This window comes from Lissotriton helveticus, chromosome 7, assembly GCF_964261635.1.
Source record: "Lissotriton helveticus chromosome 7, aLisHel1.1, whole genome shotgun sequence".
Taxonomy (NCBI): domain Eukaryota; kingdom Metazoa; phylum Chordata; class Amphibia; order Caudata; family Salamandridae; genus Lissotriton; species Lissotriton helveticus.
In genome coordinates this window covers 835631048-836784480 of record NC_136068.1, presented here as the reverse complement: position 1 = coordinate 836784480, position 1153433 = coordinate 835631048, and the positions used below count along the sequence as shown (strand labels likewise).

The 1153433-nt window shown below is 46.0% G+C and overlaps 2 protein-coding genes across 2 annotated transcripts in view; both read left to right on the top strand.

Moving 5' to 3' along the window:
- Positions 1–342906: 342906 nt before the first annotated feature.
- On the top strand, positions 342907–927603 carry LOC144769271 (electrogenic sodium bicarbonate cotransporter 1-like). Its single transcript, XM_078653329.1, has 22 exons — positions 342907–343205; positions 427689–427849; positions 495954–496103; positions 496736–496797; positions 580598–580755; positions 611946–612033; positions 614095–614249; positions 683392–683508; positions 685390–685564; positions 687899–688032; positions 693923–694194; positions 736910–736980; positions 747404–747595; positions 783395–783508; positions 792880–793041; positions 832174–832352; positions 851880–851952; positions 861273–861341; positions 870344–870517; positions 873052–873204; positions 902695–902776; positions 926868–927603. Exons 1-21 carry the CDS (start codon positions 342907–342909, stop codon positions 902746–902748), a joined length of 3012 nt encoding a protein of 1003 aa, XP_078509455.1. The 3' UTR covers positions 902749–902776; positions 926868–927603.
- Positions 927604–1113084: 185481 nt separating this feature from the next.
- Positions 1113085–1153433, top strand: part of ANKHD1 (ankyrin repeat and KH domain containing 1) — a 1380661-nt gene continuing 1340312 nt past the window's right edge. The window contains exon 1 of the mRNA XM_078653327.1: positions 1113085–1113429. Within this exon, the coding sequence (XP_078509453.1) occupies positions 1113217–1113429 (213 nt within the window). The 5' untranslated portion in view covers positions 1113085–1113216. The remainder of the gene's footprint in view (positions 1113430–1153433) is intronic.

Below are 1153433 nucleotides of genomic sequence, written 5' to 3'. Positions count from 1 at the left end.
CGCCTCGAAACGCCGAGGTGTCAATTAAAATTACAAATACAATCAAAATGGCTCTACTAGTTTAACTCTTATCGCTAATATCTGCCGTGAAGTACAGATAGGAAGTTCATTTTCGGACTGAGCGACCCAGTCTACGTGCTGTTATCTAATTCTCACAAACACTACCGTTATAAACCGCTTGCTGCGCCTAGTGGCATTATATAGTGAGGCATGAGGCACTACTTAGGCACACTTTATCACCATTTACGTGGAAAGAAGCAGAAATGATTGATTAATGAACATAACATCAAGAGAGATTCGTGTTACTTTACACGTTTCGCTTTTTGTACTAATGAGTGAGGACGACCACGCGTTGCCTAGAATTGTTCTATACTTTCACAACTAGAATCCAACTTCTTTTAAAACTAATTCCAAACACACAGTTGTGTCTGCCAGGACGCCTTCCGTTTCTTTTATTATCTGTGTGAGCACTTCCTTTTTAAAGTGGCAATTTTGTGTTATGGTGTGTGTTTTTTCACTTGTATTTCATTTTTTAAAGTGGTATTAGCAGTTTCATTTTTAAAAATCAGCATTGCATTGCGTCTACTTCAGTTACGAATGTTATTTCCCAAACTCGACTACTTCATCGTGAAATGTGTGAGGGTTTATGCTGAGAAGCCGGCATATTATTCATTCATTTATTTTGTTTTATTTTGGAGTTTTGTAAAGCGCGAGTCGGCATTTTGCCGACTTCTGAGAGCTAAAAAAAACAATACTAACAGGTGAACTAGAAAAAGGGTTCTTTCTGTTCTCACCTAGATTGAAACGGTAGATGTCTACTCACAATCTATTCTTTTTTGTAGAGAAACCAACCCATACACGTATACCTTCTAAAAAAAGGTTGCTTGCAGCGACATAAATTGCAGGTGTTTTTAAGCAGAAATTATTGAGAGCCTATACCAGAGCTTGCTTTAAATATTGATGCCTGGCCAAATATGATATAAGTACACCAAGTCTTTATACAAACGCGCACACGCACAGATAAATATACACTGAAAAAACCCAAAGGTTAAAGTACAATTAGACAGAGATTTTCTAATAATTAAAAAGATGCAATTTTAAACCAAAAAAACGCTGAAATTCACCAGTTATACGTAACTGAGATTAGTATACTTGCACTGTTGTAGATTTCAGATGCCATTTCTGATGCTGTATATGCAGTGAATCAAAGTGGTGCAAATACCTATGTCAGTTACGTATAACTGTTGAATTTGAGTGGCTTTTTGGTTTTTAAAAAATAGTTGTTTTATTATTGCAAGGCCTATTTATAACTTCACTTTAAACTTTGTTTTTTTCCCAGTGACTTTTCAATTTTTTTTCCAACATAAGTTAACATTTTACTATCTTACTTACGTATAACTTCACTATAACCTTTGTTAAAGTAATATCTTATTACGATACATCTGCGGACAACCTCCCTGCCTTGCATGGCTTAGGAGTTGGACACCAACCTGCCGCACTCAGCCTTTGGCTGTGTGCTGTGGAGAGTTGGCCACAGGGCAACCAACCTTGCTGCACATGGCCTTTGGCCATGCACAGTGGATAGAAGTCTGTAGGGCTTGGCCAGCCAACCCACTGCGGGCAGCCAACTACTGCTGTGCACGTCCTGCGGCCAGGCCCTGCATCCAGCCCATGCAAGCAGTTGATCCCGCCCCCTTGGACTAACGGTCCAGATATCTATATTTTTCTAAGCTTAATTTCTTGAAAGTTGCTGAACAGATTTACACCAAATAACTAAAAGCAAACCCTTCAGAGTAAATATGTGGCTTTCTACCAAATTTGGTGTATCTCTGTTTAGCTGTGTTCTCTGCATCATTGTCTAATTGTTCGTATGGAAATTGCATAGGGAAAAAAGTTTTTGGAACTCTTCTTTTTTCCGACCCCCACTTTATGGACCACCCAAACCTTTCCAGAAAGGAGCTGAGATGAGTTAACTTTTTTGGGGAAAGTTTTATAAAGATTCTTCAAATGGCACCAAAGTTATTAGCAAAACAAAAAAACGCTCTTCGAATGTAAACTCTGGCTCACATAACCATGTCCAGTGAAGTCTTATTCCCACCTATTTTCCTTCAGAAGACTAGCATATAAACACCTTTTCTGCTAGACTTTTCCCCCCTAGAATGCAAAGCCCTTTTTTGGTTATGTGGGATAGTTCACGTTTACGCTGCCATAACATTTTTTCCACATAAAGTAGCCACACCAAATTTGCATCCTTCTTCCCCAACATCATGGGGATTCTAAGGGTACCTACGGTTTATAGATTATCCTAGAGAGACCGAGAAAATAGCCATAATGTAGCAAAGTTTGGGTGTTTTGGAAAAATTGGTGAAAAAAGTTCTGCACAAAAAAAATCAGCTTTTTTTCTCAGAAAATGGCATAAACAAAAACCCTGCTGTGGTAAAATTACCATCTCCCCATCTTTCAAGAACAAGCAGAGCTGAATCTACAAAAGAATAATTTTACCCCAGTTTTGGCAGTTTTTAGGTCTCAGCCTGCGAAAGACTGCGCACATGCGCAGTCGAGCTGGCGAGACTTAATGAGGTAGAGTGAGTTTCACTAGCGAGGTTAAGCCCCGCCCCTCTTTTCCATTGGCTGGCCTCCTAAACGGTGGCCAGCCATTAGAGAAGAGGTCCTAGTGACGTTCTTCTTTCTCTTTTAGCCCTGTCCTTTTCAGACTGGGCTCATTGACTTCCTGCTGGCGTAAAAGCTTTCTTATCTTCTTTATGGGGCCAACAGATGGCCCCATAAAGAAGATAAGAAAGCTTTTACACCAGCAGGAAGTCAGGCGCTTGATCCGAGCACTTGTTTAGTTTTAAAATACCATCGCTGCTTCGAAAGCTTTGTCGGGTGCTACTTGCATGCTTCGATTAACAGAAATACATCGTCAATACCTGTTGTCAAATGCCAAGATTACTTACTTTTGATTCTTTCTCTCACCATGCTGCACTACCTATCTGAGGACCTCAGAAGCCCGTCTGTATCTAAGCCACCGTGCTCTTATCAGCTGATCGTCGCTGTCTCCACGGGGCGTGGGTGGGAGGGCTGAGAGGACAAAGTAAAGCACATTGAGGGAGCCCTCATCCATTAATCGTCGCTCCTCTTCCTTGCCTGGAATCAGCTGGAGGAAGAGCTGGAACGCGGCTCTGATCGCAGTGCTGCGAGGGGCTTAAGCAAGCCGCTGCACTTCCTCTCAGCCTGCACGCAAATGTAGGGCAGGCGGCAGCTGTGCGCCCACAGTGCCCACCTTCAGCCTGGATTACAGGAGCCATGCAATGCGCTTGAATGGGGGGCACATCATTTGCAATGCTAAGGCGGGCGGGCCGTGCGCCGAGCTCCTGAAAGGACCTGGATGACACAACAGCCCTGAGAGCTTCCTCCCACCGGGCCCTCAGAGGTGAAAGCGCCCTTTCTGGGTCTGCTCGCGCTTGAATGGAGGGCACATCATTTGCAATGCCAATGGCGATCTCTGTTTCTTCCTCTTTGGCCCCAGGCTTCAGCGGACACTACCAGCAGGCCGCTCGTTCGTCGCCATGGACACCAAGCAGACCCCCCAGATTCTGCAGCAGATCTTCACGTCTACGTTGTTGTCCAATGAGTGAGAAGCTGCCGCCGGTTCCTCGTCGACAAACCTGCAACACCCAGTGCGAGGGTAAACTCGGTGGGGCTGACTTAAACTAGGCATCCTGTGTAAGGTGTGAGTACTCACCCAGTCCTTTTTTGTGGTTTTTTTTTACATTCTGTAAAACCTATAGGCCTTATTCAGGAATGCACAACTGGTAAAAAACAGCAGGCCCACGCAGCCTGCACTTAAGGACACGCACCGGGATTAGCGTGTCCCCGAAAGACATGCTGCTCGCCCACGGGATGTCGGAGAGCTGCCTGTCTCTGAAGAGCCCTGTGAGAAGTTGGCCTGATATATGATGTTCACTAGTTCTAGTGACCACCTTGTATCAGTCCAAACAACCCTTATGGTGATTGGTTGTAAGTCAACCTTATAGACCAGCTATCCTAATGGTAGCATGGACAAAGCAGTCTTAGGCTAAACTCTTTTGGCATGTGAAGCCAGCTGTTTTACCACAATATAACCTCTTGAATACCAGATGAAAGGACACCACACAGGTTGTTATGAAAATAAACAGTCTATTTATTAATAACAACACCTCTGAACTCTTTATGTGATCAGAGGGCTAAGCACATGACAATACTACAAGGGAAATACGAGTTCGCACAATATTTACACGTGTGCCTTAGGGGCACGACAAACCATATACTCAAAACAATGGAATGCGAGGAAAGAAATACTGTAAGGAGATCCAGAGGCTGGAGGATCGCTGGGACTACGCTACAAACTAGGTAACTAGGGAGCAGGAGGCCCACGGGACTCACGTGCAGAGTGGAAACTCTCACGCGGGATGCGTACCAACGTCTATGGATGCTACAGTTTACAAAGTTACGGATTCCGGACGAACCCGGCTGGATGGAGGGAAAACAACAGTGGACCTGAACACTAGGATAGTGCGCACAGACTTCAGCACCTAGGAGCTTTAGTTACCTAACCCACAGGCTGCGGGTGCATAGGGCTGAAGTTGCGTCGGGTTTGCTGCGTTGATCCCGGTGATGCCTGAAACAAGGAGTTGCTGGCAGGCAGCCAGATGGAGGAGTCCAGTGGTTCCAAGGATGGAACTGCAAGGAAGAAGTCCTGAAAGGGAAGGGGACAGAGTCTTGGTCACTAGCCAGTGACGGTGCTAGAACCAGGAGGGAACCAGATGCTGTCGCCGCAGTCAGGTGAAGGAAGGGTCGCTTCTCTCTGTAGCTGCGCGGACCAGGAGCTGCTCTTCACGACCAGGCTGGAGGCACGAGCTGTCCCACGTAGTCTGCTGCTGTCGGCGGTGTCGGATCGTCGATCTGGACAACAGGCCTTGGCTAATGCAAGCCACGCGGTGGAACAAAGATGGCGTCTTGTGTGGACCAGGAGGGTCCGGGGTGCTTCTCTTTCACAAGGAAGCAAGGGCCAGTCTGGGGGACCAGACTAGCAGTGTCGAATTCTTCGGGTCGTCGTCTCAGAGGTCACTAGCCAGCCGGCAAGTGACCAGACAACAGGAAAGGCAGCAACCAGGCAAAAGGGCCCCACGCAGATCACGGGGATGCTGGGGGCTGGTCTTTGGTGCAGGAGCTGCGTCGGTGTAGGGCTTCTCAGACCCTGATGCACTCACTCGAGGATCCCTCGGGGGTCGTGCTGGAAGCGCTGTGCAGGTTTTCTCAAGATGGCCGTCTCCACGTTGCTCGTCGCACCCACGGGTCCCAGCTCTGCTGTGGATGTGGGTAGAGGTCAGAGAGATCTGGAGGTCCGGGTCTTGTCGAGCTGGATCGTCGGATTCCGGGATGGAAGGACTTTGCAGCAAACCTCACAGGAGCTTGATGGTGGCTGCGAAGCAGGATGGTCACTCCCTGACCATAGGGGAGATTCTTCAGTCTTCTGATGTTCAGGAGGTCGAAGGTCAAGAGTTCTTCGTGGAAGTTGTCAAGATTAATCTGATTTGGAATGGGACCAGCTCCTACCTTTATTCGGCTAAAGGGGGCTGCACTACGACTAGGTCCCTCCTCTGGGTGGGACCAGGAAGGGGGGTGGTTACACCCCCTATCCTTTGTCCAGTTTCCCGCCAGAGCTGGGGCTGGAGTGCCCCAGCAACTGGTTGGAACCGGTGTATGCACAGGGCACCTTGTGTGCCCCAGGCATGTCTCATTCCTTTCAGCCTGGGCCTACCTAATACACAAAATCCTGTCTGGGGTGGTGCTAGCACCTCCCAAGGCAGGAAACCCTTTGTCTGAGCCTCCCTTGCTGGAAGGACTCCCAGCAGCAGGAGGTCAGACTTGTGTCTGTGGTGGCAGCATCCATCTTGTGATGCTGAGGCTCGAGTTAACTTTAACCGGGGTTTACAGTTACATACATGTCGTGTCCCTCTAGAAGGGTGGAATGCTACCCCCGTCGCCAGAATTGGCGAGGGGGTAGTATTCCAATTCGTATGACACCTTACTCGACATGTTTTGATAATGTTATACCAGAGTTAGCATTTAACCGCGAGGATTATAATGCACTTAAGAGTATATGGTATAGCGTTATCATGGAACAGCTATTAGGACTTGGTTCCGCAAGCTGCAAACGGGCTCAGCTCATGCCAGAGCACCATCTCACATAATTCCAAGCACTCTGCCTTCAGGATTGATAAGGCCTTCTCTAGGAGTGACTGATAGGAATATATGTGTCCATTTTAGGGTTAGATATAGGGAACTATATCTAAAGCAAACGGTGATTACACCACCTTGCCCCTGCTGTCGTGCAGCCAGTTGTGTCTGTTCTGGATGGCCAGCCAGGGGTGGCATAATACATGCTACAGCCCCTGGTAGGCCCTGGGTACACCTATGCCCTGGATACCTAAGGTATACAGTACAGGGACTGATAAGGTGGCCCAGTACCAATTGGTAAATGCACCTAGGGTACATGGTTGTCAATTTAGAGAGAGAACAGCTAGGCTCTGGGTCTGATTAGCAGGCCCACAGCCAGGGAAAGTCGTAAACCAGTGAAGCAAAAAGCAAAAATCTGGGGTGGCCATGGGATTGCAGACCCCACTCTCCTACATAACCCCCCCCCAAACTTAGGGACATTAAACTAACCTTGACCAGGTGAGTCTTCTTGCTCTAAGTGGAAGTACCTGGAGAGACCATCTGCATTACCATGGTCAGTCCCTGGGCGGTGCTCCACTGTAAAGTCCATCCTCTGTAGGGAAATGGACCACCTAAGAAGTTTGGGGTTTTCACCCTTCATTTGATTTAGCCATAAGAGGGGCTTATGGTCGGTCTGAATCTTGAAGTGAGTACCAAACAAGTATGGCCTCAACTTCTTCAGGGCCCAAACCACAGCAAAGGCCTCCCTCTCAATAGCTGACCAACGTTTCTCTCTAGGGGTCAGCCTTGTACTTATAAAAGCAATGGGCTGGTCATGACCATCAATATTCAGCTGAGATAGAACAGCTCCCACACCCAACTCAGAAGCATCTGTTTGGACAATGAAAGGTTTGGAGTAGTCTGGACTCTTGAGAATAGGTGCAGTGCACATGGCCTGCTTTAGGTCATCGAATGCCTTCTGACAGCTAACTGTCCACTGAACTTTCTTTGGCATTTTCTTACTTGTCAGGTCATTAAGTGGAGTCACAATGGTTCCATAATTTCTGACAAATTTCCTATAGTAACCAGACAGGCCCAAGAAAGCTCTGACCTGTGTCTGGGTGGTTGGAGGAGCCCAGTCCTTTATGGCCTGTATCTTGCTCTCCAAAGGTTGAACTTGGCCCCCACCTACAAGGTGGCCCAAGTATACAACTTGACTCTGCCCTATCTGGCACTTAGTAGCCTTGATAGTGAGGCCTGCCTTTTGCAGGGCCTCTAAAACTTTCCTTAGGTGGATCAGGTGATCCTCCCAGGTGGAGCTAAAGACAGCAATATCATCTAGATATGCTGCACAAAAGTCATCCAACCCAGTGAGAACTTGGTTCACCAACCTTTGAAAAGTGGCAGGTGCATTTTTCAAACCAAAGGGCATCACCACAAACTTGTAATGACCTCCAGGGGTCGAAAATGCTGTTTTGGCTTTGGCATCCTCAGCTAACCTGATCTGCCAATAACCAGCTGTCGGGTCAAATGTACTTAAGAAAGTTGCAGAAGCCAACTTGTCTATCAGTTCATCTGCCCTAGGTATTGGATGGGCATCTGTCTTAGTGACAGCATTGAGACCCCTGTAGTCTACGCAAAACCTCATCTCTCTCTTACCATCCTGGGTGTGAGGTTTAGGCACTAGAACTACAGGACTAGCCCAAGGGCTCTCTGAGGGTTCAATGACTCCCAATTCCAACATCTTTTGTACTTCTTGCTTTATGCAGTCCCTGACGTGGTCAGGTTGCCTGTAGATTTTACTCTTTATAGGCAGACTGTCTCCAGTGTCCACCTCATGTGTGCACCAGTTTGTCTGACTGGGGGTCAGAGAAAACATTTGTCTGAAGGATTGAAGGACTTGCTTACAATCCTTTCGTTGATGCTCAGAGAGGCTGTCAGAAAAGACTACACCATCTACTGACCCATCATCAGGGTTCTGAGTGAGCAGGTCTGGGAGAGGGTCACTCTCTTCCTCCTGTCCCTCATCTGTGGCCATGAGCAAGCCCATGTCCTCCCTGTCAACAAATGCTTTGAGCCTATTCACATGAAGTACTCTGTGAGGGCTCCTGGGAGTTCCCATGTCCACCAAGTAGGTGACTTCTCCCTTTTGCTCAATGATGATGTGGGGTCCAGACCATTTGTCTTGGAGAGCTGTTGGGGCCACTGGCTCCAACACCCACACCTTCTGTCCTGCATGGTAAACAGTTAGGACAGCCTTTTGGTCATGCCAAGCTTTTTGAAGTTCTTGGCTGGCCTCCAGGTTTTTAGATGCCTTTTCCATGTACTCTGCCATCCTGGAGCGGAGACCAAGTACATAGTCCACTATGTCAAGTTTAGGCTTTTTGAGAGGTAATTCCCATCCTTCCTTCACAAGACACAGGGGTCCTCTTACAGGATGTCCAAACAAAAGCTCAAAAGGGCTGTAACCAACCCCCTTCTGTGGGACCTCTCTGTAAGCAAACAGAAGGCAGGGTAAAAGGATGTCCCATCTTCGCCTAAGCTTTTCTGGTAACCCTTTTATCATCCCTTTGAGGGTCTTGTTGAATCTCTCAACAAGCCCATTGCACTGTGGGTGATAGGGTGTGGTAAATTTGTAATTTACACCACACTCCTTCCACATAGCAGTCAAGTATCCTGACATGAAGTTTGCACCTCTGTCAGAAATGACCTCCTTAGGAAACCCCACTCTGGAGAAAACTCCAACCAGGGCTCTAGCCACAACAGGAGCTGTAGTGGTCCTAAGGGGAATAGCTTCTGGATACCTGGTGGCATGATCCACTACCACCAGTATAAATCTGTGCCCAGATGCTGTTGGGGGGTCCATTGGTCCAACAATGTCAATCCTCACTCTTTCAAAGGGAACCCCCACCACAGGTAGTGGTATAAGGGGGGCCTTTGTGGTGCCACCTGATTTGCCACTGGCTTGGCAGGTGACACATGAGCGACAAAACTCTTTAGTGTCCTCAGACATATGAGGCCAGTGAAAGTGTGGGGCAAGCCTGTCCCAAGTCTTGTTCTGGCCTAAGTGGCCTGCAAGGGGAATCTCATGGGCTAAGGTGAGAAGGAAACCTCTAAGAGACAAGGGGATGACCAGCCTCCTGGTAGCACCAGGTTTGGGGTCTCTTGCCTCAGAGTATAGGAGTCCATCGTCCCAATATACCTTATGGGCACCTGTAGCATTCCCTGCAGCCTCAGCAGCAGCCTGCTGTCTGAGGGGTTCAAGAGAGGAACAGTCTAACTGTGCCTGCCTCAAGTCTGCCCTGGAAGGTCCCCCTGTCCCAAGAAACTCAACCAGTTCAGGCTCAAGCTCTTCTAGGACAGTTCCTTCTGGGGTCTTGGGGTCAGTCTCCTGAGAGAGCTGATCCTCCACCTGAGACAGGGGGGAAGGGTCAACCTTACCCCTACTGCTCTTTCTCTTGGGTAGTGTCTGGTCCATTCTTCCAGGAACCAGCACTAGTTCAGCTGGGCATTTCTTGGCCTGTGACCTAGTCACAGCAAGGACATGTGCTGATAAACCTAACATTTCCACATGAGTCCTATACTCCACATCTGACCATAAGGAGGATTCCAAATCATTGCCCAAAAGACAGTCCACTGGGAGGTCTGAACTAACAACAACCCTTTTGAGGCCATTTACCCCTCCCCAGGAGAAATTAACAAGTGCCATACTATGGGAGGTAGTGGCATTGCTAGCATTGGTCACCAGGTAGTCTGAACCTAGTATTACCTGGTCAGGGTCTACAAAGTTTGGTGTCACCATAGTGACACTGGCACAAGTGTCTCTGTAGGCCTGAGCCATTTTTCCATTGATCAAAGGCGTTTGCCTGTACTTGCCCAGAGTACTGGGACTTATTGTAGGGGTCATATCCATGTCCCCAGTGCAAACAAGAACAGCCTGAGTAGGTATCCTGACTAAGTCAGAACCCGCCTCAGTTCCCAGGGTTAACCCCATGTCCCAGGTCAGGGGAACCCTCCACTGTAAGGTTAATGCTAGAGGCACCAAGGGTGGACGCCGAAGAAAGGACAGAACCAGAGTCCTTTAGTAAGGCTTTAAGGGATGGTTTTATTTTGGTATATGAACGTCTTTGTCTGCTCGTTATCCGCTCTCTCGCGAAAGCGGCGGGGTCAAAGGGCGGTCTCCGTGGAGGCTCCAGGTTGCTTCACCGGATCCACGGCCAGTTGTATACTCTTGACTGTAGTCGCTCAGGAGCCCCAAAACAAAAGGAGAAAAGGGAGTCAGGCATCCGTAATCACCCAGATTTCATAGGGCCGGGAGTGAGGGACACAACAGGTGAGAGTGCACTTCAGTTCCAATAGTGTAGGAGTGCTCGTGTTGGGAGGATAGGCTGGGGAATATTTACACTGGACTGTGCACGCTAGGGAGGCGGAGGAGGTGAGACGTGTTGTGCCATCCAACCCGCTACCCGGCCCCGTACCTGTTGCAGCCACGCCCCTCCCCTGGGTGCGTGGCAGGGCGACTCGTGAGTCCGTTGGCCTCCTGGCTTCGTCTCTGCTTCTCCTCGTCGCTCCTCCCGTTGCAGGTCGCCGATATCGTTCTCTTCTCTCGCCTCAACTCTCCGTCCTCCATGCACCTCCGGGAATACGCCGTCCGTCCTCTCGAAGTCTCCTCTTCCTTTTCCGGGTTCCGGCAGGGCAGGGGGCGGGGCGTCGTAAACCCATGCTGCAGAATTAAAGGGCCCGTCTTCCTCCTTCTCGATCGGCCACCCTGACTCTTGTTCGTCTGTCCAGGAGAGAGCCGGCAGCTGTTGGGAACCAAAGGCAGGAGGTGAAAGGGCGGTGGCATCCCACCAATTGCTAATAAGTTCCGTATTGGTAACGGCTTGCTCCGGGACCCCGTCACACCCCACTATAGCCTTGGGAGGATTACTACCACTACTAACTGTACTAGGGGGTGCAGGTGCCTTAGGGGCAGTAGTGGTAGGAGTTGGGCCTTTCTTGGTGCACTCACTAAACCAGTGAGTATTACTTTTACAGTACTGGCACCATGGTTTCCTCTGACCATTATTCTTCTTCTTTTGGGAATTCTGGGAATTCTGGGTCCCACCCTCTTTAGATTGTTGGGGCCCTGTTGAAGACTTCTGGTCATTTTGCTTATTCTCATTACCCTTGGGATCTGCTTTCTTCTGGCCACCACCCTGGTTCTGGTTCTGCTGCTTGACCCTTGTCCTGACCCATCTGTCTGCCTTCTTTCCCAATTCTTGGGGAGAGGTCAGATCTGAGTCAATAAGGTGCTGATGCAACAACTGATTCTGACAATTATTTAAGATTTGTTCTCTCATAATTAGATTATACAATCCTGTGTAATCAGTAACTTTACTTCCCAGTAACCAGCCTTCAAAAGCCTTAGTGGCACAATCAACAAAGTCAGCCCAATCCTGAGACTGAATTTTCTGGGTGTCTCTGAACAGCAACCTGTACTGTTCAGTTGTTAAGCCAAACCCATCAATCAGTGTATTCTTCAGGATTTGGTAATTGTTAGCATCCTCAGCTCTAGTAGTGAGGAGCTTATCTCTACCTTTACCTTCAAAGGAGAGCCACAATATAGCTGCCCACTGCCTCTGGGGGATGCACTGGACAGTGCAGGCCCTCTCCAGAGCAGTCATCCATTTGTGGATGTCATCCCCTTGTTTAAAGGGGGGCACTATTTTACTCAGGTGTCTAGTATCAAAACTCCTGTCTTTATCCTTCGGGATATTGCTGCCACCAGTAGGGACTACCCCACTCAACTGTTGCTCTCTAGCAAAGGCAAGCTTCTCCTTGGCAAGGGCAAGTTCTTCCCTCTGGATCCTCAGATTAGCTTGTTTCATCCTTGCTTCATGTTCTCTCCTCTGAGGGGAAGTCATTCTCCTCTGGGGAGAAATCATTCTCCTCTGAGAAGAGGCATGAGAGTGCACAGATCTATTGGAGTCCCTAGAATGAGACCTGTCTCTTCTAACTCCAAAGTTAGGCCTGCTTAGGGTCAGTACTGGGGGTCCCCCAGATCCTTCCCTATGTAGGTCTAAGTTGGCCCTAGTAAGTCTGCTGACTAGCTCAGGACCTTTGTTTGCCTCATCCCCAGAAAGATCCTCTTCATCCTCCTCCTCCTCTACTTCCTCAGTTTCAGGGAGGTCAGGATCACCAAGGGTACCTTCTAAGGCTGGCATGTTCCCATCTGTATGAGAAGCTTTTCTAGCATCATATGTCTCTAAGAGACCTAACAGAAAGGGAGTGGTAGGGTTAGAACCCTGTTTCAATTTCCTGGAGGTACACAATTGTCTCATCTCCTGGAAACTGAGAGCTGCATATCTGGAAAGGACCTGTGGAGGGTCACTAGCCACTAGGGGAGTCTCTGAAGACTCTCCATGGGTAGACATGCTTTCTAGTGAGGTGTAAGTGATGCACCTACCTACACTATGGGTTTTCCTAATGATCCCTTGCTAAGAGTTGTAGTCAGGGTGTGCTAGGCCCTTTCTACTACAACAGCTGGTTCAGTAGAACTCAGAGTATTTCTAAGCTTGTTATATGTACCTAGAGTACCTTATGTGATCTTTCAAATGATATCTCAAGATTATATTTGGTAAAAACAACAGCAAGCTCAAATCCCAACCGCTGCACACCAATGTGAGAAGTTCGCCTGATATATGATGTTCACTAGTTCTAGTGACCACCTTGTATCAGTCCAAACAACCCTTATGGTGATTGGTTGTAAGTCAACCTTATAGACCAGCTATCCTAATGGTAGCATGGACAAAGCAGTCTTAGGCTAAACTCTTTTGGCATGTGAAGCCAGCTGTTTTACCACAATATAACCCCTTGAATACCAGATGAAAGGACACCACACAGGTTGTTATGAAAATAAACAGTCTATTTATTAATAAAAACACCTCTGAACTCTTTATGTGATCAGAGGGCTAAGCACATGACAATACTACAAGGGAAATACGAGTTCGCACAATATTTACATGTGTGCCTTAGGGGCACGACAAACCATATACTCAAAACAATTGAATGCGAGGAAAGAAAATACTGTAAGGAGATCCAGAGGCTGGAGGATCGCTGGGACTACGCTACAAACTAGGTAACTAGGGAGCAGGAGGCCCACGGGACTCACGTCAGAGTGGAAACTCTCACGCGGGATGCGTACCAACGTCTATGGATGCTACAGTTTACAAAGTTACGGATTCCGGATGAACCCGGCTGGATGGAGGGAAAACAACAGTGCACCTGAACACTAGGATAGTGCACACAGACTTCAGCACCTAGGAGCTTTAGTTATCTAACCCACAGGCTGCGGGTGCATAGGGCTGAAGTTGCGTCGGGTTTGCTGCGTTGATCCCGGTGATGCCTGAAACAAGGAGTTGCTGGCAGGCAGCCAGATGGAGGAGTCCGGTGGTTCCAAGGATGGAACTGGAAGGAAGAAGTCCTGAAAGGGAAGGGGACTGAGTCTTGGTCACTAGCCAGTGACGGTGCTGGAACCAGGAGGGAACCAGATGCTGTCGCCGCAGTCAGGTGAAGGAAGGGTCGCTTCTCTCTGTAGCTGCGCGGACCAGGAGCTGCTCTTCACGACCAGGCTGGAGGCACGAGCTGTCCCACGTAGTCTGCTGCTGTCGGCGGTGTCGGATCGTCGATCTGGACAACAGGCCTTGGCTAATGCAAGCCACGCGGTGGAACAAAGATGGCGTCTTGTGTGGACCAGGAGGGTCCGGGGTGCTTCTCTTTCACAAGGAAGCAAGGGCCAGTCTGGGGGACCAGACTAGCAGTGTCGAATTCTTCGGGTCGTCGTCTCAGAGGTCACTAGCCAGCCGGCAAGTGACCAGACAACAGGAAAGGCAGCAACCAGGCAAAAGGGCCCCACGCAGATCACGGGGATGCTGGGGGGCTGGTCTTTGGTGCAGGAGCTGCGTCGGTGTAGGGCTTCTCAGACCCTGATGCACTCACTCGAGGATCCCTCGGGGGTCGTGCTGGAAGCGCTGTGCAGGTTTTCTCAAGATGGCCGTCTCCACGTTGCTCGTCGCACCCACGGGTCCCAGCTCTGCTGTGGATGTGGGTAGAGGTCAGAGAGATCTGGAGGTCTGGGTCTTGTTGAGCTGGATCGTCGGATTCCGGTATGGAAGGACTTTGCAGCAAACCGCACAGGAGCTTGATGGTGCCTGCGAAGCAGGATGGTCACTCCCTGACCATAGGGGAGATTCTTCAGTCTTCTGATGTTCAGGAGGTCGAAGGTCAAGAGTTCTTCGTGGAAGTTGTCAAGATTAATCTGATTTGGAATGGGACCAGCTCCTACCTTTATTCGGCTAAAGGGGGCTGCACTACGACTAGGTCCCTCCTCTGGGTGGGACCAGGAAGGGGGGTGGTTACACCCCCTATCCTTTGTCCAGTTTCCCGCCAGAGCTGGGGCTGGAGTGCCCCAGCAACTGGTTGGAACCGGTGTATGCACAGGGCACCTTGTGTGCCCCAGGCATGTCTCATTCCTTTCAGCCTGGGCCTACCTAATACACAAAATCCTGTCTGGGGTGGTGCTAGCACCTCCCAAGGCAGGAAACCCTTTGTCTGAGCCTCCCTTGCTGGAAGGACTCCCAGCAGCAGGAGGTCAGACTTGTGTCTGTGGTGGCAGCATCCATCTTGTGATGCTCAGGCTCGAGTTAACTTTAACCGGGGTTTACAGTTACATACATGTCGTGTCCCTCTAGAAGGGTGGAATGCTACCCCCGTCGCCAGAATTGGCAAGGGGGTAGTATTCCAATTCGTATGACACCTTACTCGACATGTTTTGATAATGTTATACCAGAGTTAGCATTTAACCGCGAGGATTATAATGCACTTAAGAGTATATGGTATAGCGTTATCATGGAACAGCTATTAGGACTTGGTTCCGCAAGCTGCAAACGGGCTCAGCTCATGCCAGAGCACCATCTCACATAATTCCAAGCACTCTGCCTTCAGGATTGATAAGGCCTTCTCTAGGAGTGACTGATAGGAATATATGTGTCCATTTTAGGGTTAGATATAGGGAACTATATCTAAAGCAAACAGTGATTACACCACCTTGCCCCAGCTGTCGTGCAGCCAGTTGTGTCTGTTCTGGATGGCCAGCCAGGGGTGGCATAATACATGCTACAGCCCCTGGTAGGCCTTGGGTACATCTATGCCCTGGATACCTAAGGTATACTGTACAGGGACTGATAAGGTGGCCCAGTACCAATTGGTAAATGCACCTAGGGTACATGGTTGTCAATTTAGAGAGAGAACAGCTAGGCTCTGGGTCTGATTAGCAGGCCCACAGCCAGGGAAAGTCGTAAACCAGTGAAGCAAAAAGCAAAAATCTGGGGTGGCCATGGGATTGCAGACCCCACTCTCCTACAAGCCCCCTCGCGCTTTAAGCTTGTTTCAGGAGGGCACTCCGAAGCCCCGACTCCTTACAGGTGTGAGGTGAGGAACCGACGGACACTTCCTCCCCAGAGGTGTCAATGCGCCTGCCCCGGGGGTGTCTCACTGCCCTTGGGACCGTCTCCACGCAGGAGCCCGGATTGGGGCTGCCATCTGCCACCGGATAGTTGGCACACTATCTCGTGCCCAAGGTCCGTCGCCTTCTGCCCTCTCCTAGTGGTGCTGTCTACTGCGGATATCGGAAGAACCGCTGGATGGTGTGAGGAGAATGGGGAAGGGTGTCCAGAGAGTGTGAGTTAAGTCGGGGCTCGGCGGTAACGCTCTCAATTTGTAAATTTGTAAAGTTTTCTGCCGAATACCAGGCTCGCTGAATACCAAAGCGGTTGGTTTTGACTCCTACTCGTGCCCTTTTCTTCCACCGAATTCCTCTTCATGTCTCTATCTCTCTCCAGCACGTTCTTTTTTTTTTCATTCGTTTTCTCGTTTTCACTGTAGGTGTGTCTGTGTGTGTGTATATGTGTGTGTACAACCATGAGTCCGTGTGTGTGCAAAATGTAGGTGTGTCAGTGTGTGTGAAGTTGTGGGTGCTTGCATAAGCGTGCCGGTGTGCAAGTATGGGTGTGTGTACGAGTGTCAGCGTGTGATTAAGTGGTGGGTGTGAGTGTCGCCTGTGTGCAAGTTGTGAGTGTGTCCGTAAGTTGTGTGTGTCGGCGTGCGTGTAAGCATGAGTCAGTGTGTGCAAAAGTTATGGTGTGTGCATGTGTGCCAGTGTGTGTGTGCAAGTTATGGTGTGTATGTCAGCATGTTGTGTGTGGGAGAGTGTCAGCGTGTGTGCAAATTGTGTGTGAGTGTCAGTGTGTGTGTAAGCACGAGTCAGCATGTGTGCAAGGTGTGGTGTGTGTGTGCCAGCCTGCTGCGCTGTGTGTCTCTGGGCCTTGGCAGACCCCGGCTGTTCCCCAGTCCAGGCGAGGAATGCGCTCTCCTTCCATATCCTCAGCCAGCCTCCTCCGTCACTCCCTCCCACTCCCTCCTCCTGCAGCCTCTCCCTCCCCAGGGACAACAGCCCTCACCTGGCCCATCCCCAGCCCGCCCCGCAACATCACCCAGCCTCGGGGGGGAGGGGGGAGGAGGGGGCGTGGCCAACTGAGCTGCGAGATGGCCGCTTTTTAGCGAGCTCCGCCGGCTAGGGAATAAAATCCTACATAAATCCTTTTAAAAGTGCGAATGTGGCGGTCCAACTGCACTGCCCTGCATTGCTACGATCCCGGGCACGCAACGGACAGTTGATGTTCGGAAGAGAAACTACGGGTGGCATGCAGCGATTGCCGACGAGAAGACCGACCTCACTAGACACCACTGCCCATCTGCTGTAACGCTGAGCGCGGCTCGCACCAAAATTGAGCCCGAGGTCGAGGAGGCCTGACCCGGAGTGGACTGCGATCTGGGGGCTAAAACGGATTTGATACTGCAGCTACAGAAGGTCCATACAACTGAGAAATCGCAAAGGTCCGGTGATAAGTAGCAGCGGTGGGAAATATTCGAGTACCCCAGGTATTTTTGGATGTTTGATTTCGGCGCGTGTGAGCAGGTGACCGGAGCCTGTTACTGAGGCGACTGTGGCAAAAAGCGATAGCGAGGGGACCGGCAGAGCTCAATAGCGGACAGTGAATCCCCATCCGCTGGTATACATCTGGGGATATCGCCAAGATACATGCGAAGACACCAGATCGCGCTTGGTTGCTGATGAGGAGCTAAGCTTATGGCCTAGTGCAGAGAAGCGCGAAACAGCACAATTCGCGCTTGGTGGGGAGGCGCAGGAATAACACGTGAGGCTTCGGCGCCCTGCTGCTCCACTTATGCGCGGCTCGGAAGAAGCACGGTACACGTTGTGGGAGCCGACCCGGAGCGACAGGGGCAGCGGAGGGGGATATGTATATATAACGCGATCACCTGCCATTTTGTCTGCTCAACTGCCAAGGAGGCGCGCCTCCATTTTGTTTCGATTGTGCCCGCGTACCGCCATTGCCTGTTGGATGTACACGCACTTCTGCTGTTGATACAGCTGTACCCCCCCCACGTGCCCTGATCCTTTCACGCACAGAGGCCAAAGGTCCCTAAGGGCAGAAAGACGTCCGAAATTGACACATGGCACTACGCCTGTCTGCGGGACTAGAAGGCTCTCACGCGCTGGGGTGCAAGACTAGTAGCTGCGCTATCGACCTGTGCGGAAGGGTGCAGGTGCAACGACCTGAGGTTGCGGCACCACCCCTAAAAGTCCTCCTGCAGCGGTGCGGGTGCATGCGACTGCATATTAATTAACTCCGTCTGCCGATTGTACAGAGGCCCAGGAGGGAAACGTAGGAAGCTCACACTTTCATCTGCAAATCATTCCTAATAAAATTGAAGGCCTTGCGACCTGGCAAAAGATGGGAAAAACAGATGCCAGACAGCCTAAAATAATATTTGACAATAAAAGAAACACCAGGCAAGCGGAGCAGGAACAAGAGACTCCTGGCATTAGAGACCAAGATGAGGCAGCGGGTGATAAAGGGGAGGACCTCCGATCCCTAATGTTGGAGATGAGATCTAGTTTGAAAAACATCGATGCCCAGTTAGATACATTGACCTTCCAACTAGACTCTGTTAAAACGCAGGTGTCCACACATGAAACAAGGTTGGACAGCTTAGAAAATAGGCAAACTGAGTTTCATGAGTTCAGAGCTGAAACGAAAGAACAGCTTTTACATATGGACAAATTACTATCTGTCATAAGGGCGAAAAATGATGATTTAGAGGCGCATTCGAGAAGGTACAACCTCCGCGTCACTGGAATTCCTGAGACTAGGGCTATCCCTAAAATGGAAACTTACATTATGGACCTGCTACACAAGCTCTTCGATCCACACCTATCTCAGGTGTTCGTGGTCGAGCGGGCACACAGAGCACTTGGCCCAAACCCCCCGGTAGGAGGCACGCCGAGGCCCATTCTGGCCAAATTATTAAACTATCAAGATAGAGATCTGATACTGCGCCTAGCGAGAGAGAAGGGGCAGATCACTCATAAAGGCAATAACATTTCCTTCTACCCTGACTTTACCCCAGTTGTGCAGGCTGCACGGAGAGAGTTTCTTCCATATAAACGCCTTTTACGGCAGGCAGAAATCCCCTACTCTCTTCGGTACCCAGCAAAACTTAAGGTCTCTCATGATGGATCGGCCCATTTCTTTACAGATGCTAAGTCGGCCCTTAAATTTGCCAAACATGTATGCAGGTCCAAGTCGACCTCAGTGACAGCAGGCACCAATGGAGCGAGGGGCAGTGATAATCTTAGTGATAACGACTGACGCACCGTATTTACAATCTCAATCCAAATGCTTGCTAATTTGTGAATTATGTCATTTATCATTCACCTACGATCATTATCTGTAATTTATCCCTTTTGTGGTATGCTGTTGCCCGCACATTTGATATTATGCTTGTACTCTGGGGCGGTGGCACTCTTTTTCCAATCTGTCTAGATATGAAGTTTTATGCCCCTTTACTGTTTGAGGGGCACCTCCACGGGCACGCTTAAGTAACTCCCTAGCCACCCTGTACCCACGGGGGTGTACGCTGGCGGAACCATGCCCCCACTGGAAGTATCCCTATGTTTGCTAAAGTATGTTTTCGAATTGGGACCGGGGGGGCTTCGACACAACCTGATTGGGGGGTTGGAGTGGGTGGGGGTGGGGAGGGGAATGTTCTTTGGTTGGTACGTACCGGTCTGCATGCTCTCTGCACTATATTAGGCTGCACTAGGAGATGTCACCTGCTTGGGTGTAGTACTTTTATGCTTTTAACTCAAACCTACTCTTGAGATGCGCAAGGTAACATTTAACATCCTTACATGGAATATCAGAGGACTCAACGATGGCAAGAAAGCCAGGCTAGTTCATGCTTATTTTACAAGGCAGAATATAGATATATGCTTTTTACAAGAAACACCTGAACGTCACGCCATCACCAAAACTGAGGCATGCTAGATGGGCGGTGGTGAACTCAGCAGTTTATTCCAACTATGCTCGGGGGGTGGCCATACTTATCTGAAGAGGGTTGGACTGGAGGGAAACCGAAGTATCCACAGACCCAGAAAGGAGATATGCTGTTGTACAGGGCCAATTGGGAGGTAAACCAGTGGTATTGGCGTCAGTGTATGGGCCAAATGTTGATTCCCCGGATTTTTTTGGGGGATATCTGGGCGCGGATAGCTCCACACAGTGTAATACGATGATATGGGGGGGGGGATTTCAATGCTGTGCTTAATGATACCCTTGCATCCACACGCCAGTTTGGCGCTGCGTGACCTTATATCTGAAGGTGCCCTGGTTGACATTTGGAGAGATAGACATCCTCAGCTGCAAGAGGGAACATGTATCTCAAGTGAACACGCAGCCTGGTCGAGGTTAGATTATTGGCTGGTGTCATCGGATATAGCCTCCTGGACGCTAGAGATGTCACACCTTGCACGTTCCTTATCAGATCATGCCCCTTGCTTACTCAAATTGTCATTCCCTGATTCACCAGCACATGCCTTTAGCTGGAGACTGCCCCCTCATGCCTTACTTGATGATGCATTCAAAGAAGAGAGAAATTATATAGTCGAGTACTTTGAGTTGAACTCTGGTTAGGTCACTTCTGAGGCTATATTATGGGATGCTTTCAAGGTGGTAATAAGAGGAAAGTGCATAGCCAGACAAGCGGGAGTCTTAAAAGCAATCAGAGGCTCTATAACACAGATAGAATGTCAGATCAGAGTTCTGGAGCAACGATTCTGCTCTGGAGCTTGCCCAGAACTAGCGGCGGAGCTGAAAAGTAAACTGTTTGCAGAGGAGGCGCAAAGGGAGCTTATGTTTCTTGGGAAACATGCTGAGGCTAGGCGCTATGGAGAAGGAGATAGGCCAGGCAGAACACTTGCAGGCATGATCCGTAAGTCTATCTCCACCACATTCATACATACGATAACAAGACCTGACGGTACCACTGTTACGGGCCAGGAGGAAGTTTTACAGGAGTTTGCTGCATTTTATTTTTCCTTGTATACAGCAAATCAATCGACACAATCAGAGGGTCTGCAGGACTTCCTGGACTCCTTGGGACTGGTCTGGTTCAACGACACACATAGGCGTTATATAGATCTCCCCATCTCAGTTGAAGACATTAGGCATGTAATAAAAGGCTTGCCACTAAACAAGGCCCCTGGGCCAGATGGCCTTACAACGGCCTTTTACAAAACATATGTTGATGAACTAGCTCAGAAGCTATTGGCAGTATATACCGAGGCCTTGGAGGCGGGGGCCCTTCCAGATTCCATGCGCGAAGCTCTAATAATGACATTGTTAAAACCTGATAAAGAAGAGAGGGAACTGGACTCCTATCGTCCGCTCTCCTTAATTAACGTGGATGTTAAAATCTACGCTAAATTGCTTGCAAACCGTCTGCAGCCGCTGATCCAGATGGTGGCCCTCCCTGATCAGTCAGGGTTCATTCCGGGACGCGCCACATCACATAATCTTCGAACACTTTTCTCAATCCTGCACTATCTTCACCCCAGTGTACAGGAAGTCGCCGTCTTTCTACGAAAGCGTTCGATTCACTTGAATGGCCATACCTCTTTAGAATTTTAGTGCGCATGGGCTTCCGGCCCCTCTTCATCAGTCGCATTCAGTTGCCCTATAACAAGCCACGAGCTCGTGTCCGTGTGAATAGCCTGATATCTGAAAGTTTTAAAGTCACCCGTGGCACGAGACAGGGCTGCCCCCGTTCACCGTTAATATTTGTCATCGCCATGGAACCGCTCGCAGACAGAAGTGGACAGTGGAAGAGGTGTGGCGCCGCGGCCAGGGCGACTGACGCTGGAATCTGGGGACCACTGTTCGATCCCCAGCTCCGGCGGCAGGTCAGCCCAGCACCATGTGACTCTGGGCAATAGCTCGCTTAATCTTCCCGACGGCCCCCCAGCGCCTAGAGACCCTTACGGGTGATTGTGCGCTTTACAAATGTGGACTTTACTTTACTTTAATACGTCAACTCCACACAGCTAGAGGAATAGGTCTAAGCACTAGGAGCCTTTTAATATCCCTACATGCTGACGATGTCACTCTGTACATTCTAAATCCCACAATGAACTTAGACCCAGTACTTCGGGAATTTATTAAATTTGGCGGCTTATCCGGTATAAACTGGAGGAAATCTGTCGTATTCCCGTTAACGGATGGGACTCCTGAGGTGGTGTCAGAATATCCGCTGCGATGGGCAGCAGATGAAGTCAAATATATAGGCATCTGGCTCAGTCGTAGTCTACAAGAACCCTGGAACTTGAATTTTGGACGGGCTGTGAATTGGCTGGAATCTAAAGTGGCAATTTGGTCCAAGTTGCCATTATCCATTATAAGAAAAGTGGCATTGACAAAAATGGTTATTCTGCCGAAATTTCTGTATTTATTTACAAACGTACCCATTCCCCTCAAGCAACATTTTTTTAAGTGTCTCCGCTCCTAATTGCTATCCTTGGTATGGGCAGGCGGACAGGCGAGTGTGTCCTGGGATCTCCTAACTCTTCCATTAAGTCAGGGTGGCTTGGAGCTCCAGATATGCGACTTTACGCACTATGTGCGCAAGCCCAGTTTCTTCACTTCTGGGTTTACCCGACACCATACCAGCCACATGTTGCGGTCGAGATCGATGCAGTTGCGCCGACCCCACTAAATGTAGCAATCTATAAAAAAGCGCTGCGCCCGCGGCAAGATGTCGACACTGCTGACATGCTAAGGTGGGAACTTCAGAAACGAGCTAATCTCCCAATACTTTATGCGGCGTCCATGCCTTTACGAGGCAACCCACTTTTGCCATGTTTAGAGCAGGGAGGAGGAAGGATAGAAATGGGAGGCACACAGCTAATGAGGTTTGCTAATTTATACCCTGACGGCACCTTTCGGCCCCAACCTACGGGGGAGGATGATCAGGAATTGCCATTTGCAGAAAAGTTTACTTACTATAAACTGAAAGCGGCATGCTGTGCACTATGGGAGGGTTTCCCAGAAGCACCTCCGACACTCCAGGCACTATAAAACGTACTGGCTAGGTCTTCCCCACGTAAATTGGTAACTCACCTATATGCTACTATTCAATGTCAAGCCCCAATCACGCAGCCCAGATCCTTGCAGTTGTGGAACAGTGAGTTGGACCCCTCAATGCTGGAAGAACAATGGGACTATTGCTGTAGGCAGATGCTGGAACTGTCTCCAAATTATAAATTACGCCTAATACACTTTAAATTTCTACATCGGTACTATAGAACCCCAGTTAGTCTTCATAGAATGCGGTTGAGGGCGGATGCGAGATGTTGGAGATGCGGATTTGAACCTGCATCCTTCTTACACATGGCATGGGACTGCCCTAGGCTTTCGGAGTATTGGCGAGACATCTTCTCTGCAGTAAACCAGATAGTTGAGAGGACAGATGCGGCCTCCCCACTCTTGGGTCTTCTTGGCCTGGTGAAGGACACCATGCCCCAGAGACGCAAGCTACATGCCCTTCTACTGTTGTACGCTCGGCGGCAGATAGCTCTTAAATGGGGCAGGAGGAAGGTACCTACTCTTACCGAGTGGCTATCTGATGTTACCTATGGACATACCCAACTGAGTGTTTACTGGGAACTGATGCCGCCAACTTCCAGACCAAAAAACATATGGGAACCGTTTTTGCAATGGTCACGCGCCAGAGAGGGCTCCACCACACGAATCACTACGCCGGAAACCAATTGATAACCATAAGTGATTTACTGCAAATGCTGTGGGAGGTGAAGCTTCCATATTGTGCTGCATAGATGGGATGTGTGAGGTTAGCCGAAAGTACTGAAAGAGGGTAAGAAGGGATGGTCACAGTACGGGATACCTTGGTTAAGTCTCTGCTATTGCTTTGAGTATATAATGTAGGATGTACTATACAGTTTAAACACACCCCAGCTAGTCGCATATGTTTTGATGTACCGTTGCAACCACTATCTGAACACTGCAGAATGATGATACGTAGAAATGTCAGTACCAGTACTTTTTTGGTTGTTTTGTATTTCGCTTCTCCAATTTTGAATCTTTTGTACTACTGAGAAATATGCTTATAATGAGAAGACGTATGTTTTACTTGTTTTGCAAAAATTCAATTAAAAAAATGACAATGCCATTTATTTATCTATTTTCAAAACCAACACATAAATAAAAAGTTTGTCATTTACAATGCCAATAGCTCTAACTTTTGCAAAGGCGAGACCGTTGCATTGTAAATGCTTGTTTAAGAAGTAACTAATTTTTCCTAATTTTTGTGCTTTCAACTACTTCCAGTTTGTGGTGGAAACAGCAGTAAAACCGGTGGGTGATACCGGAAAGCTATACATTTCTGAGATGTAGACAAAATTCTGAATTCAGCAAGTGGTCATTTGTGTAGAATTCTCCAGGTTTTCCAAAACAAACTAATGAATGAAATACAAAATATTGAAAATGAGTAGGAAGAAACTTTCCTTTGAGACAATGATTGATCTGTAACTTCTTGTTATGTTGGCAGATTTACAAAAGCAATAAACTGTTTAGTCCACTAGACCCTTCTGGTAGCGGGAGATATAGGGATTGTAGGGTCTTCAAGAACCCAAAGTACCCAGATCCAACAAATGAACTGCATCTTACAATGTTTTTATTGTGTACTGTGTACTGACTATACTTGAGCAGTTGGCTGACGAGCCTGGGACCCCGCACCTGCGCTCCTGAGTGGTACTAAACCTGGCAGATATTTGGCAGCCACCGGCAACCCCAGAACCCCTCGGCCTATCCCTGCTGACGAGGGGTGATACCCCGAAACACGTGTCACAGCGAAGATAGCAGAGAATCGAAAGAAGATGCATCGCGGAACACGTAACTACATTAACCAGAGTCCTTAGGGGCGATACCGCCGGTGTGTGAGTAGTGTGCGACCCCACCTCCATTTGTAATGTTAAAGCTCCCTTGAGCAGTTGGCTGACGAGCCTGGGACCCCGCACCTGCGCGCCTGAGTGGTACTAAACCTGGCAGATATTTGGCAGCCACCGGCAACCCCAGAACACGGCCTATCCCTGTTGACGAGGGGTGATACCCCGAAACACGTGTCACAGCGAAGATAGCAGAGAATCGAAAGAAGATGCATCGCGGAACACGTAACTACATTAACCAGAGTCCTTAGGGGCGATACCGCCGGTGTGTGAGTAGTGTGCGACCCCACCCCCATTTGTAATGTTAAAGCTCCCTTGAGCAGTTGGCTGACGAGCCTGGGACCCCGCACCTGCACGTCTGAGTGGTACTAAACCTGGCAGATATTTGGCAGCCACCGGCAACCCCAGAACACGGCCTATCCCTGCTGACGAGGGGTGATACCCCGAAACACGTGTCACAGCGAAGATAGCAGAGAATCGAAAGAAGATGCATCGCGGAACACGTCACTACATTAACCAGAGTCCTTAGGGGCGATACCGCCGGTGTGTGAGTAGTGTGCACCCCCATTTGTGGGTCTGTGGGTCGGTGTGTCTGGGTGAGTCTGTGGTAGGTCGGTGAGTCTGTGGCACAGCAGTGTGTGTATATGGGTCTGTGGTAGGTCGGTGTGTCTGGAGGGGTCTGTGGTAGGTCGGTGAGTTTGTGGCACAGCAGTGTGTCTAGATGGGTCTGTGGCAGGTCGGTGTGACTAGAGGGGTGTGTGATAGGTGGGTGAGTCTGTGGCATGCCGGTGTAAGTCTCTCGTAGTTCGGTGTGTCTGGATGTGGCTTGCTGTGCCTGGAGTGTGAGAGACAGCAGTGTGAGAGACAGCATTGTGTGTAAGAAAGACAGCAGTGTGTGAGAGACAGCAGTGTGTGTGTTCTAGGGAGAGACAGCAATGTGAGAGAGACAACAGAGTGTGAGAGACAGCAGTGTGACAGAGACAGCAGTGTGAGAGACCTTTTATCTTCAAGAACCCAAAGTACCCGGATCCAACAAATGAACTGTGTTAGACCCGTCTGCTTCTGAGAGTCCCCTCACCACTATGATTTCTTTTGTTCCCCTGTACCTCCCAAAATGTGTCGCTTTTTATTTGTCTACCAGGACTTTTTATGTGTTGTCTCATGGGGTTAGATGTTCCTTGACGCCCAGTTGCTCACAAGGTTTGTGGCACCTATTTACAAGGCGCCTGGCCCAAACCTGTGGCATTACAAACTGGGGTTGTCAACCTGTATAAATGAACTTAAAATGGTGGACACCCTTTTTCCTCATGTGAAGTGACTCCCCTTGGAGCCTTAATGAACCCTGGCCTTTTGAGGTTTTGGCGCCCTTTGGTTGGCGCGCATTTCTGACAGGAATTCCTTTATTTTCCTCAGATACACAAAATGGCTGCTCTAGAACCCCAGTACGGTGGCTGTGAGTGTCCTAAATACCCCTCAAGAGTGCCATGTCATTGTCACAGCCAGAGAAGGTTCTAGAACCTTCTGGCTCGTGCCAGTACCCCAGGGCCCTGGCTATATAAGGCCCAGTCCCTGGCGGCCATTTTAGATTAGATGAAGAGAAGATGTAGATTAGATGAGATTCGACTAGCGAAGAGGAGATTAAGAGATTCCAGACTTGACACCAGATTGACACCTGCCCTGTTGACCCCTGAGGTGGCTGGTAGCGCAGGCAGTAGAGTAGCAAAGGGTTGCTGGCGTTGTGTCTGACTGGCGTTCCAGTCAGCTACGTGAGAAGTGATCTAGCGCCTACACGCCTGCCCAGCGAGTACCTCATTGCCCCCAAAGACTGTGGCCAGATTCGTGTGCCTCCCCGCCCCCCCCGGTGGTGAACTGTGATCGATTTATCGAGTCGCGAGGCGAGAGCAAGTTCGCCGCGAGCGCGATCGTCAGCTGTGCCCCCTTCGCGACAGGTGCCTCTAGAGGGGAGCTCGGACGTCTCCGAGCCCCACCAGCGTAGAGCGCTTCCTGCGCAGATTGAAGGTGAGGTGGTGCGCCGGGGCGGGGAAAGGCCGGCCTTCGTTGGGCGGGACTAGCGTCTCTGCCACTCCCCAGTGACCCGGGAGCTGTAGCTGTGGGCGGGAACCACCCTGTGTGCGGAAGTTGGAGGGAGGTCCGTGGAGCCCCTGAGAGCCCCGTCGTTAACGAGAGGAGTGCTGTGCCCGACTGAATCGTATCTTGACTGCAGCCGATGTGAGGTGGGCCCGTTTCCTCATAGTGAGTGCAGCGTTGTGAAGGAACTGTGAACCGGCATTTATTTGACTGTGCGCGAAGGTTGTGTGACCTCTCCGGCAGCCCGTTCGTCAGTCTAAAGACTTTGTACTGGTGCCGCCTGTGCTCAAGTGGTGCTAAAGCCCGTAGGCGCGCATAGACTTCACCGGCAAAGCAGAGATCCTATCCCGGTGACCGCCGAGTGCAAATGATGTATTTACTGTGTTTCCTTGCCTTCTAGATATACGCGCATACGCCTTGAGTGATTATTAAAGAGTCCCAAACCTTATTTTGTGCTCAGAGAAGCCGTATACCTGGTAATTGAAAACAGCATAAACTGTAAGAGTTATCTTTCCCATTTGAAACGTATTGCAGATGTAATGATTCAAAAGTATTTAATTGGTGGCAGCGATACCAGAAGAAACATGTGGTTGTTTATTTAAATGAACCAATATTTATTCTGATATTTATTCTGATATTTATTCTGATATTTAATGTGATATTTATTGTGATACTCATTCCTGAAGTTATTCTATTTATTAATCCTATTTATTACCAGAACTGTATGACCAAAAGAAATGTATATGTGCTTTCCCAGTCAACCCTATTTACAACAAAGAACTTTTATATAAAAGAATCGTATTTTTCTACAGCAGTGGTGTGGTGTCCTTTTTCTTGGTGTGGATGTACAAGGAGTTATTATTGGGTCAGAGCCGGCTTAACACTACAGCCTTCACTTGCCTTGTCACTTGAGCCAAGCTACCCCCTTTGTGCTGGGCTTGCCCATCGCAGGTCCAACATAAAATTGGTGCTCAGCGGGTGGGATTGCGAGCCGTGCTTGTTTTGAACCCCATAATAATTCAGTGTGCACCACAGGTACACACCCGGAGTTTTCTCCTAGCGGCCCTCAAATTCAACGTTTTGCTTTTTCCAAATTCTTTCCTGGAGGTGGGTGGAAGTGACCCTCAAAGTTCTTATCCTGGTCACCTACTTCGGGGTGGTGGTCCACACTTTTCACTGACAAGATGGAATTCGAAATGTCAGAGCTGGAGACCTATACTGTGGCACAGCTCAAGGATTTCTGTCAGGAGAGGGGAGTGTTTGTCAGGCGAGGGGCCAAAAGAGAGGAGCTCCGTACTAGTCTGCGAGCATGGGTGGAAGCACACACGGAGGGAACGGTGGAGGAGGAGGAATCGGACAGAGGTACTGTCATTGATAGGACTGCGGAATGTCCCCCGGGGGTGGGTGAGATGTCAATCAGCCCCAAGGCAACCTCACGGAAGGGCAGCAGTGTGTCATCGAGAGGGTTGTCAGAAACCGAGTTAGCTGACAGGAGAGAGGAAAGACTGTTAAGGTGGGAAATAGCAAAAATGGAGTTGGAAGAAAGGAGGGAGTGGAGGAGGTTGGAACATGAGTCCAAGCTGGAGATGGAAAGGAAAAGGATGGAACACGAGTTCAAGCTACGAGAACTCGAATTCCAGGCCCCTAACATCACTCCGAAGGGTGTCGAGTCAAAGGAATTTGCCAGGGAGCCCAGGCCCCATTTACCCCAAGGACGTAGTCGCCAGTTATACCGCTGGAGACGACATAGCCAAGTGGCTGGCAGCCTATGAGGTCTCCTTAAGAGCCCATGGGATCCATGAGAAGCATTGGGGTGGTGGATTATACCGGTACATGCCTCCGACAGGTAGGGATGCCCTATTGGCCCTAGACCGGGAGGAACAAGTTGATTACCCCGCCATGAAGGTGGCGCTCATCAGAAAGTTTGGGTTGACCCCCGAGAAATACCGGCAAAGGTTTAGGGGCAGCCACAAGCTGAGCTCACAGAATTGGGTTGACTTCCTGGATTTTGCTAAGAAAGCCCTAGATGGGTGGGTCCAAGGTAATGAGGTGGAGGACTATCGAGGGTTTTACGACCTGATACTCAAGGAACATCTACTCGAGAAATGTCTTCCCGAGCTGAGGCAACAACTGGTAGACAGCAAACTTACTTGCCCCCGTAAGCTTGCTGAGGAGGCGGACATTTGGGCAAGTACCCGAGTGTCCACGAAGGGGACGGGAGGAGATTCTCAGAAGTCCGGACAGGGCGCTCCCCAGAAGAAAGAGGGGGGAGATAACAAGAAGCAGGAGTTCTCCAAAGGCCCCCAAAATACCTTTAAGGGGAAAAGTTTCTTCTCCACTTCTAAGGCTAACCCGCAGAAGAACCCTAATCCTGGCCAGAGTCAGCAGCCAAGGGTTATCCATTGCTATGAGTGCGGTGGTATTGGACATTATAAGGGAGACGTGAAATGCCCAAAGAGACCACCCCCTCCCACTGGAGGAAAGGCCCCGGGAGTCGCTAGTGTAGCGCTCGGGGAGGAGATGCCCTTAGTTAAGGGGGGGGAGTGGGCGGGTGTCACCCTAGTGTCCCTGGGTGATCGGGAGATGGTTCCAAAGATCCAGGTGCCCTCAAATACTACCAAGTATGGGCAATGGGTCACCATCAATGGCCATAGAGGGGAAGCTCTGAGAGATACAGGAGCCAGTATGACTATGGTAAGGAGTCATCTGGTGTCCTCAGAGCAGGTGATTCCAGGCGTACTTCATCCAGCCGCGATGGCTGACGGCAGAATGGGCCACTATCCTGTGGCCGAGGTTCCCTTTGAGTGGGGAGGGGTTGCAGGTTCACTTCGAGTTGCCGTAAGCCCCGCCGTGCCAGTCGATTGTCTGCTGGGCAATGATATGGAGCACAATGCTTGGAAGGAGGTGGAATACCGGACTCATACTGAGATGCTGGGTACACCTGATTGGACCTGTGTGAGTATCAGGTCTGCGGCTGCTCTGGAGGAGAAGTCGCGTGGGTTGGAGCCTGGAACAATGGCCCACCCAGCTGCTAATGAGGGAGCATTTCGAGGACAGGAGGAGCCTGCCTCGAGGTCCATGCCCCGTGAGACGGATAGGCCACCTGTGGTGGTGGACCCGGAGTCCGCGGAGGAGGACATGGTTCCGTTGGAGGACTTGCCTATCCCCGCTGAGTGGCGAGTGGAAGGAGGACCATCCAGGGAGGAACTGAGCAAGGGACAAAGGGAATGTCCCACCCTCGAGGGTCTGAGGCAACAGGCTGAAGCCCAGGCAGCAGGTAACGAGTCTGGGAACTATCGTGTTTACTGGGAGGATGGTCTCCTCTACAGTGAACCCAGGGCGCCAGTGCACGGATTGTCACGGGCTCTGGTAGTCCCACAGTGTTACCGAGCCTTCCTATTAGGGTTGGCTCATGAGATTCCCTTGGCAGGACACTTGGGTCAGGACAAGACCTTTGCACGGCTTGTCCCCCACTTTTATTGGCCTCGAATGAGGGTGGCGTCCGACACATACTGTCGGTCGTGCGTGTCATGCCAAGCCAGTGGGAAAACAGGGACGAAGCTGAAGGCTCCCCTGGAACCACTTCCCGTCGTTGGCATCCCCTTTGAAAGGGTGGGCATCGACATTGCTGGGCCCCTAGATCCACCTACATCATCCGGTCACAGGTTTATCCTGGTCTTGGTGGATCACGCCACAAGGTATCCAGAGGCAATTCCTCTGAGAACCATTACTGCACCAGTAGTGGCCAAGGCCCTGATGGGGATCTTTACCCGAGTGGGATTCCCCAAGGAAGTTGTGTCTGACAGGGGGACCAACTTCCTGTCAGCATATATGCGGGCCATGTGGAAGGAGTGTGGAGTGACTTACAGGTTCACCACTCCTTATCACCCACAGACCAATGGTCTTGTGGAAAGGTTCAACCAAACCTTGAAGGGTATGATCAGAAGTCTACCCGAAAGCCTGCGGAGGAAATGGGACGTCCTCCTACCCTGTTTGCTCTTTTCCTACAGGGAAGTGCCGCAAAAGGGAGTGGGCTTCAGCCCCTTCGAGCTTTTGTATGGGCACCCTGTATGTGGACCTCTCAGCCTGGTGAGGGACTCCTGGGAAAAGTCTCCCCGGAAAGTTCCCCAGGATGTGGTGAGCTACATGCTGGCCTTCCGAAGCCAAATGGCTAAGTTGTGGAAGCAAGCTTCTGACAACTTGGAAGCCAGTCAGGCAGTCATGAAAGCGTGGTATGACCACAACGCTCACCCAGTGGAGTTGGAGCCTGGCCAGAAGGTGTGGGTGATGGAGCCTGGAGAGCTGAGTGCCCTCCAGGACCGTTGGACAGGCCCCTATGAGGTATTGGAGAAGAAGGGCAAGTCTACCTATCTGGTGGACGTAAAGACCCCATGGCATCCGCATCGGGTGTTACATGCCAATCGCCTCAAGCCCCACTACGAGAGGCCCGAAGTCATGTTGGTTATGGTGACTGACGGATCGGAGGAAGAGGACAGGGAGCCTCTCCCCGACCTTTTTGCGTCTCAAGAAAAGGATGGGTCAGTGGACGGAGTGAAACTCTCGCCAACCCTGACTCCTGAGCAGCAGGAGGAATGTCGCCAGGTCTTGGGGTCATTCGCTCCTCTGTTCTCCCTTGTCCCGGGTAAGACCCACTTGTGTACCCATGACGTGGACACAGGGGACAGCCCACCTGTGAAGTCAAAGTCTTACCGGCTGTCTGACAAGGTGAAGGCCAGTATCCAAAGCGAAGTAGCTAAGATGCTGGAGCTAGGAGTCATCGAACCTTCAAGTAGCCCTTGGTCTAGCCCGGTGGTGTTAGTTCCTAAAGCTGCCCCACCTGGCACCACACCAGAATTGAGATTCTGTGTGGACTACCGAGGACTAAATTCGGTAACCAAAACGGATGCCCATCCGATCCCTCGGGCGGATGAATTGATTGACCGGTTGGGAGTTGCCCAATATCTCAGTACCATTGACCTCACTGCAGGGTACTGGCAGATTCCCATGTCTAATGGAGCCAAGGAAAGGTCAGCCTTCTCCACACCTGATGGACACTACCAGTTTTGCGTCATGCCCTTTGGGCTCAAGAACGCTCCTGCCACTTTTCAGCGGCTGGTGAACACGATCCTCACCGGGATGGAGTCATTCTCTGCTGCTTACTTGGATGACATAGCTGTCTTCAGTAGCAGCTGGGAGGATCACTTGCAGCACTTGCAAGCCGTTCTCCAGACCCTGGAACGGGCTGGCTTGACGATCAAGGCCAGCAAATGTCAGATTGGACAGGGGTCGGTAGTGTACTTAGGACACTTGGTGGGCCGGGGAACGGTGCAGCCCCTTCAGGTGAAGATTGAGGCAATCATGGCCTGGAAACCTCCCAAGACCCAGACTGAGGTCCGAGCCTTCCTGGGCCTCACAGGTTACTACAGACGATTCGTGAAGGGGTATGGCACTATCGTGGCCCCCCTTACAGAACTCACGGCCAAAAAGCAACCCAGGAGAGTCATTTGGACGGAGGCTTGCCAGCGAGCCTTCGACACTCTGAAACAAGCATTGTGTAAAGCTCCAGTCCTGAAGGCTCCAGATTTTTCAAAAGAGTTCATTGTCCAGACAGATGCATCCGACATTGGCATTGGGGCGGTGCTATCGCAACTCAATGAAGAGGGTCTGGATCAACCCGTGGTCTTTCTGTCACGGAGACTGCTTCCCCGGGAACAGAGGTGGAGTACCATCGAGCGGGAAGCCTTTGCGGTGGTCTGGGCACTGAAGAAGCTGCGACCATATTTGTTTGGTTCACACTTCCTTGTTCAGACAGACCACCGACCCCTTCGTTGGCTCATGCAAATGAAGGGGGAAAATCCCAAACTGTTGAGGTGGTCTATCTCCCTACAGGGAATGGACTTTCAGGTGGAACACCGGCCCGGAGTTGACCACGCCAATGCAGACGGTCTCTCCAGGTATTTCCGCCTTAGTGTTGAGGACTCCCAAGGGGTTGGGTAGCTCTCCCCACTTTCAGCTGGAGGGGACGCGTGTTAGACCCGTCTGCTTCTGAGAGTCCCCTCCCCACTATGATTTCTTTTGTTCCCCAGTACCTCCCAAAATTTGTCGCTTTTTATTTGTCTACCAGGACTTTTTATGTGTTGTCTCATGGGGTTAGATGTTCCTTGACGCCCAGTTGCTCACAAGGTTTGTGGCACCTATTTACAAGGCGCCTGGCCCAAACCTGTGGCATTACAAACTGGGGTTGTCAACCTGTATAAATGAACTTAAAATGGTGGACACCCTTTTTCTTCATGTGAAGTGACTCCCCTTGGAGCCTTCATGAACCCTGGCCTTTTGAGGTTTTGGCGCCCTTTGGTTGGCGCGCATTTCTGACAGGAATTCCTTTATTTTCCTCAGATACACAAAATGGCTGCTCTAGAACCCCAGTACGGTGGCTGTGAGTGTCCTAAATACCCCTCAAGAGTGCCATGTCATTGTCACAGCCGGAGAAGGTTCTAGAACCTTCTGGCTCGTGCCAGTACCCCAGGGCCCTGGCTATATGAGGCCCAGTCCCTGGCGGCCATTTTAGATTAGATGAAGAGAAGATGTAGATTAGATGAGATTCGACTAGAGAAGAGGAGATTAAGAGATTCCAGACTTGACACCAGATTGACACCTGCCCTGTTGACCCCTGAGGTGGCTGGTAGCGCAGGCAGTAGAGCAGCAAAGGGTTGCTGGCGTTGTGTCTGACTGGCGTTCCAGTCAGCTACGTGAGAAGTGATCTAGCGCCTACAGCGCCTGCCCAGCGAGTACCTCATTGCCCCCAAAGACTGTGGCCAGATTCGTGTGCCTCCCCGCCCCCCGGTGGTGAACTGTGATCGATTTATCGAGTCGCGAGGCGAGAGCAAGTTCGCCGCGACCGCGATCGTCAGCTGTGCCCCCTTCGCGACAGGTGCCTCTAGAGGGGAGCTCGGACGTCTCCGAGCCCCACCAGCGTAGAGCGCTTTCTGCGCAGATTGAAGGTGAGGTGGTGCGCCGGGGCGGGGAAAGGCCGGCCTTCGTTGGGCGGGACTAGCGTCTCTGCTACTCCCCAGTGGCCCGGGAGCTGTAGCTGTGGGCGGGAACCACCCTGTGTGCGGAAGTCGGAGGGAGGTCCGTGGAGCCCCTGAGAGCCCCGTCGTTAACGAGAGGAGTGCTGTGCCCGACTGAATCGTATCTTGACTGCAGCCGATGTGAGGTGGGCCCGTTTCCTCATAGTGAATGCAGCGTTGTGAAGGAACTGTGAACCGGCATTTATTTGACTGTGCGCGAAGGTTGTGCGACCTCTCCGGCAGCCCGTTCGTCAGTCTAAAGACTTTGAACTGGTGCCGCCTGTGCTCAAGTGGTGCTAAAGCCCGTAGGCGCGCATAGACTTCACCGGCAAAGCAGAGATCCTATCCCGGTGACCGCCGAGTGCAAATGATGTATTTACTGTGTTTCCTTGCCTTCTAGATATACGCGCATACGCCTTGAGTGATTATTAAAGAGTCCCAAACCTTATTTTGTGCTCAGAGAAGCCGTATACCTGGTCATTGAAAACAGCATAAACTGTAAGAGTTATCTTTCCCATTTGAAACGTATTGCAGATGTAATGATTCAAAAGTATTTAATTGGTGGCAGCGATACCAGAAGAAACATGTGGTTGTTTATTTAAATGAACCAATATTTATTCTGATATTTATTCTGATATTTAATGTGATATTTATTGTGATACTCATTCCTGAAGTTATTCTATTTATTAATCCTATTTATTACCAGAACTGTATGACCAAAAGAAATGTATATGTGCTTTCCCAGTCAACCCTATTTACAACAAAGAACTTTTATATAAAGGAATCGTATTTTTCTACAGCAGTGGTGTGGTGTCCTTTTTCTTGGTGTGGATGTACAAGGAGTTATTATTGGGTCAGAGCCGGCTTAACACTACAGCCTTCACTTGCCTTGTCACTTGAGCCAAGCTACCCCCTTTGTGCTGGGCTTGCCCATCGCAGGTCCAACAAACTGCATCTTACAATGTTTTTTATTGTGTACTGACTATACTTGAGCAGTTGGCTGACGAGCCTGGGACCCCGCACCTGCGCGCCTGAGTGGTACTAAACCTGGCAGATATTTGGCAGCCACCGGCAACCCCAGAACACGGCCTATCCCTGCTGACGAGGGGTGATACCCCGAAACACGTGTCACAGCAAAGATAGCAGAGAATCGAAAGAAGATGCATCGCGGAACACGTAACTACATTAACCAGAGTCCTTAGGGGCGATACCGCCGGTGTGTGAGTAGTGTGCGACCCACCCCCATTTGTAATGTTATAGCTCCCTTGAGCAGTTGGCTGACGAGCCTGGGACCCCGCGCCTGAGTGGTACTAAACCTGGCAGATATTTGGCAGCCACCGGCAACCCCAGAACACGGCCTATCCCTGCTGACGAGGGGTGATACCCCGAAACACGTGTCACAGCAAAGATAGCAGAGAATCGAAAGAAGATGCATCGCGGAACACGTAACTACATTAACCAGAGTCCTTAGGGGCGATACCGCCGGTGTGTGAGTAGTGTGCGACCCCACCCCCATTTGTAATGTTAAAGCTCCCTTGAGCAGTTGGCTGACGAGCCTGGGACCCCGCACCTGCGCGCCTGAGTGGTACTAAACCTGGCAGATATTGGGCAGCCACCGGCAACCCCAGAACACGGCCTATCCCTGCTGACGAGGGGTGATACCCCGAAACACGTGTCACAGCGAAGATAGCAGAGAATCGAAAGAAGATGCATCGCGGAACACGTAGCTACATTAACCAGAGTCCTTAGGGGCGATACCGCCGGTGTGTGAGTAGTGTGCGACCCCACCCCCATTTGTAATGTTAAAGCTCCCTTGAGCAGTTGGCTGACGAGCCTGGGACCCCGCACCTGCGCGCCTGAGTGGTACTAAACCTGGCAGATATTGGGCAGCCACCGGCAACCCCAGAACACGGCCTATCCCTGCTGACGAGGGGTGATACCCCGAAACACGTGTCACAGCGAAGATAGCAGAGAATCGAAAGAAGATGCATCGCGGAACACGTAGCTACATTAACCAGAGTCCTTAGGGGCGATACCGCCGGTGTGTGAGTAGTGTGCGACCCCACCCCCATTTGTGGGTCTGTGGGTCGGTGTGTCTGGGTGAGTCTGTGGTAGGTCGGTGAGTCTGTGGCACAGCAGTGTGTGTATATGGGTCTGTGGTAGGTCGGTGTGTCTGGAGGGGTCTGTGGTAGGTCGGTGTGTTTCGGTGAGTTGGTGGCACATCAGTGTGTCTAGATGGGTCTGTGGTAGGTCGGTGTGTCTAGAGGGGTGTGTGATAGGTGGGTGAGTCTGTGGCATGCCGGTGTAAGTCTCTCGTAGTTCGGTGTGTCTGGATGTGGCTTGCTGTGCCTGGAGTGTGAGAGACAGCAGTGTGAGAGACAGCATTGCGTGTAAGAAAGACAGCAGTGTGTGAGAAACAGCTGTGTGTGTGGGAGAGACAGCAGTGTGAGAGACAGCAGTGTGTGTGTTCTAGGGAGAGACAGCAGTGTGACAGAGACAGCAGTGTGAGAGACCTTTTATTTATGTTTTGGTTGTTGAAACATAAATAAAACGCATTGTTATTTGCAATGTCAATAGCTCAAACTCGCGTAAATACGTGACCTATTGATTTGCAAATGCAATAGGTCTCGCATTTGCGAGAGATTACGATATTGGCATTGTAAATGACAATGCCATTTATTTATCTATTTTCAAAACCAACACATAAATAAAAAGTTTGTCATTTACAATGCCAATAGCTTTAACTTTTGCAAAGGCGAGACCGTTGCATTGTAAATGCTTGTTTAAGAAGTAACTAATTTTTCCTAATTTTTGTGCTTTCAACTACTTCCAGTTTGTGGTGGAAACAGCAGTAAAACCGGTGGGTGATACCGGAAAGCTATACATTTCTGAGATGTAGACAACATTCTGAATTCAGCAAGTGGTCATTTGTGTAGATTCCTCCAGGTTTTCCAAAACAAACTAATTAATGAAATACAAAATATTGAAAATGAATAGGAAGGAACTGTCCTTTGAGACAATGATTGATCTGTAACTTCTTGTTATGTTGGCAGACTTACAAAAGCAATAAACTGTTTAGTCCACTAGACCCTTCTGATAGCAGGATATGTAGGGATTGTAGGGTCTTCAAAAACCCAAAGTACCCAGATCCAACAAATGAACTGCATCTTACAATGTTTTTTATTGTGTACTGACTATACAGCAATTCGTATGATAAATTATAGAGTGAAAAATGGACATGAAGGAAACCTGTGGATTTATGAAATGTACACCGGATACTGAGTTCAAGAGTAGTGGTTATTTGTACATTTCTCAATTTGTGGTTATCCATACTAGAATGTGATTCAGAGAGTATTTCCAAATGTTTCCTTTCTTACACACTGGCTTACGTTTAGAAGGCGCACTTGCAGAGAAATCCAATTCCTAACAACAAATGTTCTACTATTCTGTGTTCCCACACAACTCCAAACAAAAATTATACCCTACTTGTGTGGCTGGGCCTAGATCCAGAAACACAATACATCCCAAAATGCGACATGAGGCATCATATTTCACCCAGCAAAATTTATGATTTTTTACAGCATGGGTAGTTGCAGATTTTGGGCCCTAGCTCGTCTGCCAACCAGGTAACCTACCATACCTAGACATTTCTGAACAGGTGGGTTCTAAAGAAATTGGCTTTCGAGTTTGATTCTTTTGTTGTAAGTGTTTCTCACTGACCTTAGCCTTTCCAAGTTTTTCATGGAAGGTGACGATCTCCAGGCTCTTTCTGCTAGTCTCAAATTGCCTCTTTCAGTATTGAGGTTTTCGTTGAACCAGGATTTAGAAATTTTGGTGGATACATTTTTTATTTGTAGTGGAGCGATCGAGTCAAGGATGTTCAAGATGGAGGTACTGTAATGCTCTGTGAGGTCATGGACGTCTACCATGTCCACCTGGGTGGGGGGTCAGGTAGTTATGACTATGGGCTGATATGTCATTGAGGTTTACGTTCTGTAGATTTCCAATGTTTAGGTCTCGCCTAGCGATGCAGCGCATGCGCTGCTCGGTTTGCGAGGCATTCTGTATGCACTATAGGTGAGGGAAGCCCCGCCCACTCCCCCGCCCATTTTTTCATTGGCTTGTGGGTTTTTCCTTTCTAAATGCTGCCTTCTGATTGGTTTAGCGGCTGCTAGTCCCGCCTTATAACGGCCATGTCTCCTTCCACGGCTATTGGCCCCTTTACAGCGTGTTTCCAGAACACTACTTTGTTCCCCTGCCACCCCTCGCGCTGTCCGAGACTTCTCTCCCGCCCCACCACTTCCATTGTTCATGCCTTATTAACGCCCGGCCACCCGCACTTCCGTTTGCAATGCAATCATTCTCGTGTACATACGCGTCCTCTTGCATTGCAAATGCTTGTCTTGTCTTAAAATGGTTGCATTGGTTTATCAGGCTAGAACTCAACAGCAGCGCACTGGTGAAACGGCCGCTCGGATCCAGCGCTGCTGCTGCTGTGGATGTCCGTCTTCTTTGCCCAGTGCTGGTTGCGGTGGATGTCCGTCTTCTATGCCCAGTGCTGGCTGCTGTGGATGTCCGTCTTCTGTGCCCAGTGCCGGCAGCTGTGGATGTCCGTCTTCCATGTCCACGCCGGTCCCGCCACACAGAGCCCGTCTCCCGCTCCTCCATGCTCTCAGCTTGTGACAGTCCCGGGCTCAGAGGAGGCACTCTCACCCAGCAGCCGCCCGTTCCCTGCCGTGCCCCTTCTCGGGACAGCTCCGTAGGCCTCAGCCATGAAGATCGAGGAGGTGAAGACATCTCGAAGACCCAGCGCTTCGCTGCGCACAGCCACGTGAAGGGTCTGGGGCTGGACCCGGACAGTGGCCTGGCCAAGCCTGCCGCCGCAGGGCTGGTGGGGCAGGAGACCGCTCGACAGGTGAGGGGAGATGTGTAGCTGCGGCAGGGACAGCGCAAAATTATGGGATCTACCTGCATACTGTTTTGATGGGCCCCTGAGATTTTATAGGCATTCCTAGACTTGAAGCTCAATGAGGGCCCCTGGAGGGTGGGGGCTCATTGACCGTAAGAACCTGAGTTACGCCCTCTTGAGTGAGTACGGAACTGCCTCCTCGCTGAATGAGCTACCCGCATGCTTTTGGTGTCCTTCCTTCCTCCTGCATCTCAGCATATCCTCACTTGGAGGATGTTACTCCAACCAAATGCCTTTCAGAAATTTGTATTGGCACACCCTCCTTAAAACATGCATCAACCTTCCAAACATGAGCCATTTTCTATTAACTTCACTTCTCAATGTTATACTATTTGGCACTTGTATAGTGCACATCTGCCAATAGTACGGCGTTGTGGTGCTCTTAACTGTTTGGAGCAAATACAGACAGACCTGTGTTTTTGGTTGGAGTGCTGTGTCCTTGTACTGCTGGGCAGCTCATTGAGATCAAGGATAGTTGCTGAAATATATGATAATCCGCACCTCAAAAGTTTGAATCCTGACATGGACGACTCAGCCTTCCATTCTTCCGATGTCAGTAAATTGAGTACTGTTAAATTGGGTTTTACTAGCGCCTGTTATCTACAATGCTTAGAACTAATCAAACTATTATTGTTCTTTGTTATTTTTAATATGGTCTGTATGAGAAGATTTAGACTAGGCATGTGAATACTGGACTTGCACGGAAGGTTGATTTTAGTAGGTGCAGTGTTGCATAGCAATATGTGAGCGAAATAAAGAGTGCTTCATGCAGAAATTGTTCTGTCTACCTGTTGACGGGGCTAGGGCATGATTGGTGTGTTATGTAGCTCTCATGTTAGTCGAGAGGCCGTGAGTGAGTATAGTAATGCAGCTTTATATTTAGTTATTGTGTATGCATAGATGCCCTGATGATGCAACCAAAGAAGAAACCCATAGATACCTAAGTTAAGGTTCTGTGGTCCTCCCATAAGCATTGAAGGCTCAGCAATTTAACGCAATTTCAGTGTGTTAAATTGGGATCTGAGATTGAGAATGCATTGATCTGTTTCCCACTGGTAGAAAGTAGGTTGGTGTCAGGTAGGGGTTCTGATTCCGGAACAACAATATTGACACAGGCTACTGTCCCGACACCACAGAACCCCAAATAAAAGGCATCCCACACTAATTACTCCTATTGATGTTAGCGTATCTTACAGGGCTGATGAATTCTTATCATCTGATGCCCAGGACATATTGTTCGGTGGTAGCGGCAACACATTTTCACGTTTACATTGTTCAGCGGACATGCAGGCCCAATTCTCTGAAGTACAAACCTCTTTGCTGCAGGTTTACATTACCAATCTGTGTAAGGATTGCCTGCTACTAAACCAAGATGTGTATATGGTCTTTGAGTCACTGATAGAATGCCTTTATTATTACGGCCAGTGCTGTAAGGAATGGCAGTGAGGCCAGCCTCACTTACTTTCAGTGGTTCTAGTACAAAAACGTACATGTTTGTAAAAGTTAACAATTTAAGGCTACGTAGAATGCTCCCAAAATACTTTCTAATTACATGCAGAAGCCTTAATGTAAGACTGGTGTTTATTTTTTAATTTAAAAATAAAATGTGCACCAAAACTTTAGATACAGTTTCTACAATACATCTTTCGGTAAAATGTGTTTAAAAATATACAGAAATTAATTGAGGGCAAATCAGTGTAAAACTATTATGGGAAACATGTAAATAATATACGTGCCCAGTTCTTAAAGAAAGACACAAAAGTGTACCCACAGAAATGCCTTTGCGCAGATTTACATTACCACAAGTTTAAGCTATTGGCACTGTAAATGACAAGGCCTTTTATTTATGTTTAAAAAAAAACATAAATAAAAGTAATTGTCATTTATAGTGCCAATAGCTCAAACTCGCGTAAATGCGAGACCAATTGCATTGCAAATGCTTGTTTTTTACTTGAGCTTTTTTGGGGGTCACATTCACATTTATGAGGGAGGTAATACGGTAGTGGGCTGTCAAATTGCAAGGTAGAATGTAGTGATGCCCCGTTTCGCAATGATTAGGTCTAGGGTCTCGCCTTTAGTGTGAGTACGGCGATCACATATTTGGGTCAACTCGAGGTCTGATAACAAGGGTTTGAAGGTGTTGACTAACTGGTCGTTCCAGTGAAGGTTTAAGTCTCCAAGGAAGATCTGAGTAGTTTGTTGGTCAGCGTTGGTTGAGATTACTACCATGATTTGTTCTGTGAAAGCTAGGTTGTTTCCGGGAGGGTGGTTAATTAGATGAAGTTTGCAAATAGGTCTGTCAATGCTAATGATATTGATGCAAAGGTATTCTTCTGTAGGAAGGGCATCCAAAGCTGCCTGAATACCGTTAGGGTATTACGGTAAATGCATGCTACTCCCCCACCAGTTCTGTGGGTTCTGTCCAGTCTAATAATGTTGTGACTAGGGGCGGCTAGTTGGTCTAAAATAGGGGCTGAAGAGTCGTTTAACCAAGTTTCTGTCAGGATAACAAGGTCGAGCTCATGAGTGCAGGTGAGGTTATAGATGTCAGATGCATGGCTAACAGCCGATCTGCAATTAATGAGCATGCATTTCTGGAGGGTATTGGAGTGGGTTGTGACAGACCGATTGGGATTGATTGGCTTGAGATTAGCTTTGTTAATCCCTCTAGGATTGTGACTCAAGACTCTGTAGGGATTACTTTAGACAGTTTGGATTTGCGCTGGCCATATCTTGCTAGTGTCTTCATTGGGGGAGTAGGAAAGGAGAAGTGCATGGATGTCACTGTCTGAGAGGCAATAGGTCGATCTCCCAGGTTGGGAGGGGGCGCTAGGGGGAAGGAAAGAGTTTCTATTAAAGTGAGGCGTGTGAGGGTTGCAGTTAGGGAGCAAGATGAGCTGGGAGCCAGCTTGCTTCATTCTCAAACTGTCATGCCTTTAGTTGAGCAACAGCTCAGTGTTTAAGGAGGCAATTCTTAGAATATCTTCCTTAAGATGTAGCAGGTTAAGTGATATCCCGACGAGGCGGGGGCAGATGGTTGTGGGTTGGAAGGGGGGGTCATGTAGGAAGGAAGGGTTAGTAATGGGTGAAGGAAGAATTTGAAGGTCATATGTATCCTGCGGTGGGATTGTCAGAGTGGTAGGGTCGATAGCCTGAGGGTGGCAGATGGGGGAGGAAGTGTGCTGATTGAGTGATCTAGAAGGTGTATGGTTCATCATGTCAGGGGGTATGAAATCAGGCATATTCAGTGTCAGTGTATTGGTAGGTGAGGTGATGAGGTGGTGTCAGGAGGTCTAGTTAGGATTAATTCGGAAGCAAGGGTGGGAAAGTGGGGGCGGGATTAGGATCTGGCAGGAGGGACTTCATGGTCACGGGTGTGGAGGGATCTGGTGTCTGTGGGCAGGAACGTCGACCGAATGAGAGGTACTCAGTCCGGATAAAGAGCGAGGAGTCGGGTTAGTGGTGGGCAGAGATAGAGAGTGGGGGCATGGGTTATCACTCGAGAAAGGGCTGGATGAGGCCAGTGTAGGAGAGTGTACAAAGGAATGCAGGGTTGATGTCAGGCACGTTGGGGTGTCTTCGGATAGTGGTTGGGTTCATATTGTTCACTGCTCTTTTTATGATAGGGAAAATATCGTCCAGTACTGCCAGGTTGACATTAGAGGATTGAATTAGGATGATGCCATTGTTGTAGAGAGACATGGTAGTGACTGCCCCGCATATGGGTGAATGGCAAATTGATAATTCAAGCCTATAGGGTGTTTTCCTTGAGTTGGTTTTTCGGAGTAGGGAGAATATGGCAGTTTTCTAATGTGAATGAAATGAATGAAATGAAAAGAGTTTTTATAGAGCGCGGTAGCTACCCTGAGGCGTCCTAGCGCTACGGACAGTTGCGTGAGGGAGGTCATGGTGCCTGTCCTAGTCTATGAACAGCTGGGTTTTGAGCTTTTTCCTGAAATACAGCAAGTTTGGTTCCCTGCGCAGGTGGAGGGGCAGGGAGTTTCAGAGTTTGGAAATGTTATAGGAGAAGGAGCGTCCACCGCATCTCACCTTCTTAATTCTAGGTACTGTGAGGAGGTGTGAGTGGGTGGATTTGAGTGTCTGTTTGGTTGGTAGGGGGTGACCAGTGTGTGGTTGATAGTAGCGCCTGATCTCCAGAAGGCTCGGTGTGTGATGCACAAGGCTTTAAATGCAATTCTATCCTTGATGGGGAGCCCGTGGAGCTTTCTGAGTTCTGGTTTACCTGGGGTGCGGCGTGGGATCTGGAGAAGGGTACGTGCCGCGCAGTTCTGGAGGACCTGCAGTTTGTTCAGAGTGGACTGTGGACCCCCTAAATATAGGGCGTTTCCGAAGTCCAAGCGTGATAAGATGAGGCCTTGGATCATGATCCTTTTGGCATTGAGGGGTAGGAGGGGGGTAATTTTTCGGATAAGGCTGAGTAGTCCAAGACAGGTGGCTGAAAGTTTTGCTGCCTGGTAGTTAAAATTGAGGGACTTGACCAGCCAAATTCCTAGGCTCTTGATTGTGTCCTTGGGCGGCGGGGGGGGGCAGGGGGGGGGGGTCCCAGACAGGTGGGCCAGAGGTGGTCAATTTTGGGGTTGGGACGATGGCCTAGTAGCATTAGCTCAGTTTTGTCTCCGTTTAATTTGAGACAGGAGGGTCACCGCCTCCAGGCAGTCCCTAAGGTTGTTGGGAACGTTTTGAGGCTTATTCAGGGCCACCACAAGCTGAGTATCGTCAGCATAGGTGATTATTTTTAGCCGGAATGGGCGGACGATATCAGCCAGGGGGCTCATGTATGCATTGAAGAGCGTAGGGCTCAGGGAGGAGCCCTGTGGCACGCCGCAGTCGAGGGGTTTGCTAGCGGAGACAGTGTCGCCTTCATAGACTTGGAAGGATTTCTCCTTCAGAAAGGATTCAATCCAAGAGAGTGCTGATGAGGAGACTCCTAGATTGATAAGTCTCTGCAGTAGTATGCTGTGGTTTACAGTGTCAAAGGCGGCACTGAGGTCCAGCAGGATGATAGCTGCAGTGCCTCCCTGATCTGTGATCTTCCTTGCCTCCTCTATCACATTGATAAGGGCAGTCTCGGTGCCATGCAAGGGTCGAAAACCTGTTTGGGTGGAGTGGAGCAGCTGCTGGGTCTCCAGAAACTCCGTCAGGGTCTTATTGACGTGTTTTTTCAGTATCTTGCTGAGCCATGGCAGCAGAGATGTAGGTCGATAGTTTCCTGGAGTGTTGGGGTCTAGATTAGGTTTTTTGAGGAGTGCTCTGACCATAGCCCGTTTCCAGGGCAGCGGGACAATTCCAGTGGCCAGTGAGGTGTTGAGTAGATCTAAGATGGTGGGGAGGATATGGGGGGTGGCTGCCAGCAGGGAACGTGGTGGAGCTGGATCTTTGGGGGATCCTGATTTCAAAAGGTGCATTATGGATTGTAGTGAAGGTAGATCCAGTGGGGGCAAGTTGGCGAGTGTTGCTGAGGTGTTTGGTTGTGATTCCGAGGAAGTGGTTGTTGAAGTTGGGGCTTGAGTGTGTGGGAAGGAGGAGTAGATGGTTTGTATTTTATTATGGAAGAATTCTGCCAGGTCGTTACAGCGAGCTTGGGGTTGAGGGGTGTTTGATGTTTTTCCGTGGGTTTGAGAAGGGATTTTGCGAGCGATTTTGTAGATTTCCTTGGGTTTGGATGCCGCTGCATTTATTCTGTTCTCATAGAAAGCTGCTTGCGCTGTTCTTATTTCTTTTTTATACTCGTTTATTGCGGCTCTGTACACCGTTTTCCTGGACAGGAAGTAGTCTAAACATCAGTGTCTCTCGAGTTTTTTGCATTGGCATTTCTTTTCTCGCAGGTCCTGGGAGTACCATGGGGCGCTCTTAGTGGTGTGCTTTGGTTTTGTTACAGTGATAGGGAGAACGGAGTCTAAGGTGTTTGAGATCAAATTATTGAAGTTTTCGTTGGCAGTGGAGGGGTCCGCAATGGAGGGAGGTTTGTGGAGGTCTAACACTGATGTCCACTCTGCTAAGGGAAGTTTGGACCAGTTGTGTTCTTTCCGGGTAGCTAAGTTTGATGCTTGATGGGGAGCTGAGCGATCCCAAAAGACAGGAATTAGAAAATGGTCAGTCCAAGGAAGGGGCAAGGGGTTTCCCACCAGAAGACCTGGGCAGTTAGTGGAGATGGGGTCTAAGAGGTGACCTTTAGAGTGGGTAGGTTTTTGCACTAATTGTTGGAGCTGTAGTGCAGCGAGACTGGAGATAATTTCTGAGGCATAATTATCTGAGGGATTGTCAAAGTGGGAATTAAAATCTCCCAGGAGGGTAAAGTTAGAGGAACTGCACACTAGATCAGCTATGGAGGATGACCGGGAGTCAAGGAACTGTCCCTGGATCCCAGGAGGGCGGTATATAAGTATTCCTGACATAGTGCTCGTAGGAGAAAAATCTAGGGCAAATAAGAGGCTTTCGCAGTTGGAAATAGAATGGGGGGAGCTGCGGCAGCTATAGCAATCTTTGTATATGATCGCTAGGCCGCCTCCTCTTCCAGAGGTGCGGTCTTCACGCACAATTTTATATCCTTTGGGTAAGGCCTGTACGATATCGGGGTCTGACTCGAGATGGAGCCAAGTTTCCGTTAGGAACAGGGCGCCGGGGCTATGTTCTTCCAGTAATAATGAGATCTCGGTGGTATGTTTTGGGAGGGATCTACAGTTTAAAAGAAGGATATTTTGCTGTATAATTTTAGTTGAGGAAACCGTGGAGGGCTGAAATCCGCACTGGGGGCAGGTTGAATTTTGGTAGGGTGGGTTACAGAAGGTGGGGCAGGGTAGTGGGGTTTTGGCTCTAAGTCTGTGCAATGAGTCAGCGTTATATCTCCTAGCTGGGACGTAGGAAGGGTCAGGGGTTGTGGCCCCTTGCCCCGGTGTGCCGCGGACGGACGCAGACGGGCTTGCCTTTGGCGCGCCCCGCGCGTCCGCTGCGCAGGACAGCCAACATCGGATTAAGTAGAGGACGGGGCTCTAGGTCTTGTGCCCGTCGGAGCTCCGCCTCTCTATGTCGCAACCGGAAGTCAGGCTAACAAGGGATTTGATTTGGCCGTCACCCTCCACAACAATCAAGCGGTTAAGCCTGCGGTGGACCGGGGTGAGTGCAAGTCGCTATTTCAAAGCAGTGCAGTGATTTTAAAAGGTAAAAAAGATGCGCTTAGAACAAGCGGCGATTTTTAAAAACGATATATTTTCTTAGCATCTAAGACTTACAGTGTTCCTAGCACTCTTAGCGCGCGTCCGCTGCGCGGGACAGCCAACATCGGATTAAGTAGAGGACGGGGCTCTAGGTCTCGTGACCGTCGGAGCACCGCCTCTCTATGTCCCAACCGGAAGTCAAGCTAACAAGGGATTTGATTTGGCCGTCACCCTCCACAACAATCAAGCGGTTAAGCCTGCAGTGGACCGGGGTGAGTGCGAGTGGTTATTTCAAAGCAGTGCAGTGATATTAAAAGGTAAAAAAGATGCGCCTAGAACAAGCGGCGATTTTTAAAAACGATATCTTTTCTTAGCGTCTAAGACTTACAGTGTTCCTAGCACTCTTAGCGGGCGTCCGCTGCACTGGACAGCCAACTGTGCAGGTCTTTTTGTGTAGAAGATGAGTTCGCTAGTTAGCATGCCCTTACTCGAGCAGAAGTATGGGTCAGAGATAAGGCTTTCCGGGTGGGATTTGAGTAAACGTTGTTTGAACTTTTTGATGCAGTTTTTGAGAGATTAGGGTGGAAATTGATTGTGTAGGCATTAAGGCCTGTTGGATTTAGTGTTGTGTCCATAACTCAAGGAGAGCAGGCTCAAGGGGGAGAAGAAAGTGAGAGAATACTGTTGTCATCCGGCCAAGGTGTGACCAAAAGGTTGCATGAAGGTGCTATAGTAAGCGTTAGACCCTAGGTTCCTGGAGGGTAGTAGGGAGCTTTGGTCTGTGATCTGAATCCCTAGACCATGTTGAATGCCAAGACGCACTTCTAATAGGGCGCAAGCATTTTGCAGAATAACCACAGGTGTAGTTGGGGGAGGAGAAACCTATGTTTAGGGACCATCGACCATGTTGTGTGCCAGGATGTCTCTCCAATGGGAAGCGGTCGTTTTGTGAATATCACCTGTGTAAATGGATGAACGGTGGGAGGAGGTAGCTCTCCCCAGGCTTGACAATGACTCGCATCGAGTCAGGTAGGCCTTCAAGGCTTAATTGCTGCGAGGGACCACGCCTCGATGATCCAATGAGAGGGGCTGATGTGTCTGTCTCCAGTACCCAGTCGGACATGGCCGGCTGCAGTGTGTTCGATCTGTGCAAGAGCCAGCTCCGATCGTCCGATGCAGTGAGCGAGTGGTGAGTTCTCGAGCGGTGCGATCGGGTCCTTAGGAAGGGTGATGGATGACGGGATAAGAACGGAATGTGCACCGTTTGGTGATCCCAACCCAGGAGCTCTCGTCGGGAATTCCCTTCTCGGCGGCCATCTTCAGCGATATGTAGTTTACGTTTGCGTGGTATCCAAAATTAATAATAATGTTTTCCTAACTAAGGTTTGTGTAGTTAACATTCTTTTGGTATACAAATAATAAATTACGTTTTCCTGACTAATTTATCTTCATAATACGTATATACACAGGATCCCTTGGGTATGGTGTCCCCGGGGCCATGAAATGGCTCTGGAGGTGGACTGCATAACTCCCTCCCCTTATGATGAAGATGCGGCAATCCTCCAGGCCGCATCCTTACTTCTCTCATTGTACCACAGTACTGTGCTACTACTGTGGTAACACTAAAAACTGTATTTGGCCATGGGGGGGTCCTCTGGGACCTTCCACAAGGCCTAGGGGTTCAGAGTACCCCTACTCTGCCCTCCTATATGCTCTTTCTTTTTTCAGAACACATGGATTCAGTCCCCAAGTCCTAAAGTGGCTGTCACAACATCTTTGTATATGTTCATGGCCAACAATGTTTTGACGCGGCGGCCCCGGCCGTGGAAAATTGCACTGCCTGGCTGATGGAAAACAGGTCTGTGTGGCTGTTGATGAACGGCAGCCGCCTTTCAGCACATGAGGAACTTACATTGTGAAACCGGAGCATTTTTCTGAGGCCCACTGGAGGGCTTAACACTGTGGAAAATATTGGGGGTGTTTCAATATTGGCACTGACACGGACCCCACTGGAGGGGAGACATTAAGACTACAGCACCAAGCATGCTGCTTACTGGAAGGTGGATGCAATACACGGGAGAAAGGCTGGAATCTGATCCGTGTTTTTGCTGCTCCCCCCGCCCTATGAATAAGATGCATGCGCATCGAAATGCGTCAGGGATTGTTAATTGTTTGGGAAGTTGAATCGGTTTCTGAAATAAAGTTCTGTCGAGCTGTCCTCGTGTGGAGTGGCGTTTTTGAGCTCAGAGGCAACGTTGGGAAATATATATATATATATATATATATATATATATATATATATCCTTCTCCACACCTCAACCGAAGCCAAAGTGAAGAAACCACAAGAGGGGAACAGTTTGGAAACGGCTTTATTCCACCACATGTGTAAGTCTCAGTCCTCCAACCTCCCCATTCGGCGAATGCATTTCGGCATATTCTCTGCCTTCCTCAGCGCCTGGGGTGTAAATGTTCCAGGAAGGTTCGTGTGGCTCAGATTTGAATGGAAGCCCTTCCTGATAGGTCGCACAGTGTCCCGCTCCTTAAAGGTGTATACCTAAGCGCTAAAAGCCTTGGTAGTTCGTTGAATGTCCAAACGCCTACCAATCCCAGAATGCAATGTTCATGTATGTGTCTGGAGGCTGATGCGTGGGGCGGATCCACAGATTTGCTGAGGGGAACCTTCCTTATTCCCATGTTAGTGGAACACGCCGTCTCCTTGTGTCCCCAACCGCTTCACCCTGCTGTACTCGGGAACAGACTTTGGACGGGGGTAAGGCTGAAATGACCTCGCCCAGCGTGAGGCTGAATGACCCCAACATCGTCATACCGTGTCCCGAATTGGCAGGGGGGCTCTGGTAGTTCCGGTCCCAAAATGTGTTTCCCCCTTGGTAATTTCCATAGGAAATTTTGCGACGAGCAACAGCCCGAACTGCTGAACGGAATTACCCCAAATTTGACAAAAAGGTAGAGCTTGATTCAGAAAATGACCTTATTTTTAAATGGTGTAAATCCGTTCAGTAGGTTTTGAGAAAATCAAAAAATAAAAGTCAAATAATCAATTTCCCATAGGAAACTTTAGGCAAGGCTACAGCCGAAACTACTGAACGGAATTACCCCAAATTTGGCAAAAAGGTAGTGCTTGGATCAGACAGCGACCTTTTTTTTTAAATGGTGTAAATCTGTTCAGTAATTGCTGAGAAATTAGAAAAATAGAAGTTTCTATATCTAGGCGGAGCCTATGTCCCGAGCACAAGCTTCACTGTGATTGGCTGCCAACACTCCAAACCAGGAAGTGTTGGCAGCCATCTTGTGATTCGGTAAAAGCAGAAAACAGAGAAACAGAAGAACCCCCAGGGCCCAAAGAAAGCTTTAAAAAAATATATAATTTTGGTGCAATTCGCGCTGTGGTCGCCGGTTCCTGTGTTTTATTTTAATGAGGCCCCTGGGTGGGCTAGGTCCCGGGGCCATTTCTTAAAAAATAATAGCGGGGGCCCGCTGGGGCCTCACTCATGTTGGGAGGGGGGTTCAGTAGGCTGTGGAAATTATATCGGGAAAACAACAATGTGCCATATTGCGGCCTTTCTTTAATATAATGCGGAATAATGTTTACTTATAATGCAGTGTTCACTTTTATCACAGATAGTGTCACTTTGTTACAGGAAATGTAATAATATGTGGGAATGCGTGTTCTCTATCTGTGTGCAGAACAAAATTAACGTTTAATTGGCTGAGGTGTTCCAACAACAAGCTTAATGTTCATTGGCTGCTAACCATTGAAAGTAGAAGTGTTTTCGGGGGGGGGGGGGCAGGGGGGGGTCCCAGACAGGTGGGCCAGAGGTGGTCAATTTTGGGGTTGGGACGATGGCCTAGTAGCATTAGCTCAGTTTTGTCTCCGTTTAATTTGAGACAGGAGGGTCACCGCCTCCAGGCAGTCCCTAAGGTTGTTGGGAACGTTTTGAGGCTTATTCAGGGCCACCACAAGCTGAGTATCGTCAGCATAGGTGATTATTTTTAGCCGTAATGGGCGGACGATATCAGCCAGGGGGCTCATGTATGCATTGAAGAGCGTAGGGCTCAGGGAGGAGCCCTGTGGCACGCCGCAGTCGAGGGGTTTGCTAGCGGAGACAGTGTCGCCTTCATAGACTTGGAAGGATTTCTCCTTCAGAAAGGATTCAATCCAAGAGAGTGCTGATGAGGAGACTCCTAGATTGATAAGTCTCTGCAGTAGTATGCTGTGGTTTACAGTGTCAAAGGCGGCACTGAGGTCCAGCAGGATGATAGCTGCAGTGCCTCCCTGATCTGTGATCTTCCTTGCCTCCTCTATCACATTGATAAGGGCAGTCTCGGTGCCATGCAAGGGTCGAAAACCTGTTTGGGTGGAGTGGAGCAGCTGGTGGGTCTCCAGAAACTCCGTCAGGGTCTTATTGACGTGTTTTTTCAGTATCTTGCTGAGCCATGGCAGCAGAGATGTAGGTCGATAGTTTCCTGGAGTGTTGGGGTCTAGATTAGGTTTTTTGAGGAGTGCTCTGACCATAGCCCGTTTCCAGGGCAGCGGGACAATTCCAGTGGCCAGTGAGGTGTTGAGTAGATCTAAGATGGTGGGGAGGATATGGGGGGTGGCTGCCAGCAGGGAACGTGGTGGAGCTGGATCTTTGGGGGATCCTGATTTCAAAAGGTGCATTATGGATTGTAGTGAAGGTAGATCCAGTGGGGGCAAGTTGGCGAGTGTTGCTGAGGTGTTTGGTTGTGATTCCGAGGAAGTGGTTGTTGAAGTTGGGGCTTGAGTGTGTGGGAAGGAGGAGTAGATGGTTTGTATTTTATTATGGAAGAATTCTGCCAGGTCGTTACAGCGAGCTTGGGGTTGAGGGGTGTTTGATGTTTTTCCGTGGGTTTGAGAAGGGATTTTGCGAGCGATTTTGTAGATTTCCTTGGGTTTGGATGCTGCTGCATTTATTCTGTTCTCATAGAAAGCTGCTTGCGCTGTTCTTATTTCTTTTTTATACTCGTTTATTGCGGCTCTGTACACCGTTTTCCTGGACAGGAAGTAGTCTAAACAGCAGTGTCTCTCGAGTTTTTTGCATTGGCATTTCTTTTCTCGCAGGTCCTGGGAGTACCATGGGGCGCTCTTAGTGGTGTGCTTTGGTTTTGTTACAGTGATAGGGAGAACGGAGTCTAAGGTGTTTGAGATCAAATTATTGAAGTTTTCGTTGGCAGTGGAGGGGTCCGCAATGGAGGGAGGTTTGTGGAGGTCTAACACTGATGTCCACTCTGCTAAGGGAAGTTTGGACCAGTTGTGTTCTTTCCGGGTAGCTAAGTTTGATGCTTGATGGGGAGCTGAGCGATCCCAAGAGACAGGAATTAGAAAATGGTCAGTCCAAGGAAGGGGCAAGGGGTTTCCCACCAGAAAACCTGGGCAGTTAGTGGAGATGGGGTCTAAGAGGTGACCTTTAGAGTGGGTAGGTTTTTGCACTAATTGTTGGAGCTGTAGTGCAGCGAGACTGGAGATAATTTCTGAGGCATAATTATCTGAGGGATTGTCAAAGTGGGAATTAAAATCTCCCAGGAGGGTAAAGTTAGAGGAGCTGCACACTAGATCAGCTATGGAGGATGACCGGGAGTCAAGGAACTGTCCCTGGATCCCAGGAGGGCGGTATATAAGTATTCCTGACATAGTGCTCGTAGGAGAAAAATCTAGGGCAAATAAGAGGCTTTCGCAGTTGGAAATAGAATGGGGGGAGCTGCGGCAGCTATAGCAATCTTTGTATATGATCGCTAGGCCGCCTCCTCTTCCAGAGGTGCGGTCTTCACGCACAATTTTATATCCTTTGGGTAGGCCTGTACGATATCGGGGTCTGACTCGAGATGGAGCCAAGTTTCCGTTAGGAACAGGGCGCCGGGGCTATGTTCTTCCAGTAATAATGAGATCTCGGTGGTATGTTTTGGGAGGGATCTACAGTTTAAAAGAAGGATATTTTGCTGTATAATTTTAGTTGAGGAAACCGTGGAGGGCTGAAATCCGCACTGGGGGCAGGTTGAATTTTGGTAGGGTGGGTTACAGAAGGTGGGGCAGGGTAGTGGGGTTTTGGCTCTAAGTCTGTGCAATGAGTCAGCGTTATATCTCCGAGCTGGGACGTAGGAAGGGTCAGGGGTTGTGGCCCCTTGCCCCGGTGTGCCGCGGACGGGCGCAGAAGGGCTTGCCTTTGGCACGCCTTTGGCGCGCCCCGCGCGTCCGCTGCGCAGGACAGCCAACATCGGATTAAGTAGAGGACGGGGCTCTAGGTCTTGTGCCCGTTGGAGCTCCGCCTCTCTATGTCGCAACCGGAAGTCAGGCTAACAAGGGATTTGATTTGGCCGTCACCCTCCACAACAATCAAGCGGTTAAGCCTGCGGTGGACCGGGGTGAGTGCAAGTCGTTATTTCAAAGCAGTGCAGTGATTTTAAAAGGTAAAAAAGATGCGCTTAGAACAAGCGGCGATTTTTAAAAACGATATATTTTCTTAGCATCTAAGACTTACAGTGTTCCTAGCACTCTTAGCGCGCGTCTGCTGCGCGGGACAGCCAACATCGGATTAAGTAGAGGACGGGGCTCTAGGTCTCGTGACCGTCGGAGCTCCGCCTCTCTATGTCCCAACCGGAAGTCAAGCTAACAAGGGATTTGATTTGGCCGTCACCCTCCACAACAATCAAGCGGTTAAGCCTGCAGTGGACCGGGGTGAGTGCGAGTGGTTATTTCAAAGCAGTGCAGTGATATTAAAAGGTAAAAAAGATGCGCCTAGAACAAGCGGCGATTTTTAAAAACGATATCTTTTCTTAGCGTCTAAGACTTACAGTGTTCCTAGCACTCTTAGCGGGCGTCCCCTGCACTGGACAGCCAACTGTGCAGGTCTTTTTGTGTAGAAGATGAGTTCGCTAGTTAGCATGCCCTTACTCGAGCAGAAGTATGGGTCAGAGATAAGGCTTTCCGGGTGGGATTTGAGTAAACGTTGTTTGAACTTTTTGATGCAGTTTTTGAGAGATTAGGGTGGAAATTGATTGTGTAGGCATTAAGGCCTGTTGGATTTAGTGTTGTGTCCATAACTCAAGGAGAGCAGGCTCAAGGGGGAGAAGAAATTGAGAGAATACTGTTGTCATCCGGCCAAGGTGTGACCAAAAGGTTGCATGAAGGTGCTATAGTAAGCGTTAGACCCTAGGTTCCTGGAGGGTAGTAGGGAGCTTTGGTCTGTGATCTGAATCCCTAGACCATGTTGAATGCCAAGACGCACTTCTAATAGGGCACAAGCATTTTGCAGAATAACCACAGGTGTAGTTGGGGGAGGAGAAACCTATGTTTAGGGACCATCGACCATGTTGTGTGCCAGGATGTCTCTCCAATGGGAAGTGGTCGTTTTGTGAATATCACCTGTGTAAATGGATGAACGGTGGGAGGAGGTAGCTCTCCCCAGGCTTGACAATGACTCGCATCGAGTCAGGTAGGCCTTCAAGGCTTAATTGCTGCGAGGGACCACGCCTCGATGATCCAGTGAGAGGGGCTGATGTGTCTGTCTCCAGTACCCAGTCGGACATGGCCGGCTGCAGTGTGTTCGATCTGTGCAAGAGCCAGCTCCGATCGTCCGATGCAGTGAGCGAGTGGTGAGTTCTCGAGCGGTGCGATCGGGTCCTTAGGAAGGGTGATGGATGACGGGATAAGAACGGAATGTGCACCGTTTGGTGATCCCAACCCAGGAGCTCTCGTCGGGAATTCCCTTCTCGGCGGCCATCTTCAGCGATATGTAGTTTACGTTTGCGTGGTATCCAAAATTAATAATAATGTTTTCCTAACTAAGGTTTGTGTAGTTAACATTCTTTTGGTATACAAATAATAAATTACGTTTTCCTGACTAATTTATCTTCATAATAAGTATATACACAGGATCCCTTGGGTATGGTGTCCCCGGGGCCATGAAATGGCTCTGGAGGTGGACTGCATAACTCCCTCCCCTTATGATGAAGATGCGGCAATCCTCCAGGCCGCATCCTTACTTCTCTCATTGTACCACAGTACTGTGCTACTACTGTGGTAACACTAAAAACTGTATTTGGCCATGGGGGGGTCCTCTGGGACCTTCCACAAGGCCTAGGGGTTCAGAGTACCCCTACTCTGCCCTCCTATATGCTCTTTCTTTTTTCAGAACACATGGATTCAGTCCCCAAGTCCTAAAGTGGCTGTCACAACATCTTTGTATATGTTCATGGCCAACAATGTTTTGACGCGGCGGCCCCGGCCGTGGAAAATTGCACTGCCTGGCTGATGGAAAACAGGTCTGTGTGGCTGTTGATGAACGGCAGCCGCCTTTCAGCACATGAGGAACTTACATTGTGAAACCGGAGCATTTTTCTGAGGCCCACTGGAGGGCTTGACACTGTGGAAAATATTGGGGGTGTTTCAATATTGGCACTGACACGGACCCCACTGGAGGGGAGACATTAAGACTACAGCACCAAGCATGCTGCTTACTGGAAGGTGGATGCAATACACGGGAGAAAGGCTGGAATCTGATCCGTGTTTTTGCTGCTCCCCCCGCCCTATGAATAAGATGCATGCGCATCGAAATGCGTCAGGGATTGTTAATTGTTTGGGAAGTTGAATCGGTTTCTGAAATAAAGTTCTGTCGAGCTGTCCTCGTGTGGAGTGGCGTTTTTGAGCTCAGAGGCAACGTTGGGAAATATATATATATATATATATCCTTCTCCACACCTCAACCGAAGCCAAAGTGAAGAAACCACAAGAGGGGAACAGTTTGGAAACGGCTTTATTCCACCACATGTGTAAGTCTCAGTCCTCCAACCTCCCCATTCGGCGAATGCATTTCGGCATATTCTCTGCCTTCCTCAGCGCCTGGGGTGTAAATGTTCCAGGAAGGTTTGTGTGGCTCAGATTTGAATGGAAGCCCTTCCTGATAGGTCGCACAGTGTCCCGCTCCTTAAAGGTGTATACCTAAGCGCTAAAAGCCTTGGTAGTTCGTTGAATGTCCAAACGCCTACCAATCCCAGAATGCAATGTTCATGTATGTGTCTGGAGGCTGATGCGTGGGGCGGATCCACAGATTTGCTGAGGGGAACCTTCCTTATTCCCATGTTAGTGGAACACGCCGTCTCCTTGTGTCCCCAACCGCTTCACCCTGCTGTACTCGGGAACAGACTTTGGACGGGGGTAAGGCTGAAATGACCTCGCCCAGCGTGAGGCTGAATGACCCCAACACCGTCATACCGTGTCCCGAATTGGCAGGGGGGCTCTGGTAGTTCCGGTCCCAAAATGTGTTTCCCCCTTGGTAATTTCCATAGGAAATTTTGCGACGAGCTACAGCCCGAACTGCTGAACGGAATTACCCCAAATTTGACAAAAAGGTAGAGCTTGATTCAGAAAATGACCTTATTTTTAAATGGTGTAAATCCGTTCAGTAGGTTTTGATAAAATCAAAAAATAAAAGTCAAATAATCAATTTCCCATAGGAAACTTTAGGCAAGGCTACAGCCGAAACTACTGAACGGAATTACCCCAAATTTGGCAAAAAGGTAGTGCTTGGATCAGACAGCGACCTTTTTTTTTAAATGGTGTAAATCTGTTCAGTAATTGCTGAGAAATTAGAAAAATAGAAGTTTCTATATCTAGGCGGAGCCTATGTCCCGAGCACAAGCTTCACTGTGATTGGCTGCCAACACTCCAAACCAGGAAGTGTTGGCAGCCATCTTGTGATTCGGTAAAAGCAGAAAACAGAGAAACAGAAGAACCCCCAGGGCCCAAAGAAAGCTTTAAAAAAATATATAATTTTGGTGCAATTCGCGCTGGGGTCGCCGGTTCCTGTGTTTTATTTTAATGAGGCCCCTGGGTGGGCTATGTCCCGGGGCCATTTCTTAAAAAATAATAGCGGGGGCCCGCTGGGGCCTCACTCATGTTGGGAGGGGGGTTCAGTAGGCTGTGGAAATTATATCGGGAAAACAACAATGTGCCATATTGCGGCCTTTCTTTAATATAATGCGGAATAATGTTTACTTATAATGCAGTGTTCACTTTTATCACAGATAGTGTCACTTTGTTACAGGAAATGTAATAATATGTGGGAATGCGTGTTCTCTATCTGTGTGCAGAACAAAATTAACGGTTAATTGGCTGAGGTGTTCCAACAACAAGCTTAATGTTCATTGGCTGCTAACCATTGAAAGTAGAAGTGTTTTCAGTCATTCACTTCCCCTCCCCAGAGTAGCAAGGACATCTGATTAGCTCACATGTTCCAAGGAGGACCTCCCAGAGCTTAATGTTCATTGGTTGCGAACCATTGAAAGTAGAAGTGTTGCTAGCTATTCCTTTCTCCTCCGTGGATTAGGAGGGACATCTGATTGGCTGACGTGTTCCAAGGAGGACTTTCCCAAGCTTAATGTTGATTGGCTGTAAACCATTGAAAATAGAAGTGTTGTCAGCGATTCCTTCCCCCTCCACGGAGGATTAGGGACATCTCATTGGGTAACATGTTCCAAGCGGAACCTTCCCAAGCTTAATGTTCATTGGTTGTGAAGCATTAAAAGTAGGAGTGTTGGCAGCCATTCCCTTCTCCTCTGCGGAACATTTACATTTTATTTGCTAAAGTGTTCTGAGTACAAGTTTGCTCCTTATTGGGTGGGAATGGTTCACTGTTGTCAGCTATTTTGTGACGCACTTCAAAGGAGTATGGGAAAACAAAGTAGTAGAGGGGCGGGTAGGAACACTATTAACTCTGTACAGTGGTCACAAGGTGGTGGACAGGGATTGTGAAGGTAAAAATTGTTTTTTAAAATATATTTTAAGGACCATTTATATAAATGCAGTGGGGTGTACAAATCACGGCGGAAAAAATACAGAGTGTCTTGCGGTCTTCTTTTTATCAAGCTTGCGGGTGGGATACTTCCCAGGAGCACTATTCACTCATAATGTGGTGTTTACTTTTCTGATGGGGAGGTGTGGTTGCGCAGCAAAAATTTCAGTGTAGGTTTCAAACACTTTTTATTAAGCAATTACAAATAAACTTTCTTCGGAAACTGATGCTGTATATATATCAAAGGGGTGACAAATAAAAATGGAATTTCATAAAATATCACTTAAGCTTGGCCACACCCTCCTTTTTTCTGGTATAGTTTGTAAAAGTGTTGCCCCATATTCTTGATAATATAAGAGGGCATGTGTTACTTTTAGATAAAGTAGAAAAGAAGTGCTACAAGAAACACTCCCGCACTGCATCATCTAAGGTCAGAAGAACAAGTAAAGAAGCATTTGCAATGCAATAGGTCTCGCATTAGGAAAGTTTGAGCTATTGGTATTGTAAATGACACATTTTTTATTTATGTGTTGGTTTTGAAAATAGCGAAATTAATAGCTTTGTCATTTACAATGCCAATAGTTATAACTTTCGCAAATGTGACACCTATAGCATTTGTAATGCATTATGTGTTGTATTTACATGACTTAGATGTATTGCTATTACAAATAACAATGGCTTTTATTTTTTAAAAATAATTAATACTTAAATAAAAGTTATTGTAATTTATAATGGCAATAGCTTAAACTTTTGTAAATTACTTTTGTGAAGATTATGTTCAGTGTATTTTATTGTGATGAAAATCCAAGAACAGAAGTTAAATATTAACATCTTTTTGTGACATTTGTAATAAAGCTTGAAACATTGAGAGAACAGATTTGGACCAGTTGTTGTTGAATGGTTGCACAGATTGATGTTGTGGTGGCGACGAGTGATGCTGTGGTAGCGCATAGTGATGTTGTGGCGCCCCTGAGTGATGTTGTGGCGCCCCTGAGTGATGCTGTGGTGGTGCTGAGTGATGCTGTGGTGATGCAATAGATAGAGTGAGGGAGATAGAGAGATAGATAGATAGATAGATAGATAGACAGAGTGAGGGCGATAGATAGAAAGACAGAGTGAGGGCGATAGATAGATAGATGCAGAGTGAGGGCGATAGATAGATAGATAGACAGACAGAGTGAGGGCGACAGACAGACAGGCAGACAGAGTGAGGGCGACAGACAGGCAGACAGAGGGTGTCAGACAGAGGGCGACAGACAGACATGGGTGACAGATAGACAGAGTGCAACAGACAGACAGAGGGCGACAGACAGACAGAGGGCGACAGACAGACAGAGGGCGACAAACAGACAAAGTGAGGACGACAGACAGCCAGAGTGAGGACGACAGACAGCCAGAGTGAGGACGACAGACAGACAGAGTGAGGGCGACAGACAGAGTGAGGGCGACAGACAGAGTGAGGGCGACAGACAGAGTGAGGGCGACAGACAGACAGAGTGAGGGCGACAGACAGACGGACAGACAGAGGGCGACAGACAGAGTGAGGGCGACAGACAGACAGACAGAGTGAGGGCGACAGACAGACAGAGTGAGGGCGACAGACAGACAGAGTGAGGGCGACAGACCGACAGACAGACAGAGTGAGGGCGACAGACAGACAGAGTGAGGGCGACAGACAGACAGAGTGAGGGCGACTGACAGACAGACAGAGTGAGGGTGACAGACAGACAGAGTGAGGGCGACAGACAGAGTGAGGGCGACAGACAGAGTGAGGGCGACAGACAGAGTGAGGGCGACAGACAGACAGAGGGCGACAGACAGACAGACAAAGGGCGACAGACAGACAGACGGACAGAGTGAGGGCGGCAGACAGACAGACGGACAGAGTGAGGGCGGCAGACAGACAGACAGAGTGAGCGCGACAGACACTGACAGAGTGAGGGCGACAGACACAGACAGACGGCGACAGACAGACAGACAGACAGAGGGCGACAGACAGAGTGAGGGTGACAGATAGACAGACAGAGTGAGGGCGACAGACAGACAGACAGAGGGCGACAGACAGGGCGACAGACAGACAGACAGAGTGAGGGCGACAGACAGACAGACAGACAGAGTGAGGGCGACTGACAGACAGAGTGAGGGCGACTGACAGACAGAGTGAGGGCGACTGACAGACAGAGTGAGGGCGGCAGACAGACAGACAGTCAGAGTGAGGGCGGCAGACAGACAGACAGAGTGAGGGCAACAGACACTGACAGAGTGAGGGCGACAGACACAGACAGACGGCGACAGACAGACAGAGGGCGACAGACAGTCAGACACAGGGCGACAGACAGACAGAGTGAGGGCGGCAGACAGACAGACGGACAGAGTGAGGGCGGCAGACAGACAGACGGACAGAGTGAGGGCGGCAGACAGACAGACAGAGTGAGGGCGACAGACACAGACAGACGGCGACAGACAGACAGACAGACAGAGGGCGACAGACAGAGTGAGGGTGACAGATAGACAGACAGAGTGAGGGCGACAGACAGACAGACAGAGGGCGACAGACAGGGGGACAGACAGATAGACAGAGTGAGGGCGACAGACAGACAGACAGACAGAGTGAGGGCGACTGACAGACAGAGTGAGGGCGACTGACAGACAGAGTGAGGGCGACTGACAGACAGAGTGAGGGCGACTGACAGACAGAGTGAGGGCGACAGACAGACAGAGTGAGGGCGACAGAGGGCGACAGACAGAGGGCGACAGACAGAGGGCGACAGACGGAGTGAAGGCGACAGACAGAGTGAAGGCGACAGACAGAGTGAGGGTGACAGACAGACAGAGTGAGGGCGACAGACAGAGTGAGGGCGCCAGACAGAGTGAGGGCGCCAGACAGAGTGAGGGCGCCAGACAGAGTGAGGGCGCCAGACAGAGTGAGGGCGCCAGACAGAGTGAGAGCTATTACAAATAACAATGGCTTTTATTTTTTTTAAATAATTAATACTTAAATACAAGTTATTGTAATTTATAATGGCAATAGCTTAAACTTTTGTAAATTACTTTTGTGAAGATTATGTTCAGTGTATTTTATTGTGATGAAAATCCAAGAACAGAAGTGAAATATTAACATCTTTTTGTGACATTTGTAATAAAGCTTGAAACATTGAGAGAACAGATTTGGACCAGTTGTTGTTGAATGGTTGCACAGATTGATGTTGTGGTGGCGACGAGTGATGCTGTGGCATTCAGTGATGCTGTGGTAGCGCATAGTGATGTTGTGGCGCCCCTGAGTGATGTTGTGGCGCCCCTGAGTGATGCTGTGGTGGTGCTGAGTGATGCTGTGGTGATGCAATAGATAGAGTGAGGCAGATAGATAGATATATAGATAGATAGATAGATAGATAGATAGATAGATAGATAGATAGATAGATAGATAGACAGAGTGAGGGTGATAGATAGAAAGACAGAGTGAGGGCGATAGATAGATAGATGCAGAGTGAGGGCGATAGAAAGATAGATAGACAGACAGAGTGAGGGCGACAGACAGACAGGCAGACAGAGTGAGGGCGACAGACAGGCAGACAGAGGGTGACAGACAGAGGGCGACAGACAGACATGGGTGACAGATAGACAGAGTGCAACAGACAGACAGAGGGTGACAGACAGACAGAGGGTGACAGACAGACAGAGGGCGACAGACAGACAGAGGGCGACAAACAGACAGAGTGAGGACGACAGCCAGAGTGAGGACGACAGACAGCCAGAGTGAGGACGACAGACAGACAGAGTGAGGGCGACAGACAGAGTGAGGGCGACAGACAGACAGAGTGAGGGCGACAGACAGACGGACAGACAGAGGGCGACAGACAGAGTGAGGGCGACAGACAGACAGAGTGAGGGCGACAGACAGACAGAGGGCGGCAGACAGACAGACAGAGCGAGAGCGACAGACAGACAGAGTGAGGGCAACAGACAGACAGAGTGAGGGCGACAGACAGACCGAGTGAGGCCGACAGACCGACAGACAGAAAGAGTGAGGGCGACAGACAGACAGAGTGAGGGCGACTGACAGACAGACAGAGTGAGGGTGACAGACAGACAGAGTGAGGGCAACAGACAGAGTGAGGGCGACAGACAGACAGAGGGCAACAGACAGAGTGAGGGCGACAGACAGACAGAGGGCAACAGACAGACAGACAGAGGGCGACAGACAGTCAGACAGAGGGCGACAGACAGACAGAGTGAGGGCGGCAGACAGACAGACAGTCAGAGTGAGGGCGGCAGACAGACAGACAGAGTGAGGGCAACAGACACTGACAGACTGAGAGCGACAGACACAGACAGACGGCGACAGACAGACAGAGGGCGACAGACAGTCAGACAGAGGGCGACAGACAGACAGAGTGAGGGCGGCAGACAGACAGACAGACAGAGTGAGGGCGGCAGACAGACAGACAGAGTGAGGGCGACAGACATGACAGAGTGAGGGCGACAGACACAGACAGACGGCGACAGACAGACAGACAGACAGAGGGCGACAGAGTGAGGGTGACAGATAGACAGACAGAGGGCGACAGACAGGGCGACAGACAGACAGAGTGAGGGCGACAGACAGACAGAGTGAGGGCGACAGACAGACAGAGTGAGGCCGACAGTCAGACAGACAGAGTGAGGGCGACTGACAGACAGAGTGAGGGCGACTGACAGACAGAGTGAGGGCGACTGACAGACAGAGTGAGGGCGACAGACAGACAGACAGACAGAGTGAGGGCGACAGACAGACAGAGTGAGGGCGACAGACAGACAGACAGAGGGCGACAGACAGAGGGCGACAGACGGAGTGAAGGCGACAGACAGAGTGAAGGCGACAGACAGAGTGAGGGCGACAGACAGTCAGAGTGAGGGCGACAGACAGAGTGAGGGCGACGGACAGAGTGAGGGCGACAGACAGAGTGAGGGCGACAGACAGTCAGACAGAGGGCGACAGACAGACAGAGTGAGGGCGGCAGACAGACAGAGTGAGGGCGACAGACAGACAGAGTGAGGGTGCCAGACAGAGTGAGGGCGCCAGACAGAGTGAGGGCGCCAGACAGAGTGAGGGCGCCAGACAGAGTGAGAGCTATTACAAATAACAATGACTTTTATTTTTTTAAAATAATTAATACTTAAATAAAAGTTATTGTAATTTATAATGGCAATAGCTTAAACTTTTGTAAATTACTTTTGTGAAGATTATGTTCAGTGTATTTTATTGTGATGAAAATCCAAGAACAGAAGTGAAATATTAACATCTTTTTGTGACATTTGTAATAAAGCTTGAAACATTGAGAGAACAGATTTGGACCAGTTGTTGTTGAATGTTTGCACAGATTGATGTTGTGGTGGCGACGAGTGATGCTGTGGCATTCAGTGATGCTGTGGTAGCGCATAGTGATGTTGTGGCGCCCCTGAGTGATGCTGTGGTGGTGCTGAGTGATGCTGTGGTGATGCAATAGATGGAGTGAGGGAGATAGATAGATAGATATATAGATAGATAGATAGATAGATAGACAGACAGAGTGAGGGCGATAGATAGAAAGACAGACTGAGGGTGATAGATAGATAGATGCAGAGTGAGGGCGATAGATAGATAGATAGACAGACAGAGTGAGGGCGACAGACAGACAGGCAGACAGAGTGAGGGCGACAGACAGGCAGACAGAGGGTGACAGACAGAGGGCGACAGACAGACATGGGTGACAGATAGACAGAGTGCAACAGACAGACAGAGGGCGACAGACAGACAGAGTGCGACAGACAGACAGAGGGCGACAAACAGACAAAGTGAGGACGACAGCCAGAGTGAGGATGACAGACAGCCAGAGTGAGGACGACAGACAGACAGAGTGAGGGCGACAGACGGAGTGAGGGCGACAGACAGACAGAGTGAGGGCGACAGACAGACGGACAGACAGAGGGAGACAGACAGAGTGAGGGCGACAGACAGACAGACAGAGGGCGACAGACAGACAGAGTGAGGGCGGCAGACAGACAGAGTGAGGGCGACAGACAGACAGAGTGAGGGCGCCAGACAGAGTGAGGGCGCCAGACAGAGTGAGGGCGACAGACAGACAGAGTGAGGGCGACTGACAGACAGACAGAGTGAGGGCGACTGACAGACAGACAGAGTGAGGGTGACAGACAGACAGAGTGAGGGCGACAGACAGAGTGAGGGCGACAGACAGACAGAGGGCGACAGACAGACAGACAGAGGGCGACAGACAGTCAGACAGAGGGCGACAGACAGTCAGACAGAGGGCGACAGACAGACAGAGTGAGGGCGGTAGACAGACAGACAGTCAGAGTGAGGGCGGCAGACAGACAGACAGTCAGAGTGAGGGCGGCAGACAGACAGAGTGAGGGCAACAGACACTGACAGAGTGAGGGCGACAGACAGACAGACAGACAGAGTGAGGGCGACAGACAGGGTGAGGGCGACAGACAGACAGAGTGAGGGCGACAGACAGACAGAGTGAGGGCGACAGACAGACAGAGTGAGGCCGACAGTCAGACAGACAGAGTGAGGGCGACCGACCGACAGACAGAGTGAGGGCGACTGACAGACAGAGTGAGGGCGACTGACAGACAGAGTGAGGGCGACAGACAGACAGACAGACAGACAGACAGAGTGAGGGCGACAGACAGACAGAGTGAGGGCGACAGACAGACAGAGTGAGGGCGACATACAGACAGACAGAGGGCGACAGACAGAGGGCGACAGACGGAGTGAAGGCAACAGACAGAGTGAAGGCGACAGACAGAGTGAAGGCGACAGACAGAGTGAGGGCGACAGACAGACAGAGTGAGGGCGACAGACAGAGTGAGGGCGACAGACAGAGTGAGGGCGACAGACAGACAGAGTGAGGGCGACAGACAGACAGAGTGAGGGCGACAGACAGACAGAGTGAGGGCGCCAGACAGAGTGAGGGCGCCAGACAGAGTGAGGGCGCCAGACAGAGTGAGAGCGACAGACAGAGTGAGAGCGACAGACAGAGTGAGGGCGACAGACAGAGTGAGGGCGACAGACAGAGTGAGGGCGACAGACAGAGTGAGGGCGACAGACAGAGTGAGGGCGACAGACAGACAGAGTGAGGGCGACAGACAGAGTGAGGGTGACATACAGAGTGAGGGTGACATACAGAGTGAGGGCGACATACAGAGTGAGGGCGATAGATAGATAGAGTGAGGGCAATAGATAGATAGAGTGAGGGCAATAGATAGATCGATAGAGTGATAGAGTGTGGGGGATAGATAGATAAAGTGAGGGCGAGAGATAGATAGAGTGAGGGCGATAGATAGAGTGAGGGCGATAGATAGAGTGAGGGCGATAGATAGAGTGAGGGCGGTATAGTGAGGGCGATAGATAGATAGAGTGAGGGCGATAGATAGATAGAGTGAGGGCTATAGATAGAGTGAGGGGCGATAGATAGAGTGAGGGCGATAGATTGATAGAGTGAGGGGCGATAGAGTGAGGGCGATAAATAGATAGAGCTATTGATAATGTAGATAGATAGATGGATAGATAGATGGATAGATTGATATAGTGTGAGGGAGATAGAAAGAGTGAGGGCGATAGATAGATAGATAGATAGAGTGAGGGCGATAGACGGAGTGAGGGCGACAGACACAGACAGACGGCGACAGACAGACAGAGTGAGGGCGGCAGACAGACAGAGTGAGGGCGGCAGACAGACAGACAGAGTGAGGGCGACAGACACTGACAGAGTGAGGGCGACAGACAGACGGACAGACAGAGGGCGACAGACAGAGTGAGGGCGACAGACAGACAGACAGAGTGAGGGCGACAGACAGAGTGAGGGCGACCGACAGACAGAGGGTGACACACAGACAGACAGACAGAGCGAGGGCGACAGACAGACAGAGTGAGGGCAACAGACAGACAGAGTGAGGGCGACAGACAGACAGAGTGAGGGCGACAGACCGACAGACAGACAGAGTGAGGGCGACAGACAGACAGAGTGAGGGCGACAGACAGACAGAGTGAGGGCGACAGACAGACAGAGTGAGGCCGACAGTCAGACAGACAGAGTGAGGGCGACCGACCGACAGACAGAGTGAGGGCGACTGACAGACAGAGTGAGGGCGACAGACAGACAGAGTGAGGGCGACAGACAGACAGAGTGAGGGCGACAGACAGACAGAGTGAGGCCGACAGTCAGACAGACAGAGTGAGGGCGACCGACAGACAGAGTGAGGGCGACTGACAGACAGAGTGAGGGCGACTGACAGACAGAGTGAGGGCGACAGACAGACAGACAGACAGACAGAGTGAGGGCGACAGACAGACAGAGTGAGGGCGACAGACAGACAGACAGAGGGCGACAGACAGAGTGAGGGCGACAGACAGACAGAGGGCGACAGACATACAGACAGAGGGTGACAGACAGTCAGACAGAGGGCGACAGACAGACAGACAGTCAGAGTGAGGGCGGCAGACAGACAGACAGTCAGAGTGAGGGCGGCAGACAGACAGAGTGAGGGCAACAAACACTGACAGAGTGAGGGCGACAGACACAGACAGACGGCGACAGACAGACAGAGTGAGGGCGGCAGACAGACAGACAGAGTGAGGGCGGCAGACAGACAGACAGAGTGAGGGCTGACAGACTGTCTGACAGACAGACAGACAGGGCGACAGACAGAGTGAGGGTGACAGATAGACAGACAGAGTGAGGGCGACACACAGACAGACAGAGGGCGACAGACAGGGCGACAGACAGACAGAGTGAGGGCGACAGACAGACAGAGTGAGGGCGACAGACAGACAGAGTGAGGGCGACAGACAGACAGACAGAGGGCGACAGACAGAGGGCGACAGACGGAGTGAAGGCAACAGACAGAGTGAAGGCGACAGACAGAGTGAAGGCGACAGACAGAGTGAGGGCGACAGACAGACAGAGTGAGGGCGACAGACAGAGTGAGGGCGACAGACCGACAGAATGAGGGCGACAGACAGACAGAGTGAGGGCGACAGACAGACAGAGTGAGGGCGACAGACAGACAGAGTGTGGGCGCCAGACAGAGTGAGGGCGCCAGACAGAGTGAGAGCGACAGACAGAGTGAGGGCGACAGACAGAGTGAGGGCGACAGACAGAGTGAGGGCGACAGACAGAGTGAGGGCGACATACAGAGTGAGGGCGACATACAGAGTGATGGCGACATACAGAGTGAGGGCGACATACAGAGTGAGGGCGACATACAGAGTGAGGGCGACATACAGAGTGAGGGCGACATACAGAGTGAGGGCGACATACAGAGTGAGGGCGACATACAGAGTGAGGGCGATAGATAGATAGATAGAGTGAGGGCAATAGATAGATAGATAGAGTGAGGGCAATAGATAGATCGATAGAGTGATAGAGTGTGGGGGATAGATAGATAAAGTGAGGGCGAGAGATAGATAGAGTGAGGGCGATAGATAGAGTGAGGGCGATAGATAGAGTGAGGGCGATAGATAGAGTGAGGGCGGTAGAGTGAGGGCGATAGATAGATAGAGTGAGGGCGATAGATAGATAGAGTGAGGGCTATAGATAGAGTGAGGGGCGATAGATAGAGTGAGGGCGATAGAGTGAGGGCGATAAATAGATAGAGCTATTGATAATGTAGATAGATAGATGGATAGATAGATGGATAGATTGATATAGTGTGAGGGAGATAGAAAGAGTGAGGGCGATAGATAGATAGATAGATAGATAGAGTGAGGGCGATAGATAGATAGAGTGAGGGCGATAGATAGATAGATTGATAGAGTGAGGGGCGATAGATATAGTGAGGGCGATAGATAGATAGATAGAGCTATTGGTATTGTAGATAGATAGAGTGTGAGGGCGATAGAGTGAGGGCGATAGATAGATAGAGTGAGGGCGTTAGATAGATAGATAGATAGAGTGAGGGCGATAGATAGATAGATAGATAGAGTGAGGGCAATAGATAGAGTGAGGGCGATGAATAGATAGAGTGAGGGCGATAGAGCGATGGTAGAGAGAGGGGGATAGAGTGAGGGCGATAGATAGATAGAGTGAGGGCGATAGATAGAGTGATAGAGTGTGGGTGATAGATAGATAGATAGAGTGAGGGCGATAGAGTGAAGGCGATAGATAGAGTGAGGGCGATAGATAGAGTGAGGGCAATAGATAGATAGATAGAGTGAGGGAGATAGATAAATAGACTGAGGGCAATAGATAGATAGAGTGAGGGTGCTAGATAGAGTGAGGGCGATAGATAGAGTGAGGGCGATAGGTAGATAGAGTGAGGGCGTAGATAGAGTTAGGGCGATATATAGAGAGATAGATAGAGTGAGTGCGATAGATAGATAGATAGATGGTTGTGTGTGTGTGCTTGTGGTTGTGTGTGTGCTTGTGGTTGTGTGCTTGTGGCTGTGTGTGGGGGGTTGTGTGTGTGGGGGTTGTGTGTGGGGTTGTGTGTGTGTACGGGGTTGTGTGTGTGTGCGGGGTTGTGTGTGAGTGCGGGGTTGTGTGGGGGGTTGTGTGTGTGGGGTTGTATGTGTGAGGGGGTTGTGTGTGTGGGGGTGTGTGAGTGGGGGTGTGTGAGTGGGGGTGTGTGAGATGTGTGTGGGGTGTGTGTGGGGGGGTGGGTGTGTGTGGTGTGTGTGTGGTGTGTGTGTGTGAGGGTGTGTTTGTGTGGGGTTGTGTGTGTGTGGAGTTGTGTGTGTGTGGTGTTGTGTTTGTGTGGGGTTGTGTGTGTGTGGGGTTGTGTGTGTGTGGGGATGTTGTGTGTGGGGTTGTTATGGTCTTTAGGTGGCTAGGACTGGTGAATCTTCTATGCTCCAGCCGTAGAGCTTCATACAGAATGGTCTAGCGATGACATCGAGTGTTGTATGAACTTGTCTAGGGCAAAAAAAGTGAGCATGCCCATTGTTCAAAAAAGCGCCCTCGCGAGGACTTCGCTAAAAGTAAACATACTGTTAGACATTTGAGAAGATGTACTCCCAAGAGGAGCGAAAGGCAACCATGTTTGAATGATCTTTTGAATTTACATTGCTGTAAGGAGCCAAGTCGGAGAAAGATTAATGTAGGCAATAGTGAGAGACTCTAAATTTCCAACTATAGAAAACGGCCTGTGCGGACAGTAGCCTCGTGCACCACCCGGGTGTTCCTGAGTCTGGGTGAAAAATGTGGAGACCTTGAGGTAAGCAGCACTGAGCAGGGGGCAAAAGAGCACAGAAAGCGTGGGGGCCATAAAGCGTGTGCCGGAAGTGCGACAGCCGTGAAAATGACGTTGTGTTGAGCTTCCCTAAATGTTTAAATAAATAAAAATAACATGTTGCGAAGCTTGTGCATAAATTAAAAGAACATTGGCTTCATGAAGTGTGTGCCACGAGTGAAGGGCTCTATTACATTTAAGCCCTGCGGTGGTGTGAATCGAGAGCCACACTAAGTGGGAAAGCACAGAAAGCGTGGGGGCCCTAAAGCGTGTGCCGGAAGTGTGACAGCCATGAAAAGGACGTTCTGTTTAGCTTCCCTAAATGTTTAAATAAATAAAAATAACATGTTGCGAAGCTTGTGCATAAATTAAAAGAACATTGGCTTCATGAAGTGTGTGCCACGAGTGAAGGGCTCTATTACATTTAAGCCCTGCGGTGGTGTGAATCGAGAGCCACACTAAGTGGGAAAGCACAGAAAGCGTGGGGGCCCTAAAGCGTGTGCCGGAAGTGTGACAGCCATGAAAAGGACGTTCTGTTTAGCTTCCCTAAATGTTTAAATAAATAAAAATAACATGTTGCGAAGCTTGTGCATAAATTAAAAGAACATTGGCTTCATGAAGTGTGTGCCACGAGTGAAGGGCTCTATTACATTTAAGCCCTGCGGTGGTGTGAATCGGGTGCCACATTAAGTGGGAAGTACTGCTCTGAATGTAAAACAAGCTCTCGGCATTGCTGTCGCGGGGGCGGGGGAGCGCATTCCTTTGAAGTCTGACGTGGGTGGTGGGGAGCGGATTCCTTTGAAGTTTGATGCTGAGGTGCACAGGCTCCCAAATGGTGTGCGATGTGCACGCGCCCGGCTCACATGCACTGTACCCGATCCGCATTTTGGGTGCACTTTTCAAAGCTCTTACTTTAATCTCGCCAACAAGCATTGCTAAAGCAATGCCTTAGGCTCGACCTAAAAACAGTCAAACACAAATGACTTCATATTACATAGAAATGTACGCGTTATAATTTTTAAAAATTTGTATTCTGTAGAATTCTGGAACGTTCTGTTGTAGTGCACACTGTTCCGCTAACAAATCACATACCCTTTACCCCTTGCCTGCGGGGCTTATTCCCCCGCTGTGCTGGGGGGAGGGAGGGCGCGCACAGCACCCCTGTGCTCGTGACGAGCTCAGCTCGCCATGAGCCACGGTGGTCCACACCCGTTTCTGTAGAACCCTCGCACAGCAGGGAAATTGGCCCCACGTGTGAGCGTTCTAACGGTCTGTGGGATACGTGCTGGGGGGGGGGAAAGGATACGACCCTTAACAGAGAAGGTGCTCCACGCAAAGGGATATAGGGTAGTGTTTTATTCCATATGTAACAAGTCTTGCAAAGTAACAGGGATCTAGACAACCCAAAAAGGTCCACAGTTCTGGACAGGTATGACTTCCTGGTCCGGCCGGTGTGGATCGTCTTACTGCAGAGGTCCACTTCTCAAGCATCAAAGATATCCGGCTCCATACGGCACTCGAAACAAAGAAAGAAGATACTCGGGGTTACTGGCGTTGCTAGACCACTAAATAAGAAGGAGGAGGAAGCGGGGAGTGAGGGGGATCACCAGGGACCGTTACCAGTGTGAAAGCACATAAACTGAGTGAGCACACAACCGGGGGTGCGAAGAACGCCTCACGCAATTACACAGGCCCCGTGACCGCCCACCACCCCTACCCGTTCCCTCCCTGTGAGAAGACCAGTTCCCGTAACTTGGCCCGTACCTTGTGGAGCCACACTTCTCCTCCTGAAGTGTGGCGGGCGGAGCGTAGTTCCGTTGGCCTCCCGGCTTTCCCTCTCCTTGGGGCGAAACGACTTCGACGTCTTTCCTGGATTCCGGGGTCGATACCGCTTCCACGTTCTCTTCTCTCGGAACACCGCAGTCCTGACGAGACTCCCTGGACGGCTCCTGTTCTCCCGATCCGCTCGCCGCGTTCTCTTCCGCTTCTCGCGCTATGAGCGCCAGCGTCGTTCCTGATTGGAGGGAGGGTGACGAGGGTGGTGACGACAGCGACGGAGTTCCCTCCTCCGGGAAAGCCCACGCTGTCTTAAAGGGACCGTGTCCGAAGGGGGGCTGTGGTGGAAAGGAACACAGGTTAATGTCGTCACCCAACCCGTGGCAGGTAGGGACCCCCTGACACGGTCATGACGAGCTGAGCTCGTTATGAGCACACGTGAACCGTGGCTCAAGACGAGCTGAGCTCGTCATGAGCATGGGAGGTGTTAAAGAATATATAGAACAGTACTATTATAATATACAGTACTGGTAATATATATTCTATAGGGAGAAGGTGTATAGGAACCGCAACTGAGAAAAATAGAAATTAGAAAATACCATTTAGAAACGTAGGGTTTATCAAATGTTTAAAGTAAGAAAGTATGTATGAAAGCTATATTTTTTTAAGAGTGCAATTTCGTAAAATATGCTCACTGAAAAAATATCTGATCAAGTAAGTTATAAAGGTTAGTAAGCTCTATTTCAGATGGCGCCAACAAATCTCCAATTCCTCTTCTGTAACAATATGACACTCTATTACAATATAAAAAGTGACACCATTGTTACAGTAAAAAGAAAAGGAAAATAAAGTTATGAATACAACAGAAGATCAATAATGAAATACTTTCGAGCGGTGAATATTTTAGAGCTTGTTTTCTCCGGCACTTCGAAATGAATAATTTTCATGGCGACGGGTCATAAACTCCTCTGAGATCATAATGACTGTGAAAATTATAATATACATATTAACAGTATATGATCCCAAGGGGGAAACAGACTAACAACCAGAAGCTGGTGACGTTGCGTATACATCTTTACTCTTGGCACCGACGTGTCATGAACTCCTCTGAGATCACAATGACTGACAATATTATAATTAGGGCTACCGGTTTTATGATATTTATTTTTTTGCCATTTCGGTCTGTATTTATCCATATTTATTTTTTGGGCATTTTATCTATATTTATCCACATTTATTTTTGCCACAAGCAAAAGTTGACGATGTTGCTAGTATTTTTCCACATTTATTTAAATTGACAATGGACACACTCGGTTGTTACTGGCCAACACATTACATTCATCTGAAAAATTTGCCATTTGCAGAATGTCCCAAATACGATTAAAAGTGCTATCGCAAGCCATTTGGGTCAGAGCCTTGCAGTTTCTGTCAACGGCACAGAGTGTCAGATCCTCTCCCTCACTGAACACCATACTGCCCCACTTAGAGAAACACACTGCCTTCAGCTACAACCCAATTGTGCCCCGCTGTAAACACCTGGAACAACTCAATTCAAATTATGCACTAGACTAGAGTAATATCCTCCCTGAAAAAAAAGTAACAGTGTACTGGAAAAAAAGAAAACACTCACAGGGAATACACCATATTGCTTTTACATTCATTATTCAGAAATCAATGAGTGTATTTGCTTGAAAAGATAACGACATGAAAATAAAAGTAGCGCTTCACTGGCAAACTCTGAAAGGTGGCGCTAATGTGTTTGGGTGTAAATAAAACCAAACTGGCCACTTTGCGACAACTCTGTCTTGTTTTATTTAGTTATGTATTTATTGCTTGCAACTTAAAAGCTTTTTTCTCTCCCCCTGAGGCTGAATTTTGGTGTAGAAAAATGTCAGACAAAGACATTTGCAGCAAACGTGTTTCTCCTTTTTTGGATCCATTTCACAGAGAAACGAATGACGGAAAGGAGAGGAAAGAACAATCACAGTTTTCTACAAGTGAGGAGGTGCACAACAGAAAGAGAGGGAAGAAGAGGAAGAAAGAGGGGGCAGCAGAAGGGGACACTGTCCTTGTCTTGTCCAGTAAAAAGGAAGAGATCGCAATGGTTATGGGCTATGCAGTTTAGCCACAAACTCTGCATACACTCCAGTCTGTGGCGTAGAAAGGCTTTGAGTTTGTGGCCAGATTGTTCTTGCAGCCACACATACACAGTGTACTGCTCTGCAGTCCGGCCACAAACTCGGCAACACTCCACTGATGTAGCTAGGCTTTGGCACACCAGGGGGTGCTGGCATCCGTTTCCTGTTTTTGCCACCTCCAAAACTGCATACGCCACTCACTCCAGCCCCATTCCCCTCCCCTCTTCCCCGAGGGCACTTACTTTTGTTTACGAAAGGCTTGCGCAGAGCTCACTCCAGGGGATGAGCTGAGCCCCGGAAATGGATGGGGCATCTACAAAAACGTTTCATGTTACTGTAGGCAGATACAGCCCTGGAATCATGAAGAGGGCTTGACGAGGCACCTCTGTGGGGAGCATTGCAGTAGAATTTTCACGTTTGTACATATAAATACAGACAAAGAAAACTTGTTTCCGTCTGCATTTAAATGTAAAAATCCGTTTAAATGGAAAACGGGGAGCCCTATTTATAATATACATATTGACAGTATATGATCCCCAGGGGAAAACAGACTAACAACCAGAAGCTGGTGACATTACTTATAAATCTTTAGGGTTTGTGTTGACGGGTCACCAACACCTCCGAAGTGAAGTACAGTGTCAATATTATAATATACAAAGTCACAATATATGAGCTCAAAGGGGCCAGAAAAGGAGCAATGTTTGCTGTATTCTGTCTGTTTCTGAAAACAAGCTGCTGACGTTACAGAAAAAAGGCAAACACAATCTCGTTCTTGCCAAGCCAAGAACGAAATGCAACAAGTGAGGTAGCACACGTAAGCGCACGTTTGACAGAGAAGTGAGAGAGAGGGTGGGTGTGTGTGTGGGAGAGAGAGAGTGCGTGCGTGTGTGAGGGAGAGAGAGAGTGCGTGCGTGTGTGAGGGAGAGAGACAGTGTGTGTGGGCACGCGGTCCTACACTTAAGCATCATCAGTGGCTGCGTGCTGCTTCTACAACCTGGAACGGGGAGCGGCGGAGAACGTCCTATGACTCTCAGAAAGAGGACAAGTGCTGGAAGTGTGAGGAAAGAGTGTGTGTGAAAGAGGAGAGAGATGGAAGAGAGGGAGGAGCGGACGGAGCAGAGGAACAGAGAGTGAAATGGAGAGAGAATGGGTGGTGACAAAAGAGGAAGATAGAAATATAGAGAGAGACAGAAAGTCTATCTTTGTTTATCACCTGACCACAGGAAGGACCGCCAAACAAATATATTTTTCACGATCACTTTTCAAAGGGCGAGGCTCAAACCGAAACGGTGCACAGCTGTGGCTGCCTCTGAGCGTACAAACCACATGCCTAAAAGAAGTGTAAACAAGATTTTTGAGACCGGCTGAGGGGTCTGAAAGCGCAGGTAATATTAAACAAGTGGTGCGGGCCAGCGCCACAGAAAGACATCTGGTTTCAATTATCGCGCCAGTGTCTGGGCACGATAATTGAAACCACATGGCGGCCGTGCGGGTAACCGAAACCAATAGGCCATGGGCGGAGCAATGTGCCCGCCTTTGGCCAATTGCGTGCTGTCTTTGTTAAAAGCACGCAAAGGCCAATAGCGTGAGCCAAAACAAAAAGCACACGCACAAGCTTGTGCGATTCCTAAGTTCGTTTTCAAACCCCCTACAAGACCTCTCTCACTGTGCGAGCAGTGCTGTGCACTGCAACGCTAGGCGCGAGACCTAAAAAGGATTGCCAGCTTCCACCAGCTGGCCTGGGAGTAGGCGGGCCGTAGAAGTCATGGGTTTGTCTCAGTGGCCCCCGGCACTTTTGCTACCGTTTTTGTGTGCCCTGAACCCAAGTAACATTTCCAAAAAAGGTGCAAGGAGTCTCCTGGGTCACTGACTGCATGACCCCCAGTAGCGCTTACCGTATTTTTTTAAGGCACTCCGAGCTAGAGCTGTGTGTTCTTCAGCTGGAGTGTGGGGACATCTTGTGGTTGTGGTCGTATGGCTGCATTTTCTGGCCTGTACATGTTTATGGCTGTTTTGGATAAAAATGCTTTATTTCAAATATTTTTGTGACTATTATTTGTCATTGGCATGTATGTACATGGAAATCCATTAGATTATAGTTTTAAAAAAATGTATTTTTATTAATATGCACTGGACAAATGTGACATAATTTATTGAATCTGCATGTCCGCAAGGATTGAAGTCACAGTGCATACATTAAAACATTTCCCCAACAGACCCCTCCCACCCTCCTTCTGCTGCTCGCGATGTTACATAATAAACTGTTGGTTGCTACCCGGTACGATATCAACAGGAAGTAGCATTCCAGCCCTAAAAAGATTCTAACAGTGTATCTCACACATTGCATGCAGCCGTTGCACCAGGTAGGCCTGGATCACACCAAAGTTAGACGTGGATAGTCGGGTAACTGTTTCTATTCTGTGAAACTCTGTTCACTCCCCAGGTGGATGTGCCCCGCCATTCATCCAGAGGCCAGCTCAGACTAAATCAAGAAACTACATCTGCGTTTATTCACCCCATTCATACTCCCTCCCGAATCTGGAGTGTTACATAAACCAGATAACATTGCATCTTCTCTTTTTTATAAATTTGCCCCCTAAGTATAAGTCTCTGAGTATATCAGATCCCCGTCCTTCCATTTTGCAAGGGCATTACATCCGCAATATGTGCAAATGATTTTAGAACCCATAACGGCATATCTCTTGCATATGAGGCATAACCTATTACTCTCTTGACCGTTAGTTCCCATATTCTGCACACCTGTCGAATGACAAAGGACATCTCTGGTGGGACTTGAGCCCCCTCCATGAGCAGAAGGGGAAGGTGCTGCTCTCCATGGGAGCCCCACAATAATCCCTTCTTCAAGTTGTCTGTTGGGTCCAGCCAATGGATGACGTGTTGTAAGTATACTGCCAAATAATAGAGTTCTATATCTCCGATCCTCACCTGTCCCACGTTTGTTGAAGCATAGTCAACCTGACCAGCTTCCTCTTTTGGGCCCACAAGAGGTCTGCAGTCAGCCTGTCAAGTTCAATGTAGTAATGTCGGGGATATCATAAAAGGTAGCCTGTAATGCGTGAAGACAGCTGGGAAGGATCACCATTTTAATAAGTGTGGCTCTGCCCATTAAGGAGAGAGGGAGATCCCTCCATAAATTGATCAAGGCTCTGAGACCCTCCAACAGTATTCTGTATAGGCCAGCTGGACTCATAAGTAGTGTATTCCTTTCATTCCCCATGGGAGACCCAGTTGGGGAAGTGCCATTTTTGTAATGCCAGCAAATCGACCCAATGGAAGGAGCTGAGACTTTTTAATGTTTACATAGAGACCTGAGGCTTCCCCAAACCACTTTATCCTGAGAAGTATGGGGACAGAATATTCTGGGCTCCTCAAATAGACCAATGCATATAAGTATGACCTCCCCACCCACAATGCCCCAGGGTCTCAGTACCTGTCTTGTCGATACCACCATAGGCTCCATGGCTAGAGCAAATAGGAGTGGTGACAGAGGGCAGTCCTGGCATGTGCCTCTGTATAATGTGAATTTTCTGGAGACTATCCCCCGTACATGCCCAGGATCCATATAAAGTAGCTTAATCCAGGCCAAATACCTGGGACCCAGCCCTGCTCTAATAAGTACTGTCCTTAGATATTTCCAGTTCACCGAATCAAACGCTTGTTCGATGTCTAAAAAAAGGCTGGGCATATTTACTGTTTTCCCAGTGTGTAGCTTGATATATGTGTGACAGGCGCCTAAGATTGTGCATAGTACTTCGCTGTTGTATGGAACCACATTGGTCATTGTGGATTAAGGAAGGGAGGTGCGGTAGCAATCGGGTCGCTAGGACGCAGCTAAGGACTTTTACATCTATATTTAAAAGGGATACCGGCTGGTATGTTGAGGCATCCAGTTGATCCTTTTCCTGTTTGGGGATGAATATTACGAGAGCTTCTCGCAGAGTCTTGTAAGCGTCCCTTCTGGAGCGCTTCCAATCAAACCTCCTAATAAATCTCCAGTAGCCTATCTGCGATCCGGACCTTACATTTCTGGTAAAACTCAGATGGGAGGCCATCACCTCCCAGTAAGTTTGCAATGTTAAATCCTTTAAAGGCGGCCAGGATCTCTCAGCGATTAATGGGCTCCTCTAATACTATCCTATCTGTTACAAACAAGCATGGAAGGTGCATGTCCTCAAGAAAGGTGACCCCACAATCATTTGTATTATCGCCTTGCGGAGGAAGATGGTCCTGAAAACATCATCAGTTCCTTTTAATTTATCTGAGGGGAACTCACTGTTGGATCAGCCAGCATGCTATACCTCAGCAAGCCAGGGTCACAGGGGGTGTGACAAAACAGCAGCCAGGTCCTCCATGGTTGTGTACTCCATTGTGCCCTGTACATAGAGACGCAGGTAGCCTTTTAGTATTTCAAAGTCTTCTTTATTGGTTCCACGTCCAGTTAACATCTTTCTCAGTCCAGCCAGCTCTGGTCCAGTACCAGCCATGTACCAGCCCCACCAGGAGCAGCCGGACTAGCTGCTCAGCCCATCTCTAACTGTCACCACTCATCCCCACAGGCACCAGGCATTCCATTCATCACAGTCACACCAACATTCCGTTACCAACTCTCACTGGCTGAGCAGCTAGAAGGGCCTAGGCCGATTTCATGTAAATATAATACTGAGGATATAACGTTATCCCTTTTCTTTAAATAAAAACAAAAATAACAATACTAAAGGAGAGAACTATGCACAAGAAAGTGGTACTGTTTAGAACTCAGGGATTCAACTAAAAGCAAAACATCACAAGAGAGTGAACAGTACAAATCAAGAAAAGATGGGCAAAATACGACATAAAAAATATGAGCATCAATATCCCCCCTAGTCCCCCATGAAAATTATCAAATCATATTGAAGCATAAGCTTGTATCGACTCAAGTTCAAATTGTAATAGTTTGTAACATAAAGTGTAAAATGATGTACTGTAAGGGAAAGGGTAAAACACCCCGCAATACCAATCTCAATAAACATAAAATAGAATGAAGTAAAAGGTAAAACACCCCGCACCCAATCCCAATGAAGATATGTGGAGTGACGCAACACCAATACCAACTGCAAGTGAACTAACAAATATATGGGACAGTGACCCATGGAAACTGTTTAAGGGGAAAGCACCCATAACACACACCCTATGTAGGGTTGTACCTTAGTACTGTGCGCAACATATAAATGGGGTCTAAACCCACATCCTAACCCTTTGTAAGGGTTATACTAAAAAATTATTATGTATGGGAACTAACCCATGACCCAAACCTCAAATAGAGGTCACTAACTGGGACGCAAACCCAACCCAATCCCTGACAAAAGGGATAAACTGTGATGTGACTGTTACCCAAACACATCCCACATGTAAGGGTGTACTATGGCCAAAACCTATCCCTCAAGTAAGGGATCAACTGTGATGTCCACCCACTAGAAAATTAGGACGTCCGATACGTAAATAAACCAAGACTCTGGCATTACTACATACAAATATGCTGTAAATGTAAAATCTCAAAATTATGCTCTAAACGATGCAAACTAAGAATCATACACTGTTGAAGTTAGTGAAACCTGTAAAGCCACACCGGTGAGCGATATCTCACCCGAGTTGTGCTAGGTCAGAACTTTCCCTGCATAAGGAAAGCAAAAACACAACAACATCAACCAAATTGCTAGACTACACACAAAATATTTGGAAACAATAAGCATTTGAAAGGTAGACAATGACCATCAGGGTGGTGCTACTCAGTGTACACAGGTACAGTCCACGTAACCTGAAACATATTTCTCTCTGTTTTTATTTTCTTGTTGTGTTATGAGATTGTGTGCAATTCAAAGCGTCGGGACACTCTTCTGAGTAGCCGTACGCTATATAAAACCCCGGGATAACATAACATAACATAACATAACATAAAACGTAGAGCCAAGGAACCCCCCCTAAATACACATTGCTTTCAACTTGTGTGCCCGAACTAAAGCTTGTTAAACAAAACATGTAATGAATTGGTCACTGCAAATACATAAGACAAAGAAGACTGATGTAGTATATGTAGATATGCACTAAGTATGAGCGCTTAAACAAGTAGACACACCATAAATGTCTCCAGTGGTATCTTTCCTTGGCTCTTCATGCAGCGTGAGCCCAACAGGACACCCCGCACGCTGGATTCTGGCACTACAGAGAAGAGGACCGCCAAGAGATTAAAAGAGGAATGAACCTTTTCTTTGGTGGAGAACTCTTTTGCCACACTCTCCGGTGAAACGGAAAAATGAAGAGTCCGCTACACAGCTGTCAATCGTGAGCAAACCATCGCCGCACAAGACATTACTAAATGTTGTTTGGCATGCGTCGATGACGTATTCCTTTGTACAAACTTTATTGTAAACGTTATCGCAGCACGCATAGAACAGCGTGGTTGGCAGTAGACAAGCAGGATCTAACAGAATAAGAAGGAGCTGCCAATCACAAGATGGCGACACGCTGCTTGTGTCACGCCGGGTGACTTCAGGCGCGTTTGAGCTACAAAATGTCCCAAAGCAGCTGGAGCTCCATGGAGGGAATCCTCGTGAAGGTAAGCGCACGCTCTGTAAACAGAACACGCCCATGTTTTCAAATTTGCTATCAATTGTGCAGCTACTAAAATTCCCCTGGACTCATGGCCAATATGATTAAAAATCAAGAAATGTACCTCTAATCCGGCAACCAGCCAAAGCATCAGCCACAATATTTCTCCTGCGTGAGCTGAAAACGACATACAATCACATTATGTAGACAGGCAGCTGCAGGGAACAGACACATGTAAAGGGTTTGCCAGAGACAAAACTTGACACCAGTAAGTTGATCCTGTGTGGTCCCTTGGACATCTTTGCATTGAGACACTGTTAAATAATCACTCTGTGCAGACACATGTCTCAGTGCAGTATAACCTCATGATCCAAAGCACACAAGACACTGAATGTGCACCTCAGTTGAAAGCATAAAGAATGCTTTAGTGAACTTGAACTGTAGTTACCCTCCAAAGCCTCACACCAATGTGGGAGCAGTGAAAAACACTTCACTGAGACTGTTTTACAAACATGTAGAGCCACGCTGTCTCTGTGTGGTACCTGTGAATTACATTCACCGAGTTAGTCCATAACTCACATCTGTGTAGCCACAAATCTGTTACACAATAGAAAAATCCAAGCAGCATACACAATAGGCAGTGGAAGTGGTGATACTTAATCCAGACATCCAGTATCACAACAGTCCATACCTTTAGTCAATTCTATGGAGAAAGTTCAGGCGTGGAAGGGGTAGGGGACGTCCATTGAAAAGGACACTGGTGGGGCTGGCTTGCCTTTTACTCCATTCTGCTTCATGTAGTTGCTTAATTTTCTTGTAGATTTGCTGGTTACTGTAGTTACTTTGTAGACTCTTGGTTTCTGTACTATCTTTAAGTAAGCTTGGGTCAAGGTCCGCTCGTTGCCAAAAACAATGTTGTGCCCTGTACTTAGAGACACAGGTAGCCTTGTGGTATTTCCAAGTCTTCTTTATTGGTTCCACGTCCAGTTAACATCTTTCTTAGTCCAACCAGCTCTGGTCAAGTACCAGCAATGTACCAGCCCCACCAGGAGCAGCCTGCTCAGCCCATCTCTAACTGTCATCACTCATCCACAGAGGCACCGAGGCATTCCACGCATCACAGTCACACCAACATTCCGTTACCATCTCTCACTCTGGCTGAGCAGCTGGAAAGACCTAGGCTGATTACATGTAAATGTAATACCGAGGATATAACATACTCCGACATGCGCACAATATGGTGTATCGAGGTATGGGCAAGAGCAGAGTAGGGGCACCCTCCCACCGGAGCCGGAAGGCTCCACACCTCAGGATGAATTTGCCCTCGCCAGGGTCTCCACCCCCAACAGGGAGCCAGGGAGGCCTCTCAGGGACACGGTACATTGTGTTCCCTGGCAGCACACCCCCGACAGTAATAAGACCCCCTTTATTTTGCAGGGCCTCCTTGGTCAAGCAGGCATAAGCCACAGGCAGGGACTTCATGGTCATAGTAGTGCAGTGTCCGTCCGGCCCCTACAAGGCCCTTTAACAGTCTTGGGGACACCACCCCCTTCTCGAGGGTTGTGGCAGCAAGAGAGCAGATCTATTAGGCATGGGATCTGCCGATCCAGGTGGGCCCCCAAGCCATCCGCGCCGTGCCTCTTTACTGGATCAAGCAGAGGGGCCCCAGGCCATGGAAGTCATACATAAGCCCAAGCTGCCCAGACAAGACTTCCTAGGCGTGGCTCACATCCTCCGGCCGCTCGACGCTCACTCCTCCATCAGGATTGTAACAGCTGTAAGGGGAGTCCGCAGCTCACCACACCAGGCAGCCAACCAAGGTCCCGGACAATTCTGCCTGGCTGCAGCTGACACAAGCTCAGTCCTTCAGTGTCAGACGTCGCAGAAGCACCACTCAGGTCCCCACAGAGCCAGTTATGTTCTGATGTGTGCCAAGCCCTGGTCTCCATATGGGTCTATGCCAGGCCCTTCTTCTTAGGTGCCAAACAACATCTGAGGCGAGCATCGCTGTCTCCAGGCACACCCAGCAGCACCAAAGCTGGCTTTGCCGCAATCAAGATCGTCCCTGCTGCTTTTCCGCACAGTCAGAGCAGGATGGGGATTAACGGACCAGTCTTGAAATGGAGGCAGCAGGTTGGGAAGGACACAGTGGAATGGATGGCTATCAAACTTGGGATTATGTAAGCATCTGGGAGTTCCAAATTCAAAGTGTTTTGCCCAGCTCCTGGTAGGAAACCAGGTAGATTTCTTCCAGGAGATTATGATTGAGGGACTAAACAAGATCAGCTTGAAAGATGCAAAAAGTAAGAAAGATGAGTATAGTAACATGACGAGGGGCGATTGGGAAAAACTAATAGACCTGCAACAAGATAAAAACATCATAAAAGCAAGTGATAAAGGAGGCAACGTTGTGATCCAAAATCATGACAAGCACTTGGCTGAGGTCAACAGATAGCTAAATAACAGGAGTCACTACAGTAAGCTTCACAGAGATCCCACCAGTGAACACATGAAAGCCTTTAATTTGAAACTTAAAGAATTGCATGAAGGAAGTCTTCTTCATGATGAAGAACATGGTAACCGTGAATGTGGTTTCTTATATACGTCCATTCAGAATGTGGATGGGATCAATGCATGCAAATACTGCCTCAAGTCGAGCTCAATATCTCTCCTAAAGCACTCAAACAGACGAGGACTACTGTTTGCACCATAATGTATTTATTTAGAAGAAAAAGCACTTCCATCGGGTTCAGGGAACGACAATCAGGACATCATTCACACGACGTATGCAAACCTAATGATGGGTTGGTGGGAAGCGGAAGTCGCTTGAAATGAACCGAATTCAACGAATGTGGAACAAGCAACTTTTATGGGTTCATTTCATCCATGACTTGTTTATTGTCTGGGAAGGAGAACAAGACAAATTCTAGGGTACGCCTACACGTTAGTAAATGTTGTCTCCAAGTGGCCAAAGGTTATAGTTATCTTGGCTACCAAACTGCATTATTCTGTGACCTCAGTATTCCTGCGAGACTTGGAGTTTTCAGATTCTCATAAGACCTCTCAAGTCTTGGTGGCCATTTTGGATCAACAGTATGTAAATGTTGACTGTGCATAAATTGTTTAATGCTTGACCTTTCCATTAACATGTTTTTGCATAATAAATAATAGTTGCTTAAATGTTTTCATATGTTTCCACAAAATGTTTCTACCTGCAAAAAGAACACTGTTAATTGCTGATTTTGTTTTGTCATTTAGGGCCAAATGTAGGTAAATATCATTCACCGATTCTAAAATATCGAATTTTACCGATTCGGTATTTTAGAATCGGTAAATGATATGTAGATAATAATTCAGTAAATTTTACAGGATTGGTAAAATTTGGTAAATACAGATTCTGTATTTACCGAATCGGTATTCCCCATTCATTCCTATGGGCCTGGAGGCCCATAGGGATGAATGAGAATTACCGATTCGGTAAATACCGAATGGGTAATAGGGGGTAGACCTACAAGGGTGGCAAGGTGTCACATTAAACACCCTATTGCACCCCTGTATAGTGCATGGGTGCCCATGTGCCACACATACATGCCCTAAGGGCATGTATGTCTGCCACATGGCACTGTTAATTAAAAGCACAAATTTGCTTTTTTAACGGTTTTCGTTATTTACCACCAACTTGTAGTTGGTGGTAAATAACGAATCCTTGCAAGTGAAAAGCACTCACTTGAGTGCTTCCTACATTAAGGATTCGGTAATTTACCGAATCGGTATTTAAGAATTCGGTAATTTACCGATTCCTTAAATTACCAATTCGGTAAATTACCGAATCCTTAAATTAGGCCCCTACATCCCAAAAGCCTAATACCGGTCGGTAACGCTCAAAATTCAGTAATTTCGTCTGTTACCGATCGGTATTAGGCTTCCTACATCTGGCCCTTAGTGAGGTAATGAAGATATTTATGCATAGAGATGCACCATTTTAGAAATTAACCTGACCTTTTTAATGTACCTGTTTTTCCGTGGAATTTTTTTTGCTTAATGTTTTCTTTTCATTAATACAGATGTTTCGATTTGTACATAAACCATTGTTAGCTAACATACACATTTGATATATTAGAAGGTTAAAGATGTAGTTTAAACGTGGGAAAGAAGACCTAAATGAGAAAGTAACCCACATGAACTTATAACTTATACAACATAGTTTCAAACCTAACATTGCTGTCTGTGGACTATTGTATTCTGGTGAGAAAAAAAGGAGTGACCCTGTTTCCATGAAAGCATCAAATGCTGATTGTCTGTCTGCAGAAGGAAGAAGCAACATGTTGCAAAGTTTCAGAATGTGATGTCTATAATAATGCATGTTCCTAGAGTAGGCTTGGACATGCTTAGGGCACTCTTCCAGACCCATTTGACCCCACTTTTGGCCCATTTGCACTAGCCCATTTACCCAGATTTTTTTTCACGTTGCTCTGAGACTTTACTGAGAATATTGAACCTCTGTTTATGGGAAGTTCTGCTTTGAATTATTTTTGATCTATGGAGCTGGCTTTAATGTTAAATCTTGATGATTTCTCTCACTTTCTCGATCTAGAACTCTTAATGGGTTCTGACTAGCTCCTTTTCCTGATTCTTAGAATAGGGATTATGTCTTTTGTTGAAACACTTAATGCATTTTATTGCATTTTGGCTTATTAATTATGGACTTTTAATAAGATTCCAATGACTAAAATGCGTTGATTTACTTGTGATTTAATAAAGATGACTTACTAAAAGATTTATAATAAAACCCTTTAACTCATACCAAACTCTCTTTATTGACAAAAATTAGACTATACTGCTGCACACCACTGTTATGGACTGCTGGGGATGCCTTGGAGACCACAAGCTCCAGCCTGCTTAGCGCCCGGAGTAGCCACCAGCATCTTCCGACATCTTACTTAAAAGCACTTCACAGTTCTGCAGTGCAGTACACTACTGCTGCACACACTGGTGTTTTGGGCTTCTGGAGCTGCTTTTGGGACCACAAGCTCCAACCTGCTTTTTACTCAGAGGTGCCGCCCGCATCTTCCGACATCCCGCTTAAATGCTCTTCACAATCCTGCTGCACTGGATTTGCCTGGGCGCTGCTCTGACAAAGAACAGGACAAAATCATAAATATTTTTGCCAGAAAATCAACGCCATGGATTTAAGCCTAGACTGCAGCAAACATTTTGAGCACTCCCACAATTTCCCAAGCCCTATTGAAGTCCACAAAGTGACCCTAGCCGTTATAAAATGTCTTCCTGGAAAGGCCCCAGGCCCAGACAGAGTTCCTGCCGAAATTGTTAAAACTAGTATAAACTTGTGGACTCCTTTATTTACAAATGTTATTAGATGTGCTGTGTTGGATGTATGTCGTTACAACGTATGCTATTAAAACGCATGCCTTTACGACGCAAGTTTTACAACGCAAGTCGTTACAACGACTTGCGTTAGGGGTGCTGGATAGTGAATAGTTTAATTTACTATTCCAACTCCAGTCCCCGTGGATGGTAGGGAAGGTGTTGGATAGTAAATTAAAACTATTCCCTATCCTAGAGCGCCCCCCAGCGCAATGCGTTTTAATGACTTGCGTTGAAATGGTTGCGTCGTAATGGTAGTGCGTTGTAACAGTTGCGTTGTAAAGGATGTTTCCCGCTGTGTTAGGCCCTATCCCAAATTCTTGGAGGACAGCTATTGTTGTCCCCTTTTTTTAAAAGCGCGATAGAACTCAGCCAACCTGGTATAGGTGGAATCTCTCTACTTAACTCCAGTACTAAGATTCTGGACCAAGAATTACTTACTCGCCTTGAAGAATAGGCTGTGGTCAAAAATGTTCTGACGAAAATCTAATTTGGATTTAGACCTGGTTTCGGCACTGTTGAACAGTGTTTAAATCTCATCTTCATAGCAGCTAAAATGGGTAAGTTACTTCTGGACATAAGTAGAATTATCAGGTGCCTTTGACCTAGTTAATCGCTTCAAGCTGTGGGATTTGATGGGCAAGATGGGTGTTGAGAAAGAACGTACCTTTATTAGGCACATACATCAGGACCTTACAGTAAGGGTGCATTACGGCCCCTCAGGCGAATGTTCCCCCATATTAGCTCCACCAGGGGTGTTAGGCAGGGTACATCTTAGTCCCTTTTCTGTTCCTGCTCTATATAAATGGTATTGTTAGAAATTGGGTCTCTAGTTGGCAAAGGTTTGGACCCAGTCCAAGTAGGGACCACAATCCTAGTCTGGGTAAGTTAGATACAAAGTAAATAAATCTGTGCACACCCTCTGGTTGCTTGGCACAGAGCAGTCAGGCTTAACATAAGAGGCAATTTGTAAAATATTTGTGCAACACGTAAAGCAGTAAAACAGTGAAAACATGACCAAGAAATAACCCACAACAGGTTAGAAAAAGAAAGCTTAATTTAAAGAACAAAACAAGACCAATACAACAATAATCCAATAAATAGTACCAGAGTTATTAATTCTTAAAGATTAAATTTAAATATAGTGCTTAAAAGCAAAAGCACCAACCGGGGACATCTGGTTGTGCTGGACCGAGTCAATTCTGAAAAGTGAAGCTGACTCCGATGCAGAGCGAGTTGAATACAAAAGCCACGCAAGCCATGCTGAAAACAGTACCTTTCCCAAAAATTTGTTGACGTCACAGACCAACTGCGTTGGTTCTGAGTCATACAGTCGGGTCCCGCACCATCGTCGAACCCCTTACGATGAAGACACTGCATAGTCGTTAAACCTTTGGAGTCTGGTCCCACATTGTCATCGAACCCCTTATGATGAGGACACTGTGTCATCATCAGGCCCCACAGTCAGCCCCACGTCATCGTCCCCCTTATGAGGAAAGTGCTGCATCATCGTTACACTGTCAATGCTGTGGGGTCTCCGAAGTGGCACTGCGTTGGCGTCGAAGGCGAGTGCGTCATTTCCGACTGGCGCAGAGCAGGCGATGCATGAAGTTTTGCAGAAAACAGCTGCAGAACCTCCCTTGAAGACCAAGAACTGGATTGACACCTCTTGGCAGGGCAGCACTCTCAGGTGGCAGGGGATTGGAGCCCTGACCCACAGAATTAGTTTGTGGCCCTTTGGAGAACTCTTTGTTTTTATTCCCCACCCTGCCTTCTTGTGGACCGTGCCCACCCTTGTGGTGATCCCCTGATATAGTCTTATGGACCTTGGTGCTGACCCAGCGGTACTCCTCGTTAGCAAGCTCCCTGGGGTAAGGGAGCCTAATGTCAACTAGGTGTTGCCACAGATCTGGAAAGCAAAGACTGAATAGGTGCTCTTGTGCAATCAAATTCTACAACCCTTTTACCTCACTGCCCTTCACCCAATCATCAAGTGCCTTGCAAAATGAATTCACACAATCCACCCTGGTCTGCTGGGAAAACTTCTGACCATCCCTGAATTTCTTCATCAGGGCTAAGACATACAGATACATGAATACCATTATAATCTATAAAGTCAATATCCACTCAATTCATAAAAAACCTCCAACAGAATAAAAATTGAAGAAAAGAGCACCTAGTAGGAAGCCATTAGTCAGTCCAAAAGGAGTGTGTATTGATTTGAGGAAGTTGTAGTGTTCCTGGAGACATGGGTGGATAAGAAAAAAGCAAAATGTGTATGAAGATTACAGATATTATTAATCAAGTGCTCATCAAAGAAGTGGAAATAAATAAGTTGCGGGAACAGTTAGTGTCCCACGCTATGTGTTTCTTCCTGAAGAAGAGTGTAGACATTTAGTTCCAACTGACAAGTGTACATATCCAATGTGCTAATCTATCAGAAAAACTCACTGTGAGCAGCAATATCTGTAAGGGTAATGTAAATATAGTTCTCTGCCACAATCAGTAAATGCCGTCCTTAAAATCAAATAATGACCTATAACGTAGTATAAATAAAAAAAACATATTTAGCTTCTATCCTCGTAATTCAATGCATACATACAATTTCTTACTGGGTATGTTCATGTAGTAAGCTGACAGTGTGATAAACACTCACCGCCAACAGTGAGATCACGAAGATCAGCAATGTAGACTCATCAGGAAAAAAACGATCTTCATAAGCTAAAATTTCGTCCTAAGAAACCATAAAAGTGAAATTACTAAATAGCCGGCTACTTAAATCAAGTCCGTAATGAGGGCCAATATATTAAATCGAACATAGTACAGACCAATGAGATGTGACTAAGCAAGTTTCTTATCTTCTCGTGTCCAATATTTAAATACTGACTAATCCGCTCAGCATCATCTATCCAACTATATTTCGCGCAAAAAGCATACGACAAGAGTCCAGACCAATAATGCCATTACAATCGATATCGAGTATTACTTGATAAATCTCTGTGGGTTCGGAGAGGAAGGACGGGAGTCTGATTCTTTGGCTTCTGCCGGTGAGGAAGGAGCAGAGCCAGTTGAGAGCAGTTCCCTGTATACCGGCATCGTGGAGTCTGGCGGTGATAGTGCGGTGGGAGACGGTGTCGAAGGCTGCAGAGAGGTCGAGTAGGATCAGGGCTGCGTTGTGTCCTGGGTCGAGGAGGGTGCGGATTTCATCTGTGGCGGCGAGAAGGGCGTTCTTAGTGCTGTGATTGCTGTGGATTGGGAGGGGTCGAGGATGCAGTTCTCTGCGATAAATTTTGTTACTTGGCCGTTGGCGATCTTCTCAGTGACTTTGGCCGGAAAAGGGATGAGAGAGATGGGTCGGAAGTTCTTGGATCCATCGGATCTGAAGAGGGCTTCTTGTGGAGGGGCCTGACTTCTGCGCATTTCCAATCATCGGGGAAGGTGCGGGCTTCAAAGGTGACATTGATGGTGCGTCGTAGCCCAGGTGCAATGGTGGCAGCGGCTCTGTGGAAAATGTGCAGATGGCAGGGGTCAGTGGGGGCTCCTGAGTGAATGCCTTTCATGGTCGACGCGGTGTCTTCGGTGGTGGCCGGGGTCCAGGAGGAGATGGTGGGCAGGTTGACGTTGCTTGGGGGAGTAGTGGAGTGGGTGTCTGGAGTTTGTTCGTTGAAGTTGTCGTAGAGGGATCTAATTTTCAGGTGGAAGTAGGTGCCAAATTTGTTGCAGAGATCCTGGGATGGTGTGACATTTGTGGCTTCACTGGGGTTTTGGTGAATTCCTAAATGATGTTGAATAGTTCCTTGGCGTTGCTGGTGTGGATTTTGTTTCAAATGCAGGTCCTTTTGGTGGATCTGATGAGTTGGTGGTATCCTGTCATGGCGTTCTTTTATGTGGTGCGGTCTTCTAAAGTTTAGCTGTTTCTCCAATTCTTTTCCGGTGCGTCTGGATTCTTGGAGGTCGGCGGTGAACCAGATGGCCTTCCTGGGGAGCTGTCTGTCAAGGTAGCGGAGGGGGGCGAGCTTGTCTGCACAGTAGGTGATCTATCTGTGAAGTTCTTTGGCTACAGAGTTGGTGTCAGTCAAGGGGGAGGGCATCATGGTTGAAGGTAGAGTTGAAGTGATCCTCGATGACCTTGCTCCAGTGCCTTCGTGGAGGGCATGGTGCAGGAATGGGGGCGGTGTGTTTGTCGTTGTGGAAGTGTACGCAGTGGCAGTCCACATCGGGGGGGGGTTGCGTGGTGTGGCTGAAGTGGATGTTGTTGCCTCCTGCGAAGACCGGGTCGAGGGTGTGTCCTGCCTTGTGGATAGGTGTAGTGACGAGTTGTTTCAGTCCGAGGTTGATGAGGTTGTCCAGGAGGGTGACGGAGTTGGGGTCGCTGAGGTTGTCGAGGTGGAAGTTGAGGTCTCCGATGACTATGTAGTCCATGGAGGCGATGGCGTGGGGCCCGTTGAGGTTGGCGATGGTAGTAGTGAACAAGGTTTGTGGTCCAGGGGGTCTGTAGACAGGGTCGTTCTGGGGCTGGTCTGGATCTGGAAATGGAGGTGTTTGGTGGTGGATGGGGGGGTCGCTCATGCTGGAAGTGGTGAGTCGGAGGGAGCTCTTGTGTGCGATGTGGAGTCCTCCTCCTTGGCCGTTGGGGTGGTCCTTACTCTGGATCTCGTATCCATTGGGGATGGCGGTGGTGGTGTCGGGGGTGTAGGTGGGGTTCGCCCACGTTTCCGTGAAGAAGGCAACATCTGGCAAGAGGGTGTCGAGGAGGTCCCAGATCTCCATAGCATGTCTGTGCAGGGAGTGCATGTTGAGGAGGATGCACCTCAGTGCTTCGGGGGTGCTAGCGTCTGGCATGGGGGTGCAGCCATGGGGGTGCGGAGGATGGTGGTTTGTCGGCACTGTCTGCAGCAGAACAGGCTGTGGGTGGTGTTCAGCGTAGACAGCTGGCAGTTGTTGTTCCATCCTGGGTTGAGTGGAAGGAGGACAGCTGACTCTTGGCGGTGGGTGGCCAGAGCACCAGGGTCCCCGGCACTGGGTGCGGTCAGGTCGTGGACGGGTGCAGATGTACTTGCCATTGGCGTGCCTGTGGTGCGGCCATGCAGCGGCTGCCATTAAATAGGGAAGGGGGAGGGAAGCTCAGCTGGGAGGGGGGAGCGGGAACCAGCAGGGGGAGGGACCACGGAGGCAGAAGCGGCGGGAAAAGGACGGCAAAAAACAGGCACGGAGGACACAAACAAAAGGCACAGGCACAGAGACAAATACAAAAAAAGGCAGAAAATTAAAGGCACAATAACAAAAAACAACACAAAAAGACAGACAAAAAACAGGAAAACGGGTACCAGCATGAAGACAGACACCAGCGGACCAGCAGAAGAGCAAGGCTTTCCCACTGGACCTCCAGGGATGAGTCGCAGGCAGGAGCCTACGGGTGGAGTAGGGCCTCAAACACCTACTTTCACAGAGACGTTTAGGGGCAGCGGCAGAAGCACAGCAGCCTAGCTGCTGGGGCAGAGGGTAGAGTCTCTGACCAGGAAGTCAGAGGTCTTGCTCACACGTCCGAGCAGCGGTCGCCATTAAATAGGGATGGGGAGGGAAGCGCAGCTGGGTGGGGGGAGCGGGAACCAGCAGAGGGGAGGGTCAGCCAGGGCGGGAAAAGGATGGGCAATAACGGGAATGGAGGACACAAACAAAGGGCACAGAGATAAATACAATTAAAGGCAGAAAATTAAAGTCACAATAACAAAAAACAACACAAAAAGACAGACAATAAACTGAAAAATGGGCACAAACACGAAGACAGACACCAGCGGACCAGCAGAAGAGCAAGGCTCTCCCACTGGACCGCCAGGGATGAGGTGCAGGCAGGAGCCTGTGGGTGGAGGAGGGCCTAGAACACCTACCTTCACAGAGAGGTATAGGGGCAGTGAATGGTGCTCAGCTCTACACCAAGACGAGCTCCCAGATGAAACAAACCCTCAGGTAACTGGTGATTAGATCACCCAACAGGGATTCTAGCAGATTCATCTACCTTAGGCACACTTGAATATGGAGCAATAGGTAGGAGCACAAATATAACTGTGCTTATATGCAAGCATATATTCTGTGTAACAGCACCATTCTTGTGATGCTGATTACTCTGTTTTGCTTCCTTTTGATTATTGCAGCACACGTATTTTACACAAAAATATTCTTGCTTCCATAAATATTGAAATACCAATTTGAATATTTCTTGTGTTTCTCTTTGGACATGCATGAGTTACCAAACATAATGGGTTTCTAGATCTGTTTCCACAGTGTTGTCATGTTCTGAGGTTGCACATACCACTTATTATCTTGCTCAGGTAGGGATACAGATGGTTCACTGTGAGCTAGCCAGGACTAAGGCCAACATATCCTGATGGTGTGCATGGACTGGTGCAGTTTTAATGTGTATGTTGTTCAACAAATGCAGTTTTATTGAGAAATTATGAACTGTACAACAAGGCGCCACCACATTCTAGCTTGGATACTTATTTAATAGGCCTCCCACATAGTTTTTCTTTTGTCTGCCCAAATCCCCTACTAACCCCAGATGTCCGTAGTGTTAGGGAAAAATCCTCCTCAGCTAAGTAGGGAACCCCTATTTTTTAGCTGTAGGTTGTTTAAGGTTAAAACTTTAAATGGATCTCCCCACAGAGGTACCCTCTCTAAATTCCACATATTCTAAATACTACAATGGCTAATCCAGGACAGGTGGTTCTACCAAATAATTTTAGACATGCATTTACAGAAATGTTACAACAGCACATACTCCGTCAAATGGGAGGGGATGTTACCTTCATGGTAGAGGCCTGCAAATCATACAAAACAGAGGTCTTCTATTCATGGGTCACATACATACACTGAAGTAGCAGTACCAAACCAGTAAAGAGTATATGAGGAATTAGAAATCCTGCTCACTTATCAGGAACACATTAATTCATTTCTAGGCGCCCTACCACATACATTATAAAATGTCCTCTAGGTACTCTCAGCAATGAGGGAGCAACATGGCCAGTCTTAGCCGGTTACACACCTTATTCAGATATAGCAAATATTATAGATGTAGAACTTGGAAAACTATATAGAGAATTAGTTACACTCTATAGACATCTAGTACAAATCAATATGCAGACCCTATTATCCACCCCACAAAGGGATGTTCAAGGTGCACATCCACAATTGGCTATGCCTGGAATTTGTCCAGTAACCATTAATGCAATAATGGGTAAGGTTCCCATCAGACGGAATGAGATTCTGTTCTGGATTGCACACAAAAAAAGTCAGCTTGAGGCAATGTTTCCCCATACAGGACCCAAAGAGAAACATAGAATTGCAATGGGGATGGCTCCCCAGGTGGAAGCCTCTGCAACTGGGGACACAGTCTTTTCTGCAGTACATACCAGAACAGACGGTACATCATCATTAGCTGTTTTGTCTGATGTGCCTAAACAGATTCAAAATGAGTACGGGGCAGGCCCTACCCTGAATTTGGGGATGAAATTAATGGGCAATTTTACCATAGTATCCTCAATCATACTAAGTAATATAAAAGGAGAAGCAGTAGCGTTGGCTATAGGTCAGTGACTGACAGGTTGCTCCTGTAGATCAGGAGTGTGAATCACCTAAAATTACTGAGGAAACCTATACATCTATAGGTAGACAAACTCTGGGATACACACTAATAAACCACAAATTAAGGGTAATTCTGAAAAGGATAACTTGAGGCAGGTGCCTAAGTCTTAAAAAGAGAAGTGGAATAATAAGAAAAATAAAGAAAATACTAAGGCACAGGGTGTATCTCCTCAACAGGAGTCCACTGAAAAGCTCAATAATTTGCGTAACTATGACCGCCTGAGAGTTATAAGGATACTAATACATGTCCTCCTGGTTCCTTTCAGGAGTCATTCGAAAAACGGTCAGGGAGATGATGATCAGAGCGCAGATGAGAGGAGTACGTGGAACCGAAGAAGGACTCACAACGCTCTTATGACTAGACAATAAAAAAAGGAAGACAAACCCATGCAGTCAAAGCCTTAATTTAAAAAGAAGAAGATGGCTGGGATTAAAGCCAAACATGCCACAGACGTTGAGGACACAGTTTCTGAACAGGGAGTGTGCTCTGACCATGCTGTTCAGAGTGGCAGAAGTCACAATAGTTAACCAGAATCTTATGGAGTGTTTGGTGGCAGTACCAATGAGTGACTACGTCCTGGTGGAAACACTGGACCAGAGACTGAGTGTTCCTAGTCAATAATATGTATTGCAACTCCAGATGGAAGGGGATATACAAGGTACTATCAATATACTCTTTTGGGAGAACTTTTCATTCGGCTACGACATTTTCTTGGATGGAAAAGATTGGCCACCAGAATTTGTTAGGGATTGCCCACATGGAGAAACAGTAATTTTACCAGCCTTTTCCAACCTTGTTTCAGAATCTGTTAAACACACATAAGCCAAGGAGTGTGCATTAGCACAAACCTCAATGTTACATGCAATCACGTGGGTTGGGATGAAGTATCTCCTTACCACGTCGTATTTGTGAGGTCCAGCCACAGCTACAAAGACAATACCCCATTAAATATGAGGCTAAAAAAAATAAGTTAGAGAGATCCTCAACCAACTTGAAATTCAAGGTTATAATAAAAAGTTGCACCTCAACAATTTAAGTTTTCAGTAATGAAACCAGACCATTCATATACTGTAGTGTTAGATTACAGACACTTGAACACTGCTACATTCACATTTGCAGTACAAACACGCATAGCGCGGCACTAATGAACAATATAGTGCGCAAAAAATACAAACCTACATTACACATTTCAAGTGTATTTTTCTGCCAAAACATAGCATCTGAATGCAGGTACTTGACCGCATTTAACGCTCTTGGTTCTCAAAGACAGTTCTGTCGAATGCCTCAAAGAGTATAAGAATAGCCATGGGCTGTTTTCAGATCAGGCCACCGAGCTATTACAAGAATTTGACGACCAAGCATTGTCCTATGTAGATGATATGCTTAACGGATGATGACTTAACAACACACTGGTCCAGAGTAGATCGCATAGTTGTAGGGTTTGCTCATATGGGCTACAAATTGAATTTAAAAAAATGAAAGATTGCCTATATTAGTGTCCTGTTCTTAAGATACGAGCTGACAAGTGAAGGCAAGAGCCTGGTGACACATTTCTTAGAGGAGGGTACGCTTCTTCAACCTACAAACAAACACATTAAAAAATCTCCAATCACTACTGTGTTTTCTGAAGTTTGGCAGAACATACATACCAGATTATGCACTATGGGAAAAATCATTTTTCAACTTGATTCATCCATACTTTTCAAGCACACATTGGACATCTGAGCAGAAACATATTTTGTGTTCAGTACAAGCTCACATGTTAGCTTCAAAACATTCACACACCGGTAAATACCACGAACTTGGTGATCCGCATAATTGCGGGTGCATCTGAAAAACACTCAATGAAGGAGACACTGTACCAATTGCATATAAATCTGATTTATATACAAATGCAGAAATGCTTTTTGCACTGACAAAAATATCCTTACAGTGGTACAGACAGCTGTAGTGAAAGAAAGATCATTGGCTCTTGGAAAACGAATTATTTTCGTGACTCCCATTCCAGTCTTAAAGGCTGTCACAAAGGCCAGTGTTCCGAACACCAAAGCTTTACATCCAAGATGGATGCAGTGGGCCAACTCACTCACAGCAACAGATGTGGGTTACATATTTGGCTCTACACTACGAACGCAAGCATACATTCAAGATGAACACAAATATCCTCTTCCCAACTAAATAATGCCTTTAGATCAGTATGTTTTTTATTATCTACGCTGATGGTTCTAACCAGCCTGCAGTAGGGGCAAAACAATAATACTCTTCTGCTTGCTTGAAGGGTAGGATGAGGGGGGATGAGGGATAGGGAATTCCAACCTCATAAAACATACACACACTCACCTGGTGATTGCGCTGCACAGCTGACTGAACTGAAAGCTCTAATTCTGGCACTTGAGAATACAGATCCTGAATTCCCCACACATAGTGTGCGATTCATATTATTATCTAGTCTTACTGAGTATTTGCAGTACTGGGGCCAGAATGCATTCAGAGATTCCAAAGAGTACACGATCAAGCATAAGATGTTTTTGGGACAAGTAGCCAAACATAAATTACTTTTGTCATGGGCTCATGTCCTTCACACACTGAGCCACACGTTTCAGGGAATTCAATGGCTGAGGATGCCACAAAAGCAACAGTGCAAACTGCTGCAGTCTCTGCAATAACTCGTTCTAGTACGAGGATAGATGGAGACATTGTGACAGCATTCAATACTGAATGCAAGGGCACCCACTTATCAAAAGGTTTCCAACTAAACTACTTTTACCAGTTAAGTGTGCAATTTTATTTATTTGCTCCTATTCCCGGAGGTGGGTATAGAGTACTACCTAGTTCAGATCGCAGGTTAGGACTGATCCTAGCAGCACATGGGGGTCTAGCATTTTCTCATGCAGGGGTGGCGGCTGCAATTTCATTATTGCAGCAACACTATTGGTGGCAAGGCCTTTACAAACAAGGCAAAGACTGCGTCCTAAAATGTGGCACATGCACGCCAATCAAAGTGTGCACCTCACCTCGTCCACCACAGACACCTCTTTGGAGCTCAGACAAGCCTCTAGCTTGTGTTTATCTGTACCATTGAGTACCCTTACACTCAGATGGTTCTTACAAATGCTTCATGTTAGCAGTTGATGTCTGCACTCGATTCTTATGTGCTGGCCACAGCGATCGGCTGATACTTGAACTGTTATAAAAGATATATGCAGTAATCACATTCCATTCAGGCCAGGGTCCGGCGTTCACCTCTAGGACATAAAGAGATACCATGGGAAATATGATGTCTCCTTATCATCCAGAGGGAAATGCGGTAGTGGAGAGGAAGAACCGTGACTTAAAGCAGTCTTTAACAGCTAGAGTCTTAGGTTCATGTCACAGTGGGGTTCACCACCTGTATGGGATCCAGAGGAACTTAAACAATCTGCCTAGAAGATCCTTGGGTGGTCGGCCTCCCTATGAAGTGATGTTAAGGGTAAATCTGCTGATGCCAGATCTTGGCCGTCCCAGTGCGGTGGTGGCGTAAAGGCTTTCTGATATCAGTGAGGGTTTAGATGTTTTACATGACCTGAACAACTTCAGAGACACTCAGAGCAACGTCCAACAGAAACTTCCAGCCACTGGTGAAGTGAAGGAAGCACCGGCAACTCATGGTTGGATTTTCAAAGATTGCGGATCTAGTACAGGAGAAAATAATTGACAAGAAGGAATTTGGGCCATCTGACAGAGAGCCTGTGCCTGTCCTGTCTGTTGAAGGTACCAAAACTGTGCATTTACCACCCTTTGCCGGCAGCAAATACAAGCAATTTCTGTCTATTGATCTCATCAAACCAAATCATGTGGCCAGTTCTATATAGTAGGCCTCGAGGGCTCCTGGGTATTTTCCTGCCTCCTCTCACTTCCTAACTGTTACAAGCTTTGACCAATGATGAAGCTTCTTCTCCCCTGCTAGGGACAGCTAACACAGAAGTGTCATTACTTCCAGTTACATCATCAAATACGACTACACAGATTTCAACATTGCAAGCAGACAATTATGGTATTTACAACTTACTGATTTATCAAGGAGAGAGAGAGGACTGGGTAGCCAGTCCGTATCTCCTGGGAGATTATATGTAATCAAGAATGGACTGGTCTATTGAAAATAAATGACTCAGCATCACACGCCTCTGGCTATTTTGTTGACTTTTTTACGACTTCTCTTCAGATTTTCTGTCTTACCTCCCTTGAGAGCACCATGTGAATTTTTATTTGCCTCAAAAAGACATACCCTTTTCCTCTGTGGATATACATTTGGATTACAATTTCATTACGTTTCCTCTATATTTGGATTGGTTTTGTGGTGGTCTTTTTCTTGCTTCTGAATGGACACTCACCCAGAACGCTCGTCTGTTGAACTGGTAAACGAGATTTTGAAACCCCATTCTTCATCACACAATGTGCGAAAGGATCTTTCCCTGGTGAACATCTTAGCTGTTCCAGGTCCTGATGAAATTGTTTGGGATAAGGTATCATTTCATTTCATTTTGATAGTTAATTTTGGTCATAGACCATTAAAGTCACAGTTCAAGTATACAATAAAAAAAAAAACAATGAATAATAAATTTAAAAAATCCATAAAATATAATTATAAATACACAAGATCAGAGTCATGAATATGACAAATATAAAAATCCATCAAAAAATCTATTATAAATAATCGTGCTCATTTATAAGTATTCGTAGCTTCTACAACACTCAAATAAATGAGACAAATAAATATAAATTTACATAAATACACATGAATTAATATAAATCGCATATCTTAACCACTTGGCTGCTAAGGGTGTTCGATGAGCTCCATTGACTTTCCATTGAAATCAATGGAAAGTCCATGACGAGTTACCCTTGTCATTAGCGCTGAAGGGGTTAAGACAAGAGACATTAAATATCTAAAAATGTAATATAGAATTTGCCTAACATACAAGGGCACGGAAATAATTGTAGTGAGGTTACTGGTGTCAATCAACTTATACTTAGATTTTGTTTAACTGAGACCCATCAGTCTCTGTTCTTTTCAGCTGCAGCTTTAGAAGCACATTGTGAGAAGGTGCCATCTTTCTTGCATTGGTAGGCCCCCACTTTTTTCGGAACTGCTGATGTGCTTTGACTGCCAACCAGGTACCCAGGACCTGTGTTCCTTCCCTAAAACTGTGTTGAAACTAAAAACCCAATTGGCATCTCTGGCCACCTATCATCCCCTAGTAAATGGTACCCTAGGTACCCAGGGCATGGGGACAAGAGAAGACCCCTGAGGGCTGCAGCACTTATTGTGCCACCCTCAGGGGCCCTGTCTCCTGGCACCCACACACTACCTTGGCAGGCTGAGTGCCTAAGTACAGGACTAAACAAAGAGTCGACATGGCACACATCCCTGTGTGCCATGCCCACCGAATCCACTGCCCTGGCATACTCCAGTCACCCCTCTAGCTGGGTGCCCTATGCTAGAGGTGAGGGCACAGGTGCATGAGCCCTGTGCCGCTACAGTACCCAGAGCCATTCCTGGGCCCTGTAAGTGCAGTGATGCCATTAAGAGTATATGGTGCTGGGAGGTTGTCATTACGAACTCCACAGCACCATAATGGCTACACTGAAGACTGACAAGTTTGGTACCAAACTTCTCAGTACATTAAACCCGCACTGATGTCAATGTGAGATTTAATGTAAAGTGCATCCGAGGGCATCTTAGAGATGCCCTCTGAAACCCTAACCTACAATCCTCGTCTGGGCTGAGTGGCTGCAGAGGCTGCCACACAGCAGACATGTTCCTGGACCCCTGGGTGGAGAGCCCCCGCTCTCCTGGGCCTTCAACAATGCACATCCTGGGCGAGGTGCTAGGTCTCCTCCCCCAGGATGGGCAGGGGGAAGCTTCAAAGGCATGCCGCCTCTGTGAGCTTCTCCAGACCATTTGCTGTACCCAGCAACTGACCCCCACTCAGGCGGGAAGACTGGCGGGAAAAACTACGTCAGGAAGGGGGGGTGCCAGCCTGTGCCAACCTCACCCTTCAGCTGGGGGAGACGAGGTGAAGCACAACCCCGGGCTCCGGCCATCTTGTAGATGGGGAGCTCTGCCCAATCACATCTAGGCTCATGCCCCCCTCCCACAGGAGAGGAGCAGGCTAGGGGGTGTACCCACCCCAGGACAGGGACCTATTGGTCCCTGTCCTTGCCCTACCTGTAATGCCCCTAAATTCAGTATTTAGGGGGCCCCCTGAACCTTCCTTTGTTAGATCCCGAAAAAAAAGAGAAAGAAGATCAAGAGGAAGAAGAACCGCCGTGCAGCTGCTAACAACAGGATGACGACAACTGACTTGGCCCCAGCCCTACCGGCCTGTCGATCCTGGAACCTGCCTGCCTTGAACCTCTTAAAGACTGGGACTCCCATCAGCAGAGGCTCTGCTGCAACAACCCCCCTGGTGCCAGCCAAGAAGCTCTGGACCAGCCCACTCTGCACCCGCCGAGCCTGGGCCGTGCCCAACCGAACCAAGACCACGAGGACATCCCCCCGGCGACTGGGACCCGAAGTCCAGTGCCCAAAGACCCTCCTCGATGAACTAGACTACGCCTGCAGACTCAGAACCAGGGTCCACCCCAACTGCGACCAGCTGGGGGTAAGCTTTTCCGACACCCAAAGACACCCAAAGACACCCCTGCACCGGCGCCCTACAGCCCCCTGTGCCTCCCTTTGGGGTACCTACCTGTGCTCCAAGATCCCAACTTACCTCTCGAAGGGATGGTCGCCCCTGGAGAGTCTCCGTCCCCGAGCCTGCAGCCTTTGTTCCTTTTTGACCTTACCCATTGGATAACATTGAGCGCCCGACGGCTCAAATGCACCCTGCACCCAGCCACTCGAGTGCCGCTGGCTGTGCCACTTTTGTCCTATCCTACTTCCCCCCTTGCCCTGCACAAGTGACCAGGAGCCCAGCTCCCACACCCGCGTGGCCTGCTAGCCAGCAGCCACCAACCGGAGGCCCCCTTTCCCTCATTGGATATCATTGGGCCTAACTACCTCTGCACCTGGCCGCCCTGGTGCCGCTGAGGATGAACTAACTGTACTTACCTGACCCTGGGGGATCCCTGAGTCTATGCCCAGAACCTTAACTTCACCAGGCAAGTACTCACCTGGAAACCGGTAACTCAATTACCTGCCATTGGATAACATTGACTGGTTTAGACTCGAAAATTTTCCAAGTGTGAAGTTTTGGAAACTGAAAATATTCATATAAAATCAGCCGAATTCCGAAGTACTCACCTGTGATCAGGGTAGAAGCCAGTACTGTACCTTGTAGCCCAGTACTGAACCGCAAAAGTAATCCTTACCAGGTTTACTAGTAATCTGTATTTTCTCCATAGGAACCCATTGTCTGCTTTTCTATGAAATTTCTTCTGTCTACTTTTGAAAACTTGAAATATTCTTTAAAAATCATAGGAAATACTGAAACGCAATTACCTACCTGTTTTTAGTTTAGACCCCAGTGCTGGCCCTAGGAGCCCAGTACTGGATTACAAAAGTAACGCAATACTACTTTACCTGCAAACTGAATTTTCTCCCATTGGATAACATTGTCAGATTTCCATTGAAAAGTTTCAAAGTGTGAACTTTTAAAACAGCTTTATGTTCATGAAAATTTACTACAATAACTAAAACGTTTTTGCTAATCTGGTTTCAGCTTAGACCCCAGGACTGAATCTAGAATCTAGATCTGGAACTTCTAAAGTAATCTGTATTGTAATCAACTGTACTTATATGATGACAATCCATTGAGCTCAATGCTAAAGTGTGTTTAGAATTGTGTTGCCTACTGCAGCCCCTGTATCTATTATGTTCACAAACTTCATTGCTTCCTTGCAAAGTAATTACATGAGAGTACTCATATTGAGAAAAGTATATTTCCAACCTGTTGGTTCTAAAAATAAAACTATATCTCTGGATATAAAAACAATCGGCCTGGAGTTCAGTCTTTGAGTGTGTGAAACCTTTTTGCTGACTGAGTACAACAAATGCTTTACACTGTCCTCTGGTACTGCCTCACTGCTCCACCAAGCTACCACTTTTGAGAGTAAGGTCAGTCCTGACTTTAACCTCTGTTATACCTCGGGGGTTTGTGGACTCTATACACACTGCACCTCATTCTGGTCCAGTATATATAGAGCCACTTTCTCACACAAATGACGAAAGAATTTTACATCAAATCAAGTAAATACTTTCTAGAAATTTAGAAATAGAAAAAACAGTATTAGGAGTAGTATCAGATCTACAGATTCTTAAAACAACTCTAAACTCGCAAACTCCTAGGAGACGACATAAAGGGGCAATCCAGCTCTTATGCTGCCTAGTATAGTTAGGGCAAAAGAACAAGAGATGGGCATCAATTTCAACACTCCCCTTACATGCTGGGCAAAATTTACTACTCCCCAAATCGCCCTTTCATTGAGCTGTAAAAGTGACTAAAGGAAGAGTATTTAGCCTACACCTTTTTTAGAGGGCTTTACTAAAAGGAGGATCAACCTCATTTATATAAGTCTCAAAGGCTGCTAAGGGCTTAAACTAAAAAAACAACATTTGGTGAGACAGCCCAGTTGTTGGTGGTTAATCAGGTTTTTCTGGGGGAGTTTTATACTACGCAAACTTGACTTAAAGGTATCAGTGAGCTTTACATGAGCACAAGTTGCGTTACAAATGGACACATTAATTTTGTTAGGCACGGGGAGATTAAGTGATTTGCCCAGAGTCACAGGATGTTGAGCGTCCCTGATGCATGGAACAAAATAAGTTAAAACTTAAAAGGAGAGCCTCAATACCTTAAAGAGTTTTTGAAATCCGTTGAGTGTTGTCCCCGAACAAGAGTTGGTACTTTTGTTGCCTCCAAGTATCGGGAAATCATTGCTGTTGATAAAAAGAAGAAACAACAAAGGGGCAAAGACACAGCCTTGCCTGCTCCCTTGTCAACACTAAAGTGATCTGTGGTCTCCCCAGCAAATTTGTGAAAAGATATTGATATGGAGGCTGGTAGACCTGGCACCATTGGCGTGGGTCTCCCCTGTATTTTTTGCCTTTTCCTCCTGTGTTTTTGCTGTGTGTTGGACTCCGTTTTGCGGTTTCTCGATGCTTTGGCACTGTAGTTCAGTGCCAAAGTGAAAGTGCTCTCTTTGTAAATTGTTGTTATGGATTGGTGTTCCAATGGCATATTTGATATACCAGTCAGCCCCTAGTACAGTGCACTGTGTGTGCCCAGGACCTGAGAATCAAATGTTGCTATTGGGCTGCAGCACTGATTGTGCCACCCACATAAGCAGCCTGTAAATGTAACTCAGGCCTGCCATTGCAGAGCCCGTGTGCAGTCTGGTACTGCCATGTCGACTTCCCAAGTGCACCCACTTGCCAGGCCCTAACCTTCCATTTTCTTACATGTTAGTCACCCCTAAGGTAGGCCCAATGTACCCCTGTGGGCAGGGCGCAGTGTATGTGAAAGGTAGGACATGCCCTGGTGTGCTTGGCTTGTCCTGATAGTGAATTACTTCCAATTTAGTTTTTCACTATTGCAAGGCTACCTATTCCCATAGGATAGAATGGGGAGTTTGCTTATAAAATCTTATAAACATAACTACTCCTGGGAACAAGGTAGGGAAATAAAGTTTGATATGCCTGAACTCAGAATGTTAAAATCCATCTTCTATGAGGTTGATTTTTACATTCTGTGTTTGAAAATACCACTTTTAGAAAGTGGGTAATTTCTTACTTAGCCATCCAGTGTGCCTCTGCTAGGTCTGTGTATTGCGTGTCTGGCTTTTGGATGACAGGGGCTGGGGAGGAGCAGTGGCTCCAGAGAGCCTGATCAGTCGGGCTGAGCTGAATAAACCTGGGCTGCCTTTACAGTAGTGGGAGGAGATTTCCTTTCACCTGAATGTTCCTGGTCTGCCTTCCACAATGCTGTCCACCTCCTGCCAGGAAGCTGCACCAGACAGGACAGAACCGGGTTTGACCAAGCACAGGGCTTCTCTGCCAAGAGAGAACAAAGGATTTTGTAGGATAAATATTGGGGCCCAGACCTCAGAACTTTAGATCACTTCAGGGAATCAAGAGGAACCTTTGCCAAGGAGAAGAGCCAGAAAAGCTGAGGAGGAATACTGTCCTTGTGCTGTTTGCTGTCTGGGTTGGCTTGCAGTGGCTACTTGCTGCCAAGGAAAGGAGAAAGGACTTTGCTGTTTGCTGTGTACCCTGCTTGAAGAAAATCTCCAAGGGCTTGAAACTGAGCTTGCCTCCAGTTCTAAAGTCTCAGAGACACAAAGGCTTCACCACCAGCTCCCCTGAACTGCCTTGTTGGGAGTTCTGACCTGTAAAGAGGTGCCTGCTGTTGTTTTGGACCTCTAGAGACTGTTTTTTGCTGGGAGCTGGAAAATCAATGCAACACTGAGAAGTGTGAGCAGCCGTACCTGTTTCCGATGCATCGCCGAAGAAACCTTCGCAGCGCCTGCCAGGGCACGAGAAATCGCCACACACCGCATCAAGTGCAACAATCTCCAAAGTCCAAGATCAAAGCACCTATTCCGACGCAAGCCCTGCTGTGTGGCTGCTAGAATTCATGCATTGTCCCGGATCGTCCCATCGCATCGAGGCACCAAGTCTGTTGCATCATTGGGGAACGCTGTACGAAACTGATGCATCACCTCCCCACGCAGTAAGAAACCGGCGCATCACCTCCTCTCTGGTAAGGAACCGCCGCATCACCTCCCCTGCGCAGAGTAAGGAACCGATGAATAATCTCCCCTGGAGCAAGGAACCGATGCATCACCTTCCCTGAGTGTAAGGAACCGATGCATCACCTTTCCTGCGGCCCGTTTTGTTGGTTTGCGTGACGCTTCCAAGGTACTTTGTGTGAAAAGTGTTGCATCTGCAATTTGCTTTGAAGTAAACTATTTCTACCATCTGAAAGTCATATTTTTATTACTGTATTTTGGATTTATTTTTTTTGTCCTCATTTGTGCGATCTTGTAGTTTTTAGCAAGCCAGGTCTCCTCTGGTGAAGTGAACCACCCAAGGTAAAAGAGGCAAGACCATGTCTAAAACTGCCAGCAAATTCTTTAGAATTCTTTTGGATCCAACATCTCGAGGCCACTCTGATGGATCCTTATGGAATCACTTAATCGCAGTTCGTAAAATCATTGGACAGCCCTTCCTATCCTATGCCATATTTTTGTCCCATAAGTCCCAATATCCCGTTTGTTTGGTTACCCCTCTGAGTGTATCTAGGCTCCTAAAGTTAATGACTTGTATAAGCCAATGAACTATGTTAGGAGTAGATGGGAGGATCCAGTTTCTACATATTTCACGTCTAGCTAGTAACAACAGGGTGAATAGCAGACATTTCTGATTTTATTTAGAACAACATCCTGGTCATTACACTCTAAGATACCAAAGATAATGTTAAAAGAGCTTACCTTCATATTTACGTTTAATGCTTTATTAGTTATCTTACCAATCTCCTTCCAATATGTGTCAAGGTGTGCGCATTGATGAAACATGTGAATATCATTTGTCTTTATATCACCGCACTTGGGCATTTTATTGTCTCCTGATTATTTATATTAGATAGCCTCTCTGGCGTCCAATAAGGTCTGTGTAGGGTAAAGAGATGAATTCTCCTGAGTGGTGCAGAGACCGTAACAAACCATAAAAAAGTGCAAGATACTTACCATTGTTGTTGCAAGTCTTGAGCCGGGAAGATCTTCTTCCAACTATCGTCTGGAGTACTAAAGTCAACTTCGTTCCTTTCAATCAGATACCTATACCATTTGGAGACTTCCTTTGGAGCTGGGTCTTTTAGTATTTCTTCCTCTATTCCTTCCATGTTGACTGGGATGTTCTCTTGTTCTTTACACCAACGTGTCAACTGGTAGTATTTAAACCTTGAAATGGTTGCGTTAGTCCTCTCCAGTAAAGTTGCCCAGCTTAGTAAGTTACCATGTTCCATTAGCTCCCCCCCCCATCTCAATATCCCAGCTTTTTTGTGGGGTCTGTGAGGCAGTCTTTCATGCATTCTGGGGTCCCCAAGGGAGTTGCAAATTGGAGCTTGCTTGCTGTAGTATGGAAGTTTCCAAGATTTCCTTATTTCATACCCTACTTTGTATGCTGACTTTTTGACTTTTAATTTTTTTTTTTTTTAACTATTTGGGATATCCAAACTTATAAAGACAAAAATCAGTGTTGGTTGTAGCTTTTCAGTAGGCAGTATAGGCGGTCCGTGATTTAAAAAGTATCCTAATATTTTTAAAGTTAAAGGCTTTATAATATGTCATAAGGTCCGGGCTGGCTATCCCCCCTCTGTTTTTCTCTTGGCATAACTTTCTCCATGCTATCCTGACTCCTTTGGAAGCCCAGATAAAGGTGTGTTTGAGGCATATGAGCTGCAGATCGTACACTTTTGCATTAGATCGCCACCTGGTGTTGGGCTCGGATGATTGCAGGTTGTTGTCTTCTTGGAAAAAGTCTTTGTAGTCACCGGATAGGTGACTCCTCCCTTGGACAATACTGCGCATGGGCATTGGCTCCATCGTTAGATTGTTTTTTTCCCGCCACTGGGTTCGGATGAAAGTTTCTCCGCTCCGGCTAGAAAAACCCTTTTCAGCAACTTCGAAGCCCAAAAACTTCCTAAACTATTTTCGATATTGAGTACAATAACTTTCTACGTCATCCACTCCATTCCGGTCATCGACGCGGGCCGTTGGGCCTATTGACGCCGTGCGGCCTACACTTCATGGACAGAACTCCGTTCAAAAGATGCCCGAAATGTCGAGCAAAGTTCCCACATAGCGACCACCACGAGGTTTGCAACCTCTGTCTATCACCGGAACACGACGAGTCGACCTGCACAGCTTGTGCCTCATTCCGATCGAAGAAAACTATCCGGGATCGGAGGGCCCGTCGACACGAAATGAGGAGAGCAGCCCCAAAACCGGAAGATATCTTCGACGGCGAAGTTCCACTCATCCCCGAAGAAGATTCGCCTGATCTCCAGATCGTATCAGAGGCAGACGACTCAGATGACTCCATTCCATCGGGTCAGCGCTTGAGTACTACTGCCCCTGCACCACATACACTGCCCAAACCGAAGGCAAAGGTCACCACTCCGCCCAAAGGGCCCAGTCGAGACCGAATACCTGCTTCAAAAGCCCCGCCTTCCGGCCCGGCCCGGCTCCGAAGAAACTAACTAAGCCTTCCGATGCTTCGACACCGAGCTAGTCACATGTGCCAATTCTACCTATTCCTTCGGCACCAAAACCCAAAGATCCTTCGACACCGAAGCCAAAGGACCCTTCGGCACCGAAGCCTAAAGACGTACCGGCACCGAAACCTAAAACTGTACCGGTGCCGAAACCAAAAGAAGTCCCGGCTCCGAAGCCGTCCACTTCTAAACATAAAGATGCGAAACCAGCGTCCGATGCCTCGAAGCCGACGAGACCAGCTTCTACACCAAAAACACCCTCTTCATTGCCGAAACCCACAAGGCCTGAATCCGAGGCTCATAAACCCTTGACCACGCCTACCAAGCCAAAAACAACACCTTCGGCACCGAAAACTTTGCCACAGGACGTTTTACCACCTCCCAAGGCTAAAGGTACAAGGCAACCTCCGCCGGAGCCGAGAAAATCGATGCCTAAGAAGGTTGTAGATGAGGAGAAACTTTTTACACCAGATCCTCGACAAAAGAAGATCTACACAAACCCAAAGACAGGTCATGTAGGTGCTATACCTCCTAAAAAGAGACCAGCAGATACTCCACCCACGCCTGTAGTACCTGCCAAGAAAAAGGACTGTGCTACATCTCCTATGCACCCTCCCTCTCCTATACTTCCTCCCTCTCCTATTCTTCCTCACATTTCACCTCAAGTCTCTCCTGTACATTCTCCAGAATCATCACATTCACCTCAGCATATTGATGATGAATATGATATAGGTGGAGGGGAGGATATAGGAGAACCTGATTCATACCCTGTAGATGAGGGTATATGGGATTTTTCTAACCCCAAAAATGTACCATGGGATTTTACAAACCCACAAAATGTGCCCGACATTCCTGATCCACAGTCATACCCAACCAAACCTTCTCCTCCAGAAGATAATATTGGTTTTAGTCATCTCTTAAACAGAGCTGCTGTTTACCATGGGGTGCCAATGCATTCTGATGACATTGAAGAAGATTTTCTCCTAGACTTATTTGAAAATTCACAAAGATCAGCTCAAATTCTGCCTATGATTAAGGGGGTCATTAAGCATGCTCCAGAAATCTTTAAAGATCCTGTACGCACTAGAATAGTAAATCGCAGACTTGAGAAAAAATATAGGCCTGCACCCACAGATCCAGTCTACATTAAAGGACACCTACCACTAGATTCATTAGTTGTGTCCAATGCTAGGAAAAGGGCAAACTCTCAAACTTCTGGTGAAGCGCCCCCATCTGACAAGGAATCCAAAGTTATTGATGCGTCAGGTAAAAGAATAGCTGTACAAGCTACAAATATTTGGCGTATAGCAAATACACAAGCCCTCCTCTCTCGTTACGACAGGGCTCATTATGATCAATTAGAGAAACTACTTGAGCACCTGCCAGACCAGTATAAAGATCAGGCAACAGACCTTATACAGGAAGGCAAACTAATATCCAATGCCTCTATAAAATGTGCACTAGATGTCGCAGACACAGCATCTAGAGCTGTATATACCAGTGTCGTACTCAGGAGACATGCGTGGTTACGCATTTCAGGGTTCAAACAAGCAGTGCAAACCACTATTTTGAACCAACCATTTAATCAGAACCAATTATTTGGCCCAGAAGTAGACACGGACACCGCCAAGTCTATGGGTCCACACAAGCTAGAAGTTCCTTTCGTCGCTCCTTCTATAGAGGAGGCTCCAAGCAGACTGGAGCAGATACTACCACATCTTTCAAGGCAAACACACAAACATCCTCTAACAAGGGATATTTTAGAGGAGGATACCTAGGCAACAATAACAAAGGAAGAGGTCGCGGTAACAACAGCAACCAATCCTCTTCCGCAACAAAACAGTGACATCCCTCTGCTCCCCCAACAGCATTCCACTCCTGTAGGGGGCAGATTAACGCAGTTCCTGCCTGTCTGGCACTCCATTACAAGAGACAAGTGGGTAAGACAGATTATCCAACATGGCAACACCTCCGCACATTCCTCCCAGGCAGCGTTCAATGTCCACAGACCATCTGACTCTGCTTCAACAAGAAGTTCTATCACTTCTACAAAAAGATGCTATTCAACTAGTTCCTTTAGAAGAACAAGGAACAGGGGTTTATTCGCTGTAGTTTCTAATTCCCAAGAAGGATGGGACACTGAAACCAATTCTCGACCTCAGGCTCCTCAATCAGTACATTCAGTCAGATCATTTCCATATGATCACTCTGCAACAAGTGCTCCCACTACTGCAGCAAGGCGATTTCCTTTCAACATTAGACCTAAAGAACGCCTACTTTCACATTTCTATACATCCTGCCCACAGGAAGTATCTAAGATTTGTACTACAAGGACAGCACTATCAGTTCAAAGTCCTTCCCTTTGGAGTCACAACAGCACCTCGGGTGTTCACAAAGTACATAGCAGTAGTAGCGGCACATCTCAGAAGACAGCAGATTCATGTCTTCCCTTATCTGGACGATTGGCTCATAAAAGCCAAATCATTCAAACAATGTGTCCAACACACACATCAGACAATTCAAACATTTCACAACTTGTGGTTCACAATAAACTACACCAAGTCGCACCTGCAACCTTCGCATGTACATCAGTATCTAGGAGCTACAATAGACACTTCAACAGCTCTAGCGTATCCCAATCCAGCCAGGATACAAAGCATTCAAGCCGTAGTTTCCACTTTTCACAAACAACACTCTCTCCAAGCCAGAGTGTTCATGAGACTAATAGGCATGATGGCATCTTGCATCTTCATAGTACCACACGCAAGATTGCAAATGCAACCATTACAGGAATGCCTAGCACAACAATGGAACCAGGCTCAAGGTTAACTAACAGACCTGGTGTTGGTGGACAGCCGCACACATCGCTCTCTGCAGTGGTGGAACACCAAAAACTTAACAAAAGGGCGGCCGTTCCTCAAACCTGTTTCACAAGTAGTGCTCACTACAGACGCATCTCTCACAGGATGGGGAGCCCATCTCTTACATCATATGACTCAGGGTCAATGGAACAACCAACAAAAACTGTTCCATATCAACCATCTAGAGCTGTTAGCAATATTCTTGGCACTCAAGTCGTTCCAACTTCAAGTACGGAACAAAGCTGTCTTAATCCGGACAGACAATATGACAGCCATGTACTATATACAAAAACAGGGGGGGGGGGGGCACTCTCTGCAACTGTCCCAGCTCGCACAGAACATTTGGAGATGGGGCAATTCTCAAAGCATACATCTGCTAGCAAAACACCTTCCAGGAGTTCACAATCAGATAGCAGATCTGTTAAGTCGGCAGTCACAACAGATTCACGAATGGGAACTACATCCACAAGTTCTTCAGCCATTCTTCCAAATGTGGGGGCATCCACACATAGATCTGTTTGCCACCCACGACAATGAAAAATGGCCAACCTTCGCCGCCAGGTTTCCACACCCACTGTCCGAAGGCAATGCGATATGGATGAATTGGTCCGGCAGATTTGCATACACTTTTCCACCTCTCCCACTCATTCCACTAATAGTGCGCAAGCTCAGACAACAGTCTCTCAAACTGATGCTAGTAGCTCCCACATGGGCACGCCAGCCGTGGTTCACCACACTACTAGATCTCTCTCTGGTTCCACATAAAACTTTCCTTTCCACTCTGAACTAAAGGCACATCCACTTTTTTCCATTATCAGTTTTGCACCGTTCCTTACTATTATCGCCTGTCAGACAGGCGTGTTTAATCCCTCCTTAGCTACTGCCCATTCCAGCTCAAGTCCTGCTCCCTTACCCCTACCTTCTGCACACAATGCTACTTTTTTTCATGAGACAAATTTACTGCTGAAATGCAATGGCGTCGTTTATATATGGAGGGACCCAGGGAGAGCCGTGCGCGAGCCGGTCTCTTCCTGGGCGTGTTCGCGCAAGAGGGCTGGCCACGCAGGTGAGGGTGATTTAGGGCCAGAGGACATAAATAGGGCTAGTTAGGGAAAGCGTTAACTGCGTGTTCAACGGGAGGCGGGCGGCGGAGCTTGGTTTTTGTGTCGCGGGGCTCTTACCGAGTGTTGGGGCTTATGGAGGAGTCGGCAGAGGTTCGGAGGGCTCTACAGGTCCTCTGGGAAGCGGCCCGGGAGGACCTCCTCGCTGTGGACTTGTCTGGTGCGACGCTGGGTGAGCGTGCGCGCCCTTGCAGAAAGGCGGCTGGAGGCGTGGCCAGGGCGGTGTCTGCCTGCCTGTCTCCACCGTCTGACACAGAGGACGGCGCTGCGGCCATGTCTTTGGAACCGGCGACTGGGGGCTCGAGTGTCCTGCTGGCTGGTGACGCCCCCGCGACGCTGGGCGCTCCTTTGAAGGTATGTTCTGTCCCTTCTGGGGCAAGGGGCCGTAGGGGAGCGTCTGGTGGGAAGCAGGGGCGGTCCTTGGGGAGGGCTGCTCGGGCCAGGGGTGGGGCGCTTGGCCGTATGGCAAGGTCCTTAGCAGGTGCTCGGGGGAGGCGGGGGTGGAGCCATTCCAGTGGGAGCTGCCCCTAGTTAACTGTTTCTTCCCCTCCCATTGACCCTGCTCCACCGGTTTCTGTTGGTGCTGGCCAGGTTTTTGCTCAGGCTATACAGTTCAATGGTAGGACTTATGTATTGTCCCCTTCGCCGCAACAGGCCCTTCATTCGGGTTTTGGTCACCCTGTTTCTCCAGTTGGCTTGGCTTTTGGGCATGGGGGTGTTTTGCCCCTTCAGAGTGAGTCTGTTCCTTCGAGAGGGGTGGCGGGGGCTCCCCCTTTGCTGCCTACGGTGCCTTTGTCAGCTGGTTTTTCTCATTCTGAACCCCCGCTGGTGCTCTCTCCCCCTGCCCTGAGTCATTCCCAGGTACCTCAGTTTGTCACAGGTGTTGGGGCTCCGGCTGAGGCACAGCTTTTGACCCCCCAAGCGCTTTCCTTGGGCTCTCATGGGGTGAGTCGGGACACGGCTGTTCTAGGGGAGAGCGTTGAGAACAGGGGTGGCAAATGGGTGTGGCACGGGTCCAGTGTTTGCGTTCCAGCTCGTGCGGCTCTACAGGGAAGGTCACAGCTAAAGTGAGCCGGTACTCGGCTGTCAAGAAGAAATTGCGGGCTGAACCTGAGGCGGTTCAGTCTGAGATGGGGGGCACACGAGGGGGATCTGGAGCGGAGCCCTCTTCTGGGACGCACGGCGTAGCGCGCAATGATGATATTAAATGGCAATTTTATGATGGTGGAATTGGTGATGGAGAATTGCCCAGTGGCAGTGGGGTTTATGTTGGGCACGAAGATTACTTGTTTCTGGATATTTATGATGATGACCTATAGGAGAGTGAATTACGAGACAAGGATGTCACAGATGTGGCAGTCATGAATCAGAGGGGTGTTTTGGGGCAGTCTGGTTCTCTTAGTCTTTTGCAGGAGTCAGGTGCGGACCAAGCAAAAGCTCGAGTTTCATCGTCCGCCAAGTCACGGCAAGGGGATCCTGCTTTGTTTCAACAACGAATGTCACAGTTGCCAAAAGGTAAGGCAGGATGGTGGTCTGTTTGGCAACAGGGGGAGGGTGTTCCTGAGAAGCGTACTAGATCTATTGGAATTGGGGATGATGTGATTGGGGAGCAAGTTGCTGTTAAAACGCTGTCAGTGCGGCAAGCTAATGGAAGTGATAATGTTGGGGGGGATGTTGCTGCTGGTAAGCATGGTCAAGCAGGGGATGCTGAAAAATCCAAGGAGCAGGTGGAGGAGGATAAGAACATACATACAAAACTGCCTTATACAGGTATTGGTATGCCCTTGGGTTCTCATTTGTCCGATAAGACGAAATCCAGGATTTGGCGTAATGAATTTGTTGATGTTTTTAAATTACTTCATCGTGACATTTAGGCCAAGGAAGGGTCTAAAGAGGAGGAGTGGGAGTTGGCTAGGCGGCCTAGGGTCCCGAAGTCCATTGAGAACTGGATGTCTGCTTTCCTGATTTATGCTAGTGTTTATTGTGAGCATCATCAGGATAATGCGGTGGCAATGTTCAAGTATGTGGACGTCATTAGAAAGGCACACAGTTATTTTGGAGGCTATGCATGGCTTTCATATGATGAGGAATTCCGTGCTGGGATGAGTTTGTTCCCTGAGCGTTCCTGAGGGGATGTGGATGCTGAACTGTGGTTGCATGGATGGCTTCTGCACAACCACCTGCGACTACCCATACAGCTAGTGGGTTACCAGTGACATATCAGCCCTTTCAATTTCGTCCCGCTCAGTTTGGGGTGGGAGTCATGGGCAGGGGATAGACTGCAGCGTCTGGGGCATGTTGGCACTATAACAAAGGTTTTTGCACCCGACAGTTTTGTAGGTATAAACACGAGTGTTCACAATGTGGGGGCAGGCAGCCTCTCACACAATGCTTCCCGGGGCAGCATTTTGGAGATCAAGGAAGGGGTCAAGGGGGCGAGGCCAGTCTTCTCAGTTTGTCCCAAAGGGCTCCTACTCCTATTAAGGTGACGATATTGGAACAATGGTTGCAGGACTATCCGGACTCTGAAGCAGCAAAACGTTTGCTATGGGGTTTCAAGATTGGTTACAGAGGACCCCGGCAGGGTAGGTGGTCAGATAACTTGAAATCTGTGAAAGAGAGTCCACAGGTTGTGCAGAAAAAATTGGAATCTGAACTTGCTGCAGGCAGGATTGCTGGTCCTTTTGTGCATTGTCCGTTGCCTGATTTGATTGTTTCACCTCTGGGCGTTGTACCTAAAAAGGCGGTTGGTGAATTCCGACTTATACATCACTTGTCCTGGCCTGAGGGTTCCTCCATCAATGATTTTATTTTCCCTGAAGACTCTAGTGTGTCTTACGCTTCGGTGGATGATGCTTTAGAGTTGGTGAGATCTGCAGGACAGGGGGCACAGTTGGCGAAATGTGACATACATTCGGCATTTCGGCTTTTGCCTATTCACCCTTCTGATTTTGGCCTACTGGGAATGCATTTTCAAGGGCAGTTCTATGTTGACAAGGTCTTGCCAATGGGACATTCGGTATCCTGTGCATTATTCGAAACTTTCAATACCTTTTTTTTGTGGCGTTTTACTTTCATCAGTGGTCATAGGCTGGTCTGCCACTATTTGGATGATTTCCTTTTCATCGGGGAGCGGCATTCTGGTCAGTGTCACTTGGCTTGGATGTACCATGTTACTCCGCATACTTTTACTCCGCATACCGTTACAACGCGACTTTTACAACGCATACCATTACAACGCATAGCGCTTTGGGGTGCTGGATAGTGGTAAGTATAATTTACTATTCTAACTCCAGTCCCCGTGGACCCTAGGGAAGGTGTTGGATAGTAAATTATACTTATTCCCTATCCTAGAGCGCCCCCCAGCGCAATGCGTTGTAATGGTATGCGGAGTAAAAGTCGCGTTGTAATGGTAGTGCGGAGTAAAAGATGCGTTGTAACGGGTGTATACCCTTGGCTTTGCAGACTTTCCAGACAATGACTGAGGAACTGGGTGTGCCCCTGGCCCCTGACAAAACAGAAGGTCCTTGTACGACACTAACCTTTTGGGGATAGAAATTGATACCCTGGCGATGATGGCGGGGCTGCCCAGTGACAAGGTGAAGGAAATGTCTGCATTTTTGTTGCTTGTTGTGGAGGAGCGTAAGTTGGAACTCAGGAAGGTTCAAAAATTGCTGGGATACTTGAACTTTGCATGTCGAGTGGTTCGAGCCGGTAGGACATTTTGTAGAAGGTTGGGTATGTCCTTGTCTGGGGTGTATCTTCCTCATCATCGGGTGCGTATTACGGCAGCTGTCAGGGCGGATCTGCACATATGGTTGACTTTTCTGAAAGATTTCAATGGCGTGCCTTTGTCTTTTGCGGATGAGGACACGATTTGGCAGGTACAAATCTACACGGATGCGTCTGGAGCACTGGGATTGGGCATATTCTGGGAGGGGCGCTGGTGCGCGGCAAGCTGGCCTGTCCACTGGCAGCGTCAGGGTCGCAGTATTGCCTTTTTGGAGTTGTTCCCTTTGCTGGTGGCCTTGTACATCTGGGGTGAGGAATTCAAAAACAGGACTGTGTTATTCCATATAGATAATTTGGCAGTAGTGGAATTGGTTAACAAGCAAAAAGCAAGGGATCTGCGTGTGCTGAAGCTGTTGCGTGCTTTCATGTTGAGGTGTCTGCAGCTGAATATAGTTTTCAAAGCACGGCATATTCCAGGGACCACTAATTGTATAGCAGACGCTTTATCTCGATTTCAGTGGAAGGAATTCCGCAGACTGGCTCCTGGGGCAGATCTCGAGCAGACACAGATCCCACAATACGTATGGGCCTGGGGGGATTGAGGGTTGCCCAGTTGGTAGAGAATTCAGTGGCTACTTCTACTCGGCGGAGTTACTTGCAAGCATGGCAGGAATTTTTGAAATTTGGTGATGAGTTCCTTTTTCCAAATGGGGGGTTGTCTGATGAGCAGTTTTTGTTGAGTTTTGTTTTGCACTTGGCGGACAAAGGCCTTTCACACACCACTATCTTTGGTAAACTGGCCGGGATCTCATTTTATGGGCAGCTCAGGTGGGGGAGAGATCCAGTGGGGGGTGTTTTGGTCAAAAAGGTTTTGAAAGGTTTGGGTAGGTTTCAAGCGGGTTCTAAGTGGCTGCGGCAGCCTGCTACTTTTGATTTACTTCAGAAGCTTTTGTCTCAGTTACCCTCTTGCTGTTATGATGATTTTGAGTGCGTCAAATTTAGGTTGTGTTTTGTTGTTATTTTTGGGGCATTTCGGGCTTCAGAACTTTTGGGTTTGCGGAACAGGTCAGGCATGTCCAGTAATGAGGTTTTTGTGGAGGGGGATAGATTGCGCATTTGGCTACGGGTCTTTAAAACGGATCAGCTGGGTCGGGGTAAGTGGGTTTTCTTGGGGAGGAGTGGTTTGGTTTCTTGTTGCCCGGTTCGGGAATGGGAGGTTTTCATGGATTCCTCTGCTTTTAGGCTGGGAGTTATCTTTTGCCATGCAGACGGCAGCCCAATTTCTGTTGCCCAGTTATTGGCCTTTTTACGAAGAGTACTTTTGAAGTTGAGGCAGAATCCTTTACACTTTGGCACTCATTCTTTTATGATTGGGGCGGCGACGGAGGCTGCCAGATTGGGGTGGGATTGGTTTCAGATACGCAGAATTGGGAGATGGAGGTCGAGATGCTGTGAGAAATATGTTAGGAAGTAGTACATTTTCTCTTTTGTTAATATGTGTTTTTTCTCCTAGGTCCTTTGCACAGGATGGTCAGAGTAAAAAGGAGGGTTTGGATTGTTGGACACTCCTTTGTGAAATGGGCCGCAGTCTCTGCAGACCGCCAAATTTGTGGGAGGTCTCTTGGTCTCAACAGTCTAACACATGAGGTGTCTTGGCATGGTAAAGGGGGAATGCGTTGGGGGGGGTTGTTTCCTTTTTTGTCTGCACTCTTTGTGGGAGGGGGGGTCCGCCAGACTTGCTATTAATTCACCTGGGTGAGAATGATCTGGTTTCCCTCTCTGGTCTGACTTTGTTACACCTGATGAAGACGGATTTGGAGGTCATCAAGGACGCCTGGTCGAGCACCATGGAATTTGTGCCACCTCTACTCTGGAATGGAGCTCAGAATCACACAGCTATGGACAGAGCGAGGAGGAAACTGAACCGATCTATGAGACTGTTTTGTAAGGACAGGAGTATTTTCAGTTTGGCTCATCCTCATTTACAAGTTTCTGAACGTCACTTGTTTCGTGAGGATGGGGTTCACCCTTCCCAGTTGGGTCAGTCATTTTATTTATTGGAATTGCGTGATTTGATTGCAAAAGTTTTGGATGTTCAGTTGTGGTGTTCTCAGACTCATGTTTAATTTGCTTTTCAGTGGGGAAGGAAAACTCTAAAGGTTTTCCTGGTAGGTGGGTTTTTAGTGGGGGGTGGGCAGCCTGGAGCGGGTTGGTCCATCCTCAAAGGGCAGGTAAGGGAAAGGAGGGGGTAGTACAAGAGTTAGTTGCCTTTGGTTTGTTAGGTTTAACTTGGTGGGGGTTTACTCCTTAGTAAGGTGGCTCAGTGAGGTGAAAGAGTTGGGTTTAATAAATAAATAAATAAATGAAAGATGTTGTTAAGAGGTTTTGTTTCACACCTGTCTTAATAAAGTGGCCTTTCTTGCTTACTAAGAAGTTGTGGACAGTGGATTCTTGCGCGGGTAGGGACCCAGGGAGAGCCGTGCGCGAGCCGGTCTCTCCCTGGGCGTGTTCGCGCATGAGGGCTGGCCACGTAGGTGAGGGTGATTTAGGGCCAGAGGACATAAATAGGGCTAGTTAGGGAAAGCGTTAACTGCGTGTTCAACGGGAGGCGGGCGGCGGAGCCTGGTTTTTGTCCCACCCACCCTTCCTTCTTTTTCTCTTTAAGCCTTTTTTCTTAACAGTGCTTTAGGTACTGTTTTTATTTGGTAGGTTGCCACGCTAAGACAGGTTGAAATTTTTTCCGTTTTGTAGGCGGGATTTTAGTGGGGGGTGGGCAGCCTGGAGCGGGTTGGTCCATCCTCAAAGGGCAGGTAAAGGAAAGGAGGGGGTAGTACAAGCGTTAGTTGCCTTTGGTTTGTTAGGTTTAACTTGGTGGGGGTTTACTCCTTAGTAAGGTGGCTCAGTGAGCTGAAAGAGTTGGGTTTAATAAATAAATAAATAAATGAAAGATGTTGTTAAGATGTTTTGTTTCACACCTGTCTTAATAAAGTGGCCTTTCTTGCTTACTAAGAAGTTGTGGACAGTGGATTCTTGCGCGATGCCTGGATAGCACGCTTCTGTGGTAACACAGGAAGAACGGAATAATCTGCCCATTATGTACACTTCAAATAGAGCCTTCCAACAAAAAGCGTTTCAAAAAACAATTTCACTCTAGGGTGCGCAGCACTTGATTTTTCGTGCCTGCTCGAGGTACAGTAGGGTCACAAGCCTGCTCTTGACACCTATAATCTGAGCACTCACTGATAGCACTGATACCACTTCACGCAGCTGCGTATGCATCAGAGGTGCGTGGCAGAGCCTAGCTAGGCCCTGCCATGCATCTCTGAAGCATATGCAGCTGCGTGCTAGGCTCCAGGAGAGTGGGCCTAGCATGCTGCACTTTAGACTGCACCAGACCAGCAGTCAGTCTGGGTTCCCGCTATGTAACATTAACACTCTTTGAAGTGCAGAGTGACAGTCACTCTGCACTTCAAAGAGTGTTAATGTTCATAGTAGGGGGAACGCAACGGTTCAAGAGCTTCTGGCAGTTGGCTGCTTCAGTGCTTTTGTCATCATGAGCGCTGGCTGACAGTGCTGCATGATGAGCGTGTGGACTTTGCATAGGCCATAATAACGTCGTACAACTCAAGTAAACTGGACAGGTTGAACCTGGTTCACTCAGGTGAATCAACCAGGTTAGAGTCTTGGCGTCAATGCGATGACTCAAGATTTTTTCGTGCGACGTAGTGTGCAGCAGGGTTCATTCATGGCCCATGATGAGCTCTGCTGCGCACACTACGTCGCTCGAAACAATGTTGACCCATCGGAATCATGGTGGTATCGGTATGCTGGCGACAGCTGCCGACTTTGGAGAGTGTGTTTGGGACAGTCGTGGGCCACGGCTAGCAATACTTCCGGGGGCGGGGGGCGGGGGTTTAGCGCAGGGTAAAAATAAAGTTTAAAAAACTTACCTGTCGGGTCGCGCCGCCTCTGCTGTCTGCTCCTGGGCCTGCGTTGGCGGAATGGCACCTTCAAGTTCCCCTTCATGTTCAACGTCTTCTGTTCTGCGTTATTGGCTGGCTGGTGGTGGCAGCCCCTCTCAGCCAATCCAGACGCTGCTCCAGCAGTGCCAGGATTGGCTCGAGCAGGGACTGTCCCTGCCCCTAGGAGACCGGGGGCCCCTTGCAGGCTCTTCTGATGTGCAGTAGCAGCACTACGGACTAGTACTAGGGTGACCAGGCGTCCCCGTTTTGCCAGGACGGTCCCCGTTTTTAACCAGCTGTCCCAGCAAATTTCAAGAATTTTAGCTCATGTCCCGGTTTTTAGAGAGGGTCGACTGAAAACGGTGGGAGGTGTTTTTTTTATGTTTTACAAAGCAGGGAAAGTTGGCAATTGTTTCAAGAAAGCAATTTAATTAACAGGCAAGCTACTGGATTTAAAAATTACATTTTATGTATGTTCTTACTGCCTGTTCTGTAATTCTCTATTGAGGAGCGCTCTCCTCTCTTGAAGTAAAATTGTAGTCCTTCTTCTATTTTTGTGAAATGTCCCGGTTTTTGTCTTTAAAATTCTGGTCACCCTAGTTAGTACAAGTGCGCATGTTCGGGCTGGGAAGAAAAATGACCATCCCAAACCCAAACATGCGCACTGGGCCTGCCTGCTGTCAGTGTCAGTCAATTCAAACCCAACCCTGAGCCCCACCCCCTTCAGCGTCCTGACTGACATACTCGGACCGCAGCATGGATTTCGAGTCAGGTCAGGACGATGGGATAAAAGCAGGAAGGGGCCTAGCTGGTGGGTAAATGCTACATTTGGAGGCTAGGAAACTGGGGGCAGAGCGATGGATTACTCCTTGTAAAATAATCATTGCCTTAAATAGAATTGTTTGCTTTATAGGTAATCTGCGGAATTGTATGGGAAGAGTGGAGATGTATTTGAGGCGGGAGATGCCGGTAATCAGGTGCACAGCCATATTTTGAACTAACTGCGAACGCTTCAACAATTTATGTGGAAGTCTCAAGTAGCAGGCATTACCAAAGCTTATGGAAACAAAGTATTCTCTGTGGCCACAGCCAGGAAGTGGAATAATCTCCCCGGTGAGCTTTGCTCTTCATCATCCCTGTTCTCTTTTGGTAAACTTTTTAAAACCTTCCTTTTTAACTTGTCAGTTTAACAATCATGCAAATATTATTTACTGTATTTTATTTCCTTTAACGTCTCATTGCCAATATTAATTTTATGAGTAATAATCAGCTGTTTGTACACGTACCTTATGGTTTCAATCTTCTCTCTAGACAAGGGCGGATCCTCGGTAATGGCGGAGGAGCTTTGCCCCGTTGGCTCAGGGCCAGCAGGTGAGAAAGAAAACGAAGTTCTATCACCATTTTATTTTTCATTTGCAGGCTCGGATTCAGCATGTGCAGGGATGGTAGGGACCGGGGCATGGTAGAGGGGAGGAGGAGTGCTATGTGCACTTCTAAGTGTGCATGTGTGTTTGGCCGGCTGTCTCAAGCCGGCCAAACACACATGTGCACTTAGGTGTCTCCAACCCAGCTGTATTGTACAGCTGGGCTGGAGAAACTGCACAGACTCTTTGTCCTGAGAGGAGCGCAGGCGCGGTGGTACAGGTGAGAGTGGTGGAATGGTATGGCGGAGCGGGGGAAGTCGACAGACGAAGGGATAGGGAAAATAAAATAAATAAAACCATTTAACTTGCGCTCGCGGGTCGGCGGGTTTTGGTGCGGGTCCAAGGTCTGACTATCAGGAGTCGTTCAAGCAGATGCTATTGTTGCCGACGATTAGTACTCCCATCTAGTCGGTGTTCCGCTTCAGGCAGTTATTCTTCATCCAGGCGGTGATAATTGTCATGCTTCTGTGGATGTTGGTCCTTGTGGTGGTAGGGTCATCCTTGAGGGAGGATGAGTTGGGTGTCGCCTGAGTAGGATATTATGTTGAGACCGTGTGCTCTACTCCGATGAGATGCACTAAAGGTCAATCTTTAGTCAGATCTATTTTTTTAGAAAAAAGCATAAGTCATTCGTTAACCATAGATGAATATATAGCAATAAAGATCAGAATCACTAAAGAAATCCTAAAGATACAATCATCTTATAGGGCCAAGGCTTTCACTATTAGTCTAGCACTTGCTTTGTCTCGGCAAAACAGAAGCTTTGACATAATAGCCGTAATGTAAGTATATCCTGGGAAAGCAACAGCATTTGTACACCTGGCACTGCCCTTCTCCCCCCAGGTCTCATGGCTCATAAATGTAGCAATAAAGATGATGTTCAGTTCCAGTGACATAACAAGGGTAATCAGTGTAGCGTCTTGCTCCACAATAACGACACTGCACTATATTGCATTTCACGTGCTCTTTATTCTGCATCCATGCTGTTCCCTGTCCCTACTCTAACTGCCTTCCCCTCTGTCCCTGACCCCTCCTGTTCCTGTTCCTGTCTTAACTCCGCCCCCCAAACACTAGACTGCATCGCACAGTCTTACATCTCCCCCTTTCTTAACAAAATGAACTTGATTTCCACCGTGTTCGTAATTCTGCAATCAGCCGCACAAGTTGGCGGACAGTCTGTTCAGGCCGCAGAGATACGTCTCCAGGTATGAGCTCAAATTCAGTTCGTTCTTCAAGCATCAATAGTGTAGAGTCAGCGGTGGTCCTGTCTTTGGTCGATCTTTCTGTTATCTTAACACGAACGTCCTTGCTCTTATTCTCAGATTCCTCAGTCATCATGGTTCCTTCTTGCAGTGTGACTGCTAATGGCTCGGCTCGGTAGTGGCAGTCTGTCTTCCTTTGTGGCGCCTGTTTTTCCAAGCATCCACTTGTAGTTTCACTTCTTTTGTCCTTTCGGTCAGGAGCTACAATGTCCTCATGTTCGCACTCCGTCGTATCAGACAGTAAGGCATTATCTGAACTGAGGGTCCTGGTTCGGTTGTGAGACCCATTTGCTGGCTCTCTTTGTCTTACCAGCTCCCATTCGCGCTCGAGATTGTTGAACTCTTTGACCACCCGGGTATGTACAGGTTCCGCTCTCGTCCCCTTTTGTCTTCTTGATGAGGATCTATCTTCGTCAACATACTTTACCTTCCTGACAGAATGATGTGACAGTCCTTTCCCAAACCAGTGTGCAGCAACCCATATGTTTGTTTTTCTTCTGAAAACCCTTGGAGTCAACCTCGCAGACCCCGTCATGGATGACGGTACACTACTCAGGTCTGGATATAACTGCAGCTGACATGACAAGTTGCCGGATGGGGTGATCGAATATTCTGAGCCATCGGCGTGAGATATGTTGCTTTGGACGGGCAGAACGTTCTCTGAGTCCAATGTGCGTTCAGGTGATTGATGCCATGGGCGTTGTCATGAGCTTGATTCTTTTGACCCGAGTGATCCTACCGACATGCCTTCTGAATCAGGGGAGTCTTTTGCTGATTTCCTTTGAGACCATTCTTTCAAGTGCGTTTTGACTGATACATTTCTTGAGCTGGTAGGCCGTGATGAACTGCTCTTAGAGTCGGAGCTATCTTTGGGACATTTCTTGGGGTACGTCTCTCGACATGTCTTTCGCGCTGCTACAGTGGAAAGATTGTTTGATAGCCAAGAGTTTATTTCTTTTGATGGATCCCAGGGCCTTTTGTCTCTGCCCCACTCGTATGATGTTAATTGTCTCCTCTCATTTCCCTCGTTGTCACGGGTGTCCTGAGTGTATTTGCCGATCCCTTTCTGGTGTCTAAGTGAATCACCCCGTCTTATGCGGTTTGTTTCTTCTTCTTCTCGCTTGTTGGGTGCACTGATGTCTGTGTCATGGGAGTGATGTTTTCCACGGCTGGATACTTCTTCTGACTCATCCACGAAGTTTAATGAGCAATGGGTTGCTCGGGTGTGTTCATGTACCAGTTTCCAGGGTTGACATGACTGGTCCAGTTTTCTGTCATTTGTCGTTCCTTCACACTTGTTGAGCAGGCTGTCAACTGTTCCATTTATGTGGTCTGTCCCACTTGAATAGTTTGTGACATACGTTGAATGACTCCTTGAGGTTATATCAGATAGACTGTCATAACCCTGGATCGTCCTGGTCTTTTGTTGGCCATCCTCCCTTGTCTTGTGTATGTTTGAATCAGAGTGTTTCATGTCACTTTGTCTCTCATGATGTCTTGTCTCTGGCTTGCCTTTGCCCTCCCTCTTTCTAGTGTACTTGGTTTCTTGGGCTTTATGCTCTGACATGAGAGATGTCTCCTTTCTCTTTTCTTCCTTTCTTGCATGGAAGCGCAATTCTCTTGACGATTCTCTTGCTTTGGCTCGCTCTCCAGCTTCGGCCCACCTGATGATTTCCTTTAGCGAGAATTGCCTTTGAAGTATCTTGCACTGTGTGTCTGGTTTTGAACAGCTCTCAATTGCCCGGAGACGAATTGCTTCCTCATTTGTGAATGTATTGAATTGGCAGTATTGTACCAACTTTTGTAACCTTGTTATGAAGTTTGGTACTGATTCCCCTGGCTCCCGCCGTGCTGCATTGAAGACGATGCGTTCATGATCTACGTCTTCCTTTGTGTTGAAATGAGTGCATAGCGTCTCTTTGAGTTTTCTATATGTCTCTGTGTCCTTTGCTGAAAATGTTCTGAAGAGGCGTCGGCCTTCGTGACCCACCAGTTGAAGTAGTAGCAGTAGACGTTTGCCATCTCTTCGCTCTCCGGTTGTTTCAAGAAATGCATCCAGTGATTCCAGCCACCGGTTCCATCTGGGACCCAAACTCTGGTTACTGGTCTGTGTCACTGGGGGTGGTATTCCAATGCAGGGTTTAGATTTATGTGTTTCCTTTCGCACTTACATGATGGGGGCAAGTCCTTGTATGCCACTGTAATGTGTGTCCACCAGTTTCACCTTTCCCTTTCACTACCAACCTGGCTTGGTGTCCACCCTCAGCGTGACTGGCTCAGTAGACCTCAGTGAGTTCCATATGGCTGATACTCAGCTGCAGCATGCACGGCTCGTGTCTCAGTGATTCCTGCTTTCTGTAATGTAGCGTGCTAGCTGCAAGTGTTTTGTGCTTCCTCAGCACTGGAACTTGGCGATGTCGCCGTCTTGTTCTCGTATTCCTTTTCACGACTAGTGCAGGTTACCAGTCACTTAATTGATGAACGGAAGCTTCCTCGATTCTTGTTTACTCGTGTTTCTCGATCATTCATTTTTTTGGTTTCCTTTGATTTCAATTGCTTACTTTCACTTGGTGCTGGAAGTTTACCTTGGGACTTGTATTTGCTCAGGCTTTGTTGCATTTGACACTTGCATGGGCTGGGGCTTGTTGCATTCGCAATTGGCATTTGCTTGTGTGTGTGGCATTCAGAATTTGTATATGCTTGTGATTCTTGTGTTCACACTTTGCGTTTCCTTGTGCTTGTTTATGTCTGACGCTTGCATTTGCTCGTGCTTGTTTGCTTCAGAACTTGCAGTTGCTGGTATTTGTTTACATTTAAAGTTTGCATTTGCCTGTGTTTGTCACGTTTGAAACTTGCATTTGCTTGTGCTTGTCTACTTCAGGACTTGCAGTTGCTTGTGTTTGTTTACATGTGAAACTTGTATTTACTTGTGCTTGTTTAGTTCAGTCTTGTCTTGGCTCGTGCTCGTTTGTATTTACTGCTGCCTTTGTCAATCTCTTTGCATTTGCTTGTGCTTGTTTTCTTACTGCACCTCTTGCATTTGCTCGTGCTTGTTTGGTGTCTATCTCTTGCATTCGCTTGTGCTTGTTTTCTTATTTCCCCTCTTGCATTTGCTTGTGCTTGTTTACTTGTTTAACCTCTTGTATTGGCTTGTGCTTGTTTCCTGGTTTCCCTTTTGCATTTACTCGTGCTTATTTATTGTGAACTCTTGCACTTGCTTGTGTTTGATAGCAAAACTGGAGGATGCCTGACTTCAAAATAGCCGCTCCTTGTCCCCAACAGGGGATTGGTGGTAACAGCCTGACCTCAAGATGGCCGCCGTACTTGAAATCTCGTTTCTCACGAGATTTGGCTCCCTCTAATGAAATTCATTTACCGGCAGGCTTCAGAAACTCACCGGGCATGTGAGGTTCACACTGGATTCTGGGGCCTCCGCTCTCTGCTGCTTTCTCTCGCGCAGGATCTCCTCCCAACGTGTAGGACCGGGGTGGGCTCCCGACGTCGCTACCGCGCCTGCAATTCCTCATGCATCTGGGGTAGGCACTACGCTCCAAGCGGCTTCCGGGCCACAGAGCTCCGGGACAATTACCGCGATGCCGTCGGCTCCTCCTCCGCCGCGGCACTCGCTCAGGGACGGTCAGTGTGACGGCGACTCCGCTCACACGCTCCACTTAGAGACGGTCTCAAGGCCTGGGGATCAGCGCACCGGCACAGCGCAGTTGATCCCACCCTTGTCGCCAGCTGTAGCGTCTTGCTCCACAATAACGACACTGCACTATATTGCATTTCACGTGCTCTTTATTCTGCATCCATGCTGTTCCCTGTCCCTACTCTATGTGGAAAACTTTTTGGCATAGTGTCAACACAATGGGAGGGAGAAATAGCACAAAGAAAGCAGAACTCAATAATTATAAAAAACCAATGTAATTTAATGAGTATGTAAATATTCACATTAAAAGCAATTAGTAAAAGGACATAAGTTTAAATAAATAATACAAAAGGCAAAATAAACAACATTCATATACTACATATAACATACAAGTAAAAAATATTTTCACAGTGGCAATATGTATTGTTCGACGCGCGTTTCGGCGTTTATGAGGAACGCCTTCTTCAGGAGCCACAAATAATATCTGGAAGATATATTAAATTCATAATCAGATAAAAAAATTATGTGTATCACAATTTTATTCAAAAATTACATTAAAAAAAGTACATTCTAAATTGGTATTAAAATCTAAAAACCTATAGTGTCAAAAGAGCGAAACAATGTCTAAGTGCCAATAACTCCCTGCTTGTGCACCTGGGAGGGTACAGCTGAAACAAGCTACAGACTAGCAATCCTAACATTTGAGCAGTAGTATTTACACAGGGGGATAATCCCCTAGGGACAAACCAATGATGGGAGCCATGGGGAGATCTAATTACAAAGAGCCAAGCTAATGGATAAGCTCTAACTCGAAAAGGTGATGTGTATCCATGATGGGTTGAAAGGTCTCACTCACCGATTCTACGTCAAATGGTAGATAACATCTGGCTATCAGGAAACAGGAAGAAAGTTCCTATATCTATTATCTGGATGGGAAGTCAGAGGTCACAAAACCTCTGACTAACTGTCGTAATTTAAATGGAAAAATAATGTATATGTACTCATGTATCTATTAGAATCTCAGGTACAAAAAGGTCTAAGTGAGAAAAAAAAAAGAACTGTTCCAACCGAAGGGTTTAATTTAGTATAAGCCTTCAAAGGTGTATAAACCTGCCCTAATGGGGTATCAATTCATTAGCCCAGTTCCAGATAATGAGAGATGAAATGAAATTGGCGGTGGTAAGGCTTGTCCTTTACTCTATATGTATGTCTATTTAATATAGCATGCATTTTCTCTTATGTGAGCATGGTTTAATGTAGAAGTAACAAGTCCTAAATGGAAAGAACAACTTAATATAGGATATAGCGTATTTTATAACTTGTGCTTACCACGGCACCTGATCGCCAGATTCTTTCAATGTATGAAGCCTTTAATGGTTGAACGCTAGTATGTACATTCAACTGGGCGGCTGGTTATCCATATAGATTGTATTTCAAACTAAAAATCTGAAACATGGAAAGAGGTGATATTTAGACAAAGGATTTTTGTAAGTGATGCCCTGTAGTTGATAAAGTGTCTCAATCAAATAAATGGACAATGCATAGGGATATTCAAAAAGTTGTGAACCGTAACACGATGTTAGAGTATTGGTATGAAAAGGCTCGCTGTCATCTATACGACATGCAAACTTATCATGCTGGCAAAGGACCTATCGGTAAGTTGAATCAGAGATATCTTGTCCGTAATTACAGAACCCATAGTGAAGGACATATGAAGAGAGAAGTCATGCGTAAGAAGTTCCTGGAGCGTGGATATACACACAGACTAATAAGAAATTCTTATAAACGGGCACGTTTCTTTGATCGAGATGCCCTACTAGCCTCTAAAGAACAACCTGCGAAGAACCAACTGGTATGTGTGACCACCCATTCAACAATGAACGAACGGGTAAGACAAATTATCAATGCCAACTGGCATATTCTGAATTGCAATCCATCTTCTGATTCTGTATTACCGAAACCTCTATTTGCTCATAGGAGGAACAGAAACCTTAAAGATAAGATGGTTCACTCTAAGTTCAATCTCAAACATCCTAATACCAACCTTTTGCAACGATCCTTAGTGACGAGTCTACCAGTCCAAGGGACAGTTCCTTGTTCTTCTTGCAAATCGTGCAAAAACATCCTAAGCGGTGAGGTATTTACCCATAATGGCTTTACAGCTAATGCAATTGGTCTATGGAATTGTAAAACCACTAATGTGGTCTATTTCATTAATTGCCCCTGTGGCTTAGGCTACGTCGGCGAAACTTGCAGGTCAATTCAAACGCGCCTCACTGAGCATAGATCAGCGATAAAAACGAAAAAACTGAATGCACCTTTAGTAAAACATTTTCTTGACAAAAACCACAAACTGGATGAGTTCCACTGGCGCATCTTAGAGAAAATAAGAACATCAGACAACAAAGGTGGATGCTCTATCAGGAAAAAAAGAGAGGTTTATTGGATCTTTGTCTTGGACACATATAGAAGGGGATTAAACAGTGAAATTCCCTGGGAGAATGCCATACAATAAACATTCTCATTTGTATCTACTTGCCTTTAAAACAGAGTCCAGATCAGTGTGTTAAGTCCGTCTTGCATTGTAGACGTAAGTTGATTTTCCTTAAACAAATACTTGTTTTCCCTTCAGCATATAGTGGTTCACTTTAGTGGGAGAGGTGTGGCGCCGCGGCCAGGGCGACTGACGCTGGAATCTGGGGACCACGGTTCGATCCCCGGCTCCGGCGGCAGGTCAGCCCAGCACCATGTGACTCTGGGCAATAGCTCGCTTAATCTTCCCGACGGCCCCCAGCGCCTAGAGACCCTTACGGGTGATTGTGCGCTTTACAAATGTGGACTTTACTTTACTTTACTTTGACGATGAGATTTCTGCAGTTGGCCTCACTATTAATATCCTATTATGGCTCCATCGTTCTTATAAAGATTGCCGCCCCTAGATAATCATTACTAGTTCAGCTTAGGTTCCAACTTGAAACCTTCTTTCCGCGTTACCCATTATTATTATCGTTTCCCAGGGGGTTTATTACGTGCTTATGCGGTTTGAAAGTTGTCCCCGTTTTCCACCTTCCCCCTTTCTCTAACCCCTTGGGTAATTTTCCAGCGTACCTCTACCGCTGGTGATATAATATATAATTTGAACATCATTATTTTTTAGGGGTTTTCGTTTTACCACACTGAACGCATTAATCGTATAACACGCGATATGCGCCATTCCATTGAGTTACTTCATTGCCGCCTCGCGGTTTTTTAGTTTACAGGGAGCACTTTGTTTCTAGAGGCGTTTTTACAGCATTAATACGTCATCCATTAGGTGCGCCTAATAGGCGTTTTCGTTTCCTATTCGGCCATCGCATTTACTTGTTAAAGGGATATCCCCCAAAAGGCGCTGTTCTAACCATCACAGTAATGCTTTAACCAAACCGATTGGTCCTTATAAAAAGAGACAGACGTCAGCACATTGGGTCATTTCGCTTTCCCAACGGCTGCGGGACGCCAGCAGTTATCCTTTATGCGGCTCCCGGAGGTTGACATACACGGAACAGAATACCTTTTCTCCGGTAAGAATGCTATTCCCCCCCGAAAGTAAATCCCATTCACTTTTAAAGAATTAGATATTGACAAACAATCTACAACCTAATTGGGTTTGCTTTATTCACCCTTATCTTTAGAAGTGTAAACTTGACGTGGTGATACACCCTCCCACGGTTTTACCACGACGGCAAGCTCCAACAACTTCTTTGTTACCTAGACGAAAACGGCTACAACTACCTAACCTTGTTTTCGGTAAGATAAGATGATCAGCTTTAACGTGTCACATAATCCGATTTTAGTCGATATTGCCATTATAGTTTGTTTGAATTGGGTTCGTTTTATCCACCCTTATTTTTAGAAGTGTAAACTTGGCGTGGTGACACACCCTCCCACAGCTCTACCACGACGGCAAGCTCCAACGGCTTTCTTTTTAACCTAGATGAAAACGGCAACAGCTATTTAATCCTGTTTCCGGTAAGATACAATGATCAGCCAGAACGTGTCGTATTATCTGAACTCAATCGATATTGCAATATTATGTATAATTTTTTGTGAGCAGTATAATATTATTGCTCTTCGCTTGAGGGAGTTGTGGCTATTGACCACTCGATGCTGTCCGTTATACTTTACAGCTTCATTTCGAACATTCTGCACAATCGTTCTCGAAGTGAACACCCCATTGACTTCTCTCTTCATATGTCCTTCACTATGGGTTCTGTAATTACGGACAAGATATCTCTGATTCAACTTACCGATAGGTCCTTTGCCAGCATGATAAGTTTGCATGTCGTATAGATGACAGCGAGCCTTTTCATACCAATACCCTAACATCGTGTTACGGTTCACAACTTTTTGAATATCCCTATGCATTGTCCATTTATTTGATTGAGACACTTTATCAACTACAGGGCATCACTTACAAAAATCCTTTGTCTAAATATCACCTCTTTCCATGTTTCAGATTTTTAGTTTGAAATACAATCTATATGGATAACCAGCCGCCCAGTTGAATGTACATACTAGCGTTCAACCATTAAAGGCTTCATACATTGAAAGAATCTGGCGATCAAGTGCCGTGGTAAGCACAAGTTATAAAATACGCTATATCCTATATTAAGTTGTTCTTTCGATTTAGGACTTGTTACTTCTACATTAAACCATGCTCACATAAGAGAAAATGCATGCTATATTAAATAGACCTACATATAGAGTAAAGGACAAGCCTTACCACCGCCAATTTCATTTCATCTCTCGTTATCTGGAACTGGGCTAATGAATTGATACCCCATTAGGGCAGGTTTATACACCTTTGAAGGCTTATACTAAATTAAACCCTTCGGTTGGAACAGTTCTTTTTTTTTTCTCACTTAGACCTTTTTGTACCTGAGATTCTAATAGATACATGAGTACATATACATTATTTTTCCATTTAAATTACGACAGTTAGTCAGAGGTTTTGTGACCTCTGACTTCCCATCCAGATAATAGATATAGGAACTTTCTTCCTGTTTCCTGATAGCCAGATGTTATCTACCATTTGACGTAGAATCGGTGAGTGAGACCTTTCAACCCATCATGGATACACATCACCTTTTCGAGTTAGAGCTTATCCATTAGCTTGGCTCTTTGTAATTAGATCTCCCCCATGGCTCCCATCATTGGTTTGTCCCTAGGGGATTATCCCCCTGTGTAATTACTACTGCTCAAATGTTAGGATTGCTAGTCTGTAGCTTGTTTCAGCTGTACCCTCCCAGCTGCACAAGCAGGGAGTTATTGGCACTTAGACATTGTTTCGCTCTTTTGACACTATAGGTTTTTAGATTTTAATACCAATTTAGAATGTACTTTTTTGAATGTAATTTTTGAATAAAATTGTGATACACATAATTTTTTTATCTGATTATGAATTTAATATGTCTTCCAGATATTATTTGTGGCTCCTGAAGAAGGCGTTCCTCATAAACGCCGAAACGCGCGTCGAACAATACATATTGCCACTGTGAAAATATTTTTTACTTGAATGTTATATGTAGTATATGAATGTTGTTTATTTTGCCTTTTGTATTATTTATTTAAACTTATGTCCTTTTACTAATTGCTTTTAATGTGAATATTTACATACTCATTAAATTACATTGGTTTTTTATAATTATTGAGTTCTGCTTTCTTTGTGCTATTTCTCCCTCCCATTGTGTTGACACTATGCCAAAAAGTTTTCCACATTGTCTAGTTCCCTGTACTATGAATTGAATTTCTTCACAGGGGTGTCGTGTTTTGGCAGCTCCTGAGTTAGCGTTTAGCTCAGCTACACGGTCTTTTTCGTTAACTTGACCAAAATGAACGGGGGCCATCTTAAATCCTTCCGACCTCCATTTTGTATGAACACGCTGCTTAGTGGTCAGCGTGCCCTCTTGTCCTTTCTCGATACCCATGGTCATCTATTCTGCTTGGCAACAGGCTATTTTTAGTACTGGTCAAGCGCACATGCGCACTATACATTAACTGGTCATTCTTTAGGAATGTTAGCACAAACTGACCAGTGCTATTGAACTCCTCCCACATGCTGGCTGTGTTCCAAAAATGACCTTATATGTACCTAAAGTGTGTAACTTGTAACCGCCTATCTTTTTAATGCTATCAAACTGTATAAAAGAGGTCGCGCACCGGTGTTCTGTGTGCTACTTCTTACATTGCCGAAGGGTGTTGTAGGAATGTACCACCACCCCATGGGGTCTTAATAAACTTGTCTTTTGCATTTTCCAGTGTCCGTGCCAACTTCTATACTAAGGTGTTCGAGAGTTTAGCAGAATATGTAGGCCTGATTGAACCCAACACCACAATTGGCGACCACGAAGGGACTCATCGGCGACTCGGATGCCCGAAGGAGAGGTCGCGACGAAGGTTTGGAAACTCGCCATGGAAGCGATCGCTGCCATTGAGTGACCCGAGTCTTGGCATCCACTGTGTTTCTTTCCTTCCTTCTGATCTGACCTTCCAGGTGGCGCCGGTCCTCGACTGAGATTCTGATCTTGGATTGTCGTGTAGTGCCGTTTTGGCTGATTCGATCACAGAACTTGGCAGTTGGATCTTGGACGTTTGAAGATATTTGGTAAGCTTTTGATTGGTGAGGTAGTCTACTGACACTTACTATGGCTTTTTGAATTTGAATTTGAATTTGTTTGAAGTTAGCTAACGTTTGAATCTTTGAATTTGAATTTGATTTATATGTGGAGTGCACCTCACATAGGCAGGCATGTAGGGATATTTCTCTGATTTTGTTTATTTGAACGGCACACCGTGTATGAAGCACATTAAGTGCCATTTTATGTAGTATCGCGTTTCCGTGGTACTTTTGAACATGCCTGTTTTCAGCACGCTCCGAGGGATGTGCTGTTTTGAGAATGGTACCAATTATCGATTAAATAAATCACAGCCGGCTCCCCCAGAGGGGACTCCAAATCGTGAGATGTATGTAAAATTTGGCATTCCGCCAATAATGTACAGCACGTTATGGCACAAGTATACTAAAACCGATCGTGAATTACAGTGGCCACTACATGGGTCATTTGATCTTCGAAAGGTTCAATATGTAGAGCAGTGTTTGTTTCAGCGAAGGTCTAGACAAGATATGTTTGATTGCGTGCGTATGTGGGAGAAAGAGGTGCGTGAACGAATGAAGCGTGAGGAAGCCTTGGCGGAGAAGGTGCAGCGAAAGGCTGCACGTGACAAAGCTTTACAGCTACAGGAGAAGGAGTTACAGGAACAGAAAGAGAGGGAGACTCGAGAACATAATTTGCAGGTTAATGGTCAGTTTCCCATCCGGCGTCCTCTTTATCTGGTCCTTACTAATGAAAGAGATGATTTTTCATTACTAGATCGTTGCCCGCCTCCGTACGTCACACCTACGGCTCCGAACAAGGACTCGGATGAGGACGATCAGAATACACAGCGTACAAGGTTATCGTCGGATCGAACTGCGGAATTGCGTTTGTTTGCACGAAAGCTAAATGTTAATTCCGTAACTGTCTCTGAAATTAGTAAACAAATGGAACAATGGTCTGATAGGGAGCGGTTGTATTTTCTAGATAATTTTTGTGATGAGGTTATCGAACGATTTAGAAAGTATTCTACAGAGTTAGAACCCAAGGATATATCCAAGGGTTGCGATAACTTTCGTAAAGGTCTTTTTGTTCTTGCAGATGCGGATGAATTTTTCAAACGTCTGGTTCAGCTACGGAATGAGGCGACGCTGCTACGGGAGTTGGAAAAGTCAAAGGGTCCGCCTGCGTCCGGATCGACGGGGATATCCAAAGAATGCTCTATCTTTGGAACAGATAAGATCGCTGCGATTAATGTTAGACCCATGCGAGAAGCTGCGCCTTTGTATGTCCCTCATAAAGGGGATGGCACAGATGATGATAAAACATCTAAAGACGCGAAAGGGTATTTTGTATATAACTGGGTTTATACGCCCTGGAATAGAGCAAATGTTATGGCGCTTAAGAATGCTTTGCCTGATCCCCGTAAAAATCCAGCGGCTTTCTATGAAAGTGTTGAAAGTGCAATTTCCTCGTGTATTATGACGTTAGTTGATATTGATCTGTTTTTTGGGCTAATATTGCCCCCTGATATGTGGAGAGCGATTCGTAAGTTTGATGATCACACGACTCTTGGGGCAAGTTGGAAAGATATAGTTCAAGCTGACTCAGACAGGGAACCAGCATGTAAGCCTTGCCAATTAATATTGGACCTTCCAGGGTGCATACTAAATAAATTAAAAACGCTTGTTCCCACTAAAAAGATTGATTGGACCATATTAGCCTCTTGTAAGCAGAAAACGGATGAATCGGTTTCTGATTTCTTTTCTCGCTTTGAGGAAGCGTTCCATGATTACAGTGGACAATCATTAACAGAAGATACAGGCAGACATTTATTTGTTGACAAGTATGTGGCTAATCTCCTACCGGAGATTGCAAAATGATTAAAGACGAGTGAAAGTTCGTGGACCACGGCAACCCCTGCTTCTTTATTGACTATGGCTCAATATTATGAACGACAGGAATTGGAGGCAAAGGAAAGTAGTGATAAGAAAGCGAAGGATTTGAAGACGAAGGTAATGTTGGCTCAGGTTCAGGCTACGAGGGGAAACAATAGAGGTGGACGAGGATCGTATAATAATGCTCCTCCTCCTCGTTCTGACATATCTGTGAATCAGTGTGCATACTGTAAACAGTTTGGACATTGGATTACAGATTGTCCGGTGTTTCGAGAACAGTGTAATTTGAGGGGACGAGGAAGTGGAAGGTCTAGGAATAATTATGGAGGGCCGAGAGGATATGGAGCAAATGATCGCGGAGGTTATGGGACAAATGATCGCGGAGGTTATGGGACAAATGATCGTGGAGGATATGGAGCAAGGGGTCGTGGTCAGACAGATTATAATACGTTCGATAATCGCAATCAATATCAGATAAATGAGGGTGGCTCTGTTGAGCCACGCGATGAGCGCTATGCATAGGATTGCGTAGGATGGGGTGTGGAATCGGTTGAGGTACCGGTTGATGAAAGGGGTCCATACATAGAAGCACATGTCTTGGGTTCCACTGATCAATTTCTGGTCGATACAGGTTTGTCCAAACACTTGGTTCCAAGGGCTCCCCTGTCTGTCTGGCGAGGTAATTACAGCTATAGGGTTCGATGGAACACCTACTTCTAGCCCACTGTCTCAATCCGTTGCATTTCATGTTGATAAATTTGCTGCCCCTTGTCCCTTTTTGCTGTCTCCAAATACACCAGATAATATTATGGGACTCGATATGTTAAAACATTTTCGAGCTACTATTCGCTGTGCCCCGGAAGGAGTGCGAGTTGTGTTGAACGAAAATTATCCAGAAGTTGAGCGAGTGTGTCTTCTCTATGAATCTGAAGTATTAGCCTCCCTACCAAAAACATTGTGGGCCACTTCTGATACTGACGTAGGGCAGATGAGTATTCCCCCAGTACGTATTACTGTAAAGGAGGGAGTATCTCTGCCACGTGTCCCACAATATAAAATTTCGAGAGAAGGCGAAATTGCTTTGATACACATTGTGAATGATTTGATTTTGGCAGGAGTAGTTGAGGAAGTTCCCTACAATGTTTGCAACAGCCCAATTCTACCGATCCTTAAAAGAGATACAGATGCTAAGGTTTACCGTTTTATTATTGATTTGAGGGAGATCAACAAGATAGTAGTGCCTCAGTACCCGGTGGTGTCTGACATCACCACGTTGCTTACGTTGGTTCCACCGACGGCAACTACTTTTACGGTCATCGATTTGAAAAATGCATTTTTCTCGATTCCTGTACATCCTGATAGTCGATATCTATTTGGATTTACATTAAATAATAAATCGTATAGATTCTGTCGAGTTCCTCAAGGCTATACAGAAAGTCCTAGCATCTATAGTCAGGCTCTAAAAAGGCAGCTTGATTCCTTTGAATTACAGGAAGGAGTGGCTCTTATTCAGTATGTGGATGACATTTTACTTGCAGCTGATACGCAGGAACAATGTGAGAAAAGTACTTTCTCTTTGCTTTCCTTCTTAGCCAAACATAATCATAAGGTTTCGAAGAAAAAGTTACAGTATTGTAGACCCAAGGTGACCTACCTCGGTCATCTTTTGTCTAAAGAGGGCCGTGCATTAACACCAGATCGAATTCAAGCAGTGTTAGACACACCAGTCCCCCGCACTCAGAAAGATGTTCGTGCCTTCATAGGTCTGACGTCTTTTTGTAGGCAATGGATATTGGGTTTTTCACACATTGTTAAGCCTTTGTTGGCATTGTTGTCCAAAGATACACTGATTCCCATTGAATGGACGGATGAATGTCAGAATGCTTTTGAACAATTGAGACAAGCTCTTTGTTCTGCACCAGTGTTAGGTACACCTGATTACACGAAGATCTTTACATTGTATGTACACGAGAAGGATGGGTGCGCATTGTCAGTCTTAGTGCAGGCACATGGGGACAAACAGAGACCCTGTGCATACTTCTCGGCGGTACTCGACCCTGTGGCTCGAGGGTTGCCTGGATGTTTTCGAGCAGTTGCAGCAACAGCTGTAGCTATACGACAAAGTGAGGGAATAGTTTTGTCACACAAATTGTTGGTGTTAGTTCCCCATGCGGTAGATGCGTTGTTGAATCAAACGAAAACACAGCATCTAACAAGTGCCCGCATAACAGGATATGAGCTAACGTTGTTGGCACCGCACATCACACTAAAACGATGTGCGACACTGAACCCTGCTACTTTACTGCCGGATCCTGTTGTTGAGACCCAGAAGGAAGAACAACATGACTGTGTTTTTCTGACTGAGGAACAAACAAAGGGTCGTATCGATTTACAGGATACACCATTTCCAGATGTAGATGGGGAACTGTGGGTCGATGGATCGTGTGTGAAGTTACCAGATGGTACGACTTCCGCAGCTTATGTGATCACGACACTTAAGACAGTGGTAGAAGCAGCACGAATACCCCAGAAATCGGCCCAAGCAGCTGAATTGATAGCCTTAACGAAAGCATGTGAGTTAAGTGCTGGGCTATGTGTGAACATTTACACGGATAGTCGTTACGCTTTTGGAGTAGTGCATGATTTTGGCCTACTCTGGAAGGAACGAGGATTCTTGACTTCACATGGAGTACACATCATGCATGGAGAATTGGTACGCGATCTCCTGAATGCATTATTGTGTCCAAAGAAAGTAGCAATAGTCAAATGCAGTGCACACAAAAAGGTGACGGATAAAATAGGACAAGGCAATGCTTTCGCAGATCGCATTGCGAGAGAGACTGCTATGCTACAAAATAATTCCCCCATGTACGTGGTGAAATCACAAGCCGAGCGGTGGCATGATGCTAGAGAAGAAGTATTAGATATACAGAGGTCGGCATCTGAAGCGGAACTTATGAAATGGGCCACTGAAGGAGTGTTGGACGATGAGGGTTGCTGGCGAAGTAAAGATATGGAAAGATGGAAATTACCTATGGCCTATTTACAAACAATGGTGCAAATGACACACGGGCTGGCACATATTGGAGCTCTCGCAATTACTAAATTGCTTACACGGGTTTGGGAAAATCCTGAAATTGCTAGTACGGCTAAGAGAGTAGTGCAGACCTGTTTGATATGTTTACAGCACAATCCTGGACAAGGGACTTATACTCCTAAAGGAGTGTACTGCACCATTCGAAGTACTGCAAATGGATTACATCCAGCTGGAGCGCTGTAATAACCTCAAGTATGTCTTAGTGGTGGTGTGTGCCTTCAGTAAATGGATTGAGGCTTACCCTACGAAAGACAATACAGCATTGACAACAGCAAAGGTGTTACTCAAAGAGATTTTTACAACAAGGGGTGGTGATGGACAGAGTCTCTGAATTAAGCAGAATACTCCTACCCAGTCAAGAGATCAGGGCTAGATCCAACACCGTTTTTTAGCTCATTGCACCATCCCAGTTTCAGAACCTGGCTGTATGCAAATTAGTCTGTCCCTGGCCCAGTGCATCATGGGAACAGGGCAGACCAGACTACAAAAGCCAATTCTTACACTGGGAAGGAAACAAGCTTCCGGGGACCGGTTTCTGGCATTACAGCCGTCTTCGGCCCGGCTTGCTTGAATCCTGATGGTGCAATGAGCAAGGGACTCACATCTGAGTATACCCTTCCACGCTTGTGGTGGCCAAAATAATTGCAAAAAGGGGGTGGTGATGGACAGAGTATCTGAGTTACTCAAAGAGTACTTCCCGCGCTATGGTGTTTGTAAGTTTATGTGGAATGACAATGGTCCTCATTTTATTGGGAAAGTAGTGGAGTACGTCCTGAAAGGATTGGGAATCAAGCAAAGATTCCACGCTGTCTTTCATCCGCAATCAGCAGGTTTGGTAGAAAGATACAATGCAACTCTGAAGCTGAAGCTAGCAAAGATCGTGGCATCCACATCTTTGAAATGGCCGGACGCTTTGCCTTTGGCATTGCTGTCTATCCGATCAGTGCCACATTCCCGATCTGGCCTCACACCCTATGAAGTGGTGTTTGGAAGGCCGATGAATATTTGGGGAGTTCCTAAACCTCGTTTGATACATGATGTGCCTTGTATAATGATGAACGATTATTTGGCACGATTAACAAATGATTTGCTTTCTATTCATCAACAGGTTCGAGAAGCGCTCCCTGATAACTCTACTGGAGAGGCTCATGATCTTCATCCTGGGGACCACGTGATAGTCCGCGTGTTCGAGAGATCCAGCAGTTTGGAACCGAGATGGCATGGCCCTGAGCAGGTGCTGCTGGCGACTCGGACCGCAGTAAGAGTCACCAACAAGAAACGGTGGATTCATTCCACCCATTGTCGTCGTGTTTCCCCGGATCTGGTGAGCCCTGTGGTGCTATCCGACTACAGAAACATTTTGGATGCAGAAAAGAGCCCAGCTGTTACGTCCAATGAAATGGAGGGAGCCTTCCCGGACCACACTGTTTCTGATGGAGTGAAGTACAATCTACGTCCCAGGAAATAATTCCTTTTTGCATTTTTTTTTAGACTGGTTGGTAACCGCTCTGAGGTTTGTGAAACGGAAGCCGGGAATATCAAGGGGGGGGGATCAGTTCTGTCCAGTGTAGCGACACCCGTCTTGAATCTCGGAGAACAAACCAACGGCAGCCTCAGTTCAGAACCACCTTTTTTATTTTTTTTTAGTGTTGCTCTTGAAGATCATTGTTTTGCGAACTATGGCATCTCCTTCGACACGAAAAGGGAGAATTCTTGGTGCTGTATTGTTTGTTTTGACCATAGTGGTGATTGCAGTAATAGCTTGGACTATAGAACAATTGTTTCCTGCACGAGAACACTTACTGCCTACCACTCCAAGCCCATCCGAACATTTTCATTTTACTTTGCCTTATCATGAAGAGAGGCATAGACAGACCTATTTGAATAACAGTTTTATTCAGATTTTGCATCACACTCACAACATGACCAACACATCAAATTGTTGGGTGTGTGGAATGTTGCCCGGACATCAAAAAAGGGGAGGAACTCCACTCATTCCTCTCCCGTTTTCTCATAATGGTTCTTGCAATGCTTGGTATACTCTTCTTTTTACTTTACGATGGCCAACGAAAGGCGGACTACTCTTTCGACTGAATAAAATATGTTTCAATGATAAAGATGGTTATCCACAAGCTGAAGGAACTAAATTTGAATGGGAAGAATATCGTCCGGACAATGTATCTGCACCTCGTGTTTATACGAATCAAAGACTTATAATTATAACTAATTTACATGCGATAACGGTTATTGATACAAAAGCAGATCTTTGTATTAGAAATAAAGGTACAATCCCTGTAGGCCGCAGTGAGTGTAATGTCACACTTACCTTTGATACACCAAACGGAATTGCATTTGTGGCCTCACGTAATACATATTTCATTTGTGGAAATAAGGGATATCATCGTCTGCCACTGGGATGGTTAGGAACATGTTACATAGCTTTTGTATTACCGCCTGTATTTATTGCTCCTCCTATGTATCATAATGACTACGTTTTGTATCATGACTTCGTACTAAATAGAGTTAAAAGAACATTAGATCCCGATGGGATAGACCAAACTGATACCACTTTACAGCAATATGTAGATTTCAATCTGGGATTGTTTTCATTTGTAGGAGCTGCATTGAATAGCAGAAAGATAAGGCGGCTTACACGTGTGGTGGAAGCCGTCGCTAATGAAACTGCCTCTGCTTTGGGAAATATAACTGAAGAATTGCAAATTACCAGAATTGTGACACTCCAGAACCGGATGGTTCTAGACGTGATACTAGCTGATCGTGGCGGAGCATGCCGCATTATCGGTAGTAGTTGCTGCGTGTACGTGCCAGATAATTCACCTTCTGTGTATGATTCGATTACGAAATTACATAAGATAGCTGCTGAGATCCACCCAGAAAATGGAACTTGGACCTTTTCTGGTTGGTTCTGGACCCTACTTAGTACTTGGGGTTGGAAATTATTAACCATTCTATGTATTTTCATTGGAGTATTGTTTTCCCTTTGTCTATGTATTCAATGTGGCCCAACCTTATGTTCTGTATGTATCACAGCCTGTATTCCGTCCAAACGAGCTATTATTAAGCAAGAGAAATTGGTCAACGACGAAGTGCTGAAAATAATGGCCATCAACATTGATGACGAGAATCCTGATTACGTCCGTTATGAGGTAGCTTTTGCTAAACGCTAAAAGGGCCGTCTGTCGTGTTTTGGCAGCTCCTGAGTTAGCGTTTAGCTCAGCTACACGGTCTTTTTCGTTAACTTGACCAAAATGAACGGGGGCCATCTTAAATCCTTCCGACCTCCATTTTGTATGAACACGCTGCCTCGTGGTCAGCGTGCCCTCTTGTCCTTTCTCGATACCCATGGTCATCTATTCTGCTTGGCAACAGGCTATTTTTAGTACTGGTCAAGCGCACATGCGCACTATACATTAACTGGTCATTCTTTAGGAATGTTAGCACAAACTGACCAGTGCTATTGAACTCCTCCCACATGCTGGCTGTGTTCCAAAAATGACCTTATATGTACCTAAAGTGTGTAACTTGTAACCGCCTATCTTTTTAATGCTATCAAACTGTATAAAAGAGGTCGCGCACCGGTGTTCGGTGTGCTACTTCTTACATTGCCGAAGGGTGTTGTAGGAATGTACCACCACCCCATGGGGTCTTAATAAACTTGTCTTTTGCATTTTCCAGTGTCCGTGCCAACTTCTATACTAAGGTGTTCGAGAGTTTAGCAGAATATGTAGGCCTGATTGAACCCAACACCACAGGGGGTCCTTGTTATTTACATTATAAATATCCCTGTCCCTACTCTACCTGCCTTCCCCTCTGTCCCTGACCCCTCCTGTTCCTGTTCCTGTCTTAACTCCGCCCCAAACACTAGACTGGATCGCACAGTCTTACAAGCAGCCATCCTGCAGAGAAGCTAGCAAAACCGACAACCCCACCTCCATGTTTGTGTAAAAAAAGTAGTGATAATTGGAGTGCTGTGGGACCCTCGCACCTTTGATCTCCGCATGCTATCACACCATTTGCAGTAATAACAACTATGCCCCTTTTCACATATTGCAGTTCGTATTACTTTCCTGCTCATTGGTTAATCTGAGCTTTTGGTTGCAGGTGGGGCCCATTGTCACTCATTTTTGGAAAACAGCGCATATTTGTGTTCATCAGATTTTAACTCAGAGCAAGATAGAGAATAGAGAGAAAAACAAAAAAAATAGAGAAAGGAGGATCATGCAAGGGGGGGGAAAGAACCTGCCAGAATGAGATCAAGATGCAGGGAGTGTCGGGGGTGGAGGAAAGAGGCATGGGGTGGTATCAAGACTGCGCAGCCTTGCAGTGGCCTCACCAGTGTGTCACGAGCCCTAGTGCAAGCAAGGAAATAGGTCCCGCTGTTGTCTGAATTGCAAAACACAATAGTTTTGGTTCAGTGGGCCCTTCAGGCCAGGGTGCCGCTGCACCAATGGAAGCCACGCCCCCTGCACCCTTAGTATTCGACACCTAACATCTGACATTTGATAGCGCCGGCAACGGTTTTCAAAGCAAACCTTTGGGACTGAAACGTATTCTTTCACAAATTAAACTCTGTCCCCAACGCTACACTCTCAGCAGCAAACGCAAGGCATTTGTATGCAAAAATCTAGAATAGCGCGACATGTGGGGCAAAGGGGTTACACTGTGATTTCATCAGGGTCAAAGGGAGCTTACCGGCACTTCTGCCACCATGACATTTTAATGACGACATCCGTGTGTAGTATTGCGCTTTATTTACCTTTATAGGTAATGTAAAATAAACGAAAATAGTGATCTCTGTCGCAGATCTTTCTATAGTGCCCAAACGGTGTGATGCTGCCCTCTGGTGTACAGAACTGGTATCACATCAGCTCCCATGGGACAAAGATAACAAAGCTTGCTTCATTCATTCTTTCCTCCAAAACAACACCTGTACTGAAATGTATCCCGAGGTAAATTGTTCTACCAGTGTCCCAACCTTCCCAGCTAAATCTGCAGTGCTTAATTTGAGCCGGTGGAGGGCCACCTGAACTAATTTTTGGGGACAAGCACTTATTTTTCCTCTTCAGACATTTCATGGGAGCGAGAGAGTTAAACATCCACAACGAGGAAGAAAAAAAAGGAAGAAAAAGACTGAAAACGGTCCCTAAGGGAGAAAGAAGTGTTACCAGGGGGCAGGGCGTAGCTTGGTCAGTAAGACTGGTCAGTAATCAAGCTGGCATTTTATGGTAAAATACATTATTTGAGAAGCAGAGCATGAGGAGGCCTGAGGGGTAGTGGGAAGGGATAGCATTGCGGATAAAATACAATATGTTGTAAACTAGCCAAAAGTTTTAGGAACTTAAATACAGAGAGGAGGCAATGTGTCTGTATGTTTTTGCTTGTGTGTGAATATAAAAATCCTAGGTGAAATCAGACAGCTCCCTCACCATACCCAACTGAAAGCACCTGTACCCAAACTATTTACTAGAGAATATATTTATTAGGAGAGTGTAAAACCTCAAACACCCCCTCCCCAAAGCTACGCCCCTGATAGGAACTTTCAAGAATGATATAAAAGGACATGGAATGTCTGGCCGTAGACTAAAGAGGCCTCGGGTGGATTCAAGACTATCCAGCATTGGTATTTAGCACACTGACATTTAATAGTACTGACCACGAGCTTCTGAGCAGAGCTTTGGACACTGGCACTTATTCATTTACAAATTGAGCACTGCTGATAGGTGTCTCAAGGGTCAGCATCAATGGTTTGGAGCTTACTTAATTTTTGCAGTTTTCTAAATACTTCTAACAACTAACCATTCAAAAGTAGCGAAGTGGGGACAGTAGTGTAGCCAGTGTGTCACGGGCCCAGGTGTTAGGAAGGAAATGGCCTCCCGGCAGGTTTTTGAATGATTAAATAGAGCTATAGTTAGGGCTCAGTGGGTCCCGCAGGCATCTGGGTCCCAGTGCACTGCACCTGCTGCACCAATGGAAGATACGCTCCTGAGAAGAAAATTTCGTTTGTTTTAATGGTCTATTGGACTTTGGGTATGAACTGCAGTCACAGTCACCATTTTTATTAGGTTTACAGTATTTGATTCACCCCCTCCTTCCCCCTGACTCACTATACATCTGTTTTGTTTTGTTATGCCATGTGAATTTATAGAGCGCTGCTAATCACCTGCAAGGGTATCCAGGCACAGAGTAAGGAAGGCCTAAGGGGAGAGAAGGAGATCATGCCTATTTCTTCTGGAAGAGACACTACTTGAGGTTCCTTTGGAAGTCCATGAAGGGGGAGGAGGTTCTGAGGTGTTTCGGAAGGTCCTTCCAGGTCTTGGCTGCAAGGTAGGAGAAGGACCGTCCTCTGCATCTGGTCTACTTGATGCGAGGAAGGTGTGCTTTTCCAGGAATGCAGATCAAAGGTGTCTGGTGGGTTGTTAGAAGTTGAGGAGGTGGTTTAGGTAATCTGAACCGGTGTTGTGGAGAGCTTTGTAGGCATGGATGAGTAGCTTGAACTTACATCTTTACAATTATATCTACATCTTCATTAGTAAAGTCCTGCCTACTTCATTCCTTTTGTGTTATCCTTATCACAGTGCGTAGTTGTGTTTGTTTTTTGTTTTGTTAGTTGGTTTTATATACTTCACCTTGATAAGAGGCAGTATTTTCAGATGCTGATCTGAAATCCCTAGCCCTCTTATTAATTCTTTATTGCTCTGGGTTAACAAACACTTACTGAGGGGTTAACAAATAGACCAACTTTTAAAAGGTAGCAACTATACTATATGTAACATAATGACTGTTGGAGGGGTTGTATGATGTTACAACGCGATCTTTTAGATCACGGTACATCACAACGCATCTTTTACAACGCAAGTCGTTACCACGACTTGCGCTGTAGGGGGCTGGACTTAGGAATATTAAGATTTACTATTCCAACTCCAGCCTACGTACAGTAGGGAAGGTGTTGGAATAGTAAATCTACTATTCCTTAGTCTAGAGCGCCCTCCAGGTAAAAGACGCATGGTAATGGCAGCGCGGTGTTTTGACCGCGTTGTCATGGATGTTCCCCGTTGGAGGTGGTTTATTAGTAGGTGTAGATAGGAATCTACCACTGGTACTAAGGCCACAATCACAATATAAGGTTGAGTGAAGAACTCAAGAAATTATTCCCTTGCTCAACCCTTGGTAGCTGGCAACGAGCAGGCAGCCTTAACTTAGAAGACAGGTGTGTAAAGCATTTAAACATACCAGTACATTAATTAAGTAAGAAACAACACACCATAAAAATCCCAAACCAACTTATGAAAATAGGAAATATTTTTAAGATTAAAATGACGCCAATGTAGGGTACCGGAGATATGAATTTTTAAAGAATAAACACTTTCTAGTGCCTAAAAGCCAAAGTGCCACTTTGGGACATCTGGACATGCTTAACCAGGACAAAGTCAAAATTGAAGGCTGATCGCGATGGAGCATGGGTCAGATACACTGAGCAGGAGGCCTTGGTCAAGTTTTTATCTTCGCACGTAGTCATGTTTCTGTAGCTTTTTCCCTCGATATTGAGCGAGGCTCCTCGTCAGGCCGGGATTCGAGTCAACGACAGCGGCTTATTTCAGCACATGCATCCTGGAAGTCTTGTTGACAATGAAAACTCAGGCAGTCGGGCTCCTTTATTTTATCATACATCAACTGAGGTTGTGCACTGTCCTAAGGCTAGTCTTGACCTTCAAGGTCACAACAGCATGTGGTCCTGCTACTGAACAATGCCTTCTTAAAGACAAAAACCTACTTCAGACCTTAAAAGGGAATTGGCTTACTGGTTTAGGAGTGCCGATATATCCAAGGTTTTGGGCAATGAAGGGAATGCTGGTTTCCAGTCTCAAAGGCTGGCACATTTGAAATTCAAATGATGCCCAATTAATTTTAAATGGCATCTTTGATGCCGTTCACTAAAGGAAACAGAGAGGGTGCACAAAACGGTTAGGAAAGAGTATTGGCCCCACACGTCCCAGATGGTGCATTGTCCAGACTCACGTAACTTGGTAGATATTCTGGGCCTCATTTATGAGGTCTTGCGTCAGTTTTGCACTTCCGATGCGTCACTTTTTGTGATGCATCGGTGGCGTAAAACATGCCTCCTGTTGCGCACTATTTACAAAGTGATGCATGTAATCAGATGCATCACTTTGTAAACCTCTGCGCTACATTATACGTGCATCAGGTATAATGTATGCGGGGGTGGGGGTCTTCCCCCGCAAAAAGCCTCATAGAAGGGACGCAGTCAAATCTATGAGATTTCACTGCGTCACTTCTAGGACACCGTTGCGTCAAAATCTTGTGCCTGCCTCACAGCAGGTGTAAGACTGATGCAGGCCATTTCACATGGGGCTTGCCCCATGTGAAAGGACGCATTGCTGGAGTTGCATCACTTTTGTGACACACTCCAGCAATGCGTCACTTTTGCGCTTACAGATACATCAGAAATACTGACGTATCTGTAACTCCTTGGGACATGATGCGTCATGCATTAAATATGATGCATCAGGTATGTTGTAAGGAGTGTGCACTGAGAAGTGACGCATCGCTACTTTCACGCAGCGGTGCGTCATTTCTCATAAATGAGGCCCTCTGTGTCAAAAAATTGGGCACAAGAGGATAGCACACAGCCCTGATCATGGTTTTAAGAATTGGATGCTGGTCAGGACTTGGACTATGCGAAGTGGAAGCCCAACGCCAGAGAGAGAAAAAATAAACGGGGTGGGGGTAGGCGGGGTGACATAGTCTGGAATCACACACCAGCAGGACCACAAAGGGAGACATTCTGACGGAAACATGACAGTAATGCCTTTGCTCACCTCTACTTTGGATCACAGTCACTGTGTCCTTCTAAAAGGATATTGCTCTATTTCTTCCTTTCTCTCCAACCCTCAGAAAAAACAGAAGTGGTGGCCTGTAAGCTTTTTACCTTGGGGTTACGAGGATGATGCGTTATTGGTATTACACTCAGTGATATTCTTTTTATAATTTGTATAAGGGAGAAAATTTACGTTGGCGTCTTTAGATTTTCCCTTGCTTTAACTCCCTTCTAGGGTGCATTGCGGCTCAATTTATTTATTTTTTTAAACTTTATTTTTCATTTTTTGCCCATGTACAAAAACAATCATACCAGCATTTATCATAGGTTACAAGCATAGTACATATTGAACATTTCAAAATATCAACAGATGGCTGTACATAAGCTGACAGTAATATGGTCTATTCCTATATTCATGTATAACAATCTAGAGGTTCAGTGGGATGATAACCGTCTCCGACACTGTCTGTACATTGAAGCTGCTGAGCATAATTACAATACCATCATCACAGCACATTAATAAGAAGTTCACAGTATACATTTTGGCATTCCATATTAATCTCATCATCTTTCTCCGTAGTACAGCAGTCTATTATCGTCACCTGTCCTGTCTATAGATGAAGGGCCTCTATTGTGTCTAGCTGGTGACGAGGGCTACTCCACCATTACTATCCTCTTCACCTTTGTCGGTGGAAACAGCTGTGCTTATGACATACTCTTGTAGCGGGCCCCAAATATCCCTAGGTCTGCAAGACATTGGCAAAGTGTCTGCATATATGGCTGTTTGTTCTTGACAGTAAAGCATATCCGTTAACCACTCCTTAAATTTTCCCTCCCCCAGCGACATGCCACTCTACGTTTTGCTAACAATAGCGCAATATCAAGCAATTTCCTTCGTTTTTTAGGCACTTGCAGTGTAAACCCTAATAGCAGTATGAGCGGATCCATATCTATCTCAGTACCCAGCATGGTCTGTAGTGCCACATGCACTTGTGACCAGTACTCTTTCACTGCTTGGCACTCCCATGCCAAGTGAAGAAATCCTGCAGCTTCCGCCCTGCATCTGTCGCATCTATCAGTATCCGACAGTTTGAATCTATACTTTTTTGCTGGGGTGTAATATAGTCTTTGTAAAAATCTGTAATGTATTATCTTATGCCGGCAGCTGGCCGATATATTGGCAGTCAGTCCGCAGCAATAGACCCATTGGACATCAGTGATTTCTCTTCCAATATCCGTGCTCCAATGCTCGCGAGCTGAACTCACTCCGCCTGTGTGTACCGCTCTCATGCTACGATATATACTGGATACCATATGTCTCCTATCAGTGGACGCTAGCATGTTATGTAAGGGTAGTAGGTTTTCCGGTTCGTGGGGGAAATCTGGCAGCACGCCTTGCATACCTTGCCGCAAACGTACATAATAAAATATCTCTAATGATGTGAGCTGGGTATCTCCAAAAAATTGATCTCTCGATCGAAACTGTCCATCCGTGAAGAAATCCCCCCATTTAGTCATCTTACCCCGACGACACATTAATTGAAATCCTTTTTCCTGCAATAATACCATATTGGGATGATATGACAGAGGCATCCGAGCCGAGTATAGTAATGTAACGTTTAATAGTTTTGCGGTGCGTCTCTAGGCAGCTATCGTGCACGATACTGTTGTGGGTGGCGTCTCCAGTGCGCCAATCGGGCCGTGTATGAGGAGGCCTTGCAACGGCAGTGGATGCGCCACCCAGTCTTCTACAGCTATCTGTGGCATGAATGGAGTTTGTGCCATCCAGTGGTATGCATAATGTGCTTGCGCGCTCATATAGTACATCTCGAAATCAGGAACATCAAATCCGCCCCTGATATATGTTTGTGTCAATATAGCCCACTGGAGCCGTGGTTGCTGACCTCCCCAGAATAATCTAATGAGTTCAGTCCTTAAAGTTTTGAAGAAGTATGTGACCGGATAATAGGGGATATTTAAGAAGAGGTATAGAAATCGTGGCAGTATTACCATTTTGATAAGCGATGCTCTGCCTGCCATAGAGAGTGGCATCGATATCCATCTCGTGACATTATCCGATAATTTGGTAATAGCAGTACCATAATTGTGTCTAAGAGTTTCCTCCTTATCCCGCGAGACCTGGATCCCTAATTATCGGAGGTCCGAGTGGCACCACTCGAGGGGGTAGTCTAGTGGAAACTCCACCACCGCAGGCGTGAGCGGGAAGAATTGAGACTTACTCCAATTAATTTGTACCCCTGATAGTCTGCCAAATACTAGAAATTCCCTCAGGATCGAATTTAGGTGCTGCTGGGGGTTCTTAATGTAGAGCCTCAAGTCATCCGCATAAAGCGAGATTCCGATTTGGTGTTGGAAGCAGTTGAAGGCACTGTCTCTATGGCGTTGCCATATGCGACAGGCTAGTGGCTCTATGGCGATAGCGAACAGAAGGGAGGATAGTGGGCATCCCAGTCTGGTTCCCCGGGTAATGGATACTGGGGCGGATAGGCGGCCATTCACAAGAATTCGGGCCGTAGAGCGAGTGTAGAGCAGCCGTACCCATGCCACAAATTGATTGGGAAACCCCATGGTCTGGAGAATCATAAACAGAGAGCTCCATTCCACGAGTCGAATGCCTTCGTGGCATCTAGGAACACTGCAGCAACCGGTAGTTCAGGGGGCCACAGTCTGGATAAGGGAAAAGAGCGTGTGCAAATTATGGGTAGTGGATCTGCCCAGAATAAATCCGGACTGGTCCGGGAGTATAATTCTTGTCATCAAAAGAGATAGTCGGGTAGCCAACACTTTAGCTAGAATTTTCGCATCACAGTTAATAAGTGACAACGGGCGGTATGAATCGCACTCCAACGGGTCCTTCCCAGGCTTCAGTAGCGAAGTTATCACTACTTCACGCATGGAACACGGGAGCTCCCCCACCTCTAGCGACTCCTCAAACACCTCTCGAAGGACAGGGGCCATTATGTCAATATAGCATTTATAGAATTCTGCAGGCAGTCCATCCAGGCCTGAGGCTTTACCATTATGGAGAGACATAATCGCCTCGCGTATCTCATCTAATTCTAGCGGTGCACTCAGGAATGATCTGTGTACATCGCTTAGACAGCATAACGCTATCTCCTCTATGAAGTTTCCCACTTGGACCTCTTCCAAATGCTGCGTGGCATAAAGGTGCTCATAGTGCTGTTTAAACGTATTTAAGATATCTTCAGTGGTGTTGTGAGTCCTATCTCCTGATCCATGTAATTCTAAAATGTTGTTACTGAACCTGGGGTGTCTTATAAGTTCTGCTAATACCTTGCCTGGCCTCTCCCCTTCATTATATCGTCGTGCCACCCAATATCGTCCTCGGAATTTAGTCTCCCTGGCCGTCTCCTCTTCATATTGTGATAATTTCTCCCTAAATTCTTTTTGTATCTCTCCACTTCCGTCTCGTACCATATGGATTTCCAATCCTTTCAGCTCTCTTTCTAGGGTTAGTATCTTCTTTTGTATTTCTCTCAGTACCCCGAAGCTTTTGGACATGCAATATCCTCTCACCGTCACTTTGAATGCCTCCCACACCATCTCTACACTTTTTACCGAATCTTTGTTGCGTGGGAAGAAATCCCCGATTTCCTCACCGCGTTCCGTTTTAAAGACCTCATCTAGTAAGGCCGTGGGTTGTAATCTCCAGGTCGATTTCGGTCTATCATACCCGGGCATCCGCACTTATAGTCGGACAGGGCAGTGATCTGAATATGTCTGTGCTAAGTGCGTAACTGCAGATATGTCTGCACTGAGCCCTCGGGAAACCAGGCAATAGTCTAATCGGGCCCATGTGCCAGTGTGAGAGGTAAAATGTGTGCCTTCTCTTTTGTGGGGATGCATGTACCGCCAACTGTCGAGCAATCCCCCTTCTTCCATAATGCCCTTGAGTACCTCTCTGGAGCGTCCGTGGTAATGTGTGCATCCATCCGTCCTATCTTTACCGGGCTCCATGGCAACATTAAAATCCCCCCCCCATATTACATGCATGGATTCTACATCTAGGACCTTACCCCACAGTGCTGCAAAGAATTCAGGTGTATCAACATTAGGAGCATAGCAACTTACAATCGTGACAGTTTCAGTTCCACATCTGCCCCATACTATAACATATCTGCCTGCCAGGTCCACAACTGTCCCCGCCACTTCAAAGGGTACCGTTTTTTTTTTTTATCAATACAGCAGCTCTTCTAGCATACAAAGAATAGGAAGAGAACAGCCTGACCTTCGCCCACTTAGCCGCATATGTGTTATGTGTATGTGGATTTAGGTGTGTCTCTTGTAGCAGCGCTACATTCACCTGATGACGATCCAAGTATGCCAATATGTTCCTACCCTTACGCGCGTCACTTAGCCCTCCTATGTTCCAAGACAGTATCGTCAAGGAGGCATCACATCCTCCACCTCCCCTTATCTGTGTCATCATCTTAATAGACGTTTATCAATAAAATCATCAGCAGTAGAGTCATTCATATAACATTCGCTATCTTGTATTATGCATCGCATCCCATTTGCTCCTCTCATTTTGCCTGCATCTGTCCCGCAATCCCTTAACCCCCCCCCATTGGAACATCCCAATCATGACAGAAATGTCCCATTACCCCCCCCAAAAAAATACCTTCGCCTGCTATTGCCATTACCCTCCTCACCTCCCACTGAAGCATCCCCAACTTGATATGATATAATATGATATGATAAATGGAACTTGTAGAGCGCACGTACACCTACGGTTTCTTGGCGCTGGGGTGGGAGGGCTGAGTGGTACAGAGCAGGGTGAACTAGTTGTGAGCCAACGAGAAGAGCCAAGTTTTAAGTGACTTTCTAAAGAGAGTGTAAGAAGGAAGCAGGCGGAGTGCAGGGGGGAGGGAGTTCCAGAAGAGAGGAGCCTGGGTAGAAAATCTCAGGCCTCCATGTTTCTTACGCCTGAAGGAGCAGGGGGTAAGAAGATTGGAATTGGAGGAGCGGAGAACACGTAGAGGAGCATGACGGTGTAAAAGAGAGGAGATGAAAGAGGGTCCCTGAGAGGAAAGGGCTTTGTGGATCAGGCAGCCAAGTTTGAAGAGGCTGCGCTGGGCAACTGGGAGCCAATGAAGGTTCTTAAGGAGAGGTTTGGTGTGGCTAAATTTTGGAAGACCATAGATCAATCTGGCTGCCTGATTCTGAATGAGCTGGAGGCGTTGTAGTTGATATGCTGGTATGCCCACGTATAGGGAGTTCGCATAGTCGATGCGAGATATAACTAGTCCCAGAGTGACCTGCACAAGGGCTTCTTGGGAGAAAAGTCTGCTGATTTTGCGGATACGGCGTAGGTGGTAAAAGCAGACAGATATAACTGAATTAATTTGGGCCCCCCATGGAGAGATCCTTACAGATGGTAAGGCCTAAACTCTTGACAGAGTCAACAGGGGGAGGGCCAAGTGCGGGTGGCCAGAAAGAGGAGTTCCAGGGATTACCCTGGGGGCCCGTGAGGACCAGCTCAGTCTTAGCAGGGTTGAGTTTGAGCTGATTCCGGTTCATCCAGGAGCTGATGAAGTTCATAACAGAGTGAACATTATGGATAGAGGAAGGGGAGGAGTCGATGTTAAAAATAAGCTGCAAGTCGTCAGCATAGTTGAAAATGGTCACAGACTTTTGTTGAAGCTCCCAGATGAGAGGACGGATGTAAAGATTAAAGAGAAGCGGTGAGAGCGAGGAGCCCTGCGGGACTCCACAAGCGAGACACTTTCCTACTGAGGAAAAAGGTGGGAGGGAAACTGCCTGAACACGATCTTGGAGAAAGGAGGAAACCTATTTCAGTGGTTGCCCCCGGATGCCGGCGTGCTCGACACGTTCGAGTAAGATGGTATAGTCAACAGTGTCGAACGCCGCCGACAAATCCAGGAGCACCAGGGCCTGAGAGATGTTCTGGTCCGCCCCCTTTCTTAGTTCCTCATGAACGGCCAGGGCGATGGATTCGGTGGAGTGCTGGGGCCTGAACCCAGCTTGATGGGGGTCAAGAAAGTGGGTGGATTCAATGAAGGAGCTCAGACAGTTGACCACATAGGCTTCCAGAACTTTACCCAGATAAGGGAGAAGGGAGATTGGGTGGAAGTTCGAAAGAATACCGGGGTCTACTCCAGGTTTTTTAAGAGAGGGGAACCACCCCTGAAGAGAGGGAGTTATTTAAGAGAGAAAGAGGGGGCATGGGGATGTTAAGGTAGACCTCGCGGCTGATGTGAGGAGGACAGCTATCCTGGGGGGAACCAGACTTGCCTTTTCCGAGGAAAGAAAAAAAGATTTCTTCAGTGAGTGTGGGGAATTTAAGATAGTGGGCAGAATTGGGGGGGGCAACTGTGGAGTGCAGTGAAGTAGCAGCAATGTCTACAATGTCTGTCCGCCCCCCTCCCCTATTTCCCAACATGTGCAACAACAGCACCCAAGTGGTATAGTAAAACATAGGGGAATACCTGATGGGGAACATCTCAAGAGAGTTACACAATCACTTCTCTCCCCTCAAGCCCTGGAAACGTGAACCACCTTGAGCTTTCTCGGAGGAGGGGATAGTGGTGCCTGAAGTACATTACCAATCGAAGAATGTGCACAGTCTAGCAGTTTATCATCTAAGGGATCACCATCTCTTCAACCCATTGAAGCTCCATAGCAACCTGTAGCTGAGCAGGGAATCAATGCCCAATCAGTTCTTGTCATAGTTCAAGCCTCTTTACCCGAGTCCCGTGTATCCGCTTCTTGTATAGTATCCCTGTCACTTGCTCCTCGGTGTGGCCGTTTCAGTGTACGCAAAAAATGTTCCACTTGTTGAGGGTTGGTATAGAAGCGCTGCTTTCCTTGATGAGTCACACGTAGTCGTGCAGGGTATAACAAAGCATAGTCAACCTGTGCGGCCCGCAGTTTTTGTTTGACGGCTATGAACTTGCGTCTTTCTTCTTGCACTATCGGTGTGAAGTCTGGGAAGATCGAGAAAGTGACTCCGTCATATTGCAAGGTCTGTTTTGTGCGTGCAGCACGTAGGGCCACATCCCTGTCGCGATAGTTCAGTAATCGTGCTTTAATGGGCCTCGGTGGATTTCCTGGTGTCGGTCGCGGTCCAAGTGTCCGGTCGGCTCTTTCCACTATGAATTGGCTGGAAAACGCTTCACAACCTATGGAGGCTAGCAGTCATTTTTCTATGTACTCTTCCATACGTCCGGTGTTGGGGGATTCTGGTATGCCTATTACACGTATGTTATTGCGTCTGCTGCGGGCCTCTAAATCCTCATTCCTTGCTGCTATCACCCGTAACAGTTTGTCCATCTTTGCTAGTTGAGTTGTGTGGTTAGCAGTGATGTCGTCATTTTCAGATATTCGTCGTTCGGTTTCTTTAATTCTCTCTTCATGTTGGTCCACCTTGTGCACTATGGCGTCCATTCTGGAGGACATCCTGTCCACCTTATCCACCATGGTGGCAAATCCTTGCCGCATCTCTTGTAGCATCTGCCGCATATCGAATTCCGTAGAAGACACGCCATTTTCTCCCAGAACCTGCGTGTTAGAAGCCTCATCCACAGTACTGGTTTTGGGGCCTTTTTTCGCCGCTTCAAAGGTGAGCTTGGGCTGGCGGGTGTCCGGTTTACCCATTATGTCGCTGATTATGGTATTGTTTCAAGGTATAATCGCTGCTCTAAGCTTATCCCTTATGAATATGGCACTTCCAGAGTAACGTGGTAGTTCCTCATAAGTCCGTACTGCCATGCAGCACCTTCCTGTCTCTTGTGTGCACCACAGGACGACCCGCTACCAATCTATCACTCTGTTCTCTCCACCTGGGCTTAATTTTTGATAAGGCACATAGTGTCTGTCCATGCGCTATGCCGCCCTTGAGAGAGTGTGATTGCCTCCCAGCTCCACTGCAGGCCGTTTTTCTGTCGCGCTGTCCGTGTGCGAATCAGTATTGTGCGGCCATTTGCCCTCTTGATTACCAGGCCCGGCACGTATTTACAGGGTACGGAGCCTCTATTGCCCAATTGCACTGTTTTCAATGCGCATTTACATCGGGCTGCCCGTTGCGCTATCTGGTCATACCTTCATGCTTGGAGGCAGTGCCGCTCTGCATTCAAAGGGTCCTTGAACTTCAGCTCCGTCCCGTCACTGCCCTGTTCTCAGCCAATTATGCTGCGCAATGCGAGGTCCCACCTGGGGGGCTATCAAGGAAACGCCTCTGGCTTCGCGCGTGGGAGATCATAGACCTGATATTCCGTGGCCGCCACCGCTTTATGTTACTCTTGCGGGACAGCCTTGTTGTAGTACGCCGCAATCAGTTGTCCCGTTATTTTGGGCCTGCTCCCCTCGAGTTAAGCTGCGGTGTTTCCTGCCGTTCGCTGCCGCTGTCCGAGTTCAGCTCCGTCTCTGCGCCGGCCCGGAGGGGGTGTTTCTCATGCTCTCTCCGGCGGTTGACGTCGGATCTGTACCAAACTCTCACTGAGTCTAGAAAATAGTCACGTCTGCAGGCAGCCGCCTTTTCGGGCAAGTTCTGTGCCGTTTTTCGAGGATAAATGCCGGATCTATACTTCAGGCAGCAGGAGCCTCCTTAGATGGCGGCCATGCTGCTTGTGCACCCTCTAGCGCCCCCATTGCGGCTCAATTAATTGTTAAAGTGTTCTGATTATTTTAATTCAGAGACTCCAGCACATACTATACTGAAGAACAGCAGTGCTTTGAGGGACCTTTTTAATTGTGTCAATATTGAGCTACCACTTCATTCTGTAAATCAAGATTGGGAAGAATTGTATGGACGTCTCTACAGTGTGATAGTGGCATCTGCTGAAGGTCCGACAAAGGGTGTTCTACCAACTCTGTGAATCTGTCCATTTGGGAGTTTCAGCACTGGGTGCAAAAAAATGATAGCTCTGTGGCTGGATTAGTATGGATGCATGATATCAGGACAGAGCTGTATTCAGAGAATCCTGTGGATCTATCAGTCCTGTGGTAGCAAGGTGCCCTGCATACCCAGTCAGTGGAGCACTGGGACAGGTCTGCAGACATTGCAGGATTGGGATGCAAAGATGCTGTAGCCGAGACAGAGGTGTTTGTAAACCAGTGCATGATGTATGTCAGGAAGGCAGTGCATTGTGAGAACTCTCTAGATGGATCAGTGTTGGTATATAAAGGCTTGATGCCAATCAGGAATGAGGTACATTGTGGCAGCTCACAAGCAGGATAACTGCATCTGTTACAAGTCATAAAGCATGTTCATTATGAAAAGGAGGCAAATGCCTCAGTACTGGGATATTAGGGCTATCCGTGCACGGGTAAGGACAAAGTAGAGTGGCCTTGTGAGAGCTACGTGAATGTCTCAGTAGTAGGATAGCAGTTCATGGTACAGGTCGGAAAAGAGACTGATTGTGCAGGCCTTGTGAATATCTCAGTACTGAGATATTGGTGCAGGATGCATGTCAGTATAAAGCTGCATTGCAGCAACACTATGCATCGCTCAGTGTTGGGATATTAATGCATGCTGCATGTCATTATACAGGTGAGTTGCGAGACCCTTGACAATTTCTCAATACTGGGAAAGCAGTGCATGATCCAAGTCAGCAGGGAGGTGACTTTTGAGAGCCTGTATATGAATCAGTCCGGGGATATTGGTGCATCATGCGGGTAAGAATACAGGTGCATTGCACAATCTCTCTTTATATCAGAATAGGTGGGTAAATATACATGTTGCAGACCAGAGACGATATGGATCATGGCAGCTCTGCAAATATTTCAAAATTGGGATTATCAGTGAAAGTCTGAGCAGTAGGACAGCATGATCAAGTCAGGATAGAAATGTGTCTGGAAGCCCTGTCAAAGGTTCAGTGGTGGGATATCAGCACAGGGGGCATTTCTGAATAGAGGTACATCTCACCAAGTCTGTGATTTCTCTGACTTGGGGCCCGATGTAGGTCGGTCGGTAACGGCCGAAAATCGGTATTTTCGGCCGTTACCGACTGGTATTGCAGGAATGGTATGTAGGGCCCTTAATTTTACAGAATCGGTAAATTTACCGATCGGTAAATTTACCGATTCTGTAAAATACCGAATCGGTATTTTTACCGATTCGGTAAATTTGAGATGTAGGTGGGACTCTTCTGAGTCCCACAAGCCTTACAAAATCGGTATTTTACCATCAAATCCAATTTGATGGTAAAATACAGATTCCGGTGTGCATGCACATGTGTGCATGCACACCTCTGCCATATGACAGGCAGACCTGCCCTTGGGGCATGTATGCCTGCCACATGGCACCCGAGCCTGTTTTTTGGGGGGCCAGAGGGTGTCAAAGTGACACCCCCTGCACCCTTGTGAAATTCGGTAATTACCGATTCGGTAAATACCGAATCGGTAATGCCCATTCATTCCTATGGGCTTCAAAGCCCATAGGAATGAATGGGCATTACCGATCGGTATTTACCGATTTTTATCCGATTCGGTATTCCAGCACATCTGGAATACCTACATACCCACCCCTCTGATTTACCGATTCATAATTACCGAATCGGTAAAATTCGGTAATTATGAATCGGTAAATCAATCCTACCTACATCGGGCCCTAGGTCCTTAGCTCAGTCACACTCGTTTAAGATGAATGATCTGGCACCTATGTCAACAAAGAGTGGCTTCTGTTGACCTGTCTCCTATTTATCTCGCATAAAAGTGCTGTACTTGGTTCCTGATAGTGCCTTTCTTCCACAAAGGAACACTTCATTGCTCTGCCATTGCAAGCCTAAGAAGCACAGCAAACCTGCTGCCCAGACTCAACCTCTGTGAAACGCACAGACCTCCCACCCCATCCTCCTTGCACAAAAGAACTCTGGGCTCAACTTGCTTACTTGCTTTCGGGAAAGCTAGGAAGACAATATTATTGTTGAATACGTTTCAAGTTTATTTATAATGATTTGGGACTCCGAAGAATTTCACATAAAATAGAAAATATACTTCCAAAATCAGCATAACCCTCCTATAAAAGAGGAATGTTCTAAATTTTTACGGTACTAAATTAATCATATATACAACAGAGAAAAAGCATATGCACAGAAACTGTTCCAGGGACCTTTCAAGTGCCAAGTAAATTGATCCATACCAAATCAGATTACCATCATTGAATACTTAGAGGACTTTGGTTAAACTTTTACGAAGGTTACAGACATGTATATATCCAATACTACAGTGAGAACTTTAAGGATCAAGAACATATAGTAAAAGCGGGGATTTGACAATTCAAAATACGGTACTCCATAACCAGCAGCATAATGAAAGTGCAAGGATATTAAAAAACTTCATAATAAAAACAGGGTTGTGCAATTCAAGGTGAAATACACAATAGCTAGCAGTGTAATAAAAAGTGTGTAAAAAGAAAAACTCATAGTAAACCAAGGATATACAATTTCAGCATACAGTACTCGATAACTAGCAGCATAATGAGTAGAAAAAGTGCAAGTGCTCAGAAACATACATAATAAACCAATACTGTTCTGAAATATATTAAAAAGAACATTTAAAAACTTAAAAACTGTAAAACAAACTAGTTCAGAAGGAGGTGCAAGCAGACAGTTACGGGCCTCTTCTGCTGTGGTGATGTTGTACTTTAGAAAAAAACTCTTAGGTATCTACGACGTAAATGTTGTAATGTGGGACAAACGAATAGGACATGATTTAAGTCTTGCACACAGGAATTACATTAGTGACAGAGTCTTTCCTGTCTAACAAGGCCCTCCCAAGCTCCTGTTACAATTCTTAAAGGGAGTAAATTCAGCCTAAGCAACAGAATAGCTCTTTGTACTCCATGTTGGAGATTCCATAAAACATAAGGTTGAGGTTTTTTGTAGATACTACTCCCAGCAATACAGTCATTTTTACTATTCTCTGCGCACAATAAAATATCTCTTTTGCGAGATACCCCGTAGACTGCTTTTTTAATTCTGATTTTCAGAGCATGTTTACAAAGCACAGCCACACTGTCCATCTCGAGGCCAAACAGTTTTATGGCTTTTGACGAATCCTAAAAAGAGCACTTTTTCCTTTCATAATGACAAAAATGTCCTTACACAATGCTACCCGTAGGGCATTCTCAGAGCTATTTGCTAATGTGTTGCTCCATCTTAAGCACGCAGCCATAGAGAGCACGTAGGTGTAGAGGAAACCACATTCTAGCCGAATCGCTGCAATAGGAGCAGCACAATTCAGATGACATATTCGGCGCCAAATCCGTCCCTCTACTTTCTCAAGTTTATTCCACTCTTGTGCATCTACTGTTTCGCAGGCATAGCTCAATGCTGGTGGTATCTTTATTTTATAAACTGATAAAATGTGTGCGAAATGTCTTTTCCCACAGTGTGTATACAAATTGATTGATTGCAGAGGCCTGTGAAACTGCTATTCCTTCACGTTGATCCATATGATTGCTACTAGAACACCTGTTTGTAAAGATTTTTCCTAAATATGGGTAACACTTTTCTACGTCCAGTTTCTCATTCCCCAAGAACCAGTGCATGTTCTTTCTGACTCTACATCCCAGACAACTAAAAAACATAACATTGCTCTTTAAAATATTTATCTTTAGGTAGTATTCTTCTGTATACCTGGTCAACTCAGCAAGTCCGATTGGGGTTACATCCATTAATCTGGCGTCATCTGCATGTAGCAGGCAGTTCAACTTTAGATTTCCTAATTTAGGGGAATCCCCTTTGCTAAGCTCCACTCTGCTTGGCAAATCATTAACATAAAGAGAAAAAAGAAGAGGAACTAGAAGGCACCCTTGCTTCAACCCTTTATGGGTCTCTATTTTTCTTGACAGGCCCTTTGTTCCCTCCAATAAAACCTTCGTCCATGTGGAGGAATGCAGTGCAATAATCAGTCGTAGTAAATTCCCTGGTATCCCCATGGTAACCATTTTCCTCCACAACGTCCCCCGATCTACCTGGTCAAAGGCCGTAGAAAAATCTATAAAAGCTGCATATAACGGCATTCCCTGGCTCACTGGATATTTTTCAATTAAAGTTTGCAAGGCGGTGATGTTATCAAGGGTACCACTATTTTTGCGAAATCCTGCTTGCTCTACGGGAATGAAACTGTTTCCGAAAGCCCAATTTTGAAGATTGGTAAGAATGCTCTTCGCAATCAATTTACCAGTCGCATCCAGAAGAAAGATCTGTCTAAAACTGGCAGGGGAATTTTTGGGACTCTTTTTGTATAATGGAACAACTATACTTCCCTTCCAGGATCGTGGAATGTCGCCATTAAGCATGTCCCTCAGGTCTGCTCAATTGAGCAGATCCAAGGGACATGCTCCAAAATGGTATATGAATGAATGACTGTATACTGATTGAATCAGGTTTCCAGAAAATAAATATTCTTGGACCACTGTTTATTTATATCATAGAATACCCAGGTCCTTGACTGTTTGGGCCACCCCAATATATTAATGGGTATTGAGGACAGCCTGAATTGTTCTCTGATTAAGGCATTAATTTCCTGATTTCGTTTTTTAATTTCCGATGATTTAACCACTGGTGATGCAGAACTGGCAACTTACTTTTTACTTCCACACGATCTAATTACAGCCAGGATTCTCTCAAACCTGGCAATGAGGGATTCTTGTATGTGAAAAAAAGCCACATTTTCAAAAACTCTTTTTAAACTTGGGAGTAAATATTTGACCAAAAAGTATGCCAGTTACTGTAATTATATGAAATATTTTCATCCCTATGATTCCAGAGTTCAGGCTTCTCAAATTCCATGTCAACATCCACAGCCAAAACTCCATGACCACTCATGCTTGTTGTAGTACCTTAAATTGTGTACATACACCAAAAAACTGGTAAGATACCACCATGAAATCAAATAATGAATGACCATATGGGCCCAGGTAAATATAAGAGGCAGGGTAATCCTCTGGAAATCTGTCATTTAACATTACAAGGTCAAACATTCTCGGATTATGCAAGAGTGACAAGCCTCGTTTCTCTGATCTTAAATGGTCGGGCAGTAAAGAATCTGGAATGAACCATACTTCCTCCAACTCAAGGTTTGAAAAAGACATGACAGAACCATTGGAAATTTTAAGAATTGAAATCACCCACAATCATAATCTGCAAGCACTCTTCAGTGCTACTTATCCTTTCTCATAGGAACAAATGGAATCAACCAGTGATTTGGATGCTCTTCCTGGAGGAATATACACATTTACCACAAAAAAAGGAAACAGTTTGCCCTGATTCATCTTTACCTATCTTCAACTTCACTCCCATACAACACTTAGAGGGATGAATGTAAATCACATGATCCCATTTTATAGTACAGCTAAGTAAAATAGCTAAACCACAGCTAGCGTGCCCTTTAAAGGAAGGTTTTGCTGCACAACAATATACAAAAAATTCTCGAAACGAAAATCCCCACAGTTCCAGGTTTTCTGGAGACAAATTATTTTAGGGTTGTGTTCTAATAATGATTCAAGCTGACAACTAGTTTTTCCTACCCCCGCTAGATTACAGGATACAATTCTCCCCAATTGGCTACCTCCGCAACAAGGGCAGTTTTATCATTTCTTTTGAGCCATTCAGGGTACCGGCTACCCAGCTCCACTGGGCCATCTCTTCCTCCACAAAGGGACTACTGGGCCTTTGAGCTTGGGGGCCTATAATGTTAATTTCTCTATTTCCTAGACTTCTCCCTACTGATAGTTTAATGTCTTTAGGATTTATAACGCCCATCGGAGTAGAAAGCCCGCTACCTGACTCCTGATGGGTCTTCCTAGAGGATTCAAACAGGACATTCCGAGGATTCTCCCAAGAGAGCACATCTATTCCTCCATTCCTAAAGGAATCTGCATTGGCCAGTACTAGCATTTATTTATTTATTTAAAATATTTATATAGCGCGGCTGACACCTTGCAGGTTTCCTGGCGCTGGAGAATACTCTTTAACTGAGGAGACTGAGAGCGAGTAGCAAGCGATTAGGATTTAAGGAAATAGCCAGGTTTTGATACGTTTCCGAAAGGGGAGGAGTTGCGATATTTGGCGGATGTCAAGGGGCAGACTGTTCCACAGTTTAGCCGCTGCGACTCTGAAGGATCTACCCCCAGTCCTGACTTTGTTGTATCTAGGAACTGTTACCAAGCAGGCTGAGGCAGAGCGAAGAGTTCTGGTGGGGGTGTACCAGGAGAACAAGGCTTGCAGAGGTCTGGGCCCGACTCCGTGCAGAGCCTTAAAGACAAGGCAAAGGGCCTTGAAGGCCACTCGTTGCCTTAAAGGGAGCCAGTGTAGCTCGGCTAAGGCCGCTGTGGCAGAGGACCTCCTGGTCCAGCCAAGAGCTAGCTTGGCGGCGGCCGACTGAATTCTTTGTAGTCGATCCAGCAGCACAACTGGAGACTCAAGTAACAGTGCGTTACAATAGTCAAGGCGACTAAGGATAGTGCACCTGACTATCAATGCCCGAGCTTGTGCGGGGAGGAGTGGCATGATTTTGCGCAAAGAGCGCAGTAGGGCCGAGCAAGTCCCCACTGTTTTTGCAACCTGGGTTTCCGTACTCAGCTTGTTGTTCAGCATGGCCCCCAGGTTGCGAACCGAGGTGACTGGCTGTGGTTTTTCCGGTGTTTCCGGAGGCCAAAAGTCGCTAGGGAACAGGCGTGGTATTCGGCTTCCAGCACAAAACAGAACCTCAGTTTTGGAGGAGTTGAATTGTAGGGAATTTTTGTGCAACCAACCAGCCGTCTCTCTTAGGCAATCATGAAATGATGTTAGGGGGATAGAGTCTTCTCCCTCCCAAGAGAGAATGAGCTGGGTGTCGTCCGTATAGTTGATAGTTTTTAACCTGTGGGCCTTTATTAACGTGATCAGGGGCTTGAGGTACACGTTAAAAAGAATGGGGCTGATGGACGAGCCCTGGGGCACCCCATGGGGCACAGAGGCAAAGGCGGATTGGAATGGGGGTTGGAATGCAGGGGCTACTGCCTGGCCCCTGCATTGAAACTACTCCTGATGTAAATGTGACTCTAGTGTTTGGGGAGCCACTCCTAAGGTCTAAATAAATCAACTCAATGTCTCTGCTTGTTACCAGTCGCAAGTCCTCTATTTTATTTCTGATTACAACTGCAAAAGGGCACTTCTATTCAGTAGCGTTGAATCCGTATCGAACAGGGAGACAAAAAACAAGGTATTGTTCATTTGCCCGATACCAGGCCCTGTGAGCCTCTTACCAATTGACCCGAGACCCGATCCCCTCACCGACCTAAACCTATTACTACTACAAGCTGCGATTGAGTCCCATTTCCAATCCTCCCCTGGCCGGGATCAAACTGTACTGGGAGAGTATCCCATCCGGAAGGGGAAAGAGGGGCACCTCCGCTAGCCAAACCCTGTTCTAACACAGAAGCATATGTAGTTGTCAGTACATTTCTTGGTGTAGGGTCTCTACTGATTCCTTGATAAGCTGGAGCAGTATTGCAGGGGAAATTCTGAATCTCTGCGTCACCCATAGTGACTTTGGGGGACCCACTATCTTCCTGACCTTCTTGACTCCACAGCTAATTCGTCAAGGGGTCCAAGAAGGTCGGCTGATTTCCATTAACTGGCCCTGAGTTATAGCCAACATTCAATATTGATTGCCCCGAGGGCCCAGGGACCTTTCTACTTCATGGCGGATTTAAGCTATTTGGCTCCTCAAGTACGGTTGGGAACAACAGTTTGTTCTGTTTCCGTTTAGGGATACGCCGAATCCTGTTCTTCTTCTCCCCCCTCTGACTTTGTAGGCCTTTGCTTTCTCTCTCGAGGGGGGAACCTCCCCAAGGGGCGCAGTGACTAGAGTATTAGCAGACTTTTCAATAAAATGGGAGTTAATCGAGGGACCTGCCATGCTAGAAGTATTTAAGTTGCAATTTTTTTAAATAGGGTATACCTGCAATGGGGACTTAACTGGTGTTACATTTAAATTTAAATTGCCCCCAAGATTAGTGGACTGGGTACTCTCTATACGTTGTTGAACTGGAGCTGAGCTTACCAGGGGACTACCTCTAGGTGGTACAGCTATAGAGGTCTCCTTAACTTTCTTCTTCTCTAACTTAGTTCTCCGTATAGACACCCCATTACACGTCTGGCATGAACGGCAATCTATATCAAGGGTCTTTACTAACTTATTTGTTACTTGGTTAACCAAGGTGAGTTTTGGATCCCCATTAAAATAGGGGAGAGAGGGAGTAGCCACGCCAGCGACCAAGATGGCCGCTTAGGGACTCGGCTCCAGCGACTTACCTCTCCTGATACGACTGTCAGGCTCGGCTTCAGGCTTCCTCGGGGCTGTGTTGAGAGTCCAATACCCGTCCCTACCGAACCACCTCAGTGTTCAATATGCAATGAAACGAACAATCGAGATAGTACAGCGGGGCGCGGGAAAGGAAGGGGACAGCAGGGAGGGAGATCTGTAATGACAAATAACAAGAGTTTAGAACACCCTATCTCCCTCACTCTAAATAGGGAATTCTGCTTTAAAAATCCCTTAACAAACAACACCCCACCGTAGATGAGTAATACCTGTAAAGGAAAATACACAAAGATCTAATCCAAGTGGAGACAGTGTTTTGGAGGAGGTAAGAGGAACTGTACCCAGCTGAAAAGACAAAACGTACACCATTCAATGTCTGCTGATTAATGGGAACAGTAATTTTTGTTGTAGATCAAAAGGTACAATACACACACCATAAATAGTGCATCTTGTCAACTTGTATGGGTAAACCTCAATTCCCTTTCTCAATACCCCTCCTGTCTCCTGTAGAAATGAAAGAACGAAAGAACAATGAATTCTGCTCCTCAAGGGACCTCCCAGAGAAGAACAGAGATATAGCTCCTTAAGAGGTGAACTCAGTGTTGAAATCACACTACGTTGCAGTATTTCTTAAGTATGCCATACACCTGAAGGATCAAGAGTTTACTCCTTCATGGATTATTCGTAGCGAGGCTCAGTGGTCAGTTTCAAGTGAGTCCCATCGCATCTGAATCAATTATATACAAATATATACACTTTGAGATTGCGCTTGGCACTGCACGTACACAAGGTCTCCGTAGCTCAAAACCCTGCAATGCCAAACAACGTTCAGGAACAAAGACAAAGGTTAGGAAACTTCGGGAAACACTCAGCCGAGTGAAGTTTCCTCTAGTAATAAATGCCGGCCGGTGTGCTGTTGGGATCGATGGAACCAACGCCTCACACCGCCAACTGCCAGACTACTCACGGTTTCGGTGGACTTGGGACAACAAGTCGTCCTACCGCTAAAGATCCTGAGCTCCAGAAACGTCCCTGCCAAAACGGAATTATCGGCGTTTCACCGCCGTCGGCTTTTCTCCTTTATTTCCTGGCATGCGCGCGCAACTCGCGTTGTACGCGACGTACGCGAGGCATGCCGGGAACTGTAGTCTTTTGTTCTTTTTGACAGCCCGAGATCTGTAGGTGCCGCGGAACATGACAACGACATCCTGTCCAGTATCCTGAGCCCCAACCACACTCCCTTATAGGGGAGCTGCAGCGACGCCCGCGGGTGTTGGTTTGGGCCACCCCGAGGTCCGGCGGTGGAGAAACGTCGTAAATATTTGTTGCCTACATCATCTGGGAAGCCGGGGCCTCAAGTAGCGGCGTGGCCGCCTACCAGTACATCAACATCAGCTGCCGCTGGCCGGGTGGGGTCGGCCCGACCTTAAAACGAGCCGCGATTGTCCCGAGGTGTGCAACGGGCCCCACAACATGGTAGCTATGACTGGGCAGCGGCAGAGGGGCATGGACACAGAGCTGCCCGCCAAATTTGCTTGATCATTTGTGAGTGAGAGCCCCGATGGATCTTGACCCCCCTCCAGAGACTGCCCAGTGGGTGCTGTGATCCTGCTATACGGATCAGACCGGCGTATGGATTGGAGTCCCCCCCCACCAAGGAACAGAGAGTGCTCGTTCCCCACTTGCCATAGTTTTGGAGTGACGCCTTAGGGGAAACGGGTGCTTGCTGTCGCGGTGACCCGGCCCTTGGGATCTGAATAGCGGCGCGGCTCCGGGGAGCAGCAATGGTGGCGTCCCGCAGAAGAGATATATAGCAGCTGGAGGCGGTGAGGAGGACCACGCAGACGATTCTATTGGCGGTGCTGGCTCATGCTGGCGTCTTGTGTGTGATCAGAGGCAGAAATATGGTAGATAGATAGAGTGAGGGAGATAGAGTGAGGGAGATAGATAGAGTGAGGGTGAAAGATAGAATGAGGGAGGGAGATAGATAGATACAGTGTGGGAGATAGATAGAGTGAGGGAGATAGATAGAGTGAGGGTAAAAGATAGAGTGAGGGAGATAGATAGAGTGAGGGAGATAGATGGAGTGAGGGAGATAGATAGAGTGAGGGAGATAGATAGAGTGAGGGAGATAGATAGAGTGAGGGCGATAGATAGATAGAGTGAGGGCGATAAATAGATAGAGTGAGGGCGATAGATAGATAGAGTGAGGGCGATAGATATATAGAGTGAGGGCGATAGATAGATAGATAGATAGAGTTAGGGCGATAGATAGAGTGAGGGCGATAGGTAGATAGAGTGAGGGCGATAGATAGATAGATAGATAGATAGATAGATAGATAGATAGATAGATAGATAGATGGATAGATAGATAGATAGATAGATAGATAGATAGATAGATAGATAGATAGATAGATAGATAGATAGATAGATAGATAGATAGATAGATAGATAGATAGATAGATAGATAGATAGATAGATAGATAGATATAGTGAGGGTGATCAATAGATAGATAGAGTGAGGGCGATAGATAGATAGAGTGAGAGCGATAGATAATGTGAGGGTGATAGATAGAGTGAGGGTGATAGATAGAGTGAGGGTGATAGAGTGAGGGCGATAGATTGAGGGCAATAGATAGAGTGAGGGCGATAGATAGAGTGAGGGCGATAGATAGAGTGAGGGAGATAGATAGAGTGAGGGCGATAGATAGATAGAGTGAGGGCGATAGATAGACAGATAGATAGATAGATAGATAGATAGATAGATAGATAGATAGATAGATAGATAGATAGATAGATAGATAGATAGATAGATAGATAGATAGATAGATAGATAGATAGATAGATAGATAGATAGATTGACAGATAGATAGAGTGAGGGCGATAGATAGATAGATAGATAGATAGATAGATAGATAGATAGATAGATAGATAGATAGATAGATAGATAGATAGATAGATAGATAGATAGATAGATAGATAGATAGATAGATAGAGTGAGGGGCAATAGATATAGTGAAGGCAATAGATAGAGTGAGGACGATAGATAGATAGAGTGAGGGCGATAGATAGATAGAGTGAGGGCGATAGAGAGATAGAGTGAGGGTGAAAGATAGATAGAGTGAGGGCGGTAGATAGATAGAGTGAGGGTGAAAGATAGAGTGAGGGAGATAGATAATAGTGAGGGAGGGAGATAGATAGATAGAGTGAGGGAGATAGATAAAGTGAGGGAGATAGAGTGAGGGTGAAAGATAGAGTGAGGGTGAAAGATAGAGTGAGGGAGATAGATAGAGTGAGGGAGATAGATAGAGTGAGGGCGATAGACAGATAGAGTGAGGGCGATAGATAGATAGAGTGAGGGCAATAGATAAATAGAGTGAGGGCGATAGATAGAGTGAGGGCGATAAATTAATAGAGTGAAGGCGATAGATAGATAGATAGATAGAGTGAGGGCAATAGATATATAGAGTGAGGGCGATAGATAGATAGATAGAGTGAGGGCGATAGATAAAGTGAGGGCGATAGATAGAGTGAGGGCGATAGATAGATTGAGTGAGGGCGATAGATAAAGTGAGGGCGATAGATAGATAGATAGATAGATAGATAGATAGATAGATAGATAGAGTGAGGGCGATCGATAGATAGATAGATAGAGTGAGGGCGATAGATAGAGTGAGGGCGATAGATAGATAGATAGATAGATAGATAGATAGAGGGCGATAGATAATGTGAGGGTGATAGATAGAGTGAGGGTGAAAAATAGAGTGAGGGCGATAGATAGAGTGAAGGAGATAGATAGAGTGAGGGCGATAGATAGATAGAGTGAGGGCGATAGATAGATAAAGTGAGGGCGATACATAGATAGATTGATAGATAGAGTGAGGGCGATAGATAGATAGAGTGAGGGCGATAGATAGAGTGAGGGAGATAGATAGAGTGAGGGCGATAGATAGATAGAGTGAGGGCGATAGATAGACAGATAGATAGATAGATAGATAGATAGATAGATAGATAGATAGATAGATAGATAGATAGATAGATAGATAGATAGATAGATAGATAGATAGATAGATAAATAGATAGATAGATAGATAGATAGAGTGAGGGCAATAGATAGATAGATAGATAGATAGATAGATAGATAGATAGATAGATAGATAGATAGATAGATAGATAGATAGATAGATAGATAGATAGATAGATAGATAGAGTGAGGGGCGATAGATATAGTGAAGGCAATAGATAGAGTGAGGGCGATAGATAGATAGAGTGAGGGCGATAGATAGATAGAGTGAGGGCGATAGAGAGATAGAGTGAGGGTGAAAGATAGATAGAGTGAGGGCGGTAGATAGATAGAGTGAGGGTGAAAGATAGAGTGAGGGAGATAGATAAGAGTGAGGGAGGGAGATAGATAGATAGAGTGAGGGAGATAGATAGATAAAGTGAGGGAGATAGATAGAGTGAGGGTGAAAGATAGAGTGAGGGTGAATGATAGAGTGAGGGAGATAGATAGAGTGAGGGAGATAGATAGAGTGAGGGCGATAGACAGATAGAGTGAGGGCGATAGATAGATAGAGTGAGGGTGATAGATAGATAGAGTGAAGGCGATAGATAGACAGATAGATAGATAGATAGATAGATAGATAGATAGATAGATAGATAGATAGATAGATAGATAGATAGATAGATAGAGTGAGGGCGATAGGTAGATAGAGTGAGGGCGATAGATAGATAGATAGATAGATAGATAGATAGATAGATAGATAGATAGATAGATAGATAGATAGATAGATAGATAGATAGATAGATAGATAGATAGATATAGTGAGGGTGATCAATAGATAGATAGAGTGAGGGCGATAGATAGATAGAGTGAGAGCGATAGATAATGTGAGGGTGATAGATAGAGTGAGGGTGATAGATAGAGTGAGGGTGATAGAGTGAGGGCGATAGATTGAGGGCAATAGATAGAGTGAGGGCGATAGATAGAGTGAGGGCGATAGATAGAGTGAGGGAGGTAGATAGAGTGAGGGCGATAGATAGATAGAGTGAGGGCGATAGATAGACAGATAGATAGATAGATAGATAGATAGATAGATAGATAGATAGATAGATAGATAGATAGAGTGAGGGCGATAGATAGATAGATAGATAGATAGATAGATAGATAGATAGATAGATAGATAGATAGATAGATAGATAGATAGATAGATAGATAGATAGATAGATAGAGTGAGGGGCAATAGATATAGTGAAGGCAATAGATAGAGTGAGGACGATAGATAGATAGAGTGAGGGCGATAGATAGATAGAGTGAGGGTGATAGAGAGATAGAGTGAGGGTGAAAGATAGATAGAGTGAGGGCGGTAGATAGATAGAGTGAGGGTGAAAGATAGAGTGAGGGAGATAGATAAGAGTGAGGGAGGGAGATAGATAGATAGAGTGAGGGAGATAGATAAAGTGAGGGAGATAGATAGAGTGAGGGTGAAAGATAGAGTGAGGGTGAAAGATAGAGTGAGGGAGATAGATAGAGTGAGGGAGATAGATAGAGTGAGGGCGATAGACAGATAGAGTGAGGGCGATAGATAGATAGAGTGAGGGCAATAGATAAATAGAGTGAGGGCGATAGATAGAGTGAGGGCGATAAATTAATAGAGTGAAGGCAATAGATAGATAGATAGAGTGAGGGCGATAGATATATAGAGTGAGGGCGATAGATAGATAGATAGAGTGAGGGCGATAGATAAAGTGAGGGCGATAGATAGATAGAGTGAGGGCGATAGATAGATTGAGTGAGGGCAATAGATAAAGTGAGGGCGATAGATAGATAGATAGATAGATAGATAGATAGATAGATAGATAGATAGATAGATAGATAGATAGATAGATAGATAGATAGAGTGAGGGCGATCGATAGATAGATAGATAGAGTGAGGGCGATAGATAGAGTGAGGGCGATAGATAGATAGATAGATAGATAGATAGATAGAGTGAGGGCGATAGATAATGTGAGGGTGATAGATAGAGTGAGGGTGAAAAATAGAGTGAGGGCGATAGATAGAGTGAAGGAGATAGATAGAGTGAGGGCGATAGATAGATAGAGTGAGGGCGATAGATAGATAAAGTGAGGGCGATAGATAGATAGATTGATAGATAGATAGAGTGAGGGCGATAGATAGATAGAGTGAGGGCGATAGATAGAGTGAGGGAGATAGATAGAGTGAGGACGATAGATAGATAGAGTGAGGGTGATAGATAGACAGATAGATAGATAGATAGATAGATAGATAGATAGATAGATAGAGTGAGGGCGATAGATAGATAGATAGATAGATAGATAGATAGATAGATAGATAGATAGATAGATAGATAGATAGATAGATAGATAGAGTGAGGGGCGATAGATATAGTGAAGGCAATAGATAGAGTGAGGACGATAGATAGATAGAGTGAGGGTGATAGATAGATAGAGTGAGGGCGATAGAGAGATAGAGTGAGGGTGAAAGATAGATAGAGTGAGGGCGGTAGATAGATAGAGTGAGGGTGAAAGATAGAGTGAGGGAGATAGATAAGAGTGAGGGAGGGAGATAGATAGATAGAGTGAGGGAGATAGATAAAGTGAGGGAGATAGATAGAGTGAGGGTGAAAGATAGAGTGAGGGTGAATGATAGAGTGAGGGAGATAGATAGAGTGAGGGAGATAGATAGAGTGAGGGCGATAGACAGATAGAGTGAGGGCGATAGATAGATAGAGTGAGGGCGATAGATAGATAGAGTGAGGGCGATAGATAGACAGATAGATAGATAGATAGATAGATGGATAGATAGATAGAGTGAGGGCGATAGATAGATAGATAGATAGAGTGAGGGCGATAGATAGATAGATAGATAGATAGATAGATAGATAGATAGATAGATAGATAGATAGATAGATAGATAGAGTGAGGGGCGATAGATATAGTGAAGGCAATAGATAGAGTGGGGACGATAGATAGATAGAGTGAGGGCGATAGATAGATAGAGTGAGGGCGATAGAGAGATAGAGTGAGGGTGAAAGATAGATAGAGTGAGGGCGGTAGATAGATAGAGTGAGGGTGAAAGATAGAGTGAGGGAGATAGATAAGAGTGAGGGAGGGAGATAGATAGAGTGAGGGAGATAGATAAAGTGAGGGAGATAGATAGAGTGAGGGTGAAAGATAGAGTGAGGGAGATAGATAGAGTGAGGGAGATAGATAGAGTGAGGGCGATAGACAGATAGAGTGAGGGCGATAGATAGATATAGTGAGGGCGATAGATAGATAGAGTGAGGGTGATAGATAGAGTGAGGGCGATAAATAGATAGAGTGAGGGCGATAGATAGATAGATAGAGTGAGGGCGATAGATATATAGAGTGAGGGCTATAGATAGATAGATAGAGTGAGGGCGATAGATAAAGTGAGGGCGATAGATAGATAGAGTGAGGGCGATAGATAGATTGAGTGAGGGCGATAGATAGAGTGAGGGCGATAGATAGATAGATAGATAGATCGATAGAGTGAGGGCGATCGATAGATAGATAGAGTGAGGGCGATAGATAGAGTGAGGGTGATAGATAGATAGATAGAGTGAGGGCGATAGATAATGTGAGGGTGATAGATAGAGTGAGGGTGAAAAATAGAGTGAGGGTGATAGATAGAGTGAAGGAGATAGATAGAGTGAGGGCGATAGATAGATAGAGTGAGGGCGATAGATAGATAAAGTGAGGGCGATAGATAGATAGATTGATAGATAGATAGAGTGAGGGCGATAGATATATAGAGTGAGGGCGATAGATAGAGTGAGGGAGATAGATAGAGTGAGGGCGATAGATAGATAGAGTGAGGGCGATAGATAGACAGATAGATAGATAGATAGATAGATAGATAGATAGATAGATAGATAGATAGATAGATAGATAGATAGATAGATAGATAGATAGATAGATAGATAGATAGATAGATAGATAGATAGATAGAGTGAGGGCGATAGATAGATAGATAGATAGATAGATAGATAGATAGATAGATAGATAGATAGATAGATAGATAGAGTGAGGGGCGATAGATATAGTGAAGGCAATAGATAGAGTGAGGAGGATAGATAGATAGAGTGAGGGCGATAGATAGATGGAGTGAGGGCGATAGAGAGATAGAGTGAGGGTGAAAGATAGAGTGAGGGCGGTAGATAGATAGAGTGAGGGTGAAAGATAGAGTGAGGGAGATCAATAAGAGTGAGGGAGGGAGATAGATAGATAGAGTGAGGGAGATAGATAAAGTGAGGGAGATAGATAGAGTGAGGGTGAAAGATAGAGTGAGGGTGAATGATAGAGTGAGGGAGATAGATAGAGTGAGGGAGATAGATAGAGTGAGGGCGATAGACAGATAGAGTGAGGGCGATAGATAGATAGAGTGCGGGCGATAGATAGATAGAGTGAGGGCGATAGATAGACAGATAGATAGATAGATAGATAGATAGATAGATAGATAGATAGAGTGAGGGCGATAGATATATAGAGTGAGGGCGATAGATAGATAGATAGAGTGAGGGCGATAGATAGATTGAGTGAGGGCGATAGATAGAGTGAGGGCGATAGATAGATAGATAGATAGATCGATAGAGTGAGGGCGATCGATAGAGTGAGGGCGATAGATAGATTGAGTGAGGGCGATAGATAGAGTGAGGGCGATAGATAGATAGATAGAGTGAGGGCGATAGATAATGTGAGGGTGATAGATAGAGTGAGGGTGAAAAATAGAGTGAGGGTGATAGATAGAGTGAAGGAGATAGATAGAGTGAGGGCGATAGATAGATACAGTGAGGGCGATAGATAGATAGATTGATAGATTGATAGAGTGAGGGCGATAGATAGATAGAGTGAGGGAGCTAGATAGAGTGAGGGCGATAGATAGATAGAGTGAGGGCGATAGATAGACAGATAGATAGATAGATAGATAGATAGATAGATAGATAGATAGATAGATAGATAGATAGATAGATAGATAGATAGATAGATAGATAGATAGATAGATAGATAGATAGAGTGAGGGCGATAGATAGATAGATAGATAGATAGATATATAGATAGATAGATAGAGTGAGGGGCGATAGATATAGTGAAGGCAATAGATAGAGTGAGGAGGATAGATAGATAGAGTGAGGGCGATAGATAGATGGAGTGAGGGCGATAGAGAGATAGAGTGAGGGTGAAAGATAGATAGAGTGAGGGCGGTAGATAGATAGAGTGAGGGTGAAAGATAGAGTGAGGGAGATAGATAAGAGTGAGGGAGGGAGATAGATAGATAGAGTGAGGGAGATAGATAAAGTGAGGGAGATAGATAGAGTGAGGGTGAAAGATAGAGTGAGGGTGAATGATAGAGTGAGGGAGATAGATAGAGTGAGGGAGATAGATAGAGTGAGGGCGATAGACAGATAGAGTGAGGGCGATAGATAGATAGAGTGCGGGCGATAGATAGATAGAGTGAGGGCGATAGATAGACAGATAGATAGATAGATAGATAGATAGATAGATAGATAGATAGATAGATAGATAGATAGATAGATAGATAGATAGAGTGAGGGCGATAGATAGATAGATAATTAGATAGATAGATAGATAGATAGATAGATAGATAGATAGATAGATAGATAGATAGATAGATAGATAGATAGATAGATAGATAGATAGATAGATAGAGTGAGGGGCGATAGATATAGTGAAGGCAATAGATAGAGTGAGGACGATGATAGATAGAGTGAGGGCGATAGATAGATAGAGTGAGGGCGATAGAGAGATAGAGTGAGGGTGAAAGATAGATAGAGTGAGGACGGTAGATAGATAGAGTGAGGGTGAAAGATAGAGTGAGGGAGATAGATAAGAGTGAGGGAGGGAGATAGATAGATAGAGTGAGAGAGATAGATAAAGTGAGGGAGATAGATAGAGTGAGGGTGAAAGATAGAGTGAGGGTGAAAGATAGAGTGAGGGAGATAGATAGAGTGAGGGTGATAGACAGATAGAGTGAGGGCGATAGATAGATAGAGTGAGGGCGATAGATAATGTGAGGGTGATAGATAGAGTGAGGGTGAAAAATAGAGTGAGGGTGATAGATAGAGTGAAGGAGATAGATAGAGTGAGGGCGATAGATAGATAGAGTGAGGGCGATAGATAGATAAAGTGAGGGCGATAGATAGATAGATTGATAGATAGATAGAGTGAGGGCGATAGATAGATAGAGTGAGGGCGATAGATAGAGTGAGGGAAATAGATAGAGTGAGGGCAATAGATAGATAGAGTCAGGGCGATAGATAGACAGATCGATAGATAGATAGATAGATAGATATATAGATAGATAGATAGATAGATAGATAGATAGATAGATAGATAGATAGATAGATAGATAGAGTGAGGGCGATAGATAGATAGATAGATAGATAGATAGATAGATAGATAGATAGATAGATAGATAGATAGATAGATAGATAGATAGATAGATAGATAGATAGATATATAGATAGATAGATAGAGTGAGGGGCGATAGATATAGTGAAGGCAATAGATAGAGTGAGGAGGATAGATAGATAGATAGAGTGAGGGCGATAGATAGATGGAGTGAGGGCGATAGAGAGATAGAGTGAGGGTGAAAGATAGATAGAGTGAGGGCGGTAGATAGATAGAGTGAGGGTGAAAGATAGAGTGAGGGAGATAGATAAGAGTGAGGGAGGGAGATAGATAGATAGAGTGAGGGAGATAGATAAAGTGAGGGAGATAGATAGAGTGAGGGTGAAAGATAGAGTGAGGGTGAATGATAGAGTGAGGGAGATAGATAGAGTGAGGGAGATAGATAGAGTGAGGGCGATAGACAGATAGAGTGAGGGCGATAGATAGATAGAGTGCGGGCGATAGATAGATAGAGTGAGGGCGATAGATAGACAGATAGATAGATAGATAGATAGATAGATAGATAGATAGATAGATAGATAGATAGATAGATAGATAGAGTGAGGGCGATAGATAGATAGATAGATAGATAGAGTGAGGGCGATAGATAGATAGATAGATAGATAGATAGATAGATAGATAGATAGATAGATAGATAGATAGATAGATAGATAGATAGATAGATAGATAGATATAGTGAGGGTGATCAATAGATAGATAGAGTGAGGGCGATAGATAGATAGAGTGAGGGCGATAGATAGACAGATAGATAGATAGATAGATAGATAGATAGATAGATAGAGTGAGGGCGATAGGTATATAGAGTGAGGGCGATAGATAGATAGATAGAGTGAGGGCGATAGATAGATTGAGTGAGGGCGATAGATAGAGTGAGGGCGATAGATAGATAGATAGATAGATCGATAGAGTGAGGGCGATCGATAGAGTGAGGGCGATAGATAGATTGAGTGAGGGCGATAGATAGAGTGAGGGCGATAGATAGATAGATAGAGTGAGGGCGATAGATAATGTGAGGGTGATAGATAGAGTGAGGGTGAAAAATAGAGTGAGGGTGATAGATAGAGTGAAGGAGATAGATAGAGTGAGGGCGATAGATAGATACAGTGAGGGCGATAGATAGATAGATTGATAGATTGATAGAGTGAGGGCGATAGATAGATAGAGTGAGGGAGCTAGATAGAGTGAGGGCGATAGATAGATAGAGTGAGGGCGATAGATAGACAGATAGATAGATAGATAGATAGATAGATAGATAGATAGATAGATAGATAGATAGATAGATAGATAGATAGATAGATAGATAGATAGATAGATAGATAGAGTGAGGGCGATAGATAGATAGATAGATAGATAGATATATAGATAGATAGATAGAGTGAGGGGCGATAGATATAGTGAAGGCAATAGATAGAGTGAGGAGGATAGATAGATAGAGTGAGGGCGATAGATAGATGGAGTGAGGGCGATAGAGAGATAGAGTGAGGGTGAAAGATAGATAGAGTGAGGGCGGTAGATAGATAGAGTGAGGGTGAAAGATAGAGTGAGGGAGATAGATAAGAGTGAGGGAGGGAGATAGATAGATAGAGTGAGGGAGATAGATAAAGTGAGGGAGATAGATAGAGTGAGGGTGAAAGATAGAGTGAGGGTGAATGATAGAGTGAGGGAGATAGATAGAGTGAGGGAGATAGATAGAGTGAGGGCGATAGACAGATAGAGTGAGGGCGATAGATAGATAGAGTGCGGGCGATAGATAGATAGAGTGAGGGCGATAGATAGACAGATAGATAGATAGATAGATAGATAGATAGATAGATAGATAGATAGATAGATAGATAGATAGATAGATAGATAGATAGATAGATAGATAGATAGAGTGAGGGCGATAGATAGATAGATAATTAGATAGATAGATAGATAGATAGATAGATAGATAGATAGATAGATAGATAGATAGATAGATAGATAGATAGATAGATAGATAGATAGAGTGAGGGGCGATAGATATAGTGAAGGCAATAGATAGAGTGAGGACGATGATAGATAGAGTGAGGGCGATAGATAGATAGAGTGAGGGCGATAGAGAGATAGAGTGAGGGTGAAAGATAGATAGAGTGAGGACGGTAGATAGATAGAGTGAGGGTGAAAGATAGAGTGAGGGAGATAGATAAGAGTGAGGGAGGGAGATAGATAGATAGAGTGAGAGAGATAGATAAAGTGAGGGAGATAGATAGAGTGAGGGTGAAAGATAGAGTGAGGGTGAAAGATAGAGTGAGGGAGATAGATAGAGTGAGGGTGATAGACAGATAGAGTGAGGGCGATAGATAGATAGAGTGAGGGCGATAGATAATGTGAGGGTGATAGATAGAGTGAGGGTGAAAAATAGAGTGAGGGTGATAGATAGAGTGAAGGAGATAGATAGAGTGAGGGCGATAGATAGATAGAGTGAGGGCGATAGATAGATAAAGTGAGGGCGATAGATAGATAGATTGATAGATAGATAGAGTGAGGGCGATAGATAGATAGAGTGAGGGCGATAGATAGAGTGAGGGAAATAGATAGAGTGAGGGCAATAGATAGATAGAGTCAGGGCGATAGATAGACAGATCGATAGATAGATAGATAGATAGATATATAGATAGATAGATAGATAGATAGATAGATAGATAGATAGATAGATAGATAGATAGATAGATAGATAGAGTGAGGGCGATAGATAGATAGATAGATAGATAGATAGATAGATAGATAGATAGATAGATAGATAGATAGATAGATATATAGATAGATAGATAGAGTGAGGGGCGATAGATATAGTGAAGGCAATAGATAGAGTGAGGAGGATAGATAGATAGATAGAGTGAGGGCGATAGATAGATGGAGTGAGGGCGATAGAGAGATAGAGTGAGGGTGAAAGATAGATAGAGTGAGGGCGGTAGATAGATAGAGTGAGGGTGAAAGATAGAGTGAGGGAGATAGATAAGAGTGAGGGAGGGAGATAGATAGATAGAGTGAGGGAGATAGATAAAGTGAGGGAGATAGATAGAGTGAGGGTGAAAGATAGAGTGAGGGTGAATGATAGAGTGAGGGAGATAGATAGAGTGAGGGAGATAGATAGAGTGAGGGCGATAGACAGATAGAGTGAGGGCGATAGATAGATAGAGTGCGGGCGATAGATAGATAGAGTGAGGGCGATAGATAGACAGATAGATAGATAGATAGATAGATAGATAGATAGATAGATAGATAGATAGATAGATAGATAGATAGATAGATAGATAGATAGATAGATAGATAGATAGATAGATAGATAGATAGATAGAGTGAGGGCGATAGATAGATAGATAATTAGATAGATAGATAGATAGATAGATAGATAGATAGATAGATAGATAGATAGATAGATAGATAGATAGATAGAGTGAGGGGCGATAGATATAGTGAAGGCAATAGATAGAGTGAGGACGATAGATAGATAGAGTGAGGGCGATAGATAGATAGAGTGAGGGCGATAGAGAGATAGAGTGAGGGTGAAAGATAGATAGAGTGAGGGCGGTAGATAGATAGAGTGAGGGTGATAGATAGAGTGAAGGAGATAGATAGAGTGAGGGCGATAGATAGATACAGTGAGGGCGATAGATAGATAGATTGATAGATTGATAGAGTGAGGGCGATAGATAGATAGAGTGAGGGAGCTAGATAGAGTGAGGGCGATAGATAGATAGAGTGAGGGCGATAGATAGACAGATAGATAGATAGATAGATAGATAGATAGATAGATAGATAGATAGATAGATAGATAGATAGATAGATAGATAGATAGATAGATAGATAGAGTGAGGGCGATAGATAGATAGATAGATAGATAGATAGATAGATAGATAGATAGATAGATAGATAGATAGATATATAGATAGATAGATAGAGTGAGGGGCGATAGATATAGTGAAGGCAATAGATAGAGTGAGGAGGATAGATAGATAGAGTGAGGGCGATAGATAGATGGAGTGAGGGCGATAGAGAGATAGAGTGAGGGTGAAAGATAGATAGAGTGAGGGCGGTAGATAGATAGAGTGAGGGTGAAAGATAGAGTGAGGGAGATAGATAAGAGTGAGGGAGGGAGATAGATAGATAGAGTGAGGGAGATAGATAAAGTGAGGGAGATAGATAGAGTGAGGGTGAAAGATAGAGTGAGGGTGAATGATAGAGTGAGGGAGATAGATAGAGTGAGGGAGATAGATAGAGTGAGGGCGATAGACAGATAGAGTGAGGGCGATAGATAGATAGAGTGCGGGCGATAGATAGATAGAGTGAGGGCGATAGATAGACAGATAGATAGATAGATAGATAGATAGATAGATAGATAGATAGATAGATAGATAGATAGATAGATAGATAGATAGATAGATAGATAGGTAGAGTGAGGGCGATAGATAGATAGATAATTAGATAGATAGATAGATAGATAGATAGATAGATAGATAGATAGATAGATAGATAGATAGATAGAGTGAGGGGCGATAGATATAGTGAAGGCAATAGATAGAGTGAGGACGATGATAGATAGAGTGAGGGCGATAGATAGATAGAGTGAGGGCGATAGAGAGATAGAGTGAGGGTGAAAGATAGATAGAGTGAGGACGGTAGATAGATAGAGTGAGGGTGAAAGATAGAGTGAGGGAGATAGATAAGAGTGAGGGAGGGAGATAGATAGATAGAGTGAGGGAGATAGATAAAGTGAGGGAGATAGATAGAGTGAGGGTGAAAGATAGAGTGAGGGTGAAAGATAGAGTGAGGGAGATAGATAGAGTGAGGGTGATAGACAGATAGAGTGAGGGCGATAGATAGATAGAGTGAGGGCGATAGATAATGTGAGGGTGATAGATAGAGTGAGGGTGAAAAATAGAGTGAGGGTGATAGATAGAGTGAAGGAGATAGATAGAGTGAGGGCGATAGATAGATAGAGTGAGGGCGATAGATAGATAAAGTGAGGGCGATAGATAGATAGATTGATAGATAGATAGAGTGAGGGCGATAGATAGATAGAGTGAGGGCGATAGATAGAGTGAGGGAGATAGATAGAGTGAGGGCAATAGATAGATAGAGTCAGGGCGATAGATAGACAGATAGATAGATAGATAGATAGATAGATAGATAGATAGATAGATAGATAGATAGATAGATAGATAGATAGATAGATAGATAGATAGATAGATAGATAGATAGATAGATAGATAGATAGAGTGAGGGCGATAGATAGATAGATAGATAGATAGATAGATAGATAGATAGATAGATAGATAGATAGATAGATAGATAGATAGATAGATAGATAGAGTGAGGGGCGATAGATATAGTGAAGGCAATAGATAGAGTGAGGAGGATAGATAGATAGATAGAGTGAGGGCGATAGATAGATGGAGTGAGGGCGATAGAGAGATAGAGTGAGGGTGAAAGATAGATAGAGTGAGGGCGGTAGATAGATAGAGTGAGGGTGAAAGATAGAGTGAGGGAGATAGATAAGAGTGAGGGAGGGAGATAGATAGATAGAGTGAGGGAGATAGATAAAGTGAGGGAGATAGATAGAGTGAGGGTGAAAGATAGAGTGAGGGTGAATGATAGAGTGAGGGAGATAGATAGAGTGAGGGAGATAGATAGAGTGAGGGCGATAGACAGATAGAGTGAGGGCGATAGATAGATAGAGTGCGGGCGATAGATAGATAGAGTGAGGGCGATAGATAGACAGATAGATAGATAGATAGATAGATAGATAGATAGATAGATAGATAGATAGATAGATAGATAGAGTGAGGGCGATAGATAGATAGATAATTAGATAGATAGATAGATAGATAGATAGATAGATAGATAGATAGATAGATAGATAGATAGATAGATAGATAGATAGATAGATAGATAGAGTGAGGGGCGATAGATATAGTGAAGGCAATAGATAGAGTGAGGACGATAGATAGATAGAGTGAGGGCGATAGATAGATAGAGTGAGGGCGATAGAGAGATAGAGTGAGGGTGAAAGATAGATAGAGTGAGGGCGGTAGATAGATAGAGTGAGGGTGAAAGATAGAGTGAGGGAGATAGATAAGAGTGAGGGAGGGAGATAGATAGATAGAGTGAGGGAGATAGATAAAGTGAGGGAGATAGATAGAGTGAGGGTGAAAGATAGAGTGAGGGTGAAAGATAGAGTGAGGGAGATAGATAGAGTGAGGGTGATAGACAGATAGAGTGAGGGTGATAGATAGATAGAGTGAGGGCGATAGATAGATAGAGTGAGGGCGATAGATAGAGTGAGGGCGATAAATAGATAGAGTGAGGGCGATAGATAGATAGATAGAGTGAGGGCGATAGATATATAGAGTGAGGGCGATAGATAGATAGATAGAGTGAGGGCGATAGATAAAGTGAGGGCGATAGATAGATAGAGTGAGGGCGATAGATAGATTGAGTGAGGGCGATAGATAGAGTGAGGGCGATAGATAAATAGATAGATAGATCGATAGAGTGAGGGCGATCGATAGATAGATAGAGTGAGGGCGATAGATAGAGTGAGGGCGATAGATAGATAGATAGAGTGAGGGCGATAGATAATGTGAGGGTGATAGATAGAGTGAGGGTGAAAAATAGAGTGAGGGTGATAGATAAAGTGAAGGAGAGGATAGAGTGAGGGCGATAGATAGATAGAGTGAGGGCGATAGATAGATAAAGTGAGGGCGATAGATAGATAGATTGATAGATAGATAGAGTGAGGGCGATAGATAGATAGAGTGAGGGCAATAGATAGATAGAGTGAGGCCGATAGATAGATAGATAGATAGATAGATAGATAGATAGATAGATAGATAGATAGATAGATAGATAGATAGATAGATAGATAGAGTGAGGGCGATAGAAGGATAGATAGAGTGAGAGCAGTAGATAGATAGATAGACAGATAGTTGGAGTGAGGGTCTCCCAGTTCACGGTTTCCAGAAAGTAAGTAAAGGCGTCTGCATTGTACTAGTTTTGAAATTACCTTCTCTCTCCCTGCATTTTTACTTTGCCACGGGTTGTAAATATTGCTGCTGGGTTTCGTGTGTTAGTATCAGTGCAATGATTATTATTAGTAGTAGTATACTCATAGCAGCAATGGTAGTAATGCCAGTATATAACAACAAATAATAGCGGTGGGTCAAGACAATAGGGAATGACTAACTGTGCAACTGACAGACTGTGTTCTCAAACCATGTAATGTGAACTAACTTAACTAGAGTCAAAAAGGGTACTTCATTCAAGTATGAAGAAAATACCCATCAGTACTCGACCTGTACCGCCCTTTTCATCATGTGGGTTCCTTCATACCACGAAGGAAGATAGTCTACAATGGTTATTTAGAGTGGTAGACTGGAATGTGACCCAGTGATGTATAGCCAAGTTGTGTGAGCGACAGGAGACTACTGTAAAGCAGTGCATGTGAAAAAAGTGAAATAATGAACAAAAAGTGCTATTAAAATTAGATAAACAGGAGGAAAGAACTTTAATAAACACCTCGCTGCTTCTAAATCAATAAAAAAGTAGTGCGAATCTAGTAGTTTTAACTAATAGCTACTAGTGTATTCTTAACTGGTCGACATGTTTCTGCAGATTTAGGGACCCAAGTGGTGTCTACTGCATTCCTCAGGACCGGCAACGCTACTGCTTAAAACACAAAACTGTGAAACTCATAATGAAAAGTTATCACCTGGGTTTTTTTGAAAACATCATTCTCCCAGCTGGTTTTTCAAACGAACAGGACACAGGTAGACAGTTGCAAAGGAAGACAAAACATACAATTAGTACAGACTAGATATTCAATATCTCACATTGTTTGATACATCTAGTATGTCTCAACAAGGCGATGAATTTATTCATTTCGCCTTCGTGCTGTTAATTCAATTTCAGCGGGGTTACCTCGTTCTGGTATCTGTACTCTCACTTACCAATTTGTATAGGAGAGAAAAGCCCCACCTCACCTGGCTACGGCTCAGGTAGTTGAAGCACCGCTCTGAGGGGAAGGGAAGAAACACATAGACATGTCAGCAACTGCTGACTTCACAACTAACAATCTCACTAGCTCGATCTGTATCAAAGCTCACATCATGCAGGTCATTTAAATAAATGCCCCAAAGTTTATAGCAAAACTAAAAACACAATAGCATCAATCTCATTATCTGTAAGCAGAGTGACGTAGTGAGTCATATCAGAGATCGAGATTTTTTGATATTATAGTTATGACCCGTTGTTCACGCGGTCCGATTACGATCTCTTGTCTATGACCCATAATACACTTTAGGCATTTCATACATGTTCCGAGCACTTGTAGCCTTAGCCTTAATGTATGCGAATCAACATTCACTGGCGTTGCACTGCGCAGAGTCTGAATAAGGAATATCGTATTGCAGGGATTAGTAATAAACACCCTCCATTTTTGTTAAACGTGGAGTAGCCGGAACAGCTAAGAAAGCGGCCGATAGTATAATGGTCGAGATCCAACTCCTGGAGGGGCAGATTAGAACTACACTCTCAGGGAAAGCCTTTAGTAAGGGTCTAGACGAGAACAACAAAACAAACAAAGAGTTCAAGGACTCTATTCTCTTCAACAAACTTGAGAAATTCAAAAAAGATCTGGCCAAATTTGCGACAGAACGGGTCTACCCCTATACCAGTGAAACATATGTCCCTGCGGTCTACAATGCTAAGGGACGCGCAGGAGGGTCAACATATGGAACTTCTAGCTCAGGAGAAGGGTCGAGCGATTCAAACTCATCCCAGTCAGGGAATAGTACTAGTAAAAATCGAGGCAAAGGAAACCGACGAAATTGGAGAGGATCCAATCAGAGTTACAATCAACCTCAGTTCCCACCATGGTGGCAACCGAATCCTTGGCCACAAGGAGCTCCTTTTACCCAACAGATGGTCCCTTATGGTCCTCCACAGTTCTACCCTGAATTTAACTCCCAGCCTTTTTTAGGGTATGGCAGAGGGAGAGTGAGGGGGAGGAGACGAGCACAACAGGGCCAAGTACAGTGGCATCCTGTACTACAGACAATGGACCTGAGGAACGGGAAGAAAATCCACCAGGAACAAACAACAGCGACGACTTCAGGGACAGCCTCGTGATAAATTTGAGCTCACGAACACTCTCGGAGATTGAACTCAAAGTGTTGAACCGAGGGCTGGGTTTTGTGGCCACAAACACGGGTGACCCTTTCCTCACTCATATTGAGATGAGCAAGTTCTTTAGAAAGATCCGCCTACACTTTCTTTTTGCAAAAAAGAATGAAGACATAGCGGATATAACTATGGAAGATCAAAATACCGGTCTGAAGAGACCATCTACTTATAACCCACCAACTACAGGTCTTCCTGCAAAGGTACTGGCCTTCGAAGAAGCGGTGGACAGCGATATAAAGAATTTATTCCAACAGAATCACAGACCCTACATGAACTTTCCAAAGAAAGAACAGGATGCCCTACAAAATCTAACCAAAGATGAATCAGTGGTGATTAAACCTGCCGATAAGGGGGGAACAATAGTCCTATTGGATACTTCAACATATCGGGAAGAATGCCTTCGTCAACTCAGTGATATCAAGTCCTATTCAAAACTAACTGTGGATTCGACAGAAAGATTATCACTAGTTATCGCTCACAATGTAGAAGAGGCACTATCAGAGGGTTGGATAACACCAAAAGAGGCACTGTATTTACAAACCAGTCATCCGGTGATGCCGTACTTTTACGTATTGCCGAAAATACATAAAGCGCAGATACCTCCTCCAGGCCGCCCCATAATATCAAAAAGGGGGTGGTGATGGACAGAGTATCTGAGTTAATCAGAACACTCCTATCCAGTCAACAGATCAGGGCTTGATCCATCACCGTTTTTTAGCTCACTGCACCATCCCAGTTCAGAACCTGGCTATATGCAAATTAGTCTGTCCCTGGCCCAATGCCAGGGACAGGCTGCAATGCCAGAAACCGGTCCCCGGAAGCTTGTTTCCTTTCCAGTGAAGAATTGGCTTGGTAGTTTGGTCTGCCCTGTTCCCATGATGCACTGGGCCAGGGACAGACTAATTTGCATATAGCCAGGTTCTGAACTGGGATGGTGCAGTGAGCTAAAAAACGGTGATGGATCAAGCCCTGATCTGTTGACTGGGTAGGAGTGTTCTGATTAACACAGATACTCTGTCCATCACCACCCCCTTTTTGCAATTATTTTGGCCACCACAAGTGTGGAAGGGTATGCTCAGACGTGAGTCCCTTGCTCACTGCACCATCAGGATTCAAGCAAGCCGGGCCGAAGACGGCTGCAATGCCAGAAACCGGTCCCCGGAAGCTTGTTTCCTTTCCAGTGAAGAATTGGCTTGGTAGTTTGGTCTGCCCTGTTCCCATGATGCACTGGGCCAGGGACAGACTAATTTGCATATAGCCAGGTTCTGAACTGGGATGGTGCAGTTAGCTAAAAAACGGTGATGGATCAAGCCCTGATCTGTTGACTGGGTAGGAGTGTTCTGATTAACTCAGATACTCTGTCCATCACCACCCCCTTTTTGCAATTATTTTGGCCACCACAAGTGTGGAAGGGTATGCTCAGACGTGAGTCCCTTGCTCACTGCACCATCAGGATTCAAGCAAGCCGGGCCGAAGACGGCTGCAATGCCAGAAACCGGTCCCCGGAAGCTTGTTTCCTTTCCAGTGAAGAATTGGCTTGGTAGTTTGGTCTGCCCTGTTCCCATGATGCACTGGGCCAGGGACAGACTAATTTGCATATAGCCAGGTTCTGAACTGGGATGGTGCAGTGAGCTAAAAAACGGTGATGGATCAAGCCCTGATCTGTTGACTGGGTAGGAGTGTTCTGATTAACTCAGATACTCTGTCCATCACCACCCCCTTTTTGCAATTATTTTGGCCACCACAAGTGTGGAAGGGTATGCTCAGACGTGAGTCCCTTGCTCACTGCACCATCAGGATTCAAGCAAGCCGGGCCGAAGACGGCTGCAATGCCAGAAACCGGTCCCCGGAAGCTTGTTTCCTTTCCAGTGAAGAATTGGCTTGGTAGTTTGGTCTGCCCTGTTCCCATGATGCACTGGGCCAGGGACAGACTAATTTGCATATAGCCAGGTTCTGAACTGGGATGGTGCAGTGAGCTAAAAAACGGTGTTGGATCTAGCCCTGATCTCTTGACTGGGTGAGAGTACTCTGCTTAATTCAGAGACTCTGTCCATCACCACCCCTTGTTGTAAATAATTTTGTCCACCCTAAGCGTGGAAGGGTATACTCAGATGTGAGTCCCTTGCTCATTGCACCATCAGGATTCAAGCAAGCCGGGCCGAAGACGCCTGAAATGGCAGAAACCGGTCCCCGGAAGCTTGTTTCCTTCCCAGTGTAAGAATTGGCTTTTGTAGTCTTGTCTGCCCTGTTCCCATGATGCACTGGGCCAGGGACAGACTAATTTGCATACAGCCAGGTTCTGAACTGGGATGGTGCAGTGAGCTAAAAAACGGTGATGGATCAAGCCCTGATCTGTTGACTGGGTAGGAGTGTTCTGATTAACTCAGATACTCTGTCCATCACCACCCCCTTTTTGCAATTATTTTGGCCACCACAAGTGTGGAAGGGTATGCTCAGACGTGAGTCCCTTGCTCACTGCACCATCAGGATTCAAGCAAGCCGGGCCGAAGACGGCTGCAATGCCAGAAACCGGTCCCCGGAAGCTTGTTTCCTTTCCAGTGAAGAATTGGCTTGGTAGTTTGGTCTGCCCTGTTCCCATGATGCACTGGGCCAGGGACAGACTAATTTGCATATAGCCAGGTTCTGAACTGGGATGGTGCAGTGAGCTAAAAAACGGTGATGGATCAAGCCCTGATCTGTTGACTGGGTAGGAGTGTTCTGATTAACTCAGATACTCTGTCCATCACCACCCCCTTTTTGCAATTATTTTGGCCACCACAAGTGTGGAAGGGTATGCTCAGACGTGAGTCCCTTGCTCACTGCACCATCAGGATTCAAGCAAGCCGGGCCGAAGACGGCTGCAATGCCAGAAACCGGTCCCCGGAAGCTTGTTTCCTTTCCAGTGAAGAATTGGCTTGGTAGTTTGGTCTGCCCTGTTCCCATGATGCACTGGGCCAGGGACAGACTAATTTGCATATAGCCAGGTTCTGAACTGGGATGGTGCAGTGAGCTAAAAAACGGTGATGGATCAAGCCCTGATCTGTTGACTGGGTAGGAGTGTTCTGATTAACTCAGATACTCTGTCCATCACCACCCTCTTTTTGCAATTATTTTGGCCCCATGATATCAGGCATAGGGTCATTATTAGAACCCTTATCTACTTTCGTGGACCACTTTTTGAGACCTATGGTCCGCGAAATGCCAACATTCATACAAGACACCAAGGACGTTTTGAGGATGCTACCAGATGTGGAGTTCGATATGGATCTCGATTTAATAGTGTCCTTCGATGTAGAGTCTCTATATACATCAATTCCCCAGAAAGAGACCCTCGAGGTGATAGAGACCTTACTACTAGAACGAGATTTAGGCTCAATCACACCAGTCGCTTTCATCATGACTCTGGCTAACTTAGCCATGACAGAAAACTACTTCCAGTTTGAGGATTCAATCTTTTTGCAGGTCTCTGGGACTAGTATGGGCAGTGTTTTTGCCCCGAGTCTTGCGAATTTATATGTCCATGGATTCGAACAAGAATTCATTCTTAATGACACCAATCCATTCTTCAACCATTTACGCCACTGGAAACGTTACATTGATGACGTCTTGGTCATATGGCGTGGAACAACAGAGGACCTATTGACTTTCCACACTTGGTTGAACAGTAGAAATGAATTCTTACGTTTCACTGTAGAGTACAGCAAACACCATCTTGCGTTCTTGGACCTGAAGATAACAGCTACTCCAATGGGTTTGCAGTCAGAACTTTATCGCAAACCAATGGCAAAGAACTCCCTACTAAGCTATGAAAGCTGTCATCCAAAAGCTTTAAGAGACAACCTGCCCTACGGGCAGTTTCTAAGAATACAGAGAAACTGCTCTACGAAGGAGAGCTTTAATGAACACTCAAGAATTCTGGAGAAGAATTTGATTGAAAAAAAGTATCCGAAACATCTAATACGAAAGTCCAAGAAGAGGGCTTTCAACAACAACCGAGAGAGCTTATTGGAACCCTCAACAGTAAAAGCTGAACAAAATCGCATCACATGTGTGAATACTTTTGGAACTCAATCAAATCAAATTCAGAAGATCATCAAAAAACATTGGGGCATCCTAAACACGGGAAAAGACACTCTTCCCCCTCCACTGTTTGCATTTAAAAGGAGCCAAAATCTCAAAGACCAATTAGTCCATACAAAACCTCGATCAGTTATCCCTAGGGCAGTAGGTATACTTTAGGATATGCCAGCTGTCAAGGGCCACCATCCGTGTGGTAACTGTGCGGCATGTCCCCAGACCACAAAGACCACGACTATCGATATAGGTAGCAGGCATCCCTGGGAAGAGAGGCGGTTCACTAACTGTAACAGCCATAATGTTATCTACCTGATAACCTGCCCCTGTGACCTAAAGTACGTGGGCATGACCACAAGAAAAATAAAAATACGCATCTCAGAACATAAGAGCACAATCAGATGCCGTAAACAATCTACTAAAATGACCAACCATTTTCTTGAGGTAGGCCATGTCCAAACTGACTTCAGGTGGACTATAATAGAACAACCCTTGATACCCAGCCATGTAACAGATGTTCAAAAGTTCCTGTTCAAGAAAGAACAGAAATGGGTGTACACACTCAATTCTGACAAGGGAGGTCTAAATGATGACATTCCGTGGATGTCCTTATAAACAGTTACATGCTTGTCCTCGGAGAACTGTACTTTTGTACATTGTTGCCTGTACCTCTGATTGGATCCTAATAGCGAGATGGAACATCCATCAGGAAGTTTCCAAATGATATTGCTTCATGGTCAGTTCCTATTATGACTTGTAACAATTTCGCAACTGAAAACGGCATTAGAGCGAAATACTTTTGAAAATATGGCTGTTGGTGAATTGCTACCACTTATGTATTGCTATCTCGATGGAAACACGTCGAGAAAAACAAAACACTTATGCATACAGAGTGGTGAAGCTGGGTCCTGTACAAAACAATTTCATAATGCCTATACTAAATTTGATAACACCGGATCCTGAAAAAAACCTAGGTATGCATAAAGCTGGGACGTTTTTTAAGTTGAAAGCCGAAAATCGGAATATAGTCGGTTTCTACTACAAATCCCATGAAACCTAAACATCACGTGATAGCAAATGTGGGCGTGACGTCATCACGCGCTCACAGAATGAGGAAGTAAATAACCCGGTTTTCAGCCGCCCGTCACCTCCCCGAACGGCTCGGAGGGACGCCTGGAGTACCGACGGCCAGGTAAGAGATGCAACCACTGTCTTTTTATCTCTTAGTCTGCTGTTTTGGGCTCCCAAAGTGAAGGCGGACCCATATACATGTCGGTAGTCGAATCGAGGTTCCGGCTACTCCACGGTTAACAAAAATGGAGGGTGTTTATTACTAATCCCTGCAATACGATATTCCTTATTCAGACTCTGTGCAGTGCAACGCCAGTGAATGTTGATTCGCATACATTAAGGCTAAGGCTACAAGTGCTCGGAACATGTATGAAATGCCTAAAGTGTATTATGGGTCATAGACAAGAGATCGTAATCGGACCGCGTGAACAACGGGTCATAACTATAATATCAAAAAATCTCGATCTCTGATATGACTCACTACGTCACTCTGCTTACAGATAATGAGATTGATGCTATTGTGTTTTTAGTTTTGCTATAAACTTTGGGGCATTTATTTAAATGACCTGCACGTTGTGAGCTTTGATACAGATTGAGCTAGTGAGATTGTTAGTTGTGAAGTCAGCAGTTGCTGACATGTCTATGTGTTTCTTCCCTTCCCCTCAGAGCGGTGCTTCAACTACCTGAGCCGTAGCCAGGTGAGGTGGGGCTTTTCTCTCCTATACAAATTGGTAAGTGAGAGTACAGATACCAGAACGAGGTAACCCCGCTGAAATTGAATTAACAGCACGAAGGCGAAATGAATAAATTCATCGCCTTGTTGAGACATGAATGAAATGAATGAAAATAAATTTCTATAGCGCTACTAAGCCCAAATGGGCGTCAAGGCGCCTAACCAAATATAAACTAGCTATTAGAATATACTCTCACTGTGGGTAGGCCTTGATAAAACACCAGGTTTTCAGCGCTTTTTTAAAAAGGGACAGAGAGGGTTGGGTCTTAATCTCCAGGGGAAGAGAGTTCCACAATCTAGGGGCTACAATGGAAAATGCCCTATTACCCCAGCGTACCCTTCTGGCACGAGGAACCACCAGCAGATTCATCTCCGAAGATCTGAGAGGTCTGCTGGGCAAGTAACGAGTCAAAAGGATACCTAGGGGGTCCAGTGGCCCATCTGCGAGAGCTCTATATGCTAGACATAAGATCTTAAAGGAGATCCTCAGATGTATCGGGAGCCAATGCAGACTCTTTCTGGCCATTGTTGCGGAGGATGCATTAGGAAGCGCCAAAACAAATCGGGCAGCCGCGTTCTGCACGACCTGGAGGCGCTGGATGAATCCCTTGTTGGAGTCTGCATAGAGTGCATTGCAGTAGTCCAACCTGGAACCCACCAATGAAACCACCGTCTGCTTGCGTACTAGAGGGGAGAGATAGTGAAGAATTCTCTTGAGGATTTTTATGACCCCCCAACAAGTGGCCACTGTTCGATTGACCTGTAGAGTCATGGACAGTGAGGTGTCAAAAATTACGCCTAGATTTCTAGCTGACTGGGAAGGCGATGGACAGGTTCCCAGAGCTAACGGCCACCACTCACTAGACCAGACATCCTGGTCCTTGCCAAAGACCAGAATCTCAGTTTTATCGCCATTCAACTTTAGGGAATTCTGGAGCATCCAGTACGAGACTGTTTGCATGCAGATCCTAAAGTTGGTGGCGGAGGTGGAAACAGAGTGGGCCAGTGACACCATGATTTGGGTGTCATCGGCGTATGACACCACTTCCATCCCCTGTGATTTTACTAACCTCGCAAGGGGGGCCAAATGTTAAATAGGGTCGGACTCAGGGCCGACCCTTCTGGCACCCCATACTACAAGGATTTGGCAGGGGAAAGGAATTCGCAAAGCATGACTCTCTGCTCTCTATGATGTAAAAAGGAGTGCAGAAGGTTCAGAGCCGGACCCGCAATCCCTGCCTCCCTCAAGCGAGATGTAAGCGTAGAGGGAGACAGGGTATCAAATGCTGCTGTGAGGTCCAGAAGGACCAGCACAGTGGTTTGGCATGAATCCACCTTCATTGTTTGATACTAGATGTATCAAACAATGTGAGAAATTGAATATCTAGTCTGTACTAATTGTATGTTTTGTCTTCCTTTGCAACTGTCTACCTGTGTCCTGTTCGTTTGAAAAACCAGCTGGGAGAATGATGTTTTCAAAAAAACCCAGGTGATAACTTTTCATTATGAGTTTCACAGTTTTGTGTTTTAAGCAGTAGCGTTGCCGGTCCTGAGGAATGCAGTAGACACCACTTGGGTCCCTAAATCTGCAGAAACATGTCGACCAGTTAAGAATACACTAGTAGCTATTAGTTAAAACTACTAGATTCGTGCTAACTCGGGTCTGGTTATTAATTGGGCTAAGTCCTGTGTGTATGTTCTCTCGGGTGTTTTGCCCCCATCACCGGACAGGTTTCCTGTCCAGGTTGTCCAATCTGGCTTCAAGTATTTGGGGATCTTTATTACGCTGGACTCCTCACTCCGGTTCGAGCGTAACCTCCTCCCCCCGCTTCTTAGACTGCGACTGGATGTGGCCCGTTGGCGTAAACTACCCCTGTCTCCTCTGGGCAGGGCTGCCCTTTTTAAAATGATGTCTTTGCCGCGATTCCTCTACGCGCTTCAAAATTCTTTTGACGACATTCCCGCTACCTATTTCCGAGAGATCGAGAGTCTTCAAAGGCAACTGATCTGGGACGGGCGTCCACGTATCGCCCTTGCGAAACTTACCATCCCGTGGTATGACGGGGGCATGGCGCTCCCCGATATCAAGAGATATTATTGGGCTTCCCAGCTGTCTGCCATTAACCACGCAATGTATTCCCCGGGTCGAGATCCGGCCTTTGAGATGGACAGACTCCAGCTGCCGGGAGGGGATTTTAATAGAGCGCTTTATTCCAGATCGGCCGGGCGCCATCTTGTGGGCCCGTCCGGGACCGCAGTCAATGTGTGGCACGCCGCGAATGTGAGTTTGGGATGGGAGAACCGACTGACAATGGCGACTCCGCTTTATGCTTCTGAACGTTTGGGGTGTCTCTGGTCTACTAAGGGCTTTGACCGCTGGGATATGATTGGTATATGTAAAGTGGGTGATGTCTGTGTGAAAGGTAGAGTGAAGTCTTTCCAGGCCCTTAAGGCAGAATATGACTTGAGTGATAGAGAGTTTTTTCGGTATTTGCAGGTCCGGCATGCCCTGACCTCTGTTCTGGCTCCTGAAGTGACCCTGCCCGAGTCCTCCCCCCTTGAGGATCGCATACTGGATGGACACCTGCCCGATAGCACTATCTCCCTTATTTACAAGAAACTGATTAATAATCGCGCTGATTTATTGGTCCGACTTAGGGAGGTTTGGGTCGGTGACGGATTGGACTTGGATGACGAGGATTGGCAGTCGGCACTCTCTTCTCCGAAAGAGGTCGCCATCCCCGCCCGTCTCCGTTTGGTCCAACTTAAGATCCTCCACCGGGTATATGTAACTGGTCCGCGTCTGGTTGTGATGGGTTTTTCCCCAGATGGCTTATGCAAGCGTGGTTGTGGGATGAGTGCTACATTTCTGCATATTCTTTGGGAATGCCCGGTGGTAGCAGCCTACTGGATTGATGTGCTTGCGGTGATGACTGTTGTGACTGGTATTGCCCTGCGGCCTGAGGCCCGACGATGCCTGTTGAACGTGTGGGAACCCACCGACTATTCTGTGGCCCAGACCAGATGGGCGACCTTGGGATACATGGTCGCGAAGCGGGACATTGCGCAACTCTGGGGCGCATCCAGACCGCCCGAAGTCTCGGTGTGGGAGGATAACATGGACTGGTCCATGTTTCGAGAGAAGACCGTATATGTGGCTAGGGGCAGACCCAGGGCGTGGACGAAGATTTGGGGTCAGTGGAATGCATATCGTGGAGATATTTGTACCCCTCCCTTGGTTGACACTCCCGATGTTACCCTATCTCCCTAGGCTGACGTTCCCGAAAATTTTTTCATGTTATTTTAGGATTTTCCTGCCCTCCCCGCTGGCCCCCCCCCCCCCCCCGGCCTTGCCGAGTCCCATTGATTTGCTTTTGTCTTCCTGATTAGTGTCTCTCCCCTCCGCCTTCTGGGCTGACTTGATTAATGTGCATTCGCCTTGTTTAGAGTTCGTTGTTTTTATGATTAATACAGAAAATTGTTATGTCCTGTCCTATGCTTTGAGCAATAATTGGTATATGCTTTGTGCCTGGCCACGAAAGTGATCGTTTGCTTCTTATGTTGTGCGTTGCTATTAGCGGCCAGCCCGTGTGGTTGTGGGCCCATCTCTGTAATTTTTATTTGATTGCTCAATAAAAGTCTTTAACCAAAAAAAAAAAAAGAAAAAAACCTACTAGATTCGCACTACTTTTTTATTGATTTAGAAGTAGCGAGGTGTTTATTAAAGTTCTTTCCTCCTGTTTATCTAATTTTAATAGCACTTTTTGTTCATTATTTCACTTTTTTCACATGCACTGCTTTACAGTAGTCTCCTGTCGCCCACACAACTTGGCTATACATCACTGGGTCACATTCCAGTCTACCACTCTAAATAACCATTGTAGACTATCTTCCTTCGTGGTATGAAGGAACCCACATGATGAAAAGGGCGGTACAGGTCGAGTACTGATGGGTATTTTTTCAGACTTGAATGAAGTACCCTTTTTGACTCTAGTTAAGTTAGTTCACATTATATGGTTTGAGAACACAGTCTGTCAGTTGCACAGTTAGTCATTCCCTATTGTCTTGACCCACCGCTATTATTTGTTGTTATATAATACAGTAATGCCAGTATTGCATTGATTATCAAGTTTGTCTTGTGTTTGTCTGTAGTGACTGTTTATATCTTTTCCCCTGTGCAGTAGCTTAGCAAGGCTGCCATATACCCAATGGAAGCGAGGACAATGTCCGATGTGACTGCTTTTTGGGGGGGGGAGTAAATACCGCAACTATCAGAGTTCAATAAGCCCTTCGGGCATCGTCTAAGTGAATTCTGTGGCATGACGTACTTTTTCACGAAAGACAGCTTTGTCTCCAGCTGACAAATGGTACCATCAAGGAGGATGGTTCTGTCTGCCTTGTGCCTCAGTGGCACCTGTTGTCTGTTTCCAGCTAACACTTGCTAATTGAGCAATGTAGCTGTGGAAAGCAAAGAGGAACACAGAGATGTGCCTTAAGAAAATGTAGAACAGTATTTTGTGGTAAAAAAAACATAATCACACTTGTCTTGACCTTACCTAAACACTTAATCTAATAACAACTGGCACAGAGTGAAATTACATAATAATCTACAAAGAAACAAATGGTATTACAGCTGGAGACAAAGCTGCCTTTCATGAAAAAGTACGTCATGGCACAGAATTCAATTTAGACGATGCAATAAAAATTGAATGAAAAAAGCACACGCTCTATATATTTTGAAAAAACAACTTGGTAATGTTTGTTCAAGTGGTTTCGTTCTTAAACAAATATTACCGGGTTGTTGTTTAAAAATATCTAGAGCGCGTGCATTTTTCAATTTATATTGCATCGTCTAAAGTGAATTCTGTGGCATGACGTACTTTTTCATGAAAGGCAGCTTTGTCTCCAGCTAACACATGGTGAAAAAACAACCCGATGATATTTGTTTAAGAACAAAACCATGTGTAAGCTGGAGACAAGGCTGACTTTCGGGGAAAAAGCACATAATGCCACACAATTCTGTTCAAGAGATGCAATGTAAGAAATTGTGTGACTTGTGGCCAAGACTGTCTTTAGGGAAATCGCACATAGTTTCAATTTTTTTAGACAATGAGTACATCAGGCCACAGAATTCCCTTTAGACAATGCAATATAAATTAAAAAATGCACGCACTCTATATATTTTTAAACAACAACCCGGTAATGTTTGTTTAAGAATGAAACCACTGAAACAAACATTACCGGGTTATTGTTCCATAATATATACAGCACGTGCATTTTTCAATTTATATTGCATCGTCTAAAGTGAATTCTGTGGCATGACGTACTTTTTCATGAAAGGCAGCTTCGTCTCCAGCTGACACATGGTGAAACAACAACCCGGTAATGTTTGTTTAAGAACGAAACTATGTGTAAGCTGGAGACTAGGCTGACTTTCGTCATCCTCATGTGTAGACTCGCATTTCCTATGGACTTCACGAACCTGCTGGAACGAGGTGCCTTTCGGTGAACGTTCTAATTAGAAGGCTGGCTTTGCTTCAAGAGTTGGATACATGTGTTTATATTTGTTGACCCCGATGGAGCAAGGTGTCGAACAAAATTTTGTTCAAACTTGTGAAGTTAATCTCTCATAATCATAACTGAACTAATATGCTTGTGGTGAAAATATGAAACAACATAGTATAAGAGTTTTTGCATCACTACACGCGGGTTAACTAATGTGCTTTCATGTCGCAAACGCAAAAGAAGAAATAATAAACTAATCTTGTCTATTATCTTTGTCAGTATTAAATGCGGCTGTTTAACTAACGGCATGTGCTTATTTTGTGTGCTTAAGTTATATCTTTTCTGTGATGAAATGCATAAAAGAGTTCCTGCAGTTCCTGAAGGAAAGGTAGATATAATGCTGCTTATTTGTGCTTCAGCTAGGTAACATAATTAACAGGATTAATTAATAAAGGGGTGGGTAACAGAATGGGTCTCAATTCTTTTATTGATTGATGTCTTGTGTTTGTTTGATAATAGTTTCCAAAGTGAGGCCTTATGGTGGTTCAGCTTGTCCAGAGCGAATCCTTGCACATGCGCAGCTGTGAGAACTTTTACTGCAGATTCATCACGTAATTTGGAAAAGCAGTCCTACAGCTGAATTAAATGTGCTCTTGGGGAAAGGCTCAAGGACAGGAACTTGTTGTGTCTGCCAAGGCTAGGAAGTTAAAGTTTGAAGCTCGGAGAAAATGTTTCTTTTCTGAGGAAGTCGGAAGACGTGGTATTGAGAGACAATAGGGCTTATGAAAAAGCCTGAGCTTGGTCAAGTGACTGACGTGGTTTAACATTTTATCGTGGACTGACATTGCACAGCCAATGAGAAGCCTGGATTTTCATGAAAAGATGTATAATGTAGTTAGTTTAGCTAGAAAGAAAGGTATAAAACCTGACACTTGGAGCGGAGAAAAAACTCTCTTCTTTCCGATTCCTGATTGACGTGAGATGCTGTTGGACTTTTGGCGCACGTAAGGACAGCAGACTTTAAATGATTTTTCATTTCTAGGTGCAGTGAGAATCAGACAGGGAAATAGATTTAGGGAATGGAAACTTTAATTTTGCTAATTAATTCATGTTTTCTGAGCTTGCTTTGAAAATGTCAGTTTATTAATTCATTTCCTCACTAAAATGCTGCTTTCTTGACTGCTTATGAAATAAAGATTCTTAAACGTAAATGCTTTTTCTTTATGATAATAAAGTTATTAAATAGAATTGAAATGACAAGCTGGTCTTGTTTATTCATGATCTAGTTACCATCAGTTGATTCAATCGCCTTAGTGGCTTGATTAATAATTGATTTATGTTTAAACCATGGTTAAAATAGATAAACTGCAGATGTATATAGTATGTAGATAAATTGTGAATAGATTTTAATAATCAGGCCACCTGATTCAGTTGCTCAAAAATTGTCTCAGTGGTAGTATGGGCCTTCATATGTGTTTCATGATTTATGGTGAGTATTGAGGTGATAAGTAGTGTTATTGAGACAGTTTTCATTAGGAGCGCTGGATCAATTCCTTGGTAGCAGAGGATGGTTACTATGGTAACTGACATGTTACATGGTAAATACATAGGATCAATGTCTAACATATGTTAGGTATGTAAAGTTTGTTCAGTTGTTATATGTAGTCGAAAGGTTTTTTCCAGCAGTGAGAAAATTCCTAGTTGCGCCGGCAAGAGAAGTGTGACAGGTGAAGTTACACAGTGCATTTGTTCTGTTTCAAAATAGTGGTATCGTCGTATATCACTAGTGTTGTGGACATACAGCACAAGTTTAGGGAACTTAGGTGTGTAAGGTAAAATATATAGTGAGGATTGTCTATGAAATCGTAGCTTTTGAGTATAGGGACTTGGAGCCTGTTTTAAAACTCACTGTGAAAAGAGTAGTAGAATTTATCCAAGCTTGAGTGAAGGGTAAGGAATCGTCGTCTATCTTACTGGCGAATGATGATTTCTTTTGGTGGGTTAGAGTCCTACTAAAGATTTTATGTATGCATGGTTAGGGATTTTCTGTATGGATGTGCGTAAATGATTTTGTAATATTCGATTGAGTCAAACTCTGAATTGTCTCTAAGGAGGTGTAAAACATCTCTGTATGTGCATTTAGAGGGAAACGAGTTCGTTATTACCTGCTAGAAGGGTAGAGTAGCCTTACTTTATCGACGAATCTAAATATTCTGTGAAAATAGCGTCGTCTATTTCACGCGGAAAGAATACTTGAATGATTGAGAAAGCTATCATTTTATTTAGCGAAACAGACAAATGGTTTGTTATTTGTGAAGTTATTAACAGAATTCAATCGTAAGATTTGTAAATATGGCGCTTTAGAATTGTGAAGGAAGGGTTCAGTTTAAGGAGCGGAGCGAGAGACAGAGAAGCCGCAGCAGCAGCATACGTCACAAGAGACGCGCTGTGATTGGCTAACATACGTCACAATGCTTGCATAGATTGGTTCACGTGACTAAGGCAAGCTTACAGCTGATTGGCTTATCCTGAAAGCAGCAATTCTATTGGTTGAGCAAAATACTGATGTAGCTTAACCTGATTGGCTTGTTGGTGAGTTTTGCGCATGGATTGGTTGGTGTTGCGGAATAACAACTTCCTTGTTATAAGTTGTTACGATCTTTACCGAAGTAAGGGAAATTGATTAAAACATGGATTATTATTTCATGAAAAAGGAAAAGAAGCTTTCATGAAAATTGCAACGCGAGGTGGAAAATTAATTCATAAGTACAAAACACCTGCAGCGTATATGTTGGGTGAATATGGTTATCATACTTGTCTTTGGATTGAGAATTGAATGGAGTATACTAAAAATAATGGTGTGTTAGCATGGCCGGAAGATGGATCTTTTAACATGGCAGTTTTGAAAAACTTAAGAGAAAAAATGATGAAACTTGTACTAAAGCCTAGACCTACTCAATTTGAAGCTCTAGTTGAATGGGAGGATGAAATGTTTGAATTACAACGAGAAAGTAGAGGAATATCAAGGGGAACAGGACTAGATCTAAATAGAGAAACACATCAGGATAGAATGCGTCAATGGAGAAGCGCAGACATGTGTGATGGTTTGTACCCAGTGAGACTAATTGATGAGGTAACTGGACAAAAGTGTACTCGAAAGAAACATAATATCATTGAAGAACATGAGTCAGAAGATGCAGTATTAGAAGAAATTTATACTAGAAAACCGCCACCTTATCAACCAGTTTGTACTTGGACTTCTCCAAGTGCCCCTCCAAGAGAAATTATTGTGGAGGCATATCCTAAAACAAATCCTGATCATAGAAAAACACCTGAAAGAGTAGAAACAAGATGTAGTTCAAATTTATCTGGTGAAAATAGAAATTATGCTGAAACCCCAGTCCATAGAAATGAAACCCCAGTTCAGAGAAATGTAACCCCAAATGGAAAAAGAACAGAAAGATATGAGGAATTACCAAATATTTCAGAATATAATCGTTCAAAAGATGAATTAATACAGCAGTTAACTAAAAGCATGGTAGCAGTAACAGTACCTGTTCTTCCAGTATTTGATCAAAAAGAAATTAGACATTCAGCTCTGACTGTTCCATTAAATTCAGAAATACAGAAGGTGACTGAAATTTTTTATTCAGACTTGTCTGAAATACATCGAGAGAAAATGATGATGCCTGACTTAACTTTTAATCAAAGTTTGACAAGTAAAACTCCATCTTGTGCAGAATCAGATTCTGGAACTCCGGAAAAGAGTCCGAATAAGATAGATTTAACACAAACCCCTAAATGTAAATTACTTGATGTTGCAAAATTAAAAGCAGATATTGAGGAATTAATAATTGGAACAATTGGAACTGACAGTTTGAAGCTATATCAGGATGATGAATTATTGTTTATTTGCAAAAGCATAACTTGGAAAACGAAAAACAAATATGATCAATTAGAGGAAATGGCTGCTGAATTGGAAGTGGATTTGAGTAAGCAAAAGAATTTGCAGAAACATTACAGGGTGGATTTTTCTGAAAAAGATATTGAAAATATGAATACTTCAGGAAGAATAATTCATATAAAAGATTTGATTGTGAGTTTGAGAAAATGGGGTGATTTAGCTGAATGGAGAGTGAAATGGACAAAGAAAAGAGAGGAAGACAGAACAAGTTTAGCTTTTCCTGTCAGAGAAAAGAAAGAGGAAGTGGAAGTGGTAATCGAGTTACCAATGAGAGAAATACCGGGAGGAGGGTATGTGCATGTTCCATGGACAAGGCAGGACATTTTAATGTTCACAAATGATTTTCCTCGATTAAGAGAAAACCTGTAGAATGGTATCGACAGGTAGACAGATTTGTGAAAGTTTCAAAAGTTTTGTGGATTGATCTTGATGGATTCTTTGACATAGTTGTCCCATCAGATCTTTGGGTAGAATGTAAAATTTCTATAAATTGGCCTACAGAAGAATTTCCTCGACATAAGGTAACAGGTGCTCCTTCACCAGAGGTAATGAGAAAGTACGATCAGGTAATTGTGTTTTTGAAAAACAAGATTCCCCCAAAAGAAATAGATTGGGTTAAAATAGACAGAACTACCCAAGAGCCAAAAGAATCAGTACATTCATTCTATGAAAGATTATTGCTGGTATTCAAACAATACAGTGGTTATGAAAATTTAAGTGCAAAGGATATGAGCCATTTCATATACAGATTTGTATATGGCTTGAGACCTGAAATTGGTGAAATGATAAGAAGTGGAATAGTTGGTTGGCAATCAAACTCAGTAGATGAGATTCTGAGAAAAGCAAAATACTGCAGTGATGAAATAGATGCTAAACAATAGAAGCTAAAAGAAAAAGCTATGTGGGCACAGGTAAAAGTGGCTGAACAGCAATTAGCAACCTTGGGGAATAAAAATGCTGACCAGAATCAAGGAAAATTTAAAGGTAATTATAATAAGCCAAAATTGATGGGAAATATAGATGAGTTAAAGCAGAAACTCCCATGTTTTAATTGTGGCGAAATTGGACACTGGAAGCGTGAGTGTAAGAATCCGCCCAGAAATTATTTAAAAAATGCATAATTAAATCCACAGATGCAGAATGAGATAAATCTGCAGCAACAGCTACAGCGACAGGTAGTGAATCAGCAAAGTCAGATACCACAACCGCCACTTCCATACTGTGTAAATGTGCAGAGATACAGTGCAGAAACAGGATTCACCGGAGGTGAACAGGTAAACAATCTCCAAGAGTGAATGTGTCGAATGTGTCACAAGAATATTGGTTGAAAGAAGATGGTGGGAGTGAATCTGATGATTATTTCTGATGGTGCCTGAGAGAGGAGGAAGATTGTGTGCTTGGAGCCACTCTTGAGGTAGATCAGTCTGGTCCATTTGTAAATGGTAAAGTGAATGATGTAGAAATTACTTTCCTAGTGGATACAGGTGTTACCCGTTCTACTGTTAGATCAGTGGAAATAGAAAACCTCCCTCTCTCTGGTGAAAAGATCCAAGTAGTAGGTGTAGCTAATCAACAAATTAAAACAGATCTAACTGAACCAGTTGAAGTTGAAATAAAATTTAAAGACATGCATAAATGTATAGTTTGTAATAGCAGTCCTGTAAATCTTTTAGGTAGGGATATTCTCTGTAAGATGAATTGTAAAATATATTGCTCACCGGATGGTATTGAGTTACAAACTCCAGAAGAAGATGGGCTTTACAAATTAACAATGCCAATGGTTGAGGCAGAAGAAAGCAAATTATTTCCTGTGTTTGATAAGAATAATCTACCTGAAGAATTAAAAGACACAGTGAATGTTAAAATTTGGGATTTCACTGGAGATGAAATGGGCTTGATGAAAAATGTAGACCCAGTAAAAATATCAGTAAAACAAGGAGCAGATTATCCAAACATTCCTCAGTATAAAATAAAAGCAGAAGTGATTGAAGGAGTAATTCATGTAATAGAAAAAATCATAAAACAAGGTGTTCTAAAAGAAATTGAGAGCAGCCCATGTAATTCACCGATAATGGGAATTTAAAGGCCAAACAGTACTTTTAGGATTGTTCAAGACCTGAGAAAAGTTAACAAAATTGTTGTTCCATGTTGCCCAGTTGTGCCAAACCCAGCGGTAATTCTATATCAGATTCCGCATGATGCAGAATGGTACACTGTTATTGATTTATGTAATGCATTCTTTACATTTCCTTTGCATCCAGAAATCCAACAAATTTTTGCGTTCAGGTTCAAAGAGCGTATTCTAGCATGGTGTCGTATCCCTCAAGGGTACACCGAAAGTACATCTATTTGTAATCAGTTGCTAAAGAAATCCTTGGAAAATTTAGATTTACCTGGAAAATCTACGTTAGTACAATATATTGATGATCTCCTTGTGGCTGCAAAAACAAGAGATAATTGTGTAACAGACACCATTACTCTTTTAAATCATTTGGCAGATGAGGGACATAAAGTATCTCCTGCAAAATTACAGTTTTGCAAACAAGAAGTAAAATATCTTGGTCACAGAATTGCAAAGGGAGTCAGACAAGTGACAACAGAAAGAATAAAAATGATTCAAGCAATGCAACCTCCAAAAACACAGAGACAGGTTAGAATGTTTCTGGGAACGGTTGGTTATTGTCGCCAATGGATTAGTGGATTTTCTGTAATTGCAAAACCACTGCAAAGATTGACAAAAGCAGACATAAAAGACCCAATCAGTTTAACAGAAACTGAGTTAGAAGCTTTTGAACAGTTAAAAAGAAGTTTGTGTGAAGCTCCAGCATTGGGAATGCCTGACTATGAGAAGGAGTTTGAGCTGTATTGCAGTGAAAGAGAAGGATGTGCATTATCAGTTCTGATTCAGAGACATGGAAGATTGAGAAAGCCAATAGCATATTTCTCAGCTGTTCTTGACCCTGTTGCAAAAGCATTACCAGGTTGCTTAAAAGCAGTAGCTGCAACCAGTGTAAGTTTGGAACAAAGTGAAGGAATAATAATGGGATTTCCTGTAAAAGTATATGTACCACACTCAGTTGATATTCTCCTCACAAGAAGCAGAACACAACATTTAACAAACAGTAGGCTAACAAAATATGAAAAGGTTATCCTTGGCTCAGATAATGTTTCGATTGCGAGATGTGTGAATTTAAATCCTTCCACATTATTGCCTGATGGTACTGAAACAGAAATCAGAGATGAGGCTGTTGATCATGAATGCCTGGATGTATTAGAATATTGCACACAACCCAGACAGGACATAAAAGATGTCCCGTTAGCTGAATCAGAATATGTTCTATTTGTTGATGGTTCATGCTTGAGAACAGAGGAAGGTGTTCTGAATGCAGCATATTCAGTTTGCACAGTTGCAGATGTAATTGAAGCCTCCTGTCTCAAGGGAATTCGTTCAGCTCAAGTAGCGGGATTGATTGCTTTGATTCGTGCATGTGAATTGGGAAAAGAGCTAAAAGTTACCATAGTGACTGATAGTCAGTATAGATATGGCGTACTCCTTGACTATGGCCAGCTCTGGTCTCAAAGAGGTTATTTAACTTCTGCGGGATCACCAATTAGAAATGCACAGTTGATTAAGAGATTAATCGACGGAATTCAATTACCAGAGAAAATTGCAGTTGTAAAGTGCACAGCACATAAAAAAAGGTGAGGATTACATAACAAAAGGAAATTCATATGCTGACACAATAGCAAAATTCTGTGCTCAAGAAAATATGGCAATTAATCGGGAAAAAGCAAATGAACATGTTTTGAACTCACTTATGCTAACATCTGTAGTTGAGACTTGGCAGGGAGTAAAACAGTTGCATGATGAGGCAGATGATGAAGAGAAAAACACATGGTTAAAAGCAGGTTGCAGACAGAGAGAAGAAGATGAGATTTGGGTTTACAAAGATGACAGACCAGTAATGCCAGACAGCATGATTTCTGACATGGCACGCATATATCATGGTCCAGGACATATTGGCAGAGATTCAATGATCAGATTATTTAGGCAAACATGGTACAATCCAAAATTCAGAATAATTGCAGAATCCCTTTGTCAGAGGTGCCTTATCTGCCAACAGATCAACCCAAACAGAAAAACTGTTGTAAGCATGGGAACCATAGGACGGGAGGGTGGTCCATTTACCAGATTACAGCTTGACTTCATTGACATGCCACCTCACAACAAACTCAGATATGTCTTGGTGATAGTCTGTTTGTTTTCAAGATGGGTGGAAGCATTTCCAACACGCCGCAATGATTCAATTACTGTGGCAAAATTGCTTTTGAGAGAAATCATTCCAAGGTATGGATTTCCGGTAACGGTCGAGACAGATCGTGGCACACATTTTGAAAACAGATTGCTACAATTGGTTTGTGAAGCTCTGGACATAAAGCAAAAGTTACACTGTGCTTACAGACCAGAAGCATCAGGTGTTGTTGAGCAAGTGAATGGTACAGTAAAAAACAGAATAGCAAAAATGTGTTTAGCTACAGGAATGAAGTGGACTGATGCACTTCCACTTGTTTTGATGTCTTTGAGAAGCATCCCAGATAGAAAAACAGGTTTGAGCCCTCTTGAGATCTTAATGGGTAGGGTCATGAGGCAAACATTTGTTCCAGTTGATAAACTGTTGAGCATTAATGATAGCTTCATAATGGATTACTGTAAAAATCTATCTGATGTGGTGACTTCTGTGTTCCATCAGGTGGGAACTGAAGTAATTACAAAAGAGAAAGAACAAGCACATGATTTGTTACCTGGAGATTGGGTGAGGACAAAAGTTCACCGAAGAAGAAACTGCCTTACCAAGGTGGCAGAAAGCAAGACAGGTGATATTAGTCACAACAAATGCAGTAAAGTGTAGGGGATTGAAAAGATGGATTCATGCTAGTCATACCTTACGTGTACCAGCACCTGAGAATCCTGACGAAGGTGATACAACTGCTGATTCAGATTCAGAAGAAGAACCTGAAAGAAATCCAGATCCTGAAGATCGACAAGAAAGTCAACATCTGGAAGATTCAAATGCGAATGAGGCATTGAATGAAGAAATTGTGATACAAGATTCTGAAGACAATGAAAATGATGAAGATCTGCTAGATCAAGAAGTAGAAAAAGAAGCTGAAGAAGTGGTGATTCAAGATCAAGATCAGGAGAGTATTGAAAAGCAGATTGGAACCTCTGGAAGAAGGAACGAAGGTTCTGAAACTGGGAAGTTGGAAGTAATCGAAGAAGAAGAAATTCCAAGTACCAGCTATAAGGATGATGTTCCTAACAGAGTGAAACTGCCGAGTAAAAAAGTTCCTGAATCTGGAAAAGAATCAGATACAGTAAAACTGATTATTAATGATTCAGCTGAAAACACAGAAAGCGAGACAGATGAAAGTGAAGATGAATCAAGAGTGAAAAGATCAAGGAAAAGAGCTTGGAGAGTGGAATATAATTCAGCGGAACAGAAAAAGAAATTATCAAGAAAAGGAGATAATTGGCCAAATGAAAATCAAGGCCTAAAGTTTAAATTAGCAAAAGAGCAGGTAAACGAGATCACAAGTCAAAAAGAAGAGGTCTCAAATAAGAAATTTCAAGTAGGCAAGAGAATAGAAGTGATAAACAGTAGAGCAAAAAGAGTAATAAAGCCAAATCAGAAGTACAAGTCGCCTGAGTGGACTTATATAATAATTCCACCGATGGTAGAAGTAAACAGTAGTCAAAGTAATTTTGATGATGCAAGTGATAATGATTGATTTCATTCATTAGGTGACACAAGGTTGAAGATATTGTGTTAGGTGACACAAGGTTGAAGAAATTGTGTTAGCTGGAAAACACACTGATGTATGACATAAGGTCGAAGAAAAGCTGTTAGAAAATAAAATTATTTGTTAAAAAAAAATAAAAGAGGGGAGTATATTCAGTAATTTTTAAATTTTATTTTTATTTTTAGGGTTCTTGTTTGTAATAAAAGATGCCTTCTTATAATAATAACTCGAGATGCTCTATCCTTAGAAGATGTTGCAAATTGTCTTCAATATGTGCAATTTTGATAATTTTAGTTTGGTTAATTTTAGCTGTCATTTTTCCTTTTGGAATTGATAAAGAAATGTACAAAACTAATATGACTAGTAAAGTTGTGGTTAATCATGAAAAAACTGATAAGACTAATAGAATCATTGTGCACAAACCAGAAATTCATCAAGATAGATCTGTAGGGGATTTTTCTAGTAATACCTTTTCAAGACTTTTATCTGAATATGTTAAGGTGATGGATGCAAAAGATTGCTACATCTGTGTGAAATTACCTACTTCTGTGTCTGAAGGTGTAACCTATAATATGCTTCCTCTTACTTATGGCATAACCTGTAGTTTGATAGCTAGCTTGTTTTATCAAACTGGTCGTTTAGAATATTACTACTCTGATTTTGATGACATTTTTGCAAATTTGAAAGTTGTAGATAGCCTGAATAAATTGAAATATACTAAACAGAGGAGGGAGTTTTTCCTAGTAACTAGTGAACTCACTTATGAGTATGCTTTTAGAAATAATTTAACATGTAAATTGAGAGCAGAAGAAAAGTCTTTCTTAAATTTGGTGGAAGAGAGAAGGGCTATTTACAAAAGAAATGAGATGTTGAAACATACTAAGTCAAAATTCTGGCAAATGGAAGATGAAAAACTTAATGGTAGAATTGAAAATGTTGCAATTAACATATATACACCTGTTAGTGGAAAATTCTGTATTAGAAGAGATAATACTTTGTTTGATAATTATTTTGTTGGTGCAAGTCAATGTGAAGACACTTATCGTATCATGGGGGGTTGGGGATTTAAAGGAGGCAAAGATCCAATTTTTCCTGGAATTTATTTTGTATGTGGGAACAAAGCTTATTACAATCTCCCAGACCACTGGTATGGGACATGTTATATAGGTTTAGTTTTTCCCAAAAAATTCCATGTTGATAGAAATGCAAAAGGTTCATTTGAAATTAGCAATCACCTGAATAGATTTAAATGGGAGAGCTTTTCAGAAATATTGGGAGACATATTTGGTGCAGTAATACCTATGCTATGGTGGGTATAACCCTGAATGCAATTAAGATCAGAAAAATGTCTACAATTGTTGATAGATTGTCAACTGATACTGCAAATGGTTTCCAATTAGTGAATACAGAGCTTATTGCCATGAGGTCTATGGTAATGCAGAATCGTCTTGCTCTAGACATTTTGTTAGCAAAAGAGGGTGGAGTCTGTGGAATCTTGCACGTCCAGCATTGCTGTACATATATCCCAGATAAGAGTCAGAATATAGAAATGTACATTAGAAACATAACTGAATTACATGAAGAAGTAGAACCTTTAGAAGATGATAGTGTTTCAGAACGTTTAAGTAAAAGATTTGCAGCTATTAAACACTGGTTTCAAGAAATTGGTAGTTCAATAATAGGTAAAATAGTTTTTCCTTTAATAGTCATAGCTATAGTGATACTTTTGTTAAAAATTAGTTGCATGATACACAAGAGAAGAAAACATGTAATGGAAAAGAAAAGAATTTGCAAACTTAGAAAGGAGAAAGAAAAAGAAATAGAATTAGAAGAGTTTCGGAGAACTCAATATGAAAGTTGCAGAAAAATAAATGAATCTAAACTCTAGAAATACTAATAATGAGAAAGTCCAAAACATGTTCAAGGGTTGAAAATTTATAAATTTTGGGTATTTTTTGGTGATTTTTAATTCACCAGATGAGGGAGTTCATGGAGCAAGGTGTTGAACAAAATTTTGTTCAAACTTGTGAAGTTAATCTCTCATAATCATAACTGAACTAATAGGCTTGTGGTGAAAATATTAAACAACATAGTATAAGAGTTTCCGCATCACTACACGCGGGTTAACTAATGTGCTTTCATGTCGCAAACGCAAAAGAAGAAATAATAAACTAATCTTGTCTATTGTCTTTGTCAGTATTAAATACGGCTGTTTAACTAATGGCATGTGCTTATTTTGTGTGCTTATGTTATGTCTTTTCTGTGATGAAATGCATAAAAGAGTTCCTGCAGTTCCTGAAGGAAAGGTAGATATAATGCTGCTTATTTGTGCTTCAGCTAGGTAACATAATTAACAGGATTAATTAATAAAGGGGTGGGTAACAGAATGGGTCTCAATTCTTTTATTAATTGATGTCTTGTGTTTGTTTGATAATAGTTTCCAAAGTGAGGCCTAATGGTGGTTCAGCTTGTCCAGAGCGAATCCTTGCACATGCGCAGCTGTGAAGACTTTTACTGCAGAATCATCACGTAATTTGGAAAAGCAGTCCTACAGCTGAATTAAATGTGCTCTTGGAGAAAGGCTCAAGGACAGGAACGTGTTGAGTCTGCCAAGATAGGAAGGTAAAGTTTGAAGCTCAGAAAAAATGTTTCTTTTCTGAGGAAGTCGGAAGACGTGGTATTGAGAGACAATAGGGCTTATGAAAAAGCCTGAGCTTGGTCAAGTGACTGACGTGGTTTAACATTTTATCGTGGACTGACATTGCACAGCCAATGAGAAGCCTGGATTTTCATGAAAAGATGTATAATGTAGTTAGTTTAGCTAGAAAGAAAGGTTTAAAACCTGACACTTGGAGCAGAGAAAAAACTCTCTTCTTTCCGATTCCTGATTGACGTGAGATGCTGTCATACTTTTGGCGCACGTAAGGACAGCAGACTTTAAATGATTTTTCCTTTCTAGGTGCAGTGAGAATCAGACAGGGAAATAGATTTAGGGAATGGAAACTTTAATTTTGCTAATTAATTCATGTTTTCTGAGCTTGCTTTGAAAATGTCAGTTTATTAATTCATTTCCTCACTAAAATGCTGCTTTCTTGACTGCTTATGAAATAAAGATTCTTAAACGTAAATGCTTTTTCTTTATGATAATAAAGTTAATAAATAGATTTGAAATGACAAGCTGGTCTTGTTTATTCATGATCTAGTTACCATCAGTTGATTCAATCGCCTTAGTGGCTTGATTAATAATTGATTTATGTTTAAACCATGGTTAAAATAGATAAACTGCAAATGTATATAGTATGTAGATAATTGTGAATAGATTTTAATAATCAGGCCACCTGATTCAGTTGCTCAAAAATTGTCTCAGTGGTAGTATGGGCCTTCAAATGTGTTTCATGATTTATGGTGAGTATTGAGGTGATAAGTAGTGTTATTGAGACAGTTTTTCATTAGGAGCGCTGGATCAACCCCGAATGCCTTAAAGCTGTTTAGAGTGCTGGAGACAGCAACGGAACCCAATATTTGCAAGGAAAGCATATCTCTGGCCAGAGGATATGTTTTCTCCGCCCGGTAAAACAAGCTCTCGGCATTGCCTGGTGGGGGCGGGGGAGCGGCATTGCGTGGTGGGGGTGGGGGAGCGGCTTCCTTTGAAGTCTGCCCAAATGGTGTGCGATGTGCACGCGCCCGGCTCACATGCACTGTAGGCAATCCGCCTAGAGAAGCCTTTGGGTGCATTTCTGAAAGCCCCTACATAATATCTTGCCAACAAGCATTGCTAAAGCAATGCCTTAGGCGAGACCTAAAAAGCAATGAAGGATGGTACTGCAGCAGAGTTTAAAAAAAAAAAAAAATCACTCACGGAGGGTGAGTTCAACAATGGGGAGCCCGATAGGGACATATCTCAGCACCAGTTTTTTCTTTTTTTTTCTTAGAGCTGCCGGGGTTGGGCACTGTCAGGATCCGGCCCACTTAAAGCCCTGACTTTATTGCCGTGCAGTGGCAACTTGCTTTGCTGGCGGCAACACTGTTTTCAAATACTTATTTGCTGTTGTGGAGAATCCTGCAGTTCCGGGGTCTTCCTCATCTCACGCTCAAAGCTTCACTGGCAGTAATTGGGCTAAAACAGATGCAAATGATTTTTATGCAGCCAATTGCTGACATCTAAAGAACTGCTAGCAATAAAGTGGACTGACTCCCAATGGTAAGTGTCAAATCTAAGTGAGAGGAAGGCAAACACTTCAACCATCATCCTCTGCTGGGTCACTGCCAATGGTGGCTTTCCACAAGGTGCTCTGTGCCCCTTGAGGTATTCCCCTTCTCGAGAGCTGCAAAGATTAACCCACCATTGGGACAGGAGGACGCACTGGCTGGGCCTGTGCAACTTGGTGTAGAGGGGCTCTTCTGCCCATGAGGTCACAAACAATGGACCGTTCTTTATGCTTCTTCGTGTAGCATGCCCTGCACAACTGCTTCTAGGCACTTGAGCATATAGAATCAGGCACGTAATTGGGACACAGTAACAGAATATAATGTAACTAGAGCAAGAAGGCAGATAGGCGCCAAGAAGCCTAATTATTGCTAATCAATGCACTAAAATAACATACTATAACACAACAGAGCATCATGATGCCAGCCATGGTTACACTGGCCTGCACTTGAAAAGGGCACACTTCGACTTTAGTTGCCACAGCTTGTAGTACCGATAATCACTTGTTGGAAGTATAATCGTTTCAAATGCCGCCAGGTCGCAGAGCTTTTTGGCTTGGCTAATGTTTTTAGCCGTGTTGCAGAGCAGCGTGGGCTGCTGTGTAAAATGCCTTATAGTAAATAAAAAGCGATATGATGCAATCAGTGCCAGCTGCACCATGACACTTTGTTTTTATTTACTTTAAGCCATGTAGCACAGCTCATGCTGCTGTGCAACATTTCTAAAACAAGCATTGACAAAGCCAATAGATCTTGCATAGTTTTATGCAGACACTTCCTGCATCCTGCTTTTAATCTTCTAAGCGGGCAGGATGTTGGCAGGGGTGTGGCCACGAGGAGTGCAGCAGGTGCACAAGCACTGTGGTCAGTGCTGTGATGGATCGAATATACTCCAAATATGGCTATCTTTCATTATCTTAGGGGGTTATGCTAGACTTTGGGGATGATGGAACAGAATGATTTGCACAAGTGGGAAATAAACGTGAGCAGGCTCTAGAACGCCAAGTAGTGCTTAAAGGGATTCAAAATATAAACAATTGCTTATAGATACTCTACCCTGTAGTGGGGGCCTTCTAGACAGTGCTCACTAGAAGCCACAGTAGCCACAGTGAGGGTGGGCGCCACACCTCTCACACTCTCAAATCCCTTTACCGGGAAACATATTCAGTATAAATCCAGACATTATCAATCCATCCAACGAAAACAGTGGCAGCCTGGGCAGGGAATCTAAGCTTAGGGGAAATGGCTACAAGTTTGTCCATTATTGAAATACATCCGCACTGAACCTTCTCCTAGGCAAGAGATGTAAAGCAGGCTTCAAACCTGGTTCCGACAAGGGCAAAGTGACTAGCTTATTGATGTACACCGCCAAATGTAGTGGGCAGCCTAGATGCTCAATTATGTTTATGTACCCTGCCTCAGAGCAGTAAGCAGTATTCCATCTCCATTATGTTATGCATTCTTTGGGTTAAATTTAAGTTTTCTTTCTGCGGATTCTCCCTCTGGTCCCTACATTAATGCACAATTTTATAACAGTAATGAAAGTTACAGAAAAATAACATTTTCGTGCTTTAGCGCTGGGACACTCTCCAAGTAGTGCACACTTTATGAGCTCTTTCATTCATTCACTCATTCATTCATCCATTTATTCATTCAAAGACCTAACTCTAAACGAGGCCCAGGAATCTGTTCTGTCTATATTTGACACAAGCACTTAAATGGTGCATTTAGGCTTAGCTACTATGTTAGATAAATAATTGCAACATCTGTCAACAACTGCATATTTTCTAGACATTCATAATCTTCATTTGCAGTTCCCTCCCTGCCTTCCTAACCAAATCATCTTCAGTGCCCATGACAGCCGTAAAAATGTGATCATCAACTTATTACAGTGTTACAAAGATCTCTCTAGACGTTGAGTCTTACAGAGAGAGAGAAAAAAGCTGGGGCCATTTTTTCCTCTGAAGATATATTAAGAAGGCACACAGACATACTCAAAGGCAGTAATATCATAGTTAAACAAGGAGTGGGAGATGGGTCACCTGCTTAGCAAAAACATGGGGAACTTAGAGCAAAGAGGTGGACTAATTGCAGAAGGGACCAGAGCCGCAAGACACCCGCTGGAGGATGCACGTGAGGAGGACGGAGGGTGCAGGCTGAGTTTGATCTGCCAGCTTGGAGTGTGCACCGGACAACTTCTGCCACACCTCCTCCAGTGCACGGACACTGATGGATCAGTAGCTGCAGGTAGGCGATGAGCGGTCGTTGTGCTTCCATTCCACCCAGAGTGTCCTGCACCGAGGACTGCTGGTATTAAAACGCATTGAAAGTCACATCTCAGGAGCTGCACGCCAGGCTGTAAGCACATTGTCTGCCTCACTGGTTACCCCGGAGGGCTCCGCCTCCTCTGCCCCACTCTGTCACACAAACATCCCGCCATTAATCTGTATTCTTCCCAGGGTACAGTTGGAGACATCTCTCCTCCTGGCAAGCAACCTCTCTGTGTTTAACCCTGCCCACCACGTAGAAGCACTTCCTCAAACCAGCTGCCCTTTCTATCTGAAAATGCCCCCAAAATGTTTCAACCCTATAAAAAGACAGGGGCACCCCTGCCGAACTCTCTCTATTTATAATCAGTATGGCATGGCACCCAGGGCCCATTGGTGTTGCTTACTACCTCTGACAAATCCTAGAGGGAGAGGAATTGTGCTGTAAAAATTTGTGGTAGAATTACTTCTTTACAGTTTTCCAGGATCATGTAATGAAACAAATCAGTAAGTAATACTATCGCACTATCTCTGCTTCACATAACGTGAAATGCAAAACCCACCATTTTGCATTTCTATAAAATGTGCTATTCATTACCACGAGGACATTTATTACCATGATGATGAACATTATAAGTTCATTGGTCCAATTGTAACCTATTAAAAAATGTTAATGGGTGGTACTGCAGACAGACAATTCTAGGGTAAGTCTAGATATACTGGTGCTGCGTAGGAGAATGTCAGTGGTTATTTTGCAAGCCATTACATCTGGTGTCATTACATTATGGCTATTACATCGGGGTGCATGTTTTTACACTTGAAGTTTCTTTGTATTACATGATTTTACATCTGCCGTGAATTTATTTTAAACCATTATAATTATATATTATGTATATATATATATATATATATGTTTATATATATATATATATATATATATACATATATATATTTATATATATATATATGTATATATATGTGTGTGTGAGTCTGTATACTTGTATATTTATATTTATGAATAAAACATTCTAAATTAACATTTAAATTACAATAATATTGATTAAGTTACTATAATGTTAATTATTGAAAATTAGTTTCATATCATCCATACCTGCTCATTGAAAATTCCCTTCTATCCCTATACACTACCTATCCCTGAGCCTTAAAAGTTCCATACTACCCCTATATACTCCTCATCCCTGAACCCTAAAAACTCCATGCCACCCCAATACACTCGCCATCCCTGAACCCTAAAATATCCTTACTACTCTTTTACTCTACCCATCCCTGAACCCTAAAAACTCCTTACCACCACTAAGACTACCCATCCTTGAACCCTAAAAGCAATACACCCCTAAACACTACCAATCAATAAACCATGAAATCTTTTTGGTACTATTAAAACTCATACCTAATTTTCTTTTAAATATCATATATTTAAAAGCTAAATAACGTTATGTTCAATTAATAACATTTAAAATAATATTAATTCTTAATTATATTAAATATCTCTGTTTTCATGTAGTGAGTGTTTATTAAATCACTTTAATCAAATGTTTATTTAAATATTATTTTAATGTTGTATACATAAGTGTTATTTATTAAAGAATGTACATGTATTTTGATTATCATTATTACTATTGGTCTTTTAGACTTAAATACATGTATTAAATAATTTTTGTAGATTAATTATTGGTAAATATAATAATTTGAATGGTGTAGGTCATTTGGCGTGTGACTTGGACGAAGGATATTGACTAGGTGGTACTATAGCACCCATCTTAATACCATATTTGTTACCGGACCTCTGCTTTTTTTATCCCATCAACGCAACATCACAAATTGAGTGATAACCCAACTTTGATGAAGTACGCATGGGCTGAGGTACAATTGTTATAATAAATAAACTTCAATAAAGTGGATTGAAACTCACATACAAGACTCCTGAGGAATTTGATTGGAAAATTAACAGCGAACATATGTGGATATAGAGCTGCATGGAATTTGTCGTAATGCTGTGAATGGAGCTAAACTGGTTACATAATCGTAATCTTCTTTTCATTTATGTATGTTAGTATAAAATAATTTGAATTTATAGGAGATCCACCTTTACTGTGTGGTCATCCCAGATTTTCCACAATTTGCTGGACCTTTTATTTTTATATTTTTACTGGTTTTTCAACTCTATGCATTTTAAGCCGCTACCCAGTAGTAAAGTTCCTATGCTCCCTCAATTCGACATGGTCATATGGCATACTCTCAATTGATACATTTAACTTGACTATAACTCCCTAGCAAATGGTATACAATGTGCCCAGGGACTGGAAGTTAAATGCCACTATGGAACTCCAGTACCAATTGTGCCATCCAGTGCACTATGGCCATGATTCTAATGGTGCTGCGTAAGCAGTTGCACTGGGGCCAAAAGTTGCCAGAACTCCTCTAAACACCAAATATTGCTATATTTAACTACTAAATAAGCAGTCACAAGTGCAGTTACCTTGTAGGCACTAGGATCATGATTTCAATGGTGCAGCAGGTGCCGTGATGCCCGGCCTAAAGCTCTAGGAACCCATCTAAACACCAAGTATTGCAATATTTTACTACTAAACTGACAGTCACAAATGCAGTTATCTTGCAGGCACTAGGGTCATGATTTGAATGGCGCAGCAGATGCAGTGGCACCGGCTCAAAAGTTATCTGAACTCCTCCAAACATAATATTTCTATTACATCAATTCATTCTATTATCTCCATCTTTCCTTTCATTTTTTCAAAAAGGTGCTAATACTCAAAAAGGTGCTATTACTTCACCTCACCACTAGTAACTATACAATATATTGCCCTTCTGTATATAAACTAGTCAAAACACAGCTTGCACAGAATGTTTATACACAGCTCCAAAAACCAAAAAGCGGCCCGGATCAACCTGTCAGAATGGTACACAAAAGCATTAAGGACAAAAAAACAAAAATTAAATAAAGCATTGAGACAACTACGAACTTATGGTCAACAACCTTCCCGGGAGGCCCTGACAACAATTAAACAAATGAAAAGTGACCTGAAAAAAGAGACTCTGGACGCTAAACGTAAATACAACGAGCAGCTCTGGACAAAAATGCTCTATGTAAGTCGACAACAAAACTCTAAGCAGTTCTGGGCCCAGATTAATGTTTTATCTAATGGAAAAAATAGGCATTTCAACTCTGATATAACTGAGCATGCATGGCGAGATCACATAGAAGCTACATATAATTCACAGACAGCCCCTAGAGCTACCACTGAAAACGAAACAGGGAAGGCGATACAAACACACCATAGCACCATCAGTGAGATTCCAACAAGAGAGCAGAGGAAGGTAGAGACACTGAAACGAACCTCGCAGGCCCCAAACCACACAACCAGCAACCCGTACCTGAAATATCATAGCAACTCACAAGAAAAACAAAAGAAAGGAAAAGTGCAGCAAAATTATCCGGAAACATCAGGGTCAGACCAATCAGGAGTCGATAGCCAGATCTCACAAAAACAAGTAATGAATATCATAAAAAAGCAGAGATCAGATGGAGCGCTGGGACCCAATGGTCTGCCGAATGCCCTATTTAAAAAAGACTTACAATTTTGGTCCAAACATCTAGCCACATTGTTTGACAACATTTTGGAATCCCACACTATCCCCGACTCCTGGTGAGGAAGTATATTGCACCCAATATTTAAATCAGGGGCTTGTGCAAATCCCTTAAATTACAGGTTGATAGCCCTCATAGATGTTGAGGCAAAAATTTACGCTGCAAACCTGCTTAAGGATCTAGAAGACTGGGTAGATAACATCAAACTGATCCCCAATACACAGATAGGCTTTCGAGCCGGAATGGGCACTTTAGCAAACATTTCCGCCGTTACACTCCTGGCTAATCAATCTATCACAAATTCCAAAGTACTGTATGCGTGTTTCGTGGACCTCAAGGCGGCCTTTGATAAGGTCCCTAGACAAGCCTTGTGGGCAAAAATGGAATCTTGGGGCGCACCTACAAATCTATTGAATGCAATTATAGACCTTTATTCGAAAACATGGGTTCAAATAAAAATGGGAGATGGTCGAAGCCTAACAAACAAAATCACTACCATCAATGGCCTAAAACAGGGGTGCGTATTGGCCCCCTGTTTCTTTAATATATATACAGCTCACCTAGACAACCACCTACGTTCAACATTAGGCGATCCTCCAAAACTGGGGAACGTGAGAATAGCAAGTTTGCAATACGCAGATGATATTGTGTTGCTCTCCCAAACGCCCCGTGGCCTACAACGACTAATAAACAAATTGGCAGAATACACAGACCTAAACCAACTACAGATAAACTTTAAAAAAACAAAGGTCCTGTGTTTTTCCAGTCCACATAAAAAAATACAAAAATTTATTTGGACGATTAATAGCAATAGTTTGGACCGCGAGGAGACATACAAGTATTTGGGATTAACTCTGGATAGCCATCTTAATTACAAGCAACACCATGAATATCGGAAAACAAAAGCTAAACAACTACTGTTTGCATTTAAAACCTTGCAAAAAAAACGTAGTGACAGCTCCACTACTCACTTATTAAAGGTCGTGGCATCAAAATTTTTACCTGCAATTACATACGGTTCCGAACTACTAAACGCAAAGGATGCAACATCCTTGAATATCGCCCAAACCAGCCTCTTCAAAAAACTGTTCAACATCCCGCGCCACACCCCACAAGACCGGATAAGACTTGAATTTGGGCTAAAGAATCAGAGCATGGCAAGACAGGGAGCACTGGTCAAATATTATTGGAGAATGGGAGCAGCAGAGGATGACTCCCTGGTACATTACTGCTGGCTGGAGGTCGAAAAGCAATCAAAAATGACTAATTCGGTTAATTTGTTCTTAAAAAATCGATTGAGGCCTTAAAGTTAGAGGAAGCATGGCATACTACACTGTCCTACTCGGAGTTTAAACAATTGGTCAAGAAAACAGTTAACCAAATGTCCCAAGACCAGGATAAAGCCCCGTTGTCCAAGAAAACAAATGCATGGACGGTGCTTCCGACATATAAAAAGCTAAAGCCCCAACCATACCTTCTGGAACACTTTGTAAACCGAATGAAACAGCAATTAATTCTATTGAGACTGGGAGTGTACCCAACCAAAGATTTAACTCCTAAATGGAAACGTACCTGGCTTTCAATGGACTGTCGCCTTTGCGGACAAGGTGATGAATCAGTGCTCCACCTACTTTGTATCTGTCCGGCATTATTATCCGAACGGAAAAAACTGCTGCGGCCGTTGTTGAAAAAAGAGCAGATAAGGACATGCAGATCCGCAGTAATAAAATTTTTAGGAGGGTCAACAGTGCAATTGGCATGTAAATCATTAAAGCTTTTAAGTCTAGCTGCAAAAGCGATAGAAAAGAAAGACACGGAACTTGATTCAGAAAATGCTTAGACATTTACTTTAAAACAAATATAAGCAAAAGAATCAGATTCCTTAAGCCAGAACAACTCCATAAGACTTAAAGGCACTAACTGTACTATTTTCTTTGCTTTCCTCTGTTTTAATAATCAAAATGTTTTAAACGGCAAGTTTACTAACTAACTAGTGTTTATACGTGAATTTTAAATTACAAGTGTTTACGTGTTTTTAGTGGTTAATCCACTCTTTGTATGATTTAAACCAAATCAAATAAAGTATTTTATTATAGTCAAAACACTTTAACAAACTTTCTGTAACTTATTTTGCACAACTACTCAGCAAGCTGCAACTTACAAAACAGCTTATTATGAATCGCATAGGCGAATCCTAATACATTTGCCAATGCTTGTTCTATTACTTTCTAAAGCAGGGTGAACCCCATCTTTTCCAATATCCTATTAGAAAGAAATGTCTGGCTATTGGACCATACCATCAAAACCTAGATTTTCGGTAGGACCTTTTATTTTGAACTGCACCTGCAATGGGCAAAACAATGTGTCTTTCAAAATAGACCAGAATCAACTGGTGGAAGGGATGCAGCCGGGAGGATCAGATCTTATGCACTGGGTCAGTGGCATCCACTGCGGCTTTCGCCCGTCCGAAAAATGATCATGGTGGACAGTCTGGTTTAAAACGTTCTTCAGCACCTCGCTTTTGCTAAGTCTGTTTTCAGTGCCACCAAATATGGTTTTTTTTTTCTCACTGAACTCTGTTTATAGCGCCTTGATGAATTACCGGCCAAGTGAGCACCCCCAGAGACCTCACCTGCCACGGCTACGTTTCACGTGACGCTCACAGCTGCCCTTCTGCTCGCTCATTGGCTGCAATCTTGTACAGCGTTCGACAGCCTCGAGGCTAGGTTAGCGGTAAACAAATACCACGTACGTATATCAATCGATACATGCAAGCATAGTGTCTAGGGCAGCAGGTAAATTAAATAGAACGAGTAGGCACCAATTACCAGAGCTGGGCTACGCGTGGATAACGCATTATCAGCATCCACAGACCTCAGCAGGTCTGTCTCTGTGCTGCAGCCCCGCTACGCGCCAGGCTGGGATTGACCAAAGAGGGCGCTCTTGTCACAGATATCTTGTGAGTATGTGTACCTTTCAATGACGTTTGCTAGGACCGGAAGCCCGGTGACAGGTCGGAACTGATTCTCAGCATGTTGAGGTTTTCAATAACACAGGAGACACGTGCCCAGGTTACGGCAGCCCAGGAAGACGCCTTGCATTACAGATTTCCCAAATTGGTCCATTGGGGTAAAAGCTGGCAACACAAACCCTTCTCCACTATCAACAGAAGTTGTATCTACGAGATTGTATGAGGGTTCCACCTTAGCCTTTGCCTTCTACAAATCACTTTGAGGGATTACCTTAATTTGCACCTAAGAATTTATGCAAATTATTTTTGGTACTCAATCCAAATGAACTGTTAATTTCTAGGTCTTAAATGTTAACTACTCTCCCTGAGCAATGTGATGTCCAACTAACGTAATGCAGTAGGTTCTGCGCACTTTATGTGGGTCTGTATATTCCTTTTCAAGCTTTCATTGAATAGAATGTGAGTACATGTGGACATGAGAGCACCGTCTTCCCTCGTTTTGCACACCATGGGGCACGTGTCGCCGTCGACAGTACTTGCCTACCTCAGCCGTTCCTGCTTTTGCAGTCAGCGCCTAAAGTGCACATTTACACTGCGGATTTTGTTTTTAAAGAATTCACACACAAAGTGATAAAACAGCTTTCCCAGGAAGGCCTTGCTCCCAGCCACAGGTAGGTAGCCTGTGGCATGTCTAACGCTGCTTACAGTAAATACTGCCTTCACTTGCTCGCATGTTTTGGCATGAGTTGCTTTGTTGCTACTTCACACAAAGGCGAGCCTTGCTTTTAATGCTGAATCCGTACAAATATGCAACAAATACAGCAAAATATGTGATGTGAACCGAGTCGGGTGTTGTCAGTTAATACATAGCACGGCTGCCTCGATTGTATCAACAGCACTTTTATGAAACAATTCTGTGTTGTGTACAATAGCACGCGGCAACACATTTTGCACAATAGTGCCGAAAGAGCGGGTTATGATGTTTACTGTGGTGAAATGAAAACAGGGTGTGTTCCTATTTGTGTACAAATAGATAGAATACTTTGTGTTCAGACTGGACGTACCGTTAGAACATTAAATACTGAAAATAAAGTAAGCTGCCGAATGGGGATGCTTCTGCGCTCCAGTGCAAGCAGCCCCGTTTGCCTGACTGGGTGCAAGCACTAGACTGGCAGGTCAACCCTTCGGCGCACACGGCCGCTGGGAGTTGACTGCAGGGCCTGACCGTTGCGTACAACTCCCCGCAGGCAGCCACCCAGCAACAGCCAACCCCCCGCCACGCACACCCTTAAGTTGTGCGTGGCGTGGGGTTAATCACAGAGCTTGTCTTGCAGCAAGGACCTGTTTCCAACTCCAGCAGCCAACCCCATCCCATGCTGCGTCCAGAATATATATATATATATATATATATATATATATATATATATATATATATATATATATATATATATATATATATATATATATATATATATATATATATATATATATATATGTATATTATATGTATATATATATATATATATTTTTTTAAATATCTTTTGCCCAAGGTCCACAAAGAGGTCACCCCAGTCCCAGGTCGCCCAATCATTTCGGCAAGAGGAGGTATGGCTGAAAAAGTGGGAATTTATGTGGATTATTTCTTCCAGGACCTGGTTAAATCATTACCTTCCTATGTCAAGGACACATGGGATTTCCTCAACAAAATTGATGACATTATGTGGACGGATGACCTTTTACTCATGACACTTGACATTGAGTCATTGTATACGAGATTAACCATGAACAGGGCTTACGAGCTGTTAAACATTTTCTTGGAGTAAGAATTTATGACTATTATCAGCACAACAAAATGTTAGTAGCACTAATAGACTGGTGTCTTAATAACAACTTTTTTTCATTTGGCAAAAATGTGTATCGGCAAGTACAGGGTGTGGCCATGGGGGCCTGCTTCTCCCCTACCTACACGTGTTTGCACGTGGGCTATTGGGAGGAGCAGGTCCTCATGGTACAACACCGGGAAATCTTTGTACATAAGATCGTCCACTACCTACGCTACATCGATGATGTTTTTATTGTATGGAACGATGGTTTGGAGAGTGCTAAGAACTTTGTGCAAAGCATAAATAATAATGATATGAATTTACACTTCACATCTCACCTTAACCATACAAGGGTTGAATTTTTGGATGCTAGCATCTTTGTAGATAACAATAAACTTGCCACCACAGCACATAGGAAAACTACGGCAGGCAATGCCATTCTGCATGCCACTAGTTGCCATCCAAACATCTGATTGCTAGTATTCCGTACGGGGAACTTTTGAGGTTGAAACGGATATGTAGTACTACGGAGGAATTTGAGAATTGTAAAGCAGACTTATCGAGGCTTAGAAAGAGAGGCTACACTGATAAAATGGTAAATGATGCTCTAAAAAAATCAGATGGTAGAACAAGAGAATCTCTCTTACCACATGATGAAGCCAGTGACGTTATTGTCAATGAATCAACATCTGCCACTCCCAGACTCATTACAACTTTTAGCTGGCAGGAGAGGAAAATCTGTGCCATAGTGAATAAGCATTGGCCGATTGTATTAACTGACAATGTTCTGTCGAATAGACTCCCATCTAAACCCACAGTGACTTTTAGGAAAACACAGAATATGGGGTCAGCATTGACTAGAAGCAATTCTGAAACACTTGTCAAAGAAACATGGTTGAAACCGAGACAGGGATTCTTTAACCCCTTCGATGCTGATGACAGAGCGGTTCCGTCATCAGCATCGGTTGGGCTGTGCTGATGACGGAACCACTCCGTCATCAGTACAGCCCGGGGGGGGGGGGAGCACTGGCGCTCCCCCCCTTGTGCATCGATCCTGGGTATTTTTGTAGGGGTGGCAGCGGAAGACTTTCCTCTGCCACCCCCTGGCCCCCCACGCTTCCTGGTGACGTCAGCGCGCACAGCGCGCGCCAACGTCATCAGGAAGCGCTGGACACGCTGGAAGCCATTTGTTTCCAGCGTGTCAAGCAGACAGGTCGGTGTTTGGTGCTCCGGTGGGGGGCGTTTTTCGGTGCCTTGAGGCATCGAGGGGGAGGAAACTGTGTTTCCTCTTCCCTGATGTCCCAATGCAGGGCATTCCTGGTGCACGATCGCGCACAGCGTCGCGATCGTGCACCAGGAATGCCCCACTAGACACCAGGGATTGTGTTTGGGCATATGTATTTGTGCAGGAAGCGACCCCTTGGGCAAGGGTCGCTTCCTTTTGGGGCCATAATATTTTTCAGACTTTTCTGCCCCCCCTGGGGCAGATCGGCCGTTTTTTTGGCCGATCTGCACCCGGGGGGGGGGGGGCAGAAAAGCCCACTAGTCACTAGGGATTTGTTTACATTTGAAAAGGAAGCGACCCCTTGGGGAAGGGTCGCTTCCTAGTGGCCCTAATTTTTTTTTAGACTTTTCTGCCCCCCCTGGGTGCAGATCGGCCGTTTTTTGGGCCGCATCTGGACTCAGGGGGGGCAGAAAAGCCCACTAGACACCAGGGATTGATTTATATTTATAAAGGAAGTGACCCCTTGGGCAAGGGTCGCTTCCTTAGGAGGATAAAATATTTTCCAGACTTTTCTGCCCCCCCTGGGGCAGATCAGCCATTTTTTGGGCCGATCTGCACCCGGGGGGGGGGGGGCAGAAAAGCCCACTAGTCACTAGGGATTTGTTTACATTTGAAAAGGAAGCGACCCCTTGGGGAAGGGTCGCTTCCTAGTGGCCCTAATTTTTTTTTAGACTTTTCTGCCCCCCCTGGGTGCAGATCGGCCGTTTTTTGGGCCGCATCTGGACTCAGGGGGGGGCAGAAAAGCCCACTAGACACCAGGGATTGATTTATATTTATAAAGGAAGTGACCCCTTGGGCAAGGGTTGCTTCCTTAGGAGGATAAAATATTTTTCAGACTTTTCTGCCCCCCCTGGGGCAGATCGGCCGTTTTTTTGGCCGATCTGCACCCAGAGAGGGCAGAAAAGCCCACTAGTCACCAGGGATTTGTTTACATTTGAAAAGGAAGCGACCCCTTGGGGAAGGGTCGCTTCCTAGTGGCCCTTATTTTTTTTAGACTTGTCTGCCCCCCCTGGGGGCAGATCAGCCGTTTTTTGGGCCGCATCTGGACCCAGGGGGGTAGAAAAGCCCACTAGACACCAGGGATTTTATTATATTTTATTATATTTATAAAGGAAGCGACCCCTTGGGCAAGGGTCGCTTCCAGGGGGCATTATAAATATTGTAGACTGTTCTGCCCTCCCTGGGGGCAGATCGGCTGTTTTTTTTTTACAGTTTCTGGACCCAGGGGGGGATAGAAAAGCCCACTAGACTCCAGTTTTTTTTTTATTATAGGGAGCGACCCCTTGGCCAAGGGTTGCTTCCTTGGGCCCATTTGTTTTCAAAAGTATGTTCTGCTGTGTCTTTATTTGGCCTCTCTGCCCTCCGTAGGGTTGCTTCCAGGGGGCCTACGTTTATAATGATTTATAATCTTCCCCCCTTGGGGACAGACACCCCATTTGTGACATACCTTGTGGCATAGCCTGTTGTAATGTGTGTTGTTTTTGTTTCTTCTAATGTGTATTGTTTTTTTTTCTCTTTAGATTGTTGCAGTGTGCGGTTCCGTTACTGGTGGTTCTGTTGTTCTGCTGTTTCTGTAGTTGCATGTGTTTGGTAAGAGACCTCTTTTTTGTTCAATTGTAATGTAATTGTTTATTTTGCAAAGTGTGTAGTAATACCAGTATGTTTGGTTTCTGTTTTTTGTGATTGTAAAACATGATTTGCATTTGTTTTTGATGTGTCCTTCTGTAGATGGAAGTTTTTTTTTCTTCTTTCTAGTGGGATATCGTTGCCTATTTGCTGTGTCTTTGCAGAGTAGGTGCTGGTGAGTGTAGTTGTGTCTTGTAAGTGAATTGTATATTTTTTCTAAATATAGTTTTTTGTGAAAAAGGCTTACATTTTTTTTCTTACTTTGCACAGTGTTGGGGTTGTTGAGTTGTTTGTGCAGACTCCTTTATTTGTAAGGATAATGGCTAGCCGCCGGATTACGGCTCAGCAAGTTGTTAGAATGCTTTTTGATTCTTCCTCTGACCATGGTCCAGAGACTGACTCTGATTCTGAGCCAGAGGTGGGAGGTGAAGATTCAGGTAGTGAGTTTTCTCTACACATGGTTTCATCTGATGATGAAGACACTCTGAGTGCTGATGAAGCTACTTTTGGTGTGGATGATGTGCCTGTGGTTGCGGAGGACATTGCTGTGCCTGTGGTTGCGGAGGACATTGCTGTGCCAATAGTGTGGCAAGAGACATCTGGGCTGCAGCCTGGGGCTGCTAGACTTCCAGTTGGTGTAGTGAGACACGAGGCAGCTGGGCGGCAGCCTGTGGCTGCAAGACTTGACTTTGAAAGTTCTGACCTCTGGGTTGCACCAGGCATGGTGCAGCCGGCATTGCCTGAATTTACTGGTGTTCTAGGGTGTAGGGTGAACACTGAAAACTTTTTGCCTATTGATTTGCTCAAGTTGTTTATGGATGATGTGTTTTTGGCAGAGATTGTAGAGCAGACTAATTTGTATGCTGAATTTTTTTTGAGGGTGAACAGTGCCAGCCTTAAGCCCCACGCTAGAGCTACCCGGTGGACTCCCACAAATTTGGAGGAGATGAAAACGTTTTTGGGTTTAACTTTTTTGATGGGCTTGCTTAGGAAACCATCAATGGCTTCATATTGGTGTACTAGTCCCTTGATGGCAACAGCTATATTTCCGGCAGTCATGAGTCGTGATAGGTATTTGCTTCTGCTTCGCATGATGCATTTTGTTGACAATAGTCTTGCTTTGCCACGAGATCACCCTGATTGTGACCGTCTTTTCAAGATTCGGCCTGTCCTTGATCATTTTGTTGATCAATTTTCTGAGATCTTTTATCCTGGGAAAGAAATTGCAGTGGATGAGTCTTTGCTGTTGTTCAAGGGCCGCTTGGTATTTTGGCAATACATTCCTAGTAAGAGGGCACGCTATGGAATCAAACTGTATATGCTGTGTGACAGTGAGACTGGATATGTCTCTAATTTCAGGGTGTACACTGGTAAGGAATCCAGGAATAACCCCCCTGGTTGTCTGTCGACTTTTGGAGTGACTGAGAAAATTGTGTGGGAACTTGGTCGTGGATTTTTTAACAAAGGCCATCATTTGTATGTCGATAACTTCTACACTGGTGTGCGGTTGTTCAGGGAATTGGCCAAAGTGGACACTGTTGCTTGTGGCACAATCCGCTCAAACCGTAAAGGTTTCCCAAAAGAACTCGTTTGTCGAAAGCTTGCTCGGGGACAGTGCAGTGCATTGCATTGTGAGGAGATTCTAGCTGTGAAGTTTTCAGACAGGAGAGATGTCTACATGTTGACTACAATACATGATGAAGCACTGAACCGGTGACTGTTTGGGGTCAGGTTGCAGAAGTGCGCAAACCTGTGTGCATAATACAATAAGTACATGGGTGGTGTTGACAGAGTAGATCAGAGGTTGGAACCGTATGCTGCTCTTCGTAAGGCTTTTTATTTGGTACAAGAAGTTGGCTCTCCATCTTTTCCACTTGGCAACCTTTAATGCTTTTGTTGTGTTCCAGAAATCTTGTCCCCAGTCAAAGTTAACTTTTGTAAAGTTTCAGGAGTCTGTAATAGGCAGCCTCGTTTTAGTGGAACAGGCAAGTGTTCCTAGAGTTGGAGTGGTGGAGGATGTTGCCAGATTGAAAGATTGCCACTTTCCTGATACAATTCCTCCTACAATCTCAAAAGACTTTCCCAGTCGGACATGTAGAGTCTGTTGGCGAAGAGGTTTGCGGAAGGAGGTTCGTATGTACTGCCCCGACTGCCCTTCAAACCCCGGGCTGTGTGTACCTGCTTGTTTTAGATTGTACCACACGCAAAATAATTTTTGGGAGTATCAATGAGTGGTAAAGTGAACTGGTTGGTCTTATTGGAGCGTCCCTGTGATCGTGGACGCTGAGAGCAGGCTATTTAAAGCTCGCCTCCTGGCGCGCAGCGGTGACGCGCAGCGGAAGCGCCTTCCCTGCGCTTGAGTCGTGCCAGAGTCCTGCCCGTCTGCGCTCGTCAGCGTCTCGGAGGCGGACGAGGTAGGACAGTGGGCACATTTTGACTCCTGCTGCCATCTCGGGGTAGTGTCTGCGTTTTGCCGGCATATTGTCGTATACATTTTCTGAGCTGACTGCTCTACGCAGACAGTCTTCTAATTGCCATCGTGTCTTCCCGTGAGGTCGCTCTTTTAGGAAGGGTTGTTCTACATGTGGCTGGCGGGTCCCCGCTCCGAAGGACTCTGCCACTGAGCCCCTTCCCACGCGCCATCAATGCACTCTCCTTAATACTAGATCACTTAGCAGACATTCCGTTGATATCTGGAATCTGCTGTCTGGTTGGGAGAGTGCTCCGGGCCGGACCTGGCGGCTGCCATTCCTTCCAATTATAATATCTTTAGGAAGGATAGAGTGGGAGGTAGAGGTGGGGGTGTGGCAGTGATCGTGGATAAGAGTGGCCCATGCTCTACCTTTGCCGTGGACAACATCACGGGCTGTGAGGCCTTAGGTTTCATCCTTGGGCTCTCTCCCTGTCAAACGTGCACTGGGATCCTTATCTACAGAGCCCCTGGGCCCCTCGGCTCTTTCTTTGACGATCTGCAGACGGCACTTGTGGTGCCGTGCCTCAGATCGGAGCACTGCATCCTGTTGGGAGATCTGAATGTTCATATGGACAATGTAGCGGATCCTGACACAATTAAATTGCAGGATATTGTCGCTCCTTTAGGGCTGATTTCCTATATCACCAGCCCTACTCATACTAAAGGCCATACTATTGATCAGATTCTCTCAACCAGGATGATTGAGGTGTCCTTGCCGCGTCCTGTTTTATGGTCTGACCATTTTTTAATTGATTTCTGCATTTTTTTTTCTGCTCTGACTGGTTCGAGAATGCTGAAAGATGCGAATCGGCTGGGGCGGCCTTTTCATCAAGTCACTGTGGAAATGTTGTCCGATGCTCTCCGTTGTCATCCCTGTCGGCCTTCGGGCAATCTGGAGGAAAAATTAGTCTTAGTCCAGAAGTGGCTGGTAGCCAGATTTGATGAGCTAGCCCCGGGGAAGTTAGTTAAATCTGTGGCCAGACATGCCTCGGCCCCTTGGTTTATTCCTTCTCTCGGGAAAATGCGTCAAGATTGCAAGAAAGCAGAAAGAATGTGGCGGCGCAAGTACGATCCGGAGGACAAAATTAAATATCGGGATGCAATTAGGCTTTATCATAAGCACATCTCTGATGGAAAAAAAGTTTACCTGGAGCGCAGAATTGATGAGGCGGAAAACAGGAGCAAAGAACTCTTTAGGATAGTAAAGGAGTTTGTCTCCCCCTCCTCGAGTTCGCCCTCCCATTCTCACTCCGAAGTTTGGATCAGCCAGCTCGGGGATTTCTTTATTAATAAAATTAAGTCCATTCAGGACTCTTTTCCTGATGCTGGCCTTCGTCCAACTGTTAGTCAACGGACCACCCTCCTCTCGCCATTAGATGAGAAGAGTCCAGTCCTAGCGAACTTCCCCCCTCTATCCGCCACTGCCTCCCTTGATTTTCTAGCCCGGCTTCAATCTGGGTCGCCGCTGGATCCTTGCCCGGCGAAATGTCTGGGACGAATAGCGCCTGCAATCAACAGCTTGCTTAATCCGCTGCTCAATCTCTCCCTGTCTATGGGCGAAGTCCCCTTGGCTTGGAAACATGCTCTGATTCTGCCACTACTCAAAAAGCCTACCTTGGATCCTTCTGTCCATGCTAACTACAGGCCGATCTCCCTTCTCCCTGCTCTGGCAAAGGTGATTGAGAAACATGTACAGCTCTCGATTTCCAACTTTATAGAGAGCAATAACATCTTACATGACTCTCAATCGGGCTTCCGTGCTAATTTTAGCACTGAAACAGCTTTGCTCGAGATCACCGATGCCATCAGAGAGTCGCTTGATCTGGGGGGGCAGGCTATTCTGGTTATGCTGGACTTGTCGGCGGCGTTTGACACCGTCCCCCACGTCGGTCTCCTTTCTAGACTCTGGGAGATCGGCTTTCGTGGGACGGTGTGGAACTGGTTTAAATCTTTTCTGACCGGCCGTCGACAAGTGGTCTGGGCACTTCCGTTCTCCGCTGAAATGCCGCCGCTAGAGGTGGGGGTTCCTCAGGGATCTATCCTGAGCCCCACCCTTTTCAATATCTATATGGCCCCGCTGGCGGCGGTAGCGGAGTCCTTCCGTGCCCGGATCATATCCTATGCTGATGACACCCAGCTCCTTTTTACATGTAAGAAGGGAGAGGCTTTTGATGGTGGTTTGATCAGGGAATGCCTGGGGCAGTCTTTGACTGGTTTCGGCGGCACAGTTTGAAGTGCAACTCCGATAAGTCGGAGCTGCTTTTCTTCGGCTGTCCGCCGGATCCCAGCTGGAAGACTTGGTGGCCCCAGGACATGTTTCCGCCTGATGTGGCCTCAATGAAAGCCAAAAACCTTGGTGTGCAGTGTGATGACAGCCTCTCTTTCAGACCCCAAATTATTGGACTGACTGGGAAATGCTTTGGCATTTTGAAAATGCTACGGAAGTTTCTTCCGCTGCTGTCCCTACAACACAAAAAAATCATTGTGCAGTCTCTAATTGGCTCGCAATTGGACTACGCGAACGCCCTGTATCTCGGGCTGCCTAAATATCTGTTGGACCGTCTGCAGAGTGTGCAGAATTCGGCTGCTAGAGCCATTTTCGGTCTTCCACGCAGGGCAAAAGCCTCGGAACTGCTAACGAGACTGCATTGGCTGCCGATTGCAAAAAGAATCACCTTCAAGGTTTTGACTCTGGCTTTTAAGGCCCTCCCTTTCGATTGGCCCTAAATATATTGGGAAGCTATTGGCCTTTTATGTGCCGAGGAGGACTCTACGGTCAGCCTTGTTGGCTAAAGCCGTGGTTCCCCCTGTTAAACTTGCTTGGATCGGAGGGCGCTCCTTCCGTCATTTGGCCCCGCGTTGTTGGAATGAGCTACCCGTCTCCTTAAGGAAGGCAAATAATCTCCTTTCTTTTAGAAAGGAGCTGAAAACCTGGCTCTTCTCGGCTTGATTTTCTTTCGGCCTCCGCGAACAGCCGTGTTGTGTTCTCTCCTGCAGGTTTCTTTGCTAATGCGCCGGGACACCCTTCGGGGTAGCCGTGCGCTATAAAAGAGACTTAAACATAACATAACATTATTGTTCAGTTTCAAAGTTTGCATTTGTGTAGTCTTTTTAGATTTAGTTGTTGAGTTAGTAGATTTGTATCAATTTGCAATTTGTTTTTGTTTTTGTTTTATTTAAAAAAAAAACTAAAGTATGATGTTGGTTTGCGTGTAGTGTCCATTGTCTGACGGTGTGCATGGTTTGGCGTTTGGCTGCCGGTGTCTGTGGACTGCTACTTGTCTGGCGGTGTCTGTGGACTGGTGCTTGGCTGGCGGTGTCTGTGGACTGGTGTTTGGTTGGCGGTGTGCGTGCTCTTGCGCTTGCCTGGTGTTGTGTTTGGATTTGTCCTTGGCTGGTGGTGTGCGTGGAGTGGCGCTTGGCTGGTGGTGTGTGTGGAGTGGCGCTGGGCTGGTGGTGTGCGTGGAGTGATACTTGGCTGTCTGTGCACGGAGTGGTGCTTGGCTGGCGGTGTGTGTGGAGTTGCGCTTGGCTGGTGGTGTGTGTTCAGTGGCGCTTGGCTGGTGGTGTGTGTGGAGTGGCGCTTGGCTGGTTGTGTGCGTGGAGTGGTACTTGGCTGTCTGTGCACGGAGTGGTGCTTGGCTGGCGGTGTGTGTGGAGTGGCGCTTGGCTTGCGGTGTGCGTGGAGTGGTGCTTGGCTGGTGGTGTGCGTGGAGTGGCGCTTGGCTGGTGGTGTGCGTGGAGTGGCACTTGGCTGGCGGTGTGTGTGGAGTGGCGCTTGGCTGGATGGTGTGTGTGGAGTGGTACTTGGCTGTCTGTGCACGGAGTGGTGCTTGGCTGGCGGTGTGTGTGGAGTGGCACTTGGCTTGCAGTGTGCGTGGAGTGGTGCTTGACTGGTGGTGTGTGTGGAGTGGTACTTGGCTGTCGGTGTGCGCTGAGTGGTGTTTGGCTGGCGGTGTGCATGGTCTGGTGCTTGGATGGTGGTGTGGGTGGACTGGTGCTCGGCTGGTGGTGTGTGAGTAGTTACTTTCTGTTGGTCACTACACACACTGCTAGTTGAGTGACACTCCACGCAGTCCATCATTTTGTGTTGTTGCAATGTCAGAAATGTGGGCGTGTGAAAGTCTGGGCCCTTGAATGGCACTGTCTGCTGGTGTGAGTGTTGAAATGTGATGGGTCCGCGGCTGGCGGTGTGAATGTTTTGTATGTGTCACACGTACGAAAGGTGTATGAATGGCCTGTAAAGAGGTTGGTGCCTTGACGTGGCTTTACAGCTCACGAGCTGTGAGTCAGTGGTTCAGTTTATCATACTTTCAATTATACGCAGTGTATTTCATTTTTGTGAAATTACTTGCGAATACAATTGTATGTACCGAATCATCACTCACCCTCGTGCCAAATCCAACCAGTATGTGTGTGTGCTTGCGGATTAGATTGCTGTGCAGTAATATTTGTCTTGTATCTCTTTCTAAAGTAGGGTGTACCTTGTCCCTTATTGTGATTGTTGTAATGTGTTGCTGTTCCTTCCGGGTGGTGTCAATGGTCTGGTTTGTATCAGGTATGAAAGGTGCGTGAATGGCCTGTAAAACGGTTGGTGCCTTGTCGTGGCTTTACAGCTCACGAGTTGCGAGTCACTGGTTCGGTTTTTATGCATTTATTTATTGACAGAGCATTTCATTTTTTGAAATATCTTGTTAATAACATTTTATGTACTGAACCATCACTCGCCCTCGTGCCAAATCCAACCTGTATGTGTGTGTCTTTGAGGAATAGATAGCCGTGCTTGAATGTTTGACTTTTGAGTAACTCTGTTTAGGTGTACATTAGAGCTATAAATAACTTACTAAATTTAGATATTATTGTTAAACCATGAAAGTATATGGTCATGTCTTTCTGGTGAATTCTATTGTTGATTTTTATCCACAATCTCCTGCAAACTTGAAATTGTCTGTCACAATTTCCATGTAATATTGTCCCTTGAATCGCACGCTCTCAAATTGAAAACTTAATTCTCCACATTACGATTTGGACCTTTTCCTGTTGCAGCCACTATGCCTACCCACGCAAGTGAGGTACCATTTTTATCGGGAGACCTTGGGGAACGCTTCTGAACAGTTCTGAAAACTAGACACCCGGGGGAGTCCAGGGAGGTATGGCATGCGTGGGTCCCCCAATGTTTTCCTACCCAGAAATCCCTGCAAACCTTAAATTTAGGTTAAAAAAACACTTTTCCATACATTTTTAGGGTGGGATCTCCCTGCCAGCACAAATGTCCTACAACCCAGCGTTCCCCTTGATCTCCCGAGTAAAATGATACCTCACTTGTGTGGGTGGGCCAAAGCCCTGTTACTAAGGTTGGGGTGCTTAGTTTGTCAAACCTATATACTAGATTTTTTTTAAATTCATTTTTAGCCTGTTCTGCTTTGGGGCACCCACACAAGTGAGGTATCATTTTACTCTGGAGAACAAAGGGAACGCTGGGTGGTAGGACATTTTTGCCGGCACGGAGATCCCACGCAACAGGTTTGGAAAAGTGATTTTTTTTACCAAATTTTAAGGTTTGCAAGGAATTCTGGGTAGGAAAACATTGGGGGACCCACGCATGCCACACCTCCCTGGACTCCCCCGGGTGTCTAGTTTTCAGAACTGTTTGGGTTTGGTAGTTTCCAAAGATGGTCGCCGAGCCCAGGGCCAAAAACTCAGGTGCCCCCCCCCAAAATTCAAGGTAGTTTTGGTATAAGGTATTGTAAATTCTCCACCGTACGATTTGGACCTTTTCCTGTTGCAGCCACTATGCCTACCCACGCAAGTGAGGTACCATTTTTATCGGAAGACCTTGGGGAACGCTGGGTAGGAGGAAATTTGTTGATCCACGCAGATTCCAGAACTTTCCACCACAGAAATGTGAGGAAAATGTGTTTTGTTTGTCAATTTCTTAGTTTTGCAAGGGATTCTGGGTAACAGAACCTGGTGGTAGGCAGTCGAGTCACCCCATCCTAAATTTCCCTGGGTGTCTAGTTTTAAAAAATGTATAGGTTTGCTAGGTTTCCCTAGGTGCCGGCAGAGCTAGGGTTCAAAAACAAAAGGTAGTCTCTTTGCCCAAAAAGGGCCCGATTTCACAGCGAAATTGAGGTGCGACCACGTTGCGTTTTGCGCCGTTTCCTGTCGCAGGCACTAGGCAGACCCAGGCAAGTGAGGTACCATTTTTTTCAGGAGACCCGGGGAAACGCTGGGTGGGTGGGAATTTGTTGATCCACGGAGATTCCAGAACTTTCCACTACAGAAAAGTGAGGAAAATGCATTTTGTTTGTCAATTTTGTAGCTTTGCAAGGGATTCTGGGTAACAGAACCTGGTGGTAGGCAGTCGAATCACCCCATCCTGAATTTCCCTGGGTGTCTAGTTTGCAAAAATGTATAGGTTTGCTAGGTTTCCCCAGGTGCCGGCAGAGCTAGGGTTAAAAAACAAAAGGTAGTCTCTTTGCCCAAAAAGGGCCCGATTTCACCGCGAAATTGAGGTGCGACCACGTTGCGTTTTACGCCGTTTCCTGTCGCAGGCACTAGGCAGACCCAGGCAAGTGAGGTACCATTTTTTTCGAGAGACCCGGGGGAACGCTGGGTGGGTGGAAATTCATTGATCCACGGAGATTCCAGAACTTTCCACCACAGAAAAGTGAGGAAAATGCGTTTTGTTTGTCAATTTCGTAGCTTTGCAAGGGATTCTGGGTAACAGAACCTGGTGGTAGGCAGTCGAGTCACCCCATCCTGAATTTCCCTGGGTGTCTAGTTTTCAAAAATGTATAGGTTTGCTAGGTTTCCCCAGGTGCTGGCAGAGCTAGGGTTAAAAAACAAAAGATAGTCTCTTTGCCCAAAAAGGGCCCGATTTCACCGCGAAATTGAGGTGCGATCACGTTGCGGTTTACGCCGTTTCCTGTCGCAGGCACTAGGCAGACCCAGGCAAGTGAGGTACCATTTTTTTCGAGAGACCCGGGGGAACGCTGGGTGGGTGGAAATTCGTTGATCCACGGAGATTCCAGAACTTTCCACCACAGAAAAGTGAGGAAAATGCGTTTTGTTTGTCAATTTCGTAGCTTTGCAAGGGATTCTGGGTAACAGAACCTGGTGGTAGGCAGTCGAGTCACCCCATCCTGAATTTCCCTGGGTGTCTAGTTTTCAAAAATGTATAGGTTTGCTAGGTTTCCCCAGGTGCTGGCAGAGCTAGGGTTAAAAAACAAAAGGTAGTCTCTTTGCCCAAAAAGGGCCCGATTTCACCGCGAAATTGAGGTGCGACCACGTTGCGGTTTACGCCGTTTCCTGTCGCAGGCACTAGGCAGACCCAGGCAAGTGAGGTACCATTTTTATTGAGAGACCCGGGGGAACGCTGGGTGGGTGGAAATTCGTTGATCCACGCACATTCCAGACCTTTCCACCACAGAAATGTGAGGAAAATGCATTTTGTTTGTCAATTCCTTAGGTTTGCAAGGGATTCTGGGTAACATAACCTGGTGGTAGGCAGTCGAGTAACCCCATCCTGAATTCCCCCGGGTGTCTAGTTTTCAAAAATGTATAGGTTTGCTAGGTTTCCCTAGGTGCCGGCAGAGCTAGGGTTCAAAAACAAAAGGTAGTCTCTTTGCCCAAAAAGGGCCCGATTTCACCGCGAAATTGAGGTGCGACCACGTTGCGTTTTGTGCTGTTTCCTGTCGCAGGCACTAGGCAGACCCAGGCAAGTGAGGTACCATTTTTTTCGGGAGACCCATAGGAACGCTGGGTGGGTGGAAATTTGTTGATCCACGCAGATTCCAGAACTTTCCACCACAGAAATGTGAGGAAAATGCGTTTGTTTTGTCAATTTCTTAGCTTTGCAAGGGATTCTGGGTAACAGAACCTGGTGGTAGGCAGTCGAGGCACCCCATCCTGATTTCCCCTGGGTGTCTAGTTTTCACAAATGTATAGGTTTGCTAGGTTTCCCCAGGTGCCGGCAGAGCTAGGGTTAAAAAACAAAAGGTAGTCTCTTTGCCCAAAAAGGGCCCGATATCACCGCGAAATTGAGGTGCGACCACGTTGCGTTTTGCGCTGTTTCCTGTCGCAGGCACTAGGCAGACGCAGGCAAGTGAGGTACCATTGTTTTCGGGAGATCCAGGGGAACGCTGGGTGGGTGGAAATTTGTTGATCCACGCAGATTCCAGACCTTTCCACCACAGAAATGTGAGGAAAATGCGTTTTTTTTGTCAATTTCTTAGCTTTGCAAGGGATTCTGGGTAACAGAACCTGGTGGTAGGCAGTCGAGTCACCCCATCCTGAATTCCCCTGGGTGTCTAGTTTTAAAAAATGTATAGGTTTGCTAGTTTTCCCCAGGTGCCGGCAGAGCTAGGGTTAAAAAACAAAAGGTAGTCTCTTTGCCCAAAAAGGGCCCGATTTCACTGCGAAATTAAGGTGCAACCACATTGCGTTTTGCGCTGTTTCCTGTCGCAGGCACTAGGCAGACCCAGGCAAGTGAGGTACCATTTTTTGAGGGAGACCCGGGGGAACGCTGGGTGGGTGGAAATTGTTTGATCCACGCAGATTCCAGAACTTTCCACCACAGAAATGTGAGGAAAATGGGTTTTTTTGGTCAAATTCTTAGCATTGCAAGGGATTCTGGGTAACAGAACCTGGTGGTAGGCAGTCAAGTCACCCCATCCTAAATTCCCCTGGGTGTCTAGTTTTCAAAAATGTATAGGTTTGCCAGGTTTCCCTAGGTGCCGGCAGAGCTAGGGTTCAAAAAGAAAAGGTAGTCTCTTTGCCCAAAAAGGGCCCGATTTCACAGCGAAATTGAGGTGCGACCACGTTGTGTATTGCGCTGTTTCCTGTCGCAGGCACTAGACAGACCCAGGCAAGTGAGGTACCATTTTTTGTGGGAGACCCGGGGGAACGCTGGGTGGGTGGAAATTTGTTGATCCACGCAGATTCCAGAACTTTCCACCACAGAAAAGTGAGGAAAATGCGTTTTTTTTGTCAATTTCTTAGATGTGCAAGGGATTCTGGGTAACAGAACCTGGTGGTAGGCAGTCGAGTCACCCCATCCTGAATTCCCCTGGGTGTCTAGTTTTTAAAAATGTATAGGTTTGCTAGGTTTCCCTAGGTGCTGGCGGAGCTAGGATTCAAAAACAAAAGGTAGTCTCTTTCCCCAAAAAGGGCACGATTTCACTGCGAAATTGAGGTGCGACCACGTTGCGTTTTGCGCTGTTTCCTGTCACAGGCACTAGGCAGACCCAGGCAAGTCAGGTACCATTTGTTTCGGGAGACGCAGGGGAACGCTGGGTGGATGGAAATTTCTTGATCCACGTAGATTCCAGAACTTTCCACCACAGAAATGTGAGGAAAATGCGTTTGTTTTGACAATTTCTTAGCTTTGCAAGGGATTCTGGGTAACAGAACCTGGTGGTAGGCAGTCAAGTCACCCCATCCTGAATTTCCCTGGGTGTCTAGTTTTCAAAAATGTATAGGTTTGCTATGTTTCCCTAGGTGCCGGCGGAGCTAGGATTCAAAAATAAAAGGTAGTCTCTTTCCCCAAAAAGGGCCCGATTTCACCGCGAAATTGAGGTGCGACCACGTTGCGTTTTGCGCTGTTTCCTGTCGCAGGCACTAGGCAGACCCAGGCAAGTGAGGTACCATTTTTTTTAGGAGACCCGGGGGAACGCTGGGTGGGTGGAAAATTGTTGATCCACGCAGATTCCAGAACTTTCCACCACAGAAATGTGAGGAAAATGCGTTTGTTTTGTCAATTTCTTAGCTTTGCAAGGGATTCTGGGTAACAGAACCTGGTGGTAGGCAGTCGAGTCACCCCATCCTGAATTCCCCTGCGTGTCTAGTTTTTAAAAATGTATAGGTTTGCTAGGTTTCCCTAGGTGCCGGCAGAGCTAGGGTACAAAAACTACAGCTAGGCACTTTGCCATAAAAGGGTCAATTTTTAACTGCAAAATTGAGGTGTGACCACGTTGCATTTTGCGCCGTTTCCTGACGCAGGCACAAGGCCGACCCACACAAGTGAGGTACCATTTGTATCGGGAGACTTAGGGTGATTCAGATTTGTAAATCAACTGTTATTACCAATTGAGTTTTCATGCATTTCTCCCTTCCCAATGAAAGACATTGTGTAAAAAAAAATCTTTTTCAAAAATTACCAATAATTCTCATGCTCGTATGAGTATTCCCAATTTTGAAAATGTGCAATTATATACTGTTTCTAAACTCTATAATTTGTACCCAATTCAGAAATACATAGGTGTCTTTCATACAGATTTTTCCATGTATACATTTTCAAAGAAAAAGTGCACTACACCCAGTATATAAAAAAATACCATTGAAAGTTGCTGCTCAGTTTTTGGATCTGGGTTCATCGGGTTCTTGGTGAAACTACAAGTCCTATATATCCCCACAACCAGGAAGGTCTATGGATGTAACGGTATATTGCTTTCCAAGAGCTGTCAAAATTACAAGAAGTTATAGGTGAAAACGTTGAGACAAAAGGCTGTTTTTTTCAACAAATTTTCAATTATTCCAATATTTACCTGTTAGTTTCTATGAAGAAACCTTCATGGATTTAGACAAATGACCCCTTTCTGAATTCAGAATTTTGTCTACTTTTCGAAAATGTATAGCTTTCCAGGATCCTTTATTGCTTTCAAACTCATTTCTACCATTAACTGGAAGGAGGTGGAAAGCTCTAAAAATAGCAAAAATAGGCTATGTCCCAGAAAAATGCCAAAACTGTGTGAAAAATGTTGGTTCTCTGACAAAAGACTGTCATTCCCTAAAAGCCTAGAAAATGGAGATTCCAGCCCCACAAACCCTTTTTTGATAACATTTGCAGGGAAAAGCCCAGAGGCTTTCATTTGCAGCCTGTTTTTCCCATTTTTCTGAAAAAAACAAAAATTTCACTATATTTTGGTTAATTTCTGGGACCCCTCCAAGGGAATCCACAAACCCTGTGCACCTTTAGAATCCACATGATGTTGGAAGAAAAGGACGCAAATTTGGCATGGATACCTTATGTGGTCAAAAAGTTACAGGGGCCTAAGCGCGCAGTACCCCAAATCGCCAAAAAAGGGCTTAGCACAGGAGGAGAAAAGGCCTAGCAGCGAAGGGGTTAAATGTGCATCTTGTCGCACATGCAAATTTGGAATCAACACATCTCATTATAAAACTCCATTTGGGGAGGATGTTATAGGTATTAAAGGTAACTTTAATTGCAGAACGGATTATGCAGTATATGTTCTCACGTGCACCTGTGGTCTGAGGTACGTAGGTAGTACCAAGCTGCAGGTGCACGTGAGAATAATGCAACATTTACGGGCAATCATTAATAATGATCCTGCATATCCTGTTGCACGACATTTTAAAGAAGCACATAAGAACGACATTTCCTGTCTAACATATTTTGTTATTGACTCTGTGCCTATGCCGCATAGAGGAGGTAATCGGGAAAAATTACTTTGACAGAGAGAAACTAGATTCATTTTGGATCTGGATAGTAAATTCCCGAACGGATTAAATAACAGAGAGGATATGTATACTTTTCTGTAAGTTGACATGTGAGATCATGGTCGAGTCTATCTCCACTTTTAGAACCTTTTATATAATGAAATTTGTTTGCAATATAACGAGAATAAGGAGACTATCCAATAGGCTTATGGGATATGATACTAGAATTTGTTGTTTACTAGACTTTGGGAAAATAGGTTTTATTTTATCATGCGTTCATTTATTATCCACCAGATGGCTATCTGGTGTTGATAATCTGCTTGCTTGCGCTTTTTCTAGGTGATTGTTTCATCATTTTTTATCACTTTTTCTATATATTTTTTACAAATCACTTATTATTTATGTACAATAGTTGCACTGAGTTCCTTCTGAGGTAGGGTAAACTCAGTTGCCTGCATTTTGCAATAAAACTTTGATTTAGTTGGGCATGTTATACTTAATGAAACACTGGCATAGACTAAGGTCATTGAGAAGCACTAAGCACTTTAGTATGAGTCACTTTGAAAGAATATTGATAAGAGCATTATGCAGTTATTTTCTTACTTGTGTTATAAAAGGGCAAATAGCATTCATGCTGATATGAATCACCACTTTTGCAGTATTTTGCACATCGCAGGATTTTGCACATATGTGATAAAATTGTATATTTTAGCATATTTATACAGTTTTAAATGTGATTTTAGAAAAATAATATAATATATATTTATCTAGTTATGTATTTATGTATTTAAATCACAGTCATGTGCTTAAATGCAAGGTCAATAATGCATTATGGCTCAATATATTAGCTTTGAATTGTGGTTGCATATTATACTGTGTTTTTAATGGTGAGCCTAACACTAAGCAAAGTAATGTATAAATCTTTTCTTTCCGTATGTCTCATTGCCACAAATATGCCAGAGTGTTTCTTCACTTTCTTACGATCACGTGGTGTGCAAAGTGAAAAAAACGCTAAAAAGAGAAAAAGGAGTAAGTGTATAGATAACAATGACGTACTGCTGACCTGTAATGTGATCAAGTGCACTTGATGCCCGAAACGCGTCGTGGAAATAAGGAACAAATAAAGAAATAAAACCTGCCATTATAAAGGTCCCGTGGTCCGTTCTTCCTCAGTTCGCCATTTTGGAGGTGCTGAAGGTTTCTCTGTCGTCATATATATATATATATATATCAGCTTCACACTGCTATTGGGTAATTAGGCAGGAACTAACAGACGCTAGGCAGGAACCAGCAGACGCTCCCACATTGGCGGGGGAGAAGCCACCCACCCTCCTGTTCGCCGATGACACCCTCTTGATCTCTAAATCACCAGGTGGTCTCCAGAAACTTCTAAACAGGTTTGGTCACTTTTGCAATTCTCGGGGGTTGACAATCAATACAACCAAAACAAAACTAATGACCATCAACCCGTCCAAACGTTTTAGAAATTGCATTACCCTGAACGATTTTCCCCTGGACACTGTCGAGTCTTTTGACTATTTGGGAATCTGTGTCTCTAAAAACATGAAGTGGGGTCCCCATCTAGCCAAGATGCTCCTAAGCCATAATCGGGTGTCTGGGGCCATCGTCAGAGAACAACATCTGTCTGGGAGTAGACCAGTTGCCCCGGCGCTTGCAGTCTACGACGGTAAAGCACTACGTTCGGCCCTATACGGGGTCGAATTATGCTGCTTCGAGAACGTTAGCGAGCTTGCCAAATCTGAAAATAAGGGATGTACGACATTACAATGCATGCTTTTACATTGCATGCTTTTACAACGCTAGTTTTACAACGCATACCATTACAACGCATAATGCTTTTAGGCGCTGGATAGTGAATTGTTAAATTTACTATTCCAACTCCAGTCCCCGTGGATAGTAGGGAAGGTGTTGGATAGTACATTAAACACATTCCCTATCCTAGAGCGCCCCCAGCGCATTTCGTTGTAATGGTTTGCGTTGTAAAAGTTGCGTCGTAAAGGCACTGCGTGGTAAAAGTTGCGTTGTAAGTGATGTTCCGCGAAAATAAGTTCATGAGAGATCTTATTTCCCTTCCTATTGCTACCCCCTTGAAACCCTTATTTGATGACATGGGAAGGCGCTGCATCCAGGATATTGTACGACTGCGTCCCCTGCTCTTCTGGGCACGCATAAGAAGGACTGCCGAATTGTCCAATTATGCGGCTGCCCTTGATGAATTGGTAGTAGCTGATACAGGGAGCTGGATTAAATGGATAACCGACCTTCGACAGCTTTTAACAGATATAGGTTTCAAAGAAGCTTGGGTCAGCCAGGTCCCACCCTCAAAGCAGGACCTGAAGCGTGTCTATTTGGATTGGGTGCAGTCACAGGAGCTCTTGAACCCCAAAATAGGGAAACTTACAGAGGGGTTCTTTGAACACAAATCCATCTGTAGACTGGAACCCTACCTAGATTTTATATAGGTCCTCAGAGACAGGGTCCTGTATGTGAAGCTGAGACTAGGGACCCTTTCCATCAATAGTGTGATAGCTACCTGGAAAGGGCCTAATTCAACATCTGTGCCCTGTCCAGGCTGCGCCTACCACAACAAGTTCATTGCACACCTTTTATTTGCTTGTCCGGCCTACACATTGGCGAGAGCCAAGTGGCTCAAACCAGTCTGTCAAATGATTGGCCCAATGAATCACCGTGCCGCACTCCGCATCCTATGCACTGATACATCATCATTGACATTGATTTGCGCAGTAGCCAAGTTTTTAGGTTGTGCATGGTTGTTTGGGAAAAAGATTCTGGCAAAAAAGTTGATATGTCCCAATAGCCTCGATACACTTGGCCAATAGTGAGAACAGGATCATGGTTTCGAGTGACCAATGCTTAGTGCAATAGCCTTCATGTTTCCGTCATAACACTATTAGCTTGTGAAATGGATTGCCCTTTTATATTTCTAGGTTTTTTAAATCTATGGATTTTAATACGTAATTTATATTGTAAAGTATAGTATGAAGCATGATGCATTTTATCTGTTGTAAGTTTCTTATCATTCGAATTTTTAAATGTATATGCTTTTATGATATTTTTTATCGAATAAAGCTCATACGCTACGCTATCGGGTAATCGTACCCTTCTTCACCCTTCCTGCTCCATTCACCTTGTCCCCTATGTTCTTTAAATGCTTTCCCATTTAGTACTCTTTCTCCCTTTGTCTACCCCCCAGCTCCTAGCTCCCTATCCACTCTCCCTGAATCTCTCATCTTGTCTGCTAGTCTGCCTAGCCCCCTGTCCTTTGTGCCCTTTGACTAAGCACTCCTTCTCCACTTGTTGCCGAAAGATCCAATATTTATACTCTGGAGTCTCAGCGTACCCACTGAGAGAGTCCACTGCGCCAAGGGAGCCACTCACAGCTGAGGTATTGTATGGCACCCCTTGCCAAAGCACTCCCTCTCCCCTATTTGGGGAAGGATCCGGGATGTAGGCCTTGGAGTCTCAGAGACCCCTCTGAGAGAGTCCACTGCGTAAAGGGAGCCTCCCGCAACGGAGATAGGGAAGTGATACCACTTCCTCTGGGATCACAGCTTACTGGACTTTGGACGTTGCTGTGACTCGTCTACCGGTTTGTGTCCCCTTCGCCCTTCCACTCCTCTTTCCATGCGATGTCCTTCACTCTCCCTTCCTCTTTCCCGCCTTCATTACCTGTGTACTTCCCCAGCTCCTTCCCCCCTCCCCTGAATCTTTCCCCTTGCCTGCTTTTCCCCTTACGTATTTGTGCTTATTGTTTATCTTGACCTTACAAGTAACTATGTTGCCATGCTCTAATAACTGTGTATCCTTTGTAATGATGTAACCTGTAACTATGATCTGATGCTCATGTAAAGCGCTCTGATACCTCCGGGTCTAGCCAGTGCTATATAAAACCTTTAAAATAAATAAAATAAAATAAAATAAGACAGCACTCACGGGGGGAGTTCCAACAATGTATTTATTTCTTGGGAACTCAGGACGCACAACAGACGCGTTTCGGCTGATTGCCTTCTTCGATGTTTTTAGCATGAAACGCCAGCGTTGCCATTGTTTTTTAAAGTATTTCTCGCACCATCATAAAGGCAACAGAAACAATAGACGGACTAAAACGGCACATCCCCACAGTCTGGGTGCCGAGGTCCCGCCATCTTTAAATGTCAATAAATACAAGATTACTGCCAATAATACATATATAATGCACAGAATTCTCATATAACTGAAAATGCTCGCTCATGTGGGATTCTGACTGCCATAGGAGCAAGATAGCCCAAGGGAAAAAAAAACTCCCTGGATCAATTGCTCTATTTTAAACTGGTGCTCCTGCAAGAATCTCGAAAGCCTCTTGCGGACCCAACCATCCAGATATACAAATACTTTTAAACCTTAACTTCTCAAAACCTACTCAACGGATATACACCAAATCACATTTAGCACTGTCTGCGGACCAAGATCCAGCTTCCTGCACATTTGGTGTAATTCCGTTCTGCAGTTTTTGTGGTACCTCTTCTTAAAGAATATATGGAAAATGCAGGGGGATTTTGCGTTTTGGGACCTGCCTTTTTTCTCTGCACCGCTTAATGGATCCCCCAAAAACTTTCCATGCACACACTAGGCAAAAAAGAGCACTTTTTGGGAAATTTCATATTGTTCGCTTCCTGGGATTCTGCCATCAGGTGGCGCTACGTGAAGACCTCCCATGAGTACTAGTTTGGAACCTGTGCTGAACTTCAGTGTTCAAACCCTCTTGGAAATTAGATCCACTCCAGATTCCATTACAGGGTTTACTTACCAACCTCTAATGAATTATGGTACTTGTATGCCTTACCTTACCATGAGCGCATGAGAGGAGATTTTTGGTGAAATATTATAATATAATTAGAACTATGTCTCACTGCATGTGCTCCCTTATATGATTTCTGGTCGTATTACAAGCCTAGATCGATCCATGTTCCACTTTGGGTTTTCATTCTGCCCACTGGTTGCTTCCTGGAAACTCTAGGCACTCCTTCAGGCAGAGAGAGGGAGGAGGGGCTTTGACTGCTCTCACCTGCTCTGTGCTGCAGACATCTCACACTTGTTCTGAACTCCAGTCACCCTGTGTGGCTGTGGGCTGGAAGGAAAGATTTAAGGTTGGCTTCTGCAATTAGAACTTGTGCTTCAACGGCCATTGCTGGGAGCTTTTGATTTCTTCTCCAGTTGCATGCACTGCTGAATCCTTGAAACCTTGAGAGCGTTCCTGATTCCTGCTATTGCTTTTTGCAATGTCCACTGTTCCTGTGGTGCCCTAAGCAGCATTGTGCTTATGTGTTTCCCCTGTTTCTCAGTCTCAGCTTCCTTTCAAGCCCTATATCCTGATTTCTATGTTTTCCCTGTTGAGCCTCTGACTACGTATTTGCTGAGTTGGCAGCGGTTCCCTTTATTTCCTTGTTTTGAATTTCTGTTCTGACCGTGTCTGAATCCCTGTGTGCATTCCACATACCAGCATGGCATTACTTGTTCCAGTGCCTATTGGGTACAGCCTTGAGCTCCTTGCTTTGAGTCCTAATTCCAATTTCCCTGTACCAACGGGGCATGTTCCAGTGCCTGTCGGGTACAGCCTGCCCTAGATTCCTGTATTCCTGTTCTTGATTTCTGAAGCCTTGTTCATAATTCCTCATCTTCTTGTTTTCTTTATGTCTGATTGCTGTTTGGTCTGTCCTGAACTCTGGTTATTCATCCCACTCTGGTTTTCTGTTCCACTTCTGATTGGGTCCACTGTCTGTTGCAGTCCATATCCGTTTACTGTGTGATAACTGGCTTGGTCTCGGTTCCGCTCGGGTAAACCCAAGGCTTCTGTTGATGCGCTCAGTTACTTTGCAGTCTTACCTGTCTCAGTGTTGTTGTCAGTCTGGGTTCACTTTGCACTAAGTACAGCAGTTTCTACACAGCAGGCCAGACAATGGCTTTACTGTATGACTGTTGTTAAGAGCAGTCTGCTGGTGTCAGTCCAAAGGGCTTTCCCTAATCTACTAAGTGACCTCTGGTTGATATACAAGAACAACTCTTCCTTTGATCATACTTTGTTATTGCCTATCTCCTATCCTGCCCTGTTTAGTGGCCTCAGTTATACTTAGAGTAGCCTGGCATTACCTTGCCTTGTCTCCTTGCGAAGCATTACCTCTGGAATCACTTGGCTCTGCTTTCATTCCCTGACACGTGGAGATTTGTTAAACTGTGCCAACGTTATCAGTACATAACACAAAAAATGGCTTTCCTATGGAAACGTTGACCTAACTATAACTATTCAGGTGACTGCCACAGCGTTTATATATATATATATATATTTGGTCATGTGATGGGGAGGTGCCAAAGCTCCCGCCTATGGGAGTGTGCAGGACTATTAAGGACTCAGGTGGGGCAGCACCTTGATTTCACAGCGGCATCCGATGAAGGCTTACAAGGAGCTGGACACATTGTTCTCCTGTTCACGGCCCGGCGGATTCTTATTTCATTGAGGCTGGGATGTTAAGGGGACTCAGGGAAGCGGCTTCTATGGACATCAAGGCCATTTTAAACCGGACACTCTGCGTCCAGCCCTGCGCAGCAAACTTACATCTGGACTGATTTTGATTCCACCCCCACACATTATCCGTGACAGCAAGGTGATTCCTGGGAGTTGTGGTATTCACACTACTCCCGCGGCTATTTGGTCATGTGATGGGGAGGTGTCAAAGCTCCCGCCTATGGGAGTGTGCAGGACTATTAAGGACTCAGGTGGGGCAGCACCTTGATTTCACAGCGGCATCCGATGAAGTCTCAAGGGAGCCGAAATGCATCATGTCATATGCTGTTCCATTAAAGCGGCTCCAATGAATTCCCCTGTGTGGCCTCTACCTTTCGTGATTGGAGGGGTTTTGGGCATATTGTCACGTCGGCCAGAGGCGTGTTTAGAGGCCCCATCCTGCAAGCTGGCTGAGGTACAACTAGTTTCTGCTCCTGCAGTGTTTTGTACTCCAAGGTATTGGAATTACCTCAGCCCGCCTCTACGAGTGAGCAATGCAAGGGCTGCTGTGTTTACAGTTCGTGACTGCACGAGGAGCAGGACACATTGTTCTCCTGTTCATGGCCCGGCGGACACTTATTTAATTGAGGCTGGGATGTTAAGGGGACTCAGGGAAGCGGCTTCTATGGACATCAAGGCCATTTTAAACCGGACACTATGCGTCCAGCCCTGCGCAGCAAACTTACATCTGGACTGATTTCAATTCCACCCCCACACATTATCCGTGACAGCAAGGTGATTCCTGAGAGTTGTGTTATTCACACTACTCCAGCGGCTATTTGGTCATGTGATGGGGAGGTGCCAAAGCTCCCGCCTATGGAAGTGTGCAGGACTATTAAGGACTCAGGTGGGGCAGCACCTTGATTTCACAGCGGCATCCGACGAAGGCTCAAGGGAACCGAAATGCATCATGCCATATGCTGTTCCATTAAAGCTTCTCCAATGAATTCCCCTGTGTGGCCTCTACCTTTCGTGATTGGAGGGGTTTTGGGCATATTTTCACGTCGGCCAGAGGCGTGTTTAGAGGCCCCATCCTGCAAGCTGGCTGAGGTACAACTGGTTTCTGCTCCTGCAGTGTTTTGTACTCCAAGGTATTGGAATTACCTCAGCCCGCCTCTATGAGTGAGCAATGCAAGGGCTGCTGTGTGTTCAGTTCGTGACTGCACGAGGAGCAGGACATATTGTTCTCCTGTTCACGGCCCGGCGGACACTTATTTAATTGAGGCTGGGATGTTAAGGGGACTCAGGGAAGCGTCTTCTATGGACATCAAGGCCATTTTAAACCGGACACTCTGCGTCCAGCCCTGCGCAGCAAACTTACATCTGGACTGATTTCGATTCCACCCCCACACATTATCTGTGACAGCAAGGTGATTCCTGGGAGTTGTGGTATTCACACTACTCCCGCGGCTATTTAGTCATGTGATGGGGAGGTGCCAAAGCTCCCGCCTATGGGATTGTGCAGGAGTTTTAAGGACTCAGGTGGGGCAGCACCTTGATTTCACAGCTGCATCCGACGAAGGCTCAAGGGAGCCGAAATGCATCATGCCATATGCTGTTCCATTAAAGCGGCTCCAATGAATTCCCCTGTGTGGCCTCTACCTTTCGTGATTGGAGGGATTTTGGGCATATATATATATATTCACTGAAAAAACCATAGGTTTCACACCAGTTATAGTTACCTGGAAATGTTACTGACATAAAACCATTGAAATTCCCACGTTATAGTTAGTTGGACTCACTATAACTCGCACGCCCGCAATGCACTGCTGATGATGTCACATATTACATCATTCATGACATGGTTAGTGACATCACTGATGACATCACTGATGACATCTCAAATGACATCACTGATGACATCTCAAATGACATCACTGATGACATCATCCATGTGATAATATGATGCACCTCCTCACACTCTAATCTAACATTTAATACACCCACTGTTAAATAAAAAATACCATTCCTGAATTATTGACACACCAATACCAGTAACTACATACGCACTCACTGATTTCTAGGTCTACACAAACATCCACTCATTCACACATACAATCACTCATACATACAGTCACTCATCAATAGAACACTATGATATCCACTCATACACCTATACAGACACTCACACGCTGACACTCATCCACAGAGTTATTCTCACACCTAGTCAGTCATGCAAAGAATCAATCACACTCCCATTTTCTCATCTATACATTTATACACACAAAACCTTAATTATTCAAAAATAGACTAACACATATTTACTCTCTTTTACAATCACTGATACAAGTACACATTGATCCATACAGCCACTCACGCAATCACTGGCTCTCATGTATAGTCATTTATATATGCCAACTCTCACATGCACTGTGTTTTACATATGTACTTACTTGGACATGTAGCACTGAGATATCCATTCACTCACCAACACAGTCATGCACACAGTCAACCACCCATACAGCTGTTTCCACATGCACTCTTGAACTCATACAGCTAGTGAATCAACTGGTCACACATCTATGCACAGAGTCACACATCTACCAGCCACACACACACACACACACTCAGCCTCACATACAAATACTTGGGCAACCAATCAATAAACCATATAGCGACTCATATAGCTATTGATCAACACATGCAGCAGCTTACACAACAACAGACATACTGATGCACACATTCAGACAGTTTAGTCACTAACCCATGCATTCAGTAAGACACATTTAATCACTCACTTATACAGTCAGTCATGCACCAACTAAATCCTTCATCTAGACACTTATACACCCACTCATTCTTGAATATGTAAAACATATTTAAACTTTACAGAAACACAGTCACTGGATGATGTCATCAGTGATGTCATCAGTGATGTCATTTGAGATGTCATCAGTGATGTCATCAGTGATGTCACTAACCATGTCATGAATGATGTAATATGTGACATCATCAGCAGTGCATTGCGGGCGCGCAAGTTATAGTGAGTCCAACTAACTATAACGTGGGAATTTCAATGGTTTTATGTCAGTGAAATTTCCAGGTAACTATAACTGGTGTGAAACCTATGGTTTTTTCAGTGAATTTAATAGGTTTTTTTAATGCTAATTCCTAACTATAACTGTTCTGAAACCTATGTTTTTTTCAGTGAATTTCATAGGTTTTTTTAATAGCTAATTTCTGTAGCTATTAAATATTTTACTTTTTTATAATGAATCCTATATTGTATATTTATGTAATACTATTTTTTTTAATATAGTGATCATGTTTATTTTTTTCTTTTTGTGTTTTGCCATGGAGCGCTCACGGTGCGCTTCCCGGTAAGCACCCCAATAAGCGCCCCGATGCGCGTACCGGGGAGCGTCCCGTTAACGCTATTGCCACGAACGAAAACAACATCGTGACGTATCGCTTAGCCGCGCGGTGCGTATGACACCCGCGGCGTACACGTCCCAGGGCGCGCCCCGGGGAGCGCACCGTTGCGCGCCCTGGGGCGCGTAGCGTAAGCGCGTCGGGTCATGTGACCTGAAAATACAACTTTTTATTGGTTCATTTCACTTTTGGTTTCCTAATGATGTAAGGCCAGGTCATGTGACCTACAAATAACACTTTTCATTGGTTCAGAACAGTTTTCTTTTCCAAATGATGAAAGACCCCACCTCTTTTCCTCATTCTACCTTTGTGCTTTGAGAGAGGTAGACCTGCAGTTATTTCAGTAGAAAATGGCAACATTAGCTGCAGCTGCTGGAGCTTCTGCACCACCACCACCACCACCACAAGGACCACAACAACTTCACAGTGGTGGAGATCAAGAAGAGGAGGAGGAGGAGGAGGAGGAGGAGGAGAGGAGATTCGTCAGAGAGGACAATATTACCTACAAACCTAAAGAGCACATCATCTGGCAGTTTTTTTCAATCCCCAAGGACAAGAAAAAAGTAAATGCGCCTAAGGCAACCTGCTTAATATGTCATCAGGAGCTGTCAAGGGGGAATCCCAACAAAAAATACTCCTTTGGCAACCACACCATGATCAGACATATGCAACGGAAGCATCCAAATAACTATGCTAGGGCAGAGGTCAGCGAACTGGCCAAAAACCCTGTCCAATCTTCTGCCAGGCCCTCCCAAACTAATGTTCCCACCCCATCAGGACCGGAAGTTAGGGAGATGTGCTCCACCATACAAACAAAGTTTTCCAATTTTAAAATGGTTTGTATTTTTTGTGGACAAACAATATGCTATGGAGAGAAAAGCATCACACTTATTAACCATGCTTGGGATAACCACAAGTGCCCAAGGAAACATGAATTTTTTCCGCTTTTTTTTTTGCTCCTGTTGAGCCCTTTAGAATTCTCTGTTTTTTGTTTCTCCCCTTAAAAAATACAAAAAAATATAAAACTGTTCAGAAAAGTCAAAAAAAGTAAAAAATGTTCAAAAAAACAATAACAAAAAATATAAAAAAACAAAAAGAATAAAAACAACAATTCTTTTTAGAACTACCTCTAATGTATAAAAAAAGCAACTTTTTTGGGAAACTCTGTCATGCTTTTTTCTCCACGGTATGCTCCCCAGTACGCGTACCGGGGCACGTACCGGTCGCTCCCCCCGCGAAAATTGAAATGTTAATTTTTTTTCGTTTTCAGCGCTGGGGCCCTTTTATGTCCCCCACATCAAACCTAGGGGGTCAGGGGGGGTCTACCCTGCCCCCTTTTGGTTATTTCCCCCTTTGTTTTTAGCCCCTCTTGTGTCTCTATCCTACCGAGACACAAGATGGCGGCCGGTCCAGTCTGTTTGGAATGTTTACAAACACCCGATAGCCAATCAGCTTTCCGCTCGCGTATTCGCGGTACGCGCTATTGCGCTCCCCGGTGCGCGTACCGGGGCGCGCTTATAGATATATATATTTTTTTAACCTAAATTACTCGAAATCCACTGGAGCACATATCTTGAGACATAGCAAAGGCACATCGGGCTACCAGTCCCTACAATTTTGCCAAGTTTGGTGGAAATCCATTCAGCCGTTCGAGCTAAAAGTGAGTCCAACCGCCCTATGGAAATTAACATGGGGAAAACACGTTTTGGGACCCCCTTTTATCTCGGCCCCCGATTGGCGAATCCCCCCCAAACTCTCAGGGAAGGGGCGGAGAGCCGCGAGGCAAATTTGAGGAAAATTTCAGGCAGATTTCTCAACCAGCGCCAACGTTATTCCCAATAGAATGTTGCGATTTCCCTATGGAAAACAATCCTAACTATAAATACCTACTGGCGACCGCCAGTAGGTAATATATATATATATATATATTATATATATATTATATATATATATATATATATATATATATATATATACATATATACATACATATATATATATATATATATATATATATATATATATATATATATATATATATATATATATATATATATATATATATATATATATATGTATATATATATATACATTCACTGAAAAAAACATAGGTTTCAGATAAGGTATAGTTAGGAATTAGCATATAAAAAACCTTAGAAATTCACTGACAAGAACATAGGTTTCAAGGGTGTTATAGTTAGCTGGACATTTCACTCGTATAAAACCATTGAAATTCCCCCGTTATAGTTAGTTGTACTAACTATAACTCGCGCGCCCGCAATCTACTGCTGATGCTGTCACATATTACATTATTCATGACATGGTCAGTGACATCACTGATGACATCTCAAATGACATCACTGATGTGTTTTTATATTTTCTAACTCATTTTAAAAATCTTTTTTATTTTTAGCTGTTATTTTTTAAATTACATTACACATTTCTTTTATAATTTTTTTTACATAAAAATCGAGTTGCGCACTGTTATCCTATGGGTAGAAATTCACTTAGCAGGTAAATAGTGTTAGTCGTTACCTTTTCTTAGTCAGTGGTGGATCCTGGATACAGCACTGCTGCATCTCCTCTAAACAGTTGAAAGAATGCAAATTACCAAAGACGCGCGGAAGCCCACGTCTTTTTTTTTAAAATATCACTAGAATGCGCGGAACATACGCGCACCCCGCGATTTTTCCCCAAAAAAGAAAAAAAATAGGGGCCCTGGGAGACTTTGTGGGACCCCCTGAGGAGACCTAGAGGATCAGGGTGTGTCTACCCTCCCCCTTTTCACATTTTAAACACACATTTCACACGCTTCTTCAGCCTCCCTTGTACCTAGACATAAAATGGCTGCCAACAGTTTCTAGTTTTAAATGTTGACAACCACTTGACAGCCAATTAACCTTCAGCGCATGATCGGAAGGGTGCGCTTATGGTACGATGACAATAAGCGGAGTATACGTATTCAATTTGTTTAATGGAAGTGGGCCGCGTGGCCCCCCTCCCGTGCTCAATTCCGGGGCATGGCTAATTATATATTTTCTTTTATGGAGGAGGGTTGCAAAGCCCCCCCCTGAAGCCACTTCAAGACCACGGGGACATCTGAACTCCATCAATGTATATACCCCGAAGGAGTTGCCTTCACTTTGCACACGCATGCTTGTGGTAGAGCATGCGTGTTAATGTTACGCATGTGCACAATACGTCCCACCATCTGGCTATGTACCCCTAACATATTTCATTTTATTTGCGCATGCTCAATTACAACATGCCCAATCACAGCTCTCATACCCAGTGACATCATACTCAACCAATCATCCTTCTGTCAAGCATTTATAAGCTACCAACCTTCTTGAACTTTTCCTATTCCGCAGTCACAGCCATTGAGAATGTTCGTATCCACTGCTTCGTAGGTGAGTACCTTTTTAAGAGTAATTAAATTAATTAATCTGAACAATCTTTAAATACCTCGTAAATGCAAATTCATGTTCGATTTGGCAATGCTGTTTTTAAGCACGCTTTCCTGCTTTTTTATATAGTTAAAGTTGACTTCGTAACTTTTGTTTCTGTGCAAATCACTTAATCCTGGTGCGTTTGTTTAATTTGCCAAGCGTCACGTGGCCGCTCCTACAGCAGTGTGCTACGTGCTGTTCAAGTGAATGCGATGTAGTTTTTCTCATGTAAGTAGTGTGTCACGTGCCCCATGCATTGCAAAACTAATGTTTTTGGCAAAAGTGTATTCTAGCACGGTTTCCAGCCCTTATAACTTAAATATTTTGCCTTGGTAGGCGATGTTTCTCGGCAAATTACTTAATCCGGCCGCATATCATTTTTTAAGTAGTGCGTCACGAGCTCCTTCCTCCCCATGCACTGCACATGTAATTGATTGATCAATGTTGTATTTTAGCACGCTCTCCATGTTTTTTAATAACCTTAAACTACATTTGCCCCCTGTTCTATCTCATTATACAGATATCTCTACCATGAGACTACTGGTCGCCACAAGTTGTCCTGCCCATACACTATACCACGTGGTGGTGAACAACTCGACACACCAGATCCACTGACTGCTCTTCATATGTTATCAGCCAAAAATTGCAATGTAAATAAAGTGAGTGACCAATCTCGGCCTAACATTTGTATAATTCAATGCTATTTCCTATTTTGCTTGCCAAATATACCCTCTGATAATTGCTGTTCATCCCCAATCCTATTGAGAACAAATGTTTTGATGTACATTTAAATTAATCTTGGACATATGTACAACATATACATTTTTAACTCTTTTTTCAGTTTGCAGAATGTTCGTTGCCGAGGTTGAAGAAAACTATATCCTCCTGTTCTAGCTGATTACACCGATGTCTCAAATATGGCATTTACTAGTTGTCCGAAGCCATGCACATTCACAAATTTTTAACGGACAACGTTAAGGTAAATACTCACAATACGACTACTCGACGAAGTTAAAAAGTAATTGATATAAGTACTTGAGGGTTTTCGGTGGCAGATAATCTCAAATTCACACTTCTACGAATGAGTCTGATGTAGGGTGGATCTCTGTATAACTAATGGATAATTAGGTTTTAGGATGGCATACAGAGCTCCCAACCTTCCCACTTTTTTTCTTAAAGGGTTCCAAATTGGGGACGAATATTAAGCTGTGTAGTAGAGGTTGACGGTGTTGCTCCACTGGTACTTGGGCCTCCTCATGAAGCAGGAGGAGCCTCTATCAATCTCCTTAACTCTTCCCTTGCAAAGTTGACCGGATTCATATTCTGCAAGTGCTTCCGCATACTTGCAGTTCCACACCAGTCCTCTTTATTGGGGTCTCCTCTTCAAAGCAGAACCTCTGATAATTGCTTTTCATCCCCAATCCTATTGAGAACAAATGTTTTGATGTACATTTAAATTAATCTTGGACATATGTACAACATATACATTTTTAACTCTTTTTTCAGTTTGCATAATGTTTGTTGCCGAGGTTGAAGAAAACTATATCCTCCTGTTCCAGCTGATTACACCGATGTCTCAAATATGGCATTTACTAGTTGTCCGAAGCCATGCACATTCACAAATTTTCAACGGACAACGCTAAGGTATATACTCACAATACAACTACTCCACGAAGTTAAAAAGTAACGGATATAAGTACTTGAGGGGTTTTCAGTGGCAGATATTCTCAAATTCACACTTCTACGAATGAGTCTGATACAGGGTGGATCTCTGTATAACTAATGGATGATTAGGTTTTAGGATGGCATACAGAGCTCCCAACCTTCTTACTTTTTTTCTTAAAGGGTTCCAAATTGGGGACGAATATTAATCTGTGCAGTAGAGGTTGACGGTGTTGCTCCACTGGTACTTGGGCCTCCTCATGAAGCAGGAGGAGCCTCTCTCAATCTCCTTAACTCTTCCCTTGCAAGTTGACCGGATTCTTAGTCTGCAAGTGCTTCTGCATACTTGCAGTTCCACACCAGTCCTCTTTATTGGGTCTCCTCTTGAAAGCAGTCTTGCATATGCGGCAAGTAACTTTTCTTGCATTCACCTTTTTTAAGACTTGTGAAAATTAATTTCGAAACATTCAATAAATACAGTGTCACTGTGCATTGTGTCAAATGCTTTATTTAAATATGCAGAAAATGTTCCCTTCAATTGATGTTAATGTCTTTACAAAATAATTTGAAAGGAGAAAGTAGGAGATGAATAACAGAGGTACGACGTTGTATCTCACACTGCAAAAATGTATAAAAAGGGTGGACCAAAGTCTGCATGTACAATGCCAGTGGAAGCGTTTCAGGCACACTGGAAACATTTTTAAAATATATATATTGTCAAGTGTTACTTTGACTTGTAATGTTTGACCTCATTTAGTCACATCAATCTAATTTTAAACACTTATTTTCTTTTTTGTTTTGCCGATTAACTACAATACTTCTTTTGGACTCCATATTATATGTTGTTTATTATATTGTTTTGTTAGTTATAGTTCTAGTTATGTATTGTATTGTTATCTTTTAGTTATAGTTCCAGTTATTGTTTTAATAAAAGTTAATTAAAAAAGTACATACGTCTGTTTTTTTTGGGGGATAGCAGTCATCCATAGAAATGATATTTATAATTTGAAGTATAATTCTGAGACTAACTCATTAGCAACATAGGGGCCGATTAGGATCGCGGACGGACTTGAGTCCGTCCGCGACCCCTGAGGAGGAGGGAACGTCCGCAGGGGCTGCGGCGTTCCCTCCGAGCAGATTAGGATGTGACCGCCAGGGTGGTGGTCACATCCTCTATCTTTAACATTGCGGCGGGTGCAGCTTCAAGCTGCACCCGCCACAAGGTTAAAAATGCATGCATCGCATTTGCATGCACAAAGCGGCAGGCACCGCGCAGTGCCTGCTGCTTTGTGTACGCAAATGCAGGGGGTACCATAGGTACCCCCCATGTGCACCCCCCACCCCTCCTTCACCCAGGGGGCCCGCAACGGGCCCCCGAAGTGAAAGTCCGTATGCTTTTCCACAGCGGACAAGCCGCTGCGGAAAAGCATCTTTTTACCACCATCCTAATATGCCTGGCGGTGTCTGATGGACACTGCCAGCCATGTTAGAGCTTTTCCGCCGCGGTCGCCTTCCGACCGCGGCGGAAAAGCTGCGGACGGACTTCCTGACCCCCAGCCATCCTAATCTGGCGGGGGTCTTTGAAGGCTCCGCAACGGTTTTTCCGCATCCTCTGGGCCGGCGGACACTTCCGCCGGCCCAGAGGATGCGGAAAAACCGCAATCCTAATCGGCCCCATAGTGTGGTGAACTTTTAACCTCTGTGCTCACGTAAGTGTTCCATGAACTTTTACTATGATGACAGGCAGAAAGCCGTTTGGGGTTAAGGTTAAAAGTTACTGGCTGTACAAAAACCGTTATATTTACCCAGGATGTTCTACATCACAGAAAGGAAAGCACAGTAAAACAAAAGTCTGTGTACCAGATTTACAACCCGCTTGCACCACTTTTGCGTCCAACCCCCCCATAACATTACAAGTATGTGGGCTTCAACAACCCCCCTCAAGCCCCCTGAAATTTGTGTATTACGGGACGCAAACTGCGTGGCCTATGTTTATATTTATTCACATGCCACCTTGGTGATGCATGCGCAAAAACAACAATTGATGGATGGAATGTTGCACAATGGCAAAACATTCACCCCCAGTCACAGATCTGGGTTTAATCCATCGTTATTGTGCTCACCACACCACCCCAGTTCAGACATGGCCATATGCAAATCAGTCTTGACCCTGTGCCTCATGTGAACAGTCCAGCCCAAAGTGCCAAACCATGTCTTCCCTGGACCGGAATCAAGCATTCTAGGACCGGTTTCTGGCTATCAGCCGTCATCAGCCAGGATAGCTTGATTCCAGTGGCATGGAGAGCATGGGACTCCTGGGGCTAAAAGCTGAAAGATCAGAATCAGCGCCTAAATATCCCGAACCCGCTGTTCAGAGTGAAAAACCCGAAACTGGGCCGAGTCCAGAACAGCTCCAATGAAGATGAACTTCTGAGAGGGGCACAGGTGCGACGTCGGCACGTTGATAGACAACCCCAGCAGGTGCAAGAGGTCGACCATAGTCTGGAGGTGGGAGACAACTGTCTGGGACGAGCCCGCCTTCAATAACCAGTCGTCGAGATAGGGGAAGACTATAACACCTGATCTGCGCACATAAGTGAATAAACATGTGAATAAATCTTTCTACTTTTCTACGAGACTATAGAATATTGTCCATATACCACAACAATCTGCGTTTCAATATCCATGGCATCTATTAAAGAGATAGTGTACATTTCACAGATGAAGGAAACAGAGTCTTCCTCATGAACTTTAGACTCTGCATCGGTACTTACTTGTAATTACTAAAATATCTTAATAAACACAAGGGATCTTTCTAGAACCACCCAGCATCTATACACATAAGCTTGATATATATCTCAAAAATACATGCTTCGTTTTTTTCAGTAACCAAATGCGCGGATCCTACGCGCATATCGTGACTTTTTTTGTAAAAAAATAATTCTTACTTTTTGCCCTACGGGTCCCTATGTCACCCCTTGAGCAGGCCTAGGGGGTCAGGGTGTGTCTAACCTGCCCCTGTTCATGTTTTGCCAACATATTTCACAGGCTTCTTCACCCTCGCTTCTACCGAGGCACAAAATGGCTGCCAACAGTTCCTGGTTTTGAATGTTTACAACCACTTGACAGACAATTAGAATTCAGTGCGTGATTGGAATGGTGCGCTTATCCTATGAGGCCAATCCTCGCACAATCCGCGGATCCTCCGCGCCCATAGATATATAAATGACTTTAACCGTAATTTTAAAAGAAACTACTGAACAGATTGACACCAGATATGCCAAAGGCACAAGTCGGAACTGAGGACTACCTCTCTGCCAAATTTGGTGTAATTCCGTTCAGCCGTTCGAGCTGTAGCCGTGTCTAAAGGTCCTATGAGAAATAGCATGGGGAAAACGTGTTTTGGGACCCCCCATTTTTCTCGGCCCCAGCTTCACCAATCACCCCCAAACTTTCAGGGAAGTAGCCGAACTGAGCTTGCCAAAAGTTTCGAAAATTTAAAGAAGATTCATCAATCGACGCCAAAGTTATTGGCAATAGAATGTTGCGGTTTTCCTATGGATAATAGATCCTAGCTATAACTACCTACTGGCGACTGCCAGTAGTTAATATATATATATGGGTGTATATATATATATTCACTGAAAAAACCATAGGTTTCACACCAGTTATAGTTAGCTGGAAATTTTACTCGCATAAAACCATTGAAATTCCCACGTTATAGTTAGTTGGACTCACTATAACTTGCGCGTGCAATGCACTGCTGATGACGTCACATATTACATCACTCATGACATGGTCAGTGACATCACTCACGTTTTAGTCCATTGCTAGATGTTAATGCTTTAAATCATACTATGGCAACAATTTACAACCATCTGTAGTATTCCAGTGTTATGTCTGTCAAGATAGTATTTAAAATAAACTTTATCTCATGATCATTATCATCAATTGGTCTAATAATTTTTAGACAGTTTCTCTGGGAGAACCAAACGCGTTAATCTCAATACCACTTAAGCTATATTCAGTTCATAGAGCCTGGCATTGTATGTGTGTTAAATACATGTTAACCATCTTCTTGCCATCCTGCCCAAGTGGGCATAGGTTTAATGCATAATATGAGACTAGATAATATTCTCGAAATTACCAATGCATGTAAGTTCCACAAAAAGACAATTTCATTCCTCTAGAATTGAGCCCAAGTGGGCATAGGAGCATTGTCGCGATCCAATACGTGATTGCATGATAACACATAGTTTAAAGTTTCAGCAACATGTAGTCCCGTCTCAATAGTCCCAAAATATTTCAAGTAGGCTCATATTATCCAAAAAGTTATATATATATATATACATACATACATACATACATACATACATATATATATATATATATATATATATATTCACTGAAAAAACCATAGGTTATAGACCATATATAGTTAGGAATTTGCATTTACAAAACCTTGAAAATTCACTGAAAAAACCATAGGTTAGAGACCATATATAGTTAGCTGGACATTTTATTGATATAAAACAAATGAAATTCCATATATAGTTAGTTGCACTAACTATATATTTCGCGCATCTGCAATCCAATGCTGATGATGTCACATATTACATCATTCATGACATGGTCAGTGACATAACTGATGACATCACTGATGACATCTCAAATGACATCACTGATGACATCACTGATGACATCTCATTTAACATCAATGATCACACCACTGATCTTATACTTCATGTGATAATACAATGCACCTCCTTACACTCTAATATAACCTCTGTTACACCTAGTGTAAAATGCAGAGTATCATTTTTGAAACCATTGACACACGAATACCATTTACTACATACGCACTCACTGATTCCTACGTCTACACACACATTCACTCATTCACCCATACAATCACTCGTACATACAGTCACTCATCATTACAACACTATCATATGCACTCATACACCTATGCAGACACTCACACACTGCCACTCATCCATGGAGTTACTCACACACCTAGTCAGTCCTGTAAAGAATCAATCACACTTTCATTTCTTCATCTATACAGTTAAACACAGTTAAACACAGAACAGCTTACATTTTCACAGATATACTAACACATACTTACTCACTTATACAATCAAATCCTTCATCCATACTCTTATACATCCACTCATTCTTCAATATGTAAAACATATTTAAACTTTAAAAAAACACACAGACACTGGATGATGTCATCAGTGATGTCATTTGAGATGTCATCAGTGATGTCATCAGTGATGTCACTGACCATGTCATGAATGATGTAATATGTGACATCATCAGCATTGGATTGCGGATGCGCGAAATATATAGTTAGTGCAACTAACTATATATGGAATTTCATTGGTTTTATATCAATAAAATGTCCAGCTAACTATATATGGTCTCTAACCTATGGTTTTTTCAGTGAATTTTCAAGGTTTTGTAAATGCAAATTCCTAACTATATATGGTCTATAACCTATGGTTTTTTCAGTGAATTTCATTGGTTTTTTAAAAGCTAATATCTATAGCTGTAAAATATATTCTTTATTACGTGACGTATCACGTAGCCACGTGAGACGCCTCATGACGCGTCGCATAACCGTGACGTATCGGCTCTGCAGCGCAAACAAAACCCGGAACGTAAGCACGCCGGAGCACGCTTTCAGATATATATATATTTTTTAACCTTAATTAGACAAAATCCACACGTGCACATATCTTGAGGCCTTGCAAAGGCACATCAACAAACAGTCCCTACAATTTTGCCAAGTTTGGTGGAAATCTATTCCCTTAAATTTTTTTTTACTGTTTCTCTTGGTTTTCCCCTTGTTACGCTTACCGGGACGCTACCCGGTACGCGTACCGGACGCTCCAAAAACACAAGATGGCGGACTCCCGTTACGCTGCCGGTTAGCTGCCCGGTTCGCGTACCGGGAAGCGCCTCTACCGCGAAAAATCGCAAACATTTTTTTTTTTTAACCCCGCGGGGCACTTTAATAGCCCCCTCATCAATCCTAGGGGGTCAGGAGGGGTCTACCTTACCCCCTTTCCTTCATTTCCCCATTTTTTTTCCACCTCTTGTCTCGCGATCCTACCGAGAGACAAGATGGCGGCCGCTCCGGACTGTTTACAATGTTGACAGCCAATCAGCTTCTCCTCAGACTCCCGTTACGCTGACGGTTAGCTGCCCGGGTCGCGTACCGGGACGCGCCTCTACGGCCAAAAATCGCAAACATTTATTTTTTTTTGCCCCGCGGGGCACTTTAATATCCCCCTCATCAATCCTAGGGGGTCAGGAGGGGTCTACCTTGCCCCCTTTCCTTCATTTCCCCCTTCGTTTTTCACCACATCTTGTCTCTCGATCCTACCGAGAGACAAGATGGCGGCCGCTCCGGACTGTTTAGAATGTTGACAGACACCGGAGAGCCAATCAGCTTCGCTTCGCGAAGTTCCGTTTACGCGTCCGGTACGCGAACCGGGGCGCTAACCGGAGCGCTGTCACAGATATATATATTTTTTAAAACGTTAATTACTCAAAATCCACTGGAGCACATATATTGAGACATAGCAAAGGCACGTCGGGCAAACCATATCTAGAATTTTGCCAAGTTTCGTGTAAATCCATTCAGCCGTTCGAGCTAAAAGTGAGTCCAACCGCCCTATGGAAAAATGAATGGGAAAAACGCGTTTTGGGACCCCCTTTTTTCTCGGCCCCCCCTTGACGAAACCCCCCATATTTTCAGGGGCTGCTCAGAAACAAAATGTGCCATTTTCCTGAAAATTTCAGCCAATTCCGTCCACAAATGCCAAAGTTATTCGACATAGAATTTTCAGAAATCCCATAGGAAAAAAATCCTAACTATATATACCTACTGGCTATCGCCAGTAGGTAATATATATATATATATATATATATATATATATATATATATATATATATATATATATATATATATATATATATATATATATATATATATATATATATATATACATATACATATATATATATATATATCACAACTAGAGCTGTCCTGTCGCAGAGGGAGCACCACAGAGTTGGTGCCAGGAACGAGACCAGGACAGGGTCTCGTAAAAATTCCACACAAAAGAAAATATTCCGGCAATCCGCTTGGTGAGTTTAGTTCATTTTATTACATACACTGTAATGGCCTACGCGTTTCGAACATAACGGAATATTTTCTTTTGTGTGGAATATATATATATATGTATATATATATATATATATATATATATATATATATATATATATATATATATATAAATCCTCGCAGCTTCTGTGAACGGCGTATATATATTGAACTCCAAATCCTGAACCTCGGCCTCTATCGCCACCGATAACTTCAGCTACAGACCACAAATACGCATAGAATAGAGAGTTTTGGTGTTTATTTCTCCATTGTCTTCGCATTACGCGTTTCGGCTGCGTCACCACAGCCTTGTTCACATGTATATATATATATCTCTTTGACGCCGGCTGACGAATCTTCGCAAAATTTTCAAAACTTGTGAACAGCACAGGTCAGCTCCTGTGTTGAAAGTTTCGGGGTGATTCGCCAAGCGGGGGTCGAGAAAAAAGGGGGTCCCAAAATGTTTTTTCCTCATGTTATTTTCCATAGGAAACTTTAGACACGGCTACAGCCCAAACTGCTGAGCGGTATTACACCAAATTTGGCAAAAAGTTAGCCCTTCGTTCAGAAAGAGTCCTTTTTGTTAAATGGTGTAAATCCGCTCAGTAGTTCCTGAGAAATTCACAAAATAAAAGTTGAAAAATCAATTTCCCATAGGAAATTTTAGCCAGGGCTAGAACCCGAACTGCTGAATGGAATTACACCAAATTTGGCAAAAAGGTAGTGCTTGGTTCAGAAAGCGACCTTTTTTTAAAATGGTGTAAATCCGTTCAGTAGTTGCAGAGAAATTCAAAAAAGAAAAGGTTTGATATCTAGGGACGCTGTGGGTTCGTGAACCCTCCCGACCACAAACTTACCTGTGATTGGCTGCCAACACTCCAAACCAGGAAGTGTTGGTTAAAAGTGAAGAAAAGGGGGCAGGGTAGAAACACCCTGACCCCCTGGTGCTGCTCAGGGTGTCCCACAAGGACCCCCCAATTATTATTATTTCTTTTTTTTAATAACATCCAAATGTGCACTGGGTGCCAGGTGGGCCAGGTCCTGAGGGCAATCATATAATTATACCGCCACCTCCTCGGGGCTATTTAAATTAGGTGTGGAAGGGCACACGACCCTCCAGCAGCCTTGGGGACTACCCTCACCTCGGGGCTTGAAAATAGAGGAGCGATTGATGGCCCTGGGGACCCCCACCCCCCAGGGCCGGCTTTTGGAATGTCCAAGGGTGTCCTCCCCCGGGACATTGCTGTTTGCTATGACAGGGCGGGAGCATGGCTTCCACCCTGTGATAGCAAACCCTGGTTTGCTTCGTTGAAGCGAGAGGAGGAAAACCTACTCTCGCCTAAATAAAAGAAGAGAGAATTGCTTTTGAGCAAGGGAAGCTGCATGTTAGCAACTCCCGTTGCCCAAAAGCAGTGTTGGCTCCCGCAGGAGGCGGGGAGCCGGTAGGATCGTGGGGGCATTGGGGCTTCCCCCACGGCTCCCAACGGAGAGGCCATGCCCCAAGAGATGGGGTCCCTGGGGCCAAAAGTAGTTTGGGAGGGGGGCCACACGGCCCCCCTCCCTTTTTAAAATTTGTTTTTGATGTGGGCATGCCTTGGGAGATGGGAGACAAAAAGCAAGATAAGATTGTGCATCATGCGCTCATCAAAGTAGAGAGAGAGAAAGAGTGCGAGAGAGGAAAAGAAAGAGAAAGAGTGAGAGAGAGGAAGAGAGAGAGAGTGTGTGAGAGAGAGAGAAAGATAGAAAGTGAGAGAAAGATTGAGAGAGTGAGGAAGAGAGAGAGAAAGAATGTGAGAGAGAGAAAGGAAGAGATGGAGAGGGAAAGTGAGTGCCGGCAATGCAGACAAAACCATCAGCTCACCTTTCCGCCACCGGTGTGTCTCCAACCACATATCGGGACATACTGCAGCCCTCAGGCTCACTCATCTGAAACATAGTATACAATCAGTAATGGCAGAGTACAACTGCACATGCCTTCATCGCTGTCCCGCCCCTGCGCACCCAGGCTGCTGCACCCTATCCACTCCCACCACCCAGAAGTGTCTACCCACCTCTGCGCACCCAGGCTTCTGCACCCCATCCACTCCCACCGTCCAGAGGTGTCTGCCCGCCGCTGTGCACCCAAGCTGCTGCAGACTATCCACTCCCACCACCCAGAGGTGACTGCCGCAGCTGCGCAAACAAGCTTCTCTGCTCACCTTCCGCCACCGGCGTGTGTCCAAGAGGGCCCACCACATGCGGAAGCAACCTCCTCAGCTGTCGCTGGATTCCGCGGCACAGGCCCCCAGCACATCCTGCTGCACCGCGCTGAGTAGTCATGTCTGTACAGCCAGCTGCCTTTGGCATACATGCGGTCCAGCCGAGCTCACAATTCAAATCAGGTCTTGATTGCCAGGATGGTGTATGTAGGCCACGCATCATTGCAGGCTGCACACCCGCTCAGCTCTGGTGGCACTAGTCAGTCAGTCAGTCAGTCAAAAGTACTTTATTCGGTTCATAGCAAAAACCATAAAAGTATACAAACGTCAGGAATCAAGCCCAAAATACAATACAAAGTTAAAAACAATCAATACATGTAATACAATAAATTTCATCCATTAGCAAACATTTTTGCGACAGGTGGGGAACATGACATTGCGCAATAGATTCTAGGATCCACTATTTACGACATGTCCACTTGATTTTTTTCCTCAGCCTCATGGCTACAGTCAAAAAGTTTGCTACATTAAAAATTTCCCAGATGTTAGACAATAGCTGGAGGTACATAAGGGCCGGTTTAACTTGCCTACACCCTTTATTTTTAATTAGAGGTCGGATAAACTTTTTTCTGATTGAGTTAAAATATTTACAAAAAAACGTAAAGTGCGTGGTGTCCATAATGGAGAATCCGTCAAAAGGGCTGATCTCCAGGTCTATGGATCTGGTCCAACCTGGACGTTCAGTAAGAAGGAGGTGAAATTTGTTCAAACTGAACTTGGTCAACAAAAATCTATGGTTAGCATTATTGACCGTTCTCAAGTATAGTTCTAGGTCACCAGAATTTATTAGTAGCTGGTGAGCCCTTACAGATGGTTTGGTCAGCTCCTTATCTTCTCTGTCCAGACCCTTTCTCAGCTTGTATGTTTCTTTTACCCATTTCACATCCCCCTTAACTAGATTATGTGGCTGATCAAACAATTCTGGACGACCTAATGCATCAGCTAATTTTTTGACATAATTCAGCCAGGGGATGGAATTACTATGCTCAAGGGCTAAACAGTCCCTCCAAACCTCGTGATTAAGTTCCAGTTCAGGGTTCAGCCATACTGCAATCCATTTTAAAAGTGGTGCTATAGCTATTCGGTCTTCCAAATAATCCACCCCACATTCTTGATGGACAATATAACCAGGGGTTGACTGGGGGACCGATAAGATAGTTTTCAAAAACTTGTCCTCTACAATCTGTAACATCTTAAAATTTTTAATGCCCCATAAATCAGCCCCATACATAGCTAAGGAAATACATTTAGCATCATAAACTTTCAAGACTGCCTGTAATGGTTTTACTCCTAGTTTCCGCGCAAAACCAAGTACGGCCAAAGTAGACCTAGCAAAAACATTACGTTTAGCAGCCAATTGGGGCACCCATGTGGAGCTATCATCAAAAATGACCCCTAGGTAAGGAAATCTCGAGACCTTGGACAACACATTCCCCTCACAATGCAGGGTCTTCATTTGTTTGCCATTCTTACCCACAGCCATTACATGGGACTTCAAAAAATTAACGCTAAGGTCTAAAACTTTCATAAAATCATAAAATTAGTTTAAGAGGCGTTGTAACCCTACTGGTGTGCGAGCTAAAAGAGCGGCATCGTCCGCATAAAGTAATGCCGGTACAAAAGACTTGCCTGCTCTTGGTATATCCTTACAAGCCTCACCTAAGGAGGCACCTAGTTCATTTATATAGAGGGTACATAGTAACGGGGCTAGGATACAACCCTGCCTAACCCTGTTCGTGATCCCGATATTACCCGTGCAGTTGCCCTGGCGGTCGTATCTAACTGTGGCCGTAAGGTCCCTATGCAGATCTGCTAGGAAATACACAATGTTTTCATCAATGCCTAACTTTAGAAGCAAGCCCCATAATTTGGACCTGTTCTCTCGGTCAAAGGCCGAGGACAGGTCCATAAATGCTATATACAGCGTACCCCTTTTGGCAGATTTGTATTTCCCAATTAATAGTTGGAGGTTGAGGCTTTGGTCTATTGTGCCTCGCCCCTTCCTAAAGCCAAATTGCAGGATAGAATTTTTTTTTGATTCTTCCAGTTTATCTGTAAGTTTGCTCAAGACCACCCGGCCTAAGACTTTCACTGCTGAATCGATAAGGGAGATCGGGCGATAATTACTAGGTTCCCCTCGGTTACCTTTTTTGAAAATCGGTACGATGACTGATTCAGACCAGGTAGCCGGAATGTCAGATTTACATACTCTATTAAAAACATTGGTTAAAACTTTGGACCATAGCTTGACATCTGCTTTAAAGAGGTCAGCAGGAACACCATCGGGACCTGGGGCCTTGTTGCTTGTCATTTTCCCGATCGCTTCTGTCACCTCTTCCTCAGTGACCGACAAAGTATACGAGTGAGAAATAGGGTTGGATAGGTCCTCCTCCCCTATAGTTACCCCTTCATGGACTGATTTAAAATGAGAGAACCACTCCTGTTCCTGGATGCCACAATCCAATTAGTTGTTACATGGGTCGTGAAAATAGGGTTTATTAACTACAGACCAGAATTTAGCGCTATTCTTTAGCACGTCAATGGAGGTTATTTCTTCCCAGGCGGCTGCCCTAATTTCTCGTCGTCTGGCTTCCACAACGCTTTTATAAGTTTTCCTTAAGGAAGCCACATAGGACCTGTCAACCGGTTTACATTTCAGGGCAGAGCTTACATTTTGATTGGCTAGTGAACATTTATGATCAAACCAGCCATCCCCCCTGGAGTCCTTTGCTTTACCGGGGCGTTTAAGATCCGCAGCTACCTGAGTACAGATTTTAAGATAAGCATCTAAAACCTCCTTGTCCCCTGCTACGGGGTCCATACATGTCTGCAACTCTGTACCTCTGTTAATTGAAAGGTTATTTAAAAAATCTTCAGGAACGACCCAGCTCCATCTGATCCTACGAGCCTGATCTATCAGGCAAAGATCGTGCTTATCGACCCTGTTATGGCGTTTTTTAGGTTTTTTAACTAGGTCTGTAATGCTGAGGGTCACTGGGTTATGGTCACTGAAATGTGACCAAACCACGGAATAACTGATAATTTTACTCCCCACCTTGTTTAAAAGAGGCACTAGACCCTTTAGGTGACTTTTCTTTAAGGGAAGGCTTCTGGATGTTTTTAGGGGGATTAGGCAGGGTAGGTACACTATTCGGCGTAAGTTTTGCTTCTGCCATTTTTTTAAGGATCTCTGAGTTTGCCAGAGTGACCTTATAAAGGTCTTCAAGCTGGGTACCTAACCTTCTCAAACGCTCTACAAGCGGAAGGATAAGAGACTTAACCACATGTTCGATTTTATCTAGTGAGTGAGCTATATCCACTGTTTCACTGGGTACATTGTCCGTTATTTCAAGGATAGAGCTATTATGTGTGAGGCCAGGTGACTCCCCCTGTAACTCCCCCTGTGTCGAGGTATTGTATTATCTTCGTATTCACATGCACTATTTTTTTATTTTTTTTTAAACTTTATTTTTGATGCAGAAATATACAGAGGACATCCAACTGTTCTGGGTACCTCGCCAGTGACATAAATCAATGCTTCATCATCATTATAACTTTGGTATAACACAGCCATTCAGCCCACATCCCGGAGGTCGGGCGGCAATAGCAAATCAATGTCACAATTAGTGGTCCTGCGGCGTCCCCCAATCTCCGTTCCACGGATCATCTAATTTCTGCTTTTCTTGTGATCCCAGACGTGCGACCCTATCACTAACCGGACTAATGACCTGAGTGGTGTGTACCGTGGGTGCCATAAGTATGAGGCCCCGGCCTAATGTCGACCCCCTAGTTTCCATAGCCATCCGTAGTGTAGGGCCCGTACCCTTCGGTTGCTCCACGGGGAGTCGCCTGTCTGGCTATACCCTCCCAGGAACCAACTATTTAATACCAATAGGGCCGTCTGTCCTGTATAATTCGTATTCACATGCCCTATGTTTAGGTAATATCACTTTCGTCCTCTTAATACGCCCCCCTTTCTGTCTAATACCACCGCGTTTACGCTTTAAAGCGGACGCCGGGGTGCTTTCTGAGGCTTTGTGGGCGGCTAAAAGTTCGATTCTCTGGTCAATACTTTTTCTGGCCCCCGTCTCAATACTCGGATAGGCCATAAAAGAGACCAGGCTAGTGTCAAGCCCACTAATGTCAGAGATGATCGAATGCTCCCTGGGTATATCGGTTATAGGGGCACTCAGAGTCTGGGTTTGGGCTGGAGGCGTTACTGACGCTATGTTCCCTAACAAGGATCTTTTTTGGAACATAGGATCAAGAGATATACGGAGAACTGTAAGATCAATCTCTTTTTCCAGAGCCGAAGCGGCAATTGTAATAAATGCATCTATGGGACCAATAATACTCCCTCCGCCTCCCTTGTTGCCAGATTTGTCCCCTTTGGATTTTTTCGCAGCCATGGTCTTATACTGTATTGCAACCTTGAGAGACAATTCTAATGAAATGATCAGAAAACAAGTTCAACTTTACCAGTTGATGCGTAGGGCCCACTACGATAATATGAAGTGTCAAGAGCAAATGAGGTGGCCCAGTCCAGTCTCTTTCTGTCTCTGACGGGCTCAGACGGGCCCGCCCTTGGCCCAGGCTTCGCCCGGCGCGTCCCGCGCGCGTCCCGCGCGCGTCCCGCGAAGGGGGGCTCAGCGCCTGCTTTATGCACCTCCTGGTGCGGACGCGTCGTCAGCAGTGCGCGCCGCCGCTGTGCCTGCCGGGAGTTGTGGTCCCGGGGCGGCGGCCCGAGGAATGATACGGCTGACTCTTGGCCGGTGGCGACGTGGGATATGGCCCTCTTGACTCTTGGTGGTGGCGGCGTCCTGGGCAAATAAGGTAGGTAGCAAGGTTCCACTAACTTAGTGGCACTCACTCAAGACATCGCCACGTGGCTTGAGGCCCGTTTCAGGGAGGGGGGTCGACAATCTGTGAATCACAGCCTGCAACACAAAAAGCACGGTAAGATTATAAGTCATGCTCCCATCAAAGGAGAGCGAAAGAGAGAAAGAGTGAGAGAGAGAGGAAGAGAGAGAGAGAGAGAAAGAAAAAGAGAGAGAGGAAAACAGAGAGACAGAGAGAAAGAGTGAGAGAGAAAGGAAGAGAGAGTGAGAGAGAGAAAGAGAGAAAGAGTGTGAGAGAGGGAGAGATAAAGAAAGAGAGAGAGTGAGCGAGAGGAAGAGAGAAGGAAAGAGAGAAACAGTGTGAGAGAGAGAAAGGAAGAGATGGAGAGGAAGAGTGTGTACCGACACTGCGGACAAAACCCTCACAGCTCACCTTTCCGCAACTGGTGTGTCTCCAACCACGTGCCGGGACATACTGCAGTCCTCAAGCTCACTCATCTGAAACATAGTATAGAATCAGTAATGGCAGGGTACATACAACTGCACACGCGCCTTCATTGCTGTCCCGCCCCTGCAAACCCAGGCTGCTGCACCCCATCCACTCACGCCGCCAAGAGGTGTCTTCCTGCCCCTGCGCACCCAGTCTGCTGCACCCCATTCACTCCCGCCGCCCAGAGGTGTCTGCCTGCCCCTGCACAACCAGGCTGCTGCACACGATCCACTCCCACTGCCTAGAGGTGTCTGCCCGCCCCTGCGCACCCAGGCTGCTACACACCATCCGCTCCCACTGCCCAGAGGTGTTTGCCCACCACTGCGCACCCAGGGCTCACCTTCCGCCACCTGCGTGTAGAAAAGAGGGCCCACCACATGCTGCAATAAGCCCTAAGCCCGGGGCCTGCAGACAGGGCACCCTCCACATCATGCAGCCCCGCTCCGCAGACCACCAGGTCTCAGATTTAGTGCTGGGTCTTGATTTCACCATGGCAGAGGACATACCAGTACACCCGGCATCATCGCAGGCTGCACACCCGCTCAGCACTTGCGGTGCCACTAACTCTGGGTAGGCCCCCACTGTCCGATGGCTCAGGACTACACTGAGGTCCAGCAGGGCACACAAAACCTGAGCTGTCCGGACCGCCGGGACGGGGCATCATCGCAGGCTGCACACCCGCTCTGCACTTCCGGTGCCCCTACCTCAGTGTACCGAAAGTCCCCGTCCTGTGGCAGTGTGTCTGTGCCGGCTGCAGTGCTTCCGGTGCCACCAAGTCTGTGCCCCAAAAGTCATGTACCCTCTATGATTGGGTAACATGGTGCAGATGCCATCATGTTTCCTCCGGGCCGGTGGAATGTGATTTTGCATGGCCCCTGGGCCCACATGCACACCACACGGATACACCCCGAAAGAGGTCGGAAATGGCATTGAGCACGTGCGCCCTGCCCTTTTTATTGGTAGGGTCACATGTCCTGTGACACCTGTGCTTGATGGGTGTGGTGTGGGTGTAAACCAGCCATGAGGGAGTGGCTGTGGCATACTGAAAACTAGAACTGTAACCAGCAGATCACTACAATGAAAACCTGGGCCATGTAGCATTGTCGTCCCTCCCTGTAAGCGTAAGCGGAGTGGGCTGGCCTGGTGTATGCCAGTCCTCCGTGAGGCTGTGAACAATGACTCCAGAGCTCTGGGCGTGGTTCCGTCCTGGGCTGTATGAGGAATCAGCTGATGCGGGTGTCCTTGTTGTAGTGCTGCCGCAACCTGGGCCGCAAGCGCCAATGTGTCACCCTGTGACCCAAGTCCCACAACATGGCCAACATGGAAAGTAAAGGGAACTACTGACCGTACATTCATCCATACTTCCACACATGAAAAATCGTGGTCATGACACATCTGTGTGGATATGACTGTTTATTGCACATTCAGTGGAGTGTTGCCACTGTAGCAATACAGGACCATGCAAAGCCCAAATTTCAGTTTTTGGCACATGGAGGGCAGCCAATTAGAGCCAAGGTCGTGCTCGGGGTTAGGCTCCGCCAACATATGTACTTATCCAATCACTTCTCCAATCCCCAAGCACTTATACATTCACTATACACTCTCCTTGCAGTACTGTTATGATCCAGTCTATACTTATATAAGGACCCAGACAAAGTTACATAACCAAAGTCTTCCCCACTGCCAGAGGTAACATGGTTGCGTGCCCTGGCACAGCACAATATAATGTGGTAGAGGCCTGGGACATCATGCATACATAATGAACACACGGACACAGTTAGATAGATAGTGGAACTGGGTCAGGGCACGGTTGGGCCCTTTAACTTACCAGGGTCACATGTCCAGTGACGTCTGTGCTGGATGCGTGTGGGGTGACTGCAAGCCAGCCCTCAGGGAATGGTTGGTGCTGGCAACAAGTACAACAGTAATCATCGAATCACACACAGAGATTCAATCATAAAGGGTTCATGACTTGGCTGCACTAAGGTAGAGGCACCAGATCTGAAATAACACACAAAAGATTTTATTGTAAAGGGTCCATGAGTTGTGGTGCACTGAGATAGGGGCATCAGGAGCATTCAGCGCGTGCGCAGCCAGCGATGATGCGTGGTGCGGGCGGGCCGCACTGGGAGCAATGTGTCTTGCCTACTGGACTGCGTCATCTGCAATAGCGACTCAATCTGAATTGTAAGCCCTGCTGTCCGCTGTGTAGATCGAAGGCAACAGTCAGCACAAACATTAAGGAAAGCTTTTTGTCACTTCTTTTTGACAAAATCCGAGGACATACAGTACAGTTCACTCTGCAATTAATAAATCAAAACTGAATTCGAACTCTGAGCTCTGCTTTCTGCAGTGTAGACTGCCATTCAGTGTTCCTTTGGACTTGCAAGATTAATTTGGTCATTGTACTAAAGCTATAAGTGATATAAAACCAGTTCATGAAGCAAGAATACTAAAAGGATATTGTTTGGATACACTTGGAGGACATTGACTTTGATTTTGGTGCACCTTCTCTTTTGTACATGGATTACGTTATAGTTAGTTGCCTACTGGACTGTGAAATTGATGAATCAAGATTGAATTTGAAATGAGAGCCCTGCTGACTGTAGTGTAGGGCGGAAGCAGCAGTCAGGAAGGGCCCACAGCCACGTGGCGTTGACTTGAACTGCACAGTTAGTGGTACCTGAAGCACTCAGCATGTGCACAGCCAGCGATGATGCGCGGTCTGGGAGGGCCGCACTGGTAGCAATGTTTGTTGCCTACTGGACTGCGTCATCTGCAATTGTGACTCCATCTGAATTGTGAGCTCTGCTGTCCGCAGTGTAGGCAGCAGGCAGTGGTCACCAATGGCCCACAGCCGTGTGGCGTTGAGTAGAGCTGTACAGTTAGTGGCACCAGAAGCACTCAGCGCATGCACACCTTGCGATGATGCGTGGTCTGGGCGGGCCGCTCTGGTAGCAATGTCTTTTGTCTAATGAATTCTGCCTTAATAAGTGTACGTGGCGATGACTTGTGGTGCACTGAGTTAGTGGCACGTGAACTAAGCGTGTGTACAGCCTGCGATGATGCGTGCTTCGGGTGGGCCGCAATGGATGCATGTGAGGTTAGACAAATGAGAATCAGTCCTCTATGGATTTACATATAAAACATTTTATTTAAACAAAGACAACAAAATAAAAGTAGGTACAGCCATGGCGTGTCATCCCTCGACAATCTGTGAATCACAGCCTGCAAGACAAAAAACAAGATAAGATTGTGCGTCATGCGCCCATCAAAGGAGAGAAAGAGAGAAAGAGAGAGAGGAAGAGAGATAGAGAGAAAAAGAGAAAGAGTGAGAGAGAGAGGACGACAGAGAGAAAGAGAAACAGTGAGAGAGAGAGGAAGAGAGAGAGAAAGAGTGAGTGAGAGAGGAAGAGAGATGGAAAGAGTGAGAGAGAGAGAGGAAGAGAGAAAGAGAGAATGAGTGAGAGAGAGAGGCAGAGAGAGAGAAAGAGAGAAACAGTGTGAGAGAGCGAAAGGAAGAGACGGAGAGGGAGAGTGAGTGCCGACACCTGTGTCTCCAACCACAGTGTGGACATACTGCAGCCCTCAAGCTCACTCATCTGAAACATAGTATAGAATCAGTAATGGCAGAGTACATACAACGCCCAGGCTTCTGCACACTGTACACTCCCACCGCCTAGAGGTGTCTGGCCGCCCCTGCGCCCCCAGGCTGCTGCACACTATCCACTCCCACTGCCCAGAGGTGACAGCCCACAGCTGCGCAAACAAGCCTCTCTGCTCACCTTCCGCCACCGGCGTGTCTCCAAGAGGACCCAGGACGTGCTGAAGCAACATCCAAGGACGGGGCCCGCGTCCTTGGGAGCCAGAAGGTCACACATTTGATTCTGGGTCTTGATATCGTAATGGCAAAGAACATATCAATGCACCGCGCTGAGGAATAATCTTTGTGTGGTGTACACGCGGTCCAGCTGAGCTCACAATTCAAATCGGCTCTTGATTGTCATGATGGTGTATCGAGGCCTACGCATCATTGCAGGCTGCATACCCGCTCAGCTCTGGTGGCACTAACTCAGTGGAACACAAGTCATCACCACGTGGCGGGCAAAGTGCCTCCGCTACCACCAACTCTGTGCACTTCAAGTCATGTGTCAGATTATCTTACTTGAAGTTTCCAGAAAGACTTTCAGGAACAGAATGAGGAACTTTTCGCAATTCCTCTCCGAGCCTTCCTCCACGCACCAACTGAGAACTCTAGTAGTGTGAAAGAACTCCCAGGGGGGAAAGGGGATGGGAGAGAGAAGAGACTGCTGGTCTTCAACCTGGTGTCTTCACAGCTAACTGCGACTAGTTCTTTCAGCTGCTTCTTACACTGCAATACATGTAAACACAAGTTTAATACCACCTTCTCTTTACTAAATATCTCTAAACATGCACTCTCTCTCTCTTCTCTAGAATTTGCTGCCTACCCTTTACGTGACCAAGCTATTGCCTCTCTTCTTTTAGGATATAGTTGTCTACTGTCAAGTCTATTAGTTAAATCTTAATGTAGTATTATACCCTGCAAATTAACATAGACAATAACAGTGAGTTTTTTAAACAGTTCTATTCCAATGTTGAATATTTCCCTATTCTTAAATGCCTAGACCTTAACAGAAGTTAACCTTTGTGTTTTCTTGTCTTTTCTTGCTACTGGAAAAAGATTGTGCAGTTCTATACAGGAAAGGTAAGTATAGTTCTTAAGTTCTGTGTTCATTCACCATTTATATGTCTCAATCGGAATTTTCAAACAAGCATCTTTCTTTTTTTTTTGACAGGAGGAAAATTACATTGACTGAAAAGGGAGGTAAGATTTGTCCCGAATTTCAAGGTTTGTACACTATTTACATTTTTCTAGTATCGTTATTTAATTATCCTAGTTTAAACTTTATTGTTCTATTTATTTCCCTCTAGGTACTTGCGTGAATGAATAAGCAGGAAGCACGACGAGGAGAAAATTCTACGGAAGTCTGGAACGGTTTCAGGAGGACTTCGCTCGGGAATTCTCTTCAGGAACCGACGCGTAGTTAAGCTAAACTACCACCGGTAGGATTTACGTTTATGACGCCTTTCTACATTCAAACACGAACGCAGTAGAAATTCTTCCCACTCTCCTGACGGTCTTGGTGAATTGCGCGGGACTCAGAACCAGTTTGAGCCTCAGCTGTGCTCCCGAGTCTCGCGTAAATCACCGAAAAGGCTGCAGCGCTAACCTAGCGCTGCGCCTCCATCTTTAGAAGGTGCCTTCTAACCAAGGTAGACCAACTCCAGTGCTTGTTGAATGGTGGGGAGATAGTGGCTGTGACAACTTGTTTCTTGACAGTACCCCTCCGCAAGGGGGTTTCCCCATGCCTTGCTTTGTGAGGGTTTTGAGCATGAAAGACTTTAACTAGTCTGGGAGCATGAACATTAGAAGAAGGTTCAAACGATCTCTCTTCAGGACCATAACCCTTCCAATCGACTAAATAGTATAGTGTCTTGTTTCTCCACTTAGAATCTAGGATTCTTTTCACTTCGAATTCTTCTCCATCTAAGGTTTGAATTGGTTTTGGAATGATTTTTGGGGCCTAAGATGAGGTGAAGAGCTTTTCAACAATGAAACGTGAAAGACAGGATGAATTCGCAAGTGTGACGGTAGTTCTAACCTATAAGTCACTGGATTTCTTTTCTTTTCAACCTCAAATGGACCTATGAAACGAGGTTGAAACTTTCGATTTCCTTTTAGTCTCAAATTCTTGGTGCTAAGCCAAACCTTGCTACCAATTGAATAGTTTTCTTCTGGCCTTCTTTTTTTCTCTGCATAACCCTTGTAAAGTTCTTTTGACTTCTCTAATTTCTCTTTGGCAACCTCTTGGGTGTCTTTTAAGGATTGTACCAGATATTTGGCGGCTGGAACTGAAATCTCACTAGAGTGTATCATCAGATTTGGATGCCGACCATAATTTAGGTAAAAAGGTGAATGGCCTGTAGAAATGTTTTTGGAATTATTATGTGAAAATCCTGCTGTCCAAAGAGGGTCTGACCAATCTTTCTCCTGCTCTAATTGATACAATCGAAGGTGTTGTTCTAGTTCTTGATTTGCCCTTTCAGTCCGTACATCAGTCTAGAGGTGATAACTGGAGGAGAATTTAGTTTCAATATGCAACCCTGTGGTGAAAGCCTTCCAAAAATGTGACAAGAATTGGGTATCACGATCTGAGACTAGGACCTTGGGTATCCCATGTAATCTCACTACATGCAAACCAAATTGCGTGGCCAATTCCCTAGCACTAGGAGTGTCTTTTAACGGGACAAAATGAGCCATCTTGGTCAATGCATCTACAAATACCAGGATAACGCTGTAACCCCTACTAACAGGTAAATCTATAATTAGATCCAAGGTTACCATATGCCACAGGTATGGGGGTGTAGGCATGGTTTGTAACATCCCTTGAGGTGATTGTCGTGTCGATTTTCCCTGAGCACTATGTAGAATCTAAGGTCAGGGGACAATCGATATTTGCCCGGCGGTATCGCCTCTTAGACCCATGAAATATTAATCAATGAAGAGGCAGGCGCTGGAGGCGGGAAGGCAGGAAACAAGGTTTATTCTCTCCGGAGGAGAACACAACAGTTAGACAGCAGGTATCGTTCTGAGGTGCTCTAACTGCATCTCTGAGGCCTGGCCTCTTATATACAGGTTTTATTGCTTTATTATAGATTACATGTTCATGGCAATGCTTTGATGTACGGAAAGACATTCCCGGAATCTCCCCTTCGGGCCCGTTCCCACACACATTTACAGTAGAAGTCCCCACCCCGGTCACACCAGGTGATGATTATCGCGCAGCGGGATATTCCGCCGATTCATGGAATGTGGGGGGTTCGATCGGATCTCATGGGGTGGGGGCTTTGATCAACTCGGGGGTCCTTTGATGAGGGAAGCTTTCTACTGTACGGGGAGGGGCGAGGGATAGTACCGGCAGAGCTGGGTGTCGGCCTGGGAACGAGGAAGACAAACGGGCACACACAGGAAAAAGGGGGTTGGCATCAAAGGGCCTGGGACCATGAAAAGGAATGAAGGGAGGTGTCGCGCTGGGAACAGGATGGGGTTCTGAGGCAGAGCTGCGCTGAAGAGGGGTTTATGACTCAAAGCAGGTGCGAGCAGGGGGGGGTTGGTCAGCGTGCAGGCTTGGTGAGGGCGAAGGGCTACGTCGGGGGCCAGTGGCATGCAAAAGGGCTATTCTGATCGAGGCACCTAAAATGGCGGGCGCGCACGACAAAAAGTGTGGCATCAGGGGGAAAGGCAAGATGGCGCAGATAATGTTTACCAAAATCGTACTAATTTTCCACAGTCCTCCCTTTAACATATTCAAGACATCTTGCTGGTCTATTTCCCATTCATGTCTATTGTGGTAGTCATAGGTAAAAAGTAGGAACTCAGGCGAAGGAGCTATAAACATTACATTTCAAAATCGCTCATCTTAGGAGGCGGGTCCATCGAAAAAAACTCGTTTGCAGGAAAGCTATAGTAATGCAGACAAAACATTTCATAGCTACTTATAGTCGGTTGGAATGTAAACTGATAGGTTATTACATATCCGAGTTCTGCTCATTGTTGGTTGCTGCATAATCAATACATTGGTGGCTGGGAGAGAAATGAGACATAGTAGAAACGATAAATAAGGAATGTTCGAAGTTAGCGAGTTCTCAGCATTTTGGTTTCCGTCTTCCGTTGGCACTGTGGAGCACCGGCGGTGGAGCTTATGGGTCCAGCTCTGATCTAGATTCCGCGTTGCAGGGCATGACCTTTTTCTTGCTTTCCCGGTCAAAAAGGTCCTTTTCGCCCTGTGTCCTTTGGAGTCGGCAGTCAAAGAGTTCAGGTGGAAGAAGAGTTTGTAAGTAGTCCATAGGGTAGGTCGGAGAAAAAGGGGGGGATGGAGCAGGGCCAGATCGGGAACAGACCAGGGGGCGGAGAATTCCAGGTAGGCGGGCTCATGACTGAGTTCAGAGAGCGGGGACTTTTTGGCACACATTTTGAACATTGAGCAGGGACATCAGGTCAGCCCTTTCCTCTCATTTTGTCGGAAATAGTGCCTTGTCCTGCAGCTCTTTCCTGTCGCGGTCTCGCCTTGGCCAATGTCGCAGATGTTCCATAGTCTGTAGTCAGGCCACGTGCTCCCACATCCGGTCCTTCTTTCCTCCGACGGTCGTACCCTTAAAATGAGTTTGAAAAGACAGTCTTTAGAGAATTGGTAGAGGAAGGTAATCACATAAGTCCATTTCTCTCCCAGCTCCAGGCACAAAATGAAAACGTCCGTTATATTAGGGGTCACAACTAACATATAAATGACCGATGATGAGCCTGTTGGATTTACTATGACTTTCCTTCACAACTATTTATTACAGTTTACGACAGTTCATCTGATGGAGACCCCCCCTTCGTAATACGAGCCTGACAAAGCTATACCGTTCTCTAGGGCTTTAGATTTATAAAGGGTGCTGTGAGCTATCAATATGGTACTAATAGGTATCTTGCTGAGGGACGAACATAGGAAAAACATTTTTTTCATTCTATCAATGCATCTTGCCTTTCAATTAAACATTTTTCGCTTTCAACGGTGTTCATTGCAATGATTTTCTTCGCTTCGGTCTAATCCTTTAACTTTGTAAAACATCATTCTGGTTCCTATGTGGCCTCTTATGGCCTGATTACTAAATTAGAAAAGACAGGGGTCTTATGGGAAACAACTAGGGACATAGGAAACTGAGGTAAGGGCGTAAGTAGACCCATCTCTTATGACCGGGGGTGAGGGACAGTTTTATAACTCTCGTCTGGGGCAGCTGATACGAAACAGGGGGCGTTCCTGGAATATGAGGATGTTCCGATCATTTTTACTGGTTTGGGTATTGCGACAATTCGGGACGGGGAAGGTCGCGCATTCTGAGGCATTTTATTTCATCATAGGAGCCGCTGACATGTAGTTCCCTTATTACGGGTCAGATTAGGGAACCTCAGTCGTCTTACCTGTCCTTTCCCTCATCGCCAACTCTCGGTTTCGTTAATTTAGCAGAAAGGAGAGGCAATGACACGGTCTCAGGGTTATTGTATTAAAGACAAGTTTTGTGCAAATACTGGCGGTATTTGAAGCCAATTGGGTGGTGTGCTAGGGGTGGCGGTCTGCCAATTTGGGTGCTAGTCGTTCGGAAGAGCGAGAGTGTGGAGGAGAGAGAGAGAGAGAGAGAGAGAGAGAGAGAGAGAGAGAGAGAGAGAGAGAGAGAGAGAGAGAGAGAGAGATGTGCAACAATAGGCTAGATAGTACACGTGCAACATAGGGAGCGGCCGTGTATTTAAGATAGATTATTCAGCGCATTACTCGATACAAGACATCGCAGGTCTGTGTTAGTATTTTGAAAGCATGCGGTTCAGGACGGACGAGCATTAGGTCGGGTACGGGGGACATGCATTGTGAAAAAGGAAAAGGGCACCATTGTGTCGTACTCCTTACATTCTTGGTCCTTTGACCAGTTGAGTCGACGCTTCAGTCACACACAAACATTCTTTCATAGTTTCAGACATACGTGGCATGTGTCCACTCGCGCAACCGGGATTAAGGGTGATCATTTCTCAACAAGTCACACTATTGATTGGCTCGTTTGTTACATGAGCAGTTGGTGGGAGTGCTTAGGTGCCACCTTGCGGCGCTAGTCTGCTTCGCGTATCAGACATGGCAAGGCTTCAGATCTTCGCCACACCTCGGTTGTGATCTCCGATGTAACCTGCAGAGGGAGGGAAAAGAGGGGAAGGGAGGGGGACAACATTCGCGCTTATCAAATACATGGATTCAAGAGTCCTTTACTTACCTCATACCCGTCTTATCTCCTCGGGATAGAATCCCTGAGGTTGTGGTTTCTGGAGTCAGGGGGGGGGGGCAGTGTGTCCATATAGGCTGTGAGTAGGAAAACGCTAGGGAATCAGAAGTACTTAGCGCGGAGTTTCTAGTTGGTAGGTGTATTTAACTATCGGGGTCCTTAAATCTCTTTCAACGCAGTGGTGTTCTAAGGTTTACTAGTTCTTCGATCAACTCTGTTCCCTAGTACCTTTGAGCGTCGTATTTTATAACATTTACATCGTTTCATTTTACCCATCTTTTATATTCCATCATTTATACCGTTTCGTTTTACCCATCCTCAGAAGTCGAGGTCTTCCTCCATGCGCGAGTTCATGGGTCAGTCGTGTGTCCGAAGGCAGAGTATCGTGTCTTAGATCCGATCCTTCATTCGAGGCTGGGCAACCACCTTCTAATAACCTTAAAGAGAGAACAAAGTAGGGTGCACAAAAACTCTCCCGCCGATCCCACATTTTAAATAAAGCATGCAATACCCATTCATAGTTTCAAAAACCTTTATTTTTGCAAAATCATTTCAGTACGTAGATTATGAGGGTGGAGTCGTATTTGGCCGGATACGGCAATGGCGAAAGTGCGTACAGTGGGGGTGTTGTTTTGCAGCAATAAAAAACATTTAGAAACGTTTATTCAGTCATTCGTAGGTAACTAAAACGTCCATCAATTGGTTGGGGGGGTCGGGGGCATTTATTTAATAATTTAGAAGCATAGTCAGACTAGCTGCAATCAGATTTCCTATATGCATACCGTGTGCGTGCGTCATAAGCGAGGTTATACATCAATTATAAATAAAAATATAATACATCGTACATTTTGTAACCAACATTTTTAACGGGATCCTTTTACATGTTCGTCGAGTGAGCTCTCCTTCTTTCTTGTTAAGTGTACAAAAGGATCATATATATGTCTTGGAACATCAAGTTTGTATTAGTGCGAAGGAACACCACGAGGTGTTCGTAAGTTCCTATTGATACCGGCGCCATTTTGGGCGGGGCCGGGTTAGTACGGAAGTAGCATCAGAGAAGGAAATGTTTCCTACAACTGGCAGTTGGACCAGTGTCCTTTTCGGCAGTTCAAGAATTCATGCTAACAGAAGGAGTGGCTATGCCATGCTTATTTCGTTTAGCGATCAAGGCAGTTGCCCCTTACCGGAAGCCTGCAGGGGCCGAGGGCTCCGGGGACTTTCGTAGAATCTTCAAGGCTGTGGAGATGCTGTCGGAGGTGGGGGCTCGTGCTCCGGTGGGCGAGCGATCGAGTTACATTGCCGTTCAAAGTTACTCTAGCGGCCGAGACCCGCCTTCCAGGGGGCCCAGACGCCATTTTGAGGCCTGCAGCGGCCGCCCTTCGTCGTGTCTGCAAGAGTGGAGGAGACCTTTTGGAATGAACCCATGTCCAGTGTTGCGGAAGTATGGCCACCTGCGGTACATGTTCGGTGCTGTGCAAGTATCGGCACCGTTGCATGTTCGGTGCTGCGCAAGTATCGGCACCGTTGCATGTTCGGTGCTGCGCAAGTATCGGAGCGCCACCATGGTATGTTCGGTGCTACGCAGGTATTGGCACCACCGCCTGGCTGGAGGAGTTCGGCGCTGGGCCGGGGGCTGGGAAACCTCCTATCCGTGGGGGTGGGAGAGGCTCGTCCGCGTCGCCTCTCCCTCCCAGCCCGACCAGGACTGGAGGTATGTACAAGACATCCCGCCGCCCAGAGTTGTCGCAGCCATTGTTCATGATAGAAGTGGCGCCGGGCGTGCTGCTGCGGCCATTACGGAGGGGAAAAGAAAGAAGTGTCCTGTCCTTCTCTGGACCGGGCTTCCGGCGGATGTCGGCCGGACGCCCCTTGCTCTGGCCCCATGAACGGGTTCTTTGGCTCATCGGCTGCAGCCGGATCCCGTTGGCCCCGGTCCCTGGCCATTGGTGGCCGGACCGGGAAGACATGTGGCAGGACTACCTGCAACTATCCAGGGCCGCTGTGGCCGGACTCCGCTGGCCCCTGCCTCTCCTCCGGCTCCACTCTATGTTATGATTTCCTGACCGGTTGTTGGCAGCGGGGCCCGCCTTATATGGGTTGCCGCCGGCTGGGCGTAACCGTAACCCTGCCCTACTTTGGAAGGTTCCAGAATGGGGGGGGCGAATGTTCTGTTGACTTTCATTTTCTAGTTTTACCGTTCTTGTTTCAAACGTTTTCTGTTGTTAGGGCATTATTAAGTGTTATTATTACATATTGTTATTTGTTTCTTGTTCGTTATGTTAAATAAAAGTTCAAGTTCATAAGTGGCCTATGGATTTCGTTTTCTCACTCCTTTCTTTCCAGGTTGTTCCATACTAAAGCTTCTGTTAACAAAAGTTTAAGTACCAAAGTAACACAGGCAGAGGGATGACGCAGATTCATGCATTACGTACACACAAACTCAGACGGGGAGACAGTACAAATATTATATAAAAAGACCCAAGACAAACATAAAACAGTTATTGGCCATAATTATCTTTTTCCGTCTGTTAATTTAGAGCTAGACTGGGTTCCCGTCTTAACGTTGTTCGATCTATGAAAACTCGAACATGTCGCTGAAATCAGTCTGGCGAAATCTGTGCCATCGGGCATAATCGAACGTGGTGGTTCTATCTGGCCTGACCATGTCTGTCTGATTCTTCTTTGTCTCGCGCTTTTTCCCTTTCTTCCGGGCTGCTATTCCTGTCGGTCCTCTGTTCCTACTCTCACTCAGTAAAGTCGGACATTGGGCTTTCCAGTGTCCGATACATTTACAAAAAGCACATTGGTCTTGCCCTAAGTCTGGCCGTCCTGTGCGTAGTGTCGGGGGATAACTTTCGGGTCGTGGTGTCCAGGGGTTGTCCTGCTGATATATTCCTCTACCTGCTCTGTCCTCGTCTCTTCTCTTTCGTTGCATTGCCTCTTTTCGCCACATACCGAGACTGTCGAGCATAATAGGTGTTGTCTTATTATTACGAAGGGCTATTTCTAACGTTTCTATTTTATCAAGATCGAAGGATCCTACCAGTGGCCACTGTTTGTCTTGACTTTCTTTGGTATACCTGTGCCACAATTTATTATAGGCTATGGTAACTAATCCATAGTTTATGAACATGTCCTTATTAGGGGTGCCTTCCAGCGGAGCTAGATGATCCACCTCTAATAAACGGTCCGGGCTGAACCAGTTATCAATCAGTGGGGAGAAGACAGACATGACGGCTCGCAACGAGGGACAAAAGTCAGCACTGCCTATCTTATCACTGTGTGCAAAGACTAGACAGAATATTTCTATTCTACGTTGTTTGCAGGCAGTGAATACCTCATGAACCAGTAAAAAACAACCAATAAAAAACAACCAATAAAAATAAAATAAAATCAGTGGGGAGAATAAGTAGGGGCGCAAAAGTCTGCGTCCTCTACCCTTTCACTATCCGTAAAGAGGAATCTGTTATTTCTTGTTTGCAGACAGAGAATCTCCAGAAAACAATCCGTGAACAGTAGTTCGGGGTCAAAGAACCCAGTTAATCAGTGTGGGAGAGGGAATCTCCCAAAAACCGTTAATAAATAATAGGATTCAGTGGGGGAGAAAAATAGGCACGACGGCTGCGTTACCTATCCTTCACTGTTTGCAAAAGGGAAAGAGCCTACTGTTTCTCCGCGTGCAGACAGTGAATCTCCAAATAAGTTAACAAAGAGTAATACTAGTATTTTCTGAACAATTAGTCAATTATTTTGCAGTTTGTCGTGTTTACACGACCTTACCCGGACCGTATGGACAGTTTCTTGTCTTCCGAATCCAGCGCCCGATCGTCCTCTTTTTTCGTATTCCTCGTAGCACTCCTAATGGTTCCCAGTCAGGACCGTAGATCACTCGAGAGAGGTCTGTTTGGAACTAGTGAAGTTCGGATGATCGGCTGCCAGACGAGGGTCCATTGGGCAAGAGCTCTCCCGATCGTTGCAGTCGTTCACTCTGTCGTCAGGACCTCTCCCACTGGATCCACGAGTCGCTGATGGGCCCCACGCTTGGGACGCCAATTGTAGAATCTAAGGTCAGGGGACAATCGATATTTGCCCGGCGGTATCGCCTCTTAGACCCATGAAATATTAATCAATGAAGAGGCAGGCGCTGGAGGCGGGAAGGCAGGAAACAAGGTTTATTCTCTCCGGAGGAGAACACAACAGTTAGACAGCAGGTATCGTTCTGAGGTGCTCTAACTGCATCTCTGAGGCCTGGCCTCTTATATACAGGTTTTATTGCTTTATTATAGATTACATGTTCATGGCAATGCTTTGATGTACGGAAAGACATTCCCGGAATCTCCCCTTCGGGCCCGTTCCCACACACATTTACAGTAGAAGTCCCCACCCCGGTCACACCAGGTGATGATTATCGCGCAGCGGGATATTCCACCGATTCATGGAATGTGGGGGGTTCGATCGGATCTCATGGGGTGGGGGCTTTGATCAACTCGGGGGTCCTTTGATGAGGGAAGCGTTCTACTGTACGGGGAGGGGCGAGGGATAGTACCGGCAGAGCTGGGTGTCGGCCTGGGAACGAGGAAGACAAACGGGCACACACAGGAAAAAGGGGGTTGGCATCAAAGGGCCTGGGACCATGAAAAGGAATGAAGGGAGGTGTCGCGCTGGGAACAGGATGGGGTTCTGAGGCAGAGCTGCGCTGAAGAGGGGTTTATGACTCAAAGCAGGTGCGAGCAGGGGGGGGTTGGTCAGCGTGCAGGCTTGGTGAGGGCGAAGGGCTACGTCGGGGGCCAGTGGCATGCAAAAGGGCTATTCTGATCGAGGCACCTAAAATGGCGGGCGCGCACGACAAAAAGTGTGGCATCAGGGGGAAAGGCAAGATGGCGCAGATAATGTTTACCAAAATCGTACTAATTTTCCACAACTAGTCATCTTGGGCCACCAGAATTGTCTTTTGATCAGTTCTTCTATCTTATGGATCCCTTTATGGCCTGCTAAGGGATGATCATGACAATCATGTAAGATTTGTTCTTGTAGTTCCAAAGTGGGTATGAACAAGGCTCCATAATGATAGTGCAATAGTTTTCGACTTTCTCGAGATGGGTCCGCCAAAACCCATTGCTGAAGCTCTTCTTGCGTGAAAAACTCTCGTACCTTTTCATCTAGAGTTTTACTTATCACTGCACCCACAATTTTTGATTCTGGAATAATCTTCTGATCTTCTATTGCCAATCTTTGATCTTCGGTATCCAGTCTGGACAGGGCGTCCGCCTTGCCATTCTGGCTTCCTGGACGATAAGTGATCACAAAATTGTAATCCGCAAAGTATGGAGACCATCTGAGCTGATGCAGAGTTATGGTTCTCACAGACTTCAAGAATTACAAATTCTTATGATCTGTAAACACTGTAACGGTATGGTGCACTCCCATCAGATAGTGTCTCCACTCCTTAAAGGCATCTTTGATAGCCAAGAGTTCTTTCTCAGAAATAGTATAGTTGATTTAAGCAGGAAGAAGTTTACGAGAATGGGAGGCAACTGGATGTAATTGCCCGGTATCCTTATGCCTCTGGGAAAGAACTCCTCCCATGGCTTGCTGTGAAGCATCTGTTTCCACTTAGAAGGGCTCTCTGGGATCCGCATGAAGGAGGATTGGTACTGAGGTGAAACTTTCTTTTAAGGACTGAAAGGCTGCTTCTGCTTCTTTAGACCAGAAAAAAGGAACTCCTTTTGTTAGAACCGGGGTCTCTAGTTGGCAGGGGTATGCACCCTAGTCCAAGTAGGGACCACCGCTTCCGACCTGGTAGCTTGGCGCAGAGCAGCAAAGGTGTAACTTCAGAGGCAATGTGTAAAGTATTTGTGCAACACACAACGGCGATGTCACAGTAAAAACACTCACAAAAGGAACACCACACCAGTTTTGTATAAGAATAAGAATTTCTTTATCTAAAAATTATACGAGAACCAAAAGCAGGTAAATCCAGCTCCAGGCAAGATCAATAATAAAAAGGATTCCAGTTTCCAAGCAAGATCAATAATCAATAAGAATGAATCCAGTTCCCAGGCCTGATCAATAATAAAAAGGATTTCAGTTTCCAAGCAAGATCAATAACCAATAAGAATGAATCCAGTTCCCAGGCCTGATCAAATCACCAAAAACTCAGGTGTGCCAAGGGCTCCTGCTGGTAATGTCTTTCTCACAGTGTCCTTGGATGGCAAAAGTTCACTTGAGGTAGGTTCTTATGGTCAAAATTCACTGGGGGAAGGTTCTTAGGCCAAAGTTCCCTTGTAGCGTAATAAGGGTGCCTCTCAAAGAAATGATGCTCCCAGCGTAGTAGGTGCGGCTGCCCAGGCGCCGCTGGTAATGCTAAAAAAATGCCCAGCGTCAATTACCAAGTAATTATGGGGAACATCCTTTACGACGAAACTTTAACAACGCGGTACTGTTACAACGCTACTTTTACAACGCAAGTCGTTACGACGACTTGCGCTGGGGGGCGCTCCAGGATAGTAAATAGTTTAATTTACTATCCAACTCCTTCCCTCGAGTCCACGGGGACTGGAGTTGGAATAGTAAATAAAACTATTTACTATCCAGCGCCCCCCAACGCAAGTCGTTGTAACGACTTGCGTTGTAAAAGTAGCATTGTAACGGTACGCGTTGTCAAAGTACGCGTTGTACCGTCATACATCCGTAATTATGCCCCCATAGGCCGGTCAGTGAAGGGCGGTTCCCAGCCAAGCACAAAGCTCACACTCCAGGTACCCGGCCAACCCGCACCCCACCCCCTTGCAGCAGCCTGGTTGCACTGAGGCGTTACCTGGGGTGGTGGTTGCGGGCGCGGGTGCGAGGCTCCTCTCCCCCTGGGGCCTCGGGCTCAGCAGGCGCTGCACGGGTGGGGGTCACGGCCACACAGCGCCCCTTTAGCACAGCGCTTAACAGTGCCTCCAAGTCCGGGGCAACGACGGAGCCTCCTGCCACAAAGCGCTTTGCTTCTCAGCGCTACACAGCGCGCTCCGGTCCCAGTGGCGGTGACCTCAGGGCCAGTTTCAGTTGGCTTGCGCCAGAAGCAGAGGCAATCACAGAGCCCTCGGGAGGGTCATGGGGCAAGCAGTGCTGAGGGCAGGCACAGCGTTGCAGGGCAAATCTGGAGAAGTGTGGCTCAATGGTTAGAGCGGCAGACCCTGATGCAGAGGTCTAGCCCGGGACCAGGGTTCAATTCCCCGCCTCGGCGGGTCTTGGGCTCAAAAATTCCACGGACCTGATAATTCTCGCCTCGGTGCCTATTCCAATCATGGAGTCCCACTCTGCAACTCTGGGCAATAGCTTGCTTAATCTCCACAACGGCAACCACAACGCTAAGGATGCCTGGCCTCCACCTTGGGGGTGCCCAGGAGTGGACACCTCACAGGGAAAGCCAGGATGGGTTCCACAGCGGTATTCGTACAAGCGCCTTGAGACCCTTGCGGGTGAGTAGTGCGCTATACAAGTATCAATTTACATTACAATTTACATTTACAGAGTGTTGTTGCTGTTCCAAAGGGCAGTCTTTAAAACGCTGTGGTCCAAGGACAGGTAGTTTCCTTTAGCTTAAAAAGGGTGCAGTCCCAAAAAGGCAATCTTTAAAAGGTTGAAGACTCTTTGAAATGTGGTTCAAAGAAAAGTAGTTCCTTTGGGATGTTGTGGAGACACTCTGGTGGTGATGTTGCAGTCTCCCATGCAGGGCAGGATCAGCAGACAGTAGGGCAGCTCAGCAGGTTGTGGGGCAGCAGTTCCTTGGAGCAGTCAGCCTCCTTCCCAGTGGCAATCCTCTTGCGTAGCAGTCCTCCCTCCAGCAGGGATTCTTCCAGGTCCAGCAGTGTAACAAAGAAGTGAGGCCAGAACCCTGCCTTATATATCTTTCAGTCTAAGGGCTAGAAAGTGGTAGAAGTCTCTGGAAGGGTCTGGGGGCAGGGGCTTCTGGAAGAGTCCAGGCGGTTCTGGTATGTTCCCTGCCTTCCCTGACCTAGCTGTCACAGTGACGAGAGACAGGCCGTTAAGGCTACAGTGGGCAGCCCATCACAGCTCATCCCAGGGAAGAAAGTGTGAATCACCACTCCCACCTCCCAACCCAGGCAGACTATCAGTATGCAGAGGGGAGGGGGGAGTCTGCAGAGCCTAATCTAAGTGTAGACAGGAAAAGGTCCACTTTATAAAAGTGGGATCCCTAGCGTAGTAATGCCCAAACCCTATATATCATTGGAAAGGGTTCCCCGCCCGAGTCCAACAAGACCAAACATGACAGACTTATTAAGTCCCTGTCAGAAGTTATCCCATAAGTGGAGGTTCCCAATATTAGCCTATGGAGGATTAGCCTTACTGCGGTAGCAGTGGCTTGTGGCAGATATGCCAGCCTCACAAGGTTTTAGGGGAGAGCACCTGCACCTCAGCACTGTTTAGCAGTGGTGAGGCGCCCAGAGTCCTAAGTCCGACAAAATGTAAGGTAAAAATGGGAGGCAAAAAAGGCAAAAATCTAGGGGAGACCACCCTAAGGCTGACAGGTCTAACACGTGTCCCCCCCAGCTGAAAGTGGGGAGAACTACCCAACCCCCAGGGAGTTCTCACCACTTAGGCGGAAAAACCGAGAGAGACCGTCAGCATTGGCGTGGTCTACTCCGGGTCTGTGATCCACCCTGAAGTCCATTCCCTGTAGGGAAATGGACCACCTCAACAGTTTGGCATTCTCGCCCCTCATTTGCATGAGCCATCTGAGGGGCCGGTGGTCAGTCTGAATCAGGAAGTGGGAGCCAAACAAATATGGCTTCAGCTTCTTTACAGCCCAGACCACCGCAAAGGCTTCCCTCTCTATCGCGCTCCTCCGCTGTTCTCGGGGGAGCAGCCTCCTGGAGATGAAGGCTACTGGTTAGTCCCGTCCCTCCTCATTGAGTTGCGAAAGTACTGCCCCTATGCCATGCTCTTAGGCGTCCGTTTGGACAATGAACTCTTTGGAGAAGTCCGGAGCCCTGAGCACAGGAGCGGTGCACATGGCCTGCTTTAGAGAGTCAAAGGCTTTTTGGCAAGCCTCTGTCCAGATCACTTTTCTAGGTTGTTTCTTCGAGGTCAGTTCAGTCAAGGGGGCCACAATAGTGCCATAACCCTTTACAAATCTGTGGTAGTATCCTGTGAGGCCCAGGAATGCCCTGACCTCAGTCTGTGTTTTGGGAGGCTCCCAGGCAAGGATGGTTTCTATCTTGGCCTGTATGGGCTGCACCTTGCCCCCGCCCAGCAAGTGTCCTAGGTAGACTACCGACCCCTGCCCTATCTGACATTTGCTAGCTTTGATAGTCAGGCCGGCCTGCTGCAGAGCCTGAAGCACTTCCTGGAGGTGACCCAGATGGTCCTCCCAGCTGCTACTGAAGACAGCTATGTCGTCCAGGTAGGCAGCAGAGAAGGCCTCTAAACCGGAGAGGACCCGGTCCACCAGCCGCTGGAAGGTGTCAGGAGCGTTTTTCAGTCCAAAGGGCATCACTTTAAACTGGTAGTGGCCCTCTGGAGTGGAAAAGGCGGACCTCTCTTTAGCTCCATCTGTTAGGGCGATCTGCCAGTACCCTGACGTGAGGTCAAAGGTACTCCGGTATCAGGCAGTCCCCAGTCGGTCAATGAGCTCATCCGCCCTAGGGATGGGATGAGCATCAGTCTTGGTCACAGAGTTCATTCCTCTGTAATCCACACAGAACCTAAGTTCTGGTGTGGTGCCCGGTGGGGCAGCTTTTGGTACCAAAACCACCGGACTGGACCAAGGGCTGTTGGAGGGCTCTATTACCCCCAACTCCAGCATCTTAGTGACCTCACACTGGATGCTGGCCTTCACCTTGTCTGACAACCTGTAAGACTTGGACTTGACAGGGAGGCTGTCTCCTGTGTCCACATCATGGGTACACAGGTGGGTAATCCTAGGGATAAGGGAAAACACTGAGGCGAACTGCCCCAGGACCTGGCGACAGTCCCTCTGTTGCTCAGGAGTCAAGGATGGGGAGAGAACCACTCCCTCCACGGACCCATCCTTCTCTTTAGCAGCAAAGAGGTCTGCAAGAGGTTCACTTTCCTCTTCCTCAGCCCCATCAGTTACCCTCAGTAAGGTGAGCTCAGACCTCTCATGGTGGGGTTTGAGGTGGTGGGCGTGTAGCACCCTGTGGGGCTGCCTGGGGGTCTTAAGGTCCACTAGGTAAGTGGCCTTGCCCTTCTTCTCCAATATCTTATAAGGGCCTGTCCAGTGATCCTGGAGGGCACTAAGCTCTCCAGGCTCCATGACCCACACCTTTTGTCCAGGTTCTAGCTCCACAGGGTGAGAATTCTGGTCGTACCATTCCTTCATCACTGCCTGGCTGGCCTCTAAGTTGTCAGAAGCTTGCTTCCACAACTTAGCCATTTGGCTGCGGAAGGCCAGCATGTAGCTCACTACATCTTGGGGAAGCCTCCTTGGAGTCTTCTCCCACCCATCCTTCACTAAACTGAGAGGTCCCCTAACAGGGTGACCGTACAAAAGCTCAAAGGGGCTGAAGCCCACTCCCTTCTGCGGTACCTCCCTGTAGGAAAACAGCAAACAGGGCAAGAGTATGCCCCACTTTTTCCTCAGGCCCTCAGGCAGACTCCTGATCATGCCCTTTAGGGTCTTGTTAAATCTCTCAACGAGACCATTGGTCTGTGGGTGATAAGGGGTGGAGAACTTATAAGTAACCCCACACTCCTTCCACATGGCTTGCATGTAGGCAGACATAAAATTGGTGCCCCTGTCGGACACCACCTCTTTGGGGAAACCCACTCTGGTAAAAATCCCCATCAGGGCCCGTGCCACTGCAGGTGCAGTGATGGTTCTCAGAGGAATAGCCTCTGGGTACCGGGTGGCGTGGTCCACCATAACCAGGATAAACCTGTGGCCGGAAGAAGTCGGTGGATCCATAGGCCCAACAATGTCGATGCCCACCCTCTCAAAGGGGGTACTAATGACAGGATGTGGTTCCAGGGGAGCCTTCAGCTTAGCCCCTGTTTTCCCACTGGCTTGGCAGGTCAGACAGGTCCTGCAGAATGTATCTGAGTAGATCCTCATCTGCGGCCAATAAAAATGTGGGACAAGCCTAGCAAAGGTCTTGTCTTGGCCCAAGTGTCCTGCCAATGGGATCTCATGAGCCAATTCCAAAAGAAAGGCCCTGTAGCACTGGGGGACCACTAAAGCCCTTGATGGCCCATGCACAGGAGCCTTGGGCTCACTGTAAAGGAGCCCATCCTCCCAGTAAATATGATACTTCGCTGAGGCATTGCCTGCTGCTTGGGCTTCGGCCTGTCGCCTCATGCCCTCAAGGGTAGGGCATTCCTTCTGTGCCCGGCAAAACTCCTCCCTGGTGGGCCCTCCTTCCACCTGCCACTCTGCAGGGGTAGGTAAGTCCCCCAAGGGAGCAACGTCCCCTCCGTGGACTCCGGTGCAACCTCCTCAGGTGCCCCATCCATCTCACGGGATGACTGCCCCGGGGCGGGCTTCCCACGCCCTCGGACTCCTCCCTTCTTAGCAGCTGGCTGGGCCATTTTTCCAGGCTCCAGCCCTGGTTGGCTCCCTTTTCGGGCAGCCATAGACCGTGTGGTAGCACAAATCCACTCCGATAACCCCAGCATCTCCACATGCGCTTTGAGCTCTACCTCCTTCCAGGCAGTATGCTCTAGGTCATTCCCTAACAGACAGTCCACTGGCATGGCAGGGCTCACAGCAACTCTTAAAAGGCCTGAAACCCCTCCCCACTCAAATGGAACCTGTGCTATGGGATAGTGACCCCCCCTGTTGTCAGCCATCACAACTAGGTGGAACGCATCGGGAATTATTTGCTCTGGGGACACCAGCTGACTCCTTACCATAGTCATGCTGGCACCTGTGTCCCTCAGGGCCTCCACCCCCTGACCATTGAGGGTGACCCACTGCCTATACTTGGTAGTATTTGAGGGCACATGGACCTTAGGAACCATCTCACTGTCTCCCAGAGACACTAGGACAAGCCCTGCCCCCTCACTCCCATCATCTAGGGACAGCTCCTCCCCAAGCGCTACACTAGCCACCCCGGGGTTTTTACCTCCAGTGGCCTGTGGTGCTCTCTTGCGACACTTGGGATCCCCCTTATAGTGTCCAAGTTCACCACACTCATAGCACCGGACAATTCTGGGCTGCTGACCTTTGTCAGGATAAGTGGGCTTCTGGTGTCCAGATTGGGGCTGGGACCCAGACCCTTTCCCGTGTGAATTATTTTGGGGGCCTTTGGAGAAATCTTTCTTTTTATCTCCCCCCTCTTTCCTCTGGTGGGAACCCTGACCACCACTTTGGGAGTCCCCCCAGAACCCTTGTTGGACACCCTGGTACTGACCCAGGTGTCCGCCTCCTCCGCAAGCTTCCTAGGATTGGTCAACTTGCGGTCAACCAGGTGTTAGCGCAGCTCTGGAAAACATTTCTCTAGAAGGTGCTCTCTTAAAAACAAGTTATACAACCCTTCATAGTCATGCACATTGCTGCCCCGCACCCAGCCCTCTAAAGCTTTACTAGCGTAGTCCAGGAAATCTACCCAGTTCTGTGTGGGAAGTTTTTGGCTATTCCTAAACCTCTGCCTATACCTCTCAGGGGTAAGACCGAACCTCTTAAGCAATGCTTCTTTCATAACAGAATAGTTGGTCTGGTCTTCCTTTTCTAGGCTAAGGAGTGTGTCCCTAACTTCCGGTGGTATGTACTTGTACAGACCACCCCTCCAGTGACTCTCTGGGACCCCATGGGCTCTTAGTGACACCTCATAGGCAGCTAACCACTTATCAATATTATCCCCCACCTTAAAACTGTCCATCACATCTTTAGGCATAAAGACCCTGGACTCACGTCAAGCTTCCGTAGGTATGCTGCCACCACTCTTAATGCTGTTCGTCCCTGCTTGTATGGCTCGAATTTCCAGTTCCTTCAGGTTGAGCTCATGGGTAAGTTTCCTCTCCTCCATGGCCCACCTTTCTTTCTCACGCTCCCTTTCCAATTTGGCGAGTTCCAATTTAAACTGTCTCTCCTCTCTCCTGTCCTCCAATTCCTCTGAGGACAGGGTCCTTACTGACACACTACTGCCTGCCCTGAAAGGTACCCTTGTACCTGGTAACAAGTTGGCATTTTCCACCAAGGGCAGTAGGTCAAGTTCTCCTGTGGCGCCGTGCTCCGCTCCCTGCCCGTCCCCTTCTCCTTCTCCTTCTGGGTGGGGCGTTACCCATGCCCTCAAGGCTTTCTGAAGCTCTGTCTTCTTAGCGCCTCGCTTGAAGGGCACCCTTTTTTCCTCGCAGAATTCCTTGAGCTGCTCCACCGTGTAAGTTTCCAGGTTGGCCAGCTCAAATTCCATCTTGCCAGGTAGGACCCCAGACGTTCGTAGAGAAAATCAAATGAGACTTAGGCAAAAGGACTTTTAAAAAGAGCAGCCAGTCAGGGAGAATTTAAACAAAAATTAAAAATGCCAATTGGAGAGGGTAGACAAAAATTCAGTGGCGTCAGGTGTAGGGTTGTGGTGTACACTGCGTCACTGCGTGGTGTTACACAAGCACAAGTCCTATCCCACCGCTGCCACCAATGTTAGAACTGGGGTCTCTAGTTGGCAAGGGTATGCACCCTAGTCCAAGTAGGGACCACCCCTTCCGACCTGGTAGCTTGGCGCAGAGCAGCAAAGGCGTAACGTCAGAGGCAATGTGTAAAGTATTTGTGCAACACACAACGGCGATGACACAGTAAAAACACTCACAAAAGGAACACCACACCAGTTTTGTATAAGAATAAGAATTTCTTTATCTAAAAATTATACGAGAACCAAAAGCAGGTAAATCCAGCTCCAGGCAAGATCAATAATAAAAAGGATTCCAGTTTCCAAGCAAGATCAATAATCAATAAGAATGAATCCAGTTCCCAGGCCTGATCAATAATAAAAAGGATTCCAGTTTCCAAGCAAGATCAATAACCAATAAGAATGAATCCAGTTCCCAGGCCTGATCAAATCACCAAAAGCTCAGGTGTGCCAAGGGCTCCTGCTGGTAATGTCTTTCTCACAGTGTCCTTGGATGGCAAAAGTTCACTTGAGGTAGGTTCTTATGGTCAAAATTCACTGGGGGAAGGTTCTTAGGCCAAAGTTCCCTTGTAGCGTAATAAGTGTGCCTCTCATAGAAATGATGCTCCCAGCGTAGGAAGTGCGGCTGCCCAGGCGCTGCTGGTAATGCTAAAAAATGCCCCAGTGTCAATTACCAAGTAATTATGCCCCCATAGGCCGGTCAGTGAAGGACGGTTCCCAGCAAAGCACAAAGCTCACACCCCAGGTACCCGGCCAACCCGCACCCCGCCCCCTCGCAGCAGCCTGGTTGCACTGAGGCGTTACCTGGGGTGGTGGTTGCGGGCGCGGGTGCGAGGCTCCTCTCCCCCTGCGGCCTCGGGCTCAGCAGGCGCTGCACGGGTGGGAGTCACGGCCGCACAGCGCCCCTTTAGCACAGCGCTTAACAGTGCCTCCAAGTCCGGGGCAACGACAGAGCCTCCTGCCACACAGCGCTTCGCTTCTCAGCGCTACACAGCGCGCTTCGGTCCCAGTGGCGGTAACCTCAGGGCCAGTTTCAGTTGGCTTGCGCCAGAAGCAGAGGCAATCACAGAGTCCTCGGGAGGATCACGGGGCAAGCAGTGCTGAGGGCAGGCACAGCGTTGCAGGGCAAATCTTGAGAGTGTTGTTGCTGTTCCAAAGGGCAGTCTTTAAAACGCTGTGGTCCAAGGACAGGTAGTTTCCTTTAGCTTAAAAAGGGTGCAGTCCCAAAAAGGCAATCTTTAAAAGGTTGAAGACTCTTTAAAATGTGGTTCAAAGAAAAGTAGTTCCTTTGGGATGTTGTGGAGACACTCTGGTGGTGATGTTGCAGTCTCCCATGCAGGGCAGGATCAGCAGGCAGTAGGGCAGCTCAGAAGGTTGTGGGGCAGCAGTTCCTTGGAGCAGTCAGCCTCCTTCCCAGTGGCAATCCTCTTGCGCAGCAGTCCTCACTCCAGCAGGGATTCTTCCAGGTCCAGCAGTGTAACAAAGAAGTGAGGCCAGAACCCTCCCTTATATATCTTTCAGTCTAAGGGCTAGAAAGTGGTAGAAGTCTCTGGAAGAGTCTGGGGGCAGGGGCTTCTGGAAGAGCCCAGGGAGTTCTGGTATGTTCCCTGCCTTCCCTGACCTAGCTGTCACAGTGACGAGAGACAGGCCGTTAAGGCTACAGTGGGCAGCCCATCACAGCTCATCCCAGGGAAGAAGGTGTGAATCACCACTCCCACCTCCCAACCCAGGCAGGCTATCAGTATGCAGAGGGGAGGGGGGAGTCTGCAGAGCCTAATCTAAGTGTAGGCAGGAAAAGGTCCACTTTATAAAAGTGGGATCCCTAGCGTAGTAATGCCCAAACCCTATATATCATTGGAAAGGGTTCCCTGCCCCGAGTCCAACAAGACCAAACATGACAGACTTATTAGGTCCCTGTCAGAAGTTATCCCATACGGGGAGGTTCCCAATATTAGCCTATGGAGGATTAGCCTTACTGCGGTAGCAGTGGCTTGTGGCTGATATGCCAGCCTCATAAGGTTTTAGGGGAGAGCACCTGCACCTCAGCACTGTTTAGCAGTGGTGAGGCGCCCAGACTCCTAAGTCCAACAAAATGTAAGGTAAAAATGGGAGGCAAAAAGGGCAAAAATCTAGGGGAGACCACCCTAAGGCTGACAGGTCTAACACCTTTTAGACGAGTTATTGGAATTATTCTCTGGATAAAACCTTGAATAAATCGTCTGTAAAAATGTGCGAATCCATGAAATTATTGAATTTCTTTCACTGAGACAGGAGATGCCCAGTCTAATACTGCTTTAATCTTCTTGGTGTCCATAGTAATTCCCTCAGGAGACAGGATGAAACCTAGGAAATCCACAGAGCGGACATGGAAAGCACATTTCTCAAGTTTGACACGAAGACTGTGTTCTCGTAGCCTTTCCAAGATTTCTTTGACGTGCTCCTGGTGTTCTTCTTCTGATATCGAGTAAATCAAAATATCATCTATATATACAATGGCACACTTGTCTATATAGGAAATGAACACTTTATTGATAAAATACTGAAAGGCCGCCGCGGCATTGCAAAGACCGTAGGGCATAACCTGATATTCATACAGGCCAAACTTAGTTCTGAACGCGGTCTTCCATTCATCGCCTTCTCTGACTCGGATTAGGTGGTAAGCTCCCCGGAGATCGAGTTTCGTGTAGATTTGAGCTCCCTTAACCTGATCCAGAGTACTGAAATCAAAGGTAGTGGGTACATGTTCTTGACCGTGATCTTGTTCAGGGCGCAATAGTCAATACAGGCTCGAAGATCGCACTCTTCTTTCGTAGGGACAAAAAATAATGATGAAGAGACCGGAGATTGGGATGGTCGCATAAAGCCATTCTTCAAGTAGGTTTGAATATATTCTTTTAAATGAGCATCCTCTTTTTCAGTCAAGGCGTAGATTTTACTGCATGGAACATTGGCTCCTGGTTCCAACTCGATTTTACAATCATACGGTCTATGAGGTGGAAGCCTTTCTGCATTTGTTTCGCTGAACACATCTTCGAAGTTGCCATACATTTCTGGAATTTCTTCAGTACGAATTACGCACACCGTTGCTCTATTTTCACACAAGCTGGCAGCTAAATTGGACTCCTTCACTTGCCCGTTGCCGTGAAAACAGGATTCTAAACAGTAATTTTAATTCATCTCAATCGATCTTTTTTCCCAGTCAATTTGTGGGTTGTGTTCTGTTTTTTTGAAACTTGTTTTTATTGGCATTTCGTTATCTGAACAGTACAGACCATGGAAGTAATCACATAAGCTAGAAAACGCAGGAGAAAAGTCAAGGAGAAAGGAAAACAAGCTCAAGCATGTGAGTCACCATCATGGGAATTATTGGATTGGGTCTGCAGAGTCCGTGCAGCGGTGTTGCCAAGTAACTGGGGGGATAGAACTCGGGGAGGGAGCATTTGGGTGTTTGCACGGGCATATCAAGAAGAGATGGGGGTCGGGTGTTAGAGGGGTCAATGACTCACGTTTACAGTGAGGCAGAGCTGCCAAAGGGCGGGAGTATCATGTCCGATTGGGCATCGGGCCAGTCGCCCCGGAAGCTAGGTATGAGTGTGGGACTGCGAATCGCCTAGGGACGGCACTTGTCCTTGGTCAGGGCTGCAGGTTCGCGGGGGCGGAGGTGGGGGGATCGGTCGGGGTGAGTACAGTTGTAGGTGTAGGTGTGGCCGGGTCAGCATTGCGCGTTAACTGTCGGAAACTATGTAGTAGCATGGCCCATTCCATAGAGATAGGGTGTTTACGGGCACCTCTAGCCTCCTCCTCCCGCAGGGTGTCTTCTTCCGCCGCTGCCCATTTACAAACTGCCCCTGTCCTTGCTGCTATAGGGGGCCCCTCCAATAATCGCCAGTGCATGGCTATACATATTTTCGCTAGCAGTAACACTAGGGATACAAAACGTTTGTGTGCCGGGAGCTGTTTCGGAATGTGGAAGATGCCCAACGCGCTGGATTCCCAGGGGGCTAGGGTTGTGAGGCCCGTGAGGTCTTTCAGTGTGTTGTGCACCGTCTGCCACAGGGGGTGGAGGTCCGGGCAGCTCCAGAACATGTGGCGAAAATCTGCATCTGGGGAGTGGCATCTGGGGCATAGGAATTGTGTAGCGGGGTAAAATTTCTGCAGCCGCGCCGGCGTCAGATACGCCCTGTGTAATATGTAATATTGGATGTTTTTAAAACGGGCGTTCCTAGATGTACGTTTTGGGGCTTCAAGCGCCTTAATCCATTCCGAGTCGTGTAACGGGCGACCGATATCCTCTTCCCATGTGGTGCGCAGGGACACTAGGGGAGTATACGAGAGTTCTCGTATCGCCTTGTGCAGCCAGGTGACCAAATGGCGTCCTACACCCATGCGCAGGATTGCGTGTATAACTGGATGCGTGTCTGGTTCGCCGGCTCGGAGGTTGTGATAAGGACGGAAGCTTTCGAGGAGCTGGTGATATCGGAGGAATTGACCGGGGGTGAGACCAAACTCGGCGATCAGTCGATCGAATGATTTAATCCGACCCTCCTCAAAGAGCGATTCCATGTCCGTAATACCGCATTGTGTCCACTCAACGAGCATGGGGGCCGGGAAGTATGAATCTAACCTGGGCCAACCGACCAGTGGGAGCAACGGGGAATATGGGGTTGCCCCAGGAAACATCCGGTGGACCCGGAGCATACATTGCCGCGCCACCGTGACTTATAGAGGATATGTGCGCCGCGGTTTAGTGCCCGGGAGAAGAAGACGGGTGAGCTCCGGCGTTGTAATCCTATCCGTTGCGGTACTGGCCTCTTGCGTATGCCGGTCCGCTGTCCAGTACGACAACCATTGGAGCTGGGCCGCTAGAAAGTAGGACTCAAAGGATGGGGCTACCCTGTGCCGGCCCGACCCCCAAATTAGGGCACCTAGGAGGGAATTGAGGTCCTGGAAGAAGAACCTGGGTGGGCCACCGGCAGGTTGGTAAAATGATAAAGGAGCCGGGGAAGAATCACCATTTTTGCTAGGGCAATTCGTCCTATCGGGGCCAGTGGGAGTCTGGTCCGGAAAGCAACCGTCGGTCGAAGGCTCGCGAGCGCCCTGCAGTGATTGCCCCCGAAGATGTCAGCGGGAGAATGGTAAAGTCGAACCCCGAGGTATCGGGGAGCTTCCGTGGACCATGAGATCCTTTGAGTCCCCAGCCAGGTATCGCGGGGTGGTAGGTCCGGGTGGAAGGGGTATACCGTGGATTTGTCCCAATTCACTCGAAGGCCCGAGGCGTCCGCGAATTCGGTAAGAGCCGTCCATATGGGGGTGAGGTCGGCCGTAATATCCCGGACATAGAGGAGGAGGTAATCCGTGTACAGAGAGACGCAGTGCGTGACTCCCGCGAGTGGGATGCCCAAGTCCAGACCTCCCCGGCGCAACCTGATCGCCAGTGGTTCGTCTGCAAGGGAGAAGAGGAGAGACGAGAGGGGGTACACCTGCCTCGTGCCTCGCCGGACCTCGAACGCTGCCGAGATGTGTCTCCCAATCCGGACCCGTGTGGACAGGTCTGTATAAAGGAGACGCGTGTATGCCATGAGTACTGGGCCGATGTTGAGGCGGCGTAGGACCGAGAAGAGGTATGGCCATGTGAGAGTGTCGAATGCCTTCTCCAGGTCTAGTATGAGACAGGTGGAGCGAGGATACCTGTCCCGTACCTGGTCCTGAACATGGAAGACGCGGCGGATGTTCTGTGAGGTGTTCCTCCCTGGGACAAAGCCGCATTGGTCCGGGTGGACCAGCGGGCGTATGATCTGGGCGTATCTGTCTGCCAATACCTTCCCGAGGAGTTTACAGTCTGCAGACAGTAGTGTGATGGGGCGATACGAGCCCATAAGATGTGAGTCCCGGTGCGGTTTTAAAAAGGTCACAATTACCGATTCCCGTTGTGAGCAGGGTAACACTCCCTGATCGAGGGCCGTCGCGAACACCTGTGCCAGGCGCGGGACCACCAGGGGGGAGAACGTCGATTAGTATTCTAGCGGGAAGCCGTCGAGACCTGGGGCTTTATTGTGAGCCAGGGCCCGTAGCGCCTGAGTGATGTCTGAAGGCCCTATTTTGGAGTCGAGCGCGAGTTTGTCGACATCCGAGATCGTGGGTAGTGACAGCGGATCGATGAAATGGGTGACAGACGACGGAGAAAGCGAGATCGGGGCGCCGTACACATCGGCATAGTAACGTTGGAACGCTAGAAGGATCTCCGCCTGGGAGCGCACGAGCTCACCCTACGGATTGACGATGTCCGTGATCGGTTTGGTTTCAGTGTCTTGTCGCGCCAGCCAAGCGAGCATCGCACCCGTTTTGTCCCTGTCTTTATGGACTCTGGAGGCATAGGCCCTGAAATTATACTTCCGGAGATCAGCGCAGGCTGCCTGATAGGCTGATTTTGCTTCAGCCGTGAGTGCAGCGTGTTCCCCTGAGGGATCAGCTTGTTTAGTGAGTGTAGCTAGGCGCTGTTCCGTGGTCGTAAGTGCCTGTTCCAACGTGCGTCGGACCCCTGTGATTTGTTTAATGCACTCCCCCCGTGCCACCACCTTGAATGCATCCCACTCTATCAATGTCGAAGAAGCCGTGTTCGTGTTGTGTGTGAAGTAGTCCTGTATGCTGCGTGTGTGCGAGTCTCGGAATACCTGATCAGTCAGGCATTCCCTAGGTAGTCGCCAGGTAGGGACAGGTGGGTGTGGGGGACACCAGGTGAGCCGTAGAATGTGAGCGTCATGATCTGAGACGACCCGTCCCAGGTAGTCCGCAGAGACGACCGTAGGGAGGATCTGCGCTGAACATAGAAACCTGTCAAGGCGGACCCGGAGGTTGTGAGGGATAGAGTGGAACGAATAAATGCGGGTATGAGGATGTAACTGTCGCCAGGCATCGGTGAGCGCCCAGTGCGTGGCCCAAGCCCGGAACAGCTCTGATTGTCGGGGGGCTGGGGAGCGCAGGGGGGGAGGGTGCGATCGTTTAGGGAAGGGTTAAGCGTGCAGTTTGTAATCGCCTCCCAGGACCCAGGGAACAGCAGTGAATTGGGCCAAGACTCCCGTAAGGTGATCCCAGAACTTGTCTTGCTCAGTATTAGGGGCGTATATGCTGCCTAAGAGGATCCCCTGGCCGTCTAAGAGCCCCTCCAGTAGAGCGTACCTGCCCTCCCTGTCCACCACCCGCTTGAGTTCCTGGAAGGGGGTACCTGGCCTAACCCAGATTAAGGCGCCGCGGGCAAAAGCAGAGTATGTTGTGGCACAGAGCGTCCCGCGCCATTTAGCCTGCAGCCTGCCGAATACAGTGCTGTTAATATGCGTCTCCTGTAGAAGAGCAATTCCAGCCGACATGCGCTTAACGTATGAGTAAATAGAATAGCGCTTACTAGGCGTGTGGAGGCCCCGCACATTGAGTGTGAGGACGTTAACATCCGATCGTGGAACTGCCATCAGTCAGAGTTCGTGTAAACAACTGAGAGCATCCAGTAGGCCCGGGGGAATGTGAGGTCGTATATCGTGTACATGCCCGTGCACGCCGTGCTGCTGAGGGGTAGGAACAGGAACTGACAGGAGGGAAAACTTTTGTAAGAGGGGGTGGGAAACAGTCCCAATGCAGGGGATACATCACTGGGGGCGGCATATCCAAACAGTGTCCCGCTAGGGGAAGAATACAACAAGAAACTGACTGCGGGGATGGCAGCGCGTGTGTATGCGAGGCTGAGCGCTGATCGGGCTTTTGCAGGAGTGATGTATGTCGCGTGTGAGCTTACATAGGAAGAGCGCTTAAGTAGATTCAGATCGCATACGGTAAGGCAGGTGTCCATAAAGAGGATACAATCCAGTCACATATTACTCAGAGACGCCAGGTCGTCCATCCAGGAGAGCGTCCATCGTTTGCGTGATGACCAGGGGGGAAGAGGCCAGACCTATCCCCGACATCGTGCCATCACTGTCACGGTCTTTCTCTGGAGTGAAGAGGTGTGGCTGGCGTTCCAGGTCTGGTGCTAGGGGTGACGGTTGCAGTTCAACCACCGCTCTCAGAGCCTCCCGTCGCTCTCTCATGATCTGCGTTAAATCAGGTGATCTCGAGGGGGAGGATCCTTGGCTCTTGGAGGGGCCCGCCTGGGGGGCGCTTCAGGCCACGTCTCCTGGATCTCCGCGAGTGACTGTTCTGGTCTCGCTGGACTCCCGCCTTGGGCAGTAATGGGCAGTAGAGCTCAGCCCAATCTCGCGCCTCTTCAGCGGTGACGAAGAAGATGGCCATACCCTTGTGTAAGACCTTGAGGTGGGCTGGGAATAGCAGGGAGTATTGGACATTGTTTGCACGAAGGTGCCTCTTGACCTCGAGAAATGCGGATCGCTGCTGCTGAACCTCTCGAGCATAGTCCGGGAACACCATGATCTGTTGGTCCTCCACCTGCAAGGGACCCGCTGCCCGGGCCGCGCGCAGGACCGCGTCACGGTCGCGGAAATGCAGGAACTTGGCTAGCATGGGTCTTGGAGGGAGCCTGGTTTTGGTTTCCGGGCGGGGACCCTGTGTGCACGTTCAATGGAGAAGAACGCCGAACGTTCCGCCTCTGGGGTGAAAGACCTGGTCCATGACTCCATATAGTTCAGGGGGTCTGAGTTCTCAATTCCCTAGGGTAGGCCCAGGACGCGGATATTGCAGCGTCTCGACCGCCCCTCCAAATCGACGGTGCGCTCTTCGAGGGCCGCTACGCGACGTAGGACCTCCTGCAGATCTGTCCCCTGCGTCTTCACGACGGGTTGCAGGTCGGTCAGAATCTTCTCCCCCTCCTTCACTCTGTCCGCCAGTTTGCGGTGGTCATCGCGGACCAAGCTGATGTCCGTCGAGAGGGTGCCCAAGCGTTCCTCCATCGATAGTCGTGACATCTCGATGGCCGCCAGCACCTGGTCCAGTTTCGTCAATAAGGTGGGGACCGTTTGTGGCGCGTTGGTTTGCGACCAGTTCCGGGTGTGTGGCATGTTCTCGGGTGCTGTTTCAGGGACGGCGGTCACCTGTGTGCCCCTAGTTTTCCCCATGCCGACAGCAGGTGGGGCGCTGGGAGGCAGTGAGGGCAGGGAGAGGTGGGCCCCACAAGGAGAGGTCACTCGAGCAGATCCTAGGCAGGGGAGAATGCGTGGCCACAGCAGGCGCAGGGTGGCCCAGGGCTAACCCGCCAGGCTCCGGGCCCTCGAGCGGTGATGTGCCCACACTTGAAGGGCGAAGCAGGGGCGTAGGCTGCGGGGTCTCCCCGCTGGCTGTCCTTGCTGTGGTTGTTGGCAGTCCCGCCCTGGCGGTCCCCGCACCGAGGGGGTGAGCCTCTGGACGCTTTTGTGGGGTCAGGTGGCTGTAGCGGTCGTGAGGCAGGAAAAAAAAAAAAAGGGGGGGGGGGGGTCAGTCCAGCCCTCCCGGGAGCAAGCAGCAGAAGAGTGTGGGTGACGCTTGGCTATCAGGGGCTCCAAAAGTGCAACCGGGTGCTCCTGAGTTGTCGTCTCTCTCAAATGAGCACGGGCGCCATGTTGAGGTCAGGCACCTCTGGGGAGCAGGCGTCAGAAGGCAGCGGAGGGCACCCCAGTCACGCAGTGGGTCTCTGCCCCGTGCCTACCTCCAGCGATGGGTGCAGCGATGACGTCAGGCTCTGCAAACTGCTCGGCGCGGCCACCTGGAACCAAGACGCAGCAGGGGTGAGCTCTCAGCGTGTCGAGACGGCTTCTGTGGTCGGAGGGGCGTCGTAGTAGCGGGGCACAACAGCGCTCAACCTCTGCCGGTCCCGCCGTCCGATCCGGGCATTCCACCGGTCACCGCCTCACCGCCGTGCTCAGGGGGTCCCGGGGAGAGCAGCGTCACTGGGCCACGGCCGCCATCTTGGGTCTCGGCGCGCCGCTCCGGTGGACACATTCACTTAGTGCGTTCGCTTCCTCCAGCGTCGTCAGGATCACAGAGGTCGTCGCCCCGGTGTGCGGGGGCGACCCGGTTTGCAATTTTGTGGCGTAGGGCTCACGGCGATCTTCGGGTCTGGGTTGAGTGCTAGCCCGATCGAGGAGCCTAAGCAATACACGGCCGCCATCGTGGCTTGCGTAGCCACGCCCCCTGTGGGTTGTGTTCTGTTAACCATGGTGTGAGAAGTTGGCCTGATATGCAGTGCTCACTACTCTAGTGATCACTATGTATCAGTCCAGACAACCCTTATTGATGATTGGTTGTAAGTCAACCTTATAGACCAGCTATCCTAGTAGCATGGATACGAGCAGTCTAAGGCTAAGACTCTAGAGGGCGTGTTAAGCCAGCTGTTTTACCATCACATATACCCCTTGAACACCAAGTGAAAGGACACCACACAAGTTGTTCTGAAAATAAATGTATGTTTATTTCTAACAAGACTACCCTGGCTCTTCATGAGACAGGGAGCTAAGCACACAACAAAACTCTTACGAAAATACTTAAAGTCGCACAATTTACACAAATGCCCGAGGGGCACGAAAAACCATATACACAAAAAGTGGAATGCGAAATTACTAGCAGGTAAGTACTATTCTCATAGGCTTCAGAAACGCTAGGCCTACAATGCTAAACCCTTAGATTAGAAGCAGGAGGCCTGTGGACGTCGTGTGCAGAGTGGTAACTCTCACGCGTAAGGCGGGAAAAAGTCTATGGAGGCTAGTAAAGACAAAGTTACTGTTCTCGGGCGAACCCGACTAGGTGGGTCGAAAACAAGAGTGGATCCGAACACTTAGAGTGTTGGACTATGCTGGAGCACCGGAGTACTCGGTTTACCTAGCCCAGGGGCTGCGGCTGCATAGGGTTCAAGTTGCGTCGGAAACCCTCGTTGACGAACCAGGAGCCTGAAGAAAGAAGTTGCTGGCAGGCGGCCAGTGAAGAAGTTCGTGGTGATCCAAGCCTGGATCAGGGAAGAAGAAGACCTGTAAGCAGAGGGGACCAAGTTCTGAATCACTAGCCAGTGATTTAGGTGGGCACCAGGATGGCACCGGACGAAGTCACCTCGACCAGGTGAGTGGGCGCTGCTGGGCTCTGCAGTCTCTCGGACCAGGAGGCGTTGTCGGCGACCAGGATGGAGGTGCGAGCTGTCCCACAAAGGTGTCTGCTGTCGACGTTGCTGGACCCAGGATTGGGGCAACAAGTCTTGGCAAATGCAAGCCCACGCGGTGGACTTAAAATGGCGTCTGGAGTTGACCAGGAGGGTCCAGGGTGCTCCTCTGTTGGAGGGGAGCAAGGGCTAGTCTGGAGCAACCAGACCAGCAGTGTTTGTCGTCGTGAAACGTCGTAAAAGGGGCCACTAGCCAACGGGCAAGTGACCGGGACAACGCGGTGAGCAGCAAAGAGCAGAAGGGCCCCACGCAGATCTCGTGGATGCAGGGGGGCTGAACTTCGGTGCTGGAGCTGCTCAGGGTCGGGGCTTCTCTTACCCCAAAGCACTCAGTCGAGGGTCACTCGGTGGTCGTGCTGGACAAGCGTCGTGCAGTTTTGATGATGGCCGGTCCCTCGAGGTCTCGTCGCACCCACGGGTCTCAGCTGGGCTGAAGATGTAGGTTGAGGTCAGAGGTGCCAGGGAAGCCGGTTCTCGTCGAGCTGGGCAGTCTTGATCCGGAGGAGAGACTTACAGCAGACCGCGATGCTTGGATGGTGCCTGCTGCTGCAGGGTGACTACTCCTTAGTCACAAGGGAGAAATCTTGAGAAGAAGTCGAGAGTTCCTTTCGTAGAAAGTAGTTTCAGGATTCAAAGATGATCTAATTTGGAAGGGGGCCTGCTCCTACCTTTATCCTGCAAAACGGGGCTGGCACGCGACTAAGTCCTGCCCTATGGGTGGGACTAGGAAGGGGGGTGGTTACACCCCTCTCCCATGCCGGGCTTTCCCCAGCTCAGGGGCTGGTGTGCCCCTGGAACTGGTTCTAGCCGGCATATGCACAGTGAGCACCTGGGTGCCACTTGTAGTCACCTTCCTCTAAAGCCCTGCCTACCTAGAAGAATACACAAAATCCTGTCTGGGACGGTGCTGGCACCGCCCCTGGCAGGAAACCCTTTGTCCTTGCCTCCCGCGCTGGGAGGACTCCCAGCAGCAGGAGGGCAGACTGGTGTCTCGGTGGCAGCATCCATCTTGTGGAGCTGAGGCTATGTCTGACTTTAACCGGGGTTACAGGTTACCAACATGTCGTGTCCCTCTAGAAGGGTGGAATGCTAACCCCGTCGCCAGAATTGGCGAGGGGTTAGTATTCCAATTCGTATGACACCTTACTCGACATGTTTTGATAATGTTATACCAAAGTTAGCATTTGACCGCGAGGTACATAATGCACTTAAGAGTATATGGTATAGCGTTATCATGGAACAGCTATTAGGACTTGGTTCCGCAAGCTGCAAACGGGCTCAGCTCATGCCAGAGCACCATTTCACATTATTCCAAGCACTCTGCCCTCAGGATTGTTAAGGCCTGCCATAGGAGTGACTGATAGGAATATATGTGTCCATTTTAGGGTTAGATATAGGTATACTATATCTAAAGCAAAGGGTGATTACACCACCTTGCCCCAGCTGTCAAGCAGCCAGTTGTGTCAGTTTTGGATGGCCAGCCAGGGGTGGCATAATACATGCTTCAGCCCCTGGTAGGCCCTGGGTACACCTATGCCCTGGATACCTAAGGTATACTGTACAGGGACTGATAAGGTGACTCAGTATCCAATCAGATATGTACCTAGGGTACATGGAATCCGTTTTAACAGAGAGAGCAGTGGGCCTGGGGTCCTGAATAGCAGGGCCCCAGGTCAACTAAGTCAGAAAACCAGCAAAACACCAGGCAAAAAGTTGGGGGCAACCATAGTCAGGGATCTACCTTCCTACATAACCCCCCCCCCCCCCCCAAACGAAAGGAGATAAGGCTATCCTTGACCAGGTAAGCCTATATTGCCTAAGTGGCCATATAAGGAAGTACCAGCACTGGCATGGTTACCCCCTATCTCATGGTCCACTAAGCAATCCCTCACCCTAAGGGTATCTGAGGGTCTCCACCATAGGGAATCTCTACCTGTGGTGTGTTTTGGCAAAGTAAAAGACTGGTGCTGGGATGGAGTACTGAAGTGAGACTCCACTAATGTTGGGCTCAACTTCCTCCAATCACCATCTACCATGTGTGCCTTTCTTTCCAGGACTGAGTTGCTATGAGCTCTCAGGGTCAGCCTCTGGCTACCTAAAGCTGGAGGCTGGGTCCCTCTGTTTGGCTTACTGGAGGGACAGGTCAGGTCTGGGGCCCTCAGGTCCCAAGTTTGGCTGTGCCCAACAGTGTCCATCTGTGGGAGGTCCCTAACTAATTTTAAGGGGGATCCCTCAGGAGTTTGTTTTATTTTCACTTGGCTAGGACTACTAGCTTCAGTGCCCTTAATCTGCTGATTGGGGAATTCTTTTGGACAGGGGGCCTTTGGGGTCCAACACTGGCCTCCCTGACCTCTACAGCCCTGGGCTGACTGAGGCAGGGTAGAGAGGGGCAGGTTACCTGCTCCAGACTGGGTCCCACCTTGGAAGGGTCCACTGACATCAGGGGTTCTGCCAGGCTAGGCCTGACTACCTCTGGGGCAGTTTCTTCACAAGGGGTCAGATCAGTTCCCTGAGGAGGCTTATCCTTTCCTAAAGTCTGGTGGGAGGGAGATTTCTCTTCCTCCTCAATGCTCTCTGTCTGAGTGGAGTGATCCATAGTTTCAGGCTTCACAACACTATTATCTGTCTGAGTTTGAGCTGTGGCCATCACAACTCCACCAACCTTTTCAGGAGGGGACTCAGTTTGGGTATGGGCTGTGACCATCACAGCCCTGCTAACCTTTTCTGGGAAGGAAGCTGTCTGAGATTGGGCTGTGACTGGCACAGCCCTCCTGACCTGTTCAGGGAGGACATCTTGGACTGGGGCTGTGGCTATCACTGCCCCACTAACCTTACCATGGAGGTTCACCATTTTCAAATGGGTTTCTTGCTCTACCTCAGCCCAGGCTGAGGTCTCTAAATCATTCCCCAGTAGGCAATCTACAGGCAAGTTGGATGACACTGCCACTCTCTTGGGGCCAGTGACACTTCCCCAGCTGAGATTTACCACTGCCACGGGATGAGTTTTCTTCACTCCATCAATGTTCGTCACCTGGTATGTGGCACCAGGTAAAAGTTGCCTTGAGGGGACTAGACTCTCAGTCACCATGGTGATGCTAGCCCCTGTGTCTCTGTAGGCCTCAACTTTCATTCCATTGATGAGGGGCTCGTGTCTGTATTTGCCCAAAGTGTTGGGACAAGTGGTGAAGTTGGCAAACCCCATGCCATTTTCACAGACAAGAGTATCTAAGTCAGGGGACCTGGTTAGGCCAGAGTCCCCAGGAACTCCCAAAGTAAATGCACCCAAATTCTTGGGGGCACTCCCACCACCTGGGGGATTACTACCACCAGTGGGAACTATCCCACTCATCTGATGTTCTCTAGCAAAGGCAAGCTTCTCTTTGGCCAGGGCAAGTTCTTCCCTTTCAATCCTCAGATTAGCTTGTCTCATCCTTGCTTCATGCTCTATTCTCTGAGGGGAAGTCAATCTCCTCTGGGGAGAGTTCCTTCTCCTCTGAGAAGAGGCATTAGAGTGCAGAGATCTATTGGAGTCCCTAGAAGGAGATCTATTTCTCCTAACTCCAAGGTTAGGCCTAATTAGGGTCAGTACTGGGGGTCCCCCAGATCCTTGCCCAAGTAGGTCTAAGTTGGCCCTAGTGAGTCTGCTGACTAGTTCAGGCCTGTCTGCCTCATCCCCAAAGAGCTCCTCTTCTTCCTCCTCCTCAACTACTTTGTCAGTGTCAAGGAGGTCTGGATCACCAAGGTGTCCCTCTAAGGCTGGCATATTCCCATCTCCCTGGGATGCTTTTCTAGCATCATAAGTCTCTAAGAGACCTATCAGAAAGGGAATGGTGGGGTTAGACCCCTGTTTCAGTTTCCTGGAGATACACACTTGTCTCATCTCCTGGAAACTGAGAGCTGCATATCTTGATTTGACCTGTGGAGGGCCAATAACCACAAGGGGAGTCTCAGTAGACTCTCCATGGGTAGACATGCTTTTCTAGTGAGGTGTAAGTGGTGCACTTACCTACACTATATGTTTACCTACTGATCCCTTGCTAGAGTTGTAGTTTAGGGTGTGCTAGGCCCTAGGAGCTACAACAGCTGGTTCAGTAGAACTCAGAGTATTCTAAGCTAAGTTATATGTACCTCAGTACTTATGTGATCTTTCAAATGATATTCTTAGGATACGTGTGGTAAAACAACAGCAAGCTCAAATCCCAACCGCTGCTCACCAATGTGAGAGGTTGGCCTGATATGCAGTGCTCACTACTCTAGTGATCACTATGTATCAGTCCAGACAACCCTTATTGATGATTGGTTGTAAGTCAACCTTATAGACCAGCTATCCTAGTAGCATGGATACGAGCAGTCTAAGGCTAAGACTCTAGAGGGCGTGTTAAGCCAGCTGTTTTACCATCACATATACCCCTTGAACACCAAGTGAAAGGACACCACACAAGTTGTTATGAAAATAAATGTATGTTTATTTCTAACAAGACTACCCTGGCTCTTTATGAGACAGGGAGCTAAGCACACAACAAAACTCTTACGAAAATACTTAAAGTCGCACAATTTACACAAATGCCCGAGGGGCACGAAAAACCATATACACAAAAAGTGGAATGCGAAATTACGAGCAGGTAAGTACTATTCTCATAGGCTTTAGAAACGCTAGGCCTACAATGCTAAACCCTTAGATTAGAAGCAGGAGGCCTGTGGACGTCGTGTGCAGAGTGGGAACTCTCACGCGTAAGGCAGGAAAAAGTCTATGGAGGCTAGTAAAGACAAAGTTACTGTTCTCGGGCGAACCCGACTAGGTGGGTCGAAAACAAGAGTGGATCCGAACACTTAGAGTGTTGGACTATGCTGGAGCACCGGAGTACTCGGTTTACCTAGCCCAGGGGCTGCGGCTGCATAGGGTTCAAGTTGCGTCGGAAACCCTCGTTGACGAACCAGGAGCCTGAAGAAAGAAGTTGCTGGCAGGCGGCCAGTGAAGAAGTTTGTGGTGATCCAAGCCTGGATCAGGGAAGAAGAAGACCTGTAAGCAGAGGGGACCAAGTTCTGAATCACTAGCCAGTGATTTAGGTGGGCACCAGGATGGCACCGGATGAAGTCACCTCGACCAGGTGAGTGGGCGCTGCTGGGCTCTGCAGTCTCTCGGACTAGGAGGCGTTGTCGGCGACCAGGATGGAGGTGCGAGCTGTCCCACGAAGGTGTCTGCTGTTGACGTCGCTGGACCCAGGATTGGGGCAACAAGTCTTGGCAAATGCAAGCCCACGCGGTGGACTTAAAATGGCGTCTGGAGTGGACCAGGAGGGTCCAGGGTGCTCCTCTGTTGGAGGGGAGCAAGGGCTAGTCTGTAGCAACCAGACCAGCGGTGTTTGTCATCGTGAAACGTCGTAAAAGGGGCCACTAGCCAACGGGCAAGTGACCGGGACAACGAGGTGAGCAGCAAAGAGCAGAAGGGCCCCACGCAGATCTCGTGAATGCAGGGGGGCTGAACTTCGGTGCTGGAGCTGCTCAGGGTCGGGGCTTCTCTTACCCCAAAGCACTCAGTCGAGGGTCACTCGGTGGTCGTGCTGGACAAGCGTCGTGCAGTCTTGATGATGGCCGGTCCCTCGAGGTCTCGTCGCACCCACGGGTCTCAGCTGGGCTGAAGATGTAGGTTGAGGTCAGAGGTGCCAGGGAAGCCGGTTCTCGTCGAGCTGGGCAGTCTTGATCCGGAGGAGAGACTTACAGCAGACCGCGATGCTTGGATGGTGCCTGCTGCTGCAGGGTGACTACTCCTTAGTCACAAGGGGGAAATCTTGAGAAGAAGTCGAGAGTTCCTTTCGTAGAAAGTAGTTTCAGGATTCAAAGAAGATCTAATTTGGAAGGGGGCCTGCTCCTACCTTTATCCTGCAAAAGGGGGCTGGCACGCGACTAAGTCCTGCCCTATGGGTGGGACTAGGAAGGGGGGTGGTTACACCCCTCTCCCATGCCGGGCTTTCCCCAGCTCAGGGGCTGGTGTGCCCCTGGAACTGGTTCTAGCCGGCATATGCACAGTGAGCACCGGGGTGCCACTTGTAGTCACCTTCCTCTAAAGCCCTGCCTACCTAGAATACACAAAATCCTGTCTGGGACGGTGCTGGCACCGCCCCTGGCAGGAAACCCTTTGTCCTTGCCTCCCGCGCTGGGAGGACTCCCAGCAGCAGGAGGGCAGACTGGTGTCTCGGTGGCAGCATCCATCTTGTGGAGCTGAGGCTATGTCTGACTTTAACCGGGGTTACAGGTTACCAACATGTCGTGTCCCTCTAGAAGGGTGGAATGCTAACCCCGTCGCCAGAATTGGCGAGGGGTTAGTATTCCAATTCGTATGACACCTTACTCGACATGTTTTGATAATGTTATACCAAAGTTAGCATTTGACCGCGAGGTACATAATGCACTTAAGAGTATATGGTATAGCGTTATCATGGAACAGCTATTAGGACTTGGTTCCGCAAGCTGCAAACGGGCTCAGCTCATGCCAGAGCACCATTTCACATTATTCCAAGCACTCTGCCTTCAGGATTGTTAAGGCCTGCCATAGGAGTGACTGATAGGAATATATGTGTCCATTTTAGGGTTAGATATAGGTATACTATATCTAAAGCAAAGGGTGATTACACCACCTTGCCCCAGCTGTCAAGCAGCCAGTTGTGTCAGTTTTGGATGGCCAGCCAGGGGTGGCATAATACATGCTTCAGCCCCTGGTAGGCCCTGGGTACACCTATGCCCTGGATACCTAAGGTATACTGTACAGGGACTGATAAGGTGACTCAGTATCCAATCAGATATGTACCTAGGGTACATGGAATCCGTTTTAACAGAGAGAGCAGTGGGCCTGGGGTCCTGAATAGCAGGGCCCCAGGTCAACTAAGTCAGAAAACCAGCAAAACACCAGGCAAAAAGTTGGGGGCAACCATAGTCAGGGATCTACCTTCCTACACATGGAAGGCCTAAAATTAATTGGAATTGGAGTGCGTCAATTAGGTTAAATGGGATGTGTTCCTTATGACCATCTGTTAACACCAACTCCACCTCTTCAGTGTGACTAACAATTGGACCAGAAGAGAGGTTAGTACTATCAACCGCTCTCACTGCTTCACTCTTAGTTTTTTGTATAGCTTGCAAGCCAATACTAGAAGCGAACTTGATGTCACAGAAATTTCCGGTTGCTCCGGAGTCAACCATTACCGAAATACCAGATTGAATCGAAGTTCTGTATTTCAGGGTTACTGATAAGGTTAAATGAGGAGTAGAAGACTGAAGTGTATTTGCTAAAGAATGGGATCCTGGAGTTGTGTTTTCTTTAGCATCCACCAGTCCAACCCCTCCTACTGGTGGTGCCGCAAGTTTTCCTTCGGTGAGGTCTTTGGTTTTTTCGGACACACTTTAACAAAATGGCCGCTAACCCCGCAGTACATGCAAAGGTTATTGGCCCTCCGCTTATCCTTTTCTTCTTTTGAAAGGGGTCCTCTCATGGCTCCAATTTGCATTGGTTCTACCATTTGGGTGTTCTCTGTAGACCTAGTTCCTTCTGATCTAGCTTGATCAAAACGAGGAACACTGGAACGAAATACTCTTCTTTTTCACCCTTACGTTCAGATTACCTATAATCTAATTCTAAGACCAAATCAATGAGGGCGGAAACCTCAGTGGGTCGGTTAGGAATTTGGGACAGAGCATCTTTCAATTCATCCCTTAAGCCTCGGTAAAATAGAGCTGCCCTCTTATTCTCTGGCCAATCCGTCTCCACAATTAGTTTATTAAATTGAGCCTGGTAAGCAACCAACTCCTCATTTCCTTGTCTTAACTCCAACAACTCATTGTCCTTAGCTTGAGACACTCTTCTTTGGTCAAAGAGTCGTAAGAATTATTTTTTAAATTCGTCAAAATCATACAAGATAGGGGAATCTTTAGAGACCAGAGGCAAGGACCAAGCAGCTGTGTCACCACTTAAATATGAAAGAACAAAGGCTACTCGGGACTGTGCATCAGGGAAAATGGCAGGCCGACACATGAAGTGTAGTGAGCACTGCGTGAGGAAAATCTGTGCCTTTTGGGGGTCACCACTAAATCGTTCTGGAGGAGCTAGCGGAATAACAGGGGACAAGGAGTGAATGACTTGTGTAGTGCTCTTAGGGTGAGGTAATGGAGTAACATTACTAGCTTGGGTGCCTTGAGAAAGTGTTGAAAAGCTGGTGCCTGCGAAATACCCATCCATTCTACACGCCAAGTCTAAGGTTTCTGGGGGCGCTAGAGGGCGCGCTTACGGAATGGCTGCCTAGACGCGCAGCTCCCGTTCCTCGGCATATGATCCTTCTCCGATCCTGCGCCACAGGGTGCTAAAACGACCCAGAAAGGTTGGCTTCTGAATCCTGCATCGTTCCCCACACTCGCTCCAAGTCTGGTGGCTCTACGTGCCCTGAAACCGGAGATACGGCCGGTAGAAGTTTGACCGACCCTGCCACTGGAGCTCGGGCAGGCGCCGGACCGGCTGCTATAATCACGCGACCCTGGGGATCGCCACGAGACTACAGGCCGCACCTTGCCGCCACGACCTGTGATCCTACTGAGAAGACGTGCGGCGATCACCGCGGAGGTAGGAGACGACTGGCTGCACTTCCCGGAGCTGCGTCCCACCCCCCTCCCCATCGCTGGTGGCCCCCTGTTGTTGGTACTGGGGGGGGCTGATCCTCCCATGCTGGACGGGACTGCGGCCTGCCCTGACTGCTTCCCGCCTCGCCACCGCAACTGGCCGGCATAGCGGAACTTGACGGACCTACAGGGTCTGAGGCCTGACCCCATCGCGCTGGACCTTACCGCTGCACCGTGCTCCCTGCTGACGGGCCCCTACGCGGGGGCCACATCAGGAGATACTGTCGGGTCGTGGGATTGCCGTGTCTCCCTCCTGTGTGAGGGCCCTGGACTGCCCCCTTGTGTGGCGATCCCCGGGGGGGGCTCTCTTCCTCGCTGCTGGCCGCTGCTGTCTGTACTGCTGGCCTGAATCCTACTGACCTGGCACTGCCACGGGCCCTGAAGTCTGGGCTCCGCCTTGAAGGACCCTACGACACTAGTGTCCACTGAGTGCTCTGCGCATCTTTGCTCCTGCATCCACTGTCGCTTCTCTGGAGCCTCGGGAGGCGCAGACCGACGAAGCTCATCGCCATCTCTCCTGTTTTGCACTACAAAAGTGCACTGCGGCGGGGCCGTCCTCCCCCCTCTCCGACTGCCACTCCTTCTGAGGCCCATTGAATTGTCCTGCCACTGCCCATCCGGGATTGTGGACTGTCGCTGGGAGCTACCATGGGGCGTCCTGAACACCGCCAGCCCAAACTAAGCTTCGACACTGCTCGCAGAGGCGCTAAATCGACGCCGCTAAACCCGGGGCCTAGCACTTCTTCTCCACAACCCACCCCCCCCCCTCCCCCGGCCCCTGCGGCAGATCTCACGAGTCTGATCCAAGAGATGCGACAGGGCTTTGCCACTGTCGTGGAAAAAGTGGATGGGGTAACAGCTCGGTTGGATGCCCTTGTGCACAAGGTTGACCGCCATGAGGAACGCATTACGACTGCGGAGCAGCGGATATCCGACAACTCGGACACCACCGCGACCCATACGTCACAATTGGCCAGGATGGACAATTTGCTGCGCGTCATAGCGGCGAAGAACGAAGATTTGGAGGCGCGCAGTCGCCGTAACAACATACGCATAACGAATGTGCCGGAATCCACGGCCACAGGCAGAATGGAGCTGTACGTGGAAAAACTGCTTAGGGGTTCCATCGGAGAGGACGCCTTTTCTCCTCAGTTCATAGTGGAGAGGGCCCACCGCTCTCTGGCGCCGATCCCCCAGCCTGGCTTGCCTCCTAGGCCTATAATAGCACGGCTATTGAACTATCGGGATCGCGACACGGCCCTCCGGGCGGCCCGCACTCAGAACTCGCTGCAGTATAATGGAGTCACTTTCTCAATATATCCCGATTTTACACCGATGGTCCAAGACGAAAGGCGCAAATTTCTGCCCGTCAAGAAAAAGCTGCGAGAGGCCCAAATTGATTATGCCCTCCTGTATCCGGCGAAACTGCGAGTTACCCATCAGGGTAAGCAACGTTTCTTTACTAACCCGCAGAAGGCGGAAGATTTTTTGAAATCTGTGCGTGCAGCGCGCAGGGGCGGGAATGTGCCTGCTGAGGACCTGGAGAATGCTGATGTCCCCCCTGGACAACAAGATGACTAACTGTGCTTGCGGGATGTGTGAACAACGCCGGCCACGCCTGCTGTCTCTCCACCAGCGTATGGAACTTTGGTAGCTGGAGCGAGGAGAGAACGATGGACATGCATGGACACTGCACCCCAGTGGTAATGTACGCCGAGGACCACTCCCTTGGCCTTAGTCTCCATCGAGGGTAGTACAGTACTGGAGCTAAGGACCGGGTGGTGGCAGTACGCACTCTATGCCTTACCCCTACTGGGTGTTCCCCATTACATGGTTGTGTTGTTTTTTGCTGCTGTTGCGGCTGGAAGGGTGGTTGGGGTGGGACTACGAGGGTGGGATCCATGGCCACTGGCAAGTTCGGGATGCTGGGGTGGGTGGGGGGAGGTTGGTTTTTACGAGGCTGCTGTTGCTCAGACTGTATCTTTATCTGCTGATTTGGTGTTTCTTTGGGTTTGGGCGGGATGGCTGTGGCTATGACATTAGGTCCCTTCGGGCGTTTTCACATATAGACTTGCTGCATCTATGGCGGTGTTGAATGCAAATGCGAAATTGACATGCGTATCGTGGAATGTCAGGGGTCTAAATAATGCTAGGAAATGCAGAAATATAATTGCCTATCTGAACAGACATCATGTACAAGTTGCTATGTTGCAGGAGACGCATCTGCCTGCTCGGGGCGATGCCATTTTTGCGACAAAATGGGCTAGTGCCCGTGTTTTTTCCTCATACTCGACTTATGCAAGGGGGGTCGCGGTGCTTATTGCCCGCGGAGTGCCTTTTCTTCGTCTCGGAGAGGCGGTGGACGGAGAGGGGCGTTATGCTCTACTGTGGGGACGAATTGGCCGTGATGTCTATGTATTTGTATCTATGTATGCACCAAACGTTGATACTCCTGCCTTTTTTTCTACGTTATGGGGGAGGATTGTAGCTGTTGGGGCAAGACATGTTGTATGGGGTGGAGACTTCAACCTCGCACTAGTGCCCCCCATGGATAGGGCAGATGGTGTTAACTCCTACAAGCCCAAGTCTAGAATGACACTGGAGGGAATCATGGAGGAGGGTGGGCTCTTGGATGCCTGGAGACACCTGCATACCCAGGAGCGAGAAGGGACACACTTTACCTCACACACTGGGACATGGGCGCGACTCGACTATTTCCTAGTTGACAGGGAGGTCACTGCAGAGTTGATAAGAGCAGAACACCTGCCTAGAACCTTTTCCGATCACAGCCCTGTGACTATGCAATTCAACATTCCTGGGTGGGACGATCCACGTCCTCAGTGGCGACTGCGTCCTGATGTACTTTTGGACAATGTCTTCCGCACTGAGCTGGGTGAGGAGATAGCAGATTTTTTCCCAAGGAATAAAGGCTCGGTAGACTCAGTTGATCACATCTGGGAGGCCTTTAAGGTCACCATTAGGGGCTTCTGCATCTCCAAGAGTCACGGGGTGCTGCGCGATATCCTACGGTCCATAGCCTCACTGGAGCGCGACCTGCGAGCTCTGGAACACCGCATGACCACGGATTCTGACCCGCACTTACACGCCACCTTTAGGGAGACGCTATCGCAGTTTGAGGAGGAGGCAGCCAGGGAGGCGAAATATCGGGGCAAACACTGGGTTGCTCGGAAATATTGTGAGGGGGATAGGCCAGGAAAAGTGCTCGCTGCAATCACGCGACCATCTCGGATGCACAACACTATACTTGAGCTTACTGATGACACCGGCACTATAGTCAGGGACCCGGCAGAAATACTATCGACCTTCACTACACACTACTCTTCCCTATACACTTCTACGGCAGTGGAACACACCTCGTACACTGAATACCTTAACGAGGTGGCATTATGTTGGCTCAGCGATGGGAACAGGGAGTTTCTTGCGGCTCCTATCGAGCTAGACGAGATCCGCGAGGCCATCATGTCCCTTCGGAATGGCAAGGCGCCGGGGCTCGATGGCTTACCGGCCGAATTTTATAAAACCTACATTGACATAATGGCGCCGGTGCTCCGCGAGGTCTTCACGGAATCCCTAGCTGATGGGATACTGCCCCGCTCTATGCGTGAGGTGGTGATCACCTCCCTTCTGAAACCGGATAAAAACCCCACCACCTGTGAGTCATACCGACCACTGTCCCTACTAAACTGCGATGTCAAGATCCTAGCCAAGGTCTTAGCCACCCGACTGTCGCTACTCATGACCAGGCTGGTCCTACCTGATCAGTCTGGCTTTGTGGCGGGTAGATCTACATCCCATAATCTTCGCACCCTCTTTGCCGTGCTTCGCACGGTTCACCCCGACGTCCCTGTCGCAGCCGTGTTCCTAGATGCCACTAAGGCATTCGACTCGATCGAGTGGCCTTACCTCTTTTCGGTTCTAGCCAGCATGGGTTTCCCCAAATTGTTTATCTCTTGGGTTCGACTCTTGTATACTGACCCCACTGCGAGAGTGCTCATTAATGGCCGCCTATCACTACCTATCGCACTTACAAGGGGCACCCGGCAGGGATGCCCGCTCTCTCCCCTATTATTTGCCATCGCGGTCGAACCGCTTGCCTGTCGTTTACGGCAGCTACACCGAGAGGGAGCAGTGCTATGTCTGCAACGGCAAATAGATGTGTCCCTCTATGCTGATGACATCACATTATATGTTAAACGTCCTGAGACGCATCTCAATCCCCTGCTTAGAGAATTCATAATGTTCGGAGGGGTTTCAGGTGTCCACATCAATTGGGCAAAGTCGCAGTTTTTTCCCCTCACTGATGCCGTACAGTCCTTCCCTCTCGATTACCCGCTAGAGTGGTGTAGCGATGATCTTAAATATTTGGGGATTCGTATCTCTCGCGATAGAGATGAGACTTTGCGTGCCAACTATGGAGTAGCCATGACCAAATTAACTGCTTCAGTGGACAGATGGATCACTCTGCCACTCTCCATGGCGGGTAGAGCCTCACTCATCAAAATGGTGATCTTACCTCGCTTCCTGTATCTATTCCTCAACATCCCCTATTACCCTGGCGCTTTTTTCTTCAGAACGCTCCGCACGGAACTGCGCAGGCTTTTCTGGGGTGGCAAATCTCCCCGCTTAAAATGGTCGACTCTGACCCTCCCCTACGATAGAGGTGGCTTTGACGTCCCTGATTTTGAAACCTATTACCAATGTGCACAAGCGCATTTTGCCTACCATTGGATGGCTCCAACTCCTTTTATGCCGCACATAGCGGTAGAGGACTGGATCGTACACCCTATACCACTCAACGGCCTGCTGCACTGTCCTGAGACATCCATCACCACTGCGAACACATCAGTTTCCTGCACATTGGATGCATGGCGCCGCATTGCTAGACACCTGTCATGCCCGCTGCCCTACTCTCCTAAACTGCCACTTTCTTACCACCCACAACTATCTCTCTTGTCGGAACGCGGTTTTCGTCAACTGTGTGACAAATTACTCATCGCCTGTTGGGGTGACCTGTTCCATGAGGGTAGTTTTAAGACTGAGGAATTGTTCTTCAAGGCACAAGCGCACACCTCCCTTGAACTCTTTTACTACATTCGGCTACGTGCGGGGATGCGGGACATCTTACCTGATTATCCCAATGAACCTGATACCCTAGCGCCATTGCACTTCCTAATGGGGTCGCAAGACGGGACCCACTTGGTCTCCGGTCTTTACCGCCAAATTCGCGTCGCTGCCCCTGAGCCGGACTCTACTACTCGGTTGCGCTGGTCGACTGAACTCGCCATCGACATTACCGATGAGCAGTGGAATTATTGCTGCACGCTCACCTCTCGTGTGTCTGCTAGCAGCAGATTGAAAATTATTCACTACAAATTCCTTCAGAGGATGTATTACACTCCGGCTCGGAAATATAGGTTTGGTCTGGCTGACAGCGACCGATGTGACCGCTGCCGTGCTGATCATGCTGATTTCTTGCACCTGGCATGGGACTGTCCTCAGGTTGCCCATTACTGGCAGTTGGTTGTAGAGGCTCTTGCAGAGATGGTGGGTGAGGCGGTGCCTGCAGACCCTCTGGTCGCCATACTCGGATACACGATGCACATGCCTAAAGGATGCCGGAAATTTGTTGACACCGCCTTGCTCTTAGCCAAGAGACGAGTTGCTTGCCGCTGGGGCAGAGGACGGGCGCCTAAGTTTAAGGACTGGCTTACAGATCTGACGTATTGCCAAGATCAGCACACCACTTTTGCCGAACTGGTACCCCTCTCCTGCAGGCCCAGAGACATTTGGGAACCACTAACGCACTATCTGCTCACGCGTCCGGATGACGACGCACGCTCGGGCGACCTGCCTCCCCCTCCTCAGCGCGCTGATATCCCTCCCGGATCGCAGCCCCTTGATACCTCCTGCGACATCTGACTTTCTTCGTCCCCACACGCTCTCATGCCCCTGCGACGTCCTGTATGAACTAGGCCGCCCAGGCGTGGCCTGACCCACACCCCCCCCCTCCACTTTGGGCATGACTACTCCCCTTTTTCTGCGTCCACAGCCCGTTCCATGATCTTGCTAGCGGACACCCCGTTTTACACTCTACGTCTGTAGGACACACCTTTGCAGGCTTCTGCCACACAGTGATAGCAGACCCAGACATTAGTTCCGCCATGGGCTACGGCCTGCCTGACCCACCTTGCTGCACCACTCATCATTCGCGCTTTAGTACAGTCACACTCGGCCTCGTAGTTATAACCTGAGTTGGGAAGTTTTGGGTTCCTGGTTTTTTTTTTTTTTATTTTACAACACACATAACGGTGGGGGATCTCACCTCTCGACCACAAAACCCTGTTCAACTGCTGCTCATCCTTGCTTGTCCTACTCCCCAGGCTGCTGAACCAGTATCCTATATGTCTTTCTATACGCCGCCGGGCCCCCGGGATGCCGGCTACTGGGCTGTGTACTGTTCGTTAACTTTGCTGCCGGCCTCCGGGTTGTAGGCGACTCAAGCTGTGTATCATATTTTGTTTACACCAATAAAGCAGGTTGAACCCAAACAAAAAAAAAAAAAAAAAAAAAAAAAAAAAAGTCTAAGGTTTCTCTCCTTGAAGCCAATAAATCATTTTGCCTTAACTCCTTGTTCTCCTCCCGTACCGCTAATAATTCCTTTTGTATGACTTCTAGAACCCCTCCTAAACTCTTCAAGTCAATTCCTTCAGCCATTCTGTTTGGGCGAGTAAAATTTTCATGGGCACTTCACTCTGTCAGAGTATCTTACTTGAAGTTTCCAGAAAAACTCTCAGGAACAGAATGAGGAACTTTTCCCAAATCCTCACTGAGTCTTCCTCCACGCACCAACTGAGAACTCTAGTAGCGTGAAAGAACTCCCAGGGGGGAAAGGGGATGGGAAAGAGAAGAGACTGCTGGTCTTCAACCTGGTTTCTTCACAGCTAACTGCAACTATTTATTTCAGCTGCTTCTTACACTGCTATACATGTAAACACAAGTTTAATACCACTTTCTCTATACTAAATAGCTCTAAACATGCACTCGCTCTCTCTCTTCTCTAGAATTTGCCACCTACACTTTACGTGACCAAGCTATTGCCTCTCTTCTTTTTGGATATAGTTGTCTACTGTGAAGTATATTAGTTCAGTCTAAATGTAGTACTATACCCTGCAAATTAACATAGACAATTACAGTGAGTTTTTTAAACAGTTCTATTCCAATCTTGAATATTTTTCTTTTCTTAAATGTCTAGAACTTAACAGAAGTTAACCTTTGTGTTTTCTTGTCTTTTCTCGCTACTGGAAAAAGATTGTGCAGTTCTATACAGGAAAGGTAAGTATAGTTCTTAAGTACTGTGTTCATTCACCATTTATATGTCTCAATCGGAATTTTCAAACAAGCATCTTTCTTTTTTTTTCTTTGACAGGAAGAAAATTACATTGACTGAAAAGGGAGGTAAGATTTGTCCTAAATTTCTAGTTTTGAGCTCTATTTACATTTTTCTAGTGTGTTTATTTAATTATCTTAGTTTAAACTTTATTGTTCTATTTATTTCCCTCAAGGTACTTGTGTGACTGAATAAGCAGGAAGCTCGACGAGGAGAAAATTCTACGGAAGTCTGGAACGGTCTTCAGGATGACTTTGCTCGGGAATTCTCTTCAGGAACCGACGCGTAGTTAAGCTAAACTACCGCTGGTAGGATTTACGGTTATGACGCCTTTCTACACTCAAACACAAACGCAGTAGAAATTCTTCTGACTCTCCTGACGGTGTTGGTGAAGTGCGCGGGACTCAGAGCCAGTGCGAGCCTCAGCTGTGCTCCCGAGTCTCGCGCAAATCACCAGAAAGGCTGAAGCGCTAACCTAGCGTTGCGCCTCCATCTTAAGAAGGTGCCTTCTAACCAAGGCTGACCAACTCCAGTGCTTGTTGAATGGTGGGGAGATAGTGGCTCCGACAACGTGTTTTCTGACATCATGGGAGAGAATGGAAATGGCGTCGAGCACGTGCGCCGGCCCTTTTCATTGGCAGGGTGACATGTCCTGCGACGCCTGTGCTGCATGGGTGTGGTGTGGGTGTACACCAGACGTGAGGGAGTGGCTGTTGCATGCTGGCAACTAGACCTGTGATCATGCAGATCACTACAGGGAAGACCTGGGACATGTAGCGTTGTCGTTCCTTCCCTATAAGTGTAAGCGGAGTGGGCTTGTTGAAACGCCCATCCTTAACGACTTCAGCAATATGGAGGTTTGAATCCGCGCACCCACTGTGATAGATTAACGATGGATGCGCGGCTCCACTTTTTTCTCTAAAAAATAATATATTTTAGTATTTAATAAAAAAGAAGACAGTATATACTTTTAATAACAAACACAAAAAATTACAAAAACTATTTTTAGGATATTTTTTTTTTTAACCTTTATTGCACAGTTCAATAAAATTACAAGCACGGGCCAACAACTGCAGGGGCCGGCTGCAACACAAGAATAAGACCCACTATATTATCAAATGACACAGCTCTTCAGCCGACAACCCTGAGGTCCGGCAGCGATTCAGGATAAACATTGTATTGAACTCACAACACGTTACAGGATAAGACGAAGGTTTCATTTTATGTTTAAACCCCCCCCCCGACATAAAAAGCAGGAAAAAAGAAACATACATATCTGGTGCCATACATTCAAACACTATGATAAAGTGAGCAGGTACAAAAATAGAATAATCACAGAGCAATATAAAGGGAACGACCGAGACGCCTGCGCTAGCAAGCACAAAACAGGATGTACGACAAAGCAATCTATAACCCAACGCGGTCGCCCACACACAGACCCCACCCACCCATGGACGCCAGGATAGAAAAAGAAGTACGGTTACCAGATACTGGAATACATACGACATCAGGATAATACCCCAACGTTATGAAAGGAGAGTGAAAGGAAAGCGTGAGATAAAGAAACCATAAAAACTAAACTAACTAACAAAACTATAGACCCATCCCCCCACCCTGCAACCCTGCATGTGGCTTTCGCCTAACCCCAACTAGCAGCGTGCCTGTCGCCCCGACTAACTAAACTACAAAAAGTAAAAGAAGAATGGAGGAGGAGAATGTCATACTCAAAAATATTATAGACAGAGCCAGACAGGGGAGACGTTGAACACCGCCCAACCTCCCGCAAGCATTACGTAAGCGAATCCCTTGTCCTCTAAAGCCCAAAAATCAGACCTAGACCAACAGTCTCATCCTTGACCCCTCCGATCTTTCATGTGGACTCTGTCCGGTAACACCATCACCACCCCAGGAGAGTCAAAGTTCGTAGGAAGTTCAATGAAGATTAATATGAGACCAGTCGAACACATTGAGTCTCTGCAAGCATCCACCACCGGTAAGATCTCCCTCACCGACATACAATCCAGATATCCTTTCCTCCGTAGATGTAAAAGAACCACAAGGGCGGGAAGGGACGGTAGTGACTTTCGGTTTTTGCAAGTCGTAGTCTCAAGGAGTGAAGAACCAGGTAGCTCCACAATGATCGGCTGCGATGGTGAATGCAGTGATACCCCCAGAGAAACAATTCCGCAAGTATTCTGCAAACAGGTCAATGGTGTCAAAACTTTATCGCGCACGGGGTCTCCATCCTCCTTTACTACGGGCATCGTGGGAGAATCAGTTTGTTGAAAGTCATGCAATAGAACAGAGCCCAGACTTGATCGCCCAGTTTCGATGTCACCAGCGATCATTTTTTGGACAATGGTCTCCAGATGCAATTGAAGTGCCCCGATGGCGGCCATTACGGTCTTCAAGGACGGCTCACAATTCGTCCGATCCGCCTCCACTCGCTCGGCTCCAAGCATGGGCGGGTTCCTCAGAGACGGCAACGGAGGGTGCATTATCGGTCAGCAGTATGCCACCGCAAGCGAGGGCCCCGGCCCAGCAGACCCGGGATGCGGCGACCGGGTCGCCGGGGACTCCCCCCCACAGCCACAGATGAAGCCTATCACCACTCCTTCAGTATAAAACAGACCAGATGCTCGCCACCAAAAACAGGCCAGGATAACCTCCACTGCAAGAGACCGGACCCTGTCTGAGTCCCACGGCCGATGTTATTCAACTGCAACCCGGCTGGGCAAGTACTCGAGGCCCCGGCTCAGAAGCTGGGTTAGGCCGAGATCTTAAACACGACACAACTCCATCAATCTGGGCGATAAAATTCTCGGGACCGCACCGTCAGATTCAGCAACAGTTCATCCACACGGGGGTCGGGCGTAAAATCAGGATATCTGGCAGGATCATCAAGCAGCAGACGGAGGTCGGCGGAGCCGGGAGCCTATGCGGCCATCTTGGTTGCTGCGTAGCTCCTCCTCCCTATTTTTAGGATATTAAAGTTACAAAATATCACTAAAACAAAATTCAAAATTACTGAAAAAACCACAGGTTTAATGAACATTATAATTAGAAATTAGCATTTAAAAAACCTTTGAAATTCACTTAAAAAACCATTGGTTTCAGGGACGGTATAGTTAGAAATTAGCATTTAAAAACCCTTAGAAATTCACTGAAAAAAACCATAGGTTTCAGGGACGTTATAGTTAGTTGGACATTTCACTCACACAAAACCAGAGAAATTCGGCCGTTATAGTTAGTAGAGCTAACTATTACTCGCGCCCCTGCAATGCACTGCTGATGACGTCACATATTACATCACTCATGACATGGTCAGTGACATCACTGATGACATCTCAAATGACATCACTGATGACATCATCCATGTGATAATCTGATGCACCTCCTCACACCCTAATATAACCTTTGATACACCCACTCTAAAATACAGACTACGATTTTCGAAATCATAGACACACCAATACCAGTTACTACATATGCACTCACTGATTCTTAGGTTTAGGCACACATCCACTTATTCACCCATACAGTAACTCATACATGCAGTCACTCATCAATACAGCACTATCATATGCACTCATACACCTATACATACACCCACATACTGCCACTCATCCATAGACTGACTCACACACCTCCTCAGTCATGCAAAGAATCAATAACATCCATTTACTCACCTATACAGTCATACACAGACCACCTCACTTAAATATACAAATACTTACTCTCTTATACAATCACTCATACAATCAGACACTCATCCACACAGTCACTCTCACAATCACTCACTCTCACGTATAGTCATTTATAAATCCCCAAACTCACATATACTGCCTTTCACATATGTAGTTACTCACACATATACCACTGGGACATCTATGTATTCACCAACACACCCATAGACACACTCACCCACCCATACAGCTCTTCACAGAGGCACTCTTGAACCCATACAGCCAGTGATGCACCCACTCACACATCCATGCACAGTTATCTACCCCCACCCACTCACAAAGATACTCAAGCACCCATACAGATACTCAGACAACCAATCAATAACCCATGTAGAGTCATGTAGCTACTCACTAACCCATGCAGCCGCATATACACCAACTGACAGACTGATGCAGACATTTACACAGTCTACTCACTAACCCATGCATTCAGTAAGATACGCTTAATCAGTCTCTTATACAATCAGTCACGCACCTACTAAATCATCCATTCAGACACTTACACACCCACTCATTCTTCAATACACCTTGGCATAAATATATATAAAACATATTTACACTTTAAAGAAAAACGAGGGGGGGTAATAGAATAGAAGGTGAATAAAGAACAGAGAAAGAATAAACAAAAGGCCAAAAATCCCACTATAATTTTGGTAACACCAAAGGTGATGGGATGTGTTTGTATAAATGCTTACTGTATGTGTGTGAGGATCAATATTTAAATATTCACGGAATAAGGATGTATCCGATTATTTTCTTCTGTAGAATCAAACCTATAAAATAACAAAAATGAATAACGGTCAACCCACAAACCAGATGGCTAAATCTGAATGAGGATGTTACTATATGTTACCCTAAAAATGATCACGTCAATAATGGAGGTTGGTGCCGATATATCCACATCTAGCATCTGATGTATTTCATATGTGACCAATAGATAAATACAACTAATCCTGGATGGACGATCTATAAACGAAAGAACTATAGGTGTTGGAAAGCTATCCAGAGTATCAGGGATAGAGGATAATCATATGAAGGAAGGTAACATGTACCTGATATTACGTTATTCTATAGGTTTGACTCTACAGAAGAAAATAAACGGATACATCCTTATTCCGTGATTATTTAAATATTGATCCTCGCATACATACAGTAAGTATTTATACAAACACACCCCATCACCTTTGGTGTTACCAAAATTATAGTGGGATTTTTGGCCTTTTGATTATTCTTTCTCTGTTCTTTATTCACCTTCTATTCTATCCCCCCCGTTTTTTAGGTCTCGCCTGTCAATGCGCTTGCGCATTGAGCTTGCGAGAATATAGGGGCTTAACCAGAGCTTAACCATCGGGGCGATTTGATGCTGTGCCCGTGAAAAGCAAGCTCAATGCGCAAGCGCGTTGACCTAGAAAGTGCGTGCACATGAAAGCCAGCCATCTGTTGCTTCCCCAGCGTGGTGCTGCCAGCAGCTTCACTTGAAAGGGATTCGCTCCGCCCCCTGCTGCATCAAAGGCTTTCATTTCATGTCGCATATAGGGTCTCGACTTGGTATTTCCACACCTAGGTGGTGATTTATTTTGATTGGTTCCTCCGGGCAGTCCATCTTCTATCCTGTTGGCGTCTTTCTAGCCGTGTTAGACGTTTCCCGTAGTCCTTTATTTTTTATTTTGATTGCCTTTTCCCACTTTTTGATTGATGTTTCCCGTAGTCCTTTATTTATTTTGATTAGCTATTCCGGGCAGTCCATCTTCTATTTTTTGGCGTCTTTTTAGCCGTGTTAGACGTTTCCCGTACCTATAAAAATGCCATTTTCCATCCGCCGCTCTCTACACCGGCTGCACCTTTTATCTCATTCAGACGCCCTATTTGGCGGCGCGCCACGAAGCTCGAGGGCCATCCCTCCCGCCATTGCCATGCTGCGCAGGTACGTGCATCAGGAAGGTTCTTTCGCTTTTTTGTGTGCCTTATGATTTGGCCAAAGTGTCAAGTCAAGTCAAGTCATAGGATTTGTATAGCGCACTACATACCCAGAGGGTTTCAAGGCGCTTAGGAAGGGGAGGATGATTACTTGTCAAATATCCACGTTTTAAGTTGCTTTCTGAATGCTAGGTGGTTCTGGGTAAGGCGAAGGTAAGCGGGGAGTGAGTTCCATGTTTTAGCAGCCAGGTATGAAAAGGATCTGCCTCCCATGGTGGTCTTGTTGATGCGAGGTACAATGGCGAGGGCTTGGTTGGAGGAACGTAGTTGGCGTGAGGGGGTGTAGAAGGACAGTCGTGAGTTGAGGCAGTCTGGACCGATGTCGTAGAGTGATTTGTGTGCGTGGGTAAGCAGTCGGAAAGTGATCCTCTTATTGACGGGTAGCCAGTGTAGGTCTTTAAGGTGACCAGAGATGTGTTCGTTGCGTGGGAGGTCTAATATGAGCCTGGCTGAGGCGTTTTGGATTCGTTGGAGTTTCTTCTGGAGTTTTGCGGTAGTGCCCGCGTAGAGGGTGTTTCCGTAGTCCAGTCGGCTTGTGACCAGAGCGTGGGTGACTGTTTTCCTTGTATCGGAGGGGATCCAGTGAAATGTTTTTCTGAGCATGCGAAGAATGTTGAAGCAGGAAGAGGATATTAAAGTGTAATTATATCCATGCTGCCAATCATTTACCTCAGTTATTCATCTATTGATTGCCTCACTGCGCTGCTCCTTCGGAGCATGTCGGGAGGTTCTATACGCTAGCAAGTGCACATTTATTATTGGGCCTCTGTGCTGCTCCTCCGACTTTGTGTAATTTTATCTTCTTTTCTTGTGCCATCTATTGCATCCATGGCAGCACACACATACTTGCAGTTAGGCATCTCTGCTGGGCTATCAGGCATACTCTGAGTAGGATGTCACTCACACTGTGCTTCTTTCACTCAGCTGGCCTCGCCGCTCTCGCCTGTGTTTGACTTTAACTTTTCCTTCTTTGTTATGTATCGTCCCCATGGAAGCACACACATGCATATAGCTGGGCCTTTATGCTGGGCTTTCAGTTGTAATTATAGTAAGATGTTACTCATAATTCATGTTTGTTATTTAGTTTGCCCCGTTTGTCTTCTTCCCCTCCCGTCCCATTTATACAATAAGAGCCCGGATTTATAAATTGTCATATTGGTCAACCATTTTGCTCTATATGTCGACATTACGGATATGTGTCCATACACATTTACAGGTGCTCGTTTTTCATTACAGATATCCCTGCTGTGCAAAATAGTATTCGTCTTCTTTTTCTTCTCCTGATTGGTGCCTAGTCGTGTTATTCAGGTATTCTATACCACTGTTGTCTATTATTACTTTTCCTTGTCATATAGTACATGTCCTATAGCTTGTTTTTTGTTGACTCGACGTCCGTCCCGCACCACCTCCTGCTGCGTAACCAATTAGATTAATTCACCTAGGCATCACTCCTTCTAAAATGCCCTCTCCATGCCCCTGCTCGAGCCCGCCAGGTTTGCTCCCAAATGTTTTGGTGAAAAACAACATTTGAGTGTTGCTGTCCCTCCCCCACTGGTACTGCAGCTCGAGTTTCATAAGACCGCCTGGGCCCTCTTCCTCCAGCACCTCTTCTTCCCTCCCTCTCTCCGCTTCCCTCCCTCTGCCAAGACCACACGCTCTTCTTCTCTGCTGACCGGCCTTCTCGGCTATCAGTCACTTCAGAAATCCCGCCCCTCTCTCCCCTCCCTCTCTCCACTCCCTCTCTCCACTACCTCTATCCTCACTCTCCCCTCTCCTCAGTCTCCCCACTCTCCTCTCTCTTCTCCCCTCTTCTCCCCTCTCCTCTCTCTCCTCTCTTGTCTCCCCTCTCTCCCCTCTTATCTCTCCCCTCTCACCACTCTTCCTTCTCTCACCACTCTCCCCTCCCCCTCTCACGTCAATCTCCCCTCTCCTCACTATCCTCACTCTCCTCACTCTCACACCACTCTCTACTCTCACCACTCTCCCCTCTCCTCACTCTCCACTCCCTCTCTCACCTCCCTCTCCCCTCTCACCACTCTCCCCTCTTACCACTCTCCCCTCTCCCCACTCTCCCCTCTCCCCTCTCCCCACTCACCACGCTCCCCTCTCACCACTCTCACCACTCTCCCCACTCTCCCCTCCCTCCACTCTCCCCTCCCTCTCTCACTTCCCTCTCTCCCCTCTCCTCACCCTCCTCTCCTCACTCTCCTCTCCTCACTCTCCTCTCCCTCCTCTCTCCTCCCACTCCTCCATCTACCCTCTCTTCTCTACCTCTCCCCTCTCCTCACTATCCTCACTCCCCCACTCTCTCCTCTCTCACCACTCTATCCTCTCTCATCACTCTCCCCCCTCACCACTCTCCCCTTTCACCACTCTCCTCTCTCTCCTCACTCTTCTCCTCTCTACCTCCCCCCTCTCTCCTCACTCTCCCCTCTCACCTCTCTCTCCTCTACCCTCCCCTCTCTCCCACCCCTCCCCTCTTCCCTCTCTTCTTACTCTCCCCTCCCCCCTCTTTTCCTCACCCCTCTTTTCACTCTCCCCTCCCTCTCTCCACTCCCTCTCTCCTCACTCTCCCCTCTCTCCTCACTCTTGCCTCTCCTCACTCTCCCCTCTTTTCACTCTCCCCTCTCCTCGCTCTCCACTCTCCTCACTCTTCCCTCTCCTCACTCTCCCCTCTCCTCACTCTCCCCTCTCCTCACTCTCCAATCCCTCTCTCCCCTCCCCCTCTCTCCTCACTCCCCTCTCTCCTCACTCCCCTCTCTCCTCACTCCCCTCTCTCCCATCTCTCCTTACTCCCCTCTCTCCTCAATCCCCTCTCTCCTCACTCCCCTCTCCTCACTCCCCTCTCTCCTCACTCCCCTCGCTCCCCTCCATCTCCCCTCTCCCCACTCCATCTCCCCATTCCCCACTCTATCTATTGCCCTCACTCTATCTATCTATCGCCCTCACTCTATCTATCTATCTATCGCCCTCACCCTATCTATCTATCGCCCTCACTCTATCTATATATCACCCTCACTCTATCTATATATCACCCTCACTCTATCTATCGCATCACCACAGCATCACTGAGCACCACCACCGCATCACTCAGGGGCACCACAACATCACTATGCGCCAGCCCAGCATCACTGAACGCCACAGCATCACTCAGCGCCACCTCAGCATCAATCTGTGCAACCATTCAACAACAACTGGTTCAAATATGTTCTCTCAATGTTTCAAGCTTTATTACAAATGCCACAAAAAGATGTTAATATTTCCCTTCTGTTCTTGGATTTTCGTCACAATAAAATACACTGAACATAATCTTCACAAAAGTTATTTACAAAAGTTTAAGCTATTGCCATTATAAATTACAATAACTTTTATTTAAGTATTAATTATTTTAAAAAATGAAAAGCCATTGTTATTTGTAATATCAATACATCTAAGTCACGTAAATACAAAACATGTTGCATTACAAATGCTATAGGTGTCACATTTGCAAAAGATAAAAGTATTGGCATTGTAAATAACAAAGCTATTAATTTCGCTATTTTCAAAACCAACACATAAATAAAAAATGTGTCATTTACAAGACCAATAGCTCAAACTTTCCTAATGCGAGACCTATTGCATTGCAAATGCCTGTTCCTTTTTTAATTGCTTGATTAATAGTTTTGTCAATGAAAGTTCTCAACTATTTATCAGTCAAGCGATTCATGTTTACAGAAGTAGGTTGCTGCAGTGTAACATACCACAGCTTTATTTGAACGTATTATTATCATCCTATGCATTGTTACTTAGTATATTTTTTATTGTAATTGCAGGTTTTGTGTGGCAATTCCTGAGGAAGGCGTGTTATACGCCGAAACGCGCGTCGAAAACTCATTGTTTATTTGCCACAGTATTGTGTTTTTACATTGTATTTTTAACCAAGTGAGAATATGTATAGAGCATAGGTTTAGACCAATTATGATTGTATATATAAACTTGTGTTTTTAACTGATTTATGTAATGATATGATTATAATTTTGAATATCCATTATTAAATTTTGTATTTTTTATAGTTTGGTTGTTACATTGTTTCTATTTCCAGTACTTTCAACATGAGAAATGTTGTTTAACTATATTGCCTAGGAATCTATTTTTCATTGTGGACCTTAATATAGATCTCAGGGTCCATCTCACTTACTGTGTCACAGAGCCCACCCCGGGACACAGTAGTTTCCCTGCTCGCACTACCAGGAAAGCGTGTTTTTAAATCTGCCTGCCAAATGGGAGAAAACGCAGAAGTCTCCTCACAGCCTGCTGGAAATTTATAAATGTTCCCGGTGGGTGGGAGTAGACTTGTCTTCTGTGTCCCAAAACAAACCGCATATTGCTCCTGCCCGGAGGGAGCATTCAAAAAACTGCTGCTTCCTTTGGGCGGGATCAATGCTGTCTCCCGCACTATGAGGGCTCTCGTTCTCCCCCTTGGCCCCCAACGTGGTGTTTGGTGGGTGCCCTGGGTAGGCACCCACCTATTATTAGTGGAGTCAAGGGGGATTGGGTCTCCAGGGCCATAATAGGCTCAGGAGGGGATCACTTGCGCCCTCCTATTAAAAAATAGTTCACCCCATGGGATGGCGTCCGTGGGGGCTGAGAAGTCTCTTGGAGGGGGCCCACATGGCTTTCCTCCTTTTTTTGTTCAAATCTGTTTTTATTGTGAACACAGCGATAAGCCTACAACCCCTTTCCGGGGCCGGCCGCGCATGGAAGAGCCAGTGGGTAGAACTAAACAGGGGAGATGGAGTTATTAACACAGCGCCCTGCCTACAACCCCCGGAGGGGGGGGCCGGCCGCGTGGCTTAGGGGAGAGCAGAGCAAGAGGTGGCCATGAGCTGGCAATGCGCCGTTGTGTGGGGTAGGCACGTATGTGAGGAATAGCAATGGTGTCACATTTTCAACAGGCCCAACAGGGACCTAACTGCCCCAGAGAGGGGTGGAAGCCAGAGTGGCAAGTAGGAAGGAAGTAAAGTCAGGAAAGGAGCTAGCAGTGACAAGGTGAAGTGGAGGTAGAGGGGCGCACCCGTGGCAACAAACAGGGAGTGCAGAGCACAAAGCGGCGTTGGGGTTAGCGGTTAAGAGTCTAGTCTGCTGGGGTCAGCAGGGATGAGGGCGTCCTCGAACAATTGCAGAGCGCGGAGCCTGGGAGGCATGTATCGGGCATAGCTAATCGAGCACAAGTGGCGCACTAGGGGTTCCCACACTGCCTTGAAGCGCACCCCCCTGAATTGTATCCGCGCTGTGAGTAGTTCCATAGTCAGGATCTGCCAGAGGCGCACGAACCAGGATGCTATCGGCGGCGCCTCTGTTCGCTTCCAGTACAGGGCAATGAGCTGTTTGGCAGCACCTAGCATGTGGAGGGTGAGGATCCAGTCGCTGCGCGTGAGGGCCCTAAGTGTGGGGGGTCGGATGCCCAGTAGGAGTGTGCAAATCTCTTCAGGGAGGGGGAAACCCAACACCTTCTTGATGTGACTGAGGACCTCCTTCCAAAAGACAGCTAGGGTAGGGCAGGACCACCAGATGTGTACGAAGTCGCCAGTCGCAGTTCCACACCTCCAGCACAACGGCGAGGTAGTGGGGAACATTTTGCTGAGTCGCAGGGGGGTGTAGTACCATTGCGTCAGCATTTTGTATGCGTTTTCCCTTTGCGGGATGCTGCGGTAGGTTTTGGGGATGTCGTTCCAGAGCCGAGTCCATTGAGAGGGCGTGATGTCAGCGCCTGTCGCCGACTGCCACTGTTTCTGATAGGGGTGTACAGGTGGGGCGGTGGGGTGTTGCAAGATGTTGTAGATCTGGGAGATGAGCCGTTTCAGCCCCCCGAGGGATCGTGCCAACTTCTCAAAGGGGGTATACGTCCTAGTAGCCGCTTGGTACATGTCCTCCCCTGAGGTCCAGTGGCGCAGCTGCGTGTACTGTAAGTGGGCGGTGGGGGGGAGCCTGAATTCCTCCTTGCAGTCTAGCCATGTTTTAGGCGATCCGCCAAGAAAAAAGTCTCCTGCAACTCTGCAGTCGCCTTGCGTCCAGCTCTCAAAAGCTCGGGTCCGGGCGGCTGGAGGGAAGTGCGGGTTACCCGCAATGGGAGTATGCGGAGAGGGAAACGTGGTGAGACCCTTGGCCACTGCCACCCTGTCCCATATCTCAAGAACCGTCCTCGTGGGGACCGCAAGATATGCACTTCTGGAACGCGCCACTCACGGGGAGATCCTTAACAGCCTCCGTTATTTCCTCCTCCTGTAAGGGGCTCTCCAGCGAGGCCGCACATGCCGGGGACAGGGTAGACCCCCCATAGTCTGCGAGGACGGCCTCCCGGGCCTCCGGGGAGGTGGGCTCCTCGGCATATAGGGAGGAATAGTAAGCAACAAAGGCGGCCTGCTTGGCCCTCTCGGCAGTGGCGCAAGTGCCGTCCTGCTGCTTGACGTTGGCGATGTGGGCCCTAGCGGTACGTGCCCGCAGCCTGCCGGCCAGTAGGCGGCCAACCTTGTCCCCACCCTCGTAATATCGTTGCTTGAGTGCCAGCAGGGAGTGTTCCGCCTTGTTGGTGCGCAGGATGCGGAGTTGCCCCCGTAGGTTAGCTAGAGCTCTCTTTGACGCCCGCGAGGGGGAAGTCCGGTCTCGGGCCTCCGCAAGCTTGATTTCGCTAGCCAGGTCGGTTTCCATCTTGAACTCCTCCCTCCTCCGTGCCGCCGCCAGGGAGGTGATGTGACCCCGAATGGTGGCCTTGAAGGCGTCCCAGATCGAGTGGAACGGCAGTTCAGGGGTGTCGTTAACGGCGAAGTACGAGTCTATGGCGTCACGGATGCTGGCTACGTCGTCCGGGTCCCGAAGGATCCTCGGGGGGAGCGTCCATCGGCGTTCACGAACGGCGTGGGACAAGGGGTCCTGCAGTAAGAGCTCCACGTGAGCGTGGTCTGACAGGGAGATGTCGGAGATAGTGGCAGCCAAAGAGTCTCGGGCCATCTCAAGGGAGGCGAAAAGATGGTCGATTCGGGAGTATGTCCTATGAGAGTGTGAATAGAAGGAGTAGTCCCGGATCCCCGGATTGTGGTAGCGCCACACATCCACAAGTCCCAGGTCCCGTAGCTGTGATTTAAGAGTGGAAGACATTGCTCCCGCTCCATTAAAGAGGGCTCCCGCCCGATCTAGCTCGGGGTCCCAAACAAGATTGAAATCGCCGCCCAGGATCACATTACTATCGCCCGATGGGAACTGCTCCCGCAGGAGTGTCTGGAGGTATTTGTCCTGCGACTGGTTGGGAGCGTAGACACACCCAAGCGTGAACTGCGCACGGCCCAGCTGTACCGTGGCTCGGAGGAAGCGCCCGTCAGCACTTTTGAAAGGCTTCACGGATCCCCGCCTAATGCCAGCCCTGCATAGGATTGCCACCCCCGCTGTCTTGGTGTCAGAGGATGCCCAGAACTGTGTAGGGTATCTAGGGTGGGCCATGCGTTTGGTGTCTCCCCTGAGAAGGTGCGTCTCCTGGAGGAGGATAATGTCAGGGGCGTGGTGTAGGAGGTAGCGCCATACCTGCTGCCGCTTGTTGGGGGAGTTGAGCCCTTTGACGTTGAGAGAGAGGACTTTCAAGGGTGTAGGGATGTTCGCTGTCATAGCACTAAGGGGGAGTAGAGTCGCGCATGACCCAGTGTAGCAGACCCTCCCGTAGACAGCACAGCGGCAGCCGCTTCTCGCCTCCAGCGCGGCAGCCCCCGCAGAACCCACCCCTCCACCCCACCGCAGGCGCAAGAGGGGCAGTATAAAAGTAAAGTAGGAAGAGGAAAGTGAGAAAAAAGAAGAAAGGCACAAAAAAGAGATCGAATCAAAACAGGCCAACAGGGCCAGCATACAATGTCCCAGGTATCGGACATCCTCTACCCGAGGGTTTGGATGAATCCAGGAATGTCACTTCCTACAGGACAAGGGGAGGAAGCGGAGTTCCGGGCAAGTAGAGTAGGATCAAATCGTCTCAGAGCCCGTCCACCCCGCTGCCCAGAGGTAGTCCGGGGGTGTGTCAGGCTGCGGGGTCACTCAGTCCGTTTAGGCGCCAGTGGGGCGCAGGGGCCCTGCGATGAAGTCCATGACCTGAGGGAGGCAAGGGGCGTCATCTTTTCCGCGAACAGTGGGGGTAGGCCATCATGGAGCAGGGAGACACACTGAGGTGCCTAGAAGGCGAGCGTGTGTACGGGGTAGCTGGAGTCACAGTGGCAACGTTCAATGGTCAGCCGGAGTTGAGGGGCGATCCCCACCCTCAGAACCTGAAGCAGGGGGCTGGGAGGCTCGCTCCTCGCGATCGCCCTCGAGGGAGCGGATGTGGGCAATGATGTCCTGCTTAGTTTGCGAGGTAGAGAGTGTGTCCACCGGAGGGGACCGCCGTCGTCTGCGCACAGTGGACCATTCAGAGCGTGGAGGAGCCCTCCCCGAGGGGGGAGGGCGCGTCGGGCTGTGATCTGGTGACTCTGGCATGTCCAGTAGTTGTGCCGCCTCTCGGTAGGATCTAAGTGACCTGCGCTTGCCTTCCCATCTGAAGATGAGTGCAAAGGGATGCCCCCATTGGTAAGAGATGTTGTAATAGTCTTTGGTCCTGGGGGATGGGGTTACCTGGTCCTAATAATGCTCAGGAGTGGGTCTGTATGCCCCTCCCCCCTTAGATTTGGCCCCGGTAGGTGGGGTCCCCATGGCCCAAAAAGGCTCGGAGAGAGAGGGCGCAAGCCCACTATCTTATTCGCTTTGGTCCCAGGAGATAAGGTCCCTGGGACCTAATAAGCCTCAGGGAGGGGGACCTCGTATCCCCCTCCCTCCTTTTATTATATTTAGCTCCGGGCAGTGGGTTACCCTGGGCCCAAGAAGTCTCAGGAAGGGGGCCTTGGGCCACCATTTCCTTTATTATCATATTTGGCCCTGGGGGTGCAGCCCCTGGGCCATAGTAAGGCTCAGAGAGGGGGGCTGCCTGCCCCCTCACCCTAGATTTTGGACCCAGGATATGGGGTTCCCAGGGCCTTTTAAAGTTTCGAGAGGGGGCCACGTGGCCCCTCTTCCTCGTTTTATTAGAACCGGCCCATGGAGACGGGGTCCCAAGGGAAAATTAATGCTTGGAGAGGAGGGCTGCATGTCTCCCTCCCCTAAATAAATATGTTATGGCTCCAGGGAGGGGGTCCCAGGGGCCTAAAGGCCAACCCTATGTTGCGCATGCCCAGAAATATGCCTTGTGTGGGGTTGGCAGCCCGCTGGGGGTTTGACCACAGGGCCTGGTGGCAGACCAAGTGCTTTGGCCAACCTCCCGCAGCACACGGCCAAAGGCTGTGCACACAGTGGGGTTGGCTGCCTGTGGGAGTTCGCCCCAGGGACGGGCCACAGGCACCGGGGGAGTTGGCTTTTCATATGGTGATAAAATATAACTTTACTATAAAAACTGTTGAAATTCACTGGGAAAAACAAGGGTTCTCGTTTGGTGTGATAAAAAGGTCTTTTTTTTAACTTAGACATTCACTGAAAAAAACAAAGGTTAAAGTGACAATATAGTTAGGTGAATAAATCAGTGACAACATTAACTTTTTGAAGTTAAAAAACACAGCAATGCATTAGGTATGGTTAGTAGAGCTAACTATAACTTGTGCGCCAGCCATGCACTGCTGTTGACCTCACATATTATATCACTCATGACATGTTCTATGACATCATTTATGAGATCACTGGCATCTCAAATGACATCATTGATGACATCACAGATGACATCATCCAAGCTTCTTTTGTACACGAGTGACTGAAATACTCCAGCAGCTTGCATGAGGGGGAGAGGCTCTGGAATAATTATTGTGAACTTATGAACAAGTACACAGAGAAGGTAGTTTGCAATAGTATACAGCCATCTTGGTGCAGAAAATGCAGTGCCGGACATTCTTGCACTGTGCTACAGCTTAACTCCATGTGGCAGGAACAGATGGGGAAATGGCAGGAGAGGAGCACTTTTTGAAGCGAAGGTACAGAGATCTCAACAAAAATAAGAACACACTCCATCTCTCTTTTTCATTGATATACTGAATGTAGCGCTAAATGCTGAGGGAGACTGTGTTTAGAGAGCATGCCATTTACTTGTAGGTCTCACCTACTAGACAGCTCAAGTCTGGCTGCGGAAGACCTATTGCGGGCTTACCAAAAACTTACAGTAGGCTTAGAGCTCACCTATTGCTTACCATTGGTTGGCTTTATTGTCTTTCTTGTTGCCTTTTTTTCTTATTTTGTGGCATGCCTTCCCCTTCTTCACAATAAGCAAATTGTCTTTGTTTGCGCCCGGCGCACATTTAAACAGGTGCGCCCAGTGTAAACAATGAAAATGCACCCTATTACGAGGAATGCGCTGCCTGGGGGCAGCGCATTCAGGTTTAAAACGGAATGGCTGATTTATAGCCACTCTGTTTTCACAGTGCAGGCGGCAACCCGCCTGCACTTTTGAAGAGGATTAAAGATCGGCTTGCTGCAGGTGGGTGCAGTCAGTGACTGCGCCCGCCAGCAAGGGAATGTCTGGGGAGTCAATGGGACCCCCTATCCCAACATCGGAGGACTGCTTTCTGGAGGTGCCCCCCGACAGCTACTTGGTCTCTGCGCCCACGTCTGTAGTAAAAGACACACAATTGATGGACGGAATGCAGAACAAATCAAAACATTCACCCCCAGTCAAGAGATCTGGGTTAAATTCATCATTCTTTTGCTCACCATGCCACCCCAGTTTAGACCTGGCCATATGCAAATCAGTCTTGACCCTGTGCCTCATGGGAACAGTCCAGCCCGAACTGCCAAGCCAGGTCCTCCTTGGACCGGAAACAAGCATCCTAGGACCGGTTTCGGGGTTTCACCCCTCTTCAGCCAGGATAGCTTGATTCCAGTGGCACAGTGAGGTACATCTGTACTGGGGTGAATGTGTGACATTGTTCTGCATTCTGTTCATCAATTTTTGTTCTTGCATTTGTCACCCCAAGTATGCCCAGACATGGGTCATGTGCTCTCCATGCCACTGGAGTCAAGCTATCCTGGCTGATGAGGGCTGAAAACCCGAAACCAAACCTAGGATGCTTGTTTCCAGTCCAGGGAGGACCTGGCCTGACAGTTCGGACAGGACTGTTCCCATTGGGTGCAGGGTCAAGACTGATTTACATATGGCGGGGTCCAAACTGGAATGGCATGGTGAGCAAAAAACAATGGACTTAGGCCTGATTTCTGTCCTGGGGTGAATGTATGACATTGTTCTGTATTCTGTCCATCAATTGTTATTTTTGCATTTGTCACCACAAGCGGGATGGGTATGCCCAGACGTGGGTCCTGTGCTCTCCATGCCACTGGAGTCAAGCTATCCTGGCTGATGAGGGCTGAAAGCCCGAAGCCTGTCCTAGGATGCTTGTTTCCAGTTCAGGGAGGACCTGGCCAGGCAGTTCGGGCTGGACTGTTCCCATTGGGCGCAGGGTCAAGACTGATTTGCATATGGCTGGGTCCAAACTGGAATTGCATCGTGAGCAAAAAAACAATGGATTTAGGCCCAGATCTCTGTACTAGGGTGAATGTATGACATTGTTCTGCATTCTGTCCATCCATTGCTGTTTTTGCATTTGTCACCTCATGTGGGACGGGTATGCCCAGAGGTGGGCCCCGTGCTCTCCATGCCACTGGAGTCAAGCTATCCTGGTTGATGAGGGCTGAAAGCCCGAAACCGGTCCTAGAATGCTTGTTTCCAGTTCAGGAAGGACCTGGCCTGGCAGTTCGGGCTGGACTGTTCCCATTGGACGCAGGGTCAAGACTGATTTACATATGGCTGGGTCCAAACAGGAATGGCATGGTGAGCAACCAAACAATGGATTTAGGTCTGATCTCAGTAGTGGGGGGAATGTATGACATTGTACTGCATTCTGTCCATTAATTGTTGTTTTTGCATGTGTCACCCCAAGTGGGATGGGTATGCCCAGATGTGGGTCCCGTGCTCTCCATGCCACTGGAGTCAAGCTATCCTGGCTGATCAGAACTGAAAGCTCGAAACCGGTCCTAGGATGCTTGTTTCCAGTCGACGGAGGACCTGGCCTGGCAGTTCGGGCTGGCGTGCTCCCATTGGGCGCAGGGTCAAGACTGATTTGCATATGGCTGGGTCCACTCTTGAATGGCATGGTGAGCAAAAAAACGATGATTTAGGCTCAGATCTCTGCACTGAGGTGAATGTATGGCATTGTTCTGCATTCTGTCCATCAATTGTTGTTTTTGCATTCGTCAACCCAAAAGGGACAGGTATGCCCAGATGTGGGTCCCGTGCTCTCCATGCCACTGGAGTCAAGCTATTCTGGCTGCTGAGGGCTGAAAGCCTGAAACCGGTCCTAGGATGCTTGTTTCCAGTCCAGGGAGGACCTGGCCTGGCAGTTCGGGCTGGACTGTTCCTATTGGGCGCAGGGTCAAGACTGATTTGCATATGGCTGGGTCCTAACTGGAATGGCATGGAGAGCAAAAAAACGATGGATTTAGGCCCAGATCTCGGTACTGGGGTGAATGTATGACATTGTTATGCATTCTGTCCATCAATTGTTGTTCTTGCATGTCTGTAGTATGGCACAGAAGCAAAGGGAGTCCCTCATTTTCATGAGGCACACCACCATGCAAATGAGGGAACACCCCCAGCAGATAGCACTGGTGCTTTATGTGTGCTAGCACTATCGGTATTACAGAAGGGGCCACACAAGTGTCTGCGGGCCCTTCTGTATCACCCAAGTCCCCCGGGGCGCGCAAAGGGGGCACAAACACCAGTTGCACCTGGGGCACTTTCTGCAATATGGCCCCGAATGTTAGGTACTTAGAATTTCTTATCTTAATGCACCTAACTAGGTGGAGTTCATCATCTTAGATACATCAATTAAAAAAGGAAAATGTCTCCTGTGTCATTCTGTAAGTGTGCACATGCATGGTGACACTTGCCTGCCTACAAAATAACGCCCCTGGCAACAGCGCCTTCATCTTCACGACTTTTTCTTTTTTGCCCGTGCTGTGCAGCGTCGGCAGACTGCATTGGCAAAACCAATAGGTTCAAAACACGAGACCTACTTACTTTGCCAATGCTTGTCTTTTTGTGTTGAAACAAACTCCTAAAGCGGGAGATTGTTACGGTAAAATGAAAAAAAAAACACAACGGCCCACCTCTAATCTACTAATGGAAACAACATGCATTAAAACCTCACTGTTTGTAATACGCAGGATTACCCTACAGTTTCAACCTTCTGCTTGCGAGGGTAATACAGAGGCTCCAGATCCTGACTCGGACTTTTATGCAATCATGCCGTCGAAGACCGCCGCCTCAGCTGCTGCTACCAGAGCCCGTGTTGCGAAAGCTGCCCGAATACTTCGTTAAGAGGCTGAGCGTCAACAAGACGAACAACAAGAGGAATTGTTCGACGACGCGGAAGGAGGTAATCCCTCATTTAATTCCGGAAAATCTAAGGTTAGAAAACAACAAGCTATCTCTGACCAAACTGCAAGACAGGATGTGCACGCTGCCAGAAGAAAATTAAATTCAACCGGAGGTACTGTTTTGGATTTATTTCTCAAAAAAGGTTTGCAGAGTGGATCACAGAAAACTCTGGTAAAAGAGACCATTCAAGATACATTGAATAACTCAGCTAACGAGGAAAATAATATCAGCCCGGATGCAAATAGTGCTATTACCCCGAATTCTACTGTGGTAGCAGAGCTTGAGCTTGAGCAACTTCCAAAGACTACACCGAGCCCTTTGGTTGGAGATACCTCTGCTTCCACTTCTGCTACCTCTGCTCCAGGACCGCCCCTCCCAATGGACACTATAACTGTAAGTAACACTGAAGCAGCTGTCCATACCCCCTTCCCTATTACACCCGATGCAGCGAGTGATGTTGCTCAGGTCCAAGAGTTGGAAGGACGATGCATGTCATTTTCAGGGGCAGGGGGAAATGTACTGGGGGTACAAGCTGAACTAACTCCGCTTGGGGCAAACCATTCAACTCAGTCGTTGTCCGCTGGGCTCCCTACAGCACCAACACCAGTTATATCAACCGGGCTCTCGAACTCACCCCCTTCTTTTCACTCTACTGACAATCCTGGTCTGTTGGCTGGGAATCCTGTGTCAGAACAAATTATGTCAGGGGAGAGCTGTTTAAAGACTCTTTTGTTAGAAGAGAAAGACAAAGAGCCAAGCGAGTTCTACTCCTTTTCTGATGAGAATGGTATTAATGTTGTGGGTGAGTGGTCAGATGAAGGTGACTCCGTAGAAGGCTCGGTAGACGGAGAATCCGAATCAGAACCAATGCTCAGCTCTTCTGAGATTAGCTCTGATGAGCAGATTTTGCATGTTAATACTATCAGAGCTAAACCCAAACCTACAACTAGGATTATACAGAGGGGCCAAATCGAAAATCACACAGTTTCTGACCCAGTCTCACAATCGGGTGAGATCCCTACTAACTCAATTTCCTCGGAGATATCACAATCAGCAGTAGAGACTATTTTGCAGGCTATTGCAGCCCATAGGGAGGAGACAGCTCTGGACAGTAAGAGATCCCGGGCTGCACTCCGGAAAATGCAAGGAGTTGTCAGGAAACTCTCTAAGTCCTGCAATATGATAGGGGAAAGAGTTACTGAGATGGAAGCTAGGGTTGTGATGAATGAGAGAGAGGCCACTCTGAATGCTGAGCGAATTAAACTACAGGAAGCTGAACTTGTAGACATTAAATGGAAGCTGGAGGAATTCGAAAATCGACAGCGTCGCAATAATTTGCGCATTCTGGGAATCCCGGAGAAAATGGAGGGGGCAGACACTCGAGCCTTTGTAGTTAAACTACTCAGGGAGTCTATTCCCGACCTTAAAAATTGGAACTTGGAAGCCGAAATTCAACGTGCCCATCGGATGCCTTTTAACATGCCTTCGAAACCCGGGATCTATCCCAGAGCTATTCTAGTATATTTTGGGAACTTCTTGTTAAGGCAGTTAGTGGCGGATAGAGCGAGACCAGATCATAAGGTGGTACATAATGAGCTCTCCTATTTTGGAAGACCAGACTTTTGCCACGTTACTGTGGAGAGACGTTGGCGGCTTCGCTCTCTGATTAAGCCATTCCAAGAAAAAGGCGCACAAGCTTACTTGGATAATCCTGCGAAGCTAAAAATTATATATGGTGGCCTCACAAAGTTTTTCCAGTCCGAAATCAAAGTAAAAGCGTACCTTGATGAACTTTCTTAGAATCGATAATATCATTATTATTGTTGTATGTGTGACTATGCTGTAAACAGGGTATAACTGGGTACGAAAAGAGGCATTGTTACAATCCAATTCAGTCACAGAAAATTGGAAGTCCCTGTTATAGTTGTAGCAGACTAGGATCGCTGAAAAAAAAAGCTAGGGGGGGGTTTTGATTTTTTGTCTTTTTATAAACTAGTAGGGATGTTACAAAGCAAGCTTCATAGCTAAATACAATCAAGTCACTAAAGTACACAAGAGTAAATGGCACTGCCACAAAAATTATAAAAATATGCAAAATTTATTTTTAGCCTCCCGAATGGGTCACATTCTAAAACATAATACAAAACATTTAAAATACCACCTAAAGTGGTAACACAATAAAAATACAGTCAAAGTGTAAAAAGGTCGACGCGGCGTTTCGGTGCTAATCAGTCTTGACACCTTCATCAGGACATTAAGGACATTTGACTCCGTATCTGTATCTTAGGTTGAGAGAGCTTTTCAATTGCTTTCCAACTTGATGTGAACTTCTCGAATAGTTATCACCGTTATTTTTTTTTAAATCTTGAAGATAGAACTCAATGTTTTCTATCTGCACGGAGGTACCACCGTTGACGATAGAAGTGGCTTCTTTTTAGACAGTTTTGATATTTTGAAAAAGTCTTTCCTCGTGACCAGCTTAGTCTGAGTTAGGTCTATAGGTACGGTTGAGTTAATCAATCTTCACCACCCATCTGGATATTTTTCATAAACAGGAATTTCGATATCTTATAATCCGAAATCGGCCTCCCTGTTCCTCCGTGCTGTTCCCTTCATTCCGATCAGAAGTAAAAGATTTACTTCTGATCGGAATGAAGGGAACAGCACGGAGGAACAGGGAGGCCGATTTCGGATTATAAGATATCGAAATTCCTGTTTATGAAAAATATCCAGATGGGTGGTGAAGATTGATTAACTCAACCGTACCTATAGACCTAACTCAGACTAAGCTGGTCACGAGGAAAGACTTTTTCAAAATATCAAAACTGTCTAAAAAGAAGCCACTTCTATCGTCAACGGTGGTACCTCCGTGCAGATAGAAAACATTGAGTTCTATCTTCAAGATTTGTAAAAAAATAACGGTGATAACTATTCGAGAAGTTCACATCAAGTTGGAAAGCAATTGAAAAGCTCTTCTAACCTAAGATACAGATACGGAGTCAAATGTCATTAATGTCCTGATGAAGGTGTCAAGACTGATTAGCACCGAAACGCCGCGTTGACCTTTTTAAACTTTGACTGTATTTTTATTGTGTTACCACTTTAGGTGGTATTTTAAATGTTTTGTATTATATGTTAGAATGTGACCCATTCGGGAGGCTAAAAATAAATTTTGCATATTTTTATAATTTTTGTGGCAGTGCCATTTACTCTTGTGTACTTTAGTGACTTGATTGTATTTAGCTATGAAGCTTGCTTTGTAACATCCCTACTAGTTTATAAAAAGACAAAAAATCAAACCCCCCCCCCCCCTAGCTTTTTTTCAGCAATCCTAGTCTGCTACAACTATAACAGGGACTTCCAATTTTCTGTGACTGAATATTCCCCTCCCTGGCATATATGACAGGGGAACCTCCCTTTCTTTGAGGTACAATCCAATTCAATCAGTTAACGGTTTTCATTCAATATTTAAAAGTTTTTTGTTAGTTTTGGGTACTATTAGGGGCTCCTTCTACTCTCAACTTCTGGCTTTTCTTCTTGTTTGTCATTGTTTAAGTATTGTAAAAAGGCGGTAGCTTAGATGTTGTGCTGCAACTGCATCACCCAGACTCTGTTTGAGTCTGATTGCCTACTAATTGGGGGAGGGGGGTCCAATGGGGGGTGTGAGGGAAGGGTGGGGAGGAAGGTAGGGATGGGTAAGGGGGGGTTAGTTGAGGGGTGAAAGCACAAAAGGAAAAAAAAGAACCAGGTTTATCAGCAGAAGGCCTAAACAAGGGGAAATTGAATGGAACAGAATCTGAGCTAGATATTTGGTCCAAAGCAAAGTCGTATTTGCTTAAATTGACCTTAATATCTTTTCCTATAAACAATGGGTAGATTAAGCGTTCAAACTTGGAATGTTGGAGGGCTTTTATCTGGGGATAAACTAAGACGTTTAGCTGAGCTATTGAAACTAAATCCTGTTGATATACTTTGCCTTCAAGAAACCCACGTTCCATGGGTTAAGAAATCATGGCTAAATTTGAAGGGGTATAATTTATTGGTAGCCTCTACACAGTCTTCGAATATAAGGGGTGTGGCAGTTTTAGCCAAAACAAATCTTGGGTTAGGACTACGTTATCTTTCAGACCCTCAGGGTAGGTGGGCTATTGTTAAACTTGCTTGTGGAATTACTATCTGTACTATATATGGGTCAAACCAAGACGATCCCACCATTTTTGAGATACTCGAGGCTGAATTGGCCACCTGGCAGGGCCCACTAGTTATCTGTGGTGATTTTAATATCTCACTTATACCAATACTGTCCAATACCACCTCCAATCAAAAATATAATGGTCGCAAACCCAGAGTGTATCAGGCTGTTAAAAGGCTTATAGCTAATTATGGATTAATTGATTTCTGGCTACAAAACAATACTCACGATTCAGGATTTACTTATTTTTCACATCCCCATCAAAAACAAGTCTGGATTGACTACATATTTGTTACTGGAGACCTAGCACCTCAGGCAACAATTAACAAACCCCCAAGAATAATATCCGATCACAACGCACTGATTAAATTAAATGGGGAAAAAACGGAGATTCTGGTATTTGGTGGAAACAAGGAGATCTGGTCTGCTGACTGGTGGCCACAGACACTGGGAACTTGTCCCCAGCCTTCTCCCGTCGCCCGTAACCTGGGAGTCATATTTGATACCTCATTTGCTTTTGACAGGCAAGTAAACGGAACGGTCTCAACCTGCTGCGGGGTTTTAAGGGTGTTAAGAAAACTTACCCATTACCTCTCCCCTGATGCCCGGAAACTGGCTGCAGTCGCCCTGCTATCCTCGCGACTGGACTACTGTAATGCCCTATATCTTGGCATGAGCAATAAATTACTCCACCGCTTGCAAGTCGTCCAGAACGCTGCAGCGAGGTTTGTCGTCAATGCCCCTAGGCGCTCTTCAGGCACCCGGATAAGGAAAAATCTCCACTGGCTCCCGGTATATGCCAGGATAAAATTCAAAATTTTGACCTTCACTCACATGGCTCTTTATGGTGCTGGTGCTGAGGGCATCAGGTCCCTTGTGTCGACCTATGTCCCCGGTAGGACCTTGCGCTCTGCCGGCCAGAACTTGCTGACCGTCCCCCGATTCGCTAAGGGGAGATGGGGAGGGAAGGCTTTTTCCTCTCTCGCCCCCAGACTCTGGAACGGGCTCCCTGTGGAACTCAGCGACCAAGAATCCCTTCTTATCTTCCGAAAGGGCCTTAAAACTTTGCTCTTCACTGAAGCCTACTCTTAGGCCCCTATTCCCTATATCTCGATATTGGTACCTGGCTATATTCCATCATTTGCGCCTTTACGCCTCCGGGCAAAGTTGCGCTTTTACAAATCGCCACTCACTCACTCATTCTTAGGATTACAGTTAATTCACAATACACTCAACAGCGGTCCTGGTCGTTTCATAGGAAACTCCTGTCCAATAATGAATTTATTATTTACATTAAAAACTGGACTGAAGAGTTCTTTAATATAAATCGCTTTAGTGCCTCTAGAAATACAGTCTGGGACTCGTATAAATCCGCTCTAAGGGGAGAGATAACTAGCTTTCAATATTCTGCTAGAACAAAACTAAGAAAGGATAATGAAGTAAAGCTATCAGCACTGGCTAAAGCTGAGTTAGAACACACTTCCTTAATTGCACAGGGTAGAGATGCTAGTACCCAATTGCTTCAGGTAGCGGTTCTAAAAGCTGAGCTTAATACTAATCTCAGTCAGAAAGCCGCTCAAACATATAGAGCCTATAGTAGGAAGGTCTATGAAAGCGGTGAAAAGGTGGGCAAGCAGCTTGCTCTTCGAACCCGTCAAAAAAATTTATCAAATAACATCTCTACAATTGTAGACGGCGGGCAGACCTATGTGCAAGCTGCTGACATCATCCTCCAATTTCAAAGATACTATCAAAAGTTGTATTCTGAAGAAGCTGTTACCTCTGAAAAAGATATAGATAATTTTCTGGCGAGCTTTCTCAACAATCCGGCAGCCGTTAATCTATTAGAGGATACTGCAAAAGAAGAGCTAGAAGCTGAGATCACGATCGCAGAAGTAGAGTCTGCATTATTGCTGTGAACATCTGGCAAAGCAGCGGGCCCAGACAAATTGCCGATCGATATTTATAAAATTCTCAGCCAGCAATTATGTCCCCTTTTATTTGACCTATTTTTGGGGGTTCAATACAATGGCATTCCTCCATGCTCTTGGGACGAGGCTAGCATTATTGTATTTCCAAAGAAGGGAAAATCACCCGAGCAATTAACATCCTATCGCCCAATATCTCTGATCAATTCGGACTCCAAATTATATGCAAAAGTGCTGGCTCTCAGACTCAGTAGGGTCATAGGGCATCTGGTCTCTCCGTGGCAACATGGCTTTGTCCCAGGTAAAGGGACTACAGATCATACCCGTCGGGTTATTGCCCTCGTTGATGCCATGTCTGTCACGGGGGACCAGATGTCAATGATCCTGCTCGACGCTGAGAAAGCCTTTGACCGTGTCTCGTGGAACTTTTTGTGGGTTGCCATGGCGCGTGTCAATTTCGGCCCTAAATTTTTGAAATCTATAAAATCTATGTATCTACATCCCAACGCAAAAATTTTAATGTTAGGCTCAGAGTCTGGCTATATTGATATTGCAAGAGGTACAAGGCAGGGGTGTCCTTGCTCGCCCCTTCTCTTCGCTCTTTACATCAACCCCTTAATTCTCAAATTTTTGGAAAGTAATATTATTAAGCCAGTTCTCTGTAATCAATTTGAAACAAAAGTCCTAGCCTACGCTGATGACATTGCGGTGTTAACACCCCACCCGATCGAGGCGATCCACGAAATTGATGGATTGGCCTTAGAATTTGGCATTTGCTCGGGGTATTCTCTCAACAGAGGAAAGACTAATTTTTATGCACTGATAATACTGTCTGTCCAGATCAAAGAAGAGCCAAAACAGCTACTTATCTTGGAGTGATTATTTGTACTAATACTAAGACTCTAGTGAAAAATAATTTTGATCCACTTCTAGACAAGATTAAGACGGATCTGGATAGAGTAAATGGTCTTTACCTCTCTATTATAGGTAGGGTGAACTATTTGAAAATGAACATACTGCCTAGATGTCTATATCTTTTTCGAACTATTCCTCTATTTGTTGATCCGAAAATTCTTACATTGACCAACACACTTATGTCTAAATTTGTGTGGCAACACGGGAAAATTAGACGATCATTTTCTTTTCTGTCTCTTCCATTAGATAGGGGCTTACGTTACCAAATATTACCTTTTATCATTGGGCAGCTTTCCTTAAACAGCTAAATCCTATGGTGTTAGATTCATCCGAAGTCATTTGAACAGTCACAACTTTAATCCCCTCAATATATGAGCTTTTAATCGGCCAAGATGCCAACGGTCTATTACTAAGAAAGACCGAAGCAAGTTATTATAAGAAGAACAAGGGAGAAGTCCTAAAAAGTGCTTGGATAATTTGGAATAAAGTAGTCAAACATATGCAGATTGGTAAAATCAACCGCTATACTCCCTTGCTACATTCCACTATTACACTCGGTCTTGACTTTGATTCAACCGCAAAGAAATGGCAAAGGATGGGTATTAAAACAGTTAATGATGTTTTGTTTAAAGGTTCAGACACTGTTTTTCTTGACGTAAAGTTAAAATTTGGTCTTTGTGATGGGGATTTTCTTAAGTTTGCACAACTACATGCTAAATTAAGGGCAAAAAGTGCTGCAATCTGTCTTTCAAAAATTGATTTAATTGAGGCATTCGCCAGTCTTAAAACTAAAATAGGAACATTTTATGACATACTTCTGATTAATACACATGATGATATTGAACAGACGGAAACTAAATGGGCGGTGAAACTTAACAATCCAGATGTTGACATAGACAGAGTCCTGGAGATGAGCAATAATTTGTTTATGGCTAGTAATCTAAAAGCTCAGATGTTCAAAACAGTATTCGATCTCTACTTTACCCCAGCAAAACTCTTCGCGTGGGGCAAAAGAGAAACCGATCGATGCCCGCGATGCTCACAAGGACCCGCAACTATATGTTTAGTAACTGCTCTGAACTTATTGTCATAAAAAGTATGATTGCCTCTTTTTGGGAGAAAATATTTTGTCGTAAACTTCCTGAGTCCAATACCCTGTTTGTTTTAGGTTATGATGATTCGTTAACACTTTCTAAATCTGAAGAAAGATTATTATTCATTGGTACAGCGGTATTGAGATTAATTCTGTCTGCCCGTTGGAAAGAAGCTTCACCTCCTAGTTTTCAAATGTGGCTAGCTCGCTTTCTAGCGGTCTATAGTTACGAATCGGCTATATTTGCCACCAGAGGATGCAAAGCAAAGCTTCGAGGGGAGATGTTATGGCGAGCCGTCTCTACTTGGAAAGCTGGGTTAACTCCTAGTGGAATCGGCTGAGACTAACGACATTTTATTTCCGTATTTATTGATTTCCTTATCGCTCCATGGCTCTCCATTGTTTTGAAATAATATTCTATTCATCTTTGAAGTCTTATGTTTTAATTTTCTTCCTCCTACACCGTTATAAATGTTTTCCCCTTGTATATATTGTACTTATTGTGTAAAACTTTTCTTGATTGTCTTATGCTGATACCGGTTCTTTAATAAAAAATAAAAAAAAAGAATTTCTTATCTTAATGCACCTAACTAGGTGGAGTTCATCATCTTAGATACATCAATTAAAAAAGGAAAATGTCTCCTGTGTAATTCTGTAAGTGTGCACATGCATGGTGACACTTGCCTGCCTACAAAATAACGCCCCTGGCAACAGCGCCTTCATCTTCACGACTTTTTCTTTTTTGCCCGTGCTGTGCAGCGTCGGCAGCCTGCATTGGCAAAACCAATAGGTTCAAAACGCGAGACCTACTGACTTTGCCAATGCTTGTCTTTTTGTGTTGAAACAAACTCCTAAAGAGGGAGATTGTTACGGTAAAATGAAAAAAAAAACAACGGCCCACCTCTAATCTACTAATGGAAACAACATGCATTAAAACCTCACTGTTTGTAATTTGCTCAGGTGACTGCTGTGATTAGGGGTAAATTCTGTTTCTGAAAACCCTCCAATAATAAATAATGATGTATCAAGGCTGTGTTTGTTAAAAAGTGTTTCCTACACATATTTTATAAATCTGCGTTTTATGTGTTATTTTATACATGTAAAAAGTTACATTTTTGTTGAGTGAAACATTTATGCTGACAATTTTTTATGATTATAGGTCGTTTGGTCCTCAAAACATGAGGGCTTCACAAGAACAGTTTTGTGTGGGAACTATTTGAATTTGTTGGTGGTATCAGGCTCACCCCATGGTCCAGGTACAAACCAGGCCCGACCCTGCTTAACTTGTGAGAACAGGTGCTTTCCGGGTGGTATGGCCTCAGCCTTACCGTGTAATCAGATTTGTGACTTTGTTGGCGCTGAACGCTAGCTGTGCTGATATAATTTTTTTTTCTAAATATGATTTCTTGAATACCCACTGCCTGTAATAAAAAATACATGACATGGTCTAAAAACGCACATGCAAACATTTTGCTCTGTGTCGTTTACTGATGACAGATTCCAACCTGAATCTGCCGCCCAGACAAGTGTGTCTTTGTGATATGGTGATACCCGACACTATAACATGTTTAGATGATAGCAACACAATAGTACGTGTGCGTAACGCCGCCCCGTGACTTCAGAATTGTAAGCAGCCACCTGACTTTGAGTATTTTGGGTCTGATAGGCCCGGATCAACAGGACCTCTGCAGACCGAGCCCTCCCTGGCCAGGTCAGTCAGGCCACGCCAGGGTCTGACTGGAGCTGTTTGTTGTTGCGTAAGACGTGTTTTGGGCGAGCGGCTCAGACTCGAGCGGCTAGACTCTTTCTAGTTTGAGCTAGTTGCGGCCATATTCTAGACAACAACTGGCTGAACAATTTGTCAAGCAGGTCCTGCACGAAGTGATAAATACCTGCTCCATGGGTTGAAAGCAAAGGCTGTGAGCTGAGTTCGAGGCGCGCGGAAGCACACCATGAGGCTGGGTGGAAACGAAGGCCTCGCGGCCCCGGGTGAGAACCAGGCCCCCCAGGATGAGGAGCACAACTGCGGCCGGTCCGAGGGGCTGCGGAGCCGGAACTCCCTCATCATCTCGCACGCGTCGAACCGCAGCATCTTCAGCGCGCGGGTGTCGGCGGCGGCGGAGAGAGCGGGGTTCACGCTGGGCATGGACGGCGACGAGGAGCCGCTGCTGGACTGGCCGCTGCTCTTCATCCAGCTGAGCGAGCTCTTTCATCACGGCGACAGGGAGCCGGAGTGGAGGCAGACTGCGAGGCAAGGCCTTTTATTTATGTTCGCACGTGTTGCGCGCGCGAAGAGCGCCTCGCGCATCACTTCTGCAACTTCTATGCGCTGCAAATATTATAACGTTTTACCGATACAATGGTGTCCGCACAGGTGCACAGATAGATTGCTGGAATGCTTGTACTGCACATTTTGTTAATCTTTAGTGTTCGGCTGGGAGGAAGCTTGCGCGCTATCTTGCTACTGGGAGCTCACGAGTGGAAGTCCTTTTTCATGAAAAACAAGGTGTTAAGCTGGGTGTTTGTGAATGTGTTGTGGATAAGGCAGGAATTATTTTGAAATATTGAGGCTTTAGTTTTCGGATATTGGCCGTCGTGCCTAGAGAGCTCATCTCTGAGGTGTTTCAGTCACAGAGGCGTCAGTTCCTGAGAGTAAGGGAGTCCATGTTACCTCGCCGGGAAGGAGAGACTGTGGTATTTACTCAGAGCGACAGAGGTGAAGTCGGAGGGTTTTGATACCGCAGTACTCCTCATTGAATCAATGGGAGTTGAGATTCATTAAGAGTACCAATGGGAGTTTTAATGGCAGTACCAAAGGGAGTACCTAGGGGAGTATCAATGGGGGTATCAATGGGAGTATCGTACATGAGGTTTTCTTGCTCTTTGGGCCAAGTTCCTTCCAAAACATTGGAACCATTTTTACTTGAAAAACCTCTGCGTATATGTTGGTATTGTTTTTGTTCTTTTTTCATAGTTCCACGTTTTTTCTTCACATTTGCCACTTGAGCCTCTGGAAAGAATTGTAGGTGGCGTGTTCCACAAACTCCGCTTTTGGGACACTGCCCTTTTTCTAGATTCTATTATTTTGCTGTAGAGGTGTTTTTTCTTTGAGCTACATAATGTTCATTTCACTTCAGTTTTATTTTTAAGGCCAAGTATTCCACTTGAGTACTGTTGGGCCCCCTTACTCAAGGTGTTGTCTTGTGACTCCCACAGTGTCCCTCTGAACAGGCCTCTCTTGAGTTTCTTTGAGATACGTCTGTGATCTACAAAGATTTAGAAGACATTGTTTAACGTGTCTATCTATGCCGTAGCTCATAAACAAGCGGCTTTCATCTTGAAGTAATTTCCACATCTATGTGATCTGGACTGGTGGGAGCTCTGGGGTCTCTCAGGAAATTCGGGTCTCACAAAACATGTGATGACAAAGGCAATGCTCAGAACAGATACAGGAGAGGCACCCTCACTGCAGCTTCCCTTCATGCACTGCACACGAAGGGCCACAGCATGGGCAGCACCAGTGCAAGCTTCCCTCAAACATTGAACCGGAACCGCACAGGCAGCACCAGTACCACACAGAACAGACGCAGCACAGGTGACATCATTCACCCCCCCACACACACACACACACCACACTGAGCAGGAACAGTATGGGTGGCTCTAGGACCACCTTCCCTCAAGCACTGAGCAGGAACAGTATGGGCGGCGTCAATTGAAGGTTCCCTCACACAAAGATCAGATACAGTATTGAAGGGGTGTATGCATTTGAGAAGTTAACAACTTTTTACTTTGCCACTTTTAACTTTACCAGCTTTGCAAAGTGCAAGTTGGTGACATTTTAAAAGAAAGGGAGCTAAAAAGGGATCTTGGTTGGCAACACAACATTGCTGTTCTCACCCTGAGCCCCAGGTGCGAGGGATCTGGTGGTCCCATCCTATTGTATGTGAAGGAAGCAAACAAAGGGCCAGACTTCCTAATCTTTCATGCAATGCAGTGGAGCAAGGCAACTTGCTGTGCTGCATTACATGCAAGGGAGAGAGCAGAAATGTGCCACAACTAATAAGATATGGCATACTTTTGCTCACTCATAGCATAGATGCATTTCAGGCAGCCTATCACCAATTTAGGCACCCTTGCACCATGGTGCAAGGGTGCATGCGTAATGGCTGGATTGTTCTTGCACAGGAAGAACCCCTTAAAGCATTATCTTCTTTCTATGTCTGAGGCAGAATGTAGCAAACATGGAAAGTAGAAGTAGCAAGGAGAAATACAGATATTTCCCCTCCTTACGCCATCCTCTGGGAGGCGTACCTATTTCATGCAATCCCAGATTTACAAACCTTTGTAAATCTGCCATTGCATGAAATCCGTGGGTGGATGCACGGTAATGCCCAAGCTCCACCCATGGAACACCTCCCAGAATTAAATGTAAATGTAAAGCAGTGTATCGTAAGCAGCTGTGTTGCATTACATTTCTTTACAAAGCCACATAATGCAGTGTAAATCGCCCCTTGTATGGTTTTGTAAATATCTACTAACATTTTGCGTAGTAGCTGTACAACAAAAGTTGCACATCCACAACACAAAATGTTAGTAAATATGCTCCAAGTCTGTAAACCTGGGCCCAGATTTTTGAAGCACTTGGGTTGCATTATATCAGGCTAGGCAACCAAGGCAATGCAAGGGCTTTCGTGAAATTTACTAAGCCATGCAAAGCCAGCTTGCACGGCTCTGCATAGCTTAGTAAATCCTGAGTAACACAAAGCAGCACAAGTCAATACCTTGCATTACTCTGCGTTGTCAAGGGGAATAATATACCTGACCAAAACAGAGGCGTAACAGGGAGAAATATCTTTATTCCTCCTCGTTATTTCCTTTTTCTATGTGTGCTGCGTCCTGCACCACAAGTAGAAAGAAAAAATGCCTCTGAGAATTGTTTTTGTGCTGAAGATGTCCTTTCCTGTACAAAAACAATCCTACCTGTAACACAGGCATGCTTCCCCCATGGTGTAAGGTTGCACTGTGTGCGCCAGCGCAGAGAGAGAGAGAGCAGGAAGGGAAGGCGCCATAGATTAGTAAATGTGACACATTCCTGCCCTTTCCATTTGATGCAGTGCAGCAAGCTGTGTTGCTGCGCTGTGTTGTGTTGTACCAAAAATGAGTAAATCTGTACCTTGGGGTTGTGCACCACTCAGTACCGACCACACCCCTCATGCTGCCTATACCTGACACGTATATGGATCTCCGCGCTTGCTTGCATGGCCCTATGGCTTTCCACCATTTGACTGGGACATGCTGAACTGCTTGCTTTTCATTTATGGATGGATTGTTTGTCGACCAAAGGCAGCAGGAGGTCTGGGTTTTAACACACTTGTTTTGTCGCCTGTGCTTCTCGGGGGCCACTGTAGTTGTTGCCACAGTATCTCGGAAACATTTGCCTTGCGCGCATGCACTACGCACCCATGACAAACAAGCGGCACGCGCCACGCAGTCAGACGCCTGAACACTGCACATGTTATCACAGCCCCGGAAAGCTGCGTTGTTTGTAGAGGCTAACTAACACGAAGAAACAGAAACGGTGGCTTAACCACTCCCAGAAACATCGTAGCCGCGCACAGGGCATGTGCACATGCCACAGGCGCATCGCCACGCGACGCACGTCAAAGTACTAGTACAGCAACACAGCCCCAGGGGAGTCACAGCTTTTTCTGGGGGAGACGGTAAGAAAAAGTTGATTTGGCCCCCATTCCAATAACTCGTTATCTACTGACCAATGGATAGAGTTTGATCTTTTATAGGGCATCATATTTTATCCTCTGGCTTGACGCCGCCCGCTGCCCCTAGTGGTCGCCGGTTCGGGTACCTCTTCCCTGCACCTCGCTGTCTCTTTCTATCTTTCTCCCGCTCGCTCCCCTCTATGACTTTGTCTCCCTCATGAACACTTCTCAACTGTGAACTGCTTTATTTCTTAATTTTCAAATATTAAGACATAAACTCTCCCCATCAGTGCATCCCACAGAGCTCTGCAAGGCTCCCCCCCTCCACCCGGTGCTTAATTTGTAAAATATGAAGTGCCAGGGCCCCGATCAGGAGGTCGCTGCAGCTTGCACCGCCCATCGCCCTTGTCATCGCTGCCAAAACAACTACTAACCATCTCTGTCGCATGTGAATGCAACAGTTCAGATTATGCCAGGTCCCCAAAGCAAAAGGAATGGCTGGGGAGGCAGGTATGACCAATTTTAAAGTATATTGTATTCCTAAACAACCGTTGTTCTGCTCATCTCTAAATTAGATGAGCTGCGTCACCATGTGGTAGACTGTTCTAAGTATGGTGTTGACAATTAGGTGCCGGTGCTGAGCAGTGGAAACCAATTAAGTGTCGTGCTGAGCACCGGAAAGCACCAGCTCAAATTAAGCACTGCCTTCACCTGAGCAGGTTATTCCAGTGCTGCTGCCCATACACAGCTAGACCTGCACATCAGACCCTAGCCTGCAGCACACCCTGCTACTCTAGTACTGGGAACCGGACACCACAACCAGGGACGTAAGGTACACCCCTGCATGCCCTGCGGCGCAAGGGAGGCCCAACACTTCAAGGGACCCCCAACCCTTCAGGGGACCCCCATTCAATTTTATTTATTTATTTGAACTTTTTACCGCGCACAGCTACCCACAGTGGGTTTCCCGGCGCTAGGGATAGACTGAAGAAGAAGATGTCAGATAAGCCATCATACAGGAACCAGCTACTTATGTGAACAACAGCGTTTTCAGTGTTCTGCGAAAACGAAGAAGACTGGTCTCTAATTTAAGGGCTGTAGGAAGGGCATTCCAATATTTAGGACCAAGATAGGAAAAGGAGCGTCCCCCCATTCTTACCAGCTTAAATCTTGGTACAATGAAATTTCCAATTTCCGAGGATCGCAAAGTACGTTTGGGCCTGTAAGGTTGCACCAGCTTTTGTAGGTATGTAGGTGCAGTGCCTTCCTTTATTCTGAACATGTAGCACAGTGTCTTGAACTTTATACGACTAGCGACCTTAAGCCAATGGAGATCATGCAAGGCAGGTGCTGCCGAAGTTCTTCTAGGAACATTCTTCAAAAGTCGCGCAGCAGCATTTTGTACCACCTGTAATGTTTTAACAGTGGCTACATCAGCCCCCAAATATAGTATGTTCCCATAGTCCAGGCGAGATGTTATCAATGCCTGGACAACCGTTCTACGGGAGGGACTGAGAAGCATCCATAGGATCTTTTGTAGCCATCTGAGGGTAGAAAAACAGGTTGCCGCGACCTTATTAGCCTGCTGCTTCATTGTTAGCTTGTCGTCAATTTGGACACCCAAATTACGTACAGCATGTGTGGGCACAGGAAGTGAGCCCATCTCATTTGGCCAATGTTGAGGGCCCCAGAGGTTCTTATTTTTCCCCAGAATGACCACCTCTGTCTTCTCCCCATTCAGTTTGAGACAGTTTCTCTGCATCCAGCCCGCCACAAGAATGAGGCCAGATTTTAGTGCAGAGGGATTATTCTCGTCTCTCCCTGATAGGGAGAAGACAATCTGGGTGTCATCTGCGTAAGAAAACAGAGTCAGCCCCGCCTGCTCAACGATGTTAGCCAAGGGTTTTACATATATATTGAACAATAGGGGGCTGAGTATTGACCCCTGGGGGACACCCCGCGCTGATGGACAGACCGCTGATGCCGCCTTAGCGGAAAATACTTGAAAGGTTCGCTCCCCAAGAAAGGAGGCCACCCAGGCTAAGGCCATACCAGTCACACCAAGAGACCGCAGAGAGTCAAGAAGGATGGAATGTGACACGGTGTCGAAAGCTGCGCTCAAATCGAACAGGATGAGCGCCATAGTTTCGCCCCGATCGACACCGTGTCGAAGACTCTCTGTCACCCCAAGGAGGGCTGTCTCGGTCGAGTAGCGAGTCCGAAAACCTGACTGGGATGGATGTAGAAAACCAGAACTTTCCACCAATTCAGTAAGTTGGGTGTTAATGTGTCTCTCTAACACTTTAGAAAAAGTGGGCAGCAGAGATATAGTGCGAAAATTTGTGGGGTTTAAGATATCAGCACCAGTCTTTTTTAACAAGGGCACTACCATCGCTTGTTTCCATGGCTGGGGGATATGTGCCTCAGCAAGTGAGGCATTTAGCAATTTGACAAAGATCTGATGGGTAGAGGAATCTAGTTGTTTCAGTATTTTAACCGGAAGTGCATCACACGGAGAGCCAGAGCGCACACTGTTTAGATAAGAAGAAAAAGAAGCATTGTCTAGTGGTTGCCATACAGAGAGTTTGGTGACAGCATCAACATTAGCAGATAACTGATTAAGGCCAGATGCAGAGGAAGTTGCCACCGATGGCGAGGTAAAGAGGTCGTAAATCATGTCAATTTTCTTGATAAAAAAAACAGCTAAAGATTGACATTGGACCGCGTCAAGTGCGGGAGGCATAGGCGTAGAGTCTGCACCAGTTAGTTTTTTTACAACTGAGAAAAGCATCTTGGGGCAATTTTGTGCGTCTGAAACTACTTTTTTAGTAAAGTCCGCTCTAGCTGTTTTACAGCTTTTGTGATAGCCCTTCAGAGCTTCTCTATAAGCTGCTTTACGAGTAGGAGAATAGTTGAGCCTCCACTTTCTTTCTAGAGTCTTACATTGAGTGCGGAGGCACTTAAGCTTATCGGAAAACCATGGTGCAGGGGGGTGATGAGGCATGGATTTCTTAGATGTCAGAGGAAGCGTGAAATTAACAGCATTATTTAACCACTGATCAACTGCACAATTTAGTGCAGTGATGGGTAGGTCAGTATTTGGGAGTGTCCTCAATAATTGTTTATTAAGTTCTAGCATGTTAATTTTCCCCCAACTGCGTGTCTGTTTATCTTTTCCTTTTGCGGTCTTAGCTGCTGTCCGAGTAATATCTAGTGAGAAAGGAACAGCGTAATGATTGGACCATTCTATTGGGCGTGCTTTCTGGGAGCAATCTAACTGTAGATTTGACAAGATGGGATCTAATAAATGACCAGCATGGTGTGTAGGGGCAGAATTCAGTAGCTGAATATTGAAAACTTCAAGAATAGAAATGAGCTGTTTACTAGATGTACAGTCAAGATCTTCAGGATGGATATTTAAATCCCCAATAATCGTAAAATTGGCTGCTCTAAGTAGTAAAGGGGCCAGGAAATCCGGCAAGGAAGAAACCCAGGGATTGGCATTCCCAGGAGGGCGATAGATTAGTAAGCCTGTCAATGTAAACTGAGGACTAATAATTAACTTAAACAAGGCTGCCTCACATCCTTTAAGAGAGATATCTTCAAATTTACAGGTGTACTTAGATTTAGAAATCATAGCTATCCCCCCCCCCTTGCCAGAGATCCTATCCTTTCTTACAATAACGTAATTAGGGGGAATTGCAGCGGCAATATCTGGGCCAGAACTAACATGTAACCAGGTTTCTGTGAGAAATACTGCATCCGGTTGTTCATCAATAATGAAATCGTAAATGTTGTACTTGTGTTGTGGGAGAGATCTGCAATTAATACTCTAGAACTGTAAAGAGGAGTGCAAAGAGACAGTTTTTGATACAGCGGACCTATTGCGTCTCCAATGGCGCCTCAGTGATCTGCAACTCGCCGGCATTCCCAGAGCAAATCCGCAGTGATGACATTTAAATTTAGGGAAGGGCAGTGTACACACCGAGCAGTTCAATCTGGGAGTATGACGCCATGAATATAGTTCCTCTGCAGAATAAGAGAGAAACATAGTGTGAAGAATATAACAAGAACACAGGGTGACGCAAGAAATAAATGAGGGACTTGCCAGAGCCTGGAGCTCGTCAAGCCCGGACGGGCGCAGATGGGCTGACTCAGGCGAGACTCCGGCGCTAGGGACGGCGCATCCACAAACGCGACCGCTAGCGCGATAGGATGACCGTATCCTTTTATGGGTTCACTAGAGTGCTCACACCACTCTGTGCCACACCAAAGATGGCCGCTGTGGAAAGATTTTCCCAAACCCAGTTAAAGGCAAGAAACAGCCACTAAAGCCCTAAAATGTAGGCATACATGCGTGCAGGTGGGTTAGGGGTATGCTGTCTGCAACACAAATTGAAAAATAAAATTTTAAAAATTCGAGTAAAACGAGTAAAATACTCGAACAGCTAGCAAATGCAGGTTTTATGTTGGCTCTTCACTTGTAGCGTCTCCTAAATGATAGCAGGCAAAGAATCTCGCGAGTATTGTCACGAGGCTCCTTTTATGGGTTCACTAGAGTGCTCACACCACTCTGTGCCACACCAAAGATGGCCGCCGTGGAAAGATTTTCCCAAACCCAGTTAAAGGCAAGAAACAGCCACTAAAGCCCTAAAATGTAGGCATACATGCGTGCAGGTGGGTTAGGGGTATGCTGTCTGCAACACAAATTGAAAAATACAATTTTAAAAATTCAAGTAAAAACGAGTAAAATACTCGAACAGCTAGCAAATGCAGGTTTTATGTTGGCCATTGTGTGTCTGAGAGATATGGAGGACTCAGTGGCCCCTCATCCCATTCTGCAGGGGCGCCACATCATTTTGCTTTATGCCACTGACTACAACAACTTTTAGTCTACCAATGAATCTCAATCCACAGGAAACATCACAGCAGTTCCAGACTTAGACTGCACAGCTCTATAAACGCACCTCAATCCTGAGCGGAAGCAGCGCCTGCTCTGGCAGCACCATGACCCAGGCAGAGCCCTAATGATGCAACTCAATCCTGCCTTGTGGCTCCCTTCGCCTGTCTAGCGTTGCCACAGCCCTGCCATTCTACCACAATACTGATTTAAAACACAACCTCTCATTCCAGTATTGGGACCCTGCCCACCCCTGCACTTCAATCGTCATCAAAAGCATATGCTGCTTTTCAAGACCTGGAAACACAACTCTTTCAATGCAATCCAAATCTGCCCCACTGCACTGTGTGCTTTGACAATACTGAGACCAACACAATGTTCTAAAAATTCACCACAGATCAGGTCCTCAGCACCTGTGCTGGTGTTGTACAGTTACCCAGCCTCACTCTGTCAAAACCTGCATGCCGTACTGGGCCCACACACCCCTCCACCAGCATTCAGAAAGAGTAATAGTATAAATAAGTGACTCTTAACTTGAGGACTAAGTGAAAGAGCTTGGTTTGTCACAACGCCTAGGGTACAGAGAGAAGAAACTGAAACTAAGTGAGGACTCAGGTTGTTGGGCTATCACTCCTTGGACTAAGTGGAAGTATCACCACTGACTACTAAGTCTTATCTGCAATATGTTTTTGCACATTTCACTCCTCCGGCTGGTGCCTTGGACAGGCAGGTTTGTAAGGTGGCCTGAATAAGACAAAAAGTATAATTTAGGTACATCATGATGTGGGTGTCTTCTGCACAGGTAATTAGAGTCAGACCAAAAGACCTGATCAAGAGTGCTGGTGGGGTCATATATATTTTAAAAAGTGTGTCGCTTAAAGAAGGACTTGCTGTGTCCCTTGGTTTGAAGGATTATTGGAAAGGCCAAAGCAGTACTGCTTCCGAGTGGGCTTCAGTTTGGAACTCAAACTGAGAGACATGGAAGAAGGATTTGATTTGAGACTTTATTCAAGGCTGCAGAGAGGTGTAATACAATCAAGGCTATTCTGCCAACTGTTTCAATATTCAATCCTTGCCTTCCGTCTCCTGGTATTGTAAGCAGAGCAGGAGTCCGTGCTATGCAATGAATGGAAACTAGATTGCAGTGCTTCAAATAAACCACTGTCCTCCGGTAAAGCTGGGAAAAGGACGTTGTCAATTTTAGACACTTTTTAAACCAGAAGAGTCTGCGGAAGGCGTTTAAAGTAGTCATCCCACCAAAGCTTGTTTCTGAGTATGGGAAAAATGTAGAGTCGATTGGAGAACTGCAGAGGTGAGAGAGAAGAGGGCGCATGATACAGCTGGCTCGATGTACCATGGAAGCTGGACAGCGATCCAAAAAGAGCCTGATTCGGTACTTAAGGTTAGCATCTTTGTTGTGTCTGGGTGAGTAATGAAACTTTATAAAGGACCGGCCGAGGGCAGGCAAGAGATTTACATATTTGGTATGATCATCTGTTGATGCATGATTGACCTTTGAAAGGTGAAACTGATATTGTCAATTTCGGCATGAGTAAAGTTGCATAACAGATCATACAAAGCCTGGGAAGACATGATGTTAAAACTCCAGCAGTTAAGATTGATCAATGTTTTGATTATATTAACATTTTCTTTAGAAGAGTTCTTGTATTATAGGATCTTGAACTTGTCGAGGGCAGTGCACGTGGTATGAACGCATTTTTTAAAGTTTGCAGGGCTTGAGTGTAAGTACCCCTTGGAGAGGTAGAGTAATCTCTCTTCCATCCTCTGTGCAGTTTTTTGCAATAATGCTTGGTAGGGTAAAGTTTTTTGCTATACCGTGGCGTGAGAGGCAAACTGCGATGTTATTGAACTGTTTTGAGGTGGGCGATTGCCTCTGAGGAGAAAGTAGAATCATTGTTCCTAAGAAGAAATCAACTTTTTCGCACAGAGCCTGATGAAGTGATCTACTAGTCAAGAATGCTATCAAATAAATGATTTTGTTTGCCAGGTTAAAATATCAAGTAACTACGTTCCTAACACTGTATGTACAACTTAAATATACATTTATAAACTCTGACAAGTTACATTTGTCTCGCTTTTAAGGCTAAACTGTTTAAGCTCTGCCTCAATAGAACTTTACTTTAATTTCAATACTCTAATAGTTTACTAATGTATGATTTAAGGTCTGAGTTATAAAATTTTATGAATTTACCATGTCTCGTTATTGTTGGACTGGAGCAGACTAATTTTATTCAAAGAGATCTCATCTCAACTGGATTCTAAGGTTGGGCTTGCAGGATACACCCACAACTCTGTAGAATAAGCATGAAACCACTGAACGCCTTAAACTGCAAACACGTTTCACTTCAACCTATCATGTCTGTCAACTGTGCTTTTTTGGGAAGTTTGCTTGTAATAGATTTCAGTAATCAAGACCACCTAAGTGATTTTTCTGAATAATCACTGTCATTTGTGGCAAAGTAAGACACATGACATTTATTTAATTCATTCAGTTAGATTCTAACTCTAGGTGACACTTTCTTGACCCGGATCATAAAAAATAAGTTTAATCAAATAGTACGCCCAATATCTTTACATTATCAGGGTTTTTAAGTAAACGAGACAGTAGGCTGAGACCTCTGGAAATCGCTTGAATTGATGCCTTGGACAGCTTTAGATGTTTTTGTCTTTTAGAAATAGTTGTGATTAGTCTTGGTTACTGGTGTGTGTAGAAGATTCTCCAGTCTGCCTTCTGGGGTTTGTTAAACCATTTTCTCGTCTACATTAAGGGCAGCTATAGGTCAGTTGGATGGTTTCCCTTCAGAGTCCTGCGTAAATGGAGCCTGTTCTGTCCCTGTTACCTGGTTTTCTCCATGCTTTGATTTATCTCTGATATATTGCAGTTATTTGAACCCCGTGTGGTGGTTTAACATTCTCTGTTGCTGGTTTTGGTGGTATCTGCATACAAGCGGTGCTTCATTTTTAAAAGAATACGTGCCGGGCCAACATTTTTCTCCGAAGTTTGCAGCCGATGCTATCAAAAGTCCGGGTGCGGAATACCAGGGCTTCGTAGTCTTGATTCCACCCTGTGCATCTTTCATCAACCACCCTGCACACCCTGCCACTTCATCTCACTCTTGTACGTTCGTTTTCACCCCCGCTTTTTCCTTTTGTCCCAGTTTTTCCATCTTTCTCTTCCGCCTTCTTTACCCTTTTAGTTTTTGGCACTCTCTTACTTTGGAACAAAGTCTGTTGAGGAAAAAACATGTGGCGTTGCACAAAAATGAGTGACAGTGGGCTCCGTCTGCTACAACCTGCTCAAATTAAGCTCTGCATACAAACATCTCTTTTGCCTCAGTGCTTCTTTCATGTTGTACATTAAAAACCTGTGTGAAACCAACCTAGACCCGGTGTGGGGCACATCCTTGATCATGACTTGACTGAAATACATTACCCACAGTCAATTAGCGACTGCGTGACTCCGTGAGCTGTACATTCAGTTTCACCATCTTACACGGCTTTGGTAAAGTGCAGCATTCCGCACCGATGGCCTTCTTGAATACTGAGAAAGACATTTAAAGAAAGGAGAAGCAATCGTAATGCAAATTTTGATGAGTGAGATGGATGGGGAGACGGTGAGGGCACTTAAGATAATGAAGATAAGATTTAGATGTCCATGAGAAAAAAAACCTTCCATTGCCAAAGGGTGAACATCACAAAGCCATAACTTTGTAAGTATTCACAAACGTTAGCAGCGCCATTCTGCCCCCACGCATGGTACTTGTGAACTTGTACTTACTATAAGTAGGTGCTAGTAGTGCATTGAGGCTTTGGCGGGAGAACACACATATCCATGGAGAGCAAAAAGAGAAGGAAAGATCAGAAAAAAGAAATAACCTGCTCAATCTATGCAGTTGGGAGTGGTAGGCCTAGGCAATCATATTCTACTCAATTGTTTGGGACTAGGCATTTCGGGTTTGTATGGAAGGAGTGATTACCTCATGTTTAAAAGAGGGGGTAGATGGGGTGTTCGATGTATGCGTAGGGGTAACTAATTCACTGAAAAAGCAAACTCAAATCAGGTACAAGTCCTGGGGGGATAGCAACACACGGCCATGAAATGTCAAGCACCTTGACCCTCCTTTTTAATGTACCAGCACGCGAGAAGAGGGGAATTAGTTTAGCATCAAGAAAAGTGTCTGCCAACGGGTGAAACACTAATCATTAGAATGTTACAAAGTAGCACGTGCAGATGCTTACATAACACCTTTGTTTGTTGTGTACATCTCGAGCTGTTATTTTTGTAAACATGAACAGTTGCAAAATTTTGAGAAAATAGCAATGCCTGTTGAACTTAATACATGAGCCTAGTGAAGATAACATTTAGTGGGTAAATATTTTGTAGGTACATGGTGTAGGAAGCTGACTCTGTACATACTACAACAAAGTGAGGTATAGTGTGCACAAAGTCCAGTGGGACCCCAAAGATAGGCAGAGGTAAAGTAGATAGCATCTCACTCTCTATTTGTGGTAGTGTGGTCGAGCAGTAAGGCTTTATCAGATGTCAGCATTAAGCATTTGTTGTGCACATTCAGTCAGCAAATGAATTCACACACTCAAAGACTGAACTTCAGACCATTTGTTTTTGAATAAAAATATTCTTTTAGTTATTTCATTTTGTAGAACCAAGCAAGCCTGGCACAGGTAAGCAATACATACTTTACAGTAGTAATACAATTTGTAAATAGATAGAATTGCAATTGTAAATGTACTCTGCTTTGATTACAGTAGTGTTACTGATAATGCAATGCTTTTCAGAATACCGTACATATACTTTGTATAGGATTTTTAGTAAAATTACAGGTAAGTTACATTGAGACTACTTTTCTTACACAGTGCAGTATGCCTGGATACTGCAGTGGGACATTTCCTGTAACTAGGTAAGTAGAAGCGATTTTGTTAGTTAGTACAGTTTTAAAGAATTTCTTTAGGTTATCCAACTCTACACAGAAACTTTTCATAGAAAAACAGTCAATGTTATCCTATGGAGGAAAATAGTGTTATTTGTTTTAAGGTAAAAACTTTTTTGTGGGAGTTGGGGTTCTAGGGTTAGACTCCGGGGTCCCCCAGGTTCAAGGATGCACTCTTGTTCCACCCTCAGTGGCACCAGGGCAGGCCGGGTGCAGAGTGCTAAGGCCCAGTGATATCCAATGGGGGATAGGGGGCCTCCGGTTGGTGGCCTCTGACGAGCAGGCCACTGGGTTGTGGGAGCAAAGCTCCTAGACTTAAGCTCAGGGCAAATGGGGGCTTAGGCCAGCACAAAAGATGCACCCTCAGCGGCATTGGAGCGGCCGGGTGCAGAGTGCTGTTTTGGCGTCGGAAGCCCTGTAGCTTTCAAAGGGGAGTCTCCTGTTTGCAAAAGCACTGCAGGCTCGGGGACTAAGTCTTCTGGGTGTGACCACCACTTGGAGAGTTAAGTTGGGATCTTGGGGGTTAGTTAGGCACTGTTGGTTGGGTCCCCAAGGCCGTGGGGCGCCAGGTGCAGGGGTGCCTTTTAGGGTCATATCTTCTTACCAGCTCCTGGTTGCGGTTGGGGGGACCTTCCAGTTTGAGGCTGCAGGCATCGACTGGAGGCTTGAGGCAGGTTAGGGGTTGCCAGATCCCGGGTCAGGATTGCAGGGGGATCTCCTCTTGGTGTTGGGCCCCTCGAACTCGGGCTGTGGGCATCAGGTGCAGAGTGGTGGAGACCTGCGGATCCTGGCGGAACTGAAGTCTGTTAAACAAATCTGGTGTTCATGGGAGACACAGTCTTTGTGGTTGAAGGCAGGCAGGTCCTCAAGAGGTTGCTGGCTGCAGGACATACCGGGATTTCGCAGGAGCAGGTTGGAGGTGGAGGTAGGCCGGTAGGGCTGGGGCCAAGTCCATCGGTGTCTCCCTCTTGTTAGCCTCGGCACAGCTGTTTGGTCCTTCTTTTTCTTTTCTTATAGCAGGTTCATGTCTGAGGAAGCAAGGTCAGGGGTGCCCCTAAATACTAGATTTCCCTGGGGTGCCATCCTCCAGTGGGAGGGGGGCATAAGCCTTTCCCTTTTTGGCTGGGTCCCCCCAATTGCAAGATGGCGGGGACTGAGAGCTGTGCTTCACTTCGCCTCCCCCACCTGAGGGGTGGAGTTGGTGGAGGTGGGCACACCTCTCCTCCTCACTTGTTTTTCCCACTGGTTCTCCCTCCCAAAGTGGGGGTCAGAACCAGTGGGGGCCAGTTGCTGAAAGCAGCAAGTGGCCTGGCGAAGCTCACAAAGGCGGCAAGCCTTTGAAGCTTCCCCTTCATGAACTCTGCCCATCCTGGGGGAGGAGGCTTGGACCCTCGTCCCAAGATGTGCATTGTTTCAGGCTCCCAAGAGCATCAGGCTCTCGACCCAGGGGTCTAGAAACATGTCTGGTGGTGGCAGCTGAAAGCAGCCACTCAGCTTGGACACTAGTGGTAGGTCGTTTTTCAGGGGGCATCTCTAAGATGCCCTCTGCGTGCATTTTTCATTAAATCCCACACTCGCATCAGTGTGGGTTTAATGTGCTTAGAAGTTTGATTCTAAACTTCTCAGTTTTCAGTGCAGCTATTATGGTGCTGTGGAGATCGTAATGACAAACTCCCAGCACCATATACTCTGACTGGCAGCACTGCACTTACAATGTCTTAAAATTGACCTGGAGACACTGTAGGGGTACAGGGCTCATGCACTTGTTCCCTCCCCATTGGTATTGTGCACCCAGCTAGAGGGGTGACTGCTCTATGCCAGGGCAGTGGGTTGTGACCTGGTTTAAAAACTGTATGATCAACATTAACAACTGGATGAGCAATAACAAACTACAGCTCAATGGCAGTAAAACAGAGAATATTGGTCCAACAATTGGTGGCCACAGGAATTGGGCCTTTTCCCATCCCCTAAGCAATCCGTGCATGATCTTGGCATAACCATCGATAACAAATTCTCCATGAAAACCCATGTCAATCTTGTATTAGGCACCTGCTATGGCATCCTGCGGAAATGACAACAAATCTTTAATTGGATACCTATTGAAGCTAGGAAACCTCTGGTGCAGGGTCTAATTGTAAGCCGATTGGATTATGGGAATGCTTTATTGGCCTTCCTAAATGAAGATCTTTTTTCTAAACTGCAGATTCTGCAGAACACAGCTGCCAGACTTAATTTGAATCTGCCACCTAGAGCCCCTTCAGCCCATAGCCTGATGTCCCTCCATTGGCTCCTGGTAAGAAAGAGATGTCATTTTAAAATCCTATGCCTTACTCATCAGATCATATAGGGAACCGGACCATGCTATCTATCGAAAAAGCTTAACTGGTACCAGCCAGGAGGACGGTTAAGATCTAGTTCAAAATCTCTCCTTACCCCACATTGAATCCGCATGGCATGTAGTGGGGGACATTCCTTTTCCTTTCATACCCCCCATCTCTGAAATAAGCTTCCTTCCCATTTTCATTCCATCACCGACCACAACCATTTTCGGAAATAATTAAAAACATGGCTATTTGAACAGGATTAAGGGTCAACAGACACGATCTTCAGCCTATGGAAAGTCCTGCAAGCGCCATGAGACCTTAGGGTGATTTGTGAGCTCAACAAGCTTCTTTCACTTTGACTCTTTGACTTTGAGTGTATTGGTACGGGGCCTCTCAGGGTGGCTCAATAAGTGCTGCAGAGGTCTTCCCTGGTCACAGTACCCTGGGTACCTGTGGTACCATTTACCAGGGGCTGACCTGTGACCAGAGATTCCAATTGGGTTTTGTTTTTAATGCAGGTTTAGGGAAAGAACATAGGCCCTGGGCACCTGATTGGCATGAGACCAAAGCACATCAGTTATTCAGCAAAAAGTGGGGGCAACCATGCAGAAAGAGGGCACTTTCTCATACATGGGATCAAGTTCCCCCTGACATGAAGACACTGCAAGTCACCCAGGATCCCTGTGGACATGAGGAGGCAAACCCAACACTATTCTTAGGTCATGGGATTACAATTTGACTTGACATATCCGTTTCAGGCACGATTAGGAGTATTTTATTCCTTATAAAATTACCCCCTACTCCTTGCATAATCACCAAGTGGTCCATATCAGGTTTGAGACCTTCACCCATTGCTAGATGTTTATTTAGATAATAGTGCTATGTATGCTGAGGTTGTAAACCCTAATTGGCAATTTTTAAATACGTTCTCAGCTGAAATCCTGGCAGTAGCTGAAGGTGTCACATTTGACATGCAGCTACACGATGAATGAATGAATAAATGACCAACTTATAAATCGCGAACAAATGCTCATGGGCATCAAGGCTCTAAAACGGTTGTACTGCCAGGAGGACAGGAGCACCAACCCTCTACATGAAGCAGTTACAAGGCAAAGAGCCAGGTCTTCAAAGACATACGAAAAGAAAGGTGTGCCTTTAAACAAGGAATCCCTATGGGGAGGGTGTTTCAGAGCTTAGAGGCTGCCACAGCAAAGGCTCTTCCTCCCCATATTGCCCTCCTACACCTAGGAATAACCAACCGATTTTTATCAGGAGAGCGCAGTGGTTTAGTGGGGACATAACGTTGAAAGAGCCGTTTAATTCCCTCCGGGCCCGAGTTGTAAAGCGCCTTATGAACAGTGCGTAGGGCCTTAAACAAGATTGGTTTCTCAGCTGGGAGCCAATGCAATTTCCGAATGGCAGCAGAAATGAAGTGACATTTTGGGAAATCCAAGCAAAGTCTCGCTGCAGCATTATGGAGAAGCTGCTGCTTATTAATGGATGCCTTATTGATGTCCAGGCAGAGTGCATTACAGTGATCCATCTGGACAAAATCAAGGCCACAGCTGCTTGTTTTCGTGCTGGGAGAGAGTGAAATGGAAATATCTTTCTAAGGGTCATTATAACCCAGAAACTGGATAAGACAGTCCTATTGACCTGGAGATTAAAAGACAGCTTGTTATCAACTAGGACACCAAGATTATTTGCCGAAACAACAGGACTAGGATATTGTCCAAGCATTCCTGGCCACCACGAATCAGTCCATATAGATTGTTGGCTACCAAAGACCACAACCTCAGTTTTGTTCCCATTCAGTTGAAGGTAGTTGTCTACCATCCAAGATGCTACAGCCTGCATGCAGTTGTTAAAATTGGCTGTGGAGGTCTCTATATCCTTTGTGATAAACACAAATATTTGTGTATCATCAGCATATGATAGCGCCTGCAGCCCAAACAATCTAATCAGCTTGGCCAACGGGGAGACATATATATTGAACAGGGTGGGGCTCAACGATGAGCCCTGCAGAACTCCGCAGAAGGTGGGTGTTTGGGTCAGAGTAGAGCTGGTCCACCTTTACTGTCTGTGACCTATCTTTCAGGAATGAGGACAAGAGCTTCAAGGCAGAGTCTGAGTCTGTCACCCCAATTTCCTGAAGGCGGTCAAACAGCCTTGTCTTAGTGATGGTATCAAAGGCCGCGTATAGGTCCAACAGAATCAGCAGTGCAGTCTGATCAGCATCAACCAAGATGCGAATGTTCTTGACTGCAAATATTAATGCCGTCTCAGATCCATGGCAACTCCTAAATCCATACTGAGAGGAGTTAAGCAGATGATGTTGTTCCAATTTGCTGATCGCCGACTCACCTGAGGAGGAGGAGGAGCAAGCTGTGAGCAAGCTGTGACTGCAGTGACTGCGGAGGCTGGGGGAGACGCCGTGGCCCACGCAGCCGGCTGCCTCGAGGAAAGCCATTACAGCCCGCAGCCAGCCTGCAGCCAGCCCGCAGACAGTTGCCACGCTGCCATGCTGCCAAGACAAGACAAGGCAGAAGCCGGGTGCCGGGTGCCGGGAACCGCAGGTGATCACCATCGCGTCTTCGCGTCTCAGCCTGCAGCTCCGCCGTCCCACTGCCGAGGAGGGGCAGACGCTGGGCACCGCGGCCAAAAGAAAAGAAGAGGACCGCCGTAACCTGCTTCAAACACTGCCGTAACTGCGGCCGGGACCCGCGGGGGGTGCCGCCGCCGCAGGAGGAGCAGGAGCATCGCGCCCGCCCCCATTTTTCCAACGCTCCTCTACGCCAACATTTGTCCCGGGCCCGGGTGCTGCTGTTGCATCGTGTGGGCAGGCCAACGGGCCGACGGGCAGAGTGGGCTGCAGCAAGCAGCAAGTAGCGATCGACAAGGAGCCACAGGGAGCCACAGGACCGGGAGCCAGGGAGACAAAGTGCCCCCCAAGAGAGGCGGCATAACCTTGCTGGGCTGCTTTGTTGCTGTGCTGTGCTGCAGCGAGGCTGGGCAGGGCGTGCAGCTGCCTAGCGGGGACTCTGCGTCAACGCCACCCCCACATGCCATACGCCACCGCCACATGCCACCGCAATAGAGGAGAGGGGTTGCAGCGGTGAGCGGTGAGCGGAGGAGACAAGTAGTGGAAGCCTGGGGGCGCTCATCCCATCTCAGCCAGCGCGGAATCCGCTGCAGCTTAACGAGGCAGGAGCCATAAGATAAAACAAGACTCCCGGATAAATACCCTAAAAACGGCAGGTGCAGCGGGCACCCTGCACACAGGCACATTGGCACAAGATCCTTACAACCGAGCCATGGAACTATGGAATTAAGCCGATGCAGTGCCAGGGACGCGCAGGACCACGTGAGAGCTGAGTATTACTGAGCTGAGTATTACTATAGAGTAAGCAGCGGATGGACGGCGGCAACCCAGAGCGGTAAGAGGCTCAGCGTGAGTGGAGGGGGGGAGGTCTTGGAGTAAGAGAACCCCCGAAGCCGTGGTTGCTTGACCGGTACGACTGGCTGCACCCCCTCTCCCTCCCCCCGTAAGCCAGTCGGGTCGTCCGCCTATCCACACATTGTTTACATCCTTGTTGACGTCGACCCCGATAAGCTCTTGCACCAGCCAACACTCGTCCCCGCCGAAGACAGTTATAAGCCTTTACGACCAGACCCCCAGACAGGGTCAAAAGGATCGTGAGGCCCCGATCGGGGAAATGAGATCGGGGAAAATGCACCAACCTACGGAAAGTAAAAAAAATAAAAATAAATTGAGAAAGCCAACCGTTGAAGCTAAAACACCACCAGAAACAGGGCCGGAATTAAATCCTAGGGAGAGGTTGGTATCGGCACCTAGTCCCGAGCTAACATCAGTCCCCAGACAGAAATCCGGACTCCTAAAATTCTTTTACCTAAAAGACCCAATGGCGGCGATTTATGCACCAACGGTGGAGGCTAGTAAGCTACCAAGCCCCATCGCGCCATCTAACGTTCCTTCTTCATTGGCGAGTAGCCTTCAGAACATGTCAAGCACCAAATTAGAGTGTCTATCCCTTCCATCGTGTTCGGGGCCCCCTCCCCAAGGCAAACTGGCGTTAGTAACCGCCCAGGTACACCATCCCAACACACCTGTAGCCACAAACGAAACCAAGGGAGTAAGAGCTGTAAATAACATCACAGAAAGTCGCCCCGCAAAGGATATCGGGTTGAGCTAGAGTAAAAGCGTGACAATCGAGGAGCCAGTCGAAGCCAGTGACCACGCAGCGGCAAATAAGGGGATTCAGGAGGGAAACAAAGGTCACAAAAACCCATCCACCTTATCCGGGCAAGAAGGGGACTCATGGTTAAAGCCCCTCTTCCTACCAAATGATTCTCAACTTGAGGGACTTACTGAGAGAATCACTAAGTATATTGACTCACAAGGGAGAGCACCACGAGCAGATTACGGTTTTGATGATCGTCATCTGAGTCCGGGTATGCTGGTCTCAACCCCCTGGGGCCCGGAGCAAAAAAGAGACCAACAAAAAGCAAGCACAAACGATAGCATCATTATGCAGGCAAATCAACTACATTCCACTCAGCCCGGGCCAATAACAATTTCATCGGGGAGCACGTCGGTCTTAGAGCTCAAGGATCTGATCAAAATCCCAAAAGACGAGCCCTCCACGACATGGACCCAATCCCTGTTAAGCACCCTAGACCAAGCAATAAGGGTGCTGAACTACCAATCTAATAAAATGGAAGTCCAGATCGACCTGATTACATTAGTGGCCGGGCATATCTCAGGCATAAATGCAAAACTGGACTCCCTATCATCGCTTTTAACAACTCAGGGGAAATTAGAGCCAAATCCCAGCTCGAGTAATCAACAACGAAACTGTGGATGTGGAAGTATTATTGAAAAGCTAGCAAGCCTCCCGGCCATACTGATGGATATCCTAGGGGAGGTAAAACAATCACGCAGTCACAGTCAGGCGTTGGAAACTAAGCCCACCCCGGAAAAACCACCCATTCTCAAAAGAAAGCAGATTAATGGCCCTATAAAAAGCAAACAAAGAACGGATCAAGAACAATCACCAAAGGAATGTGGTCTAGGTAAAGCGGCCTCAGACATCGAAGAAACACAACTTACCCAACAATCCTTGATTGAGGAAAGACCAACAAAGAGACAAAGGAAAAGGGCAAGGAAGGCCAGGCTCAAGTACAAGAAGCAACTAAACGCAGATCCCGGCAAAATCTTCCCCATATTTAAAATCAACATCCATTCTGAAGACAAATCTAAACTTCTGAATGGGTCACCAGTGGGTGAGGACATCCTTGCAGACCCAGTCATCAAACTAAATCCATTAAACACATCAAGAGGTGAAGGCCTCAGGACTGGAGCCAACTCGAGTCCATCTCCACCTATAGGTGACAATAGTCAAATGGACACAAGATTGAACCAGAAATTAAAAGCGCAAGAGCTGGGAAGAGCAAGCACGAACCCAACACAAGTGCCGGAATACAGAGACTGTGAGCAACACAAACTGACATACAGTTCGGGCTCAAAATGCATTCATAAAGAGTGTTTTAACCCTGGCACAAAAATCATTATTGAGCAACAACTAATTACAACACCAGAAAGGAACGCACACGAACCTAATGGACCAGTAGCAGCACCTGAAATTAAATCCGTGCTAACCCCCATGCGAATTACTGTCCTGGAAAAGGATCGCAAATGTTCACTACTACGAAGGGAGCAAAGCACGGCCCAAATGAAGACAACGAATATAGCTCGAATTCAGAAAACAGTAACCTCAACCAAGGTAGTACAGAAAGAACAAGAAACGATCCTCCAAGTTTGCGACAATACTCAAGCTCATAACCTGTCGTTTTGCAAAGCAGGCTCAATACAAAAGGAGAATGGCAAACATCCTGAGCCGTTTGACTCAAAACTAACCTTTATCCCCGAATATCCAACAAGGGGGACCCAGGATATCCTTAACCGAGGTAATCTGCTGAAATTGTTTAAGGAAATATCGTCTCTAAAAGAAATCACTACCCAGGACCTTTATTCCGTCGAATTCCAACAAAACGTGAATAATGCAGCTATTGAAGACACAGTTACAACTTGGGCATCAAAGGACCTGGTAGAAAGGATATACCTTGCAGGATCCCAGTTTGAATCATGGGGAATATCCATAATGCGACACAAGCGTCCGAAGTACCCCTATCCCCTACAATTTAACATAAGTGATCAAACCAAGGGGCAAGAGAGCAGAGGGCAACTTACCTCCTGTCTACGCGGCGCCCGGGCCTCCACGCCAGAGCCGTTTAGCGCAAGTCACAAACCACAATCAATCGGCCTCCATCACGCCGACAGAACGGATTGGTCCTGGATATCTAACATCCTGAGTAACAAAGCTACCTAACCCAGACCCAAACTCCCTCTTCACACCGCGAAACGAGATGATTCTGCCTAACTTAAGAAAGAAATCTATACTTTCAATCTGCTTGTGGAATGTGCACGGTTTTCGAGAAATGGCCCAGGATCAAGAAACCCAAGCCTTTTTCCGTCGACAGGACATCATTTTGATCCAGGAGTCATGGAAATTACAACCGAGCTCGATTCCAGGGTTTAAAGAACACCAAATTTATGCAGAAAGCCTATCCAAGTATGGCCATCGTCGCGGTGGATTATCAACATACGTAACCCATAAATACAACTGGGCATCTGAGGAGCTAGACGTGGGCCTGAGGTGGGTCCAAGTGACCAGAATTACTGAAGCACCCTTACCGGGGATTGAACCTTGGAAGATATTGATATTCAATGTTTATATCCACCCTGACAGAAAGTCACAAAAAGAAAAACACGCGACCTTGCTGTCACTTATTAAGGTCATGCAAAAGACCTACTCGCAATACTCACTGGTCATCTCCGGGGATTTTACCAACGCCCTTATTGACCAAAACAAGGCGAAGGTGAAGACGAACGCAAACGGCGGTGGAAAAAAGTTAGCATCCAGCCTAAAAGAATATGGACTGTCAATCTTGAATGGGAACACAAAGGGGGATAGGCCGGCAGCCGTCACATATTTGAGCGGCAGGATCCATTCAATAATCGACTACTCCATAGTAAGTGACGAGTTAATCCCCAGTATTGAATCATTTGCTATAGAACATCGAGTAGAAAGTGACCACTTCCCCCACATAATAAGCCTGAACTTTGCACCAAGCACGGCACCTACAACGACCTCCCTTTTGCATCACGCATCAAACTTTAACTTGAGGAAACTAAAATGGCGTGGAGAGGGGTTGGAAAAAAAATCACGGACGCAGTTAAAGCCCATATGGACAATGTAAGAACACAAAAGGAGGAAGACCGAGTTTCCAACTGGGAGCAAATGATTCAGGTCCTGCAGCAAAAGTTTCCAGCAAGGCCAGGGATTCATAGAAATCTCAACAACAAGAAGGAGCCTTGGTTTAACATGGACCTAAGAGCAAAAAAAAGAAAGGTCGCAAAGGAGGCCAGCGCCGTCGCAAGACAAAAAACATGGCAAACAAATCCAACTTGAGAGAAGGCAGGTGCATCTACAGGAAGGCACTGAGGGCGGCAAAGCATCTATAGAAAGAAACTCTCTGGAACAAACTTCTAACTGCAGGCAAACACCCTAACAGCCGGGACTTCTGGGGCATCATAAATGAGCTTACCCAAGGGGCAAAACTCGAACAAGAAGCCGGGGTTGATGCAGAAACCTGGACCAGACACGTGCAAACTCTATATAGCAGCACAGTGTCAGGCCACGTCAACGGCTCAGGGGCAGTCAAGGACAACAGAGAGGAACTAAACGGTGGGAACTACAAGGAACATGGGGAATCCGAGTGGGAAAAACTCCAGAAGGGGCCAACAGAGCCAGACGACCTAACCACCAAAAATGAACTCATGATGATAATTTTAAGATTAAAGTCAGAGGGTGCAGCAGGACCAAATGGGCTGCCAAACGCGATTTTTAAACATGACCCGGACTTGTGGTCAGAGATCATAACGCCCATGTTCAACCGAATATACAAACAAGCAGAGTTACCCGCCTCCTGGAAAGGCAGCATTATCCATCCCATATTTAAGCGTGGCGATCATTGCAACCCCACAAATTTCAGACTGATATCTTTAATCGATGTAGAGGCCAAACTCTACGCCTCCTGCATCTTAAGGGAATTACAAGTCTGGATATCAGAAACAAAGATCATGCCACAATTCCAAACTGTATTCAGGCAAGGAATGGGAACAATAACGAACCTCACTTTCCTGTCCATCCTAACGGACATAGCGGGAGCAAAGGGCATCCGCTTATATGCCTGTTTTATAGACATTAAGTCTGCCTTCGATCGGGTGAATAGAGAGCGTTTGTGGAGAAAATTAGAGAGCTGGGGGTTGCCACACCAACTCTTAACAGCTATCAAAGCCCTACACCACCACACCTGGGCAAGAGTGAAACTGGGAAATGGAGGCAACACAACCAGGAACATCCAAACGCACCAAGGCCTAAAACAAGGCTGCGTATTAGCCCCCACCCTCTTTAATCTTTTTCTCTCTGACCTCACAAGCGCGATCGAATCAGCAGACAGCCACCCTCCATCTTTGGCAAAAAATCCAATATACTATCTACAATACGCCGACCATATCGTACTGTTGAGTAAAACACCAATTGGACTACAAAGAGCCATCAACAAATTAACATCGTACTTAGAAAGGGAAAGCCTGGAATTAAACAAAGAAAAAACTAAAGTGGTCCGTTTAGTAGACCTGCAAAAGTTAAAGTACAAATGGATGGCCAAGAGACAACAGTGAAAGAACAAGAGTACTACAAGTACCTGGTAATAACAATATCGAAAGGTGCAAACTACAAGGATCGCAAAACAGCATTAAAAGCAAAAGCACAATCTTTAATTTTTGCGCACCGATCGTTAAAAGAAAAAATGGATTGCCCTAACCACAACCATCTATTAAAAGTAATGGCAGCGCAGATTATGCCCACTCTATCTTATGGCCTAGCTACATGGTGTGGCAAGGAGGCGGATCTCCTAAACGAGCTACAGATTAGAATTTACAAAGCGGTCTTCAACCTGCCAAAATCCGCCTCTGCCTCACAAGTCAGGCTGGAATTTGGTCTGCAAAATCAGAAGTTCCGGAGCATGAGCGGCTTCGTGAAACTCTGTAATAAACTTCGCTCTGCAGACCCAGATATACTGGACTGGCTAAGCTGGGAGGAAATAAAAAAACGGGGGGAAACCGACACCCCGAACACCTGGGGAAAGTATCTTAAACTCTGTGTGGAAAAGTTGGAGATGGAATCAGTCTGGAAATCTGGGACAGACAAAGCAAGCCTAAACAAATTAGCCAACTCAGCAGCAAAAAGGAAATCCTTTTCGGAGGATAAAGAGTCATTGGCAAAACGTCGGCATGGCTGGACTGTTATGAACTCGTTTACAACTCCAAAACCACTAGCATATCTAGTAGCCCACTTCAGTGGCCATCTCAAAAAGACTTTTACAGCCTATCGGATGGGGATGCACGTCTCAAAGGACCTCTTACCATCCTGGAAAGAGTCCCACCAGACGAAAGAATGTCGCCTCTGCGGGTACAAAAACGAAACTCTCGTCCACCTTTTCTGTATATGTCCGGCTCTGATAATTCAGAGACGACTTCTATTGAAACCCATTCTTAACGCATTAAACATCCGTTCTTGCAGACAGGCAGTTACAAGCTGGCTCGGAGGCTCCTCCATAATTCTGGCTTGCCGCGGAGTTAAATTCATGGCAGAATCAAGAAAACGCTTAGAACTAACTGCACAGGAGGTTCACCCAGTTGGCGGACTATTAGGGACACCCTAACTTTTAGATCTTCACGCATCTGCCCCAACAAAATAGAGGCTGAGAGACAATAATTTTAGTATTTTAATAAATTTTGCACTATTTTATTAGGAGAATTTTGTAACAATTTTAATTAATTATGCAAATAAAATTCTTTGAACTCTTGGGAACTCTTGGGATGTTGTTCCAAATAAGTACTCAGCTGGGCCTTTAGGTGTTTTTCCAAGATCTTGGTGGGAACAGTTAGTATGAAAATGAGCCGATAGTTTTTTAATTCAGATGGATCAAGGTTGGGTTCCTTAAGCAGAGGCTTGGCAACCGCTGTTTTCCAGCTAGGAGGGTTGCATCCAGAAGAAATGGCCAGATTGAGAGTTGATGTAAGCTGGAGAATAATAGTATCCCTTCCCAACTTCATCAGCTTTGGGGAGCAAGTTTCCAGTTCATGATAACTATGAAATATGCGTTTCTAATCCAAAAAATAAAACATTGGCAGAGAGGAAATCTGATTTTGGGGCTAACGTGAGGGTTAATGACAATGTGACGAGAAGGCTCATTCTGTGGGGTGGGGTTGTTGAATGGAAAATTGCTGCAGTACAGTCAATGTGTGTGCACTCGTGTGTGTGCGCACACTCTCGCAAGCATGTGATGAAGCTGTGGCTTATACAGCTACAAATTGGCTTTATTGTTTGACTAACACTCATGGAAAGTCTCAGTAGACTTGGGTGAAATATCATTCCACCTCTACCAGAGTGGACTGGCCATTAATCTTACCGAGCAAATGCCCATTCCGCCTGCTACATTAAAAACTTTATAACAAGCTGTCTGAAGGCTGTTTTCCTGTATGTCATATAATTTCTTCCCGCAAAAAATAAACATGTTTTTAACCTAGACTGTGCATTGCACCTTCTATGCTACAGCGTGTTCCTCCTAAGGCTCCTATGTAAATATATGTTGACCACTTGGTGGCTGGCATCAACGGGAAGGAGGGGACACACGCGCTCTCAAATAAAATAAAAATATATCAACATAAAAGGGCGTGCACAAATATAAACTTGAAAGAAACACTTACCTATCAACAGGACCTCCTGATCCGGACCTCATCGCACTGCAGCCCGGCCACCAGAAAATTCCCTTTACCAAATAGGGCGCTGCTCTCACCAGCATGAGACCATCACCCTGAGTAGAGGGAGGAGCCTGTCTCAGTGCTCCACAGTGCAATGGAGGCCTGCAGTTGCTCTATATTAGAAGTTTCAAAGTGCGCATGTCTTGCTGGCCATCACAGGGCGGCCGGACAAAAAGACATGCACACTTTGAAAAGTGCACACACAAACGCCCTCCTCCCAGTCCCTGCTGCTGCCATTCAGCAGCTCCCCCGTCCTGACGCTCGTTCAGGACCGGAGGATGTCAGGATGAAAAAAAAAATGGTAGTGATGAATTACCATTTTATTTTTCATCTCGGGGGCATTCAAGTGGGGTGACGCTCCTCCGCTTCAACAAGGCCCTTCCGCACAGCTCATGCTGTCTGCAGAAAAAATGTGAGGGACATACTATGCGGCTTCTTGATGCATATATTCCAGCCTTGTCTCATCCCATTACGGGGCCAATTATAAGTGAACAGTAATTGGTTGGGTAAATCCACCCCTCTCCCCACACCAGTGTTGTTAACCCCAGGAAGCAGTGCTGGACTGGGAACCCACAGCAGCCCTGGCAATTTCGTCAGACCAGCTCTCTGTGCAGTCTACCAACAATGCATGCACTCTTATCATGCTGCAAGGGCACCTGCATTACAGGCAGAATGCATCACACATTGAAAAAGGAAGAAATGAAGAGAAATTAATATATTTCTCCTGGTTGCATCTCTGTTAGGTATGCACACTATTTTGGCACAAACCCAGGTTTATAATTGTTTATAAATCTGGGTTTGCACTAAAATATATTGATAGATGCACGTAAAGCCCATGCTTCACCCATGTAGCTCCTACCCAATGAAAAATAACACAAGGCAGCACGCAGCAGTCCATACTAAGACATGCAAAGCCACACAAATCAATTTTGTGTGGCTTAGTGAATTCCTAAATGGATTTTGCATCTGGCTGTGCCACAAAAAGTGACATACTCCAACATAACTTCTTAGTAAATCTGGGCTTTAGTTTCTAGGCCACAACAATGCACAAAAGAAGCCCATTTCTACAATTTGTTTAATTTAAAGGACATTGTGGTATGGCTCATACTTTCTCAGTAAAACAGTGCGTTTGATGAACAACATAACTGTCAAAAACTGTGCGAGACCGATTCCACACATACCATCAGGATATGTTGGCCTTAGTCCTGGCTAGCTCACAGTACACCATCTGTACCCCTAACCTACCAAGGTAACAGGTGGTATGTGTAACCTCAGAACATGACAACCCTGACTCCACAAGGAAATCGTGGAAGCAGATCTAAAGCCCTTTTGTTTGGTAACTCATGCATGCCCAAAAATAGACACAAAAAATACTTGAATTGGTATTTCAATAGTTATTGAAACAATAAGATTCTTGTGTAAAATATGTGCACTGCAATAATCAATAGAAAGGAAACAATGGCTACCTCAACAGTTGTTAGTTGCATGAGATAAATAAGCAGCAACTATGGCTTGTATATAATATTGAAAAAGCTTCCACTTAAAAGCCCTGGTGACGCCACGACAATGTTGCTGCTCCTGAGTTTCAAAAAGAGAAGGGAAATCTAGACAGAAAATTACTCTCTTTAAAGGATTTCCCTTCCCCTACAACGCTCACCCGACATGCCGTCATGCCGTAACTTCTCCACTAGTGAGAAGTGAGCAGTGTGAGCACACGCACCTCGATGTGCCAGCTGTCACTGCAGACCGGAAAAAAACGGACCGCACATGCCAGGAAACAAAACAGAGCCCAATAGAGTCCTGTTTCAAGGCCCCCTTAAAAAACTGCTGGTGCTCAGCATCGGTGTGACCCGAACCACTTAAAACCCTGGGTTTATGTTTTCGGATATTGGCACTCGTGACTAGAGAGCTCATTTCTGTGAGGGGTTTCAGTCACAAGGCCGTCTGTACTAGTCACGCATGAAACTGTCAGATTGCATATTGCGAGTCAACTAAGCAACCGAAGACACATGTAAATACAATATATGGTAAATAAGGTGCAATTACAAGTGCTGGGCCAAGGTGTTTGATAATCATGTGAGGCACTGTACATGTGTGTGTCATCAGAGGAACCTACTGAGGGGAGATGAGGATCACATCTTTGTAAAGAATATAGGCACTAGTGAGGAATCTCTTGATGAGCATTTCACTTGCCCCACTTTTTATCCCATTTTTTCATGCACCCTCTTATTTTGAACACCTCCTTTTCCGCAATCATGCATTTATCGTATTCCCTGACCCGCATCCGGAGCAAGGGCCTGTCTGCCACTCCCCACTTCCTCACTATCTCCCTCTTGACCAATGTGTAGCCTAGCGTCATAAATTGTTGTTCAATTTCCGTAAGGTCAGTCAGCTCCCTTATGTTTAAGAGAACCAGCCGAGATGTAAGGGTGCGTACTTTCCCCAAGGCCTCTAGGATGTGCTCCGTTGACCCCTCCCATAGAGGTCTCACTTCTGGGCAGTCCCATATCATGTGGTAAAAAGATTCCTCTTGTTGAAACCATCTAAGGCAGAGTGTATTTGACCTTGAGCCTATCCCTGCAAGGGTTCTTCCAGTTAAGTAAGATCTATGTAAGATTTTTAGTTGAATGAGTCTATACCAAAGTGTTATGGCTGCCTCGGGAGTGGACATCAATGCCACCTGCCAGTCATCATCATCAATTGGACCTATGTCCAGTTGCCATCTCTCCCGAAGATCATGAAAAGTGTCTTGCAGATTATTGCATAGTTTTTTAGGTCTCGGCTAGCCGCGCGAAGCGCGTCTCCGCCGAGCCCCTTTTGTCGGCATGTGCGCTTCCCAGGAGACAGTCCTGGCCGCGCGCATCGCCTTGGAGGCGATTTGAAAGTGTCACGCGCACGCGAACGAGCGCTGCGGCCAGGCGCTGTCTCCTGGGAAGCGCAAAACACCATACACGCATGCGCATACACACACACCGACACACACACGCACACAGACACAAGCGCCCACGCACGAACATACATACATACATAGGACCCCCCCCCACACACACACACATACACACAGGCGCGCGCACACACGAGTGCACCCCGCCACCGCACGCATACACAAAGGCGCGCGCACACACGAGTGCGCACCCCCCCCAACTCTACGGCTCTCACTACATTAACGGACCAACCTTTCTCTAAATCCCTCCTGTTTGCTCACTCAGTCCATGCAGCTGCCGCGCTCCGGACGAGCTACGTGCCTACGTCACTACGTCACTGCTAGCCTGCTACAGAGGCGGGGAATCTGTTGGAACTTCGCAGGCTCCTGCCTATCAAAGTAGAGCCCGCCTCGTTGCAGGCAGAGCATTAAGCCAACTCATTCAGAAATAGTCGGTTTATATTTCTGTACTTCCCGTCCTCAAGCAAATAGCCACAATGTACCAGTGGGGTTGCTGGTTCTGCAGGCCAACTGCGCTCGTGAATGTCAGATGAGAAGATATGCGTGAATGGATGAGACGATATGCGTGAACCTGCCTTGATTCGTTCGTGATTGACATTATGAGACACGTGGAAGGAACCTACTTTGAATACAACATGGACTCACCCCTACGTAGAACAAATACGTCAGAGTTTAAGCTAATGTGATCTCATTATTATTATTTTGCTGTTTTATTAGCGCGAACTCGACCGGAAGATATTAAAGCGCTTTACATGGTCACCAGTTGCATTACAGTCGGACACGTTAATTTTTTTTAAGTTACGGAGAGTTAAATGATGGGCTCAGAATTATAGGGTGTTTGGCTCAAACCTGGTTCCCCAGCTTCATAGGCTGCAACACGAGCCGTTAAGCCACATCCTCTCCCTTTTAGGCACAAGTGCTGGGATTCACCCGGTACGTGCCACACGTCTCTTGTTTTATATTGCTTGCGACCCATGACGGGGGCACTGAAGCGTGTGTGTGTGTCTCCAGCATCCTAGATGGGACGGTGCTCTGCGGTGTGTCTGGGGTCTGCCTGCGTGCGAGTGCCTCAGTATGGTGGTAGCCCCATGGGCGCTGTGGAAGGTGCAGCTCTGCCCTCTCTGCCCCCGGCTCCTCTATCTGCAAGGAGTTCGCTGCTCACGGGTCTCCTCTCAAGTGCCTTTAGCAGGAGTGTGCTGGGTGATGAATGAACTCTCATTTTTCTCCAACTGCAGAAGGGGCTGGAGGGACAAAACCAGTCCGAGTTTTTCTAGCAGGCCGGGATATGGCACTTCAGTGCTTGCTTGTGCCCTCGGGGTTGGCATAAGTTAGACCGGAAACCAAGCACTATGTGTGGGTCGCATCACCGTGTAATCCCTGAGCTTGGGAACAGCTTTCTCGTGCCCCATTCGTCCTCACCTCATCGCACCCTTCTTTGCCGGACAGGCAAGGTGGCTTCCCGTCCTTGGTGCTGACAGAGTCGTGCTGGGAAGCACTTACTTTATCGTACTGCCGTGTTTTTGGAAACGTGCAGTGTACTCGGAAGGAGCCAACGTGTCCGTCTCTCAAAAGTGATCTCTCCAAAGTAGTCACGTAGTCAGAGTGTAGTGATGGGTCTTTAGTGCAAGGGAGGGAATGCCCAGCCACTGTTTCAAATGTGAAATACAGCAATTATCCGGGATCATCAGTAGGCCCCAGTGCGGCTGCACCCACGGAAGCTACGCCATGGCCGCATATACAAGATTTGTGTCTCAATGAGCCCAAGCTCTCATGGCTACCAGTCTGCTCCTTGAAGTACTATATCTCAGTATAAAAGCCAGGGCTAACGCACTCACGGGGGAGCTCACCCTGACCCAGATGAGCCAGATGAGCTACTCGCACACATACCTGGGAAACCGGAGAGCTGTACAGTGCCTCCTGTTGGAGAAACTCACATTTTACTTTTGTGAAACTCAACATTCTAGTCCCTTCATCTATCAAGGATCTGTGCAGCACTCGGCCACCAACTCGTACCACTCGAGATATATTAAAGTTCAAATAGCTAGATTCATACAGCAGCCCAAGTGCAGAAGACTTCTCAGCGCCAGCAAATACAGTTGATTTTTTTTTGCCACAATCAAATTCGACTCAGGATTAAAACTCTCAAAGTATTGTTTTTTTTCTGTATGTTTGGATGCATCATGTTTTTAGGTGTCACTCAAACAGCGCAGATAATGGAGTAGGCCACATAATTTGTCATCTGCCCAGGATAACAGTTTGGTGAATCGCGGTCACCTGGCCAATAATGCACACAATGCAGTATCCCTTCGCGCCTGACAAAGCCCTTTGACTCTGAGATTCCGAGTATCATTTTGTCTTGTTTAAATTCATTTCGTGTAAATACCCACCAAAAAGTCAGTTTATACTGACTTTTTTTTTTGCTGCACAAAAGTACACGAAAATGCCTGCGCACTCTCGCAGAAGATCTGAACAGCGTCTTTCAGCACACGAGTGACATTTTTGCCGGATGGACAGATGTCAAGGAGGCAGGCCGTAGCCACAAAAGTGGTTCCCATTGCCGAAAATATGTTAAGAAAGCAGAAGGGGTCGTTGTTTTTTATTTTTTTAATTTACATGCTTAATTGCTGCCGCGCTTAATGAGACACGCAGCTCACCCAACTCGAAACAAGCATTTCCAATGCAATAGATCTCGCAATTATGCAAGTTTGAGCTGTTGCCATTGTAAATGACAATGCCTTTTATTTATGTATTGGCTTTTAAATTTTAAATAAAAAGCATGGACAATTACAATGCCAATAGCTTAAACTTGTCATTCCTTTCCTCCACATATTGTTGTCACTTAGCGCCCCAAGGCGGATTTAGGACTTATGCACGCTATATTAGGACACCACGTAACATCATATTGTCCCTTCTCGCCATGCTATGCACCACCAAGCCCAGGTGTTCATTTATACACCAATTCAAAGTTTGAACAAAAATTGATGCAACGCATTGTCATACACAATGCCAATAACTCAAACTTTAATGCTGCGAGACCTATTGCATTGTAAATGCTTGTTATATGTGAGTGATTTGGCCTTGGTGAACAGTGGTCCGTCAAGAAGCCGGTCTTCCAGAGGGGATGAGTCTGGGATGACTGTAATGTCTGGGATAGCTGTGGTAAGGGCGTGTTTCTTACTTGTAGATATCTGAACACCTCCTCCTGGGCCAGATCGTACGTATTCTGTAAGTCTTCGAATTTGAGAAGTGCCCCCATTTTTACCAAGTCTCCTATCGTTGAGATTCCAATTATGTCCCATTTGTCGAACCCGGGATGATTGCCAAGAAGCCCTAATCTCTGGGTGCACCACAGGGGCGTGGCCTTGGTGAGGGTCTTTGTCCAACCTAGGAGGGAGTTCGCCAGGTGCCATATCGTCACCGTGTGAGCTGTGGGGCCAACGTAACGACCCTTTCGAGCCTTAAAGTACGGTGCCTCCAAGTAACCCACCCTTCCCATCTAATATCTATCCAGCATGTATGCCGTGTCCGCCGGGGTTCTGTGAAGCCGGTGGTTCACCACCACCAACTCTGTTGCCCGATAGTAAAGACGGAGATCGGGGAGGTTGATGCCCCCATCATACCACACTTTAGTCAGCTTTTTCATGGCTATTCGAGGGGATCCACTGTCCCACAGCAGTGTTCTAATTTCGCTCTCCACCCCAGAGAAATATGGGTCTGGGACCCTGTGGGGGCAGTTTTGAATAATGTACAGGAACTGGGGAAGGGCCAGCATCTTAAAAAGAGCAGCGCGCCCAACCAGGGATAGGGTGAGGGAACACCAGTGTTTAACATCTGCCCGCAGTCGAGTCAGAGGGGCCGTGGGATTACTGTCGTAGAAAAGTTGGGGGTCCGGAGTGACAAATATTCCCTAATAGCGGAAGCCTTCCGTGGTGACCTTCACCGTGCAGCCCGAAGGCAATCGGGGAGCCTGACCCTTCAGAACGAACAAAACTGATTTACTCCAATTTATAACATAGTCTGAATATTTGGCGAAGTTCGTGAAAATATTCAAAACCCCATGAAGGGATCTGTAAGGGGACGTAAGGTAGAGCAATATATAATCTGCATATAATGATATTCTATCATCGTGCCCCTCCGCCCATCTCAAACACCTTACCATGACATCTCATCTGACCCATGCAGCAAGCGCCTCTAGCATCAGAGAGAAGAGCAATGGAGAGAGAGGGCAGCCCTGTCTAGTGCCCCTTTTCAGTGAGAAGGGTCTGGATGTATACTTATTTACTCGGACCTGACCACCGAATATCTGTGTACAGTAATCTCACCCAGCCAATGAATTTGCGACCGAAGCCCAATCGCCTCAAGACTTCAAATAAGTATGGCCATTCGATGGAATCAAACGCCATCGAGGCGTCCAGGGAGAGGACCACTGCATCTTCTTTGAGAAACTCACTGTTCACTATTACGTTATGGAGGCATCTGATGTTTAGTGCCATATTCCTCCCAGGCATAAAGCCAGACTGATCTGGGTGGACCAGTGATGAAATGACCATCATCAGGCACAGGGCAAGGACTTTTGCTAAGATCTTTGCTTCCACATTAATTAGGGAAATTGGGCAGTAGGAGCCACACGCATCAGTGGGCTTACCCGACTTCCGGAGTACTACAATAGACGCCAGTCGCTGGTCCTCCGGTAGGAGACCTTTCTCATAACTCTCTTCAAACATGGCCCGCAATTGAGGCGTCGCCTGGGTGGCCACTACTTTTAGAAATTCTATGGGGATCCCGTTGGGTCCCATCGCCTTGCCTGACTGAATATTGCTCATTGCCTGCTGGATTTCTAGATCTGTCAAATCTCCCTCCAGTGCATCTCTGTCGCTGTCCGATAATATCGGTATGTTACTATCCTCAAGGAGTTGGCGGGAGTCTTCCGTTGTGTATGGATAGGATGGGATGTAAACTTGTTCCAGGTAGTCCGCGAATGCATGGCGATATCCCTTGGGTGAGTGACGTGCGACCCATCCCCGAGAGTTAACTAGGGTACCCATCTCTCCCCCTGCTCCCTCTTTTCCAGCCACGCTAATAGTTTCCCGGCTCTGTCCCCCAGTTCGTATAGTCAATGTGTCGTATGAAGAGTTTGGCCTGTATCTTTTCCCTAACTAGGATCTTATATTCCTCCTGCTTGAGCTAGTGTCTTCTGAGGGGGCCATATTTTATTCGTCTTCCAATCTTTGTAGGTCACCTTCAACCTGTACAATGTGATGTTGCCGTTTTTGGTGTACCCAACCCTCAGAGCCAGGGCTTGACCTTTTACCACTATTTTGAATGCCTCCCATACCGTCTGCGCCGAGTCCACCGAACCTACATTTTCTTTAATTATTGATGTGTTTGAGTAATTCCTCTTTGATGTCGGGGATCTTCAGCAACCAGGGACTGAGAGTCAGTATGGTGCACGGTTGTCGCTCAAAAAGTTTGAATTCCACTGTCACTGGGGAGTGTCTGAAATGCCCCTTGGGAGTGCCAGGGGTTCTGAAATTTGCCCAGGGACCCTGACTGTGTTAGGAAATAGTCAATGCGGGAGGTGCTTTTGTGGGTGTTGGAATAGTAGGTATACTGGACTCCATCTGGCTGGAATGTGCGCCATATGTCAACTAGACCTAGGGCCACGGCGAACTCTTCCATATGCGAGTGTGGTCATGCCAACTGTCTGGGTGGAAGTCTATCTCTGCTGTCGTCCATAGTTATATTGAAGTCCCCTCCCATTATTAGCGTGCCTATGGGAAGATCTGCTAGTATCCTCCGCAGATCTACTAGTGCCTCCTTACCAATCGCCGGGGGGAGGTACACTGAGACCACATTTAGTATCCTTCCCTCCCATTGCAACTCTGCCACTGCGAACCTGCCCCGCTGATCTGCCCACGTTCGCCTCACCATAAGTGCCACATTCTTTTTGACCAGGATACCAGTTCCCCGGGAACCCTAGGTGAAGTCTGCATGCACCAACAGTTTGCATCCCCATCTCGTAAGGGCTTTGCATTTATTGCCCACCATATGTGTCTCCTGGAGTAACACCAGGTCAGGGGCTTGTCGTTTAAGGTATTGCTGCACTATCCCCCTCTTGATTTTGTCCCCCATGCCATTCACATTCTACGTCTTCACTAAAAGTGACATGACCATATTAACCCCCGCCATTTAATGCCCATGGACGTGGACTTAAATATCCCATTGTCCCCGGATGCTTGATGTCAGCCCTTCGGAGGCGAATCTCCCTCCACAAATCTTTGCCTCTCCTGATGCGCACATGAAGCTCCACCCCGCTTACGATCATCTCTACTGTAATATGACTGTCTCGAGTAATCATGAAATATGCTCTCAGTTTACCTGTGACTTGTGAACACAAACTACCAAAACATCCCAACCCCCCTCCCAAAAACTGTCCCTCCTGCCCCCTCCCTGCCCCCCTGCCAGTGGATTTAGAACTACCCACTCCCAAACTAGGCAGAGTGCCTCTCTCCCCCCACAAAGTACTCTTGAGTGTTGGCTGGTAGCTCTCACTCCCTCGCCTTGCCGTAGTGATCGTGTTATTCAATGCCATGTCCGAAGCCTGCTTTCTGCCACTTCTCTGTCCCTATAGATACTCTGCCCATTTCCACTGTCTCCATCAACCACTTATCTGTTAACAGCTCTGGTTCTTCCTGCTTCGAGGTTCAATCTATTCCACTACACAATGTCTCTCCCTTTGTAGCAGAGGATGTGCCTTCTTCCTATTCCTTTCCATGTGGGGTGCTGGGTGGACAGGATCCTCCATTCCGACCCCTTTGCGGACCCTCGACTCTTCGCCACACGTCCATCCATTCCCTGGCTTCCTCCGGTGTGGAGAAGAACCACGTCTTCCCCTCCGATTCTACGCGTAGTTTTGCAGGAAATAGCATTGCGTATTTCACCTCATGCTGTCCAAGTTCTTTTGTGACCGCCATAAAACTACGCCTTTGAGCCTGGACCTTCGCTGTATAGACTGGGAAAAATGTGACCATACTGTTGTCAATCTTAAGTGGAGGATTACCTCTGGCTGTCTGCAGGATGATGTCTCTGTCTCTGAAATTGAAGACCAGCGCAATGAGAGGACGCGGAGGGTCCCCTGGTTTAGGGTGACCCCCCGGCACCCGATGGGCCCTTTCAACGGACATGTAGCCGGAAAGTCTTTTGGGCTGGAGATAACTTGTAATTAGATCTTCAACATATAGGTCCGCTGCGGCCCCACTGCGCGTTCCAGAACCCCCAAAATGCGAATGTTATTCCTTCGTGCCCGCCCTTCATAATCATCCAGCTGTTTAGCCATCAAGGCTTGTTGAGTTTGCAGTTCATTGACTTGCTGTTGGAGCTGGAATGTGTTCGTCTGGAGAACGGCCGTTGTGTCCCCTAGGCTTTATCGTCCATTTTGCAAAAGCCTGCCCGGAGTAAGGACACTTCCACATTCACTGAGTTTATGCAAGCTTCTAGGGAGGTACGCTCCCCCGAGATGGCCTCCATTATGTCTTGGAGCATGAGGTCGCCTGGGGAGAAGGGCTGCGTTTCCCGTCTGAGGCTTCCAGCTGCTCCTTATCCCGCTCCTCTTCTGCTTTGCTCCAAGCAAATTTAGCAAGTTTATTTTGGGCCGAGGCTTTAGGTCCTCTTCAACTCGCTATTCTGGCTGGGAGTTTTGTCCACTGCCCGTGGCCTGCCCTGGTATTCCCCGCCACCTTCCCGGTGGAAAAATCAGATCACCCAGCAGCCTGTCAGGTTTCCCAAATTGATATGCATGTAAGAGGCTATCACTGATGCTCCCTCTCATCACGAGGGGAGGGTCTCGAGTACCTCTGCTGTGCTGAGGAGTTCACACCCCCAAGGGCTGTGGCATTCTCAGCCCAGCACATTTCAGCTCAGGCAGCCAGGCACATGTGCATTTAACAGATGCCTTGCTCCTGGTTGCCTGACCTGAAAATAAATAGTGTCCATCAGGCTGGCCTTTGCACAGCCTGATAGACACTCTTTATGTCCAAAAGGTGCGGGGGCTTAACCCCTCCGCACTTATGGATGGGCCGCTGCTCGTCTTAATACTGGATAGCCTGGTGTATTGCAGGTAATGACTGGGGTATACTGCACGAGCTGTGTGTCAGTATCAGTGCAGGATCAGCAGGTTGTACTGTAGGACTGGATTAAGGTGCCCTGGCAGAGCTGTGGTTGATTCTCTATACGGATTATCAGGCTGAGCTCCAGGGCATGGTTGAGATGCACTGGCAGAGCCTGGGCTGTCTTACTGCAAGAGTATATGTCAAAGTCAAAGTCAAAAACAAGCTTTATTCGATTCTGATAAAAAGCAATCATAAAAGCACAGTAATTCTATAAAAATGCGTTAAAAACATGATAAAAGGAAGAGTCTAGATAATATTTACATATTATATACAGTTAATTCATAGTTTTCCTGAATATGATTAGAGACTTTAAAAATGATGAGACAAGATGCATAGTTAATTCATCTTCTAACATTTGTAGTTTCATCAAAGCGGTCCTACAATGTCTTAAACCCCAATGTTTTAAGAGTGGAAACAAGAATCTCTTTCTTGGCAAGGTAAAATATTTACAAAAAAGTTTGCAATGTAGGGTAGACTGTTTTGACACATTGTCACAGGGGCATAAATCCATATCTCTAGACCAGCAATTTTGCACCGGAAATGTTATTAGTCTAAAGAAGGTGCCCCCCTGAATCTGGTCAGTAACATGCGCGCATAACAGCTTTGCACCTTAGTCAGGTATTGCTCTAGTCCCTGCCCTTGGTGGATCAAATGATAATCCATCACTGATATCTTGTTTTTCTCAGCTGACCAGCGCTTACTCTCAAGAAATTGCAAGCATGTATGCTTTAGTTTCTTTCTGGGGACTGAGGCTAGGCACTCCGGGGTATCAAAGTAATCTGAGTGCCCGATGTCAGTCAGGAATCTCTTCACATAGCTAGGCCAAGGGATCCTGTTGACCCCCTCTAGATCTAAGCAATCCAGTATCACGTCCCTATTCAGACCCGTCTCTTCTGTTGACCATACTTTGTGCCACAATAAAATAGGGTCAACTTTAATTAGGTCAGAAACATAGTCTATGCCAAGTTCCTGATGGCAAACAAGCGTTGAGGTGTTACGAGGGACAGCTAATAGGTAGCGAAGAAATTTATTTTCTCCAAGCTGGATTAATTTAGGATCGGTTATGCCCCAGAGACCTGCGCCATAGGTCGCAGTGGACACGCATTTCGCTGTAAATATGTCCAGGAGCACTGGAATCGGGCGTCCGCCTAGTTTGTTAGCAAAAGATCGCACTGCCCCCACTGATCTGGTGAATATCAAGTTCCTTGTCTCTGTTGCCGAGGTCCACATCCCATCTTTTATCAAAACTAATTCCCAAATATGAGAACATCTTCGCCATGGCTATTTTCATGCCTGAGAGAAAAATCTTGCATTTTGGGGGCTTCCTAATGGCGCAGGACATGGTGAAGGTTTTACTTATATTTATTTTGAGACCTCTCTCACACATGTACCTTGAAAATGTATTCACTGCTCTTTGTAGTCCCATTTGGGTTCTAGACATAATAACTGCATCGTCTGCATATAGGAGTATTGGTACTGGGGATTTCTTGATACTAGGATAGTCAAACTGCTCTTCCGTGAGGTGGGATGCTACACTGTTTATATAAAGATTGAAAAGAAAGGGTGCTAGTATACATCCCTGCCTAACACCCTTTTGGATGTCAAATTTGGCGGTGCATTCGCCCTTTATTCCGTACCTCACTCTAGCCCCAGCTCCCCTATAGAGTTCTTTTATAAGGTTTAACAGATCCGGTTCTACACCCAGTTGCACTAATGTCGACCACAATTTATCGTGGTTCAGGCAGTCGAAGGCCAAAGTTAGGTCCACAAAGCATAAAAACAAGTTTTCCTTTTTGGCCATGATATATTTAGAGACAATTAAAGCTAAATTCAGGCCTTGTTCTGTGGTACCAAGTCCAGCCCTAAACCCATATTGAAATTGTGATAGAGCACGTTGATCTTCCGCCCATGACTGCAGCCTATTGAGTATAACTCTCCCCGCGACCTTCATTAGTGAATCCAACAAAGATATAGGTCTATAACATTTTGGATCACTACAGTCACCTTTTTTAAAAATTGTAATAACAATGGCCTCTTGCCATGTAATAAAAAACCTGTTCTTATTGGAGCTGTTTAAGACATTTGTTAAGAGTGGGGCCCATAATTCTAGATTTGATTTGTAAACGTCTATTGGTACCCCATCAGGTCCCGGGGCTTTCCCCGCGGCACTGTTATTGATGGCCTGTTGTACCTCTGTTAGAGAGAATTTTACTTTTAGTGGAAAAGCTTTATGAGCCTTACCCTGGGCTCCAGGTATCTCCTTGCTACTCTCAATCACATTTGGGGTGTCTTTCTTATACAGATCAGTGAAATATGTTACCCATGTATTCTCTGTAATAGCTAATTCTACAGTGTTTGAAACTTTATCGGTGAAGAACGGTGCGTTCACAGCCTTCCAAAATCCTATATTGTCTTTTATCAGGCTGGCTTTATATAACGCCTGCCAGGCTTCTTCCTTTAACTCTCGCTTATGATTTCTTATTGCCTGATAGTAGGCTGTTCTAGCGGATCTTATGCCTATTTGGCTGCGCGGAAAAGTTTTTAAGGAGGACATTAGGTGCGCGTGCGATTTACTGCACTCGCTATTAAACCATCTTTTTACCACACTTTTTTCCGAACTTTGTGGCCTTCTAAGGAGATTTTGAATTTCTTCTGTTATTTTAAGAAAGGCCTCACATAATTGAGAGTCTTCCTTGTCCTCAGAGAGACAAGTCTCAAACTCGCTATGCATATTATTAATAAGGCTTGCGAAAAAGGATGCTGGTTCTATTTTATTCCATTTCAGGGAATAGCCATTTTTCTGTGCCAAGGTCAATTTATAGCTATACAGGTTTTCAATCAGGGTATTTGATTTACCCCCAGCCTCTACGAGGAGTAAAGCTAAAGAACATGGATGGTGGTCACTCATGGCTACCTCACTTAGACTGTAATTTAGAATACAACCCGAACGCCGCTTGGAAATAAGGACATAATCTATAATGGTTTGACAACCCCTCCCAATAAAGGTTGGCTTAAAGGGGACTGGTATGGGACACAATTCGTTTATGAACCCCAAATCTAATTCAGAGATTAAAATATTAAAATAATTACCCAATATGGGCCCTATTAGGATGGCAGACGGACCTGCGTCCGTCCGCCACCCCAGAGGTGGAGGGGCCGTCCGCAGGGGCAGCGGCGGTCCCGCCGTGCAAATTAGGATGTGACCGCCACCCTGGTGGTCACATCCTGTACGTTTAACATTGCGGCGGGTGATGCTTCAAGCAGCACCCGCCCAATGTTAAAAATGCATGTGTAACATTTACATGCACAAAGCGGCAGGCACCGCGCGGTGCCTGCCGCTTTGTGCATGTAAATGCTGGGGGGTACCATAGGTACCCTCCATGTGCACCCCCCACCCCCCGACACCCTGGGGGCCCGCAACGGGGCCCCAAACGCCAAAGTTCACATGCTTTTCCACGGCGGAAAACCCGCGTGGAAAAGCATGTTTCCACATGCATCCTAATTTGAATGGCGGTGTCTGATAGACACCGCCACCATATTAGAGCTTTTCCGCCGCGGTCTCGTGGCGGAAAAGCGGCGGACGGTCTTGCCGTCCGCAGATGACCCCCCCCCCGCCATCCTAATCTGGCGGGGGGTCATTTCTCACTCCGCAGCGGTGAATCCGCATCCTCCGGGCCGGCGGTGGCTTCCGCCGGCCCGGAGGATGCGGATTCACCGTAATCGTAATCAGGCCCATAATAGTGTGAGGAAAGTGTGAGCTGCCGTCTCTCTATTAGCACCCAGGCCGCAGATATTCAAGTGGCTATGTGGACATAGGGGGGAATTAAAATCCCCAACCAATATGACACATATGTCACCTGTCTGATCTGCTTCGACAATACTGATACGGTTTTGGGATAGGCTCTCTAGGATCCTCGAAGTCTCTGGCTTGGAGATGTTAATATAAAAGTTTCCCAGGATAATTGTTTGTTCTTTACCATCTGTCAATAACAATATTTGAAAATAATCCGATGTTGGTTCAAAATTTATGGCTAAGCCATCCAGGAGGTTTGATATATAGGTGCACAAACCTCCCTTGTTTCTTCCCCTGCTTGAATGGATTGCAGGTGTATGAAATGTGTGAAAACCATTTATATGAATTGGGGCCAGTGCCCAGGTTTCCTGCAAACATATAATAGAGTGTTTAAGGAAAAGGTTTGTACAATCCATATTATCAGTCTTACCCGATAGCCCCGCTATATTCCATGACATAAGGCCTAAACTCTGTCATTTCTACGTTTTTGTTTGATGGTATAACTATGCTCCGTGTAATGATATCAACAAGGGTTCCTTCATTTCCTATCTCAGATGGCATTAGATCTGTAAGTAACATTTCCTGCCCATCTCTAATGCTAGTAGTTTGGATACTATTTTCAGGGGGATAATCCACAGAAGTCTTGTCATTAATCTCTATGCCTGTTATGCCTGTCTTAATGGGGATAACGGTGGTTGTGGGCAGTCAATCCACCATTTCTAGTGTGCTGAATCTATTACTAATTGGGAAGCCCATAACCTGGGCTCGCTCTTCACAAGAGTATATGGTTTACTGTAGGTAAATAATATGCTGCACTAACAGAGTAGCATGGGCCTCAATGCAGGAATATCAGGTTTTTCTCTAGTATAGGGTTGAGGTGTATTGGCAGAGCTGCATGTGTCACAGTGGAAAAGTAGCAGGGAGTGCTGCCTGACAGGAATTATGTGCATTGGAAGAGCTTTATGTGATTCTCTGGCAAGAAATAACAAGGGTACAGCAGGTGAGGATTGATGTACACAGGCAGAGTTGTGTGGGGGTCCCAGTTTTGAACAGCAGGTTGTTCTGAAGGACAGGATAGAGGTCTGGCAGAGTAATGAGTGAGTCTTCATGATCAAATACCAGTGTGCCTAGAGATGGCCCTGAGATCAGGCGATGCCACTTCACCGGAAGGAGATGCCGCCTACTCTTTCCTCTCCCTCCTCATCCCCTATAGCAGTTCTCATTAACTTGGCAACCTGCAGCCTTGCAGGAGCTGCCTCTTGCCACCCTTCTGCTGTGCTCCTTGCACTTGATCCATTTGCTCTTTCATTAATCTTTCTTTCACTCATTCCACCCATGTGTTCCTTCCCTTTCCCTCTCAATTTTAACATGGGCCACCTCCCTTATCCCATATTTTACCATCCCCACCCACCTAGTACTCAACCCTGCCCACCTACCTTTATCTCCCCCATCCCTTCAACCCCCTCACAGTCCCTACCATTACGTCCTGCACTACATTCCACCTCCTTTCTTCTTTGCCTTCTTCCTTATTACCCAAACTCCTCTCCTCTATCCGTCCATCTCCCGAGACTTCTAGCGCAATGGCGTCTAACTCACCACTCTGCCCAGGACCTCTTCCTTCTCTCCCAACTCCCCTCTCCCTTTTCTGTTCTCCTTTCGTACCCTACCCTACTCTTGTCCTCCTGCACAAACTGTATCCCTCTCCCCATCTGCTTCTATTCCTTCCCTTACAACTTCACTGTCCAGTGTTTGCTCACTAATGTCTGCTCTCCTTTATGCCCTTTCCCTTTCCTGCTATCTTGCACACACTTTCAGGGATGGACTGGCTGTAGCGGGCATTGGGCGTTTCCCCAGGAAGCTTGCATGGCAGGGGCTGGTTTTGTTATTGGGGGCCGGTTTTGCAGTGGTGCTGCAATATCACACCCAGTACCAAAAGCCGCAGTGCCTCACGCTTGCATCCCCCCTCCTCCCCAGGGGCTGGTCCGACAAAACTGCCAGGGCTCCTTTGGGTTCCCAGTCTGGCCCTGCACACTTTAGCCGTCTCCTGATCGACTCTCATACCCTCTTTCAGCCCTCTCATTTCCCCGTTCTTGATCACCCTTCTGCCATGCTCTCCTTCCCCCTACTCTCTTGCCTTTATTTTCCTGCCATTCTCTCTATCCCTCTGCCTGCTGTTCTTTCTGCTCTGCGCCTGGTCTCAGTTACTGCACTCTCAGGACAGGAGATGCACACGTCTAGCTCCTTATCCCTGGCCAGACCTTCACCTTACGCCCCTCTATATGTTTCAGTTTCTGTAGACAAGCAGGAAATAGGATGAAGACCCTACCACGCCGAGGCAGGGCTGGGTCCTCCTCCACTGCTGAGCAGCATGACTGCTGCTTGGAGCCAAGGCTGTGGAAGGGACCACACTTTTCCTTAGAGTTTGTGAGTGAGGAGGCGTGCAGAAAACAACAACACACATATTCTGTCCGCTGGAAGAGGAGGAGCATATGGGAGAAAAAAACATATGCTCCTCCTCTTCCACCTCATAATGTGCTTAGGCAATTGCAAATCGTTTTTATCACAGCTTCTGAGGGAAAGAAAGGCCACATCCTGCGTCCCAGCCCTCAGACTTTACTTTATTACCTTTATATTGAATTGGTATTACATTTGTAAGTTGTGATTTTAGATTTGCTTTTGCCCAAGTACCAGCAAGATCAATCCGCTTCCCTTGGCATCAGCAGTCCCCAGTAGTGGATAACTCTACAGGTGGTCTACGTGGGGGAGAGGCCAGAGCTGTGACTGAGCTCCTTCACTGGCTAATCCCGAATGTCAGTAAAGCAAACAAGTACACCGTAGGCAGCTGGAATGTCTAACAAATAGAAACCTATGAACACTCCTAAGTTCATTTAGTTTCTCTTTCTAAGGGTAACCTGTTGCAGCAATGTCATGATCCACTGCCTGCGCGTACCTCTTCGTGCTGGTCCAGCATGGAGGCAAGGTATTCTGCACTTCCTGAATGTATGTGCTTCCAAAGGCAGAGGATGCTGGAGGTGTGCGCAGAGGGTGCCGCCGCCTTGAACAAAACTTCTCATCTCTGATTGATGTGCTATGTGAGACGCTTGAGTAAAGCCAAGAAGGGCTACATGTCCTATGGAGTCATTGGACACTCACAAGATTTGCTCAGGTGGCTGCCATCTTGAACTCTCAGAGAATGAGTTTCTTTGTGGTTCAGACTGTCCTTGCTTGTCAATCGAGGTACATAGCTATTGCAGTAAGGAGCTTGTGGTTAGAGTTGTGAAAACTTGATAGACTGTCTTTATCTTTATTCGTCGACAAAAGACTGAAGTGGATACAGAGAGGACTATACTTGTCTTTAAAGATTCAAACTTCCGTGTGAACGCTACTTTCCTTGACAAACTCCTGTATGTACACATATTGTTTCCATGAGAGGAACGAAAAGGATCCTCAAATTGATAAACCTTCATGAAGAGACACATGTGGTATTAAAGTGTCAAAGGTTAGGAAGTGATTACTTGTTGGTGGGTGAACTCTATTATGCTAATGTGCATTTCTAATGCAGTTTATGAACCTGCATTAGAATTGCACTGGGAGTAAATCAAACCCCAGGACATTTCATATAATAGAAATGGTAAAATTCACAAAATACCATATTATCTATGTTAAGAAACTCATAATAGTTCAGGATACTTGAGGTTTATATTACAATGCGTTAATGCTTTAAATTGTGTTTCAGCTCTAAGAAGGCTCAGAGTTTCACCAGACCATGGAGAGTTGGAAATACAGAGATTATTAAAACAATCCTTAGAGGCTAACAGCCAGATTCATGAAGCTAAATTGCGATCGCAATAGCTGCGAAAAAGCAATTGCGATCACAATTTTCAGAAATGGAATTCAAGACAGTTGAAATCCAGAAATAGCTAAATCGCAAAACATTATTTGCGATATCGCAATAAAATTCGCAGAATCCTAGAAGAAGCCCATTAGCGATTCTGTAATAGCGAGAAAGCACGGATTCAACGAATGAAACTGCGATATCGCAAATAAATTGCAATCGCTATTCATGAAAAATCGCAAATTGCGAAAAACCCAAAATTCGCATTTTGCGACGCACAATTTAAGGAGAACCCAAACCAGGTGGTAACCAGGTGCAGGCCTGACCAAACGTACTTAAGGGGGTTTCAAAGAGGGGGGAGGCGAGAGGACACTATTAACCACTCAAGATGGTGGAAGGTCCAGTAGCAGCTTAGTGTCCGTACTGAGTATTAGAGAGTCAAATCAAAAAAGGGGGGGTTTGCTGCACTGTTCCTAGAGGAAAAGAAGGTAAGGGGATTAGGCTGGCGTGACCAAGGGGGGGATTTAAATGATACCCTGGGGCATCCATTTTGTTGGATGTATTTGCCTCACACACCCCGAGGAGTGTCATGCTTCATCATCGGCGGTTGCTCCTCGTCGGGGAGGCGGTGCAATCCCCGACGGCCACACCTCAGAGAGGGGCTCTTTGGCGGAGATCTTTTTCCAACTGCCTTTTGGTGAAGTGGGGGTATGTGGGCAGGGTCGTGTATTCCTATGATAAGGCGGCTAAAATGTAACAAGGGGTACCGGAATGGACTTTATTCTGGGGGTCCCCTGGCTACAGGTAAAAGGTGAAGCTAGTTGCCTAGGTGTCAACCTATTATGTTGTGTAACCCCTAGTAGAAACTAGCAGTGCATGTGGTCAACATGTTTCTCGCTAATGGTATATTGACCGCGATTCTTCAGGACCAAAGTGAAGACAACAACATGCTAGTATCATATGTGTTGTATTGTTACCTTAGTGGATTCTCCTATGCCTATAGAAAGGATAAGGAAACAGTAATTAAACAAAAATGCAGGTCACAATATTGCCAGGAAGAAAATATACTATTGTAAATATACTAACATGCTGGTGGTGTTGAATAGTGATTTTACACATCCACCGCATGCTAAGTGTATTGAGCGTGCAGTGTCAAGGTGAAGAGCACACACAATAACTAGAACTGTGAACAGGACCGTGGATAGTGAGGGTGATGGTTTAAAACAACAATGTAAACAGACAAAGTTAAAAATGTTAAAAATGCAGCAGTCTTCAAATCGATGCCTGCCTCTCGTATGTCAGGTATTAGGCAGGTCTTATGTGCTAACACCACTAGGTAACTTTGTAGGCATCGTAGCACAATCCCTGTGATCTGAGTAAACCATTTAAACAAGCATGTGTAAATACTCCTACTCACCTAATGGTCATATGTTTAGAGGCCACGTGAGTGTTCGGCGGGGCTGAACTGCAGAGCTAAGCCCCGGAGGTGTGGCTGAAGAGGGGGTTGGAGAAAACGCGGTAAAGAAAAACGTATCTCTGCATTTGATGTTGGCAGACTACATAAGGCTAAACAACCTGTATTGGCGCTGATTGCTCACCCTTAGTCAAGCGCTACACGCACTCACCTGAAGTCTTCTGCGTCCGGGCGTTGTGACCTACCCATCCCCGCCGAGCTCGAGTAGATGTTTGGGCTCGGCGGCGCGGGTTATTTGAACAACACCGGACGTTCAGCGTGATGCGTTGGGTAACCGCCCCCTGCCCAAGGTCACGTGTACAGAGCCGAGTGCGCGGCGGCCATCTTTAGATGGTGTAAACATTGCGGAGCAGCTATTGCCCAGGATTACCGCCCCATGTAAAAACGGTTAGAAAAGCGTGAGTTGTTTCGGTTGTTTGGACCTTTGTATAGTGTGCGAAACCAGGGGGTCCGGCGAACGAGAGGTAAATAAATTTGATAGTTATGACTCACATGTAGTTGTAAATAAGGCTGGTGTCTTATTGCGGATGGCGGCCATGATGTAAGGGGTCCCTTTGCTTGCCAGTGTAGCAAGGTGCAGGTTAATTGTAAGAGGTAGTGCCGCCCACGGGTCGTCATGGTTTCAAGGGCTACCCTCATTGTGTCACAACATGTCGATGGTAAACCCTGGTCTACACATGTAGTGGGACCAAGGTGTCCTTATGTAGGGGGCCCATGTTGGTGAGTGTCCTAGGGTCAATGATGGCACCTGCAGGGATGGGAGTGACCCGGAAGTGGTATGTGGTCATTGTCACTGTCAAATCTCGTGGCATGGGAGTGTATCCGGTCACTGTGTCTCATCAGTAGATATTTATTTATTATTTTTTTTTTTTTTTTAAAACCTTTATTTGAGCAAGCAGAAACGTACAAGGATGGGCCTACAACCACACGGGCCAGCCGCTAAAAAGGAGTAGACACATATCACATAAGCCCGCAGAGGTAACCGTCAATCAACAATGCAATACTCCACATTAAATACAGGACCAAAACAGGTTTTATATATATGAAAGAACAAACATACAAAAAGGCGAGAGTGTATCACTGAAGGTCAGCCCAAGGGACGCAAGGGGGGGACAGCAGCGGAGGTGCAGTAATAATATCCTAAGCACTAAGGAGTATGGAGCGGGGGGGGGGGGGGGAGGGGGGCAGATATCAGGAAGAAGAAGGGGGGGAAGAGCTGGTGACACCAGCTCAGTCCCTATATGAAGATTCCGGGAACGCTAGCCTAGGGAGATAGGGTAATCTCGATAGTGTCCACAAGGGGAGGAGTACAAATGTCGCCACGGTATTCGTTCCATTGACCCCACACCTTTACCCATGCCCTGGGTCTACCCCTGGCCACATAAACAGTTTTCTCACGGAACATGGACCAGTCCATATTGTCCTCCCATTGCGCGAGGGCTGGGGGCCTGGAGGCCCCCCAGAGTTGCGCAATGTCTCGCTTCGCAATCATATAGCCCAGGGTGGCCCATCTAGTCTGTGCCACCGAATAGTCCGTGGGCTCCCAAACATTCAAAAGACAGCGACGAGGTTCCGGTCGCAAGGATATCCCCGTCACCACAGTCATCAGATCAAGCACGGCCACCCAATAAGCAGCCACCATCGGGCACTCCCAAAGAATATGCAGGAAAGTAGCACGCAAACCACATCCACGCTTGCACAGTCCATCAGAGGAAAAGCCCATCACCATCAGTCGCGGTCCCGTCACGTACACACGATGAAGGATCTTCAATTGGACCAGACGGAGTCGAGCCGGTATAGCCACCTCCTTCGGAGAGGAGAGGGCCGATTGCCAATCCTCATCATCAAGTTCCAACCCATCTCCCATCCACTGTTCCCGAAGTCGGGCCAATAAGTCAGTCCGATTGTTGATCAACTTTTTATAGATCAGGGAGATAGTGCTATCAGGAAGATGTCCGTCGAGGATACGGTCTTCAAGTGGGGAAGAGTCAGGCGGAATCTCACCAGGAGCAAACACCGAAACCAAAGCGTGCCTGATCTGCAAATAACGAAAGAATTCCCGACTACTCAGGCCATAGTCAGCCTGGAGGGCCTGAAACGGGCGCACAGAACCCTTAGAATATACATCCCCCACTTTAGAGATCCCAATCAAGTCCCAACGGTCAAAACCCTTGGAAGACCAAAGACCGCCCAGACGTTCCGAAGCATAAAGAGGCGTCGCCAACGTCAAGCGATCCTCCCAGCCCAGACTCACATTCGCAGCACGCCACACTGTCAAAGCAGTCAAAGTAGGTCCCACAAGATGGCGCCCAGCGGAGCGAGAATAGAGTACTCTATTAAAGTCACCTCCCGGAAGCTGAAGTTTATCCATCTCAAACGCCGGATTACGACCCGGAGAGAACATAGCGTGATTAATAGCGGACAGATGGGAAGCCCAGTAGTATCTCTTAATATCGGGGAGCGCCATGCCCCCATCGTACCACGGGATAGAAAGTTTCGCGAGAGCAATGCGCGGTCGCCCATCCCAAATAAGTTGCCTCTGAAGGCTCTCAATCTCCCGAAAATAGGTCTTGGGGATAGGATCATAATAATTCTGGAGAGCGTAGAGAAACCGCGGTAGTGACATCATCTTAAACAGGGCCGCCCGACCCAGTGGAGACAGGGGAAGTTTGCGCCAGCGGGCAACGTCCAAACGGAGCCTAAGCAACGGGGGAAGGAGATTACGATCAAAACGAAGGGACGGATCCAAGGTAACGAAAACCCCCAAGTATTTGAAACCATCCCGGACCACCTGAAGAGGAAGTCTACTCGGCAACGGAGGCAAGATACCAGATAAAACGTATACACAGGATTTAGACCAGTTGATGACGAGGCCTGAGTTAGCACCAAAGGACGCAAGAACGTCAAATAAAACAGATAAAGACTTGCGAGGGGAAGTAAGATACAAGAGGATGTCGTCCGCATAAAGCGAGACGCGGTCTTCGAAGTCCGGGGCCCATCGAATACCTTTAAGGGACGGTTCCCAACGGAGCCAGGCCGCCAACGGTTCAAGAGCGAGCGCGAACAACAAAGGGGACAAGGGGCAACCCTGACGGGTACCCCTGCCCAAGGAGAAGGGGGTCGACACTCTACCGTTCACTACAACTTGCGCCAGAGGTTCCGCGTACAACAGTCTAACCCAGCTAATAAACTCGCACCCGAATCCAAATTTCTCAAGTGTCGCCCATAAATAGGGCCACTCCACAGTATCAAAGGCCATGGAGGCATCCAGGGACGCCAAAATGGCCGGTTCAGTCAAAAGCCCCGCCCTCGCCAGCGCGCCGTGGAGGCGACGTAAATTCAGAGCAGTGTTGCGATGCGGGATAAAGCCAGACTGATCCGGATGGACCAACTCCCCAAGAACCGAAAGGAGACGGGTCGCCAAAAGTTTAGCCAACACCTTAGGTTCAACATTTAATAGGGATATGGGCCTATACGAGGAACAGAGGTCACGCGGTTTACCCTCTTTGGGAATGACGACGATTGTCGCCAGACGCTGATCATAGGGAAGCATGTTTCGCTCACGAGATTCTAGAAACATGGCGCGGAGATGCGGCGCCACCTTATCGGGGCATAATTTGTACAACTCAATAGGCAAACCGTTCGGGCCCAGTGCTTTGCCCGAACGGAGCGATCGAACTGCATTAGCTATCTCATCATTCGTAAAAGGGGAGTCCAAAGCAATACGGTCCAAGTCGGTGACACAGGGCAAAGTGATATCACGCAGAAGAAGGCGGGAGTCGGCAACATCCCTCACAGACACGGGAGCATATACCACACAGAAATATTCTGCAAAACGATCAACAATGGCGGTCGGATCAATCAAATTCTCACCACTCGCAGACTGAATCACGGGCACCACACGATTAACTCTTTCTTTCTTGTCCAACCACGCTAGGAGTTTGCCCGCCTTGTCACCCACATCGTACAATCTGCCCTGCTGCTCACGAAACATCACCTTTGCAGCGTCAGTGACCAGAGATTTATATGCAAACTGTTTTAGACCCAGGGCATGGAGTTTGTCAGGCGTGACACCAGATTCCAACTCGTCCTCCAAAGCAGAGATCTCCCCCTCAAGGTCCACCACCTCCTTCCTCCCTGCCCTCTTAGCTTCAACAATCAAGGAAAGGGCCTGTCCACGAATCACAGTTTTAAAAGCTTCCCACAGGGACACAGCCGAAGAGACCGACCCCTCATTTTCCAGGAAATATGCATCCATGGACTTGAGCAAGAGGGTACGAGTCTCAAGGGAGGAAAGATACCAAGGGTTAATGGGAGCCACTCGGCCCGCCGCCTCCACCCCAACCTCGAAACGGAGCCAGAGCGGCGAGTGATCAGAAATACCCCTCGGCAAGTGTAAAATCTCACGAACCGCCGATGATTGGGCTGCGGGCATCAGGAAATAATCCAGCCGGGACAGACTGCCATGGGCCCCAGAATGAAAGGTGTATTGGAGCTGAGTAGGATGCAACAGTCGCCAGCAGTCCACAAGGCCAAAGGTATCTAAAAACCCACCCAACCACTGCTGAGCCTGCGGGGTATCTCTAGGGGGATGGCGATCGTGAAGGCCGGAAAGCACCGAATTAAAATCACCGGCAAGAAAGAGAGTGCTATCAGGGAGATCCAACAGAACACGGCCCAAGTCAGTAAAAGTAGAGGCCTGTAAACCCGGGGGAACATAAACATTTAAGAGAGATAGGGTGCGGCCTTCATATCTACCCACCAGGACAGTATATCTCCCACGGTCATCATGAATCACCTCATCGATAGCCAGGGGGAGGGAGGTTCGAACAAGAATACCCACACCCCTAGATCCGGAGGTAAACCCTGAGTGCGCCACAAGGCGGTAGCCCCATCTATTCATCGCATAACAAACATTACCAATCAAATGGGTTTCTTGCATGAAAACAATGTCCGGTGACAAACGTCGTATACAGTTTAAGACCACACTGCGCTTAATACGATCTCCCAGGCCATTAACGTTCCAGGAAAGAAATTTCAACCCTCTACCCCCCATCCCAACCACCCGAGCCAAGACCCCTCGTCCATGAGCTAGACATCAGGAACAGCAGCAAACACAGGAGCAACTCGCCTTGAAAACAACACACAGAAAAGAAAAAACTTCCCAACCCCCCTCCCCCAAACTGAAGAGAAACACCCCCCACCCTGCACCCCTGCAAAAAGCTAAAGAGCCACCCCAACCTGCAGTGTGCCTGTCGCCCAAAAACCCCTATTCTACACAAAGACCCCGGAGGAGGAAAGGTCTCCGTTCCATCCACCCCCCGACCTCAGCAAGAACAAAGAAAACAAACGAAAAGACAGAATAATCCCAATGTAGAGGGACGCCGGCCAACACTCCTGAGAATGTATTCAAAATAAGACATAAGAGCCGAACAGTTAGATCTCCACACCACCTTCGGCACCGCCCGGGTGAGCGGCGGAGTCTGTCTCAGGAGGACAGTCAGGCAACGAGTCCAGCCAGTCATTAACAGCATCTGGCCGATCAAAGAAAAGGGTACGTTCATTGTATTCAACCCGGAGTCTAGTGGGAAAGAGCATGGCGTAACGTAGGCCCCGATCCCGGAGACGTTTCTTGGCACCACGAAACTCCATACGTTGTCTCTGAACCTGTTGGGAAAAGTCCGGGTAAAAGTTCACCGTAGCATTCTCAAAGGCCACCGGGCCCTTCGCCCGCGAGGCCTGCAGGATAGCGTCCCGGTCTCTATAATGAAAGAGCTTCGCTACAATGGGCCTCGGCGGGGCTCCCGGCTTGACTTTGCCCCCTGGAACACGATGTGCACGTTCCACCGTGAAAAATTTTGTGAGACCAGAAGGGGCCAAATGGTTCAAGACCAGATCCTCAACCAGGAGATCCACCGAGTGGGGTTCAGGGTTTTCCGGTACACCAACCAGGCGAACATTGCAGCACTCCCCAGACCTTCATCATGGAGTGCGCCACACTAGCCCTGACGGAGAACTACTTTGAATACAGAGGCAAATTTTACCATCAGACCCAGGGGACCTCTATGGGTAGTACCTTCGCCCCCTCGGTAGCCTGTTTGTACATGGCCCAATTTGAAGATACTCATATACACCATGAGTCTAATCCCTTCCGTAATAACATCAGAATGTGGAAACGCTTCATAGATGACATCCTTATCCTATGGAGCGGTCCACCCACCTCACATGAAGGTTTCTTGGTTTGGGTTAACACTCTTAACCCTCACCTACACTTCACCATGACATCCTCACCCCATGAAATCGCTTTCCTTGACCTAACGATCAGATTGGTAGCAGGTTCCATAAAGACCACCATGTACCGTAAATCTACGGATCGTAACAGCCTCCTGCACTATACGAGTCATCACCCCAGGGCCCTACGCACCAATCTGCCCTTTGGCCAATTCTTACGAATTAGGCGCAACTGCAGTGCTGTGGCTGATTACAAGAAGGAATCTGCTCTTCTTTCGAGGAACCTCCTTGACAGGGGTTACCCCAAGAGTGATGTTCTCAAGGCAAGGAAACGTGCCAGAAATAATAATCGAGAAGCCCTGCTGGAACGACAGGAGAGAGCCCCTGTTGAAAACCAACCGATCACCTGTGTGACCACCTTTACCCCCTTGTCCAATAAAATCAGGAACACGATTAAACATCATTGGGGCATACTCAACACAGGTGACATGACCCTAGAGGAACCCAGATTTGCTTTTAAGAGGTCACAAAATCTAAAAGATATCTTGATTAGCACCAGGCCTAAACATGCGAGGAAAGAAACCCAACTAACTTTATGGCATTTACCCCCCGTGGTGGGCCACTACCCCTGTGGCATGTGTGGGGTCTGTAGATACACCCTGACTCTCAAAACTATACAACTCTCCGAAACCTTCAAGTGGGAACTCAGGCAACACACAAATTGCAATACATCCCACTGCATATACCTGTTAATATGCCCTTGTGACCTACAGTACATAGGGATGACGACCCGCCCAATTAAGACTCGAATCATAGAACACCGCAGCAATTTCCGCTGCAGAAAGACCCACACCAAAATGTGCAAACATTATGTGGAAGCAAACCATGACGAGAATTCTATGAAGTGGGTAGTTCTGGAGTCCAGTCCCAACTGCCCTACTAAAGTCCTCTTCAATAAGGAACAGAGATGGGTGCATCGGTTGTCGTCTGACCAACATGGGCTCAATGAAGACATTCCCTGGCATTCATTATGAATTCCCACATTTTAAATATCTACTGATGAGACACAGTGACCGGATACACTCCCATGCCACGAGATTTGACAGTGACAATGACCACATACCACTTCCGGGTCACTCCCATCCCTGCAGGTGCCATCATTGACCCTAGGACACTCACCAACATGGGCCCCCTACATAAGGACACCTTGGTCCCACTACATGTGTAGACCAGGGTTTACCATCGACATGTTGTGACACAATGAGGGTAGCCCTTGAAACCATGACGACCCGTGGGCGGCACTACCTCTTACAATTAACCTGCACCTTGCTACACTGGCAAGCAAAGGGACCCCTTACATCATGGCCGCCATCCGCAATAAGACACCAGCCTTATTTACAACTACATGTGAGTCATAACTATCAAATTTATTTACCTCTCGTTCGCCGGACCCCCTGGTTTCGCACACTATACAAAGGTCCAAACAACCGAAACAACTCACGCTTTTCTAACCGTTTTTACATGGGGCGGTAATCCTGGGCAATAGCTGCTCCGCAATGTTTACACCATCTAAAGATGGCCGCCGCGCACTCGGCTCTGTACACGTGACCTTGGGCAGGGGGCGGTTACCCAACGCATCACGCTGAACGTCCGGTGTTGTTCAAATAACCCGCGCCGCCGAGCCCAAACTTCTACTCGAGCTCGGCGGGGATGGGTAGGTCACAACGCCCGGACGCAGAAGACTTCAGGTGAGTGCGTGTAGCGCTTGACTAAGGGTGAGCAATCAGCGCCAATACAGGTTGTTTAGCCTTATGTAGTCTGCCAACATCAAATGCAGAGATACGTTTTTCTTTACCGCGTTTTCTCCAACCCCCTCTTCAGCCACACCTCCGGGGCTTAGCTCTGCAGTTCAGCCCCGCCGAACACTCACGTGGCCTCTAAACATATGACCATTAGGTGAGTAGGAGTATTTACACATGCTTGTTTAAATGGTTTACTCAGATCACAGGGATTGTGCTACGATGCCTACAAAGTTACCTAGTGGTGTTAGCACATAAGACCTGCCTAATACCTGACATACGAGAGGCAGGCATCGATTTGAAGACTGCTGCATTTTTAACATTTTTAACTTTGTCTGTTTACATTGTTGTTTTAAACCATCACCCTCACTATCCACGGTCCTGTTCACAGTTCTAGTTATTGTGTGTGCTCTTCACCTTGACACTGCACGCTCAATACACTTAGCATGCGGTGGATGTGTAAAATCACTATTCAACACCACCAGCATGTTAGTATATTTACAATAGTATATTTTCTTCCTGGCAATATTGTGACCTGCATTTTTGTTTAATTACTGTTTCCTTATCCTTTCTATAGGCATAGGAGAATCCACTAAGGTAACAATACAACACATATGATACTAGCATGTTGTTGTCTTCACTTTGGTCCTGAAGAATCGCGGTCAATATACCATTAGCGAGAAACATGTTGACCACATGCACTGCTAGTTTCTACTAGGGGTTACACAACATAATAGGTTGACACCTAGGCAACTAGCTTCACCTTTTACCTGTAGCCAGGGGACCCCCAGAATAAAGTCCATTCCGGTACCCCTTGTTACATTTTAGCCGCCTTATCATAGGAATACACGACCCTGCCCACATACCCCCACTTCACCAAAAGGCAGTTGGAAAAAGATCTCCGCCAAAGAGCCCCTCTCTGAGGTGTGCCCGTCGGGGATTGCACCGCCTCCCCGACGAGGAGCAACCGCCGATGATGAAGCATGACACTCCTCGGGGTGTGTGAGGCAAATACATCCAACAAAATGGATGCCCCAGGGTATCATTTAAATCCCCCCCTTGGTCACGCCAGCCTAATCCCCTTACCTTCTTTTCCTCTAGGAACAGTGCAGCAAACCCCCCCTTTTTTGATTTGACTCTCTAGTACTCAGTACGGACACTAAGCTGCTACTGGACCTTCCACCATCTTGAGTGGTTAATAGTGTCCTCTCGCCTCCCCCCTCTTTGAAACCTACTCGTGCACGGTGCAAACCGTGGGAGCTCTCATATGGTGGGTTAGTCTGTTCAAATCCCCCAAAAACTTGAGCCCACACCTTTGCGGTGGCTCATACCCGGTCCATAGCCGAATCCAGTGTTGGACCCACTCTTATCTCTCTCAAGGGTTGTTTCCTAAGTGAACCACCCTTACTTCACCTCCTTCTTTCTTTCCCTACCTTCTGTGAAGGACTCCACCACACCGGGACCAATCCTATTGGACCTCACCATCATGGAGGGGCAGGGACTGAGTTTCGGTGAGGAGGATGCAGCAGCCATAATGAGGACACCCTCTCTCTTTGGCATCGATATTGAACCAGGAACGAGCAGCAGCACCCCAGAGTGGCAATCCCTGTCAGACCTCAAACGGGAATGGATTAGGGTAACTATCCATGGAGCTATGATGGCACAATATTTTAAAGCCAAAATTGCACCCAACGGATTGATAGTTAAAAACTTCCCAAGAATATTCTGGGAGGACGGACAATTTAAGGTGGAATGGTCACAGGTCTCGTGGAAATGTACCCACGACCTCCTCATCCTTATAGTTAACACGGCCAAGCGACTAGCCGATGCCCTGCTGGTTAAAATACAAGCAGCAGAGGCTGCCCTGAAGACCTCGGTACAAAATCCAGGCTTCAAAACCAAACTCGCCGAGATCAACAAGGAAATGGCAGAACATAAGGAATATCTTATGAACCAGAAGGTGGCCAAATTACAAAAGGACATCAAAAAATTCTCTAAAGAGAAGGTCTACCCCTACTTAAGGGATGACTATGTTCCCCCAGGTACTAACTATAGTTCAGATTCCAGCACGACTTCATCAAGGAGGGGTTCTAACAGTGGCTCGGACAGCAGTGGGGACAACAACCCTGCACAGATGCCCCCCAGGGCCAAAAGAGGTAGGGGACGGGGACAACACAACTTCCCCAATTACCAAAATCAGGGACAACCTATGGGCCCCCCACTCTGGCAATACCCACAATTCCCCCAGTTCCAACCACCTTTTGGCCCACAATATCCTGCATTCTATCCTCCCCAGAACCCTTCACACCCTCCTTTTTTAGGCAGAGGTTGGGGCAGAGGGCGATGGCGAAAAAGAGGCAACACAGCAGAGAAAAGGGTCCAATGGGAGGACACACGCCCCCAAGGGATGGATACGAGGAGCACGAGTCGGTCAGGGCAACAGTGAGCTTGGTGGTTAATTTATCAGACCACCACCTAACTCAAAGAGAGGAAGATGTCCTACAAAAGGGCTTGGGCTTCGTCCCAACACCCAGGATCGACCAGTTCCAACAAACTAAGGAACTCAAAGCCTTCTTCAGGAAAATAAGGTTGAAAGCCTTCTTTGAAGGGAAATCCAGTGAACCCACTGAGGATTCCGGACTCCATAATCCCTCAACTTTTACACCTCACAACGGTATGGTTCCCAACGAAGTGTTGACGTTCGAACAGGCAGTACTGAAAGACATCAATAGGCTTGACCGGCTGACACCACATTCCAACATCTCTAAGAACGAATTGGCTACACTGAAATCATTGGCTAATGATTCCTCAATCACAATCAAACAGGCAGACAAAGGGGGAGCCACAGTTCTGATGAACACTGTGGATTACGAGTTGGAATGCACCAGACAGCTCAGTGACCAGAGATATTACACTCCAATCACTGATGACCCAACCACGCGTTTACAGACCAAGATCACAAGCCTGGTAACCGGGGCTGAATGTGATCAATGGATCAGTAAAAAGGAGGCAGAATTTCTCATGAAAAAGGACCCCAAGGTACCATATTTTTACATCCTGCCTAAGATCCACAAAGCCACTAGACCAGTACCAGGGAGGCCTATTGTCTCTGGGATTGACTCTGTGCTAGAACCCTTGTCTCAGTTTTGCGACCACTTCCTGCAACCCTTGGTGAAAAGCATCCCCTCCTACATTCAGGACACTACGGATGTTCTTAGAATACTGGATACAGTCCAGGACACAGGAGAAATTGACCTTCTGATTACCCTAGACGTCGAAGCACTTTATACGAATATCCCCCAGAGGGCGACTCTTGAGGTAATTGAGGAAAGACTTGGGCAAGAAGTGTGGAGCTCCAACACTCCCCAGACCTTCATCATGGAGTGCGCCACACTAGCCCTGACGGAGAACTACTTTGAATACAGAGGCAAATTTTACCATCAGACCCAGGGGACCTCTATGGGTAGTACCTTCGCCCCCTCGGTAGCCTGTTTGTACATGGCCCAATGTGAAGATACTCATATACACCATGAGTCTAATCCCTTCCGTAATAACATCAGAATGTGGAAACGCTTCATAGATGACATCCTTATCCTATGGAGCGGTCCACCCACCTCACATGAAGGTTTCTTGGTTTGGGTTAACACTCTTAACCCTCACCTACACTTCACCATGACATCCTCACCCCATGAAATCGCTTTCCTTGACCTAACAATCAGATTGGTAGCAGGTTCCATAAAGACCACCATGTACCGTAAATCTACGGATCGTAACAGCCTCCTGCACTATACGAGTCATCACCCCAGGGCCCTACGCACCAATCTGCCCTTTGGCCAATTCTTACGAATTAGGCGCAACTGCAGTGCTGTGGCTGATTACAAGAAGGAATCTGCTCTTCTTTCGAGGAACCTCCTTGACAGGGGTTACCCCAAGAGTGATGTTCTCAAGGCAAGGAAACGTGCCAGAAATAATAATCGAGAAGCCCTGCTGGAACGACAGGAGAGAGCCCCTGTTGAAAACCAACCGATCACCTGTGTGACCACCTTTACCCCCTTGTCCAATAAAATCAGGAACACGATTAAACATCATTGGGGCATACTCAACACAGGTGACATGACCCTAGAGGAACCCAGATTTGCTTTTAAGAGGTCACAAAATCTAAAAGATATCTTGATTAGCACCAGGCCTAAACATGCGAGGAAAGAAACCCAACTAACTTTATGGCATTTACCCCCCGTGGTGGGCCACTACCCCTGTGGCATGTGTGGGGTCTGTAGATACACACTGACTCTCAAAACTATACAACTCTCCGAAACCTTCAAGTGGGAACTCAGGCAACACACAAATTGCAATACATCCCACTGCATATACCTGTTAATATGCCCTTGTGACCTACAGTACATAGGGATGACGACCCGCCCAATTAAGACTCGAATCATAGAACACCGCAGCAATTTCCGCTGCAGAAAGACCCACACCAAAATGTGCAAACATTATGTGGAAGCAAACCATGACGAGAATTCTATGAAGTGGGTAGTTCTGGAGTCCAGTCCCAACTGCCCTACTAAAGTCCTCTTCAATAAGGAACAGAGATGGGTGCATCGGTTGTCGTCTGACCAACATGGGCTCAATGAAGACATTCCCTGGCATTCATTATGAATTCCCACATTTTAAATATCTACTGATGAGACACAGTGACCGGATACACTCCCATGCCACGAGATTTGACAGTGACAATGACCACATACCACTTCCGGGTCACTCCCATCCCTGCAGGTGCCATCATTGACCCTAGGACACTCACCAACATGGGCCCCCTACATAAGGACACCTTGGTCCCACTACATGTGTAGACCAGGGTTTACCATCGACATGTTGTGACACAATGAGGGTAGCCCTTGAAACCATGACGACCCGTGGGCGGCACTACCTCTTACAATTAACCTGCACCTTGCTACACTGGCAAGCAAAGGGACCCCTTACATCATGGCCGCCATCCGCAATAAGACACCAGCCTTATTTACAACTACATGTGAGTCATAACTATCAAATTTATTTACCTCTCGTTCGCCGGACCCCCTGGTTTCGCACACTATACAAAGGTCCAAACAACCGAAACAACTCACGCTTTTCTAACCGTTTTTACATGGGGCGGTAATCCTGGGCAATAGCTGCTCCGCAATGTTTACACCATCTAAAGATGGCCGCCGCGCACTCGGCTCTGTACACGTGACCTTGGGCAGGGGGCGGTTACCCAACGCATCACGCTGAACGTCCGGTGTTGTTCAAATAACCCGCGCCGCCGAGCCCAAACATCTACTCGAGCTCGGCGGGGATGGGTAGGTCACAACGCCCGGACGCAGAAGACTTCAGGTGAGTGCGTGTAGCGCTTGACTAAGGGTGAGCAATCAGCGCCAATACAGGTTGTTTAGCCTTATGTAGTCTGCCAACATCAAATGCAGAGATACGTTTTTCTTTACCGCGTTTTCTCCAACCCCCTCTTCAGCCACACCTCCGGGGCTTAGCTCTGCAGTTCAGCCCCGCCGAACACTCACGTGGCCTCTAAACATATGACCATTAGGTGAGTAGGAGTATTTACACATGCTTGTTTAAATGGTTTACTCAGATCACAGGGATTGTGCTACGATGCCTACAAAGTTACCTAGTGGTGTTAGCACATAAGACCTGCCTAATACCTGACATACGAGAGGCAGGCATCGATTTGAAGACTGCTGCATTTTTAACATTTTTAACTTTGTCTGTTTACATTGTTGTTTTAAACCATCACCCTCACTATCCACGGTCCTGTTCACAGTTCTAGTTATTGTGTGTGCTCTTCACCTTGACACTGCACGCTCAATACACTTAGCATGCGGTGGATGTGTAAAATCACTATTCAACACCACCAGCATGTTAGTATATTTACAATAGTATATTTTCTTCCTGGCAATATTGTGACCTGCATTTTTGTTTAATTACTGTTTCCTTATCCTTTCTATAGGCATAGGAGAATCCACTAAGGTAACAATACAACACATATGATACTAGCATGTTGTTGTCTTCACTTTGGTCCTGAAGAATCGCGGTCAATATACCATTAGCGAGAAACATGTTGACCACATGCACTGCTAGTTTCTACTAGGGGTTACACAACATAATAGGTTGACACCTAGGCAACTAGCTTCACCTTTTACCTGTAGCCAGGGGACCCCCAGAATAAAGTCCATTCCGGTACCCCTTGTTACATTTTAGCCGCCTTATCATAGGAATACACGACCCTGCCCACATACCCCCACTTCACCAAAAGGCAGTTGGAAAAAGATCTCCGCCAAAGAGCCCCTCTCTGAGGTGTGCCCGTCGGGGATTGCACCGCCTCCCCGACGAGGAGCAACCGCCGATGATGAAGCATGACACTCCTCGGGGTGTGAGAGGCAAATACATCCAACAAAATGGATGCCCCAGGGTATCATTTAAATCCCCCCCTTGGTCACGCCAGCCTAATCCCCTTACCTTCTTTTCCTCTAGGAACAGTGCAGCAAACCCCCCCTTTTTTGATCAAACGTACTTAAGGACATGCAGCTGGAGCCTGAGGTCTCTCACAAAGCCGGGACTCTACATGGTGGTCAGGCGGCGAAGGCTACAGCGAGCAGCACGGAACAGACGTCGCATCCAGGAGCGGATGTTCCGTCAGCGGGTCACCCTACTGGGCCAAACCAGGGAGCAAATCTACGCCAAGTACCGGCTGAATGGGACAATGATCCTGAAGTTGATCCGGGACCTAGACCCCCTTCTGCAGCACCCAACAAGGAGGACAAATGCCGTTCCCACCCATGTGCAGGTATTGTGCAGCCTGCACCTACTGGCCTCCGGAAGCTTCCAGGGGATAATCGCTGTTGCAGGGGGAATATCCCATCCCACCATGTCCCGCTGCCTAAGTAGTTTCCTGGAGGCCATGCTGACCCACCTACATCACTACATCTCATTCCCCACCAGCCAACAGGACTTGAATGACACCAAGCTGCAATTTTACAATGTAGCACAATTACCACATGTAATAGGATGCATTGACTGTACCCACATCCACACCTGCCCACCAGCACAAACGGAATACATGTATCGCAACCGCAAGTCCTACCACTCCCTCAATATCCAGATGGTGTGCAATGCAAAGACAATCATCACGGACATAGTGGCACAGTACCCGGGGAGCACACATGACTCCTTCATATTCCGGCACAGTGGCATTCACACACGACTGGCCAGGGGAGACTTTGGTGAAGGACACCTACTGGGTAAGTACACATTCCCCACAATATAAGTATGTGATAATGATGCTGCGCAGCACAGGCACTCACCCTCTGCTCCTATCATTCAGGTGACAGCGGCTACGCCCTCCGTGAGTACCTCCTCACACCATACCTCAACCCTGCAACACCACAGCAACGGCGTTACAATGCAGCACACATAGGCACAAGAAATTGCATTGAGAGGCCATTTGGCCTTTTGAAGAGCAGATTCCGCATACTGCACAAGACTGGGGGGGGGGCCTCAAATACGACCCAGAGGTCTGCTGCCGCATCGTGGCCGTGTGTGCTATCCTCCACAACATTGCTACCAAGCGCAGGATACCTGTAGACATCTCTGGTAGTGAGTCGGAAGGGGACAATCAACCACCTGCACATGTGCGCCACGCACGCGGAGAGAATCCTGCTGAAGGACAGAGGCGCCGCAACCAAATCAGCATGAACTATTTCTAGTGCACCCACTCCCCACACCCATTACTCAACTCATGCATGACAACATTAATAATGACATGAGTCAGATTAAGTTAATCAGAATTTCTTTATATGTTACTGCACAATAAAATGGTCATTCTGTTAACTTCAACAAGACGGACATATTTCATCATATGTCTGTATGTCTGTAGGGCAAGCTTGTGGCGTCAGCATGTACCCTCATGTGAATGTTCAACAGTTCAGTGGCGTCTCCGGGTAGTTGCCCCTGACCTCCTCTCAACGTCCTCCTCCTGAGTCTGCCGTGAGGCAGGAGAGGGCCTGCTGCTGCGGCGGGGTGCTACAACCGGTGGAAGGGACTGGCTGCTGTGGCTTGATGTAGCCTCGCTGGTGTCGTCTGCCCCCCCGCCTGGCCATGGCCGGTAGCCTGCATGCCCTGCATGGCTGTTGAAATATGCTCCAGGGCTGTCGCAACGTCCTGGCAGCACTGGGCCATTTGGACCTGCATGGCCAGGGAGCGTCGCGAGAGCTGGGAGGTGGCGTTGCCCATAACATAGTTTGAGCGCGTGTACTCCGACAGGCGGGTCATCAGTTGTCGGTGCCTGCGGCGATTGAGATCGCGCTGTCTGGACATGGCCTGTGTGTTGGCCTCAAGAGCTGCAGTCATCCTATCCACATTACGTGCGGTCTTGTCAAGTTGTAGATGGATGGCGGCTAGGTGACGGGCCTGAGTTTGGTACACATGTAACATCCTGCGCTCGATGGAGAGCCCACCTGCACGCACGTTTCTGACCCTGCCAGCGATGGAGGTGTTGGTGCGCTGCTCTCTCGCCAGTCCACTAGTCTGGCTCCTCACAGCCGCAGGGCGGCGGGTTGGTTGGCGACCTGCTGCTGGTGTTGCAGGCCCCACTGATGGTTGAGTGCGGCGCGGTGGTACAGCAGCGCCTGTTGGCACAGGGGTGGTAGGGGCCACAGGGGCAGGTGGTGGGATGACCGCTGGCGCAGCAGCTTGCCCTGATGGTCCGGGCTGTGGGGTATGTTGTGTGTCTCCCTCCGTGTCCTCCAAGTTGTCATCAATCACCAGGGCCTCGCTGTCCGTGCTGGGGACATCAGCGCCACCTGTGATTTAAGGTGGACGTTGATTAGTGACATGTTCCGTACACGGTTAGGCTTGCTACATGCATGCAGACTACCATTCCCTGACTCGCTGCAGGATTGACTCACACTGGGCATGTCAGGCTTAATGGTACAGGATGGTAATTGTGGTCAGACTACATGTCCCACAATGCAATAGCGCTATAGTGGTGTGGTTTGGCAGCATGATTGGGGTTTGCTATGGGATGCACTGGAGTCATGGACATTGTTAGGGGACAGGGGGTCGCTGTCGCATGGCACTTACCTGTTGTGTCTTTGGTGGGTCGGGAGGAGTCCAGATGGGTCACACCCACGCAGGCCTGTGGATTGATGGTCTCCTCCACGCAGTCCTCCAGTGGTGTGTTCTGTGGGACAGTGGGCTCCCCTCCACCTGTCGCCACATGCTTCCCCAGCCTCTCCGCAATCTTTTCCTTTGCCCGCCCTCTTAGGTCGTACCAGCGCTTCTTCAGCTCGTCCCCCGAGCGCTTGGTCACCCCTACTGCGTTCACTTTGGCGCAATGCGCAGCCATATGCGCCTTTTGTCGGCCTCAGGCACCCTTCGGGAGTCACTGCCAAATAGCCTGTTGTGGTCCTTTGCTACTCCTTCTATGAGGTATTCGAGCTCCTGCTCAGAAAACTTAATTTTCCGCTTTCTCCCACTGGTGGAAGCTCCTGCTGCATCCTGTGACATGCTTGCCACTGTGGTGTCTCCTGCTGTACTCATGTGGAAAACACTGAAGGGGAGCTCTGACACTGCTGCCTGTACTTCAGCCTCTCACTGCAGAATGAGGGTGTAACCTGCCTACTTCCTGGTTGTGATGTCATCACTGTGCTCAGGATGCGACTTCCCGTTTTTGCGATCTCGCAGTTAGCGAGATCGCAATTTGCGATTTCGGTAATTGCGAGATCGCAATTTCAACACGGGAATCGGCAGATTCTGCGATTATTTACCGATTTTTTGGGACTCGCAATCGCCGATTGCGGCCGCTTGCGAATCGCATTTTTTTCTCGCTAAAATTCATGAATGCCGTTCTGCGATTTCTAAATTGCGATTCACTTTTAATCGCAATTTAGAAATCGCAGATTGAGGCATTGATGAATCTACCTGATAGTCTTCTTTCAATGTTGTGCTGCGAAATGCACTAATGGAAAGAGGAAGTAACTAGGAGAGATGAAGAGATTTATACTAGTCACACCTCCGCTAGAAAGCGCACCATTTTGGAACTATTTTGAGTTAGATTTGGAAGTAAGAAAGATAACATTGCTAAAGCTTTCCTCTTTTATTTATATATCAATGCACTTGCAGTGTTACCCACACACAGATGCACCATCAGGCACAGTGACAACATCCAATGTTTCCCTTTCTCTCGGTTATCTAATTCTCCTTTCCCCGTATTTACTTATAACTAACATATTATCATGTGTTGCTGGCAGTGGGCATGGAGAAATATGGATCTGGATTGCACGATTAGTGCATTCTAACAAGCAGTGAGTGTTGATTTGGTGGGAAATCTGTATCCTAGCAGCGTTTGGATCAAGGAGCTTCTGGGTCATTATACCTGTGACAAAAGGATTAAGAAAACTCCATAGGTCAAAGGTAGTCATGTAAAACTTGTTTGGGTCTTTTTGGTGACAGAGCAATTCTGAGCACTTCATGGAATTTGGCCTTGTCTTATTATGGGCGCTGTTTGTCATCTTCTCTTTTATTGGCACTGTATTAAAGAGGCATTCCTCACGGAGATTGTTCCCACACTCACCATATCTTTCAACGATTTTACAGTGACTAGAACTCTACGGAACCATCTTGCATATGGATGATCTTCTGGCAATAAAGAAACTATACCCCACCCACCTGTTATAAATATTTATGCCCAGCAGAGCTAAGATATCATGAATAATGTTGAAGTGATGGATTCAGGGCTCTCCAGGGATCAATCTGTGGTTCATGTCAGTGCCTTGCACATCACTTGGACAGACCGATTTGTCTGACAATATAAGTGAGTTCTACGTTTGAGAAAAAATCATTGAGAGGACATTATGTCCTTGAGCTTTTATTACAAATAGCTGGGAGTGAGCAATAGGGGTAATTTAGCCTCAAGAAGATAATGCCTCTTTGTTGTAAACCCAAGGCCTGATGCACAAACTGCTTTTTGTATGATGTAAAGCAGTAATCCAGTAGTGCTACTTACTTACTACAAAGGCAATTCACAAACCTAGAGATGGAAATGTCCACCTCCACCTCTCCTATCTTTGTTCTGGGGAGAGCCTCACACATCTAAGTTTACTACTAAGGGCCTGATTCTGATGCGGTTAGGAAAGCATTCCCACCTAGGGTCTGATTCTGATGCGGTTAGGAAGGCCTCCTAATGGCATTTGCTCCTTCCAAATCAGATCGGGAACATGTCTTCCTGACCCAGGGCCCAAGTATGATGCGGTTAGGAACATATGCTCCCATTGAAGACAATGGGAGTCCAACCAAATCATATCTGGAAGAATCCGGATTGCATCGTACTCCGTCGGTCGGACTCTCCCGATCCGAGTGGGTTGGAAACCATTTCCAAACCGGTTTGGTTGGTAAGCTTTCCAATCTGCATCAGAATCAGACCCGTAATAGTAAATGTGGGAGGGACCAGGGATAGTGACTGGAAAATTAGAAATGACTTCTACTAGAGGGGAGGGATATAGGGAGGAGCAAGGAGGATTTTAGGGAGACCATGGAGAGGATTGAGGCAGAACAGACCACCACACACAAAAGAGTAAGCCCATTGCTATTCACAAACTGCACTTCTGCAGTTACTAAAGCTCAGGCGTGGAGAAAGTCCAGTACTGAACCACTGGTGCTGCAACTCCCTCCATTAGAAAATAACAGAGGCAGGGACTTAAAATAGAACCCTATAAATAATAATGTTAGAATAAATTTAAATGAATATTAAACATATGCGTAAATGAAAAAATATTCTTTTATGATAACATATTTTAATCCACCTTTTTCACTTAAAAATAAATGTAACTATTTCTTTAAAATAAATAAATTTAAATTAAATATATGCGTAATATTTTGGGACTTTTTTATATGTAATAGATATATAGAAATATTCTTCTTTCTTAAAATAAAACTTCACTTTTTTTATTTCATTTAATATATTTAAATTAATTAAATAGTCAAGTCAAAATTAAGTTAATCGTGCTGCAGCACTTTTTAGTTTTGTTCTAGAATTAAAATGAATATATATAAATTATATACATTAACATTTAACGTAAATCAGTGGGCAATCAATAATTTAAATTTGCACCTTATGGAGATTTCATCCTCTGGTTTCTAACGGACCTCGCAACTTCTATCCCAGCACTAAAGGCAGAGATTTCTAGTTTTTCAGCAAAACCTTGTTTCAAGCTAAACTTCTCAAAATCATGTGGTATGGAGAATGCAGGAAATCGTCAGGAAACCCTTGAGGCACTGAAAAATAATGGATTTGCTTGGACTCAAGGGCTTATTAGATATCAAGGTTTCCACTTACTCTACAAATCATGACTTATTTGTTAGGCCAATGTCCCACCTCTGAGACAAGCCTTCTACAACAACCACTATCACTGGTAGAAGCTTGAAATCTCTGGGTTGGGAAGGGTAACATACATTAAGATTAATTTCTTACCCTGCCTCTTAAACTTTCTTCAAATTCTCTCGCTAAGGTTTCCCTGCACTATCATAGATCACACGCAGAAGAAACTGCTGTTCAAGGCATGTGGGCTGCTGAATTCATATCTTAGCATAGATCGCCGCCTAGTGTTGGGTCCGGATGATTGCACCTTGTTGTCTTGGAAGGGTCTTCGAAGTATCACGAGATAGGTGACTCCTCCCTTGGACTACAGTGTGCATGGGCATCCACTCCATCCTTAGATTGTTTTTTTCCGCCATTGGGTTCGGATGTTATTTCCTATACTCCAACTTCGGAACCGAAACTAACTACTTTCTAACGCCAAAAGGCCTTCGAACTCGACGGTATTCTTTTCGCTCGGTACCCCTCAACTCCATTAAACTTTTCATCTCGATCCGGCCATCGACGCGGGCCGTTGGGCCTTATCGACGCCACGTGCGACTTTCGTCGATGGAAAGGAGTCCATTTAAAAGGTGCCCACAATGCAACTCCAAATTCCCGCATACTGACAAGCACACAGTATGCAACAAGTGTTTGTCACAGTCACAGTATGCCCAGCGTGTGCCCAATTCTGATCCAAGAAAACCATCAGGAATCGACGGGCTGCCAGGCAAGAGATGCAGAAGTTGGCACCGGAACCGGAGAATATCTTCGAGGATGAACAAGATCTCCCCGAAGCCGCCGACTCCGATTTAGAGATCGTCACCGTTGAGGACCAATCGGAGTCCGATGGCCAGATCACGCCGGGGCAAACTGTGAGTACTCAGCCCCCCACTCCACTCAGCCCAAAAAAGAAGACTCCGGTCGAAGCATCGCTGAAAGGCCTTAGCCAAGATCGAGATATTCCTTCGGAGACCCCACCTCTCGGCTCAGCTCCAAAGCCTAAACACACGCCTTCTGGTAGCCCAGGCCCGAAGAAAGACATCGAGCCAAAAAGAGCTTTCCAGCCAAAGGTTGTCGAACCGAAAAAGCGGGTCGACCCGAAAAGCGCAGAACAAAAAAGGGTGGTCTATCCAAAGGTCCTCGACCCGAAGACGAAGGTCGTCGGCCCAAAGGGCGTACACCCAAAGAAGGTCGTCGAGCCCAAGAAGCTCTCGGCACCAAAAAACTTGGAACCGAAGAGCTTAGTCGAGCCCAAGAAGCCCTCGGAACCGAAAAACTCGGAACCGAAGAAGGCCGTCGAGGCTAAGAAGGTCGTCGATCCTAGCAAAGCAGACTAACCAGAAAAGGCCGCTGATCCTAAAAAAGGGGCCGATCACACAAAAAAGACAATCGACCCGAAAAAAACCTTGCTTCGGACAAAAAACGTACCGAACCAAGACCTCCCGTCGATCCAAAGGCCGTCGTCGACCCTAAAAAGGGCGCTGGTCCAAATACGCAGAAAAGAAAAAAGGCATCGAACCAAAAAAGGTTACCGACCCGAAATCGGCAGTTGAGCCCAAAGGAGCTCCAACACCAAAGGCCCTCGAGCCAAAGACTCCAAAACAAGTCAATAAACCAAAGCCTTCGACACCAAAGCCACGGACTGTCGAGGAAGAACTCTTCCATCAAGATCCTGTGACTGAAGAGCAACCAAAATTATATATAGACCCTGAAACAGGACACGTGGTATTTTACCATCGAAAGAAAAGGCCCTTACCACATGACACTCCTTCTCCTGTTCTTACTAAGAAAAAAGACGTTGGGACATCTCCCTCACGACCTTTTACTCCTCCTCCTTTCTTTCCTGATATGCCTTTTGTACCTTACTCCCCCACACATTCTGATTACAATGAGGGAGAGGACATGGGGGAAGATCCTCAGTACACTTATGATGAACCAGGGGATCCTGATCCACAAGATGATACATGGGATGACCAAAATGATCCTGACGAAGAGCAACCCATCCCAGACACTTCCCCATACCCTACAAAACCGTCGCCTACAGACGACACTATCATGTTTAATCAGCTTATAGACAGGGCAGCAAAATATCACAAGGTTGACATGCACACTGACCCTATAGAGTAGGACTTTTTATTTGACACTTTCCCCACTTCTGAAAAAAATGTCAATACACTTCCTATGCTTAAAGGGGTCCTAAAGCACGCGCCAGACATATTTAAAGATCCTGCTAGGGCGCGGGTGCTCAATCCGAGGATTGAGAAAAAATATAAGGCAGACCCTACTTATATAAAACAACAATTGCCTTTAGATTCATTAGTAGTTGCAAATGCTCGTAAACGGGCTAACTCACAGACAACAGGAGATGCTCCCCCTCCTGACAAAGAATCTAAAATACTAGAAGCCTCAGGGAAAAGAGTCACTTCACAAGCCGCAAATTAATGGAGAATTGCGAATACACAAGCTCTTCTAGCGAGATACGACAGAGCACACTACGACCAGCTCGAAAGTCTCATGCAACACCTACCGAACCTTTTAAGGCGCAGGCTAACGACCTCATTCAGGAAGGCAAGTTCATTACCAATGCGTCCATCAAATGTGCGCTAGACGCAGCCGATACATCGGCCAGGTCTATCAATACCAGCGTTCTACTGCGCAGACACACATGGCTATGCATATCTGGTTTTAAAAATGAGGTGCAATCCACCATCCTCAACCAATCAGTAAACCAAGATTTCCTGTTTGGCCCCGCAGTAGACACCATTTTAGATAAAATGAAGAAAGACACTGAAACTGCAAAATCAATGGGGGCACTTCAGTTCCAACAACATCGAGGTTCCTTTCGTCGCTCCTCATATAGAGGCGCAGGAAGAGGCAACACATCACAAAGCTCCTCTACGTTCAAATCTAATACCCAGAGCACTTTTAACAAAGGCTCCAATAGAGGAGATTATAGGGGCAACAATAACAAAGGCAGAGGACGTGGAGGCAATAACACCCGAGCCTCCACTGCCACCAAACAGTGACTTCCTCACACTCCCTCCAGACCATCTAACACCAGTCGGAGGCAGAATCAACCAATTCCTTCCTGTCTGGAACACAATTACCACAGACAGGTGGGTGAGACAAATTATCCAGTATGGTTATTGCCTGGAACTCACTTCTACTACACCCAACATACCACCCAAACACCGTCCTATGTCCAAAGAACACATAACACTGTTACAACAAGAGGTCCAATCCATGCCACAAAAGGGCGCCATAGAGCCAGTCCCTTTTCAACACCAAGGAACAGGAGTATACTCTCTATACTTCCTAATTCCCAAAAAGGACGGGTCACTCAGACCCATATTAGACCTCAGACCTCTGAACCAATACATACTGTCAGAGCACTTCCATATGATTACTCTACAACATGTACTCCTGTTACTTCAGCACGGCGACTTCCTCGCCACATTAGACCTCAAAGATGCATACTTCCACATACCTATACATCCAGCTCACAGAAAATATCTCAGGTTCACAATAGAAGGTCGACACTATCAGTTCAAAGTTCTCTCTTTTGGAGTAACTACAGCCCCAAGAGTGTTCACAAAATGTCTAGCCGTAGTGGCAGCACACCTCAGGAGGCAACACATCCACGTGTTTCCATACCTCGACGATTGGCTCATAAAAGCCAAATCGTACGCCCAATGTGCAAGCCATACGTCTCAAACACTCCAGCTGCTGCACAGTCTGGGTTTTTCCATAAATTACCCAAAATCTCATCTACAACCCTCCCACATACAACAATATCTGGGAGCTACCATAGATACATTAGTAGTAAAGGCATATCGCAATCCAGTCAGGATAGCCAACATGCAGACTCTAATTCAGAAGTTTCAGCCACAACACTCCTTACCAGCTCGAGTGTTCATGCAACTCATAGGCATGATGGCCTCCTGTATATTCATTGTCCCTCATGCCAGACTTCAAATGCGTCCATTACAAGAATGCCTAGCACGGCAGTGGAACCAAGCTCAAGGACAACTAAAAGACCTAGTGTTGGTAGACAGTCGCGCTTACAACTCTCTGCAGTGGTGGAACCCACAAAATCTTTCCAAGGGGCGACTGTTCCAAGAGCTGGTTCCACAAGTAGTACTAACAGCGGACGCATCACTGACAAGTTGGGGAGCCCACCTACATCAATACACAGTCCAGGGACTCTGGACAGTCAAGCAAAAGACACTGCATATCAACCACCTAGAGTTGCTGGCAGTATTTCTGGCACTACAAGCATTCCAAAAAACACGTATACAACAAAGCTGTATTGATCCGTACGGACAACATGACAGCCATGTATTACCTCCAGAAACAGGGAGGGACTCACTCTCTACAGCTTTCTCACCTAGCGCAGAGCATATGGAGGTGGGCAATTCCAAAGAACATTTTTCTCCTAGCAGAACACCTGCCAGGGAAAGACAATCAAATAGTGGACCTGCTAAGCAGACACAGTCAACAGATACACGAATGGGAGATTCCCCCTCAAGCTCTCCAACCATTCTTTCAAAAATGGGGGCATCTAGAGATAGATTTGTTTGCCACAAACGGAAACTCAAAATGCCAGTACTTTGCCGCCAGGTTCCCACATCCGTTGTCACAGGGCAATGCGATATGGATGAACTGGTCAGGCAGATTTGCGTACGCTTTTCCACCAGCCCCACTGATTCCGCTAGTGGCACGCAAACTACGTCAGCAGTCACTGATAATGATCCTGGTTGCTCCAACATGGGCGAGACAACCATGGTACACAACATTCCTAGAACTCTCCGTGGTTCCACATCAAAGACTGCGTCTGTCGCCACATCTAACTCAGAACCATGGAGAAATCACGCACCCAGATCCCAATCAACTGAACCTAGCGATCTGGCTCCTAAAGTCTTAGAATTTGGATATCTGTACATGTATTTATATAGCGCAAATCACCGACACGGTATCTAAGCGCTTGCTTAGGGAACCCGTCCTGGTATTCCCCTGTGAGATACCCCGGCAGGGTGTCCACAAGGTGAAAGCCAGGCATCCCGCCACGAAGGGCCGTAGTGGAGATTAAGCAAGCTATTGCCCAGAGTCGCAGAGTGTGACCCCGTGAGTCGAGTAGGCACCGGAACGAGAATTATCGAGTCCGTGGAATTTTTGAGCCCGAGACCCGCCGAGGCGGGGAATCGAACCCTGGTCCACGGCCAATCTCTGCTTCCGGGTCTGCCGCCTCTAACCACTGAGCCACGCTTCTCCACTCTCAACTTGCCTCCTGATTGTATGAACATTATCAAAGAGGCAAGACGACCAACTACTAGAGCGTGCTATGCAGCCAAATGGAAAAGATTTGTAATTTATTGCAATAATCACAAAATCAATCCATTAGACTCTTCTATACAAAACATTATTTGTTGCATCTACAAAGATGCAATTTAGCATACTCTTCTTTAAGACTACTTCTTGCGGCTATAGCAGCATACCTCCAGAACAGTCAACACCTGTCTCTGTTCAGAGTTCCACCAATCAAAGCTTTCATGGAAGGGCTTAAAAGGATAATACCTCCAAAACATCCACCTTCACCAGTCTGGAACTTAAATATAGTACTTACCAGACTTATGGGACTTCCTTTTGAACCACTCTACTCTTGTGAATTGCAATTTCTAACATGGAAGGTGGCATTTTTAATTGCCATCACTTCACTCAGATGAGTAAGTGAGTTACAGGCTCTAACAATTCAGGAACCTTTCATGCAAATACATGCCAATAAAGTAGTACTACGTACTAACCCCAAGTTCATGCCAAAGGTCATATCCACTTCCATATCAATCAGTCCATAGAACTGCCCGTTTTCTTCTAAAACCCGCAGTCAATAGGTGAGAGAGCCTTATATACACTAGATGTAAGAAGAGCTCTATTATATTATGTTGACAGAACTAAACCATTCAGGAAAACAAAGCACTGTTCGTCGCTTTTTCACCACAACATAAGGATAACCCCATCTCAAAATCAGGAATAGCCAGATGGATAGTTAAATGCATTCAAATATGCTACCACAAAGCTAAACGCACTCTAATAGTTCCCCCAAGAGCACACTCTATGCGCAAAATTGGGGCATTCATGGCTTTCCTAGGAAACATTCCAGTAGAAGACATCTGTAGAGCAGCTACATGGTCTACCATGCACACTTTCACTAAACACTATTGTTTAGATGTGCAATCAAAGCAGCAAGCAGCTGTAGGCCAAGCTGTCCTTAAAACTCTTTTTCAAACTGCTGCAGCTGGGGCAGGCGTCCACCGCTAGAGGAGATACTGCTATACAGTCTATGCTAAGATATGAATTCAGCAGCCCACATGCCTCGAACGGAAAATGCTACTTACCAGTATGCATCTGTTCTTGGCATGTAGGGCTGCTAACATTCATATCGCCCACCCTCCTCCCCGGGGCCTGTCGCAGCGGCAGGATTTTCTTTGCATGGCCTTCTTCTACTTTTCTATACTCCGTCTTTGCCACAATGGCGGAAAACAATCTAAGGATGGAGTGGATGCCCATGCGCACTGTAGTCCAAGGGAGGAGTCGCTTATCTCGTGATACTTCGAAGACTCTTCCAAGACAACAAGGTGCAATCATCCAGACCCAACACTAGGTGGCGATCTATGCGAAGATATGAATGTCAGCAGCCCTACATGCCAAGAACAGATGCATACTGGTAAGTAGCATTTTCCTTTCTATGTATCGAAATACCGAGCCCCACAGGTTTTACAATCCACATTGTTCCGATGTACAGCAGAGAAGTGGTAAGACTCCCAAACATCAAAACCCACATCCAAGCAGCCCAGATCCGCCCAGCACTAGAAGGAAATCATGAAGTGGGACATAAAGGGTGCATTAAAAATGAACAACGTTTCTTCCCCCTTTCCCTTAAGCTATTGCTATTGCTCCCACAAAGGGTGCGACCCAGAGTTACTACCATGCTAGCCTCTTCTCTTATATTATTAGAATACTGGCAACAGATAATGCATAAGGAGAACTCCACCTCTTTCCCCTCACCCATGACACCGATTGCACATATCTTGGATTTCTCCCTGGGAAATGGGGGCAATCCAAGATTCTAGAATTGGAGCCTGGAACGACAACAAACTCCATCGTTAGATGATCTATTCTCTGATGGGGAATTTACCACAGAATTAGGTACGGTTGATCATTTCTGAATAATACAACTCATACACAGGGCCTGCTTTCAAAAGGTTTTCAAACTGGCTAGTAGGGAACCTCCATCTTAGAAAACCTGTTTATAAACAAACAGCCTTACTAAGGTATAACATGGTTTAAACTTATATTGATAGACCTGGCCACTAGGGTCTAACACAAATAGTCCTTAATTGGTGAGAGATTTTAGGGGAGAACTTTCAGAAAAAACTTAGGGGAAAATATGTCAGAGGGCAGCTAAAGCATCAATGTGTGTCCATTATAAAGAAAATGTGTACAAACTACTGCCACACTGGTACTTTTCCCCCATCTGATTGTTTGCCATGTTTGGAGGTCCCGAGCTGTGCTGGAAGAACTAGAGGAAAAGAGGCACATTCTTCCATATGTGGTGGTTAGGCACACATGTCCTAATCAATTGAAAAGAAATCCTATCACATATAAGGCAAATAACAGGAATCAAACTACCAGTGAAGCTTCTGGTGGTGATTTGGTGCAACCCTGGGGAAAACATCATTTTCCCATTGATGCAGCGGTAATTTTACGGTAATTTCTCAATACAAAACCTAATTTACCTCGATTGTACCGCTGAAAAGGTATTAGGCCCTTGACACCATGTATTACCTTCAGGAGACTTTACATAAACATGCCCAGTCAAAATTGCAATTATTATTTAAGCCAATGAAGAGAGTTGTTGAGTATTTTAAAGGGTTTTATTTTCTAGTCAAAAGTAAATTTTTCTCTGACCCTTTATTCATTAGTAAAATATCAATCATGTTACAGAATTTGAAAACCAGGAAAAATAGCATTAATACAGAACATATTACAGTCTGCATCTAAGCATCACACTTAGAAAAGAAAATGTGGCGCAAAATGTCAGTCAAAACTCTTAAAGAGTTTCTAAGAAAAATAAGTCTTGCAAGGCTAATCAATAATGAAATAATTTGCAAAAATCTCTCATTAAGAGAAATAAATGCCTAAGACGAATAAATCTTTTCAAAACTAATTAATTAGTCAAAAGTATAAACTTAGAATTTTAGCATCTAAACCTATTCTAATCAGCTGCACTCTCTGCTCTGGCGATGCTCAATCTGTCTCTCTCCCTCTCCATCATCTGACAGGAGCTGATCCTTGAAAGCGCCCCCTCCTTCACAAGACCTTAAAGGAATGTGGCCGGCCGTGCCAAAAATATGACGTGCAAGGACTTCTCTAAAGAAATCTGAGCAAGAAACCCCCCCACCTGACTCTCCTCGGAAGCAATCTCACCCAGGCTGCACCCGTGACGATCACGTACTTAACCCATATGAATGTCTGGTTTAATCTGTTCCTTCTCTCAAGAGCTCACACGCCCCCCTAAAGCCTAAGAGCCAAAGAGCCTAAAGAGCCTAAGCCTAATGAGCCAAACACGCCTCCAAAGAGGTAATTATTTATACTCTAATTCTTGGCAGACTACACAGAATGTTGCATTTTCAGAAAAGCTTGTACCTGATTGGTCAGCCAAGATGGCATGAGGTCTCATCATCCTGATCTCATTACAAAATCAATCCTAACCATACCAGTTTTAACAAAAGAAGCGTTAATGATTAATACATTGTATATGTTTTAGCAACATTTACTAGGAAAAATGTCCTTCTTGTCACAGTGCAGGCAGGAAGGATACTTTAACTAACACTGATACATTGGCACAATAACAAGAATGTACAGTTCACAGTGGCCTTGACTCCTTCTGTTCTTGAGGCAAGCTGGTACAATCTGCGCATGCTCTCTTCTTCTAATGCAAGTCACAGCCTTGCTGGATTCACAGGCAGCCATGTTATCTTAGGCCCAAAAACAAAACAAACACAAAAGAGTATTAGCTTAATGTAAATAAGCTCATTATGTTTTCCCAACCCCATACTAATATCCTTTATAAAAGATTTCCTCGCAAGGCTATTAGTTTAAAGCAGCATTTCTTTTTATTTTTGCACAACATGCAAAAAAATGTGCAACGTACAACATAGCATTTTTATGCATTAGTGTAAATTTTTAAAAGCGCACACAGTAATACATACTCATAGCAACATTCTTTAATGTTTTAGATAGCTTTTCATGCAAAAAAGCATTTAGCCCCATGTGTAGTGTTTGGTGCATTATTAATTAACACACATTATAAAAAGAGGTGTTTTAAACTTAAATATTTATCTAAATATGCAACAAGCCAAAGTCTCTTAAGACAGGGACAGGGTTATAGATTATAAGGAAAAATGAGCTGGGAAGAGAGAACACATTCTATGGTTATTCTTCACAACTAAAAAGGCCAGTTAAATTACAAGTTTTTCTCTTCACTGCAAAATCTCATGTTAATTCAGCACAAGCATTTCAGACTGACTAGGCCTCACTTTCATATTTTCATGTGCCATATGTTTTAACTTGCATCCAAATGTGCGTGTCAATTTAAATGCCGTCTGTCTGAAGCACAAAAATAAAGCAATGCCTGACTGCATATGAAATCTGCTCCATCACCAATAACCATCTCCAACTGGCAAGCTTACATCATACCTTTTGATAGCCGCAAGGTTTGGAAACAACAGATGTGGTGTAGTAAAGTTTGGAATATATACACCATCGAAACATTGTCAGCATTCATTATAAATTGCACAAATTCGACTGAGCATGGCGAGTATTCAAAACCTTTCAGAAAAGAGACCGAATAGGTGACTCAAACATAATTACTGCACTAGAGCTAGTAGGCAGAGCTTGACTAACTGTTATGGCACATCAGATGTAGAATGAGCAAAAGAGTTTTATGGGATTGCATTTTTATAGCCTTATTATGACTGTCAGAAAGAATATATAAAGAGCTTACTGTCTGTTTGGAAAGATAATTTCGAATAACTGGAATTACTTGTATTAATATTTCTATGACCATGAACCATATGAGGTATTACAATTCACAAACATTAAAAAAATTAAAATGATTCAGCATAAAAATATTTTTACATTTTTTAAAACTGTTAATGTACTTTTAAAATGTCCTACACTTTATGATAGGGAGGTCTCCAGCCCACTGTTGGAGAACTCCACCTATCTGTGAAAAGTTACTAGTAGCAATAACTTTGCACTCGTAAATTTGTCTCCACCACCTGTTTCAAAAGGTGAAGACATGCAAGTCTAACCTCTGTACTAAATGTACACTGGTAAAGGGTGACTACCAACAATAGTAAAATTACAGCAAAGGGTAAGAGTAAAATGTGAGTGGGTATAGTCATCACGCGACAGGGATTGCTTAGTACTTATTTTATTTATGTTAATCCAGGCAGGTAAACAAAATAAATGAAAGTCTATGTGTTTCTTCAGCGGAATTAGCTTCTCCTTCACGTCTTCTTTACTCTTCCAGGGGCTTTAGTCCATGGGGCTCGGCAGTAATGGGAAGGCACCAAAAGAAATGAGGAAAGGTAAACAACGCCAGTGCTTTGCACCGGTACCAATCAAGGGGAGAGGGAGTGAGGAATACAACACCCATTAAAGAGCAGATTGCAGGATGTATCAGGAGACCGCCACCGTGAGGATGGAAACAGAAAAGAAAACTACGTTCTTGGCTTTCCCAAGGGGACTCTACGTATTTCCTTTCACCCCACAGGGGGACGCTACTCCCACCCTCCTCCCGGCTCCCAGGATTCGTGTACGCACCTGTGCAAGCCACGTTCCTCCAGGAGCGTGGCTATGCGCTTTGTGATGTCGTTGGCCTCCTGGCTCTCCTCCTCTGGGTCGTGACCGTGACCAGGTGTCTCCAGCTCCTCCTCGGCTTCGCTCAGCTCTCTGATGCGTCTCGGCAGCTCCTTCCTTGTGGCTCCCCAAATTTCCTTCTCCGGGTCCTCGCCGACGCCAGCTCCGTCTTCTGCTTCCTCTGCATCGCCTGGCGTCTTGTAACTCCACCTCCAAGGGGCATGGCTGGCTTCACCTTCTTCCGGGGTTTGGAAATTAAAGGCCCCGCAACATTGTTCCGAGTTGCCCTGAAGGTATCGGACTTCCACAGGTCCAGGAGGCTGAAAGGAAAAGAGAGGTGTGGCCTAGTGAGGGGGAGTCTGGTCTTCCTCTATGGGATCAGGGTCTAAGGAAGCCAGACCCTAACACAAATGTACACATGTAGATTTACTTATGTGTACATTTACCTATGTGAAAAAGAACCCTTATGGTTAGATGTCATTAAGGCGATTGGTTTTCAAATGGCTATCCAAGCAAGGGTTTGATAATCTGTCTTATGTAGTTTCTCTGTGTTAAAAGTAGAAGCAAATTTGACAAATTTAGCTACATGGGGAGAATCTATACTCGGGAAGACCTAGGTCTCCCTGAGTAAGGACTGTCCAATATGCTATGGACCTACTGATTCCTAAATGCCAACACATGAAGTACCCTAATTAATTCTAATAGTAGGGATGTATGTAGCTTTGCTGTGTATTCTAGATTAAGAGGCAAAGTTACCAGGCACATGATGTATTGTCTGACAGCGTATTACTTGCTTCCCCGAATGGGGGCTGATTTATACACAAATGACACACTAATACGTGACAAAAAAAGTATTGTTCTTTCACCAAAACATCCCATGGAAATGTATGTTCATTGCATTAGCTGGCTAACTTCTAAAATTAATGCCACCAATAGATTAGGCTTAGATTGTTTTTGCAACTATTGCATAACTACATACATATATTGCAGGAATTAATAACTGTGGCAGACTAATATGCTTATTTTCTGCCTTTCCTTCATATTAAGCCTCCAGGAGTCTTTGTTCCTTAAGTCTAACACTATTATTTTTTTGCATCACACCAGTTGTTCTTGAAGGGAGTTACCTGCACTTCCTTTCTTTCCTGTGAATATTTCTATGTTATTTTTCTGGCCACCCACCCCAGCCAGGCTCAACATGTGATGTCAAGATTAAGACAGAGAGGAAGCGAATGAACCACAGTTCACTGGGGACACTAGTATTCTAGCACCCCCATACCAAATTGAGTTAATAGGAGGAAAGCTCACAGCTCTAGATCGTTGAGATAAAAGCTTCTTAGAAGAAAAAAACAATGGTTATTACATTTCTCCTATTCCCAAACTATGGGGCGGCTCATAACGTTTATCAGCACTGTGAATTGTATGTGTCGGATTTGTGCATTCTGGTTGCACAAAAACATTAGTCCCCTATGTAGAGATGAGATATGCACATTCGCCAGCCCCGTGTATGGGCTCATCTGGAAAGTGCCTCACTACACACACCGGTCCTTGCTGTATAAGTATTGGGTGTACATTCAATACTCTGTATGTGTATGGGCGTCCATCTGTCTTGTGGTTGGAGGGCTGAGGCTACACACATCCCTAATACACTGTAGAGCATTCAAGGGAAAGAATCTTCAAAAGTCTATTTAAAATTGTGCATGTTTTAGTTCTACTCCTCATGGGGAGGGCAGAGGGCGGCAACTGCATACTTTTAAGTGTTGCTTTACATGACTCTTAGATGGCATCAATGGTCAGAAATAAGCCCTATCTGAGTGCACCTTCCCCAGGTCCCAATCTTAATAAATGCATGGAAGAACAGCCATTGTGGTGTGCATATGCATATGTGCATATAGTAAAATATTGTTCATAGGATGCACTATTACAGCACATGAAGAACGTATGTCTTCTCAGTGGTACACCTACAGATGAGCATCTGTTGAGGTGAACAGAAGGTGCAAATTAATGTGTGCTTGTGCAGAATATGGTCTCGTTAAAAAAAAAATGCTGCATTGATTTTCTCTTAAATTCACAAATCAAGATTATAGGAAAGGAAAGTAACAATCTGGAAGTTACATAGTAATTAGTGAAACTCCAGATGAATACTCGATTGAAATCTGCATTTGAAAGCTTCAAGAAATAGTCTGTCAAAGCGATCTAAGGAAGATGGGCACAAAATAGTGTTTCGGAAGTGTAGACTGCTGATGTCTGCTCTGTTATAGACATTTCTGGAAGGAGGTGATATCCAAAGACAGGATGAGAGGTAACATTTTCAGGAGATGTAGCAGGTGCAGCTTTTCTATCCCCCATCTCCTTGCCATCTTAACTGAAAGTCTGGAAAAAAACATGTAAAGTGAAAAACAGGTTATGAGGGGAAGGGGGACAACTCTTCATAATGGCAGTAGATATCTTATTGAGGAGGTGAGGACCAAAGCAGTACCATCTTTGTGAAAGACTTTGTCTAAACTCAGAATTTGTTTGCAGTACTGTAGTGGATGATTGGCTAATGGGCTGTGAAAGAGATCTGGGTGAAGCCATTGGATAGAAAGAAGATGATGGTTCATCTACGGCTGGTAATAGTAGGAAACCTATAAATCACATCTTATATAGGAACTGGAGTTTCTTTCTTGTTTGGTCACCTGGGAAATTAGACTTGCTCAATCTGCAGGCACATCCTCGCCTCCTCACCGTTCACGTTACACTGACCCCTGTCCAGCATTTCCCCTTCCTCTCAATGTTCATTCTTTCTCCAAAGAACACCTGAATTTGTCTGATCATATTTCATCCACACTGGAAATATCTCAAATTCCACAGGACAAATCAGGTATTGCATCTCCCTGTACACAGACGATGTACTCTTTATCCGTCTTCTGCATTCCAGGAGTCCCACACCTTCAGGAGAAATATTGACAGTTTCTGAAGGGATGGCTCTGGAGCCCTAACCACCGTAGGAAACCCCACCAAACAGTTCACATACTCTAGAAATCATATCTCAGATATTTAGGAATTTAAAAATCAAATAGCTTAAAATTACACCCAACCTGAAATTGAGTCTTTATTTTCTCTCCCTAAAAATTATGGGAGTTTCCCTTGCTGACCCTCAAGAGGTGTTGTAACACCATGAAAATAATTTCTATTGTCAGGTTATTGTAATTGTGCCCGATGATTCCTGTTATTCTTTACCAAAGTTGGGTTCAGAAGGGCTTTTTAAAGAGGTCCAGCATCCGGGCCCTGTCGGGTCATGCGGAACAAAGAGGTAGAAACTGTTCCTCTAAAAGTTGTGTCTAGGGAGCCTAGATGTGGGAACGAACCACCAGCAAATCAGTGGTGGTGGAGGAGGTATCAGAATACTACGTCGGACCTGGGGATCTGGGTTTGAGTCTCGGTAACGACGCCAAAACCTCCTGTGATTCTGGGCAAATCACTTAATCTCCCCGTGCCTAAAATGAAAGTGTGTCCTCATGTAACATAACTGGAAAATATGTAAAGCGCTCTGATACCTGATTCGGTTCGGGTCTAGTTTGCGCTATATAAAACTCTGCAAAAAAAAAAAAAAAAGAGGGATGTGGGAATCCCTTGTTTGCGGAACTAGGGTCCTCACACACCCAACAAGCTAGGTGTCATGGTTGGGAGGGCTGATCTTAATGCGGGAAATAGGGAGTCGAAAGCTTCAAAGTTCTCATTATTAGCCTGAATGAGGACCGTGCCGTTCGTGTAGATGGTCACGGATGTGTACCCTCTTCCGACCGAGCCGATTGGGAGTATAGAGGTTAGTTTGCAACTGTGGGAAGTGGATGTGGTTTTGGCGATATACAGTTGCGATCTGATCAGGGAGATCCAGTCTTCCGGTCTCTCTGTGTGGAATATAAGGTCCATCTTAGTCGGACCATTGGAGGCTGAGTGGTAGATGTCAGTTATTAGGGTTTCTTTGTGTTGGCAGATAAGTTTCTGTTTGAAAATGCGTCTCATTTTTGTAGAGAGGAGGGGGGGGAGATGATGGTGAAAGAGTTCCGGCTGTGGGGTTTCAGGTGGGTAGGTAGGACTTGTGAGGGAGGGGAAGGCGAGTCACGAGCCATCGTGACGGAAATGTGAGCGGGCTCATAGATAGCTACCTAAAATTTATCAATCCGCCCTTTAGAGCAAACCTTGTTTTAACCCATCTAGGTACAGCCTTTAAGTAATATGAGTACTCAGATATCAGAATCTTCTGTAATGGAAACTTGATTAAGTACTAAAAGAACAGCATGGAATATAGACTATGCCTTTTTTACAAATAGATGTGTTATGTAACCAATGTAGTACTGTTTTATGCAAGACTAATGATGATTAGATGTTAAAATATACACGTGACAAAAATGTAGTAATATTTAAATGTAATATTTGAACGTATATTTATGATTATTTTCAGGTAAATGTGTGGCTTTTCCTGAAGATGGCGTTGTGTACACCGAAACGCGCGTCAAATCGATTTGTGCCACTAATTGTATTGATTCTCTTCTCTGCTTTTTATTGTAAATTTTATACGTGATTTATTTTTAAATGTATTAACTATATGTATTGTGTCACAACACTAATTTTTATTAAATATTTGTTAATTGATGTCATTAAAATGCATAGTTTTTGTATGTACTTTGCTTCCTGCTTGTTCTCTTATTGACTTGTTTCCTTTGATCAATTGCCTAGGAAGTTTTTTACTTGAATATAGGACTTTATTACACGGTTACTCGTTATGCATCTTGTATACAAAATTTGGGAAATTATGCATGGAGTTCTTTGAAATATGGAAAAAACTGAGCAACAGGCCAAATGTATAGACCAAGGATCTGTAACAACATCCCTGTATCCTCCACCAAGATCATCCAAAATCTGATTCAATTCATGAAACAACTGAAAACCCAACTGTGTTAATAATACTACGTAACAATGAAGTCACAGACCAGCTCCACTCTCAGAACCCATTTTCCCCTTGAATTAGTCATTGACTGTATATTTGACTGGCTCTGAACAGTGCTCTCCCTACTTTTGGCTTTGTTCATGCTTTATATATCAAGGCTGCTTGTGAAATATGAGTTTCATCATCATAACAACAGCACCAAACCATTCTAATAGGTATAAAGATCCTGAATACTTTGATTCTAATCAGTACCCATTGTTAACTGCACCTTGCAGAGCGCAGCTTCAACAACCTCTTCCTTCTACAGAAACAAAGGGCCCGATTTATGAAGAAGTGATGCAGTACAGAGCAGCAAGACAACTTGCTGTGCTGCCTCACTTGGAGAGTGCTAGAATGAGCCCTATCTTCTGAGAGATGGTGTATTCCTGCTCTCTCCCTGCGCTGGTGCACACAGAGTGCAGCCTAGCACCAACGCAGGAACCTTTACACCATGGTCCAAGGGTGTCAAATTTGCAGGCAGGATTGTTTTTGAGCAGGAAGGGATAGTTTCCTGCACAAAAACAATCCTTAGAGGCTTTTTTCTCTTTCTATGTATACTGGAGAATCAAGCACACATAGAAAGAGATAACAACCAGGAGAAAGAAAGTTATTTCTCCTCGTTGTGCCTCCCCTGGGATGGTGTACTTTTTTGACTCATTTCCCAGGTTTACTACTGGTGGTAAATCTGTCAATGTGCCAAAATCCATGGGTGGAGAAGTGGGAACACCCATGCTCCATCCATGGAGCACTTTCCATGGGCAGTCTAATGCAAGGCAACTACTTGTACTGCGTTGCGTTACTCCAGATGTAGTATGCCACACAGAGCCACAAAAGGTGCCTCTTGTTGGCATAATAAATCTCACTTAAGGCTTGCATTGCCCATGCGCCATATTGAGTGATGTAAGGGCACAGCAATCCTTTCATAAATCTGGCCCAATTAGGTTTTTTCCCAAAGCAAATGTTTTTCTAAAAATTCTGCATTGTTAACATCTTCATAAAGACAGTCCCGTAACCTGATAAAGAAACTCAGACTTCAGCGGCATTGTTTATTTACAATAATGTATATATTCTAGAACTTAATCGCACAGATCCTCATCCAATTGAAAACTAACACAGAGAACACTATGTACTGAAATGATATGACTTGGAGACACCAGGCTCAGTGATCCCCTACCACATACCATGAGCAATTTCAGTAAACTGAATAAAAGTATTGTGATTTCTCCCTTTGCATAGTGCAAAGAACACTGTGAAATAAATATAAAAATAATCTAGTAATAATATGCAAATTATGTTTTTTTTTCTCCAGGTGGATTAAGTTTGAAGAGAAAGTAGAAGATGGTGGAGAGAGATGGAGCAAGCCTCATGTCACTACGCTTTCCCTCCACAGCCTGTTTGAATTAAGAACTTGCCTAGAGAAAGGAACAGTGTTATTTGATCTGGAAGCAAACACTTTTAAACAAATAATAGGTATGTACATGTATTCACAAATGTTCGTTTCTACTGCATACTACTGTTTACATTAGCAAATACCAGGGAATTTGTTCATAGATATATTTGCAAAAATGTAAATGTTTGCAGATCTATTTTTAAAATGGCTTTTCATCAAATTGTTATCGCTTTATTTATTTGAACAGACTTTAGGGACTGATTTATAAATTGTTGGAGAGGGTACTCCATCACAATGGCGTCAGAGTTCCCTCCATGACAATATAGTGGTCCTTCTGCCAAATCTAATGTGGGTGGACTTTAAGTTTGGCCACAGCAGAGACTACTCTGTCTCCATCGTGGCTGTTGGAAAAATGGCTACATCTTTGCCCGCCCAATTCAGATGGGCAGACATATAGTCATTTGTTACTCTTCTGGTGGTATGGTGTCGGGTGGAGACTGGTGTCCCAGGCAGAAGTACTCGTTCCCCAGGAGCGAAGAGGGAGCCTCTTGGTTCCCCAAAGATACAACCTCCACAGTGCCAAAACAGAACACACGAGAGGAAGGAAAATATCTTCAGAAAATGAAGAGACCAAGGAGGACAATCACAAAAGTTCCAATGCAACCAACAGGGAGAAGGTCCAGTCCAATTAGACGCAGGGTTTCATATTGAAATGACAAGAAATAAACAAACACAATTACTTAAGGAACCTAAGTCTAGGAAATATACAACACACTCAAGACTTAAGCTAATAAATTTAGGTTGTGTACTATCCCACACTTACTTGGTTCAGAGCTGGGTGTTGTCTCATAAGATGATCCACAATTGTCACGAAGAAGGTCTCTTTTAAAATAAAAAGTAGAAAGGCTGGTGGGGGTAGTCGTTCCTTACCACGTTTATAAACAATAAAAAACAATACTAGAGCATACTTCTGCTCGTTCTCCGAAGTGCAGTTCATGAAATAAATAATAAACTCCAGCAGAACCTTGGACAGATGGAAACTGGAGTAATTGTATCCGGTCTGAGAAATATAGAATGCTCCGGCGTATCAAACAGTACTTTTATTGCCAGCAGAATAGGACAAAAAAATAAAGAGGCTAATATCAGCTCTTAACGAGCTTCTGGGGGAAGGTAGCGCGCCCCACATGGAAAACGACAGTGTGAAGAAAATCAACGCGTCCTCGCATTGCACAAAAACGAACAGCTGCGTGTTATGCAAATGGAGACAGCAGTGGGAAGGAAATCAACCCATCCTCGTGTTGGGCAAAAGATGAATGACTGTGCGTCTCGTAATAGAGACAACAGCGGGGAGGAAGTCAACGCGTCCTCGCATTGAACATAAAAAGAAAGACAGGTCGTCCGAGGCCAAAAAGAAATACTGCTAGGTTGAGGATTGCAGCGCGTCCTCACACTGATGACCGATAGGAATGCAAGGGGAGTCAGCAGGCGGGAAGAAACTCAGCTGTGAATCACAGAGCGACCTCACGCTCAAGGCAATATCAAACAAGCATTTACAATGCAATGGTCTCGGCATTATTAAAGGTAGAGCTATTGGCATTGCTCATGACATTTCTTTTAAAAAAAAAAAAATGTTTTAATCATAAATAAATGGCATTGTCATTTATATTTGGAACTGAAGTAGGCACTTGGCACACCTGTTATTCTTGAGTTATATCTGAATAATTTCTTTTTAGGGAAACTCTATTCCATCTATAGCGTGCTATCGGGTGTCATGGGGCTGCCTTTCCCCTATGTCCTTTAAATCTTAGTAGAGCGGGTAGTAAACAACTGTTACTCCCTTACCTGATGCACAGCAGAAATTGGTTAAGCTACTAATCTTGATAGAATCACAAATAATACTAGCTTTTGCGTTAAATTTTCGAGGTTTTTATTCACCTTAATTTTCTATTTTACTGCGATGAAAACATTATCATATCATGTTTTATCTGTTCATTGACTTCATACAATATCAAAATATTCTTCATTTGCTGTACAATTAATCTTTGGTGTGATGCTAATCACACATTAACACAACCCATAATGATTGTTGTCGGCGATTGAGGCGTAGTTGGCCCGATGCATTTCGGGACCCTGTCCCTTCTTCGGGGGCCTGCCTGTAAATTAAAATATGTATGTATCATTTTTTTTAAGATGTTTGTTTGTTCTTATAGACTTATGTACACTCGGGTCACTTTTAAGTTTCAAATAAACCACCTTGGCTTTTAGATGTATCTACTATCAAATGTCATAGCAAATTTAACAGGAAGAACTTTTTCTCAGAAAAAAACTTATTCGTAATAGTAGACACGTTCGAGGTGTCTACTATTACGAATAAGTTTTTTTTTACAGTATTGTTAACATGAATTCAGGGCATACAGCACAAGGATGCTCACATCACTCACTATTCCTAGAAACTCGTTAAAACCCACCAAAGTGCTGAGTGAGATATATACGAGCATCTCCATATGCCAATCCAGAAATAAAACTGAAAAACACCAACAACCACATAGAATAACTGGATACTGCCACCTATAAATGAGAGCATGGCATGAGGGGGCTAACTATTTTCCAGCTCTACTGGCCTTGCAGAGGACTCAGCCGTGGAATAGAGGAATGTTCGGTGGTGTGAAATTAAAAATATGGGAGAAGAATCTTATGCTTGAAACTGAGAGTCCATTGCTGTAGACAGCGGAGCTGACAATCCCTCCTACCCTGGAAGTCCTGGGTATTGATCAGGTTCCTGCCCCACTAATGGCACAGATCTAATTCCAGAGGCACTCACCCAAGACGCCCGAAGCCCCCCTCACTCCCCCGCTCCATGTGGCCAAAATCAATGCTGCGGTGCCCCCTGAAAATGGGCCCTAATCACATCTAGGGAGGTAACTTTCATTCATTTACATTCAGTATGTACACAAACACAGGCGTGCTCACAGGGAGAGGGGCCCGCGCAGACGAAGGGGACAGGGAGAGGCCTGGGACATGGGCAGAGACGCCAAGAAAGGCACAGGGAGGTAACGAGACACACCAACAGGAAGAGACAGGCAGGGAGAGGCACAGAACACAGAGATAAATGAAGACGAAGAGACCTTAAACATAGACAGATGGGACAGAGGCGCGAACACAGACACGGGGATAGAAGGAGACACACCAGGAGACAGAGACACGAGCAGACAGGGTCAGGAAGAGGCAAAGAAAACGCGGAGTTGAGGAAATAAACATAGTAGTACAGAGACGCCAACACAGACAGGGTGACAGAACGCAACACACACTAACAGGAAAAGACACATGCAGGCACGAGCAGGAAGAGACAAAGATCACAGGGGGATTAAGAGACATTAAACATAGGCTGATAGGGGCAGGGACGCCAACACAGACCCAGGGACAGAACAAGACACACCAGGAGGAAGAGACACAGGGAGAAAAGATACGGAGATGAAGGGGTATTAAACATAGAAAGGCAGATAACATTAAGCAGATAGGGACAGAGACAAGGGAAATCAGGAACACTGTGACAGACAGAACGTGGAACAAGGGGAAAAAGCCAAGGAAATACGTTGAATACCGGCAGACAGGGGCGGAGACACGAACATAGGCAGGGACAGAAGGCATAAAGAAAGGTTTTATACAAACGAGAAATGGCAAAGTGTCGGTGCACTGTGTTCTGGTCCCTACATTCTGCAGTTCAAAATTACCTGACGCAGTTACTGCCACGAATTTCAAGGCTGGAGAGGAACCGAGCAAGCACTCCCCATGATGTTGTGTTTTCGCTGTAAGCCCCGTCCTTTTCAGACTGGGGGGCGTGTTTTTTTAAAGAAACGAAAAAAACACGCCCCTCAATCCGAAAAGGACGGGGCTTACAGTGAAAACACAACGCGAAGGAAATACATTGAATACCGGCAGACACCAGGAGAAAGAGACACGCGCAGACAGGGTCAGGAAGAGGCAAAGAACAAGCAATGAGGGGGGGGGGGGGGGGGGGGGCAGGACAGTAAGCACTCACCTGAGGACGACTTCTTCCGGCGGCGGGTGGGCTGAAATGGCTTCAGCAAAGCGCCGACATTTTCTGATTCGGGCGTGTTTTTCGTTCTCTCCTCTTCCCATTGGCTAGAAGGTAAAATTCCAGCCAATGGGAAGAGGAGAGAACGAAAACAAGAAAGAAGAGAAAAAACACGCCCCTGAATCTGGAAAAGACGGGGCTTGAACCGAGTGACGCCCCACTCCTCCAATGGCTGGCCTCCGTTTAGGAAGCCAGTCAATGGAGAAGAGGGGCGGGTTCAAGCCCCCTAAGAGACATTAATTCTCGGCTGCGCGAGCACTGCTGCACAGTGCAACGCTAGTCCGAGACCTAAAAAGGAGTCAGGAGTTCCAAAGGCAGCAGGCTCCAGAAGACTCAATAGCGCAATTTCGGGGACAGGAATCAGCAGAGGTGATTCAAACAAGGAACAGGGCAGGGTTCACACAAGGAAAGCCAAGCACTGAGGCACAGTAGCTGAAGGCTTAAGAACCTCCCAAATCACCTGACCAGTGCTAAGCAGTATGGGACAGCACACAAGTCACCCTCACTTTCAGGCATTCTGGGAGATGTAGTTTAAGCACAGTACAAGAAGCCTGACTCCTAACATATGTAACATTAAAACCTTTCTAATGCTCCCGCTGGCACGGTAGAAGCCTCCCCGGGCATGGGGAGCACTGCTATTTTTCTTTTCAACTGAATTTTCTTTTTGAAAAGAAAAACAAAATACTGTTTGCTTCAGGGCTGCGTCCTTTCGAGCAACCCTGCAACAAACAGTAAAATGCATTGACAGGAAATACCATGATGGTTTTTCCTGAGAATACCTTTAGAAATAACCATCTGCTCTGCGGTCATTTATAAATTAGGTGCGCATGTCGGACCCATGGGCCTATATCTAAATTAGGCCCTTAGTAATATATTGAGCCTTTTTCCCCAGCGAACAAACCCACAAGTATGAGTTTTTAGGAAAATAAATGTATACGAATTGTGGCATCCTTGTCCATAAAATAAGAAAAAATATATATGTATGTCCATGCTAACCAGTTATTTCTTAGCAGGTGATTCTAGACTTGATTTAGTATGAGTACGATTATTTCTACCATTTTCTCTTTTCTTGCTGTAAATGGAACCACCTCATACTAACAGTTCCTGTGTTTCAGAGGAGTGTTAGACATTTTTGCCTAAGACACATTTTAACGGTAACAATGGAGGGACAGAATAGGATAGATATCAGAAATGAGTTAATTTCTCAACCTTGTTAATAGCATCAACTCTGTCTAGCTTGCCAGTTTTGTGTTTCCTACCTGCCAGACTAGATCAGTGGCATACGTATATTAGATTAAAATCTACAGGAACCGAGTCACGAGCGGTGTGAATGAAACGCTGCAAACTACGAACTGCATGATTTGCACATTGGTCAGAGGACCATTACTTTTAACTGTTATTTTACTCTGTCATATTTTTAAATGATGTACTATTTAAAAATCGTTCACTTTTAAAAATGACTTACAGTTTTTAAATTGCATACTGTGTGGCCCAATTCCGCCGCTATCCACTGTCCTGCCCGCCGGCTCCCCGGTCCACCACGGGTTTTCCCGCTTGAGTGGAGGGAGTGACGGCGGGGCAGCGACATTCTTCCGGGGTAGAGGTCGGGGGGCGGGGACTCCACTCTAAACAGTAGATAAGCGGACCGGACACAAACACCTCACACAAAACCTATCTGTTCACCTCTACTGACTGATCCTCCTTCTTTTCAGCGGTGCTTTGTTGTGTTGTGATACTGGATCAGGCGCCAGGACGCCCCTTCGCTGGGGCAGCTGTGCGCTGAATAAAAGTTATTAACATAACATAACATAACACTGTTGGATTGCTTAATCTACAGGAACGGAGTCACGAGCGGTGTGAATGAAACGCTGCAAACTACGAACTGCATGATTTGCACATTGGTCAGAGGACCATTACTTTTAACTGTTATTTTACTCTGTCATATTTTTAAATGATGTACTATTTAAAAATCGTTCACTTTTAAAAACGACTTACAGTTTTTAAATTGCATACTGTGTGGCCCAATTCCGCCGCAATCCACTGTCCTGCCCGCCGGCTCCCCGGTCCACCACGGGTTTTCCCGCTTGAGTGGAGGGAGGGAAGGCGGGGCAGCGACATTCTTCCCGGGTAGGGGTCGGGGGCGGGGACTCCACTCTAAACAGTAGATAAGCGGGCCGGACACAAACACTGTTGGATTGCTTAATCTACAGGAACCGAGTCACGAGCGGTGTGAATGAAACGCTGCAAACTACGAACTGCATGATTTGCACATTGGTCAGAGGACCATTACTTTTAACTGTTATTTTACTCTGTCATATTTTTAAATGATGTACTATTTAAAAATCGTTCCCTTTTAAAAACGACTTACAGTTTTTAAATTGCATACTGTGTGGCCCAATTCCGCCGCTATCCACTGTCCTGCCCGCCGGCTCCCCGGTCCACCACGGGTTTTCCCGTTTGAGTGGAGGGAGTGAAGGCGGGGCAGCGACATTCTTCCGGGGTAGAGGTCGGGGGCGGGGACTCCACTCTGATCTACTACTTAAGCAGACCATGTGCTCAACGCGCAGCGGACGCGCTCAGCGGGCGCGCAAGGCAAGCCCGTCTGCGCCCGTCCGCCCCCGCCCGGGACCAGGGGCTACTACCCCTGCCCAAATTATAAAACCTTTAACCTACTCCCAAAAATATTTGTATAATTTAAGGCCCAAAATTCGTCAACAATGTGAAACTCTGAATCCAGAGTTTCTCAGGTCACAATGCCCTGAATGCGCCTTCGCCCCAACCCATGCTCTGAAAGGAATAACCGGTGAAAATGGTTGGAACAGGAAGGAAAATATTGCAGACTTTAATAGCAATGTACCCAGATACTTCACTTTCTGTAGTACAAACTGCAGATCTCTTCCAAAACATAAGAAGGATATTTTTAATTTACTAATGGATCTGCAACCTGACGCTATGTTCTTGACTGAAACTTGGCTCAACGCCAGTTCAGGCCCGGACATCGCAACTGCTTTACCACCTAGTTATGCCATGGTTAGGAAAGACAGGTCGAGCCACACAGGGGGAGGTATCGGAATTATTTTCAATAAAAATAAACTTTCGTGTAAATGGGAAGACCTAACGATGCCCAACTGTGAAGCAGGCCTTTTTAAAATCTCGCTCACACCTCAAACTACTTTCACAGGAATGCTCATATATCGCCATCCTGGGGCAGCAGGAGAATGGGCAGCGATGCTTCCAGAGTTTATCACCCCTCTTCTGTTAGAAACATCTTGGTTCTCAATTATAGGAGATCTTAACTTGCATTTTGACGATCAGAAAAATGCTACGGTAGTTAACCTCCTAGCTGACCTTGAGTCTCTTAATGTTCATCTTCACAACACAGGCCCTACCCATATAGCAGGCCACCAACTAGACCCTATTTTGGCTAACTTTGAAAACCTTACATGTAAACCGGCACTCCCTTTAGTATGGTCTGATCATTACCTTACGGAATTTTAAATCAGATTACCCAATAACACAGTCTTTCGTAAATCTGAAAACAGTCACTTTAGGAACTGGAAAAATCTGAATATAGAAAAATTGAATACACAGCTAAATAATTCTAGACCAGACATAAATCTAGATAATCTCAGCATTGGGGACCAAAATAAAATTACCAATTGGCTGACAAAAGCGGGTGAGACAACTAATCCGCTAAAAAAGAAAAAAAATAATACAACGTACAGACCCCCAGTTCCCTGGTTCTCAGAAGAACTAAAAACAGAAAAGAGCAAATGCAAGAAGTTGGAAAGGAAATGGAGGAAGGACTACGATACTGACTCAAAAAAGACCTACAAAAAGTCGTTAAATGCATACCATCTATCATGTAAAATAACTAAAGGAGAGTATATTAAAAACACCATTCTAGTGGCACAAAATGACTCTAGAACACTATTCAAAGTGTTAAAAGACTTAGCGGGAGCCTCTACGCACCGAGAACCCCCTACGCTGTCCTCAACTCAATGCGATGGCCTGGCGATGTATTTCAATGAAAAAATAGCCAAAATCTACTCTGCTCTTGGTGCAGAAGATACCAACATCGTACCCTCTCTGATAAATCCTAAACAAAATGAGCTTGAGGAGCCGACTGCGATCCAGGAGAGAACCCTGACAACCTGGCAGCCTCTAGACCAACCGACGTTTTTAGAAACTCTCAACAGTATTAAATCAGGATCCCCTAAAGACCCAATGCCTGCGGTAATCTTGAAACAACTCGACCCTGACACTCTTAATATCATCAGAAACTTATTGAACGCATCAATAAGAGAAGCTGTAATACCAACCGAATGGAAGCATGCCATGGTAGTACCACTTTTTGAAAAAAAAACAACAGTGACCCGGAAATCTTCTCCAATTACAGACCGGTTTCACTACTCCCGATATTTTCAAAAATTTTGGAAAAACATATTAACCGACAACTAGCAGAATTCATTAACTCCAACAATCTTCTTCATCCCTCACAATCTGGCTTCAGAGCAGGGCACTCAACAGAATCCACTTTATTAGGAGTAACAGAAACGATTCGTCAACAGCTTGACACAGGTGGGACGGTGGCACTCATTCTTTTAGATTTGAGTGCCGCCTTTGACACCATATCCCACAAGATGCTACTTGAAACCTTAGAGGCAATTGGGGTTAGAGGACTAGCTTTGGACTGGCTTGAGAATTTCTTAACAGAACGTTCTTATCAGGTATTTTCCGAAAACAACACCTCCAAAACCTTGCCCTCCCCACATGGAGTTCCACAGGGGTCTATCCTTAGCCCACTCCTATTCAATATTTACATCACCCCACTAGCGAGTATCGCAGAGAAATTTGGCCTACCATTTTTTCATATGCAGATGATACTCAATTAGTATTTTCCTTATCAACTACCGACAATGGCAACACCTCCTCCCTACGTTTAGGGCTTCAGAATATAGCTAAGTGGATACACTCCAAGAAGTTAAAACTAAATGGTGACAAAACTGAACTATTAATCTTTGGAGAGCACAAAGAGCTTTGGGGACAAACACACTGGCCAACAGAAATGGGTCCCCCACCAATAGCAGTTCCCTCAGCTAGGAACTTAGGAATACTGCTTGACAATAAATTGACTATGAGGGATCATGCAGCTAAAACAGCTTCAGTCTGCTTCGCCATCTTAAAATGGCTAAGAAAAATCCTATGGCAACTTCCTGTAGGCGCACAAAGAACGGTAGTGCAGGCCCTGATTGGGTCAAGGATGGATTATGGTAACATTCTCCTCCTTGGCTCCAACAAAGAAATCTTACGACGTCTACAGGTCGTCCAAAATGCGACAGCAAGGATACTATTGAATCTACCAAGGAGGGCGCATGTCTCTGAACATCTTCGCAAACTCCATTGGCTCAAAATAGCCAACAGAACCAAGTTCAAAGCATTATGCTATATGTTTAAGATAAACACTGGAGAAGAACCAGCGTATCTATGTAAACTAGTCCAAAAATACATCCCTACCCGTAATCTCAGATCAACCCACGCTAAATTCGTGATTCCGAGAGTTAAACGAGCACGAATGGGAGGACGCTCCTTCGGATATCTGGCACCAACTCTATGGAACTCTATTCCACTAGGATTACGACTGGAACCTAACTTCAGGACCTTTTGTAAAAATATCAAGACATGGCTATTCGACCAAGATTAAGAACCTGTTTCATTCCACTCGGTACTGATTAACTTCCAAGGCGCCGGGAAACCCTCTGGGTAGCTGTTGCGCCATACAAATGGATTAAATAAATAAATAAATAAATAAATAGCCATATACTCCCTTTCGACTTAGTTAAACATGGTCTATGCTATTTGCGACAGCATGATTTCTGTGCTGCACATTTCCCGCTACAACATGGTTGCGATTTATACACCAGGACATATTTGACCTGTCTTTCTTTTGGACTTATTTTCCATATCCCTCAAAACACATCTGATGTATATCTATATTAATTTGACAGAACAACACTAGTTGCTCCTTGGTTAATGCTAACCTAACTGCATGATGTGCATTTCTACTACCAAGATGGCTGCCTTCTATGTACTTCATCTACTAGGCAACATCTACAACATGTTCAAGATTTAATGACAGAAAGTTATGCACTGTTTTGACTGATATAAATATGATCTAGGCTATCTTTGACAGCATGACCAGCCTTTGTTTTTTATTTTATTTATTACCATTTTACTTATTTAACAAGTCATTGTATCTGACTAGAAAAAAATAGAGACAACCAAGGAAAGAGCAGAATCGAAGGACATAGGAACAGTTGCCATGTTCCACAAGGTTGAACAGTTGAATTAGTCAACTGTACTTTGAATCTAACAAGTATATCAGTAAAAATCAGAGCTCCCCTCTGCAAATCTAACCATACCTGTAGCAGTCTGCGGTTTTTAAATGTTAATCTAATTATTTTTCTCTTTAACTACACCACCTCTACCGTCTATCTGTCAGAGTGAGAGGTTATTGTGACATTACAGCCCAGGCAGATCATAAGTGAGACCTCTCTATTCAAAGATTGTACCTGTTCAACTCCCCTGAACAGGGACATTTTGTATCGTTCTTCTCTCAGATTGCATCTCTGTTCTGTCCCTTTTATTTAACAGGTATTTACGTAAGGTGTCCCATATGCCTCTGGGGCACGAGTTCTGAAACGTGAATAATGCACATGTTTTATACACCTCATTGTTATATGCTAAGTCCAAGGGCCATCTTTTAGCCATAGCCTGTTGTGCAAAGTGAGTCTCTGGCTCAGCTCTATAAGGCTTGCTTTCACACCCATGGGTGACATGAGAGAACTTAGTTCAATGCACAACGATTGAATGTGAAAGACAGGTTTTATAGCTCCATCCAAAACATAGTTGAAATTATGTCAGTGCTTTTGGGATGCTAACAGTCCCTGAGCAAGGATCCAGGGACACCGTGGTGATCAGAAACAAACCTCTTTAGTTCTCTTCTATGACACAAGCACAAAATGTGCTATGTAAAAGACAATTTAACTAAAAAAGCATGTTTATTTCAACAGGGGCACTTTGTTGCTCAACATACCTAAAATAACCACACAGAATACGATTAAAACAGCATGAATGCAGACTGCGATAACCGAGAATTATATGATAACATCTAATATGGATAAAATGTCATCTAAAAACCTAGCACCATGAAAGCTACTTCTATGTGCTGTGTTAGGAGTGCATGGAAAGTAAAATAACTTGCAGCTACTTGTGAAGGGCAAACACACATTCAGCATCAGCATCAACTCCTCGCAGGCTCAGTATCAGCATTTAATAGAAAGCGCAATGTGGCGGCAGCATCTCTAGCAGGCAGGATTATCTTCTGGTCTGGCAGTATCTTGCTCGCGATAATCTAGGGCAAAGGACCTCTCCTTACAGGTGATCAAGTAGCAGTTCATATATACTGTATCTTATCGGAGATGGAATTTGCAATATCACCATAGGAATGTTTTATTTAACAAATAAGCATCAAGGCGCTAGTCAAGACACATTCCTTTAAACTTATAAGGTAAAAATGCAATAATTCAGACTACACTATTTCGACTATTGTCTTGTGTTTAACCTTGAAATTGAGAAAACAAGGCACTTGGTCCAGACTCATGTCACATAAGGTGTTTGTTGATGTCTATAGCTAAATGAATTGTAAAAATAAGGACAGACTACATCTGCGTCAAAGGCGGACATGTTGATGATTCTGCAAAAATATAGAAAAATAGAGTTGTGGACTACTTAAAATGGAGTTGGGTCTTACATCTTTACTTCAAGGCTTTGTGCAGTTTTTTAAGTACAAAAGCATCACTGTTTAGGTCAGTAGGAGGACCATGGTTGAAGAATCATCATGCCAAACATAGTAGGTCTTTTACAAATCCCAATATGGTCTTCAGTGAAAAGGGAGTCAGTTGCATCCCTAACTTTTCCTGAAAGTATCTCAATGATCTCATGTCTGTAGGACAAGATCATAGGGCAAAACCACGACAGGTGCAGAAAATCAAAATTAGCTGGATGACATCTACAACTGTTACGATCCACATTGAGTCTCAAGCTTTGTTACCACACCAGAGTGTACTACACCGTATGGAAACCCTTGAAATACAGTAATCGATGCCTGCTGTTCATGAAATGTCCAGGGTTTGGGAATAGCAAAATCTGTATAGTGGGAGCCCAGGTCCCATTCCCTTTGCTTTGGGCCTTTTCTGTGATTAGGGCTATAGAGTTTATTGATAGAATCTAATGATGGGAAGTTTTTGATGGTTTGCGAGAGTTGAGATCACATACATGAGAGCACCTAGACTGTGGAGCTCCATGGGGTGTAATGCATTATGCGCCTATAGGGTGTGATCCCAGGCATTTAAATTGAGACAGGGTCAAGAATTGTCTATTAAAGTATATATAGTTCATCTGCATAAGTCCGAGTCACTCCAACGGCAGATGAGTCTTAGACTCTAAGAATAACGGCATACAGGGATTGTTCACTAAGGCATGTGATTATAGGAGGGTAACCCCTGTATAAGTAGATATACAGGGGAGACCAGTTGGTGCATGCAAGTGTATTATTGTGGTATTTGGTCTTGGCATGGCATTGACTGTACTAAGACTGTATTTAATGGACCTAGGGATGCTCCTTTCTTCTCCACCGCTAAATGAGATGGATGGAATTTCAAATTGTGGCAATAGTAAGCAAAGTCTGCTTTATCAATATAGTATCATAGTTCCATATCTTGTACCACCACCCCACAAAATCCCATAGAGAAGCATCAAAATGTCACAGCTCATTCTGATCTGTTTACACCCCAAACTTAGTCTAATCAGTAGCGTATGTAGGGACTTAAAGAAGACCTTAGAGAGAGGGAGCATTGTATTAAAAAAGAGGTAGAGGAGCTTAAGTATACTGATATATGATAAATATTGTAATAAGCACTTCATTGTGAGCTGTACACTCTCAGCATTGTAAAGCAGCAGTGTAAACCATCTGTCCTAGCCTTTTTTTATGCTTACCCCCACTAACTACATGGCTGAGTATTAAACACCATGACATTGTTTACTATATTTAATTTTCCTTCTGGTATAGCTTTCCTTATGCATGTGACAACATTCTAAACAAATAGTGACAGAATGATTTGAACTCCTTTGACTATTCAGACATGACCAAAGCTTATGTGATCTATTTTTCTCTTTAAGGTGTACTTCTTCCAACATGGCTACAGTTTATATATCTGCATAAGGACCACATCATGTAGCTGTTATTACACCTTGAAACTATACAGTCCCTGAGACTTGACATAATAGGGCTCATGACTTTGCAAGATAATTTTCCTGGTCTATTTCTCTGCTCATACTTAACTACAAGTGACATTGTGTTGTTAAATCAAATTACATTTCGGCCCTTCTCTTAATTAAGAAAATATACACAAAACTCCATGAATGTTCAAAAAAGAAGTTTTACTTAGCTTCGATTTACAGCCAGCAAACGCACCAATAACAAGAGCAAAAAGATCATCATCCCGTATTTGGCAGGAGAGCTCTTCATCTGTACAACTCCACCCAGTACAATTTCTTTGATTGTCACATGCTCTTCCCACCTCTCAACTGCCTTTTATATTCTAACAACAACCACTTTGTCACAACCTTTTCCCTATCTCCTTGGTTAATGTTTAACAACATGTCCTTGTCACATCCCACAGTATGTATGTATGTATAGGCGTTCTTATATAGCGCATTTACTGTCACCCGACGGGCATCCTGGCGCTTAGACTGTTATGACACATACAAGATGTTACCAGCATCCGATCCAATTACAGCATCCTAGGGAACAGGTACGTTTTCAAGGCTTTCTTAAAAGAAGGGAGGTCTTCCAGACCCCTCAGGCCCAACGGAAGGGAATTCCACAGTCTCGCTGCGGTGAACCTGAAGGACCGACCTCCCATCCGGGACCGCAAAATCTTGGGTACCACTGCCAAATAGGCTGAGGCTGACCGAAGTGGTCTACCCGGAGTATACCAAGAGAAAAGGTCCTGCAGAGGGGACGGACCTTGTCCATGAAGAGCCCTAAATACCAGGCACAGAGCTTTAAAATCGATTCGCTGAGAAATTGGCAACCAATGAAGGTCCCTGAGTGCCTTAGCAGAGGAGTCCAGGCGTCGACGCGACAGTGCCAATTTGGCGGCGAAATCCTGCACACGTTGCAATTTCCCCAGCAAGGTGGCAGGTGCCCCCAGGAGCAGTGCGTTGCAGTAGTCAAGTCGACTTAAGATTATGCTCCGCACTACCTCTGGTCTAGCCTGTACAGGGAGCAAGGGTAAGATCTTTCGCAGCGAGCAGAGCAGTGCCATGCAAGTGGCCACCGTTTTGTTCACTGATGCATCTAGTTGCAAACTGGAACTGAACATCACACCCAGATTCCGAACAGATTCAACAGGCAAACCAGTCCCTTGGGAATCAGGAGGCCAAAAATCCAATGGGAGAGGCCTAGGGGCACGGTCCATCGAGCAATGCAGCACCTCGGTTTTCGAGCTGTTGAATTGCAGGGAGTTGTTGCCTAGCCATTCTGCCGTGGTGCTTCTTCTTATACAGTCACCTGCCCTGCTATTATGTTACTTAGGGCCCGATGTAGGTAAATCTAATTTACCACTTCTAAAATACCGAATCATACCGATTCGGTATTTAAGAAGTGGTAAATTAGAGGGGGGAAATGTAGGTAATTCTGATTCGGTAAATACCGAATCTGTAAGATTCGGTATTTACCGATTCTGTAAATACCGAATCGGTATCCCCCATTGATTCCTATGGGCCTTGAAGCCCATAGGAATCAATGTGGAATACCGAATCGGTATTTACCGATTCGGTAATTACCTATTCTTGCAAGGGTGCAGGGGGTATCACTTTGACACCCTCTAGCACCCCAATTACAGGCTTGTGTGCCATGTGGCACGCATACATGCCCTAAGGGCATGTCTGTGTGTCACATGGCACAGGTGTGCATGCACAGATGTGCATGCACACCTGGATTCGATATTTTACCACCCAATTGGATTGGGTGGTAAAATACCGACTCTTGAAGGCCTGTGGCACTCTTCAGAGTGCCACCTACATCTCTATTTACCGATTCTGTACATTTACCGATTCGGTAAAATACCGAATCGGTAAATGTACAGAATCGGTAAAATTACCGAATCTGTACTTATGTAGCCCCCTACATAAGAAAACCGTAATACCGGTCGGAAACGGCCGAATTCGGCCGTTTCCGACCGGTATTAGGGCTCCTACATCGGGCCCTTAGAGTGTAAGCAAAATGTCCTTGCCACATCCGTAGTTTCCATAGTGAACAATCACTTTCTTTTCTAATATATTACTTTGGTTAGAGTTTCATCAACATGTCCTTGTCACAACCACAACCCTCCCCTACTTGCACACAATTCTCCTCACTTACTCAAATCCACTATTCAATTGACTTTATTTACTCAGCTCTGACTTCGTCTCCATAACCTTGGATGTTGGTAATTTCATTAATTCCCGATACACTGCACCTGTCGACCAAGGATATGGAGATGGAGTTGCCCTTACTACAGCTATTTTTGCCCAGATCCCCCTTTTCAACAGCATTTTAATACACACACTAATGACACATAATGATAAACATATCCCAACAATTATAACACAATTTATGAGTATCTTCTAGCCCAATTGCTTTATCCAGCCTAAAATTGCCATTTCAGAATCTCATCTAAGATGTGATGGGACTTACCAAATCTTCCTATATGCCCTCATGATTATCTTTGATATACATAAAAAGATTCCCTCCCTATGAGAGCACAAATTCTGACTTTTGTGGCTTGGATATAATCTAGCATTGAGTGATTTTGTAAGGCTACCATATGAATTTGCATTTGTTTTTGTGTTCATTTCTCTAAAGCATCTGTACTGTTATTCAAAGCTGCTTTTGAGAGCAAAGATAACTGCTCTATAGGTTGTAAAGCCCTATATGCCCTGGAAGGAGGCCTCATTAGTTCAAGATATTTTCCCCCATCCACTCAACCCCTGCACGTTATGTATTTTCATTCATTCAAATCTTTATTTCGGTTAGAACAACCATAAAAGAATAAAATACAGTACAATAAATTCAACTGCCATCATAGTCAAGTGGATGTCAATACATAAGTAAACATTTTTTATACATGAATAGGCTATGAGCTCAATACAGAGTTATCTCTAGGGAGACACACAATTTTACCAGACATTAAACGTTTACCAGACACTATTTAAGTCCGTCCAACACTTCCGTAGAAAGCAAACATCGATGGGAGAGGAAATACAATATTAAAATTTTTAGAGTAATTACAATAAATATAAAAAAAGAATACCAGGAACTATTATGTAATAATAGTAAAAACATTGTAAAAACTGTACAATAATTAAAATCTTGATAATACTTCGGTACGACACCACCGCTCTACGCTTGATTGCATTCAATCAATGAAGATTTTAAGACCAGAATGTCTTGTCCTTACATATCCAAATATTAGCTACTACATTTTTAAGCCATGTCTTTTTCGGATCATCTCCACAGCAAGGCGAAAGCGGCTCAAGCTAAAGACAATAGTCTGTGACGTGTCACCTTTAAACACTCTTTCCCCTTCCTTGATGTGCCGAAAGCCTAAAAGCCGACAGATGGGTTTAATCCACTTTTTCCTGGTCCGGAGGTATGCCGGGACACAAAAATTACACGTGGGCCTCGTCCTCCCTAACACCCATATCGCACAGTTCACAGATTTCTTGGAGAACATTCCCTATAGGGCCTTTATTACAAGCCCATTTGGATGTGATAGATTTGATTTGTGGAATGCCATAACGGTACTTTAAATACAGTGATTTTGCCATGGTAGGCAAAATTTCATCCATAAAGCATTCGAATTTACTTTCAGCTTTTACATCTAAAAACTTGAGGGTCAGTGCTCCAACTTAAGGATTTTGTAACGTATTCCCAGTACCTTGTCCTTAACAGTTTTTTATAGGTTTGGGTTAGGGAGTCAGGATCTGTCCAAAAGTGATATAGACCCAGCTTTAAAAACCAATTTTCAATATGAGTTAACCATGGCAACCGAGTCGTGTTCTTTATTTGCATTACTTCCTTTAATGCTTCCCTATAGTCCACTAATTCGTCCGTAGACCATAGACGAATCCAGTATAATAGTGGAAGTAGGGTGGCATGGTCATCGGAACGGCGTACATTAAGGTCCCAGAAAAGTGGTATTAAGGGGGTGTGGCCTGGAACGGCTAATAGTTGTCTAAAAAAGCTGTTTTCGTGTATTGAAAAGGCATTTCTTGCTGCATAACCCCACAATTCCGCCCCGTATAAAGTGGCCGACTGAGCTATATATTTAAAAAGCTCAATTGCAGGTGATACAGCTCTAGTATAACTATTCTTATGCCTTCTAATTATAGGGGTCTGATTTTGTGATAAAATTAATTTAGACTTTTCAATTTGCGGCTTCCAATTCATTTTTGTATCTAGTGTAACACCCAAGTATTTAAAATTGTGCACCTGTTCGATCTTTTCATTGTTAACAGTAACATTTTTATTAAAACCCTTGTGAGGACTAATCGTCATAACCTTTGTTTTGGACAAGTTAATTTCAAGGTTTTTATCCAAACAATAAGATCGGAAATTATTAAGCAAGTTCTGTAAGCCTTTTGGGGTCTGGGAGATTAAAATAGTGACATCGGCAAATAACAAACCCGGAACGGCTTGACCACACAACTTGGGAGAGTCATGCTCGCAGCCCAAGAGGGTGTCCGGAATGTCGTTGACATAAAGAGAGAATAGAGTCGGCGCCAGCACGCAACCTTGCCTGACGCTTCTCTTTATGTCTATTCTCTCTGATACTTCTCCATTGGGTCCCCACCTTACTCTTACGTAATTTCCCTCATGTAGCCTAATAAGTTGTTTAAGAATTTCCCCGGGGACCTCCAAATCCCTTAGCGATGTCCAACAACTTTCCCTTGGGGACCAAATCGAAGGCCGCTCTGAGGTCCACAAAAGCTATATATAGGTGAGAGTTCCTTATATTAATATATTTCCATATCAAACATAAAAATCTAAAAACTTGATCTACAGTGCTAATTTTAGCTCTAAAACCGGCCTGGTATTTTGTTAAAATTGAGTTTTCCTCAATCCACCAATTTAACTTGCTTAGTACTTGGCGAGCAAAAACCTTTTGAAGGACGTCTATCAAACTAATAGGTCTGTAATGCGCTGGGTTAAGCCTGTCTCCCTTTTAAAAAATAGTCACAATTTCTGCACCCCGCCAGGTCTCCGGGATTGGGGCACCTCTCGCAATCTCGTTGCTGAGTAGATTAATGTACGGAGCCCACAGCATGTTCTCATGTTTCCAAAGATCTCCCGGTATTTTATCTGGACCTGGTGCTTTACCCTGTTTGATTGCATTGATAGATGTTATAAAATCAATCAGACTAAATGTTAAGGGTGTCTTGCATAAGTTTAATCCTATATCTTCCTCTGTGCACTCTTCATCATTTCCACCGCATGAATATAACTCGGAGAAATGTTTGACCCAGATTTTTTCTTCCAGAAACGTGCCCCTGGATGTTGTCCCTTCTTTCTTGCCCCTAGCAATAAGATTCCAGAACGAGGTCTGGTCTTTTAATTTGCATGCTTGCAGCAAATCAGACCAAACTTTTTCGTCCCAGCCCTTTTTTGCTAGTGTAATGTTTTTTTTGTAATGCTTCCTTTTTTCTCTAACAGTAGGTATATGATTCCCTTGCACAGCTTTTATTAGTTCTCCTTTGGCCTGACGGCAAGCTTTGTCATACCAGAGACCCTCCTTCATACGGGTGCTTTGGCCAAACTGTGCCCGTTTATTTGCTTTAGAAAGTATCTCGCTAAGCTGTGGTATCAATTTTCCATGCACTTCTGTTAGGGAAGACATGGTTGTTTAACCAGTAAGGACTGGATGGCCTAAGCGCTTTCTTCACTCAGAGACTCTTTGTAGTAATTTAGCGCCAAGACGCCCACGGGCAAAAGTATGCGCTCTATAAGTTGTTTTAATAAATAAATAAATAAATAAGTATTCTTAGTGTTGGGATGTATGACATCACAACGCATGCTTTTACATCGCATGCTTTTACAACGCTGTTTTTACAACGCATACCATTACAACGCATAATGCTTTTAGGCGCTGGATAGTGAATTGTTTAATTTACTATTCCAACTCCAGTCCCCGTGGATAGTAGGGAAGGTGTTGGATAGTACATTAAACACATTCCCTATCCTAGAGCGCCCCCCAGCGCAATTCGTTGTAATGGTTTGCGTTGTAAAAGTTGCGTCGTAAAGGCACTGCGTGGTAAAAGTTGCGTTGTAAAGGATGTTTCCCTTAGTGTTGGTATCAACTAGCGGTGCCATGAGCTTTACATAGAGCTCGTAGATTTTCTTTGTGATACTTGCGTTTCCCATAACAACTGGCCATTTTAAGGACCTACGGTTATTAGACTCAAGGGGGTCATGGGACAGATCATAGTTGGGGGGCGTGGCTTGGACGCCGATGGGAATGGCGGCGTGAGCTAGGAGCTCCGCCCCCGATCCCAGCATAACTCCTGAAATTCCCCTTCTCCAGCTGAGAATCATCGTGAGCTGGGACTAGGGGGCGCCCGGGACGCACGGGCTGCAGGCGGCGAAGCAGCGGGATCTTCCTGCATGGCCTGAGGCTCCGCAGGCTGGGCAGAATCGGAGTGCAGGAGGAAGATAATATGGCGGCAGTGCACTGGGGGTGAGAACGCTCCCAGTGCCGGAGCACGAACGTGACCTGCGGTGGGGATTGCGGACGAGTCTACGCGCCACCGGGATCCTGCTTTGACCGCTGCATACTGCGGCTTGGACTAGAGCCCAGGTCCGCTACTTGCGACCCAGGACTAGTGGGGGATGGGCTCAGAGCCCGGGACAAGATGGCGGACCGGATGCCCGGCGGCCGGACCTCGGAACTGAACCAGTGAGCGCAGTAGCGAGGAGCGCTTCGGCCCGGCCCTGGTGGGCAGATAGAGCAGGAGGACGCCTGCGGGAGCTGGATCGCGCTCACGAGGATTGGCGGAGCCGTGCTGCCGGAGGCCAGGGAGTGCTGGAGGCGGTCGGAAACCCGAGGAGGGCAGCAGAGCAGTGCAGAACTCCACGGACCATGCAAGCAGGGAGGAGCGGTCACGGAGAAGCCCCGGCAGCGGTACCTTGGTAGGTGCGGTGTTGCGGGCCTGTGCTCCGCGCTGCGAAGGTGGGGCGGGCACCAGGCGCGTGGCGCTGTGCTTGCTGGGGTGGTGGTGGCTGGAGGCGAGGTGTGGGACCCAAGAGCGGAGCAACGGCTGCACAGTGCGACCAGGGAGCGGAGCTGGGGGTGCCTATGGTGTCCCCCAGGTGAGGGTGGCAGCGGATGGAACGGGGCATTTCGCAGCTACACGGAGCTTCCATGGGCTGAGAGAAGGTGGCCTCAGTGCCTACGCCAGCGATGTGCAGTTGAACTGAGCCCCCCTGCGGGTACAAGGAGCAGTAGTGGCATGGAGCCAGGACAGCAATATCCTGGGCATAGGGCTGCGTGGCCCGCAGATCAGCACGTGAGCAGTGATAGCAGCCTAGCGAGGGCAGACTTTTGCACTGGGCCCACACAGAATCGGGGCATACTCGGCCGGCTGGTTTGCATATGAGAGGACCTCAGTAGCAGTGTCCCATGCAGTGACTGGCAGCGCAGTTGGGATTCCAGCGTCTAGCCAGAGGAGGACCCGGGGACGACCAGGACTGGACTACAGGTTTGGCTGGATCTTGGCAGGCTATCTCACATACGCTACGCTGAGCCTTAGATACTGGGAGTGAGGTGATGAGGAGGAGAGCAACTGTGGATCCCTGGAGGCGTCACGTATCACACAGGGCGCGGAGGGGTATTCAGCAGCCGCAATGAAACCAAAAAGGCAAAAGGGATGAGGTTGTGGACCCTGCTGGTGCTAGCAATGCAGAGCACAGGGCAGGGGAGGCAGTGCCTGACCCAGGGCTCCAACAACAGTTCGACAGGATTCTGGACGCCATAGCGGCATCGAAGGAGGCCCTGCAACAGGATATTGTGCTAGTGGCGACTGGGCTGGGGCTCCTGCGGGCGGACCACGCAAAACTAGCGGACAAAGTTAAGACCAACGAGGATGCCCTCCGGGTCTTAGCACCGGCCCACACCGCCCTGGCAGCGAAAATGGTGGATGCTCTAGACCGAATTAAAGCCTTGGAGAAGAAAGCGGAGGATGCCGAAAGTCGCATAACCTTGGATGTTGGTAATTTCATTAATTCCTGATACACTGCACCTGTCGACCAAGGATATGGAGATGGAGTTGCCCTTACTACAGCTATTTTTGCCCAGATCCCCCTTTTCAACAGCATTTTAATACACACACTAATGACACATAATGATAAACATATCCCAACAATTATAACACAATTTATGAGTATCTTCTAGCCCCATTGCTTTATCCAGCCTAAAATTGCCATTTCAGAATCTCATCTAAGATGTGATGGGACTTACCAAATCTTCCTATATGCCCTCATGATTATCTTTGATATACATAAAAAGATTCCCTCCCTATGAGAGCACAAATTCTGACTTTTGTGGCTTGGATATAATCTAGCATTGAGTGATTTTGTAAGGCTACCATATGAATTTGCATTTGTTTTTGTGTTCATTTCTCTAAAGCATCTGTACTGTTATTCAAAGCTGCTTTTGAGAGCAAAGATAACTGCTCTATAGGTTGTAAAGCCCTATATGCCCTGGAAGGAGGCCTCATTAGTTCAAGATATTTTCCCCCATCCACTCAACCCCTGCACGTTATGTATTTTCATTCATTCAAATCTTTATTTCGGTTAGAACAACCATAAAAGAATAAAATACAGTACAATAAATTCAACTGCCATCATAGTCAAGTGGATGTCAATACATAAGTAAACATTTTTTATACATGAATAGGCTATGAGCTCAATACAGAGTTATCTCTAGGGAGACACACAATTTTACCAGACATTAAACGTTTACCAGACACTATTTAAGTCCGTCCAACACTTCCGTAGAAAGCAAACATCGATGGGAGAGGAAATACAATATTAAAATTTTTAGAGTAATTACAATAAATATAAAAAAAGAATACCAGGAACTATTATGTAATAATAGTAAAAACATTGTAAAAACTGTACAATAATTAAAATCTTGATAATACTTCGGTACGACACCACCGCTCTACGCTTGATTGCATTCAATCAATGAAGATTTTAAGACCAGAATGTCTTGTCCTTACATATCCAAATATTAGCTACTACATTTTTAAGCCATGTCTTTTTCGGATCATCTCCACAGCAAGGCGAAAGCGGCTCAAGCTAAAGACAATAGTCTGTGACGTGTCACCTTTAAACACTCTTTCCCCTTCCTTGATGTGCCGAAAGCCTAAAAGCCGACAGATGGGTTTAATCCACTTTTTCCTGGTCCGGAAGTATGCCGGGACACAAAAATAACACGTGGGCCTCGTCCTCCCTAACACCCATATCGCACAGTTCACAGATTTCTTGGAGAACATTCCCTATAGGGCCTTTATTACAAGCCCATTTGGATGTGATAGATTTGATTTGTGGAATGCCATAACGGTACTTTAAATACAGTGATTTTGCCATGGTAGGCAAAATTTCATCCATAAAGCATTCGAATTTACTTTCAGCTTTTACATCTAAAAACTTGAGGGTCAGTGCTCCAACTTAAGGATTTTGTAACGTATTCCCAGTACCTTGTCCTTAACAGTTTTTTATAGGTTTGGGTTAGGGAGTCAGGATCTGTCCAAAAGTGATATAGACCCAGCTTTAAAAACCAATTTTCAATATGAGTTAACCATGGCAACCGAGTCGTGTTCTTTATTTGCATTACTTCCTTTAATGCTTCCCTATAGTCCACTAATTCGTCCGTAGACCATAGACGAATCCAGTATAATAGTGGACGTAGGGTGGCATGGTCATCGGAACGGCGTACATTAAGGTCCCAGAAAAGTGGTATTAAGGGGGTGTGGCCTGGAACGGCTAATAGTTGTCTAAAAAAGCTGTTTTCGTGTATTGAAAAGGCATTTCTTACTGCATAACCCCACAATTCCGCCCCGTATAAAGTGGCCGACTGAGCTATATATTTAAAAAGCTCAATTGCAGGTGATACAGCTCTAGTATAACTATTCTTATGCCTTCTAATTATAGGGGTCTGATTTTGTGATAAAATTAATTTAGACTTTTCAATTTGCGGCTTCCAATTCATTTTTGTATCTAGTGTAACACCCAAGTATTTAAAATTGTGCACCTGTTCGATCTTTTCATTGTTAACAGTAACATTTTTATTAAAACCCTTGTGAGGACTAATCGTCATAACCTTTGTTTTGGACAAGTTAATTTCAAGGTTTTTATCCAAACAATAAGATCGGAAATTATTAAGCAAGTTCTGTAAGCCTTTTGGGGTCTGGGAGATTAAAATAGTGACATCGGCAAATAACAAACCCGGAACGGCTTGACCACACAACTTGGGAGAGTCATGCTCGCAGCCCAAGAGGGTGTCCGGAATGTTGTTGACATAAAGAGAGAATAGAGTCGGCGCCAGCACGCAACCTTGCCTGACGCCTCTCTTTATGTCTATTCTCTCTGATACTTCTCCATTGGGTCCCCACCTTACTCTTGCGTAATTTCCCTCATGTAGCCTAATAAGTTGTTTAAGAATTTCCCCGGGGACCCCCAAATCCCTTAGCGATGTCCAACAACTTTCCCTTGGGGACCAAATCGAAGGCCGCTCTGAGGTCCACAAAAGCTATATATAGGTGAGAGTTCCTTATATTAATATATTTCCATATCAAACATAAAAATCTAAAAACTTGATCTACAGTGCTAATTTTAGCTCTAAAACCGGCCTGGTATTTTGTTAAAATTGAGTTTTCCTCAATCCACCAATTTAACTTGCTTAGTACTTGGCGAGCAAAAACCTTTTGAAGGACGTCTATCAAACTAATAGGTCTGTAATGCGCTGGGTTAAGCCTGTCTCCCTTTTAAAAAATAGTCACAATTTCTGCACCCCGCCAGGTCTCCGGGATTGGGGCACCTCTCGCAATCTCGTTGCTGAGTAGATTAATGTACGGAGCCCACAGCATGTTCTCATGTTTCCAAAGATCTCCCGGTATTTTATCTGGACCTGGTGCTTTACCCTGTTTGATTGCATTGATAGATGTTATAAAATCAATCAGACTAAATGTTAAGGGTGTCTTGCATAAGTTTAATCCTATATCTTCCTCTGTGCACTCTTCATCATTTCCACCGCATGAATATAACTCGGAGAAATGTTTGACCCAGATTTTTTCTTCCAGAAACGTGTCCCTTCTTTCTTGCCCCTAGCAATAAGATTCCAGAACGAGGTCTGGTCTTTTAATTTGCATGCTTGCAGCAAATCAGACCAAACTTTTTCGTCCCAGCCCTTTTTTGCTAGTGTAATGTTTTTTTTGTAATGCTTCCTTTTTTCTCTAACAGTAGGTATATGATTCCCTTGCACAGCTTTTATTAGTTCTCCTTTGGCCTGACGGCAAGCTTTGTCATACCAGAGACCCTCCTTCATACGGGTGCTTTGGCCAAACTGTGCCCGTTTATTTGCTTTAGAAAGTATCTCGCTAAGCTGTGGTATCAATTTTCCATGCACTTCTGTTAGGGAAGACATGGTTGTTTAACCAGTAAGGACTGGATGGCCTAAGCGCTTTCTTCACTCAGAGACTCTTTGTAGTAATTTAGCGCCAAGACGCCCACGGGCAAAAGTATGCGCTCTATAAGTTGTATTAATAAATAAATAAGTATTCTTAGTGTTGGGATGTATGACATCACAACGCATGCTTTTACATCGCATGCTTTTACAACGCTGTTTTTACAACGCATACCATTACAACGCATAATGCTTTTAGGCGCTGGATAGTGAATTGTTTAATTTACTATTCCAACTCCAGTCCCCGTGGATAGTAGGGAAGGTGTTGGATAGTACATTAAACACATTCCCTATCCTAGAGCGCCCCCCAGCGCAATTCGTTGTAATGGTTTGCGTTGTAAAAGTTGCGTCGTAAAGGCACTGCGTGGTAAAAGTTGCGTTGTAAAGGATGTTTCCCTTAGTGTTGGTATCAACTAGCGGTGCCATGAGCTTTACATAGAGCTCGTAGATTTTCTTTGTGATACTTGCGTTTCCCATAACAACTGGCCATTTTAAGGACCTACGGTTATTAGACTCAAGGGGGTCATGGGACAGATCATAGTTGGGGGGGCGTGGCTTGGACGCCAATGGGAATGGCGGCGTGAGCTAGGAGCTCCGCCCCCGATCCCAGCATAACTCCTGAAATTCCCCTTCTCCAGCTGAGAATCATCGTGAGCTGGGACTAGGGGGCGCCCGGGACGCACGGGCTGCAGGCGGCGAAGCAGCGGGATCTTCCTGCATGGCCTGAGGCTCCGCAGGCTGGGCAGAATCCGAGTGCAGGAGGAAGATAATATGGCGGCAGTGCACTGGGGGTGAGAACGCTCCCAGTGCCGGAGCACGAACGTGACCTGCGGTGGGGATTGCGGACGAGTCTACGCGCCACCGGGATCCTGCTTTGACCGCTGCATACTGCGGCTTGGACTAGAGCCCAGGTCCGCTACTTGCGACCCAGGACTAGTGGGGGATGGGCTCAGAGCCCGGGACAAGATGGCGGACCGGATGCCCGGCGGCCGGACCTCGGAACTGAACCAGTGAGCGCAGTAGCGAGGAGCGCTTCGGCCCGGCCCTGGTGGGCAGATAGAGCAGGAGGACGCCTGCGGGAGCTGGATCGCGCTCACGAGGATTGGCGGAGCCGTGCTGCCGGAGGCCAGGGAGTGCTGGAGGCGGTCGGAAACCCGAGGAGGGCAGCAGAGCAGTGCAGAACTCCACGGACCATGCAAGCAGGGAGGAGCGGTCACGGAGAAGCCCCGGCAGCGGTACCTTGGTAGGTGCGGTGTTGCGGGCCTGTGCTCCGCGCTGCGAAGGTGGGGCGGGCACCAGGCGCGTGGCGCTGTGCTTGCTGGGGTGGTGGTGGCTGGAGGCGAGGTGTGGGACCCAAGAGCGGAGCAACGGCTGCACAGTGCGACCAGGGAGCGGAGCTGGGGGTGCCTATGGTGTCCCCCAGGTGAGGGTGGCAGCGGATGGAACGGGGCATTTCGCAGCTACACGGAGCTTCCATGGGCTGAGAGAAGGTGGCCTCAGTGCCTACGCCAGCGATGTGCAGTTGAACTGAGCCCCCCTGCGGGTACAAGGAGCAGTAGTGGCATGGAGCCAGGACGGCAATATCCTGGGCATAGGGCTGCGTGGCCCGCAGATCAGCACGTGAGCAGTGATAGCAGCCTAGCGAGGGCAGACTTTTGCACTGGGCCCACACAGAATCGGGGCATACTCGGCCGGCTGGTTTGCATATGAGAGGACCTCAGTAGCAGTGTCCCATGCAGTGACTGGCAGCGCAGTTGGGATTCCAGCGTCTAGCCAGAGGAGGACCCGGGGACGACCAGGACTGGACTACAGGTTTGGCTGGATCTTGGCAGGCTATCTCACATACGCTACCCTGAGCCTTAGATACTGGGAGTGAGGTGATGAGGAGGAGAGCAACTGTGGATCCCTGGAGGCGTCACGTATCACACAGGGCGCGGAGGGGTATTCAGCAGCCGCAATGAAACCAAAAAGGCAAAAGGGATGAGGTTGTGGACCCTGCTGGTGCTAGCAATGCAGAGCACAGGGCAGGGGAGGCAGTGCCTGACCCAGGGCTCCAACAACAGTTCGACAGGATTCTGGACGCCATAGCGGCATCGAAGGAGGCCCTGCAACAGGATATTGTGCTAGTGGCGACTGGGCTGGGGCTCCTGCGGGCGGACCACGCAAAACTAGCGGACAAAGTTAAGACCAACGAGGATGCCCTCCGGGTCTTAGCACCCGCCCACACCGCCCTGGCAGCGAAAATGGTGGATGCTCTAGACCGAATTAAAGCCTTGGAGAAGAAAGCGGAGGATGCCGAAAGTCGCAATAGACGCAATAACATACGCTTGGTTGGCCTCCCGGAAAAAACAGAAGGGGAAGATATGGGGCCCGATGTAGGTAGGACTCATTTACCGATTTTTAATTACCGAATTTTACCGATTCGGTAATTAAAAATCGGTAAATAAGAAGGGGGGACATGTAGGAACATCCAGATGTTCCATTTACCGAATCGGTAAAAATCTGTATTTACCGATTCGGTAAATACCGACCGGTAATGCCCATTCATTCCTATGGGCTTTGCAGCCCATAGGAATGAATGGGCATTACCGATTCGGTATTTACCGAATCGGTAAATACCGAATTCCACAAGGGTGCAGGGGGTGTCACTTTGACACCCTCTGGCACCCCCAAAAGAGGCTCGGGTGCCATGTGGCAGGCATACCTGCCCTAAGGGCAGGTCTGCCTGTCATATGGCACAGGTGTGCATGCACACATGTGCATGCACACCGGAATCGGTATTTTACCATCAAATATATTTGATGGTAAAATACAGATTCAGTAAGGGTTGTGGGACTCAGAAGAGTCCCACCTACATATCAAAATTATGGAATAGGTAAAAATACCGAATCGGTATTTTACAGAGTCGGTAAATTTACCGATCGGTAAATTTACCGAATCTGTAAAATATGTGGCCCTACATACCATTTCGTGAATACCGGTCGGTAACGGCCGAAAATACCGATTTTCGGCCGTTACCGACCGACCTACATCGGGCCCATGGTTGCCTATCTGGAGAATTGGCTTAAGACGGTTGTGGCTCCGGAGGGTTTGTCCACCTTCTTTACACTTGAAAGGGCGCATAGAGTGCCAGCACGGCCTCCGCTGCCGGGCTGCCCCCCCCAGGCCGGTGGTGGCACGACTGCTCCACTACAAAGACAGGGATCTGCTGATCCAGAAAGCGCGTACGGCCGGTCCCTTTGCAGTAGAGAACAGTAAAGTGACGATATTTCCGGATTACACACAGGACATCCAAAGGCGCCGAGCGTCGTTCCTGGCAGTCAAGAAGGAGCTCAGGGAGGAAGGGATCCAGTACTCGTTGATCTTCCCTGCGAAGCTGAGAATTATTGTGGATGGCCTGACACAGTTCTTTCTCACGCCGGAGGACGCATGGGCATGGCTCGAAACGTACAGGGCTGGAACAGATCGCAAGGAACACCGGCGTTCAGAATTGCTCAAAGTACCGCAAGTCCGACAGTTCCAGAGACTACGGAAACTGAATAGGAACTTGCGGGCACAGCTGCTGTCGCAAGCAGCAGCGGAACGACAGGGGGTGTTGGAGGCAGCGGCGGCGATCACTGGCTCACAGAGAACTGAGTCGATGGCAGGGACGGACTCAGAAGAGGACAGGCGGCGGTCGGAAGCTGAGCACTCAGAAACAGACAGCAACAAGGGCCCAGACGTCACGCCCAGGACGGCAGAGGGCATGTTGGATGAATGAAGGAGTGGAGGGCCCGCTGATGGTTGCTGCACGGACTCGGATAGGTTGACCGGGCACTTCCGACTGAAGTAGGAGAGGGGGCCTCTAGCTCCTGTGAACACTGTCTGGGATCTTGTGGCGGCGGGGTGTGTGGCTGGCGCTGCTACCTGTTGGGGCCGAGCGACCCCCCATTGCCCTTAAGGCAAACCTGTAGTGGCTACTACAGGATATAGGTGTGTGTGCAGTGACATGGTTTGGATGGGGGCTGATAATTTTGTATTAGGTCCTGTTCTGGGGGGGGAGGGGTTGTTGTTGGGATGGTTGTTGTTTGGGGTGGCACGGTTGGTGTGGGTGAACAAATGGAGAAGACCAGGAGGCGGAGGGACAAACATAATGGGAACGTTACGTGAACTGCGTTGTATTACATGGAATGTTCGCATCCTGAATTCAATGGTGAGGAGGCACAAGGTCCATGCTTATCTGGTGCGGAGGGGAGTCCAGATAGCCCTGCTTCAGGAGACCCATCTTACTAGGGCAGAAGGTCAGGCACTGCAACGCAGGTGGAGAGGCCAGATTTTCAGTACTTCGTCCTCGGCGTTTGCCAGGGGGGTACTGATTTGGGTACGGGCAGGTGTCCCATTTCAGGTAACGAACCACATCCTGGACCCAGAAGGTAGATACGTAGCAGTGGAGGGAAGGCTATACGGTAGGGATGTTGTACTTAGTAGTATCTATGCTTCCAACGTGGACCAGGCGCGATTCTTGGACCAAATATCAGGGGCGTTGGCACATTACTTAGCCAGTCCGGTGATTGTGGGGGGGGGACTTCAATTCAATAACGGACATAGTTCTTGACAGATCGCACCCCCCATTGGTTGACTCACCAGTTCGTAGAGTAGCTGGGAGACGCTTAGAATGGCAGGATAGATGGGGCCTAGTAGATACATGGCGTACACATCACCCACAGGACAGGGATTACTCCTTTTTTTCGGCATTACATGAGTTACACGTTAGAATAGATGCTATACTATGCTCCCGGTCCATAGCCCATATGGCAGCACATTCCGAGTACTTAGCACGGACCAAATCCGACCACAATCCACTGTTACTGTCCTTTAATTGGCTGCAGGAGAGATCCGCCATACCTACTTGGCGGCTCCGCCCAGAAACCCTGGAAGTCCAGGTCTTCCAGACTGAGGTTAAGGAGGGCATCGAACATTACTTTGAGGATAATCAGGGTACGGTTTCCACTAGGGCAGGAGAATAGGATGCCTTCAAGGTGGTGATACGGGGGCTCTGTATTAGTAAATACTCAGGGGTAAGGAAAGTGATTTTGAATGATGTAACCAAAGCGGAAGAACATTTGCGGGAACTGGAAAGGCAAAGGCTGGAGCAGCCGCTCCTGCAGGCGAGGCTCTTGGAGGCGAAGGAAGCGGCAGCGGCTGAAGTAGAGCGTTTGCGCTGTTTCGATTATAAAAATTACATGGAAAAGACGCATGCAGAGCGAGATAAAGTGGGCACGCTGCTAGCACGACTGGCAAACCCTGTGCAGAGGGGTACTCCGATTATGAGAATAGTAAATGAGATGGGGGACCTGGTTTACTCGCAGGGAGAGGTGCTGTCGCGGTTCCTAATGTACTATGAGACTCTATATCAATGTCAGCTGGGAGGGGAGGAGACGGACATAGACGACTTCCTGGCTGGGACTCCCCTTCCGAGACTGGATGAGGAGCAGGCCGAGATGCTGGGGAAGGATGTAACGTTGCGGAGATTCGATGTGCGATCAAGAGCATGGCCCGGAATAAGACGCCTGGCGCAGACGGGCTCCTGATAGAATTTTACGCTCAATATGTCGATATCTTGGCACCCCGCCTGTTGGAGGTGTACACGGAAGCTAAGACACTGGGCCAATTGCCTACATTAATGCGCGAGGCCTTGATTATTCCTCTTTTGAAGCCTGGCAGACATGATGCAGATGTGACCTCCTATAGGCCATTATCTATGCTGACGGCGGACTATAAGATCCTGAGCCGGATATTGGCGACCCGACTGCTGCCCTATATGACCAAGTTGGTGCACGCGGACCGGGCAGGATTTATCCCGACCCAAAACACATCCTTGAATATTCAGAGGATGGTGCGGATTATGGAGGGGGATCACCTTGAGGCACGGTTTCCAGCTGCTCTATCAGTGGATATAGAGAAGGCTTTTGATAGTTTGAAGTGGGCCTTCCTCTACAAAGTGCTGGAGCGGTTTGGCATGGGGGAACACTTTGGGGCCTGGACGAGGGTGTTGTACACTTCGGCGAAGGCTAGGGTACGGTTGGGAACAGTAATATCCGCCCAGTACCCTGTCCTGCGGGGGATGAGACAGGGATGCTCGCTGTCCCCTTTGTTGTTCGCCCTGGCGATAGAGCCCCTCGCAGTGCGGGCTCGATCAGGATTAGCCTACCGAGGGTTGTGGTTGCAAGACACGCCCCACTATATATCTTTATATGCTGATGACCTGCTATTGTTTTTGGACAACGCAGAAGACGCTCTGCAGGATGCGGTGTCCCTGCTGTTGCGGTTTGGAGCACTATCGGGCTTGAGGGTGAATTGGCGTAAGACATGCCTCTTCACGTTGCGGCCAGGTACACAACCTCCACTGATGCTTGGGGTGATGAAATGGGAACCGACCTGTCTCACATTCCTGGGGGTCCGAGTCTATCATGATGCTACAGACATGCTGGAGGGTAATGTGGGTCGTTGTATTAGTGCTCTGAAAGGGAGCGTGGCATTCTGGTCCAGGCTCCCTCTCTCAGTTGTGGGGAGGGTAGCCCTCCTTAAAATGGTGGCTTTACCTAGACTGCTTTATTATTTCCGGACATTGCAGATATGGGTCCCCCAGCGCCTGTTTAAGGAACTGCGTTCACTGATCATTGGCTTTTTATGGGGTGGTGGACGGCGGCGCGTAGCATTGATGGCAATGATGCGACCCAAGGCTGAGGGCGGGATGGCGGTTCCTGACCTCGGGCTTTACTATTTGGCGGCCCAGCTGCAGGTCCTTACACAAAGTGTAGCAATGGAGTTCAGGGGTCCTGAGTAAATGCAAGGTGCAGTGATGCAGCGGCATATCCTCTCGTACATAGTCCTACAACAAAAGCTTAATTTAAGAGACCTGATGATGGAGGAGAAAACCTTGAGGCTCTGTTGGAACAGGAGTCAGCGCAGAGCCGGGGTGGCCCACCCATATGCTCCCGAGATTCCGTTGGGGATGCTAACGGCTCTGCCACACAGTGGGGACTGTTCCCCCCTCATGGAGTGGGAACGGCTGGGACTCCAAGTGGTGGGAGACTTGTATGAAGATGGGGGGCTGCTCCCATTCCAGACCCTGCAGGATAGGTATGGTCTCCCGGATGGCAGTTTCCTACTGCACACGGCAATAACGACGGCGCTTCGGAAAAATTGGAAGGGGGGGCAGGCAGAACCGGTAACTACCATGGCTTGCCAATACGTCGTGATGGCAGCGGGGACCTTTAAGGCAGTGAAATGCCTTCAATCTAGGATGCTAAATGAGGGACTCCGTCCGCTAGTTGGTTTAAAACAGAAATGGGAAGAGGGCATAGGCAGGCCGATACCTGAAATGGCATGGGGCGACATTATGCGGAGGACGTGGAAGGGGAGTAGAAATGCGCGCTTTCAACAAGTGCAAGTTTTTATTTTGCACAGGGCGTACCTGACTCCTGGGAAGATTGAGAAGTTTTTTCGGGTCCAAGATGCAGCATGTCCAAGGTGCCTCGAGCGAGGCGTAGAATTAGAACATATGCTTTGGAACTGTCCGGCTTTGGGAAGATATTGGGCGGAGGTAGGGGAACTCCTTAACGAGGTCACGGATAGGCATCTGAACTTTGACATAGCAGTGTGCCTGCTGCATTGGTTTCCACGTACAATCAAAACCAAAGTAACCAGTAAATTCATTTATTTAGGCTTATTCTTGGCAAAGAGAGAAATTACCTGGCACTGGAAATCGAGAGAGGGGCCTTCGAACAAGAGATGGAGCGCAGAGTTATCTAAATGGGCTAGTTGTGAGGGCTCAATTAGGCTACGACAGGCCAAGCGAACGGCCAATGAAAAAGCTCTAGAACTGGCCAAGGCTTGGCACGTGTTGGTAAATTATGTAAATGTAAATGTATGTGTCTTGTAAAGCGCACTGCTGCCCTGAGGCGTCGTGGCGCTGTAGACCGCTGGCGAACCCGTCCTGGCTATCCCTGTGAGATGGTCCCTACTGGGTATCTCCAAGGTGAAACCGGGCATCCCCAGCGAATGTGGGGGGCCGTTGTAGAGATGAGGCAAGCTAATGTCCAGAGTTGCCGAGTGTGATCCCTGGTTAGAGTAGGCACCGAGGCGAGAATTATCGAGTCCGCTGACCCTGGTCCACGACCCTGCCGCGTCGGGAATTGAACCCTGGTCCCGGGCCATTCTCTGCTTCCGGATCTGCCGTCTCTAATCAGTGAGCCACACCACTCCACTGCAGGTGCAGGCTTTACAAGAACTGCAGAGGGTGGAGGAAGACTGAAAAGTACAGAACATTCATGTGATATTTACGAACAGTGCAAAGTGTTATGAATATTGTCTCTATAGCCGGTGTTATGCTATGATGTGTAAATCTGGAATGTACCCACGCCAATTGCCACATGGGGGGGGAGGGACCCGGGGGTTCAGTTGGGAGTAACCATGACGACATATTTGATGATATTAAGGGAAGTGGATGTTGTTGTGATCTGTCTGCTGAACAAAATCAATAAAATATGTTTAAAAAAAAATGGGACAGATCATAGTTTTGGGGTACTAACTCCATAGGAGGCTTAAACAATGACCTGGAGATGGTCAGAGAGAGAGGGTAATGGTCGCTTTCTATGCGATTATCCACCGCCAGGTCCAGAATCATTGGCCATAAGCTTAATGACACCATTATATAATCTAGATGGCTAACACAATAGCCCCGTCTAAAAGTGGGTTTACTTGGACAATCTGATGGTAAACGCCCATTGCAGGGTCGTAAACTGTGTTCCACTGTCGTTCTCAAGAGTTGCAGGGCCCCTTTTGTGCAAGCTATTGAGGGACTGGCCTCAATGCCTGGGATATTATTGGCATTGTCTTCAGCTTAAAAACATCTTCTAGGCCCACAATTGGTTCAAACTTCCTGTTGACGTCTCCTCCTATGATCAACATGGTTTTATGATCAAGACTAGAAATAATATTGTCTATCTGGGCAATGGTCTCTGACTCTTTGTTAGATGATAAGGGTCTATTGTAGATGTTAAAAATACACACCTCCCTTCCCTTTGCATCTTTGGACTTTATGACCAAGATATCAGGGCTATTGGAATTTATTTGCTTAACCCCTTCCATGTTCATGACGAGCTCAGCTCGTCATGGCATGTACCTCTCAGGTGCTCAAGACGAGCTGAGCTCGTCATGACCACACCCGTTTTCGTTGCTGTCCAGCACAGCAGGGGAAACTATGAAGCAGCGATGTGGTTAAAGTCAATGCCCAATGTAATCTTTGCCCAGATTATCAGGCCACCAGAGGGTCTTCCTTTATTTAAGTTAGTGGCTGGTATGTGGAACGACCTGTAACCTATTTTAAAATGGTTTTCCACTCCCCAGGTTTCTTGAAACAGGATGAGATCCCCATTGTTAATATAACCGTGCCAATCGGGGTCACTCAGATTTTTCCTCATTCCAGCAATGTTCCAGGATATTAATTTAACCTCAGCGTAAACCTTACCACCCAATGTGTTATGTTCCATCTTTGTCCCTCCTTGGGTAATCAGTGTTAAAAGATTACCATTTCCCAGCTGCTTCAGCTCAATTGGGTTAAGGCCCTCTGCGGTTTCTCTTATTGTATTGTGTTCGTTCTCACTCCCCTGTGTGAGAATAGCCCTAGTATCAGTTGTTTTCCTGCCTTGGTTTCCTCCAAGTCAATCAACCTCCTCTAACCCATATAATCCAGTAAAGCGGTTTTAGTGGCTAGCGGAAAGTTGGTGTTCAGACCACCCATCATCTCTTCTTGGGACATCATTTGGTACGGCCTGGTTATCTGCATAGCCTTCAAATTATAAAAGTAAGTGCAAATTGGGCCCCTGCCCACGTGATGTTCTTCATTACAAATAAAACTAACTACGTTGCTGTCCCTAAAATTTACAATAATTGCAGCCCCCTGTATGTCCTTTGGTCTTCTACCTACCCAATTGACCCTTCTGGCGAACAGTACTTCTCCATTCATATATCTGGGAATCGGCCTATTCCTGTTTAGCCAGAATGTCACTTTGTTTTTTAATTCTTGGTAGGATTCAGGTTTGTCATTTTTTAATTCATGGACACCAGTGAGCACTATTACATATGGCAATGACTCTGGTGGTAAGTCAACAGTGGCCAATGCAATTTTCTGGTTGCTCTCATGGGTGACTTTAGTTTTACCTACACCATCAGAGCTAATACCTCTCTCCATCTCGCATTTATCTGCACTGGTAATTTTACTTGGTGAACTTTTGCCAGAAGCTGTTTTGGTCTGTATTTTACTATTACTATTAAGGCCATTTTGGGATCTAGTTTTTGTCTTTGTCTTTGCTGTTTGTGGAGTTGCTACACTAGTTACAGAACCTATCACGGTTACAGGTTCCCGGGGGGAGGCCATAGCAATCTCCATTCTCCCTCTAGCTTAAAGTTTTATCAAATTCTTTAGGGAAGTAAAATTATCTAGGGTGGACTGCTCAAATCTCTCCAGCTTTTCATTTACCACTTCTCTCCTCTCGAGGAGGGGGAGAATCAATGATTTTACAACGTGCTCTATATGGGCTATTGATCCTCCAACTTCCTCGGAGGTGGTGGTAGAGGTAATTCCCACACAGTCACTTGCAGTAGTTTGACTTTCACACACTAGATCAACATCAGGCCTTAAAGAAGTCCTGCCTACAGATGACCCTGAACTCGAGTTTGTGGGATCAGCAATTTTTGATGTTCTTGGCCTCCTCCCTTTTTGTATAGTTTCTGTCCTTTTCCTTTTTGTGATTCCTCCAATATTCGCTCGCGTGTGGGGATACATGTTTACTGTTTCGCAGGGAGCATCATTTGGGGAAGTCCGCTCCACTAGGATTATCTCCTTAGGGCCTGATTGGCTCGCTTCCACATTGATTAACGGGGCGAGTGGTCTATCTAACATATTAGGGGAGTTGACCTGCATCAAAGGCCCCAGGGATGAACGCCTGATGTACATAGGTTCTTGTGAGAGGCGACGTTCGGTAACAGCAATTTCATGCTCGAGAACCCAAGCCGCCCGAGTTATAAATTGATCTAATGTACCACTCACTGATCCTCCCACCCATGTTTTCTTCCCCTTTAACATAACTACAGCGTGCCCAACAATGATCACAATCTACAACAAATGGCAACTAGTTTACTATAAGAGTTCTAGATATAGATGAAGAAAAATATGGCGTACGAGTGTTAAATGTTAGGGGAGTGGCCCAGCCCAGTCTTGGCCTGCCTTGGACGTCCGTAAACGGCCCGCCCTTTGCCCGGGCTTGGCCCGCGCAGGGCCCCGCGATGCGGGGGTTGAGCACAATTTAAAGCACCTCCAGGCGCAACGGTGGCGGCTTTGCCGCTGGTAAGCCTGGGTAATGTAGTCTCGGTTTCCACTCAGCGGTCGCAGGACTATGAGCTGCGGCGGCGGGAAAACTGCTGCGGGTTGGCGGGGGACCGTGGATCACCAGGTAAGTTCCAGATTAGATGCAAGTGCCCCCAGAAATGTAGAAGCTCCACCCCGCTCCACCGGGGGTGAGCGCAATTTAAAGCGCCTCCAGGTGCGCCGGTGACGGTGGCGGCTTTACCGCTGGTAAGCCTGGGTAATGTAGTCCCGGTTTCCACTCAGCGGCCGCAGGACTGCGGCGGCGGGAAAACTGCTGCGGGTTGGCGTGGGACCGTGGATCACCAGGTAAGTTCCAGATTAGATGCAAGTGCCCCCAGAAATGTAGAAGCTACATATGTATTTTCCCTTCGGGCAGGGTTTCCACTTGTTGAACTCCAAGAATCACGTTAGCCAAAAGCCAAGTTCCTCTCCACTTTGAATGTAACCAACAATGTTCTTGATTACCACACAAATATTTGTAATAACCTTCATGTTTCCACTAATTGGTTAAGTCGATTTTGAACAGAGAGATGAAAGCCACCATTAAACATGCCTTCATCTTCCTCTTCTATTTTTAAATCCTTGGATGACCCTCCCATTTGTAGTACAGTTGAAAGTCAATATTGAACCTTTGATATTGTCACAGTTGTCTTGGCCTACAAAAGTCCCATATCCAATTATTTCTTGAATGAAAAATATTCTTATTGGTCGTGAATACATTAAAGTAGATGCAATTTGGTAATTTTGATGTTGGACCACAAATTTCTTTTCACCCAAGCAGTAGCTTTTTCTTGTGTTGTTATGTCATGGTATGGTATTCTTATAGGTGGCAATCCTTCTGCTTCACGAGTAGTAATGTAGCAGCACACCCAGCAATACGTGGCTGCTGTCCTTTCTTGTGTTACATGCATAGACAAGAATTACCTGACAATGATGCTTCTATTCAGCAGGCACAAGAATATATAAAAGGAAAATCCAAAAGATCAGATTTGCCATGAAGCAACAATAGGCTAGTTGCCCCTCGTCCTTGTGCTGGAATTTGCCCATCTTGATGGTCTTTCTCACTCCTCCAGGGCAGAACATATATCTTCTATCCTAGAGTATCTGTAGCATTTTTGTGGACTATGATGCAATAACAGGCTGTACCTTGCTAAAGTGTTCCTCACCTACCAGTGTTCCACCATATAATTTTGCATCCTGTCATGTTAGATTCAGAATTAGTATGGACCATGGCCCTGTCAATCAATCAATCTTTTGTAAAGCGCACTACATACCCGCGAGGGTCTCAAGGCGCTGGTGGGGGGGGGGTTCTACTGATCGAATAGCCAGGTCTTGAGTATCCTCCTGAAAGTCAGCAGGTCTTGGGTCTGTCGTAGGCTCAGTGGGAGGGTGTTCCATGTCTTGGTGGCGAGGTGGGAGAAGGATCTCCCACCGGTGGTTGCTCTTCGGATGCGCGGGACGGTGGCGAGTGAGAGGTCGGCGGAGCGTAGCTGGCGGTTGGGGATGTAGAAGGAGAGCCGTCTGTTGAGGTAGGCTGGGCCGGTCTTGTGGAGTGCCTTGTGTGCGTGGGTGAGGAGCTTGAAGGATATCCTCCTGTTGACGGGGAGTCAGAGCAGGTTTCTCAGGTGGGGGGTGATATGGCCGTGGCGTGGTACGTCGAGGATCAGTCGTGCCGAGGCGATGCGTTGTAGTCGTTTGATGAGCTTGGTCGGGGCTCCCGCGTAGAGGGCGTTTCCGTAGTCGAGTCTGTTGCTGACGAGGGCCTGAGTGACTGTCTTTCTTGTATCTTTAGGGATCCACCTGTAGATCTTGAGGAGCATGCGGAGGGTGTTGAAGCAGGAGGAGGAGAAGACGGCGTTGACTTGCTTGGTGATTGAGAGCGTTGAGTCGAGGATGATTCGTAGGTTGTATGCGTGGTTAGTGGGTGTCGGGGCTGCTCCCAGTGCCGTCGGCCACCAGGAGTCGTCCCAGGCTGAAGGGTTGGAACCGAGGATGAGGACCTCCGTCTTGTCTGAGTTCAGCTTCAGATGGCTGGTCTTCATCCAGTCGGTGATGGCCTTCATTCCTTCTTGAAGGTTGGCTATGGCGGTGATGGGGTCCTTGGTGAGGGAGAGGATCAGCTGAGTGTCGTCAGCGTAGGAGATTATGTTGAGGTCGTGCTGTTGGGCTACGTGTGACAGCGGGGCCATGTAAATGTTGAACAGCGTCGGGCTGAGTGAGGGTCCCTGGGGTACACCACAGATGATCTCCGAGGCTTTGGAACGGAATGGGAGGAGGCGGATGCTCTGGGTTCTGCCAGAGAAGAAGGAGGTGGTCCAATCCAGAGCCTTGTCTCGGATCCCTGCGGCGTGGAGGCGTGCGCGTAGTGTGCGGTGGCAGACGGTGTCGAAGGCGGCAGAGAGCTCTAGAAGGATGAGTGCTGCGGTCTCGCAGTTGTCCAGCATGGTCCTGATGTCATCGGTGGCGGTGATCAGGGCAGTCTCGGTGCTGTGGAACCCTGACTGGGAAGGGTCCAGGTTTCTGTTTTCTTTGAGGTATCGGGTTAGCTGTCTGTTGACGGTTTTCTCGATGACCTTGGCTTGGAAGGGGAGCGGAGAGATGGGCCGGAAGTTCTTGAGGTCTCTTGGGTCTGACTAAGGTTTTTTGAGTAGGGCGTTCATCTCGGCGTGTTTCCAGATCTTTGGGAAGGTCGCGGTCTCGAGGGAGAGATTGATGACGTTGCGCAGGTGGGGTGCGATGGAGCTGCTTGCTCTGTTGAAGACGTGGTGCAGGAATGGGTCTGACGGAGAGCCAAAGTGGATTGTGTGCATGGTCTTGATGGTGTCATCAATGCTCACGCTGGCCCAGGCTAGCAGGGGGTCGTGGTCAATGGTGTGCGGAGGGTCTGTTGTGTTGCTGTCTGTTGGGGCTGTCTGGGTGTTGAAGCTGTCGTGGATGTCTGCTATCTTGCGGTGGAAGAAGGTGGCAAGGGAGTCGCACAGGGCTTGCGACGGCGGGATGTCGTTGGTGTTGGGCCTGGGTTTGGAGAGTTCCTTCACGATGTTGAAGAGCTCCTTTCTATTGTGTGCGTTGTTGTCGAGGCAGTCTTTGAAGGAGGTCCTCTTGGCCGCCCTGATGAGGTGGTGGTGGTTGCGGATGGCGTCCTTGTGTGTTGCGTGGCTGTCCGAAATTTGTTCACTGTGCCATTTCTTCTCTAGTTACCGGCAGGCTTGCTTGGAGGTTAGAAGTTCTGGGGTGAACCAGCTGGCCCTCTTGCTGGTGTCTCTATGGGAGGGTTTCTTCAGCAGCGCAAGGGTGTTGGCGCAGTCCTCGATCCAGTGTCTGAGGCTGTGGGCAGCGTCGTTGGTGTTGGAGGGTTCGGTGGGTGGGCTGAGAGCGAGGTCTGCGTGTAGTTGGTCTTCGGTGATTTTGCTCCAGCAGCAGCGGGGGATCTGTTGGGTGGTGGTGTGTGGTGGGTTTCTGGAAGGCAAAGTGGATGCATTCAGTGGTCGGTTCAGAGGAGTTCGGTGGTGTGGCTGACGGAGACGTGCAGGCTTGAGGAGAAGACGGGGTCGAGCGTGTGGCCGCCAGAGTGGGTGGGCATTGTGATGAGTTGCTTCAGTCCAAGGTTGGCGAGGTTATCGATCAGGGTTGTGGAGTTGTTGTCCTTGTTGTTCTCAAGGCGAAAGTTCAGGTCTCTGAGGAGGATGTAGTCGGTGGAGGTCAGGGCGTGCGTGCTGATCAAGTCGGCGATGGAGTCGCTGAACTGGGGGCGGGGTCCGGGGGGTCAGTAGACGATGGTGCCTCTGAGGGTGGAGTTAGGGTCTGTGTGGATCTGGAAATGCATGTGTTTGGCAGTGCTGAGAGCGTCGTCGGTGCTAGTCGAGATCCTGATGCTGTTCTTGTGGACGATGGCGATTCCTCCTCTGACTCCGATGGTGCGGTCACTGCGGGTGATCTTGTAGCCGTCTGGGATGGCTATGGCGATGTCAAGTGCGGAGGAGTCGTTAAACCAGGTCTCTGTCAGGAAGGCGACGACCGGGGATGTTGTGTCGAGCAAGTCCCTTTCTTGGCGGGTGGTTTATTGGCTCTGAGGCTGGTGTAGCTGCAGTTCAGGCAGGTGAAAGGGCTGTGTGTGCGTTTTGGGGCAGCCTTGAAGCAGGTGTGGCTCCGTCCGGAGTTGAGAGCGTGCAGAGTGTTGGCGTCGTGGCGGGTGCGGGAGCCAGGGGTTCTGGCCCTGGGCACGGACCGGCGCAGACGGGCTTGCTTGAGGCGTGCAGCGGCCGGCATATATGGGGAGGTGGGAGGGAGGAGCAGCTGGGAGGCGGGAGGCGGGGGCAGCGAATGGATAGTGGGCAGTCAGGGGGTGGGGCCGCTGGGGACGCAGCAGCGAGGGCGGTGTGGGACAACGAAAGTAGCAGAAGGAATTAGGGGCACAGAAACGAGGAAAAAAACGAGGTGCACAGAGGGCAGAAGGGCACAAAAAACGAGTGAAACAGAGGGCAGAAGGGCACAAAAAACGAGTGGAACAGAAGGCAGAAGGCCCCAAAAAATGAGGAAAAATGAGTGGCACAGAGGCCAGAAGGGCATAAAAAACGAGTGGAACTGAGTGCAGAAGGGCACAAAAAGCGAGTGGAACAGAAGGCAGGGGCACAAAAAATGAGTGGAACAGAAGGCAAAAGGGGCACAAAAACAAGGGAAAAACGAGTAGCACAGAGGGCAGAAGGGCACAGAAAAAACGAGTGGAACAGAAGGCAAAAGGGGCACAAAAACGAGGGAAAAACGAGTGGCACAGAAGGCAAAAAGGGCACAGAAATACTGGAAAAACGAGTGGCACAGAGGCAAAATACAGAATACAGAAATACAGGGGCAGCTGAGAACAGAAGGCAGAATGAGCAGAGAGGCATGGGGCAGCGAGAGGAACAGAAGGGAAAACCGGGCAGGGACACGGGGGTAGCGAGGGGTACAGAAGGAATGACCGGGCAGAGAGAGCACGGGGACAGCGAGGGGAACAGAGGGAAGAAAAATAAATGACATTGTCATTTACAATGCCAATAGCTTAATCTCTCGCAAATGCAAGACCTATTGCATTTGCACCCACACAGAGCCACACACACACACACAGAGCCACACACACACAAAGAGCCACACACACCCACACAAAGCTACACACACACACAGATCCCCACACACACACACACAAAAATATCCACACACACACACACACACAGGCTCTGCTCACAACCTACACTCTCCCAAACCAAAAAGTTACATAAAAAGCAACCATTCCATATTTTAATCCCTCTGTTCCACTACGCACTGAAGCACGGGGTAAAAGAACAGCTCTAGTCTTCCTGCAAGACATCAAACACACACCCCCACACAGGCCACACGGCAACTCAACATCCAGCAAAACACACTCTATGGCACAGCATGCTACCCTTCTGCTTAGGTGTCAGGCACGAGAAAAGGTATTTGTATAAACCTGCAATACAAGAAGCTGCCACCATAACACCCCGCCACAAAGGAAGCAGAGTAAACTGAAACAGTAGGCAAACGAGGAAGTAGCCCGAAGGAAAAGTGCTGCTTTAATGGCAACAAGAGCTCCAGCCTAGATTCTCTTCCCCTTAATTATTTCCCAGGTGACCAAGAGATTCCTGGTCAAGCGCTCACATGAAAATATGAACCACAGTTCGAAAGAATTACAAACAATTCCCAGAATTCATAGTGCACCTGCGAAACGTGCAAGGAGATGGCGAAGGTAGCTATCACTTGAAGGTGTTTGACAGCTACCGCAAATCACAGTCACTGTCAATCATTCGTGTTTATCAAAAGTCACAAACTAACATTCATCCATTTATTCATTGTAATCTTTGGGGTCTGAGTCACGGTTCAAATATTGAAATGTGTAACAGAAAGAAAAGTAAAGCTGTGCTGTGGGCACCATACACTTGTAAATGAATGCAAGATGTGTGTATGTGGGGTTCTGTAACATGGGCATTGAAGCGCTGTGCAGGGTGAACGACAAGCACAAGTCTTGGCGTGATAGGTGAGGATGGTTGGGTGCGAAAGAGTAGTTACATAAACAATATCCCACCACGCCAACCCGGAGCAGCGAGTGGAGGGGGGTAGGGCTTACCCCAAGTGATCCCCTTTGCTTGGTGTTAGTACACAGCACAGAGACGTTTCAGGTCCGTTTTATGTCTTCACGATATTTCTCTCTCTGCTTCCACACTCTGAGTCCCTCCAGACCTTAGTGAAAGATCTACAAGGGGTTATTTCCAAAGGTGTTGAGGACCCGAAGCGAAGGGTGATGCCAGCCCTCCGAGTCTCCTGCCTCTGGTCCCTGCTGTAATAAAACCCCCTCCTTCTGTGTGATACCTCCTCACCAGCCCTTCTTCCGAGGCCTCCAGCCCCTCCCCCAAGCACCAGTGAGGCAAGCGCTTCTTCCTGAACTGGTCTGCCTGGGAGCACTGGGGTAGAGGTCAGAGCCAGGAGCACCATGGGCTGGATGTGTGAGGTGGCAGTGTGTGAGGGGAGCTCCTAGAAGGGGTGATTGGCAACAGCTGCCACCTTGACCTCACGTCTGTAGCGCCACCTGCCAGCAACAAAAGCTTCTCGGGGGAACGAGTCTGTACACGTTACAGGACCTCACCAGGGGAGAATGTAGTGATAGGAGGGTGCGAGGCAGGCGCGTAAGGGTCACTGGGCTACGATGGCTTCAAACTCCCCACCCACCTGTAGGTGCCGTGGTCTGGGCTCGCTAGGCGAGGAGTGCAGTCCTGCCTGATTCCAAGTTATGCAGCTGGCTTAGTGTCGCCCCATAGTTGAGCGGTTTGTCATTTACGCCCATTCACATGATAAAAGGGGGGCGCCGCTCGTGTTTTGGCATGTCACTCAAAAGTGACAGGGAGGGCAAACAATCGTGGCACACAGAATAGTCCCCAGTCAAGGCTTGCTCTGACAGTTATGGCCACTACAGCTGTCAGTCCCTTGACACAGTCCTTACCCCCCCACCTCCGACCGCTCGTCCACTGCTTTTTCAGTTTCATCGCAACACAATGTGTCAATAAGGAAGAACAGCGTGCTTGAAAGTCATCCGGAGAACAGGAGCTTCGACAAATAATCTCTGTCATTACTGCCCCTCGCTTTCTATGAGAGTTTAAGGTAACAATGAGGGCCTTGTCGTCTCTTCTTCCTCACAGCGAGGCGCTACAATTGGCCGCACTTATGTATTGTGCGGACCAACAGCCGGAACAGATGATAGGGGGGCGCTAGCAAGCCCGGGGCGGTGGGAGGGTGCCCCTCGTGCCCCCCGCGTCCCTAAGAATGGTGGCTCCCCCGTCAAGCTTTTGTGCCTTACTTGTTAGAAGCCATCGTCTCCAGAAGTAAAGCTGACATATGTCCGTTTGTGGACAACAACCCAAGAACACAAGTAGAGAAAACCAGTCAAGCAAACAAGTGCCATCATACATTTTAATAAATAAAACCAACCAACACGAACCAGTACAAATAAATGAATTAAATTAGAAAACTAATACCAAGAAACAACTGGAATATCTACAAGGGGTGATCTTTATCACCTTAGAATTTTATAAAACATTTTAATTGTAATGGCGTGCCAAGTGCATGGCTATCATTAGTGCGGCTGGTGCGCAGGGGTAAGAGTGGCTCGCTGAACCCAGCCCAGGGCTTTAAGTGGGATAAAAAAACTGGTGGGGCTCTCAAAGTGGCGTGGCCAATGTAATTAAGGGCGTGGCTTAAAACACATATGCTAAAAATCAGTGCTTGGCATACGGTGCCACCCGACTTGTATATTGCTGTTTCTGTCATTGCATCCAGATATATTATACAACAAGTAACATCATGCCTACAACAAGTCAAGACTATTGGCTCTATCAATGGTTTTTACTTGCATAAGATAAATAAGCAGCAACTATGGCTTGTATATAATACTAGCAGCCCGTTCCGACGTTGTCCGGGAGCAATTAGGCTTCAGGGCCCCCGCCCGCCCCGACGTTGTCCGTGGGTCCCCTGGAGCATTCCTCCATATGTTGCAGTATTATACCTCTATGTTTACTTTGTACGCTTTTGTAACCTGCACACGTAACTTTTTCCTCCTGTAATGCACCGTTTGGCTCACTTTTTTAATGCTCCGTTTGCTTCCTCTTGCTACCTGCACACGTCACTTTTTCCTCCTATACCTCTATGTTTACTTTCTACGCTTTTGTAACCTGCACACGTAACTTTTTCCTCCTGTAATGCACCGTTTGGCTCACTTTTTTAATGCTCCGTTTGCTTCCTCTTGCTACCTGCACACGTCACTTTTTCCTCCTATACCTCTGTTTACTTTCTACGCTTTTGTAACCTGCACACGTAACTTTTTCCTCCTGTAATGCACCGTTTGGCTCACTTTTGTAATGCTCCGTTTGCTTCCTCTTGCTCACGATGTACGCTTTTGTAACCTGCACACGTAACTTTTTCCTCCAGTAATGCACCGTTTGGCTCACTTTTGTAATGCTCCGTTTGTTTCCTCTTGCTCACGATTTTCATTTTTACTTCATTTTTCCGCCGCTCACCGCTCCTAAATAAATAAATAAATAACCTACTTCATCCGCCGCTCACTGCTCCTCCCCGCCTGTCCGCCGCTCCTCACCGCCTGTCCGCCGCTCCTCACCGCCTGTCCGCCGCTCCTCACCGCTCCTCCCCGCACCATGTCCGCCGGTCCTCCTCGCGCTCCTGGACGCCGCTCCTCCCCGCGCTCCTCACGTCGGGCACGCACGCCGCGGCCGGCGCTTCTTCCAAGGGACTACTTTTTTTTCCGGTAATTTTTTTAAATAACGTATATTTATTACGTTTATATAGCCTATGTCCATCTGCACACCCTGACGATTACAATGATGTATCGGGTGTATGGATTGGCGCTGTGGTTCCCGAGTTTACCCGCCTCAAAGGTTGAAAGTTCTTCCTTTATAATAGTAGTATAGATTGAAAAAGCTTCCACTTAAAGCCTTGCTGACACCACGAAAATGTTGCTGCTCCTGAGTTTCAAAAAGAGAAGGGAAATCAAAAGAGAAAATTACTCTCTTTAAATGATTTCCCTTGCCCTACACAACGCTCACCTGGCATGATGTCATGCCCTAACTTCTCCCCTGGTGAGAAGTGAGAAGTGAGCAGTGTGAGCCTGTTGTCACTGCGGTCGAAAAAAACGGACCACCTGTGGCAGGGCACAAGACAGAGCCCGATAGAGACCCGTTTCGAGGCCCCCCTTTAAATAACTGCCGGTGCAGCACCAGTGCGACCCAGCTCACTTAAAGCCCTGACCCAGCCCTTGACCACTACTGCAGGATAACCTATTTACACTGCTTGTATTAGGGCACTGGCTCCCTGATATACATTGGCAGTGCCAGGCGCATTTGGCCGCGACAGGATGTTGTTGTGAAGAAGAGAATCTTGCAGGCCGGCCTGCATTTCACAGATCAGTTTGTTCTCTTTCATGCGCCTAAACCGTTTTGCTCCCAGTGACGAGGAGTCCTCTGAGCCCTGCGTGTATTAGAGGCGGTGGGCGGGCTGGAGGAGAGCCTCTGCGACGCCATCTTGGCAGTGGTCCGTAGTAGTGTGTGTCGTAGAAAGGCCCTGCACTTCTGGCCCAAGTGTGATCCAAGGGGCAGGGGGGAACGCGCGTTTCAAAGTGGGGAGAGCTGCAGAACGATGGTGAGTGAATGGAAGGGCTCCTGCTATTTTAAGGCACACACCGCTTGAGCCTGAAAAATAATCATCTCCTGCGCGAGGCTGGTTCTGGCTCCGTGCCCTGCAGCCTGCGAGAGGCTGCCGCGCCTCTCATTCCAGTCACACGGAGCACACCTTACAAATCTATGCATCTTAATTAGGGCCCTACCATTGCCGCCGCGGCTGAGGCAGCGCGGACCCTACTCGTGGGGGAGGGAGGGGAGCGCACCAGTGAATAGAAAAAAACAGTCGCGCAAGTATAGTATTTAATGTCCCGCCATGGGTTAGAGCAACCCCTGCAGCTCCTCAGGACCCCCCTTTCCCTGCTCTCAAATTCGCTGCCCCGTGAACAGAGGGCCTTAGCTCCAACCAAATGTTCCAAAACTTACCATAGTGCCAAGGTTTAAGATTGATTGTAAACAAAGATAGACAAGCGAGCTCTTGCTGGAAAGCGGACCAGCCATAACACCACCATGTTTCTCCGAGGCGAAGCAGAAATGCCTCGGAGAAACGCACCGTCATTTTGGGATTCGGGGGTCTGTTTTTCTTTCTCTCCTCTTCCCATTGCCTGGAAGGTAAAATTCCAGCCAATGGGAAGAGGAGAGAAAGAAAGTAAAAAACACACCCCCAAATCCCAAAAAGACAGGGCTTGAACGGAGTGATGCCACTCTCCTCCAATGGCTGGCCTCCGTTTAGGAAGCCAGCCAATGGAAAAGAGGGGCGGGTTCAAGCCCCCACATATGTAACATAAGATCTCTCCCTGCGACTGCGCAAGCGCAGCCTACGCAGGTCTCGACCTAAAAAGGGGCAGGGACCATGTACAGGCAACGGGGGAAGACAGACAACAGCAGTCACAGACACAACAATGAAAATACAGGCAATACAATAAAAGCACTGTCTGTGTTTCCCCTCATTAGTCTCCATGATCCCCAGATTTTATCGTTCACCCCTGCTGTTAAAGGATTTTAGTTAAACTGATAATCCCAATTTAACGTTTCCCACCTATTGATTTGGTATCTCCCCTAATGATATACTGTTAGTTTCATTGAACCGAAGTAGACCTCTTTCTCTAAATATGAACCATCGCAAATCAACTTCAGTATCGATTGTGTACGTACATTCTGATCCTGATTCCTTCCTGTCATTCGATCAATGGGTGTAATGTGTGCTAGTGGGCAGTTGTTTAGCAGTAGTAGTAGAGCTTATCCCAATACTTGGTCCATCCCTCTAAACCTCCCACAGCATCAGTTTCATTATTTGATTGTTCAATAGTCCATTAATTTGTTCAACAAGACCGGCAGCTTGTGGGTGAAAAGGACTATGTCATTTTCATTTTATTCCTGTTTCTTCCGCCCAGGATTGCACGTCATCTTGATTGAAATTGGTGCCTTGTTCTTTGGATTTCTTCTTGTATAGAAAATGCATTCACTAAATATTGCAACATCTTTATGGTGGCAGCCTAGTTTGCTCGTTGAGATGGAATAGCTTAAACAGTTCTGGAGTACGTGCCTACTGTCACCGTGCAGTATTGGGATCCATTCTGGACTTTAGGTAAATGAATGAAATCAATTTGCCAAATCATTCCAACTTGTTCTCCCCTCCGAAACTGGCTGGTAATGCATTTCTCAATTAGCTAGTTCTGGATTTGAACAATTGGCCACATCCATGTTTTTCAGTCATTACCATCTGATGTGTTATGGGCATTCCCCTTTGTTGAGCCAACTCATATATGCCCTTCCCTTAAATGTCCTCTTTTGTTGCAAGCTCAGTTTGCCAGCTTCTACAACATCAGATCTACTGGCTCATTTGCTGTTGTGGTAGCAAATGCATCAATTTGGGATATTAAGTCTACTGCATCATTTCCGGGGACATTACTTTGTGCATCCACATAACCCACATAGATTTTTCTTTTTTATGCTGCTTCCAATTTTTTATTCAATATCTTCTCTCCTGCCCAGATTGGGCGGCTATGAATTTGCCATTGTCCTCGCACTCAAGTGGGCAACCAAGCTACCGGTGCCTTGTGGCGTGCACTACTGTCTGTGTACAAATATATGGGAGTTAAGCAACCTACACATTGGATAACATTGTATATTACCTTAAGCTCAGCCAGCAGAGCTAAGCCCACAGTTCCATGTTCTAAGACCACCACCTCAGTAGCAGTATTATATGCTTCTGATTTCCATTTTCAACCATCATAGGTTATGGTTGCTGATCCATCAGTGCCCTAGGTATTATCTTGCTGCTCACTGGTGAGATCTTCATACTGTAGTGCCTCTTGTACCAGCCAAGGCTCTAGTACCAGAAGATGTGTGTTTCCATTTTAAAGTCTACCATTTCTGCCAATTTTTTGCCATTACTCGAGTATACCCTGCAGTAACTCCTCTGCGCTCCTGTAGGTACCATTTCCATTTAATCAGTCTCACACACTGGGAAACTGCAGACCTAGATTTTTTTTTTTTAACTCTTTATTAGCGACTGCAAATCAACAGAACATACAATCACGTATTCTAGCAGTGTACAGTCTTTTCTTTTAACTCCCTCAACTTGTAACTCCAGGCCATCAAAGTAGCTGTAAAGGTTTGTTACTAACATATCAGATAAGTCATGCACTTTCTTAACCGTAAAACAATACAGTCCATTCACCTCCCACATAGGGTCGCTTACATTATTGTGCATTTGGCTGATATATGTAACAATAGTCCATGAACATCTCGGTCTGACCTTTCCCCGCCCACCCCTCTCCCTCCACCCCTTTTCGTACGTCTCCTGGTCCATTCAAGCATCCGGTATACTGTCCAGGCCTTATTCATAAACATCTCAGCTAGTGTAGTTATGCTCAGCTGACCGACCTGCACGCTATCTAGGCTAGGTTGCTACACCTCCATCCCACCTCGCTCTCCGCTCTGTCTCACCTAGGGGCCGCCCGCATGAAGTGGCTCCTGCTCTCCCTCTATTTCCTCCACCTCCAGTAGCATCTGTTCCCACTCCAACGCAATCGGGTATTTCCGTTGTCCTCTCTCTTCCTCCCTACGCAAAACCATTCCCTCTGCCCTACCCCATCTGAGTAAGTCAGAACGCCATACCTCTAGGTCTGGAGGTCTGGCAGACTTCCACCTCATAGTCAGGACCCTGATTGCCAACAGCAAGGATAAGTCTAGAAACTTCTCCTGGGCCTTGTGGGATTTAGGGCGTTTCCGGTGACCAATCAGGCAAGGAAGTACTTCCTCCGGGACCGGGAGGGCCGTGATTGTACTAAGGGCCTGACATATCCCCCCCCAGTAGCACCGCAGACGAGGGCACGCCCACAGCATATGGATAAGGCTGGCCTCGTCGGCTCTGCACAGAGGACAGCAGTGGGGGGAGTCCGGAAACATTTTATGTAGTCTGTGGGGGGTAAGATATGCCCTGTGTAACACCATGGCTTGTATGAACTTAAACTTAACGTTCCGAGATACCTTCCTAGGGTGTTCTAGGACAACCTTCCAAGCTCCCTCTGTCAGTACCTTGCCGGAGTCTAATGTCCAGGAGTCCCGGAGTGAGTCGAGAGATATTGTAGCATGTTCCCTAATCCCAGTATAGAGCCAGTGTACCAGGCGCCCCCCATTACCCATATAATAAAGAAGATGTACCAATTCGTGCTGTGCAGGTTTAACTCGCTGTGGGGCCCAATGAGTTCGCACGTAATGTGACACTGTGGCATGTAGGATGTAGAGCCTCGGGGGTGCCCCCGTGATTTGCAAAAAGGAGTCGTGATCTAACAGTGCGTCGTCCCCAAAAAGATCACCCACTGAGGCTACCCCTGCATCAGTCCAGGGCTGCAATCTGCCTCGTGTCAGTCGCCCTTGCGGCGTCGGCACGCCTAGTAGAGGTATGTTATCAGCGTACGGCAAGGCCTCTGACGTGTACGCCAGTGCTTTTCGCCAGCACAGTAGGGCCGTGTGCAAGAGAGGGTGGCATTCCCGAGGGATCCTGGCTCCAGGCAGAAGCAGAGAGTGCAGTTCGCCCCGTGCCAGCCTATCAGACGTGAGGTCAATCTCGTGGAGATCCCTACCTGCAAGCCATCTCGCCAGCCACTGAAGCTGGCTCGCGTAGTAGTACCCCCGAAAGTCCGGTACCCCTAGGCCTCCCCGCCTGGTACTCAGTTGTAGTTTCCGTAGACTAATTCTTCTCCGTCCGGTTCTCCAGACCAGCGTGGTTAGGAGCGTATTCAGCGTATTAAAATCTTGACGAGGGATAAGGACTGGTAGGTTGACGAAATAGTAAAGTATACGAGGAAGCATCACCATCCTAGAGACGGCAATTCTACCCATGACAGTTAAGGGTAATGACGTCCAGAATCCCACACTACCGCGCAGACCATTAATGGCTCTACGTATGTTGCCCTCTATCTGGTCCTCAGGCAATCTGTAGACATTAATACCCAGGTATTTAAATGTGGACTGCGCAATTGGAATCAGGTGTCCGCCAAAATGAATATGTGGGGGGTGCGCTAGTGCCCTGAAGTAAAACCCTGTAGATTTTGCCGGGTTAACGTCTTGTGCCCACACCGGGTCCGAAGCGGTCAAGTATGGCCGCTATCGGCGCATGATCCCCTTCCAAGTCTCAGAAGTACAGCAGGATATCGTCCGCATAGATCGAGATCAGGTTGTGGGTCCCTCTTATGGAGATGCCCACCCTCTCTGCGTGCGTTCTGAGAGCGATAGCCAAGGGCTCCAGCGTCAACACAAATAAAAGGAGCGACAATGGGCAACCTTGGCGGGTGCCCCTGTGTATGGGGTAGCTGTCCGAGATGTACCTGCCGGTACGTGCCCTGGCAGTGGGATTTGTATATAGCAGTCGTATCATTTTAAGCAGGGAATCCGGGAAGCCGAAGCGCCGCAACACCTCGAACATAAACGGCCATGCCAGGGAATCAAATGCCTGCCGGAGATCCAGTGCGACACAACCAGCCCTGGGTATTTCCTGCGGCGTGGTCGCCATTAAAGAATGGAGTCTCCGCGTGTTTTGGGAGGTACTCCTTCCGGGGAGGAAACCACACTGGTCCGGGTGAATCAGAGCAGGGAGTCGGGCCTGTATTCGTAGAGCAATGGCCTTACTGAGTATCTTATACTCTGTAGATAGCATCGAGAGGGGTCTATAGTTGGTCAGTTCCAAAGCGTCCTTACCAGGTTTAGGGATGGAGGTAACCAGGGCCTGCATCGTCGATTCAGGTAGATGCCCAGACTCATACGATGTCTTGTAGACTGCCTCTAAAACAGGTACCAGGGTGTCAGAGTAAGTCTGGTAGAACTCCGCCGGGAGTCCATCCATCCCCGGCGTCTTGCCATGGTTAAGGGAACGGAGTGCTATTCGTATTTCTTGCTGAGTGATGGGTCCAGCCATCCCCTCCCACTCATCCCCGTCAGGGTCGGAAGAGGCAGATCTCGCAGGAAGTCGCCGATCTCGTCAGCAGCGGTCTCGGGGAAAGGGGCGTATAAGGCCTGCAGGTGATCACGGAATGCCATGTTAATCTCAGACTGTGTGTGTACTAGTCTGCCCGACCCGTCTCGAATGTGTGTGATAACCGGGGTATCGGGGCGGTCCCGCACCAGGCGGGCTAGCAGGGCCCCGGATCTGTCCGATTCAGCCTGCTGCCGCCGTAGATACTCTTTATGGTCCAGGACCCGTAACGTTTCCAATAGCTCCGCGTGTTCAATATTGCTAGTCTGCAGATCCCCCTTACGGGTAGGATCCACGCTCGCCTCCCTCTCAAGGGTTTTCAACCGATCTTCGACCCCGCACAATTTTTTGTGAATTTCCTGCCGGGCTCCCACCAGTTGTCCAATGGCCGCCCCTCGCATTACCGCTTTCATGGCATCCCACACCACCAGGTTGGAAGTTGCCGTGTCCCAGTTCTCCCGGAAGTAGTTATCTAGGGCCTCTGACAGTGTCCTACGGAAGGGGCCATCCTCCAGGAGCTGCGGGTCGAGCTGCCAGGTCGGCACCGGGGTCGGCACCCTACCCCATTGCAGGTCTAATGTGTGTGGTCTGTGATCCGAAAAGGTTTTAGCCAGATACTCGGATGAGGAGCACTTGGTCAACAGAGAGGTGGAGCACAGGAATCTGTCCAGGCGCGTGTGTAAGTTATGTACTGGTGAGTAGTAAGAGTATTCTTTGTGGGTTGGGTGTAATGCACGCCACACGTCTGTCAGTCCCCATCCCACCAGCCATGTTCGAAACATGTCCGTCGTTCTATGTGTTCCAGTCAGTTGTAGGGGGGGGGTGTGACCTATCCAGCCCCACATCCAGTACCATATTCCAATCCCCTCCCAGGATCCAGGGGACGCCCACCCAGTCTGCCAATGCCCGACCAACCCCAGAGAGGAATGTGCCTGATCAAAATTCGGGGCATAAACACTACCCAGGACCACCAGGGTGCCGTCTAGTGTACCCTTCACTAGGACATACCTCCCATGCTCATCCACCCTCCGATCTAATTCTACAAAAGGGGTATCATGGCGTACCCAAATAGTGGCCTCCCTGGAGAAGGTGGAGTAGGAAGTGGAAATTACTGTTCCCCTCCATTACTTCCGTAAGGTGTTTGCTTCGGACACTGTCAAGTGCGATGCAGACCTAGATGATAACTCTTCATTCTTTATCAACCCAGTAACAAGTAGATTAGTCACAACAGTAATTTGATTTGTTCTGGTCTGTCTTTCTTTGTGTGGGAGCACTGTCACCACCACCAGCAGTGTCGTTTTGGGCATGATGTAGCATTGCTTTGCACCTGTGAACTGCTTAGACCAGAATCCAATAGGTTCTCCCCACTTGGGGTTATGTTGATACAGAACCCTAAACTTCACTACTCTTACTCAATAAGGTGTGTGAGGGAATTGGAATGTGAACATTTTATATTGTTTCTGAATATTGTGACCCGACAGTGCATCAATCCCTTAAATCTTTTTTCTGGGAGTAGGGACGCCACCACTGAACAGGTAAAGACTAGCCCTTTATTTACAGACAGCAGATCATTGGCTTTGACCACTTCAGTAATCACCAATCACAGTCCCTCAGTTTGTATAATCTGGGTCGAAGAGGTTCTTCAACAAGTTGTTGAATGCAAAATGCAAAACATCTGCCCCTGTGTCTAATAATGCCGTAGTCTGTTCTTCTCTTTCCCCTTTCTTCCACCAAATGTTGATTTGTACATAAGGACGCTAGCCCTCTGCTGACAATGGGCGCACCTTTATACCTACAGTGGACCCACCTTCATGTCAAAATGGAGAGACGACCTCCTACCCCTGTACTTCCTTCCAGAGGGTTAGATCTGGATATAATCTAGTATGACCATCCTTTACCAAGGCATCTACGTCTTGGTGTTTCTCACTCAAATCCTTTTCCTCACCATAGTTCTTATAAACTCCCTCTCTGGATGTATGACATTACAACGCATGCTTTTACATCGCATGCCTTTACAACGCGGTATTTACAACAAATTTCTTTATAATGCTTTTGGGCGCTGGATAGTGAATAGTTTAATTTACTATTCCAACTCCAGTCCCCGTGGATAGTAGGGAAGGTGTTGGATAGTACATTAAACCTATTCCCTATCCTAGAGCGCCCCCCAGCGCAATGCGTTGTAAAAGTTGCGTCGTAAAGGCACTGCGTGGTAAAAGTTGCGTTGTAAAGGTTGTTCACCTCCCTCTCTCGCTCTGGTTAATTTTTCCTCTTCCTTCTTTGGCTAACTTATCCAACTCTCCATTTCCTCAGCAATGCCCCTGTGGGTAAGCCAACCCCACCTTTAGCAGGTCGGTCTACATCCGTCTTCTAGCAATCCTCATTTTATCCTCCCCCGACCTCCCATAAGGGCATTACACACTGCTTAACTTTTTTTCTCTATGTTCCCAAATTGTACCCTTACATTTGTCAGATGCATTCATGCCTGCCAAATGGACAATAGCGGCTCCTCTAATTCTGGAGGAGCTGAGTCTATTTGATTAGATTTCATGACAGGGCCAAAGGAAGTCATATCTGCCCTGCACTGGTTGTCTCTCAGCCCTTATTCTGCTGCCATGTTTCTCAACCATGTTATACCCTCAGTAAAGTCAGCAGAGTGTGAGTATGTACTAGCTATACCATCCCATATCATATCAATCATGGGTAACTCTGCATTACACTTGAATTCCTGCACCTTCCGCAAGCGCTGTTGCAGGGTAACTGGTCAGAGCTCCTAATGCTTCTACATCATGAGGAGCAAGAAAGAAACTATCAGCTCCTTTGTCACAGCACCGCACCATCTATGCTATAATATGTTCTCCCACCTTTTGTTTATAAGCAGTTAACTCTGTTTGAGTATAATCCTATATTTCCTTACACTGTTGTTCCAGTGTGGTCATATAGTGAAGCCCTTCGGTGACACAACTGTCTTGGAGGTTTCCTGGAAACTATTTAATACTACAGGTTGAGGGCTTGACACTATTCCCATCATATTGAGAAGCCCTCGGGTGTCACAACTGTCTTGGCGGTTTGCTGAAAACTATTTAATACTACAGGTTGAGGGCTTGACACTGTTCCCATCTCTTACATCAGTTTCTTCTTCTCAATTGCTATCCAAGTCTTCTCTAATATATCTAGAGGTAGTACCCCTCCTTTCTTTGCCTCCCTTCCCTAGACAGTACTATGCTGGGAGCTCGATCTTCCCTCAACTAACTTTTCTTGAAGGCATTGAAGTTCTTTAATCAATCACTCTATATCTTGATGGGTTTCTAGAGGGTCTGCTGGCTTTTCTGAGTGTCTTGATTTTGCCTTGCTATTTTTGTAGCAATTAGATAACTTTAATTCTGGGCATAAAGCACCTGCAACATTACCCAGCCACTCTGTGCATTCTCTTATCATATCCTTCTCAATCAATCAGGGGAATTGTAAGCACGCTACTCACCCCGTGAGGGTCTCAAGGCGCTGGGGGGGATGGAGTAACCTGCTCCGTTCGGTCGAAGCACCAGGTCTTGAGTGTCTTCCTGAAGATGTTCAGGGAGGGGACGCTTCTGATGTCGATCGGGTCTTGGCCGCGAGGTAGGAGAAGGCTCTTCCACCTGCTCTGGCTCTGCAGATGTGCAGGTTTTCGGCAAGGTCGGCGGATTGGAGGTTTCTCTTGGGTACATGGAAGGAGATTCTCTTGTTGAGGTATTGGGGTCCGGTGTTGTGGAGGCATTTGTAGGCGTGGGTGAGTATCTTGAAAGTAACTCTCTTCTCAACAGGGAGCCAGTGGAGGTTGCACAGGTGTTGGGTGATGTGTTCATGTCAAGGGATGCTGAGGATAAGTCTGGCTGCGGTGTTCTGTATGGTCTGGAGTGTGCAGAGCAGAGACTTATTGATCCCGGGGTAGAGGGCGTTTCCGTAGTCCAGTCTGCTGGCTTCTAAATTTAATTGGGCAAATCCCTTCCCTAAATGTTCCCCTCGGTCTGCTTGCACAGGGGCCTTTGCATATCTTGCTAATTCCTCTGCTCTAGATTATCATAGACCTAAGCATACTCTGGAGTTGGGTAGTTGGGTGTGTATGTGCCCCTCGTTGTTTCATAAACCAAAATAATCTTTTTTCCAATCAAGAATGAAGTGGAACATCCCTCTCCTGACACCATAAAGTGTTGTTAAATTTAATTAAATTACATTATATTGAATTTAAATAAAATGTGGCCTGTCCTTTGATTAATAAAATATATGCATGATACCATGAATGTTCAAAAAATAAGTTTTACTTAGCTTCTATTTACAGGCGACAAATGCACACCAACAACAGCTGCAAAAAGACCATCATTCTTCGTCTGACAGTAGAGCTCATCGCCTGCACGACTCCACCCAGAATGATTTCTTTGATCAAGTCACAATATCTTCCCACCTACTCCAGCAACTGCCTTTTATATTCTAAAAATCACTTTGTGACATAGCCTTCTCTCTGCCTCCTTGGTTAAAGTTTAACTTCATGTCCTTGTCACATCCACAGTCTCCTTACACAATCACCTGCCCTGCAAATATCATATGTACAAAGCATTTTCCCACCGCAAACGGCCTGACTATATGAATTGCGCCATTTGCAACTGGAAAAATGCTTTTTCTAATGTGCAAAATGCGATTCGGTAGCTTGTTACCGAATCACAACTTGCATTTGCAATTCGGCATTTGGAAGGGGCATGCTTTGGGCGTCCCTTCCAAATACCAAATTGGTATGGTATATATTACTGTTTTGTGACCGAATTCAGGTTGCAAAACAATAATACTTTACCACCATTTTAAAAGTGGTGGTAGCCCATTTGCTGAGGGGAAGGGGTCTGCAATGGAACACTTCTCTTTTGAGAATGTACAAATTAAAACATTTTAAGGGCAGGCAGTGGTCCCAAGAACCACTGCCTGCTCTTAAAGAATGAAACTTCAAGGTTTCATTTTTTCTTTTTAAATTCATCCCGTTGTCCCTTAAAGAAAAAGGGTTACATTTAAAAAAAAAAAAAAAGGTTGCTATATTAAAAAGCAATCACAGACATGGTGGTCTGCTGGTCTCAGCAGGCACCATGCCTGTGAAGGGCTGTGATTCCTAATGGGTCACAAATTGCGACTTACCTCATTAATGTTCATGTGGTAGGTAGATTTGCAACCTACTAGGAACTGCTAATTAGAATTTGTATGTTTTCTTACATAAGGAATTGCAATTTCGTAATTGCAATTCGGTAAGAAGCACACTTTGGAAATCGCAATCCTTCTTTTTGTAAATCTGGCTCTTAGAGTGTAAGCAACATGCCCTTACCACCTCCGTAGTTTCCATAGTACCCAATGACCTGCCCTTCTAATATGGCACTTTAGTTAGAGTCTAAACAGCATCTCAACATGTCCTTGCAACATTTACAATACTCCCCACTTCCCCGAATCCACTATTCAATAGAGTTTATTTACTCGGCTGTGACTTCATCTCCATAACCTTGGCCAAAGGAAAATGTAATTAATACACTGTACAGCCATAAATTTCATGCTAACAAAATCGCACCAATTCCACATTATGCTCCATACCTTGTGATGTGTCCTTCATGGCAACACCAGACTTGGGTGAAGCAACTATTTTTACTGGACATGGAAAAGCATAGTCACCTCCTTTACAAACTGCTATAGTCAAACATTCCCTGATTTGTCAGGATAGTACTAGACTGTAGATGTGTTTTGGTCTGTTCACAGTCAATCTGATATTCAGTCTGAAAGTTTGCATGATTTTGTTTCCCATTACTTTGTATTTTTTCCATATCTACATACAGGACTACATTATACTACTTGAAAGGTATTTATAGTAGCATGGCGCGGTGTAGATATATGTACCACCACTTTGAATGCATTACATGTGCCGCAAGATCATATCTCATAATTCTGACTTAGTTTCTAACTTTGGTGAATCCACTTACTACTAACCCCCAATTTGTTATAACATAGTGGTATACTTTACTGAGTCTGCTGCTGCTCTCTAGTTTTCTCGAACTTTGAATTTTTAGACTCGCATTCAGACATTTGTTGAGTATTTGTTCACTAACTCGTGAGTGTGGTTGATGGAGTATCGCACCTAAATTTGGTATATAAACCTTATTATATTTTTGTCATTCTGTTCCTAAAGCTTGTGAAAGCTAATAGGCCACGTGGCCAGGTTGAAACACACCAGGGATGAAGCTTATAAATATATTAATAAAGTATTGGAACATCATTCATTAGCTGTGAGTCTATGTTTAAAATGCTAATGATAAAAATGCTCCAAGACCAAAAAAGGAACGTCGTCCTCATTCTCCTAGACCTCACCGCGGCGTTCGACACCATTTCTCATGCCATCCTGATAAGCAGATTGGTAGACATAGGGATCTCCGATGTGGCCCTATCTTGGATAAAATCTTTTCTAACCGATAGATCCCAAACCATCGCTCTTGGTCCCTTCCACTCCAAAGAGAAGAGAGTTTCCTCAGGGGTCCCCCAGGGCTCCATCTTGAGCCCCCTCCTCTTCAACGTCTACCTCATCCCGCTCATATCCCTCATAGAATCCTTCGGCATACTTGTAACATCGTATGCCGACGACACTCAACTTGTCGTACCCTTGGAGAAAAATTCCACCAAGGCTGAGCAAAACCTCAAAAACTGCCTGAAAGCGGTCTTCCAATGGATGGACTTAAACCACCTTAAATGCAACTCCCCTCCCCATGGGAAAAAACAACACCTTCTGCCCAGCCCTTTGGTGGCCAGAAAATTCTGCCGCCCCTCCCCAGACCGTTACCACTGCAAGGAATCTCGGTGTCCTGTTTGACACCGATCTATCCTTTGACCATCACGTCAGGATCGCAGCGGGTCGATGTTTCGGAATTATTAAGTCCCTGAAAAAATTCTTTGACTTCTTACCACTTGACTCTAGGAAAACGGTAACAGTGGCCCTAATAATCTCACGTTTAGATTATTGTAATAGTCTCCTTGCTGGAGCTAAAAAGGCCACTCTCAACAAGCTCCAAAGTGTTCTTCACACCGCAGCCCGCCTTGTTCTAAAGTTGCCCAGGAAATCGTCCATCTCCGCTGCTCTAAGATCTCTGCACTGGCTCCCACTCCACAAAAGAATATTCTTCAAGATGCTGCTTGTCGCCTTCCGGGCTTTTAATGGCTCTGGCCCATCATACCTCACCAAACGCTTCCCCCACTACAACCCTTCCAGATCTCTGCGCTCCTCCCATGATAATCTCATCCTCCCTGCCAGGTTCAATTTGAAGACAAAAGGTGGCAAAACCTTACACCACCTGGCCTCTAAAGCCTGGAACCTCATGCCCAAAAATCTGAGATTCCAAACCCATGAAAAACAATTTAGAAAATTACTAAAAATCTGGATCTACAGCCTAAAAGACGACTACACCAAAGCCGCCATATAACTTCTTCTCTCTCTAGGATATGATCTAATCCTCTACCGGGAAATTTAGCGCCAAGATGCTCCTTTCGGAGCGACCGTTGCGCTCTACAAATACCCTCACAAATTCACAAATTCACAAATTCACAAATGTTTTACATTGACCATGTGTTGATTTATGATCGAGCCTCATTTACTATATTTGCCTTCTACTATTGCCTGATGTTTCAGCATCAGTTCACTTTTTCGATCATTATAGGTGGTTGAAACTGCTTGAATCCAGAATGGGTTTTCGTGATCATTTCTTGAATTTGTTCTCCACATGCGTCTGAAATTGCAGCCACTCGTTGAAAATTGCGAACTTTTCCAACTCTGCACCTATGAACTGTTATATACCTCAGAGCTAAAGTTTAGGCCCCCAAGATTTTCAGTCTCTGTAAAAATAAAATGGTGGCATGATCTAACTTTTCAACGTTATATATACATATATATATATTCACTGAAAAAACCATAGGTTTCACACCAGTTATAGTTAGCTGAACATTTTACTCATACAAAACCATTGAAATTCCCACGTTATAGTTAGTTGGACTCACTATAACTCGCGCGCCCGCAATCCACTGCTGATGATGTCACATATTACATCATTCATGACATGGTCAGTGACATCACTGATGACATCACTGATGACATCTCAAATGACATCACGGATGACATCACTGATGACATCATCCATGTGACAATACGATGCACCTCCTCACACTCTAATCTAACCTTTGATACATCCAGTTTTAAATACAGACTACCATTCCAGAAACCATTGACACACCAATACCAGTTACTACATACGCACTCACTGATTCCTAAGTCTACACACCTATCCACTCATTCAGACATACAATCACTCATACATACAGTCAGTCATCAATACAACACTATCATATGGACTCATACACCTATACACTCACACACTGTCACTCATTCATAGAGTTACTCACACACCTAGTCAGTCATGCAAAGAATCAATCACACTCCCATTTCCTCATCTATACAGTTATACACACAAAACCTTATTTATTCAAACATAGATTTACACATACTTACTCTCTTTTACAATCACTGATAGAACTACACATTAATCCATACAGTCACTTACGCAATCACAGGCTTTCATGTATAGTCATTTATATATGCCAACTCCCACATGCACTGTTTTTTATATATGTACTTACTTGGACATGTAGCACTGAGAAATCCATTCACTCACCAACACACCCATGCACACAGTCAACCGCCCATACAGTTCTTTCCACATGCACTCTTGAACCCATATACCAAGTGAATCAACTGCTCACACATCTATGCACAGAGTCACACACCTCCCAGGCACCCACACACACACTCAGCCTCACATACAAATACTTGGGCAACCAATCAATAACCCATATAGCCACTCATATAGCTACTGATCAACACATGCAGCAGCTTACACAACAACAGACATAATAATGCACACATTCAGACAGTTTAGTCACTAACCCATGCATTCAGTAAGACACATTTAATCTCCCACTCATACAGTCAGTCACGCACCTACTAAATCCATTATCCAGACACTCATACATACACTCATTATTGAATATGTAAAACATATTTAAACTTTACAGAAACACACAGTAACTGCATGATGTCATCAGTGATGTCATCAGTGATGTCATTTGAGATGTCATCAGTGATGTCATCAGTGATGTCATTTGAGATGTCATCAGTGATGTCATCAGTGATGTCACTGACCATGTCATGAATGATGTAATATGTGACATCATCAGCAGTGGATTGCGGGCGCGCAAGTTATAGTGAGTCCAACTAACTATAACGTGGGAATTTCAATGGTTTTGTATGAGTAAAATGTTCAGCTAACTATAACTGGTGTGAAACCTATGGTTTTTTCAGTGAATTTCAAAGGTTTTTTAAATGCTAATTCCTAACTATAACAAGTGTGAAACCTATGTTTTTTTCAGTGAATTTCAAAGGTTTTGTAAATGCTACTTCCTAACTATAACGATTGTGAAACCTATGGTGTTTTTAGTGAATTTCAAAGGTTTTTTAAAAACTAATTCCTAACTATAACGTTTGTGAAACCTATGGTTTTTTCAGTGAATTTCATAGTTTTTTTAAAAGCTAATTCCTTTGTATATCGACTTTGTAACCTACGATTTTTTTATTAGCTGTTTTTTACAACAATTAATTATATTTTTTTTTTTTAATTATTTGTTCAATATATATATATAGATTTTTTTTTTTCCTGGTGCGCTCGGGGTGCGCGCACCGGTAAGCTCTCCTGAGAGCGCACCGAGAGCGCTATTTCTGCGTTCGTTAAAAAAAATATGTATGAAAAGTAAATAATAATGCAAGACATTTAGGGCTAGATGTAGGTAATTCCCATTTACACACTCTTAAATACCGAATTTTACCGATTCGGTATTTAAGAGTCTGTAAATGGGAGGAGGAGCTACGCTAGCAACCAAGATGGCCGCATAAGCTCCCGGCTCCGTCGACCTCCGTCGCTGGCGGACCTATCCTGCAATTAATCCTGACCGTCCCGCCCGACTCCCGGGTGTCTGAATCGTTGCTGAGCCCAGGGGGGCAATCCTGGAGTTTTTCTCGCTCTGATTGACGAAGTTACACCGTCTTTCATTTTCGGGCCTACTCCAGTGTGTAAGCCGGGGCCTCGAGTACTGACCCATCCGGGTTTCAGTTGAACAACATCGGCCGCGGGTACCTGGTGGAGTCCGGTCTCATCGGAGTGAAATGTATTCTTCGATCCTGGTGGTGGTTTCTGGTCCCGGCGAATACTAGACAGACGGCAACGAGATGTGTTTGCTGAGGTGGGTGGGGGGCCAGGTCCCGGGGACCCTGTAGCGTCCCGCGGGGTCCGCGGGTGGGGCCCCCGCTCGCGGCAACAGTGTAAAGAGCGCCAAGCCTACAAGTCGCCCGTCGCTTCCGTCCATCCCGCTCCTGTTTGTTTCCCCGGAGTAGCCGGCCTCCGGGGTTAAGGACCTGCTCTGTTATCGTGCAAGCAGCGATGGATCGGACGATGTGTGGGCCATCACTGGGGACCGTATTGGCCGCCATCGGGGCTCTTCACTTGCAAATGGAGGCTATCTTCTACAAATTGGCCGTAAGCATCGAGACAGTGTGTTTGAGACCGGACTCCAGCCCTGTGTCAGACCTGCAACATACGGTGACCCCCGCGAAGCTTGCTCTAACTTGAGAGGAGAACCCCGAACATAATAAAGACCTGGTGCCATTTGTCTATGCACGAGTGCAGCGGTACGTTGCCGGAGCCCTTGAACAACCAGCACGATCGACAGAGTCATCGCCCGCGCAGGACTCATCTTTTCCTTCGCTTCTGGAGGCTTCCTTTCATACTTTTTTGACTGACTTTCGTGTATCTGGGGGACTTCGAGACTTAACATTTTTTGACCCTTTCCGGCAGTATTGGTCTTCTTTTTTTACAACGTTTTGACTCTTTTGCTTCTATGTCGGTCCTACCGGATGGGGTTTGTGCGATGGATCGTAAGGGCCAGGGCTGAATTTGACTGTCTGAGTTTGGTACAGTGACTATCTTTTGGCTCTGCTGGGTGGTGTCTGTGAGCGTAGGGGCCAGATGGAAGTCTGGTTGTCTGGGTTTGGTACAATGGCTATGTTTGATAAGGGATTTGCTGCCTCTGTTGTGCCGGGGGTTGGGCGGGAAGGTCTTCTCTTTCTCTGTGACTCCCCTATCTGTTTGCTTATTAGTCTGCTTTAATTCGCTTTGTACGACGGTAGGGGCTGTCTGCTTTTGGCGGGGGGGAGGAATCCGGGAGCTCGTATTGTATTGTATGACATTTCCTCCTCCATCTTTTCCCCTCCTTGGGGTTTAGTTTAGTGGGCGACAGGCACGCTGCTAGTGGGGTTAGGTCTTAGCCATCTGCAGGGCTGCAGGGTGGGGGGGCTGAGGTTTTTTTTTTTTTTCCTTTATTATGTTCTATGGCCTTTCTTTTTCCCTTTTCCCTTCTTCACAAGAGATGTGGCATATTATCCTGAGCCGCTTAGTTCCTCATATCTGGGTGTCGAATGTTAGATTTTAATATCCTGTCTTTTGGGCGGGCGGGTTCCGATGTTGTTTGCTTGAGGTTATCTGTACCGTATTGTTTAGCCCCAGCAATAAGCTGGCATTGTTGACTTTCAGATGCCTATAACTGTTGTGTATTTCCTCAAATCATTTGCCCGTTCGCCATCACAATATGTTCCTCCAAATGACACCCGATATGTACATTTCTTCTCTTGTGTTATAATTAATAAAAATAAATATATAAAAAAAAGAGTCTGTAAATGGGAAGGGGGCAGATGTAGGTAATTTTAAAATCTGAATTACCGAATCTGTAAAATTCGGTATTTACCGATTCTGTAAATACAGAATCGGTATTTCCCATTGATTCCTATGGGCTTTGAAGCCCATAGGAATAAATGGGAAATACCGATTCTGTATTTACAGAATCGGTAAATACCAAATCCTGCAAGGGTGCAGGGGGTGTCACTTTGACACCCTCTAGCACCCCAAGTACAGGCTTGTGTGACATGTGGCACACATACATGCCCTAAGGGCATGTCTGTGTGTCACATTGCACAGGTGTGCATGCACAGATGTGCATGCACACCTGAATTCGGTATTTTACCACACAATAGGATTGTGTGGTAAAATACCGACTCTTAAGGGCCTGTGGCACTGTAAAGTGTGCCACCTACATTTGTAATTACAGAATCGGTATATTTACCGAATCGGTAATTTTACCGAATCGGTACATATACCGATTCTGTAATTTTAAGCCCCCTACATCTGAAAACCCTAATACCGGTCGGGAACGGCCGATTGAAACGGCCGAAATTGGCCGTTTCCGACCGGTATTAGGGCTCCTACATCTGGCCCATAGTACCATACTTATAAAAGCAGTATTTTTGATTTACGAAATGAAAACGATTTTGCATTTCCGTAAAGCTACCAAAACGTCAATCAGGTGCGCCGCGTAAGCGCCCCCGGAAGCGCCTACGTTCGCGCCGCGTAAGCGCCCCCGGAAGCGCCTACGTTCGCGCCGCGTAAACGCCCCCGGAAGCGCTCCGGTTCGCGCAGCGTAAGTGTGCCAAGTCATGTGACCTTAAAATAACTCTTTTCATTGGTTGCTAACAGTTTTTTTAACAAGTAATGAAAACCCCACCCATTTCCTTCACTACCTCTTTCACTTTGGAGAGAGCAAGACTTGTTCCCTTTTTCTCCTCTTCAATTCTTTGGAAAGAATGGCTGCAAGAGCACCAAGGAGCAGTGACTCTGATGAGTTTCTCAACGAGGACCCTCCTCAGCCAAAAATTAAGGAGCACTTCATCTGGAAGTTTTTCAGCATTCCAGAAGGTGAGAAGAAAGTAAATGCTCCAAAAGTGGAATGCAAGATATGCCATACTATTCTTTCATGTGGTGACCCCAGGAAAAAAGACAGTTTTGGGAACTCCACCATGATTCGCCACGTCGAGAAGAGGCACCCCCAGAACTTTGCCCGGGAGAGTGTCAGGGCTCTGGCACGAGAGGCTCCCAGTGATGGGGCCTCTACTTCAACCAGAGGACAAACTGCATCAGGGAGGGAGCAATCACAAGAGCTGATTCCTAACATTCAGCCTGCTTTTAATAAAGGCGTTATTAAATGCAGATATTGCGATCAGCTAATTTGCTATGCAGAACAAAGTGTTCTGCTCATGGTTCGAGCATTGGATAATCATCGCTGCCGTTCCCAGCCCTAATTTTGTTTTGTTTTTTTGCTCCTGTTGAGTAACCCTGGGCGTAGTGTGCGGAGTGGGGCTCCGCGGAGCTATGCAAAGTGGGCGCAAAACTACGCCCACCCGGGCACTCCGCGTAGCCCCACTCCGCGCCGCCCGCCTCCCTCCCGCCCTCCCTAAATACATAAATAAAAGGATAGAAAGCTTTTAAAAACACTTACCTTGTCTGCCGGGTCCCCGGGGCTCCCTCTCGCCGTCCCGCGATTCGCGCCGCCACCGATTCAGATACTAATGCGCATGCGCGGGCGCCCGCGCATGCGCATTTCTCATGAGAAATGCGCATGCGCGGCCGCCCGCGCATGCGCATTAGTATCCGAAATGGCGGCGCAAATCCAGGGACGGCGAGAGGGAGCCCCGGGGACGCGGCAGACAAGGTAAGTGTTTTTAAAAGCTTTCTATCCTTTTATTTATGTATTTAGGGAGGGCGGGAGGGAGGCGGGTGGCGGCCGGCTACGCACCGTCTGCGGAGCGCGCGTAGGGCCGCCTGGCTACGCCCGCTACGCAAAATGCGTAGGAGACGGCACTACGTGCACTCCGTGCACGGAGCGTATCTGGCCGCCCACCCTTACTGTTGAGCAGTTTCCCATTCCCTGTTTTTGTTTTTGTTCTAAAAAAAAGGAAAAAAGAAGAAAAAATAAGTTATTTTCAGAACTACCTCCAATTCTCATCAAAGAGCTGTGTTCTTAAAAAAATGAAAAAGAGTAAGTGAAGTGGAGTGCATTGATAAAAGAGAGGAAAATGAGTGAGAAAGCACAGAAAGGGACGAGAGGTGAAGGGAAGTGAAGTAGGGGGACTGAAAGAAGGTGAGTGTGGGGAAGGAGAGTGAGGAGAAGGAGAGTGAACATGGGGGAATGTGGATATGCGAAGAAAATGTACTAAAGGAACGGGGGTGTGGAAGGGTAAGAAAAGAGCAGTGATGTTTTGGAAAGAGTGGAGATACAGACTGGATAAAGACAAGTAAGTGTGAGACCACGTAAGTAAGGCAGCGAAGAAACAGAGAAAGTGAAAGAAAAAATAAGAGTAGAAGACTGAAGGCCTCATTTTTGCACCTGCCTCACAGCAGGCGTAAAACTGATGCAAGCCCTTTCACATGGGCCTGGCCCCATGTGAAAGGATGCATTGCTGGAGTTGTGTCACTTTTGTGACACACTCCAGCAATGCATCACTTTTGCGCTTACAGATACGTCAGAAATACTGACGTATCTGTAAGTACTTGCGACATAATGCGTTATAAATTAAATATGACGCATGAGTAAAAGACTGAAGGCCTCATTTATGAGGCCATGCGTCACTTTTACGCCACCGATGCGTCACTTTTTGTGATGCACCAGTCCTGTAAAAAATACACCTTGTTGAGTCATATTTACAAAGTGACGCATCTAGGTAGATGCGTCACTTTGTAAACCCCTGCGCCACATTATACCTGCGCCAGCTGTAATGTATGCAAAGGGGCATATTGACATAAGGAAGGATCGTAGAAGTGACGCAGTGACATCTAAAAGATATCACTGCGTCATTTTTATGACGCTGTTGCGTCCAAATCTTGCGCCTGCCTAACAGCAGCCGTAAGACTGACGCAGGCCCTTTCACATGGGACTGGCCCCATGTGAAAGGATGCATTGCTGGAGTTTCATCATTTTTGTGACACATTCCAGCAATGCATCACTTTCCTCTAAACACTCTACATTATTTTTTTTACTCTATTTTTTTACACTGTTTTTCTCCGGGTGCACTCAGGGTGCGCGTACCGGAGAGCGTACCCGGGAACGCACCCAGCGCTTACCCCGCGAATTTTTTTTTTAAAACTTTTTTTTGCCCTTCAGGGTCCTTCTAGGCCCCCCTCAGAAAACCTAGAGGGTCAGGGGGTGTTTACTCTACCCCCTTTTAATTATATTCCCCTTTCATTTTTCACCTCTTGTGTCTCGATTCTACCGAGACACAAGATGGCGGACTCTCCGGACTGTTTAGAATGTTGACAGACACCCGACAGCCAATCAGCTTTCCGCTCGCGCACTCCCGTAGCGCGCCGGGTGCGCTCCCCGGTACGCGTACCGGTGAGCGCTCGGAGCGCGCCTACAGATATATATGTGTTTTTTAAGTTAATTTTCGAGAAAACCACTGGAGCAATTTTCACCAAATATGACAAAGGCACATCTGCGTACCAGTCCCTACAATTTTGCCAAGTTTGGCGTAATTCCGTTCAGCGGTTCGGGCTGTAGACTTGTCAGACCGTCCTATGGAAATTAACATGGGGAAAACACGTTTTGGGACCCCCTTTTTTCTCAGCCCCCACTTCACGAATACCCCCGAAACATTGAGGGAAGGAGCGCAGCGGAGCTGGCCAAAATTTTGGAAAATTACACACAAATTCCTCAACCGGCTCCAGAGTTATTCCCAATAGAATGTTGCGGATTTCCTATGGTAGCCAATCCTAACTATAACTACCTACTGGCGATCGCCAGTAGGTAATATATATATATATATATATATATATATATATCCATTAAATACTTCTGAAACAGTGAATTGATAAAGCAACAGCTTGTGGGAGACGTTATCAACTAGTGAATACATAAGTGTTAAAAGTGAACTTTTAAACTCACTGAGATTTTTCGTTTCACCAAATAATACATATAAGGGCACATGCATCAAACCATTTTGCGATTGCAAATAGTGCAAATCACAAAATGTGTCTGTTTGCGATCACAAAATGGCCTTTTTAGATGCATGTGCCTATGTTGCAATTCGCAATTAGGGAAATTGCAATTTTTTGTTATTCCCTTAATTGTGAATGCCGTTAGGGAATCGCAAATTGTGATTCCTTATTTGGGATGCATCAAGTCTTTCCTAAATGCAACTTTGCATTTAGGAAGTGCTAATTTCTATCAACTGCAAGTTGATGGTAATTTGCAAATACTTTGAAAAATGCATAAAAGTGTAATTTTCAAAGTGCCATATGGCACACACATAAGCCCAAAGGGGGTGATGTCACTGATTGTGTCATTGGTGAGGAAATCAGTCATTTTATTTGTTATGTCACTTTATGTCATGATTGAGAACAGGAGCAGTGTATTTTGATACTGAAGTGTTTGACCAACTCCAAAAGGGAATGAAAGAGAATAAGAAAGAGAGATGAAAGAGCCTAACTGTGTGTGAGAGAAAGCAGAGCGAAAGACAGAGAGCATAATTATGTACTTATGAAAATATTTGGGTGTTATTCTTTTATACAGCCGTTTGTAGGTCTTCAGTTGATTTCAACGTATTGATGAAATCTTGATTACAATGTAACCGTACAATTATTTGTGTGCCTTAAGAAGAGGGTGAATTCTTGATTCCAAAGTAACATAAGTATTTGTTTGTGTCTCTTAAGAAACTGCTGCCAATGTTCAGATTACCAACAACACCTTAACTCCAGAGCAGAAGGAAAAAGTTGTGAATATTCTTCTCCGAAGACACCTGCACCTGATTGCAAAGCCCCGTCATCGAATGTTAGCCAGATCTGGAAATTGTTCTTGTTGTGGTAAGTGGTAAACTTCCAGTGAACATTGCACATGTTTCCCATTCCAGACATAAATGTGATGTGTTACGATACACAAAAGAGGCAGAAGATGAAAGAAAACTGGAGCAAGGAAGAAAAAGACCATGCACTATTTATGATCCTTAGTCAAGATCCAAACTTTCACTGTCCTAAATCCTCACTCAGCACAAGGGGTTTTAATAGTAGGGTGGTGATTGCTGTCAGTTGACAAAGTGCTAGTCCACCACATAAGAGAAGTGTCTAGAAAAGGGCTCCTTTAGGGAAAATGTATGTTAATGTTAACTCTTCTCTCTAAATGTAGATAAGTTTTGATTAATTTTAATGAGTTGTCCCAAGTATACCCAGAAAGACCAGATTCTTGCCAGAATTTCAAAGCATCCATGTAAGACACATTTACATAAAATGACTATCAACTGAAGTCATTTACATACTCAGTGGCTATCATAAAAAATCTGGCCTGGTTAAAGGCCCTCTGTCCCTTGATGAACTCAACTAAAGTTTTTACAAACTGAGGCAAATCGGTGGGTTCTTTGTGTGAACTCTAGTAATATCACAACATATAATAACTAATGTAGTGAGTAATTGAGATAAATATGAATTATCTTTCCCTGCAGCCAAAAGAGCAACAAAGAAAGGATCTGCTCTGGAACTTTCGGATAGTCCACTTCAAGAACAGGTAAGAAAGAATCAAAAGTTATTACTGATGTAGCTGAATGTTGGTTTGAAAAACATGCTTGCACTCAAATTTTAATCATGCAAAATATGGGCACTGCTGGGTGAGTTGTTTGAAAGATAGACAAAGAGCAAAAGTGTTTTTGACTATAAAGATTTATTGGAGTTTTACGGGCCATTTAGAGAATAGAGGGCTGCTTGCCAGCCCATTATGTCAGTGGTGACTGGGGGCCTGCATGCTGCTAGAGGAAGGCATCCTCCATAGTTATAGAGACTAATCTCTAAAGCCTTCAATGAAGTTACTTGTGCAGCAGTTGCTTTGAAGTCGGAGTACTTTGTGGAGGATTCACCGTTTTTGTTTTTTGCCCACTCAGCAATTTTTTGTTGTTGTATTTCACTAACGAACTCCTAAAGCAGTGGTTCGCTAATGAAAAACAAAAAACAAATGGCCTTGATGTGCTGGGCGGTTTTCTAAATGCCTTCAGAGTCATTTGTGTTTTTTCCTGTTCAAGACCGTCAGGATTTTCTTTGTGATCCTGAACAGAAAGAATTTACATTGGAAGGACAGCCTAAACAGTGAGGACCTTCTGACAAACACTGATCAGTGGCCCTGTAGCAGAAGCTGAGTCAGTTGAGCCTCCATCTCGGGAAACCTTGTGATTCATCCAACTAAAATGGGGCGAACGAAAGCAAAGTTTGGTGGACGAGGCAGTCACCAATTTTTGGCAGATGTCCATCATCCACCAAAGTCAGAGTGACCCCCCCCTTAGTCACTTGTAGCCCACATCTCTAGCACTGCGAACCCATGCTATTTCATTAATGAGCTGGAAGGAACCATTTTCTCCAACTATATTATGCTAGATAAATGATATCTCTTCAGAGGGAATTCTGAGAAAGGAAATATGTTTTCCTGTTCATTTCTTCCTGTTGTCCTCTATGGGCTAGTTGTTTTTTGCTTTCAGAGAATATCAGGCACGACACATCTAGTGCCCAAACAAAAATATAAAGTATTAAGGGGGAACATGACAGTAGAAGTGCATGAACCCACTCTGTCACGTGTGGTTAGCTTTACCAATAAAGAAGAGGTTCACTTGTAACCAGCCAATCACTTGGGAAGCTGAGGCATCATTGTTCCTGCTGAACTGAACACAGCTGCCATTGTACTAAAATGACTCTGAAAACGGAAGTTGCAGGACGCATCTTGTCCCCATGATGTCATCACTTTTGTTGTGGTGATGTGGTTGTTTGTGTTCTCATAGAAAACCAAATTCATAGAATACCAATCCTGGGAAACCTTTTCAACGAAACCGGTGTACATTTACTATTACACCTAGATATAACTCGCACCATTTCTGAGTGGCGATTTACATCTAGATGTAGAGTTACATATCTCCACCACCTCAAATAAGGGGTTGAAGACTCCTACAATGGTATTTAGTTATGACTGTTCAGTTATTGCATGTCCCTTTACAACAATATTTCACATTCCACATGGTGAACATGTCTGTCACTGGGGCAGAGACCATCACCCTGAAGATAGCGATTGTGGCTTCCACTCCAGCTCTGGAGCATGCAAATGACCACACCACACACATAGCTCTGAGATGCCGTAATTTATTCTGTATCGTGCAACCATTAACGGAACGCAATACGTCGTAAAATTTATTGACCACACCCAGACACCTACCAACCGATTAAGTAACTTTGCAAGGAGTCTGACAAGGGCCACAAGGGTTCTGCTGCAGATGATCATACAACACTACATCTTCCCTTTGTTAAATAAAAAGTACAGACAACATATATACATTAATGAGTTGTCGAAGTGCTTGCACCAATCTTCCAGATTGAGTCTTACGATGTGAAGGAGTTGCACTTTCATCTGGCATCATAGATGTAGACTCAGATGCTTGACTTGAGCACTCAGGTGGACTTGTCTCACTCGTGTGGTCTGGAGCCAATGAACATCAAGGCAGATGCTTGAAATGTGACTAGTCTCTTGTAATGGACTTGCCGAGATGTTGAGTGGTCATCATATGTCTTTTATTTGTCATGATTCACAATGGATCAGCATCAAACAGAGCATCAGTCTTGCATTTCTGTTTTTGTTTGAACAGGACCCAGTCCCCATCTTCAAAAACCGTGTCCATAGTGCATCTGTGCTTATCTGCAAAGGTCTTTTGTGAGAAGTGTCTGTGACATGAATCTCATCAGTGTCTATCATCAGCTCGTGGTTCATTGTAGTAGCTTTGTCCCATTGATTCTCGCAAACAGCAAGGTGTGTGAGCTTTCACCTGTTGTAGAATGAGGAGTTGACCGATAGGCACAAGGGGCTGGACATAAGGTTGACCTGAGATCTATTCCTTCGAGCCCAGTGCGCTGAACCACTTTCTTCAGAGTGCCTATAAATCGTTTTAAAACGCCATTTGCCTGTGGCCAGAGGGTTGTACGTTTCTGATGCTTGACATTCAAGCAAGTAAGAAAGTCTTTAAACTCTCTGCTATTGAAGGGTGGACTGTTGTCAGATTTGGGAATGGAGGTAATACTCCACGCTGCAAAAATATCATCCAGCAGCTCCATGACTTTGTCATGGGTGGTAGATGATATTTCTTCCACTAAGGGAAAACATGAATATTCATCAATAACTATCATGAGAAGATGTCCATTGTTTAAGCGTCCAAAAAAATCAACTTCAGTTTTCTCTACCGCTTGTTTAGGAAGGTCATACATATTTAGCGTAGGCTGAGTTGTCTTGGGGGATAAGTAGTCACACAGGTGACATGTTCTTAGTTCCTTCTCAACTCGTTCGTCAAGGCGAGGAAACCACACTCAATCTCTGAGGACCGTCTTGGTGGCTACAATGCCACGATGTCCTTCATGTGCCAGTTCAATAACTTGTCTCAGACTTGCAGGTATGACAATTGTCAAACCTCTTAGTATACCTTCTTGAGTAACAGAAAGTTCTTCCTGCACATTTTTGATATTCAATGTCATCTGTGAGAGGTAGAGTGTGTTTTTTCCACGATTGCATTGCAATTATGTCCTTGAGTGTGAGCGTCTCTGTTTGTGTTCGTAGCAGCAAGTTTCTTCTCAATGGATAGCGCTTAAGGGGTGCTAGACTTTACTTTGAAATTGATGTATGCTTCAGCCGTTTTAGATGTTGCACTGTGACGCTATAAAAGACCTTGCGAGAAGTAATCTGGGGGGTTTCGATCCTACCCCAGGTTATGCACAATAGTGTAATCAAACTCTTGGTATCACAACACCCACTTCTCGATGTGAAGGGGCATCTTGGCTTTAAGTTTTCTGAAAATGGTGAGCAATGCCTGGTGGTCACTGACAAGGTTGAAATGCTTTCTATATAGAAATACATGAACATGTTCACAAGTCTACACTACAGCCAGGCTGTTTTTCTGGCAGAGATTAGGCACCTTCAGCTTTAGATAGACTTCTGCTGGCATAGGCCACAATTTGTCTCTGACCATTTGGATGTCCATTGTGTTAAGCAAGGAATGAGCCAAACCATACCGGTCTTTCGTCTACTACAATCGCAGTATTTAACTTTGGATCAAAGTAAGCCCTTTCTGTTGCATTTTCAAGTGTGTGTTTGATTTTCTTGAATCTTTGGTCACATTTAGTGGACCACTGGAAGGGAATATTCTTCTCTGTCAAGTCTCCTATTGGAGCACTTACCGTGGCAAAGTCACAAATGTATCTGGAACAGTAGCTGGCCATGCCTAAGAAGGATCACATCATGATTACATCTTGCGGGGGACAAGGGGATGACACCGATTGTACTTTTTCAGGGTCAGGAGTATTCCCCCTTCAGAGAAAATATGCCCAAAGTATTTGAGTTTGGTTTCGTGAAACTTACACTTTTCAGCATTTAAAGTGAGACCTGCATCAGAGAGCACATGGCATACTTGTGAGTTCAAAAACAAAAACATGAAAAAATGGTGCAGGGTACAAATGCCCTAAAGCCCTAGTCCTGGGGCCTTAGAGGGTAACAAAGCATATATATATTTTTTAACGTTTCTGTGAAATAACGAACATTCACAAATTTGTGGCAAAAATTGAGAAAAAATAAGTGCGTCCTTCAGGTCCTGGGGCATGCTGATGTTTATTGAAAAATGGAGGGGGGCCTACAATACCCCCCTACAAGGGCTAATTTATGCCCCGGTGCCAGGTGCCGGGGCTCTTGTTAATTATAAGGGGGGGTCTCACAGACCCCCAGGGACCCCACCTACCCAGGTCATGTTTTTTTTTAAATGGGAGGGGGCCGTACAGACCCCCCTCCTGGAGCTTTAAAAGCCCATGCCATCACCACCTCTCTGGGGTAAATTCCTTTATTAAAAAGAGGGAGATGGTTCCCTGGTACTACCACCTCCCTGGGGCTGGCCCTTGCTGATCAAAGGAGGGGGGGTCTGTGGCCCCCCTCATGGAACCATTACTGGCCCTGAGGCGTGCCACCCCCAGGGCTGGCTCCCTATGTCCTATTTTACAGCTCCCGCCAAGCAAAAGGAAACACTCTGCTTCCAGCAAGCGGACGCTATCAAAGTGTTCCGCTTGCTCGAAGCAGAGTTTTCATCTGTTTCCCTGCCCGAAGACTTGCAGGCAGGGAAAGAGATGAAACCATTACTCCCACATGGAGGGAGTTGTATTTCCAGCAGCTCCCTGCATGCAAGAGCAATGCAGGCTCCTGCAGGAAGCAGAGAGCCGGCTGGTACAGGGGGCCCCTTAGGCTCCCCCTGCTGTCCCAGGGTACACTGGGTGCCCTGGGTGGGACCTGGGCACCCAGGGAGACTTATCAGAGCCCAGGGGATGGGGTTCCCGGGACCGAAATCAGCCCAGGGAGGGGGGCTGAGCAGCCCACTTCCCCCATGGAATTATGCCTGGTCCCTGAGGGATGGGGACCCCTGTCCGAAATTGCCCCAGGGAGAGGGTCTGTGCGGCCCCCTCCCTTATTAAGTCTTGGTCGGGACCTGGGGGATGTGTTCCCTGGGACCAAAATTGGCCCAGGGAGGGGGCCTCCCCCATTTAGTTTTGTTTTGGTCCTAATGCTCATTACCAGGAATTAAACCTCAATTGGGGGCATTTACAAATATAAACGTAGCAGGTGCCCCCGTTGAAGCTCCACTTCTGTAAAGGACAAATTAGCCTAACTCCTGGGCTTGGCAAAGGAAAAGCAAGTGTGTTTTCTCTGCAGTTCCATATTGAAAGACGATCTGAAAACCTTTGTGAAGGTGACTGCATCATTGATCTATTGGAGCGCAATCTGTATGTGACTGTGATGAGTGGCTTCTTTCTTGTCCTTTCCTGGTGAGAGCAGAGTCCATGGTTCACCCTTTAAATTACTACGAGTATACACATATGCAAATCACTTGGAAGCTTTATCCGTTTGGGCCCGCCCACCTTAATAGTTTGCAAAGGTCTTCCTGCCGTTTGCCAGAATGATGGACAGCTCCACAAGTGGCTCCCCAGTGTGTTTCCGGCTGGTTTTGGTGTGGAGTTCTTGATGCCGAGGAATATGAGGACATCTCCACCTAACAAAGAAGCACTTAATTCATATACTTAAGAGGAAGAAACCTTGTTTGGTGGAGGTTTACCTCTTTGTACGTCTTTTTAAAAGGAAAATTAATTTTATCACAAATTTCTGGATAAAGACACGAGGAACAATCACTTTGCCAAAATGCACACAACATCACTGGTGACATTTCCTTGTGTTCCATTATGCAGCTGTAGTGCAAAATGCATACTGGACATTTACCCAAGGAGGTAGCATTTAGTAATTATTCAGTAGAAAGTACTACAGTTGGGTGAATATTTTGTGCAAAGCTGTGGATTCTTTTTGGGTAAAGGTGAAGGATCAGTTGCGTTATGTTCCACTCACAGACTCAGGCAGTCACACACTCACTGACAGACCCAGTCAGACACTGATACACCCACTCACAGACCCATTCAGACACACACGCCCACTCACAGACCCACTCACAGACCTACGTAGACACTAACACGCTCTCATACACCCACTCAGACACTCATGCATCCTCACAGATGCGCTCAGACACTCTCAGAGCCACTAACAGACTTTTTTAGATACTCACTCGCCCACTCACAGACCCACTCAGGCATGTATCCCCACTCAGACCCACTCAGACACCCATGCACCCACTTACAGACCCTCTCATACTCTCTCACACCTACTCACAGACCTGCTCAGAGACTCATGCACCCACTAACAAACCCACTCAGACTCCCATGCACCCACTCACAAACCCACTCAGACTCTCATGCACCCACTCACACACCCAGTGAGACACTTATGCAGCCACTCCCAGGCCCACTGAGACACTCATTCACTCACTCACACACTCAGTCTCAAAAGGTTACAAGTTACAGTTAGGAAATAAAATTTAAAAGCCTTACAAATTCTCTTCAAAACTAAAGGTTACAGGGACGCTATAGTTAGGAAATAGGATTTTAAAAAACGTAGAAATTCACTGAAAAAAACAAAGGTTACAGGAAAGTTATAGTTAGGAAACAGAATTAAAAAACCTTAGAAATGTACAGAAAAAACGGAGGTTACAGGGACATTATAGTTAGCCTCAGATTTCACTCATACTAAACCACAGAAATCCAGCAGTTATATTTACCTGAGCTAACTTTAACTTACGCCCCCTCAATGCATTGCTTATGACCTCACATATTACATGTAAAAATGCAGTTTCCATAGGAAAATGGAACAGTGATACCACGAAAACAGCTGAACAGAATTACAGCAGCTTTGAGAGAAAGCTAGATCTTGGCCCAGAAAGCGTTCTTTTTGTGATCTGGTTTAGATCCATTCAGTAGTTTTTTTAAAACTAAGGTTAAAAACCGTTGTATATGCAACTGCAAATAAAAGAGCGATTTGATTGGTTGAGGGGACTTTTTTCCCAACAGGAGTTAATGCTCTGATTGGCTGGCTGCAATATGAAGAGAAATGTTGTGGCCACCATTTCAAGACAGGAATGTATAAGGGAGCAGGGTAGTGGTACCCTAACTCCCGAACTTTGTGGAGAGGCTCCCAGAGGTCACACTCTAAACCCCAACCCAACCCATACCTCCCTGGACATTTTCTTGTTTCTGCGATACGGCAGGTGTCTCCCTGGAGCCAGTGTGTCCCGTGGACTACAGCGTGAGTCCCACAGAAGTACATGGGCCTCACTTCCTCCTGCTAGAGCCTCCTGAGATAGAAAAAATTTAAAACAAAAAAGGGACAGGACCTGAGTGTCTGCAGTGGGTTGCCGTGAACAGCCCAAGGAAGTGTGTGACAAGAGGTTGGATACACGCGGGGCTTAGACACAGGGCTTGGCCGCAACCCCATGCTGCAAATGGCCAAAGGCCAGACATGATGGGGGGCATTAGGTATGGTAATAAAATATAACATCCTTTCAAAAAAGAGAGTTTCCCATAAAAACCAGAAAGGACTGGGTAATACAAATGGTAAACAAAAGAAAATTCCTTTCTGTGTTCCTCAATTAGACTATATTCAAGACCTTTTCAGACAGTTTGAATAAAAAACTACACATATAAAATTTAAACTGTCACACATAGAAACTCATATATTGTCTTGATTTTATTTTCTTAAAAACAGGCTTATTGCCTGGATTCAAAGTTTTTTTTATACAAGGTATCAAAAATACATTGGATTCTCATAATGCTTCCATTACAACAAATTACTATCTCCTTCCATTCCAATAAATGCGTGTACCTTGCAGTACCTACACTTTTTTAATCTAGCACAAAAGCAGTATTTATACAAAGTTGTTATGCAGATTTAAAAACAAATTTAAAAACATCAGTTAAAAAGAAGTCCTTATGTCGACGCGTTTCGGTGTCTTGTTCTGATTGTATCAACACCTTCTTCAGGACAGATCAATATAAAACAACAAATCTGAAAATAAATGCGTACAATTAATATCTTATGATTTTTATATGTTCTCTCCAACTGTTTAAACTATGTGAGTCTACTGTCAAGGTCAAGAAAATCTTACATTTAGTGTTTATTCTTTCACTTTACTTTTAGTTGACCAATGATAAACTTATGGTCCTTCTTCCAGGGGTTCAGCCAGACGTCCTCCTGTATTTATAAAATAATATAGATTGGGGCTTAGTATTGGGTCTATGTTAGTAACCATTGCTCCACCTGCTATTCATTACCCATATGGTTGATAACTCACTTACTTAGTGCAAAAGCGATGTTCTTATATCTCATTTGTTTCTCTCACAGGGCGGTACATTTCTTTTCCTACTCCTGTTTAAGACTGTTATGTACTTCGGTGTTTTCTGAATGTTACATCCGCATCCGTATAGTGCCGCCTCTGTATATGGGTTGCGTGGGTTTTCAAGGCACCTATAGTAATAAAATAATTTTATCAGTACGTTTGGTATACTCACTCCCTTTTCCTCACGGATTAACTTACATCTAAATAGATTATATTCTAACCCATGATACTAAGGAGTTTGCGTTCTATCGTGTTCACCGTTAGTATTACGGCCGTTATTCTGATCAAGTTGCTTATTTAAAAAAAAAAAAAAAAATCTGTATTTCTTAAGAAGACCGAAGTGTCTTATTTTGTCATGTATTTCTTAAGAAAACTGCAAAGTTATTAGTCCTGGTCGAAGGCCGTATATACACGTGCCCTTGCACATAAATATTTAATAATTATGCACCACAAGATTAGGGAGCTTGCACAGTTTTGCCGGCCCTCCAGGTTTGATAAACATTTAACCCCGATTGAGACCTTAGATGTAAGCGACCTAACCCTGTCGCTCGACTCCTGTCCTCACATACGTTCGGTCTATTCCCTTACCTCACGATTTCAACGAGCGTCTACTTCTTCCTTCTCCTGGGTATCTTGTGATATAACTGCGGCAGCTTTACTGCGCCAATATCCCACGCCGCACCTCTTAATTGTATAATTGGCGTCACTCGATTTCCTTCTAACGGGTAATTGGCTATTGCCCCTCCCAACTTGTAGTTTTACATTTGTAGTTCCGCATCACATGACTAGATCTCATGAAGAGACGCGGGATACTTATGCGTTCCGCCTTTTGTCCGCCATCTTTGTAGTTCCGAGTATGTTTTTCTAAAATACTTCCGTACTCTATGAGTTTTCTCAAGGGGAGTTTCGAAGTATATATACATTTATATATTTCAATAACCGGTATGCTTTCCGCTATTGAGGCCGTTTGTTTATATTCTTCAAAATACTGTTAATGCAAGCGATTACCATTATGTAATCCCCCATGTGCATTTAGGCCCATTTTACACTCGCTTCTACCCTTCTCGAAATAAATGAAAAATGTAGGATTATCTCTGTTTTTCATTCAAGTTACTACATTTAGTCAGTTACACCGAGTATTTGTATCTTATCATGTTTATAACTGCCCCCACTTCTGATATGTATGCAGATTGTACAATCTTGTATTGGAAGCCAAGTATTTATTCTTTTTCTATATTATACTTGTAAAGAGACAATACATTTCTTCATACCTCAAACGTCATCACGTACAAATTGCCCTCCTACAAGAAACGCACCTTAACAATACAAAAATTAACACGCTACGACGCAGGTGGCGCGGACAACTCTATGCCACAGGGTTCTCATCATACGCTTGAGGGACACTGGTGTGGGTCAAGCCGGGCACTCCATGGACCACACAAGATGTGCACATAGACCCCGAGGGCAGATACGTAGCAATCCACGGCAGGTTAGATGGCAACCCACTAGTAATAGCTTCAATATATGCGCCTAACACGGGGTTGGCAGACTTCCTCACCCGCTTGTCACACACATTGGCCCCCAGGCATGGAATCCCATGGGTACTTGGCGGGGACTACAATAGTTCACTGGATTTGGCGCTAGACCGCTCTCATGCTACACCACCCAACTCACAGGCTCAGACCGCTATGAAAGCACTACAGGCATGGTCCACACAATGGGGCCTACAAGATGCGTGGCGCACTCGCAACCCACACTCCAGGGTCTACTCGTATTACTCGGGAGCACACGCCCTGCATGTACGCCTTGATCGGTACATGGTCTCCAGTGAGCTCCTTCCTAATGTCGCGGACACCTGTTACATGGGACGCACACACTCCGACCACAACCCACACCTCCTGGACCTGATGTGGGACCAACCTCGGCCACCAATACCCACATGGAGGTTACAACCAGACCTCTTACTAGACGGCACATTTAGGGGTTCCATAAGCGCACAATCGGCACAATATTTCGAAGACAACACAGGCTCGGCATCGACACCACAGATTGAATGGGACGCGTTCAAAGTGGTCCTCAGGGGACAATGTTTAGGCACCCAAGCCCACTCCCGGCGGCAATTGGAGGTAGATCTCCGATGCCTAGAATCTGACCTGCTACGACTGGAGCAGACAACAGCCACAGACCCAAATACTGACCTATTACTGGCGCGAGCAGAACACGACAAACTGATTGACAGGTTGAAAAACATCAACTACAAGGCCCACTCAGCCCGCTCCCATCACGCCGGCGACAAACCCGGCAAGTTGCTAGTGTGGCTGATACAACGCGAGAACCGCGTCACGGCAGTGACAGCGGTGCAATCGTTGGCTGGCCCGTTGGCGTACACACAGGTGCAGATACACAAGGCCTTTGTGACTCATTACAGTGCGCTATACAAATCCCGTCTGCTCACTGCAACACCCGTCATAACTGCGTATCTAGAGGATATCACGCTGCCTACCCTGACGGACGATCAACAAGATGACCTGGGGTCACCGTTACTTGCGGAGGAACTTCATGAGGCCATCTTTGCCCTCTCGAATGGCAAAGCACCGGGCCCTGATGGACTGCCGGCGGAATATTATAAAGCATGCTCTGACATCCTGATTCCAGAGCTCCTACGGGTATATGCAGCGGCGCTGGAAGACTCGACCCTACCCCAGTCAATGAATGAGGCGACGTTAGTATCCCTTTTAAAGCCAGGTAGAGATTATACACTCCTCTGCTCATATAGACCCCTAGCACTTCTAAACACTGATTATAAGATACTAGCTTCGACTCTCGCCCGGCGACTGGCAGGACTGGTGCCTGACTTGATACACAATGACCAGAACGGCTTTGTGCCCTCCAGGTGCACCTCCCACAACATACATAGGCTATTCCGAGTACAAACATACGCAACACAAGACTGGCCTAGGTCGGGCTGCCTAGTCCTCGACCTGGAGAAGGCGTTCGACTCGCTCGAGTGGCCTTATTTACTGGCTGTGTTGCGCAGATTCGACCTTGGGGAAGACTATATTGAACTAGTGGGATTACTATACAGACGCCCAGTGGTGCGAGTCCGCACAGGCGGGCTACTATCTGACGCCATTAGGGTGCAACGCGGCACCAGACAGGGCTGCCCGCTATCCCCTTTACTTTTTTCACTAGCGATTGAGCCCCTTGCTGAAATATTGCGCAATAAGGGCATACACTGGGGGATCCCACTAGCAGATGGCATACACACAGTCTCGCTATATGCAGACGACCTCCTTTTGTACGTCAGAGACCTCACTCAAATACCGCCAGACCTCTCGGAGGTCTTCAAGTCCTTCGAGACCATGTCAGGGCTCAAGGTAAACTGGGCCAAGTCAGGGGCATACTCGTTCAACCCGGACGTCCCAGACCCTGGAATCATGATTAATGGTGAGCGACTGCCGTGGCACCACACCACGTTTAAATACCTGGGAGTATACATATACAGGGCGCCACAAGACATACTAGACGGCAACCTGACACGCGCCATCACGTCCATAAGGTCCCAGATTGCCTTTTGGAAATCCCTACCGCTTAATGTCCCGAGCAGAGTGACGCTGACAAAAATGATCGTACTCCCCAGGCTCTTATATTACTTCGCCAACATACCAGTGTACGTGCAAGCACACACCTTCAGAGAACTGGCCTCCATGATCAGGGACCTGATATGGAACACTGGACGACCCAGAGTGGCCCTCCGAAAACTATATTCGCCAGTCGATGAGGGCGGCCTCGCGGTACCGAACCTCACTATCTGGCAGCCCAGCTACAATGGGTCACTGCCTGGCTCGCAGGAAACCACCTGGAGGACACAGCCACGATCACGGATGTGCTATCCTCCACGCAAATACATACCCTATTCCACCCCCTGACGCACCCAAGGAAAACAGCTCAACTACATGTTAATGTAGCGGTACGGTGTTATGTCAGAAGCCTACGACTCACGCGACTGACTAAACCATATGCCCCGGCACTCCCACTCTAGGCACCCCCAAGTCCACCTCTATAGTCACGGAAACAACACTAGAACACTGGACACGCACTGGAGTAGACACCATGGCAGACCTATACGCCGATGGTGTCCTGATACCGTTTGTGACACTGGCCGCTGACACGGGTCTCCCACCGGGACAGTTTTTACAACACGCCTCCTTACTTTTAGCATACACGCAGCGGTGGGGTAGCATCACTGAGGAACTACCGACGCATCAATTGATACAGAGCCTACACGTCATGGGAAACGGTACACATGTGGTGCACTGGCTACATCAGGCGCTATTGTCACACACGCAACACTCGTTGCAACCACTACGTGACCGATGGGCAACTGACAGGGGGAGGGACTGGACAGATAAGGAGTGGAAAATGATCCTGCTGGGCCCAAGACACGTCCCCCGAAACGCACGCTTCAAACTGATACAGTTCTACATACTGCATAGAGCGTACCTCTTGTAGTGTAGTTCCTATTATCCCAATAGGCTCTGCGCATTGGAATAATACCTTCAATAGTATAGACCTAGGACGGAGGTTAACTAGGTCTTCTACTGACGATATTAGACTTAAAGTTTTGGGTTTTGCCAGCTAGCTCAGAGTTCACTAGAAACTTTCTCGAATAGGCAGGGAGGAGTTGAACCTCCCTGGATAGACAAGAAGGGATTTAGTTTCTGACAACCATAGAACATGACAACTTTGCTCTCTCCCAATCAAGAGTGTATCTCTAGAGTCGTGTGAAAACAAAAGACAACTTATTTTACTCAGTCAGTTCAGTGCATTCTTAGTTTCACCAGATTGTAGAGAAAAGGAAGAGACGGGCGTGTTCAATAAAAGATGGTATTTATTGATCAGTCTCTTTTCTCGTACAAGAGAAATGAATCGATATTATTGCAATACTTATGGTTAAGTAAAGTGCATACAATAAAAGTAGAAGTATAAAATAATACTGTAAAAACATTTATATGGTTTCTAAGCCATATGGTGGTTTAAAATGGATAAAATAGATACACACATATATACATTTGACTAATCGTACTCAACTGGTGCTTCTAACTACGCCTACCCCAGTGTACCTGACCTAAGCCTAATACGTGGGCGGGAGTAGATAAGTAGCAGTTTAAGTTAAGGTTGTTTTGCCAAGTGACTGACTTGGGAATTCTCTGTAAGGGGTTATTCAGTTCTGTACCTGAGATCTAGAATGGTTGAGGGCTGGTATCTCTCGTCTTTGGTCTCGATATTCCAGGCTGCCTGCAAGGGCCGCTTGGAAGCGCCGGAGCTGGATTTCTCGGCTGGAGAAAGCAGCGTCTCGTTCTCAGCGCGTCAGGAAGGCGGGGCAGCGCCAGTGGGCTTCGCTCTCTGCAGGGCTCCTCGGCAAGTCTCGCTGCTCCGATCTCGTCACCACCGCTTGTGTTTGCTTAAGGCAATGTCGGTAATATTTATACCTATAAGGTGCCGAGATTGACGTAAGGATGGACATAGATACGTCAATAAGGATGTCATACGAACTGGTCGTTAGCACATTCTTTACTGAAGTTCTCTGTGAAATCAAAACAATGGCCGCAGGGTTTTTCCCAGGTTGTCACAGGTTTGATTTGTTTTGAGAACTCCGTATGTCTTATCAGGGGCTGAAGGAATAGTGCTTGCCTAATTAGATGGCAAGCGTTATGACCTAATCAGATAACGCGTTCCTGTGCCGTGCTGTGGCTTAATCAGATAACGGTTTTTGCATCATGGGATGGCTGCTAGTTAGTTGTTAACCAGAACCGGGTCAGGAATAGGGGGATCGATACAGAACCTATAGGAATACATCACACCCACTCCACGCTAACTATGTCCATGTTTACAAATCTAGGCATAGTAAATATACAGTGACGTATGTGTATACCGTACCACCCCAAAATACATCCATATGTATTTCGAAATCATGTAATACACGAGAAAAATATAATTATATGCACTATATGCACATAAGCAGTAGAGGAATGCTAAATTAATCACGCATATTCATACATTATTATCAACAAGATATGAAAATGACACATGAAATGGCTCTTAATACAGAAGAAAAAATGCGAGTCCATTTCATCACAAAATAAAATATCCATGAACATGCCAGAGGGCAGCTAATGTCTCTAAAGTTCCTAAAATAGAAATTCAGTTCTTTAAGAATAGTTTTCTACTTTAAGCAGAAGATAAGTGTCCCGGAAAACTATACAAATATATTGGGGTTTATGAAAAATCAGCTGTCCGTAGACTGGAGAAAAATTTGTTCATGTTACTTTATCTTTAAAGTTGAAGGCCAAATTCAGGGCGATGGGAATGCCGTGTGCTAGCTTGCTCAAAAGTCATTATTTCTGCTCTGGTGTGAACATCATATCATTTAGACTGTCGAAAAAGCTGTCAACAGCTTCCTGTGAGAGTTCCACTAACTCGGAAAAAGTGGTAACCATGCATTCATGAGCATGATTGCCTCCATTGATGTTTTGATCAGCATAGCTGACAGAAGGTCGTACCTGATCGATGCTGCTTTCATCTTGAACCTCACTACCCCTCAATCGTAGTGGTGAAGTTTCCACGAATGCCGTCATCAGGATTGGTAGCCGCTGGGGACAGCACAATGCATGAGCCGTGACCGGACCCAACAAAGTTTCTGCATCCATTGGCGCATCCGATTGTAGCGTCAGACAGGTGTCCAACACGCATTCTTCTCCGCATAGCAAGCACCTTAATACAGGTAAAACACCTCCCTACGAGAGAGCTTAGAGGGACGACCGGTGCACCGACGGAGAGTGCGGTGCATCCACTACCTGAGCTCGTGCCAGGTGAGGTGGGGCTGTTCCTTCCCATCACGTGGGATGAGAAGATGCATACACATACACTTTCAGGTGATATGGTTTATGTTATTTTAATCTAGCAGTAGCACTAATGGTCCTGAAGAAGCAGCAGGAGATCACTAGACTCCATCTATCTGCAGAAACATGTCGACCTTACATCTTTTTTAGTGGTCATTTGTTATACCACTAATTTTGCACTGTTTTTATTGCTTTAGGAGTGTGAGGGTGCCTATTAAAATTGTTTTCCCGATCACGACCTAATTTTAGAGCCTTTCTTTCTCTCTTTCTTTTCACACACACCTTTTCTATGCACTGCTATTCAGTTCCCCGAGTATACACGCCTTTTTCCTCACATCTGTAATAACACTGTGGTTTTTCCTGCGCATGGCTTATTCATCTGCCAGCACAGTTTTTTTACCCCTTTAAGTGTTAATTATAAACATAAAAGATCCCAGATGATGAAGGGCGGTCTCGATGGTGGACTGATGGGAACTTGTTTATATTAAAACTACTCCCTGTTGTTCTTATATCTTTGGGTACATTGTCTGCTTTTGGACTCACTGTTAATCTTGGTCGGAATTAGTTGATAACAACGAATGAATCTCTGCCATTGTCCTTGCAACTTGGAGATCATACGTTTCTTTTGATGACGTGAGCATGGTCGGCGTCTGAAGAAGCACTGTTTTCATTCTGCTTAAAGTATCAATTCGAATAGAAGTAAATTTCAAACTCGGCCATAACCTCGCCTCCCTGTCTGGCATTGCGCTGGGGAAACAATACTCGTTCACAGCACATGACCTTCGCAGTCGTAGTTACGAGATAAGGTACTCCGGGCAGCAAACTACAACATCTGCGTTCTACAATCAGAATGTAACTCCCGTTCGATAGTCTCCTAAAGAATGGTTCTATTTGTGTTGCAGGTGTGCCTAGCTGGTGACATGAAAGGTTATTTGAAGACCCTTCACAGGCTCCGTGTAAACTAATTCCATTACACAGTAGTGTACCGCTTAGTGTCATCGCACAATTATTGCCACTAAGAAACACTTTCTGGCCTTTATTACTGACACATGCATGTGAATAGGGCAAGTTCCATGTTGACTTAATGTACCCTTTACCCAATTTTTCGTACATGCCAGCCTGTATATATTTTTGGCAATATTGAAACCTGAAAGTAGATATTGGAATATTAATTATTCCATGTATTATCCATTCAATGACCGGTCATTCTGACATTGTCAAAGGTAATCTCTCGAGTTTCTCAATGCTCAGGATTGTATAATCAGCACCCTTCTGTGCCATACCGATTTGTTTATCAGTAAGGTTAAAGATATTGAATAGTGACGTTGTGTTGATTAAACGCCAAGGCACATAGCCTGAACGCAGATTTTGTAACGTCCAGCCAAGCTGTATAATAGAACGCAATTGGGACTGACCGTGTTGTAACACAAGTAAGTCTTGCGATATTATGTCGATTGCTGAAGACACAATGCTGTCCAAAGAGTATATTCTGGAGGACAGAGTCATTAACCCGTTGTCCACTACAGAAAGTGATTTTTCCAAATTAATACAGTCAATCTCCCGTATTCTCTCTGATGTTTCAATTTGAGTTATTTTCCAGGCTTCATTATAAGCTGCATATACAGAGGCTGCTATGAAGCGTTTCTGACGCTGTTTGCGCGGTCCCAAAATGAAATCACGCAAGTCAGCACCATCAGTAAGTAAAGTTAGGTGTTGCTTAATTTCTGTCAGTGTGGATGTTTGTAGCCATTGAAGGCAGAGCTTGCCCACACTGTACGTGGTAATTATCCCTGGGTGTTGTCTTTGGGAATATCTAGGGTCTGGCCTGGTCAATGTGAACCCCTGTTTTTTGTTCAGGAATCTGTCTTGACAGTTATTAGTATCTGTGGGCCAGATCAACCAATGTTTCCAATCAGGATGTGTTCTGTTTTGGCTTAATATATGGTTTACGTCTATCTCCTCATATATAGAGCTATTACTGTTCATAGTTGGCTTTGGAATAGACGGTTTGTTCAAATCTTTGATTTTGGCTAGGCCAAGACAGGTAGTTTGTTGAATAGTGTCATTCAAAAATATAATTTGTTCAGGGATCATGCAGGCTCTAAACAATGATTCTATACCTTGTATTTGCCATTCTTTTGTACCCCAAACACTTTTCACTTCAACATTTTTGTCCCAATAATCAAAACCGAATGTACTCATTTGCTCAAAAAATGAGTCTGAATATATCAATTTAGTGTTTGTAAGCATGGTCTTTGAACCTGTCTTATTTGACAATTTGAAATAAAATGTTTCTGCATTACTTGTGTTGAACCCAGAAAAATATGAATATTTGTCATAAAAAGTTCTTGAGCTACCTTTTGGAGGAGTTGCACAGTGTTCCCATTGATTATAATTTAAAACATTTCTAGGTTGTGCAGATTTATGCAGATAATGGTTACCAAAGTGATTATAGCAGAACATCTTATCATAATTAGACGAACCCTGCAAATAATCATGTTGTGTAAATTTAGCAGACATTACTAGGTCAGACATCATATCATTAATACTTTCAAAGTCCCAATCATCAGCAATTGAGTTTGGTTTTACAAAGTCACTCAATGAGATCTTGATTTGATGTGGATATTTCAGGATTTCAACCGGACCATAGATTTCATAATCAGTTTTGTCCCATGCTACCCCACCGGGTATAGGATTGGCTGTGAAGTTGACTGAAGAAAGTTCTCTTTTCTCTACGTGTGAAGACGTGTGTGGTTTGAGGACCAAGTTGATTTTCTGGCTTGCTGTGTCCATTTTAGCATATTTTCCCTCAATGAAATGTCCCAAACATAGTATCATGACGAGCCAAAGTATGAGGATAAGTGCACCTAAGGCCACCCAGAATTCAATCCATGGAGAAATCAGATAGGTTTCTTTCAGTTCTTTAAAAAGTTCCTTAGCTTTATCTTTAAAAGTTTTTGTTAATGTCTGTTCCTTTGATTCACTTAGATCTTCAGATGAATCATCGAAGTTGATGAAGTAGCCGGATGCCGTTCTGTCTATTGTTCCAATTGCTTCAGGATTACTGTTTGCTTTATCAGCGTGTTTTGTTGCAGCAGCATAGTCATTAGTTACTTCATTGTAGATTGGTGTGTCTCTGCTAAAAGTTTTTATTTGGGTTTTTAGAGGTTTAAGTTCCATAGCATTGTTGCATAGTCCTTGTTGTTGTTCTGTAGACTTTTCAAATGTGAGTAGCCTCTTAGATTGAACCTCTGTGTTTGTAGCAAACCTTGGTGTTCTACTACTTTTCGGGAGTCCTCTTGGCCTACTGTTTGTTATCGGCCACATGATTGTGGTTTTACCAGGTCGATTGATACAACGCTGTTCTCCTTTTTACCAGCAAGGGGCGGTAGTACTACTGATCTTGTTCCGTTGATAGATAAGACAGGAACTGCTTTTCTGTAAGAAGGCCCAAATTCCTTCTTTACCGCGATCTTTTCTCTGACTAGATCCCCGACTTTTGGAATCCAGACAGGTCTTGCTGGGACAGGTGGTTTTTCTTCAGTGGTTGTTGGCTGTTGTTTCAACTTTATGTTGCTCAGGTCTTTCCTTGTTTTGTTTAAGTCCTGCAAAATAGCCAAACGATCTTTGATATCAAAGCTTTTGTCTTTAACCACTGAAGTCTGACTGTCAAGATCTAAGACCATCATTCTAGTCCCAAACAATAATTCGTACGGACTGAATCCCTTCAGAGAATTTCTTGGCAGGTTGTTTAGACTACGTTGGACACTTATTAGATGTTTGACCCACCCAGCTCCCGAACCTAATACCTTCGCTGTTATAGATTGCTCTATGCCTTTAGTTTTTTCTTTACACCATCCCGTTCCCTCAGGTAGGAAGTGAGAAGAGTCCCGCTATGCTATGCTCATTTGACCTTGTTTTTCCACACGCATTAGGGTACGCGGAAAAACTTTAGCCTAACGTAGCATGCTTCTAGCGTATATGCCATTATAGACTCGCAAATCTTTTTATAACAGTTCAGACGTCAGCCGAGTGCTGGGGATCTACATTATAAGTGGAAACTAGCCTGTATATGTTAATTGGACGCTTTGCTTTTTACTGTTGATCCATTCTGGAGTGAAACGCCATGGTAATATACCGTTTCTCTCGCCACTGCGATTTCTATTGCAGTCTGGGCAGTTCTTTACAAAGATGTGATGATGCAGGCTCATGCCTGGCCACCAGTACACTGATTGTAATTCTTCCAGTGAATCTTTTAGTTTGAGGTGTCTAAGACCCTCACCCATATGTGCGTCTGCTATTAACAAGCCTCTCCTGTCCGTGTTTGGAATTACTCTGTCCCCCACTCCAGGGATTCGAGCAAAAGGGACGGAGTTTGCATCGATTATGTATGTATAATTGAGTGGATAGTTGATCGGTAGCGCTGAGCAGTCGCCTTTTGATGACGTTTTCACCGCCAGCACTGTTTCACCGTCAATGTATTTTACTGCACGCTTTTTTCTAACTACGGAAGCCGATTCAGTTGCTACCGTTGTGGCTGTCTCAGCCAATGAATTCCCTGCAACGTGAACGCCATCACGCTGATGACTCAGTGAGTGTATCACGTGAGTTTTTGGTAGTTCTTTCTGCAAAAGAACTATTTGTTTCCAAAGCACTTCTTGCTTTATTGTTGCACCTGTATCATCTTTGTATCCGTTTTGAATCCATTTCTGCAAATCGTTGTTATATGATTTGACGCAGTAATATGAATCGGACACTATAAGTGTCGGGAATTCGCGATCTGCATTATCTAGCGCCATTTTCAAAGCTATTATTTCAGTTTGTTCTTCTGAATTAGTTTCTACTGAGTGTGTTTTTATTAGCAGAGGTCTCAGTTTCCCTCCATGCCACACTTCTTTTGTGATTTCACATGTGGGGTTATATGCTTGTTCTCCCCACCCTGGTGGTTGAGCACGGCCGTCTGTATAGATTACACAGGCGTACTGTCGTAAAGGCCGAATGTCGAGTGGCAGAGGGTATGTCATTTCATATTCTAGATATTTAAATTCTTTTAATTCTGGATCAAAGTAATATTTTACTCTGTCCGTTGTAATTGAATTCACCCATTGTATCCATTCAGGATTCAACGCTGTTGTTGGTAAATTACATGGGGTTGTTAATGGCTCAAAGGCTGATTCTGCTGTTCTGACTGTGATACGTCTACCGTCAGCGTTGTCTTTTTCTTTTGCTATAGCCGTTTGAACTGCATGAACAATGTTTTCTTTAATACTGAACTTCTTTTCAGCTTTTGTGTACGAGTGTGATTTGTATGCAATTGGTACCTTTTCTCCCTCATTAGAGGTCAGGTATGTGAATCCGCATCTTCCTGGGATGACTCAAATCACAAGATTGCGTGTGCTGTCACGTGTTTCTAATTTTGTTTTAATTAACATGTCTGTTTGTAACGATCTCAAAATTTCTGTGTGTATTTGAGTCCAATTGATTCTTTTAAAATCTGGTTTTATTAGATCATAAAGGGGTTTTACCCTTTCTGCGTAATTTGCAATGTATGTTCTTCCGAAATTTAGGAAGCCTAGAATTGATTGTAAGTTTTTTAGTGTTCTAGGTGCTTGGAGTACAGCACATTTCTCTAGGAAATTGTCAGCCAGGCTTTTGCCTTCACTTGATAGTTCATATCCTAGAAACAGGACTGTTAGATGGGCAATTCTAGACTTTTTAAAGTTGAATTTGTAACCCTCTACTGCGAACCCAAGTATTATGGTGTTCACTCTCTTCAAGTGAGTATCCAAGTCATCATCTGTTAGGTAAATGTCGTCGACATAGGATAATGCCTCGGCATCATATGTTTGTAGTAATTCTGTTACTCTCGCTGAAAATAATCCTGGGCTGTTCTTGAACCCTTGTGGTAACCTACAGAAGCTTTTTTGAGCGCCATTTATTGAGAACGCGGTCAAATATCTGCTCTCTGGTGCTATATTTTGACAAAAGAATCCATTAGAGATGTCTAATGTTGTTTTGTATTTTTTGCGCACTATGTTATTCATTAGTGTAGCACTATGCGAGTTTTGCACTGCAAAAGTTTTGCAACATGAGTTAAGGTGTCTGTAATTCAAAACAAGACGATATGAATTGTCTGGTTTGGCGACAGGAAACAAAGGGTTGTTCATTTGTGAGGTACAAGTTTCAATCACCCCCTGGTATTCAAGTTGATCTAGGATTTCTTTTACCTGTTTTTTAGCTTCTTGCTTTATTGGGTACTGCCTCTGTGCAGTAGGTTGTGATTTTAACTGGATTTTGTGAGGAGGAGAGTCCTCATCCCATCCCACATGATTTTTATATAAGGCAGGGGCTTGAGCTACTGCCCACTTTCTTGCAAGTGTATGTTTTTTATGAATTGGAATATGATTTGAGAAGGCAGGCATAATTATTTCTTCGCCATGTGGGCACTCCCTGACAAACTCGGGTGGCCAGTCTTGTTCAGCTAGAAGGATGTCATAGCCCTTGGAGAGATTATCCCAAAATAGGCCTTTTATTTTTCTAGTCTTATCCCCCTCTATACGCAATGTTATTTCATATATTTTATGAGGTTTGCTAACTCTGGTATCGGCAGTTTCCACCTGAATGTATTCATTCGTGTCCACTGTCTCCAGATGATTCATAAGGACTTTGCGAGCTATGCTCACTTCTGCTGCGCTGTCTAGCATTGTCTGAGCCCATTCTCCCTTTTTCAGTTGTGTCCTCAGTATTCTCGGCATTCTTAATTACTTTAATGCTGGCTACCTTCTTTTTTGGAAATTGTAATTTTTTTTTGGGATGAGCAGGTTCCTTGTCTTTGGACTTGACGTGCTCTTCCCTGTGTTCTGATCGTCCTCTTCTTTCCGATTTCTGCGAGGAAGTCTGAAAAGATTGAGAGGGACGTGTATCAATATCTTGATATCTATCAGGTTTCTTTATATTATCCCTATTTCTAAGGTTGTATTTTTTCCCAGAGGGCTCCCTTTGGGGAGACTTGCGTCCTTGGTCAGGAGATCTTTCTCTCCGCAGAGGAGACCTTCCTCTGGACTGGAATCTTTTTTCTTTAGGATTGGATTGTTTGTTTCCATCCCAGCTTTTCTTTTGAGTGTTTAAATTATTTTTAATAAATACTTTTTCTGGACTTTCAATTAGTTGGGGTTTTACCGGTATTCCACCCAAACTATCTCTACCTAGTTCTTCATAGAATTTTTCTATGATTCTGGCAATTTCAGATGGTTGGTCTGCTATATTTGTCTCTTTTAACCTCTGGCGGATCACCACATTTGCTGCTTCTCCCTTTATGTTGGCTAATAATATAGCCGAGACCTGCTTGAAGTCTTTCAGTAATTTCATACCAAGAGTTAAAGCGGGTTCTGGACCATATTCATCTTGAATTTGTTTTAGTACATCTGGTATTACTGACATGGATGGTACACCATGTGTTTTTGTGTAAATGGAAGCAAAGACTGTTCCCCAAGTGTCACAGTCCTCCACGTGTGGTGCGATTCCCATTGGAAGACAGATAGTCAGAATCCTGTGTTTCTCAAGAGGAGTGGTGTCTGGAAACACCGCCTCTATTTGAGTGATTTTTTGTGCTAGCCAGAAAGGTATTTGTTCCCGTTTTGCGGGTACTTTACCTTGACATGACTGTATGTTCTGTGGTTTAATTTTATTTGTGTTCCCCTGATGAGGGGTCAGCTGTGGAATTTTAATAGCTGGTTGAACTGTTGAAGTCCGCATTACATATTGGACTAATTGTCTGTGTATTTTAATTAGTTGTTTTAGCTGTGCTAAAAGCTCTGGTGCAGGCATTTCTTCAATGTCTGGATGTGGTGTGTATCCGGCTAGGACCGGCCACGTTGCTCCTGGTCTACCTAGTGGACCGAGGCTGGTGATGTGATTATTATGTTTTAGGGCGCCATTAAACAAGAGCAGGTGCTCTTGGAATTTGAGTGGTACTTCCACCTCCTCGAAAGGAGTGTACTCATTAGGAGGTTCCTCTATTTTGTAATAGTGGAAGTCCTTTGTTACAGCGTTTGCTGCTGGAAAGTTTATCCATGAATAGAATACCTCTGTCTGCCGATATTCGTGTGCCTCTATTACGAATATGACTGTGCCACCTCTAGGTGTCAGTCCATTTTCTATAAGTTTTAAAGTTACTGATTTCCTTTTGTTGACCGGGATGAGTATTATATCCGGGTCTGCTTCTTGCATAGTATTATCAGCTGCTAGTAGTTCAGCTGCTATTCTAGCTGTCTCTCTTTCTTCTTCAGTGTCTGACATTCTACTGTCAGGAAGGTTATTTTGTTTGTTTGCAGATCAGGTTTCTTATGGAAACAAAGATTAGATGCACAATATTTTGGAACAGTGTATCCTTCAACGTTGACTAAACCAAGAACCATACATAGGAGTCTCCTCCTGCGAGGTCTGGCGGATATGACCTTTCACCCACTCCAGACGTCTTTGGAGTATTATGGAAAAAGGGGTTCTGTGTGAAAAAGCACGACTGAGTTACTCTAATGTCTTGCGTTAGTTTTATCGCCTATCCAAACACGTTGGGCGCCATGTAGTGTAGTTCCTATTATCCCAATAGGCTCTGCGCATTGGAATAATACCTTCAATAGTATAGACCTAGGACGGAGGTTAACTAGGTCTTCTACTGACGATATTAGACTTAAAGTTTTGGGTTTTGCCAGCTAGCTCAGAGTTCACTAGAAACTTTCTCGAATAGGCAGGGAGGAGTTGAACCTCCCTGGATAGACAAGAAGGGATTTAGTTTCTGACAACCATAGAACATGACAACGTTGCTCTCTCCCAATCAAGAGTGTATCTCTAGAGTCGTGTGAAAACAAAAGACAACTTATTTTACTCAGTCAGTTCAGTGCATTCTTAGTTTCACCAGATTGTAGAGAAAAGGAAGAGACGGGCGTGTTCAATAAAAGATGGTATTTATTGATCAGTCTCTTTTCTCGTACAAGAGAAATGAATCGATATTATTGCAATACTTATGGTTAAGTAAAGTGCATACAATAAAAGTAGAAGTATAAAATAATACTGTAAAAACATTTATATGGTTTCTAAGCCATATGGTGGTTTAAAATGGATAAAATAGATACACACATATATACATTTGACTAATCGTACTCAACTGGTGCTTCTAACTACGCCTACCCCAGTGTACCTGACCTAAGCCTAATACGTGGGCGGGAGTAGATAAGTAGCAGTTTAAGTTAAGGTTATTTTGCCAAGTGACTGACTTAGGAATTCTCTGTAAGGGGTTATTCAGTTCTGTACCTGAGATCTAGAATGGTTGAGGGCTGGTATCTCTCGTCTTTGGTCTCGATATTCCAGGCTGCCTGCAAGGGCCGCTTGGAAGCGCCGGAGCTGGATTTCTCGGCAGGAGAAAGCAGCGTCTCGTTCTCAGCGCGTCAGGAAGGCGGGGCAGCGCCAGTGGGCTTTGCTCTCTGCTGGGCTCCTCGGCAAGTCTCGCTGCTCCGATCTCGTCACCACCGCTTGTGTTTGCTTAAGGCAATGTCGGTAATATTTATACCTATAAGGTGCCGAGATTGACGTAAGGATGGACATAGATACGTCAATAAGGATGTCATACGAACTGGTCGTTAGCACATTCTTTACTGAAGTTCTCTGTGAAATCAAAACAATGGCTGCAGGGTTTTTCCCAGGTTGTCACAGGTTTGATTTGTTTTGAGAACTCCGTATGCCTTATCAGGGGCTGAAGGAATAGTGCTTGCCTAATTAGATGGCAAGCGTTATGACCTAATCAGATAACGCGTTCCTGTGCCGTGGTGTGGCTTAATCAGATAACGGTTTTTGCATCATGGGATGGCTGCTAGTTAGTTGTTAACCAGAACCGGGTCAGGAATAGGGGGATCGATACAGAACCTATAGGAATACATCACACTCTCACCCAGTAAAATTAACCACTACTTCCCGGGTGCTGCAGCTAGCTGCCCGAGATGTGCACTGGAAGAGGCGAACCTGCTGCACATGCTATGGCAGTGCCCACAGATTCAGACATACTGGAGGGCGGTACTGATGATACTAGACAAATGCACGGACATGGCGATACCACACACGTGGGAGGCATGCATACTAGGCCTATATCAACGGACTACATTGAATAAAGTCCCCTCTCGCTTCTGGGACCTTGGCCTCCTTACGGCAAAAAGATTGCTCACGAAACACTGGAAGCGAACTACCCCACCATTACCAGAACACTGGCACACGTCCCTAGACACCTGGGCGAAAGCGGAAAGCACCACCCTCCATAACGAGGAAACAGCAGGTCTACGACAGTTCCCGATCGCGGCACTATGGGATATACTGCTCAACTCCTTTCACAGGGAATGCCATCGAACACGGACCCCAACTGATGTCACCCACCCAGACAATGCCAACGGCACGCCCCCTGCTGATACTCCGTGCGGACAGACCTGATGATGCTCCCCCCACCACTCCCCTCACACCGAACACTCACCACGACTGATACATTGTCCCCCCCAAGCCATGCTCACCCCGTTAGTCAATTTTGAATGACGCCCACACACCCCCCACATCGATACACCCACAACCAGATGCACACGTCTCACTCTTGCATTAGATGACCATAGCCAACCCTTCCCATTTTCCCCCTTATGTCCTCTCTTCTCTTTCCTTCCCTCCTTCCCTCAATGTTTATCTCAGAAAGTTATATCCTTTGTTGCGCTAACATGGTTTGAAACATTTGTGATGAAACATAGCCATGATGTATGAAGCGGAGAACTACTGCATTGGGTGATATGCCCCGTAAACATGACAGACATCTTTGAGATGTAGTAATATATGTATTGTAACATTCATGTTTTATTTCTCCTGTAACTCTAATAAAGGATATTTAAAAAAAAAAGAGACAATACATTTCTCCATACGGATTCTGTTAACATCTTGCTCAACGAGCTATGTACTTATTCATGAATGTTCTTGTACAGTAAGAAGTACATAGTATGAAAAATTTTGACATAAGTACTTACAATCTACCAATATATTTCTTCATGTAGGACTAATTCTTGTCTACCTATATGAACTCTACATTTATACTTATAAGATCTTATACATTGCAGAATCAATATACTATGTATACATGTCATCAGTCATTAGAAATAACACACAGTTCATATCATTTTACTTATAGCGAACACATAGTTATAACCGCTGAGGGTCTACTTCGAATGATCATGCATTGTACAGATGTCTATACAAAGGAACATTGTTTCAATATACAGTTCTTTCAGCCTATATTATTTGATCATTCTTTCCGACTCCTCCCTACTATTAAGTCCTTGGTGGTATGTTTTGAATTTAGACATATAAAACTGTTCTCTCTGTTTGCGTTTTTTCTCCATGTCACCACCCCATTGCGATATTCTAATTTTTTCTAGAATGAACCATTTTAACTCTTCTTCTCCATGATTGTTTGAAGTCCAGTGTTCAACAAGGGGTGCGTTCTTTTTATGGTTTTTAAGGGCTGATCGATGTTCGGTCAATCGCAGGCGCATTTCGCGTCCTGTTTCTCCCACGTACCCCTTTGAACAAGGACAGACAATCAAATATATTACGTTTGCTGTCCTGCAATTTACATGTTCATTCATATAGTGTGTTATTCCATTCAGTTCTACGCTCTCTGATTTTAAAATACTCTTACAATGGGTACAAGTACCACAGGGTAGATTCCCTTTGATAGTACTTCCATCTTTAATGCTTTATTGGTAACCTTGTCTAGGCTCTCTATATGTTTGAACCAAATGGTTTCTGATCGTCCTATTTCGCCTATATGCATAAGTAGGTTTCTGTAAAGGTATGGTGCCAGATTTATTCAATATCGACCAATGTTTATTGATCGGATTTTTAAGTTTATAACTCATTCCGTTATAGTTGGACACCATTACAATCCCCTGGGCTGCTTGGCTACTTCTATCTTTAGGTTCAAATAAGCTTTCTCTATTGAAGTATTTCGCCCTTTTGTATGCCTTTTGTATTAGTCTTTTAGGATAGCCTCGTTGTGTGAGTTTTTGTTTCAAGGATTCTGCAAGGATCTCAAAGCTTTGTCTTTCACTACAGTTGCGTCTGATTCTCAGGAACTGACTAAAAGGGACCCCATCTTTCTGACATTTTGGGTGGTAACTGGTGTGGTGCAAGAGTGTGTTCCTGTCAGATGGCTTGACATATAAGTCCACACAAAGTTTGCCCTCCTTTGCCATAATCTTAATGTCCAGAAAGTCAACTGCCACATGACTTCTGCTTGCTGTAAATTTCAGATTCGGATCACCACAGTTCACCAACGCTAAAAAGCTATTCAGATCTTGTTTGTCTCCCTCCCAAATAAAGAACACATCGTCTATGAATATAGACCATTGCTTTATATTCTTATAGAAGGGGCTCATTTCATTATGAATATGCCGCTCTTCAAATTTACCTACATAAAGGCAAGCCAGGCTGTGAGCACATGTGGCTCCCATACTGGTGCCCTTCGTCTGGCAATACCAGTCTTTCTTAAAGAGGAACAGATTATTTTTTTAATTATTTCAATGCAATCAATGATAAAGGTATTCTCAGCAGAGATATCACCATCCTCGTTGCTTAGAATATCCATCATCATTGTGACAGTATCTTGCTGTGGTATGTTTGTGTACAATGATTCTACATCTAAGCACACCAACCACTGACAGTTTCCATTAAAATCAATTCCCTCCACTTTTGATATCAAGTCCGTCGTATCTTTAATATATGACGGTAGTTGTTCCACAAGTGGACGTATAAAGTGGTCCAGATATTTGCTTAGAGGCTCTGTTAGTGAGTCTATCCCTGAGACTATGGGACGCATAGGCGGATCTTCCATGCTCTTATGTACCTTAGGCAGCCCATAAAGGGCCGGAACCCTTGGATGATCATTAATAAGAAATCTATACTCCTCTTTGCAAATAATATCGTCCTCTTTTGCATGATTCAACAAGTCCCTGACTTTCTTTTTAAGTTTGTTCCACTCCTCACTACAAGATTTTCTATAGTGTGATTTGTTATCTAAAAGTGCTAACATCCTCCTATCATAGTCGGATGTGTTTCGGACAACTGTACTGCCCCCTTTATCTCCAGTTTTGATTGTAATCTCCTCACATCTAGATAAATTTGTGAGTGCTTCCCTCTCTTTCTTGGATAGATTATTTTCTGTCCATATTTTCTCATCGAGTAGTTTTTCCAAGCCATTGGTTATTACTTTCACAAAAGTGTCAATCTCCTGACCCACAAGGCCTATGTTAGGAGTCCAGGTGGATGGAGGTTTGAGACCTGATTTGTTATTGGATGTTCTACTCTCCTTATTTTCAAAGAATCTTTTAATCCTAATTTTTCTAAAAAGGTCTCGGACATCCTTTTCTATAGAGAAACTGCAACCTTGTGTACTAGGAGCAAATCCTAAACCTTTTCCTAGAACTAAAATCTCCTCACTCGTTAATGTTTTGTCAGATAAATTTATAATAGGGGCTTTAAGATTGATTGCTCTATTCCCAGTCTTTGTGGCTGCGTGTTCTCATATACGGTCGCCTCATGATGCCTTCCTTCTGCTGATTGCTAGGACGTCCCCTCCCCCGTGTCCTGAATCCTCGTGATTGCCTTCGCTGGCCTAAAAAAACAGGGTACTCCCGGCTGCTCTCTGCTATTTCTTCTCTGCACTCATTCCTATTTTTGTTCTCAGAATTTCTCTCTCCTTCCGAGTCTGTACTATTGTAGGAGGTGTCAGTGAATGTTATATTCTTTTTAAAATATCTGTTCCTATTTTGTTGGTAGTTTCTAGCATTGTAATCAGATGGGGCTGGTTGTTCATAATAATCCTTCTGCAAGTATGGGTAAACCCGTTCTGTTTGGAAATTAGCTATATCTTTTCTCAGTTTGTTGGATTTTTTATTTATCATGTAGTCCTGATATCCACTGATGTCCTCTTGTATTTCCTCTAACTTGCGTTTGGCATCCTCTAAGGTAGTACTCTCATTAAGTTGTTTTTCAAGGGTTTCTATTTCCTCCCTTTCAGTTATAATAATTTACTGCCCTGTTTCAATGATTAACAACATCCAATCGCGACTACACCGGTTCGCGATTAGTGTCCAATTCTCTTTGAATTTTTCATTTTTAACAAAGAGACCCGGCTCATTTCTAATTTGCAGCCCTTGGGGTATAATACCCTTTTTGCAATACTGAATTAAAAATTCTGCATGCAACTCTGTGCGAATAATTTTTTTCTTTAGATTCCAGCGTTTATTCCATCTTTCATCATCACTCTTGGAAAGCGTCATTGAGTTTATTGTTTTAGAAGTACCACCTATAATTTTTTTTAATTGGTCTTCAGAGAAACCAAAAGTGCGTAATGTATCCATATTCATGCCCTATACTAACTCTCCAGTCACCGGGACTGTAATCAATCTTTCAAAAAAGAGAGATTCCCATAAAAACCAGAAAGGACTGGGTAATACAAATGGTAAACAAAAGAAAATTCCTTTCTGTGTTCCTCAATTAGACTATATTCAAGACCTTCTCAGACAGTTTGAATAAAAAACTACACATATAAAATTTAAACAGTCACACATAGAAATTCATATAGTGTCTTGATTTTATTTTCTTTTAGAAAATAAAATCAAGACAATATATGAATTTCTATGTGTGACTGTTTACATTTTATATGTGTAGTTTTTTATTTAAACTGTCTGAGAAGGTCTTGAATATAGTCTAATTGAGGAACACAGAAAGGAATTTTCTTTTGTTTACCAATAAAATATTACATACATTAAATAAAACCCTAAAAATTTACTTGGAAAAAAACAAACATTACAGTGATGTTCTAGTTAGATATGGTAATATTATTTTACTTTGCATTAGAAAAAAACTCAGAAATTCATTGAAAGAACTAAGTTTAAAATGACATTTTAGTGAAGTTTAAATGTCAGTTTAAATGTAACATTTTAAAACAAAAAAAACCTGACATTAAACTGTTATAGTTATTACAAGTAACTGTAATTTCCGCCCTCGCCATGTTCTGCTATTGTCCTCCCCCATTACAACACTTGTGACATGTCCTCTGACATCATTGATAACATTACTGATGACAACTGAACTGACGTAATTGATGACAACACTGTGCATGCAGGGACACAGTCATAGTTACTTGATATACCTATAACTGTTGATTTTCAGTGTTTTGCTTAGTTTAAAAAGTTACAAGTAAACTGAGCAATAGCGGATCCTGGATGCCCGCAAACGCGGTCATCACTCGGTGGAAAGGGGGCCTCGCAGCCGGGGTGTATTGGTTACATGACAGTGTTGTCCACTCCCCTCCACCCACTTGGGAGAGACATTGGTTTTTATATTTTATATTTTTCCACTAGGTGTGCACGAAGCGGCAGTATCCACTGGGACTTTAATGAAATCTTGAGTCCTGGCACCTATTTCATGGACTATAAGTACCAAGATGCTATGTGCCCATATGGGCGGGACTTTTACAAATAAAAGGGTGATTTCAAACAACTGCTGCTTCCACTTCATTACCTGCCACTGATGAAGAGCAATTCATATGCTCGAAACGCTTTTGGCTGCTATCAGGTATGGAGGAGCGTTGGTAACCTGCCACTGTTGCTGCCGGCTGTGGTGTGCTGCAACCCCTTTCTGTGTGATTTCCCTACCGAGGCACCCCTCATCTTTCTGATGTTTAGCGCAGGGAAGTCCCGCCGCTGAGCACTAGCGGATCCTGGATGCCCGCAAACGTGGTCATCACTCGGAGGAAAGGGGGCCTCGCAGCCGGGGTGTATTGGTTACATGCCAGTGTTGTCCACTCCCCTCCACCCACTTGGGAAGAACATTGGTTTTTATATTTTATATTTTTCAACTTGGTGTGCAATAAGCGGCAGTATCCACTGGGTCTTTTAATGAAATCTGGAGTCCTGGCACCTATTTCATGGACTATAAGTACCAAGATGCTATGCCCCCATGTGGGCGGGACTTTTACAAATAAAAGGGTGATTTTACACAACTGCTGCTTCCGCTTCATTACCTGCCACTGATGAAGAGCAATTCATATGCTCGAAACGCGTTTGGCTGCTATCAGGTATGGAGGAGCGGTGGTAAACTGCCACTGTTGCTGCCGGCTGTGGTGTGCTGCAACCCCTTTCTGTTTGAGTTCCCTACCGAGGCACCCCTCATCTTTCTGACGTTCAGCGGCAGGTCCGGCCGCAGGGAAGTCCCGCCACTGAGCAATAGCGGATCCTGGATGCCCGCAAACGCGGTCATCACTCGGAGGAAAGGGGGCCTCGCAGCCGGGGTGTATTGGTTACATGACAGTGTTGTCCGATCCCCTCCACCCACTTGGGAAGGACATTGGTTTTTATATTTTATATTTTTTCACTTGGTGTGCACAAAGCGGCAGCATCCACTGGGATTTAAATGAAATGTGGAGTCCTGGCATCTATTTCATGGGCGGGACTTTTACAAATAAAAGGGTGATTTCAAACAACTGCTGCTTCCGCTTCATTACCTGCCACTGATGAAGAGCAATTCATATGCTCGAAACGCGTTTGGCTGCTATCAGATATGGAGGAGCGGTGGTAACCTGCCACTGTTGGTGCCGGCTGTGGTGTGCTGCACCCCCTTTCTGTGTGATTTCCCTACCGAGGCACCCCTCATTTTTCTGATATATATATATATATCATGTGATCAAGGCTATCTTTAGCCGAAACGCGTCATGGCGGACTGGTGCTGGGCTAGTACTCAATAAAATATTTTGCACCATCTCTGGGTCTCGCTGCTCCTGTTTTCCTGTTCGACAGTGACTGCTGTTGCTGAGTATTTTGACGTGGGAGCACTACGTACCTCATATATGTATATATATATATATATTTATATATATATATTTATATATATATATATATACAAATATATATATATATATATATATATATGGAGGCCCCTGCACATAAGTGGCCTGGTAATCACTGGCTTGTCTTTGCTCCGGCGAAGTATTTTTCAATTCCGAGCTATCGTAAAGGACCAGGTCCACCTTCGACTGCGGGCGGAATGGAAGCGGTGTCAGAGTCACTGCACTCTGCTCTGGGCAGGGCGCATCCCCGCACTTGCCCCCGCGGATCAAATGCCTGCTAGCGGAGGTGGTGCAGTTGGGGGACCCAAGGAGCCTCGATATTTCAACGGGCACTGCAGGACATTGGTGATGGGTTACACGACTCCCCGCTGTTTGCACCAACACTCGGCGGCCCTTTCCCGGCAAACCAATGCATGCTGGGAATTGCAGTCCATTGACCATCCAGGAACGGCTGCAGGTGACACAGATCATCACATTGGGCGGAGCAAACCACAGTTGCTTAAGTGGGGCTGGACTATGGATTCCGTGGCAACTTACTCACCTCCTGTTTACTCCTTGGCGCTGACGAGGCTACACAGCCGAAATGCTGCATCCGCCCCTTTGTGCCTAAAATTGAGAATAAAAGACTCCAAAGTGCTCCCCTGTCGTGGCCTCCGCCTTTCTTGTTGAGGGGATTTTCGTTGCATATATATATATATATATATATATATATTCACTGAGAAAAACATAGGTTTCAGGAGTTATATAGTTAGGAATTAGTTTTTAAAAAACCTTTGAAATTCACTCAAAAAACTATAAGTTTTAGTGGTGTTATAGTTAGCTGGACATTTTACTCATACAAAACCAATGAAATTGCTCCTATATAGTTAGTTGTACTAACTATATTTCGCGCACCCGCAATCCACTGCTGATGATGTCACATATTAGATCATTCAGGACATGGTCAGTGGCATCACTGATGACATCTCAAATGACATCACTGATGACTTATAGTTTTTTGAGTGAATTTCAAAGGTTTTTTAAAAACTAATTCCTAACTATATAACTCCTGAAACCTATGGTTTTTTCAGTGAATTTCAAAGGTTTTTTTAAATGCTAATTCCTAACTATATAAGGCCTGAAACCTATGGTTTTTTCAGTGAATTTCAAAGGTTTTTTAAATGCTGATTCCTAACTATATAAGGCCTGAAACCTATGGTTTTTTCAGTGAATTTCAAAGGTTTTTTAAATGCTAATTCCTAACTATATAAGGCCTGAAACCTATGGTTTTTTCAGTGAATTTCAAAGGTTTTTTAAATGCTAATTCCTAACTATATAAGGCCTGAAACCTATGGTTTTTTCAGTGTTTTTTAAAACAAAATTGATTGGTTAACTGGCTTATTAAGTGTATCTTAGTGAATACATATATTAGCGAGTAATGTTTAAATATTTAAATATATGCATGAGTGATGTAATATGTGATGTCATCAGCAGTGCATTGCAGATGTGCAAGTTATAGTGAGTCCAACTAACTATAACGTGGGAATTTCAATGGTTTTATGCGAGTAAAATTTCCAGCTAACTATAACTGCTGTGAAACCTATGGTTTTTTCAGTGAATTTCAAAGGTTTTTTAAATGCTAATTCCTAACTATAACTGGTGTGTAACCTATGGTTTTTTCAGTGAATATATATATATATATATATATATATATATATATATATATATATATATATATATATATATATATATATAAAATTTCTATGGCAAAATGAAACCCCTCATTTTGTTCCTTTTCAAATTAAATGTATTAAGTGTTACCACTTTATTCCAATCAAGATGACTTCAGGTGTGCCATACTTTTGTCATAAGAATTTTTTTAATGAAATATAAGAGGACTTGAGAAGTCACTCAAAATGTGCCCTAATTTTTCTTTCTTCAGCACTAATCATAATTTCTATGGCAAAATGAACCCCCTCATTTTGTTCCTTTGCAAATTAAATGTTTTAAGTGTTAACACTTTATTCCAATCAAGATGACTTCAGGTGTGCCATACTTTTGTCATAAGTAAGACTGTTAGCGCTCTAGTTGTTCTTTAGAACACTATGGGACATTCTGTCATTGGGCTATAGTTGGGCTACATCTGGCTGATATTTGGGCTACATTTGTTTTTTTTTTGGCTCTGGTGGCCATCTTTGGGCTACATTGGGCTACATTGGGCTACATTTGGGCTCTAACATATATATAGCCCAATGTAGCCCAATATATATTTTTTCAAAGTTAATTTTCGTAAAAACCACTGGAGCACATATCTTGAGACATAGCAAAGGCACATCGGGCTACCAGTCCCTACAATTTTGCCAAGTTTGGTGGAAAACCATTCAGCCGTTCGGGCTAAAAGTGAGTCCAACCGCCCTATGGAAATTAACATGGGGAAAACACGTTTTGGGACCCCCTTTTATCTCGGCCCCCGCTTGACGAATCCCCCCCAAACTTTCAGGGAAGGAGCGGAGCGCCACAAGGCAAAGCTAAGGAAAATTTCAGGAAGATTCCTCAACCGGCGCCAAAGTTATTCCCAATAGAATGTTGCGATTTCCCTATGGAAAACAATCCTAACTATATATACCTACTGGCTATTGCCAGTAGGTAATATATATATATATATATATATATATATATATATATATATATATATATATATATATATATATATATATATATATATATATATATATACCACATCAGCGATAACAATCCACGGCACCCTAATTGCTTGAAAACTAATTTAATAGGGCAAATGCTCACTCAACGCGTTTCGAGAATCAAATTCTCTTGGTCACGAACTTGGTTCTCGAAACGAGTTGAGTGAGCATTTGCCTTATTAAATCAGTTTTAAAGCAATTTGGGTGCCGTGGTTTGTTATCGCTGATGTGGATGACAGATTGTAGATTTATTGGGCTTCGCTAACCCGCCCCGGCCCGCCGTCGTCGGAGGCTCGGGTTGAAGCGAAAACGAGTGCTGGATATATATATATTATATATATATATATATATATATATATATCAACTCACAAGGTTTGCCTGTTAAAGGAGAGTTCACACAAGGAGGTAGGTATCTGCCTTTTATTGAATGAAGAATGCAGCGGTACAGCAACTCTCAATGCCTCGCTCAGATTTCATCCAACCATCCGACGCGTTTCGTGCTCTTACGGCACTTAATCATGGGCTGAAGGGTGTCAGGTAAACGGCTCAGCAGTTTTCGAAGCTACCTTTGAATAGTCACAAACTCCGCCCCAGTGGGTGTGGCCACAAACGTGTGGCGTCTTGGAACTTGTAGTGCTTCATCTTTTACCCATGTGGGTTCCATGCCGTTTCCCGAATTTGTTCAATTATTGTTACCCCAGTGGGTTGCGATATGCTGGGGGGTTGTGTGGACTTGTGTGGACTCTCCTTTAACAGGCAAACCTTGTGAGTTGATATATATATATATGTTACCACACTGACGAAGGCGACACGCCGAAACGCGTTTGTGGAGAGTGCCTGCATGAAATAAACCTGCACGTTTGAAAGTACCTCTCGAGTGCTGTTGTCTTCTTTTGAAACCAAGAAGAATCGGAGCGTTATATATATATATATATATATATATATATATATATATAATTCTAAATGTTGAACTAATTTGATTAATTTATCATTTGTTCCAATGGGTTGGAATTTTTTTTCCTTGGCTCTGCTGTTTTTTATTCGGATTTGTTTCACTATCAGAGGGTGGCCATGTGTGGTGCTTGAATTTCTCTAAGGCTGGGCTGGAGTATGTTTACAGAAATTTTGAAACCTCTGGGATGTGTTCACTTTAGAAGTATATTTTGTGAATTGCAGTATTCTTACTCTTTTGTAGGTGTGCATTTTGAATGACCATGTCCCTCTAAAAGCCTTCCGTAAATGTCCCTAATCCCCTTCTATTTAGTAGTGAGTATTCCAGATTTTCCAGTCACAGCCTCTTCCTCCCATATTTACTACACAAAAGTAATACCTATGTGTCTGCACAAATGGGGAAATCACCGCACAGAAAATATAAGGGCAGAAACTTCTCGACGTAAGTATATGAATTGCACTTTGTAGTATGCGAGTAGTACTACCGTAGTACTACTTTTCATACTACAAAATGCAGTTTGTGAATTTGGCCCAAAAATTCCCCCAGCCCCACTGCCCTGTCCAAGTCCTGCCTTTGGAAGATGTTGCTGTTCTAAGGGTGCGGGACCAACTCCCATTCTTCCACACACTGTCTCCCCATCCTTCACCAAACCTTCTTTGCTCTCGCCTTGTTTTCTTGTGGTGGGGCTAGTTCAATTGCCTACTTTGTCAATTTTTTAGGTGAGCACTTTTGGGGTGATGTAAACTACCTTTGCTACAAATGTTGCAGTTGTAGTCACTGTGACCTTTCATCCCAAGTCTGGAGATGTTCTGTCAAAGGCTAGCATATTTGTTTCATGGTCCCTCAACAATGAAGCCTAAATGAGAGCAAAGACCAGGTCCGACACTTACGAATATCTATAAGACAATGTGGCTAGGCTCATGTCACTAGGGATTTGCCAAACTGTAAATTGATACATCTTGTGAGTAACAGATTCTCAGCCAGATGTACATAGACTCAGGTTTGGGTTACCTAATAGCAATTTTTTGTGAATCACTACTAGGAAAACGAAGAAAGATATGTATAACAGTGTGTTTTACACTGTTTGCTATTCCCCATGGGTCGCAAATTGACCGACATCATGAATATTCATGAAGTAGGTCGCTATTTTCAACCCATTGGAAAAACACAGGGATGGTGGCCTGCAGACCACCATGTCTGTGTTCTGCTTTTAAATAAAACAGCGTTATTTTATTTTACATGCAGCCCATTTTCCTTAAGAAAAACGGAATGCATTTCAAAAACAAAAATGAAAAGTTTCCTTTTCATTTTTCAAGAGATCACTGTGGTCTGTGGGACCATCGCCTGCACTTTAAAACTGTTTTCGCAAGGGGGCGTGGCTTGCGCGCCTCTGCGAGATGGCGGTCCGCGCTTGAGCTACGGGACAACAGCGGCTGTCGGGACGATTTTAGGCTCCCTGTAAACAGCGCTCTTTTCCTGAACTCGGCATTTTGACTTCGGATTATGCCGTTAACGTGCTGGCAAGTGCTTTTCTCACTGAAAACGGCGGGAACCTTGTTTTATCACTGTTCTTCAGCTCTGCGCCTTGGATTCTGTTGCGACCGCCATTTTGTTTCCTGTGGCGTCGCTTGGGATTTTCTCTTCAGTGATAGGAGCAGCTGTCTGAACTTTCGCCTTATGATGGTCTGAGGTGACATTTTCGCTATTTACAACCTTTGTGGCTCAAAATGTGTTTGCCTACTCACTATCACCTTTTTGGAGCAATTTAGTTAATATATCAGCGTGACTGACATCCTTTCTTTGTTGTCTTGCCATTGATTTGGGTCAGATCTAACTGCTGTGTTATTTTACCTGCTATTCCGGTCTATGGAGCATGGCAAGGGTTTTTTTTCAACGCTCACTTGGATATATTATGGATTTATCAATTACTTCTGTGACTGTCTGCCATTTTGCGCACTGACATCGCGTATGTGGACATTACTGGTCTCTCACGATATATTTAACAGCTTTGCTGGTTCCTCCAGAGTTATACATTGCTCTTTTGTCCTTTTTTGGATCCTTTCAAGTCCGCTTATCCATATATCTTTTTTCCAGTGTATTTTTGAGATTTTATTTGCACCTTATGGCTGACAACATGGGTCCTCCTGCTAAAGACTCTAAAGGGGCGCTGAAGAGATCCAAACAAACGTCTCCTACCCCAGAGACCGCTCAGAAAGATACGAATTCCACTTTGGACACCATTTTGGCACGTTTGAATTCTGTGCACGATATTGCCCAATCCACTAAGACTAACACTGATTTATTACAGGTCGAGATGGCGGCTATCAGGAACGATTTTAAGGCATTATCTATTCGTGTTACAGCTGCGGAGACATGTATTGGTGGTGTGGAAGACACTGCGCACCAATATTCTAGGTCTCTTCAACAGATGGAGCGCTCAATAGCGGCAATGCGGAGAGATCTTACGGAGCAGGAGGATCGCAATCGCAGAAGCAATCTGCGGATTTTTGGCCTGCCTGAAGATGTGGAGAAAACGGCCTCTTCTATGATAGACTTTCTCTACCAATGGATTCCCGCTACCTTACAAATTTCATTCCAGAAGGACTTTGAAATTGAAAGGGCTCATCGAGTACCTACCTTGCGACCCAAGTCCTCTACACATCCCAGGGCGATTATTTTTAAACCGCTGCGTCATCAACACTCGGAGCAAATTTTAGCCCATATGAGGAAGGTCAAGGCGGTAACTTGGGAAGGTAATCTGATTGCTATTTTGCAAGACTTTGCCAGAGATACGGTCATTCGAAGAAAGGGCTTTCTTAGCTTGAGGAAACGCCTTCTAGACATGAAAATTCCTTTTTCCTTTGCTGGTCCTTCAAAATTTCGTATCACTTTTAAGGGTCAGCCTCGAGTTTTTGATGAGCCTTCTGACCTCTCTAGCTTCCTAGACAATCAATCTGAATCTCACATGGAAGCTTCTCCTGCTCCTGGTTCTTCTGGTTCTTGATTTCTGGATGTTTATCCCTGATCCTCTCATGGTATTCTGTTTCTGTATGTTTAGCTTGTGTACTTACTTCTAGAGGTACATGCTATAGCTTACTTATTCCCTGCATTAAGATGTTTTTAGTAGCCTTTCCGTTGTTTGGTGGTCTGCTCATCTTGATGTTCCTTCCCTTCTTTTGGTTCTCCTTTATTGTTGATCTTCAACCCCTTTTTATTGTTGTCTTTTCTGAGCTATTTGTCTATTCCGACTTTTGACCTCGTTTCCTCTATCTGTGTTGTTATTTCCCTATAATGTTATTCGTAGTTGCTTCCCACTCTGTGTTTTATCGATTTCAGTTATCTATTTAGGTCTCTGGCTTTTTCCTTCTTTTTTCTATTTTGCTGGTATGTTTTGTATTATGTGTGTATCCTTCCTTTTTTTTTCGTGCTATCTGTGTCCTTTTTGGGCTTGATCTGTTCGTATCTGTTCTTATCGTTTAGTTTTATTGGCTGTAACCATCTGGATGTATTTCTGTCTATTCATTGTATTATTTTTCTCATCGATTTCATTATGTTATTTGTTCCCAAGGTAATGCTGCTTATTTTCTTGGTCTTTTTCGTCTAAGATATCAGTCTTTCATAGGATGGTAGTCTTTTAGTTTGTTTGCCTTTTATCTTCGTATTTATACATTGTCTTACTCATATTTTTATTTCTTTCATGTTTATATGTACAATTTTTCTATGGATCCTGTTTATATAATAATATTTTGTTGGTTTTCTGTTTGTTTTCTTATTTTTCTGCTGAATTATATTTTCTTTACTTATGATGATTCGTATTTACTCATGATGTTGCTTATTATAATATGTATTGCAATTGTTTACTGTTTCGTGCGAATTTATAGATTTCTGACTGCTTTGTTTCTCTAATTTACTTTCAAAATTATATTAGAACGTTTATTTTAGCACTTTTTATGCCTTTTACTTGTCTCATTTAGTTTGTTCCTTCTCTTCTAGATATAAGATTGTTCTTAGGCTAGTAGGCTGGTAGTTCTATTGCCCTTGACCTTTATAATTGTATATGTATCCTACCCATATAATTAACTCTTTCTAATGTTTACGTACTATTTGTGTACGGTTTATATTCATATAATATATTGTTGATTATTTATTTCTGTTTCTTATAAGGACTTATATTTACTACTTCTTCTGGTTCATATTTATTCATGTTTTGGTTCTTTTTACAGTGTATATTGTGATTATTTGCTCTTTCGAGTATATTTCATGGTTCTTTGAGTGCTTCGTTATTCTAATTCATTCTCCAACATACATTACACTGTTTATTTTATCAATTTTTATGCATTTCATTTGTAATGTTGTTTATTATGGGACTGCTATATTAATTGTTTATTGTTCTTGACGGTCCCTTTGCTTGTCCCTCCATGTCCCCCCTGGTATGAATTTGGTCCTTTATAGACCTCCCCTCATGGGTCTTCTTTTTCTCTTTTTCTATTCCTTCTCTTTGCTACTTCTCTCTTTCTTCCTCTTTTTTTCCTGGATCTCCTATTGGTGCTCCCACATTCTGTGTTTCAGGATGTATCTTTGGCTGCTTGAGTTGGTATTTTTCTTTCTTTCTTTTCAATCTATATATTATGGATGTTTTACTTCTGCAGAATTATGCCTGGCTTGAATGTTTTGTCCCTTAATGTTAAAGGATTAAATCATCCGGTGAAAAGATCGAAAATTCTAGATTACTGTTGATCTTTATCCTCAGATTTGGTATTATTACAGGAAACAAAAGTTTCCTATAAGGAGGCTTTGTATATGAGGAAAGACTGGGTTCTTGACATTGTATGCTCTGATGCCTTAGGAAAACGAAATGGTGTAATAAACTTGATTTCTAAAAACTCGGGTTTATTGGTGATTTCTGCTGAACATGATTCAGAGGGCCGATGGTTGTTAACCAGACTCTCTGATGGTACTAATGACCTTTATGTTTTAAATATTTACGCTCCAAATGATGATGATCCCTCGTTTTGGCGAACACTCACTAAAAAATTGGCTGATACTCCCCATCAGGGTAATTTAATTGTTGGTGGAGATTTCAATTTACCAATGGATCCTGTGTTGGATAGGAGCTCTGCTTTTAATTTCCGTCCTCCTAGGGTGCATAAACAAATGTTGAATATGTGTTCCATTGTTCAGCTGCAAGATATCTGGCGCCTTCATAATCCTACAGGTAGTGACTTTTCTTTCTTTTCCTCTCCCCATTCTAGCTTTTCTCGGATTGATTATCTTCTGGTTCACTCGTCTCTTGTTCAGTCTTCATCCTCCCCTTACATTCATCCTATTCTCGTATCTGATCATGCTGCTGTTTCCTTCTCCCTTTTGTCCTTTGCTTCTAAACAAAGACCTCGTTCTTGGAGGCTAAACGCAGAAATTCTTCATGATGATGCTCAGGGTTTAGATATATCTAATGAAATCGAACGTTTCTTTGCCATTAATGATGGTTTGGTTAGTTCCCCTATAGTTTTGTGGGAAGCTTTTAAGTGTACTCTTCGGGGTCACATTATTAATTGTATGGCAAAGAGAAACGTTGCCATCAAAAAAGAACTTTCAGATTTAGCAGATGAGATTAAGAAACAAGAACTTCTCATTCGTAGGTCTAAAGATAAAAAGTGTTTACACACCATTAAACACTTAAAGTATTCCTATAACACTATTGTTACCAAGAGGGCTCATATTGGGGTTCAAGCCCAAAAATCTAAACGTTTGTTATTAAAAAATCGTGCAGGTAAAATGTTGGCAGCAACGTTGAAGTTTCAGGATTCTAGTTTTAAATCTTCTCAAATATCTTCCATTAGAGATAGTACTGGGGTTAACAAATTTCAAACTCAGGAGATCCTGGACGTTTTTCGGGATTTCTATACTAAACTTTATACTCCCACTACCCAAGCCTCTTTTGAGCAATGTCAAGAGTTCATTAAAACAATTCATATTCACTCTGTGTCGGTGGAAGAAGGTCAGAACTTAGGTGGTCCGATTACTTCTGAGGAAATTATAGCTGCAATTAAAGGCACTCGGTCTGAAAAGGCTCCCGGACCTGATGGTTTTCCCATTGTGTTTTATAAAACTTTTCTTTCTTCTGTTGTTCCTCGCCTTAAGTCTGTTTTTGAAGCTTTCATTCAGGGAGGTTCGGTCTCAGGTTCGGCAGCTGATGCCACTATAGTGGTAATTCCGAAGGAGGGAAAAGACCACTCAGATCCCAAAAATTTTCGCCCTATTTTCCTTCTTAATATGGAAGCCAAGATCTTTGCCAAGGTGTTAGCCAAATGCTTAGAGTCATTTATTCCTAAGCTTGTTCACCCTTCACAGACAGGTTTTTATAAGGGTCGACTGGCGAGGGATAATATCCGGACCTTCCGTCATATTCTGGGTACAGCTAAGCGGTCTCACCTTCCAGCTGCTGCTCTGGCCCTTGACGCCGAGAAGGCTTTTGACAAGGTTTCCTGGACTTTTTTACATGCTGTTCTTTGTGCTCACAATCTTGGTGACTCCTTTATAACCATGATTATGGCCTTATATGCCCAGCCCAGAGCAAATATTAGGGCCAATGGTGCTACGTCTTTGTTTTTTAATCTTTGCCAAGGTACCAGGCAAGGTTGTCCCTTGTCCCCGCTTTTGTTTTTACTTTCTATTGATCCGCTCCTTAGATTAATTGATTTCCATCCAGATATTAAAGGGTTTAATTTTGGCCCACATTGTCTAAAAACGGCGGCCTATGCGGACGATGTTCTTATTTTCTCGGATGACATTGAGCGGGCCATCCCAGCGATTTCAGATATCATTACTCATTTCTCTGGTGTTTCTGGGTATACCCTTAATAGGGATCGAACCGAAATGTTCCCCTTAAATGCTTATTGTTTCCAGGCTCATATGGGTTCCGCAGGATTTAAATGGCAATCTAAATACCTTAAATATTTGGGAATTTGGTTCTGTAGTACTATTTATGATACAGTGGCATACAACGAGGCTCAGACTCTGATTAAGGTGCGACATCTTCTGGATACATGGTCCCCCAAACATATCTCCTGGTGGGGTCGTCTCCAAACTTTGAAAATGATGGTTACACCTATTATCAATTTTCTATCTTCTATGCTCCCTTTGAAACTTTCTTCCTCTTTTTTTCAAGAGGTGGACTCCATTACTTCCAAATTTCTTTGGAATGACAAGAGAGCCAGGATTCCGTATACATTTCTAAGGAAACCCTATGATATGGGTGGTTGTAATTTTCCTGACTGGGAAAAGTATCAAATTGCTTTTTTAGCTTCACAGGGGGCTCTTTGGTTTTCTTCGGTTCCTGGTCACATTCCTTCTTGGTTCTTCATTGAACAAGATCTTTCCTCTCATTTACCACCTTCTTCCTTTTTAACCTCCTCCACTCTTTCTATTCCTTTTTCTCGTACGATCATTTTGGAAACTATTGCAGCTGTTAAATTGGTTGATAGGAAAGTTACTGTTCCACTTCATAAATCTAGATGGTCTTCATTATGGCGTAATTCTAGAATTAAAATTGTTATTGATCCTACTTTGGTCTCTTATTGGGCTAATAAGGGGATTACACTAGTGCGTCATCTTTATGACTCAAATAATGATCCATTGCCTTTTTCTTCCCTAGCTCAACAATTCTCTCTTACTAATTTGGACTTTTACACATTTCTAAAAATAAAAGTAGCTTTAGCGAAGTTGCGTCTGGATCCAAATTCTCCTACTGTTATGCTATTCCAATTGTGGACTCGATCAGGTCATGTCGCTTCCAAAATCTATAAATTTTTGTCCTCCACTTCCTCTGCCACAAATACTGTTACCCAACAGGAATGGCTATCTCATTTCAGCATGATTTGATAGTACTCCCCGTTCACACTAGCTGTGAACCAATTCCCTTACTCTCTCTTGTGTTTATCTATATCTCATTTCCCTCAGGAAATATCTGATCATATTTCTTCAGAATCGTGGCAGTTGATTGGGCAGCTTTCTCTCCGGAATAAAGTTGTCCCCTCTTTGATCCAATCTAAATTTTTCTCTAGCAACCTTCTTCATTGGACTCCAGTACTCCTTCACTCTCTTCATTTGAAAGATGATGATCTCTGTTGGAGTTGTGGCTTGTCGGCTGGGGACTATCCACATATGTTTTTTGAGTGTTCGCTTCTCCAACCCTCCTGGGATTTAATACACAAACATCTTCAGTTGATTTTTAACTTTCAGTTCCAGCTCTCCTTTCCTGTCATTATGTTGGGCCCACTAGCTTCTCGTATTCCCCTACCTTTGGATTCTTTGGATTTACAATTAATGGATCTTTTGTTGACTGTAGCGGTGAAAGGGATTCTTATGGAATGGAAGTCTTTTTCCTCTGTCTCTTACCATACATGGTGGGCGTGGGTTTCCTTTTTGAGGAGTGCTCACACTTCGGTTAATGAAGTTCATCTTTCTCCTTCAATTTCTAGTGGAGTGTGGAGAACTTTAGATACATATATGGATTTAGCTTCGAAGGGTTTAGTTGCTGAATATCCCTTTGTTCCCTCTAGTTGAATATTGTCATTGTGTGTTGGTGTAGCTCCATAGAAGATCCTACCTTTCTCTTCCTTTCCTCTCCTTTTCCTCTCCTCTTCCTTTTCGCGCTCTTTCTGTCTTCTATCTTCTTTTCCTCTCTCTCTCTATGTCTTCTCATCTCATGGTGATGCATTTGATGCTCATTACGATTCCTATGTATACATTTCTCTTCCTTTATAATACTTTTAACAATTAGTTCACCATCAATTTGTTTATGATTGGTTTATGTTATTACTTTGTGCCTTCTCCATTTTTTCATCACTTGTATCACCTTGTTTGTATTTTAACTATTTATATGCTTCTTTATCTCTAATAAATCTTATTGAACAAAAAAACAACTGTTTTCGTAAACATTCAGAAGTGAAATGGCCCCCTGGGTGCCCCTTTCAGTTTGCGAATGGGTGACCACCTAATTGAAGTAGGTGGCAAAATGTAAATGTTTTGCCACCACATTTCAGTTGCAAAACATTCACACATACCACTGCAAGTCACTATTAGGAAGGGATGCCCTTAACATGCCTCTTTTTAATACTGAATTGCTAACACCGAATCGCAAAATAGGGTTTGATACATGAAATAACGCTATTTTCCGGCTGCAAAAGGCCAGATTATGCTAATCGGGCCGCTTGTGAAATGAAAATAGCTACGTACATCTAGCCCTATGTGTGTCAGATCAGCTCAAGGCCACTCAACAGGTGTTCCCAACATTCATGTAATCACTTAGTGAATGTATTAGATAGAGCTGACACAACTAGAAATTTCAGGACTGATTATTAATGAGTCAAAGTCCAGTGATAGTTTTGCCCACTTGCTGAAGCTACTGAGCTTGTTCCAAAATTACATCCCCACAATTTTCCCAAGGTCTTTTTTGGCAGATTAAACTTTCCAAAATATACTGGAGAAAAAAGGGCTGGTACTTAGTGGAACATGTGGATTTTAATTTGGACAGTACGAAAATGTGTGCGTTATTCCCGATTTTGGAGGGGGAATCACAATAAATGATATTAAGTGCATCTGGTAATTTCCAATCCCCAGGGAATCAGATTTAACCTGTTGCACTTAATATTGACCTCCAAGTCAAGGCGCTCGAAATCAGGGACCGAGAGATGTTTGGGAATTAGAAATACAATTATTCAACAAAAAGAATAAATTCCTCGGGCACAGACGAAGTTTTAATTCCTGTGCCTCACATATAAATGCCTCAGCAGGACCCCCTCCTCTATTCAGGACACAGTTCAAAGCCTACACAGCTTCCAGACTTCTTTATACTGTCAACTAACTCCTGCTCTCCATTACCACCGCAACATTTGTTGTACGGCAAGTGATGCTTCATTTTTAAATACAGCTAACCTTTAAGAATCGATGTGTAAAAGCATGCTTATGGAAGTAAATTTTCCTTGAAAAGCAATTTATTCTAAGGTGCGTATTTGCAACTAAATAGCCTTTCCCACATATAGATGAAAGTATTTTCCGCTTAACAGTACTAAGGTCTATTCTCCTTCAAGGGCCTTCTTAGAACCCCAAGAGATTACATCTAAAGTTGTTTCTTTACCTAAGGATATTCCCCAGATCTGTTAACGTCACACTCCTTGTAGGTTCCTTCGATGAGTTATGCCTCCTTCTTACAACTTTTTCTCAGTATGGAGCTGTTGGTGCTCTAATATGTGGATGGTTGTTGGGTCCTAAAACGAAGAAGTGGTTTCGAGGAGGAACTCCCTCACGCAGCCAGTCTATACCACCCCAACTAAACACAGCTTTTATATAGTGATGGAAGACTCCACTCTTTCCCTCTCTTTTGTTAGGTGCTCCTAGGTACAAAGCCTTCACGATCAGGACCCTGCTTATTTTGTAAAGAAGCTCACCATCTCTGAGAGTTTTTGGCACCCCTGCAGCCAGGACATCATCAGACTGTAGACTAAGAAATGTAGTAAATAAACAAGCATTGGCAAAGGCAATAGGCCTCGCCTAAGAAAGAGCTATTGCCTTTGCCAATATGTTTAGCCATATTGCACACCAGTGTGTCTGCTGTTCAGCATGGTTAAAAGTTAGTGGGATAAAGGAGAGTGGCGTGAAGTGGAGCATTTTAAAGTGGAGTAGAGTGGAGTGTCATGGAGTAGCGTGGAGTGTTGTGGAGGGATTTGAGTGTTGAGTAGAAAGGTGTAGAGTGGAATAGAGTTGGATGGCATAGAGTGTCAGAGTGGAGTGGCATAGAGCACCGTGGTGTGGTGTAGAGGAGAATGGAGTGGCGTAGAAAGTGTTGAATAGAGTGTTGTAGAGTGGCGTAGAGCAGAGTAGATTATAGTGGCAGAGAGTGGGATGGCATAGAGTGGAGAAGAGTGTTGTGGAGTGGAGTGATGTAGATTAGAGTGGAGAGGCATACAGTGGAGTAGAGGGTAGCAGTGTATCATAGACTAGAGTAGAATAAAATGGCATTGAGCGGCATAGAGTGAGTTGTGTTGTAGAGCATCGTAGAGTGGAGTAGAGTGTCAGAGTGGAGTAGAGTTTAATGGAGTAGAGCGTCTTAGAGTGGAGTTTCATAGAGTGGAGTGTCGTAGAGTGGCCTAGAGTGAAGAGGCAGAGAAGATTGACTTAGAGTGCAGTGTCGTGGAGTGAATTGGTTTTGAGTAAAGTGGTGTAGAGTGCATTGGCGTAGAGTCCAGTGTGGTAGGTTGCAGTGATGTAGAGTGGCGCAGAGTAGAGTGGTGTGGAGTGCAGTGACTTAGAGTGCAGTGGTTTGCAGTAGATTATTTCAGAGTTTAGTGAGGTGGCATAGAATGGAGTTGTTCAGAGTGATGTAGGGTAGACTGCAGAGGTGTAGAGTAGAGTGGCATTAAGTGCAGTGGAGTAGAGTAGAGTGGTGTAGAGTGCAGTGGTGTGGAGTCCAGTGATGCAGAATAAATTAGCCTGGCATGGAGTGATGCAAAGAGTAGTGAGGAAGAGTGCAGTAGAGTAGCATAAAGTTGAGTGGCACAGAGTAGAGTGCAGTTACATAAGGTAGAGTGGTGCAGAGCTGGTGCAGAGTAGAGTGATGCAAAGTAGAATACAGTGGCGTAGAGTGCAGTGACAGAGCGCAATGGTGTAAATTGGCGTAGCATGCAGAGCGTAGAGTGCAGTGGTGCAGAGTAGAGTAATATTATGTTCAGTGGCAGATAGTGCAGTCTTGCAGAGTACAGTGGCGTAGAGTGCAGTGGCCCGGAATAAAGAGGCACAGAGAGCACTGGTGTAGAGCACAGTGGTATAGAGTCAAACAGAGTGGCGTAGAGTGCAGTGAGATAGAGCACAATGGTGTAGCATGCAGTGGCATAGAGTGCAGTAGGGCAGAGTAGAGTGATGTTGAATTTAGAGGCCGAGAGTGCAGTCTTTGCAAGTAGAGTGGCACATAGTGGAGTAGCATGGAGTAGAGTGGCGCAGAGAACAATGGTGCATAGTAGAATAGAGTGGTGTCGGTGGCAGTGGTGTAGAGTAGCATTGAGTTTAGTGGCCAAGAGTGTAATCTTTGCGAGCAGAGTGGTGTATAGTGCAGTGGAGTAGAGTAGAGTGGCGTAGAGTGGTGCAGAGCAGAGTGGCGCAGAGCAGAGTGGCCCAGAGTAGAGGGGTGTAGAATAGAATGGCTCTGAATAGAGCGGTGCAGAGTAGAATAGAGTGGCATACATTGCGTGTACTGGCCTAGTGTGCAGTGGCATAGAGTACAGTGGCGTAGAGTGCTTCAGAGTAGATTATAGTGGGGTAGAGTGCAGAGGTGCAGAGTAGTTGGCATAGAGTGCATTGATTTTGAGTAAAGTGGTGTTGAGTGCATTGGCATACATTGCAATGGCTTATAGCAGAGTGGCATAGAGGACAGTGGCGTAGAGTAGTGTGGTACATAGAAGAGTGGTGAAGAATAGACTGCAGTAGTGTAGAGTGCAATAGCTAGAGTAGATTGTTTCAGAGTAGATTAAAGTGGCATGGAGTGGCGCAGGGTAGAGTGGAGTGGCGCATGGTAGAGTGGAGTGGTGCATGGTAGAGTGCAGTAGCATAGAGTAGTGGCATAGAGCGTAGTGGCGTAGAGTGGTGCAGAGTAGAGTGGCATAAAGTGAAGTGGCTCAGAGTGGAGTAGACTGGCATGGAGTGGAGTTGCGTAGAGTAGATTGTTTCTGAGTAGAGTGTAGTGGCATAGAGTGGATGGTGCAGGGTAGAGTGGAGTGGTGCAGAGTAGAGTGCAGTGGCATAGAGTAGTGGTGTAGAGTGCAGTGTTGCAGAGTAGAGTGGCATAGAGTGGAGTAGTGCAGAGTAGAGTGGAGTGGCCTAGACAGGACTGGTGAATAGTGCAGTGTCAAAGAGTGCAGTGATGCATAGTAGAGTAATGTAGAGAAGAGAGGCATAGAATGAAGGAGTGTCGCACCAGACGTTAGCAGTGCTAAAGCCAGGACTGGTGGTAGGCCGTTGTTGTTTCAGTGGAACATGTTCAGCTATTTAATTGTTGACAACACATGCATCCACTAAATAGTATAAACACTATGTTTTTACATAGGCAGGAGGTTTAAGGCTGCAGTGTAAATAATGTAGTGGGTTTCCAGGCTCCTGTTTGTAGTTTTCAGGAAAGCAGTAATCTGTGTTGTCTATATTGTTATGGAACGGTGCTACTGCACGTGTTGCACATACTGAGGCTATTGCTCATTAAGTGTAGTTGTGTAGGATAGCTTGCCATCGCGTGTTATTATTAATAGGGTTTGGTACTTGGACTTGCTGACTGTAAACAGAAAGATCGTTAGACATTAACTAGAGAGTCACATTAATCAAAGGTCAACAGTGCTTTGATAGAAGAACCTCAACATTAATATTTGTTTAGCAACACCACATAACGTGCGCACAAGTTCTCCCTGCAGGCCTGTTTAAAGGGTTATGTTACAGCCTCGTAAACTGGAGCATATGAGAGGCACGAGTGGGCTGCCTGGGTCGAGTAATCTACATTCCTCTTGCTCTCACTTTGAAGTCACAGAAAGAAAAGTTAACACCAAGCTTTCTCAAGGACAGAGCCTAACATTGAACCTTTGTGTTTAAATGCACAGCAAATGTGACAAGAAAAGAATAAGATTTACAGGCCTGTTTACAGAAAGTGAGACCTCAGAAGGATACAGTAAACTAGGTTTGGGCAAGGGAAGATACAAACTCAAGCTGGACAGCCTTAAACAAATAGAGGCAGCAAATAGGAAGCAAGGAAATGTGAGTTGGTAAGCAATGGGCACAATGTATTCCGAGTGAAGCTTTCTGAATGTCCCAGACTTCTTGGTAGGCTTCAACTTAAAAACTAGACAGCAGGCCTGTTTCACCAATGCATCTATGCACCCAGTCTTTATGCTTGTCTTTGACTCTGTTCAGAGCTGCTCTGCCTTTTCGATACGTATGCACTAAAGAAAAACCACATCCATACATACGTTTAAGGAGGGGGTGCAATGATGGGGACAGAACGTGGGGGTGGGAAGCAGGTAGGAACCCCCCCCTTCCCTGGGGCAGGAGGCCATTGAGAAATTTGACAGGAGGGGAAAGAGGAAGCATTCTGGACTCTTGAGTGCTGAACATCCAATGATGTATAAACATGCAGATTAAACCATACAGTCATGAGCAGCCAGCTGACTGAAAGCTCACACTCACTATATATAATGTAATGGAAAGTATAGGTCGACAGCTTAAGCTGTTTGTTGCCGAGACCAAAAAATGAAGTGAGAAAACTTTATTTATAGTGCCCACACCGCCAGTGCTCGCCCCGCTATGCCAATTCACTTACATACCAATGAAACTCATGAGACATATTTGTGGGAAAGAACTGTTGCAGGTTTATTTCGTACAACAGGTATATCGTTTAAGGTGGGTCATCTTACAGGCGATCCAAAGCGGCAGCCCCTCGCTGACCCGCATGCCTAAGGAGCCATCTTGCACGGCGAGACGATGCTCTAACGGTGCTGCATATTACCATTTCGTTATACTCCCACCCCCCCTGTCAGGGCGGAGAGATGAGGCACACCCCCGGTCGGTTCAGGCCCCCCGACCGCCCGAAGGACTAACGGGGCGCCGACGCTGTTTCCTGGAACCTCCTTCGGCTCCAGGTGCTTGGCTCAGGCACCCGTACTGTGCCAGGCAGAGGTATCTTGACTGTATTCTTCTGCCGCAGAGGTACCCTTACTGTCCATCTGCTTCCAGATCGCCCTGTGACTCCGCCTGCAACATAAAACATGACCATTACAAAATTCACAGCTTATACACCGCCGCTCTGCAGCTGGGTAAGGGTTCAGGGTGGGAACAGCGCAGAGCCGAAGGGACGCCTGGCGGGAGAGAGAGGCCGAGCGCAGTTGCTACGCCGCTAAATACCTACAAGACGCCCCCTTCTCACAGGTGAGCCCTCCCTATTGGTTGTTTGAGTAGGGAGGTCGCTCAGGGGGAGGGGTCTGCTCTGAGGGCTGCTCTGCTCGCCCGTCGTGTGGGACTAGGGCGCTGTCCCGCCCATGCTCCCCTGCGTGTCGCGCGGTCAGCGGCATAGTGCCCACACCGCCAGTGCTCGCCCCGCTATGCCAATTCACTTACATACCAATGAAACTCATGAGACATATTTGTGGGAAAGAACTGTTGCAGGTTTATTTCGTACAACAGGTATATCGTTTAAGGTGGGTCATCTTACAGGCGATCCAAAGCGGCAGCCCCTCGCTGACCCGCATGCCTAAGGAGCCATCTTGCACGGCGAGACGATGCTCTAACGGTGCTGCATATTACCATTTCGTTATACTCCCACCCCCCCTGTCAGGGCGGAGAGATGAGGCACACCCCCGGTCGGTTCAGGCCCCCCGACCGCCCGAAGGACTAACGGGGCGCCGACGCTGTTTCCTGGAACCTCCTTCGGCTCCAGGTGCTTGGCTCAGGCACCCGTACTGTGCCAGGCAGAGGTATCTTGACTGTATTCTTCTGCCGCAGAGGTACCCTTACTGTCCATCTGCTTCCAGATCGCCCTGTGACTCCGCCTGCAACATAAAACATGACCATTACAAAATTCACAGCTTATACACCGCCGCTCTGCAGCTGGGTAAGGGTTCAGGGTGGGAACAGCGCAGAGCCGAAGGGACGCCTGGCGGGAGAGAGAGGCCGAGCGCAGTTGCTACGCCGCTAAATACCTACAAGACGCCCCCTTCTCACAGGTGAGCCCTCCCTATTGGTTGTTTGAGTAGGGAGGTCGCTCAGGGGGAGGGGTCTGCTCTGAGGGCTGCTCTGCTCGCCCGTCGTGTGGGACTAGGGCGCTGTCCCGCCCATGCTCCCCTGCGTGTCGCGCGGTCAGCGGCATAGTGCCCACACCGCCAGTGCTCGCCCCGCTATGCCAATTCACTTACATACCAATGAAACTCATGAGACATATTTGTGGGAAAGAACTGTTGCAGGTTTATTTCGTACAACAGGTATATCGTTTAAGGTGGGTCATCTTACAGGCGATCCAAAGCGGCAGCCCCTCGCTGACCCGCATGCTTAAGGAGCCATCTTGCACGGCGAGACGATGCTCTAACGGTGCTGCATATTACCATTTCGTTATACTCCCGCCCCCCCTGTCAGGGCGGAGAGATGAGGCACACCCCCGGTCGGTTCAGGCCCCCCGACCGCCCGAAGGACTAACGGGGTGCCGACGCTGTTTCCTGGAACCTCCTTCGGCTCCAGGTGCTTGGCTCAGGCACCCTTACTGTGCCAGGCAGAGGTATCTTGACTGTATCCTTCTGCCGCAGAGGTACCCTTACTGTCCATCTGCTTCCAGATCGCCCTTACTCCGCCACAGCTCTGGAGGAGGCCCACGTCGATGACAGAGCCCCCCACCCACCTAGTTACCTGCAACCTGCCACTGACAAAGCCTCTTGTACGTCTAGGAGAAAGACATCCATACCCAACCCAGACAAGTGCACCCCGTCACTCTCGTAATATCCTTCAGTTCTTTCTTGTATCAGTGCATGCCTAATGAACCCCAGGCCCCTCCTCTCCATAAACTTCTGCATGGACCTGTTGACCCTCTTGCGGGACTGTTCTATTGCACCCAATGATCGTGCACCCCTCCAGGCTTTGCGAGGGACAATTTCTGACCACATCAACTCGGTGGCTCCTAATTGGTTAGTTATGGCCGTCACATCCTTCTGCATGGTTTCGATTAGGGCCCTCCTCCCCACTGTGACCAGATCATTCCCTCCCAGATGAATAATGAGGATGTTGGGAGGACCACCCCGTGCTGCCAGACATTGTTCAAGCTTGCGCCGTAGTTGACCCCATCTCCTTCCAGGAAAACCCAACCACAGTATTTGTGTCTTTGCTAGGACCCGATCCCAGCTCCTGGATATCGCCCACCGCTCCAGCCTGGGAATGTACGAATGGCCCATCACCCACACGCAACAATCAGCTGCAAGAAAAGACAGCGTTGAAGTCACACTAACAAAGGGAGAAGACCAAAGGCTGTACATTCATGCTTTGTTTATTATTGAACACTGCACTCCACACGAAAACGAGATCAACACTGCACTCCACTCGAAAACGTGATCCTACATAACTTTGTCCTCTAACATTTTTCATGTGTGCTTTTAGCATATGTTACATGTACTAAACACATGGCCCTCCTGGCGGCCAGAATTCTTCACGGGCGGATGTATCGCTGATAGCAAGAGGATGACCACCTCCCTACCCTCTTGACACCTTCCCCACCTAGCCCCCCCCTGAATGCGGCGGTAGCTGCACCTATCCTGAATGAATGACTGGAGAATTTCTGACCTGCGGCTGACAGACCTGCCTTAGCCAAGGCTGTGGCCATTACCCGCTCCAACTGGAATTTAGTAAGTGGTGAGCCGTCAGCATGTATTAGGAAGTGACCTGCCAGCAGCGGCCTGATCTTTAGGTAAGCCCTAATCATGGTGACCGGACAGTATCTGGAGTCTTCCAGTGCCTGTAACGTGATGGACACTCCCTTCCCCGCCTGGTCCGTCTTTGATTTAAGTATCCAGAGTACTAAGGAGTCCCTGGCACAAACGTCTATCATATCCAAGGCTCTCCCTGATCTATCTGATTTTGATTTGGCCACCAGCTCACTCGCCGACGTCCATCATGCCCTGCAGCGCGGGGAACTCAATTCCTGCCCTTCTGTCGGGGAGCCTGACTTCATTCCTAGCCCATCCCTTCAATGCTGCCCTAATCTTAAATGCACACGTGGGGTCCTCCTCTCCACTTAATTTGATCTCGTGTTTGAGCGCCGCCAAGTGGCCGCACACCCATGAATGAGCTTTGCCAGTCTCTTTTGCCCATACTACAAAAGTCTCGACCTGTTCTAATGGACTTAGGGCCGATGCTCCCAGGGACTGGGTTACTGCCCGGAAAGTGGTCAGCTGGGCCGCATATCTTCTTCTGGTGGCCTGAGCCAGAGACCGCTGTCCCATCATCTTCAGCCGCTCCCCCACTGAAGGAGTCGCCATAGTGTTTCCGGGAAAGGTGTCATCGCCTCCCTCGCCTGCGGCCAGGCCTCTTGGAATCGTGGCCACTGAAAGCGAGAGAGAGCGTCAGCAGCCACATTCTTAACACCTTCAATATGCCTAGCCCTGAACTCGATGTTATTCCGTAAACCAGCCCTGACTAATTCCCTGAGCAAGCTTAAGACCAATGAGCAGTTGGCAGTCAGACCGTTGATGGCTTGGACCACGGCCAAGTTGTCCGACCAAAACACCACTTTCTTGTTGCCCAATCCCTCTGGCCACAGATGCAGTGCAACCACAATGGGGAACAGCTCCAGGACTGTTATATTCGCTGTCACTCCTTTCTTGCGCCAAGCGTTAGGCCACTTCATGGCACACCACTCTTCACCAAAGATCACCCCAAAACCTTCTCTACCTGACGCGTCTGAAAACAGACAAAGGCCTTGGCTGCTTTCCCAGGGGGCCCTCCAGTTCACGGTACCATTAAAATTCCTCAGAAATTCATCCCAGATCTGTAGGTCTGCCTTCAACCCAGGACCCAGGCGCACTAGGTGATGTTTCTTTTCTATGTGGGCCGTAGCCTTCGCCAGTCTGCGGGAAAACACCTTACCTGCCGGTATGACACGCGCTGCAAAGTTTAATTTGCCCAACAGACTCTGGACCGCCTCGAGTGATGCCTTACTCCTCCCCACCATTGCACTAATATCTTGCCTCAGGTCACGAACCTTGTCAGCTGGGAGTCTGGATTCCCCTTTGTTAGTATCTAGTTCTATGCCCAAAAACGTCAGTGTCTGAGAAGGCCCTTCAGTTTTCCCCGGCGCTAAAGGAACACCTAGATGCTCCGTCAGCTCTTCAAAGGCTTGCAAAGCTTCTGCGCATTCCTGGGAACCGTCCTTGCCAAAGAACAGAAAATCGTCAAGGTAGTGTGTGACTTGGGACACGCCATGCTTGGTCGTGAGTGCCCACTGGAGGAATGAACTGAATGCCTCGGAGTAGGCGCACGAGACTGCACAGCCCATGGGCATGCAGCGATCAAAAAAGAATGCCCCTTCCCCCTTGAAGCCTAACAAGTGCTGACTGTCTGGGTGAACAGGTAGGAGGCGGAATGCTGATTCGATGTCTGCCTTGGCACAGCCCCCTTCCCCGTCCTCCTAATCATGTCTATGGCCATGTCCAGTGAGCAATAGGAAACTGCACACGCCCCTTCTTCCAGCCAATGGTTGACCGAATTGCCCTCTGGGTAAGATAGGTGATGGATCAAACGGTGTGCCCCGGGCTGCTTCTTTGGGACCACTCCTAGTGGAGAAACTAGAAAATTCTCTAAAGGGGGTGATGGAATGGCCCCGCCACCCTCCCCAGATCAGCTTCCTTCCTGATTATGTCACTGACAACCTGTGGTAAGTCCCTCGCTGATTTGAGATTCGCAGCGTCCCTTGAGCCCAAGGGGCCTCTGTAAGGTATCCTAAAGCCGTCCACAAAACCATCAACCAGCAGCGCACGCTCCCTTACAAATGGATACACTCTGAGTAATGGTAAAATATTCTGCAACACTATGGGAGATGGACCTTTGCTTCCCCCTGACTTCTTGGTGTGCTCCGTCCGTGTCTCATGCTGTGCAGGTAACCTATTGTCGTGCTCCATCCGCTCCCGGGGCTGCGGGAGGAGGGGTGTTTTGGCCATTGGTACAAGCAATTGCTGCGTGTTGGGCGCCGCATTTGCTACACTCATGGGAAAACTTACAGGCTCTACCCCAAGTACATGTCCCGCTATTAAACATTCTGCAGGTTCTGTGCGGGATCTCATTGCAGTGGCTTCTGCCCCTTCGGGTTCCTAAGGATGAGAAAATACATGAGGTTGTGCTACGCCTTGCTGCGTCACTTTGCCCAACCTGTGATATCCTGCCACTCCTAGCAGAATCTGCTGGCAAACGCGTATGTTCTGCTGGCAAATGCCTACCCCCGTTCAAGACCACCAACCGTCGCACGCGCCCCATGAATTACCTGTTGATATAGTTCCAATCCTATCCACTGCCAGTCCTCGTACGCGTCCCCGATCGTAATCTGTAAAACAACACCGCGTTACTCAATGTACAAACTGTATTCATGACACTGCGTTGCTCATGATGCAAATTGCATCTCATGATCAAAACGCTGTCGCAGGCCCCTGAATGATCCCATTCCTACTGGATACACTGGTACCCAGGTCGGTTTGTGTTACGTTATATTACTCGCGCCCTTGAATTACCTGCTTATCTACTCCTTAACCCTTGTAGCTGCTAGTCCTTGCGATAAGTTCCAAGCGCGATCTGAAAGAACAACGTAAATTTTACTCGTCGCGTACACTCTAGTTTGTGTTCCAACTGCCTCGCACTTTTACTCAAACTGACAATGCTGTTTCATTCCTAGAATTCGATTTCCTTAAGAGTTACCTAAAATTCGATTTCTTTAAAATATAACCCACGTGTTTGTATACAAACCAATATAAATTACAAATCCCTCATGTCTTGCGTTTACATTACTCCCGTTGTTCACGGGCTACCTGTCCCATATTGCGTGAAAGGAGGACGCGCTGGCCTGGGCAGCCAAACCGCTAATGTTGATGCGGCATTCTCCGCTTGGTTTGTCTTCGTGCATATTAACCAGGCGCACAAATCGCGACGCATTAATACTATCTATTCCTCATGCCGGTCTCCTAGATGCCACGACTTGAGGTCCCTAACCACAGAAGCGAGGCGGTAACCCTAGTTAAACCCATTAAAAGCGCCGCAGAGTAAGTCAGTTACTTTTGCACAGGGACATGCGCATTCACAACAGTATTGTCCTATGACACGCTGACTTCTCGAAACTTGTGGCCCTGGTCTACCTTCAGGCGGATGACGCAATATACTTGGGGAAGAAAACTAAGTTCATAGCACCGCCTTGCTCAGTTACTTTTGGAAAAAATTGCACTAAGTTCATTGCACTGCCTTGCTCAGTTACTTTGGAAGAACTGCACTAAGTTCATTGCACTGCCTTGATGGATGCAGGCGGTGTGGTACTAAAATAATCCTAAATCCTTCCGCCACTTGTTCCCTTGTAAAGCGCTCAGACACGTTCGGGTGATTGTAAGGCGCTCTGACACCATCGGGTAATGTTCGCGCTATACTAACATCGCATTAAATAGATTAATAGCAACTCTAAAACCTTATGTGTTGCAATGGTTTTTGTAAAGCGTTCTTACACATTCGGGTAATGTCACGCTATACCAATAATCGCATCAAATAGATTATCAAAACCTAACTCCTTATGTATTGCACTTCTTTTTTCGTAAAGCGCTCTGACACATTCGGGTCGCGTGTAAAGCGCTCTGACACACTCGGTTAACGTTCGCGCTAGACTGAAACGCATTAAATAGATTACTACAAAACCTAAATCCTTGTGGATTGCAAAGGTTCTTTGTAGAACGCTCCGACACATTAGGGTAATGTTCGCGCTATACTAACCTCGCGCTACACTAAAATCGCATTCAATAGATAAACATCCTCTAAATCCTTATGTATTGCAATCTTTTTGTAAAGCGTTCTGACACCTTCGGGTAATGTTCGCGCTATACTAAAATTCGCATTAAATATGTTGACGTCAAAACCTAAAACCTTCTGTATGCAATGGTTTTTGTAAAGCGCTCTGACACATTCGGGTACGTGTAGAGCGCTCTGGCACATTCGGGTAACGTTCGCGCTATACTAAAATCGCGTTAGTTTAATTAATGCCCAGCCTAAATCCTTATGTCTTGCAATTGTTCTTTGTAAAACGCTCCGACACATTCGGGTAATGTTCGCGCTGTACTCAAATCGCATTATATACATTCATATCAAACTAAAATCTTCCGTATTGCAATGGTTCTTTTGGAAAGCGCTCCGACATCTTCGAGTAATGTTCGCGCTACATAACATCGCATTAACTAATTTAATATAAAAACCCGCATCGTATCCTAGTCTGTCAAACATCCTCGTCTGTCTCCTCATACGAGTGAAAGGGTGCTTTACGAACGGCACACACAAAGCCTGCCGAGGCTCCCCAGAAGGTTGTGGCCCCCTCCCAGAACAGCCACGCAATGTATAGCGCGTCTATTGCCCTATGAGCCCTGCTAGAACATCCTATCGATTACGGCCCGCACTAGTTAAAGAGCGCTCCCGAAGGCCCGCACGAATAACCCCGACCCGGCAATGCCGCTTGGCCGGTAGTGGCAGTCGAATCTGGGAAACGCGTGGCCGGCAATGGCGGCCAGATATGGTGGCCGGCCATGGCGGCCGGATATGGCCAACGCGTGGCCAGCAATGGCGGCGGGATCCGGCCCCAACCCAGCACGGCCTCGCGGCCTTCTGCCAACGTGTGGGCCCCACCTGCTCCCAGCTTTTTGGTCTAGGCCCAAGCGCCCGAAAGTCACACTCCGCTTACATGGTGGTGACCCGGACCATCAGAATCAAAGTCACACATTATCTTGCTGCGCCACCTCTCTCAGTACACGGAGCTCCGCCATTGTCACGGAGCTCCCCCTCGTAACTGAAGCCACGCACATGGAATAAAAGCGAGCCACAGCACGCAGTTCTACCGAATCTGTGCCTCATTTAAAGTAACGTTTCCCTGACTTCGGCCCACTTCTAATGCTCCATGTATCAGTTTAGTCGTAATGCGAGGGGCTCTGACTCTTTTCAGGTAGAGCCGTGCTATATAAAGTGCACAATTAAGTAAATACATGCTCACTTCCTGCCGCGACTCTTCTGCCGTGTATCTCCTTTAACACACGCTCCGCCATTGTCAGGGGGCCCCTCTCATAACTGAAACCCAGCATCTAACTTCCGTGCTCGCTCGCACTGGCCTCAAAACCACACCATTTTGCTTGGGGCCGTTTAACATTGGTTTACATGATAACCTCAGTGACCGCTCGCACGGGCCCTAAAACACGGTTTGCTGACGGGTTTAAAATTTGTTTACCTGGGTAAATTTCCGGTAACCCGGTCAGCGTCCCTAAACTGGATACTCCCTCCTAACGTTGGTCAATCAATCAATCAATCAAGGACATTTATAGAGCGCACTACTTACCCGGAGGGTCTCAAGGCGCTTGGGGGGGGGGGGGTGCTGCTACTGCTCGAACAGCCAGGTCTTGAGCTTCTTCCTGAAGGAGAGGTGGTCTTGGGTCAGGCGCAGGTCGGTCGGGAGGGAGTTCCAGGTCTTGGCGGCCAGGTGGGAGAAGGACCTTCCTCCTGTTGTCGTTCTTCGGATGCGGGGGACGGCGGCGAGGGCGTGACTGGCTGATCGGAGGAGGCGTTTGGGAGCGTAGAAGTTGATGCGGTTGTTGAGGTAGCTCGGGCCTTGATCGTGTAGGGCTTTGTGTGCGTGGGTGAGGAGACGGAAGGTGATTCTCTTGTTGACGGGGAGCCAGTGCAGGTCTCTCAGATGTCCGGAGATGTGGCTGCGTCGGGGGATGTCGAGGATGAGTCTGGCTGAGGCGTTCTGGATCCGCTGGAGTCTCTTCTAGAGCTTGGCGGTGGTTCCGGCGTAGAGGGCGTTGCCGTAGTCCAGTCGGCTGGTGACGAGGGCCTGGGTGACCGTCTTCCTGGTCTCGGTGGGGATCCACCGGAAGATCTTCCGTAGCATGCGCAGGATGTTGAAGCATGACGAGGAGACGGCGTTGACTTATCTGGTCATGGAGAGGGAGGAGTCCAGGATGAAGCCCAGGTTGCGTGCGTGGTCTGTCGGTGTGGGTGCGGTGCCCAGAACGGGGGGCCACCAGGAGTCGTCCCAGGCACAGGGCGAGGAGCCCAGGATGAGGACTTCCGTCTTGTCTGAGTTCAGTTTCAGGCGGCTGGTCGTCATCCACTCGGCTACATCTTTCATCCCTTCGTGAAGGTTGGCTCTGGAAGCGGCGGGGTCGTTGGTCAGTGAGAGGATCAGCTGGGTGTCATCGGCGTAGGAGATGATGTTCAGGTTGTGTTGGCGTGCGATGGGCGCGAGGGGGCTCATGTAGACGTAAACCTAACCGAACTTCTCACGGCTGACGATCCCAACCCCCGCTCCGCCTAGCCCGCGACCAGCAACCACCAGCCCCCCCGGATGTCGATACCACAGGGCCCCATCAACCTGGTCATATCCAGGGACCGGGCCGGGGGGAGGCTAATTGGAAGCCACATACCTTGAATTCCGACGAACACGATGCGAGGTAAACAGCGCAGAGCCGAAGGGACGCCTGGCGGGAGAGAGAGGCCGAGCGCAGTTGCTACGCCGCTAAATACCTAAAGGACGCCCCCTTCTCACAGGTGAGCCCTCCCTATTGGTTGTTTGAGTAGGGAGGTCGATCAGGGGGAGGGGTCTGCTCTGAGGGCTGCTCTGCTCGCCCGTCGTGTGGGACTAGGGCGCTGTCCCGCCCATGCTCCCCTGCGTGTCGCGCGGTCAGCGGCATAGTGCCCACACCGCCAGTGCTCGCCCCGCTATGCCAATTCACTTACATACCAATGAAACTCATGAGACATATTTGTGGGAAAGAACTGTTGCAGGTTTATTTCGTACAACAGGTATATCGTTTAAGGTGGGTCATCTTACAGGCGATCCAAAGCGGCAGCCCCTCGCTGACCCGCATGCCTAAGGAGCCATCTTGCACGGCGAGACGATGCTCTAACGGTGCTGCATATTACCATTTCGTTATACTCCCGCCCCCCTGTCAGGGCGGAGAGATGAGGCACACCCCCGGTCAGTTCAGGCCCCCCGCCCGCCCAAAGGACTAACGGGGCGCCGATGCTGTTTCCTGGAACCTCCTTCGGCTCCAGGTGCTTGGCTCAGGCACCCTTACTGTGCCAGGCAGAGGTATCTTGACTGTATCCTTCTGCCGCAGAGGTACCCTTACTGTCCATCTGCTTCCAGATCGCCCTGTGACTCCGCCTGCAACATAAAACATGACCATTACAAAATTCACAGCTTATACACCGCCGCTCTGCAGCTGGGTAAGGGTTCAGGGTGGCAACAGCGCAGAGCCGAAGGGACGCCTGGCGGGAGAGAGAGGCCGAGCGCAGTTGCTACGCCGCTAAATACCTAAAGGACGCCCCCTTCTCACAGGTGAGCCCTCCCTATTGGTTGTTTGAGTAGGGAGGTCGCTCAGGGGGAGGGGTCTGCTCTGAGGGCTGCTCTGCTCGCCCGTCGTGTGGGACTAGGGCGCTGTCCCGCCCATGCTCCCCTGCGTGTCGCGCGGTCAGCGGCAAATAGTAAGGTCCGTCTTTAAAAATTGAAATTTTAGATTTAATGTTATGCTGCTCTAATATTACAATTCCTGAAGACCTCGTAGACCTTTGAACAGCGAAAGGCGAGGGGCCCACAAACCAGGCAACAATGGGCCTCCTTGCTTCTAGGCCTGTGAGTAGCTGTAGCCATCGATTACAGAGTGGAAGCCGGTAGTCGAGTTTGGGAGTGGCACTGATCCCCGCAGGGTGCCCTTCGAGCTGGTGAATACCTCCAGGGTCACAAGCCGTTTTTTGCAGCCAGCAGGCAGCAATGGGCCCTCTGACGGTAGCTGTGTCCGGCCCACGTGGGGTGAAGCAGAGCGGCATCTGGTGAGCTGCGCTGAGGGCCTGCCTTGCTCCCTGAGCTGAGTGCCTGCCTTGCTCCCTGAGCTGAGTGCCTGCCTTGCTCCCTGAGCCCGGGGGGAGGCAGTGTGGTGGCCCCAACAGCAGAGAGGAGGTTAGAGGAGCCTCGATTCCCCAAGATGGGTGGTCGCGCTGACATATATGCATCCCAACCTGCAGCTACAGCGAGACGCTGCTTGGGGTGCGGCCAGCTAACAGAGCCCTCTGCCACCGTACCCACCCTGGAGATGACTTTCCTTCCCCCTGGAGTGGTAGCCCTTCTGGCTGGACACAACAGGGACCAGTGGAGATCCTACGACCTGCACTGACAGGAATTGCCTCGCTGTGCCCATGAGTTGGGCGCCACATGAGCGATCGGCTTAGCAGGGCAGCCCTACCCAAACTTGCTGCTTGAGAGCACAGACTTGGCTTACCTACTTTGGACCCTGCGCGACTTCAGCTGTGGCAGAGATTCACTGAATTGGCTACTCTGCCCCTCATTCTCATTGCTGGGTTACCACCACCGTCTGATACAGGAACTCTGAAAACTGATAAGACCACTACAGAGCAAGGAATTACAGCAAAATGTATTGTAAATGCCCTCGAGTGGAGAGAAACCCACTTGAGTGGGGAGAACACAACATCTTAGCTTCACTCTGAGTTCTTTGCCTGGCACAGGGTCACACAGATATTTTTACATCTATTTGCAGGTACAAAGGGCAAGACACACTTGCAAAGTTACACGTAAGCATGGAACATTCCTATGAACATACTGTTAGTCACATTCGTCTGCTATCCCAAGGCACATATTGGATACTGCAAGAGTAGAGCCGAGTACATAATCATGAGCAAATTACTAATTGTCTGGTTTACTTATAGACTTGCACAAGGCTATTTGTAGTTTGAAAAACAGCATGTGTGGTTAAAGACCTTGAGCACAGACTCGTGTTTCTTATGATCAGCAAATGGAAGGGCATGTGAGCAAATGGCATGTAGGAGCAAGAAACTGCAGAAATTACAGAATGGCTATAAAATGTGGGTCATAGGTCAAATGTTTAACTGATGGTCACAATGTAGGTTACAGGTTAACAGGCCTTAAAGCGTTGCAACTTTGCAGGACTCCTTTGGCCATGTGACTGTTGATAGGAGAGTGGGAGTGACTAACTTGCTTTTGGACCAGGGCAACTGTGGATACAGACCTTGTGGGAGCGACTCTTGTGCTGACTCACTGCGGCCTGTGGGGGACATCTACAAGCAGTGCTTAATTTGAGCAGGTGCTTTCCGGTGCTCAGCACCGGCACCTAATCCTCAGCCCATAAGGACACACTCATTTGGAGGGCTCGTGATTTTCCACAAAATCACAGTATGTTGAGCCACAACGTGATTCAAACCCGGTTCTCCGGCTCCGAAATCGGCAGCTTTAGCCATTAATCCAAGTCCTTCCCAGAATATTAAGTGCCAGGGCTTTTGTCTGGAGGCAGTTTGCACCAGCACATTTCTCCTGGTAGCGCTGCCTTCTGAGGAGAGCCCAGGCACTTTTTATTTTACAAATTAACCACTGTCTACAAGTGTGCTGGGGGTGTGCAGGGGCCTCCCTGCTGTTGTTCGATGACGGGAAACATCATTAACAACGAAGGCAGTACTACGCGTAACGTTTACAACGAGGCACTTACCACGTAAACGTCTTTCCAACGCGTATGCCTTCAACGATCGTATTTACCACGAAAAAAAAAACCGAAGGATTAAAAAGGGTGGTTGGGGGGGGTCTCCCCCCCCATAAAAAAACGATCCCGCCGTGCCGAAAAAAACAGTGTCATAAGAGAGGAAGCGGAATAAACTTCCGCTTCCTCTTTATGACGTAAGAACGACGTGGCAAAGAAGATGAGGGGAAAACGAATTCCGTGGTAACGCATGCGTGGAAAAGGCATGCGTTGCAACGGAATTCGTGGTAACAACATATAACCTTCGATGACTACTGCACCAAATTGCGAATGCGGGGCTAGTGGGCCTGCCCTGTAACAGTGCTGTGCAATACTCCTCCTCAGGGGTGCAGACCTCCCGGGGAGTGCTGACTATGAAGTGGGGGTCTCACCTGCCCCCTGTAGTCTGTTCCCTCTCACACACGACCCTGTATGGTGAGGGGTTACGATTGACTTCCCAGCTGATAGCAATCCCTTGCAGTGTGTATGGTGAGCCTCAAAAGGCGACGCCACTCTTCATCCAGCTCCTGAACACTTAAGGGGGCTCCTGCCACTATAGTCAAAGACAAGGGATCCAAGCCTGCACAGTCTAACAAAATTGTTACATACACACATTTGCTGCAGCCTGGCAGCCCTGGCAGGGTGGAGGGGATGAGGGCCCAGAGGACAGAGCTAAAGATGCGGCGGACTTGCCTCCTTTTCTCGCAGGTTTGCTGGCAGCAATACAGAGCTTACAAGATAAAGTAAAGTCCACATTTGTAAAGCGCACAATCACCCGTAAGGGTCTCTAGGCGCTGGAGGGCCGTCGGGAAGATTAAGCGAGCTATTGCCCAGAGTCACATGGTGCTGGGCTGACCTGCCGCCGGAGCCGGGGATCGAACCGTGGTCCCCAAATTCCAGCGTCAGTCGCCCTGGCCGCGGCGCCACACCTCTTCCATGATGGGATGGTTCACAAAATCGATTCAGTTGCCATAGATGTTAATCTCAGAAGGTGGCAGATCCAGTGAACATCATATCGTCAGATTACAACAGTTGATACCCAACACGTGCATCACAGTCTCCGACCTCCAGAAGCTGCTAGTCCGATTGGACAAATGCATAGAGGTTTCCAAGGGGTGAACTCATAGGAACAATCTATGATTCGTAGGCTTTCCCGAAAAGGAGGAGGAACAATCATTGAATTGTTCCTGGGTGAATGATTCACTATGGCCCTACTTCCAAAATATTAAAAATAGCATAAATGCTATTCAATTTTTTCACAATCAAAAAAGCTCACAGAGCACTTGCTCACCCAACTTCCCCCTCCCTATAGGCAGCTGAGCTAAAACTACCTGCCCAGCAACCAGAGAGTCAGGAGCCAGCATCTGCTGCCCCATTCCCTAAGAATGAGATCTAAAGGAAAACAAAACTGTGAAACTGTATGCTCTGCTAGAGGTAGGGATGCAGGAGAGGGATCGAGGCCACAGGCGCTCAAGCCCCCTTCCCCTGGTTACCTGCCTTTCTTCTAAGCCCTAGTGCCGGCATATTAAGAATACAGAATGATTAACCATAATATACAACATAATATAACAAGATCATAAAAGCTCCCTCCCCGCCCAGTAACAATTCAATAACATTACCCAATCCTGACCAATTGTACCAGATGGATAATGTCAATGCCAACCTTCTGCTCCAGGGCATGCAGCAGTTCCTCCCCCTATGGCACACTTTAAGACACAATTGCAATCACCTGCCATGATTATGTCAGCGGCAAGAAATTAGGAAAGTTAGGGGAAAGTTTTGTTTTTATAGGCTAACAAGGTTGGGGAACTACATGCTGCTTTTGTGCACTATGGTCCCTGCTGTTGAGCCCGGTTTACCTCCATGGAGATGAACTGATGACAGGGACATCCCTACCTACGGGGTGGAAGAACTTAATACCTATAGATGACAGACCGCATAACTAAACTCATGTCTACCTGAAACGTTATAAAGTATTTATCGCATTTTTGCAAGAAAATTGTGTGGAGTGACTGCGTACTTTGATTCATGAAACAATGTAGTGGGCAGTGTATTGCCAACCTATACTCTGGCTATGCCCGAGGTGTGCTAATATGGGTAGCCCCGTGACACCCTTTCCTCATAGAGGTCAAGATCTAGATCCAGAGGGTAGGTATGTCTTACTGCATGGCACCCTAAATTGCCAAAAAGTCTGCTTGGTAAACGCTTATGCTCCAAATACGGACTGCCCCGACTTTTACACCAAGGTCACTGAAGCTGCCTTGCCCTATCTTGCCACTGACATAATCACGGCAGGTGATTGCAATTGTGTCTTAAATGGTGCCATAGACCAAGACCCACTCAAATGTCATACTAAGCCTCATCTGACCAACGCATTGCATGACCTGATGTGAGAATTATGCCTCCTCGACATATGGAGAGACAGATATCCGCAGCACAAAATATTCTCCTGTTATACCCCTGCAGCAAGGAGCTATAGTTGCTTGGACTCTTGTTTGGTCTCCAGAAATATCGCGCAAATAGTGTTGGGGATCTCATACTTAGTTCGCTGTTTATCAGACTATTCCCTTATTCTTCTGGGTTTTGGGAGGGAACGCAGGCACCCTGCGATACCACTACTGCTCCTGAGGGCGGAGGCGCTGCCGGACTCTCCATTTGAGGCCACAGTTAGCGACACACTAACACACTATTTCCATAAGAACTGGGGTACCTCAGAGAGTAGAGCTACAGACTTTGAGGCAATGCATTCCAAGGGTATGTCTTAAGACGTCAGATGGGGTCAAACAACAACTGGAAAGAGTTGTTTTGTGGGACAATATCTGCAATATGATAAAATATCTACCACAGAAAAGGAGCTTTGGCTCCCCTTCCCGGATGCACCGGTGTGCTCCAACTCTCTAGTCATGCTGTTGGAAATTGCAGGGGGGAAGCTGGCTAATTTCACATATTTATGGGGCACTGTGCAGCGATCTTCTGGATAATGAGAGGGATTACGAGGTGAACCAGTGTCAGGGAAAGACTAGGCGTGAATACACAAGGGATTACGGATAGACCTTTTCAATGCTAGGTTCAAGTTAATCTGAGATAACTATGTCTTACCAAACATAGCTCTCCCCAAAGACATTGCATGCTATATATCCTGCCCGACAGATGCTTGCCCCAATGCAGGAGCCTGGCTGCCGACTTTATCCATATGGTATTGTCATGTATAATTTTACCTCCCTATTGACAGTCTGTATTAGACAATCTGAACAAAGCTTAAGGCTGGCACATCCAACTGGAAATGAGACAGGTACTACTAGGTCGGATTCCCTCCCCTCCCAATTAGAAGCTTAGCATGAAATTTGTCCTACTCGGCCTGCTGTTAGCAAAATGCTGTAAAATGGCTCGGGTATTGTCCCCTGAGTACGAAGATTGGCTTAGAGACGTCTGTGGGCAACAGCTGAGGAAATCCACATGAAACATGTCTGTAACTGTGACAAACTGGAAGATGATTTGAGAGCTTGAGCGGCCATGCTATCTGCTTTGAAAGAATATCCTACCGATATGGCCCCTGGGGAACCAACTTGTGGAGCATGAGATTGGGAATTGGGTTCTTTGAGCAATTTACTTAGGTGCCATAGACTAACCTGTTTTAGATCAGCTATATTTCACTTAATTATCTGGGAGGATGTGTACGAGAGCAGGGGGTAGAGTGAGTGTTGGGGATAGTTTACATGATCTGATTATGATTTATTCACACTAACTGTAAAACAACATTATTGATTACTACTATTGTCAATTGCATCTGATAAAACTTTATAAAGATCATTAAAAAAAAAGTTAATTATTACCATAAGGCTCAAGACATACCATTTACAGAAATAAAAGCCTCAAGAAGGCAAAACTCATTAGGACTGTATATTAGAGATATATCAAGCCACCTATAAAGCTACGTACTCTCCAGCATTTGTGAAGCCAAATAAAGTGCAAATGCAAGTTAACAAAATTATATGATTCAGAGTAACGGTTACCAAGAAACATACAAAAACACACGTATCAAATATGTTGCACTATTATTTTTATAAAGATCATTCATTTCCTTCTATTAATAGCACATTTGAAAAGTAAACAAATATTTATACAATTGGATGTGGAGTCAATCTGTTCCAAATAGACCACAGCAGCCCCTGATCTTCTAATGCCCCTGGCCCCGATTGTTATTATTATTTTTTTTTTATAGTTATTTTATAGCACGAACATGATCCTTGCGGGTATCAGAGCGCTTTACAAATATATAGAGAGCAGAGCAATAATCACAATAATATCGTGTTTGAGAAAAATACAGGATAGGTAGTACCAGGAAAGGAAGGGTATGCTTTACAATGTTCAGAGAGCAGATGATATAAGCCAATAAAAACAAAAATATCATAGTCAAGAAAACTGCATGGTCATGCAGTGTCAAGAAAAAGGAGGATAATGTCAGGACTGAAGTAAAAAACACAAAGTAGTTGGTAGGCCGTAGTCATGAGGAAAATTGAGGAATTGTGATGGGTATCTTACGATCTAGGGAAGAAATTTGTGCAAAAGGAGTACTTTGACTTCTTTCTTGAAGGATAGTTGAGTGATTCATTCGAATTTAGGTGGCAAGGTGTTCCAAATTCTCGGTGCAATCCTAGAAAAGATCGGTTGTTTAATTTTATTCTTGTGGAATTTTTGAGATTTCAGAAGTAAGGTGTTGGAATTTCTGGATGATCTGGAGTCACCAGAAAGTTATAGGTTCTGAGCTAGATATCTAGGGGTTTTGAAATGGAGGGCTTTGTGTGTCATACAGGCAATATTTTGCTGGATTCTTGCTTCGTAATGGAGCCATTTGAGGGATTTCAGATTGAGGGTGTTGTGGTGGTTTCTTTTTGAGCCGGTGATGAGCCTAGCAGCAGAGTTGACCGAGGCCCTCGGAGGGGCAAGAAGTAATAAAAAGTGAACAGATAAAAGGTTCTCACAATTTAATAAATGGAGGGCATATTTCCTTTTACGCATAAAAGCCCATAAAAAAGATGCGACAGCAAAACAGACAAACAAGTTCGATAGAGATTTTAAAAAATATACTGCGACCCGGCATTGACGAAATTTGTATCATTTTAAAATTGGTACAATATAAAACTTTCGTTCTTGGGCATACATGCTACAGAAAAATACCAAATGCAAGTCATTTTGTGTCGATTTAGAGTCGCAAGGGTAAACAAGTAAATCAGAATGCCTAAATCTTCTGCCTGGCCAGCATCAAAGGGATCACATTTAGGCGAAATCTCGTTAGGATAAACTTGTGGTGTGAAAATGAGACCTCTGCCAAATATGAGAACTCACCCTCCTCAATTGGTGGTGTACGTTGATGCATCTGAACCATCTGGGCACCATAATTCCTCTCTCTACAGACTTATTGGGCCCTCAGCTTAAAGTTCCAAAATGTTGATGGGACCTTTAAGAGATTCAACAAGCCTAAGGCACTAAGTTCCTGCTCAACATAGCTTAACCATCCACTCCTGCCAAGGTTCTCCATCCTGAGCAGGTCTGTAATAATCCCTTGGTATAGGGGGACTGTGTCCCTACGCCAGATCATCAACCACAACATGAGAGGAGCCAAGCAGATTGAATCAGTAATGTAAGGGAGGCCGATTCTATATGAGTGATGTACTTTGAGTGCGATTGTGGAAGGGAGATCAAAGCTGTAATGACTCAGTTGGGGCCATACCCCATACACCTGCCCGGTACACCACAGCTGAGACTGTTTTGGCCTGGTAAATCTTTTTTATGGGGCCCAGAGGTCTGGCATCCAACCTCCTGGTAGATGCTTTTAATGCCGCTAAGCTCCTATCCATCGCCAATGCCCTTCCTTTCCTCAGCTGTGTCCTAGACTGATTTTTGTCCAAAAGGACTCCTAGATAGGCAAATGTGTTAAAAACTTCGATTTTTTTGAGTCTATATAAAATTGTGGTGCTTTAGCTTTTTCCCTGCCCCTGCAATTGATATGAATGTTTTTGTTTGGTTGACCTTTAATTCCAGCGAACTCATAAAAGCCGTGTATGCTGTCATCAGGCACTGGAGACCCACACCCGTTCTGGAGAGAAGTACAGCATCCTCCGCAAAAGCCAAGATGGGGAGCCGATGGGAGTCACATATTGGGACGTCCAGGGATACGCCCGCCAGCGCATCCTCCACGCCATTTATATAAATAGAAAATAAAAATGGTGCGAGCAACCTTGCCTGACCCCTCTTGAGATCTTGAAGGGGTGGGTCCGCTCCCCATTCTCCCATATTGAACCGATGCGGAGGCATATGAGTACAATTGATGAATAAAGCCAATTAAGGGCTGATCCATTCCCATCTCTAACATAATGTCCCAGAGCTTCGGGTGGGAAATCGCAGTCAAACGCTGCTGTTAAATCCATGAAAGCTAAATATAGTTCCCACCTTAACCCTCACATATTTATCCATAATGAGTGCGAGGTTCAGGCATTTATCCACAGTGCCCTTCCCCTGTTGAAAACCATACTGGGTTTGCATTTCAAGGTTTCTATCTCGCACCCAAGATTCGAGCCTAGACAAAGGAGACGACCCATCAATTTAGCTTTTGTATCAATAAGAGAGATGGATCTGTAGTTTTTAGGGTTACCCTTGTCTCCCTTTTTAAAAATTGGAACTATTAGGCTCGTTTTCCATGATGGCGGGGCACCCAGTTAGGCTATCTTGTTAAAAACATTCGTCAACAGAGGGACCCATAGGTCTAGGTCCGTCTGAAAGAAGTCTATTGGGACCCCGTCCGGGCTGGTGCTTTCCCCTTGCTAAAGGCCTCTCGACCACGCTTTATCCTCCAGCAGAGTAAATCTGCAGATCATTTCTCAAGCACTCTATCTCCCGGAGAAAGGAGGAAAATTCCTTGCAGTTTGGTAGCGGATTAGATCCAGCAGGAGATGGAATAAGTGCACAGTTGGATTGATCTTTAATGAGATCAAAATGTTTTTTCGGTCAGTTGTTGGCTTGATCCAGCTGATTTCTAAAAATATTTGCTTGCGAAGTTCTTTATTAGCATTAAAAACCCTTTTAGTAAAATCAGAATAAAATTGCCCAAAAAAAGTAAAGTGCTAAAGACTCTGTGGCGAAGTGTCATCACAGGGGCATAATAGTACTTTAGATGGGTTTAACTGGCCAAGAGTAAAGCCCAGGTGCCAGCTCACAAAACCTAATCTAAAGGGGGTGAGTAACATTCTGTCCCACATATAATCGATCCATTCCAGATACGGCGCTAAAGAGCACAGGATACTCCCCCCCGGAGGTTTTGATAAGTTTGTAGCTCTTTCTAAGGCAACACTTCTTTGATTTGAATGTAGTTTTCACCAAACTCATATCAGCTCTGGTCATTGTATCAGGCTCAGAAAAGAAGTGCTGCTTGCTCAGACTCGTCAACTTCATCTTTATGTAATTGAGCCAGAGGATGTCTATCTTTTCTCACATGAGATTTTTTTAGGGAGTTTTATATAGCGCAAATTTGACCCAAAAGGTATCAGAGCACTTTACATGAGCACCAGTTGCATGACAGATGGGCATATTCATTTTGTTAGTCATGGGGAGAATGAATGATTTGCCCAGAATCACAAGATGTTGAGCGTCCTTAGCCGAGACTCGAACCCGGCTCCCCAGCTTCGAGGTCAACCGCTCTAGCCAATCTGCTACTTCCCCTGCCCTCCTGCTGTCCTTAACAATATCCCCGTTAAAGGAGGCAGTTGGGTTAGTCCAAATTGAGCACCACAGGAGCAGGGGCACTAGTTTAATAGTGTCTTCCATGAAATCTACCTCCAGCTCCTGGTGCAAAATAAAGGTAGAGCACGCAGGTGGGACACCCAATAGTCTCCCAAGGATCTGTTTTGTTCACTCTGAAAAGGGTTTGTCTTGATGTACCCCCAAATCCCTGTCCCGTACATCAAGATTGGTAAACACTTTCTTCTATAACCCTTGATCAGAGGGGCCACAGGTTGTATGCCAATGCACTTGGCAAGATGAAAAATATAGCTTGCCAAGCTAACACATTTCTGGCAAACTTTCGCAGTACAAGGGCCCCAATTGCCTCTTGACTCAAAGACAACACCCAGGTATGAAAAGTCCAGGGTGAGGGCAACGGTGTGACTTTGTACTAAAATACCTCACATCTTGGTTTACCTAAAATTGCAGGCCATAATGAACGTTTTGGATTGATATGTAACAAGTCCAAGTGACCCCATAAATGGCCAATATTCTGTCCTCTATCGTAGAGGTTCCATCGGCGGATGTGCTGACCTTTGAATCTACCTCAAGCTTAGGGACGGAGGAAGCTATTCCAGAATGGACCAAAGGCCTGACACATATTTGGCCGGAAGGTCAGTAAAAGGAGCAATGGGCATTGCTGGATGTCTCCCAATTCTTGACCATATTGACGTAAATCAAATCAGGATGCCCATTAGACCCATTTTACTTGTCTACGCTGAGTTTCTTAAACTCCTTCAAAAGCTGGCTGAGGTTCTTAACTCCTCTTTAAAAGAGGGGCGCATCCCTGAGGCCTGTAAACAATCAATGGTTCTTCCTTTTTTTTAAAAGCCTAGCCCTGATCCTACTATTTTGGTACAGTTTAGCCCAATTTCCATGCTGTCCTTGGGAAGATTCTGGAGAGGAATGTCAATTTACAGCTAACTGCCTTCGTGGAAGATCACAATGGTCTGCATCCTTTGCAGTCAGATTTCCGGGCTGGACACAGTACAGAATCCGCTCTCCTAGGGGTCACAGAGTATCTAATATGGCTCGTGGATGAGGGCGGGGCGGCTGCACTGATTTTACTGGATCTCAGTGCAGCATTTGACGCTGTGTGCCATTCCATTCTCCTGGATAGGCTTTGGGGCTACACAGTACAGTACAGGCATAGCTATCCTCATTTCTTGAAGACCATTCATTTCAGGCATTTTCCGGCAGTATTTAGTCTAAGGTACATGCACTTGTGCAGGGTGTTCCCCAGGGCTTTTTAACATCCATGTATGCCCACTTGCAGAGCTGGTGGAGAGCCATGGTTTGACAATGTTCTCCTATGCAGATAACACCCAGATCATCTTTGCTTTGTCGTCTACAAAGACAAAGATAACCTGTGTTCACCCTCTATTAGCTTGGGGCAGAGTAGGCATGTTTATCATCAGAGGCACTGTGTAAAGTGTGTGCACAGCACACTCACACCAGTAACACAATAAATACACCACAAAAAGACTCCACACTGCATTATATAAAAAAATATAGTATATTATACATATAACATAGACCAAAAACAACATAAATCACAAAAACTGTTCTTACAATACAAATCCTGAAATAGTACTTGTTCTCCTGACAATGCAAGCTTCAAAATGACATACAGAATAACATCAGGGCATCAGATGCAGCAGTTTATGAGAAAGCACGTGAATTAGAGGTACTATGCATGTAAGGTAATTACTTAGATAGTGCGAAGAGTTGGCCTGGTATTTGCTGTCCACTAATTAAAGTGGGCACCTTGCACCAGTCCGAACAACCCTTATGATGATTTAACCCCTTCGCTGCGCACGTCGGCCAAAGGCCGTCGCGAGCACTACCTCGGTAGTGCTGCGCACGTCTGTTGGCCGACGCGGCCCGCCCACTCTTTTAAACCACCGCACCGTGGCGGAATTCGCGCCGCGGTTAGGGAGTCAAAGATAGCCTCTGAAAGCTACCCAAGTGATAGCTGTGGAGGGGGGGGAACCAAAATATATACTAAAATAGTGGTATAAGAATCACGACTCGAGTCAAGACAGTGTTGAGAGGACTTAGAATCACTGGGACGCAAAAGGAACCACCCAAGGTGAGTACGTAGGGACCCCACAGAGGACAGGTGCAATGTAAGTTGGCAGGGTATACCCAGTAGTGGGTCCCTTGCTCACTTTGCCTCTGGATTCAAGATAGCCTCGCTGATTAGGGTTATGAACCCGAAACCGGTCCCAAGATGCTTGTTTCCGGGCCAGGGAAGACATGGCTTGGCAGTTCGGGCTGGACTGTTCCCATGAGGCACAGGGTCAGACTGATTTGCATATGGCCATGTCTGAACTAGGGTGGTGGAGTGAGCTAAAGAATGAGGGTGGGCTGTTTTTTCAACAGCCCACCCTCCCTGATCACCTAGCGACCTGTGCACCTCACGCTCTCATTTTTCTTTCACCAGACCCGTTCTCCCTCTCTCCCTTTAACCTGAATCCTGCACAAACCCCCTTCATCTCCCCTCACCGCCCATCTCTCCAGTCATGCTGCTCGACTGTAGTAGTCGTCGGAGCCAATGAATTACAAACAATCCAGTTGTAGCGTTGCACTTTATTTAAGTATCTGTATAACAGCACCAGGAGCACGACAACCCTTGCTTGTCTAACGCTCCGCATTAAAATTCCCGCCCCATTCGGAGTTCTCACATTAGAATACTCATCCCACTGCATGCGCCTCTGCACGAGCTAACCTTGTGCAGAGAACACATGCAATGTATTACCACAACATTTCCCTCTTACACAGTAAATACTTTTGAATTAAACATAACTTGAAAATATTAATACTAAGTAAAACATAATTTGAAAATATTAATACTAAATAAAGAAGAAAAAAATACATGGAAAGAAAGTTGTACATGCACAAAACTAGCAATAGAAACTTAACCAAAATAATTACTTTGGATCAACAAAATAAACGGTCTAAATGAAAACCCACCTAACTTAATGTACACTTTATATACTTATAGAGATAACTGTAGAACTACCCTTCAATCCCTGAACTTCTCCGGTTTTCTGACGATTCTCTTAGGTCTGACAGCTTCCTGAATTTTTCCATGTAAACCATTGCAAGAGTGTGTGTTGACTGCCCCCCTGGTGGGCTGCTGTTGATCAGCATTGTAAAAAGAACTTTCACCACTCTGGACACATTCCACCATTCATGACCTTTGATTTTGATTGCACAGCCACTCACTGCTTCCTCAGTGACCAGATCTCTAAATTTTGAGAACCTTTAGGAACATGGGAAGATCTTTGACACGTACCCAGTCTCTTACACGAACTTCATCATTGAGTTTACCAACAATGTGTTTCTTGTCAAAATATTCCTTCATCTTTGTACACCCTCAACTTTGGGATGAATGTCTCTATCCATATCCCTCTCGTGAACAGATGGTGCTTGTAAATCCCTCAACCATCCCGGACACATTTTGCCAGCAGCCACCCGACCCCTCCTGATTTTAAAAGGTGATCTACCGGTAACAGAATTGGGACAAGCGCGATGAGAGAACAACTTACTGTCTACTGCCACTTTTACATTTGCCTTGTTCTTGACAGCCCACTGTACACACTCAACCAATGTTCGGTTCATCTTCTCAATGAAACCATTGGCTTGAGGGTGATACAGTGCGACTCTCTTGTGAACAATCCCTGTTTTATCTAAGTACTCTCGCATTTCCCTCTAAACAAATTGTACTCTGTTGTCAGACACCAATTCATTAGGCAGTCCTTCGCGCACTAAAACCTTATTGAAAAAAGAAATTAAAGTATCTGTTGTTGCTTCCTGAACAAATTCCACTTCCCACCATCGGCTGTTATAATCAACTAAAACTACAGTGTACTTGTGCTTACTTGAAAGTGAGTCCTACAAAATCTACTGCCAACTTGGACCAAGGTCTGTCTGGTAACCTCAATGGAGAACTTTTTAAACATTTGTCACTGCTAGCACAAATTACACACTCATGGACAGTTTGTTCTATTTCACTGTCCGTACTGGGCCACCAATATACAGAAAGTATCTTCGTTTTAGTGATAGTTTGGCCTAAGTGTCCCTCATGACCAGATGAATGATCCTCAACTTCAATAACCAAGAAGAAATGAATTGCTTCTTCTCAAAACAATGTTATCATTTTCCATGGTCAACTCATCCGCAATTTTAAAGTATGGTTGGAGGTCATGTGGCAAATTTTTCTCTTTAGGCCACCCTCGCACAATATAATTCTAAACCATTTCTAAAGTTTCATCATTCTCCAAACAACTCATCCACTCTCTGTGTTCGAAAGTCTCACTTTCACATGCATTGATAACGGCTATCAACCATTCCTCATCTTGTTCTACTATATCGTCAACCCTGCCCATTAATGGTGATCTGAACAAATAATCAGCTCTGATGTTCTTGCCCCCAGGTAAGTGTTTTATGTCAAAACAATACTGCAGCAATTTGTCGCTCAATCTCACTATCCTTGGTGTGAGATCCCGGATACCATCACCACCAAGAATCCCCACTAATGGTTTATGATCAGTAACCAACTGAAACTTCTTACCCCAAATGAACCTTGTGTATGGCAATGTATGAGGTACCATAGGAACCCCCCCAAGTGCAGCCTCCACCCCCCCCACTCTCCCGAGGGCCCATAACGGGCCCCCAAAGCAATTTCCGCTGGCCTTTCCATGGCGGCATCGCCGCCGTGGAAAGGCCTTTAAATGTGCACATCATAATATTTTGTTTTTTTGTATTTATTTGTACGTTGATTGATATGTTATTTTAATTTACCTTGGTTTGAAATGTTTTGATAATTATTGTTTAATTAACGTCCATCAACCATGTACAATTTCTTCTCTGTGACAAGAGTTAAATGCCTAACATGTTTACATTAAGAGCAAAATCAGAAAAGGTGTAATAAAAACACCATAACCACCTATTGATTAAAGGTGGTCATTATTGAAGAAAGTATTACTGAGTACACGTCCAAAGCACTTTCCCCCTTTTTCGGCCTTTCCATGGCGGCATCGCCGCCGTGGAAAGGCCTTTAAATGTGCACATCATGATATGGATGGCGCCACCATATTATGCCCCAGATCCGCACGACAGGCAATCGTAATGATTGCCTGTCGGCGAAAAAGCAGCGGACGGTCTTTCCGTCCGCCGCGGTACCCCCCGCAATACTAACATGGTGGGAGGTAAATCAGGTACAACTGGCGATCCCTCCGCCATCATAATAGGCCCCTTAGGGCCAGATGTAGGTAACTTCAATTTAGCGAGTCCTTAATAGCGATTTTTACCGTATCGCTATTTAGGACTCACTAAATGGAATGTAGGTAGGAATCACTAAAATATTAGCGATTCCCTAACATTCCTTAATAATGAATCGGTAATTGAGATTTGTTATTAAGGACTACCAGCCATTCATTCCTATGGGCTAGGAGGCCCATAGGAATGAATGGGAAGGTATTCACTATTACCGATTCGGTATTACCGAATCAATAATAGCGGGAGCTATTTCAAGGGTGCCAGGGTTTCCCTGTTGCACCCCTGAAATGTGCATGTGTGCACATGTGGCGCACATACATGCCCTAAGGGCATGGATGTGTGCCACAAGGCACATTTTAAAAGCAAAAAAGGGCTTTTGTAATGGAAATCGATACTTACCACCAACTTGAAGTTGGTGGTAATTAGCGATTTCTTAAGGCTAAAGTGCACTATTTTTAGTGCTACGTACATTGCATTTAAGGAATCGGTATTTCGGATTCCTTAAATGCAAGAGTAAAATAAGGAATCGCTATTTTGCGATTCCTTATTTTGCAAGTAGGTTTCAACTCACCTACATTGCACTCAACCATATACCGGTCGGTAACACGAATTTCTGCGTTACCGCTCGGTGTTTGGCCACCTACATCTGCCCCAAGTCTTTAGATCTTTCTGTAAGCTCAACCATTTCTTGATCATATTCAGCCACCATATTAACCTCACCCTTCCTTACCTGGCACACTTTGGCAAAATGCCCTATTTTCCCACAAGATTTACACACCATGTTCTTTGCCAAACATACTTTACCTTTGAGTGTGTGTTGAGTATAACCACATCTAAAACTTACATTTTTATGTTTGAAAAAATTATTATTTTGTTCTCATCTCTGAGATTCATACCTTGGAAATTCCTACTTTTTCTTTGGATATACCAACTTGCTGGACTGTTGACCTTTCATACTATAATCAGAAACAACATGGACACCAACACCATATTTTTTTACCAACTCTTTCGAAGCTTAGTGTGAGATTTTTCAATACTTTTAACAATTTCAATTGTCTCTGATAACGAAGGATTTTTATAAGTCAATAACGTTTCCTGTACAGTTTTGTCTCAACACCTGACAACAATTTGATCCCTTATGAGTTGGTTTGTAAACTCTTCAAATTCGCAATCTGCTGCAAGTATTCTTAACTCTGCAGCATATGAATCTATTAATTCCTCCTGATGCTGCTCTCTGGTAAAAAACTGTCCTCTTTTGGCAATCTCTTCCTTTCCCTTCTCCCTTCCTCCAGCCTAGAAGATCCATACTCTTTCTTTGACTACCATCCAGGTCAATCTTCCCCCATGTGCTTGTTTCCAGACCCCTTATACACATTTCTCCAAGCCCACGTTCCTTCTCCAGCCCTTCCTCCTTTCTCCGCCTGACCTCCTGCCCTTCTGTAACTCCCTTTTTTCCCCCTATCCTCATTCCATCCTCGCACCACTGCCCTCACCTGCCTCTTTCTAAGCTTAAACTCAATACTTCTTTTTCGCTCAATGTTTGCAGAGACAATGTTCTCTCCACCTCAGTTGCACCGATAATCACTACCAAGCAACATCACATGAGTCTCCCTCCACTTTACTCTCCCACACTACAACACTACTTCCACCCACCCTCTCCTTGCTCTCCCTCTCAAGCTGAACTCCCTCCTAAACCTTTTGAGCTACTTAACACTCTGTGCTCAGCTCTACTCTCCTTAAGAAATAAACTAGGTTACCTAATCTCCTCTATCTCCCAGCTTGAAGGTACCATCTCACTCCTAAGTGCTAAAATCACCATTTTACCCATCAACCCAATCCCCCTGGCAAACACTCACTTCCCCAAACTCCCGAGGAGCATCCTGCTCCCACGCCCCAAAAAAGCCACAAACAATCTGTCCCCTACAGACATCTCTGATTTATTGGCTAGCTACAAGACTTCTAACGCCAGCCCCCTCACTCTCTCCTCTCCAGATAATTCTAAACTTTGCACTATTCCGACCATCTCCTTTGCCCAAACCAAACATCAGGCCTGTTCTACCCAGGCATCATCAGTCAGGATCTGTATTCATATCGCCCCTAAAAGCCCTAACAACCCTTCACCAAAACAGTCATTTCAGAGTTGTGCTGTTTGCTTCACAACTTCAGATCTGCAAACAAACACAAGTTGGATATCTCTTACTCCATCAGTATTCGCAATCTTGATATACTTCTCCTCACTGAGACATGGTTCCATGAAACCTCTCATACTTCTTTCGATCTTCTGCTCCCCTCCAACTATTCCATTATCATAAATGATAGAGTAGATAAAATTGAGGGAGGCGTGGCAGTTATCTTCAGAAACTACCTTCAACTCAAGGCTCTTCTCAACATTTCCATCCGTACATTTGAATGCCTCTCTCTGTAGCTTCAAGTACAACAATGTTCCCCTTTAAGGTTCCATGCCATTTATCACCCACCTGGCAACTGCTCCACCTTTACAGAAGAGTTTACTAACTTTGCCAGTGACCAATATTCTCAAAACGACAGACAGATTTTTCTTGGACACTTTAATCTGCATTGCGCCTCTCCGAGAGACTTAGCTGCCAACAGGCTGGCCACCTTTCTCTTAGGAAATGATCTTATCCAACACAGCACTAAACCGGCACACTCTAAGGGCTCCATTCTTGACCTTGTCATATACGAAGCAGAAATGCTAACTACACTCGAACCTATACCAGTGGACTGGTCTGATTACTTTCTCATTCCTTTTTCTCTGCATCTATCCCACTCTACACCCTTGGCCAACCTAAAAAGACTACTACCTGGTTCCGTAACACCAAAAACATCGACCTTGACATTTTGTGCAACTCAGCAATGTTGTCACTTCCAATCCTAGATCCCAACTCTGATGTCAACGATCTCACCTCCCAATGCCTTTCCTGTCTTTCATGGTTGCTCCACTACAAAGTAAAAAGAAAAGACCTACTCCTTCTGCACCATGGTTCAATAAATCCCTCTATGAAGAAAGGAAGAATTTGAGGTATCTGGAGAAACAATAGACACAATCTCCTCAAAAGCATTCCAGAAACAAAACCCTCTAACCATTCTCTTGACTTAGCGATTTCTCCTGAGGCGGAAGCCGGGAGTAGGCCTGTTTGTTCATTTTTAAATATTTGAGTGTCAATTACTTGCTGTTTTTATCTGCTCACTCCTTCACTGCTCAGGGCGCCTCCAGCCTCCTAAATCCATCGCGCAGCGGAGCCTAACGCTGACGCGGTGATCTCGCCATTGCCGCCATTCCCCGACGCCCACATAGGCCACGCCCCTTTTTCAAGAGGCCACGCCCCCTACCGCATATTTCCTTCCTCTATAAATCATGTGCATATTCCGGTTGCGCAGCGGACGAGCGCAGCGGGCGCGACGATTGCGCGCCGAAGGCGCGCCTAAGGCACGCCCGTCTGCGCCCGTCCGCGACCGACCGGGACACGGGGCACCATACTCTGTGCAATTTCATGCATATACCTCTGAACAACTGCGCTCCCTCAGAGCCAACTGGCAGCTGAACTCCGCCACGCTGTCCTACGCTCAAAAACTCGGCATTGCTTCTCCTACGTCCATCGCGTCAGCCCCTCCCCACCCTTCCACCTCGGCTCTTCTTCTGAACACGAGATCAGCCGTCAAGCATCAGATTGAAATATTTGATCTTTTGGACTCTAACTCCCCGGACCGTCTGTTTCTGACTGAAACATGGTACAGACCTGATTCCCTGCCAAACATCCTAGCCTCCCTCCCGGCTCATTATTCCATGCTCCGAGCCGACCGACCCGAGAGTAAAATAGGAGCCAGTGTAGCCTTGATCACTCGTAAGGATTTCCACTTTCAGACTTTAGCTTCGCCTACACTACCAGCAGCCTTGTAGTGCGATCCACTTCTTTCAAGACCCCACTCACGTGCGTATTAACTTACCGACCTCCTCAGTCATCCCCCGATTTCCTCCCTGCATTCCAGAACTTATTGGCTACCCTGGTAATCAATAATGCATCCGTCCTTGTGCTGGGCGATTTTAACTATTGGCCCACTGATCCTGCTGAGGATTCCACCTCCAAAGACTTCACCCAACTGCTCCTTAGTCTCAATTTTACCCAGCACGTTCAAGGCCCTACCCACATCCGGGGCCACACCCTGGATCAGATCTGGACACTTAACATCCCAATGTCTACCCCTATCATTTTGCCCTGTTCTTGGTCGGATCATTCCTTGCTTACCTTTTCTTTGGACCTGAGCCATACAACATCTCCTCCTCTTCCCAAAAACACCTGGGCTAGGAGTTGGCATAAAGTCGATATTCCTTCTCTTTGTAACTCGCTAGGTGCCACCTGCCCAGCCCTTTCAGGCTCGGACCCTCACTTACAAGCCGCCACATTAGATCAGTGGCTTACTAATGCCTGCGACCCGGTGGCCCCTTTGAAGCGTACTACCATCAACCGCACCCATAATGCCAACAAATGGTTTAGCATCGCTCTCAAAGCTAAGAAACTGGAGCTAAGGCAGGCCGAACGAGCCTGGAGAAGAGCATATTGCCCCGCCCACAGACAACTCTTCATCACCGTGCTCAATGAATATAAAGCTGCCATTTTGACAGCCAATACCGAGTACTTCTCTGAGCGTATTTTAGCGGCCGAATGTCAATCTCGCGAGATATTTTCCACCGTCCACGAACTGGCATCTTCGGATAGAACCTCACCCATGATCCCCCCCTCCCAGGTCTTATGTGACTCGCTCAATGAGTTTTTCATTGATAAGATTGCCCTCATTAAAGCCAATATTCCCCCTCCCCCTCCCACCTTCTCTCCCCCTCAGCCCCCTGACAATAATCGTTCCCTTACCACTATCCCCCCACTCACAAGAGAATCCCTGCTCTTGCTTCTTAGGCGTGTTAAATCGGGCTCCCCAGCTGACATCGGCCCGCACGCATCCTCTGTCAGCTTTTCTCGGCGTGCCCTTCCCCCGCCATTGCTCTTTTGAACAATTGTTTTACTTCTGGCATTGTTCCAGCCCCCTTTAAGACTGCTATAATTCTCCCTATATTAAAAAAACCAGGTGCCGACCCTTCTCTTCTGGCAAACTACCGCCCCATATCCCTTCTCCCCTATCTGGGAAAGGTAGCAGAGTCCCACGTCACCCAGGTACTTAGCTCCTTTATAGAGAGCAGCAACTACCTCGCACCCTGCCAGGCGGGCTTCCGCCCCCGGCATTCCACCGAGAAGGTGGTCATCTCAGTCATGGACCAGCTCAGGGAGGGACTCGACACCAATATCCCCCAGGCCCTGGTTCTCCTTGACCTGTCCGCCGCCTTTGACACGGTAGACCATTCCATCCTTCTGTCTCGTGTCAGGGCGGCGGGCATAGGTGACCAGGCTCTTACCTGGATAGGATCCTTCCTGGAGGGACGCACACAGGCGGTCCATCTTGCCGAATTTTCGGCCCCACCTACCAGGGTGAAATGCGGGGTCCCCCAGGGCTCTTCTCTCTCCTCCCTTTTATTTAACCTTTATATATTCCCTCTTATTTTTGCACTCCAACAAATAGAGGTCACAGTCTACAACTATGCTGATGACCTCCAACTCATCTTTAATTTTTCCGTTCCTTCATTAGGAGCCTCCCGCTTCTAGTCTGTCTTGCTGTTTATCCGGGCTTGGATGAATGCAAACCATCTCAAACTCAACCTGGATAAAACGGAGCTGATATTGACTGGAGGCGGTGGCAACCCCTGGTCGCCTTCCTTCTGGCCCCCTTCCTTTGGTCCCCCTCCCACTCCTTCCCATTCCGTTAAGGCCCTTGGAATCACGCTCAATCACCACTTAACACTCCACACCCATATCAGTTCTGTTGTCTCCTCCTGTTTTTTTACTTTACGTATTATTAGGAAAGTATCCCGGTTCTTCTCCCCCTCAGCACTCAAATTGATTGTTATGGCCATGGTCTTATCCAAGATCGATTACGGGAACATCATTTACAATGGTGCCCCCGCCTATGCACTCCAACGCCTCCAGACGGTGCAGAACCAGGCAGCTCGCCTGGTGCATGGCCTACCGAAACACCATCACTCCTCCCCCCTTCTCATTGCCCTTCATTGGCTACCAATCAAACAAAGAGCCCTTTTTAAGCTTGGCTGCCTCACCTTTCAAGCCCGGGCGGGCACTGCTCCAGCGTTCATCAATTCTGCTATCATCAATTACTGCCCTGCTAGAGACCTACGCTCCTCCGCCAAATCCCTGTTAGTCATCCCCCGGTTCAAGAAAAAACGATCCGGTGGCCAGAAATTTTCGGTACTTGCACCCACCTTCTGGAACTCCCTCCCCCCCCCCTCTCAGATCCTCCCCCTCCTACGAGGAGTTTCGCAAGGCTCTTAAGACCTTCTTATTCCAGCAAGCTTTCAGTCCATAGCCCTCAATGTCTCCCTCAGTCTGAAATCCTATAGCGCCAAGAAACTGCTTAGTGAACGTGCGCTCTATAAATAACTAAACAATTCAAAATTCAAATCCCTAGTGACATTGCCATTGACTTCTACACCCACACTCCTTCCTACTGGACCAACCTGGTAAACCTGGTAAACCAAGGCTACCTTCCTGTTGCCTTTAAAACCGGACAGGTTACCCCACTTCTTAAAAAATCCTCTGCTGATGTGAATGACCTCAACAACTTCTTCCCTATCACCAACCTCCCATTTCTTGCGAAAATCACAGAAAGCTGTGTAGTGAAGCAACTTTCCTATCATATCAAGAATAAAAACCTCTTTGACGCATTCCAATCTGGTTTCATGCAAGGCTGTAGCACTGAACCTGCCCTGCTTCAAGTGATCAACGATGCCCTACGTATTCTTGATTTTGGTGAGTTTTGTTGCTTGGTTCTTCTTGACCTCTCCGCAGCCTTTGACATCATCAACCACAACACTCTTTCTGCACATTTTTAAACAAAAGGATAGGTTTTGAGGGCACAGTGCTCAAATGGTTTGATTCATTCCTTTCGACTATTTCTCAAATTATCAAAACAGGAAACGCTCTCTCTACTTCAGTGACTGTAGGACAAGGGGTCCCTCAAGGCTTTATACTCACACCGGACTTTGAGTCCGGAACCAGCAGGGCAACAAAGATCTCTCAAAGCATCAAATTAATTCAATTATATCTACTATGTTATATATGCTGGTACTAAATGTGTGCCTCGTGGGAAACAGCCTTTAGATCGCATGCTTTACATCACATGCCATTACAACGCGGTTGTCACAATGACCGCGTTGTTACAACGCGAATCATTACATCACAAATTTCTGTAGGGGGCAGAAGGTGTTGGATTTACAATCCAACATCTTCCCTGCTGTTGCACAAACTGGAGTAAGAATAGTAAATTGTACTAAGTCTAGCAAGTCGTTGAAATGACTTGCGATGTAATGGTTTGCGTTCTAACAACATGGTCATTGTAACAAGCGCATTGTAATGGCATGCAATGTAAAGCATGTGTACTGAACATATATATTTGTGCCTCATGGGTGACATTGAGGCTCTGTGATTGTGTATCTCGAAGGATGTGATGCTGGTTATTTCTGCAAATTATTTTTCTTGTATTTATGAAACATTTATTGAGAAAATACAAAAAATAAATATTTTAAAAAATATTACAATTATTTCAGCTAAATAACAAGTTCAAACGGAAAATTTCAGAGGGGACAGAAGTGGCTAATATACTTGTTGGTGAAGTTGACTTTCTGGAAAGGCCATTCATTGCTTTTATTAGATTACAAGAAGCAGTGGTACTTGGAGCGTTGACTGAAGTGGCACTACCCAGCAGGTAAATATTCAAATGGTTATAAATGGCAAAATTAACATACAATCATACTGTGTGTGTGTGTAAATTTCATTCTTTGCATACCTAATTATTGTACATATATTCCTACAAACATACTAAAGATTTAACAGAATTGGGTTTAAGAGTGCAGGTAACCACCTTTCATTACTTTGACTTGAATAACAGATCACATTTTGCAAATGAATGAGAAAACATTAAACCATTTGGGTTAAGTGGCTTATATGTATCTTCAAGGGGCGGAGCTTGCCTGAGCCCAAGATGGCTGCCTAGTCAGAGAGCTCCGACTAGCCGCCGCAATATTTGTAAAATAACCTGCATCACTATAGTTCTGTCTGATTATAGTGCTGGAAGGCATTACCTGTCCAAAGAGCCGTCTCTGGGGCCTGGAAGCGGCTGGCACAAACCTTGTCGTCTGTTGCTGTGGCAGGGTCCGGAGCTGTGAGGCTTGGGGCTACGTCGCTTGAAACGTGACCGCTTGGGCCCACTGCAGGAAAGAGCCAGCTGGCAGGTCTGTCTGTAGATCAGCCGCCGGGGTTGCGCTGCACTTCGGTCCAGAGCGAGCTGCTGTTTTCCTGACCTCCGGGTGAGCAGCGCGGGGAGCAGCAAGGGCCTGTCACTCTGGCCCTCTGACGGCCTGCAATGAGAGGCGTCCAGCTGGACTCGCGGCTGGAAGTGTGCCGCCTGTCGACGGCCTAGACGTGAATCTGGAGCCTGCAAGAGGCAGTGCCCTTCGCTGCTAGTGAGAGGCCTGCTGGGTGTATCGGACTCACTTGTGCGAGTGTGGGGCTCGGCCCGTGTCCTGCGTCTCCCATCATTGCTGAGCGGAGTGGCAGATTGAGGACGGTGGCCAGCGATCACACTGGTCCTGAGCCGCACAGCTTGTGGTCCTGCAGAGCTCAGGGAAGCAGACCAGATCAACTGCGAGCTGGGAAGAAGTGAGCCGATCTCCCTGTGGACATTGCTTCCTCGCCCTCATTACCAGATCCCAGCGTTGTGCAATGGCGCACACAGACACAGGTGGGTAAGCTGATAGCGTACAACTACGCCTCAACGAGCTTCGACCCAAGATCCGTTTCTACTCCCCCACTTTGGCACTGCGGGACCGGTCGGAGCTCGCGGCATGTTCGAGTTGAGCTGCCAGCGGCCATCACGAGAGTGAAAGAACCCTCCTTTAGAGATCAGGGCCATTACGGGTACATATATGGCAACCATCAGACTGCACCTGACATAGGGGCCCTGACCCATTCCCTAGATCTGGCACGAACTACTGAACCCTAGAGTAGAAGCGAGTCGTGTTATCCCTCTACAGTCCCCGTTACTTGGGCTGGGCTTTCACCTGGGGAACTGGCTGCAGCTAGGAGACCGCTGTTTCCTGGAACTATAGCTACAAAGAAGAGTGTTCTGTGCGTTTTCTCCGGTGAAGCGAGACCCAGCTGGGCCAGTTGAAAAATTGAACTGCGGTACTGCTATGGACAAGAACTGCGTTCATTCACACCCCTCTACTGCTGTGATTCATTGAAGTGGTGACTCCTTCTCTGCGATCAAGGCGCTGCACTCCCTGGATACTACAGGAGGGAAAATCTATCTAATCTCCTAGAAGCAGTGGCATTGCTGTCCTGCCCCCGTTCGTGTCACCCGTGAGCGAGAGCTAACTAGAGGTCCCACTATGGGGAAGGTAGATAAGAATCAGCCTAAGCTACAATTTGAACAAAGGATATCCAGACAACGGAATCCCGTGCCCGAGGAGAGCGCTAACGTCCTAATGGACATGCCAGATCCGGAGGAGGGAGACATCCGCACCATGTTGGCTGTAATACAAAAGAGCTTGTCCACTATTGACAGCAAAATAAACTCTCTGTCATACCGTATGGTTAGAATGACTGAACGTTTGGATAAACAAGCAGAGCGGATAGACATGACAGAGCGAAGAGTCACTGAAGTTGAGGAGGCCCAAATGGAAACGGATTCCATACAAAACCAGATGGGGAAGGCCCTGCAGACCCTCCAAGATAAAGCGGAGGACCTAGAAGCCCGGTCCAGCGGAAGCAACATTCTCATTACGGGACTTCCAAAGACCACAAGTGTTGGAAACATGGAGCTGTTTGTAGAGAAGCTATGGGTGACGTTGCTGGGAGGCAAAACGTTCTCCTCGATGTTCGTGGTGGAAAGTGCTCACCGTTCGTTGGGCCCGAAGCCAGCACCCAGTGCACCCCGAGACCAATTATTGCAAAATTGCTGAACTACCAGGATAGGGATGCAGTTCTGAAGGTGGCTCAGGAGAAGCAAACACTTCAATATGAAGGATCTGGAATATCACTCTACCCTGACTTTATGTTCCGAGTCCAGGAAGCATGCAGACAATTTGCACCGCTAAAGAGACAATTGAGAGAGCAAAACTTGGATTATGCCATGCTGTATCCGACGCGGCTCCGCATGAACAGACAGGGAAGATCACGGATTTTCACGGATTCTAAAACGCTGAAAAAAGCCTTGAAAGAGTGGTCAAGGGACAAATCGAGCAACAACGAGTTGCCCAGTCAGGAAGAAGCATTGGGAGAAAGTCTAGATGACCAAGACTAACTGTGTTGGAGGCCAACATGAAAGATAAGTTTTGTATTAAGAGAGATGCTCATGCTACACACAGAACAAAAGGGGCATTTCTGCTGTAACTGAGTAAGATTAATGGAGGGTCCTTTACAATACTAAGACAGGCAATCCAGCAGTATAAGATACTTTGGACCGTTCAGGAGGTCACTATAATTGAGAAACGCACTATAATGTCAGGCTGACAAGACAAGTTACATATGGTTACGTATGTTAACTGATGCAATTGATTTGTTAGATGGCGGGTAGTGTGTAGTCTATACCTAACGACGTCTAGTATATAGAGGCCGAAGGCAACATCAGTCTGTGTGAACACTACTTAAGGTTATACTAAATCTGTTCCCGCTGTTTGAAAGCAACAGATGTGACTGTTTTCATGAAGTATTAGGATTGTACGGGGGACTTCGCCAATGCACAGTTGGGGTAGGCTTGGCGTGGGAGGGGGTACAGAGTCACTATTTTGTTTGGGAGCGCTCTGGTATTTTAGTTGAACTGATCATGCACAGCTTAGTTAGCAATCACAGAGCATAGATAGGCATCAAAACATGTTCACCGATGATACCATTGAGATCAATTAGCACATATGGCTCAGACTCAACATAGTAAGGATAACATTATAACCTGGAACGTCCGTGGCCTCAACTATCACAGGAAATTAAGGAAGATCCTGTTTTATCTAGCTATGCACAACATAGATATAGCATTATTGCAGGAATCGCACCTGCCCCTCTCTAGTACAATGCTCCGTAGCAGAGGATTACAGGGCAACACGCATGTGGCAGGGTTAACCTCCCACGCCCGGGGGTGATCACCTGGGTTGATCCTAAGTCTGAATTGAAACTTGAACCACTAGACACTGACCTGGAGGGGCGTTTCACCATTTCGAGATGCAAAGGAAAGGGAATAGACTTAACCCTAGTTAACATTTACTGCCCAAACTTCGACAATCCTAGATTTTATACAATGATACTGGAGAAAATGCGGGGATATGGGGGGTCCTCACAACTATGGGGTGGCGATCTCAATTGCATTTTGGACCCTCGGCTGAATAGATTGGGTGGGCCGGAGTGGCGCATGACAGCCTCATCTCGGACTATTGCAGATGCAATGACACAATTGGAACTCTGCGATGTTTGGAAAGAGCGCCACTCCGAGAAGGGCGGCTATACACATTATTCTGCCTATCATAACCTACACACTAGGATTGACTATTGGTTAGCTTCCAGAGCACTTTACAACCAGACTCGCAACTGTGTGGTACTTCCTAGGACCTACTCAGATCACTCGCCAGTGCTGTTGGTGGTGGAATGCCCGCAGAAGCGTATACCTCCTTTCACCTGGAGAATCCCCCCATACTCACTGCTAGACCCAGTTTTTAAATCAGAAATAGCGGAGGCTGTAGACACGTTTTTTTAATGTAAGATTGGGTCTGTAGACACATTCTCAGTAGTATGGGAAGCGTTTAAAGTTTACATCCATGGGAAATCCTTGCCAAAAATACAAGGGTCCTCCAGGCACTCCGCACGTGACTCTCGCAATCGGAGAATTCCCTCAAAGCACTGGAACAGAGGCTCCTCACTAGCCCAGAAGACAGTGTTAAGTGTGAGTTCCAGGGGCTGTTAGAGGAGTATCATGAAGCAGCTGATGCTGAACCTAAGCACTTAGGGAAGTATGCGACGGCCCGCACATATGGAGAGGGCGAGCACCCTGGCTCAGTCCTGGCCTCACTACTAAAAAAGCGGAGGAAGACGTCAGGAGTTACTGAACTTGACAGTCAGGAGGGGGTTGCTCTAACTGACCCAATGGTGATCGCCGATCGATTCAAACAGTATTACACAACGTTATACAGTTCGCAGGGCGGAGACAATGAAACTGATATCCTAGAGTATTTGACACACATCAAGTTACCCTAGTTAACAAATACACACCGGGAATACTTAATGCGTCCCCCTGGTATTGAAGAGAGAGTTGCTGCTCTAGCTGGGATGAAAACTGGCAGTGCACCAGGCGTAAAAGCATTTTTATAAGGAATTTTGGGAGGTGCTCATCCCACATCTAGCAACCTTATTCTAGGAGATGAGTGAGGGCGGAATAATGCCACCCTCGATGAGGGAGGCATTAATAATAGCAATACTTAAACCAGCTAAGCAACCCAACAACTGTGCATCATACTGCCCCCTCTCGCATCTAAACGTAGACGCGAAGATCTACGCTAAGATTTTGGCATCTCGTTTAGTGCCGCTGGTGCTGATGCTAGTGGTGCTGGAACAAGCAGGGTTTGTCCCTAGTAGAAATCTGACTTATAATCTCCGTGCAGTGTTCGGGGCAATTCAGAACACAAGACATGATGTGCTGGCAGTTGCAATGTTCCTCGATAAGGAAAAAGCATTCGATTCGGTGGAATGGACGTTCATGAAGCATATCCTGACGAGATTAGGTCTGGGGAGATATTTCTTCATATGGTGGGAGTCCTTTACAATGCCCACACAGCCAGAATAAAAATCAGCAACATGGTCACTGATCCGATAAGTATAACTAGAGGCATGTGCCAGGGGTGCCCGTTGTCCCCGATTCTATTTGCGCTGGTTGCGGAGCCGCTGGCCTGTGCAATTAGGGAGTACCATAGTAGCAGGAGTATACGATTCCCGGGATATGAGCTGATTATTTCCACATATGCTGATGATACATTGCTATACGTTAGGGATCCCAACCTCAACCTATCACCACTACTACGGGAGGTAGTTAAGTTTTGTACGATGTTTGGACTGAAGGTTAATTGGACTAAATCCATCATATTCCCCCTTATGCCTGCGACGACCCACTTTTACACTGGATTATCCGTTGGGATGGATGACAGAGGCGGTGCGATATTTAGGAATTATGATACATACTGGCTCAGATGTAGTGATGTGGGAAAACTACGGAGTGGCAGTCAGCGGACTGGAAGATGTAGATAGATGGGCTCAGCTCCCACTGTTGCTAGCAGGTAGGGTCTCAATTATGAAAATGGTGATACTGCCTCAATTTTTGTTTTTATTTGCCAATATACCCATGGTCCTTCCTAGCTCCTTCTTTAGCGCGCATACTTTACTAATTAGACGAGCATGGGCTGGAAAGCATGCCCGGGTGAAGTGGGTCATTCTCACGCTCCCCTAACACTTAGGAGGCTTAGGCGCCCCGGACCTGAATCTATACTATAGGGCGGCGCAAGGCGCCCACGCCCATTATTGGATGCACGGTCTCCCTGGCACTCCACATATTCAGATGGAGAAAGCTGTAGCTGCGCCTTCCCCACTTCCGGCCCTAGCATTTTATCCTCCTGATCGCCGAATGGGCATCCTAGATTCTATTAACACGACAGTCTATGCATGGCAACACCTTCTGAAAATACAAGCCGGTAGCATTCTGTACTCCCCCTCGACTCTACTAGATTGGTGTCGCTGGCTTCCGCCATGCAAAGATAGGCGGTGACTCGGGCATTAAGCTCACTAAATATACTGACAATTGGTGACATGTTCTCAGAGAGCATAGTGAAAAAATGGGAGGAATTTGAGACAATGGAACACAATGCCTCACTGCTCATCTGATTCCAGTTCCATAGAGTACGGCAGGTACTACTGGAACTCCTAGGCAGCGACCTTGCTGTGCCACCTGAAGTGGTCGCACTTACTCATGTGATTAAAACTGACTCACTGACCAATATAGTATCTCATATTTACAAACTGGCTCAGGGATATAGGGCAAACCATTACACTAAGGCCCGGTTGGCTTGGTAGGCAGATCTGGGAACAGACCTCGATGACACAAAGTGGAGATACTACTGCGAAAGCACGAAACGGATCTCCCTGAACGGCAGACATAGGCTGATCCATTTTAAATTCTTAAAAAGGGTCTATTACACTCCTGAGAGGCTTCGCAGTTATGGATTGCGCAACTCTGCAGAGAGCGAGTGCTGCGGGCGCAGGGGCGGATTTTTTCCATCTCGCTTAGTTATGCCCAGGGATTGCTGACTTTTGGGTGCTGATCTTTAAACATTTGGGAGATATCATTGATATGACACTGACACCTGACCCCCTGCTGGACTTATTGGGATATTCCAAACTAGTAAAAAAAACAGTTAGACAGCTGGTGGACATGAAGCTGCTCATAGCTAAGCGCAGAGTAGCGATTTGCTGGTCCCATGGCCCGACCCCCACTGTCACAAGCTGGTCCAAAGATATGGTGTATTGTAGCACACAAACGGACAATGACAGCGAGATCCTCCTCCCGCGAAACCATCCTAAGAACTTTTGGGGACTATATAAAACATACCTGTTCACTAAGTACAATGAGATGAAGAGAGCGGAAACGCCAGAGGCGAGGCAATGAGAGACTCCGTAGGGGTGGAGGCTGTAAATAAGGTGTCAGTAAGCCTGTGATCCGAATGTATAACAGCTGTACTAGATAAGTAGCTGGGATGTCAGGTACAAGGCATGATAGTACTGAGTATTGTGCCACAGGCTACCGCACTGCTATTTGCTGTTGAGTTGTGAGCTAAAATGTGTAAATATGTTATGCAATGACAACTGCAACTAGTTTACTTGACAGATAAAAATGATGTATGCTCTGTACTTTGGCTGTATGATTTGTATTCTACACAGTTCGACTCTGTGTTCCTTTGTCATTTACAAAATGTTAATAAAGTTGTTAAAAAAAATATCTAACTTTAACATCAAACATATTTTGAAAACACGAGTTGTATAATTTTTTTTCAAAGAGGGTGTAATGAAGCTATGACACCGCGTTAGGTGTTAAACTTATTTATTTTGTACAGGAGCGCCGGGGCTGGCTTCCTCTCGCTTCGGCGCCAGAGAACAATGACCCAGCCTACCACATCCTGTGACGTGGTTCCTGTTCCGCTAAAGGAACACTAGAGCGCTACCACATCTCCCCCCTTTATGCACCATAACCAAATGTACAAAGTCTTACTTCCAGTCCATTTCATAGTCCTTGAATCTCTCAGGTACCTTAATTCTCCTCCCTGCTCGAGTCTCCACTCTCTCATTCTTTCTCTGTTCTCCCGTTGTCTCGTTTTCTCTTCTTTCTCTCGTCCCTTCTACTTCCTCGTCCTTCGTCTTCCTTTCACTCCCTTCTTCTCCTCTGCTTCTTCCTCCCGTCGTTTCACTCCGCTCTCTTTCTGTACCTGCCCTTAGTCCTTCTGTTCCTATCTCATTCCTTCCTGTCCTTTCTTCACTTTCACTTTCTCCTTCCTCCAAGACATCCTCTGTTCCTTCTTCCACATCATCTTCCCATTTCAGTATCTTGCTGCATTTAGCCATTCTGTCCATCGACCAAATCTTACCATCGCTCAGGAGAGCCGATCTGGCGTAGGGTTCCACCACTTTAAGGGGAGGTGAGAACTTGCTCTCTCCCTTTCTCTTCATGATGGCCAACTTCACCCTTACCCAATCACCTTTGTCCAGTTCTGTGCTGTGAGTGTTCCGTCTTCTGTTGTAGTGGGACGTGTAGACTTCCTGAGCTCTCTCCAAATTTTTCCTGACCACCGCCGGTGACCACTTGCTCTGGACAATCAACTTCCTCCACGCTGCATTGTCCTTGGTGAACGCTTCTCTGCCTCTTAAGATCTTGAATGGGCTGTAGCCTGTGCTACCCGGTGTGATTCGGTATGCCCAAATCATCTTCTCCAGCTCCTTTTCCCAATCCATTCCATCTTCAATGGCTGCCTGTATGGTGCCCATGATCACCCTATTGAAACGTTCCACTTGGCCGTTCCCCGCCGGGTGGTAGATCGGGGTGTGCTTCACTTCAATTCCGTTTCTTTTGGTGAAGGCTGTCCATTTTTCCGAAGTGAACTGGGGTCCATTGTCGCAGGTGATGATCTTTGGGATTCCTTCGCTGACAAACGTGGTGCGCAAAAACTTTATCACGGCTTCAGTGTCCACTCGCTCCAAGATTTGTATCTCCGGCCATTTAGAATACCTATCGATGGCAACCACCACATATTTTTGAGTGCCTTCCTTGTTCAGGACTGGCCCCATTATGTCCACCGACAACATCTCCCACGGCCCATCTGGAATCGGAAACCTTCCCAGCGGTGGTCTCAGCATGCTCTGAGCTTTGTCCGACTTTGCACAAGACTCGCAAGAGCGCACATGTCTTTCCACCTGCGCGTCGATGGCAGGCCACCAGTATGCTTGCCTGGCCAAGGCTTTCGTTTTTGTGATTCCCTGGTGCCCTTCATGTAGCAAGGACATCAGTCGTTCCAACAAGTCTCTGGGCGGTACCACCTTGTCCCCTCGGAGTAAGAACGTTGGATTTTCAGCCAAGGACAGTTCCTCTCGGACTTCCCAGTACCTCTTCAGTTCCTCCTTTAAGTGTCTTTTCTCTGGCCAGCCGTGAACTACATAACCCTTTACAGCTACTAAGTCTGTATCTTCACCGTAGGCCTCCTCCCATTCCTGGGCGCTTATCACCTCTTCAGTGTCCTGGATGGTGGCTACCACGTACCCATCCCATTCTTGTCTGTCCTCGTTCCGTGCTTCTTCCATGGCGGCTGCCCTACTAAGGAAGTCGGCTACTTTGTTCTGTGGTCCAGGAATGTGCTCGACTTCATAAACATAGTCCAATAGTCGTAGAGTCATCTTGGCTATCCTGGGTGTAGCGTGGTCATGTCCGCTGGATGTTAGCACGCGAACCAATGGCTTGTGGTCAATTCTCACGAGGAACTTGGCACCCCACAAGTATTGTCTAAACTTCTCGACCGCCCAGACCACTGCCAGCATTTCTTTCTCCACCACACTGAACTTCTCCTCATTGGGTGAGAGCGAGCGGGAGGCGAAGCTGACAGTCGACATCTCTCCTGACTCCTCTTTCTGCATCAGTACAGCTCCCAAGCCTCGATCGCTGGCGTCTGTGGTGAGAATAGACTCCGCTTTGGGGTCGAATCCTTTGAGGGGAATGGCTGTTCCCATTTCCAGCTTGAGCGCGTCGAACTCGGTCTGCTCTTCCTTCCCCCATTGGAACCGGTTCTTTTCCTTGAGCAGCTGTCGTATGTGGTGTGTCTTTGTAGCAAAGTGAGGAATGAATTTGCTGTAGTACTCGGCCATTCCTAGGAATGACCGAACATCCTCTTTCTTTTCCGGGGTGGGTGCTTCCATGATGGCTCTCATGTTTGTTTTCTTCGGCGTTATCCCTTGCTCGCTCACCTCATGTCCGAGGTATGTGACTGACTGGATGCCTAGATTGCATTTGGTCCATTCGGCGGTCAATCCACTGTCCTGCAGCTTCTGTAGTACTTTGTGAAGTTTCACATTGTGTTCTTGCCTCGACTTCCCCATCACCAGAATGTCATCTTGAAAGAACAGGACGTCTTTCAGGTCTTTCAGGAGCTTGTGCATGATTTTCTGGAACACAGCAGCGGCTGAAGCTAGGCCGAAGGGCATCCTCACGAACTCATAGCACCCGAATGGCGTGATGAACGACGTGAGGTGGGTGCACGACGGATGGAGTTTGACCTGATGGTAGGCCGACGAGAGGTCCACCGTGGAGAACCATGCGACGTCCTTCGTTTTCGCCAGCATTTCACTGATGCGTGGTAAGGGGAATTTGTCTATGACAATGTTTTTGTTTAACTCTCTTAAGTCCACGCAGAGACGTACCTTGCCATTGGGTTTTTGGGCTACAACCAGGGGCGACAGCCACTCAGCGCTCTCTATTGCCCTTATGACTCCCTCTTTTTCTAACCTTTCCAGTTCTGTTTGTACCGCCTCCCTGCTGCGGAACGGGATGTTCCTCACTTTGTGGACGACCGGTACTGCTCCTTCTTTCAGTTTGATGAGATGTGTGTACTTGCCCAGCTCACCGATCTGTCCGTTGAATACCTTGGGATATGTCTTCCGCCACAGCTGTACGTCTTCCTTGATTTCCATATCCATGAGCAGGATTTTCTCTATGCCTCCTGGGTTGAGCTGGATCCCTAAGGCTCCCTGGTCCTTCCAACTCAGTACGGAAGGGCCTCTCTCTGCAACGTACAGCTTGCACTGCGCATGACGGCCTCTAAATTCAAACAAGAGCGGGCAGTAGCCTAGCATGGGGATCTTTTGTCCAGTGTACGTTACCGGTCTCACATCCATGGGTAGGAGTGCTCCTTTGATCCTTGATGCGAAGTTGTCTTCCCACACCTGCCTCTGGACGATCGAGATGGGCGCTCCACTGTCCGCGATTATCTCCAAGGGTATTCCTCCTATGTGCATATCTAGCCTGGGCTTGTCTGAGTTGGAACCATCCATCTCCAGAATCTGGACGTCAATGTACAGGAATTCCTCCTCCTCCCCATTGTCGTCCTGATCGCTGTAATCGTCTCGCTGATCCTGGTCCACCAAGCGCACCACGGCATTCTTCGGTTTCCTGCGACACACCTTCTCGTAGTGTCCAAAGATGTTGCAATACGAACATCTAACTTTGAAAGCAGGACACGCCTTGTCGTTTCCTAGGTGGTTAGTGCTCCCACACCTGTAACACTGGTTTTTTCCTGTCTTGTGTGACTTGCTGTCCACCTGTGATTTGTTGGGGAAATCAGCTCTATTTCCTCCCTGGGTCTTCCTCGTCTCATTTTGCCTCCAACGGTCGTTTCTGTTTGGCGCCATTATTCTACACACCGCTTGCGTTTCTTGGGCGTCTCTCTTCGCCGCTTGGGCGCACCTTCTCGATAGTTCTGCTTTCTTTACCATCGCCCAGATTTCCTTGAGTGGAGCGTCGCCGTTCACCCACAATTTCTCCTGTATGTGGGCACTAGAGGTATGCATGATAATTTGGTCCCTGATGAATTCATCCAGCAGTCCTCCAAATCTGCACGTGGCAGCTAGCTTTCTCAGCGCTACAACATATTCATCCACTGACTCTCCGCTCTTCTGCTTCCTCTGAAAGAAGTTAAATCTGTCAATGGCGACGCACACCACAGGCCTGTAATGTGCGTCCAAGTCTTCGATGGCATGATCAAATACCTCCGTGTCCGTTGCGGCTCTTTCTCCTTTCACGATCGTGTCGTAGATCCTGAGCCCTTCTGGACCCAAGTTGTGGAGCAGAATCTTCTTTTTCCTCTTACTCGAGAATGGGGTGTCCCCTTCTTCTTCTAGCGCCTCCAGATAGTTAAGGAAGTACCTCTTCCAGTCTTCCCATTTCCTTTCCGGTTCTCCGCTTTTCGTGAGGAATGGAACTAGTTGGGTGAGGGATGTGCTCTGGCTCGCCATGGCTGGGGCGTTCCTCCTGGGCTTTGGTACAGTGACTGTTTGCCTGGACGGACTCCCTGGGGCGTCTTGCTCTTCTCCCTCGTCCTCTCTGTGCTCTCCCTCGCTGTCCTCTCCTAGTCCACTCTCTGTGGTGCGGGTTGTGGCTCGTGAGCTGCCTCCCCCCTTCTTACTCGATGGGCCTGCAGTTTCCGCCAGCGTGCGCCTCTTCTCTCTGGTGCAGAGGCACTTCAAGGGCTCACCGTGATATTGGCCAGGTACTTAGTGGATCCTCGTGGTGACGTCAGCAGCCTCGCAGTGTGCACTACCCCCTCGGGATATAGTTTCTTCGGGCTGTGGCCTTTTCTGGGCTCTGGTAACTGTGTGGGGTCCCCTTCCGGCTTGTGTGCGTTTTCGAGCGTTTTTGGCGCCCTTTCCACTCTCCTTGCTGCCTTGCCGGCTCCTCTGCCGCGCTCCGTGTCCTTTTTTCGTTCCTCACGCGAGATGCGTGCAATTTCAGGGGTCGCGCGCGTTCGGGTATTAGTGATCCCATCCTCGTCGCCATTGTAATGAAGCTATGACACCGCGTTAGGTGTTAAACTTATTTATTTTGTACAGGAGCGCCGGGGCTGGCTTCCTCTCGCTTCGGCGCCAGAGAACAATGACCCAGCCTACCACATCCTGTGACGTGGTTCCTGTTCCGCTAAAGGAACACTAGAGCGCTACCACAGAGGGCTCATAAAACAGAAAGGACTTTATCTAAATAAACTAGCAGCCCGTCCCGACCTTGTCCGGGAGCAATCAGGCTTCCCCGACCCCCGCCTGCCCCGACATTGCCCAGCAGCCCGGGCCCCGTTTACGGAGGCAAGCCACAAATTGCACGTTTTAATCCTTTAGTTTTTGTCAGCATTCAGATCTAGATTATGTGACTGTGACAGAGCGCATGCACTTCTTTTACTTAAAAGCAAGCGAAACAGGAAAGAACTGCTTTAGGGTAGTAAGTGCCTGCACTTTAAATTTGCATATCTAGCTCCGGCTCTGAGTAACTACTAGAGGTGCGCATAAATCAGTGACAACAGCGTCATATTAAACATATCGGTAAAAAGACTGACATACTAATGAGACTGTCGTTATGCCAGTTTCATTAAAATGACATTGCGTTCCAAAGTCTTCGGGGGAAAAATGTTGTTTCCCGTAGAGCCTGCCTACAGCCGAGAGAGAGGACAGGTGTGCGCATCTCACTGTTCCAAAATTCAGAGGATTTCCATGCGAGAAGAAATAAGGATGGGACTGTTGGCTCACTTCCTGAGGTAACTTCTGCGCTGTGAATGGAAATGGAATCGGATCTGGGCGCTGAGCGAAAAGGTCCGAAATTCATACATCACCACACAGGACCATGCACGTTTCGAAGAAGTTGCGCCCCGACATTGCCTTTTGTAACTCCACGTCCCCTGCCTGGCCCGACACCCGCCTGCTTACCTCAGCCGCCGCTCCTGAGTTGACAGCTCCTCGCCGCTCTGCTCCTCACCGCTTGTCCGCCGCCGCTCTTCCCCCGCGCCATGTCCGCCGCTCCTCTGACGCCGTTCTGACGCCGCTCCTCGACGTGAGCACGCACGTCGCGGCCGGCGCTACTTTGGGGGGACTACTTTTTTTTTAATATAGATTTTTTTAATAAGGTTTATTTTTAAACTTTATATAGCCTATAACAATCTACACACCCTGACGATTTCTACGGTGTATCGGGTGTGTAGATTGGCGCAGTGGTTCCGGAGTTTACCCGCCTCAAAGCCTGAAAGTTTCTCCTTTATTATAGTAGTATAGATAAAGCCCTGGGATCTATACTGTGCTGTGTTTGTTTGGAGCAAGTGTATAATGAAGATCTGCGCTTGCTACCTCATAGCCACACACCTGCTTTATGTGGTTGAGGTATCCAAAGTCCAAAATATAAGTCAGAATTTCTCTGAGTTAATGCAGAATTGTAAATAGCGCAAGCTGCAAAACTGAGAAGCAACCCCTGCTCACGCCAACTCGTGTTTTTATTTTATGCATTAACTCTGAGAAATTCCGAGTTGTATTTTAAACTATATGTTAAAAAAATCAAACAGTCTCCCTCTTTGGTGGTTCTCAGCACACCCACAGCCAGTACACCATGAGACTGCAGACTGAAAAGTGTAAAAAAAAAGATAAACAAGTGTTGGGAAAAGCCAATAGGCCGCAGAAATCCGAGAGCTTTTGCCGTTGCCAGTGTGTTGTAATCTCACTCTCATCCCACTCCCCGCTCTCCCCCTCCTCTTGCTGCCCAATTGGTATGGTCCGCGCTCCTCTGGGAGTGCAGGTTAGAACGTTGGGAGAAGGGTTTATGCCGCCAAGCTGGGAGCACCTGTTGAACAAGACTGAATAAAAGTACCTTCAAGTAAACCTCATTTGAGTAGTGTTTCATTACTACATTTTGGCGACGAGGACCGGGAGCTGAGCCGGGGTCAGTGAGGTGCTTTCCCTCCCCGGGATGAACTTAATGCTTGTGCGGACATTGCGGATCGAGTGAACTGTGGATTTCCCAGCACCAGATATAATACCGAAGAGCGTCTCTGCTGGACGTCAGGCTCTCGCTTCGAAAAGTCGGAAGTGGTTTTAGCCGGGGAGTCGGTGAGCTGGTGCTGAGGGGAGGAGAGGAAGTTTGCCTTCTCGTTTGAAGTCACAGGCGTTGGTGGAGCCGGTGTGTACAGTCCCGTTGGTGTGACGGAGGACTTACCAAGAATCAGCGGCAGGCTGAGCGGAAGAGGCTGGGCACAACGCGTTAATTAATGAAACGATCTGAAGAGGTGAAAGGAACCGTAATTGGCTGTGGCACGTTGATCTGAGGCTACGGGGCGCATCGAGCGATTTGGTGAGTGGTCCAGAAGAGGTGCACGGACCCGTAATTAAGCAGCGGCATGTTGAGCTGAAGCCGCCCGGCACAACGCGTAAAGGCTGTGTGTGAACCGGAAGAGGTGTAAGGATCTGCCAGTAAAGCGAGTGAAGACGTCGAGCGGCGGTGCGTGTGAAGAAAAAATTGCGGCTGAATTAAGCAATAAATCTAACTCAACTGTCGGAGCAGTGTGAGGAGTGTCGTCATTCTTTGGGGCTCATTAAGTAGAAGACAGGACCTCAGTTGTAGTCCCCTTTGAGGAACGGAAGGCTGTCCGGCTGTCAGTGATAGCAGGGAACTCTAGTGTGTAACAAGACGTATCTGGTCTTGCCCAGAAGCGCCGCGGAGTCGTTGACAGGAAGTTCCTGTCCTGCCATTGGGAGTGAGAAGTAAATTTATAAGCACATTCGCATCTTACGCGAGAGTGTGCAAGTCGAGTGTCACGCCGGGCACAGGAGGCGAAGAGGTGGAGCGAGAAGGCAAGGACGGAGTCAGTGAGGTGAATTTAACCCTCTCAGGTCGCAACGGCTCAGGAGGTAGAAATCTTCAGGAGAAAGTGACGTGCAGCAATCAGCACACAGTGATACCGGAGCCAGCGGTGCAAAAGAACCTGAGGAAAGGAAAAAAGGCTGTGGGCTCCGTTGGTCAATGAACTGCGCAAATCTATGGCGCGAGACATTTATACAGCGTGAGGTGAAGTGAGTGGAGTGTGCATTCCAGGCGCTCTTGTAGCAACGTGAAAGGAGCTGTGTTGAGGTGAGCGAGAAATTAAGGGAGCGGATCGTGCATTAAGGTCGCATTGGAAGCAACGTGAAAGGAACTGATTTGAGGTGAGCGTTAACCATTTGTGGCATGAGCGAATGACAGCGTGGGGAAGACGTCTTTCCCTGACTCCCAGAAGTATAGGAGGTGTGTAACTGAAAGCCTCGGAGAATCCAGCTGGATTCACATGTTCTTTCGGGGGAAGGAGATTAACCGTGGGGGACACAGGCTGGACTGCATTATTGAGTTGGTCCTCTGAAAATTTGAGAGGTGCGCAGAGCGTAACTTATGGTGCATATGTCTCAAGACACTGAATGGAGGTCGTGAAGGGCAGATGTGTGAAGAGAAATAAAATATAAAACCAGAATTACAGATTGTATAGCTTGACTCTCTTCCAGGGATTGAAGATCACTGGTGGCAGCATATTGAGTGACATTACCGTCTGAACTTAACCTGGGAATTGGTACTATAGCAGCGCGTAGAAGATTCAGGCGAGGTGAACTCAGTCGTAACGCTATGTAGAAGCGGCACAAGGACATCTTAAATTTGAGGCAGCGCTGGCTAGTTGATGAGAAGGCATAGAAGGAGCTGAGAGAACGAGATTAATATATGGGTCCTGTGAAGTAAATCACCACTGCGGGGTTGAAGCAGCGTAAGGGAAATTTAGAACTGACGCAGCATCCCTAAGCGATGTGTGGAGATTTTTGGGACTGTGACTAAACATCAGGGTTATGCGTTGTAGACCCATCCACGGTAGGTGTTGAAGCAGCGGGAGGCCAAGCTTAGGATCTCGACAGTGCGTGGGAACAGCTTGAAGATATTTCCAGAGGAACATATGGTGAGGTATCTCTCGAAGTCCAGAGTTGAAAATCTCATAGTGGCTGTGAAGTGAGGCAGTGTGTGGGAACCAAAGAGGGGCATATAGTGCAAGTACACCTTGAGGAATATTCATTACAGTTCAGAAGCAGCTCGTCGGGTAAGGGTTAAGCATCCCTTGGCACAAGTGAATTAGGATTTCCAAGGGTTCCCAACCCATAGACGGTGTGAGCTAAGCAGACTTAAGGATCATAGAAAGTCAAGCCAGAAACATATATACTATTCGGAAACAGTGTTTTTCAAAGCAAAATCCTAGTGGCTGTTCTTGGCACGTCTCCAGTTGCTGGTCTGGGGACGCTCGTGTTACCCTCCAAGCTCACCTTGATCCCATCTTCCTGCTTAGGAAGTTAAGCATTCTCAAGTGATTTTCCAAAATCAGTTGTACATTTAACATGGAGTGGGGCCAGAAGTATGATTTTCTGCCTCCAGTGTCGTTTATGGAGAGGGATGATGAAACCATGGCAGAATGGAATGAATGGAAAGTATACAGTACAGCACTGGAGGAAGGGGCAGTATCCTTGGTGTCTAAGGAAAAGTTTGAAGTATTGCTGTACAGCTTAGGAACAGGAGGGCGTAAAATGTACCTCAAAATGAAAAAAACATTCATGAAAGGAACGGCCTGTAATATTTGCGTGGATATCTTGAGAGTGAGGAATGAACATGTTGCACATGCCTCGTTGGAGAAGGTACAAAGGGTAGAAGTTTTCAAGAATGAAATGAGTAGCAACGAGCATCGAAAGCAATGCAAAGTATACCAGGGGTGGACCATCTGCATAGGAGGAGTGATGACAGATATGTTATTAGATTCAGGATCGCCGCATAGTGGGATAAGCAGGAGTGACTGGAACTCAAAAACTAAAAAATATGGAAACGAATTGAAAGAAGCTAACATATTTCTGGAGACTTGCACAGGGGAGGACGTCAAGGTTATAGGATACCTAGTCATGGAGTTAACGTACAAGGGAAAGTATACCAGGAGTACCGTATACGTAACAGAAAGAGGACCCACCATGTTGGGGTGGGAGGATCAAAAGGTTTTGAGAATATCCCTCGAGGGAAGAAGAAGAGAACAAATGAAGGAGAAGGCACTGGAAAAAAACACGTGTGTAAAAGTGGCAGGAGGTTGTGAGGGTGCAGCAAGTTTTGAAGAACGTGAGGAAAATACTGCCAAGTGCGAACTGAGAGAAAAACGCGGATGTAAAGGCGCAGCAAGTTTGAAAGAACGTGTGGAGAATACAGCCATGGGCAAACTGAGAGGAGGATTAGAATCTTATCAGGGTTTGGTGGATGAGAGAGAAATACGTAAGAAACATAAAAAAAAAAAAGGAGAGAAAAAGAAAACTGTGAAGGAATAGGTGGAGAAGAAAGAGATTTCGAAAGAAAGGAAGAAGGCATCAGTTCCACTGTTAAGAAGTGGAAAAGTATAAAATGTAAAGAGCAACATTACAGCCAGTATCAATCTTCCGGAGGGAAAGGGTAATATTAGCAGGAGAATTGCGGATTCCAAGGGAGAAATAAACTGTGGGCAAGTTCTGACTAAAGGGAACAAAGGGTGGTGTTTTACCCAGGACAGGATGCCTAAAGTACATACTCGTGAATCCCTCAATTGTACTGCCCACATCATAGAGGTGCACATCCATGGTGCACCAGACATTCACAAGTGTCATTTGCGGTGATTGATTTCAAGGGTGGAAAGGATGTGATACCAACACCTGTGATCTACCCAGGTCAGGACGCCTAGAACGTAACCGTGCATCCATTGAACTGAACAGCCTACATCTTAATTGGGCACACCCTTGTGGCACCATAATGTTACAGTTGTTATGCGTTGGTCGATAGTATCTCATAACTCTAATTGCTGCAACCTGAAGTAAGCACATAACCGTGCATCCTTTGAATTGAACAGCCTATATCTTAACTGGGCACACCCTAGTGGCACCATAATGTTACAGTTGTTTATGCGTGGGTTGATTGTATCCCATAACTTTAATTGCTGAAACCTGAATTCTTAAGAGTTTTGTTCTGTTTGCTGCAGACACACATTTGGACAATGGGTGTCTCATTGCAATCCTTCCATATATGCCAGGAGATCGAATAACTATACCCTCAGTCACGTCAAGTAAAACCTACCCTTCACATCGCATGTACCATAGTCAACTGTAGTCTCATGAGTTTTTTCCATTTAGACTTTGGCATGGGGTCACCTGTTCCCGACCCGGTTGTTTTGTGACACATATATCCCTCCCTCTCCCCATCTCTCTCTCTCTCTCTCTCTCTCTACCTCTCTCTCCCCATCTTTCCAGCACCTATTTCTGCTGGGAGCTCTCACGCTTTCCTTCTCTCCATTTTCCTTAGGGAGGATGGTGTGTTGTAATCTCACTCTCATCCCACTCCCCGCTCTCCCCCTCCTCTTGCTGCCCAATTGGTATGGTCCGCGCTCCTCTGGGAGTGCAGGTTAGAACGTTGGGAGAAGGGTTTATGCCGCCAAGCTGGGAGCACCTGTTGAACAAGACTGAATAAAAGTACCTTCAAGTAAACCTCATTTGAGTAGTGTTTCATTACTACACAGTGTCTTTTAGCTATATGTTATGAAGTGGAGTAGATTTATGTGGTGTGGAATTGAAATATGTGTAGTATAAATATGTGCCATGGTGTGGAGTGGAATTATGCGGAATGTAATTATGTTGTATGGTGTGGATTTGCATAGAGTGGCATTGTGTGGCATGGAGTGGCATGTAGTGCAGTATTAGATGACCCTGGTTTGTTTACATTTTTGGCTACTGAGCTCCCATCTTTGCCTGACCCAGTAATAGTCTGTGGGGATTTCAATTTAAATGGCTCAATGGGGAGGGCTTTGTGGTAGGGAAGAAAGCTATGGAGGGTGTAAGCCACAATCATTTCGATTCCTGGGCCATCTGCAGAATGAGTTAGGGCTGATTGATATTTGGTCCTCTCTGAAGGCCCCAGATCCAGGATACACTTATTACCCAGCCCCCCTAGGCACGTTTGCCAGATTGGATGTTTTTTGTATCACCCGCATTGGCTATGTGGGCCCAGCTTGACCTCCCCTAGAGTGGTTTCTGACCACAATCCAATTATTCTCGAGCTCTCCATGGCTGGGCTTTGCTGTACATCTGGAGAATGGACTTTTGAGTGTGGATTGCTGTCAGATTCGGTTTATGTCAGATATATGAAGCCTTGGATCATGGGGTCTTTTGATTTGAATAAAGACAGCTCCTCCTCAGGAATGGTTTGGGATGCATTCAAAGCCGGGGTGAGGGGGGGAACCCTGAGCTTCAGTATTGTTAAACAAAAGTTGGAGCTGGGACACAGCAAGGAACTATATCAGAAGCTAAGTGAACTGGAGGCAGACTTAATCAGTGCTGTAGAAACTGTGAAGGATCTTGCCCCGTGCTGAACCTGATAGCTGTTTCCAAGGCTCGCCTAAATGAACACTTTGCAGAGAAAATGGCTGGGATATATCTGACCAAAGATCAGGATTGCTACGAGTATAGTGAGCCGATGGGGCGCTTTCTTGCAGTAAGAGCACGGCAACAAGGGGTGGCAGGTTGCATGATAAAATAAGGAATATGCAAGGTAGCTTGGTTACAGATCCCGATATGGTTAGAGAGGCCTTCAGGGGTTTTTATGCCAATCTTTATTAAGCTGATTTCGACAGCGGCCCTCTGGCACAAGGCATTGGCAATGCTGGGCATCCGAGCAAAATCACCAACGAGGAGAGATTGCTTTTAGGGGATGGTATACTACCCGAAGAATTACAGGCGACCCTGTTTGCTCTACTATCAGGGAACGCAGTTGGGGCAGATTCCATCCCTCTTGAGTTTTATAAGGTGTTTTATGCAGATATTCACCAGGAATTGTTGAGTCTATTCAATGAAGCTAGGGCCGGTGCTGCCCCCCTCGGATGATGGGGCATTGCGAATATAATCATCTTTTTAAAAAAAGGTAAGGACCCTACAGCTCGGTGTTCATATAGACCAATCACACTGCTTAGTAGCGATGTGAAGGTCTATGCAAAAATCTTTGCCAGACGGCTAGTGGGTGTTATACACCGACTGGTGTCGGACCGGCAGCATGGGTTCATCCCTGGTAGAGGGACATCGGATCATGTCCAGAGGGTTATCTCTTTATTCGATGCAACGGATGTTCTTGCAAAGCCTATGGGGTTGGCTTTACTTGACACCGAAAAAGCCTTCAACAGGGTGTTGTGGGATTTTTTGTGGCATGTTCTCGAAGTACATGGCTTGGGGGGGGGGGGCTTTGCTAATGCAATGCATGTAATGTATAATAAACCTACAGCCCGCCTGCAAATAATGGGGCATGAATCAGAGCCCTTTTGGATAGAAAGGGGCACGAGGCAGGGCTGCCCCATCTCCCCCTTGTTATTTGCACTATTTATTGACCCCTTTCTTAGGAGGCTGGAATCCTCTCCGGACATTTTGCCCGTCAGTCTACAGGGTTGGGATACAGACGCCCTGGCATATGCTGATGAAGTGGCCATAATTACCAGTGACCTGGACAGGGCACTTTGCGCTGCTGAGGAGATTGTAGAAGAATTTGGGAGACAATCAGGGCTTTTGCTAAATAAAGCTAATACCCAAGAATTGATTAACAGACATACCCTAGCCGTTGTTATCAGGATCACACATGAAGCTACATATTTAGGAATATGCATTACTTCCAAAGTGGAGCTTATAATAGATCTAAATTTCATAAAAAACTAAGAAGGACTTCACACATTGGGATAATCTGAAACTCTCTATAGTGAGGAGAAGTAACCTGGTTAAAATGATATTTCTTCTTAAGTTGGTATATATTTTTCGTACCGTCCCATTGGAGATTTATATACACAATGAATGGTTCAAAACAATGGATAGATTAGTGGCAGGTTTCATCTGGGCTTATGGGAGGACTAGGAGGGCTAGCATTTTTATGTGCTTACCTAGAGATAGTGATGGGTGGGCGTCCCCTAATTTCAGATTATAATAGTAAGATGCAGCTTTGCAATGTTACAGTATATTATTTAATTGCTGAGGAATGGAGAGTGGGGTAATATATTCTGCACCTACAATATATGAGCTATTGATTGGTAGCTCGACCCACGGCAGTCTATTGAAGTCTTTGAGTCAAGCTATTTTAAACGGAGCTGCTTCAAGACTTTACTTGACGCTTTCCAAAACTGGACAAACGTCCAGAAGAAATTGGGGTGGGTAGGTATAGCAGATACACCCCCTTGCTCAGGAATGAACAACTGCCCAGTATATTTCACGATAATTGCCTAGCTAGGTGGAGAAGCAGGGGAAGTGGCAGGATTGGAGACCTCCTCACTGGGAATCATCTTGCACCCTTTGAGCTGGTCTGTAGAAGATGTTGGGCCTCTGGATTTTTTTGAATATCTTCAGCTGCGGGATTTTCTCACTAGAAATGCTGGGGGGCAGTGGGTTATGATCGAATCCCCTTCTTGGAAATATTGATTAATAGCACCCGCCCCACTATTTTTCTGTTATATGGTTGTTTGCTTGAACTGGTCCCAGATGACTTGGATAAACACAATGGAAAATGACGGGATCGGCTTGAACTAGTGGACTCTGGTTTCTTGAAATTGCTTGAAATGGGAGGGTCAATCATGTGCGCCTCGAAACTCCAGTCACAACACTACGAAACACTGTTTGACCTATATATAACTCCAGCAAAGATTGCAAAGTGGGGCGGTGTAGCGGGGACTCGCTGTCCTAGATGCCATGATATGGATGCGGAGATGGTTCATATGCTTTACTCTTGTCCCAGCTTAAAAATGCTTGGATCAGAAATTGTAGGCTTCTTTGGGGAGGTTCTGAAGGTTACTATCGCTCCATTACCACAGCTTATGTTGTTGGGGTGGATGAGTCATTAGTGGGGTCTGGTTTGGAAATGATTTTTATTGCAATTTCGGTGTTTAGGCTGTGTATCTCCTCATCCTGGCCCGAACCTCTACCTTCCTGCATGTTTACTTTTTTGAAAACGCACTGTATGTTTGCAAAGGCAAGCGGGCTAAAAACAAAGGGAGGAGGATATGAGGGGCGCTCATGACCTGGTTAGGAATTAATTATGAATCAGTGCTGCTTTTTTACTGTACTTTACCTATCTTGGTTATCTTAATGGACTTTAATGTAACTTATTTATGTTCACTTGCTGCTATTGTATGGGATAAGATAAAATAAAAATTAAAAAATTAAAAAAGGAGTGACATGTAGTGGACCTGGATTATGTGGCATGAAGTTGAATCAGATTGTGGGATTGCAATTATGTGGTGTGAAATAATGTGGGTTGAAGTGGAATAGTGTGGCGTGGAATTATGTGGTGTCGAGTGGAGTTATGTGTAGTGGAATTATGTGGCATGTGTGCAATGGAATTATGTGGGTAGTAGTTATGTGGTAATGAGTGTAGTGTAATTTTGTGGAGTGGGATTGTGTGTAATGGAGTGTAATTATGTGGAGTGGTATTGCGTGTCATGGAGTGGCATGTAGTGGAGTGGAATTGTGTGGTGTGGTGTTGAAATATGTGGCATGATGTGGAATTCTATGGTGTGGATTGGAGGTATCCAGTATGTAGTGGAAGTATGTGTTGTGAAGTGGAATTATGGGATTTGGTGTGGAATTATGTAGTGTGGAATAGAATTGTGTGGAGTTGAATTCTGTGGCATAGAATTCTGTGGCGTTGAGTGAAATATTTTTGAGTGGAATTATGTGGCAGGATGTAGAGTGTATTTATGAGGAGTGTTGCTATGTGGCCTGGAGTGGATTGAGGTGAAGTGTAATTATGTAGTATGGAGTGGAATGTAATTAGGTGGTGTTAAATTATGTGATGTTGAGTGGTATGTGGAGTATAATTATGTTGTGTGGAGTGGAACTGTGTGGTGTGGTGTGGAATTATATGGCAAGGTGTGGAGTGGGATTATGTGGAGTGGAATTATGTGGTATGGTACGGAGTTGAGTTTTGTGGAGAGTAATTATGTGTTTAATTTGGATCTTAGTGGATATATGTGAAGTGCAATCATGTAGGTTGGAGTATAATTACATGTAGTGGAGTTATCTGGAGTTGAATTGTGTTGGGTGGAGTAGTATTATGTGGGTTGTAGTGGAGTGGAAATATTTTACGTGGAGCTGAGTGGGAATATGCGGAGTTGAATTTGTTAGATTGTAATTATGTGACATGGAGTGGAATGATGCGGAGTTGAATTGTGTGGCATGGAATTATGAGATGTTGAAATGTGTTGTGTGTAGTGGAAGTATGTGGTGTTGATATGTGTGTTGTGGAAATGTGTGGCACTTAATTGCGTGGCGTTGTGTTGAATTACGTGGAGTTGAATGCTTGTTGTCTAGATGGGCCGCTGAGTGCTGGGCACGGTCTGCATCGGTTGGATATATTGCCCGGTGATCTCTGCCGGGCTTAGATTCCTGTAGACTCAGAATGCAGGCAGCATATCTACTGCAGTGCTAAGGGAGCTGCCTTCATAGGAGGTGAGACGATGTTGTTTCTGTTTTCTGTCCACTCCCCCCCTGAAATTGCCTATGACAGTGTAAATGCCATCCAGCAGCTGTTTATGCTTCCTCTGCAAGCACTCGAGTCTTGGTGTTAGGATTTATCACCAATTTGATTAATCTACGCAGGCTATGCTGGGGGAGGGCTCATGGTGATTAAAGGAGGCTTGGTGAGCCCTCTGAATTTACTTAGCGTGCTAGTGACGTTTCTGTAGTATTTCTCTCTGGTATTATGTTTATTTCAAATGTGCATCGGCATGACGGGCAGAAATGAAGTTATTCTATATCTCCTGCTAGACCATGGCAGCAGCAGCTTGGCTGTAGTGATGTTTTCTTGGATGCCCTTTAAATTACGAGCATCTGCAGGGACAGCCATTAAAACAAGAAACAAAATGGTTTGGTTTGTCTGCAGTGGTTTTTGGCTTCCTGTCCAGAAACAGCACAAGGGCGGGTGGGGGGAATAAAGAAACACGAGCAGGGGCGGGTGAGGAGGGGGATAAAGAAAGACACACATTACAGCACGATCTGTGAAAGGAAACAAGCAACAGGGATAGGGCAGGTGGGAGGAGACGGAGCAAGTGAAAACACGAGCACTTGTATGGAGTCCTCAAAGAAAACAGTAGCTCCTAAAACAGGAGCAGCGGATGGACACAAGTACTTGGTCCATGCTTTAGGGGAGGGCCAAACAGAAAAAGAGTCATGACGCATGTATGCCATAGACAAATGGAAACGAAGGATACAAGAGCTACATTGAAGCAACAAAATGGTAAGCCTATGGGTGGCCTGTAGCCCACTGATGTAAACAACAGTATCCAAGACCTAAAAAGACAGCAGTCCTTTTCTATCTAGCCACCCAGGATGTGGAACAACATCCCTGTATCCATCAGGACTGCTACAGAGGTGCTCCAGTTTAGGAAACAGTTGAAGACACAGTTCTTTAAAGAACACTACATCACAATTCATCAACCGGCCACATCCCAACCTCCTCTCCTTTTAATTGTTGACTTTAAACTACAACACCGCTACTAACGGCAAGACGAAAACTAACTTCATCTGTCACACTAATCGCCCGACAAAACGGAAAAACACCTTCCTTCTTCACTTTCTAGACACCAAGTCAGCAAATATCCCTTATGGCAAAAAAATCTCCACAACTGCCTCCCCCACCTTTAAAGGAGAACTTACAATTTCCATCTTCAGAACAGGAAACATTCTCATACAGGCCACTGACCCGCACCTCTCCACTTTTGATTCGTCACTCCCAGCATTACTCTCCTCATTAACTCAACAGAACCATCATACCCATTCTCCCCTATCCCCCTCCATCCTGACAAGAAACCCGGAACCGATCCAATCTCCTTCCCTGATGACCCACTCCAAAACTCATGGACATTCACCATCACTCATTACAATCTCACTACCCCCCTCATCACACTCCGCCGTCAAACACCCACTATAATGGCATCAACTGATCCCACCAGGACCAGCATACTCACAGGTAATAAACACCACAAGGCTGATCTTGAGCTAGGCAGATCGGACACAAACTGCAGTCTGTCCGCTACTTAACTCTCTACTGGCACTCCCCTGTTGACCTTAGGAGTCCCGACTCCAACCTTAAAAACTATCCCCTACTCCGATACTGACCCTATTCCACCTGCACAAACCATCCCCATGTCCAACGTCACCGATAATCACCTGGACACTGACCTCCCTCAAATGACTACACACTCTCCTTCCTCGGACCCACATCCACATGCCCAAACCATCTTCACCTCTAATCTCACTGCCAATTCCCTGGACACTGACTTCCTCTGTACCATTGCTCACTATCCTCCCTCGGACCCAAGACCCACAACACGTTCTCCTAACCTCAAGATTGGAAACACCATGGCTCCAACTCATCACGTGCAATCTATCCCCAACCCTAATCCCAATGATACAGTTCAATTCCATAACCCAGTACTCTCCCCTTTCACAGACCCTAGTCATACTTCTCCCGCAGAAGGCAAGAAGCTCTTTTAGCTCACTTGCCCAACAACTGACCCGAATGAAACAGAAAGTAGAAACCCTAGTGGCCGATATCCTACAACTACAACAAGACCTTCCGAACCGGATTAAGTCTACTTGCTCATACTCTCCGGGTAGCTACGTACCTTCCCTTCGCATAACCTCTTCCATGACCCCACTTGACACCCCATGGCCCTTCATTCCTTTGGGGAGTCAGGCACACCAACCTAGCCAAGCTCACCGCCCTATTTCAGCACTGGAAGCAGATGAGATCAACGACTCTTACCTCGCAATGAGCCAGAATACAGCTCCTACCACAATCCCAGTTATAGTTGGCACAAATAGAATCCCTAGAACTATCCTCTTGCCCAGACCTTCTGCTCAATACACTTCTATCCATACAGAGCACACCAACTAGGAACCCCCATCCTCTATCTTGCATGCTCCTCAACTATAGATTAGCAGTACAACACGCCACAGACATTGCTGAAACTATACTCGCTGAAGAAATCAACATCACATTCCTCACTAAATCCTGGCTCAATGACCACTCTACCCCCATTCTAGACCTGCTCACCCCTCCGGTATACAACATCATCAGACTCGACAGACCGATCAAAACAGGTGGAGGGCTAGCTATCATTCACAATGAAGGAATACAGCTTACCACATTAAAACCTACAGAATACCTGACTCTTGAGTACCTGGGTGTTGAACTTACAGTCAAAGGCACCGCGCCCATCAAATTTCACACCATCTACCGTCCTCCGGGTGATCATGCCCTCTTTGTAGAATAAATAACTGACCTAATAACATGTTTCTCCCTAGCAGACACAAAAGACGTGTTCCTGGGTGACTTCAATATCCACTGGAACAACCCTGAAGACAACACAGTCCAGAACCTTTCTAACCTGCTTGAAATAACTAACCTCAAGCAACTCTGCAATGAACCAACACACATCAAAGGAGCAACTCTGTATGCAATCATCACCAAAATGAGCTGATCTCTCTGAGATCTATTTCCCCCATTGACTGGTCTGACCACCACCTCATACAGTTTAATATTGACTCACACATCAGACAACAATCAACACAATCTGACAAACCTAAGCAGTGGACCAGGAGCATCAAAGGAGTCCCTATAACCGATCTTGATTTAGGATTCAGGCCCATCTACAGCTCCAGCCTTCCACCATGACGGCCGATGACCTCACAGCTCACTTTAATTCAACAATGACGGAGGTATTAGATCAAGTAGCGCCACTCAAACTCAAACAAGTGAGATCTACCAAATCTAAATCTTGGTTCTACGTGGATCTTAATAACAAAAGACGACAACTACTGCATTCAGAAAGGACGTGGAGACTAAACCCTTCGACATTACACCTAGCGCAACTTAGATCTGCTCAGTCGGCATATAAAAAACATATTTTCAGAGAAAAGGCCTCTTTCTTCTGCAGCCAACTAGACCAGGCAAAGAATAGACCGAGAGAAGTCGTCAACCTTGTTAAAAGTCAAACGGCTCATCCCCACAGGAAATAAAAGCCACCAAGGCTCGATGCGAAGAAACCTCCAGCTTCTTCACTGATAAAGTCACAAAAATTGAGCAATCCTTCAATCAAACCTCTAACCCTCCTTCCCTCACAACCTGCCCCCCTTTAATAACCCTTGACCAAACAGAATAAAATCATACTAAGGACAACCAGGTCCGCCTACATCTAACAAATTAGGCTAGTTGGTCGGACTTTGAACTCATGTTGGAAAACGAGGTATTCAATATAATTCAGGAAAGGTTTCAGGATTCAGGAAAGGTTGTAGCACTGAAACAGCTATGCTCAATATTTCAGACGATATCCACATAGCCTTAGATCAAGGGGAAGCTTGTCTCCTCATCCTTTTTGACCTATCAGCAGCATTTGACACAATATATCATTCAGCTTTACTTGAGACTTTGAAGAGGCGCTCTGGCATTAATGACATAGTACTAAAAGGTTCACAACCGTTCGCAACAAATTAAGATCAAGTCCTGCCTCTCTATGCCAACATGAGTCACACTTGGGGTCCCGCAACGCTCAATTCTCTCACCATCCCTCTTCAATCTCTTCATGGAACCCCTCACAATCATTCTGAAACAAGCAGGAGTGAAATACCACCTAAATGCAGATGACACACAAATCTACTACAAAATCAAATCACCCAGTGACATCCAACACCTCAATGGCACACTAACCACGATCCGAACTTGGTTTAACGCAAGCCACTCAAAGCTGAACCCGGACAAAACGGAATTAATACTGTTCTCTCCAAAAAGTTACCACCGACCAATCCATGACTGGCTCAAGAATCTTGATGCCCTAAACTGCTCCCCTGTCCTATTCAACTCGGTAAAGACACTAGGCATTCCCTGGACAAGAACCTATCAATGAAGGACCACATCAAAACCTCTGTAAAAAGTGCTCTTTACTCACTAAAACACCTCAAGAAAATGAAACCTTTCATTCACCAAGAAGATCTCAAGACAATCGTACAATCCCTTGTCCTATCTAAACTGGACTATGGGAATGCCATCCTAACAGAGACTCCAAAAGCTCACCTAGCCCCACTAAGGTCAGTCCTTAACACCGCAGCTCAACTCATAACTGGTGTACAAAGATTTGAACACATCACACCAACCCTCAAATTCCTCAACTGGCTTTCCATGGAAGGGAGATGTATCTACAAATTGGCCTGCATCACACACAAAACCCTTCACTCACATTCCCCCAACTACCTAAACAGCAAACTGGTAAAAGCAGTAAAATCCAGAACTCTGAGAAGCTCCAACTCACTTCTTCTCATCCCCCCGAAAGTAAAAAAGAAAACCACTCAATGCTGATCCTTTTCTGGTAACGTTCCCAGGATGTGGAATGCACTCCCTATAGACCTCGTATGCAACCCCTCCTTCTCTTGCTTCAAAAGGGACCTGAAACTCCTTCTCCTCAACAAATACTTTACCGACCAAGTCAACTAACCTAGACTTCAATAACCTAGCTGACTACCCTCTTACTTGACTAGCAAGGATAGGTGGTTATCTGACTGTTTCAACCACCTGCGTTCTCTCCCTCCCCTGCAATATATGCCAAATTATTATGTTTTTGATTATTCATGCATCCTTATGTCCTGCTATGTAATGCAATTTCTCTTGCCTTTGTGTATGTAAAGCGCTCTGATACCCACACGTCAAGCTAGGTGTGAAGAGGGTGGGAGATAACACTTTTGCTTTTAATTCTGTGGCAGACAATTAGGGACAGATTTACTAACATTTTACGCCGGGTGTGTGTCATGAAAGGAATGCGATCTGGCGTAAAATGTCAATTTGGAATTTTCCTTCCAGTGCAAAACTTGTTTTGAGCTGAAAGGTTTCCCAGAATCAACACAAAGCTGCGTTTTTCGATGCTTGGCAATACGTTGTGTAGGAGGGGGGCATTCCATGAATGATACCGAATCGTTCCTGCAGCCACTTTGGTTTTGAACGTAAACCCCTATCTACTAACAACAACAGTAGACAGGGTTCTGCACCAAAAATAACTTCTCTTTGATATTAGCTTTAACTTTGAAAAATGCTTTTATTTCTCCAACCTCTTCTGACTTTGCATGTGTGCTGCTTTTTACAGCACACATCCAAAGTGGGAAAAGTTTAAGAGTTTGGCTAGATATATTATTTTGTATTGGAATGGTACTCTTCCACTACAAAACCTATGCTAGACATGATGCAGGCACCTTTGTACTAAGGTGCAAAGGTATGTACATGGTGTTAGGTAGCCTGATTCTACACCAGTGCTAGAGAGAGAATAAGACTGTGCCATATCTAAGTACACATTGTGCTGCTTTCCAGGTCTCTCCTTCTCACGTAATGCAGCACATCAACTTTGGTTGTTGCCCTGCGTTGCGTGACATCTTTGTAAATCTGCTCCCTAGGGCCGCCACCTGGCCTGATTTATACTGAATTGACCAGTATTTTAATGTGACTGACAGCTCACAGTTGCACTATTCTCCTTCATTTGCAAATATGGAGCAGGATAGGGCAGATAACATGTTCCAGACTATGACACTATGGAAAGATGTAATCGCCAATTGCATGTGTGAGGTAGCAGGCAATGCAGACGACGGGCATGATAGGTGTATAGATAACCATAATTGGGAAACTTCAGTTGTTTTTAAATGTTGTATCATAGCCATGATTTCCCTTAAATTGAAGTTTTTAAGGCATGCCTAAAGGGGCATAAAATCCATTCAATTGTTATCTTTGCGTGCAACCACAGCTTCTCATAACAAACATTTTTCCAGCTATTGTTCGAGGTTTTGGAAAGATATTCTTTAATATGTGCTCTTATTTCTTGCTTATCCCCATCCATGCTTGCTAGGCATTTTATGCGGCCATGCATAGCTGGCACTTTGCACAGAGTGCAGCATTTTGTAACATCTTGTGCAGTATCCCACTGACTCGCCATGTGGTTCTAGACTTACTACTCTTTGTATGGTCTTGTTTGAAAGTGCAGCTGTCACCAGACAATTATGTGATCATCACTAGAGAGGGGCTTTGGCTATGCCTACATTTGGGAGCCAGGAGTACGTTTTGATTGGGCAGAAGTTGTGTGCTTCCACAAAAAGTGCTTGTCCTCCATGCAGCTGTGATCATTTTGTTAATCCGGTTCCCTAAGCTTAAACTTTCAGGGTCACACAAATACCATTGGAATGTAATTAAAGCGTCTTAAATAACTAGATAATTTATGTTGCTTATCTCTGGCAGCAGCCAGTTGGGAGTAGGGCAGTCATTAACCTACATGGATTTTTAGATCTGGCATGTCTGTGCAAATGTTACCTGGCCTTTTAACCTACCAATATTATTTTATAGTTCTTTGCTTCCACACAAATACATACCTCTTCCCATGCTATTTACTTATAAAGCTTCACATTACCATGAAACATTGCTTTAAAGCCAGACATGTTGGCATTTCCAATGTTGTTTTTAGCAGTAACTTGCGCTCAGATTATGTAAATATTAAACGTAGTAAAGGTACTCAAAAGTGTAAGTTACTCAAAAAGTGTAAGCTACCTTTGTGAATAAAACTCCCTGTGTGTATTTAAATAAATGTTGCTACGAGGTGTTTGTCTCTTGAGCAGGCTCAGTTTCAGGAGGTAACATAAAGAAGGCATTAGCTGTACCTAATAGCATCATCACAATGAATCACATGTATTGTTTTTCAGATTTGTATTTATCTTGTTGGGACCCAAGGCAAAGCTAAGAGCCTATCATGAGATTGGGAGAGCAATTTCCACACTTCTCTGTGATGAGGTATGTGTATATTTCATAATGATATTTAATACTGTTGTATCTATTCATATGTAAACAAGGAATGCAACCTCTATGCTATTTTTACTTTCATATTTTCAATGAATTGAGAATATAATTACTTCTTTACTCAAATATTTCAAACAGATTCACAAATTCTGCAACCATGCCTACGCTGTTGACTCTAACATGAATAGAAATTTAAATGCTACCTAAGAAAAGTGTTTATCATCAACCATACACTATTTTTTCTAGACACTGCTTTATCAATATCTCATTTATATACACTTATTTAGTCAATGAAGAAAGTTATATGACTCAACACCAGAGTTAAACTGACTTTGTCCATTTTTTAAATTTCATATTGTGTCACGTTGCTATTGTGGGCGGGTGTTGCACAAGGTTGTTGATCAGACCTGACTGATCCAGACACTTGGGTGAGTCGGAATGCCAGTTATGCTGTCATCCTTCCCCATGGCACAAGAAGATTAGAACTGCTTCATATCACAGTGCCATGAGGCCATGCATGACCTGTCTGGAGCTCCCAGGTGTGTCCGGGGGTTGAACTGAAAATGCGGGTGACACGCCAGTCGCACATTTTGGGGGAACCTACAGGTATGCATCTACAATTCATGGCTTGGAAAACACTGGTTTAAAAGATGAAAAGTTAGACTGAAGGCCTGTGAAGTCAACGTTTGAAACATTTCACTCAAGTAGCCTAGCGTGAGATGCCAGTGCTGGGGACTTAAGGTACAGCTAGTGAAAGTTCACAGTATGAGCATTGCTAGCAAAATCTCATGCTCAGGACCCCGAAAATGATATTTCAGAAATCTATCAAAACTAACGGCATTGCTGAGAGAATAAACGTAGATACACATAATACCGGTAAACAACGACACAAGTAGACCCGCAGACAGGGCTGGGCTGGCCGGACTAGGCGTCAGGCGTTTCCCCGGGAGCCTGGGAGAGTGTGGGTCGGTTTTGTTACTATGGGCCGTTTTTGCAGTGGTGCTGCAATATCATGCCCAAGTAATAAAAGCAGCAAGCAAGCATTTCTAGCCTCCTGGGTCCAGACATTGCTTCCCAAGGGGCTGGTCCCAGAAAATTGCTAGGGGTGCTTTGGGGACCAAGTCCGGCCCTGCTCTCAGATGCATCAGCATAAACACATTGATATATGCTGCAATTCTTGTCCTCTCAGCACTGCTTTAAGTGGGATGAAAAAACTGGGGGGTCTCTCAAAGGGGCGTGGCCAGTGTAATTAGGGGCGTGGCTTTAAAACACTCACACTAAAAATCTGTGCTTAGCACAGTGTGCCGCCCGACTAGTTTTTTGCTGTTTCGGTCATGGCATCCAGATATGTGATACAACAAGTAACATCATACCTACAACAAGTAAGGACTATTGGCTTTGTCAATGGTTATTAGTTGCAGAAGATAAATAAGCTGCAACTATGGCTTGTATATAATATTGACAAAGATTCCAATTAAAGCCCTGGTGACACCACCACAATGCTTTCAGAAAGAGAAGGGAAATCCAGAAAGAAAATGACTCTTTAAAGGATTTCCCTTCCTCCACAACGCTCACCTGGCATGACGTCATGCCCTAACTTCTCTGCTAATGAGAAGTGAGCAGTGTGGGCAGCGCACATCGATGTGCAGGCTGTCTCGAAACGGGTCTCTATCGGGCATTGGTTTGCATCCTGGCACTTTTTTCCGGACTGCAGTGAACTGCTGTCACTGCAATCTGGGAAAAAAAACGGACGGCCTGTGTCAGTGCTCAAAACAGAGCCCGATAGAGACCCGTTTCGAGGCCCCCTGAAAAAAACTGCCGGTGCTCAGACCCCTTGAGACCCTGCCCACTTAAAGCTCTGCCTCTCAGAGAAACACAGAAACCTTTACAGACATATAAGCACAGACTGATACATATTTATTGCCTGGGTCTTCCCTAAAGTCATATACTTATAGTTTCATTTTAGTTCCGTGTGCAGAAATATTACCCTACAATATAGATAAGCAATATTGTTTTGTAATGCGTTAAAAAAATCTTTTTTTCTCTTTCTTTTAGATTTTTCAAAATGTGGCTCGCAAGGCATTGAACACAAGCGAACTGATTGAAGGAATTGATGAGTTTCTCGATGAGTTGACGGTGTTGCCGCCTGGAAAACTGGACCCCACTGTGCGAATCCAGCCTCCAAAGTTTGTGCCTTCTCCACAGAAGAGGTATCCACAATGTTGACTTTTTCTCTTTATCCAAAAATATTCACCACATGGAGCAAAGAAGTCAATTTAGCAATCTGCATATCTAGGCAACTCTTTATTGGTGTTGACCAAGGTAGGCCCACCAGAGTAGAACAAGGCCGAATATGGAGGAAAACCAATTATTCCAATAGGTTTCCCATTTAGATTCATTTTGGAAAACTGGAAACTTCTGTTACAAATCTGGCCCTCGTAGATCAGTGTAGGGTATCTGCAGTCTATTTATGGATGTACAAATTTACAGCACTGACAGCTGCATAAAGGACACCACAGGTCCTCAGCCAACAAAAGGGGAACAGTTCCACTTACCTCAGTTGGATGGTAAAATGTAGCTATAATTGGGGTGAGTCCCTTACACCTTCGGGACCCAGAGCCACTGCACAAAGAGCAATGCTGTTTATTAGAAAAGGCAGAGAAACGTTGATGTCAGTAGTCCTCTATACCGTAGTAAGTGAAATTTGTCTTGTCCTCCTATGCATGGCTCTTGGGCATATATGTATGTAGATTTATATAGCGTGAGCCTAGCTCCAAAAAAGCAACAGAGTGCTGAACAGAGATTTGGAGATAAAGTGGTGAGTAAGGCTGACAAGAGAAAAGAGGGGACAACCGTCCAGGAAGGGGAAGAGGTGCAACAGGCCACTGGCTCAAATATAATTTTTTTTAATTTTCCAAATAAAATGTATTGTCAAAGTATGGGGTACCAAAAACATATATCTCTTGAATTTTCCAAATTATCGGGAAGTAAGTAAAAGGGGCCTAGTCACACACAGTACTTTGTAGTACATTTTATAGTAATTAATTATTACTAGTTGAACACTTTTTCTCCTATCTTTTATGCTTGGTGATCTCCATCCAGACTGCAGAGATTTCCTCACATCTATGCTTATATTTTTGTAGTAAATGTGGAAGCGACAGGGAGCAGCTAGAAAATGGGGAAGACATATAGTCAAGCACCACCCATGGTCAACCACTGTTACTGCAACTTCCGCCATAAAAAAAGAATGGAGGCTGGGTATTAAAATAACACCCAATAGGCAATAACGGTAAAATAAAAATAAAAATTTGACTTTTTAAAAATATATTCCAATTTGATTTAACAATAAAAAGTATATACATATAAAAAGAATGTTTACTTTTTTATAAAATATTTTATTGACTATTTTTTCATTTAAACTCAAATGTAACTGTTTTTAAAAAAATGATTACTTCAAATAATTCTATACATAACTTTTGCTCAATAGTTATATGTTATAAATAAATATAAATCTTTTACTTTAGGGGGAGTTTTTTAAAATAAATACTCATCAAAATACTTTGATGTAATATATATTAATGATTCATATATTAATTGCAAAGTTAAATTAATAGTATTTTTATTTTGTTATATGTTTAAATAGATATATACAATTATATTGCATTAATATTTTACATTAAATTAGTTTTACTATTTTTACATTTAAAAACAGGACGGAGGTTGGATTCAATCTCTTGAATATTATGCTGGGTATTCATTTATCTGCATCACACCTAAACTTACATATTACCTATGCTTTATATCTCTATTACTATCACAAGGCTTTGCATTGCACGAGAATGGAAAAGCCAGCCACCACCTACCAATATTTAATAAATATATCTTTCATTTAAAGCAATTTAATAATAATGTAGCTGATCCATATTGTTCAAACCCACTCATTGAAGCACCAAATTCTGCACTCACAATGAGGGACTACAAGGCCCATTAACACTCCCAGCCCTCCAACATCATTGTGATGCCATTCAGACTCAAGCGAACAAATGTATTGACCTCGAGCTGCACCACCCAAACAACAAATCTATCTTAATGAGGAAGATGCCAAAAGATAAATAATTCAAACCTTCCTAACTCACCTGGTTATAATATAAAACATTGTCGCTGGTCCAGACAAAGCAGTTGAACGTCACCAGGTAAAGATTCTTTCTTTTCCATTCAGGGCTGAGCTGTACTCGACAACAGTAGCTCATCCCTATAACAATGCCATTGACTGATAATCCACAGGAATTTTTACTACCTGTTATAGGGAACAGACACAGTAGTTCATCTTTTCATGAAGTGAGTTCTCCAGTTAGGTCAGAATCTTGAATTATTTTATCATAATACATTTGTTTCAAATGGGAATACCTCATCTAACTGTGTTTGTGTTGCCAACAGACATCAAAAACTTCCAGCTAACTAGTATTTCACAACTGTAATCAGGTATGCAATTTTCCAACATATTAACAGTAGCTTAGGGCCTGATTGCCACTTTATTTTAGTTGCGCCGGCTCTCCACCGGAACGGCTGCACCAAAGCTGTGCATTGAACGCCCGCCTGATTACTAGTTCAAATCATGCAGGCGGATGGTCCTGTTGCCTTTTCCATGGTGGTGCCCTGAAAAGGGCACCACAATGGGAACGGCAAAAATGTTCCTGGACGGTCTGGAGTGTAAAGTCCATGTCGTGCTGTAACTGGGGGTGCCCTGGGGGGTGCCCCCCTGAATGTATCCCCATGGCAGGGAGCATGTGGGCCCTGTAAGGGCCCTATTTGTTCTCCCACTGCCAGCCTTTTCATCGCCATGAAAAGGCTGGCGGTGAGAGGAACTCGAGTCGTAATCTGGATGAAGGCACACCACCACCGTGCGTCTGGTGGTCCATAGACAAATAATCAGGCTCTTAATTCCTACAAGAATACAGCACTTCATTATGAATTTACACCCTTATTCCCAGGTCCCTAATTTTCCAGTCTTAGGTCCTGATGAAGACCACAACATGTTTGTCGCAGGTCGTAATGTATTGTGTTGAGATTGTATTCAAGGGGAACCCTAATGAATGTGCAGATTCATTTACAAGGGATAAAAAGACTTGTTTAAAGATTTCTATGGGACAATCTCTGATCCCTCCCTGGTCCGTTTCCAGGACACCACAAATAATATAACCATGTTTGCCCCATTCTCAATATGAACTATGGGGATTATGAGTACATGGGGCCTTGTGCAATATTGAGACTCAACAATTATGAAATTACTTGACAGGTGTCTACGTGGGATCAAAGCCACAATATTGTGGTAAAGAACATAATTAACAAAAATATTGTATCAAAAATATTGTTTACCACAATATTGTGTTCCTATACTTATAACAGTACATGCAAAACAGTTGTGAAAATAAATTGTGAACACTAATATCATCCACAAACATACAAAAATAAAGTAGTAAATGTTAAATATTCTAATACATAAAATGAATGTAATGTAAGTTAAATAAATGTCACTAATATTTAATACTATATTACTTACTGGCAGTCACCAGTAGGTAGTTATAGTTAGGACCTAGTTTCCATAGCCAATAACTTTGGCGCCGTTTGACGAATCTTCGCGACATTTTCAAAACTAGTGGCCCGTCACGGTCAGCTCCTGTCTTGCAAGTTTCGGGGTAATTCGTCAAGCGGGGGCTGAGAAAAAGGGGGGTCCCAAAACACGTTTTCCCCATGTTCGTTTTCATATGAAACTTTAGACAAAGCTGCAGCCCGAACTGCTGAACGGAATTACACCAAATTTGGCAAAAAGGTAGATCTTGGTTCAGAAAGATGGTGTAAATCCGTTCAGTAGTTCCTGAGAAATTAGAAAAAGAAAAAGATTCGATATCTGAGGCAGCGGTGGGTTCGCAAACCCTCTCGACCACAAGCTTCATTCTAATTAGCTGCCAACACTCCAAACCAGAAAGTGGTGCAGCCATCGTGTGACTCGGTAGAACCGAGTCACAAGAAAACAGTAGAAAAAGCATTTAAAAACAAGAAAAGGGGGCAGGGTAGAAACACCCTGACCTCCCAGGCCTGCTCAGAAGGTCCCACAAGGACCCCCCGGGCCCAAAAAAGCATTTTTTAAAAATATTTTGGCTGCAATCGCGATGGGGTCGCAAAACCCGCAAAATTATTTTTTTAAGACGAAGTGCGGGCTCCCGCGATTCGTTTAAAAAAAGCCCTCGGGTGGGCCAGGTCCCGGTGCTCTGACAATTTATTAGCGGGGGGCCAATTTATTAATTAAAACCTGTGGGGGGGGGCCCTCACGCCCTGGGGACCACCACCTCCCCGGGGCACTTACTATGTAAATGCGGGGGTCCGTTACGGAGCCCCACACCCTGGGGACCACCAACTCCCCGGCGCTTTGTATTGGTAGAGAGGGGGGGGCTGTGCGTGCCCCCTCCTGGAGCCCTTCATGGCCCTGGGGACCGCCACCCCCCAGGGCCGGCTCTTGCAGTGTCCCGGGGTGCCCACCCCCGGACACTGCTGTTTGCTTAAGCAGGGCAGGAGCAGTGCGACTCCCACCTTGTCAAAGCAAACACTGGTTTTGATTTTGGAAGCGAGAGCAGGTTTCCAGCTTTTCCACAAGGGGAGCTGCATGTTAGCAGCTCCCCTTGTGGAAATGCAATGCCGGCTCCCGCAGGAGGTGGAGAGCCGGCGGGACCGTCGGGGAATTGGGGCTCCCTCCACGGTCCCCAACGGAGAGGCCAGACCCCAGGGGATGAGGTCCCTGGGGTCAGAGATGGCCTGGGAGGGGGGCCACACGGCCCCCCTCACCGGAGAATTGATTTTTTTTTTAAAAGGAAAAGCCGGCCCGGGGGATGGGGCCCAGGGGCCATAAGGGGCCTGGGGGGGGGCCACGCGGCTCCCGTCCCCAATATTAAATAAAAAAAAGGAAAGGCCAGCCCCGAGGGATGGGGTCCCCGGGGCCATAATTGGCCTCTGGAGGGGGGGCCACGCAGCCCCCCTCCCGTTTAAAAAAAAAAGAGGGCAAGGCCGCAAAAATAGGAAAAGAAGGGGGCCACACAGCCCCCCTTCTAAAAAAAAAGAAAAAAAAGCCGCAATCACACCAGAGGCCCCGCACCCTCCCTGCCGCACTCTGCAAACATGCCCCCTGCTGCGTTGTAAGTTGGGGAATGAATTCCCCTTGAATACTGAGGGTCCCTGGGGGCCAAATAGCCCACCATGTACCTCCAGTATGCGCCAGGGAGCTGCTTTGCAGACAGGTGGTCCAAGGCCATGCCCCCTACACCACTCTTCAACGCACCTCTGTGACACTTACCGGAGGTACCTGGTGGGCTAGTAGCCCCCAGGGACCCACAGGATTCAAGGGGACTTAATCCCCCAACTTAGAACGCGCCAGGGGGCGCGTTTGCACAGTGGTGCAGGGAGGAGGCGGGCCTGATATGTAAAGTGTGCAAACACAGCTCCTGGCACATTGTTAATTGGGGGATTAAGTCCCCTTAAATTCTGAGGGTCCCTGGGGGCCAACTAGCCCACCAGGTACCTCCAGTAAGCGCCACAGAGCTACGTTACAGAAAGGTGGTCTGAGGCCACGCCCCTTTTCACACCTCTCTGCAATGCAGCTCAGTGGCGCTTAATGGAGGTACCTGGTGGCCTAGTTGGACCCCAGGGACCCTCAGGATTCAAGGGGACTTAATCCCCCAACTTAGAACGCGCCAGGGGCGCGTTTGCAGAGTGCTGCAGGGAGTGGGTGGGGATTGGGGATTGATATAACAAGTTAGCAATCCTGCTGTGTGGGACTTACTGGAGGAAATAAAAGGGGTAGTTGGCCCCCAAGGTTGACGTTGGGGGCTAACTATCTCTCCTGTTAGTTACGCTAAATCCCACACTGTGGGTTTGCTAAAATGTGTATGAAGGCCATGCTCACCTTTCTCCACCACTCAGCAAACGCGACTGCTATGTTATAGGTAGAAATTAGCAGTTAAAAAACCTTTGAAATTCGCTGGAAAAAAAATAGGTTTCAGGGACGGTTTACTTAGAATTTAGCATTTAAAAAACCATTGAAATTCACTGAAAAAAGCATTTGTTTCAGGCACGTTATGGTTCGAAATTAGCATTTAAAAAACCTTAGACATTCACTGAAAAAACCATAGGTTTCAGGAACGTTATAGTTAGTTGGACATTTCACTCGTGCAAAACCAGATAAATTCCACTATTATAGTTAGTTGAGCTAACTATAACTCGCGCAACCACAATGCACTTCTGATGACGTCACATATTACATCATTCATGACATGGTCAGTGACATCACTGATGACAGCCAGGGCAATCTCACTAAATAATAAAGAACAAAAGAACATTCAACAAATTTCAATTATCACAGAAATTTTGTGTTTTATCAATGTGCATCTAATATGTAATGGTAACATAGTGGTATAACAATATCATACCATGTTAAGAAGATAGCGTGTGCATAGGATTATAGTATTTACCTACAGTGGACCTCGTCAAGGTTTAGGGTGTTGGTTTCCCTCACCTCTGCACCGCACAAATAGGCCACACAAAAATAGCGTACACTTAGGAGGCGCCGGTTCCACACTAAGAAAACACCCTGTGGGTTTGCTACAAGAAGTGCAATACACAACATATAAGATACATGAACAGCAAGTTTCAAGATGAACTGACAAGGTGGAAAAATGAGGGACTCCTAACAATGGATGAACATCTGTTTCTTTGCAACAATTATCCAATAATGCAGGTCCTTTATTTTAACCCCAAGGTTAAGACAAATATTGTCCCAATAGCAGGGTGACCTATAATTTTGGCTGGAAATAGTATCTTTGAAAGAACATCCCAATTTGTTGATTTTTTTCTACAGAAATATGTGTATAGTTTACCATCTTTTATTCAAGATACAGGTGATTTCCTCAGAAGAATATATGATATACCCTGGAACTGTAAATATCTATTAATAACATTGGATATGACTTTGCTTTATACAAGCATTAGGCACCAAGATGGATTGAGAGCAGTTGAATATTATCTCAGAAGCACACCACAGAGCGCAATGTGGAATGCTCTGAGTAGCAAAGGGTCTCATCTGGAGTCGCGAACAGGGGGTCAGTATGAAGCAGCGTTGCGTTGAACAATACAGGTTTAAATGCAGTCTTACCTGGAAGTTCAACCTGTGCTGAGGCTCCGACAAGGGGTTCCTGCTGGAGAAGGCTGGAGCACTAACCTCCAGCCAGGGTATGCTACGAAGCTCCTAAGCACATGTGACCAAAGCGGATTCAAACAGGCACCACAGTCACTCCCATATTTCTGGACTCCTATGCCCAGGTAGGTACCCGGATCCAGAACCATGACAGTGCATACTTCTCCCCCAGTTACACATGTTTACACATTGTCTAGTGGGAGGAGCAGGTACTGATGGTAAACCATTGTGAGGATTGGGAGAACCATGTTATATGTTGGCTTTGCTATATCGATGATGTATTTATCATATGGAAGGGGTCAGTGGTGAGTGCTGAAACATTTGTGGAAAAGATCAACGTTAATTCAGTGAATTTGGAATTTACAGCACACAAAAACAAACAAAACATTTACTTTTTAGATGTGCAGGTCTATGTAGAAACTAACAGAACTGAATCTCAACTGCACAGAACAATAACAGCTGGTAATTCTATACTGCAAGCTAGCAGTTCCCACCCTATACACCTTCAAGACAGCATTCTATATTGGTGAAATGGTAATTCCTGAAATGAGAGGGGTAGCGGGACCATGTTTGGTATGTTTGGAATAGTAGTGATAAATCCTGCTTATTTGTGAAAGCGGATTTATTATTACTATTTTAGAAATGCCACTTTCATAAGTGGGCATGTCTGTGGGCTCTGTGCCTTTGTGCCTGCCTGGTTGTGTATTGACCATCTGGTTCTGACTGAGAGGGGAGAAGGGATTTGCATTCATTCCAGCCAGTCCCTGTGAGGGGGTGGGGGGGTTGAGGTGTGCCCTGCTCTGCCTGGGTGACTCAGCTCTAGGCTGAATAGACCTTGGCTGAATTTAGAGTAGCGGGAGTAGTTCTCCCTTGTACCTGAATAGGCCTGGTCTGTATTTGGAGTGCTGGGAGGAGTTGCACCTGCACCTGAATACGGCTGTGCCTGCCTTCCACAATGCTGGCTCTGCCACCCCTGTGGTGTGTCTGGAGCCAAGGCTTACACAGTGAATGGGGGGTTGTGCACTTGTAAATGTATTTTAACGTGCCTCCAGAACAAAGACATGTGGATTATAAGTGAAGGGGCTGTGACCCTATGTAGCGGAAAAGTCACTGCGTGGGACTGGTGATGAGCAGCTGTTGTGCTGGCAGAAGGAAGCGCCACTTGGACTTACTTGGTATGCTGAGCTGGGGAGTGCTGGGCTACTGGAAGGACTGCAACCTTGCTAGTAGATCCTGATGTGCTGGCCTGCCTGCCTGCACCCTACTCCATAGTGGTGCCTCCAGTGAGCATTGTAATGTGCCTGCCTCTGCGGGGCAGCGCGTGGTGAGGCGCTGCTCAGCGTCTGGAATTGTCAAGGCTCGCGCATTTGGGAGCGCCTTGCTCATCATCATCACATTACGCCTGGAGAGCGCTTTCAATTATGTTACCCAAGGAGGGAGATGCCAGAAGGAAGCTGTAATGAAGAAGTCACTGGAAGCAGGTAGGTACCCGCAAAACAGCTGTATTGGTGACAGGGACTGCACAGCAGCCAACAGAGGAGACAACTTAAAACAACTGACTTCTACTTTCAAAAACTGAGATCCAGATTCTGTTTTGGAATGCACACACGCAAGAACCCATGTGGGTGAGCATTCCACAACAGAGTAGCGCACAGTGAGGGAAGCCACTACATTATCTCCCACCCCTAAATGTTTTTTTTTAAAAGGACACAAAAACAGGAACAACAAGAGTGAAACAGATGAGAGCAGAGAAGGAGGAAAGGGGAGAACAAATGGAATTAAAAAAAGATGAACTAGGAAAAGCGGACACAGAAGAGAATAAGAGAACAAGATTTAACGTAATCTCATTAGAACAGAACGTCGTCTATGGCTCCTGCACAATTCCAGCGAGGAACATCTGAGTGTTATTCATAAGGCAATTCAGCAGAACTGTTACAGGAGTGACTGGTGGAAGCATGTCCAGTCAACTTACCAGCCTTAGACATGTTCCACCAATGTTTATTGTTCACACTAACAGCATTTCTACAAACCTTGTCAACAACCATAGTGTCCCCAATCACAAATGTATGTGGAACTGTTCTTCTCCTGGCATCATAGTAAGACTTTTGGCGTAACTGAGCCTTGGAGACATTTTCCCTGACGAAGTCATCCACACCCTCAATGGCATTCATCTTCACCCATATAGACATCTATCCAGGACACACCTTGGAGGAAGGCTTCCTTCCTCGCAACAATTCAAAAGGGGAACTCTTGCTTGATGAGTGTGGGGGGGGGGGGGGGTGCGGTAGAACCATAGCATGGAGCACACAGCATTCTGAACAATACACTTGCTAGCAACGGCGCATTGTACACAGTTGTTCCAAACCCTGTTCCTTCGTTCTAAAGGTCCATTAGTTTGTGTGTGATAAAGAAAACTCTTTGAGTGAGCAATACCACCCTGAGTTAAAAAGTCTTGGAATTCCTGACTGACAAACTGTCCCCCGTCATCAGAGACAATTGTAGAGGGAAAACCCTCCCACAAGAAAATTTCCTTGAGGAAATCGATAACATTTTTGGAATTAGGCTCGCCAAAGTAACAAACCTCTCGCCATTTGGAATAGTAATCATGGTTACAACAGCAAAGCGAGAAGAGGGAAGAAGAAGGTTGAAAGGACCATCCAGATCAATGCCAACTTTTCCCCAGGGCCTAGCTGGAAGTTCAATGGGTTGGAGAGAAGGAGTTCTCACTTTCAGTCCTTTTTCAGTCCTTTTTCAGTCTTTTTTCAGCATACACAACACACTCCCCCACAAAAGCATCAATGTCCTTGTCCATAAGGGGCCACCAAAAACATTCATGTAGCCTGCGCTTGGTGAGAGTTTTACCTAAATGCCCCTCGTGAGCCCCACAAATCAATCTTACTCTGAGTTTTTCAGGCAGAACCAATCTATCACCACACACCAAGATACCATCGTCCACAGAAAGTTCAAGGGAGACATTTACAAAAGTTTGCAATGAGTACGGTGCTTTGTTTTCCTTGGACCAACCACCTTTAACACACTTAATGACCTGAGACAGCAAGACATCTTTAGTCAACTCATCTCTCCATTCTTCCTCACTCACGGCATACATGTCACCCATAACCATGGAGGCAATAAAACAGTTGTCTAGATCCTCATCATCGCCTGAGAAAGAATCTTCATCGGCCACAGGAAATCTTGAGAAAAAGTCTGCCCTGCCATTCCAGTTACCAGGAAGGTAGGAGGCTTCAAAATTGTTTTGTAACAACTTAGTGGACAACCTGGCTATTCTGTGAGTGTGTTCTATGATTTTGTCCCCAGAAATGATGGAAACAAGGGGACTGTGATCGGTGCGCAACACAAAATGGTTGCCCCTAATGTAAGGATAAAGTTTCCTGATGGCCCACCAACAGGCCAACAGCTCTCTTTCGATAACTGATAAATTCAACACTGGACCACACAAAACCTTAGATGCATACCCCAAAGTGTTCTCTGTACCATCTTTGGTCTGTGTGAGAATAGCGTCCAACCCAAAACCACTGGCATCAACAGTGATGGTGCACCTGACATTGGGATCGAAAAGTTTAAGAATATTCAGACTAACTATTTGGGTCTTGATCCAGTCAAAAACTTCCTGACAGTGATTGTCCCAGACAAAAGCTACACTCTTCTTTAACATGGGCAGAAAGAAAGGGGTTAACGGGTCCAGAATTTTTAGCAAGCCTGCATCAAATAGAGCATATTTAGAATAGGTTACTTGAGCTTGGCAATGGGAGAGCCCTTCCCCATCACTTTTCTAGAATTTCCAAATTATACCAGGACAAGTAGAGAAAGTCGTTCTTTATATGGAGATAATTCCAGTTATTTCTTCTGTGGTTTTAAAACGGTGCTGGACTCTTTCTAAAATTCAGAATCATTCAAACCAAGGACAAATCATAATTTCCAGAAAAAAACGAGTGTGTGGCAGCCAACACATGTTTCGCCCCCTGCCATTGGCTGTTTCTGCCTGGGGCTACCCCTGGGCGTAGCGCATAAAAATATTTGAGTCCTCGAAAAAAGGAGTCAGGTTCCTGTGTAGAATTCCGTTTATATGGCTGTAAAATGATTTTACAGCCCTCTGAACGGAATTCTACACAGGAACGTGACTCCTTTTTTAAGGATTCAAATATTTGTATGCACTGTTGGTGAGGGGTTGTACATTAGATGAATAGTCAGGCACAAACCGGGAGTAGAACTCACAGAGTCCGATGAACGACTTGAGGCCAACTCATCAGTGGACTCTTTGCTGTCAACTATGGCCCTCACCAGACCAGGCCTTGGTTCCACCCCTTGTTCAGACAAAACATGTCCCAAGTACTCCACTTTCTTTTCTAGGAAGAGATACTTTTCCTTTTTGAGAACAACCCCCTTTTCTTGCCTGATGTCCAGAACATGGTACAATGATTCATTATGCTGTTCCTTGGCTGAACCATAGATCAAGACATTGTCCTGAAAGACAGCATTGCCCCTTTGTAAAAACTAAGGTCAGGAGGCAATCGATATTTGTGCCCGGCGGTATCGCCTCTGTAACCCACGAATTATTAATCAATGAAGAGGCAGGCGCTGGAGACGGGAAGGCAGGAAACAAGGTTTATTTTCTCCGGAGGAGAACACTTCAGTTAGACAGCAGGTATCGTCATGAGGTGCTCTAACTACATTTCTGAGGCCTGGCCTCTTATACACTGGTTTATGGCTTTATTACAGATTACATATTCATGGCAATGCTTTGATGTACGGAAAGACATTCTCGGAATCTCCCCTTTGGGCCCGTTCCCACACACATTTACAGTAGCAGTCCCCCACCCCGGTCACAACAGGTGATGATTATCGCGCAGCTGGACATTCCGCTGATTCACGGAATGTGGGGGTTTGATCGGATCCCATAGGGCGGGGGCTTTGATCAATTCGGGGGTCCTTTGATGAGGGTAGCTTTCTACTGTAAGGGGAGGGGCAATAAACAGTATCGGCAGAGCTAGGTGTCGGCCTGGGAACGAGGAAGACAAACGGGCACAGGAAAAGGGGTTTTGCATCAAAAGGGCCGGGGGGCTATGAAAAGAATGAAGGGAGGGGTCGCGCTGGGAACAGGATGGGGCTTTGAGGCAGAGCTGTGCTAGAGAGGGGTTTATGGCCCAAGGCATGCGAGAGGGGGGGGGGGGGTTGTTAGCGCGCGGGCTGTGCGAGGGCGATGGGCTATGCTGGGGGCCAGTGGCGTGCAGAGGGAGGTTCTGATCGAGGCACCTAAAATGGCGGGCGCGCACGACAAAAGTGTGGCATCCGGGGAAAAGGCAAGATGGCGCAGATAATGTTTACCAAAATCGAACTAATTTTCCACAGTCCTCCCTTTAACATATCCAAGACATCTTGTTGGTCTATTTCCTAACCATGTCTATTGTGGCAATCATAAGTAGAAAGTAGGAACCCAGGTGAAGGAGCTATAAACAGTACATTCAAAATTTTTCATCTTGGTAGGCGGGCCTATTGAAAAACATGTTCGCAGGAAAGTCATAGCAATGTAATACAAAAACGATTCTGTAGCGAGAGCAGTGGGTACATTTCATAATGTGAACAGATAGGTTATTACATGTATCAGATTTGGCTTAGAGCATAATCAATACAATGGTAGCTGGGAGAGAAATGAGGCGTAGCAGAAACGATGATTGAGGGTGTCAAATGTTCGAAGTTAATGAGTTCTCAGTATTCTTTGTCGTCTTTTGTTGGCGCTGTGGAGCGCCGGCGGTGGAGCTACGAGTCCAGCTCTATTCTAGGTCCCGCGTTGCAGGGCACGACCTTTCCCTCGCATTCCTGGTCGGAAAGGTCCTTTTCGCCCTGTGTCCTTTGAGGTGATTGTCAAAAAGTTCAGATGGAAGAAGGGTGCGTGTGAGCAGTCCTTTAGGGTAGGTCGGAAAAAAAGGGGGATGGAGCAGGGCCAGATCGGGAACAGACTAGGGGGACGGAAAATTTCAGATAGGCGGGCTCATGACCGAGTTCAGAGAGCGGGGACTTGTCGGCAAACACTGGACATCGAGCAGGGGCATCAGGTCAGCCCTTTCTTCTCATTTTGTCAAAAACAGTGCCTTGTCCTGCAGCTCCTTACTGTCGTGGTCTTGCCTTGGCCAATGTCGTAGGTGTTCCATAGTCTGTAGTCAGGCCACGTGCTCCCACATCCGGTCCTTCTTTCCTCCGACAGCCGTACCCTTAAATGAGTTTGAAAAGACAGTCTTTAGAGAATTGGCAGAGGAAGGTAATCACATAAGTCTATTTCTCTCCCAGCTCCAGGCAAAAATGAAAATGTCCGTTATATTAGGGTTCACAACTAGCAGAGAAATGATTGATGATAGGCCTGCTGGATTTACTATGACTTTCCTTCACAACTATTTCTCTGGTGTTTGTTGGTCGTGGTGCGGGATTTGGCACCTCTTATTGTATTACAGTTACAACAGTTCTTCTGATGGAGACCCACCTTCGTGATACGAGCCTTATAAAGCTATATCGTTCTCTTAGGGTTTCATATTTACAAAGGGTACTGTGAGCCATCAACTTGGTACTAAATAAGTATTTTGCTGAGGGACGAACATAGGCTAAACATTTCTTTTCTATCAATGCATCCTGCCTTTCAATTAAACATTTTTGCTTTCAACAGGGTTCATTGCAATGATTTCTTCACTTTGGTCTAGTCTTTAACCTTGTTAAACATCATTCTGGTTCCTACATAGCCTCTTGCGGCCTGACCACTTAATTAGAAAAGACAGGGGTCTTATGAGAGACAGCTAGAGACATAGAAAACGGTGGTAAGGGTGTAAATCGACCCATCTCTTACAACCGGGGGTGAGGGATAGGTTTACAACTCTCGTCTAGATCGACTGATACGGGACAGGGGTGTTCCTGGAACATGAGGATGTTTCGATCACCTTTACTGTTTGGGTATTGCAACAATTCGGGACGGGGAAGGTCGCGTTTATCTGAGGCATCTTTTTATAACATAGGAGCCGCTGACATGTAGTTCCCTTATTTCGGGTCGGATTTAGGGAACCTCAGTCGTCTTACCTGTCCTTTCCCTTATGGCCAAATCTCGGTTTCATCAATTTTAGCAGAAAGGAGAGGTAGGGACACGGCGTCAGGGTGATTTTATTAAAGACAATTTTTGTGCAAATACCGGCGGTATTTGGAGCCAATTGGGTGGTACGCTAGGGGTGGCGGTTTGCCAATTTCGGTGCTAGTCCTTCGGGAGAGTGAGAGTGTGGAGGGGAGAGAGAGAGAGAGAGAGAGAGAGAGAGAGAGAGAGAGAGAGAGAGATGTGCAACAATAGGTTAGGTAGTACACGTGCAACATAGGGAGCGGCCGTGTATCAAGATAAGTTATTCAGCGCATTACTCGACACAAAAACATTGCGGGTCGGTGTTAGTATTTTGAATGCATGCGGTTCAGGATGGGTCAACATTAGGCAGGGTAGAGGGGTCATGCTTTGAGAAAAAGGAAAAAAAGGGGGGGGGGCACCACGGTGTCGCACTCCTTGCATCCTCGGTCCTTTGACCAGCTGAGTCAACGCTTCAGTCACACACACACATTCTCTCATAATTTCAGACATACGTGACATGTGTTCATTCGCGCAGCATGGATCAAGGGTGACCATTTTCCACCGGATCGTACGATTTATTGGCTCGTTTGCTACATGAGTAGTTTGTGGGTGTGCTTAGGCGTCACCTTGCGGCGTTAGATCGCTTCGCGTATCAGACGTGGCAGGGCTTCAGATCTTTGTCATACCTCGGTCGTGATCTCCGATGTACCCTGTAGAGGGGGGGGGGGGGGGGGGGGAAGTGGGGAAGGGGGGGGGACAACATTCGCGCATATCAAATTACATGGATTCAAGAGTCCTTTACTTACCTCATACTCGTCTTTCCTCCTCGGGGTAGAATCCCTGGGGTATGGTTCCTGGAGTCGGGGGGGGGGCAGTGTGTTCTTATAGGTCGGGTGTAGGAAAACGTTAAAAAGAAAACCAAAGGTGCCTAGTGCGAGGTATCTAGTTGGTGGGTGTATCTAGCTATCGGGGTCCTTATATCTCTTTCAACGCTGTGATGTTCTAAGGTTTATTAGTTCTTCGATCAACTCTGTTCCCTAGTACCTTTGAGCGTTGTATTTTATAACATTTACATCGTTCCATTTTACCCATCTTTTACATTCCATTATTTATACCGTTTCGTTTTACCCATCCTCTGAAGTCGAGGTCTTCCTCCATGCGCGAGTTCATGAGTCAGTCGCGTGCCTGAAGGCAGAGTATCGTGTCTTAGATCCGATCCTTCATTCGGGGCTGGGCAACCATCTTCTAATAACCTTAAAGAGAGAGCAAAGTAGGGTGCACAAAAAAACTCTCCCGCCGATCCCACATTTTAAGTAACGCATGCAATACCCGTTCACAGTTTCGAAAACCTTTATTTTTGCAAGATCATTTCAGTACGTCGTACAGTGGGAGTGTCGTTTTGCAGCAATAGAAACATTTAGAAAGGTTTATTCATTCATTCGTAGGTAACTAAAACGTCCATCAATTGGTTGGGGGGGGTCGGGGCATTTATTTCAAAGTTTAGAAGCATAGTCAGACTAGCTGTAATCAGATTTCCTATATGCATACCGTGTGCGTGCGTCATAAGCGAAGTTATACATCAGCTATAAATAAAAATATAATACATCGTATATTTTGTAATCAACATTTTTAACGGGACCCTTTTACACGTGTTCGTCGAGTGAGCTCCCCTTCTTTCTTGCCAAGTGTACAAAAGGATTATATATATGTCTTGGAACATCAAGTTTGTATTAGTGCGAAGGAACACCACGAGGTGTTCGTAAGTTCCTATTGATACCAGCGCCATTTTGGGCGGGGCCGGTTCAGTCCGGAAGTAGCATCAGGGGGAAATGTTTCCTACCACTGGCAGTTGGACCAGAGTCCTTTTCGGCAGTTCAAGAATTCATGCTAACAGAAGGAGTGGCTATGCCATGCTTATTTCGTTTAGTGATCAAGGCGGTTGTCCTTTACCGGAAGCCTGCAGGGGCCATGGGCTTCTCCGGGGACTTTTGTAGAATTTTTCGAGGCTGTGGAGATGCTGTCGGAGGTGGGGGCTCGTGCCCCGGCGGACAAGCGTCCGAGTTACATTGCTGTTCAAAGTCACTCTAGCGGCCTAGACCCGCTTTCCAGGGGCTCAGACGCCATTTTGAGGCCCTGCAGGGGCCGCCCTTCATCGAGCCTGCAAGAGTGGAAGAGACCCTTTGGAGTGAAAGGAAAAAGGAACTCTGTGTCGTAGGAGCAGGACATTCAGCTAGGGTGCGGCAGTGGCGCCCTCACCCGGAGGGCGAGGGAGACTCGTTGGCGCCATCTCCCACTCCCGGTGCATCCCACGCTGCTCTTTTTCATGGGCCTGCACGAAAGTCTCTCCACATCCTGTGCTCCACAAGTCCCATGCTCAGTGCTGTGGAAGCATGGCCACCTGCGGCGCACATTCGGTGCTGCACAAGTATCGGTGCAGCCATTGCATATTCGGTGCTGCGAAAATATGGGCACCGTTGCATGTTCGGTGCTGCGCAAGTATTGGCGTCGCCGCCTGGCTGGAGGAGTTCGGCGTTGGGCCGGGGCTGGGAAGCCTCCTACCTGTGGAGGTGGGAGGGGCTCGTCCGCGTCGCCTCTCCCTCCCAGCCCGACCAGGACTAATTTTTGTGGAGGTATGTACAGGACATCCCGCCGCCCAGAGTTGTCGCAGCCATTGTCCATGACAGAAGTGGCGCCTGGCGTGTTGCTGCGGCCATCACGGAAGGGAAAAGAAAGACGCGTCCCGTCCTTCTCTGGGCCGGGCCTCCTTAGGTTATCGGCTGCAGCCGGACTCAGTTGGCCCCGGTCCCTGGCCATTGGTGGCCGGACCGGGAGGACATGTGGCGGGACTGCCTGCAACTATCCAGGGCCGCTGCGGCCGGACTCCGCTGGCCCCTGCCTCTCCTCCGGCTCCCCCATATGTTAAGATTTCCTGACCAAGAGTTGGCAGCAGGGCCCGCCTTATATGGGTTGCCGCCGGTTGGGCATAGCCGTAACCCTGCCCTACTTTGGAAGGTTCCAGAATGGGGGGGGTGTTCTGCTGACTTTTATTTCCTACAGTTTACCGTTCTTGTATTGTTATTGTTTCTTGCTTGTTATGCTAAAATAAAAGTTCGTGTTCATCAGTGGCTTATTGATTTCGTTTCCCTATTCCTTTCTTTTCAGGTTGTTTCCTGCTAAAATTTCTGTTGACAGAGTTTACGTAACACGGAAGCACATGTAGAGGGATGACGCAATATTCATACATTACGTACACACAAACTCAGACGGGGAGACAGTAAAAGTATGACACACAAGATCCAAAGACAAATATAAAACAGTTATTGGCCATAATTATCTCTTTCTGTCTGTTAATTTAGAGCTAGACTGGGTTCCCGTCTTATCATTGTCCGATCTATGAAAACTCGAGCATGTCACTGAAATCAGTCTGGCGAAATCTATGCCATCGGGCGTAATCAAACGTGGTGGTTCTATCTGGCTTGTCCAAGTCAGTCCGATTCATCTTTGTCTCGCGCCTTTTCCCTTTCTGCCGGCCTGTCATTCCTGTCGGCCCTCTGCCCCTACTCACGCTCAGTAGAGTCGGGCATTGGGCTTTCCAGTGTCCGACGTATTTACAAAAAGCACATTGGTTTTGTCCTAAGTCTGGCCGTCCTGTGCGTAGTGTCGGGAGATAATTTTCGGGTCGTGGTGTCCAGAGGTTGTCCTGTTGACATATTCCTCTACCTGCTCTGTCCTCGTCTCTTTTCTTTCGTTGCATTGCTTCTTTGCGCCACATACCGAGACTGTCGAGCATAATAGGCGTTGTCTTATTATTACGAAGGGCTATTTCTAACGTTTCTATTTTATCCAGGTCGAAGGATCCTACCAGTGGCCACTGTTTGTCTTGACTTTCTTTGGTATACTTGTGCCACAATTTATTATAGGCTATGGTAACTAATCCATAGTTTATGAACATGTCTTTATTAGGGGTGCCTTCCAGAGGGGCTAGATGATCCACCTCTAATAAACGGTCCGGGCTGAACCAGCTATCAATCAGTGGGGAGAAGACAGACATGACGGCTCGCAACGAGGGACAAAAAGTCAGCAATGCCTATCTTATCACTGCGTGCAAAGACTAGACAGAATATTTCTATTCTACGTTGTTTGCACGCAGTAAATACCTCATGAACCAATAACAAAACAATGAATAAATAAATGGTCAGTGGGGAGAGTAAGTAGATCCGCAAAGGTCTGCGTCCTCTACCCTTTCACTATCTGCAAAGGGGAACCTGTTCTTTCCTGTTTGTAGACAGGGAATCTCCAGAAAACAATCTGCGAACGGTAGCTCGGGGTCAAAAAAACCCAGTTAATCAGTGTGGGAGAGGGAATCTCCCGAAAACCGTTAATAAATAATTAATTCAGTGGGGGAGAAAAATAGGCACGACGGCTGCGTTACCTATCCTTCACTGTTTGCAGAAGGGAAAGAGCCTACTGTTTCTCCGTGTGCAGACAGTGAATCTCCAAATGGGTCAACAAAAGAGTAATACTAGTATTTTCTGAACAATCAAATAATCATTTTGCAGTTTGTCGTGTTTACACGACCTTACCCAGACCGTATGGATAGTTTCTTGTCTTCCGAATCCAGCGCCCGATCGTCCTCTTTTCCTCGTATTCCTCGCAGCACTCCTAATGGTTCCCAGTCAGGACCGTAGATCACTCGAGAGAGGTCTGTTCGGAACTAGTGAAGTTCGGATGATCGGCTGCCAGACGAGGGTCCATTGGGCAATAGCTCTCCCGATCGTTGCAGTCGTTCACTCTGTCGTCAGGACCTCTCCCACTGGATCCACGAGTCACTGATGGGCCCCACGCTTGGGACGCCAATTGTAAAAACTAAGGTCAGGAGGCAATCGATATTTGTGCCCGGCGGTATCGCCTCTGTAACCCACGAATTATTAATCAATGAAGAGGCAGGCGCTGGAGACGGGAAGGCAGGAAACAAGGTTTATTTTCTCCGGAGGAGAACACTTCAGTTAGACAGCAGGTATCGTCATGAGGTGCTCTAACTACATTTCTGAGGCCTGGCCTCTTATACACTGGTTTATGGCTTTATTACAGATTACATATTCATGGCAATGCTTTGATGTACGGAAAGACATTCTCGGAATCTCCCCTTTGGGCCCGTTCCCACACACATTTACAGTAGCAGTCCCCCACCCCGGTCACAACAGGTGATGATTATCGCGCAGCTGGACATTCCGCTGATTCACGGAATGTGGGGGTTTGATCGGATCCCATAGGGCGGGGGCTTTGATCAATTCGGGGGTCCTTTGATGAGGGTAGCTTTCTACTGTACGGGGAGGGGCAATAAACAGTATCGGCAGAGCTAGGTGTCGGCCTGGGAACGAGGAAGACAAACGGGCACAGGAAAAGGGGTTTTGCATCAAAAGGGCCGGGGGGATATGAAAAGAATGAAGGGAGGGGTCGCGCTGGGAACAGGATGGGGCTTTGAGGCAGAGCTGTGCTAGAGAGGGGTTTATGGCCCAAGGCATGCGAGAGGGGGGGGGGTTGTTAGCGCGCGGGCTGTGCGAGGGCGATGGGCTATGCTGGGGGCCAGTGGCGTGCAGAGGGAGGTTCTGATCGAGGCACCTAAAATGGCGGGCGCGCACGACAAAAGTGTGGCATCCGGGGAAAAGGCAAGATGGCGCAGATAATGTTTACCAAAATCGAACTAATTTTCCACACCTTACCCCTTTAAGCATGTGGCAAATAATTCTCTGAAAGATTGCCGCTGCAGAGGCAAGGCCAAATGGCATCCTACAATATTGACATCTTCCAGTGGGCGACACAAATGCTGTGAGATGCCTCAAAGAAGGGTCCAAAACCACCTGGTTGTAAGCTGGCGTTAAGTCCAGTTTGCTGAACCACTTTGAACTGTTAATCGCTGTCAACAACTCAGAGATCTTGTGAACGGGGCTGGAGTCATTCCAGATGATTTTATTGAGACTGCGTAAGTCAACACAAATACAAAGATCTCCATCCTTCTTCCTGGCCACAACCAAGGGTGAAAGCCACAGAGAAGACTCAATAGGCTCAATAATGCCCTTCTCACACAAGCCATTAAGCTCATGTTCAAGCCGATCCTGACACTAAAGGGGACACTCCTGAGTCTGTGCTTGACAGGAATGGCATTATCCTTAACCCTAATCTGATGGGTAAAACCCTTGATCTGCGCCTAACCCTCCACCAAGCACAGAGGAGAAACATCGGAACACTTCATCAGAATAGTAATTGGCTGAGACAATAGAGACCTGTTCCTTTCTGCCGGGTCTAAGAACCATCAGAAAGAGCTCTTGATGGAACCAACCCAGAATGACAGCCCCATGATGGCTACATACAACTTACCTTTAAATTCAAGAATGTCCTTCAAGTAACCAATCCAACTCTATCCTCCGCCCCTCATAAGAAACAGGAGCCCTGTCGGGAGGTTCCAAATGAGGTTCCAAATGATGAGAACCCCAGACCTTGTGAAACATTTCCTGGGTAATCATGGTTATTTTTGCACCTGAATCCACAAGCAGACACACCTTTTTATCTCCAATGCCGATTTCAACGTAGCCGTCAACGCATTTGGAGGTGTCTCCCACGACAACAGTCTTCTCACCAACCACTATAACCCCATCTCTCAGCTCATCCTGGATACTACAGTAATTGTCAGGATCAGCATGTTCCTCATCAGACACATTCGCAACAGAGGGGGTATTGACCTGTTTGACAACCTGAGGAATCAAACTACTACGCTTACTACATTGACGGACTTTGGCAAAATGCCCTAACTTGCCACAGGACCTGCAGGTAACATTTTTGGCCGGGCACCCTCTACCCCCTTTGACATTTGAGGGGTTTCCACAACAGAAACACATGTTAGCTTGTTTAAAAAATATACTTTCAGGACGTGAAGCAACATTGTTTTAAAAATCCTCGAGTCTAACCGCCCCCACTAGTCCATTAGACTTGTCCTCCAACTCTTTAACAGAAGGTTTGGAGAGCTCAATGCTCTTCACAGTGCAAATAGTCTCCTTGAGGGAGTAATTATCCATGGATAACAGTTTCTGCTGGATAGTCTTGTCGGAACACTTACATATGTACTGTTCTCTGACCAATTACTCTGCAAATGCCTAAAAGTGACAATCAGCGCTCAATTTACGGAGAGCAGACCCAAAAGCATCAACATCTCCAGATCGCTGCTCCCTTTTGAAGAACTTGTGTCTAATGACAACCAAGCTGGGCTGTACGTCAAAACCCAATTCCAATTTCTTTACTGCCTCAATGTATTCATCAATGTCTTCCTCCTCCAGAGCTCGTACTAAAGTTGGCAAGTGTTTGAACACTGATCTACCCTCGAAACCTAAGGAGTGAAGCAGGAGAAATGTTTTCCTTTCCGCCCTGTAACGAGACGCTCCGATAGCTCACAAGTAAGTCACAAATGCATTATACCAATTATTCCATGTTATGGGTGGGTTTCCAGGCACCTCAAGAAAGGGGGATGGGGAGAAACAGACTGCATGGTGAGTAAGGATATTTCTTAGCTGACACAACACCACAAGAGGTAATACAAGTAAAATACAACAACCAGAATGGACGTGTTAGCTATTGTGAAAAACCTACAAAAATAAATTTTAAAAAACAGCAAAGAAAACAAATTCTTTTCAAGGTGTGCGTGCCACCATGAGATGCGCGCACGGAGATTAGGAATAAACAGGAATGTGCACCAATGTGGGCAAGAACTCACACCATAAATGTTATCAGAGTTCAAAATCTGCTCCGAGTTAAAGTACCTGTATGACACGCCTGGAGTGCGTGCCACTGTTGTGCTGCTTGCAGACCATGCACAACCTGGGATAGGAGGACCCAATGAGTGATGTACAGGGTGTGCATGTCACCGTTGCTGAAAATAAGGTGCAGCACGTGGAAGTGCAAAGTATGACACGCCAGGTGTGCGTGTCACCATAGGTGTATAAAGCTGGCTTGCTGAAGTGCAATAGAAGATAAACTGCAAGTGACACGCAAGGTGTGCGTGTCACCGAAATAACGAGCTCTGCGTGAAGAAACGATGCGCCACTAGGGGTACCGTCATAGGCGTGCAAGGTGTGCACGTCACTGAAATTTGTGGCTGATTAGCAGACAGCAAGCTGGCTGGTGCGCAGGGTGACATGCAAGGTGTGAGTGTCACCGCTGTAAGTTGCGCCTAATCTGCAGAGGCAGGCACGGTCGAAAATGGGCAAAACAAAATCCCTGCTACGCTGCGAGCATAACGTGCATAATGACATCACATGTTACTTCATCCTAGGCCTGACTTCTGGCTGACGAGCGCCTGACCAAGTAAGTGCGCCTTGGATGATGCAACGTTGAGTTCCAAATGCCTGCCCCCAGCTGGAAGTAAGCGTTGGTTGGACTGCTGCTTAGGGAAGGGGGCAAGCATGGAGGCTGTACCTTGAAATGTCTGCCCCTGACAGGCTACCAAAATTGCACCAGCAAAAAGGTGAAAGGTCGCAGTAACCACAGGAGTGTTGCGAGGTTTCAGAAGGTCCGAAGTGAAATATATGAAAATCGGTGTCCCGATCCGGAAGGTCTTGGTAGGTTCTGCAGTCCACTGCCACACGTCGCCACCATAAATGTAATGAAGAAGTCGCTGGAAGCAGGTAGGTGCCAGCAAACAGCTTTATTGGCGACAGAAACTGTGCAGCAGCCAACAGAGGAGACAACTCAAAACAACTGACTCCTACATTCAAAAAACAAGTTCCAGGTTCTGTTGTGGAATGCACGCATGCAAGGACCCACAAGGGGTGAGCATTCCGCAACAGAGAAGCGCACAGTGAGATAAGCCTCTACAGAAGCGTCCTGGGTCTCTCCGCCTGCCGAAGGGCGTGAACAGTACAGGACGTGATTGCCCCAGAGTCCCAGTTGCTCAGCAACCACTGGGAAAACAGCATCAGAACATCTCTCCTGAATAGATCCAGCATTGCCTGTGGGCAGGGCCCCGTCAAGGGAGGAGATTCTACTCCTGAGAGAGTGGAGAGGGGAGAGCTGAGAAGGATGAAGCCATCTCTCTCCCTTGCTTGTGACAGTTGAGTGGTGATCGAAGGGGTTGCCTATACCAAGTAGCCAATTCTGTGGCTCCGGTTTGCAGTCCCGTCCGAGGGGGTATTTGGCAACCAACTGACGTGGAGTGTGGCTCTGCCCAAATTCCGGAGTGCTGGCTCAGGAGTTGCTGTCCCTGCGGGGGCTCCCAAGGGACGGGACCAGAGCACGATAACTTCGCCACTAGCGTGTGGTGCTGGGTGGGGCCTTGTAGCCCAAAGAAGATGTGCCAGCTTCTGTCTCCTGCAACCAACGATCCGAGGCAGTTCCGGGGTGGCATTTGGGGAACTCGCAACGCCCCGTGCGGACATAGGTAGCTGCGGTAGTTTATTGCCTATGCTGGGGGGAGTGACCAAGTGAGGCCTCCTACCTTTTACGACAAAGTACATTGAGTTACCATACCATTTGCACCATATGTACAGTATGGAGTGATTATGTGATTATGTGTTTTTCCATATCACGTTTCATGTGTTTATGGCAATACTAGGGAAGGAGGTGTTTCCTTACGTAATTGTGATTTTCTTGGGTGTGCAATCTACAAGCATTTACTATAGTGCACTGCTAATGATGTCTATGCATAATGTTTTATGCAAAGTGTAACCCTACCAGTAGTTACTGGTCACCCTAACTGTGATGTTTATGACAATTGCCTGATTGGCAGAGTGGTTTATGTTATACCTGTGAAGTCATGACAAATGCCTGGTGGCACAGTGATATGTTTGATTGTGTTATAATGTGTTTTTATGGATAATACAAAGGATATTTTTATATAACCTTATGTGGAGTTTCTTTTGTGGTGTGCCTAGTGTGTACGACCTAGCCGCACTCAACCTCCTCTTGAAAAATCCTCACCCCACCCACAATAAGGGCCACCTCTTGGACCCTATCTTCTCTAACATCCTGGAACTTGCCACATCAATGCCCCTCCCCATCCCCTGGACAGATCACCACCTGATCCTCCCTAAACTCCCAACCACCACCGAACCCACTCACGACCTTCCTCCCCAAGCACCCGCTCGCCCTTGGCACAAACTAGACACGGACGCATGGGCCAGCCAGCTGTCTGCCTCACTCCTACCCTGGATCCGGACCCCTCATTAGCAGACATCCAAATTCGAACCTGGTTAGAAACATCCCTCGATTCGGTCCTCCCCTTCAAAAACCTTCCCAGCAAGCGGGGATCATTCAAGTCACCTTGGTTTACCCCGAATTACGTGAACTACGGAAAAAGTGCAAAAAACTTGAACGTCTTTGGAGAAAAGACTGGGCTTCAAATAGCATGAAACAATATAAAACCCTTATAAAAAACACGCAAGCTGCCTATTTCGAAGGGAAAATTCTAGCTGCAGCAAATTCATCTAAGGAGACCTACCGTATAGTACGGTCACTTATGAAAGTCCCTGAACCCCTGCCTGTCGGTGACCCCACCGGCGCCAGATGCACCCAACTCGCCGAGTTCTTCTCATCTAAAATCCTCAAAATCCTTAAAACCTTTCCCCCGCTACACCCCCCGACTGATCCATCAGACGGGCCCGTCGACCAAGACGCCCCCTCCCTGGATGTCTTCCTCCCCATCTCCATCGAGAGATTGGTGGCCACCCTCAATCAAGTGAAGAGTGGATCCCCGGATGATCCAGCCCCATGAGCAAGCTGAAACTGGTTGCTCCCACATTATCTCCCCTCCTAACCAGGCTGATAAACGCCTCCCTCTCCCGAGGGACAGTTCCCGCCAATTGGAAAAGTGCGATAGTTCGCGCTCTCCTCAAGAATCCCCACTTAGACCCCACGGACCCCTCCAACTTTAGACCAATCTCCCTCCTCCCAGGCATTAGCAAAGTGGCAGAAAAAATCGTGAACGAACAGTTATCAACCTTTTTAGAGACCAACAACCTCCTTCACCACTCCCAGACTGGGTTCAGACCAGGACAGGGGACCGACACCGCCCTCCTGGCCGTGACAGAGGAGACTAGATCCATCTTGGACGCAGGGGGATCAGTGGCAGTGATCCTCCTGGACCTGAGCACTGCCTTTGACACGGTGGACCACACCATCCTCCTCCACCGTCTCCACAAAACGGGAATCACTGGCACTGCCCTGGCCTGGTTAAAATCGTTTCTGGAGAATAGAACTTTCCAAGTGGCCGATAGTTACGGCCATTCCAAAGCCCTTCCCCTACAATGCGGGGTTCCCCAGGGATCCTCCCTGAGCCCCACGCTTTTTAATGTTTACATGGCCCCTTTAGACGACATAACCTCACCATTCGGCATAAAGGTGGTCATGTACGCCGACGACACCCAACTAGTCGTCTCTATCAATCAAGCCGACCAGTCCATGGAGAATCTATCCTCCTGTCTGCATAATATATCCAAATGGATGGGCGACTCTCGACTAAAGCTCAATGGTGAGAAATCTGGGATTATGCTCCTAGGGGACCCACACAAGCTCCCCAAGTCCCTTGCCTGGCCATCCAGCATGGGCTCCCCCCCTGCACCAAAAAAGGAAATCAAGAGCTTAGGCTTCTGGCTCGACCAGGATCTCCGCTTCAGATCCCAAGCAAGAAAGACAGCCGGCACCTGCTTTGGGCTCTTGCGAACTGCCCGGAAGATCCTCCCTCTCATCCCCCCCAGTCGAGGAAAATTCTCATCCAGGGCCTTATTATCTCCAGACTGGATTATGGAAACGCCCTGTACCTGGGCGCCCCAGTAGCTGTCATCAAAAAACTTCAGCACGCTCAGAATGCCGCAGCAAGACTCCTTACTGGGACGAAAGTCAGATGCTCGGCTAAACCCTCCCTCAAAGCTCTTCACTGACTCCCCATCCAGGAGCGCATCGCCTTTAAAACCCTATGCATATCTCATAAAATCCTACAGGGCAAAGGTCCGCCAATACTAAAACCACTCATCAAACCCCATCAATCCACCAGACAGCTCAGATCAGACTCTCTGTTCCTTGCCAGCATCCCCAGAATAAGAAGAGCGTGCACGGGCGGGCGCTGCTTCTCTTACAACGCCCCTAAGCTCTGGAATAGCCTTCCCCTTACCATCCGCAAAGAAACCAACTTGCTCTCATTCCGCAGGCTACTGAAGACCTGGCTCTTCCCCCAATAATTTCCCTACAGGAGCACTTCAGGTTGATACTATAGCGCTGGGACGCCCATGGGTAGCTACGCGCTTTACAAATCCAAAATCAAATCAAATCACTGCTGTGTGAGTGTGTTGCACAAACGCTTTACAAATTGCCTCTGGGATAAGCCTGACTGCTCTGCCTAGCTACCAGGGGGTGAGCAGGGGCTATCTTCAGTGTGTAACTCCCTTGCCCTGACTAGAGTGGTGGGTTTTGCCTGGCTTAGGTGCATACCCTAGCCAACCAGAAACCCCATTTCTAACACAGGGCTCTCGGTTCGATCGATCTCCAGCACCAGTGGCACCCCAGTTCAGCATCATGTGACTCTTTTTTTTTTGTTATTACAGAAATAAATATATATAAAATAGTTTAAACATATAACTTAAAAAAGAAAGAAAGAATAACATTGCATTTAATATCAACTTCACTAACTACAAAAAAACACAAGAAATACAATATCACTTATTTATTTAATTTCAATTAATGCATAAAAAACTAAACTGCAGATTGTGAAACCAGAGACAACATTGACCATTGCTTCTTGAAGATGTTTATGCTTATGTGCTTCTAACAAGATTATCCTCTAGCTGAAGTGAAAGTTAGTCAGGTGTACATCACAATCATTTCTGTCAACTGTTTATACAAAACCAAAGTGGTAGAACGGGTACTAACAAGTAAAGCTGCCAATCGACCCCATAAACCCACATAAAGAATCTGTGACAGCTTTAGTGGAGAGTGCTTTTTGAAAGCGGGGCAAAAAATACCGACGGAGAAAAACGGAGTTTGCATTTAGAAAGTTAAAGTGGAAAAACCCAAGGAACAGGGTTTGAAATACTGACCGCAATTGCAGCGATCTCAGGTCTGGCATGTGTCCCTGGAACATACTCCCATATCAAAATAATCAAGCTCATCTGTCCTTATTTAGGAGAAGCTGGGTTAAGTGAAAATATTAAACTACCAATTCCAGCAGAAAATGTGTATGTAGTCACATTACAACTATCTAAACAATGTCTTAAGCTGGAACTGGAACTGGGACACAGCTAGTCTCAGGACAATGGAGAGTTTCTTTCTAAGTTTGGGTCCTCTTCATCTGTGTTATTTCTCCTGACTTTCCTTTCCTATAGGGATGTGTTTGATATAGGTCAGTTGAAGGCTCAATACACTATTTCTGCACAAATGATTTGGCCAATTTGTAAGGTCATTCTCCCTAGAACTTCCAGTAGGCTTCTGACTAAAGCTGAAAGAGTATGTCTGCCATAGACAACCAGTGAATCTGTGCCACTATTGGCTTAATCTTCTTTCTCTCAGCCATAGCCCTAGGATTTCTCTCACAGATAGATTCTTGTATTTTGGAAGTTTTCTCATAGTGGGAGAGGGTGTGGTGTAATGGCCAGTGCTGACAACTTCAGAGCTGGGGATCCAGGTTCGAGACTCTGTGTCGTCTCAAAATCATGTGATTCTGGCCAAATCACTTAATCTCCCTGAGCCTATGGACAGCACCTAGAGGCCATCACAGGTGATTAGCCGTGCTATACAAATCCAAGGATCATTATTATTATTGCAAAAGAAGAGAAACTCTTCTATACGGTGTATGTGTAGTCCAGCACTGACAAGAGGAACTCCCTCATCGGGTAAAGTCTGAGATGGATAGAGAGAAAAACAGTGACTTTCCTTGCCAACCATAGTTAAAAATTGTCTCACTTAACCTCCAATAAACGTACTTTTCAAAGGTGAGGTCACTAAATACATGTTTCACTCCTCCTCTCCACTTTCATGTCCCGCAATATACAGAACATTTCCACAAGATGCTGTGTGGCCAGGCTATCCAGAAGATGGCAATTACCCTGTTCTCTTTATCCCCGGGTTCCAGCAGTAGTACTTCGTAAAAGACAAAAAAGAATATGTAACGACAAATAAGAAAGTACTGCTTCCCTTCTCAAAGTTAATCCTTCAGCCATACCAAAGAATGTAAGAGGCAAGAGGCACAGAGTAGCAGTCGATATGGGAGTATGATAGCAGGTTATCAGTGAGCTAGAAGGTTGAGCTACTATGGTTGGGAGGTAGAAGAACAGGCGTTTATTCTGGTGCATTAAAAAGAAGGAAAAAAAAGAAGTAAGACTTCAATCAAACAATCCTTCTCAGGAAGCATACAGAATCTGGAACTCAAACCCTCTGGATATCAGCTTCATAACATCCTACGAGATAGTCATAAATGTACAAAAAGCCTATTAATCAACTGCTACTTACTTCCAACTAGAAGAGCCATAAACTTCTGAATCCTCCTCACTTCTGAATCCCCTCAGATGAGCGAGTTAACTGATCAACTCTTTTCCTGATGTAAATACTTGATACTTGAATCATAACACTTTCAAATACATAATCCTTTATTTGCACTCACCGCTGTACAATCAATTCTTGAGAATTATTTTTGCAGGTAACCATCAGGTCTGACGTGTACAGATTACAATACCCATTACTGATGCTAAAACTGTTCTGGTACCAAATGTATTTGTGTACCTCTAACACTGATCTGCTTAGTAGGAATATTTTATATTGCATGCATCCTATTGTTTATTCATTTTGCTTTTCAAACGTTCTCTGTCACTCTCTGGTCTTGTCCATGCTAAACAAAACCACAACATAAATAGATAAACCTGCTAGGTGTCATTACAATACATCTGACGTTTAATTCTATGTACTAGAATCAACAAAGTTAGAGATTGCATGTAATTATTAAGGGCAAGGTTATAGAGCTCCGAGCATTGGGAGCAGTGCTTGATTTGTAAATAAGAAGTGCCAGGGATCTCGTCAGAAGGCCACTACAGCTTGGACCGGACATTGCCCCTGCCTTACAGCCAATGATAGTAAGAACACGGTACACTGACAAAATATCGACACCCAAAATATCCCCACACAAAAATATTGTGACCAAAATATTGAAGTAAAAAATATCTACATCCTATACTTGTAATGGTAAGTACAAAAATATACAAAAAAATATCGATGTAATAAATATATTTGTACAAAATATCGTTTTTAAAATATATATACATACAAAAATTAATACATATTAAATATATTAAAGAATAAAATTAATTGTAAAAAGTAAATTAGATTTAATATACATTTTAACAAATATACCAAATAGACTACATTTAAAAATGTTAAACATACATATTTAATCATTAATATATATATTTACTTTAAAACAATTAATAAACTAATAATTTTAAAATTATATACAAATTCAACAAATATATATATATATGTATATGTATAAATATATATATCCCAACAAAAGTTTTGTGAGAGGTGCCGCTGTTTGAGGAAAGGGAGTGGTTCTGGTAGAAGTTGAGTGGCCCAGCGATCCACATGGATTGAATTTTTATATTGAGAAGTAAAACAGCAGTGTATCTCACTTGAGTAGGAAAACGGCACTACAAGGACCAGGGTGCTACAGGTGTGGCCACGCCCATGGGTGGGGTCTTGGATATTTGGTAGTTGCCGCCAGAACACTCTGCTGCTTTGCTTCAGTCCGCAAAACCCCTGATGAAGTGATGCCACGAAACGCGTTGGGAATTGGACTTTGAACCGTGCTGTGTCATCGACTGCCCCAGAAATCACTGCCTCAATAAAGCTATGTGTGGCGTATACTTACCTCTTGTGGGCGTCCTCCATATCAGGCAAAACGTTTGCTGGGATTTAAGCGGCCCTTGCCTGGGTCGCGGAGGAATGCCCCGGTGCATCCCAGCACTCCATCGAGCATGTCAAACGGCGGACTTGTACATGTGAGAGGTGCCGCTGTTTGAGGAAAGGGAGTGGTTCTGGTAAAAGTCGAGTGGCCCAGCGATCCGCATGGATTGAATTTTTATATTGAAAACTGAAACAGCAGTGTATCTCACTTGAGTAGGAAAACGGCACTACAAGGACCAAGGTGCTACAGGTGTGGCCACACCCATGGATAGGTTCTTGGATATTTGGTAGTTGCCGCCAGAACACTCTGCTGCTTTGCTTCAGTCCGCAAAACCCCTGATAAAGTGATGCCACAAAACGCGTTGGGATTTGGACTTTGAATCGTGCTGTGTCATCGACTGCCCCAGAAATCACTGCCTCAATAAAGCTATGTGTGGCGTATACTTACCTCTTGTGGGCGTCCTCCATATCAGGCAACACTTTTGTTGGGATATAAATATATATATAGCCAGCTCAGTTCCGCTCCTTCCCTGAAAGTTTGGGGGTGATTGGTGAAGCGGAGGCAGAGAAAAAAGGGGTGTCGCAAAACGCATTTGCCCCATGCAATTTCTCATAGGACCTTTAGCCAAGGCTACAGCTCGAACGGCTGAACGGAATTACACCAAATTTGGCAGAAAGTTAGTCCTCAGATCAGACTTGTGCCTTTGGCATATCTGGTGTCAATCTGTTCAGTAGTTTCTTTGAAAATTGCGGTTAAAGTCATTTATATATCTATGGACGCGGAGGATCCGCAGATTGTGCAAGGATTGGCCTCATAGGATAAGCGCACCGTTCCGATCACGCGCTCAATTCTAATTGGCTGTCAAGCGGTTGTAAACATTCGAAACCAGGAACTGTTGGCAGCCATTTTGTGCCTCGGTAGAAGCAAGGATGAAGAAGTCTGTGAAATATTTTGGCAAAACATGAACAGGGGCAGGTTAGACACACCCTGACCCCCTAGGCCTTCTCAGGGGGTGACATAGGGACCCGTAGGGCAAAAAAAGTAAGAACATTTTTTTATTAAACAATTCGCGAGATGCGCGTAGGATCAGCACATTTGGTCGCTGAAAAAACAAAGCATGTATTTTTTTCGATATATATCAAGCTTATGTGTATAGATGTTGGGTGGTTCTACAAAGAGCTCTTGTGTTTATTGAGAGATTTTAGTAATTACAAGTAAGTACCGATGCAGAGTCTAAAGTTCATGAGGAAGACTCGGTTTCCTTCATCTGTAAAATGTACACTATCTCTTTAATAGATGCTATGCATATTGAAACGCAGATTGTTATGGTATATGGACAATATTCTATAGTCTCGTAGAAAAGTAGAAAGATTTATTCACATGTTTATTCACTTATCTGCGCAGATCAGGTGTTCCAGTCTTCCCCTATCTCGACGACTGGTTGTTGAGGCCGGGCTCGCCCCAGACAATCGTCAACCACCTCCAGACTATGGTCGACCTTTTGCACCTGCTGGGGTTGTCCTTCAACGTGCCGAAGTCGCACCTGTGCCCCTCTCAGAAGCTCCTCTTCATCGGAGTGGTTCTGTACTCGGCGCAGTTTCGGGTTTTTCACTCCAAACAGCGGGTTCGGGATATTTAGGCTCTGATTCTGATCTTTTAGCTTTTATCCCGGGTCTCGGTCAGGTTGACGCTACGGCTCCTGGGGCTGAAGCCCTCCTGCATCCTAGTGGTGCATCACGCAAAGTGTCATGTGAATAAATATAAACATAGGCTACGCAGTTTGCGTCCCGTAATATACAAATTTCAGGGGGTGGTGGATCCCGGGGCTTGAGGGGGTCGTTGAAGCCCACATACTTGTAATGTTGTAGTGGGGGGGGTTGGACGCGAAAGTGGTGCAAGGGGGTTGTAAATCTGGTACACAGTGTTTTGTTTTACTTTGCTTTCCTTTCTGTGATATAGAAGACCCTGGGTAAATATAACATTTTTTGTACAGCCAGTAACTTTTAACCCTACCCCGAAATGGCTTTCTGCCTGTTACCATAGTAACAGTTCATGGAACACTTACGTGAGCACAGAGGTTAAAAGTTCACCACACTATGTTGCTAATCAGTTAGCCTCAGAATTATACTTCAAATTATAAATATAATTTCGTTGGGCTCATCCCTCAGCCCAACGCTGTTCAACGTCTACATGGCCCCTCTCGCACAAGTGGCCCGCCATCACGACCTCAACATCATCTCCTACGCTGACGACACCCAGCTCATCCTCTCCCTCACCAAGGACCCGCACACCGCCAAAACCAACCTCCACGAGGGAATGAAGGCCGTCGCCGATTGGATGATGAGCAGCCGTCTGAAGCTGAACTCGGACAAGACGGAGGTCCTCATCCTCGGACCCACCCCCTCAGCCTGGGACTACTCCTGGTGGCCGACCACACTGGGAACAGCACCAACACCCACCGACCATGCACGCAATCTAGGATTCATCCTCGACTCCTCCAACTCCATGTCTAAGCAGGTCAACGCCGTCTCCTCCTCCTGCTACAACACCCTCCGCATGCTCCACAGGATCTACAAGTGGATCCCGAAGAAAACAAGAAGAACGGTGACACAGGCCCTCGTCAGCAGCAGACTGGACTACGGCAACGCACTCTATGCAGGAATCTCAGCCAAACACCTACGACGACTACAACGCATCCTAAACGCCTCCGCCCGACTGATCTTCAACGTCCCCCGCCACAGTCACAACACCCCCCACCTGAGAGACCTACACTGGCTCCCCGTTGACAAGAGGATCACCTTCAAGCTCCTCACCCACGCACACAAAGCACTCCACAACGCCGGACCAGCCTACCTGAACAGCAGACTCAGCTACCACACCCCCACCCGCCAGCTCCGCTCCGCCAGCCTCGCCCTCGCCGCTGTCCCCCGCATCCAACGAACGTCCTCCAGCGGCAGATCCTTCTCCTACCTCATCGCCAAGACCTGGAACACCCTCCCTACCCATATACGGCAGATCTAAGACCTACTCGCCTTCAGAAGACTCCTCAAGACCTGGCTCTTCGAGCAGTAGCAGCACCCCCCCCCTCCCCTCAGCGCCTTGAGACCCTCACGGGTAAGTAGCGCGCTTTACAAGTACTTTGATTGATAGATTGATTTCTATTGATGACTGCTACCCCCACAAAAAAACAGACGTATGCACTTTTTAAATTAACTTTTATTAAAACAATAACTGGAACTATAACTAAAAGATAACAATACAATAAATAACTAGAACTATAACTAACAAAACAATATAATAAACAACATATAATATGGAGTCACGCGCTGAAGGCTAATTGGCTGTCAAGTGGTTGTCAACATTCGAAACTAGAAACTGTTGGCAGCCATTTTATGTCTCGGTACAAGGGAGGCTGAAGAAGCGTGTGAAATGTATGTTTAAAACGTGAACAGGGGGAGGGTAGATACACCCTGATCCTCTAGGTCTCTTCAGGGGATCCCACAAGGTCTCCCAGGGCCCCTATTTTTTTCTTTTTTGGGGAAAAATCGCGGGGTGCACGTATGATCTGTGCATTCTACCAATATATATATTTTTTTAAAAAGACGTGGGCTTCCGCGCTTCTTTGGTAATTTGCATTTTTTTCAACTGTTTAGAGGAGATGCAGCAGTGCTGTATCCAGGATCCTCCACTGAGTAAGAAAAGGTAACGATAACACTATTTACCTGCTAAGTGAAGTTCTACCCATATGATAACAGTGCGCAACTCCATTGAAATAATAATAATAATAATAATAATGTAAGTATATTATGAACAATATATAATAATGAGAAAAAAAATATTTGTATGTAAAAAAATTAATAAAGAAAATGTGTAATGTAATTTAAAAAATAACATCTAAAAAAAGATTAAAAAAATGTAGTTAGAAAATATGAAAAAAAGATATATATTTACAAATTAGCATTTAAAAAATCTTTGAAATTCACTGAAAAAAACATAGGTTTCAGACATGTTATAGTTAGGAATTAGCATTTAAAAAACGTTTGAAATTAACTGAAAAAGCCATAGGTTCAGACATGTTATAGTTAGGAATTAGCATTTAAAAAACCTTTGAAATTCACTGAAAAACCATAGGTTTCAGATAAGTTATAGTTAGGGGTTAGCATTTAAAAAACCTTAGAAATTCACTGAAAAAAGCATAGGTTTCAGGGGTGTTATAGTTAGCTGGATATTTCACTCGTATAAAACTGTTAAAATTCCCCTGTTATAGTTAGTTGTACTAACTATAACTCGCGCGCCCGCAATCCACTGCTGATGATGTCACATGTTACATCATTCATGACATGGTCAGTGACATCACTGATGATATCGCTGGTGACATCTCAAATGACATCACTGATGACATCACTGATGACATCATCCAAGTGACAAGCTGATACATCTGATCATACAGTAGCATAATCTTTTAACACACATTATAAATATGAAGTACAATATTTGACACACCAGTACAAGTTTCTAAAACCCCACTCAGTGATTCCTACATCTACACACACATCTAAACACTTACCTATAGATTCACTCATACCTGCTAACAAAGATCAATAGAACACTATTAAATATATTTATATACCTATATCAACATTACACAGCAGCACATATCCTATTCCTTTATGCAGACATCCTACTCACTTATGCAAACAATAGATCATACTTACATTTACTTAGCTATACACTTATACAAACACCACTTTATTTATTCATATAGATAGTAACTCATACTTAGTGTGTTATAAAATCAGTATTATACGTATACAGTTATCCATACATCACTCATACAATCACTGAGTATTATGTATACTTATTTATATACAATAACTGTCACATACACTGCCTTTTATATTTTTAGTTTTTTGGACATATATCATTGAGAAATATATTTACTCCTCACCACACCCATAAAGAGTTTCACTCACCCAAACAACTGTTTCCACATACAGTATTAACCTCATATACTTACTAAATCAACTATTTACACATCTTTCCACAGTCACACACGTCGCACCCGACCACACCCACATTCATTCACTATCCCATACAAATACTCATTTAACTAATTAATAACTAATGTAGACTTTCACATAGGTAGTAAAAAACGTATGTAGTCGTTTACACAACAAGAGATAGAGTGATACAGGTATTCATACAGTTTAATCACTATCCCATATATTTAGTGAGACACTTAAAATTCCTCACTTAGACAGTCAATTACATTGGTACTAAATCCTCCATTCACACACTTATACATCCACTCAGTCTTCAAGGCAGATTGCTATATATATATAATACATATTTAAATAATGAACCAAACCACATTCACTGCATGATGTCATCAGTGATGTCATCTGTGATGTCATTTGAGATGTCATCAGTGATGTCACTGACCATGTCATGAATGATGTAATATGTGACATCATCAGCAGTGGATTGCGGGCGCGCGAGTTATAGTTAGTACAACTAACTATAACGGGGGTATTTCAATGGTTTTATACGAGTGAAATGTCCAGCTAACTATAACACCCCTGAAACCTATGTTTTTTCAGTGAATATATATATATATATATATATATATATATATATATATATATATATATATATATATATATATATATATATATATATCCTGGAAACTCAAACCCCTTCCTGATTCCGCCGACGGCGGATTAGGCGAGGAAAGAGACACAGACCTCCGAGGTTTTCTTATGGGCAAAAGTATGGTTTATTTCGAGTGACCCAACACAACGCGTTTCAAGCCGGTAAGCCCTTGTTCACGTGTTCACGTATATATATGTATGAATAGGTATTTTACCAGTACTGTTTTCGAAACATGGAAAGCAGGCGCTGACTCCGTGGGATGTAGTAATTCAAAGAAAAATATTTATTCCATGGATGAACCTAGACGCGTTTTGGTGGACGAATCCGCCTTGCTCACTACATCTGGCATCTCTTAGGTGTACTTCTTAAATAAGATATAATTGTGGCACAAACGAGAATGGTTTTCACAGCAACCAAGCAGTGGCAAAGAACAACGAAGAGTTTTAAATGCATGTCATGTTAAACATTTCGTGAAAACACCCAACACAAATATGAACGTGACTTATTTGTTGTTAAAGCACAAATAAAAATAAATAAACAGAATTGCATGCTATATACATATTTTGGAGAAGGGTAATTAGACATAGGCCACTTTGGAATAATTATAAGTGTGGAAATATATGAGAGACATGAGAGAACACATGTTACCGTCTCGTGGTTAGTGAGACAGTAAAGAGTTACTCCTGTCCTGCGTCCCAAACTCACCAGCGTAAGTACGTGGTGTGAACCTAATGATGCTGCCTATGCCTCTGCACGGTGATAATACACAAGTGTGTGATGCGAGTAGGCTGATATTCATAACTATATCTAAAAAGTGGTAAGGTCTTAAGTGAATGCCATATACGTGACGCCCGTGTATGGCATGGACCTCAGGCATATGGGTTATGGAGGGTAGCAGACACGCTAACAATGTAGCCCTAGTGGGCAGAGCACCTGAGCTGTATGTCTCATATTGTGTGGCTGTTATCTAAAACTTAACGACTCCGGTCGCAGTGTGAGAGTGAAGGTTCAAATACCGGCTCGTGTGCAGGGATTACAAAGTAGCTGAAAAAATAGAGATCTAATAGATATACAATTAAATGCGTGTGCCAAAAAGAAAGAGTATTGAAAACTAAAACAAAAAATTTACATTCATTGCCTCGTCAGAGTTCATTCCATTAGGGATTTTGCAATCTAGTAGAATGATGTATCTAGATTCCAGTCTCCTGAGAGCTAGTTGTCTGTTTCCACCTCTTATGTTTTTAGTTATGCTGTCAATCACAAAATATGAGAGATCTTCTGCTTTACCCCCGTGTTGCGTGTTTATGTGTCGGGCTACCGGATAGGCAGGGTCATTGCTTCTGATCGCTCTTAGATGCTGCAGTATCCTAACATGTACGGGGTGGATGGTGCTCCCCACGTACAGTTTGTTGCAGGTGCAACGCAGAACATAAACTGCGAAATCCGTCTTACAAGTTCTAGTTTTTACACCATGTTTGCAGGCCTTACACTTCATGCATTTGCGGAAGCCTCTCTGCGCTTTGAGCCAACTCACGCCTTTTTCCTGTACTGGTGCGTTACAAACTAGTTCTTGTCTCATGAACTTGGCTCTCCTAAAATTTAGGTGGGGGAGCTTAGTGCACAAGGGTCCTATTGTGGCGTCGCTGCACACTAATGGGCAGTGTCTGTACAGGATTTTTCGTAACTTGGAAGGGTAGGTGTTGTATCCTATGATAAGTCTGGGAGTTTGGTCTGGTAACTGCTGTGGACGTTGATCTTTATTTTAGTTTTTGAAAACAAGATCCTCTCTCTTGATAGCTCCACACTTCTGTTCTACTTTCGAAAGTGTTTTGGTATTATACCCTCTGTTTTTTAGTCTTTTGAAGAGACTCTCAGTAGAGGTTTTAAGGCTATCTTGGGTACTGCAGTCTTGCTTCATCCTCAAGCATTCTGCAGAGGGAATGCTCTCTATGAGGTTAGGCGAATGAAAACTCTTAGCGTGGAGGATGGCATTCCCAGATGTTGGCTTCCTAAATATTCTGGATTGTACTTTATTGTTCTGTATGTACAATTCCAAATCAAGAAATACGATTGATTACTTGCTGGTGGTGCATGTGAATCTTAAGTTTAGAGCATTGTTGTTAATCTCAGTCGCAAACTCTATCACACTCTGTTCTGTGCCTTGCCAGAGGATAAAAATGTCATCTATGTATCGGCTATACAGTATGACATTTTCTGACATTTCTGTGTGGTACATCTTCATGAGTACTTGCTCCTCCCACCAGCCCATATGCAAATTAGCATAGCTGGGGGCGAAGCAAGTACCAATGGCAGTGCCCTGTATCTGTTTGTAAAAGAGCCTGTCAAAAATAAAGATATTATTCTCCAAACACCACTCTGCCATTTGCACTAGCATGAGTGTATGTTGGTACAGCCCTATATCTCTTGTGCCTAGTTAGTGATTAAGTGCATTGAGGCCATCCCTTTGTCTAATGCTGGTATATAGACTTTGCACATCTAATGTCATGAAAACATAGTCATCATTCCAATTACAGTCGTAAATTTTAGACAAAATATCGCCAGTGTCTTTTATGTAAGCTGGTAGTTTTTGGATAAAAGGCTGAAGAAAGAAGTCAATAATACTGCTGGTATTCTCAAATAGGCCCACAATTGCAGATATGATTGGTCTCCCTGGTGGGCACTCTGCGTCTTTGTGGATCTTTGGGATCAAATTAAGTTGCGGCGTGACTGGATAGTCGTTCTTTACAAACTCAAACTCCTGCCTTGTGATTAGTCCAGCCCCCTCCAATCATAAAGAGATCTGTGGTATTTCTCTTTGACACTTATGATGTTAGTAGCACTGATGCGATTGTATCAATTTTTGTCTTGCAGCTGTGTCATCACTTCCCTGTTGTACATTTCTTTGGGCCAGAGAACCACATTTCCCCCTTTGTCTGACCAACGCACCACAATGTCTGTTTGTTCTTTGATTTTTTTCCGTGAATTGAGTACTCAGTCCTTTGGTTGTGCTTTGATTTAATAAAATCATTACTGCTGGTTTTAGCCAATTCTTTGAGGTATTTGATGACGCTGTCCACAAATATATCGATACCATCTTTGGGCATGAGTCGTGTAAAAACAGATTTAGGTTTGAATGGTGTGTGAATTGTTTCATAGATGTTCAAATCTGATCTGATTGCTGCTTACATTGTAGTTATCAGACCTGTCTCTTCATCATTATCAAACTCCGTCATGTCTCTCAGTATGGTCATATCGGCTACACTCAAAGTGCTCAATGCTGCAGTGGCCATGTCCTCCTTGTCTCCTTCGTGCGGTTTCCTCTGGTTGTTGAAGAAATACTTTCGTAATTTGAGTGTACGTATGAATTTGTATATATCTACCCTTGTTTGCGTGTAGTCAAAGTTTGTGTCTTTACAGAAAGACAGACCAAGAGCGAGGATTTGTTCTTCTTCTTTTGTTAAAGCCATGTTAGTCAGGTTTATTACTGTGTTGTCAGTCCCTGTTGTTTCATTTATCTTCGTCTGTCCATTTTGTATGTGGGTTTCAGTGTTTTTTGCATTTTGCTTGCCCCATCTCCTGTCCTTCCTTCTTCTTCGGTTTGATTTTGAATTTCGTTTTTGTGCTTAATCTTGGCGCATGGGTCGCGGCTGCCGACTCATCATGTGCTCCATGTGTAAAAAACCAAACTCCTGAATTGGTGTCGGGACCTAGCAGGCCTGGTTACCGCTTCCTGTACCTTCTGGGTCGGATTCCACTTCAGAACTCAGTTCGGATTCACTGGGTTCGGTGGGTCTTTGTAGACTGGTACTTGTTGTTGATAGTTATAGAGATATATATATATATATATATATATGCATATTTCGCGCACTGCCTGTGGTGCGCTCAAAGGGGCCCTTCCTGAAAGTGGTCGTGGGTGTTACAGGCACTGAACATTGTTGAACCCGAGGTATCGGATACCCGCGACTCCCCACTCACCTGAGGTCACCAAATTGCTGCCACGGAGGTGCGGTCCAACACTGTGTGGAGAGGTACATTCAAACTATTGTGTCTCCAGCCCTGGTGTCGCTGCGTGATGAGGTGGGAAGTAGGGGATCCAGAAATGATTATTCCCCAGTAGTACCCCCAGGCATTCCTGCTGCAGCTTGTGAAAATTCAGCGAAGTGCATGATGGGACCAGTGGTTTGTGGCACGGAACTACTGAGGCGTCTACACGAACAAGTTGCAGCTGGGCCCTTCTCTATTTTGGTGGGAGGAGCTCATTTAAACATTCAAGGACTCCCTGTAACGGACAGAGGCATTTGATAAAGGCTGATTGCCGAAACCGGTCATGCCGATTATCTGTGAATAAATCATCCTGGAGAGCCCCGCTGTGTCCCTTTCTTCTTTCATAGAGAGGGAAGCTGTTTGCATATATATATATATATATATATATATATATTACGAACGCCCAGTTCCTCTAAGAAAAGTCTTATATATATTTGTCAAAGGCCTTCAGGGCTGAAACGCGTCATTTTCAAGCTTAATAAAGCTCTCACTTCACCTGAATTGGTGTGCCGCTTCATTCCTTTGTGGTTTGGACTTTTCTTATGGATTGTGGTTTTTCACGACCTCGGCAGGTACTGGCACGCATTGGCAGGCGTGCGGCTCTGAGCGAAACTTGACTTTTGTATATATATATATGTATATATATATATATATATATTCAATCACAATCCTTCACACGAAGGAAAAACGAGGCGCCCAGCCAGTAATTTCCACAGCTATTGGATTTTAATCACAAGACCATTCCACAGGGTTCACAGCGAGCGATCTACGCGTTTCGGTGTTACAAACACCTTGGTCACGATCAGCTTTCCGCTTTTTTTTGCATTATTTAAAAGCCTCTTACAACTTCCTGTCACATGATAAGTGGGGTCAAAATACATTGTGGGAGCTGTAGTTTTTTTCTTAGAAACACTACCGGAAAAATGAAAACAATTTATAAACATTTTTTAGAAGTCTTTTTCTTTTAAATGTCCACCTTTTATTTGTGTCTTATTTTCACCAATAGAATTGTATCATCATGCCTCTTGCTCAGTGTTATTCCCCTCCAGTGGGGTGACATGTGCGGCAGATCCTTTTGTTAGTTTCCTTTTATTTTAAATTTTCATTCTTTTTGTTTTTTTCCTCTTTTATGGTTTCAGTTATTGTTTTCTTTTTCTCTTTCCAAGCCTTTTCATCTCCCTTCTATAAGTGAATATATAACTCATCCGATTGGTTGAGGCCGTGTGGACTTAAGGTTTGAAAGTTTAGGATGTGGCGAGATTGTTTTTGGCGCAAGAGTTTTTCCATGTTTCCTCCACGCTCACTCTTTGGGATTGTCTCAATACCGAAGAATTTTAGGCGTTTCCAATCTCCATCATGGAATTGTTCCATATGTTTCGCAATTGCGTTCGATCTATCCTTGTGGATCGTTGCTCTTGTGTGTTCCATGATTCATTTTTTAAGTTCACATATGGTACTTCCTACGTACAGCAGGGGCCATGGACATTCCACCACATATACAGTGTATGATGTTTTGCAGGTGATCAATTGGCGTATCTTCCACATTTTGTTGTTTGCCATTTTTACCTCCTTTGTTGGTTTTCCAATTTGGCACATTTTGCATGAGTGGCATTTAACAAATTCCTTTGTTTTTAGCCATGCATTTTCCCGCATTTTGGATTTGAAATGACTGTGAATCAGATGATCCTTAAGGTTCTTTGCCCTCCGATAAGTTATTGTTCATGAGATTTTCAAAACGAATTCTTTGTTTATTTCAGCTCCTATGTGTGAAGCTTGGGGGTGATTCGTGAAGGGGGGGCCGAGAAAAAAGGGGGGTCCCAAAACATGTTTTCTCCATGTTAATTTCCATAGGCAAATTTAGCCAAGGCTACAGGTCGAACAGGTGAACAGAATTACCCCACATTTGGCAGGGAGAAGGATCGTGGTCTAGATAGCACCCTTTTGTTTATTTGGTGTAAATCCGTTCAGTAGTTTTTGAGAAATATCGAAATTTACAGATATTGATATTTGGGGATTGTGCAATCCGATTGGCTGAGGCGTTACGAGCACGAGCTTGCTGCTTATTGGTTGCAACTTTTAAGTGTTGGCCACCATTTTGTGATTCCGTTGAAGCGAGTAAGGGGAAAAAAGGGCGAAAAAAGTTGGAAAGGAGGGTAGGAGCACTGTAACCTCTGTGGGGGAGTGCGTAGCGAAATAGTCACTGTTACCGGTCTGAAAGTGCGGTGTTGCTCAGAGTGACATGGTGCTGATATGATAAGGTGCTACACTCGGGTATGAAACCGAGAGCCTAAACCGTGAGGTCATTGCTGTAAAGTGATGTGGTCTGGTCTTTGTAGCATACGTGTGCAAGTAGTGTTAGTAGGCGTTTATACCATACATGTGGTGTTTTCACTGTGTTACTGTGAGTGTTGGTACAAATACTTTGCAAATTGCCTTCAATAAGCCTGCCAAGCTACCAAGGGGGTGAGTAGGGGTTATCTGAAGAGTGTTTCCTCCTTACCCTGACTAGAAGCAAGGGTCCCTATTTGGACAGTGGGACCTACCTCTGCCAACTAGAGACCCCCAGTTCTAACCGGAGTGCTTTGAACTGATAGTAGTTTTGACCCAGCGCAACCCATAAGAACTTTTGTGTTCCATTGTGAATTGGTACATGAATACATGCAACGTGGAGATCTGTTGTAGTTGGGAAATCTCCCTGCAAAATCAGTGAGTGGAATGATCACTTCCATCAGTAGCTTTCCAATGCAGTTAAAAAGGCTCTTTATTTGATAGGAACCAGTGGAAGAGGACTCATTTTAAACAGGTTTTCTGGGATTCGAGACTTGAATTCCAGTAGGTATTTCAGTTTCTACAATCTGTACAGTCCACAGAACATTTTCAGAGGAACTCAAGGAACACCAGTATTATGGGTAGGTATATCTGGTGTAAACAAAGTAAAGGAAGGACTGTTAAAAATGTCTTCTTAAGACGAAAGTATTAAAAAGCTTTGCAAAGTGGCTGTCTGGTTTAGGAGAATGTTCAAGTTATTATGATTGTGACAAAGGGGATGAGACATGGAGGTAATTCAATTATTCTTACAGAGAGTACTCCGAGGCTGTTTTATACCCCTGGGGAAGTCCTATATAATCAAATTAAACTACTCCTAATGTAAATGAGGTTAAAGAACGTGATTCTGGTATCGAACTTTTTGTAAAAAACCCATTTGCTATATCTAAAGTAGTTTTGTATTCCTTTGTACGTTAGTTGCACCATTAATCAAGTGCAATGCACATTCTGCACTGCATATGTTTTGCAAAGTAAATTTAAATTCAGATAGTTTAATAAAAGGAGTATTCATTGTTGATGGATATGGGATTACTATTCCCTGATACTGTAGACCTATAATTTAAGATCAGCAGGAGCCAATTATACTGTCAACTTTGTGTCATACTGATCCCTAAGCCACTATGACACAAAAGAAGAAAGTATTCACATTATAACTTTCTTTCCGAATGGTGCGTCAATTATAACTTGTAGGGACCAATCTTTTTCTGTGGGTATTATGACAAAAGAATCATCTAAGTGATCCAAATATTCATTGAAATTGTTCATTCAATATCAGCTTCAATTTGTATTTGAACTTTATGAATCAAATTGGGTTCATTTAAATGCACATTAGACTTTTCTCTTTGTACATAGTTATTAGTATCAGGCAGGGTTAGAGCTTCTGGTGGACTATAGTTATTGCCACCACAATTTCTAGCTTGGCCACCGCCCATGGCCCATTCCTCAGTAGAACTCTATTCCTGTGAGGCATCCTGTTTTCTTTCTGCAGCTACCTGTTTCTGAATAGGTATTTTCAAGGGCCCTGATCCTCAATTGTCTCCTCTCCCCTGCTGATAGGCTGTCCTTTATAAGGTCCTGGGGAAAACGTGCGCCTTTGTTTGATTCTGCTTTCTTATCTTCCACGATTCTGAGAAGAATAAGAATAGCGCTCATTAGAGGATTGATATCTCTCTGGAGTTCTTATTTCTCTCCTACCTCTAAGATGATATCCTTCCTGCTCTACATCTTTACAATACAATTGTATCTTCTTTTTAAATCTACCCTGAAACTTCATGCTCTCCCCCACAGGATCAGTGTGGTTCTGAATGTCTTTCTTTTGGAAGATTATCATTCTTTGCTCTAGTTTTTAATTGGGTTCTTTGTGGTCACATCCCTAGAGTATCTATCGCCATTGAGGCATAGACTTGAGATATTATTCTTGGCAAGTCCACCTCTTTCTGATTTGTTTAGTAATAACATACTTTTGTCAAACAGTTTTGCCAAGAATATCTCAGCTGGATGTCTATGAATGCTATGAGTTTCACCCCTTAATCAACTGCAGGTGAAACCCCTTGTTCATCCTGTATTTGATACAATACTTCTGGATAGAACAGCAAGTGGGGCAAGGGGACACCCACACCAGCACCAGCAGTTGGGGACGACCTCACCAGCACCAGCAGTTCTTGCTTCACAGGGGGGCCACCGGATCACAGGACCCGGCCTGCTTCCTGCCACTGCCACAGCCATCACTCTTGCATGCCAGGAGGTGCTAGAAAGCAGAGGTGAGCTCCTGCAGTGCGGGATGCCAGCACCAGCAGTTCTTGCCTCACAGGGGGGCCACAGGACCACATGACCCGGCCTGCATCGCGGATTCCTGCTCCTGCCGCAACCGTCAATCTTACGCGCCAGGAGACGCTTGAAAAGCAGAGGTGGGCTCCCGCAGCGCGGGACACCCGCACCAGCACCAGCAGTTCTTGCCTCACAGGGGGGCCACAGGACCCGGCCTGCATCGCGGCTTCTTGCCACAACCGTTACTCTTGTGTGCCAGGAGGTGTTTGAAAAGCAGAGGCCCATCTGCGCCCGTCAGCGCCAGGAGGAGACAGGGTAGGGCTATTCCCTTTGGCTCTGCAGCCCTTTAACCAATCCTTATGTAGGTAAGACATTTAAACTCTGTTTGATACACTTGGCATCAGTGACAGTGCAAGTGGGACTCGAACTCTCCTTCTAGTACAGAAAAACCTGGGAGATCACTCGACCTCGTATATCAATAATTACAAAGGAGCGGTTTATACGAGCTACAAACGTCTACCATTTAGACATTAGGTTGGAGGGGTGAACTGTGGCAGTATTATGTAACGTGGACAGTGGACCATTCGGTTGTATTTCCTTCTCTTATTTTCTTTTTTTCTCTCTGGTGCCTTGTAGCTAATCGTTTAGCCTATACTCAGTGGAGTTCTATATTCATAATAAGGAAAGGAGGTTTTATAGGGGAACTTGGCGTGGGTGTACTCTACTAACTATTACCCCTATACACACATATATAAAATGGGCCAACGTAAGGCCCTTGAAGGTCAGGTTAAGGGTAAATCTTCGAAAATAAGAAAAAGTATGTAGGAGAGTAGGGTCTGCTTCCTATGGTTACCCCCACTTTTTGCTGTGTTTCACTGGTTTTTCGATGTTAGTATGGCTGTGGCCCTGCTAATCAGGACCAAAGCCTAGCTGTACTCTCTCTAAATTGATACCATGTACTTTAGGTACATACCAGATTAGTTACTGGGTCCCCCTTGTGAGCCCCTGTATATGGTACCTTAGGTACCCAGGGCGTAGGTGCACCCTAGGCCTACCAAGGGCTGCAGCATGTATTGTGCCACCCCTGGTTAGCCTTCCAAACTGATACCACAGGTCTGTACTTACCCTGGGTAAGGTGGTGTAATCACCCCTTACTTAGATATAGTATATCTATATCTACCTTATATATAGACACTTAGTAACCTATAAGTCACTCCTATGGCAGGCCTTGACAACCCTGGAGGCAGAGTGCTTGTTTTTGTGTGAGTAGGTGCCCTAGCATGAGCTGAGACCCTCTGCAGCTTTTGTAACCATCTCCTTATAGCTGTTCTATGTTATAGCCATATCATATACTCTTAGGTGTATTCTAATCCTCGCGGTTAACGTTAACTTTGGTTTGGCTTTATCAAAACATGTTGTGTAAGGTGTCAAACACTTTGGAATACTACGGCCCCCCCCCCGCCAGTTCTGGCGGCGGGGGTAGCATTCCACCCTTCTAGAGGGAGAAGACGTGTAGTTACTGTTAAACCCGGTTAAAGTTAACAGAGCCCCAGCATCACAAACTGGATGCTGCTGCCACAGACACGAGTCTGCCCTCCTGCTGCTGGACGAAACTCCGACAGGGGAGGCCTGGACAATAGGTTTCCTGTCCAGGGAGATGCTAGCACCTCCCCAGACAGGCTTTAGTGTATTGGGGCAGGGAGGGTTGCATTCAGTGAATGCTTTTCAGACACTGTCTGGGGCACACAAGGTGCTTCATGCATTTCCCAGTTCAAACCGGTTGCTGGGGCACTCAGCCCCAGCTCTGGCGCGACACTGGACAAAGGGGAAGGGGTGTAACCACCCCCTCCCCAGGTCCACCCATAGGAGGGACTTTAGAGTTAGTCCAACCCCTAAACTTACTATGAGTATAGAACCCCAGTCCCTAGGACTTTAGATTACCCTGGACGAAACGCTGCAACATATATCTTAGACCTTCGACATTCCATATCGACTGGAAGATGGAAGAAATCTCCCTTGTGGTCAAGGAGTGACCACCGTGTTCAAACAGGCCCCAACTGCATCTTTGCCGGTCTGCAGTTTCAAGGCTCCCGCCGGGTCCCGAAGAATCCGCGACACAGGACACAGACTTCCAGACATCTCTGACACTGACCTGCGCTCCCAGCAAAGCTGAGACCTGTAGCGGACACAAGAGACGTGGGACCGGAACTCCTGGAGTCCTGCATTTTGAAACCCGACACCAAAAGGCACCTATGCACCCGGCTTTCCTGGGTGAGGTAAGACCAGTACTCCGGTGCTCCCATGGGGCTTGACTCTCGAAGTGCCCTAGTCTAAAAAGGTTCCATCGTAGTTCATCTAGAAGTACCCTTAAACTGTAAGTTTGTAACTTGTTCGTTCTCCATAGAAAGTCAATGGTAACCCGCGGCTGTGTTTAGACACTGCACATGCCTCCCGTGGGCCTCCTACATCCTAACCTTTGCTGGTTCTAGGCAGCCCCAGTGATTCCACAGGCCCTAGGCCTGCTTTCTAACTCTCACGTGGTTCTTATACCACTATTTTAGTATATGGTTTGTGAGGCCCCTAGGGCATAACGTATACTGTGCAACTTATCGTATGCTAATTAAGTTCCTTGTATTGTACTTTTACCTCTGACCTCATAAAGAGTGCAGAGGGGTTGTGTTTAGAATAAATACATATATATTTGATATATACCTTGTTTGGTGTGCTTTCATTTGATCATTCAAGAGATTATAATTGGTAAAACAACTTGCTTAACTCGTCTCCAAGTCTTAGCCTGAAGGCTGCTCTCCACAGCTACCACTAGGATAGCTTTCTATAAGGTTGACTTTATAACCTACCATCAATAGGGGTCGATTGGACTGGTGCAAGGTGCCCACTAGAATAGTGGACATCATATACTAGGCCATCTTCTCACAAAGTACAGCTGAAAATTGCTCCATAGAGGAAATAGATAACTTAATCGAAGAGGTGGAGTCTATGCTAAATACCAAATGTAACACAATTGGCAAACGCAATGCACAAATTACTGCTTTTTATACCAAATGTCATCCTAGCTCTCAAACAAAGAGCTCCGTAGCAAAGGATTTGACAACAGTAACTATTGAAACTCCGCAAACGACTCCCATTAGCAATTTTCCTCAACACACCTCAAGTAGTCATACTCACCCCCATATCCATCAGGGGCTACAGGGTTGTGCACCAGTAATATCAAATAGTTTAGTGAGAGAGGGAGAGCCACTCACACCGATTGTTTGTACTAACAGGTATTCCGCCCTAGCTCCAGAAATAGGGCCAAACATTTCCATCATGGTAACACACACACAGTCATCAGATCTACACATGCTGGAACAGCCACATCAAGTTAATTCGCAAGGGGAAAACCTTGAAATTGATGAGCCAATAGAACAGTCAGCTTCACAGGCGATTAGCTTACAAACAGCGAAAGTATACATACAATAGATAATCTTGTCCAGAAACTAAATATATTAGCAAAAGAGGTCACTTACTTAAAAGCAACAGTAAGTGAACTAACAACCCATAATGGGCTAGCCAGGGAACCTGATCAAAATGAATATTGTGTATGCTGTAAGAGGAGACTGACTGACCCTTAAACTCAAACAAAGAATAACATGAGCATAAAAGGAGATAAAAAATTGTACCCGAATTACATGGGAAAAACTCTGGGAACAGGCACGATTGGGAACACAGAACGATACGCAGTTGGGGAAAGCAAAGATCTATGATTGGGGATGAGTTGACCAGGGGATTTCTGAGGAGTGGTATCCCAAATAAAATAAAACATAATATAAATAAGGGGGATTTTACTAACTTGCGCAGAATAGGCAGGGAAAGCATAGCATGGGAGCAGGAACATCATATTACACAGTATAGGGGCAATCTTTCCGCTTGCTACAATGCAGATAGGCAGATTTTCAACATTCATAGAGAATCTGGCATTCCCAAGCAAATGGGCTGGAAAGTGGCTATGATAAATATTCCCAAACGTAGCCTTTCTCCTTATAGGGAAGATGTGGAGTCTTAGAAAAATAATGTAATTCATTGGATCAGACACAAGTACGACTGTAGATCCATAATACTTTCTGACCTACTTGAGGTGGAACGCTTAACTTCTAAAAATACCGCCCTTCACACGGTACTCTTAACATTGAAAACAAAAAATATAGCCGACGGATTGGTGGCCCTTGAACAGAGAACAGGTCCTCTATCCTCTAGCTTTGTGAGAGTTAGATCATTTAATCCCCGCGAAATCACGTGTAGGAGTCTCCAAGCATTTGTCAACCCCAGACCATAATCACATTCCGATACCAAAGAAAACAATTTGGAGGCAGTTGATTGACAACCACTTCTTCCCCCAACACTTGAACATTGTGAGAGGTCTTATACCTTTCCCAACGAAGAGTTAGTTCCATTTGAACTTACTTTCGAGCATTAAGCTAATCAAGTAGACAGGGGTGAAGTAGGAGTTGACTGTGTTGCAGTCAACCCATATTTAATAAGTGAACCAAAAGAGCATTCAGTATTACGTTTGACATCCTGGAATATAGCCGGGCAGAAACGTAAATTAGAAGATGAAGAATGGCAGGAATATACTAATCACAGTGAAATCTGCCTGTTACAGGAAACTTGGGCACTAGAAACTCCCCATAAGCTCAGGTACAAAACTTTTGGTGTAAGCGCCATACCTTCAGTAAGAGGTAGACCGTCTAGACTCTAGATGTGGATATAACTAATTTGAAATTTCCAGCTTTAGATATAATGGGGATAAAGTTAACAACACTGGATAAATATATATAATAGACCTGGTCCCTCCAGTATGGAATCTCCAGTCATAGAACTGTTAGATAGATTTCTGAGCACAATCGACCCCGGGGCAATTATAATTGTAGGGGGGGATTTTAACTGTAAATTTGAACCCATACGGGAATTGGGAAACCTATTTGAAGAGGAGGATCTGGCTAATAACATATCCCCCTCCAGAAGCAGGTCCTGCAACGCCCTGTACAGCTGCAGCCGCACAACTTATCCAATTAATCTCAGGGCAGGGACTCAAGGCCAGCAATGGCTAATTGCCGTCAGATAGACTGAGTGCACCTACATTTAGCAGGGGCTTTACCAAAAGAAGCATTGACTATGTAATGGTTTCGGCTAATTCATGGTCTAATATCCACGATTTAAAAGTGGATGCCAGAGTAGACAGTGATCATTATCCTTTATGTTTAACATTAGTAGGTTCCCTCTTCTATAATAATAATAATAATAATAATAAAACCACTTTTAAAGCGCCTGGTTACACTTAGGACAGTGTGTCCCCGGGCTAAGAAATGCTACTGCTCCCTGAAGAGGCCGAATCCGGGACTAATCAGGATCCTAGGCTACAACAAAGCACTTGTTTGCTTGGGGAAAAGGTGTGTTTTTAATTTTTGTCTGAATCTCATTTCGGAGGGCTCCATACCAAGGCCAAGGGGGAGATTGTTCCAATGTTTACTCGCTAAGAAGCGGAAGGAGCTACCTCCCATCCTGGTCTTACGAACGCAAGGGAGTTGGAACAACATCACTCCGGCAGATCTGAGATTCCGAGGAGGGCGATGGATAGTAAGAAGGTTTCGCAGATAACCTGGGCCATTTCCCTGGGCAATGCCGTGGGCAAAACATAGTGCCTTGAACTTAATGCGCTCCACAATAGGGAGCCAATGAAGTTTACATTTCCAGATGCCCTGCGCGGAAGATTAAGTACCAGGCGGGCGGCGGCATTTTGGACACACTGCAGTTGATGTATGCCTTTTTTGCTCAGGCCTAGGAGAAGAGCGTTGCCATAGTCCAGATGTGGTGTGACTAGGGCGTGAATAAGTGTCTTCCTGGCACTAATGGGGAGCAGGTCGAGGACTTTTCGGAGAGTTTTTAGTATTCCGAAACACTTTCCCGTAATTTTACTGATCTGTTGCTTGAAGGAAAGCTCTGCATCCAGCATGATTCCTAGATTTCTAACGACCTCAGCTGGGCGGGGGATCACCCCTAATTCAGTCGGCCACCAGGCCTGCGACCAAGCGGAGGGGGACTTACCAACCACCAACAACTCAGTTTTGTCGCCGTTAAGGCGTAGGCAGTTGCTGTTCATCCACCCTGCCACAGACCGCATGCAGTTGGAAAAGTTAGTGGCGTCCTCTGCCTGATTATGGGTAAGTCTAATTATTAGTTGGGTATCGTCAGCATATGTGACGATATCCACACCATAGGCTTCCACAATATGAGCCAGGGGCTCCATGTAAAGATTAAACAACGTAGGGCTCAGGCTTGAGCCCTGTGGAACGCCATGTCTCAACTTGCGCAGTGACGATTTGTGAGGAGGGAAGGGCACCTGAAAACTCCTGTTTTCTAAAAAGGATCTTATCCATTCTAGGGCTGAACCTTCTATTCCCAAGTCTGAGAGGCGACACAGCAGCGTCGAGTGCAGCACGGTGTCAAATGCTGCACTAAGATCTAATAAAACCAACGCTGCTGTCTGCCCCTCGTCACCAAGTTGTCTCAGACATTCTGTGGAAAAAAGAACCGCAGATTCGGTTGAATGGCCTGCTCTAAACCCTGACTGAGTTGAATGGAGACGAGAGTTCTCTTCAACGAATTTCATGAGTTGCCTGTTCACTACCTTCTCCACAACTTTCCCACAAAAGGGGAGGAGAGAAATAGGGCGGAGATTTTGTAGTTGGGAGATATGAATATTGGCTTTTTTTTTCAGGGGTATAACCTGTGCCGTTTTCCAAACGTCAGGCGCGTGGCATTCCTGAAAAGAGAGAGTAATAAGATGTTCAATCTGCTCGATCATGCAATCAAGGACTCCCTTACAGCGATTAGGAGAAATCACATCAAGAGGGGAGCCGGACTGAATTCCATTTATAATGGTGAGCAGGTCTGGCCTCTCAGGAACTAAAAAGCATGTCAGAGGAGGCTTGGTAGCAGAATCACTTCTTACTACCGAGTGTTGAGTCGGAGTGCTATCTGTAAAAGTGGCGTGTATTGAATCCACATTTTTTACAAAAAAGTCTGCAATCTCATCACATAACTCATTAGAGTAGGTGTCTCGGGCCTCCAGTCTGGTAGGGACCGTAAGTTCTTTATATATCGAGAAAAGTTCCTTGGTAGGGTTTTTTGCAGATTCAATGCGTTCTTTAAAATACGCGCCTTTAGCTGCTCGTATGAGTTTGTGATAAGTTTTTAATTCTCTTTTATAGTGTAGCTTGTCCTCTGGATTATAGTTTTTCCTCCAGCCACGTTCAGTATTTTTACATTTGGCTTTAGCTTCTTTAAGTTCTTTAGAGAACCATGGCGCAGTTTGAGATTTCCTGGCGGGGGGCTTAAGTGTCCATGGTGCTACTGTGTCCAGAGCCCTGGACATCCATTTTTCATAATCATCCCATGCCTTGAGCAGGGAGTCGTTAGGAAGAGGGGTTTCTTTACGTAGGGCGGATCTGAAGTTTTCCTCCGTAAACTTCTTCCAGTCTCTACGTTTCAAGGGCCTGGGGTTAGTCACACTGCATTCCTGGGGGGCAATTTCAACCTCGAATGGAATGACAAAATGATCAGACCATGTAATTTGCAACGGAGTGTCAATTTTAATACCTTCCCAGTTGGCAAAAACGGGGTCTAAGAGATGGCCGAGTTGATGCGACGGGGATATAGATTGTAGTTTGAGCGACCGGGATTTCAGAGCATCCACCACGGCCTGTGCCTCCTTACAATTGGGATCCTCAAAGTGAAGGTTGAGGTCTCCCAGAATGAGAAATTTCTTGTGCCGAAGTGCATGCTGAGTTATCAGTTCTGTCAGTTGATTGCAGAACTGTGAGGTTTTGCCTGGAGGCCGGTATACGAGGAGTCCATTAATAATATTTTTGGGACTAGCTTTTATCGTAAAAAAAACCACCCTCACTGTTGGGCAATATAGCCTTCTCTAAGGTACAATGTAGGTCGCTCTTGTGGATTATTGCCAGTCCCCCTCCCTTCTGCCTTTCTCTATCAATTCTAAGCAGGCTGTATCCTGCGGGGACAGCTTCCAAGGTTTCAGGAGTTGAGGCTATATCTAAGAGTTAAGAAGAGTACATCGAGGTCACCCTCTAGCACCAAATCATGAATCTCTAATCTGTGCTTTTTGAGGGATCTGCAATTAAGTAATGTCAATTTCATATTAATCATCTTCAACAAATTCCTTCCCCCACAAATAGTAATGTGGCAAGTCGCACAATGTGGCATAGGTGAGTCCACTGACATGGTATGGCGACAACTCTCTTTAACATTGGGGCGTATGGCGAACAGGTCCTTTGTAGAATACCTGATGTGTATTTTACTATTTCTGGCGTTGGAGATGAGAGGGGCAGGGGTTCTGGCCCCGTGCCCCGTTCGGCCGCCGGCGCGCCCGCTGCGCGGACGGGAAGACGTCATCCTTTTATCCAGTGGGAGGCAGGTGAGAAGCGTCCAACTACTGGACCGCTACCCTCTTCCTTCCTTCCTTCCCCCAAGATGGCGACCCTCCTAGCCTGCCGGCGTGAGCACCAAAATCGGCTGCACCGGTCAGGAAATGTCATCGAGGGGCCTCGGAGCAACGTTATTCTTGCACCGAGGGGTCAGTATTGTAGGCAGATAAAAAAGAGCAGTTTAAAATATTTTACACATTTTTAAAAATGGTACTGCAAACAATCGAATAAATGCCAAATAGCAAAGGGATAGTGAAAGAAAACCCCCGGCTTCCGCCTCAGGGGTGAACAAGAGCAAATCTGAGCCTTGGCGAGAGAGCGAGTCTAAATACCTGCTCGGCCGGGAAGCGTCCAACTACTGGACCGCTACCCTCTTCCTTCCTTCCTTCCTTCCCCCAAGATGGCGACCCTCCTAGCCTGCCGGCGTCAGCACCAAAATCGGCTGCACCGGTCAGGAAATGTCATCGAGGGGCCTCGGAGCAATGTTATTCTTGCACCGAGGGGTCAGTATTGTAGGCAGATAAAAAAGAGCAGTTTAAAATATTTTACAAATTTTTAAAAATGGTACTGCAAACAATCGAATAAATGCCAAATAGCAAAGGGATAGTGAAAGAAAACCCACGGCTTCCGCCTCAGGGGTGAACAAGAGCAAATCTGAGCCTTGGCGAGAGAGCGAGTCTAAATACCTGCTCGGGCGGGAAGCGTCCAACTACTGGACCGCTACCCTCTTCCTTCCTTCCTTCCTTCCCCCAAGATGGCGACCCTCCTAGCCTGCCGGCGTCAGCACCAAAATCGGCTGCACCGGTCAGGAAATGTCATCGAGGGGCCTCGGAGCAACGTTATTCTTGCACCGAGGGGTCAGTATTGTAGGCAGATAAAAAAGAGCAGTTTAAAATATTTGACAAATTTTTTTAAATGGTACTGCAAACAATCGAATAAATGCCAAATAGCAAAGGGATAGTGAAAGAAAACCCCCGGCTTCCGCCTCAGGGGTGAACAAGAGCAAATCTGAGCCTTGGCGAGAGAGCGAGTCTAAATACCTGCTCGGCCGGGAAGCGTCCAACTACTGGACCGCTACCCTCTTCCTTCCTTCCTTCCTTCCCCCAAGATGGCGACCATCCTAGCCTGCCGGCGTCAGCACCAAAATCGGCTGCACCGGTCAGGAAATGTCATCGAGGGGCCTCGGAGCAACGCTATTCTTGCACCGAGGGGTCAGTATTGTAGGCAGATAAAAAAGAGCAGTTTAAAATATTTTACAAATTTTTAAAAATGGTACTGCAAACAATCGAATAAATGCCAAATAGCAAAGGGATAGTGAAAGAAAACCCCCGGCTTCCGCCTCAGGGGTGAACAAGAGCAAATCTGAGCCTTGGCCCAGCCTTGGCCTAGCTCTAGGACACCCCCGCGCCGCACGGCCACCAGCTGCTGCGTGTGCCCCCCCTGCCTGACTGCCTCGCTGCTGCCTGCCGCCGCGTGACCACGCCCCCTGCCCCTGAGCGGCGTGGTCCGTGCTCGGCTGTCCTGCCCCTGCCGTTTTTTGCCGTATTTAGTGTGTTTTGTCATTCAGTTTTGCTTGTTTCTCTGTAATTGTATTTCCCTGCCCCTGCCGTTCTTTGCCGTATTTAGTGTGTTCTGTCATTCAGTTTTGCTTGTTTCTTTGTAATTGCACTTCCCTGCCCCTGCCGTTTTTTGCCGTATTTAGTGTGTTTTGCCGTTTAACATTGCCTGTTGCTTTGTAAATTGTACTTCCCTCCTGTTATTTGCCGCCGTTCGCCCTCCCTCCCCGCTTCCCGCCACCGCCGGTAACCCCGCCCCTTTGGCCTTCTGTAACCTCCCCGCTCCCACCTCCCAGCTGCTCCGCCCACCCGTGCACTTCGCCATATATGGCGACCGTGCGAACGCGCAGCGTTGACGCGCAGCGGGCGCGCCGATTGTGCGCCGAAGGCGCGCCAAAGGTAAGCCCGTCTGCGCCCGTCCGCGCCTGGACCGCGCCCAGTGCCAGGACCCCTGGCCCCCACCGACGGAAGACGACCCGACGAACCTACAACGCCGCCGAACTCATCGCACTCAACACCGGCGGCATCCCGGGGTGCCACCGAGCCACCCCGAAGCACACCCACGGACCCTTCAGCTGCCACGCGTGCCAGTTCTCCTGCATCTGGACCTACCCTGCACCCGCCAAGCCGAACACCAGCAGCAACCACCTCAAGTGCATCCTGCTCAACACCCGCTCCGTCCACAGACACGCCATCGAACTCTGGAACCTTCTCGACACCACAGCCCCTGACATCGCCTTCCTCACGGATACCTGGATGAACGCCTCCTCAGCGCCCGACATCGCCATCGCCATCCCAGAGGGCTACAAGATCACCCGGAGGGACCGCACCGCCAACCAGACGGGAGGCATCATCCGCATCACGACCAACACCAACGACACCCTGACCACCGCCGAACACATGCACTTCCAGATCCACACCGACCCGAGGACCACCCTCAGAGGCACCCTGATCTACCGACCCCCGGGACCACGCACACGATTCAGCGAGGACATCGCCGACTTCATCAGCCCGCATGCCCTCCCCTCCGCCGACTACATCCTCCTGGGGGACCTCAACTTCCACCTGGAGAACAACAGCGACCGGAACACCATCACCCTGCTCGACAACCTCGCCAACCTCGGACTCAAGCAGCTGGTGTCCACCCCCACCCACCTCGCCGGACACACACTCGACGCCATCTTCTCATCCAGCAAAGACATCGCCTTCAGCCACGCCACAGGACTCCACTGGACGGACCACAGCTGCGTCCACTTCACCTTCAAAAGAACGACGATCCACCACCACCAGCAACAGGTTGCCCGAAGAAGCTGGAACAAGATCACAGCCGACCAGCTCACCGCCTCCCTGAGCCAGCACCCTCCTGCCGGCTCAGCGAACCCCAGCCAGGCCGCCGACAACCTCACGAAGTGGATCAGCAACTGCGCGGAGGAACTCGCCCCGCTGAGGACCCCGCCCAGCAGACCCGGCAGCAGAAAAGCCCCATGGTTCACCGACGAACTCAAGTGCTCCAAGAAGAACTGCCGAGCCCTCGAGAAAGTATGGAGAAAGGAACCAACAGTGGACAACATGAACACCCTCAAGCTCGCCACCCGGAAACACCACCAACTGATCCGCGCCACCAAGAAAAATGCATACAAGGACCGGCTGGACAACAACGCACACAACTGCAAGGAACTCTTCAACATCGTGAAGGAGCTCTCCAGCCCCAACGCCGGAAACAACGACATCACCCCGTCGCAAGACCTCTGCAACTCCCTCGCCTCCTACTTCCACAACAAGATCGCGGACATACACAACAGCTTCAGCATCCAACCGACGCACGCCACAACCGCAGCAACGCCACCCACCACCACCCTCCACGCCTGGACTCCGGTCAGCACCGAAGACACCATCCGCACAATGAACTCCGTCCACTCCGGATCTCCGATCGACCCCTGCCCTCACCACGTCTTCAACAAGGCCGACGTTGTCATCGCACCCCACCTGCGGGACATTATCAACACCTCCTTCGACACCGCCACCTTCCCGGAGAGCTGGAAGCACGCAGAACTCAGCGCTCTACTCAAGAAACCTACAGCGGACCCCACCGAACTCAAGAATTACCGTCCCATCTCGCTCCTCCCGTTCCCGGCCAAAGTCATCGAAAAGACCGTCAACAAACAGCTGGCCGCCTTCCTCGAGACGAATGGATCCCTCGACCCCTCACAGTCTGGCTTCCGAGCCAACCACAGCACCGAGACCGCCCTCATCGCTGCCACCGATGACATCCGAGCCATGATGGACAACGGAGAAACAGCGGCCCTTATCCTCCTGGACCTCTCCGTGGCATTCGACACTGTCTGCCACCGCACCCTAGTGCAGCGCCTCGGCAACATCAGAATCCAGGAGAAGGCACTGGAATGGATCACCTCCTTCCTCGACGGAAGAACACAGAGAGTCCGCCTACCACCGTACAAATCAGAGGCCACCGAAGTCATCTGCGGCGTCCCTCAAGGATCCTCGTTGAGTCCCACCCTCTTCAACGTCTACATGAGCCCCCTCGCGGCCATCGCACGCCAACACAACCTCAACATATTCTCCTACGCCGACGACACCCAGCTAATCCTCTCCCTGACCAACGACCCCGCCGCCGCCAGAGCCAACCTACACGAAGGGATGAGAGATGTAGCCGAGTGGACGACGACCAGCCGCCTGAAACTGAACTCAGACAAGACGGAGGTCCTCATCCTGGGCTCCTCGCCCTCCGCCTGGGACGACTCCTGGTGGCCCCCCGCCCTGGGCACCGCACCCGAACCGACGGACCACGCACGCAACCTGGGCTTCATCCTGGACTCCTCCCTCTCCATGACCAGACAAGTCAACGCCGTCTCCTCGTCGTGCTTCAACATCCTGCGCATGCTACGGAAGATCTTCTGGTGGATCCCCACCGAGACCAGGAAAACTGTCACCCAGGCCCTCGTCACCAGCCGACTGGACTACGGCAACGCCCTCTACGCCGGAACCACCGCCAAGCTCCAGAAGAGACTCCAGCGGATCCAGAACGCCTCAGCCAGACTCATCCTCGACATCCCACGAAACAGCCACATCTCCGGACATCTGAGAGACCTGCACTGGCTCCCCGTCAACAAAAGAATCACCTTCCGCCTCCTCACCCACGCACACAAAGCCCTACACGACCAAGGCCCGAGCTACCTCAACAACCGAATCAACTTCTACGCTCCCAAGCGCCACCTCAGATCAACCAGCCACGCCCTCGCCGCCGTCCCCCGCATCCGAAGAGCGACAACAGGAGGAAGGTCCTTCTCCTACCTGGCCGGCAAGACCTGGAACTCCCTCCCAACCGACCTGCGCCTGACCCAAGACCACCTCACCTTCAGGAAGAAGCTCAAGACCTGGCTGTTCGAGCAGTAACGGCACCCCCCCCTCCTAGCGCCTTGAGACCCTACGGGTGAGTAGTGCGCTCTATAAATGTCTTGATTGATTGATTGATTGGCGAGAGAGCGAGTCTAAATACCTGCTCGGGCGGGAAGCGTCCAACTACTGGACCGCTACCCTCTTCCTTCCTTCCTTCCTTCCCCCAAGATGGCGACCCTCCTAGCCTGCCGGCGTCAGCACCAAAATCGGCTGCACCGGTCAGGAAATGTCATCGAGGGGCCTCGGAGCAACGTTATTCTTGCACCGAGGGGTCAGTATTGTAGGCAGATAAAAAAGAGCAGTTTAAAATATTTTACAAATTTCTAAAAATGGTACTGCAAACAATCGAATAAATGCCAAATAGCAAAAGGATAGTGAAAGAAAACCCCCGGCTTCCGCCTCAGGGGTGAACAAGAGCAAATCTGAGCCTTGGCGAGAGAGCGAGTCTAAATACCTGCTCGGCCGGGAAGCGTCCAACTACTGGATCGCTACCCTCTTCCTTCCTTCCTTCCTTCCCCCAAGATGGCGACCCTCCTAGCCTGCCGGCGTCAGCACCAAAATCGGCTGCACCGGTCAGGAAATGTCATCGAGGGGCCTCGGAGCAACGTTATTCTTGCACCGAGGGGTCAGTATTGTAGGCAGATAAAAAAGAGCAGTTTAAAATATTTTACAAATTTTTAAAAATGGTACTGCAAACAATCGAATAAATGCCAAATATCAAAGGGTATAGTGAAAGAAAACCCCCGGCTTCCGCCTCAGGGGTGAACAAGAGCAAATCTGAGCCTTGGCGAGAGAGCGAGTCTAAATACCTGCTCGGCCGGGAAGCCTCCAACTACTGGACCGCTACCCTCTTCCTTCCTTCCTTCCTTCCCCCAAGATGGCGACCATCCTAGCCTGCCGGCGTCAGCACCAAAATCGGCTGCACCGGTCAGGAAATGTCATCGAGGGGCCTCGGAGCAACGCTATTCTTGCACCGAGGGGTCAGTATTGTAGGCAGATAAAAAAGAGCAGTTTAAAATATTTTACAAATTTTTAAAAATGGTACTGCAAACAATCGAATAAATGCCAAATAGCAAAGGGATAGTGAAAGAAAACCCCCGGCTTCCGCCTCAGGGGTGAACAAGAGCAAATCTGAGCCTTGGCGAGAGAGCGAGTCTAAATACCTGCTCGGGCGGGAAGCGTCCAACTACTGGACCGCTACCCTCTTCCTTCCTTCCTTCCTTCCCCCAAGATGGCGACCCTCCTAGCCTGCCGGCGTCAGCACCAAAATCGGCTGCACCGGTCATGAAATGTCATCGAGGGGCCTCGGAGCAACGTTATTCTTGCACCGAGGGGTGAGTATTGTAGGCAGATAAAAAAGAGCAGTTTAAAATATTTTACAAATTTTTAAAAATGGTACTGCAAACAATCGAATAAATGCCAAATAGCAAAGGGATAGTGAAAGAAAACCCCGGCTTCCGCCTCAGGGGTGAACAAGAGCAAATCTGAGCCTTGGCGAGAGAGCGAGTCTAAATACCTGCTCGGGCGGGAAGCGTCCAACTACTGGACCGCTACCCTCTTCCTTCCTTCCTTCCTTCCCCCAAGATGGCGACCCTCCTAGCCTGCCGGCGTCAGCACCAAAATCGGCTGCACCGGTCAGGAAATGTCATCGAGGGGCCTCGGAGCAACGTTATTCTTGCACCGAGGGGTCAGTATTGTAGGCAGATAAAAAAGAGCAGTTTAAAATATTTTACACATTTTTAAAAATGGTACTGCAAACAATCGAATAAATGCCAAATAGCAAAGTGATAGTGAAAGAAAACCCCCGGCTTCTGCCTCAGGGGTGAACAAGAGCAAATCTGAGCCTTGGCGAGAGAGCGAGTCTAAATACCTGCTCGGCCGGGAAGCGTCCAACTACTGGACCGCTACCCTCTTCCTTCCTTCCTTCCTTCCTTCCCCCAAGATGGCGACCCTCCTAGCCTGCCGGCGTCAGCACCAAAATCGGCTGCACCGGTCAGGAAATGTCATCGAGGGGCCTCGGAGCAATGTTATTCTTGCACCGAGGGGTCAGTATTGTAGGCAGATAAAAAAGAGCAGTTTAAAATATTTTACAAATTTTAAAAAATGGTACTGCAAACAATCGAATAAATGCCAAATAGCAAAGGGATAGTGAAAGAAAACCCCGGCTTCCGCCTCAGGGGTGAACAAGAGCAAATCTGAGCCTTGGCGAGAGAGCGAGTCTAAATACCTGCTCGGGCGGGAAGCGTCCAACTACTGGACCGCTACCCTCTTCCTTCCTTCCTTCCTTCCCCCAAGATGGCGACCCTCCTAGCCTGCCGGCGTCAGCACCAAAATCGGCTGCACCGGTCAGGAAATGTCATCGAGGGGCCTCGGAGCAACGTTATTCTTGCACCGAGGGGTCAGTATTGTAGGCAGATAAAAAAGAGCAGTTTAAAATATTTTACACATTTTTAAAAATGGTACTGCAAACAATCGAATAAATGCCAAATAGCAAAGTGATAGTGAAAGAAAACCCCCGGCTTCTGCCTCAGGGGTGAACAAGAGCAAATCTGAGCCTTGGCGAGAGAGCGAGTCTAAATACCTGCTCGGCCGGGAAGCGTCCAACTACTGGACCGCTACCCTCTTCCTTCCTTCCTTCCTTCCCCCAAGATGGCGACCCTCCTAGCCTGCCGGCGTCAGCACCAAAATCGGCTGCACCGGTCAGGAAATGTCATCGAGGGGCCTCGGAGCAATGTTATTCTTGCACCGAGGGGTCAGTATTGTAGGCAGATAAAAAAGAGCAGTTTAAAATATTTTACAAATTTTTAAAAATGGTACTGCAAACAATCGAATAAATGCCAAATAGCAAAGGGACAGTGAAAGAAAACCCCCGGCTTCTGCCTCAGGGGTGAACAAGAGCAAATCTGAGCCTTGGCGAGAGAGCGAGTCTAAATACCTGCTCGGCCGGGAAGCGTCCAACTACTGGACCGCTACCCTCTTCCTTCCTTCCTTCCTTCCCCCAAGATGGCGACCCTCCTAGCCTGCCGGCGTCAGCACCAAAATCGGCTGCACCGGTCAGGAAATGTCATCGAGGGGCCTCGGAGCAACGTTATTCTTGCACCGAGGGGTCAGTATTGTAGGCAGATAAAAAAGAGCAGTTTAAAATATTTTACACATTTTTAAAAATGGTACTGCAAACAATCGAATAAATGCCAAATATCAAAGGGTATAGTGAAAGAAAACCCCCGGCTTCCGCCTCAGGGGTGAACAAGAGCAAATCTGAGCCTTGGCGAGAGAGCGAGTCTAAATACCTGCTCGGCCGGGAAGCCTCCAACTACTGGACCGCTACCCTCTTCCTTCCTTCCTTCCTTCCCCCAAGATGGCGACCATCCTAGCCTGCCGGCGTCAGCACCAAAATCGGCTGCACCGGTCAGGAAATGTCATCGAGGGGCCTCGGAGCAACGCTATTCTTGCACTGAGGGGTCAGTATTGTAGGCAGATAAAAAAGAGCAGTTTAAAATATTTTACAAATTTTTTAAAATGGTACTGCAAACAATCGAATAAATGCCAAATAGCAAAGGGATAGTGAAAGAAAACCCCCGGCTTCCGCCTCAGGGGTGAACAAGAGCAAATCTGAGCCTTGGCGAGAGAGCGAGTCTAAATACCTGCTCGGGCGGGAAGCGTCCAACTACTGGACCGCTACCCTCTTCCTTCCTTCCTTCCTTCCCCCAAGATGGCGACCCTCCTAGCCTGCCGGCGTCAGCACCAAAATCGGCTGCACCGGTCATGAAATGTCATCGAGGGGCCTCGGAGCAACGTTATTCTTGCACCGAGGGGTGAGTATTGTAGGCAGATAAAAAAGAGCAGTTTAAAATATTTTACAAATTTTTAAAAATGGTACTGCAAACAATCGAATAAATGCCAAATAGCAAAGGGATAGTGAAAGAAAACCCCGGCTTCCGCCTCAGGGGTGAACAAGAGCAAATCTGAGCCTTGGCGAGAGAGCGAGTCTAAATACCTGCTCGGGCGGGAAGCGTCCAACTACTGGACCGCTACCCTCTTCCTTCCTTCCTTCCTTCCCCCAAGATGGCGACCCTCCTAGCCTGCCGGCGTCAGCACCAAAATCGGCTGCACCGGTCAGGAAATGTCATCGAGGGGCCTCGGAGCAACGTTATTCTTGCACCGAGGGGTCAGTATTGTAGGCAGATAAAAAAGAGCAGTTTAAAATATTTTACACATTTTTAAAAATGGTACTGCAAACAATCGAATAAATGCCAAATAGCAAAGTGATAGTGAAAGAAAACCCCCGGCTTCTGCCTCAGGGGTGAACAAGAGCAAATCTGAGTCTTGGCGAGAGAGCGAGTCTAAATACATGCTCGGCCGGGAAGCGTCCAACTACTGGACCGGTACCCTCTTCCTTCCTTCCTTCCTTCCCCCAAGATGGCGACCCTCCTAGCCTGCCGGCGTCAGCACCAAAATCGGCTGCACCGGTCAGGAAATGTCACCGAGGGGCCTCGGAGCAGCGTTATTCTTGCACCGAGGGGTCAGTATTGTAGGCAGATAAAAAAGAGCAGTTTAAAATATTTTACACATTTTTTAAAATGGTACTGCAAACAATCGAATAAATGCCAAATAGCAAAGGGATAGTGAAAGAAAACCCCCGGCTTCCGCCTCAGGGGTGAACAAGAGCAAATCTGAGCCTTGGCGAGAGAGCGAGTCTAAATACCTGCTCGGCCGGGAAGCGTCCAACTACTGGACCGCTACCCTCTTCCTTCCTTCCTTCCTTCCCCCAAGATGGCGACCATCCTAGCCTGCCGGCGTCAGCACCAAAATCAGCTGCACCGGTCAGGAAATGTCATAGAGGGGCCTCGGAGCAACGTTATTCTTGCACCGAGGGGTCAGTATTGTAGGCAGATAAAAAAGAGCAGTTTAAAATATTTTACAAATTTTTAAAAATGGTACTGCAAACAATCGAATAAATGCCAAATAGCAAAGGGATAGTGAAAGAAAACCCCCGGCTTCCGCCTCAGGGGTGAACAAGAGCAAATCTGAGCCTTGGCGAGAGAGCGAGTCTAAATACCTGCTCGGCCGGGAAGCGTCCAACTACTGGACCGCTACCCTCTTCCTTCCTTCCTTCCTTCCTTCCCCCAAGATGGCGACCATCCTAGCCTGCCGGCGTCAGCACCAAAATCGGCTGCACCGGTTAGGAAATGTCATCGAGGGGCCTCGGAGCAACGTTATTCTTGCACCGAGGGGTCAGTATTGTAGGCAGATAAAAAAGAGCAGTTTAAAATATTTTACACATTTTTAAAAATGGTACTGCAAACAATCGAATAAATGCCAAATAGCAAAGGGATAGTGAAAGAAAACCCCCGGCTTCCGCCTCAGGGGTGAACAAGAGCAAATCTATCTCACAAACAGCAGGCATAACGATAGTAACCCAAGTCATATTCAACCAATAGTTAGTAATAACCGCAGAGCCCTGAAATGGCCATCAATAATGGGTAAAGATGATGAGATGGCAAGGATTTTTCAGATGTTTTTTCTCCCTCTATAGTCAATTGCAAATTCCAGAGATTCCTATAGGGCAGATTCACTACAAAATGATAGACAAACTAAAATTGATTTTGAGCAAGATCTCCAGAGAGAACGGGGTAGGGAATGGAGCGACACATACCCCAGCCAACCAGTGGTATACTAGAGAGTGTCGCAAAGCAAAGAGCAAGCTCATAATGGCAGCAAAATCAAATGATGTCATTGCATAAAGAGACAAAAGGGCTAAATACAAAAGTTTATTACTGCAAGAATGGGCCGACAACGTCTGGACAGAGTTGATAATTGCTGCCAAAATTAAGGATCATGCAGGCTTTTGGAAATTGTTAGCTAAGGGTAATAAAATGGGGAGAAGTACCATGGAACTTTTTTTGGATGCAGGCACTTGGGTCAATCAGTTTTCAAAATTGCATTGTGAGATTTCCATTGAGCCAATACATAATAATCAATTTGAAACATCAAATGCTGAAGCATCGAATAATACAAAACAAATCCATATCCCATACTTCAGTATAGAGGAAAATGTGGCAGCAATTGATGCAATCAAGCCTGGTAAGGCACTAGGTTCCGATAAAATACCAGGAGATCTGTTGAAGCATGATAAAGCTGTCTGGGGACCACACATTAATCTCCTTTGTAATGCCGTAGCAGCAGGTGCCCCAGTACCAGACTCATGGAAAGGGTCAGAAATTATTTAAAAAAATGTAAAAAGGAGATCGCCAAGATCCAGCAAATTACCGGCCAATAAGCCTTATTGATACCTTACAAAAGATCTACGCCAAGCAGATTTTAACAAGATTAAATGAGTGGGCAGAGGCAAAAACACTTTATCACAGTATCAGGCAGGGTTTAGAGCAAAAACAGTACAATCGATCAGGCTTTTAGACTTTTATGCATGGGGTAGAAATACCCGATTTTAAAGGAAGGTCACCTGTTCATAGCGTTTATAGATTTGAAGGCCGCTTTTGACCTTATACCAAGAAATGTGCTATGGCGCTCCCTAAAAGACCAAGAAGTACGAGAGGAACTCCTAACACAGATAGTGAGACTAAATGAAAACAATTATGCAAAAGTTAGATGGGGCCCAGGGGAGAACTCACTGAGTCTATTCCCATAAGGAGGGGTGTAAGGTAAGGATGTCTACTGGCACCCACCCTCTTTTCCCTATATATAAATGACACCCCAAAAAATCTTTTGGGATGTAGGCATGATTCACCTTAGTTAGGAGGGTTGCCAGTACCAGCCCTTTTATTAATAGACACCACTATTCTAATATCTCAAACGCCGAAGGGAATCCAAAATCTTTTAAATTCATTTAGCGAATATTGCGACATGAAAGGCATTGAAATGAACTCAAGCAAAACAAAATACATGGCAGTCAAACCGCGTAAATCATTTAAGACGAACATTTTTGCTCAAAAGCAGAAGTTAGAATATGTTTCGAACTTCAGCTATTTAGGTATCACACTTGACACAAAATTGACATGGCATCTGCAACTGCAGAAAAGCAAGACCATTTTGATCCTAAATTCAGTACCCATACTGAAAAAGCACTAAGGCCGTGTCACACCTGCATTAGAGGTGTATAAATACAGGGCACAATCAGCAACTTTATAAGGAGCTGAACTTTGGGTGGCCACTTGCAGAAATACGTTTGCTGTGGAAGAAAACAAGCGTTTTAGGATGCTGTTATGTCTTCCTGTACGCACACCAGTTATCCCCATTGTTATGGATCTGAACATAAAACGCATTGATCACCAGGCTATATTGAGACCACTGTAGTTTTGGGTGTGACAGTGGACTACTGTAGAACTCGCAAGCTACAAAGATAGACTGGAAGAGATACTAAGATGTGACCACTGTGGTAGTCGCCATTGGGTCAAACTTGTGAGAACATGGTTCTACAAACTTAGATTGAACCATTTCTGGGAAACACCTGCACTGTTGACACGCCCTCTAAAAAAATATTGAAAACAACAATTTGGGCATATATGCAAAATTGTGTATCCCATAATTCTGAAAATGGCAGATTGATTACATAATTCCTTCTCACAAAATCTCTTCCATCCTTTAAGCTATTTCTTGATGAAATTCTACCTCAGTTGGCTAAATCGCTGTATATGAAATTCTGTTATCGTATTCTGCAAGTCAAATCTAACACAGCAAAATGGGGTTTGAAAAATGATGATGTCAATGATGATCACTGCCTTCTATGCCATTTCAACACACAAAAAGAAATGATTACCACATACAATTTGTTTGCCCAGCATATGGCTACACCAAGGCGAAAATGGATCAAACCGATATGTTGTAATATGGTAGTCAGGTCTTGCACTGATGCAAGTAGAATACTAAAAACTGATACCTCGCAGAAAATTGTTTTTAGTGTCAGCAGATACCTGTTTGCTGTCATATTATTGAGTGGAAAAAAGGTATGAAATAAAAAAAAGACCCATAACATTTTTATATATTGCTTGTTTTTTAATCAACGCATGCATTTTTTTGCACTAGCACCTTATATCCGCTCTGCATTCAACACAAAGCATTTGTATGTATCTTCTCTAGATCAGTATTGAGCTGTGTCAAGTACCCATATGCACTATTATAGCATTTGCACTTTATTTCCCAACTATGTACTGTATTAAGCATTTTTATGCGTTTGTGAGCACCTGCACTTTATTTGTCAAGTATAATCTATGTATGGAGCTCCAATTTTCCATAAATCTTTGATTGTAATATTCCTTTAAATAGCAAATGATGTGTTTTTATGTACTGGATTAGACCCACTGATTGCCTGATATCTATCTTTATTATTCCAATTTAATTATAAAGACCACTGTAAATGTCCAAAGACGCAATTGAGACTGTCATCCACCTCAACTGTGTTTTTAAGATGGGTTCTTTTATTGGTATGTTTGAACTATTTTTATTTTGTAACTTTTATGGTTTTTTAAACCGAATAAAGATTATTGAATTGAATTGCTAGTGCACTTATAAACGACTGACCCAAGGCAGAGAGCAAGGAAATGGCACTGGTCTCGATCAACATAGAAAAATCATTTGATACTGTGGATTGGAGGTACCTACTTGAAGTCCACCAATCCATGGGCTTAAGTCCACAATTTAGGGCATGGATCTACTTGTCCTAGAGCCGGAGTCCAGGTAGGGTGGTGTCATGTGCAGCTGGGATTAAGAAAGAGGGATCTGTCAGGGTTTCCCCCTGTAGCCTCTAATGTTTGGTCTGGCATTAGAGCCCACGGAGCGCATAGAACTGGGTCAGACTAGGCACATACAGTCACTATATGCAAACAAGTTCTGTTCTATCTTAGGGCCCCCAGGGATTCCCTTGTGGTGTTGCTACAACTCTTGGATGAGTTTGAAGAAGTGTCCGGCCTAAGAATTAATAAAAAATAAATTGTTGTTGTTTTCTTTGGCAGCATTGGTGGGAACACCTGTTGACCGCCTCCCTGATCTTGGGCTACGGTGGGATCTATACCATTTTCAGCACTTGCACATGATGGTCACTCATATGAAGGTAAAACAAATGCAACACAACATCGAAAGGGTGATGGCCTTCCTGCCCTCTTCTGTGTAATTTTGTAACACTCTGCCAAAGTTGCTTATGGGTAGAATTGCTGTCTCTAAGATAGTGCTTCTGCCACGCTGCCTTTACATAATTCAGAATACCTAGTGCCCCTTGCCTTAAGGCTTGTTCAAGTAGTTGAATACCACTCTAACCCCCTTTCTCTGAGTGGGTAAGCAGTTAAGGGTGGCCAGTGCAGCATTGATGAGGAGTTATGAGTAGGGAGGACTTGACGTGCTGCATCTGGAGTATTATCACTTTGCATCCCATATACAGCATTCTGCAGAATGGATAGCGTAAGGAAGTAAGTGGCAGAAACAGTTATTGGCAGGCTTGGTGGAGGAGGGGGAACTCCCGGCGATGATGATGGAAGGGTCTGGTATCTTATGGATCTTCCATGTGTGGTCTGACAGACCGCGTGTGTATGGCAGAGACTGGTCAGGGTGGTGAATAAGAGGGCACCCTTTCACAGGTAACTACTGATTTGGATACTTGATCCTTTTCAGTGTAAGAAAGCCAACATGACCTTTCAGGCGAGATGGGGCTGTAAAATGCTTGGGGACCTTTACCCCAATGAGCACCTTTTTTCCTTTGAGGAAGCGCAGACTGAGTGTGGGGTAGGGGCCGGGCACTTCCTGCATTATGCAGGCCAAAGACAAAGATCGCTCCCGCATCTGTATCTGGCAGTACATCACCACGTACTATGTTACTATTATTGGGAATGGTAATTGTGTCAAGTGATTTGCTAATGCTACATCATCTGAATGTCTTGTATAGTGGCTGTACCGCGAAGCAACCGTTGGCAGCGCTGCATTGTTGTTTATTATTGATAAAATGAAAATAAAAGTTTTAAAACAAATTATGATCCATGACTGACACTATTGTACATTCGGGAACATACCCATCAGCAAACACATAATTAATATTCAGTGTTTATCCTGAATATTCAGTGTTTATCCTGAATGAGAGGGAGAGGTGTGGCGTCGCGGCCAGGGCGACTGACGCTGGAATCTGGGCATCAGGGTTCGATCCCCGGCTCCGGCGGCAGGTTAGCCCAGCACCATGCAACTCTGGGCAATAGCTTGCTTAATCTTCCCGACGGCCCCCAGCGCCTAGAGACCCTAACGGGTGATTGTGCGCTATACAAATGTGGATTATTAATGAGGAAACACTGCTTCTAATTGATAGGTCTTTCTTGCCAAATAAAATACAAACTAGTTCAGTTTGTTTGGGCGGTGCCCCATTATAGCATGTATTTTCTGTGGATTAACTGTAGCCTCTGTAGTGAGAGAGAGAGAGTAAGTGTGTGTGAGAATACGCATGCACATGCGTGTGTGTGTTTGTGTGTGTATGTGTGTAATTACGCAAAAAGGAGCAGGAAACTCTGGGTTGGGCCTACGTTTTAGGTGGAGAGCAGCTCCTTTATATGGAACACTTTACAACACCACCCACACTGTAAATCTGCTCACCTCAAATGTTTGTTTTGCTAGCAGTTTTTAAACATGGGATTAGTACATTGCCATCCATGCTGAGCTGGAAAGTGACAAAGTATTTCAATATTTTTATAGCAAAGTCTTTAAACATAGGAATAACAAGTGCCATCCATGCTGAGTACAAAAATGACAAAAGCCTTTTGCCCGTCCAGGCACAGTATTAGAGTTTTAGATTGGTAAAATTGCATCCATGCCAACCTGGAATGAACAATCCACTTGTATTCATATATGAATGTATATGTCGGTCATTGTTCTTGTGCATATGATACGTCTCTAAAATAATATTGGTATATTTGACTGTAGGTAGTGTCTGAGGATGTGAAAGGATACAAAACTTGACCTAAAAAGACATTTAATGTGTGTGCGTAGCTAGCTTTTGTATTTAGCCATGACATATTTCAAAATGTTTTGTCGTTTATAGAAAGCCTGAAATTGAAAATACACATTTTTCGATAAGGTATAATAGAATCATAATAATATGTTGCATCTGTAAAAATGAGTTGACAAAGTATGTCCCGAGAACAACATCCAGCATGTACCTCATAGTCTTCCAATGTAACTTCTTTCTCAAACTGCTATTAATGTATTGAACAATCCACAGGTTTTCAGTAAATTATTTCTTTGTCATGTAACACGATGTTGTTCAAAAATAAGTTTGTTTCAAATAATTCTAAGACACAGTTTTATTGTCATAGGAAATTGATGTTGGACCGTGAATCTAAGGCTCACTGCAATGGAAGTTCGCATCACCACGACGAAAGACTGGCCCATGGCCACCAGCAGGTCAGCGAAGAACTCAAGCGGACCGGAAGGTGATCAATTTCACTAAAATGTGGATGAAATGCAGGTTACGTGCAGCTGGGGTGTAATATTTAAAGATAAGACAAGTGTATAGGAGAGTGGTTGAGGGAATATAATGGCTGGTCAGCTTCTTAATTGTCTGCTTTCAAGCAAGCAGAAACAAAGCTCAACAGGGGCTTTAAGACTGAGAACGAGCCGCATAAGTCAGGGAGCATTCCTATAACACTTCCTTCATGCTGGTAAACGTCAACACTCAGCTCTACTTAAACAGAATCTCTTCATATCGCACCCCATCTCATAGCAAACCTAGATATTACTCCATCACATCTTGCACTACTACTTTGCTACCCACAACACCCTTTGGGTTTCATTTTACAATCTATGCTTTCAAAAGCATTGCCACCACAGACTCCTTTAAAGTAAGTCAACTCCACCATGCTAATACCATGGGTACATCTTCCCACATCCCACATCATTTTCCAGCTACGTGTCATATTTTTAGCTTTCAATCAAAGGGGGAAAATGAAGAATAGAATAACAACAAACATTCACACAAAAAATGAAATGCTATTTAGCAATGAGAACTCGGAAGATAATATACTTCATTCGAAGGAAGATATGACTCTGTTGTTGTCAACAGTGTAATGTCAAAGCCACAAATTATATTACACCTGTGTGGTCTTGAATTTGCAAAAACAGTGCAATCTTGTGCAGCAAAATTTGCCAAAATACAGCTCGTGTGAACAAGTATTCCAAACCCCATCGTACTTAGCACTTATTTAACAAGTAATGCCCAAGCCTTGTGCCCAAACTAGTCAGTTATGTGACAATTTTAGGGCTTTTGTTAATTTCTTTTTACATGTTCCCCATAAGTTTGCTGGTGTCCACAAACCCAATGCAACAAATATATATTAATACATTTCATTACAATTTCAAATGAGAGCAATATGTCAAAATACAAATCAACCACCTCGGGCATGTAAGCCACTAGACATCCCTAAAAGCACACTATAAATAATATAACATACATTCTCAAATGATACCTGACAGCACTGTATGTAAAATAAGCAAAAACAGTGAAAGAAGGGAGAAGAAACAAACACACCCTCACACACAAAACATTTAAGGAGCCATCATTAAACAAGTCATAAGCTTGGTATTTATGTTTCGGGATCCTATAAGAAAACTATTTTAACCCCGCAAAGACTCAGAAGATTCTTATTTGTGGTTGGTCTGTGAAAAAAACTCTAGAGTAGTCAGACTGGCTATTAAATTTGTTATTTTAGAGCGGTGATCCCAATCAAATCTTATGGAATAATGAAAGGTAAAGAACTGTTTTGGCCACACTCTACAAAACCTATGATGTATCCAAGCCAACGATGAACTTTAAAATAGCCCTCATTTGTCTACTGGAAAGATTGACTGTCAAATCTCTCGATAGTTTGAATCTACTTTGTAATTTTGGTTATGTAGTGCATTTTAGATAGACATCAAAAACCATACTTATACAAAACAGGGTCATGGAAACCAGTTGTACCGATTGTCATTAGGATCATTTCAAGTTTGTGGGAGACACGCTATGGCATTGCTATCATCGTCACAGTTTAAAGTGGAGAATAAGATGGTAAAGTTATGAGTGTATTGTATTAATGTTCGAATATTTTGAGTACATTTTGCAAACCAGTGTCTCATTTAACTACTGTTAAGAATCCCTTGCAATTTTTAAGTAGTCTCAGAGGTAAATGACAAGTTAAATGCATGTCTGCTTTCTGCAACGAGCCATTGTGCCCCAAAAGCTACTATTCTCGTGTGTACTCAATATTTCAATGTTCTAAATAGGCAGTTTCATTTTAAAGGACATATTGTCCACGTGCTGTGGTTTTTGTATGCAGGCTGTTTGGCGGACTGATACAAGACATTAGAAGAAAAGCCCCCTGGTACTTGAGTGACTTCTATGATGCGCTTCATCTTCAGTGTTTTGCCGCCATTTTGTTTATATACCTGGCAACGGTGACGAATGCTATTACCTTTGGCGGTATGCTGGGGGATGCAACAGATAACATGCAGGTAGGCAATGCAAAATATTTGATTACTTTCTCGCATTTTTTTTTTAAAATATCAGTAATGTAAGTAAAAAGCTGCACAATTCGCCTATAGCATTTCTTTTTTACTTCAATGTTGTAAAATTGAATGGGCAATATTTTTCATAGCAGCACCAGTGGCAGGAAGCAATGCTTTTAACCTAATAGCATAACATAATATATTCCTCCGTTAATTGGTGATTACAAGAATGACAATGTGGAATTTAGCTATTTGACAAATAGGTTGCAGAAATTCGATCAAATATGCACCACAGTAATCTACAAGATTCGCTTTTGCCTTTTGGGTATCTCCAATATGAGCATACGTTTGATCGTAGTATATGTTTAATTAGTTATTTCATGAGGTAAAACAGATTTGTTTATTTTGAATTACAATTTTTTTTTATCTGACAAAGGCATGCTGAAAATCCATAACCATCTTTCAGTTAAATACTGTAGACAGTGTATAATTAAAAGTTTTGACAAGAAAATCAATTCTTGATTTACTTTACAGTTTTCACATTGCTAATATTTTAGAAAGGTTTTGTAAAGTATTTTCCATGCATGTTGTCAATCGCTGTAATTTTCTCAGCTTAGGAAACAAGTGAATCAAGGGACGCTCAGTTTGCAGACGAGGGTCACTTGTCCTTGTGCTCATAACTGTGCATAGTGTCAGCACTCTCCAAGGCCTCTCCTGTGATTTTTCATTCAATCCTGCCCTCCCCTACGCCTACAGTACGCTCACGCAGTTTGTAGACTCAAGAAAGGTGTGTGTCAGAGATGGTCAAATGCAAAAGTGTGAGTGACAGTTGTGTGTAGAACAACGTATTTGAAATGCTTTTGCATCATTATGATTGTTGTTTTAACATTTCACATAACTCCAGTACATACAGTGTTTATTACCTGTTGCCTTCCATAGGCAAGGCCGTGAATTGATGGGCAAAGCAACATAACAATGTTTTAAAGTTCATTAAATATAGGAAAGCCTTAGCTTGGCATGACTTGGAGCAGGGACGTGACGTAGGCCCCTGCAGCCCTTTGGTGCATTGGGGGGTCTCCATCGTTCAGGGGGCTCAATTCAGCCGTAGAATATCTGTGAGATACTGAAGTCTAACCTTACCACAGTCTGGGTGTAGGGTCATTATTTCTACAAATATGATACTTCTCAAATTAAAGAATGACAATCTACTTTCATTATGCATTGCGATTACTCACTAGCTTCTATATATTTTGTCAGATGTAGACATTTAATTAAAATTCATATTTAAAACAATGCCAGACTCTAAAAACGCCTGATGATGTGGACAGTGTGTCTTCAGAGCTACGCTTACCCTGCTGATTGTATTTCACAACCATGAAGTCTGGGGAAAAACTTTGGGTGACCACTGGAATGCTTTACGGAGATTAGAAAAATTGTTAGAGACAAAATCTCACGAGTTTTACCTAAAGAGAACAAGCATTTGCAATGCAATCGGTCTCGCCTTTGGGACCTTATATGTATTTAGCTATGCAGCACATTAGTCTGGGTGCTGAAACATCCACTGTTCTTTAACATGGAGGGAAAGTAAGCACCAAACTGCGTGACACGCCAGGTATGGGAAAACATGGAGAGAAATGTCGTCTTTTAGCGGCAAATGGTATAGTCCAAAGCTCAGTTTTTAATATAAAATCAGGGCCTTCATGGTCATATCACTGAAAATACAAGATTTTAAAATAATATTATTGTCTACGGGTGCTCATGGAAGACAATTTGTATGGACTGGAATCTAGAGAATGCTCAAGTGATTCTGGTATTTTACTGACCTCTGCTGATCGACCTCTATCAAGAAAGTTAAATAGAGGCAGTTGCCAGAAAAATTTAATAAAGAAAGTCCCTCAGCAGAAAGCAATTCTGGTATTTTACTGACCTCTACTTGTCGTTTTCGATCAAGACAGGTAAATAGAGGCAGTTGAACAAGCAGAAAGCAATTCTGGTATTTTACTGACCTCTACTGGTCATTTTCTATCAAGACATTTAATTAGAGGCGGTTGAACAGAAAAAAAAGTCCCTAAGCGGAAGCAGACAAGTTCTAAGGCTGATCTCCTGGGCCTACAAAGTGCATACACATATAAGTATATACTAAAGTATATACAAGAGGTCTTGCATGCTTGACCTAAAAACATTTTGAGATCTAAACATTTTATATAGGATAACATTGCCACATTTTAAATCAAATTCCCCATGGATCAGTCCTTCGCTGTAGATTTTAACACACCAAAACATGTCTATGTCTGACCAATCAGTTTTAAAACACTGTCTGCGATATCTTTCTTGTTTCAGGGTGTGCTGGAGAGCTTCCTGGGCACTGCTATTGCTGGAGCAATCTTTTGCCTGTTTTCTGGACAGCCCCTCACCATCTTGAGCAGCACCGGCCCTGTGCTGGTGTTTGAAAGGATTCTGTATAGTTTTAGCGTGTAAGTAATCTTGAAACCAACTATTGCTGTGTGGGCTGTGTGCTTTAGAGAACGAGTGCATCATTTAAAACTGTTTGGGGAATTCAGTTTTTCAGAACCAGAAAACAAAACAAACTCGTCAGTCAAACACAGATAAAGAGACAGGACAAATAAAATTGTGTTAATTCTGATAGAGGAATTTAAAAAAAGAGTCACTTTGAGGCCTCTATCAGTTGCTTGCCTAGATGCTTTTCTCTTCCATTCACGCATGACCGAAGACATCTCTATTCTTTATACTTTGCTTCATTAATACAGTGTGGATATTGGTAAATGCAACAGTATGAAGATAAAATACTTTTGCAAACACAACATGTTGTGCAAACACAACACAATAAAATACTTCATCATTGATAACTTTATTTCGGTCAATGGAGACTATAAAAGCACAGAACAATACGTACATAAAATCAAAGAAGTGTAAAACAATAAATTAGATGTACGTTAAAACTTGAAGCTAAAATTGAATTAAATGTGATCGTTATCAAGCTAAACAGTACATTTGATAAGATTAAGAGATGAGCACAAATGTTATAGAAAACTTCTCCTTCTACGCCACATACCCAACAGAAACCTGGATACAGCAAAGACGATGGAAGGGTGGGTGTCATATCTTAGAACCCTAGCGGCTTAGGCACATTGGGTAAAACCTAAATTCCTGCAGAGTGGAGCTAGCCAACATTTCCTAATTGTGTGATACGCCGGGCAAAAGAACAGGACATGGCATACATCTTCTTGCTTATAGTTACAGGCCGGGCATACAATGTTCTCTGCATTAGCCCATTTACATGTAAATGTCCTAAGCGGGAGGCAGCCGATCCTAAGCTGCATATAAAGCTTCCTTGCAAAGGAGGGATTAATTAGGCCCAAGAATTCCTCCATTCTCTGTTCAGTTTTCACTAAAAGGAACTCCACCGTCAGTCTACCCAGAGTGGCAAATCTCTGGAGAGCTAATAGGTTCTGGTTCCTAACATGTCGCAGGAGCTCAGCTTTCGTTATCCTTGGGCAGCTATCTGCAGGGTTCTCCCACAACTCAAGCAAGCCAATTTTCCCACAGAGTGCCCTAATGTGTGAGAGCCACGAGATGTTCTTGGTTTTTAGAGCGGCCCATGCCTCTGTGAATTCTTCTTTATAGCAAGCTATTTCAGGCACGGACCAAAGCCTTTTCCAGTACATCAGCGGTCGTGCTGCTACTGCCTCCTCTATAGGTTCTAGCCCCAAGTCCATGCATAGTGGGATAAGTGGTGTACTCACTGGTAAGCCCAGTAGATTTCCCATAAAAGCATGCTCTACCCTTGCAAGACCGTTTATACGTTTATGGCCCCATAATTCTGCACCGTACATAGAAGCCGCCCTGGCCTGGAGTTTATAAATTTCGACGTCAGGTGCAGCAGGCTTGAAAACCAAAGTTCTATGAACTTTACTAATTCCCCCCACCACTTGAGACAACCTAAGGGCCACCTTAGATGTCTGAGGGCCCCAATCATAATTTTCCGACAGGGTGATGCCCAAGTACTCGAAGGTCTTCACTCTTTCCAGATATATCCCGTTTAAGAGAGGGTTGGGGCGGGTTTTCTTGGGAGGGTTAAAAATCATAAACTTGGTCTTGTCCAGGTTTATCTCTAGGCCGCGCAATTTGCAGAAAACTGCGAAGCCATCCAAGGTGCGCTGAATGTCCGTTGATGTTTTAGATAACAACAAGGTGTCGTTTGCAAACATCAAGGCAGGCACCCGCCCAGTCACCAACCTTGGGGCGTCATTATCTTTTACTCTCTGCAAATGATCAACTAGCCCATTTATATAGATGCAGAATACTGTTGGGGCCAGGACACATTCCTGGCGTACCCCTTTGTTAACAGGGAAACGGCCCGACAGTTCCCCATACCTCCCACACCTGACTTGGGCATAGTTGTTCATATGGCGTCTCATCAAAATATCCAGCAAGTAGGTGGGTAAACCCATAGCTAGTAGAACACCCCATAGTTTTTCCCTCGGTACTAGATCAAATGCGGCCCGCAGGTCCACAAAGATGAGGTAGAGGCTGCCACCCTCCACACACACCGATTTCCAGAAGAGTACCTGCAGCCTAAAAATTTGATCTAGTGGGAAATGCCTGTGCTAAAGCCAGCTTGGAATATAGACGGAATCCCATTTTCCTCTATCCACCCCTGGATTCTATCTAAGATGATCCTGCCCATCAGCTTTTGTGTGGTATCTATCAAGCTGATAGGCCTATAGTTAGACGGGGTTAACGGACAACCTTTTTTGTGGATAGGGACAATCTCTGCTCCAAGCCAGGTATCTGGCGGGTCATTACCCTTAAGTATCGCGTTAAATAAAACGGTCAGATACGGTGCCCAGATTTTGGGTTGAGCTCGAAATAAATCCCAGGGAAGCTTATCCAAGCCGGGTGCCTTATTAGGTAGTAGTTTGGTTATTGCGGTCTCAACCTCTGCAAGCGAGATGTCTGCGTGCACACCCAAGCAACGCTCACAGAGCGGAGCCACTATCTCCTCGCCCCGCTCGGTGCCCAAGGACCCCACCAATCGATGCTCATGGCGGGGACCTGGGGTAGAGAGTGAGCAGACCTCCTCCTCATCACCAGCCACTAGAACCATCGGCCCCTCCAATCTATACTCATGGAGGGGTCCAAGGGTAGAGGACGAGGATAACTCTTTGGCTGGGTCAGCATATAAGGCTCCAAAATGGGCTTCCCAAACTACGGGTGCTATATTTGCCAAGGTAGGTGACCCACCCCCCTGGTTCCCCATACTAACAATGGCCCAAAACATTTTGGAGTCTTTATTCAAAAGTGCTAATCTTAAATCTTCCCACCTGTTCTCCTCCCAATTCTTCTTTTCCCTGTTGATAACCTGCTTACACCCAAGTCGACACTGCTTTATACTAACTCTGTTCTTGTCTTTTATTGCGACTAGCAGGTCTTTTTTCGCATTCCGACATGATGCGTTGTGCAAGGGGTGAGTTTGGGCAGGGGTAGCCTGGATTCTTCTACAGGGGTAGAACACGTCTGATAGCTTTGTAATCAGCTGCCTGTGGATTTCTCCGGACCTAGTCTGAGCCTCTCGGTCAAGGGCCTTTTCTCCCACCTCCCCCATTTCTATCAGCTGCGGTATTGCCAGCTGGTATATTCCTGCCAGTTTGGTCGGCGAGTCCTGAAGTTTCGACCACTTAATTCGCCGCCGATTATTGGATAACAGAAAAGGCGGTTGGGCAGAATTAGGCTCAGGGGCCGGGCTAGACAGACCAAAACACAACACAATAAAATATATCATGAAAGCTCATGTATAGCAACACTAGTGGCACAGCAACAGTGTTGTGGGCCGTATTGCAAGCAAGGAAAATGGGCTCCCCAGAATTGGTAGTAAAAAACTGCTACAATTGGGGTGCAGGGGGGCTTTTTACACACTTATGACCTGGTGCCACATCAGCAGCTGCACAATTGATAGCTTCGAACGTGATCAATAGACAAGTTAAAAAGCCATCAACTAAGCAATATGAAACCCAAGCAACTTAAGTGTAGAAATTGAAAGAAAGTGAAAAAAATGGCATGTTCGATAAAGAGAAAAGTTCAATATAGGTCACGGCAAAAGAGTTACATGTTTACGTACTTATGCCATATGTTAATCAGTGTGGACTCTTTCTTTTTCAAACTATATGTCACTCTTCCTATAGATGGCTTGGTGATACCATCCTTCAACCAGTGATATGCTTGGCAATAATGAGGCTTTTTGAGATTCATGCAGTGAAGTCCTCTCTATTTATACAAGCTTTGATCATTCACAATCAATTCTACATCCCTTTCCTTGGCTACACATGAAGTCTATGTATCAAAACAAAACAAATTAACTCCCAAACCCTAAATATGTTACAAGTGGACACACGATAGGCAAAAAACATATATTCATTGCAAGAACAACCAGCAAAGTATAGAATGGCAAAAAACCCTCAGATTGGAAACCCCATAGTACTCACCACACCCAACTCTAGCAGGGCAACAACAAATAAATCAGTGTAACCACCAACCATGTAATGCCCAAAATGGTAAACACCACAAACAGGACAATGACGGAATTCATCAATATCTGGTCAGTATCCAAACACACACACACCCAAGAGATATATTACACCAGCAAATAGAACAACATTGAGGTACTGGGATGCATAAGCAGTTGCCAATTTTTTTTAAACTTAAGTCAGGTGAAATAAAGGCCATGGGGCATATGTATCAAATACCGTCATTGCGATTCTCAAATAGCGATTTTTAGAGAATCGCTATTTTAGAATCCTAAAACGGGATGTAATAAATATTTCACAAATATTTTGCGATTTCTTGCATTCCTTAATTGCGATTAGCAAATTGCAAATTGCAATTAAGGAATACCTTCCCATTCATTCCTATGGGCTAGGAGGCCCATAGGAATGAATAGGAAGACATTCTCAATTTGCGATTCTCAATTTGAGAACCGCAAATTGAGAATGCAATTTCATGGGTGCCAGGGTGTCCTTTGGACCCCTGAAATATGTATGTGTGCATATGTGGCGCACATACATGCCCTAAGGGCATGTATGTGTGTGTGGCACATGGCACTTTGAAAAAAGTGCTTTTTTCAAAGAATTAGCAAATTACCACCAACTGTCAGTTGGTGGTAATTTGCGATTTCTTATGCCAAATTCGCACAATTTAGGTGCTTCATACATTTCATATAGAGAATCGCAAATTTTGCGATTCTGTAATTTGCGATACACTTTTGGGATTATACATCCCAAAAGGCCTTTTCCCATTCGCAAACGGGCCAATTCTGAGAATCGGCCCGTTTGCGAACTGGAAAAGGGCTTGATACATATGCCCCCATATTTTTTTATTCTAAGCTCTAATTACACAAGACCCTGGCCAATTGCAGCAATTTTACTCATGATTATGTGATCTGTTTCTGAAATTGCAAAAACAACAATGATGGACAGAATGTGGATCAATGTCACACATTCACCCCAGTCCAAAGATCTGGGCCCAAATCCATCGTTTTTTTGCACCACACACCACCCTGGGTTAGACAATGGCGATATGCAAATCAGCGGTGACCCTGTGCCCAGGCACTCCACACCACTGGAATCAAGCTAGCCGGGCTGAAGAGAGGTGTTACCTCGAAACCGGGCCGGTCCTCGGATGCTTGTTTCCGTTCTGGGAAGGACATGGCTTTTGTAGTTCGGACTGGACTGTTCCCATGGGGCACAGGGTCAGCGCTGATTTGCATATCGCCATTGTCTAACCCAGGGTGGTGTGGAGTGGAAAAACGATGGATTTGGGCCCAGATCTTTGGACTGGGGTGAATGTGTGACATTGATCCACATTCTGTCCATCATTGTTGTGTTTGCTGTTTCTGAAATGACATATCGTGATCAATACAGAATCTGTAAATATATTACAAGGCACTTATGCTCTTTGTTATTATACAGGTAGAAACAACATTCAGTTCATTAGTCACAGGAAGAAGATTTGATATGGTTTGTACATTTCGGGTAAACAAGTGGAGGTGTTAAGGTTCATGTATAATAGTCACAGTTAAGGTAACAAACTGCATGATGTCTGCCCAGACATATTTTATACAGAAACATTAGTATACTGTAAGTGCGTGTATATAATACAAAGATTTTACGACATGTGTTAGGCAACAGGGCATGATTTTTGTCTATCACGAAAAATCCAAAATGAATATTTATCTTTAATTTGGTGAACAGACAAGATCAGAGCTCTGATAAGTTAAATGTGTCAGCCTGATTAGTGCAATTGACTTGCAAGTGATATGTATCTTAATTATATTCCTTTTTTCCACAGCGATTACGATCTGCATTATTTGGAGTTTCGGCTCTGGATCGGGCTTTGGGTGGCCTTCTACTGTATCCTTTTAGTTGCAACTGAAGCCAGTTACCTGGTGCAGTATTTTACCCGTTTTACAGAAGAAGGCTTCTGTGCTCTGATAAGCTGCATATTCATCTATGATGCCTGTAAGAAGATGGTGGCACTTACAGACAGTTTCCCCATAAACTGGGTTTACAGCATTAATAATGTGACAGTCTACAGCTGTGGATGCTTTTCTTCCAGTGCAGGTAAAGCATTTTTACTTCTGAACATGTATGCAAATGAGAACTTTTTAATTGTGTCAACAGAGGCGTGTGAGAACAAAAACGGTTACCAGATAAAAGTAGTGTTTTTTGTGAATAGCCTTACTTGTGGATCCTAAGAGGGGATACATTTAAGAATATTATGTTTGACACTTAATAAAAAAAAATCTAAACATTAAAATAAAACATATAATGTCATGTGATATAGATTGTTCCCGGAATATCAATGGCCTCTATTAATAGCAATAATAAAGAAGATTATTTCCTTAGGATAAATCCATTAATGATTCTTCTCGGACCGTTCAATGTTAGTCTTTCAGATGTGTATTGCTTCTCGAGCCACCAGTAAAGCTCCATCTGAATGCTGCTATGTTTTTTATGAAAAGAGAATGGAATTATTTTTTGCTTGCTCTGGTTCTTGCTTGGGAGCCATTACAAAGTTTATGAATGTTTTTTTTTCATTAGTAGTTGCTTTATATTAAAAAGAGAGAGACCTATAGAAACGCAGCATATGTCAGGCATAATCTGAATCTTAAGACTAAGCTCTGAATTTTAAAAGATGTTCCAAATTCCTTCTAGCCTCTCATTGTTTCCTGTAGCATCATATTCTCTGTGAGCCTGATTCAAAAATGAACATTTTATTGTATTATAGATTTTGTCATGTAGGGGCTTGATTTAGAGTTTGGTAGATGGGTTACTCCATATACATACATGACAGCTATCCCGTCCACCATGTTTTAAGTGCATTATATCATATGGTACTTGTAATACGGTGGACGGGATATCCATCACTTTAGTGTTGGAGTATGCCAGTGCTTAATTTGAGCCCTGGTTGCCGATTGGGGCCACTGGGTCTCACGCGTGAGGACCAACACATATTTTTCTTCATCAGATATTTCCGAAAGGAAGATAGGGAAGAAGACTCACTGAAAAGAAAGGAAAATAAATACGGGGAAAAAGTTACCAGGGAAGAAAGCAGGGACCTGAAAGAGAGAAAAAGGAGCACGGGGTGTCTGGTAGTGGATTAAAGAGGCAAAAAGTGTATTAAGGACTATGCAGCCTTGGAATTTGTGGTGCTGACATTTAATAGCGCGAGCTGATGACTTATATGATCACTTTGGGCACCGGCACTCATTATTTTACAAATTAAGCACTGGGACTACGCTTCCTCCAAACTAAATCAGGCCCCAGGTTTTGACAGCAGGAGCCCTCTTTGGGAGGAGTTGCTGATTCTAAGGAGTTGTCACATTACCAATCATTTATGCACACAAAAATTACCATTCCACGCTAAACTGCATTTGCACTTGGTCATTTGTTCTTTATTTTTTCATTGAGAAAAGCTTTTTTTCATGAAGAAACCATTCTATGTCCCATTAATTATAGGCCAAACATTTCCCTGTTGTTCCATGAAAGCTGATTTACCCCTACCCTTGACAGACATAACCTACTACTATTTTCAAGGTGGGAACTACATGAAATATGTGAATACCCACAAACCTGAGAGTCTCTGGGAGTTCACCAAAGTTTATGGGGCCCACCCTGGAATGTCCAAGGTTGCCCACCCTAGCATGTCCATAAATCCTACCTTAAGAGCAGATTAACTCATACAGAAAATACCCCACACTTGCACAATTTTAGTGCGAGAAAATATCATTGTCTTATTCTGTGAATCCGGAACCGGATTTCCCTCTCGTAAATTCTTGTATTTGCACACCAAAGTTTCACTTAAGTTTTCAAATACTTTGAGAATCAGTCCTAATGGCAGTATGTTTTTTTTACTATTTCAAAGAGGAGTGTGTCTGAGAGAAATACGAGTCATGACTATAAAGTGTGTAGACAGAAGTAACTTCTTGAGGTTGCCAGGAGCAGGGTTTTCTCATAAAGTGTAAGGCATACTATTTCTCTAGCACAGCACTTTTCAAATGCCCTTGGCCCTTACACGCTGTAAAGATTTGTAATGTGTGGTGGGCGAGAGGTGTTGACACGTAAGTCTTGCTGTCAGATTCTGCCCTTTTTCGATTCATTCTCTTCAGCATTGACAGGATATTTCTGATTGGTTCACTTATAACAAACACTAACCCAATCAAACAGCCTCCCCACTGAACAGTAGGGAGTGTAGGGCTGTGTTTCAGAAATGCAGGGTAACATTGGAATCGATAGTTCTGATTACAGATTTAAGTACAGTCAAACATGAATTATATGCGGCACAATCCACAAAGTTGTTTTTCAGGTGTAAATTTGGCGTACAAGGCAAACAGCTTACACGTATGAAACCAGGAGTACATCTCTTTCAAAGGTGGAAATGGGGAAGGAACACCCCGAAAATGCTGGGGTGTAGGTGAAGAGAGGATTGACATTAGTGAAAAAGCTCTCTAATATTTCCTAGTTTGCCCTGGAATGAGAAAGGGCGGTGGGCGGGGGGAGAGGGTGAGATCTGAGGGCTAACGATTGCTCAAGGTCTTTTAATGCTCTTCGGGTGCAGAGTGACTACAAGAGGTGATTGAAAGGTGGCACTTTCTGCAAACGGGTTATTTACACTATGGTAACTGGCAACGTCGGTTTATCTTTTTATTTAGAATCATACAGAATGATGTGTTACATGGTTGCATAACGGTACATATGTCAACAAATATAACTAGTGTCTTCGGGCGCAGGAAGTAAAATAGGATGATCTAGCCGTGTCAACAGATACAAAGGGTTCAGGTGAAGATGTAAAGTTATGATATATTTACACGGCTCTTATGTTCATATAACTTTTATTCAGAAAAAAACACTTATTCCCATGGGCATATGAAAACTGCATGAGCTGTCCTGTCCATACAAGCATGCTTTAAATGGGAAAAAAATAAGTGCTGGTACTCACCCAAATAAGGTGTGAAGTTTTGGTAGGAGCAGGGGGTAGGCTTAAGTGTAGGCATCTAATGGGCTCGAGATCGAAAGTTGGTAAACTGAGCAACACTAACATCTGTCATTTACAGTGCTTAGATGAGGATGAAAAGTGAATTTAATTTAATTGGAGGTGATATGTTTACAACATTATGTAAAAGTATGCATGATTATCTGTCTAATTATAAACCAACATCTGCCAAATGATTGCAGTAGTAATATCACCTTTGTCGCTCTCCTCTCTTGCTTTTGCCTGACTTATTCTTCTGCAGTCTCTCTCATTTTCATTTTTTTAATTTACTAAACTACAGTTTGTAATTCTGCCACAAGGTAGCGCATATCACTCATACAGTGCAAAGTTTGCTTGTAATCTTTGTTAATCGGGCCTGCTGCTTGTGGGACAAGTATAAAGTGCCCCTATCCTTTAACCCCTTTGCTGCGGCGGCTATTCCGCCGCAGCGCTAAGGGGGTGGGGCGGCCGCGCGGCGGTTCCGTGCTTGTGACGGAACCGCTCCGTCACAGCTCGCGGGTGAGCTGTGCTTGTGACGGCGGTTCCGTCACGGCCCCGCCCGTTCTTCAGAACGTTAGCGCAGGCGCGGAATTCGCGCCGCGCAGGCGCGGCGGCAGGCCCGTGTCGAAACCGTTCCGTCACCAGCACAGCCCACGCGTGCGAGCGTGATAGAGGTTAATCAGCCACGGTCGGTAGTAGGAGTTCCTGCAGGGCGGTGATGTGGGGAGGGGCAGGGTGGGGAGTAGTAATGTATGGATTACGGAGTTTAACAGGTAAGTAAACATATAAATAAACAAATTTTGTTGCATGCACTGCATCACAAAATGCGATGCAGTGCGCGCAACGAAATTCGTTTTATTTATTTATATGTTTATGTACCTGTTAAACTCCGTAATCCATACATTACTACCCCCCACTCTTCCCCTCCCCACGTCACCGCCCTGCAGGAATTCCTACTACCGACCGCTGCTGCCTTCAATGTAAGTGCGGTGTGATGTTGTCCACTGCCAACCTCCGCCTCAAATTAAGTACTGCCCCTCCCCGCAAGAGTTGCTAGTACAGGGGAAAGCAGGTGAATGGTTAGTTACCGACTGGGGACAAAAGCAACAGCTTTGGCAGTGTCAATCTGAACAGTGTGCAGACTGCAGTGGCCATGTGTAATGTACATACGAGGGAAATGAGGACAGTGGCATGACAGTAATTCTTTAGATGCTAGGAGAAATGTCGAAGCTGGCATGCTGCAGTATACTTCCCTCAGAAGGGCAATGAGAGGATGTGGCCTGACGGCTAGAGCGGCCGACTTTGGAGCTGGGAAACCAAGGTTTCAGCCTCGGGGTTGCATCCTGGTATTCTGGGCAAATCACTTTGTCTCCCCGTGCCTACCAAAAAAATAAACCTGCAAAGGCATAGCCAATAGGTCTCGCTTTTGGGACGATGTAAGTATTTAGTTATGCAGCACAATATCCTTACTGCAACAACACTAACTGTTGCATGGCTAAACACTTATAAGGTCCCAAAGGCGAGACCTATTGGCTATGCCAATGCTTGTTTGTTTTGAGAATCTGGTCATCCTATCGTGCGGGATACTTTACTTTCAAGCTTCACTGGCATCAGAATGCGGCAGAACAAGTAAAATCAGGCAAATTGAATAAATTGAGAGCACTGCAAAGTGGCTCTTGTTCACAAGACAGCGCTATAAAATAAGTAACAATAAATGTAGACACGGGAGGAGCTTCGCGCGCAACCAAGATGGCCGCGTGAGCAAAGGGCTCCCGAGACCCTCGTAACCTCCCGAATATATCCTGTCATTTATCCTGTTGGCAGTTGACGTCTCGATGCGAATGAACCACTGGTGATCCTGAAACCGTTGCCGCCGTTCAAATCGGACCCCGGTGACCGGAGTTGTGGCCCTGAGACGTTTGCGGCCTTCGTCTTCTGAGTGCCCGGCGCCCGAGTTGACAGGGTGCCCGGGGCATAATTGAACAACAACGGCTAGCTATTGCGTGAGACCCCGGTCCCGCTTAGTTTCACTTTTGTTTTTGGTGGTCGCTGGGATTTCAGACCTGGGGCGCCGCTTTGCTATTCGCCCTCTCGGCTGCCTTCCACATTGAGACCCTGGTTGACAGTCCCTCTGGTGGGAGCGTGTTCTCTCCTACTAGGCTGGTCTATCTGTCTCCTCTTCCCTCGCTGTTGCCTAGAGGGGAAGGAACTATTGGACAACATCACGACATGGCAGGAAAACCTGATGGAGACAAGCAGAGGGTTAAGAATACCAGACGGGGCAGCTACACGCAAACCAACGTTATGGATCGATATGCTGTGACCCGAGGGTCGCCTGGCGGGGCCGGCGGATCGCAAGAGAGCGCGAAGGTCTCGTCGACCCCGAAAGAGGAGCCGACGCTACAAGACGTGATGGCCGCCATTGATGGTATCCAGTCTTCCCTCGGGAAGCAGATGGAGACTCTTGCTCACAAGTTGGACACAGTGGCGATCGAAGTGAATTTGAACCGGACGGATCTAACCAAAACCAATGAGAGGTTAAATCGTTGGATATCAAAACATCGAGCCTTACGGATGACGTCGTTGAATTGCAAACCACAGTCCGTAAGCTTGGAGCTTCCAATGACATAGTGGTTCGTCGCCTGGAGGAGTTTGAAGGACGGGCCCGGCGGAACAACGTTCGTATAATTGGCGTTCTGGAAAAGGCAGAAGAGCAAGCAGCAGACCTCTTTGTTGAGGACCTGATCACCAACCATTTGGCACCTAAGGGATTGAGCAAGTTTTTCATAGTGGAACGGGCTCATAGGATCCCGGCCGGAAAACCGAAGGTGGGAGCCCCGCCACGGCCTTTGATAGCACGGATTTTTAATTTTCGGGACAGGGATGCTATCCTGCAAGCCTCTCGTGTGGGAGGTCCTCTCAAGTTTGAAAACTCTTCCATCAGCTTCTACCCGGACTTCACGCAGATGGTACAGAAACAGCGTCTCAGTTTTATGGGGGTCAAACGACGTCTTCGAGATATGGACATGAAATATGCCATGCTTTTTCCTACCAAACTGAGAATTGAACTCAACGAAAGAGTGTACTTTTTTGATAAACCTGAAGTTGTGGCGGACTGGTTGGACACCCTGACTCCCCGGGAAGATCCTGAGAGCTGGCCTGGCGGAGCTGAGGGAGGACTTGAAGAACAAGAGTAGGCTCCACCGGGGTCGATGACAGAACTTCTATTGTGATGATTCCGTATCTGAGCTATTATTGTCTATATTATTTTGCTAAGGGGTTATGGGGATATCTCTGGGGTATATTCCTCCTCAGCTTTACTTTTCGTAGTTTAGTTGGGTGTGAGGGCGACAGGCACACTGCAAGTTGGGGTGGCTTTCTAGTCTCGTGCAGGGGTGCAGGGTGGGGGGTGTTGTAATGGGTTGTTTGGAGACCGGGGGTGGGAGGTTTGTTTGTTTTGCTTGTTGTCTTTGCAGGGTGCTATACTGTTGAATGATTTTGCCGAGGCATTGGACTTAGCTCGTGGCTGGATCTTCTTTCTCTTTTATGATGGGGGGTAGGGGTTTGAGGTTGATTAGCTGGAATGTTAATGGGTTGGGGGACAAGATTAAACGTGGGTGGTATTGCAATTCCTGAAACGCCACTCACCCGATATTGTTCTTCTTCAGGAAAAACACTTGGTCGGGCATACATGTCACGCTCTGAATAGAATGGGATATCGGCTTGTAGCGCATGCCGGGTTCTCCTCTGGTTCGCGTGGAGTTGGGATCCTTATTAAGACTGCTCTTCCGCTTGAAGTGGACTCCACTGTCATTGATGAAAGAGGCCGCTATGTGGCAATTTCGGGGCGGTGGGAGGGTCTGATTTCATTGATGTATTGGGCCTGGTGGATTGTTGGCGTCTACTTCATTCTACTCAGCGGCAATATACGTTTCTGTCTGGAGCCCATGGTAGTCTCTCTAGGATTGATTATGTGTTAGTGCCGGCTGCGCAGGCTTTTGGCGTAGTAGAGGCTCGTCATCTAGCTCGAGGGATCTCTGATCACTCTCCACTATGGCTCCGATCGGAACTGGTCCCGGGCGCCGAGGGTCGGGTTGCCCCGATTAACCCTTGGTACCTTCGTAGCCCCAAAATTCGTACTGGCCTGGTGACAGCGCTTGATCATTATTTCCTAGAAAATGTAGGCTCGGTTGCTTCCGCCATCTCCTTGTGGGAGGCGTTTAAGACCGTCTTGAGGGGTTAGGCCCTGTCGTCGATCTCTGGCGCCAAAAAGAAAAAAGAAGAAGAAGTGGTGAAGATAGAGACTGAAATACTGGATTTGGAATCGGCATTGGAGCAGGAGGTGACCCACTCAAAACTGCATGTTCTACAGCTGAAGCAGTTTGAATACAAATCATTAGTGTCGGATGCGGCGAAAGCTCTTAGTCGGGAGCAACAGGGACGTGTATATGATGTTGGAGACAAGGCCGGTAAATTGATTGCTTGGTTAGATAGGAAAGATAGAGCGAGTCGTGTGGTGCCAGAGATCGAGACGGAAGAGGGAGTCTTGGTTACCGACCCGCGGGAGATAGTGGCGAGCTTCGCCACCCATCTTCGCACTGTGTACTCCTCTGTGTCTGATAGGCCAGACGAAGACTCTTGTTTGTTACTTCGGGATATAACCCTTCCAAGTCTTTCTGAGGAGGATAGGGATTTAATGGATTCGGCGATTACGGCGGACGAAATAGCATTGGCCCTGCGTTCCTTGCGCTCTGGTAAGGCAATGGGCCCAAACGGTTTGCCAATTGAGTTATACAAGCTTCGACCCGACAAGATTGCCCCGTATTTGAGGGATATGTTCAAGGAATCCCGCGATGGTGGATTTCTCCCCCGCGATCAACGTCTGGCCACTATAGTACCCCTTTGACCCTCTGTAAAATTTGTGTTTTGAGTATCTAGAGCAACTTCTTGTTGCGGGTCTTTTTCAGATGCAAACCTATTGGTGTTGTTTGCATTATTAATGCTCACCCAATGTAATTGAGTGTGACCCCTTCTGCTTGCCTGCCCACTCGCCACCTTTTCTCACTGTTTTTTTTACCCTAATATTCCAGTGTTACACCTCTTTACGGCTTAATATCTGGACAATGTGTCCATTGCCATTGTCTTTCATTAGGATAGTTCACCAGACCTATCCAATCTCTTGGGTCAGAATACACATGACTAAGATACTGTTATCCCCAGCGTTTTGCCTTTTTCCAGCTGTACACAATATATTGACCTAAATGGTCTATGGTGACATTAATGACTATTTCTCTATGTCCCCTTAACTCACGGTGATCCATCATGACTGACGTTTACTGTATAGGGGTGAATCCAGCCCCCATATTCAACACAGGTGCAGCTTTGTATTACTGTGTTAGAGACTACACGCTCTTTGAATAAAATGTTTTTCTAATACTCTTGCAGTCTCCATTCAGCGCATGCGCGATGGGTTAGTGTTTTCCGACTTCCAACTCTCAACATCCCTGCGCATGCGCGATGAGATCAGTGCTAGACGCTACTGACCTGACTCCCGTGCTCGCTCCCGGTGATACACAGGTGAGCATACCCTTCCGCTTCCTACGAGTCACATTATGTAGGTGCGGACTCATGGGTAAACGGGCACAGCGGTTGCTGCAATTGGTCAATTACATTTGAAGCCTTGCGCATTTAAACCAAACGTTTGGAACTCGTCGGTGCCTCCCCTTCCGCTCGACTGAGAGCGACGGGCACCGACGGACAGGTGAGCTTTTAGAGTTGCGAGTATTATCCCCTAGCACTCATTACCATTACATGTACAGGCAACTTTGGTAGCTAACAGTCCCCACAACGTTTGTGATATTGCATATTGTTGTTGAACAGGCCGTATTCCTTTTGCTGCCCTCTATAATATTTACAGCGCTATTTAAGGAAACGCCTTAAGAACGGGGTTTTTCTCTCTTCCCCCTTGTCTTGAACAACAACATTACAGTGTTGTTATCTATTACAGTATCCTCATGAATCTGTATGTTATCAGTGATGGGGTGTCATATGGTCGCCACTGGCCTTATCACTATCCCAGCTTCTAGGTTATCAACCTTCCCACTTAATAATGAATAAAGCATAGTACAAAAAAAGTAATAATTAGTATAACAATTAACATTAACTCAGTGGCGAGGGTGGCTCATGGCAAGTTAGTTGGGTGTCTATCACACGTACATTGGTGTTTGTGTATAGCGATTGGCTTGGACACGGCTGAACTTTGTGCTAACTGTGTCCCCCCCCCCTTTTTCTACACATTAGAGCGGGGCCTCAATTTCCCGAGCGGTTGCCGGGCGAGGTGAGGTCTTCACCCACATAAAGCTGGGTGAGTATCACTAGGAGGAAATGCCTCTTCGTGATGAAGCTAATATGCTTATTTTTTGCGGAACGCCAATGGTTCTCGCAGGTGTGGTTTGTCTTGATGGTGTTTTGTGGGTCATGTTGACTCTTGTGTGTTAATGGATACATGATATTCTTTGTTTTTTTACACAGGAAGAAGATTCTTTTCCTGCCCAAATTGGATACTGAGGTTCTAAGTTTTTGGGAGATTTGTCTTCCCATAGTACTTTGTACGCTGTTGTGTGAAACTAATGTGTTTGCACTTATATATATATATTTTTTCACACTGTAATGCAGTAGCTAACTAATTTACAAGGTCCTGAAGAAAGCTGGAGAAACACTCCATCTAGCTGAAACTAGTCGACCATACTGCACAGCGCTCTAATGTAGTCTCACATTCTGACTACCATGCGCGGGTTTTTAATCTTGACACCTACACTTATCCTCAAAGAAAAATGTTTTCAGTCTAGGTAGTCATTTTTAACTAAGCACTTTTTCTTTAAGCACTGCATTTTTTGTATTGTAGGTCGCGCACAATTGTGGCTACATGTACCGTTTTCCAACTCCGTACCATCTTTTCAGGGCACGGGCGGTACACGGAGCTGTTGCCCCTTTTCCCACATGATGATATGCCGCCACGAGGGCGGTCTGATGGGACTTTTTTAGCCCTTTGTGACGCGACACATTTCCCCACACACGTATCCGTGTGATCCTCTCACACCAATCAAGAAAACACATCAATTTGGACCTGGTCTTCTCTTTTTGTATGGTTTATCTTAAGTGTAGGGGCATGAGGTGACAGGTCGTTAAATTATTACCCCTTTGACCCTCTGTAAAATTTGTGTTTTGAGTATCTAGAGCAACTTCTTGTTGCGGGTCTTTTTCAGATGCAAACCTATTGGTGTTGTTTGCATCATTAATGCTCACCCAATGTAATTGAGTGTGACCCCTTCTGCTTGCCTGCCCACTCGCCACCTTTTCTCACTGTTTTTTTGACCCTAATATTCCAGTGTTACACCTCTTTACGGCTTAATATCTGGACAATGTGTCCATTGCCGTTGTCTTTCATTAGGATAGTTCACCAGACCTATCCAATCTCTTGGGTCAGAATACACATGACTAAGATACTGTTATCCCCAGCGTTTTGCCTTTTTCCAGCTGTACACAATATATTGACCTAAATGGTCTATGGTGACATTAATGACTATTTCTCTATGTCCCCTTAACTCACGGTGATCCATCATGACTGACGTTTACTGTATAGGGGTGAATCCAGCCCCTATATTCAACACAGGTGCAGCTTTGTATTACTGTGTTAGAGACTACACGCTCTTTGAATAAAATGTTTTTCTAATACTCTTGCAGTCTCCATTCAGCGCATGCGCGATGGGTTAGTGTTTTCCGACTTCCAACTCTCAACATCCCTGCGCATGCGCGATGAGATCAGTGCTAGACGCTACTGACCTGACTCCCGTGCTCGCTCCCGGTGATACACAGGTGAGCATACCCTTCCGCTTCCTACGAGTCACATTACGTAGGTGCGGACTCATGGGTAAACGGGCACAGCGGTTGCTGCAATTGGTCAATTACATTTGAAGCCTTGCGCATTTAAACCAAACGTTTGGAACTCGTCGGTGCCTCCCCTTCCGCTCGACTGAGAGCGACGGGCACCGACGGACAGGTGAGCTTTTAGAGTTGCGAGTATTATCCCCTAGCACTCATTACCATTACATGTACAGGCAACTTTGGTAGCTAACAGTCCCCACAACGTTTGTGATATTGCATATTGTTGTTGAACAGGCCGTATTCCTTTTGCTGCCCTCTATAATATTTACAGCGCTATTTAAGGAAACGCCTTAAGAACGGGGTTTTTCTCTCTTCCCCCTTGTCTTGAACAACAACATTACAGTGTTGTTATCTATTACAGTATCCTCATGAATCTGTATGTTATCAGGGATGGGGTGTCATATGGTCGCCACTGGCCTTATCACTATCCCAGCTTCTAGGTTATCAACCTTCCCACTTAATAATGAATAAAGCATAGTACAAAAAAAGTAATAATTAGTATAACAATTAACATTAACTCAGTGGCGAGGGTGGCTCATGGCAAGTTAGTTGGGTGTCTATCACACGTACATTGGTGTTTGTGTATAGCGATTGGCTTGGACACGGCTGAACTTTGTGCTAACTGTGTCCCCCCCCCCTTTTTCTACACATTAGAGCGGGGCCTCAATTTCCCGAGCGGTTGCCGGGCGAGGTGAGGTCTTCACCCACATAAAGCTGGGTGAGTATCACTAGGAGGAAATGCCTCTTCGTGATGAAGCTAATATGCTTATTTTTTGCGGAACGCCAATTGTTCTCGCAGGTGTGGTTTGTCTTGATGGTGTTTTGTGGGTCATGTTGACTCTTGTGTGTTAATGGATACATGATATTCTTTGTTTTTTTACACAGGAAGAAGATTCTTTTCCTGCCCAAATTGGATACTGAGGTTCTAAGTTTTTGGGAGATTTGTCTTCCCATAGTACTTTGTACGCTGTTGTGTGAAACTAATGTGTTTGCACTTATATATATATATATTTTCACACTGTAATGCAGTAGCTAACTAATTTACAAGGTCCTGAAGAAAGCTGGAGAAACACTCCATCTAGCTGAAACTAGTCGACCATACTGCACAGCGCTCTAATGTAGTCTCACATTCTGACTACCATGCGTGGGTTTTTAATCTTGACACCTACACTTATCCTCAAAGAAAAATGTTTTCAGTCTAGGTAGTCATTTTTAACTAAGCACTTTTTCTTTAAGCACTGCATTTTTTGTATTGTAGGTCGCGCACAATTGTGGCTACATGTACCGTTTTCCAACTCCGTACCATCTTTTCAGGGCACGGGCGGTACACGGAGCTGTTGCCCCTTTTCCCACATGATGATATGCCGCCACGAGGGCGGTCTGATGGGACTTTTTTAGCCCTTTGTGACGCGACACATTTCCCCACACACGTATCCGTGTGATCCTCTCACACCAATCAAGAAAACACATCAATTTGGACCTGGTCTTCTCTTTTTGTATGGTTTACACTATAGTTGTTATACATAAGGAGGGAAAGACTCGAAACAAATGTGCGTCATACCGGCCGATTTCATTGTTAAATGCCGAGCCGAAGATTTTGGCTAAGGTATTGGCTAATAGACTAATCAAGGTTATTAGTGATCTAGTACATCCGGATCAATCCGGTTTTATCCCTCACCGGAATACTGCATTGAATCTTCGGCGGTTGCGTGGTGTTATCGCTAGGGCCGGGACGCTGCGTGAATCGGCCATTTTGGCGTCTCTTGATGCCACTATGGCATTTGATACTGTGGAATGGCCGTACTTGTGGGCGGTTTTGGCCAAGTTCGGCTTCGGCTCTAAATTTATCAGTTGGGTGCGACTTCTTTACGCTGACCCCCTCGCTCAGGTTGTGGTTAATGACCGTGTTTCTGGAACATTTGCTCTAGGGCGTGGGACTCGGCAGGGTTGTCCGCTTTCTCCCCTCCTGTTTGCGCTGGCGCTTGAACCCTTGGCTGCATGGATCCGTTGGGAACCGTCCATGAGAGGGATCTACTGGTCCCCGGAACATGAGGATCGTATTTCCCTATATGCGGATGACATCCTATTGTATCTTACTTCCCCCAGAAAATCCCTGATAGTGTTGTGTGACGTTTTGGTCTCTTTTGGTAAGAATTCTGGTTTGATCATCAATTGGGCGAAATCCTCCCTTTATGTACTCAGTGGTGATGCGCCGGTTTTGCCGCGTGGTTGTCCTATTCCGATCGCACAACAAGGGTTCAAATATCTAGGTATTTTTATTTCAATGGACCCTTTGATCCGATATGAGAAAAACTTCCTCCCTCCTTTGGCGCGGTTGAGATGAGATGTGGCGGGGTGGCGAAAGCTCCCGCTCTCTCTGCTTGGGCGTGCGGCCCTTTTTAAGATGATGTCCCTCCCTCGTTTTTTTGTATGTCTTGCAAAATACTCTAGATTTGGTTCCTGGTAGCTACTTCCGTATGGTTGAGGGTCTGCAGAGGGAGTTGCTGTGGGATGGTAGGCCCCGAATTGCTCGTGCCAAACTGACACTCCCCTGGTACGATGGGGGTATTGCTCTTCCTGATATTAAACGGTACTATTGGGCATCGCAGTTGGGAGCTATCAACCATGGTACATATTATCCCGGGCCTCACCCGGGTTTCGCTATGGACAGGTGGCTGCTCCCCTGAGGTAATTACAATAGGGCATTATATTCCAAATCAGTAGTGGGATCTCTGACGGGGCCGACGCGTACGGCTGTGCGTGTCTGGCAGGTTGCCACTTGTGCATTGGGATGGAAGGATCGTTTGACCCTGGCTACCCCGCTGTTTGGATCGGATCAGCTTGGCAAACTGTGGAATACGAAGGGATTTGATAGGTGGGACCTTATTGGTATCTCCAAGGTGGGGGACCTCTGGGCGAAGGGACAGGTGAAGTCCTTTATGGCCCTACAGGCCGAGTTCAACCTGGGTGGAACAGAGTTCTTCCGCTATGCTCAGATTCGACATGCACTTGATTCGGTCTTTCCTAGAGGGGCGGAGATACCTGAATCTGCCCCCCTGGAGGATCGTGTGCTGGATGGGTATATACCGGATAGTACCATCTCTCTGGTATATAAAAAATTGATTAATCATAGAGCAGACCTTCTCTCCCAGCTGCGGGATCAGTGGACCCATGATGGCCTTGAACTTGATGATGAGGACTGGCAGTCAGCGATCTCCTCCCCGAAGGAGGTGGCGATACCAGCTCGCCTTAGATTAGTACAACTTAAAATACTGCACATAGTATACGTCACGGGCCCTCGTTTGGTACAGATGGGTTTTTCGGAAGAGGGTCTGTGTAGGCGGGGGTGTGGCCAGCTGGCTATTTTTCTGCACATCATCTGGGAGTGTGATCACATCATTGACTAGTGGCGCAGGATTCACGGAGTACTCCAGGATGTAACGGGAATCGCACTTTTACCTGAAGCCAGGCGTTGTATTTTAAATGTTTGGGAGCCCACCGATCACAATGTAGCCCAAACTCAGTGGGTGACCTTGGGAACAATGATTGCCAAACGCAATATTGCGCAGCTGTGGGGATCCCAACGGCCTCCTACTATTGAGTGTTGGATGAATGATATGGATTGGTGTATGTTTAGGGAAAAGACTGTGTATGTAGCTCGGGGTCGCCCCCGGAAGTGGCAGAAGATCTGGGCTCCCTGGAATCGTTATAGAGGGGAGATATGTATACCACCTGAAACAATGATACTTGATCTCCCACATTCCCCCTGATCCTCACGGTATATGATGTCTAAATGCTTCCTTCTGTCTTCTTCCTCTCCTCCCCCCCACCCTTTCTTTATTATATTTTAGTGAAATTACGCTTGTTTCGAGGATCCGCCATTGCACAGTCTATTTGCTTGATGTAACTATGTGACACCTTGTTGTTTTCTTTGTTAATTTTCAATAAAAAGAAATATAAAAAAATAAAATAAATGTAGACACGTTGTTCATCGCAGCAAAAGGCCGATAAGAAGGTTTTTGTGATCCAATTATCATCACAAATGCTGCCCGTTCAGGCTCTCGTTGTAAACTAACACGATTCAAGAACTGACCACCGCACCTGAGACATTTCTTGAACCGCTTCTGCCATTTTCCTGGGCATGCTGGGGTGAAAACGAGCTTGCTTTTCATCTTCTGGGACACACCGCCTTTTAGATGCACAACAATACTCCTACATTTCTTTACAAAGACCTGCTCACACCTTTCCCAAAAGGGAGAAAAAAAATTGTTTTTTTGTTCGGTTGCTGGAGTTTACTAGAACCTTGCACCGAATGATGACCCATTATCAGACACTGGGTGCAAACTAAATTCCCTTGGACCAGGGAAATCTCCGTCAATGAAATGGAAATGGGGCAGTTTGACCGGTAAACCTGAGGAGCGGTTTTGGGACCCTTTTATAATGAACCTGCTGCCCCCGGGAGGAATGGACAGACAACACCAAATATTTGTCAAAAGGCAACGGACAGAAGACATTTGGCCCAAATAACGGACTGTCCGCGTAAATGACGGAGAACTGGTCACTCTATGAAAGTCCTGATGCGCACTTCCCTGCACCACACAAAGCAGAGGAACGATAACTCCAAAGGCGTTTCTTTTTTATGTATTTACTTTTGTAGCATTAGCGTCACATTGCACTTTAACTTCACATATTTAAAGCTAAAGCGCAGTGTGCCGCATACGCTACAAAAGTAAATAAATAGCAAAGAAATGTGGGTGGCCACCATGTTTAAAGTTAAAGCTGATGTGCAATGCCGTCAATGATGTAAAGGCGGCCGCCCACCTTTCTTTTCTATTTGCCTACTTTTGTAGCATTCACGCCACGCCGTGCTTTAGCTTTAACCATGTGAAACTAAATCGCGGTGTGCCGCGAATGCTACAAAAGTGAATAAATCACATCAAAGCTGAAGAAGAGGGAGGGGGAGCAGGGAGGGGGTACTGAGAGCACAGAGAGAGAGGGGGTGGAGGTGCATAGTTTAATGAACCATTACAAAAGCCAGATGGCCTGTGCACGTTCACGCGTGCGTGACCTCACGCTGGTGGCCGGCAAAAGGCTTTGGTAGCACTTTTAAAAGACAGTTTCTAAATGTCTCGCAGACCAGCGCATGCACTGGCTCTAGCGAGACCTAAAAAGGGTAATTCTTGTTACTAAACAGTAAGGCTTGTTTAGTGAGGGGTGTGCACCCGTTCATGAAAGAGCTATCCAAGGCACGTAGAATGCTACTGAAATATATAGATTAAATACATTACTGGTAAAATCAAACCTACCTGTTCTTTTTTTGTTAGTTGATCATTTTAAATTGAAACTGAAAGGGCTGTCACACTTTCATGCCCATCAGAGGTAGGGTTGCCAACCTCTGAAAAAAATAATAGGAATTTTTACATGTTTGAAATCCTGAAGCAGCCAGGAGTTGGTACTTTTATTATATGATTTTAAGTTAAATCTGCTAAAAATGCTCTTAGCCCTCACTTTGGCGTCTGTTTGCATTAGTAATCATTTAGGATTACTGTAAACATATCTTAAATGCTTTTGAAGTGTTGTATCTTGTATATTTCAAATATAAATTTCAATGTGAAAAATACCTCGTTTTGCAGACTTTTAACTTTTTCACATTTATCTTTAACTGAGCATAACATAGCAATGCTGGCCATGAGGCTAAAACACCAGGCAGGTGGTTCCCTAACCAGACACAACTGCTCAGGCTGAACAGCAGACAAGCTTGTCCAGCATCACCCTCTGAGGACCTTCCAGTAACTACCTGCTTCTTTCTCCATTCTAGTACAGTGATGAGACTGGGCGAAAAGGGCAATGCGCATTGAGGCTTGGGTAGAATGTTGTAGGATCAAGACAGCTCAAAATGTGTCTAATGGACACAGGCACACTTTTGAAGAACGAGTTACACTATTACTTTTAGGCACTGAAAATCCATTTAGGCCTCCCTGGAAAGGCTTAGCTACCTTGCTATGGTCACATACTCAGTGATACCAGGTTTGGTAACTACTGTTGTGTTGCGAAGGCCAGCACTGCCTTGCGGAAAATTGTTCCAGCTCCACTGCGTGACATGTTATCTTATAGCAATCCTAAACTAAAAGACACAGGCCCATGCCTATGCATACCAAACCCAGTAATGCACAGCATTTGCCAGAAACTCCACTTTACACCGAGGCCACTAAATACAAAAATAAATACACGGTCAGGCTTTCAAATTGAATGTGTGGGGTGGAATAGCTTTCAAATGGGCAACCACCAGAGCTGACTATGTAGTGTTAGGCATCTGAAAGGGGTAAGGGGCGTTCAGCCTGTGCCTTGATGTGGTGAAGGAGGGCATCCAGAATTGGTGACTGAAAGCCATAGAGCTTGGGTCAGCTTACTAGAAGGAGGTCAGCCACTAAATCTGACCAGGAGCCCTTACCATCTTGTCTTCAGGAGAGGCCAGAGAATTCGTTGGGAAGGTGTTGTTGTAAAGAGGTTTGTCATTGAGGCAAAGATGCTCTTCTTAGCCTTCTGGTCTACCCACGGAGGTAGAGGAGAAATGGAATCATGGAAAGTGCGTTGCCAATAGGGTTGGGTTATATTGATATTGACAAGATTAATTGAAGCATGCTGCATCAACCTTCGCTTATACGCTCTGGTCACCACACAAAACAGGATAATGAAGCATTTAGTGATGCTCAAATTTCTTGGTAAGGGGTGGCATATGTTGCAAACAAATATATGGACTGGATATGAGAAACACAAAGCTCCCACAAGCCTTTCAATGTACGTTTATTTCTTTGAAGTATTTCCTGAAAATATACATCCAATGTAATTTAGAATCATATTTTTGAAAAAATGATGTATTCTAAACAGATCAACTCTTAAGCTGATTATGGGGTTTCTTGGCACATATTTTGGTAATGTCTTAAGGCTTGCGTAATGTTGCTTGAAAAAATAAAATCCCTGAAATCGCACATTTCTGAACAATTTGAAGTTACATGGAACAGACATCTCCACTAACTACTATGAACAATTTACTTGTTTTACAGAGGAAACGTTGCATACTGGTAATCATGTTAATCCATGATGAGGATCTTCACTAAATTCGAAAAACTCTAAAACACCCCCTGTGCAAGGTCCCGGAACACGTAATTTTTTTTTTGGCGTTTATGCCCAGCACTTGAAAGGTATTATGCATTACAAAGTACCGGAAAAGCACAAAAAATGAACATGAGCAAAACATCACCATTTTTTTTTTTTAAACAGAGTGGCACGAGTAGACAAGTCCCAGTCAAATTTTTTTTCCCTTTTTTATAGTACGTTTCTGACTGAGGACAGAGCCTGGCAGTCATTGAGTGGTACGGAGGAATACCTGAGCACTTTCCAAAAACAGAAAAAGAATAACCAGATAAATAAGAGTTAATCAATGGAAGAAGAGGAGCAGAAATAACGAAGAAGTGTTAAGCCTAAAGACACACAAGCGCAAGCGCCTCACGCCGCAGCAGGGGGAGGCGCATGCACGCCTCGTGCAGCAGCAGGGTGGAGAAGGGGGTCCTGCACGATTCCCTTGCAGGAGCGATAATTGCTACCATATGGTGGCACTCGCTCCCGCAAGGGAATCGTCACACGTGCAGGCGTTGCCATTGAAGGCAATGGAACGCATGCACGTTTTAGCCTGAAAAAGGCAATTGATGGCTACAGTTCTCTTTCCTATCGCACTGAGTAGGCGAGACCTAAAAATGGAATGTGTCCTTGTGTAACTAGGGTGACCAGATCTTGAGAACCAAAAACCGTGACATTTTGGAAAAAAAGAAAAAGGACTAACATTTTTCATCTACGGAATGGCGCCAAGTGACAGCTTTCATCAACATAGGTTCACAGAAGATGCATTAGGAAAATAAATAAAATGTAATTTCTACAACCAACATATTACCTATTAATTAAATTGCTTGCTTATAACAGCTGCTAACTAGCACAGCTTTAGAACACCCAAAAAAGTGCCTCTCACTGTTGTCAGTCGACCCCCCTCTAAAAACCGGGACATGAGCCGAAATTGCCGAAATCTGCCAAATAGCTGGAGTAAACCTGGGACTGTCTGGGCACCCTATGTGTAACGTAACTGGTGCTCATGTAATGCGCTCCAATACCTTCGCGTCGAGTTCGCGCTATATAAATCTGCAAAAACAAAATGTGGCGCTAGCATCATGATGTGATCTTTTCACGTGGGATCAGCGTGTACTGCCGTCACTGCGAGGTCTGCCACCTAATGCACGACTCTGAAGTCTAGGCTTTTAGCCTTTAATTTCAGTTACATTAAGGAAATACACACCATGCACCAGCTCTGCCACCTTTAGTAATTGCGTTGGCACAATGGCCAGTTACTGATGCAAGATAATCTGGGTAACAGTGTCCTACGCAGTAAGCAGTTCTGGGCCCTATCTTGAATACCTGCAGAACTGAAAGCCTTCTCTGTTACACTGTCTGAAGTCCTGATATTTTTAGATGATACAAAGTTTAGACTCGATTGGAGCTTCATTGCAAATAAGTGCACCAGAGACTGGCTCATCCTGATCATCAGCACGGCCAAGAGATTAAGTGAAGAACTCCTAAAGGAAATTCTCGAGCTGGAAGAAACTATACAACGTGATACAACACTTCTTGACACTAAAGACCAGTTACAAAGGATACAGGACGATCTATCCGAGTATCGTAACTATATGGTCACCCAGAAACTGAAAGGTTTAACCCGTAACTTGGAGAGGTTCACCCATGAATGGGCATTCCCTTATGTAAAGGACGAGTACTATCAGTCGCCACAAGAACCACCAACGTTCACAGGGCGACAGAGAGGCCGGGTGCAAGACAACAAACGCGACGCACACCGAATCAGTGGACCTTCGATAACACGTCAAGTGAAGAGGAGGAAGAAGCACCTCAGGGCGGGCGTGTGAGATTCAATCAACAGAGTCGGAACAACGAAGATCTGGGGGCCCTATTAAGGTCTTTTTTATCTCAGGGCCAAAAGAACAACTATCGCGGGGGAGGCCATCCAGGGAGAGGCAGAGGCAGAGGGAATCAGTCCAATCAGCCCCACCAACAGCGGCCCCAATGGCAAGCCTTCTCACCCCGGGTGACCCGCAGCAGAGGCATGATGCAGAAATAAATAACAACATTGTGGTTAATGTTTCTGACCACGTTTTGACAGCGCAGGAAGAGAGAGTATTGAACAAAGGCCTTGGGTTCATTCCAACACCTACCCACGATTCCTTCAAGTGTAGGATTGAATTCCACGAAACAATGAGGAGGATTAAACTAAAAAAAAATTTTAAAGACAAGAAATCAGATGAGAAGACTTCTTTTGGTACCAACCTGAGAAAAACGTCCACTTTCTGCCCTCCCTCTTCTTCCATCAGCCCGGAGGTAATGGTTTTCGAGTCCTTGGTTTTTACAAGATATTGACAAAATTGAGAAAAACCAAAGGCATTCCCAGTATAGAAATATGTCTAGAGAAGACTGGGAAGCAATCAAGAGCCTTCAGAACAACGGTGCGCTCACGATTAAGTCGGCGGATAATGGTGGGGCAATTGTCCTTCTGAATACTACTGACTACGATGCAGAAGTGATGCGCCTACTGAGTGACCGGACCAACTATCAGCCCCTCAGTAGGGATCCGATTGAAGAGTTGTTGAAAACCATTCGCGAGATGGTAGGAACCGTGTAAGAGAAGAAATGGATCACAGTGAAAGAGGCGGAGTTCCTGGTTAACACCAACTCCAGGACTCCGTCTTTTTACATACTTCTTAAGATCCATAAGCCCACGCGTCCACCACCGGGACGCCCTATTGTGGCTGGGATCCAATCAGTTTAGGAACCACTTTCTCAATACGCGGATTTCTTCCTGAGAGAATATGTGGTAAATCAAAGATCATTTGTGAAGGATACCACTGACATCCTTAATTGTCTAGAGGAAATACATTACAATCCCAGTGAAGAATTCTTTGTCACGATTGACATTGAGTCCCTGTACACCTGCATACCCCAGGACGCGGCGCTGGTGGCAGCAGCTCGCGCCCTGGGAGAGCAGGAATGGTTCTATGACACCACCCAGGCCTTTGTACTTCAATGCATTGAGCTGGCTTTGACTAGGAACTATTTCAGTTATAAGAACCAACTGTTCCTCCAGGTGTCGGGAACATCCATGGGGGCCACTATGGCTCCTAGCACAGCTTGCATCTATGTTGGTCAATTTGAGAATCATGTCATCTATCCCAACAGCAATCCCTTCCAGAGCAATCTCCGGCTCTGGAAGAGATATATAGATGACGTGCTGTGCATCTGGTCTGGTACGGAGGAGAAGCTCCTCGCCTTTTTGGAATGGCTCAATAAACAAGATGCCAACCTCAAATTCACATGGACCTTCGACAGGCATAAGGCGGTGTATTTAGATCTGGACATCGAGTACAGTGAGAATATGATTAACACCAGGGTACATCAGAAGCCCACGGATAGGAATTCTTTATTGTCCTACAATTCCTTCTATCCCAGGGCCTTAAGAGATAACTTGCCGGTGGGCCAGTTTCTGAGATACAGACGCAACTGCTCCTCCACGAACACCTTTTTGGAGCAGTCAGAGGATCTGGCTTCTAAACTCGCGAAAAGGAATTATCCCAACAAGGTGGTCAGACAAGCCAAGAAGAGAGCTGTTAATACACCTAGAAGCGCCTTCTTGGAAAAAGTTGTTAAACAGAGGGATGAATGTGTACCGGTGGTGATGACGTATGACCCGTTGGCAACTAAAATCAGACAATCTATCAGAAAGCACTGGTCATTGTTATCGAACAATGATTTCCATATGCCGCCCCCTAGATTCGCTTTTAAAAGAGCTGGCAATTTAAAGGACAAGTATGTACACTCTCAGTTCCTACTGAATTAAACAGTGTTACATCGACGGTCCCTAAAGGCCATTATCCCTGCGGATCGTGTTCCGTGTGTCCGCTCACCAAGAAAAGCACGAGTGTGACCCTTAATTCAGGAAAGGAATGGTTCCTCAATCAGTTCAGCAACTGTAATTCCACCCAGGTGGTGTATAGACTGACGTGCCAATGCGGTTTACAATACATAGGTCTCACATCACGCAAAATCAAAGTGAGAGTGCAAGAACATCAAAGCACTATAAGGGCAGGCACATTAACTACCAAGTTGGTACAACACTGTTTTACAGAGAAACACACATTCACTTGGACAGTGTTAGAGAAAGTGAAGGGTACCCCCCAGAATGCAGAAAGAATTTTGCTCGCAAAGGAGGCACGCTGGATTTACAGTGAACAAACGGATCAATGCGGGCTGAATGAAATTATCGAATGGAACAAGATTAGGTTATGAGTCACTTTGTCCTATAGCTGTCCAATGAAATGTGGCGTGGCGCATATGTGCTGCCATCATGAATATACTAGATTTCCTCACGCACTTGTAAGTGTACAGTCAATGCTTAGAGGGTAGATTGGTATGGAGTGACACAGTTTTGCCAGCCCCTTTACAAGTTGGCAGAATGAGAATCGAGATCTGTTAGGCATCCTCTACCATCATTGTAGCCTATTGCCACAGTACTGACTGAGAGTCACTTTTTGACTAGCTGAATATGGCCGCCGTTGGCGACGTAGATTGTATGGGTCTACTTGGTTTGCTTATCGTATGGAGAAAGCCCGTGTTTACCAAGTGTGGGTTTTGACTAACTTAAGGGTCTACACATAGAGACTGGCATCGTTTTAAGTTTGGGGTTAGATACATGCATCATCATTTTTTGCCATTCCAAGATGGCCGCCCGTTTTGCCGTGTTTGTCATGTGACTACCGGCATTGGGCGGAGTTCACCGTCGGTGGTTATCAGTTGACCGGGCGCACGGGCACTGAATGGATGAGGCAATGCGCTCCGACTGAGCGATTACGGTGAGAAGTATCTGTGCGTTTGAGGATTGAGTGCGAGTAGAATTAGTGGCTGTACCGTGCTTAGATGCCCACACAGAGCGAACGGATAGCGTGGCTGGAAAATTTAGCTCGGTGTGTGTCTGGTTCCCAGGGGTTCGTAATATGAGCTGCTGCACTCGAATTGTGCGTCTCAGTGGCCGTTGAATTTGCACTGCTGAGTGCCGTTTGACGCACATCTTTTCTGTTCACTCTGATCCTAGCTGCTTGTAGACATTAAATATAAGTTACCTGTGCACCTATATTTGGGATGCACATTTTAATGTGATTCTGCAGATTGGAACCGAGCAAAGAGCATTTAACTGCAGCTATGGGTGTCTGCTCTAAGTGGTTGCTTTAAATGTTGGCTTTCAGTACGTAGCATTACAGGACACGTCCAGACCAACCATCCCACAAGCTGCATGGTGGTGTATCAGTCTGTAGGTTGTGAACCCGGTACAAGTGGGCCCTGATGCTTGACCCCGGGCTTATTTGATATTTGATATTTGATATTTATTGTCATTTGTAAAGCGCTGGCTTTCGCTCCGGAGGGAGCATCTTGGCGCTAAGCACACAGAAAGTCGTCTATGGGGAGCATGGATCAAATACGATCTTTGTCCTTGTTTGTCCCAGTAGAAAGCTATTGGCTAAAGGGAAGGTAGGATCTCACGTTTGGAGCTCCATACATCTCGTCCATCCCTTAGGCGACCGGTATGATCAACCAGGTGGTCTTTGGGTAAATATGTTTACACACTTAACATGGTCATTACATTTATTGATCGAGGGGTTTACATGTTTTTAATTGTATTATTGACCTGTTTTTTCCTTGGCAGTAAACAAAGAACAAGTGTCCAAAGTGGAGTGGCAGCATACAGTGCAGCCCTGATGAAACTGCCTTAAAGTATATGGCAGTGAAACATGTCGGCACTGGCACTAGGTAATGGTATGCATGACTAGCTACCAGCCTTTTTATTGATACAGCATCAACACTTTTTCCCTATGAATAAAGTTGGTTAAGGGAACTAGTTGCTGTGTTTTATGCACTTTTTTATGTTGTATGTTTGTCACTAGCAGACTGTCTCTGCTTTTCACATTTTGTCACATATTTGTGTTGTTTGTGTTTGGACACCTTTTTCTTTTTTCTTTGAGAATCAAGTGACTACCGATGATGAGACAGGGGCTTGTCTGGAAATTACATACCAGTTACCCCGATGGTGGTGTTTCCGTGAGGTGTCACTTGGTTTTCACACATTTTTTTGAGGAGAATTTGATCCCACACCTTGAGGGTGGAGTTTGGTGATAGACCTAGGTGGGTCATACGATTGGGTGTTCAGTGTTTCTGCCAAGGAAATTGTTTTTTTTAGGAATCTGGGCGCAGTGCAGTGAAAGTATCCCCACAATTTTTGTGTGGTTCTGGAGTAGTTATCAGTACGAAATGACTGTTCTTCCTCCCTACTGACTCCTTTTGGAGCCTACCAATCCCAAGGTCAACTGCCAGTAAGACCGGATTATGGTCACTGAAAGTTGAAATCACTGCACCGTAGGATGAGATTTTGTCCAAGGGACCAGGGGATAAAAAGATGTAGTCAATTACCGAGTTTGCTCCTCGCCCTATAATGGTGGGAACTCTCGCTTCGCCATTGCCAACTCCTGGTTCGAATAAATTCATATGAGCTAGAAGGGCCTCGAGGGCCTCTCCCTCTTTACTGTGCTCAAAGTGGGGCACCCCCCGGGTGGTAGTCCACCATGAACATCATTATAACACTCCCATGGGCAAGGATGTATGTTAAAATCACCCAAGAGCACCAACTCTGGGGCAGAGGATTGTTCCTGTATATATGCTGACAAAAAATACTCTAAATTGGTAAGGTGCTCATTATATGATGAGCCCTCCCATGAGTTATCAAAATTGATTATTAAGATTTTATGCTGATCAGTGATAGACCATTCAATTATCAGGAACTTCACGGAATCAGTGTCTAATTTTCTAAAATTCCCTGCAAGGTTTAGGGAGAAGAGTACAAGTAGCCCCCCTTTAGATCTTCCCGCTGTCCCCTGGACAGCAGGGACAGCAAAGCTAGCGAAGCCATCCAGTGAGACACTGGGCGAAATATCCCAAGTTTCTTGGAAGGCAATGATCTTGTGTTGCCTAATGAACTCCAGCCATATAGGGTCAATTAATTTGGGTCTGATACCTGCCACGTTCCAGGTCATAAATTTGCAGATATGCCTCTGTTCTCCCACCTCAGTCCTCATCTCTGCAGGTCTGGGAGATAGTCAATCGTTCTCCTCTATTGGGGACAGTGGGTAAAAACGATTAGAGAGACCTATCTCTACCGGTGGTGGACCGCCCTGCGGTGTGTTAGAAAGTGTGCGCGACGGACCCCTATCCACCCTCCCAAAATGCTCCCGTGTAGGCCTCTGCACAATGTTGTTTGCCTGATTAGAGAGACCTATCTCTACTGGTGGTGGACCGCCCTGCAGTGTGTTAGAAAGTGTACGCGACAGGCCCCTATCCACCCTCCCAAAATGCTCCCGTGTAGGCCTCTGCACAATGTTGTTTGCCTGATGACATAGTAGCTGCTGTGTAATACTGGTAGGCCCCTCCTGAGATTGCACCAGGGAACAACCAGGTGGTCCAATGGATCCAATGGGCCTAACTGGGGGATAAAAGAACCCAAGAGGAAGAGGTCTAATGACCTTATTCGTCAAATCGGAGGCATACCAGAACAATCTTTGTGCACTGGCCTGATCATTAAAATTAACCACCACACAATCCCCTCGGATGCATTTTGGGCGCCACCCAATCCAACTAACCCTTCTTGCCATGATCACACTACTTGTGATATCTGTGCCACCAATGCAAAGCTACGCACACCATTGCCTAGCCAGGGACATAATATCATGGGTTGTTTCGTTGAGGCCCGCAGTTGTGGTGGGAACCCCCGTGAGAACGGCCACTAACGGGCGGCCTCTGGTGGTAGCTGAAGGTGACGCTCCCTATGATGGCCCTGCCTGGAACCATCTCTACTGTTATCTATCCTATTACAGGCTCCAGACTTACCGCTCCCACTCCCCTCCCTTATTGGCCCCCCCCACACAAAACTCCCACTGTGACCGGACTTTTGTCCCTTAAAACTTCCCTGTCCTTGTTCCTGGTATTATCACAGGGATCAATAACAATTGGGTTCTGAGGGATAGCCATCTTCGGCTTTCGATCGGCCTGTTGTTTTAGAAAAGCATCAATCTTCTCGCATTTGCCCAATAACCCCGCTACGCATTCATTCAGTGTGTCCACAATATCTTTTGCAATGGCCACCAAGGCGGGCTCCAGTCTTGAGGTAAATAAGTCCTCTACAAAATTAGTGACAAGGTCCCTTAGGCTGCCATCCTGTTGAATAGCCGTCCTCGGTGGATTATTCCTCCTAGGCGGTTTTGTTATTGTCCTTCTTTTCCGAGTGATCTTGGGTGGGGCACACGCAGGTTTTTGGATCTTAGGGTTAATAAAAGGGTGAGGCGGACTTTGGGAAACAGCCAGCACCGTATCTGTGAGAGGGGGATTTGTTATCACAATTGAAGGTTCAAGTGGGACACTCGGAGTATAGGCTGGGTCTAGTGCTAGGTCAATAGAGGCAGGAGCCAACCCCAATTCCTTTTCCGCACTAGCAATTTCCTTAGTCAGTACCCCCACAGCAGAGGTTAAATACGAAATATTTGACTCATATTTTCTAGGAATTTTGGCATGTTTACCTTCATGTTCGCCGCGGCAGAGCTGCTTTCTTTTCCCCATGACAAATATCAGAGGGTTAGCGCAGCCCTGCCTCTACCGTCCTCAGACGGCCTCAGATGGCCCGCCCTTTGCCCGGGCTTAGCCCGGCGTCGCCCGCGCGCGTCCCGCGACGCGGGGGCTCTCGCTGGTCTTAGGAGCACCTCCGGGGGCGGGACAGGGCGTGTGCGACTTCCTGTCGCGAGGGCCGCTGGGGGATGTAGTCCCCGGTCCGCCGCGCCGCGATGTCCAGGGGCTAAGGCGGCAGGAAGGCAGGAAGGCTAGCGGAAACAGCGGGAGCAGCGCGGGAAGGCTGCGGTGTTCCTCGGCACCCTCAGCAACGCCCAGGTCGGTGTCAAAGTGTCCCCGCTCCCCCGGGGCTTTCGCTGGTCTTAAGAGCACCTCCGGGGGCAGGACAGGGCGTGCACGACTTCCTGTCGCAAGGGCCGCTGGGGGATGTAGTCCCCGGTCCGCCGTGCCGCGATGTCCAGGGGCTGAGGCGGCAGGCGGCAGGAAGGCGGGAAGGCTAGCGGAAACAGCGGGAGCAGCGCGGGAAAGCTGCGTTGTTCCTCGGCACCCTCGGCAACGCCCAGGTCGGTGTCAAAGTGTCCCCGCTCCCCCGGGGCTCTCTCTGGTCTTAAGAGCACCTCCGGGGGCGGGACAGGGCGTGCGCGACTTCCTGTCACGAGGGCCGCTGGGGGATGTAGTCCCCGGTCCGCCGCGACGCGATGTCCAGGGGCTGAGGCGGCAGTCGGCAGGAAGGCAGGAAAGCTAGCGGAAACAGTGGGAGCAGCGCGGGAAGGCTGCGGTGTTCCTCGGCACCCTCAGCAACACCCAGGTCGGTGTCAAAGTGCTCAGTGTCATCCCAAGGATTAGGGAGGGCCCCAGCCAAGACATACTTTGGGGGGCCCTGTTCGGAAAAACTTTGAATTTTATTACCAATTTCCAGAAAATTCAACGTTACGTGATGCCAACAATACTAAATTATAAGTTAAACTGTGTTGAAATATACCTTTCCTGGGACCCGAAAAGCCTTAGAATGACACTGAGTAGAGGCAGTCAGAAGAGAAGTTAGGCGAGAAGTGTATAAACTGAAATAGAAGAGGCAAAGGTCAAACAGAAAGGAAGTTCACTTTCTAAGGGCCCCTTGGAAGGTGGGGGCCCTGGGCAATTGCCCCCTTTACCTATGTCTTAAAACGTCGATGGCTGTGCGAACCCTTAGCACACCATGGAGAATGAATGTGTGCGGCCCGTCATTTTGCATTGTGGGAGGGGTGCTCTGGGGGCCAGTGGGGACGAGCCGAGTGATAGGTGATTGAGTCAGCTGAGCGGATGCTGGTGGGTTACTTTCTTAATATAAAAGTGTGTAAAATGATGCTGAGAACAAAGTTGGAGGGTGCTGTTAGCATATTATTCTATTTTCAAAAATGACCTTACTCATAATGGTGCGTGGAGAATGTTCCAATCCTCGAAAGGCATGGAGCTAATGGGATTATTTTATCGGGTCTTAAAGTGCGGCTTCTGTAACAGCTTATACATTTGTCGCCCTGGGTGTTTGTCAATTTATAGTGAGTGGTTCCAAGAACAGGTTACAATGCAGCAATAACTTCATTTGCATCAGAAAAGTCTAGGAGAGCGGCCTTCATGCTGACTGTTACCCTGCCACAATTAATATGCATTACTGTATGCTATTATTTTGCGAAATTTGAAGTTTGCTGTATTTACTTACTTCATTTGTACTTTACTTACAGGCTAATAAAATAGGTATTTGGATTGCTATTACCGGAAGCTAATATCTTATTTTACTGTTGCACAAATGGGCACACGGAATGCTGGCATGAACAGCGCCTGCACGAGAAGCAGTCGCCTTGAATACTGTATGGTCTAGGTCAGGAAGTCCCCTGTGTTCTAATGGACTTTAAGTACCATATAGAAACACTTGGCTGCAGCTGAAGTGCTTTTTAGGTTTCACATGCAGAAATCTATATATCTTAAAAGGGACTTACATCCCGCCTTCACTTTTTATTGGTCCTTATGCTTGCCAGTTTACTTTCCTCCTTATCTATTGGTTGTGTGCCTGTTCTCCCTTCTGTGTCTCTCTTATCAGTTTCCCATGGCCTAACTACTCATTCTCATTCGTGTTGTTGGTTTGAACGTTTTTTCTTTTGATTAACGCTGCATACCGTTTGCTGTTTCCATTTTGTTATCGTTCCCTCTAAAAACCTAATATTGCTATATTTTACTACTAAACAGGCAGTCACTATTGCAGTTACTTTGCAGTTAAAAGGGGCTTGATTTAAATGGTGCAGCAGGTGCAGTGGTACAGAGGCCAAAAGTTCTAGAGGCCCATTAAACACAAATTATTGCTACATTTTGCTACTAAACAAACAGTCACAAGTGCAGTTATCTAGCAGGCACTAGGGTCATGATTACAATGGTGAAGCAGGTGCAGTAACATCAGCATCAAAAGCTCTAGGCACACAACTAAACCCCCTTATATTGCTATCATTTACTACTAAACAGGCAGTCATAAGTGCACTTATCTTGCAGGCAATATGGTCATGATTGGAATGGTGCAGGAGGTGCAGTGGCACCGGGGTCAAAAGTTGGCATAACTCCTCTACATACCAAATATTGCTATATGTTACTATTAAACAGGCAGGCACAAATGCAGTTATCTTGCATGCACTACGTTCCTGATTCGAATGGTGCAGCAGGTTAAGTGGCACCAGGCCCAAAAGTTGTCTGAACTCCTCTAATTTACAAATATTGCTATGTTTAACTACTATACAGGCAGACACAAGTGGAGTTACGTTGCAGACACTAGGGTCATGGTTTCAATAGTGCAGTTACACTGGGGCCCAAAGCTCTAGGAACCCCTCCAAACACCAAATACTGCTTTATTCTGCTGCTAAACAGACAGTCACAAGTGCCTTTATCTTTCAGGCAAAAGGGTCATATTTTGAATGGCGCAGCAGATGCAGTTACACTAGGTTCAAAAGTTGTCAGAACTCCTCTAAGCACCTAATATTGCTATAGTTAACTACTAAACAGGTAGTCACAATTTCAGTTACCTTGCAGTTAAAAGGGGCATGATTTTAATGGTGCAGCAGGTGCAGTGGCACTGGGGCCAAAAGCTCCAGGGACCCCACTAAACACAAAGTATTGCTAAATTTTACTACTAAACCGTCACAACTACAGTTATATAGCAAACACTAGAATCATGACTACAATGGTGCAGCAACACTGCACACCACTAAACACCTAATATTGCTTTATTTTACTAGTAAACAGGCAGTCACAAGTGCAGTTATCTTGCAGGCTCTAGGGTCATGATTTCAGTGGTGCAGCAGGTGCTGTGTCACTGGGGCCAAACGTTATCAGAACTCCTCTAAACACCAAATACTCACAAGTGCAGTTACCTTGCAGGCACTAGGGTCATGATTTCAGTGGTGCAGCAGGTGCAGTGACACTGGGGCCCATAGCTCTAGGAACCCCTCTAAACACAACATTTTGCTACATTTTACTACCAAACTGGCAGTCACAAGTGCAGTTATCTTGCAAGCAAAACGGTCATGTTTTGAATGTTGCAGCAGGTGCAGTGGCACCAAGTTCAAAAGTTGTCAGAACTCCTCTAGGAACCTAATATTGCCATATTTAACTACTTAACAGGTAGTCACAATTGCACTAGGGTCCTGATTTGAATGGTGCAGCAGGTGCAGTGTCACTGGGCCCAAGAGTTGTCAGAACTCCACTAAACATCCAATAATGCTATATTTGACTTACTAAACAGATAATCACAATTGGAGTTACATTGCAGTTAAAAGTGACATCATTTGAATGGTGCATTGGGTGCAGCAGCATCGTGGTCAAAAGCTGCTATATTTTACAACTAAACAGGCAGTCACAAGTGCAGTTATCTAGTAGGAATTAGGGTCATGATTACAATGGTGCAGCAGGTGCTACACCAGGCTCAAAGCTCTAGGAACCCTTCTTGCTACCAAATATTGCTATATTTTACTACTAAATAGGCAGTCACAAGTGCAGCTCCCTTGTAGGCAAAATTGTCACGTTTTGAATGGGGCAGCAGGTGCAGTGGCATCAGGTCCAAAAGTTGTCAGAACTCATCTAAACACCAAATATTGCTGTATTTAACTACTAAACAGGCAGACACAAGTGCACTTACTGTGCAGGCACTAGGGTCATGATTTCAATGGTGCAACAGGTGCAGTTACACCGGGGCCCAAAGCTCTAGGAACCCCTCTAGACGGAACTACGCGGCCAGAGTCACGAGTTCCGTATGCCCGCAAGCATTACCACGCTTGCCTGAGCAACGAATTTGCCTCACGCACACATATGCATGGTTAAGACAAATTCGCTCTAGTGTTCAAAATGAGTGGGGACTTGAAGGAGAAGCATTGGGACGGGAAGCAGACATGGACAGGTAAGTGTGGTGAGGCCGTGTCTGGGGTATTTTTCAGGGGTGGGGGGTTCGAGGTAGTTTTCCGGGTTGGTGGGGGTTTGGGGTAGTTTTCAGGGGTGGGGGTTTGAGGTAGTTTTCAGGGGTAGGGGTTTCGGGTCATTTTCAGGGGGTTCTTGGTAGTTTTCAGGGGTGGTGGGTGTTCGGAGTAGTTTTCAGGGGTGGTGTGGGTTTGGGGTAGTTTTCAGGGGTGGGGGTTTAGGGTCGTTTTCAGGGGGTTCTGGGTAGTTTTTAGGGGTGGGGGTTTGGGTAGTTTTCAGGGGTGGTGGTGGGTTCGGGGTAGTTTTCAGGGGTGGTGGGGGTTTGTGGTAGTTTTCAGGGGTGGGGGTTGGGGTAGTTTTCAGGGGTGGTGGGGGTTTGGGGTAGTTATCAGGGGTGAGAGGGGTTTGTGGGAGTATTCAGGGGTGGGGTTTGGGGTAGTTTTCAGGGATGGGGGCACGGGTACTTTTCAGGTATGGGGGAGTTTGTGTTATTTTTCAAGGGGGTTTAATATAGCTGTCAGGGGTAGTTTTTAGGGCTCAGGATGGGTTGTGGTAGTTTTTAAGGATTAAGGGAGGGGGGTAAATTTTTAGAGCTCAGGGGGGACGGGGGAATTTTTAGGGGTTAGGGGAGGGCGGGGTAGTATTTAGTACTGAGGGCAGGGACGTTTTTAGGGCTCATGGGGGAAGTGGGTTGATTTTCAGGAGGGAGGGGGTAGTTTTAGGACTCAGGGCGGGGGCAGGGGGTGGGGGTCAAGTCTTCACTTCGGAAATGTGTTTAGCATACATTCTTCGACAACGCATAAGTCGTTGTAAAGGCATGCGTGGTAAAGGCATATTCGTAGTTAAGACTTGCGTCTTACAGACTGCATGGAACCATTATATGTAGTAGACGCTTGTGTGATTCCATCACACAACCGCAGAGGGGAAAGATCTGGAACGACGCGGCCAGAGCCACAAGTTCTGGAAGCCCGCACGCGTAACCATGCTTGCCCAAACAACACATTTGTCCCTTAACCATCCATATGCATGGTTAAGGCAAATGCGCTCTAGTGTTCGGAATGGGCAGGGAATTGAAAGAGGAACGTCGGGCAGGAAGCGGACATGGACAGATAAGTGGGGATGGGTTTGGGTCTGAGGTAGGTTTCGGGGGGGTTTGTGGTAGTTTTCAGGGGTGAGGGGGTTTTGGGAAGTTTTATGGGGTGGGGTGGTTTGGGGTAATTTTTAGGGTTAGGGGTTCAGGGTAGTTTTCAGGGGTTCGGGTTCAGGGTTATTTTTCAGGGAAGGGGTTTGGAGTCGTTTTCAAGGGTGGTGGTGTTTTGGGAAGTTTTCAGGGGTGGGTTCAGGGTAGTTTTTAGGGGTGGGGAGGGTTTGGGTAGTTTTCAGGGGTGGGGGCATGGGATAGTTTTCAGGGGTGGGAGCTTCAGGGTAGTTTTCAGGAGTGGTAGTGTTTTGGGAAGTTTTCTGGGGTGGGGGGTGTGGGGTAGTTTTCAGAGGTGGTGGGGTTTTGAGGTAGTTTTCAGGGTGCTCGGGTACTTTTTAGGGGTGGGGGTTTGGGTAGTTTTCAGGGATGGTGGGGGTTCGTGGTAGTTTTCAGGGGGTTCGGGGTAGTTTATAGGGGTTGGGTGTTTGAGTAGTTTTCAGGGGTGGGGGACTGGGGTAGTTTTCAGGGGTGTGTGCAGTGGCGGATCCTCCATGGGGGCGTTTGGGCGCCACCCCACTGCTTTCTCGCCGTGCGAGAAGGCAGAAACAAATGGTAGTTCTCTACTATTTGTTTCTGCCTTCTCGCACGGCGAGAAAGCAGAAGTTCCTGCTTGAGAGAGTGGGACGGGTTACTCGAGGGCAGGGGGGAGTGGCTTTCCCGACTGTTGTTAATACTGTCTGTTTGGGCAGCCTGAGAGGCTGTCCAAACAGACAGTATTAACTGTATTAATAACAGCGGGCAAGCCGCTCCCCCCTGCCCTCGAGTAACCCCTCCCACTCTCCCTGTTCTCTGTATGCTGCAGCATACAGAGAAATGACATGGTGTTGGGGCAGCCGGCCGAACCAATCACAGCGCTGTGCTGTGGTGGAGGGGAGGGAGGCTGCCTGGCTTCCTGCGTGACGACGAATTCAACAACAGGACGTCTGGAGTCGGAGCTAACTTGAAGGCGGGAAGCGGAAGGTAAGGTAAGTTAAGTTTAATGACTTTGCAGGTGACTGACATCTTTTATTCTTACGTTACTCGGCTTGTACAGTTGAGTGGGAGCAGTTGCACGTCTGTGCTATGAAGGGGGGTGGTGGCAGGTGTACTCTAGGCTTGTGCGCCGATATGTACAATTAGGTGGTGCGGCCGGCCCTCGCTGCAGTTTGGCAGTAGTTGCACTTTTTGGGCCTGTAATTCACACAGGAGTCGGGCTGTGAGAGGTGTCTCATGTACTGCGTGAGGCTGAGGCCCAGGGGCGGCTCTTGTCATTCAGGGCAGCACAGGGCCCCGAAGACCAGCTCTGCTGAGAGAGTCGAGCACTGAATACTGGCAAACCCACCCACCACTGGAGGAGTTCTTCTGCGTTGCACCCCAGGGCTGAGAGTGGAGAGATGGTAAGCTTTCAAACGGCACGAATGATCCACAGCCATTAAAACAAAGTGTCACTCCTGCCTTCCTTTCCAAAGGGGCTACTTCCAAGCCAGGAAGTTCATTGCTCTGTTTTATAATGTGTGCAATACCCCTTGTCGGTCAGGGCAGGCCCTTAGGGCCTATCACCGAGTTACCCCTGAGTTGTTGGCCCAGGCTTGTTCATGTCATCCATGTCCGCTGTCGGGCATTTTAGAGAGGGATCTGGAGTCCCTACAGACATGGTTCATGGCTAGATTAGACGAACTTGCTCCCGTGACCTCCCCCCGCAAATCTGCCAGTCGTGCCTCTGCCCCTTGGTTTACTGAAGCACTGGCTTTGTTGCGGCGGCAATGTAAGGCTGCTGAAAGATCTTGGCGCCGGCAGTATGACCCAACAGCGAAGCTATTCTATAGGGCTGCTATTAAATCTGACCAGCGTGACATCTTGACAGAAAAGAAAGCCTACTTCTCTCGGAGAATTGAGGCAGCCGCTAATACCAGCAGGGAGATATTTTCTATAGTGCGTGAATTCACTGCTCCTAAAACGAGTTCTCCGTCGAGCTCTCATTCGGAATCCTGGGTGACCTCTCTGGCCAACTTCTTTACGAGCAAAATTAAGACCATTCAAGACTCATTTCTGGCTGTGGGGGCAGGGGGACTCCCCGAGGTCAGCATTTTGTCTGGCCCAGTAACTAAGGGGGAGCCCATTCTATCGGAATTTCCCCCATTGTCGGTTGCTACATCTTTAGATATTATATCAAAACTAAAGTCAGGGTCCCCGCAGGATCCGTGTCCAGCTAAATGTTTGGCGAGAATGGCGGGAGTAGTGAATCCCATTATTAACCCCGTGCTGAATCTGTCGCTCAGCTCCGGAGTGGTCCCTCCTGCCTGGAAGCAGGCGTTAGTTATACCATTATTGAAAAAGCCCAATCTGGACCCGGGGGTGTATGCCAACTATAGGCCGATCTCCCTTCTGCCAGCCCTTGCCAAAGTAGTTGAGAAACATGTACAGGTTTCCCTTTCCAGTTTCCTTGAGAACAACAACCTCCCTCACAGCACGCAGTCAGGCTTTCGTACCAACTTGAGCACTGAGACTGCGCTGCTGGAAGTTACAGAAGTCATCAAAGAGGTACTGGATGCAGGAGGCAAGGCTATGCTGGTAATGCTCGACCTATCGGCGGCATTTGACACCGTCCCCCATGAGGGTCTCCTTGCTACACTTAATGAGATCGGTCTGCGGGGGACGGTGTACAACTGGTTCAGATCTTTTCTAGCTGGCTGGTGTCAGACGGTCTGGGCCCCCCCTTTTTCCACCGTGGTGCCACCATTAGAAGTGGGAGTCCCACAGGGGTCTATTTTGAGCCCGACCCTTTTTAATATCTGTATGACCCCTCTGGCAGCACTGGCGGAGTCTTTTGGGGCCCAGATCTTGTCATATGCCGACGACACGCAGCTCCTTTTCACGTGTGGAAAGGGGGCTGATTTTGATGGGGAGAGTATTAGAGGCTGCCTTGGGGCTGTGTTTAAATGGTTCCAGCAACACAGCCTCAAGTGCAATTCGGACAAATCCGAAGTGCTTTTCTTTGGCTGCCGGTCGGATCCCATCTGGCAGGCCTGGCCTGAGAATATGTTTCCGCCTTCGGCTGCCTCTACAATGGCCAAGAACCTGGGGATAAAGATTGATAATGATCTGTCTATGAAGCCCCAGATTCTTGGCCTTACAGGAAGATGCTTTGGCATTCTCAAGATGCTTCGTAAATTTCTCCCTCTTCTCTCGCTGGCTCACAGAAAAACCACGGTTCAGGCACTCATTGGATCGCGCCTTGACTACGTGTACATTCTGTACTTGGGTTTGCCAGAATATCATCTTCAGCGCCTGCAGAGAGATCAGAACTCTGCGGCACGTGCCATCTTTGGATTCCATCGTCACACCAGGGTTTCTGATCTACTGCAGACTTTGCACTGGCTGCCCATTCGAAAACGTATCGTTTTCAAGGCTCTCACTTTGGCCTTCAAAGCTCTTCATTTGTCCGGGGCCAAGTACATTCAAAGACGGATGGCCTTTTACCATCCTACTAGATCATTGAGGTCAGAGTCGTTGGCCCTGGCCTCGGTCCCGATCATAAGAAGAGTGAGGGTTGGCGGTCGGTCTTTCAGGCAGTTAGCGCCCCTACTGTGGAATACTCTGCCGGTCAGTCTCCGAAGGAATCCTTTCCTGTTGGCTTTCAGGAAGGATCTGAAATCATGGTTGTTCGCTCAGTAGTTTTTCTTCCCCTCTTGTCTCTGTCCCATGCTTGTTTTGGGTTAAAAGCGCCGGGACACTCTCCGGAGTAGCCAAGCGTTATACTAAACACACCATAACATTTAACATTTAACATAACATTTAGGCCCTGGAGTGCTGGGCAAAGGAAATAATAATAACACTTGCCGCGTTTATCTGCTGCCACAGCAGTGCCAGATATCCACGGAAGCGGAGACAGCGGAATGAGTTAGGGTCGCATTTGCAATATAATCTAGAGCGTGTTTTTTGCCAGTCTTGGAAATCTGTCATTTTTTGACTGAACTCTTGGAGCCCTGGTTAACTGGGCTCCAACATTTAGATGTAGGGGAAAGACGGGCAGGAAAGCGCCTTATAAATTTGCGTGCTGAATTTATTCTAGTACATGAACTTCTACATTTACAGAAAGAGAAGATGATGCCTGTGAGTCTAAAAGGTTAGAAGATGGGTATTAGGCTAACACTAGAACTGTCACGAAGTACGGGAGTACTTTAATGTAGTGCTCTATCTGCAGTGATTGCACTCTCCTAAACTCCGTCCCTCCGTGCATCTAGGCAGATTCTGCTGTTCTGAGGGCAGGAGGAGGCTGTGTTTATCTTTACATGTCATATGCTACGACACAAATAATTTCTGACAATGTGATTGTTTGTGTGCTGGCAAACAGTAGCGTAGTCCATTAAATTCTGTTTCAGGCCTCTACCTGCACGAGTTTATTCTAGCAGGAGCTGAGCTCTGCAGTCTGCACTCAACTCAAGAAGGGAGGAAGTTTCATCAGCTGCTCACCTTTGCACAGAAAGAAAGATGTGAGCCTTAAGGCAGTTCAGGTAGACTGGCTTCCCTCCCCTCAACTGGGTAGTAAAGGACAGCCATAACTGGGAAATAATGCCCCCCTACCCTTTTCGACCCTGGCCCTGATCCTATTGTATTTGCTACACTATTGCTTGCCAATGCACTGCTCCCACCCTAATCCCATGGGTGGGTTACACGGTTTGGTGCTGTAGTGAATTCCATGTTACATTCCTTCTTATTTTATGGTTTATTATTAATTCATGTCATTCTATTCTCTTTTCAAGTATTTCTATTTTATTTTATGAGTTCTCATACTATAGCAATATTGTTACATTCCTGGACACCATGTTTGTTCATTAAGTTTGCTCACTTAGCTTGCTACATAAGTCATGCCCAAATTTTACGCCCTACCACTTTCAATTGTCACCAGCCGCCACTGGGTGTGTGGTTAAGGCAAATGCGCTCTAGTGTTCAGAATGGGCAGGGACTTGAAAGAGGAGTGTCGGGATGGGAAGCGAACACGGACAGGTAAGTGCAGCTGGGGCCAGGTCTGGAGTAGTTTTCATGGGGGGTTTGTGGTAGTTTTCAGGGGTGAGGGGGTATGGGTAGTTTTCAGGGGAGGTGGGGATTTGGGGTAGTCTTCAGGGGTGTGGGGTTCAGGGTAGTTTTCAGGGGTTGGTGGTTCAGGTAGTTTTCAGGGGTGGGTGGTTCGGGGTAGTTTTCAGGGGTGCTGGGGTTCATGGTAGTTTTGAGGGGGGGTCGGGGTAGTTTTTAGGGGTGGGGGATTTGGATAGTTATCAAGGGTGGTGGGGGTTTATGGTAGTTTTCAGGTGGGTTCTGGGTAGTTTTTAGGTGTTGAGGGTTTGAGTAGTTTTCAGAGGTGGGGGATCGGGGTAGTTTTCAGGGGTGGTAGGGGTTCGGGATAGTTTTTAGGGGTGGGGGTTTGGGTAGTTTTAAGGGGTGGTGGGGGTTTGTGATAGTTTTCATAGGAGGTTCGGGGTAGTTTTTAGGGGTTGAGGGGTTTGGGTAGTTTTCAGAGGTGGAGGGTTCGGGGTAGTTTTCGGAGGTGGTTCAGGTACGGGGTGGTTTTCAGGGTGGGGGCTCGGGGTAGTTTTCAAAGGTGTTTGGGGCTCAGCATACTTTTCCGGGGTGGGTGTTTCATGGTAGTTTTCAGGGGTTTGGGGTAGTTTTCTGGTGTATGGGGTTTGGGGTAGTTTTCAGGTGTGGGGGGTTTCGGATAATTTTGAGGGGTGGGGGAGTTCAAGGTAGTTTTCAGAGGGGGTTCGGGGTAGTTTTCAAGGGAAGTTTTTAGGGCTTCGGGGAGGGCGGTCGTTTTTAGGGCACAGGGGGAGTTCAGGGTAATTTTTAGGGCTTAGGGGAGGGCGGGCAGTATTTAGGACTGGAGGCAGGGACATTTTTAGGGCTCGGGGGAAGGGGGTTGGTTTTCAGGAAAAAGGTGGGTAGTTTTAGTACTCAGGGTGGGGGCTGGGGTCGGGGGGTCAAGTCTTAACCACAGAAATGTGTTTACCATACATGCTTTGACAATGCATTATTCGTTGTAAAGCCATGCGTGGTACATGTGTGGTAAAGGCATATTCGTGGTTTAGACTTGCATTGTACAGACTGCGCGAAACCAGCATGCCTGGTAAGCGCATGAGTGAATCCATCTCACAACCCCTCTAGACACCAAATATTGCTATATTTTACTACTAAACAGGCAGTTATAAGTGCAGTTATCTTGCAGGCAATAGGGTCATGTTTTGAATGTTGCAGTTAAAAAGGGCTTGACTTTAATGGTTCATCAGTTGGAGCAGCACTGTGGTCAAAAGCTCTAGGGACCCCACTAAACACAGTTTACTCATGATGTTACTACTAAACAGACAGTCACAGGTGCAGTTACCTAGCAGGCTGTAGGGTTAATATTACAATGGTGCAGCAGGTGCAGTGACACCGGGACCAAAAGCTCTAAGCATGCCACTAAACACCTAATATTGCTAAATTTTACTACTAAACAGGCAGTCACAAATGCAGTTATCTTGCAGGCACTAGGGTAATGATTTGAGTGGTGCAACAGGTGCAGTTGCACAGGGCCCAAAGAGATCAGCACTCCTCTAAACACCTAATATTGCTATATTTTACTAATAAACAGGCAGTCAGAATAGCACTTACCTTGCAGTTAAAAGGGGCATGATTTCAATGGTGCAGCAGGCAGAGTGGCACTGTGGTAAAAAGCTCTAGGGTCCCCACTAAACACAGATTATTGCTACATTTTACTTCTAAACAGACTGTCACAGTGCACTTATCTAGTAGGAACTAGGGTCATGATTACAATGGTGCAGCAGGTGCTGTGACACCAGGACAGAAAGTTCTAGGCTCACAACTAAACACCCAATAGTGCTCTATGTTATTACTAAACAGGCAGTCGTGCAGTTACCTTGCAGGCACCTAGGTCATGATTTGAATGGTGCAGTGGCACCAGGCCCAAAAGTTGTCAGAACTCCTCTAAACACCAAATATTGCTATATTATATTACTAAACAGGCAGTCATAAGTGCAATTATCTACAGGCACTAGGGTCATGATTTCAATGGTGCAGCAGGTGCAGTGTCACTGGGCCAAAAGCAAAACACAGATTTTTGCTATACTTTGCAACTAAACAGGCAGTCACAAGTGCAGTTATCTTGCAGGCACTAGGGTCCTGATTTGAATGGTGCAACAGCTTATAAAACGTAATTTTTTTTCTGTGTCATGTGTTCGTCTCTAATAAAAAAAATTATGTGTCATGTGTTTGTTGTTGGAGCATTATGTAGCATAAACCCGAACAAAGTGATTGCAGTGCTTTATATGTGCACATTCCATGGTGCTCTGAAGGGATGTTTTAACCTTTATCCATTGGGACAATTTCTGTACAGCGTTACAGCACCAGACAACTGCCACAGAGCCTTGGATTGTAAACACGGTCATGTGCCTGTTGTAAAAGTATTCCACGAGTTTTGTGATTGCAGCCTGTTCTTCTACTGGCTGGGAAGGGAGGCTGTATAGTTTCAAGAGCAGTGAATTTTAAAATTCCAGATGCTAGGCATTGTTGTCTCATTGATCAAGCATGTTTGGTGACTGTATGGAATGTGTGCTGCTGTTCTTTTTATAGAATGTATCTATTAGTTTGGAATAATAAAAAAAACAGTTTTTTTGTTTTTTTCTTCTTTGGTGTGAGTTCTCTTCTTTTTTTAACACCAAACGTTTAGCTTAGTAAGTAGGTAGGTGGAAAAACTGACTGTTTTTTTGTACGGGCCTGTGCAGATTATATTGTTCTAGCACCAAAAACATGTTATATTGTTAGCTGTATTTTCTGTTGGTCATGTGAATAAGCAATGTGGTAATTAAGCGATACTCTGTAAACTGAAGCAGGAGTTATTATCTAATAGTGAGAATGTTGCTGTTCATCTTTCCGTGGATGGTAAATACATTCATTTTTATTTGCATACTTTTAATGTGTGGTATTTTAGCGTAATAATTGCTAACAAGGGTCTGAGTTCCCCCAAATTAATTTAAACAACCTCCTGTATTTTCGTTCTTAAATAAAGAACATCAACTGCACATTCTTAAAACAGGCAAACTCTTTGTCTAATTTAGCTCGCTTTACGCCTGGCATTTTAGCTTAATAATTGCTTAAAAGGCTTTGTGTCCTGTATTTTCGTTGTTATATAATATAAAGAACACCAACTGCACCAACTGCACATTCTTAAAACAGAAAATGTGCAGTTATCTTGTAGGCACTTGGGTAATGATTTCAATGGTGCAGCAGATGCAGTGGCCCCATGGAATTATTATAACAAACGTCTTGAAAAAAATATAGTATTTGCTACAACATAGAAGCTTCAAAGTATATAGCACAAAAATTGAAAATTTCACAGTGTACGGTTTAAATTAAGAAAAATTGTTAACCTTAAGTAACAATGCCAATGACAATGCAAGTGCAAATATTTACTATATTCTCATTATTGTTTCAGAGTTTATATTCATTTAAAAGTTTTTTTTGCAATAATAAAAGAAAGTGTGGACTGCAAAATAAAAATAAAAATCTTTGTGGGAGAAATCTGTAATAAAAAAAAGAAGCTTGCCTAGCTCAATAAAACAACAGTCTCACTTTCAGTGTGTTTCGTTCACTTATATTGCACAAGTGCTCAAATGCTCATTTGAAAAATGTTAAGTTAATTTTCATTTGTTTTCTTAACAATGGACAATAGCCTTTCATCTAGTTTTCGTAATCTTGTTTTTTGGGAGATTTGCAAAAACAGCGCTTATGCTGTACTTGTATGGTTTTTCATCCACCCTTTGCACATTCTCCCCATAGCTGCTCTACTTTCAAGCCTACTTATCATGTACAAGTTTTTTTATCTTTGTCCTCCACCATTTACCTAATCTCTCCACTTTATAATACTACTAGTAACAGCACAATATATATTGCCTTTTTGTACATAAACAAGTCATAACACTTTAATAGACTTTCTGTAACTTACAACTACTCAGCAAGCCTCAACTTACAACAAAGAAAAGCTTATTATTAATGATTAATTAGCGAAAACTAATGCATTTACTAATGCTTGTTTGCGTGGCCACAGAACACCAAGGTCCTGCAATATCATTTAACAAGCAATGGTGCATGCCGAAGTTTTGGCTGGGCCCGAGTCGGCAAACTCAAAGCATCTGGCGCCATCTTCTGGTATTAGCCGTGTTAGATGACCGTTAATAAATAGGGCAGGCATGTTTTAAAATCTATAACCACGTGGTAGATTTACAAAAAAATAGTGGAACACAGCGCACCAATCAAAGTTGCTGCACTTAATTCTCTAGGTTGAGAGAGTAGCGCTTTCGTCCCTTGCAGGTTCTCTTTAAGGCTGCCTAGCTCCACTCATAGGTGTTTGCATGCAGTTGAGGATAGATTTTGTACTAGAAGGGTACATTTCCTGTACAAAATCCTATTATTAGACTATTTTTTAAACATTTGGCACATTTAATGTCTGCGGTACGGAGCAGCACAAATTAAATGCTTGAAATGTTTGGAAAAAGGTAAGCATTTCTCCTACTTACCACCTGTTTCAAGGAGCTATTATTTTTTGATGTAAAGCCAAACAGTCTTTGTAGATCTGGCTGTGCAACAAAAACCATAGGTGGCAGCGTGGGAATGCCCAAGTGCCACCCATGGAACGCTCCCTTGACTTAAAGTTCACAAAGCTCTATTTGTGCTACTTTAAGGGCTACTTTCCAGCACAATAAAATTTTGCGCAGTAGAGTAAAACCTTGTTAAACTCTTTGTGCACTTTACATTACCCTGCATGACTTTGTGGCAGTGCAAAGTGTTGATATATCTTCCTCTAAATGTTACAATATGCGTGTGGGGCCCTAAGAAAGTGTGGTGCCTGGTAAATAAAGACCGCCCTTCTTCTGATGAACCTGTATGCAGTTTGTTGTGGGAGTATTTTATTCCCTGTAATACACACTGTATGGCACCTGACTCGCTCCACTTGTCATTTATTAGGGAAGATGACGGTAGATGTCGGAACACCCTGCATTCAAACTTCAATTTTAAAACTACAAGCATAGGTCAGAACCACATTTTTCAACATGTGCATTACATTAATAACTATACTGTTACCTTCAAGGAATCTATTATTTACGTCATTTTAATATCAGAAGGCGTTTTTATTCTCACTCGTACATGCAATGGTCTTGCAGAGACATAGCTATCAATAGTGCAGCAGGTGCAGTGGCTCTTGGGTCCAGGGGTTTGAGGAGCCCGTAGCGCCTCTAATACAGCTTTTCTGCTACCAAACAAAGGATGGGGCGTACTTCTTTAGCGAATAATTGACAAGTGTTTAGGGGGAAGTTGCAGTCTCCGGTTGATAGTGATGGTCCTGTTTATCATTATTGTTATCATTGTTAGATCCAGTTGCACCAGAAGGAGAAACATATTAATTTACTGTTTTGTTTTTCTTACAGATAACCAGTCAGTACTGAATAAAACCACATTTGATGTTTACAACTCTTCTATGAATTCTTCTTCTTTCTTGGTAAGTTGCATTGGCACTTTGCAGCATCATGTGTCTGGCCCAGAAGAAAGCAATACACGTATAGCTCATCGGCTTTTAGTTTGATGTTTTCAAAAGGATTGTTGAACCCTTATGATGAGCAGACAGTACATGTTATTCGATGTTGTATCAAGCAGAATATTATAATACAAGCCTTTTTTACCCAAGAAGCATTATTTGTGTATTAACCGAACAATTATTGAAGCCTGGCCCATCACTGGTATTTCTAGGTTTCATCCCTAGGGTACAGACATGACAGACTATGCCTTTCGCCCCAGTCCTGAGAGTTGTGACCCCCTTAGTATGCCTTCCTAGGTATCTGTGGTGCTTACATGGTCCCAAAGAAGAACAGATCACCTGTTGCCACAGAAGGAGCCTTGGGCACTCTAGGGCCTGTGATACAAACAGTTAGTTACTTGGGGCCCATTCAGAAAAGATAACAAAAATCTGCTCTTGGTTTCCTCCCAAATTTGGAGTTCAAATTCTGTGGAATTCACAGGAGTGTCTTGGGGAAGTTTCAACTGTCTCAGGGTTACTCCCCGAATCTTTTTGTGAAATCCATTTTCATGCAAAAATCCAAAAACATGCGCAAATGCGCCTGCTGTTTTTTTTCCCACAAGCAAAATGTTTGCCGACTGACAAATCGCTTCTCATAAACCCCTACTAATGTTGGGTGTTCTCTGCCCTTTACAATCTTGGAAAGGGATTTACTCTCTAACAGTTTCCAGGGTGGATATATGTCATGGAAAGTTTTATGATACTCATAAACGTAAATCTTTATAGGTGTGCACAAATGTACAGCTAATTACCACCCTGAAAATGTCCGCTCCCTGCTATATGGAGAAAATGTACTCCTGAGCAGGCCCCCCCACCCCACCGCGACTAGGGGAGGGGCGCCCTTAGTAGCGCCATGGGACCGAACCTCCTCCGGGGCTGGATGAGGAGGGAGACCGGTGATGTCACTGGGGAGTGCGGAGTAACACATAACCGAAACTTAGGAGTTTATTTAGGGCAGCTTCGTAGGGGTCTTGTCTTCTTCGTCCTATCGGACTCTAGGGAAGTGGCAGGAGCATCGTCAACCACCCACCCACCCGGCAGAAGATCAAGGGGGAGCGTTGGGCATGTACAACAATGGAGGTTCAGCAACTGGATGGACCCCAAGAGGGGGTAGGAATGAAGTGTGCACAGGGTAGGTGGGGAGGAGGGACTGACCTGCTGGTGGTCCTGGACTCTACTGCCCTAACCTGCAACATCTTGGGGAGTTTGCCTGTGTTCAGGTGCCTCGGTGGGCCGGATATATGTCATGTAAAGGGAAGACAACCTTTACAACGCAACTTTTACTACGCAGTGCCATTACGACGCAACTTTTACAACGCAAACCATTACAACGCATAGCGCTAGGGGGCGCTCTAGGATAGTGAATAGGTTTAATTTACTATCCAACACTTTCCCTACTATCCACGGGGACTGGAGTTGGAATAGTAAATTAAACAATTCACTATCCAGCGCCCCAAAGCACTATGCATTGTAATGGTATGCGTTGTGAAAACCGCGTTGTAAAGGCATGCGTTGTGAAAGCATGCGTTGTGATGTCATACATCTCATGTAAAGTTTTATGATACTCATAAACGTAAATGTTTATTGGTGTGCACAAATGTACAGCTAATTCTCACCCTGAAAGTGCCCGCTCCCTGCTATGTGGAGAAAATGTACTCCTAAGAAAGTCTTTCTATGAGTGCTATCCAAGAAGCAATGTACGACCGTAGTGTATAGTTACACCCCGAAATGGTTCCATTTATGCCTGTCAGGAACCCGCAAAAAGGATACTTGGCAAGACCAGCCAGCCAGTGTTGCCACTGTGTAACTGAATATAACACATTTGAGGAATCAAATCGGGGGATCAAGGCAGGATTTGCCCTGTGAGTTTCTTGCCTTTTATAAACTCCGGTCTGATCCCATTCCACACTGACACTAGCTCTCCACCCTGGAAACGCTTGCAGATGTTCTCCAGGACGTTAATAAGATCAGAGAATGGCCACAAATGTTGGGAGGATGCAGGGCTAGACGTTTTTGACATGGGAAAAATGTTCCTCCCTTGAGGAAAAAAAAGGAAACAAAAAAAGCTAATTTGCACACCAGCCTTAATTTGTCCAACAAGGATTTGCGTAGCCTGCCCATAACTCCACACTGAGAAGACAGCTGATGCCACATGGCACTCCCAGTAATACGCCTGGGAAGTGTCCAGTGGCACAGCTTAGCAGACGTACTACTAGGAATGTTTCTGAGTTCCCAAATGTACGTTTACATCCTTGCATAGGACTAAGTCTCGGATGTACATGTCTAACGCTTGTTTGTGAATTGGCCCCATGTCAGAAAAACTTTTCACAAGTAGAAAGCCATCTTTTTTGATTGCCAGAAGTGTCTTAGGTTTGCAAAAGGCTGTTTGCATGTGTAATTTAAACTTACACATGCAAGTAGCTTTATAAATTCAGTCCTCTCAGTTTACTCTTACAAAAAGCAAGAATAGCATAAGGACTGTGGTTAATTCAAGACACCTTTTTAGCAATCCCGCCACATTGAACATTGCAGTTAAGTAAAAGATCAGTCATTATTGGAGCACTAAAGTGCTACATTTAAAACTATAATTGTGTACATCAAAAACGTTTTTAGATTGCGAGAGATTTAGTCCTACTATAAAATATTAATATAAGCACCCCTCCCCTCTACCCGGAACATGAACGCCAGTACAATTTCTGTGGGATGGTGCACTGGTCGAAAAATACAAAATGGGGGACACAAAAAAACTGAATGTGAATCCACCTCTAGCACAGTCCACGCTAAAGTCCATTAGCCACTGAAAACCACCTCCTTTACAATCGCGTTTTCATTCTTTATGGACGAATCACCTTTATTGTCCAGCAAACAAATGTCACCTTCTATTATATATTCTGAACATCATTTGAGGTCAGGATACACAGGTAAATAATCTAAGTAAAGAGGTAGGAATTTGACGGACGCAGAAGTAAGATTTTTTCTTGTCATATATTTGTGACTGATTGCTTTTCATCTGCAGTTGGTGAGGAGGTGAGGTGTGTTTGCTTGTCTCATGGTGGCCGATGTAATATATCATGGTGGTGGGTCCAGCTGATTTTGTCTGGTTTGGTGTTCTTAATGTAGGGGAAGTCGCCCCGGCTGTGGTCTATCCTTTCTCATTTGTTTATGTCTACGGTTGCAACAGCGTTCATAGCCGCATTCACTTGTCTTTCTGTTGAAGCACTGGGTGTGCCAGGTAAGGATGCGTCGGTGCCATTTGCAGGTTGCTTTCTCTCACTTTATGTGAATGGGAGGTTGATGGCGGACCTGCAGTGCTTCTAGTTTCATATGCTGTGTAAAGCATTTGTGATCTTATTGTCTTTCACACTTATGATTATAAGCGGTTTCGTGCCAAAATTATCTTGTTTTCCCATGATTGTTGAAGTGTATTTTTGATATGTTTGGCTTGTGTGTGTTTGTGGTGATGTGATTTGTTTCAGGCCTCTGCCTTGTACTTTGTCCCATATTGCATTGTCAGTGTAGTGTGCTGTGTATCCCATTTACTGGCAGTTCTCCTGGTATGCATGACTGTCCATCCGAGGGAATATGAAATTCTAACTCATAGTGCTAGCCTTTTTAGGTCTCGCATACGCAGTGTTCATTCGCTGCTTAGGAGACCTTTAGCCGTCGTGCAGCTCTTTTTCAAAGCACATACTGGTACTTGTGGGGGCATACGCCTTGCGGGAGTGCGCAGCGGCGTGCCACAAGCACGAGTATGTGCTTTGAAAAAGAGCAGGCTGCGCGCTCAGGCACGCACCTTCACCATGCTTTTTTAAAAAAATGCCTTTTAGAGCTTGCGCGCACCACTCCCGGGCTTGTTCTGTTTGTAGATCCATGTTCTGCCGGCTTAGTTGAACAATTATCCTGAACCGGTGCTAACTGTCACTTATCTGATAACTTTCATAACCCCATCTCTCACAGTGACTGGTATTCCAGTCTTTGTAGCACGCATGCGTCAGTGTACCAAGGAGCATGGATGATCATTCATTTTTATGGAGTCTGTGCACTGAGCTAACTACAGATGCTGTGATTGTAAAGGTAGTGGGTGAACTTGCGGGTTTATTGCTCGTGGAATTTTTGTGGGATGCACGATTTACACAAGGCTGTAGACTGCGTGCAAACTGTACAGGATGTTGGCCCTACCCACACGAAATATGCACAAAATACCTGCTCAATCATTTGGGTGGTCGTCTACTTAAAAACAGCACTCAAGTTATGCCCTCTGGTATAAACATCATTCAAGATAACTGCTCGATGTATCGGGCAGTATGTCGTCTGCATGACATTGTCTACTCGAATCAGCCTCCTTAATGCAAAAGTCGCACAAAAAGCGCAAACACGAAATATAAGAGACACACTAAACACAATAATGATTTACGTGAGATTACACTTGTGTAAAAAAGTCACCTGGGACTACTTGTGAAAAGTGCCAGCTGCAGTGAGTTAGAGGCTAATTCCTTCATCATGGCACTGCAAACCTCTCACATTCCCTATCATTGTGCTCAATCACCTCACTGTGGCCGATCATGTACCCACAGCAATTCACAACTTCTTGTCTTATGCAATTAGCTCCTCGCAGTGTCTTTTAAGGTGCCCAAGCTAGCACACTGCCTGCCCATGTGCCCAAACCCCTAAATGTATATGTCTGAGACCGAGACTAAGTAACATGGACCTAGTGTTGTTTATCCATGCGCATCAATCTTTCTGCTTCATCAGGTCAAGTGTTCTAAGCGTCTCTAGCTGTTGTTCATGCTCCCCAAAAACTTCAATTTGTTTGTGTGCAGAAGCTCCCCCCACTGTCTGTTTGTCTGTTGTGTACCCTACACTCCTCAAACTGTCTACCAAGTGCTCCATACTCCTCACTGTGATTGTTCATGTGCCCAAAGCTTCTCACGCTCTGTTCGTGAGCACCACATTTCACGCCTCGTGCGCATCAACCTTCTCACTTCATCAGTTCATGTGAAGTAAGCTTATCATCCATGCAGCCCAGAAACGTTACACTGTCCTCAAAAAAGCTTCTCACTGTCTCACCATCTGATCCAAGCCCCCTATATCTGCCTATCTTCTCATATGTCTGCCTTTGTATATATCAAGTTACTTATGCATGCTGACCCTGTGCCAAAGCTCCCCACAATGTCTGAGCATGTCTCCCATTGAGTGAACAGCAGTTACATTAAGACCAGCTCCATAGGAATATACACCATCCTATTTCACTCAAGAGAAGCTTCTGTAAGTCCCGCCTACTAGCCTCTTCACAGGACGGAGCCAAATTAGCCTACCCAGGAAATATATTTGAAAGTCATCCTAACACATTGTGTTTCCGGAAAAACATATCAAGCTGGAGACCCAGACAAACAGGAAGCTAGGTTGAATTTCGGACAGCCTGCTGTCCACAGCTTTGAATGAAGCAGGCACTGTGTAAAACATTCAATGGGTGCTGCTTTGTGACCTAGAAATGATGGGAACATGTCCTTCTGAAACAACACACCATCGCTTTTCTAGGACCCTTTTAACACACCACTCCCTCTCCCATCCATGCCCTTTGCACACAGACACGCATTCACGCATGCACGCATGCATTCACGCGTGCGTACACACACACACAAACACACACATACACAAACTTCATGCATCAGGGGCAGCTGCACCAGGGCCTTGAGGCTTGTGGGAGCTATTGAGCGCCTATTCCTGCTTCATTTCAGATTTCTTACATTAGCCAAGGAGCCTATCTCCCTGTAGCACTACAGGTCATCACACGCTGCCTACCCCGCTGCGCACTATCATGCACTTTGCACCAGGCTCCGTGGCTAACTACAAAATATGCTTTGTGCCTGTGATGTACTAACACCTCCATCTATCACCTCCTTCACAAGGCAACATCCCTGAACCCACCTCTCCCCCCTGTAGCCTATGAAACTACACTTACTAAACCACGCCTTCCTTCTGTGCACCCGTGCAGTGGCACCAGGCCCCACACAAACCCACTCAACCAAGATCACTGCTGTACTTAACCCGTACACTTAGGCCTTTCCCACTCCAAGTCTTTGACCCACATTTCCAAGGACGCAGGTACCACTTGTACAAGAGGTGCGATGGCTCGGCAACACTCTTCTCTCTGCGCATTTGAGCCTCACCCGCATATGAGGTGCTATTTACTCCATTAATACTTATTAACAACTAAAAAACATCTCTGTCTCCCGTTTACACTTCCAAGCTTTACAATTTCCCTTCATGTTCTTTTAATGTGGACAACATGGCTGAAATGCTTTTCAAAGTTTTTTTATCCGTGTTGCACGGCAGCACTGCTGCTGTGCAATATGACTGAAAGTTTAAACCAAACAAGCATTGGCATAGCCAATAGGTCTCGCCTTTGGGACCTTATAAGTGTTTAGTTATCCAGCACAATATCCTTGGTGCAACAACATTAACTGTTGCATGGCTAAACACTTATAAGGTCCCAAAGGCGAGACCTATTGGCTATGCCAATGCTTGTTCTAAAGGCCACTGGAGTCAAGCTATCCTGGCTGAAGATGGCTGATAGCCAGAAACCGGTCCTAGGATGCTTGATTCCGGTCCAGGAAAGACATGGCTTGGCAGTTCGGGCTGGACTGTTCCCATGAGGCATGATCTGCATATGGCCATGTCTGAACTGGGGTGGCTTGGTGAGAAAAATAACGATGGATTAAACCCATATCTGTGACTGGGGGTGAATGTTTGCCATTCTGCAACATTCCGTCCATTATCTTGTGTGTTTTGCTATTCACCCTATGTGGGAGGGTATGCCCAGACATGGGTCCCTTGCTACTAGGCCACTGGAGTCAAGCTATCCTGGCTGAAGACGGCTGATAGCCAGAAACCGGTCCTAGGATGCTTGATTCCGGTCCAGGAAAGACATGGCTTGGCAGTTCGGGCTGGACTGTTCCAATGAGGCATGATTTGCATATGGCCATGTCTGAACTGGGGTGGCTTGGTGAGAAAAATAACGATGGATTAAACCCATATCTGTGACTGGGGGTGAATGTTTGCCATTGTGCAACATTCCGTCCATTATCTTGTGTGTTTTGCTATTCACCCTATGTGGGAGGGTATGCCCAGACGTGGGTCCCTTGCTCACTAGGCTACTGGAGTCAAGCTATCCTGGCTGAAGACGGCTGATAGCCAGAAACCGGTCCTAGGATGCTTGATTCCGGTCCAGGAAAGACATGGCTTGGCAGTTCGGGCTGGACTGTTCCCATGAGGCACAGGGTCAAGACTGATTTGCATATGGCCATGTCTGAACTGGGGTGGCTTGGTGAGCAAAATAACGATGGATTAAACCCAGATCTGTGACTGGGGGTGAATGTTTGCCATTGTGCAACATTACGTCCATTATCTTGTGTGATTTGATATAGTGGTTGTTACCATAGTTCAGATGTATACCACTATAGGTAAAACATATTATTACCCCCTGAATGAATGCACACTATCCCTTTATTACCCGAGTTAGTCGCGCTCAATGCATCTACATAAGAAGCATGGAAGGCTGAATTGCCTGCTAGTGTTTGCAAAGTGCAGGTTAGAAAACAAGTAACCACAAGCAGCGCTGAATACACCGCCTGTCCTTGCTGCTGTGTGTAACTGTCCTCTTTAAACAGCAGTGCGTTTGTGGCTGTACCCTGCAATTCGTGTTCGCTTCGCTTTTCCTTCTCCACGTGTTGTGCAAACTTCCCACGGTGCTCGGTACCGTGCTCCGGTGTTGGTGATGCAAATGACCTCAGGACAGCCTATTTGTTAGGTCTGCCGAGAGTGAGGTATATCTCTCTCTTACAGAGTTAGTAATGCGCCTCTAAGAAGCACAAAGGGCCCTGCACTCAGTGAAACGCATCTGGCCTTTCCTTTGTCCAGTGCAGTCTGGCTTTTCATAACTGAAGTTAGTTTTTCGAGCATTCACGGAACAGAGGAACGGTTGTCATTAGTGCTGGCTGCATTGGGTTCCAGCACAGGGACTGATAGCAATGCAACGGTCGTGTTAGTCTGTGTCTCTAGCTTTCAGATGGCTGCCATGATGTGACAGGGCTGGGTCAGCAGTTTATTGTAATGCTTTGGAGGAGCAGAGGGGGAAGGCCTTTGCAAGGATGATCTTTTTCAAGTGAATGTAACAGGAGAGTCCCCGGCAAGGGAGAGCTCTGTTTCATAGTTTTTTTCCACTGTACTCTTCTACTTAAAACATAGTTGAAAGACTGTCTAGCACATGGTTACTCCCTGTGCATAAACACACTGTTTCTTCCCTGTAAAGTCAACCGATCAATTAAAGTGGCTTAATTTGTCAGTACAAGCAATACACAAAAGGCGAGTTTGCCCTTGTGAGTCTATTTTCACATTTTCAGTATTACACATGTGTAAATCTGCCGCAGTAGGGAGTGGAAATTACACAACAAAGATGCCCTGGAAAGTTTGGGAACACCCATTTGCAGGCTTTGTGAATACAAAATGCACAATTGCTATGCACTGCAACTACATTAAGATTCACAAATGGATTCACGTCTATTGAGGTCCACATTACGACTCATTACGGCATCCCCCTTCCTGTATCAGTGGTTTGTGAACGAAAGTGTAGCCACAAACCATTGGTAGGATAGTGGTACCTGAAGGTAGGTTGTGTCCATTCTCAAAGAGGAAGCTTTGCGTGAGGGAAAGCTTCCCATTTCTAAGCGGGGCATCAGGGTAAGCTGCATGCCCCCCCCAATGTCCAGTCACATAATGTAAACTTTGCATTTCGATTGCAGCTCCTGTCCCTCCATGTGCAGTAGTGATGTCTGCTGTGCCCCAGAGGCCTCAATCAGAGCTTCCGCAGCCATTGGTAAGGTTTGCAGAGGGAAAGCTGCCTGATTAGTATGTGTGGTGGTGAGGGTCTGAAGCTGTAGACCCGTTGAAATCCCCACATCCCTAAAAACCTACGCGGTGAGCAGAGGTGAGCGAGCTACCAGTCGTAGGGATCTGGGGAAAAATAGGGAAAGGGGAGTGAGGGAGAGAAACACCAGAGTGGAGCTGGCTCTCCGCCATGCAATCGTCTGACTCAAGGGGCGGCACCGCTCTGTCTTGATGTTAGGAGGTAGTTCTGAAATGTCTGGACGATAAAATACAGTATGTAAGCACATAAGAGCAGGCAGGTGGACCAACAATGTACAAAGAATGAGCCCAGACTTACAGTGGGTGTTGCTTTAATGACCTATGAACTGAACAGGAATCCAGCAGAAGACCCAGGACGCTACCGCAAACACACCGGTCAGCAACTAGGTGTGGCGGACAAGAGGCAGTACAAACAAAAAGACAGTGTACGGGATGACTAACTGGGGAACCGAGGCAGAAAAACAACACATGTGAGCAACGCAATACACGTACGAACAGATATGAAAAGCGAAGTACAATGTTACTAAATGCAAATTGAGGTATTAAGAATGGCTCTACCACCTATCACTCGGTAATGAGTAAAAACCCAGGAAGTGAGTGACTGCTCTGCAATTAGCTCTCTAGTATTCCCGTTCTTGCTAGTTTCCACTGGCCTGTTTTGCTGCGTTTCCAACCCCTGTGTACCTGATGCCTCACCTGAATCCTGACAATTAGGCAGAATTCCTACAAATCCACCAAAATCAGCATTTTATGCTACACCATATCAATACACCTCTTTGCAGTGCAAAATTATCCTTTGGGTATTATCATATGTTTTTGCTTCCACATAATACTAATAAAGCTGTTTGGCGCCTGTATGAATATCCTAACAGTTATTAATGATGACGACAATTACAACGTTGATTATGAATGATAAAGATAACACGGATAGAGAACTACAGTTACATATAAAAATGTTACCTTCTAATCCAGTTTTATGTAATATTTTCTTGATATCTTTTAGGCAGCAGTATAATTGTAAAGGACTGCAATTAGGTGTTAGGATGATTTTGACCAAAAACACTGTACACAAACATCTCTATTTGCACACAATAATGACGAAAGTTGCATTCAAGTGATGAATATATTTTGCTAACCCTAAAATTTGCTTGGCCATCATCGCGGACACAGGTTTATCTTGTCAGCTGTGGAGACATGCTGGTTTCATTACCCACTGGATGAAAGTATGTTGCTGCCCAGTTCCAATGTGAACATGCTTAAGAATTATTGTGTTGTCATACTTTGATAACAAGTCATATGTGTTCCTCCAATGAACGCTGGCAGATCTATGTGACATCCAACCCTGCTCTGTTTATTAGATACGTTTCTAGCTTGGCATGACATTTCAAAGTTGACTTTTCGTTTTTTCTCTACTTTTCATCAGCTAAATGAACAGCCCTTGAACTGGTCCATGCTGACTCGAAAAGATTGTTTGAACCTTGGAGGTCTCCTCGTAGGGAACAGCTGTAACTATGTTCCAGATGTCACCTTCATGTCCTTCATGCTATTTTTTGGAACATTTGTTTGTTGCACCATGCTTAAAAACTTCAAGACATGCAGATACTTTCCTACGAGTGTAAGTGCTTTCTTTGCATTATTTGCAGTGTTTGAAGGCAAGCATCCTTTCAAAGTGTGTTGGCTCACGTAATCTGCACAGCCAAGAATTGTGGCTAAATCTAAAGCGGGGTTTGACACAGTGTTTAGTTTTGAAATACTGTACTATGAGTCTGTCCTTCAAAACTCATTATATGTTATGTGTATTACAGTTGGTATTGTATTTATTAACGAGCTTTTGATTTAGTTTTAGTGCAGACTCTACCATGACAACTGTTGAAACTGAATACTCTGAAGCCAAGATTAACTAAGATTTCACACAACACAGCGCAGAGTCAAAATGTGTAGCATTCTGTTGTAGGAAAGGGAAAACACAGCAAAGCACCATATCTACACATAGATTGGCCTTTTACTGGTGTTAACTATACACTGGTGCACAAAAAAACTGGCTTGGGCAGAGGCGAGTGTGCACTGTTTAGCATAAGATCTAGAGCATATCCTAACAGCGCAAATTAATATGCGTAGACAAATGCATTGCATTAGCATTGGAGCAAAACTTTGGGAAATCAGGACTTCAAATTTTTGCTCCAAAATAGATGGCACTCCCTTCGCTATCAGATGAGAATTAATTTTGAAAAGACGCAAAGGTGCACCACTTAATAAAACAGGACAGACACATTATAAATTATCTTCAAATAATCTTCTTTTATTCAAAATGTATAAAAGTCACTCTTAATTGGAATCAACAGCTGACGCGTTTCGTCCAGACAGATGGACTTCTTCAGGGCATAAGAGGATATTGGTTGCACTCCTGAGAGATGTAAGTATCAAAGTGTCCGTAATGTATGGCAACTTCAAGCAAAATAGTAGCAAAACAAGTACACAGGAGTTTTTGAGAATGACAGTATATGTAATCCTTAATTGGTGGCCAAAATAACCAGCCTAATAATAATGCTGGTACGAAATCTATCCAGCAGTGTCATCATAATAAATGAGCGCTGGAAGTACAAATGGACAGTCACCTCATGCTGCCTGAATATGACAGAGATCCGACTCGCATAGTCAGGCAGGATCAGTTGACTGTCCACTTGTACTTCCAGCGCTCATTTATTATGATGACACTGCTGGATAGATTTCTTTCCAGCATTATTAGGCTGGTTATTTTGGCCACCAGGTAAGGATTACATATACTGTCATTCTCAAAAACTCCTGTGGACTTGCTTTGCTACTATTACCGCCGTAATCCAAATACGACGGTTGGAGGGAAAACTCAGGATGTCGGGAGAAGAGACTCTGACTGCTGCTCGGAGACTTTCCACCCAACATCCAAATCGAGCCCATAGTGTGTTGATGGAGAGCCAATAAAAGATTTATAGGTATCAGAATTGTAATCTATTTTCCTGAATTGAGATGTTTGGCAGACTAAAGAGTGCACAACGTGTTTTTAGGGTAAAGAGGGAACAGTTGGATATTCAAATCAACAAGACATTACATAGTGTAATAGAAAATTGATCAAATGCTGGTGCCAAAACAAATGTCAGAGAAGGAATGGTGAATGTGTCATAGTTTCCGAAGTTTTAAGGGCAAGAGTCAAGGTACATTAATGTGAACTTTGAAGTTGAGGAAGTTGTACATCTGGCTTGTCCCACAAATGACTCATGGGACACGGCATGGCCCTCAGTGCCTTTCGTGTCACAGACCTGTGTGTGGCTCGCCCCATTTAGCAAATACTGCTGATTTTTACAAGCGCTACCACAATCTTCCCCTTCAAAAGCTTTGCACGAGGACTGAAAAAGCAAAAAAGCAATAGAGAGAGAGAGCCCCACAGAGCTCCAAACTGCATTTTAAATGTTGTGTGATTATGTGTTAGTGGGCCATACACTCCAGCCACCCTCAGTGCTTAATTGGTAGAAAAAGGTATTTCACTGGAGCCCAGTACAGTTAATACCACCCACAACTCCTGCCATTAATACTGAATATCCATGTCAGCATTACCTATTAACCATCACTCTCAAACATGTGTGACTTTTGGCCTGGGAGTGCTTGTTTTTTCATTTTTTTTAAACGTGTGTTAAGTAGTGAAATACTCCACTTCTAACAAATAGTCTCATAGCGCCACCATGTGGAGAACTCCCATAAATGCATGTCGGTGTTTCGCTCGAAGTGTTGGTGCCGAGCACCGGTAAACACTGGAACAATTCGAACACTGGGCACCCTACATTCAGTAGCGGCCAGTGTCTTGATATAGTGACAGGGTTGGAAGGGTCGGACGGACAGATGGACGGACAAACAAAGAAAAAACAAAAATACACTTATCTGCTGCATCGCGCTCCTCTCCACTGCAGGCTCATGTAATGTTTAGTAAATCACCACACTCACGAGCTGTTGACTTTAAGTATATCTTTATTCCCGGAGCGCCGGGAGCTACCAACTCGTTGCAGCGGTCGGCGCCAGTAAACAATATGGCCGCTTTCCGCTTCCCGTCCCCGCGCTTCCTGTTCCGGGGACGGAACACTAGACCGCTACTACATATCTCCCCCCTTTATGCATTACCAAACAGTATAAACAAAGTCCTTACTTCCAGTTCATGTCATAGTCCTTGAACCTTTCTGGTACCTTTACTCTCCTTCCCACTCAGGTCTTCACACTCTCACTGCTTCCTTCCTCTTCCGATTCCTTGTTCTCTGTCCGTTCTCCTAAGCCGCCTCTATTTCTGTCCATCACTTCCCTTCACTCTCTACTTTGCATCCGCTTCTCTCTCTCATCCTCGCACCCCCTTCTCCTTCTCCATCTGCCACTTGCTGCACTCCTTCTTCTACATTCTCTCCGTACCTTCCACTACATTCGCTTTCACCTTCTTCGTCCACATACTCTGCTCCTTCCATAGTCTCTTCTTCCCACTTCAGGATCTTGCTGCATTTCGCCATTCTGTCCAGTGACCATACTTTGCCGTCACTTAGCAAGGCCGATCGGGCGTAGGGTTCAACCACTTTCAAGGGTGATGAAAACTTGCTTTCTCCCTTTCTCTTCAAGATGGCCAGTTTTACACGAACCCAATCGCCCTTCTCCAAACCCACTTCCTGAGTGTTCCGTCTCTTGTTGTAGTGAGCTGTGTATACCTCTTGTGCTCTCTCCAGATTCCTTCTGACCACCGCTGGTGACCACTTACTCTGCACCACTAATTTCCTCCATGCCGTGTTGTCTTTCGTGAAGGCCTCCCTTCCTCTCAATACTTTGAATGGGCTGTATCCCGTGCTCCCTGGGGTGATGCGATAAGCCCAGATCATCTTTTCCAATTCTTTTTCCCAGTCCAGGCCATCATCTATGGCCGCTTGGATGGTGCCCATAATCACTTGATTGAAACGCTCCACTTGACCATTGCCAGCGGGGTGATAGATGGGCGTATGTTTCACTTCGATGCCATTTCTGGTGGTGAAGGCAATCCACTTCGCAGAAGTGAATTGGGCCCCATTGTCGCATGTAATTATTTTTGGGATACCCTCCCTGACAAACGTGGCGCGTAAGAAACGTACCACAGCCCCCGTGTCTACTTGCTCCATAATCTCCACCTCCGGCCACTTGGAATATTTGTCGATGAGTACCACCGCATATTTCTGAGTTCCTGCTTTGTTGAGGACTGGACCCATAATGTCCACTGATATCATTTCCCACGGTCCTTCAGGTACTGGGAATTTCCCCAAGGGTGGTCGTAGCATGCTCTGTGACTTGTCTGCTTTGGCACATGACTCGCACTGTCGCACATGACGTTCCACCTGCACGTCGATAGCCGGCCACCAGTACGCTTGTCTGGCAAGGGCTTTGGTTTTTGTGATGCCCTGGTGCCCTTCATGTAGTAGAGACATCAGATGATCCAGAATGCCCTGTGGTGGAACCACTTTATCACCTCTGAGTAAGAATACCGGGTTCTCCGCCAGTGATAGTGATAGAGATCGCAGGTCACCCGACCAATATTTTCACCACTTAGGTTTCGGGCCCATATATTTCATTTCACCATATACATTGATCAGATGACCACACAATCTACTACCAATAATTGTGAGTCCCTTCCTGCTATTTCTAGTGTACCCGACTTACCATCCACCGATACGGGTACCTATGACCACGATGGGTCAGGGAGCTAGCTGTAAAAGGAAAGGCAGTAAAATACAAAACCCAACATAAAAATGGTTTCAATGTTTCATCAAATGACCACGGACACCTGGGAAGTTTTAAGTCTCTTTATCTAGAGTTCAGTTTTGGAAAATCATTAGGCTTACAGATAAGAGAAAAACGATAATCAGGGTAACAAGGGTACATAATCATACAGGAGAAATGTAAAAGCCACCATCTAAGTTTGTGACTAGGGCTACAGGGAACACACTAAGACAGTTTTCATGAATATGAATGAAAATTTGGAATCCTAACAGATATAGTAAGGGTAAAAAATGAAAACACGCTATAACTTTAACAAACTACTTCAGTCAGTTTATACGAGAAAAGTATAGTCCACCTTAGGAAATTGCAAACTGCAATGGAGAAAATGATTTCTAAAAGGTAGGGTAACATAGGAACACGCTATGAAATTAAATGCAAACTTTATGATATACAATGGTTGCGGAAAGCATGGGAAATTATCATATGCAAAGTGTGTCTTTATTGAAGCAAAGACAGAAAAATAGAAAGGTGCAGTTTTAGAGTTTTCTGCAAGATATTTACCTAGACTGGTGTGAAAACCAACCCTGGCCACGGGTCAGTTAAGGACAGGAGATACCCCAAGGAATAGCAGTCATCAATGGGACAGCAGGTGCAGTATGGACACCTCAGGACAGGACAGGAAACCCAGATTAGGATCACAACAGGACCACCAGGACACAACCAGCACCCGCAGTTCGGAAGCAACGCCTGCGCTCCACCCTCTCTGCAGCTATCAGTCAGAACCCCGATTGGGTTAGCGAACTCCCCAGCAAAGTGCTCCGCCAGCACTTAAGGTTTAGTAAAACCTTAGTCTATGGTCAAATTCGGACAGAGTGCTCCACAGCGCTCTGTATATTCAGTCACCTATTGAGTGCGTTGGGTCAGTGACAGGTCAGCTATTCGGACAAGTCGGACAATTTCTCTAGCTAAACCTAGGCTAGATATACTCTTTTGGGTCAGTGTACCACCCCCCAAATGTTGCAAAGTGTCAGAATACCCAATTTCGATTGGTCCTAAGGTAGGACTTGGTTAACACACCAATCAGAACAGTCTATTGCAAGACTTATTTTGCATTCTAAGGTACCGCCTAGCAAGATTGGGGTTCCCATGAGAGAATACACAGAATATAATAGCAGTGTATACATTTGTTGCAAGTGCAGTACAAGTTCTGTTTCTCCGGCTGGGTGAAGGTGCATCTTCCCAGGCCCTTTTTGGCAGTAACCTTCTCTTGGCTCGGTTTCAATGTCACCTCGCCATGGCTGGTCCTGCGCAGAACTGCACTCCAAGATGGACGCACAACCCCCATCACCCCTCCGTGCCGAGGATACATGAAAAGTAAGCGAAAACAAATTAAAACATAGAAATGAATGACTGTATTACATGTCATGATTTCACACTTCAGGTTTATCATTAAAATGTATACTATGCAATTAGGGGTAAGTGCTACACATAACGACACGATGAGCAATAGCACGAGCTTCACTTCATTATCACATTAAGCTGCCATTTTATGGCGATTACGCATGCGCACCCTTTCCCTCCAGAACTATATCTACATGAAGTCACGTGAGTGTGACTAACGCATGCGCAGAAGAGGAAAGTCAAGCAGCGGCCATATTAGGAACAAGTGTTATTTGTATTAGTAGAACACATAGGCAAGCATCACTATGATACACACGCACATTCAAAATACATAAAATTAGTAAAACGAACAATTGGAATTACGAGATTATAACACATTTTCGAGGTTCTTGACTCGAGCAAGTCGCGATGCGAAATCTTGCTCTATCAATCCCCTCTTTGATGATATTTACTATCATCACAAAACAATGGAACCAGATGCCAACTTTCTTTCACACCTTGTACATTTCTATCTCTTCCAACAGGCGATTCAGTTTCTCTTTCTCATTTTTGGTAGGGTGAGAATTTTTCACCTTTTTATAAATCTGATTATTCATTTCTTCCAATTCAAGCTCATCCGCACTCCGTTTCACTCCTCTCGCATTCACTTGGTATTTCTTTGTGTGTTTGCGACATTTGCAACAGACGAATATGAGAAATAGGATAAGACCTATCACTCCAATTGGCATCAGTACCTTAAACAATAAGCTTTTACCTAAGCTAGCAAACCAATGACCTACATTGGAGAGACCATCAACCAGTCTCTTCCAGGCACTGTCAACCTCGAGTAGTTTGAGTTCCTTTTCCAGATTAGTAATGTTTTTCACATACCTTTTGAGCTGTATACTTTTGTCCGGAATGTAAGTGCAACAATGTTGCGCCTTCAACATCCGGCAGACTCCGCCCTCTTTTGCTAATAAGGTGTCAAGAGCAAGTCTGTTCTGCAAAACCATTGATCTGATCGCAACCATTTCAGTATTGACCAGCAGAAATCCATGAGCCGTGTCCGTAGACAACACATCCACTATTGTGGATAATTTGCAAATTCTGTGAGTGTTCAGAACCACTCCCACTCCAGGTATCAGTGCACTAAAAATACTACCCATTATTTCACCTACACTTTCTCTTTTACTACGCGCTAAGCCATTAGTGTTTTCGTTGCTTCCAGCAATTTCATTCACGTGGTATATTTTCGGGAAAACAATGCCAAAATAGCAGCTTCCATACCAGTGATCCGGCAATTTGAAATAAGCCTTGTTTCCACATATATAATAAATTCCGGGAAACACAGGTTCTGACCCATTTTTGAAACCCCAACCTCCAATTACCTTGTAATTGTGTTCACATTGACTGGAACCAATGAAAATATTATTATAATAACTAGTCTTCTCGCGATGAAGACAGAGTTTCCCTTTCTTTTCGAAATCCAGCAACAAAGCAGGCCCTGCCCCGCCATTTGAGGTGCTTTCCATGTCCTCAGCCCATTTTGGTGTTTTCTGTCTTTTGTCATTTGCCTTTCTTTGGAAACTCTCTCTTCTCTTCTCTGCCATGTTCAAAAATATTTTTTCTTGTTCATGTAATGAACAGGTCAAGTTGTCTCTGTGTGCTTCATTTAAGTCTATGGTACCTATAGTCAGAAAGTATTCTCCCATATAACGTGTAACGTCACTTTTGGTATGTACAGGATTCAGATTTCCACGTATAGGAAGTTCAGAAAATATCACGTCAGAATTAGAATAGTAATACTGTAATGGTCCTCTTTTGTAAAATAAACTAGCTAATATGCTACAGGAAATTCCATAGGTCAGAGGTAGGTGATGATATGTCACGCCTTCAGCTACAGAAGTAGGTAGCTTCATGCAGACATAGCAATCTTCTATTTCCATAGTTTCTACATAATGCACTAACAAGTTTGCGAAAACATTTAGGTGTGTCTGGTTTCTAACTCCGTGGTAATGTAGTCCTTCCTCATCTGATGCTTCTAAGTCTCGTTTTGTCTGTCTGAGTGCCTTTTCACGTCTTTCTACACTTCGTGTTGTCAGTTCTTCAGTGTCGGTAGTCTGAGTAGGGTCAATATTAGTATTTTTGCTTACCATAAAGGGAATGAAAACTGTTAGTCCTATCCAAACTAATATTACTATAACTATACTACATATACATACCTTGCAGCATGTTTTGCAACAACTGCGGCTAGGTCTACCACTCACGTCTGAATCAGACATTTTGGCTCAGAAGAAGTTTTCAACCCCTCTTTGTGGCCTTGCCCAGGTACCTTTATGCTGAGCAATTTCACGGTGGTTCGTCCTCTTCTTCTGCAGAGTAATCAGTAATCGGTTCCCCGTCGCTTTCGTCAGTAATATCAAGATCCTCTAAATTTTCCAGAATCAGATATGTCCATTCACGATCCTGGTATTTCTCATTCATTCTTTTTATTCGATCACTCCTTCTTTTGGAGCTTTCTCCAGCTTGCTCTGCTATTCGTATGCTTTTTCTTCTGTCAGCAAGTTTCTCTTCTACTGTTTTTATTCTTAATCTTAGTCTCTTAATGTATCTTGGTTCGATATTTTTCTTTTTCTTGAGTCTTTTGGTTGGCACTGTCAGTTGACTTTCTTCTAATGCTCTTTTGTTTTCATTCGTTTGTGGCGCTTCTTTTGTCTCTTCCCTTCCTGTCTGACTAGTCCCAGGTCTTGTATCTAATTCTGCCTGGTTACTAAGCTGGCCTGGTTCAGGAGAATTTTGGTTCTTGCTTTCGAATGTCTCTGTTTCTGTGTCCTGAACACGTTCTTCTAGTTCTATCTGATCCTGTTCAAGCACTACGATCTCTTGATTTTCTTCCGCTCAAACTTTTGTACTAGTTCTAGTCTGTCCCTTTTCAATATCAGGAGTCAGTGGAGGAGTATCGATCACTTGTTCTGTCCCTGTCTGACCTCCCTCTTCGTCCTCGGATTTGATGTGAATCTCAATGATCTGAGGGTCTTCGCCTGTGCCTGTCTCGACCTCTCTAATCCACTTTCTATCTTCGTAGATTCGCTCTCTTGTTCTGATTTGGTCTTCAATGAAATCGATTATAGGTATCCAATCATCTTGGCTGGTGCTCGGTTGCTCGTCATCAGCTACTTCAGGACCAACGTCTGCAGGACCCTCAGCTGGACTGGTGCTCGGCTGTACGTCATCAGCTACTTCAGGACCGACATCCGCAGACCCCTCAGCTGTACAACCTTCAGCTCCAGGCTCCTTGTCTGGAATTAGAAAAAAGAGTAGAGAGGCGCACTCAATGAAATTAGTAGCTCAAAAAGTCCATAAAATACGTAGATCTTCTGTCGTTTTCGTCAGGGCATATATTGAACAGTCAGGTTAGTGAAGTGGTCTTAGAAAAGATCGCTCTATCGACGCTGTTATGCCAACTTGATCACAGTAGATCTCAGTGTATTCCTTGGAAAGATATGTAGCCCAGGTCCAAAATGATTTAAAAATTCATGTCCCCCGAGGTGGCCAAGGATGCAGCTTTTGACGGACAGGGTATCTGTAGATCCTGCCCACATGTAATGCCTTAGGGGAACTTCACAGCAGCAGGCGTTCAGCGTCCTCCAGGGGGTAATCGGCTCTTGTGGTGCCTGCTCTTCGCGTTGTAGCGGAGAGTACCTCTGATATGGTACCCGCACTCCACTGCTCCTCCTCGTGGATTAGTGGCAGCGTCGATAGAGCGATCTTTTCTAAGACCACTTCACTAACCTGACTGTTCAATATATGCCCTGACGAAATTCCCTAGGCACATTTTGGGGATGAAACGCGTTGGCTGTGCCGTTTTATGCGAATGAAAATAAAGAATATATTTAAGAAAAACGACAGAAGATCTACGTATTTTATGGACTTTTTGAGCTACTAATTTCATTGAGTGCGCCTCTCTACTCTTTTTTCTATTTGCTTCGATACACATCCTTGGCAGCGGATGGTGAGAGTAGCAGCACCACCAAATAATTTTGAAACAGGAAAAGTTGATGTGCGAAACCTTGGTCAGCTGCTGTGTGCTTTGGTTTATTCCTTGTCTGGAATTACCTTTTGAGTATGGCTGGCATGGATCCACCTGGGAATGCCTGCACACTTCACTGCTGTCGTGGTCACCAGTATTACTTGGCGTTTTTCTCCCCACCTCGGTGCAAGGCAACTCGAACGAGTGTGCTTCTTTATTCTAACCCAGTCACCTGGAACCAATTTGTGAACTGGAGTTGTCGGGTTGGCGACGGCGTCTTACCCAATCTGGCGAGAGATAGAACGCACTTGGTCACCCAGTTTCCTGCAGTACTCAAGTACCAAATCATCAGAAATGCTTAACAGTTTGTTTCCTGGTAGCCATGCTTGTCTCATCACTCTTCCCATCAAAATTTGATGGGGGCTCAGACCTGTTCTCCGATCTGGAATACTTCGGAGTCCCATCAGAACAAGAGGCAAAGCAGTAATCCAATTCATTCCAGTTGAGTCACACATTTTGGCCAACCTCGATTTAATAGTGCCATTTATTTGCTCTACCACTCCAGACGCCTCTGGACGATGTGCACAGTGCAACTTTTGTGTGATTCCAAATGCTTTACAGAGTTGGTCCATCACCTCATTCTGAAAATGTTCGCCTCTATCTGATTCAATAGTGACTGGCACCCCGAACCTAGGTATCAATTCTCGTAGTAACAATTTGGCTACTGTTAAGGCATCACTTTGTGGGACAGGGTAAGCTTCCACCCATTTTGAAAATAGGCAGACTACTACAAGGACATATCTTTTTCCCTCGCAGCGTGGCATGGTGATGAAGTCAATTTGTATTCTTACAAAGGGACCCCCTGACTTTCCAATTTTTCCCAGTTCAACTACTGTTCTCTTGCCAGCGTTGAACTGTTGACAAGTCATGCACCTCTGGCACAAGGATTCTGCTACCTTCCTGAATTTCGGGTTATACCAGGTCTGTTGAAACACCAGAACCATGGCATCCCTACCAATGTGTGATCCTTCATGTATCAGTCTGGCCATAGGAGCAAGCAGGTTCCTAGGTAACACAGGCATACCATCTGGGCCCACAATGACACCATCCTCACGTCTTGGTCGACAACCAAGTCCCTTCCACTTCTCTTTCTCTTCCCAGGGCACAGCATGCTGCCATTCTCTCACTACATCCCAGGTAGGAACTTCTTCAAACACCATAAGTTGGCAGCTGTTTCCAGTCCCACCCAGTCTGATATTCATTGACATGCGATCCATAGCACATTGTTTTGCTACCCGATCAGCAAAATCATTTCCCAATGACACGGGGTCAAGGCCCTTTTTATGAGCAACACATTTGACCACTGCCAATTCTTTTGGTAATTGGATTGCCTCTAGAAGGTCTTGGATAACTTTTCCATTTCGAATGGGTGTACCTGATGAAGTCAGGAATTCTCTTTGTAGCCATAATTGGCCAAAGTCATGCACAACCCCATAACAGTACTGGCTGTCAGTGTACACTGTTATTCTTTTGTCTTTTCCCAATTTGCAAGCTCTTATCAAGGCAATTAGTTCGGCTACTTTTTGGCTCGGGCTTCCTGCTTCAATTTTGGATAAAATTTTGTTAACCCCTTATCCATTCGGGGCTTATCTCTCTCAAAAGCCTCAATCTCCCATTCCTCTAGTGCTTCATACTGTGTTAACCTAGGTCTGGGATGTAAGTCATTCATTCGGGTTCTCAGATTGAATAGAATCCTACTGTTAAAGGTACCCTCTAACGGAAAAGCCAATACTCCGTCATCTTTCGTGTATTCCGCCCAATTCTCCAACCATACACATGTGTTGTACCCTTTATCGAACATCATGAAAGATGCGGGAGTGTTGGGTGGCGGTATGACAACACCTTCTCTAGTTTTAATCGGTTTGTCTTTTTTGAAATAATTTTTCACTTTGTTTACCAGAGACACTTTTCTCCTATTTCCGTACATAATGTCGTTTTTAACGCCTTTCCACTGATCGTTCTCAAATCCCATATGCCGTGGATCAGGTCTGGTATGTGGTCTATACGAATGCCACATACGATTTTTACGAGTGACTTTGTTTACAAAAATCACTTCCAATCCCAGTGCGTCTATTATTTTCGTGCGACCAATGAAATGCACGAGTTCAAAAAAATTCGACCAATGGGTGCGCGGCCTTTCGCGAGACAGGTTCTCACGCTTTGGCACTCACCCCTCCTTTACAATTCCAGCTCCGCTACACACCCGCTGCGTCTACCAATCCCAGCGCGGCACGGAGTGACGTCAGAGCAGCTTCGCGACTGGCTCCCTCCTTCACAAGGTAACGGAAACTTTCTTTCTTTCTAAAGTGCTAGTGTTCGGTTATTTAACAACGAATACACATTCGCCACTGTGCTCAAGTGTCTAGACAGGAAAGAATTTTGTTTCACTGCAAGTAAACTACTTCCATTTACTTTTCACCCACTACGGGTAGATCTCTTCTGCCTACCCTTCACACTAGCATTAGAGCACCTGCTACTTCCCTAGACTCATCCACCTTTCTGGGATATATCTAAGCCTAAAGTTTCACCAGCGAGCCCCCTTTCCTTTCACCCAAGCTCCGATGAACCTGCTACTCTTCCAGTGTGACCCTCACTAGGTTATGCCATGTGACATGGAGGACCCGGACCCGGGTCCTCCCGGCTTACCTTTACCTGTGTCCTCTTTTGTCACCCAGCACGCAGACGCCTGGAAACCCGTAACGGACTGGCCCAACACGTCCCGAGAAGCGGAGGAGCCGTGTTTCTTTAACTGGGCGGAGCTGGAGCCGGAGACCACCCCCCCACAGGAGGTAAAGGTGCGCCCAAACAGATCCCAGGTGTGTTTTACACCCGGAGGGAGCGGAGAGTGGTGGCGTGAGCGAGGAGCGGAGTGGAGGAGAACCGAAGACGAGGAGGAGGCGTGTGGGCAGTGGAGGACGGGAGAGGACGGAAGCAAGGAACATCAGCTGGAGGAGGCGTGTGAGCAGTGGAGGACGGGAGAGGACGGAAGCAAGGAACATCAGCTGGAGGAGGCGGGTGAGCAGACGAGGAGACCGGGAGCGGACTGGAGAGCGGACCAGCGGAGAGAAGAGGCGTTAGAGGAACATCGGAGGACGGAGCCCAGTGACCACGGAGACAGCGGACAACGGACCTGGGAAACCGAGGGGAGAAAGACTCGTGACGACCACGACAAGCCGGGAGGCCAACGAGGAGGCGCATCGCCCAGCCACACTTCACATGAAGTGTGGCTCGAGCAGGTACGGTCAAGGTTCACGGGGTGGGCGGGACGTAAGTGGGGCAAACCCCCGTAAGACCAAGCAACCGACCCTCAGTGCACGTTACCTTCCCTTCACCTCACCGGCACTTTGAGAAAAACGAGCACGTGTGGTCCCTCACTTCCCTTCCCTGACAACCACCCCAAAACCGCGATCTAATAGTGGTTTTCTTTGTTTCTGTTTCTTTGTTTTGCCGAACCTGGAACGAGAGACAAGACGGCGGAGGCAAAGCCTACAACGACCAGAAGGCATCGGGAAAGTCGGAGACTGGGAACAACCAAACAAGCTAAAGAGGACATTGACAATCCTTTGCCATTCTATCGAGTACCAGTACAAAAGCGGAGGCTTTATAAAATAATAAAACCCTCTTTGCCTCGCAACCCCGTATCCGTGAGTTTATTGGACAACCCGCCCGAAAGCCCACATGCCACAATAGGAATTTTGCCAATGAACCTCGTTACTAACATTTATTCAATCATGCATTCAGAAAACCCTAGTTAGTGCTTCCAGTTCTGCCTAACCCGCACCAACTTTTCTTGAAAGCCAGTGACCTCAAAGCAAGTGGATTCTATTCACCACTCGCTATTCAATTCCCCGGGGATTTCCGACAACACATAAAACGTTTTACAAACGAATGGATTAATACATATAACAGTATAATAACAAGAATAACGATTTTAAAACATTTCATAATTTTTAAAGCAAACACTTCAAGTGAGTGATCAAATCACTCGAATTGTCTACTCTCATTAGCAGCAACCAACTTAGTTAATCTTAACTAGTCCTACCTAACCTTTAGCTATTCCCTAACCATCCTCGATGTTACCAGAAAATTACTGATAGAGATCGCAGGTCACCCGACCAATATTTTCACCACTTAGGTTTCGGGCCCATATATTTCATTTCACCATATACATTGATCAGATGACCATACAATCTACTACCAATAATTGTGAGTCCCTTCCTGCTATTTCTAGTGTACCCGACTTACCATCCACCGATACGGGTACCTATGACCACGATGGGTCAGGGAGCTAGCTGTAAAAGGAAAGGCAGTAAAATACAAAACCCAACATAAAAATGGTTTCAATGTTTCATCAAATGACCACGGACACCTGGGAAGTTTTAAGTCTCTTTATCTAGAGTTCAGTTTTGGAAAATCATTAGGCTTACAGATAAGAGAAAAACGATAATCAGGGTAACAAGGGTACATAATCATACAGGAGAAATGTAAAGGCCACCATCTAAGTTTGTGACTAGGGCTACAGGGAACACGCTAAGACAGTTTTCATGAATATGAATGAAAATTTGGAATCCTAACAGATAAAGTAAGGGTAAAAAATGAAAACACGCTATAACTTTAACAAACTACTTCAGTCAGTTTATACGAGAAAAGTATAGTCCACCGTAGGAAATTGCAAACTGCAATGGAGAAAATGATTTCTAAAAGGTAGGGTAACATAGGAACACGCTATGAAATTAAATGCAAACTTTATGATATACAATGGTTGCGGAAAGCATGGAAAATTATCATATGCAAAGTGTGTCTTTATTGAAGCAAAGACAGAAAAATAGAAAGGTGCAGTTTTAGAGTTTTCAGCAAGATATTTACCTGGACTGGTGTGAAAACCAACCCTGGCCACGGGTCAGTTAAGGACAGGAGATACCCCAAGGAATAGCAGTCATCAATGGGACAGCAGGTGCAGTATGGACACCTCAGGACAGGACAGGAAACCCAGATTAGGATCAGGACAGGACCACCAGGACACAACCAGCACCCGCAGTTCGGAAGCAACGCCTGCGCTCCACCCTCTCTGCAGCTATCAGTCAGAACCCCGATTGGGTTAGCGAACTCCCCAGCAAAGTGCTCCGCCAGCACTTAAGGTATAGTAAAACCTTAGTCTATGGTCAAATTCGGACAGAGTGCTCCACAGCGCTCTGTATATTCAGTCACCTATTGAGTGCGTTGGGTCAGTGACAGGTCAGCTATTCGGACAAGTCGGACAATTTCTCTAGCTAAACCTAGGCTAGATATACTCTTTTGGGTCAGTGTACCACCCCCCAAATGTTGCAAAGTGTCAGAATCCCCAATTTCGATTGGTCCTAAGGTAGGACTTGGTTAACACACCAATCAGAACAGTCTATTGCAAGACTTATTTTGCATTCTAAGGTACCGCCTAGCAAGATTGGGGTTCCCATGAGAGAATACACAGAATACAATAGCAGTGTATACATTTGTTGCAAGTGCAGTACAAGTTCTGTTTCTCCGGCTGGGTGAAGGTGCATCTTCCCAGGCCCTTTTTGGCAGTAACCTTCTCTTGGCTCGGTTTCAATGTCACCTCGCCATGGCTGGTCCTGCGCAGAACTGCACTCCAAGATGGACGCACAACCCCCATCACCCCTCCGTGCCGAGGATACATGAAAAGTAAGCGAAAACAAATTAAAACATAGAAATGAATGAATGTATTACATGTCATGATTTCACACTTCAGGTTTATCATAAAAATGTATACTATGCAATTAGGGGTAAGTGCTACACATAACGACACGATGAGCAATAGCACGAGCTTCACTTCATTATCACATTAAGCTGCCATTTTATGGCGATTACGCATGCGCACCCTTTCCCTCCAGAACTATATCTACGTGAAGTCACGTGAGTGTGACTAACGCATGCGCAGAAGAGGAAAGTCAAGCAGCGGCCATATTAGGAACAAGTGTTATTTGTATTAGTAGAACACATAGGCAAGCATCACTATGATACACACGCACATTCAAAATACATAAAATTAGTAAAACGAACAATTGGAATTACGAGATTATAACACATTTTCGAGGTTCTTGACTCAAGCAAGTCGCGATGCGAAATCTTGCTCTATCAATAGTTCATCCCTTACCTCCCAGTACCTCTTGAGTTCTTCTTTCAGGTGTCTTTTTTCCGGCCACCCATGGACCACGTACCCTTTTACGGCTTCCAAATCAACGTCCTCCTTGTATGCTTTGTCCCATTCCTGGTCGCTTATTACCTCTTCTGTATCTTGAATGGTGGCCACCACATATCCTTCCCAGTCCTGTTTTTCACCACTCCTTGCTTCATCCATGGCCGCTGCTCTGCTCAGGAAGTCCGCTACTTTATTCTGCGGTCCCGGAATGTGTTCTACTTCATAAACGAAGTCCAGCAGCCTGAGGGTCATCTTGGCAATTCTAGGTGTTGCATGATCATGGCCACTGGAAGTCAGTACTCGGACCAATGGTTTGTGGTCTGTTCTCACTAGGAACTTGGCTCCCCACAAGTACTGCCTAAATTTCTCCATCGCCCAGACCACGGCCAGCATTTCTTTCTCCACAACGCTGAACTTCTCTTCATTGGAAGCTAGCGATCGAGAGGCGAAGCTGACTGTCGACGTCTCTCCGGATTCCGATTTCTGCATTAGGACTGCTCCTAGGCCGCGGTCACTGGCGTCCGTAGTGAGGATGGACTCTGCACTTGGGTCGAATCCCTTGAGGGGAATGGCAACGCTCATCTCCTGTTTGAGGGCATCAAATTCCATTTGCTCTTCTTTTCCCCACTGAAATTTGTTCTTTTCCTTGAGTAGTTGGCGGATGAAGTGGGTTTTCGTGGCGAAGTGGGGAATGAATTTGCTGTAATACTCGGCCATTCCCAGGAACGACCGAACATCCTCTTTCTTGCCAGGAGTGGGGGCCTCCTGGATGGCTTTCATGTTGGATCTTTTCGGTTTAATCCCTTGTCCGCTCACTTCGTGACCTAGGTACGTGACGGATTGCACTCCCAACTTGCACTTGGACCACTCAGCTGTCAGGCCATTGTCTTGCAGCGTTGCAACACCTTGTGGAGTTTCTCGTTATGGTCCTGTTTCGACCTGCCCATTACCAAAATGTCGTCCTGAAAGAATAGAACGTCCTTTAAATTTTTCAGCAATCTGTGCATAATCTTCTGGAAGACTGCCGCTGCAGAAGCCAGGCCGAACGGCATCCTCACAAATTCGTAGCAACCAAAGGGCATGATAAAAGACGTGAGATGGCTGCACGATGGATGTAGTCTCACTTGATGGTATGCCGACGACAAGACCACTGTGGAGAACCATTCGACATCTTTTGTTTTCGCCAGCATCTCATTGATGCGTGGTAGGGGGAATTTATCTATGACAATGTTTTTGTTCAATTCCCTGAGATCAACACATAACCGTACCTTGCCATTCGGCTTCTGGGCCACCACCAGGGGTGAAAGCCATTCTGCACTCTCTATTGCTCTGATCACTCCTTCTCTTTCAAGTCTATCCAGCTCTGTTTGCACTGCTTCCCTACTGCGGAACGGGATGTTCCTCACTTTGTGCACGACGGGTTTTGCTCCCTCTTTAAGTTTAATGAGATGCGTGTATTTTCCCAGCTCACCAATCTGACCATTGAACACTTTGGGGTACGCCTTCTGCCACGACCCTACATCTTCCACATTCTCCATGTCCATCAGCAGGATTTTTTCGATTCCTCCCGGGTTGAGCTGGATTCCTAACGCTCCTTGGTCCTTCCAGCTCAGCACAGAGGGGCCTTTCTCTGCCACATATAGTTTGCAACTAGCGTGGCGGCCTCTGAATTCGAACAGGAGAGGACAGTACCCCAACATGGGAATTCTTTGTCCGGTATACGTGACTGGTCTCACGTCCATCGGAAGCAGTTTCTCTTTGATCTTTGGTGTGAATTTGTCTTCCCAAACTTTTCTTTGTATGATGGATATGGGTGCCCTACTGTCTGCAATCATCTCCATTGGTATTCCGCCGATGTGCATGTCAAGTCTGGGTTTATCCGTGCCTGACCCTTCCATTTCCAACACCTGGACATCGATGTATAGGAATTCCTCCTCGTCCGCAGCGTCTTCCTGGTCGCTCGCGTCGTCTCGTCGTTCTTGGTCTACATAACGTACCATAGCGTGTTTTGGTTTCCTGCGGCACACCTTTTCATAGTGCCCGAAAATGTTGCAGTATGAGCATTTCGCCCTGAACGCGGGGCACGCTTTGTCATTACCTAGATGAGCATTGCTGCCACACCTGTAGCAGTGGGGTCTACCACCTTTGTTAGTCTTGTTGTCCGTCCGGTATTTGGTGTTGCTGTTGGATTTTCCACTTCCCTGATTCCTTTGCGTGTCGTTTTGCCTCGGTCTTTCGCTTCTTGTAGGTACCATTATCTTGCAGACTGTTTGCGACTCTCCAGCTTCCTTCTTTGCCGCTTGAGCGCAACGTCGTGACAATTCTGCTTTCTTGACCATCGCCCAAATTTCTTTCAGTGGAGCATCTCCATTCACCCATAACTTCTCCTGTATATGAGAGCTGGACGTGTGCATGATAATTTGGTCCCTGATTAGCTCGTCGTGGAGCGTGCCAAACTTACACGTGAGGGCCAATTTCCGCAAGGCCACGACGTACTCGTCCACCGTCTCACCACTCTTTTGCTTCCTCTGAAAGAAGTTGTACCTGTCGATTGCGATGCACACCACCGGTCTGTAGTGTCCATCTAGGTCAGCGATGGCGTGACTAAAGACATCAGTATCCGTGGCAACCCTCTCACCTTTGACTATGGTGTCATACACTCTGATCCCTTCTGGACCCAAATTATGTAATAGGATCTTCTTTCTCCTCTTGCTCGAGAACGGGGTATCACCTTCTTCCTCCAGTGCCTCCAGATAGTTAAGGAAATACCTTTTCCAATCTTCCCATTTCATGTCTGGTTCGCCGCCCTTTGTCAGAAACGGTACCAGTTGAGTGAGGGACGTAGCCTGGGTCGCCATTTTGGGCGCGCTCCTCCTGTCTGTCGCAGTATGGATCGCCCGACTGGGTGGGCTCCCCGGCGAGTGCCGCCTTGCCGCGTCCTCTTCACTGCGCTCTCCTTCGCTCTCCTCCCCTTGGACTCTCCTTGTGGGGCTCGGTTGCTCTGGGTGGCCGTCCTCTTTTGCGTGGTATGAAGAGCTAGGTGCGTCAGCCAATCTCCGCTGTTCCGCCAGGATGCCAAGCTCACTGCACAGCGACAAGGGTGGGTCGATTTCTGCTTTGACCCTGTGCACCCTGTGTGAGCACCGTGTTGCAAAGCGTCTGTGCGCACTGCCCCCGTGGTGACTGCGCAAGTGGAGCTACTGTGTTCCTCACCACTCAGGTTTCTGGCCCTGGCGCAGCTGTTTTCACTCAGGGGCGCCGACGCGTTTTCGCGCCTTTATGATAGGTCGGCAAACGGCTCCTCTGCCGCGCTCCGGGTGTCTCGGCGTTCGCACACGCCAGATGCGTGCTGCAGCGTCGTCGAGTGTGTGCTTGTGGGTCTACACCCCAATCATCGTCGCAGTTGTAATGTTTAGTAAATCACCACACTCACGAGCTGTTGACTTTCAGTATATCTTTATTCCCGGAGCGCCGGGAGCTACCAACTCGTTGCAGCGGTCGGCGCCAGTAAACAATACAGCCGCCTTCCGCTTCCCGTCCCCGCGCTTCCTGTTCCGGGGACGGAACACTAGACCGCTACTACATAGGCTACCATATTTCACTGCAGCCAATCCTGACGCTGCATTCATACATGCGTTTGCCCACGATTTGTGCTCCCAGTTAGAATGGGAGCATGTGCCTGCCTTCTGCAACCTGGCACCGCAGCTCGGGAGAGATCTGCGTGCATGACGGTTTGACCTTCCTGAGATAGCTGGCCAAACCATCATGCGCACTGAGAGCAGTGCAACGACTCCCCCTAGTGCCTGTCATCTCCTGGTCCCGCCTCCAAGCTTTGGCTCCGAGAGCCAAAAAAAAGTTAATAAACAAGGGTTTATTATAATTTTATTTTTCATTTGTTTGCCTTTGGCAGGGGGGTGACTCTTCCACCATAGCGGCTGAGGCACCGCTAGGCGGAGGGAGGGAGTCGGTGTATAAAATACATCTTTTCGTCCTGTAATTCTTGCTTTTTTTCCAGCTGTTCAAATAATGCATGAAGAAAATTTATTTTTTGTTTTTGTTTTATATAGCGCGAACTAGACCCGAACCGAATCAGGTATCAGAGCGCTTTACATAGCACCAGTTACGTTACATAAGGACGGACACGCTTTCATTTTAGGCACAGGGATTAAGTGATTTGCCCAGAATCACAGGAGGTTACCGAGACTCAAACCCAGATCCCCAGGTCCGAACCCAGATCCCCAGGTCTGAGATCGAGCGCCTTAGCCGTTAGGCCAACCCCTCTACAATATTTCTTTACATTATGAAGTGTAAAGATTCCCGCAGCTGACTTCACACATTACAGAACCTGGCTGTTGCCAAAATGACAGATGATGTGTAAACATCCATTTAAAAGGGCAAACTTAATGAGTGATTCCATTGAACTATATATATTGTTTTACTTTTTTTGCAGTTGTTAATATATAGTGCCACAGGCATGGAGAACCACGTCAGCAACTGTTCCTTATCACCACTTGTGGTAACATTGCACTGGCAAAAAACTTGCAAGCAAACCCCATTTGTCCTGCTGCAAATATACTGTGTGTTCCTGAAAAGAAAACCTACACGTGAACAATGACAGCAAGCAGGGGGATTATTGGCTGAGCCTGCCTAATGGCAAGGCTTTGTTGGATAACAGTGAATGAATCGTAAAAGCCAACATGGCAGATTTACAAGTAAAAAATGAAGACTTGTTGGTAAACAAATAAAAATATGAGGGGGCATGTCCAAGATGTTGGCGGAGTAGGTTGCAGCCATCGGAGCGTAAGGTCTGCGGTGAACCCAGTTATGGTACGTTGGGGACAGTACCGGGTGTGCCGAGTGACGGGGAGCAGCAGGGCTGACCCTCCTGAGCGGCCGCGGCCAAGAGCTGTGCCCCGAAAAGCGCAGGTGCCGGGAATCGAGATCCGGGAGAGGGTGTGGCATGACCAGCTCTCCCAGCAACAAATTGTGAGTGTTTGGCTGCCCCGGGCCCGAGAAAGATGTGGGCTGGGGGCCTAGGATGGCCACACTGGACCTGATACTAAGGAGGTCTCTGGCTCCCCTGGCCTAGTATCACGGCGCGAAGGAGGCTGATCGGCGGATCTGGGAAATTAAATCGTTGTTCAGTCCGCTCCCCCGGCAACGTGCATTGTATGCAGTGTGGCCCCCAACTCCGGGAGGACGTGGGCTGGGGCCTGGAGCTAACGTGATTGTCTGCGGGCTGAGGTGAGCCCTGGCTTCCCCAGCCCTGTGAAGCCTATATGAGCGGTTTATCCAACTTGGCCCTGGGGTGAGATTAGTGTGACAGGGATTGCTACGGACCCCCCTCCCCATATAGTTGCCCGTGTTGGCCATTGGCTTGGGGTTAGTGAGCCCCCATACGGGTGGGCAATCTGCCAAGCAGACAGAGGCAGCGCAGCTGCACCTACCCGGACCATGAAAGGTAGGCCGAGAGGACCACCCTTAGGGGCTGCTGCGTTTGGGAGCCAGGACTGGGTCTCCTTAAGACATAATGAAATTGAAATGAAATGAAACATTTGTAAAGCTCTACACAGACCCGAGGGTATCTAGGTGCTGGATAGACAAACAGGCAGTGAAGTCGATTGGTAGAGTAAATTAGTAGAGCCAGGTATTTAAGCGCTTCCTGAACTGTAACAGGTTGGGTTCCTTTTTAAGGGAGGTATGCCTGGAGTTCCAGAGTTTGCTGGTGGTATATGCAAAGCTTTTTCCTCCCCACTTTACTTTACATATCTTGAGGACAATCAAGTTGCCACTGCCTGAAGAGCTCAGTGATCTAGCCAGGATGTAGGGCCTTAAGAGTTGTGACAATTGCCTGGGGCCTTGTGGGAGGGCAGGTTTGATAAACAGGCGAGGAGGCTGAACATATTTTCCAAAAGTACTTTTTTTATTATCAGTGATAGGGATGGCAGTTCGTTCAGGGTGTATTTCCTCCTGCTCTTCTCCCTGTTCGATCTTGGTTGAGCTTGGCAGGGATTCTGAGGTAGTTGTTCCCGGCTCCTCCTCGGTATTATTGGTGTCTCTCCGGAGGCTCATAAGAGAGGAGAGAAAAGGGAGCCATCAATCACTCTGTTGAGGAAGGTGTTTAGAGTCTACCCGTCACCACACCTTGAAGTGCTTACTGATCAGGTTCAATGGTTTATTATAATACTCAGTTTCAAGGGGTGTGTTCTCTAGACAGTAAATGAAAGTCGTACCGTAACAGTCCTTTAAGTCGTAGTAGTGACGCAAAGGAAAAGAAGGGTTGAAACAATACTCAGTGCCCACAACCATTATGTGAAGTGCCGATTCTGCAGGGAAATATAGGTGACGTGCCACACACAAGTACTTCTGAGGCTGCGTCCTCAGTTCCACTACCCGTGCCCTTTCCCATGTTCGCCTCCCACCTCCCGCGCACCCTCCCCATTGTCCCCAGAGACACTATCACTCACCGGCTCTGCCGCAACTCTCCTGAGGTGCGGCCGCTCTCCAGTCTCCTCCGGTGGGCACCACCACTCTTCGCTCCACCGCTCGTCAGGTTCCTCGTCTCCTCCAAGGGCGTCCACATCCCTCGCGTCTTTCTTGTCTTGTCCTCCGTAGACTCCGCCTTCCTCTATTCGCACTTTCTCCTCCATCTTCACTCTCGCTTCTTCTCTGCAACCGGTCCAAGACACCTCCTTCTCGTGTTGCCCTCCTTTCATTGGACCGGTGAAAGGACTTCTGGGTTCAACTTTACCTACTTCCGGTCGGGGGTCGTAGTACCTCTGTGGAGAGACAGGATATGGGGATGGATTTTGTAGTTCTGCGTTGGCCTTCATGTTCCGAAATGCACCTCTCTGTGATCGGGTGTCGGAAAGGTCTTTCCATGGCGGTACGAAGGTGAGCCCCGCGTTCACTTTCTCACAGGCCTTTACCATGCGTAGCCTTGAACGCAATACATAGAGCTTTGAACTGGATGCGTTTGGTGATAGGTAAAAACAACTGTTGATGGACAGAATGCAGAACAATGTCATACATTCACCCCAGTACAGCGATCTGGGCCTAAATCCATCGTTCTTTTGCTCACCATGCCATTCCAGTTGGAACCCAGCCATATGCAAATCAGTCTTGACCCTGTGCCCCATGGGAACAGTCCAGCCCAAACTGCCAAGCCAGGCCAGGCCCAGGACAGGAAACAAGCATCCTAGGACCGGGTTCGGGCTTCAGCCCTCATCAGCCATGATGGCTTGATTCCAGTGGCATGGAGAGCACGGGACTCACGTCTGAGCATACCCATTCCACTCGGGGTGACAAATGCAAAAGCAAGATTTGATGAACAGAATGCAGAACAATGTCATACATTCACCCCAGTACAGAGATCTGGTGAGAGGTAGCCAGTGGAGCTCAGCCTGGGCTTTAGAGACCGAGTCAAAACAGGTAAGCCCAAGCAGAACTCTGGCAGTGGCTTTCTGCATCACCTGCAGTTTATGTATACTGCGCTTGCTCGCGCTAGTAAGCAGGGTGTTGCAATTGTCCAGCCTAGAGCCAACTAAGGCCATGACCACTGTTTTCCTTAGTTCAGACGGAATGAACAGGAATACCTTTTTTAGGATTTTAAGGATTAAACAGCATGCAGCTGTAGTCTGATTGATCTGTGATTCAAAGAAAAGCTTGGTTTCGAAGAGGACACTAAGGTTTTTTACCTTGCTGGCAGGTATTGGAGGAGATCCCATGTCATTTGGCCACCAGCTGTCAGACCAGATACCTGGCGTCATTCCAAACAGCATGACTTCTGCTTTTGACGTGTTTAATTTCAAACAGTTAACCTTCATCCCGTTCCCTATACGATCCATGCAGTCTTGAAACTGGGAGGCCGTATCTGTAGCCAGGCTGTTGATATACACAATAATCTGTGTGTTGTCAGCATAGGACACCAGTGAGAAATCAAAGCTTCTTATCAGTTTGGCTAAGGGGTTGACATACAGGTTAAAAAGAGTGAGGCTCAGAGATGATCCCTGAGGGACTCCAAAAGGAAGCAAAAAATCCGGGAAAATGAATACATCGTGAGCCACTGATTGCGTCCTGTTGGACAGAAAAGATCTAAGTTGGAGGAGTGCTTTATCCCTAACCCCTAGCGAAGCAAGGCATTTAACCAGCACCTCATGATTGACCATGTCGAATGCCGCTGAGAGATCTAAAAGGATAAGGGCAGCACTACTTCTTCTGTCAAGGGTTGGCCTGAGTTCCTCCGTGGCTGTAATGAGCGCCAATTCGGTGCTGTGGTGAGCTCGGAAGTCAAACTGCGAGTGGTCCTGAGTGTCTCCTTCCATCAGAAAGGAGGACAGTTCCTCATTTAGGAATCTTTCGATAACCTTAGCAGGGAATGGTAGCCTGGAGATGGGTCTATCATTGGAAGTGTCCTCTGGATCAAGATTTGATTTCTTCAAGAGAGGCAAAATGGAAGCTTTTTTCCAATCGGTGGGAAAATTCCCTTTGGTAATAATTTGGTTAAAAATAGTCCAGAGGGCATATGCAATGGTTTCAGGAACCATATGCAGGATTTTTGGTGGGCAGGGATCAAGGGGGGATCCGGACTTGATTAGAGATACATAAGGATAAGAATAGACCTGAGGGGGACGAGGGCATGAGATGGCGCTACTTCTGCGGTCTGGAGCTGTGGACTGTCCCGTACGTGTGGTCCACATGGGGGCCCTGATATAGTCAGAGAGGAGATACGGAAGGGGCGTCCCCCCCCTTTTCTGCTGGATCCTGGATGCCTACGGATCTCCTACTCAGACAGGAAGCTAGCGAAGCTCTGTTTGATGACTACAGAGGTGCCTGCCAAGGTGCTGAGCCATAACTGCTGCTGATATCGCTCCTTTTGGGGACAAGGGCTTGTGCTAACAGCCTTCTGCGGTCTGAGGAGAATCTCCCCAAGAGTCCCGTTTGCTGCCCCTGGGTTAAGTAAGGCCTTGAGGGATAGTCTGTCATATATCAGGAGGGGCGTGTGCGATTCTTGGTCAGAGACGCGCTGCATAAGGGGGCGTTGTTTGCCACGGAAGAGGAGGCCAGTGCCTTTGCGACCGAAGCCACGGAGAGATTATATCCTTGGTCAGTGAGAGTCATGTCGACCCACCACTCCAATAAGGAAGACATATCGGTGAAAGACATGTTCACTAAAAACTCTACAAAACGTTCGGCAGCAGCCCCAGAGGGAGGCGAACCGGAGACGATGGGAGAGATGGCCAAGGGCACTGCTTCAGGAGGGGATGACTCCCCCATCACTAAATCATTCCTGGAGCAGTTGTTTGAGTCCCTCCGTGGTGACTTCGCTGAGCTGAAGCATGATATAGCCTCTGATATTACGGGGCTCCACCACAATGTTGAGGAACTGGGGCAGAGGGTGACCTCCCTGGAGCAGAATCAAGATGCCAGAGATGAGGAGGTGGAGGCTCACTCCCAGGAATTGTTGAGGTTGTGTGACCAGAATACGGAGCTCCGGAATCAGCTAAAGGATTTGGAGAACAGATACCGGTGCGCTAATATTTCGATTAAGGGAGTTCCTTGCCAGGCGGTCACGGGATCCCTGGAGGACATTGTGGTCCGCCTCTTCAAGCATGTTGCTCCATTGTTGCAAGACCAAAATATCGTCCTTGATTGCACTCACCGCACAGAAAGACCAGCCTCCGGTCTGGGCCAGCCACAAGACATACTCACCTGTCTCCACTATTATCGGAAGAAGGAGGCCATAATGATGGCGGCACGAGATCTGAAAGACACTGAATTTGAAGGCTTCCGGATTTGGCTGTATCAAGACCGCTCCACGATCACACTTCAGAGACGCAGATCCCTCAGGCCCCTCACAGACTTCCTACAACTCCAGAAGATCAGATATAAATGGGGCCACCCTTTCTGCCTTCAATATGTCTGGCTAGATGAGGTCAGAGTGGTCCGTTCCCTGGATGAGGTTGGTAACCTGCCATATATCTCGAAGCTCTGCAATGCGAGATCAGCGGAATCACCAGTGCAAGTTTTGGAGAGAGGACAAGGCTCCCGATGCTCAACCAGGCAAGTGAAGAAGGTAATGGGTAAACCCAGGGAAGAAGATAGCAGAGCGGGGGCGTGGCCAGGCATCGAACAGTGATGGCCGCGTAGTGTGAAGCTCCGTCACCCTGAGATTCCCCACGGCTATCCTAAACCTTTATCCGACCTCTCTGATGGTCATTTCGTGAATCAGAGGCATAGCGACACCCAATCCCGCCATCCCCGCTCGCGACCGCCATCTGGAGCTGCAATTGCAGAGCTCGATAGATTGGGGCCTACCCGCCTGGCTGGAGCCGGGGTCCACAGTGCAACCGAGGGCCGGTGAGGTGACGCGGCCGGGCTGACGCTTCCCCGCGGGGCCTCTGGCATTATTGCCGGTGGGAGGGGAACACGCCATCTCCCCTCACAGTTTTGGATGCATTAATGCTGGAAGCCTGCGAACATCCGTGAGAGGACTCCGGTGGGGCTCAAGAGAAATGTAATTGAACGCTGACATTACCCGCAAGGGGGTCTGAGCCGTTGGGGCTCTTTGCTAATTGGAGGCCTTGTGACTCGGCGCTTTGCTGCCCGCCCCGCCGCCGCCCTCCTGCTTACTGCAGAGATCAAGGGCTGTGGTTCTGGGCGATCCATGACTTGAGGCATTTTGAGGCCTACTCCCCTTGTTGAAGCCGGGGCCCACAGTGCTGGCGGGAGCCAGGGGAGTGGAGTGGCTTGGCGGGCTGTTCCCAGAGGGGCCGTGAAACCAAGAAGACCTTCACTTTTGGAGGAGGTACGGGGGAGCCCCCCAGGAGGGTCGCACTGTGTTGGGGCCAGACGCCCAGTGGCAATCCTACAGGAGGAGTTTGTCTGGGCCAGGGGGACCCTGAATCGGAGTGCTGGTTTTCACTGCATTGCCGGGCACTGAATTAAGGCGCAGGTGGCATCTCGTGGAGGGACGGAGACTGATCTGATGTACCCTGCATCCAGGACTCGGGGTTAGCATACCCCTGGGGTCACCGATAGTGAGGAGGTGAAGTGCGCAGCTGCCTCTTGCCCCTCTAGACACTGGTTGGGGTCGGCAACAATAATTACGCAATGGACCGCAGTAAAACCTCCGGGGCCAGGGTACTCAAACCTGCACAGACCAACAAGCTTGGCCGCTACACTATACCCAAGGACAAGCAATCAGACCGACAGTGGAGAGACCCCTCCCTTGGTGGCCCCGGGGACAAGGAACAGGAATTATCTCTGAAAGATATCATGGACGCCATCACTGGCGTCAAAGCCTCCATGGAGCAAAAGATGGACTCTATGGCGATCGATGTGAACCTCATCAGGGCTGATTTGGGCAAACTGAATGAGAAAGTCAAGCAAGTTGAAATTACTGCCACCAGTCTTGTTGGGGATGTCGCACAGCTCCAAGGGTAAGTCCATGAACTCCAATCTTTCCGCAAATTCACAGAATTAAAGTTGGACGACTACGAAAGGCGCCTTCGGCGCAACAACCTGCGCATTTTGGGAATTCCGGAGAAGGTGGAGGACCAGTCCCCGGACCTCTTTGTTAAGGATCTCATCCTGAAACATCTGCAAACCAAAGGTCTCAGTAAGTTCTTTGTCATTGAGAGGGCGCACAGGGTCCTGGGCGGCCGTCCCAAACTGGGCGCTCCCCCGTGACAGATGTTGGCCAGAGTCCTGAACTTCCGAGACAAAGACGTCATCCTCCAGAACGCCAGGATGGGGGCTCCCCTTCACTACGAAAATGGGAATATAACCTTCTTCCCAGACTTCACAGAGAGGGTACAAAGACAGCGAAGGTCGTTCTTTGCGGTTAAGCGAGAATTAAGAGAGAAGGGCCTGAAATATTCAATGCTGTTCCCAGCGTGTCTCCGGATCGAGGCGGAGGGAAAGGCCTGGTTCTTTGAGCATCCGGGAGCAGTGGCAGACTATATGGAACACAGGGGAGCTGGAAGCCCAAACAACCACAACAATAGGGAGGAAGAAGTCAATCGGCCTTCCTGAAGATGAGGTCAAACTTGCAGCTGAACTCGAACTGGGTATACAGGGCCTGGAGCAGGGTGGGATTGGGGGGTAGAGGGCATTGGTGCTTATCTATAACAGTGGCGAACTCCCATAGGCTTAATGTATCTACCTATTTCAGGGAAGCGCACTTTTTCTTCTACTTTTAGTTCTATATAAGGACGAAAGGCACTCTGCAAGTTTTCATATGGGCAGTTCAAAGCCCAGAGTGCAGGGCAGCAGGGTGGGGGGGCGTTGGGAGGGGGTTCTTTGTTTAAAAAAAAAAAGATTGCAGAGAGGAGCGGACGAGGCTGCCCCATCACCTCCAACAGAAAGAAAGCTGAGGCGCATCCCGCTGAGATCCTGCTGCTGTGACTCCTGGTAGTCATGAAGGCTGCCTGTGCTGAGCAGAATGCGCATTCCCTGACGGGGCTCCACTTTGCCAAATGCTCATCGGTGACTGCGCTCACCTGAGACATGGACCCACCTCATTACGATTTTCCAAGTGCCCTCCGGTGGGGGAAGTTTATTATGTTGATGTTGTGGTTTCCTCTCTATATCTTGTTTTTCATGTCTCAGTTTCTTTGTTCCAAGGGTTTATTCTCTAATCAAGAACCTTATGGGAGGGAGCTAGACATCTGTGGGAGACTACTGCAGACATACCAGCTTTTTAGGTCTTGCCCTGGCGATTACAGCGCGAAGCCGGGACGCCCCTTTGCTGGGGCAGCTGCGCGCTTTACAAGTATACGACATTTAACATTTAAGCGCTGTCTCGCCGCGAGACCTATAGTCAACGCCTGTGCTTCCCAGGAGACAAGAGATGGGCACGCGCAGCTTGCCGGAATCGGATCAGGTCTCGCGCGTGAATATGCGCTCCAATTCCGGCATGCTGTTCTCACACACACACACACACACACACACACACACACACACACACACACACACACACACACACACACACAGACACGCGTGCGCGCGCGCACACACAGACAGACACACGCACACACAGACACACGCGCACACACAGACACACGCGCACACACAGACACACGCGCACACACACACACGCACACAGACACACTCACACACACACGCACACATCCCCTCCCCCCCCACTCACCGGGCTCTTTCCGCATGTCCCTCTCTCCCTCGGCAGCGGGTCAGTCTCGGCAGCAGGCAGGGCTCTCTACGAGCACGGGAGCCCCGCTAGCTCACACGCTCACTTCCGGCTGGCTTCACGGGCACAGGAGCGCAGGCTAGGCTCCCGTCTGCTTCCTGTCTTTTTGCAGCCCGCCCCCGTCCCAACACAGGTTGCCTGGCTTCCTGTCCAAGCCGGGCTGCGGCGGTGAGTTTCTCAATACCTGACTTGTTATTTATTTAATAGAGTGCACGTAATGCTTGTTTACTACACTAATTGCCACTGAGTAGAGCAATTAATAAAACAACCCTCGTTTTTTGCACCCAATTTTTTTGCGATTTTTCTTCACTTTATACTTCATGGAACAGATTGCCCGTAATGCTTGTTTACTAAACTAATTGCCACTGAGTATCACAATTAATAAGACAACCCTCGTTTTTTGCACCCAATGCTTTTTTGCAATTTTTCTTCACTTTATACTTCCTGGAACAGATCTCACTGCACTGTGAGTCAACAGATAACTAGAGAGCCCCTCTCTCCGGTTCATGCGTCTTCCCATCCGTCTCCATGTCTGCCAACCTACACTTGGGGAAACATTGGGGCATATTATCAAGCCTGTGCGATAAAATTATCGCCGCTTTATTGGCCGAAAACGGCCGATAAAGGGGCGATAATGGGCTTGATAATATGCTCTATGGAATTCCAATCGAAGCCCATGTTAGATGTGAAGACATCTAACATGGGCTATGATTGGAATTCCATAGAGCATATTATCAAGCCCATTATCGCCCCTTTATCGGCCGTTTTCGGCCGATAAAGCGGCGATAATTTTATCGCACAGGCTTGATAATATGCCCCATTGTGTTTTCCAGTGAATATGATTTCGTTTCGTTCAGAATGCAAGTCTCGTTGTTTCTAGGCACACCATTTGGAAATGTCTGAAAAACTCAATTTAAAGCAGAATCGAATACAGCTGGCTGTCAAGAGACTAATTGGTTCAAGGGTCAGTAATGAATTACTTTAAAAATTGAAAAGTCCCTTACTTTTAAGTATAGGAGTAAAGGTCAGTACTGAAAGATCTCACATTTGAGAAAAGTAACTTAAAAAGACTACCCCGACTAGAATGTCGACATAAACAGAGGACCCTCAGCCTGTCTGTCCTCACCTCGCCGCTCTGGCAGCTTGGAACATTCCCGTGTAATTACTGGGAGGGTCTGCTCAGGGAACCGTCCAAAGGACACCAAATGGGGGTGGTGGGGGAGTGAGTGTATTGTGGTTATTTAACCCCTTCTTTCAAGAGCGGTGGGGCCAGAGAAACTGTAGAGAGACCTCCAGTGAAAAATGTGCTCAGTATAGAGTTGACAGACCAGCCCCCCCTTTCTCTCCTTGTAAATGCTACACCATGTTTCCTCTATTGTTGAATGCTGGTACAGACCCTGCATCTCGGAACACACCAACGCATCGTACAACAAAGGGGGTTTCCGAAATCCTTACTGGAGCCACTCAGGCTAGGAGCCCTCAAAACCAACCAGACACATTAAAACAGGGGACGTGCTGGACTAAGACCCCTCTTTGGATATTTTCCCCGGGGGTAATCCTTTAAAATGTTACAGTGTCGCAGAAGGCCTCGGATCAGAACCAGATACAATCAAGCAAAATAACATTCTAGAATGCTTCTATTTGACTGTGACCCAGTATTGGATGAAGAGCACTAGATCTGCACTCTTTCTCTCACGCCGAATTACATACCAGAATCTCATTCTCCCCTAGCACCCCGAAACTCTGCACACACACTGAGGCCACCTAGGACAAGTTCCTACACTGTAGCAGTCTAGCCCTGGTCCAAATTAAGCTTTGATGAGTGCTGATGGAGTGCTTTCAGCATGCTTGTTGGAGCTCATCCTCGAACCCATACACCTCTGCCCTCTCTGACGTCATAGCACCTAGGGGAATGAATTTGAGAGTGCTAGTAAATCCAGCTCTGACTCCCACTGACCCCTCGCATCACACGGAGGGGCAGCGTGATGTCAGAAGTGGAGGAGGCATCACTACTTACTCCCCCGGGACCAGGGCCGGACTGGGAACCAAAATACGGCCCTGGCAAAGTGCTCGGCCGGACCCCCACCCCCGGGGGGAGGGGGTGGGGGTGCGACCGCGCTCTTTGCCAGGGCCGGTTTTCGGCCGATTTTGTTACAGGGCACTGTAACAAAAGCACGGCTCGAGGGTGGGGTCCCAAAACTGCCACCCTTCCGGCGCACCAGGGGATTGCCCGGTGCCTGCAACGGCCAGACCGGGCCTGCCCGGGACTCTACAGGGCCTGTGCCTTTAATTTACAGTCTTTAATTTAAAGCCTCTGCAGACACAGATACACAGACACACACACACACACACACAGACACACACACACACTCTCTTATGCTTTCACTGTGCGCCAAACATTTGTAAAGCCAATAGGTTTGGCACTCACACTTGAGCACTGATGATAGCAATACAAAATACTTGCTGCAGTGCAAAACAAAACAATTAAAATAAGGATTCCTTTGTGTATATAATGTACTAAGGAGAGAGATTTTAACATGGGGTGGCATGTACTTTTCAGAAATAAAATAGTCCCTCGTGTTCCAGGTCTCGCATTATTAAAGTTTGAGGTATTGGCATTGTAAATGACAATGCCTTTTATTCATTTGCATCGGTGCGTAAACAAGCGATTTGTACTTATAGTCCATGCTTATGAGAAGCAAGGCTGGCAGTTTCTTTTACTGCCAGCCTTGCTCATCGTAAGTAAGGACTATATGTTCAAAGTGCGTGTTTATGCACCGATTGCAGGTTTTAAAAACAAATGAATAAACTGCATTGCCATTTACAATGCCAACAGCTCAAACTTTAATAATGCGAGACCTATTGCATTGTAAATGCTTGTTTTAATATTTCCCCATGGTGGTGTCCCTGATTAGCCTCAACATTCGAGGCCTTAATGCCCCGGCCAAGCAGCTAGCTGTTCTAGTGATGCTTCGGGACTCGAAATGTGACTTATGCCTACTACAAGAGACTCACCTCCTTCAGGAAGACAGGTGGAGACAGCGGTCCCGCTGGTTTGAGAGGTAATATTTTTCTTCAGGAGCCACCAAAAGGGAGGGGGGTGGCTATTTTGCTTACGACGCACTTTGTGGGAAGGGTGGAACTGGTGCTCATGAAAACCCCTGACAGAATGTTGGTGCTACGGTTCACATTTCAAGGGGGTACATTCACAGTGGCTACCACATATACCCCAAACGAGCTACAGGAAGTTTTCTTTAGGGACATGATGGCCCTGCTTCTTACCTGTCCCAACAGAGATATTGTGATGGGTTGGGACTTTAATATAGCCATGGATGCCCAGCTAGATAGATCTGCCCGAAGATAGGCCGGGGGACTGACTAAGGGTACCCGACAGGGGGTAGGCGAGGCAGGTTTAACAGATATTTGGAGACACCTTAATTCCGGAGAAACAGAGTACATTTTCTTTTCTGCATCACATCAGTCATATGCGCGCATAAATTACTTTCCGACTACATCCCAGATCACTCGGAACACACTTTCGGCCGAATTTGCGGCAGCCTCACTTTCGGATCACTCTCCCTTAATTTTGATTATGGGGGTCAGATTCCTACACCCCTCGGTAGCGTTTGAACACTAACTTCTGACTTATGACAAAGTAAAGGCGGATACACCTACGGCACTCCACTCCTTCCTGGAAACCAATGATCTCCCCGGGACATCCATACACGCTCTTTGGGAGGCTCTGAAGGTGGTCCTGTGAGGGCTCCTTCTAAGTGTATTGGCCGGTTTCAGGCGCGCAACACACATTGGCCTCACAGGGCTTCAGACCACCCCAAACCCCCCCCCTGTGGTGTGTGTCAGCCCGGGCTGACACAGCTTCGCGGGCTGGCGAGCATCAAACTGCAGACGCACCGGAGTACTTAACAGATCTCTAAAAGACCATTTACTTGTAAATGAGGCTTTTGTTGTGTGTTCACCCCTTCTTACAGCCACTCTATCCGTGGTTGGAAGAATTAGCCCCTCCCGAAATATTTTCTAGCCCCCTCCCCCCCCGGAAATTTGGCTCTAGTTGCCCGCCTGGCTGGTTTCAATTGAGATTGGAGGGTGAAGAGAGAGGTTTTAGAGTCACAAATCAAAGATTTGAAGTTGGCACATGTCAGGGCAGGCTTAGTGGCCATCCGCCGCCAGCTGAATGTGGCACGGAAGCAGCTGCGGGCGATCGATATGGGACCTGCAGAATATGCCCTTCTTAAGATACGTCAGACCTACTATGCAGGGGGAAATGCAGGGAGAAATAAGGCAGGGGGCATGTTGGCCCATCACCTTCAGGCACAGGCATCGGATCGTGGGGTTCCAGAGGTGCGATCAGTTGACTGCTCCCTTTGCTCGTTGGATGCGGAGGTCGCTAACACCTTCCAAGACTTCTATTAGACGCTGTACCAGGCGGAGCAGCTTTGCAATGTAGATATTGAGTAGTATCTAGCCCCGGTGCCCCCACCAGTGGTGACAGGTCCACTTTTGTCGGTCTGGAGAGGGACATAAGTACGCAAGAGGTACTCTTAGCAATCCACAACCTAAAGTCCAATAAGGCTCCCGGCCCCGATGGTTATGGCGCAGAATTTTATAAACTCTTTGGGGAGCTGTTAGCTCCTATCTTGACAGAGGTGTACTATTCACAGTGGGAGGGTGAGGTGCTGCCGGAATCAATGCTTCGGGCAACCATCATAGTGATCCTGAAACCTGGGAAAGACCCTAGGGATTTCGCCTCCTATCCCCCGTGATGTCCCTCCTTGGTTCTGGTCTTTATTCACCTTAATCTTGTGTTTTGTTCCTTTTAAATGATACCCATTGTATGTGCAATGTGCTATCGCCGCCGGCCTGTGGAGGTGGGTGGTTAGTAATGTGAGCAATGTTATGTTATGTTATGTTAAGTAATTTGTAAAGTGCGACTGTTACCCGAGGGTGTCCTGGCGCTATCTGCTGTCCATGAGAAAAGGAAACATACACTATCGGGAGGAAGAGTCTAGAATAACCAGGTTTTAAGCATTTTTCTGAAGGGGAGTAATTCGGTACAGCATCTCAGGTGTGTGGGGAGCTGATTCCAGAGTTTTGCTGCTCCGACCACAAATCTCTTACCACCCCAGCAAGCCTTTTTCACCGGTGGTACGGTTACTAATCTTTGCCCTGATGAGCGCAAAGATCTGGATGGTGAGTACCATTGCAATTGGTCCTGCAGATATAATGGACCCTACTTCTTAAGCTATCTAAAGACAAGGCACAAAGATTTAAAATATATCCGTTGTCGTACCGGTAACCAATGAAGTTTACAGATTTCACTAGAGATGGGAGAGAATTTAGGTAGGCCCACAATCAGCCTGGCAGCTGTGTTCTGCAACAGCTGTAGCCTCTGCAACAGCCTCTCCTGGATATTTAAATAGATGCTGTTGCAATAATCAAGTCTAGACATGACAAGTGCCGTGACCACTGTCTGCCGACTTTCCTTAGGCAAAAAAGGGAGAACTTTCTTAGTGGTTCTAATAGTGAACATTGTAGAAGAAACCACTGCATTGATTTGTTTCCTCATGTCCAATCTATCATCCAGTTAGACTCCAAGGTTCTTCACCTGTGTAGAAGGAACAGGAAGAGCGCCCAAGGAGTTTGGCCAGCAATTTGGGGTCCAGGTGCTTATGTAGTTACCGAATAGGATGACCTCAGTTTTATCTGAATTTAATTTCAGACAATTGCTGGCCATCCAAAGTCCGACTGTTTCCATACAATCGTGTAGCTTGTGGCAAACCACTCCTTCTGAACCAGGGAGGAGGGAGACCATTATCTGTGTATCCTCCGCATAAGATGTAAGCTGGAACCCATAAGATCTTATTAGTGGGGCCAGGGACGATACATACACATTAAATAGAGTTTGACTTAGTGATGATCCCTGAGGAACCCCACAAGGCAGATGAAAAGGGGTTGAGCAGAAATCTCTGAGAGCTACTATCTGCTTACACCCAGAAAGGAAAGATTTTAAAACCTTGCAGGCGGAGTTCTTTACTCCGCAGGCTGACAAACGGTCCATCAACAATGAGTGATGGACCGTGTCAAACGCTGTGGAGAGATCAAGCATAATCATTGCTGCTTTGCCCCCTTGATCCAGTGCTTTCCTAATCTCATCTGTTGATTTAAGGAGAGCAGTCTCTGTGCTATGGCCTTCCCGAAAGCCATATTGGGTACAGTCAAGCATCTCTGCCTCTAGCAAATAGCTGCTCAAATGTTTGTTTATCCATTTCTCCAGCATTTTGGCAGGAAAAGGTAGCCGGGAAATGGGTCGGAAGTTCCGTACATCTGTAGGATCCAGATTTGGTTTCTTTAGTAGCGGGATCAAGGAGGCCGTCTTCCAATGTGCTGGGAAGACACCTTCCTCCAAAACCCTTTCAAAGAGGGGAGTCAGCACTGATGTAATTGTCTGAGGGGTCATTTTGGTGATTTTGATTGGGCATGGGTCGTACGGGGAGCCAGATTTTATGTTATGCAAAAGGGTAGTCTTATCTGTGTTACTCGGCAATGGGAATTTCGTTAGTAAATGGTCTGTATGTAAAGTTGAAATGTGTCAAAAATAATAAAAAGATGTTAATCCCCCAAAAAATAGGAATATTGCACCAGGTTGCTGTGCTGGATACAGCAAATTTAGGATATTCGACAATTTTATGGGCATACTTTGCATAAGGACTTAACTATGCTCTACAGTGTTCTATTCATTTCTACATGTGTGCACTTTCTTTCATGATCTTAGGTGCGGAAGCTGGTGAGTGATTTCTCAATTATAGCGGCGATCCTCATTTTCTGTGGAATCGATGCTTACTGCGGATTGGAAACTCCCAAACTGATCGTGCCCACTGAATTCAAGGTTGGCGCAATATTCTGCTTATTTGACTACACTGTTCACGTTAGTGCAAAAACAAATGCCAAGTATAAAAACTGCCCTTAGTGCACATGAAGCAAAGTAGATATGTTCAGATATGATATTGGTTTTAAGCACTGGAATAACAGGAGAGTAAATAAAGTGAGGGATATATGGAAACCGTGGGAGTGTTGGTTTGGCAGTGATCTACATTTCAATCAGTTCTCTCACACATATTGTATATATTCTTTGGGGCAATTGTTTTTTACGTGCAAATCTAACACCCCTGCCCAGTTATCCACAATCATAATCTGGTTGTAAAAAGCAATAGAATGTGGTAAATTGTGGCTTTGTGTCATGACCAGTGTCTAGACAACATGCTGAATGTATTTTGTGATGTGAAGAAACAGATTTGTATGTACTTGAAGTGATGATGATTTTGTAGCGGGTCACTGGAGACCAAGCCATATCTATGAAGTGCGGCTCCACCATGCACAGCACTTTAACATCAAATGGAACTGGGAAGTGGTTTCTTCTCTTTTATGATATATTTGCATTTTCAAGTGCCATAAAAAAAGCACACAACACAAAATGACAGGAATGCAAGTCAGTGGATTTTTTTGTTTTTGTTAGGAAATAAAATCCAATACCATGCTCAATTTGTTAGTTAAATTATAGCTGTAAGATCACATAGGTATTTTCTTTTACCGATTATCATTTTCAAATATACAAATAAACAAAGCAAGGCTTTTGGGTAATTACAAAAATGATCCTTTTTTCTGAAAACCTGCACGACGTACACATCTCCTCCATAAAGGGAATTCAGCTGTGTCTGTCATAAAAAGAAGCTTCCTCACATGCAACGAGTCAAGAATAACAATAGTTTACTGGAATGCCCACCCTAGTGTAGTCACTGAAACTGAATTATAGTAGTGCTAATGATAACAATAGAAATCAAAATGTTGGCTGCTTGTCATGCCATATTTGTAACATTCACATATAAATCATGAACAGACAATATTGAAGAGTGTTTCTTACAACTCTAGCAATTAACAGCTAAATCAAAATCTGCCACTGTGGCCATTTTGTTTTTTTTTTTTTTTTTTTTTTTTTTAAAAACCTTTATTTGAGCAAGCAGAAACGTACAAGGATGGGCCTACAACCACACGGGCCAGCCGCTAAAAAGGAGTAGACACATATCACATAAGCCCGCAGAGGTAACCGTCAATCAACAATGCAATACTCCACATTAAATACAGGACCAAAACAGGTTTTATATATATGAAAGAACAAACATACAAAAAGGCGAGAGTGTATCACTGAAGGTCAGCCCAAGGGACGCAAGGAGGGGACAGCAGCGGAGGTGCAGTAATAATATCCTAAGCACTAAGGAGTATGGAGCGGGGGGGGGGGGAGGGGGGCAGATATCAGGAAGAAGAAGGGGGGGAAGAGCTGGTGACACCAGCTCAGTCCCTATATGAAGATTCCGGGAACGCTAGCCTAGGGAGATAGGGTAATCTCGATAGTGTCCACAAGGGGAGGAGTACAAATGTCGCCACGGTATTCGTTCCATTGACCCCACACCTTTACCCATGCCCTGGGTCTACCCCTGGCCACATAAACAGTTTTCTCACGGAACATGGACCAGTCCATATTGTCCTCCCATTGCGCGAGGGCTGGGGGCCTGGAGGCCCCCCAGAGTTGCGCAATGTCTCGCTTCGCAATCATATAGCCCAGGGTGGCCCATCTAGTCTGTGCCACCGAATAGTCCGTGGGCTCCCAAACATTCAAAAGACAGCGACGAGGTTCCGGTCGCAAGGATATCCCCGTCACCACAGTCATCAGATCAAGCACGGCCACCCAATAAGCAGCCACCATCGGGCACTCCCAAAGAATATGCAGGAAAGTAGCACGCAAACCACATCCACGCTTGCACAGTCCATCAGAGGAAAAGCCCATCACCATCAGTCGCGGTCCCGTCACGTACACACGATGAAGGATCTTCAATTGGACCAGACGGAGTCGAGCCGGTATAGCCACCTCCTTCGGAGAGGAGAGGGCCGATTACCAATCCTCATCATCAAGTTCCAACCCATCTCCCATCCACTGTTCCCGCAGTCGGGCCAATAAGTCAGTCCGATTGTTGATCAACTTTTTATAGATCAGGGAGATAGTGCTATCAGGAAGATGTCCGTCGAGGATACGGTCTTCAAGTGGGGAAGAGTCAGGCGGAATCTCACCAGGAGCAAACACCGAAACCAAAGCGTGCCTGATCTGCAAATAACGAAAGAATTCCCGACTACTCAGGCCATAGTCAGCCTGGAGGGCCTGAAACGGGCGCACAGAACCCTTAGAATATACATCCCCCACTTTAGAGATCCCAATCAAGTCCCAACGGTCAAAACCCTTGGAAGACCAAAGACCGCCCAGACGTTCCGAAGCATAAAGAGGCGTCGCCAACGTCAAGCGATCCTCCCAGCCCAGACTCACATTCGCAGCACGCCACACTGTCAAAGCAGTCAAAGTAGGTCCCACAAGATGGCGCCCAGCGGAGCGAGAATAGAGTACTCTATTAAAGTCACCTCCCGGAAGCTGAAGTTTATCCATCTCAAACGCCGGATTACGACCCGGAGAGAACATAGCGTGATTAATAGCGGACAGATGGGAAGCCCAGTAGTATCTCTTAATATCGGGGAGCGCCATGCCCCCATCGTACCACGGGATAGAAAGTTTCGCGAGAGCAATGCGCGGTCGCCCATCCCAAATAAGTTGCCTCTGAAGGCTCTCAATCTCCCGAAAATAGGTCTTGGGGATAGGATCATAATAATTCTGGAGAGCGTAGAGAAACCGCGGTAGTGACATCATCTTAAACAGGGCCGCCCGACCCAGTGGAGACAGGGGAAGTTTGCGCCAGCGGGCAACGTCCAAACGGAGCCTAAGCAACGGGGGAAGGAGATTACGATCAAAACGAAGGGACGGATCCAAGGTAACGAAAACCCCCAAGTATTTGAAACCATCCCGGACCACCTGAAGAGGAAGTCTACTCGGCAACGAAGGCAAGATACCAGATAAAACGTATACACAGGATTTAGACCAGTTGATGACGAGGCCTGAGTTAGCACCAAAGGACGCAAGAACGTCAAATAAAACAGATAAAGACTTGCGAGGGGAAGTAAGATACAAGAGGATGTCGTCCGCATAAAGCGAGACGCGGTCTTCGAAGTCCGGGGCCCATCGAATACCTTTAAGGGACGGTTCCCAACGGAGCCAGGCCGCCAACGGTTCAAGAGCGAGCGCGAACAACAAAGGGGACAAGGGGCAACCCTGACGGGTACCCCTGCCCAAGGAGAAGGGGGTCGACACTCTACCGTTCACTACAACTTGCGCCAGAGGTTCCGCGTACAACAGTCTAACCCAGCTAATAAACTCGCACCCGAATCCAAATTTCTCAAGTGTCGCCCATAAATAGGGCCACTCCACAGTATCAAAGGCCATGGAGGCATCCAGGGACGCCAAAATGGCCGGTTCAGTCAAAAGCCCCGCCCTCGCCAGCGCGCCGTGGAGGCGACGTAAATTCAGAGCAGTGTTGCGATGCGGGATAAAGCCAGACTGATCCGGATGGACCAACTCCCCAAGAACCGAAAGGAGACGGGTCGCCAAAAGTTTAGCCAACACCTTAGGTTCAACATTTAATAGGGATATGGGCCTATACGAGGAACAGAGGTCACGCGGTTTACCCTCTTTGGGAATGACGACGATTGTCGCCAGACGCTGATCATAGGGAAGCATGTTTCGCTCACGAGATTCTAGAAACATGGCGCGGAGATGCGGCGCCACCTTATCGGGGCATAATTTGTACAACTCAATAGGCAAACCGTTCGGGCCCAGTGCTTTGCCCGAACGGAGCGATCGAACTGCATTAGCTATCTCATCATTCGTAAAAGGGGAGTCCAAAGCAATACGGTCCAAGTCGGTGACACAGGGCAAAGTGATATCACGCAGAAGAAGGCGGGAGTCGGCAACATCCCTCACAGACACGGGAGCATATACCACACGGAAATATTCTGCAAAACGATCAACAATGGCGGTCGGATCAATCAAATTCTCACCACTCGCAGACTGAATCACGGGCACCACACGATTAACTCTTTCTTTCTTGTCCAACCACGCTAGGAGTTTGCCCGCCTTGTCACCCACATCGTACAATCTGCCCTGCTGCTCACGAAACATCACCTTTGCAGCGTCAGTGACCAGAGATTTATATGCAAACTGTTTTAGACCCAGGGCATGGAGTTTGTCAGGCGTGACACCAGATTCCAACTCGTCCTCCAAAGCAGAGATCTCCCCCTCAAGGTCCACCACCTCCTTCCTCCCTGCCCTCTTAGCTTCAACAATCAAGGAAAGGGCCTGTCCACGAATCACAGTTTTAAAAGCTTCCCACAGGGACACAGCCGAAGAGACCGACCCCTCATTTTCCAGGAAATATGCATCCATGGACTTGAGCAAGAGGGTACGAGTCTCAGGGGAGGAAAGATACCAAGGGTTAATGGGAGCCACTCGGCCCGCCGCCTCCACCCCAACCTCGAAACGGAGCCAGAGCGGCGAGTGATCAGAAATACCCCTCGGCAAGTGTAAAATCTCACGAACCGCCGATGATTGGGCTGCGGGCATCAGGAAATAATCCAGCCGGGACAGACTGCCATGGGCCCCAGAATGAAAGGTGTATTGGAGCTGAGTAGGATGCAACAGTCGCCAGCAGTCCACAAGGCCAAAGGTATCTAAAAACCCACCCAACCACTGCTGAGCCTGCGGGGTATCTCTAGGGGGATGGCGATCGTGAAGGCCGGAAAGCACCGAATTAAAATCACCGGCAAGAAAGAGAGTGCTATCAGGGAGATCCAACAGAACACGGCCCAAGTCAGTAAAAGTAGAGGCCTGCAAACCCGGGGGAACATAAACATTTAAGAGAGATAGGGTGCGGCCTTCATATCTACCCACCAGGACAGTATATCTCCCACGGTCATCATGAATCACTTCATCGATAGCCAGGGGGAGGGAGGTTCGAACAAGAATACCCACACCCCTAGATCCGGAGGTAAACCCTGAGTGCGCCACAAGGCGGTAGCCCCATCTATTCATCGCATAACAAACATTACCAATCAAATGGGTTTCTTGCATGAAAACAATGTCCGGTGACAAACGTCGTATACAGTTTAAGACCACACTGCGCTTAATACGATCTCCCAGGCCATTAACGTTCCAGGAAAGAAATTTCAACCCTCTACCCCCCATCCCAACCACCCGAGCCAAGACCCCTCGTCCATGAGCTAGACATCAGGAACAGCAGCAAACACAGGAGCAACTCGCCTTGAAAACAACACACAGAAAAGAAAAAACTTCCCAACCCCCCTCCCCCAAACTGAAGAGAAACACCCCCCACCCTGCACCCCTGCAAAAAGCTAAAGAGCCACCCCAACCTGCAGTGTGCCTGTCGCCCAAAAACCCCTATTCTACACAAAGACCCCGGAGGAGGAAAGGTCTCCGTTCCATCCACCCCCCGACCTCAGCAAGAACAAAGAAAACAAACGAAAAGACAGAATAATCCCAATGTAGAGGGACGCCGGCCAACACTCCTGAGAATGTATTCAAAATAAGACATAAGAGCCGAACAGTTAGATCTCCACACCACCTTCGGCACCGCCCGGGTGAGCGGCGGAGTCTGTCTCAGGAGGACAGTCAGGCAACGAGTCCAGCCAGTCATTAACAGCATCTGGCCGATCAAAGAAAAGGGTACGTTCATTGTATTCAACCCGGAGTCTAGTGGGAAAGAGCATGGCGTAACGTAGGCCCCGATCCCGGAGACGTTTCTTGGCACCACGAAACTCCATACGTTGTCTCTGAACCTGTTGGGAAAAGTCCGGGTAAAAGTTCACCGTAGCATTCTCAAAGGCCACCGGGCCCTTCGCCCGCGAGGCCTGCAGGATAGCGTCCCGGTCTCTATAATGAAAGAGCTTCGCTACAATGGGCCTCGGCGGGGCTCCCGGCTTGACTTTGCCCCCTGGAACACGATGTGCACGTTCCACCGTGAAAAATTTTGTGAGACCAGAAGGGGCCAAATGGTTCAAGACCAGATCCTCAACCAGGAGATCCACCGAGTGGGGTTCAGGGTTTTCCGGTACACCAACCAGGCGAACATTGCAGCGACGCGCCCTATTTTCAAAGTCCTCCAGGCGACGGGTCATGAAGTCGTTCCCCCGACGGAGATTCCCAATCTCTGTTTGGAGCTCCGAGACGTCATTCGTAAGGCTAGAGGATTTAATATCCAGTGATTGTACCCTCTCATTCGTCTTGCCGAGGTCAGCACGAATCAGATTCACCTCGATAGCCACGGTGTCAAGTTTGTGGGCCAAGGCCTCGTACTGTAGGCCGATGGATTCCCTCACACCCGAGATGGCGCCCATGATATCCTGTAAGGAGGGCTCCGCCGACTCTTCCAAAATCCGTTCAGACGCAATACTAGAACCAGGCAGGGCAGCTCCGGGGGACCCCTTAGAATGGGTATAACGGTCCATGACATTTGATTGAACTGGAGCTCCGCGCAGAGGTGTTTTCGTCTTGCGCGTCTCTCTGTCCCCTCTGCCCGCCATTTTGAAGATGCGTCACAGGACAAGCCACCAGGTCCGACGGGCCCGACACCCAAAGTACAGGATCAAAAGTACAGAAAAAGGGGGCACAACTCGGGTAGAGGTCGCCAAACCAGCAAATAGGTCACATGAAAGCCCAACAGCCGATCTGCCTCCAAGTCTCAGTCGCAACACGACATCCACAGCCGTGGCCCAAGTCGGAACGGAATCGAAACCGAAACTTAGGAAGGGGGGACCCACAAGGCCAGATCTCCTGCCGTTGTTGTTCAATTGCAGGACGGCTACAGTACCGCACCCCGTCCCGGGCGCACCTCAAGGGCGGAGCCCAAAAGTTCAGAGCACCGTATCTCAGGAATACGAGATCCAAATCGATTTCTGAAAAGTGCTAGGGTAATCAGCCAAACGTCCCCTACACGAATTCTTGCAAGAAATCAGGATTCAGCCAGGATAAAATGTCGGGAGCGGCGAGGGTCCGGAGAGCGCTGTGCTCAAGCGGCCATCTCGGATGCCCGCCAAGCTCCTCCAGTGACTGTGGCCATTTTGAAGGAGGAGACCTCCCTTCCGCAGGTCAGAGAGGCAAGGGAGGTCGTGCACGTCTATATAAGCTTCAATGCCCGATAGTCCTCGCGTTCTCTAGTAGCAGAAGCATCATCACTCTTGCATGCATGAACGCGGTGACGTGTTCCCATACCTTAGAAGCGGTAAACATCGTTTACCACGCATGTGATACACCGCATGCCATTACAACACAGTCATTACAAGGACCGCATTGTTACATCGCATACCATTACAACGCAAGTTGTTATAATGACTTGGTGTAGGGGGCAGAAGGTGTTGAATTTAAAATCCAACATCTTCCCTACTGTTGCACAGACTGGAGTTGGAATAGTAAATTATACTATTCCAAAATCCAGCGCCCTCACCCAAAGCAAGTTGTTGTAATGACTTGTGTTGTAATGGTATGCGATGTAACAATGCGGTTGTCGTAATGACCGCGTTGTAATAGCATACATTGTAAACGCATGCAATGTATTGTGGCCTATTCCTTAGGAGCTAATGCAACACCTTACAAGGCACTCACAAAACAAAGTGTACCCTCCTATTTTATCCTCAGGGTTAGCAGTTCTGTTCGATTAGTTGCTCACTAGTAGCATCGTTTGCATGCTGATCAGGGTTGCCCTTTTGGTCTCGTTTGTAGAGGTGTCCTGCTTTGCATCTTACCCAGTGGCTATCCAGGGTTGTTTTTCTATGCCTGCTTTCCATGCAAGGGGCTTTCCTCTTTGCCTCTCCCCAGTGGTGCCGTCCTTTGGCTGATGTTGAAGCTAAGACTTTTCCTTATCTGCTGTGAATGAGCTGGATTCTTTCGCTTGCTTGTTTGCTAGTGCAGCCTTTTCTTGTCAATTTGTTGCTCCATACTCATGTCCACTGACGACTGCTTCACAGTCAGGCCCGGACTGGCCGTTGCGGGCACCGGGCAATCCCCCGGTGCGCCGCAAAGGTGGGGGCCGGTTTTGGGCTCTGGGGGCCGTTTTTGTTGTTACAGGGCCGTTTTTGCAGCATAGCAAAACACCTAAAGAACAGCCCGCTCATAATCATGATGTAAAAAAAAGAAATAATCACCCTATGGGAAACAGGTAAGGGCAGTGAAAGTATATGTTTTTTAGCACTTGTACGGAACAACATTAATGCATCAATAAGAACCTTTTCCGACGCCATGTCTGCCAGGGGCTCGACTGTCGGGAGAATCAACAACCTGCGACCTCTAATTGGCGCACTGGATGAGAGACTTTGGCACATAGGACAGCCACCAATCCTGCCAGATGTCCCATAGCATTGCTAATTGTACCATTCTAACAGACAAACAAAGGGAAGACAGGAGTGGTCAAAGCACCTCCCCAATTGTCTGCACTGAGGGAGTCCTGCGATCATTAAAACTCTAAGGGTAGCATCCATTCAAACACAGAAGATAGTTTTAACACTGCACCTTCTGTATATTTGGCCAATAGAGCATCACTGAACTCCTAAGTCATGCTACTGCTGGTGAAGACCTGGCAGTCTGATTTAGGGGCAGGGGTCAAGGAAACCACTACAAACTTCCCTAGGTGTGCTGTTTCCAAAGTCTATCCAATCCATGTTTCCAACCACTAAAATTTATGACAGATCAATGGTCAGAGATAGACGATCTTTCTCTTTCACTGGCTTGCAGGAGCCTGTCTGTCACCCATCCCCGTATTCCCTACTATGCATGGCTGTCTGGCAAGCAGAATGCCCCAGGACACGGATATAACATTTGCCCTGCCCTGGTAGTTGACAAGCCATCTGCCGCTGCTCCACAAGACATTCAGTCTGAACCTCTTAGATGTGCTTAGGATCTATTTCTGCATTTAGGGAGATCCCCTTGCAAAGCAAACTATGAATCCCCTATCTGTACATGAGACAGGCGTGCTGACAGGTGTCTATACATATTTTGTTTTAAAAGCATCTGTGTGTTATTGATCTCAAAATCAGAAACTATGTGTCTCATATTCTGGTTATCCCTAATTTTCATGCCACAGCTGCAATTCTGTTTCTCCCTGGTGTAACACTAGATCTATGTTTTTCCATTCAGCAAATGTTTTATCCTCCAACGTTTAACTGTCTATGTTCATCCCAAGAGTGTTGTATTATAAAATAAAATGAAATCCTTAAAGGATATTTAAAAAAGTGACTAAGTAATTCATTTATTTTTTTAAGCCAACAAATCCCAACAGAGGATGGATCGTGTATCCGTTTGGGGGCAATGCATGGTGGATATCATTGATGGCTGGCATTCCCGCACTCTTATTCACCATCCTTATTTTCATGGACCAGCAGATCACGGCTGTCATTCTTAATCGTAAAGAGTACAAACTACAGGTCAGTTCTGTTTCTATATGCTTACGTGTGTCTATTATTGTTTCTAGAATGGTCATGTGGTTCTTGATCACTTCAGAAAGAGTAACTGACTTTAATCAGGCATTAGCTTAAACCCTACAGGTTGTTCTTTGGTGCTTTGCACTTGTGCAATTGATAATTTCATCATTTGGATAATATTATATCTTTCTGAAAAGCATAATTGAGATAGATTCTACAATGGTTCTTAACCTGTGGTCCAAGGACTTAAGGGTTGTCTGCAAAGTCTACTCAGGGAGTCTTCACCTGCTTGGAAAATTAGTTAACAGATTAATAAAGTGCATATAAATAAAGAAGATACATGTATAATTTAAACTTTCAAATGTTCTGTAAATGTGAAGGAATTTGAAATGGAAGATTAGAAATTAAGGTCCTCATTACGAAGCTGGTCGGCCCAACCATCCAACCGCCATCTCCGCGAGTCTTTACGACCGCTAAGGCCGGGAAGCTTCTCCCTGCGTATTATGATGCAACCACTGCTAGTGCGGTGGTCGCATCTACAGAAGAGAACATATCCACAAATATTTCACTGCAAATGTGTACAAAACTAACAAAATCCATGTGATATGTACACACATGCATAACATATGTGGAGGTATGCCTTGTGCACCCCATTACTGGAGTGTGGCAGAATGTGCACAGTCCAGTCAATGGGGATACATACCTCAGAAAGGCTTTCCTGCATTCGGCCGTCCACAGGATCGTTGTCATCGGGGTTCAGCTTCCGAGGTGTAGGAGGGAGCTGGAGGAAAGGATCCACGACAGAGACTGCTGATGAGGAGCGGATTGGGGTGAGTATGCACCCCAGATCTTTCATTTCCAACGACTCAAGTCAGCCCGTCGGACCGTCAGCGTCGGGTCATCGGAAACCCAAATCATAATCCGAACAGCGGTTGGAGTTCCCTGTACAGTTCTATGGATGCAGTTTGTCTCCATCCGCCATCTCAGCGGTTGTAGGAAAGCTGTTGGAGTTGGTGGTCTTTGCGCGGTCGATCAGAGTGCACGATGCATGCATTGTAACCAGCCCCTAAGTTAGTATCCTCAGATTGATTCATGGGAGTAGTACAAGAACAATGCTACTGCATCAAACAGAATATAGTATGTATGATAAGTGGCCTCAATTGAATGCTCAACTCTTCCTATTATGATGTGTATCTGTTTTTTTATATTTGCTTGTGAATTAAATAAAATATTTTTCGAGGCACATGAGCTGTAGATCGTATACTTGTGCATAGATCGCCATCTGGTGTTTGGCTCGGATGTTGTGGAAGAAGACTTTGTAGTCACGAGGTAGGTGACTCCTCCTTAGGATGATAGTGCGCATGGGCATCGACTCCATCTCCAGACTGTTTTTTTCCGCCATCGGATGTGTCTTGCTGCGTTCCGGTTCTGTATCGTCTTCGAACCTTTTTGACGCACAATCATTACCCCTCAACGGTATTGTTTCGATCACAGATGTCCCCTTCGACGTGCATCGTTGAAATCCAACAACTTCAATCGGGAGCTTCGATGCGGGTCTCAAGGCCTACCCGCGCCGACCACGCCAGCAGTCGATAGAACAGACTCCATTGAAAAAATGCCCCAGGTGTTGTGCTAAATTTCCACACACAGACCTACACGAGGTCTGTAATCTGTGTCTATCCCCGGAGCACGAAGAAAGTAGCTGCGAGGCCTGTCGATCATTCCGATCGAAGAAGGCGATTTGTGACCGTCGGGCTCGACGTCACGAGATGACACGCGGCACTAGCCCAGTGCCGGACATCTTCAGAGAAGAGTGTGAGTCTCATAAGCACAGCGCCGAACACGAGAAAGAAATCTCCGTGTCTGAAGCCGACCACTCCGACATGGAGCAAGATTCGCATATCACTCCAGGTCAACGAACTGTGAGAAACAAGCCCCAGGTCACCGAAAACCCCACAAACGCTCCGGTATTACCTTCGCCTTGGGGCCTAGGGAAACACCAAAACGTGGTTCAGATGCCCCGCCCTCCGGCCCGGCCATGAAACTGACAGAAAAAGCCTCCGGCTCACGATCGAGCTATCCCCCCTGTACTGAAATACCATCTCCGGCACCAAAAACCAAACCCACGCATGGGCCCGATGCTTCGATACCGGCACCGGAGTCATCTTCGGCACCGAAAGACATCGACCCGAAATCTCACAAACCAAAATTTTCAGATCCGGCAATAACTAAGCCCAAATCTTCGGAGCCGAAACCAAAAGATAAGCCTTCGGATCCAAAACCTAAGGACAAACCTTCGGAACCGATAGTTACAAAAGACAAGCCTTTACACAAACCTTTGGAGCATAAACAACATGCACCAAAGGATTCGGAACCAAACAAACAAACCACTCCTCTTAAGGCTTCAGAGACTATGCATAAAACACCCTCTGAAAGAACTAAAGGAAAGGACATACCAGCCAAAGAACTTCCTTTACAAGAGCCAATGGATCCCGAGCAGAAGAAACTGCATATTGATCCAACAACTGTACATCTTGTAGCAACCCTTCCTAAGAAACGGAAACAGGACATTTCAGAGGAATACCATATACCTCTAAAAAAAAAGAAGGACATGAGTACTAACCCCTCTCCCCCTTACATACCTCCCTTTCCTCTACCTATTAATCCCAACTTACTAATATTTCCTTATAACTCACCACCACCTCATTTCTGCCCTGAACCACAGGAGTATAAAGTATAATGACATGGATGACAATGGGGATGGGGATGGGGACAAGGACGGGGATGGGGATAATGACCATCACACCATACCACAGGACTCAGATCCATGGGACGATTATGATAAAGACTCAGATAATAGTAATGATCCAGACCTATATCCCTCCAGACCATAACCACCTGATGATAATATTGGATTTGCATAACTTATCAATAGGGCTGCTCTATATCATGGAGTGGAATTACACACTGACCCACTAGAGGAGGATTTTCTCTTGGAAACATTCGCTCCATCCCAAAAATCAACTAATACATTGCCAATGCTAAAAGGCACGCTAAAGCACACTAATGAAGTATTCAAGGACCCAGTTAAAGCAAGAATACTTACCCCAAGAGTTGATAAAAAATATAAAGCTGCTCCAACTGACCCAGTTTATATTAAAAGTCAAGTGCCCCTGGACTCCCTTGTATCTAACCCTGCCTCCTGATAAGGGGCCAAACCTTATAGACGCTTCAGGAAAACGAGTTGCGTCACAGGCTGCTAATAGTTGCCTTATTGCCAACTAGCAAGCCCTTCTAGCAAGCTGTGAGAAGCGCACTATGACGAACTAGAAAAGCTAATACAGCATTTACCAGATCAATACAAGGGTAAAGCCAACAACCTCATTCAAAAGCATAAATTAATTATACAAACACCTCTATAAAATGTGCACTAGATGCCGCTGACACAGCATCCCGTGGCATTAACACCAGCATCTTGCTACGCTGCCATGCTTAGCTTCGAATCTCTGGATTCAAGCAAGAGGTACAGTCAGCTATACTAAACCAGCTTTTTTACCAACAACATCTTTTTGGACCAAATGTAGATTCCTCATGAGAAAAAACTTAAGCAAGATACAGAAACTGCCAAATCTATGGGAGCCCTACAACTACTCTCTAACAGAGGCTGCTTTCGTTGCTCCTTTTATCGGGGTGGCTCCAAAATAATGTCATCAGAGTATACCTCCTCTACATACAAAAACCAAAATCAACCATCCTCCTCCCGAGGATAGTGTTAGAATTGGGGGTCTCTGGTTTGGCGCAAGTATTCACTTGTGACAAGCAGGGACCCTCTCCTCTAAGTCAGGGCGAAGGATGACCCCTTTGAATTACCCTTGCTCACCCTCTAGGTGCGTGGCGTGAGCAGCCAAGGCTATTCTCCAGGCGTTTCTGAGTTAAGCATTTGTAATCACACACACAGTAAATATACCAATCCCCCCACAAATGGACACCAGGCTGTAGATATATAAAAATACGTTCTCTTTATGTAATAATGTATATATTTAGGGAAGACTTATCACAAGACCAATATAACGTTTTTTTGGTAAGCCACAAGATTGTAAATAGGCAAGTTCTCTTTTTGTGGCAGTTCAGTTACTCTTTTAGAAAGGATAATGCCACAGTTCTTGTTATGCAATAATGGGGGCCTCTTGCCCCGTTCCTGGAAGGTATGGCGCTCCCAAGCGCCTCTGTGGGCTTCGCAGCGCTCCTCTGTGTTCCACAAGGAAGAAAACCCCGGGCCCTACCAATGCTCACGCATCTCGCGGTGCGGGTTGAATGGAGACCAGAGAGGGGCCTCGAGAAACCCTGGGCCTTTTCCGGAAGAGGGGGCTGAGCTGCGGAGCAGCAAGCAGGGGATGAGAGGAGCCTGGAGGAACCCCGGGCCTTTTCCAGAGGTGGGGGCTCCTGGCTGCAGTGAGGAGCAGGGAGGCGATGAGAGGAGCCGTTTGGGCCAAGGCACAGGGAAGGCTCCAAGGAGCGAGGCTCTCACGGGTAAAGGGCAGGCATGCTCCCGAGTGCCACAGCCCTAGGAGAGGGCGATGAGAGGCGCAGTCTTACTCCGGCGGGAGGCACACACGGCTGGCAGATGGCAACGAGCGAAGACACAATGAACCCACTGGTCCTGGGGTTCAGTTCAGGGGGCAAGCTCAGTCGAGCCCTTGGAGAAAGTTTCTAGCACAAGTCAGCAAAGTCTTTTCAAAGTCTTTTCCTCTCCTTCCTCAGCAAGGCAGACAGCAGGCCAGTCCTTCCAGCGTCTTCTTTTCCTTCTAGTTGGGCAGAGGTTCGTTGTGGGAAACAGGATTCTGATTTACAAGGAGCAGGGCTCCTACTTTTATACAGCATTTCTTTTGTCTTTTCAGGCCAAGGGGGCCTTTGCATAACTTCATTCAGTCTCTGAGCACTTGTTGGGTGTACTTCTGGCTTCTGCTTTCAGTGTGAGGGGCAGGCACATCAGACGCTCCACAGGAGGTGGATCCAGCAGTGTGTGGACAGGGGCAGCCAGGAGTACCTTGTTGACAGAGCTTCGCCCTTCCTGGGCCAGGTGCAGGCTGGGTCATCAGTGTCTCCCCAGGGGGCGGAGCCAGCATTGTGGTGGCAGAGCACAGCCTATTAAGAGTCCAGGGGCACTCCTACCTCCCACTAAGGTGCAATCCTTGCATTCACCACCTGTCATCCCCCAGCCCTGTCACTCACACATCCCAGACAGTCAGATACACATACTAGCAGAGGCGGGCTGAAATGGTTAGGCAAGCAAATGCTAACTTTCTAAAAGTGCACAAAGGGAGTTAGGTCCTTAGCGGGGCGGAGGGAGGGCTGGACCATTATACAATATACATACTCAAGAATGCCCCCTTCTCACACTACTTACAATATGACTTTTACAGCGACCGAATAAACAAATTCATTGGATCCGGTCTGGTATGTTTATTTATACCATCTAGTTTTTAGAAAAAAGTTTTTCAATTGACAGAGAAAAATACACATGTCAGTAAGTATTTACATTCTTATTTGATTAGCAAAATACATTTCAATCTAACATAAACATATACAAAAATATTTACAAACAAATCAAAAACTTAAAAACATCCAACGAAACATAACAATTCATCATTTTGCAATTTGTGCAGTTCACTAAATCAATTATTTGATTCCAATTCCTAAACAGAAAAAGATTTCATAACAAGAGCTACAATGTCCATTTCATTCAATCAAAGGGGCACAAAATGCGATGCTTGGCTCTTGGTGGATATGCCGACGCGTTTCAGGTTCGGGTCATAAGTCCCCAAACCCTCATCAGGGCTCTCTTAGTTATCTGTTGAGGATGCAGAAAAACATAAAGTTTTAATGACCCTTCATTTCCCTCATTCCTCTACTATACCGTTTGGACAAAGTGTATGTATACCTGTATTTTTCTGTGGGTCGCCGCTGGTACTGCGCTCCTTTCTTCAACTCTAGGGGGGTATGTCTAGGGATCAATAACATATTGTCTTTGTTCATGCTATATACTCATGGAACGATAAAACGAGTTGAAATGGCATAACCCGGAACTGGAAATGCCCATCTGGTGTAGAGAATTCTGACCTCTCTTTTGCCCCATCGGTCATGGCGATCTGCCAGTACCCAGACGTTAAATCAAACGTGCTGAGGAACCGGGCAGCCCCTAGCCGATCAATGAGCTCATCAGCTCTGGGGATAGGGTGCGCGTCAGTCTTGTTGACTGAATTGAGTCCTCTGTAGTCCACACAGAGCCGGAGTTCAGGTGTGGCTCCCGGCACAGCAGCCTTTGGGACCAAGACCACGGGGCTGGACCAAGGACTGCTGGAGGACTCAACCACCCAACGAGGAAGCATTTTGGAGACCTCCTCCTTGATGCAGGCCCTGACCCTGTCAGTTACTCTGTAGGCCTTATGCCTCCCAGGTAAGCTGTCTCCTGTGTCCACATCACGGACGCACCAATCTGAGAACAGATCTGGAAACTGCCCCAGCAATTGGCGGCAGTCTTCCTGTTGCTCAGGCGTCAGGGTGGGTGAGAGGTTAACTCCATCCACTGACCCATCTTTCTCAGAGGCTACCAAGAGGTCAGGAAGAGGCTCAGACTCCTCCTCCATTCCATCATCAGTTGCCAACAACATGCCCACTTTGGACCTCTCCAAGTGGGGCTTAAGGCGGTTAACATGTAGGACCCTCAAAGGGTTCCTGGGAGACTGCATGTCCACCAAGTAGGTTACAGGACTTTTGCGCTCCACAACCTCAAATGGACCTGTCCACTTATCCTGAAGTGCACAAGGCTCCACTGGGGGCAAGACCCACACCTTTTGCCCAGGTTGAAGCTCCACCAGAGTGGCATTCTGGTCGTACCATCGCTTTATCTCTTCCTGGCTGGCTTCCAGATTTGCCTCAGCAAGTTGCCTGAATCGCCTGGTCTGGTTTCTGAAGGCCAGCATGTAACTGTATACATTCTGGGGAGGTTTCCTGGGATATTGCCCCCAGCCTTCCTTTACCAAACTCAGAGGTCCTCTCACTGGGTGACCATACAGCAGTTCAAAGGGGCTGAACGCTAGGGACTTCTGTGGCACCTCACGGTATGGAAAGGGAAGGCATGGCAAGAGGACGTCCCACTTACGCCTCATTCGACCTTCCAGGCCCACGGTCATGCCTTTTAGGGTTCGGTTGAATCTCTCAACCAACCCATTTCCTTGGGAATGGTAAGGGGTGGTGAACTTGTAGGTTACACCACACTCTTGCCAAAGGGATTTCATATACTTGGATATGAAATTGGTCCCCCTGTCACTCACCACCTCTAGAGGGAATCCCACTCGTGAGAAAATTCCCATCAGTGCCCGTCCCACCACGGGGGCCGTCACTGTCCTCAGAGGGATGACTTCAGGGTACCGGGTGGCATGGTCCACCAAGACCAGGATGAACCTGTTGCCCATGGCTGTATTGAGGTGCAGAGGCCCAACAATGTCAATACCCACTCGCTGGAATGGAGTACTGACCACGGGGAAGGGTTGCAGAGGAGCCTTGTGCTTCCCTCCGCTCTTACCACTTGCCTGGCAAGTCTGACAGGATCTACAATGAGCATCTGAGCTCTTGTGCATTTGGGGCCAATAAAAGTGGATGACAAGCCTGTCATAGGTCTTGTCCATCCCCAAATGCCCTGCTAACGGCACATCATGAGCCAGCCCCAGTAGGAAGGCTCTGAACTTCTGGGGTACCACCAGCACACGGGCTGACCCAGGTTCAGCAGCCTTAGGCTCTGAATACAGGAGGTCTTTCTCCCAGTACACATAATGTGTCTTGGCCTGAACACCATTGGCCTGGTCTGTAGCCTGCTGCCGCATACCCACGAAAGAAGGGCATTCTTTCTGCTCCCTGCAGAATTCCTCCCTGGAGGGGCCTCTTTCTTGCTGCCAATGGGTTAGCTCAGGCAGGTCCCCTAGTTCAGCAATCTGTTCCCCTGTAGGCTCCAGGGCATCCCCCTCAAGGTCTGCTTCCTCCTGGAACGTGGGAACTTCGGGGGCCGGTTTCCCGCGCCCCCTGCGCCTCCTCTCTAAGACCGGTTCCTGGGCCTCTCCTTCAGGCCCCAGGATCTCTTGAGCACCCCTACTGGCTGCCATTGACCGGGTGGTCACGCATGCCCAGTCAGGCAGACCCACCATCCTCAGGGGAGTCGTCTTCTCCACCTTTTCCCAAGGGGAGTCTTCCAAGTCATTCCCTAGCAAACAGTCTACAGGCATGGCTTTCCTCACACAGACCTGCAGAGTACCAGAGACCCCCCCCCCCCACTCGAAGGGAACTTGAGCCATCGGACACTGACTCTCTGAATTATCAGCATAACCCTACAGTAGGCATGGGGTACAACCTGCTCTTGAGACACCAGGTGCTGCCTCACTGCAGTCACACTGGCTCCTGTATCTCCAAGAGCCTCAGCTTTCTTACCATTGATGGTCACCACCTGCCCATATTTCTTAGTGTTAGAGGGCAGGTAGTTCTCAGGCACCATCTCACTGTCTCCTAGAGAGACTAGGGTCATCTGGACAGGATCTCCACCCCCGGGGACTACTACTTCTTCCCCCAAATTAACACTAGCTACTTGCCGGGGTGGAGCACCAGTGGGTGCTGGTTTACCAAACAGGCGACACTTGGGGTCAGAGGCAATATGACCACTTGAAACAATTGAAGGGCCCCTTTAGAACAGGCCTACCTGTCGGGGCCCCAGTCTGCTTTGGGGGTGGGGGAGGCTGAGAACCTCTCTGCTGGTTCCCTTGGGGATTACTTTGGGGGCCTCGCTGGAACCCTCTTTGTTTACCCCTGTCCCCCCACTCTTCTGATGGGGACCGTGCCCACCCTTGGCGGAGTCTCCCGTTGGACCCTTGTGGACCCTGGTGCTGAGCCAGCGGTCCGCCTCCTCAGCAAGCTTCCTCGGGTTGGACAGCTTGCTATCAATCAGGTGCTGGCCTATCTCAGGAAAACAATGTTGCGACAAGTGCTCCCATGCCATTAAATCAAGAAGCCCCTGAAAATCATTTACTTTGCTACCCGTCACCCAACCATCCAGTGCTCTGCAAAACCCAGTCACATACTCCACATACGTACTCCCAGGACGCTTTACACTCTCCCTGAACTTCTGTCTGTGCATCTCCGGGGTAAGCCCATACCTGGTCATTAAGGCCTCTTTCATGCGGGGATAGGAACTTTGTTGGCAAATCTAGTAGGGTGTCCCGCCCTTCGCTAAGGAACCTCCCCCACAACCCCGCTCCCCAATCCTTGTCAGGGACCCGGTGGGAGGACATGGCTACCTCATATGCCCTAAACCACTGTCCTATGTCATCCCCCTTAAAGAACTCCTTAACTACATCTTTGGGTATGTACACCCTGGACTCTACCTGCACCGGCGTTGTGCTGCCACCAGAAGGAGTTGTTCCCAAACCTCTCAGCTCCAACTCCTTCAATCTTAGGTCATGGTCCAGCTGGCGTTGCTGCGCCTCCATGGCCAATCTTTGCTTCTCCATTTCTATTTGCCCAGCTAATTTTGCCATCTCCATTGCATGTGCCCTGTCTGCTACCCTGTCTGCCAGCTCCTCTGGTGACAGGCCTCTGCTGGGATCCACAATGCCATCTGGTGGTATGATATCCGCTGCATTCTGTGGTTCCCTTGACTCCTTCCAGGCTCTCCGTGCCTTGACAAACTGGATTTTGTTTTTGCATCCTGTGTGGGCAACTCTGAACCTTCCGCAGAGTTCTTTCAGCTGATCATTCATTAAGCCTCTCAGGGCTTCCACTCTCCAATCTATGTCATCTTCTCCAGAGAAGACAGCGAGTGCTCTTCCAACAGGGAGTGAGCCAGGCATGGCTTCAATAATGGCAGATGTCTCAACAAAATTAAAAAATGCAAATCTGTGGCTGCGTTATAGGTCTGCTCTCACTATGTGGTGATCAGTAATTCACTGTATGTCAACTACAAATGCAAATTCGCAAATCCCACCGCTGCCACCAATGTTAGAATTGGGGGTCTCTGGTTGGCGCAAGTATTCACTTGTGACAAGCAGGGACCCTCTCCTCTAAGTCAGGGCGAAGGATGACCCCTTTGAATTAACCTTGCTCACCCTCTAGGTGCGTGGCGTGAGCAGCCAAGGCTATTCTCCAGGCGTTTCTGAGTTAAGCATTTGTAATCACACACACAGTAAATATACCAATCCCCCCACAAATGGATACCAGGCTGTAGGTATATAAAAATACGTTCTCTTTATGTAATAATATATATACTCAGGGAAGACTTATCACAAGACCAATATAACGTTTTTTAGGTAAGTCACAAGATTGTAAATAGGCAAGTTCTCTTTTTGTGGCAGTTCAGTTACTCTTTTAGAAAGGATAATGCCACAGTTCTTGTTATGCAATAATGGGGGCCTCTTGCCCCGTTCCAGGAAGGTATGGCGCTCCCAAGCGCCTCTGTGGGCTTCGCAGCGCTCCTCTGTGTTCCACAAGGAAGAAAACCCCGGGCCCTACCAATGCTCACGCATCTCGCAGTGCGGGTTGAATGGAGACCAGAGAGGGGCCTCGAGAAACCCTGGGCCTTTTCCGGAGGTGGGGGCTGAGCTGCGGAGCAGCAAGCAGGGGATGAGAGGAGCCTGGAGGAACCCCGGGCCTTTTCCAGAGGTGGGGGCTCCTGGCTGCAGTGAGGAGCAGGGAGGCGATGAGAGGAGCCTCTTGGGCCAAGGCACAGGGAAGGCTGACGGGGAAATAAAACGTTGCGGGCCCCGAGCACGGTTTGAATTCCTTCCTTGGGGGGACGAGTTGTACCCGGTGTCTCCGGGTTTCCGTCTGCAGCAGGTGGGTGCACACAGGCGGGCGCGGCCCATGACCCCGGTACAGATGGTACTGGGGTCTCCCAACAGGGGGGCAGCGTGGCCTGCAAACTCCTCGGGTTGGCGAGCGGGGACAGCAGGGCACGGTCCTTCGTGCAGGCTGCAGTCTCGGCTTAGGTCACCGGCCTGGAGGAAATTCCGGCTGGAGGGGAGAGAGCACTTCAGCGTGCTCCAGTGGCAGGCAGTGGCAGAGGAGCAGGCAGCCTGACCCGGGGGCAGAGAGCGACTCCAAGGAGCGAGGCTCTCACGGGTAAAGGGCAGGCGAGCTCCCGAGTGCCACAGCCCTAGGAGGGGGCGATGAGGGGCGCAGTCTTACTCCGGCGGGAGGCACACACGGCTGGCAGATGGCAACGAGCGAAGACACAATGAACCCACTGGTCCTGGGGTTCAGTTCAGGGGGGCAAGGTCAGTCAAGCCCTTGGAGAAAGTTTCTAGCACAAGTCAGCAAAGTCTTTTCAAAGTCTTTTCCTCTCCTTCCTCAGCAAGGCAGACAGCAGGCCAGTCCTTCCAGCTTCTTCTTTTCCTTCTAGTTGGGCAGAGGTTCGTTGTGGGAAACAGGATTCTGATTTACAAGGAGCAGGGCTCCTACTTTTATACAGCATTTCTTTTGTCTTTTCAGGCCAAGGGGGCCTTTGCATAACTTCATTCAGTCTCTGAGCACTTGTTGGGTGTACTTCTGGCTTCTGCTTTCAGTGTGAGGGGCAGGCACATCAGACGCTCCACAGGAGGTGGAGCCAGCATTGTGTGAACAGGGGCAGCCAGGAGTACCTTGTTGACAGTGCTTCGCCCTTCCTGGGCCAGGTACAGGCTGAGTCATCAGTCGCTCCCCAGGAGGCGGAGCCCGCATTGTGGTGGCAGAGCACAGCCCTATTAAGAGTCCAGGGGCACTCCTACCTCCCACTAAGGTGTAATCCTTGCATTCACCACCTGTCATCCCCCAGCCCTGTCACTCACACATCCCAGACAGTCAGATACACATACTAGCAGAGGCGGGCTGAAATGGTTAGGCAAGCAAATGCTAACTTTCTAAAAGTAGCATTTGCAAACACAGGATATTAAAATAAACTTTACTAAAAGAAGTATTTTATTATTCTGAGTCCAGGCATACTAAACTTTATTTTCTACCATGTTCCCTGAGCCTGCTGGGATTATAGAGTGTAATAATTCCAGCAGCCCATCTGGCCTAAGAGAACAGGTAGCCTTACAATAGTGAAAAACGAATTTGGCTGTAATTCACTATTAGAACATGCCACAAACATCAGAGCATGTCCTACCTTACACTTACAATGCACCCTGCCCTTGGGCCTACCATAGGGGTGACTAATATGAAGTTAAGGAAAGGTTTAGGGGCTGGCAAGTGTGTGCACTTGCCCAGCCAGCATGACAGTACCAGACTGCACGCAGGTTCTGCAATGGCAGACCCTAGACACATTTTAAAAGGCTGCTTCTGTGGGTGGCGCAACCAGCGCTTCAGGCCCACTAGCAGTATTGGCACTTACAAGCCCTGGCACTCCTGGTGCACTTTACTGGGGACTGACAGTAAATCCAATGAACCAATCAGGAATATCAATCACAGTTACACTTTACATAGGGAGCACGTGCACTGCGGCACGGGTTGGCCGTGGCGCAGTGCCCTGAGGAGCGGACACCAGCAAAAACATCTGAGGCACATCAGCAAAAAGTGGAAGGGAAACTCACGCCAAGGTGCCAGGTCTAACAGATAGTATCGAGGAGGATATAGAGGAAACAACAACAGGGGAGGAGGCCAAAATATTCCCACCTGCACTTCCCCTGCAACCAAGCAGTGACTTCCCCCGCTACCCCGAACATTCCACTCCTGTCGGGGGACGCCTATCACAGTTCCTACCTGTTTGAATTCCATTACAACAGACAAGTGGGTAAGACAAATTATCCAGTATGGCTACTGCCTGGAACTAACTGGTACTCCACCAAACATTCCTCCCAGAGAACACCCAATATCCGCAGAACATCTCACTCTTCTCAAACAAGAGGTTTCTCCCTGTTACAAAAACATGCGAAAGAATCAGTCCCTTTGCCTCATCAAGGCATAGGAGTTTATTCATTGTACTTTCTAATCAGAAAAGGACGGCTCTCTCAGACCAATACTGGACCTCAGGCCATTAAATCTATACATTCAGTCAGACCACTTCCACATGCTTGTTTCCGGCCAGGGAAGACATGGCTTGGCAGTTCGGGCTGGACTGTTCCCATGAGGCACAGGGTCAGACTGATTTGCATATGGCCATGTCTGAACTGGGGTGGCTGAGTGAGCTAAAGAATGGTGATGGATTAAACCCAGATCAGTTGACTGGGGGTGAGTGTTTGATTTGCTCAAACGCTCCGTCCATCATCCCCTTTTGTATCGCTTTGTTCGCCCTAAGTGTGGCAGGGTATGCTCAGACGTGAGTCCCTTGCTCACTTTGCCACTGGATTCAATTTAGCCTGGCTGATGAGGATTATGAATCCGAAACCGGTCCCAGGATGCTTGTTTCCGGTCCAGGGAAGACATGGCTTGGCAGTTCGGGCTGGACTGTTCCCATGCGGCACAAGGTCAAACTGATTTGCATATGGCCATGTCTGAACTGGGGTGGCTGAGTGAGCTAAAGAATGGTGATGGATTAAACCCAGATCAGTTGACTGGGGGTGAGTGTTTGATTTGCTCACACGCTCCGTCCATCATCCCCTTTTGTATCACTCCCACTACTTCAACAAGGCGACTTTCTGTCCACTCTGGATTTAATGGACGCCTACTTTCATATTCCCATTCACCCCGCTCACAGGAAATACCTCAGGTTTGTGATAGACAGCCAACACTACCAATTCTAAGTCCTCCCATTCAGGGTGACCGTAGCACCCAGAGTCTTCACCAAGTGCCTCACAGTAGTGGCGGCTCACTTACGAAGACAACATATTCACGTGTTCCCTTACCTGGACGACTGGCTCATAAAAGCCAAGTCACACAGCAGCTGTGTTCAACACACATACAAAACAATCCAGTTGCTTCACAATTTGGGATTCACAGTCAACCTCCCCAAATCCCATCTCCAACCCTTCACAACACAACCATATTTAGGAACTACATTAAACACTTCAAAAGCTCTAGCATATCCCAACCCAGTCAGAATAGGCACCATGCAAGCCCTCATATCAAAATTTCAGCCTCAACACTCATTACCAGCTCGAGTGTTCATGCAGTTAATCGGGATGATGTCCTCTTGCATTCTCATTGTCCCTTACGCAAGACTCCAGATGCATCCCTTACAGGAGTGTTTGGCATGTCAGTGGAACAAAGCTCAAGGTCAGCTAACAGACATGGTGTTGGTGGAAGCCGCACACATCGCTCTCTGCAGTGGTGGAACACTCAAAACCTTTCCAAAGGGCGGCCATTCCTCAACCCAGTTCCACAGATAGTGCTGACAACAGACGCATCGCTCACCGGCTGGGGAGCTTATCTTCAAAATCATACCATTCAGGGCATGTGGACCACTCAATAAAAACAACCCCACATAAGTTATCTGGAATCGCTGGCAATCTTCCTAGCGTTAAAATTTTTCAACTCCACCTCGTAGTCAAAGCTGTCCTGGTCCATACAGACAACATGACAGCAATGCATTACATACAAAAACGGGGGGAGGGGGGCACTCTCTGCAGCTTTCACACCTAGCTCAAAGCACATGGAGATGGGCCGTTCCAGAAAACATATACCTCCTTGGAGAACACCTCTCAGGAGTACACAATCAGATTGCAGATCTGCTCAGTCGTAAAAGACAGCAGATCCACAAATGGGAACTTCATTCTCAAGTTCTGCTTCCATTCTTTCAAAGGTGGGGCCACCCAGAAATAGACCTGTTCGTCACACACCAAAACGCAAAATGCCCAAGCTTTGCATCCAGGTATCCACACCCATTGTCCAAAGGCAATGCACTATGGATGAACTGGTCATGCAAATTTGCTCATGCTTTTCCGCCTCTCCCGCTCATTCCACTAGTGGTTCAGAAGCTCAAACAGCATTCCTTCACAATGATCCTGGATGCACCAACATAGGCCCGACAGCCATGGTTCACAAACTTCTTGAAACTATCAGTAGTTCCTCATCAAAAGTTATGTCTCTCACCCAAGCTTCTCACTCAGAACCATGGAGAGATAAGGCATCCAGATCCCAGTCAACTCAACCTTGCAATCTGGCACCTGAAATCTTAGAGTTTGGCTACCTCAATCTCCCGCCAAACTGCATGAACATCATTAAAGAGGCTAGATGTCCTACCACTAGAGGTTTCTATGCAGCAAAGTGGAAAAAATGTGTAATTTACTGTAAAAATAACAAAATCAGCCCACTAGATGCTTCCATTCAAAACATCATCTGTTACCTTTTGCATCTACAACAATGTAACCTGGCGTATACATCCAATAGACTACATCTCGCTGCAATAGCAGCCTATCTCCAAAACAGACAACACTTGTCTTTGTTTAGGGTACCATCTAGCAAAGCATTTATGGAAGGACTTAAAAGGATAATTCCACCTAGAGTTCCACCGTCTCTAGTATGGAACTTAAATGTGGTCCTTACCAAACTCATGGGTCCCCCATTTGAACCTCTGCATAAATGTGACTGACAATTTCTCACCTGGGAAGTAGCTTTCCTGGTTGCGCTCACCTCTCTCAGAAGAGTCAGTGAGCTCCAGGCATTAACCATTCTAGAACCATTTCTGCAAATTCATCATAACAAAGTGGTTCTTAGGACTAACCCAAAATTTCTACCTAAAGTCGTCTCTCCTTCCCACCTTAGCCAGTCTGTAGAACTCCCAGTGTTTTTCCCTCTACCTGACTCAGTGGCGGAACAAGCTCCTCACACGCTGGACGTAAAAAGAGTGATACTTTACTGCTTTGAAAGAACAAAATCCTGTAGAAAGACTAAACAACTTTTTGTGGCTTTCTCTCCACCTCATAAAGGCAATCCTATCTCAAAAACAGGGATTGCAAGGTGGATTGTTAAATGCATCCAAATATGCTATGCTAAAGCCAAACGCTACTTAACCCTTCCCCTTAGAGCTCACTCCAGACGTAAACTAGGGGAGTCTATGGCATTCTTAGGGAACATTCCCCTAGATGACATTTGCAAAGCAGCACACATGTTCACAAAGCACTATTGTGTACACGTGCAAGCAAAACAACAAGATAATGTGGACCAGGCTGTATTAAGAACGCTTTTTCAAACCACTGCAACAGATACAGGTAGCCACCGCTAAGGAGGTAACTGCTGTATAGTCTATGTACAAGTATACGATCTACAGCTCACATGCCTCGAACGGAAAATGCTACTTACCAGTATGCATCTGTTCTTGGCATGTAGAGCTGTAGAGTCGTATACGCCCACTCGCCTCCCCGAATAAATCTATCTGTTCCAGTACTATCTTACTTAGATACATTACACATAGACATCCTTTTCGATTTCTCACTAACTCCATCATAACCCTCCATGGCAAAACAATCTGGAGATGGAGATGGAGTCGATGCCCATGCGCACTATCGTCCTAAGGAGGAATCACGTACCTCGTGACTACAAAGACTTCTTCCAAGACAAAAACAAAGTGCAAACATCCGAGCCCAACACCAGATGGCAATCTATGCACAAGTATATGAATCTAAAGCTCTACATGCCATGAACAGAAGCATACTGGTAAGTAGCATTTTCCCTATCATTTGTGTATTTGTTTGATGACTGATTTTGTGTGTGTATTGTTTTGCATTTCAATTAATCAGAAATTATTAGGTCGGTGTCTCTGTCTTTCAGTAAAGGCTTAGTTGCGGTCCCCAGATTCCAATAATGATTCAGAGGTGTCCCTGGGTTTCAGTAATGATTAAGTGGGAGTCCTCAGAAGTCAAAATGTTAAGAAACGCTGAGATTGAAGATTTAGTGTGCAAAAGAAATCTTAGACTGAGCATTGGAAATCATTTTAATTCTTCTTACAACAGGTTCTTCCCACTCACTATTATTCCTCCCAACAAAAGCCCCGCCCACCCCCACCCACCCCAGGCCTACTTAATGTAGGCTGCAGCACACCTGCACTAGAAGGAACCTGGGACCCTGGCCTGCCACTTGCTTGTGGCCTTCAGTTCTTGTGTGTTCCAGCCTGACCCAGTGACATTGCCTCTGCCAGGGTTTTCCCACCCGGTGTTTGCCGCACACCGTTTTTCCCACCAGCGGAAGGCCCACCCACCACAGGACCTACTTAATGCAGGACACTGCGCATCCACACAGATGGTGTTCTGCTGGCAAGCTGAGGGCGCGCCGAAAGAGCTCCTATCTTCGCCCATCCGTGCCTGGACCACCAGCCAGCACCACAAACCCTTGCCCTCTAGCCCACCGCAGATACACCATCATGAGCTATACAACCCAGACGCTGCAACAAACACTGCCACTGCACCAACCCGTGCTCCACGGTAGTACCTTTCACCTGCACCCACAGGTACTTCACCTGCCACAGCACACACACCAACCCGAAGACACCAGAGACACCACCTGAGGAAAAACACCAACTTGCATTCTCCCTTTTCAACACATGCTCACTATGTAAACACACCACTGAGATACGGGACCTGATCCCCACCCCAACACAACATCCTCTTCCTCACTGAGGTCTGGCTGAAATCCACATCCGCGCTGACATCACCACTGCAATACCTGAAGGATACAAGATCACCCACCCTGACCACATCAACAAGCGTGGCGGACGGATTGCTTTCATACCCAAGGAATCCATCCAGTGCACCACCACAAAGGGTGACATCACCCCATCAATGGAATATCTGACCGTTCAACTCCAAACAGGCAAGAAACCACCATCGGGGGCACCCTCGCCTACCATTCTCCAGGACCATGTCCAGCCTTCTGCAACTTCATTGCTGACCTTATCGCCACCTTGTCATATCAATCAATCAATCATAGCATTTGTAAAGTGCACTACATACCCGTGAGGGTCTCAAGGTGCTGGGGGAGGGGGGCGCAGCTACTGTTCGAAGAGCCAGGTCTTGAGGAGTCTCCTGAAGGTAAGGAGGTCATTGACCTGCCGTAGGCGGATGGAGAGGGTGTTCCACATCTTGACGGCGAGGTGGGAGAATGATCTGCCGCCGCCGGTCACTCTTTGAAAGCAGTGGAAGGTGGGGAGGGCGCGCCTGCGGAGCGGAGCCGGCGGGCGGGGATGTAGAGGCTGAGTCGACTGTTGAGGTACGCTGGTCCGGTGTCATGGAGTGCCTTGTGTGCGTGGGTGAGGAGCTAGAAGGTTATCCTCATGTTGATGGGGAGCCAGTGCAGGTCTCTCAGGTGGGATGTGATGTGGCTGCGGTGGGGGATTTCGAGGATCAGGTGTGCAGAGGCGTTCTAGAGGCGTTGGAGCCATTTCAGGAGTTTGGCCAGGGCTTCTGCATAGAGTGCGCTGCTGTAGTCCAGTCTACTGCTGATAAGGGCCTGGGTGACCGTCTTTCTAGTTTCGGTGGGGATCCAATTGAAGATCCTGCGAAGCATGCGGAGGATGTTGAAGCATGAGGAGGCGACGGCGTTGACCTGCTTAATCATGGAGAGTGTGGAGTCGAGGATGACTCCTAGGTTTCGTGCGTGGTCGGTGGGTGTGAGGGGTGCTCCTAGTGCTGTCGGCCACCAGGAGTAGTCCCAGGTCAAGGGGTGGAACTGAGGATAAGGACCTCCATCTTGTCCGAGTTAAGCTTCAGTCGGTTGTTCCTCAACCAGTCGGCGACTGCCTTCATTCCTTCCTGGAGGTTGGTTTTGGCGGTGTGGGGGTCCTTGGTGAGCGAGAGGATCAGCTGGGTGTCGTCGGCGATGATGTTAAGGTCATGCCGGCGGGCGACGTGGGCGACCGGTGCCATGTAGACGTTGAACAGCGTAGGGCTGAGGGATGAGCCTTGGGGTACGCCGCACATGATCTCGGTGGGTTCGGAGCGGAAGTGGGGGAGGCGGACGCTCTGGGTTCTCCCGGACAAGAAGGAGGTGGTCCAGTCCAGGGCTTGCTCTTGGATTCTGGCTTCGGGGAGGCGTGATCTTAGTGTGCGGTGGCAGACTGTGTTGAAGGTGGCTGACAGGTCCAGGCGAATGAGGGCTGCGGTTTCTCCGTTGTCGAGCATGATCCTGATGTTGTCGGTGGCGGCGATGAGGGCAAGATGTTGTTCTCTTCGAGGAAGCTGGTCAGTTGTTTGTTGACGGCCTTTTCGATGACCTTCGCCGGGAACGGGAGCAGGGAGATGGGTCGGAAGTTCTTGAGGTCCGCTGTGGGTTTCTTTAGTAAGGCGTTGATCTCTGTGTGCTTTCAGCTCTCCGAGAAGATCGCTGTTTCGAAGGAGATGTTGATGGTTTTCCGGAGGTGGGGTGCGATGGTGCTGCTGGCTTTGTTGAAGATGTGGTGTGGGCAGGGGTCTTCCGGGGATCCGGAGTGGATGGTGTTCATGATCCTGATGGTGTCGTCGTCGTTGATGTTGGTCCAGGCGAGAAGGCGGTTGGTGCGGGTGGTGTCCGTGGGAGCGGGGGTATTGGTGGTTGCCGGGGTGGTGGCGGCCTCGAATCTGTTGTGGATGTCTGTGATCTTGTGATAGAAGAAGGTGGCCAGCAAGTCGCACAGGTCTTGTGACGGTGGGATGTCGTTGGTGTTGGAGCTGGGGTTAGAGAGTTCCTTCACGATGCTGAAGAGCTCTTTGCTGTTGTGTGCGTTGTTGTCTACGCGGTCTCTGAAGGTGGTCCTTTTGGCGGATCTGATGAGTTGGTGGTGTCGGCGGGTGGCGTTCCTGTGGGCTGTGAAGCTTTCCGGTGTTCTTTCGCGGGTCCAGTTTTTTTCCAGTTTTCGGCAGGTTCGCTTGGAGGCATGGAGGTCTTTGGTGAACCAGCTGGCTCTCCTGCTGTTGTGGGTGCTGGGGGGTTTCTTGAGAGGGGCGAGGGTGTTGGTGCAGTCCTTGATTCATTGTCTGAGTCTGCGGGCTGCGGCGTCGGGTTGGTCGGGTCTGCGGGTGGGTTTTGGGCGAGGGTGGAGGTTAGCTGGCCCTCAGTGATCTTGCCCCAGCTGCGGCGGGCATTTACTGGGTGTGGTGGTGGGTTTCCGGAAGGTGAAGTGGATGCAGCGGAGGTCGGTCCAGTGGACTTCGGTGGTGTGGTCGAAGGAGACGTGGGTGCTAGCTGAGAAGATGGGGTCAAGCGTGTGGCCGGTGGAGTGTGTGGGTGTTGTGACGAGTTGTCTGAGTCCGAGGTTGCCGAGGTTGTCGATCAGGGTGGAGGAGTTGGTGTCGTTGTTGTTCTCGAGGTGGAAGTTCAGGTCCCCGAGGAGGATGTAGGAGGCGAGGGCGTGTGTGCTGATGAAGTTGGTGATGGAGTCGTTGAACTGTGGTCGGGGTCCGGGGGGGTCTGTAGATGAGGGTGCCTCTGAGGGTGGTGTTGGGGTCGGTGTGGATCTGGAAGTGCAGGTGTTCGGCGGTGCTGAGGGTGTCGTTGGCGTCTGTCGAGACTTTGAGAGTGTTTCTGTAGATGATGGCAATTCCTCCTCCTGTTCCGTTGGCACGGTCCTTGCGGGTGATCTTGTAGCCTTCCGGGATGGCTATGACGATGTCCGGTGCCAAGGAGGGGGTCAGCCAGGTCTCAGTCTGGAAGGCGACGTCTGGGGCGTTGGTGTCGACTAGGTACCAGAGTTCGACAGCGTGTTTGCGGGCGGAGCGGGTGTTGAGGAGGATGCATCTGAGGAAGTTGGGTTCTTCGGGGGGTGGGTGAGCGGGCCGGATGCTGGTGAAGCTGCAGTTCCGGCAGGAGAAAGGTGTTTCGGGCGGCCTGGCAGCAGTTACTTGACCTTCCGGTGTTGAGTGCGTGGAGGGTACTGAAGTCATAGCGGAGATGGGCGTCGTGGTGTTTGCGGGGGCCAGGGGTCCTGGCGCTGGGTGCGGTCCAGGTACGGACGGGCGCAGACGGGCTTTGGCGCGCCATCGGCGCGCCCGTTACACGGCCTCCATATGAGAGGATGTGGGTGGGAGGAGCAGCTGGGAGGCGGGAGCGTGGTGGTCAATGGGTTAGCAGGGGCGGAGCTGCAGGGGACGCAGCGGCGGGAATTCTGGAGGGGGGAGCGGGTGGGGGTCACCGCAGGCAGAAGGGCACCGAAAGGAGGCACAGGGTTTCCGAAAGGAAACGGAGCAAAATCAACAGAGGGGGTACAGAAGGCAAAAGGGACACAGAGAGAAGGGGGCAGAAGGGTGAACAGTGGGGCAGAAAGTATCAGAGATGACAATCCAACAGAGGGTGCACAAGGTACAGTGGCGAAGCGGCTACAACCAAGACGGGAGTCTGCAGCAGCGGGCTCAGGGCACACAGGGGAGTTGCGTGGCGGTGAAGGGAGCGACCTGCCTGGTGACAGGGTCAAGGGTCACTCCATAGACTCCAACAACTACATTTTCCTCTGCGACCTCATCTTTCCATCTCAACAACCACAATGACATCAACACTAGCAACCTCCTCAACTGCATGAGCAATATTGGACACACCCAACTCGTCCATGACCCCACGCAAACTGCAGGCCACACTCTAGATCCCATCTTCACCTCCAGCAACCGCTTTAGGTACAGCCACACCATGGAACTCACTTGGACTGACCCCTCCATTATCCACTCCAACATCATCAGCTCACGGACCTCCTCCCCCAGTCTGCCTAATGCCCTCCACCACAGCTGAAGCAGAGTCTCAAAGGACACATGGATAAATGCCCTCAACACCACCCACCCCATCTCCCCCAACAATCTGTACCAAAATGTCAGAAACTTCAATAATTGAATTACCAACTGAGCTAACGGTGTCGCTCCCATCAGCAACAAAACCCACAGAAGGTACACCAAGCAGGTTAACTGGTACACAGAAGACCTCAGAACCTCAAAACTGTAAAGAACTGAAAAGGAGATGGCACCCCAGCAAGGACCTGACCGTCAAGACCGCCTTGAAAACAGCCCTCAAACTCTACCACAGACAGTTGAGAGAATCAAAGAAAAAGGCCCTAGCCTCATATAACAAAACAAGCTTCAATAACAGCAAACACCTCTTCAACATAGTAAAAGAATTCTCCAACCCCTCTGCTGCAACAAACAACATTACCCCCTCACAGGAACTCTGCAGCAACCTTGCAAACTTCTTCCACAACAAGATTGCAAATATCTGCAAAAACGTCAAACCCCAGCCCAAAGCTACAGACTTCTTCAAGCAAAAGAACAACCCTGCTACCACCACAGACATAGGACTAGCCGAATGGAGCTGGCTCACCCCAAAGGACACCGCCTCCATCATGAACTTGGTCCACTCAGGGGGCCCAGCCAACCCATGCCCTCACCACATCTTCAACCTAGGTGAAGCCAGAAACTGCCACATATTCACAAGTGGCGTATTGAAAGTTGAAGGGGCCCCCCTGCAAGGTACACAGAGGGGGCCCCCCTCAGGATTTAATCCGGATCAGGCCTGAGTATTTATTTATTTAATGCGATTTTATAGAGCGCAAACTTTACCCGAAGTGGTCAGAGCGCTTTACAAAAGAACCAGTTACATTACATAAAGACTTCGGAGTACATGAGTTACATAAAAGATACAAACAGAAAATCTCTAAATTCACATAAGATCCAGACCTCCCCCAAAGCCACACTCCGAGAAACCCTTGTCTACAGACCCCCGGCACCCGGACACCATCCGCCACCACCATCACCGACTGCGTCGCACCCCACGCCATCGTCTCAACGAACTAGATACTCATTGGAGACCTGAACGTCCACCTCGACAACCCTAGCGACCCCAACTCCACCATCCTCCGGGACAACCTTGCCAGCATCGGACTAAAACAACTCGTCAACACACCGACCCACAGAGCAGGACACACCCTTGTTCCTATCTTCACGGCAGGTAACAGCATACATTTTAGCCACACAACGCAACCGACATGGACCGACCACCGCGGTGTACACTTAACAGTCGACAAACCCAAGGCACCCAAACCAGCCCCACGCCCACCACGAAGAAACTCGAGCAAGGTTACCGAATAGCAACTCAACTCCACCCTCACCCGAGACAACCACACTTGGGCATCCGACACAGACAACACAGCCAAAGAACTCCACACCTGGATAGCCAACTGAGCAGACTACAGAACCCCAACATACAACGCTCCAGGAAAGCCACCTGGTTCACCACCGCTCTCCAAGTAGCCAGACGCAGCTACAGACACCTGGATAAGAACTGGAGAAACACCAAGACAACTGAAAACCACACCACCTACAAAGACGCAATGACGGACTACCACAACCAAATCACAGCCACCAAGAGGAACTTCATCCAGAACAAAATTCTCGCCAACTCCACCAACTCCAAAGAACTTTTTAGCATCCTTCAAGAATTCACCAACCCACGCAGTGAAGCCACAGACATCACCCTATCCCTAGACCGCACGACAAGCTTGGAACCTACTTCTACTTCAAAATCAAAAACCTCTACGACAACTTTGTCAACCCTCCACCAGGCGCCCCAGACGGCCTCCTGCCCCCAAAGACACCTGCTAGCCCACCATATCCAGCTGGACACCGATCACGGCCAAAGACACCGCCTCCACCATGAAAGGCATCCACTCGGGGGGCCCCCACCCTCCCCAGCTCCCCTCACATCTACCACAGAGCCACGGGCACCATTGCACCCAAACTACAGTGCGCCATCAACACCACATTCAAAACAGGCACGTTCTCAAATGACTGGAAGTGCGCAGAAGTCAGACCCCTGCTCAAGAAGCCCACACCTGACCCCACCGACCTCAAGAACTATCGGCCCATCGTGCTCCTCCCCTTTGCCACCAAAGTTGCAGAGAAAACAGTCAATAAGGAACTGACAAGATTCATCAAAGAGAATGCCGTCCTCGACCTGTCCCAATCCAAATTCCGATCCAACCACAGCACAGAGACCGGCTTACTGGCCGCCACAGAAAACATCTGCACCCTCCTGAACCAAGGCCGATCCGCAGCCCTCATCCTACTCGACCTGTCAGCAGCTTTCAACACCGTCTTCCACCGCACACTAACCACCAGACTACACGACGCAGGCATACAAGGAACAGCCCTGGTCTGGATCCGATCTTTCCTCACCGGAAGAAGCCAAAGGATCAGACTGCCACCCTTCCTCTCCAACCCGACGAACATCACCTGCGGAGTTCCACAGGGTTCATCACTGAGCCCGACCCTCTTCAACATCTGCATGGCCCCCCTCGCAGCCACCGTCCAACAACACATCCTCAACGTCATATCCTATGCTGACGCCCCCCAACTCATCCTCTCCCTCACCAAAGAAAGGAATGCAAGACGTCGCAGTCTGGATAACCAACAGCTGTCTAAAGCTGAACACCGAGAAAACAGAAGTCCTCGTCCTCAGCACCACCCCCTCAGCATGGGACAGCACATGGTGGCCGACTGCCCTTGGAAGCCCACCACACCCCTCAGACCCTCTGGAAATTACACCCTCTGAGGCGGAAAGCCGGAGGTTTACTCGTTTTTAAAAAAAAAAATTGTTTATGCTTTTGGAACATATTTTAAAACTTTGTACCTCATCTTAAGTCTTTCCTGGGTAAAACCGCTAGACAGGAGGTTCAATTTCAGCGGTACTAACGCTGTTTGGGGGCATTCTTGGCTCACGGCCGCCATCGCTGCACAGGCGAGGCCACGCCCACCCGACAGGACAAGCCCACAACCCCCGCCCATAAAACAGCGCTGAATACGAGCGCTGACTCTGGAAATTACACCCTCTGAGGCGGAAAGCCGGAGGTTTACTCGTTTTTAAAAAAAAATGTTGTTTATGCTTTTGGAACATATTTTAAAACTTTGTACCTCATCTTAAGTCTTTCCTGGGTAAAACCGCTAGACAGGAGGTTCACTTTCAGCGGTAGTAACGCTGTTTGGGGGCATTCTTGGCTCACAGCCGCCATCGCTGCACAGGCGAGGCCACGCCCACCCAACAGGACACGCCCATAACCCCTCTCCCTAAATGTGCCTTCCTCGCAAGCGCAGCGGACGAGTGCAGCGGGAGCGCCGTTTGCGCGCCAAAGGCGCGCTTAAGGCAAGCCCGTCTGCGCCCGTCCGCGCCAAGACCACGACAGGCGCAGGAGACCCTGGACCCGGACTCCCTACCGTGAGTTACCAGCCTAACTTTCTTCGTAACCTTCGTACTGGTAACAACTGTACCTGTAAAGTTGACATGAATACCATCACGGGGCCTTCCCTCTGAGGCGGAAAGCCGGAGGTTTACTCGTTTTTAAAAAAAAATGTTGTTTATGCTTTTGGAACATATTTTAAAACTTTGTACCTCATCTTAAGTCTTTCCTGGGTAAAACCGCTAGACAGGAGGTTCACTTTCAGCGGTAGTAACGCTGTTTGGGGGCATTCTTGGCTCACGGCCGCCATCGCTGCACAGGCGAGGCCACGCCCACCCAACAGGACACGCCCATAACCCCTCTCCCTAAATGTGCCTTCCTCGCAAGCGCAGCGGACGAGTGCAGCGGGAGCGCCGTTTGCGCGCCAAAGGCGCGCTTAAGGCAAGCCCGTCTGCGCCCGTCCGCGCCAAGACCACGACAGGCGCAGGAGACCCTGGACCCGGACTCCCTACCGTGAGTTACCAGCCTAACTTTCTTCGTAACCTTCGTACTGGTAACAACTGTACCTGTAAAGTTGACATGAATACCATCACGGGGCCTTTCAGCTGCAGGCTATGCAGATGGACTTCTTCCCCGGCCAAGACCACAATCCCTCAAACAAATCTTAGGGACTCCAACCAGCTTTTTAAAGGAGGGCTGATTAACGCACGCTCCATGTGCTGCCACAACCAAGACATAAAGGATCTCGTCCAGGAATTGGACCTTGATTGCCTTTTCATTACGGAAACCTGGCTCACGGAAAACAGCAACCCGGACCTAGCCACTGCCCTTCCACAAGGCTATACTATTTTTAGACAAGATAGACTGAAGGGAAGAGGAGGAGGAGTAGCCCTGTTGCTACGAAACTCCTTCAAGTGCCATACCTTCACCCTCGACTCCCTAAAAGGAGCTGAATCCCTCGGCTTCTCAATTAAACTTAACGAGTCAGCTTCCTTCTCAGGAGGACTCATCTATCGCCCCCGAGTACCGCCACTGGGTTCCTTGAAACCCTTAGTGATGCCCTTGGTCAGCTTTTAACCCGATACCCACACGTCACCCTCTTGGGCGACTTTAATCTACACCTCGATTCCACAGAGGACGCTCAGGCACTAAATTTCCACCAAACTTTGGAAATTTTTAAACTTCAACAAAGGGTCAAACAACCCACTCATCTAGCCGGACACACACTAGATGGGCTTTGTACTAATTTTCCTCTTCTAAATGCCCAGACCCCCGTCCCACAAATTTGGACAGACCACAGCCTGATCCCGTTTACCATCAAGACCACGCGCCCTAAATACTCAATTAAATCTAGCCCACTTCCTGACAACCATATCAATTGGAAAACGGTTGAAGAAATTTTTAAACTTAAGCCTACCATTGAGACCCAATCCCCTAGCCTGACGGGTAACGTTGAACAGGACTCCAAACTTTTCCATAATTGGATCCAACAAGAAATCAAATCACGCGCCCCTCCCAAACATTCTAAGAAAACAGAGAAAAAAGGCAAAATAAGTGCCCCCTGGTTCACGCCAGAATTAGCTAAAGCACATCTACTCTGCAAGAAAGGGGAACGTAAATGGCGTAAAACGTACGATAGCACGGACAGAAACTCCTATGTCCAACTAAGGAAAAGCTACCACCTCATCATAAAAAGCGCAAAAAAGGATTTCTACATTAAAGCCATCAATGAGTCGAAGCAAAAACAGAAAACTTTGTTCGCAATTGTCAAAACCTTCACTCATCCCAAAGCTTTACAGCCTGAAATTCCCCCTTCCCAAGATCTCTGCGATCAAATAGCAGACTTCTTTGAGGAGAAAATCAACCTCATTCACAAAGATTTTCCCCCATATAAAGTTCCCCAATCCTTCATCCTCTCGGAACAAGCAGGTAATACAGCAGGAAATCTAAAAGCATTCTCACCGGTCAGTCTAGCACAAACCCGCGAAGTAATTCTAGCGTGTAAATCAGGGGCCCCCTCCGACTCCTGCCCACCCAGAATTCTTCACCAACTGATCGAAGCTATTAATCCCATCATAAATCAAATAGTAAATACCTCCCTCACCACCGGCACTGTCCCGAGAAAATGGAAACAAGGCACCGTGAAGCCTTTGATGAAAAAACCTAACAAATCCCCCTCAGATCTCACCAATCTCCGCCCAATCTCACTTCTCCCAATTCTGGGAAAAATTACGGAACAGACAGTTCACAAGGAACTCAAAAACTACCTGGAAAAGAATAACATTCTCCACCCCCTTCAGTCAGGCTTTCGCCCCCAGCACTCGACGGAAACAGCCTTGATCGAATTAACGGACTCCATAAAACTCCTACAGGACCAAAGAAAGAATGCTGTGCTGATTTTACTTGACTTAACAGCAGCATTCGATACCATCTCTCACGCCATACTTCTAGATAGGCTTAAGGCAATCGGCATCTCCGACCTAGCACTGGACTGGATAACATCCTTTCTAACTGAAAGATCACAATCCATCACACTAGGTCCCTTCAGCTCCACAGAGAAAAAGATTCGATCCGGAGTCCCACAGGGCTCAATCTTAAGCCCTCTGCTTTTTAACGTCTACCTCATCCCCCTCATTTCTCTGATCGAATCATTTGGCATTACTGTTACATTGTACGCCGACGACACCCAACTCGTCGTTCCATTAGATGATAACACAACAAATGCCGAACAAAATCTCAAAAATTGCTTAAAAGATGTCTTTCTGTGGATGGAAACTAACCACCTCAAGTGCAATACAAGCAAGACAGAAATCCTCCCCATGGGGAAAAATGTAAACTTCTGTCCTAATCTCTGGTGGCCAGAGGATTCCACCGCTCCCCCCCAGACCGTCACAACAGCTAAAAACCTTGGAGTATTATTTGATACTGATCTATCCTTCGATCAGCACGCCAGGCACCTGGCAGGAAGCTGCTTCGGGATTATTAAATCCCTAAAAAAATTCTTTGACCTTCTACCAACGGAGGCAAGAAAGGCGGTAGCGGTCGCACTAATCTTAGCGCGTCTCGACTACTGCAATGGTCTATTAGCAGGTGTGAAGAAAATCACACTTAAAAAACTCCAGAGCATCCAACATTCCGCCGCTAGACTGGTGCTTAAACTCCCCAGGAGGGCTTCGGCCTCTACCGCTATGAGAACCCTCCACTGGCTGCCTCTGCACAAAAGGATCTTTTTTTAAATCCTTATCATCGCTTTCAGGGCATTTCACAGCACTGGCCCCAAATATCTAATTAAACGCTACCCACACTACATCCCCCTGAGGACCCTGAGATCCTCCAACAACAACCTGCTAAAAATTGCCAAATTCAACCTAAAAACTAAAGGGGGTAAAACCCTGACCCATCTATCCTCCAGAGCATGGAATTCCATGCCGCACCATCTGCGGTCACAAACTAAAGAAACTCAGTTCAGAAAACAGCTAAAACATGGATTTTCAGCCTCCCAGATGAGTATGTCATGGCCGCCATCTAATTCCGCCTCACTAACCGCATCTGATTTCTCACTTTCCAGCCAGCGCCAGGATGCTCCTTTCGGAGCGATAGTTGCGCTCTACAAATATCCAATACAAATACAAATACAAAAGACCACACCAAGAACCTCAGCATTGTACTGAAATCATCACTCACCATGAACCACCAGGTCAACGCCGTCACCTACAGCTGCTTCAACACCCTGCGCATCCTCCGCAAGACCTTCAAGTGGATCCCCCCTGAATCCCCCCTGATTCAAGGAACCCAGTCACCCACGCACTCATCACCAGCAGACTGGACTACAGAAATGCACTCTACGCCGGCATCAACAAGTCCCTAATCCGCAAACTCGAGATAATACAGAACACCGCCACCAGACTCGTTTTTGACATCCCCCGGCATGAACACATCACCTACATAGACTCCACTGGCATCCCTTGTGGAGAAAAGAGTCACCTTAAAAATTCTCATTCACGCCTACAAATGCCTACACAACACCGGACCCAAATACCTCAAAGACAGAATCAACTTCCACATATCCAAAAGAAACCTCCGATCTTCCAACCTCGCACTGGCCAAAACCTCACGCATCCACAGAGCCAGAGCAGGTAGAAGATCCTTCTACCACTTTGCAGCCAAAACCTGGAATGAGCTACAGCCAGACAACAGACCAGCCCCCTCCCTGAACACCTTCAGGAAGACCCTCAAAACCTGGCTCTTCGGCTAGACAGATCTACGCCTGCCCCCCTCCTCCTTTTCCCCAGTGCCTTGAGACCATCACGGGTAAGTAGCACACCTACAATTCCCTGATTGATTGATTGAAGAATGGTAGTAAGTACAAAAGTCTACTACAGATACTAGAGGTTAGAGTTACATATTTACAAGTTGCAAATTCACTCAAGGAAAATATACAAACAGATAAACTCTAAATTCACATAAGAAAGGTAGTAAGTAAATACATCTACTACAGATACTAGTGGTTAGAGTTACATATATATATATATATATGTATATATAATACATACATACACACAATTTAGAAATTCACTCAAGATTACATTTTAAAAAGAGATTAGGGTTGGACAATTATATACTACATATTTACAGATCATGAAATTCTTGCCGTGTTCAGTCTGGCCTTCCTTCAGGTACTGTTGCACTCACGACGGTGGTCTTGGGTTTGGAGGGATCCCCGAGGTGGAGATGGCCATGGGGTTAGAAGACCGAGTGATGGTGGGCAGAGGCAGCATGCAAGCTCACCTCACTCCAGGTCACTGCCCGAAGTGTCCATGCCACGACATTCAAGAGTTCTCCCACAAGGCTGGTAGCGAGCCCCCGGGGGTCAAACATGCAGGGTGCCCCATAGGGAAGCCAGAGGTAAACAGGAAGTGTCCAACAACACCACAGAGGCCCGCGGGAGAGGCAGGCAAGCCCGCAGCAGCCCCAAGCAGTCAACAATCTAGTAGGAGTAGAGTACAGTCCAGTTCAAATGGCCCAGCCTAGGGCCCGACAATGCCAAGGAAGAATCAGGCCCAGCCACAATTACAGCTGAAGTTCTGGGCGGCCGGCCCCAGCACCACAGGAATCAGCAGGAGGCAACGGGGGCCCAGCCACGGCAGGCAACAGTGGGCAGGAGGGGGGCCCTGTATGTCACTGCGGCTCATTGTCGTCCAGGGAGGGGGGGATAAGGACATATTCCCAGGTGACACAAAGCCTCTCTCCCCTGATCGCGCCCTGGGGCAGTTCAGAAGCCAGCAAAGGTATCCCGCCTCTGCAGAGGCACCGCAAGCGGGCCCACCACTCAAGGGTATCCACAGAGCGAGGTTCAGCAGCGGGCATCTCCTTCCCCGCGCCAATGCTCCCAGCAGCAGCTGCAGTCCACCAGGATGTGGGCCACAATTCGGTCAAGCGGCATCAAAACTACCAATGGGTGGCCACACCGGGCTCAGCGGGGCATCTGGTAGAGGCAGCAATTATATATTTGCCCCAATGTTGCATCTGGCTGCAAATAAATGTCAGATGTCCACTCCAACTGATAGTGCCTCCTCTCAAAGTGGCCATCTTGTGGCCAGGCAAACATAGCTGCCAAGGTTTCAGATTGCTATGTGTGACATTAATAATTTCATTGTAATTATGAGTGACATTTGAATGACTATGAGTAACATTTTCTCACGATCAAAATCAAGCAATGAATAAGGGGAAACATATAAATATCAGAAATTACACCCATTTGAGCCATGAGAAACTATACGAAGATTTTAAAAGTTCTACAAAGCACCAAAAATGGAAGGGCACTTAGGAAGTGAAGTGGTGGCAAGGGGCATGCTGAGTGGGAAAGAAACATTCCACCTCCCTGGTGGAAAGAGTGGGCAGCAGAATATGCTGCACTTCAGATGGTAAACGTTTAAGAATTCCAAAATGTTGTACAGCAGTGGGCAGGGCTTGAAGGTAATTAATTGATAATGCTTTCAGTACAGAGCAATGACGCTGATCAGCTAAACTTTGTTGTCTATATATGTTCTCTGTGGAAATGCGCACGTCCCACCGTTCAGTGTGTAAATAACCAGGGTTTGGGTGTAAAATTAATGACACAGCAAAGAGGTGTGACCCAGTAGAGCAGGCACAGTTCTGAGTAAGTGGCAAGATTACGTAAGCTTTGAGTGATGAACTTTGAAATTGAGCTCACCTTTCAAATAAAATCAGAAAGAACGATTAGCAAAAAAAACATCTAAGGAAAAAAGCCAAGCATAAACAGAACATGTGAGAGACAAAAATGTTAATTTTAGATGTTTGTTTTAGTAATTTTTCCATCAGCCCTCTTTGTTTTCGTGACAGTCACGTAGGCAGAGATTGATACAGAGGCTGGGTGTCCTCAAATGTCTTGTAGTTAGGCCTCATGATCCCTGACGGCCCTGGGCATCCAGCTCTGTGTAGGTACTAAATAGTTGGTATCTGGTTGAGCCCCGAGAAGTGACACCGAAGGGTGGTTTTAACAAAGCAGCAACCTTTTACAAAACCTGAGATCTGTTGGTAGAATATAAGAGAATAATTGCAGCGCCAAACCCCCTGTTCCCGTGTGCTCGGTGACGAGGGCAAAACTAGGCAAAACTACACTGCCCAGCAGGTAGCTGATCGTGCTAAGCACTTAATTTACAAGCAAATTAGATTAACATTTAAACGTGGAGTAAGTCTGGCAGTGTCTCACTGACACGTGCGAGCAACAGCAATTCTGGTTTAGGGGTCCGTCACACCCTCGGCAAACGTGCACCAGCCTCCCGGCTATCAGACTCAGCAGGAGCAGGAGGAACAGCTTAGCTGTACAGTGTGGGCCCCATCGTCCGCCGGGGGTCCGTGGGGTTGGGTACAGTGGTCGAGGGGTCAATTAATTTCAATTTACTGCCGAGTAGCCCAGCGCTTCCAAAATTTGCTGGCCTCCCACAAGCTGAACTGCAGGCTGCAGCCGGTGACAGCAGGACGTCACGTAACGTCTAGCGGCGCATGCGTGCCTATTCAAACTCCGTAACTTTGCCGGTGCAGAGTGCATTCAAGGAAAGAGGTGCAAACTGCAGTATTTACTTCATGCAACATGAATACTTTGGATAAATAAGAGCAGCGTAGGTGTGCTGGCCACCAGGGTGCAGGCTCATGCAGCGCAACGGATCACACAGAACCTGAGGGGGCCCCTTGCAGCTCGAGGCCCCCCCCCCCCCCCCCCCCCCCGCACTGCGGGGGCTGCAGGGGCCTGTGTTACGCCCCTGATATTCACCCCTTTGTTCAACACCTCAATTGCAACGGTCACCTTCCCTGAGGACAGGAAACACGCAGTAGTCAACGCCCTATTAAAGAAAGCATCGACAGACCCCAGCAAACTCAACAACTATGGTTTACAGGAAATTATCCTTTAGATTTTAGAACCGAGAGGCATTGTTCAAATTACATGTCTCTAAAACTGGACCATCTGTTTTGGGCTGGTGGGACCAGGGATGCTTCCAGGTTACTATGCGCTCTACAAGGGAGATCTGGGTATTATCCTTGATCCCAATAAATCCAAACCTGTCTTAGCCATAAAGGATTGTGAGGACAAAGAGGAAGATGAGATTGTAACTTCATACCCTGAGGGGTTTACTGGTGGCATTGGCGAATTAAAGGGATTCCAACAAAAAATTATGTTGAAAATGACGCCATAAATTGTGTACATAAGTCCAGGAATGTGCCAATGAGTATCGAAATTACGTGTCTTCAGAACTAGAGAAGTTACATTCTGCAGGCATCATTGAGCCAGTTGAATCTTCAGACTGGGTTACTCCTCTTGTAGTGCGACCGCCTAGTAGTAAACTCAGACTCCCCATAGATTAAACTGGCACATGCATCAACAATGCCTTTTGCGATTCCTTATTAGCGAAAAATAAGGATTCGCTAATAAGGAATAGCAAAAGGCTATGCATGTAGAAATCGCTTTAAAAATGGTGATTTCTAAACATTCATTAATTGTGACTCACAAATTGCGAGTCGCAATTAAGGAATACCTCCCCATTCATTCCTATGGGCCTAGAGGCCCATAGGATTGAATGGGAAGACATTCTCAATTTGCGATTCTCAATTATAGAATCGCAAATTGAGAATGCAATTTCTAGGGTGCCACGGTGTCAAAAGGACACCCTGTTGCACTCCTGACATCTGCATATGAGTACATCTTGCACACACACATTCCCCAAGGGCATGTGTGTGTGTAAAATGGAACTTTGAAAAATGCACTTTAGTGCATTTTTCAAAGTTTTAGCAAATTACCATGAAGTTCAACTTCATGGTAATTTGCTCCCCCTATTAGCGAAATCGCTAATTTTTTTATGTAATGCATTGCATTTAAGGAATCTCAACTTGAGATTCCATAAATGCTATTGCAATTTAAGTAATCGCAATTTAGAGATTACTTAAATTGCGATTTTTGCATTTGGGATGATGCATCCCTAGTGCAAAAATACCTGTTGCAATGGGGCAGATTCTGAGAATCTGCCTGTTGCGACCGTTTTTTGCTTTGATGCATGTGGGCTTTAGAGACTTAAATAAGAACATTCTAGTTGACCAATTTCCGCTTCCAAAAATTCATGTTGTTAACAAAGGGAATAGAGTGGTTCACCACCCTTGATTTAAAATCAGCGTACCATCAGGTTCCCCTTTACCAGACAGCCATACACTCACTGCATTCATCACAGTGTTTGGGTGTTTCTAGTTTATAAGAGTTCCATTTGGACTGGCATTGGCTGCTGCTATGTTCTAGTGACTCATGATTTTGGTGTTTAAGGTATCCAAGGATGTTTTATTCTTTAAAGATGACAAGCTAGTCATGGGTAAAACAAGGGAAGAGCATGATGTGATTTTGTTTAAGGTTATTACAAGTGCACCTGCACTACAAGGGTTTGACCCTACACTGAAAAGCATTGTTACTAAAGATGCAAGTAATAAAGGCGTGGAAGTGGTCCATACCCAAGTGGATGGTCAAGGAAGAGATTGTAAAATAGCTTTTGCCTCCCATTCTTTGTCTCAGACCGAGGAGAAATATTCTGTAATTGAGTGGGAGGCTTTAGAATGTGTTTGGGGGTCTAGAACATTTTAGAACATTCATTTGGGGGTCTCAAGTTGAATTGCGGAGTGATCATAAACCACTTACTAAAGTTCTGACCTCCAAAGGTCTGTTTAATGCATCTCCTCGCCTAGCTTGTGTGCCTCATTGTTGGATTACAGTTATAAAGTAAACTATGTGCCTGGTTTTAAGAACAAAATTGCTGACTTTCTGAGTCTTTTACCCATTTCACTAAGATCGTTAGTAGAAAAAGTATGGATATTGAAGATAAAGAGGAATGTTGTAACTGACATTTTAGATGAAGTCTATTGTGTCTTGAAAAGTGAATGTAAAGACGCCTTAGAGAAAGATGTTGTTTTACAAAGAGTGTGGGCGTAGATAAATGAAGACAGGTCTAATAAGAGTGAAATGGAGGAAGACACCTGTGTCTTTTAGGAGTTGAGAAACAGGCTGTCTGGGGAGGATGGTAAAGTGGTACGTAATGGTACAATAAGTCCTCCTAGTGCACTGGGAGACAAGGCGTTGGACATATGTCATCAGGGTCATTTGGGGCTCACGAAAAGCAGAGTAAAGGAATGTTAGACCTGGCATCTTTGGTGTATTTTTTACCTGTCTTTTGTTTTGCTTCTGACTTCCTGTCTTTGACTGTGTGCTGCATTTCGTTTTTGCTGGTTTCAGGACTCTGGGCACTTTACGGCTGCTGACCAGTGCTTAAGTGCAAGTGCTCCATGTGTAAATTGTATCTGTAAATGATTATCAATGATTGGCATATTTGATTTACTGGTAAGTCCCTAGTAAAGTGCACTGTGTGTGCCCAGGGCCTGTAAATCAATTTCTACAAGTGGACTTGAATACTGATTGTGCCACCCTTATAAGTAGCCCTGCAACCATGTCTCAGACCTGCCACTGCAGTGTCTGTGTGGGTTGTTTTGAACTGTCATGTCTACCTGGCAAGTCAACCTCTTGCCAGGCCCAAACCTTCCCTTTTACTACATGTAATGCAACCCTAAGATATGCCCAAGGTAGCCCCATGGGCATGGTGCAGTGTATTTGAAAGGTAGGACATGTACTGCTGTGCTTTATATGTCCTGATAGTAAAATACTGCTAATTTAGTTTTTCACTATTGGAAAGACTATCTTTCCAATAGGTTATCATTGGCACTGCCTTGTATCCTCTTACAATAGTAACTTCCAATTGGGAAGAGATAGAGATTTGGAGTTTGCGGTCCCTAAACTCACAATTTAAAAATTCATATTTTGGTGAAATTGTTTTTTAAATTGCGTGTTTGAATGCCACTTTTAGAAAGTGGCCATTTTCTTTGCCTCTGCCTGCCTGTGGAATCCACGTATGAGGGAGGGTGACCGTTTGTGCACTCTGTCTAGACAGTCACACAGAGGGAGCTGAGGTGTGCCCTGCATATCCTGATGGGCAATCACCAGGCTGATGGGTCTTCCTGAGCTAGAGTGATTATTGTGATCTACACAGACTTTCCTTTGAAGTTTGCCTACTTCAAAAGCAGAAACTGGTATAGGTACTGGAGCTATGACACCATAACTTTATAACACTTCTGGCCTAAGAGGACATTCTGCCAGGAAGAAGAGCTGGATGCTGTAGGAGGGACTGACACTCTGCTTGCTACTTTGTTGTGCCGGTCTGCTGCTTGCAGCTTCTGTCCTAGGAGCGAAAGAACTGGACTTTGCTTTCTACATCCTGCCTTCCAAGGTTCTCCAAGGGCTGGTGCGTGCTTGCCTCCTGTTAAAAAGTCTCCAGGCGATCAAAGATTTCACCTAACAGTGTCTGGGCTCTTCCGCTGAGAGCTCTGACTGGTGCCAAATCCAATTCCTGGGCCCATGGATGTGGATTATGGTAATTCTGGGAAGAAAATCCATGCATTGACGCTCAGCTACTGTTCTTCTGAGTAAGCGCTGCTGTGCAGTTGAAAAATCAGGCGTCGGTGCTGTGCGGCCGAAGAATCGACGCAGCGCCTGCCGTATGACCAAAAGATTGGCGCAAGCCAAGTCCTAAGCACTGTGTCACCGACATCATGACACAAGCTCTGACTCCACCACAAGCCCTGCTGTGTGGCGGCAGAAATCGATGCATCACCTGCTTCGCAGCTGTGAAATAGATACAGCGCCTATTCCGCAGCTGCCGCATCGACACAGCACGTCTGGACTTTCAACGCACCGCCCCTGGGCGCCAAGTTCTTTATCGACATTCCCCAGAAGTAAGGAACCAAGGCCAGGTGTCCGCAGATCAGCCCACCACCTCCCCTCACAGTAAAGAACTGACGAATCACCTCCTCTCATAGTAAGGAAGTGACGCATCACCTCCCCTGCGCTGCAATAAGGAACTGACACATCACCTCCCCTGGCAGTAAGGAACCGATGCATCACCTCCCCATGGAGTAAAAAACCGATTCATAGCATTGCTTTTCCAGCACTTCACCTCCCCTGCACCTGTTTTCGTCTTTGAATTTGACCCATCCCAGGTATTTTGTGCTAAAAGTGATGGATCCATAGTTTCCTATGGACTGACCTAATTTGAAGGTTTTAAGAGTGATATTTTGACTTGTGTATGTTGGATTTTTGTCGTTTTGGTCTTGTTTTGTTCAGCTAAACATTGTTTTTTTTCTAAATGGGTGTGGTATCCTTTTGCTGTGTTTCTACTGTGTTACTGTGTGTGTATGTACAAATGCTTAACACATTGCCTCTGAGATAAGCCTGACTGCTGGAACCAAGCTGCCAAGGGGTGAGCAGGGGTTATTTTAGCTGTGTAATCCCCTTACATTGACTAGAGTGAGGGTCCCTACTTGGACAGGGTGTACATCACTGCCAACTAGAGACCCATTTCTAATAACGAGTTATAATGCTGGGCAAATATCGATGTGGCCGTTGAAAGGAAAGTAAGAGAATGCGAGTTCTGCAATGACTCGGAGAAAACCTTAGTTGCATTTAATCCACCGATCATTCCAGGTTAGATATAGTCGGACCTGTTTATGATGGCTCGTTTCCCAGGTACATAATTGTGTGTTTTGGTCATTTTGCTAAATGGACAGAAATAGAGATCTTATCCAAGGCTGATTCCAATACAGGGGTGAGCTTTATGTATCGAATATTGTTGAGAGAATGTTTACTAAAGTGCATAATTATGGCCAATGGACCCCTATTCCCTGGTGAGATTTTTAAAGAGTATTTGTGTAGGAATGCCATTGAACATAATACCACATAAGTGAATTACCCTGCTGGCAGTGGTGCTGTTGAGGGTTTCAGTAGGGTGATAAAGAATACTATACAACTTGTGAAAAATGCTGGACTGCCATGGAAGAAAGAAGTAAGGGAAACTGTGCGGGCGTACAGGGTGACACCTTGTGTGACAACTGGGTATAGTCCTTTTGAGCAGAGTGCCATTGATGAAAGACAACATGGGTGATGCAGTGCCACACACCAGGAACTGGTTGAATGAGGGTGAACACTCAAGAGCAAATCGCCAGGGATGTAAATTACATCGGAGAGGCAGTTGTTGATGTGTATGACCGTCCATTGATGGATCAGCTTTGGTTTCATTCCAAAGCCACAGCGTCTCATCCTAACTGAGCCATAATGTATCATCTCCAAATATTAGTAATACTACCAGATTTGGAAGATTTGGCTGAAGAATTATCAAGCCCACAAGATACAATGATTTCATATGTGCAGAAGGATTTCTGGGTGTGACTTTGTTAATGCTTAAGATAGTCAGTGTAGGCAATCAGACATGATTATTTGTGTACCACTTATAGTGATACTTATCTGCATACTGATTTCTTCCAGCTGGTGCTAATCTGCGTATTGATTGATTCCAGCTGGTACGCTCTTGTATCAATTATAGTTTTATGCTTAAATTTAATGTTTATTTATCTTTTCATGCATAAATGTAGTTTATTCAATTAACCTTTGTTCTGTGTTTTAAGGGGGAAGATAAGCCATGACATAAGAGTTAGAGTCATCGAATGCGTTATCATATAGATTTTGATGACGTGTTAGAACCTAGGTAGTTGGGGAGTTAGTAGAGGATCGGGGCAGCGGAAGGATGTATGTTGTGATGCTGCCCTATCTGTGCTAAGTTTGAAACCTACAATAAATCTTTAAAATCTCAACAATGAGTGGAGCTTTCATTACATGGACGAAGAGAGTGAGAATAAAAGACAGAGAGAAACTGGTGGGGAGAAGAAACAAGAGTGAGTGGGTAAGGAAGGGTAAATACAAGATTTGGAAAGAGTGTAGAGAGATTGGCAGGAACGGAAGGAAAGCGAAAAGGGATGAGCAGATAACAAAACTAAGGATGGAGAAGAGACAGGTGTCGGGAGTATTCTGCCGTGTAAAAGAAAGCGAGGATGGATGGTGTCTCACATTCACTATTTCATTTACTTAAGTTTCTGTTGAGCTTGCTCGCAGTTAAGCAGAGTAGAGAATTATTTAGAAGTGAGTGGCAATCGATAATTTTCCCTGTGCCAGTGGAAGGGATAATTGAAGAAGAGAATTCACGAGTGGAATACCCTCTCCATATGTACAGTATGCAGGAGAAAGTGTCACTGGGAGATTCTTATAATTTTAAGTTTTTTAACTTAGTCGAGAAACAAGAAGCTTTTCCGCTGCACACTCTAGAAGGGCTTTATTCCATGAATGTAAATGCTTTGTTGTACTCTTTATACATCGTCACTCAAATAACACTCAATTTTTCCCTTCATTGAAATGTCACTAAGTACTCTGCAAACATAGAACTGTTCCACTCATGTTAAACAGCTGGCAGCTATGAAGCAGGCTGTCAGCAACGGGGGAAGTGTAAACATATTTGGAGGGTTTGAGAAGTTAACTATGTAGTAGAACTTTGAATTGGCTTGAAATGTCTCTTTATTTTAAAATTCTTGCAATGTAATTTACTTAATATAACACACGCGTGTTGTAATCTTTTCAGAAAGGGGCCGGATTGCATCTGGATTTCTTCTGCGTGGGTGTACTAATCATAGTCTCGTCGGTCACCGCCCTCCCCTGGTATGTGTCAGCAACCGTCATCTCCCTCGCGCACATGGACAGCCTTAAAATGGAAAGTACGATATCTGCACCGGGAGAGCAGCCGAAGTTCCTGGGCATCAGGTACTGCTCGGCGCCATGTTGCTAGTGCTCATTCCTCCGAGGTGGAAGTATTCCTGCCTGCGACTGCGTTCGAAGGGGCTTGAACTGTGCGATAGGCTGTTATTCCACTTACCGAGCGGGACACGTACTCATGGGAAATATAGAGGGATTTAAACGGCCAGCGCAGTAAACAGAGAGCGCTTGCAACGTGATCCTGCGCAGACACATTCCAAGGCCCTCCTATTTGCAGACCCACCACGGCTGCAGCTCCCAGCTCCAGTGCAAATCAATTACCTATAAATAAAGCGTGTCAAAACTTCCATCATGCAGCCATGGGTAACATGGTCTAGATAATTTGTTTTTAATTTCTTAGTTAAGAGAAAGAGGGGCACATGAGTTACGATTCAAATTGAATGTTACCAGGCGTATAACTTTAGCCTGGAAAAGGGGGTAAGCATACCTTAGGTGTGAGATTAAAGAGGTCTCATTCAGAAATATAGAACCTGCCTAAATGCACACACTCATGCATATGTTATCGCAGTTCTGTTCTAATTTCAAGTTAGTTACGCCAGTGACGAGATCTCCATGGGGTATATATGCCTTTTGGAGAGGCCTAGAAACTTCTGTGCAAATATGATCAAGTCAGGCCCAGCATCGGTGCTGATTCACAAACATTTGTAAATGATTTACCTACACATTTAAATTGCATGTGAGTGATTTCAGTAAAAATGTTGCAGAAAATGCTTGAAGGTGCACTAAAGTGCATGTGAATTGGCAAAGTGGACGTTGAAAGAGAAGACGTATAAGGAAAAAATGGTCTAAAATAAAAAAAGTTAAAAATGAAAACATGGTATAGCTGAATTTCCCTAACTTACACTTGCATACTGTAAGCAGTACATGGAGCAGAAAGAAGTTCACAAATTCCATTAAATTACCCTATTAATTCCCACAGGCATTAAACTATGCATGTATAAGTCATAAACAGTTATGAAAGAGACAAATTACAACAATGCACGAATGTCACATTTTACACCTGTTTTTGCGAATTGGGCCCTTTGTGTCTTTTAAATCCTTAACATATTGTGAACTGGCGAATAATTCATGTCAATTGGACCAGGTAACTGAGCAAAATAAATGTCATCAGCAAATTTGTCGTTATTTGTTTCTGTAGTGATCCTTTAGCAGTGGATCACACTGTAGGGTGGTTCCTTGCGTCAGTCATAACCACTTTGGCCCATTTAGTACAAGTAAATGGAGCCAATAATGCAACTTTACATGGCCTGCTGAACTTGAACAAACTCTTGTGAGAGCGTCCCTGGATTTCACTTACTCTCAGCATTCTTCCTATTTTGCCTGTAAATCATCAAGGGAACAAGGAAGCCCATAGGTAGTCTCTAGGGTTCTTTATGGCATTCTGTGATGTTTAATGCTTTTAAGAGCTTAATGACCCTGAGATCTTTGATTTTTAAAGTATACAATAAATATAATTTTTGAAGTATCAGACTTATTGGGAACCTCATAAATTCCAGAGACATTGCAAAACTACAGGGGTTTTCCAACACAAATAATGTAACACCCTAGGAAAACTAAAGCAATAAATCAGTTTGGAATATATCTGAATAGAAAACATTTTTTTTTAAATCTTACTACCCCGCTACCTGTGTATATATAGCCTGCAGCGAATGGCTTTTGGGAAGGGAGAGATTGTTCGTAGGTCAAATGATGTATCCTGTTGGAAAGGACTTCCTGACCCATCTGACACTGTCATATAGTTACTGCTTATCTATATATTGTGTTAAGTTAGCATGGGCTTATTAAATGTATAAACGCCATTTTTCCTTTTGCTGCTTCTGCACACGGCACATAATTGTTGATTTAGCTTTCAACCTAGAGGAGCAATGTGATTTATATGAGAATAATATGTTATTGCTCTGATATCAGCTTTGCTTAATAAACTATGTCTGTACAGAGAGTGCTGAAGCTTCAAGGATAACATGATACAGAATTGTTATGAGGTCTGATCTCCGCACCTTCATAGACATAACGTAAGTGCAGCTCCTGCCAAATTCTGGCTTTAGGCGCATTTTATATTGCTTTGCTTAGAGCACACACACACACTTGATGCGGTTCGCATGCAGAGAGCTGGTGGAAGTTGATGTGATCTCTTCATACTAGGATCTTGAGGTATGGGCCCGCCCTTCTAAAACCCAAAGGGACCTTCTTAGATATTAATATAATATGCTAGTTAGGGAGGGTGAGAATTAGGTGTTGTTAACGCTTATTCATTACAGCATATTAATATTCTGTCACCTTTTGCTTTCTATGGACTAGTAACTATGCTGATAACTTTGCTTCTGATAATATGTTTCCTTGTATTATCTAAGATACTGCGTTTGAGAAAACGGCATTAGTAAATAAATATTTCAAATGTGCACGTGTCCTCATTTACTCCACGTTCTGGTTTGAAATGATTATATAAGAAAGAGTGTTCATGTGTTCCACGTGACCTGAGGTATCGTAAGTTCATGTTCTGGTTTGTCTAATCATTGGAAGTTTGTTATGACCAATGAGACACTGTAGCTAGCCTGGTAAGGGGATTTTGGGTACTGAGGTGAGTTTTGGGTCACCCTAATTCGCCGAGGTTCCAAATCTCTATGCACAGTTCTGTGGAAGAACGGAAACCCTGCTACATGGCGCCCATACGTTGGTGGTCTTATATCATGACACTCGAGTAGTATATCATTCAAACCTTAACCCCTTCGCTGTAGTTTCCGGAAAACGGTGGTGTCGGACAAACCTACCTATTTTTGAAATAGGTCTTTTCAAGCTTGAATCTTTCTAAAACGGTTTCCTTGAATTACTACCCAGTTGTGCTACAAAGTTTACTTTGTTTTTCTAAGTTCCTTTGCAGTTATGGCCCAGCCAGTGGACATTCCGCAGCATAGTCGAATTGCTGTGCGCAATCATTTGCAGACTTACAATGTTCCCATTGATGGCTTGGCTGTGATTTTGGTGGTGAGTGCGGAAGCAGCTTACCCGTACGAACTCTTTTATTCGTGGGTGACGTTTCCGGCTGTGGACGCAAATTCGAATGTGTTCCACACTTACACTCCCTCTCCTGTGCCGGCTGAATATACTCCGTACAGGGCACTGGAAATACCTATTGATCATTGGCAGCATCGCGTTTGGTTTGGTGGCGCCCTACCCCATTCTTTGACCGCTCCGAGGTTAGGTCCTTTGTCCATTCCTGGCACAAATTGGCCTGTTTTGGCTGGATTTACTCCTCATCCTCAACACGGCAATTGTACCTTAGCGGAGGTTCGTAGACTACATGAAGTTTCAATTGCCCTGATTCGTGCGTTAGTACAATACATCGGTCGTCATCTCCCGGGTGGGCCCCCGGGGGGTCCGGCTCTTCCAGCGGGACAGGGCGGATTGAAGCTCAGTCCTGTAATGGTCAATGCTGTTATGGGTAAGCGTCCCCAGGACAAGGACGAATTTCCTTTCTGGCTTGCCGAGAAATTTGACCAGCTGGAAGCAGTATTTCCTAATACAACTCCTGGAGATAAACATAGAATCTTGACGATAAGTTTACCGAAAGATTTAGCACCCGAACTCGTTGACTGTGAGACCTGGGGCAGAACTTTTGCGGCTGTTTATGCACGGTGTTTCGGCACTCCATCTATGGCTGTACTGCCTACGATTGTTAAACGTGTTCAAGATGATCACGGACCGGAGGCGGCGGTTGAATTGGGTATGCGCCTGTGTGGCTCCTTTGAAATAGTATGCGACCTCATACTTGCTAATATCAAGGGGGAAGCAGTAAACTTTCAGGTGGCTAATGCTTTGGCAGCTGTCCCAGATGCCGATAAACCCCGCCAGTTAGCGAGGATAGTTGTGGCTGCTTATAAAACAGTGAGTCGCACTAGTAAGGGTCTAAAGCCTTTTTCTGTCAAAGAGAAAAAGCAACCTCAGGGGCAGCCTTCTGAGACAGAAGTCCAGCCCAAGTCCAAGAAACAAAATTGCCCGAAAAAGCAGAAACAGGGTAAGCAACAGCAGCAGACTCAAGAATCTAGTCCTGCGCCTCCAATGCCCGCGCAGCCAGAGCGTGTTTATGACTTGCGCGATCGCGCGACGATTAAATCACCTGATCGATTTCAGGTTTCTGATCAACGCTCTCCTCGTGCCTTTCAGGACTCATCGGCCCCGAAGACCGGTGGTGGAGGAGGCGGAAGAGGACGGGGTGGTCAACAAGGACGTGACCAGCCCCGCCAGACTGACGGTGCAGGGAAGCAGGAAGGCACAACGCCGAAGAGACCGTAGTTTGCTAAAAAGAAAGTCGTGGCTTTAACAGCGCATCGATATGCCACAGATAGTGAGAACGCGACTTCGGAATCTGACGTGGGCTCTGACCTTGCTGGACAGCGCGGCGGAGATTACCATTGTGAGAGAGGCCCTGCGTCCACTACTGAAGGTGACAGCGACTGATGTTTTTGTTGTAATAGAGACAGCTGATACGAGAGTTGCTCCCCCTGATAGACTTTTTGAATTTGTCCTGTTAATCGAAGGAGACATACAACGTACTGTAAAAGGGGTATTTTGGGAAAATCTTTCGTCTACGTATGACATTCTGCTTTCGGAGGCTGACTGGCCCCCACCTTTTGTCCTCGCAGCGCCGCGAGGGGAGGAGGTAATCCTCCCCAGTTTCGCGAACACTGTCTCGAAAGAGCATGCGCAGCATTTTGCAGAAGAGTGGGCTAAGGCTCTAGCGCCGGCTCTGTACCGCAACCAGTGTGGTTGGGATAAATTGTCCCCAAGCCACAAGATTCCTTTGCGGTCTCAGCCACAGCCTCAACCTCAATATCCCATTCGGCGAGAAGCCAAGGCTTCCGTCGCGGCTATCCTTGAACAATTAGAATATCAGGGTGTAATTGAAACTTGTGTGTCTCCAATGAATAATCCCCTTTTTACTGTGAACAAGCCGGACGGAACGTATCGTTTGGTTTTGGATTACAGGCATTTAAACTCGCATTGCCGTAACTGTGCAGTACAGAATAGTCACGGCTCTGCCCTGGTAGATAGTCTTGTGCGTAAGTGTTTTAAAACCACGCTTGACATTTCCAACGGTTTTTATGCCCATAGATTGGATGGTCTTAGTTCCCAATGGACCAGCTTTACTTCAGCCGGGGTGCAAAAACACTTTCGGCGTCTCCCGATGGGCTATAAGAATAGTCCTGGGATTTTCACTGCCCGCATCGTCTCTCTTTTGGAGAGGATCGACCCGGATGCTTGCTCGTATGTGGATGACATTTATCTCACAGATGACGAAATTTGGGAGCATCTGTGTCGAGTCAATAGTATAATTTGTAACTTCGCAGACATGGGTTACAAATTTAACTTTGCGAAATCGCACATTGCAGAGTACACAGTGTTGTTTTTGGGCTATGAGCTCAACAATGAAGATAGAGGTTTGGCTCCTCACTTCCTGGAGAAATGTGCACAGTTGCGCGCTCCGACAACACTGAAAAAATTACAGTCTTTACTGGGTTTTTTAAATTTCAGGAGAACATACATTCCGGAATATGCCCAGCGTATCAAACCTCTGTATGCTTTGATACAACCAACTTTTTCCAAATCTTGCTGGCTGCCTGAGCACTCAGCCGTCTTGCAATCTTTGCAGGCTGATCTGCTAGCTTCTAAATTCTTACTGACTCGTGATAACCACACTAACCTGGTGATAAGGATCATACCTGGGACGGTGGGTTTCACGTACCTAACTTTTTTTTTTTTTTTTTTTTTTTTTTTTTGAAAACCTTTATTGTACAGAAAGAGCTCACAAATACGGGCCTACAACCCACCGGGCTGGCCACCACAGAGCCGAATGTCAGGAGCAATGAACAGAGTATCACAGTATACAAAGGCAAAGAAACAGGAGAAATAACAAGCATCTTAGAGCAATCACAGGAGATAAGAATGAGAAAGGTAGTTTTCTTATTTTGTAAAGGACGGGTTAGGGAGTACAGGAATATGGCGGGCCGAGAGACAAGCCAAAGGGGCGGGGCCGCGGCGGGCAGCAATACAATGATCGTAAAAAACACAGGAGAAACAAATACGAAATAGGCATACCAATAAGCACCGGTCAAAACAACAGACATGAGGAAAGGCCATAGCACACATCGTCCAATGCCCGCCCACCGCAGCAACCACCTGTCCCACCGAACAGCACAGAAAAGGACCCAAATACAAGAACAATACGAAACGGACCCCCAATAAAAGAAAAGAACCCCGCATAAAGGGGGGGGGGGGGGGGGAAAGGAAGGGGGAAGAAGGAAAGGAAGGGACTCTTATCCAAACACCCGCCCCCGGGCGACGAAACAGGAAAACAATAACCCGGTACAAAATAGACATTAAAAATACAGAAAACACACCCAGCAAATCAGAATCATCGTGATACCGGAAAAATACCCCAGAAAGACACCAGGAGGACAGACGACGAGACAGAGCCCCGAAAGAAGGGATACACAAGGGCCATAGAACCAAAAAGGGAGAAGAAAGGAGGAAAAAGATCCCCCAAAAACAGCAACAGACCCCCCCACCCACCCCACAAGCCCACCCTACACCCCTGCAGAAGGCTACGGCCAACCCCCCAGCAGCGTGCCTGTCGCCCTAAATAGAACCCGAAATATAGGAGAAAGAAACAAGGTAGAAACAAAGGCAAAAAAGAAGGGCCAGGGAAAGGAAGGAACATTACACACGGGAGAGGGCAAAAAACAGTATTATCTGCAACCATCCCACCACCTGTGAAAAGGGGAGAGGCAGAGCCCACGGGAAGTAAACGACATCAGGATAAGTTTCAGGAGTCCCACAAAGTTACGCAACATCACAACAGCACATGTCGGTCATAGATCAAAAACAAGACTACCGCATATAATAAGTCATTTCAGCCCTGTCCGCTTTTGTCCAAGGTTGTAATCATCCAAACAAACAAAGTCCAAACGACGAGGGACACAGGGTTCAGGAGGAAATCCAGCGGCAGTCCTGAGGAGAAACGTGAAAGAAAATACGGAGGATATAAAAAAGTTACGGTACAATCTTCGCACCGCAGGCACAGTTCTATGGACAAGTCCAACGAGGCAAGCCCAGCTGGGTCGGCACAGGCGCCCCGGCCGGGGAGCCGACGTGATGAGAAACAGAAAGGATCATCGAGGCCTGGACAGGATGCAAACGGACCGCAGACCAGCGGCCGAGGCAACAAAGCAGGACGACGAAGGGCGTCGGAGAGTCTCCAATTCAAGGATGCGGTCTCCGCCGGAGGCACAGAGACCAGGAGCACACCAGCCGTACCCTGCAACAAGGAAGCAAAATCCAACGATGGGGGCCCGCATAAATCAAAAAGTGGGTCCGCCTCCACAGGGGAAACAGGCGCAGCCACGGAAGTCCGCCAGGAGTATAGTGCATCCAGGACAACTTGAAGTGCAGGAAACCCTTCACAAGAGCCGACATCCGGGCTGTGTGGCGGGCCCCCAGTGCTCGCCCAGGCCCGGCAGAGACTCCCAGGGTCGGCCGCCATCTTAGGAGCCCAGCAAGCCCTCGGTCGTCGGGGGCCCCGGCCGGAGCAACACCAAAGCAAAAGGAGGTCAGCCGAACTGCGGCGGGGAGCCCCAAGGCAGGAAGGAGACCCACCAGAAGAAGGATGTTCGGCGGCCCCCTCGTGCCGCCGGCCCCGTTCTCCGAGCCCGGGCGGAAAATCCAAAATGGCCGGGCCGGGGAACAAAGGGGGGACCAAGCCGGATAAATGAGGAGGCTCTCCCGCAGGAGGCAGCGTCCGCGCCCCGAGGCCCAGGCCAGTCGGGTCCGCCAACGGGCACAGCCGGCCTATTCGCACATCAGCCCCCGCAACCAGATCCACAGCGCCAGCAAGGGCCGACCATCGCGCTCCGTCACGTCACCGTCGCTGCCAGGAGGTCCAGGCCAGTCCGCCCCGAAGGCTCCGAGCGGGACCACCGCACAGGATCGACAGCACCCAGGATCACCGGAGCAACGGGTAAGTGTCCGCAAAGTGCCCGCGGTACCGAAACACCGCAAGGAGGGCTTCCCGGGGCAGGAGAAATACAGGATAATCGAAGAAAACAGGTGGTTGAACGGAGCCGAGCTAAAACGCGGCCATCACGGTCGCGAGCTAGGCTCCTCCCCCCACGTACCTAACTTTTAATGAAGGAGACACAGTACCTATTGCCTACAAGTCACACTTGTACACTTCGGCTGAAATGCGGTTTTCCACTGTGGAGAAAGTTTTAACGGCTGTGCAGATGGCGATTCTTAAGGAACGTGCTCTGTCGCAGGGAAAACGCATGTTGGTTGTTACACCCTGTCCTCATTTGGAGGCAGTTACAAAAGCCAGTGTACCAAATTCTAAAGCTTTGCACCCTCAGTGGATTCAATGGGCTGCTTCCTTGACGTCCACGGATGTCACGTTTATTTTCAATGCCTCATTACGGTCGCAGGAGTACTTGCAGTATGAATTTGTTCATCCTGCTCCTCTAGCAATGCGACCTTTGGAGGACTTCCATTGCATCATTTACACTGATGGTTCGGCGCAGGTTGCGCATGGCTCTAAACACGCCTACGTTTCCGCATGCGCCATTGTGGTCGGTGCCATGGTGAACGATGAGTTCAAGTCCAGGGTCGTGCACACGCACACTCTAGGGGACTGCACCGCACATTTGGCAGAGCTTCGTGCTCTTTTACTTGCGTTGGAGTACGCTGATCCTAGTGTGACGACTCTTATTGTGAGCGATTCTTACTACTGTGTCCAGTCTTACAATGAAAACTTGTTCTTTTGGATTCAGAATGAATTTTGTGATTCCAAGGGTAGCACAATAAAACACAAGATGATCTGGGTTCGAGTGGCTGAGCTTAAGGCTAATCTGCTACTTGTTTTTGTGATTCATACTCTCGGCCATCAGCGCATTGGAGTTCACGCTGTCGGTAACTCGCTTGCTGATGAAGCGGCGAAATCAGCGGTGTCTAAGTATTTAGTTGCAGCAGTTACACGGTCCAAAAGTAAGATTGATGATAACATCTTGGCGGCTGTTGCTGCCACTGAGAGGGGAGGTAAATATCCTACGGGGTTCCCTTCGAAGTACACATACCACTTAAGTCCCGAAAAGGTTCCTTTTGTGAAAATTCCTGATGTTGGTGAACGTTTAATTCCCAACTCGGATCGCAGAGCTGACTTGATTACAGCGGCGCATGAAGGTGTGGCGTCTGCGCATGCGGGCGTCTCGGCCACTGTAACTCAATTACAACAACGTTTCTGGTGGCGGGGACTGTACAAACAGACGCGTGATTATGTCCTTCAATGTGACATTTGCCAGCAGATTAAACCTTCGACTGCTACGCATCCGTCACAGACACAGTTGTACATATCTAATAAACCACTAGGTTGTGTTTATTTGGATCACTGCGGTCCTTTTTCCTCTGATACTGCGTATAAGTACATCTTAGTAGCAGTTGATTCATGCACACGCTTTGTGTGGGTCTGGCCCCATCGCAGCGCTGATTCACGGACTGTCATTAGAGATTTGCGTGTCTTTGTTGGGATTTTTGCCTGTGGTACCTTCCATTCGGATCAGGGTCCGGCTTTTGCCTCTAAGGCGTATAAGGATGCCATGACTTCGATGGGGGTCCAAGTCAAGTTTTCGTCTCCCTACAGACCTGAGGGTAATAGTGTAGTGGAGCGAATGAACCGTGATTTAAAGCAATCTTTGACAGCTCGAGTTATAGGCACTGGCAGAAACTGGCTGGCCCACCTCAATGGCGTGCAGCGTGCTCTTAATAATCTCCCTAGAAGGTCTCTGGGTGGGCGGACCCCATACGAAATGCTCTTTGGCATCAAGATGTACGTCCCTGACCTTGATGGTCTAGACTGCGTGGTTCGCGCCACAACCTTTGACGTAGATGAACATTGCAATGTTTTACAGGATCTACAAAAGACCAGAGACAGTCTTGCAAAGGAACATTTGCCCTCCACATCGGATGTTGCGTTGCAGATCCCGGTAGTTAGCTGGCTACCCAAAGTTGGAGAACTGGTTCGAGAGAAGATCGATAACAAGAAAGAATTTGGACCTTCCTATCGAGCTCCGGTTCCAGTCCTTGGAGTGAAGGGCACAAGAACAGTCATTTTACCCCCTCTTCCAGGTCGTAAGAAAAAGAGGTTTATCTCCATTGACAATGTCAAGATACACAGAGTGGCCGATTCTTCTTAGTATGACACCGGCTGTCTCCTGTCCTTCCATTGTGAGAAATTCAGTTTTGGCCACAGCTTCTAATCCTGAACCTGATGTGGCCATCGAATTACCTGCACTTTCCAGTCCTTTATTAAGTACTTTGCCTGGTACAGACCATGATGACATCGATTACACTTACCCCACTGACTTATCTATGCCTGACCTGCAAACACGTTTGGCCACTGAATCAAGATTTTCATTTGACACTGTTTCCATTGCCTCAAAGAAACCCTCACGGTTTGCAGTATATGCCGCTTTATTTAAAAAACATTTTTTGATTCCCCCTTGGACATACATTTGGCTGGTTCTTTTTTCCATTTACCTTTTTATGTCAATTGGATTTGTGTTTTATTTTTTTCGATTCATCAATGGACACTATATCGAGGAAAGAACATGCATTCGACATCTTAATGGAACTTTGGCCCCCCTTTCCTCGTCCCATTCAGCACACAGATTGAAAAGAGACTTGACATTTGTTAACATCACTGCTTGGCCAGTCCTTGATGGAATTGTGTGGGATGCAGTTAGGTTTCAAATTCATGGCCCTACAGAGGTTGTTAATGTCCCTAATGTCCTTAGAGTTAACATGGGGGATGTAGTGAAACAAAACATACGTTCTGATGATTGGGATGTCCAGGCCGTAGAGAGTTTGTTTTCTGATTTAAAATACTATGCTGCCTTTGATGCTGTGGATTTGTATTTAGAATCTGGTAATTATGGTGATTTATTTTGCTACCAACATTTTGGCAATCACTTCTTACATAAAACGTCTTCCAGAAGGAATGCTGTTAATTTTACGCAATGGGAGCATTGCCCAGCTCCTCAACAAGGCAGTTCAAATACCTTTTTGAAAAAGTACACTTATTTTACTGACTTCAATCAATCCAGTCCCGAGTCTTTTTATTTTAAAATGTCACAAAAGCCGATGTCCAAGGTTAGACTTACCGATACTAAATTGTTGTACTCGAAGTCCTTCCTGGATCAGTTAGCTGTTGGAGGCTACGAGTTATGGAAGGAATCTGTTGAACTTAAATCTGTTTGGGGTTCTAAAAGCTGGCAGGTACAAGGCACTGAGGCTTTGCACCGTGCATGCCTCATCCCAAATCATATGTTGTTTTTGAATGTAACAATTTCGCAAACAACATGCTTTGGATTGGCTACTTCTAAAAAATTAAATACTCCTACCTTCCCTGAATTGGATGACAATGGGGACTTCCATCTTTCTACTTTTCAATGGCCCTTACTCAAAATCATATTTAAGCGTGATTCCAGTGGACAGAGGATCGAATTCCGAATACGGTTTGGAAGCTTCAACAATCAAATAGCTCTTGACTGATAACAATTTTGACTCACAATCTAATATACACTAAATCGTAGTACAGCTCATGATATAATCCCAATCAATGAAACCACAAAGACTAGTGACACTTAGTACATTAGGTTTAAAGGAATGGAAACTGAGAGTGGAACTCCAAAAGGGAAAGGGACATAATTCCAACTTTAAGGATTAAAAATGTACCACAAATGTTGGTACCAACAACACTCATTATTTCACAAGATCTAACAAAAGAGAGATAGGAGACTTAGCCAACAGCACTCTCTCCAGCTCCCGCTAGTGTAACCTTGGAGCAGACGTTGAACTTACCCATAAGATCCCAGAAAAGCCCCATTTAAACCACAACGGTCCACTGCTATTCACAGAGATTAGAGCTTTCTCAGAAGATCTAGCTGATCAACGAACAATCAAAAAATGGGAGGAGGACACATATATCAATTGAACTTTTCCAGGACAGTTGCTGTGGCAAAAACCAATTAGATTTAAAGTCTTGTAAATTTCAGGAGAAGGTGGAGAAGGCCAATCAAAAGCGAAGACAGAGCACTCTTTATTCCTTTTTGCTAAGTGTTGGTTGACATAAAATAAGATTGGAAATTCTACAGAGGATGATGAACTCAACAGCTAAACATTTAAGATCATTGAAATATGCTTTAATGCCTTCATTAAACAGCTCAGAAAAGACAAATAAAAGGGATATATTCAATACCAATCAATAGAACAATCCATGAGAGGGAAATAGTCCAGTATCTCACATTAATTCCAATGCTGGAGAAAAGCATATGTTAGACAACCCTTAGATAGAGAAGGTTATTGGATCTATACAAATAACTGAAACAGCAGATGAGAAGGCTAAGGGCCTGATTCCGAATTTGGCAGACAAGGTACTCTGTCACCAATGTGATGGCATACCTTGTCCACCAAACTCTTAGTCCACCTGCTCTAATGTAAGCTGGTCAGACCATAAGCCATGGCCTCCTTGTCTTTGTCACCAGGAAGCCTACTCTGACAGCCTGACACAGTACAGGCTGGTAGTGTAAGTAGTGTAAGTACACCCCAGAATCCCCTTATTTAGGGCTGATAGTCTGATATCCTTTTTTCTGTCCATCATCACCAGGGTAGACCTGGTAGTAATGAATATAATAATTAAAATAATGGCCACTGCAAACTCCCTGGTTGTGGGGGTCATTAGCTACTTGTTTTTCAAAATAAACCCCCACGCTTGATGGACACCTGTCAAAATTGACAGCAGCCGTCCACCAAACGTTTGGTTCGATCAACACAACCTCTGTTGACAAATTACAAAGGGAAAAAGCTAAATTTCATCAGAGAGGAAGAAACCTAGTAGCGCATTTGTTTATTTACAAATATTCAAAAGCAGGGAGAAGGCAGTTAGCTAAAGCCATTTACCCTCATTTAAAGACTTACCCTTTAAGGTTCAATCAAATGTCTCTCGTGAAAAGGCCTGCATACTGTGGCAGATGGGCCAGCTAAAAGATTTAAAAGAAAAGGTGCCAATGTAGAGACTGAGGTGGTCTGATGACTCCAGTTCAGAATTGTGAGAAAGTGCCATCTTTCTTGCATTGGTATACCCCCACTTTTTTCTGAACTGCTGATGTGCTTTGACTGAGTGTGCCCTGGGCTCCTGCCAACCAGGTACCCAGGGCCTGTGTTCCTTCCCTAAAACTGTGTTGAAACTAAAACCCAATTGGCATGTCTGGCCACCTGTCAGCCCCTACTAAATGGTACCCTAGGTACCCACGGCATGGTGACCAGAGAAGGCCCCTAAAGGGTTGCAGAACTTATGGTGCCACCCTTAGGGGCCCTGTACCCTGACACCTTTGCAGGCTGAGTGTCTAGGTACAGAACTAAACAAAGAGTCGACATGGCACACATCCCTGTGGGCCAAGCCCACACACCCACTGCCCTGGCGTACATCAGTCACCCCTCTAGCTGGGTGCCCTATGCCAGTCGTGTGGGCACAGGTGCATGAGCCCTGTGCCCCTACAGTACCCAGGGCCATTCCTGGGCACTGTAAGTGCAGTGATGCCATTAAGAGTATATGGTGCTGGAAGGTCGTTATTACGAACTCCCCAGCACCATAATGGCTATACTGAAGACGGACAAGTTGGGTATCAAACTTCTCAGCACATTAAATCCACACTGAAGCCAGTGTAGGATTTAATGTAAAATGCACCCCAGAGGGCATTTTAGAGATGCCCCCTGAAAACCTAACCTAAAATCCACGTCTGGTCCGAGTGGCTGCAGAGGCTGCCACACTGCAGACATTTTGCTGGACCCTTGGGTGGAGAGCCCCTCCCTCTCCTGGGCCTGCAACAATGCACATCCAGGGCGAGGTGCTTGGTCTCCTCCCCCAGGATGGGCAGGGGGAAGCTTCAAAAGGCATGCCGCTTTTCTGAGCTTCTCCAGGCCACTTGCTGTACTCAGCAACTGGCCCCCACCAGTTCTAAACCCCCACTCTGGCGGGGAGACTGGTGGGAAACCCTACTTCAGGAAGGGGGGTGTGCCAGCCTGTGCTGGCTAGGGGATGTACCCACCCCAGGACATGGACCTTTTGGTCCCTGCCCTTGCCCTACCTGTAACGCCCCTAAACTTAGTATTTAGGGTCACCCTGAACCTTCCTTCGGGGGATCCCGATAAGAAAAGAAAGAAAGAAGATCAAGAAGAGGAAGACCCGCCGTGCAGCTGCTCACAACAGGACGACACCAACTGACTTGGACCCAGCCCTACCGGCCTATTGATCCTGGAACCTGCTCCTGCTTATTCCTGGTGACTCCTGCGGACAGCAACCTTGGGACACCCGGAGGACCTGCCTGCCTTGACCCTCTTAAAGACTGGGACTCCCATAAGCAGAGGCTCTGCTTCAACAACCAACCCCTGGTGCCAGCCAGGAAGCTCAAGACCTGCCCACTCTGCACACGCCGAGCCTGGCCCATGCCCGAGTGATCCAAGACCACGAGGATGTCTCCCCGGCGACTGGTACCCAAAGTCCATTGCCCAAAGACCCTCCTCGACGAACCAGATGACGCCTGCAGCCTCAGAACCAGGGAACCCTCCAACCGCGACCAGCCGAGTGTAAGATTTCCCGACACCCAAAGACACCCCTGCACCCGGCGTCCTGCGGCTCCCTGTGCCCCCCTTTGGGGTATCGGCCTCTTCTCCAGGAGCCCAACTTACCTCTTGAAGTGGTGGTCGCACATGAAGAATCACCGTCCCTGAGTCTGCAGCCTTTGTTCCCTTTTTACCTTTCCCGTTGACTAACATTGAGCACCCTACGGCTCAAAAGCACCCTGCACCTAGCCGCCTGAGTGCCTCTGGCAGTGCAACCTTTGCCCTATCCTACTTCCCCATTTGCCCTGAGCAAGTGACCAGGAGCCCAGCTCCCACGGCCGCGTGGCCTGCTAGCCAGCAGCCACCAACCGAAGGCCCCCTGCCCCTCATTGGTAAAAAATTGGGCCTAACTACCTCTGCACCCGGCTGCCCCTGTGCCGCTGAGGGTGCAACATCCACTATGGCGGGCAAAACCTGATGGGGGGGGGGTGTCCGGTATTTGTTGGGGGGTGGTGGGGGGGATTGGGTGTGTTTCATTTTTTCTCAAGGCAACGTCTTGTTTTACTGCTGGATCTGGGTATTGTGTTCATTGGGGGGTGGGTTCTGCATTTACTTCTGGGATGGGGGTAGGGGGTTGAAGTTACTGTGTTGGAATAGTAACGGGTTGGGGGATAGGATAAAACGTGGGGTAGTGTTGCAACTGCTGAGACGCCTTTCCCCTGATGTAGTGTTACTGCAAGAGACACATCTGATCGAAAACACATGCCATGCTATGAATCGGCGGGGATATCGTCTTGCTGCACACTCCGGATTCACAACTGGTTCTAGGGGGGTGGGTATTCTAGTTAAGGGCTCCCTCCCCCTGGAGATAGACGACATACTCCTCGACGACAGGGGGCGCTATGCTGCTCTCACTGGTAGGTGGGAGGGGAAGACTATCTCACTGCTATCTGTATATGTCCCACCTGGTCTGCAGACTACGACTTTTGCTGACTTGGTTAGAGTAGTTCTGGGGCTTCCAGATGGCATTCTAGTGATGGGTGGAGATTTTAATTCAGTCGTCTCTGGTAGGGAGGACCGCTACCCCCCCCAGGGACCTCACGTGATCACAGTCTTGGCTGAGTGGCTTTCTGGAGACGCTGGAACTGGTAGATTGTTGGAGGCTGCTGCATCCGGGACAGGCGCAATACACCTTCCTCTCTGGTGCTCACGGTAGTCACTCTAGACTTGACTATGTTTTGATGCCGGCAGCACAGGCCTCGTCAGTTAGGGAAGTTAGACACCTGGCTTGGGGTAGTTCAGATCACTCCCCACTGTGGCTTTTGATGGACACGAAGACGGGGGCTGAGGGTCGAGTGGCCCCGATTAATCCTTGGTATCTCCGTAACCCCAAAACTCGGGCAGAGTTGGTCAAGTCTCTGGATCAGTATTTTGCTGAGAATGTGGGGTCCGTATCCTCTTCTGTTTCACTGTGGGAGGCTTTCAAGACGGTTATCCGTGGACAGGCGCTATCGTTAATTGCTGGTGCCAAGAAAAGCAAAAATGAGGCGGTGGTCCGCCTCGAGACCGAAATAGCTGAGCTGGAAGGGGATTTGGAGTTGGGTATCACTCATGATAGGGTTCATGTCCTCAGTCTCAAACAACGGGATTATAGGGCGTTGGTAACGGACGCCGCTAGAGTTATGAGTAGAGAGCAGCAGGGACGGCTGTATGATGTGGGAGACAAGGCTGGGAAATTGATTGCTTGGTTGGATAGAAGGGAGAGGGCGAGTCGTGTGGGTCCTGTGATTGAGAGAACTGATGGAGTGCGTGTACCTGACCCCATTGAGATTGTTGAGTGTTTTGCTGAACATTTTCGAAATGTGTATTCCCCAGTTTCCGATAGGCCAGAGGAAGACTCGCATCTGCTGTTACGAGATATTGCGTTGCCTTGCCTGTCGGATTCAGATAGGGACCTGATGGACGCGCCATTTTCGGTTGACGAGGTGGCACTCGCTATTCGTTCTGTCCGTTCGGGAAAAGCTATGGGCCCTAATGGTCTCCCCATAGAGCTTTACAAGCTGCGTCCTGACAAAATGGCGCTGTATCTTCGTGATATGTTCCTGGAATCGTGAGACATCGGCTCCCTCCCCCGTGATCAGCGACTTGCGACCATTGTGGTGATTCACAAAGAAGGGAAGCCGCGGGATCGCTGTGCATCTTATAGGCCTATTTCGCTTCTAAATGCGGAGCCCAAGATTCTCGCAAAGTTGCTGGCAAACCGCTTAATAAAAGTGATCAGTGACCTGATCCATCCGGATCAATCTGGTTTCATTCCACATCGAAATACAGCATTGAACCTGCGGCGCTTGCATGGCGTTCTCGCGAGAGCAGCGCCACTGCGTGAACCGGCCATCTTGGCTTCCTTGGATGCTACGATGGCCTTTGATACAGTGGAATGGCCGTATCTTTGGGCTGCCCTTGCAAAGTTTGGTTTCGGTTCTGGTTTCATTAGCTGGGTGAAACTTTTGTATGAGAAACCACTGGCTCAGATTGTGGTGAATGGTCGGGTTTCTAAGTCCTTTGCTCTTGGGAGGGGCACGCGGCAGGGGTGTCCGTTGTCCCCGCTACTTTTTGCTCTCGCCTTGGAACCCCTGGCGGCTTGGCTACGGTGGGAGCCATCGAAGAGGGGAAATAAAATAAATAAATAAATAAATAAATAAATAAATCATACTAACTATTGAAACGTAATTACTTACCTGCCTTAAGTAGAGATCCCAGTGCAGGACCTAGGAGCCCAGTACTGGATTACAAAAGTAATGAGAACATACTTCACCTGTAACCTGAATTTTCTCCCATTGGATAATATTGCCAGATTTTCACTGAAAAGTTTCTAAGTGTGAACTTTTGAAATACCTTTTCATTCCTTAAAAATCATTGCAATAACCAAAACGTTTTTACTAAACTGTTTCCAGCTTAGACCCCAGGACTGAATCTAGGATCCAGTCTAGGACTTACAAAAGTAATCTACAAAGTAATCAGCTGTAATTATGTAGAAAAACCCATTGAGCTCAATGCTAAATTGTGTGTAGAATTGTGTTGCCTATTGCGACCCCTGTACCTATTGTGTTTACAAAGTCATTGCCTTTCTACAAAGCAATAACCTGAGATTACTCATCACTGAGAAAAGTATATTTTTAAACCTGTTGGTTCTAAAAATAAAACAACTATATCTTTGGATATAAAAACAATTGGCCTGGGCTTCAGTCCTTGAGTGTGTGAAACCTTTTGCTGGCTGAGTGTGCACAACAAATGCTTTACACTGTCCTCTGGTACTGCCTTACTGCTCGACCAAGCTACCACTTTTGAGAGTAAGGTCAGTCCTGACTTTAACCTCTGTTATACCTCTGGGATTTGTGGACTCTATACACACTGTACCTTATGTTGGTCCAGTATATATAGAGCCACTCTCTCACAAGAATAGTCTTGGGAATGGTATGATGCTCTTTTTACACTCTTTTAAAGAAGACAGTTGAATTATGATAATACACTTGTGGGATCTGGCTAGGTTATTACATAGACCCAAGAACGTGAGGGCTTCCTCAGGAGATAGGATGAATGACTCTATGTCATAATGGGAGTCGGGAACGGGTTAGGAGGGAGATTATGAATTTGAGTTTACTGATATCATCTTGGAGTTGGTTAATTTTAAAAAGTTGGGAATAAAATGTTGTTTTAGCAGAGAAAAGGAAAAAACTTGTAAACAAACAGCTGATAATGATAGGCAGTCATGAAATTAGAATATGCTCTTGGAATTTTAAGGAATTATGGAATAACATTAAGTGAATTAAGATATTATGATATTGGGAACACAAGATTTTGACATTTGACTTAATATGCTAAGCATAAACCCATCTTTCTCATACCGAGTCCCAGAAGTATCTTAAACTTGGGTGGTCTTTGGAGACATTCTCATATGAACAAATGCTACACATTCGCGGTTGCAACATAATTATTGGTACAAATTTGAAGTGCAATCAATTAAGGTTAAATCAGATAAATGGAGAGATGATTGATTCTAGACAAATATTTCCAGGGCATTAAGATTAATATTGTTGCCTTATATGGTCCTAATTCTGATGACTCGGCAAGTCTTCAGAATATGAAGACCTAATACCTCTTACAGGATCATTTATTATAACGGGGACATTTTATCCTTCCTCAAAATTTGATTCTAGATAAAACTTTTAAAGCAACTTCAGACTGCCTTCCCAAATTAAGGATATGGGATAAATGAATAATCTTTGTTTAATTGGTGTATGGCGAGAAACCTATGAAGAGAAAAGAAAATACACCCTCTGCTTTCATAATTATCACTGTCATTCATGAATAGAATATTTTTTGATTTCTTTGGACTTGCAAACTCAAATAAATTCTAACATCATAGCCATCAAAGTTTGTCAAACAATTAATCAATCTCCTTTTATACTTAAATTTTCTGTGGAACCGCTTACTCGAAGAGTGACTTAACATTAGCAGAAATGCATTCACAGAAGATGCTATTTGAGATTACATATTTATCAACACCAAGCAGAGGGCTGGAGACCATGATCCCTTCAGTCAACGAAGGGTGGACTCTTCCTGATTTAAAGCTATATTATTGGGAAGCTCAATTAGAAAGATTGAGATTCATCAAGTGCTTAATGTGTTTCAGGGTTATGAACTGGTCATGCTGTGGTCTAATGCTTCACCAAAATGAATTATGGTACATTGTGAATATAGTTTGATATTGGATGTTGGTGCTGATTTCAGACATTATAAAAAATTGATTGATCTGTTCTTTTTAACAACAAATGTAAATGTAATTGTTTTTAGGGAACAAAGAGTGACTGGACTTATAGTCTTTATCCTTACTGGAACGTCCATCTTTTTGGCACCTGTTCTCAAGGTACTTTTTCATGTATTTTTAAACTACATTTATTGTTTAATTGTAATTTATACAAATTGGTTTTCATAAAACAATTCCAGAACAATTGGTCTTTAAATTGGGACAATTACAAAAATCAAGGTCTTTTAATGTGGTATATAAATTTATATCTTTGACTTATTATCCACTGAGACAATCTGGGCACCTGAGGATGCACAATAAATGTAGTAAGTTAAGATGTATGGGCAAATGAAAACTGTATATATGCAGCATGAACCCTTGCAGTTTATGAACTATACGTAGAGGAGTGCATCCAATTATTTCCCATTGCCGACTGATTATTACTGAGTGTGTGGCATATTGCTGACTATCAATGAAGATTGTTCTCACAGTTTTTTATTTAATTTCTTTTAATTTATTATGAATCTATATATTCCTATTGCTTCTCATTGTTTGTCTTACCTAACATATTATCTATTAATTGATATATTATAGTAGTTTTCAAAACGTTTTTCATTGTTGCTCCTTTTTATTTGAATACTAATGAAGATATTTCCCATTGTACAACGAGTACAAAAAAAACATTGCTTGATGTTGAGCTATAATCAGTGACAGTGTGAGTGAATATATGACTTACAACTAACTGACTGATCTTCATATGTTACTTTCTGACTATTTTTCAGTCCATGCTTCTTATTATACAGGATTGTTCTCTTTCTTATTGCTGACATGTGTAGTACAGTTGACTCATTAATATTTTAAAATGCATTCCATCAGACATCTATTCACCCAACATATTTCACAGCTCTAACCAAATTGTTGACAAAATGCACTCTCAGTAGGTGATGTGGTCGAGCAGAGAAAGGCTTCAATTGGGGGGAAGTGTAGATACAGATCAGGGAGCATGACTCATAACTCAAAGTGCATGAAGTAATGTCAATAAATCAATGTCCAGCCAAATACTTGCTTTTATATGAAAAAGAAGTATTTTATTTCTAACCCTACACATACAAAGGAATAACAACATTCGTAAGCTACAACACAATCCCCTTGAGGTTGGGGCTCTAGTGTTTGTCAGGCATAATCCTGTGTCACCCGTTTCCTTGTAATGTGGTTGGGGTCAGTGGCGTAACACAGGCCCCCGCAGCCCCCGCGGTGTGGGGGACCTCAAGTTCAAGAAGGCCCCTTCAACACAGTACTCTGCCCGCAGAGCTCCTTCATGGGTCTGGAGGGGGCCCCTCCACGTACCTTTCAGGGGGGCCCCCTCAAGCTTCATTATGCCAGTGGTCAGGGTTATTCCTGAGTCACTGGTGGCTGCATCCAGGGAATGCTCACTAGTAGGCCGTACTCAAGAGTTCCCCCTTGAATCTTAGAAATTTGTCAAAAGTGTCTATTGTGCTGCAGCACCTCCAGCAGCGAGTTCCCTGGGGCCCAACAGGCCCAATTCAAGTCTTACCCTCTCCTGCAGTACGGAACCATTCAGTGTGTCAGCGGGTGCCCTGACCACGGGCCTATGACAGTAGAAATCTGAATTTGGAATCTATACAACAGTACATTTGGACACTTAAGATAGGGTACACATCTTTTAACATGCAGAGGACTTTTCCTTCCCAATATTCACTTAAAAATAACAAAAAAGCTGTGCCACAGATTTAATTTGCTCTCATTCTTCCTTAAGCATCCTCTGTATGACTGGAGTCTATTCAGATCTTCCAGATAATGACAAGCCCTTGGACAAGTCTAAATTCCTCCTCTGGAGCATGGGGGTCCCTTGCACGAAGAATGCCTGGGTACTAAACGTAGTACCAGATGACTGGAGGGGAGCAGAATAAGTAACACCCTGCTGCAGTGTTCAAGAGAAAAGAAGAGGCGTGTTGGTTATCATAGCGCCTTCCTATTAATGGCGTCAGGGAAATGGAGTCAAAGAGAAAGTTGGCACTCACTCCTGCCGGTTGTTGAAATCGCTGTTACTTCACAGCGAACCAAAGGACCCCAAGGAATTCCCGCGACTCATGGTCCTTTCAGAGTCGAGAAGACTGGGGAGGAGAAATGAGGCAAAATGCGCAGGAGAAGCGGGGAACGCTTCCGCACCCTGCACGAACCTAAATACCTGAAAAGGGCTCCTTCGTCCGTGAACTCCATAGCGTAGGTGTAGAAACCAAGGTCAATGAAACTCACGGTTCTGAAAGTTGCAGGGAAATGCCTTTTGCTTCCGTAGATGTAAACACGCTCAAACTCCTGCGGGAAATGCCATCCCCTGAACGTTTGCCAATGAACAGGGAAAACCGGGAAGTTCGTCAAGCCCCATATGTAGGAAGAGGCAGGGCTTTATAGCCAGCACATGTTGCTGCCCCATGGCATTCTGGGCGCTGTAGTTTGTTGTGACCAGCGCTCTGTTCTTTGCTGCCTTGTTCTCCCGGAGCTTGTACATGCCCGCGCCACCAGGTGTGGAATGAGTAGACAACCCTGAATCCCAGCTCCGCCTGAGGATCGCGACAGTAGCAGCTATCTGTTTCGGCATTCTTAAGTAGCTACAGAAAAGTTTGAAGTATCTTTCAACCCCTGCCCAAAGAACGGGAGTCCAGGCTCTTGTAATATCCAAGATTGTCTACAGCAACTTTCTATATTTTGGGGCTACCACTTCCCAGCGTAAACATCTGCGGACTGTACAGAACACGGCTGCGCAGCTTCTTGTCCATCTACCCAGATTCTCTGCATCCACCAGATTGTTACACACTCTTCACTGGCTGCCAATTGCACAGTGGGTGCAATATAAAGCCTTATGCTATATACATAAATGTCTCTTCCAAACAGGGCCTATGTACCTGAGACCTTTGGTATCTTGGTACACACCTAAACACATGCTCCGCTCTAGCCATCTGGAGCTGGCTGTAGTCCCCAGATTCAAGCAAACCCACCAAGGAGGACAGACGTTAGCAAATTTGGGTAAAAAATTGTGGAATACCTTGCCACAATCATTGAGAATCTGTAAATCGCTCACAGCCTTTTGCAAGCTGCTGAAAACATAGTTGTTCCCATTTTCTTATTAACAGTTTTCTTGGCCTCAGTAATCCTAGTCTAGTGAAGTGGCAACATTGGGAAACCTTTGTTGGGTAGCCATCCGCTTTACAAATTGCATAAATAAATACATGAATGCGCCGGGGGTTATACACGGCGGGTTGTAGGCTTTCTCACAAGATCAGACCCTGAAAGATGATTACCGTCCTGGAGCAATTCAATTGGTATTGTCTTACATGCATGATCAATGACTAACCACTTGTAAAGATTTTGTAGTTAGAAGAACTGCTGTAAGTGACCTAAAGCGGTACAAAAGGGGGTGGTGATGGACGGAGCATCAGAACCAATCAAACACTCACACCCAGTCAAAAGATCTAGGTTTGATCCATCACCGTTCTTTAGCCCACTCTGCCACCCCAGTTCAGACATGGCTATATGCAAATCAGTCTGACCCTGTGCCTCATGGAAACAGTCCAGCCCGAACTGCCAAGCCATGCCTTCCCTGGACCGGAAACAAGCTTCCGAGGACCGGTTTCTGGCATTCCAGCCGTCTTCAGTCCGGCTTGCTTGAATCCAGTGGCAAAGTGAGCAAGGGACTCACGTCTGAGCATACCCTGCCACACTTATGGCGGCCAAAAGCGGTACAAAAGGGGGTGGTGATGGACGGAGCATCAGAACCAATCAAACACTCACACCCAGTCAAAAGATCTGGGTTTGATCCATCACCGTTCTTTAGCCCACTCTACCACCCCAGTTCAGACATGGCTATATGCAAATCAGTCTGACTCTGTGCCTCATGGGAACAGTCCAGCCCGAACTGCCAAGCCATGCCTTCCCTGGACCGGAAACAAGCTTCCGAGGACCGGTTTCTGGCATTCCAGCCGTCTTCAGCCCGGCTTGCTTGAATCCAGTGGCAAAGTGAGCAAGGGACTCACGTCTGAGCATACCCTGCCACACTTATGGTGGCCAAAAGCGGTACAAAAGGGGGTGGTGATGGACGAAACATCAGAACCAATCAAACACTCACACCCAGTCAAAAGATCTGGGTTTGATCCATCACCGTTCAAATCAGTCTGACCCTGTGCCTCAGCCTCTAGGCCCATAGGAATCAATGGAAACGGATTGCTTAATTGCGATTCGCAAATTGTGAATCGCAATTAAGGAAAATTAAGAAATCGCAAAAAACATTGATGCATGTGGCCGTTAAAGCGTTCCAATACCATTAGCTGGTGTTAGCACTATGGCAATATGGAGGACAGAACAAGTGCTCCAATACCATCAGATCATGCAACAAAAAAAAGCAGAAGCAATGAGGGAGGTAGTGGGGGGAGGGGTAATGCAGGAAAGCAGAAGGGGATGGGGAGATGGGGAAGCAATAATGGAAAAGGGCGGAAGGAAGCCACAAAGAAGTGAGAAAAAATACCTAAATTGAAGCATGATCAGCGACAAAAATAAATATAAGTAAGTAAATTCTTTCTTGTATAGATACTTAAAGCCATTACAAATAGGGTACCACAATAAAAAGGGAAGGACAGGAAGGGATTCAAAGTGCATAATACAAAAAACTATAAAATTGGCGGTACGAACATTTAAAATTAATAAAATGCTCTATAGGCTGTTGGGGAGATCATAGACTTGCTATACTGGTACTGGCAATAGTCTAGCTATTGCATGGATGACCCCGTATGCAAAGTAAATGCTGTAATTAAAGTCTGTCTTAGATCTCAATGAGGTACTGTTGCCGTTAGAGAGCTGTTTTAAAATGTTCATAAATTTAGCACATCTCCCCAGCACCAATGGGGACCTGCTACTAAAATAAATAAAGGATGCTTGCCTGCGGGTGCGTGCACACTCGGCCACAAAAAGCAGTTTGAGCAAGAGTCTCCTTTGATGATCTGAAACAGGCGGGCTGCACAGAAGGTGAGCCCAAGATTCTTGATCTTTGTGACATAGCCTGCAGGCACTATTGTCTCGCAAGCCTGCCCAGACTGGATTAAATTATTTTATTGGTAGGGCTAATAATCTCATATAAAGGATCTGGGCCTGTGTTTCTGCATCAATAGGGATCCGTGAAATAAGATTGTGGTTTCCCCACATATTAGAAGTCATTCAAAGGCTGGCCCAGCACAGAACTGCCAACCGCTGATGGATCCTGTTCCTAGAAGGCCACTTTCATTTGTTTGTTAATAGCTGTCTTTCATACAGAGTATGGGACAGCCCCATCCGCAAAAACCGCCTCTTCTATCTTGAGTGTCTGGATCGCTTCTCTAAATTGAATTGACCATGGGTTACTGGATCATAGAGGGTTTTTAACAGGCTTTTTATGGAGTTTGTGGGAGCCATCCTGAACTTGATGTAATACTTTAGCAGGGATGCTTTACACTCAAGAGATTGAATTACAAGCCCAAACTCTAATCTTTATCTGGAGCGTCTAGCATTACATGGTTGCAGAAATAATTTCTTATATGCTCTACAGTGACATACCTCCAAATGAATATGTAATTGTGGAATGTAACTGGTGAGCACTTAAAGCGTTCCAGTACCATCAGCTTGTGTTCAGGCTAAGGCAAGACAGAGGACAGAGTGAGCCGTTCAATACCATCGGATAGTGCAAAAGTATAAACAAGTGCTGTTCATGTTTTAACAACTTTTTAAGAAATGCATTGGTTTATGTACACATGCATGTATTTTAGCGGTATGTGTACAAGGGCGACCATGGCAAGCTCCAATACCTTTGGATCGTACAGAAAAAAATAAAATTTAAAGCAGCAGCTATGGGGAAGGTAGTGGGGCTACTGGTCAAGCAGGGAAGCAGGAGGGGCTGGGGTGATGGGCAAGCAACGACAGGAGAGGATGAGAGGAAGCAACAATGAAGTGGTAAAAAAAGACCGTAATTGAAACAGCATCAGCAACAAAAATGGATGTATCATTGTGAAATGTAACTGGTGGACACTTAAGGGGCTACAATACCATTGGCTTGTGTTCGCACTATGGCAATACCGAGGATGGAGCAATCGCTCCAATACCATCGGATCGTGCAAAAAACTAAAAATAAACAAGTGCTGTTTGTGTTTTAAAATCTTTTTTAAAATGCATTTGCTTATGTACACACATGTATTGTTAGTGGTGTGTGTGTATGAGTACAAGGGAGATGGCCTGAAAACACAAGTACTCCTATGGAGTGCTTGAAAACAAAGAAAAATATAGCTCCACAAACCGGAAGCAGTGTAAGGAGACATGTACTTGGTCCATGGCTATGGCAGGGCCAAACACAAGAATAGGGCATGACGCCTGCGTGCCATGACGAATGCCATCAAAGAAAACGAGAGCGACGCTGAAGTTTGCCAATTGTAGGAAATGTGCAACCTGTAAGCCCACAGATGGATACAACATGTCTCTTCGGAACAGTGCATTCACTGTCTAGCTGTGCCACACATATGCTGTCTAGCCGAGGCCTAAAAAAATAGATTTTACACAGGCAAACCTACGGCCTTTGCTGATGCTTGTTGTGTTTAGACAGGGGGAGATTAAGTGATTTATCCGTAATCACAAAATGTAGAACTGACACAGAGGCTAGGAAGATGTATGGCATCCTTTTGGGAGAGGATGTGGTGTAAGGTCCAGAGCTGCCGACTGTGGAGCTGGGAAACTGGGTTCGAGTTTCGGCGCCGGCTTAACATCCTTGATTTTGCGCAAATCACCTAACTTCTCCGTGGCTACAAAAATGAATGTGTCCTTGTGTAAAGTAACTGGTGCTAATGTAACCCACTCCAATACCTTTGGGTGGTGTTGGCGCTATATAAAACTTCACAAAAAAGCAACTGGTGCTAATATAAAATAATCCACTACCTTCGGGTGCTGTTGTCGTTATATAAAACTGCACACAAAAAAACAGAAAGAATCACAGTTAGGCTGGTTTACAGTAGTGAACATAAGGAAATACATTGAATCAGCAACCGCATTAAAAAGACTACTTTTCCCTTTGGCACTGAGGGGGCAGGCAGACCTTGATGACATCAAGACTCAGCTTGGCTCCTTTGAAGATAATTCAAGTTAAGCAACAATAGTGCACAGAAACACTTCACCGATGAATGCAGGAAAAGTAAGAAAGTGTCCCAACCTGAAAAATTTGAAGAAATAGTGTTGCACTAGATGAAATGAGAAGCAACTAGATGAGACACGAATATTTCAATCATTTCGCACAGGTAGAGATGTGGCTATGCAATTACAGCAGAAGACACGGGTACTTTAGAAGCTCCGACATGCCCTGTGATAAAGCATACCTGATCCACTTGAGGCTGATTTTTCAGCTTAAACACCATTGCCGGACAACCACATATGGTATAAACATGCACACACCTAGTACCCACACACACAGAAAATAAACAGAAACTACCCCATTGCCAAGTAATAGCAGCTGTGCACACATACTCCAATCAGCACGTCAGCTATACACTAACAAGACATTAAAAGGTAGAACACCTTCACTCACTAGAACAAAACTGACTACAATGGGGTTTTAAAGCAGGGACGGGATCAGGGAAGGGGGTGATTTGTGAATAAGGCAAGCACCGGGAGGTGTGAGGGAGTAAGCAGAGATGGGAGGGTGGAGTTGGGCGAAACGGAAAGCAGCAATGAAGGGAAAAGCAATGATGGGGAGGGGGTAATCTGTAGACGGGTCAAGCACTGGGAGGTGCAAGGGAGCAAGCGGGGATTGAAGGAAGGAGGTGGGGGAAACTAAAAACAATAATGATGGAATAAGTAATTAAGCAATAACGGGCAAGGGATGATCTGTGGACGAGGCATGCAGGTGGGTGGGAGTAGACAGAGCTTGTAAAAGCACCACAATATGTAAAGTGCTGAAAAAGAAAGAAAAAAGTAGGTCCTAAAATGGTCCTAGAAACAGGAGCAGTGGATGTTTACACGTACTTGGTTCATGCTCTGGGGAGCAGGCTAAACACAAGAAGAGGCATGACCATGCATACCAGGGACAAATAGTGACAATATGAGACAGACGATAGAGGGAGCAAACGGGAAGCCTGTGTGTGGCTGAAGCCCACAGATTACCAACATATCTCTTCGCGGCAGTACATGCTCTGTCTAGCTGAGACCTAAAAAGGACTGAATTTTCTGAAAGGGAGCAACTCAGAGCTTCTTGGGGATTTAAGTTGGCAAAGGAAAACTGAATCCTTTGAGCCTTCTTCTTTTTTATATATGTAAGTAAAGAATGCAAGGTTGTTCCACCTACTCTTTATTTACCAAACCACATCCCTTGGAGCTAAACTTTTCTAGAAAGACACCATAAGACTTTGTTCTTAACACGACCCTTCCAAATAGCAATTTGGTATGCCTTTTCAAACCCATTATGAGATTCTGTAACTTATTACTGAATCACAAAATGCGCTGAGTAGATTTAAAAAAAAAGACATTTTAGGGTCACAAATCCTGTGATTTTGCAAATCCTACGCTTTGTGACTGCAAAATAGTTTTGTACACAAGGCCAACATTTCGTAGAAGTTTCTGATTTCTGTTTGTTGAGTCTAATCATCAAGATCGCTGCCCAAACTTGACTTCACATATTTGTCTCCTGATTTTTATACGGCAAGAACACAAATGCGCACAAATGAGTGTGAGAACACTGAAAGAGGTGTTTAGCCTTCAACTGATGGTTCTCAGAATGGCCATATGCTCGGGTTATATCATGATATATTAAACCGTCTAATTTTCTCTTCCCGCTAAAAGATTTTCTAAACACTGATTTTTACTAATCATTCGGTGCTTAATCTTACATCTCAAAACGAGTCAGTTCTTTTGTAGCACAAGTGCCACTGTGAGAATGAACATTTAGAACGTGGCTATGAACCACCAACATCCTAACATTAAAACAAAATCTGCTACTGAATTCCAGTACCCTATTGTAGCTTTCTTGCTTGTAGTAGCTTCCTGAAATAAAAAAAACAAAAGGAAGCGAAGGGAGGGTGACGCGTGTGACAAACTGCATTATGGTGGGCAAATGGTAATAACGTTATTTTTCGAGATGAGTGTGGGCGCACTACAAAATGTAGACAACACGTTAAGGATACCTCATGTAAAAAAGGTGAGTCAGTAATAAAAGTGTACCATTCACTCCTTTTTCCAAAGTAAAATGTAAGCCTAGTGTAGGACATAAGTGAATAGTTGTTCATTACTCAGTTGCATCAGCAATTGAATTTCATCATACTTTTTTGCCTGAATTTAAATGCATTATGGTAAAGATAATATTATATAAATCACAGTGCATATGGCACGTATTAATTAATTACTGTGCTTTCTTTATTTAACAGTATATTCCAATGCCAGTACTGTATGGTGTCTTTCTTTACATGGGCATAACTGCTCTCCAAAGCATACAGGTGAGTATATATGTAAGATAGTTTATTTAATGTAAGGATCTAACTATGCATTTGCATCTGTTTTTCTCTTGAACATTCACTTTGTGGTCAACAACTAGACACCAGCAAACAATCATAAATAAAATAACAACAATTTTTTTCATATTCAAAAGTCGTTAGTTGGAGGATTTTTCTCAGATTGTTTATAACCTAATATTGTTTCATTCATGTGACACATTCACGATGTATAATTGCATCTCAGAAAAAGCAAGTACTCCTCAATAACCGAGTAAGCAGCTAGTCATAACATTTGATATAAAGAGCATTGTATGTACTACCGGTTGCTTAGCACAATGCAGTGTGGGAATGAAGTACATCAGACATTAATAAACAGTGACAGTTCGTAGCCAATGAACACTGGGTAAAGTGCAGCCTGACAAATGTGCAAAGATCATCTTAAAACTACAAAACTAGCAGGTGGCTTTATAAGCGGACCCTCCCTCAAGAGGAGATACTAAAAGAAAGCCAGTCCAAAAAAGAAAAGAGAAACCAAACGTACAAGTAAAACGAAGAGGTAAGAAAAGAAGAAAGCAGTAAAATCAAAAACCAAGCATAAAGAGAACTAGAATGGTACCTAGAAGATGTGAGACTAAGATACATCTTCCACAAAGCAAAGAGAAATAACTCACCACTTTAGGGCATCATAAGATGGATCTAGTCTGCCTCGAGGTGGTCCTAGATCGATGCTTAAAGTTTTTTATACTGATGGTTAATTTCCTAGAGGACTGAACCCCAATTCTGTTGGCAGCAGAGGGACCAAGGGCACAAATCAGTAGAGAACCCACAGGAACTTATATGCAACCAAATATACGTTATCAAATGAGGCGATAAGCCAATATTTTGAGGGCATTAATCTCCTGCAGCTGACAATTGACCAGTCAGAGGAAATAAGTGCCTAAATCCCCCTAACTGAAATTAAGACTGCCCTCGCTTCAATGCCAGTGGAAAGGCCTCAGGAAATGATGGCTTACCAACAGTGTTCTAGAAGGTATTTTCTGAGGAATTTTCACTCTTTTTGGTAGAGCTTTTTAATTTTGTAAGAGTGGGAGAGGGGGTCCCATCTGCTTTTAAGGAATCTACTATAGTAAGCTTTGTTAAAAAGTTCCCTAAAAATGTCAACTCCTGTAGACCAATTAGTTTACTGAAGGTTGACTATGAAATATTAATGAAAATCTGGGCAAATCGATTTTCTCCAATAGCACAGAAGGTAATACATAAAGGCCAGATGGGGTTTGTCTCAGGATGGTACATGTCATCTAATACTGGGTTTTTAGTCCAAGCGCTTCATTTTTTTAACTCCAACAAACTGCCTGTATTAATTATAACGGTTGATGCTGAAAAAGCATTTGAACTAGTTAACTGGGACGCTCTCTTTGCTGTTCTTAGAAGGGTGGTATTCCCAATACAAATAACACAAATGTTGGGGAACCTATATCAAGGGGCTCAGGCCCAAGTCTTTATAAATTCTCAGCTAGCTGGAAGGGTGGACATAAGGCGAGGAACTCGCCAGCGATGTCCTCTATCCCCCGCTATTGTTTGCATTTTTTATAGAACCCCTTGCTGCTAAGATTAGGGCTAATCTGCAAATAAAAGCGCCTCTGGAAGGGATGCCCAAATTAAAACTGTTTGCAGACAATATTATTCTTTACCTTAGGCCAGAGGAACAGAACATCAGGACAATATTGACAGAATTCATGCAGTTCGAATCTATTGGTGGATAAAATTAATCAGAATGTAACTGAAATCCTGCTACTTAACGCAAGTAGTCAAATTCTTCCAAGTTTCTTGCAACTGCACGCCCAATCCCCAGACCCTATTCGTTATTTAGGGATCAACGTTACAAACAGTTATGAGGAACTATTTTAACTGAATTACCTAGCAATGGTTACAAAGATTAGAAATCTATTAGATAGATGGACTTTTCTCCCACTTACACTAATCGGCAGAGTAGCCCTTATAAAAATGACCATTTTACCATTAATAATATTTTTTTTTCAAATGTACCAAAACAAATTACCATGTTGTATTTTAAGCAGTTGGAAGTTATATTTGGTCAATGTATTTGTAAGAAGAAGGCATCACGAGTAAGACTTCCAGTGCTTCAACTCGACATTAGCCAAGGGGGGTTGGCACTTCCCCAGGTGCAAACCTATCATTAAACTACTTTTGTGGATATAATGGCTCGAATGCTAGATGGCAAGGAATCATTGGATAGGTTTTATGGATAAGATGATGCAGGTAGCAGAATCTCAGACTCCAGTTTTTTATCAAAACGTCTCAACTCCCTATAATGACTCGATACATGACATTACAGGGATTCGGGGATAGAATACGGTAATTTTATCATATGAAGGCACACACAGCGGGATATGAGTTCTTGAAACGCTTGGAATGCAAAATGCTGGGCCTACATATGCAGAATAGCCAGATAAGATTCTGGGAAAGTAACACCTTTAGGGAACTAGGCCACTTTATCGTAGGGGGGAGATGTTTAAAATGGCAAGAGATCCAGGCTAGTTGTGAAACTAGATGTAAATCGTTTTTTTAGGGTTCTCTCAGATTACCCAATTTGTGAAGAAAGTTTGCTCTCCATTTAACTCTGCCCCGATGTCCCTATTAACAGCCCTTTATAGAGCTAAGCTAAGCGGGATTGAAAACTTGTACAGACTTCTACGGAATCAAAGGGAAAGCTCATTGGTAATAAGCTTTTTATTTTTTATTTTTGTTTATTTTATTTTTATAGAGACCGGATATTAAACAATACAAATAAGCAATTGAGCTACCGAATCGACTATACAACATTCTTAAATAAGACAGTATACGTAGAGAAATCATATACACACAGTATACATTAGATCACCGAAAATGAGAGGGATAGTACATTGAAAACATACAAACAAAAAGGCACTTGTTAGGAGCATATGAATAAAAAGAAATACAGATATATTATCCTGCTATCAAGGACAACTTAACCAATCCATTCAGCGATAGGTGACCAAACTTGGGTTGCCAGTTGCCTGCGTCTCCCCCCTCTACAGGTAAATACTGAAAATTCTAGGCAATGTATGGCCAGTAATCTTGCCCGCCACTGTACAAATGTCGGTGCATCCGGGGATAGCCACTGTGAGGTAATACACAACCGGACCTGTGACATGGCAATAAATATTAGGGCTAATTCGTTGTAAGTATTTCCGCTTACTGAACTATTTCCTACATCTAAACCAAACATCACCAAAGCAGGTGTTATTACACACTGAATCTTAAGCGTAATATTAATAAACTGTTCGATGTCATCTAAAAAGGACCGGAGCGATAAACAAGAATAAAACATATGAATTGAATCCGCTGCATACAGTCCACATCGCGGGCATGTATTACCTCTTGTGGCCCCCCATTTTGCTATCTTAGCAGGCGTATAATATAAGTCCAACATTGCCATATAACTCTGAGTTTTTAAGGAGCCAGACACTATAACCTTATTGGCAAGTTCTATCACCAAACTTAAATCAATACCTGTTATGCCCAATTTCGCCTCCCACTTGGTATTTTGAATAATTAAATCATCAGGGAATATTGATAGAACATATTGATATAGGATACCAATTCTAGATCTCTTCCTTATATGCTCAATTATGGGCACTTCCTCCAAAATACATGAGTTTGTCCTGAGAATTTTTTGAACAAAGCTTTGAATTTGGAGATATTTAAAAAAAATCATGTTGCGATAGCTGAAATTTATCTCTTATTTCCCTATATGATAGTACAGAGCCGTTCTCCGTAATATCGCCAAGCACATAAATCCCCTTATTTTGCCATCGATACAGAACATTGTCTTGAAATAGACTAGGAAATATTCGTGTGGCACTAAAAGATGTGTAAACATTCACGTTTGGGATGTTTAGTTTCCGCCTAATCTTCCGCCAGACGGAATATGCTGCTAACAAAACCTTAAATCGGGTCCTCTTAAAATAACTAGGCTCCAGTACTTCAAGTAATATACCTTTTGCGGCTGAACCTAACCCTATCTCATATATAGTGGGAGAGTTACATATTGGTATAGTTGCTTTGTCACCACATAACAATAGGCCCATTCCCTGTAGCATTACAGCCCAATAATACAAAATAATATTAGGGACCGCCCAACCCCCACGATCCCTAGGAAGATACATCCATTTGGCTGCCCTTCGTGATCGACAATAACCCCAAAGAAATCTATAGCAGACTCTATCCGCTTTTGCCAAAGAAATTTGAGAGAACAAAAGAGGAATGGGCCTAAATAAATATAAAAACGTAGGTAGTATTAACATTTTAATAACACTACACCGCCCATATAAGGAAAGGTGTAGACTATCCAATCTTTTGAGTTTTTTATTGACTTCATCAATAACGGGCATGATGTTTAGATCCGCTATGTTCTCCACTGCAGAGGTAATACGCACCCCTAAATATATGGCTTCCGTAACCACCGGGGCGTCAGAAATAGCCATGCTAGATGTCTGAATCACCTGTGTCTTTGAGACATTGAGCTTGTAGCCCGATACCTCCCCAAACTGCTCTGCCAGTTGCTTAAGTTCCCTAAAAGCTGAAGACACTTCCGAAGTTATAACTACTATGTCATCTGCGTATGCTAATAAACTATATGACATATTATTAACATTTATCGGTTTGATACGTAGATTGACCATAATTTTAGAAAGAAAGGGATCTATATAGAGAGCAAATAATAAGGGGGAGCATGGGCACCCCTGTCGGGTACCTCTAGAGATAGAAAAGGAACGGGTCTGCTGACCAGATATACGAAGTTGGGCCCTAGGAGACCTATACATTGCATCAATTGCCTGTATGAATTCTTTAGGAAAACCTTTCCATTTCAAGACCGACCACAGGAACCCCCAGGAGACCCTGTCGAACGCCTTTTCGGCGTCCAGCAGGATCAGCCCAAGAGGAGATCTAGTTACCTGAGCCCAATCAAGTAATGCAATACAGCGTTTAACATGATCAGCAGTATCTCGGCCAGGTATGAATCCATGCTGAAATACCGATACCAGAGGGATAATCACCTGTACAAGTCTACTGGCCATAATTTTTGAGTACATTTTTGAATCGCTATTAATTAAAGAAATAGGTCGGAAAGATGATGGTAACAGCTCAGGTTTGCCTTTTTCTTTTAACAAAACTATAATTGTATTTTGCCATGATTCTGGTATCATACCCCTCTGGGCTGCTCTTAAAACTTCCAAAAAAAACTGACAGATTTCAGGAAAAAAAGACTTATAGAACTCAAGGGGTACAGCATCTGGTCCACAGGCCTTACCGTTAGCCAATGACTTTAACGCCATCTCAACCTCCTCCAATTGAATAGGTAGGGCCAAAGATTCTGCCTGTTCAGAGGAGATACCAACAGTCCGCAGGTCTAACAAATACGCTTCGGCAGCTCTCTCAATATTAAGCCTAGTGATATCCTCGCTATATAACGAGGAATAGAATCTTAAAAAAACCTCATTAACCTTTTCCTGTGACTCTTGTATTACTCCATATTCATCCTGAATTTTCAGTACCTGACTCTGAATGTTCCGCTGGCGAAGCCTCTTAGCTAGGACCCTACCAGAATTCTCCCCAAATTCGAACATTTCTGTCCGATATTGTAAAAATTTTAGCGCAAGATCCTCCCCCAATGGCTCCATCAAAGCTGCCCTAAGGATTGCTATCTTTTGTAAGCACGGAGCTATGTCTTTCCCGTTCCTGACATTCCCTGCCAATTCTGTTTCCGCATCTCTAAGCTCATTGACTCCCTTACGCATCCGTTCTTGCTCTCCTTTCCACCTAAATGAAGACCAGCTTTTGGTCTCCCCACGTAATGCAGCCTTCAAGGTGTCCCAAACTACTTGATCTGTAGCAGATCCTCTATTTATACTCAAAAATTGAGCTAGCCAATTTCTAATATGTGTGCGATACCCCTCATCAGATTAAAGCTTCCTATTAAAGGTCCAATCTCTTGGCGGTTTTCGAGCACAAGACCACGGACATTGAGCAATCAATGGATTATGGTCTGAAAGAAACCGTGGTAAACATGATACATTGCTACTCGCTACTGCTTGTTTAGATACGAAAACAAAATCTAGCCTAAAGTTTTTCTTATGGGGCATAGAATAAAACGTATATCCATCTTCGGTTCTCTTATGTAGATACCATAAATCTCCAAGGCCATGCTCTTGAAGAAGAGACTGAAGAGCCCTAAAAACTTTTGGTTTTCTCCCAGAATAAGTATTAGTATTAGGAAAATCCATATCGCTTGGGATATTTATATTCATATCGCCACACATGAATAACGGATTAGGCCATGCTGCCAACTCAACATCTAAAAATTGAAACACTTCGGGATCATCTAAATTTGATCCATATACATTACAAATTGTCAACGACCTCCCACCAATGCAAAGTTCAGCTATGGCCCATCTACCCATTTTATCGGCTAATGACCTTTTGCATTTAGACAGACCACACCTTACATATATTGCGACCCCTCTGACCATAAATGTCTGTTTGGAGCAGACTATTAAATCAAAACCAGGGACTTTCAAACAATCCCTCTTCCCCCACGGAATGTGTGTCTCCTGTATGCATAGGATATCAACATGCATAAAATCAACAATTCTACAAAAAAGAGCCCTCTTTTTAGCATCATTCAAGCCGCATATGTTCCAAGTGCCAATAAATATTTTATCCTCCCTCATCTAAACACGAAAAAAGATACAAAAGAATTTGTGCAGCCAATTCTACATGATAGGTCTCAATTTTTATTTTTACCCCCAACCCTACCCTAGCCCCCCCATTCCTTCCCACCCCTTCCAGTACCAACCTGCCACCCGCAACCCCCCAACCCCTCCCACACCACCCAAAAAAAAGGCTTAAGGACAAAGTCCTCTGTGATGCTGAGATGCGTCAACCGTTTCCCCACTAGTCGAGTTCCCAGCCCAAAAATATGTAGTACTCTCTCCGGGTTATTCTCAAATACTATCAACTTTTAGTCGTTGAATATCAATATCAATATTAAATTATCCTTTGCTGAGAAAAAAAAACAAATCTCTTCACACCCATCTATTTGTATAAAGAGAGGTACCTTATGACTTTCAACTTGAAAAAAAACGGAAGGGAACATTAATCCTACCAAACGCCCCAACCTCCAAACTACATAATGCAAAATACAAAATGCTAAATACTTAATTACCAGATGACGGTTCTAACTCAGATTATTAAAAACATCATATCTGATTGAATCGCCTTCTCCTATTAGTGAATCTAATTCAACCTTCCTTTTTTTTGATGCTAGACAAGTAGTCCTGTGCTAATCGACTAGACATAAAATACTTTGTTTGCCCATTAAAGATGACCTTTAATTTGGAAGGATTAAGCAAAAAAACCTGGGCACCTGCAGCTTGAAGGGGAGTAAATAACTTCTGCATATGCCATCTTTCATTTACCGTTGAGGGACAAAAATCCGGGCGTACAAAAAACTCACAGCCCATAGCATTGCGCTTTTTCCCAGGACGGGCAAGATCATAAAGGGCTTCACGCAACAAATAATTGTTCAAGCAAATTAATATGGCCCTCGGATATATATTTTGGGCATTTTGTTTATCCCTCGCACGCTGTAATAAGCTTTTTAGACAAGATCTCCCAAGAAACGCAATGTACTTTTTCAGAACTAGAGTGGCAGGAGATATAGTTGCATGGCAATAAAGCACTAGGAGCAGCACATTTTTAAAGAATGGCTTTTTTATCCCCCTGGATGTCTTACTATACACCAAGAGTCTTACAGAAGATGTATTTAGAAACAGAGGACAAGTGCTTTTGTTGCCAGCAAATGGGTCTGGGGGCGTTGGTTGCATATTTCTTTTACTTGCCCGCTTTTAACCCAGTTCTGGGAGGAAGTATTTCCCGCCCTCAATGAAGGCTTACAGAGAAAATTAAAACTGTAACCAGAGATAGCATTCTCTGTGTTTATAAGGCAGAGCTCGAATGCTCCAATCTCCAAAGAGGAGAAAGTATTTATAGCGATTTCCGCTTTACTGGCACGGTCCTTTATCCTTCAGAATTGGAGGACAACTAAAGTTCCAGCCTACCGAAATTGGCATAAAAATGTTATGCACCAAATCCTTTGAGGAAGCTTCTTCAAAAAAGGTAGGGGCTATTAAGAAATTCTTAGCAGTTTGGAAATTTATGGATGAAACAGAAAGTAAAATGTATAAAACTTTAGACTGGGGCCGGGATGGTCAACTTTTACTTTTGCTCATAAAGTTTACTGCCTTGGGAAAGGAGGAAAATATATATGGACTATTAAGTCAGAAAGGACTCAAAATGTAATTTAATGGATTTTCTCTGCAATGATGAAATTAATGGCCTAATTATGTAGACTAATCAGATTGCAGCCCGCGTCACTTATGTACATGGAGCGAGCATAAGCCCTTTGGCTCTCTAGCAACCACATTCATTATAACCCCAAACTCCCACAATTGTGCTCTCATAACATGCACAGTTTATTTTAGCTCTCACCTTTGCTGAGTGCCCCTTGATCTTGAAATGATCCCCAGTACCTGTCAGGGCTGTACAATAGTATTGACGCCCGTGCAACCTGGATAAAAGAGTGACACCTTTGATTCACAACATCACTAAACCATTAACAAACAACCCAGCAGTTGTTACAGATGATATATGTAAAACATTTCCATGGATGAACACGTTTTAATATAGTATTATGAGACCCATCTACAATAATGTTTGCATTGAATGAACTGTAAGGAAGGCCCCTGTGCTGCTGCAGTTACTTACTACGTAAGCAGTCTGTTTTCAAAAGGAAACTTGAAGTTTTCCCCCCAAAGCAAAAAAATAAATTAAAAATAAAAAGAACAAAAAGTAATTGTGTCAAAATCAAATATGTGTAATTTTTATTGTTTCCCTTTCAGTTCCTTGACAGACTAAAACTGCTTCTTATGCCAGCAAAACACCAGCCAGACTTGATCTACCTTCGCCATGTGCCCCTTCGCAGAGTCCATCTGTTCACCTTCATTCAGATGTCATGCCTTGCTTTGCTCTGGACACTTAAATCAACAGCAGCTGCAATTATATTTCCTCTAATGGTAAGCAACGTGTTTTTGGTGTTTCTGTGTAGCGTGTATGACCTTGGTTGAGGCACCGAGTGGTGTAGAGTTGTAGGTAGATTGAACAACTCCCACCAGGTCATTACGGGCACTTTTTCCCAACCTGGACGATTGTGTGGTACCCTAACGCATGATGGGAGTTGTAGTCTTGTTTTGCTTTCATTGACCCATTTAGACTTACACGTGTGTCGTCAATGGTTTGCAGGTGAGAAGTTCAGGGAGGGGTACAGTGTGGGTAATGGCTTTGGAATAGATAGGCGGTCACCCAAGTGTTAGAGAGTACAGCATTTCGTACTGCACGTGCACTTTACGAATGCAGGCTGGAAAATGTCCTGGTGGCTTGCCAGTGGGGAGACTTGCTGCCCCGGAATACTTCCTCGCATGGAAACTCACTGTTGGTCATGCTATATTGCTATCTATACCTCTACAGTGTTATGTAAGGCTGTATTATTTAGAAAAGGTGTGAATAGAGCATTATCCATGGTATATGCAGTGCTTAGTTTGAAAACAAAAATATATGCTAGGGCGCAAGATATTTCTAAGTGGCCACTAAAGCTTGCACCACCCACTGTCCATACTGACGCTGACAAATTTCAGTACCGACGCATCCTGCTAACCATCTACAAATATGCCAGATGTTGCTACTTCCGACACCAATAAGAGTCTATATATAAAAAATACGTTCCTCTTGCAGAAACAGAAAAAAGTGCAGTGGATTCCTGTACAAAATGTAAATGATACGTATTGTATTGTCATATTTATTAAGCGCACCATAACCCGCCATGTTGCCCCCAAGTGTATTTCCGGCCGTGCAGCAGGCTACATCGTGGTGGAAAGTGTGGTGAGAAGAGGATGTACATCCAGAAATGCACTACAGGAATACTCATGTATGTGCTTTTGCACGAAAGAGGGGCTATTGGATATGTGGCAAGGAGCAATCCCTGCACACGCTTGTGAAACAACGCTGCACTTGCCTGAAACCTTAATGCACTAGCAACACCTTTATGGTGGGAAAGGTGCACTGAGCAGCCACACAAAGGTTCATTGTGAAGTTCTATTGTGTGTGTGTTTCCACTTTACAATTATTGAAAACAAACAGTCCCACTCAATGCAATTCTGAGAATGGTTTTCCCCTTAGAATGTCCATCTTGGAAACTTACGGACAGAGACCTTCTGTCTTCAGATGATTATTAATAAAGCACTACTTACACGTGCCTGACTTTTCCATATTGATCTAGCGACCATCACTGTAGCTTTACCATGTGCTGTCTCCTCTCTCCAATAATGCCCAGGTCTCCTTACTGACTGAATAATTTGAGAACAGATCACTCTATCAGTGCATTTTCCACAGTTCGGGTATGCCCAGATGTGGGTCATGTGCACACTGTCACTGAAACCAAGATATACTGGCTGATTAGAGCTCACTAGGGTGAAAGCGGTCCTAAGTTGCTTGTGTTCCGGTTTAGAGCAGGCCTGGCAGTTCTGACTCGACTGTTCCCATTTCAGTAGGGTCAAGACTGATTTACATAAGGCTGGGTCCAAACTGAGGTGACATGATGTGCAAAAAAGCAATGGACTGAGATGCGACCCGAGTATTTACCAGTGGCTGAGATTAATTAAGAATTCCATCTATCACTTTGTTGTATACTTTAATGGGTCACCCTAAGTGGAATAGGTATGCCCAGATGTGAGTCCTGTTGTGAGTCCCGTGCGCACTGATTCACTGGAACCAAGCTATACCTGGCTGATGAGTCCTAACAAGGGTGAACTCGAACATAGGTTGCTTTTACTCCGTTTCGGAGAAGACCTGGACTGGCAGTTCAGGCTGGACTGTTCCCATTGGAGCAGGGTCAAGACTGATTAGCATATGGCAGGTGTGCAAAATAAAAATGAACTGGGTTGCAATATTTACCAGTGGCTGAGATTAGTTCAAGCATCTGTCCATCACTTTATTGTATACTTCAATGTCTCACCCTAAATGAGACAGGAATGCTCAGACATGGCCCCATGCACACTGTGTCACTGGAACCAAGCTATACCTGGCTCATGAGTCTCAACTAGGGTGGAATTGAGGTTAAATTGCTTTTAATTTTTTTTAAGGGAGGACCTGGCCTGGCAGTTCAAGCTGGACTGTTCCCATTGGAGCAGGGTCAAGACTGATTTGTATATGGATGGGTCCAAACAGAGGGGGCATGGTGTGCAAAATAAAGATGAACTGAAATGCAGCCCAAGTATTTACCAGAGGCTGAGATTGATACAAGCATCGTATCAATCACCCTTTGTGTACTTTTGAGATTCTAGAATCCGGCCTAGTCAATTTTCGCTGCTTTGTATTTAAATGATTTCTATTCACAATCCCCTCTTACATCTAGGAGCCCTCTTTAAGCCATGTCGTGGGAATCTAGGCTTTATAAATGTTTGCCTATCAGGGAATATTACAAAAATTGAAATAATGACATCAATTTGCTCAATATCTGTCCAAATATGCTTATTTGTTGTTCTTGTGCCAACAGTTGCTGGCTTTAGTTGGAATACGGAAAGCAATAGAATGCCTTTTCTCTCTCCATGACCTGAGCTGGCTCGACGATCTCATGCCTGAGAAAGAGAAAAAGGAAGAAGAGGATCAGCCCATGAAGCATGAACCAGATTCAATGGATATTGAAGACGTAAGTATTATGTTTGCAAATTATGGATATATGTTGTAATGATAATATTTCTCCTGTCCAGTTTGTAACTTACATTAACCTGTGAATGCTTATTTTGTAAAACAATAAATTCCATGGGCCCAAACTTTTTCTTAGGAGCCCACAGCTCAAATGCTGATATTTCTGAAAACCAAGGCATCCCAATCTTAATTTTATCTCAATCCTATATCTTCCACTACCACACTCTAAAAGAGTTCTGTCTTAGTTTTTAGCATTACTCAAAGATGTTTTTGATGTTCGTGTCAATTCTAAGAAAAAATACGGGTATCATCAAGATAAATTACCACAAAAGTGTAAAGGATGTCTCTATAAATATATCATGTGCAAAATGCTGGATGGCATCAGGGGTGCTACAAAGGCCAAGCTGCACCACTAAATACTAGTAAGGGCTATATGTAGTACTGAAAGCTGTCTTCCACTCTTATCTTTCTCTGATAAGGACCAAATTGTAAGCTCATTTGAGATCTAATTTAGAGAAGGCTTTGGCGGTATAAATACAGAGATGAGGGAAATAGGATATTTATTGAAGAAGAAAATCACATTCAACCCCCTATTGTCTATACATGGTACATATTCACCATTCAGCTTGGGTATGAAAAATATAGCAACTCCTGAAGGTGAAACAGAAAGACAAATAAACCATTTGGCTAAATTCTCTTCTAAATATTCCTTCAGTGCCAAAACATCTTTGTGCGTGGATGGATACATTCTCCCATGTGGAATCTGAACCCCAGGTTGCAGGTTAATACGACAGGCATACACACAATGAGGGGGTAAAGTGCCGGCTCCCTTCTTGCCGAACACATCTCTTATGTCTTGATATGGATGAAGTATAAGTAGATTTTCTTACTGCTCATGCAGATTGAAACAAGTCAGGCCTTAGCCATCATCTCTGGTTGCAGTATTCTGAACTCATGATGATATATTTGTCTTGCCAGCTGGTCTCTGGTTTGTGCAATCTCACCCATGTGGTTCCTAATACAATGTGAACAGTGGCAATTAAATTACAATTCAAAATTAAGAATTCTATAAGCCATTCTCCATGGCCATCAGCAAAGGTTCACTTACCCACTGAACAGCTTCGGAGACCACAGGTGTTCCATCTATTTCAAGTACAGCACCTGCTGGAGTCTTTTGAACTAGTTGAATTGCATGTTTTTCACAAATCCCTTCATCAACAAAGCAGCATCGTGCTCCACAGAAGGGTTCAAGCCTTGTCTGTAACTGTACCATGAAATGCGGAGGAATGTGTCTGTAATCATTGGCAACAGTAAAATAGGGAGGGCATTAAAGGTAGAATTTGTAGTACAAAAATTCTGATTAGTTATTGATATTCTGGTTTGAAATATTTTAAGAGAAATTTTCTCACAGTCATGGGCGTCCGCATGGGGGGGCAAGAAGGGGCGCTTGCCCCCCCCTGGAGCACCCCTCCTTGCCCCCCTGCCAGGGCCGGCTCTAGGGTGGTGTGACCTGTGCCATGGCACCGGTGCTGGCTTCCTGGGGGCGCCGTGCTTACAACTTAATTATGATTTTAAAAGCACCTGCTGCACGTTCCTTTCCTCCTGCAAAAACGGGGCCTCACAAAAATGTCAAGATAACTCCTGTGATTAATGTTCTTCCTAGCCAGAGATCAGAGTTTAGTGTAGTTGAGTTTTTTGATGTATGTGAAGGTAGTACAGAGGGTTAATATGCCTGCTGCAAAGAACTGTACCAAGTAGATTACAGAGTGCATTTAATGTAAATAGATCAGCAGGTTACTGCTTTTAAAAGAGACATCCTTTTCTTACTTGCAATTTATAACTTAAAGTCCTAATATAGAATAGTGAGGTATTAACTTTCATCATAGAAGTGCATACACTCTGCTAAGTATAGAACATTGATTAATGTTGCAAAAAAGGTTAATTTGGGTAGAAAGGGAGTCTTATTATTAAAGAAAACTCCCAACTATGTTGTTTCTGTTTCTCCACACCAAGCACTCCTAAACTATATTGCCTACCAGTATGGATGACATGTGACTCCTACACTTTTAGGGGCATATCATCAACGGCCAGTGATAATTATCACTGGCTGTGTGTAGTGTTCAAAAAATTAACGCCGCATATCGCCGGATTCTATCGCCTGGCGAGCGCAATATCAGCAAGGCGCATCGCCCAGGCGATAGAAATCCAGGCAAACGCGGCGGAAAGAGTCGAAATCGCCGGAATTCCAGTGATAGAAAACCGCGTTAGGGAAAACCTAATCTCTAATGGGAGACGTGGACCCAGCATTACAATCTATCTCCCATTATAGATAGGACTTAGTAAGGAAAATAGCAGGCGTTACAAAGCGGCGAAAAACCCGGTTAGCGCTGATTATAATAACGCTATGTTTGTTAGCGATACACTTGGAAATAGAGAGAATCAGGGTTAGTGATGATATCCCATGTTGTTTCACGGGACACGCCTCCCTTGCATCTCATTAGTGATGCAAGGCGATGTGATGTTGAAACCAGCGCTAATCCCAGTGAACACGCGTTAGCATGCTCTTGTAAATAAAGCAATATTTTTATCGTCTCATTTCATCCGAAAACGGACGCAAACGTGGTGATAAAAATATCACTAGGCTTTGATAATATGCCCCTTTGTCCTTTGACTTATGTAACATTTCCTATACACTGATTTACACAAGTATGATTGCTTGTCTGTGTAATGTGTGTGTGATGCAAAGTGCTCTGACATACTTTAATGGTATGAGTAGTGCTGTACAACAAATTCAATGCATCTGAGAGAGAGTGTGGTTATGGAGTCTTAGTCACTGTTGAAGGGTGCTAGTGAGAGAATCGTGGTGGAGGTGGTCATTGGGGGCGCCAACTAACATTGTCGCACTGGGTGCCACCAGCGCTAAAGCTGGCCCTGCCCCCTGCGGACGCCCATGCCACTATGCATTACACATGGTGCTTCAGCCACGGTTCTCTCCAGCTTGCACTCTCTGTTCTATTCTGAAGCTCCTCTGCGTTTCAGGGCTCAGTAGGACAAGACGCGGGCTTCATTTTCCTGCACCGTCCGTTTGGCACTCTCTTCTAGGTGAACTCCTGTGCATCTCATTGCATGTCACATCTAGACAACACCTGGAGACTCTGCTCTTTTCTAGATCCTTCTGAGTACCCTCTTTCACCCTGCCCCATCTTATAATTTAGTCAGAAGCGCCAGGAGACCTCGGACTTTATAGCGCGCTATAACACAATAACAAGATTGAGGCAAAGTCTTTTCAAATAATTATTGGATTATAGTGATGGACTGCCTAGAACAGTTGCTGTTAAGTAAATTACTAAGCAGAAAGAATAGTAACATTTGAATAAAAGAGTAGCGTCTGCCACTTGCTCTGGTGTTGTTTTTGTCCTCGGGTTGCTCCCCGCCCCGTCTCACCTCTCTGAGAGCCAGTGCCCCCTTTGACCCTCTACCTGCCGCCCACCACTTCCCTGCCTCTTTTCCCAGTTCACACCTTGGTGCTTTCACACTTAACGTCACCTCCAGCTCGCATTTTCAGAAAGGGACCCGGGCTCCCTATCACCGACATGAGGAGGAGGAATAGAGAGGGGGGGGACAGAGGAAAGCTTGGTGGGGTAGGGGAGACGGATACGGTGGGGGTGAGAGTGAAAGAAGAGGGGGGAGAGAAAGAGAGAGAAGCAGTGGGGAAAGAGAGACTGAGAAGTAGAGAGGAAGGAAGATGAGAGAGCAAGTGGAGGGTGAGCGGGGGGTCTGGGTGAGGGAGAGCAGCTTCAGAGAAGTGAGACCTGTGTTCTAACTCCGCCAGTGAAGACAGCGGGTCCAAAGGAGAAAGAACCAGGCCAGACAGAGTAGGTCCAGGCAGTGTGCACGAGGCAAGCTCGGTGGGTCCGGAAGAGGGACAGGGCAGGCAGAACAGCTCCAGAGAAGGGTGAGGAGAACCGGACCAGGGCGAGCCGATCCGGACCATCCGATCCTCCCTGAGCAGGGAGATGGCGCGATACACAATCAGAATGTAGTGTTTAGCTTTTGTGGTGCCAGGGGGTAACTTGAGAGTTCAGGGTGGGTGTGGGTTTTAAGGTGCCAGGGAGTATTTTTAAGGTTCACGGCGGGTTAGGGATTGGGGTCCAGGGGGATAATTTTAGGGTTCAGGGTGGGTATGGGTTTTGGGGTACCAGGGGGGGGATTTTAGGGTTCAGGGCGGGTAAGGGTTTTGGGGTGCAAGGGGGGAACATTTTTGGGTTCAGGGCGGGTATGAGTTTTGGGGTGCCAGGGGGACAATTTTAGGGGTCAGGGTGGTATGGGTTATGGTGTGCCAGGGGGGTAATTTTAGGGTTCAGTGGGTATGAGTTTTGTGGTGCCAGGGGGACAATTTTAGGGGTCAGGGTGGGTATGGGTTATGGGCGCCAGGGGGGTAGTTTTAGGGTTCAGGGCAGGTATGAGTTTTGGGGGCAGGGGTAATTTTAAGGTTCAGGGTGGGTATGGGTTTTGGGTTGTTAGGGGTAATTTTAGGGTTCAGGGTGGGTATGGGTTTTGGGGTGCCAGGGGCGTAATTTTAGGATTCAGGGAGGGTATGAGTTTTGCTGGGGAGGGGTAATTTTAGGGTTCAGGGTGGGTATGGGTTTTGGGGTGCTAGGGGGTAATTGTAGGGACCAGGGCAGGTATGGATTTTGGGGTGCCACAAAAGAAAGAGATGGCTGTGGCACAACAACCCTATGGTGTATGAGATCATATGCAGCCTGCTTCCTGCCCCCCATGGCTCCTCCTGCACCCCAGTGTTTCTTGTGCCCCACCTGGCACACATCATGTCGGAGGATGGTGATGACGTTAACATTTTGCCCCCCCCTGGAAAAATTTCTGCGGACGCCCATGCTCACAGTGTATCTGTCCCTCTTCTGAAACCATCTGACCATCGGGGCAACCATGAACTCTCAACTGTTGCACATGGACAGGAGGTTACTGTTCCTCCCTGATCAGCCCTCGCACAGCAATTGAAGGAGAGACCTCTATTTTACATTGTTGTCTCCATACAACATGGTACATTGTTTGGCTTGGTTCAGTAGCACTACTACCCCATGGGATGGTGTCATTTAATTGAATGGATGTTCTAACTATGGTGGCAGTATCATCTATCATGATTGATTCCCAGACCACCTTTTTCCATACTCCCTCTGTTGTGATATGATTTCATCTGGACTGTTTGAATACATCACACACATTTTCCCGGTTTACTGGGCAGTGGCTAATGCTGCCACAAAGGGTAGTCAATGTTGAAGAACATATTGCTGAATATATGCAATAAAAGCTTAATGAAGATATTTTTTTAAAAAAAGATACTTTGACTGACTGAGCTGTATGTGCGTGTTGCTGGTCTTGGTGCCCTTTCCTTCCGTGACTTCCAGTAAGAGCATATTGTTATATCTAAGGTTTTTACCTTACATCTTCCCTGTTTCTCTGCCTCTGCTGTTCAGCCAGTGTGAGTGGAATGTTACTGTGAATGTGATGTCATTGGAATGTTTGGTATGCTGTGAGTGGACTGTCAGTTGGATCCTGGGCTGAGCAGCAGAGAGGATGCTCCTGGTGGGGCTCTGATTACTTATGTACTGGAAAACCTATCTAACCATCTAAGAAGAATAAACTTATCATCTGTAACCTATCCAAGTCTTCTGGAATTCCTTACCAGGATGTAACATAAATTTGGCGACGAGGTGGAATTAAAACTACGCGTGAGGACTTTCTTCAAGCTTTTTAAAGGTACTTTTATTCATGATTTTTCCCAAAAGAACCTACTTAAGGATTTTACGCCCTCCCGCCCCACCAGTGTCCATATTTCAACGGACAGCCCATGGACAAGGCGTAGATGTCCTGTTACCTGCTTCTTTCTGCTTAAGTCCAACTGCCTGCTTCAAACAGGACATTTGCTTCCTGCTACATGATACTTTCTGCTTGATTTCTACAGTATGATTCCTGCTCCCTGCTTCTGACAGGACCTCTGCTTCACATTGCCTTTTTTCTTGCTGCTTTGATTCCCTGATGTCTTTAGACGTGTGGACCCAGCATCCATTAATAGGCACTACATCTAAGAACCCACTATTTGGGCTATTATTTGAACTGAAGTTGAGCAAGCCCTTTGCTTTTTGGAAAAATGTGCCCATTCAGAGTTTACTTGTATATCCAGGTTTTATCATCAGCAGCGAAACCTCTTTGGGAGACTGTCTTGTGTGACAAACAGTATTTCCTTGCAATGTGTGGGGAGCACGATCTTTCATGACCGGTCGCACGTATATTATGAAGTAGCACCATGCCCTACAAATTCCGGTGAGTGGAGTACTTTATTTTGCCTATTTGGAAATTTTACTTTGGTACCATTGCTCTTTGACGGTTTAACTGCTGTCATTCAATTCCCTCACGTGCCCCAACGCGCGCATACACTCAACGCGCGCAGACCTACCGGCCTTCGGGGCCCTCCCAGCTCGTCTTTTCTCCAACTGTGACGTGCAGAGTCTTCCTGCTTGCTGCCAAGCTTTGATGCATCGTGATGCCTGGAGCCACTCGGCATGGCGTAACCGAACGTGCCGCCATCTTGAAGTTGAAACCATCGATGCGTGTCAAGTTGTCAATCCGTCTGTTTCTTTAGATGCGCTATGTCTTCTATTTTGTTACACGCATTCCGAAGATTGCTGTGTCCCTTCTTGTTTTCTATTAACAACTTTGAGCACTCAGCAGCGTTCTTCTACTCTTCGGATTTCCTTGTTCTGCATCGTGGTCTTCATTCTGCGTCAAGTAATTACAGACTACTACGCATTCTTCTACTCTTCGGATTCCCTTGTTCTGCATCGTGGTCTTCATTCTGCATTAAGTAATCCAGAGTTCTTCTTGCTATTTCATGTGCAGGCTACCACTTTTGACGATGTTTTTTTGAATAAATCATTTGGACCTGCTTCTTATCCACGGACTGATTCTTTGGTTCATCCAGCTTCCTAATGACCACGGTGACTACTTTGTTTGTTTTAATTCATTGTTTTGAAACTTACATCAACTCATCATTTATTTCTATAACTAATACTGTGTTACTTATTTTATTACCATATTGCCTGTTTACCTACTGATTTTTGCTATGTCACCATGCTTATTGTTTACTTATTTATCTGCTTTAGTTTATTTTGGATGTACCTTTAATCATATTTCTTTACATGCAACTGCATTAGTTATGTATTTTTGCTTGCCATGCAGGTTTTCTTATGTTTTGTTGCCTGTATTTTGATGTGGAGTATTTCTCCTTTTACTCGGTTCTTAACATGATTTTTACAGTGCCCTTATTATATTGTGCGCAGGTTTTGTATGTGGTCTAACTTGAGATGTGACTGGATTTTCTTTGCTGTGTAGTTCAGTTCACGCAGATCGCACTTTTCCTGTAGCAATTTTTCTTGTACCTCTGATGTTTTCATGATGATATTTACAGTGCATTTTTTCCATTTAGTGCGCAGGTTTTCATACATGATCTAACTTGAGGTGTCTCCAAGAAAAGGAGGTGCCCCTGTTGTCTATATCAGGGATGGGGTATGTACAGTTTCAAAAAAAGGGAATCCCTGTTGTTATTGTAGCAGACTAGAATCGCTGGAGTGAAATAAGGAGGGGGGGGGAATTATTTAAAACAGAATGGATCTAAGCTGTTAATTAAAAAATAGTAAGGATTATGACAACATGACCTTTCAACCTAGATCCAGGCAAGACATTAAAGTACACAGAAGTAAATAGCACTACTCTCGAATTTATAAAAATAATGTACAACATTTATTTATGGCCTCCCAAATGGGTTACAATCTAAAACATAATGTTAAAAATACTACCAGAAACTGGTAACACAATATAAAAAACAGTCAAAGTATAAAAAAGTCGACGCGGCGTTTCGGGGCTACTTAATCTTGACACCTTCATCAGGACATTTGGAACATTTGACTCCGTATCTATAAACAAATGACAGTATTTTAGCATAATTGTGTACTTCATCTATTTTTTTCTACACATACTAATCAACAAGGCCATTGTCTAAAAACTTAGCATTGATCCCCTGTAGTCTCCTCGCCCCAGTTTTTTACATCCTTAGTTATCTGTATTCAACCAGATCATTACTACTGGTTATGCCCTTGTATTGGTTTACTACTGACAGATATAGCTGAATGTACCTTTATGTTTACGTTGATATAGCTTATCAATTGCTTTTCAACTCGGTATGGACACTTTTCAGATGGTTGTCCTATGTCTTTGCACGTTTCTATAGGGAATACAGAAACCAAAAACAAGCTACTTAATTGTTTTTTAGTATTGGAGTTCTTCTCATTGTTGCGCATGAAAGTACCTTTATTTACCTTGTTGGTAGAAACCAATGTTATGTATCTGCACGGAGGGGCCACCGTAGTTAATAGAAATGGCTTCGTTAATTTATTCTTGTGTGGAAGTCATCGTGACCTATGATTAGAAAGATCACGCAAGGTGAGGCACAGATTTTAATCTATCTCTGGTCTCCCTACTGTGTTTGTTTCATTTAGTATCTCTAGGGTAAACACTCACCAGTGTTATCTTACTTAGGACTTCTAGTTAAGGCTGAGATAAATAAGCTTCATCCACCATCCCAATCATTCGCATTGACAGGAAGTTCGATATCTGTGGATATAAATTAAATACAGCTATAGTCCAGGATTATGAACACTGTTTCTATGTCTCCAAGGTTTATACATAGATATACTGTATGAGAAAATAGTGCTCTATGGGTCTCTTAAGGCATATCACTCTCATTAGTCTCCTCCTATTCTTGTTGTTCAATTTTGCATCAATGCATTATTTATGTCTGTTAATCGACTCAGACTCCGAGGTATATGTCTAGAGTTATTATACTTCAATTTTAAAAAAATATTGTCTATTATATTCCCTTTGTTGTGCGTAACCTACAAACGGTATTTAGAGTCACCCATAGATTGCAAAATGCTTTTTATATACAGGATATAGTTAAAGGGCTGCCTGGAGGATCCCCAGTAGTTTACAAAATGCTATTTAGGTGCATGATGTAGTTACAGGGGGTGCCTGGTAAGCAGTTCGCTATGGGTTTAAACCTCCTCTCGAACTGCAAGAGTGTCCCCTCTACCCAGCCTTAATTATCACAAAACCGGGGTCCAACATACCTTCTGACTTGAAATCGGCCTTCCTGCTCCTCCGTGCTTCCTCCTTCGTTTCAATTTGAAGTGAGAGGACTCCCTATCGAGGCGGCGTGTTTATACTGCCCCTTCCCAGCCTGACCCGGAAGTCAAAAGTGCTTCTGCGTGTCTAAGTCTATATTATTTAATAAATTTTTGTTCGCTTATTATTGTGAGCCGACCCTAACTCATAATAGGTTTTGTGGGCACTTTTTCCACTTGCTTGAGCTTAAAATAGCTAATCGCGCACAGTCTTTCTTATCGGAAAACCGGAAGTGATTCTCGTCGCCTCGAACGATAGCTATTGGAAAACTTATTTGAGACAAACTTCTTCCCATTTATTTATCGTAATATCATTGAAGTTACTTTTGGTTATATTACCTTGTTAAATACTTTAGTATACAGGTTTTGGAGATATATTACTCAGTCCCATATCAGATGTCATATCAGATGTGCCGGCCATATTTGATTGGGAACCACTAGTCAAATTTTCTGCAGAATATGGTCATCCTCTGGTAATACTAGACATTTGCCCAATATTTGAGGTTTCAGCTATACATACATCGTTATTTAGGTTATCACGAAAATACCCAAACAATAAACATGTGATCATTTGATATTTGAGAACTATCGTATTTTGTACATCGTTATATAAAAAAATATAATACATCCCGACCGACTGTAATACAATGTATAACATAACCTAATACATATTTTGTTTTATATTCCAGGTAATTGCTTGATAAATTATACAAGTTTGTCCAAAAATCATATTACTAATCATAAACCCATAGTGGCGGCCGTGTTAGGTATGGGAACCTCTGTGCCAGGGCTATCTGTAGTGTCGTGATCTTGACTTCTGTGGTAGCACTAACCAGTTAGTAAGGAATTCACTGATCATTGATCCATAGGTTCAATAACCCCCATTTGTAAAATCAAAAGACAACATTACTTCTATATTTTACTATTGTTAGTTGAGTTTCTATTTCATTCAGACGTTGTCTCAACCCTCTCCATTGGCCACATCTTGACACCATACTCGATAGAGTGGTTGAACTGGTCAATACCAAAGGGCAAATATCTCATAGTCATAACTTAATAAACTTACATTCTCTATTTTATCATTTTTCAACACAGACAAGAATAACAACCACATAATATATATATTTTAAAACACAATGAATAGACTTGACATACCATATTCTCCACTCGGAGAAATTGCCTATTACTGTTTAGGGATAATTTTCTACTAACAGAATATGGTTGATGTTATAAAATTAGTCTTTCCCATTCCTCTCTATTATTGAGACCTGTTCTGAAGGTATTAAAGAGAGACATGTAGAACTGCTCTCTCTTTTTCCTCTTAATATTGTTGTTCCCTCCTCTGATACTTTGAGACATTGCTTCTACCCCACACCATTTGAGATCCTCCAATTTATGGTTGTGGGTTACCCAATGCTCCACCAGTGGGGCTGTCATTTTCTTTGTCCTAATGGCGGACTTATGTTCTGTTATTCTCGTTTTGACCTCTCTTCCTGTTTCACCAATATATGCCTTATTGCACGGGCATTTTATTATGTAAATTAAATTCTTGCTTTTGCAGTTCATAAAACTTTTGATTTTGTGAGTAATTCCATTATACATTATTACATTGCCCTTCATCTGTGATTGGCAGTTGGAACACATGTTACATGTGAAGTTCCCGGTGAGAAGTGGGGTCTTATCAATTGTCCCTTGGTTTTCTCTGTTCATATCTTTAAAGGTGTGTACAAGACAGTTTCTTATGGTTCTATTTCTGCGAAAGCTAAACATGGGTTTAGGGATGTTCACTCCATGTCTGTCGTTTAACAGTGGCCAGTTCCGATTAATAATGTTTTTGATTTTATTGCTTGCAGTGCTATAGTTGGTGACAAAAATTAATTTGTCCTCAGTTTTCTCAGTTTTGTGATTTTCTTTGGCGAACAATGCGTCTCTGTCATAATATTTCGCGCGTTTGTACGCTTTTTTAATCAACCTTTTCGGGTAGCCCCTATTCCTTAGTTTTTCAGAAAGTTCATCCACATGTTTATTGAAATCCTGCAGATTGGTACAATTACGTCTAATTCTTAGATATTGGCCAAACGGTATGTTATCTTTTTGGCTGTTGGGGTGGTTACTTTTATAGTATAATAAAGTGTTTCTGTCGGTTGGTTTAGTGTACAGGTCAACACCTAACACTGCATTATCCACTCGGATCTTGATGTCTAAGAATTCAATTGACTCCTTATTATAGTTTGAGGTACATTTAAGGTTTTTGTCACCTAAGTTTAACCAAAGAATAAACTCATTTAGTACCTCAAGGGTACCTGTCCAAATAAAGAAAATGTCATCGATATACCTTGACCAGCACGTTACGTTTTCACTAAATGGTGCTATATTGTTAAATATGTGCTTTTCCTCAAATGCCGCTACATATAAGCATGCTAGACTTGGAGCGCAGGTTGCACCCATGCTGGTGCCTTTGATTTGTTTATAAAAATCATTTTTGAATAAAAAAATATTATTTTTTAAAATTATTTCTGCACATTCCAAAATAAAGGTTGCATGATGATTAAGGCCTTCCTCTCCTGTTTTTAAGAGGCCCTCTAACATCTCAATGGTGTCCTCTTGAGGGATGTTGGTATAGAGGGCCTCTATGTCGAGAGTAACCAACCATTGGTTAGTAACATCATAAGGTAACCCCTCGATTTTTTCAATCATGCAGGTAGTGTCTTTTATGTATGCCTTTTGTCTTGTAACAATCGGTTGGAGAAATTTATCAATATATTTGCTCAAAGGCTCAGTTATCGAGTTAATGCTTGAGACAATAGGCCGCATAGGGGGGTTGGTTACATTTTTGTGGACTTTAGGAAGTCCATAGAGGGCAGGGATAATTTGTGCCTCATTTATTAAAAATTTATATTCATCATGGCAGATTGTCTCGTCCTCTTTGGCAAAGTTTAAAAGAGTATTTACTTTGGAAATCAGGGCATTCCATTCTTGTCTATTAGATTGACAGTAATGCTCGGTATTGTTTAAAAGGAGCATCATTCTGTTGTTATAATCGTCTGTTCTCATTAAGAAGATGCTACCCCCTTTGTCCCCAGGTTTGATAGTTAAATCATTGTTATTTTCTAGGTTCTTAAGTGCTATTCTCTCTTCTGCATTAAGATTATTTGGTCCAGTCAACCGATGTTTTAGTAATTCTGAAATGTTACTTTCTACTACTTTTTTGAATAGTTCCACTTGTTTATGTACTAGATTTATACTAGGGGTCCATTCAGATTTGGGTTTAAGACCGGATTTATTTAAGGGCCCTTCTCTTGGGGATTTGTCTCTGAAGAAGTCGTTGAGTCTAATTTTCCTGAAAAAATCCTTGTAAGTCTCTTTCTAAGTTGTATTTATCTATTCTGGTGCTGATGGCAAATCCTAAACCCTTTTCCAAAACTGCCTTTTCTGTTTTAGTTAGGGTGATGTTGGAAAGATTTATGATTGCTGCTTTTAGGTTCAATCCCATTTGGGTTGGCTCCTTGTATAATACCTCCTCTGTTGTTGAGGTTGAGGGTAGAACTTCCCTCTCCCATTGTTTCTCGATGGATTCTGATGGTTCCCTCGGCCCGTTGTCCTAAAAAAGACAACGAATCTCTGTTAGGAGTTGAGGTCGATTCCACTGTTTTGTTTTTATCACTCATATTATCATTTTCCGAATCTGTACTGGTATACGACGAATCCGTAAATGTAACTCGTTTTTTGGGGTATGTACGTCGTGGTTGTTGCCAATTGTTTCTATTGGGGAAGTTTTCCCTAGGGCGATCAAAAAAATCTTTCTGTGTATAGGGATACACTATTTCAGTGTTGTAATTGGTCACGTCCTTCATGAATTTACTAGTTTTTTTACCAAAAAGGTAGTCTCTATAGCCAGAGACATCCTTCTGGATTTCTTCAAGTTTTTTCTTAGCATCTTCATAGACTGAGGTGTCCAATTTGGCTTCTAACTCGTCTATCTCCTTTCTTTCTATTATCAGGATTGCGTTAGCTGTTTCTATTATTAACAGCATCCAATCCCTACTGCATCTATTTGCAATCAGGGTCCAATTCTCGATAAATTTTTCATGTCGTATAAACACACCTGGTTCATTTTTAATCTGCAGGCCACTGGGGATTATGCCTTTCTTGAATAATCAATAAGAAAATCTGCATGCAGTTCTGTTCGGACTAATTTCTTTTTGTTATTCCATAGCTCACGCCACTTATCTTCATCATTATTTGTATTGGCTATAGATGTGAAATTTTTTGAGGTGCCATTAACAATTTTATTGAATTCCTCTTCTGAAAAACCATAAGTTTTTAGGGCGTCCATTATTAATATAGGCCGCTTTTTGGTCTATGCCACGAACTGATTTGTTCAAGTTAGTGCCTCCCAGCTAACAAGCTGTACGGTTATGTCTCCAAGAAAAGGAGGTGCCCCTGTTGTCTATATCAGGGATGGGGTATGTACAGTTTCAAAAAAAGGGAATCCCTGTTGTTATTGTAGCAGACTAGAATCGCTGGAGTGAAATAAGGAGGGGGGGAAATTATTTAAAACAGAATGGATCTAAGCTCTTCATTAAAAAATAGTAAGGATTATGACAACATGACCTTTCAACCTAGATCCAGGCAAGACATTCAAGTACACAGAAGTAAATAGCACTACTCTTGAATTTATAAAAATAATGTACAAAATTTTAGAACCCATTTGGCCTCCCAAATGGGTTCCAATCTAAAACATAATGTTAAAAATACTACCAGAAACTGGTAACACAATATAAAAAACAGTCAAAGTATAAAAAAGTCGACGCGGCGTTTCGGTGCTACTTAATCTTGACACCTTCATCAGGACATTTGGAACATTTGACTCCGTATCTATAAACAAATGACAGTATTTTTGCATCATTGTGTACTTCATCTATTTTTTTCTACACATACTAATCAACAAGGCCATTGTCTAAAAACTTAGCATTGATCCCCTGTATTCTCCTCGCCCCAGTTTTTTACATCCTTAGTTATCTGTATTCAACCAGATCATTACTACTGGTTATGCCCTTGTATTGGTTTACTACTGACAGATATAGCTGAATGTACCTTTATGTTTACGTTGATATAGCTTATCAATTGCTTTTCAACTCGATATGGACACTTTTCAGATGGTTGTCCTATGTCTTTGCACGTTTCTATAGGGAATGCAGAAACCAAAAACAAGCTACTTAATTGTTTTTTAGTATTGGAGTTCTTCTCATTGTTGCGCATGAAAGTACCTTTATTTACCTTGTTGGTAGAAACCAATGTTATGTATCTGCACGGAGGGGCCACCGTAGTTAATAGAAATGGCTTCGTTAATTTATTCTTGTGTGGAAGTCATCGTGACCTATGATTAGAAAGATCACGCAAGGTGAGGCACAGATTTTAATCTATCTCTGGTCTCCCTACTGTGTTTGTTTCATTTAGTATCTCTAGGGTAAACACTCACCAGTGTTATCTTACTTGGGACTTCTAGTTAAGGCTGAGATAAATAAGCTTCATCCACCATCCCAATCATTCGCATTGACAGGAAGTTCGATATCTGTGGATATAAATTAAATACAGCTATAGTCCAGGATTATGAACACTGTTTCTATGTCTCCAAGGTTTATACATAGATATACTGTATGAGAAAATAGTGCTCTATGGGTCTCTTAAGGCATATCACTCTCATTAGTCTCCTCCTATTCTTGTTCAATTTTGCATCAATGCATTATTTATGTCTGTTAATCGACTCAGACTCCGAGGTATATGTCTAGAGTTATTATACTTCAATTTTTAAAAAAGTATTGTCTATTATATTCCCTTTGTTGTGCGTAACCTACAAACGGTATTTAGAGTCACCCATAGTTTGCAAAATGCTTTTTATATACAGGATATAGTTAAAGGGCTGCCTGGAGGATCCCCAGTAGTTTACAAAATGCTATTTAGGTGCATGATGTAGTTACAGGGGGTGCCTGGTAAGCAGTTCGCTATGGGTTTAAACCTCCTCTCGAACTGCAAGAGTGTCCCCTCTACCCAGCCTCAATTATCACAAAACCGGGGTCCAACATACCTTCTGACTTGAAATCGGCCTCCCTGCTCCTCCGTGCTTCCTCCTTCGTTTCAATTTGAAGTGAGAGGACTCCCTATCGAGGCGGCGTGTTTATACTGCCCCTTCCCAGCCTGACCCGGAAGTCAAAAGTGCTTCTGCGTGTCTAAGTCTATATTATTTAATAAATTTTTGTTCGCTTATTATTGTGAGCCGACCCTAACTCATAATAGGTTTTGTGGGCACTTTTTCCACTTGCTTGAGCTTAAAATAGCTAATCGCGCACAGTCTTTCTTATCGGAAAACCGGAAGTGATTCTCGTCGCCTCGAACGATAGCTATTGGAAAACTTATTTGAGACAAACTTCTTCCCATTTATTTATCGTAATATCATTGAAGTTACTTTTGGTTATATTACCTTGTTAAATACTTTAGTATACAGGTTTTGGAGATATATTACTCAGTCCCATATCAGATGTCATATCAGATGTGCCGGCCATATTTGATTGGGAACCACTAGTCAAATTTTCTGCAGAATATGGTCATCCTCTGGTAATACTAGACATTTGCCCAATATTTGAGGTTTCAGCTATACATACATCGTTATTTAGGTTATCACGAAAATACCCAAACAATAAACATGTGATCATTTGATATTTGAGAACTATCGTATTTTGTACATCGTTATATAAAAAAATATAATACATCCCGACCGACTGTAATACAATGTATAACATAACCTAATACATATTTTGTTTTATATTCCAGGTAATTGCTTGATAAATTATACAAGTTTGTCCAAAAATTATATTACTAATCATAAACCCATAGTGGCGGCCGTGTTAGGTATGGGAACCTCTGTGCCAGGGCTATCTGTAGTGTCGTGATCTTGACTTCTGTGGTAGCACTAACCAGTTAGTAAGGAATTCACTGATCATTGATCCATAGGTTCAATAACCCCCATTTGTAAAATCAAGAGACAACATTACTTCTATATTTTACTATTGTTAGTTGAGTTTCTATTTCATTCAGACGTTGTCTCAACCCTCTCCATTGGCCACATCTTGACACCATACTCGATAGAGTGGTTGAACTGGTCAATACCAAAGGGCAAATATCTCATAGTCATAACTTAATAAACTTACATTCTCTATTTTATCATTTTTCAACACAGACAAGAATAACAACCACATAATATATATATTTTAAAACACAATGAATAGACTTGACATACCACATTCTCCACTCGGAGAAATTGCCTATTACTGTTTAGGGATAATTTTCTACTAACAGAATATGGTTGATGTTATAAAATTAGTCTTTCCCATTCCTCTCTATTATTGAGACCTGTTCTGAAGGTATTAAAGAGAGACATGTAGAACTGCTCTCTCTTTTTCCTCTTAATATTGTTGTTCCCTCCTCTGATACTTTGAGACATTGCTTCTACCCCACACCATTTGAGATCCTCCAATTTATGGTTGTGGGTTACCCAATGCTCCACCAGTGGGGCTGTCATTTTCTTTGTCCTAATGGCGGACTTATGTTCTGTTATTCTCGTTTTGACCTCTCTTCCTGTTTCACCAATATATGCCTTATTGCACGGGCATTTTATTATGTAAATTAAATTCTTGCTTTTGCAGTTCATAAAACTTTTGATTTTGTGAGTAATTCCATTATACATTATTACATTGCCCTTCATCTGTGATTGGCAGTTGGAACACATGTTACATGTGAAGTTCCCGGTGGGAAGTGGGGTCTTATCAATTGTCCCTTGGTTTTCTCTGTTCATATCTTTAAAGGTGTGTACAAGACAGTTTCTTATGGTTCTATTTCTGCGAAAGCTAAACATGGGTTTAGGGATGTTCACTCCATGTCTGTCGTTTAACAGTGGCCAGTTCCGATTAATAATGTTTTTGATTTTATTGCTTGCAGTGCTATAGTTGGTGACAAAAATTAATTTGTCCTCAGTTTTCTCAGTTTTGTGATTTTCTTTGGCGAACAATGTGTCTCTGTCATAATATTTCGCGCGTTTGTACGCTTTTTTAATCAACCTTTTCGGGTAGCCCCGATTCCTTAGTTTTTCAGAAAGTTCATCCGCATGTTTATTGAAATCCTGCAGATTGGTACAATTACGTCTAATTCTTAGATATTGGCCAAACGGTATGTTATCTTTTTGGCTGTTGGGGTGGTTACTTTTATAGTGTAATAAAGTGTTCCTGTCGGTTGGTTTAGTGTACAGGTCAACACCTAACACTGCATTATCCACTCGGATCTTGATGTCTAAGAATTCAATTGACTCCTTATTATAGTTTGAGGTAAATTTAAGGTTTTTGTCACCTAAGTTTAACCAAAGAATAAACTCATTTAGTACCTCAAGGGTACCTGTCCAAATAAAGAAAATGTCATCGATATACCTTGACCAGCACGTTACGTTTTCACTAAATGGTGCTATATTGTTAAATATGTGCTTTTCCTCAAATGCCGCTACATATAAGCATGCTAGACTTGGAGCGCAGGTTGCCGCCGCGTCGACTTTTTTATACTTTGACTGTTTTTTATATTGTGTTACCAGTTTCTGGTAGTATTTTTAACATTATGGTTTAGATTGTAATCCATTTGGAGGCCATAAATAAATTTTGTACATTATTTTTATAAATTCGAGAGTAGTGCTATTTACTTCTGTGTACTTTAATGTCTTGCCTGGATCTAGGTTGAAAGGTCATGTTGTCATAATCCTTACTATTTTTTAATTAAGAGCTTAGATCCATTCTGTTTTAAATAATTTCCCCCCCCTCCTTATTTCACTCCAGCGATTCTAGTCTGCTACAATAACAACAGGCATTCCCTAACTTGAGGTGTGACTGAATTTCTTTGCAGTGTAGTTCAGTTTACCCAGATCGTATTTTTCCTGCAGTTTCATATGTGGTCTAACTTGAGGCGTGAATGAACTTCTTTGATGTGTAGTTCTGTTTACCCAGATCGCATTTTCCTGGAGCATTTTTTGTTCCTCTGATTCCTGACTTGAGTACTTGGTATTTACTGTTTAATTATTATTTTGAACGCAGGTTTACTTATGTGGTCTAATTTAAGGTGTTACTGAATTTTCTTTGCTGTCTAGTTCAGTTTCCCAGATCGCACTTTCCCTGCAATTTTCACTTGTGGTCTAATTTGAGGTGTGACTGTACTCTTATTTTTTTTTTTAAATAAATTTTTATTGCAGAAACATAAATCAACCCGTTCAATAGGCCAACCTATACACTGACGGCCCCCAACATTTAGTTCGATGGCAATCCAATACACAGCCAATTAGCCCACATCCCGGAGGCTGGGCGGCGCTTCAATGAACCAGTTCGCTGGAGGTGCCTCAGTGCATGCCCTGTCCAGGCCATAGGTCAGTTAAATCACATCGTATCCGCTTTTATCCCATAACAACCAACCCACCCCTCGCTCCACCCAGCCCTAGGCCGCTCCACTGTCGCTTCTCGCAAATCCCTATTATGACCTCCCAGGGCCGCCCGGTTCCGGGAAGCTGCCGCACGGCGGCAAACCCCCCCCTCCCCTAACTCCCCCCATTCTCCCCCCCCACCAACTGCTGCTAATGCGGGTCCCAATAATCCCTTCCTGCTCTGAGGTATGACATACACCAGGAAGTTCAGACAATCATACAGTCCCCATGGAGTCCCTTCCTATTCCTGATCCACCTCCGTGCCTTCAGTTGTATAGTCCCTTAAAGCCTGTACCACCAGCTCCCAGGACCGCGCCAGTTCCAAACTTTTCTCGTTACCAGCTCTAGTCGCCTGACGCATCCTAAGCACACTCTCACATCCCGACCACTTCAACAATTCATTCCTCCATCGCCGCACAGACTGCCCCTCTTTAGATTTCCAATGCCAAGTGAGTTCGCGCTGCGCTAGTATTAATCCCAAACCAATGAATTTGCTCGTCACTTTGGTCTTCTTGGTGTGCGGGAACCAAAGAAGCAGACATGCAGCCATGTCAAAGTCTACCTCCCTATCCGTGACCGCGTTCAGGAGTTCTCCCACTTCCGGCCAGTAGTCCCCCAACTTCGGGCACCCCCACAGCATGTGGTCCAGGTCTACCTCTGGCTCTAGACATCTCGGGCACATGGCATCAAGCACCTGGAAGTGTCGTCGTAACCTCTCCGGGGTCAAATATGCCCGATGTACAATGAAAAAATGCACCTGCTGAAACCGTGCATTCCTCGTCCCTTTCCAGGTCCTGTGCAACACTTGGCCCCATATGGAGTCTGGGATTGGCTTACCTATGCTGGCCTCCCATCGCGATTTCAGTGCGACCAAAGGCACTAGACCTTCATGTAGCATTCTGTTGTGGAGGCAAGTCACCGCCTTGACGGTGCCCGCGGCCATCACCACATACTGGCATGCCATCGTCACCTCCGGCTCCACCAGTCCACCCCCCCAGTGCCGCTGCATCGCTGTTACGACCGCCGCATGCAACAGGAAGGTTCCACTCGGCAGGCCGAATTGTTCCTGTAAAGTCTGGTATGGGACCAGCGTCCCGTCCATATAGAGGTCTCCCACCATCTGCAAGCCCAGTTCCTCCCACGCCAGTAATTGGGACCAATCACCCCCGTGCGGTAGGGCAGTCAGCATCCCCAGCGGTATCTCCGGCGCATACGGCCGGTGCTTCCTAGCTCTCTTCAGGTTCCTATTCCAACACAATCTAAGCGTCCTTTCCTCCATCGTAAGATCCCTTCCAGCCAGTTTCTGTTGCATCACGATTGACGACAAGACATGTCTCTGAATGCCGACCCCTCGGTCGCTATCTGGCTCTCTGAATTCTCTGGCTACGTTCCGTGTCAGGACCTGGAGCTGCGCCGCTAGATAATATAATTCAAAGTCGGGGACGGCCATCCCCCCCTCACACTTGGGTCTTGTCAAGGTAGTCAGTGCCACCCTTCGGCGACCCTGGCCCCAAAGAAAGCCGGTCACCAACGTCCTCAACTCCCTAAAGATTCTCTGCGGGATCCACACCGGCAACGTTCTAAAGTAATAGAGTAGCCGCGGGAGTGCCACCATTTTCAACAGTGCTACCCGACCCAACACGGACAGTGGAAGAGAGGCCTAGAAATCCATACAGCCCCTCAGCGCCCGGATACAGCGCTCCACATTCCCCTCAAGGAGGTCCGCTGCGTCATGGTAGATGCGCACTCCCAGGTAAACAAAACAAGAGGGTTCCCACACCACCGGTCTTGTGAGCTGTGGGCAGTGCGTGGTCTTCCGCAACGGAAATACACAGGTCTTGGTCCAGTTCACCCTGAGGCCTGACAGCCTCCCGAACCTGCCCAGCATGTCCACCGCGCCTTCCAACGCCCTCCCGGAATCCGCCAGGTACAGTAACAGGTCGTCGGCATATAACGATATATAGTGCGATACAGGTCCCTGTGCAATCCCGTCGTAGACGGTACCCGATCCCGCCTGCGCTGCCAGCGGCTCCATTGCTAAGGCAAAGAGCAGAGGGGATAGTGAGCAGCCCTGCCTCGTGCCCCTACAAACTGGATAAGCCGGAGAGACCATGGCTCCCAGCCGCACCCGCGCCTTAGCCGAGGAATAAAGCACTCTCGTCCAACTCCGAAACCCTTCCCCGACACCGAACTTCATCAGCACGCCATCCAGATAATCCCATTCTAAGCTGTCAAACGCCTTTTCGATATCAACCGTCAATACCACCGGGCCCTGGTCTGCCGTGGCTGCATCATCAATGACCCCGATCAATCGACGGATATTCATCGAGGTGCTCCTAGTCGGGATGAATCCCGCTTGATCCCTATGTACTAAGGAGGTCATCTGCGGTAGGAGCCTGGTAGCTAGGATACGACTTAAGATCTTGTAATCTACAGTTAACATAGACAATGGACGGTAAGAGGATACATCCAACGCATCCCTGCCCGGCTTCAGCAGCGGCACTACCAGCGCCTCCCTCATAGAGTCAGGCAACCGCCCCAATTGTTTTGCCTCCGCGTACACAATCTGCAGCCTGGGTGCTAAAACTTCCAAAAATGTAGCGTAGAACTCGATCGGCAGCCCATCCACCCCTGGGGTTTTGTTCCGTGCCATATGACTAATAGCCCCTCTTATCTCTCCTAGGGTGATGGGGCCCCCCAGGTCCCGGGCATCTTCCATATCCATTAGCGGCAAGGGGATCCGATCTAAGTAATCACCTATTTCCGTGGCCTCTGCTTCGAGGTGGCTTGCATACAGTCCCGTATAGTAGGACTGGAAGCGCCCCAGGACCGCTGACTGCGAATAGATCACCTCCCCGTCCTCGCGTCGTACACTCATGATCGGGCACCCTCTAGGGCTCGGATCAGCCAGCTTGGCAAGGAGCGTTCCCACTTTGTCCCGCTCCTCATGCACTCTTACAGCATACAATTTATAATCATAACACCGCAATCTTTCCGTCTCAGTCGCCACAACCTCTTTAGCTTGCAACAATCGTTCCTGCAGCTCCGGCCTCTCGGGTCTTCGCTGTTCCAACCCTCGCAGCACTTCCTCCGCTTTCGTAAGGTCATTCAGCACAGTCCCTCTCACTGTCATAAACCGTCCCATACACACCCCTCTCACCACCACTTTCATCGCATCCCACTCAGTCGCTCTAGTCGCCGCCGACCCAGCATTATCCGTAAAATAGCTGTCTATGCTCTGGCGGACCGTGTCGCAGAACGCCGGATCTTCCAGCGTATCCGGACGAAGTCGCCATGAAGGAACCGCCGATCTCACCAGCTGCCATTGCATAGAGAGCAGCAGCGGATTATGGTCCGAAACGGTCCTGGACAAATACTCAGAGTGAGTTACTACATTCGCCAGTGAGTTGCTGCATGGCACTGAATCCAGTCTAACATGAAGGTCGTGCAGCGCGGAGAAGTAAGAGTAATCCCTAGTGTCGGGGTGTTGCGCCCTCCAGACATCCACCAGGCCCCACTGTTCCTGCCATTCCCGCCTATGGGTCGCTAGTCGGCGCACTGGGGAGTCCACCAGAGGTGGGTGCGATCTGTCTAATAGCACATCAGAGATGGAATTAAAATCCCCCGCCAGCAATACAGGGCCTGCCAAATAATACGCCAGTGAGCGCGATAAATCCTCAAAGAAATTAGCTTGATCAACGTTGGGGGCATAGATGTTGCACAGCGCCACCTCCCTACCATACAGCCGTCCCTCAACTACCACATATCGACCCTCTGGATCTATTCTCTGACTCGTAACTTGAAATGGAGTGCCCGCCCGTATCCATATCAACACCCCTCTGGCGAACGCCGAGTACGTCGTGCCAAACACCTGACCTCGCCACCTCTTCTGCAAGGCCCCGCACTCCTTCTGCGTCAGGTGAGTCTCCTGAAGCATCGCAATCTGAACGCCCGGCCTCACCAAGTAGGCATGTACCTTGTGGCGCTTCACCATTGTTCGAATACCACGGACATTCCATGTGACACATTTCAGGTTAGGTAACGTCCCCATAAAGCATCAATCTCAACAGTGGCGCAAGCCAATAAATGTTTCCCGCATTGCAGCAATTGTACAGCCCCCTCAAAACATGTCCCCAAACTCCCCTCAACCCCCTCCCCAGGACAGGGCCTAATAACCCAGCTTCAGCCCCGTTCCAAACCTGAAACACCCAACACATCACGCTAACCTGTGGTCGTCACCACAGAAGACCTTAAGGGTCTGAAAAGGGCAATGGAGCCCCAAACCAGGACGGCAGAGCTACCACCCCGCGCCTGTAGTCCCACACTGCTAACGCAGCCCCATACCTGGCAGTCCAATAGAAGTTGGGATAGTCCACCCCGTCAGGCATCCCAGAATTGTTCAGTGGCCTCGAGCCTCACTCGTTAAATATGCCATCCGATGTCTGTGGGGTGACCTCTGGTCCCTGCACTCCCCCCACCTCCGAGTCGTCGTCTTCGGTCTTCTCCCCTTCTTCTTCCGATGCCGAGCCTTTGGAAGCGCCCTTCTGCTGCGATCCCGTGATGCTCGCCGTGGCCTCCAATGCACTCTTCCTGTCGGCCAGCATTTGTGCCTCTCGTTCGGCCCGTTGGCGCCTATTCCGGGAGCGGATGCGCTGTGATTTCCTGATCTTGACTGGTTGTTGCCGATCCCTGTTAGGCCTGTGTGCACGATCCGTCCCCGCACGGTATAGTTCCAGCCAGGACCATGCTTCATCTGGTGTTTGGAAGAAGTGAGTCCTGTCATCAATGATTACCCGCAACTTGGCTGGAAAAAGCAAGGAGTATTGGATCCCTTCCTCTCTCAGCTCTTTCTTCACTGACAGAAAAGAAGCTCTGCTCCGCTGCACCTCCTGCGTGTAGTCCGGAAAAATTGTTACCTTGCTATTGTCCACCTGGAAGGGCCCTTGAGATCTCGCCCTTTGGATCAGCAGATCCCGATCTTTATAGTGCAGCAGTTTAACCACCATCGGTCGGGGCGGTCGGCCTTCCAGGGGCGGCCTGGCGGGCACCCTGTGCGCTCTTTCCAGAGAGAAGAAGGGGGACAGACCCTCTGGCGCCGCCACTGTCCGGAACCAGTCCTCCATGTAGGCCACCGCATCACCCTTCTCAATTTTCTCTGGAAGCCCCACCACCCTCACGTTGTTCCGCCGGTTGCGCCCTTCCGCGTCCTCTGCTCGACGCTCCAGGATCGCCAGTCGGCTAATAACGTCGTCCAGTTTATGCTCCGCAGTGACCACCGCTGGTTTCAGCTCCTGGATCAGTTGTTCGTTGGATTTCACCCTGTCAGAGAGCTTGGCGTGGTCCGCTCTCAACAGGCCAAGCCCCGTCGCCACCTGCGCTATGTCCTGGTGCAGCTCTTCCTTCGTAGCAGTGATTGCGGCCAGTATTGCATCCAGGCGGAGGTTCAGCCTCTGCTCTTGTGGTGAGGACTCCGCCGGGAGACCGCCATCCGCGGCCTTGGATTCCCTTCCCCCCGCTCAGGCGGTGCGGCGAGGTCAGCTCCCCGCGCGGCCATCTTGATTGTGGGAAACACGCCGCTCGAGCAGCCCCCACCGACGACGGCCGGCCGCGGCAATACCTCCGGACGCTCTGTCCCTAGGCCCACCTGGCGTCGCCCAAGGGCAGATCTCGGGTAGCGCGGCTCTCCGAGCCCCAGTTCCAGCTTGACCACGCAGCGCCAGTCGTCCTCCTTCTGCGCTCAGCCGCCAACCTCCGGTCCAGAAGTGCGCTCCGTGTTGCCCCACTAACACACTGATTGCGCCTTCAGAGACTGCAACGTCCCAGGGTGCAAGCCCCTCTGAAAAGGCCAGCTGGTATGCAGTCAGGAGCCCGTCTCCCCGGACTGACTGATCCCGCTGCTTCCGGCAGCACTGCTCCCCGTGGTTCCAAGCGCACGCTGGCGTCCAAGCACTGTTTTACCGGCCCGATGCACCACTGACTCCTACCGGGCGGTCCCACCCCCTGTGACCGGTCCGCCGGCCGCTGCCCAACCTGTCCGCTCCTCAGGGTGCCCAAGCGCCGCTGGCGGCCGCCCCCTCAGCACTCCGACAACTCGCTGCACTCCTCCACTCCACAGCGGCCCTCAGCTAGGTATTCGGGGCCCCAATCCACGTCGATCCTGGCAGCCCGGCCCCGGCTGTGATAGTCTCAGTGGCGGGTCGGCCCCACAAGCCAGCAGCGCCCCCACCGGTGCAGCGCAAGGCAAGGCTCAGCCCTCCAGCCAGTGCCCGGGGGATCAGATGGGGGAGGGGCACCGCTCCTACCAGTCCTCCACCGCCGAACTTTCCTGCCGCTCCGGACCCGCTCCCACGGTACTCTCCCAAGTGCGCCGACCAGCCAGGGCCTCCCAGGCGCCTACAGCAGGCCCGGCACTCCTCACGGCTCAGCCTCTAGCGCTCTCGTTCTGTCGGCGCCGCCATCTTGCCTCTGCACACCGGCCGATCCGACCAGGCCGCCAGGTCCGCCCTCACACGTCGCCCAGGGTCCCGACGGGGGTCAGATGCTCCACACTGGGTCAGTGACCCCTCCGGAGCTCGATCGTAGCCGCCAGGGGATTCGGGGCCAAGTATTGCAGGAGAAAAGACGGGACTCGGCGCGGAGCAACTCGCTCACGCAGCCATCCCGGTCGGCGCCGAAACCACGCCCCGTGTGACTGTACTCTTATCTTCGGTGTGGTATAGTTTACGCAGATCGCAGACCTTTTCTACATGTCTTCCTTTTTTGGTTGATGTGTTAGGTGTACGTCACCTGTTTTCTTTACTTTCATTTCTTTCTTTCTTTCCTTCTTCCTGTTGATGTGGTCAGTGGTTCCATACTTCTCACTAGCCTGGCCAGTTGGTGTAGTTGTGGTGGTCACACTCGTTTACTACTTCTTGTTAGTTTTCGTGGTATTATTACTTCTTGCTTATGTAATTTTCTCAGTTTGCTTTCCGTTCTTTTACTCTTTCCTTCTTTTTGAAACTTCTTGTACCTCTGATGTTTTTGAAACTTCTCACTTCAATTTTCTGCTAAGGAAGGAGATGTGTGTCTGTTCTATTTTTGTATTACTTTCATGCTGTATTATTTGTCATACTGTTCTCACTTTATACTTTATTACATGTTTTCCTTCATTGTTTATTTTTACGTCACATTTCACTTTGCTTATTTTTAGTATGTTTTTCATACTTATGTGCATTTGCAATCTTTCTACTGCAATTGTTATTGATTATACTGTGATGTTATTGCAATGTTGCTATTTACATTTGCTTTCTCTTTGTTCATTTTATAAAGAGGGAAGGTGTGTTATATCCAAGGTTTTTACCTTACATCTTCCCTGTTTCTCTGCCTCTGCTGTTCAGCCAGTGTGAGTGGAATGTTACTGTGAATGTGATGTCATTGGAATGTTTGGTATGCTGTGAGTGGACTGTCAGTTGGATCCTGGGCTGAGCAGCAGAGAGGATGCTCCTGGGGGGGTTTTGATTACTTATATACTGAAAAACCTATCTAACCATCTAAGAAGAATAAACTTATCATCTGTAACCTATCCAAGTCTTCTGGAATTCCTTACTAGGATGTAACACATATAATATCCATTAAACAGAAATTACAAAATAATATTTTAATACTATTCCAGGTTCTGACTACACTGGACTTCCTTGTTAACCATTTTTAAACACAAACCTATACTATAACCCCAGTACTCTCCTTACATATAAAATCATATGCTTTCCTACTTCTCTTAAATTGACGGCTGCTTATTTTTCCATTCTCTAGTTTCTATCCATTACACAAACAAAAAAAATCTAAAAAAAAACCTAATCCTCATCTGTTCTTTTTATTCTCCTCTCTTGTGTCTTCTTTTTAGCCTACCCCTCGTTTCCTATAGCAGTGTCTGTCCCTGCAGTCCAAGTTGTTATATATTCAATAAACACATAAACAAAAATCCTGACCCTTAAACATTTGTGCACTAAAAATAGCATTAACTCCACATCCTGTAGATTTCACTATACACAGTTTAACTATCTACATATGACTGCCTTACCCCATACAGACTTAACACAATACAGGGAACAGCATATAACAAATGTCCTAGATGCAACACACTGGCCACTGACTTTATATATAGGACGTTGTCCTGACCCAAGATAACCTGTTTCTGGCAGGGAGTGACGACAGACCTGGTCAAAACTCGTAATGCTGTAAGTGTGCTGGTGTAAATGAAAGATCTTCGGTAGCCAGATCTTGTACAGGTATGTCGTAGATTTATTGATAAGATAACAGCTTCAGATAAGTTACTGGAAGATGTAAAGTCCAGGTGATGCCCCGCCAGGAGCAGTCTCCCTGCTGCTCAGCCTGCACACTCCAACTGACCCTCCCAACCTCACCAGGCACCCATGCATTCCATGACATCATCAATCATCCAACATTCCAGACATCTCCAAGCACTCCAACACTCATTCTGGCTGAGCAGTAGGGAAGAGATACATAGGCAAGGGGAAAGGCAAACAGTAGATCATAACATGTGCCTTCTGGCACTGTCCTCCACCTGAAAGGCAAAGGAAGCAGGGGCTAGATTTTTGGGATTAGCCATAGTTCTTGCTAGGCAGACTCTTGCCATGCACTGGCGATCACCCGAATGGTCTTTCAATTGTAGGTGAAAGAAGGAGGTCGAGCTTTGGTGCTTGCAGAGGAATCAGCCCCGAGGGACGGGGAAAGATGAGGTCTGAAACGTTGACTTCTCGCAGATGACTGGGCAATCGTCCAGGGAGCTTTTGTGGGGGTGGTAGAGAGAGGAAAGAAAGGCCTGTAGATCACTGCCCAGGGACATGGCGGGTCTGACAACAGACACTATTGGCCTACAATCATGGTTGAATTTTATACACTGGACAACCTATGGATATATGCCCATGGCTGAATTAATGTTTGAGTTGAAGTGCTACCGTATGGTACTCTATTAACTACTAGTCATATTTAATTGAAATGCCTATAATGCTTGGATATGCTTGTAATGTTCTACCTAAGCTGCTGTGGCAGAGATACAAATGCCAATAAACACTTATGAAGCTGTACAATCTGGCAGTAACCTAGGTTTCCCGCTGTTGTGTTTTTAGCATTGGGGCAGAAAAGCATGGGTGCCTTGTGGCACAAAATACAAATGTAAGTCACAAATTTGTAAACGTGTGGGAATTCAAAAACATTTTACATGGCCATTACCAACATGGAAACAGCAGATACATTTGTGTGTATTCAGAAGCCATTTTCCAACACGTTCCCACCATGGAAGAAAATGAGACTTGCTCATGCCAGGAGCAAATTTCCTTTCATGGTGGAAAGAGAAGAAGCCCACAAAATGATTTATGTCAGGTAAAGGGTTTTCTGTATGGGAATTTTTTTCCTGTGGTGAATACATGTGAAATGTAGCAGGTTTATTTGCCCTGGTGCAGTAGTTTTTCTTAGGTAATAATATACATATGTATGTATGTAATATGAGAAATGGGATTCAGAAAAGTTTGTCATGGGTATGCCGGGAAACTTACAACTGTTGCAGTTCTGCAAGTAGTAAAACTGCATTCATACAAGGGTGTGACCCTGTGTGTGCAAATTTACAACTGACCTTTGAGAATTGAGTCCTTGCAGTGATGCTGGAAATTAGCAGTAGTCGTAAATTCCTAGGAATAATCCTGAGGATGTTTGTGACTCCCTACAAGGTCAGAAATGTTCTTCAAATTTAGCAGGAAATCAATGGGAGAAAGCTTTGCACATTTTGATTCAGTACTTTGTAAACTGAGCCCTTCTTATCAGCGCTCTTCAATTACACTGATTTGGTTTTTCAAATTGCCTGAACAATTGTTATAATGAAATATAAATAACAAAGTAAGCATTAAAAGATTCATAGAGAGTTTCAGAGTCCAACCCTACTAAAGATATTCAAATCGCAGACTTAACAAATTCTCACTCCCATAATGTCTAGAGTAAAGCCAGATCCTGCATTATTCCTGATCAATAACAAAGCATGAGCAAAGTGGAAACTACATTGTTTACATTTTGTTCCACTTCTCTTGTATACGAAAGAACGATTCAGCAAGGTTGTTATCTTCTACCTTCCACTGTCCTGCAATATCTAGGCCCTCAGATTTACCTCCATCAAATTAAATCTGGAGTTAATACTGTAAAAATGCAATAGCATTACTGGTGGGAATTACCTGCAATCTTGATTTTTTCATCATTCTATGTTTATTATAATTGGCACTGTAAACCACTGTACACAGCAGCAGATTCTGGGGCTAAGATTTGAAAGCTGACCGTGTGCAATTTCACATAAAGTTACCTTTTCTCTACATAGTGGAAATAAATCTGGTAGATATACTTTAGTACCACCCAGAAGTACTTAACACGATATCCACATATTTAGGACTTTAAACCTAAGAGAAGTATTTACAAACAAAAAGGGAAATAGATAAAATGTAACTATACATAAAGAATGCTAACACCAGAGCAGCAGTGGATTATCCAACATCCCAATGATTGTGATGGAGGCACGGAATACTTTCACAAGAACACCTTGTCATCTCAAAATTGGCCCACTGTTTCAAGTTGTGGAAAATATATTTTCTAAATACCTTTTGTAGCTGTAGCAAAAATTGAAAAATGTATGTGGTATAATTGGGATTTTTTTGTCCTGCTGACGTTGTATGCTTTTTATTTTTAGTCCGAATTGTTATACCAAGAAAAAGCACCTGAAATCAATATTTCTGTGAACTAACTGGTATTGATGCCATTTGCAACATAAGGTGAGCACAGTTATTTGTATCATTTCACTTAACACTTAGAAATGTATGCCAACAGAGCAAGAGAATTACTTTATCAATTTTTCTGATTTTGTTACTTTTGCTCTTACGTGCATGAACAGAAGCTGGTAGCCAAATGTAAGGTGCATTCTCACATGACTGGATGAGTTCGCCTAACTTTGAAGACATATTTGTATCACTACATTATTTAATACATAGTTATTGAGCTAATTAAATGTTTTTAATCTAGTAAAATAACTAACAATCTGTTTTTTTATTAATATGCATTATTGTGTCTTTACTTATACTTTGATGTGTTTTAGTTAACCGAATTCAGTATTAATCCTACCAACCAACTCCCAAAGGCAAATAACAGCAGCACTATCTCATTTCCGAAAGTAGACCTTTTGTTTGGCAAATATTAATGCAAACTAGCCACTGGCATCTGGCATTTCCATAACTATGTTTAACTCTAATGTGATTTCAGTCTTAAAAATCACAAAATGTCCTTTCAGGAAAAACTGTGGTTTATTCTACTACCATAGAGCGTTTTTTTATTTTTTATTTTAAACTATACAAAGTGAAAATCATAATCTTAAAGGGTGGTGCTATATTGTACAATAAGGTTATTACAAAGGTTATAAATACAAATATAGCAATTAGTAGAACAGAAATTCAAAGAAATTCTGATTGAAACAGCCACATAGAATGCAGAAATAAATTGGAATTACCAGAAACATCAAAGAACACACTATCATGCCTACATTATAATTAAAGAAAACTTTGAGGAAGAAAGCAAAGATAATTAACAGAATAGGAAGAGCTAACTTTCTTTTTTTATATAGTATGTTTTGAGAGCTTAGCTAAATACCTGTAGAAAAGGGTAGATATTTCCAGAGGCGAGGGGCTCCTGAAAGAGGAAACTGTTGAGCATGTATCTTTGCACAACAAATTTGGGAAGTAGAAACCAATGTACTGATGTAAGAATACAATAATAAGTAAGGGGTCAAGAGTAATAAAGCCCATAGATATTACAATTTAAGTAAGAAAAGTACTACCCAGAGTGAAAGAATTAAGAGACTGAATTAACGTACAGTTAGCATAGAAAGAAAATAAGAGAAACTCCGTTTTACTCAGATTAAGTTTTAAAATGTGCTGGGACATCCAGTCATTGGTAACACTGAGATAGGCTATTGGGAGGTGTATATCAGATAGTGATGACACTTAAAGAATGAATTATCATATGTGTTATAAGGGCACACAGTAATCCTAGAGGGCTGGGCTATAAACTATCATCTGTATGGCTTTAATCAATGCTATTAATCACTTTATCACCTGGACCTTCATCTCATAAACTAGTAATCATTCACATTCTCATTACTAAATAATGTAATTGTAGGACAGTTTATTACTTATTCCCCAAAATAATTTAATATATTTACCATATAAATATACATTAATTCACAAGAAAAGGTTAATTCTTATGCATGACTTGTTCATCCAAATCGCACTAATAGGGGGTGGTCATCCTCATTCATTAGCCTCTTATTTAATTTTTAGCCAACTTTTAGCAAAGTGTTTCAACAACATGAACATCCTGCAGCATGGAGACTTCATTTATGGTTAATGCCTTTCAGACATTCTGATTTTCTGGACCTGATTTATGAGGAAGGTATTGCTGTTGTATGCTTAAAACCTTTCACAATGCATAGGTTTGTGTTGCTATGGCGTATAGCAGTTTAGGTCATTTGAAGTAAGGTCAAAAGTAAAAAGCCTCTCCTCCGATTAACCAACCCTTATTCGAGCATCCAGAGATATTAGCATGTATCTATTCAATGGCCTTTTCTAGAACTAAAACCTTTATTAAAAGTACAAACATCATGAGTTTTCCATACAGTTTGTATATGAAAAACTTTGATTGTACCATAAGTAGAACATCGTACAAATTTAATAATAATGGACTTAGAACAAAAGACATTTAACTATTAAGTGGGGTTCTGAATAAAGTACACACGTTTTTTTATTCCTAAATAATTATAAACTGAAGAACGCTAATGCAGTTACACATTAAAATAGTCTTGATTGTATTAATGTCGACATGCACAAAAATAACTGAAAGTGCTGGAAGTGCCCTCATGTTCACACAATTTCACGATCTCCCCGTAATGGGGCCAGTTCTAAGTGCGGTGTGCAACAGATCGTGATGCCAATGGAAAGTGCCATATGTATCTGATCTAGAGTGTTAAGAAGATCCTGCAATCTTACTGATTTAAAACCCTCCACCTACAGGCTAATTTAAAGTGCCATGTGCTGCAGATTTAAAGTCCTGGGAGCGTCCTATGGTTCTTGCTGGGCTACTTTGCCACAGCCCAATAGGGGTGCACTTTACTAGTTGCCTGGCCTTTAAATACAGCTGGTTTATCTAAGTTGTTTACAAGGATGAAGTTGCAGCGTTTAGAAATTTCAGGAAGCGTGCAGATCGCTGTGTGGATTTACCTTGCAGGCAGCATTGCACTGCTTCTTTGCATGTCTGTATATTTAGTGCTCGGAGTATGGGAGACAGTCAGAATTTTCTGTAGGGCAGACTATGTACACCAAAGGTTCTACTCCTCTGGCTCACAGTCTGTATTGCCTATTGTCATCATGCTCATTCCGACCATACCAATAAACGTTTAGGGGTATCATTTCAAATCTTATTTTTATCAGCAGATTTTTAATTTTCTTACCCAATGGTTTGGAAAAGATATCTTTGGAGTGCACCCGGGTCATAGGTCTACAGCTTGGCTGCCTAGCTGCGTAGGTCTTCCCCCTCAGTTGGGCTATCCCAACTAGGGTATGCCGACATGCTCTTCCGCCTTACCTGAGATATCTAACATGACCGCCATTGCTTGCTGAGTTGGACCTTAGATGTGCTTTCTATGCGCTATTACAACTACCAGAAGCACCCTCTACTAAAACAGTGAGGTCCTCTGCCTTGCTATAAGGACTACTCACGGGACCGCTTTGCCACTACAGACTGCATTAGATCACTGTGACTCATTCTCAGGTAATTCTGGTCCTTGCACTCATTATCCTCTCCCACCACCCCTTTCTTTTACTTTAGTCTTATATGTCACTTTGCTCTTGTTTTTTCCAGGTTTTTGAGATTATATTTATACTTCTCTTGACTTTCTTCGTTACATTGCTGAACCTCCAGTAAGCGCCGGAGACCACCACTCATAGGCATATCTCACTGTTCACTTATTTACCCAACGGTATAATGGCTCTGGTGCCACTTGTTCTGTTCAACTCTGTATCATACCTTTTCAATTATTTTAGTTGGTCCATTAATCTTCTATGCACTTTCTAAGGGAATGTAGTTGCACTATTTTCTTTTCTGCATACGGCTGGGCTCATTTCCTAACATGGTTGTATCTACTTAACCTTTTATGCCTATCACCACATTATTCGTCCTTACTTTCCCACTCCTGGCAGATACACTCGCCACACTTCTTTCCACAACACAACTGTGATGAGAATCACAGGGCCACCTTTATCATACAACACCCATCTTCATTATTTCTGGCCTGCAAAAAATTACTTTTATCTTATCTGATTCTTGTGGTGAATCCACCTTGACCTCAAAACATACCAGACTCCTGCTGCCTGTCGGATTCTGTATGTACTTTCTGTTTCACTTATGTTAATGTTGCTATGTTGTACTATTCATGCCTTCATGCTATTAATAACACATGCATGTATGTGAAATTTGGATTGCCTTTACAATGCTTCATTTGTATATTGAGAAATAACTATGGGCCCAATTAACAAAAGTAATCTCAGACAACATCCTAAGCTTACTACTTTTGGTATTCACAGAAGGCATTTAGTAATAGTAAAGTTAGGATTCCTAACTTTACTACTACTAAACTGAGACAAATCCTAACTTTACTACTACTAAACTGAGAAAAATCCTAACTTTATGACTTTCGGTATTCACAAAAGGCATTTAGTAGTAGTAAAGTTAGGAATCCTAACTTTACTACTTCTAAATGCCTCTGTGAATACCAAAATCGTAAATTTAGGATTTTGTCTCAGATTAGTTATGTGAATCGGCCCCATTGCCTGTACCCTGTTTCTAAAACTATATTACACTTTGGAATTCCTTACCGTAAGAACTGAACAAACTTTGAGTTCTGGTTGGAAAAAAACATGTTTTATCTGATCTGCTTGCTCCCCACATTTTATCTTACTCTACCATTGTTTTGCTTTTGAAATTGTGCCATTCCTTCCTTTCCTTTGGGTTGAGTCTTTTGATGCTTTTACCTACTTGAGTGGAATTTTCCTTTGGCTGTCCTGTCCTTGACTTGATTGACCATGCATTGGTGTCTTTTATTTTATCTTCTGTTTTCTTCACTACTTTATGTTGTTTGCAATGTCAGCCTTGGGAAAGTCCCAGGCCTGCGCGCTGGGAAGGGGCGAAGCACATATTGGTTTCTATACATTACAGTTCACCTTTTGGAACCACTTTTAATTATAAAGAATAAAAATCATCCTACACAAATTTAAGATAACTTAATTAATTAACTCATTTGAAGTACAAAAACAACGTATGTCACAGTCACTCAGTTGTGTCCTACAACTCTCTATGGACTCTGTCTTAATGGGTAAATGGGTTTCCCATCCCTAGGGACAACTGTGCACCCTGATTCTCCCCATTCACCAAGGACATGCAACCTCTGGGACATTCTATCCCACTTGTCTTCCCCTTCAGTGTCTGCCCATCTTGGTCCACAGATATTAGTTTTGCTTGCTTAAGAGTAGTTTTGAATCTGGTTTGTTGAGAGGTTACTTGCCCATACATCTTGTGCTTCCAGGTTAATCAATCAGCAGTTAGATGTCAATTAGACAGAGGGCGATTTAGCACCAAGCATAAAGTGTAGTTTATAGAACACCCAAGGCAATTCATTTCCTTATGCCTGCTAGGCATGATTTTGGGATGTTGTTTGGCCCCTATTGTCCAGCCACACCCCAGATACTCGTAGAAGTCCACTGTCTCAGTTCTGCTCCCTTGACTGAACCATGATCACCTTTTTGTAAGTTTGCAGTTGGTTATCATGGCTTATGTATTTACAGCATTAATTAGTAGGTTGTTAGCATCTCAGTAACTGGCCATGTAATTCAAGAGTCTCTAAAGATCTATCTTAGTCTGGTTGAGGGGTACTGTGTCATCTGTGTACTGCTACATCTGAATTCTGAGGCCCTCTATCTTTGGTGAAAGCACCCTTGCCTCTTCCAGGTATCCCTTTTGATCGGCCAAGTAAACAATGGCTAATAAAGAGACAAGCGTACAGCCTTGCTTTAGACCCTTGTTGTTTAGAATTTTTGCAGATGTTGACCAGCCAGAGCTCACCTTTATTTTTACTTAGGTATCCAAATACTGTGCTATTATGGCATGGGAGCTCAAATACCCCATTTATTTAGTTTAGTCCAAAGTTTCTTCTTGAGACACTGTCAAAAGCTGTTATGACATTGTGATCGTGGGCTGTCGGCGGGCTGGATAAGCAGGCGAGGAGGCCGGATATAGTGGGCAATAGTGTTCTTTTATTGCACACTGAACAGGTTTTATAACAAGAGAGGGAACAGAGATAGGGTTTCTCAAGGGCTGTGCCGTCTTCTTCTGTCTCTTCCGGATGTTGTGGGGATCCAGTGGTGTTCCGGGTCTTGGGTGTAGACGTCCGTAGAAGACCGGGAAGGCTCCTCGGAGGCCAGTAAGAGAAAGAGAAGGAGCCGTTAGTCTTACTCGGGCTAGAGGCCGCATACCATAACCGTTACCAGGGGTGAGGAGGTAGAAAGGACCGTGAGGAAGGGGTGGGAAGGACCAAGAAAGGTAGAGAACAGAAATGGTGGTCGAGAGGGTTTGTGTGGAGACTGTGTCTTTACAGTGCAAGGTGCTGTATACTATATACAAGGTGTCCATTTACTACAATGGACGTGTTTAAGATAGAGGGAGTAATTACACGGGAGGGGGCCGTACTATTTACACAAAGCACCTAGCGTGCTTATAGAAGGAAGCTGGTACTCACGCGCTCCGCCGTAACTCTCCTCCGAGTTACGGCCGCTCTTCAGCCACCTCCGTGGGACTCCACCAGTCTTCTGACCACTCCTCGGTTTCTCCGCTCCCGTCTTCACCTTCCGTCGTAGCGCCAGTCGAAATCTCCTGCCACGATACTCCGACGTCTTCTGTCTCTCGTCCTCCGTCTTTTCTGTGTCCAGCCATCGGCAGGGAGGTGGGACTTCCGGAGTCAGGGGGAGGTTCTTCCGGTCCGTCGTCTCTTCTGATTGGGTCCTGCAACAGAGAGAGGGGCGGGTGTTCCGTTGTCACGGACGCTGTTGTGGTTGTTTCGGGTTGCGTGTCCTGGAAGGGAGAGCAGAGGAGGGGTGATATTCGTGATGGGGTGAGCAGGGATCTCGCGACCCGTGGGGAAACATCACATCCCCTTCCCCTAGCTGTCCTTCTTGTACAGGGTGGGGACATGGGGTAGCGGGAGAGGTAGTCTGCATTACCCTGGTCCACACCTTTCCGATGTACTGTTTTGAAGTGGTATGGTTGGAGCGACAGAAACCAACGGAGGACTCGGTCATTGTGTCCTTTATTCTGAGCCATCCACTCCAGGGGAGCGTGGTCTGTGTAAATGGTAAAGTCCCGACCCTCCAAGTAGTATCGGAGGCTCTCCACCGCCCATTTGATAGCCAGGGCTTCTTTCTCCACCACGGCATAGTTCTTTTCTCGTGGGAATAGCTTCCTACTTAGGTAGAGGATGGGTTTCTTGTTCCCAAGGGGGTCTTTTTGGGACAGTACCGCCCCTAGTCCTTGTTCCGAAGCGTCTGTCTGGAGCAGGAACTGTTGGGAGTAATCAGGACTGGATGTCAGGACGGTTTTTAAATCGGAAAAAGCATGCCACAACAATGGCGTTGGATTACGAAGGGCTGATTCAGTTTTGGAGGATTTTTTTAACAGGTCAGTGAGCGGCGCTGCTCTTTGCGAAAAGTTAGGTACAAACCTCCGGTAATAGCCTAAGTGTCCCAGAAACGCACAAAGGTCTTTTCTGGTCTGGGGAAAGGGAGGGATTGGATAGCTTCGGTTTTGCTTTTCTGGGGTCGAATTAGACCCTCACCCAGGAGGTATCCCAGATATTTAACTGTTTGGGCTGCTAGGGTGGTTTTGGCGGGGTTTATCGTGAACCCATAAGACCCCAGGGAAGTGATGACCTTGTGAAGGTGTTCCAGGTGTTGTGTCCAATCATCACTGTAAATGACGATATCGTCCAGATAAGCGCCCGCATACAAGGTGTGGGGTCGTAAAATGTGGTTCATTGCACGTTGGAATGTTGCGGGTGCGCCATGGAGGCCAAAAGGGAGGACTAGGAACTGGTACAATCCGTCAGGGGTGGAAAACGCCGTCTTTTTTCTGTCCTCCTCTCTGAGGGGTATCTGCCAATACCCCTTACAGAGGTCTAGCGTGGAGATATACCGGGCCTTCCCTATGCGTTCGACCATCTCGTCGACGCAAGGCAACGGATAGGTGTCAAAGGAGGAAATCTTGTTGTCTTCACGGAAGTCAATACAAAACCTGACAGACCCGTCAGGTTTGGGTACGAGGACAATCGGGGAGTTCCAATCGCTCACCGAGGGTTCTATTATGCCCATCTCTAACATCTTTTCTGTTTCCCTCTGTATTACCGCCCTGCGGGCTTCGGGGACCCTATACGGTCTTTGTCGGACCACCTTCCCAGGTACCGTTTGTATGGCGTGTTCTGTGATGGTGGTATGTCCGGGTGCAGAGGAAAACACCTGTCGTAATGGAAATAGGACGTCCTTTAGTTCAAGACACTGCTGTGTGGGTAATTCAGGGTCTATACAGGGGGAAAAGGAGAGGGGAGCATGAGAAAGAGAGCCAGACAGGACGGGACGAGGGCCTTCCCATTTCTTAAGATGGTTCACGTGATATATTTGTGTGGTACCACGTGTGGGGTCCAGGTCTAACTCGTAGGTGACAGGGGTCACCTGTCGAAGGATGGCATAAGGGCCCTGCCACTGCCCTAGGAGTTTCTGATCCGAGGACGGCATCATCAAAAGAACCCAATCACTGACGGAAAAGGCCCGTGGTTTTGTGCCTTTATCGTATTGTCCCTGCTGTTTGTTTTGTGCGTTCTCTAGGTTTTGGCGGACAATGTCCCTGATCACCGATAGGTGTGTCTTTAGGTTGTCCATATATTCGGGGAGAGGTCGCGTACGGTCTGGTTCTGCTTCCCAGGCTTCTTGGGCCATGTCCAATAAGGTACGAGGGGGTCGGCCATACAGTAATTCATAGGTCGAATAACCGGTGCTGCTCTGTGTAGTACAACGAATAGCGAACAATGCATGGGGCAGCATATCTTCCCACCTTTTTGCTTCTAATCCCAGCAATTTCTTTAGTGTCCGTTTCAGCGTGGCGTTGTATCTCTCTACTAACCCATCTATTTGCGGATGGTACGCCGAGGTTCTGATCTGTTTTATCCCTAGGTGGGAGCAGACCTGCCTCATCAGAGCTGAGACAAAAGGAGTGCCCTGATCGGTCAGGATTTCCCGGGGAAACCCCACCCTAGAGAACACAGAAATGAGGGCTTTGGCGATGTTCTGGGTAGTGGGTTGGCGCAGAGGTAGGGCTTCAGGGAAGCACGTGGCGTAGTCCACGATGACTAGGGCGTAGCAACAGCCGCTTCGAGAGGGTAACAGGGGCCCTATAATGTCCATCCCTACTCTGCTGAACGGGACATCGATAACAGGAAGGGGCAGTAGGGGTACCCTAGGTGGTCGATACCTACTATGTTTTTGGCACACGGGGCACTCTCTGCAATACGTCTTGATGTGTTGGTATACCCCGGGCCAGTAAAACTTGTCTAAGATCGCTTGCCTGGTTTTTTCGTCGCCAAAATGACCCCCCAGGAGGTGGCTGTGGGCGAGGAACAGGACTTTATCTCGGAAGGGACCAGGGATCAGAAGCTGGGGCTTTTGCTGGGTCCCTCCCTTGCGGTATAGCAACCCATGTTTCTTGAAGAAGTAAGGACCTACGGTTAGGGGATCCTCGTTGTCTAACGTTGTGACTCGACCTGACCTGGTCAGAGCCGGTCGCTCCACCCGCCTCGTGCCTGACCCCTGCCGCTGTGTCTCCGGTGTGCCCCTGAGCTGCTGTGACGCTGTGTCCCCGGTGTGCCCCTGAGCTGCTGTGCCCCTGAGTATCGCCGCCAAGGATCCGGTCTTGTACACTTATTTATTTCAATATTTGTTTTCATCTGTTTTCAGATTTACGCCAATTCTCACTGTTTGCCTGTATTCGTGTGCTCGGTTTTTAATTAAATCGTGCCCCCTGTCTGCTGCCGCCACCGCTAGCCTCTGTGACTCTCTGGTCACTTTCGCTTTCACCCTCTAATACCATCTGTTGTGCCCCTCCACCCCTCTCCCTGCCGCGGCTCAACCCAACCCCCGTCCCCTCCTGCATCACCGCTCCTACCCACCCCGCTCCCACCTCCCAGCTGCTCCTCCCTCGCTCCGCCCCCCTCCAAGCTCCACGTATGGCAAAATGGCTAACGTGCAGCGTGCGCGCCCTATGCGCGCCGAAGGCGCGCCAAAGGTAAGCCCGTCTACGCCCGTCCGCGCCTCGACCGCGCCCAGCGCCAGACCCCCTGCCCCCCGCAAAATCCACTCCACCCGCCTAACGTACGACGCCGCAACCCTCTCTGTACTCAACACCGGCCGTCTCCCCGACTGTCACCAAACCGCCCCAGGACGCACCCATGGACCCTTCACCTGCCAATCCTGCAAGTTTGACTGATTCAAGACCCACACTATATTCACAAACGCCAAACAGAGCTCCGACAACAACCAGCTGAAGTGCATCCTGCTCAACACCCGTTCGATCCACAGACACGCCATTGAACTATGGAACCTACTAGACAACACCACGCCGGACATCGCCTTTCTTACAGAAACTTGGATGAACGCCTCATCAGCGCCCGACATCGCCATAGCCATCCCGGACGGCTACAAGATCATCCGAAAGGACCGCATCAACCAGACAGGAGGAGGCATCGCCATCGTCCACAAGAAAACCATCCGCATCACGACCAGCTCCGACGACACCCTCACAGCCGCCGAACACCTCCACTTCCAGATACACACCGACCCCAAAACCACACTTAGAGGCACCCTCATCTACAGACCACCAGGACCCCGCACACAATTCTGCGAAGACATCATTGACTTCATCAGCCCACACGCCCTCCCCTCCGAGGACTACATTCTCCTAGGGGACCTTAACTTCCACCTGACAGCAATACCATCACCCTTCTGGACAACCTCTCCAATCTCGGACTCAAACAACTGGTGAATACCCCCACCCACTACGCCGGACACACGCTCGACCCGATCTTCTCCTCCAGCAAGCACGTCTCCTTCAATCACGCCACAGGACTCCACTGGACGGACCACAGCTGCGTACATTTCAACTTCAGAAAGACCACGACCCACCACGACCCACAACAAATCCCCCGCAGAAACTGGAACAAACTTACCGCCGACCAGCTCACCACATCGCTAAACCAAAACCCTCTCGCCAAATCATCGGACCCAAATCAAGCAGCCATCAATCTCGCACAATGGATCACCCACTGCGCCGACGAATTAGCTCCCCTGAAAAAGCAACACAACAAGCCAGGTAGCAAAAAGCCTCTTGGTTCAATGACGACCTCAAGAACTCCAAAAAGAACTGCCGCACCCTCGAGAAAGCCTGGCGAAGAAACCCAACCACAGACAACATGACCGCCCTCAAGCACGCCACCCGCAAACACCACCAGCTGATCAGATCCACCAAGAAATCAGCATTCAAGGAGCAACTCGACAACAGCGCCCACAACAGCAAGGAACTCTTCAGCATCGTCAAAGAGCTTACCAGTCCCAGAGCCGACACCAACGACATCACTCCCTCTCAAGGCCTTTACGACTCTCTAGCCTTGTTCTTCCACAGTAAAATCGCTGACATACATAACAGCTTCGGCGACGAGTCCACCCCCCTTACCACCGAACTGAAGCCCCCCACCACCACCCTGGACGCCTGGAACCCGATCAGCACCGAAGACACCATCCGCTTGATGAACTCCATTCACTCCGGATCCCCAACCGACCCATGCCCCCACCACATCTTCAACAAGGCCGACTCCATCATCGCACCCCACCTCCGGAATATCATCAACTGCTCCCTCAACACCGCCACCTTCCCGGAAAGCTGGAAAGATGCCGAACTCAGTGCCCTCCTGAAGAAACCTACAGCAGACCCCACTAAACTTAAGAACTACCGCCCCATCTCGCTCCTCCCTTTCCCTGCCAAAGTCATAGAGAAGGCCGTCAACAATCAGCTCGCCGCCTTCCTAGAGTCTAACGGCTCCCTCGACCCCACACAGTCCGGTTTCCGAGCCAAACACAGCACCGAAACCGCCCTCATTGCAGCCACAGACGACATCCGATCACTACTCGACAACGGGGAAACAGCTGCCCTCATCCTCCTGGACCTCTCCGCAGCGTTTGACACGGTCTGTCATAGCACCCTTGTACAACGCCTCAACAACATCGGAATACAAGGAAAAGCATTGGATTGGATCATATCGGTCCTCGCCGGAAGAACCCAGAGAGTCCGCCTTCCCCCTTTCAGATCAGAGGCCACCGAAGTAATCCCCAAGGCTCCTCGCTCAGCCCCACTCTCTTCAACGTCTACATGAGCCCCCTTGAATCCATCGCACGCCAACACAACCTCAACATCATCTCCTACGCTGACGACAAACACACCGGTCACCTGAGAGACCTTCATTGGCTCCCCGTCAACAAGAGGATACCGTTCCGTCTTCTCACCCACGCACACAAAGCCCTCTACGACCTAGGACCCAAATACCTCAACACGTGCCTGACCTTTTACACCCCCACCCGCCAACTTCGATCGTCCAATCAAGCCCTCGCCACGATTCCACGTATCCGTAAAACCACCATGGGAGGAAGATCTTTCTCCTACCTGGCGGCCAAAACCTGGAACTCTCTCCCCACCCACCTCAGCCTTACACAGAACCACCTCTCCTTCAGAAAACAACTCAAAACTTGGCTATTTGATAAGTAACATCCCCCCCCCCCTCAAGCGCCTTGAGACCCTCGGGTGAGTAGCGCGCTATACAAATCTTAACTTGACTTGACTTGGCGCCCTTTCCCACGCTTCCTGCAGGACAGGATCTTCTTGCTGTGCCGCCCTGAATTCCCTGTCGGTCTGCCAGGGGTGGTCGTCCGGGATCACGGGGAAGACACAGGCGTGCTCTCTCCTTTCCTTCTTCTTTTGTGTTTTGGTTTTCTGGGGTTTGGGCTCCTTCACAGGGGAGGAGAGTCCCTGAGGAAAAGGTGCTTCTTCCCACCATCGGGTCAGGGAATCGGTGGTGTCTTGAAGTCCCGGTAGGCCGGAATAGTCACTCCCCAATATGGCCTGTTCCGGAAGAGCTGGTACAAGACCTACGGTGAGGGTGGTTCCTGTATCCTTAGGGTGTCGGACATGCACTTGGGTGGTTGGGTATCTTTTCGTATCACCATGGACGCATTGAATGGCGACCATACCAGACGGTGGGCTAACAGGGTGGTTCAAGTCCTGAGGTCTGAGAACGCTCTGTCGACACCCAGTGTCCGCCAGAGCCATGAGGGTTTGTCCATCAATGTTTACCGGGCAATGAAATGGGGGTGGTGTAGCACCAGGAATCGAGCATACATAGTTACGGGCAAGGCCAACCTCCATCGGCTCTTCCTTGTGGGGGCACACCCGAGCGATGTGACCAAAACCCCCACAGCTGTAACATTGGGGTCCTAGGTTGGGAGGCCGCGGCAAAAAAGGGGTGGGATACAGAGGGGTCGGCTCCGGTCTTCTCGGTAGAGGCGGACGATGAGGTCGGATGCCCGTGGAGGGATGTGCTTTATGGGGGTGTTCCTCTCTGCCTCGCTGCACCTCCTGTGCACGGCTGTAGGCACTTGCGATTTCCACAGCGGCTTCTAGTGTAAGACGGGCATGTTGTCGCACCCATCTTTGAGTGGCTGGATGCAAAGACATCAGAAACTGTTCGAGGTATATTTTCTCGAGGATCTCCTCCTTGGTGGAGGCATCGGGTCTCAACCAGCGATTGGTCAAGTCTTTGATCCTAAACGAAAGGGCTCTGGGGGTTTCTTGTGGTCCTTCTTTGGCCTGGTGTAGCTTGACACGGTATGTTTCGTCATCTATGCCCAGCCGTTCAAGGATACACTTCTTGATATCCGCATAAGGATTGTTACCCTGTATGTTTGCCTGTTGATACGCGGCTTGCAGGTCTCCGGTCAACAAGGGACCCAGGTAGTGGCCCCACCGGTCGACGGGCCAGGAGGCGGCCTGTGCTAGCCGTTCAAAATTGATAAAGAAGAAGTCCGGGTCCTCCCCCGGCACGTACTTCTGGAGAACCACGGAAGGCAAGGAGGCCAGGGGCCTCTGATGTCCCAGTACGTCGGTCAATTTCCCCATGGCTTGCTCATGCGTGTCCCCCTGTCCCTTCAGTACATCGTGGAGCTGGTCTCGGTCGTCCTCAGCAGTCTTCAGGAACTGCTCCATGAGCTTTCCCAATTGTTCCTGGGATTCGGCCATCCTCTTCATCACGGCCTCCATGCCTCCAGGGAATCCCACTTCTGACACCAGATGTGATCGTGGGCTGTCGGCGGGCTGGATAAGCAGGCGAGGAGGCCGGATATAGTGGGCAATAGTGTTCTTTTATTGCACACTGAACAGGTTTTATAACAAGAGAGGGAACAGAGATAGGGTTTCTCAAGGGCTGTGCCATCTTCTTCTGTCTCTTCCGGATGTTGTGGGGATCCAGTGGTGTTCCGGGTCTTGGGTGTAGACGTCCGTAGAAGACCGGGAAGGCTCCTCGGAGGGCAGTAAGAGAAAGAGAAGGAGCCATTAGTCTTACTGGGGCTAGAGGCCGGATACCATAACGGTTACCAGGGGTGAGGAGGTAGAAAAGACCGTGAGGAAGGGGTGGGAAGGACCAAGAAAGGTAGAGAACAGAAATGGTGGTCGAGAGGGTTCGTGTGGGGACTGCGTCTTTACAGTGCAAGGTGCTGTATACCATATACAAGGTGTCTATTTACTACAATGGACGTGTTTAAGATAGAGGGAGTAATTACACGGGAGGGGGCCGTACTATTTACACAAAGCACCTAGCGTGCTTATAGAAGGAAGCTGGTACTCACGAGCTCCGCCGTAACTCTCCTCCGAGTTACGGCCGCTCTTCAGCCACCTCCGTGGGACTCCACCAGTCTTCTGACCACTCCTCGGTTTCTCCGCTCCCGTCTTCACCTTCCGTCGTAGCGCCAGTCGAAATCTCCTGCCACGATACTCCGACGTCTTCTGTCTCTCGTCCTCCGTCTTTTCTGTGTCCGGCCGTCGGCAGGGAGGCGGGACTTCCGGGGTCAGGGGGAGGTTCTTCCGGTCCGTCGTCTCTTCTGATTGGGTCCTGCAACAGGGAGAGGGGCGGGTGTTCCGTTGTCACGGACGCTGTTGTGGTTGTTTCGGGTTGCGTGTCCTGGAAGGGAGAGCAGAGGAGGGGTGATATTCGTGATGGGGTGAGCAGGGATCTCGCGACCCGTGGGGAAACATCACAGACATCTATAAATCATTGGTGCACATTGCGTTGATCTTTATATCGCCTTTATCGACCTGAAGACTGCCTTTGACCTAGTGCCCCGGGACCGTCTGTGGGGGGTATTATCCGAAATGGGGATGCCTGCATACATCCTGTCCTTATTGGTACGGCTCCATACTGGCAATTTTGCTCAGGTGAGGTGGGGTGCCCAGGGTCAGAAGACCAAACGAATTCCTGTGAATAGGGGTGTCCGCCAGGGTTGCGTCCTTGCCCCCACTCTGTTTTCCCTTTATGTGAACGGAGTGGTGGAGCACTTGTTAAAAAATCCATCTGACGCTCCTTCCCTGGCGGGCAAGCGGATACCAACTCTCATATTCGCTGACGACACCCTCCTCATCTCTAAGACCCCTGTGGGCCTCCAGAGCCTTTTGGATGGTTTTCAATCTTTTTGTACCAGTAGAGGGCTCATAATCAATACTGACAAGACGAAATACTTGGTGCTGAATCCCCCCACGAATCTTGGGCGTTCTCCGGCCTTGAACCTTGTGCCCCTGGAAAGGGTGGCGGAATTTGATTATTTAGGTAACCGTATATCAGATAAAATGCAGTGGAACCCACATCTCCAGAAGATACTGTTGAGTCACAAAAGGGTAGTGGGGGCACTCTTAAAGGAACAGCGCTCTTCCTCAACTAAACCTATTGCCCCGGTTATAGATATATACAAGGCGAGAGGAGTTAGCGCGGCCCTCTATGGGGCAGAACTCTGGGGTACTTATAATCTAGACCAGTTATCCAGGTCTGAAAATAAATTTTTGAAGGATCTGCTGGCCCTTCCTCAGAGTACCCCGACGCTACCTGTCCTACTTGATATGGTGTGTCGCTCGATTAAAGACCAGGCACAAATAAGTCCGCTATTACTATGGGCCCGTCTATGGCAAGTCCCAGAACTAGCCAACTATGCGGATGGGTTGTCGGAAGTAATGTCAATGCCAGGTTGGTCCAAAATCAAGTGGCTTAAAGATGTAAAATCTTTGCTTGTAGAATTGGGGCTTGGGGATGCCTGGGCTGCTAGATCTGCTCCCCCCAAAGCTGTACTCAAGAATCTCTACTGGAGATGGGTTTCAAGTAAATACTGTTCCGACTCAAAACAAAGTAGAGCTACTGTTGAGTTCCTTAGGATCAAAGACTTGGCATTTTGGGAACCTTATCTCAACATTATCCTAATTTAGAGTAGGAACCCTCCCAGTTGGTGAATTGACCGCACGGTGGAAGATCCCTTTCCAAACCTCACCCTTTTGCTTATTTTGCACATCTAGAGTAGAGTCTGTTGCTCACCTTTTATTTGAATGCCCGGCATACAAAGTACCGAGAAAAAGTTGGCTTAAACCAATATGCAGAGAATTAGGCACCAGACACTACGATGTTGCAATGCGAATTCTGATGTCCGACACTCGGCCCTTGTTTGTGTGTGGTCTGTCTAAATTTTTAAGATGGGCTTGGTCTATTAGATCGAAAAGGCGTAATGAAATTGTTTAATTATGGTCATTATAGTTAGACCTTTTTTAGAGTTTTTTAATCTAATTTAATATGGACATCTTTATTTATATATAATTGTTTTGAATGTATATTGTGCTTGTTGTGGTTTTTATGCTGATGTACTCTGTTTTGCTTTTAAAGATATGCTTTATCGAAATAAAGCCTTTTACTACTACTACATTGCGTTGATCACCTTTTCCACTTGGCCGTTGCTATTTCCAGTGTGTTCACAATTCCTCAACTACAGGATGTTACAGGTGTAAAACTGATTGGTGATGGATCAGCATATACATTTTTAATATACATTTACCAATCTGCTTGTGAGATGTTAGGGGCTTCTTGCTGATGTTTGACTATCGAAATGTGGTTTATCCAAAGCCAGAATTTCCTTTGGTCCTTTGATTTGATCATCTCATGGGATTCTTCGTCCCTTTTCCTGGCATATATCACGTTCCTATTCTTAGCCAGCAACTATTTCTTGCAGATAAGTTGCCACTCTTATCCTGACCTTCAGCTCTAAGGGCTTTGTTTAATTCAGATTTTAATTTAGATATTTGCTCTTTGAGTTTCGTCAGTTGGGACATATTCCTGTCCTCCTCAGTGTTTCCTGTATTGTTTTATCGGTTCTTGCTGTCTTCTTCAGCCTCCTGTAGGGTAGTAGCTAGAGTTACCCATGGATCTGCAGTCTTCATGGGAACTCTTCTAGGAACAGCACTAGTAAAGGCCAGAGTCCAGCTCAATCTTCCATGATCCATTTCATTCTTCTGATAGGTTCCAGGTACTGTTTTCCAATGTGATTTATCTTGGGGCTGTGGGTTCCCAGAACTGTCAATTTTCATTTAATCATTGTGTGGTTGTTAGCCAGAGACGGGCACACTGCAAATTTGCTGACTTGATGGAAATAAACTATTGATGCCAATATATAATTGAGAGTGACCATCCTGATGTGCGAGGAATGAGTATAAACGGCTAGAGAGTTTGTCTAGAACCTGCTGTTCAATAGCTCAAGCCAGAGGTTGTTGAGGGCAATGCAAAGCTCCCTGCCAAGCTTGGCTGGTCTTTAGAATTTTTTCTGCATCTGTTGGATGTTCCAGGTGTGGTTGTCAAACTCCTGCCACATGTTGTACTTTGTAGCTCTTATTTCTTGGATGTCCGCATAGATCAACTGGGCACCCGCACTTCCAGATCCTAGGCTCATGCCAGTGTTTTGGGGCTCATTGTCACTCATTTGCAGCACATGTGGGTTTCCCAACTTGCTAATATAGGTCTTTTTATATTTTTGTTTCCTTTTTGGTTCGTGTGGTCTGTACTGAGATGTGCGTGCAAAAGTATCGCACTGCGAGTCCTCATCTTGTGAAGTCTTGTATGATCATACTATGAGCTCTTGTTGCTTTTGATGTCTAAGGTGATTTACTGGTTCAAGTGGTCTTGAGGCTGGTCACAAGGCTGTTTGTCTGTGTGCTAGGCTTCGTTTTGGTTGTCTAAGGAATTGGCCTACTTTGCTAGCAAGTAAGAATGTAAGATAACAAGGAGTGGGTCAGTATTGTTGGCAATGTTATTGGCAAGATCAGTGGAGACACTTGGAAACGGGCAGGAGCACAAAGCACTATACTGTGCTGTGCACCTCAACTCTTTGTCTTTTAATTAATTGATTGTGTTTTTAGCTGAACACCTGCTTTTTGTATCGCTTTCTCTTTCCTCGTGGACTGTATGAAGACTCTTTCTCTGGTTTTAACCACCTCCACCTGTCGGATTCCTTGCTCTTGCCCTTTCCTTGCTCTTTGTTTACCTATTACCCACTGAACGGGTGTATGTGGGTATGTGGGCACTGGGTAGCAGCGAGTCCTGCAGAAAATGCAGTTTTCTTTCGGCTTGCTTATGGTGGCTGATGGCTGGTGATCAGCTGGTAAGCACATAGGCTCCTCAAACAAGCACTAGCCACACCGGCCTAACCCCGGCAGCCTCCATGCACTGCAGGGAGCCTGCTGCCTAATGCTTTTACCACCCAGGCAGATGCTCTGCTGCTTGTTGCACAGCCCTAGTAGCCACATTGCCATAGTCAGCCCTGCTTCCCTGTTTGCAGGAGCTTTTCCTCTGCTTTTACCTTTTCTTTGGCTTTCAGGATATGAAGCCAGCGGGCTGCTGTCCTCCTGGCTACCCCCAAGCTTACAGTGAGCGACCAACTCTACCCACACGCTTTGCCAATGCCCATATATAGTAAGTCACTTTACTCCAGCTAATGCACCAAAAACGGAAGTGAGTATTCTTCCAAAGAGAAATTTTCAGTCAGGCGACAAGCCTGACAGCAGAACCCAGAAGCTGCTGATAAAATAGAAGGTAGGGATTCTGATCAGAAAGACAAAGACATGGGTGAAATCTCAGGTAGAGAGTGTATCAGAAAGTTCCATAGCCTGCCAGAATCTTCAGGGCCTTCTGGAAATGAATGTGACCACTGAATATATTGAAACTCCTATGGTCACATACAGCAGGTCAGATTTATATAACCCAATTTCAAATATACATAAAAGGGCCACACAAAATGATATGTTGGTTAAATAGTTCAAGAGCATACAATATAATATGAGCTGTGGACAATCAGCTCCTGCAATTTATGATAGATCCACCAAGAGGTGAGTACATCAAAACTAAAGCATACTCCCCAGTTCTGCTCATGTTGTGCTCAGGTAATCCTGGCAAGCATAAGCTAGCGAATGACCTTGGAAACATGCTTTAGCTGGCTACACTCCAAAACAAAGCAAGCATGTCCATTAAAAAATTCATGACAAACATCTGGTTGAAGCTAAATACCATCTACCTGTTTCAGTGATAAGACTGAAAGGTACATGCACTGTAATTCTACTACTCTTACCAGAGTCCAAGAGGAATCTCACTCATAATGTGACTGACTCTCCTCAGCTGGGCCTACACACTGCCTAGCTTCCAGCTCACTCTTGTTCAGTGCCTTTCTCTTGTTGAGCGGACTATACCGAATTAGCAAATTCTCTCAATTCGGAGTACCATGAAAGTTGTGAAGGACAAGGGGAATCTGATCAACAATATCATCATTTCAGAGTTCCTCTTCACTTTGAAGCAAGAAGGTAACCTTAACATTTCAGCTCACCAGGATCATAGTTCTAATAAATCGCCTCAACAAGTATCTATCTATATGTACCCCTGGCTAATTTCAGACTGATCTCCTTGCTGCCTGGGTTTGGTAAGATCGCGGAGAGACTGGTGAACAAGCGACTCTCACAATTCCTGGAATCCAATAGTTTGTTGCGGATTTCCCAAACGGGTTTCAGGCCGGGCCAAGGCACGGATACCGCCCTTCTGGCAGTCGTGGAAGAAGCCAGGAGCATTCTGGATTCAAGGGGATCAGTGGCAGTGATCCTCCTGGACCTTAGTGCGGCTTTTGACACCGTTAACCATCAGGTGTTGCTCCAGCGACTGTCAGAGGTAGGCCTACCTGGAATGGCCTTGAAGTGGCTCGGTTCGTTTTTACATCAGCGAACCTATCAAGTGTGGGAAGGGAATGCACAATCTGCCCCCATCCCTCTTCAGTGTGGTGTGCCTCAGGGCTCCTCCCTGAGCCCCACACTGTTTAATGTCTATATGGCCCCATTGGAGGAGGTGGTGGCACCTCTGGGCATCAAAATTATCAGCTATGCTGATGATACCCAGTTGGTGGTGGCCCTTTCCCAATTGGTGGATCATCTGGACTTGTTGCATTCTTGCTTGTCCAAGGTGCACACATGGATGGGCAATTCAGCATTAAAATTGAACGGCTCTAAAACAGAGCTGATGTTGTTGGGACAAACGGGACCTTCTTTGCCGATAGGCAGCTGGCCGAGTTGTTTTGGTGACCCTCCAAGCCCCAAAAAGGAGATTAAAAGCCTGGGCGTGTGGCTCGAACAAGATTTGTCTTTCAAGACCCACGCAAAGAAAACGGCTCGAGTTTGCTTTGCACTTCTCCGATCAGCCCGTAAGATCTTACCTCTCCTCCCCCCGTCGTCCAGGAAACTCCTTATCCAGGGCCTGATTGTTTCAAGGCTAGATTACGGTAACGCGCTTTTTTTGGGCGCACCGGAAGCCACGCTTAATAAATTACAACAAGTACAGAATTCAGCAGCAAGGCTGCTGATGAATATCCCCAGGAGACAGTCAGCAAAACCGGCACTGAGAGCTCTGCATTGGCTTCCGATACGGGAGAGGATAACATTTAAATCTCTCTGTACGACTCATAAAATCCTGCATGGGAAGGGTCCTCCCATTCTGGGTAATATGGTGATGCCCTACAAGGCTACCAGAGCTTTACGCTCTGACCACAAAGCTCTGTTACAAGTGCCTAGAGTGAAAAGAGCCCGGACGGGGGGTAGAAGATTTTCTGTGAACGCCGCCAAGTTGTGGAACGGGTTGCCCTTGAACTTACGGATAGAGTCAGGCATGATCAGGTCCCAAAAGCTACTTAAGACCCACCTATTTCCTGCTTAATGCTGCTCCTCAAAGGTTCCGTTTTTGTACCATTCCCCTGAGTCATGACCGAGCGCCGGGATGCCCAAGGGTAACTGCGCGCTATACAAGATTCCAAAAAAAAAAAACAAAAAAAAACCATATGATGGAATTCTAAATTCAGGGTGTGCCTTCATTTGGTGGATCATAATGGTGGTCATTGTAAGGCAAGTAGCACATGCACATTGCCTGATGGAGCATCCAACTCTGGTACCAGTTAACATTTGACATTCTTCATCCCATGATCATCAATACAATTCTGCTGAAAGATGGTATCTATTGGACCAAAGTCAATAACCATTTTTCTTATCAACCTGGATGGCATTGAGGCCCCAGGACAATATGTTTGTTCATTGAAAGGTGATATCATTAAACAAATGTTGCCTAACTTTAACCCCTCCCCTGCTGGTGACGGAACCACTCCGTCATCAGCTGCGGTCGCGCTGTGCTGATGACGGAGCGGTTCCGTCACGGCCTGCTCAGCGCGCCTGTGCGGCGCGGATTCCGCGCCTGCGCTGAGCGTTCCATTGAGCGGGCGGGGCCGTGACGGAACCGCTCCGTCATGAGCACAGCGCAACCGCGGCTGGTGACGGAGCGGTTCCGTCACCAGCATGCGGCCGCCCCGCCCCCTTAGCACTGCGGCGGAATAGCCGCCGCAGTGAAGGGGTTAAAGTGCTGGGTCTTTTTAAGACACCAACCCCTTTTTGGGCACAGATAAATACAAAAGTATATTTTATTTCTTCATTATTATGACAGTTGCTTCACACGAGATCTACATGATTGCCTAATCCTGCAAGCAGATAGTGCACAATAATTTAAAGAGATGTTTGCTTCTAAAATGGTTCTCAGCTTGAAGTTCAAGTGTATTATTTTTCACAGAAATGTGATGCATTTCCTATTGTTTTGTAACAAAACATGGAGCACTTTATTCTATATTTGCATTATATATAACATCTGGCTACACAATTAAGATTGCTTTATTTCTCTTAACCACACACGGGGTGCTTACTGTTGACAAGAATAGGGTTCAGATACACCCTTTCCTGCTTGCAAACACTCTCATAATTTCAAATTTTTAAATGAAACCATTCACCAAACTACATACTTAGAATTTGCAGCTCTTCCAGACATTTTCTCTATTTTATCACCTCAAATAACTACTCCTACTTCAATCATTAGCCTTGGAGTCTGGAACTCTCAGATACAGAAGATGCAAAATTATTGGCTATGGGACCTTTCAATCTTCAAGTTATGCTGCAAAGGATACTCCCTTTTTCCCAATGACATCAATATATGTATTTGAACACATGAATATCCAGTCTGCTAGGAAGAATAAAAAAGCATTTATCTACAATAGGTCATGATTGTGCATGCTTCCAGGGTCGTATTGTCCTGTTGCAGTGGACACTCATTCAGATATTTAGGACCATTTACAAGCATTGGGTTTTATAGAAAGACCTGGACGATTTGAAGTTTTGCAAATTTTGTGTATTGTCTCCTTTTTGTTCAGATATTTGATGTCATGCTTATAGCTAGTTTTTTTCTGGTTGGATCTTGAGTGTCATGCTCTGTATATGTTATTAATAAAAGTGATAATAAAGACTTGCAAGTGTAGGCTCACATGCACTCCTTAGCCCCTGTTAAGTCTCATGGATGCACTCACTGTTACAACATTTATTTCTGGCCCATTTCAACAGCATAGCATCAACATGAGCTGGTTAGAGTAACACTCTTTACACTCATCAGTGCTAGATCCTCATGCTCACAGAAAGCTGTGATTCAATGACAAACTGATAGACTACAAAATGCATATTCTCTGTTTCGAAGAATGATTAGTAGTTTCTAATGCAAACGATAAAAGATTGTCTCTGAGATCGCTTCTACGCTTGGCAATTTTAAGGAAGATTTAGACACTTTGAGGACTCACTAAATACAAAGCTGTGCTTTTTCAGAATTAAGGTCAGATGTACTAAGCATTTTTTTACAGTCTCAAACACTCTGATTTGGCTTGATTTTGTTAATGTACCAGTACAATTTTAGGAGTCGGATAACTTCTGCAAATCGGGTCGTTTGAGACTGGAAAATGCTTTGTACATCTGGCCCAAGGTGTTTTCCAGATCCTTGTGAGTGAACTCTAATAGATAACTTCTCTAAAAATTCTACAGAGAAAGTAATGGCAGGACTGTTTGCTAACTATTTACTTCACCATACCAGATTACTTCGATGCAAACATGGATTATGCCTTCCCGACATCAGTAACAGTGACTGGAGATACATGTTTTTGTAGTGCTAAAGGTCTAGCATTTCATGCTACGTAGGCAAAAAAATGTCTGCACTCTAATGATTAATATGTTCTTCCAATAATGGATCTCAAAATGTTTATTTGTTCATCAAACTTACTGCTTTCTTCAAAATATCTGTGGCCTTACAAATCTAGGGCATTTAGAGTTCCAAATATTTTAGGGCTAGTTGTATGAAGAATAGTAATAGCGATTACCAAATAACAATTTTTTGCAAATCGCTATCTCTAATGTACAAAGGGATTATTTGGCCCCTATTCCTAAAATAGCAAATCTTAGTGGGTCGGAAATAGACCTACCTCAGGAACATTAATGAGGTAGGTCGCAATTTGTGACCCGTTACAATTCGCTGCCATCATAGGAATGGTGCCTGCTAGGGTCAGCAGACCACCATGTCTGTGATTGCTTTTAAATAAAGCAATTTGTTTTAACCGCAGACCGTTTTCCTCAAAATGAAAATGGGCTGCATTTAAAAAGAAAAAAATTTAACATTTAAGTTTCATTTTTTTAAGGGGAGATAGTGGTACCTGGTAATTTTTCTAACAGTCTCTAAGAGGATCCCTTCCCATTTGCGAATGAGTTACCACCAACTTTGTGTTGGCGGTATAGGGCAAATGTTTTGCGACCGCATTTCGGTTGGAAAACGTTCATGCATGCCAATGCAAATCAGTATTTGGAAGGGATGAGCTAAGCACGCCCCTTCCAAATAACCGATTTGCAAACTCAAATTGTTATTCTATAACAGGTTACTACAGTGGCGTAACATATGCCCCTGCGGTGCTGGGGGCCCCCGAGATCAAGGGTGCCCCCTCAGCAAATGTGGTAGGTTGTGGGATGGGGCCCCTCCATGTACTTTTCAGGGGGGCGGGGGGGCTCAAGTTTCGTTATGCCACTGGGTTACCGAATCACAGACTGGGCCTAGTACATCAGGAAAGGCATTTTTGCATTCACAAATTACCTGATTCTGCTAATCAGGCATTTTGCGAATGAAAACATGTTTTTTTATATGGGTATTTATTTGTTTGTACTTTTTGTTCATTTCAGGGAGCTTTATGTATGCTGATAAAGAAATGCAGCTTTGTCGTATTGGACCCGATGTGACAGAACCGGAAGCGTTTGCAAAAGGGACAGGTCCCAAAATCTGTTTGCACCTTCAAGAACCTGCAATGTTAAATATTCCATAAGTTTGCTCTTATGGCCATGATTTGTTTTTAGTTTTTAAACGTAAGAACAGATGCCGGAGGATGGAACTACTGCACCCAGTGACTGACCTCACGGATGCAGACACATGAATCAGTAGAAGTGGACAATTTGTTTTTCATCAGTCCTTCATCCCCATATGTTTATGCTAATTGTTCAACCATAGATGTAGGAAAGAAGGTGAGATATGGCAAAAATTCACCCAAAATGGAACCTTGGAAGTAATATTATTCCAAGCTGAACTCAAAGAGCCAGCGAAGGATTGACAATTCCTTTTCTTGGGTGTTGAAGAGACAAGTAGACTAGACTTTTCAGCTTACTTCAAGAGAACATTTCATCTGGAAAACGATCCCAGAACAACGAAGACTTCTCAGACAGAGAATTGACAAAAAATGTCTAGTTCTGCGGCTTTACTTGCACCTTTCAGAGAAAAAACAGTTTTCTACTGATCAAGAAATGTGTGTGTAACATAACGTTGTATATTTGTGAAATTTTTGCCAATGTAATACTTATATATGGTAATGACATCATTTGATTTTAAGAAACATTAATATTTATAGAGTAAAGGTCCGGAACATGATGACTTGATGACGATTGGATTAATTGTTATGTACACTGTTAGTTTAAATGACTTCTTGGCTTGGGCCCTGAGATAATAATAGTTCTGCCTGTTTCATACAGCTTTAGAGAAAGGGAACTTTTCATACAGACATTTGGAATTGACACATAGCTGTAGCACTAACCTCCCAGAGAAAGTGAAATGATTGCAGATATAAGTTAAGAATTGTTCAATCGAATGTTCTTTATTGCTTTCTGTGAGTCCCCATTCAGCTTCTTCCTCAGAAGAGGGAAATTATAGTAATATGTGTACATTATATGTCATCTAGTGCAAATTTACACACATCTCTTCTCCATGGTGGATGTATGCACAAGGTGATTTAAGTCACCAGGGAATACAACATTCATGAAAAAACCCATTTAAAGTAAAGTGTAATCAGTGTCAGAAGGCAAAAAATGTTATATGGTCCTGCAGATTGTCGGAGAGCAGTACAAGTGTTTGCCCATTTCCGGGCTATATTACAAATGGCAGGTAGCCTGAAGATCAGGGATGCAGTGCACCGCTTACTCTAAAATTCAACTTACCCTTTACATACAAGGACCAACAGAAACGTATCCTCTGTCAGTGAAAGGTTAGGTGAAATATGGAAAAAAGGGAGCGGCAATGGTACTCAGACTTCCCTCTGTCTACTGTGGAAATCTGCTGCACTGAACTCAGTGTGCCAGAGAGAACTCATCAGGAATGAATTAAACGCTATACGGTATTACTTCTCACAGTCATCCCTGTACTCGTGTGACTTTAGGAGGAATAGAACTCAAAAGACCATGTTTCTGAGTAAACCACATGAGGTTAGCTGAGTCCCAGAGAGGTAGATGAGTCAAGTTCTTCAAGAGTAAGTAACAAACTAGCGTAAAAAGCAAGTAGCTACTGCAACCTTCAATATTCCTGAAAAAGGGAGGAGCTCAGATTGTGTGTTTTTATTATCAAGTCTCAGCACACTGCAAGGGCCTTGCTTCGAATGCCTTAGACTTGTTCTTCAGAATGACCTCCTGGAAGGAGACCCTGCTGCAATTTCCAAGAGAAACAACAGATAATCTGAATAGAACATGAAGACCATGACCCAGGTGAATTTAGGAAGACATTTGTTAAGACACTCACCCACACAATGTTTATCAGAGAGCTCTATATAATAGGACAGATTAAACATCCTATAGAAAAACAACTCAAGCACTTCATAGACACATTTTATCAATCAACTGCAATGAAAATTGTTTTTTGTTAAATTTTTGTTTAGCTTTTATTTCATATTTATATAAAGAATTTTGGAACAAACATTAAGTGCTAGGCTACCGCACTCATAATCACTGCACCCCACAAGGTAAAGCTGTTTCCCTAATGTCACCTGCAGTTCTCTAGAACCCTATCTCACAAAGGGGAATTGGGAATTCCTACCCAAACACTTTAAGCGATAATCTGCTAACCGGCTCTACTATGTCTTATTCTTCTAGAGCCAGTGATAAACCTAAGCTCCAACTGCTTCAGTAGCAAGGTTGGTGCATGTAAAAATGTCACCTGCTCATTGCCCAGACGTATGAACAGGTAAATAAATACTAATATCATTGTTGGGTCTTTCACAGCCTTTGGAATGGGACAGTTCAAATATCAGTCGAAGGAAACTAAATATTGGTGTTATAAGCATAAAAGGGAGAGATCCACCAATCAGTAAATTTCTGAAGCATTTGTCTATGTGAGAAGCTGGAGCACTCGTTTATATATTGTATTCCATACATAGCTTCAAATATCCAGTAGAGGGTAAAAAGGTATGATTGTGATTATTGAGTTTTCATTGGTATTTATGCCTACGGCTTAGTGCCTACGTCTAGAGATTCTTCAGAAGATGGTGCAAGACCACACAGAAGATCTTTACGGTCGGAGAAATGTTAGCAAATACAGACTCAGCAGTAGTGTCATTTTAGACCTTATACATGAGCTTGACCCTTCATCAAAAAGAAACACACATAGAAGCTAAGCCATTACAACTCATATTCAGGTTTTGTGCTCCTTATCTTGTTGGCTTCAGGCAGCTATTAGGGTATTGTTGCTGTGGAAGGAGTAATATCTCAGAGTGCACTGTCTAGTGACTGGAATACTTTTTTCAAAGCCATGTCACTAAAAATCAATACTCCTATAGTATTTTCTAATACACCTGGTGACCTACAGGGCACCAAGGTGGAATTTTTCTTATTGCACAATTTCCACAAGTAACTTGCTGTATTGATGGAATTAATGTAGCAATATGTCCACCATCAATAACTGAATTTCTGTATCAGAACACAAAACAGTATCATTCTCTAAATACTCAGGTGGACTTTAATAGTGAGTGTGTCATTACAGACTTGTTCCACCCACCCATAATTTGTATACATTCCACCACTGTTCCCTTTACACCTGGCTAGCAAAAGGACAGTATGGACATGGATGTTTGTTAGTCGTGTAATGTCTAAGTAAACATTTATATAATTAAACAAATATTTACGTGAGCAAACTAATATTAATGTTCTAGGTGACCGTGCATATCCAAGTCAAACATTGTTAATAACCCCATACCTAAATACACAGTCTGCAAGAGAGATTTAGTCAAACGGTTTTCATGGTAAAAAAGCTTTGGATGACTTCCTAAGGAGTTGATCAGGAGCCTTTAAGTTAAGTTGGATTTATATAAAAACGTTGCTTTATAGTGTCAAATCACATTTTAGACTTGTATTAGAGGTATAATGAGGGGATTTGAAAGAGTCTGGAGCTGAGTACATTTGCTATGAAAATGTCAATTTATATTAGAACCACTCTATAAGCCCTTGAGTTGGATTCTCATGGTGCTTGGTTGGTTACTATAATAAGTCTGATTCAAATGTAAGACTATGTTTGGGGAATCAAAAACAAACAGGGAGAATAGGGTCAAAGGGAAAAAGTTTAAAGACCTACAACTGGTTCGCTTCCCCAGTAACAACAATTGAATAACACACAAGAACCTAGGAGGTCTATAAGCCAAGCAAATCACTGGCAAAACTGACAGGTGTATCTCTATGTCAGTTGGTGTTGCAGTCACCGTGTAACAATTTGAAAAGAGCAAGAGAAGAAGAGGGAGTAGTGATATCTAGTAATCAATTGGAAAACTGGTCAAACCAAATCCAGTACATATGTATTTTGTGGATAACCATCAAACAAACCAAATGATCAGTCCTATCACTTGGTCGTCCACACTGTGACCTGGCGGGTCCTTAGATCATCTAGACCAAATGCCACACAGTTGTCGTAAGTACTGGATGCGGTCCACAGTGTACTTCCAATTGTTGGTCTGATTATGATGGTCAGTAGAGAGTGGTGAGAATACAGTGCAACATACAAACAAGTGGTGAGTCTAAAATAGGGTGATATGTCTAAACAATTGCTTTAATAGAAACCAGGCACATCCCCTAATTAAAAAGTAGGAACAGCGCAAACGACAGTATGGAACAAATGACTGTCGCAATTCGGGCCAACATGTTTCTGCCTACCGGGCAACACGTCCCTTGGCTTTCGTCAGGGCCACTGCTCTAAAAGGTTGCTACTGTTATATATGTGTGAAAACAAGAATATATCTGACAAATCAGTGAAAAAGAATACAAAAGTAGGGACGATACAACCTGTACCTACAGTTAATTACTCATCCTCCTTGTCAGTAGGTGCTCAACGCGATCTAGAAAAACACATGTGTTATGCTCATATTAGTAACAGAGTTTATCACACTCAAACTCTCATCCTCTCTTACATTACTGGAAAACCATTTGCCAAAAGAATATGTTAAAAATGTAGTTTGCTCACCCAACATGACAGGGGACTGGACCTCACCTCACCTGGACCGTGCTCAGGTATACGAGGCCCCGCGCTGTGGAACAGATAGATGCGGACAGGGAAAGGCATCAAAACTCAATATTTCATGTAGAGTCTAAAATGTCTAATTTTATACCCTGTAGCAAAACGTCACTTCTGTCCACCTATAGACTTAATAATGGGATAACAACCCAAGGAAAACGGCACGTAACCATTGGACCAGTGTAAAAATAACTGACTATCATCTTGATATTATCATGGTTATCATGAATTGGCTTATCATGTTGATACAAAATGTATTATAAGGCAGTGTAGATTGAACTGAATGATGGCTACTGGATGCCTAGAGTCATACAATCCTTCACAAGTATAAAATAAACAACTATCATGCTGATGGTGTACAATCTGCTGATCAACAGTACAAAAGATATCAATAATGGCTGCTAGATTACCAGAACAAGGCAGGAATGGTGCAGTCTTACATAATAAACTCTACTTTAACCAGCCTGACCAACACATAACTCCAGGTACTGAGCTTACCTCTCCGTCGGTGCCACCAGACTCGCCTGAGGCTTGGGGGAGGCACCGAAATGGAAGAGTTGTCGAGTTAAATGTTGTAACAGCACAGGGAACTACTTTTCCTTCGTGTCGGGACTGGACTTCAATCCGTGTTTTAACTGTGTTTACACCACTTGCGCTGACCATATTGTGGCAAAAATATGTAAAAAGATACCAACTCTCGTTATGAGACCTCCGTAGCCATCCGCACTGTTATGGAAGCTCCGAGCGCCCGTATCCCTCCGCGGAACTACACCCGCGGGACTACAGAGTGACGTCAAAACGTCCATTATTGTAGTTCCAGCGGCGCGGATGCTCTGGGCTTCGAAACTAATGTTCCTCAACTATCAATAGTGAGCAAATGGACTGTGGTTGCCACAAGGAAAGCATTTAATGTTCCCTATTTAGCAATAGTGCCGTTGCAATTACTCAAAGTGATAGTAATAAAAAGATGAAAAGTGGAAACAACAAAGGAACTACAAAATGACCTCAAATCGGCCATTGTAGTAGTTCAAGACAAGTGTATAGAAGTTTATTGAGTATATTGCTCCTGTGGGATCGAAATCTACATGGACTTGGGCCAAGTGTCATTCAGGAGTACTATGTATGTAAAAGGGACTTGGACCAGCCTCAGGTGTAAATCCAATAATGTAAATAGAATTGGAAGAACTACTCAGAAAACATAGTATTGGAAGAACTAATATTTACTTGAGCAAACTAATATTAATGTTCTAGGTGACCGTGCATATCCAAGTCAAACATTGTTAATAACCCCATACCTAAATACAAAGTCTGCAAGAGAGATTTAGTCAAACGGTTTTCATGGTAAAAAAGCTTTGGATGACTTCCTAAGGAGTTGATCAGGAGCCTTTAAGTTAAGTTGGATTTATATAAAAACGTTGCTTTATAGTGTCAAATCACATTTTAGACTTGTATTAGAGGTATAATGAGGGGATTTGAAAGAGTCTGGAGCTGAGTACATTTGCTATGAAAATGTCAATTTATATTAGAACCACTCTATAAGCCCTTGAGTTGGATTCTCATGGTGCTTGGTTGGTTACTATAATAAGTCTGATTCAAATGTAAGACTATGTTTGGGGAATGTCTGAGCTAGTTGATTTAATACATTTTTGTGAAATGTAATTATTTTTATCATGAAAAACGGATCGAAGCCCGTTTGAAGCCACAATACTCAGCGTAATGGCTGTACATCCACTTGCATCTCCTCTCAGGTGTTCTAATGTTTTTGATATCCTTACTATACCAAGCCGGACACAGTACTCACCCGCTATCACTGCTACAACCTCAGCATATGTTTTGCTAACGTATTATTCCTCAGTATTTGAGGTTGTGTATCTATTGTTGTACTACAATGTTAAAACTAAAAATGACAATGAAAAGATTTAAACAAAAAAAAATGAAAACTGATTAAATCCCTGATGCATCTGTTATATCCGATAAAGTGAGCTATGGTGAATGTTTCTTAAGAATCGAATATCTACAGACACCTTAAGTAAGGTAAGCTATAGCAAAAATGGGAACATTGAAATATTTACATATGTTTTATTTCATGTTCTTCTCAAAGAAAATAACTTTGGATAGACTTGGTTTAACAGGATCATTTTTGACTTTGAAAAACCATTTTTGTGTGTACTGTGACAAGGGATTTTAGGTAACATGTCTCTTATTAATTTTATGTTGCTTTCATAATAGATGCTACTTGGAAATTCTGGTAACATTAAGATATTTTGCCTTCCTTAATACAATTGTCGATGTACATGCATTGATAGTTGGGGTCAAGTGTTTCTCCACATTTCCCTTTGAATTACAATAACTGAAATTTAGACTATCTTCATATCTTCTCCAACTATAGTCATTCGAAATGCAAAAAACATGGCTATCCCAATTCTGAGAAACTCAAAATCATATTATGTAGTGTTGAGAGCAGAGGGTAATGTAATAATACTGAGGAATTGAAGCATGTACTAAATAAAAAAAGTTAGGTACTTAATTGAGAGCACAGCACAAGATCAACAGACGCTTGTTTTGGTCAATTTTGATAAGTATGATTTGGCTAACAATTGACAAAAGAAATGTTAAAGTGAATCTTAATTTGACAGTCATTAATTTTAATTAATACTGTTGAATTCAACATGTGACTTCTTGCAATATAGGGTTTTCTCATAAATGAAAATTTGGTGTGGCTTTAGAATTTTGAAGTACTGCTGTGAATTATTAGAAGGAAATTTCTATAATATTGGCATATATTCATAGTGCAATTCAGGAAACTGTATATTTCATGATTTTGTCTAATTTTTGGTGTATGTTTTACCTCTTTTTCTTCTGGGTTAATATTTTTGACAGTTAAAAGGTTTTCTAATTGATTATGTTGCTGCTCTGAAAAAGAAGGGGGTTTCCGTAAAATACATATTGGTTGCCAACAGCTGAATCATATCATGGACCTTAAGTTCAGGTCTTCATTGGCTCTTCACAACTGAATCATAACTGTAAATTTCAAGCTTATTCCTTATTTCAAAAATGGAAAACCAATATATTAATAGGATGGACTTTCTTTTTAATGTAAATTGGTACAGAGATTATTTAACAAAAGCAATAGGAATAGTACTAAATTGGATTTTTGACTATTTTATATGCTGTAAACATAAGTATTTAATAGTTATTTGTATAAGATGGCATTGTGAGATTTGTATATATCTATATGTACATCTATACATCTATTTATATACATATGCATATGTGTGTGTGTGTGTTTGTGTGCATATGTGGGTTTGTGTTCCTATCCTTGTGGGGACTTGGGCATGATAACACACTCACGCTGTGGGGACTTGATTGCACTGTGGGGACCAGAACACAGGTCCCCACAAGGTAATGTCTTCTAAATGATTAAAAATGACTTCAGGAACATCTGTGTCAATTTTTACAACTTTTGAAAAAATTGCCTTGTGGGGACCTGTGTTTCGTAAAGTGTGTTTATATTTTTGCTCGCTCTGCCCCCGTAGGCAGGAGGTGGTACTGCAGTCCAAAACACACTTTGCATTTAAACACACATTGCTCACCAGAAACAAATACTAGCAGCAGAAAGGAAGCACATTTCAAAGGGAAAGCTCCATAATCCTTTATTTATCCAAATATTCTAAATGTAAATTAACCTTTTCTCTACAAAAAAACATATTTACATGATGCTGCTATTGAATTTAGTCGTTTTGTGTCTGAAAATTGTGGTTTTATGAGCATTTTTAAAATCTATTTGAGTTGGAACACTTCACTATTGCCATGTGATCTTTATCTTCAATTAAGGAATGATGGTGCACTGCACTGTGATATAAAGTAAACGATTCTGATCATGTTTTGCAAATAACTTAAAGGACTATTCAGGCCCAGTGTTCAGAGCCCTTGCCTTTTTTCGCTATGACAAAGTCAATTCACTCCAAGACTGTGACCATCCTTTGGCGGACTAGCTAGCCAGAGTCGACTTCAGTGCTGGTGGTGCCTGGTGCAACAGTCTTTTTTGGTGCCCCCCCCCATGACCTCCTACAACCCTTCAAATGTGCCCCTCATCTCTTCATAGCCCCTCTCTCACATGCATTTGTTTTATTGCACCACTGATACTAGTGTGGGTTGTCAGAGTATTATACATCACACACATTATACAGAGACAATGAATCATACAACTCTAAATTAATCTGTAGGAAATGCTACAAAAGACACTAAGGATTATGAGGTGTAGGAATCGCATGTCATCCATTGAGTATTTTTTCTGAAAACACACAAACTCAGGATTTAAAACATACCACAGTGGTTGGGATACAATTTTCTAATCCAAATGTACTACTATCCAAACAAAATGTTTTTAGCAATAATAGGATAATGAAAGTGTGGGGGAAAACATAACATTCTACCCTATACCATACAGTTTGCATGCAGTTCTTTGATGAAAGTTCTTTGGTCACTGTGCTATTTAAGATTGTAATTTATGAACTGCAAGTAAGAAAAAATCTCTGCAACAAGAGCAGTTATCCACTGAGCAACTCACATAAAATACAGTCCTTTTGTCTGCATGGTACACTTTCTTTGCTTTGTGTCCGTTATCCTTCACATTTTTATTTGTCCATTTGGCGAAACTAATAAAAGATTTTTTCGATCAAATTGACCATTTTAAATTCTTCACTGCACAATTATAAAACCAGCTCCGCAGTAACACTGGCGTTGAAGCACACCGGGATGGCATTAGGCCATTCCTGGTGGGGCCCAATGATGAAGCATGTCACCGACCAGGTCGGTGAGCGAGGGCCTTAAAAAAAAACTACTAGGTTTTTTCCTTTCAAACAACAGAGTGTAATGGCTTCTTGTTGCTTTCACTGGTAGTCATCCCTTGAGCTAGTGTTTGACGCTCCTTTGTTGGTTTCTAATACCCCCAATATTAACCCTCTGCTCTACTTTCAGATAAATCAAAACTACTATTAGCAAAAACTCTGAACTCTCTCCAGAGTTATCTTGACATTTTTATTGTTGTCTGAAAACTGATGTCCACAAAATGAACTCTACAGCAGGTGCTTTTAAGCTCATACCTTATTTGTAAACACAGCCCACCCCTGAGCTCAGTGCCAGGTGTGGCTTCACCAGCTGCACCGCTCTAAAGCCGGCCTGTAGATAGCATCCCACCCTCATGCTTTTCATCCCAGAGTGGGGCTTCTTTCATGTTGAAGTGGTATTATCCTGTCTCTGCAATAGCCTAGGTTTCACTAGACTGTATGTACATGGCCAACTGTGCTGTGTCTCTATCACATCCTCTGACTTATAAAAAAAAAAAATATTTTTTTTCTGCATTTCAAGCCACTCTTGAAATTTCAGGAGCGCTCAAGGCACACAGCTCTGCATTTTCTAGCCCGGTGTCTCACTGCATCCATTAGTGTTGAAGGCATCAACAATGGAAAATCTTCTAAGAGTACTGTTCCTATTGCCTGCGTTGACTGAAAAAACACAGTAATCACTGAGTATTTAAGGGTGTTACTGGTGGCCTTCTGTGGAGCACACACTCCTGACATCTCTTCAGAGAACACCACTTCTACACATGATGGATGCACCATCTACAAACCTCCTGATTCAGTGAAACTGATCCATGATCATTAGGTAGGGCTACCACCCTTGCTGAAAGCTCAATTGCTCTAGGGTTGCACTCTACATTGCCACATGGATACTTGGTGGTACATGATAATAATAATAATAATAATCCACATTTGTTAAGCGCACAATCACCCGTAAGGGTCTCTAGGCGCTGGGGGCCGTCGGGAAGATTAAGCAAGCTATTGCCCAGAGTCACATGGTGCTGGGCTAACCTGCCGCCGGAGCCGGGGATCGAACCCTGATCCCCAGATTCCAGCGTCAGTCCCCCTGGCCGCGGCGCCACACCTCTCCCTTCTGATAAGACACAGCAGACACCATGGAGCTGCGGTGCTGGATGTCAGGCTGGAAAGCTGTTGCATACTTTGTGGCTCCTTGTCCTCTCATCCCTGCATATTACTTACATATACCCTTCACCGTTTGGACAATCAGAAACACTCTCATTTTAAAATCACATCGAGTTAACCCATGGTTTAACCTATTGCCAGGGCTTTAAGTGAGATGTAAAAAACTGGGGGTTCTTGCAAAGGGGCGTAGTCAATGTAATTAAGGGCGTGGCTTAAAACACATAAACTAAAAATCTGTGAGTGCCTCCCGACTTGTATTTTGCTGTTCTGATATATGATACAACAAGTAACATCATACCTACAACAAGTCAGGACTATTGGCTTGGTCAATGGTTGTTAAGTGCATAAGATAAATAAGCAGCAACTATAGTCTGTATATAATATTCAAAAAGTTTCCACTTAAAGCCCTGGTGACACCACGACAATGTTGCTGCTCCTGAGACCCATTTCGAGGCCTTAAAAAACTGCCAGTGCTCAGCACCGGTGAGACCCGGCCAACTTCATGCCCTGCCTTTTTCTCTTATTTTAATGTGTACATATATAAAGGGGTCCCGGAGGTATGGCGTATCAAGTAGGAGTACGCAATTAGTAGATAAAAACCTTTATAATTGCAAATTATATCTCATTTTATTTAATCAAGCAACATTGTCAATTAATCACAATATGCTATTAAATTCATTCAAGTAGTTTGGCTAACATTGAAAAGCCCCACAGACAAGGGAAAGGGAGAAGAATAAGGTGTGGAATGAAAAAGAATAAAAGTGCTTCACAAACAAGAACACAATTTCATATTCAAGACAAAATCATCATAATTGGTAGAAAAAAGGCTGTAACTTATTTACACCACCAGTACAGTTAGACTAATACAAAAAACATTCTACGGTCACAATTATAAATAAATTAAATCATGGGTAGTGCCGGATGAAAAACAGGTAGAGCCGTCGACGTTTCGACCCCTACATGGGAGGGTCACTTGAGCCCTTAAACGGGGTCTTCATCAGGACAGAGAGAGGGATGGCGGGGCCAAGTAATTCTACAACGTAAGAGTGGAATTTAATATTTCTGATGAAAAGTAGATTAATTATAAGTGCAATACTAAAAACCAATACTATAAAAAGGGGGGAGTGTTATTTACCAAGGTGAATCGGGCCGGCCGGCTCCGAAGTTCAAGAATCTGGAAGACCACCTTCAATGCGGTCTGTGACAGGTGGAAGGACCAACTAGAGAGGAGTAAAATGGTACCAGGAGTCAGTAATTAATAGGTGACCGAAGTCATCTACACTAGTACACGAGAACTGTATCAAATTATATAACTCACATGTGAAATCAGAGTTAGAGCTGAGGTCCGTCTATGCAACGCGAGTCAAAATTGATAAGAGTTTCAGCGTGACCTTCATGAATGAAAAACAGCAGGAAAAGGGGTTTTAGACAAAACTCCAAACAAAACCACTATTGGTATGTATTCAGGTGACTCAAACAGGACTTACATGTGTCAGGTCGTCACAAAAGGAATCAAAAATCCCCTTGGCGGTTCCAGGCTTTAGCGTAGGTCAGCATACATGTGCCTTCCACTAAAGGAGCAAAGGGAGGGTGGTCTTAATACCCAGTTGGACGTAAAATAAATTGTGTGTTGGAAACGATAAAAACACAGTCATTCAAGGACTTACATTGGATAGACAGGAGCAACAAGGATCGCCGCCTCAGAACCGTGGCATTCAATGCACTTCAGTTTAAATCCGAATCCGAGGTATCTGGGGAGGTTAAGTGTGCCGAAGTTACTCAGAATTGTACTCAAAGAGAACCTCAGAACAGTGAGATAGCGATTAGCCGGAGTCGTTACTTACATAACGCGGGTGCCGCAGCCGCGGTCTCACAACTCCACAGTGTTTCGGTATTGGATGCACGCGAAATGAAAATACTTCCGCGTTTGACCACGTGATTGGTCGAAAGTGAAGAGATACTTCAAATCAACCCAAGGCCGTTTTTACAGTGGCTAGTATTTACCTAAATTAATTGGTAAAGATAGTTTCATGAGCCGGAGCCGTGTGAGCAATGCAAAAAATGTTTTTGCTGGTATTTGGTAAATTCGGGGCGATTGGTCTAATCAGATAGTAATAATGAGGGGGTGTCCGGTCAAGACACAAAGTGCTCAGTCACCCTATCAAGGGGGCCGACAAACCTTGTTTGATAGACACCTAACATCCATTACTTGAGAGATTGAATCTCTCAAATACAACGTAGAGTAAAACAACGGTCTATACTGTTAATACCGGGCAACCATTGTTTCAAAAGATATCTCAATCAGTATTTCAAAGAAGAGACGTGCACCTCTTCCACACGAGGGTATAAACGTCTTGGTCATTGTACCTGTTATAAATCGGGCATCACATAGTCAACACACTCTGTCATCATAACGGGCTGTATCTCAAGGGTCAATACTTCACAAAGAGAAAAAGGAAAAAGACGTGCACCTCTCCCACATGAGGGTGTAAACGTCTAGATCATAGTCCCTGCTATTGATCCTGGACACCATTGCATGGAAAGCACAATATTCATATCCACTTGAAAGAAACAGTATTCAAATCCACTTGAAAAAAACGTGCACCTCTCAAGCATGAGGGTGTAGACGTCCTCAAGGCAATTAATTGTACGCTACATTAGGGTACTCCTGTGATGGCTGCTGAACACTACATCCCTATAAACCACTACAATTACTGGCCCAATGCTGCCATCTGGGCATAACTGCTATCCTTTTCATTGAGACCATTGGTGATTGAATCGAATATAGCCATCCATTTCAATTCGCGGGTATCCAACACTGATGTCAAATTCCCGCCCCCCCCCACCACTCTACAGACTAAGAAATTTGTCCACCAAAATCGGACCTTCACTCTTAAGTCTTACACTAATTGTAACACGGCAAATGTTATATATATCATCCAATGCCCCTGCGAGAAAATATATGTTGGCCAGACCCAGCAGAAGGTGAAACAGAGGATACTGCAACATGGTAGCAGGATACGTTGTAATGTACCGGGGGCACCCCTGGTGGAACACTGTCATAGAATGGGACACACTGTACTAGATTTAACATGGCTGGTCATAGAGAAGATCACTCTAGGCAGAAGGGGCGGGAATTTGACATCAGTGTTGGATACCCGCGAATTGAAATGGATGGCTATATTCGATTCAATCACCAATGGTCTCAATGAAAAGGATAGCAGTTATGCCCAGATGGCAGCATTGGGCCAGTAATTGTAGTGGTTTATAGGGATGTAGTGTTCAGCAGCCATCACAGGAGTACCCTAATGTAGCGTACAATTAATTGCCTTGAGGACGTCTACACCCTCATGCTTGAGAGGTGCACGTTTTTTTCAAGTGGTTTTGAATACTGTTTCTTTCAAGTGGATATGAATATTGTGCTTTCCATGCAATGGTGTCCAGGATCAATAGCAGGGACTATGATCTAGACGTTTACACCCTCATGTGGGAGAGGTGCACGTCTTTTTCCTTTTTCTCTTTGTGAAGTATTGACCCTTGAGATACAGCCCGTTATGATGACAGAGTGTGTTGACTATGTGATGCCTGATTTATGACAGGTACAATGACCAAGACGTTTATACCCTCGTGTGGAAGAGGTGCACGTCTCTTCTTTGAAATACTGATTGAGATATCTTTTGAAACAATGGTTGCCCGGTATTAACAGTATAGACCGTTGTTTTACTCTACGTTGTATTTGAGAGATTCAATCTCTCAAGTAATGGACGTTAGGTGTCTATCAAACAAGGTTTGTCGGCCCCCTTGATAGGGTGACCGAGCAGTTTGTGTCTTGACCGGACACCCCCTCATTATTACTATCTGATTAGACCAATCGCCCCGAATTTACCAAATACCAGCAAAAATTTTTTTTGCATTGCTCACACGGCTCCGGGTCATGAAACTATCTTTACCAATTAATTTAGGTAAATACTAGCCACTGTAAAAACGGCCTTGGGTTGATTTGAAGTATCTCTTCACTTTCGACCAATCACGTGGTCAAACGCGGAAGTATTTTCATTTCGCGTGCATCCAATACCGAACACTGTGGAGTTGTGAGACCGCGGCTGCGGCACCCGCGTTATGTAAGTAACGACTCCGGCTAATCGCTATCTCACTGTTCTGAGGTTCTCTTTGAGTACAATTCTGAGTAACTTCGGCACACTTAACCTCCCCAGATACCTCGGATTCGGATTTAAACTGAAGTGCATTGAATGCCACGGTTCTGAGGCGGCGATCCTTGTTGCTCCTGTCTATCCAATGTAAGTCCTTGAATGACTGTGTTTTTATCGTTTCCAACACACAATTTATTTTACGTCCAACTGGGTATTAAGACCACCCTCCCTTTGCTGCTTTAGTGGAAGGCACATGTATGCTGACCTACGCTAAAGCCTGGAACCGCCAAGGGGATTTTTGATTCCTTTTGTGACGACCTGACACATGTAAGTCCTGTTTGAGTCACCTGAATACATACCAATAGTGGTTTTGTTTGGAGTTTTGTCTAAAACCCCTTTTCCTGCTGTTTTTCATTCATGAAGGTCACGCTGAAACTCTTATCAATTTTGACTCGCGTTGCATAGACGGACCTCAGCTCTAACTCTGATTTCACATGTGAGTTATATAATTTGATACAGTTCTCGTGTACTAGTGTAGATGACTTCGGTCACCTATTAATTACTGACTCCTGGTACCATTTTACTCCTCTCTAGTTGGTCCTTCCACCTGTCACAGACCGCATTGAAGGTGGTCTTCCAGATTCTTGAACATCGGAGCCGGCCGGCCCGATTCACCTTGGTAAATAACACTCCCCCCTTTTTATAGTATTGGTTTTTAGTATTGCACTTATAATTAATCTACTTTTCATCAGAAATATTAAATTCCACTCTTACTTTGTAGAATTACTTGGCCCCGCCATCCCTCTCTCTGTCCTGATGAAGACCCCGTTTAAGAGCTCAAGTGAACCTCCCATGTAGGGGTCGAAACGTCGACGGCTCTACCTGTTTTTCATCCGGCACTACCCATGATTTAATTTATTTATAATTGTGACCGTAGAATGTTTTTTGTATTAGTCTAACTGTACTGGTGGTGTAAATAAGTTACAGCCTTTTTTCTACCAATTATGATGATTTTGTCTTGAATATGAAATTGTGTTCTTGTTTGTGAAGCACTTTTATTCTTTTTCATTCCACACCTTATTCTTCTCCCTTTCCCTTGTCTGTGGGGCTTTTCAATTTTAGCCAAACTACTTGAATGAATTTAATAGCATATTGTGATTAATTGACAATGTTGCTTGATTAAATAAAATGAGATATAATTTGCAATTATAAAGGTTTTTATCTACTAATTGCGTACTCCTACTTGATACGCCATACCTCTGGGACCCCTTTATATATGTATCAATTGGCACCCAGGTCCTAGTGACGGTTTGGGTTATACCCCTCTTTGGTAATCTTATTTTAATGTGAGCGCTAAGCTGAGAGAAAATACTTTTGCTTTGTTGTATTTGCACAGTGCACTAACATGCCACTTCGATAAGAGGCATGCTCCATAAAAAAGTAATAAATGAATAAATAAATCAAGCAAGGGGTACCGTAATTACTGATGAGTAATGTGCACAGTGTACTCAGTTTTGCACTCAGAACTGGGGGAGGAAGTAACAAACAAAATGTATGTTTACCACTTTACTACACAAACACAAAATCTGCACCATTTGCCAGCAAGTTTCGTGACACATTTTTCCTGATGAAAATCTCGTCTGAAAGAACTATTGGGGTGAGAAATGTGTGCCCCAGTTGTAATCCAAAACATTGTTTGCGTTAAAAAACGGTTAAGAGTTTACATTGGTTTGAAGGAATCAAGAAAAGGACAAAACGTGTTATAATTTATCCTTTGCATTTACAATTAATTAATTATTTTAGCTTACATTTTTATTTTGAATGGAGTAATATTGTCCTAAAACGTTTGCACATGTACAAACCTGTGATAAAAGGTGTTTCTCTTTTATTAAGCGCATATCAGGTACTCTTCAAAACTTGCACTAGCACTGAGTTTAAATTGCAGTAGTATTATAACCTGTTTTAAAGCATTCTCAACCCTTACGAGCGAGAATTCAGGAACAGTAATATACGAGTCATTAGATATTTGCTTGCATAATGTTCTGGACTTTTCTGAACTTTCAGCGCTTACTTGAAATGTGTATTTTATGAAAGCAGAGTCCGTGAAATAAATGGTTTGGAAAAAATACCTGTGAACTTTGTGCGCAAGGATGTAAGCAAAACACTTTTACAAGTCTGCTGACTGAAGAATCACTTTACCCAGTTTGAATAGCATTTCCTTGCCTTGAGGAAAGAATAACCTGTAAGGTTTCAGGACGGCCGGGCACAGATATGCAGATTCACCTTTAGGCATAACAAAGGGGACATTAGCCCGTCAAGAGCCCAGTGCGCTGGAATCACCTGAACAGGAAACTCTCCCAGACTGGGGGATGGGCCCGGCTGAAAAGACGGCACCTTTGCAGGGAAAGGCAACATGAGATGTGACTGACTGGGACACTGAGAGCAGACCGCGGTTTTAGCACCCAGCCTAACTCTTTTAGTGAGTTTGTAAACATTAATAAAGCAAGAAGTGTAATTCAGAACAGCCAGTTTGTAAACATTAATAAAGCAAGAAGTGTAATTCAGAACAGCCAGCATAAAGGCATACAGAGGTTTTTTTGTCATTAAAGATTAATTGGGAGAGTATGTCTTGCGTCGCCTCAACATTCTGTAATTCTGGAATATTCACTTAATACCCAAAAAAGGGAATGTGATCCTATGCAATGTTACTGGTAATCATGTAAAGCACTCCAAAAGCTTCGGGTTGAGTTTGCGCTATATAAAATTGCATAAGAAGTAATTCCAGACTAAAATTCTGTTGTGCGTTTCCATACACTGAAAGGGATATAGCTCGTCAGTGCCCTCCAAAGACCTAGCGCTTTCAGGTATTTATTGCTAATTCATACCTCACAGTCAAAGCAATGTGATTGTGAGTTATGTGTAAGCCACCTCTAGCATCCTGTAATCATGGGTGTTTACTCCAGAAGTATGGTACACATTGAAGAAATCAAATGAGAACATTTTAGTTAGAGAAATTGCACTTTTTCCCTGTCACTGATCGCTTTCATTAAGATGGTGTATATATCAAAGTTCCTTTATCAGCTTCGAAACTATCCCTGTGAGGTTTCTTGGGGTTACTTTACCATTTCAATTATCTCTTACTTCGATTCCTCCGCAATGGATGTGCTTCCACAATCGCAATGCATAAATGTTTTGGATTACTGTACTTCTCTACCTACCCCCTGTCCATGGCAGGCTACTTACAGGGAAGCAAAGCGCACCCGCACTGCTGGCCTAAGAGTGGAGTGGCATAGGGTACAGTGGCATACAGTGGAGAGGCACACAGTGCAGTGGCATACTGTGGGATAGCGGAGAGTGGAGTGGCATAGACTGGAGTGGCATAGGGTGGAGTGGTGTAGAGTAGAGTAGCGCAGAGTGTAGTGACAGAGTAGAATAGCATTGAGTGTAGTGGCATAGAGTGAAGCTGCTTGCAGTGTAATAGCGTAGAGTGGAGTGGCGTAGATTGGAGGAACATAGAGTGGACTGCCGTAGACTGGAGTGTCATAGAACAGAGTGTAATAGCGTTCAGCGAATTAGTGTAGAGTTGGGTGGCATATAGTGGAGTGACGTGGAATGGAGTGGCATAGAGTGTAATAGCGTAGAGTGGAGTGGCATATAGTGGAGTAGTGTGGATTGGAATGGCTTAGAGTAGACTAGTGTACAGTGGAGTGGCGTACAGTGGAATGGCATACCCTGGACTAGCATACCGTGGAACGGCGTAGAGTGGAGTGGCATACAGTGTGTAAATGTGTGTGTAAATGTGTTGGACTTGTAAAGCGCACGGCTGCCCGTAAGCGTCCCGGCGCTGGAGATCGCTGGGGAACCCGTCCTGGCTTTCCCTGTGAGATGGTCCCTTCTGGGTATCTCCAAGGTGAAACCAGGCATCCCCGGCGTCTGTGGGGGGGCCGTTGTAGAGATGAGGCAAGCTTAATGCCCAGAGTTGCCTAGTGTGATCCCTGGTTAGAGTAGGCACTGAGGCGAGAATTGTCGAGTCCGCTGACCCTGGTCCACAACCCTGCCGCGTCGGGAATTGAACCCTGGTCCCGGGCCGTTCTCTGCTTCCGGGTCTGCCGCCTCTAACCAGTGAGCCACACCACTCCACTTGTGGAATAGGGTAGAGTGTAGGGGCCTACAATGGAGTGGCATAGACTGGAGTGTTGTAGAATTGAATGGCTTGGAGTGTAATAGTGTCTAATGGAGTAATGCACAGTGGTGTGGCTTACAGTGAAGTGGGGTACAGTGGACTGGTGTATAGTGGATTACCGTAGAGTGGAGTGGCATAGAGTGGGGAGGCACGAAAACATGTGACATTAGAGCTTTATGTAGGATGAAAATGGTGGAGCGTGTGTAGAATGGGCCTGGCCAAAGAGATCTAAGTAGCAATCCTTTCCAAGAGATGTAGCCTATGTAATCAATGCTGGTATGTAAAACATGTGAATTAGAATCCTGTGCTTCATACAGCATGCAACCTGATCTTTCGTTTGGTGCCTCTTTCTAAGTTTTCGGTTATTGCATCCACACATATCAAACAGCAGCAAACACACGCCTAACACAAGCCAGACCTATTTGCTTTCCCTAGGCATGTTAACAGTATCAGAAAAATTATTAACAATGATATTGGATTTAAATATTAAAATTGAAAATCTTTCTGAAATTTTGGCTGTGAATTAAACTGAACATTAGTGACAGTGTTGGAAAAAGTATTGATCTTCAGAGTGTCTCATTCACTCCTGTTTCCCTTGCACACCACTTTCCTCTATGGTCTCTCACTTGGTTAGGCACAGACTTCTTCTTGCCACATCTTTCTGATATCATACATTTGCATATTTTACACGTAATGTCCTTACACTTTTTTTTACTCTTTTAATTCTGTCCTTCTGCATGTACTTCATTGTGTCACCTTCCCTTTACCGTGCCTTCTCTCTCACACACACTCTCTCTCTGTTTCCTCTTACCTATAAACATAACATTTTATTCTCATTTGGTACTGTTAATATTTCAACAGGAGTGTATCTCCTGTACATATTTTCATTCAAACTGGTAATTACACTTGCCACATAAGTGACCATCAATCTGTGAGTTGTGCAGAGAGGCCATGGATTGGTCGAGTATGTAGTCGGAACCATTTAATGTGCAATGTGAGAAACTCTCACTGCCTTCATCCTCATCCTTTGTGTAAGGAAATCTCAGTTTTTGCATGATCACCCCATTATTTTTTTAGGACTGGTGCTGTTAGTTTTAAGTCTTTGTGCACTGTGACCCTGCCTACCAAGTTCAAGTTCAAGAATTTATATAGCGCACTACTCACCCAGAGGGTCTCAAGGCGCTTGGGGATGGGGTTCATTATTTATCGAATAGCCAGGTTTTAAGTTCTTTTCTGAAGGAGGTGTGGTTCTGTGTAAGGCGGAGGTGGGTGGGGAGTGAGTTCCAAGTCTTGGCCGCCAAGTAGGAGAAGGATCTACCTCCCATGGTGGATCTTTGGATGCGCGGAACTGCGGCGAGGCCTTGATTGGAGGATCTTAGTTGGCGGGTGGGTGTGTAGAAGGATAGTCGAGAGTTGAGGCATTCGGGCCCTAGTTTATAGAGGGCCTTGTGTGCGTGGGAGAGGAGACGGAATGTTATTCTCTTGTTGACGGGGAGCCAGTGGAGGTCTTTCAGGTGGCCGGTAATGTGATTTTGGCGAGGGATGTCTAAAATGAGTCTCGCTGATGCGTTTTGGATGCGTTGGAGTTTTTTCTGTAATTTGGCTGTAATTCCGGCATAGAGGGTGTTTCCGTAGTCCAGTCTACTCGTGACTAGTGCGTGGGTGACAGTCTTTCTTGTCTCGGAGGGGATCCAACTGAAGATTTTTTTGAGCATACGAAGTACGTTGAAGCAGGAGGATGAGAGGGCGTTGACTTGTCTGGACATCGAGAGTGAGGAATCTAGGATGAAGCCCAGGTTGCGTGCGTGATCTGTGGGTATGGGTGCTGTGCCCAGAGCCGAAGGCCACCATGAGTCGTCCCAGGCAGAGGGGGATGATCCTAGGATGAGCACCTCCGTTTTGTCTGAGTTAAGTTTTAGGCGGCTGTTTTTCATCCATTCGGCTACTTCTTTCATGCCTTCGTGAAGATTGGTTTTGGCGGAGTTAGGGTCTTTGGTGAGGGAAAGGATCAGCTGGGTGTCGTCAGCGTAGGAGATGATGTTAAGGTTGTGTTGACGCGCGATGGATGCGAGTGGACTCATGTAAACGTTGAAGAGGGTGGGACTGAGTGATGATCCTTGTGGTACACCGCAAATGACTTCGGTAGCCTCTGATTTGAATGGGGGAAGTCGTACTCTCTGGGTTCTTCCGGCGAGGAACGAGATGATCCAGTCCAATGCTTTTACTTGTATTCCGATGTTATTGAGGCGTTGTATGAGGGTGCTATGACAGACTGTGTCGAAGGCGGCGGAGAGGTCGAGTAGAATGAGGGCCACTGTTTCTCCGTTGTCCAGTAGTGTTCGGATGTCGTCTGTGGCTGCGATGAGGGTGGTTTTGGTGCTGTGTTTGGCTCGAAAGCCGTTCTGTGAGGGATCGAGGGAGTTGTTGGATTCGAGGAAGGCGGCGAGTTGGCTATTGATGGCTTTCTCGATTACTTTAGCCGGGAACGGGAGGAGGGATATTGGGCGGTAGTTTTTGAGTTCAGAGGGGTCTGCTGTGGGTTTCTTCAGGAGGGCGCTGACTTCGGCATTTTTACAGCTTTCTGGGAAGGTTGCAGAGCTGAAGGAGCAGTTGATAACATCACGGAGATGGGGTGCGATGATGGAGTCTGCTTTGTTGAAGATGTGGTGGGGACATGGGTCGGTTGGCGAGCCAGAGTGGATGGAATTCATTAGGCGGATGGTGTCTTCGGTGGTGATTGGGTTCCAGGCGTTGAGAATGTTAGAGGACGGTATATATTCTGAGGGGGGTGGGGAGGGTTGTTCGTTGGGACTGTTTTCGAAGCTGCTATGTATGTCGGCAATTTTGTTGTAGAAGAAGAAGGATAACGAATCGCAGAGGTCTTGGGAGGGAGTGATGTCGTTTGAGGCTGCGGTGGGGTTGGTAAATTCTTTGACGATGTTGAATAGTTCCTTGCTGTTATGGGCATTGTTGTCGAGTCGATTCTTGAATGCTGATTTCTTGGTGGATCGAATCAGCTGGTGGTGTTTGCGGGTGGCTGCCTTGAAGGTGGTCATGTTGTCGGTGGTTGGGTTTTTTCTCCATGTTTTCTCGAGAGTACGGCATAGCTTCTTGGATTTCTTAAGGTCATCGTTGAACCAGGGGGCCTTTTTGCTGTCTTGTTTGGTGTGATGGTTTTTCAAGGGTGCTAATTCGTCAGCGCTGTGAGTGATCCATTGTTTGAATTTGATGGCCGCTTGGTTTGGGTCCGGTGAGAGGGCGGGTGGGTTTTGGTTGAGCGATGTGAGGAGTTGGTCGGTGGTGATTTTGTTCCAATTTCTTCGGGGAATAGGTTGTGGGGGGTTGTGGGTCGAGGTGGTTTTGTAGCTGAAGTGGACACAACTGTGGTCCGTCCAAAGGAGAGCTGTGGTGCGATCGAAGGAGATGTGTTTGCTGGAAGTGAAGATTGGGTCTAGCGTATGTCCGGCTGCATGGGTGGGGGTGTCAACAAGTTGTTTGAGTCCGAGATTGGCCAGGTTGTCCAGAAGGGTGGTGGTGTTGCTGTCGTTTTTCTTTTCCAGGTGGAAGTTGAGGTCTCCTAGTAGGATGTAGTTCTCGGAGGCGAGGGCATGTGGACTGATGAAGTCAGTGATGTCCTCGCTGAATTGTTTACGTGTTCCTGGAGGCCTGTAGATGAGGGTGCCTCTGAGTGTGGTTCTGGGGTCAGTGTGGACCTGGAAGTGGAGGTGTTCGGCGGTGTTAAGGTTAACGTCGGAGCTGGTCGTGATTTTGATGGTGTTTTTATGGACGATGGCGATGCCTCCTCCTGTTTGGACGGTTCGGTCTTTTCGGATGATCTTGTAATTGTCCGGGATGGCTATGGCGATATCGGGTGTTGATGATGCATTCATCCATGTTTCGGTGAGGAAGGCGACGTCTGTTGATATAGCGTCGAGTAGATCCCAGAGTTCGGTGGCGTGTCTGTGGACCGAGCGGGTGTTCAGCAGGATGCACTTCAGGTGGTTAGGGGCGGAGCTGTGTTTGGGGTTAGTGGTTGTGGTAAGGGTCTTGACGCTGGTAAATTTGCAGGAGTGGCAGGCGAAGGGCCCGTGGGTACGTCCCGGGGCAGCTTCGTAGCATTGGGGTGTGCGTCCGGGGTTGAGGGCTAGGAGGGTGGCTCCGTTATACTTAATGCGGCCAGAGTGCGGATAGCGGGGGCCAGGGGGTCTGGCGCTGGGCGTGGTCCAGGCGCGGACGGGCGTAGACGGGCTTACCTTTGGCGCACCTTCGGCGCGGCCGCAGCGCGTGGACGCTGCGCGTTGGGAAATTGGTCATAAATGGATAGTGGAGGGGGGCGGAGCGTGGGAGGGTCAGCTGGGAGGCGGGAGCTAGGAGGAGACACGGGGCAGAAGTAAATAGCACAACAAAATGTCCGCGTAATCGAGGCAGAGCCGACAGTAACACACAGATCAGCCAAAATACCGTAATGCAGGGCAGCAATAAATAAATAAGCCAACGATACCAGGCGCTATGTAATCGTCGAAGCGCTCTTAGTTGCAGGCGATGTGGGGGTGGTTAGGAGCTCAATCAGGGCAGGCGATGTGGAAGTCGGGCAGCAGAGCGTCTCTGGGGTGGGCAGTGAGCGAGGGGAGCGACCGTAAAGAAGCAAGTCCAGACGGTCACAGAGGGAAAGGAGGACGGGGCTCGATAGTAATGCTAGTGTGTGGGAGGGTCAGCTGGGAGGCGGGAGCTGGGAGGAGACACGGGGCAGAAGTAAACAGCACAACAAAATGTCCGCGTAATCGAGGCACAGCCGACAGTAACACACAGATCAGCCAAAATGCCGTAATGCAGGGCAGCAATAAATAAATAAGCCAACGATACCAGGCGCTATGTAATCGTCGAAGCGCTCTTAGTTGCAGGCGATGTGGGGGTGGTTAGGAGCTCAATCAGGGCAGGCGATGTGGAAGTCGGGCAAAAGAGCGTCTCTGGGGTGGGCAGTGAGTGAGGGGAGCGACCGTAAAGAAGCAAGTCCAGACGGTCACAGAGGGAAAGGAGGACGGGGCTCGATAGTAATGCTAGTGTGTGGGAGGGTCAGCTGGGAGGCGGGAGCTGGGAGGAGACACGGGGCAGAAGTAAACAGCACAACAAAATGTCTGCGTAATCGAGGCACAGCCGACAGTAACACACAGATCAGCCAAAATACCGTAATGCAGGGCAGCAATAAATAAATAAGCCAACGATACCAGGCGCTATGTAATCGTCAAAGCGCTCTTAGTTGCAGGCGATGTGGGGGTGGTTAGGAGCTCAATCAGGGCAGGCGATGTGGAAGTCGGGCAGCAGAGCGTCTCTGGGGTGGGCAGTGAGCGAGGGGAGCGACCGTAAAGAAGCAAGTCCAGACGGTCACAGAGGGAAAGGAGGACGGGGCTCGATAGTAATGCTAGTGTGTGGGAGGGTCAGCTGGGAGGCGGGAGCTGGGAGGAGACACGGGGCAGAAGTAAACAGCACAACAAAATGTCTGCGTAATCGAGGCACAGCCGACAGTAACACACAGATCAGCCAAAATACCGTAATGCAGGGCAGCAATAAATAAATAAGCCAACGATACCAGGCGCTATGTAATCGTCGAAGCGCTCTTAGTTGCAGGCGATGTGGGGGTGGTTAGGAACTCAATCAGGGCAGGCGATGTGGAAGTCGGGCAGCAGAGCGTCTCTGGGGTGGGCAGTGAGCGAGGGGAGCGACCGTAAAGAAGCAAGTCCAGACGGTCACATACCAGGCATAAGTGTATGTGCCTTGACCCCTAAAAACTTAGCAAATTGGTTAACAATCCTAGTTGTCACATTTAACCTATAAGTCCCTAGTATATGGTACCATGGGTTAAAAGTCACTAGTGGACTGCCTCATACACTTTGCTGCCACTAAAGTGACAACGCAAAGCATGTCTTCAGGACTGCCCCTGCAGCCTGGGTATGCAATTCTAAAATTGCAAATTCATCCTGGCAAAAAAACCTTTTACCTGGCCTAAATCTTCCTTTTCAATACTTATAAGCCACCCCTAAGTAGGCCCTAAATGCCCATAGGGCAGGGTGCACAGTATTTAAAAAGTAAGACTTGTGTACTTAAGTTTTACATGTCCATGCAGTGAAAAATCTCCAGTAGTTTTTAACTATGGCAAGGGTGGCTCTCCCATAGCAAAGCACTGGGTTACATCATAACACATTATAACACCCTATAATGTGTAACTTTAGTATGGGAATAGCTAGAACAATGATGCAAGGACTCAAATGAATAGTAATTTGAAAAACAATGTAATGGTCAAATTGGAGTTTAAATCACTAGTTTGAAAATGCCATGTTTTCTTGCCTAAAGCCTCTAATAGCTTTTTCGAAGTTAATCCCTGTCACCTGGCAACCTGCTGGCCACTTGCAAAGAGGTGTGACTGGCTGCTACAAAAGGAAACAAAAGGGCTTTGGGTGGGGCAAGGTATGACCTCCTCCTGAAATGATGGCTTGTGGGATGTGCCCACCAGCTGCACAAGGTTCACAGGGGCATCCCCAGTCACAGGCAGTTGTAACTCCTAACTAGGCCTGCCCATTCCATTGTCTAAGGGTCCAGTGTGGCACTAATCCGGGTCGAGGGAAAGACTGTTTCTGAACTAGTTTGTAGCGGATGTTTCACATTTCCAAATACACACCAAGAGCTCAGCCCAGGGTAGGAAAGTTTCTGCTGAGTTGGATTTTGATAGAGCATTGTGCTGTCTGATTGTTTAGGGCTAAGCCCCCAGGAGGTTTTGGAAAAGTGGGTAGGGTTGCCCCTGGGAACTTTTTATCTATTGGTCAGGGAGTTTCCGCCAACACAAGCTGGTGTCAGTCATAAATGTAGCATCCCTGGATACCTTCTTCAGAACCCCTCTGGATCTGTAGATGACAGAAGGTCTGCACCTACTGTTTAACCTATGGAGAGACCCCAATGGCTGGGCCTGCTCTCCACTTGTACTTAGGATAGAAGAGTGAACTCCAATGGCTAGTTGAGGCTCCTGTTCAGTTCAAGGAACACAGAAGCTGCAAGAAACCCACATCTCTGTTCAGCCCAGCTGACCAGTTTCAACTGGATTTGCCCTGGACCATGCTGGTGGCTTCTCGGAGATTGAGTCCCAACCATCAAGTAGTGCCATCAAAGGTCCAGGACCCTTTGCTGGCTTGCGCTAGTGTGTACTCTTTCCCTATTCAAAACTGCAAGACTGGACACTTAAAACCTTTTTCTGCATGTTTCTCCAAAAGAACCAGAGGCTACTTGCGGGCTGCAGACGCCAACATCGAACTGCAGTTGGACTCAACTTACTGGTTTGCCCCACTGAAAGAATCTTGACTTCCAAAAAAGTTTCTAAATTCAAACATGGAGGACTGCAGCGTGACCAACACCAATCAGCAACCTAACAAAGAGGACACCTTCCTGTGCCCCAACATTGGACTTTGCCCACTCAAAGTTTTCCCACCTTTGACATCAAGACACATCAAGTGACACAAACCTCCCACCCCCACCAAAGACCTGTGCTTTAGCCGGCTACCATCAGCAAGCCCCTCTTCAGATCTAGCTTGCTGCCTGACCCACCAACGTACTTGTTGACGAAGACACTTCTCCAGAAAAATGATTAAGTCTGAAGGTAAACTTTCCACCAGTATGAACCTGGTCCTGTATCCGACCCACGATCCATCGTGATTGGGCTTAATCTTTGACTTTGACCCGGTGTAGCGCTAGAAACATCTAAAACTTTGAAAAATCATATCTCTTGTGCCCTGCATCAGCTTTTTGTCATTTTGGTGTTTATTTGCTCATTAAAATTGACTCTATTTCAGAAATCGAAGTGAGGTTTTTATTATGTTGTTTGTCTACTTTTTTTATAATGTATTGTTATTGAGTTTTCCATCAGAAAACAAACAGAGAAAACACAACAGGCAAAGCGATCCGACCAAGTAAAGACCTTATCACTACACCACATTATCGGCATGTTCATCTGGACGATCCCTGGAGTTCAAAATAGTCCCACCAATTTCCCCAGATCTCGCTGTGTTTATTGGGCTAGCCTAACACTGTGTAAACAGGCTCTTCCATCTTCGCATACCAGTCCATGGCCCTATACCAAGCTTTCATATCCAAAGCAGAGGCTGATGTCCAATTCTGGCCAATGTCTATTTTAGCAAGCAGACTTTCCAGGGCCCACAAGATACCCATCAGATCTCCTCCCACCCAAATCCTCCAGCAGGCTCGGAAGTCAATTCGAGGTGAACAATCCACCAGTCTCCCCGCCACGTTAAACAAAGCCCCCAGTACCTGGGTCCAGTAACTGTGCACAACAGGGCACAGCCAGACTACATGATTGAAGTCAGCTACTGCTGCCTTGCCGTGATGGCAAGCGGGGGAATGGGCCAACCCCTCTTCCAAAGATACAACGTGTCAAGTACATAGTGTGAAAGTTCACTTGGATTACGCAAAGCCTGGAGGATATAGCCAGTTCCATCAGTGCCATGAGTGCCTCCCTACATTCCCCATCTTCTAGGATATCAACCCAGGATTCCCAGCATTCACATAAGGCGGAGAGCAACTTCGGTGAATTGGCAACCAGTGACCGATATATATTGAAAACACTGTTTTGACCCTAAGGGCCCATAAGCAGCCAGGCCTCCATAGGACTAAATTCAGGAACCTCCCAATGGAAAGTACGATGAGACAACAGGGCATGCCAGAGCTGCAATCATTTGAAAAATTGGGAGAGGTGGAGCTAGAAGTTGGCCTGCAGATCTTGAAAGCATTGCATGTGCAACCCTTGCCATATTACACCCAGACGGGAAATACCAATAAGGTCCCACTTCTCCAAAGTCTGCCAAGCCAACCACCTGGCTAAGTCACGTGCCTCTCCAAAGGGAGCCATATAATTGATCTATAACCTTCTCCCATAACATAAGTATCAGCTCCACTCGGTAGCACTGGTCACAGAAGCGCCAATTATTCAGGGCCATAAGTTGGGAGGTCCAGTAATATAATCATAAGTCCACAGCTGCCAGGTCACCATCTGAGGTTCATTGCATGCACTTTCCAAACTTGATACACAGCACCCGATGAGCCTACAAGAAGTAACGCGCCACTGCCTGCATGTTGGTAAACCAGCTCTTGGAGAGGGAAGGGGAACATTTAGTAAAACATGAGAAACGTGACAGAACCATCTTTTTGAAAAAAAAAAGAATGGTATCCTGAGCACTCTTCTTAGGTGTGAGTTAATAATATTACTTTTGGTCTCCCACGTCGTCGCACACAGTCATGAGCGTGCCTTGTAAACAGTAACAATTGTTGAGTTTAGACTCGCTAAACTCCAGACGGGTTCCCAATTCACAATGAAAACGTGGTTTTCTATAGTAAGTTCATTAGCATTTTATTTAGAACATTCAAGTTTGCCATGATTCATTTGTAGATTTATACAATTTCCTTCGTATTATAGTAACATAATCCAGTTCTTATGCTACTAGCATCAATGTAAGTAATGCGCTTTTTTTACAACACCCAATGCATTTCGGGTCGAAAATACATGACCCTTCGTCAGGGGTCTGTTGAATGAAAACAAAACAGGACCAGATTAGTCACTCTCCATGCTGTCTAGATGTAAAATACATTTAACACATACCAAGCTGAATGCACGATGAAACATTCGTCTTACAAAAAATCGTAAACTATGTTCTCTGATAATCAAGGTCAATTGTGCTCACATCGCACTCCTCAATAATTAACAACAAATCGGTGCATTTAACAATTCTTTTAGATTCTTTGATCTTTGATATGCAAAGGTTATGTGATCATCATATAATCCTTGTAATTCGGGTTCCAACTGTATCAAATGCCAATGTTTGATGATACATTTTTTGGGAAATGTAGTTTCAGCCGCCTTCCACGGCGCCTTCAGATTGTGAAGCCATGGTACTCATATCACATGACCACGGCATTTCAACGCCATTGGTTGATGCCGCGATCACGTGTAATTCAAGCAAACCTATGAGAAGCTCTCTTGTTTCACAGTCAGGAAACAGTTTTGAATTCACCGGGAAGCGCAACCGCGCCAAGCTTAACGTGAGTGTTACTTCAGTGTGTTAACATGGCGTGTTTTTGATATTTGATATGTTTTACGCTAACGCTCTCGTAACCAACAGGTAGTTCAGACCTATAATTTGTTGTTAATTATTGAGGAGTGCGATGTGAGCACAATTGACCTTGATTATCAGAGAACATAGTTTACGATTTTTTGTAAGACGAATGTTTCATCGTGCATTCAGCTTGGTATGTGTTAAATGTATTTTACATCTAGACAGCATGGAGAGTGACTAATCTGGTCCTGTTTTGTTTTCATTCAACAGACCCCTGACGAAGGGTCATGTATTTTCGACCCGAAATGCATTGGGTGTTGTAAAAAAAGCGCATTACTTACATTGATGCTAGTAGCATAAGAACCATCTTTTTGAACAGGGTGGATCTTTCCATAATACTGAGCTCCAGAGAAGTCCACCTCTCTGGATCCTTCTTTATTTGGGTGACTAGGGGTATCAGGTTCAAGGACCAAGAAGAGTGGGGAGGAGCAAAATCTGAATGCAGAGGTAAAGGAAGCATAATCTACAGAGGTTATACGGGCCTACCAGCTGTATTCTTGTGCATCATACGTCAGGTGCATCAGGAGAGATTTAGAGGTATTGACGAGTAGGCCAGAAGTCAGTCCATATAGGTCCAGCATATGGAGTAATAGGGGGCCAGCCTCCATGGGTCAGCCACAAAACCCCCAAATCATCCACATATAAGGCAAGGCGATCCTCTTCTCAGCCCACCACCCATTGGAACCCTGGATCTGCGCAATGCAGTGAACTCACATTGTTAGGAGCTCTATGGCTAGGGCAAATAGAAGAGAGGACAGAGGAGAACCCTGCCTGGTACCAGGGTGAATTGAGAATGCCCACAAGAGGACCCCATTCACCTGTATCCAAGCCATGGGTCCAACATACAATGTCCGAACATAAGAAATAAAATAGGGTCCAAAACCATGGTGACCAAGCGCATCCCATATGAAATCTGAATTAAAGGAGTCAAAAGCCTTCTTGAAATCTATAAGGAGAAAGGCAGTAGACCTCGGTAGCAGATTACAGTATGCCACATCCGCCTGCACTTTGCAAATACAATGTTGCATTCTGTGGTGTGGCTTAAACCCACATTGAGAAATCGGACTATAGGACGTGCATTACACAGGGGACCGCCCTATCTTGTGCAGGACCACAGTGGTCGCCTTGCCCAGCTCGGCAGGGAAATGGCCCTTCACTATGACTTCATTTTATAACACCAATAAAGGAGGAAGCAGTGTTTTCCTGGAACCTCTGGTAGAACTCCACCGGAAAGCAGTCCAGGCTCGGCGTCTTACAGGGCCTTGCCATTGGAAAAGTCATCAATACCCAACTCATAGGCCTCCTAGAACTTCATCAACTCCTAGAAGGCTCTCAATCATATTTTCACACCAACCACAGCACAGAAACAGCACTCACTGTGGCCACCGATGACAGATGCATCATCGACAGAGGAGAAACAGATGCACTCATCCTCCTCGATTCTCCACAGCTTTCGATACGGTCTCCCACAAGTCACTCATCAGAAAGCTTCAGTACTTTGGTATCTGTGGACCAGCCCTCACATGATATATCCTCCTTCCTCACAGACAGAACTCAGCAAGTTAGACTTCCCCCCACACCTCTGAACCCAAGAAACTCCTCTGCAGGGTACCTCAAGGATTGTTGAACAGTCCAACACTCTTCAACGTCTACATGACACCCCTTGCAGATATCATCAGAGCCTAGGGCATCAACATGTAACCCTACGCCAATGACACACAGCTCATTCTCTACCTTACTAACTCCACCAGGACCACCAAAGCAAACTTTGCCAACTGCATGAGCAATGCAACTGCTTGGATGAAAAACAACTGCCTCTAGTTTAACACTGACAAAACCGCAGTCCTAGTCTTCAACAATAACCACTTCCCCTCGGACACCTCTTGGTGGCCCTCCGAACCTAGACCCCACCCCTGCGGATCAGGCCAAGATCTTCAGGAATATTCTGGACACCAACCTGTCCATGAGCAGACAGATCAAAGCCACATCCTCATCATTCTTCTACATCCAGCGAATGCCATGCAAGATTTTTATGAGGATCCCACTGAACACCAGACGAACAGTCACCCAGGCTCTTATCACAAGTAGACTTGACTATGGAAATGCCCTCTACTTTTGGAATCCCAGCCCGTGTGCAACGCCGACTCCGAACCACCCAGAATGTTACCGTTAGACTCACCCTGAACATCCTACGAAATAACCAAATCTCACCACACCTCAACAATCTCCACTGGCTCTAAGTCCATGAAAGATGTAAGTTCAAACTGCTCACCCACGCCTACAAAGCACTCCACAACATCAGTCCAGCTTACCTCAACCTCAATTTCTACCAACCCACCAGACACCTTCTATCTGTGTCCCAATCAAGAGCACATCTCCCTCGCATTAAGAAAACTAGAAAAGGAGGATGCTCGATCTCATTCCTCGCAGTCAAGTCCTGGAACGACCTCCCGAAACACTTCAGAACCTCTCCCTTCTTCATGGACTTCCAAAGGAAACTCAAGACATTGGTTCTTTCAGACGAAACAGGCATGATCTCCTCCCTCCACCCTGCCCTACTCAGCTACTGGATATGAATATATGACGTTACAACACACGCTTTTACAACGCAGTCTTTACATCGCAACTACCATTACATTGCATGATTTTACAATGCATGACATTTATACAACACATTTTTTTTTAATTACCATTACAACGCATTCCATTACAACGCACACCATTACAACGCATACCATTAGAATGCATAATACTTTTAGGGCAACGGTGGGGTAAGTGTTGGATAGAGTAGGGGTAAAAATTACTATTCCCATGTACCCCAAAACCCATGCCCACCCTAATACAAAAACATCTCCCTTACTTACCTTATAATGCGTTGTAATGGCATGCGTTGTAATGGCATGCGTTGTAATGGCATGCGTTTTAGTGACATGCGCTGTAATGGCATCCATTGTAATGGCATGCGATGTAGAGGCAGTTGCGTTGTAAAGGTAGGTCATTGTAATGGATGTTTCCCACTGGATAGCCTCATCGGTGATTAGCCACACTCTCCAAATTCACATAACACAACACATCTCTTCAGTGGTGATGAGCTCATCTGGAACTCTTACATCTGATGATACCAGGGTAGGCGGCGGCAAGTCTACTATGATTGGGGAGGAGTTGTAGCAGGGCTTCTGCTCCTACACAGAACTGTGCATAGAGACTTGGAACCTCAGTGAATTAGGGTGTGCCAAAACTCACCTTAGTACCCAACATCCCCTACCAGACTAGCATCAGTGTTTCATTGGGTCTTCCATTACACCAATGATTAGACAACCCAGAACATGGAACTTAGTAGATTACCTCAGGCAATGTGGAACACATGAACACTGTTTCGTTATACTATCATACCAGTCCAAAACAGGGAGTAAAAGAAGACACATGCAAGTTTGAAATATTTATTTCTAATGCCGTGTTCTCATGCGCAGTATCTTAGCTAATACAAGCAAACATATTATAAGCAACAAGATTATCAGCATAGTTACTATTCCATAAAATACAAAGGGAGAAAGCATGTTATAATGCTAACTGGAAACAGGTTTAAAATATACCTATATTTCACCCTCCCTTGCTAGTAGGTTATTTTATATCTACAGAAGGTCTCTTAGGATTACAAAGGCGGCCCCATACCTCTGGTACTAGCAGAAATGGATCACATCAGATTCTCCACCAGCTCTCAGCATGCAAATGTTTTCCAAGTGTGTGTAATCATGCCTACGCAGTGCATTATTAAACGCGCCAATCTCAGAGGTGGCCACAGCTGCATATATGTTATGTCTAGAACGTGCGCTGATCAGTCCGAACAACAACCACTGTGTTGAAATAACCTTGAAGGCCTCGGCACTCACTGTGCAGGCTAAGCTTACCAAGCAAGGCTGCAAATATAGGAAAACATGTTATTCTCGTGTGAAGAAAAACACTAAACATTTATTATAATGTATGCCGTGTGCAAAAGGCAGCAGAAAGGAAAAATGGCGTTTAAACTTCTAATAAGCTCATGTCAACTTAACACAGTGTGAATGCGAGGCTCAGCCCCACGACACCCTCCCTTGATCTGAGCACGGATAAGAAGGGGGCAAATTTGGAAAGCAAAGTTCAAGAACAATAGTCAGAACCAAGTTCAAATTGCCACATGTGAAAAAATTGGAGCAAACTCCAAAAATAGAAAGTACTTCAAATCAAGCAATTGAATCCACGGGCATAGGGAAGTCAATAGGCCTGGGTGCAAAAAAATGAAGACGAGAAAAAATAAAAAAAACTCCGATGTCCAACATGTGACCTCGGTCATGGAAGAGAGATAAGCGATAACACATCTTACTCCAACAATGTATATGCAAAGTATCTCGCAACAGCCTCCAATAGGAAGTCATTGTTCTCATCTGAAAACATTTCAGCCATCCAATTTAGCAATGGGAAGGAACATACATGTTTCTCAATAACCGGAGCCTCTAGCACCATCAGAGGATGACTCGGGTCTTCTTCAATGTAACTGCATGCAAAGAAATCATGCGCCGCTGCGAACACATTCCAACGTCCCAGGACTCCATGCATCGCTGCAAAGGCCCTAATCCCTCCGCCAGAACAAAGCAATTCATGAGCAACTAAGGGGCTCATAAGTTGATCATAATCCACGTTGAGAGACACCGTATTGCAGAGACACAAATCCAGGGCCTAGTCGAAATCGCAACTCAGGCAATGAAAGACAGGCTGGATGCATGTGAAAAAGGAAAATCGAAACGATAATCCATAAGCTGCACTCAATGTAGCAAGAGGCAGCGCTCCATAATATTCAAGCATTCGGTTGCGGAGCAGCAACAGCAGTGACAGATCTTCTCGCAACACAGGACGTACATCCATTTTGAAATAAACAAAACGACAGAAGTACGCCTGCAACCAGAGTGAGCATTAAGGGAAATCCACCAAACAGGCTGGAAAAAATCAAATGAAAAAATGCCGGGAACACACCAAATATAGTTTGAAAAGAAGTCACAATGCCACTGCTAACAACTTAAAAAAAGTGAGCCAGCCCTGTGGTGGGGGATGCATTAAAGATAGTGTGAATTAATTCACCGAAATGCAAGGGCAAATCCGTATTTAATAAAGCAAGCACTTCTGTGCGGGTGTGTGCCACGTGAAGGACAAATGTTTCACGAGCAGATGTGAGGGCGACTTCTTTCTGAGACAATTGAGCTCTTATGCGACTCATCTTGTTGAACTCTGCTTTCAAGATCGGAATCTACGGCCAGAAGGAAACATCGAGCTTCCCATGCGGAGGAGGAAACATTACGTTTTTACAGCAGACTACACGTTCATTGACTGTAACCACGTAAGGAATGCCGGGCTACCATCCCACAACAATCCTCATTATTTAAAAGTAAATAAAAACCGTTTGCTAGTAATGTGATGTGGGTATGATAGCAGGTGCCAGTGTACCTTTTAAAATACAGGCTAAATTAGGCTCATTCTGATTACAAGAGCCATGCAATTGGATATTCCTACACATTAATGAGTGATCTGGTGTTGTTGTGCAATCCTCTCCATTCAAATAAACCTCTTTTTCCTCCCTAAGGCACCTATACGTAAATGGTAGTGACCAAGCTTCATGAAGATAAGCGGTGCCCAGAGGTTCATATCTACCAATTGCGTAGTACTTCATGCAGGCCTCGTATTTGAACAGAGGGAAAGGTAAAGTGATTAACCCATGGACTAGACACACAGCAGAATTTGTCTCGGCCACAGAAAACGGCAAAGGTTCCAACTTCTCAATGTGTAACATAGAAAAAGTTGCATCTTTCATAGACACAAAACGTTGCTTTTCAGTCAAATTAAAAAGGGCAAACAAAGATGATGTATTCATATAGTGCCAGGGCACTTTTCCTGACTTCAACGTCTGCAAAGTCCATGCAAATTGCATAATGGAACGCAATTGATTTTGACCATGGTACAAAACAGACACATCTTCTTGCACAATATCAACAACTGATGAAACTATATTATCTAATGTGTAAATGCGGGAAGAAAGCGTGTTAATGCTGTTGTCTACAACTGCTAGCTCTTTTTCTAAATTCGCTTGATCTATTGCTCTAATGCGAGAAGCAGCCTCAATCTGGGACAGTTTCCAAACTTCGTTATAAATAGCATATATCCACCTTTTAGATCTGCCGGAAGCCGGGCCCATTACAAAATCATTCAGATCAACATCGTCAGTCAATTTAGATAAATGCAGCTTAACTGACGCTAAAGTGGAATGTTTGAGCCAACTCTGACATAATTTGCCTACAGAATAGGTAGTCACAGAATGGCCACTTTCAAAACGGGGATCCACCCTAACCTGTGTGTAGCCTTGAGCGAAACCCAGAAAACGATGTTGACAAGAATCTGAACTTTTGTGCCACAGCAACCAACCCTTAGGATCCAAGCTGGATATGTTAAAAGTAGAATTCAATAGCAGCGTCTGTAAATCTGTAATTGAAAAATTGGTATTATTATTCCAACCCGAGTATTCCTCTAATTCAGGAAAAGTAGGAGCATTTAATTTTTTAGTAGTAGCCAATCCAAAGCAAGTCGTTTGTGAAATTGTAGAATTAAAAAACAACATATGGTTCGGGATGAGAAATGCAATGTGACAGCCTCTGCTTCTGCCTACCGTTCCTGATCTTGGAGGACATCGGAGGGACTCTGCTTTCACTTTTCACGGCCCCCGCTCCGCGGGCGCCGTTCAGAGGTTCAGCTTTGGCGTTTACCTTCACTGAGGGACTGCGAGGCCCAGCAGGCTATTCCACCCGCAGCTGCAGCCTCTTCCCTCAGTGTCCACGCCCCCTGCCTGGTTCCTTATCAGCCTTTCGCGGCCCCCACTCCGTGGGTGCCGCTCAATGTGACAGCCTCTGCTTCTGCCTACTGTGCCTGATCTTGGAGGACATCGGAAGGACTCTGCTTTCACTTTTCACGGCCCCCGCTCCGCGGGAGCCGTTCAGGGGTTCAGCTTTGGTGTTTACCTTCACTGAGGGACTGCGAGGCCCAGCAGGCTATTCCACCCGCAGCTGCAGCCTCTTCCCTCAGTGTCCACGCCCCCTGCCTGGGAGGTTTATATTTTCCTCACTCACCCGCGACGCGGGACGCGTGCGGGTGGGCGTCGGGCAAAGCCCGGGCAAAGGGCGGGCTGTCTGAGGCCGTCAGAGGTCTAAGAGGCCGGGCTGGGCCACCCCCCCTTATTCCTGGTTTTGTACAGTGTCTTTCTGATTGTTTTGTAGGTTATTTACTACTCTAAGTATTTTATTGGTTTTTTGTATACATTGTTTGTATCCTTTCTAGTGCCAAAGTCTCTCGTATTTAGTAATATGGCACTTCGTTCGGTGAAGGGCAGAAATGTTACTCTCTCTACCACGGGTGGGGTGGTTACCAGTACCATGGATCAATTTATTAAACGGGCAACAGTAATCCTTGAAAAAGAAATAGCCCTTACGGAGAAACGTTTGTCCCTAGACCTTGTGACGGGGAAGCGTTCATCCTTGGGTCCTATTGGGTCTGTGGTCTCTCCTGAACCCCCCGATCTATAGATCCTTTAGTCGTTCAAAGCTCTATATCCTATCCTACATTGGTAGATTCTGATACTGTAGTGGCATGTACTATTTTAAATCCAACAACCATTAGTGCGGACTCCAGTGGAGCCTCGAAATCTCCCTCGCCACATAGATCCCCTTTAAAAGCCCTAAGTTTGGGGCTAAAAGTAGAAATCCTATTGTAACCCAAAAAAATTGTTAAAGGAAAAGAGGGGGTGGCCCTCAGAAGGGCGGCTCTGCCAAAATTTCAAAGTTAAATTGCCAAGTCGCGTCCCCACAACATTTAGCCTAGTCTTCAAGTCTATCTATGGGCCCCTTAGTCCTCACCCAACCATCTCCCGATAGTAGAGTAAATGAAGAGTTCTTGGGAAAAATGGAAATATTAGTTAAATCACTGATGCTACCTCTATTAGAGCGAACACGAATGATTAACACCAAATTAGACCAGCTGGAAAAGCTAGTAGTAGCAAATACCAGTACTCTGGATAAGCTAGTAAAAGATATGGGGAGCGTTAAGGTCTCAGTGACTGCTACCCAAGCTCCCGGGTCTGGTAGTGGTTTTAGGGCTGTCCAACCCACCACCATTAATAAGCCAACTACCCAGCACGCTAAACTCAGTACGGCTAAGCGCCCTGTAGAAAAGAATCCACCTGGTAATATCAGGGATAGGGGCTCGGGGGCTGGTGTGGGGATTGGAATGCAGCCTGCACTCTGTGCACAAACTGCTGGGAGTCGGGTTAATGGGCTTCCATCCTCGGGCATTGAGGCCTCAAAACAGCGGCTCTCTTGCGTAAACCTTCCCCCAGAATCTGCACCCTACACGATTATCTTGGTGGGAGTCCCAGGAATTGGGGTGGAGAAGTTGGAATCACATAGGGAGTTGAAGAATAAAGTCATTTATTGGCTTAATAAGAACAGAACTCTCCCTCCCTCCTCCAAAACTGAGATATTAAATGTTAGAAGGGTGAGTTGGGAGGGATGCAGTGTAAAAGATTTAGAGGGTGACTGTGTCATTGTAAATTTTAGAGACCCCTGGGTGGTTGATTTCATTCGTAGAGAACCAAGGTTTGGGAGAGTGGGAGACATTCAATCTCTGGGCTTGAAATATTTCTATGCTAACACAAACTACGGTCCATCATGCCCCCCGCAAAACCTTTGCAGGGGGAGACCTTTTGGTGAAAACCCCCATGACGGGATGGTGCACTATTTCCCCCTGTCTAATCGATTTGAGTCACTAATGGGCCTTGAGGGGGTGGATTGACTTTTGAATTGCTCAGGTTGCAATGTTGCGTTGCAGTTAACGGGTAGGGATCCCTTGGGTGCCGGCATAGCAGGAGATAGTGCTACTGTTGGTTGTCTAGTGTCCTATGGCCCCCCTGGGGTGGAGTCAGTATCCAGCGAAGTAAAAACTATGGTTAGGGATAGGGTTGGTCGGGAGGAAGGCTCTGATGATGTGGGCCGGTCACCTTTGGGCTCTTTTGTCACAGAGTCCTTACCAACAAATCCACCCGTGGTGGGAGGGAGGTTACTGGGGCTCAGCCCAATGACACCAGCACAATTCCAGCCACCTATTGAGGATACCAGCCAGGACACCATGCTTAAAATTGTTTCATGGAACATCGCAGGGCTGAAAAGTAAAATAGCAATAGGCGTGTGGATGGTGCTAGCCAAAATCCAGGTTTGGATGGATTCTGAGAATATTTTATCCCCCTTACAAGCTGGTTTTAGATCCTGTGTCAGTACGATCGACCAGGTGTTCAGATTTATTTTAATTTATTGGAAGGTGGTTACATTGGGCGGTGGAACAATCTATGCAGCATTTGTAGACTTAAAATCTGCTTTTGATCTCGTTCCAAGAGATAAGCTATGGGATGCACTGCGAAAAATGGGAATGCCGTGTGAACTCTTGGAAATAGTTACAAGACTCCACAAGGCGAATTTCGAACAGGTTAAATGGGGTATGCAGGGGTAGACTACCGAGAGATTCCCCGTCACCCGTGGGGTTCGTCAGGGGTGTGTACTTGCACCGACCCTGTTCTTGTTATTCATTAACAGGGTCGTGCAGTACTTTGCGGATACTCCAACAGATGCCCCAACGTTGGGTGGCACTAAGCTCCCGCTTCTTATATTTGTGGATGACACCCTCATTCTATAAAAAACCCAGAAAGGGCTTCAAACCACATTAAATAAGTATGAGGATTTTTGTAAAGATAACGACCTACAGGTCAATGTTGGCAAAACTAAATTTATGGTGCTAACAAAGAACAGCCCGTTAAAGGGTCATGTTATCATGAATGGCCATGGGTTAGAACAGGTGGAAGTGATGACCTAATTAGGGGTCGTCTTAGAAAATAGGCTGAGATGGAAACCACAGCTTGATGTTCTTTCTCTGAAGTTTGCCCAGTTGACAGGTTGCTTAATTAAGGAACAGAGAACATCACTGGCGCTAAAGATATATAACGCCAGAATAAGTTCAGCAATTTTGTACGGTGTGGACTTGCGGGGTTCCTCTGACCTCTCCTCATTGGTCAGAGTACAAAATAAATTCCTCCGTAACCTGGTTGGTCTTCCCCAATCCAGTCCCATGAAGCCCCTGTTACTAGACCTGGGTTGTCATTCCATTGATGAATTAGCCCGTTTCAGGACAGTATCCCTGTGGAGGAGGATATGGTCTAACCCGGAACTGGTTTTTTTTGCTAATGAAATATCAGATCTTAGATCTATAGTGGGTTCAGGTAATCTTCTCTGGTTTAGAAATATAAGATTAGTTTTGGAAAACATGGGCCTTAGCCAGTTGTGGTTAGACCCTGGTAATAATGCATTCACTTCAAAAAAGGAATTTAACCCTTTCCATGCTGATGACGAGCTCAGCTCGTCATCAGCATTACCTACCCTGTGCGGATGACAAGGTGAACTCGTCACGTAACATGTTATTTTTGAAATTCCAGCGCACAGCGGGAAAACCGCTAGCGTGGAAGTGGTTAAAGCACTCTACTAGGCCACAGTTAGGCATCAACTTATTACTCAGACAGATTCCACCTCTCTGACCGGCAGGTTTCTGGATCACAAACTTGACCCTTCTTTAGAGGATTACTGGGATACTATCACCAAGAGTAGTGATAGGAAGCTACACCACCAGTTTAGGGTTGGGTCGCTACCATTGAGATCTTTTACAACTAAATGGCGTGGTTATACCGATGAGTTTTGCCCGGGGTGTAGGACCAAAAAGGGACAATGGACCATGTTTTCTTTGCCTGCCCTGCATATTCAGCCCCTCTGAGAAAATGGTTAAAACCGATTTGTAACAACATGAGAACACGGGTGGGCCTGGAGGCTTTAAGGCTTTTGAGGACTAATACGTCAGGTTCAGTGGCCGTAGCGGTAGCAATGTTTTTGGGGTGGTCATGGATCATTAGAGCTAGGCACCCAACAGCTAGTTGATCAATGGTTTATAATTAGTAATTTCTACCAGCTCGTCTTTATATTCAAAATGTAATCAGTTTTTACTCTGTGTTATTTAATATCTGTTTTTGATATGCTTTGCTTGGTTGTCTTTTTAGCGATAAGTGTGTCTAGGAAACTATTTAAATATGTAAGATATTATAAATTTAGCATTATTGCTCTTTTTCTTTATGTAGAGTACCCACCGTTTTGTATGGAATAGAGTTTTAATGGATGTCCTTTATGATGGAACATTTCGAAATAAAGACGTATGAACTGAACTGAGAAATGCATGATGCAAAGCCTCAGTGCCTTGCACTTGCCAACTTCTAGAACCCCAAATAGATTTAAGATCAATAGTATCCTTCCACAGTTCATAGCCCTCAACAGCCAATTGGTCTAGAAAGCACTTCGAATATAATATTTTCGGGTGGGTAAGTCTAACCTTGGAAGTGGACTTCTTGGTCATTTTAAAATAAAATGCATTGGGATTTGACGATTAAAATCAGTAAAATAGGTGAACATCTTTAAAAGAGAATTGGAGCTGCCTTCAACAGGAGCGGGACAATGTTCCCATTGTGTATAATTAACCATATTCCTCCTGGTGTTAGCCTTATGCAGGTAGTGATTGCCAAAGTGTTGATAACAAAACAAATCACCATAATTTGCGGAATCTAAATACAAATATTCAGCATCAAAGGGAGCATAATATTTCAAACCAGAAATAAAAGCTTCTATGGCCTGAACATCCCAATCATCAGAACGTATATTTTGTTTAATCACATCACTCATAGAAACCCTTAGGACAATTGGGACATTTATAACCTCCGTGGGTCCGTGGATTTGAAATCTAATAGCATCCCATACAATCCCATCTAAGACGGGCCAAGCAGTAATGTTAACAAAAGCCAGGTCCCCCTTCAATCTGTGTGATAAGGAATGGGGAGCCAATGTTCCATTAATATGTTGAATAGATGTTCCTTCTTCAAGATAGTGTCCGTTGACAAGACGAAAAAAATACACCACAAATCCAATTGACATGAACAGGTAAATCGAAAAAAGCACCAACCAAATGTAGGTCCAAGGAGGAATCAAAATATGTTTTTTAAACCATGTTGCAAAAACAGAAATTTTTGAAGGGGTCTTCGATGTGTTAGAGTCAGTGTCAAATGAAAATCTGGACTCTGTACCCAAATAAGTTTGCAAATCGGGCATCGATAAGTCTGTGGGGTAAGTATATTCAGTCACATCAAGATGAGCATCAGGTGGAGAACTCAATAAAGGACTGGAAACTGCAGGCATCTTGAGGGCAATGTCAGGCCTGGTATTAGGAGCCGGGGCCAAAACTGAATGTCTCAAAAAAGATGGACAGGAGACTGCTGGAGTCATACTAAGTAGAATCGGCCATTCTGTGTAGTTTGACATTGTCAATGGAGATTGTTCTTGTGCCCTGCACGCCAAGTACAGGAGCTGGACCTCAATATGAGGGACCAAATTCTTTCTTGTTTTCGATCTTCTCTCGAACCAGTTCTCTAACACGGGGTAGCCAGCCAACTACCGGAATCTGCAACGCAGCTTCAGATGTGGAGGGCAAGTGTTCCTTTGCAAGACTGTCTCTCGTCTCTTGTAGATTTCTGTAAAACATGACAATTCATCTACGTCAAAGGGGGCAGCAACCGCCACCTGGTCTAGACCTTCAAGGTCTGGGACGAACATTTTGATACCAAAGAGCATTTCGTATGGGGTCCGCTCACCCAGAGACCTTCTAGGGAGATTATTAAGTGCACGTTGTACGCTATTGAGATGGGCCAGCCAGTTCCTGCCAGTGCCTTTAACCCTAGCTGTCAAAGACTGCTTTAAATTTTGGTTCATTCGTTCCACAACACTATTACCCTCAGGTCTGTATGGAGACGAAAACTTGACTTTGACCCCCAATGAAGTCATGGCATCCTTGTATGCCTTAGAGGCCAACGCTGGACCCTGATCCGATTGGAAGGTGCCACAGGCAAAAATCCCTACAAAGATAAGCAAGTCTCTTATGACAGTTCGCGAATCAGCACTGCGGTGTGGCCACACCCAAACAAAGCGTGTGCAAGAATAAGCTGCAACTAAGATATACTTATACGCAGTATCAGAGGAAAAAGGACCGCAGTGATCTAAATAAACACAACCAAGTGGTCTATTAGAAATGTTCAACTGTGTCTGGGGCGGACGCGTAGCAGTCGAAGTCTTTATTTGCTGACAAATGTCACATTGAAGGACATAATCACGCGTCTGTTTGTACAGTCCCCACCACCAGAAATGCTGTTGTAACTGAGATACAGTAGCCGAAACGCCTGCATGCGCAGACGCAACACCCTCGTGGGCAGCTGTAATCAGTGTGGACCTGCGGTCCGCGTTGGGAATCAATCTCTCACCAACGTCTGGTATTTTCACATAAGTAACTTTATCAGGACTTAAATGATATGAATGCTTCGAAGGCAACCCCTTAGGATATTTACTTCCCTTCTCAGTAGCGGCACCAGCTGCCAAGATGTCGTCATCAATCTTACTTTTGGAACGTGTAACTGCTGCAACCAAATATGTCGATACTGCTGTTTTTGCGGCCTCATCGGCCAAACTATTGCCAACAGCGTGAACTCCCACATGTTGATGACCAAGAGTATGAATTACATACACGAGTGGCAGCTGCTGTTTAAGTTCAGCCACTCGAACCCAGATCATTTTATGTTTTATCGTGCTACCCTTGGAATCACGAAACTCATTCTGAATCCAAAAGAATAGGTTTTCATTGTAAGACTGGACACAGTAGTAAGAATCACTCACAATAAGAGTAGTTACACTAGGATCAGCGTACTCCAATGCAAGCATTAGAGCACGGAGCTCTGCCAATTGTGCGGTACAGCCCCCTAATGTCTGCGTATGTACATCGGACTTGAACTCATCATTCACCATGGTACCTACCACAATGGCGCAAGCTGAAACGTATGCGTGCTTAGACCCATGCGCAATTTGCAATGAACCATTAGTGTAAATGATACAATGGAAATCCTCCAAAGGCCGCATAATCAATGGTGCAGGATGAACAAACTCATACTGCAAAAACTCTTGTGACTGTAAGGAGGCATCAAAAATGAACGTGACATCCGGAGATGTCAATGATGATGCCCATTGTACCCACCTTGGGTGCAAAGCTTTAGAATTTGGTACACTGGCTTTTGTCACTGCCTGTAGTCCAGGATACGGGGTAACAACCAACATGCTTTTCCCTGCGACAGTGTACGTTCCTTAAGAATCACCATCTGCACTGCTGTCAAAACTTTTTCCACAGCGGTAAACCTCATTTCAGCCGAAGTGTACAAGTGAGACTTGTAAGCGATAGGTACTGTGTCATCTTCGTTAAAAGTAAGGTATGTGACCAAATGAGGAGCGGGGAATTCTTACACTATCAGCAGCTCAGGCACGCCATTCATGAACATCTGCCGGCCGGGGAACAACTCCCGGAATATGCCCCTCTGGAGGATAGGCTGTTGATGGACCCAATGGTAGACAAAGCAATTTCCCTGACGCATAAAAAAACTGATCAACAACATGACTGATCCCCTGGGTCCCCTGAGGGAGAAGTGGGAATCGGACGTAGGGCTATTGGATGACGATGACTGGAGGGAGGCACTACAAGGCCCGCGTGATGTAGCAATTCGAGCTAGGTTCCGACTCATCCAGCTCCGTATTCTGCACCGCTCCTATACCCCACACACGAGGCAGTATAGAATCGGCTATGCCGCCTCGAGGTTCTGTCTGAGGGGCTGTGGGAGGAAGGCACGTTTTTCCACATATTATGGGACTGTACCAAGATTAGGGCTTACTGGTCCAGATTATCTGACATCATGGGGGAGGTAGTAGGGTCGGGAGTCCCCTTGGAGGCTCATTGGCACATATTGGGAGTCACGAGTGATATCACATGGTCGAAACGCGACAAGATCTGGTTAGCATTAGCTAGCATGGTGGCAAAGCGGAACATAGCGAGACTATGGGGGAGTGAGGAGATACCAACAGTGGAAGACTGGGAGAGGGACCTGGATTGGTACCAGAGGGCCGAAAGAGTCTTTTATAAAACATGGGGATGCCCTAAAAAGTGGGAGAAGGTGTGGGTGGCATGGAGGCAATATAGAGGGGAGCTGGTAAATACCCAAGACATGTCTGGGTCTGATTAGCTATGGGGGAGAAATTGCCAGTTACTCCACACACTGAGATGGAAGGGAGGTGGGGGGGAAAGGAGGAGGGAGCGGGGCAGCAGAGGGTACAGTGCCATCATAGTACCTGCAGGAATGCTGATGGTGGAGAGATCCACCGGGGGGGTGACTAGAGGGTTGGCTGTCGGGGTGGGGGGGTAATAGGGGGGGCTTGATCTACCAATGCAAGCTTATTTGATGATTTGATGATGTGTTATGCTATGTAGCATTGTCCTATCTGTATCACCGTCCTATTGCTGATGTCTTCTGTGCGATTGTTTGGAGCATGTTTATACAATAAAAAGAATTAAAAAAAAAAAAGTAAGGTATGTGAAACCCACCGCTCCTGGGATGATTCTTATCACGAGGTTGGTGTGGTTATCACGAGTCAGTAAGAATTTAGATTCTAGAAGATCAGCCTGTAATGATTGCAAAATGGCTGAATGTTCAGGCAGCCAGCACGATTTTGTAAAAGTAGGTTGTATCAAAGCTTGCAATGGCTTGATACGCTGGGCATATTCGGGAATATATGTACGCCCGAAATTCAAAAATCCCAGCAAAGACTGTAATTTTTTCAGTGTTGTAGGAGTGCGCAGCTGTGCACATTTCTCCAAGAAGTGAGTAGCTAAACCTCGACCTTCATTTTTGAGCTCATAGCCCAGGAACAACACTGTGTACTCTTCAATGTGAGACTTTGCAAAGTTGAATCTGTAACCAAAGTCTTTTGTCACAGAGTCCTTACCAACAAATCCACCCGTGGTGGGAGGGAGGTTACTGGGGCTCAGCCCAATGACACCAGCACAATTCCAGCCACCTATTGAGGATACCAGCCAGGACACCATGCTTAAAATTGTTTCATGGAACATCGCAGGGCTGAAAAGTAAAATAGCAATAGGCGTGTGGGCTGACTTTGTGGATGACCAAGACATCTTGATCTTTCAAGAAAGCTGGGCCCCTGACCCTATTTTCCGTCTGGGGTATTTACATTTCTACAAACCGGCTATTAGGGGCATAATGGGTAGATCGTCAGGTGGCTTAACTATATGGGTGAGACAGTCTCTTAGTTATAAGCCATCTGAAGTGATAGTGCTTAACCCAGATATTCTTGGGATAAAGCTTACCAGGCCTAATTTTTCGGAGATCTTTATTGTTAACATCTATGCTCGTGGCCTCCCCGGAGGGCGAAGTCCAGGGATTATAAAAGAGCTCGATCTCCTTCTTGACTCTATTGGGAGGTAAAAGTTTGTGATTGTGGCAGGTGACCTCAATTGTACCTTCAAACCTCTTTTATGTGAGGGCGAAGACATCTTTGCAGAAGAAGATGCTTTATGGAATGTCCCTCACCTTGATTTAAAACCTATTAAGAAGGGGACCGAGGCAGCCCTACACTGGTTGGGTTTTTGCCTAGAGTGGGGGCTGAGAGCCGTTAACGGCCGAACTCGTTCTGACAAGTTAGGTCAGGTAACGTTCGACAATGGTATCAATAATAGTCGAATTGACTATATCTTAATTAAAGCTGAGTACTGGTCGGCCCTTGAGGACATGATGATTTCCGCTCGCCCTGAGAGTGACCATAACCCCCTGGTCCTCAGTTTAACAGTGGAGGGCAGCACTGCGAGTATTAGATCCTCTGAGTGTGCTACAACTGAGGCCTTTCTAACAAATGATAGGCGTATGGTTCGGTGGAGTAGGGTTGTAGACAACCCTTTATTGTAGATAGGATTTCCCTCGAAGTTACATCCACCTTGCGTGCCCTACAGGCACTGGTGGAACCTAGGGAACAAATAGCACATACTAGTGCATTACATGAGCAGCTCTTTAGAGTTTTGAAAGACCTCTTCTCCAAGAAACCTAAATCAGGTAAAACACCACTCCTAAAAATAGGAAATAAATGGTATGATAAATACTGTAGACAGGCACATAGCACTCTGGTTGTAGCCCTTAAATCCCGAAACATTGAAGAAATTAGGAAAGCTAGGCTCGAGTATAAAAAAACTCAAAGGAAGGCCAAATTAGAATGGGATGATCAACATTGGTTGGACTTACTTGAGGCAAGTAGGTCAAGAAACCAGACTAAGTTCTGGCAGATCGTTAAATGGGGAAGTACTGCAGAATCGCAAATTCCAGTAAACCACGTGTCCGCGGATGATTGGGTTAAATATTTTGAGTCCCAGTTTAGGGGTCCCGTTTTAGTAACAGATTGTGATTCTGTTGTCCCTCCTCCAGAGTCACAACCAATGTGTCCTCCCCTTGTGTTTGATCATAAAGATGCTGAGAAGGCACTTGGGCTGGTTCAAGCCGGAAAAGCTCCAGGTATGGACTGTATTCCGGCCGACTTATTCAAACATGACCCCTTGAACTGGGTGCCTTATATTACCCTATTAGCTAATGCCATCGCGTTAGGGGCTCCTATCCCGGGTTCTTGGCGGGGGCCGAAATATTACCAATCTTCAAGAAGGGTGACCGTTCGGCCCCGGGGAATTATCGCCCCATCAGTTTAATTGACGCCATCCAGAAAATTATATCTAGGATGATGCTAGCCAAAATCCAGGTTTGGATGGATTCTGAGAATATTTTATCCCCCTTACAAGCTGGTTTTAGATCCTGTGTCAGTACGATCGACCAGGTGTTCAGATTTATTTTAATTTATTGGAAGGTGGTTACATTGGGCGGTGGAACAATCTATGCAGCATTTGTAGACTTAAAATCTGCTTTTGATCTCGTTCCAAGAGATAAGCTATGGGATGCACTGCGAAAAATGGGAATGCCGTGTGAACTCTTGGAAATAGTTACAAGACTCCACAAGGCGAATTTCGAACAGGTTAGATGGGGTATGCAGGGGTAGACTACCGAGAGATTCCCCGTCACCCGTGGGGTTCGTCAGGGGTGTGTACTTGCACCGACCCTGTTCTTGTTATTCATTAACAGGGTCGTGCAGTACTTTGCGGATACTCCAACAGATGCCCCAACGTTGGGTGGCACTAAGCTCCCGCTTCTTATATTTGTGGATGACACCCTCATTCTATAAAAAACCCAGAAAGGGCTTCAAACCACATTAAATAAGTATGAGGATTTTTGTAAAGATAACGACCTACAGGTCAATGTTGGCAAAACTAAATTTATGGTGCTAACAAAGAACAGCCCGTTAAAGGGTCATGTTATCATGAATGGCCATGGGTTAGAACAGGTGGAAGTGATGACCTAATTAGGGGTCGTCTTAGAAAATAGGCTGAGATGGAAACCACAGCTTGATGTTCTTTCTCTGAAGTTTGCCCAGTTGACAGGTTGCTTAATTAAGGAACAGAGAACATCACTGGCGCTAAAGATATATAACGCCAGAATAAATTCAGCAATTTTGTACGGTGCGGACTTGCGGGGTTCCTCTGACCTCTCCTCATTGGTCAGAGTACAAAATAAATTCCTCCGTAACCTGGTTGGTCTTCCCCAATCCAGTCCCATGAAGCCCCTGTTACTAGACCTGGGTTGTCATTCCATTGATGAAATAGCCCGTTTCAGGACAGTATCCCTGTGGTATATAAATAAATAATACCGGATCTAGGTTTGACTGGACATAGCAATAACAGATAGCTCAATAAATAAGAGTCAAGATTCGAGGTAGTAGGAGTTTGCAGGTTTAATACAGCATAAGGACAGGAACAGGACAACCTGCACAGGAATAGGATGGCAGCGCTGCCTGGGACAGGATTGGACTGGCGTAACATTTAATAACAGTACACAAGCATATATACTAAAACTGTTTCATTGCAATACATACAATAGGCGGAGCAGTGGGTGTGATCAATAGCAGTCGCGAAAGATAAGGGTGAAAGTGGGTGTAACAGGAGGCGTATATATAGACATGTGATGTAAACGTAACAGAATATGTCATAAAGGGGGCGGAAACATGGAGGGGGCTACCTAAGGAGCCGGGACCTCTAACCTAAATGGTGCGCGCAAACTGACAATGACGTGTTACTAGGAGAAGCTGGGGGCTATGACTTCTGCGCTAGGAGCAGAGACTGAAGTCTGGAGAGTCAGGGCGACATGTACCTAACACTATCTAGTATCTAATGTTTAGAGAACATGTTGATATAATCCAAAAGCTATCGGGGTAAAGGCTAACAGACTCTAAGACTGGTGCATGCATTATTCTACATGTAGTGCGTGATGAAGAATATTAAATGACCATAAATACAGTATTTCTCTTGCATGGAGACGTAAAGGCTAGACAATGACGGAAACTATTGATGCGATTCAGTAGCTTAGGAATGCAGAGAAGGAGGGCTGGACTGATAACTAGAATCATAACATACTCTTGGCAGACTAGCAGGCAGAGCCAGGCTGAGCCGGGCACTGTGAGGCAGGAAGTAAGTGAAGGGTCGAGGATACAGGTGGGGGCTGTATCGCTCCTCAGCGAGGGTTCAGGAGACAGGAGCTGAATCTGGTGTCCGGGCCCTTTTGAGGCCTAGAAACGGGGACTTTTCAATGAAATAACGTGCACACTGAGAAACGTGGCAACGTAACTTTACATAGGCCTGATATTCGTAGTATTCACGAGAACTGGAAACTGGCATACTAGGGATGGACACAACTGTAATTGCGTCTTTAATCAAACATGGGGGATACATATGCATATTAATCATGCACCCATAACATAAGATGGGGAACACGTAGGGACACAGAACATGGCAAAATTTACTTTTCCACATTCCCTCCTTGTCACTACGTTTCCATCAGGAAACATCAATATTCATGATACTATCTATCATTTCATACAGTATCATTTGCTCGTCTCGAATTTTCTTGGAACGGGATTTAGAACGGGACTTGGGACTAGGAATACAAGAGGTAGCACAAATGCCACAAATCGCAGGGCCACATTGTATACAGAGGCAGCAACTGAATATGATCGCTACTGCAATACCTAGAAAGGACAATACTTTCCATCCCCAAGCGGAAATTATATTCCAGAACCAACCGGACCATGTCCAGGTGCCTGGATCTTGGTGTAACATATGGGCAATTTTATGGAGTCTGGTTATAGCTGAATAAACAGACGGCGCGTTATTTGGAATGAAAATGCAGCAACTAGATCCGATGACTCTACATGCCCCGCCCCTATCGGCCAGTATGACGTCAAGGACGAGACGATTCTGGAGCACGACAATTCTCATAAAGGATTGCTCTTCGGTCAAGTTACCTAGAGCAGAGGTAGTCTCAATCACTACTGCTTCAAGGGTTCTGGTTAATCTACGTATCAGTTTACTATTCACAACAGTACCTAAATAGGGAAAGACACCTTTATTGATATCTATGTATTGTTCTAGGGCAGTTTCAGTATAATCGACAATCGGGAGGTCTCTCTTGTGTCTGATATGTACTAGGTGGGAATTCCTATGGTAGTCAGGTGGGGCTAGAAAAACTGGTGGCAGTAGGAAGGCAATGTAACAGGTTCCCTCCCAATCGAGGGGCAGACGAACATATGCGGTCTGACCACAAACAAAATAAGAATGGCGTGAAGCTTTGAAAATAGATTTCCCACTGTCACTATACTTGACAATAGTAGTACAATCACTATGTCCTACAGGTACGGAACCATTCTTTCTGACACATAATTCGCCTTTAACTGGTAGTACTGACATAGCAGGTAAGTCTGGAGTAGTATCAGACTGAACATTCAGGACCATGAAATTCGAAGAATAATTACCTAAATTATAAACTTCATTTTCTAGATCTAACCCTGTTCTGTGGGGAAGACCTTGCTTGTCTGGAAAACATGTACTGTTAAGAAAAGACATATCTGTTGAGGATGACGTTAACGTGGACCATGCTCCACACGAACCATTATGTGAAAATGGATAAGGAAAGAGTGGCAGAACTCCCTTCGGTGTCTGGAAAGGGGGGAGTCGACCACACACCCAACAATTAGTGGCATTGCTGGTCTGGTGTGAATAATGTAACATGCGGATAAAGGAATTATTACGCATAGCAAGACGATAAGATAGTTCATGAGGAGGTAGATCACTAAACGTGTGCTCTACTGTAGCAATAGAAGACTTATTTACATGAGAAACTGGAAAACACAAATAAAATGCATAACCTGTGCAGGTAATCATGAGGCTGAAAAACAATATGAAACTTAGAAAAACGATACATCGGATTGAGTTTTGACTAACTCTCTCTCTACGGGGGTCTATTTTATACATGTCAGAAACCGGTCTAACCGTTTCACCTAGGGGAGGACTTAGACAATCAAACTGGCTGACTTATTTTACTAGACCTTAATTTTAGCTTATACTCCTGTTGCGGAGTTTTCTCTAACAGGGAGGAATCTGTATCATTGTCTTTTGCGGGACAGTCCTTAAGAATAGTACTTTGGCAATCCTTAAAATCCTCGGAAATGTTCTTTGAAACAGTCTTTAGTCCGTAAATTTTTTTCACATGAGACAGGTGGACCCAGCCCTTCCTGCCTTCCAGCTTGACGGCTGTTAGACCTGACACCTTTTGGCGTGGTTCTTCCCCCATCTTTTTGCCTCTGACTCATGTGTTTTGATGCTGTGCTGGATTTCGTTTTTGCTGATTTAGATGTTATGGACACTCTGCCACTGCTGATCAGTGTCAGAGTGTAAGTGCTCCTTCTGTAAATTGTGATATTGATTGAGTATACCTAATTGGCATATTTGTATCACCACGAAGTCCCTAGTAGAGGGCATTGTGTGTGCCAGGGCTGGTGATGACAAATGCTACTAGTGGGCCTGCAGCGCAGATTGCGCCACCCACATGAGTAGCTTTTAAAAGGTGACTCAGGCCTGCCAGCGCAGGGCCTGTGTGCAGTCAGTGACTGCCATGTCAGCCTGGCCAGTGTCCCCACTGGCTAGGTCCAATCCTTCCCTGTCTGTGCACATCAGTCACCCCTATGGAAGGCTCAAGGTACCCCCCTGGGCAGGGTGCAGTGTAGGGATAAGGTAGAGCATGTGCTAGTGCAGGTACTATGCTCTGGTAGTGGGCTACAGCCATTTTGTGTGCTCACTGCTGTAAGGCTATCTTGCTCCATAAAGTAACATGGAGGGGGGCTGGGCCCATGTGATACCAGCCTATCTCCCCATAGGAACAAGATGGGACATAAGTGAAAGATACCCCTGGACTCAGAATTTAATGACACATCTGTTAGTGAAGGGTGTTTTTAAATCCTGTGTTGGAGGATAGCACTTTTAGAAAGTGGCTGTTCTCTTGTCTAAACCTTTTTCTGTGTGCCTGGGCTTGTGGAATGTCTGCCTGGTCTGGATGTGACAGGAAGGGGCTGCAGAGCCCCAGAGGAGAGGGTCGGAGCCATCCCGGGGATGAAAGGGCACATCTGCCTGCTTGGGAGGAGGGAGGAAGGAATGCCAGATAAGTGCTGGGCTGTGCCTGCCTACCTCCCCCACATTAGCTCTCTCCTGGTGGTCAACTGACCCCACTAGCCCTGAAGCTGACAGGAAGAAGAAAGCCAGAGACACCTCAGTGCTCCGCAACCCCCAGAACTGGTTTAGACTGGACCCAGGGCCTCCATGCACGAGGAACTTCAAAGACATTGGGGGGTATAAGGAAAGGACCCCTGTCTGCAGAGAATTAGATTCTGAAACTCTACAATCAAGACGGACCCTCTGCTGGAAGGAGGACGGCGAGAGAACTAAAGGAAGATTGCCTTGCTGTGTGCTCTAAGGGCTGACCTGTTCTGCTGTATCACTGGAAGCTGAGGAGGAGAAAGGGACTTTGCTGTGGGCTGTGTCCCTGCCTGCTTGAAACTGCTGAGACTTTGCTGTGTGCTGTGCCTACAGCTTGAATCTCCAAGGGCCTGAGAAGAGCTGGCTCCCTGTCTGCAACCCAGGAACATAAAGGTTGCCCAAGGCTACAAGAATCTGCTGTGCCCCCCCCCCCCCTGAAGCTGCTGTGTGGCGAGGAGATCGTGCAACCGTGTGGTTTGCCTGTTTAGCGCATTGGCTGCTCTCTACTGCTTGAGAGCGCCGCGCTGACCCAGCCTGCTGCAGGGCCAAAGTCGACGTGTTCATCGACACGTGTGTGGGGCAGACCGGAGACCTGTGAGCCTCTGCAGCGCAAGGGGCGCTGAAAAACAATTGCTGGCCGTATCACCGCCGCTGCCCGGGGCCAGAGAACCTCCGAGGGAAGCGCCATCCTGATCGGCGCTGAACCGGCGAAGAACGAAGCCGCCGCGCTCCCATTGGTGGAGGGAGCCGAGCCCCCTCACTAACGCCGCGACGGGATTGGCCCGTGCGGCGCAGCGTCATCAGCAGTGCTGGGCCGTGATTGGCCTAGGGAGCGGAGCGTCATCATTGCCTGTCCCGGGAGCCGCACTGCCATTGGCTGACTCCCGGGTGCTGTGGAGGCTCGCCTGAGGAGCCGCGAGGGGATTGGCTGCCGTCGCTGAGGCAGCTGAAGAAGCCGAGGAATGAGCGCGATCACCGCCGGGCCCGGGAAGAAGTGACCTGACCTCGCCGAGGGATCTCCGCATGTGCTCCAGCCCCTGGCCTGCCGTCTCTGCTCCCCGCTGCTCTTTGAAGGATCCAGAGCGGGCGGAGAGCGTCCGGAGACCGGCCGGGCGGGAGCCACACTGAGCATTCCCCCGCGAGGTGCCCCTGGGGGACCCGCGTCACCGCGAGCACGGGGAAAGAAGTCCCCCCTCCCTCAGGATACCGGGTGAGACGCGCTAGGAGCGCTTGTGGTCCCTGAAGCCAGGGGACCATTGGGGCATAATTTAATAACGCTGGCATTGTTTCTTTGCTCATTTGGAGAGCATTGTCAACCCAATAACTTTGGCATATCTTCTAAACGTTGGCATTGTTTGGACTGCTCGTTTTTAGAGCGTAGCCATTATAAATCGGTGGCATTAGGTTTAATACTGATTTGAAGAGACTTGAGACATTTGTTTTTATGTGACAACTTCCTGAAACTACGTACCACCCTTAAGATTAAGTGCCTCATTTTAATAATGAAGTGATTATCGTGCAACTGCTTGATTTACCTTGCTGAAACTAGATAAAGTTATATATTTTTATAAAAATATACTTACCTGTGTGGTCTCAGTTTGTGGTGGATTGGGGATTATTGTTGTGTTAAGTGCAAATGTTATCCACATTGTCTCCGAGTTTAGCCTAGACTGCTCGCGCCATGCTACCTAGAGGGTGAGCAGGGGTTATCTCAGAGGGTTATTCCGTTGCCCTGACCGGAGCTAGGGGTCCCTACTTGGGCCAAGGTACTTACCTTTGCCAACCAGAGACTCCCGGTTCTAACATTGGTGGCTCGCGGTGCGGATTTTGAACTAATAATTGCACTTGACCGGCAGTAATTTCTTGTACATCACTAGTCTAGTTTAGCAGAACAGGTTGCGCAAGACTTTTTCTTTTTGGTGAAACCTTTTTAGTTGAAAAAGGGTAGGAAGCATCATGTCTCGGAAAGCGCCAAGCGTGAATGGAGACGTGGAAGTGGAATTTGAAAGCCAGGAGTTGCTCACCTATAACAAGGAGCAACTGAGAAAATTCTGCAGACAGCTTGAATGCCCAGTAAGGGGCGGCGCAAATAAGGAAGAGCTACGGACAGCTCTGAGGGCCTGGTGGGAGGCCAAACATGGTGTCCCAGAAGCTCCTATTGAAGAGGGTGGCGCACAGGAGATTGGGTTTTTGCCCAGTGAATTGCCAGTGGCAAAGCCAGCGTCTAGGGCCGGCAGCACCCACTCCAGTAGGAATATTTCTCCAGAGGAAGTGGAGGAGAATCAGAGAACTAGGGCCCATGAGATTGAGCTTTTGAAACTCAGAGCGGACGCCGATGAGAAGAAACTGCGCCTGGAAATTGAGAGAGAGGCACAGGAGAGGAGGCATGCTCTCGCTTTGGAGGAAAAGAAGCTCCAATTGGCTCATGAGAGGAGCATGAAGGAATTGGATTTCAAATATAAAGAGAGGGGGTCCAGTTCTAATGGTGGCAGCGCACAACCAGTACAGGCGGGTAAGGTATACATACCAAAGGATCTGGTACAGAATTATCAGAGGGGTGAGGATATTTATGCGTGGTTCAGAGCGTATGAACTTGCCTTAAAGATGAATGAGGTGCCTGAGAAGAATTGGGGAGCAGGATTGTGGAAGCATTTTGAGGCCTCTGGGAGGGATGTTTTGGCACCCTTAGAAGCAAAGGATGCTTTGTCCTACTCCGCCATGAAGGAGGCTTTGTGCCTCAGGTATGGGCTCACTGCTGAACAGTACCGCCAGAAGTTTAGGAACTTCAAGAAGCTTGATTCAAGTACTTGGGTGGAGTGTGTGAGTATGTACACGCGTGCACTGGAAGGTTGGATGAAGGGCAGCAAAGTTACTGATTATGTGGGGTTGTGTCACTTGATTAGTAGGGAGCACTTAAGTAGTTTGTGTGTCCCAGAGCTGCGCCAGCATCTTTTGGATAGTAAGTTAACTGATCCCAGTGAGCTTGCTAAAGAGGCGGACCGGTGGACTAGCACCAGGGTCCACAAGGGGGTGGTAAGTACCCCAGCCAAGGGTGGACAGGGTCCCCAGCAGAAGAGTGGGGGGGACACGGGTAATCAAAAGGAGTCTTCTAAAGGGCCCCAAACTGGTTCCCAGGAGAAGGTGTCTCAACCCCCCAAGTCTAAGAAGTCCTGGCCCCGTAAGGGCAAGCAGGACAACAGGCCCCCGCCTACCTGCTTTACTTGTGGGGCGGTGGGGCACATTGCCCCCAAATGTCCAAAGAAACCTCCAGCACCCTCTGGTGCTCCAGCACCGGCATTGGCCAGTGTAGCTTTGGGAGGGGATTTGATCTCTAGTGGGGAGGAAGGGTTAGCAGTGATGACCCTTGTCTCTTTAGGAGACCGAGAGATGGCCCAGGAAACCTTGCTGCCCCAAAACACTAAGAAATACGGGCAGAAGGTGACCATCAATGGACAGGTGGTGGAGGCTCTGAGAGACACAGGGGCCAGCGTGACATCTGTTAGGTGTCAGTGGGTGTCTGAAGAGCAAATTGTTCCCCAGGTACTCCGGCCTGTGGTGGCAGCTGACAGTTCAGTGCGCTACTGCAGGCTGGCGAAAGTTCCATTTGAATGGGGAGGAGTCTCCGGTATTTTGGAGATTGTAGTAAGTGATGCCTTGCCTGTAGATTGTCTATTAGGTAATGACCTGGAAAGCTCCCCATGGAAAGAGGTGGAGCACCGGACTCACTTGGAGATGTTGGGTTTGCCTGCGTGGATCTGTGTGTCCACCCGTGCAATGACAGTAAGAGAGGGCGGTCTAACAGAGCTGGAGCCTGGAACAATGGCCCAGGGACCTGCCAAGAGAGGAAGGGGTAGAGGGCGCGGGAAACCGGCCCCCACTGTTCCCACGGTCCAGGAGGAGGCAGACCCGGAAGGGGATGCCCTGGAACCTACAGGGGAGCAAGTGGCCGAACTAGGGAAATTGCCTGAGCTGTCCCAGTGGCAGCAAGAGGGTGGTCCCTCCAGGGAGGAATTCTGCCAGGCTCAGAAGGAGTGCCCTTCTCTCATTGGTGTGCGGCAGCAGGCTGCTGACCAGGCCGCAGGCCTGGGGTCCAAGGAGCATTTGATCTATTGGGAGGATGACTTACTTTATAGTGAGCCTAAGTTCGCTGAGCCCGGCGCAGCCCGTGTGCTGGTAGTACCGGAGCGCTTCAGGAACTTCCTACTGGGTCTGGCTCATGACGTGCCTCTCGCAGGACATCTGGGGCAAGACAAGACCTATCACAGGCTTGTCACCCATTTCTACTGGCCCCAGATGAAGACGCACGTCTCTGCCTTTTGTAAGTCTTGTCAGACTTGTCAGGCCAGTGGCAAGAGTGGAGGGAAGCGCGTGGCACCCCTCCAACCCTTTCCCGTGGTGAGCACCCCTTTTGAGCGGGTGGGCATTGACATCGTGGGGCCCCTGGATCCCAAGACAGCCCTAGGCAACAGGTTTATCCTGGTCTTGGTGGACCATGCCACTCGGTACCCGGAAGCCCTTCCGCTCAGGACAGTCACCGCCCCAGTGGTGGGCCGTGCCCTGATGGGGATCTTTTCCCGGGTGGGATTTCCGAAGGAGGTCGTTTCGGACCGCGGGACAAACTTCATTTCTAAATATATGAAGTCCCTGTGGAGTGAGTGTGGGGTGACTTACAAATTCACCACTCCTTACCACCCTCAAGGAAATGGTTTGGTTGAGAGATTCAACCGCACATTGAAGGGCATGATTATGGGCCTGGAAGAGCCCATGAGGCGGAAATGGGATGTCTTGTTGCCATGCCTGTTGTTTGCCTACAGGGAGGTGCCTCAGAAATCATTAGGGTTCAGTCCCTTTGAGTTGCTGTATGGCCACCCTGTCAGAGGGCCTCTGGCTCTGGTGAAGGAGGGGTGGGAGAAATCCCGTGGGAAAACCCCTCAGGATGTGTTCAGCTATGTGCTGGCCATTCGCAACCAGACCAAGCGCTTCAGGAAGCTCGCTCAAGAGAACCTGGAGGCTAGCCAGGAGGAAATGAAGAGGTGGTATGACCAGAACACTTCTCTAGTGGAGTTCCAACCTGGACAGAAAGTGTGGGTGATGGCGCCGGTGGAGCCTTGTGCGCTCCGTGACAAGTGGTCTGGGCCATATGAGGTGGTGGAGCGCAAGAGCGAGGTTACCTATTTGGTTAACCTGAAGACTCCCAGGCAGCCCCTGAGAGTGCTCCATGTGAACCGCCTCAAACCCCACTTTGAAAGAACTGAAGTGACTATGCTCATGGCTACAGATGTTGGAGGGGAGGAGGATAGTGATCCTCTCCCTGACCTCCTGGCAGTCAAGGAGCAAGATGGGTCAGTGGATGGTGTGGTCCTCTCCCCCACCCTGACCCCAGAACAGCAGGAGGACTGTCGCCAAGTCTTGGGTCAGTTCGCCCCACTGTTCTCCCTGACCCCAGGTGTCACCAAATGGTGCGTCCACGACGTGGACACTGGAGACAGCATGCCTGTGAAACAGAAGTTTTACAGGGTGGCTGACAAGGTCAGAGCTAGCATCAAGGAAGAAGTTTCCAAGATGTTGGCGCTTGGGGTTATTGAGCCCTCCAGCAGCCCCTGGGCTAGCCCAGTGGTCTTAGTGCCTAAGAAAGCTGCTACCCCCGGTGGCCCCCCGGAACTTCGGTTCTGCGTGGACTACCGTGGGCTCAATGCGGTCACGAAGACTGACGCGCACCCCATCCCCAGAGCTGATGAGCTGGTGGATCGGTTGGGAGCTGCCCAGTACCTGAGTACTTTTGATTTGACTTCAGGGTACTGGCAGATTGCCTTAACTGACGGGGCAAAGGAGAGGTCAGCATTTTCAACGCCAGAAGGACACTTCCAGTTTCGTGTCATGCCCTTTGGGTTGAAAAATGCCCCCGCCACATTTCAGAGATTGGTCAACCAGGTACTGGCAGGGCTGGAGCAATTCAGCGCAGCCTACCTGGATGACATTGCGGTGTTCAGCTCCACTTGGGAGGAACACCTGCAACACCTCACCGAAGTGTTGAAGGCTCTGCAGAAGGCAGGCCTCACTATCAAGGCCAGTAAATGCCAGATAGGGCAGGGATCTGTGGTGTACTTGGGACACCAGGTGGGGAGCGGCAAGGTGGCGCCCCTACAGGCGAAGATTGATACCATTCTGGCTTGGGAACCCCCCAAGACCCAGACGGAGGTGAGAGCCTTTCTAGGTCTCACCGGGTATTACAGACGGTTTGTCAAAGGCTATGGCACCATTGTGGCCCCTTTGACAGAGCTGACATCTAGGAATCAGCCCAGGAAAGTGAATTGGACTGAGGCCTGTCAAACTGCTTTTGACACCCTCAAAACTGCCATGTGCACAGCACCGGTGCTTAAGGCACCTGACTTTTCAAGTGAGTTCATTGTGCAAACTGACGCTTCAGAGCAAGGCGTGGGAGCAGTGCTCTCACAGATCAATGGTGAGGGAGGAGACCAACCTGTGGCTTTCATTAGCCGGAGGCTAATCCCCAGGGAACAAAAATGGAGTGCCATTGAAAGAGAAGCTTTCGCTGTGGTCTGGGCTCTGAAGAAGCTGAGGCCCTACCTGTTTGGGACTCACTTCCGCGTTCAGACCGACCACAGGCCCCTCAGATGGTTAATGCAGATGAGGGGTGAGAATCCAAAATTGTTGAGGTGGTCCATTTCCCTACAGGGGATGGACTTTACGGTGGAGCACCGCCCTGGTACAGAACACGCCAACGCTGACGGTCTGTCCAGATTCTTCCGCCTTAGTGATGAGGACTCCCAAGAGGTTGGGTAGTTCTCCCCACTTTCAGCTGGAGGGGACACGTGTTAGACCTGACACCTTTTGGCGTGGTTCTTCCCCCATCTTTTTGCCTCTGACTCATGTGTTTTGATGCTGTGCTGGATTTCGTTTTTGCTGATTTAGATGTTATGGACACTCTGCCACTGCTGATCAGTGTCAGAGTGTAAGTGCTCCTTCTGTAAATTGTGATATTGATTGAGTATACCTAATTGGCATATTTGTATCACCACGAAGTCCCTAGTAGAGGGCACTGTGTGTGCCAGGGCTGGTGATGACAAATGCTACTAGTGGGCCTGCAGCGCAGATTGCGCCACCCACATGAGTAGCTTTTAAAAGGTGACTCAGGCCTGCCAGCGCAGGGCCTGTGTGCAGTCAGTGACTGCCATGTCAGCCTGGCCAGTGTCCCCACTGGCTAGGTCCAATCCTTCCCTGTCTGTGCACATCAGTCACCCCTATGGAAGGCTCAAGGTACCCCCCTGGGCAGGGTGCAGTGTAGGGATAAGGTAGAGCATGTGCTAGTGCAGGTACTATGCTCTGGTAGTGGGCTACAGCCATTTTGTGTGCTCACTGCTGTAAGGCTATCTTGCTCCATAAAGTAACATGGAGGGGGGCTGGGCCCATGTGATACCAGCCTATCTCCCCATAGGAACAAGATGGGACATAAGTGAAAGATACCCCTGGACTCAGAATTTAATGACACATCTGTTAGTGAAGGGTGTTTTTAAATCCTGTGTTGGAGGATAGCACTTTTAGAAAGTGGCTGTTCTCTTGTCTAAACCTTTTTCTGTGTGCCTGGGCTTGTGGAATGTCTGCCTGGTCTGGATGTGACAGGAAGGGGCTGCAGAGCCCCAGAGGAGAGGGTCGGAGCCATCCCGGGGATGAAAGGGCACATCTGCCTGCTTGGGAGGAGGGAGGAAGGAATGCCAGATAAGTGCTGGGCTGTGCCTGCCTACCTCCCCCACATTAGCTCTCTCCTGGTGGTCAACTGACCCCACTAGCCCTGAAGCTGACAGGAAGAAGAAAGCCAGAGACACCTCAGTGCTCCGCAACCCCCAGAACTGGTTTAGACTGGACCCAGGGCCTCCATGCACGAGGAACTTCAAAGACATTGGGGGGTATAAGGAAAGGACCCCTGTCTGCAGAGAATTAGATTCTGAAACTCTACAATCAAGACGGACCCTCTGCTGGAAGGAGGACGGCGAGAGAACTAAAGGAAGATTGCCTTGCTGTGTGCTCTAAGGGCTGACCTGTTCTGCTGTATCACTGGAAGCTGAGGAGGAGAAAGGGACTTTGCTGTGGGCTGTGTCCCTGCCTGCTTGAAACTGCTGAGACTTTGCTGTGTGCTGTGCCTACAGCTTGAATCTCCAAGGGCCTGAGAAGAGCTGGCTCCCTGTCTGCAACCCAGGAACATAAAGGTTGCCCAAGGCTACAAGAATCTGCTGTGCCCCCCCCCCCTGAAGCTGCTGTGTGGCGAGGAGATCGTGCAACCGTGTGGTTTGCCTGTTTAGCGCATTGGCTGCTCTCTACTGCTTGAGAGCGCCGCGCTGACCCAGCCTGCTGCAGGGCCAAAGTCGACGTGTTCATCGACACGTTTGTGGGGCAGACCGGAGACCTGTGAGCCTCTGCAGCGCAAGGGGCGCTGAAAAACAATTGCTGGCCGTATCACCGCCGCTGCCCGGGGCCAGAGAACCTCCGAGGGAAGCGCCATCCTGATCGGCGCTGAACCGGCGAAGAACGAAGCCGCCGCGCTCCCATTGGTGGAGGGAGCCGAGCCCCCTCACTAACGCCGCGACGGGATTGGCCCGTGCGGTGCAGCGTCATCAGCAGTGCTGGGCCGTGATTGGCCTAGGGAGCGGAGCGTCATCATTGCCTGTCCCGGGAGCCGCACTGCCATTGGCTGACTCCCGGGTGCTGTGGAGGCTCGCCTGAGGAGCCGCGAGGGGATTGGCTGCCGTCGCTGAGGCAGCTGAAGAAGCCGAGGAATGAGCGCGATCACCGCCGGGCCCGGGAAGAAGTGACCTGACCTCGCCGAGGGATCTCCGCATGTGCTCCAGCCCCTGGCCTGCCGTCTCTGCTCCCCGCTGCTCTTTGAAGGATCCAGAGCGGGCGGAGAGCGTCCGGAGACCGGCCGGGCGGGAGCCACACTGAGCATTCCCCCGCGAGGTGCCCCTGGGGGACCCGCGTCACCGCGAGCACGGGGAAAGAAGTCCCCCCTCCCTCAGGATACCGGGTGAGACGCGCTAGGAGCGCTTGTGGTCCCTGAAGCCAGGGGACCATTGGGGCATAATGTAATAACGCTGGCATTGTTTCTTTGCTCATTTGGAGAGCATTGTCAACCCAATAACTTTGGCATATCTTCTAAACGTTGGCATTGTTTGGACTGCTCGTTTTTAGAGCGTAGCCATTATAAATCGGTGGCATTAGGTTTAATACTGATTTGAAGAGACTTGAGACATTTGTTTTTATGTGACAACTTCCTGAAACTACGTACCACCCTTAAGATTAAGTGCCTCATTTTAATAATGAAGTGATTATCGTGCAACTGCTTGATTTACCTTGCTGAAACTAGATAAAGTTATATATTTTTATAAAAATATACTTACCTGTGTGGTCTCAGTTTGTGGTGGATTGGGGATTATTGTTGTGTTAAGTGCAAATGTTATCCACATTGTCTCCGAGTTTAGCCTAGACTGCTCGCGCCATGCTACCTAGAGGGTGAGCAGGGGTTATCTCAGAGGGTTATTCCGTTGCCCTGACCGGAGCTAGGGGTCCCTACTTGGGCCAAGGTACTTACCTTTGCCAACCAGAGACTCCCGGTTCTAACAACGGCAGTACGGGTGGCCAGGAGGACCTGCTTGGGCTCCTTCCAGCGGGGCTCCAGCGGACTTGAACGATCAAAATTCCGGACAAGAACCATGCATCCGGGAACGATTTCATGCGGTGCCACCTCGGTATTGTCTGGAAATGCGGCGGCAACCTGTGAACGACAAGAATGTAGGGCAGACATCAAGGAAGCTAGGTAATCTGTCAGCATATTACTTGAAACATCTGTAATACTTCGGGGTCTAGGTGTACCCCACATATTAGGGGGGCGGCCGAATACGACCTCATACGGGGACAGACCTGATCTGGAATGTGCGACCATGCGCATATAAAACAAAGCGACTGGCAGAGCTACTAGCCAGTCCACACCTTTCTCTTTACATATTTTGGCAATGCGGATTTTCAGGGTCTGGTTATGTCTCTCTACGAGACCGGCTGCTTCAGGATGGCGTACACAATGGAACTTCCACTGGTACCCTAACAAAAGGGAAACATGTTTCATGAGTTCAGATGAGAATGGCTGGCCGTTGTCAGAATATACGACCCTAGGGAGTCCATAACGGGGGAAGAATTCACGAACCAACTGCTTGGCAGTGGTCGCGGCTGTGTAATCTGGAACTGGATATGCTTCTGTCCATCTGGACAAAGCGCATACAACTACAAGGACATACTTGAAACCTCGACATCGCTCCATCTGAATGTAATCCATTTGGAGGACTTCAAAAGGGTGGTCAGGAGGCTGGAATCCACCTTGTTCCACCGGGACACTTTTACCTGGATTAAACTGACAACATATCATACAGGTACGGGCTTTCTGCTTGGCTGCAGCTCGTAAATGCTTGTTGAACCAAATGTTCTGGATACTATCTAACATAGCTTTTTCTCCTAAATGTGCAGGACTATGTGCGGTATTAATAATGACTTGAACCATTGAGTCGGGGAGAAACCATGTGGCTTTTCCCTTCGTCACCCATCCCTGATCTGTCTGGACCCCTCCTTGTTCGGACCATTTCTTGATTTCATCGGGAGTAGCATGTAACTGGATATCTATGACATCTTGAGTGGGGTCCTTAACTGTCATACAGGTAGTCGGAGCTGGAGTATGTGTCTGTGTCGGATTAACTGAAATGTCTGGAGTCTGTGCTGTAAGCTTGGCTGTGCGATCTGCTAGATCATTACCTTGAGAAATAATGTCAGTAACTTTCGTATGTGCTTTGCATTTCATGATAGCAATAGATGTCGGTAAATGTATGGCATCTAACAGAGCTTGAATAAGGAGACCATGCTGAATCTTGGTTCCATGAGAAGTCATGAAACCTCTCTCCTGCCAGAGCACTCCAAAGTCGTGTACAACTCCGAATGCGTAACGTGAATCTGTATAAACATTAACTTTCAGGTTCTTGGCGTGTATGCAGGCTTGTGTCAGAGCAACTAGCTCTGCTGCTTGAGCAGACAGGGTGTCAATGCGGTGAGTTTCTATAACTTCAGTGTCAGTAGTCACTGCATGCGCGGCTACTAGTTCTCCTGTACTTGTTCTCATACTTGAACCATCCACATAAAGTGTCAGGTCGGGATCTGGTAATGGAATATCTGTCAGATCTTGTCTTGGCTTAGTCATAGTGTTAACTACTTCCACACAGTCGTGTGTGGCAGGATTTGAATTAACTGACGGTAACAGTGTAGCAGGATTTAGAACGTTGCAGCGTCTGATTTCTATGTGTGGCTGGAACAGTGTCAATTCATAACCTGTTAAACGTGCAATTGTCAAGTGTTGAGTCTGTGTACGGTTTAAAAGAACTTCCACGGAGTGTGGAACTTGTACTGTCAAGGAATGTCCTAATACTATGGAATCACTTTGTCTGATAGCTAGTGCTGTGGCTGCAACTGACTTGAGGCACGCAGGCAGAGCCTGGGCTACAGGATCTAGTGTGCTCGAAAAATAAGCACAGGGCTTGTATTGTCCTGCTTGATCTTGTGTGAGAACAGATAATGCTGTACCTTCGCGTTCTGTGACGAAAACTGTAAAAGGCTTACTGTAGTTCGGTGTAGCTAGAACTGGAGCTTGGCATAAAGCTGTCTTTAACTCATTGAAACTAAGTGTATGTTCAGATGTCCAAGGGAGAACAGTCGATACGGCTGCCTCCTGTGTCGTTAACTGTATCAGTGGTTTGGCTAGAAATGCATACTGAGGAATCCATTGTCTGCAATAAGAAGTAAGGCCGAAAAAAGCACGTACCTCCTTCTGTGTCTTGGGCTGAGGAAGACTCGCTATTAACTGGATACGGTCTGGTGTCAACTGCCTACCCCACTTGGACAGTAAGTGGCCTAAGTAGATCACTTGCTGGACACAGAATTGAAGCTTCGAAGGGGACACCTTGTGCCCCATCTCGGCAAGGAAATACAAGACTGTAAGTGATGCTCGCTCGCAAGCACGTTCAGAACGGGCTGTGATCAGTAGATCATCGACATACTGGAGCAGGGCAGTGTCAGTTGGCATGTGAATGTTGTCTAGTTGTCTCTTAAGTGCTTGACTGTAAATACTAGGACTTTCCGTGAAACCTTGAGGAGCTCGTGTGAACATATAGCTTCTTCCATTTAAACAAAATCCGAAAAGAAACTGGCTGTCTGGATGAATGGGGACACTGAAAAACACGTTCTTGAGGTCTATGACTGTAAAAAATGAGGCTTCGGAATCAATGGCTGTCAATAGGGAAGAGATATCAGGGACAACTGGATACTGGGGAATAATACATTTATTAAGTTCTCGTAGGTCAATCACTAATCGATATACTGGGGGTGCATTTGGATCAGTACGTTTCATGACTGGAATGATCGGAGAATTACATACATTGGAGTCAGTTTCTACAACTACTCCTTGAGCCATGAGCTCGTCAATAATTTTGGATAAGGCTGCTACAGCCTCAGGTGGCAATCTGTACTGTCTGATTCGTGGTAACACTACACCTGGCTTGAGAGTCACACGATGGGGTGTGATTTGCATATAACCTACATCAGTTGGACCTTGCGCCCATAGATGCTGCGGAACATTAGACAATCTCGGATCAAAATCTCGTAATACATAGTGACCCTTGAAGTCACGTAGAAACAATTGTATTCCCTCTGGGGAACAGCAAATAACTGCACCTAATTCTTTCAGTGTTTTAATACCTAACAGATTTTCTGGACATGACTTCGTAAGTAACAGATCAGTAGTGCGGGACAATGGACCTACTTCTAGAGTAACTGGCTTAGATATCTCGTTTACAATAGGCTTTCCTGAAAATCCAAGGGAAACATTTCTAGAGCCTGAGAGCGGAGCCCCTGGAACTTCGGCGTGACTAATGGTGGTCCTACTTGCCCCTGTATCAATCAAAAACTTTCTGTCTTTCCCTAGTACCTGACTATGAACATAGGGACCTTCTTGATCTACAGGAATCTCGATGAGAGGCAAGCCTACCTCCCTCTCTAGGCTGTTTCATGAATATGGCTGATACTCTGGGTACTCGGACTGTGCATACTGGTACATCTGCTGTGTAACATGCTGTGTTGCAGCAATAGGCTGCGGTGCTGGAACTGTCTGTTGTGCATTCTGTGGCTGAGAAGTCTGTGAAACTTGTTCTTGTCTAGGCGGACGTGGTCTTTCTTTAGTCTTACCAGTAGCTATATTATGTTTCAGAACTGCACACTCGTTTATGAAATGACCTGGCTGTTTACAATAATTGCATGTCCCTTTAACGGGAGCTGCAGGATGACTGGCTTGATTCGTACCCCTCTTCTGACTGTCTTGAGGAACAGATTGTGCAACTAGTACTTTCATTTTCGTGTCTTTCATACGTTTTCTCTCGTGTTCTTGCTCTTCTCTGATTCTATTCTGGTGGTACTGAAGCATCTGTAACATTTGGGACGGGGTACTAGCTTGCCATGTACTTTCGACTTTCAAAACTCGATTCTTAACTTGTGGACTTGAATTCTCGACTAATTTAGTAACAAAAAGATGAGGGTACGACTCACTACTCGTCTTCAAGCCACTGTTTATAATAAAGCATTTCTCAAATCTAGAATAAAAATCACTAGTGTCTTCGTCTTGTTTCTGTTTACAGGCTGAGATTGCATCCCAGTCTTCCTTTTTAGTGCCTAATAATCTGGGCAAAACTTGGATTAACAGTTCTGGTAATTCTTTACATTTCTCTCCTAGACCGGTACCTGGTACTCGTATCTTATCTTCAGCTTCTAGAACTGCCCAATCGATCTTTTTCTCTCCCACCTCCCATTCTTTTTCCTTGAGTTTTTCATATATGCCTGCGGGCAACAGGACTTTTAGCATTTTAATTATATCTGGATACGTGTATTCTCCCATACGGAGCATGTCTTTTAATTCTCGGTGGAACCCTGCTGGATCTTTGTCATGACAGGGAATTAATTTCTTCATCTCTAAGAGTTCCATCTTTGTAATCGGAGTGTAAACAAACACTCTTTGCATTTCACCATCTGCTGTCCTGACTGGGTGTACTTCTCGTAGCGGGTTCTGTCTATCTATGTAAAACGGTTTACTTTCTGGAGGTGAGACATGAACAAAATGCGGGTTCAAAAACATACTATATTTGTGACGCTGTTCTAGAATGACACTAATTAAATCGGTACCTAAACCTTTCCATCTATACTGGAGTAACTCGTTCAGGACATCATGTAACGGACCTGGATCAGAATGTTGACCCTCATACAGAGTAATGAGGTGTTGGATCATATACATACCCACCAGTCGTTGCTCGGCTGGGGGCAATTTCAGAAACATGTGTGCCACTATTTCATCTGGAAAAGTGGTAGAATCAGTAATCCATCGGACTGCTGATCGGGCTAGTTCTTGTTCATGCATAGTACTCAACTTACTATAACCGATTCGTGATTTCAGAATATGATCGGTAGCTTGAAATACTTGTTCTAGAGAACCTTGTTCTGGTGCTGGATGATGAAAAACTTTCTTATGTTCTAGGCGTAAATGGCGGTCTGGAAATCTAGGTTTTCCTACATACGCTATTCTGGCGGGATTCTCGTCCTCTACCTCTTCAGTAGAAGAGTCATTCTCTTTCTCGCTTACTTGTGCTGCTTTACGTTGTTCATGTAACTTTATTATTTCTTTACGAATTCTCTTGTACATACTCTCTATACTACTGATGGTTCTGTGCTTACCCTCGGCTATATTATCACTCCACCTTGTCAGGATTCTCATTTCGGCCGGATCTTTGGACGGATAATCTTGTTCCCTTATTAAACAATTAATCAGAAACTTTAATATCATGAGCTGGATCTCAGCTTTCCTTTGAGACATGGCTTCGCCAATACTTTCTGGATCATCCCCTGTACGGATGAAACGATATATTCTGTCTAGATCTTCTTTCATATTCGGTAGGGTGTCCAAATACCCGGTTACCCGTCTTACACGGATGGAATATATAACTGTACTATCATCACCTGCAACTGGATCATAGCGGCATTCAGTAAGAGCTCGTCGGATATCTGCAACGGACTTATATTTGGGCGTACGCTGTAACGCACTTTCATGTAACTCGACTAACGTTACTCGTTGGTGTGGTGGCGGGGTACCAGGAGGACCTCCTCCTGCGGCCCCTAAACTGGAATCGTCGACTGATACTCTTCGTGCTGGCAGAGTGGCGGGAAGTTGTAATGTAGGCTGGACCGGGGGTACCGTAGCAGGTACTCCGGTGTCTGGAGGAGCAGGAATGGCATGATTTACAGGAGCTGACGGAACAGGATTTGTATATTCTGGGACTGTGTCGTCCAAATAGGACGAGAGAAAAATATCAGCTGCGGTCGGTTTGTGACGTAGCTTGGTCGGAACTAAGGGTGGCGGAAAATTACTGGATGCCTCCGGGGTTGCTTTTGGCAAGCCCTCGGCAAGAAGAGGGTACATACCCTTAATGAGGGCATGCCTCTGTCTATCTGACTGTTCGGTTTTGACTCGTTCACCTATCTCGATTAATTCCCTTTCTTGGGCTCGTTCTAAGGATTCTCTACTTAGTTCTGACTTTCTGATTTCTTTTTCGGTTCTTTTATGAGATTCTTTGCGCCATAACTCGATGGCATCTTTCTGTGACTGTCTGGCTTTCTTTTTCCATAATGCTTCTTCTACTCGCATGATGCACTCGGCATCCCATGTGCCTGATACGGGCCATCTATACTTTTCTTCTAACTGTTTGGTATACTCTACCCATAAATCTAGATATAATATGGCACTTATGCCATGCTTCTGATACATAAAATGACCTGGACTGTCCCTAGGCGGGACAGGAACTGCTGCTTCTAACAGACCTTTTCTGGTTTTTAACTGACGTAATTTAGAAAATAAGGGCATGCCTGAACTGTAATCTGGACACAATACAATACACAATGAACACGATAATTACACCACTTTCGTACCACGACATTAAAATACATGAAGAACATTTAAAATAACAGTTCGGACAGAATACTACCTGGAATACTGAAAACAGAATACATGAATTTCTCGAGAACAGAACTGACTAGAACAGAAACTAGATGCACTGCTAAAACAGTACGAAACTTACCGGTCTCATAAAGAGACACGTCAGGACCCGCATCCACCGAAGTGGACACTTCGTTTTGGGTCTGTGTACCACCAAAACCCCACGGACCAGAGACAATTAGATTGACCCTGTCTAGATACTACCCCAGCAACGGTACTCACCGGGCAGCAAGAACGGAAGGCCTCGGACTGGACTGGACTGCTTCGACGCCGGACGGACGAACTTCGGACTTCAGTTACGGGTGGGCCTCCGGATACCTCGGACCTTGGACTCTCGGCTTGGGCTCTGGTCGGGACTCGCCGCGTTCCTCCACCGCCTCGTCTGGATGCTGGACCGCCACCTCCGTCTCCTCCGTGGGCCTGAGGGATACTTGAAGCAGAAATATCTGCACGTGCACGGTATGGTTCCGTCACGGCTGCAGAGGGTCAGGGGGCCGGCGTGGCTTCACCGGCGTGTGGGGAAAGGGCAAGTCCCTGTTCGGGCGCCATTATGTGGTATATAAATAAATAATACCGGATCTAGGTTTGACTGGACATAGCAATAACAGATAGCTCAATAAATAAGAGTCAAGATTCGAGGTAGTAGGAGTTTGCAGGTTTAATACAGCATAAGGACAGGAACAGGACAACCTGCACAGGAATAGGATGGCAGCGCTGCCTGGGACAGGATTGGACTGGCGTAACATTTAATAACAGTACACAAGCATATATACTAAAACTGTTGCATTGCAATACATACAATAGGCGGAGCAGTGGGTGTGATCAATAGCAGTCGCGAAAGATAAGGGTGAAAGTGGGTGTAACAGGAGGCGTATACATAGACATGTGATGTAAACGTAACAGAATATGTCATAAAGGGGGCGGAAACATGGAGGGGGCTACCTAAGGAGCCGGGACCTCTAACCTAAATGGTGCGCGCAAACTGACAATGACGTGTTACTAGGAGAAGCTGGGGGCTATGACTTCTGCGCTAGGAGCAGAGACTGAAGTCTGGAGAGTCAAGGCGACATGTACCTAACACTATCTAGTATCTAATGTTTAGAGAACATGTTGATATAATCCAAAAGCTATCGGGGTAAAGGCTAACAGACTCTAAGACTGGTGCATGCATTATTCTACATGTAGTGCGTGATGAAGAATATTAAATGACCATAAATACAGTATTTCTCTTGCATGGAGACGTAAAGGCTAGACAATGACGGAAACTATTGATGCGATTCAGTAGCTTAGGAATGCAGAGAAGGAGGGCTGGACTGATAACTAGAATCATAACATACTCTTGGCAGACTAGCAGGCAGAGCCAGGCTGAGCCGGGCACTGTGAGGCAGGAAGTAAGTGAAGGGTCGAGGATACAGGTGGGGGCTGTATCGCTCCTCAGCGAGGGTTCAGGAGACAGGAGCTGAATCTGGTGTCCGGGCCCTTTTGAGGCCTAGAAACGGGGACTTTTCAATGAAATAACGTGCACACTGAGAAACGTGGCAACGTAACTTTACATAGGCCTGATATTCGTAGTATTCACGAGAACTGGAAACTGGCATACTAGGGATGGACACAACTGTAATTGCGTCTTTAATCAAACATGGGGGATACATATGCATATTAATCATGCACCCATAACATAAGATGGGGAACACGTAGGGACACAGAACATGGCAAAATTTACTTTTCCACAGAGGATATGGTCTAACCCGGAACTGGTTTTTTTTGCTAATGAAATATCAGATCTTAGATCTATAGTGGGTTCAGGTAATCTTCTCTGGTTTAGAAATATAAGATTAGTTTTGGAAAACATGGGCCTTAGCCAGTTGTGGTTAGACCCTGGTAATAATGCATTCACTTCAAAAAAGGAATTTAACCCTTTCCATGCTGATGACGAGCTCAGCTCGTCATCAGCATTACCTACCCTGTGCGGATGACAAGGTGAACTCGTCACGTAACATGTTATTTTTGAAATTCCAGCGCACAGCGGGAAAACCGCTAGCGTGGAAGTGGTTAAAGCACTCTACTAGGCCACAGTTAGGCATCAACTTATTACTCAGACAGATTCCACCTCTCTGACCGGCAGGTTTCTGGATCACAAACTTGACCCTTCTTTAGAGGATTACTGGGATACTATCACCAAGAGTAGTGATAGGAAGCTACACCACCAGTTTAGGGTTGGGTCGCTACCATTGAGATCTTTTACAACTAAATGGCGTGGTTATACCGATGAGTTTTGCCCGGGGTGTAGGGACCAAAAAGGGACAATGGACCATGTTTTCTTTGCCTGCCCTGCATATTCAGCCCCTCTGAGAAAATGGTTAAAACCGATTTGTAACAACATGAGAACACGGGTGGGCCTGGAGGCTTTAAGGCTTTTGAGGACTAATACGTCAGGTTCAGTGGCCGTAGCGGTAGCAATGTTTTTGGGGTGGTCATGGATCATTAGAGCTAGGCACCCAACAGCTAGTTGATCAATGGTTTATAATTAGTAATTTCTACCAGCTCGTCTTTATATTCAAAATGTAATCAGTTTTTACTCTGTGTTATTTAATATCTGTTTTTGATATGCTTTGCTTGGTTGTCTTTTTAGCGATAAGTGTGTCTAGGAAACTATTTAAATATGTAAGATATTATAAATTTAGCATTATTGCTCTTTTTCTTTATGTAGAGTACCCACCGTTTTGTATAGAATAGAGTTTTAATGGATGTCCTTTATGATGGAACATTTCGAAATAAAGACGTATGAACTGAACTGAGAAATGCATGATGCAAAGCCTCAGTGCCTTGCACTTGCCAACTTCTAGAACCCCAAACAGATTTAAGATCAATAGTATCCTTCCACAGTTCATAGCCCTCAACAGCCAATTGGTCTAGAAAGCACTTCGAATATAATATTTTCGGGTGGGTAAGTCTAACCTTGGAAGTGGACTTCTTGGTCATTTTAAAATAAAATGCATTGGGATTTGACGATTAAAATCAGTAAAATAGGTGAACATCTTTAAAAGAGAATTGGAGCTGCCTTCAACAGGAGCGGTACAATGTTCCCATTGTGTATAATTAACCATATTCCTCCTGGTGTTAGCCTTATGCAGGTAGTGATTGCCAAAGTGTTGATAACAAAACAAATCACCATAATTTGCGGAATCTAAATACAAATATTCAGCATCAAAGGGAGCATAATATTTCAAATCAGAAAGAAAAGCTTCTATGGCCTGAACATCCCAATCATCAGAACGTATATTTTGTTTAATCACATCACTCATAGAAACCCTTAGGACAATTGGGACATTTATAACCTCCGTGGGTCCGTGGATTTGAAATCTAATAGCATCCCATACAATCCCATCTAAGACGGGCCAAGCAGTAATGTTAACAAAAGCCAGGTCCCTCTTCAATCTGTGTGATAAGGAATGGGGAGCCAATGTTCCATTAATATGTTGAATAGATGTTCCTTCTTCAAGATAGTGTCCGTTGACAAGACGAAAAAAATACACCACAAATCCAATTGACATGAACAGGTAAATCGAAAAAAGCACCAACCAAATGTAGGTCCAAGGAGGAATCAAAATATGTTTTTTAAACCATGTTGCAAAAAACAGAAATTTTTGAAGGGGTCTTCGATGTGTTAGAGTCAGTGTCAAATGAAAATCTGGACTCTGTACCCAAATAAGTTTGCAAATCGGGCATCGATAAGTCTGTGGGGTAAGTATATTCAGTCACATCAAGATGAGCATCAGGTGGAGAACTCAATAAAGGACTGGAAACTGCAGGCATCTTGAGGGCAATGTCAGGCCTGGTATTAGGAGCCGGGGCCAAAACTGAATGTCTCAAAAAAGATGGACAGGAGACTGCTGGAGTCATACTAAGTAGAATCGGCCATTCTGTGTAGTTTGACATTGTCAATGGAGATTGTTCTTGTGCCCTGCACGCCAAGTACAGGAGCTGGACCTCGATATGAGGGACCAAATTCTTTCTTGTTTTCGATCTTCTCTCGAACCAGTTCTCTAACACGGGGTAGCCAGCCAACTACCGGAATCTGCAACGCAGCTTCAGATGTGGAGGGCAAGTGCTCCTTTGCAAGACTGTCTCTCGTCTCTTGTAGATTTCTGTAAAACATGACAATTCATCTACATCAAAGGGGGCAGCAACCGCCACCTGGTCTAGACCTTCAAGGTCTGGGACGAACATTTTGATACCAAAGAGCATTTCGTATGGGGTCCGCTCACCCAGAGACCTTCTAGGGAGATTATTAAGTGCACGTTGTACGCTATTGAGATGGGCCACCCAGTTCCTGCCAGTGCCTTTAACCCTAGCTGTCAAAGACTGCTTTAAATTTTGGTTCATTCGTTCCACAACACTATTACCCTCAGGTCTGTATGGAGACGAAAACTTGACTTTGACCCCCAACGAAGTCATGGCATCCTTGTATGCCTTAGAGGCCAACGCTGGCCCTGATCCGATTGGAAGGTGCCACAGGCAAAAATCCCTACAAAGATAAGCAAGTCTCTTATGACAGTTCGCGAATCAGCACTGCGGTGTGGCCACACCCAAACAAAGCGTGTGCAAGAATAAGCTGCAACTAAGATATACTTATACGCAGTATCAGAGGAAAAAGGACCGCAGTGATCTAAATAAACACAACCAAGTGGTCTATTAGAAATGTTCAACTATGTCTGGGGCGGACGCGTAGCAGTCGAAGTCTTTATTTGCTGACAAATGTCACATTGAAGGACATAATCACGCGTCTGTTTGTACAGCCCCCACCACCAGAAATGCTGTTGTAACTGAGATACAGTAGCCGAAACGCCTGCATGCGCAGACGCAACACCCTCGTGGGCAGCTGTAATCAGTGTGGACCTGCGGTCCGCGTTGGGAATCAATCTCTCACCAACGTCTGGTATTTTCACATAAGTAACTTTATCAGGACTTAAATGATATGAATGCTTCGAAGGCAACCCCTTAGGATATTTACTTCCCTTCTCAGTAGCGGCACCAGCTGCCAAGATGTCGTCATCAATCTTACTTTTGGAACGTGTAACTGCTGCAACCAAATATGTCGATACTGCTGTTTTTGCGGCCTCATCGGCCAAACTATTGCCAGCGTGAACTCCCACATGTTGATGACCAAGAGTATGAATTACATACACGAGTGGCAGCTGCTGTTTAAGTTCAGCCACTCGAACCCAGATCATTTTATGTTTTATCGTGCTACCCTTGGAATCACGAAACTCATTCTGAATCCAAAAGAATAGGTTTTCATTGTAAGACTGGACACAGTAGTAAGAATCACTCACAATAAGAGTAGTTACACTAGGATCAGCGTACTCCAATGCAAGCATTAGAGCACGGAGCTCTGCCAATTGTGCGGTTCAGCCCCCTAATGTCTGCGTATGTACATCGGACTTGAACTCATCATTCACCATGGTACCTACCACAATGGCGCAAGCTGAAACGTATGCGTGCTTAGACCCATGCGCAATTTGCAATGAACCATTAGTGTAAATGATACAATGGAAATCCTCCAAAGGCCGCATAGTCAATGGTGCAGGATGAACAAACTCATACTGCAAAAACTCTTGTGACTGTAAGGAGGCATCAAAAATGAACGTGACATCCGGAGATGTCAATGATGATGCCCATTGTACCCACCTTGGGTGCAAAGCTTTAGAATTTGGTACACTGGCTTTTGTCACTGCCTGTAGTCCAGGATACGGGGTAACAACCAACATGCTTTTCCCTGCGACAGTGTACGTTCCTTAAGAATCACCATCTGCACTGCTGTCAAAACTTTTTCCACAGCGGTAAACCTCATTTCAGCCGAAGTGTACAAGTGAGACTTGTAAGCGATAGGTACTGTGTCATCTTCGTTAAAAGTAAGGTATGTGACCAAATGAGGAGAGGGGAATTCTTACACTATCAGCAGCTCAGGCACGCCATTCATGAACATCTGCCGGCCGGGGAACAACTCCCGGAATATGCCCCTCTGGAGGATAGGCTGTTGATGGACCCAATGGTAGACAAAGCAATTTCCCTGACGCATAAAAAAACTGATCAACAACATGACTGATCCCCTGGGTCCCCTGAGGGAGAAGTGGGAATCGGACGTAGGGCTATTGGATGACGATGACTGGAGGGAGGCACTACAAGGCCCGCGTGATGTAGCAATTCGAGCTAGGTTCCGACTCATCCAGCTCCGTATTCTGCACCGCTCCTATACCCCACACACGAGGCAGTATAGAATCGGCTATGCCGCCTCGAGGTTCTGTCTGAGGGGCTGTGGGAGGAAGGCACGTTTTTCCACATATTATGGGACTGTACCAAGATTAGGGCTTACTGGTCCAGATTATCTGACATCATGGGGGAGGTAGTAGGGTCGGGAGTCCCCTTGGAGGCTCATTGGCACATATTGGGAGTCACGAGTGATATCACATGGTCGAAAGGCGACAAGATCTGGTTAGCATTAGCTAGCATGGTGGCAAAGCGGAACATAGCGAGACTATGGGGGAGTGAGGAGATACCAACAGTGGAAGACTGGGAGAGGGACCTGGATTGGTACCAGAGGGCCGAAAGAGTCTTTTATAAAACATGGGGATGCCCTAAAAAGTGGGAGAAGGTGTGGGTGGCATGGAGGCAATATAGAGGGGAGCTGGTAAATACCCAAGACATGTCTGGGTCTGATTAGCTATGGGGGAGAAATTGCCAGTTACTCCACACACTGAGATGGAAGGGAGGTGGGGGGGAAAGGAGGAGAGAGCGGGGCAGCAGAGGGTACAGTGCCATCATAGTACCTGCAGGAATGCTCATGGTGGAGAGATCCACCGGGGGGGGTGACTAGAGGGTTGGCTGTCGGGGTGGGAGGGTGATAGGGGGGGCTTGATCTACCAATGCAAGCTTATTTGATGATTTGATGATGTGTTATGCTATGTAGCATTGTCCTATCTGTATCACCGTCCTATTGCTGATGTCTTCTGTGCGATTGTTTGGAGCATGTTTATACAATAAAAAGAATAAAAAAAAAAAAAAGTAAGGTATGTGAAACCCACCGCTCCAGGGATGATTCTTATCACGAGGTTGGTGTGGTTATCACGAGTCAGTAAGAATTTAGATTCTAGAAGATCAGCCTGTAATGATTGCAAAATGGCTGAATGTTCAGGCAGCCAGCACGATTTTGTAAAAGTAGGTTGTATCAAAGCTTACAATGGCTTGATACGCTGGGCATATTCGGGAATATATGTACGCCCGAAATTCAAAAATCCCAGCAAAGACTGTAATTTTTTCAGTGTTGTAGGAGTGCGCAGCTGTGCACATTTCTCCAAGAAGTGAGTAGCTAAACCTCGACCTTCATTTTTGAGCTCATAGCCCAGGAACAACACTGTGTACTCTTCAATGTGAGACTTTGCAAAGTTGAATCTGTAACCAAAGTCCGCAAAGTTACAAATAATGCAGTCAACGCGACACAGATGCGCCCAAATGTCGTCGTCTTTGAGATAGATGTCATCCACATACGAACACGCATCAGGGTCAACTCTCTCCCAAAAGAGAGACAATGCGGGCAGCAAACACACCCGGACTAATTTTATAGCCCATGGCCAGGCGTGTTGTTGTTTGCCGCCACTTGTAAAACTGGTCTATTGGGAACTCAGACCAGACAGATTGTGGACAAAAAAAACGGTGGATATGTTAAGTGTGGTTTTGAACCGTTTATGCACAAGACCATCCACTAAAGCAGCAGAGCCGTGGGTATTCTGTACTGCACAGGTACGGCAATGCGAGTTTAAATGCCGGTAATCCAATACCAAACGGTACGAACCGTCAGGCTTGGTCACAGTAAAAAGTGGGTTATTCATCGGTGACACAGAAGTTTCAATCACCCCTTGATATTCTAATTGTTCAAGGATTTCCACCACGGAAGCCTTTGCTTCACGCTGTATGGGATATTGAGGTTGAGGCTGTGGCATAGACCGTAAGGGAATCTCGTGGTGGGGGGAGAATGTATTCCAACCACAGTGAGTACAGTACAATGCCGGTGCAAGGGCCTTAGCCCACTCTTCTGCAAAATTCAGCGCATGCTCCTTAGACACTGTGTGCGCGAAACTAGGGAGGATTACCTCCTCCCCTCTCGGAGCTGCGCGAACAAATGGTGGGGGCCAGTCAGCCTCCGCTAACAAAATGTCATAGGTAGTAGTAAGATTTTCCCTTTTATGGTACGTTGTATGTCACCTTCAATTAAAAGGTCAATTTCAAAAAGCCTATCAGGGGGAGCTACTCTAGTATCAGCTGTCTCAACAACAACAAATTGGTCAGCCGCTGTCACCTTTAGTAGTGGATGCAGGGCCTCTCGCACTATGGTAATCTCCGCCGCGCTGTCCAACAACGTCAGCACCCATGTCTGATTCCGAAGCTGCGTTCTCACTATCTGTGGCATATCTCGCTGTTAAAGCGGCAACTTTCTTTTTCTGAAGCTAGTGTCTTTTCTGTGAAGAATCGTCCTGCTTGCCTATTCCGTCTTTCGGGCAGGGCTGGTCGCGACACTGCTGGCCACCCCGACCTCTGCCGCTGCTTCCACCACCGGAAGAAGAGGCCGATGTGTCCTGTAAAGAACGTGGAGAGCGTTGATCAGGAAGCTGAAATCTATCAGGCGACTTAATCGTAGTGCGGTTGAGCAAATCATAAACGCGCTCAGACGCAGGCACTGGTGAAGGGGGATGGGACTCCTGTTTCTGTTGCTGTTTCCCCTGTTTTTTAGTTCTGTTCCAATTTTTCTTTGGAGCTGTGGGTTGAACGTCTGTTTCAGACTTCGCAGCCTGAGTTTGTTTTTTATCTTTAGCAGAAAAGGGTTTGACACCTAAACTATTACAACCAATGGTTTTATAAGCGGCTGTAATAATTCTCGGTAACTGTCGGGGCTTGTCGGCATCGGGGACCTCGCGTAAGGCATTAGCCACTTGAAAGTTTACCGCATCTCCCTTTATGTTAGAAAGGATCAGATCGGAAACTACATCAAATGAGCCCACGAGTCTCATTCCCAACTCAACCGCAGCCTCCGGTCCGTGTTCGTCCTGAACACACTTAATGACCATCGGAAGGACAGCCATTGACGGAGTGCCGAAACACCTTGTGTACACTTCCGCAAAAATCCTACCACATGACTCGCAGTCACCGGCTTCTGGTACCAAGTCCTTGGATAAACTAATTGTAAGAATCCTGTGTTTTTCTACTGGAGTCGAATTAGGAAATACTGCTTCCAGCTGGTCAAACTTCTCGGCAAGCCAAAAAGGCATATAATTCTTATCCTGGGGACGCTTGCCCATAACCGCATTGACCATCATGGGACTAAGCTTCATTCCGCTCAGTCCAGCTGGAAGGGCCGCAACACCAGGGGCCCGCCCTGAAAATTGCGGGTCATATATTGAACCAGGGCCTGAATAACACTGATAGCAGAGTTATACAAGGTCCGTAATTCAGCAACGGGGACTAACCTCGAACGAGGATGCGGGGTGAATCCAGACAAAACCGGCCAAGAAGCGCCCGGAATGGACAAAGGACCCAATCTAATCGCCGTTACACTGTGGGGAAGGGCGCCATCAAACCAAACACGGTGCTGCCATGCAGAAATCGGAATCTCCTGTGTCCTATAAGGAACATATTCCAAGGGCACGGCAGTGTGAGTGTAAGTGTGAAACACCTGTGTAGCCGCATCTGCAGCAGGAAACGTCAGAAAATCTCAAACGGGTAAGCAACCGCAGCACTCACCACCAAAATAACTGCCACGCCCTCCAAACCAAAGTTATAAGCCTGCAAATGATTGCGGACCGCAATGCGACTATGCTGTGGTATGTCAACGTTAGCCATAGTGACACAGAGAAGAAGAGGTACAATGTAAAACAATGTAGCACAACTGGGTAGTAATTCAAAAGGAAACCATTTTGAAAGATTCAAGCTTGAAAAGACCTATGTATCTATAGGTAGGTTTGTCCGACACCACTGTTATCCGGAAACAATAGCGAAGGGGCCGAGGACTGATAGAAGTACTACTCAAGCATCATGAAATAAGACCACCATCGTTAGGGCGCCATGTAGCAGGGTTCTGCTCCTACACAGAACTGTGCATAGAGACTTGGAACCTCAGTGAATGAGGGTGTGCAAAAACTCACGTTAGTACCCAACATCCCCTACCAGACTAGCATCAGTGTCTCATTGGCTCTTCCATAACACCAATGATTAGACAACCCAGAACATGGAACTTAGATTACCTCAAGCAATGTGGAACACATGAACACTCTTTCGTTATACTATCATACCAGTCCAAAACAGGGAGTAAAAGAAGACACGTGCAAGTTTGAAATAATTATTTCTAATGCTGTGTTCTCATGCGCAGTATCTTAGCTAATACAAGCAAACATATTATAAGCAACAAGATTATCAGCATAGCTACTATTCCATAAAATACAAAGGGAGAAAGCATGTTATAATGCTAAATGGAAACAGGTTTAAAATATACCTATATTTCACCCTCCCTTGCTAGTAGGTTATTTTATATCTACAGAAGGTCTCTTGGGATTACAAAGGCGGCCCCATACCTCTGGTACTAGCAGAAATGGATCAGATCAGATTCTGCACCAGCTTTCAGCATGCTAATGTTCTCCAAGTGTGTGTGTTCATGCCTACGCAGTGCATTATTAAACGCGCCATCTCAGAGGTGGCCACAGCTGCATATATGTTATGTCTAGAACATGCGCTGATCAGTCCAAACAACAACCACTGTGTTGAAATAACCTTGAAGGCCTCGGTACTCACTGTGCAGACTAAGCTTACCAAGCAAGGCTGCTAATATAGGAAAACATGTTATTCTCGTGTGAAGCAAAACACTCTGCTAAACTCTAAACATTTATTATATTGTGTGCCATGTGCAAAAGGCAGCAGAAAGGAAAAATGGCGTTTAAACTTCTAATAAGCTCATGTCAATGTGAATGCAAGGCTCAGCCCCACTATAGAGTACTGGTGGCAGAGTCTCGGTTGTTGCGCGTCTAGAGTGCAATATCCCAGGCCTTTGTAACCGACCCCCTTTCAGGGTCTAGGATGCTAGGGACCACTCTGTGCGCCTGGCCGTGAGTTGCCAGGCAGTATAAAAGCTTGCCCAATTTATCCCACCAACCGTGGACCCTACTTTGTGAAGCAATCCAACACAGCCTGGCCTTGTCGAGACACAGTTGTCCCAATAACAGTATCACTTGATGCGATTCCGTTTTGTCCTTAGCAGAATGCTGTGCCAGGGCAATGTGAGCCTCCAGCCCATCCAACTGCAGTAGTCTCTGCTTAGTTAGGGCACGGAAATGTGGGTGTGCAACACCACGCATTAAAGCATTGCCGGAAGCCCAAAGTGGTCCCGGGGAGTCCTCCGAACCCACATTCAGGGCCAAAAAAAGCATAAAGTTACTGTGCAACAAATTTATCGGCAGCAGTATCTGTGATACGCCTTGCATTGAGTTGACAGATAGAGCATTCCCCTTGTTCTCCACCGCCCAGCTGCACAGACATGGGTGCATGATCTGAAATCCTCCTGCGGAAGATAGACGACCCCGTGATGTGGAGTAAGTCAGTAGAGGGCATAAATACAAGGTTAATATGCGATCGGGTCGTGTGTGTGGCAGAAGTGTGGGTATATGCCTGTGTGAGGGTTCCAAAAGCGCCAGAGATCACAAAGTCCAAGACTGGTTGCCCGATCCGCCAGGTGGGAGGCCATGGAGTAGGAGCCATCCAATGTCCTAGAGCTGTCTACGATGGACGACATCACCTTATAAAAATCACCCCCACCACGTAACACCTCTGGGAAGGCCTGCCAGCACAGCCTTAACTGTATCCAGTATGGGGCCAGGAATCTGGGAGGGGGGACATATACACTCATCAGCCCCTTGCGTTAACATAGTAGACCTTCTAATACCCATACTGGGCCAGGAAGGAGCATCGGGTGCCTAAGAGATGCGTCTTTTGCAATAATAACACATCCGGGGAATGGTGCTTCTCAAAACCCAGCACTGCGCTCATATTAATGCGATCATTTAGGCCATTACCATTGCACATCATTAGTTTAAGGGCATTGGTAAGTAAGCTGGATAGAGGAACAGTGGTGACCCCACAAGCCATGGTGACCTCACCACATGCACTAATGGGATACAGGACTATTGGGATTGCAGCCTACCTGGAATACAAAAACACATGTCCAACCGGGCAAAACCACCCCAATCAACACCCATAACACCCCCTCCCCACACTTCCACCCCAGAAGCATCTGTCACCCCAACATACATTATAAAACCAACTTTGGAACAAGTCTAACCATGTCGCCCGCCGGAGTGTACTCATTAAAAAGCATATTGTGCTTCTGGCAATGTAAGTCAATTAAGTCAGGTTGGCAACCATAGCAACACTGCAGACCCCCATTCAGTTGCACTTCCCTACTGGAAACAGACCCATGTCTACAGGGGGGTTACTAACAACCGGGCCCCAATGCCACCCCTGCATGTAGAACTGGGGCGTCCGAGGTGGGACCCGCCGGCCCACTCCTGCTGCTTACAGAACCACCTTTGTAGGCCACGGCTTCGCAAGCAAAGGCTACCGCTTAGATCTTCATTGTGGGATTGCCCCCCCCCACCCACAAGGGGAGCAAGTTGCCATGTAGAAGCCGTTGTTTCATTGCCCGGTCCCAAACCTCCTCGGGAGCATCAAAAAAGAAAGATTTTGAGGCATAAATAACCCGCAGTCGAGCATGGGAAGAGGAGCATGTAACGTAAGTTCATCACCCACAGTTTTTGTTTAACTGCTTCAAAGGATTTACGTTGTCACTGCTCAAAACCTTGTGTAGTCCTGGCAGATTAGAAACACTGGAAGCCTTCTCTCAAGTAGTAGGGAGGATGACATCTCTGTTTTTATATTTAAGGATCTAAGCAATAATCGGTCATGCAGGTGCCCTGGGTGGAGGGATCGCAGCCAACGATCTACGTGCCCTTTCCACGACAAAACAGGGAGACAGTTCCACTCTAGAACCCATGACAAAATCCACTTATCAAAAAGCTCTCAAGGGGCGGTCCATCAGCTCACTCAAGGAAGCCCACAAAGCACAGGTTATTCCAAGAGGCCCAATTCTCTGACTCTTTGACTCGGTTCTCCAGGGTACAGGATCCCGTGGTCAGGTGAGCCACTTCTACCTTGAGATAGAATCCTCAATTTCCGAAATGCACTCCTCCGTGGCAGCCACCCGTTCTATAATGCTGGGGAGGTCCTGGCGCAAAAGCGTGACATTCACACCGACCTCCTCAGCAAACGCGTTTTGGCAATCTGCCTTCTTCGGTGCCGAAGAAGGCAGATTGTAGAAACGAGTTTGTTGCTGGCTGCTGTTGAATAAAGTATTTTCAAGCGCCCCCGAGAGTGCAGAGTTTCTTTGGAACCGAAGAAGTAGAGCTATAATTAATTGCGGAGTCCACGGCCGCATATCGGCACCCGCCCGAGAGTGCTTCGTAAGGAGGTGGAGTTTGAGCGTTCATATATATATATATATATATATATACACACACACACATATATATATATATATATATATATATACATATATATATATATATATATATATGAAATCCAAAAGTTGCGGTTACTGTCGGCTTGCTTCCAGAACGCTGGTGGTGCACTTAAAAACGCTACGCTAGCCCTTGCAAAATACTCCAACAATCTTTCCAATTCATGAAAGAAACGGCACTCTGGGGCAGGATCAGCATATTTGTATTATATTTATAGATATATGCATGAATATATATTGGGGCTCTGACGCTGGATGTGATTGATATGCACTAATATACCGTGTGGTACGAACAGGGACAAAGTCTTTAAGCATAGGACTAGTACAGGGCTAGTACAGGGCTGTCCATGACGAGCTGTAACATGACAAAAGCCTTTTACCACTCCAAGCACAGTATTACAGCTTTGAATTGGTAAAATATCAACCAAGCCAACCTGAAATGAATAAAAGCAACCCCTGACACGTGTTTCGCTCTCTTTAGAGCTCTTCAGAGAAGTATAGCGTTATCCAGACACAAGGGCGCACCTAGTATAAGTCAAAACAATACCCTTTCAGGCATAGAGTGATGCATACATTATGCAAAAAAGAAGAACAGAACTCTGGGTAGTTCTCAAAATTTAGGTGGAAAGGAAAGCAGCTCATATATAGAGCACCCTCAACACCAGTGACACTCTATATCTACTCACCTCAAATACCTGCTTTTCTGACAAGGTCTTTAATATATATATATATAACCTCATGGTCATAGGTTCGAATCCCGTCTGATCCACTCACCCTTTCATCCTACAGGGGTAGAAATAATGAGTATCCTTGAGTTGTGTTCAGCACCAAGATTCCCTTGGATGAACGTGCGCTTTACAAATACATGTTATCCCAATCTCCAATAGAACAAACAATTGTTCCCAACGAACATAGCCACGCCCAAGACCTCCGGAAACCCTATAGCAGAGGCAGTGGGCAATGTTAGTAATATAGGGGCTACACAGGGTGAACTGTCACAAAACATAATGGTAAACCCAAATCTTGCCACCATAGAATACAACCTCTCCAGTATTGAGTTACCATCTTTAAGATCCGCCGCACTTAACATGATTTCATGGAACATAGCTGGCCTTGGTAACAAAATGGAATGCCCGGAGTGGTCGTCGTTCATTAGCTCAAAAAGTATCTGTCTCTTTCAAGAAACCTGGGCAAGAGAGGAGTATTTCTGCCCGGGGTTCGCAGTGTTCTAAAAAAAAGCCAAATGGGGGGGAAGGGGACGTCCGTCAGGAGGGCTGATAACCATGATTGCATCCCATTTGGGCTGCAAGGCTAGGTGCTTAGCTGTTGACTCTGAGGATATACTACCTGTCCTGCTAGAATGGCCAAACTTCGCTAAGTTGATGGTTATAAATGTTTATTCGAGACCGGTTGCTATATCATGTGAATCGAATACCATTGATGAACTTTCGGCTTTTCTGAGCGAAATCCCAAGGGACCTCCCCCACGTGGTCGCAGGGGATTTCAATTCACATTTTGAGCCACTTCCTGGCCCGTTAGATGGACCCTCCCTAAAGGAGGACTCAAGATGGCTGATACCAGCCACAGTGGCACCCCCACCAAGAGCCTGGACTCGCCTTGCTCTTCAGATAACTGCACTGACCCTCAACCACGGTCTAAGAGCATGTAATGGGCGTACAAAATCAGACAACCCAAGTAAACACACTTTTAATAAATCAGGGAGTGAATCCAGACTTGACTACGTCCTAGTCCAATTGCCATGTTGGTCACGAATCATCGACTTTAGGGTATTGGATAGAGAGGACAGTGACCATAATGCCCTCGAACTCGAATATGCCATGCCAGGTATCGAGGACACGGGACTGGACAAAGAGAATGTAACCACAGGATTACTCCTGGAGAATAATAGGAGAAGAGTGAGGTGGGGGAAATTGGCCACAAGTGACGTTAAGCTACCTAGGCTTTATGCCAGAATCACTCCAGTGCTTGAAAAAGCATTTGCTCATGCAAATGAATTAGATAATGGGGAAAATAGAGATCAATTGTGGCAAATCCACGAAGATCTAATAAATACCCTGGAGTTAGACCTATTTTTCAAAGGAGCAGGAAAAATTAAGGGGACACACAAAAAGTCCTGGTATATTGCCACATGCCGGGATTCAAAGCGAGAGCTCCTACTCGCAATTAAAGCGCGGGGATGTCGGGAGTTGATACAAGCCAAAAGACGGGCCTATAAGATATTGTTGGCAAATGCTAAGGCCGAATGGGACCATAAATACTGGGAGGACCTTTCTGGTGCACTAGCAGTTAAGGATTCTCGTAAATTTTGGCGGCTGGTCAATCATGGGTCAGAGGATCTCCCCTCAGCAATTGAACCCAACATAGCCCCTGGCATATGGCAGGAGCATTACCAATCCCTATATGCAATGGATGATGCGTTCCAGAGCACCCCCCATAGCACCACTCCGAGTGACCAGGAGGGTGAACCCTTCACAGAAAAAGAAGTCCGCGCTGCAATTGCGGGGTTGGCAGGAGGAAAAGTAGCAGGGCTGGACGGGGTCCCAGGAGATCTCTTTAAGCAGGAACCAGGGATTTGGGCCCCGTACCTCCTGCTGATATTTAATGCGGTTCTCAAGGGTATGGAGGTCCCCGATACTTGGCTGGGCGCAGAGGTGGTCCCAATATTTAAAAAGGGATCCCCTCTGCTCCCAGCCAACTATCGTCCAATAAGCCTTATCGATGTTTCACAGAAACTTTTCGGTAGGCTAATATTGGATCGGTTGCAGAATTGGTTGGAGGAAACAGACACTCTTAGTCCAAACCAGGCAGGATTTAGGAGGGGGGTCTCCACAATCGACCAAATCCTCAGATTAAACCTTATGTACTGGAGGACTGCACTCATCGAGGGCGGCACGCTGTACACGGTTTTCGTGGATTTGCGTGCCGCCTTCGATTTAGTGCCAAGATCAAAACTGTGGGAGGTAATGGCAGAGTTAGGCGTCCCAAAAGACATCCTTGCAATCCTTATTAAACTACATCATAACAACTTCGCAAGGGTCAGGTGTGGGAGAAGTGGCAAACTAACCGAAAGATTCCCCGTCTGCAGAGGGGTGAGGCAGGGTTGTGTGCTCGCACCAACCCTGTTCTGCCTCTTTGTGAATGGGGTAATCGCACACCTGACCGGGATCGCCAATACTGATGCCCCAAAACTGACTGGCAGCAGGGTGCCCGCAATCATGTTTGCGGACGACACCCTGCTGCTGTCTAAAACCCCTATGGGCATACAGAGGGTGCTTGACGGCTTTCTGGAGTTCTGCACAGAAAGGGGTCTTGAAATTAATCCACAAAAAACAAAATTTATGATCTTAAATCCCAAGTCCCAAAAGCGCCCAAATCCTTTGCTTGGCACAGTACGATTGGAAAGGGTTCTTACAATAGAGTATTTGGGGATTACTCTAAACCAAAACCTTACGTGGGGGGGCTCACCAGACCAAAGCGAATATGAAGCTGGCCCAGAAGGCGGGTGGCATTATGAGAATTGCGACTAAGTCAACCTATCGCCCTCTGACCCCCGCCATTCAAATATATAAAGCCCAGGCGCGGGCGGGAGTAACCTATGGGGGAGAGATGTGGGGCTACACCTCATCCTCCAATTTGCAGACTACAGAAAACAAATTCCTAAGGCAGTTGACCGCTCTTCCGCCAAGCACTCCACTCCTGCCTCTGAGATTGGACCTGGGTCTGAGGCCCATCACGGAGGAACTAGGGCTCAAACCCTTATTATTCTGGCGTCGCATTTGGAGTAGCCAAGATCTCACCTCCTACCGAGCTGAGCTTCAGGAATTTTTATCTCTACCTAATGCAACCACGATCCCTTGGTTAAAATACATCAGGAGAACATGCAAGACCATTGGAATACCAGAATTGTGGTCCCACCCAGAAAGCACAAGTACCAGGATCCCAAGGAAAGTACTCTCCAGAGTATACTACGATAAAATGCTTTCCAGAGCCCTGGACAGTGCACGAGAGGGTTCATTGACACATCGTTTCATTACAATCAAAGATTCTTACAATTTTGAAAGTGTCCTGGACGGAATGTCCCCTGTTTTAACAAGAAAATTATTCCTGCAATGGAGGTATGGGACACTTCCTCTAATGTCTTTTACCACAGCATGGTCTGGCCGGTCCCCTATTGAGAAGTGCCCTGCATGTGCCCACACCAAGGAGAACGAAGTACATGTTATCTTTTTCTGCAGAGCTTACCGAAAAAGCAGGCAATTCTGGCTCGTCCCCCTGCTTAGAAACCTGGGCTTTAGAACATTTCTCCCTGCATTCAGAGTTCTAAAAACAGATTTATCCCCACCAACCGTGTTTGCCCTAGCCAAATTTCTAACAGCAATGTGGCATGCTCGAATTCGCTACTTAAAAATGGCAGGAGACTCTTGAAAAATTCCCTTGCCACGATACATTGTTACTCATGTTTTAATATTTTAATTTATGTATTTAACACAAATGAATTACTGATGCTTCGAATTTTAAATGATGTGTTATTGTATATCTTTTATGATCATCTGATCGAAATAAAGATTTGAAATCTGAAAAATACATGTTATGTCATATATGTAATCACATGTATAGTACAGATTTTACATTTATACATATATATTTACTGAAACAAAGATTAAAATGACGTTATAGTTAGGTGAATATGTCAGTGACAACGTTAATGTTTGAACGGAAAAAAAACAGAAATTCACCATAGTTAGCAGAGCTAACTATAACTTATGTCCCAGCGATGCATTGCTTATGACCTCACATATTACATTATTCATGACATGTTCTATGACATAATTTATAATATCACTGATGACCTGGGGGACTCCATCCCCTGGAGCCAAATACATTTAAAAAAATGGGAGGGGGCCACATGCCCCCCTCTCTGAGCCCTTATAGGCCCAGGAACCCAATCACAGGTGAAAAAACATAATAACAAATGGGAGAGCAGCCGCCTCCCTGAGCCTTTTTAGGCCTGAGGACCCCATCCCCTGAGGCAGTGCCTTGTTTAAAAGGGTAAGGGACCGCATGGACCCCCTCCTAGGGCCTTCTCTGGCCCAGGGATATCCATCCCCTGGAGCCTTCATTATTTATAGGTGGGTGCCCCAGTACCCACCCTGGGCACCCACCAAGCACAACGTTGGGGGCGCAGGGGGAGACCCAGGGCCCCCGTGGTCTCAGCCGGCTCCCCACATGGTGAGGAAGCTGGCATTGCTCCTGCCCAGAGGGAGCAGCTGCTTTTTACTGCATTTTTAAATCTCCCTTCGGATGGGAGCACACTTAGTGTTTGCTCACGGTTGGTAGGAGATTTAAAAATGCTCCCGTCAGACGGAAGCAAACATATTTCCTGGCAGGGAAACTACTGTGTCCCAGGGGTTGACTCCCTGGGACACAGTAAGTGAGCCGGCCCCAGTGAATGGAGTCTCTGGGGCCATTAAAGGCCCCCTTCCTTTAACTTAAATTATGGCCCAGTGGGATGGGGTCCCTCTGGGTCCACCCATGGGGCCTACGGGAACAGAGCATCCCTGCCCTGTCCCCTTTTATCATTTAAAAATAAAATACAATACAGGGGACTAAGTACCCGAGTCCTGTAATGGCTGCCAGCAACATGTTCTCATGTTGCTGGCAGCCAATTAGAGCGTTCGCTCCTGCAGGAGTCTGACTCGCACAGGAGCGAGATGACCCAAGAGAAAAAAGCTCCCTGGGTCAATCAGAATGCTCTATTTTTAAATTTGCGCTCCCGCGTGACTCTTGCAAGCTTCTCGAGGACTCAGCCGCCAGACATACAAATACTTTCGTACCTTAATTTTTCAAAAACTACTGAACAGATTTACACTAAATCACAAAAAGCACAATCTGCCGACCAAGATCTACCTTCCTACCAACTTTGGTGTAAATCTGTGCTGCAGTTTTTGCAGTAGTGCTTGTTAAAGAAGCCTATGTAAAATGCATTTAGATTTTCTGGCTTGGGACCCACCCTCTTTCTCTGCCCCCATTGACGGATCACCCATAAACTTTCCATGCACAAACTAGTCAAAAAGTAGCAAGAGGGGACTAAAAATACAAGTTTTCCGCTTTCACTTTCCTATAGGAACTTTAGATACAGCTACAGCCTAAACCACTGAACGGATGTACACCAAATTTGGCAGAAAGCTAGATCTTGGTCCATAAACAGTGTTTTTTGTGTTTTGGTGTAAATCCGTTCAGTTGTTTTTGAGCAATTAATGCTCAGAAACCTTGTATATTTAGGAGCGTGGAAGCTCCATGGATTTCAATAGAGCTGAAGCTGAGATCTGATTGGCTGCCACCACCTCAACCAGGAACTGGTGGCAGCCATATTAGGACTTGGGAATCCGTCATGAGTCCTAAAAAAAAGTAAAAAGAGACACATAAAGGTAGGTGTCCCAGAAGGGCCCCACCTTGGGACAAAAATGTTTGTTTTTTCTCTAAATTTGTGGAGGATCCACAAATCCACAGCAAAATAAAAATAAAAAAATAAAAAATAAATAAAACAGAGTAGGCCAGGGGATGACGTGTTTTTTATTTTGGGGGGGAGAGGTGTACGTGTGGCCCTCCCCAGGCTGGATTCAGCCCTGGGGCCGATAACTTATTTAGGGGGAAAGGCGCATGCGGTCTCCCATCCCTGGGTCATTTTGCCCCCAGAGACCCCATCCCCTAGGGCCTGACTTATTTTTTGCGGGGAGGGGGGCACATGGCTCCCACTGCCCGGGTCGTTTTTAGCCTCAGGGGCACCATCCCCTGGGAACCCAACGTATTTGTAAGGGGGAGAAGGCCCTCAGCCCTCCCTTTCTTGGCCGCTCCCAGGGACCCCATCCCCAGGGCCCAATGTCAGTTTTTAGGGGTAAGGGGCACTCGTGCCCCCATCTTGAGCCACTTGTGTGCCCGGAGGGTCCATTCCCTGGGTCCCAATGTGTTTTTTAGGAGAGTGGGCCTCTAAAGACCCTGTGGTCGCTCAGGCAAGTTAAAGGAAGTGGGTCTTTGCACTACTTGGCGTTACTTTTAGGTAAATAAATGTTTTTTTAAATGTGCTGGTTTGAGTCACTTTTGTGACACAAACACAGCACACAATGTTGGAAAATCTGCCCCTTCCAGTCATATGCCTGCTTTCCCCAAATCTAAACCAATGAATTAGCCATAAGTGTAAAATACACAGCATTAAGTGTATTGGAAAGTCCATTTTCACTTATGTCCCTCTTCTCCCATAGAATTATGTTTTGATGCACATCACTTATACCCTTTGAAACTGTGGAGTGAGGGACTGAGGAAGTTCCCCACCTTAATTGCACCCTTGCAACAACCTTCACTAGAACTAACGTTAGGTGTGTGCAATTGGTGTGGGAAGTTCTACAGACCAACGTGTTTGACCACCCATAAAATGCTGAATTTGTTAGTACTCATAATATATCGAATGGCTACCACCAACCCTCAAATCGAAGCTAACAGTTTTTCACACCTTTACTAAACTCACAAGTGTGGAAAAGTCGTCCACCCTGCACATGTTCCTCTGTTGTAAATGTCAGAACAAATATTTGCAGATTTGGTACACCTATGTTTCACTCAGGTTTGCACAAAGTTTGTGAACCAGGCTCTATCATACAGTAAGCGTGGGCATAATTTATGTTATGGCCATAATAACTCGTTCTAGCATAAACTCACTCATTGTTCCACCACCTTTTCCACGCATAATCACTTTTTACCTGCAATTATGGCTGAATCCTCCCCCTTTGAATGTTCAAAGATTATATATTGTTCTCTTGATGTTACATTTTTTCAATGATGAGGCTACTGCTTTAGAAGAGTCTTGGCCACCGCTCACTAACCCTGGCACACACACAGCAAGTGGGAATAATTGCCTAGAATGAGTCCACGTTTTCAGCATGCAATTAAACCGCTCGAACGGTGTTTCTGCAGATTTAAGAAGAGTAAATATACATTTATCTATAATTACTTACATTTTTCTGGAGAATTGGGGCAGAATATTCATCCTTACACGCAGTTTCTTCTGCACTAGCCTAGAAGGAAAATCCATATGAGTGTCTGGGATATGCATTAAATACGTTTTCTTTTAATCTTGTTCTGGGATTTAATTATTAAACCTGAATTCCAGTCTAAGAAAGATTTATTGACATGACTAGTGTTTTCTTCTTGGGTAGTTTAATATCACGGACTGAAAAATCAACGGAATCTGCGGACTCCACTGTAGGCTTAGAAATCCCCACTCGGCTGCACGGATCTCGCACTAGTGTCCAGAGTCCTCAGACAAGGGTGCAAAGCCCATAGCTTCTGCCCATCTAGTGGCCCAGGGAGCCATCAACCCAGTGTAAATGAAAGAAATGTTTCTGAAAGTCATCATTCAAAGAAACATAAAGGAATACTTTGACATTGATTGGACAGGGGACAGAAAGCATCAGTTAGCCCTCTTAGGCACCTTTATATAAGGGTTAAGGGAGAAATGAATGGTCTGGTCTGATAGATTAACAAGAGCATAAAGACGATTAAGAGACAACATGTTAAAGGAAGTGAGAACTAAAGAAGAGGTGCATAAAACAAATGCATGAATGCAGACATTAGACTAGGTCATGAAACAAAGAGAAAATGACATATTAATTCCTTAGCTAGGGAAAGAGTGGAACGGGCACACCTGCACCTGAAGCAACATTTTTTTATGAATAGAGGATTTAAGAAGATCCACTTTAGCAGCCACGGCGAGGACTAATGAAAATACTTAAGAGGTACACCTATTCATACAAGCAGATAAGAAAGAGCAATAAAAACATACAGGCCGACAATTTATAAGAGGAAAGTGAGAGATTAAACAACAATAATCGGGAAAATATATTTCCTCCATTGACTATCTGATTGAGCAGAGGCAATTTCAGAAGGGAGACAGCCTAAATAAAGGGATTTTTGGCTTAAAAAATGTGAGAGCCTTCCGCCGTAATCGGGTCTATTGTCATAAATGAATAAAATAATAAAAGATTTTAATGGGGTACACTTTCCTGAAAGCTCCAATGAGGGGTCCCTGTGCCTAGAATTACTTCTAGTATGTCTGGGCCTGTATTTTGCTATGGGTGCCCTTAGCATTATCTCCAATATGCCAGCATCAGCATGTTACCTTGGGTGACGCCATAAGCCCAGAATTAAAATATTGAGTATGCCAAGGACAGTGGCAGGCTCACAATCATAAAACACGCAAACAAACACACGTTTGCTCACTCTCTCACTCATACTCTGTCCCTCACACATTCATTCTCTTACCCCTCACTCTATCGCACACACCCTCACTTACTCATTCTCGCCCATACTCATTCCCATTCACTACTACTCACACACAAACATACCCATAACCCTTTGTTCTCACTCTCACTCACAAACACACACTCAACCTTTCACAGCCACTGACTCTGGATCCTGGTGCTACTCCACTCGCTGCACTGTAGCATTGATAACCACACTCCCGACTCCATTTCATGCCCTCACACTATCTCCAGGACACTCACCCCTCAGCTCCTTCACTCACTCCCTCACACTAATTTACACATAATCATATACTCTCTCAAACTCCGATTCTCACTCCCATTGATACTCTCAAACACGATCACACAATAATTCAGAAACCCATGCACACACATGCAAAGAGAAACATTTTTTTTTAACTTACCTTGCATCCTTGGCTTGCAACTCGAAGGCTTCATGGCAGAAGCTGACCAGGAAGCTGGCTCTGAACATTTGCACCAGCGAGCCATGATTCCCAAGAAGGAGCCAGGCTGAGCAACCAGGCCAGGCTTGCAAATGGGAAGACCCACCTCAATCCCTCTCCCAGCTTCTTGTTAGGACTGGAAGCATTTGTGGAATGTTTGCTAAATTAGATGCACTGTGCTGGTGACATGATCGTAGTCACATGCGCAATCCAGACATCCAGCAACCCAATGCTGTGTTTTTAATCAATGTTCTGTAGCTGGATTGTGTCTCAAACCCCCTCCTCCCGTCCTTTCAGCCTAGAGGGCCGACCTACTCACGGGGAGCGTTAATGAAAACACAAAAGTCGTGTTTTCATGAACATTGTTAAGTCAAATCATTAGCAGTAGAGGTAAAGGCAGTACGTGACGCCTCACAGGAGGCAAATCTGCCCACTGAACTCCCCGAAAAGGAGCCACCACTGGAAATATAAGACCAAATATCAGTGCTTTAAATGGGCCGGTACTCACCGGTACTGGGTACCGGCACTTCTCATTTTTATCGCTCTGAGTACCGGCACTTCTCTGCTGCCATGGAGAGTACCGGTACTCATCAAAGGAAGGCTCAATGTTGCCACTGCTCACGAGCATGAAACAAGACTGTCTGACAGCCAAAATGCCTCTGTAGCCCAGCCGGAGCCACTTCCAAACAATTCAGCAGGGCTCATTTGCATAATGTCCGGTGTTCACCACCACCCTGTGTTTGAAAGAGCAGGGTCCATTCAGGCCCTGTGCTGTCAATCACATTCACACCATGGTGTGTATTTGTGCACACACTCGAATCCAGGCATCCCGCAGACTGCAGCAATAGCAGCAATTTAGGAAGCCATGGGAGATAAGGGGTGTAAAATGACCTTTATCCCACCTGAATCTTTTGTGTGAATGTCTGTCAGCTTGTGTCTGGGTGTTTGCCTGATTGTTTGCGCATGTTTGTGTGTGTGTGTGAGTGAGTGAGAAAAGCGAGTGAAAAAGGGAGAGAATCTAGACACTAGGGAGGTATTTTAAAGGACATTCTTGGAATGCATTGTGTGAGCATTGCTGCTTGTTTCTGTGAGTACGCACTCAAGAATATATAAGTAATCGGCCACATAGTAGAAGTGTCTTAGATGTCTTGTCCTTAGCCCCGCTGTGGTAGCAAGCCCCAGCCAGGCCTACTAGTGCAAGGGATTCGCCCTTCTCTGCTCAGAGTTCTTGGACCAATAGTAAGAAGTTGGCACAGAAACTGGAATAGAAAAGACAGAGTTTATTAAACCTCATGAGGTGGAACTACATTCACACAACACCCTTAGGTATAGATTGAGGTAGCACACTGACTAGAAGGAGCTGGGTCCTTTTATACCCACACAGGGGCTCAAATGAAGGCGGTACAAGTACAAGCTGCTGTTCTTAGGCACATACAAGGTCATACAGAAAATACACAGTCGACAAGTGGGAGGAGCTACCAGTTAGCTAGTTGGAGTAAACACATCCTGACAGTTACATGCTAGGGACAGCTGTATGCTCTTCTGAGCATGTGCAAAGTAGAGGAGACTAAACATATCTTGTCTCTAGGCAGATTTCAAGAGCAGTTGACAGGAAGGTAGGACAGAGCTCATGGCGGCATACAAAATGACCGATAGAAAGACAAAATGGATTCCGTAAAATGGGCAATATAGGGCCAAAAACTGGATGTCTTCTGCAAATGCTTAACTTAATGATTTGGTAAACTACTACAGACAACCCTTTCAGCATTTGTTGAAGACATCCGCTCATTTTGGGAAATTTAGATCTTCATCCTGTACATTGATATTCATCATATCAGAAATCTCTTTGCTTAACATTTGCTGTTCTTTCGTAACCCTTCTCTTGGCAGGTGTACAAGCATTAACGCACATAGAGAAATCATGGGACCACATTGTATACAAGTACAGCATGTAAATAGTATCACCAGTAGTATACATAGAAAAGTCAGTAGTTTCCAGCCCTAAGTAACAAAGAGGGTCCATATCCAGTTTTTAAATGTCCATGTACCAGTCTCTGGGTGAATGTCTGCAGCAATCTTATGCAGTTTAGAAATTGCGTCATAAACTGAAGGCGAATGGTCCGGGATAAAGACACAACAGCTGCTACCGATGATGCTTCTTGCACCACCACGATCAGCCAAGATCACATCGAGCACCATCCGATTTTGGAGTGCTACAATTCTTGCAATTTGCAGTTCTTCTGTAATGTTCCCAAGTGCCATAGCTGTCTGATTGGTAACAGCTTCAACTACACGAGTCAATCGTCTCATCTTTCTGCTATTTAATGCAGCACCCACGAAAAACAAACCCAAATTGAAATCAACATATTGTTGCAGGGCGGTGTCTGTCTGGTCAATCTCATCAGTACTTGTTGTCCGATTATATCTATTCATTGAAATATCTTTAAACAGTTTCAGGTCAAGATGATATGATGCAGGTGCTAAAAACACAGTGGGTAACAAAAATGATATGTAACATACCCCTGACCATCCAACAGGTAATTGGTAATATCCTTTGTTACCACACACAAAATAGGTGTTGTGAGACGCTACAAAGCTGCTATTGTTAACACCCTCAATGTTTAATACAGTAGTACATTACCTTCGCCCTACGGTAATTCTCCCAACACTGCCAATACATAAATCTGCTTTTGCTCTGGTTACAGAAATCACAAATGGTCCAATGTTCTTCAGATTCCTCACATTTGTGAAGACATATGGTGTTGAAATATTGTCCGGTTGGTATTCATTACATTCCCATTTAGTCCCTTTAGCTTGAGGATACCCATTTTTGTCTTGGTAACATTCTTTATTCAACTGAAAAATGATTCCACCTACTGAAGGCTTTCCATTAGCAAACAAAAGGGCATACCAAGCTTGACATGAACCATTATGAGAAAACGGTAGAGGAATAAAAGGTGTTCCTCCTTTCTTCTGGTGTGCAGGTATCATTCCACACACCCAACAATTGGTAGTATTTGTAGCATTATGGGTATGATGCAACATCTGAATAAATGTGTTATTCAGATAGGACTTTCGATGTTTCTGCTCATGATAAGGAAGAGTGTAGTAGTGATGCTCCAGTGGAGCTGGAGGGGTTGCAACAAAAAGCTGTCGAGCAGGAACTGCTTTCTCAATTAACCAAGTGGTTATTGCCAAAACCATCAGGGCAACAACAAACCCTACAGCACAAATAATTTTCTTGGTGTCATTCATCTTTTATAGCAATGATGATCAATCTTTCAAAGAATCCAAAAAACAAAACAATCGTTGGAGCTCTTCTCTCATGGGGTGCTGTTGATTTCTTCACCACAGGCCAAGACGGGTGTCACTACACTAATGCAGGGCTGATCCCCCCCTTGCCTTATTGGCTCTCCGTTTCACAACCCAGGGCGGTAGCTCAACCAGTCTCGTTCAAAACTGCAGATTCTTTCCTCGGTCTCAAATTATATCGCGCTGTTCCAGGAATCGTGTGGTCCGGGAAGGCTTCCGTAGACTCGTCAGATGAGATAGCTTGACCCTTCTCCATTTCCAGAATCTCTCGATGGTCGATCAGCACAGCAGGTTTCACCAAGGCGGGCGATACACGCTTGCAATGCGTGGTATGGAGCCAATTCTTTCTGTTCGTCACTCGAACCGCTGTCCTTGTAGCCAACAGCACCTGCTCCGGACCTCGCCACCTCGGCTCCAAGCCGTTCGATTTGTCAAACGCCTTGACCATCACCTGGTCACTAGGATGGAGATCATGGGCCTCACTTGTAGATCTATCAGGAAGAGCTTCTCGAACCTGTTGATGAATAGAAGTCAAACTATCAGTTAACTGTGCCAAATATTCGCTCAACAGAACACAAGGTACATCATGTATGGGGCGTGGTTTAGGAACTCCCCAAATATTCATCGGTCTTCCAAATACTACCTCATATGGTGTGAGACCTGATCGTGAGTGTGGTACTGATCTTATAGATAATAGTGCCAAAGGCAATGCATCCGGCCACTTTAGGGACGAAGAAGCCACTATTTTCGCCAGCTTCAATTTTAAGGTAGCATTATACCTTTCCACCAATCCTGCTGATTGTGGGTGGAAGACTGCATGGAATTTCTGTTTGATTCCTAATCCTTTCAAGACATAATCAGCAACTCGCCCAATAAAATGAGGTCCGTTGTCGCTCCATAAAATTTTGCAAACACCATACCTGGGGAAAAACTCCTTCAAAAGCACCTTTGCTGTAGTAAGAGTAGTATTATCCTTTGTAGGGTACGCCTCTATCCATTTACTGAAGGCACATACCACCACTAGGACATATTTCAGATGATTACAGCGTTCAAGCTGGATGTAATCCATCTGCAAAACTTCAAAAGGTGCGGTTGGTGTAGCAAACCCTCCTGTAGGAGTTTGTGTCCCTTTTCCAGGATTGTACCGCCAACAGATCAAACAGGACTGTACCACTCTTTTAGCTGTGCTGGCAATCTCAGGATGCTCCCAGACTTGTGTAAGCAATTTAGTTATTGCTAGAGCTCCAACATGTGCCAGCCCATGTGCCATTTGAACCATTGGTTGTAAATAGGCTGCAGGTAACTTCCACTTATCCATGTCTTTGTTGCGCCAACAACCCTCATCGTCCAATATTCCTTCTTTGGACCATTGCTCAAGTTCTGCTACAGAGGCAGATCTCTGTACATCTAGTACTTCCTCTCTAGCATCATGCCGGCACTCAGCTTGAGATTTCACTATGAACATAGAAGTAGTGCTTCGTAGCATTGCAGTTTTACGAGCTACACGATCTGCGAAGGCATTTCCTTGCCCTTTTTTATCAGTGATCTTCTTGTGTGCCCTACACTTCATAATGGCAACTTTCTTCGGATATGTGAGTGCAGTCAAGAGATTATGTACTAATTCTCCATGCATTATCTGCATCCCGTGGGATGTAAGAAAGCCTCTTTCCTTCCAGAGTAAGCCAAAATCATGAACCACTCCAAAAGCATAGCGACTATCCGTGTAAATGTTCACACATAAGTCAGTACTAAGCTCATATGTTCGTGTCAAAGCTATTAGTTCAGCTGCTTGAGCCGACTGATGAGGAATGCAAGCTGTTTCCACTACTGTTTCAAGTGTGGTGATTGCATATGCAGCTGAGGTTGTGTCATCTGGTAACTTCAAACAGGACCCATCAACCCATAACTCCCCATCTACATCTGAAAGGGGCGTATCTTGCAAATCGATGCAACCCTTTGTCTGTTCCTCAGTAAGGAATATACAATCATGAGGTTCCTTCGGCTGGGAATGAGTCACAGGATATGGCAACAAAGTAGATGGGTTTAGTGTAGCACACCTCTTCAATGTAATATGAGGTGCTAATAGTGTCAATTCATATCCTGTCAGGTGGGCACTAGTCAAATGCTGTGTTCTAGTCTGATTCAAAAGGGCATCTACTGCATGGGGTACTAGCACCAACAGTTTGTGTGACAAAACTATCCCTTCACTCTGACATATGGACACAGCTGTTGCTGCAACTGAACGAAAACATCCAGGCAATGCACGAGCAACAGGATCAAGAACTGCAGAAAAGTATGCACAGGGACGTTGTTGTCACCATGTGTCTGTACTAAAACTGACAATGCACATCCATCTTTCTCGTGTACATAGAGTGTAAAAGCTTTCATATAATCTGGTGTACCTAACCCTGGTGCAGGGGAAAGAGCTTGTTTCAACTGGCGAAAAACATTTTGACATTCATCTGTCCAAGGAAGGGGGATCGGAGTGTTTTTAGTCAAAAGTGCTAGCAGTGGTTTAACAATGTGTGAAAAACTCAATATCCATTGCCTACAAAATGACGTTAAACCAATAAATGCACGGACATCTTTCTGTGTGGAAGATACTGGAGTGTCTAAAATTGCTTGAATGCGATCTGGTGTCAATGCACGTCCCTCCTTAGACAGAAGATGACCTAAGTAGGTCACCTTCGGTCTACAATATTGCAATTTCTTCCGTGATACTTTATGGTGATGTGTCGCAAGAAAAGAAAGCAAGGCCAAAGTACATATTTCATACTGTTCAAATGTAAATGTAGTTGAGCTTATATAGCGCACAGCTACCCGCAGTGGGTTTCCCGGCGCTTGCTTAGGGAACCCTTCCTGGTATTCCCCTGTGAGATAGCAGGGTATCCACAAGGTGAAAGTCAGGCATCCCGCCGCGAGGGGCCGTTGTGGAGATTAAGCAAGCTATTGCCCAGAGTCGCAGAGTGTGAACCCGTGAGTCGAGGAGGCACCGGGGCGAGAATTATCGAGTCCGTGGAATTTTTAGCCCAAGACCCGCCGAGGCGGGGAATTGAACCCTGGTCCAGGACCGATCTCAGCTTCCGGGTCTGCTGCCTCTAACCCCTGAGCCACACTTCTCCACTTCAGGTGTATCAGCTGCCAACAAAATGTCATTGACATATTGTATGAGAGCCACTCCATCAGGCAAAATAAAAGAATCAAGTTGTCATTTCAAGGCTTGACTATAAATACTAGGATTCTCAGTATAGCCTTGAGGAACACTACAAAATCTGTACGATCGATTATTCAAAGTGAAACCGAACAAATATTGGCAATCAGGATGAATAGGAATCGAGAAGAAAGCATTCTTCAAATCTACTACTGAAAATGTAGTTGCTGTTGGAGGGACCAAGGTAAGCAATGTCATTATGTCAGACACTACAGGGTATTGCGGTACTACAATCTTATTGACCTCCCTCAAGTCAATGATAAATCTATAAATCTTAGTGTCAGTATCTTTTTTCAAAATAGGAAGAATCGGACTATTGCAAACATTGTAAGGAACTTCTTCCACAACCCCCACTTTAATTAAGTCATGAACAATGCATGTAAGTGCTTCCTCTCATTCTCGAGAAATTTTATACTGAGGCAATCTTGGCAGTATAGCACCCTCCTTGACACTAATATGCACTGGTGGAATAACCATTTGTCCTACATCGGTATCTGAAGTAGCCCACAAAGTACTAGAGAATGAAGCTAGGGTAATGTCCTCTTTAAAAATACAGGATCTCTCAATCATGGGGTAGTTGTCATTTAAAATAACCTATACTCCTTCCGGAGAACATTGTATCGTGGCCCTGAAATATTTGAGCATTTCAAGGCCCACAATATTATCTGGTGTATTTGGAGAAAGCAAAAATGGACATGGAGCAGTAAACTTATCAACATGGAGTGCAATGGTTGTGACAATGGGCTAAGGGTGGATGTTCCATCAAAACCTATCAATGTAATAGTTAAGCCAGACAGGGGAGCCCTAGGAATCAAGTGTTTAGAGAAGGCGCTACGAGTAGCTCCTGTATCAACCAGAAACTGATCAGTAAAACCCAAAACATGTGCTGTAACATATGGACCCTTCTGATCTACTGGAACTTCAACTGATTCCTTACCCCATCCTAGGCAATCCTATGCATAAGCAGAACCTTGCAAATCAGATGGCTCATAGTCGGACATTTGATATTGATTCCATTTTCTGAAAGTCGGTTCGCAAGAGCGAGATGTCAGTGGAGATCGGCCCCACTGTGGTTTGGACCTTGTTTAGGGTGGGCATAATATCTTGTAACGTGACCTCTGCTGGGCCCTCGGGCGTGAGGTTCTTTTCTCGTGTGGTGTTTCGTTCTGACTGTTCCTGCGGATCTTTAGTGTACACGTACTTGTCTAGTTTTAGTTGCTGCCTAGTGCGTTGGCCCCGGCCCCCCATTGTGGCCAGTCCACAGGGGAGCCACATGGACTATTCCGGTTGTGTGGCAGTAATCGCCGCTGCCTGCCTGTGTGACTATCAGCCAAGTGCGGCCTTTCAGGTTTCCTGCTGTGGATCTCATGTGTCAGGAGAGATTGGTGCCCCTGCAGAGTCCAGACCCAATGGAACACCTATGTGGTGGGCCGTTTGTTAGTGCTTCGAGCAAACTCACAGCGTCAGTGAAGCCCACAAGGACTTTCACTTATCCACCAAGGCAGAGATCAATCTCATGCACTAGTCGTTGCATCACTCTCCCTATCTCACCTCTAGCGTTGCAAGCTGCTTGCTGTTCGATTACACTGGTATTTGCCATGCAGGGGTGCCTCACTAAAGTTATCAGACTGCTTTGGGTCCTGCAGTGTGTCATCTTGGTTTTACGTGGTTCAGCGCGATACCACTGTTGTTGCTTTTCTGGAGCGAGGCGCGCTTCTGAGGACAAGTTGTGCTGGATCAAGGTGCTCCTTGGTTTGCCGATGGTATGGGCGGCACTTCCTTAGCTACACCGAGCAGAGCACAAACACTCTTGTCGCCACCTCTGACCAGGTATCTGGCTGTACCGGCGCTGATCTGTCTGTGGGGGTGAGAGCCAGCATGGCACGAGTGCAGCGCTGTGTCGCACGGCCGACCCCTCTCGCTGCTTGCGGATCCTTACTGTCAGCTTGATTCAGCGTCACACGTTTAGGCGCTCAAGTGGCCAACTCAGTTATGTCTGTAGCGCCGCACCCAGCGCGCGGGTGCCGCGCCGCCGGCCCGCGGGTTCCGGTGCCCTGCCTTCTTCTATGGTCGGCCCCAGCGCCACGCAAGATCACAGCTTACTGTGTGGTAGAGGCCGGGTCCCGCAGGCACGACGTAAGGTCTTTGCTTTCCACTTCTAGGAGCTCGCAGATAGATCAAAGGGTGCCCCGTTGCTTCCGACGCCTGGATCGATGCTTTTGTTGCCGTTTATCAACGGATTATGCAGCGGATTATTGGGGATGTTGTGTTGATCCCTGAGCCTCTCTAGGCAGCAGCCATTTCATTTGGCTGCTAGCCACGCCCCCGGACCTTGCTTCTTTGAAGAATTTTGACTTCTATTTAATAGACTAAGCCCAATGGCAAAATCTTAGACCTGGCTGACCTGCATGGTGTATTTGATCTCTGCTCCACTGCAGATGGCTCGATATCATGCCTAGGTCCTGGTCAATCATGAACTCTGGTGTTTTAATAACACTTTACTTTTTCTCCAAAATCTTTCAAAACTCACGTCTTCGGTTCCCCTTTTTCAATTTTAATTGATCTTAGTATATTTTGGCTTGTTACATATTTCTCTATTTTTTAAAGTAGTTTTGGAATTTTATTGGGTTGTTTTCTTTACTTTAAAATTGTTGGAACTGCCTAAACATTGTATTTAATTCTTTTTATTGAGGCCTTTCTCGTGAGCATTACATTGCCACAACAATTCTGAAGGTTTCATCACATTACAATCACTTTGTTCAAACACAACCAGGAGACATCATATCGGTATCAATGCCCCAAGTACTTTACCAGGATATACCAAATCCTCCTTACAGGCCATACCAAACCATGTCCTTTAGCTCACTCCCCTTCAAGACAGTCTATTGTTTGGAGGGTCAAATAGATTTATTAACATTTCAATCCATTCAGCAGGATCTGTTATGATTCCATTGTTCTACCCCTGAGGAATGCTGTACATGAACCACCTGCAGCCTGGAAATCACCACTAAAAGTCATCTATAGTCCCTGTATGACTCCTGCCTGCATCTCAGTTCAATCTTGTATGCATTGAAAAGCCTACATTTGCTTCAATGGACTTCAGGTCCCATAATGCACTTCAAGTATTTAATTAGACCCAGCATCTGATCTCCATTGCTTTTTTATGGGAATAGTTGTGCTGTTCCTCCAGACTGGATTCTCTCCTCCAGGGCTTGTGAGCAATAGGAATTGCACACACCTGTGACCTGTCTTGTGCAGCCCAGTCATGTGACTCTGCCCTGGACTTGCTGTAGCCTGGAACTGCTCACAAGCTACCATTTGCTGAAGCTCCTTTTTTGTGAGTTGAAGTTTGTTCCTCTGGGTACCTGACCTCTTGTTGCCTGTTTTCCTGTTTAGTTTCTGCCTTGCGTCAGCCTGAGCCAGCTTGCTTCAGAGTTCTCACAGCCCTGTATTGTGTTTGCTGTACTCCTCTGATTCCTTTTTTCTACAGCCTGGTGCAGCCCCAGAGCTGCTCCCTTTCTAATTGTTCATAGTTTATTTCTTCTAAGCCTGCTAATATTTCCCTTTAATTATTCCTTTGTTTGTCACAGCTCTTATATTTTTCTCCCCAGTCTCCTAGATATTGTGCCTTGTTTATTTTCCCTTTCTCAGCATTTCTCTTCCAGTGTCTACTTCCCTTGAGGTTCCATTCTCTTGCTTTTACAGTTGCTGGAATCCTTGTACTTGTCCTGCTCTATTTGTTCTCCAGTTGTTCATTGTATGCCCTGCTCCTGGTTGTTTTCTAGTGCTTGCTATGGGTTCTCCTCTGGGCTCTTGTGTGTGGTAAGTATGCTATTTAGTCCATACCTGTGTATAAGCGTATTCCTTTGTACATGAGTTAGCTGCTGGTTTCCAGGAGGCAATTCCTGCCCCATTCGTTGTCTTATATTGAATGTAGTCTTCTGTGATAGTGTGACATTTCTATATTCTTAGGAATTGCCACTGTTTCTCCTACTGGACCCATACAATTCTTGTTTGTGCCCTAAGGTCCAGATACAATATCACTTCTGCTGCCTCATCTCTATGGGGTTTGCAGGGTGACTATCTGTAAGAGTAATCTGCACATAGACACTGACATTCCCTGTTGCTGTGGAAAGTTCTGAGTCTTACTTGTGTACAGCCCTAGTAGTATATGTAGGAAGCTGGCTCTGTATGTAATATATCAAAGTAACGCATAGTGTGCACTGAGTCCAGTGGATCCCTAGAGGCTTTACAGAGACTAGAGTAGAAAATACTAATGCTCTCTTTTGTGGTATTGTGGGCGACCAGTTAAGCTTATCAGTAGGCAGTGCTATGAATGTATTGCACACATATATACAACAAGCATTTGCAATGCAATAGGTCTCGCAGCATTAAAGTTTAAGTTATTGTCATTGTGTATGACAATGCGTTGCATAAAATTCTTATCAAACTTTGAATTGGTTGGAAGCAGCTGCAGGTGGCCTGTTTGAAGTGTGTGTCTGTAAGCTGTTCACTAACCTTCATCTCCACCCCAGACCTTGTACGGGCAAGTTCCAGGCGACGCGGGGTATCCCGGGAGGAGCTGCACAAAGCGGAGGCCCGAGACTAAGCCGCAGATGCATGCTCGCATGAGACATGTATGAGCAGCGCCTGTGCCAGCTTCTTGGGAGCTATATTTAACGGTGCGTTGATTTAAGGAGCAAGAACAGCCAAGGGTGCCAGTGCTACGGTGTATGGGTGTTGGTTGATTCGCCACAATGCCAGGGGCAGCTGAAGTGATGTCACACTCGCTGCGACAGATGATGACGGGAAATGACTGCACCATTGTCCTACCGACACCTGTGAAGCACACAACTCTTTACGGCTCCTGCGCATAATATCGAACTTACACGGTGTGTGTGTGACTACAGCATGCACTGGGTGTATTAGACTCACTGTGTGTCACTCCTGCATGGATGCACCATGCAAGCAATGTTCTGCAGAATACCTACCACGGGATTGTAAAATTTGCCTGATGTGTTAACGGAGTTTATTCCTTGCCCAGGGGTCCTAGTTTACATGGCGGGGAGTTTCTCAGCGTCTTTTCAAAAGCCAAAATTGTATTGTCTCGGTCTGCAGTAATGGGGTGAATTATTTATGGCGGCATGGTTTGAGCTCACTTTTTTTTAGTTCGTTTGTCAGGGACAGATTCGGTCGACCACTTTCTAACTCCACGCACGTGCAGGGATCGGTGTCAATCACGGCTCACGCGACACGGTCGGGAGCGCAGTGCGTGAAGTGGTCTTGCGGACCTTCGGGAGGGAAATATATGCGAGAGTGACTGTGCAGCACAATAGCAATCAACTTACACCCAACACCCACCTCTTTTGTTACCCTCACTCGCAAATAGGGCACTTAGATCTTCGTTTCCCTTTCAATAGAGAAAATGTTGCCAGAATTTAAGGAATTATAAAGAACAGCAGCAAGATGGCAAGTATTGTAAAATAAATCTAAAAATGTATAAGGACGTGCTACACATTCATGTACAGTGAAGGAAACGGAATGTACTTGCCGTGTGTGTGTGTGCATGTGTATTTTTAAGTACACGTGAGTATCCATACATACAAACATCATATGCACATTTTTGGAGCTCTACTCAATTTTGCATTTCACGGCGGAACGAGACGGGAGAAGCCCCGAGCTGCTGACATGGAGGAGGACGCTACTGCGCGCGCACTCCTAAAAACGAAACCTATGGTGGGGGCGGGACTTCCGTTTTGTGAAGCCCGCGCCCACGGAGTGCCTGGAGGAGCAGTGGTGACACGGGGCTCCCATGCCCGAGGGAGAGCCCCGCGGTCAGAGGCTGCACAAGTCCGGAGTGCCGGTGAGCGGGGAAGGGGGGGATGCCTGTATGTGTGCGTGTGTGTGTGTCTGTGTGCGACGGCGGAGGGGTGGGGGGGATGTCTCTCCGTGCGTGTATGTGTGCTTGTGTATGTGTGTGCGCATGCGTGCAGGGGGAGGTGTGCCTGTGTATGTTTGCGCTTCCCAGGAGACAGCCACGGCGCGCGCGTTCGCGCGCGCGTGGCCTGTGCCGATCGCCTTTTGCGAGATGCGCGCGGCCAGGTGCTGTCTCCTGGGAAGCACAGTCAGTAACAAAAGATCTCCTGGCGGACACAGCGCTGACGCGCTGTTACGCCACGAGACCTAAAAAATTATTACACACACTCAATGACTAAATCCGAGACCAATGGTTTGTAAAAATATTACTTTTAGTATATTTATTTTATAGAACCAAAGATACTTTGTTGCAGTAAAATACATTTTGCAATATCACTGTTTTTCAATGTAGAAAGTGGACTCTTTCAAACATTACAATGTTATCCTATGCGAGGATCTCAACCAGCAATATGTAGGCAAGTAAGCAATTTAAGATGTTGAGCTTTTGGATGAAGAATCAGTACCAAGGAAGGGTCTGGTAAGTGACACAACTGCACCACTGGGGCGGCTGGGTGCAGAGGTCAAACTCTGGATCGGGTGCCAATGTTATCCAAGGGAGAAAGGGGGCAATCGAAGTGGTACTGCTTACAGTTAAGTTATGTTATGTTATGATGATGATGATTTATATAGCGCACGGCTACTCGGGCAGAGTGTCCCGGTGCTGTACAGATCTGTAGAGGGAGTCAGAACACATCATAGCACACTAAAGGCCAAAAAGCCAGGTCTTAAGGCCTTTCCTGAAAGACAGGAGATTGTCTGTTCTTCTCAGAGAAAGGGGGAGCTGGTTCCAGAGCTGCGGAGCGCGAGCCCTGTAAGAGCAGCCTCCAATACGTGCACGCTTTACTGCTGGGACAACATCCAGGGCTTCTGTGGCCGAGCGTAGAGATCTAGAAGGATGATAGAACTGGACATGTTTCCTAAGATAGACTGCACCAGTACCATGCAGAGATTTGAAAGTCATGGTCAGAGTCTTGAAGATGATACGCTTCCTCACCGGGAGCCAGTGGAGTGAATCAAGAAGGGTCGAGGTATGGGTTCTGTGGCTCAGGCCAAGTAGAAAGGTTGGGTAGCCCAGTCTCCGGGGGCTAAGGTAAGCACAGAGGGGGCCACAAGGCAGCACCAAACTTGCACCCTCAGAGGCACAGGGGCAGCAGAGTACCAACACAGCGTTGGGCACCCTTAGCAAACGAATTGAGAATCTCGGAGTTGGAAAAAGACTGCAGGCTCAGGTCAGGAGGCTGGACGAAAGAAATCTGCAGCTGCACAAGTAAGTTGGGATGTGGTGGGGTGTCAGGACACCGTTGGTTGATCTTCCCAAGGCCCGGGGCTCCTGGTGCAGGAATATGCATCAGAAATCAGCTGACCGGTGCAGGGCGCAGTTGGGGGGTAGTCAAGCGGAGGCTGCAGGTGTCAACTTGGAGTCTGGTATGGGTCAACCCACGCTGGACTCTGGCTCTAAATCGCTGGGTAACCTTTGCTGGACCAGTGGGCCACTGGAACTCGGGTCGTGGGTGTCGGGTGCACAGGTAGTCCGTTTCACAGTTCCGCAGGCAGAGCACTTTGTCTTTAATGGGTTTTTTTCTGGACAGGTCCGCTGTCCACTGGAGATTAAGAGTATTTTTAGAAGGCAGGTAATCCTCCCAGGGCTCTAGAGGTCGCTGGACTGCGGGACATGTCACTCTTTTTTAGCAGGGTCTTTGATGGCTGCAGACAGGCTGGTAGGGCTAGGACCAAGTCAGTTGATGTCTTCGGTCTTCACTGCTACATGGCTCTGGTTTGTCCAATTCTTCGTAGGTCATCAATAATCCAAGGATTAAGTTCAGGGTGCCCCTAAATAATAATGTTTGGGGTGTTACAGGGGTCTGAAGGTAGTAACCAAAGGGCTACTTACCTTTAGGTGCCTACACCCTTTGTCCATCCAAACCCTCTGGGGAGGGGGCATAATCCAACCCATATTGGCTAGAGCCCTCTAAAACAATATGGAGTCTTCTCAAAGGAGGGCGTCACTTCCTGCCGACCTTGCCGCCAAAAATGGGGCTTGGTCAGGGGGTGGGCATCTCCACTAGCTGGAGAGGCCCTGGTCAGCATAACAAACGACAGAAAGGCTTTGAGGCTCACTGCCTTTCTATACTGTTCCTGCTTTGGGGGTACGTGAAAAAACACCCCCGCCCTGGACAGGTTTTGTTTGTGACCCACAAGAGCAAACGGCTCCCACCTCAGGGGGTCAGAAAGATGTCTAGAGGAAGCAGGCTAGTGGGGACCAGTCAGGCACACTCTAGCGCGTTGGTAGGATTTCAGGGTGATCCTCTGAGGTGCCCTCTGGGTGCATTGTTCAAATACAACACTGGCATCAGTGTGGACTTATTAAGCTGAGATGTTTGGTACCAAACATCTTGGAATTCAGTGAAGCCATCATGGAGCTGTGGAACTCGTGGTACCTTGCTCCCAGTTCATGTACTCAGTATGGTTTCACTGTGCAATCAGAATGTATAAGAATGTACTTATACACTATAGGGGTATATCTGCTCATGCAGTTATGCCCTCACATGAGGTATAGTGCACCATGCCTTAGGGCTGCAAGACCTGCTGTAGGGGTGACTTACCTATGCCTCTTGCAGTGCTGGTAGGCCTGGCACAGAGGGATGTCTGCCGGGTCGACACTTCACTTTCTCGGCACCAAAACACGCCAGCTGCAGTGGCAGTGTGCATCTGTTTGGTAAGGGATCTCTTAAGGTGGCACAATACATGCTGCATCCCTTAGAGACCCTCTCTGGTCACAAGGCTATTGGTACCACTGGTACCTTTTACAAGGGACTTATATGTGAGCCAGAGGTGTGCCCATCGTAGGAACAATGGTACAGTTTCGGGAAAGAACACAGGCACTGGGAACCTGGTTAGCAGGGTAAACATCCTTTACAACGCAACTTTTACCACGCAGTGCCTTTACAACGCAACTTTTACAACGCAAACCATTACAACACATTGCGCTGGGGGGCGCTCTAGGATAGGGAATAAGTTTAATTTACTGTCCAACACCTTCCCTAGTGTCCACGGGGACTGGAGTTGGAATAGTAAATTAAACTATTCACTATCCAGCACCCCAAAGCGCTATGCGTTGTAAAGGTATGCGATGTAAAAACCGCGTTGTAAAGGCATGCGATGTAAAAGTATGCGTTGTAACGTCATACATCCGGTTAGCAGGAACCCAGTGCACACTCAGTCAAATATGCATGAGAATCAGGCATATGGGGGGGGGGGGGTACTGCAACAAAAACCCACTTTACTACAGTAACTCAGTTTGTTTGTCCACTATAGGTTTTATTTTGTCAGAACTGCCCCAATGCCCACACCCTTAATATCATTTTACAATGTTTGTGTGTTTGGCAGTAAACCATGTAGACATGTTTTATGTCCTTCTCCACAGTCATACCAGTTATTTCACTTACAGTTTTCACCATGTCAGTCCAAAAGCTGCCTTTGAACACACCTGTCATGTCATGTGTAGTAAACCGGCCTCATGCTCACCATATCTATGACATGTGGATGGTCTACCGGGATATATAAAGGCCAGTTTACTAGGTCCGAGGTATGTGTTGTGCACTTAATGGACTGAATTGTTTAAAACAAGCATTTGGTGATATTTTTTACCTTGGTCATATGCTTTCCTCTAGTATGATGTTGACAGCTCTTTTGGTCAGTCAATCACCCAGCAGTTTCCAGCTTTCTCTGTATTGCCTGTTCTGTCCTGTACTAGTGCAGTGTATAATATGTCATTCAATTTAGTACTAAAGAAATCAAAAAGGGGGGAGTGAAGAGGGAAGAGGTAGAATTGTCCTCCTCTCAATACTGTGATTCAACACAAGGATTCTACCGCCTTTTCTAGATATATTAGTGAATTAAATGTGCTAATCAAAGTTAAGTTCTAAATAAATGAAGGTTGGTGTGAAAAATCAAGCACCTTCTTTTTTGTGTTGGAAGGGCAATACTTTAGAAATTATAAAATACCCCTCACACACTGAAACCTGATTCAGTGTCATGCTTCATCATTGGGGTCTTCCCATCCCTTTACGGCATGGGTACTCACAAACTTTCTCTCGGGGGCCAAATTTACAGTGTGGTTTGTGTCCGAGGGCCTCACCGGTGGGGTCGGGGTCAGTGGGGGAGGGGCGGGGCTAGAGCAACAATAAAACTGTGATCATGAGGTTGAACACAGGTCCCTGCAGCGGACGCCTTCATCCACTGAGCCACCAGACCCGGCATACACACATCTCTCTCTCTCTTTCTCTTTCTATCTCTCTCTCTGTCTCCCTACCTCTCTCTATCTCTCTATCTCCCTCTCTCTCCCTCCCTCTCTCCCTGTCTCCCTCTGTCTCACTCAAACTGTATCACTCCCTCTCTCTCCCTCTCTCTCTCCCTGTCTCCCTCTGTCTCACTCAATCTGACTGTCTCACTCCCTCTCTCTCTCTGTCTCCCTCGCTCTCTCTCTGTCTCCCTTTCTCTCTCTCTCTCTCTGTCTCCCTCTCTCTCCTTCCCTCACTCTGTCTTCCTCTCTCTCCTTCCCTCTCCCTCACTCTGTCTCCCTCCCTCTGTCTCCCTCCCTCTGTCTCCCTCCCTCTGTCTCCTCCCTCTGTCTCCCTCTATCTGTCTCCCACCCTCTGCCGCCCTCCTCCCTCTGTCTGTCTCCCTCCCTTTGTCTGTCTCCCTCCCTCTGTCTCCGTCCCTGTGTCTCCCACCCTCTGTCTCCCACCCTCTGTCTCCCACCCTCTGTCTCCCTCTCTCTGTCACCCTCCCTCTGTCACACTCCCTCTGTCACTCTCCCTCTGTCACCCACCCTCTCTCTGTCTCCTCCCTCTCTCTGTATCCCTCCGTCTGTCTCCCTCCATCTGTCTCCCTCCATTTGTCTCCCTCTATCTCCCTCTCTCTGTCTCCCTCTCCCTCCCTCTGTCTCCATCCTCCCTCTGTCTCCCTCCTCCCTCTGTCTCCCTCCTACCCCTGCCTCCCTCCTCACTCTGTCTGTCTCCCTCCCTCTGTCTGTCTCCCTCTTTCGGTCTGTCTCTCTCTCTGTCTCCCTCCTCCCACTGACTGTCTTCCTCTATCTGTCTCTCTCCTCCCTCTGTCTGTCTCCCTCCCTCCCTCCCTCTGTCTCCATCTCCCTCCTTCACTCTCCCTCTCCCTATGTCTCCCTACCTCTGTTTCCATCTGTCTGTCTCTCTCCCTCTGTCACCTTCTCCCTACCTCTGTCTCCCGCCTCCCTCTGTCTCCCTCCTCCCTCTGTCTCCCTCCTCGCTCTGTCTCCCTCCCTCCTCCCTCTGTCTCCCTCCCTCCTCCCTCTGTCTGTCTCCCTCCCTCTGTCTGTCTCTCTCCCTCTGTCTTTTACCCTCTGTCTTCCTCCCTCTGTCTCCCTCTCCCTTTCTCTGTCTCCCTCCCTTTCTCTGTCTCCTTTTCTCTGTCTCCCTCTCGCTGTCTCCCTCTCCCTCCCTTTCCCTCCCTCCATCTCCCTCTGTCTCCCTCCCTTTCCCTCCCTCCCTCTGTCTGCCTCTGTCTCCCTCCTCTTCCCTCCCTTTCTACTGTCTCCCTCTCTGTGTGCCTGGGATTAGACAGCTTCCCGGGCACACACACACACGCAGCCGCACCCGAGCACTTCACAGGTCTGTAAAAGACCATTTGTATATTAATGAGGCTTTTTTATTTCACCTCTTCTTAGCGCCCCTGCAGCTCCACTCTGACTATCACTGGAATGCTGGGCCCCCACAGAGCAGCAGAGTCAGAGTTGCGCGCAGTGTTTTCAGACACTCTTTAAATGTTTTATTTTTAAAACATGAGTACGAGGTCTGCAAGGTCCGCAGGCCGCCACGGAAGGCTTGCCGGGCTGCTGGTGGCCTGGGGGCCGTACTATGAGTACCCGTGCTCTACGGGATGGGGCATGCTACGACCTACATAGACGCGGAAGCACTTTTATTCGTGATTCGTGATTATGTGTAGTGCGAGGGGTGGTAGGATCGTGAAAAATATGTGTGATAGTTACAAATTCCCTGGCTAGTAGAAAAAAATATTGTATTGCCTTCCCTAGCTGGAAATAGTAAAAAATTGGGAGGTGTAGATGGTATACTATAATGAGTCACTTTCTACAGGGTCGACATGTTTCAGAAGCCATCCCCCTGGCTTTTTTCCTCAGGAACCAAAAAAAGAACGATCCCTATGTCACCTTAATAGGTGATATACTAATATTATTGTACATATGCTTGCTGATCAAAAGTACTGTTCTCTGTACGCCTTACTTAGGCGGTCAAAAGAAATATACCAATTGTATATTGATTGTAAATCTCTGAAATGGAAAAACACAAGTGATAAACAACGTCACTCATTATTTATCACATATTGAATTCACATCACCATCATATGGAAAGTATTGTGGTGACTACCACTGTGATATATTTCTCTTATGCAGACACCAAATTTTCATGCCGCTAGTTAGTGTAGTGCAACCCAATAGTGAATCTCACTCACTCACAGAAAACTAAAAAACACTCCTTGCAGTGGTTTGTAAAGTATTTATGTTTAGCCAGGTTTCATATTCATTCATATCTCATTCACGCATTATTGTGGACTTTCAAAGGTTCGTAGTATCCCACATGTAATCATTAGATAGGTATGCATATATGTGAGCATTCACTCCCAAGAAATCATACTCCCACATCGTGTTGTCAAATTTTGGGTGGTATACATACATCCGTGTATTAACGTCGTTGCCCCATGAGCTGGCACGAGAGGTGAAAGGCGCCTGTGTTCAGACACGTAGGTCATAGCACACCCCGTCCCGTAGAAGGACGGGAAGACCACAATGATGAAGCATGACACTGAATCAGGTTTCGGTGTGTGAGGGGTATTTTACAATTTCTAAAGTATTGCCCTTCCAACACAAAAGAGACGGTGCATGATTTTTCACTCCAACCTTTATTTGTTTAGACCTTAACTTTGATTAGCACATTTAATTCACTAATATATCTAGAAGAAGGCGGTAGAATCCTTGTGTTGAATAAAAATTCAATTTGGTACACCACACTAAATCTAGAAAGCATTGCATAAATATGTGTTCTCTAGTGGCCTCAGGCAATAAATTCCAAATTTCTTGCGCCGCTTTGACGATTTTCGTGTACTGTATAAACTACCTCGATCTCAGCCTCAACTGCTCCTGGGCCTGCAAAAATAAAAGAAATCTTTTATTAAGGAACACACCCCTAGCTGTTTCACATCCGCCCTCCCACCAACTGATACGGTTTGAAAAGGCTTAAGGGATAAGATGGACATTTCCATTGAGAGTGTTGGGCTTTTTAATACATTGAACACCACTCTGTGCCACAACTCCCCCATCTGTCTATCTAAGTAAGGTGTGCTTTTTGAGATCACTCCCGCCCCGACCCATCAAAACCACTCCGGCAGTGTATAAAGTGCACACAAACCCACCAAGAGTGCTTTCTTCCAGTTAGAGCTGTCTGCACACCCGGAGTCTGGGTGTTGCAGTTGTGCTGCCTTGTAGCATATAAATAGAATCAGGTAGTCCCAATTCACCTTCAAACGATGGAAATATCCACGTTTTTAACTTTACAAAACTATGCTACCAGCTCAAACCAAGGCACACATTAAGCTATCAGCTGCAGAAACATACTTGTTGGGATGGAGTACATTATATTCTGCAGCACAAACAAGCATTGAGCAAAAGAACTGCAATTTTTGAGATGCAAACCATAAGAGAAAGGAGAATTGTTTTCCAGATATCCACTGAATACCTCAATCAGTCCACCCCTCTATCTGCATTAAGAGTGTACTGGGCTAATGAACAACATGACACCCACACCCTAAAATACCTCAAGATTTCTGTATTCCACTCCAGTCCCATGTTTTAGGGAGGATAGCTTCAGTGTGCCCCCACCACCCCACAGGAAACAGCTGGAGGTTTCTACAGTTAGTCCACAATCTTGAAACCACTGCAAATTTCTCTAGTTCTTCTAGCAGACGGGGAACCATCCTAACAGGGTCGCTTCAATCCACCAATGCATGACCTATATGTAGTGAGATGATGTGGGTCCCCATGGAAGGAGCGTCCTTTGCAGTCTACAAGCACGAGGCGGCTCAATCACTGAAGTGAACAGTGAAGGCAACAGTGGACCCCCTGCCGAGTTCTGCTTTCCAATGCCCAGGAGTCTGATATTATTCTCAATTGGGCAACCTGGCCCTGGGATCCATATACAGCATTTTAAACCAATTGATGAAAGTAGTGCCGAAGTGCATATGTGTATGGACCGCCCACCGAAACTGCCAAGTCTCTGTGTCAAAGGCACAAATCCAGAGATGCCAACACCTAGTCTTCCTCTGAGGCCACCAATGACTGCATAACATGTGTAAGTCTCCTAATGTTAAAACTAGTGGTTCAACTGGGAGTAAGCCCTGTTTAGTCAGTCATAATCAGGTACCTATGATTCCAAGAATTCTGTTAGCCAGAACCTTGGTTGATAGCTTAACATCCTTATTAAGCATAGACAGGGGTCTATATGAAGTCCACAGAGCTGGATCTTTGATTGACCTCCTTAGGAATCAACACTATAAGTGCATCTCTATGAAAGGGAAAGAGCTGCCCCCTCTTGTGTCCACCACAAAGACCCCCAGCAGCTTATCTAGGAGAAGCAAAGGCATTATTTGATCAAATTCTGCTGGGATGCCATCCGCTACCAGAGTTTTGCCTTTTTCATGCCATCCAAAGCCTCCTTCAACTCCTCCAACCCAAGAAGCGCCTCTGAGAGCAGCTCCTGCTCTTCTGTAAAGCACAGCCAGTATCCACTTCCTGCAAGTACCCTTCAATATCGTCTAGGGTCTTCAAATACACTCTGCGCTCTCCATTGATGAGATCTCTTGCAGGGACATTCTGAGCCCCACCCCCATTCGCAATGCCACTTCAGTGTCTGTGTTTGCTAACAATCGCCCTGGCCTATCTCTTCCCAGAACAACTTTTGTCTGTACTAGATATGTGTGTGTGCATTTATGAAGTCGGGTCCTGGTATCCTTTACCTGTTGCATTGTTTCCACTCACTTCTGAGCAGCAGTAGCGTCTAACACTACCAACCCATCCAAATATGTCTGTCTTTTCTAGATCAGAGAAGTTCGCTCCAGCTGTTGTTTGCCCCACTCTGTGGCTCTTCTGTCAGTGGATTCATAATTGTGCTGGAAAAATAATTCTGTGTATTCCGTCATGTGTGCCACAAAGACCCCATCAATTAGTACCTCGCTTTATACCTACAACGTGTACTACTAAAACGTATATTTACGTGTGCAGAGATCTTTGCAGGGGGATCTCTGCACAGAACAGACAGGCGAGGCGGAGCAAGACACTTCCACATAAAGGTATGTGCATAGCATGTTGCAGTGTACTACTGTAGTACTACTAAACATAGCACGAAATGCAGTTTGTGAATAGGCCCCAAGTGTTAAATGTGTTTGAAGACACTACAAATTAATTTTTAAATAGATAAGTATATTGTAATAGTGTTCTTTTTCATTTAAAAAGTTATAAACTAAAACCACAAACACATTCTTCCACTAACTCAAACACATCAACCTGAATTAAACCATTACAACTGACAACTGACATCAATTTACTACTTTGCGGCATATATAAGTGCGGACAACACCTCTCTTTCATTTTTGAACACAGGATCGTGGCTGGAGCACTGGCTCTGCATTCCTCCTGTCTCCAAGAGCTTAATTTATTGGTTCCACAACTACAACTGCAGTTCCAAGTGCAGCAACATGACCAACACCAAAAAGTACAAGCACCCAATAGATTAGAAGAAGGCCTAGAATGATCAGTCAGGAGGTGTCACAATCTTTGAAATATGTCCAGGGAATGTATTCTTACAGGCTATTGCAGCTTATGGGTGCTCTACTCCAAGTTGCATTTCAATACATTGTTTCCCTGTTGACAATCAAGTAGTGCATAATGTGAAGGCAAATTGTTATGCTCTTGCTGGATTTCCTCATAGCAGAGGAGCCTTGGACTGCACTGATTTTGGACTTATACTACCCAGAGCAGCTGAGCATATCTACAGAATAGGAAGATGTAGAAAGAATACCATTAACATACAAGGGGCGTGTAAGGCACAACTCATTACTGATTGCTGTGGCTGTTTCCCAGGATCTTTACAGGGTTCTATGTTTTTAATAAATAATACAATGTCAATACCGCCTCAAGATATCACTCGCAAAGAACATGGTTGTTCTGTATAAAGTAAAATTCAGTTTATGATTGTTTACATTTATTAAAAGCTTCAACGTAGTATATATGTAGCATTATTAAAATGCACCTTTCTGCTTTATCCCCAGCTAGGTGACTCTAGTTATCCATTATGTGAGTGCCTAGTGACACATGACATCATCACTCAATCTCAATGTAGATATAATAAGTCACACTAGAACACAAAGGGGCAGATTTATGTTAACTGGCGCATCCCCAGGGATGCGCCAGTTAATGTGCGCCACAGTGCGCCACAGCTCCGCCACCCATGGTGCGCCGCATTTACAATGCGGCGCACCATGGGGCAAAAACGGCACAGATGCGTGACGCATCCGTGCCGTAAAGGTGGCGCATTGCTGGAGTTGAGTCGCAAGCGCGATGCAGCTCCAGCAAGGCTCGGGGGTGCCCCATCTTCACAATGCTGCGTCAAGACCTACGCCTGCTTCAAGCAGGCGCAGGGTTTTGACGCAGCATTGGCCTGAAAGTGACTGAGTGAAATCTTATAGATTTCACTCAGCCACTTTCAGGAGGCGTTCCTGCGCAGGAACGTCCCCCCCTGCGCAGGAACGCCTCCTTATGGCTCAGGGCTTTACAACGTGATGCATCTCCTAGATGCGTCACGTTGTAAATAGGGCGCATTGTTTGCGCCGCCGTTGCGTCAAATAAAGTGACGCTATTGCGGCGCAAAGAGACGCAAGGGCCTCATAAATCTGCCCCAAAATGTAATTGAGAGTGCTTTCGGACCTCTAAATGCTTGTTTTCGATGTCTTGATGGTAGTGTTGGGGAATTAGCAGATAATCTAGAGATAGTGAGTAACATTACAATCATAAACTGTGTGAGGCATTATGTGGCTATATGGTGCTGTGTGGGGGAAACATCCTTTACAACGAAACTTTTACAACGCAGTGCTTTTACAACGCCGGTTTTACAACGAAAACCATTACAACACATTGCGCTGGGGGGCGCTCTAGAATAGGGAATAGATTTAATTTACTATCCAACACCTTCCCTAGTGTCCACAGGGACTGGAGTTGGAATAGTAAATGAAACTATTCACTATCCAGCACCCCAAAGTGCTATGCGTTGTAAAGGTTTGCGTTGTAATACTTGCGTTGTAACAGCATGCGTGGTAAAAGCATGCGTTGTAACCTCATACATCCCTGTGTGGCCATGCCAGAAGACACAAATCAGCCAGATAATGTCTCAGATCATGAAGATGATATGGCACATGGAGCACAGGCCCAGCAGTAGGACCAAAATGCTTCTGCCATAAGAGATTAACTCATTCCCAATTACTTTTGATGTTTACATGTTATCATCTTTTCAAAATGTGTGTATACTTTTAAATGTGGACATCCACCTGCTCCCGAACTCCGGGCCCTGCGGGGGTGTCATGTCATGTTTGATTGGCGGAGCTGCCAACGAAAATGACAAATCAAACGTCCAAAAGGAAAGATGTACTCGCAGGCTGTTGTGATTACAAGTGGATTTATGAAAGAAAACGACTCGAATCCGACTCCTGGGGGCCAGGCAGTCTTTTCTGTGCTTTGAAAGGAGGTCTCCAATTCTCCTTTTGATTAAACCTCTTCTTACAATCCTCCACTGACCTTGTCTGAGTGGAAACTGCATTCAATGTGCATGGTAAACTGCCACAGTCTTGCCCTCACTTTTGGTGTTGTTTTAACCATGAGGCTTCCTATGAGGAGCGGCTCCTCCTTTAAAACCTCTTCAGCCAAAACCAGAAGCTCCCTCTATGAAAAGGTGTGCTTCCTAAGTCTTTCTGAATTCACAATGTGAGAGTCCAACAAAACATTTGGACCCACAATGTCTCCTGGAAAGAGGATGGCTGTCGATTCAAACAGCAACCTTTCTCCGAAAAATGCAAATGAAAAATGGCTGCCAGTTTTAACTCAACTCTATGATGAAGGAGGTGGGTTCTAGGCTTCAAAATGACCAATCAGTGACGTCCCTTAGACAACTTCCTATGTTAGTCTCATAAAACTGAAGTATTTATTGGGTATTGTGTGATTATTTAAGGCTAAATATACATGTGCATGCATAGTTAACACCGAAAGCGATGTTACAACACCAGAATTTCTAGGTTCTTTTAAAATATAAAGTTTCCTGGCTATTGAGAAGAAAAGTTTCAATTTTATTAACGACACAGAGGTGGGAATTATGCATTCTTTCTTCACTTTAATTGAAATAGCAGTTGTATCACAGTTCATTCCGCCAATAAAATTGAGAACTACTTTTCCATGCAACCTTGTGAATAAACAGTAACAAGGTGTCCCAATGTCCACCAATCACGTAACCCAACACTGTATAGCTGGTATAGACACCCCATCATTTTGCGCTTTCTTTATGCAAGGGTCTCAACCGTTATATCTTCTATCCGTCTTGTTTCTGGTCTGTGCCTACAACAAAACAATGTAACAAGGTTATCCTACTCCTAAAATGGTTCTTGAAGTATTTACAATTATATACTGATAATTTAACACATTTTAGTGAACATACAGACTCTGTAAACTAATTTCCATCAAACATAAATGTACAAAATACCAATAATCACTAGGATATCCAAACAACTCTAAAACATATCTTTTCAATACTCTTCTAACATTTTACTTACTCGTAACCATCTTTATGGAAGAAGAAGGGGGTAGGGGAGAAAAGGATTCCATGAAATACTCCAGGGTGGGATAATCTTCAATCTGTGTCCTTAATAAAATGAAACTTTCCTTCTTGAGAGCTAGGAAATTTTATCTTCTGTCCGGATCTTAGGCGAGGAGTATACATGTTTAAAGCAGCTGCCTCTAAAATGAGTTTAAAATGTAACTTCTTAAATGTCGATTCAGATGTCCAATCGGCAGCAGTCATGATATCCTCCAATCTCCCCCCAACAGCTATCACTTTAGAGGCCATGGCTCCTCTGGTGGAGTGGGCCACAAATTGAGTCATGTATATTCCTGCTTCCTGCATAATCAGCCACCTGTCAATCGAAGGAGTCAGTACCGCTTTGAAGGGTTTCCTTAATGCAATAAGTAATTTCCCATCTCCTGGTTGTCTCACCTCTGCCATCATGTTCTTGTATGCCTTAAGGCATCTGATCAGACATAGTTTTGGTTTCACCTGAAATGCTGGGTATGATACTGACCTTGTGCCCGTTTTGGTTCTTCTAGTTAAAACAAATCTGACTCTTCTGCATGAAATCATACACAAAAGCATAGCCACTTTACCTGACAGTTCTTTTCTGGAGAGGAATGCATTTCCCTGCCTGGAGAGAAATATATTCAGCACAATGTTGACATCCCAAATGGGTTCAATACCTGGGTTGGGGCAGTTTTGACAGAAGGATGCCCTTCATGAGATGTCAAATCCATGGATGTTCTCCAATCATTGTATCATTGACCTGTGCGTGGCCTACTGAAATGGCAGATCTGAAGGTATTGATGACCCTGCACAACAGTCCTGAATTTACCTTCTCAGATAGGAAGAGGTGGTTCAATGGATGAAGGCTCATAAAGTGTGCAAAGAGGGAGAGAAGAGGTTAAGATTAGATTGCAGATGGTGGTAACATTCACCATTTAACAGAACGGGTGTGTCTTTGGGCTACAGATGGCCCACGTGGAACCTAACCAAGTCGAAATGCTTTGCAGAGGTTCTGGGTGACGTGAACAGCAGGTGGTTAAAGGTAGAGTTTGTCAAGGAAATAACCACATGCAACAAAATTGAGGTTTTGAGAACAGTGATGCAAGGTAGGGTGTATGTGGATACCTTTTTACTAATAATGGGACTTTATTGTGTTTGGGTGAGATGAGGAATTACGTGAAACACTGAACGATGACAGTATATACCTCACATTTTAATGGCATGGTCGAAAGGGAAAACTAAAACCACATAATTGAAGGGTGGTTAAGATGGCTTGGATTTGAAAGCTGTATGTGGAGGAAGCAATGAAAGAGTTGGTGTGGTTGTACCACACTTGTGTGAATAGTATCTAAGGCTGCTCACCTTTTTTCCTAATGAGGCAAACATAAGATTGGCACCTGAATGGTTTAAGGATAGAGGGGAAGGGACATAGAACGTGGGTGAGAGCAAAAGAAAGACAATGAATGTTGAAGAATGGTTTCAGAAAGGGCTATGTGTTAAGGGATAGATGAGAAAAGGTCTGGCCAGGAAGTAAGAGAAAATCATTTGGAATTGAAAGTAGGTAAAAAAGGGAAGTGACTGTGAGGATGGAAGAGCTACACTAGTAGAAGAGGGTGGATTTAGTGGAGTAATGTTGATGATCGACAGTGAATGCAGAAGGGCCAGAGGGCTATCCAGGGTGAAAAGAAGAGGTGGAGATGGAGCAGTGGGTGAAACGGTGTCTAGTAGGAGGACTGACCTGGAGAGAATGAGAAAAGCTTTCATCAGCTTGCAAGATTATGTGTGGTGATTTGCATGCCAAATCCCATGACTGAGTCACTATTTATTTATTTAGGTATTTATTTGTGTATTTTGTATAGCGCACAGCTACCCCATCGGGGTGTCGCGGCGGCGCTCAGGCTCAGAATACTAGATCTTATCCGGAGTGGCGTTTAGCAGAAAAGAAAAGTTTTCAGTGCTTTGCGGAATGGTAATTCTTCCTGGATCTTACGGAGGAAGATGGGGAGTTTGTTCCACTGGGAGGAAGCACACACTTGGAAAGTTTTGCTACCAGAACGAACTTTTTTAAATCTGGGGGTGGTCAACAGAAGTTTCGCCGAAGGTTTCTGGCATTGCGAAAAGGCCGGAGACAGGATGAGAGATAGGCCGATCCAAGTCCTTTTATAGCCCGATGAGCCACGGTCAATGCTTTAAACTCTGCCCTTTTCTGCACTGGCAGCCAGTGCAAGTTCCTCCGATGAGGCGATATGTGCTCTCAGAGGGAGATGCCACAGACAAGCCGGACCGCGGCATTTTGAACTATTTGTAGTCTGTTACACAGACCAGAAGCGAGTCCGAGGTAGAGACCATTGGCATAGTCCAGGTGAGATGTAATTAATGCCTGGACGATGATTTTCCTGGTGTTGATGGGTAGGTAATTAATGAATTTGTTTATCATCCTGATTTTTGAGAAGCAGGCAGCCGAAACAGTATGGATTTGGCTGTGGAAAGGGAGATTTGTGTCCCATCTAACCCCAAGGTTTCTAACTGATTCCTTAGATGAGGGTGCCGCACTCAACTCCACTGGCCACCAGAGGTTCGAGTCCAGGGGGGAGGGCTGATGGAAAAAAAGGACCTCGGTTTTTCCTGCGTTCAGTCTCAGGAAGTTATTATCCATCCAGCAGGCTATATCACGGAGGCAATTTTTCAGAGGGTCAAAAGTGGTCGAGGTGGGATCATCATATGAGAACAAAAGCTGTATGTCATCGTCATAGGATGTCACCTTTATTCCTGTCCGGGAAATCAACTCAGCCAGCGGGGAAAAATAGACATTAAAACGAAGAGGACTCAATGAAGAGCCCTGGGGGACTCCCCATTTGAGCGGGCGACTGATGGAGGTGTAGGGTGGTGTAAACACTGCTTGTGTACGATTGGACAAAAAGGAAGACAGCCAGTTGAGAACTCTGCCCTGGATGCCTATTGACCGAAGACGGTCCAGCAGGACAGGGTGAGAGACGGTGTTGAATGCTGCGGAAAGATCCAGCAGCACCAACACCGCCCCTGAACCCCTGTCCAGCGTCCAGCGTACGGAGTCGGCCATCTCTATCAAGGCTGACTCAGTGCTATAACCGAATCTAAATCCGTGTTGGGAATCATGGAATAATCCATGGGTTTCCATAAAACCGTCCAGTTGCTGATGTGCCAGTTTTTCAAGAATCTTAGCCGGAGCAGGAAGTAATGAAATAGGCCTATAATTGGCCGGGATGTCAAGGTCGGTGCTGGCCTTTTTGAGGATGTGGACCAGATGGGCGTGTTTCCAGGATTCTGGGTAAACACCGGTGCTGAGGGAGTCGTTCCAAATACAATTAAGAGTGGGATTAAGGAAAGATGCAAGAGCTTTATATTGCTTGGCTGGCCAGGGGTCACTAGGTGAACCTGACTTACACTTAAGAAGCTCTATAAGAGAACGATCTTCAGAAATCTCCACAAATTCTGAGAAAACTGGAGGTAGGGCATGATAGACAGGTAATTTTCCCCCAATTCCAGGACTGTCAGTATTAGGAAAAGAATCGTATATAGTTGCTATTTTCTCCTCAAAGTAATCGGAAAGTCGGGTGCAGAGAGATTGCGACACTGGAAGTTGGGGTTTAAGGGCCTGAGGATCAGTGAAGGTTTTTACCGTGCTGAAGATCTCCCTAGTAGAGCCTCGCGCCTTATTCATTTTCTCTGCAAGGTAGCACCGTTTATGATTGATAATCTTTTTCCGATAATCCTTAAGGGTGGCTCTGTACTTAGATTTAATATCCGCAGAATAGGATTTTCTCCAGCAGCGTTCCAGAAGTTTGGCACTACGTCCTAAGACAGGTGATGCATGTAAGGGCTGTCTCCCCACCGACCAACTGTGGGGCCCCTTCTCATGTTCACTCTGTAAATGGACATCCCTCTCTACATCTTTAGAGATGCCCAAAAGCACCGCTCCCCCTAAGCATAGTAGCAATAACTTCAAGGGCGGTCTCATCAATGCCCGCTCACTGTGCTGTCACAGCCACGATATACACGACTTAATTATGTGCCATGACCTTGACGCCCTTTTCATAACTGAAACATGGCTCAACGACTCCTCTAATCCCGATTTGGCTTCTGCCCTTCCCCCTGATTTTACCATCTTCAGACAGGACAGACCAATCGGGCGAGGAGGTGGGGTTGCATTCATCGTAAAAAAGTCTTTCTCGTGCCACACATTCGATCTAGGCCATCTTAAAGGAAGCGAGAGTATCGGTTTCTCTATTGGGCTAAATCCCTCCACCTCTTTTACGGGAGGCTTAATTTATCGCCCTCCAGGCAATGCCACCTCCTTTTTGGACTCCCTAGGTGAAATACTGGGGTCACTTATGCTACGCTACCCTCATTTCACTATAATGGGAGACATGAATTTGCAACTGGAGTCATGTGATGACCCACACGCCACCTGCTTTCAACATACCCTCAACATCTTTGGACTGGCCCAATTAGTGACCGCACCCACCCATCTAGCTGGTCACACGTTGGACGGTTTCTGTTCCAACCTAGGTACTATGTCCATATCCCCTCCCATTCCGCAAATATGGACTGACCATAGTCTCATCCCCTTCGTAATTGAACAAAGAGTTCAAGCCCCATCAACTATAAAGCGTTCCCAACCCTCCTTCCCTATAAATTGGAAAAAGGTGACCGACCGAATCAAGCAGAACTCCCAACCACTGGCACAGGCACCTAAGTTGGTGGGCGATGTGTCGGTCGACTCATGTAACTTTCATCTCTGGATAAATCAAATTATCTCAGACAATTCCAATCCTAAAGGTGACCGTGTGAAGTGTTCCAGAAGGAAGCTGAACGCCCCTTGGTATACCCAGGCCTTAACTGAGAGCCACCTACTTTGCAGGATAAAAGAAAGGAAGTGGAGGAAAACATATGATGAGGCATCCAGAGCCCTCTATGTTCAACAGAGGAAACTATACCTCTCTAGCATAAAATCCGCTAAAAAAGAGTATTATACTAAAGCCATCAACGATGCCCACCAGAAACAAAAAACGGTTTTCTCAATCGTAAAATCCTTCACCCACCCCAAAGCCCTACAGCCTGAAATCCCTCCCTCTGAAATCCTGTGCAACAATATTGCAAATTTCTTCGGGGAAAAAATAGCCAACATTCAAAATGATTTCCCGCCCCCCCTGACCATTCCCATTCTACAACCCCAGAAGCAGGTAGCCGATAACCATCCTTCTCTCTGCAGGTTCCAACCCGTCTCCCTCCAGCAGACCCGTAAAGCGATCATGGCCTGCAAATCAGGAGCACCCACTGACTCCTGTCCCCCTCGTATACTGCCTCACTTAATTGAGGCAGTCAATCCAAATATCAACGCTATCATAAATGCTTCTTTAGACTCAGGGGTAGTGCCCAACGAATGGAAGAAGGCCATCGTGAAACCCTTGATGAAAAAACAAAATAAATCCCCCACAGACCTAACCAACATGCGCCCTATCTCACTCCTGCCTGCCCTAGGAAAGATCACGGAGCAGATAGTGTACTGGGAGCTGAAAGCCTTTGTGGAGGACCATAACATTCTGCATCCACAGCAATCTGGCTTTCGCCCCAGCCACTCCACTGAAACAGCCCTTATAGAACTCTCCGACTCCATCAAGTTCCTGCAGGATGAGGGGAGGAAAGCCGTCCTCATCCTGCTTGATCTCACAGCAGCGTTCGATACAATTTCTCATGCCATCCTGATTGACAGGATGCGTGAGATTATCGTGACAGACACAGCTTTGGCATGAGTAACATCTTTCCTGACCAATAGGTCCCAATCTGTGTCACTGGGCCCCCATCTATCCAGCGTAAAAACCATTACATCGGGAGTACCGCAGGGGTCCACATTAAGTCCATTATTGTTTAACATCTACATGGCACCCCTCCTAGCTGTGATAGAGTCCCATGGGATCCTAGTCACGTCTTACGCTGACGACACACAACTTGTCGTCTCTATCGACAAAAACTGCACGGACACAGAGCTGCGTTTCCAGAATTGTCTCACGGATGTATTTCAGTGGTTGAACAAAAACCACTTGAAGTGCAACAGTGGGAAAACTGAAATCATACCATTAGGTAAAGATCTGCCCTTCTGTCCTAAGGATTGGTGGCCCAAAGACTCAGAGGCCCCGCCTAGTGCAGTGACCTCTGCACGTAATCTTGGCGTGCAATTTGATACAGCTCTATCCTTTGATGATCACGTCAGGATCACGGCAGGCTGCTGTTTCGGACTTATCAAATCTTTAAAAAAATTCTTTGACTTCCTCCCCATTGCATCCAGGAAATCGGTCGTGGTCGCATTAATACTCTCCCGACTCGACTACTGCAATGGGTTGATGGCTGGAGTGAAAAAGTCCACACTGAAGAAGTTGCAAAGTGTACAGCACGCAGCTGCAAGATTAGTGTTAAAACTTCCCAGGAAATCCTCAGCCTCAGCAGCATTAAATCGTCTTCATTGGTTGCCCCTGCACAAGAGGATCCTCTTCAAACTTCTACTAACAGTTTTCAAAGCACTAAAAAACATCGGTCCGAAATACCTTATCAACCGCTTTGTTCACTACGACCCCGTACGAAGTTTGAGATCCTCCGGTGGTAACCTTACCAGGATTCCGAGGTATAAATATAAAACCAGGGGCGGAAAAACTTTCACAGTCCTAGCAGCAAGGGCCTGGAACAACTTGCCTTTAAATCTCAGACTGGTTGAGACTGAGAGTCTTTTCAGGAAACAACTGAAGACCTGGGTCTATCAGCAATCTGATGCTTATGTTATGGCCGCTATCTAGAGCTTCCTTCATCCAATCCCATCCACACACAATTTCTCAGCGCCAAGATGCTCCTTCCGGAGCGATAGGCTGCGCTTAATAAATACTCACAAATTCACAAATTCACAAATTCACATGCCGATTTACATTTACGAAGTTCGTCAGAATACCAGGGTGCGGTGGGGGCTGATCGATGAGTTTTTATAGGACGAAGAGGGGCAATAGCGTCAATAGCCGTGGAAACCCAGTTGTTAAGATTAACCAGGCGAGAGTCCAAATCTAAAGCATCTGGAGGGGCAGCAGAGGGAAGGTAGTCGACTATACTATTCAGGGAGATCTTACTCCAATTTCTACCAATCTCCTTGGGCGGTATCCTAGGCCTGTCCTGGTGATATATAAGGACGGTAAAGGGTATAAGATAGTGATCGGACCAGATCACCGGGCTGGGTTCACTGACCATGATATCCGCAAGATTGGAACAGATAAGGTCCAAAGTGTGGCCAGCCTTGTGCGTGGGAAAGGTGATCAGCTGATTTAGTCCACAATCGGACAGAGTGGATATAAAGTTATTACATGTGGTATCAGAAATGTCCTCCACGTGGAGATTAAAATCCCCGAGCAGGGTAACGTTTGCGTAACGGGAACTAGCCTGGAGCACGAAATCTAAAAATGAAGGTAGGTAAGATGAACTTGATTTTGGGGGTCGATATACTAGTAGGCCCGAACATGTAATATTGGGGGTGAGTTTTATGCACAAGGGCAGAGCTTCATGATTCAATTTGATTATAAGGAAAGGACGAGATCGTCCATTTTGATCTGTATATGATAGCAACTCCTCCTCCACGGTTGTTACTTTGCCGTTGGCACACAGGATATTATAGCCTGTGGGGATGGCTAGACACAGTGCTGGATCGGTTTCATCTCCCAACCAGGTTTCCATTAAAAAGAGGAGATCCCTGGTGATTGTCTCTGGATGTCAGAGCGTTACTTGATATGTGTTTACTATGCAATCAATAAAATCTGTTTAAAAAAAAAAAAAGAGGAGATCCCAATTGTTTTCAGTGAGAGAATGGAAAATATCTAATGAATGTTTCACAAGAGAGCGACAATTAATAAGTCCTGCCTTAAGGGTTAGAGCCTTCTGGTTAGTAAAGGGCAGGGCAGGGAACTGGGATATTGGGCATTGATGCAGAGAATTCCCTCCCTCCAGTATGGGACTACAGGCTTTACAAGGATAGGACTTAAATGCGAGGTCCTGTGGAATTAAGTGTAAATAAGCACACTCATTAGACCTAAGGGAAAGCAGTGCCTGTCTGTTATATGAAATAGTATGCAGGGGACCAGAACTGGCAGCATCTCTGGCCCCGGCCGCGGAATGGTCACGGACGGGCGCAGACGGGCTCGCCTTTGGCGAGCCTTGGCGCGCCCACTGCACGGCTGGATGGAGACGGCCCTTTAAAGCGGAAGAGGGTGGGAGGGAACAGGCTGCTGAACCGCTACCCTTCCAATTCCCCAAGATGGCGGCTATTGCTGTATCACAACCCCGTAGCAGCACCTTAATCGGCTGGGGGGCCAGCAGTGAGCTAGATACACCGGCTCTCCGGCGAGTGCAGTAGGTAGGGTAATGTGCAGTTTAAAATAAAGCAAAGTAGAGATGAAACAATACATCCGCAATTAACAAAGATTAAAAATTCTCTTCACCTCCCGGCTTTCCGCCTCAGGAGGGGAGTATCGAGCAGTATCACTGCACTGTGCCTTGCATTTATTTAATTTATTGTGTTAATGTTAATGTTTTACACTATAATTCATCTCTGCTTTTTCAAGTGCTAACACGTGTATATTTTCCTTTTTGTTAACAAGATCAAATCAGATTGAAGTTTATTCTAAAATTGATTACAATTATACAATATATAATCCTCTAAAAGTCAATTATACAGTACATGATTCTTTAAAGCGCCTGGACACTACAAATCCAGAAAAGAGCAACTTATATTGGGCAACCAGATCCCAAAATACAAATACATTGATAATGTACAAAAATATTCAAATGCAGTTCTACAATCAGTCTCTCCTCTTGCAGAAAACTATACAAGTTTCATCACTGAGGAATGTCTCTCCAATTATCATAATAAAAACATGTATAACGTCTGCATCATTTGTGAGAGGGAGTATTTCAGAACACAAAGTCTTCTGTTGATTAAGTCAATCTCAGTGGGAGTTCTTTTTTTTACGAAGTGTGGTCTAAGTCCTCTATGTCTCGCGGGTGAGGGCGCAGGGAAGATGCAAACAATATGCAGCAGTGATTCTAGTTTCTAGTTGCACAGGTGACATTTATTCAAAGGACCTATATGCGATGATCATTCTTGCCTAAACTACATTAAGGGAGAACATAGAAAGCGAATATGAATACATCACATATTGTTTACTATTTTATTAAAGCCTAAGAGAAGGAGATGTGTTGTAGCTTTAACTTAGTTCTTTTTGACATTTTATACTGTGGAGGTTTGGTGAACGTGGATTGTTATGAATTTTTGAAATGTCATGAAATAACCTGTTTTTTGCTGAATTAGGACAACTTAGTTCTTGCAGCCATCTACATTGTGATGTTTCAGTCTAACACGTGATCAGAGCTTGTTTATTCTTTGTCATAATAAAGGCTCGTAACTCTCCCTAGCTTGAGAAATGCACTGTAATAGCCGTGTAAGCAGCATGTACCTATTCAAGGACAAGAGAAACTATCCCAGACTGAACAATTTACTATGGACATTTCAGGTGCTGATAGCAGATGCTGAGAACACCTGAACTCCATGTATTTAAATCATGAGAATATCTTTGAATGTATTTTGTTGCAACTGTTGCTTTTTACTTTATTCCTGTTGGTTATAAGCATGAGAACTGTATACTAATGCACGAGATGTGTGAACTCTAAAATGCTATAAAAAAGCACAATTTCTCCATAAAAGAAGGAAGACCTTTTCTCCATTCTATGAAGGCGACGCTATGCTAGATTTATATTTGAACTTTACTAGGCCATATACTTATTGATTTCATGCTTACTGATGATAACATTGATGGGTTCCTTGTTTTATATTTGAATTTACTGAGGAAAGCTTTAAACTAAGACCCTTGTCTGTCATCCTTAAGAGAAGTGCTTTGCTCTTACTTGTTTGCTCTACTATGTCAGTTAACTAAGATGGACAGATCCAGTGGGAAACACCAAAGTCTGGTAAGGACTATACAGTTCCTGATCTCGTGCTGGAGCAGATGCACCCCAGAAACTAAACAATGATATGGGTCTGCATGCCAGCAGATCTGGCATCAGAGGACAGCTCTGGCTGGATCAGTAAGGTATTGATGAGAACCACATACATAAATTGGCTATAGAACTGAGAACTGTACCTTCATAGTGTAGGTGGATGGGCATGAGGTTCAAATTGTTCCAGCCGATACCCAGATCTTGATCGACAAGGACTGTGAGGAGACGAGGAAGATGACACTGTGACCCAGAGATGACGACGTGAGCATCAATGGGGACTATCGTACTTGTAAATGTGTGCAGAGTGACAGTGGTGCATTATGTGGCTTGTAGTGCGAAAGGGAGTATTCCGATGCTGTGGATGGATTTCAAATTGAACTATTATGTGGCTTTGATTTGTGAACTTGTAGGGACAGTGGTTATTATTTCCTTGATGTTTTTCATTGACATCTGATGAGAAGGTGTGTTATTTTTTGTTGTGAGTTATGTCGGTTAAGGTACCTTAGTTATAACATTGGCGATTTGTGTTGTCCGCTAAGGTGAGGTTTACTGTGAAATGCTATTAGTTTCACCAAGAGAGGAATGTAACTTTCCTATTGAGCAGTTGAATTAGTTAAGGTTGATTATCGTTCATTCCTTACTGCATGGGAGTAGATATATTTTGTTAAGGCACACTACCGCAGGTCGAGGGTCTGCCTCATCCGATTGTTGTATGTGGAATAGCACTCTGTCATAGAGCATATTCTCCTTAGAAGAAGCAGATAACGTTAATGTTTAATAGAGAGTGAAAATTAGAGCGTCTAGGAAAATCCAACCGTATACGGACTGTTATGTCATAGGGTGCCTTGCAAGGATAGACAAAAACAACAGTTGATGGACAGAATGCAGATCAATGTCACCTCTCTTCAGCTAGGATAGCTTGATTCGAGTGGCATGGAGAGCACCGGACCCACGTCTGGGCATACCTGTCACACTCGGGGTGACAAATACAAAAACTACAGTTGATGGACAGAATGCAGAACAATGTCATACATTCACCTCAGTACATAGATCTAGGCCTAAATCCATCGTTTTTTTGCTCACCATGACATTCCAGTTTGAACCCAGCCCTATGCAAATCAGTCTTGACCCTGTGCCTCATGGGAACAGTCCAGCCTGAACTGCCAAGCCAGTTCCTCCCTGGACTGGAAACAAGCATCCTAGGACTGGTTTCGGGGTTTCACCCCTCTTCAGCCAGGATAGCTTGATTCCAGTGGCATGGAAAGCACAGGACCAACGTCTGGGCATACCCGTCTCACTAAGGGGTGGCAAATGCAAAAACAACAGTTGATGGACAGAATGCAGAACAATGTCATACATTCACCCCAGTACAGAGATCTGGGCCTAAACCCATCGTTTTTTTGCTCACCATGACATTCCAGTTTGAACCCAGCCCCATGCAAATCAGTCTTGACCCTGTGCCTCATGGGAACAGTCCAGCCCGAACTGCCAAGCCAGTTCCTCCCTGGACTGGAAACAAGCATCCTAGGACTGGTTTCGGGGTTTCACCCCTCTTCAGCCAGGATAGCTTGATTCCAGTGGCATGGAAAGCACAGGACCAACGTCTGGGCATACCCGTCTCACTAAGGGGTGGCAAATGCAAAAACAACAGTTGATGGACAGAATGCAGAACAATGTCATACATTCACCCCAGTACAGAGATTTGGGCCTAAATTCATCTTTTTTTACCTCACCATGCCATTCCAGTTTTAACCCAGCCATATGCAAATCAGTCTTGACCCTGTGCCTCAGGGGAACAGTCCAGCCGAACTGCCAAGCCAGGTCCTCCCTGGACTAGAAACAAGCATCCTAGGGCCGGTTTCGGGGTTTCACCCCTCTTCAGCCAGGATAGCTAGATTCCAGTGTCATGGAGAGAATGGGACCCACGTCTGGGCATACCCGTCTAACTCGGGGTGACAAATGCAAAAACAACAGTTGATGGACAGAATGCAGAACAATGTCATACATTCGCCCAGTACAGAGATCTAGGCCCAAATCCATCGTTTTTGTGCTCACCATAGGCTGGCAGAAGCAGAGAGCTGTGCTACAATTGGTTGACCTTTGACTTGGTTATGCTGCTATTGGTGGATGAACCGTGAGCTATGTGAAAGAAATAAGGTGATAGGGATGTAGCGAGAAATCCCAGAAAGACAAAGAAAAGGAAGAGAAATTGCCACCCCAAGGTATAATAGCTAGGGAAACGGCGGCAAAGAAAGGGTTGCACGGGTGTGTTTAGCTCAAATAATCGCATCAATACAGTGAGAAGGATAAGGAGTTACAGTTTCGCTCATGCAGAACCTTTCACAGACCTAAACTTGAGACTTTGAGGAGGAGAATGGCTGAACTACAACCACAGTCTAGACCAGGCTTCTCCAACAAGTAGCTTGTGAGCTACTGGTAGCTTTCCAGCTACCTGGAAGAAGTTCACTTATGTGCAGCCCAGCCTACTAATGTTAAGTTATGTTATTTTAATTTGCAATGTGCACATATCTCGGTGCAGCCCAGCATCACAAATAGAGTCTTATCTAAATAGGCCATAAACAGCTCTGTCTTAAGAAATGTCCTAAATTGGAAATGATCTGTACAATGACGTAGGTAGAGTGGAAGCTAATTCCAGTACAGAGGGGACAAATAGGAAAAAGACTTGCTTCCTGATCGAGACTTTCTTATTCGAGGAACAATAAGTAGGGCAAAGCTTGTCATACAGATAGCTTGGGCCTTTGCCATTTAAGCATTTATGTGTCAGAAAGCAGATTTTAAAAATGATTCTTTTATGAATTGGCAACCAATGAAGAGAATGCAGAAGGGTAGAAAAAGGCATTCTGGGTGGTGGTTAGTTAGAAGACGAGCTCTGGTGTTCTAGACCACTTGTAGTTTATGAATCAGTGTCTCATTGATGGAAGTCAATAAATCATTGCAATAATCTAGACCCACACAGTTTGAAGTGTTGAATCTTTGAGAGCAGATGGCAAACAGAAAGCAATGAAAAAGGTCTGCACTCATACCCAAAGGATGTGGTCTTCTTGGATGAACATCCAGGATGATTATAGGCAGGGAAGGTGGAGAGAGGATGTGATTGAGACGGTAGGGGCTTACCCTGCAATAGATAGCAAACCCCTCGGAAAAGAGAAGCCAGCTCCTCCAAAGAAGCCTGAGGGAGAATCCGATTAAGAGAGCGATAAAAAGGATTCTACGAGCTCTTGGGGTCCAGACCGCCCCATATAACACAGCCCCAGCAGTAGGACCACAGCCAAACCTTCCTCCGAGAATGGGTCTACGGCCTTACTCCTCTATAAGCAAGCGTGCCCCAGAGTTATGCAGAAGCAGGAAGCGTTCGGACTCCCTGAGCCTTGACCCTTCCTTCCAGCACCCCTTAAACCACAACAAGCACTCTTTTGGTCCCCATAGCCCCAAATACCCTTGGAGGTTCAGTTCACCCCAAGCAGTCAGGTAGCCATTGAATTCAGTGTCACACTTTCAGATGACCAAGCATGGGGTGTCCAATGGAACGCCATACCAGCTATAGCCCCTGGAGTCGCAGCCCCTAGTGGATCAGCCCCACAGAGAATAAATGTTCTCCATCTAAAAACAGAGCTCAAAGAGAACATTAAGGGAAGCATGTGGTTAGGCTACCTAGGACACTATACAGAGAAAAAACTGATTTACTTAAGCAAAGAAGCTGCAGGGGTGGCATGAGAGGCATATGCTAAGATGTAAGCATTGGCGGGTGAGTATGGGTATGATTTGACACAAACGAAGACATTGAGACGAAGTAAAAGGATGAACTCTAGCAACAGGAAATGTGAGCACTAAAGGATAGAGGCTTGAGGGCTTGTGTGAAGGAACTGGTTGAATGTATCAGGGTATAGATAGAGTTGGTGAAGTGCAGAGAACAGTGGTCAAAGAAGGAGAGGTCAAAAGTGGGGCTGAAATGAGGAACTGTAGGTGAAGAGGAGGAGAACTCAAAGGGAGCCAAAAGAGAGGTTTTCTCAAGGGAGGCCCAGGGAGGATGTTTTGTGCATGTTCTGTGGTCTCAAGCTGGTAAGTTCTACTTCACTAATACTCTCCCAACACAAAGACCACCCAGATCAATGGTATGTTGAGTAAACAGGATTGTGACCATTTCCAAGGTATTGAAGGAAGACCTTGATGTACTATTTGAAGTGGTAATCCCAAAGGATTTATGAGCAGGATGAAAAAAGGCTATAGGCTGGCCGGCACAAGAGCCCCTGAGGATAGCAAACATGAACGCCCCATCTCCAATAGTGAAAATGAAATATGAAGAAGTCATAAGCCACCTAAAGACAAGGGTCCCTGAGAAAAAGACAGATTGACCTATGATATTTAGAACTTGACAAGCCCCCAAGGAGTCAGTCCATGCCTGCTTTGAGTGCTTGATGCTGGGGTACAGGGGCCACAGCAGGATGCACAATCCCCTTGGTGAGAATCTAGGAGGATTTACTGCAAACTTCATAAATTATATGATACAGTCCTCCCATTATTCAGAAAATGCTATGTTGGCAGTCAAACCCCTTAGATGATATCCTGTACTATGAAAAGCCTGCAGTGACACATTAGTGGCAGGGGCAGATTCCGAAAGAAAGATTCGTGCTCACTCAAACCGAGCTAGCACAGAATTGAGAAATGAAAAGTGTGAGCATGAAAAATATCTATTTTGACTTTGATAATACCACCTATGTGGTAGAAAACTTGCCAGTACAGGGAAGAGGTCGATGCAATGTGAATGCTGCAAATATTAATGCTCTGGAGAAAGTTATCCCTTGTCACATTTGTAACAAGGTCCTCATTGCAAGAGGGAGTGCTGTTTTAATCCTGAACGGGTGCAGGTTTATGCGCAAGTACCCCACCCTATGGCGCAGAGAGGGAATCCCCAGATACCAAACCCCTAATGAACTCCATGTTCCCAAAGTCTGAGTTGCGTCAAGCCCCTATGATGCATGCAGAGATGCAGAATGGAAACCCACACTTTCAATCCAATCTGTGAAACCAACATGTCCCATTCCAGAATAAGACTTCACAGATTCCCCTCAAGTTTGAACATTCGCATGAATTCGAACAGGCCCAATGATTTTGCCTGAGGGGGGAGGTGGACTACATACTTGGCACAGTTTGGAAAGTGGATCAGAGTGGCCATTATATTTAGGGAGAGGTCTATGGTCCTCCTATGTCCTTTTTGATTGATGCCAGTGCCACTCTTTCAACAGTGACGACGGTTGAGGTCCTGAGCCTACCCCTTTCAGGAAAAGAGTTCCAAGTTGTAGGTTCTTCAAATCAGCAGCACAATAATAAATTCGGAGCCCCTGTCCCAGTGTAGATAGGGATCAATATCAATTTGTCATTTGCGACTCTAGCAAGGTGAACGTCCTCGGAAGAGAATTGCTGTGCAAGCTCAATTGTGTAATCTATTGCCTACCTGAGGGAGTCGAATTGGAAACTCATGCAGCAGATGCAAAGTTCGAACAAGTCACAGGAATCTGAAGTTCAATAATTTCCTGTCTTCACTATTGAAAATTTACCTATTGAGCTAAAGTCAGAAGGGGAGTAAGGGGCTTCACAAGAAGAGATTGGCCTGTCAAGGATGCTGGTCCATTAAAGATCACACTTAGGTCCAATGCAATTTCCTCCCAGACTCGCCCTTACAAATTGTACCTGAAGTGATAGCTGGCTTTACGGCAGTCATTGAGGACATGATAGAACAGGGAGTTTTGAAGAGGGTCTTTGGGAGTCCATGAAACTCTCTGATAATGGCCTTACAAAAAGCGAACAAGAAGTGCCAGATAGTCCAAGACCTTAGGAAAATTAACTAAATAGTTGTTTCATGCTATCCTGTAGTACTGAACCCAGTCTTGAATCTGTTCCAAATTCCCCCAGAAGCTGAGTGGTTAACGGCCATTGACTTATTTCAGGCTTTCTTTTCCATCACCCTGCACGAAGAGAGCTAGTATATCTTCGCCATTCATTTCCATAAGAAAACCCTTGTGTTGTTTTGTGCTCTTCGAAGGTATACTGAGAGTCTTTACTACTTTAATCAGGTCCCGAAGAAGAATCTAGTGGCGCTGCAGTTACCATGCAGTTCCACACTAGTTCAATACATTGATGACCTACGTGTGGCATCGATGACAAAGGAAGCTTGCAGACAAGACACGTTTGTCCTACAAAACCATCTTGCTGAGAATGGGCAAAAGGTTTCCCCTGAGAAATAACAGTAGTGCCAAAATGAATTTAAATATTTGAGACACCAAATTGAGAAAGGATCAAGGAGAGTGACTCATGAGGGCATTGAGGTAGTCCTCAAAATGAAATTCTCAACCACACAAAGAGAGGTCCACATGGTTTTGGGTATGGTTAGCTACTGCCGACAATGGATCACCAGCTTTTCTCTTGTGGCAAAGCCCTTACAGCAGCTGATGCACACGAATGACATTGACCCAATTCCAAAGGATGATGAAAGCGTTGAAGCCTTCCGAGAGCTCAAAAGGTTACTTTGCAGTGCACCCGAACTTGGAATGCCAGGCTACACCAAAGATGTTATGTTGTTCTGTCATGAACGCGATGGGTGCACATTATCTGTGCTGCCACAGGCCCATGGAGATTCATAAAGACCTGCTGCCTAACTGTCGGCCATGCTTGATCCTGTCGACGCAGCTTTGGCTGGTTATCTCAAAGCAGTTGCAGCAGTTAGTCTAGGGATCCAACAAACTGAGGGCATTGTGATGTGTCACCCATTAATTGTCATGGTACACCACTCTATTGAAATTCTCCTGACTCATACACGTACGCAGTATCTCACAAATAGCCGACTAACCCGTTATGAGAATCATTTTAGCTTCAGAAAATGAATCCTAAGAATATTGCAATATTCACAACCCTGTTGCCCACCCCTGATGAAGATGATGATTGTGTGGATGCAACCGTGTTGTGCACAAAACCAAGACCTGACATATTGGATGTACCCCTTGTGGAGTCACATCAGACCCTGTTTTTCGATGGGTCCTGCTTAAGAGACAGACGCAGTATCTTAAGAAATGCTAATTCTGTCTGCACACAGCATGGTGTTGTAGAAGCATCCCACTTGTGCCAAGTAACCGCATCCCAAGTAGCTAAATTGATTGCCCTTACCAGGACCTGTTGTTCGTCTTACAGATTAAGAGTCACCATTTACACTAGCAGTCAGTCTGGGTTTGGTGGTGTGCACGACTTTGGCCAATTGTGATCCCAGAGAGGCTTTTTTGACCTCGCCTGGATTGCCTATTCAGAACAGCATGTAAATCTTGAATCTGTTAAATGCCTTGCAATTGTCCTGATGCAGTTGTGAAGAGTGCTGCCCACAAGAGCAGTGATGACTTTGCCACGCAAGGCAATGTCATGTTATGTTATTTATATTTCTTTCTTTTTTTTATTGAGAATTTACTGGTACAAACAATGCATGTATAATTCATTAATCCAAAAACACATTATCATAAGATATAGTTTAAAATCCGGGATCAGGTAGCAAAAAGACATATAGAGAAAATTAGTGACATTAAATATTCACAGAAGACAACAAGACAACAAGGGGATAAAATGCCTGAATATTACGGTTTTAAAATTCGGAACACTGGTTGCTTTGACCATCTGTTCTTTGCCAACAATTAATGCCTAAACCATATTACAGTTCGTTTTAAAGTCTTGAATCCCTCCACCTTTTAAGTGGTGACCAGATATTCCTGCCCATTTCCCGGGTTTTCTTGCCTTTGTGGTCATACAAACAGGATTCTATATTATGTATACCCAACATTCTGGTCAGCCACATTTGGAAAGATGGAGCCATCGTATCCTTCCAGCCAGCAGAAATAAGAATCCGGAGTACCGCCACGGAAATAAAAACCAGCGCTTCCGCTTCTTTTGCCAGTACCAGCTTACCGTCCGTGCCTAATAACATCAGGGTAGGGGATAGATTGATTTTAAGATCTAGTAGCCCCTCCCAAAATTTCATGATTTCCCTATGGATTGGGGCTAGCGAATTACAGTTATAGAACATGTGCAGTAAATCCGCTGGGCCAGAATTACACTTGGGGCATCTATCATCTTCCCTTACACCCCAAGCAAACAGCTTAGCGGGGTATAATAAAGATTAAACAATGTTTTATAGTGCTGCGCCCTTAAGTTAGAGGAGCGGAATAGTTTCATATTTAAAAGTAAAGCTTTATCAAGGTCGGCATCCGGATCTCCTAGCTTCAGCACCAGGGAGGACTCGGTTTTCTCCAGGTCATCCTGTATTCCTGACAACAGATAGTTGTATACGGTTTTTATACTTTTACCCCCTTTTGATAAATAATCAATCGTTGTGTTACCCGTTCCCAATGAAATCCGCGGTCTGAAGGCCGACAAGGTTCGAACAATCTGGCCATACAACAACCATTGGTTGGAAGGAATACCATACTTCTGCTGAATAATTTCAAACCTCAGAATGGAATCCCCCTCCATGATATCCCCCAAAGTCTTCACTCCCTGCTCCCTCCAGATCAAATAATTTCTATCGCTAACAAAATGAGGGAAAAGGCTAGAATTCCACAAATGGAGATGAGCATTTATCTTTGGAATATTCAGTAACTTTTGGGCCGCATTACAGGCCCCCCAGGCCCCTTCCAACACCTTATACCGCGATCTCTTATAATATTGACGTTCAACTTCACACATTAATAAACCCAGAGCCTTCCACCCCAATAACAGCATATATATGGAGGGAGGACACTGGTTACCTCCATTTACATTATCCGAACTAATACCTGGTTGAAATAGCGAGGTCATTTGAGTCAGGAGGCATGTCCAATGATAGAGCCTAAGATTCGGCATGGCCAGGCCACCCCTCTCCCGAGGAAGTGACATAAGTTTTATAGAGCGTCTGACCTTGCCATACTGCCATATGAACCTAATAAAAATTGATTCAAGATTTTTAATCACTCTCTCTTCTAAAAGAAGGGGTATAGCCCGAAACAGATACAACACTTTAGGGAACATAGTCATTGTTAACACGTTAACCCTACCAATCAGGGATAGATGTAAAACATCAATTCTTTTCAGGTCAGTCTCTATTGTTTTCATAAGAGGCAAGTAATTGTCTTCAATAATCTTATCAACCGAAGCATTCACTCTCACCCCAAGATATACAGCCGAATCAACATATCTAACATCTGCCTTAATGATATTTTTGGTACAGATTATTTGCGTGTTTCCCTCGTTCAATAGATACCCTGTCCAGCTGCCAAACTCTTTTGCTAACTGAGCCAGCACTGTCAGGGCCTGCTCAGGATCAGGAGTTATTACTGCCAAATCATCGGCATAGGCCAACAATTTATTTGCATACCCATTCAGTACTACTGGGGTAATCTGCTCGCATCCAAGAATCCTCTGGATCAAGGGATCGATATATAAAGAAAAAAGGATCGGCGAGGAGGGGCATCCCTGGTGCGTCCCCCTCTTAATTCGAATTTTCTCAGAACTCTCCCCCATTACTTGAACTCGGGCTACAGGATCTTTATACATTGCGGTAAGAGCTCTCATAACCTTTGGGCCGAAGCCTCTACCTGCCAGTATACCCCATAGATATTTCCATACCACGCGGTCAAAGGCTTTTTCCGCATCGAGGAGGATCATGGCCATCTCCTTCCCCGTGGCAGCATGGGCATCAAACAGTGCTATAGCTCGCCTAGTGTGGTCAGTCGTGCCTCGCCCCGGAACAAACCCATGCTGCCACAGAGAGACAAGACCACGAATAATCCCCCCCAATCTCTTGCCCAAACCTTTGAATACAACTTTGTATCCGCATTAATGAGTGATATAGGGCGGTATGATCCGGGGTTTTCCTTTGGCTTCCCCTTCTTATGGAAGACAATTATATTTGTTTCTTTCCATGAGTTAGGTATTATGCCTGAGTACAATATCCTAATAAAGAGGTCCAGCAACAAAGGGGCGATCTCCATTTCAATGCTCTTATATACCTCCAGGGGTATGCCATCGGGACCTGCGGCCTTGCCGGCAGCTAGAACCTGTAATGCTACCCTAATCTCACTCAGAGTCAGATCCTTGCCAACTCTTCTCTCCCCTGATCATCCAGCACAGGCCCTCCATCCCCAAACTCCTCACCAATGCTCCTAGAACCCATCTCCTCATTATACAGTGATTGATAAAAGTTTTTAAAGACCCGTAATATATCCTTTGGTTCAGTATATTCCTTGGCCCCCTCCTGTATACTCTATATCGAATTCTTAGCCTTATCTTGTCTTATTCGAAGCGCCTATGCTCTACCCGCTTGTTCACCAGTTTCATAGAGCTTCGCCTTAGAGGTTTGATAATCACTGGTCACTTTCTGAGTTACCAATTTCTGAAGTTCTGCCTTTATAATCATCAGTTTTTGTTGGCTCTCCACCCCTTCCTCTCCATATCAAATATCCCTAACATGCTGTTCTTCTGCTTCAGCTAGTTGCCCCATAAGTCTGTCCCCTTCACTCCTATCCCCCCTCCTTAGCCTTGCAGAGCAGCTTATGGTCTCACCTCTTAGAGCGGCTTTATAAGCATCCCATACCCCATTTCTCGAGGCGCTTTATCTGTTTGCATCAAAAAAACTCCACTGTCCACTTCTTGAGATGTTCTACAAATCTATTATCCGCTAATAGCCTTCTTTCGAAGTCCAGCTAGTTTTTTTCCTTTCTCCACTTTCCAGCTCATAGGACAGTATCAGCGGATTATGATCCGATATTAACTTTGGGAGTTTCCTTATGCTGACCTTTTTTATTTCTGAAGAGGAAATTAAAAAATAATCTAGCTTAGTATATTTCTGATAAGGATTCGAGAAATACGTAAAGCCTGGGTTGTTTGGCTCCTTTAGTCCCCAAACATCTTTCAGTCCATGTGAGTTTATAAGGGCACTAAGTGCCCGGAACACTCTAGGTTTACGCCCTGCATATGTGGACTGATTATACCAATCAGCAGATATATTTAAATCCCCACAAACTAGAATTGGGATGGGCTAACTAGCTAAATCTGCTTCCAGAGTATCAAAGATGTCGGGGTCATCCTGGTTGGACCCATAGATCACACATAAAGTGTACCCCATAGATAGTTCTGCTATTGCTCATCTCCCTAAGCTATCGACTTTGGACTGGTTGGCGCCCTCCAAAGATGATCTTGCTAAGATGGCGACTCCTCTAACTGAAGAGGTTTGTGATGAACAGGCCAGCATCTCACAGCCTCCTATATTCATCAGATCTCTCTTTGCCCAGGGTAAATGGGTCTCCAGGAGGCATAATACATCAATTCCATGAAATTTAACAAAATGAGCCAGCCTTTGGCTTTTCCTCCAATCATTTAACCCCCGATGTTAACTGTACATATTTTAATGTTCAACATTCTGGCGATCTGTGTTACCGCCTTTGAACCTTTGTAATATTTGTATCAGAAGCACAGCTTATCCTATACCTATTCTAAGCAACAGAAAAAACAAAACAAGATGTAGCGAAACCTCATAGTACCAGAATATCTAATTTTTCAATTTCCCCCCCCTTCCCACCCCCACCGCCTCCCGCTACCCCATACCCCTCCCCTCCAACCCCCTTCTCCCCCCACTCCCCCCTTCCCCCCTGACCCTCCCTCGTGAAGCGCTCAGACAAAGTCGTGTGATGAATTGCAGTACATACAGTGAGGACTACCTTATAAACAAAAGTACATATATCAACCATAATACCTCTTTTTTATATTAGATTCCATCCATAAACTGTACTTAACAACCCTCACCAAACTATACTATAGGACTCGAGAGGAATATCATTTACTATTTACAGAGTCCAGATACTCTTGTGCCTTAATTTCGGATGAAAAATATTGTGTACGCCCTTCGTTGATTATCTTTAACTGCGCCGGATTTATGAGATAGGCTTGCATTTTCTTTTCTTGAAAGGGCTTAATCAACTGTCTCAGTCTCCAACGCCTCTCCACAGTCGAGTGGCAAAAGTCTGGGCGTACGAAAAATGAGATCCCATCGTTCGATCTTTTAGCATCTGGCCTTGCCTTTTCTGCTATAGCCTGCCTCAGGATGAAATTGCCCAAAAAAAATCAAAATTGCCCTAGGTTTGTCCCCTTCATTAGCATTGCGACAAATTTTAAAGGGAGTCCGGTGTGCCCTCTGTATTTCTACAGGCCAATTCCAACTAGGAAGTTCAGGGAAGGCAGCCTCAAAGAGCTTGATGACATAGGCTCTGACATCAGCCCCTTCAACTCCCTCGGGTACCCCCAGCACCCTGAGATTGTTGCGTCTGAGCCTGTTCTCCATGTCCTCTAGTTTCCATTGTATATCAATGACCTGGGCACCTTGGGACTCTACTTTACTTGTAGCCGCTGCCACTTCTGTTTCCGTAGTGACTATCCTCTCCTCAAGGTTAGAGACTCTATCCCCCACATTAGCACAGGCTTTAGAGAGCTTTCTCACCACGGTCTGCATCTTCCTTGTAGCCGCTTGGGCTTTGCGGGCTGGCGCGCTTCCTCCCTGTGTTCTAAAATTGCCTGATGAATCACCTCCAGGATTGGGGGATGAGTTGCTTCCAAAGTGGGGCTGCCCTGAAGAGGCATTAAGGAGGAGTGATCCTAACTTAAATCGCTTTGGGGCTGCTCATATGTTTTTACATTTGCCACCGTTTTTATTGCGGTCGCTGTAAGTTCTTGTTCAGGGTCGCTCTCAGATTCTAAATTACTATCCCCCAAATAAGAGCTTCGCTCTTCTTCCTCCTCTTCAGACCATTCCGCATTTTCCGAAACGGAAAAGAAGCACTCGCTAGGGACCTTCTCTTTCTCAGGGTCCTGAGTGGTATCAATACCAGTGTCTGAGGGGCCTGTATTTCCACAATCTTCCGTTATGATGAGGACGCCGTTATTTGTTGAAAGGGCTTGATGACCATTCGAAGCAACCAGACCATTCTGCTCCTGAAGAGAGCTGTCTTTGCTCACATTGCAAATCTCTATTTGTTCAATCTTCTCTCCGCCGATAGTTTTCCCCCCATTATCCAGCACCAATGGGGTAGACATAGGCTGATCAGAAGATTTGTGGTTTGCATTGATAATACCAGGGGTAGGGTGAAGCTCTTGGATACTGCCCTTGAGTTTCCCCAAAGGGGGTGTTTGTATTGTGCCTACGCCCGCGGGGGTAGTCAGCCCCTGCTTTGAGCCTGCAACTGTCAGGATTCACCTTGCCCGCGCCTGCCTAAATGAAAGACTACAACTCTCATGACCCTTTGCATCAGGAAGTATAATGCTGGCTGGGGCCGGTGGGAAGGTGCGCGTAATTCTGGTTCCTGGTTCTTGTGTGGAAGGCACTCCTCGCTGGATTGCTTCGCTTGGGAGATTGCCTTATCTCAGGTGCGCAGCAAGTCCAGAGTTGTTTCCCGTCGGATTCAGGTATTTTTTGCCGCGAGGCGCCGGGAGCTTTCTTTCGCGCCTATCATCGTATTTGGATTTCTGTTCGTGAACCTGGGTATCGCATTTCTCTTGCGTGCCGGTTCAGCCTTCTCTCTCTAAGAAGATCCTAGCAACGGAACGTAGTAGTTTTTGCTACACGTTGCCAGGTGCTATTCCGGATTGTTTATTGAACCTGAAGTGTGGTTCTAGCGGCGGAGCGTAGTGGGGGTGTTCTACACGCTTCCGTGTGCAGCCAATGCTAATTGTTTACCGGAGCGGTAGTGGTGGTCGAAACTACCCGCTTCCGGTATTTACTGTTCGTGTTATTCAGTTGGGGAAGCGGAGCATGGTGGTGGCCACAACCACATGCTACCGTTTTGAAATTGCTCAGACATTATCATTTACGGAGTCTAGTGGTGGTCGCAACTACAGACTACCGCTTATCATCGTTTCTTTTGGGTCGTTTGTTTTCCTTTTCAATAACACTTCCTACGGATGGTGTACTTTCTTTAACGTTCGTGGCAGAGTACTTAATGGCTTGTCCTCTTAACTTTGCCATTGATTATTCTTTCTGGGACGGGATCGTGCAAGTGCACAAGCAGTAGGGATTTACAGCGTCATCCTCAACTGTGAATGGTGTGTGTGTGTGTGTAAGGCCTCTCAGCTTTTAGGTATTTACAAGGTGCCTTATTCATTGTTGTAATCGTTGTGTTTGTTTACAGGAGAGCATGACAGAGACATACCTAAGGGAACGCTGGAAGACTTATTACAGCTTTTCTAAGGTATTTGAGGTTTAGTGAGAATTCATGAGAGTAGACTTTCCTGTTTCCAATTGTTGATGCATATTCTTTGTTCTGTCATTTCAGGTCCTTTGTCCCTGCTGACCCTTCCCCTTTCCCGGTCCTTTTCTTTAATTTCCCTCGCCTGATGGCTCGAACACCTTGTGTATTACAATCAGTGTGTTGGGAACGTCTGGAGGTGGACCCATATATTCATCATCCGGATCCTGCAAAGCGGGCCCTGACAGCAACCTCCTGAGCGTTATCCCCCTCCAACTCCTCTATGGCCGCCACAGTCTTATAGCCTTTCTCCTTACCACTTCTCGAGAATAGATCTACAATTGAGGCCGTAGCCTGGCGAGTCCTGGCCGCGATCTGCTTACTTTTTTTTGCTGGTTCCACAAAAGGCGCCTGCATCTCCCGCGATGACTCTCCCCCATCGGCTGTCGGCTCCTCGCTTTCCTCCTTCTTACGAGCTGCCGCTCCTGATTTAGGGCCAATTTTCGATGCAATGATGCCTCTCCGCTTTCGTGAGCTACGCTCGGTCCGTGAGCACCTTTCCGATAGTCTGTCTTCCAGGCTGCTACGTCTGCTCCGCATGCTACGCCTGCTACGCCTGCTCATGCTCGTCCGAATCCCCCAGCCGGAGGAGAGGAGCGCTCCAATGAATGCTGCCGACTTCGCTGTGCTCGACGTCCGAAACTAGAGCACCCGACAGGTACAGGCTATTAACATCGAGTCCTTCGTCCTCACCTTATTACAAATCCACTTTGAGGGTTGTAGCGTACGGCTAAAAATACGGGCTTTTAGCTCTCTTCCATGTCCTCACTGCAGTGCTGCAAACGGCCACCACTACTCGGCCGCCATCTTTGCTCTCAATAACTTCTAAATCTAATGAAGCCACAAGTGCCCCGTTATTTATATTTCTAAAGCGCAGCGGTTACCCGAAGGTGTCCTGACGCTAGCTTTTACTATCAGAACACAGGATGACATAGGAATCCTACATGCTGAAAAGCCAAGTTTTTAATGCTTTCCTAAACACCATTAGGTCAGTGGCGGCTCTGATGTGGAAGGGGAGTTCATTTCAGACCCTTGCGGCACAGGTGACAAAGCTTCTCCCTCCCCAGTTGACTTTCTTAAAGCAGAGTACTGTCACCTTCCTAGCTCCTGAGGAGCAAAGTGCTCTTTTAGGAACATACCACTGAAATCAACTTTGAGATATTCTGGTCCTATTCCTTGAAGGACTTTAAAGACTGTACATAGAGATTTAAATTGCACACGTTGTCTGACTGGCAGCCAGTGAAGCAATCAATACTTGGATCAGATGGCATGTTATTGTGCTCTGGAGACAAGCACATTTACTTTATTTCATGTATATTGAAAGATACCGGTCAGACTTTCAATGAGTTAAGGGAGTTACAGCCTGAGGCTCCGACAACAGAGAAGATAAAATGAGAACATTTGGCATGCACATAGGATACTAGTGACATATGAATGTCAAGTGATGGTAAACATGTGTTACCTGACTCCATGTTGCCCTTCATGGTGAGACACTTGCATGGTTTGACAGGATGGAATGGTGTTGACATTTAAGCGGTATTGGTAAAGCCATTATTTTTAAACATGGCTGAAAGCTTGTGCCAAAGATGTGCAGTGTGCCAGAAACAAAATGCTAGTAAAAGGGCATGGTTACCATGAGTCACATAGGCAAATCTGATGAGACTTTCAATAAACTTCAAGTCGACTTCAAAATGCCTTTGCTGCAATTAGCTAAGGTACATGTTATTCATTGTTTGTTTGTTCTCTTACTGGGCGGTGGGTGGCGGTATATCCCACAAGGAGATGTAACAACCCGACAGTAGCCAAGCTACGATTGAGGGAGTTAATCACTGGATCTGGCATGCCAGTCCATCTCAAATCAGATCAAGGAAGTCACTTCAAGAACCAAGTAATGCAGTTTTTATGCGCTTCACTAGGGATTGACCAGAGACTCCATTGCAATTGCCAACCAGAAGCATCAGGGATTGTAGAAAGGGTGAACAGGATGAGTAAAGTAAAACTGGATAAGGCTTGTGTTTCTATGTCCCTCCAATAGCCTGCTGACATTGCCCTGGTCATCATTGCCCTGAGCATCATAAATACTCCTTGTAGGAGAATGGGACTCTCCCTGTCCCCACGAAGTTCTGATGGAGAGATCCATAAGAATTCCTTATGCCCTTCTGAATATTACAGATGATTTAGTGCTTGAATACTGGAAAAGATTAGCTGGTTTGCTGCGCTCTGTCTCCCACCAGATCGACATTGTCACCCCATCCGTGAGAGCTGCCCCGTGCCATGATTGGATCCCTGGAGAGTGGGTTCATGTAAAGCAACATGTTCAGAAGTCAATTCAATTCAATAAACTTTATTAGATCTAAATTAGAGACATAGATCATAAAAGTATACATTAAAACAATAAATCTGCTTTACTAATACAATAAACACCAATAAAATAGAAATGGGGTGTTACATAGCCCAGCTTCGTAGAATTTCCTGATGACGAGATTCTAAAGTGAATTCATTCACAGGTTAAACTCAAATACTTTGTGCAAAATGCGCAATAGGAATGTGGGCTAGGGGTTCGGGCGGACCGGAATAACAGGCGTGGAGGCCGGATGTACTGAGCTATGACGTAGCTTAGTTTATTAGTTTTCACAAAGTCAGGGGTTTGGAAGGTAAAGAAGCGGAGGGTTGGGATGAAGGGAATGTTCCTTGGAGTGGAGTCGTCGAGATGTCGGGAGGGGGAAGATCCGTGAAGGACTCTGCTAGGCTGGACGTCTCTAGAGTAGATCCTTCTTCACCAGGTAGGTTCCGGTGGTCCTCGGAGGTATATATAGGAGAGAGAAATAACAGGGCGATTAGTCCTTGAATGTAGGACTGCCTGAGTACTGTCACCAACACCAGGGGGTGTGGAGGGTAAAGCGAGCGTGAGGGACGGGACGGTAAGGTAAGGGTAGGAAATGGAATATGAAAGAGCGGGAAGGAAGAGGGTGGACGTGGTGAGGGGTAGGTGTGGGGTTCTCTATACTACCGGGCTCGTGACGTGGTTATACAATATATACAGTGCAAATAGTGCTCTACAAAGTGAGGGGACACTCTATGTACACATATATACAATTCAACCTGGGAGCCAGGAGACAGGGTACTCACATGCCCCGCCGCAACTCTCCCGCGAGTTGCGGCCGCTCTCCAGCCACCTCCTGGGGACTCCACCAGTCTTCGGTCCAGATGTCCTCGTCTTCGCCTCCGGTCTTCTCTTCTCCTTCGAACACGCCACCTCCGCTCTCCGCCTCAGGTTCTCCGCACGCTGTCTCCTGCCACGAGTCCGCCGCCTTGATCGCTCTTCTCTCGCTTCTGGCGGCTTTTCCGGGTTCCGGGTCGGTATCGAGGGAGGGATTTCCGGGGTCACAACAAGGTGCTTCCGGTAGTTCATCTGTTGCCATAGGTTCCTGTAAGGGAGGAGAAATGGGAGGAGTCCGGATTGCCAGGGACGCGATAGGGTCGGGTTCAGAGACCAGGGAGCTCATGCTATGCCTTCGCTCAAAGGAGGTAGGGGACGATTACGTTCCACAAGGAACATCAAGTAAAATACAGAACACTCCCATTTAGTAAATTAATTATTAAATAATTAATTAATAATAAAAGGCCAACCTTTAGATCAAATACAAGTCATTAAAAAACTAAATTATGGGTATTAGTGCAAATCCATGTCTAGTATCATGCCTAGTTCAGAAGTGTAATTTCTTAAGATATTGGGCACTTGTATGCGGAGTTACTTTAAAATTTAAACAATTGTTATAAAAAATGCCTCCTTCACTTGCAAGCCCAAAGAAATGATGCTACACAGAAGCAAACATGGGGTTTGTAAAACTTCTTAAGAAAAAATAAGGCAATGCAACATTGGGTAAAATTGTGCCGCCTTAAAAGAGGTAAAATGTATTTAGTTCTCTGTTCATTATAAAAGTGACAGAAGAAAAAAAAGTGAAAGTCAGATTGTACGGATAGATTATCACATGGGCATGGGTACAGATTGTTAAAAGAATACCTTTTAGCTGGAAAACCCAGCATCAGGGGTATTAAGTTGGCACGAAACAGTAAGAGGATAAACCTATGGTGAAAGTTTCAGACACTGTCCAAATACAAATATTCACCCTTCATCAGTGGCGGAATTAGATTGTAACGTTTTATTGTCGTACTTGTATGATGAGATTCCTTTCTCTCATAGGCTGCCTTTGTCAGAAAAAGTTATTTTAGCCTCTTTTTTTGGAAAGGTAGAACAGGAACTCGGGCTCATGTATAGTTCAGGTATGCCTAGTGATGGCGCGAGATTACCAGCTTGGTAACTCATTTAACATACCATACTCACCTGGGCCCATAAACATACACACGATAAGCCGGTAATCTATTTGCTGCCGATCAGGAATTATTTACCTAATAGTGACTTATACCTGTACACCATAACTTACCAATTCCGTGTCACTTTGATTATTAATTTACTTAGGTCTTGGATCAGGTTTTTAGAATAATAGGTATAAACAATGCATTTACCTTATTTCATAAAATGATCACAGAGTCGGGAGAGTTTTAAAAGTTTATCTACGCAATATTTTGTGAGTCAAATACCAACACATATCCAACACCAGTTTCTCAAGAATAAAAATAATGATCAAAGCAAAAATATTTAGAGACTTAGTAAAAGTTCTAGACATTGGTACCTGGGAAGGGTGGAAAAGGGAAAACAGTACAAGGACATACTACACAGATTTATATTTACCTAGAATGGTGCGAGGACCAACCCCGGCCAAGGGGTGGAAAGAAAGGGCTTCCGACTAGACAGGAGCCAACAGGTCAGGACAGGTGCATGACAGGACAGGTAATCTCTTCTAAGTGCAACGCCAGTGTTGCACCCCTCTGTGGTGCTACTCTCGGACCCCTCTAGATGGATCGATTCTTCTCCTTCAGCGCTCTCCCGATTCTTCTGTCAGAGTGCTCGACCAGCCCTCTGCTCTCTGTGACATCCACGATCTCGTTCCGCATATGTTGGGTCAGTGACAGGTCTGTGACAAGTCCGACAATCTAACTGACTAAGCCTACCTTAGTTATACCATTTTCCAGGGTATGTACCACCCTCAATGTTTCAATATTCGTGTATTCCCTTCATTTGATTGGTCAGTGGGACGGGAGAGATCATCACACCATACTAGTATGACATCACTTTCTTTGACTTAATTGTTCTAAGTTCCTACCCCTAAGTTTATTTTCCTATGCTTTTAATCCACCCGGCAACATTTCCCATTCATTTCATATACAATGTATAATTTTCATTTTGTCTTTTCTTCCCCTCTCCAGGTCAAGAGGTAAGTTTCTCAGGCGCATCACTGGTGAGATGAAACTTGGCACTCATTCAATGACATAGTTCGAGGTCTTGCAGTTCTCCCAGGACATGCGCATTCAGATTTCAAGATGGCGATAAAAGTTACTCTTCAGGCCCAAATCCGAACTAATAGCAAAATTAAAGAAAGACATATTAGAATACGAAAATAAATGAATGCACTGTATACCACTTATTTCTACTCTATTCCCATTGTTTTATTTTAACTATGGCGTTAGCAGATTAGCAGAACACTCAAGGTTTAGTTCCAGCAGAAGCATATGCATTAGCATGTGAGATTCAAAGCGGCCATATTAGGCACTACTGCGCAGCTGCAAAGAATTCCCACCAAAAGCAAAAGACGTCATACTACGTAGATGTAGTTGACGCATGCGCAGAAGAGTTCCACCATTTTCAGCAGCCATTTTAATACACACAAATTATTTGTTAGTAAAGCACATTTAAAAGATTCCCCTAGAAACAGAAATGTCTTGTGGTGCAATTTATTAGTAATCACAAAACATTTTGGCTAAATAATTACAGGTTATTTCGAGAGGATTGAATCCAAGCAAGTTTTGTTACGTAGGAAACCTTGCTCCATCACTAGGGAGTGCAAAGTAGATTTTACATACTCTAACCAAGGACTTTTATGTGCTTTGTCCAATGAAAGACAATTTTGAATGATGGACTGGTTAAGGTCCACTCTGTCGCTCTTACAAATTGATAGCAACAACATAATCGGGCTAGTCTCACCAAGTCAGACACATTGGGAATATCTAGCTCTAAGTGGGTAACATAATTGGAGAATGAGGGAGGGAACGATGCAACCCTCTTAAGAAAGGCATTCTCTATCTTCTGGATGGAAGCTATTGGTGCTATACCCCACACCCCTGCCCCATATGTTGTGGCTGAGATTATTTTGGCGCCATAGATCTTTTTTAATATCGCTAAGGCCCATTTTTTAGTGATGTTCGAGACTGCAGCCAAAGTGTGCTCCATAGATATCGCCCTGCTACCCACCATATGCTACCAGGATTGTTTGCTGTCAAAAACTACTCCTGAATAAGAAAAGGTCTCCAAAACTGCTAATTTGCGTGTCCCGATATAAAAAGATGGTAACTTTTTGGAGGGGAGTGATCCTGACACTAGAATGAAGGTTTTTGATTCATTTACTTTTAGGTCCAGAGATGACAGGAAATTTACGTAGATGTTCAGAAGTGCAGGAGTGGACCAGCTTGCTTTCTTGATGTGTCGTCCAGTAGCTTTCTTGAGAGGAGCGAGTTTGTCTGCGCAGTTAGTGATCTAGCGGTCGAAGTTGCTTGCCGCGGTGTTAGCGTCTGGTGTCGTTGGAGGTGGAGTGTTGGTGAATGCGGCGGTCAGCTGTTCTTCTGTGACTTTTTTCCACCTTCTGCAGGGGGGTGGGTGCGTGCTTTCGCATGGTGGGTTTTGTGAAGGAGAAATGGATGCAGTTGTGGTCCGTCCAAAGAAGTTCCATGGTGTGGCTGTAGGAGAAGCTGCTTCCTCCTGCGAAGACGGGGTCGAGTGTGTGTCCTGCTGTGTGTGTGGGGGCAGTGACAAGTTGCTTCAGTACATTGTTTGCGAGAGTTCCCTAGGGGGGTGGTGGTGTTGGGGATGTCCAGGTGGAAGTTTAGGTCTCCGAGTAGTATATCGTCTGTGGAGGCAAGAGCTTAGGGTGCGATGAGGTCGGCGATGGTGTCAGTGAAGGGAGCGCGGGGGCCAGGCGGCCTGTAGATGAGAGTTCCGCTGAGAGTTGTTTTGGGGTTCGTCTGGATCTGGAAGTGGAGATGTTCCATGGGGGTTGTAGCGTTGTCCGTGTCAGTTGTTGTCATGCGAAGGGAGCTTTTGTGGACGATGGTGATGCCTACTCCTGGGCGGATAGGGCAGTCTTTTCTCAGATTCTTGTATCCGTTGGGAATGGGGATTGCGATGCTGGGTGCAGAGTTGGCGTAAGTCCAGGTTTCTGTGAGTAAGGTGACGTCGGGCGCACGTGGAGGAGGAAACAGTTCACTGGTTTGTGTGTGATGGCGTCCAGTAGGCTAGGTGAGGCTGGGATCCAGAGGTGGGTGAAGGTGCAGCAGCATTGTCGGCAGGAGATGAGTTTAGCTCGGCGTCGAAAGCTGACAGTTGTTGCTGAGTCCGGGGTTAAGAGCGTGGAGGGTGCTGGCGCCGTAGCGGAGGCGGGACGGTGTGCCAGGGTCGACGGTCAGGTCGCGGACGGGAGTAGACAGGCTTGCCTTTGGCGCGCCAGCTGCGTGCGTCAGCCATTAAGTAGGGGTCGGGGGAGGGCGGAAAGGACACGCTAGATGGGGTAGAGTTATGGGGCCAGCAGTGGCGGGGGTTGCAAAAAATGCACAGAAAGAGAGAGTATTCAAGAAAAAAAGGAGCAAAAGAGAAAGCAAACAAAGAAAAAGAGAGCAACAAAAAGGACACGCTTGAGGGGGCAGCAGCGGGGGGAGTGTGAAAAAATTAGAAGTGCAAAAGAGAAAGAGAGAGAAACCAGGAAATAGAGCAAACTGAGAAAGCAAACAAAGAAAAAAAGCACAAGAAGGGGTAAAAAAAGGGCAGAGAAAAGTCAAGAGAGGCGGAACAGCAGAAGAGCAGAGTGCTCTCCCACTGGACCACCAGGGATGCGGCACAAGCAGGAGCCTGCAGGTGGAGGAGGGCCTCGAACATACGGCCAGACAGGACTCACAAGGAAGTAGCACTTACTGGTGGAGCGGCACAGGGGAAGAGCTGACCAGGTCAGTGGTCTAGCGTTCAATGATATAATGCTTCAACAGTGTTTTGAGTTCTTTCTCAACAGCTTCCTGTAGATGGAAAGCAATTTGACGAAGTTGTTGAGCATCAGGACGAATGTCCTCATTAATGTGAAGTTGCACTTTCATTGTCTTAAGCTTTCGTAGTCCATGAAACAATGATGGGAACTGACTCACTATTTCAGCATGTCCATTCAGGTTATCACTGAGAGGGATCAGCCTCATGTCAGCAGCAGTACTGAAACTGAGTAAACATGCACTTGACGAAGTACCATGAAGAACATGAACTGGCGCTTGAACTTCTTCTTGTGTTGCATTATTGCTACAAATGATCATTGGCTTTGCAATGGCAGGGAGGCAGCCCATGTTTATACCTTTGTCTTCAAATGTGACAGGGCACCAACATTTTTCTACCGGAATGATGTTTATCAATGCACCATTGCCTATTATAAAAGGTATGGAGCAACCATTCACCCTTAGTCTGATCCTAGGACAGTATCCAAATGAATTTGGTTGTTTCACATGGCGATCTCTCTTGGACTTGGGCTCTTCTCTGCATGCAGACAATCCTTTTTTTAAAAAAATATTTTTTATTAACATTTTCATAGTACTCACATTACATCAAGAGACAATTGGTGGCGTTCCAGTGGGATGAATACACATGAGGACTCGACAAACAAAATAGACCAAGTCAGTATGCCTGGAACGAGTAGGAATCTAGTACAATTGGCATTGTGCAGGTGTGAGTTCAAGGAAAATAACAAAGGGGGAAAAGAAAAAACTAGGGGGAACAAACTGTGGGCTTGGTGCGGGTGGGGGGGATAGGGAAGGGAGGGAGAAGAAGAAGAAGAAGAGTGGAGACCAGATCTGGGATGCAAGATCTTGGATAATGTATAATGTCAGGACAACAGCTGTTACAAGCCAGGGAGGGGGAGGGGTGTAGAGAGCGTGTAGCGGTCAGTGGTTAGAGTGTTCTCCCCGTCAAGGTACAAGGGGGGAGGGAGATCGGGGGGGACGTCCCGGACGATAACCCCCACCCAGGGATCTTATTGTGTTGTAGGTGCTGTGTGGATCATGGGAGGTGACTGGGGGTGTCGGGGGTTGGGCGCGCATGCACTTGTTTAAACTGGTGTAATAGCATAGTCCACTCCATGGAGATATGGTGTTTGCGATGGCCCTTGGCTTCCTCCTTTCGCAGGAGTTCCTCCTCCGCAAGCGCCCATTTCTGTACCGCACCAACCCATGCTTCCAGAGGGGGTCCCGGGGCTGCTCGCTAGTGCATGGTGATGTTTCTTTTGGCTAGAAGCAAGGACAATGTAGCAAAGCGGACCTGTACTTTGTGTGTTTTCGGTCTACAAAATATTCCCAGGGCCACTGCTTCCCAGGAGTCTAAGTCCGTGAGTCCCGTGAGTGTGCGGATAGAGGCAAGTATGGTGGACCAGTACGACTGTAAAGTCGGGCAGTTCCAAAACATGTGTAGGAAGTGTGCGTCGGGTGAATGACATCTAGGACAGAGGAATTGCGTATCGGGGTAGAAACGCTGGAGTCGTGCCGGTGTCTGATATGCTCTGTGTAAGATGTAGAACTGAATGTTCTTGAATCGCGCGTTTCTGGATACCTTTTTAGGGAATTCCAGCGCCCTGGACCACTCCCCGTCATGTAGTTGTCGTCTGAATTCGTCTTCCCAGGTGGCTCTCAGAGTGAGCAAGGTTCGCGGATTGACTTATAAAGCCAGGTAACTAGATGTCGACCTATGCCCATGTGCAGGATAGTGTGAAGGACTGGGTGTGTCGCAGGCTCGCCGAGGCGTAAATCACAATATGGGCGAAAGGCGGTGATAAGTTGTCGGGGGGTTAGAAACTGTCTAGGGGGGAGGTCATAGTCCTCCATGAGCTGTTCGTAAGGGCGGAGCTGCCCTTCCGCGAACAGCCCCTCCGCCTCTGTGATCTCGGCCGCCGTCCATGCTCGGAGCTTTGCGGGCGTAAAGTAAGTCTCTCCGGTAGGCCAGCCGACCAGCGGCAGCCGCGGGGAGTAGCATGGGGTCCCTGCCGCGATGCGGTGGATCCTTAGCATACAGCGGCGAGCCACCGATACCTGCAAAGGGTAGGACCGGCGGGGTTTGGTGCCTGGGAGTAATAGCCGTCGGAGTTCAGGAGCCGGAATGGGGCCCTGTACAGTGTGGGTCTCTCCAGTGTGCCGCCCCGCCGTCCGGTACGACAGCCACTGAAGCTGTGCGGCCAGGAAATACGATTCAAAGGCGGGGGCGCCTAGGCCCCCCTGGGTGGTGGGTAGCTGTAGTGTGGTAAGTACAATACGGTGCCGGCCTGCATGCAGACAATCCTACATGTCGTTTAGTGGTTGAGATCATTATCGCACAGCCATCTTCAATGTCTCTCGACAATGACGCAGAAGAGCCTTTAGAAGGCGACTTCGATGATGATCGGCTTTGTTTAGTTTCCACTTGCTTCAACTGAAGTTGCTGTTTGGCCTTGTGGGCACGGCTACAGTGCTTCTTGAATTTTCTGGCATCTATTTTCTCTTCTCAAAGTGACACAGTTGGTTTCTCCTATGCTTTGCAAACCGTTATGAAATTGTTTTCTTTCCTACAGCCTTTGCATACTTGTCCAATGGCGGGACATCTACCCTCATATGGAAAGTAGAATCCATATCAGAAACACAACTTCTTTTTCCTCCGAGACATCAAATCAAAATCAAATTAATATAGTTTTTTTCAGTTTTTTTACAATTATAACCATAAAAGTCACAATATCAAGAGAGACATTAATAAAAACGGCAACAAAAACAAAGAGCAGTGCAGTAAGATCATTAAAGGCCCATGATTACAAGGTTAAAAGGGAAGGCCCCCACTTTTTTCTACCGCACCGCCGGGCCCCAGGGATGTCGGCTAAAGGGCTGTGTTACATGGAAAGTGTTGAAAGGTAATTGTGAATAACGCAGACGGCCCTGGGGGTTGTAGGCTGAATGCTGTGTCATTGTAAGACTGTGCAATAAAGGTCTTTGAAGAAAAAAAAAAGAAAGGCCCCGCCATCAGGGTTAGTCACAGCTGGACCTAAGCTTGATAGCCGCCCTTAAAAAGCTAAGCGTATACAGTACAGAGTCACTTCAAAGAAGTTGTAAAAAAATAAAAGCAGGCCTATACCTTATAAAAGATGCTTTCTTAAGAATAGGAACAATACAAGACCTTCTAAGAACCTCATAAAAATGACAAAACATTAAAAAGTGCATTATATCCTGTGGAGACTGACTGTCGCAGCCACAGGGTTAGAGACACTGGCCCTATGGGCACCGCGTGGTTGGGCCAAAAGATAATGAAAAAGATCAAGCCGGAATCTAATCAATAAAAACAATCAGGATAACTTTTGACCCATAAAAGAAATAGTTCAATAGATGGCACTGTTTTCAATAGAATGTACCTGCGCACACTTGACTATCTAAAATCTACTTCCTCTCTATCCCAGCTACACCTTTTTAAAAAACACTCTTTCGTCCTTCCTACAGATAGGTTGCGGGTTGTCAAATAGGTCTGCACTTCCCAGGGTGCTGAGACACACTCTAACATACTTGATCCAACCAATGCGGTTAACATGACCTAATGAAAGACAATCCCTTAGAATGTCTTTGCTAAGTGAGTTTTCTTTCTTGATCCATGTCTTCATCCACAACCCTAGGGGGCGGTAAGCAGCTCATCTGAAAGGCCATTCCCAATTCTTCATGCACTACATGCGACGGGATGCACTCCGGGACAGATAATAACTGTCTCAAGAAAGTATTTTCAGCAATTTGCAGTGCCTCCTACCCCATATTTCACTCCCATAAGTAACTTTCAAGAGACATTTAGCTCTATAGATCTGCAACAAAGCCCCCATCGGTTTCCCGTCCAATGTTGAAGCAAAATTAAATAAAGCAGTGGTCGCTCTGGCCAGGTCCCCTTTCTTACGACTAATCAAGGGGCCCCAACTCAGAGTGTCATCAAACACGACTCCTAAATATGAAAAGACATTTGTCTTAGGAATTGATGTGGTTCCTACCTTAAAAGTATAATGATTTGCTCTGCGAGATCCCACCTGTATTACCTATGATTTGCTATGATTAACCAATAGGTCCAGGTCCTCCATTAAATGTAGAAAGGAGTTCAACAAAAGTTGTACGCCCCTAGCTGTCCTCACCATGAGGACAGCATTGTCTGCATACAGGAGAACCGGCAGGCTACACGTACCCACCTGGGGGCAATCAGCTTTTTGGTTCAAAAGGACCTTCTCCAGGGAATTGATATACAGGTTCAAAATGAACAGTGCAAAAATGCACCCCTGCCGCACCCTTCTCTTGATGGGGAACATGCGCGTCACATTAAGATCTTTCGAGTATTAGACAATCGCATTTGAATCTCTGTGAAGGTCTCTTAAAAACAACACGATTTCCTTGTCTATGCCCATAAAAAGCATCATCTGCAATAACTTCTGAGACATCACTTTATGGCCCTCGCCCTTGTGTCTCTGCTTACTTTTCATGTTCAATACTGATTTGCTCTTGTCTATTCCAGCTTCCATATCAGCAGCTTGTAGATCTGCACTTTCCTCTGTTCTTGCAACCATGAGTATCTTCTTTAGACTGAGCGTCTCTCTTAGCATACAACGTCTTAACGAGTCGGACAATCAATCAATCAGGGGGCTTATAAAGCGTGCTACTCACCCGTGAGGGTCTCAAGGCACTGAGGGGGGGGGAAGGGGGACAGCTCCGGATCAGTCGAAAAGCCAGGTCAGGCAAACATTATCATTTAATTTGTTGAACTTGCAATGCTTGATTAGGGTATCAAGTCTTTCAGCAAACTCATTCATCGTTTCTCCCAGCTAGCTGTCTTGATTTGTTGAAGATGTACCTTTCATAGTTAACATTTGGCATTGGATTGAACTTTGTTTTACATGCCTCCTTAATTTGACGGTAAGATATTTAATCAGCTTGTCGTATTTTCTTTAACACTTCTTTCACTCAGTCACCTGCAAGGTTCATTAAGTATTTGATGACGTTTTTTGTCATATGATTCTTCTCGTGCTTCGATTTCTCAAGTTTGCTCCGCAGGATCCAGTTGTTGCTAATAGAGGTCCACCTCCTGATGTCACCAACACCCTGAAGTGAAAACACAGGGTGTTCGAACCATCAAGCGAGAGAAAGGAAAGGGAAGGGGACAGCAGGGAAAAGGACCTGAAACAACATAAATACAATGTTATAAACAAAGCAGACAACAAAGGGCTACTCTCATGTGGTCTCACTAGAATAAGCAATACCTTTTGTGTATGATATTGACCTCTTAATGTACCAGAGTATCCAAGACCGTTCTTCTCCAGAGACAAATCTGTAGTCATATGAGAGGTACAGGTATGTGAGGAGGACTCGTGCGGGGCGGACCGGAAGTGCGGGGCGAACCGGAAGGTGGAGCCGACTGGAAGCTGGTAGCAGTCTAGTGACGGAGCCGGAAGAGGAGCGTCACGTGACGACGACGACGACGTCATCCGAGGGTGAACATCAAAAAGAGAAGAAGGACGATGGAGCAGAGGGCAGCAGCGATCATCGGTGCGGCTCAGGAGGCGTACAGAAGACGGAGAAGGAGCAGAGGAGTCTAGGAGGCGTGTGGGAGACGGAGGAAGAGCGGAGGAGTCCAGGAGGCGTGCGGGATACGAAGGAGGAGCAGAGAGAGACGGAGGAAGACAGCATACACAGTGGAGAAGCACTGTATACTGTGACCATACCTGGCGGGCAAGAGAAGGGAGAAGACGCCCCGGGTCCCAACGCCGCGGCCCTGGAGACGGGTCGTGGCCTGAGGCGAGTACCGTTTGGGGGGGCATTTTGGTGGGGGTGGTGGGGAGGTAGGGCACTTGGGTGTTATGTAAAAAGTCCCTACACTCCTTTTTCCTACATATAGAGCAGCAATTGGTGACAGTAGCACAAAACCCAAGCCCTATCATTACATTTACCCGACCTTCTTTGTTTTTCTCCCTTCCTCACCCAACGGCCTGAGGGAAAAGCAGACATTTGGGAAGCCAGAGAAGACTCGAAAAAGAGAACCCCAAAGAAGACGCCTGCCTGTGTTTTTTTATGCCTTTCTGATAACAAAGAGAGAGAACCCTAATCACTCAGAGCAACTCAATTGTTATAAGTAGCCTATTAATAGCAATAAAATCCGAGAACTCTTAACAAATCACATATCCACTGTCTTTTCTTGAGCCACATACACTCACAGCGGCCCACGCGGCCACAAGGTAATCTTAATAACACCCTTCCTGTGAATGCTACCACCACTCAATTTGTTCACAACATGCTCACATACCATAAATAAGGTAATTGCTTTTGTGGAATGATAGCCACATATGAACTCAGATAAGGGAACCTCCCTATATCATGGTAGTAGTTATTCATATAGTTTGAATCGTTTTCAAAACATGAGTCTCCAAAATCAGAGAAGAAGAGCATAAGTCTTAAACTGATATTGTAAGATTTGGCACAAAGGAAACCATAGTCTTCTGCCCAGTCATAAATCCAATAAGGGAATCCAGGAAACACGGCAACATGTGGTTACCCTCACCACTACGTTCCGCATTGAATACTGGGCAAGTGAAAGTAAGAAGCACCTCATCCAACAAAACCATACGGTAAGGTGTAGTTGAAAAACCACAACGCTCCCTAAATCTAGGAACTCAGGAGAGAAAAATTAAATAGAGAATACGGTAGCATGTGGTTGGAGTCCTCCCCACCGCGCTCCGCTTTCACACAGCTTCCCAATAAAGCAACAAGTCTGTAGGTATACGGCAACGCGTGGTTTGAATGACACCACCGCGTTCCGCATTAATTATCAATCTGGGACAAAATGTTGAGAATATGGTAGCGTGTGGTTGGAGTTCTCACCACCGCGCTCCGCTTCACACAGCTTCCCCGCAAAGTCACAAATCCGTAGGTATACGGCAACGCGTGGTTTGAATGACACCACCGCGTTCCGCAATAAATAATCACTCCGGGAACGGGCGGGGGGGGGGGGACTCGGACCGGAGTATGGCAGCACATGGCGGAATACTCATTGCACTCCGCACAACGAATCACTCCTTACCGGAGTAATAGCCTCCTCGCAAGACGGCATCCATCTGCCCTCCAGTCTGGGAGTCAGAAATCCATTGGAATAGCAAGGCACGAATCGAAGGAACGCTGACTAACACGTCAGCTTCTCAGAATCAAAATTACATGCGTCAGTTCCAGCGCGACTTAACCTTAAGTACCTCCCCTCTGGAAAGGCATCATGGGAATAGTAGTTTGTATACAATTAGGCAGGCGCGGATCGGACCAAATCCTGACAGTAGGTCCTCCTTCCTAGCGCCTCCAATGGCCAGGCTTCCCAGGAAACCGTACATGAAAGGAATGCACAGCTGCAGGAGCATGAACATTGTCACATGGTTACCAAGTGTCTTCCTCGGCAGAATACCCCTTCCATGAGACCAGATATCACAACACGCCTCTTCTCCATTTGGAATCACAAATGCACTTTACCTCGTACTCCAACCCCCCATCACACAGCAAAGGTGGAGGGGCCCAACACCTCGTGGACAAGGCCGGCTTCAGCAGACTGCAATGAAATACTGGATGAATCCAGAGAGTATTTGGCAGTTTAAGCTTGAAAGCCACAGGGTTAATCTTCTTCGCTATGGTATATGGCCCAATGTATCTCGGATGAAACACACTGCGCAATTTGAAACGGATGTTCCTGGTAGACAGCCACACCCTATCACCCACTTGATATTCTGGCCCATCGATACGGTGCCTATCCGCCCATCTTTTGTACTACTGTTTGGCTTTAATCAAGTGATTAGTGATCTGATGATGGACTGCATGTAGCCTTTTCATCCTACCCATAACTGATGGTTGATCAGACACACTCTCAGGAATACGGATGGGAAGAATGCTGGCATCAAATCTGTATGTAGCACAAAAAAGAGACACACCCACAGAACTATGCCAAGCATTGTTGTAAGCCAACTCCGCCATCCATAATAAAGAGACCCATGAGTCTTGAGCCGTAACAGCATAGCATCGAAGATATTTTTTCAAAGTCTGGTTCAATCTTTCAGTCTGCCCATCAGTCTGAGGATGAAAACTCGTGGAAAGCGTGGGAGAGATGTGTATGGCCTGACACCAAAATTTCCAAAACTTGGTTATAAAGGGGCCTCTGTCCGACACAATCACTTCTGGCAATCTATGCAAACGTATGACATTGGTTAATAACAGTTGAGCTGTTTGCCCTGCAGTAGGAAGGTTGACACAGGGAATAAAATGACCAGGTTTTGTGAGGCTATCAATAACAACCAAAATTCCCGTTTTGCCTTGATCAAGAGGTAACACAGTAATAAAATCCAAGCTGATGTTTTGCCAAGGTTTGCGAGGAGTAGGCATGGGCATCAATTTCCCTTTCCTCCTACCGTTGTCATTCTTGGATCTGGCACAGTTTTCACATTGAGCCACCCAAGATTAAACATCATGTTTTAATGTCTTCCACCAGAAATGTCTTTGTAGTAACTGAACTGTCTTAAGTACTCCCTGATATCCTGCCACAGGTATATCATGACACCAATTGAATGCTTTTTTCTGCAAACCCAAGGAGGGCAAAAACAGTTTGTTACTGACGAACGGGAGACCCTGTTTTATGGCTCTGCTGTCTACATCCTTAACCCAAGACTCCCATTTGGTTTTAGTCTTTGCATTTCTTACATTATTCAGGAAATTCTCTGCACCTAACACACAAATCACTTTGGATGGTTCAACTATAGATTCTAAAATGGGCTTGATATGGGAATCTTCAGTAACCTCTTGTCTGGACAATGAGTCAGCCTTTCTGTTGTCAATCCCTGGTCTAAAAGTAATCACAAAGTCATATTCTGCAAAAAACAGCATCCACCTCATTTGTCTTTGTGTTAGATGCCTAGCTGTTTTCATGTATTGGAGATTCCTGTGGTCCGAGTACACTGTAACTGGGAAAACAGCTCCCCACAGATATTGTCTCCACTCTTGGAAGGCCTTCTTAATTGCTAGCAATTCTTTTTCGGATATAGTGTAATTTCTTTCAGCTGAACTTAATTTCTTTGATAAGTAAGCCACAGGATGTAGCTGACCTGTGGTTTGATCCCTTTGTGACAATATGGCTCCAATCGCATCGTCTGAAGCATCAGCTTCTACCACAAAAGGCAATTCGGGTTTAGGATGGGCAAGCACTGGCGCTGAAGTAAAAGCTTGTTTGAGGTATTCAAAAGCCTCATCCGCTTCACTGGACCAATGGAAAGATACTCCTTTCCTGAGCAATCATGTCAGGGGCACAGCAACCTGAGAAAAATGTAGGATGAACCTCCTATAGTAATTTGTGAACCCCAAAAAACATTGGACTTCCATCATGCTTTTGGGAGTCGGCCAAGTCTGTACCGCCAACACCTTACATTCAGACATACGTAACCCTTCGGGACAAAGCATGACCCTCAGGAATTCCACTTCAGTCACACCGAATTCGCACTTACTCAACTTACAAAACAATTTGTGTTCCCTTAGTTTCTGAGGTACCCTGACAACTTGTTCTGTATGTGCCACGACTTCCTCTGAATATATAAGGATGTCATCTATGTACACCACTACGCAGATGCCCACATATTCCTTCAAAAAATAATTTAGAAAATACTGGAATGCCGCCGGGGCGTTGCAAAGGCCGAACGGCATCCCCAGGTATTCGTATAGACCATAGTGAGTTTTGAAGGCGGTGTTCCATTCTTCCACTGCCCTAAAGCGCACCAAATGATACGCCCCTCTCAAATCCAGCCTATTGTATATCTTGACGTTTCTCACTTGGTCCAGCAATACCGAAATAAGAGGTAAGGGATATCTGTTGCGTATGGTATTCTTATTTAGCATGCGATAATCCACACATGCCCTCAAATCGCCATTCGCTTTCGTGATAAAAAACAAAGAAGAGGCAGCAGGAGAACGAGAAGGCCTTATAAACCCAATCTCTAGATAATGTTCTAAGTATTCCTTCAAGTGTTTTGTTTCAGAAACAGATAGTGCATATACACAACACGTTGGAATAGTAGCCCCATCTACCAGATCTATGCGGCAGTCTTATTCTCTGTGAGGGGGTAACTGTTCTGCCATGATTTCACTGAATACATCACTGTAAGCCTGTTAGGTCATGGGCAAAATCACTTCTTTTTCAGCGGCAGTAGCTATCCTGAAAGATGATAACCTGGCAACTACTTGTATATGTTTGTTCGGGACTATGTGACTCTGACATTCCCTATCTAAGAATTGGATCGTCTTGGTTTTCCAATCTATAGTGGGATTATGGTGACACAACCACGGCATTCCTAGTATCACTTCGTACTGCGGGCCTCTATTATGTTCAAGGATAGTTCCTCCCGATGTGTACCATTAAAAACGGGAACAGCCATCACCACTACGTCTGTCTGCTCAGTGACAAGGCCTGATTTCAATGGTTTGCCATCCACTGCCCATACCTCCTCAGGAGTTTCTCTAGCTACAAGATGGCCGCTAGAGGATTGTAGAAGGCAGTCGCATTTTTACCCTCTCCTGTGCGGGAGGCTGACGGTCGAGAAATAGGGGCAAACAGGAAACCGCCCTGTTAGCGGTCACCGAAGAAACTAGAAGGATACTGGACCAGGGAGGATCAGTGGCAGTGATCCTCCTTGATCTGAGTGCCGCCTTCGATACGGTCAGCTACACCATCTTGCTGGACCGTCTCTGTAACATCGGAGTTTCTGGTGACGCTTTAAGGTGGTTTGACTCCTTTCTGTCTGGGAGGTCGTTTCAGATCTTCGACGGAGAGATGATGTCCTCGAGCAAACCCCTGAGCTGCGGAGTGCCACAGGGCTCCTCCCTGAGCCCTGTATTGTTCAACGTGTACATTGGGCCGCTGGCGGGTGTTGTGGAACCATATGGCATTAAAATCGTGTCATATGGCGACGACACCCAGCTTGTGGTCTCGCTGGCCACGGAGAACAACAGGCACTCCCCAGCCGAACTGCTGAAATGCCTAGAGGACGTTAAGGGTTGGATGACCAACTCCTCCCTAAAACTAAATGGAGAAAAGACGGAGCTCATGCTCCTAGGCCCAACCTCTCCTGTGCCTTTCACCTCCTTGTGGCCCAGTACACTAGGCCCCCCCCCCACCCCTAAGGAAAGTGTTAAGAGCCTGGGAGTGTGGCTGGACAATAAACTCTCCTTCTCCACCCAGGCCACAAAACTGTCCGCCACTTGTTTTGGCCTACTTAGAATCTTGAGGAAGGTTCTCCCGCTACTTCCCCTAGAGGCCAAAAAGGTGGCGATACAGGGTCTCATCCAGTCTCGCCTGGACTCGAACAATGCCCTATACGTGGGGGCACCTGAGATGACCCTCCGAAAACTGCAGGTTGTTCAAAACTGTGCAGCACGCACCCTGCTGAAAATTCCACGCACCCAGTCAGCCAGACCTGCTCTAAAAGGTCTTCACTGGTTGCCAGTGAGGCAGAGAGTGGCCTTCAAGGCGCTATGCTTGGCGCACCGCGCCTTCTGGAAATCGGGTCCAGCCATTAACACCGACCTTGTCACCCCCTAACACCCCAACAGGAACCTTCGGTCGACGGAGGCGTTCCTCGCCGTTGTCCCCAGAGTGAAGCGAGCCAGGTCTGGAGGTAGGCTGTTCTCTGTGAACACCGCCAGGCTCTGGAATGCTCTCCCCATCTCACTCCGGTCCAACCCAGACCTCCTCTCATTCCGAAAAAACTTAAAGACACTGCTGTTTGCAAAATCCTATGTACCCTAGCCTCCCGTCTCCTCCCTGCTTCAACCCAGCGCTTGGACGCCTACGGGCAGCAACCGCGCTTAACAAATATTTTTACAATTTTTTACAATGCTGTGCAGCTCTGAACCCCAGACAAAGGAGAAGGCAGCCGTACGCCTAGACCAGCGATTAAACCGGGGGCTCTGCTCGTTACTTTTATTAGTGAGAGCCTGGTAGAAAAATATCTATTGCGGTGCTACTCATTTCAGTGCATTGGGAAAAATGGCACAGCGCTCGAGGCTTGAGAAAGAAAAGCTGTTACCTGCTCAACCTAACACGACGAAGCCGATGGGGCAGCGCGACACCCCGGGACCGGCGAGCAACGTGAGGAAGCCTAACAGCACAACGCGATCGGCAGCAACTACTAGTACGGCAACAAAGGCCCAGCTCAAAAAGCTAGACAAAGGAAGGGGCTCGGAACGGAAGACAACGCAGAATGCCGGTGACAACAGCGAAACGGCATTAAGGCAGCCTACCTTAACGGAAGCATTCTCTGTGAAGCCATCGGCAGCCGGATCCGATCGGAGACAGTCATTGCTGGTAGACGCTGATCCGGGGAAAGCCGTCCTCGAGGACGTAAGCGTCATGGTTACCAGGCAACCGCAAGAGCCGGAGTCAGGCATGGAAAACGCGCCTCCCGCCGAAAGCACGCTGGCAGAAGCTCATGCGGACAGTAAACAGGAGGTGAGCGGAGGGTGTGCAGAAGGGGGGAGAGGCTGCGATAATGTGATACAGGGGATAACGAACCCCGTAGTGAATCTCACTAATACTGATATGCTGGATGCGCTGTTGCAGGTTGAGGCAGGACTTAACAGCAGGAGGGTGGAAAGAGCAAATAAGTGGTGCAGCTTGACAAGCCTAGACTCTCAAAGAGAAAAGAAAGCAGGAGAATAATGGGGCCAGATGTAGTGGCTCACCAGAACTGGACAAGTTCTTTTCAGTTAATGAAGAATCAGACTCTCTTTCCTCGATGATGAGACAGGAAGCGCCTTGGGGGACACCTCGGACTCGAACTTGAGTTCTAACGGCTCTGGGGGAAAAAGCACGCAAAGGCAAAAAAGGAAGCCGGAGCGAGAGCAGGCAGGAGGTGCCTCCCCGGATAGTATGAATAAAAAATTACTGTGGGACTATTCAGCCACTACTAATGTGTATCAAGAAACTAACTTCGGGGACGGGACAGCTGCTGCGGGGAGCAACACCAGGTCCCCCCCCGCACCATGCCACACTTGACTTAATGTTCAATACGCTAAAGCAGATGCAGGGGGAAGCCAGAGCAGAGAGCCGGAGGGCTAGGCATGCAACAAAAAAAATTCAAGGCTCCCTAAGGAAGATGAACCGGAGGTTTGATGAAATGGACGAAAGAGTGACCCAGGTGGAAGAAAGAACGGGCAGACTAGAGGACGACGCAGCAGATTGGCAGACCTTTAAAGCAGATCATGTGAAGGTGGTGGAAGATCTCCAGTGGAAGATGGAGGATTTAGAAAACCGCCAGAGGCGGAATAACATTAGACTTCTTGGTTAGGCGGAAGGGGTTGAAGGGCAAGATACAAGGGGCTATGTTATTAAATTGCTGAAGGCCGCCTTTCCTGAGTCACACTGGCACTGGGAGACGGAGGTCCAAAGGGCTCACCGGTTTCCGCTTACACTCAAGAAAAGAAGGGATGGCAGTCAGGATAATCTACCCAGGGCCATGCTGGTGTTCCTAGGAAATTTTCTGGCAAGGCAAGAGATAATGGATAAAGCTAGACCTAACTCCAAGATAACAGCCGAGGGGGGTCCCCTTCTTTTCAAGACCAGACTTTTGCCACATTACGGTGGAGAGGAGGTGGAAGCTTAGGCAATTAATTGCACCCTTCCAGGGTCTGGGCTCAGAAGCCTACCTGCTGTTCCCAGCAAGACTTAAGGTCATAACAAGGGGGCAGGTCAGGATGTTTTTCTCAGAAATAAAGGCTAACCAGTTTTTAGAGGAACTTACAGACATTGGAAGGGGACAAGGTAGCAAAGGGAAAAGACCACCTCAGGCACCTTAGGGGTAACACAGCAAACATGAATTTGGTCAAGGCAGGAGAGGGTAGCGACACTACAATCCACTACAGCCACACGTAGGTCATGCTTGACCTACTTGCCTGTATAAGAGGGGGGAGGGTTCTGCAGGGGGAGGAGGGGTTGGGGGGTGGGGGGGATGGGGGATGGCGGAAGGTACACTACAGCACAAAGACAATAGGACACAGAGACACGTTTTTTTGGGGGTGACTAAGATACACAGGAAGACAGGAGTAAAGCTGGAAATCACAAGAAAACATGCATGACAGTAAGAATAGCCTCAATAAATATCTGCGGCTTGAATGAGGGAGGCAAAAGGATGAACGTGGCTGCCATGTTGAGAACGCTTAAATTAGACATAATTTGCCTTCAGGAGACGCACGTGGAAGGGAATAATAGTCAAATACTGAACCAGCTAGGATTTGAGGTACTTGCATACACGAAACAAGGCACCAAAACAAGAGGGGTGGCCATACTAGCAAAAAAAGGGGGGGTTAGGGTCCTGAGGAAAAAAGAGGATCAATGGGGACGATGGGTGATGGTGGAGGGGGAAACAGAGGCGGGGAGATGCACACTTGTCTCGGTGTACGGCTCCACAGACGATGAACCAGATATCTTCCAATTTCTAGATACAGAGCTGGCAATTTGGCCCAAACCTATAATTTGCTGTGGGGACTTTAATATAAACGGCATGGATGGAATAGGTCTAAAGGGCAGGAGCCCATACAGGGGGAGGAAGAAGAAGACTTCCCAGGCCATTGTTAACTTAGTAAGGAATAATGCACTAGTAGACCTATGGGCTCAGAAGAATTTACCGGGTACAGGGAGCACATACTACTCTGCACCCCATAGGATGGTGGCCAGGTTAGACTATTTCTTTGTCTCAAGTTCGTTAGTAATCGGCAGCCAGCTGGAAAGGACTCCAAGAATAGCATCAGATCACAACCCACTCATTCTATCACTAGCTCACAAGAATAAAAGCAGGAAGGAGAGCACATGGACCTTTGAGAGGGGGCTTCTGAGGGAGGAAGGCTATCTCGAGCATATGCAACGGTGGATCGCTTTATTTTGGAAGATAAATAGGGGAACAGCTTCATCGGGCATAACTTGGGATGCGTTCAAAGCTACAGTGAGGGGGGAAACCCTGAGCTATACATTGTATAGAGATAGGCAGAAAAGGAGTATGGTAGAGGAAAAGATTAAAGAACTGGCAGATCTAGAAGAACTTCTTATTGGGGTATAGTAAAGCAAGATCCGTTAGAGGAAATCTTATTAAAGATGGAAGTAGCTAAGACAGAAGCCACCGAAACATAGCGAGGAAGGCCGCCTGTAGGTATCTTGCCAATAAAGAAAAATGCTATGAATACAGTGAGAGGATCGGGCATTTGCTTGCAATCAGAGCAAGGCAAAGCTCGGCTATGGGCGAGATAAAAGAAATCAAGGATGGGACAGGCGTGGTCACAAATAAGGTGGAAGAGATCAGAGAGACCTTTAGGAATTTTTACGAGGCATTATACAATCAGGGCCCCCCCAACACGGATGCCGAGATTATGGAATACCTGTCTGAGACACCACATGTAGAATTAACAGAGGAGGGGAAGGAGGAGCTAGAACAACCATTTACATTACAAGAAATTCAGGAAGCTATACAGAAACTCCCCTCGGGAAAAGCCACTGGTCCGGACCAAATCCCGGCAGAATTCTATAAGACTTTCTGGAACATGCTGGGGGAAGATATGTATAAGACCCTTGGGCAGGCACAGCAGGGATTATCAGTTCCCCCCTCCTGGGCGGGTGCAGATATTATAGTTATACTCAAAAAAGACAAGCCTCCACTAGAACCAGGGTCCTATAGACAAATCACGCTCATGAACGCGGACGCTAAAATCTTTTCTAAATCACTGGCACAAAGGCTGAGCAGGGTTATCGAGAGCTTGGTGAGTGATACACAGCATGGGTTTATCCCAGGGAAGGGAACTACTCAACATACACGCCAAATGATCACCATAATTGATGCCGCAGGAGTTGCGGGAGACCCTGTCGCGGCTATTTTTCTGGACGCAGAGAAGGCCTTCGACAGGGTTTCCTGGAACTATCTGTGGAGGGTGATGGCCTGGTCTGGGATTGGCCAGGGGTTTATTAAAGCAATTCAGGCCTTGTATGCGGAACCCACGGCAAGGATCAGGATTAATAAAGGATATACGGAAATGGTAAGGATAGGGCGAGGAACCCGGCAGGGCTGCCCCGCTTCGCCCCTATTATTTGCGTTATACCTAGACCCTATTTTACGGAGGTTTGCAGGCAATAACAATATCGCTCCGGTTAAACTTCACACTAGGGAATATAAAGTGTTTGCCTATGCAGACGACGTGGCAATCATTACACCAGACCCAGGGAGGGCTATCATGGAAATTGAGCAGGAGGCAATGATATTTGAAGGATTTCGGGGTATTCAATAAATAAGGGGAAGACACAGGTAGTACAGAATAATAGCAAAGTATATCAGGACAATAGGATAGTATCAGAGGCAACTTATTTAGGGATTAAAATTACTACGGATTTGGATAAGTTGGTTGAATTGAACATGGTTCCCTTAATAACAAAAGTGAAGAAAAATACCGAAAGAATACATAATTTGCACTTGACTTTAATGGGCAGAATAAATGCTATAAAGATGATTACCTTCCCCAAATTTCTCTATATTTTTAGGGCCATCCCGCTTTTCTTTGAACACACTTGGTTTACCAAATTGGAATTAATCCTCAACAGAGTTATCTGGGCGCATGGGAAAACGAGGAAAGCGTATCGATACATCACACTACCGAGAGGGAAAGGGCGCTGGGGCGCTCCAGATTTTAGACTGTATTACTGGGCAGCAGCCCTGCAGTACTTCCAGGGGATGATAGGGGGAGGGGGTCAAGATCAAGGGGGCACTGGAATTACTTTCACGAATGTATATACTGCACTGATGGGGGATGCAAAGAATGCCTTTTTAAACACAGTTGATTTCAGCTATTTTAAGCATACGAGGTTCAAGACTCTGAAAGCAGCCTACAAGGTGTGGACAGCAGTGTCCAAAAAACTAGGATTGGGGAGATACAATAGGTACACCCGACTGTATACAAATCTCTCACTACCGGGGGATATATTCAGGGATCCAGTTATGAGAGAATGGGAGGAAAAGGGCATGAGGAAAATAGGGGATCTCTGCGATCAGGGAGGCATTCTTCTGTTTCAGGAGTTACAAACAAAGTACAAATTAGGCGGAAGGAGTCTCTTTAAGTATTTGCAGCTGAGAAGCTACTTCATGAACAAGCAGGGAGGTACACTGGGGTTTGGGCAGTGCAAAATAATGGAGTATGTACAGCGTGGCCAGTACTGCACGATCCGGCAGCTGTATGCAGAACTGTATACAACGAAAGAAGATGACAGGGGAAAGTACGCCGCAAAATGGGGGGAGAAAATAGGCTCATCGCAAGAGAACTTCCAGGATTCACTAGACTTAGGCTGCACGGTGTTATGCTCAGCCACGCTTCAGGCACAACACTACAAAACGCTGTTCTCACTTTATTATACCCCTGCTAGAATAGCACAATGGGGGGGCACCTCGGGAACAATCTGCCCGTGCTGCGACTTAGCTAATGCCGATATAGTCCATATGTTTGCGGAATGTCCACAACTGTACTCATTAATAGCGGCAATAAAGTCTTTTGTAGGAGGCACACTAGGGATTCCAGTAGTAATGTCTCCAAATCTGATACTGCTTGGGCTGACGAGGGAGGAAGAGGGACATCACATAGAGTTCATATTTGTCGCCATGGCAGTATTACGGATCTGCATAGCTAAAGCCTGGTTGGATAGAGCTCCGCCAACCTTTCAAATTTGGCTAGCTAGGTTACTCGCCACCTATAACCTGGAAAGAAAAATATATGGTAGGAAGGGGCGGAGAGCCAGAACACTAGGCGTGAAGATCTGGCAGCCTATAGAATTATGGAAAACCAGAATGGGGAGGGCAGTAAATTTAAGATAGGGACGTATCAGGGATAGATCTTTTTTCTTTTGTTTTTTTATTTTACTTATACCTTGTGATGTCGGATTTTCAAGTTATAATATGATATGTATGTCAGCTGTAAACAAATGTGCTGTAACATTTGCGGATTAATGTTGGAAAATATAAAAACTTTTAAGAAAAAAAAGAAGAAAAAAATAGGAGTTTCTCTAGCTACTCTGTGCAAGGCAAGATTTGTTACCAAACCACTATCCACAAAATTGCCCGTTGCCCCAGAGTCTATCATGACCAAAACCTGATGAACCTGTTGATTGCTTTCAAGAGTCATAGGAAGAACTATATGTGATTCAGTGTCATGTAAAGCCAATGCAGACAATGAAGGGAGTTTCCAGATCTTACTTCCTCAATTTCCCCTCTGGAATCGGAAAGAATTATGGATGACACAACCACTTTTTTATTCCGGGACCAACCCCCGGTATTCTTTGGTTTAGATGGGCAGTCCCTTACATAATGACCCTTTTTGCCGCAGTACATGCACAGTCCTAACACCCTACGACGTTCTCGTTCATTTCTGGTTAAAGGGGCTCTGACAGCGCCTATCTCCATTGGCTCGCTCCCCGTCTCTGTGGGTGAACCTGACTTACGGGAAGGGGTGTCCGACATGTAATACCCTTTATCCCAGCTTATTCTCTCTCCTCCACGTTCAGCTAGCCTCCCATCTAGCCTTAAGGATAGACTGATCATATCTGCACAGGTGCTAGGTTGTGGATGAATTTGGGCTATGATGTCTTTCAACCCGTCTCTTAAGCCTTGGTAAAACAGTGACATTTGCTTCTCCTTGGGCCATGCTGTGTCTGCCACCAGCCTGTTAAAAGTAGTAAGATACGTGACCAAATCGCTTCTCCCCTGTCTGTGTTCCAGAAGTTCCCTGTCGGCACTAAATGTGGTGGCCCTTCGGTCAAAAACCCTTTCAAACTCCGCCCTAAAAGCCGACCAATCTGATATTATTACGTTGTTACCCCTCACAAGAGGAACAGCCCAATTGGCTGCATCCCCTATTAAATAGGATATGGCAAAGGCTACTCTGGAATGATTGTTGTGAAATGAGGCGGGTTTGCAAGAGAAATGCAACATGATTTGGGTCAAAAATATCAGTGTTTTTGAAGGATCCCTGAGTACCGCTCAGGGCTAGCCAAAGGAATGGGAGGAGGGACGGTGACCTGAATCTGTGGATTGGCGGAGGAAGCATCAAACGGATTCCTAGCTAACTTTTCCACTTGGTCTCTCAAAGCTGCAGTTTCAGTCCTAGATGATGCTAACTCTTGTTGAACTAATACTAAAGCTTGGAGGACATCCTCCATAGAAGCCATGACCCTCAAACAACTGGATCGGGCGGAGCAGTATTCTTGGGCGCGTAAGTCTGTCAGGTTTGCTCCGCAGGATCCAGTTGTTGCTAATAGAGGTCCACCTCCTGATGTCACCAACACCCTGAAGTGAAAACACAGGGCGTTCGAACCATCAAGCGTGGGAAAGGAAAGGGAAGGGGACAGCAGGGAAAAAGACCTGAAACAACATAAATACAATGTTATAAACAAAGCAGAACACAAATGGCTACTCTCATGTGGTCTCACTAGAATAAGCAATATCTGTTGTGTATGATATTGACCTCTTAATGTACCAGAGTATCCAAGACCGTTCTTCTCCAGAGACAAATCTGTAATCATATGAGAGGTACAGGTAATCTTAATAACACCCTTCCTGTGAATGCTACCACCACTCAATTTGTTCACAACATGCTCACATACCATAAATAATGTAATTGCTTTCATGGAATGATAGCCACATATGAACTTAGATAAGGGAACCTCCCTATGTCATGGTAGTAGTTATTCATATAGTTTGAATCCTTTTCAAAACATGAATCTCCAAAATCAGAGAGGAAGAGCATAAGTCTTAAACTGATATTGTAAGATTTGGCCAAAAGGAAACCATAGTCTTCTGCCCAGTCATAAAACCAATAAGAGAATCCAGGAAACACGGCAACGTGTGGTTACCCTCACCACTACGTTTCGCATTGAACACTGGGCAAGTGAAAGTAAGAAGTAGCTCATCCAACAAAACCATACGGTAACATGTAGTCGAAAAACCACAACGCTCCGTAAATCTAGGAACTCAGGAGAGAAAAATGAAATAGAGAATACGGTAGCGTGGGGTTGGAGTTCTCACCACCGCGCTCCGCTTTCACACAGCTTCCCCATAAAGCAACAAGTCTGTAGGTATACGGCAACACGTGGTTTGAATGACACCACCGCGTTCTGCATTAATTATCAATCCGGGACAAAATGTTGAGACTGCGGTAGCGCGTGGTTGGAGTTCTCACCACCGCGCTCCGCTTCACACAGCTTCCCCGCAACGTAAAAAATCCGTAGGTATACGGCAACGCGTGGTTTGAATGACACCACCGTGTTTCGCAATAAATAATCACTCCGGGAAAGGGAGGGTGGGACTCGGGCCGGAGTACGGCAGCGCGTGGCGGAATACTCACTGCGCTCCGCACAAGGAATCAATCCTTACTGGAGTAATAGCCTTCTCGCAAGACGACGTCCGTCTGGCCTCCAGCCTGGGAGTCAGAAATCCAATGGAACAGCAAGGCACGAATCGAAGGAACGCTGACTAACACATCAGCTACTCAGAAACGGAATCAAAATTACGCGCGTCAGTTCCAGCGCGACTTCACCTTAAGTACCTCACCTCTGGAAAGACATCATGGGAATAGTCGTTTATATACAATTAGGCAGGCGCGGATCGGACCAAATCCTGACACGATTAACTCATTGAATGTTTCATTCCATGCAATCCATCTAGCCCCAATATTCTGCTTGTTGCCGGTATTGTATGGAAGTGGAGGTTTCAGGAAGGCAGCGGTGCCATATTTTGGACTCGTCTCTGCAACCATTGGGACCCTTCAAAATCTTGCAGACTTTTTGGAGATGTGCTGAGCGCCACTGGTGACCTCGGTGGTTGCCGCCTCAAGTACCACTGACTCTGTATGCACAACTCGGTGCATTTGCTTGAATCGTGTGGATGCTACTTACCACTTTGCACCAGGGCTTGACTCGATGTGAGGCGACTAATTCTTCATTCTCACCAGTGAGTACAGTTGTGTTCTTCACACCTGTTTGTCACTGCCTTTAGCGTTTCTTTGTGGCTGGATGCTTCTGATTTGGGCACAAATTCACAACTGGCTGTCGCAGCCTTCAGTGCTACTCTGTACCTGGTTGTCGCTACCTTTAGCACTACTGTCTATACGTATGATGGCTCTGTTTTATATTGTGGCCCAGTACATCTTCTTTCGGCCTTACCAGCATGTTCCTGGCCGACTGAGCATTTCAGCCTGAATGAAGGACAAGTGCCTGAAGCTCAACATGGACAAGACTGAAGTGCTGATAATCGGCAGACACACTGCTCTCTTGAACCACTTCTGGTGGCCATACCAGCATGTTCCTGGCCGACTGAGCATTTCAGCCTGAATGAAGGACAAGTGCCTGAAGCTCAACATGGATAAGACTGAAGTGCTGATTATCGGCAGACACACTGCTCTCTTGAACCATTTCTGGTGGCCATTGGAACTCGGCCCTGCACCCTCTCCAAAAGACCATGCCCTTAACCTCGGCATCATCCTGGACAGCAGGCTTTCCATGAAATGAAAGTTTAACACTGTCTCCCCAGCCTGCTTCCTCACACTCCGCAGAATCTTCAAATGGCTAGCCATCAACACTAGGAAAACAGCGATGCAGGCCCTCATAACTAGCCAGCTCGACTAGGCAACGCACTCTTTGCAGGCACCACCAACAAACTCATAAGAAGATTCCAGATGATCCAGAACACAGCAGACACACTGATCCTGCAACCTGCCCAAAACGACACACATCACTCAACACTTGAGACCTCCACTTGCTCCCCATGCAGAAGAGGTGCAAATTCAATCTCCTGACCCATGCCTACAAAGACCTCCATGACCAAGGACTGTCATACATGAACCACCGCCTGAACTTTCACAAAACACCCAGAAAACTCAGTTCCGCCCACCTCGCCCTCGCCCAGACACCACCCATCTGTTGATGTCACGCCAGAGGATGTTCCTTCTCCCACCTCTGTGCCTCCGAACAGCACCATCTTTGACAGTTATCAGGAAGGGACTCAAGACCTGGCTGTTCAACTGAACTCCCGCTACACAGGAGCTGCATATCCTCAAGGGTGATAAGCCGCGCTTTACAAATGCTGATTGACTGTGAATAGGATTCTCCGTAGTACATTCACCTTCTTCGAAAATCTTGCACTGGATAGTGTGGTGCTTTGACTCCACATACCCAAACTCTGACTGCTTCACTTCGACTGAGGCACATGTGGCACGCAAGAGCAGTTTGCTGGGCCTGGGCAAACTTTCAGGGACAGCATTCTTGTTTCTTCTGGACCCGTATCCCCTACTCATTGTCAGTTGTAACATCCTCCCCAGCATGCTAGCATAGAAATGACCATGCAACACACAGAGTTCTATAGTGCATGTCTTTATTCTTCAGCAGCCACGGCCCGTGGAGGGAGTTCAGGTGGGGCAAACAGGAGGGGCGGGGGAGGGGCAGGGTGGTGGGTAGTAAACACCGGAATATGGATGATTGCAGGTAAGTAAACAATTAAATTAATAAAACAATTAAATTAATAAAATGAATTTAATAATGAATCTGATTGCAAGGGGTCATCCTGTCCCAGATTCCTGGAAGGGAGCAGAGGTCGTCACTGTGTACAAGAAGGGGGCAAGAGATGACCCTGCCAATTACAGACCTATCAGCTTGATAGATGTAATCCAGAAAGTGGTTGGCAGAGTCATCATCTCAAGGGTTGGCGATTGGATGGAGGAGGAAAGTATCCTCTCCCACCTCCAAGCGGGATTCCGCCGGAAGGTGGGTACGATGGACCAGGTCTTTCGTTTTTTTGTTATCTATTGGAAGACAGTTACCATCAAAAAGGGCAGCCTTTATATGGCCTTCATAGATCTCAAGACAGCTTTTGACCTGGTCCCTCGAGCTAAATTGTGGGAGATCTTAGAAAGGATGGGCCTCCCCGGTACACTCTGGAGTCTAATTGCAAGGCTCCACGAGGGGAATTATGCGAGGATCAGATGGGGCGCCTAGGGACAGCTGACAGATAGGGTCCCCGTGAGGAGTGGAGTCCACCAGGGATGTGTTATGGCTCCGACCCTCTTCTCCTTGTTTGTGAATGGAGTGGTGGACCACCTGAGAGGAGAAGAGACGGATGCTCCATCCCTGGCAGGGGAAAGAATCCCCACTCTACTCTTCGCTGACGACACTATACTGATATCCAAATCCCCGGTAGGACTGCAAAAGCTCTTGCATCGATTCAGCTCCTTTTGCAGAGATAGAGGCCTAGCCATCAATACCTCTAAAACCAAGCTGATGGCTTTCTCACCCTCCAAAAGATTTAAAAACAACTTTACGCTCAATGGAGCCCCCCTGGAGTGTGATTCCTTCGACTATTTAGGGGTGAGGTTAAATAGTCGAATGAACTGGAAGGACCACTTGGCCAAAATGTTACTTGGTCACAAAAGAGTATCTGGGGTGACCCTGAGGGAGTATCGGGAGTCAACCTGTGGTAAATAAATAAATAATACCTCTATTTTTGGATGAATAAATGAATAACAGATAGCTCAATAAATAAGAGTCAAGATTCGAGGTAGTAGGAGTTTGCAGGTTTATTACAGCATAAAGGACAGGAACAGGACAACCTGCACGGGAACAGGATGGCAGCGCTGCCGGGGGCAGAATCGGGACAAGGGAATCTGGGATGAGCGCGCTAACATTTAATAACAATGCACGATCATATATACTAAAACAGTTGCATTACAGTACATAGGATAGGCGGAGCAGTGGGTGTGGTCAATAGCAGTCGCGAAAGATAAGGGTGAAAGTAGGTGTAACAGAGGCGTATACATAGACATGTGATGCAAACGTAACAGAATATGTCATGAATGGGGCGGAAACATGGAGGGGGCTACCTAAGGAGCCGGGACCTCTGACCTAATGGTGCGCGCAAACTGGCAATGACGTGTTACTAGGAGAAGCTGGGGGCTTCGAACTCTGTGCTAGGAGCAGAGACTGAAGTCTGGAGAGTCAGGGCGACATGTACCTAAGCAGTATCTAGTATCTGATGTTTAGAGAACATGTTGATAGAATCCAAAAGTTATCGGGGTAAAGGCTAACAGACTCTAAGAATGGTGCATGCATTATTCTACATGTAGTGCGTGATGAAGAATATTAAATGACCATTAAATACAGTATTTCTCCTACGTGGAGACGTAAAGGCTAGACAATGACGGAAACTATTGATGCAGTTCAGTAGCTTAGGAATGCAGAGAAGGAGGACTGAACTGATAACTGGAATCATAACATACTCTTGGCAGACTCAGAGGCAGAGCCAGGCTGAGCCGGGCACTGCGAGGCAGGAAGTAAGTGAAGGGTCGAGGATACAGGTGGGGGCTGTATCGCTCCTCAGCGAGGCTCAGGAGACAGGAGCTGAATCTGGTGTCCGGGCCCTTTTGAGGCCTAGAAATGGGGACTTTACAATGGAATAACGTGCACACTGAGAAACGTGGCAACGTAACTTTACATAGGCCTGATATTCGTAGTATTCACGAGAACTGGAAACTGACATACTAGAGGTGGACACAACTGTAATTGCGTCTTTAATCGAACATAGGGAATACATATGCATATTAATCATGCACAGATAACATATGATGGAGGACTCGTAGGGACACAGAACATGGCAAAATTTACTTTTCCACATTCCCTCCTTGTCACTACGTTTCCATCAGGAAACATCAATATTCATAATACCATCTATCATTTCATACAGTATCATTTGCTCGTCTCGAATTTTCTGGGAACGGGTTTTAGAACGGGGCTTGGGACTAGGAATACAAGAGGTAGCACAAATGCCGCAAATCGCAGGGCCACATTGTATACAGAGGCAGCAACTGAATATGATCGCTACTGCAATACCTAGAAAGGACAAGACTTTCCATCCCCAAGCGGAAATTATATTCCAGAACCAACCGGACCATGTCCAGGTGCCTGGGTCTTGGTGTAACAGATGGGCAATTTTATGGAGTCTGGTTATAGCTGAATAAACAGACGGTGCGTTATTTGGAATGAAAATGCAGCAACTAGATCCGATGACTCTACAGGCCCCGCCCCTATCGGCCAATATGACGTCAAGGACGAGACGATTCTGTAAAACGACAAATCTCATAGCAGATTGCTCTTCGGTTAAGTTACCTAGAGCAGAGGCAGTCTCATTAACTACTGCTTCAAGGGTTCTGGTTAACCTACGAATTAGCTTACTATTCTGGATAGGTCCTATAAAGAAGAAGAAACCTCTATTGAAATCTGTATACTGTTCTAGAGCAGTTTCAGTATAATCGACAATGGGGGACTCGATCTCCCTTCTATGTCTAATGTGTACTAGATGTGTGTTTCTATGATAATCAGGTGGGGCTAGGAAAACAGGTGGCAGTAGGAAGGCAATGTAACAGGTTCCCTCCCAATCGAGGGGCAGACGAACATATGCGGTCTGACCACAAATAAAATAAGAATGACGTGAAGCTTTAAAAATAGATTTCCCACTGTCACTATATTTGACAATAGTAGCACAATCGCTATGTCCTACATGTACGGAACCATTATTTCTAACACATAATTCGCCTTTGACTGGTAGTACTGAAAAAGCAGGTAAGTCTGGAGTGGAATCAGACTGAACATTCAGGACCATGAAATTCGAAGAATAATTACCTAAATTGTAAACTTCGTTTTCTAGATCTAACCCTGTTCTGTGGGGAAGACCTTGCTTGTCTGGGAAACATGTACTGTTAAGAAAAGACATATCTGTTGAGGATGACGTTAACGTGGACCATGCTCCACACGAACCATTATGTGAAAATGGATAAGGGAAGAGTGGCAGAACTCCCTTCGGGGTCTGGAAAGGGGGGAGTCGACCACACACCCAACAATTAGTGGCATTGCTGGTCTGGTGTGAATAATGTAACATGCGGATAAAGGAATTGTTACGCATAGCGAGGCGGTAAGAGAGTTCATGAGGAGGCAGATCACTAAACGTGTGCTCTACTGTAGCATTGGCAGACTTATTTACATGAGAAACTGGAAAATACAGATAAAATGCATAACTGGTGCAGGAAATCATAATACTGAGAAATAATATGAAACATAGAAAAACGATACATCGGATTGAGTTTTGACTAACTCTCTCACTATGGGGGTCTAATTTATACATGTCAGAAACCGGTCTAACCGTTTCACCTAGGGGAGGACTTAGACAATCAAACTGGCTGACTTATTTTACTAGACCTTAACTTGAGTTTATACTCCTGTTGCGGAGTTTTCTCTAACAGGGAGGGTGCAGTATCATTGTCTTTTGCGGGACAGTCCTTAAGAATAGTACTTTGGCAGTCTTTAGAATCCTGGGAAATGTTCTTTGAGACTGGCTTCAATCCATAAAAATTTTTAATATGCGAAAGATGCACCCAGCCTTTGCGTCCCTCCAACTTCACGGCTGTACGGGTGGCCAGGACGACCTGTCGGGGTTCCTTCCAGCGAGGCTCCAGTGGACTTGAGCGATCGAAATTTCGCACTAGGACCATGGATCCGGGAACGATTTCATGCGGTGCCACCTCGGTATTGTCTGGAAATGCGGCGGCAACCTGTGAACGACAAGAGTTGAGGGCAGACATCAAGGAAGCTAGGTAATCTGTCAGCATATTACTTGAAACATCGGTAATACTTCGGGGTCTAGGAGTACCCCACATGTTAGGGGGGCGGCCGAATACGACCTCGTACGGGGACAGACCTGATCTGGAATGTGCGACCATGCGCATATAAAACAAAGCGACTGGCAGAGCTACGAGCCAGTCCACACCTTTCTCTTGACAAACTTTTGCAATTCGAATTTTCAGGGTCTGATTATGTCTCTCTACGAGACCGGCTGCTTCAGGATGGCGTACACAATGGAACTTCCACTGGTACCCTAACAAAAGGGACACATGTTTCATGAGTTCAGATGAGAATGGCTGGCCGTTGTCAGAATATACGACCCTAGGGAGTCCGCAACGGGGGAAGAACTCACGAACCAACTGCTTGGCAGTGGTCGCGGCTGTGTAGTCTGGAACTGGATATGCCTCTGTCCACCTGGACAAAGCGCATACAACTACAAGGACATACTTGAAACCTCGACATCGCTCCATCTGAATGTAATCCATCTGGAGGACTTCAAAAGGGTGGTCAGGAGGTTGGAATCCACCTTGTTCCACCGGGACACTTTTACCTGGATTAAACTGACAACATATCATACAGGTACGGACTTTCTGCTTGGCTGCAGCTCGTAAATACTTGTTGAACCAAATATTCTGGATACTGTCTAACATTGCTTTTTCTCCTAAATGTGCTGGACTATGTGCGGTATTAATAATGACTTGAACCATAGAGTCGGGGAGAAACCAAGTGGCTCTACCCTTCGTTAACCATCCTTGATCTGTCTGGACCCCTCCTTGTTCGGACCATTTCTTGATTTCATCGGGAGTAGCATGTGACTGGATATCTATGACATCTTGAGTAGGGTCTTTAACTGTCATACATGTAGTCGGATCTGGAGTATGTGTCTGTGTCGGATTAACTGAAGTGTCTGGGGTCTGTGCTGTAAGCTTGGCTGTGCGATCTGCTAGATCATTACCTTGGGAAATAGTGTCAGTAACTTTCGTATGTGCTTTGCACTTCATGATAGCAATGGATGTCGGTAAATGTATTGCATCTAACAGAGCTTGAATAAGGAGACCATGCTGAATCTTGGTTCCATGAGAAGTCATGAAACCTCTCTCTTGCCAGAGCACTCCAAAGTCGTGTACGACTCCAAATGCGTAACGTGAATCTGTGTAAATATTAACTTTCAGGTTCTTGGCGTGTATGCAGGCTTGAGTCAGAGCAACTAGCTCTGCTGCTTGAGCAGACAGGGTGTCAATACGGTGTGTCTCAATAACTTCGGTGTCAGTAGTCACTGCATACGCGGCTACTAGTTCTCCTGTACTAGTTCTCATGCATGAACCATCCACATAAAGTGTCAGGTCTGGATCTGGTAATGGAATGTCTGTCAGATCTTGTCTTGGCTTTGTCATAATGTTAACTACTTCCACACAGTCGTGTGTGGCAGAATTCGAAGTAACTGATGGTAACAGTGTAGCAGGATTTAAAACGTTGCAGCGTCTGATTTCTATGTGTGGCTGGAACAGTGTCAATTCATAACCTGTCAAACGTGCAATTGTCAAGTGCTGGGTTTGTGTTCGGTTTAAAAGAACTTCCACGGAGTGTGGGACTTGTACTGTCAAGGAGTGTCCTAAGACTATGGAATCACTTTGTCTGATAGCTAGTGCTGTGGCTGCAACTGACTTGAGGCACGCAGGCAGAGCCTGGGCTACAGGATCTAATGTGCTCGAAAAATAAGCACAGGGCTTGTACTGTCCTGCTTGATCTTGTGTGAGAACAGATAATGCTGTACCTTCGCGTTCTGTGACGAAAAGTGAAAAAGGCTTACTGTAGTTCGGTGTTGCTAGAACTGGAGCTTGACATAGGGCTTTCTTTAACTCATTGAAACTAAGTGTATGTTCAGATGTCCAAGGGAGGACAGTCGATACGGCTGCCTCCTGTGTCGTTAACTGTATCAGTGGCTTGGCTAGAAATGCATACTGAGGAATCCATTGTCTGCAGTAAGAAGTAAGGCCAATAAAAGCACGTACCTCCTTCTGGGTCTTGGGCTGAGGAAGACTCGCTATTAACTGGATACGGTCTGGTGTCAACTGCCTACCCCTCTTGGACAGTAAGTGTCCTAAGTAGACCACTTGCTGGACACAGAATTGAAGCTTCGAAGGGGACACCTTGTGCCCCATCTCGGCAAGGAAATACAAGACTGTAAGTGATGCTCGCTCGCAAGCACGTTCAGAACGGGCTGTGATCAGTAGATCATCGACATACTGGAGCAGGGCAGTGTCAGTTGGCATGTGAATGTTGTCTAGTTGTCTCTTGAGTGCTTGACTGTAAATACTAGGACTTTCTGTGAAACCTTGAGGAGCGCGTGTAAACATATAGCTCCTTCCATTTAAACAAAATCCGAAAAGAAACTGGCTGTCTGGATGAATGGGGACACTAAAAAATGCGTTCTTGAGGTCTATGACTGTAAAAAATGAGGCTTCGGAATCAATGGCTGTCAATAGGGAAGAGATATCTGGGACGACTGGATACTGAGGAATAATACATTTATTAAGTTCTCGGAGATCAATCACTAATCGATATACTGGAGGTGCATTTGGATCAGTACGTTTCATGACTGGAATGATCGGAGAATTACATACATTGGAGTCAGTTTCTACAACTACTCCTTGAGCCATGAGCTCGTCAATAATTTTGGATAAGGCTGCTACAGCCTCAGGTGGCAATCTGTACTGTCTGATTCGTGGCAACACTACACCTGGCTTGAGAGTCACACGATGGGGTGTGATTTGCATATAACCAACATCAGTTGGACCTTGCGCCCATAGATGCTGTGGAACATTAGACAATCTGGGATCAAAATCTTGTAATACATAGTGACCCTTGAAGTCACGTAGGAACAATCGTATTCCCTCGGGGGAACAGCATATAACTGCACCTAACTCTTTCAGTGTTTTAATGCCTAATAGATTTTCTGGACATGACTTAGTAAGTAGCAGATCAGTAGTGCGGGACAGTGGACCTACTTCTAGAGTAACTGGCTTTGATATTTCATTTACAATAGGTTTTCCTGAAAATCCAAGGGAAACATTTCTTGAGCCTGAGAGCGGAGCCCCTGGAACTTCGGCGTGACTTATAGTGGTCCTACTTGCCCCTGTATCAATCAAAAACTTTCTGTCTTTCCCTAATACTTGACTGTGAACATAGGGACCTTCTTGATCTACAGGTATCTCGATGAGAGGCAAGCCTACCTCCCTCTCTAGGCTGTTTCATGAATATGGCTGATACTCTGGATACTCAGACTGTGCATACTGGTACATCTGCTGTGTAACATGCTGCGTTGCAGCGATAGGCTGCGGAGCTGTAACTGTCTGTGGTGCAATCTGTGACTGAGGAGTCTGTGAAACTTGCTCTTGTCTCGGCGGACGTGGTCTTTCTTTAGTCTTACCGGTAGCTATGTTGTGTTTCAGAACTGCACACTCGTTTATAAAATGACCTGGCTGTTTACAATAATTGCAGTTTCCTTTAACGGGAGCTGCAGGATGACTGGCTTGATTTGGACCCCTCTTCTGACTGTCTTGAGGAACAGATTGTGCAACTAGTACTTTCATTTTCGTGTCTTTCATACGTTTCCTTTCGTGATCTTGCTCTTCTCTGATTCTATTCTGGTGATATTGAAGCATCTGTAACATCTGGGACGGGGTATTAGCTTGCCAGGTACTTTCGACTTTCAAAACTCGATTTTTAATTTGTGGACTTGAATTCTCGACTAATTTAGTAACAAAAAGATGAGGGTATGACTCGCTACTCGTCTTGAGGCCACTGTTTATGGTAAAACATTTCTCAAATCTGGAATAATAATCACTAATATCTTCGTCTTGTTTCTGTTTACAGGCTGAGATTGCATCCCAGTCTTCTTTTCTAGTTGTCAATAACCTAGGCAAAACTTGTATTAACAGTTCTGGTAATTCTTTACATTTATCTCCAAGACCGGTACCTGGTACTCGTGCCTTGTCTTCGGCTTCTAGAACTGTCCAATCGATCTTTTTCTCTCCCACCTCCCATTCTTTTTCCTTGAGTTTCTCATATACCCCTGCGGGCAACAGGACCTTTAACATTTTAATGATATCTGGATATGTGTATTCTCCCATACGGAGCATGTCTTTTAATTCTCGGTGGAACCCTGCTGGATCTTTATCATGACAGGGAATTAACTTTTTCATCTCTAAGAGTTCCATCTTTGTGATCGGGGTGTAAACAAACACTCGTTGCATTTCACCACCGTCTGTCTTAACTGGATGTACTTCTCGTAACGGATTCTGTCTGTCTATGTAAAAGGGTTTACTTTCTGGGGGTGAGGCATGAACAAAATGCGGGTTCAGAAACGTTCTGTATTTGTGGCGCTGTTCTAAAATGACACTAATTAAATCGGTACCTAAACCTTTCCATTTATACTGGAGTAACTCGTTCAGGACATCGTGTAACGGACCTGGATCAGAATGTTGACCCTCATACAATGTAATGAGGTGCTGGATCATATACATACCCACCAGTCGTTGCTCGGCTGGGGGCAATTTCAGAAACATTTGTGCCACTATTTCGTCTGGAAAAGTGGTAGAATCAGTAATCCATCGGACTGCTGATCGGACTAGTTCTTGTTCATGCATAGAACTTAACTCACTATAACCGATTCGTGATTTCAGAATGTGATCGGTAGCTTGAAATACTTGTTCCAGAGAACCTTGTTCTGGTGCTGGATGATGGAAAGTTGACTTGTGTTCTAGGCGTAAATGGCGATCTGGAAATCTAGATTTTCCTACATACGCTATTCTGTCGGGATTCTCGTCCTCTACCTCTTCTGTAGAAGAGTCATTTTCTTTCTCGCTTACTTGTGCTTCTTTACGTTGTTCGTGTACCCTTATTATTTCTTTACGGATTTTCTTGTACATACTCTCTATACTACTGATAGTCTTGTGCTTACCCTCGGCTATATTATCACTCCACCTTGTCAGGATTTTCATTTCGGCTCGATCTTTGGTCGGATAATCTTGTTCCCTTATTAGACAATTAATCAGAAACTTTAATATCATGAGCTGGACTTCAACTTTTCTTTGGCACATGACATCACTAATACTTTCTGGATCATTCCCTGTACGGATGAAACGATATATTCTGTCTAGATCTTCTTTCATATCTGGTAGGGTGACTAGATACTCGGTCACCTTTCTCACGCGTAATGAATATAAAACCATACTATCCTCGCCTGGGACTGGATCATAGCCCCATTCGGTAAGGGCTTTTCTTATTTCTGCAACAGACTGATATCTGGGCGTACGCTGTGACGCTTGTGCATGTAATTCGGCTAACGTTAAACGCTTGTGTGGCGGCGGGGTTTGAGGAGGACCTCCCCCTGCGGCCCCTAAACTAGAGTCGTCTACTGATGCTTTTCGTCCTGGCAGAGTGGGAAATGGAAATGTAGGCTGGACTTGTATGGCGGGCTGGACCGGGGGTACCGTAACAGGTACTCCGGTGTCTGGAGGAGCGGGAAGTGCCTGATTTACAGGGACTGGCGGAGCAGGAACAGGATTTGCATATTCTGGGACTGTGTCGTCCAAATAGGACGAAATGAAAATATCAGCTGCGGTCGGTTTGTGACGTAGCTTGGTCGGAACTAGTGGTGGCGGGAAATTACTGAATGCCTCCGGGGTCGCTTTTGGCAAGCCCTCGGCAAGAAGAGGATACATACCCTTAATGAGGGCGTTCCTCTGTCTGTCTGTCTGTTCGGTTTTGACTCGTTCACCAATCTCGATTAATTCCCTTTCTTGGGCTCGTTCTAAGGATTCTCTACTTAATTCTGACTTTCGGATTTCTTTTTCGGTTCTTTTATGAGATTCTTTGCGCCATAACTCGATGGCATCTTTCTGTGACTGTCTGGCTTTCTTTTTCCATAATGCTTCTTCTACTCGCATGATGCACTCGGCATCCCATGTACCCGATACGGGCCATCTATACTTTTCCTCTAACTGTTTGGTATACTCTACCCATAAATCTAGATACAATATGGCGCTTATGCCATGCTTCTGATACATAAAATGACCTGGACTGTCCCTAGGCGGGACAGGAACTGCTGCTTCTAGCAGACCTTTTCTGGTTTTTAACTGACGCAGTTTTGAAAAGAGCGGCATGACTGAACTAGAATCTAGACACAACACAATACACAATAAAACACGATAATCACTTCGCACTCATACCACGACATTAAAATACATGAATAACATTCAGAATAACAGTTCGAACAGAATACTACCTGGAATACGGGAAACAGAATACATGAATTTTCTCGAGAACAGAACTGACTAGAACAGGAACTAGATGCACTGCTGAAACAGTACGAAACTTACCGGTCTCATACAGAGACACGTCAGGACCCGCATCCACCGAAGTGGACACTTCGTTTGTGGGACTGTGTACCACCAACCCACGGACCAGAGTCAATTAGATTGACCCTGTCTAGATACTACCCCAGCAACGGTACTCACCGGGCAGCAAGAACGGAAGGCCTCGGACTGGACTGGACTGCTTCGACGCCGGACGGACGAACTTCGGACTTCTGTTACAGGTGGGCCTCCGGATACCTCGGACCTTGGACTCTCGGCTTGGGCTCTGGTCGGGACTCGCCGCGTTCCTCCACCGCCTCGTCTGGATGCTGGACCGCCATCTCCGTCTCCTCCGTGGGCCTGAGGGATACTTGAAGCAGAAATATCTGCACGTGCACGGTATGGTTCCGTCACGGCTGCAGAGGGTCAGGGGGCCGGCGTGGCTTCACCGGCGCGTGGGGAAAGGGCAAGTCCCTGTTCGGGCGCCATTATGTGGTAAATAAATAAATAATACCTCTATTTTTGGATGAATAAATGAATAACAGATAGCTCAATAAATAAGAGTCAAGATTCGAGGTAGTAGGAGTTTGCAGGTTTATTACAGCATAAAGGACAGGAACAGGACAACCTGCACGGGAACAGGATGGCAGCGCTGCCGGGGGCAGAATCGGGACAAGGGAATCTGGGATGAGCGCGCTAACATTTAATAACAATGCACGATCATATATACTAAAACAGTTGCATTACAGTACATAGGATAGGCGGAGCAGTGGGTGTGGTCAATAGCAGTCGCGAAAGATAAGGGTGAAAGTAGGTGTAACAGAGGCGTATACATAGACATGTGATGCAAACGTAACAGAATATGTCATGAATGGGGCGGAAACATGGAGGGGGCTACCTAAGGAGCCGGGACCTCTGACCTAATGGTGCGCGCAAACTGGCAATGACGTGTTACTAGGAGAAGCTGGGGGCTTCGAACTCTGTGCTAGGAGCAGAGACTGAAGTCTGGAGAGTCAGGGCGACATGTACCTAAGCAGTATCTAGTATCTGATGTTTAGAGAACATGTTGATAGAATCCAAAAGTTATCGGGGTAAAGGCTAACAGACTCTAAGAATGGTGCATGCATTATTCTACATGTAGTGCGTGATGAAGAATATTAAATGACCATTAAATACAGTATTTCTCCTACGTGGAGACGTAAAGGCTAGACAATGACGGAAACTATTGATGCAGTTCAGTAGCTTAGGAATGCAGAGAAGGAGGACTGAACTGATAACTGGAATCATAACATACTCTTGGCAGACTCAGAGGCAGAGCCAGGCTGAGCCGGGCACTGCGAGGCAGGAAGTAAGTGAAGGGTCGAGGATACAGGTGGGGGCCGTATCGCTCCTCAGCGAGGCTCAGGAGACAGGAGCTGAATCTGGTGTCCGGGCCCTTTTGAGGCCTAGAAATGGGGACTTTACAATGGAATAACGAGCACACTGAGAAACGTGGCAACGTAACTTTACATAGGCCTGATATTCGTAGTATTCACGAGAACTGGAAACTGACATACTAGAGGTGGACACAACTGTAATTGCGTCTTTAATCGAACATAGGGAATACATATGCATATTAATCATGCACAGATAACATATGATGGAGGACTCGTAGGGACACAGAACATGGCAAAATTTACTTTTCCACAAACCAGTAAACCTCTGTCACCGGTCATGGCCATTTACGAGGGTCAGATACTCCCGGCTGCATTATATGGCTGGGAGCTCTGGGGGTTCGAAAATGTTTCGGATCTAACCACAGCGGAAAATAAGTTTCTGAGGGATGTGGTGGCTCTCCCTGTTTCTACCCTGTTGATCCCCTTGCGGCTAGATTTGGGTAGACGAGCCTTAAAAGATCTAGTGAGGTTGCGCCCACTGCTCTTTTGGGTTCGTCTAAGAAGAACTAAGGAGCTTGCCAAATATGCCGAAGGGTTGGATGACCTAATATTGCTTGATACTGGCAATAAGATTGGTTGGCTGTACAATGTGAGGCACCTACTTTTCCAATTGGGATTGAGAGATGTGTGGGAGACCCAAATGCCTCCGCCCAAACTAGTGATTAAGAAGCTATATTGGGATTGGGTGCAGGTGGAGGCTACACGCAGCGGGGCAGGGGGTTCACTCACTGAACGGTTCTTAGAGTTCAAGTGGGCTAAGAAGTTGGAACCCTTCCTCGATCTTATAACTAAGCCACTAGACAGAGCCCTATATCTAAAACTAAGGTACGGGACCCTCCCAGTGTATGAATTCACTGTGAGGTGGTCTAACTCTGGTGGCCCTTCGCGATCTTGCCCCGGTTGTGCGGCCCCCAAAGAAGTCTGTGGCCCACCTACTTTTTGCCTGCCCCGCTTACAAAGTGGCACGGAAGATTTGGCTGAAACCAGTATGCAGGGGGTTGGGACTGAGGTGCCACAGACTGGCCTTACGAGTACTCTCTAAAGACTCATCATCTACTGCCACGATATGCGGGGTGGCAAAATTCTTGAGTAGTGCTTGGCTGACACGCTCAAGGTTATTGAAGCTGTACGCTAGGCCACCAAGTGACGAGATTGGTTGTAATTGAAGGTCTTCCACTACTACATAATGAAATGTTGAGAATGTCTGACGAAGGTCCATACTAACTGTATTGTTACATCTGTGTTTATAATTTAATCATGTTTTATTGATGATAGTTAATATCTTTTTAGTGTGGGGAATGTACCCTTTTAATGTGTAAAATGTACTCTTTTATGGTGAGCAATTTTACCGAATAAAGATATTCAACAGCATAAAATGAATTTCGTAGTGCGCCCTGCATCACATTTTGCGATGCAGGGCGCGCAACAAAATTAGTTTAATTAATTTGTTTACTTCCCTGCAATCATCCATATTCCGGTGTTTACCACCCCCCACCCTGCCCCTCCCACCGCCCCGTCTCCCTGCCCCACGGGCCGTGGCTGTTCCTCAGAATGCAACCATTAACTGCATCAGAAACTTTATTAACCACACCCAACCGATTACATCATTCTCCGACGGAGTCCATCAGGGACCAGAAGGGTCTGCTATTCATATTCACAAGACACTACAAAAAAAGCAATTTTTAAAGATTTATCATACCTTTAAATGTTTCATCATTTACATAATCATTCTTTCAATGGCTCAACCTATGTTTTGGTTTCCCACCTCAAGCGTCTCATGGCTGTGTAAATAAACGTTTGCTTTAACGGTGCACGAGTATGACATGCAGTTGTGCATCAGACAACTGTGTGACATGTAGCAAAAAAAATATACGAGACAGGCGTGTTTGCAACAGGCAGGCAGCCTGGTGCAGGCGTGTATGCGGATCGGGCGTGACAGAAAGATCTCTCGGTACATATGATAGAAAACGTGCTCGTGTTAACTGCGTGCTTAGGCAGGCAGGTGTCCGGTAGGCGTCTAAGACAGGTGTTGGCCCCTTCTGAGACAGAGGTCCCAGACAACTTCCCGTGTCCCGCACCGCGGCGGACGCTGCCGAGTGACGCAGACTCAACTCTTGGAAGTTCAGGAAGAGGGGCGGTGACTGGATCTGCGTGAGAGGTCAACGCAGCATGACACGAACGTCCCGGACGTCTTATGAGTGACAGTTGCCCTGGCCTATGAGCGTACTGAAAATCTCTGCGCACACTAATCATGGAAAGGGAAGTGGCTGCTGGGCGGGGCTTGCGTGCGTCAGGCTAGGTGAGGGCAGTTCCTGCTGGAAGGCTTGCTCTGCTCCCACGGTGCTTTACCCGGGACTTGCACCGCACTTAGGGCTTCTGGCAGCGCGGGAGCAGCGGCGGACATGACACAGGCCGGGTCCGAGCTGCTGCCCGACGGCTTCGAAGATGAGATAGATTCCGTAATCCCGCGGTCTCCTGTGCCCGCCCAAGGGTCTGCTGCTCTCAGGCTCTTCGGTGACGCTGGGAACGACCGGCTGGACTTCAAGCTGGCGGCTGCTGTGCTGTCCCCAGGAGGATGTGGGGGCTCCGGGAGTGACGAGGAAGAAGTGTCTGAGGTGAGCAACCCCTTGATATGCCTGGGCCAGAGGCGGTCTCTCTTTCGGGCCTGCCCCCCCGACACCGGGCACTGCCCCCTGCATTAGTTACCACCCACCCCTCACTCCAAGGGCAGCCATGACCTGTTTACAGCATTGAGTACACAGTCCTAATCCCTTCAATAACATTGAGTACATCAACCCTCATCTCCTTCGGCCACTGCCACCATACACTGTGTTGTGACCCTCACATCTGTCACACCAGCTACAGTTGTGACCCTTCCCAAAATCACCGCTCACTCCCCACTGGCACCCACTAACACCAGGACCCCTTCAGGATTCAGCAGAGTAATCCACCTGGGCACGATTGCTGTGACTTCAGCCAGGCACGATTTACAGCTCTACACCTCTTACCCAATATTGCGTAAAGCCACACACCCCTAATTTAACTCTGGGTACAGCTCTCTTTATCACAGTTACACAGCATGTAGCCACAGTACCCCGACATAACATTGCTCTTTTCTGCACGCACGTTAATTACTCTTGTCATACCAGATACAACCACAGGTACAAGTGTGGCCGTTGATCTCGCATACAAAAGAGCACTGACCTCTTACACAGTGTGTGGTTCTTTCTCACATCAAAACGGACACTCGATTGTCACAACACAGCAGTAAACGCATCTGTGCACAGGTACTCCCCAGTCTCTCTACCCATATTTAATACAGTTCTAATCACCCCGTCTACTTCACCTGGCACAGCTCTTTGTCATAGGGTATCGAACTTGTTCCTGCTAAATCGGGCACTATTGTGACCCTTTACTCAGTCCTTCAAACCTTTCCAGGTATTGGTTTCTGGCACAGGAATGAGCTTTGCCCACTGGATTCGACCAGGACAACAACCCTCTTTTAATTGTTAAATCATTTTCTTTTCTTAAGTCTTTTTATCCCGACACTGCTTCAGAATGCAGATTGCTAAAAGGGAGGTGGGTGGAAGTCAGGTGAAGCGGTTGGCTTTTATTCTCTGCACCTAGCACCCACTCCAATGTGGTGCTCATCATGCTTTCTGCTGTGTTATTTAGGTCTGATTTGCAAGAAGAGTACCCGCATGGTTGAGTCTTTTTTATGCATTTTGAGTTTTAATTGTATGCTTGAAGGCTTGACTCCAAGCACCCTAACGCATTGTGATTCAGTTTGTTAGTGGCTTTCACCGGGCAAAAACTGTACAGAGCTGAAGAATAAAGACACTGAACAAGGATCCAGCATCAGCTGTCTTGGCTAGGTACATGGCATCAATCAGTGAAGCTTTTTTTTTAAATCTTTTACCTGTGGAAGTTTGTGAAGTACTACAAACATCAGCTGCTTTAGTTGTGTAGAACAAAGATGGAGATGTTAAGCATGACCTGAGTTTAAGACGATCGTTCCAAAAAGGTGGTGAAGAATGAAGATGATACTCTTTGGTATCTTTCTTTTAATGGAAAAGCTTCAGTTGTCTCCTTTGATGGAAAAGTCTCTGACTTGAAGCTCATGCATGTACATGTCCTGGGCATATGGTCGGATGTAGGTTTTAGCATGTATTGCTATCCGTGTTATAGTGCAGGTACCTGCCCATTTAAAGCACTGGTGTTCTAGTGCCTAGCTTGAGCAATGAAGACCAATCACTGAACATAACTTGTGGTTTTGAGCCTCTTTGGAACTTTAGGAAGTCACTCTGGTCTCAGGAGGAGAGGACGAGCATTTCAGAGGCTGGGACTTGTAACCTACGGAGAAATGCTGCAGAATCTACCTGCTAACACAGGTGGCTGAGTTCCAAGTTTGCAGCACCTGTTCTTTGGTGCCTTGTTGGTTTGTGGTTGATGGAGACTTAAGTTAAATATCCAGTGTTGTTTCCATGGAATGACGTGAACAATACAAACCGTCTTAAATTGTGAGTTTTCTTAAATTGGTGTGTTGTGAAGGCATGTGTAGCGTTATGTGATTGCTGCATTGACCTCCGCAGAGGAGCTCACCAGCATGGCTTTGAACCCTTTACATCTCAGCAAGTATTTTCATGTTGCAAGAGGATACTGTTGCCACAGTTTAGATGAGAAGACCTATCAGAAAGGCCCCATACATTGGGAGGAATACAGGCAATGTGGAGGACACCCTGGAGCAATTGCAGATAAGAAAATCAACTCGAAGGTAGCAGTAGTTTACATCAATAGCACATCCCTTGACAGCACTATAGGATCAGTAAGTCCAAATGGTACGTCTAAAATACCTAGTAATATGTCATGAGTGTTTCACACTGTGCCCTACAACCTGCTAACCAATGGGGGTTACATGCATTGTAACTCCAACTAGGTTACATTTGAATTATAACAACACCAGAGCACTCGCAACCAGTAACAAAATAGATTAGCACTACCTTGAAGGAATAAACAGTCAAGAAACACGTTCATTTTCTCCCAGGATATATTCTCCAAATTTCGGTACCGGTGTAATCTTTGTCACTACTGTTTGAGAGTGCTTCATTGTTGTTATATTGTTACAATAGCGGATGATCAAAGATGCACTTGGTTACTGTTTTCATTCAGACTGAAATTAAGATTTTGGTTGAAAATGGCAACCTCACTGCGAACCTTTGTACTGGCAGTGGCAATAGAACCAAGAAATATAGTGAAACAAACAAAGGAGTGTACATCGTCAACAATCATTAGCTGACCTTTGGCAGTTTAGGCGAAGTCGCTTCTTGTATTTTACAACAGCCTAAGCAATCTGAATCGCAGAGTATTAAAACAAACTTGGGATGCTGACATATGTTACTGCACACTTCCCTGGCCACTATAGCAGTCTGTCTCATTATGAGGTCCAATGTACGTGATTTCCTGACTTGTGTGCTGGGATCCATTTGTCCTCTCTATATTACATAGAGGTTTCTGCACCCTGGTGTGATTTAGGGTGCTCCCAGCTGTTCTAGGTTGCAGACGTAAATGCAAATGATGCAAAGTAGGCCTTATAAGTAAAGAGCCAACCTAGTGCTACCATGTCCAGGTTTTCAGATCCAGGAGCTCCTGTCCTGTATTCCAAGGTAGCGATCATGTTCGGATAAGGTCACACAGAATAGTCTTTGGTCCCTTTACATCCTTGAGAGTTGTTGGCCCAGAGCAAATTTTCATACAAAAACACATGCCTTCGCCAGTATTTTCATAGACAAAAATGAGTAATGCCTAAAGTATAATTCAATTAGTACTTAACAAAAAAGTTGTATTGACACATCACAAACTTTTTATGAAAAAAAGACTTTGGATGAAAGAACAGCAAACAGACTAAACTCAGATATTTGTGTAATTGTTGTATTTCAACAAAAATTATATTGAAGTTAAATTTACATAAAACTGTATACAATATTAACACAGGTACAATCCACATATAATAAATACTTAGTTAAAATAGCATGAAAAATGTTGAAAACAAGTACATTACATGTTAGAAATTGGATTGTATTGCTACTAGTATGCCATGCTGATCTCGCTCAATCGGGCTTACTGTTTTCGTCCCAGAGCTTAAGGGCCAGATGCATTTCTTTTACAGTATTGCCCACGGATTTCGGTATAAAGTGCTAAAATTAAAATAAGAGTGTCTCTGACATTGTTTCATATGCCCTCCACATTAATCATGGATTTTAGATATGTTTCCTGAGCATCAAGTAGTGCTGGACATAAGCACATTACGTATTTAATGGACACCTGGGCTGACTTACACAGCCTGCAAATACTGTCAGTTTGACACTTTGATTTCCAGACACCATCAAAATCCTTGAAGGGGAGATAGTAGTAATAAATAAAAAAGCCAAAAATGCAAGGAGGCAATCTTCTCCAGAGGCTGCATATTAAAATCAAGATAAGATTGCATTGACGGAGTAAAAGTTTCAATGGTGTACTTAATGTGCTTATATCTTGTTGCTGCCTCAGGATCCCTGTGCAGACTTGAGGAATTGACACCCTTTTTTACCATTAACTTCCAAGATATTCTGAACCTGCTTGCTAATGTCACTATGAGGGGGAGATTGTAATTGATCAGCTTCTTTGGGACTGACTTTTCTGAAAAAGGTACTTTCCCCTCTTTCCCACCACCCCCAGATGGCGTTAACGCTTAATTAATAAATGCTCTTATGGTATTGATTACTGCCTCCATAGAATCTATAAAGCAAACCATTCAGTTGATTTCAACTAAAGTAGGCAAAAGAGTCAAGTCTAGTTTCAGTCATAAATGTCACATAGAGGTTGATTGCCTTAGACGTAGAAGTCTTCGAATACAATTCAAAAAGATTGAGTCTAGCTTTTAGATAGTTGTATAAGAGTACAGGAATAATCTTTGTTTTATGACTTCCAACAAAGAACCTATCTCTCCACCACGTAAACTGTGGAAAACCTTTTTAGTGCTTCCGTAGTACTAGTAATTCTACACCTTAATTTCTCGGCACAACATTTGCAATTTTACCTTTTTATTTATTGTAACACCCAAGTAAGTGTATTCCTGGACCTTTTTTTATCGTAATGCTACCTATCTTCAGATAAACTTAGAACTCTTTTGACCAAAGGACATTCCCTTAGCTATGTTCCTATTAATGTAAAGGTTGTTTTCCACATTGTGTGATTGAAATTTGGGCAAGAAGAATGGTGAAGGAATCAATATCACCTCTGAATCCTTTTGATTGCGTTTTTAATTTGACCTGAAGGTAATAAAAAAATGGTTGGGCCAAGATCATATTTTGTAACTGATTAAAACCAAGGTTCCAAACTATTATTTTACCTTTCCTCACAATGAGATCTTCCTTGCCTAAATATTTGCCTGCTTTAAATTCCACATTCCAGGACATAACAATGGGTTAACCCAATAAGCCGTAGGACCTAGGTACCAGGTACTGAATGGAGGAGTCTGAGGTACATTTTAAAAGAACCTGTGTTTTAGCCAAGTTCACCTTTATAGCCAGAGAATTCCTCAAAAGTATGCGCTTCAAGAGAAGTCTGAGTAAAAGCTGTTGCCGGTTTAGTAGAAAAGATTGCCACATCATCAGCATATGCATTCAGTTTAAGTTATCGATCCCCAAATGCCCATCATTGGATATCTGTATTCCTAAGAAGGGACTGCAGATAGGGTTCTATGTAGAGCGAAAATAAAGGTAGAGAGTGGGCACCCCGGTCTTGTCCCACAATAACTACGGAAAAACTTGAAAAAGCTCCCAGCAATGCGAATCTGGCACATGGGATTTTATAAAGTGCCTGGGTTGATCTCACAAAATCTTATCCTATACAGGGCCGGACTGGGAACAGCAACCAGCCCTGGCAGGTTGCTTCTCCACCGGACCTGAGAACGGGAGTGGAGGGGGTTGTTAGCCGCTAAGCACTGCTCCCGCTTTTCATACAGAGGGCCGATTTTGCAGCACTGCTGCAAAAGAGTCACCCTGTAAGAAAAGCAGCCCCCTGCGGCCACAAAACCAGCCCCCGCCCATCCGGCCTCCGGGGAAATGCCCGGTACCCGCTACGGCCAATCCGGTGCTGCTCCTATACCGAAAGTAGACAATGTGACCCACAAGCAGTCCCAGACAAAGCTGTAGTATGCCTTCTCCGCATCAAGTAATATCATGCCCATATTCATATTGCATTTGTCAGCAATATCGAATGCAGCAATTGCTGTATTAATATGCTCTTTGGTATCCCTACCTGGGCCACAGCCATGTTGCTGTGAGGATGCTAACCCTGAGATCAGTGGAGCAAGGCGGCAGGCTAAAGTTTTAGCAAACCATTTTGCATCTGTATTAATCAGTGAAATGGGCCTATAAGAACCCAGATCATCGGCTGGTTTATCCTTCTTTTTTTTAATAAAAGAAAACCACAATATTAGTTGTATTCCAGCTATCTTGGGATAATCCCTACCTCTGAATAGATTGTATAACAGAGAAAAATTCCAATCTCTATAAATGTTTTATAATACTCTGTAGGAAGCGCATCCTCCCCTGCAGCCTTGCCCGATGGTACAGCCATAAGTGCTGCCTCGATTTCCAGTCTTGAGATTTTTGTCCTCAGGTTAAATGTCTGCTCCTCAGTAAGAGAGGGCAAATGACCTTGTTGAATATACTCCCGGCACTTTCCAGAGTCCAACATCTGTGACTGCCTGTACAGCTTACTGTAAAACTGAGAACATTGTTCCAAAATAAGTTAAGGTTTTGAATAGACTCTACCTTCTAATCCCTTAATAGCCTGAATACTACCCTTTGTTTGTTGTTATACGATTTGATATGCTAAAACTCTACTGACCCTTTCCCCATATTCATATTGAAGCTTTCTATACTTTACAAATCTAGCGGCCACCTGTTCCTTCAATCTACGCCCAGCACAAGATCGCACTTCTAACAGTTGACCAAATACTTGACGTTCATCTGTAGCGCCTTGAGTAATTTTAAGGGTGGAGAAGTGTGGCTCACTGGTTAGAGGAGGCAGACCTGGAAGCAGAGGTCAGCCCGGGACCAGGGTTCAATTCCCGGCTCGGCGGGGTCTTGAGTCCTAAAATGTCCATGGACTCGACAATTCTCGCTCCGGTGCCTACTCGATTCACAGGTTCACACTCTGCGACTCTGGGCAATAGCTTGCTTAATCTCCACAACGGCCCCTCGCGGCGGGATGCCTGGCTTTCACCTTGCGGATACCCTGCCGGGGTTATCGAACAGGGGAATACCAGGACGGGTTCCCTAAGCAAGCGCTTAGAAACCACTTGGTGATTTGCGCTATATAAATTCCTGTACATTTACATTTACAAGGGTGTGTAACCTCAAATAGACCAACCGTTTGACGAAGAGAATAAGCTTCTTCGGTAATAGCTCTATTTTGCTTGACCACAAATTGCAGCGAACATATGCGTTCATTGTATTCCATACTATTGTAGGGCAAGCCGATCCTTAATTAATAATTAAAAAATCCCTAAGTAAGCCTGAAATAGACTGTATATACTCACTATTTGTTAGTAAGTGGCAAGAGAAAGTAAGCCCAAAACTATGGGGCTTCTCCCATTTCAGATAAAGTGAAAAATTAAAATAGATTGAATTATGATCCGAAACTACCCTTGGGCATACAGTCATTTCCATATTCTCTAGCAGCATACCTTTAGTAAAAACCATGTCTATCCTCAAGCACTGCTTGTGAGGTTGGGAATAGTATGTATAGCCAGGATAGAATAGATGGAGAGTCCGCCGAGCATCACAGATACCACATAGCTTAATCATATGATTAAGGGAGACCCTAGTTCTGGGTTTACAAGAGATGGTCCTATGGATAGTAGAATCAGTGCTATAGGTCATTACATAATTCAAATCGTCCATTAAAATCAATCCTCCCGCCCAGTCCATTCAAGTGGAAGTGTATCAAATATTTCAGGGTCATCGATATTTGAACTGTAGACAACGAAAAGCACATATTTAAATGAATGTAGGGTCAGTTGCACCAGTACCCATCTACCCCCAGGGTCAGCCGCAGTGTTTAATATCTGACCATGGAGTTTTTTTTAGCAGGATGGACAGCCACCCTCCCCCTTATGATGTCTGGGATGTGGAGGCAACTATATTATAGTCCAACTGTCTAAGTAGGGCCCTGTCCTTATATGCCAGGTGAGTCTCCATGAGTGCCACCAAATGAGGTTCATAATATCCGATCTCCTCTCTGACCAGTTGTCGCGTAGGCCGTGCATTCATCCCGGTCACATTCCAGCACATGCATTGAATCTGGGACATCTTAACCATCTATACAGTATAAAAGGATCTGAAGCCGCCTATCTTGACATTCCAGTACAAACTTTGCATATCAGTTAATAAGCTTAACATACATCCTGTATGACTTCGCTTGTCTGTGACCAGTTTCCATCTCCCCCAGCCCTCCACAGTTGTACGAACCTGCCAACAATTGGCATTCAGTGATATCCAGCATCGACCCCGCCACACCACCCAGCACTCCAAGAAAAATACCCCACCATCCCGTTCCCTGAGGGAGGGATCACCCCAATCTGGGGCTGTCAATGAAAAGTGGCCTGAAAAAGAGCTCTCCACCCATCCACCACCACCCTACCGCACAGTAGAAAGAAATATAGAAAGAAGATAGAGGAGAGATCAAATAAGAGAGCGATCCGAAAAAAGAAAATCATAGTTTTTCGTCTTATCATCCACCACCCCTTATTGGCCATCTGCATAAGGAATACAAGCAAGACAGCCCAACTATACTCAGTTCAATTAAATTATGCTTATTCGTCCCCTTTAGCAGTGCAAGAGCCTGCGCCGTGTCTTCTGCAGAGAAGCAGAACTGAGACCGTCCATCCTTAATTTTAAGGCAAGCAGGTTCCTGTAGAAATACTTGTGCGCCAGTAGCCTTCAATGGATCAAAAACTGTGAGAGCTTCCACCTCCGGTCCATTGTGGAACTACATAGATCTGACTGGGCAACAATTGACAAGCTATCAACTGAAACCAGGGATGTTGGTCGTGCAGTGAGGGAGATGGCCTGTCTCAGTAGAAAGTTCCCGATGTATATCAGCATAGGCCAAGGCCCTGCCCCTTAGAGCCAGAAGTATTTCGGGTGAGAGGGAGCCGGTGAGCACGTTGTATTTATGAATCCAAGTCCCAGTCATTTAGATCTGGAAAGGCCCTTCTACATAATTGTACCATGTACTGCCGAGGATCAGAGCCTTCCTTGCCATACGGTATCCCGGAAATCCTCAAATTATTTCTCCTATGCCAGTTCTCAATGTCGTCGATCTTGGCTTGGAGAAATTTGAGCTGGCTTCCGTGACTCTCGATAGACTTGGCTGTTGTCACTGCCGTCTTCACACTCTGGGCCACTTTTTCCTGTAAATCACTCCCATCCGTTGTAAGATTGCTAATTTGACTGGAGACCTCCTCCAGTGATTATTGCATCCGCACATTTTCTGCTCTTGCCCGAGTATAATAGGCCTGTGCCTCAGCCCGATGTACCTGTAGGGGTAACATGAATGAGCTTAACAATGGTTCCTGCACAGCCTCTTCAACCACTCCCACCAACTCTCCTTGGTCGTAGAAAAGGGAGAATGATCCGATAGTGTCCCAGAGGATATATCCGAGGGAAAGCCGATATTCGAGGTGGCGTATGTATGCTGAGAATGTTGGGCATGTAGCTCAGCGCGTCGTTTCTCGCCTACAGGACCGGGAAACTGGGCAGATAATCGAGAAATGATGGATATTACTTCTCCCTTAGAAGATACCCATTTCCTAAGTTGACCGCCCTTTGGAGCCTGGTCGCTGGCTTTGCCAAACTCCTGCTGTTTTGCAGGTTTAGGATGGGGCGCACTTGGTCTGCATATTTCCTCTGCTTAGAGTGTTCTGCTGCAATTCACTTTTTAGGAAGCACCCCCCTTGGATAGATGGAACGTGCAACATGCTATTCTCAGACTGCGACATTGAGGCTTTCGCACCCCTTGGGCAGATAGATGATTGCTTTCGGCAGTCATTATTAAATCTGCCTCTGCCTTACAGTGATACCTTAACACATCTAAACTTCCCCCCCAGTTAATGTCCTCTATATCCTCCCTTGGAGTAGAGCATGGCTGACCATCATTGGCCGTGTCCCTCCCAGGTAAACGAAGGATATCAGAAACAGTACTTACATTTTCTGGCTGTGTTGTACTTAACAAAGCCTCTGTGACTTCCTGCAGAGCTGACACTCTATCACCAGCAAGTGAGAGCCCTGTTTGAAGAGAAGTCGAAGAGCCAGGGCCGGAAGTTTGCTAGGGATTTGACATAGGCTTAGCACTGCAGCAATCTTGCACACAGCCCTGGTCCTGGCCCAAATCCTGAACCTGGCTAGGGAACAGTGGAGGAAGAGGTGGGGTCATCGCCAGTGTACCTGATGCTGCTGCCGCAATCAGGGTTTCTGCCAAATGTGATACTTCTACTTGGATGCAGCCTCAATCAAATCTTGTACTGCCCCTATTTTAAGGAGCTTTAGGATAGGGTACCCCAATTGTGAGAATGTAGTAGCCAGAGGTGCTGCTGCTAGACTGGATTCTGCGTCCTCCTCCAGCTCAGTGGCAGGTTCCATAGAATGGGTTCTTGTCACCCCTCGTTTCCCGCGGTCTCCCCGGGAGACATTGGCTTTCTGTGGAGCCATTACAGAATACTGAAGAATGGCTCTTATAAAATGGAGCTGAGAGCAGGCATACTTGGCCATGTACTCATTTGACTGCCGACCTGATGCATCAGCCGGTAACCAGCAAAAAAACCACAGCCTCAATGCTGGTCGCACATTAGTTCAAGAGCAGAAAAGAACCAGTCGAGAAACGTCGTCTGAGGAGCAGCGTCCAGCACGCTGCTTCTGGATTCACTAACCTGGTGGTGAGCGGGGAAACATGGAGCAGAGTGGAGCTCTCTGTGGAATCAGCCAGCCATCTTTATCCCTGACATCGAAAACCGAATGCATTCCATGTGTACATCAACTACAATGTATGAGCATTAGACTTAAAATGGTACTCCATTTTTCACAAATTGTCAGAATACATTATACGAACTATATTAACTGTAGAAAAATAAATGGAGGTTATATAATGCAAAGCTTATCTTGCAAGGTCTTTGCCATATCCTTTTCTTATTTAGGTTTTCCTATCAGTTCAGTTGACATATCGGCTTGCTCTGTTCTTGCCTTTTATTTTATAAGTCTCAAAGTTTTTTTTAAAGTTGATTCTCATGACAATATGCAAGTCTATTCAATTCTATTTATTTCGGTCATAAATGTGACCATAAAAGCACACACAAAATGCAACAATCCAATACTTTAAAATTATAAAAAAGGTAACTATACAATTTTTAAAAAACCAGGGGCAAGCAATACCCCAAAATTCCATGAATTGTTTCACATGGCAAAAACAATAAAATGCACACTAACTATTATCTTACATAGCAGGCTGGTACATATATAGTATAAAGCATGGTGCCATGAATGTAAAGTTGTTTGAATAAAGTGTGTGTTACTTCCAATATAAAATAGGACCTTTCAGTTAAAACATCAACAATTTTCTACTACTAATTGCACATATTTGGAATGAACAGATGTTCACACAATTAGATGGGGAATAGAGTTGTTGCAAATACACCAGGGCTCAACTAGAGGTTCTGATTCCTCCCCTTTCTTATGATGGAATTAAATACCTTTTTTTTAAGATCTATTTAAAAAGTTTCAACAGAAAGTAAAATGCAACAGACTTTGTGAGGATGATTCATTGCAGGGACATATCAGTAATTTTGAGGGCCCAAATTGGTGAAGGGGGAAACCAAGATGTCACCTCACAAATCCTAACCTAAACCTAGTGAGCAGTTGTCTATCCCAAGAGCTATCAAGCCACTCTAAGTATGGTTCCAGGGATGAGGAAGTATGAACCTCAGCATAATCTTTGACGAACCATTTATTGAATTCGTGGTCCTCCCTCATGGCTCTCTCTGCTTTTTCTTAAATGCAGATTTGATAAAAGCCAAAGCTGTTTTTGTTATGGTGGAAGGATTGGTAAAAAGGATGGGCCTACCCAACTTTGTCAAATCAGATTTGATGTAGTCAAACCAAGGAATTTTCAGTCATTAATATTCTTTCTATTCAGCGAAGCATGGGAATTTTCCCAGATAGAAATTCACAGAAGCATGGGAACAAGCTTAATGGTATCCTCTGCATACTTTAACCCAAGCTTCTGATGTATGATATAGGTAGAGCATGTAGGTGGAACACCCAAAAGTTACCTAAGCACCCAATTTTGCTCCATTTGAAGGGGGCTTGTGTTTGAGTATCCCCCAGATTCTTGAACTATATGTAAGGACCGTGAGACACTTTGTCTTATAAACTTCCAGGAGAGGGTATACAGGTTTTTTTCCTAATGCTTTTGGCCGTATTAAAATTGTCGGCTGCAAGCTTGAAAATTTCTTCCTCACATTAACAATACTTGGTCCCCCAATTACTCCTAGCCTCCACAACTACCCCCAAGTATGAAAAATCCTCAGTTTGGGCAACAGAATGACCTTTAAGTTAATACCCAGCATCTTAGTGTTTAGGCTTGCAAACCATAATAAGTCTTCATTTGATTTGTAACCAAGCCCAGTGTCGCCAAAAGAGATACAAATTCTTGGAATAAAACATTAAGACACTTTAGGGCACGGGTACTCGTAGTACGGCCCAGCAAGCCTTCCGTGGCAGCCCTCGGACCAGGAGACATCATCGTACCCGTGTTTCAAAAATACATTTTCAAAGAGTGTCTGTAAACACTGCCGGTTGCAGAGACACTCGGAGAGACTGCTGCTCTGTGGGGGCCGGGCGATTCATTCCAGCGAGGCCAGAGTGGAACTGCAGGGGCCTAAGAGGAGGTGAAATACAGCAAAGCCCCATTCACATGCAAATTGTCTTTTTAAAGACCTGTGAAGTGCTCGGGTGGGGCTGTGTGTCTGTGCGCGCTGGAGAAGCTGGCTGGGGAAGCTGTCTCAGCCCGGGTTACACACAGGCAGGGTGAGGTGACAGAGGGAGGTAGAGGGACAGAGACAGAGGGAGGGAGGGAGGGAAAGGGAGACCGAGACATGGAGACAGAGGGAGGGCGACGGAGGGAGGGAGGGCGACGGAGGGAGGGAGGGCGACGGAGGGAGGGAGGGGAATTGAGGGAGTGAGGGAGGGGGATTGAGGGAGGGAGTGAGGGAAGGGGATTGAGGGAGTAAGGGGAGAGAGGGAGGGAGTGAGGGAAGGGGAGAGAGGGAAGGGGAGGGAGGGGGTGAAGGAGGGGGAGGGAGGGGGTGAAGGAGGGGGGAGGGACGGGGTGAAGGAGGGGGGAGGGACGGGGTGAAGGAGGGGGGAGGGATGGGGTGAAGGAGGGGGGAGGGACGGGGAGTGAGGGACGGGGAGTGAGGGAGGGAGGGAGGGAGTGAGGGAAGGGGAGTGAGGGAGAAGGAGGGAGGGAGTGAGACAGTCCGAGTGAGTTATACAGAGGGCGACAGGGAGGAAGAGACAGGGAGATAGAGGGATGGAGGGAGAGAGGCAGAGATATATATATAGATAGATAGATAGATAGATAGATAGATGCCGGGTCTGGTAGCTCAGTGGACGAAGGCGTCCGCTGCAGGGACCTGTGTTCAACCTCATGGTCAGTTTTTTTTGTTGCTCTAGCCCTGCCCCCTCCCCCACTGCCCCCACCCCCACCGTTGCGGCCCTCGGACACAAACCACACTGTAAATTTGGCCCTGAGAGAAAGTTTGTGAGTACCCATGCTTTAGGGGTTCTAGATAATAGAACTGCATTATCTGCGTATAATAAACTAGGATTTTTTTTCCTGCCAAATGAGGATGTGTCTTATACTGTATTTGAATGGGCTGTGCCAAGCCATTGCTATACAGAAGGAACAATACGGGACCAGGACGCAGCCCTATCGCACCCCTCTCTCCAGCTTAAAGCATTCTGTCCATTCGCCTGACTGGCCGAACCTCACTCATGCTAACAGGTTCTAATGTAAGGCTCTCAAAAACTACACCAGATCGTCTGCCACCCCCAGGTCAGTTGAGATCTCCCATCATTTTGACCTGACCACCCTGTCAAAGGCTCAAGAAAGACCCATGAAGGCCAGGCATATGGTGTCTTGCCTTGCTACAGTATATTTACTGACCAACAGATGTAAATTTAGGCATTGCTCCATTGTGCCGATTCCCTCATGAAATCCGTACTGTACCACAGCAGCATGTCTGTCGCCTATCAGCAGGCATATTGGCCTTTTGCATCCAGCGGATTACTGGTTTCCCTTCTTAAAAGTTGGCACTATTACGGCAGTGTGCCATGTCTACGGGAGACCCACTTTGCAGACAGCATTAACGCAGTTACAAAAGATGGGGGCCCAAAGATCTAGTGATAATTTATATAGGTCCATAAGAACACCGTCTTGCCCCAGACCCTTATTGGAAAGCCTCTTATTAATTGCCTTGAAGATTTTATCATAAGTAACTTCGAGGACTAGTGGGAAGACCACCTCCCCCTCCTTGATAATGATTTGGGGCCCTCATGCGGCAAACCTCTTTAAAATGACTCCCTATAAGTGTCCTCAATGAATCTAACAAGGGGGAAGGTAGAAGTGTGAGGAAATAGGATCTTGGAATAGAATTAAAAGAGCTATCCCACAATTCCAAAGTAACAAGGATGGTAGTATTGGCAGGTGGGTGGATGTAGAGAAAAGGTAAACCCAGGGGATCGAGCGGGAAGAGGAAGGAAAATGGAAGTGCCTGACAGTAGGAACAGGGGAGTGGATAGAGTGAGATCTTTAGAATTGGAAAATAGAGTGGGAATAATTTGTGGCTGTACTTTAAACCATCCCAATACGGGAAGAGTTGGAAAAAAGTGAGAACGCTACTACCTTTAAACTGATCCCAGATACTATTTTCATTCTCTAAATGTGCCAGCTTGAAAGAAATCGAGACCAAAGATCTCAGACAAGCGGGTTTCATGCAACATAATAAGGGAAGGGACATCACAAATGCCTTGATGTACTCGGGGCTGGTTAAGCCAATGCTCTTAAAGGCGCAATGGGAGATGCTAAAACAATGGATCAGGTTAGTCCCAGAATCAGAAATGACCAAAGTGGGTGACCAAGAGAAACCATTCCTGAGACATCATGCAGGTCTTGGATTAAGGCAAGTCAAGATGATTAAACGTGCATTTAGGGAAAACGAAGACATTGAAATCACAGTGTCATGCTCTGGGACAGTTCAACATTGGTGAGACCTGAGCTATGGAAATAGTTATGAGGCTCCTTCTACTTCTACTACACCAGCCCTGGGGGAAGAGGGGTGGCTGAGTGAAATTGACTTGGAGATTGTATGTTTCCAGGAAACATTGCTGCGGGACGAAGCCCCAATAATTGATGGGTTTGTTCAGTTAAATAGGTCTGCTAAGAGGAGCCAGCAGGGACACCCCTCTTGGGGCATAATGACCTTGATCTCCACTAAAGTAGCCAAAAAGGTGACTCAGTTAGAAATAAAATGCTGATGGCCTTTAGAGTGTACCTCCTGGACGCTGATCCAAAGTATGAATGTATGGTAATAGTGAATGTGTATATGCAGGAATGAGGCCTGTTGATTATAGAACTAAAATGTGAAGATTTAAGGAAGATGTGGATTGCCTGTGCGAAAATTATGATGGACATGCTCATTCTGGTAGGAGACTATAACCACAAACTAAACCCCAAAAGGATGGAGCATTGGTTCAAAGATTTAAGGTCCTATTATATAAATGTGGTTAGTTTTCCCAATTCTAAAGCGACAGCACAAGATATGGTACTGCAAGAGTATTTGTGCTTGTTTTGCCTGAATGGTTTTGCCTGGGTTGACCACCCAGCGCACCAAATGTTTAAGGTTGGCCTGCAACCCTGTCCAATTGATTACATCTGAATTCATACCTGTCTCTGATAAAAAATAAAGGGTTTGATGGTAGTACAATGAGAAAGAAGTGATCACTATCATTTAAAACTAGAATTAACTAGAAGTGAAAGGAGACACAAGGAACGGAAATCCCTGTACAAATGGATTACCAAAAGTGCCTTGCCACTAGAATGAATGCATGGAAACATTGGCTAACTTCCAGCAGAACCTGAATTTGAATAATGCCTCTGCAAAAAACATAGTGGTATGAAAACACAATCAGCCTAGTGGGCCAGTGTCTTAGGGTGGACTTAAAAGGGGAGGAAACAAGGAACAAAAAGAACCTGAGTAACCGGGTAAAAAAAGGGCTAGGTTGATGAGTGTAGGAAATTAAAGGCACCGATAAGAAAAGGGAAAAGAAGCCTTAAATTAAGGTACATTATTCAAAGTTATTACAGTCTTGTGAAGACAAGGAGAGAGAATAAAATGCTTATTAGAACTCACAAAAGAGCTTATAAAGAAAAGTGTTGGGGAAATCTTTTGGAAGCAATAGAATTAATTTTTTTATAAAGTTCTCAAAGTTAGTACAGGAAGGCTCGGTTAAACTCAGGGGTCATTCAATTGTGTGGTGAAATAAGTTGCTTGGCAGGAGTATCTGAAGTAAATATATGGTAAAAGGGTAGAATAACGACAATAAGATCGATTCCCTGGTTAGGGGTGGAAGAGGGCATTCGGCCCCAATTCACAGTATGTAATATTAGACCCGTTACTGGAAACCTAACTGTGACACAAACAGCTGAACCAGATAACCTCCCTGCCATTATAATAAAGACTCGGTCGGAGTGGTGGGCAGAATTCTTGTTTCAGATGTTCTCTGAAATATTAGATGCATGTCTGAACCCTGATAATTAGAGAGGCGCAGTCAATTTACAAACCGGAAGATTTGAAAGCCCACAAGAATTATAGGTTGATTAACCTAGGAGGGTCACTTCACAACTGATCACTGTTTTGTGTTCTGGTCAATTTCACGGAAATCAGTTGAGCAGAGAGGCAGTTTGTTCTGCTCTTTTTGTGCTGAGTTTGATCTGGTGGACATGGAACTGTTTATGGGTACTGTTTGGTAAAATGGGAAATACCAAAGCGAATTATGGTTCTAATTCAGGAGCTACACAGGCATAATTGGGATCAGGTTATCATAGATACTGAGGGGACCTTGTCACAGAAAACGTCTATTAATAGTGGGCTACGGCAGGGTTGCATCTTGGCCCCCTTACTCTTCTCCTTATTTGTAGCTGACCTTCTGTTTGCTTTGGCGGTGTCCAGGGGTGCCATTCCAAGAATAAATGATAAAACATATAACATTCCTTTTGTGTGCAGACTGTCTCATAATTCTAGACCAGACCAAGACAGGCTGGCAGAGGAAATTGGATGTGTTTAGGGAATACTGTAGCCCTAAAAAGCTAGTGGTAAATATGGATAAAACGAAGGTGTTGTGCTTTGGTAAAAAAGTAGTACATTTTAGATGGTCTTTTGGCCCCACCAAGTTGGAAATAGTTAATGAATATAAGTATTTCGAGGTCTGGTTAAAGAAGTCCTTGAAGTGGAATATCCATATGGAAGCCCTGAAAGCGAGGTCTCTCCCCTCGGTGAGTAGGCATCTTGAAAAAATGTAATGGGGACTATGGTGAGATGTCACACAGGCCTGTCTTAAAAGCTTATGTGGCTATCATCCCCCACAAATTCAATACGGAGCTGATTTGTTATGTATTAGTGGTACACACGAGTAGGATGCTGAGGAGGGGAAGTGTTTAAAGAGCTTATTGTCCCTACCTGGATCCTCCATGGTTCAAGCTGTAAGAATGGAGACCGGCATAGTATAGTGGAAAACATTGGCCCAAGTGGCGCTGATAAGATTCTTTAAACGTTTGAGTGCAGGGGAGGAATAGAAAGTCTCCCAATGGTATAAAAATAAGATCCAGCAAATTGATTTGAAAGGGGTCGGAGGTATCAGGAAAAATTTGGAGATAGTTTGTAGAGATATGAAGGTTAAGCTGTGCCCACAAAATTTACAAATAGGGATCTCAAAGAGTGAGCTAAGGGCATTGGGTAAAGATCCGTCCCTGGAACATGATCAGCAGTATCTGGAGGGAATTACATTCTTGGCAGAATGAAGCATGGTTTCCGTATGTGGATATCATTTCAAACCGTTGGCTTAGATGTGAATTGCTTAGTATAAGGACTGGAGTTAACCCCTTCCTAATTAATGATCAGTTAAAAATGGAAATGATTCAAGCCGGAGGGAATTGTAAGTGTAATCTGAACACAAAATGCAATATTTTGCACATTTTAGTGGTTTGCTTAAAAGTTTTGCTGCAGCAGACATTGGTTGATTTTTTAAATATCGTATCAGGTGTTGTGCCCAAGCCGTAGAACTTCTAACTGATAGGTGTTTTTTAGATCGAGCATGTACTATAGGGAGGTTTATGATCATAATTGGAAATGTCCTTTAGGTGTAAATAACATTAGTGTTTTAGGTAATTTATGATAATGAGCTACTACTCGGTAACAAGGTTTAAGTCCTAATATAACTAGGTATAATTTAATATGCTTAGGTTTTAACTGGATTTTAGTTGGTGAACTTTTTAAACATGTTAAATAATGCATGTAAATATGTGAATGTATATTTATGATGCAACACCAACCCTACCCATCACCTCCTACTACACACCCACACACTTTTCAATGTCTCAACACCCACTACAAAACCTTACAACCCTCACTTTTACACCCTTCTACCCCAACAACTACTCAATAGCACCGTAACTACAACACAAAACACGACTCTATCCTATACCACTAACCAATCCCCTCATCACCAACACAACACAAATTCACATCATACTTAACTATATCCCATCCAGACACACACTTTCTGCTCTAATAACTCCTAACATACCCCTTTGTGTCACCAGCAAACCTATATTCAGCCTACCATCTGTTCCACACCAACATCTCCTCTTTTTACTACGAAAACACAACCTGTGCACCACACATTACCTCTTTTAGCAATCAAATCTAACACAAACACTCTTAACTCTTGTTCGTCCCCTCTCACACACTACATACTCTTTTCCGAAGCACATCGCCACCCCCTTTAACTTGGATCTTTCACTCACCAACAAGACTTTACATATAACTTTTTCACAGAAACAAATACATCACCACCTTTCACAACTCCTCAAAACATAACGCACACAACACCTCAAAGTATGTTCCGTCCTAAACTAGAAACATACACCCACTCCCACCTTCCTGACTACACCAATAATATACATCCTAAATAAACTCCACCTCTTAGCTTTCTCTTTTTCCCCACACCACACACATAATCAGCAACTCTTTTAACTGCATCACATCCATTTGATAATTTAGAAACTTACAACATGACCCACATGCTGCACCACCCCCCAGCTCTTACATCTTACACCCTAAACAGACACAAACAAAATAAGAAACATGCATTACTCAAGATTTCACAGACAAACTGGCAATTCATTGCACGACCAAAGCAGATTCGTTGGACTCCTATTTAAAACAAAGAACAATCACCAGTACCAAACTCCCCCCCCCCCCCCCCCCACAAAATACTCCCAAGAGTACGCAAAACCAGCCTCTCCATTCCTTCCAACAAATCACATGATGAATTTATGGACCTGGTCAACAAGCAGGCCTGCCGGCAGCCTTTCTGACCTGTGTTGACCACAAACGTTCAAGATAATTCTTCTATCTTCTGCCACACCAGTAAGAATAGCCATCAACAATTTATTTCCTGGGCAAACTGAAAGAAAGAGCAGCATTAGCCCAGATGTCACAATTCATTGAAGATAATTCCACACTTTCAGACTTCCAGGCAGGATTCCGTCCAGGAAGAGGTACAGAATCTGCTTTCGTTGTCATCTGGGATGACCTGAAAAACACAAGTTACCGGAACTGGGTTGCTGCACTGCTTCTCTTGGACCTCTCAGCAGCCTTTGACACAGTTGATCTTGACACTCTAATACAAATACTGTACTAAGCTGGCATAGAGGGGACTGTTGTTGGCTGGATCACATTCTACCTTCAAAATAGAACTAATGTCATCTCTAACCCCCCCCCCTCTCTTGTCCAAACTGTGCTTCACAAAATCAGGGTGTCTCCAGGCTTTATCATCTCACCCATGCTTTTCTACATTTACATGAAGTCATTACCGGCACTGATCAGTCAATTTAACTTCCCATGCTATAACTATGCAGATGACACACAAATGCTCCTTAAACTGGAAAGCCCCAAAGACATTGGAAACACGCAAATTTTCAGTTGTCTCATATCCGTGGATGAGTGGATGACATGGAGCCATAGCAGATTGAATCCTTCCAAAACAGAAATACTCCTGGAACAAAATGCCCTTACATCTACTCTCCATCTCTGACCATAGCTGCTTCCGCAAGAAGCTAAAAACATGGCTATTTGATAACTAAGCCAGCAGTTTTTGTTCAGAGCCGTCTGCATGCGCCATAAGACTCCGGCAGTGATGTGTGCGGAATACAAATGACCTTGACTTGACTTGACTCGTGTGGCGATTGGAAAAATGATGACCCACTTGCCGCCTGGGTTGATGATCTGGGAACAGGGATAAGGAAGTAAGAAACCTCGGAATTACCATGGACTCCAATCTATAAGTGAATCCCCAAGTGGACAACTAGCAAGATCAAGCTTCCTTACCATAAACACTCTGCAATGCATCTTTTCCCACCTGGGATTTCCACACAAGATCCAGACTACTATCTAATTTTGTTCTATCTAAGCTCGATTTCGCCAATAGCTTCTACCACTGATCACCTTTAACACCTATGAAAAGACTACAACGGATTCAGAACTCTACGCCAGACTACTCTTACATATAAAGCCACAAGCCCACATCTCCCCTGTCTTGACGGCCAGGCCCTACATTGGTTGCCAGAAGATCCACATTCAAGCTGCTTTGTATCGCCCGCAAAGCGATACATGGATCAGGACTGCTCTAAATCAGGAATAAAATCTTCAAATAAGTCAACAAAGGAACCTTCATTCTAGATTGGCACCTCACCCGAAAATCTCACCATACAAGAAACGAGCATTGGCATAGCCAATAGGTCTCGCCTTTGGGGCTTTATAAGTGTTTAGACAGAGCTATTGGCTTTAATGTTTTTAATGTGTTGTAGAGCATTGTGAATGTTGTGCAGCATGTTAATAAGTTAAAATAAAAAGTGTTTTTTGTCACCTTTATATATAACCTAGAAAACAATATATACAACTGAATTCCCCTAATAAAAAACAGAATTGACACCAAAAATATGTTTTAGCTTTTTGTCTTTTATTTATGTTTTTAAAAACAAGACATTATTATTTACAATGTCAATAGCTTAGTCGCGTAAATACGAGACCTATTTCATTGCAAATGCTTCTTCTTTAAGTGATCTGGCAAGCGACCACGCCTGCAATGTCTCAGGCAAGAGTTAAACAGGTGCTACAGTCAGGATGCTAAGGATTTGACTTGGTTTAACATGTAGAGTGGTTGCAAAGCAGTGTTAAACAAAGGGCTTAGGATAGAAGCTCAAGCCAGTAGCAAGGATATCTGTGAGAAGCTGGCTGCAGAGGAGCTTGCAGGTGTAGTGATAAGACCCGGATGAATGTGATGGGGCCATTCCTGAGTGACAAAAATATGCCCCAACTGAGTTGATTTTAGGTGGGAAGGGTAATATCACGGTACATCCTGGGAGTGGACACAGGTTGTTGTGTGGAATGCACAACTCACAGAGGAAGAGTATCACTGGTTGTAGCGATCATGTAAGCCAGTAAATGCAAACTCAAAACAATCCTAGGTAGTAGCAAGGTATCATGTTAATAATGCAATTACTGGAGTTGTCAAAGGCCTGTTTTTATATTGTTACTTCTGGCTACATTGTGTTGTTTTCTTGATTGTGTACTCTTTAAATTATCGATTTATCTTTTTACCAATATAAAAACAGATTTTGGAATACTCTCACCCGGTGTTGCTCTTCATCACTATCTCTATAAATATATTTGATATATTGATAAATCTGCTGAACTGGTTTTTGGAATATTCCAACCATAAGCGACTTTCTCACACACAACCTCAATTTATTTAGTTAATTGACTTTATTTCACATTTGAATGAATCCCTTGTAGGCACACTTACCTGCCTATTTAACTGCCCAAGCCTCTAAGGGTTCATTGGGTTACCCATTTTTGAATGAATACCTTGTAGGCACACTTTGAACCCTTGTTCATCACACGTGGCGCCCCTACGGTGTCACTGTCGCCTTGTGTCGCAGGCCCCTTCTGCACTGCTCTTGTTGCCCATTGCATACACGTGTGTCGTGCTGCCCATATCGCCGCATGTCATAACGTCGCTGCCATGCTCTGTCACAGGTCACGGTGTCGCGGTCCCTCTGGGTCACGTGCCAGGGATGCCCATCGCTGCCTCACATTGTCTGGTTTCGGGAACACTGGTCATTCCCGGCGGTTGTTTCAAGGAGGCCCTAAATCTCAATGCCAGTGGGACCCTGTGTCACAGGGCACTGCCCGGGTGCCGCCGCCCCATTACAAAGTGTCAGTGTAATGCCCCGCCTTTTGCCCCGTATAGAGGCATCTCTGACGTACTGTTGCACTCCACTGTCTTCCCTTGTCACTGTGCGGCATTGTTGCCCCGAACTGTGGTATCTGCCACACTGAGACATAACAGCCCTGTCGCGCTGTCACCTTGTTCAAACAGTAACGTCACATGCCCTGGTGTCTACGTGGACTTGTGGCTCAGGGACTCTCCCTACCACGTTGTCACCATGGCTCCTTGTAGCAACGTGGTGTCATTTCTGTGCCACACAGTCGTGGCTACAGGCAGGGGTGTCACCGTGGTACCTTGCCGTCCCAAGTGTGGTGTCATTGATGGGTTCTTTCACACGCAGCATCCTGTCACAGCGTCGCCCCCCTCGGTTTCCGGACGTGTCACCTGTGATGCTGCCCTGCACCACCATGTCGCGGCATCACTCGTTGACATGCCTCGTGACATGGTGCCGCTGTCAGCTCATGTTGTGCAGTCTCTGCCATGTCAACCCACACTTTGGCGTGTCTAGTGTGGCTCGTCGCTCCTCAGCGCAGTACCCCCGTCTCAGCCCGTCACTGCACATTTGTGAGTCCCTGACGCGGCATGTTGGCCCATGTGCAGTATCACTGCGGGCTGTCATTCATGTCCTGATGTCATATGTCTTGTCATCCCACACTGAGGTGATGCTTCCGCCCTACGTCCTTGTGTCACCATCATATCGTGGCGCGGCCTGGCGCCCATGTCAGAGTCCATGTCCTGCCTCGTTCCTGCATGCCACAGTGTCTCTATTATGTCTAGACTGTGGCCCCTTGTCGCAGTGTCACTGTGATGCCTCTGCCGCCCCGTGTCCTGGTCCCTCTACTGTGTGGGGTCTGTGGCCCCTTGCCCCGCGGTCACTATGTCTCTGCCCGCACCCCCTCCCCCCCATGTCATGGTGCCTTTATTGTCCCTTCATATTCTGATGCCATTGTCATGCCGTGTCGTCCCACACTGTGATGCTGCTATCACCATAGGCTGTCACCATCATACGCTGTCACCATCATGCGCTGTCACCGGTGTTGTGGTTTCACTGTCGGGACTTGTCTCCTCATACTGCAGTGCTGTTTTTAACCCGTCACAGTGCCCCTGTCAAGAGTTGCCCCCTTGGCGAGATGACATTATCATTTCATGTCGTGATCATTTATGTAGAGTTGCCATTGTCACTTCATGTTGTGGTGTCAATGTTGTACTGTATGTAACACATACTTATAGGCTGCATGCGATTAATTATGGATTGTTAAGTTTGGTGATATCACTGAGTGCAGATTGTATGGCTGCCCGCAAGCCCTTATGACAACTGTGACTGCTTTCGTTTCCTGGATGTATGTCACGCTGTATTTACGAACTGTGTTTACTGGTTCTTTTGTGCCTCTTTCAGGCGGATTGCTCCAATTGGTCAAGAACCATGTGACGTTCGTAGTAAAGGTACGGATAATGTGCCAAACTACACCAACACCGCGGCACGACTATTTTTGTACCCTGTGCCTACCAAAACCGAATGTGTCCTTGTGTAACGTAACTGGGTCACATATAAAGGGCTCCAATGTAAGATAACTAGTACTCATGTAAAGCACATTATTAAATGTCACCCACGGGTAAACACACAGCCCACACGCAGACAAAGGTAAAAAAAAAAAAGTACCAACAGTAGTCATAAAACCCACCGTGTTCTGCCGCCAGTAAAAGTTCCAGACCCGGGGCGGGGCCAAAAGTGGACAGGGTGGCAACCAGGAGGAACTTCTAAGCCTCCGGTACAATGATTACGCTCTGTTCAGCATATTCAATGATGCCAAAAGTCACACACCAATGAAAAGTACGGGCGGAGCTTAGACATGACTTCTGGGATCTGATCGATTTCAAGAAGCCCTCGCAAGGCACCGCCAGGCGAGACCTAAAGAACCATAGGGGGCACATCCTTCTCTGTTAAAGCAGCCAAACTATGGAACTCTTTACCCCAAACATAAGATACGCAGATAACTACCTTCTCCTCAGAAGACAACTCAAGAGTTGGTTCTTCCCCACATAACTACCATACTCAAACATGTATATACAGCATATCCCTCTGTTTATTTGGACTATAGTTGTGTACCTACATATGTGTATTGCTTTGTATAAACAATTATAATAATTTATGTTTATAAGTATATAGATATTCTTTAGTTCCGCGTAACATATATGTACATATTACTTATGGTTATATTTTATCTTTAACATGTATATAGGGGACTGCATAAATAAGTAAATATTTTATCATAACTATCTAGCATTGTTTCACTTTTGAATTTAAACAAATACAAATTAACTTAAAGTACAGCAACACTTGAAAGTCTGAGTTTATTAAATACAACTTAAATCTACATATATTGCCTTCCTTTTACTTCTCAAGTGCTTATGTACCTCTATATTTATTACTTCTAATTCAGCGTCTCCAAAGCACTACCCTATATCTCACCCAATATATCCTCTACCTCCACTCTCTGACGCATCCCAAAGCTCATTCTACTACTCTCTCCAGTGCACTATCCTATTTCACACCCTATACATCTCTCAATATATCCTCTGCCTCAACTCTGGCTCATCCAAAACCCCATTCTAGTACTAAGATCCACAAAATCACCCATTCTAGACTCTTTCCTCCTCTACCCCACCTTGCATCATCTCATACCTCTTTTACTATTCAGATCTCCCAAGCCTTTCTAAACCTTTCTCTGACTCCTCCCCTCATCTGCCCTTTACTCATCTCAAACCTCCTCCTACTGCTATGATCTCCAAAAAACACTTTCTAGACCCTTCCCTCTTCTATCCCCTCCACTATCTTTTTCAATCCAGCCAACAGACTAATATGTCCTCCACTCAAATTAATTTCATATTTCCCTATACAAATTCCCCTCTAATCCTGTTTGGGTTCCAGAGTAGCATGCTACCTGCCGAAAAGCGTTTCAAAACCTCATCTGGGGTAGCAAGTGCTATATAAATGCAAACCCTTCCTTCTTTAATCCCTCCAATATCCTTTTTCAATCCAAAAAACACTTGCATGTCCACCGCTCAAATTAATGTAATTATCTCCCTATGGTAATTCACCATTAATTCTTTATGGGTTCTAGAATAGCGTGCTACTCGCTGAAAAAGCACTTCGACACTTCGTCGGGGATAGTAAGCGCTATATAAACGCAATTACAATTATATCTGTAATTGGTGTGTTTAAAGACCTACGGTCTAAATAAACATTTCTTTGACTGACTGACTTTGACTGACTGTGGAGTGCTCGGAATGAAGTGCAAGCTGAAGAGACCAAACTGATTTAACAGTCCAGGATAACTTTAGTTCTTGCCCTAGCTCTGCCCGGCAATGCCTGCAGGGTCAGAGTAAGGGCAATACCCATCTATGCAGACCATTTCGGTCGTTCAAGTCTCATGGAAAAGAAGTATGTCTTAATTGCAAATAAAATGTACCCACTCCTCGAAACCCATTTTGCTGGCTAGGCCGGCACTGTTACAAAAAAGAGCCGTAATCACATAAGTATGTTTAACTGGCATTGCAAGATTTCCCTTATTGCTTGTCAGACAAAGTTGTGTTGTATACCCCCTACTTGGCTTCCATTATCCAACAACTCTTGAAGTGGGCTAGATCTGTGCCCTGATGAGGCCTCTCCTGATCAGGCCTCTGTTCTACAAATTTTGTCAGCAGACCGCATATTAGCCACATAAGAGGTACTCTGTCAATCGTTTTCTGACAGATCACCTAAAAGACAAAAACTATTTTGGACCGGTATGCTGAATAAAGGTGGCTGCACAAACTTAGATGAGTAACCAGATCTCTGTAGCAGTAGCCCAGGGGCAGAATCTTAACTTTGCGAGGCCCAAATCAGGTGCAACCCTAGGATACCTGAATGTAACAGTAACACAGTCCCATGTTTATACATATTACCCACCCATCCCACTCTTCTTGTCATGAGAATCTCTGGGAAAATGTTACCTCTGCACTTAATGCTCCCAGAACCCAATCAGTTCTTTCACACACTCATTGACTTCAGGGCGTAACATCAGAAAATCAGCCAGAACAATTATATATGGGCATGCTGCAGGTGGTAAATCATCGCAGGAATCTTTTTGTTGGGCAATGTCCACCTTGGTGTGTGGCTGACTGGGGATACTCGGAGGATTTAGGCCCCCCCAACATGTGGGCCCTCTATCGCAGGTGAGGTATAAGATGACTGCCCCCAACATGAGGGATAATGGCTCCCGTGGTTATACAATTGTGTACTTGCACCGTCCCTTCATCCGCCAAGTTTGGTGGCGCCCCAGTTAGTTTGTAGGCACCAGGAGGGGAGGTCAGATTACTTAATTAGCCTTCAATTGCCCGGAGGCAGGCATAAATAGGTTCAAACTTGCTTAAGATTGAGTCCTGAAGGTTACTATAGAGGGCATTTATTTTCCCAAGGAGTGTGTCCTCTTCTGCTGGCCATTTAGTGGGCTTTGGTGCAAGATTAGAAGCGCAGTACCTCTTTGACTTGAAGCTTACAGCCACTTTCTTCCTGCCTGATAGTTTTGAATTTATCCCCTCATGTCAGACCTGTTGAAGATGCCCTAGCAGTTACTGGCTCTGCTGCCTCCGGCCTTAGCTCAACATCTGGAACAGTAATTTTGCCACTAATACAACAATTTTGGATCTTAAATCAGAAAAACACATTTTTCAACACATTTTTGGTATTTTACTGGGAGTGAGCTAATTTTGCCTATTTTTTTATGCTTTCAAGCTCCTTCCAGTGACTGGTGGAAACAGGTGTGAAACCCATGGTAGATCCGTACAGCTATACATTTCTGAAAAGACCACTTTCTGAATTCAGCAAGGGGTCATTTGTGTAGATCTTTCAAGGTTTTCCTATTAAAAAGGAACAGTTGAAATTTAAATAAATATTGAAATTGAGTTGGGAAAGAAAACAGCCATTTCTGTCTACGTTTTCATCTGTAACTTCTTATTACTATAGGAGATTTTCAAAAGTCGTATACCGTTACGTCCTCTGTACCCTTCTGGTTGCTTGTAGGTTCTACAAGACCTTGACGTTCCCAGAGCCAACAACCGAGCTGCACCTTACAATGTTTTTTTTTCCGTGGGTACAGTCTATACAGCAATTCATATGGTAAATTGTAAATAATGGAAAAAGAATTATTTACGAAAAGTCTGTATTTCTGAAATGTGCACCAGATACTGAGTTTAGGAGCAGTGGCTGTTTGTACGTTTCTGAATTTAGGGGTACCCTTCCAGGCATGTGTTTTGGAGGGCATATTGTAAAATCTCTTCTGGGTTGCGCACTTGCTTACGTTTGAAAGGCACAAAGGTAGCAATATTCAATTGGTAAAGACAAATGTTCTACTCCTCTGTATTCCCACGTCTCCAGATTAAAAAATGGTACCCGACTTGTGTGGCTGGGCCTTGCACCTTCAACACAGAACACACCAAAACGTAACCTAGGAGACATCATATTTCACCCTGCAGGGTGCATGTTTTTTTTGTCTTTTTACAAGGTGGCCAGCTGGGGATTTTAGGCCCCAGCTCAGTCTGCACCTTAGAAAACCTACCAAACTAGCACACCCCGGGGGAGTCCAGGGTGGGGTGACTTGCATGTCTCGTACCAGGTTTTTTGCCCAGATTCTCCTGCAAAGCTCAAACCTTGCCTAAACAACACATTTCCCTTGCATTTCTGTGAAGAAAAGTCTTGAAATCTGCAGGTAACCACATTTCCTACAGCCCAGCGTACTCCCAAGTCTCCTGAGAAAAATTGTGCCTCACTTGTGTGTGTAGGCCAAGTGCCTGTGACACGAACGGGCGCCAAACCCAACGTAGACACATCACATGTTTCCATTGAAAACAATGTGTTATTTTAAACTTGAGTAGCCATGGGTTTTGGACCCCAGCTCAGCTATCAGCTAGCGTCAAGACACCCTCGGGCAATCGTGCGCTTTAGAAATATGATAATCAAATATGGCCCCACAGCGCCTCGAGACCCTCACAGGAGAAGCAACCGTGCTATACAAATATTGATTGATTTAGCTGGCACCTAGGGGAACACATTTCCTACAACCCAGCGTTTCCTTTCGTCTGCTGATTAAAAAAATTATACCTCATTGGTGTGCGGGCCAAGGGCCTTTGACAGGGAAGACTCCAAAATGTGCAGTGCTTTCCCTTTTGAAACTTTAGTTCCTCCTCAGTTTTTAATTTTAGACGTGTTTAGGCTGACTCTGCTATGGGCACCCACAGAAGTGAGGTATCATTTTTTTCGTGAGACCTGGGGGAATGATAGGTGGTAGGAAATGTGTGCCCTCCTGGTGACCTCACAGCTTTCCCACACACAAATGTGCAGAAAACGTGACTTTTTAGCAAAATTTGAGGGTTGCAGGGGATTCTGGATAAGAAATTGTTGGGGGGATCTACGCAAGCTCCCACAGATGTCTAGTTTTCAGGAATGTCTGGGTTTGTTATGTTTCCTAGATGATCACCAAGGCCGGGACCATAAACGCAGGTGCCCCAGTGCAAAACAAGGTCTTTTTGTGATAGATTATTTTGATATCTTCACAATAATTTTTGGACCCTTCCTGTCGCGGGCACTTGGGCCACCCACACAGGTGAGGTAGTATTTTTATCGGGAGACCTGGGGGAATGATAGGTGGTAGGAAATGTGTGCCCTCCTGGTGACCTCACAGCTTTCCCACACAGAAATGTGCAGAAAACGTGACTTTTTAGCAAAATTTGAGGGTTGCAGGGGATTCTGGATAAGAAATTGTTGGGGGATCTACGCAAGCTCCCACAGATGTCTAGTTTTCAGGAATGTCTGGGTTTGTTATGTTTCCTAGATGATCACCAAGGCCGGGACCATAAACGCAGGTGCCCCAGTGCAAAACAAGGTCTTTTTGTGATAGATTATTTTGTTATCTTCACAATAATTTTTGGGCCCTTCCTGTCGTGGGCACTTGGGCCACCCACACAGGTGAGGTAGTATTTTTATCGGGAGACCTGGGAGAACAATAGGTGCTATGAAATTTCTGCCTGCCCAGTCGTTCCACACCTGTCCAACACAGAAATGTGTGGAAAATGTGTTTTTGTCAATTCATCAAATTTACAAGGGCGTCTGGGTATGTAAACCTTGTGGGATCCACACAAATGGCTTCCGGCACACACCCGTGTCTTTTGATTATGTTCGTATGCGTGACATCAGAACATTGAGGAGAGGTCCTGGGGTGGCAGCGGAAGCACTTCCGCTTCCACTGTTGAACCCTTCCCTGCGCTGCGAATTCCGCCATGGCGCGGGGGGGGGGGCTAGGAGGTGGGCGTGGCGCTTCGGTGCTCATGACTGCTCCATGTCGTCATGCCTCACGGGCGGTGTGTGCTTATGACGACGTGGTGCCGCCACAACCCGCCTACTCATTAATTCGCCTGCACAGGCGGGGAATTAGTGCCGCGTGGGAGGAGTGCAGCGGCATGACGGCTCCACGCCGTCATGAGCACACGCCTACCGTGACTCATGATGGTGTGTAACAGCCATGAGCACCGAAGGGGTTAATGGAGGCATGCCGCGGGTGGGAGATGCCATGGGGGAGCGCCAGGATGGCTTGGATCTGTCTTCCGTACACGCCCACTGTGGCGAAGGACAGCTCCAAGCAGTCTTGAGCACCAAAGTGGTTAAAACGTTATATTTTTAAATACTTCCTACCTAGTGTCTTAATTGGCAACCTGCAACAACTTTTGAAATATTAAACCATGACAGAGTTGTGCATGGAGTAAAAGGTGATCAAAATGGCCGGTTCTGTGTGATTACTTGCCTCTTATTTGTTCCCCTCCCCCATGCTGTTATGGCATGATTGCCGACCTCTGAGGTCAATTCAATTCAAATTTAGCTTTATTCGAGATTCACTCATAAAAGCATAGAAATTCCATGTTATTTCAGTGATTTACTATCAATAAAAAAAATTATTAAAATATAAATTACAAGCAGATAAGTAAAAACACAGTCCATAAACAACCATTAAAAAGTTAATCTCGATTGCTATATACAAATGACCTATGGGTTACGAATACTAATTTTATACATTGTCTAACATAATGAATGTTCCTTTGCGACAAAGACTCAGTCGGCGATCAATGCCAAAGCTTCTGTCTAACCATCCATGCCCATCCTAGATATTTAGCAGTTGCTATTGAGATGGGCAATAAAGTGCTAGTGCATATGATTCTTAAAGCTTCAGTACTACTAGTAGTACCTAAGGACTTACACAGTGGAGCTAACCAGGCTCGTCTTGGAGTTGCATAGGCCGGGCAAGCAAATAAGTGGCCAATAGTTTCCTTATGATCTCCGCATGCAGGGCAGTTGCTAATAGACAAACTACCCCACCTGCCAGTCAAAAACCTAAGGGGTAGGGAACCTACTCTGAGTTGGAAGAAAAGCTTCCTGTCCCCTGGTTTGGTAATAGCATCCCAATAAGGCTCTAAGCTGGGATTAAGCTTTGCTTCTAAAAAACCTCCAGCCATAGTCGAGGAGCCAGTACCACTCCAATTTCGGTAGGCCACCGTCTCCCAATAAATTTCCTTTAAAACTTTTTTTGATGGGAATAACGCTGTCTCCGGGTTTTCCCACAGCATTTGCATACCTAGGCCAACTAAGTGTCTCTGAGTTCATTCAGCCAGCTAACTTTGTGGAAGACATCGGATTTGATAATGTCCAGGAATCCTACCGCATAGTGTACGAGCTCTGGAGTAGTCCAGAGCCTACGCCAATATAAAATTGGACGGAGTCTTGCTAAATCCGCAATAGCCTTCCTCCCAAGGTCATACCTAAGTGGCAGCAAGGGAGTACTCACGGGAAGTCCAGTAATACTTCGGAAAAACTTGTTTTCCGAGATTATCAGTTGTTTCAGTTTCTCAAACCCCCACAGCTCAGCGCCCTAAAGCGCTGAGCTGAGAGCCTTAGCCTCATAAACCTGGAGAACAGACTTTATTGGCTTGGTTAAAGATCTTTTGTGCTCCAAATTTACACCTGAAAGTTGCCTATGTCTTAGTACCGCTATGTCTATGTGTTGCGCCCATCTAATGTCCTTTGCCACATGAATCCCTAGATACGTAAAGGCATTGACCACCTCTAATGAATGGCCATTTATGATAAGTTTACTTTTAAAACTACGATGAGGATTAAAAACCATGAGCTTGGTTTTAGCCACATTACCTTCCAAGCCATGGTCCACACAACATTTTTGAAAAATAGATGGGGCATGCTGCAGGCCGTTCGGGGTCTTTGATAAAATCAGCATATCATCTGCAAACATTAAAATTGGTGTCTTAATGCCGGCCAAAGAGGGAGCATCCGTGTTTGCAGATAGCATGCGAGCAACAACACCATTGATAAACAGCGTAAAAAGCGTGGGGGCCATCGAACAGCCATGGCGAACACCACCACGCTGCACCGGGAAGTCAGAGGTAATCATTCCCTGCCCGCCCCACTGTATCTTTGCGAAGTTTGCTTCATGCAACCTCATCAAGAGTGTTAATAGTTCTACGGGTAAGCCCAGGTTTTTTAGAACTACCCATATCTGAGACCTAGGGACTAAGTCAAAGGCCGCACGTAAATCGACAAATGCCGCGTACAGACTGCCTTTGCCTTTGCCCAGTAACACAGTCTTCCATTGCAGTAAAGTAAACCGAAAGACCAGATCTACCGTGCTGGTAAACTTTCGAAACCCCGCTTGAAAGGGCGACAGAGCACTATTCTCCTGGGCCCAATCAAGTACCCTGTTCACAACCATCCTCCCGACCACCTTGTCGCCTTTCTTAAATACCTCCGAGGTCATTGGGATGAACACTTGAATTAGAGAGTCAGAAGGGGAAGCAGTAGGTGTTGTTTGGTGAATGGTCATCTTACAGTGGCCAAGAAGAAGACTGATAGATGGACCATACCAGAAGATAAGATGGCTGAAGTGTGGTAAATAAATAAATAATACCCTATTTTTGACTAGACTTATAGCATAACAGATAGCTCAATAAAATAAGAGTCAAGATTCGAGGTAGTAGGAGTTTCTGCAGGTTTATTACAGCATAAGGACGGGATCAGGACAACCTGCATAGGATGACCGAGCAGGGGAAAAGAGGCCCAGCAGCTGCTGGGGCTAGGTCTGGGATGAGCGCGCCAACTTTTAATAACAATACATTGACTTATATGCATAGCGCAAACACATAGCATTACATTGCAGTAGGCGTAACAGTGGGTGGAGCAGAAGGCGTGACGCGTAGCAGTCGCGAAAGATAACAGTAAAAAGAGGTGTAACTGGGTGTATACATAGACATGTGATGCAAACATAACAGAATATGTCATGAAATGGGCGGAAACTTTGGAGGGGGCTACCTAAGGAGCCGGGACCTCTAACCTAATGGTGCGCGAAAACTGGCAATGACGTGTTACTAGGAGAAGCTGGGGGCTACGAACTCTGTGCTAGGAGCAGAGACTAGAGTCTGGAGGGTCGGAGCGACATGTACCTAAACCCTATCTGGTATCTGATGTTTAGGGAACATGTTGATATAAACTAGAAGTCATGAGGGGAAAAGCTAACTTGACTCTAAGACTGGACCATGCATTATTCTACATGTAGTGCGTGATGAAGAATACTAAATGACCATTAAATACAGTATTTCTCTAACATGGAGACGAGAAGGCTAGACAATGACGGAAACTATTGATGCAGTTCAGTAGCTTAGGAATGCAGAAGAGGAGGACTGAACTGATAACTGGAACTATAACATACTTTTGGCAGACTCAGAGGCAGAACCAAGCTGCACCGGGCACTGCGAAGCAGGAAGTAAGTGAAGGGTCGAGGATACAGGTGGGGGCTGTATCGCTCCTCAGCGAGGCTTTCAGGAGACAGGAGCTGAATCCAGGGTCCGGGCCCTTTTGAGGCCTGGAAACGGGGACTTTATAATGGAATAACGTGCACACTGGGAAACGTGGCAACATTATTTTACATAGGCCTGATATTCGTAGTATTCACGAGGACTGGAAAATGACATACCAGAGGTGGACACAACTGTAATTGCGTCATTAATCGGACATGGGGAATAACATATGCATATTGGTCATGCACACATAACATATGATGGATGAGGCGTAGGGACACAGAACATGGCAAAATTTACTTTTCCACATTCCCTCCTTGTCACTACGTTTCCATCAGGAAACATCAATTTTCATGATACCATCTATCATTTCATACAGTACCATTTGTTCGTCTCGAATTGTCTTGGAACGGGATTTAGAACGGGGCTTGGGACTAGGAATACAAGAGGTAGCACACATGCTGCAAATCGCAGGGCCACATTGTATACAGAGGCAGCAGCTAAATACGATCGCTACTGCAATACCTAAAAAGGACAGGAATTTCCATCCCCATGCGGAAATTATATTCCAGAACCAACCGGACCATGTCCAGGTGCCTGGATCTTGATGTAACAGATGGGCAATTTTATGGAGTCTGGTTATAGCTGAATAAACAGACGGCGCGTTATTTGGAATGAAAATGCAGCAACTAGATCCGATGACTCTACAGGCCCCGCCCCTATCGGCCAGTATGACGTCAAGGACGAGACGATTTTGCAAAACGACAAATCTCATAGCAGATTGTTCTTCGGTTAGGTTACCTAGAGCAGAGGCAGTCTCATTTACTACAGCTTCAAGGGTTCTTGTTAACCTACGGATCAGTTTACTATTCTGGACAGGTCCTACAAAGAAGAAGAAACCTTTATTGAAATCTGTATACTGTTCTAGAGTAGTTTCAGTATAATCGACAATTGGGGACTCCCTTCTATGTCTAATGTGTACTAGATGTGTGTTTCTGTGATAATCAGATGGCGCTAGGAAAACAGGTGGCAGTAGGAAGGCAATGTAACAGGTTCCCTCCCAATCGAGGGGCAGACGGACATATGCAGTTTGACCACAAATAAAATAAGAATGACGTGAAGCTTTGAAAACAGATTTCCCACTGTCACTATACTTGATAACAGTAGTACATTCACTATGACCTACATGTACAGAACCATAATTACGGACACATAATTCGCCTTTGACAGGTAGTACTGAAATAGCAGGTAAGTCTGGAGTAGTATCAGACTGAACATTCAGGACCATGAAATTCGACGAATAATTACCTAAATTATAAACTTCATTTTCTAGATCTAAACCTGTTCTGTGGGGAAAACCTTGCTTGTCTGGAAAACATGTACTGTTAAGAAAAGACATATCTGTTGAGGACGACGTTAACGTGGACCATGCTCCACATGAACCATTATGTGAAAAAGGATAAGGAAAAAGTGGCAGAACTCCCTTCGGTGTCTGGAAAGGGGGGAGTCGACCACACACCCAACAATTAGTGGCATTGCTGGTCTGGTGTGAATAATGTAACATACGGATAAATGTGTTGTTGCGCATAGCGAGGCGGTATGAATATTCGTGAGGAGGCAGATCACTAAACGTGTGCTCTACTGTAGCATTAGCAGACATATTTACATGAGGAACTGGAAAATACAGATAGAACGCATAGCTGGTGCAGGAAATCAAAATGCTGATGAATAATACGAAACTCAGAAAAACGATACATTGAAGTGAACTTCGACTGACTCTCTCACTATGGGGGTCTATTTTATACATGTCAGAAACAATCTAACCGTTTCACCTAGGGGAGGACTTATACAATCAAACTGACTGACTTATTTTACTAGACCTTAATTTGAGCTTATACTCCTGTTGCGGAGTTTTCTCTAACAAGGGAGGGGTTGTAATAATGTCTTGTGCGGGACAGTCCTTTAAAACAATGTTCTGGCAATCTTTCGAATCTTGGGAATCCTTGGAAATGTTTTTAGAAACTGGTTTCAATCCTTTGAAAAGTTTTACATGAGAAAGGTGGACCCACCCCTTCCTGCCTTCCAACTTGACGGCAGTACGGGTGGTCAAGAGGACCTGGCGTGGCTCCTTCCAACGTGGTTCCAGCGGACTTGATCTGTCAAAATTTCTGATCATCACCAAGGAGCCTGGAACGATCTCGTGCGGTGCCACCTCGGTATTGTCTGGAAATGCGGCGGCAACCTGTGAACGACATGAGTTGAGGGCAGACATCAAGGAAGCTAGGTAATCTGTCAGCATATTACATGAAACATCAGTAATACTTCGGGGTCTAGGAGTACCCCACATGTTAGGGGGGCGGCCGAATACGACCTCATACGGGGACAGACCTGATCTGGAATGTGCGACCATGCGCATATAAAATAAAGCGACTGGCAGAGCTACTAGCCAGTCTACACCTTTTTCCTTACAGACTTTTGCAATACGGATTTTCAGAGTCTGATTATGTCTCTCTACGAGACCGGCTGCTTCAGGATGGCGGACACAATGAAACTTCCACTGGTACCCTAACAAAAGGGAAACGTGCTTCATGAGTTCAGATGAGAATGGCTGGCCGTTATCAGAATATACGACTCTAGGGAGTCCATATCTAGGGAAAAATTCACGAACCAACTGCTTGGCAGTGGTCGCGGCTGTGTAATCTGGAACTGGATATGCCTCTGTCCACCTGGACAAAGCGCATACAACTACAAGGACATACTTGAAACCTCGACATCGCTCCATCTGAATATAATCCATCTGGAGGACCTCAAAAGGGTGGTCAGGGGGCTGGAAACCACCTTGTTCCACCGGGACACTTTTACCTGGATTAAACTGACAACATATCATACAGGTACGGACTTTCTGCTTGGCTGCAGCTCGTAAATGCTTATTGAACCAAATGTTCTGGATACTGTCTAACATAGCTTTTTCTCCTAAATGTGCTGGACTATGTGCGGTATTGATAATGACTTGAACCATAGAATCGGGGAGAAACCATGTGGCTCTACCCTTCGTTAACCATCCTTGATCTGTCTGGACCCCTCCTTGTTCAGACCATTTCTTGATTTCGTCGGGAGTAGCATGTAACTGGATATCTATGACATCTTGTGTAGGGTCCTTAACTGTCATGCATGTAATCGGATCTGGAGTATGTGTATTGTTAACTGGAATGTCTGGAGTCTGTGCTGTAAGCTTGGCTGTACGGTCTGCTAGATCATTACCTTGGGAAATAATGTCTGTAACTTTCGTATGTGCTTTGCATTTCATGATAGCAATAGATGTCGGTAAATGTATGGCATCTAACAGGGCTTGAATAAGGAGACCATGCTGAATCTTGGTTCCATGAGAAGTCATGAAACCTCTCTCCTGCCAGAGCACTCCGAAGTCGTGTACGACTCCGAATGCGTAACGTGAATCTGTGTAAACATTAACTTTCAGGTTCTTGGCATGTATACAGGCTTGTGTCAGAGCAACTAGCTCTGCTGCTTGAGCGGACAGGGTATCAATACGGTGTGTTTCAATAACTTCAGTGTCAGTAGTCACTGCATACGCGGCGACTAGTTCTCCTGTACTAGTTCTCATACATGAACCATCCACATAAAGTGTCAGGTCAGGATCTGGTAACGGAATGTCTGTCAGGTCTTGTCTTGGCTTTGTCGTAATGTTAACTACTTCTACACAATCATGTGGGTCTGGATTTGAATTAACTGATGGTAACAGTGTAGCAGGATTCAGAACGTTGCAGCGTCTGATTTCTATGTGTGGCTGGAACAGTGTCAATTCATAACCTGTCAAACGTGCAATTGTCAAGTGCTGAGTTTGTGTTCGGTTTAGAAGAACTTCTACTGAATGCGGGACTTGTACTGTCAGGGAATGTCCTAAAACTATGGAATCACTTTGTCTGATAGCTAGTGCTGTGGCTGCAACTGACTTGAGGCACGCAGGCAAAGCCTGGGCGACTGGATCTAATGTGCTCGAAAAATAAGCACAGGGCTTGTATTGTCCTGCTTGATCTTGTGTGAGAACAGATAATGCTGTACCTTCGCGTTCAGTAACAAAAAGTGTAAAAGGCTTACTGTAGTTCGGTGTAGCTAGAACTGGAGCTTGACATAGGGCTTTCTTTAACTCGTTGAAACTAAGTGTATGGTCAGATGTCCAAGGGAGGACAGTCGATACGGCTGCCTCCTGTGTCGTTAACTGTATCAGTGGCTTGGCTAGAAATGCATACTGGGGAATCCATTGTCTACAATAAGAAGTAAGGCCGATAAAGGCACGTACCTCCTTCTGGGTTCTGGGCTGGGGAAGACTCGCTATTAACTGGATACGGTCGGGTGTCAACTGCCTACCCCTCTTGGACAGCAAGTGTCCTAAGTATACCACTTGCTGGACACAGAATTGAAGCTTCGAAGGTGACACTTTGTGCCCCATCTCGGCTAGAAAATACAGGACTGTAAGTGACGCTCGTTCGCAGTCACGTTCAGAACGGGCTGTGATCAGTAGATCATCGACATACTGGAGCAGGGCAGTGTCAGTTGGCATGTGAATATTGTCTAGTTGTCTCTTAAGTGCTTGACTGTAAATACTAGGACTTTCTGTGAAACCTTGAGGAGCGCGTGTAAACATATAGCTCCTTCCATTTAAACAAAATCCGAAAAGAAACTGGCTGTCTGGATGAATCGGAACACTAAAAAATGCATTCTTAAGGTCTATGACAGTGAAGAACATGGCTTCGGAATCAATGGCTGTTAACAGGGAAGAAATATCTGGGACAACTGGGTACTGAGGAATAATACATTTATTAAGCTCTCTTAAATCAATCACTAATCGATATACTGGGGGTGCATTTGGATCAGTACGTTTCATGACTGGAATGATCGGAGAATTGCATACATTGGAGTCAGTTTCTACAACTACTCCTTGAGCCATGAGCTCGTCAATAATTTTGGATAAGGCTGCTACAGCCTCGGGTGGCAATCTGTACTGTCTGATTCGGGGTAACACTACACCTGGCTTGAGAGTCACACGATGGGGTGTGATTTGCATGTAACCTACATCAGTTGGACCTTGCGCCCATAAGTGCTGCGGAACATTAGACAATCTTGAATCAAAATCTCGTAATACATAGTGACCCTTAAAGTCACGTAGGAACAGACGTATTCCCTCTGGGGAACAGCAAATAACTGCACCTAATTCTTTCAGTGTCTTAATGCCTAATAGATTTTCTGGACATGACTTAGTAAGTAACAGATCAGTAGTACGGGACAATGGACCTACTTCTAGAGTGACTGGCTTTGATATCTCGTTAACGATGGGTTTTCCTGAAAATCCAAGGGAAACATTTCTTGAGCCTGAGAGCGGAGCCCCTGGAACTTCGGCGTGACTAATTGTGGTCCTACTTGCCCCTGTATCGATCAAAAACTTTCTGTCTTTCCCTAATACTTGACTGTGAACATAGGGACCTTCTTGATCTACAGGTATCTCGATGAGAGGCAAGCCTACCTCCCTCTCTAGGCTGTTTCATGAATATGGCTGGTACTCTGGATACTCAGACTGTGCATACTGATACATCTGCGATGTAACGTGCTGTGTTGCAGCAATAGGCTGCGGTACTGTAACTGTCTGTTGTGCATTCTGCGACTGAGGAATCTGTGAAACTTGTTCTTGTCTAGGCGGACGTGCTCTTTCTTTAGTCTTACCAGTAGCTATGTTATGTTTCAGAACTGCACACTCGTTTATAAAATGACCTGGCTGTTTACAATAATTGCAGTTCCCTTTAACGGGAGCTGCAGGATGACTGGCTTGATTCGGACCCCTCTTCTGACTGTCTTGAGGAACAGATTGTGCAACTAGCACTTTCATTTTCGTGTCTTTCATACGTTTTCTTTCGTGTTCTTGCTCTTCCCTGATTCTATTCTGGTGATACTGGAGCATCTGGAGCATCTGGGACGGAGTATTTGCTTGCCAGGTGCTTTCGACTTTCAAAACTCGATTTTTAATTTGTGGACTTGAATTCTCGACTAATTTAGTAACGAAAAGGTGAGGGTATGACTCACTACTTGTCTTGAGACCACTGTTAATACTGAAACATTTCTCAAATCTAGAATAAAAATCACTAATATCTTCATCTTGTTTCTGTTTACAGGCTGAGATTGCATCCCAGTCTTCCTTCCTAGTTGTCAATAATCTGGGTAAAACTTGAATCAATAATTCTGGTAATTCTTTACATTTATCTCCAAGACCGGTACCTGGTACTCGTGCCTTGTCTTCAGCTTCTAGAGCTGCCCAATCGATCTTTTTCTCTCCCACCTCCCATTCCTTTTCTTTTAACTTTTCATACACCCCTGCGGGTAACAGGACCTTTAACATTTTAATGATATCTGGGTAAGTGTATTCTCCCATACGGAGCATGTCTTTTAATTCTCTATGGAACCCTGCTGGATCTTTGTCATGACAGGGAATTAATTTCTTCATTTCAAGAAGTTCCATCTTTGAAATCGGAGTGTATACAAACACTCGTTGCATTACGCCACCCGCCCCTTGGACTGGGTGGACTTCTCGTAACGGATTCTGTCTGTCTATGTAAAACGATTTACTTTCTGGGGGTGAGACATGAACAAAATGTGGGTTCAAAAACGTTCTATACTTGTGACGCTGTTCTAGAATGACACTTATTAAATCGGTACCTAGACCTCTCCATCTATACTGGAGTAACTCGTTCAGAATATCATGTAACGGGCCTGGATCAGAATGTTGACCCTCATACAGAGTGATGAGGTGCTGGATCATATACATACCCACCAGTCGTTGCTCGGCTGGGGGCAGTTTCAGAAACATTTGTGCCACTATTTCGTCTGGAAAAGTGGTAGAATCAGTAATCCATCGGACTGCTGATCGGGCTAGTTCTTGTTCATGCATGGTACTTAATTCACTGTAACCGATTCGTGATTTCAGAATATGGTCGGTAGCTTGGAATACTTGTTCTAGGGAACCTTGTTCTGGCGCTGAATGATGAAAA

Coding starts and splice junctions, on each gene's coding strand:
- LOC144769271 (XM_078653329.1), top strand. CDS start 342,907: ATGAGGCTGGGTGGAAACGAAGGCCTCGCGGCCCCGGGTGAGAACCAG. Junction 427,850..495,953: donor CACTTTTAAACAAATAATAG/GTATGTACATGT, acceptor GTGTCTCTTAAG/AAACTGCTGCCAATGTTCAG. Junction 747,596..783,394: donor GCAGATACTTTCCTACGAGT/GTAAGTGCTTTC, acceptor TCATGATCTTAG/GTGCGGAAGCTGGTGAGTGA.